At 44.5% G+C, this 1153433-nt stretch overlaps 1 protein-coding gene across 2 annotated transcripts; it reads right to left on the bottom strand.

Annotated features, from left to right (window-relative positions):
• Positions 1-154702: 154702 nt before the first annotated feature.
• Positions 154703-945215, bottom strand: LOC147709244 (metastasis-associated protein MTA3-like). 2 transcript variants are annotated; one of them, XM_086927806.1, is made up of 19 exons: positions 945039-945215; positions 877985-878052; positions 798770-798863; positions 778469-778595; positions 752956-753019; positions 749435-749552; positions 727374-727473; positions 718901-719000; positions 662664-662852; positions 652271-652345; positions 606525-606583; positions 562284-562408; positions 561433-561584; positions 498931-499153; positions 381654-381740; positions 367531-367677; positions 337486-337517; positions 273005-273159; positions 154703-156796 (listed from the first exon to the last, which is right to left on the bottom strand). In XM_086927806.1, the coding sequence occupies exons 1-19, from the start codon at positions 945064-945066 to the stop codon at positions 156661-156663; spliced, it is 2079 nt and encodes a 692-aa protein (XP_086783932.1). In that variant the 5' UTR covers positions 945067-945215; the 3' UTR covers positions 154703-156660. The 2 variants fall into 2 exon arrangements, with proteins under 2 accessions (XP_086783932.1, XP_086783933.1); XM_086927807.1 differs by lacking the exon at positions 273005-273159.
• Positions 945216-1153433: the final 208218 nt, after the last annotated feature.

Genomic DNA, 1153433 nt, shown 5'->3' on the forward strand with positions numbered 1-1153433 from the left:
CATTATATAGTCTGATCTCGTTCACATATGCCTAATCAGTGTCACGTGCGCGGGCCTTGACCCCTTGACCTCCCCTTTCACGGCCATAGATCTTAAAGTGATATCCTGTGTTTAATAAAAAATCATGCTGCATCAATCAATATACTTTACCCACTGTATACACCATCCCGTCCCCCGTGCTATCTTTAAAAAAAAAACTTTAAAGAAAATAAGGTAAGCCCTGTGAGTAGGCGCCAAACATGCACGAAAATAACCTGTAGCATATGGTTATTAAAACTTCCGACTTAAATCAAAAAAAGTCAAAAAATGGAAACTTGATAAATCAGAAATACATGTGAAATACATGCAAAATGAAATACATGGTCAATGATGTCACTGGCATAGTCCATAAAGTTCCATTTCCGATCCGCTCTCCCCAGTGTTGTTCTGCTGTCTCTGAAGTGGTGTTCCATTATCACTGTTTTTCATCATTGTTTAAACTGGTCTTCGGTGGGGTGCAAACTATCATTGTGGGACAGATAAATATTGCAAAGCAAGTGAAAAAATGAAAGAATGCACTCCTCCCCTTCTTATTCTTCGAAGTAATCTTGATGGCAAAAGTAAATTATCTGCGTGCGGTCGGAGCTGTGAGCTGTCCCACCACGCAGTGATTACAAAATGTGAAGAAAAAAAACGGTGCGCCTCGTGACGCACCCATCCTCCGCACTGCCGAATGAAGGGATTGTCCCTTTCAGTAAGTCAGACTCTCACATCTTGAAATATATCTTAGAATTTTCATATCATGCACCAATCTTTAAATCCATATTCATCCAAATCTTAAACCATTTTTATAAAGCCACTGCAGAGACGGCATAGTTCCACTTGAATGTTTTATTCGACATTTTCAAATACCACCTGGCGTCATCCTGACTTTTACAAGCAGCACGTGTTCACAAAGCATCTGTGTAGAGCAGGTTCTTAACAACCCACCCAATACATTTCGAACCTTAACAGGCTCTTCGTCAGGGGTTACTTAGAAGCCACATACGACGCTCAATCCATTTCGTTTGTATTGCACTCTGTATAAAACGGGTCGCTGAATCACTTGCCTACAAGGTTAGCACACTGGACTGTGTAGAGTGGATGGTAGGATGTTGTCATTGTTTTGATTCTATGTGGGAAGTGTTTCCATGTCATACATGAAGACTACGGACTTGCGGTTATCGTGTAATGAAATGTAGCAGTGTGGTGGATAATAAAGTGTGAGAGACAGCTTCGCAGTATTGTGGTTCTTGGTATGCTGGTATCTTTAAATAGCTATGCAGTTCCCTTTATGGTATTTCTTATGATATAGTCTGCTTAGTTGGTGACTGCACTGGGTTGTCCGATCTCAGAATATGCATTTATTTGCGCTCCTGAACTGACATGGTTGGAGGGAGAGATCTGTTGGGATGGGATTTTTTCATGATAATCCCACATCTGAGTGCCTTCGCGAGATGTAAAGAAGTGGTCACTTTGTATAGATATTTGGGACCTGCATTGGTGGACTGTATTGAAGTCATCTGAATTGTCCAGAAATGTGTGACGGATCTCTTCGGTCATTCCTTTCCATTTCATGATGTTTTTTTAATGCTCATGACGAGGGTCCAGACAGCCAAAATGGGTGGAAAATCCTTTAGAGTCCAAACGGCCAAGAAGTGGAATCTACTGCCAGTGGAACTGCGTATTGAACCATCAGAAGCTAAATTCAGATAAGCCCTGAAAACAATACTCTTCCCCAAAAACTAAAATCGTAGGAAGCATCAGCAACGAACAACTCTATTAGCATTTACAGCGCGGGGACACACTTGCTAGTGTAACCAGGCGCTTTACAAAATACTAATAAATAAATAAATAAATAAGGTGGTATGATAAGAAGTGGTGCAATCCTGGAGTGCAGTGATATTTTTGTGTTGTATTGCTTGAATTTAACTTGTAGGTATAGTGGTCCTTTTCCTTGGGAGGCTGTGTGGACAATGCAGACTGCATTAAAAAATGTCCTTCTAGCTATAGGTAGCCAGTGGATCAATTGCAGAACTGGAGTCATGCGAAGATGCAACCTTATTTTTTCATTGTGTAGAAGACACTCATTGTGATGTTGTTGAGATGTTGTTGACATGCTCACTCAAGGATAGGTCTGAGTCCATGGTTACTCCTAGGTTTCTAACCTCGCTTGATGTTGCTGAAGGGGCTTAAACTTCCTTAGCAGCCAATCAGTTGTCAAACCCTAAGCCCTATGACCGGTGAAAACCTAGCCCTAGGGGTGAATCAGAGACCAGATACAGAGGCCAATAGAAACCCCTGATCTACAGTCCATGTGACCCCAACCTTAAGGAGCTGTGCAAGGTCGAAGGGAGACCTGCTCATGTGTTTCTGCGCTGAGACCCAACAACCAGGCCTGAATCTGCTGAGCAGAGGGGCAGGGCCCGATACACACTTTGCTGTTCCTCTTCAGAATCTTCAGGTAAGTCCCACTAGAAACAACTAAACAATACTTGCATACACTCCCAAAATCTGTGCTTATACCACAAAACGAATAGCTGAATGCACTGCAATACACAATTTTACCCACAGAAAGCAGATTAAAACACTCTATACGTTCAATATATGATTTACATTCAGTTAATTTGCCATTTTTGCTTACTTTGGAGATGGTCAAATTTGCCCTTTGGAAAACTTAATAGAGTGTGTGGAAAATGAAAGAAATATAAACATTCCCACGCTAACAACACAGCTGATTTAAAGTGAGTTTGTACAGCAGAAGCTGTCTGCTCTTACCACATTTCAACCTGGACTTTCTCTCGGTGCTGCGCAGGACTTGCAGTAACTGGCGAGCTCCATATCTTTGCCATTAACATAAAATGGTTGGTTCTAGTGCAAGAAATAATCTGTTCTGATTGACCTTTCCCTCACTGTAAGAAATGTGGGTATTAGTTAAGGGGGGTGAATACCCACCCCAAGTAATAACCACAATAAATTTACCGGAGTTCAAATTCGCCTAGAAGACAGGCATACATTTTAATAAATAAAATGAAAACAAAACTACAAAAATCCAATTAAACTGAATTATGATTTTTTAAAGTTTAAATGTAAAAACAGTGGCAGTTATGCGACAATTCCAGTCATGTAGGTGCCCATGACGAGTATGTAGATGCAAATTAAGGCCAGCCACGATGAAGTGCAGGTCAGATACAGAAACCAGGTTCAACCCCTTCAGAAGTTTTACCTTCAGACTCTGCAGCAAGTAAAGGAGAAGAGCAGAAGTGCTCCATATTTATAAAGTTGTGGAGCATTTATGCTCTCTCATTTTGCTGGCATACTGCGCAAGGGTGCCTGCATTACAGGCAGGATTGTTTTTGTGAAGGAATGGAAACCTTCCTGCGTAAAAATATTCCTGAGAGGCTTTATCCTCTTTCTATGTGTTCCTGCCTAGGCCTCATCCCTGGTCGTCTAGTGGAAGAGCATCCTGCTCTTCTGCTCTGTGTCCTCTGTTCTTTTCCGCCTCTTTCCTCTGCATCTTTTTCCTTTGCCCTCTCTCCTGCCTCCTTTTGTGCCTTCTTTTTTCTGTTTGCCTTATTGCCTCTTTTCTCTGTTTGCCTTTATTACCTATATCGCCTCTTTCTCTCTTGATGTGCCTCTTTTCCTACTTTTGCTGCTTTTCCTCTACTTGCCCCCTTCCTATGCTCCCTGCCGTTGCTGCTGATCACCCTCCTCCAAACCTCTACTTAATGGCTGCCTCTGCACGACCACACCGAAGGCACGCCAAAGGCAAGCCTGTCTGTGCAACCAGACCGCGACCAGTGCCAGGGAACCTGGTCCCCCGACCTCCTGCCACTATGAACCAAGCACTCTCCATGCACTCAACCCAACAACTGTCAGCTCTCGATGCCGAGCAACACCAATCTCCTGCTGACATTGCTGCCGCACCATTACCCACCTTCGGACCCAGGCAGCTATACCCAACCCGCTGGAAGCCACTGCACAAAAAACACTGAGCTGCAACCTCCTCAATGAATGCTCCCTGCACAGACATGGGGTAGAAATCTGGGACCTCCTCAACAATTTATTTTATTTATTTATTTATTTTATGCAATTTTTAGAGCGCGCAAATACCCAGATGGGTGTCTCGGCGCTACATCGCATTTGTCACAGAGACCTGGACCCACACCAGTTCCGCAAGATCCTGAAAAAGATCGCCCCAACAGCCAAAGAGGAGGTCTCCCCATCGTCCACAAAGGCTCCCTTTGACTGACAACCACCAAATCGGATGATGCCTCGCCCCCCATGGAACACATCCTCTTCCAGATCCAGCCCAACCCCAGAATGGCGCTCCGTGGTAAACTCACCTACACCACACATGAGCACAGGTGCCGCCTCTCACGCAGTAACTGGAACAAAGTCTCAGAAGAACACCTCACCTCCACCTTCACCAGCACTCCTCCCCAAACTACGACTGATGCCAACACAGTGTCAAGCAACCTCCACCAATGGATCACCAACTGTGCCAACAATCTCACGCCCTCCAGAACACTATGAGATGACAAAACAAGAAAGCCAACTGGTTCACCACGAATCTCCGAGAGTCCAAATGCTTCTGCAGATGACTAGAGAAGATGTGGAGAAACAGCAAAACCCTGTAAGCACACTCCGCCTACAAAACAGCCAACACAGCACACCACCAACTCATAGAAAAACTTCACCCAAGACAGAATCCTCTCCATCACCCACAACTCCAAAGAACCATCATACAGCAATTTGCCAAATCCAACAGCAAAACAACCGACGCCCATCCCTCCCAAGACCTCTGTGACAAACTCAGCTCATTCTACCACCTCATGATCAAGACACTCTATGACAACTTCAATGATCAAGACCATGGCACCACCTCAACTCCCACCCCCAACAATGCCACCCAGCAGACCCTTCTCACCTGGACCCCTCTCACCACAGAAGACACCTTAAATACAATGAAGAACATCCACTCCGGAGAACCATCCCTCTGCACATCTTCCACAGGGCCACAACTGCCATCACACCTGAGCTACATCAAACTATCAACTGCTCCCTCAAGACTACCACATTCCCCAACAACTGGAAGCAGCCAAAGTCAAACCCCTCCTAAAGAAGCCCTTTGCAGACCTGACGGACCTCAAGAGCTTCAGGCCCATCTCACTGCTTCCTTTTGTCACCAAAGTCACTGAAAAGGACGTCAACACCCAGCTAACACACTTCATTGAAACGAACACCATCCTTGACACCTCTCAAATCAGATTCTGCTGCAACCACTGCACAGAGACCACCCTCCTTGACATCACGACGACATCCGAGCCCTCAACACCATCTCCCACCATACACTTGACCCCAGACTCCACGATGCCAACATCCAAGAAAAAGTCTTAGACTTGATACAATCTTTCCTCTCAGGCAGAACAAAGAGAATAAGACTCCCGACCTTCCTCTCATAACTAACAGAGATCAGATGCGGAGTGACACAAGGATCCTCCCTCAGCCTGTACTCTTCAATGTCTACATGGCCCCCCTCCCTACCATTTGCAGAAAACACGGGCTCAACATAGTCTCCTACGCCGATGACACCACACTCATCTTCTCCCTCACCAAGGACCCCAGCATCACCAGGCGCAACTTCCAAGAAGGGATAAAAGCTATCACGACCTGGGTTAGCAACAGCTGCCTGAAGCTCAACTCGGTGAAAGCATAAGTCCTCATCCTAGGCTCCACCCAATCCACATTGGACAACACCTGGTGGCCGCCCTCCCTCGTAAACCCACCCACCCCAACGGACTATGCATACAGCCTCAGCATCATACTCGACTCCTCACTCACCGTGAATCGCCAGATCAACGCCGTATACTCTGCATGCTTCAACACCCTGCGCATACTTCGCATGACATTCAAGTGGATCCCCCAACTACAGAAAAACTGTCACCCACGCACTCATCAGCAGCAGACTGGATGACGGCAAAGCTCTCTATGCTGGAACCAACAAGAAACTCCACCACAAACTTCAGACCATTCAGAACACCACAGCCAGACTCCCTCGACATTCCACAACACAACCACATCACCCAAAACCTCCAGGACCTCCACTGGCTCCCAGTTGAAAGAAGAATATCCTTCAAGCTGCTCACACATGCCTTCAAAGCTCTCCACAACACTGGACCCCAATACTTCAACAACCGAATCTCCTTCCACGCACCCAAGAGAAACCTCAGCTTAGCCGGCCTCGTCCCAGCCACCGTCCCTTGTTTCTGCAGGACCAGAGCAGGTCGAAGATCCTTCTCTCACCTCACAGCCATGACCTGGAACAGACTGCCCCTCCACCTCTGATGAAGTCCAACACTGCACCAATTCAGAAAGAACCTCAAGACCAGGCTCTTCGAATGACACCCACACAGCTGCTCACACCCTCCTCAGCACCTTGAGACCCTAATTGGTGAGTAGTGCACGCCACAAAATCCTGATTGCTTACTGATTGATATGTGTGCCAGAGAATGCAGTATTGTTAGAAATGGGGGTCTCTAGTGTGCAGTGGTAGGTACCTTTGTCTAAATATGGACCCTTGCTTCTTATCAGGGTAAGGGTGATACACACTTTAGATAACCCCTGCTCACTCCCTGGGCAGCTTGGCACGAGCAGACAGGCATATCCCAAAGGCAATGTTTAAAGTATTTGTACTCAAAACACATAGTAATATAGTGATAACACCACACCAGTTTAGAAAAATAAAGTATCTTTATCTAAATTCAACATGACCAAAATGAGAAAAACTCCAACATACAAGTATTAAGAATATGACTTTAACCCCTTTGCTGCTTTGCCTCCCTTCCCCGTGCTAAGCCTTTTTTTGGGGTAGTTCTCTCTTAGGACCCTGTAACTTTTTGACCACATAAGGTATCCAAGCCAAATTTGCGTCCTTTTCTTCCAACATCATGGGAATTCTAAAGGTATCCACGTTTTGTGGATTCCCCTGGAGGGGATCCAGAAATTAGCCAAATACAGCTACATTTTGTTTTTTGGGGGAAAAAGGGCTGCAAATGAAAGCGTCTGAGTTTTTTTTCCACACATGGAATTAAAAAAGGATTTGTTGGTCTGAAATTTCCACTTTTGTCAGAAAACCAACATTTTTTACACAGTTTTGGCATTTTTCTGGGACATAACCTATTTTTACTATTTTTTGTGCTTTCAATCTCCTTACAGTTAAGAGTAGAAATGGGTATGAAAGCAATAATGGATCCTGGAAAGCTATACAGTTTAGTAAAGTAGACTACATTCTGAATTCAGCAAGGGGTCATTTGTGTAGATCCTTCAAGGTTTCTTTATAGAAACTAACAGTTAAATATAGGAAAAATTAAAATTAGTTGGAAAAAACAGCCTTTTGTGTTATCGTTTTCACTTGTAACTTCTTCTAATTATGACAGCTCATTGAAAGCAATATACCATTACATCCACGGGACCTCACTGGTTGTGGGGATATATAGGACTTGTAGGTTTACCAAGAACCTGACGAACCCAGAGCCAATAACTGAGCAGTGACTTGCAATGGTTTTTTATTATGTACCGGGTATATAGCAATTATTCTGGGAAAATGTATAAATGGAAAAATCGGTATGAAAGATACCTATGTATTTCTGAAAAGGGAACAAAATATAGAGTTTAGAAACAGTAGACATTTGCACATTTCCAAAATTGGGAATTCTCATTATAGCATGAGAATTATTGGGCTTTTTTCAAATTGACTTCTTTTTTACATATTGTCTTTCATTTGAAAGGCAGAAGTGCATGGAAAGTCAATAGGTAATAACAGTTGCTTTAGAAATCTGAATTACCCCAAGTCTCCCGATAAAAATGGTACCCTACTTGTGTGGGTAGGCATAGTGCTCACAACAGGAAATGGCTCAAAACGCAACGTGAACACACCACGTTTTCACAATGAAAAATGACCCTTTTTTTTGCAAATTGCCTAGCTCTGCCGGCACCTAGGTAAACCTAGCAAACCAATACATTTTTAAAAACACCCAGGGTAATCCAGGATGGGGTGACTTGTCTGGCTCTCACCAGGTACTGTTGCCCAGAATCCCTTGCAAACCTAAACAATTGTCCAAAAAAACAAATTTTCCTCCCATTTCTGTGGTGGAAAGTGGTGGAATCTACGTGGATCCGAAAATTTTCAACCAACCCACGTTCCCTGAAGTCTTCCAAGAAAAATGGTACCTTACTTGTGTGGGTAGTCCTAGTGCCCGCAACAGGAAACGGTGCAAAACACAATGTGGACACACCACAATTTCACAGTGAAAAATGACCCTTTTTTGGCAAAGTGCCTAGCTGCAGTTTTTTAACCCTAGCTCTGCTGGCACCTAGGGAAACCTAGCAAACCTATCCATATTAAAAAACTAGACACCCAGAGGAATTCAATATGGGGTGACCAAGTTCTGTTATCCAGAATTCCTTGCAAACCTAAAACATTTTTTTTAAAAAACAACATTTTCCTCACATTTCTGTGGTAGAAAGTTCTGGAATATGCATGGATCTACAAATTTTCCACCCACCCCGCATTTTCGAAAGTCTTCAGAGAAAAAAGGTTCCTCACTTTTGTGGGTAGGCCTAGTACCCACAGCATGAAACGGCGTAAAACGCAACATGGACACACCACAATTTTACAGTGAAAAATTACCCTTTTTTAGCAAAGTGCCTAGCTGTAGTTGTTGAAACCTAGCTCTGCTGGCATCTAGGGAAACCTAGCAAACCTATACATTTTTTTAAACTAGACATCCAGGGAAATCCAGGGTGGGGTAATTTGACTGGCTACCACCAGGCTCTGTTACCCAGAATCCCTTGCAAACCAAAAAAATTGTCAAACAAAACACATTTCCTGCACATTTCTGTGGTGGAAAGTTCTAGAATATGCGTGGATCCACACATTTCCATCCACCCCGCGTTCCCAAAGGTCTTCCGAGAAAAATGGTACTTCACTTGCATGGGTAGGCCTAGTGCCCGCGACATAAAACGGAGCAATACGCAACGTGGACACACCACAATTCCAGTGAAAAGTGATCCTTTTTTGGCAAAGTGCCTAGCTGTATTTTTTTAACCCCAGCTCTGCCGGCACCTAGGGACAGGCAAGGGCCCAAAAGATTTTGTGATAGGCAATTTTGATGTCACCTCAGTACGTTTTGGGCATTTGCCTGTCGTGGGTACTTGGGCCTCCCACGCCAGTGAGGCACCATTTCTGTCGGGAGACCCGGGGGAACGGTGAGGGGCAGGACATTTGTGTCAGCCCGGTGAATCCACAACTTTCCCACACAAAAATGTGTGAAAAAAGCGATTTTTCCAGCTAAATTTGAGTTTTGCAGGGGATTGTGGGTAAGGAGCAGGGGATCCACGAAAGCCATACCTCGCTGGAATCCCCCGGGTGTCTAGTTTTCAGATATGTGTGGGTTTGGTAGGTTTCCCTAGATGGCCGCCGAGTACGGGGCCAAAATCAAAGGTACTTGGGCCTCCCAAATGAGTGAGGCACTATTTTTGTCGGGAGACCCAGGGGAACACTGGGTGGTAGGAAATTTGTGTCAGCCCGGTGATGTCACAACTTTCCCACACAAAAATGTGAGAAAAAAGTGACTTTTTCTGCAAAATTTGTGGTTTGCAGGGGATTCTGGGCAAGGAAACATTGGGGGATCCACACAAGCCATACCTCGCTGAAATGTCCCAAGTGTCTAGTTTTCAGAAATGTATGGGTTTGGTAGGTTTCCTTATATGGCCACTGAGCACGGGGCCAAAAACAAAGGTGACCCCCCCCTTGCAAAACCAGGTCGTTTTGAGATAGGCAATTTTGAGGTCGCCTCAATACATTTTGGTCCTTTGTTTGCTGCGTGTACTTGGGCCTCCCACACAAGTGAGGCACCATTTTTATCAGGAGACCCGGGGGAACACTGGGTGGTAGGGAATTTGTGTCAGCCTGGTGATGCTACATCTTTTCCACACAAAAATGTGCGAAAAACGTGATTTTTCAGCTAAATTTGAGGTTTGCAGGGGATTCTGGGTAAGGAAACGTTGGGGGATCCATGCACGCCACACCTCCTTGAAATCCTCAGGTGTCTAGTTTTCAGAAATGTGTGGGTTTAATAGGTTTCCCTAGATGGTCACCGAGCATGGGCCCAAAAACCCAGGTGAATCCCCTTGCAAACCAGGTTGGTTTGTGAAAGGCAATTTTGATGCCCCTTCACTACGTTTTGGGCCCTTGTCTGTCGCAGGTACTTAGGCCTCCCACACAAGTGAGGTACCATTTCTATTGGGGTACTTGGAGAAAGGTGGGGGGTAGGAAATTTGATATTTCTTTCTGCAGCGTGAACATTTTGGCACAATAATGCAAGGAAAATGTGACAGACATTTTGAAGTTTGAAGGACATTGTGAGTAAGATAACGTGTTGCTATCCACAAGAGAGACATCACCATCTACTCCCATGGGTGTTTAGTTTACGACAATATCTACAGTTGGTAGGTTATTCTTAGATGGAATGTACACCTTGGCACAGAGACTAAAAAGACAAATATTACTTCACAGCCATCTATTCCTCAAGCGCAAACACATACTGGTTGGATTTGGCACGAGGGCGAGTGATGGTTCAGTGTATAAAATGTTATTAACAATAGATTTCACAAAAAATAAATGCACTGTCAATAATTAAAAGGACAAAAATCTGAACCAGTGACTCGCAGCTCGTGAGCTTTAAAGCCACAGAGAGGCACCAGCCGCTTTATAGGCAATTCACACACCTTTCATGCATGATACACACAAGACCATTCACACCACCAGGCACGAAACCAACATATTACAACATTCAAAAAAACGGACAAGGTACACCCTGCTTGAGAAACAGAGAAAAGACAAATATTTCTGCACAACCACCGATTCTTCAAGCACACAGACATACTGGTTGGATTTGGCACAAGGGTGAGTGATGGTTCAGTATATACAGTTGTATTAACCAGAGATTTCACAAAAATAAAATGCACTGTTAATAATTGAAAGGACGAGAAACTGAACCATTGACTCACAGGTCGTGAGCTGTAAAGCCACGACAAGACACCAACCGCTTTACAGGCCATTCATACACCTTTCTTACGTGTGACACATAAAAAACCATTCACACCGCCAGCCGCGGGCCCAGCACATTACAACACTCACACCAGCGGGCAGCGCCATTCAAGGTCCCATCACTTTTACATGCCCACTGTTGCGGGGATTCTGCTCATACACAGAACTGTGCACAGAGACCCAGCACCTCAGTGAACTGTGGTGTACCAAAAAACTCACCTCAGTACCTAGAACCCCTAACCGACTAGCATCAGTGTCTCATTAGCCCTCCATCCTACAGCGAAGCCACCAATGATTAGACAACCCAGAACATGCAACTTCGGGTACTCTCAGGAATGGTGGGAATCAAGAAGACTCTTTCATTTAATTCTTATACCAGTCCACAACATGAGTAAGTAGAGACACGTAAAAGTTTAAAATGTTTATTTTAACGACGTGTTCTAAGATGCAGTTTTTTTGCTAACATATGCAGGCATATGATTATAAAATAATACCTTGAAGGCTCCTGCACCCAGTGTACAGACTAAGGTCGCTATGTAAGTCTAGGGATGTTAAAAACAAGCCCTTCTCATGGGCAGAAAACCAAGCAGTTTAACTTATAACAACAGTTACATGTAGTGTCGTGTGCAAAAGCTACGAAGTGGCAAAATGGCGTTTAACTCCTAATAAGCTTATGCTAACATAGCAATGTGTGCAATCAAGGCCCTGTCTTTTTACTAAACCACATTCCTGACACAGCAACCACACCAGCTAACATATTGCATGGAGTGGTGTTTGGCTAGCAGTGTGTGTAGTGACCAGCAGCATCACTACTCACACACCACCAGCCAAGCACCCATCCATGCACACCGCCAGCCAATAACCAGTCCAAGCACACCACCAGCCAAGCACCAGACCACGCTCACCACCAGCCAAGTGCACGCATACCGCCAGCCAAGCGCCAGCCCACTCACCGCCAGCCAAGCACCATTCCATGCACACTGCCAGCCAAGCGCCAGTCCACGCAAGCCGCCAGCCAAGCGCCAGTGGATGCACACCGCCAGCCAAGTGCCAGTCCACTCATTGCCAGCCAAGCACCAGTCCACGCACACTGCCAGCCAAGCACTAGCACACGCATACCGCCAGCCAAGCACCAGCCAACGCACACTGCCAGCCCGCGCACACCACCAGCCAAGTGCCCGTCCACGCACACAGTCAGCCAAGCTCCAGTCCACGCACACCGCCACCAATTTTTTGACAAGAATAAAAACACAAACAAATTGCAACGAGATACAAAACTATAACTACAAAAACAACAGCAACTAAAGACATCATTCTAATGCCAACAGTGAAACTGAAAAACTACTATATAAAACCATACAGACCAGGCATTACACTATTAGACTCACGGTTGCTGCCGAAAACTCTTTCGGGTGTGATACAATCTGAAACATGTGGGCACACACAGCCTTGGATTAGAAGGACAATCGGCACAGTGCATACGGCTCTCCTTCTGCATATCTCTTTGTAAACAGACTCTATATCTCTTACAGGGATTGGCTTTTTTGGGCATGGGAGGAATTAAGTCGGAAAAGTGGTGCTCTTTCAATCTAGCCACATCCTCCACCGCTCCAACTCTAGGAACACTTGGCTGTTCCACAACAAGGCTGCCTTTCTCAAACTCCTGAACCTGAACAAAAGTAATCTTTGACACAGGAGGACACTCCTTAAACATAACAAAAGCATTAAAAGTTGCTAAATTGAAGAGATGGATGGCCAACTTCTTATACCAAATGTAAGCCTTACGAATAGCAGTGTAAGGTTACAACCTCTGATCTACTCTATCGACACCACCCATGTGCTTATTGTAGTCGACAATGCACACAGGTTTGCGCACTTCAGCAACCTGACCCCAAACAGTCACAGGTGAAGTACTCTCATCATGGATGGTAGTCAGTGTCTACACATCCCTCCTGTCCACAAATTTCACAGCTAGCAGTTCCTCACTACGCAAGGCACTGCACTGTCCCCTGTGCAGCTTTTTGCAAACAACTCTTTTGGGTAACCTTTATGGTTAGAGCGGATTGTGCCACAAGCAAAAGTGTCCACTTTTAACAATTCCTTAAACAATGGCACATCAGTGTAGAAGTTATCAAGGTACAAATGGTGACCTCTTTTAAACAGTGTTCTAACAAGTTCCCACACAATCTTCTCTGAAACTTCTCAAGTGGATGGACAACCAGGGGGGCCAATAGTGGAATCCTTACCAGTGAACACCCGGAACTTAAAGACATATCCTGTCCTACTCTCAGACAACATATACAGCTTACTTCCATAATGTGCCCTCTTGCTAGGAATGTACGGCCTAAAAATCAAACGGCCCTTGAACAGAACCAAAGACTCATCAATAGATATTTCTTTGCCTGGAGTATAGATCTCTGCAAATTGATATACAAACTGATCAAGAACAGGCCAAATCTTAAAAAGACGATCACAGTCAGGGTGATCTCAACAAAATGCAGCCTCCGAAGCAAAAGTAAATACCGATCACAACTCATAATTGCAGGAAATATGGCTGTTGCCATCAAGGGACTGGTAGACCAATATGAAGCCAGGGGCAGCTCCTTATCAAGCCCATCAAAAAAGTCAAACCCAAAAGAGTCCACCGGGTACCTCTAGAGCGGGGCCTAAGTCTGGCAATGTTGTCCCTCAAATACTGTTCAGCATTCAAATTAGTCTGCTTAACTATTTCAGCCAAAAAAACATCATCCATAAACAACTGAAAAGGCATTGCTCTCAATGGGGAGTGACCCTTGCCCAAGGGGCCACTCCCCACAGTTAGTCCCTGGTGTTCTAGTGGGCTTTTAAATTTAAAATTATTGTCGAGATCTGCTCCCCCGAGGAGGGCAGACCATCAAAACATATGGGCCCCAAAAGAGGAGCGACCCTTGCCTAAGGGGCCTCTCCCCGCACGCTGTTTAGGCATTTATATTTAAAAAAACATTGCCCCCAATGGGGAGTGACCCTTGCCCAGGGGCCACTTCCGACAGTTAGTCCCTGGTGGTCTAGTGGGCTTTAAAATTTTAAATTATTGGTAAGATCTGCCCCCCCCAGGGGGGTAGACCGCCAATAAATATGGGCCCCAAAAGGGGAGCGACCCTTGCCTAAGAGGCCACTCCCCGCATGCTGTATTGGCATTTAAATTTAGAAAAAATCCCTGGTACTAGTGGGCATTCATGCTGCATTCCTGCTGCATGATTGCACGACCGTGCAGCAGGAATGCACAAAGGGGCATTGGGGGAAAGGAAAACCCTTTCCTTTCCCCAATGCCTCTTTTGTTTAAATCCCCACCTCCTCAGAGCCAAAACTTACCTTTGTTCCCCGACGTGATGGAAGCAAATGGCTTCCAGCATGTCGGGAAACACAAGGGAAACCTCCAATGATGTCAGCCTTGCACCCTAACGTCATTGATGAAGCGGAGGGAGGCGGAGGGAGGCAGGGGAAGGGCTTCCCCTGCCTTCCCCGGTAGAGGCACGTAGGAGGACGGCCCACGGGGGGAGCACCAGCCCTTCCCCCGTGGGTGGGTGCTTTGATGGTTGAGAGCCGTCTGATGAGCTCTCTCTATGACGTCGGACAGCTTAAGAAGGTTTCAAGTAACTGGGTCCATAGAAAACTATGGATGCGTGATTTCTCTCAAAGTACCTGTAGTTGCAACAGAATTCACAAGGCCAAACAGCCACAGAGATGGGAAGTGTTGATAATAGAAAGAGATGCGTGAATTCCTGAGACCATGGGAAGGCAATGCATCAGTTCTGCTGCATGCAGGAGAAGTGATGTGTGATGTCCGGTACGTAGGGGGAAGTGATGCTTAGACTTTGGTCTGCGGGTGGTGCATCAGGAAAATTTGCCGCACAGGTACGTTGTGTGGAAATCCGGGATGCGTGAGTGATTGCTGCGGCGGCGTCAAGCGGCGATGAGTCAGTTTCTTCAGCCGCGATGCCTCGATGCATTGGTTCTTGCAGTGGCGACAAACGCTGCCTCGGTTTCGGCAGCGGCACGGCGATTCAGTGGTGCTGCATCGGGAATACAGCTGCAACAAGAGCGATGCGTTGCTTTTCTTATAGTTGCTTCGCTTTTCCAGCTCCCAACAGCAGGAACAACCTCCAGAAGCCCTAAACAGTCACTGGCACTTCTTGGCAGATCAGAACACCCAGCGAGGAAGTTCAGGGGAGCTGAGGGTGAAGTATTTGTGTCGCTGAGACTTCAGAACAGGAGGCAATTTCTACTCAAGCTCTTGGGGATCTTTCTCAAGTAGAGGGGACACAGCACACAGCAAAGTCCTGGTCCTTTCCTTGGCAGAAACAGCTACTGCAGACCAACCCCAGACAGCACAGCACAAAGCAAAGGGGCAGTACTCCTCCTCTAGTTTCTCCAGCTCTTCTCCTTGGCTCAGGTTTCTCTTGATTCCAGAAGTAGTTTAAAGATCAGGGGTGTTAGGTCTAATACTTATACCCCAAAATGTCTTTGTTCTCTTTGTGCAAGGGTCTCTGAGCTCAGTCCAAGCCAGTTCTGTCCTCACTTTTACAGCATGACCACAGTGGGTAGAGACAGCATTGTGCAAGGTAGATAGGCCCTATTGAGGTGCAAGAAAATCTCCTCCCACTACCCTAAATACAGCCAGGGTCTATTCAGCCTAGCCCTATCTTACGGGGCAAGATAGCCTTTGAATAGTGAAAAACTAGATTGGCAGTACTTCACTATCAGGACATGCCACATTTACCAGTACATGTCCTACCTTGCACATACACTGCACCTTGCCCACGGGGCTATCTTGGGCCTACCGTAGGGGTGCCTTATATGTAAGAAAAGGAAAGGTTAGGGCCTGGTAAGTGGGTGCACTTGCCAAGTCGACATGGCAGTTAACAACTGCGCACAGACACTGCAGTGGCAGTTCTTAGTCATCTTTTAAGAGCTACTCATGTGGGTGGCACAATCAGGGCTGCAGACCCACTAGTAGCATTTGATTTACAGGCCCTGGCACACTTTGGTGCACTTTACTGGGGACATACCAGTCAATCAAATATGCCATTCAGGGAGAACCAATTGTTTCAACAATTTACACAGGGAGCACTTGCTCTTTGACACTGATCAGCAGTGGCAAAGTGCCCAAAGCATCTAAGCCAGCAAGAACGAAATCCAGCATAGCATCAAAAATACAGGCGGTAGAGGCAAAAAGTCAGGGGAAAACACGCCAAAGATGCCAAGTCTAACAAGTACTCATGGAAAAAGGAAGTAACAAGGAGATATTTCTCCTCGATATGCCTCACTGGAAAAGATAGAGCATCCCCCTGTTGCTTGTTGTGCCCCTGTAACTTGAACTGGAGGTTAGCCTTATGATCCTTGGAATCCAATTCTTTGTCTTGGGTCCAAGAGGGAGAGAAGGACCAGTCTACTAGGATCTTTTCAGGTAACAGACAGCAGGTCAAGTCCTCTTCTGTTGTTAGACAGGTCTAAACAGTGGTCGGACAAGGCTACTATGGGTGTTACATTTAGCCTGGCATTATCATGTATTTGGGATGATTCCTGGCACCTCTCTGACCCATAGGGTAGAAGTTCAGCTCTACCCACTTTTGCAGGACTTCCTGTGCACTCTACTGCAAGCAAACCCACAGTGCCCTTCTCTGCCTAAATCCAAGATGGTGAAGCCCTTCTCCCCTTGTGCAGATGCTATGTGCCTACCCCAGAGATGCTATCAGGCAAATAAGAAACCCTTCCTCTATAGTTATTCTAAATGAGTTCAGGGGCCGCTTCTATCCCACTTTGATTAATGCTTGCCTAATTCTGAAACAAAGAAGGGCACTTCCCAGGTGTCAGCTAGCATTTGTTTAATAAAGGGTAGGTGTGAGAAACTGAGTTGTTGGTTTAGGGGGTGTGAGGTATTGTCAAGCAACTGCAACAATCCTTGTAGGGGTGAACCATGAAAAGTCAATAAATTTACATGTGATCAACACTCTGGTAACTTGGCATAAATGCAGTCATGCTTAACCTAGATGCAATGTGTAAAGTGTTTATACAAAACACAAAAAAAAATTACGTGAAAACACAACACAAGAAAAATCTCACACCAATTTAGAAAAATACAATAACATGTAACAAATGTAATGAGACCAAAATGTCAAACATCCAATCGGTAGAACCAGAGATATGCAATTTTCAAGATTTTAGGTAAGTGTAGCTCCTAAAAGCAAGGAACATATCTGGTCGAGCAAGACCAGTTGAAAATCACAAGTTCAATCCGACTGCGATGGAGCACAGGCCAGATACAGGGATCAGGTTAGTCAAACTGAAAAATTCACTTGCTCAAAGTCCAGCACGAAGATTCCAGTTCACAGAGGGTGAGGCCATGAGGAGCAAGGAGTGGATGATTGTCGCTGTAGTGCAAAGATCAGGTTGGGTGTCACAGACTGTCATCGCTGTAGCACGAAGATCCTGTTTGGTATCATAGGCAGTTGTTGCTGGAGCTTTGCGCTAGCGGTCACCGCTCGGTATCAATGCTGTAGTGTGATGTGCAGATCTGGCGTTGACAGTTGTCATAGACAGTCACTGTACCACAAAGAGTTGCGATGACTGACGCTTCACGCTTCCGGTTGGCGCATATCACAAGGTCTTGGCGCAAAGGGTCCCTGTAGCTCTGAACAGGAGGTCAGTCAGTTGACCCATAGAGTCACTTAAGGTAGCCTGAGATGAGGGGAGCCGGTCAGTCTTCCTTCTCAGACAGCACGTCAGGCCTCAATCAGCAGGGCAGTCTTCTGGCAGCAGGACAGTCCTTCTTCTGTGGTGTCCACAGGTCCAGGAGTGTCCTGAAGTGTGGGTCTCAGGGTTTAATATTTATAGCTGCTGCAAGCATTGAAATGGTAGAAAGTTCTAGACTTCCCCATCGTCTGGTTCTGGAATTTCCTTCCTTCCTCTGCCCACGCCCCAAGATGTCTGGGGTGCCAAAAGGCTAGAGTGAAGGTCTTTGCAGGAGGCAGCCCCTATTGAACTGCAAGTGTGGTAGGTGACAGCTTCACCCCCACCCATCCTATGAGGATGGATCATCATGTAATACCAACTCCCCTTTTGTGACACTGTCTGGGAGTAATACACAAAGGCCCACTGCCAACTACATCTGGTCATGTGACCCAGGATGCAGGCTGCAGGCACCAATGGGTTATGGCAAGAAAATGGCTACTTTCTAAAAGTGGCATTTTCAGGACGTAAAGTTTGACTTTGCCATTAAAGAAGATTTTAAATTACAATTCACCAGAGACCAAACATGATATCTCTACCTGTTCCCAAGCAGAAGTTGTCACTTATTAATGCAATAAGGTAACGCAATGTTATCCTATGGGAGAGACAGGCCATGCAGTAGTGAAAAACAAATGTAATAGTTTTTCACTACCAGGACATGTGAAACTTAAAAGTGCATGTGCAACTTTTTAAATACAATGCACCATGCCCTATGGGCTGGTTAGGGCCTACCCTAAAAAAGGAAGGCTTAGGCTTGGCGAAAGATTTATTTTGCCATGCAGAATTGCCAGTTCAAAACTGTCCATGGGCTGCAATGGCAGGCCAGAGACATGTTGTAAGGGGCTACTTAAGTGGGTGGACCAATAAGTGCTGCAGGGCCACTAGTAGCATTTAATTTACAGGCCCTAGGTATATGTTATACCACTACTTTACTAGGGACTTATAAGTAGATCAAATATGCCAATCAGATGTAAGCCAATTTTACTACGTTTTAGGGCAGTGATCCTCAAAGTACGGCTTACGAGCCACTTGCGCTCTTCTTTGATCTTTACACGCGGCACCCTCGTTTTTGCAAAACAGAGCACTAACATTCAGAAAGATGTTAAATAAATGGACACGTGTTTATTTGAAGGTTAACTGATGTAATAGAAAAGAAGCAAAGAATGTGTCCTCAGCATTTTACTTTACTAACACTCTTATATTTAAAGACGTCTTGCAACAAATGTGTAAAAATCTGACAGTCTCTTCACAATTAAAAAAGAGTGTATATTTATTTAACATGCAAAAGCATTTTACCTTAGTACATTAGATTATATCAGTGCATTGAGAAGTAATTTTTTTCAGAATTGATAGTTTTCAAACATAAACTAGAAACAGTCATGCATCCCTCCATCCTGACAAGGATGCCAAAAGAGAGATAAGAGGCAAGTCAATTGCCAAGTGGAGCACTCTGGGTAGCCTAACGTGTTATCATACACCAACAACATTCTAATTTATAAATCAAACACAAGAGACCATTTTGTACAGTGCACATACTAAACCCATGTATTTTCAGGTGCTCCTATATGGGATAATGAACAAAACGGAGGCAAAATGAAATGGAACAATTGCTTATTATCGCATAATGTGATTCCACTTTGTTTCATTCCAATTAGATAAAGTTACTTCCTTTGTACACTTGACTCAGTCAGGTTAGCAATCTGAGAACACTTACCCCGAGCTGCAGTAGACGGATAGTGACTCAGATACAACCTATTCCAATCAATGCGGCCCTCACACCACAGAGGATACTTTTTAGCCCCAGGGAAAATCTTTGCCAGTAGCCATGGTTTAGGGAGTGTGCACAAGCACTTTAACACTGGTTATCTATGGCTTGGTCCAAACTGTATCAGCAGCAAGTGCACAGAGTTCTACAGTCATGAAAAATCGGGATGCAGTAAAAAGGAAATAAATCCAGGGTGACCCTGCAGAAAGGACACATTTCCCACGCTCATGCTGGTGAGAAATATGTACAACTAAACTCTTGGAAATGCGTTTCTATGTGAAAACCTGTGGTTCCTTATAGCCAATGGAAAATGCCCTTCCATAACTTCTTAATGCTGTAGGGAATATCCCCAAACACCTGACCTCATTAAAGACCCGAGGTAGCGCACTCAGCCGTCTGCTGGAGTTAAGAATATTTTGTCAATTACAATGTATTCAAAAAACCCATATGCTCCCAATGTTATGAATAGATTAGAGCAATTCATTTTTTGAGATTGCATTCTGTACACCACGTGTAATATCTATTATTTCTTTACAATTAAATATCTTTGTTGGGCATAAGCTTCAGTGAAATTAAACCACCATACTTAAAATTCAAAGTCACAAAACCCTTTTACAGCGGCAATAAATCTAAATAATTAATCGAAGATGTATTCAGTTATAGGTCATCCTCACTAACATCACTTTACTTTTTTTTATATAAAGGAGACATTGTGCTTAATTACAAAAACAATTCGGAGTGATGAACACATCTTCAAATGCATAACTGTCATTTAACAAAAATTAAACTTGGTGGCAGTGGTGGTCTTATCCCACCGCAATGGTTTTGATGCAAAAGCTTAAATAAAGGCTGGTCATACATTTGATCTGATAGTGGCTTACACCCACATGCATCATTGTTACATTTTGCGATTTCTTAATTGCGAAAATTAAGGAATGGCAATTAAGAAATCGCAAAATGCTATGCATTAAAAAATCGCAATATTTTTTGCGATTCCTTAATTTTCCTTAATTGCGATTCACAATTTGCGAATCGCAATTAAGGAATCCCTTCCCATTGATTCCTATGGGCCTGGAGGCCCATAGGAATGAATGGGAAGCCATTCTCATTTTGCGATTCGCAATTAAGGAATCGCAAAATGATAAATGCTATTTCAAGGGTGCAGGGGGGTCCCAAGGACCCCCCCTGCACCCCTGAAATTTAACTTTAAGAACATTTTTCACACACACATGCCCCAAGGGCATGTGTGTGTAAAATGAAACTTTCAAAAATGCACTTTTGTGCATTTTTGAAAGTTTTAGAAAATTACCATGAAGTTCAACTTCATGGTAATTTACCTCTTCCTATTTGCGAATTCGCCCCAAAAAATATTCATGCATTGCATTTAAGAAATCACAAATTGCGATTTCTTAAATGCAATTGCAATTTAAGAAATCGCAACATACTTGCGATTCCTTAAATTGCAAAAAAATTAAAAAACATGATGCATCCAAAAAAAGGAAATTGCATACGCAAACGGACGAATTCTGTGATTCGCACCGTTTGCGACTGCAATTTACCTTGATGCATGTGGGCACAAGAACCTTACAGTTTCCAACATTACCATGGAACCAATTTTCATGAGCAGATTACTCAGTGATCCAAGAAATAATGTAGTTTCTTAACTACCAGCCTACATAACACCATCCTGCTAATATGCCTCAAAAAAATTAATCCTTTAAATACCCCCTCTGACTTTCATCTAACCTATGCTACAATTACATTTCTAATCATACACCCGATGAACTGCTCATTCAGCTGCATGATAACACAACTAAAACCGTATACATGCTTATCGGATAGGTCATAAACTTAAACAGACATGAAGGAAATTAAAATTAAATGCAGACAATATCAAATGAAATATCCACTTGAGATGTTTTCACAAAACTACCAACAGAACCAAGAAGAGTTTCTGTGCCCAAAGTATACTAGAATCTACCACTTTTTTCTGCGCGCTCATAAAAATCTTTAGAGAACTCTCTTCTCGAAACACACTGTCAAATAAGCCCTCATCTTGAGGCATGGCCACGCAAGCGTCCAAGATGGCTGCTTGCGCTTGAAGCTCCGTCATCCGGACTCGCTATGCTCTCTTTTGCACCATGAAGAGCCGAAATTAATTAATCAGGACAGGGCCGGCGCTAGGCATGGGCAGCGTGGGCAGCTGACCAGGGCCTCGCACCAGCATGGGGCCACGCACTGGTGATGTGTCCTGTCGGTTCCCTGGCGATCTATTTCAAAGAAAGGTGTCACCTTTCTTTGAAATGGAGGGGCCCAACTCCCTTGGCCTCTCAGGGATGGTATCTGGATACATAAGGGAGGGAGACGCTCCCTTCAAATGAAAGGAGACCCATTCACAGACACTGTGGGAGGCCCATTGTCCATCATTTTGGCGCCCCCATAGTTTTAACTTTTAGCCCACAAGCAATTCTCACACCTATTGGACTGAAGGTGTGAGGAAGGTGTGAGAAATTCTTGTGGGCTCAAAGTTAAAACTGTGGGGGGCGAAAAAATGCTGGACAATAGGCCTCCCACAGTGTCTGTGAATGGTCTCTTCGCAAGGGGCCACTTATCTACATTAGAGGGGCCTTGCACATTTTCTTTTAGCCCAGGGCCACGCAAATCCTAGAACCGTCCCTGAATCAGGAAGCTCACCACTAAGCTCATGAGACGAGGAGGAATCCAGCGATATCTGCCCGAGGCCGCGGCGATGCTCTGATCTGGAGTTTCCAGCTGCTGCGTGAGGGGGCGCTGAGCTCCGGAGCCGCGGCCTGTGCCTTGCTGACGCTGTCGTGGAGAGGTGCAGTGTTAGACCTGACATCATTGGCTTGAGTCTCTCCTCCATTTTTTCTGTTTGCCTCCACTGTTTTACGATGTTTTGCTGGTATATGCTTTGGGCGCGGTGTCACTGCTGATCAGTGCCACAGCGCAAGTGCTCCCTATGTTAAATTGATGTATCTATGGTATCCATGTTTGGCTTATTTTGTTTACTGTCAGTCCCTAGTCTAGTGCACCAGGAGTGCCGGGGCTTGTAAATACAAATGCCGCTCGTGGGCTTGCAGCACGTGTTGTGCCACCCACAGGAGCGGCCTCGTAAAAGAATGTCTACGGGTCGGTCATTGCGAGACCCACGTACAGTCTGGTACTGTCACGCCGGCTGCGCAAGTAAACCTACTTGCCAGCCCCCCAACCTTCCCTTGACTTCATGTTAGTCACCCCTATGGTAGGCCCTCGGGCAGGGTGCATTGTAAGTGTAAGGTAGGACACGCCTGACCAAGTTGGCATGTCCTGATAGTGAAGTACCGCCATTTTCGTTCTTCACTATTGCGAGGTAGCCTGCTCTCCATTAGTTAGAATGGGCCGCCGGGATTATTAATGCTATGATCCTAGCTGGCTCGGGGAGCATGGTGCAATGTCGAGTTTGGTATCCCTGAACTCGGGGTTTAATTACGCATCCGTTGGTGTGGATGGTTTTTGGACTCTGGGTTCGAAAATAGCACTTTTAGAAAGTGTCTATTTTCTTGTCTAACCATATCTGGTTTCTGCTGGTCTTGCATGTGTGTGACAGGAGCTGGGTGGCTCCACAGGTCTGGATGAGTCAGTGTGGGATGAGTGGGACATTTGCGTTTAGAGTAGGGGGAGAGTAGTTGCTGATAGCCTGCCCTGCCTGATACAATGCTGGCTCCACCTCCTGCCAAGCGGCTGATGGCTCTGTGCCTGCCATGGACGATCCTAGCCCCACCTCCTGCCAGGAGGCCGATAGCTCTGCTCCTGCCAGTGTCAATGCTGGCTCCACCTCCTGCTGGGCGTCTGAGGACCCAGCCCTGCTCAGTGAATAGGCCAGGTGCTTCTGCCTGGCTCCGCCCACAACAGACCCAGGATGTTGGGAAATTCCCCTGCATGGACAAAGGGATCAAAGCCGAAAAGGGGTATAAGAGAAGGACCCCTGAACCAAGAATTTAGATCACTTCTGACAAGGAACCCTGTAACCAAGGACAAGAGGCCTACTGATCTGAGGACTTGCCTACCCCTTCTGCCAGTGTGCTGTTTGCTGGGGGGAATCCTGCAGTGCTTCTTTATTTTTGCCAAGGAACCAGGAGAGAGGAACTGTGTGTGTTCTCTCACGCTTGCTAAGAAAATCTCCAAGGACTGGAAGAGTGCCAGTCTCCTGCTGAAGTCACAGGGCTAAAGGACTTCATCTGCTACAAGTGCTATTTGCTGGAATCGTGAATCCAGCACCTCTGAAAGAACCAGCAATCTCGACGCCGACGGACGTCGCCGAATACAGCTCGACGCAGTGGGTAACGGCCCCAGTGTCCCGCTTCCTCGACGACCGGCCGCCGGGCCCGACCGACGCCAGCAGCAACGCCAGTGAGTGGGAGTACGGCTCTAGCTCCAAGGGACCTCGTGTCTGCACCGCTGCTGATCGCATCAACTGTGTGCCCTCTCGACACCGTGAGCGCTTCTCACTCTGTGCAACCGCACCATCGACGACGCCTGCTGAGGCCTGATCGACACCGAAGACGCGACGCCGGATTGCTCGACACCGCTGATCATCGTGTGCTTCATTTTCCTAAAGGTACTGTGTTGTTGGGGGTCCGTGTGACTCCGGGCTCGACGTAGCGCTCCTCGCGGTCGACGCCGAACCTTTGGAATAACTTTGCCTCGACGTCGTGTAGCCCCCGTGTGGGTTACCCTGTTGCTAAGAACTGTAGTGCCAAGAAGAAGATTTGCTTTGATACTAAAGACTTTTGTGCTAAAGAAGAAACTACCTTTGAACTATCCCTTTTTCCTTCCCAGAGTATTTATTAAGATTGTGTACATTTTTGTCGTTATTTGGTCTTGTGCTAAGCCTTATATAAAAATACTTATTTTTATAATACTACTGTGTCGTGTCCATTTGTAGTGTATTCACTTTATTACTGTATGTGGTCATAAATGCTTAACACACAGCCTCTGAGATAAGCCTGTCTGCTCTGCCAAGCTACCAAGGGGGTGAGCAGGGGTTATCGAAGGGTGTGATCCCCTTGCCCTGACTAGAAAAGGTGTGTCCCTATTTGTCAGAAGTGTATACCTCTGCCAACTAGAGACAGCGGGTTCTAACATTGGATGCAGCGGTGAGGATTTGGACCTTGCATTTATGACCCATGTGCAGTGATTAGTGTACGCTACATAGTGAAAGCAGACCATAACACAGTCACAATCTAATTTGGAAGGATCCTATTTTTGGTTCTCCGCTTTTCTGAAACCTGATTTTTTTGAACACTGCCAGTTTTGACCATGAGTGACAACGGAGTCACTACCCCTGTTGTTGTTGAGGAGGAATTCGACAGAGCGAAGATAAACGACTACGGCTTGAAGGAGCTGAAGTCCTTTTGCAAGCAGTTAAAAGTGCCTACCAAAGGCCTCTCAAGAAAAGAGCAATATCTCAAAGCTTTGGAGGCCTGGTTAGAATCAAGAGATCCCACTGATCCGGTGGTGGTACCGCCAGTGGAAGGGGATGAGGAGGCGCCAGCGAATGGGCCTGAGTCCTCTCCCGGAAGCAGTGTTTCCTCCAAAGGTCTTTCCCCTGAAGAACGAGAAGAAAGGGCGAAGGAGCGTGCCTACAACATGGAAATGGCAAGGCTAAAGATAAATGGGCAGTTGGAGTTAGAAAATGCAAGAGGTAGAAGAGAAGCTGATTTGGAGACCAAAAGGTTAGATTTTGAAAGAGAGAAGTTAGCTTTGGAGCGTGATACCAAGTTGAGGGAGTTGGACATCCAAGCTAAAAAGTTAGAATTGAATCCCTCTGGTGGCAGCAACCCATCCGAGCCTGTAGAAAGTAAGTTTTACTTTCCCAAAGATGTGATAAAGGATTATCATAGAAACGGAGATATTGGTCAGTGGTTTAAAGCATATGAGCTAGCATTGTTGGCCCACCAGGTCCCTGAGAAGAATTGGGGAGCGGGGTTGTGGGGTAGCTTTGTGAATGAGGGGAGAGATACCATGTTAGACATGCCTGTTGCGGATAGGATGTCGTATGCTCATATGAAAGATGCTTTAATGTTGCGGTATGGCCTAACCCCCGAGAAGTACAGACAAGCTTTTAGAGAATGTAAGAAGTTGCCTGGTACGACGTGGGTTGAATATGTGTCTTATTTTTGCAGAGCCATGGATGGTTGGGTAAAGGGCAGCAAAGTGGAAAGTTATGAAGCTCTTTATGATTTGTTTGCTTGGGAGCATTTGTCTAATAACTGTTTTCCAGAGCTGCGCCAGCACCTGATTGATAGCAAGATATCTAACCCTAGAAAACTTGTTGAGGAGGCGGACCGCTGGGTCAGTACCAGGGTCCACAAGGGTCCAGTGGGAGACTCAGCCAAAGGTGGGCAGGGTCCCCAGCAGAAGAGTGGGGGGGACAAGGGTAAACAGAAGGAGTCTCAGAAAGGGCCCCAAAGTAATCCCCAAGGGAACCAAGGGAAAGGTTCCCAGCCTCCCCCTGAGAAGAAGCCAGGGGCCCCAACGGGTAAACCTGTTCATAGGGGCCCCCTAACCTGCTACGGTTGTGGGCAGGTGGGACACCGGTTTTACGACCCCCAGTGTCCCAAAAAGGATTCGAATGCACTGCCGTGTGCACCCCCGTCAGTTGGCGAGTGTAGCCTTGGGAGGGGAGGAGATGGTTGTCCATGGTGGGAGGGGTCCCGCAGAGATGTCCCTGGTCTCGCTAGGAGACATGCAAATGGTCCCTCCACCCCTTCTGCCTAGTAACACTAGTAAATATAGGCAGTGGGTGACCATTAATGGCCATAGAGTGGAAGCTCTCAGAGACACCGGAGCGAGTGTGACAGCTGTCAAGTGTCACTTGGTGTCCAGAGAGCAGGCGCTTCCCCACGCATTCTACCCCGTGATAGCTGCCGACAACTCCCAGAAAGAGTGTGAGGTAGCTCAGGTTTCCTTTGAATGGGGGGGAGTTTCAGGTACTCTTCAGGTTGCTGTGAGGCCCGCCATGCCTGTCGATTGTCTCCTGGGCAATGATTTAGAAGACTCCCCTTGGGCTAAGGTGGAGAGAGAGGCGCACTTGAAAATGTTGGGTGTGCCAGAGTGGGTGTGTGCAACCACTCGTTCGATGACAGCGAGTAAGGGTGTTGATGGGGTCCCGGAGCCTGAAAGTACGGCCCAGGACCCAGCTGTGAAGAGAAGAGGCAGGAGGCACGGGAAACCGGCCCCCGTAGTTCCCGTGGTCCAGGAGGAGGTAGACCCTGAGGGGGATGCCCTGGAGCCCACAGGGGAACAAATTGCCGAACTGGGAGACCTGCCCGAGCTGACCCACTGGCAGCAGGATGGTGGTCCCTCCAGGGAGGAATTCTTTGCGGAACAGAAAGTGTGCCCTTCTCTTGTGGGCATGAGGCAGCAGGCCTCAGCCCAATCCTCAGGTGATCAGTCAGGGTCACATTTTGTGTACTGGGAGAACGACCTCCTGTATAGCGAGCCTAAGGCTGCTGAGCCTGGGTCAGCCCGTGTGCTGGTGGTACCCCAGCGCTTCAGAGCCTTCCTACTGGGTTTGGCTCATGACGTTCCGTTAGCTGGACATCTGGGGCAGGACAAGACCTATGACAGGCTTGTCACCCATTTTTATTGGCCTCAGATGCGAAGGGATGTAGACATCCATTGCAAGACTTGTCACACTTGCCAGGCAAGTGGGAAAAGCGGAAGGAAGCAGAAGGCTCCCCTCCAACCTTTTCCAGTGGTCAGTACCCCCTTTGACCGGGTGGGTATTGACATTGTTGGGCCCCTGGACCCCAAGACAGCCCTGGGCAACAGGTTCATCCTGGTCTTGGTGGACCATGCCACACGGTACCCGGAAACCATCCCTCTCCGAACAGTGACGGCCCCCGTGGTGGGACGGGCACTGATGGGTGTTTTCTCCCGGATGGGGTTCGCCAGAGAGGTGGTGTCAGACCGAGGCACCAACTTCATTTCGAACTACATGAAGTCTCTGTGGAAGGAGTGTGGGGTAACCTACAAGTTCACCACCCTCAAGGAAATGGGCTGGTTGAGAGATTCAACCGGACCCTGAAAGGCATGATCATGGGTCTCGAAGAACCAATGAGGCGGAAATGGGACGTCCTCTTGTCATGCCTGTTGTTTGCTTACCGAGAGGTGCCGCAGAAGTCTCTAGGGTTCAGCCCCTTTGAGCTCTTATACGGTCACCCGGTAAGAGGGCCTTTGAGTCTGGTCAAGGAAGGTTGGGAGCAATCTCCCAGGAAACCTCCCCAGGATGTATACAGTTACATGCTGGCCTTTCGGAACCAGACTCGGCGCTTCAGAGAACTTGCTCAGGCAAATCTGGAGGCCAGCCAGGAGGAGATGAAGCTTTGGTACGACCGGAATGCCACTCTGGTAGAGCTTCAGCCTGGTCAAGAAGTATGGGTCATGTCCCCTGTGGAACCTTGTGCGCTCAAGGACAGGTGGACTGGACCGTTTAAGGTTGTGGAGAAGAAGAGCGATGTCACCTACTTGGTGGACTTGAAATCTCCCAGGAACCCCTTGCGGGTCCTGCATGTCAACCGTTTGAAGCCCCACTTAGAAAGGTCCGAAGTGGGCATGCTCCTAGCTACAGATGCTGGAATGGAGGAGGAGAGTGAGCCTCTTCCTGACCTCCTGTGTGCTAAAGAGCAAGACGGGTCAGTGGATGGTGTGGTCCTCTCTGACACACTGACCCTTGAGCAGAAACAGGATTGTCGCCACCTGTTGGGACAATTCCCGGATCTGTTTTCCTTGGTTCCGGGTGTCACTCATTGGTGTGTCCATGACGTTGACACCGGAGACAGCCCTCCTGTGAAGCACAAGGCTTACAGGGTGACTGACAAGGTTAGAGCATACATTAAGGAGGAAGTCTCCAAAATGTTTGCGTTAGGGGTGATTGAGTCCTCTAGCAGTCCTTGGGCCAGCCCAGTGGTCTTGGTCCCGAAGGCTGCAGCGCCTGGTGCTTCACCAGAACTCCGGTTCTGCGTGGATTACCGAGGACTCAATTCGGTCACGAAGACTGACGCGCACCCCATCCCCAGAGCTGATGAGCTCATCGATCGGTTAAGGGCTGCCCGGTACCTTAGTACGTTTGACCTAACGTCTGGGTACTGGCAGATCGCCTTGACTGATGGGGCAAAGGAGAGGTCCGCATTCTCCACACCAGATGGGCTATACCAGTTCCGGGTGATGCCCTTTGGGATGAAGAATGCCCCTGCCACCTTCCAAAGGTTGGTCAACCAGGTCTTGGCTGGACTGGAGGATTTCAGTGCCGCCTACCTGGACGACATCGCAGTGTTCAGCGCCAGCTGGGAGGAACACTTGCGCCACCTCCAGGAAGTGTTGTTGGCCCTGCGCGGAGCAGGCCTCACAATCAAAGCCAGTAAGTGCCAGATTGGGCAGGGTTCGGTGGTGTACTTGGGGCACCAAGTAGGGAGCGGCAAGGTTGCCCCCCTGCAACCCAAGATTGATACCATCCTGGCTTGGGCGCCGCCCAAAACCCAAACTCAGGTGAGAGCCTTCTTAGGACTCACGGGTTATTACAGGAGGTTTGTCAAGGATTACGGTAACATTGTGCACCCCTTGACTTCGCTGACTTCCAGGAAGCAGCCACGAAACGTGATCTGGACTGATGCCTGTCAAACGGCCTTTGACACCCTGAAAACTGCAATGTGCACAGCACCTATACTCCAGGCACCCGACTTTTCGAAAGAATTTATTGTCCAGACGGACGCTTCAGAGCATGGCGTGGTGGCTGTTCTAGCTCAGGTGAATGAAGAGGGCCGAGACTTGCCTGTAGCCTTCATCAGTCGGAGGTTACTTCCCAGGGAAACGAGGTGGAGTGCGATAGAGAGAGAAGCATTTGCTGTGGTCTGGGCGCTGAAGAAGCTAAGACCCTACCTGTTTGGGACTCACTTCCGGGTTCAGACAGACCACAGGCCCCTCAGATGGTTGATGCAGATGAGGGGTGAGAATCCGAAACTGTTGAGGTGGTCCATTTCCCTACAGGGGATGGACTTTACGGTGGAACACCGCCCTGGTACCGATCACGCCAATGCTGATGGTCTGTCCAGATTTTTCCGCCTTAGTGATGAGGACTCCCTAGGTCAAGGGTAGTTCTCCCCACATTTCAGCTGGAGGGGACACGTGTTAGACCTGACATCATTGGCTTGAGTCTCTCCTCCATTTTTTCTGTTTGCCTCCACTGTTTTACGATGTTTTGCTGGTATATGCTTTGGGCGCGGTGTCACTGCTAATCAGTGCCACAGCACAAGTGCTCCCTATGTTAAATTGATGTATCTATGGTATCCATGTTTGGCTTATTTGGTTTACTGTCAGTCCCTAGTCTAGTGCACCAGGAGTGCCGGGGCTTGTAAATACAAATGCCGCTCGTGGGCTTGCAGCACGTGTTGTGCCACCCACAGGAGCGGCCTCGTAAAAGAATGTCTACGGGTCGGTCATTGCGAGACCCACGTACTGTCACGCCGGCTGCGCAAGTATACCTACTTGCCAGCCCCCCAACCTTCCCTTGACTTCATGTTAGTCACCCCTATGGTAGGCCCTCGGGCAGGGTGCATTGTAAGTGTAAGGTAGGACACGCCTGACCAAGTTGGCATGTCCTGATAGTGAAGTACCGCCATTTTCGTTCTTCACTATTGCGAGGTAGCCTGCTCTCCATTAGTTAGAATGGGCCGCCGGGATTATTAATGCTATGATCCTAGCTGGCTCGGGGAGCATGGTGCAATGTCGAGTTTGGTATCCCTGAACTCAGGGTTTAATTACGCATCCGTTGGTGTGGATGGTTTTTGGACTCTGGGTTCGAAAATAGCACTTTTAGAAAGTGTCTATTTTCTTGTCTAACCATATCTGGTTTCTGCTGGTCTTGCGTGTGTGTGACAGGAGCTGGGTGGCTCCACAGGTCTGGATGAGTCAGTGTGGGATGAGTGGGACATTTGCGTTGAGAGTAGGGGGAGAGTAGTTGCTGAGAGCCTGCCCTGCCTGATACAATGCTGGCTCCACCTCCTGCCAAGCGGCTGATGGCTCTGTGCCTGCCATGGACGATCCTAGCCCCACCTCCTGCCAGGAGGCCGATAGCTCTGCTCCTGCCAGTGTCAATGCTGGCTCCACCTCCTGCTGGGCGTCTGAGGACCCAGCCCTGCTCAGTGAATAGGCCAGGTGCTTCTGCCTGGCTCCGCCCACAACAGACCCAGGATGTTGGGAAATTCCCCTGCATGGACAAAGGGATCAAAGCCGAAAAGGGGTATAAGAGAAGGACCCCTGAACCAAGAATTTAGATCACTTCTGACAAGGAACCCTGTAACCAAGGACAAGTGGCCTGCTGATCTGAGGACTTGCCTACCCCTTCTGCCAGTGTGCTGTTTGCTGGGGGGAATCCTGCAGTGCTTCTTTATTTTTGCCAAGGAACCAGGAGAGAGGAACTGTGTGTGTACTCTCACGCTTGCTAAGAAAATCTCCAAGGACTGGAAGAGTGCCAGTCTCCTGCTGAAGTCACAGGGCTAAAGGACTTCATCTGCTACAAGTGCTATTTGCTGGAATCATGAATCCAGCACCTCTGAAAGAACCAGCAACCTCGACGCCGACGGACGTCGCCGAATCCAGCTCGACGCAGTGGGTAATGGCCCCAGTGTCCCGCTTCCTCGACGACCGGCCGCCGGGCCCGACCGACGCCAGCAGCAACGCCAGTGAGTGGGAGTACGGCTCTAGCTCCAAGGGACCTCGTGTCTGCACCGCTGCTGATCGCATCAACTGTGTGCCCTCTCGACGCCGTGAGCGTTGCTCACTCTGTGCAACCGCACCATCGACGACGCCTGCTGAGGCCTGATCGACACCGAAGACGCGACGCCGGATTGCTCGACGCCGCTGATCATCGTGTGCTTCATTTTCCTAAAGGTACTGTGTTGTTGGGGGTCCGTGTGACTCCGGGCTCGACGTAGCGCTCCTCGCGGTCGACGCCGAACCTTTGGAATAACTTTGCCTTGACGTCGTGTAGCCCCCGTGTGGGTTACCCTGTTGCTAAGAACTGTAGTGCCAAGAAGAAGATTTGCTTTGATACTAAAGACTTTTGTGCTAAAGAAGAAACTACCTTTGAACTATCCCTTTTTCCTTCCCAGAGTATTTAATAAGATTGTGTACATTTTTGTCGTTATTTGGTCTTATTAAGCCTTATATAAAAAAACTTATTTTTATAATACTACTGTGTCGTGTCCATTTGTAGTGTATTCACTGTATTACTGTATGTGGTCATAAATGCTTAACACACAGCCTCTGAGATAAGCCTGTCTGCTCTGCCAAGCTACCAAGGGGGTGAGCAGGGGTTATCGAAGGGTGTGATCCCCTTGCCCTGACTAGAAAAGGTGTGTCCCTATTTGTCAGAAGTGTATACCTCTGCCAACTAGAGACAGCCGGTTCTAACATGCAGTGACCAGGTTTTGAGGTGAGCGTGGGCCGTCGGTCAGTGTACAATACTGGTATCATTTTTTCCTATAGCTGCTAGGCTGCCCTCACCCGAGGCACGCTCCGAGTCGGGCAGCGGGCGTAGCATGTGTAGAGCGCGGCCCGATCCAGCAGTTACCACTCTGCTGGGAGACCACGTCTGGGACAGAGCCTCCCGGTCCTGCGGCCACCGTGGGGGTGCAGGGGCAGCCTACTCAGTTCCGCGTGCGGGATTGAGGCGGCTTTTGGCCGGGCTGTGTGGCGCCTGCTCCCTCCTTGCTCCTCAGGCCTTTTAGGCCCATCACAGCCAGGACACCGGTGGGGTGGAGGAAATGGCTTCGGGAACCTTGGAATGCTGAAGTTGGCGCTGAAGAGCTGAAATCGCTATACTACCTTCTGCCTATCTGCTTGGGGACCAGCATGAAATTAGCTGCATCGCCCTTTCACTACCGGCAATACACGTACCTTGATACCTTTTTTTCTGCAAGTTCCCCTGGGACAGCTCACTAACCAATTGCTACGCTTCCTCCGCCATTGGTGCCATACACATCAGATACCTCCATTCCCCGGAGGGCACGGGGGCGCATCCGGGCCGCAGATCCAGAGAGTACAGGTGGCACCATAAATTAAATACATGCCTATTCAAGATCCGCTGGGCTGAGAGACGCTGTTCCCGCATAGGCCATCCCCTACATCGCCTCGCTAGTGGCCCTGGCTGATTTGAGGGCCACCCACTCTGTGGCACGAGGGGCCAGATAACTCTCTGATCACACGTTGGGGGTCCATACTGCAGCTTGCCAATTGCAGAGTCCACGCTGCTTCTGCTTCTTGGCTGGGCTTGGTGAGCTGGGCGACGGGAACGCTGCCTCTGCTTCAATCTGCGCCTGTCCAGCCGAGGTGAAGCATTTGGCACATCCTGGGTCCCTGCCTGCACGCCTGCCCTGCCGAGCCCTCCCTAGTGGAACCGCTGCAGCATGGGCCGCAAAGATCCCAAGCAAAGGACTTTGCCCTTTGATAAAGTTGCAGACAGCACTATTGACGACCCTACTGACATGGCGAATGGAGCCCACGGAGCCAAGGATACAGAAGACCTTCTGTCACTATCAGCAGCAATGCTCCAGGAAATGAGAGCAGGATTCAGGGCCCTGGACAGCAGGTTTGACACACTGGATAAAAGCCTGGCGGACATGGGTGCTAAGGTTTAGGCGCACGACGGTCGGTTGGATGTGGTGGAGGCTCGGATATCAGATGTGGAGGACAGAGCGGCGCACTACCAGAAACGACTGGACAGAGTGGAATGAATTCTGAAGGAAGTCGCGATCAATAACAAGGACCTGGAAGCGCGCAGTCGGCGCAATAATGTGCGCATTACAAGCCTACCGGAAACGGCTACTACTGGTCGTATGGATGTCTCGTTGAACAATTGCTATCTGATCTGTTTGACAGGGAGACCTTTACTCAGGGGTTTTTAGTAGAACGTGCACACAGGTCATTGGGCCCATTGCCTAATCCTGGACTTCCACCGAGACCCATCATTGCAAGAATTATGAATTTTAGGGATCGAGACTCCATTTTGCGTGTCTACCGTGAACGGGGCGGAGTCCATTGGCAGGGGCCTAAACTATCTTTCTTTCCAGACCTCACTATTATGGTCCAGGACGCTCGCTGCAAGTTTAACTTCGTGAAAGCTACCCTAAGGAAGCTGGGGCTACGGTACTGTATGTTGTATTCAGCCAGGCCTAAGGTAGGCGTGGGAGGCAGATCCCGCATCTTTGACACCCCAAATGAAGTGCAGGAGTTCTGTCACACCTACAAGGATAACAACGGAGCGGTGGTAGTGGGGCGGGTGTCATCTCTTCCTCGGAGCAGCTCCGAAGCCAGCACGGAACTTTTCTCTAATACAGGGACAGGATAATCTGACATTAATGTATTGGATTTCTGAGAATGATTCTTTATTTCTAAGGTTTCTAAGGTTCAACACCTGGATCAGAATCGATTATTGGTTGGTTTCCCCGGGAATAGCGGGCTGGTTCTGGGCTCTCTATACACTACTACGGGCTTACTCTGATCATTGCCCCATGGTGTTGAGGCTTGCTATCCCTCGCCCTGGGGGATTTGAAAGACAGTGGCGATTTCCAAGTAGGGCACTTCAGGACCAGGTGTTCCTGGTCCTGAAGTTGTAACTTGATTGTTCAGCGCCATGAAGCCTCTTGGTGACCCATCGCTTTACAAGCTTTTGTTAACATAACATAACATAACGTGGAGTTGCCACGCCTCAAGGTGTACACCTCGTTTTGGTTTTTGTCTCAGCAGAAATTGCGGTGTTGGTTTGCTGTTTTCACATTTAGACGTGCATTTTACTGGCACCGCCAGATATTTTGATGGGCATGGTTTTGCCTCACTAGGGAAAGGGTGAGGCTGAGTCGTGGGTGATTGTGGGGATTCTCGCACTGTGTTCAATATTTTCAGGGAGTTGATGCACAGGTCATTGTCACAAGGCATCGGAGAAGCTTATTTGCACACATGTTTAATGTCTCGGTCTAATTATGGCACAGTTAGGTAACTTGTTTTATTCTAGTAGACACACTAGGGGGTCGCCATACTTATCCACAAAAAGATCCCTTTTTTACCCCGGTAAAGTAATAGAAGACAATGAGGGCTGTTTCTTGATTGTCACAGGTACGCTAATGGGTCACTTTGTTGCTGTACTGTGCACCTATGGTCCGAACGTAGATTCCCCAGAGTTTTTTCATTCCTTACAATTGCACTTATTGGCATTAAATCCCTGTTTGATTATTATAGGAGGTGACTTCAATTTGTTATTAGATCTCACAAGGGACAGCACTTCCACCTCTCCTGACACTAAAACCCGCTCTCGCCTTGCATTACAAGACATCTGTCGGCATCTCCTCGCCTTGCATTACAAGACATCTGTCGGCATCTCTCCATGGTAGACACCGAGCGCACACACAATTCTGCTGCCACTTCCTATACTCACTATTCCGGTTAGCACAACACCTGGATCAGAATCGATTATTGGTTGGTTTCCCCGGGAATAGCGGGCTGGTTCTGGGCTCTCGATACACTACTACGGGCTTACTCTGATCATTCCCCCATGGTGTTGAGGCTTGCTATCCCTCGCCCTGGGGGATTTGAAAGACAGTGGCGATTTCCAAGTAGGGCACTTCAGGACCAGGTGTTCCTTGAGGAGGTGAAGGTTGTCATAGAAGACTATTTTGACATCAACATCGGATCAGTGGATACATGGGCGTCCTATGGGAGGGTTTTAAAGCATATTTCCTGGGGCTTTGTATTGCCAAAAATGCGGGAGTCCTAAAAGACTTGCGTACTACACTGGCTCGCATCGAGAAGGGCATGTCGGCATTGGATGCAGAGCTGCTTGAGAACGCCTCTGAGGAGGTGGAAACTCGGCGTTTGGCTCTGTTGGTGGAATTCCGGGATGCCGCGGACAGAGAACTATTAAACTTTGGTACACATCACACGGCCAGGCAATATGGAGAGGGCGAACGTCCTGGTAGAATTCTGGCACACATGCTCTGACCCCCTTACAGCAGAGCGTACATAACCGAAATAAGAAACTCATTTGATCAGTCGGTATATTCCACCCCAGAGATTAGTGACACATTCTTGACCCATTTTGAAACCCTATACAGGTCCAGAATAGACGGCGATCTCAGCGCCCAGGAAGATTACTTATCCGAAATAGAGCTAGTTTATCTTGAGAAATATGTGTAGGACTTCCTGGCTATTCCAATATCACAAGAAAATATTGTGGAGGCCATAGATGCGCTCCGGGGTTCTTCTGCTCCGGGACTAGATGGGTTCTCTGCAGATTTTTACAGGGCATACAAAGACATTCTGGTTCCACGGTTGATAGAGGTTTACGCAGAATACATTCTTCCCCCCACTTTTCGAGAAGCTGTCATTATTCTTCTGCCTAAACCTGGCAAGGACCCTTCTCTGTGTGGATCATACAGGCCCCTCTCTTTATTGAATCTGGATTATAAAATATTAGCTAAGGTGATTACGATCAGGCTCTCTTTGTTAATCGTGTATATTATTTCCCCTGCTCAGACCGGGTTTGTTCCCCATAGCTCCACTTCGCTTAATCTCCGGAATCTATTTGCAGTTATTCATAGGATAGATCCCATGGTCCCGGCAGTGGCGGTGCTATTAGATGCCGAAAAGGCTTTTGATCCTTTGAATGGCCTTTTTTCATTTCAGTTATGTGCCGCATGGGGATGCCGGAGGGTTACGTCTCCACCACAGCTCTCTTATACACTAGCCCCACAGCCAGGCTGCGCATCAATGGCAAGCTATCTCAACCCTTTCCCTTGACTCGTGGAACGAGGCAGGGATTCCCTTTGTCCCCATTATTGTTTACTCTAGCTATGGATCCCTTGATAAGACACTTTCAGGAACGTCACCTTCTCCATGTTCTGCAGTTTAACACAGGACTGTTATTGGTATCACTTTATTCAGATGATAATATTCTATATGTGCAACATCCAAAGATGAATCTTGAACCAATTATTTGGGAAATCTTGAGATTTGGCCGTTTTTTGGAAAGGGGCGACCATTCGGTCCCCCCGAACGTATGGTGGAGTACCACGATCCCCCCGGGAAGCCATCTTGGGCGGGAGGCGAGTCTCGGCTGGTATGCCCGAAGCGGCGTAGCCGGGGCGCGCCTTTTCCCGCCCTGGAGTGGGTTGTCCTAGACACTGACGCGACCGGCCACGCCCTCGGAGGCAGGCGGGGGCGGGTTTACGCCCGCCCTGAAGACGGATAAAAGGAGCAACGAGCCAAGAAAGCATCCTCTTGTTCCTGTGCTCTGAAGCTGCACCTCCCCGCTGCACGTGAGCTCGAGACGGAACGAAGAGCAATTTTGAGCATTGTAATCTTTCTTTTGTCTTACAGAGATTCCGTCTGAGAATGCCCAAGAAAGTCGGAAAGCGGGTCAGCACTGATCAGATGCTCCGCATGCTCATGAAGGAAGTAGCCGATTTGAAGAAGCAGATGGCGGCTAAGGACGGGGAGGGAGGACCGAAACGGCCTTTGCCGGGAGCAGTCCCGGGTGGGAGAGGCAAGAGGTCCAGAAGAGGGGCACTCGGGGGGGAGACCCCGGTCCCCGAGAGCCCACTTGAGGAGCCAACCCCGGTGCCGAGAGAGGGGAATCCGATCCCCGTGGTGGTCACCCCCGTGAGCGGGGAAGATATGCCGCCCGAGTTAGCGGCACAATTGGCAGCGTGGTTGGGAAAAGATAACGAGGGCACCACGGCTGACGACGCCAGGGCAGTGATGAGGAAAATGCGGGAAGCTAGGGAGGCTGCGAAGGCATCGTCTCCTGTTACCCCGCCAGTTCCGTCGGGGGAAAATGCGTCTTGTTCAGGTAAGCGGCCACTGCCGATCGCGGGGGAAGGGTCTGTACCTTCGCGGAGGGAAAAGGTGGCTCAGCATGTCCCAATGGAAATTAAGGAAAAGATTTGGGCGAATAAGTATGTGAACATTTTTTCCTTGCTTACCGATCATTATGAGATGGAGCATGTTAAGAGCCAAAAGGAGCTCATGCATCCGAGTGTTTGGCGCGCAAAAATGGCCGCCTTTAAGATTGACGAAAACATTGGTACTTGGGGCAGAGCGTGGGGCATTTTTACCTCCATTATGGGCGAGCGCAGGCCTGAGTTGCTGACCGAGTTGCCTATTTATCAATCACGTATCATGGAGTATTCCGGGGCATATGGGGGCAATCAGTGGTTTTGCTATGACAACCTGTTCAGGAAAGCTAAAGAACACGACCCAATGTTGACTTGGGATTGTTATGACTCCGTGTCTTGGCAAAAGATGGAGAGTACAGGAATGTTGAAAGTACCATTGTTAGGGAGTAACGGGGGTGAATCTTCCCGCCAATACTCGGGGACGCCCTTTCGGACGGGTACAGGTAACGAGTACCACTCGAAGCCGAGTGGCAACACAGGTAAAAGGGGGATTTGTTGGAATTTCAACAGAGGGAAATGTACGAGGCCCCAGGGGTCATGCAAATTCAGACATGAGTGTGGGGGGTGTGGGCAGCCATCCCATCCTGAGTCCATGTGCAGAGCCAAAACGGGGGATAACGGTGGTAAGGGAGGTGCCAAACAGGTCTGATATAGTCCGAGGGGCGCCTTTACCTACCCCGATTGATACCATGGCAATGATTCCTTGGCTCAACGAATACCCGGATCATGCTTCCGCTGGGGTGTTGCGGAACGGGTTTTCATATGGTTTCCGCATCCCAGTGGGGGATTTTCAGGGTGTAGCAAACTGTAAGAATCAACTGTCGGTCTTGCAGCATACGGCGGTGGTACAGGTGAAGATTGGGAAAGAGGTGACTCGAGGTCGTGTCGCCGGCCCATTTGATTTGCCACCGGTTGCTAACTTTGTTTGTTCCCCTTTAGGGGTGGTCCCCAAGAAGGACCCGGGCGAGTTTCGGCTGATACATAACTTGTCAGCCCCACGTGGTCTTTCCGTGAATGATGCGATAGACCCGGAAGTGTGTTCGGTGTGGTACGCATCTTTCGATGAGGCCGTCGCCATGTTGAATCGCCTGGGGCCCGGGGCGCTGATGGCAAAATCAGACATCGAGTCAGCGTTCCGGTTGCTCCCGGTACACCCAGATGATCAGCGTCTCCTTGGTTTCATGTTTCAGGGTCGCTATTACATGGATAGATGTATGCCAATGGGATGCTCTATATCTTGTGCCTATTTTGAAAAGTTCAGTTGTTTTTTGCAATGGGTCTTCACAAGGAAGACGGGTTTTCAACATGTTATGCATTATCTCGATGACTTTCTGTTCCTGGGGGCAGCCGGGGATCCAGGATGTGGACAGGCCTTAAATTAATTTTGTGTCTTAATGAACCATTTTGGTGTGCCATTGGCGCCAGGTAAGACTGTGGGTCCCTCGACTTGCCTCGAGTTTCTGGGGATCGAGCTCGACTCGGAGGAAGGTTGTTTTCGATTACCGAGAGAAAAAGTGTTAAAATTCAGGGCATCCCTCGAAACGTGTATTATTGAGACTAAGGTAAAACTGCATCAATTGCAACAAATGGTGGGCCAGTTGAATTTTGCCCTGAGAGTAATGCCGATGGCCCGCCCCTTTTCCCGCTCAATTGCTCAAGCCATGGTCGGCCTGAAGGAGGGTCATCACCGCACGAGGCTCTCGGCTGAGGTTCGCCAGGATATGCGCATTTGGTTGGCATTTCTGGCGGATTTCAATGGTCGAATTGTCTGGAACAAACCAGCGGTGTCCTCCGATGAGCTGGGGCTGTGGACCGATTCGGCAGGGAGTATTGGTTTTGGGGCCATATTTGGCACACAATGGTCGGCCCAAAGATGGCCGTCATGGTGGCACGAGGACGGGCTGACGAGTAACATTGCTTTTCTCGAACTTTTCCCTATTCTGGTGGCCCTGAAAACTTGGCCTGAAGGGTTTCGGGACCACTCTGTGGTGTTCTGGTCTGATAACATGACCGTGGTTGAGTGTATCAATAGTCAGGCAGCACGATGCAAATGGATTCTGAGACTGCTCAAAGAAATTGTGTTATTGTGTATGCAATTGAATGTGCTATTTAAGGCAAGACATGTGCCGGGGGTAATGAACCAAGCGGCTGATGCGCTTTCTCGTTTCCGTATGCAGGCCTTCTGGGGTTTTCTGCCCACAGCGGACCCGGTGGCAGCACCCTTTCCCGAAGCTCTCTGGTCTCTCGGTGCCCCGAACTACAAAACCTCGTGGGAGAGAGTTTAGCACCCAGGACGAGGAAGGCATATGAAGGGGCGTTCCGTTCCTATTGGGCCTTTTTGGGGGCTGCTAGGGGGGAGCTTTGGGGCCAGGAAGAGTTTGTAGTAAAATTTCTGCTGTCGTTACATCAGGCAGGCAAATCAGTAGCTACGGCCCAGAGGCATCGGGCCGCCATTTCCTTTATGGCAAGGGCTCATGGGATCCAGGACCCAACAGCGTCTTTCGTGGTGCAAAAAGCGCTACGTGGGTGGCAACGCCTTGAGGGTCGCAGAACAGATGTGAGGCACCCGATAGGTCTGGATAGGTTGGCCCTGTTATTATCCGTACTCCCTGCAACATGTTCATCCCAGTATGAAACAGTGTTATTCCGAGCCGCTTTTGCGCTGGCATTCCATGGGGCTATGCGGGTAAGCGAACTAGTGGCGAAGAACAAGCAGGATACGATGGGGGGACTGTGCCGAGAGCACATTCAGGTCAAAGGGGAGACGATATCTGTCTCGTTTGTCAGGTCCAAAACCGATCAGGGTGCGATTGGGGACTGCATAATCATACGGAGGATTCCCGGGTCTTCCATGTGCCCGGTTCTTTGCGTGGAGGAATATTTAGCACTGAGGGTGGCATCATGGGGGGGGACCTTGTTGAGACACGCTGATACCACCCCACTGACGAGGTTTCAGTTCCAGCGGGTGCTTGCGATGTCGATTTCGGCCGCGGGCTTGAACCCCGGCGAGTTTGGGACCCATTCCTTTCGGATAGGGGCTGCCACAGAGGCTACAGCCAGGGGTCTGAGTGTAGAAGAGGTAAAACGTGTGGGGCGTTGGTCCTCGAACTGTTATAAAAGGTATGTGCGGTTGCACATGTTGTGAAGCTGTAATGATGTACTCACGCTTCTTGTTTTTGTTTGGTTTTCAGTTGCGCAAGCCTACGAGGCGGGGCGGACTGTGCAGTCGACCCGACACCTGGGGACCAGCGGTCAGACATCACCGGCTGTGACAAAGGAGGTGTGGGTCGTGGGCCACTCATACGTGAGGCGTGCCGCGGACGTATTCAAAGCAGGTGACATGATTCACGTGGCTGGGGAATACGGGTACAGTGTGTCCTTCTACGGAAAGGGCGGGCTCTGTATTGACCAGTTTCAATCCTTCTTCGAGGGTTTGTTAGGGCGGACAAGGTCACCGCCGTCTATAATCATAGTCCATCTTGGGGGCAACGATTTGGTGGCCACTGGTAGACGACTTCTTCTTGAGGCAATGCTTTCCACAGTAAGTTGGTTGGCAAGAAGAGTTCCAGGGTGCACAATTGCATGGTCCCATATGATCCCACGAAAAGTGTGGCGGGGGGCTATTTCGGTTTCTGCTCTGAATCATTCAGTAAGGAAAATAAATAACAAAGTGAGTAGATTGTTTCGTTCAAGTACACTGCATTCTGTTTCGCAAGGTTGTATCAAAGGGGACAGTATGTATTTGGGGGATGGTGTTCATTTGTCCCGGGTGGGGAACGAGTTACTCATAGGAGACCTCATAGCTTGGTTAAAGAGTTTGAAACATGACCTTTAGGCAGGAGTTGTTGTGGGGGGTCCGGATAGCCGGTCAACTATCCGGCCTGTGGCGGTAAGGTCATGATCGGTGAGCAGTAATTGGAAGATCCCTATGGGGGGGGCGTCACCCATTACGGATGGGAGCGCTCGGGGGAGGTGGCCATTGGCCCCTCAACGGGGAGGCGGTCCCGTCTAAGGATAGGCCGCCGGAAGGAAAGGAAAGGTGGTCAAGGCCCCTTCCTGGATAGGAGGGGCTACGGGCACTCCTGGGGAATTTCCTGGGGCCAGGACATCTGCGACGGCAGATGGGTAAGTTGTGTGGGGTTCGGGAGGGGGTTTACGCTACCTTTTAGACACCTCACACGAGTCCTCGGACGACCGTTAAATGGCGTCGAGTTCATTGGGGCCCCCGTCAAGTCAAAGGGAAATTGGTAGATGCACTTGAGGTACGCCTCTGTGCGGTTGGTCCCCTCACAAGTGAGGGTGGTATTTCTGGTTTAGGGATCTGACACCGGTTACGACCTTGCCGTTGGCCCTTAACGTTAGGATGTACAATTTCAAGTCAAATGTTTTTCTAGGATGTTAGTTCGGCTAGGAGAACCTTTGTATTAGAGATCTGTTAAGGTTAGCCAAACATCGTAATGTGGAAATGAAATTGTACATAATATGAAACTGTTATTTTAATGTTTTGATTTTGTTTCATATTTTAATAAATACGGCCGGGAGGGTCACTCCCTCCCGCCTTCCAAAAGTTCAGAACCGTTTCCGGTTTCCCATCCTTGGGGATTGTGTTGAGAGGGGGTGGCGGGTATCTCAGCCATATGGAAAGGGGCGACCATTCGGTCCCCCCGAACGTATGGTGGAGTACCACGATCCCCCCGGGAAGCCATCTTGGGCGGGAGGCGAGTCTCGGCTGGTATGCCCGAAGCGGCGTAGCCGGGGCGCGCCTTTTCCCGCCCTGGAGTGGGTTGTCCTAGACACTGACGCGACCGGCCACGCCCTCGGAGGCAGGCGGGGGCGGGTTTACGCCCGCCCTGAAGACGGATAAAAGGAGCAACGAGCCAAGAAAGCATCCTCTTGTTCCTGTGCTCTGAAGCTGCACCTCCCCGCTGCACGTGAGCTCGAGACGGAACGAAGAGCAATTTTGACCCACCCACCAGCCCCTGAGGACAGCTAGTTGTTTTGAATAAAGTTTTGATGTGGTAACTCTATTTCTTGCAGGTTGTGCTGATTGTCGTAATATTTTTGAATATGCAATAAAGATGGTCACTTTCAGTATATTTTGCAAATAAAGTGTTTTGCACTAATGTTGATCAGTAATCATGCTTGTAATAAGTCATAATTATTTTGGTAATTTAGTAATGTAGGAGATTTGTCGTATTTATTGTCGGGCGGTAAGGTCATGATCGGTGAGCAGTAATTGGAAGATCCCTATGGGGGGGGCGTCACCCATTACGGATGGGAGCGCTCGGGGGAGGTGGCCATTGGCCCCTCAACGGGGAGGCGGTCCCGTCTAAGGATAGGCCGCCGGAAGGAAAGGAAAGGTGGTCAAGGCCCCTTCCTGGATAGGAGGGGCTACGGGCCCTCCTGGGGAATTTCCTGGGGCCAGGACATCTGCGACGGCAGATGGGTAAGTTGTGTGGGGTTCGGGAGGGGGTTTACGCTACCTTTTAGACACCTCACACGAGTCCTCGGACGACCGTTAAATGGCGTCGAGTTCATTGGGGCCCCCGTCAAGTCAAAGGGAAATTGGTAGATGCACTTGAGGTACGCCTCTGTGCGGTTGGTCCCCTCACAAGTGAGGGTGGTATTTCTGGTTTAGGGATCTGACACCGGTTACGACCTTGCCGTTGGCCCTTAACGTTAGGATGTACAATTTCAAGTCAAATGTTTTTCTAGGATGTTAGTTCGGCTAGGAGAACCTTTGTATTAGAGATCTGTTAAGGTTAGCCAAACATCGTAATGTGGAAATGAAATTGTACATAATATGAAACTGTTATTTTAATGTTTTGATTTTGTTTCATATTTTAATAAATACGTCCGGGAGGGTCACTCCCTCCCGCCTTCCAAAAGTTCAGAACCGTTTCCGGTTTCCCATCCTTGGGGATTGTGTTGAGAGGGGGTGGCGGGTATCTCAGCCATATGGGACTTGGCATTAATTGGCACAAGTCTGTAATCTTTCCGCTGACGCGCAGCACTACTCCATGGGACTGTGGGTATCCACTTGAGTGGTGCCTTGACGCAGTCAAATATCTCGGCATCCACATACATCTGGACATGTCTACTATACTTAAGCTAAATTATGGACACACTGTAAGCTCCTTGGAGGCACAGGTAGAAAGATGGCTTCAGTGGAGTGGAGAAGTGTGGCTCAGGGGTTAGAGGCGGCAGACCCGGAAGCTGAGATCGGTCCTGGACCAGGGTTCAATTCCCCACCTCAGCGGGTCTTGGGCTCAAAAATTCCACGGACTCGATAATTCTCGTTCCGGTGCCTACTCGACTCACGGGTTCACACTCTGCGACTCTGGGCAACAGCTTGCTTAAACTCCACTACGGCCCCTCGCGGCGGGATGCCTGGCTTTCACCTTGTGGATACCCTGCTGGGGTTATCTCACAGGGGAATACCAGGACGGGTTCCCAAGGCAAGCGCCTTGATACCTTCGGGTGATACATGCGCTATATAAATCGCAATACATTTACATTTACATTTACATCTTCCACTATCCAAGGCTGGTAGGGTCGTCATTATAAAAATGGTAGTCCTGCCTACATTTTTATATCTCTTTAACAATATTCCCATTCCCCTCACTCAGTCCTTTTTTCTGCAGCTACGGCAACACCTTCTAAGATTGGTTTGGGGGGGTGGGCGACCTTGGGTTAGCTGGTAGATTTTGACTCTCCCGTATGAAAGGGGAGGTTTTGGTGTTCCAGATATGTATTTATATTATATTATTTAACTGCGCAGTGCAGGTATGCTTATGCTTGGTATCACCCAGACACTTGGGTTCCTTTCTTGGGACCAGAGGAAGACTTAGTGCTCCCGCAGAAACTGTCCACAGTGCTTCCCAAGGGGGTTCCCAGGGACCCACTTGATATCCAGACAGTGTCCACCCCTAGCTTGGCATGGGAGAAGCTACAGAGACTTTTGGGGCTGGATCTACTATACTCTCCGGCGTTGACGCTTCCAAATCCTTAATGGCTCCCCTTTATAGGAGAAACACTAGTACAACGCACGTTGACTAAGTTTGATGTTCAAAAGATAGGCAATCTATTCCCGAATGATCATGTCTTCTCGATGTCGGAGGATGCCCGGTTTCCAGACAGCTCTTTCATGGATGGCTTCATAATGAGACGCATGCATTCCATACTACGCGCCGCTCCGCCTACATATCCAGTGGCGCCGGACCCTGCAGCCCCATTAACGCTGATAATTGAGAGTGAGACGGGTACTCATCTAATTTCTAAAATATACAGAGCGTTCCTCACTGTACGTCCAATCGCTGACGTTAAAGTTTGCACTGCTTGGGAACATGATCTAGGCCAGCCCATATTGGATGATCAATGGGAACAATGCTGCATGGTTATGAAAGAAATATCCCTCAACAGCAGGCCCAAACTCATTCATTTTAAATTCCTCCGCAGACTGTACCACACTCCAGCCTGGTCGCACAAGATAGATCCTTCTAGACCACACCATTGTTTGAAATGTTATGCCCCTCAAATGGACTTCGCCCATCTTACATGGACTTGTCCAAAACTACAGCCGTATTGGGAACAGGTGCATGCCACATTAGGTGAAATGGCTTCCCTGTCACTGACCCCCACACCAGAAATCGCACTCATGGGATACACATATGTCTACTCCTAGAGAATCACAACCCAGACGCCATCTTTCTGACCGAGACATGGCTCACGTCCCATTCAGAGCCAGACATAGTCACCGCCCTACCCCCCGGGCTCCAAATCCATAGAATGGACCGGACCAAGGGAAGAGGGGGAGGCCTGGCTATTATTTTAAAAGAGAAATACTGCTGCCGCATTACTACCGAAGCTATTCCTGAATGCAAAAGCCTAGCATTCAGAATAGACTTCTCTGCGAACAGCTCCCTCTCTGGTACCCTGATATACCGCCCCCCAGATTCAGGAAAGCTGTTCCATAGGTCTCTACCAGATATCATCGCGAATCGGCTCCTAACCCCGGCTAACTATACAGTTCTAGGAGACTTTAACTTCCATTTTGACTCCCCCACAGACCTTGTTGCTAGGGAACTAACAGAGGTCCTAGCAGCTCTACAACTGATTCAGTTGGTTAGGTCCCCTACCCATGAAAAGGGAAACTTGCTCGACCCAATCTTTAGTAACTGCACCGGACTAACGGTCGGACAACCTACTCGCCTCTCATGGACAGACCATTTCCTCATCCCATTCACTTGGTCTACCATCAAACCTCCCTCACTGCCCCCCCGTCCCATAACCAGGAGGAACTGGAAAAAACTTCCCATAGAGCCCTGGACAATTATCCTTGAAGGCTCTCGCCCACCTCCCTGCACAAACCCCAACCAAGCAAATAACAACTATGAGGGTTGGATCAGGAAATCACTGGACACGATCCTCCCTTTACGGAAATCTGCTCCCAAGAGACTACACAAATCTGCTCCCTGGTTCTCAGATTCCCTGAGAGACATGAAACGCCTCTGCAGGAAAAAAGAGAGAGCCTGGAGAATAGATTTCCTCCCGGAAAATAAAAAACAATACAAAGAGGCTATTAAGGCCTACAGAAATGGGGTGAGAACAGCTCAGACCTCCTACTTTGCAGACCAAATAATGGCAGCAAAATCAAAACCCAAGGAAATCTTCCATCTGGTCAAAAAATGCATTACCGTCAATACTGCCCCCCCAGTCCCGAAAACGTTAGAGCAATGTAATGAACTTGCAGACTTTTTCCACAATAAAGTCACTCAGATCTATTCTGCTTTCCCGGTAACAGCTAACAACTCAACTAATCAAAGCCCCCTGACTAATTCCCCCCTGCAAGGAAGCCTATGCTGGATCACTTTCCCCCACTAAACCTGGAGACACTGCAACAACTGGCAGGCCAAGTTAAATCGGGGTCCCCCCTCGACCCTGCCCCACCAGACATACTGCTCCAGGCAGGCCAAACCATCTTTCCAGTGGTGCTAGAGCTCCTTAACTCATCCATATCCTCCTGCACAGTACCAACCGGATGGAAGAGAGCCATGGTACGGGCTCTGCTAAAGAAACCCACCCTCAATCCAGAAGATCACTCTAGCTACCGTCCAATTTCATTACTTCCCTGGGTAAGTAAGGTGCTAGAGAAACACATAAACACCCAGTTGATACAATTTCTGGAAAGCCATGCACTCCTGGACCCATCCCAGACAGGTTTCAGGCCAAAACATGGTACTGAAACTGCTTTGCTGGCAGTTGTCGAAGAGTCTCGAAGGATACTGGATCAGGGGGGATCAGTGGCAGTGATCCTCCTTGATCTAAGTGCAGCCTTCGACACTGTCAGCCATGCCACTCTGCTGAACCGTCTGCATAACATCGGTGTCGGAGGCGACGCACTAAAATGGCTGGAATCATTCCTGCATAATAGATCCTTCCAGATCTTCGATGGGGACATAACATCAGTCAGGAAACCCCTAGACTGTGGAGTACCACAGGGCTCCTCTCTGAGCCCTGCTCTTCAATGTCTATATGAAACCATTGGCTGGGCTCGTCGAACCGTCAGGCATAAAAATTGTATCATATGCCGACGATACCCAGCTAGTGGTTTCATTGACTCAGGAAAGCACCGGTCACACCTCAGGAAACCTGATGAACTGCCTAGAGGATATAAAAAAGTGGATGACAGGCTCTTCATTAAAGCTGAATGGAGACAAAACGGAGCTCATGCTCCTAGGCTCTGCTTCACCCACTTTATTACCCTCCATGTGGCCTGGATGTTTGGGCACTCCTCCCACCCCCAAAGAGAGTGTAAAAAGCCTGGGAGTATGGCTGGATAAAAATCTCTCCTTTTCCACCCAGGCCACTAAATTATCCGCCATCTGTTTTGGCTTACTTAGAACACTAAGGAAGGTCCTCCCCCTCCTCCCAATGGAAGCCAAACAAGTGGCAGTTCAGGGCCTGATCCAGTCCCGGCTGGACTCAAATAACGCTCTGTATGTGGGGGCCCCAGAGCTGTCCATGCGAAAACTTCAGGTGGTCCAGAACTGCGCAGCCCGCGCGTTGTTACAGATTCCGAGGACGCAGTCTGCAAAACCCGCCCTGGTCGCCCTACACTGGCTCCCAGTAAAGCAGAGAGTGGCATTTAAGGCACTATGCATCGCCCATCGAGCTTTCTGGGGGTCAGGTCCAACGATCCTTAACAAACTGGTCACTCAATACCATCCTAACAGAACCCTCCGATCTACGGAAGCCTTTCTGGCCGTAGTCCCAAGAGTGCGGAGAGCCAGGACCGGAGGAAGGATGTTCTCCTTAAACGCCGCGAAGATGTGGAACACACTCCCGCTACAAATCAGGTCCAATCCCAACCTACTCTCATTCCGCAAGCAGCTGAAAACTTACTTGTTTGCTAGGTCCATCTAAAGCTCGTTTTCCATCATTCCTCAGTTCTGTTTTTTATGCCTTAGCGCTTGGACGCCCATTGGGCAGCAATCGCGCTCTACAAATCACAATACAATACACAGTCAACTTTCCCAAGAAGATAAGGAGGTTTGCGGCACTTGGGTTTCTGCTGGCTAAGCGGGAGATAGCGCTAGTATGGGGCAAGAGAACCACTCCCACATTACAGGCCTGGCTGCGTAGCCTAGCTTATTGTAATGTAAATTGTGAAATTTACGCTTCACTAATGGCGAGCTCTTCATGCCCTAAAGACATATGGGGCCCAAATAGGGCGTATATATCGCTGAGAGGTGCAGGGACACTGCCACACAGATAGAGTGCGTCATTGTGCCAGAAGGGGTGGGTTGAGATGATACAATATAGGCATGTGATTCTTGTTATTTAGTGTGCTCTAAACTCACGTTTCTGTTATATGCTTATCTCATTGGGTGAAACAGACTACAGATTGTGCAACTGCTACATTCTATAAAGACTTGACATGTTAGTGCATTTCTGATCAGATGAGCTAGGGGCGTGAAGAATGCTAAATTCCTTTGCTCTGTGGACTAGTCTTCCTCTGATGTTGCCAAATATTATGATTTGCATATCATTGTGTATTATTGCTATGTGATGGACCGCTCCAATATTGTTTCCTGATTATTGTGTTTTAAAACTGGAAAATAAAGATTAAAACAATAAATAAATAAGCCCTCATCTTCAAACTAGCTGCATAACAAAGTTGTCATTTTTTCAGTGAAAAAATTACCAACATTCACGACAAAACAAGTGGTAGTTCTATCAGGTCCAGCCTCTCCACTTCTCAGAACATCATTCTGCAACTTCAAACCTACTGACCTGGCCCAAGTAGGTAGATCAGCTGCAAAAATAAATAGCTTCAAACACCCCCACTTACCTATGTCGTGTAAGTGGATCTCAATAGTTCTTTCAGCCATCAGCACATCCAGTGATGGAAACCATCACCACCACTATTCAAAGAGGCAGGCAAAGTGCTATGTTAAAACACAAAATCATCATCTCCTGCCTAAAACGCTGTCAGCGGACTTCTCTATCCTTTCCAATTGCAAACCAACCTTTAGTTTGCCATTCATCATCATTTTGGAAAAGGAAATCACCAAACAACTTCAACATTACGTCGAAACTAACAGCCTAACACATGCTTAGCAATCAGGTTTTAGGCCCCGCAGAGACACATAAACAGCATTGACAAATATACATGAAAACATCATTTCAGACCTTGACTTAAATCAGCTAGCACTACTAATCCTCATGGACCTGTCTTTTGCCTATGACATAGTGAACCACTACATTTTGATCAACAGACTTAAAGTGAGATAGACTTGTCAGGCACTGCCCTAGATTGGATCAAATTGTTCTATCTGTCAGGAAACATTAAGTCAGAATGGGCTCTGCGTAATCCATGTAGAAACTAGTACATAGCAAGCAGAGTACCCCAAGGATCATCATACACTCCATTATTATTTAATACATAACCACACCCGTTGTTACAAACGTCCGATTGCTATCAGAACCAGATTCAGCTATACATATAGATGACTTACAACCAAACCAAATGAAAATGCACCTGACCAAAATAAATTCTAAGGAACGCGATTGATTGGATGAGAGGCACTTCCCTATGCCCCAGAGGGGAGAGGGAATCCTTCTTCCTTCTACAAGAGGACTTTACTACCTGGCAGATAACATCTTTGTCCAAAAGTTAAGAGTGTATTTTTCTGTGGTAAGCCCATGCAGTTTTATTTTGAGGTGTTGCCACTATTTGGATGTTATTCTGTGATAGAGCAACATTGCTCTTCCATGATATTAACACATCAACCCATAGCGGCAAAAAAAGTATTTCTATTTTAAGTACATTTATAGCGATTCAACTATCCCTGACCAACAATACCATGGGTCCCATTCCATTAGATGCTCCTGCATAAAAAAAAAATATTTCTCACTTGGAAAAAGTAAGCCATGAAGAAAGATGGATTCCATTACAGAATTCATCTCCATGTGCATGTATTGTAAAACAGGTTATTTAGAACTGTTTTACTACTGTGATATTAGTGTACTACCAGCAGTTCACTGGAGCATCAGCAGGATTAGTACCTCTGACGTGAATAGTGTGTCCTCGGTCATGGTGGGGCATGGATTTAATACTCTTTTCTCATCTGTGGATTACTTATTCTTTACATCCTACCCTAAAACTTAAATTAAGATATTCAAAAGGCAAGTCTACATTTCAGCTGGAGACTACCACTTACTCCAATACAGAGCTTAAGCTAAAATGGGAGAGTAGGATTGCATTAAAACGAAACATGCTGCATGAAAACTGTTTTGAAACTGCTCTAAATGCAAATAAATGCTCTGTCTTTTCAAATGTTTTTTCAAAAATGAATCATAGCCCCCTGCTGGGAGTATGCTATGTTTTGGGCACTTAGTGTCAGTGTATGAACTTAGGAGCAAATAGGGTACCCAGTGGTTAATTTGTGAAAGAATAAGTGACGGGCTCGAAGCTTTGCGCTGAAAAGCTTTCAGCACCCGAGAAATGTTTTTTTTTTCATGCCGTGCTGACATCATTTCAGAGAAAATTAAAGCAAAGTAAGGCAATAGGCTCATTTCATTTTCACTGCATCAGTGTTAGGGGGCATAATTCAGCTGCACGAGCACCGATTCAGACGGAGCGGTATCGTTGATCCACGCAAAAGCATAAAAATCTGGTCTCCCCTGGGTGTCTAGTTTTCAGAAATATTTGGGTTTGGCAGGTTTCCCTGGGTGGCCGTTGATCCTCCGCCAAAAAAATGCTGTTATCCGAATTGCCAAATCAGACCATTTTTGTGACAGGAAATGTTAATGTCTCCACATTGTATTTTGGGGCCTCTCCTGATGCGGGCACTAAGCCTACCCACACAAGTGAGGTGCAATTTTAACAGGAGACTTGGGGGAATAGTAGGTGGTAAGAAATGTGTGGCTTCCTGCAGATTCTTGAAGTTTCCATCACAGAAATGTGAGGAAATGTGTTTTTTAAGTCGACGTTTGAGGTTTGCAAGGGCTTCGGAGTAATAGCACCTGGTGAGAGCTATGCAAGTCTCCCTATCCTGGATTACCCAATGTGTCTAGTTTTCGAAAATGTGTACGTTGGCTAGTTTCCCAAGTTGCTGGCTGAGCTGGGGACCAAAATCCACAGCTAGTCGTAATGCAAAAAAGGATCAGTTTTCAGTGGAAAAATGTGATGTGTTAATGCTGAATTTTGGTGTGGGCACTAGGTCTAGCCACACAAGTGAGGTACAGTTTCTGTCCGGAGATATGAGGGAATGATAGGTGGTAGGAAATTCATAGCTTTTCCACATTTCAGAACTTTTCATCACAGAAATGTGAGGAAAATGTGTTTTAGTCCAAGTTTGAGGTTTTCAAGGGTGCTAGGCAAAACACACCTAGTGCAAGCCATGCAAGCCACACCCGCCTGGATTCCCCCATGTGTATAGGTTTCCCTTAGTGCCAGTTGAGCTTAAGCCCAATTTCCACCGCTGACCACATTGAAAAAAAGGGGTACGTTTTTAGTGGAAAAATATGATATGTCCATGTAGTGTTTTGGGACTTTTCCTGTCGTGGGTACTAGCCATACCCACACAAGTGTAGTATAATTTTTATCCAGAGACATGGGGGAATTCTGGGTGGTAGGAAATGTGTACCTCCCCATAAATTCCAGAGGTTTTCCTCACAGAAATGTATGAAAAATGTGTGTTTTTCTCAAAGTTTAGGGTTTGAAAGGGCTGGTGAAAGCCAGGCAAGTCAACCCCACCATGAATTCCCCTATGTGTCTAGTTTTGAAATATGTACAGGTTTGCTAGGTTTCCCTAGGTGCCTGCTGAGGTAGGAGCCAAAATCCACAGATACCCACATTGAAAATAGGATCAGTTTTCAGTGGAAAAAATTTGTCCATGTTGTGTTTAGGGCCCTTTTTCTGTCGCAGGCACTAAGCCTACCCGCACAATGAGGTACCATAATTATTGGGAGACATGTAGGAATACAGAATAGTAGAACATGTGTTATTACCAACTGTGTTTCCCTGCATTTGTGCCTTCCAAATGTAAGGCAGTGTTTATGAGAGAAGACCATTTCATAAATGCCCTCTAAATCACATGGTTGTATGTGTACCCAAAAATTCAGAGATGTACAAATAACCACCACTCATAAACTCTGCATCTGGTGCCTATTTCAGAAAAACATAGGGGGATATTTACTAAGATTTTATGCTGTGTTTGCATCACAAAAGTGACGCAAATGGTGCATAATATTTTTTTCCAATTTAATTTCCAACGCGGAACTTGTTTAGCACTGGAAATAGCACGAAAGTAACGAGAAGCAGTGCATAGTGCTGCTTCACATTACTTAGAGTCAAGGGGGCGTACCATGGGTGGAGCATGGGCTTTCCCTTGCAACCACCCAAGGTTTCGGATGCTACCCCCAATTTACCAAACAAAGTAGACTGGGTTAAGCATCAGAAAACTGTGCCCTTTTAAAGTAGGTGCAAGGAAGGAGAAATGCTTTAATTTCTCCTTCTTTTTCCGACTTTGTATGTGTGCTGCAATGTACAGCACACATACATAGTGGGAAAAGATTTGAAGTGACTTTCAGTATAGTATTTTATTCTGGAAGGAGACACCCTTTCGCCCTGGCACAAAGGTGTCTCTATTGCGTATGGCTGCTGATTTCGACGCTAGAGCAAGAGATAGAGGAGGAGAGTGCCTTTTTTTAGTAAATTTTTCACTCTCCTTTTCACACAGCGCAGCTCAGCATTTACAGCTGCTGCACTGCGCTGTGTGAAAAAAGTAGTACATACAATCTGATATGCAACCCCCGCTACACGAAAGCCGTCTAGGCAGGAGATTGTTCACAGTTAGAACAACCTCACTGTGGAATGCTCTACCAGGGTCTTTGGGACAAGCTAGGTCAGAAACCGGTTTAAGAAAGGCCCTAAAGACTTGGCTCTTTGGGGGTGAATAACTGGGCTGTTACACTGTTATTTCTCTTCTTGGGCGCCGCTCTCTTTTTCTTTTCCACCTGTTGCCTTAGCGCCGGGACACCCCCGTTGGGGGTAGCTGTCGCGCTTTATGAGCAGCTGTATTATTATTATTATTATTATTATTATTATTATTATTATTATTATTATTATTATCTCCCCCTAAGTATTTTTACCAATTCACTCTTTCTATTTTACCATATGAATTGCTCTATACCCTGTACACAATGAAAAAAATTGTAAGGTGTAGTCCAGTTGTTGGCTCTGGGTACCCCGGATTCTTGTAGAACCTACAAACGTTATATATCCCCACAACCAGAAGGGTATAGTGGATATAACTGTATATTGCTTTTGTGAATCGACCACTGTGACAAGAAGTTACAAATGAAAAGTTTTTTCCTTCCACAATTTTTACTTTAGCAGTTAGTGCCTGATTTAGATCTTGGCAGATGGGTTACTTAATCACAACTGTGACTGACATCCCATCTGACGAAATATAAGTCCCATTATATCCTATGGAATTTATATTTTAGCGGATGGGATGTCGGTCACCTTTGTAACGGAATAACACATCTGCCAAGATCTGAATCAGGCCATTAGTTTTTTTTAAAAAAACTTACTGGATCTACACAATGACCCCTTTCTGAATTTAGAATGTTATCTACTTTTCTGAAATCTATCACTTTTCCAGGTCACCCAGGGGTTTCATCCTGGCTTCTAATACAAACGCACAAAAATGAGGGAAAACAGGGTATCTCTTTGAAAAATGACTAAACTGTGGTAAAAAATAATTTTTTGTTTCAGCTGTTCATGTTCTTTAAAGCTGGGAAAATGCTGACTTTAGCGCAGCAAACCTTTTGTTGATGCCATTTTCAGGAAAAACAGAAGTTTTTGTAGAGCACTTTTTCCTAGTTTTCCCCTCCAAAGAAACAAACTTTGCTATATTAAGCTACCCTGGATACCTTTGGAATCCCCAGGTTGTTGGGAAAAAAGGACGCCAATGTGCCATGGATGCCTTAAGTGGAAAAAACGTTAGGGAGGTCTAAGCGTGAATGACCCCAATTAGCCAAAAAGGGGCTTCAATTTCATGGAGAAAAAGGTCTAGCTGCTAAAGGGTTACAACACATATCTGTAACTCTTTCTTCTTACATAGATTTTACTATTACATTTTGTGGGTGAAAAAATGTGAAAATAAACTTTCAGACCCATATTTGTTTTGTTTTTAATGTCTCTGAGTCATATTTTTTTTTAATTTTCAAGCCAACAAATGCAATCATAAAAACAACCACAAGGGATCCTTCTATCTTTTTTCTACATCTTTAGGCCACATTTAATACAGCCAAAGCACCAGCCCCTAGAGAATGCTGCACTCCCAAATGTACAGCAAAGGCTCCAGCCTGGAAAGAGGTTTAAAAAAATAGACGAATTTCTCCACTGGTCAAGTTTTCAATGACCCAGCAGTCTTACTGGGTTTTTTCTAATTCTGCTGGGGGATTACAGAACTCCCTGCAACTCCCACAGAATTAAAAGAAAATGCTGGTGGTGCTCCTTGCCCTGTAGAGACATCACTTGAAGCAACAAATATGTAATCAGCCCTTGCAGGGCATTATTGGGTGTTCCTTTAAGGAGCTGTAAATAATAAAAGGGCAGCTGTGGCCGCTTATTTATTAACCACTTTTTGTGTGTTTTATTTAATTTTTATTGATTCCACCTGGTACACCCACAGCATTTTATTTTTTGTTAGAGAATGATAGAGGCAGCTACAGGGCTCCTGCAGTACAACTGGGCCCCTCCAAGAGGCCCCATTTCTCAAGGCCACACAGGAACAGCATTTTCTTTTATTTTGTTGCCCACTGGGGCACGCCAATTACATGTGATGGGGTCACAAGGGAACCCCTGGGCCACGCAGCCTTGCCAGCTCCCTGCAGGAGCTGTCATCATGGTTTTTCAGATTTTTCTTTTTTAAGTGGGGGGGAAGCTCAGGGCCCCACAACCATCTCCCCCGCTTGTATCCATCTTGGGTGCAGTGGAATCTGGCTTTACATCCGCCCAGCAGTACCAGCTTTCTATTGCTCCTGCCTGTGTATGTTCCCTGTCCAAGAAAAAGTTTTATTTTCCCACCTTGCAGAAACTGCCATCCAAAGGCTCTGCGAGGGTGAAGTATGGCCCTTCCTCCCCTTTATTAAAATGATGACCCAGGGGATGATGTTCCTGGTGCCCTTTAAGCCCAGGAAAGGGGCCATGTACCCTTCCTCTTAATATTTTCTACACCCCAGTGGGATAAGGTCCCCAGGGCCTTTTTAGGGTCAGGGAGGAGGACTGCGGGCCCCCTTTAATATGATATTGGCCCAGGGTATGGGATTCCCAGGGCCTCTAAGAGGCTTGAGGGGGCTGCACCCACCCCCCAAAATAGAATAGATGTTTTGACTCCCCTGGCTGTGGCCCACCCTGGAGATATTTTTTTAAACATGTAGCAGCTCTCCCTTTAAAAAAAACTCTGCCCCTTCTATCTTTTTTTAAAAGTCTTAGGACTCACAACTGAGTCCAGAGTTCTAAGATACCTACCACCACATCCTTACTAATGTGGTGGCAGCCAATCAGATCGCATCATGGGATCCTCAGCGGTGTGATATATACAATTTCTTTTAGCATTATTTGCTCGAAAACTTCTTAAAATATTTACACCAAATCACAATAAGTACTCTTTCTGGACCAAGGTCCAGCTTTCTGTCAAATTTGGTATATCCATTATGCAGTTTAGACTGTAGCTGTATCCCTCCCTCATTTCTTCTTTGGGACCTCTGCAATACATGAGTATCGCAGGCCTTTGGGTTTACTTTGATGATGGAGTTCAAAGTGTCGGGCCACTGGGTAAGACCTATCCTGATTGACTATTGCTCTTCTGTGCTGTAGAATCCGTTGGTGTACAGGTAAAATCGTACTACCGATATAAGTCTTTGGGCATGGGCACTGCAATAGATAGACAACGTATTCACTTTTGCACGTGATGGTGCTTCCCACTTTCACCGTAGGCATGCCTTTATTGTTTTGTTAATAACTTTGATGCAGTTGAATGAATATCCATGAATCTTTCCAAAAAAGTGCTACTTTTTGACAGGATTCCTCATGGAAAGTTTCGGGGTGATTCATCAAGTGGAGGCCGAGAAAAAGGGCTGTCTCAAAATGCATTTTCTCCATAAATGTTTCATTGGAACATGGATATTCATTCAACTGCATCAAAGTTATTAACAAAACAATAAAGGCATGCCTACGGCAACAAGATCTTAGCCATAACTACCAAGTAACTTATATATATATATATATATATATATATATATACAGAATGAACCGCACGGATTTTAAAACAATTTTTAATAAAACCGTGAAAGTGAGAAGCACCATCACGTGCAAAAGTGAATACGTTGTCTATCTATTGCATTGCCCATGCCCAAAGACTTATATCGGTAGTACGATTTTACCTGTACACCAACGGATTCTACAGCACAGAAGGGCAATAGTCAATCAGGATAGGTCTTACCCAGTGGCCCGACACTTTGAACTCCATCATCAAAGTAACCCCGAAGGCCTGCGATACTCATGTATTGCAGAGGTCCCAAAGAAGAAAAGAGGGGGGATAGAAAGAGTGAGCTGAGAAGACTAGAGACTTATTTTATATTAGAATTTAATTGTAAGGAGCCACAGGGTTTGAATGTCGATGAAGACCTTTATACTTGTTTAAACTGATTGACTGCAAATATAGGAAACTATAATTAATTGTTTTTCTAACCCTCGAGTATACCCAAACTGCATCCGAAAATCTTTTCGTTAATGATTTTAATTGATGAAGAATTTTCGATTTTAAAAGTCTTATTCTGAGTTCCTCTCCTTTTAAAATTGCATGAATTGTGGTGGATTGTTTTGTAATGAAATTGGCTCAGGGGCAGCTATATTTCAATGAGTAATGCTGTTTTCTTGTGATATGCACAGACACTTTAGAAAAATAGTTGCTGAGGTGCAATATGAGTGGAATGTTTACATCTATGAAGTACTGTGGTTGATATTTAAGCATTAGCACTTTATTGAAACTAAAGTCACTTTAGAATTTTTTTTTGCTGAAGTGCAATATGAGTGGAATGTTTACATTTATGAAGTACTGTGGTTGATATAGAAGCACTAGCACTTTATTGAAATTGGAACGCACTGTTTAGCACTGGCACTTAATATTTCTACTGTGCAATATCTGGATAAAATGTTTACAGTATAGAAATACTGGTTTACGAAAGCACTTGCACTTTATGATTGAGAAATAAGGTTGTTCTGATTAACCAGTATTACCATTTGTAATAGTCCCATTAGGATCTGTGAGTTAACATGATCGTGAGAGTCAGATGTGAATCCACATAAGACATAACTGTGCTAAGTTCAATACACTGTGGCAAAATACTAAATATATTAAGATGTAAATAATGAATGATTCCCGTTTACAAATAAGGTCTCCTTTGCTGAAATAGGCACTTTCCCTAAAAAATGTGAAATATTGCGTTAACGCTTTCAACATGAAAAATGCACTTGCACTTTAAATATCGAAATTGCTCTTTTGAGTGACACTATTATGTTTTGCTCAATCTTGCTTTGAGATCTTGACGTTTATTCACATGTAGATCTATTTAAAAGCAGGGAAACAAATGTTTGTATTTATTTTACATCTTTCCCAAAGGCATTTTGAATGTGTTAAAATGGCCACTGTATTCACATATAACTATATGTCTTACTGTGAGTCCTTTTACTGTTTCCACTGTGTTTACATGCACTAAAGGGAGGGCTCTGGACAACGCAAAAAACATCGTGATCAAGGGAGCTTGACTCCCGAAACGTGTTGATTACATTGCCTAAATAAAGAAGCCTATGGAATAATACCCGTGAGTGCCTGGATGATTTCAGCCAGAGATTTATTGGAACTGAAACCCTATTTCTAATATATATACATATATATATTTGTATATATTACCTACTAGCGGTCGCCAGTAGGTATATATAGTTAGGACCTGGTTTCCATAGGAAATCCGCAACATTCTATTGGGAATAACTTTGGCGCCGGTTGAGGAATTTGCGTGTAATTTTCCAAAATTTAGGCCCGCTTCGCTCCTTCCCTGGAAGTTTCGGCTTGATTCATCATGCGGGGGCCGAGAAAAGAGGGGAGTCCCAAAACTTGTTTTCCCCATGTTAATTTCCATAGGACGTTCAGACACGGCTACAGACCGAACCGCTGAATGGAATTCCACCAAACATTGCAAAATTGTAGTGCCTTTCCTATATTTGGTGAAAATTGCTCCAGTGGTTTTTACGAAAATTAACTTAAAAAAAATGTATATATCTATATGCGTGCTTCGAGCGCTCAGGATACGCGTACCGGTAAGCGCACCCGGCCCGCCATGGAAGTGCGCGAGCGGAAAGCTGATTGGCTCTCGGGTGTCTGTCAACATTCCAAACAGTCCGGAGAGTCCGCCATCTTGTGTCTCGGTAGAATCGAGACACAAGAGGTGAAAAAAAGGGGAAATTATTAAAAGGGGGCAGGGTAGACACCCTCTGACCCCCTAGGTTTTCTGAGGGGGGCCTAGAAGGACCCTGAAGGGCAAAAAAACGAATTTAATTTTTTTTAAATTTTCACGGGGTAAGCGCTGGGTGCGTTCCTATGTACGCTTCCAGGTTCGCGTACCCTGAGCGTACCACAGGGAAAAACAGTGAAAGAAAAAAGTATAAAATAAGAATTTGGAGTGCTTAGAGGTAGGGTAGCTCTAAAAAGAGTTGTTGTGTTATGTGGGTATTTTAAGTACCTACAAGTAGGTACCGATGCAGAGTCTAAAATTTAAGAGGAAGACTCTGTTCCCCTCATCTGAGAAATGTACACCATCTCTCCTATAGATGCCTTGCATGTTGTAACGCAAGTTATTGTGGTATATGGAATTAATAGCTATAAAAATTAGCTATTAAAAAAACCTAATAATTCACTTTAAAAAAACGTAGGTTTCAAACTTGTTACAGTTAGGAATCAGCATTTAAAAAACCTTGCAAATTCACTGAAAAAACCATAAGTTTCGGGCCTTATATAGTTAGGAATTAGCATTTAAAAAACCTTGCAAATTCACTGGAAAAAACATAGGTTTCAGGCCTTATATAGTTAGGAATTAGCGTTTAAAAAACCTTGCAAATTCACTGAAAAAACCATAGGTTTCAGGCCTTATATAGTTAGGAATTAGCATTTAAAAAACCTTTGAAATTCACTAAAAAAACTATAAGTTTAAGGGGTGTTATAGTTAGCTGGACATTTCACTCATACAAAACCATTGAAATTGCTCCTATATAGTTAGTTGTACTAACTATATTTCGCGCACCCGCAATCCACTGCTGATGATGTCACATATCACATGGTCAGTGACATCACTGATGACATCTCAAATGACATCAATGATGACATCACTGATGACATCATCCAGTGAATGTGGTTTGCTTCGTTATTTAAATCAGTAGAAAGGAGGTCTTCTATCTGGACCTTCGAGTCTATGTTGAGGACAATGCCATTCAAACTGCAGTATATCGGAAGCCCACATCGGGCAATACCATTCTACACTCAGGAAGCTATCACCCACGTAGCATGATCAACAATATCCCCCTAGGAGAGTTTTTGCGTATGAAGCAAAACTGCTCTACAGACAAGGAGTTTGAGAAAGCGCGAGGAAAGTCCAGAAAAAGATTCAGTCAGAGGGGATACTGCAAAGGAATCCTAGACCAGGCAGAAATGAAAAGCAATGCAGTGGGGAGGAATGACCTACTGATTGATAAACCTAGAGTAGGTGAATCTAAGATCAGAATGATCACAGGTTATTCAGAAAAATCAGCAGAAGTCTTCAACATTATGAAGAGAAATTGGAAAATCCTGAAGACAGACAGCGTGATAGGGAAGACATTGTCAGAATATCCCTGATTTCGTACAGAAAAGGAAATTCATTTAAGGACCATCTTGTCAACAGCCACTACGAGTGTAAGAGTAGGAGGAAACCATCAGCAGTGGGTTTTTACCCTTGCATGAAATGTAAGGCGTGTAGAAACTCACACAAAGTAAAAGACTATCTAATACCTGGGAAAACAAAACAAAACACCAATATCCAAGTTGCTCAATTGCAACTCAGACTACACCATATATTGCTTAATGTGCCCCTGTGGGAGAAAATACATAGGGAGCACAATTAAGCAGACCAAACTCAGAGTTCTCGAGCACATGAGAGCTATCTCAACGAAAGACCAGAGCTATCCAGTAGCTCGGTATTTCGAGGAGATGCATAAAAGCAACAGCAACCTACTCACCTTCTTCATACTTGATCAACTGGTCAAGAATGAACGAGGTGGAGACTGGGTAAAAAAGCTGCGAAATTTGGAATCCAGGTTTATTATCCTACTCCAGACTAATATCTCAGAAGGCATGAATAATGAGGAAGAAATGTGGACCCACATCTAATAAATTGTCAAACAACTGGGGGGGAGATCACATCTGAGAAAAGAAAGAAAGAAAGAAAGAAAGAAAGAAAGAAAGAAAGAAAGAAAGAAAGAAAGAAAGAAAGAAAGAAAGAAAGAAATTTGTCTCCCAAATCTCAAGATTTGACCAAAAACTGATTAGAACATGATAATGCCCATTCAGGGCTTTATTACCAGGGCCACGTTGAGTACCATAACCAAGGCAACTTGGTCCGTGAACCACCCTTTACAGTTCCCAACTCCGAAAGCAAAAATAGTTGTTCAATAAAATGAGTGATAATGAGAACTGTACAGGACAACGGCCTTTAGAAATGATAGGCGACCAGGAATATGTGATGTAACATTATACCTAAATATAAATTGGGATTACTAATGAATTGATTAGTATAATCACACAATGATTTGTGAATACGTTAAAAAGCACTGATGATTGTACATAAATTGTATGTATATGAATTTGTTCTAGCGCGATATTGACCACTACAAGATGGCCGCCATTTCCAATGATGGAATTGTATGAAATGTGCCGTTTTTTATTTTTACTTTTAGCACACGTGACAGGAAGTCACAATGAATTTTTATTTAAATCACTTTAAAAAAATGCGATGGTTTACACTGACGAAGGCGGCAACGCCGAAACGCGTTTGTAATCCTTGTTATGCTGCAGAGCTATGAATAAAATGGCTAGCCACGCTAAAGCGACTTTGAGTGCTCTTCTTTGAGACAAGTCCCGGGTACGGAGGGGCTGAAGTGTTTGAAAATATATGTATATATTTATATACATATGTATATGTATATATGTATGTATATATATATATATATATATATATATATATATATATATATATATATATACTGATAGATAGATAGATAGATATATATAGATATATAGATAGATAGATATATAGATATATATATATATATATATATATATATATATATATATATATATATATTTATATATCCGTTGCATTGCCTGAAAAACAGTTCGTCAGGAGATTGGAACCCTCTGGATAGATTTTGTATATATGTATTTGTGTATATATATATTACCTACTGGCAGTCGCCCACCTTAATATCCAAAAATGTTATTGATGTATATATAACCTACTGGTGACCTAGTCTCCATAGGAAAAGTGTTTTTTGACTTTGTGAATTTTGGGGAGATTCTTCAAACAGGGCCAGGAAAAAGGGGGGTCCCAAAACGCACTTTCTCCATGTTCATTGCCATAGGAAACTTTAGACACGGTTACAGCCTGAACTGCTTAACGGAATTACACTAAATTTGGCAAAAAAATTTGCTCTTGGTTCGGAAAGCACTCTTTTTGTTAAATGGTGTAAATCCATTCAGTAGTTCCTGAGGAATGTAAACAAAATTCTGATATACAAATGAGGATGCAGAGGATCCTCGAACCCTCCCGATCTCGTGTTTGAGATCTGATTGGCTGAAAACACTTCAAACCAGAAAGTGTTGGCAGCCATCTTGTGACTTGGTTGAACAGAGTCTCCAGATAAAAGGGAACAAAATATGAAAAACAAGAAAAGGGGTCAGGTTAGAAAGATCCTGACCCTCTAGTTCTGCTCGAAGGGCCCAGGGCCAAATAAAGCATTTTATTTACATTTTCAGTGGGATTTGCAGTGGATCTGCAGATCAAGCTGAATTAAAAAAAAAAAAAAAAAAAGCGTGGGCTACCGTGTTTTGTTTCTATTAAGCCCCGGGTAGGCCAGAACCCGGGGCAATGAAAAAATGAGATGTGGGGGACCACCACCTACCCAGGGCTTCATTTATAAGGAAAATGCATTGGGGACCTTGACCCTCCATGCAGCCTCGGGGCATGCCACTACCTTCAGGGCTAAAGATCTTAAATGCGGGGGGCACCCGGCCTTCTGGCAGCCCTGGGGACTGCCATCTCCGCGGGTCTGTGTTTGTGAAATGCAGGGGCCACACGCCCCCCTGCAGCCCCAAAAACCACTACGTCCCCAGGGCTACGTTGAAAATAATGTGTGGGGGACTTAAGCCCCCCACAAAGCCCTAGGGACCACCACCACCCAGGGGCTACTTTGCAAATTGGAGGGGGGCCGTGCTGCCCCCCTCCTGGAGCCCTAAATGGCCCTGAGACTGTCACCCCACAGGGCCAGCTCCAGCAATGTCCAAGGGGTGCCCACCCCATGGACATTACAGTCTGCTATGGCTTGGAGGAAGCACTGCTCCCACCAAGCCATAGCAAACTCTGGTCTGCTTAATAGAAGCGAGAGCAGCAAAAATGCTCTTGCTTGCATGAATCAGAGCAATACCGGCTCCTGCAGGAGGCGGGGAGCCAGCAGGGACCAGGGGTGCATTGAGATCCCCCTCCCTTTTTTTTAGATTAAAAATAGTTAATTGCCAGGCCCCGGAGGATGGAGTCCCTGGGGCCAAAAAAGGTGAAAGGAAAGGGGGCTACACAGCCCCCCTTCCTAAAATACAAAAAAAAGGAAGCCAGCAACTCGCCGGAGGCACCGGCCCCCTTTCTCCACTACTATGCACACGTGCCCCCTGGCACACTCTTGATTGGAGGATGGAGTCCCCTTCGATGCTGAGAGTCCTTGGGGGTCCTCATCGCCCCATCAGCAGTGCACCAAGAGACACGTTTGCAGAGTAGTGTAAAAAGAGGCATATCCTCCGACCACCTCTCAGCAATCCCACTGTGTGGTGCTTACTGGAGGTAACAGGTAGGCTAGTTGGCCCCTAAGGACCGCCAGCAGTGAAGGGGACTTCACCCTCCAGCCAAAAGCATGCCAGGAGGTGCGTTTGCAGACTGGTGGAGAATGGGGCATGGCTTACTATAAGCACTCAGCAATCTTACTGCTTGGGACTTATTTGAGGTAACAGGAAGGGTAGTTGGCCCACAAGGACATCCTTGGGGCCAACTACCCCTCTTGTTACCTCCAATAAGTCCCACACTGTGGGATTGCTAAGAGGTCTTCAGAGGCTACCCCCCCTTTCTCCATCACTCTGCAAACATGCCTCCTGGCGCACTACTGGTTGGGGGATGAATCCACTTTTCCCCAGAGGGACCTTAAGGGCCAAACAGCCCTCCTGTAAGCTCCTGTAAGTCCTATGCAGCGGAATTCCTGAGAGCTGGTTGGAGGTCCAGCCCCTTTTCTCCACCACTCTGCAAACGTGATTGCTAGTTAAAAAGCCTTGGAAATTGACTGAGCACACCACAGGTTTCAGGGACGTTATAGTTAGGCTAAAAATGTCACTTGTACAAAACCTGTGAAATTCAGCCGTTATAGTTAGCTGAGCTAACTATAGCTCACACCCCCACAATGCACTGCTGATGACATCACATATTACATCACTCATGACATGGTCGATTACATCTCAAATGACATCACTGATTACATAATCTCTGATGCACCCACTCACCCCCCAATATATTTCATACAGCCCCTCCAAATTTCAGACTATCATTCTCGAACCATAGACCCACCAATACCAGTATGTACATACTCACTCAATAATTCATAGGTCTACACACAGATCCACTCACTCATCCATACAGCCACTCATACACCCAGTCACTCACCAATACAGCCACTGATATATCCACTCATACACCCATACAGACACTCACACACCGCCACTCACCCAATCAAACAATCAATCAATCAATCATAGCGTTTTCTCAAGGCGCTGGTGGGGTAACTCTGTTACTGTTCGAAGAGCCAGGTGTTGAGGAGTCTCAAGAGAGAGTTATTCACACACCTAGTCAGTCATCAAGCGTCAATGACGCTGCCATTTTGTCACCTATACAGTTATACACACCACCTCACTTATTCATACAGATACTAACGCATACTTATTGTCTTATACAATTACTGACACATGCACACACTGATCCATACAGTCACTCTGCCAATCACTCACTCTGTTATGTTATGTCATGTTAGATAGCTTGTAGAGTGAGCAGCTTCCCCAGCAAAGGGGCGTCCCGGCGCTAATCACAGTCAAATGGAGACACCACTAGGATGGGCAAGGGGACCTATGGTGACGGGAAAAGATAAGTCTTCATTGCCTTACGGAATGCCAGGTAGTTTTTCAAACTCCGAATAGGCAAAGGGAGAGAATTCTATAATGTGGCTGCCCGAGTGCAGAAAGCGCGCCGGCCGGCATGTACTCTCCTCACCCTCGGAACCACCGCCAAATGTAGGTCCGTAGAATGAAGCTGATGGGAGGGAATGTAAGGTGAGAGCAAGGAAGCTAAAATGCAAGGCGAAGATGAATTCAAGATTTTAAAAGCGAGTCACAGGGACTTAAACTCCACACGTCTGGCCACTGGCAACCAATGTAGTCGGCGGATGGCAGCAGAGGTGGGGCAGGTTCTCGGGAGGACAAGGAGGGTTCAGGCTGCCACATTCTGGACCCTCTGTAGCCTTGAAATCTCTGACTTGTTGGTCCCCAAGTAGAGAGACCTGGCGTAATCCAATCTCGACAAAATAGTGGCCTGAATGATAATCTGTTGAGTGAATGGGTCAAAGTATCCTAACAATGGTTTAAGCCCCCGCAAAATGCCAATACAGGTCCCTGCCACTTTCTTGGTTTGGGCATGAAAGATGAGAGCTGAATTCACCCAGACACCCAGATTCTTTATCAGCTGCTCTGGGGTGGGTGCAACACCCAGGGTTGTGGGCCACCAGTGCTCATTCCATAGTTTTTCATCCCGTCCGACCAACACAAAATCAGTTTTTTATTGCGTTAAGCTGCAGTCAGTTGGCGGACATCCATTCTGCAATAGATGAGAGATCGCTCTGAAACGTAGAGGCATCCTGCACTGAATTACCTGAGAGTGCCACCACCAACAACGCATCATCTGCGTACAATACTATTGTCAGGCATCTGCTCCTAGCCACCGCTGCATGAGGATAGAACGTGCAGGTTAAACAGAGTAGGACTCAGTGCTGACCCTGTGGAACCCCTTGATGAATAGGATGCGTATGTGAGTGGAAAGGGGGGGGGGTAACCTGGAAGGACTTCTCAGAAAGGAAGGAGGCAAACCAGTCAAGGGCACATTCCTCGACCCCCACGTAGCAACAGGATTTGGTGGGAGACCGTATCAAACATTGCACTGAGGTCTAATAAAATCAGTGCCAACGTAAGTCCCTCATCAAGTGCAGTCCTCAGATGTTCGGTCACTGCTAGGAGGGCGGACTGAGTACTGTGGCCCGGACAGAAGTAATTCTGAGACTGGTCTAAGATGTTATTAAATTCCAGAAAGCCTGTCAGAATGGAATTGACATGGGTCTCAGCAATCTTAGCTACCCAAGGCAAGAGAGATATGTGACAGAAGTTCTCCAGTTTGGCTGCGTCCAAGGAAGGCTTTTTTTAAGAAGGGGATCACCCTTGCTTGCTTTCATGTCCTAGGGACAACTGCCTTGGATAGGAACATATTAATCACCTGGCTCAATGGAGACAGAAGCACTGGTAAAGAGTTCATGAATAGCTCCAGTTGAAAGGGGTCAGCAGGAGAGCCTGATTTCACCATGCTGCACAGCACACTGCGCACGTCCTGGGATATTAACGGGAATTATGCAAGAGTGTGGGTGGGACACGTATAGTCACTTATATACTCCAACACTCTTATATACTGCTTTTCACATATGCAGTTACTCACCCATGTACCACTGAGACATCCAAATCAAATCAGCTTTATTCGGAGCATGATATACAGCCATAAAAGTATTCTAGTCACAAGAACATTCATGGTAATCATTAAGATTTACACTAAAACAAGATGATTTACTTTCGTACAGACAATCCATATGTAATTGATATGCTAAAAACATTCATCAATTAGAATATAAGATACACATTTAAAGCCATGTGTAGGTCCATACAGATGTTAAAAACAATATAATTCATAATCATTTAACTCATTTGGGTAAGGTGCATTTTCATGGAGTGCATAAAGTGCAGATTAATCGCTTAGGTCAAGATAAAAACCTTTCTAGTTCAATACAAATATTAAAAGCAATATATTTCATAATCATTTAACTAATTTGAGTAAAGTGCATTTTCATAAGTATATAAAGTGCAAAGTGGTAGCTTGGGTCAAAAGATGGAATGGTAGAACAGACGTCAATTGTGCAAGGGATATTTTTCTAACGTACATAAAGTGCAAAGTAGCAACTTAACTTTGAAATAACAATTAATGCTGCTTCTAGATTAAGGCATCAGGTTTTTCATGCATTAGAACCTGTAAACCAGAGTTATTCTTTCTTCTACTTATTGCCATTTGTGTAAAGACGATAACTGCATTCATAGTTTTTATATTTTCCAGGCCACAAATATAATTGAAAGCATGTTTATGATAATAAAGCTTGTTGGCTAAAAGGAGTGGTTTTAACACAAGTTTCCGAATATCCTGCTAAAAATTACAAAAAAGGATAAAATAAAGCGTGGACTGAGGGTATTTACCATCACAAGGACAATTTGTAAGATTATGACTTCACTTTCCCATTCTAGGGAATGCTATTATATGATGTAGGGTGTCAAACCTTAGCCTCAATAAATAATATCTATGTTGAGTGTTTCTTACCGAGATGAGATATGGTTGAGTGCCCATCAATAATGGGCGCTCTCGGTAGGCAGCAACACTCTTTTTTAAGCTAGCTTCATCGTCTCTTGCCTGTTCCCAGTCAGTAGTAAGCTTTGTCTTTAGCTCCCTTTTGCTATAGTCCTGAATAGATGATTGCTCCTTTTGGTCACAGGCTACCGTACAGCATTTTAAAATATTAAAAATGTACTCTAACCAGGGTATTTCCCTACTATAGGCAAGGGCGAGGCAATCCATGATTATGTCTTTAGTGAACTTGGTCTCATCTTTCGTCCAAATCCCATACCAGAAGGTAAGTCTTATTGTGCTTATGAAGTCGCTGATATATGGTACGGACAACTCTTTCTGTACTATGTAATTGGCAGTAGAACTTGGAACTGCCAGCACTCTTTTTAAGAACTTATTTTCTTGAGTTTGTAGGGAAGTTATGTTGGCCCTTCCCTATATAGCTGCCCCAAAACAAGCACCCGTAATACATTTACTCCTATACAGGGAAATAATTTCCCATATTGGTTTATTACCAATTTTTGTAGAAAATCTAAAGATACCCTTCATTTGCTAGGGCTCAGGGTCAAAGTGGGAGGCATTGATCTGTGTTCAGGGCCGGACCGCATGCAAGGGGTGTGCACTTTTTGACACTCCCTAGTCCCCGTAAAGAGACGCCTCACACGTAAGCCGACGCTTAGCTCACTGACCTCATTCGTGACCACGCCTTTCCCTACTTCCGCGTTGTTTCGTGTGTGGCGTTTTCAGCATCTCCTCTCCAGTGCCTCTCGCTCGGTCCTGATTCGACTTACTCTGAGGCTGGAGTCTTCCTCGTCTTGGTGACCGGTATTTGTTTTGGCAGCGCTTCCCCCCCCGCTGCAATATTTTCCCTGAATCTGCTTCTTTTCTTGTTTTCATAGTGGATTTCTCCACTGCATGGTAGAGCCCTTTTGGTATCCCCGCCTACACGTACCGAGTGTTTGTTTGTTCCGCTCTATTATTCCCCTCTGGAGCCGGACAACTCTCCTCGAACCCTTTGTGAGTGTGTCGCGGTTTCACTCCGTATTTCCCCTACGGAGCTGGACGGCACACCTCTTGAGTGTGTGTCTGCTCCGCTCTATCAAGTTGGAAGAGCCGGTTGGAACACCTCAAATCCTTCTCCTAGTCTAGTGGTTGTCATTATACCTTATCACTAAAAAATGACACAGTCCTTTTAAGAGATCCACTGTTACTTTCACTTTTGGCGATACCTATTTTTATTTAGCCCTATTCCACCACAGTTCTCCTGGTATGAATGGTGTGAGTGTCCGAGTCTAGCACATTAGTACATGATATTTCTGGTGGGTTGCGGATATCACGTTGTCCACTGAAAACTACAGCTCTGGACCTGCTGCTGTGGGTTCCTATATATTGTTGCTTCAGAAAGACTTGGGGTAAGTGTGAAAAGGCACTGAACACATATCAATGTATAACAGGATATAGATACAAGAATAGTGTGTTATTATTGTTATTTTCCTTCCAGCACCTGTTTCTCCTGGCTGACCTAATCTATCATCACATTCAACCACGTATGGGGAGAGTGGTGAACACTCCTTGGTTTTAATTCCCCCATAATTTTGCAGAGCAGTTCCTGAGAGTGTGTGTTTTATACTGCATTCTGGGTGCTGCTTTTTGGAAGTTAGGGGTACTTATCGTCGCTCCTGTGGAAGTTGGCTAATCCCTTACCTGACACCATTGATCGCAAAAGTTACAGGTTACATAATTCTATGTGTGTGCCCCAAGTACCATTCCAGTTAAAAAAAAGTAATCCCAGATACTTAAAATGTGTGACTCTGTTTATTACGGCACCTCTCATGGAATGTTGTCTATTCCTTGCTCTGGTTTTTCCGCATGTCATCATAAAGGTTTTAGTAAGGTTTAACTTTAAATCTTTTTAGGTCACATATTGCGTAAAGTTTTCTATTAGATATTGCAGACCGTTCGCAGTCCTCAATAACAAAACCCGGTCGTCTGCATGTAGAAGTACTGGGGTGGGACGTGTACCAACACTTAGGGCATCTACATTTAAATTTTGTAAAAAGGGATCGACATTATTAATATATAAAGAGAATAAAAGGGGCGCTAAAACACATCCTTGTCGTATCCCACTTGTCACTCTGAAATCTGAGGTGCATTCACCCTTTGTGCCAAACTGTACTCAAGCTGTTATAAAAGTGTAGATCTGGAATAAATAAATATTATTATCATTTGGAGCACCTAACCCTTTCAATGTTTGCCATAATTTAGCATGGTTGACTAAGTCTAAAGCACTAGTTAGGTTGACAAAGCAAAGGTGTAAAAGGCCTTCCTTAGCTAGGGTATATTTCCCTATTATTAACTCCAGGTTTACACATTGTTCCACCATCCCAATACCCCTTCTAAATACATACTGAACCTCAGTTAGGATGTTATTCTCGGTGACCCAATATTCCAGTCTCCCCAACAACACTGAGACATCCATTCCCTCACCGACACAGCCATACATATACTCACTCACCGATACAGCCCCTCGGAAATGCACTCATGAACCCATACACCCAGTGATTCACACACTCACACATCCATGCAGGGGGTCACACACACCCCAACCCACCCACTCAGACACTCAGGAACCCATACAGGTACACGTGAATGATCACGTAATGTCTTGAATTGCATTATGGGTACAGAAGTCTTTCAGTAAGCACCACAGTTCATCATAAAACTCAATGCTACCAAATCCAATTGAAAATCACAAAATATAGCCATTAGTGGGCTCCCCATGTACGGCATTCTGCGTTGTAACAATGTTCATTGCCGAACTGATGGACCGGAATCGGCCCCCAAGTAAGGAGCACTCATCGGCCCGCTGTCGTCCGCGGTAGTGCAATCCCCACGGCTGGCATGCCGCGTAATTATTGAGTTCCACCTTTTCCAAAGCTTAGGATGCACATTTCCATCAGTCAATCTACATCGATAAAGGCAACATCGCAGTCTGCAAATACACAATAAAAGTATCTTAGCCTTACGCGTTTCAGACGATAGTACATCCTTGATCACAGACATGAATGGCAGCACAATAACTGGAAAAAGACTTCTGGTATATTTTACAAGTACCATTTATTGCCCTCAGGTGCGGCAACACGTGAATGATCACGTAATGTCTTGAATTGCATTATGGGTACAGAAGTCTTTCAGTAAGCATCACAGTTCATCATAAAACTCAATGCTGCCAAATCCAATTGAAAATCACAAAATATAGCCATTAGTGGGCTCCCCATGTACGGCATTCTGCGTTGTAACAATGTTCATTGCCGAACTGATGGACCGGAATCGGCCCCCAAGTAAGGAGCACTCATCGGCCCGCTGTCGTCCGCGGTAGTGCAATCCCCACGGCTGGCATGCCGCGTAATTATTGAGTTCCACCTTTGCCAAAGCTCAGGATGCACATTTCCATCAGTCAATCTCCATCGATAAAGGCAACGTCGCAGTCTGCAAATACACAAGAAAAGTATCTTAGCCTTACGCGTTTCAGACGATAGTACGTCCTTGATCACAGGCATGAATGGCAGCACAATAACTGGAAAAAGACTTCTGGTATATTTTACAAGTACCATGTATTGCCCTCAGGTGCGGCAACACGTGAATGATCACGTAATGTCTTGAATTGCATTATGGGTACAGAAGTCTTTCAGTAAGCACCACAGTTCATCATAAAACTCAATGCTGCCAAATCCAATTGAAAATCACAAAATATAGCCATCAGTGGGCTCCCCATGTACGGCATTCTGCGTTGTAACAATGTTCATTGCCGAACTGATGGACCGGAATCGGCCCCCAAGTAAGGAGCACTCATCGGCCCGCTGTTGTCCGCAGTAGTGCAATCCCCACGGCTGGCATGCCGCGTAAATATTGAGTTCCACCTTTGCCAAAGCTTAGGATGCACATTTCCATCAGTCAATCTCCATCGATAAAGGCAACATCGCAGTCTGCAAATACACAAGAAAAGTATCTTAGCCTTACGCGTTTCAGACGATAGTACGTCCTTGATCACAGGCCTGAATGGCAGCACAATAACTGGAAAAAGACTTCTGGTATATTTTACAAGTACCATTTATTGCCCTCGGGTGCGGCAACACGTGAATGATCACGTAATGTCTTGAATTGCATTATGGGTACAGAAGTCTTTCAGTAAGCACCACAGTTCATCATAAAACTCAATGCTGCCAAATCCAATTGAAAATCACAAAATATAGCCATTAGTGGGCTCCCCATGTACGGCATTCTGCGTTGTAACAATGTTCATTGCCGAACTGATGGACCAGAATCGGCCCCCAAGTAAGGAGCACTCATCGGCCCGCTGTCGTCCGCGGTAGTGCAATCCCCACGGCTGGCATGCCGCGTAATTATTGAGTTCCATCTTTGCCAAAGCTTAGGATGCACATTTCCATCAGTCAATCTCCATCGATAAAGGCAACATCGCAGTCTGCAAATACACAAGAAAAGTATCTTAGCCTTACGCGTTTCAGACAATAGTACGTCCTTGATCACAGGCATGAATGGCAGCACAATAACTGGAAAAAGACTTCTGGTATATTTTACAAGTACCATTTATTGCCCTCAGGTGCGGCAACACGTGAATGATCACGTAATGTCTTGAATTGCATTATGGGTACAGAAGTCTTTCAGTAAGCACCACAGTTCATCATAAAACTCAATGCTGCCAAATCCAATTGAAAATCACAAAATATAGCCATTAGTGGGCTCCCCATGTACGGCATTCTGCGTTGTAACAATGTTCATTGCCGAACTGATGGACCGGAATCGGCCCCCAAGTAAGGAGCACTCATCGGCCCGCTGTCGTCCGTGGTAGTGCAATCCCCGCGACTGGCATGCCGCGTAATTATTGAGTTCCACCTTTGCCAAAGCTTAGGATGCACATTTCCATCAGTCAATCTCCATCGATAAAGGCAACATCGCAGTCTGCAAATACACAAGAAAAGTATCTTAGCCTTACGCGTTTCAGACAATAGTACGTCCTTGATCACAGGCATGAATGGCAGCACAATAACTGGAAAAAGACTTCTGCTATATTTTACAAGTACCATTTATTGCCCTCAGGTGCGGCAACACGTGAATGATCACGTAATGTCTTGAATTGCATTATGGGTACAGAAGTCTTTCAGTAAGCACCACAGTTCATCATAAAACTCAATGCTGCCAAATCCAATTGAAAATCACAAAATATAGCCATTAGTGGGCTCCCCATGTACGGCATTCTGCGTTGTAACAATGTTCATTGCCGAACTGATGGACCGGAATCGGCCCCCAAGTAAGGAGCACTCATCGGCCCGCTGTCGTCCGCGGTATTGCAATCCCCACGGCTGGCATGCCGTGTAATTATTGAGTTCCACCTTTGCCAAAGCTTAGGATGCACATTTCCATCAGTCAATCTCCATCGATAAAGGCAACATCGCAGTCTGCAAATACACAAGAAAAGTATCTTAGCCTTACGCGTTTCAGACGATAGTACGTCCTTGATCACAGGCATGAATGGCAGCACAATAACTGGAAAAAGACTTCTGGTATATTTTACAAGTACCATTTATTGCCCTCAGGTGCGGCAACACGTGAATGATCACGTAATGTCTTGAATTGCATTATGGGTACAGAAGTCGTTCAGTAAGCACCACAGTTCATCATAAAACTCAATGCTGCCAAATCCAATTGAAAATCACAAAATATAGCCATCAGTGGGCTCCCCATGTACGGCATTCTGCGTTGTAACAATGTTCATTGCCGAACTGATGGACCGGAATCGGCCCCCAAGTAAGGAGCACTCATCGGCCCGCTGTTGTCCGCAGTAGTGCAATCCCCACCGCTGGCATGCCGCGTAATTATTGAGTTCCACTTTGCCAAAGCTTAGGATGCACATTTCCATCAGTCAATCTCCATCGATAAAGGCAACATCGCAGTCTGCAAATACACAAGAAAAGTATCTTAGCCTTACGCGTTTCAGACAATAGTACGTCCTTGATCACAGGCCTGAATGGCAGCACAATAACTGGAAAAAGACTTCTGGTATATTTTACAAGTACCATTTATTGCCCTCAGGTGCGGCAACACGTGAATGATCACGTAATGTCTTGAATTGCATTATGGGTACAGAAGTCTTTCAGTAAGCACCACAGTTCATCATAAAACTCAATGCTGCCAAATCCAATTGAAAATCACAAAATATAGCCATTAGTGGGCTCCCCATGTACGGCATTCTGCGTTGTAACAATGTTCATTGCCGAACTGATGGACCAGAATCGGCCCCCAAGTAAGGAGCACTCATCGGCCCGCTGTCGTCCGCGGTAGTGCAATCCCCACGGCTGGCATGCCGCGTAATTATTGAGTTCCATCTTTGCCAAAGCTTAGGATGCACATTTCCATCAGTCAATCTCCATCGATAAAGGCAACATCGCAGTCTGCAAATACACAAGAAAAGTATCTTAGCCTTACGCGTTTCAGACAATAGTACGTCCTTGATCACAGGCATGAATGGCAGCACAATAACTGGAAAAAGACTTCTGGTATATTTTACAAGTACCATTTATTGCCCTCAGGTGCGGCAACACGTGAATGATCACGTAATGTCTTGAATTGCATTATGGGTACAGAAGTCTTTCAGTAAGCACCACAGTTCATCATAAAACTCAATGCTGCCAAATCCAATTGAAAATCACAAAATATAGCCATTAGTGGGCTCCCCATGTACGGCATTCTGCGTTGTAACAATGTTCATTGCCGAACTGATGGACCGGAATCGGCCCCCAAGTAAGGAGCACTCATCGGCCCGCTGTCGTCCGTGGTAGTGCAATCCCCACGACTGGCATGCCGCGTAATTATTGAGTTCCACCTTTGCCAAAGCTTAGGATGCACATTTCCATCAGTCAATCTCCATCGATAAAGGCAACATCGCAGTCTGCAAATACACAAGAAAAGTATCTTAGCCTTACGCGTTTCAGACAATAGTACGTCCTTGATCACAGGCATGAATGGCAGCACAATAACTGGAAAAAGACTTCTGGTATATTTTACAAGTACCATTTATTGCCCTCGGTGCGGCAACACGTGAATGATCACGTAATGTCTTGAATTGCATTATGGGTACAGAAGTCTTTCAGTAAGCACCACAGTTCATCATAAAACTCAATGCTGCCAAATCCAATTGAAAATCACAAAATATAGCCATTAGTGGGCTCCCCATGTACGGCATTCTGCGTTGTAACAATGTTCATTGCCGAACTGATGGACCGGAATCGGCCTCCAAGTAAGGAGCACTCATCGGCCCGCTGTCGTCCGCGGTATTGCAATCCCCACGGCTGGCATGCCGTGTAATTATTGAGTTCCACCTTTGCCAAAGCTTAGGATGCACATTTCCATCAGTCAATCTCCATCGATAAAGGCAACATCGCAGTCTGCAAATACACAAGAAAAGTATCTTAGCCTTACGCGTTTCAGACGATAGTACGTCCTTGATCACAGGCATGAATGGCAGCACAATAACTGGAAAAAGACTTCTGGTATATTTTACAAGTACCATTTATTGCCCTCAGGTGCGGCAACACGTGAATGATCACGTAATGTCTTGAATTGCATTATGGGTACAGAAGTCGTTCAGTAAGCACCACAGTTCATCATAAAACTCAATGCTACCAAATCCAATTGAAAATCACAAAATATAGCCATTAGTGGGCTCCCCATGTACGGCATTCTGCGTTGTAACAATGTTCATTGCCGAACTGATGGACCGGAATCGGCCCCCAAGTAAGGAGCACTCATCGGCCCGCTGTCGTCCGCGGTAGTGCAATCCCCAAGGCTGGCATGCCGCGTAAATATTGAGTTCCACCTTTTCCAAAGCTTAGGATGCACATTTCCATCAGTCAATCTACATCGATAAAGGCAACATCGCAGTCTGCAAATACACAAGAAAAGTATCTTAGCCTTACGCGTTTCAGACGATAGTACGTCCTTGATCACAGGCATGAATGGCAGCACAATAACTGGAAAAAGACTTCTGGTATATTTTACAAGTCCCATTTATTGCCCTCAGGTGCGGCAACACGTGAATGATCACGTAATGTCTTGAATTGCATTATGGGTACAGAAGTCTTTCAGTAAGCACCACAGTTCATCATAAAACTCAATGCTGCCAAATCCAATTGAAAATCACAAAATATAGACATTAGTGGGCTCCCCATGTACGGCATTCTGCGTTGTAACAATGTTCATTGCCGAACTGATGGACCGGAATCGGCCCCCAAGTAAGGAGCACTCATCAGCCCGCTGTCGTCCGCGGTAGTGCAATCCCCACGGCTGGCATGCCGCGTAATTATTGAGTTCCACCTTTGCCAAAGCTCAGGATGCACATTTCCATCAGTCAATCTCCATCGATAAAGGCAACATCGCAGTCTGCAAATACACAAGAAAAGTATCTTAGCCTTACGCGTTTCAGACGATAGTACGTCCTTGATCACAGGCATGAATGGCAGCACAATAACTGGAAAAAGACTTCTGGTATATTTTACAAGTACCATTTATTGCCCGCAGGTGCGGCAACACGTGAATGATCACGTAATGTCTTGAATTGCAATATGGGTACAGAAGTCTTTCAGTAAGCACCACAGTTCATCATAAAACTCAATGCTGCCAAATCCAATTGAAAATCACAAAATATAGCCATTAGTGGGCTCCCCATGTACGGCATTCTGCGTTGTAACAATGTTCATTGCCGAACTGATGGACCAGAATCGGCCCCCAAGTAAGGAGCACTCATCGGCCCGCTGTCGTCCGCGGTAGTGCAATCCCCACGGCTGGCATGCCGCGTAATTATTGAGTTCCATCTTTGCCAAAGCTTAGGATGCACATTTCCATCAGTCAATCTCCATCGATAAAGGCAACATCGCAGTCTGCAAATACACAAGAAAAGTATCTTAGCCTTACGCGTTTCAGACAATAGTACGTCCTTGATCACAGGCATGAATGGCAGCACAATAACTGGAAAAAGACTTCTGGTATATTTTACAAGTACCATTTATTGCCCTCAGGTGCGGCAACACGTGAATGATCACGTAATGTCTTGAATTGCATTATGGGTACAGAAGTCTTTCAGTAAGCACCACAGTTCATCATAAAACTCAATGCTGCCAAATCCAATTGAAAATCACAAAATATAGCCATTAGTGGGCTCCCCATGTACGGCATTCTGCGTTGTAACAATGTTCATTGCCGAACTGATGGACCGGAATCGGCCCCCAAGTAAGGAGCACTCATCGGCCCGCTGTCGTCCGCGGTATTGCAATCCCCACGGCTGGCATGCCGTGTAATTATTGAGTTCCACCTTTGCCAAAGCTTAGGATGCACATTTCCATCAGTCAATCTCCATCGATAAAGGCAACATCGCAGTCTGCAAATACACAAGAAAAGTATCTTAGCCTTACGCGTTTCAGACGATAGTACGTCCTTGATCACAGGCATGAATGGCAGCACAATAACTGGAAAAAGACTTCTGGTATATTTTACAAGTACCATTTATTGCCCTCAGGTGCGGCAACACGTGAATGATCACGTAATGTCTTGAATTGCATTATGGGTACAGAAGTCTTTCAGTAAGCACCACAGTTCATCATAAAACTCAATGCTACCAAATCCAATTGAAAATCACAAAATATAGCCATTAGTGGGCTCCCCATGTACGGCATTCTGCGTTGTAACAATGTTCATTGCCGAACTGATGGACCGGAATCGGCCCCCAAGTAAGGAGCGCTCATCGGCCCGCTGTCGTCCGCGGTAGTGCTATCCCCACGGCTGGCATGCCGCGTAATTATTGAGTTCCACCTTTTCCAAAGCTTAGGATGCACATTTCCATCAGTCAATCTACATCGATAAAGGCAACATCGCAGTCTGCAAATACACAAGAAAAGTATCTTAGCCTTACGCGTTTCAGACGATAGTACGTCCTTGATCACAGGCATGAATGGCAGCACAATAACTGGAAAAAGACTTCTGGTATATTTTACAAGTACCATTTATTGCCCTCAGGTGCGGCAACACATGAATGATCACGTAATGTCTTGAATTGCAATATGGGTACAGAAGTCTTTCAGTAAGCACCACAGTTCATCATAAAACTCAATGCTGCCAAATCCAATTGAAAATTACAAAATATAGCCATTAGTGGGATCATTCACGTGTTGCCGCACCTGAGGGCAATAAATGGTACTTGTAAAATATACCAGAAGTCTTTTTCCAGTTATTGTGCTGCCATTCATGCCTGTGATCAAGGACGTACTATCGTCTGAAACGCGTAAGGCTAAGATACTTTTCTTGTGTATTTGCTGACTGCGATGTTGCCTTTATCGATGGAGATTGACTGATGGAATTGTGCATCCTGAGCTTTGGCAAAGGTGGAACTCAATAATTACGCGGCATGCCAGCCGTGGGGATTGCACTACCGCGGACGACAGCGGGCCGATGAGTGCTCCTTACTTGGGGGCCGATTCCGGTCCATCAGTTCGGCAATGAACATTGTTACAACGCAGAATGCCGTACATGGGGAGCCCACTAATGGCTATATTTTGTGATTTTCAATTGGATTTGGCAGCATTGAGTTTTATGATGAACTGTGGTGCTTACTGAAAGACTTCTGTACCCATAATGCAATTCAAGACATTACGTGATCATTCACGTGTTGCCGCACCTGAGAGCAATAAATGGTACTTGTAAAATATACCAGAAGTCTTTTTCCAGTTATTGTGCTACCATTCATGGCAATAAATGGTACTTGTAAAATATACCAGAAGTCTTTTTCCAGTTATTGTGCTGCCATTCATGCCTGTGATCAAGGACGTACTATCGTCTGAAACGCGTAAGGCTAAGATACTTTTCTTGTGTATTTGCAGACTGCGATGTTGCCTTAATCGATGGAGATTGACTGATGGAAATGTGCATCCTAAGCTTTGGCAAAGGTGGAACTATATATATATATATATATATATATATATATATATATATATCCAGCCTCCACAGAGTCATCCCAAGAATCATCCACGGAAGAAGGCACAGACTTATTCTCTTGGGTCACCCTCAATCCCAGAGGAAAGAGAGATGTGTTTCGGCTTGCTGGAAGCCTTTATCAAGCAAAATATATAGCTCTTCCCAATTACGTCATAGGTAAACATAAAAGACATAGTATTAAAAAAAATCAGTCTCGCACCCACTGAATCATCATACAGACACTCATACACCCATTCATTCCTCAATAGACCTTGGTGTGTGTGTGTGTGTGTGTATAAATATATATATATATATATATATATATATATATATATATATATATATATATATATATATATTCAATGAAAAAACCATTGGTTTTAGGCCATATATAGTTAGGAATTAGCATTTACAAAACCTTATTTTACTCGCATAAAACCATTGAAATTCCATATATAGTTAGAAGCGCTAACTATATATCGCGCACCCGCAATCCACTGCTGATGATGTCACATATTACATCATTCATGACATGGTCAGTGACATCACTGATGACATCACTGATGACATCTCAAATGGCATCACTGATGACATCACTGATCACAACATCCAGTGATTGTATGTGTCTGTAAAGTTTAAATATGTTTTACATATTGAAGAATGAGTGGATGTATAAGTGTCTGGATGAAGAATTTAGTAGGTGCATGACTGACTGTATGAAAGAGTGATTAAATGTGTCTCACTGAGTGCATGGGTTAGTGACTAAACTGTCTTAATTTGTGCATCAGTATGTTTGTTGTTGTGTAAGCTGCTGCATGTGTTGATCAGTAGCTATAAGAGTGGCCATATGGGTTATTGATTGGTTGCCCAAGTATTTGAATGGGAGGCTGAGTGTGTGTGTGGGTGGCTGGGAGGTGCGTGACTCTGTGCATAGATGTGTAAGCAGTTGATTCACTAGGAGTATGAGTTCAAGAGTGCATGTGGAAACAGCTATATGGGCGGTTGACTGTGCATGGGTGTGTTGGTGAGTGAATGGATTTCTCATTGCTACATGTGCAAGTAAGTACGTATGTAAAACACAATACATGTGAGAGTTGAGATATATAAATAACTGAACATAAGAGCCAGTGAATGTGTGAGTGGCTGTATCGATCACTGTGAGCTTGTATCAGGGATTATATAAGAGAGTAAATATGTGTTATTATATGTTTGAATAAGTAAGATGTGTATAACTGTATAGTTGAGGAAATGGAGGTGTGATTGATTCTTTGCATGACTGACTAGGTGTGTGAGTAACTCCATGGATGAGTGACAGTCTGTGAGTGTCTGTTTATACTGAGTGTATGTAAGGTTATATTAGAGTCTGAAGAGGTTCATTGTATTATCACATGAGTGATGTGATCAGTGATGACAAATGAGATGTCATCAGTGATGTCATTTGAGTTGTCATCAGTGATGTCATCAGTGATGTCATTTGAGATGTCATCAGTGATGTCATTTGAGTTGTCATCAGTGATGTCATCAGTGATGTCATTTGAGATGTCATCAGTGATGTCATCAGTGATGTCACTGACCATGTCATGAATGATGTAATATGTGACATCATCAGCAGTGGATTGCGGGTGCGCGATATATAGTTAGCGCTTCTAACTATATATGGAATTTCAATGGTTTTATGCGAGTAAAATAAGGTTTTGTAAATGCTAATTCCTAACTATATATGGCCTAAAACCAATGGTTTTTTCATTGAATTTTCAAGGTTTTGTAAATGCAAATTCCTAACTATATATCCACTATAACCTATGGTTTTTTCTGTGAATTTCATTGGTTTTTTAATAGCAAATATGAAAAGCTTTAAAATGTCAAGTACGTGATAGATAAAAACATTTTCGTATTTATGCACGCTGATGTGCTTTGAACGCTGCACCCCCCCCCCTCCCCTCTTTTGTCTTAGTAGTACTCTCTCTTTGCAGATACTGAAGGGTAGTTAACGCAGGCCTTTACCCCCGTTGTAATCCGTCGTGCCTCCTTGTCTCTCCATTTGATTGATTGTTGTCCAAGCATTTACTGTTTTAGAATTGGTTCTCTTTGGATCATTCTCTATTTACAAACAAGCACAAAGTCGCAATACTCTGTTTAGTCTTTGCAGATAGTGAAAAATCGTGTAAAAAAATAAAAGTAATCGAGCAAAATCAGTAGGCCACTAATTGGATCTCTTTTTGACCTAGCTAAAATAGAAATATTAGGAACAACCCTTCATGAGAAATACGAAAATAGTGAGATGAACTGAGCTCCACACCATGAGGGCTGCAAGACAGCTCGGCTCCATCACCCATCCCGCACAAAATAACGACAAACCCTATGCAAATATTAAAAATATAGACAACACACCAGCAAAGAAACAGGGTAAAACATTTTATTAAAAAACTATTTACATAACGTTGGTTTATAAGATGATGTCAGTAGAGGACCGATGTGTGAATAGATCGAAAGCAGCACAAGGCTCCAAGATCCGGATGGCAAGCTCCTGGATGTTGGGTGCCATAGTTTAGAGTTCTGAATTTCAGCCTTTTTCAATGCCTGTGCTTTGTTGAATCAAAATGGCGGCTTGACACAAAGCTGACTCAAGCGTTGCTACTGATGCTATGCAGACCAAAACTGGTTTTCAGTTTGTACATTTTTCTAGATTTTTCAATCCAAGTTTGGTTGACTTTGTAGAACGATGGCTTCAGATTTTCAACATACGGTGTGGTGGCGCTGACTGGGAGGGGGCGCTTCGCTCCTGCCCCCTCCCCAAGTAAGATTTTCATACGTGAAAGTACGTTAATGGTTTTGGTCCCTGAGATGCTTCGATGTCACTGCCATTCTCAAATAGCATAAGTTCTGGATGTTGGGTGCCATAGTTAAGAGTTCTGAGCAGTGCTTGTAACACTGTCTAAAGCTTATTTCCACCTACTGCAGCTTCACTATTCTCAAAGTAAGTGAGTGTCGTTTGTGGACCTGACTGCATTAGAAAACAATGTGATATGTTACCTTCCTAAACAGCTTGACGGAGGCCCCTGAGGGGCGGTGTGATGGCCATGGACTCGGAGAAGACGCTTGGCTCCGACACCCTCCCCAAGTCTTATAGCACTGGTGTAGCCTGAGATCGCCCCCGACATAGGCGGCCGGCTCCCGGGGTCCGGCGGAACTTTTTGCCTTTTGATGACTCTTCAATTCTGGACCTTGTCCCACAATCCGTTTGACCTGAAGACAAGCTGTAGTGGGGCTCCCCTTTATCGTTTTAGTTGCCATTCCGCCCGCTTTTGCTACACTGTGCCTCTTCCGCCATTCAGCTGTTTACCGCCCGCTCTTGCGACTACAGCGTCTCGCTCACCATGTAGTTGAGTTGCGCCCGCTCTTGCGGTGCAGCGATAGGCGGCTGCCACAGGACTCTCAAAATGGCGGCCGGCTCTTCGGTTTTGGGCCTGGTCCACTAAAATGGCCCTGGGACACCTTGGAACTCGGACGCTTCCCTGATAGGGCTTGGGTCCCATTCTCGAAAAGCGTCCCCTCAGCCGTGAAGATTCTACAAAAGTCTTGGGGGCCTCCGACTCCCGCAGGCTTCTGGTGGGGAGCGGCTGCCATGATTGCTCGTGGAATGGCCACGACGGAGCTACGAGATGGTAGTGGTCTCATGCTGACGCCTGCTTTAGTCTGAAACATCCAGAAACACTATAGACTACCAATTCGATCAGTTCCGGTAGCGCCCCAACATGACCCGGAAGAGAAGAACTTGCCCTCCCCTCTTTGACTGATCGTTCTTGTTGCCTGTCCCCTCTGTTGTCATTTAACAGAACTTTTTGGACTGCTGAAAGGGGTTGTGTTCTGAACGCTGGTTGGTGGAGACATTTAGACTATATTCTTGACCTACGTTGTCGCGTAATGCGTTTTATGACACGCCGCGTTAGCGCACCCGGAAGTGATCCGAGGCGCGGCGCGCAGCGCGTAACGTAAGCATAACAGGTCATGTGACTTGTTAATAAAACTTTTCATTGGTTCATTTTACTTTTGTTAATTTAATGATGAAAAGCTTGGTCATATGACCTAAAAATTACGCTTTTTATTATTTTCGAACAATATTTTTTTTTCAAACATATGTTATAATATTCCAGGCTAATGTACTTTCCCGGAAAATTTACAACTGTCTTGCAAGTAAAATATATTCCTTTTTCGAGAAAAAGGGCGTTTCTTCCTTCCATGACGGAGCCGTTGAGTAAAAGAGATTCGGCCTGCTGTCTTAGTCGCCGATACGCCTGATTATCAGATTCTTATCGATCACTTTATGTTGCAGACATGAAAAACACAACTGCCCTTGACCATTTATCTTTACTGCGTTCCTACATATTATACCTTTTATCCGTCATGTAATTGGACTGCTTTATTTCACTTGCCTTTTACTGATTCGAAAACAGTGACTAAAAGTAAAAACTTTACCAATGTAAATACTACTACCGTGTTTTGTTTTAAAAACCTTTATTGTGAAAATGTCAGTATACAAATACGGGCCTATAACCACGTGGGCCGGCCACGGAGCAAACTGAAATCGTATATGATGAGGAGACATTTACACTGTAGAGGAACGTAACGAGCGGGCCATTAGGTTGCAAGAACTAAGGTGTCTAACAGTTGCGGAATCGGTGGACATACATTTTGTAATTAAAATAGAACAGGGCCACTTACAATAACATTTTCTAGATATACATTTGCGGTCAAGGAGTTACGAGTCCCATTTATACCGGCGCCATTTTGGGCGAGGCCGGGCAGGTCCAAGATATAGTCAAAATGTCTCCACCAACCATCGGCCAGACCAGAACCCCTTTCGGCCCTTTATGCTACAAGATGGTGTCTTCCATTCAGAAAATATTGTTGGCAGCATTTTGAAAGGAAACAGAAACAGCCGTTCTCCTAGTGAGTTTCACATTGTTACATTTAGGAAGAATGTTGAAGAGTAGTATGTGGAAAATCTGAAGCCATTTTTCTACAAACTCTCAATCAGACTTGGATGGAAAAAAAAAACCTGAAGAATGTACAAACTGAAAACCAATTTTTGTCTGTATAGCACCAACAGTAACGCTTGAGTCAGCTTTGTGTCAAGCCGCCATTTTCATTCAATCAATAGCGTCCCCCTGCACACATTCAGGGACCTGATCGTGTCTTCAGATGAAACGGATTGTAGGAAAAGAAGCAGAAAGGAAAAGGAAAAAAGTTCCGCCGGACCTAGTGAAGCTGCAGCAGGTGCAAATAAGCTTCAGACAGTCTTACAAGCACTGCTCAGAACTCTCAACTGAGGCACTCAACATCCAGGACTTGCCATTCGGATCTTGGCGCCTTGTGCTGGTTCCGACCTATTCACACATCGGTCCACTACTGACATCACCTCATAAGCCAACGGGGCACCCCACGCCGACTTTCGGCGCAGCATTGTAGGATGGCCACACCAGTGCGGCAACTTGCTGGACACAACATCGGGGCCATCCAGATCTCGGCGCGTTCGACTCACTGTACCGCAACAGTGACCGCAACTCAGCTGGACACGCCGTCTTTCGGCGCAGCATTGTAGGATGGCCACACCAGTGCGGCAATTTGCTGGACACCACCTCGGTGCCATCCGGATCTCGGCGCGTTCGAGTCACTGTACCGCAACAGTGACCGCAATTCAGCTGGACACGCCGTCTTTCGGCGCAGCATTGTAGGATGGCCACACCAGTGCGGCAATTTGCTGGACACCACCTCGGTGCCATCCGGATCTCGGCGCGTTCGAGTCACTGTACCGCAACAGTGACCGCAACTCAGCTGGACACGCCGTCTTTCGGCGCAGCATTGTAGGATGGCCACACCAGTGCGGCAATTTGCTGGACACCACCTCGGTGCCATCCGGATCTCGGCGCGTTCGAGTCACTGTACCGCAACAGTGACCGCAACTCAGCTGGACACGCCGTCTTTCGGCGCAGCATTGTAGGATGGCCACACCAGTGCGGCAATTTGCTGGACACCACCTCGGTACCATCCGGATCTCGGCCCGTTGTGCTGCCTTCGGCCTATTCGCACATCGGTCCGCTACTGACGCCGCCTCACGTGCCAACGGATTTTCTACGCTTTTTGTAGCCCTATGCCGCACAACAGGTCATGTGACTTGTTTATAAAACTTTTCATTGGTTCATTTTACTTTTGGTTTCCTAAAGATGGAAGGCTTGGTCATATGACCTAAAAATAACACTTTTCATTGGTTTAGAACATTTTTTTTTCCCAAACGATGAAAGCCCCACCTTGTTTCTGGATCATTCAGACTGAAGCTGGCGTCAGCATGAGAGCACCACCATCTCGTGGCTCCGTCGTGGTCATTCCGCGAGCAATCATGGCAGCCGCTCCCCACCGGAAGCCTGCGGGAGTCGGGGGCCCCCAAGACTTTTGTACAATCTTCACGGCTGAGGGGACGCTTTTCGAGAATGGAGCCCAAGCCCTAGCAGGCAAGCGTCTGAGTTCCAAAGTGTCCCAGGGCCATTTCAGTTGACCAGGCCCAAAACCGAGGAGCCGTCCGCCATTTTAAGAGCCATGTGGCAGCCGCCTATCGCTGCACTGCAAGAGTGGGAGCAACTCAACAACATGGTGAGCGAGACGCTGTAACCGCAAGAGCGGGCGCAACTCAGCTAGATGGCCGCCACCTGGGGAGGCCCGTTCACGCCGCCTCCCCCACGCCCCCCCCCCCCGGGCCGCCGCACGCCAATTTTCGGAGCAGCATTGTAGGATACCAAAACCAGTGCGGCAGTTTACTGGACATCACCTGGGTGCCTGTCGTACATGTTGTGTCAGCCATGTGACACTGGACACAGACCGCTACTGACGAGGCCTCCCCCCGCACCACCCGGGACGCCCCACGCTGTTTTTCTGTGCTGCATTGTAGGATCCCTAAACCAGTGCGGCACCCAGGCGACATCACCTGGGTGCCGTCCAGAACTCTGCACGTTGTGCTGCCTTGGGACTATTCGCACAACAGACCGCTACTGACTAGGCCTCCCCCCGCCCCACCCGGGACGCCCCACGCCAATTTTCGGAGCAGCATTGTAGGATCCCTAAACCAGTGCGGCACCCAGGCGACATCACCTGGGTGCCGTCCAGAACTCTGCACGTTGTGCTGCCTTGGGACTATTCGCACAAAAGACAGCTTCTAACCATTGTTGCTTTTTGTGTTGAGAAATGTTTAAATGTTTTTAGTTTTTGTTCCGTTCGTTAAAGTTAATAGTTAATAAAGTTTTATAACCTTACTTTGTTGGAGTGTTATCTATTTTTTTAAAAACGGGTGAATGGGGCCTTGAATCGGGTTATTGTCATGTGTGGGCTTTGGAAGTGTGCTGCTGCAGGATCGGACATTTCAAACTCAAATGCACGTTCTTTTTCTTACCTTTCCGAAGCATGGAGCGCAATAGCAAGCAGAGAAAGGGTGATGCACGTGTTGAACACTACCTGACCTGGCAAGTTGCTGGCAGTGCCCCCCCGCCCGCTCCTGAAAGAGGAAACACACACACCGCCGCTCCGAGTACTTCACAAATCTTTAAAAGACCATGCGCTTGTTCATGAGGCTTAAATGGTTTATCACCTCTTCTAGAACCCCTGCATCGACCCTCTGACGTTTCCTGGAAAAATTACCATGTAACACAATACCAAGCCCTGTCAGCTGAAACCCCCAAGGAATCGTGGGGCATATTATCAAGGGGGTTTATCTCCGCTTTTTTGGCTTTAAAAGCCTTGAAAGCGGAGATAAAATTATCTCCCTATTACCAAGCTGTCGCTAACACCAGTTAGTGACAGCTAAAAGGAGATAGCGACCATCTTGGGCCCCGCTTTGCATGTCAGTGATACTTATCACTAATGACATGCAAAGTGGCGTGCCAAGATGTTAGCGACTGGAAACAGTCCCTAACATCGCTACCTTCTATTACCAACTTTTGGAGATATTCGCGCTAAGCGCGAATATCTCCAAAATCTAACACCTGCCCTGAGCAGTTCTTAGCCATGTTATCCAATGGGAGGTGGATAACATGGCTAAGAGCATTTGCTCGATAATACATGAATATCGCTGACTTTTCTGCGATAATAGCAAGGTTTATCTGTGATAAAAATCGCCGATGTACGGCGATAATTTTTGTCTCTAAACAAGTTAGAGACAAAAATTATCGCTAGTTGTTCGTAATATGCCCCCGGGTTTTTGCTTGCAGAAATCGGGAGGCGGGAGCCTAGCACTGAAATCAGTAGTCACACGCCTGAATCGGGAGGATTGGCATGTCTGAATTCTCTACAGCTGGGGCCATAAACTACATCCGCAGGGTTAGGTGATAGCCTGGGACCAGCCTGGCATCTAAAATGGCTGCCGTGCACGACAAAATTGTGGCATTGGAAAAAAGGCAAGATGGCGCAGCCGCTGGAAGAGATGTATCAACATATATCAGCCTCCTCAGCCACCCTCAGGAAACATAGGGGATTAGGATACGTCTCCCGCACCCCCTTATACCTAGTACTTTAATTAACGAAGCACAAAATGGCGAATTCCCGTTTCGCTACCAGTTCGCGGCCCGTGAAGCGCTTCTACCGTGAAAAATCATTTTTTTTTATTTTCCCCACGGGACCCTTTAATAACCCCAACAACATTCCTAGGGGGTCAAGAGGGGGATACCTTGCCCCCTTTCATTAAATTCCCCCTTAGTTTTTCACCTTTTCTTCTCTCTCGATCCTACCGAGAGACAAGATGGCGGCCGCTCCGGACTGTCACGCAGAAAAAAAAAAAAAAAGCTCACGCACAGCCGCTGGAAGAGATGTATCAACATATATCAGCCTCCTCAGCCACCCTCAGGAAACATAGGGGATTAGGATACGTCTCCCGCACCCACTTATACCTAGTAATTTAATTAACGAAGCACAAAATGGCGAATTCCCGTTTCGCTACCAGTTTGCGGCCCAGTTCGCGGCCCGTGAAGCGCTTCTACCGTGAAAAATCATTTTTTTTTTTTTTTTCCCCACGGGACCCTTTAATAACCCCAACAACATTCCTAGGGGGTCAAGAGGGGGATACCTTGCCCCCTTTCATTAAATTCCCCTTTCGTTTTTCACCTCTTCTTCTCTCTCGATCCTACCGAGAGACAAGATGGCGGCCGCTCCGGACTGTTTAGAATGTTGACAGACACCGGAGAGCCAATCAGCTTTCTGCGCGCAAAGTTCCGTTTCGCGAAAAGTAAGCGGACCGGATCGCTGCCCAGAGCGCTGTTACAGATATATATCTTGATTTGAACGTTAATTTCTCAAAATCCACTGAAGCACATATATTGAGACCTAGCAAAGGCACATCGGGCTAACAGTCCCTACAATTTTGCCAAGTTTCGTGCAAATCCATTCAGCCGTTCGAGCTAAAAGTGAGTCCAACCGCCCTATGGAAATTAACATGGGAAAAACGCGTTTTGGGACCCCCCTTTTTTCTCGGCCCCCCCTTGACGAAACCCCCCCAAATTTTTAGGGGCTGCTCAGAAACAAAATGTGCCATTTTCCTGAAAATTTCAGCCGATTCCGTCCACAAACGCCAAAGTTATTAGACATAGAATTTTCAGAAATGCCATAGGGAATTAATCCTAACTATATATACCTACTGGCGATAGCCAGTAGGTAATATACATATATATATATACATACATATCCTGAAAGGCATCTCACCCACAGGAATACAATCTCCAAAGAGACAACGCGGACCCAAAGTCGTGCTGCAATATTTTTCTTATATTTCACCCAGCACCTCCGCCATGACGCGTTTCGGTCCTCCTCGGACCTTGAATACATGACAACTCACATGGGGAAGCTTCATTCAATTTAAAGTGCCAGTGCAAATTAAAGTGCAATAGAAATGGACAACAGACTGAGCATCAACCACTGCATTATTATATCTGTAAAATACAAAAAAACTGCATGGGCAAATGTCTACAAATGTGCAAAGTGCATGACATAAATATTTATAATAAATATTTCAAATCATTATAGATGCAAATATAAAAGCCATACAATAGGAAAACTAAGTAATTAAACACGATTAATTAAAATCTGTGCTTGGAATTCCTAGTCGACCAAAAAATCACAGTATATTAATAAAGCACGAAAATCTGCGCACATTTAAAATAGCAGTATCAAATACATGTGTGGCAATGACACAAAATCAATAAAGCCCAAGTGGGCAATACAAGGATTTGTCCAAGTAAAGTGCAAGTGTAAATAATGTGTATACCAAAACCAAAAATAAAATATAATAGTGAATAAAACTATATTAAATATGTATTTTTACAGCAAACGGCAAATTTTGAATTCATTGATGAAAAACCCTCAAAGATATTTACATTTAAAAACAGAATCATTTCATAAAAATGTAAAAAAATCTTCGGTGGAGTTCAATCCATTCGGACTTTTAGTGTCCATCTCCAGTATATACTTTGTCTCCAATTTTCTCAGTTTAGCATTTCTATCCCCTCCTCGTCTTAATGGGGGAATGCAATCCACTACATAGTATCTCAATTCATCAGGGTTCTAGGAATGCATAGCCTCAAAATGCCTGGCTACAGGGTAAGTCCCATCACCATTTTTGATTGCTCGTAAGTGTTAGAGTATCCTTTTGTGGCATTGGGTTTTGTGCTCCCCACGTATTTTAAACCACAAGGACACTCGAGCACGTATACCGCATATTCAGTGCGGCATGTCAGATTTTTATCTATTTTAGTTGGTTTGTTTTTAAAGGGGCTATGATATTCGGTTTTGATGATCCCTTGTTTGCATGCCTTGCATATTGCGCACTTTATAAACCCTTTGCTTCCCAAGATCCACAGATCACTTGTTTTTATTTCTGGACTACTAGTGACTAGTGTGTTGCTCATGGCACTGGCTCTTCTAAATGCCAAATTGGGAGAACGTGTGAGTTTCTCTCCTAAAATGGGATCATTTCTAATCAGAGGCCAATTCTTTGTGATGATTTTTCTGATTGCTTGATGTTGATTGCTATACGTTAGTATAAGCCTTAACGGTTGATCCTCCCTTGGGCTAGTTCTGGCTCCACATCTAGTCACTAAAGCCTGAGATCTATCTTGTGTATTTGCTCTTTTTGTTGCTTTGTCGATCATGAGGGGACTATATCCTCTCTCAAAAAATCTTGACCGACACTCCCTCTGTGCTTTTAAGCAATCTGTGTCCAGGCTGCAGATTCTCCTAATCCGCAGCATCTCCCCATAGGAGATGCTGCGGATTAGGTGTGCAGGATGATTACTCTCCGCATGAAGTCGGGAGTTGCCTGCCGTGCTTTCCCTGTGCAACCTGGTGTTGAGGAGGTTATCTGAGACAAATATTTCCACATCAAGAAAGAACACAGAGGACTTGCTAATGTGGCTGGTAAAGTGCAAATTCATGTTGTTGATGTTATGTATATATATATATATATAAAACATTCTTGAACTTTTTAGACACACTCAGTCACTGGATGATCTCATCATTGATGTCATCAGTGATGTCACTGACCATGTCATGAGTGATGTATTATGTGACATCATCAGCAGTGCATTGCGGATGCGCACGTTTTATTTAGCTCAGCTAACTACAACGGCTCAATTGCACAGGCTTTGTACAAGTGAAATGTCAGCCTATCTATAATGTTCCTGTAACCTGTGATTTTCCCATGAAAAAAAAAAAAATATATATATATATATATATATATATATATATATATATATATATATATATATATACATATATGTGTGTGTGTGTGTGTGTGTCTGTGATATATACTGGGTGCTCCCTTGTGTCTAGAAAATGCTAAACCTCTCTGAAGAGCTATAATGATAGTGAAACACATGCTAATCCTATGCTTAAATACTTTGCTGTATAAATGGCAAAAGACTTTATCCCTTTCTATCTCGGCATGGATGGCACTGTGCTAATCCTATGCTTAAACACTTTGATAGAAAAACAAAAATTAGAGATGAGCAAATTCAGAGTGTCACTTGTGTTGTAGAGTGCTCTATACAGGAGCTGCTTTCCATCTAAGCTTGGGGACTACCGAGAGCTTTTATTTGTACTGGGTGCTCCCTTAAGTCTGGACAAAGCTAAACTTTTCTGAAGAGCTAGAATTATATTGAAACACATGTCTGGGGTTGCTTTTATTAATTTCAGGTTGGCTTGGATGTTATTTTACCAATCCTAAGTTGTAATACTGTGTTTTGAGTGGTAAAAAGCTTTTGTCATTTTATAGTTCTGCATGGATAGCACTGTGCTAATGCTATGCTTAAAGGCTTTGCTGTAGAAATGGCAAAAGACTTTGTCCCTTTCTATCTTGGTGTGGATAGCACTGTGCTAATCCTGTTCTTAAAACTTCGATAGAAAAACAGACATTTGAGGTGAGTGTTGCTGTTGTTGTATAGTGCTCTGTACAGGAGCTGATCCTTCGCCAAAACTTGGGAAATGCCCAGAGTTCTCTTTTTTCCATAATGTATACAGCACTCTATGCCTGAAGGGTATTGTTTTGATATATATATATATATATATATATATATATATATATTCACTGAAAAAACCATAGGTTATAGACCATATATAGTTAGGGATTAGCATTTACAAAACCTTATTTTACTCGCATAAAACCATTGAAATTTCATATATAGTTAGTTGCGCTAACTATATATCGCGCACCCGCAATCCACTGCTGATGATGTCACATATTACATCATTCATGACATGGTCAGTGACATCACTGATGACATCACTGATGACATCTCAAATGACATCACTGATGACATCACTGATGACATCTCAAATTACATCACTGATGACATCAATGATGACATCTTAAATGGCATTACTGATGACATCCCTGATGACATCTCATTTGACATTACTGATCACATCACTGATGACATCATTCATGTGATTATACGATGAACCTCTTCATACTCTGATATAACCTTAGATACACTCAGTGTAAACAGACACTCACAGACTGTCACTCATCCATGGAGTTACTCACACACCTAGTCAGTCATGCAAAGAATCAATCACACCTCCATTTCCTCAACTATACAGTTATACACATCTTACTTATTCAAACATATACTACCACATATTTACTCCCTTATACAATCCCTGATACAAGTTCACAATCATCCATACAGCCACTCACACATTCACTGGCTCTTATGCACAGTTATTTATATATGTCAACTCTCACATGTACTGTGTTTTACATATGTACTTACTTTGACATGTAGCACTGAGATATCCATTCACTCACCAATACACTCATGCACACAGTCAACCGCCCATACAGCTGTTTCCACATGCACTTTTGAACCCATACATCTAGTGAATCAACTGCTCACACATCTATGCACAGAGGCATACACCTCCCAGCCACCCCCACACACACTCAGTCTCCCATACAAATACTTGGGCAACCAATCAATAACCCATATAGTTACTCATATAGCTACTGATCAACACATGCAGCAGTTTACAGAACAACAGACATAATGATGCACAAATTAAGACAGTTTAGTCACTAACCCATGCACTCAGTGAGACACATTTAATCACTCACTTATACAGTCAGTCATGCACCTACTAAATCCTTCATCCAGACACTTATACATCCACTCATTCTTCAATATGTAATACATATTTTAACTTTACAGAAACATACAGTCACTGGATAATGTCATCAGTGATGTCATCAGTGATGTCACTGACCATGTCATGAATGATGTAATATGTGACATCATCAGCAGTGGATTGCGGGTGCGCGATATATAGTTAGCGCAACTAACTATATATGAAATTTCAATGGTTTTATGCGAGTAAAATAAGGTTTTGTAAATGCTAATCCCTAACTATATATGGTCTATAACCTATGGTTTTTTCAGTGAATTTTCAAGGTTTTGTAAATGCAAATTCCTAACTATATATGGTCTATAACCTATGGTTTTTTCTGTGAATTCCATTGTTTTTTTAAAAGCTAACATCTGTAGCTGTAAAATGTATTCTTCTTTAAATCCCAAAATATATTTTAGATGTTTATTGATAATTTTTTTTTAAATATTTTTTTTCTTCGCTTTCGGTAAGCGAACCGGGAAGCTTTCCGTTAGCTCATCTTGATGCCGCGACCTAGTCCGCGAACCGGTAAACGTTTCGTTAGCGCAACTGTGACGCGTCGGGGAAGCGCGACGTATCATTGTCGCGTAATGCGTCTTATGACGCACTGCGTTAGCGCTCCCGGAAGTGTTCCGGACCGCGAACCGGAAACGATCCGGGACGCGGCGCGCACCGCGTAACGTAAGCGGAACAGGTCATGTGACTTGTTTATCAAACTTTTCATTGGTTCATTTCACTTTTGGTTTCCAAATGATGTATGACTAGGTCATGTGACCTAAAAATAACACTTTTCATTGGTTCAGAACTTTTGCTTTTCCCAAATCATGAAAACCCCTCCTTTTTCCTCACTCTGACTTTCATCTTGGTGAGAGAAAGACCATTTTCCTGTAGTTCAACAATGGTTTCTATCCTTGCTTCAGCTGGTGGACCCCCACCACCACCTCCACCTCCTCATGAGAAGAGAGGACCACATTCTCAATTTATCTCAAACAGAGAGGAGGAAGAGGAGGACCTAGAAGAAGAGGAGACAGATGAACCACAGTTTATACAGGAGTACCGCAAGTGGGAGCATATTTACAAGAAACTTGCACCATGAAGAACGCTTTCCATTTAAAAAGGGTAAAATAACATAATAGACACTCATATGCCTTATAAATATGACCCAAAACAACCTATGAAGCTCTAGCATTACATATCCAGAAATGTAATTGATTTCAAAAAATCGTTTTTAAACACAGCATATAAATCTATTGTATACCTGCATTCAAGAGGAAATGACTGAAAATGTCCTTGAGACACATGAAAGCGTTTTCTGGAATGCCCTAGCACCATTTTTTGGACATTATTAACATGGCTATGTAACTCCCATAATCAAAATCTAAATTTGCCAAGCACAGGTGGGAGCGTATTTACAAGACACTTGCCCCATGAGGAATGCTTTCCATTTAAAAAGGAAAAAATAACATCAAAGACACTCAAATGCCTTATAAATATGACCCAAAACAACCTATGAAGCTCTAGCAGTACATATCCAGAAATGTAATTGATTTCAAAAATCGTTTTTAAAAACAACATATCTGTTTCAGCTTACATAAGAGACCATGGAATGGGCTCCATGTACAACAATAACTTGTGTTACTGCATGCCAGAATGCTACACCGAATATGCAATTACAATTTCTCAAAGAAACAAAATCTATTTGTATATCACTAGAGACAAAGCCACATTTTAAAAACACAGCTTTCTTCATCATTTTCTCCTTAAATCATACTATTCTCTATCTAAATTAAATAAATCTTTTCTCACCTTAGCAAATACTTTTTGAGTTTTGAAAACAGTCTCAGAACTACACCAAATTGTCTTCAGCAGAAGAAAAAGGATGCACTCCAGAGGCTGCAGCTATTGAAAGCACAGAAATACAGATATTCATTTCACATATCTCTCATATTAGCCAATCATAACTCTTCCCTCACTTTTTTCAAATCAAAACCCTTCCCCCCTCTACCCTCTCTGCCTTTTTTCCATAGCAACCACCTCCTGGAAGACCTCTCATGTTTGCAAATTCACACAACAATGTTTCAATTGAACTCTGAACTCTCAGTGCACCTGCGTATCCAGTGCAATCTTTCATTAAATGTTTCTTCCTTGACCATTCAAATTACATCTTTCAAAGAACACATCCATGCACCCTAACTTTCTGTTTTCAGAAATGGAAATGCACCAATTACGGCTAATGAATCATTAGCATTGGAAATCCACAGTTTTTTTTCTTTACAAACTCCTACTGTTTCAACTGCCCTTTCATTACCACACTTCATCTGACTGCAGCACAACCTTCTCCCACCATGTTTAATGTCTGGATTGTTAGACATAGTTACATCCACTGGGCTCAAAGGTATGCTGAGAACAGAAATTTACCTAACCTCAATTTACAAGATGTGGAAATTAAGTGGTTGGGCCAAAGAGGATTAAAATGTCACCAATTGATACCATTGGTGAAAACCTTTATGCATTTGCCAAAACCTGACCTGTTAATTGTGCACTGTGGAGGTAATGATTTGGGCACTTTGACTGGGGTAGGTCTGGAAATGCTTTTAAAGGACACCTTTGAGCAATTAATGGCACTTTTTCCGCAAACTGCCTTGGTATATTCCAATATATGCCAAAGACAGAAATGGAGGTGGTCCAACCAATTTTGTCCACAAATTGAGAAAGCGAGGAAGCATGTAAACAAATCTGTTTCAGCTTTCATGAGAGACCATGGAATGGGCTCCTTGTACAACAATAACTTGCGTTACTACATGCAAGATATCTACAGAGGAGATGGAGTTCACTTCTCAGATGAGGGCAACAGAATTTTCATTCTGAATTTAAGACTGTGCATTGGTACCTACTTATAAGTACCTAAATGTACCATAAACCCAAAAGCTCTTCTCAGAGCTACCCTTCATCTGATCACTCACAATTATTATTTTTTTCTAACTTTTTTCACTAATTTTCCACAAAATACGCTCCCCGGGGCGCTACCCGGTTCGCTAACCGAAAGCTAACCTCGCGGAATTTTTTTTAAAAATGTTTTTTTTTCGCACATATAAGCCTCCTCAGCCACCCTCAGAAAACCTAGGGGGTCAAGATAAGTCTACCATGACCCCTTCTACCCATTCTAAACATTATTTGCCCTCCATCTTGTATCTTAATGCGACCGAAACACAAAATGGTGGACTCCCGTGACGCTTAAGGTTCGCTAACCGAGACGCTTTCCGGGAAGCGGTCCTAAAAAAAGGTGGGAAAGTAATTTACAGAAAAACGACTAGAGACACTCTCACCAAATATAGATTAGCTCATACTACATAACAATCCCTTTCATTTTCACAAATTTGATTGAAATTTCATTTAGCCATTTAGCCTGTAGACCTCTCTAAGTACCGTGAGGTAAATTACTTCACAAAACACTTCTGAAGTGTTGGAATTGACAACCAATGAAAATGTTACTTTCATTTTCAACTTTTATTACCTGACATTTGATTGATTATATACCTGAATATATATAAAGGAAGAGAAGGAAACACAGCCATTTTGACTGCTACTTCGTGAAGTACACAACAAAAAATCAACTGATAACTTCAACTTATATTTAAAAGGTAAGATATTATTTATAAAACTTAAGTATGTTCTGTACTGAAACCTAATTAGAAAAACATTTTCTGAGAATTATATTCTATCACTCTGTAATACTTATAGAAAAAATAGACTACTCTGTTTTAGTTATGGCAGAGCCATTCCAAGAATTTGCAAGACCATAGGCTAAAAAGGAACGTGCGCGAAGCCCCCTCCAATTTACATAAGTGGCCCCTTGCAAGGAGACCATTCACAGGCACTGAGGGGGCCCCATTGTCCAGCATTTTGACGCCCCCGCAGTTTTAACTTTAAATCCACACGCATATCTCACACCTTCATAGGTGTGAGAATTGATTGTGGTCTAAAAGTTAAAACTGTGGGGGCGCAAAAATGCTGGACAATGGGCCCCCTCAGTGCCTGTGAATGGTCTCCTTGCAATTGAGGGAGCGTCTCCTTCTCCCTCCCCTATACCTCCTGACACCATCCATGGGAGGCCCAAGGAGGGGGCCCCCTGCAATAGACCTTAATTGCAGGCGACACCTTTCTTTGTGAAAAAAACACTATATAAATAACCAAACTGCCAATCTGTACTGAAACCCAACAATGCCCTTTCTGTACTGATATATTTTTTAAAAATTCATTTTTCAGAATTGAAAATGGAAGAACAACAAAACAACATGAAAACTGAAACAGAAGAAAAAATTGAGACACAAGATTACATGGATTTCTACGACGACACAATAAATAATGAACTTGTGCAATGCGTAGATGCAGTAGATTTTCTACTAAAAAATGAAGAAAAAAATGATCACGATTTTTTAGATTTTCTTTTAAATTTTGAAAAACAAAATGAAAAATAAATTTTAATTTCTTAATTCAAAAATTGTTTGACACATTATTTATTTTTATATGTTTATTGAATGTTAAAAGTTTAATGAATTATGACACACAATCAAAATTTAAAAAAAAATACTTTTAAAATAAAGAAAACAAAAAAAACCAACAAAAACAACAAACAATTAACATACAGTATTAGAAAAGTCTATCATTCTTTTATCCTTATAGTACGCTGCCCAGAACGCTTTCCGGTTCGCGTACTAGGCGCTCACCACGCAAAAAAAAAAATATATATTTTTTTTTTGACCCTCCTGGGCCCTTTTAAAACCTCCACATAAAACCTAGGGGGTCAACGAGGATCTACTATGCCCCCTTATGGTAATTTCCCCCTTTGTTTTGGCCTCCTCTTGTCTCTCGATCCTACCGAGAGACAAGATGGCGGCCGCTCCGGACTGTTTAGAATGTTGACAGACACCGGAAAGCCAATCAGCTTCGCTTCGCAAAGTTCCGATACGCGAAAAGTAAGCGAACCGGAGCGCAGCCCGGAGCGCTGTCACAGATATATATCTTGTTTTAAACGTTAATTTCTCAAAATCCACTGAAGCACATATATTGAGACCTAGCAAAGGCACATCGGGCTAACAGTCCCTACAATTTTCCCAAGTTTCGTGGAAATCCATTCAGCCGTTCGGGCTAAAAGTGAGGCCAAAGGCCCTATGGAAATTAACATGGGAAAAACGCGTTTTGGGACCCCCCTTTTTTCTCGGCCCCCCCTTGACGAAACCCCCCCAAATTTTCAGGGGCTGCTCAGAATCAAAATGTGCCATTTTCCTTAAAGTTTCAGCGATTCCGTCCACAAACGCCAAAGTTATTAGACATAGAATTTTCAAAAGTCCCATAGAGAAAAAATCCTAACTATATATACCTACTGGCGACCGCCAGTAGGTAATATATATATACATATATATATATTTTCCACACATATATATATACATAAACTTACTTGTGATGTAATGCTGCCAAAAAAGAAAAATATAGTACTAAACCAAATGTTACAAAACATCACTCACCTAATGTTGCCACTTTAACGCCAAGCACACCAAGCAGGTAAAGCATGTCAAGAAGGTTTCGCTCCAGTTCGAGGATGCCAGTCCAGTGGTACATCACTTGCTGGGTGTAGGAGACCTCAGAGTGACGGCGCTATCCCCCACTGCAACCGTTGCTCTGCCAGATCATAGACCTAGCTGGGCCTGCCATCTGCCTCCAGCCTGATAGGAGGTGGAGCTGCACAAAGAAATCACTTACACCACCTACGCCACATTAAATATTATGCTGGCACCACCCCCTTGTGCCACTGTCATCCACAGGGAGTAAAGGACTCCTCAGCGGTGCTGCCTGAGCTGTGGAGTAGAGGCTGGGTGGGAGAGGCACAAAAAAGACAATATCAGTGAAAAAATATCAAATAAACACACAGAAGGAGTAGGAAACTAATAAAAAGTTAAAATATAATAAAAAGGGTTTGATGGGTGGAGCAGAATGGTGTTGATTTAGTTGGATGGGGCTGAAGCAGGCTGAAGTAAACAAAATGGCTGCATGCTCCCACAATAATATGTACCATTTGTGCTGTTTTTGAGAGCAAAATGCCTCACTGATGTCATTTGTCTTAGGCAATGTGTGCTGAAAGCATTTTGTATAAGTTTGCAGTAATTGCACAACACTGCTTTACACATTACGCACAACATTACTCCTTCCTCTTTGAATCCTAGATTAAACCTCTTCTGAATACGCAAACACACATTGCCTCGGACCACATTCTCATGTCTTTAATCCAATGAGGAAGGTTGAGGACAATCCCACATCTAGATGAGAGATTTGCTGAAGCCCATCATCACTATCTGCTATAGGCTTGACAGTTCATCAACTCTATGCCTCCATCACAACTGCAGCTGGGCTGTCACATGAGGGCAAGAGATAGCCAACACTGATATCCCACACAATCTGGGTCGTTTGATGCTGATAGTAACCTGGCTAGACAAAGCCTCACAAACCATTATGGTTTTCCTCTTACCACTCAAGTACTCCATCGTGTCCCAACCACAAAGGAAGACATGTTAGATGGGTGGCAGGGATTTACAGGAATGCTGTGTAATGCAAGTACAAACACATTTTACTCCACTTGAAAACGCCTAGTGGTTAAAGTAAAATCAGACCCCTCTCAAACTCAACATTTAATGTCATCTACTTTCACATGGGTGACAACTACACATCAATTAAGCAACATTTTTAGCACAATACTTTACTGTAACCTGGACCTTTATTTTGGTGACTTCAATGGCACTGCTGTATCTTACTACACACCTTTCTACTAGCCTGGTTAATCACTGTAGCACATTCCCCTATAATGAGTGCTCAATCCAAGACAAACCCCCATGTGAACAGGCTGTAGTGACCATATCAATGGACTTCTATGTCTTCTTCACAGAGACCCAAGCTAGTTGAAAGCCTAAATGATCACAGAAATGGTTGAGGGGCCCCAGCATATAGCATATTATAATTGTAATTGAAAATGTAAATTATATAGTGATTACTATCTTTAATGATGTCTTAAAGAATTATTTTGCGGTGAGTACCACACTAGTCCACAACACAAGTTTAGAAAAAGCCAGCAGATTGGTATAAAGTGTATTTCTGGTGAATTCTGGTGCCGTTATGGCTGCCTGTTAGTTGCTGGTATTGGTGTGATGATCTATAGCGCCGGGACGCTCTTCGGAGCAGCTGAGCGCTCTACAAAACCCACAGTAACATTAACATTACCATTAACATTAAAAAATTTTAGGTCTCGGCTAGAAGCGAGCGAAGCTCGCTCTCGCCAGAGACCTTATTGTTAGCGGCTCAGCTTCCCAGGACGACAGCACTGGCCGCGCGCAAGGCGATTTGCGCCGGCCACGCGCACGCGAACGCGCTGTCCTCCTCGGAAGCTGAGACGCTAGCAATACCTCCCGCTGCTTGCGCATGCGCCGTGCCCATTACTGCAGGACCGGCCGCGGCAGACCCGGGGCTGAGGCCGTCAACGCCGGCTGAACGCGCGGAAGGAACAGGGACTGTAATGCTTGGGGTTGTATGTGCGCCGCGTCTCCAATCAGCTGCCCGGCTCACCCCACAACATTACTAGCAGGGTAGACACACCGCAGCAAGGTAGGGCATTGCCTACAAGGAAGTCCCCAGGGCAGCCGCTTTCCCACAGTTCTGTACAACCAAACAGGGCACCAACCTGGCCACCACTGCTCGCCACACAGCCAATTTAGTGCGCACCAACTGTGCAACCTGCCCACCTCGCTACACACAGGCACCATGGGGCTTTATATATGCCTCAAGGAGGGGCGGCACGGGCACCCCCAACACACTGCTCACCGGAGCCTCTGTGCATGATTCCTTTCTCCCTAGAGTAGCGCTGAAGCACCGCCTGCACTGGCTCGCCGCCCCGGAGCAGGGTGCTTCATGTCCACGATGGGTAGCCCCCTCCGTGCACCTCACAGGGCAAATCAGGAGGAGTTCACGGCGCCACGGCCTCACAATGGCCGCATCGCCACCACCTCACTCCCGCTAGGTCTGCCATCGCGCTGGAGGCGCATTTGGGGTAGTTCACGTGGCCGGACCGCTGACTTCGGTTTGCGCCCCAATGTTTTTACACTTAGTGACGGGCTCCTCGTCCACTCAAGCCCCCTGCTTTAGATGCTAGTAGGCCGCAGACCACAACCCGGTAAACCTTCGGTCTCGAGTACCGTAGGTGGCCCGGGTAAACAGCGGGAGTCGTCGCTTTGCCAGATCTTTACGGGAGCGGGTTTATAGCACAGGATTAATGCCAGTATGTGGAGGCTGGTAACGGAGGTCGGCGGAGCAGAGCTCTCACGCGGCCATCCTGGTCACACGCGTGGCTCCTCCTTCCATGAACAGAGGAATTAACTTTAAGACCCGACAAGACGGACGTAGAATGGGGACTTTTTGATTGATACTCCGGTGTAATTTTGAAAAGAGCCAAATCCTTACTACACTTGTCAAAGGAGAATGATCTACAAAAGTAAAGACTTAAGTAAAGACTTATTTGTACAGATCAGCATTTTACCGATTCCCGGGGGACCGACCTAAGAATGTTATTTATTGTTGGCTTTCCAAGAAATTTGTATATCCTCAAAATGGTGGTGAGTGCAGAGTGGTGAGTGCAGAGTGGTGAGTGCAGAGTGGTGAGTGCAGAGTGGAGAGTGCAGAGTGGAGAGTGCAGAGTGGAGAGTGCAGAGTGGAGAGTGCAGAGTGGAGAGTGCAGAGTGGAGAGTGGAGAGTGCAGAGTGGAGAGTGCAGAGTGGAGAGTGCAGAGTGGAGAGTGGAGAGTGCAGAGTGGAGAGTGCAGAGTGCAGAGTGGTGAGTGCAGAGTGGTGAGTGCAGAGTGGTGAGTGCAGAGTGGTGAGTGCAGAGTGGTGAGTGCAGAGTGGTGAGTGCAGAGTGGTGAGTGTGCAGAGTGGTGAGGGCAGAGTAGTGAGTGTGCAGAGTAGTGAGTGTGCAGAGCAAGTGTTCAGAGCATTGTGTGCTGTTGAGTGCAGAGTGCTGTGTATTGGCAATGTTAATGACAATGCCCATTTATTTGTGATTTAAAGAAAAAAAATGTCATGAGCAATGCCAATAGCTCTACCTTTAATGATGCCGAGACCATTGCATTGCAAATGCTTGTGTTTTCATGTTGATGCTTTGTGGTAAGTGTGTTAAAGTAGCGTTCGTGAGATCTCCCGCATTTAGTATATTCTTTTAAAAGGGATAGATTAATTGAAGTGGAATAGTAAAGTGAACATGTAAGTTGTTATTGGAAGTAGTGGATATGTGCACTTGTTAGTTGAACGAATTGGATAAAGTAGGGAAGAGCTTGGAAAGGGTGTGTGGGAGACCATAATAGTCTGAGAGGTTTGAGATGCATCAGAGTGTGGAGGTACAGGCAGAAGTTAAAGGGGAAAAATATATTCCTCCACCCTCAGCAAGCAAAACTTAATGCATATATGTATGGAAATATGCCCATATATATACATGTTTAGCAATATCACACCAACACTTCCTCACTCGAGAAAGATTACCACGGACACCTCACATGATTTGCAGAAAGTTTAATCATATAGGCTGCACAGCAACGCGTTTCGACTTTACGTCTTGATCACGCTAAAGAAGCTACACAGTGACCATACTTAAGTATACTGTTTGTGAATAAACATCAACAAAGGACTTACACCATAGTGAAAAAAGTGATACATAGTGGTTCCGCCATTTTAGCCTAGTCACAGATATATACAAATAGCAAATGAAAACAGTTTATGTCGTGCAGCGCCTTCGAGAGTCTGCTTGGAATACATATATATTTGCAAAAAATTAAATGTTATCCAATAGATATAACTGCATGATGCCCAAGTGGGCAAAGGTTATAAAGGTAGAGTCCAAGCATCATCAAACGGCACGGAAGGTTTTGCCCCAGTGGGCAAATTATTGCACGTCTCAGTCCTCAAAATTGTCCTATATAGGCAAAGTCCAAACCACTTTCAACAAAGAGTATGTGCCACCACCTGAAAAATGAGCAAACAAATGAAACAATGCTATAATCAACTGATATTATATGTACAATTTAAAAACGTCAAAACAGCAGCAGATAAAACAACAAAGTCTCAGTAAATCACGTCCTATTGCAAATTAGTAGTTTCAGCACACACAGGGGATAATTAGTGTAGGTGGATAGCTAATTCTTCACTATAATCTAGCCCCTGTGGCATCATGGTCTCAAGGTCTATGATATATTTAGATTCCAATTTGCGCAGTGCCAGCTTGCGGTTACCCCCCCGGATGTTATTCGGGACATCATCGATCACAACCATCCTCAACAACTTCTCGTTTTGGAAGTGTTGTTCAAAGAAATGTCTAGCAACTGGATATTGCTTGTTGTTGTGTCTAATTGCCCTGATATGTTCGAGGACACGTTTCTTGGCACAGTGCTGAGAACATCACGGCGGAAAGCACTAACAAGAATATCTCGGATGTAATCAAGATCCAAGAACTGTTCGTGAAACTAGAGAAACTCCACCGTAAGGAACTTGCCAAATGGTGGGAAGCGAAATCTTTGCAACGTTACATTGAGCCATCACGAGTACCGTGGGGGTTGAGAATTTTTACTATCCCGACTTACGAGGACCCCGATCCTGAAATGTTGGACGATTGGTCCAAAAATTCCAATGCATGCTCCATGACAATGATGAAGATATTAGTGAAATACGCCCTGAAAGACCGTAAAAAACTTCTCTCGACAATTGATGAAGTGATGAGCGAATTAGAAAAGATCACAACTAAGGAAGCGATTGAAAGCTTCATGACAACACTTTCTAAAAGATTAGAGATTCTGGAGGCGGAAATAACTGTCAAAAAACAAAGAAAGTTCATGAGAGATTACAAAGACTACGAGTCGGGGCGTACACTAACATTTCACAAAAAGTACGACCACCTGTTTGATAAAGACGGGGGGGCTTGAAAAAACCAATCTGCAAGGACAACAGCATCACCATTTCAGAAAGTGATATATCGGATGGGAATATGTCGGATGGATCTATCAAATCGACACCTGTAATTCCAAAACAAAAGAAGATGCCTAATTTTTTAGACCAGTTTCAAATGATCTATCAGGGAAGGACAGAACAATACTCCCAGCAACAGGGCCAGAGCTCCCAGAGAGGGGGCGGACGCGGAGGCAGAGGCAGAAACAGAGGAACAAGCAGGCCAAAAAACGATGCAAGAAAAGACGCAACCCGAGTGGGAATGGCGACAAGGGGCAAGAAAGCCCAAACATGACTGTCATGAATCTCTCTAAACGTATACTGTCGGAGGAAGAAGTTGGACTACTGGGACTAGTTTTGTCGTTTTGCCCTACCTCTAATTTTAATTTTGCCCAAACACGTATTGACCTGTTTTATTTTTCCCGTAAATTGAAACTAAAAAAGTGGTTTGATACCAAACATCAATCGAGTGTGGCCAAAGACACTAGGACACACAGTAATTTGAATTTGAATGATGTAGAACTACTTAATATTTTGACATCACAAGAGCACTCTAATAATGATGTTGATTTGTCACAGTATGATCTGAGTGGTAATAGTAATCCGCAGAGTGGTTTTAAACCAAAATCAGTATTTTTGCCATTAGTGGAATGTGATGCTATCTATGTCTTTGAAAGAGGTGTATTGAAGGATCTAAATAAGATGAGGTACTGTCAGATACCGAAAGGCAATAGAAATCTCACACAAGAACAATGGGAAGCATTAGAGAACTTAAAATCGGACACATCCATTGTCATACGTCCCTCCGATAAGGGAGGGAACGTAGTAGTTCTTGATAAAGAGGCATACCTTAAAGAAGGGATAAGGCAGTTGTCGGACGAGAACTGTTATGCTAAATCGGACAAATCATGTTTTCTATCATCACAAAAAAAGTATGGTGGAATGCTGAGTGAGTGGCAAGCGCAGGGTCTCTTGGAGTGGGAAGAGTATAACTATTTGAAGTGCCCATACCCTCGTATTCCTGTTCTGTACCTGCTACCAAAAGTACACAAGTCTCCCACTAATCCACCAGGGAGACCCATTGTGTCATCCATTGGGTCCTTGCTAGAAACAACATCTAGATTCATTGACCATTACTTGAGACCATTTGTCATGAGTTTACCTGCTTATCTCAAGGATACTACTCACTTTCTTACCATCATAGACGGTATCCATTGGGAACCCAGTTATATCATGATCACGCTAGACGTGTGCAGCTTATATACGTCTATAAAACATGATCTGGGACTCAGAGCAGTGGAACACTTCCTTAAGAGACGCTCTATTGCCTTTTTGTCCCATTCCAATATGATTTTGAATATGATAAAATTTTGTTTGGAAAACAATTTTTTTCTGTTTGATGATGTTGTCTACCACCAGCTACAGGGCACAGCGATGGGCACCTGCTTTGCCCCCAGCTATGCCAATTTGGTAATGGGCTGGTGGGAGGAGCAGGTGGCCGCCCAGTTAGAACATCATGATCGCTGTGTCCTGTGGCTGAGGTACATAGGCGACATCTTTTTGATTTGGGATGGGGACCTTAATTCTGCCAAAGATTTTGTTAAACTTCTCAATGACAATGAGTATAACCTAGGCTTCACTCAACATATGAGCCACACCAAGATCGAGTTTCTGGACTTTTTGGTGGAAATTGTTGATAGCACCATGCAAACGAAACTGTTTCGCAAAAGTACTGCGGGTAACAGTATTCTGAATGCTGCTAGTTCTCATCTGAGACAGCTGATATACAGCATCCCATATGGCGAGCTCCTTCGCACCAGGCGCAACTGTAGCTCTAATGAGAATTACCAACTGGAAAAACAAACCATGATTGAACGCTTCAGGGAGAGGGGGTACAATAGCAAAACCATCAGTGAAGCCTGTGCCAAAGTAGATGCGGTGGATAGGAACAAACTTCTCTACCCTGACATCGAGGCTCCAGAAGATAAAAACACCCTTCGATTCATTACGAAATTTTCTGGACAGGCCACACAAGTCCGTAAGGTACTCCAAAAACACTGGCATGTTCTGCTTACTGATGCGAATCTTGAAAAACATCTGAATCAGACACCCCAGATAACATTCCAGAAATGTAACTCTCTTAGGGATGAACTCAGCCCCAGCTTCATCACGTCTAAGGGGAAAACAAACACATCAGCTAAAGGTGGTTATACTAGGTGCAGGAAATGCAAAGCTTGCAGTAACAGAACAGACTGTAACATCTTACGCATGGCAGGCACTAAAAAAGAACTGACCACCAAAAAGAAATTGAATTGCAACACCATGTACTGTGTATACGCCTTGTTATGTCCATGCGACAATAGGGAGCACTATACACTGTGCCAAGAAACGTGTCCTCGAACATATCAGGGCAATTAGACACAACAACAAGCAATATCCAGTTGCTAGACATTTCTTTGAACAACACTTCCAAAACGAGAAGTTGTTGAGGATGGTTGTGATCGATGATGTCCCCAATAACATCCGGGGGGGGGGGTAACCGCAAGCTGGCACTGCGCAAATTGGAATCTAAATATATCATAGACCTTGAGACCATGATGCCACAGGGGCTAAATTCCAGTGAAGAATTAGCTATCCACCTACACTAATTATCCCCTGTGTGTGCTGAAACTACTAATTTGCAATAGGACGTGATTTACTGAGACTTTGTTGTTTTATCTGCTGCCGTTTTGAAGTTTTTAAATTGTACATATATCAGTTGATTATAGCATTGTTTTATTTGTTTGTTCATTTTTCAGGTGGTGGCACATACTCTTTGTTGAAAGTGGTTTGGACTTTGCCTATATAAGACAATTTTGAGGACTGAGACGTGCAATAATTTGCCCACTGGGGCAAAACCTTCCGTGCCGTTCGATGATGCTTGGACTCTACCTTTATTACCTTTGCCCACTTGGGCATCATGCAGTTATATCTATTGGATAAAATTTAATTTTTTGCAAATATATATGTATTCCAAGCAGACTCTCGAAGGCGCTGCACGACATAAACTGTTTTCATTTGCTATTTGTATATATCTGTGACTAGGCTAAAATGGCGGAACCACTATGTATCACTTTTTTCAGTTTTTTTCACTATGATGTAAGTCCTTTGTTGATGTTTATTCACAAACAGTATACTTAAGTATGGTCACTGTCTAGCTTCTTTAGCGTGATCAAGACATAAAGTCGAAACGCGTTGCTGTGCAGCCTATATGATTAAACATTCTGCAAATCATGTGAGGTGTCCGTGGTAATCTTTCTCGAGTGAGGAAGTGTTGGTGTGATAGTTTACAGGGCTTCCTGTGCCCTGACCACGGACCACCCTACAGATGGCTTCTTCTATACCGGAGCTGGGTTGCTTATGTTTAGCAATATGTATACATACATACAGACATAAACAAATGATACTTGTAAAACTTTATGTTCAAGGAATAAACCCCACTTTAGAAGCATCCATTTGTACATGCATGTACATTCATGTGTGTTGTGCATAAATATAAATTTATTTTGTAATTTTTACTATTTAAATAAATTGTTAAACTCTTACATATACCATCCCTTTAATCGTAATTACATGCTGTGATATATATATATATATATATATATATACATACATATGAATTAATTTAGAAAAAAGCATGAACCTGTATGCACACAGGAGATTGCCTTCTATTACTGCACTGCTACTTACTGCGTGGAAGTTATTTAAAATTTATAGATCCTGGTATTTTTAAAATGTGATTAATATGTGTTGGCTGTATTTTAATCAAATTTTATTTGTTAGTCGCATACAGGGGAGCTGCTTCTTTTGCGAACTCCCAGTCATGCTAGGAGGATCAAGGCGTAGGGATATTTTTGCACTGCTCTTTCTGCACTTAATATGAGGCTGCATTATTGACTCACCTTGCAGTTTTCACACTGTTGTGGACTACCTGCCAGCCTGATTCCATTTTCTCACTTTTCAAATAGGCTATTTTACTAGACGCCATCTAGGTCAGCTTTCTAGTCTTCAAGAGTAGCCAAGACTTTGCCTATTTAAGGCAGACTACTAAGCAGCCACACAGCAGACTGTGGGCTGAAATGGAATCAAAAGTGTTAGCTGACTGTCTTGTGTATACAAAACACTGAACTTGAAATTTCTCTATTGACGATTTGTTTGCAGTATAGAATCTGTGGGTAGAGAAAGCTCTTGACGTGGCCCTTCTCAAAAGACCATTGCGACCACATGTGCACGTCTCAATGCCTTCGAACAATGAGATGTTAGGACGTGCTAAGCAAGGCTTTAAAAGTATCGACTCAGGCTGGTGATTACACTTTTAATCGTAAGTTAAATTAGAGGATAAGGCGGTTCTTAATACCTACAATTATCTTGGTTGATTCAAGCTTTTTTCATGGGGGAGATACTTCCTGCACCCAACTCTGTGAAAATGTGTTTTTCTAATGCACACACTCTGATGGACCCCAGCTGTGCTTCGCAATCTCTTGTCCCTTCTCTATCACTATGCAATAACGTTGCTCTATTGTTTGAGGATAATATTTTAAAGATATTAAGAAGCTTAGCCCAGTCAAGATTTGAATGACTTTTTTAGCAGTGCTCCCACCTCTACCTTGGTGGGTATGACTATTCTGTGTTTTTTTAGGTTACTGAGACTCAATCTCTGCACTAGGATTAGTTCAACTCTTCGGATCATGACATGATCCTCTACCATCCTACATCTGGCATCAAATCTGATCCATTTCACTCCATCTGCATCCTCTCACTTTCATTTGCTATGGTTTTATTAGAGTACAAAAAGGCAATGGTTGTTCCTTTATTAAAAAGAAACCTACTGCCGCCCCTTCCAATCTGAGCAATTTCCATCCAATATCACGTTTGCCTTTCCAAATAAAAATCCTAAAAAAAGATATCAGTAAAATTTTATCTGATCACCTGTAACCATGTGCTTGATCCAGCTTAATTAGCTTTTCACCTCTTAAATTGCATCACATCAGCTCTTTTATCAATCTGGGATGACCTTTGAATCGAGGTTGATTATATCAATTTTGTGGCCCTGATATTCATCTTAGACGGCTCCACTCAGAGATGCCATACTTTGGGAAACACTGCACTATGGCTGAATCATTCTCAGGGTGAGACAGATATTCTGGAATACTCTAGACCCTGAACTTCAGGCCCCCTCATTTTATGGTGCTTTAAAGACAAAAATAGGCTGATTTAGAGTACGGTGGAAAGGATACTCTGTCCGAAAGGAGTTGGAGTATACCTTCCACTGTTCAGAAGGTCCACCTGCCTCATTTAGAGTTGTGTGGACCTTCAGGATGTCACCTTCATTTCCGCAACTGACACCCTCCTCCAAAAGCACGACGGAGTGAGGGCAGTTGGAGGATTTGTCATTTGTTCATCTCCCCAATTTAGAGAAGGCAAACAAATGGTAAGTTTCTACTTTCACTTATTGCCAGTAAGTGAAAATATTTCAACGACACCCACGCCATGGGAGTTTTCGCCCATGGCAAAGGGACATTGGCATTTTTCTTTTCAAAAAGAAAATCCCACTTTGGGATTTTTCTTGAAAGAAAATTTAATAAAAATAAATTGAAAGTGGTGCATATGGCTCCGTCATGTTGACGGAGCCGTAACACACAGTCTCAATGCATTGACAGGCACTGCCGTGACGGTAGTTCATGTCAATGTAAGAGATGTTCTCTGGGGCAGCAGACATCTCTAAATTTGATGGAGTAACCACACTATACATCAGACCTTAATCACATCCTGTTGGAGAGGAATCCCCTACCAGAGCACCATTAACCCCTTTCCCATACTTAGAATGACATGGTGAGCATCCTGCTCCCCAATACAAGTATTTTTCTCCTTTTGATATTTGCTGTAATCTACAATGCTACTATGTAAGTAATAGAAATGGCATATGTGCTAAATTTGCAGTACTTTTTTATCTTTGTAATGCACTGATGATATACATTGCCTCGTTTGCATTAAACAAAACCAGAGATGCATAAAAAGTAATTAATGCCAGAGAGCATGATAGGTCTTGTAATTTATAGTTAGAAAAACTGTGCCATTTCTTTGACATTGTATATGCATAGTTCTGTTCAGAATTATGGCTTTCATGAAAATTACAAGTCGCAGTTGTGTGAAAAATGTGCAGGAACTATGCACTACTCTACAAAAGGCAAACAAGATACCAGCTCAATGTGTAGTCTGTACAGTGTATAAAAAAATGCAAATGCAGCCGTAGCGCCACATCCGCGAAAAACAGTTTTCAAAGTTCCATACACATTTTCTGCTTGAATCAAAAATAACACGATCTGTGTAATCTTGAGCAAAAACAGAAATTATGCATGAAATAGATAGCCTAATGATTGGGGTTTATACAAGATTCCGATCAAGGACTCACAGGCTTAATTATAACCTAGAAACAGCTAATCCATTTCTGGGACATCGATTTGCCCCTGGTTTATTGCGAGACTTTACTAATGTTTCACACAACTCAGGCCAGCAAGCAATGTTGCTGCACTGTTAAAGGGAGAGAATAGAAATGTACCATATCTACTAAAATATGGCAGATTGCTGCTCTCTCCTAGCACTGGAGCATTGTGTGCTGCTTAGCGCCAATGCAGCCACCTTTGCACCATGATGTAAAGGTGCCTGCATTACAGGCAGGATTATTTTTGTGCAGTAAGGTACACATTTATGCACAAGAACAATCCTTAAAAGCATGTTCCTCCACCCACAGAAAGAGAAAGTAATGAGGAGAAATACATATATTTCTCCTCATTATGCCTGGTACAGGGAGGCATAGCATTTTGGTGCAATCCTGGGTTTACTCACTTTAGTAAATCTGGTATTGTGTCAAAATAAATGGGTGGATGCATGAGAACTCCCACACTCCACCCATTAACCACCTCCCTGACACAAAGTAATGTAACTGTGTGCTGCATTGTGTTACTTTGTATTTACTAAATCACACAAAGAGGCTTTGAGTGGCTTAGTAAATCTCTAAAATAATTTTCTGTCCGGACTGTGGCACAAAAGGGACACAAGTTACAACCCAGAGGCTAAATCTTAGTAAATCTACCCCAAGTCTATAAGGGTAAATCACGCATGCTCTAATGTACTGTTTCAGAAAAGCAAGCATATAGACAGCTAGAGTAAAGCAAGATGGTTGAAGTCATAGAAAGAAAGATCAATGGATATTTGGGTATATGTTTGAGCATTAATGGTCTTAACTGTGACCTACCAAAGCCTACACCCACAACTGTCAATCCACCAAAACCTAGACTATTTTTAAGTCTGGCGTTAAGCAATACCTTTTCATTTTACTAATATTATGTGTATAATACAATTACCCAACAGGGCTTTCAGCCAGCTCCCTTCATCCATTGGTCTATTGTTGTGTCATTAAAATTTTGCTTCCACATCATTGAGATTGTCAGCAACACAATATTTTTTCCCCGGAAAAAGTGTATTAAGAAATGCATGCATATTTTGCACTCCAGAAACCTTAACTCTAAACGCTACCACACATTTCCAGTTTCATATTTGGTATCACAGTTCTAATTAAAGAGGTTTGGAATTGTATGTTAGTTTAAAGAAATTGCATAGCGAACTCCAAAAACACTCGGAATGTGGAAGTCAATGGTCATGGGACGTCCAAAACATCTGATTATATTTATCAGTTGCACTTTAAAACCGTTATACAGAGCTCACTGGGTAGCTCTAAAATGTCTTATTGCTTGTTCGCATAAGGAAATAAAAAGAAGACATTTTAAAGTCACATTCTTGAATTTCAAACATGTGGCGATTGACAAACACCTTAAAGTCTTATCCAGCGTAGCATTACTGTAAATCCACATGGATTTTGAAAATGTTATGGAAATATTCAAGTACAGCAAAGCTGCCTGGTAATGTATTCATGAATTCGTGTTTCCCTGAGCACTTTAGTAATATAAAAAAATCAGGCGAATTCACAGGTGGTTTTGATCCAGAGAGCTAGATAACGGGAACCCTGGTATTGTAAAGCAGTACGGTTAAAACACGCCAAAGGTGTTAGGTCTTACATGTTTTTACGCAGAGCTCAGGGAGCATTGGGGCATATGTATCATCCGTTTTTAAGTCACAAACGCGATTCGCAAAAAAGCAGCGTTTGCGACTAGAAAAACGGAAAATGCAATGTATGATTGAAATCGCATCGCAAAATTAAGGAATCGCAAAATTTGGGATTCCTTAATTTTGCGTCAGCATTTAAGGAATCGCAAATTGCGAATCCTTAAATGCTATGTATTAAGCACCCAAGTTGTGTGATTCCTAATTAAGAAATCGGAAATTACCACCAACTTGAAGTTGCTGGTAATTTCCGATTTCTTTCACAAATGCACTTTTTGCCATTTGTGAAGGTGCCATGTGGCACACATACATGCCATTAGGGCAGGTATGTGTGCCATATGTGCACACATGTAAATTTCAGGGGTGCATCATGGTGTCCTTATCACACACTTGCACCCTTGAAATTATTCTCAATTTGCGATTCTCAAATTGCGAATCGCAAATTGAGAATAAGTTCCCCTTCATTCCTATGGGCCTCCTGGCCCATAGAAATGAATGGGAAAGTATTCCTTAATTGCGATTTTGCAATTTGCGAATCGCAATTAAGGAAAACTAAGAAATCGCAAAAAAATATCGATTTTTTACATACATCCCATTTTGCAATTCTCAAATAGCGATTCTCAAAAAATCGCTATTTGAGAATCGCAAACACGGATGTTGATACATTTGCCCCTTTGTCTTGTGAAGAAAAGCACAAAGAGGCTTAAACCAGGAGCTGTGAAAAATCCTACTGCGGGACAGATGTATTCCTAGAGGGGGGCTCGTTTGTTTATCCACTCACCGCACCGTGTTAAGAACGAACAAGTTCTCTCTGCCAAATCCACACAGCTGTGGAAAAAGTCACATGTGTCTGGATATATCTGCAGCAAAACCTGCGGCTGAACATGTGATTACTGCGTATTCTCTCGAATTGAATTTAAAGCCATTCTGAAAAAGTAGTTGCTGCAAAAAAAGAAGAAAAAACACATTGGCCTACCAGTACTGGGAGTAGTGTCAACTTTTTTCTGTGTGAATGATGACATTGTGCTTGGGCAGAATGCCGTCTCCCACAGAAAGGAGCCAGTGACAGAAGTAGGCTAACTCCCTGGCCCATACTGTCTGTTTTGGCGGGTGGGTTAAACAAGCATTTGCAATGCAATCAGTCTCGCATTTGCAAGAGTATAAGCTATTGGCATTGTAATTGACAATGCCGTTTATTTATGTTTTAAAAACCAACACGTAAATAAAAGGCATTGTCATTTACAATAGGAGCAAAACAAATAAGAACACTTTACATGATGATGTGCAAATGACACATATTTGTAGAAACTCGATTTCCAAACATTATTGTTTGTAAACTATATAGTGTTATTAGTAGAACAGGAAGTCAATGTGAAATGTTGTCTCAATTTCAAAGTAAAATCTGCTGATAGCAAATGACAGTGTGCTACCACTTCCTGCTTTAGTTATGTATGTATTAAACATGGCTTGAGAAAAACCCCTCCCCCAGATGGCAATGCTGTTAATGAACTAATGGGCTCATTAGGATTACGGCCATCCTGTCGGAATTCGGGACTACCCCGCCATTGGGGCGGGGGTCCCGTGGGGGTATTAGGATGTACCCGCCACAGTGGCGGGCACAACCTGCATTTATAGCATTGTGGCGGGCGGTGCTCTCTGCACCGCCCGCCACAAAGCTATAAATGCATTAATGCATTTGCATAAACAAACCGGCAGGCACTGCGTGGTGCCTGCCGCTTTGTTTATGCAAATGAAGGGGGTACCACAGATACCCCTCGTGTGCAACCCCTACCCCTCCCCCCTCCTTCACTCTGGGGGACCGTAGGGGGCCCCCAGAGGGAAGACGGCATGCCTTTCCGTGGCAGCATTGCCGCCACGAAAGGCATGTCTGAAAGCCCATCCTAATATGGCTGGCGGTGTCTAATAGACACCGCCACCATATTAAACATTTTCCACCCCGGCCGCAAGGCCGCCAGGCCGGCGGAGACTACCGCCAGCCTGGCGGGGGCAATCCGCCCGACATCCTAATGGGCCCCTTAGTGACAAGTTAGGAGTCATGTCTATCATATATGTGGCTAGATCTGTATTACATATGGAGTACAAGTAGAGTCTAATAAATCAAACAAATGAGTTTTTGTACTGCAGACATGCTAAATTCACATATTTGAAGATACTCAATGCACAAGATGAGTGACGTGAGACAGGATTACAAGGTGTAGTCACATGTCCATAGCTCACTGTGCTATATTAGAGGGATTACAATTTATGAACCGCAGGTAACAAAAGGATCTCTGTGTTAACAGCAGTAACCCACCTACCAACATAAAATAAATATCTGTCATCTGCCTGTTACACAATGTGCTTAGCAGAAGACACATTAACATCTACACTACTTTGATTAAAATATGTGACTTCACAAAACACAGATCTCTCCCACAAATAGGTTAACCTCCAGAGTTACCTCACCATTACTACTATTCCCTGAGATTTACAGGTCACCTGTGTAGCAGATGCCTTAACCCAATGAAATATTTTAAAATGCAGACTTTGCAAACAATTAAGCAGAACAAATCTACTGCCATGCTTCTCCTTGTTGCCAACATCTTTGTGGCAGGGTTTAAAAAAAAAATGTATGTGTTGAGGCCCAGATTTTGCCTCAGCATTGGGCCACATTTTTGCCACAACCCCAACGCAAAATCTAATTTGTTAAATCTCATAATGCGCTTAAATGTACTCATAATATACCTGATTAACATATGTGTGAAGGTCTTGCTATCTGCTGTCACTTCTTGTTATGTCACTTCCTGTGATGTCACCTGCAATGTCACGCGCCGTGACATCATGCGCTGTGATGGCACATGTCATGCTTTCCCTGGCATACTACCTAACAAGGTTAGTCACCCTACTTCTTTTTTTAGGACCTGTGGCCTGCCATCACACATTGTGTGCAAAGAAGGGCAATGGTAGATTGTAGGACACAACGTGTCTGTAAAAATGTAAAATGTTAAGTTTACACAGTGAATTACCTTACAGTGCACATTTCAGACAGAAGTCATTTGTGACATGATTTGTTAATAGTCTGTCTTAATTCAATTTGGAATTATTTTTCAAATGTATTTGTATACTTTTGTATAATTTTATGTGGCACTTTTTATGATGTAACCAGTGTTAAGGGTCGAGTCCCAATATACAGTGTAATATGTGATGGTAATCCAAAAATTCTGCAAAATTTTGAACTCTGCAAGTTACAGCAGTCCCAATCATCTGACCTTAAAATCTCTGGGCCTCCAGTCGGCCACTGTACTGCCCTGACTGCCAACACTGCTCCCAAGACATTTCGCTACTTCACCTGACACGACTTATCTTCAGGGCTGGACACCTAGGGTTGCCCATCTGAGCAGCGCAGATGTGGTCTTTCTCCAACTAGTCCAGTGGTCAAAGTGGGTGGAATCGACAAGGCACGGCGTGCCCCTGCTTCTTTAATTGCATAAAGTCAGAAATAGCCAATGCCGATAGTTAAGGCTCAGCTTTTGGGGACCAGCAAACTGGCATAGAAGGAAAAGGACTCTGTCTTTTCCTTCGTGCCCAGAGAAGACAAGGACAGTGTCCAGTTCTCCTGCTGCTGGCAGCTGCCCCCCCTCTCTTTGTTCCGCCCTTCCCTCTCTTTCTGTTTCGCTCCCCCTATTTAGTGAAAACCAAGACTTCAAGAAGCGGGTTTTACCTTCTCTTTTCTACTTTTGTTTATTTGCTCCCCTGTGAAATGGATCCAAAAAAGCAATACACTTTTGCTGGAAGTCTTTTTCTGACATTTTTCAATTTTTAAGTGCAGTCCCGGGGTGGAGAGAAATAAAACATTCAAAATATGAAAAATAACTAACTAAAGCAAGACAGAGTGGTTGCAAGGTGGCCAGATTGATTTATTCACACCTAAACACAGTAGCACCGCTTTACAGTATTTGCCAGTGAAGTGCCACTTTTGTTTTCTCATCTCACTTGGAACAATATTGTTTTCCCTGGGTGGGAAAGTGCGCTATTCCTGGAGGTACCGAAATACTTGCTTGATGGCTGAATTGGGAAAAAAATGTGTACAGCGGCTGTGTGTTCACAAATGTGATCTTTTTATACCACGCTGCTTACGTTTTGTAAGAATATAAGCAATGGACATTGAAATGGGTCCCTTCTGGGCCCTGTAGTCATGGCCTTAACTTTTCAGGCAAAAGCACTCACTAATTTCTGAATAATGAGTGTGAAAAGAAAAAGGTAACCATGTTGTTCCTGCTTACATTTCACATGCTTCACTTAATCTTGCATTCCCTATGAGTGTTTGCTTTCTCTAGGACGTTAATTTTTTAGGAAGCATAATGGCGCAGTATGGTGTTCAGTGAGGGGGAGGATGTGGCACTATGGTCAGAGCTGCTGAATTTGGAACTTGGGAACCAGGTTCAGCCTTCATGACCAGTCCAACAGACCACCCCCCCTGAGGGAGCACATTCCCTTGCTAGACCTTAGAAGGCCACGCAAGATCTTAAAAGCCCTGGACCCTCGGCAGTTGCAAGTGTGGGTTAACCTTGAAGGTCTGTCTGCCACAATTCATTCTGAAGTTCACCTCCAGCCTTGCAGGCAAGCCTATGAAGCAATACATCATACAGTGACTCTGTCCCTGAGGTCACAGGACCCTTCAGTAGGGTGAATTTAGGGCAGTGTGACTGCGCCAGGCGCTGACCAGCTGCGGTCCATGCAGGTAACAGCAGTGGGGCCGGGTAAGGGGGATTGCAAGGGACGATGCAGAGGGAAATGTAAATAAATAATTTATTTTCTCTCAGCATCGTCCCTCGAAATCCCCCGTTACCCGGCATCACCACAGTTACCTGCACAGACCAGGGCTGGTGCTGACTTTAGGTGGGGGTGTTGTGTTTGCAAGTATAATATGGTTTTAAAAGCACTTGCTGCCTCCTTCATGGCCTCCAACAATTTTCTGTAACAATAAAAATGTCATAATAACTCCAGTGATTAAAGTTCTTAGTAGAGAGAAATGGTGTTTTGTCTAGTGGACATTTTGACTAATGGAAAGGAAGCACATATGGTTAATGTGCTTGCTGCTAAGAACATGTACCATGCAGATCACAAAGTGCACAATATGTAAATAGGTCAGTGGGTTACTACTTTTGTCGGAGAGACCCTATTGTTACTTGCAGTTAATAAGTTAAAATCCTAACATAGAAAGGGATGTCAGGCTCACTCACTTTGCTCTCTGGCGACAGTTCAGATAAAATTTTACACCCGACTACTTTCAAAGATCACCTCCTGCAACTGCAAAAACAGCAGGTAAACTGTGTCTGGATGAACGCTCATTACTTTCTGCAATTCCCACTGGGGAATCGGCAGTACACTTTAGCTTTTGTAAAATAAATTTAGCAGCGCAGTGCAATGCACACTTGCCTGATTAAATAAAAAAAATAACTAGAAAACAAAACACCTGTTTCCTAAATTCCTCTATTGCAAATGCATGAAAAATGACGCGATTCGAATAAAAATGTCATGTCTATACTTTGCACGAGTACAGTGCCAAAATTATCACAAATCAAAATGTATAAACAATAAGAAATAATTTAAGTTAAAAGCATAGTTTATATTCAAGATATGGTCTACAACAATCAATACAGGTGAACATAATTACAATTGTCTTTTAAATCTCTTTTTAGGTCTTGCCTGGCGTTGCAGCACAAAAGCGCTGTTACCAGCGAGACCTATTGTTGTTGTTTAGCCTCCCAAGTGGTACACACCGGTGCACGAGCCGATTAGGGTCCGTGGACACGCCCACACACACAGCGTTACTTAGGCCGGCCGAAGGCACGCACACAGACGCACACACACATGCGTACACACACACAGACACACATACACACACACCACCGCCGCCCCCCACACACACACAGACACAGACATACATCGCCGCCGCCCCCCACACCCCCTCCCTCCCCCAAACCCCATCCCTCCCACAACTGAGCCCCACTTACCGCATCAGCGGCCTCAGCCGCCACTCCTGACTTCTGCTGCCACCGCGGGGCTATCCCTCAGGCATGGGAGACCAGCGCCACCACTGCTCCTCTGGACCATCCACTCCATGGGTGCAGGCTTCTCGCAGAAGACAGAAGTCCCGCCCCATGACAGGCGTGACGCTCCCGAACGTCCGGTTTTTACGGGGCGTGCACGCTCACGGCTTGTGTTGAAAAGCTGACTGGGATGTGTATGTAAAATAGTAAGTTGTATTTAAAAATAATTGCTCAGAAAGTCTTCAGAAAGTCAGTTCTTAGAAAGATTCTGAAATACGTTGTTAAAATTTTACTCTAATGGTACTCTCGAATAACAGGGTAACAGCCAGGAAACGTATCTTATTTACCGTAGAGAAAGTCTGTCATCCCGATGACCAGGAATTCGGGGGAGCATTTATTGGTTAGAAGAGTTCTTTCGAATGTCCATTGGATGTTGCTCTACAGAAAAAAAACAGGGGCTAGTGATTCGCTTAGGACATGCCTGCTTGTTTCACGCTGCAGTGGTGGCGCGAATGCTCTCAGGGATGTGTGCACGCCAATCACAAAGCACTTCGAGCTCGGGGGCACTGAGGTGCACGCGTGCACAGGCGCGCATGATCAAGGGAACACTGGTTATATCTCCCTGCCTGTTTCTACATATTTCTATGTCTGATGGGTCCTACCCCCTTGCTGTGTCACACTATCCTCGTATCTGTTTCCCTTTACAATGTTTGCTCATCCCTGCCTCTGTATTACTTGTTGTAAAGTATGTACATCCAGGTTTCCACATTTGTGTCTCTGTGTATGTCTGCGCAGTCGTTTGCAGGTCTATGCTTTCCTATCACCAAATACTTGCTGCCCTATTCCAATTGTCCCATGTTGTCCCTTCTTGTCCTCCTTTCCTCATCGCCCCTCTGTGTTGATGTATTCTCGGAGTACTGAGATGCCTGCCCATATCCAGGCGCTCTTCCTCTCCCTGTTCCAGTGTCTACTTCTGTCTTAGATCCCTGGTGTCTCCATGTCCCCATGCTCCCGGGACCTTGCCCACAAGAACACAGTCAACCACCAAACTGCTGACATTATTTGGACATCTGAACTTCTGGAAAACATACTCAGTGTTCGGACTCTGTTGAGGTATCTCTTCCTCAGTATGTAGGTTGTGTATTAAACAAGAGATTTAAGTGCCTCCTAGTCTCAGTTTCATCCAGACTGATGTTTTGGATTGGGTAAGAAATGGCTTCAGTGGGCATTTTTGGCTGGAGGTTTGCAGTGTACTGGGCATTGGCAGCGGTCACTCGTCCTCGATGGGTAGTGGATTTATTAGCTGGATTGTGTGCAGTCATTGGATTTCTAGTTGTGCCTGACCAATGTGCTTGAATGTGAATTACTTATGTTCGGGTCATGCAGATGGCAACTTGCATCTCTGATAAACGGTGCCCAAAGGATGGAGGGTGTTTTTTGTTACGCCAAATAGTTACTAGGAAGTCAGGGTGTGGATTGAAGTATCACCCATCAGTTGTAAATCACCTGATTTGATGTCGGTTTGGGGTGGGTAGTACAAGCCTTAATGCATTGAATAAGAAGTTGTAGGAGTAAGTCTTGTTCTTGTGAACTTGGCTGAAAAGGTTTCAGTCCACTTGGTCAGTGGGGTGAGGAGAGAATGAAAACACTTTGGTGCGGTTAGGTATGATGGCTCATAGGGTAGTGCTAGAGTGCCTCTTTGAGGAAAGTTTTTCCTCTGCTGGGTGAGTGTTAACTTTTCAGCACCTGGAGTCCATTATTACACCTAGTTTTTTTCTTGGTGTTATTTTGGCTTGGAGTGGGTGCCCAATCTGACTGTCCAGGTTACTGAGATACAGATTTCAGGCAGATTGCAACATATGAGTATTTCAATCTTAGAAGTAGGATTTTTATTTTGTATAGAAGTAGATCTGGGGCGTCAGTGGCAGTCTGTTTCAAGTGAAAATTATTTGATGAGTAATCTGTACAGTTAAAGAAGGTAAGGCCCCAGGAGGGGAATCATTGAAATTACTGGTAATTTGTGTATTGAAACGAGGGGACTATGCCGGGCTTTACGAGACTCCACATGTGATCTGTAGTGTCTGAGTATTAAGAAGCCAGGTACATGGTTTGTAAGCTATCAAACAGGAAATATATCACCCAGGCAAGCGTGTTGTCCTCAGTTCCCAGGTTCTCGATCCTGCTAGTAAAGTGCATAGATTTTTAGACAGTCATAGGAAGAGGACTGGATTGCTGTAACATTCATATTTTTTGCCAAGATGCCAGTCATCACACATTCATTTTAAGAGATTATGTATCCCATATTTGTTAGTTTGAAGACTATTTGAGAGTTTCATTTTTTGTGGGTTTAGGGTGAGAAAGTTCTCAGACATACCGGATTGAATACCGAGAAGGACATATTTTTGGGGGCCATCAGCAAAGGTACTTTCAGTAGGACTAGGTAAATGTGGCCTTCTTAGCACAATTTGCCCCTTGCAGAGGTAGGTGGTATGTCAGTTGTTCTGAACGGGCAGTTGGTAAGTCAAATGTATTTACTTACCTGTAAATATAAATCAGTCTTCTTTGAATATATAGCACGGATTGAACATTGAGTTTGAGATGGCTGTAGATGTTAGGAGGAATTTGTCTAGAGGGAGCAGGTTTGGGATAGGTCTGTAGTATAAATATTTACGTTCTTGAAAAGTGATTTAAGCAGCGTGCTTTTAAACTGTTCACACATCAACTGGACAAGAGCTCTCTGTTGAGCTTCAGTACTGAAACACACAAATTAAGGAAGGGGACTGTAGCTTCTCTGGGGCATTAGTCTAGGGGAGATCCCACTATAGTAATCAAGTGATTTAGATCACATTGAGATGATCGATGGGATGCGTTTGGGATGATTTTTTTAATCAGTATGCACGCATGTGGGAGTCTAGAGCAGTGGTCTTAAGGATGTTCTGTAGAGGAATGAGGGTTAGTAGCAGCTGCATTCAGTGCATTATTGGTCTCAAGTGAACATATAGCAATAAAAAGGCTACCGCCAAAGAATGTTGCTTTTAGTTACTTCCAGTAACAAGCATTTGCAATGCAATAGGTCTCGCATATACGCAAGTTTAAACTATTGGCATTGTAAATGACAATGCCTTTTATTTATGTTTTGGTATGTACAACATAAATTAAAGGCATTGTCATTTACAATACCATCTACAATACCAATAGCTCCAAAACTCGCAGTTGCGAAACCCATTGCATTGCAAATGCTTGTTTTTCTTCTGCCTATGAGTTATCAATACATTTGTCTTATACTATTCACTGGGGATCTATGAAATTATGACCCTTTGTGGTATAACTAATTTCAGATGACACTATGGAACACATAATTTTTCAGCACAAATAGAAGCGAGTAGTGTTCTTTTGGCTTATCAATGCCAGCACCCTAATTACTGTAGGTGAAACCTAAAATATATATTTTGTCTGCATTGTCTTGTTATACCACAGTACACAGGAGTTCGAACTGGTACAAATAATCCTGGACATCGATTTGAATTTATTCAAGAATAAGGTGAGATTTTTTACACCTGTGATTTGTTGCGTTGATGTTTGGTGATTGTTCAGCAGCAGTAACAGTGCAAAAAAATGTATCAGTGTTGGGCCTAACATCCTTGGCGTGGCTTACCCCCAACTTTTATGGGTTCCATCGTCCTGTATTTTCTTCCTTTGTTTTTGCTGATTTCAGGACTTTGCTTTCTTTATCACTGCTAACCATTGCTAAGGTGCTTGCGCTCTCACCTTTTTAAACACAGTAACATTGGCCTGAACCCAATTTAAATTATCTAATTTACTTGAAAGTCTCTAGTTTCTTGGTACTACCTGTACCCAGGGACTGTATATTAAATGCTACTAATGGGCTTCAAGCACTCATTGTGACACCGACTTCAGTAGCTCTTTAAACATGTCTTCCATTGCAGCCTGTGTGTGCAGTTTAATCTGCCATTTCGACCTGACCCAATAAACCTTTTGCCAGGTCTAAACCATCCTTTTATTATTTATGCACATAGGTCACCCCTACGGTAGGCCCTAAACAACCCAGCGTGCAGGGTGCATTGAACTTAAAAAAATGCACAAAAATTCTTTTGTCACTACAGCGAAGCCTACCTCTCACATAGGAGAACATCGGGTTAACTTATTATATTTTAATGTCTAAAAAATTGTAATTTGAAACCATCTTTAATGGTAAATTTGGTTTTTAAGTCATAATTCTATGCCACATTTAGAAAGTTGCCATTTTATTGTCCCAACCTTTTGGTTCCTAAAGCCTGTTTACTGGGTAACAGGACTAGGGTAGCTGGGTGTAGGTCTTTGTGTATTGCTTCCAGACAATTAAACAAAGGGCCATTGGTGTTGACAGGATGGTCCATTTCTGACTTGATGAGTGGGAGGAGCTGTTGCCTACCACACTTGCACATCACAAAGGCACTGCCTAAGCACAGTCACAAAGGGTTTGACACTAGCCTATTTTTGACCCCAGACAATCTGGGGCAAGGTAGGGAGGCAGGAAATTCCAAACACTTGTGGGAGTGGAAACCTCCCGAACCTTCTCCTACTTCAAAGTGGGCACAGCTATACATTTTGAATCCACAGATCCAACGCTTCAGTACACCTCTGAACGTGTGGAAGACTAAGAAGGACTGCTGTGCTGCTCTGCAAAAAAGACTGCTACTCTGTTACCCTGCTGTCTGAGTGAAGGACTGAACCTGCATCTTGAACCCAGGACCTCCAGAGTGAGTCCAAGTGCCAGTTGGCTGGCCTCGCGATCAGGGCCTAAGGGATAGAACAGGCCCTGAAAATCTAATCTTGAACTCTGTACGTAGACTTTGCCTTCTGTGAGTCCTGTCCCCCGAAGCAGTGCCACCCCAGTCCTGGGCCCTTGAAAATGGGCCTTAGAGTGGTCTTCCAGTCTGTCTGTGGTCCCAGCAGAACCGATGCAGACTCTGCATCTGAACCACTGTGCAATGCATCCCCGAAGCAAAATCTCACATCACAGCCCACAACCTCCTCAGAACCTTCGTTGCATGATGCATCCTTGATGGCGGCCTGTGCATTACATGCCCCCCATTGATGGCATCTTTGATAATGACGCAAGACTCCACCTTGCGAGCCAAGCAACTTCTTCAAAACCGCCGGTGTGTGATGCATCTTCAATGCAGGACTTCAGATCTCAAGCCCCTTGTCGATGGCATCCTCGAAGATTACGCTAGACCTCACATTGTATCCTCACAACTGCTCTGAACTGCTGATGCACACTGCATCCTTAACGCGGGCTCTCGCAAAGCTCCACATCTAGGATTTAAGGTACTTTTGTTCAGAGGGCCTAAGTTTTTCCCCGTATCCGGCCTGTGCTCCATCGTGGTCAGCCTGAATTTGTGACTTTGTACCAGTCGAGAACACCCAGGTAACCACAGTTGGTGCTTTGTACTTCTAGGGCCAATTTTTACATCAAACTTTAAAACTGCATATCCCCAGTTCCAGAGTTTTTTTGTTGTTTTGGTCTTGGTGTGGGATTTTTAATGGTGTTGTATTTTCACTTTATTACTGTTTGAAGTGCCCATAATACTTCGTAAATAAAGACATAAATACTTGCCTCGAAGTTCAATCCGACTGCTTTTGTGCACAGGTTAATTTGGGATTTGCTTGTGTCTCACCTGGATTGAGATCAAGGATGACAATTGAGTAGGGTTTTACACCCCTCAACTGGTAACCCGATTTCCAACAATCTGGTTCATTGGCACCGGGTATAGGAATATCTCCGGATAGTGGTTGCCCCATAAATATATAATGTCACAAGCAGTGAGCACAGGGAGTTCAGGAATGTAAGTTAACATTACCTTGGACTGCCCAACAAGCAATCAGTTGTCTGACCGCCCCATTATGATACAACCACTGGGCTGGACGTCGCAAAGTGCTAAGAAAAAGGGCCCCCGCACAAGCTACCTTGTAAAGGAGGACTTTTTGCACATCCATGCACCATGTGTCATGCAGTATGGGGTCTTTCTGATATGAAAAGGCTGTCAGAAAGGGATATATCGTAATCCCGACGGCAGTGCCTGGCTTGGCACCACCTCCATTTGAGATTACGAATCTGACCGTCACCCTTTCGGGATAACTGATCCTGACGGAGCCGGCGGTCCTTCCTCCAAGAGACTAGGGTCAGACTGCCAGCATTACACTGTGGGGGTCGAACCAAAGGGCTGGCAGTGGTTAGACCGCCACCAACAGGTTGTTGGTGGCAGTCCGACTGCCATCGGAATGAGGCCCAAAGCGTTTATAATAATTAATGAAAACATATTACAACATATCCAGACACCTATGGTGAGATATGTACAATTTTACATATTGCAAATTATATTGCTAAAGACTTAAATGTTTTTGCTATTTATTTGTAGCCTGTGACCTATCCACATTTTGGCACATAGGGTGGAGCCAAAGAGGAGCTGGTGGCCGTTGGCAAGGGTGGAGACAACATAGAAACTTTGAAAATTAAAATGACATGATATGAATGATCACTTTAGAAGCCTATCAATTAACAATATAGGTTTATGTTGAGCACCATTTATATAAACATATGTAATGAAGATGTATTCATATTGAGGGATGAAAAACTAAGACATGCAAATGCTAGAATGTGGCAATATAATGAACAGAAGTACAGAATACCTGGTTGTGCAGTTGGAAAATGTTAGCTGCATGCCATGCTCTACAAAGTGGTACTCCTGCTGTTGATCGCAAGTCACTTGAAGTAGAGACTGTGTTACAAAAGCACAGGAGAAGGCTAATCTATAAACTTTTGAAAAGGGAAAGGTTAAAGCTGTGTGTGAGAAGTGTGCTATGTGTGTGGGGAAGATTGTAACATGAATGAGGAGTAGAAATTTATAAACTATAGGGATTATAGGCCAGATGTAGTAATAATGTGTTTGTTAAACTTAAATGTGTTTGTTAAACTTAATTGCTATATTCATACTGACTTTTTGATCACTATTTTGCAATCTGACCCATGTCTGAATAGGCCAGTTCACAAAATAAGAAATCAGAGTGGGTCTCAATTCAATCTAATTCACCTTTAGGTCTGATGTTAGCCACTGACATTTGGATTTTTCTAAAATTATCTGTATATAATACTTACTTAAAGAAGCTTTAAGCCACCTTTCTTCAATCATTGGCCTGTTGTGCCATTCACATTTTACTTCCACCCACTAAAGTATACAGCATGGGGCTACGGGCCAGCAAACTACAGCCGCTGCTTAAGTGAACCTTGAGTGACTGCATTTAGCTATTTCACAAGGAGCATATGGGTATGTTTTTTCTTTTTACTGTATAATTACTTTAGTGTTGCCTTTGTGTTTAGAGACTGGTGTGATAGCAGGACACTTTTTGTGTGAAAGCATGGCACATTCGGTGTGGTGATAGGACACTTTTGAGGTCAGAACAAGGTGCATTCCAGCTTTATAAGTTTCTACCTCCTGCCAATGCTGTTTATAAATTCCTTTTGGAGTGGCCTTTGTTTACCTGATTGATGCTATTTCGCAGCATACCAGATTGTGTCAGTTTGCAATTGTTCGGTAATAAGTTACTTTCTTTTGACTATGCACTCAATGAAGTGTAATTAAATGGATGTATTCCAATATGATACAAAAACTGAACGCGTCAATGAACTTTGAACAGTAAGAAAACTTACCTTAAATATGTTAAATTTACAGCACACTTGCAACACTTTTATTTACACATAGGTGGGACATCATCTTGGTTCTAGTATCCAATATTGTATTCTGTGACTCGGGAGACGTACGATTTCTTCAGTATCAAATGGAACAACAGTTACCTTCATGCAATGGTAGGATAGTTTATTTACTATACAATCACACATACTTTTGAAGCCGGTGAAATAGTTAATCAAGAGTGTGATTATGTATACATGTATGAACCATGTAGATAGTTTATTAAAGTGGAATTAATGATGCCTGTGCTTTCTACTGAGATAGCTGAGGGGGTTGTAACTTAAGTAAGGTTTCCCGATCTTTAATACAACCTTTGTCCTTCAAGTGCTATTTATTATATGAATGGTCAACATTCTTAGTCTCATAATATGTCTGTGAAATAGTCTGTATGAAAATCTGCACACTGCAATAAGAATAGTTCGCCAACTCTGGAACTAGTCTGAAAAAGTTCTGGACAACACAGTCTTTTTAAGGACAACTGTATTACAGATAGCAGCTCCCTTGAACTCTGAATATAAGCTCATGGGTGTGCTCTATCTAACGCTATGTCTGCATTTCTGCTGTTCTTTCTTTCCTTCTGTCTTTACTTTGTTTTTATGGCGTCCATTTTTGCCTGCCTTCCTTCTCCCCTTTTTTCTTGTGTTTTTCCTTCTTTTATCTTTTCCTTTTTTCCTTTTTACTTTCTTTCTTCCAATATATATCTTTCTTTTAGCCTTTCTGTTTATTTCATTCTTTTTCTTTTGCTCCACTAATGATTTTTTTTTTGATCCTTCTTTTTTCCTTTGATCCTTCTTTCTTGCCATCTTGTTCTGTTTGATCCTTCTTTCTTTTCTTCAATCCTTCTTTCTTGCTTTCTTTGAGCTTTTTTCTTCAATCCTTCTCTCTTTCTTTTTCCATCCTTCTTTCTTGCCTTTTTTTCTTTGATCCTTTTCTTTCTTTGTTTCTTTCATGCTTTATTCTTTATTTTCTCCGATCTTGCTATCTTTCTTCCTGTCACTCTTTCTTTCCATCGTGCTATCTTTTTTTTCTCTGAAAGGCAAGAGGTTGGCGACTAATGCCACATCTATTGGTTTTTTAGGTCTGTGTTAGCCAAGACGTTTGGATGGTACAAACATTATGTACATTATGGTTACTTTCTGGACATTTTCAGTCAGACTTCATCCATTAATCTGTAACCGTGTGAGTTATATACTTCTTTCACCCACTCTAGCAATGCATCATGGGGCAATGTGCCAGCCCACTTCAGACATTGGCTGACTACAGTATGCGTTAAGGCACAAAGGCCTTTCAAAAGGAGCAACTCCACACAAAGTAATTCCCTTCAGTGCCAGGAAGCACTATAGTAATATGTTCTTTTTTGCAACCAGAAAAAAATGTTTGCTTCTAGCCGCAGCTTCCTGAGCAATACATTTTTGTAAAAACCATGACAATGTAAAGCAATAATTGCCAAAATGATGGCTGATGATATAAAGCCCTTTTGCCTTTGCCAATTGTTATTATTAGTGAGGTAGATCTTAAATACAGATTCACTCTGTTTGGTGGCAGCCCTCACAGGATACTGACCTACTAGGGTCAGTAGGACACTGTGTCTGTGGCTGCCTTTCAGTAAAGTAAACTTGTTTATAAAAAAATGCAGTCAGTTTTCCTTAAAGAAATTGGTGCTGCATTTATAAAGAATAACAACATTTTCGTAAATGTTTGTTTCAGAGTTAGAAGTGGTGCCCTGAGCCACTGTCCACTCCCAAACTTGTTTTGATCATTCATCAAGAAGAAGTGGTCCGAAGAATTGAGCAACTTCTTAAATGTAATTAGTACAGGGCAAATTGTTTTTTTAAGTTGCAAACAGCAAATCGGACTTTTATGACCATAAAAACATTTTTCACATTTAGCCCGTAGTTCCTTACCTGCCTCAATGTTGGGATTCCATGGAACAGACAGGCATACAGCGGGCCAGAATGCACTGTGGAGAGGATACATTCATCAAGGGAGCTGAGATGGAGACAGGATCCACGTCTGCCTCAAGGAAGAGTCTTTGCCACATGAATCCTGGAGAACCTCTCCTTCACCGTCCTCCTTTTGTCCTGACACTTCTTTTCAGACCCTTATAGTGTGTACAACCACTACAAATGTCTGCAAACTCCTGAAAAATGGCCCCCTTCTCCGCCCCACTGAGGGTGTATGGCACCATAATGTTCCCTGTATTGATCTATACTAAGGGTAACTACAAAGTCGGTCTCTCCCTCAGTGATGTACTTCTTCTTCTTAAGTGGGGATGACTGCATTCTGGAGGCTGGAGCTGTAGGACGGTCTCCTGAAAGTCAGACAGTCAAAGAGGGGTGATCCTAAAGTGTGGGTTTGATTTAGGTGTTTGATGGAATAATGTGAGTCAGGTGTTTGTGACAGAGGTCAGGTGAATGTAGGTATAAACTCCTAGGCACATTTAGAGCTCTGGAGTATACTGTCATAACAAAATTCCTTCATGGATGTTGTTAGACCTATCAATCTTAGGATGGTCTTCCCCCAAACATTTTGGCTTCAATCAATCAATCAGAACATTTCTAAAGCACACTACTCACCGGTGGGGGTCTCAAGGCGCTGGGGGCGGTGGATGCTGCTACTGCTCGAATAGCCAGGTCTTGAGTAGTCTACTGAAGGTAAGCAGGTCATGGGTGTGTCTAGGAGGATGGGGAGGGTGTTGCAGGTCTTGGCAGCAAGGTGGGAGAACAATCTGCCGCCGGAGGTCGCTCTTTGGATCCAGGGGATGGTGGCGAGGGAGAGGTCAGGGGAGCAGAGCTGGCGGTTGGGGGTGTAGAAGATGAGTCGTCTGTTGAGGTATGCTGGTCCGGTGTCGTGGAGTGCCGTGTGTGCGTGGGTGAGGAGCTTGAAGGTGATCCTCTTGTTGATGTGGAGCCTTCCTCTTCAATTTTTGGTGATATTGTTTTTGCTGGCCTTAGGACTCTGAGCACTTAACCACTGCTAACCAGTGCTAAAGTGCATGTGCTCCCTCCTTAAAGTACGCAACATTGGCTCATCCCGAATTGGCATATTTAATTTACATGTAAATTCCCAGTAAAGTGTCTCTACATGTGCACATGGCCAGTGAATTAAATGCCACTATTGGGCCTGCAGCCATGATTGTGCCACTCAAGTAGTCCTTTAAACATTTCTCAGGCTTGCCATTGCAGCATGTGTGCGAAACTTTGTACTGCCATTTTGATCTGGCAGAGTAAACCCTCTTACCAGGTCTAAAACTTCCTTTTTAAAACATATGTCACCCCTAGGGTAGGCCCGGACAGTGCAGAGTGCAGGGTGCAACGTATTTAAAAAGTAGGAAATGTACCTTCAAGTTTTACATGTCCTGCTAGTGACAAAACCTTAAAATTCGGTTTTCACTACTGCAAGGCCTACCTCTCCCAAAGGATAACTTTGGAGTTCCTTTATTGCATTTTATATGGGTAATTTTCAAATGGGAATAAGTGATCAGTTCATGTTTGGTGTCTCTGGAATCCTAACTTAGAATCCTAAATTATGGAGAAGTCGGATTTTAAATTATAATTTTAGAAATGTCCCTCGAATGAAAATCCCACTTTGGTCAAATAACTTTTTCCAAGAGGGTTACGATTTTGAGAACAACTGTGATAGGCACCTCGGGTTGTGAATCATTGGACTGGTTTAGATTTTATAATTCAAGTTATTGATAATATTGTTTTATGTATATGGAATCACCACTTAGGTTGATGTTTATTGTTTTGATGTACAAATTCACAGTTACTCGTATTTTTCATGTTGTGTTATGAATGGTATCATGATTGTACTGTCTTGTTCTGTGGAGTACATTTGATCTATGAAAAAATTGAGAAGTGTTCTTTTTCATGACACAATGAGAGTTTTATAATATGCTTATTGAAAATAATTTTGAGTAAATCATGAAATAAATACACGGGCCAGGAAAATAGAATTACTTGACCTTGTTTTTCTAAAGAGGAAGCTCAAATAATCACTGTAATTTTTCTGCTATGTGAAACTTTTAGAAGGTTGGTGTAGGAGAGTAGGGTCTGCAATCCTATGATCACCCGGACTTTTTGCTTTTGTTTAACTGGTTTACGACTTTCTCGGGCTGTGGGCCTGCCAATCAGACCCACAGCCTAGCTGTTCTCTCGCTAAATTGATATGTGTACCTTAGGTGCATTACCCAATTGGAACTGGGCCAACCTGTCAGACCCTGTAACTCAGGGCATCGGTGTACCCAGGGCCTACCAGGGGCTGAAGCATGTATTATGCCACCCCTGGATGGCCACCTAAATCTGACACAACTGGCTGCACGACAGCTGGGGCCACGTGGCATACTCGCCCATTGCTGTAGGTGTAGTATCCCTATACCTAACCTTAAAATGGACACCCGAGTTCTTCTCAGTCACTCCTATGGCAGGCCTTGACAATCCTGAAGGCAGAGTGCATGGAACCGTGTGAATTGGGCTCTGGCCCGAGCCGAGCCCGGTTGCAGCTTGCGGAACCAAAACCCAATGGCTGTTCCATGATAACGCGTATCATATCGGTAACTTCGGTATCGTGTTATCAAGACATGTCGAGTAAGGTGTCATACGAATCGGGGTGCTGCCCTCTCACCATTCCTGGCGACGAGGTTAGCATTCCGCCCTTCTAGAGGGACACGACATGTACGGAACTGTGAACCCCGGTTAAAGTTAACTGAAGCCTCAGCTCCACAAAATGGACGCTGCCACCACAGACACAAGTCTGACCTCCTGCTGCTGGGAGTCCTTCCAGCGAGGAGAGCTTGGACAAAGGGTTTCCTGTCAAGGGCGGTGTTCGCACCGTCCCAGACAGAGTTTGTGTATTCTGGGTAGGTAGGGCTTTGCTAGAAGGTGACTGCGGAGTGGCACCCCGGTGCTCACTACGCATCTGCCGGCTAGAACCAGTTCCAGGGGCGCGCAGCCCCTGACCTGGGGAAAGTCCAGCAGGGGGAGAGGGGTGTAACTACCCCCCTTCCTGGTCCCACCCTTAGGGCAGGACCTAGTCATGTACCCGCCCCTTTCTTTAGGATAAAGGCCGGAGCGGGGACCCTTCCAAATTAGATCATCTTTGAATCAAGAATACTTTCTACGAAAGGACTTCGAGACTCTTCTCAAGATTTCTCCCTTGTGGCTAATAGATGGCAGACAAAGTGCATTCTCCCCCCGCCACACTGCATGCTTTACAAGGACCCAACCCCACATCAAACTCGGGAGTCGTACTTGATTTTCTGCAGTGTGCTGCTTGTTTATTAAAATTTAAGTTCTCTGGTCAATTACCTCATTGACCCACCAATTCTCTTTATTTATTCGTACATATTCAAATACAGTATTTAGGAATAAACTTGCACTTATAATACAATATATACATTCACCGCCCATTCCACTGGGCCTTTTATTTGATTCAGGGTTGCGCCAGCAGGCCACAATCCAGATCACCTGCCCCATACGTTAACCCCTTTCTGGTCAACAGAGCCGCAGGTGAGGAAAGCGCCCACTTGGGCAACCAGCGGCCTCTGGGGTAGGGCTGAAAAGCCAAGGCCACCAGCAGGTCGGCCCCAACTCTCCCGCCAGCCCAGAGTCCATACTGATTTAGCAAACCTGTTCAGAGTTAACTGTCTCTAGACAAGAAGTTCCCGTGGTATTCTTGTCCGGAACCCCGCTACTGCCCTAATCGAATCCTTATTAATAGGGATGGGTGGGTGGGTGTCTTCTCTTGGAGACGTCCGACTCCTGGATGATCAGCGGACAAAGAGGGGGCCTCTAGGCTGGTCGCGGGCTTTTAAGCCTCGCGCCCTACTAACACTTCCGGGGCGTACCTCGTCCTTTGTTCCCATTGGTCCTGACGCGACGCTCACTTCCGGGTCACGCAACCCGGAAGTGACCCGGCTCCGGGTCGGCCCTTTGGCTGCCACTAACGACGCCATTCCCCGATGGGGGTTGGCGCCTTCCATAGATGGCAGACAAAGTGCATTCTCCCCCCGCCACACTGCATGCTTTACAAGGACCCAACCCCACATCAAACTCGGGAGTCGTACTTGATTTTCTGCAGTGTGCTGCTTGTTTATTAAAATTTAAGTTCTCTGGTCAATTACCTCATTGACCCACCAATTCTCTTTATTTATTCGTACATATTCAAATACAGTATTTAGGAATAAACTTGCACTTATAATACAATATATACATTCACCGCCCATTCCACTGGGCCTTTTATTTGATTCAGGGTTGCGCCAGCAGGCCACAATCCAGATCACCTGCCCCATACGTTAACCCCCTTCTGGTCAACAGAGCCGCAGGTGAGGAAAGCGCCCACTTGGGCAACCAGCGGCCTCTGGGGTAGGGCTGAAAAGCCAAGGCCACCAGCAGGTCGGCCCCAACTCTCCCGCCAGCCCAGAGTCCATACTGATTTAGCAAACCTGTTCAGAGTTAACTGTCTCTAGACAAGAAGTTCCCGTGGTATTCTTGTCCGGAACCCCGCCACAGGACGAGGAGCTTACTGGCGGACTCGACCTCCCCCCCCTGTGCTCAAGAGCTTCGGAGACGGCTCCTAGGACTGTTTCTATAAATATCTCCATACCCGCCTCCGACAAGTGGACTCCGTCCTTTGCATATAACTCCGGCCTCTCTGCCTGAATTAATTTATGGCGAATCGCTTTAATACTCGATTGTTTCAGGATTTCCGCCACCGATTGGTTCAGTCTTTTGACAGATCTGTTTATTGCCTTCATGGGTGCGCCCCGAGCCCACGCGAGTCTCGGGATGACTTCCGACCACAGTACTATAGCTTCTGGGAAAATGTTTTTGATTGCTGCTAGGGTAGAAAACAGGGATTCCTTTACTTCTCTCCTCCCGCCTGGAATCATGTCGTTGCCTCCGCAGTGCAACACGAATACGTCTGGCGAAGGCATGCCTTTTGCCAGAGCCGCTTTTACATCCCTCGGGACGTCCGCTAGGCGCTGCCCGCCTATTCCCACCCAATGATGGTCACAACCTCGCATCATGGTCACCCTGTCCCTGAGTGTCTTTTCGAAGTGCGCCCCGGCCCTGCGAATGAAGGAGTGGCCGCACCAACAGATTTGGGTTCTCTTAAGGGAGGTACCTAAAGTAAATATGAAGAGTAAATGTGAAGAGATACAGGCAGTCGATTCTTACAAAAGGCACGCAAGCGAAAGATACGTCAGACTAATTGCGGGCGGATATAACGTTCATAACAAGATGATTTCCAGCGACCCAACCTTTTGATTACCTGTTCGGGTAGGCCTAGGCCTAGGCCAGCAGCCGTTGTCGCTGCTCCAATTCTAAACGAATGTGATGTAAATTCGGCCGGATCCACTCCGATCCGTGCCAAGGCCATTTTTACTACCCGAGTGTTGTATGCCACCTGTGTGCTTCCCAGCACACAGGCTTCTTAGAATTTAGAATGCTTTACCTAGCTTCCCTGTTGGAAGTTCTATGTTAATCAGTTGGTGCTGGACTGTGCTTGTTGCCAGTCCTTGTGGATGTCAAGCTGTTCTTCATTGATGATTAAACTACATCCTGAACCTGCAACTTTGTGTACCTCGTCTCTTCTCAACATATTGGCGACTGTGGGAGCATTGTTCCATGGAACTGGATCTTTGAGGATACAGCGTTCACTTCGTATCCTTCATAAAGTAAGGAATTTCCATTTACTTTATTTGTGCCTTGATAGCACCAGCGGCCGTTTTTCATTATCACTGTGCCTTGATTGCACCGGCGCCTGCTTTTCAATTCCTTCATTTCCCTCGTTTATTGACTTTAATTAGCATATTATTACCACGGCGTTTGTTAATTCTAAACTGTGCATTTGATAGCACCTGCGGCTGATCGCTAAGCTATTGACAGCGCTGCGGCAGTTCCTTTTATTTGAAGCTTTTCCACTGGAATTTATGTAAAACATTCATCGTTATACAAGATCGTTTCTACCCCATTAACTGCATCAACGGTCATTTTTTTTTCTTACTGTGTGCCCTCGAGAATCTGCTCGTGTCTTTCTTCTCATCTCGAACGCGGCATCGCAGCAGTGTTCTCTTCATTCTCGCGCTGCATTCTGGATACGCAGTGCATTCTGGGTGCGACATCATCGCGTCCCCTTACGTGTCGGCCATTTTGGATTGGGAAATTATTACGAACTTTCAGTTTGTGTTTTTTTTTCAACTATTTGGCTTGTTTCAAGTACTATTTTCAACAGAATTTTCAAAGAATCTTCACAGCGGTGCACACGCTTAGGGTGCATATTCAATAACATTTTTTTTTTCTCATAAAATATTTTTTTTTCTTTCCGTTTTTTTTTTTATTAATTCATTATTTTCCTTTATTATTCACAATGTCTAACATTATGGTACCACCTCACTTCCTTCCTATTGCTGGTGATCCAAAAATGGATTGGGATTTGTGGTATCCCATGTTTTTAGCTTATGTGAGTGTCCTTGAAGAGGATGGCTGCTCCTCCAAAAGAAAGTTAGATCTTTTACGTTTATCTCTTGGTGGTCAAGGCATCAAGGAGTTATCGGATTTACCTCCATTAGAAGATTCCGATCCCGAATCTGATATTTTTGAGACAGCTGTTAAACAGCTCACCATTAGATTTGGGAAGAAGATTAATACTGTTATGGAACGTTTTAAATTTTATTCAAGAGCTCAAAAAGATAACGAATCCATTGAAAACTATATTTCTGCTTTACGCGCTCTAGCTGGATCTTGTGCTTTTGACACTATTAACTATGAACAGGTTCTTCGTGATCAAATAATGATGAAGACCAAAAGCAAGAAAATACAAGAAAGATTATGGTTAGGTACTGAGACTTCACTTAAGGCTGTTGTAAATATAGCTAAAGGCATTGAGCAATCTGAAAAGTTTGTTACTGAAATAAGAGGTCAAAGTCTTTCTGTTAAAATTCAGGAATCTATACCCGAAGTTTCACTTGTCAAAACTCAACCATTTAAAAAAAAAATGTTTCCTTCTACCTTCAAAAAAGATGGTTCTACAAAAGAGAATACATTTAATAGTAGACGTACATTTATAATATGCTATCGATGTGGTAGTTTTGAGCATGTAGGGAATTTTAAGAATTGTCCTGCTCTTAACAAGATTTGTGTCAAATGTAAAAAATCAGGACACTTTGGGAAAATGTGTCGTTCCTCTCAAAAAGTAAACTGTATTTCTTTTGATGATGAAGAATTTGTTGAAGAATTCAGTGAGTTCAATTGCATTTCATGTATTTCTTCTGATGGCTATAAAAGTTTTCCTTCTAGCATTTTTAACCTTGATGGCAATGAGATTTCCATGTTAGTAGACTCTTGTGCATGGTATTCTATCATTAGCTTGGATTTGTTTGAAGATTTATGGCCTAATAGAGAGTTTTTTAACCCTGATATCAGACCTGGCCGTTATACTGGACACAAAATAGAATTAGTGGGTTTCTTTTGGGCCAAGGTATCTTTCAAAGACAGGTCCACTAATGCTAAAATCTACATTGCTCGCAAAGGTGAATCCCTCTTGGGTTGGCCCCACCAAAAGGAGATGGGAATCAAATTGGATCCCAATGCTACTCCTCCTGTTTATATTGACCCTGATTTTTCACCGCCTGTCTTAGCTATAATTTCCAGTAATGATAAGTTTGTTGACAATATTAAGAATGTTTTCCCTAATGTGTTTGAAGAAAAATTGGGTCAGTACAGCCATTTCAAACACAAAATTATCCTGAAAGACAATGCAGTACCCGTTAGGCATAGGGTTAGAAATGTTCCCTTAGCCTATCGCGATAAATTGAAAGATATCCTCAGCAATTTAGTTACAGCCAACATCATTGAACCTATTGAGTCCTCTCCTTGGGTTTCCCCCATTGTTCTTTCCCTTAAATCCAATGGCGAACTCCGCTTATGTGTGGACCTTCGCAGCTTAAATAAGGAAATATGGACTGACATGCACCCCTTACCCAAAATCAATGAACTCATTTCCACTCTTTCTGGCGCATGTGTATTTTCCACTTTAGACCTTGCTAGCGCATATCATCAGGTTGTATTACATGAGTAATCCAAGAACTTGACTGCCTTTATTACACCTGAGGGTATGTTTCGCTATTTACGCATGCCTTTCGGTCTTGCGAGTGCTGCATCTGTCTTTCAACGCCTGATGAAAGAAATGTTGGAAGGTTGTAAGGGTGCTATCGCATTTCAAGACGATATCCTTGTATTCGGCAATGATGAATTACAGCATGATGAGAACCTGAAAGCTGTCTTAGGAAATATACAATCAAAGGGTTTGACACTCAAATTCTCAAAGTGCAAGTTTAGGCAACCAAAAGTCCAATACTTAGGTCATGAAATCTCCAAAGAAGGCATCAAACCTAAGTTTGATCATATTGCCAGTATTTCCAAAGCCCCTTCTCCTGTAAATAAGGATCAGTTGTTTTCCTTTCTTGGTTTAACTGAATATTTTAGCAAATTTGTCAAAAACTATGCTTCTAAAGTGTCTTCTCTCCGTGCTTTGTTAAAAAAGAATGCAAAATTTTCTTGGGGTAATGAGCAACAATTGCAATTTGATGACTTGAAGAAGGAAATTTGTTCTGCTCCTTTTCTTAAACCATTCATTGTGGGTAAGGAATGTATTGTTGCTGTTGACGCAAGCAACACTGGTTTAGGAGCTGTTCTTCTCCAGAGAGGTGTTGGTGAAGAGTGTATTGTTTCCTACGCTTTTAGAACATTGAAGGGTGCTGAGTATAATTACTCAACTATCAAAAAAGAATTGTTAGCATGTACTTGGGCTGCTCAACATTTCAGGCAGTTTTTATGGGGTATCAAATTTGTTCTCAGGACTGACCACAAACCTCTTGTTAACATGCTAGCTGCAGGTGGTGGTAGAACTTTAACGGCTCGCTTGGCCAGATTAGCTGCCAAGCTGCAAGAGTATCAGTGTACAGTCGAATATATTCCTGGCAGACTTAATGTGCATGCCGACTGCATGTCTAGGTTGGCTTTGCCTCATCTGGATGATGAACTTCCGGAAGAATGTGATGTAGCCTACACCATGAAAGATATCAATATGAATGATTCAAGTGTCATTTCAGAGGATGTTTGGGTAAAAGCCATGTCGGAAGATGACACTCTCTGTCTTGTTGATACTTATCTTAAGTGTGGATGGCCTGAGGAAAGGAAACTTTCGGGTGATTTGAGTTCTTTCTTTAAGGTCTCCGACGAACTTATGTGTTTTCACAATATTGTCACCAGAGGAGACAAGATTATTCCTCCTTTTTCGGTCAGGGAAAATTTGATTAGAATTGCTCACGAAGGCCACATGGGCATGTCCACCACCAAGAGGCGTTTGCGAGAGTACTATTGGTGGCCTTCAATGGATGCTGTTGTTGATAGATGGGTTAGGAACTGTCCCTGTTGCTCTAATAGCGATAAAACTGTTAAACCTCTTTCCACTTCTGTCACTCCTATTGAGTATTCTGAGGGTCCTTGGAGTAAATTAGGGATTGACATCATTGGTCCTTTGAATTTGCATGGCTGTAGGGAAGTTTATGGTTTGGTCTTAATTGACTATTTTTCGAAATGGCCAGAGGTAAAAATTGTTGAAAAGATTACTTCTAGTCAAGTTATTGATTTTCTGAACAACATCTTCAGTCGTGAGGGTCTTCCTTCTGAGATTGTCTCTGACAATGGCACACAGTTTACTAGCAGGGAAATTGAAGTGTTTTTTAAAGAACATGGAATTACTCATAAGAGAGTTTCGAATTATAATCCCCAAGCCAATGGTCAAACTGAGCGCTTTAACAGAGTAGTCAAGGAGTCAATTCAGTTAGCGGTCAAGAACAATTTGGATTGGAGGAAAGCTCTTCATGCTACCTTACTTACCTATCGGATTTCCCCTAACTCTGTAACCGGTTGTTCTCCTTTTGAGTTATTGAGGGGTCGCAAAGCCGGTTCTAAATTGTTGCCCTGTTGGTTGAAACCCAATAAGACTGACCTTTCTGGTCCTGATCTTTCTAAAGTGAGAGAACGTGTGAAGTCTTATCAGGAAAAAATGGGCAGTTGTTCGAACAAGAAGGTCTCTAGCTACAAGATCAGTATTGGTGATTTAGTTCGCGTGAAACTTGGAAATTCTTTTTCTAAAGGCTGGGCTAAGTGGTCGGATCCTGTCAAAGTAACTGAAGTTTTCAGTAAAGCTGTACGTGTTGAAGGGGGGAAGATCTGGAATTTTAGACGAGTTTCTATTGTTAGATCTGACAAATTATCTCTTAATTCTGGGAAAACCCCTTCTCTTTTGTGTGATGTTAATGATGATCAGAACTTTTTGGATAATTTTTCTTCTTTGCAAGTTTCTGAAAATCTTTTGTCTAATGATTCTCCTTATCCTAATGAACCTTTGACCACCACTTCTGATCCACCTAATCTTGACTACTGTGGTGGTGTTTCAGAAGTCTTAGGTCATTGTGGTGATGTTGGTATTAACCCTGTTATTCATGATGACTCTGTACAGGATTCTTCTGATTGTGTAATTAGGAGAACTTCTCGTGTTTCTCGTCCTCCTGTAAAAATGAAAGATTATGTTTGTTCTTAGTTTTTTTTTTTTTTTTTTTTTTTTATTCAATGGGGGGAGGTGTGTTGTATGCCACCTGTGTGCTTCCCAGCACACAGGCTTCTTAGAATTTAGAATGCTTTACCTAGCTTCCCTGTTGGAAGTTCTATGTTAATCAGTTGGTGCTGGACTGTGCTTGTTGCCAGTCCTTGTGGATGTCAAGCTGTTCTTCATTGATGATTAAACTACATCCTGAACCTGCAACTTTGTGTACCTCGTCTCTTCTCAACACCGAGTGAACTGGAACCTGGTAAGGGGTAACCCATTCTCATGAATCAAGAGTCTATCATCAGTTCCCTGGTGCCTGACTTGGAGAAATACCCTCAGCAAATTGACCGGACAAAAGGGCTCACCCTCTACTCTACCCAGTTGTAACCAGGTACCTCTACCCAGCGGATCCGTTTTCGATCTCCGCACCCTTAGCCGTAGGACACCTTTGGACTCGATTATATCAGAGCACCTCAGACCCCCTTCCCTATCTGATTTAGACGCCGGGAGTAATTCTGAAATTCTCAGAGCCCCACAAAAGGCCAAGGTATAGGCCACCCGGAACAACTGTGTCTCATACTGGGAGAAACATACGAAAGGGAGAGCTCCTAAGATTTTTATCAGTTTTTCAACGTTTATCGGCCTCCTACAATCTTTCTCCCCGGGCGCTAGGCGCTCCCAACCTCTCATTGCTCTTCTAACTCTCTGGTCTTTAGTCGGATCAGACACCCCCCGGTAGACCCGCATAAAATGCTAAAGCCGACAGCTGCCTTTTCATGAATGCTACCGACTTCGCTTGCTCTTTCTGCTGCACGATGAAGCCAAATACACTCTGGGGGGCAAAGATGTCCGCTACACCCACACCCCTCAGGTATGCCATATACGACTCCCATGACCTCTGATACATACTCATAGTCCTTGGAGCCAAGGATGCAGATATCAACTCGGGGGCTGTGGGGCACCAAACTTCCATAGCTCCGCTGGGAAGGCTGACATTGACGTCTCCGCCTGGGGCCAATGCTCCCGGAACTCTGTCAACTTAAAACAAGACAATGCATCAGCCGCTTTGTTTTCGACACCTGGAACATGTTTAGCAGTGAATTGGACATTATGGCTCAGGCATTGCAAAACCAATTCCTTCAACAACCTGAGTACCCAAGTACAGGTGGCCCTCTGGCTATTAATCACCATGACTACGGACATATTGTCTGACCAGAATACTATACTTTTGTTTGCCAGCAGATCTCCCCACAAGTGCAAAGCCACCACTATGGGGAAAAGTTCAAGAAAGGAAATGTTAGTAGTCAGGCCTCGCTTGATCCAGTCATCTGGCCAGCACTGCATACACCATTTTTGACCGAATATAGCTCCGAAACCAATACTACCTGCAGCGTCGGTGAACAGCTCAAGATCCGTATTAGAAGAACAGGCTGCTCGCCACAATACCGTGCCATTGAAGTCCCTCAAAAAACTTTTCCAAATCATAAGATCCTCTCTAACTGTGGCTGAGAGCCTCACTCTGTGGTGTTTGGCCCGCAGTCCAGACATCGCCCTCGCTATACTCCTGGAGAAGGCCCTGCCCATAGGAATGACCCGCAGAGCAAAGTTTAGTTGACCCAGAAGAACTTGTAGCTGATGTAAGGTTACCTTCCTTGCCCCCAGGCAGCCATCAATAGCGGCCCTAAAGGCATCGACCTTGGCTTTTGGCAGCCTGCACACTCCTGCTGTCGTATCGATTTCTATGCCCAGGAAGGTCAAACACGTGGTCGGGCCTTCGGTTTTTTCCGCCGCCAAAGGTACTCCGAGCGCCTCAGCCAAGCGCTGGAAGCCCAGCAGGGCCTTCCTGCACGACTGGGAACCCTCGGGACCCATGAACAGAAAATCGTCCAGGTAGTGGACTACAGCATGTGAGTTGTCCGAGGTCAGAAACTGCTCAACCGCCCATTCTAGGAACCTTGCGAAAGTCTCGAAAACTGCACAGGCAATAGAACACCCCATAGGCATGCACAAATCCAGAAAATAGTTACCGTCGAATGTGAAGCCCAAGAACCTGGTGTCGTCCGGGTGCACGGGCAGTAATCGAAAGGCTGATTCAATATCGGCTTTAGCCATTAGAGCTCCCTCCCCTAATGCCTGCAATTTCTCAATAGCCGTGTCAAATTTGGTATACTTCACTGAGCACAGATCCGGATCTAACTTATCGTTGACTGAAAGCCCTGGGGGACTCGACAGATTATGGATCAGACGGAATTTACCCTCCTCCTTTTTCGGAACTAGACCCAAAGGGGAGCAAACCAGATTATGGGTAGGTGGTTCTGTGAAAGGACCCCCAACCCGCCCCAACGCTACCTCCTTCATGATCTTTGCTCGAGCTGCCTCCATATTTCGCAACACTGAGCTCTGATTGCGAGGTGGGACATTGGAAGGTGGGGCTGAAGACGGGATGCGAAAGCCAATTGTAAAACCCTGCAGTAGGAATTGAGCCTCCCCAAGATTATCGTATTTACTGAGGAGGTGTGTCAGGACATGCCGTTTAATTGGAGTTGGTAGTTTTGTCGGGGGTCTTAGCTGGCTTTCCTTTTGGGGCACTGTGGCTGGCTTGTTCTTTGGGGTTACTGGTTTTCTTAAAACACCTAATCTCGGGATGAGAGGTACCCCCGCAGTAGGAACAGCAGTGTTTGAATTTACACGAGACCCCCCTGGTACACTCATTTCTATTAAACTGCCAGCAGGCCTGTTTTTTCTCACTGATCCCTTTGTCAGTCCGAAAGGACTGGCCCTGAGTTGAGGACACTGGGGTAGGCGTTGAAGGGGTGGAATAAAAGACTGTATGCCACAAATTAATCTCCCGTTGGTCCCATGCTATACCCGGGTGAACTGCCTTCATCTGCCTGAACATTTTATCGTATTTCAGCCACCCCTGGCCTGGAAACTCCATTGCCGCTCCATGTATCAATGAAATATAACTCATCATTTGTGGGCCTAAAACAGGATATTTTTCAAGCATAACAGCGGCATATATTGCAAATCCCGTGATCCAATTCTTCATGGACCATTCTACCCATGATTTCTTCTGATTGTAATCTCCCTCCTTTCCGGCTTTGGGCTTTCCGGCCGCCACCCCCGCGTTGATAAGGTCGAACACTTCTATGTATTCGCCTCTGAGTATCCGGTCCTTCATATCTGCTGGCACATGCCAAGTTATCCCCGCGGATGGCGATAAGGTCATCGAGGAAGAACCAAACATTAGAGGGCTGAAAGCTAATAATGGGGAACCAGCTGGTTGACCCTCAAACCCTCCCTGCATCTGGCCATTAGAGGGACCCGGAACCTCACCCACTGCATTCGCCCTTGAGCCCTGACTTGGACACCCTAGATTAGAGAAAGCGGTCATCGCTAAGGGGGACCCGTGAGCTGAGTAAGCAGGAAACATTGAGCTCACCGGGCTGCTACCTATCGCCTGACCATGTGACCCATATAATTGCATCCCTGGTAACTGAGCGACCCCCCCGGGCTGAACCCAAACTTGCGACACTCCGCTACCCGGCTGTGCCACTACTGGCGGTAACATACCGTGCGGACCGGACCCCCCCACAGAAGTGACGGGGAACCCTCCTATCAGCGTAGGCCTAGTTGCCTCATACTGCCCATCGGCGTCATCTGTGTCGTTTTCCGCGCCTGAGTTCGAATCAATTGCCTCTGGCGCCTCCTCCTCACCTGGTGATACTGGTCGTGAATCCGTTGGCCTAGACCGCTTGCCTCTTGCCGAGCTTCTAAGCTTTTCTGGGGTCTGCTTCGTTCTTTTGCCTCTCCCCCTCTCCTCCTGAGAGTTCGCATCTGCTTTAGCCCCGTCTCTCATATTCTTAAGTACCCAATCCATACCCTTCTCTCTTGTGAACTCCAGCAGCTCCGTAAAGGCAAGGAATTCCTCCTTCTTGGCTGCGGGTTGTTTACCCTTCGGTACCTTCTTCGACGGCATCCTGCACTTAAAGAAAACAACGTTAAAACTTATCGAGAGACGCAACGGCTTTTTAGGCCCACCGCGCCACGGATGTGCCCGGGCCCCGGGAAATCGAATGATCGAGCGCCAGCGCTCGCCCTCCCCCCCGGACACGAGGATTTACCGCTGCAAACCCCCCCCCCTGCCAACAACATTTAAATCCAGAAACTAAGCACAAAAGGCTGTAAAAGGCTGCAAGGAAATCTAGCACACACTGCAAGGCCCGCTAACCTAAACCACGAGTCGGGGTAACTCTCGCTGTATACTCCAACGCGATGCTCCCACGATGTCTTCTCTTGGAGACGTCCGACTCCTGGATGATCAGCGGACAAAGAGGGGGCCTCTAGGCTGGTCGCGGGCTTTTAAGCCTCGCGCCCTACTAACACTTCCGGGGCGTACCTCGTCCTTTGTTCCCATTGGTCCTGACGCGACGCTCACTTCCGGGTCACGCAACCCGGAAGTGACCCGGCTCCGGGTCGGCCCTTTGGCTGCCACTAACGACGCCATTCCCCGATGGGGGTTGGCGCCTTCCAGGAGTAGTCACCCTGCATCCGCAGGCACCATCTAAGAACTCTGCGGTTTGCTGCAAGTCCTTCCTCAAGGATCCGACGGCACAGCTCGACGAGAACCGGCTTCCCTGGCACCTCTGACCTCTACCCACGTCGTCAGCTCAGCTGAGATCTGTGGGTGCGACGAGACCTCGAGGGACCGGCCTTCATCAAAACCTGCACGCTTTCTTAACCAGCACGACCATCGAAGCAATTCTCTGGTGAGTGCTCTGGGGTCCGAGAAGCCCCGACCCTGAGTAGCTCCAGCACCGAAGTGCAGTCTCCCAGCATCTCCACGATCTGCGTGGGGCCCTTCTGCTCGCTGCTCAACACGTTGTCTGGTCACTAGCCGCTGGCTTGTGCCCTTCTTTGACGACATCCGACAACCAACGCTGCTGGTCTGGTTGCTCCAGATCGGCCCTTGCTCCCTTTTGCGAAAGGAGCACCCCGGACCCTCCTGGTCCACTCAAGACGCCATCTTAGGCCCACCACGTGGCCCTGAGATCTGCCAAGGCTTGTTGCCCCAATCCTGGGCCCAGCGACGCCGACAGCATCAACGTTCGTGGGACAGCTCGCACCTCCATCCTGGTCGCCGACAACGCCTCCTGGTCCGTGAGACTGCAGAGCCTAGCGTCGCCCACTCACCTAGTCGAGGTGACGGCCATCCGGTGCCTTCCTGGTACCCTCTGACTACTGGCTAGTAGTACGAACTTGGTCCCCTCTGCTTTCAGGTATCAACGATCACCGATCCAGGCTTGGATCTCTACGAACTATTCATCACTGGTCGCCGGCCAGCAACTCCTTTTCTTCCGGCTCCTGGCTCGTCAGCGAAGACCCCCGACGCCTGTAAGACTTGTGCAGCCGCAGCCCTCGTGGCTAGGTAACTTCGGCATTTCGGTGCCTGCATAGCCTCCTTACTCTAGGGTCCCGAGTCCCTCTCTTCCGACTTGCCTTATCGGGTCCGCCCGAGACCACTAAACTTTCCGTGCCCTCGGGCACTTGTTTTAAATTGTGCACTTGAAGTATTTTCTAAGAGCTTTGGTTCTGTGCTTAGTACCCTGTCCTCATAAAGAGTACAGGGCTGTTGTGATTCTAATAAATATACTGTTTATTTTCATAACACTTGTGTGGTGTCCTTTCACTTGGTGTTCAAGGGGTATGTGATGGTATTACAGCTGGCTTAACACGCCCTCTAGAGTTTAGCCCGAAGACTGCTCGTATCCACGCTACTAGGATAGCTGGTCTAAGGTTGACTTACAACCAATCACCATAAGGGTCGTTTGGAACGATACATAGTGGTCGCTAGAATAGCGAACGCTGCATATCGGGCCAACTTCTCACATTGGTGAGCAGCGGTTGGGATTTGAGCTTGCAGTTGTTTTACCACGCGTATCCTAAGAATATCTTGTGAAAGATCACATAAGTACTCCAGGTACATATAACTTAGCTTAGAATACTCTGAGTTCTACTGAACCAGCTGTTGTAGCTCCTCAAGGCTTAGCACACCTTGGCTACAACTCTTAGCAAGGGATCAGTAGGCAAACCCATAGTGTAGGTAGGTGCATCACTTACACCACACTAGAAGCAGCATGTCGGACAAAGGAGGAAACTCTGAGTCTCCCCTTGTGTCAGTCGACCCTCCACAGGTCACCTCCAGATATGCTGCACTTAGCTTCCACGAGATGCGACAGATCTGTACATCTCGGAAGTTAAAACAGGGTGCAAACCCTACCATTCCGTTTCTGATTGGTCTCTTGGAGACTTATGATGCTAGGAGGGCGGGTAACACCGACCCTTCTCATCCAGAAATGGAGATGCCTCCCCTCGAGGGAACCCGAGGTGACCCTGACCTTATCCATCTCTCCGCCGAGGACGAAGAGGAGGACGAGGAACCAGAGACATCTGGGGACGAGGCAGACAAAGGTCCAGTCATAGTTAGTCAGCTAACTCAGGACAACTTAAGCCGGCACGAGATTGGTACTAGGGGACCCCTGGGCCCTCTCTCGGGCCAGCTTAACATTGGGAACGGACGAGTTAGGTCTCTGTCGAGAGGCTCTAACAGATCCGCTCGAACCAATGGCTCTCGAGGTTCTGCTCGAAGAGGGATGACATCACCTCAGAGGAGAATGTACGAAGCAAAGGAGAGGGAAGTCAATCTGCGGATCGAGAGGGAAGAACTTGCCCTAGCCAAAGAGAGACTCGCCTTTGCTCGAGAGCAAGAGTCGAGTGGGACAATTCCCACTGGTGGCAGCATTCCCCCACGGGAACCCAGGAGTTTAGACACTAAGCACCTGAATAAGATAGTGCCCCCCTTTAAGCAAGGGGACGACATCCACAAATGGATTACTGCTTTGGAGCGGGCCTGCACTGTACAGTGCATCCCCCAGAGTCAGTGGGCAGCTATCTTGTGGCTCTCCTTTGACGGTAAAGGTAGAGATAAGCTCCTCACTACTAGAGTCGAGGACGCTAACAATTACCAGATCCTGAAGAACACACTGATTGATGGGTTCGGCCTAACCACTGAGCAGTACAGGTTGCTGTTCAGGGATACCCAGAAAACTCAGTCTCAGGACTGGTCTGATTTCGTTGATTGTGCCACTAAGGCTTTGGAGGGCTGGTTGCTGGGCAGTAAGGTTACTGATTACACAGGATTGTATAATTTGATCATGCGAGAACAGATTTTAAACAATTGTCAGAACCAGTTGTTGCATCAGCACCTTGTCGACTCGGATCTGACCTCTCCCCAAGAATTGGGAAAGAAGGCAGACAGATGGGTCAGAACAAGGGTTAAGCAAAACCAGGGCCATAACCAGGGTGGTCAGAAGAAAGCAGACCAGAAGGGTAAAGATTCGAAAGGGGAACAAACTGACCAGAAGTCTTCGACAGGTCCCCAAGAACCCAAAGAGGGGGGGGGGGGTCAGGCTTCCCAGAAAAAGAAGAATCAAGAAGGCCAATCGAAAAGGTGGTGCCAATACTGTAAAAGTAAAACTCACTGGTTTAGTGAGTGCACCAAGAAAGGAGGGCAGACTCCTGCTACTGCAGCCCCTAAGGCACCTGTGCCCCCTAGTACAGCCAGCAGTAGTAGTGCGCCTCCCAAGGGACTAGTTGGGTTAACCTTGGGTTCTGAGGGGTGTGACAGCTTAGCTGGTACACTCACTCAGGCTGTCCTTGTCTGTACAGGGGATGTGGATATATCCCCTGATGTCAGTCCCAATACTTTGGGCAAATACCGACAGACGCCTTTAATAAATGGAAGAATGGCTCAGGCCTATAGGGATCACCATGGTGACGCCTAACTTTGTGGACCCTGGACAGATCATGCCAGGTACAGATTTCCTGGTGACCAATGCCAGCAACGTCACTACCAGTCATAGTATGGCGATTGTTGCTTTCTCCTGGGGAGGGGTAAATGGCCAGAAAAAGGTTGTTGTTAGTTCAGACCTCCCAGTGGATTGTTTGTTGGGCAATGATTTGGAGTCATCACAATGGTCAGAAGTGGAGCAACGGACTCACATGGAGATGTTAGGCTTGCCAGCACACGTGTTTGCTGTGACCAGGTCACAGGTCAGACGATGCCCCACTGAACAGGTGCTGGATCCTGGAACAACGGACCAGACACCACCCAAGAAGAAGAGCAGTCGGGTTAAGGCTTCGCCTTCCCCCTTGCCCCAGGTCGAGGATCAGGTCTCAGAGGAGGCTGACCTCCAGGAATTGCGGGAAACTGAACCTAAAGAACTCGAACTTGATCAAGTTGAGTTTCTGGGCTCAGGGGGACCCACACGAGAGGACCTGGGGAAGGACCAGTTAGACTGCCCTTCCCTTGAACCCCTCAGACAGCAGGCTGCTGCTGAGGCTGCTGGGAACGCCACAGGTACCCACAAGGTATACTGGGAAGATGGACTCCTGTACACTGAGGCAAGAGACCCCAAGCCTGGCATGACCAGGAGGCTGGTCGTCCCCTTGTCTCAGCGTGGTTTCCTCCTTACCTTGGCCCACGAGATTCCCTTAGCAGGACACTTAGGCCAGACGAAGACGTGGGACAGGCTTGTCTCACACTTTCACTGGCCTCACATGAACGAAGATACCAAGGAGTTTTGCCGCTCCTGTGTCACTTGCCAAGCCAGTGGTAAGTCAGGTGGCACAACAAAGGCCCCCCTTATACCAATGCCTGTGGTGGGGGTGCCCTTTGAACGGGTGAGGATCGACATCGTCGGTCCCATGGAACCACCAACAGCATCAGGGCACAAGTTTATACTGGTGGTAGTGGATCATGCCACCAGGTATCCTGAAGCTATTCCCCTTAGGACCACTACAGCGCCTGTTGTGGCAAGAGCCCTAGTTGGAGTATTCTCCAGAGTGGGCTTCCCTAAGGAGGTCGTCTCCGACAGAGGTGCAAACTTTATGTCGAGCTACTTAACTGCTATGTGGAAGGAATGTGGTGTCAACTACAAGTTCACTACACCCTATCATCCACAATGCAATGGGCTTGTTGAGAGATTCAACAGGACCCTGAAAGGGATGATTCATGGACTACCTGAAAAGCTTCGGCGCAGATGGGACGTCCTGATCCCCTGCCTTTTATTCGCTTACAGAGAAGTCCCACAGAAGGGGGTTGGCTACAGCCCTTTTGAACTTTTGTACGGGCATCCTGTGAGAGGACCCCTGTGTTTGGTGAAGGAAGGATGGGAGAGACCTCTCAAAAAGCCTGCAACCAACATAGTGGACTATGTGCTTGGTCTCCGCTCGCGGATGGCTGAATACATGGAGAAGGCATCCGAAAACCTTAAGGCCAGCCAAGAACTCCAAAAAGCTTGGCATGACCAAAAGGCTGTCTTGACTGTTTACCAGCCCGGACAGAAGGTGTGGGTGTTGGAGCCAGTGGCCCCAGCAGCACTCAAGGACAAATGGTCAGGGCCCTACACCATCCTGGAGAAAAAGGGAGAGGTCACATACCTGGTAGACCTGGGAACTCCCCGGAGCCCCCACAGGGTGCTCCATGTCAACAGGCTCAAGGCATATGTCGACAGGAAGACCTGAGTTTGCTCATGGCCATAGATGAGGGACAGGAGGAGGAGAGTGACCCTCTCCCCGACCTGCTCACTCAGAATCCTGACGATGGATCGGTAGATGGTGTTGTCTTTTGTGGCAGCCTCTCCGAACATCAACAGGAGGATTGTAAACAGGTTCTTCAATCCTTCCGGCATATGTTCTCTCTAACACCCAGTCAGACCAATTGGTGCACCCATGAGGTTGACACTGGTGACAGCTTGCCCGTCAAGAGTAAAATCTACCGGCAGCCTGATCATGTTAGAGACTGCATCAAGAGTGAAGTGCAGAAAATGTTGGAGCTGGGAGTCATTGAACCCTCGGATAGCCCTTGGGCTAGTCCCGTAGTTCTAGTGCCGAAACCTCACACCCCGGGCGGTAAGAAAGAGATGAGGTTCTGCGTAGACTACAGGGGTCTCAATGCAGTCACTAAGACTGACGCCCACCCAATACCAAGGGCAGACGAGCTTATCGATAGATTGGCTTCGGCCAACTACTTAAGTACGTTTGACCTGACAGCTGGGTATTGGCAAATCAGGTTAGCTGAGGACGCCAAGCCTAAGACCGCATTTTCTACCCCTGGTGGGCATTATCAGTTCGTGGTGATGCCCTTTGGTTTGAAAAATGCACCTGCCACCTTCCAACGGTTGGTGAATCACGTTCTCACCGGGCTGGGTGACTTCTGCGCGGCGTATCTTGACGATATTGCTGTCTTTAGCTCCACCTGGGAGGATCACCTGGTCCACCTGCGGAAAGTGTTAGAGGCTCTGCAAGCAGCAGGTCTCACTATCAAGGCTACTAAGTGCCAGATAGGGCAGACACAGGTTGTATACTTGGGCCACCTCGTCGGTGGAGGCCAAGTTCAACCACTGGAGAGCAAGATACAGTCAATCAGGGACTGGGCTCCTCCAACCACCCAGACTCAGGTTCGAGCTTTCTTGGGCCTGACTGGTTACTACCGGAAGTTCGTCAGGAATTACGGATCGATTGTGACTCCGCTCAATGAACTGATGAGTAAGAAAATGCCAAAAAAGGTTCAGTGGACAGCGAGCTGTCAAAAAGCATTCGATGACCTAAAACAGGCCATGTGCACGGCACCTATCCTCAAGAGTCCAGACTACTCCAAACCATTCATTGTCCAAACAGATGCTTCTGAGTTGGGTGTGGGAGCTGTTCTATCTCAAATGAATTTTGATGGTAATGACCAGCCCATTGCTTTTATAAGCAGACGGCTGACCCCGAGAGAAAAATTGGTCAGCTATAGAGAGGGAGGCCTTCGCTGTGGTGTGGGCCCTGAAGAAACTCAGGCCATACTTGTTTGGCACTCATTTCAAGATTCAGACCGACCATAAGCCCCTCCTATGGCTAAATCAGATGAAGGGTGAAAACCCCAAACTGCTTAGGTGGTCCATTTCCCTACAGGGGATGGACTTCACAGTGGAGCATAGACCTGGCACTGATCATGGCAATGCAGATGGGCTCTCCAGGTATTTCCACTTAGAACAAGAAGACTCACCTGGTCAAGGTTAGCTTATTGTCCCAACGTTTGGGGGGGGGGGGTCATGTAGGAGAGTAGGGTCTGCAATCCTATGATCACCCGGACTTTTTGCTTTTGTTTCACTGGTTTACGACTTTCTCGGGCTGTGGGCCTGCCAATCAGACCCACAGCCTAGCTGTTCTCTCGCTAAATTGATATGTGTACCTTAGGTGCATTACCCAATTGGAACTGGGCCACCCTGTCAGACCCTGTAACTCAGGGCATCGGTGTACCCAGGGCCTACCAGGGGCTGAAGCATGTATTATGCCACCCCTGGATGGCCATCTAAATCTGACACAACTGGCTGCACGACAGCTGGGGCCACGTGGCGTACTCGCCCGTTGCTGTAGGTGTAGTATCCCTATACCTAACCTTAAAATGGACACCCGAGTTCTTCTCAGTCACTCCTATGGCAGGCCTTGACAATCCTGAAGGCAGAGTGCATGGAACCGTGTGAATTGGGCTCTGGCCCGAGCCGAGCCCGGTTGCAGCTTGCGGAACCAAAACCCAATGGCTGTTCCATGATAACGCGTATCATATCGGTAACTTTGGTATCGCGTTATCAAGACATGTCGAGTAAGGTGTCATACGAATCGGGGTGCTGCCCTCTCACCATTCCTGGCGACGAGGTTAGCATTCCGCCCTTCTAGAGGGACACGACATGTACGTAACTGTGAACCCCGGTTAAAGTTAACTGAAGCCTCAGCTCCACAAAATGGACGCTGCCACCACAGACACAAGTCTGACCTCCTGCTGCTGGGAGTCCTTCCAGTGAGGAGAGCTAGGAACAAAGGGTTTCCTGTCAAGGGCGGTGTTCGCACCGTCCCAGACAGAGTTTGTGTATTCTGGGTAGGTAGGGCTTTGCTAGAAGGTGACTGCGGAGTGGCACCCCGGTGCTCACTACGCATCTGCCGGCTAGAACCAGTTCCAGGGGCGCGCAGCCCCTGACCTGGGGAAAGTCCAGCAGGGGGAGAGGGGTGTAACTACCCCCCTTCCTGGTCCCACCCTTAGGGCAGGACCTAGTCATGTACCCGCCCCTTTCTTTAGGATAAAGGCCGGAGCGGGGACCCTTCCAAATTAGATCATCTTTGAATCAAGAATACTTTCTACGAAAGGACTTCGAGACTCTTCTCAAGATTTCTCCCTTGTGGCTAAGGAGTAGTCACCCTGCATCCGCAGGCACCATCTAAGAACTCTGCGGTTTGCTGCAAGTCCTTCCTCAAGGATCCGACGGCACAGCTCGACGAGAACCGGCTTCCCTGGCACCTCTGACCTCTACCCACGTCGTCAGCTCAGCTGAGATCTGTGGGTGCGACGAGACCTCGAGGGACCGGCCATCATCAAAACCTGCACGCTTTCTTAACCAGCACGACCATCGAAGCAATTCTCTGGTGAGTGCTCTGGGGTCCGAGAAGCCCCGACCCTGAGTAGCTCCAGCACCGAAGTGCAGTCCTTCAGCATCTCCACGATCTGCGTGGGGCCCTTCTGCTCGCTGCTCAACACGTTGTCTGGTCACTAGCCGCTGGCTTGTGCCCTTCTTTGACGACATCCGACAACCAACGCTGCTGGTCTGGTTGCTCCAGATCGGCCCTTGCTCCCTTTTGTGAGAGGACCCTCCTGGTCCACTCAAGACGCCATCTTAGGCCCACCACGTGGCCCTGAGATCTGCCAAGGCTTGTTGCCCCAATCCTGGGCCCAGCGACGCCGACAGCATCAACCTTCGTGGGACAGCTCGCACCTCCATCCTGGTCGCCGACAACGCCTCCTGGTCCGTGAGACTGCAGAGCCTAGCGCGCCCACTCACCTAGTCGAGGTGACGGCCATCCAGTGCCTTCCTGGTACCCTCTGACTACTGGCTAGTAGTACGAACTTGGTCCCCTCTGCTTTCAGGTATCAACGATCACCGATCCAGGCTTGGATCTCTATGAACTATTCATCACTGGTCGCCGGCCAGCAACTCCTTTTCTTCCGGCTCCTGGCTCGTCAGCGAAGACCCCCGACGCCTGTAAGACTTGTGCAGCCGCAGCCCTCGTGGCTAGGTAACTTCGGCATTACGGTGCCTGCATAGCCTCCTTACTCTAGGGTCCCGAGTCCCTCGCTTCCGACTTGCCTTATCGGGTCCGCCCGAGACCACTAAACTTTCCGTGCCCTCGGGCACTTGTTTTAAATTGTGCACTTGAAGTATTTTCTAAGGGCTTTGGTTCTGTGCTTAGTACCCTGTCCTCTTAAAGAGTACAGGGCTGTTGTGATTCTAATAAATATACTGTTTATTTTCATAACACTTGTGTGGTGTCCTTTCACTTGGTGTTCAAGGGGCATGTGATGGTATTACAGCTGGCTTAACACGCCCTCTAGAGTTTAGCCCGAAGACTGCTCGTATCCACGCTACTAGGATAGCTGGTCTAAGGTTGACTTACAACCAATCACCATAAGGGTCGTTTGGAACGATACATAGTGGTCGCTAGAATAGCGAACGCTGCATATCGGGCCAACTTCTCACAGTTGGCATTTTTGTTCCTTAGCCAATTAGTGCCTCTAGCCTACCTCTGGTCACATGACTGGGTGTAGCTGAAAGTTGGGCTTTGTGTGTTCCTTCTAGACAGCCATGCACAATAGGGAGCTTAGATGTCCCTAAATGGGCCATCATTGACAGGTTGGGAGGGAAGGGCTCGGCACAACCCCGCTTACACCTGAATGGGCTGTGTCATGTCTTCACACAAAGGGCTACATACCCCTGTATTTAGTCTGGAGTCAGGACAGAGAAGGCAGGATGCCTGGGGATTTCAAAGGGAAACCTCTATAAGATTCTCCCCCACTGTAAAGGCACAACTGGATATATTTACTAGAGCTCAGACACTAACTCTTGAGTCCAGTACACTTCTAGACCTGTGGATACTGTACCAGGAAGAAGGACTGCTGTGCTGCTACAAGGGCAAAAACAACAATTGATGGACGGAATGTTGCACAGTGGCAAAACATTCATCCCCAGTCACAGATCTGGGTTTAATCCATCGTTATTTTGCTCACGAAGCCACCCCAGTTCAGACATGGCCATATGCAAATCAGTCTTGACCCTGTGTCTCATGGGAACAGTCCAGCTCGAACTGCCAAGCCATGTCTTCCCTGGAGCGGAATCAAGGATCCTAGGACCGGTTTCTGGCTATCAGCCTTCATCAGCCAGGATAGCTTTATTCCAGTGGCATGGAGAGCACAGGACTCACGTTGGAGCATACCCGTCCCACTCGGGGTAACAAATGTAAAAGCAACAATTGATGGACGGAATGTTGCACAATGGCAAAACATTCAGCCCCAGTCACAGATCTGGGTTTAATCCATCATTATTTGGCTCAACACACCACATCCATCAAATGTTTTGCCATTGTGCAACGTTCCGACCATCAATTGTTGATTTTGCATTTGTCACCCCGAGTGGGACGGGTATGCTCAGACGTGAGTCCCGTGCTCTCCATGCCTCTGGAATCAAGCTATCCTGCTGATGACGGCTGATAGCCAGAAACCGGTCCTAGGATGCTTGATTCCGGCCCAGGGAAGACATGGTTTGGCAGTTCGGACTGGACTGTTCCCATGAGGCACAGGGTCAAGACTGATTTGCATATGGCCATGTCTGAACTGGGGTGGTGCGGTGAGCAAAATAACAATGGATTAAACCCAGATCTGTGACTGGGGGTGAATGTTTTGCCATTGTGCGACATTCCGTCCATCAATTGTTGATTTTGCGTTGATGCTGCTACAAGGACTCTACACACACAGGGAAGTGGGGCAATAAAAGGTAAGTCGTTCTTTAGAAAAGGTGAGTAGACAAGATACACGTTGTTAAAAATGTATTCAGCCAGAAAAATTTACAGCATGCTTTATCATAGGGCTGCTACAACACCTCTGCACAAGCCAATAACGGAGGTGGAGCAATAGGGTGGGTTAGACAAAACAAACATAAAGGAAAAAATGTGAGATCAAAGGAAAGGTGCAGAGAAAACAATGTTAAAACTAATGCAGGGATCTCCTAACTTCCCTGTATTGGTGGACTCACTGGTTAGATTAAAAAGGTTTTAATCAACCAGTGGATGGTGGTATGCAGGTCTATAATGAACTCACTACCCCTCCACTCTGCAAGCTGTCAAGGTGTTTCAGCCGGATACTGCGTCTTCCCCGGCTTTCATCAGGACTAAAGAGTAGATCCATGCGAAACCTTTTTAATCCAACGAGGGAGTCCACCAATAAAGGGAAGTTCGGAGATCCCTGCGTTAGTTTTAACATTGTTTTCTCTGCACCTTTCCTTTGATCCTGCATTTTTTTCCTGTATGTTTGTGTTGTTTACCCCACCCTACTCCACTTCTGTTGTTGGCTTGCGCGAAGGTGTTGTAGCAGACCTATGATGAAGCATGCCACAAATTTTTGTGGGTGAGGGCAGTTTTAACAACGTGTGTCTTGTCTGCTCACCTCTTCTAAATATTTCCCCACTTCTCTGTATGTGTAGAGTCTTGTTACAGGAGGTCGGAGTGGAGTGATCCTCCTACCCTCATTTACTGTGTGTGAACTGCTACAAGGACTGCCACTCTGTTAGACTGCTGCTCTGAAGTAACTGCTGTCATACTGTGCTGACCTGCTACCTGTTTTCCTCTTGCCTGGGGAAGGAGAGCTGGGCCTGCAACTTCATCTTGAAGCCAAGGACTGGTCTGCTGGCATCCTGATCTGAGCCTCAGGGACATAAAAGGCTCCTCAATATCCTGTACTAAACCCTGGACCCAGCTTCAGCAAGTTCCTGTCCCACAACTGGTGCCCCTCAGGTCCTGGATCCTTGGTGTAGCTCAGTGAGCTGAAAATCAAGCTTTTGAGCTATACAGAACCATGAACAGGCTCATTTGCGCTGGGACCTCGCCGTTCGCATCGTGATTTTACGCAAAGTGCCGCCAGCCTGACTTCGTACTCCAGGATCAACCACTTGCTGGGGACCACCAATGTGCAGCTGCAGCCAGCCCCTTCATGATGCTTGGCCCCCTCTTTGTACTTCGTCACCAGCCTCACGCAACACTCTCCTTGCAGCTCTCTCCAACGCAAATGGGACTCTTGGTGCTATCTTGAGAAGGTAAAACTTCAGCGGAACTAATCTGGGGACTGTAGCTGACATGCCCTCCATCGCAGTTGGCCTGAACTTCTGATTTTGACCCAGTCCAGCGCAACCATATTTCCTGAATTGGCACTTTGTGCTTTTTGGCGCTATATTCACTATAGTCTTTAAAAATTCATAGCTCTGTTTCTACTGATGAATTTTTGTCGTTTAGGTCGATTTCATTTATTAAATTCTGCTCTGTGGTTCTAAACTGGTGAGGCATCCTTTTGTGGTGTATTTCATTGTCTTCTTGTTTGAAGACTTGCCTGAGTGCTCTGTGCCAAGCTACCATGGGGTTGAACACAGGTTAATTTGTGGGTTTGATGTGCCTTACCCTGACTAGGGTTGTGGTTATTGCTTGGCCAGGGCTCGCACCCCAGTGAACCAGTGACCCAATTGCTTACAGATGCATAGACAGTGATAGAGTTTAAGAATGTAATCAATGCTCCTATCTCTATAAACCTACCTCTGTAAACAAACATAGCCAGTGTCATGCTGTAAGTGCCAGCAATTCGGGTTTTATCTTTTTTATTAGTTGTTACAACGTTAGTTTTAAGAGTAATGATGTACATTTAAAAGAGGTTATAGCTAAGCCAGCTCATTTAAAATGACAAATGAAAAGAGATCAATATAATTACTGTAGAATATTAGTCTTTCAACATTTTAGGGTAATATTAATAAGGATGTGGTAGTGCTAATAACAACTTCTTTAAAATTCAAACGCCCCATTCATTTTGCCTCATTTCTTCCAAAAGACATTCATTTTTGTCTTCAATAAATCGAACTGAATAATCACAGACATCTGAAGCAGGGAAACACCATACTTTTATTTTGAAAGAAAATTAAAATAGCATGGTTCTGAATTTCAGCATTAAACATTCATTAGAAGCAGTTCATGTTGAAATTATTTATTCACGTGAATCTTCGGCCCTTAAAAGATAAAGGGATGCTTCCTACACAAATAGACACAGCTAGAAGGGAACATGAAATCAGAGCAACTATCACAACATAAAATATGATGCATATTGAGACATTTTAATAAAGGGACACTTACTCCATTTTACAGATAGGCGTACTTGGCAATATTTCCAATTGAAACAATTTTTAAATATAATAGGCCAGGTGTAATGTCAATGTACTCACGCAATTAATGACGTCTTTGTAGATAAATTAAAAAATAGTAGTAAAAGCAATGGTAGTGCTATTGATCATTTCACTGCTGTAGTTTACCTACTAATGTAATCCAGAGTCCACCAAGTTTTTAACAAATACTCTTAAACAAAATACTTTTTATCAAATGCTTTTGGTTTTAAGGTGCGAAGAAAAAGACATTATAACTGCTGTACCCTGTTCATGCAGGGTCTTTGAAGCGACAATTTAATGCCAGCACCTGCTAAACCAAATCACTTGAATACATCAATGGAATGCCAGGTTGTACAAGCTTACAAACAAATACACTTACAAAGTTTCATTGCTGTTTTGTTACCCATAGAAAGGCAGAATAAATGCATACCTAGACACAGACAAAGGCCATCTAGACTTGCCTAACAGTAAAAAAAAGTGTAACAAAAGTATATTTTAGAAAAAAACAATCATAACATAAGAATTAATACCAGATCTCGTTTTTGCTCAAAAAACGCCTATCTAGGTCAATACCTTTATCATACATTTGAAAAGGCACTGTTATAAAGGACGCTAATTTAGCAACTTTTCAGCGATGCTAGGACAAGTATACCATAGCATTGGGTGAACTTGCCACAAATTATATGTACATTAATTAAAAAGGATCTTATCTGAGATATGTATTAGAGCCACACCGTTATTAGGAATACACTTGAACACACACAACTTGTGAAGTTAACGTATGTATTCTGCTTGGAAAAACGTGGAGAAATGTTTTTGCTATTGCCTGTTAGTTATCAAAATCAAAGGTTAAGCTATTGCAGTTTTGTCACATTTCCACCTCATTGGATTCAATGTTGTACATTAGTAGTCGTGAATGAATTTTCGACCCACAATGTCAACATTGCTACTTCATGTAATTTTCAATGAAAAGGGGGAGGGGGGTGCTTGAATGGACACCGTCCCCCCTTTACTCATGACTCACAAGGATATCAAGCACTCTGTAGTTCTTTGCAAACCAGTCAATGACACATCTATGCCATACTCTTTCTGTCTTTACTGTGCAAGAAAGGGAGAATTTGCTCAATGTCTTTCCTAATCTATAGTCAAGTGAAAAATTGCAATTGCGTCTTGCCACGTAAAAAAGAGAGAATTCCTGTATAGATTCCTATAACAAAATACCAAACCTTTTGGAAGAGCTATTATATTCCTTGCTAGTACATCTGACACATGGAGACATATTCAAGATTTAGAAAAAACACTAATACCAAAGTAATGAACACTGTTTTGTTATAAACACTGCTTTGTACAACCTTTGCCAAGTCTGCTGTCAAATGTGTAAGAAGACGTTTGAAATTGGTCTACTTTGCATACTGTATGTACTCCTGCTAATGTATTTAATGTTGTGTATTAGTGATGCTGTTTTTTTCAGTCATGCTTTTTTGGCTATTTTCTCTGAGCCAGTTTGAAGTCCTGTAGGGTACATTGGCATTATAAAATATATACGAGAAATGCTATTAGAGTTTGCCATGTGTACTTGAAGCAGAATTAATTTCTTCTGTCTCTCAGAAAGCATAAATACTTATTGTTTGAGCAAGGCTTTTGAAGTTCCTTTCAAAGTCCACTTTTTAGAAGCCATACATTTCACTGCATTTGAACCACTGGCACCTGGACTGCCTCTTTTTGGTTTACAAAGACTGGCTTCTTAAGGAAAAACGGAGTACATGGTTTTCTAGAAATTCTTTTTAAATGTATCCTGGAATATTTCTTACGAATTCTTCTGCAAAGAAAAATAAACATTGAGTCAGGATATATGCTTTGCACGTATGGTGTAATCATGAATGCAGGAATTCACAAAACAAACACACACTGTTATCAGTCAATTTTATTGTAAAAAAACAAAAAAAAACAGCCGAGACCTCCCTTTAATTCGTGGCCATATCAACAATATCTCCAAATATGAGGAATGTATTAATAGATTCGTCAGTGAGATTAAGCTTCCAGACACTGTACAGAGATGAGTCAACCACCTTCAATGGAACAAAGATGGATATAGTTCAACAGTAAGTGTCTAGGATGACATGGTGTATAATTTTGCATTTAGGGGGTAAAAAGCTATTTGTATGTGTGGACCTGAGCTACACTTGACAAAGCAAACACTAACACCTAATAACAAATTGAACATGCTGAATAAATGGGCATGATTTAGAGTTTTGCGGGTGGATTATCCTGTCACAAACGTGACGGATATCCGGTCCACCTTACAACAAGTGCTATAGGATATGCAGACAAGATATCTGTCACTGATGCAATAAAGCAACCCTCCGCCAAACTCAAGATCAGGCAAAAATTGCTTTAATTAGTAACAATTTCAAATGGGAAAAAGCTGGAACACCGCGGTCTTAACCAGAGTGTTCTGAGTCCGCAAGCTAAACCACACTTGCCTTAACCACGCATATGCCTTAACCATGAATATTCAAAGTTAAGGCAATGCGTGCATTAGCTGCTGGCTTCTGGGGACAAAAGCAGGAAGACCTCAGAGGAAGAGATCTGTGGTGAATTAAGTGGTGCTGGGCTGTAGTTTTCTGGGATGGGGTAGTTTTTTTTGGCTGGGGGGTTGGGTCGTTTTATAGGCTGGGGGTGGGTCGTGGTAGTTTTCTGGGCTAGGGTTGGTTGGGGTATTTTTCTGGGCTGAGGGATCGGGTAGTTTTACAGGCTGGGGGTGGGTCGCGGTCATTTTCTGGCAAGGGCTGGGGTAGTTTTGTGGGCTGGGGGTGGGTTGGGTTAGTTTTCTGGGCTGGGGGTGAGTTGGGGTCGATTTCTGCGCTGGGGGTTCAGGGATAGTTTTCAGGGCTGGGGGAGTTTGGGGCGAGTTTTCAGGGCTGGGGGAATCAGGGTAGTAATCAGGGTAGTTTTCAGGGCTGGGTGGCCAGGGGTAGTTTTCAGGATTGGTGTTGTTGTCAGTAGTGCTCTGGGCTGGGGGAGAGTCGGGGTAGATTTGTTAAATTAGGGGATGAGGTATTAGACCTCAGGGCAGTGGGAGGGGAATGGGTAGTAGGGGTAGCTTTTAGGGCAATGGGGAGGGCGGAGTGGCTTTTAGGGCTGGTCTGGGACAGGTAAGGGTAAGGGACAGGGTTAAGGGACAAGGATTAAGTCCTCAGGGGGAGGGGAATGGGCAGTTGGGGTAGTTTTTAGTGCTTAGGGGAGGGCGGGTCGTTTTTAGGGCTGGGGTAGGGGTCGTTTTTTAAATAGAGGTTTGTCTAAGGGCATGGAAGGGGTTGGGGCAGTTGTAGGGACAGCACAATGAGGTGGGATGGGGCAAAGTATTGTTTAAGGGTTAGGGCCTGCATGGGGGTTTGGACGGGGTAGGGGTATTAGGACCTCAGGGCGGGGAAGGGCAACAGGGGGTGAGTCTGGAGCTTAGGTCGGGGGAAGGGTGATTGTGACCTTAGCTACGCATACCCCTTTACCATTCATGCACAAAATTACATGGTAAAGAAATGCTAGTAAAGACGCATTCGTGGTTTAGGCTGCGTGGTAGAGGCAAGCGTGGTTTATTCAGTTGTTCCTTTATCATCCTGTCTGGTTCAGCTGTCATCGAGAAGAGAGGATACTGTGGTGGCCTGTGCATGCCTGAGCTCTGACTGAGGATCAGAACCCAGGTGATCGCCTTTTGCAACTGTGAGGAGGAACTTAAGTCTCACCAGAGGAAGCGCTGTGGACGCACAGCTACTGCCGCTGCAAAGCCCTGAGTGTTACTTACCATCAGCAGCCACTACAGCCCTCTACCACGTCTGAGAGAGAGAAACTCTCCTGGGGACTGGGGTAGCACAGCACCTGCACAAGCGTATAAGGCGGATGCAGGAATGGAGGGCCTGGGGGGACATGTTCTGCCACATAGCTCTTGGGGCACTGCAACTCATCTGACTTTCGGAAGAGTCAAAGCTGGATTCCTGAGACTAAGAATACTAGCGGGGGTAACCTGAATGTCACCTATAGTGAATGGGAATAACCACTTCCATTATCGAGAGGGAAGTGGGTCTCAGGGACCTGCCTATAGCCCCAACCTCAGGGGGCTGTGTGTATTGTTTGTGTATGCCGTGTTTTACTTTTTGTTCATATATAAATTCTCTTATTTTCATAAAGAGCAAGTATTTGACTGGAAAACTATTAATTGATGCTACTGAACGTATTTTGAGTTTTGAATTGAGCCTCCTGTATCTACCTCCCCCACGAAGACTATTACTGCTTGATCCACCCTGCTACTGTGAGTCAAGTGCCGAAGGGGTACTTGGCCCAATTGCTGAGGAATGATAGTAGGTTGGCCCCCGCGACATCATGAGTAAAATGCCTCAACCCAAACGGTGGGGGCCAGTAGCCCCTTCTTGCCCCATCAAAGAGGTTCTAGCAAACCCTGTTTCCGCGTCCCTTGATTCACTGTCTAAATCTTCTACCTCCAGCTTTACCGCCTGATTAAAAAAAGACCTTATCGTCATCTTGTTCAAAGGTCAGGCCAGGCATAGCCAAAATGTATCCCAGAGGTATCAATTCATCTGTTTCACTCACACATGCCACGCTTGTACAATGCATGCTACACAAATAAACAAGCACAACATACACTTGGGATGCTAGCATGAGAAGCAGAACTTTACATGAGTGGGCCAGTAGGCTCCATTTCATTGACACATAAAAAAGGTTTGGTCACAAGTATGGAGTCACAAAGCACACGCCTCTACATACAAAATCCACACCAGGAACAGTAGTTTGCTGTCTGTCAAAGAGGGCACTCTTAGTTATGTATGTTATATTGTATTTGTAAAGCACAGCTTTCACTCCGAGGAGCATCATGGTGCTATGCGGGCCCTAATGTGCACACACAGCTATAGCTCAGGACTCAAATGAGTGATAGACAAAAAGCTTCAGGCGCATAAAAAATTCAGGTTTTCAGGGCTTTTCTAAAGATGGTCTCTGTTTGAATTAAATGAAGTTAACTAGGAAGTAGGTTCCAGGCTTTAGTCCCGAGGTCCGCAATTGACTTCCTGCCTTTGGTGATGCACCTAAACCTGGACCGGAGGTAGTAGGGACCTGAGGATCTGAAAGCTCTGTAGGCGATTACCAGGATCTTGAAGATAGCTCTTTTGCGGATAGGCAGCCAGTGTAATAATTGTAGGGCAGCTGAGGCAGAAGAGCCTCTGGGCCATTTTAAGACTAACCATGCAGCTGCATGCTGGACCACATGGAGTTTGTTTAGGATGGACGTATTGGCTGTATATCGGCTATTGCAGTAATCCAATCTAGAGGTGATTAGGGCTACTGGCACTGCCTTTCTGGCTGAGCAGGGGTGTAAATCAAATACTTTTTAAAGGGCCTTTATAAGGTTGAAGCAAGCACAAGCCACTACTAAGCATTGCTGATGAAAAGATAGTGATGAGTCAAATGTTACCCCTAAATTCTTTACTACATTTACTATGTTGGGAGGGGAGGAATGTCTTTGGGCCACCATAGGTTGGGGAATAAAATTTGGGATTTTCCTAATGGCATAATCTCGTTTTTTTCGGAGGTACACTGCAGATGATTCACTTGCATTCGTTGAAACCCCGCTGTAAGGCAGTGTTGTAGATTTTCTTCAGCCTGGGTGGAGGGTTTGTCTAATACCAAAATTAGCTGTGTATCGTCAGCATACAAAATAGTCTCAATGTTAAATGATGATATCAGGCTGATGAGGGGCCCCATGTAGGAATTAAAAAGCAATGGACTTAGAATGGAGCCCTGTGGAACCCCAGAGAGCAGGGATTTTTCTGCTGACTGATTATGACCAAGAGTGGCAACTTGTCTTCGGTTGAACAGAAAAGATTTTAGCCAAGCCAAGGATAGATCAGAAATGCAATATGTTTTGAGATGGTCCATCAAAATGTCATGGGAGAACTTATCAAATGCGGCCGATAAGTCTAATAGAATCAGCACAGCGTTTTTCCTTGGTCTAAAGCAGATTTAAGGGTTTCTGCAGTGTATAGTAATGCTGATTCTGTTGAGTGCTGGGGCCTGAAACCTGTTTGACTAAGATGTAAAATATTTGCCTCTTCTAAGTAGGTCATAAGTTGAGTGTTGACTAATTTCTCCATGATTTTACTGTTTCACAGAAGCAGTGTGATAGGACGAAGATTGGAGAGAATGGTAGGGTCTACAAGTTGTTTTTTCTGAAGGGGATCTGACTGCTGTGATTTCCCATCCTTAGGTACTTCTGCTTGTGAGAGGGAGGAATGTAATATCTTATTTATGACTGGATTAATAGTGTCAATAATAGCATGCAGAATCTGTGGGGGGCATGGGTCAAACGGAGACCCTGCTTTACAGGAGACAATGGCCTGTTGAAATGACTGTTCTAAGCTAATAGTTAGCAGGGTCAATCTATCACCTGCATAATTAGGAAATACCTCTATCGGCAAGGAGAGGGGCATTTTGAAATCTTTTTGTAGAGTTTGAACTTTGTGTTAAAAAAATCAGCAATACAATTGCATAGAATCTGTGATGGGAGGATTCCCTTGTTGAAGTGTTTTAGGGTGAGTGAAGGAGTTCACTATCTTAAAAAAAAAATTTGGTCCGAGTTGGCAAGTATAAGTAGGTTGATTAAGTAGAATTTCTTTTCAACTTTAATCCGTTGATGGTAATGGACAAATTCAGGAACTTGCTGTTGTCAAGGGACAAGCATAGGTCTCTGTACACATACTCGATTAGCGTGATGCTACAGCCTAAAATCAAGTCAGCATACCAATCTGGATACCAAATACATGTTTTGCGGCACTCAAGGCAGAGGAACACAACTGTACACCATTACCAGAAAGGGGTCATTCCCAGCCCACAAGTCAACCTCAAATAAATGGCTGAGGAAAAAGACGTTACCATTGGGTATGAAGGATTCTTATGTTTTACCAGATGACAAGGTAAAAAAAGTGTCCCATACCTTTAGATGAGGAAGAGTATGAGAATATCCACTGCTGGATAGTATGAAGACTAACAAACTTCATCTGAGTGTGACACTACTATCTGGAGTGGTGTAGTAATCCTTTTATGGTAATGCATGTGGTATGCTGTGTAAACATTGAGTGTCAGCTTGTCTAAATCCTTGCCTCAAAAGTGCAATAAAACGTGTTATGGCAATCCAGAAGCCAGTATGACTGCTTTCTGTACCACGACAACTGTTTTCACTGCACACTCACTCCTATGAAACTTGGGGTACCATATTTATGTCCCATAGATTTTAGGTTTTTATTTTGGCATTCTGCCAAGAGGGCTTTCTCTTACAAAAGAAGTAAAGACACACAGCTCACTTTCACACTGAATGATGGAACCATCACAACAAGGAGAAAAGTTTGTGAAGGTGGCCAAAAGAGGGGGGATGTAGGAGAGGTAGGTAAAGAATGGAACTAGCTTGTTCACAGTCAAGAAGCCTACTCTGGTGATTCTTTGCTTTACACAATTGACCATGGACCTTGTAGGTCTCATTTCCTGGAATAAGCAAATAATGGAGTACCGCTTGCATATTTTTTCCATGGTTTTTATTGGGTTTATTTTATTGTTCCACACTCAGAACTCGCTATCCTGGGAGAATTCTCATGAAATCTCAAACTACTTGGACCAAGCAGAGACTGGGGAGGTTCATCATAGGCATCAATAGTGAGAGCAAATATGAAATGGAGTCCATGCAGTAATAAACGGGATAAACAAGTGTCTCAACTCTCCTGACACTGGTTGTTAGAAATCCCCTGCATGTAGAAGCTATTCCAAAAATCCGATAATTCTGGCAGATAAGTCACTTTGGTTGTGTTCCTACACCACACTGACACAATCAGAGGGTAGAGTGCACTTTAGACCAGGGTCACATAGATCGTGATGAAAGCATAGTGATGTATATACATGCTAAGGGCAGGAACAAGTGTACCGAGAAGTAAGGAGATAGCCTAATAACCACCAGTGACCCCACTCCATCCATTTCATTTTAATCTTGTATAAGACAGGATGCAACCTAAACAAAATCCTACATCCATCCTACTCTTAATACAATTTTACATCACACTCATGACCCTTCGTATTTCTAATAAAAGACTTGGTAATAAATAAGAGCTTTGGATGAGCCCACTCAACAGCAGCTGGCACTGGAGAATGAGCACCTCAATGATAAAGTACGCCATTTAGTGTGGGTGAGGGTAACGTTATTGTTTTAAGCCTATAACTGAAAATGAATTGTTATAATAGAGTCAAATCACAGATTACTTTGAAAGAGGCAAACAATGGACAACAGTAGATAAATAAATAGTATTTGTATACAAAAGAAGAGCCTATCAATCTTTATTGTCTACAACAGAAAGAGTATAATGAATGCCCTCCCTTTCAAGAGGAACATAATCGCAATCGGTGAGGTCTGGGTCAAATTCTCTCCACTGAGCTCATCGCGAAGCGGTGCTAGAGGCAAGGTGACCGTAGCAAAACTGATGATGGAATCCAAATGCACCCACTTCAGTAGCCACCCCACAACGGAAGGCTATGAATAATTCATCTATTACCAACATTTGTCATTTTTTTTAGCAAAGCTTTTAAACATAGGATCAATTGAGCTATAAGAAAAGGGCTATTTATTAGTAATGTGATTGAAAAGGGCACACATTTAAATCGTTAATGTAATTCCTAGCAAACCATTATATTGGCTTGGTAAGTATCTGTTTTTAAAACTTAAATTCAGTTGATTTCACCAGTAAGTACAACCTCCTCCAGAAGATCATTTCAGCAGTGTTCCAAAGTGGCTGCCATTTTCGAAAGACCTTGGTAGGCATTTACTCAAAAGTTGAGCATTTAGAAAACAGTCCTACCACAAAGATGACAGGGGACCACAGAGGACCAAATGGCTACATTGCTGGGTAGTGTACTGTGCCATTCCTGGAGGCCGGGGGGGGAGCAAGGAATCAGATGGCACAGTGCGTGGCAACTTCCAGCGCAGCAGCTACTGGAATGATTGGTGAAAAAGGTTGTCAGACTTGTCCTGCAAGATTGTGGTTGTTGGTATTGACCTTGCAAGACTTTGGGAGAAGCCAACTTGGGGAGATGCTGTCCACTTCTGTAACGGGTCACCCCCATGTGATGACTACCTTAAAGATAGGCCTGCACACGAGTCCTGACTGAAACATTTTTTTAAAGTCTGTTGCAGTGAAAGAAATGCCACAAATGGTTTTCTACATTCAGTTCCTATATGATATAAATAATTCAATGTGATGAATTCCACTGAAATCCCTATCTAGGAAACTGAAGAATACACCCACGAGTTAACAGAATATGGGGAGAGAGAAGTAAACCTTTGGTCAAAGGTAAAGCCATGGATCTGTATATTTTAAAACATTGATAACAATAGGTTGTGCAGACATCTATGCAGTCAAATCAGGCCTAAAGACGACCTCATCAGCTCCAGGCTTTACTCAACAATGACTGATCAGTCAATAGGCATCCTCCATTTGAGTTTGCATAAGCACAGATATGCAACAGATATGCAACTTCTTGTCTTAGTTTGCTTCCGATGGGTAAGATGAGCATGGTTGATACAATCTTCAAACAACAACTAATTGCTTGAGAGGAATGGATAACAGCTTGGTGGCCGCTGGAATAAAAAAATGTCTCTTCTCATCCTCCTCGACCATTCAGCTGAATTCATTACTGTTGACTACAGCCTTCTGCTTTCCACTCTATGTATGGGGCCTCTTGTATCCAATCTGATAGTTCAGGTGCTTATTGTCAGGAGAATCCAAAATATCAAATTAGGCTGATTTCATATGGTGTAGAATAAGGTGGAATGCAGAGACCCAAAGGGTCTCTTCTTTCTTCCACTCTTACTTTTTGACTTTTTTAGGACACCAGTTTTAAAACCTTTACCGCATCATTTCAATACCACTCTTGCACAAATGACAGACAAATATACGTCTGTCAAAGAGACACAAAAATATTTTAGGGCTCTATAACCACTACTAGAACAAGATGCTTCATGAATGAATCTTGGTGGCCTAAAGCCCCTGCTGGGTTGTAAATTCAAAACAAGGGACCGTAATATCCTTGCATTGCCACCTGCCGTGTTTGAACCTCCCACTTCCTTTGCCAAGTATAATAAAATGTAGGGCCACTTGAAACTTCCAAGCATGACTATGCAAATACTCTGATGTGGGACTCCCTATACCCCATTTGTTAAATTAATACACCTAGAGAATGCACCTTCTCCCTGATCAGGTAGAGTGCTTCAGCGGACATTAGGTCACTATAATGGCTACAGTTCAAAAACTGAGAAACGTTTGCACAATCAGACGCCACGACAAATTCAGAAGATCATCAAATACTGCCTTGCAAGAGGGTTAAGCTAATCCAATCTCAAGATCTTAAAAGTAAAAAAAAAACACCTTCGCTGGAAGAGCTACGGGTGAACCACTGTAATAGGCCCAAAAAATAATCGGTCTCCAATTGGCAGAAAAAAAACACATCTACCCATGCGAACTTTAGGAGGTCTAAAAACATTTCTTTTACAGTGTAGTGTAATACTAGGCACCCTTCCGGCACACCGTATAAGTGGTCCACCCACATAAGAAGCAGAATAAGGATTTATTTTTACAATTAAGGGCATCATTTAGTTACTAATATCGTCATAGTTCACATTTTCACCACATATGCTTTGTGATGTAAATGTGCTTACTGAACTTCACATTCATGCCAACTTATTCACATCACTCATACATACTCACAAGCTCAAGTGTGGCTTGAATTTTGCCTCAACCACCAACTACAACAAAAAATTAAATTAATGCATTTATAAAATTATGTTGGACTCTTTGTGCTTCTGAAAAAGGCCCTTCCACAACTTGTGCTGGGGGAAATCAAGTGTCAGATGAGCAAACACTTAAACAACTCTTGGGGTGCGAATTTGCAATCAACAATTACAGTTCTAGGTCTAAAGGAAGTCAGGGACCTTCCCATGAAAAAAGCATCCTTCACTTGACTAAGCAACACCTTGGCCAAAGTTTTGTCACAGTTGCAAGACAAGAATACACTGGCTGCCAAATGCCAAGCATGGACGGTTATATCCTCATATGAACATTTAAAGCACCAACCCTACTTAAAACTAATTTCTCGCCCATGCTAAAGCAACAGCGGTTTCATTTTGGGCAGCTAGAAACGAAAAACCTAATCCCTTCCTGGACGAATCAGCCGTCAACTTTAAGCTGTGTCCATGGGGGTATAAACAGGAGTCACTAACTCACATTTTATGCGATGTCCAGCACTTTTAGTACACAGGAGGAAACTACTTCGATCTGCTTTTCTACAATGGCAAGTTTGCACCTGCAAGCAAGCTGTAATTTATTGACTGAGCAGAGACTCCATCACCTTGGCGTGCCAGGGGAATAAATATCTGTGCCAGGTGCAAACATTGCTTGATGATCCCCTGCAAGTAGTGCCACAATAAAATATTCCACAAATCCAATCTGTTAGAGATCATGTGCGTACTCTTACACCGTAACTAACATCATCAGGAATTCTCTAATGCAAGATGTAATGCTCAATAGATCTGAGACAAATGCCGAAGCAATTTTAGAACAAATATTGCTCTCATATACTGATATGTACAAAGTACCTACACTTCGGCTTTCGCATAATTTAATAACTGTTGGCTTTTAATCTTAGAAACGTCAAATCAAATCGTACAACTGTCTTTTAAATCATGTATTTCTGCTGTTATTTTTAAATTGAAATGATTTTAATCAATCAATCAATAAAGTATTTAGTTTCTTACTCATTCATATATACATCCTAAACTACAGCCAGAAGAGAAAATATATTTCAGTAAATACTGATGTCAACTATCAAACCCACAATTAAGTCTTTGCGCATAATCTCCTAATCCACTCACCTAAATGTACCGCGCCACTGAGGAATTTACCATGTTTCAACCATATGGTGAGTATCGTCTTGATGGGATGTAGGGCAACAAGTACCACCGTCAAGGTGTGCGACTCACAAATTGCGATTTTTAGCGACTCACAATTTGCAAGTTGCAAACCCAGATGTACAATAGTGGCTGAGATTCCCAAACATCTTAAAATGTATGAGCCAGGTTGCAATTTGCGACCCATTGGGAATGGCTGGCACTCACAGTGATGCTGGCTTGCTGTGGTCAGCTGACCACCATGTCTGTGACTGCTTTTTAAATAAAACTGTTTTTTAAAAAAATGCAGCCCATTTTCCTGTAAGGAAAATCCAGTGCATTCCAGAAATGAAAATGAAAAGTTTTCTTTTAATTGTTTTAGAGTGGGCAGTGGTCCTTGAGACCATTGCCTGCTATGAAAAAACGTTGGCACCCCAACTCACAATCACGTTTGTGAATGGCTTACCACCAACTTGTAATTGGTGGCAATCTGCGAATGTTTTGCGTGTTGCAAAACATTTGTGCATAGCAGTGCGTCTCGCTATTAGGAAAGGAGGCCCTTTACACACCCCTTTCTAATAGTGACTCACAAACCCTATTTTGCGAGTCGGTAATAGGTTACTTACTCGCAAAATAGGATTGGTATATAGGAAAATGCATTTTACCAGTTGTAAATGGCCCGGTGGGCCATTTGGGAATGGTGAAATGCGTCGTACATCTGGTCCGTAGTTCTAAAAAATATTTTGGCCCAGAAGTCAGTTATAAAATTTAAAATGTGAAGGCAAATCTGATAAGCAGTAGTTAAAAAATTAATTGGTGACTCAAAAGTTCAATATCTTTGAAATTGTTAGGCAAATATTTCCCAGGGCATGTTAGACGTTGTAAAAGGTGGAAATTAGAGAGAATAAAGAAAAATGATGTTATTAGTTTTAGACTGCAATTTGAGGTTTACTGTAATTCAGCCTACCCACTTCCCTTACACGTAATCAGTGCTAGCCAGGTACCTGTAAAGTATTTATATTAAATGTGCACTATTTTTCTGCTCTCACTGTTTCGGACTGAAATCTAGTGGTCAAGACTGACCGCCACAGTCTTATGCTGCGGTTATCAGGGAGTAGGTAACATACTTTCCTAGGGCATGTCTAGAGCCCTCTTCACAGGCTCATGCATGTGATATTTTCCTTGGTAGTTTGAAGAAACATTCACGCAGGGCCTCTTGCCCACTCCAGAGACCACTTCACCATAATGTTTGAGATCTTTTCCAAGATAGCGGGGGGAAGGTTGTAGGACTTAACTTCTCTAAAGACCATCTCACCTGGTAATAGGTGAGATATTTTTCTAGATGGTGTTAGATAGCAAACAGGGCCTCCCAGCCACTCTAAAGATCACCTGACCTGACAGTGGGTAACTTATTTCCCTATTCAGTGTAAGTGAGACCCGCAGTTCTCTCAGCTGATGTCTATTTAATATGGTATAAATTAGACAAAAGCTATAGCAACACAGTGCCTTTTCTGTATTAAACTGTAGAATGAGATTATAAATGCTATTTGCTGACTGTTTGCATCAGCGTCCAACACATCATGGACTCTTCCTCGTGCTTGTAGGCTGCATATCTAATTTTTAGCCTCATGGCTGCCTCTGACAGCCAACGGCCGCCGCGTGCAATACCTTTGTAGTGCTGCGCACATCTGTTGGCCGTCGCGGCCCTGCCCGCTCAATAGAACGTTCCGCACTGGCGCGGAACGTTCAGAGCAGTTAAAGGGTTAACTGGGAACACACTTCCAAGAACCACACGAAAATAATCAAACATTTTGATGTATACAGAAACACATTTCACCCAAGAGAATGTGTTTTTAAGACACATCTGCCAGAGTATATCACCCCTGCAGTAATGTGCTTCCAACGTGAAATCCCTACCCCAACACATCGTTCTAAACAACACATTTCAATTATTGTTTGCCATTTTAGCGCTAAAGACCATGCCTTTATTTAAACACTAGCGCACCCTGTGAAATTACACTTACCGACACAAGGGATCTAACTGCTTTAGCACTGGAAATGGAACAAGTATTGAGGCATGTACCAGCAAACCTACATGCAGGCAGAGTAATGGCCCATAAAGGGAATGTTGTGACATTATTAATTTTTTTCTTTGCAGTTTAGCAAAACATGTATCATTCAGCCGCTGTTCGTGTAGGTAACAGCGGTCTGGCGGCGTGGGGAGGGATTTCAAGGTACGATGCTGAGGGAATTGGAAATCTAGATTTTAGCCCTCATCAGCCAGGATAGCTTGACTCCAGTGGCATGGAGAGCACGGGGCCCACATCTGCGCATACCGGTCCCACTCGTGGTGACAAATGCAAAAAGAACAATTGATGGACAGAAGGCAGAACAATGTCATACATTCACTCCAGTATAGAGTTCTGGGCTTAAATCTATCTTTTTTTGCTCACCATGCCATTACAGTTTGGATCCAGTCAAATGCAAATCAGTCTTGACCATGGACCCAATGGGAACAGTCCAGCCCAAACTGGCAGGCCAGGTCTGCCCTGGCCTGGCAAAAAGAACAATTGATGCATTTGTCAACCCGAGTGGGACGGGTATGGCCTGACGTGGATCGCGTGCTCTCCATGCCACTGGAGTCAAGCTATCCAGGCTAATGAGGGCTGAAAGCCGGAAACCGGTCCTAGGATGCTTGTTTCCAGTCCAGGGAGGACCTGGCCTGGCATTTCGGGCTGGACTGTTCCCGTTGGGCGCAGGGTCAAGACTGATTTGCTTTTGGCTGGGTCCAAAGTGGAATGGCATGGTGAGCAAAATAATATGGATTTAGGCCCAGATCTCTGTACTGGGGTGAATGTATGACATTGTTCTGCATACTGTCCATCAATTGTTATTTTTGCAGAGTCAGTGTAGAGGCGATTGTCCAGACCCACAAAGCCTTAGCCAGACATTTTTGTCTTTCCAATATGTTTGCCCGCTATTTGTGTTTCAGTGTTTTTACATGAGATGGTTATTTAACTGTGTTTCTTCAACTTTTAAAAGTATTTTTCAGTGGAACTGTTTGCCAAGTGCTGCTTGTGTTTGGGACATGTTAAAGTTTATTTCCTGAATGTATACATTTTGCTGTGCTGTTGAATGTATTGTTGCTGCTTTACTTGTGGATACTATGCCTAGGGATCAATTCAGTCACATTTCAGGTGTTTATTTGTGCAATCCTTTCCAAGCATTTTTTGTTGCAGGATGTGAGGAAGGGTCGACATGCGGTGATGGTGATTTTGTGGTGTGTGTCATAGGAAGTCATTTTATATGAGAGAGAGAGAGAGGAGAGTGAGAAAGAAGAGAGAGACTCACTAATAGGCAGACATTTTGTCTTTGTTCTCCATGTCTTCTTCCTTTTGGTCAATGCTGTGAGGTGAGCAACCACCTTTTAGTGCAGCCACTGGGAGTTTTCAATTACTAATCAATGTATTCCACTTTTAAAAGTCAGTTTCAAGGAGCAATGATATTAGAAGAAGTCTGTTTCAAAGTTAGCCTAATTTGGATAGGCATTCCCAATGTTTAGTCTTTTTTAGACTCACCTGCTGAGTGATTCTGAACTCCACCACTGGGAAACTGCTATTCTATGTGCTCTGAACCATAAAATAAGGTCAAAATTGCCTTACCCCGTTTGGAACACTTAATTTTACTATAAGGGCAGTGAATAAGGTGTAAAAACTACAACCATGGCATCTAAAATTAAATGGCACACATGGAGTGAAGCACTATATTGTTTCTTCAACTTCGTGACCTTGACACCATAACACAGGCCTCCACCAAGGACTAGTCCCTTCATGCCTGCAAACTCTCATGTTTAGAGAAAAGCTTATAAAAACGAACTACCAAATAAGTTACCCCTAAAATGGCTTTACAACCTGTTGGAAATGCCCCTTAAGCAGGGTTATCATCAAACTTTTTGCTTCTTCCTCCTTAATTTTTCCTGACCTGTGGTTGTTGGCAAAAGGGCTCTGGGCACTTTACCACTGATGATTAGTGCTAAAGTGCATATGCTTTCTGTGTAAATTATAAGTGTAAATGGTTATCCATGATTGGCATATTTGTATTACCAAGAAGTCCCTAGTAAAGTGCACTGAGTGTGCCAGGGCTAGTGATTTAAATGCTACTAGTGGGCCTTTAGCACTGATTGTGCCACCCACATGAGTAGCCCTAAAATGGTGTCTCAGGCCTGCCACCGCAGTGCCTGTGTGCAGTCTGTGAACTGCCATGTCAAGCTTGGCCAGTGTCCCCACTGACCAGGCCTAACCCTTCCCTTTCTGTACACATTGGACACCCCTATGGAAGGCCCAAGGTACCCCCCTGGGCAGGGTGCAGTGTATGTGAAAGGTAGAGCATGTACTAGTGCAGGTGACATGCTCTGGTAGTGAATTACAGCCATTTTCGTTTTTCACTATTGTAAGGCTATCTTGCCCATAGGCTATCATGGGGAATGCTGTGTCCAGTGGTTACCTGCATATCTTCCCATAGGAGCAAGATAGGACATAAAAGTATGGTATCCCTGAACTCAGAATTTAATAACGCATCTTTTACGAAAGCTGTTTTTTAAATCCTGTGTTTGAGAACAGCACGTTTTAGAAAGTGTCTGTTCTCTTGTCTGACCTTTATGTGTGCCTTGGCCTGTTTGTGAATTGACTCTCTGGTTTGTGAGTGACAGGGGCTGGGTGGTTCCCAGAGGCTGAGTGGGCCATCACTGGGCTGAATAGCTCCATCTGCATATGGAGTGGTGGGAGGGGGTAGCACCTGGGCCTGAATAGGGATGTGCCTGCCTTCCACAATGCTGCTCCACCTCCTGCTGGGCGGCTGACGACCCTGCCCCTCTCTCTGAAAGGAAAGGAAAAGCCAGGAAAACGAAGTTCTCAAGGAACACCCAGAACTGGTTCAGACCGGGCTCAGAGCCCTCCTGCACAAAGGGAACAAAGACTTTTAGGAGTATAAGTATAGAACCCCAGACTACAGAAAATTAGATCATCCTGGAATCAAGAAGGAACCTCTGCCAAGGAGAACGCTGGAAGACTGAAGAGGAAGGATTGTCCTGCAGTGTGTTTGTGGGCTAACCTGCAGTCGCTTTGCTGCCGAGGGGAAGGACTTTGCTCTGTGCTGTGTCCCCTTGCTTGAAGAGATCTCCAAGGGCCTGAGCTTAGCTGGCTCCCTGTTAAGAAGTCCCAGGAACAAAAGGACTTCACCACCAGCTTCCTCCCTGAACTCTATTGAGAGAGTTAAGTCCTTCCTAGAGTGCAAGGGCCAGTTGTGGTGCATCTGGAAGTTGTACCTGTTGGCTGGGAAGCTAGACAAGAAGAAACTAAGTCTTTCTGCAAGTTTCACGCATCGCTCGCTTGCTGTGAAGATCGAGATCATTGTAGCGCCTATTGTCGCTTTAAGAACCGACGCATCCTTCGCTTGCGGAACGCATCGTTCCGGTGCGGGAAGTACCATCGCTGCGAGTATCGTCGCAGAGCCTGTCGTCACTGGGTGAGATCGTCGCACCACTTGCTTACAGACCGCATCACGTCGCTGCGAGAATCGTCGCAGAGCCATCGCATCGAGCGGCCGCGAGAGGAGAAGATCAACGCTGCACGTCGCCGCAGCAGCTGAGATCGTCGCCGTTCCGAAGATCGTCGCATCGTACCTTTGCGAGACGCAACACAACATGCCCGCTGCATCCAGCGGGGTTGTCGCATTGCCTCCCCAGGGTCTCAGGAGTGACGCCTCACTTGTTTTCCAACGCTGCACCTCTTACTTGGGACTTTTTTCATCTCTAAAGGTACTTTTGGCTAAAACGTGACGCAACTGTGGATTATTTTAACGCAACCTTAAGAACCCTTTTGAAACCATATTTTTGAACTGTGTATGTTGGATTTTTGTCATTTTGGTCTTGTTTAGTTTAGATTAAAGACTTCTTTTTTCTAAACTGGTGTGGGGTCCATTTGTGGTGTTTTCACTGTGTTACTGTGAGTGTTGGTACAAATATTTTACACATTGCCTTTGATAAGCCTGTCTGCTCATGCAGAGCTACCAAGGGGGTGAGCAGGGGTTATCTAAAGAGTGTTTCCCCTTACCCTGACTAGAGGCCAGGGTCCCTATTTGTCACAAGTACCTACCTGTGCCAACTAGAGACCCTGAATTCTAACACTACCCATAAGGTAGGGTTCACAGTACCTATAATTGGTACATGTCTAAATTAATGTTAGCATGTTGATAAAGTAAATACATCACAAAATACTATTGTGGTTTATCTGTTCCCAGAGGAAAGACGGGTAGAGCAGAACATATTAAACCACTAGTTCTGCATTATATAGTAGGAAACAGCTAGAGGAAATGTTCAATAACTTTTCCTGTTTTTGGAAATGTAATTCATTGGTAAAATCAGAGTTTTCCTAACCATTAGGAAAAATAACTGTCAGAAAAAGTATTGTGACATGCATAAGCCACTGTTGGGTCATTAGTCTTAATCCGCAGCTGCAGGCTGGCCCTGCCATTCCTGTAATGAGGTGTGGTATCCCTTCCTGGAGCCACACAGTAGAGCCCCTTGACTGACTGATTGACCTGAATAGGCAGGGACGCCCTTCTTGAGGTCAGGAGAACACTCAGCGTGTGAACTGCTGCACCTCCTGTTGGCATGACTGTTTCAAACCCAGCATGAAAGGCTTGCCTGCGGCACATGTAAAATGTTTGGTGCCTTTGAAAGGGATCAAGCAGGAACAGATCACAATTCTTGTGTATCCCTCGTCAGGTTGCTGAAGGGCCCTGATTTATGTTACAAGACTTCTAGACCCATGTTCAGCTTGGGTCCAGAGCCTGCTTCAAACTGGATTTTAGTGTTAGATGTGGGAGGACACAAGACATTTTCATAATACAATCTCCTACACACCCAGCTCCTACAGCCCAACTTCAGTGTTGCTGAAGACTTTGGCCAATTTGGATTTGCTGTGTCACATTGCATTTTAGGCCTGTTTGCAGTACTACATGAAATACTCCAGAATTAGATAGGCCAGGGACTAGGGACATTTACTCCACAGGTCAGAGATGGGCTAGGAGTTTCCTAGGGTGTCCACACAGGCTCTGGAACACTACAAAACTTGCCCAATCACATCCCAGCCCTTCTCAGAGCACTGCTGGATTGTGAAAGTGTTCCAGAACGACTGAACCTGGTACACTTGGCATCTTTGACCTATGAGACAAACCTGAATGGTTATGTTAAGTTAAAAGATCTTGTATAGAGCATAGCTTCTCTAGCAATGGAGCTTCCATTGGAAGGTTGGACACCTCCTTCCAGTTGTAATCCAAGGACATGAAGCGCTCCAAGAAATATAAGACTGACCCCCCCCCCCCCAGGTGGCTCCACCAGCACTACAAAAAAATGAAGATGACATTCCTGTGAAGAATACCAATGAACCAGTGGCAACTTGACTCTGACTAGACCTTGCTGTTGGACTCTATCTGACACCCTTCACCTGAGGTCCTGGAAGCTTAAGATGTCGACTCCTGTAATTATTTGGGGGCCAGAAGAATATTTGAAAACTTTGGAAAACCTTTCCTCCAAACTTCCAGAACATCAGTGGAACCTGCTGTAAAAATATATCCGTCCAACAGTTCCACCTCATCAGATTGGATAGAATCATATAGGATCCCAGCTTCATCCCACACAGAGATCTCTGCACCTCCAAAAAACAACTCAATCCCACTCTGCATTGGGACTTAGTACATTTTAATTGAGAAATCTCCAAAACTCCAGAGTGCCAATGGGCTCAACTTGCTGCAGGTATCCATCCTTTGTTTCCATGGCTGCGGGTATTGCTTCAGCACCATCCCACTTGTAAAGGGTTTTTGTCTCAAAAAGTGACAAACTCTCATTCTGTATTTGGAATTAGAAGAAATGTCAGTATTTTCTGTCAAAAGGTGGCAACGTCCCTTTTTAAAATGGGAATTAGTAACTTTTTGGAACTTTTTGACATCCATACTTTCACTGGGACTTGGTGTATCCAACCTGGGCTCCATCGCAGTCAGCCTGAAATTACATCTTTATCCCAGTTTACTGCAACTATTAACTTACATTGGGAGCTATATTTTTCTTGCCTCTTTTTCATTTTAATTCTTTAAAAAATTATATATCTGATTCCTCTTACTGGATTTTGATATATTCATCTTATTGTACTCATAAAATGTTTCTTTTAAAATGTTATGGGGGATTTTATAGAGTTTTGTGCAACTTTTTCTACTGTTTAATGCCCTGCTTAAATACTTTACACATTGCCTTTGATTTAAGCCGGACTGCTTTGTGAAACGTTACCAAGGACTGATCGCAGATTTATTTAATTTATTTTGCATGACATCTAGCAGGTGGCGGCCTAATCTTTTGAGGTAGACACTTGTCAATTCCAAGCAATACTCTTGTTTCCTACAAAGCCCATGTCATTTTTGTTCACTTTTTCCAAATATACCTTTCTAGATATTTTTGCTTTTGGCGGATTGTAGCAATCTGTAGTACACAGTGGAAGTTTTAATGAATGTATTAAATGTTTGCCTACCTCCCATGTGCACTACTGGGATACCAGGTATTATTATTAATTGGTTTATTTGACTTCGATTTTGTGGGCCACAAACAGGGGGGGGCATTGGATATTTTATATTAATGTATTATAATATTTTCCTGCCTCAAAGCCACACAGTTGCTCCGAGGCCCTGGGGGACATCATGTTTCTCTTATAACAATGTATTTCTTTGCCTGCACCAACTACCTCCCATAAGGGCCCATGGACACTGAAGGGGCACCAAATATTGATTTATTAATTTATTCAATGTGTGCCTGCCACATTTCCTATAGGGTCCATACGCTCTTGAAAGACACCAGGTATTTTTATATTAATTTATCCAATTATTGTCTGTCCCTCTCTGCCTCTATGGGGGCCACCTGGGCCCTCGAGGGACACCAGGTTTATGGGTCCTGGAAGGATACCAGTTATTTTTAAATTAGTTATTACATTTTTTGCCTGCATCCCGCCTCCCATAGCAGCTACATGGGTCTTTAGAGGGACACAAACTACTTATTGCTTACTTCTGCCTGCCTCCTATAGGGACCCCGTGGACTCTGCAGTACACCAGGTATTCTTCTATACTTATTTTAGCTATTTTTATAATGTTGTTGAGATTATAATGGCTGCACTAACAAGCAATGGCAAGTCTCAGTCTCTTACTTCCTGTTTTATTGCCCGACCATCCCTATCTGACAAATCAACATACAATTGGGTGCGAAAAGCATCTTAGAAAGATAACTGCCAGTGAAAGAATAGAAGTTGAATGGCTAGAAGGAAGTGGTGGTGAGGAAGATGCCACTTGAAGCAGCCCTGTGACTATCACTCATTGTGTGCAGTCTTCATCCAAAGCAATCTTGGCATGGCATAAAGAAAAGATGGACAAAGTCACCCCAAAGTGTCCTGCTACCCTTACATCGCTTGTGGATGTATGTGCGAGGGAATGCAGTCACAACCCACTATCAAGTTTTGCCCAGCAAGGGGTCGCCGTACCACCGAAACCATGAAATATTTACCCAACTGGAAAGTGGCAAAAGTATTACCTTTTGACATCCTGCTTTTTTCTTTGGTGGAAGGAGAGGTGTTTCTGGATTTTGTGGAGGCCCACTGCCCACAATGGAAGGTTTCAAGCTAGACCGTTTCTTCCTCCATTGTTGTGCCTGTGCTACGCTGTTAAGTGGTATAATTGGTTAGTGAAGCAATGAAGGAGAATACTGTTCATGACATCTACCTCACAACAGACATATGGACCAGCTGTCAAGCAAGACTACATGAGCATTACTGCACGTTTGGTCTCCAACAATGGGGTTAAGCAAATGATAGCCACTTGTGTCACCATTGAGGATGCCTTCTAAGGTATACAGCAGCATTCCATGGTTGCAGTGTTCTCCGTGGAAAAACTGATATACAGCTGCTAACTTCTTTGAATAATTTAATACCAAAGTTTATGAATGGGTTCAACCCAGATGTGTCTGCACTGATTTGTTGCCATTGACAATGGCAGTAATATTGTTAAAGCCATAGTTGACAGAGGATTCGACAGAGGATTCATCAACGTCCTATGTTTATCACAGTGCATCATCCTAATTGTGTAGGACTGCCTGTGAAACTGTGGCAATGGGTGTGAATAAAAGTAGCAGGTGTACATTTAGAAAAATGCAATTGAACTTCAAAATATTTTGGGAGAAATATTTTTTCCCCATAGAGATACTCAAGCTCCTACAACCGCCACTAATTTTCGGGGTGCTCTCACTCCTTTTAAAACATGAATTTAGAGTCACCCTCCACCCCAAACAGGAGCAAATTCACTGACTGTATTAAGGGTGGGTATGTGCCTTACAAAGTTTGGTGAATATCTACAAACTCTCATGTTTGTGGCTTTTCACCTACTTTTTTAGGCAACCTTGCCTTACATCGCCCACTACCTGCGTGAGATTTATTCACTTGCAAATGTATCCCTAAAGTTCTATTTATGAGCAGTACAGAGCAGAATTCCCATCAGGACCGTGCTCAGTGTTCTGGTGTTCCCGTACCCACTGGAACCAATTTTACTGGATAAAAAATCTGGCCACTACAATCTCTGGGAAAAGGCTGCATTGCAGAGAATTTTGAATTTAGCCCTTAATTCATAAAGATGCTCAAAGACCCTCATTACAAGTTAGGTAGAATCGATAAGGTATGTATCAAACATGGTAAATCCCATTACCACAGAGTGAGGTATTTGCCACGTGTAGTAAACTCTTCCTATCCCGACTTTTTAACTTTCAAATGAAGCATAATATGCGGAATCGTTTTTTAACTCATCGAATGCATATCTTTCGCCATTTCATAGGCCTTTTATTCTAATATATGTTTACAGGCAGAATGTGTTGGGGGAAAACTAGGAGGGTTTGATAATTATTACACAACTCATAATTACGAGTTTGTGAAAACGTGTATTTGAACAGGGGTCAGATCAGAATTTAGCCCTGCACTTGTAATCAGGGTTTTAGAGTTTCAATTGTCCATGTAAAAATGACAGTGTACTTATTTTTAATTACTTACATTTATTTGCAAGTGTTGATTCCTGTTTTGAGAACACCAAACGTGTCTTCGCGCTCCTATATCAAGCCATTTGAACACCTTAATCCAATTTATATGTGAAAATGGTTTGGTGAGCCGGGCCCTACCATCGGCTACACGGGGGACGCGACACCGCAGACATTTTGAGGCGAAATATTAACGTTCCCCGAGGTACACCCCACAATCTAGAAACGCTGCACTCGTTGGCACCAGGCCATAAAATGTCCCGGAAGAGGCAGCACATAGATAAATAATGAGTGCACAGAGATGACAGCAGAGAAGATTAGAGCAGAGCATGGATTGCCTCAAATATAATCTCTTGGGCATTATCTGTTTAAATAAAACATGAATTCGTCTAGACATGTTGTCACCTTAAATAACTCCCGCAACTGTGTCTAACACGACTAGCCTGTTCGCACCAGCCCCGTCTACTGTAAACCTCTAAAGCGCACCTTACCTGACCTGCTTATGAGATGTAGAGCCGATAATTGAAAAGGTCTGCTTATCAAACACTTTATGCGATTTCCCCATTACAAACCTCGGCGATTTCAACTTCCCACAAATCAGCACGCGATGCTGCTGCATCCTGTCTTCGAAATATATGCAATTTGAAATAAATCCCTCGATGTGTATTGACATTAATTTATTTTCCCAATAGTATGTTAACGTGGCAATCCATTGCTGCATCTCCCAAAGTTTATTTGAAAAACTGACAGTTTTTCCTTGAATTCACTCTTTAGACTTCCTGATCTACAGAGAAATCGCAAAACATTTTATTTATACTACTGACACGTGGATCGAAGTCGCGTTCAATATTGTCAGCGAGTCATAACATGTTAGTCAACAGGTTATTGTGCTCTGGGGCTAATGGTTATGCTTTTAACACAACCTTGCATTTTGGGACTACAATATCATAACATGCAGACTGATGTTAAATAAAAAGCTGGGAGTGACTGAAGGGTCACAGGCGACATGGCACCAGCCACTTGGCAGATTTATTTGGATCAGCTAAGGCAGAAAGGAGGGCTTGTTTATTTATGTTTATATGTTAGCAACAGTTCCCACCCCTAAAAGCAGGTTTAGAACGTCAAGTGCACACATTCAAAATCGATGAGGTAATTACGCCCTACCACTTCAAAATGTTGCCAGCCGCCACTGCCACTAATTAGATGAAGAGAAGCATCAATAGAAAACTGAAAACTACCTTGACTGGCTTTGGTCTAAATGAAGGCTTGATCCAGCGTGCTCATTAATTCTGTCTTTATTCAGAATGTTTAGGAGGGAGATTATGCAGAGATTGCTTTTTGAATTTACTGGGTCTTCCTGTCTGCCTCTGAACATTCTGGCATTGAGATGAGCGCCTGTAAGTATGCCATGGGGAACAGCATGAGCTGTCTCAATAGCTGTCATGAGCTCTCAGAGATCATGTAAGGATAGTGGTCTGGACAATAAGCAACAGAGAACATGATGTGGCATGCAAGATAGAATGATGTGCAGGTAATGGAGGGGAAACATCATTTACCACGAAGGCATTACCACTAATAACGTTTACCACGTGACACTTACCACGCAAACGTCTTTACAACGAGGGTGCCTTCCACGACCGTCTTTACCACGGGCTGGGGGGGAGACGTGGTATTCCTTCAAGTCGTTCTGCGTGGGCTTTGCTCAGAGGGGGGGGCTCGGAGGGGGCCTGGGGGGGTCTCCTCCCCACCCCCCAAAAAAAGGAGCGGATTACTTAAATTAAAAAAAACGCACTTAAGTACCACCAAAATAAAAGGAAAGTGCCTCCCTCAAAGACGTGCCGTGTACGTCAAAATAGCAGTCCTTTTTTAGTTTTGGTAGACGTGTTTTGACGCTTGTTTCGATGGTGGATGGAAGTACGGGCTGCTGGTGAAAGACAGGAAGGTGTCAGGTAAGAAAATAATCTTTATCATTTGTGCTTAAAGGACGTTAAAATGCGTGGTATAATCCTTCGTTGCAAATTCCAGCGTGGTAAAGCCTCTTGCGAACTAAAATTCGCGTGGTAATGCCATGCGTGGAACTCGTAATCGTGGTAAAATCATATATTCGTAATGGAGAAACTGAGAGTATGTTTGCAGCATATTTGAAGACAAGCTTGCCTGCCTATGGCACTTATTCTGTGGGTGTGAAGGGAATCAACTTTACCCAGTACATGAATAGCGTGCTCTCATGCATTGCACATAGGCACCACTTGCTTATGCATGAGAGTGTCCTGACTGCTATGAGGTGAGGGGCAAATAATGTGGGGAAAGGAGGCAGAGGGCTAGGACCAAGAAGGGCTAAGTGGTGGTGGGGACCATGTAGAAATCCAAGGGGCGAAGCAGTTGGGCCTAGAGGTTGGATTTTATGGATGGAAGTGCTACGGCCTGTGTGCTCAACCTCCAAGCCCCTGGAGCCCAGCCATGATGTAACAAGCTGGCAGCAAGGAGAAGCTCTATCAAGAGCGAGGGCGTGCATGAGGAAATCCTTGAGAACAGAGGCCAAGATGAAATTTAATAGATAATTACATCAACAAAAATAATAATAATAAGTAGAAGAAATAAAACAAAAACTGTAACAATAATGGTAATCATATTAAAATTGACTACTTCAGATAGGTGGAATTCTGCCCTTGCCAGAATTCAAATTTGATTCATGATGAAAACGCAGACTGGATGAAGGACAACGGTCTCAAACTCACACTGGAAAAATAGAAGGCCTCATCTTTGACAACAACAGCTCGCTATAGACCGACGCATGGTGACCCGCAGAGCTCCGCACACCCCTTCCCCAACATACCACGCTCGCAACCGCAGCATCATCCTGGATAACAAGCTATCCATGGAGAAACAAGTCAAGGCAGTCTCATCCCCTGCTTCCACATCCTTCGGATGCTCCACAAGTACTTCAGGTGGCTCCTGGCAGACACCAGAAGGACCATCCTGCAGGCCCTCATCACCAGAATGCTGGACTGCAGAAACAAACTCTACATAGGAACCACTGCACGCCCCCTGAAGAGACTCCAGACAACTCAGAACTCAGCAGCAAGACTCATACTCAAGCTCCCCAGAAGGACCCACATCACACCACATCTCAAGAACTACAGTAGCACCTGATTTAGAAAACATGTCAGTTCAAGATGCTAACCCACGCCTACAAGGCCCTGTACAATGAAGGACCAGCATAAATCAACAAACGCCTAAACCACCACCAACCAAATAGACACCTTTGATCCGCTTCTCTCTTCCTGCAAGACACCCTACAGATTTGTCTTATCAATAGAGGAGGATGCTCCTTCTCGCACTTGGCAGCCAAAGGCTTGGAACAACCTCCCCCTGCACCTCAGGACCAAACCGTTGCTCCAGCAATTCAGAAGAGAACTAAAGACCTGGATTTTTGAATGATCAAACCTCTACACAGCAGCAAACACTTCCAGCACCTCAGGACCCTTACGGGTGATTTGCCATGCTCTATAAATGATTGATTGGATTTGCGACCAGCAAGTCGCTGCATATGTCAGTGGCAAGAACTGAATTCACAAAGTCATCCTGCAGCCTTAAAAATGTGACTATCTCCGAAATAATTTTTAATAGTGTTCACATGTCCAGTGAGAAAAGATATTCCCGTCCATGCACCAGAGAGCAAGAGATAAAAAAGCACAGTTGCATCAGTGTTTTCGCTGACGGCGGGATTATTTGATTATTAGCTATCGGTGCGTAAAAAATCACTATGCAGCTTAAAAATGAACATTTTAAACTTTTCCCCACATAAACGTTTTTATAATCTTTTGGAAATGTTCCACTTCCTGGATTAAAGTTGAGCAATACGAAGTTACATTTTTTAGTTTATGTGAGATATTTTCATTGAATATAATTATCCATTGCTTTGTTCCATGACATTGGCCTTTTGTTTCTTCCTACCACAGAATAAGCAAACAGCAATGGGCTGTATGTATAGTGCCACACAAAACACAATTCCCTAAAAATAAGTTTCACGAGCATTTGAATTTACCTGTGACTGCTAGCCCGTATGAACATTAGGATGCCATAATAAGTGTTTCCTAGTAATCAAGGCACTTATTCAAAGTTACAATATTGCCTCATGATCATAAATCATTTTTGTCATATTTACTAATCCTACAGAAAACAAGCACAATTCATTAAAGTAGCAAAAGTACATATGTCTTTTTTATGATGATCTTAATACCAATATTCTTTTTCACATGCACTGTATTTTTATGTACAGTTGAACTTTAATATGGCATTGCCAAATTAACCAGACGGATGTCCATTCAATGCATCATTTGTGAAGGTGATTGCAGGTTGTGGACGCCACACTCATTTTTGATAATCGGGAATCCTTTCTTCATCAACAGTTTTAACCCAGAACTAGATCAAGATAGTAAAAGGAGAAAGGGAGAGGAAGCTAAAGATAGGAAAACAGCATCAAATGGAGAAAGCACGGATGAAAAGGATTGTCCAGAGTGAGATAAAGTGTAAGTTGGTGGGAGGAAGACACATGAGCTAGAATCTAGCCTATGTGGGCTCGGAATTCGGAAATCTAGACATTCTACAGCGTTGACGACGAGCTTCCAAGACAAACTTTGAGCCATATATTAATTTTTTTAGGTCGTGCCTTAAGACAGCTTTTGCTGTGTTTCCAGCCACATGTTTTCCCAAAAAATAAAAACCGTAATAACACTAAATGCATGTAGAAGAGTCTAGCCAACCTTCTGTATCTACAGGGCTACTCAGGCGTCACTCAAATTAAGCTCCCTCCCACCACACATCCATAGAGCACTGGGTCAACACACTTCAGACATTCAAAAACCATACTTTAATTGACTACATTTTGCTTGTGCACATACATACATCCACCTAATACAAATAGCCATGTTATACATTTGAAGGCACTTGCATTAATCAACTTCTGATACCTATGTATAAAAAAAGGCGTCACCACTTAATTTGATAACAATCAAGAAATCTATTAACACTGCAACATTGAATCGTTATCATATACCACTTTGCCACATTTCTTGATCATATCAAAATAAGCACAGATTAATTAAATAGCAAATGTATATGTTGAAGCCACTCCCCCTCAGGTTTCTGAATGTCATTTGAAGCACTAGAATCAGACTTGAGAGTGATACCTACTAACGACATGAGGTACTGTGGCTTCATGAAATAATTTCCTGGCTTTGGCATCTGATGCAAGAGGAATCTAGGGTTTTGTAAAGTGTGCTACTCACCCGTTAGGGTCTTAAGGCCCTGGAGGGAGGGGTGCAGCTCCGTTGGGGTCATTCAAAGTGCCAGGTCTTGAGGTCCTTCCTGAATTGGTCCACTGTCAGGCTTTGCCGGAGGAAGAGGGGGAGCTCGTTCCATGTCATGGCTGCAAGGTGAAAGAAGGATGTTCCACCTGCTCTGTTCCTTTAAAAGTGTGGGATAGTGGCCAGGAAAAGTTTGGCTGATCGTAGGTTTCTCTTGGGTGTGTGGAAGGAGAGGCGGTTGCTGAGGTATTGGGGTCCGATGTTTTGGAGGGCCTTGTATGCGTGCGTCAGTAGCTTGAAAATTATCCTTTGCTCGACGGGGAACCAGTGGAGGACGCAGAGGTGTTGGGTGATTTGTTTTGCCTTGGGATGTCGAGGATTAGTCTGGCTGCGGCGTTCTGGATGGTCTGGAGTTTGCAGAGAATTTTTTTGTTGATTCCGGAAAAGAGGGGCATTGCCGTAGTCTAATCTGCTGGTGATGAGGTCCTGAGTGACTGTTTTCTTGGAGTTGGCGGGTATCCATTTGAATGTTTTACATAGTATGCAGAGGGTGTTAAAGCACGCGGAGGAGGTGGTGTTGATCTGGCGATTCATTGTGAGTGATGAGCCCAGTATGATGCAGAGGTTGCCCGCATGGTCTGTCGGGATGGGTTTGTTTCCGAGGGTGGGGGCCACCTTGTGTAGTCCTATGCTGAGGGGGTGGTGCAGAGGATGAGGACTTCTATTTTCTCTGTGTTGAGTTTCAGGCAGCTGTTCTTCATCCAGATTGTGACGGCATTAATCCCTTCTTGGAAGTTGTTTTTGGTGATGTTGGGCTCCTTGGTGAGGGAGAGGATCAGTTGGGTATCATCGGCGTAGGAGACAATGTTATGCCCATGGCTTCTGGCGGTGGTTGAGAAGCAGGCCATGTAAATGTTGAACAGGGTTTAGCTGAGGGAGGATCCTTTGGGTACACTGCATCTGGTCTCTGTTGGTTCCAATAGGATGGGAAGGGAGTCTTATTCTCTGTGTTCTGCCAGTGAGAAATGAGTGTATCCAGTCTAGGCCCTTTCCTTGGATGCCGGCGTCGTGGAGTCTGGTGGATAGTGTGTGGTGGGAGATGGTGTTGAAGGCTACGGAAAGGTCCAGGAGGTTGAGGGCTGCTGTTTGGCCTTAGTTGAGGACAGCGCGGATGTCATCTGTGGCGGTAAGGAGGGCAGAGTCGGTGCTGTGGTTGTTGTGGAATCTGTATTGGGAGGTGTCTAGCATGTAGTTGGATTCTATGAAGTGAGCTAACTGGGTATTGCCGGCCTTCTCGATGACCTTGGTTGCGAAACGGAGCAGCAGGATGGGCCTGAAATTCTTGAGGTCCGTCGGATCTGTTGAGGGTTTCTTCAGGAGGGGGTTGAATTCTGCATTCTTCCAGTCACCAGGGAAAGTGGCGGTCTCGAGGGAGCAGTTGATTGTCCGACGTAGCTCGGTGCAATGTTTGTGGTGGCCCTGTGGAAGAAGGGAGTCGGACAGGGGTCTGAAGGTCCCCCGGAGTGCATGCTCTTCATGGTGTCTTCTGTCGTAAGTGGATTCTACATAAGTAGGGTCTGTTGGGAAGTTATCATAGAGCGTCTTTATCTTGAAGTGAAAGAAGGAGCTGAGTCTGTTGCAGCGGTCTTGGGAGGGGTGGACGTCCGTGGTTTCGATGTTGGGTTTGGCAACTTCCTGAGGTATTGTAGCTTTACGAATGTCTTGTCAGCAACAAGAAAAGCCTATGGTAATGTTATGTGTGTGTATATATATATATATATATATATATATATATATATATATATATATACACACACATATATATATAAGCATATTTATTTATTTGCTCCAGTGACATCAACTTTTAGTTTCTTTCTCCCGTATTGTATATCTTAGGGCTGTGGGTTTTAATATAAGTAAATATGACTATTGGCACACATGTACATTGCTATACAAAAATGAGTTTCCTAAGGATAAGAAGTTTATGCCAGTATGCATGTATACTAGAATGTCATCACAACCATTTTATGGTACTCATGATATTTTTAAAGCTGCAATATTGATCTATCGTCATAAATCATCTTTATCATATTTATTTATGCTATAGAAAACCAGCACAAACGGTTAGAGTAAAAAAAGTATATATGTCAAGTATTATGTTGAAGCCAAACACCCTCAACTTTGTGAAGGACATTTGAAGCAGTTACATATGACTCGAGAGGGACATCCAATAATGGTCAAAGGTACTGAAGCTTTGCGAGGACTTCAAACAGTTGGCTCTAGTGAAGTCTTGAGGCACGACAGTCTAGTTAATGACTTCAAACTGTTGTTTTTTTTTTTTAAAGTAGTTTTTTTATAGGGTTTTATATATCGCAAACTAGACTCGAGGCATCAGGTATCAGAGCGCTTTACATGAGCACCAGTTTAGTTACAGATGAACACATTAATTTTTGTTAGGCACAGGGAGATTAAGTGATTTGCCCAGAATCACAGGATGTTGAGCGTCGTTGCCGAGACTCAAACCCGGTTCCCCAGGTCCGAGGTTGACCGCTCTAGCCATAAGGCTACATCCTCTTCCCATTGACTTGAGATGGGCATCTAATAAATATTTGAGGTACCACAGCAATGGAAAAAGCCAGGCCCATTGCATTTGCCTTTTTCTTTGTAAAAATCAAGCACTGTGACCACTGAGTCTACTATTTCTTCCCCACATAGTACTGAGAAAGACTAAACAACCTCTGTTTTGCAGTCTCTCCAATGTCTTTTTCCATTGGGTTAACTTTTTCTTGCTCTATGCATGTCAGTAGGAAATTTGCCTGCATCCTTCATCCACTAAGCAAATGCAGGGGAACTCCTGACCATATAACATGAGAGCAGCCCAGGCCTCAAATGATGTGAGGGTTTATCAATGTGGAAAGATACACAAACATGTGGTGTGTGCCTTCCTGCACCCACCCACTGCACAAATATTTATGATAACACTCCCAGTACACATATATGATGCGCTGCCTACAGAGCATACATAGCCATCGCTCTGCGTTGCATAATACCACGTAGGCCACCATGCTTACCTACACATGATTTTGTGTGCCAGCAAATGAATCCACTTAGGGTCCTTAATTCTACTGTTAATTCGGGCCCCCAGAGTTACAATTATCAGCTAGTATACTAATTGCCTGCAGAGGCTAGAAATAAACGCACTATTATGAGTTGGATCAAGACGATCCAGTAACTAATTGTAACTAGGCATGGATTTTCTGCATCTCATTCCCATAGTAATTGCTCATTCTTGTACTGACGGAGCCACCCAGCCCATCCACACACGCACGCACGCACACACGTACACAAGCACGCACGCATTCATACACCCTGAGGGCGGGCTCGCCCGAAGGGTATAAATAAATGGGTGCGAGACCGCTCGTGGTCTTCAACCCGTAGTTACAGTTAGCGTCTGTGTGGAATCTTTCACTGAGTGGAGATTAGGCCCCACTCTGTGGCTTAGGCGTTCCCTTCCCGGTGCCACAGGAGTACATTTGGTGGCGTAGGGCGGGATCTTCACACGCTTCGTAACCGCGATCGCCCGCAGCCGCAGGTCCTGCCGTTGCGGAGCTCAAACCACGGCGTTCGAGCCTGAGGCGTTTGAGGCGCACTCTCGAAGATGCCTGTCACAGAGACCTGCTGGCCGGCCGTTGCACCCGGGGCCCGGCGCGGACCTGCCGCCGCGCACTGTCCTCGCGCCCGGTGGGGCGCCAAGGTGAGCCCTCCCCTTGAAGCCGGCTGCTGCGCGTGGCCCTGCTGAGCAATAGTGCACGGTGCTCCCGGCGGCACTGCCCGCCCTGAGCCTTCCGGAGGGACCGGGAGCCAATCTGATGCTTTAAGGGACATGCATCCCGTTTCCCACCGCCCTGCCCCCCCAAAACCTTGCATTGGTGGCGCCTTGTTAAGACACCTCAGGAGGGGAAGAAACAGGTGGCGCACAGCAAGATTGAAGCTCTCCACGTGGCCACGGAGGCCCTGCCTGTCATTTGGCTCCTCACGCCCCAGCCTCTTTGCGCAGCCTGCCAGCCCCTAGCACCTGACACTGCGCAACATCGGATATAACTCATAGGACACCAGTCCCACCATCCAGCACCAGTAGGGGGTGAATCGTCATGAGTGGAGCAGCAGTTGGCCTGCAGACGCACACCGGCCAAGGCAATGAGTCAAACCGCCACCGCTGACAGCACCGCGGGCCCCGCCGCTCAGGCCCCACTAGTCACTACACCCCAGAATGCTGCAGTACCGCCGGTTGGCACTGGTGCTCAAGGGTCCGCTGTAGCTACCCCACCAGCGCATAGCCCGCCGACGCATCTCGGCCATGGAGTGGCCGCTCCTCTGCCGCCTTTCAGCGAACTTTCCGATACCTCAACTGGGACAGCCCGATGGCGGCTGTGGATTGGTTGCCTTGACCACTACTTTGTCGGCGTCAGAGAAACCGACGGAAGAGTTAAGCGATCCTTGCTAATGTTCTACGACGGTGATGAGCTGTACGAGCTGTTTGAGACCCTACCGGACAGGGGTGAGGCTAACGATTACACTGCGGCAGTCACTGCTCTGAACTGATACTTTGACTCACGTGTCAACCCGGACTATGAATGGTTCAAGCTGCGCCAAGCGGGCCAAGGCAAAACTGAGTCCATCGACACCTACTATGCGCGCCTCCGCAAGCTCGCGACAGCTTGCGAATTACGAGACCAGAGGGGGGAGCTTCAGGCTCAACTTATACAAGGGTGCAGGTCGGTCCAGCTTCGGTGCCTCATCCTGAGACAACCACGCATCACGCTTGATGAGATCCTTGTGCTGGCCCGGTCGCACAAACTGTCCAATGCCCGCGCTGATGAGATGGAAGCGGCGCTCCACCGATCGGGACCCACAAATCGCACACCACCCATCAAGGAGGAACACCTCGACGTAATCCACCGGCGGCAGCAATCAGTGAGAGGACCCGCGAGGGCGAGCCTTCAGTCATCCTGTGGGAACTGCGGGATGGACCACCCTGCCAGTCGGAGATGCTTCCCGAAGGGCAAGACGTGCTCCAACTGCGGAAAACAGAACCATTTCGCGAAGGTGTGCCGGAGTGGCCACTTTCGTCGTCCGTCCAACAAAGGCGCAAGAGGACCTACACGAGGGGTGCATTAGTTGTCACTTGAAGACCCCGGTCCTTGCAGCGACACTTCCCGCGCAGCGTTCAGCCTGGATGATGATGACGACGAGGTGTACTTTGTATCCTTTGTTGGCAGGGATGGTGCCCGAAGACGGCCGCCACCAATGTGCGACGTGCGGATCGCAGGATCCCCAGTACACACTCTGATTGATACTGGGGCCTCAGTAAACGTTATGGACAGCGTCCATTATGACCGACTCACCCCTTGCCCGTCTCTCTCTCCTTCCAATGCAAAAATCTACACCTACAACAGTGACGATCCGCTACCCCTTCGAGGAGTAATTGATGTGGTGGTGTCCAGTAACGGACATGAAGTGAATACAAAGTTCCATGTCACCGGTGGAAAATGTGGCACGCTGCTGCCATACATCCGAAGACCTTCAACTGGTGTTCTTCGCTAACCAGGTGCATGAGCTGCACGCCGACAAGATGCTCAGGGATTTTCCCAACCTCTTTCGGGGTCTGGGTTGCCTCAAGGGCAAAACATTCAAATTGCACATTGATCGTACAGTACGACCGACGGCGCAGAGGCACAGAAGGGTACCGTTCCACCTACGGCCGCAGGTGGAGGAGGAACTACGGAAACTTGAGGAACTCAGCGTCATCGAGAAGGTCTCTGGCCCGACACCCTGGGTGTCACCCCTCGTGGTCGCCCCAAAGCCAAAACAGCCCGGTGCCATTCGTCTATGTGTGGACATGCGCCTCCCGAACAAGGCCGTCAAGAGAGAGAGACACCTCACTCTCACGATGGACAACATCGTTGCGACTTAAACGGGGCCCGGTGGTTCTCCAAGTTAGACCTCAATGCGGGGTACCACCAACTGGAGCTCCACCCGGACAGCCGTAATATAACCACCTTCTCAACGCACGTCGGCCTACGGCGTTACAGACGGCTGAGTTTTGGTGCCTCCTCGGCCGCGAGGTGTTACAGAACGCGATCAAAGAGACTCTTTCTGGGCTTGCCGGCGTCATCAACTTTAGCGATGACATCCTCGTCTTTTCTAACACACTCGAGGAACACCATGCGCACCTCAGGCTACCCTCCAGCGCCTAACAGACCACGGCCTTACCCTGCACCGGGCCAAGTGCTCCTTCTACCAGGAGTCGGTGGAATTTTTTGGATATGTGTTTTCCCGAGATGGACTGCGCGTTGACCCGAAGAAAGTGGAGGCCATTCGAACAGCGCCTCGGCCCACGTCGGCCACCGAAGTCAGGAGCTTCTTTGGGATGGCAACGTATTGCGGTCGTTTTATCCCCAAGCTAGCCTCCCTTGCTGAACCCCTGCGTGCTCTGACCAAAGCCGGCCAACCTTGGACATGGTCGGCGAAAGAAGATGGAGCGTTCTCAGCAATCAAGGATGCCCTGATCAATGATAAAGTCATGGCCTACTTTCGCCATCATCGCCGCACGGAAGTTGTAGTGGACGCCAGTCCAGTCAGGCTTGGTGCAGTGCTCATGCAAGAGACAGAGGCCCACAAATGGGTTCCCACCGCCTATGCCAGTCGTACCCTCACGGTAACCAAAATGCTCTACGCACAGATTGAGTGTGAAGCCTTAGCGATCAAATGGGCCTGCCACCATTTTCACCTGTACCTGTATGGCCATGAGTTCAAGGTCGTCACGGACCACAAGCCATTAGTGCCCCTATTGGCAGGAACAAACAGGGTCGCCCCCCCCCCGAGGATAGAACGGTGGGCCGTCCAATTACAAACGTATCGCTTTGACGTCATCTTCCGACCGGGAGCAGACAACCCCGCGGACTTTCTGTCTCGGCACCCAAAGGTCACGTCCCCCGCGACGGATCACGAGGACACAGGAGAGGTGGAAGAATTTGTGAAAATGCGGACGCAGGATGCTTGCCCGGAGGCCCTCACGCTCTAAGACATAGGGAAAGCCACCGAGGAGGACCAGTGCCTTCGCCGAGCCAAGGCAACGCTGGCAGACCGCAGCTGGAAGCACTTCCTGGATGGAGCAAGCGCCCTCATGGCTGAGGAGAAGTCCTTTCGTCAGCAGATCTGGCAGGTTCAAAGCGAATCCAGCGAAGGGCCCCATGGGATAGTCCTGCGTGGCACCGCCATTGTGATTCCCACAAGCCTGCGGAAAGAAGTGGCGCGGCTCACGCATAAGGGTCACCAGGGGGTGTCGAAAACCAAAGCGCGACTGCGCAGCAAGGTATGGTTCCCAGGAATGGATGCTGCAGTCGAGGAAGAGGTGCGTAACTGCCACTCGTGCAACATCACAGGCCAAGACCCTGCCCCACACCCGGTCATCACGGAGGAGCCATGTACAGAACCATGGATGAAGTTAAGCATTGACTTTGGGTCCTTCCCGGACGGAAGACACACTTTGGTGATAATAGACTCGCACTCACGTTTCCCTGTGGTCGAAGTAGTGCCATCTACCGCGTTTGCCAATGTCAAGGCAGCGCTGACCGAACATTTGCCCATGATGGGCCTGCCCACCGAAATAAGGTCAGACAACGGACCACCTTTTCAAGGGAAGGAATTCCAGGAGTATCTAGCAGCATGGGGCATCAGTCACAGGAAGATCACGCCGCAATGGCCTCAGGCAAACGGAGAGGTCAAGAGGTTCATGCGCACGCTGAACATGGCCCTTCAGATTGGGGTTGGGAGAGGGGAAGTAGCGGAGGAGTGTTTGTTGCAGTTTCTGAGTGCGTAACGCCAGACGCCCCATTGCACCACCAAATGTGCACCAGCGCACCTACTGTTTAGAAAGGTTCCAAGAGACTGCGAACCGACGGGGCCCTTCTGGCACCCACCAACAATGGACAAAAATGCTACCCAGCTAAGAAGGCAACAGACCAATGAAAGAGTAAGCCGGTCAAGGAGGGCGAGACCCAGGTCCCTGGTAGTTGGGGACAAGGTGATCTTGAAGAATCGATACCGCAACTGGAAATATCTCACAGCATATGAACCCGAGTTGTGGGAGGTCGTAAACGTTCAAGGCACCATGGTATCCGCTGCCAGAGGCAACAGAGCTGTGACGCGGAACGTATCCTGGTTTAAGCGTGTCACAAGAAGTCAAGAAACTGATGGGCCCGCGTCTGCGGACGTGGATTACGAGATGGAAGATCAGGCCCGAGCGAACACTACTAAGCCAACCAAATGAAGACACCTCCCCAGCAAGATCGGGACTGGAGACGACCACGAGCAGCGAAGGTGCAACAGGCGCAGCTGGAAGTTCGGAGGAGTGTGCTGGAGAGGGGGGAGGTGCCGAGATCCAGCGGAATCAGAGGTACAACCTCCGAACCAATCCAACTCCCAGCCAACGACTGAAGGACTATGCCTGGACACTGGGTCCTGGGCAAACGCCCCTGTGAGATGGACTATAGATCTATGAGTTTGGAGGGTGTACTGACGGAGCCACCCAACGGGGCACGCACGCACACACATACACACTCATGCACGCATTCATACACCCTGAGGGCGGGCTCGCCCGATGGGTATACATAAATGGGCGCGAGACCACTCGTGGTCTTCGGCCCGTAGTTACAGTTAGCGTCTGTGTGGAATCTTTCACTGAGTGGAGATTAGGCCCCACTTTGTGGCTTAGGCGTTCCCGTCCCCGTACCACAGCAGTACAATTCTATCCCACATTTTGTCTTCAAATTTCACCAGCTTTGAAGCCCCGGGGCATAGTGTCAGGGACGGCTAAATTAGAAGCATTACTCAAAATATAGATGGGCCCAATAATTACCATTACTAGACACATCGGAGACTACAAGAAACTCATAATGAGGGCGTTAGTGAGGCAGGTAAACCCAGAACGCACATTCTTATCCATAAGCAGAGATCACACATTTCAAGAAACGATGTGCTACAGTAACATCAATGTTTCAATAGTATTCGTTTTTGCTTCCGTCATTTCAACAAGTAAGGGTATTTCCAATAGCTGTTAAAGGTATTAACACAATCCAATCACAATGACTACATTTTTGCTCCAGTATTTAGATTGAGCAGTCGAGTACCTCGCGAGCGCCCTTCTTCTACCTTCTGAATCCATACTGTGGCCATTTAAATAACACCTGGTTTAACATCAGCAAATCAACCCACCCATTTCCCACGTGGGAAGTGCACCTGGAACTTTGTTTCATATTGATAGTCATGGGGTAGCATCTGGGAACACAATGTTTCCCTTTCTGCTGAAATGACATGAATTTGATAAGGGTGCAAAAGGCTGACGATCGGGAGATATTCTTCAGAAAGTCAGACATTGTGGTCAAATCAATGTTTCCACACATTTATCACCACACAGCTATGGGAGAGCATAAGGTCTTCTATGAAAGCCCTCCCGTATGCAAACGAGTCAAAATGACTGCAGAAGAGTACACCAATGCACAATAGAGGATGGTAGTCAGAGCCTACTGCACCACGGGAAAAGGCAGCCAAATAATCACTTGGGCAACTGACACGTTCTGCTTGGCTTCCAGCACTTAAGCTGCAGCAATTGTCCTGCTGCCTCGGGCCTCTGTGACGCGGGGAGGCCAGGGGAATGAATACAAGAGCACTGGATGGGTGAGCGGTGGGTCTATTCGCGATGCATCATGGAGGAATAGTGTGTGGGTGGATTTGTGAGGCAAATTACCTACCTGTGGATAGAAGCACTTTCCCCCGCTTCTGCATCTAGAATACCAAGTGGGTTACCTGGAGGTATAGGGTACAGGAGTTTATGCAGCTGGCAGCTGTAATGTTGCGACTGCACAGTTGCAGTCTAGTTGATCAGCGTACGTAGACGTACGCATACGCGGTGGCGCACGGCGCCGCGTACGTTACTTAAAATAAAGGTGGGCGTGTTCCCGGGTCAGTCGGGACCACGCGACGAACCAAGCAAGGTGTCCGCGTGAGTCATTTATGGCGCGCCCTCAGCCTGCGCGCTCCCAGGGTTTACATACCTGACAATGGCGACGAGGAGTGTCTGACCCCACGCTGTGCCCCCCGCACAGCCCGACCTACATCGACGACGATCCGGCCCTAGGTCCATGTACTGCCCCGCCTGGCCCGGCGAGGCCTTGGCCGTGACCCGCGTGAGGACATGTGACTGGAGCCACCTCAGGATCGCCCTGCCTCGCAACCTCGTGGCGCCTCCTGGTCACCGCGCATGCTGTTGATGACTCGCGAGAGCGGCGCTCATCCTCGCTGATCCGCAACACGTGCCCAGCAGCGGCTGCCCTGCCAGTGGTGCCCATCCCCACGTGGTGGAGCCTCGCCTCACGACCCGGAGCACAGCGCCCCTAGTGGAGCAACCGGTGCCACGATGACGACCATTCCCCCCATCGAGCCCTTCGTGATCGACGGCGCACCAGCCTCCTTGGCGCCGAGATGGAAGGACTGGACGGAGCGCCTCAACTTCTACTTTGAAGGTGCGGGGACAGCAAGGGACCGCCGCCGAGCACTCCTCCTGCACCTTGGAGGTAAGGACATTCACCGCATCTACAAGACGCTGACAGAAGCCACGCCACACACCTACGTCACGCTCCTGCAAGCGCTTAACGCCTACTTCGAACCCATGGTCAGCAAGGATTACAATCGCTTCCTTTTTCGCCAAGCCCGGCAGGAGGCAGATGAATCTCTTGATGCCTTCCACGGGAGACTGATGGAGCTCGCTAGCACCTGTGGATTCAGGGAGGAGCAAGAAGAGATACGTGGTCAGATAATCCAGAACTTATATTCCTCCGATCTCAGGGTCAAAATTCTCCAAGAGGATGGAAAACCCCTTGCAGAGATCCTGAAACTAGGCCGCTCCAAGGAACTATCGAAAGCGAGAGCATCGCATATGGAGGCAGCGCTGCACAGACCGGCTAAAAGTGAACAAGCCAACATCGCAGAACGAGTGCATGCTGTCCGCCCCAAACAACGGTCTCTCGGAGGGAAGAAGCCACCGGAAAGGCGGAAAGAATGTGGATACTGTGGGGGCACACCTCACAGAGCAAAGGACTGCCCGGCGAACGGCAAGAAATGCAGCGCGTGTGGGCGGTGGAACCACTTCGCCTCGGTATGCAGGTCCTCGAAACAGAAGACGGAGGCAGCGCACGCCATCAGAGACAGCCCCGATAGCGAAGATATGGACGACGATGTCCATGACTACCCCGTACACTACGTGTTTGCCATCGATCAGCCGGCCAGGAAGAAGAAGCGCCTCCCGAAGTGCCGCATAAGAGTGAACCAACAGGAGGTGAGGGCCACTATAGATACAGGGGCTTCCATCGAGTTAATGGCAGCAGATGTGTACAACCAACTGCGTGACAAGCCAACCCTGAGCAAAGCGAAGATCCGAGTGTTCGCCTATGGACAGAAGACCCCGATACCACTCATCGGGTGCTTCAAGACAGACATCTGTCACCTAGACAGGACAGTCCCCTCCACCATATATGTGACAAAGGAAGGGAGTGGCATGCTACTCAGCGGAAAAGCCGCCGAAGAACTTCAACTCATCTTCTACGCCATGGCTGTCCTAGAAGATGAACTCGACACCATCATCGAAGAATTTGACGACATGTTCAGGGGCATTGGGTGCCTAAAAGGGAAAGAGGTTTCGCTGCACATTGACCCGTCCATACAACCAGTGGCACTCCGGCACCGGAGGATTGCCTTCCACCTCCGGAAGAAGGTTGAAGAAGAGCTCGAGAACCTAGAGAGACAAGGGATAATTGAGAAAGTGGATGGGCCCACGCCTTGGGTGTCACCGATCGTAGTAGCGAGGAAACCCAAACAGCCAGGGCAGGTGCGCATATGCGTGGACATGCGCCTGCCCAACGCCGCAGTCAAGCGAGAGCGTCACCTGACACCCACGATTGACGACATATTGAGCGAACTCAATGGAGCCAAATGGTTTTCCAAAGTCGACCTCCGCTCAGGCTACCACCAGCTTCCACTCCACCCAGACTCCAGGTACATCACCACCTTTTCAACCCATGTGGGCCTACGCCGATATCGCCGGCTCAACTTCGGCATATCGAGTGCCGCAGAAGTTTTTCAAAATACTATCCGCGAAGTGCTCAGCGGACTTCCCGGCGTACTCAACGTCAGCGACGACCTGCTGATATATGCCCAGTCCGTGGAAGAACACAACCAGCGGCTGAGGGGAGTTCTGCAAAGACTCAAGGATTCGGGCCTCACCCTGCACCGCGAAAAATGCCAATTCCTCCGCAACACCATCAGTTTCTTCGGGTATACCTTCTCAGACAAAGGCGTTGCCCCTGATCCAGAGAAGGTCAAAGATGTACAGATGGCTCCCGCCCCGACAAACATCTCCGAGGTGCGGAGTTTTCTAGGAATGGTTAATTTCTGTGGTCGCTTTATCCCGGACCTCTCCAACATCACCCGACCTCTCCGCGAGCTCACGAAGACATCAACCCCCTGGCAGTGGGGCGAAGAGCAGGAGGACGCATTCCAAAACACGAAAGCAGCCCTATCGGCAGAGAAGACGCTTTCTTACTTCGACCCCTCCAAGCAGACCAACATCGCCGTCGACGCCAGTCCATTCGGTCTGGGTGCCGTCCTCACACAACGCCAAGGAGAAGACAACTGGGCACCGGTTGCATACGCCAGCAGATCGCTGACCGAGACGGAACAAAGGTACTCTCAGATAGAACGTGAGGCCATAGCTATCCACTGGGCGTGCAGACATTTCCACATGTACGTGTATGGACACCCGTTCACCGTCTCTACAGACCACAAGCCCCTAATCCCACTGTTCAGGGGAACAGTATCAAAACCACCGCCCAGGATCGAAAAGTGGATCCTGCAGCTGCAGGAATACGACTACCTACTAGAGTTCAGACCGGGAGCCACCAACCCTGCGGATTTTCTATCACGCCATCCGAGGGCAGCCACCCCGGGAGAGAGGGAAGATGCGGAAGACACTGAGTCGTTTGTGAATGCAGTGGTTGAAAGATCCCGGCCGCTCCCCATGAGCATGGACATGATCATCGAAGCCACCCAAAATGACGAGGTCTTCCAGTTGGTCTCGAATGCCATACGCACGAACGAGTGGAAGACACTCCAAGCGTCACTGGGCCAGAGAACACCGCAAGCAAAAACAGCCCTGGAAGCATTCCTGAGGGTCAAGGAGGAGCTATCAGTCGATAGCCAGGGTTGCGTGCTAAGAGGGCCCAGAATCGTGATGCCGACTACCCTCACACAGCAAGCCATCGCCCTCGCTCACCGGGGACACCAGGGAGTGGTGAAGACAAAAAGCAGACTTCGTGCCAAACTATGGTTTCCAGACATGGACTCGCAGGTGGAACGGGCCGTCAAAGAGTGCCAGTGGTGCCAAGCAGCAGGACTCCCAGAAAACCCACCGCCGGTCATCACAGAAGTTGGCCCGGAAAGACCATGGGAACACGTCAGTGCCGATTTCGGTCACCTGCCTGATGGAAGACACATGCTAGTCATCATGGATGACTACACGAAATATCCAGAAGTGGAAATTATCACATCCCTCACTGCAAAAGAGGTGATTGCCAAATTCGAGAAAACCATCGCAACCCATGGCATCTTCGTGAGAGTCAAGACCGACAACGGTCCCCCCTTTCAGAGCCAAGAGTTTGCGGAGTATCTAGCGGAGTGGGGGATCCTACACCGGAAGATAACACCCAGATGGCCGCAATCAAATGGAGAAGTGGAAAGGTTTATGCGCACGTTGAACAAAACCATCCGGATTGCCCATGCTGAGGGGACATCGGTGGAAAGGGGAATCTACTCCTTCCTCCGAGAGTACAGGCTCACCCCACACCGCACCACTGAAGCAGCCCCAGGTCCGTCCACGATGGGACGTATAGTCCGAGACACCCTCCCAAATCACCCCACCTGGAACCCCGCCAGTGCAGAATCATGGAGGACTGTGCACAACAGGAAAAAGTCCAATGACTATGCAAGCTTCCGGCGGAAGTCCAAAGAGTCACCCATTGCTGAAAAGGACCGAGTGTACGTCCGAGACAGGTATCCCGGAAGCAAGTTCAGGCTCCCGTTTGAGCCGCAACCATGGACTGTCACTGCCCGGAACGGGACCATGGTCACCGCGCAGCGAGAGGGAGAAACAGTCACCCGGAATGTCTCATTCTTCAAAAAGGCTGCCGAACCCCAGAACGATCCAGCCAGCTCCGAGAGGAATGGGGGATCCACAGCATCACCAACCCGGCCAGGAAGCAACCAAAGCACCCCCGAAGCCGCCATCCAGGAGTGGGGCATGGACTCTGCAGAGGAACCACGGGCCCTCGGCACCCCCAGTGCCACTCTCCCTGAGAGCCCCCAGAGCCCTCTGGGCACAAGCACTCCCTTCAGTGAACCACCCCGGAGAGTGCTGTTCCGTGGCCAAGCGGCAGGCTATGGGCTGAGAAGAAACCCGGTGCCCTCCTCCAGGATGGCTGACTATGCAGTAGGCTGAGAGATCAAGGAGAGACTGGTAACAGGCCGGATGGCCATATTCTGCTATTTGTTGGGACACTCAACGTAATACCTTGTTAACAAGGGGGGGGGGTTTTGTTCATACCAAAGGTGAAAAGGAATGTAATGTTGCGACTGCACAGTTGCAGTCTAGTTGATCAGCGTACGTAGACGTACGCATACGCGGTGGCGCACGGCGCCGCGTACGTTACTTAAAATAAAGGTGGGCGTGTTCCCGGGTCAGTCGGGACCACGCGACGAACCAAGCAAGGTGTCCGCGTGAGTCATTTATGGCGCGCCCTCAGCCTGCGCGCTCCCAGGGTTTACATACCTGACAGCAGCCACGTCTACTTGACCCTTGTGTGGTGACAGGGCCATACAATCACCTTCCACCACAACACACAGATGGAAATCAGTCAGGAGCAATTCAAATCAAAGCTGGGAGAAATGCCAAGTGGAAAAGCCAACTCTCTTTCTCTGCCGATAATACACTCAAAATATCGGTGAAGGGGCAACGTGGCAACATGCAGGGAGTGTGACTCGTCCCTTGGCATGCTCAAACCTGTACCTGAACGCAGCCAAAAGGAAGATACGAGGAGGCCTCCCAGCTGCAGTGGGTGTGAGGCTGCTTTGATAGACTAAATTGCTTAAATGTTTCGCCTGAAAATTCACATAATTGGAATCGCGTTTTAATCCACTTTGCTTTTAAGTTTCAAAATGTACAAGTTCAAACATTAAAAAAAGAGAGAAAAGATATCAACGTTACATTCCTTTGACACTGCATCATTGCAATTTCCAAAGCAACGTCAATAGTGATTAAATAAATTATAATTTAAGAAAAGGAAGACGACGCACCTGGCTCGCTCAAATACAACACGACTCTGTAAATAGATTACACAGGTGCTGGATTCCCAGATGATTGTGAACATGCTAAAATTACAGCCGTCCTGAATCTTGAGGGACTTAACTAAGGAATTTTATCAAATCCTTAGTGTTATTGCTTTATTTGTTTTTCAAGTTACAATTCTCTTATATTACGTACACTGCATCACAACTTCATGAAAATTACAATTTTCAATGCATATACATTAACTGCTGCACATTGTACGAACACCCTCATTACTCTCATCCCATATAAATATGCGGTTGGAGGTAAAACTATTTTAGGACCCATAGATATTGACTTGAGGTAATACACCATGTGCTAAGCAAAGAAGGAAATAAAGGGGATTGATTGGCACTGATAACATGTCTTTGGGAGCAGATGTAGTTTTATGCTGAACCCGTTGCGCTAAAAGGGCTTGCCAAGAAATTTGGGACATAAGAGGGAAGCAGCTAGAAATTGCATCAAAGATTCAGAGAGGTCAGACCAGCAGGAAGAGGTCAAAGTAAGAATGAGACAAACAGGGAGTGAATTAAATGAAGTTTTCGTAAACATTTAGAGACTCCCACGACTGCACTGGGGTCAGCGTAGTTAGAACAATCATTGGTAAAGGCATCATGTCTCTCCTTTCTGGCTTATTGGTTTTACCAATTTTTTTCTGATGCAGAGCAGCATCAACAAAAGGCAAAATTGGCAAAACAAAAGAAAAAAATGCAATGGTATGCAGTGGGGATGAGTGCATATGAGATATGCTGTTGCATCTTTCAGTAGGCGCACACATGCTTGATGGGGCAAGCATGCACACGCCAACTGAATGGTGCATTGTTTTTTTTTCTTTCTTTAACTGTCCAAGATGGGGGTTGCTACTTGGAACAGAAAAGAAAAAATACATTTTCATATGCGCAAAAGTGCATTTTTAATGCTGAATGGCCTGTAAGCAAATTGGAGCTGCACAGGCCATTCCACTTCAAGTGAAATGAGCAATGAAGACGTAAGAGTGGGAAGCAATGAAGAGGGGGGAGCAAGGACGAGGAGGGGGGGGGGGCAAGGAAGGGGGGGAGGAAGGAAGAGGGGGGGAGCAAGTAAGAGGGGGGAAGCAAGGAAGAGGGGGGCAAAGAAGGGGGGGAGCAAGTAAGAGGGGGGAAGCAAGGAAGAGGGGGAGCAGGGAAGAGGGGGGAGCAAGGAAGAGGGGGGAAGCAAGGAAGTGGAGGGGAAGCAAGGAAGAGGGGGGAAAGCAAGGAAGAGGGGGGAAAGCAAGGAAGAGGGGGGAAAGCAAGGAAGAGGGGTAAAGCAAGGAAGAGGGGAAAAGCAAGGAAGAGGGGGAAAGCAAGGAAGAGGGGGAAAGCAAGGAAGAGGGGGAAAGCAAGGAAGAGGGGGGAAGCAAGGAAGTGGGGGGAAGCAACGAAGAGTCTTAGGCCTGGTAGAGATAATAATAAATAATAGTAGAGCTGGGATGGAAAGAAGGAAGCAATAAGGAGAACATGGGTGGGGCGGACCTCAAACAGAAAAGCAGCATACGAGAGCGACAGTAAGTCGAAGGAGGAGGAAGCAACACAAAGCGTAGGACAGTGAATTTGGAGTGGGAGATGCAGCACATGAGGGAGAGAGCTAGACAACCTGCACACTCTCATGGAGTGCTGAAAGGCAAAGGAAAATGAGTTCCCTAAATGTGAGCAGTGGACGAATATTCCAGTCAATGAAAAGGATGCTGAAGAGACTATCCTCGTGGCGGGGGGGGGGGGGAGGCGGGGGGGAAGAGTTGGGTGTCAGGGGGCGCACATACAAGAAGAGGAAGACAAATCACCAAATAAGAAGCAGGCAAATGAGAGTCAACCAGTCATAGCAATGAGCAGGCTCTAAGCTTACTGTAAGTTTTTGGTATGGTCCACAAACACCTTTCACGATCAGACAGCTAAAAGCTGAGACCTAAAAACAGCATCTAGCTATGCTACCTCGAAGTCCCAAGGTTCTGAAAAAAACACTGTGAAACCAACTTCCCATTGCGAAAAACACCCAGCTGTCAAGGGTAACTGTACATTTTAAAGTCATCAAATTAATCTGTCCCAATTGAACAGTTGTGAATCGACCAATGAAGACCAAAACACACCCAACTTTAATTCTGATGAGGACATAGAAATAATTATGATGCTTGTTCATGAAGGTAGGACGCACACCTCTTCTTGCAAAGTTTTTAAGTTTTCATTTTTAATCCATTTTAATCCTTAGGTGCGTGCAATTTTCCGTGGTGCTATGCCCTAAGCACAAAGGTACTAACTCCATCAGAGGTGGGACTGTCTCCAGCCCCCGGAAAAGCACAGCAAAACGCCACTTTGGGCTGTACCTATTTACGAACATTTTTAACTTATTCCACATTTATCCCTAGTAATCCAAAACAATTGTCATCAGTATTCCGAATCTTCCACTGACGAGAAAACGCACTTCGTGTACACGTTAATTTCCAAGTTTCTACTATTCTCATGGTGTCACTCGGACTTTGACCAAGAATATGACGAAAAACGTGAATTCATTTCAGGCAATATTTATTGTCACATAACCCAATGCATTTCGGGCATCCAGCCCTTCTTCGGGGGTCACTGGTGTCCCAACATTAACAGCTACATTGCCAGACATCTATAATCACAGAAGTTTTACATAAAATCGACAATGCTTGTTGAAATCATACTACTTATACATTCTCCAACAGTCCAATATTTAAATCCAGTACTCTTGCTGCCGTCCCCATGAACCACGATGATGGTCTTGGTGCGCGATCTCGTGTAATCACAGAACATTATGATCGTTTCCTTATGGGTGCAGTCTTGATTTTGGGCTATAGTTATGATGCTTGTTCATGAAGGTAGGACGCACACCTCTTCTTGCAAAGTTTTTAAGTTTTCATTTTTAATCCATTTTAATCCTTAGGTGCGTGCAATTTTCCGTGGTGCTATGCCCTAAGCACAAAGGTACTAACTCCATCAGAGGTGGGACTGTCTCCAGCCCCCGGAAAAGCACAGCAAAACGCCACTTTGGGCTGTACCTATTTACGAACATTTTTAACTTATTCCACATTTATCCCTAGTAATCCAAAACAATTGTCATCAGTATTCCGAATCTTCCACTGACGAGAAAACGCACTTCGTGTACACGTTAATTTCCAAGTTTCTACTATTCTCATGGTGTCACTCGGACTTCTCGTCAGTGGAAGATTCGGAATACTGATGACAATTGTTTTGGATTACTAGGGATAAATGTGGAATAAGTTAAAAATGTTCGTAAATAGGTACAGCCCAAAGTGGCGTTTTGCTGTGCTTTTCCGGGGGCTGGAGACAGTCCCACCTCTGATGGAGTTAGTACCTTTGTGCTTAGGGCATAGCACCACGGAAAATTGCACGCACCTAAGGATTAAAATGGATTAAAAATGAAAACTTAAAAACTTTGCAAGAAGAGGTGTGCGTCCTACCTTCATGAACAAGCATCATAACTATAGCCCAAAATCAAGACTGCACCCATAAGGAAACGATCATAATGTTCTGTGATTACACGAGATCGCGCACCAAGACCATCATCGTGGTTCATGGGGACGGCAGCAAGAGTACTGGATTTAAATATTGGACTGTTGGAGAATGTATAAGTAGTATGATTTCAACAAGCATTGTCGATTTTATGTAAAACTTCTGTGATTATAGATGTCTGGCAATGTAGCTGTTAATGTTGGGACACCAGTGACCCCCGAAGAAGGGCTGGATGCCCGAAATGCATTGGGTTATGTGACAATAAATATTGCCTGAAATGAATTCACGTTTTTCGTCATATTCTTGGTCAAAGTCCGAGTGACACCATGAGAATAGTAGAAACTTGGAAATTAACGTGTACACGAAGTGCGTTTTCTCGTCAGTGGAAGATTCGGAATACTGATGACAATTGTTTTGGATTACTAGGGATAAATGTGGAATAAGTTAAAAATGTTCGTAAATAGGTACAGCCCAAAGTGGCGTTTTGCTGTGCTTTTCCGGGGGCTGGAGACAGTCCCACCTCTGATGGACATAGAAATAATGCCAAGAGGGTATTGCCCTCTCTATTTCACTTCTAAGAGATTTTTGTTTGCCATTTTGGATTGAGCTTCAGGCTTTTCACGACAGAAAAGCAAGCAACTAAACTGAAGACCACATGTTGAAGCAGATTTGTTAACCATTTTCATGAGACGTTTGGATGAGGAGCTAAATTCACGAATGGATAACAAACTTATTTTTATTATGCTTTTCTGCCACCAAGTATAACTACCTGTACTCCTCCACTGGTAGAGGACACTAAGCACAGTGTCTTGTGTTTCCCAGACAGACAGACAGATAGATAGATTGTACTGAATATTAAGGTTGATGGGTTATTATGATTCCTGAGTGTTTATGTATGTGCTATCCTTATGGGAAGAATGCATATGACTAAATGGACCAGCTCTATAAAGTTGAAGTCCGGTGTGATGTTTAATTTCAATTATTGATTGTATATGATGCAAACATTTCCTAGGAGTAAAGATATAATAAAATGTTGATTTATGTTTTTAAAAAGGGTTGCACTTTTTTTAAAGTCATATTTTCTTTCTAGAAGTTACTGTTATTTTTACATGTTAGTTGATTTTGGTGTGTGGTTTACCACTTTGTAGGCCATCTATACACTTTGTTTTTGGGATGGAATGTATTAAGGGGAGAGTGGTGTGACTTCAGGACATATTAGGCAAAGAATGGATTGGGATTTTTTTTTTTAATTGGTCTGGGATTGTAGATGTCACCATGAGAAGAAGACATTATGTTTGGCAACCGCTTTGTCCAGGTAAGGAAAGTGACTGGCTTCCCCATTAGCTGGATGTTGGCCACAACAGAAAGCTTGGATCTCAAATGGCTTTGAAGCCCCATGGGTGTGGATAAAAGAGGTCCATCATCCATGAAGTGACAACACATCTTCTGTAAAGGGCTACTGAATTGCTAACAATCTTTAAATCCTTCACAGATCCTCCTCCATATGACTCTGCTGGAAGCCATATAGCTGAACCCTTCCCCATAGAATGTAGACTTTTTCCTGTTAGTCCCGGAAAACTGTTGGGCTATGAGACTGCCGGTTTTCAGTGTTTGAATCAAAATATGATTTTTTGCTGTTTCCACATGAATAATCTTTGCTACATTGTTCTAATTCACTATCCTGACTATGAGGATGTCAAGTACTCAGGGCACAAGTCCTAAAAAAAGAAGTGGGGGACTCACCTAGTTAGGCAGTGTGCAAGTGACATCACGGCGTGGGACATCATGGTGCGCAACATCACGGTACCCGACATCACAGCGTGTGACATCACATCTCGCAACATTACAGCTCGCCACATCACGGCGCGCAACATCATGACGCGCAACATCATGGCGCGCAACATGACAATGCGGAACATCATGGCGCATGACATCACACAGGGCATCACAGGAATTGACATCATAGAAAGTGGCATCACAAGCCACGAGTTTACAGGAAGTGGCACCACAAGAAGTGACATCAAATCTAAAGCCCTCACTTGTATGTTTAGCAGGTCTATCATGTGTATGTTTGAGCGCATTGCGAGGATAATAGCACTGTGAGCTATGGAAGATAATGTGTGACTTATACACCTTGCTACCCCCCCCTGTTTTATGTTACACATCTTGTTCATTCATTTACAAACTTATATAATTGATTGTACATGTAATAGGCACATGTTGATGTACAGCACACCGACAATCCGCAGTAGGGCTGTACAAGAAAATATAGTAGTACTTAAATTATTTCAATGCCTCCTCGGGGGAATTTAGCTCTATATAAATGACATTTGTTTTGTGTAAATACTGGTAAAGACCAACACATCTGACATTCTTACAGCGCATGCATATCTCCTAAACAGGGACTGAACCAAGTGAAATGCTGCCTCTCTTAAATATGTGTGAAGTGCTAACAAGATGTGGGCCTTTGTTTCCATTTGCTTCATTTGCATCAGGTTTGAGGCTCCTGACTGCTACCAGCAAAGAGGCTCAATCAAAAGGAGGCTTAAGGACCCCACAAATTTTGCCTTTGTTATGGGCCCATCAGGAGTGTGAAATAAGAAGGCCCCTTCCCCTATGTTGTTGCTTGTTGCAGATGGAAAGCAGATAACGTGCAGGCACTGCTGAAAATGTTGAGGTGTTTGGAAATTACACCGGGTTGAGTTCAAGCACATTATTCAATGGGGCCCAAATTCTTGGTTTACCCTGTGAAAATAGTGGGTGGATGCCATCCACCAATGTGTACCCCCGACTCAAGCCCTGTCATTACTAATGCCTTTTTGAAGTTTTTATCCTGTTTTGTTCCATTGATTTTTTTGGGGTGTCAGATGTCTATGGGGTGGAAGTGTGGGGTGGGGGTTGTTGGTGGGTGAAAGAAGTTGGTTTTGCAGTTGTTTTCTTGTGATAGATGTATATATTTAGTTGACATGTCAAACATTCATCTTCACATATACAAGTCATGACCATTGCTACGCAGCCCCTCTTACTACTGGGGGTCTCACCTCTGTAAAGCCTAGTGCAACAGTCATCCATATTTAATACACCTGGAATCAACATGACTGAATTTACTGAGAAACCCTGGAATGTTAATGGGTTACTTGATCGATTTGCCAAACGGACTACACCTCTGGGTCTTATGCTGCAAGAAACTCAATGGGCTCGAAATGTCCCTTCCTCTGCTGATACAGGTACAGTTGAGTTTTTCACGCTGGGTTCAGTAGGGGATCACCTGGGGTGGCAATCCTGCTACAAAAATCCTTACCCCTGGTTGTGACTTCCATTATTTCTGACCCTCAAGGCAGATAGAAGGGCTGCTCAAAGCTGTCTAGCAATAACATTCTATGTGTCTATGTCCCTCCCCAGGCATCTAAGTTGGCTCTAGAGGTATGAAACACCGTGGTGTTGAGCTTCTTTCAAGGAATTACAATTATTGGAGGGGAATTTAATGCACCCTCTGACCCAGGTGAGAACTCAGCTGGATGAAGGATAACTTCCTTAAGCTTAATACTGACAAGACCAAAGTTGTCGTCTTTGGAGCACAGCACTCTATCTGTTCAAAGATATGGTGGCCAGAATTCCGTGGGGGCCTCTCTACCCCCTGTGGAGTCAATAGAGAACCTTGGAGTCCCTCAACTTCAATCAGCAGGTAAATAGAACTGCGAGCAGCACCTTTTTCATTATTTAAGCCCTCAGGAAGATATCCCCATTTACCCATGAGGAACTTTGCAAATCTGTGGCTATTGCGCAGATCACCTCGTGATTAGACTACTGTAATGCCTTGATTCTCAACATCAACAGCAACTCGCTAGAACGAACCCTAGAGGGTACAAAATGCAGCCATGCATCTCATTCTCACCTAACCAAAATGCATTTCAGTGAGAGAAGGCTTTTGAAATCTTCATTGGCTTCCAGGCAAGAAGTGGTTGTTTAAGACGCTTAGCACAGTCCACCTACATCTATATGGCAAGGGCTCACTGGACAACAGGACAGCCTTTCATCTCTAAAGGCCAACCAGGCATTTAAGATCAGCTTTCAGCAGGAAAGTTACTGTTCCTAAATTTGGAAGGGTGAGATGGGGCTCACATTACTTTTCTGTGGCAGCTGCCAAATTATGGAACACTCTGCAAAGCTACATCACTTATAAATCACTGAGGGCTCAATCACCTCCTTTAGCACATCGTGGCAGCTGATAAAGCCCCTAGTCTGCGGTTTGTCAAGGCATACCTTAGCGATCAGGAGACGGTGGAACAAAAGCAGAACATTTAACTGGAGACTTACATTCTTGAACTGCAGTAACAAGAGCAAAAAGAAAGCTGTGTGTTGGGTGTTCTATGGGTCTATTTAGTCAGTATTCTAACATTTTGTGTTCTTTAAAGGAGCTGTTGGAGTGGTGGCAATAAAGGATATTGCATAATGTTAGCCTGAGGGGTTTGACATACAATCCGACACAAAGAGATAAGAGGCTGTGTTGTAACTCATCTCTATGGTCCGCTCCTTCTATACCCTCCCCTGACTCTTCCCTACTTGGTACACCCTGTGCCCTACGGTGGAGGCTGTGATAGAACGTTGGGAGATTCGCTCAGAGCTAGACACACGACAAGCTGGGGACACCTTTACTCTTCTATTACTACAATAAAAGAAGTTAAGAACCTTATCGACTGGAGTTCATTTATAACATTTCATGGCGACGAGTGACGGAAGCTGTGCCAGGGCCAGCAAGGTTTTCCCCCCCTGGAAAGTATTGAGAAGCTTGGTCGGTTGTGAATTTGAGGTTGGACTCACCGATATTTCCTGTTGTTGAGGGATTAGCGCCATTTTCATTTTGGCTTGGTGCAGTGGTGTGAAGAGGCTGCGGTGTTGGTGAGGCGCGTCTCTCAGCACATCATTGACTTCCGGAGGGCCGACAAAGGGATCTGGGGCTCCGTGTTCAGTCTCATCTTGGCTGGCCATACCTGGAGTTGTGTTCCTGCGCAGGCGATTTCATGGCGGAGAGCGGAAGCAGGTGAGCGGACTGAGGAGGACAGCGCTCCAAGCTCATCAGCGATCTTAGCGGCTTCGCCCCTGGCTTTCTTGGCGATCCTGTCACGCCGGTCGGGAGTGTGGTGGTTCGGTGCTCATGGGGGAAGGCCGCCGGAGCTGCGTGTGGGACGGCTGATCGAGGAGGAGGGCGGAGGACAGAACTTTCTGTGGAGAACTTCTTGCCGCAGTGACTGAAACCTCCCCTGACAGGAAGTTCCCGCCTTCATACGCGGGGTGTAATCCATTGGATAAGGGTGAAAAAAACCAACGGCAAAGAAAGAGGACTTATATTCTTTCGTTTGGCGATTGCTTAGCAGCATTTAGGAATATGTTCAATGCTGTTTCATTTACATCGTTACATTTCTTCCTGCAACAGCCAGTGGTTTAGTTTAAAATTGTCTGGTATCTATACAACATTTTTGTCTATTTTTCCATTCCTCTCCCCCAAATGATATTTTAGAGTTCCTACTTCTTAATTAGTGCACTGTACTTTTGGTAAGGAGGGGGAAAAATCAGGATTTCCTTAGGGGTACAGCATTTCATGGCCATGGCAGGAGCAGGAATGAGCCAGCCGCCACCATTTATAAATGAGCTTGGTGAGCCAGACATCCCTTGGAAGAGGTGGGAAGGAATTTTTAAATCCTACCTCATAGCAATAGGGGGTGGTAATTACAACAATGCGAGGAAACAACACATTTTACTGCACAACTTAGGGATACATGGCAGAAAGGTTTTTGAAGACATAACAGGCAGACTGGTGGATGATGAACAAGAGGAAGTTGAGGAGACTAATGTGTATGAGTATACCCTGAGGAACATTTTAAAGTCAAACTTAATGTAGTGCTGGAAAGGCACAAATTTTATAAGAAGGTGCAAAAGAAGGATGAGAAAGTCACTAATTATGTTGTAGTCCTGAGGGGTTTATCTGCCACTAGCGAATTTGGGGCATTGAGGGATTCAATGATTAGAGATCAAATTGTGAGGTGCACTAATGATCCAAGGATCCAAGAAGAACTGCTCACCAGGAATCCAGATCTAGATGAAGCACTAAGCATAGCAAAGGGGTTGGAGCATACAGTGTTGTGCATGAAAGAAATGAAAATTAATGAGGGAGTTAATAGAGAAAAGAGTGAGAGCAGGGTGGTAGCAGAAGGGGAGACAGTGTGTAAGGTGGGAGAAAAAGCGAAGGGCAGTCAACGTAGTAAAGCTGAAGGTTAATTTTGCTTCAAATGTGGTAGTCCAAATCACTTGGCGAACAACTGGAAGTGCCCGGCGAGGGATGTGTTGTGTAGAAAATGCAATAGAAGGGGGCATTTTTCAAAAGTGTGTAAAAACATCAGTCAAAGAGTACATGCCATAGAAAATGATGAGAGAGTAGATGGAGGAGAGAAAACGTATATTTTTCAAGTTGACGAGGAAATGGCCAAGGATGATAATAACTACCCTGAGTGTGAAATTACTCGTGATGGTGAGAATTTTGAAGTATTCGCCGATTCGTGTTCCCCTTTTACTTTGATTGACAAAAGTGTATTTGAGGAGAAGTTTGCAAAACACAAGCTTGTTCTGGAGGAAGCGGACATAAGTCCTGAGGGGTACTATAGGGAACGCATTCCACTAGAAGGTATGGCCAGGATGAGGATCTCATTTAAGGACAGGCATACGGTAGGAAAAGTCTACGTAACTACGAGGGGTTCTAGCCTCCTGGGGTGGAAACATCAATAGGAGTTAGGGATTAAGCTAGACCCCAACAACAAAGAGCAGGTACTTCTAGTGGAACCTGGAAATATTGCAGAAAAACTAATCTCAGAATTTAAGGAGGTGTTTAGTGAAAACCTGGGAGTTCTAAAGAACTACATGCATAAAATCAAGCTGAAAGAGGGGGCAGTACCAGTAGTGCATAAAACCCGATGTATTCCACTTCGCATGAGGAAACCCTTGGAAAGGGAGTTGGAAAAGCTAGTCGGTCAAGGGGTCATCATGGAGATTGAAAGCTCAGCATGGTTGGCTCCGGTCATCATCACGACCAAGGATGGTGGAAAGAACATAAGGCTCTGTGTGGACTTGCGAGACTTAAATGCCAACATACTGGTGGACAGATATCCCCTCCCGAGGATCGGCGAGATGTTGGCACCATACAGGGAGCAAAATATTTTAGTGTCTTAGACCTGTCCTCGGCCTATTATCAGATAAAGCTGCACCCGGAGTCTCAGTCATTGACCGCCTTCACAACCCCGTTAGGAAATTTTAAGCTTCTGCGGATGCCTTTTGGCTTGGCATCCGCAGCCGCAGTCTTTCAACGGGTAATGCAGCACATTCTTAAAGACTGCAGTAAAACAATGTGCTTCCAGGATGATATCCTGACTAATGGAGAGGACAAAATGGAGCACAATGAAAACATCAAAGGAGTGTTGGAGAGAAATGTAAGTTAGGTGTGAGTTCAGTGGACTATCTGGGTCACACCATCTCAGAAGCGGGCATCAAACCAAAGTGTGATCTGGTAAAGGCGGTGAGAGATGCCCCCAACCCCACCAACAAAGAGGATGTTGTGTCATTTCTAGGGTTGGCGGAATACATGGCGAAATTCATCAAAGACTTTGCCACAATGTCACTTCCTTTGAGAGAGTTGGTAAAAAGAAATAGCAGTTTCAGATGGGAAAACGATCAAGAGATGGCTTTCAAAAGAATAAAAGAAGCGATCATTCAGGCACCTTTCATAGGGAAATTTAATCCGGAGAGAGACATTATAATTTCAACGGATGCCAGCAACAAAGGTATTGGAGCCACCTTAGCACAGAGGGTGGAGAAAGAGTTAAAGGTGGTAGCATTTGCAACTAGAACGCTCACCGGTCCTGAAGCAAACTATTCTACCATGGAGAAAGAGGCCTTAGCTGTTTACTGGGCAATAAGGCATTTCAAGTACTATGTGTGGGGCATTCAATTCGAGGTGCATACAGATCACAAGCCATTGGTGCCATTGTTCACTAAGAAAAACATGGAGGACATGACCCCACGCATAGCTAAATGGGTGTTAGGTCTACAAGGCTACAATTTCAGAGCGGTGTACATACCAGGACAACAAAACAAGGTGGAGGATTTCCTATTGAGGGCTCCCCTCGACGGAGAATCTGAGGAGGAGATGATCGAAGATACAATCTTGGAAGTAAGCCTGGCAGCCGTGGCAAAGGATGATTGGGAAACACATATGGAACAAGATGAAATTTTGAAGAGTGTGAGAAAATATATTGTGTCCGGATGGCCGAACAAATGTAAGGATCTGGAAACGGAAATTCAACCATATTGGAATGTTAGGGAGGACCTTTCGGTGGAGGGGAAGTTTATCCTAAAGTCGGGAAAAATGGTTCCCCTGGAGGGGATGAGGATTCAAGGGATTGAGCTCGCCCATGAGTGTCACCTGGGCCGCAGTCTGAGCAAAGCAAGATTACGTGCAGATTATTGGTTCCCATCTATGGATCGTGATATGGAGGACAAAGTGCGTGATTGTTATGCTTGCTGCTTAAGCGACAAATCGAAGGTGTCAAAACACGCACCCCTGATCCCGGTGGAAGTCCCGAAGGTACCCTGGGACAAACTGGGGTTCGATATTGTGGGTCCCATTCATGGGAAAGGTCCCTAGGATTGGTATTTGTTGGTGCTACTCCAATTGGATAACTCACAAGGTGGTACGCAATGTCAACACAAAGTATTTGATCAACTTCTTAAAAGAAGTGTTTTCGAGAGAAGGCATTCCTACAACAATGATAATGGACAATGGCGTACAACTAGTCTCGGAAGAGATGAAAGGGTTCCTAAAGGACTGTGAGATTACCCATGTCCGAATGCCGTTATATTGCCCAAAGGCAAATGGAAAAGTGGAAAGAGCGAACCGCATGTTGAAAGAATGCATACATCTGGCCAGCAAGTCAGGGAAAAATTTGGATGACGCCATCATGGACGTGTTATGGGCGTATCATACCACTCCAAATGCCACGACTTGGCACTCACCTTTTGAGCTATTGAGAAGAAGAAAGGCGGGCTCAAAGTTATCTTCCAACTGGATTGGCAGGAAAATTAAAGTGGAAATCGATCAGGAGGAAACAAGAAAGAAGATCGAAAACAAACAAAATAAATACAAAGAATGGTACGACAAGAAATGGGGGGCAAAGCAGAAAGATCTCAGGGAAGGACAGAGAGAGCACATCAAGAAACCCGATACACTAGGGAAAAGCGGAGACAGATACTATGCCCCGGGTAGAATAAGGGAGGTGAAGAGGAACATAGTAGCCATGGAAGATGGGAAAATGTGGAGTCAGGAACAGGTTGTACCGGTCACAGTTAGAGACAACACACCAGGTGCAGGCAGGTCTGGGGAAGGGAACAGTAGGCAGGAGATGGGGCAGAGGAGGGAGAGCTGTAGGAAAAGAACCTCTCCGCACTGGCACAGACAGTACAGCATGAGTTGAGAGTACTCCTATGGGGTTAGACATCAAGTGTCAGTATGTAAAGCAATGGCAACATCGTGGTAATTAAAAAATGTAATATTTACCAGTTGTAAGGGTCTTCTGGGTAAGACCTCTCTGTTCCATTTTTATTCCTCCAGGAAATGTTATGTTACTAGCCAAGTTGTTCCCCACTTCCCTTTCTCTCTCTCGTTTCTACTTCTCCTTGCCTTTTTTTCCATCCCTCACACCTATCCTTCCCCTTTCCTTTCAGGTCTCCCTAGGGGGGATGGTCTCTCTATGGTCCGCTCCTTCTATACCCTCCCCTGACTCTTCCCCACTTGGAACACCCCGTGCCCTACGGTGGAGGCTGTGATAGAACGTTGGGAGGTTCACTCAGAACGAGACACACGACAAGCTGGGGACACCTTTAATCTTCTATTACTACAATAAAAGAAGTTAAGAACCTTATCGACTGGAGTTCATTTATAACAGGCTGGATCCTACATCTTGAGATGAAACCCCATTTAGCAGCTGCATTATAGACATACCTTAAGGGATCATTCACTGAATGATGTCACAACTGACCTCAAACCCCATGCTGAATTGTTGAAGAAAGCAACATTCTATAATGCCTATAAGAACACTGGAATGTTGAGAGCTTCATTGAAGACAGTGAAGCAGCAGCGGCCTAATTAAAGTGGTATCGGCCTGCTTTTCTCAACATTTCAGTGTTCTAATAAACAGTCTCTTCCTTTCTCTTTCCCCTGCCTCTCCGAAATATATGGGTTGGACAGGGGGAAACCTAAGGCAAAACCTGTGCTATGGGGCACTCAGAAGCCTTCCCCTCCTTCTGTATCTCACAGAGTCACTTGTGCTTTCGAAAGAGGGATGAAGGATGCTGCTCGGCTCCTGGGTCTCCCTGGCTTGGCTGAATGGGAAAAGCAGTGTAGCCAAACTCAGGGAGAACCAGGGGCTGATTTCATCCTCTTTTCACCGCAATTTCTATGATTGTTGAACAGCAAATAGCCGTGGCCCTGCACATGGCTGTTAACTGTTGAACAATCACAGCAACAGCTTTGAACGAAAGCCTTCGGAGCCTCGGGGATTTCAATCCCCTCGGTTTCCAATGCCTTTTTTTTCTAATTAGAACATTCTACCCTCAAGGGACAGAATGTTCTAATAGCCTTACAGCCCTGCGTAGCAGGCTATCTCGGACATTAAAAGCCTGCTCCCATGTAAGCACTGCAGGAAGCCTGCTATAAGGCTATATTGTTGATGTTTAAAGGAGGTGCAGAACTAGGGTAATACAACGGTTTCTCTCTACATTGAATGGTGTCTTTAAACTGCTAAAACTAGGAGCCATGCATAAAGTGCTCCCCCATAGACAAGTCGCATATAATATTTAATGGAAGCGCACACAGTGCTGAAAACTTGATCGTGGGCAAATAATCCTAGGCAGGATAAACAAAGTGTTTACTTCATAATATGTTTTAACTCGCTGCACTCACTTACCCATTGCATTTATATTGGTCATTTCCAATGGTGTCACAACAAGAAAAAATAAATACTAGAAACTTTGCTGGTATTTAAAATAGGTAGGTACTGCTTGAAAAATGTTATACAAGGAAAACAAGCAAATGTAGTCTTAAAATGTAATCTATAAAATATATTTATCTACAAATTATCTACCTCCCAAAACTGTTGCTGTTCTCAAATAAGGTATTGCCTTTTCTTTGGCTTAAAATACCAGTGACCTTTGAGGAGCTCAAACATGTGTTTGTGATGCCTAAATTTGGCTCTCAACATGCATTTGCTAATTAATGTTGGCAGCTTCATTAATTGGACCATCTGTGGCACACAACGTCATGGATTCGCGATCTCAGGAAAGTTGATTTTCCATCACAGCGTGTTAATACCAGCTGTGCTACTTTCATTTCCAGCACAAAATTCTCCCTTTGCTCCCTGCAACTGCATTGGCAGTCTGGTGTTCAGATGTGCATACAAAATACTGATGTTAATTGGGCATTTCTTCCTCAGATCATGGACTTTTCCTGAGGTAGCACCACAAAGGTACAGGTAACATTGCTTAAAGGATAATTTATTCACATGCTGGTATTACTGTGGCATCGGTATGTTGCCAATTATAGAGTGTCAAAGTCGCAAACGTGTTCTCTTTGCTAAGAGGGAATGCAGGTCCTGATGTGAGGCCTGCTCCCGTCCAGGCAAATGGCTATTATTGTGTTCCAGCAGCCAGAATCTATGTCTGCTTGGATGTCTGACATGTGTTTGTTCAAATCAATAACACTTCTGAGCACATACTTTTTAGGTCTCGCCCTGGAATTCGCATCCGAAGGATGCGTTCAGGGTCGGAGACTTATAGCTATCGGACACGGGGGAATGGAGGACAAGAAACTGTCACGAGCTTTTGAAGGCAGATTTGGGTGCGCGAACGTGCACGTTTCGTCCTGCGCCGCGCCGTGCACTTCCCTCCCATACTCCCAGCAAGTCAGCCTAACGCGCATGCATGCACACGCATTTACACTTACACGGACACGCAGACACCCAGACAGGCAACCTCCCCCCCCCCACAGTCACACACACACACACACACACGCTCACACACATACACAGCCCGCCGCCGCGCGCGTGCGCACACACATGTTCCCCGCCCTCGCAGCCAAGCAACAGGGCGAAGCCCCACTCACCGGCTTCCTTGGTGCAGCGGCTCTCACCGGCAGCAGGACTCTTCCTCCCTTCTTTGGCACCGGGGCGCAGGGTAGGCTCCTGCCTGGCACGTTTGCGCGCATCAGGCTGCAGCACTAAGCGAGCATATTCTCTTCACGCCCCCTAGCCGCTACTATCCTTCAACTGTTCCTTGTGCAGGTACACTCGCACGCTTCACTCAGCAGAGCCATTACTAAGCAGTAATCACAGCAGTACTCGCTCTCCCGTAGGCATGCCTTTCTTTCGGTTTCTTTTTTTACTTTGCTTATCATGGGGCACCCACGCTTTAGCTTTAAACACGTAAAGCCAACGCGTTGGTGCCGTGATTGCTTCAAACATAAAGAAATAGAAAACAATTGACAATTTTTTTTATATTGCTTTATTTTTGGTGCAATCGCGGCACAGCGTTAGCTTTACATGTTTATGGCTAAAGCGAGAGTGCCACCATTGTAATAAGGTTTCACAATGTCCGCCGCATGCCAAACTTATTTACATGGGAACCGCTTTCTTTCACAGGGTTGTCGCAGCCGCCATCTTTCCGTGCTTCCAATAGGTTGTCAGTTCCCTTTCTGCCTCCATATGCCCTCCCAGCCTAATCAGGGCCGGGCCGGATGTGAGTGGCTCGGGATGGGGTTCTGCTTTACATTGCGACTAACTTTTATTTACATGGACGCAGTTTTCCCGCTACAGCACGGCGCCCGCTTTCATGTATTCACAGGGTTGCGCCAGCTGCCATCTAAAGTACAACCGGCAAGTGCAAAATGTTAAAATTGCTGACCTCCAAAGAACGTGGAGATTTGAAAATGTTACCATAGCATGAAGCCTGTGCCGGAGAGTCTTTTAAGCTTGCAGTAAATGTCTGTAAGTGACTTCCGGATTTCTCTTGTGGCTGACTTTGGCTGTGTAAAATTGTTGCTTTGTGAGAATAACTGGACCTCTGCTGACACTACACACATGTGGATTGAACTGGGAGTCAACTGTAGCGTTTCCAACACTGCCGACATAACTACAGTGAATTACATCTGCTAAGCATTGGCTTAAAGATATTATAACGATATGCGGCCGGTAACATTTCAGGTATATGAACAGCCAGCCTGGCGTCGGTACAGGCAGGCATTTTTATATTTATTGGGCAGGTGGATAAGATACGAACCTCCACTGAGTACGGAGGTCACCCCTGGTCAGATTTGATGCCCCAGGCAGTATGAGGCATAGGTTGGCTGCAGTTGTCATCATAATTTTTATTCGATGTTGTGTGCTGGTGTTTGTATGCATTCCTTGCTCACATGGTTATACGCAAACCCCTTCATTTCGGATTTTGTCACATTAATTTCTGGTCACGCATACCGGCTTGTTTTGCCTACCCTTCCCAAACAAAACAATTCACTTATTCTGCAGACTTCCTCGTTGCACTATTGATTTCTGCGAGCTTTACACCGGCTGACTGTGCTTGCTAACTGTTGGTGCTGGTAAAATAAAGCCCTCACTAACCCATCAGCTCTAGCTCAGTCGCCTGCCCCCGAAAAATACCACCATAAAACCAAAGTGCATATACTGGGTGTTTACTGTTAAATTTGATGTTACTCCACTTAAGTGTATGTTTGTGCGTGACATTGTCTTCATTTATGCCTTTAGTGAATACATATGTGCTGTAAAAACACGGGTTGACCCAATAAGTCGCCAGCCGCCCGGTCACAGCGGGCCGCCTCTCCTCTCAGCTGGATTCGCTGCCGGGGGCGGGGTGGAGGCGGTTCATAGGTTCTATCTGCCTTCCCCGTTGAAAAAGAGGGCTCTTCCCATTCTTTTCATGTCCGGACTTGTTTTTTAAAGGGTTCCATACATGCCCTCCTGTGTGGACTCTCCCCCCCCCCATCGCGGATGTCCAGCGCCTCAATGACCTCTCTTACGAGTATGTGCGATTTCCCTCACCCCCTCCCCTCACTCTTGCTCTCACATTGGAGGAGAGGTGTTGGGTGGGGGCTTTTATTCATGTCTGGGTTGCGGCCCCCTGTTGCTCGCACCGAGGGCTGCCTGGCGGTGCTGCGGGGGCGGGAGGGGAGCTGGCAATGAAGCAAGGCTGGTCTTTTATTTTGGATTCATTTCACAGAGGAGCAACAGCACCTTGAAGTTATACAGAGCTGTAGGAATACATGAAAACAACCATTGTTCTAAGATTTGCTGTTAGGTTAGACGTAAACTGTCGAGGTATGGGACACAGCACAGCGCCTACACGTTCAATCTGTGGTCATTGGTGCTTTATTTCACTGAGCTCAAATTCGCCACACAAAGGAAAGCAGTTTTGTGGAGCAAGTTACACATTTTGTTGCGGCACCGAGGCCACAGGCGGTGTGTTCATCACCCTCTGTAGTTAACAATGCCTCAAAGTAGATCTCATGAGGCCCGCAAACCACAACAGACTCATGTTAGCTTGGTGGTTCAATAGGTTAACTTCACGCACGCACTGTAGAAACCTCTCACCGCAAGGTCGAAGGGTCTGATCACTGCCGGTCTAGTCAACTCCTTACACTTTAAACATTGTTAAATTCCCCCAAATGGCTTAAGTAAAGATAACACTAAATGGCAGTGCAGCTTTTACGTGTTTCACGGAGAATACCACTTTTTAGGTGTCTTTCAGTCTGCCTCTATGGTTGTGTTTTTTTTTCTTCAGAAGAGCGCTGTGCATGTTGATTAGACTAGTCATTTACATTGTCCGTTGTAAATTTGGACCTACAAGTCCCAGCATGCCCTTTGCTATTTGCTGATAATCCACGACGGGCTGAAACCAGTCTCGTGATACGGAGCCAGTTGACAGCTTTGATAACAGACAATTGTCCACTTGGTGGCCGCTGCTTTTGACACGAGGCCACCATTAAAACAAGAGTCCATGTTATCAGCAGTTAGTTATCAAATGCAGTGGTATCTCATCTTGCCAGCGAACCGCCCTCATGGCATGGGCCTGGTGACTCCTCTGCTAATATTACTAGTCAATAATCCGTTCCGTGGCCTCTGCCTCGTGCCTAGGTGTCAGTTTCCAGCAAAGTATTATTAGCAGTCAATCTACGCCATGGCCGCTGCCTAGGGTCAGTTCAACACATATTAAATTACAAATGCTATCGGTGTCACATTTGCGAAAGTTAAAACTATTGGCATTGTAAATGACAAAGCTATTAATTTTGCAATTTTCAAAACCAACACATAAATAAAATATTTGTCATTTACAATACCAATAGCTCAAACTTTCCTAATGCGAGACCTATTGCATTGCAAATGCTTGTTGACCTGTGTCTCCAGGAGGTCTTGGAGAACAGAGGGAGCAATAATCACATTCATGCATTACCTTGCAGAGACACATGCACACTCTTCCACTCCATTGGTTTATTATGTGATCAGGTAGTTGGAGAGTATTTCTCTCTCCCTATGTTGGTGGAAGTCTTTAATATGCTCTGGACTCACCATATATCTAGCTATACTCAATCTCGGCTGCTCCCGCAAGGCACTAGTAGGGCGGGCAGGGTGGAGGAGTGGGGAAGGGGGGATAATTTTAAAAAATCACTTACCTGCCGCGGCCTCTCTTCTGTCCTCTTGGTCCTCTTCCTGGCTTCTATATTCAACAGGAAGCCAGATAGGCTCCCCAAACCCAATCACAACGCTGCAATGCGTTGTTGTGATTGGTCTCTGCACCTTAACTCGGCGCTCAGATGGGGAATGGGAGACTGGGCATGTTCTCCACCCAGGCTGTAATGCAGCCTGGGTGGAGAACATTCATGCACACTTAGGAGGGTGTCAGCACTCCCCCCCTCCACACAGCCTAGCCCCACCCCACAAAACTGCGTCAGCACAGAAAAATGAAATGATAATATCTCGTTATTATCATTTTATTTTTCCTTTTTTGCCGTGCTGGAAGGCAGTGGGGCGACGCCCCTCCGCCTTAGCGGGGGAGCCGCCCCTGGCAATACTGCTCTGCTGCCCCATTTAAGAACAGAAACAAACTTTAGAATGAAATCCATCATGCTAAGTATAGGAAGGTATATTTCTATTGTTAAAGCGGGTTAAGGGTTGCAGGTTCACTGCGTAAAGGCAACAATATTTGTTGACCTTAACCAATGTAGATCTGTATTGCAATCACATTGACTCAGAGTTATCCTACAGGGATTCGAACATGTGACTTTCAATAGGTACATAACCAGCTAGACATATTTTACTTTGAACGGGAAAGGAAACATCCAGATTAATCCCTTCTCTGCGGGGCGTTTTCATCTGCTGTGCGGGGGGAGGGGGCGCCGCTGTGCTTGTGACGAGCTCGGCTCGTCATGAGACACAGTGGAGCTGCACTCATGACGAGCGGAGCTCGTCACGACCACACCCGTTTTGGAACGTTCAGCACAGCGGGGAAATTATCCCAGCGGTCATGACGAGCTCCGCTCGTCATGATTGCAGCTCAACTATGCCTCATGACGAGCTGAGCTTGTCATGAGCACGCAACGGGGTTAAAAACATATCTCTCTCATTTGGTTAGTGAATTAACCCTCTAAACTATTTTAGTGAAGCTGTGAAGGTGAGGAAACGGGCCATTAGTTGTATGGCCTGTACAAATAACGGGACCACATTCACCCATTGTACAGACCATCTAGAATTTTGCAATTTGCAAAAAAATCACACAATCTGCAGATTTGTCAAAAATTTTTTTTTTTTTTTTTAAAGTAGCGCTTTTTACAAAAATGCTGCTAAATTTGTCACTGACATGCTAACGTACCTCTCCATACCCTCTCACTATTGAAATCCCACAGCGACGCATCTGGGGACATTCGCTGCCACAGCTGACTTTCTGAGAATTAGCACACATGATCTAGCACAATACCACCTGTCTGGCTTATTGCCCTTTAGGGGAAAGGAAAGGAGGACGCCAAACCCATTGGCTGGTACCTGGACATTGACTGGTGCCTCAGAAAGGTTGGCAGGGAAAGTCCATCCTTTCATGTTAAACAGCCTCTTCTCACCCTGGAATGTGACTGGACTGACCCTGTCCCAGCTCCACTGGCACCACAGAGACACCACAGAAGAGTAAAGGGCACCAGCATCAGACCGGTAAAGGAGTAAGTCTGACTCACTGGCTGCCATGGAGTGAGTAATAAGTGCAAAGTATGACTGGCAGCTACAGGGTTTCTCCCACCCTGCCACAGGCTCAGACAATTAAGAAAGGGTGATTCTCAGGCTGGCATGGAATGAGTGTTAAAAGTTCACAGCATGACTGCCTTTCAAATGTCACACTGTCCAGCAAACAGGGTTTATCGCTGTCGTCAGCAGCCTGAGACAGATAATGACTAAGTGTCTCTCACTGGCTGACAGATGGAGGGGCAGAGGTGCACCGAATGAGTCAGTTTATGAGGGTCAGACTGTCCATCATCCACGGGTTTCCCCATCGCCTCAGCCTCAGACAAAGGAGTGAGTGTGACTCACTGGCAGACCTGGAGTCAGAGTTAGAAATGCACCATGTGAGTGACTTGTGAACATCGCAATGTCCAGAAATCAGCTTCAGACAGTAAAAGGAGTAAGTGTGATGCACAGGCTGATGAGTGAGAGTTAAATTGCACAGTATGTCTGACTTACGAATGTCACACTGCCCATAATCCTGGGTTTCAGTCTATTGGCCCTCGCATTAGGTCACCAGTGTGATAGAGCCACTGGCCACTGGATTTCTGAACAAGAAGCAGTCTGCACGCGAGTGTCCTACAGCATGAGGTGTGCATGAGAGGCCCTAAACAGAAGGGTCACCTCTAGACAGGTCACTACTTCACGACACGTAAAACATCCTACATTAACGACACAGACACAGCAGCAATGACAGGAAATGGAAGAGAGGGCATTCAAACAAAAGTAAGGAATCTTGTGAACCAGACTAATAGCATAACATGATGCTCACATATTGTGCACTAGTAAATCATCCTTCTACAACATGGTCCCTTGTGTGTATGTTCTGAAGCTCTTAGCACTCTATAATCGGTAAGAATGGAAGCGACTTCGCTGGCGAGTTGCAGAACCCCGCGTCCATTCTCCAGCATCTGCCTGTGATAAAAAAGTAGCCATCAACATTGCAGAATATTGAATATTCTTATGAATTGCATCTGTGACATTCTCCTCATTAAAACAGGAAATGCTCCTGCACAACACCATTCACATAATTGTTTTTAAAGATATATTGCTCCTATATTTTATTCCGCAATCTATCTGAGTTTTTAATTTTCCCCCTTCCCAGTTGCAGGCCCTTGGCCCACCCACCAAAGTGAGCTATCATTTTACTCTGGAGAGCGAGGGGAACATTGGGTGATAGGAAAGTCGAGCCTGCGCGGTCATGCCACACAGAAATGTGACAAGATTTTAATTTTATTTAGTTAAATGTTAGGTTTGTAGGGGATTCTGGGTAAAATACTGTTGGGAGATCCAATCATGCTGTACCTCCCTGGACTGCCCCGGGTATCTAGTTTTCAGAACGGTCTGGTTTTGGTAGGTTTCCCTAGATGGCCGCCGAGCCTGGGACCAAAAACGTAGGTGACACCTTCTCAAAACCAGATAGTTTTGTGATCCATAATTTTGAAGTCTCCACAGTACGTTTTGGGACATTTCCTGTTGCGGGCACAAGGCCTACCCACACATGTGAGGTACCATTTTTATCAGGAGACCCGAGGGAAAGCTGGGTGTTAGGAAATTTGTGGCGGCCCAGTGATCCCACAACTTTCCCACACAGAAAAGTGAGGAAACATTATTTTTTTTACAGCTAAATTTGAGGTTTGCAGTGGATTCTGGGTAGGAAAATATTGGGAGATCCATGCAACCCATACCTCCCTAGACTACCCCATGTGTCTAGTTTTCAGAAATGTCTGGGTTTTGTAGGTTTCCAGAGATGGCTGCCGAGCCCAGGACCAATAACTCAGGTTACTCCCTTGCAAACCCAGGTTGTTTTGTGATCGATAATCTTGAAGTTTCAACAGTAGATTTTGGGCCATTTCCTGTCGCAGACACTTGGCCTACCCGCACAAGTGAGGTACCATGTTCATGTGGAAACCTGAGGTAATGCAGGGTGGTAGGTCATTTGAGTCAGCCTGGTTATCCCACAACTTTCCCACACAGAAAAGTGAGTTAAACGGGATTTGATTTAGCTTAATTTGCAGGGGATGCAGGGTATGAAAGCTTTGGAGGATCCATGCAAGCCAGACCTCCCTGGGCTTCCCCCGGGTATCTAGATTTCAGAACTGTCTGGGTTTAGTAGGTTTCCCTAGATGGCTGCAGAGCCGGGACCAAAAACGCAGGTGACACCCTTGCAAAACCATGTCCTTTGGTGCTAGTTAATGGGGCACCTGCGGTTTTGGTCATGGGATTGGCAGCCATATAGAGAAACCTACCCAACCCACACAATTTAGCTGAAAAGTCACCTTTTCCTCACATTTTTGTGTGATAAAATTGTGGGATCATGTCGACGGCACACATTTCCTACCACTCAGCATTTCCCTTGGTCTCACAATAAAAATTATACCTCACTTGTATGGGTATGCCAAGTGTCTACAACAGCGAAGGGACAAACACCCATAGGGGTCCAAAAGAGATTGTTTATACATTTTTAGGCTGACCTTGCTTTGGGTACTCACGCAAGTGAGGTATAATTTTTATTGAGGGACCAAGAGGAACGCTGGGTATTAGGAAATTGTGTGCCGGTGGGCTAATACTACATCTGTACCACACAGGTATGAATTTTGGCAAAATTTGAGGTTTGAAGGGAATCTGGGTATACAAAACACTGGGGTATCTATGCATGCCACACCGCCACCCCACACACACAGCCAGCCAAGTGCCAGTACATGTGCACCGTCAGCCAGGTGCCATCAATGCACACCACCAGCCGAGCACCATCCACACACACCACCTGCTAAAAGCACCATCCATGCACACCTTCAGTGAAGCACCATCAAAGCACACTGCCAGCCAAGCAACAGTCCACTCACACCGTCATGCAAGTGCCATCCATGCCCACCGTCAGGCAAGAGTCATCCATGTACACCGTCAGCCAAGTGCCATCCACACACACCCCCAGCTAAGCCCTCATCCAAGCACACTGCCAGCCGAACAACAGTCCACAATAAAAATTATACCTCACTTGTATGGGTAGGCCAAGTGTCTACAACAGCGAAGGGACAAACAACCATAGGGGTCCAAAAGAGATTGTTTATACATTTTTAGGCTGACCTTGCTTTGGGTACTCACGCAAGTGAGGTATAATTTTTATTGAGGGACCAAGAGGAACGCTGGGTATTAGGAAATTGTGTGCCGGTGGGGTAATACTACATCTGTACCACACAGATATGAATTTTGGCAAAATTTGAGGTTTGAAGGGAATCTGGGTATACAAAACACTGGGGTATCTATGCATGCCACACCGCCACCCCACACACACAGCCAGCCAAGTGCCAGTACATGTGCACCGTCAGCCAGGTGCCATCAATGCACACCACCAGCCGAGCACCATCCACACACACCACCTGCTAAAAGCACCATCCATGCACACCTTCAGTGAAGCACCATCAAAGCACACTGCCAGCCAAGCAACAGTCCACTCACACCGTCATGCAAGTGCCATCCATGCACACCGTCAGGCAAGAGTCATCCATGTACACCGTCAGCCAAGTGCCATCCACACACACCCCCAGCTAAGCCCTCATCCAAGCACACTGCCAGCCAAGCAACAGTCCACAATAAAAATTATACCTCACTTGTATGGGTAGGCCAAGTGTCTACAACAGCGAAGGGACAAACAACCATAGGGGTCCAAAAGAGATTGTTTATACATTTTTAGGCTGACCTTGCTTTGGGTACTCACGCAAGTGAGGTATAATTTTTATTGAGGGACCAAGAGGAACGCTGGGTATTAGGAAATTGTGTGCCGGTGGGGTAATACTACATCTGTACCACACAGATATGAATTTTGGCAAAATTTGAGGTTTGAAGGGAATCTGGGTATACAAAACACTGGGGTATCTATGCATGCCACACCGCCACCCCACACACACTGCCAGCCAAGTGCCAGTACATGTGCACCGTCAGCCAGGTGCCATCAATGCACACCACCAGCCGAGCACCATCCACACACACCACCTGCTAAAAGCACCATCCATGCACACCTTCAGTGAAGCACCATCAAAGCACACTGCCAGCCAAGCAACAGTCCACTCACACCGTCATGCAAGTGCCATCCATGCACACCGTCAGACAAGAGTCATCCATGTACACCGTCAGCCAAGTGCCATCTACACACACCCAAAGCTAAGCCCTCATCCAAGCACACTGCCAGCCAAGCAACAGTCCACACACACCAACAGCCAAGTGTCATACACACACTGCCAGAGAAGTGCCATCCGCGAACACCACCAGCCAAGCAACAGTCCACACACACCAAGAGTCAAGTGCCAGTACACCCACCCTGCCAGCCAAGTGGCGTCCACGCACACAGCCAGCCAAGCACCAACCATGCATATTGTCAGCCAAGTGCCATCCATGCATACCATCCACCAAGCACCAGTTCAAGCAAACTGCCAGCCCAGTGCCATCCACGCATGCTGCCAGCAAAGTGTCATCCACGCACACTGCCAGTGAAGCAAATGTTCATGCACACCACCAGCCAAGTGCCAGTACACACACAACGCCAGCCAAGTGCCATTCACGCAGACCACCAGTCAGGCGCCATCCATGCACAACATCAGCCAAGCACGAGCTCACACACACCAAAAGCAAAGCACCAGTTCAAGCACACTGCCAGGCAAGTGCCAGTCCATGCCCACCAACAGCCATGAACCAGTCTTAACACACTACCAAGTGCTAATCCACACACACCTCCAGCCAAGTGCTAGTCTGCACACACTGCCAGCCAAGCGCAATTCCACACACAACACCAGCAAAAATGCCAGTACACACTCAGCATGCCAAATGCCAGTACACTCACACCTTCAGCTGAACTCCAGTGCACACACACACAGAAACCTTCCCTTGTATCTAGTAGTTTTCTGCCTCCCTTGGGGGTCAGATGAGCCTAAAAATATTCAACAGCCAAAATGTGTCCCTGAAAAAAAGGGAAGTGATCCTTCCCTATGGTGCCGCACCCTGATATGCCCATAAACATATCCCTGGTGTCTAGTGGATTTTCTGCCCCTCCCTGTGGCGTAGATTGGGGGTAATAACCTCTATAGGGCCCCCAAAGGGGGCTGAAACACTATGCAATTTGTGTTTGAGTGTTGGGGGCACTGGCATGCCCATTTTGGGCAGCTGCCACACCTAGGTATAAATAAAATCCCTAGTGTCTAGTGGGCTTTCTGCCTACCCAAGGGGCAGATTAGAGGCTATTGCCCCCATTCCCTTCCGAGGAGGCAGAAAGACTGTGACTAATATTTTTTAAGGGGTGGGGGCATTGGCATACCCATTCCGTGGAGCCCCCACCCCTGAACTACAAAAGAAAATAGTTGCTGGCTTCCTATGGGCTTTCTACCCCCTCCCCCCGGAGGCAGAAAAACTGTCCCTTTTTTTGGAGGGCGAGGCATTAGCATGCCCATTTTGGGTAGCCCCCATACAAATCAAAATAATCCCTGATGCTTAGTGTACAATCTGCCCCCCGGGGGGGGGGGGGGCAGATCAGGGCCTATTGGCCGCATCTGAGGCAATTCTCAATCAGGGATCTACTAGGGACGGGTATCATTGGAAAGGGGAGATTCTGCCCTTTTCAACAATACACCTCCCATCTGCCTACCTGCTCAGGGGCTGAGATAGCCCCATGAGCACCTAGGCAGTGAAATTGAAATGAGCCTATCAGCTCAATTTCGGGGGTCGGGGAAATGACATCAGCGCACCATGCACGCTGATCGTAATTTCACTGAAACAATCAGAACAGCCTCAGGAGCTGGGGAAACTCTTCCCCAGCTCCTGAGGCTTTTTTGATACAAAGGAAATCCCTCTGGGGCCCTTACCAGAGGGATTTTCAGTGGCATGTGATCAGACGCTCGGAAGCCGCCTGACGCACAAGAGTACTGTAGTGTCAGACAGATCCCGCTCGTCTGACGCCTCGAAAAGTTTGAGGCTGAAAAGAAATGATTAAGAGTAAAATAAAGTGCTGCAATAATGCTGCAAAATTCCCATATTTGTGCTGCAAAACTATGCCTCAGTATCCTGGGAGGGGGGGTCTGATTGCACTTGACTCTCTAGGTTGTGAAGCAGTGCAGTCCAAGCCCTACTCAAGGCAAGTGGTGTGGGCTAATAATCACCATTCGCTGGTACGCAGTGATACCACTCAATAAATAATTGTCTAGTGTGTGCTTTTTATTTAGAAAAGCAAAAGCACAGATATTACACACACACACAATATTAAACAGTCATTTACAGATGTATATAGAGCTGATGAGACTACCTTTGGCAACATTACATCTGACCTCTAAAGCATCATGCGCCCCAAATTCACACTACACCTCCATTTATGTGCAATATTACGGAAAACTTTATATGGGGGGTGTCTGTTTGAATTAGGGAAATGTCACGTTTCAAGGCTAGAATCAAATGTTATGGAAGTACTTAATGTTATCACTGACTTCAGTAACAATAATCCCACTACACTTATTATGAACATTATCAGTAATAAAGTGTGACATCCCACCATATCAGTAGTAAAGCATGACACCCTTGCCTGCACTCGTTATGAGTAATGAGGCATTGCAATAAGGTGCTCACATCATCAGTAATAAAAGATTGCAGCATGTCAGGAACATTAATTACTGTCAGCATTAACAACCCTTTGAAGCTTTGTCACTGACATCTTTGAAAAAAGTATTGCTTAAACTCATGGTGAATAATATTTTTAAGGAAAACATTGCCAAACTGTCATGAAGAATGTAAGAAAGTGGGTTACTCGTTGAAGGGGGTGAAACTCTGCTCAAGGAGCAACCACAATCCTTGTCAGGGTGAAGTCGAAATCAAACCATAAATTAAGCTGTGCTTAACCCTCTGGTAGTATGGCATAAAACCAGTCAGGCTTAACTTGGAGGCAATGCATAAAGTATTGATGCAGCCTTTCAAACAGTAATAAAGTGATACAACACAAGAAAAATCACATACCAATTTAGAAAAATACAGTAAAATTCAACAAATGATTTAGGACCAGAACAACAACAATCCAATAAATAGAACCAGAGAGATGCAATTTTAAATATTTAATTGAAAATAGCTCCAAAAAGCACAAAGTACAACTGTGATTATCTGGTCCACCTGAACCAGGACAAAGTCACAAGTTCAGACGAGCCGTGACGGAGCACCGGCTGGCTAGTGGGATCCAGTTAGGCACGCTGAACTAGAGTACCTTAAATTCTGGTTGCAGAGGGTTGCAAGGTTCTGAGCTGAACATGTGTCATGCAGCAGAAGCAATGTGAGGTCCTACTGTGGAGATGAGATGAGCAGCGTAGGTTGGGAGGTTGAATGTGAGATCATCGTCTGCATCATCGTCAACAAGGCCATCAAACAGAATGCTTGTGATGCAAAGTCGTGCATCGAAGTTCTGTCATGCACAAGCTGACTCCGAAGAAGCTGCGGGACGTGCGGGTGTGGAGTCCTACATTGGTCCTACATTGCCATTGAGGATGCCACCAACGAGGGGATTACAATGCAAAGACCTGTGTCAGGGTGCGTTATGCAGCAGCAGTTCCGATGAGGCTGAGGGCTGCGATGGAAAGTCTTGAGTTGGGGGTTGCATCACACATCAGTTTCAATGTGGAGTTTGTAAGAGGCAATGCATCGCACAGTGGCTCCAAAGCGGAGGTGCTGTGTTCATGGCAGTTGAAGTTTTTTGTCCCTGAGACTCTAGTCAGGAGGCCAGCCTGATGGAGCTGGGATTCGCATGTAAGCGCCCTACTCTCATACAAAACCCTCGCCTAAACCGTATAATCATATTAACACCATTGTTCGTCATTTATTAAGTGTTTTCCCAAACACGCGGGTGTCCCCAGGATGCTTGCTTGTACGTCTTTTCCTCATAACTAACGAAGCTTGCACTAAACACGGCTGCTTCGCTGAAATTCAGTCTGCGCATGCGTCGGTCATACCCATGTGATGTGACGCACTCGTATTCTGGAGGGAATTTGTGCTCATGCGCACTGTTGCAAACATGGCCGCTTGTCTCTCACCACGCTTTCTGCTTGCTACTGCTGCTTTAGCCTATCTGTCTTTTCGCACTAAACAATAATGCTATAGTCATTATGAAGTAAGGGTTGGTTAGAATTTCATCATGGTATACAGTGTGATCAATTTTTTTGTGATTTTAATTTGTTCTCGCTTACTTTTCATGTACCGCGTCTCTGGGGCTGGGAAATCGGGAGCGGAGCCATACTTGAAGCTCTGCTGGGCACCGTCACATGACCGGAGAGGAAACTCCATTGCGCAGAAGCTGAAACAAGCCAGCTGGCTCCTGAAGCACAATGCGCCTGAGAACTTCTCTGGGAAAGCAAATTCTTACCTTGGACGATGCAACTCTGTTGCTACCTATTGTGAACTTTATTATGCTGTTGTATTCTATGCATGGGAACGTGAACCCAAGGGGCGGGTAGGAAAATTTTAATATTTGGGATGAGAAAGTTGAATTCTAGGAGGTGGTAATGACCGCACCACCTCTCCTGACCAATCATAATGTGGGAAACTGTCACTTGCAACATTAGAGGGTGGTCTAAGGGCCCCCAAAACAGTATAATTGCCCTAGTTTAGCTTAGGAAAATTGTCCGACTTGTCCGAGTAGCAGACCTGTCACTGACCCTACAAACTCTATAGGTGCTCAATCCGAAGTGCTGCGGAGCACTCTGTCCATACTTTCCACAAACTCCTAAGGGGTGGAAATAATCCTAAGTGCTGGCGAAGCACTTTGCTGGGAAATTCGGAAAACCCAATCGGGGTTACTGGCGGATTACTTGCGGAGAGGGGTAACGCTGGCGTTGCTTCTGAAACTGTGGGTGTTGGTCGTACCTTGGTGAGCCCAGTCCTGATCCCAAATCCTGAGGGGTATCCTGTCCTTACTGTCCGTGAGCTGTACCTGCTCGCATTCTGGCATTCCTTCCTGAGGGTCCTTGTCCCCGTCCTTCCAACTGACCCGTGGCCAGGGTTAGTCTTCTTTCAGAACTAGGTAAATATCAACCTGTGGGTTTGCGTCTCTCTCTCTCTCCTTCTCGTCTTCTCTCTCTATTTCTTAATAAAGCACTCTTGCCTGTGATATTGCTCTATCACCTTGAAAGCAAGTTATATGCAATTGTTTTTAGAATTGTTCCACTTCTCTCCCCTCCCTTAGAAAATTGCCAAACTGTTATATTTTATTAGTATGTTCCAATTTTTCCCTTTCCTTTAGTATGGTTGCGGTGAACTTAGTAAAATAGTTTAAAGCACTTAGGTTAAGTACATGTTCTAGGTCCCATCCATATCCTATGTCCTAGTATAAAGTTGCAGTGACTAGCTCTGTTCTAAAAGTCCTACCTTTTAGTCTTCCCATATACTCAATGGTCCTAGTGTTAATCTATAGCTATTTTATGGTGTTAATTTTGATGTTGGATGCATTGCTCTGCCTATCACTTATTGCCTTGACGTACTCTCTTTGAACTTTATATAAAGCTTTGAACATCCTCAGGTGTCTGTGGTCATTTTACAGAAATTGTGGATAAGTATTGTACGGATGATAAAGAGAATTATGATCTCAGGCCTGTCTGCTGTTTCCCTGATAGCTCCAGATCTGTCATAAGAATTGTGCCTGTGGTAAGTCAGGTGCATGGTAAGCAGAGGTGAAACCAAACCTTAATTACTCATAGCAGCGTGCAGGAGGAGAAACCAAGTAATACTCACCCGGTTCACCAAATTATTAGTGTGGTATTGAAAATTTGCACGCCGGGGCCCAGTGCGTGTAAAGAATTGGTAACCACGGTGACCCGGGAGGACTGCGCGCTCTATCAGTAATTTTCTGGTAACCAGAGGATGGTTTGGACTAGTTAGATTAGGTAGACAGGATAGGTCATAAACAAACCGTGAAAATAAAATGTGCTGCTGATTTTCTACTGTATTGGTTCAAATATTTTTAAATGTTTTAAGGAATTATATGTAAATGTATATGATTTTTGCATTGCTGCTATAAATGTTATATTAACCATTGTTTGTGAATGTTCAGTGTAGTCCGAATCCCCGGGGAAGTATTTAGCTAACGGTGAGCAGAATCCGGTTAGCTGTTGAAGTCACTAGGTTTGAGGTATTAGTGCAGGGTTGAGGATAACTGGAAGCACTAATTAGGACCTTTGTTTTCTGGAGTGAATGATAGCTACGAGTCCGTTATAAAACTTTCATTGCGATATCACCTAGTAAGGGTCGCATACGGAAGGAGTAGTAGGGTCTCCGAGGCTTGTCTGGTAAGTAAGATAGTTCGCTGGTGAAATCCTGGCTCAGTACATATCCCCGACTAAGGTGGATGAGTCAGAAGAATAACGGGTTCTATGTTACTAGTGTGAAGGGACAGGCAAAGAAGTCTATCCAGAGTGAATGAAAAGTAGACAGAAGTGGTTTACTAGTAGTGAAAGAAAATTCTTTTATCTCTTTAGAACACTCAGACATAGTGGCAAACGTTGTGTGTTGTTGACTAAAACTTGCATTTGCACTTTAGAGAGAGTAAAAAGTTTCCGTTACCTTGTGAAGGAGGGAGTCAGTCGGAGAGCTGCTCTGACGTCACTCCGTGCCGCGCTGGTATTGGTCAAGACAGCGGGTGTGTAGTGGAGCTGAATTTGTAAAGGAGGGGTGAGTGCCGAAGCGTGAGACTCTGTCTTACGAAAAGGCCGCGCACCCATTGGCTAAGGGTGTTTGTATTCTCTGACCTGATTGGGTAGTGCGAAATATAAGTCGCGCTAGCATTGGAAGCACAAAGGTAAACAAAATTAATCAAGCCGAGTTAGAAGCGAGTCTGGAGAGTTGTATGTGGTATCCAGATTTTATACCGAATCCAAAGTACCTAGGATTTCATAAGGATCAGCTTATACGAGGTAGACCGCACATGATGTATGGAGTAAAGAGGAAACTGTCATTCTCTGATAAAATAAAGAATTTTTTCAAAACTGACAAGCCCATTAGAACGAGGGAAGGCGTGCTCATTCCCCCGCCAAATACCCCTGCCTCCTTCATGCTGTTTGATAAAGGGTACCACACTTGTGTCTGGTTAGAAAATTGGGCAAAGTATACTGTAGATGACGGAGTCCTAGCATTTCCTGTTGAAGGTACATTTAATGGTCGGATTCTGTTTAACTTAAGGACCCGCATGAATGAATTACACCCTAGACCTAGGTTGACACAGTACGAAGCCCTGGAGGAATGGGAGATTGAGGCTGCAGAGCGAGATAAACCCCGGATGGATAAGGGAGTGAGTAAATGGTATCCGAGGGTTCAAGCGCAGACCAAAGAGCAGAAAATGAAACAATGGAGGCAATCTATGTTGACTGAAGGACTATTTCCTATGATGGGGGTATTAGAAGAGAAGAGAGGAAAATGTAAAGAAAAAACCCATCACCTAATGCCCGTAGGGGACTCAGAAGATGAGCACCTGGAAGATTTGTTGATGAAAAATCCACCTCCCCATGTTGCAGAGTCAGAGCCTGTGCATTCTCCAAATCCCTTTGCCAAATATCCCAGATGTGGAAGGGATAGTGATACAGATGGAACAGGTACAGACAGTAAAGCCAGTGAGGGGGATGGGTTTTGCAGACCTAGATCCACGGTCCCAAATTATCAGCCGTTCGGAGAAGGTCCACCCCGATTGGTCACTCCGACTGCTCCAAGTATTTATCCTCCCTTGGTACCTCAGGTATTGCATGACAATTCTGCAGAAAGAGTGTTGCGGGAAAAAGAAAAAGAATCCCTGGCTAGACAGCGAGAGGATTTAGTTCGAACCATTGCCCAGATACATCTCCATCCTGATTCCCTGACTATTCCAGTAACTATTGGTCCAGCTATTCCACTGTATAGAAATGACCTGGCTAGTCCCCATCCTCCTGTTATCACCCCAATACTGCCTACTCCTAGCATCCCGTCCCCGAGGAAGGAAGTATTCATAGATGAGGATCAAGAGAGTGAGTGTGAATCTGTGGTTCTGATGGATTTGCCCATTAGAGAGCCTAGGACTAGTACATCGGGGGCAAGGAGTCAGACAAGACCAAAGGAGGTGTTGATTGAAGGTGCATCTGGGGTTAGGAGTGCCACCGTAGTTTCCCCAGAAGAATTGGACAGATGGACAAAAGAGCTGGAGAAGGAGACCACTCCTCAACCTAAAGCATTGGCATACCCATTCCGTGGAGCCCCCACCCCTGAACTACAAAAGAAAATAGTTGCTGGCTTCCTATGGGCTTTCTACCCCCTCCCCCCGGAGGCAGAAAAACTGTCCCTTTTTTTGGAGGGCGAGGCATTAGCATGCCCATTTTGGGTAGCCCCCACCCCTATATATACAAATCAAAATAATCCCTGATGCTTAGTGTACAATCTGCCCCCCGGGGGGGGGGGCAGATCAGGGCCTATTGGCCGCATCTGAGGCAATTCTCAATCAGGGATCTACTAGGGACGGGTATCATTGGAAAGGGGAGATTCTGCCCTTTTCAACAATACACCTCCCATCTGCCTACCTGCTCAGGGGCTGAGATAGCCCCATGAGCACCTAGGCAGTGAAATTGAAATGAGCCTATCAGCTCAATTTCGGGGGTCGGGGAAATGACATCAGCGCACCATGCACGCTGATCGTAATTTCACTGAAACAATCAGAACAGCCTCAGGAGCTGGGGAAACTCTTCCCCAGCTCCTGAGGCTTTTTTGATACAAAGGAAATCCCTCTGGGGCCCTTACCAGAGGGATTTTCAGTGGCATGTGATCAGACGCTCGGAAGCCGCCTGACGCACAAGAGTACTGTAGTGTCAGACAGATCCCGCTCGTCTGACGCCTCGAAAAGTTTGAGGCTGAAAAGAAATGATTAAGAGTAAAATAAAGTGCTGCAATAATGCTGCAAAATTCCCATATTTGTGCTGCAAAACTATGCCTCAGTATCCTGGGAGGGGGGGTCTGATTGCACTTGACTCTCTAGGTTGTGAAGCAGTGCAGTCCAAGCCCTACTCAAGGCAAGTGGTGTGGGCTAATAATCACCATTCGCTGGTACGCAGTGATACCACTCAATAAATAATTTTCTAGTGTGTGCTTTTTATTTAGAAAAGCAAAAGCACAGATATTACACACACACACAATATTAAACAGTCATTTACAGATGTATATAGAGCTGATGAGACTACCTTTGGCAACATTACATCTGACCTCTAAAGCATCATGCGCCCCAAATTCACACTACACCTCCATTTATGTGCAATATTACGGAAAACTTTATATGGGGGGTGTCTGTTTGAATTAGGGAAATGTCACGTTTCAAGGCTAGAATCAAATGTTATGGAAGTACTTAATGTTATCACTGACTTCAGTAACAATAATCCCACTACACTTATTATGAACATTATCAGTAATAAAGTGTGACATCCCACCATATCAGTAGTAAAGCATGACACCCTTGCCTGCACTCGTTATGAGTAATGAGGCATTGCAATAAGGTGCTCACATCATCAGTAATAAAAGATTGCAGCATGTCAGGAACATTAATTACTGTCAGCATTAACAACCCTTTGAAGCTTTGTCACTGACATCTTTGAAAAAAGTATTGCTTAAACTCATGGTGAATAATATTTTTAAGGAAAACATTGTCAAACTGTCATGAAGAATGTAAGAAAGTGGGTTACTCATTGAAGGGGGTGAAACTCTGCTCAAGGAGCAACCACAATCCTTGTCAGGGTGAAGTCGAAATCAAACCATAAATTAAGCTGTGCTTAACCCTCTGGTAGTATGGCATAAAACCAGTCAGGCTTAACTTGGAGGCAATGCATAAAGTATTGATGCAGCCTTTCAAACAGTAATAAAGTGATACAACACAAGAAAAATCACATACCAATTTAGAAAAATACAGTAAAATTCAACAAATGATTTAGGACCAGAACAACAACAATCCAATAAATAGAACCAGAGAGATGCAATTTTAAATATTTAATTGAAAATAGCTCCAAAAAGCACAAAGTACAACTGTGATTATCTGGTCCACCTGAACCAGGACAAAGTCACAAGTTCAGACGAGCCGTGACGGAGCACCGGCTGGCTAGTGGGATCCAGTTAGGCACGCTGAACTAGAGTACCTTAAATTCTGGTTGCAGAGGGTTGCAAGGTTCTGAGCTGAACATGTGTCATGCAGCAGAAGCAATGTGAGGTCCTGCTGTGAAGATGAGATGAGCAGCGTAGGTTGGGAGGTTGAATGTGAGATCATCGTCTGCATCATCGTCAACAAGGCCATCAAACAGAATGCTTGTGATGCAAAGTCGTGCATCGAAGTTCTGTCATGCACAAGCTGACTCCGAAGAAGCTGCGGGACGTGCGGGTGTGGAGTCCTACATTGGTCCTACATTGCCATTGAGGATGCCACCAACGAGGGGATTACAATGCAAAGACCTGTGTCAGGGTGCGTTATGCAGCAGCAGTTCCGATGAGGCTGAGGGCTGCGATGGAAAGTCTTGAGTTGGGGGTTGCATCACACATCAGTTTCAATGTGGAGTTTGTAAGAGGCAATGCATCGCACAGTGGCTCCAAAGCGGAGGTTCTGGGAGGTGCTGTGTTCATGGCAGTTGAAGTTTTTTGTCCCTGAGACTCTAGTCAGGAGGCCAGCCTGATGGAGCTGGGATTCGCATGTAAGCGCCCTACTCTCATACAAAACCCTCGCCTAAACCGTATAATCATATTAACACCATTGTTCGTCATTTATTAAGTGTTTTCCCAAACACGCGGGTGTCCCCAGGATGCTTGCTTGTACGTCTTTTCCTCATAACTAACGAAGCTTGCACTAAACACGGCTGCTTCGCTGAAATTCAGTCTGCGCATGCGTCGGTCATACCCATGTGATGTGACGCACTCGTATTCTGGAGGGAATTTGTGCTCATGCGCACTGTTGCAAACATGGCCGCTTGTCTCTCACCACGCTTTCTGCTTGCTACTGCTGCTTTAGCCTATCTGTCTTTTCGCACTAAACAATAATGCTATAGTCATTATGAAGTAAGGGTTGGTTAGAATTTCATCATGGTATACAGTGTGATCAATTTTTTTGTGATTTTAATTTGTTCTCGCTTACTTTTCATGTACCGCGTCTCTGGGGCTGGGAAATCGGGAGCGGAGCCATACTTGAAGCTCTGCTGGGCACCGTCACATGACCGGAGAGGAAACTCCATTGCGCAGAAGCTGAAACAAGCCAGCTGGCTCCTGAAGCACAATGCGCCTGAGAACTTCTCTGGGAAAGCAAATTCTTACCTTGGACGATGCAACTCTGTTGCTACCTATTGTGAACTTTATTATGCTGTTGTATTCTATGCATGGGAACGTGAACCCAAGGGGCGGGTAGGAAAATTTTAATATTTGGGATGAGAAAGTTGAATTCTAGGAGGTGGTAATGACCGCACCACCTCTCCTGACCAATCATAATGTGGGAAACTGTCACTTGCAACATTAGAGGGTGGTCTAAGGGCCCCCAAAACAGTATAATTGCCCTAGTTTAGCTTAGGAAAATTGTCCGACTTGTCCGAGTAGCAGACCTGTCACTGACCCTACGAACTCTATAGGTGCTCAATCCGAAGTGCTGCGGAGCACTCTGTCCATACTTTCCACAAACTCCTAAGGGGTGGAAATAATCCTAAGTGCTGGCGAAGCACTTTGCTGGGAAATTCGGAAAACCCAATCGGGGTTACTGGCGGATTACTTGCGGAGAGGGGTAACGCTGGCGTTGCTTCTGAAACTGTGGGTGTTGGTCGTACCTTGGTGAGCCCAGTCCTGATCCCAAATCCTGAGGGGTATCCTGTCCTTACTGTCCGTGAGCTGTACCTGCTCGCATTCTGGCATTCCTTCCTGAGGGTCCTTGTCCCCGTCCTTCCAACTGACCCGTGGCCAGGGTTAGTCTTCTTTCAGAACTAGGTAAATATCAACCTGTGGGTTTGCGTCTCTCTCTCTCTCCTTCTCGTCTTCTCTCTCTATTTCTTAATAAAGCACTCTTGCCTGTGATATTGCTCTATCACCTTGAAAGCAAGTTATATGCAATTGTTTTTAGAATTGTTCCACTTCTCTCCCCTCCCTTAGAAAATTGCCAAACTGTTATATTTTATTAGTATGTTCCAATTTTTCCCTTTCCTTTAGTATGGTTGCGGTGAACTTAGTAAAATAGTTTAAAGCACTTAGGTTAAGTACATGTTCTAGGTCCCATCCATATCCTATGTCCTAGTATAAAGTTGCAGTGACTAGCTCTGTTCTAAAAGTCCTACCTTTTAGTCTTCCCATATACTCAATGGTCCTAGTGTTAATCTATAGCTATTTTATGGTGTTAATTTTGATGTTGGATGCATTGCTCTGCCTATCACTTATTGCCTTGACGTACTCTCTTTGAACTTTATATAAAGCTTTGAACATCCTCAGGTGTCTGTGGTCATTTTACAGAAATTGTGGATAAGTATTGTACGGATGATAAAGAGAATTATGATCTCAGGCCTGTCTGCTGTTTCCCTGATAGCTCCAGATCTGTCATAAGAATTGTGCCTGTGGTAAGTCAGGTGCATGGTAAGCAGAGGTGAAACCAAACCTTAATTACTCATAGCAGCGTGCAGGAGGAGAAACCAAGTAATACTCACCCGGTTCACCAAATTATTAGTGTGGTATTGAAAATTTGCACGCCGGGGCCCAGTGCGTGTAAAGAATTGGTAACCACGGTGACCCGGGAGGACTGCGCGCTCTATCAGTAATTTTCTGGTAACCAGAGGATGGTTTGGACTAGTTAGATTAGGTAGACAGGATAGGTCATAAACAAACCGTGAAAATAAAATGTGCTGCTGATTTTCTACTGTATTGGTTCAAATATTTTTAAATGTTTTAAGGAATTATATGTAAATGTATATGATTTTTGCATTGCTGCTATAAATGTTATATTAACCATTGTTTGTGAATGTTCAGTGTAGTCCGAATCCCCGGGGAAGTATTTAGCTAACGGTGAGCAGAATCCGGTTAGCTGTTGAAGTCACTAGGTTTGAGGTATTAGTGCAGGGTTGAGGATAACTGGAAGCACTAATTAGGACCTTTGTTTTCTGGAGTGAATGATAGCTACGAGTCCGTTATAAAACTTTCATTGCGATATCACCTAGTAAGGGTCGCATACGGAAGGAGTAGTAGGGTCTCCGAGGCTTGTCTGGTAAGTAAGATAGTTCGCTGGTGAAATCCTGGCTCAGTACATATCCCCGACTAAGGTGGATGAGTCAGAAGAATAACGGGTTCTATGTTACTAGTGTGAAGGGACAGGCAAAGAAGTCTATCCAGAGTGAATGAAAAGTAGACAGAAGTGGTTTACTAGTAGTGAAAGAAAATTCTTTTATCTCTTTAGAACACTCAGACATAGTGGCAAACGTTGTGTGTTGTTGACTAAAACTTGCATTTGCACTTTAGAGAGAGTAAAAAGTTTCCGTTACCTTGTGAAGGAGGGAGTCAGTCGGAGAGCTGCTCTGACGTCACTCCGTGCCGCGCTGGTATTGGTCAAGACAGCGGGTGTGTAGTGGAGCTGAATTTGTAAAGGAGGGGTGAGTGCCGAAGCGTGAGACTCTGTCTTACGAAAAGGCCGCGCACCCATTGGCTAAGGGTGTTTGTATTCTCTGACCTGATTGGGTAGTGCGAAATATAAGTCGCGCTAGCATTGGAAGCACAAAGGTAAACAAAATTAATCAAGCCGAGTTAGAAGCGAGTCTGGAGAGTTGTATGTGGTATCCAGATTTCATACCGAATCCAAAGTACCTAGGATTTCATAAGGATCAGCTTATACGAGGTAGACCGCACATGATGTATGGAGTAAAGAGGAAACTGTCATTCTCTGATAAAATAAAGAATTTTTTCAAAACTGACAAGCCCATTAGAACGAGGGAAGGCGTGCTCATTCCCCCGCCAAATACCCCTGCCTCCTTCATGCTGTTTGATAAAGGGTACCACACTTGTGTCTGGTTAGAAAATTGGGCAAAGTATACTGTAGATGACGGAGTCCTAGCATTTCCTGTTGAAGGTACATTTAATGGTCGGATTCTGTTTAACTTAAGGACCCGCATGAATGAATTACACCCTAGACCTAGGTTGACACAGTACGAAGCCCTGGAGGAATGGGAGATTGAGGCTGCAGAGCGAGATAAACCCCGGATGGATAAGGGAGTGAGTAAATGGTATCCGAGGGTTCAAGCGCAGACCAAAGAGCAGAAAATGAAACAATGGAGGCAATCTATGTTGACTGAAGGACTATTTCCTATGATGGGGGTATTAGAAGAGAAGAGAGGAAAATGTAAAGAAAAAACCCATCACCTAATGCCCGTAGGGGACTCAGAAGATGAGCACCTGGAAGATTTGTTGATGAAAAATCCACCTCCCCATGTTGCAGAGTCAGAGCCTGTGCATTCTCCAAATCCCTTTGCCAAATATCCCAGATGTGGAAGGGATAGTGATACAGATGGAACAGGTACAGACAGTAAAGCCAGTGAGGGGGATGGGTTTTGCAGACCTAGATCCACGGTCCCAAATTATCAGCCGTTCGGAGAAGGTCCACCCCGATTGGTCACTCCGACTGCTCCATGTATTTATCCTCCCTTGGTACCTCAGGTATTGCATGACAATTCTGCAGAAAGAGTGTTGCGGGAAAAAGAAAAAGAATCCCTGGCTAGACAGCGAGAGGATTTAGTTCGAACCATTGCCCAGATACATCCCCATCCTGATTCCCTGACTATTCCAGTAACTATTGGTCCAGCTATTCCACTGTATAGAAATGACCTGGCTAGTCCCCATCCTCCTGTTATCACCCCAATACTGCCTACTCCTAGCATCCCGTCCCCGAGGAAGGAAGTATTCATAGATGAGGATCAAGAGAGTGAGTGTGAATCTGTGGTTCTGATGGATTTGCCCATTAGAGAGCCTAGGACTAGTACATCGGGGGCAAGGAGTCAGACAAGACCAAAGGAGGTGTTGATTGAAGGTGCATCTGGGGTTAGGAGTGCCACCGTAGTTTCCCCAGAAGAATTGGACAGATGGACAAAAGAGCTGGAGAAGGAGACCACTCCTCAACCTAAAGCATTGGCATACCCATTCCGTGGAGCCCCCACCCCTGAACTACAAAAGAAAATAGTTGCTGGCTTCCTATGGGCTTTCTACCCCCTCCCCCCGGAGGCAGAAAAACTGTCCCTTTTTTTGGAGGGCGAGGCATTAGCATGCCCATTTTGGGTAGCCCCCACCCCTATATATACAAATCAAAATAATCCCTGATGCTTAGTGTACAATCTGCCCCCCGGGGGGGGGGGCAGATCAGGGCCTATTGGCCGCATCTGAGGCAATTCTCAATCAGGGATCTACTAGGGACGGGTATCATTGGAAAGGGGAGATTCTGCCCTTTTCAACAATACACCTCCCATCTGCCTACCTGCTCAGGGGCTGAGATAGCCCCATGAGCACCTAGGCAGTGAAATTGAAATGAGCCTATCAGCTCAATTTCGGGGGTCGGGGAAATGACATCAGCGCACCATGCACGCTGATCGTAATTTCACTGAAACAATCAGAACAGCCTCAGGAGCTGGGGAAACTCTTCCCCAGCTCCTGAGGCTTTTTTGATACAAAGGAAATCCCTCTGGGGCCCTTACCAGAGGGATTTTCAGTGGCATGTGATCAGACGCTCGGAAGCCGCCTGACGCACAAGAGTACTGTAGTGTCAGACAGATCCCGCTCGTCTGACGCCTCGAAAAGTTTGAGGCTGAAAAGAAATGATTAAGAGTAAAATAAAGTGCTGCAATAATGCTGCAAAATTCCCATATTTGTGCTGCAAAACTATGCCTCAGTATCCTGGGAGGGGGGGTCTGATTGCACTTGACTCTCTAGGTTGTGAAGCAGTGCAGTCCAAGCCCTACTCAAGGCAAGTGGTGTGGGCTAATAATCACCATTCGCTGGTACGCAGTGATACCACTCAATAAATAATTGTCTAGTGTGTGCTTTTTATTTAGAAAAGCAAAAGCACAGATATTACACACACACACAATATTAAACAGTCATTTACAGATGTATATAGAGCTGATGAGACTACCTTTGGCAACATTACATCTGACCTCTAAAGCATCATGCGCCCCAAATTCACACTACACCTCCATTTATGTGCAATATTACGGAAAACTTTATATGGGGGGTGTCTGTTTGAATTAGGGAAATGTCACGTTTCAAGGCTAGAATCAAATGTTATGGAAGTACTTAATGTTATCACTGACTTCAGTAACAATAATCCCACTACACTTATTATGAACATTATCAGTAATAAAGTGTGACATCCCACCATATCAGTAGTAAAGCATGACACCCTTGCCTGCACTCGTTATGAGTAATGAGGCATTGCAATAAGGTGCTCACATCATCAGTAATAAAAGATTGCAGCATGTCAGGAACATTAATTACTGTCAGCATTAACAACCCTTTGAAGCTTTGTCACTGACATCTTTGAAAAAAGTATTGCTTAAACTCATGGTGAATAATATTTTTAAGGAAAACATTGTCAAACTGTCATGAAGAATGTAAGAAAGTGGGTTACTCATTGAAGGGGGTGAAACTCTGCTCAAGGAGCAACCACAATCCTTGTCAGGGTGAAGTCGAAATCAAACCATAAATTAAGCTGTGCTTAACCCTCTGGTAGTATGGCATAAAACCAGTCAGGCTTAACTTGGAGGCAATGCATAAAGTATTGATGCAGCCTTTCAAACAGTAATAAAGTGATACAACACAAGAAAAATCACATACCAATTTAGAAAAATACAGTAAAATTCAACAAATGATTTAGGACCAGAACAACAACAATCCAATAAATAGAACCAGAGAGATGCAATTTTAAATATTTAATTGAAAATAGCTCCAAAAAGCACAAAGTACAACTGTGATTATCTGGTCCACCTGAACCAGGACAAAGTCACAAGTTCAGACGAGCCGTGACGGAGCACCGGCTGGCTAGTGGGATCCAGTTAGGCACGCTGAACTAGAGTACCTTAAATTCTGGTTGCAGAGGGTTGCAAGGTTCTGAGCTGAACATGTGTCATGCAGCAGAAGCAATGTGAGGTCCTGCTGTGGAGATGAGATGAGCAGCGTAGGTTGGGAGGTTGAATGTGAGATCATCGTCTGCATCATCGTCAACAAGGCCATCAAACAGAATGCTTGTGATGCAAAGTCGTGCATCGAAGTTCTGTCATGCACAAGCTGACTCCGAAGAAGCTGCGGGACGTGCGGGTGTGGAGTCCTACATTGGTCCTACATTGCCATTGAGGATGCCACCAACGAGGGGATTACAATGCAAAGACCTGTGTCAGGGTGCGTTATGCAGCAGCAGTTCCGATGAGGCTGAGGGCTGTGATGGAAAGTCTTGAGTTGGGGGTTGCATCACACATCAGTTTCAATGTGGAGTTTGTAAGAGGCAATGCATCGCACAGTGGCTCCAAAGCGGAGGTTCTGGGAGGTGCTGTGTTCATGGCAGTTGAAGTTTTTTGTCCCTGAGACTCTAGTCAGGAGGCCAGCCTGATGGAGCTGGGATTCGCATGTAAGCGCCCTACTCTCATACAAAACCCTCGCCTAAACCGTATAATCATATTAACACCATTGTTCGTCATTTATTAAGTGTTTTCCCAAACACGCGGGTGTCCCCAGGATGCTTGCTTGTACGTCTTTTCCTCATAACTAACGAAGCTTGCACTAAACACGGCTGCTTCGCTGAAATTCAGTCTGCGCATGCGTCGGTCATACCCATGTGATGTGACGCACTCGTATTCTGGAGGGAATTTGTGCTCATGCGCACTGTTGCAAACATGGCCGCTTGTCTCTCACCACGCTTTCTGCTTGCTACTGCTGCTTTAGCCTATCTGTCTTTTCGCACTAAACAATAATGCTATAGTCATTATGAAGTAAGGGTTGGTTAGAATTTCATCATGGTATACAGTGTGATCAATTTTTTTGTGATTTTAATTTGTTCTCGCTTACTTTTCATGTACCGCGTCTCTGGGGCTGGGAAATCGGGAGCGGAGCCATACTTGAAGCTCTGCTGGGCACCGTCACATGACCGGAGAGGAAACTCCATTGCGCAGAAGCTGAAACAAGCCAGCTGGCTCCTGAAGCACAATGCGCCTGAGAACTTCTCTGGGAAAGCAAATTCTTACCTTGGACGATGCAACTCTGTTGCTACCTATTGTGAACTTTATTATGCTGTTGTATTCTATGCATGGGAACGTGAACCCAAGGGGCGGGTAGGAAAATTTTAATATTTGGGATGAGAAAGTTGAATTCTAGGAGGTGGTAATGACCGCACCACCTCTCCTGACCAATCATAATGTGGGAAACTGTCACTTGCAACATTAGAGGGTGGTCTAAGGGCCCCCAAAACAGTATAATTGCCCTAGTTTAGCTTAGGAAAATTGTCCGACTTGTCCGAGTAGCAGACCTGTCACTGACCCTACGAACTCTATAGGTGTTCAATCCGAAGTGCTGCGGAGCACTCTGTCCATACTTTCCACAAACTCCTAAGGGGTGGAAATAATCCTAAGTGCTGGCGAAGCACTTTGCTGGGAAATTCGGAAAACCCAATCGGGGTTACTGGCGGATTACTTGCGGAGAGGGGTAACGCTGGCGTTGCTTCTGAAACTGTGGGTGTTGGTCGTACCTTGGTGAGCCCAGTCCTGATCCCAAATCCTGAGGGGTATCCTGTCCTTACTGTCCGTGAGCTGTACCTGCTCGCATTCTGGCATTCCTTCCTGAGGGTCCTTGTCCCCGTCCTTCCAACTGACCCGTGGCCAGGGTTAGTCTTCTTTCAGAACTAGGTAAATATCAACCTGTGGGTTTGCGTCTCTCTCTCTCTCCTTCTCGTCTTCTCTCTCTATTTCTTAATAAAGCACTCTTGCCTGTGATATTGCTCTATCACCTTGAAAGCAAGTTATATGCAATTGTTTTTAGAATTGTTCCACTTCTCTCCCCTCCCTTAGAAAATTGCCAAACTGTTATATTTTATTAGTATGTTCCAATTTTTCCCTTTCCTTTAGTATGGTTGCGGTGAACTTAGTAAAATAGTTTAAAGCACTTAGGTTAAGTACATGTTCTAGGTCCCATCCATATCCTATGTCCTAGTATAAAGTTGCAGTGACTAGCTCTGTTCTAAAAGTCCTACCTTTTAGTCTTCCCATATACTCAATGGTCCTAGTGTTAATCTATAGCTATTTTATGGTGTTAATTTTGATGTTGGATGCATTGCTCTGCCTATCACTTATTGCCTTGACGTACTCTCTTTGAACTTTATATAAAGCTTTGAACATCCTCAGGTGTCTGTGGTCATTTTACAGAAATTGTGGATAAGTATTGTACGGATGATAAAGAGAATTATGATCTCAGGCCTGTCTGCTGTTTCCCTGATAGCTCCAGATCTGTCATAAGAATTGTGCCTGTGGTAAGTCAGGTGCATGGTAAGCAGAGGTGAAACCAAACCTTAATTACTCATAGCAGCGTGCAGGAGGAGAAACCAAGTAATACTCACCCGGTTCACCAAATTATTAGTGTGGTATTGAAAATTTGCACGCCGGGGCCCAGTGCGTGTAAAGAATTGGTAACCACGGTGACCCGGGAGGACTGCGCGCTCTATCAGTAATTTTCTGGTAACCAGAGGATGGTTTGGACTAGTTAGATTAGGTAGACAGGATAGGTCATAAACAAACCGTGAAAATAAAATGTGCTGCTGATTTTCTACTGTATTGGTTCAAATATTTTTAAATGTTTTAAGGAATTATATGTAAATGTATATGATTTTTGCATTGCTGCTATAAATGTTATATTAACCATTGTTTGTGAATGTTCAGTGTAGTCCGAATCCCCGGGGAAGTATTTAGCTAACGGTGAGCAGAATCCGGTTAGCTGTTGAAGTCACTAGGTTTGAGGTATTAGTGCAGGGTTGAGGATAACTGGAAGCACTAATTAGGACCTTTGTTTTCTGGAGTGAATGATAGCTACGAGTCCGTTATAAAACTTTCATTGCGATATCACCTAGTAAGGGTCGCATACGGAAGGAGTAGTAGGGTCTCCGAGGCTTGTCTGGTAAGTAAGATAGTTCGCTGGTGAAATCCTGGCTCAGTACATATCCCCGACTAAGGTGGATGAGTCAGAAGAATAACGGGTTCTATGTTACTAGTGTGAAGGGACAGGCAAAGAAGTCTATCCAGAGTGAATGAAAAGTAGACAGAAGTGGTTTACTAGTAGTGAAAGAAAATTCTTTTATCTCTTTAGAACACTCAGACATAGTGGCAAACGTTGTGTGTTGTTGACTAAAACTTGCATTTGCACTTTAGAGAGAGTAAAAAGTTTCCGTTACCTTGTGAAGGAGGGAGTCAGTCGGAGAGCTGCTCTGACGTCACTCCGTGCCGCGCTGGTATTGGTCAAGACAGCGGGTGTGTAGTGGAGCTGAATTTGTAAAGGAGGGGTGAGTGCCGAAGCGTGAGACTCTGTCTTACGAAAAGGCCGCGCACCCATTGGCTAAGGGTGTTTGTATTCTCTGACCTGATTGGGTAGTGCGAAATATAAGTCGCGCTAGCATTGGAAGCACAAAGGTAAACAAAATTAATCAAGCCGAGTTAGAAGCGAGTCTGGAGAGTTGTATGTGGTATCCAGATTTCATACCGAATCCAAAGTACCTAGGATTTCATAAGGATCAGCTTATACGAGGTAGACCGCACATGATGTATGGAGTAAAGAGGAAACTGTCATTCTCTGATAAAATAAAGAATTTTTTCAAAACTGACAAGCCCATTAGAACGAGGGAAGGCGTGCTCATTCCCCCGCCAAATACCCCTGCCTCCTTCATGCTGTTTGATAAAGGGTACCACACTTGTGTCTGGTTAGAAAATTGGGCAAAGTATACTGTAGATGACGGAGTCCTAGCATTTCCTGTTGAAGGTACATTTAATGGTCGGATTCTGTTTAACTTAAGGACCCGCATGAATGAATTACACCCTAGACCTAGGTTGACACAGTACGAAGCCCTGGAGGAATGGGAGATTGAGGCTGCAGAGCGAGATAAACCCCGGATGGATAAGGGAGTGAGTAAATGGTATCCGAGGGTTCAAGCGCAGACCAAAGAGCAGAAAATGAAACAATGGAGGCAATCTATGTTGACTGAAGGACTATTTCCTATGATGGGGGTATTAGAAGAGAAGAGAGGAAAATGTAAAGAAAAAACCCATCACCTAATGCCCGTAGGGGACTCAGAAGATGAGCACCTGGAAGATTTGTTGATGAAAAATCCACCTCCCTATGTTGCAGAGTCAGAGCCTGTGCATTCTCCAAATCCCTTTGCCAAATATCCCAGATGTGGAAGGGATAGTGATACAGATGGAACAGGTACAGACAGTAAAGCCAGTGAGGGGGATGGGTTTTGCAGACCTAGATCCACGGTCCCAAATTATCAGCCGTTCGGAGAAGGTCCACCCCGATTGGTCACTCCGACTGCTCCAAGTATTTATCCTCCCTTGGTACCTCAGGTATTGCATGACAAAAGACAGCCCTGGCTAGACAGCGAGAGGATTTAGTTCGAACCATTGCCCAGATACATCCCCATCCTGATTCCCTGACTATTCCAGTAACTATTGGTCCAGCTATTCCACTGTATAGAAATGACCTGGCTAGTCCCCATCCTCCTGTTATCACCCCAATACTGCCTACTCCTAGCATCCCGTCCCTGAGGAAGGAAGTATTCATAGATGAGGATCAAGAGAGTGAGTGTAAATCTGTGGTTCTGATGGATTTGCCCATTAGAGAGCCTAGGACTAGTACATCGGGGGCAAGGAGTCAGACAAGACCAAAGGAGGTGTTGATTGAAGGTGCATCTGGGGTTAGGAGTGCCACCGTAGTTTCCCCAGAAGAATTGGACAGATGGACAAAAGAGCTGGAGAAGGAGACCACTCCTCAACCTAAAGCATTGGAAATATATAAATTAAGAATAGAAATAGAAGAAATGATGGCTGGAAATGTAGGAGTTGAGCGCCTAAGCTCGTATAATGAAGAAGAGTTACTGTTTATCAGCAAAAATCTTACCCGGAGTGCTAGGTTGCTCCATGAAAGGATAATGGATACAGCCACAGAAATGGGAATTGATGTTAGTCGCTCCAAAATTCTTCAGAAACCCTACAGAGTAGATTTTTCAGACAAGGATTTAGAAAGCTTGAATGTGATGGGAAAACAGATCCAAGTAAAGGAATTATTGAAGCTTTTGCAGAAATGGGGCGAGGTGGGAAAATGGAGAACCCGGTGGGCAAAGAAAAAGGAAGACAGCAGGGCTAAGTCACAGGCTTCAGAATTCGTGTTAAAAGAAGTAACACCAACAGAAAAATTGTGCCCCATGAGAGAGGTCCCGGGAGGGAAGTATGTCCATGTCCCTTGGTCTCGACAGGATATTGTGTCATTCACAAATGACTTCCCGAAATTGCGGGAGAAGCCTGTTGATTGGTACAGGCAGGTAGAGTGCTTCATAAAAGTTCAGAAGTGTCTGCTGAAGGACCTGGATGGGTTTTTCGACATTGTGGTCCCTGTAGATTTGTGGACCGACTGTAAAATTGAAATTGATTGGCCCAGTGAGGAATTCCCCAGAGATGAGAAAACAGGAGCTCCCGCACCTGAAGTAATGAGGAAGTATGAGCAAGTCATACAATACCTCAAGAAAAAGGTGCCCGCAAAGGAAACAGATTGGACCCGAATAGATAGAACCACCCAGGAACGTGATGAAACGGTGCATTGATTTTATGAAAGGTTACTGCAGGTATTTAAAACTTACAGTGGTATTGATAACGTAGACATGAAAGACATGACCCATTTCAGTTACAGATTTGTGCTAGGGTTAAGGCCTGAAATCTCACAATGGATTCGAGATAATAAAATCAGTTGGCAGGGAAAGCCCATAGATGATGTCCTGAAATATGCAAAATACTGCGAAGATGAAATCGAAAATAAAAAGAAAGCCCTCAAGGAGAAAGTAATGTGGGCACAGGTGAAATTAGCTGAACAGCAAGAAAAACAGTTAAGTAAATTGACTTCTAATAATAATGCTCAGAATGCCACTGCTGGGGGGGGAGGCAAGCCCCGAGCTAAAATGAGTCGGGAAGAAGCCATGAAAAAGTTTCCGTGCCATGGGTGCGGCCAGATAGGACATTGGTGAGACGAGTGTCCACACCTGCAGGCCGGTAATGCCCCTGTAAATGGTTTAAATCCACAGGTGCCGAAAGAGGGGACAAGAAAGAACCAGCAACAGGTAAAATTACCTCCCGTACCTCGCGCTCCTAGACAGAATTTTAAGAGTCAGGGTCAGCAGAATGAGAGGGCGGAAGTATGGGAAGTCGAGAGTGAAAGAAACGCAATCATTCCACAGTATTTGTTAAATGATACCTTCCTCTGTGAAGATCAAGATTGACGGGGCCTGAGAGGGGAAGATGAGGAGTGTGTGCTTGGCGCCTCCTTACCGGTAGACCAGACTGGACCATACATTGAAGGAAAGGTTGAGGGAAAAGACGTCACCTTTCTGTTGGACACTGGTGCTACCAGATCTACTGTAAGAACAGTGGATGTTCCCAACCTACCCCTCTCGGGAGAAGCGATCCAAGTAGTGGGCGTCTCAAATCAAATAATAAGTACTCCAGTAACTGAACCAATGGAAGTTTCTATAGGAAATTTTAAAGAAATGCACAGATTTGTGGTCTGTGATTCCAGTCCTGTGAACCTGCTAGGACGTGATTTGTTGTGCAAGATGAATTGTACCATCTATTGCACACCGAAAGGCGTCGAAATTCAGACACCCGATGAAGATGGTTTGTACAAACTGATGTTAGTCAGACAAGATTCTGATATCAAACCCTTAACAGTTGAAGATCTACCTGAAGAACTCCAGTTAAGAGTAGTTCCAGAAGTGTGGGATTTCACAGGAAAGGATGTGGGTTTAATGGCAAATGTGGACCCAGTTAAAATAGCAATAAAAACAAATGCTGTATACCCCAAAACCAGACAGTACAAAATGAGTGCAGAAGTAAAAGCTGGAGTAGCGACTGAGATTACCCGGCTGCTCGAAGCAGAAATAATAGAGGAAGTGATGAGCAGTCCCTGTAATTCGCCAATCATTGGGATCAAAAAGCCTAGTGGAAAGTACCGGGTGGTGCAAGATTTACGCAAGGTAAACCAAATTGTTGTGCCTTGCTGTCCTGTTGTGCCCAACCTTGCCGTGATACTATATCAGATTCCCTGGAATGCAGAATGGTTCACTGTCATCGACCTGTGCCATGCATTCTTTTCCATCCCATTGCATCCAGAAAGCAAGTTCCTTTTCAGTTTTGAATTTGACAGTCATATCTATGTCTGGAATCGTGTCCCCCAGGGGTACACCGAAAGTCCATCGATTTTCAACCAGATACTGAAAAAGTGCCTTGAAACCCTAGTATTGCCAAGAGAGTCTGTTTTGGTGCAGTACATAGATGACCTGTTGGTGGCATCCAAAACCCAGACTGACTGTGTCACTGACACAATTGCCTTGCTGAATCACCTAGGAAAGGGAGGACATAAAGTGTCACCTGACAAGTTACAATTTTGTAAAAACTCAGTGAAGTATCTGGGGCACCAGATAGAAAAAGGAATCAGGAAAGTTACTACCGAAAGAATCAAAATAATTAAAGCAATGGAACTGCCCAGAACTCAGAAAGAGGTGAGAATGTTCTTGGGAGTTGTGGGTTACTGCAGACAATGGATTGTAGGATTTGCAGCTCTAGCCAGACCCCTAATAAAAATGACAAAGAAAGGAGTAGAAGACCCCGTTAGTTGGGACAGTGAAAGCATGAACGCTTGGGTAACTTTGAGAAACTGTCTATGTACCGCTCCTGCATTGGGTATGCCTGACTACACCAAGCCCTTTGAGCTATTCTGTGACACAAGAGAGAATTGTGCTCTTTCAGTCCTGACCCAGGAGCACGGACTAATTAGAAGACCAGTGGCCTATTTTTCGGCCACCCTAGATCCGGTGGCTGCTGGATTACCTGGATGCTTGAAAGCAGTTGCTGCTACTTGCGTCAGTCTGGAACAGAGTGAGAACATTGTCATGGGACATCACGTCACTGTATATGTTCCTCATTCTGTTGTAATCCTACTGACTAGAACTAAGACCCAGTACCTCACACCTAGTCGGCTGACTAAGTATGAGAGAATTTTGATTGGTGCTGAAAATGTGACCATTTCCCGGTGCAATGTCCTAAACCCTGCGACACTGTTACCTGTTCCTCTGGATGTAGACATTGAAGAGGAAGGGGAACATAATTGCATCGATTTAACTGAGTTCAGTACAAAGCCCCGTCCTGACATCCGTGAAATAGCGTTACTTGATGGGGATAAGACAATGTTCGTGGATGGCTCGTGTTTGAGACATGAGAGTGGGAGTCTGAGTGCTGCCTATGCTGTGGTTACGTTGACAGAAACCATAGAAGCATCTTACCTGAGCGAGGTGAAATCTGCACAAGTGGCAGAGCTCATCGCGTTAACCAGAGCATGTAAGAGGGGTAAGAACAAGAGAATAACTGTTTACACAGACAGCCAGTATTGTTTCGGGGTTGTTCATGACTTCGGCCAATTGTGGCTGCAAAGAGAATTCATGACGTCCTCAGGCACCCCTATCAGAAACGGAAAGGTGGTGCATAACTTACTGGAAGCTATCCAATTGCCCAAAGAATTGGCTGTGGTCAAGTGTGCGGCTCACAAATCTGGAAATGATGATGTGACTGCCGGTAATAGGTACGCTGACCAAATTGCACAGTTTTGTGCCCGATACCATATGTCACTCCAAATTGCGTTGTGGGATGGAACCAGCTGCCAACTTATGTTGTTCGAGAATGTGTCAACGTGGGAGGAATTAAAGGATTTGCAACAGGCAACAGACCGGCAGGAGAAAGGAAGGTGGGCAGCAGAGGGATGCAAATTGAGAGATGATGGTGTGGTGGTAAACTCGACTGAAGTGCCTGTATTGCCTGACAGCCTGATAGACCCCATGATCAGAATGATACACGAACCAACACATATGGGAAGAGACGCAATGTGTCGGGTGTTTGACAATGTGTTCTGTAATTCAAAGTTCAGGAACCAGGCGGAAAAGCTTTGCCAGAGGTGCCTAGTGTGTCAGCAATTCAATGCAGGAAAAAGGACTGTGGTAGAACAGAGTAATATCGGAAAGGCAATAGGTCCCTTTGTCAGAATGCAGGCAGACTTTATAACAATGCCTAGGTGTAAAGGGTATAGATATATCTTAGTCATAGTTTGCCTATTCTCCAGGTGGGTGGAAGCATATCCCGCAAAGAAAAATGATGCCCTCACCACAGCCAAATTATTGCTCAGGGAGTTGATACCTAGGTACGGAATTCCCGAGACAATCTAAACGGACCAAGGTGGGCATTTTGCCAACGATGTCCTAGAAGAACTCTGTAAAGCATTCAAAATGAAGCAAAGACTGCACTGTGCCTACCATCCAGAGGCTTCTGGGGTAGTAGAGCAAATAAATGGCACCCTGAAATCCAGACTGGCCAAAATGTGTGATTCCACAAAGATGAACTGGATAGAGGCGTTACCCCTTGTGCTGATGAGTTTGAGAAGTATCCCGAACAGAAAAACTGGCCTAAGTCCCCATGAAGTGTTGATGGGAAGAGTGATGCGACAGGCATGGGTACCCGGAAACAAACTGCTAAGCATTTCTGATGATATGGTATTAGAATACTGCAAGCAGCTGGGTGACCAAGTGCGTTCTCTCTCTCAGCAGATTGGAGAGACTGAAGACGAGTGGCCAAAGACTCCGGCACATAAACTGCAACCAGGAGATTGGGTGGCGTTAAAGAAACACACCCGGAGCAGTTGCCTGAAACCAAGGTGGGGAAAGCCACGACAAGTGATCCTCGTCACTACAACTGCTGTAAAGTGTGCTGGTGTACCGAAGTGGATCCACGCCAGCCACACAAAGCGGGTAACTGGAGAAAACGCGACTGGAGCTGAAGGCAGCTCAGCTGAAGAAGCTTCCGAGGAGGAAAGTCCGGAGCTAGCTGACATCGAACTGCCGAGCACAAGTCGAGACGTTGAATGGTTCCCCGCCGACGACCAGGTTCATGATCCAATACGAACCAGGAAATACTCCTACTTAGACAGTGAGTGGGATAGTCCAGGTGAGTTAGAAATAGAGGAAGAAGGTCAGGTCAACGAAAATCACAGCACACCTGATCAGGAAGTAGGCCAAGTAGGGTCAGATCAAGACATCGAAACTTCTCCTGAAACTCCAGAAAGTGGAGAGGGACAGTTAGAAATTAGAGCTGACGTTCATGCAGAAGAAAACGAAGAGATCGAAGAGCATGAACAGGAACAGATAGAATTAGATCAAAGTGCTCAGACAACGGAAATAACAGTAACCAGAAATAAAAAGCAAGTACGATTTGAATCTGAGCAGGGACAGATTAGGGACCAGGCAGAAGAAATAGATGAAAGACCTGGAACTAGTCAGACAGGCAGGGAAACAGAGGTGCCACATCAAAAAGTAAAAAGAGTGCACGAAGAAGGCCAAGTTTCCTCAACGACTGGGAGGCACGGAGGCAGAAGTGCACCCCGATACGTCAAGAGACTAAGGCTCAGACTAAAGACAGTCGAAGAAAAACTGAAAGACAGAAAAAGGGCTGAAAGTGAAAGAAAGGCAGCCCAAGGAAAATCGCTAAGAAAAAGCGACAGATTAAAGAAACAGAACCGACTGTATCGGAGCCCTGAGTGGACTTACTTTGTGTTGGAGGAAATAGACGAGCCACACCACAGTGGCAACAGTGACGAAGAGTCCATTGCTGATCGGAGTTCTGACGAAGACCCTCCTTGAAAGAGCCCCGAAGTGAGCCTTTGGTGCAAAGAAACGAAGAGGGGTAGCAAAAGCCACCTGTAAGCTAAAAATGTCTGATCCGAATGTCTCTGGGAGATCCCGGTGTGGGTGTCTTAAAACCTGTTGTAAAATATGCTTGTGTAGTATAGCAATGCTAATAGTGATGTGGATAGGACTAACAGTTTTTCTACCTTTTATGATAAGTAAAGACCCCAACTTGTCCCCTACTGAACCCGAAGCAGTAGACGTAGGGGTTGTACAGACTGCAGAAACACCACGAAGCCTAGAAAGACGCGACAAACGAGTAGGACTGACACACACACGACCTAATTTAGAAGCATCAGATGAGGATGGACTACACTTTCACAAAATGAGAAACAAGACGCATCTAAATGTTTTTGCTAACTTGTTAGTGCATTATGTAGAAGCTATGGAAATAGAGGACTGTTATGTCTGCATGAAGCTGCCAACCTCAGTGGCTGAAGGTGTGACATACCACCATTTACCTTTAACCTATGGAATCTCCTGTAGTATATTAGCTAGCTTGTTTTATAGAAGTACTTTACAGTATTATTATTCAAATGCTGACGTAGTATTTTCTGAACTTCCTATTAGAGGACACTTGAACCTTGTACATACTAAAAGTGACGTGACCCGTTATATGGGAGAATATTTTCTGACTATAGGTAACATAGATTTAGATGAAGCAAGACAAGCTAATCTGACCTGTTCTCTGCAAGAGCAGGAAAAGATGTTCATAAAGATGGCAGACAGAAGAAGAGAAAAGTTTCAGAAGAAGGCAAATGACGAAAAAGATAGGGTCCCTAGGTGGGCTGAGCACATGGATAACACCTCGCCAGGCGAAGCTAGTCCTGCCTTGTTGCTGGATTTTGAACGAAAGGGGAAACTTTGTATCCATAGGGAAAAGACAGAGTACTATAACAATGTATTCATCGGTTCCAGCGAGTGTGAACATAATTACAAGGTAATTGGAGGTTGGGGTTTCAAAAATGGGTCAGAACCTGTGTTTCCCGGAATATATTATATATGTGGGAACAAGGCTTATTTCAAATTGCCGGATCACTGGTATGGAAGCTGCTACTTTGGCATTGTTTTCCCGAAAATATACCATGTGAATAATGCAGCTGGAAGCGATGAAGAAACTAATGGCTTAGTGCATAGTAGACGTGAAAGTGTAGGTGAAATTATAGGTGATATTTTTAGTGCACTGATACCTGGAATGGGGGTAGTTCTGAACACTCATAGAATCTGCAAATTGTCTACAGTAGTGGACCGGTTATCAACGGACACTGCTGCTGGATTCCTGATGGTCAATACCGAAATGGTTGCGATCAGATCAATGGTTTTGCAAAACCGTCTTGCCCTTGACACCCTATTAGCGAAAGAGGGCGGAGTCTGTAGAATGCTGAAAGCGCAACATTGTTGCACTTACATTCCTGATAAAAGTATCGAACTAAAACAATATGTGAAAAACATAACTAATCTGGAAAAAGAACTCAAACCATTGGAGGTTGACAGTGCCTGGACGAGACTGACTGGAGGTCTCTCCTCTATAGGTAGTTGGTTTACTAACCTAGGTAGAAATCTTTTGTGGAAAATACTGATGCCAATAGTTGTAATAGGCGTAGTTGTATTGATCATTTTTATCTGCTGCAAATGCCAGAAGTGCAAAAAGAAATATACTGTGAATAAGAGGGGGGTGAAAAGAAATATTGATGATCTAGAATTAGAGGAGTTAAAGAGTGAAATTTACAAAAAGGTGAAAAAGCACCACTCTCATAGAGAAGCTGAAAGAAAACTCAACAATAAATTTGTTGAAATTCAAATGAGTGATGTGGATGAATGAGAAAAGTTGGCATCTGTTTCCTTCTATGTGGTGATGATAGTAAATATCATCAAAGAGGGGATTGATGGAGCTGGGATTCGCATGTAAGCGCCCTACTCTCATACAAAACCCTCGCCTAAACCGTATAATCATATTAACACCATTGTTCGTCATTTATTAAGTGTTTTCCCAAACACGCGGGTGTCCCCAGGATGCTTGCTTGTACGTCTTTTCCTCATAACTAACGAAGCTTGCACTAAACACGGCTGCTTCGCTGAAATTCAGTCTGCGCATGCGTCGGTCATACCCATGTGATGTGACGCACTCGTATTCTGGAGGGAATTTGTGCTCATGCGCACTGTTGCCAACATGGCCGCTTGTCTCTCACCACGCTTTCTGCTTGCTACTGCTGCTTTAGCCTATCTGTCTTTTCGCACTAAACAATAATGCTATAGTCATTATGAAGTAAGGGTTGGTTAGAATTTCATCATGGTATACAGTGTGATCAATTTTTTTGTGATTTTAATTTGTTCTCGCTTACTTTTCATGTACCGCGTCTCTGGGGCTGGGAAATCGGGAGCGGAGCCATACTTGAAGCTCTGCTGGGCACCGTCACATGACCGGAGAGGAAACTCCATTGCGCAGAAGCTGAAACAAGCCAGCTGGCTCCTGAAGCACAATGCGCCTGAGAACTTCTCTGGGAAAGCAAATTCTTACCTTGGACGATGCAACTCTGTTGCTACCTATTGTGAACTTTATTATGCTGTTGTATTCTATGCATGGGAACGTGAACCCAAGGGGCGGGTAGGAAAATTTTAATATTTGGGATGAGAAAGTTGAATTCTAGGAGGTGGTAATGACCGCACCACCTCTCCTGACCAATCATAATGTGGGAAACTGTCACTTGCAACATTAGAGGGTGGTCTAAGGGCCCCCAAAACAGTATAATTGCCCTAGTTTAGCTTAGGAAAATTGTCCGACTTGTCCGAGTAGCAGACCTGTCACTGACCCTACGAACTCTATAGGTGCTCAATCCGAAGTGCTGCGGAGCACTCTGTCCATACTTTCCACAAACTCCTAAGGGGTGGAAATAATCCTAAGTGCTGGCGAAGCACTTTGCTGGGAAATTCGGAAAACCCAATCGGGGTTACTGGCGGATTACTTGCGGAGAGGGGTAACGCTGGCGTTGCTTCTGAAACTGTGGGTGTTGGTCGTACCTTGGGGAGCCCAGTCCTGATCCCAAATCCTGAGGGGTATCCTGTCCTTACTGTCCGTGAGCTGTACCTGCTCGCATTCTGGCATTCCTTCCTGAGGGTCCTTGTCCCCGTCCTTCCAACTGACCCGTGGCCAGGGTTAGTCTTCTTTCAGAACTAGGTAAATATCAACCTGTGGGTTTGCGTCTCTCTCTCTCTCCTTCTCGTCTTCTCTCTCTATTTCTTAATAAAGCACTCTTGCCTGTGATATTGCTCTATCACCTTGAAAGCAAGTTATATGCAATTGTTTTTAGAATTGTTCCACTTCTCTCCCCTCCCTTAGAAAATTGCCAAACTGTTATATTTTATTAGTATGTTCCAATTTTTCCCTTTCCTTTAGTATGGTTGCGGTGAACTTAGTAAAATAGTTTAAAGCACTTAGGTTAAGTACATGTTCTAGGTCCCATCCATATCCTATGTCCTAGTATAAAGTTGCAGTGACTAGCTCTGTTCTAAAAGTCCTACCTTTTAGTCTTCCCATATACTCAATGGTCCTAGTGTTAATCTATAGCTATTTTATGGTGTTAATTTTGATGTTGGATGCATTGCTCTGCCTATCACTTATTGCCTTGTCGTACTCTCTTTGAACTTTATATAAAGCTTTGAACATCCTCAGGTGTCTGTGGTCATTTTACAGAAATTGTGGATAAGTATTGTACGGATGATAAAGAGAATTATGATCTCAGGCCTGTCTGCTGTTTCCCTGATAGCTCCAGATCTGTCATAAGAATTGTGCCTGTGGTAAGTCAGGTGCATGGTAAGCAGAGGTGAAACCAAACCTTAATTACTCATAGCAGCGTGCAGGAGGAGAAACCAAGTAATACTCACCCGGTTCACCAAATTATTAGTGTGGTATTGAAAATTTGCACGCCGGGGCCCAGTGCGTCTAAAGAATTGGTAACCACGGTGACCCGGGAGGACTGCGCGCTCTATCAAGCCAACTAGCTTTGGAGTCACTCTGGTGGTCCTGGTTTAAAGAAGAAGGTCAGATCCTTTACTCAGGCAGCAGGACAGCAGAGTAGCAGTCCTTCTAGCTGAGCAGCACAGCAGGTCTTCTCCACTAGCACAGATGTGTACTGAAGAGTTGGGTCTAAGAGTCCAATATTTATACCTGGGGCCCACTTTGAAGTGGGAGAATGTTCTGGAGGTCTTCACCTCATTGAGGCATCAGGCATCCTCTACCTCCCAGGCCTGGGCCCAGTTTGTCTGGGGTCACAAAAGACTAGTGTCAAACCCTTTGGAGGTGTGCTCAGGCAGAGGCTTTCTGATATGCAATTATGGAAAATGGCAGCTGCCTCCGTTCTCCAACTCAGAGTGGCCCATCCTTCCAACACCTATCTTCCCTTCATTTCACTGTCTGGGAGCAATACACAAAGACCAACTGCTAGTTAATCCTACTGATGTGACTTTAAATCAAACTGTTTCTTTAAAGAGCGCTTTTAACTACTACTCTTTAGACACCAAACTCAACATTACTACCTGCTTCCAAATAAAAGGATCAGGCCTTGTAGGAAGCCTTCCAACACCTATCTTCCCTTCGTTTCACTGTCTGGGAGCAGTACACAAAGACCAACTGCCAGTTAATCCTACTGATGTGACTTTAAATCAAACTGTTTCTTTAAAGAGGGCTTTTAATTACTACTCTTTAGACACCAAACTCAACATTACTACCTGCTTCCAAATAAAAGTATCAGGCCTTGCAGGAAGCCTATTTTGCTAGGTCGAAATAACAGTTTTGACCCCAAACACAGGCTGCAATGGCATGAGACATGATCAAACATCAACTCAACTAGGTGGCACAATCAGAGCTGCAGCCCCACTAGTGTGATCAAGGCTTGGGTCCGTAACTTTTAATTAGAGTTGTGATAAACCTTAGACCTTTAATTCCAAAGTTTTTAAGCTTTATTTCGCTTATTTTTGATATTTCACCAAAGAAATTCATAAATCAATAGAGCATGTCTTTTCAAAGAAACGCAACATTAGTATATCGCACAATTCAAAAACATTTGAAATAGAGCTATATACAACATTTACATTGTGTAAAAAAAATTGTGAGAAAAAATAATAATAAATGGAACGTTTTTGCAAACAAATAATAACAACAAATCAATAATCACAAGACAAACATCAATAACTCGTGTGCCAGCCTGAAATTAAATCAGACCTACATTCATAGTAACACCAGACGGACAGTTACTCATTTTCGAAGCACATGTTTCCTGTCCTGCCTGTGAGAGGATGGAGATACCTAACCTACTGGTGGGTGTTATCAGAAGCTGCAGAGGGAAATGCGGGATTCTCTTCAGGACTTGGACTTGGTATTTTGGCTCTTAGTTGCGGTGTGGAGTTGTTCTACAGGAACTGGTGTCCAGAAACATTGCTTCAAATCTTATATTGTGATCGAAGCTTTAAATGTATGTGACTTGTGGGACGACTCAGTGGTGTCGGTCCATTATCTTAAAATTGAAAAAAGCCTTAATTGATGTGGACGCTTTTAAATAACAGCTGCTCCCAAATCGTATCTGTTTCCTGTAGATCTTTCTCTATACTGTGAGAAATATCAATCCAACATGCTACTCTGCTTCCAAACCGGTCTATCACAACTCTAATTGAAGCAGCCCCAATAGTAGCATTTAATGTACAGGCCCTTGGCACATATAGTACACTTAACTAGAATCTTACAACTACATTAAATATGTCAATTTAGTGTATATAAAGGTTTTGTTTGAAGGAGAGGACACAACCATTAAGCACTGGCTAGCAGTGGTAAAGTGCGCAGAGCCCTAAAGCCACTAACATTTTTGTCAGCAAAAACAGGAGGATGGAAGGTTAACCACACAAAAGATGTCAGATCTCACAAAGAATAACTTTCAACAGCGCATTGATCAAATCCAAATGACAACCATCTTTAAATAAAGCATTTTCCAATATCCACTATGTCTAAGCGTCTTCCCAAACAACCTTCAGGTCACGTAGCTAGCAGCCATAAAATAAACCCCTAGAGGGTGCTGCACTGCACTTCCAGCTGTTGAGCTAAAGCCCCAGCCTGGGTAGTGCTTGAAAACCTCACACATCAGCTTAAGGGGGTCATCTTCTTTTTGACCCTCTTAACTTAGGGGTACCTTTAAGGAAAAGTTCTTGGTGTCTCTTTAGGGGAGCAGCAGCGCTTCTGCATCTCCCCTGCACTATTTATTCCTTGTTGGAGCTGGGCCCTGATGTTCTGGGGCCATTAGAAGCAGCAGCAATCTCTATGTCGACATCAAGCCCCACAGGGCATTATAGGGTGCGACCCCTGGAGTGTGAAATGCTTAATTAGTTGCTCTGGCCACTTTCTTTTGCTGTGCCGTTTTGCCTCGTACCTCATGGCTTGCCTTACTCTTTTTGTCTCAGGGATTTTGGTTCCACCAAGGCACCCTGTGTGCTCCTAAAGTTGGGCACAGTCCAAGTAGCCCATTCCTAGTTGTCCCACCAGCTTCCATTTGGCAGCCTCTCTCCCACTGCCACGGGAGCCGGCAGCTCTGTTCTCCCCTGCCAGCTCCTGCAGACAGCTCGCTCAGGATAGTAGGCCCATCACATATGGAGAGAGTGCAGCAGCACTTTCCCATCCTTCTTGAGGCTATCAAATGACTGGAATTGGGTATCCTGGGCCTCGCCTCTCTCTTTTTTGGGGGCAGCACACCAGCGCTCCCCTGTCCTTCTCTTCTCTGTCCAGGCCCGGAGTCATAGATCACGGACCCTGCTCATATTCTTCGGGGGAGTGACTGTGCTCCCCACATTCCTCCTGGTGCAATGGAGCACCACACACTCCATGACAGCACAGGGGGTGTCAACATTCAAATCCTTTACCCTCCTGTACCTTGGGCCCTGTGGCCCATAGGCATCATCCGTAGCTCATTTTGCTTATGGCAGAAAGCCCTAGCCACCTGGAACACTTTCCTTAGATAGCTGGTTTCACTCGCTCCCAGTCCAGTTTTTCCCCCAAATAGTCCTTAGGAATTGCAAATGGTCCAGCTTTCCTGGTCCTGGGGAGAGCACCACTGGTCTTGGGGTCAACGGCAGTCAGAGTCCAGATGGATATCAGGGGTTCCTCCTTCCAGCTGTCCATGACTGCTGCCTCCAGTCTCAGTGTCCAGCAAAAAGCACAACCAAGAGACAGTTCTTCACCTTGTGCAAGGCTTTTTAAGTGGGAGCAAAAAGTTCTGGAAGCCAGGGCACTCCTGGTGAATTCTAGGGTGCCACACCGCCTCTCCATTCCTGTCCCAAAACTCCTACACAGCATGCTGGGACAATTCAAAATGGCATCACTCAGGAGTCAAAGTTCACATCTCCTCTGGGAGCCTCAGCTCTGCCCGTCACTGACATCACTAATGCACTTTCCCAATAAAACTTAAACTGGAGCCACCTGCTATGTTGGCTCGAGAGGTATGGGCTACCTCCTTTGTTCAGTGGGTTTGGGCAGGCCCATCCCTGGTGCAGAATAAAAGCTAATTGGTGGATCCATGTTCTTCATCCCCACCCCTTTCCTCCTCAAGAGATGAGAGAAGCACTGTCACTTGCTCTCTTTATGTGGGGCGGACTTTGTTCCTGCTGCTGGAGAGAAATGTAATTAACACAGCAGGGTGACAAAAGGCCTGGGATATTACCCTGAGCTGAGCCAGAGAAATATGTCTATCTTGCATGACCCATACACTGTACAAATATCTTCGTGGAACTCTCAAATTTCGGTTTGGCATACACGTTCCACTCCATTTTGATAGACCACTTGACCTGATAGGCCAAAGGGAAGTGAAACGGCGCTCTAAGGCAGTCTTCACCCTATGTGTATAATGGAGTGCCACTTCAGACAAGACAGTAAACCAAACCCTATGAGTGTACACTAACATTATGACACTACCCTAAGTCAATATCCAACCCTGCAGAGTCCCCTCTGCTTCAGGCTACCCGTGCGCTGTTATCGGACCACTTACAACAGGAGTCTTTCACATGCAACCCTTACATGTGTGCATACATGTGTGCACATGTTTTTACCTGTAACCAGTCAAATACCCCTTACCCTTGCTGCGTCACAGTGGCCTTATCTTAAAAAGTTGATACTGGTAGCAACCACTCTCAGTCCATTTACTATGAGTGTACTATGGTGAGCCACCAGTTGTGAGGCTCACCTACAGTATAAATATAAAAAACAGGTAAACAAAAAACAAAACACCTGGGCGTGAGTAGAATCTGCTGAGGCACAGCACAGAAAGGTATGTTTGAAAAAAAACGGGCCACCGATCATTAATTTGTGTACATTCGCCCTCGCGGGCATTTTTCCCTTTCTCCCCACCACCATCCTTTTACCGCCATGTTTCATTTGATACATCCATACGGCGATCTTACCCTCTTCCTCGTTGTTACTTTGGAAACACTAAAATCCCACTCATCAACAGGGTTTGACTACAGGGCTACCCCATTTAAAAGAGGTCCTACGTGGAGCTGATCCTCTCCTAAACTGGGGTAAGCTCAAACATATTAATGAGAATCACTGAGAGAGTATTTGTATTGCTAAAATCACAGGAGTGAGAGTCCGGGCGCATTTCAGGTGTGTCTTTGTTCTTGTGTGTGAGTTTTTTTGCAACCATGACTTAAAATCTTGCACCAAAGAGTACATGAGAGTAGGATGTGGGACATGACCGCCACTTTTAAATGTACACGCTACAGAGTATGTGGTGCGTGTCTGTGGAAATATGCTATAGTCATGTGCATATTCCCTTTGGTTTCACCTACAATAGAATTGTTGGAACACGGTGGTACGAGCACAAATGCATACTAGATTTATGCAATTGTATATCCAGATACAACAAAGGGTGTATTTTTGTTTTGTTTCCCTTTGTCTTGGTTTCCCCTTACAGATGGAGTGAATACTGGCGACAAAGGTCTCGTTTATATAAGGAGCAGCTTTCTGCCCTTATCGCGGGATAGTATACGTACATTCTCTTACTAACCCATTTTCCAGGGGGTCACGCCCTGATGAAAGTCCAAGCACACGGCTCTGGCCGTGTGAAGCTGGCCAGAGCCGGGGGAAAGTCTTTCCGTCTTTTGGCGGCTAGGCTGTGGAATTCCCTCCCTGCCTATGTTCGCCATTTGGATGGTCTGCTCCCCTTCCGTAAGGCCATCAAAACCCTCCTGTTTCCTGCCTAGACTGTGCCGCTGCCTTTGCCCTGCTTTTTGCCTCTAGCGCCGGGACGCCCCTTTGTTGGGGCAGCTGCGCGCTTTATAAAATTACGTTATTATTATTATTATTTATGGGTCAGCAAGGGACAGAAACATGTTGGCAATAGGGTCTTAGGACCATAATTTCCCTACAGATCCTTAACTCTTTGTTTTTACTATCATTGCCAGATTCAAGAATAAAGGGAAACTGGAATCTGACATTGATTTTTAATCTTTATCCCCCTGGCCAAAAACTATTTCAGTAAGCGCTCCCTGAAATACGGTCGAGCCCACCCTGACTTCTAGGCGTCAGGGTGTCCCAATGATGAAGCATGACACCACTAGGGTGTGTGAGGGAATAAAATAACAAAAGGAATTGCTTCCTTCCCCACACACGAGTGGTGCTAAAAACGTCACGTACCACCCACCTATGATTTGTAGACTATTCTAGTTAGCCTAAAAACCTACCAGTGGCAGACTAGGTCACCTTGGGAGTACTTTTTGTGATACTGTGTTTAGCTTCAATATAGACATAAAGTCTCAGTATGTTCAGGCTTTTATCTGAACGCACACCCCACACCACCTTATTGCTAACCATATGTAGAAATTCCTGGACTCAAGTATGTCATTTTACTCTCCAAGCATCAATTCTGATTAAAACATGATTTTCCGGTTAAACCTATTAAAACAATATGTAGGGAAAGGTCACTTTTGTATTTTTAGATTGATGCTTCTGTTGTATGGATTTTCTGAATACTGGGGCACTGCCATCAAAAGCCCAGTGTGTGTACGCTGATCCCTAAAAACATTTAAAAACATTTAGAATTGACTAATCCCTCATTGGCATATTTATCATCCCTTTATGCCCCATGTTTATGTGACTATGTGTAGCCACGAGCCTGTAATTAAATGTTATTAGTGGACTGCAGCACCTATTGTTCCACCACTTAAGTAGCAATGCAAAATGTGTATAGTGTGCAGTGTTAAAACTGCAGATTGGACCTGGACATTTGCCAAGCCCTGGCCTTCCTCATTAATACTTATATGGTACCTTAAGGCAGGCCTTTAAGACAGATAGGGCAGGGTGCACGGTATTTAACAACTAGGATATGTGTACTTAGGTTTTACTTGTCCTGGAAGTGAAAAAGCTCCAAAGTAGTTTTTTACTGTGGCAAGGCTGGCTGTCACATAGAAAATCACCGGGTTACACTATACGACCTTAGCATATCCAAGTTCAGTTTGGGAACAGATAGAACCATTATTCAAAGAATTAAATTAGTAGGAATTTAAAATCCAAACTAATGGTAAAGTCAGACTTTAGATTACTAGTCTAAAAATGCCTCTTTTAGAAAGTTGGCATTTTTCTGTCTAAAGCCTATAGTAGCCCTCTCCGGGATAATTCCTAACAGTCACCTGGAAGCCTATTGGGAGGCGTAAATTGCTCTCAGGAAAGAGAACAAACACCCCAACAGTTATAGACATTAGCCTAAAATATAGTTCCTAAGTTGCTTACTGTACTCTGGTCTATACTTAGAACAAATGATGGGATGAAGCATTGAATTCAAATACAGAACTATACACAACCTTTCACTCAATTAGGAACTAGCTCCACTCTATCCATATCGCATTGATTTTATACCATATGCTACTGCAATTTGCCATTTGATCTTTAAATGGCCTTATTCTGTGCATGTGAGATGTCAGAGTTGACATCTCGCATTATACATAGAAGTGTTTTCGCTAATATGGATTGCTAACTTCTTCCTAGTTATGTTAATGAGAGGACAACAACAAGTGTTTGAAAAAGAATACACGTTTTTAAAGAAAAAAAACTCAAATTGTATTAAATGACAATGTTTATGTTTTAATCAGAATGGATGGCATAAGTAATTTGTGTATTATATATATTCTAGAATTTGTTTCCTGTCAATTATTCAAGAAAAATATGACTGTAAACAAGCAACTTGGACATTTCCTGTTCATTTACTTAGTGAAATTTTAGCCAAAACCAACACGAAGAAAGGAACATTCCAGTGTCTGAACTCTAACAACTGTAATAGTGAATAGCAGGCAATGAGATTACAAATCTCCACAGAGGAAAATAGATATATTTACAGGAGAGAGTCACCTGCGATACCGTAAACTATAAATATTCTAGGTAGTCTCTCTGTGGACTGAGATGCGGAGAAAACAGAGAGAAAGATTAAGTACAAAAGTAACATAGAAACATATGGACTCAAAACACTAAATCACCTGTGGCGTTTCAATTTTAGAAACTTGACAAAATGTTACACAACTAAGGTTCCTGGTATTGACAATTACTTGGAAAATACAGGGGAGTGGCAATAGAAAATTTCTTTTAAAGGTATAAATTGATGGATTAAAAGTTTTGATTGTTTGCAGCCAAGAGACCACATACACAGGTTTAATATATTATGATTTCTCTGAATATATCCCTATTTATGAACTTCGATCAAGGTTGTTCTCACCTTACATACTACAACAGAAACCAAAGACAGACAATGTTCTGCTTCAACTGCATATATCTGCTGTCACTACACATTATGAAAAGGAACAGCAATGAGAATAAGAAACCACATTTCAAAGTGCATTCTAATGACATAAAAGCTAGTTTTGCATGGATGAAAATATCCACCAGAATAGGACACCTCAAACAAGCAGGGTACAGCAACACTGAGACTTGAACACAGGTCTTACAAGGGAAGACTTGATAATGGTTTGAAAAACCCTTTTCTGGGTGCCGCACGGCGAAGAATATACCATAAGAGCTCAGAGTCAGATGTACTATGGGTAAAATGTACCAAACAGCCTTCTTAAATTGAAATACATCCAAGAAAAGGGGTGAATATATAGAATCTACAACATTTTAAATATTTCTGTCAGCACTCCAGGTGTGGTGAACACATTGCATACACTTCCAACAGGTTCATGTTTCATGATACAGTTATTCCTTAGGTGAAGGGAAGGTCTGCCCGAAACTGTACAACAAGAGAAATTATAGTAGTCAGAGTCTCACTATAAGGAACAGGTGAAGCAAAACAAAGATTTGTTTTTTCTGCATTCTAAGGGTTATATCTAAAGAATACTTGAACACAAAGGGTAATAACCACAGCGTAAGTCTCTGTCTCCTGCTCGCCACATCTCCGCCAGCAATACTAGCTAAACCAGGTTGGGCTGTTCAAAACTAAATGAATGCTTGACTGGCGAACAATTGTACATTGGCGTGCTCAATTTTCAATTGAAGTTGCATTTTACTGTTGTCTATTAAAATGCCTTTTTTGTCATTTTCAAAAGCGAGCAAAGAGATAGTGAGGGGAATGAGCAAATGTAAGATACTCTTTGAAAATGTTACCCTTTTAACAAAGGAAAGCAGAGGAGGAGAGAGAGAATGTGAGTGAGAGAAGTAAGGCCACAGGGATGGTAAGAATATGTATACCCTGGCGACAGTCCACCAACAGACCCCGACCCTTGAGCTACTAGGCTGCAAACAGAAGGGAATGTGGAATAGTACAGCTAACGTTCCAATATCATTCTGTGAGATATCTCATGAGTGCTGAGTGGTGTACAGGCCCATCAAACTATATTTGACATAACTGGACAAAAGACGTAGGGGTTAAAGCTCTATATGAAAAGAAGTTTCTGATAAAGGTAGTGGCAAATATTACCACTAACATATTCTCTTACATAGTTTCATGCGTGTAATTTGTGCTCGTCAACAAAATATCACTGTAATACCAGTGCACTACTAATGTTGTCAAGGTATTTATAAAGTATTGCAGAAAGCTATTACTGTGAGGTAACATTATGAGTGCACCAGTGCAGGGTTTATTAATAGTGCACCCCCAGAGTTAACACTACTGAGGGGCTCCATTATCACCAGAAATGCTGAATTAAAAGGGATTACAAGTGTCACCCTGAGAATCCCTTTAGAAATGAGAAACTGCAAGATACATCCATAATTCTTGGTCTTATTCCCAAGGTAATTCCTCAGTCTGCCTTGCAGTGATTCCAAATGAGTTTTGCACTTCCAGCAGCCACATTCTCCATGGGAAACAAGAGAGGTCCACAGAGTTTCTGCACACCCTGCAATTCACACAAAAGGCATTATGGGGCATTTGTAGTCAAAGGTTTGTGGGCACTTTTATGTTTATGACTGCCATGTGGCTGCCTTATATGTAATAACTTCAGCCAGTCCTATCTTGTAGTCAGTATCACTTTGCATTCATGGGTTTGTAATATTCTTTTTACCACCTGGCACTTGTTACTTTATATTTTTGGGGGCAAATGCTGAACACACACAGCTTATTTCACTGTAATCATTCTGTGAGGCCACAGCTCATCTCACAAGCACCTATTTCCATTTGTGAGGTGCAGTTGGAATGGAAGTCCCTCCCCTTCTCAACAGTACCTCTCCTAGGTGGATTCCTGCTTGGGGATCAGTGCAAGAGGACAACTTCTGTGCAGGATTTCACCTCACTAGACCACCTTGGACTTTTTCATCCGGGGAATGTCCCCACAACAAGGGCATATGTTTCCCCTCCAACATAGCCCTATATATTTCTTACCGGGGGGGGGGGGTTGCCCCCAAGTAACCAGACAGGCTATTTGCAATACCTTGGTGGAAGATAGTAGATTTTCCCCAATCTGCCTACCAAAGGGAGACAGAAAGCACCACTAGGCAACAGGGAGTACCTTTTCTGAAATCTGTCTGGTGTAGGGTTGGCTCTTTTGGCATCAGGCCACAGTCCACCAGCCTGTGGACCCAGACAGTCTTTCAGTCCCTTGTGAGGCAGACAGGGAGGTTTACTTTCAATCTTCCCACAAAGGGAACATGAAGCAGTCAACAGAGACAATCGGAGAGAAGTTTTTACCATAATTTAAAAGTATTTATTTTCAAATCTTTCGTTTTTTATAAACAAAATTAAATATAAGGATTATGCCCACAGAATTCTATATTTCTAATTTCATTTGTTTTTATCAGACAGGCTAGGCAAAGGGAGCCTTCAATTCGAAATGGCATGGCAGATTAAAAGTAGCTGACACATGACTGAGTATCATCGAAGCGTACATTTTGGGTTTTTAAGGGTTAAAAGACTACCTGAAATAAGTCTCTTTTTACATAACAATGACATCTAAAAGGTGAAATTTTGGAACCCACAAACCCATTTAGTTAGGTGAGCGAGTGACCCACATAGATTGAACAATAGTATTGACTACTGATACATGTAGCAGTTTAACATTATCCGTTTTGACTCAAAGGGTGTCTCCACTCTTTGTGCCGAGAAAGGCCCTGCCTGATGTTCAAATATCACATTTGATTATTGGAGTTGAAATGTCCACAAATATATGTGTCTGTCTTACTTCTTTGGGCTGCCATTTGAATAAGAAACGTAAGAACGATCCAGCCTTAATTGATACATACTGGATAGTAGACAGATTGAAGAAATATGGTTTAACACCTTGTATATATTACTCACCCTCCCTAGTTTTGTTGTGGAAAATATCTAGTCTGAGATTATATACTTATTCCTACAAATTGAACTGCTTTTTGTTGTTTCTGTGTATATGTACTCTCCAGATCTTGTTTGGCTGATGGAATGATCTTCTGTGTAAGGACTTCTTAATAGCCCAATAATTAAAATTGAGACCACAGAAATGCACTTTCAGTTGCTTGCCAACACATACCCAGGTACTGAGTAACATAAGGTAGCCCTATCCTTTGTTGTGCTACTGCAAACACTAGCGTATCAATAGCTCAGGCATACTGTTAGTCACACAAGGTATCTCATCCAGTATAGTCTAGACAATAGAATCCTGCAAATGTTGTCAATAAATCTAAAATGTTAGAACTTTGTTAGTTACTCATCCACGATGAAATGACTGGACATCCACATAGGCTGACTCTACACCTTGGGTCAGCATAGAGCCTTGTAGCTAACCCCCCAGGAGGTTGGTAGCATCTGTAAATATCTGAAGCTGGATGGTGGTGTCTTTGTGTAAGATTGGGGGGGGTGGGGTCTTTCAAGACCAAATAATAAGGCACTGGTGGCCTGTCTCCATATATTTTAACGCATGAATGAACAGCAAAAGTTCAACTTTTGAATATCTTAACTAAGTTGATGTTTTTTTCCAAACTTAAGGCACAAGACCAAGAACGCAGTTGTAACATGCATCCTGATTGATAAACTTGTGTTGCATACTAGCTATACGAGATTGACTTTACAAAGAATCCAACCCGGTCCACATTTCAATTGCAGCTATTTTAGTCTCTAGGATATCAACAACTATCTGTTTCCTTCAGTAACCGTACAAACGGTTCCTTAAAGTAATGCAATACCGATAACATCCTGATAAAATTATATGCCCTTCCTTTCATAGGTTGTTTTCATTATAATATACAAATATGTTTTCCAGAGTTATGTCTGTTGCCATAATTGAGTCCCTCTGTGAAGAATATCTGTAGCTCTAATGTAAAAAGAGCCCACGACCTCTAAGATTATGATATTATACTCATAAGAACTCCAACCTCAGCCTCTTTTCACCTCTTGTGACTTTCCAAATAGTCCAGAGTAAAGTAATGTTACTAACATGCAGTAAGGACTGTGATGAGCAAGACGAACATACTAGATACAATGCAGCTCACATTTCCAACTGAAGATGTTTATACAAATAACAATTTTAAATTTAAGAAGAGACAAGGACTTTGCATCTGAAACATTTAATTTGTTCTCATTACCACTTGCTGCTGAGCAATTTTAACCTCCCAATGTGTAGGAACACTCCTGTCTATTTTATTGTTTGCTTTCAAGATATTTACATTTATTTCACATACCTGGGAGTCCTGTTTAACAGTACTGGCACTTAGGGGCAGGCTGTTAAGAGCAGGAGTCTTCTTTTCATGAAATCAATTGCAGCTCGTAAAAACTTTTCAAAAAAATGTGCAGAAGACCCCCCGGAAATTCTCTTAAAAATTTACTAAGCAAAGTGTGTTAGTGTGGCCATTATTGGGTGGGAATTTGAGGTTTTCATGATCCCTCCCCATCCAAGTGATTGAAAAGTTTTTTCAACAAATTATATTGGCTGTTCCTGCTAGAGCCCCATTTTTAATGGTCATTGTGAGTTAGGGATACCATATATCTCAGCTACCATCCGGGTACAACCTGTGCTTCTTTGGCACAGAGTTTGGACTTCCAGCAGTACAGGCCTAAATCAAGAAATAATAATGGACTCTATGAAGTTGGATCATACTTGAAGGATCAGCTTGTTAAAGTACATACAAACTTTATGCATGATCTAGGGAATCTAGAGTATTATACATCCCCAGAGTCACTGAACGGTGTTAAACGGAAGGAGTTTAAGGCAATCTGCATGGCCCACCTGGAAGCAAATAGGTTGGTAATGGAGATTAACAAGCCTGCGGTCATCCAACATCAACTGACCATAATCACCTACAACATCCAACTGTACCTCCTACGCTGTCCGGGGGGTATAACAGGTATGTTTGAACGTGCTTCAGGTTTGGGAACTTTCACTGACTAATTAGTTACCATGAAATAAATATATGGTCCAGTGAACTATGTCATTGTCCCTGTGACGGTATCTCCCCACAGACAACAATTCACGTGATCCTATTCTGCAAATTATATGTTAAGAAAAGAACCAGATGGATCTTGCACCTATTAAAAGCAGGTGGATGGAGACAATGTCGACCGGCCTTTTTATATTCACAACAATTAGAAAATGACTACTGCATTGGAGTTATGGTTGGTTTCTTGAAAAACATACTGATAGCAAAGAAAAGGATTAATGTTGGATTACTGTACGATAGTAGAAATTTAATAACTTATATTATGTAGGACTGTCTTATTTACCATGTTACAGCGATAACATTCTTTGAATAAGCCTAGTTGTATATAATGAATTATTAGAATTGTGTACATATGTATTTTATACAACTCTATGAAATGACGATTTTAAATATGTAATGGTGAGCATATGCTATTTTAAGATGTTTTTATAAAATGGTATTTTATATGTTTTTATCTGCTTGCTTTTGTGATTTTATAAGACTAAAATCGAATAAAGCTCTTTTTGATTGCTTTGATACATTTATTGTGATTCTTTAGTGTATTTGCTGATAAAAATATAAACCTAAAATTTCCATTCCAACATAGCAAGTGGGTCATTTTAAGGTTTGACATACTGACATTTATTGACACAATCAAACATGTGTGGAGAATCGAAACTTAATTATGAAATAATGAAGTTCCCAGAATAAAAAATTGATGCAAATAAGAATTTTCCATTGAAAAGTAAGTACCGTGCCATTTTTACAGATTGAAAATGCTAAAAGACTGAAAACATAAACAACAAGTATAAAAACTGTGGAAAATCATAATAATGGATGTTGTTATTTTCAGTGAGTGAAATGGAAGGCAAGAAATTGAGCACTCAGTCTGGCTGAATAACTTCTGAGCTTAAGTGCTTTTGTAGTCAGTTCAAACAAATCACCAGCACCTTTCCTTCTTACACCTACGCTATTAATATTTTACAATAATGGCAGCAATTAGAAAACGTCATGCTGGAAAAAGTAAACTTTCTTGCTGAGAATGCACCTAAAATTGTCCTTTGAAAATATGAATAATTTAATCAGGAGAAAACATTCATATTAATTTAATATGTCAGTTTGTTAAATCATGCCTAGATTGTTAATGTGGGAGGACATGCTACGAACAGCACAACGAGCTTCCAACATTTGTAGATTGGAAAAACACTCAGGCTGCGTTCAGCAACTACGGCAATTTTCTGTGGGACGCTACAACATGAGATGTTTTTTTTCTAAATTGAAGATTAATAATCTTTTTGAATACTGTGACAGATAAGGACGAATATCTGTGATGTCTGGATCCATTTATTAAATTTCCAACAAAATAATTTCACAGAGTCAAATTAACTAGCTAAAACTTGCAGCTGGCTTCAATACATTTTCAAGGTAGTTTTGTGTTCCCAGATCAGCCCAAAAATCCAGGCATCATGTAAGGGTGGGCGTAGTTGGCGGAGTACCACTACACAAAATTCTGCAGAACTGAACACAAACTCTGTGCGCTCCACAACTCCGTTTGGTCTGATCCAATTAATAAAATAGAAACCTCACATACCCTTGATAAAACAAGAATTAACTCTATCTTTACATGCAAAAATGCATATAATCATCTCACAAAAGTGAAAATGGAAATACAGCAAGCAGTGAGAGACATGATGATTTTGGTATCCTCCCTAACCTAGGGAGAGAACCAAGCAAATGCCTTGAACGATTTGGTGATGGTACCATCCTCCTAGGACCACCCCAAGCACAGGTATGGGCAAAAATACAATCCCAACCAAAGGCCCTGCAAAGCATTGTGGGACAAGATTCTAGAGTGCAGTGACTATTATAGTATCCGATATCAAAACATTCCTCGAGGGGCAGGCTCTCCGGCTCAGCTGAGAGCTAATACTTGCCCTCCTCTTAGGTTAGGGGTGACCCCAAAATCCTCACTGCTCTTATTGCCTGGTATTTTTCAGAGTTCATTTTTGTGAATTGGTTATATGCTTTTTAGCATGTAAAGGTAAAGTTGTTTTATCAAAGGGTTGTGGGTGAAGTAGCTTACTCTGCTACATGGTGGAGTCGGAAATATTGCATGAATTCCGTGTTTTTAATGTAATGTGTAGATTTCGCAGCCTCCGCTAGCGGAGCTCATTTTCCGTGCTTAGCATTATGTCAGTAATTGGAGATAGTACAACATTTTCAAATGCGCATTAGCAAAGCCAATAGGTCTGGCCTTTTAAAATTGGTTTTGCCGATGCTTGCTTTCTTTGGCATTCTAGATGGCAAAACAATATTGCAAAAGCCTATCTTGCACTATATTATTGTCACAAGAGGTATTCCACTTTGATAAGAATTTGATGATCAATGCAATGGTTTTATAAGAGTAGTCTGTGGACTCACGATTGCATAAAGTTGTTCTTGTTAGACAAATAAGTTATTCCAATATTGTAGAAAGTGAATATATGATTATCAAGAGTATAGGTGAAGTATATGATACTAATGCATACCTTTCATAATAAAATCCCTTATATTGAATGTAAGTAGAACCACAGAAATGTATTGCATAGCAGTGTCTATCTTCCTTTAACAATCAATATACAGTAACCCATAGTTCTGTTCACTGTTACTATATCAATTTTAGTGTGCTACAGCTCAAAAGAAATATGATGTTTTATCTCAAAACAGAGATGGGAAACACAGTGTGTTAGCAGGTGTATCATATACAGGATCATAAGTTATTTTCCACTATAAATCTACTGAAAATCGTCCCTTGCTATTAAATACCCGCACTCCTGCATTACAGATTAAGCTCAGCTGTGCAACCAGGCAGTGTGACAATATGCAGTGCCTTTGTTTCCTCTTTTGTCCCATCCCTGTTTCTGTAAGACCGGTTGTGGGTAGAGCTGTTGATAGAGCCGTGTGCAATTCATGTAATAAGGGAAATTTCAGCACAGGTTTGTGAAATTCTTCATAATTATGCAAAACACACATTTGTCATTTCACAGTGTATTTTAGAGCAAAATGCAACCTTGCATCCATTTTTGATGTGATAACGCAACGCAAAAGCACTGAAAATAACAGATACGTGTGTTCTGTAATTCGGTGCATTCCTGGTAAACTATTACCATGAATGGCACATTTGTGGTAAATGTTTACAATGAATGAGGCGTAATTATGTGAAGTGGTGTAATAACATTAAACAACCATAATATAAAATTCCCAAAAGAACACAAAGTATGCCAGTGTACTCTAAATTTCACCCAGACCTAGGTGCGGGTTCTACGAAGTGTGGTAACTTCTATTGTTTCAATTGGATATGAATTGAAAGGTGAGAGATAATCTTGACTTTTCCATGTGTAAGAAATGCCAATCCGTGGAAAAGCTATGTGAATCGAGAGCATGTCCTAATCTATGAAATTCATCACAATTAAATTTAGAGTAAGACATAAAAGGTCTAAAAAATGTTCTGTAAATCAGTAATGGATATTTAGGAGTAATTCACACCTATGACAGGACTAAGATACAATTGATCACCTAAAATGATTTTGTGAGATGGGACCCGATATGTTTAAATGTGGAAGCCACTACTATACAGATCAGTGCTGTGATTGTGCCTTAATAAAAAGTTGTGATTTAAGTACAGGGTAAATACACTAAAGGGGCACAGGGATACATAAACCTTGTATACTTTCCAGCAATTATTGTTACTCTGAGTCCTGTTCTTCCTTGGTGTGGTTATTACTTTATGAGGGCAAGTCCATATCTGAGAACCAGAAAACTGTGCTGACTTCTTTTTTCTCAATCTAAATGTATGTTTGTGTGTTTCCCTGAAAACTATGCATAAGCTAGATGTTTCTCTTGTATCTTGAATATGGACTTAACCCTCTCAAAGTAAGGATTGCATTAAGGAAGAGGGACATGCTGGAAATCATCTAGCACTCCTACAAAATAAAAGAGGTCTACACTCATACTCATAACGACTAGAACCTTAACATGAGGCTATTGGTTTGCATGTAGGACATACTATTGTCTCTTACTACGTTGTGATGAGCAATCTAACTCCCCTAATGTGGGAGGTTTCGTTTTATTTTATTTTCTGACCTACTGGAAATGAAAACACGTTTAATTTATGGAAATCATTTAATTTAAATTTTGGAATGAAAAGCATTTAGTTTAGTAAAATTAATTTGGACTAATAAAGCCAACATAAAAATGTGCTAATTAATGAAAAAAAACTTGCTTGGCCGGACTGAATGCATAGCATAGCCCGAACTCCACTCTCACATAAATGATGTTCCCCTGTTGCATTAATCACTAAAGATTCCTCTTTTTCTCATATAAATGGGGAGCGTCTTTAGCGAATAAGGCCCTGCATGATGTCATCATACCTCGTCTCTTCTGTGGCAATGAAGAAACCATCATCAGGAGCATCAAGCCAGTTTGGTCTCAGTCTCTTGACCCCTGAAATGGTGCTTTGCTTAAAATTGCTTATGCCAGCTTGCACGGTCTTTCCATTCGTCAAATGTGAATGGTGAACAGCATGCTGCAAAGAGAATAAGAGCAAAATAATAATGATTTACATCATATTGTGCTTCTTATGAAGTCTTTGATTATTGGATCCTAAAGTCACCTATGAAATCTACCCAGGGGACAACAAACCTTGTAATGAAACCCAGATTCCGTCCCTTAACTCATCTGCCTCCCTAAACTTCATTCCTTAGTATAACTCCTCCCAGTCTACAACAGCCACACTGATCCTACTTGTAGGCTGAATAAACTCAGCAGCATTCAAGGGTAATAAAAAGCACTCTCAAGAACTTGAAAACTTTGTGCAGATTCCATCAAGGATTAAAAAGACAATGCATTTGTAAATTAACTTAACCAAGAGAATCTAGCCCAAACAGAACTCAATGGACCAACCACAATGGTCAAATTTGTCAATCACCCCTTCAGGTACAAGTAAGATAGTCCAAATAGGTTACTGCCTTTAACAGTCATCTTAGAAACCCCAATATCAATTAAAGTGGAACCAGTCTTCATTCCAAAAGCCAAAAGAAAATGTCGATTTTTCAAAGCCTGGTGGGCAGAAAACTGGATTTTATTAAAGACACGGAGGCTAAGGCTATGCAAATCTCCTTTAATTGTCCGCTCACAGCAGCAATATTTGAAAGCATTTAGAACTTTTAAAAATATTCTAGTCAAGTATAAGTACAGTAACATACAGCCATCTTCCTTCTTCCATCGCTGTGAACAAGATAAATCCAAACGTTGAACTAAACTCCAAAAATGAATACTCCCCAAATATTACACTAGATAATTGTATCCACACTCCTACTAATCTGAAAGAATATATACACAGTATGTCATTAGTTTACCTGTGTGGGTATGAATTCGGGGTGAGATAATCTTAGCCTCTGTGTCTTTAATAAAATCCTGATTTTATGTTAGGACACGGAGGCTAACTTTAATCAAGTTTAACAAATTATCGATTGCATTTGCAAGAGGTCTAAAATAGCAACTTTTAAACATATTCTCATTTGATCAATCTGCCGGCCTTTGGATGTCTTGCAAGCCACCCCCAAAAGAAAAGCTTTTGACCCTGATGCACCTCTAAGGGAATGCGCTCCGAATTTAGAGACATTGTCTGTCATCACGTCTTTCACCTATCTTGCTAAGGTGCAGGAAGAAATTGCCCTATGAGGCCATCTGCGTGAAATCTACAATTCCTCAAACTTTCCGTTCTTTACTCGTACTCTTTCAGGCATTTAACTACACAAAGCCTTTCACTCCCCTCAAGGTAAGGGTAGAAAATAAAAGTAGATAGAGCCTTCATTCTACTTTTAATGTAAAATAGACACCCACAGGTTGATATGCTTTGCTACGGACATCCGAAGTTCCTACATCCAAAGTCCGTCTAAATAACACCAGACCAATTAGGATGGTCAGTTTGTAAGGAATGTGTTTCAACAATAAAATAGAGTTATCACCCCAAACAGCTAAAACCTTTAAAATGTCCCTATTATCCCATAAAGAAGTGTATTTCTCTGTAGGTGGATTTAGAACTCGTATGCTGTGCAAGATTTTTCTTGACAATAAGCTCTGACCTACAGATATGCCATCTAACAAACAGTGACCTGCAGCTATAGTTGATCTATAGACCTTTACTGTTCTGTAGGATAAACCTGATGTAAACAACTCTGTTAAGTACTTGGACTAAATCAGTTAAAAACAGGATCGAAATCCCGTCAAACACACCAACAAACCCATTTGTTCCAAGCCAGTCGATATGCTTTCCATGTTCCATATGCCCATGACTCTGATATGAGACAGAAAACATTTGTGGAAAGCCTTGGGATTTCCCATTGTCTCCTGAAATCCTTCAAGCCATCGGCAAAAGTAGGCCCTCTTCTACTAGAGGATGGATTTTTTTCTCTTGTCCTAGGAGTACATCCCTGAAGGTTGGTACCAGCATAGGAAAGTCTATTGTCATTTTCAACATTATCTGAAACCAAGTCTGTGATCTCCAAAGTGGGGTTATCAATACAACAGTTTACCTGCAGTGTTTGCAGAAGATCTCTTCGCACGGTGGCAAATGATAGGAAAGCATTGGGTGTTAAACCCTTCCAATCCTGCAGAAAAGCATCTAATCCGCAAGCATGTGAGTCTGATTTCCAGCTGAAGAATTCCATTACCTGGGTGTTCAACCTGTCTGCAAAAGAGTTCCATTCCAAAGGACCTCGCCTCTCTTGAATATTGAGAAAGACATGTCTATTCAATCTCCAATTGCTTGAGTCCCTGAAGTTCCATGAAAACCGATCCGTTACACCATTGCTTAATCCAGGAATATATTTTGCTGCAAATGATTTTCATCTGCTTAGACAGTAGCCTCAAAAATCCTTGCTAAGTCTGCAAGACCATTGAAATGAGGACCACCCATCTTGCTGACATACCTTACATCTGACACGTTGTCCATCACATCACAGATCAGCTCATTATACCCTAGCTAACAATTCTAAGCAGTTGCTTTGTAACTCCCTTTCAAGTTGTCCACCAATCCCCTGTGGAAGAGTTCTGACATCTCGTTCACCACCCTTCTAAAGTTGCATCCAATTCTATGACCATCCCTGGTTCCTCCCCACAAACCTAGCTTCTCTCCAACAGTTGAATCGTCAAATTGGTGTGTTTCAACACTAGTTCCCTGCACTGTCCCAGGTAAATGATCGCTCTGAGCCAGCTCACTACCGGGTGCATGACTTTGGTAAAGCACCAAGGTACTGAAGAAAGACCAATGGGGAGCCTGTAAAACTCCCTAAGCTTACCCTTCCAAGTGAAGCGGGGGTATCTCTGATGTGGGGGCCAGCTTCGGATAGTCAAATATGCGTCTTTGAGATCTAGTCGTGTTTGCCAGTCCCCATTCCTTAGAATATCCCATAACAAGTAAATCCCCTCCATTTTCATGGTAAACCACCCATTCATTAGTTTTTTTCAAATTCATCATTGGTCTCAATTCTTCCTCTTTCTTTAGGACCAGAAAAATATTGCTGATGAAACCTGCCCAGGTGTTGGAGGCCTCCCTGATAGCCCCTTTTGCTAGTAAGCCTTCTACCTCTTGTGTCACCAAGTTAGAATTTTTCACGGAAGATGTTATTTCCCGGGGAGTTTTCTTCTGAACAGGATTATCTATAAATTCTAGCTTGCATCCCCTGACAGTATCAGAACCCATGGATCCTGCGTTACTATTGTCCAATTCCCACAAAACTGGGCTAGCCTGCCCCCTACCGTTGCAGGGGTATCTGAAAGGTCTCTTGAAATATTTACCTGCTGAAAATCCTCTTTGCCTCCGATCTTCTCTGGAGGTCATGCTGCGGAATCTCTGCCTCTGCGGATAGAACCCTTGGTAGGATCCAAAGCTATGTTGTACAAACCTGTTGCCATGTCCCAGAATGGGACTGGATATAGGGTTGACCCCTCGTTCTCCCAGCCCTGCCAAACACCTTGTCTTGAAATACTCTTTCAATATCCTTTTGGGATTTTTGTATCAAACTAAAACCCCCTACATATTTAGCCATTTCTTTAATAAATTCATTCCGAAGGGATGGCCGGGTGAGGAAGGGCCCCTTCTTTACTTGTTAACTCAATTTGCTAGGGGTCTGTTTTGATGAGGATACTCTTTCTCCTTTCATTGGAGAGGGCTGTATTGGCATTTCATAGGGGGCAGACAGTTCTTTGAGCCCATCGGTGCAATTCTTCAGGCTCAAATTGAAACTTGTTAAGATAGGTGACCTCCGCCATTTCAAAGATCTTAGTGAGAGGTCCAATGATGACTAGTAGGCAATCTTGGCATGATTTCAAGCCCCTATCAAGCACTTTTCCTGGATCTCTGCTCACTTTATTGATAACAACTACCACTTTGGGATTCAAATCGGAAGTGAAAGCTTTTTTGTCGGGGAGGGAGGGGTGGGACACTCGGATATAAAGCAAGATCTCACCTCTTTGAGGATTTCCCTTCGTAACCAGTAAGTAACATGCTGTGAAGGTGCCCACTCAGGTGACAAGGGGTGTTTAATCAGAAGGGGATCAAACATATCATCCCGAGGCCATGGATGCCTCCTCAGATGTCCCCTTTCTCCTGACCTCAACAATTTCATGGTTGGAATCTAAATCAGATGCACAAGAAAGGTCAGTTTCAAGTTCACAATCCTCTTCCTCACCATTAAGAGATACAGGGACAATAGGGCCTTTTGCTTGCCTGTCAGCAGTGGCAGTAGCACTGAATCCATTGCAGGTTACCTCCGGTATCAAATCCTCCTTTGTTACCATTTTTAGATTGATTATCACCTGGTGCTCTATTCCTTTGGGATTTCCCCACTCATACAGAACACAGTGGCTCATCAAAGGTATTAAAACTCTTTTCTTTTCAGGCAAACGTCTCCAGTTTCCTATTGAGGGTTTCCTCCAACGACCCCATTAATTTCCCTATTTCTGTATTTCCCATATCCTCCATCTTTTATTCAATTCACTTTTCTAGCTGTTTTTCTGACATTCTGCTAAACTATCTCTACCAATAGGGTTATAGAGCAGTAGTGGAATTCTAATTTTAAGGTTGCCTTATCAATAAAAGTAAAGAGGTCAATTAAGGGGCAGCTCAGCAAGAGAAACAATCCAGGTGAATGTGGTGACTATAATTGCCAACTGTTTCTGTGATTGCTAATAAATATGCCAAAAGAATAAAATGGCTGCCCTCATTGAAATCAATATGTTATTGACCAAACAGTTAAGGTGGCACCCAATGTGAATGCACGCTGTGTCGTTAGCCCCCAGGGTGTATTTCGTTAAAGTTTATTAGGTGTGGCGCATCTTACCTTGAGCGCCACACAGAAACTGGAATGTGCCAAAATAGTATAAGTGGTGCAGGCACCTAATTAGGGGTGTGCGGCACCATGGAGAGTAGGACTATGTCTTCTGTGTCGGCAGGGAGAGACACAGTTGCATTGGGATCCACTGATGCTTCCTGAGCAGCTCAGAGACACGAGGCCCTCAATGTGGAGGCTGGTGTGTTTCCCGCAGCTTGAGCAGCCAGGAGCGAGCTGCGAGCACAGCCCGCTCCATGTGCATTCATTGAAAAACACTCCGTTGAACCGCTCTCCCCATGCCATGTGAAGAGTCACTAGAGGTAAGGGCCAACATAAAGTGAAGCCTGAAAAGAAAAGGCAGAACAAGAAAAAAATGAATGTAGTGAACGAGCTGAGAAGGGAGCCCGAGGGTGAAATATTTCACTCGCAAGCTTAAAGTAAAAAAATTAACAGCATCCAAGTCACAATCAGTGTCCAAACATTCCCTGACAAGTAAGTTTACACATACAGACAGAACAACAAAAAAATCAAGTTCTTCTACAATGAGATAGAGAGACAAAGTAGAGAGCGCTTATCTTGTGTGCAGCAGCGATAGAAGAAGGAAGATGGCTGCATGCTACTGTGCTAAATACTTGGCTAGAATGTTTTAAAAAGTTCTACATTCTATCTATTTTCGCTGCTGTGAGTGGGCAATAAAAGGAGATTTGCATAATGTTAGCCTCCATGTCCTGACATAAAATAGAAAACATCACCTCAATGTCGATAAATCAGGAGGCTCATTTCAAGTGAATAGCTTCTTGTCCTCATCAGAGAGGCATATTGCCATTAAAAAACTGAACATAAAACATAATTTAGGCACCAGCATATTAAGCAACAACTGACACTCTATCAAAAATAACCTAGCAACATTTACATTTCGAGGAGGCAAAACCAAATAATGCAGATAAGCTAAGAAAACACAAATAAACTACAGCAAGCAAATGTTCAAACAGAAACAAAACTAGCTCAGGCATGAACAATCATAAGATCTTTTTTAAGTTTCATCACATTGTTAAACTTGTTTTAATTATGGGATTACCCGTTAGCAAGAGCCTTGTGAAACCATAGCACAAAGTCTCCTATCCCAAAATAAAGACTAATCGAATCAGGCATAATTGTACCACAAATCTGCTAATCAACCACCAACACCCATTACTCACATTCCATCCACCACAATGTCAACACCTGTATAAGCCAAATTCTGAGGAAGCTGGTGATTTCTCAAGCATTCAAACGATTCATTGTCTCCCCAATTTAACTCCACCGATGCATTCAATTGCACCACTACAACAGCTCCTCCCTACATCATTGAAAGTTTTAAAGTCTTGGTAGAGAAAATGGCAATTCATGCAGGGCTCAAATCGAAATCATCATCCCCTACTTGCATAATGTCACCAAGGTATACCTTGGTGGGAAAACATTATCCAATCACAAATTCTTCCTAGCAAAACAATTGGGACAAGACAGGTCTACAGAGACTCATGCAATTGGTATTTTTAAGAGGGCATTATTATAGTTCCAATATGTCTCTTTTAATTTTTCTGATGAATGGTATATCATCATTGTTCGGTACCTGGTCATTTCTCCAGCATAACAAACCATCCCATATCAGTGAAATCATAAATGTGAGGGTATAAATGACCAAAAAATAAAATGTTTCTTCTCATTCTTACTCATCAAGAACAGAAATCTAAATTGGCCAATACCTTTAAAACTCTATTCTTTAAATCAGATCCTGTTCAACAATACATCACCCCTTTGCATATCATTTGGAAACACTGGATACTCCAACATGATGCCTGGATACACTATTGAATCAAAAAAGGGCCACGTTCCAAATACAGTACAAGTGGCTAGAAAATATTCAGAAAATAGGTTTTTAAATTCAATTGCTGATGTTGGAGCACAAATCAATCAGCAAGAAACCTAAGAAACCCTTCATCAGAAAAGACTAAAAATTGTTAGTAATGTAAACAGTCACCTAGATTATTGTAACTCCTAAAACATTAAATTCCCCTTTAAGTACATGACTCACCTATAAAGGCATTCATTATGCAGGGACAACACTTCAGATGCAGTAATACTGCTCCTGAAAACTCTCAAACCAGTTGGTGAGATAATTTCTAGGATCAGTATTACTGCACCATTACAAGATGTCCCCAATTGAATTGGGAACTACGACAGAAATCTGCGTTTTCACACACATTTCCTTTAGTTAATTCTATTTGGCTTTGCCTGAATAAATTTGGCCAGAGGAAATCCAAATGTGGGAAATTCTTGCAAACATTAGAATCACGATTCAAGCAATAACTCCTGTTATCAGCGAAATCGGGTTTCCAGAAATTATTGGAATGAGATCAAGTGAGTGCTACGAGAGATAAAACCCCAGGACCACACCTAATTGACTTAGAAAGAAAGTCCATATCAAATCATCACCGAGTGTTGCATGCACTGGTAGCTACTTCCCGGAGCCCTAGTTTTCCTCATCAAAAAGGAACATTCTGTATTCTGAACCATAAACTATGGATTTCTGGCCCAGCACCAAGAGGATTACAAAAGTCCATCTGGCTTCTGAAAGACAGCTTGCATTTCTCTGTTACAGGCTCAAGCCTTAGTGCAATAACAAATTGCATTTCATAAAATGATTTCAATCTAATTGTTTGACTAAACCTACACATAAAGAATTAAACGACCTCTTAAATGCCTTTTAGAATTATAACATACTCTATCATTCTTTTTCCAAATACCTATAGCCAATACAATATGTATTACTTCATACAAAACTAAAAAGTGATACAAGATAAATAAAATGTGTTTACTGAAAGTGCCTTCATGCCTTGCTGTTTGCTTTCATATCACAAAGAGGAGATTCCGTTTTGTAAGCGGATCTAGGAATAGGCTAAAATAGGAATAGGCTAAAACTTTGTCCAATTCCAATGTGTCAGCATACCATGGCAAGGAATGCAACTCTGAAGAACTTCAGGTATGATGGAAAAGGCTATGTTTAAGCTCCTTTTTTGAATCCCTCACAAATTTAAACAACCTAACACATAGCTAAAATGTTGATGTCAAAACCATAATGTTGACATCAAAAACATGATATTCTTCCAAGTTCCATTTGACTTGATTTGGTTTCCGCAGCAAGGGATTGCAGGATGCAAGATGTAAATAGGATGCCTTTATGCTCACAATTCAATGCATTCAAAATGTGCGGAACATTCTGAATATAGCTGCACCTCAATACAAAGAAATAATTATATTCTAATCTGGGAAATACAGTAGATGAATAATATTTGTTATTGGGAGATAGTTGTATGTCAATTTATCGTTTAATAAACAATGGGCCCTATTCACAATAGGTCCATTGTTTTTATAAAGTTTGACATTTCATGGCAATGTCTATAGTAGAACAAAGGTAAATATTTGTCGAAAACTTAAGTTACAATGGCATTTACCTATTTTACACCTTCCAGGAATCCATAAAGAGATTCCTGGTGTGCATAAATCCATTTTTACTGCATGAATAATTTCTCCACTGGGTTTTGGGCATTCCCAGATTCCTCTCTGACCTCTTTCCACCCTGGAAAGGTTAAGACATTTACTCCATCCCACAGCTAGAGTAGCTCCCTTTCTAAGATGGGAAGGCAAATGGATCATCCTCAGATTTGCATGGAGTCCAGAAAAAGGGATTTTTTCCAGGGTAAAAAGTTGTTGTTTTTGCAGAGAAAAGAGTGTATTTTCATTTGAAGCTATATTCTCCCTGTGCAGAGTTCTCCGCTAGAGAGAGCTTGCAGTGCGGGAATTGCAACTTTTAGAAAAAGCTGCATAACATTCCCAGGAATACAGTTCAAAACATATGCCTGAAGCAGCTTCCCAGAAATACATCTGGGTATGTTCATGCCATGAAGCAGTAAATCTACATCGATATGTAGATGTACTTCATTTTATTTTCTTTTAATCTTTCTTATTCAGTTTTGACATTTTTTCCAGAGATCAGCACCAATTCATAAACAAATTCATACAATGAGGTTTAGAGTAAAACTTCTTAATGATCAAGAAGAATTTTAAATAGAATGAGCAACCCGTCCTACCAAACCAATAACTAGCAAATCCTGACTAAAACATTCATAGTCAATGCCTAATCAATCCCAATTATGGACTAAAGAAAAAAATTTAAACAGTAAAAAGCCATATATCGAGCAGAGAGCACTAATCTAGATTCAAAAAACATTTGAACTAATACCACCCTGAAAAATCAATTTATAAACCTAGGTTATTACATTTCCTAAGAATCCTTCCATCTTAATAGGGGGACCCAGATACACCGTCCCAACAGTTTAGATTTTCCCCCCTTCCTCTCATAGATAGCTCTTTCCATTGTATATATTGAGAGTAAGTGTGAGAGCCACTGTTGAAAGGTAGGGAATAAAGGGTCGAGCCAGGCAGAAGTGATACTCATCCATAACACAGCCATGGCCATAAAAAGAAATTGATAGGCTGTATCTTGCCGTTTGCTGCCTGCTGACTCCCAATAAACCCACAGCAGGGGTTAGTGTAACTTTCAGCCCAAGTGACAAATATAAACATTTCGTAATGGATTCTAGCAAATTTTGAAGACGTGGGCAAAATGCAAACATGTGTACGAGATCAGCAGCCAAAGCACCACACCGCAGAAAGGTAGTCCCTGCTAACCCACCCCACTGTGCTATTCTCGCCGGGGTATAATATAATGCAAAGACAAAATATGCTTTTTTTGACGCTCAATTTGCCATCTCAGGCCGCAAAAATCCTGAGGGGCCTGTTAAGAAGAACCTGCATTTAGTTAACATCAAGAAATACTATCACATCCCATGCGCATTCATGAGCTTCATAAGCTTTAGTGCAGAAATGTTTTAACTGTGCCAGTGGGAGCTTCATTTTAGATAACACCTTGATAGTCATCACTAATCCAGAGCATTTGAGTCAAAATGGATTGTCTTTTTGACTCATAATATAATGAACAAGGGGCAGTAGATTGGCTATTGTGAATGTTTGTCTCAAAGCAGATTATGAGAATTAAAAATTCTGAATTATTCACAAACAAAATAGCTGGAAATTATCAATACCAAATAACTACGGGGCAAATTGTCATTTTGGGTGCAAAGTGTAGTTTGTAAACCCTAGTGTCATATGCCAACACGTTTTCAAACAAGTAAAACTTGTAAAGAATCCTTTTGCCATATATTAGGTCATTCCTATTTGAGCATTGAATTACACACAATGGAACACAGTGCAATTGATGCAAATCGGAATTTTTTAAAGTTTGGCAACAATATACTTTACAGCTTTAAATGCCATAAAAGTGTGGCAAATAGGTTAAGGCCTAATTGGTGCATAATAAATAGCATTTGTGTAATTACCACATGCTGACATGGAGTTTGCATTGGAAACTGAATGAACGTGTTAGCTGTAATCAATGCCTGAGACACGATCTTAGGCAGCTCAAGTCTGGATCAATTCATGTAGCAAAAGACACAAGATGACTGTCTCTAAATATATGTGTTTTGGCCAGGGGGAAATGCAGATTGTTTTTGCCAAGGCTTTTTTTACTTAATTAACATCCCATTATTGTTCACGAACAGAGTTTATTAAATATTTCTAACATATTGCATACATTTTGATGGTACTGCATGAATTGTATTTCATACATTTTTGTGTATTCCTGGCATGGCACTGTGAGTTGGTACATCGAAATTGCAACGTCCAACATCACAAGGTGGGGCTTTCAACTTTAACTTAACAATATTACCCATATCTAATAATTTGTCAAACCAGGCACTGACTACATGATGTACATTTAGAATCCCTAATGTGCTTTGAAACTGAACAAGCATGAATCCTCCTTCCCCTCTCAAGTCAGCTATTGACTTCAAGTGCTCATCCATAAATGGGGTATATCTATCCTATTAATAGTCTGATTATTGAAAAGTCAGATTATACTTATGGATCTAATTAGGATACATTAATCTCTCATTCCTATTTCTTTAGGTGTTTCTTTCTTTTTCTCAAATATTAATGTGTGTGTTTTATTCCTTAGAAAAATGCTAATCTATGTTCTCTCCATGAGGGCCTCAAACCAAGGCTAGAGTAATTTTCCTTTCCCTAACGTAGGCCACAGAAGAATGTACTTTGTCCTTCATTATTTCTAAAATGCTGATTTATTTGTTTAGTTGTACACAAGGCATATCACTGGGATTTCCTCTTCCTATGGCTGGAGTATTTCTTTCTATGGATAATTGTGTTGACTATGTTGCAAGCTGATGAGGAAGCGAGCACGAGGACATAAAAAATCACATTGTTTTTCCTGCTTCGAAAGAGCTATGATGACATTCATTTAAACAAAGAACTTTAACAGAGAAATTTGAATGAACTGGCTTAGATGATGGTCACCTCATAAGCCTGACCAATGGACTCGCATGTAATTATGAATTTGGAACTTTATGGGGATTGAACTTTTTAGCTTTTGGGTATAATTATTACTGTGAGAAAAAAAATTGACAGCAGCTGTTTCTATGAGAAGAGAGCCTATGCTTCTGTACTCTCTATGATACTCTGGCTGGCTATTATCCTTGCAAATCCTGAGCAAGTCTATCCTGATTATCTTGCACTCCATCCGCTGGTGATATTGCTTAAGCTATACCTTTTTCACTGAAGGGTTAACTATTTCTGACTATTGCATGCTGTGCATTAGTATTCTCTTATCTAGGTTCGTATGAAATTAACAATGACTTGTTCTTTGTTTCTATAACTCTCCTCTCATGATGTTATTGATTATTAGATGTATTTGTCAATGAATTATAATTGTTTTATTGTGAACTTACCTGTAATGTTAAAATAACACAGACATTATGATTTCTTATGTACTTGTGTATTGACCATTCATATTTTGAAGTATTAAAAAAAATTATTTAATAAGTATCCAGAGTATGTCTTTATTTTATGAAATATCAGACATAATGTTTATTGTGATTGTAGGACAGGCTTTTCCTTCATTATAGGTCCTCATGAGGGCTATATTACCTGTCACTAATTATCGAGTCCCTATTAGCTCTACCAAAGATATATTGGAGGACCTGATATATGTAAGTGGTTATCAAGTATTTATGGGCCCAAACCTCTTGGTTATAGAAACATTCCTGATTACAATAAATTAGAGATTACATGAATGATTAGAAATGTATACCGTGTCCACTGGATCAACCTCATATATTACATCACTCATGACATGGTTAGTGATATGTTTTTGTATTTTAAGTTGGGTTTGTATAGAAAAATAAATAAAGTTAACTATAATTATCCTTGAACTTTGTTTTTTTCCATTTATGGTAAATGTTTTAAGAACAATGTGTTTCAAATCGTAGTGTGGAGTGTCATCCAATGGAGTGTTGTAAAGTGCAGTGGTGTACAGAAGAGTGTAGTAGAGTCTAGTGTCAAATAGTGAAGTATTATAGAGTTGACTAGAGACACATTGAGTGGAGTGACAACATACAGTGAACTCTACTCCACTCTACACCACTCCAGTATACTCTACAAAACTAAACTGTATGCTACTCTACTAGACCATACTCCACTCTATCCCTGTATGCTCAATTGTCATCCAAATTTGTACTACACTCTATTGTACAGCACTGTACTCCACTCTATGACAGTTTCCAACACTGTGAGACACAGCACTCCACTCCACTGTATGAGACGCCACTTCAATCTATAATGGTTTACTTGACTCTATGCTATAGTACTTCAAAGTATGGCACTTCACTCTACACTAATCCACTTTATGCCGCTCCGCTCTTCTATGCTCCACTGTACGCTATTCCATTGTACCGTAATCCACTTTACAGCACTACAGTGTATACCACTCTACTCTACGCTGCTCTGCTGTAGGACACTCTCCTCCACTCTATATAACTCCACTCCATAAGAGCCTACTACATTTTATGGCATTCTACTCCACTCTATAACTGTACACTCCACTGTCCAACTCTATACTTCACTCTATGCCTGTACATTTCATTGTACAACACTCTATTCCATTATTCCAAGAGGTTTGGCGCCGCGGCCAGGGTACCTGACTCGGGACCTCAGGGTTCACGGTTCAATCCTGGGCACCGGCGGCAGGTCAGTCCAGCACCATGTGACTCTGGGCAATAGCTTGCTTAATCTTCCAGAGGGCATCCACTTCGAAGATAGCTGTGCGCTTTACAAATACTTGTATTTCATTTCATTTCAATATACAACACTTTTCTACACTCTATGACACAACATTCCACTCTACCATAGGAGACCCCACTGCAATTTATAAAAGTTTACTGCCTATGCTATGCCACTACATTCCATCCCATGCCATTCTACTCTATGACATGCCAATACAATCTATTATACTTTACTCCATACTTCCTTGCACCACTCAATTTGACTTTACCGCACTCTATACTACTGTACAACAAACCACTCTACGTAGCTTAACTGTTTAACATACTACAGTACTCTATGCAGCTCCACTATACAATACTCTATTGTATTGTTTACTATTCTGTGAAACTTTCCTCTATTATATACCCCTACACTCCAATGTAATACACTTTATGCTACTATAAAACACTCTAATCCCTTCTATGCTGCTCTATGATACTCCAGGCCACCATACAACACTGTACGCAACTATCTGCATGCCACTGCAAGACACTTTATTCTATAACACAGTACTCCACCCTCCTCCACTACTCCCCAATATGCCACTCTATTCTGCTCTATAACACTGAATACCAGTCCACTCTCCCACACTATAATGCACACAACACAACTCTACAAAACTCTAACAGAATGCATGTCACTCTATTCTACTGTAGTCTACAACACTTTCAAATTCTGTATAGCACAACACTACTGTACAACACAGTACTCCATTTTATTATACTTTATTCGATTGTATAGTCTGGCAGTCTACTGCACTCCACGCAACTATAATGATTGAATGAAACTAGATCTTATAAAGCGCGGACTTAGCCCAAGGGCATCAAGGCGCTAAAGCAGACTATGCACAGTGAAGGCAGGGAATGTTAAGCTGCAGACTGAGTGAAGAGCCATGTCTTCAGAGCTCTACGAAACAATAAATGAGAGGGAAGACCGGATAGATCACAAGGAAGGGAGTTCCAAAGTTTGGCAGCAGCTGTAGAAAAGGTACGGCCTCCCCACCTAACCTTACTGAACCGTGGCACTGTAAGCAAGTTCTTATCAGCTGACCTAAGCTTCCTAGAGGGATTGTAACGATGTAAAATTGTCTTGATACCCTTTGGACCAGTACCAGAAAGAGCCTTATGAACTAAGCATAAGGTTTTAAAGAGAATCCTGCGGTCAATGGGAAGCCAATGTAATGCCCTGAGAGAGGAAGAGATGGAGTGGAATTTAGGCAGATTCACCACGAGTCTGGCCCCTGTGTTCTGTACTAGCTGCAGCTGTTGAATCAGAAGTCTGTTAATGCCCAAATAAAGGGCATTACAGTAATCCAGTCTGGATGTGACAAGTGCGGCCACTGCCTGTTTACGGGAGTCCAAAGAAAGATAGGGTGAAATTTTCTTTAAAGTTCTGCTAAACCCGAAACAGGAGGAAACTGTCCTGCTCACCTGCCTACTCATGTTGAGAGAATGGTCCACCAGGATGCCAAGATTTTTTCCAAGTGGGACAGGGCAGGGATAGGAGCCCAAAAAATTCGGCCACCAATCGTTGGACCAGATATCCGGCCTACTGCCAAAAATCAACACCTCAGTCTTCTCCCCGTTTAATTTAAGAAAGTTTGAACTCATCCAAGAAGCAACTGCTTCCATGCAGAGCCTGAAATTAGAAGCCGCATCTCTGATATTATGGGTAATAGACACCATCATTTGAGTATCGTCTGCATAGGATAAGACTTCCAAACCAAACGATCTTACAACTTTGGCGAGCGGGGCCACATAAATGTTAAAAAGCGTTGGACTCCGGGAAGAGACCTCAGGGACGCCACACACCATAGTCTTGGGGGCAGAGAAAAAAGGCCCAAGGTTAACCATCTGAGTCCGATCATTCAGCAAGGAAGCCAGAAGCCCCAAAGCTGAACCCCCGATCCCTATCTCCCTGAGGCGCTCTACTAGCCTCACAGGGGACAGGGTATCGAAAGTTGCTGTGAGGTCGAGAAGAATCAGCAGTGTAGTATGACCTGAATCCACCTGTATACGGATGTTATTGAAAACCACTGTAAGGACCGTTTCCGTGCTATGCAGGCTTCTAAAGCCGTGTTGTGAGTCGTCCAGCAATTGATGGTCACTGAGACAAGAAGAAAGGTGAGAATTGAGATGCCTTTCAAGAATCTTAGCCAGGACCGGGAGCAACGAAATAGGAACTATACTTTGCAATATGTCACTCCACTCTATAACACTTTACTCCACTCTACGCTACCCTACTCCAGGTTGTTCCCATTTATTATACTTCACTCTGCAACATATTCCCCACTCTACACCAATGTACAATACTACACTCTACGCTGCCCCACTGTCCAACACTCTACTCACCGTATGCAACTCCACTCTATGCCACTCTATGACACTCCCCTCCACTCTATGCCACTGTACTACAGTGCATGACACTCAACGACATGCCACTCCAAACCTCTCCACATTACAACACTTCACATATGACATGGCACTCTACTCTGCAACATTCGCCTCCACTGTACTCTACGACACTCTACGTCACCCTACTCCCCTCTAAAACACTCTAATCCACTCTGTGACAGTTTACAACATCCTACTCTATTATCCAACACATCAGTCAATTCACCTCTACGACACTTCACTCAACGATACTCCACAAGCACCTACTCCATTGTAGGACAGTCTTGGACACCCTACTCTTCTGTACGACACACCAGTTCGCTGTAGAACTTGTTGCTCCACTCAACAATACTTCTCTATATGAGACACTACACTATATAACACTTTACTACACTGTATGATACGTCACTCCACTCTACACTATTTCATTCTACAATACTCCAGTCTACGACAATAGGCTTTACAAAATTCTCCTGAACTGTACTGTAGGGTACGTCATATAACACTCCATTTGACAAAACTGAATACTACGATTTGAAACATTTTTTCATAAAAAAATTAGAAAACCACAGACATAAAAAAACAAAGTCAAAAGTTTAAAGTTAGGAAAACCAAACAAACTCCACAAACTTTAGAAATTCTAAAAGTATAGTTATAACTTTCATTTACAATTAATCTACATGCATGCATGGGTTAGTGAATAAATTGTCTGAATGTGTGCATCAGTATGTCTGTTGTTGTGTAAGCTGCTGCATGTGTTGATCAGTAGTTATATGAGTGGCTATATGGGTTATTATTTGGTTGCCCAAGTATTTGAATGGGAGACTGAGTGTGTGGGTGGCTGGGAGGTGTGTGACTCTGTGCATAGATGTGTGAGCAGTTGATTCACTAGGTGTATGAGTTCAAGAGTGCATGTGGAAACAGCTATATGGGCGGTTGACTGTGTGCATGGGTGTGTTGGTTAATGAATGGATATCTCAGTGCTACATGTCCAAGTAAGTACATATGTAAAACACAGTGCATGTGAGAGTTGGCATATTTAAATGACTAAACATGAGAGCCAGTGATTGTGCGAGTGGCTGTATGGATCATTGTGTACTTGTATCAGTGATTGTATAAGAGAGTAAGTATGTGTTAGTATATGTTTGAATAAGTAAGGTGTTGTGTGTATAACTGTATAGTTGAGGAAATGGAAGTGTGATTGATTCTTTGCATGACTGACTAGGTGTGTGAGTAACTCCATGGATGAGTGGCAGTGTGTGAGTGTCTGTATAGGTGTATGAGTGCATATGATAGTGTTGTATTGATGAGTGACTGTTTGTATGAGTGATTCTATGGGTGAATGAGTGAATGTGTGTGTAGACCTAGAAATCAGTGAGTGCGTATGTAGTAACTGGTATTGGTGTGTCAATGGTTTCAAGAATGGTAGTCTGTATTTAACACTGGGTGTATCAAAGGTTATATTAGAGTGTGAGGAGGTGCATCGTATTATCACATGAATGATATCATCAGTGATGTGATCAGTGATGTCAAATGAGATGTCATCAGTTATGTCATCAGTGATGTCATTTGAGATGTCATCAGTGATGTCATCAGTGATGTCATCAGTGATGTCATTTGAGATGTCACTGACCATGTCATGAATGATGTAATATGTGACATCATCAGCAGTGGATTGCAGTGTCCTTTCCTCAGTGTCTAAAAGAACGTGCTGCGCTGCACCATTTTTAAATGAACCTGTGTTGCGTGATAAACATAGGTGAGGGACTATGCTGCATGTATTAACATGAGTGCCATCTTTAAATCGGTCTTTGCGCACAATGCCAGCATATTGTTTTCAAAACAACATTGTCTTACACTTAATTTACATGTGTACATCATAAACCAGAAGAGGCGGCTGGAAGGGGAAGAGCAAAACCAAATGCAACCACAAGAACAACGAGGAGCAAAAGAGGAGCCAGGTGGTAGGACAACGAGACTCTTTGACAATCATAAATTTGTCTCACAGAACCCTAACATCCTATGAAGAGTCCGTTCTAAAACTGGGACTGACTTTCTGCCCAAATGTCTGTACGGAATATACAGACACGAATAGACCTTTTCAAATTTATCAGAAAAATCAAAGTACACAAATACTATAAGGTCAAACCAACACCTAAAGAAATAAAACTTCTCAGAATGAGCCAAAGGGAGACTGATTTACTCAGTGTCAATGATTTGACAGCATGTGAACTCTTGGAGAATCTCCGACAAGAGAATCTCTTGGATAACAGTGAGACAATTGTTACACTAACTCAGAGACTAGACAATGTTGGGATAGAGCAAGATGCACCGAGTAGTGGTTTAAAATTGACTTCTGAATTTTTACCACCAAGCCCAGCTGATGCAATTGATACTTTCTCGGACGCTTCCATCAGGGACCTGATGGCGATGTGGGTGGAACAAACCCCCAAAAAACAGTTCTACAATGTCACTAAATCCCAACGACAAGCTGTGAAAGCCCTGGCTGAGGACACATCCATTGTGTGTAAGCCCTCGGACAAAGGAGGCAACATTGTGATACAGTCTCTGGAAAACTATATAGACGAAGCAATGCGCCAACTTGGGGATTAGAACTGGCATGAACTAACAACTAAGAAAGCGTATCAAGAGTGTATTGATAAATTACATAATCTGCTGAAAAAATGGCATGTTAAACAAATGCTGGACTTGGAGGAATATTTGTTTTTGAAAACTACTAATCCAATACTGCCAAAGTTCTATCACTTACCCAAAGTGCACAAGGACATGGAACATCCACCGGAGAGACCAATTATCTCTTCTATTGGGGGACTCACTGAAAATCTTTCTAAATTTTTGGACCACTTTTTGTTCGAGTTTGTTCTCTCATTAAAATCGTATATTAGGGACTCCACGGACTTCATTGAAAAAATTGAGAACATACACTGGCTACCAACATACAGCCTTATAACACTTGATATTACCAGCCTCTATACATGCATTGCATTGCACAAGGTTTGCATGCTGTTGAATATTTCCTGAATAAGAGGCCATTAAAAATGGCAATGCATAACAGAATGTTGCTGGAGTTTATTGACTTCTGTTTAGGGAAGAACATCTTTCTCTTTCAGCATAACATCTTCAGAAAGGTGTTTGGTACGGCAATGGGTTCCTGCTTCGCCCCCAGCTACGCAAATCTTTTCGTTGGCTGGTGGGAGGAGCAGGTAGCCTGGGCCCCAGGGAACGTACTATGGACAAATAAGGTTGTAGCCTAGTTTAGGTACATAGACTACCTGTTTCTGGTTTGAGATGGTGCCATAAAAGAGGCTGAAAGCTATATCAAGTTGCTTGATACTAACAACTGTAATTTACAGTTCACTGGCCAGGCGAGCAAAGAAACAGTCAACTACCTAGATCTGAAAGTTGAGGTTAGTGGAGGAAAACTAAAAACTTCAGTTTACCGGAAAGCAACCGCAGGCAACAGTGTCTTGCATGCGTCCAGTAGTCACCCACGTAGGTTGATCAATAGCATTCCCTACGGGGAATTTTTAAGACTGAGACGTAACTGTTCGCTTGACAGTGATTTTGAAAAGGCAGCCAATGAGAGTGTGGGGAGATTCCTAGAAAGAGGATATAAAGATAATCTTCTGCAAGAATGATTGAATCGAGTGAGAAAACAATCTAGACTGTCGCTTTTTGCCAAGAAAAATCGATCCAGTAGGGGGGAGGGGGGCAAATTCAGATTGATCACCCCTTACTCCACAAACTCGAACAGACTGAGAGCCATTTTGAAGAAACACTGGCATGTCTTGAAGACAGATAACATCATTGGTCCAGACATGCCAGTTGCTCCACTGATAACCTTTAAAAAGGCAAGATCGTTACGAGACCAATTAGTCAACAGCCATCTTGACCCACTGGTCAAGAAGACTAGGACTTTAAAAGATGCAAAAGGTTTCTTCCCATGCGGGCGGTGCAAAGCTTGCGCCTCCAGCAAATGCACCTTGACATATGAGGTTAAAGGTTGCAGAGGAGGTAGGAGGATTAACAAGTTTATGTCCTGCCACACTAGTCATTCCGCATATTGCCTACGCTGTCTGTGCAATTTGAAATATATTGGAAGCACTATCAACCCAGTTAAGCTTAGAATCCTTGAACACATGAGAGCTATTGTGAACAAGGACTTCTCCTACCCTGTCGCCCGACACTTCGCTATTAAGCATACTAGCGATAGGAACCTCCTACAATATTTTTGCTTGGATTATGTGCCAGACAATATAAGGGGAGGTAACAAATTACAAAAACTAAGGAGACTAGAGTCACGCTACATAGTGGACCTAGAAACGAAGGCGCCATGGGGTCTGAATATCAGAGAAGAAATGTCAGCTCATTTGGGCTGAAGATATATTGAAACTGAATAGAAACTTATTATGTACAGACCGTAGACGTATATGAATTATTGATATCTGAGGTGTGGCTTGCAACTTGCAAGTACTGTTGATTATTTCCTGAATCAGGTGTCTTACCGCCATGTATGTGATTTTCTAGTTATTGATGAAAAGTTAGTAATCTTGAATATTGTAATGCCAAGTAGAGAGATTGGGAGAGAGGTGGTGTTTTGATTTAATTCATCTTCATAACAGAACCGGAAGTTGATTGTTGGGATCACTGTTTGCCCTTTTTAAACCCAATGAAATGTGTTCACTAAAACTGAATGAGGGTGTGAGCAGCCATATTTAGGCTGCAATTGCCGATCCACGGCTTAGATTGAGAAAAGTAGCATATGATATGCTTTAGGAAATGAATTTAGATTATAATTCTATACACGGGACCAATAGCAGGAAACGTTTAGCCCTCATTAATGTGGACACGTGGGCATGGGTAGACGAATCCAACAGCACATCATTCTGCGTGGTGATATTTTGTAAATAAGAGGGGGTGCAATCATCGTTGGGGATTGCAAGTGCCGATACACGGCAAGATTATGATGTACACATGTAAATTAAGTGTAAGACAATGTTGTTTTGAAAATAATATGCTGGCATTGTGCGCAAAGACAGATTTAAAGATGGCGCTCATGTTAATACGTGCAGCATAGTCCCTCACCTCACCTCACCTCACGCAACACAAATTCCTTTAAAAATGGTGCCGCGCGGCACGTTCTTTTAGACAGAGAGGAAGGGACGCTTCCCGAAACGCGTCTGTCTTGATATTAAAATCTGTTTAAGCTGAAGATCCCGTGAGTGCTGTATTTCTTCTCATTGAAAGAACCTTGGGGGAGAATTTTGGAGCATTGATATTTACGCGGTACACCACCGCGTCACAGCACCCGGCACGAGAGTAACTCGCAGGATGGTGTTTTTGGAGCAGTGATATATATATATATATCCGGTAAACCTTTTCCTTAATGATTCAATGTTTCACAAATCGGAAAAACAGAATGGACTCTTCGTTTGTGCCATGACGCGTTTCGGCCCATGCGGGCATTGATCACGTGACGTGCTGAAAACACTTCCTCATTTTTGAAGTGCCGGTGCATACAATAGATATTAACAACAGGCTGTCATGTTTCAAGATTACTCAGATACATTTGGCAGTAGGATAATGCTGAATGCTACATTTGTTATAGGTTTTAAGTTCCAATGTGCAAAATGCGTAAATAAACTGTATAAATACAATAATTAACATGCAAATGCACGACACATTGTTAAAACCTTAGTTCATCCATTTACTAATACATATAAATGCCTATTTTGATTACCAATTTAAATACCCAATGTCCAAATTGCATATCAAACTTATTTGTATAAATACAATAAATAAAATAGATATACAATATACATGGTTAAACAGCGGGTTATTTATTGTTTCAATACATATTGTCTTACCAATGTTAGACATATTGGGCTTTTGTTGTAGCAATATTGTAAAAACATCTCCCCTAATAGGCTTCAAGCTCTACTGCTACATGACAGTTACAGTGAGAAACATATTTGTGCAACATGACTCAAGTGTACACCCTGTGCAAAAAGCTATACCTAATACTCAAAGAGTTTGGTTATGCTTCTTAAAGTGACAGTGCTACTATAAAAATGCTTGGTGCTAAAACTCATATTTAATGAAACAGCTACTTATTTAAGAAAAGGAAAGTGATAAGGCAGGAATTATGGAAGCAGTGTGATTTTTTACTTTCCATGCCTAAATGCATGTGGTTTCAGGGATATTATAGTTAGAAATTAGGAATCACAAAGTTCACCTGATTTATTCATGAAAAAAGGAAGGGAAACTTCCACAACAAAAACCCCAATTCAAGAAGAAAATGGTTGCAGGACTTTTAGCAAAATTTGCCACACAAATTGAGAACTCTCCTCTTGAACAAGAAGTGGCCAGTGACTCCGCTAGACAGCACAGCAGAGGTCATATTAGTTCACCAGGATCTTCAAGAGTTTCTGGATGTAAAAGTCATTGAGTATTTTATGGAAGTAAAAACCTCAGACCAAAGTGTCACCACTCCAGACTGACTTTTTAAACTAAACATACAAATTGAGAGTGACATAATGCAGAACATTAGGGTAATTTTCGGGGAGACTATGACGTTAAGTTATAACATTCTCCTAGCGGAGGTCTATTGGCCCTGGGAGTAAACAAGAACATCCCCATGAGGAGGGGAGGCAATATTACTGTCTTTCTCTGTACTTGCCCCCGAGGAGGATAAACAAGCCTATGCCGCAGAATGGGCTCTTGCACAAGCCCCAGCATTATACCGCAACCATTTAGGCTGGGATAAGGGCTCACCTCATCACATAATACCCATAAGGTCCAGCCCGCAAGTACAAACACAACCCTATTAAACATGAAGCGAAAGCTTCAGTGAAAGAGATCCTCTCACAATTAGAGTACCAGGGAATAGTAGAACCCTGTGTGACTACTATGAAGGATCCCTTGTTTCTGGTTGCTAAACTGTATGACTCCTCTTGTACAATCATACACACGCATCTGCTACTCCAAACTCATGCAGAATAGCTCTAATGGAGAATATAGTCCACAAAAAATACAATACAATCTTGGATTTTCTCAATGGTTTGTTTTGCAAAAACATAGCACCTGATAGCAGAGATTTGACTGCATTCTCAGCCCTATGCTCTCAACTTCGATTTTGCCAGGTCTCTCAAAGCTATAAGAACAGTCTTGTTTGTTTGCTGCTCTTGTAATATCAATTCTACATGATCTTGAAGCATTTTCCTACGGTGATGACATATATCTAATGGATGATGTCTTAAACATCTAGCCAGGGTAGATTGCAGTGCTTTGTGATTTGCTAAACATGTCTACAAATTTATAATTAAAAACTGCTTTTCTCTGTGTCCAATTTTTGGAATACGAGTTATCAAATGAGGGCAATAGTTACAAAATTGCAATTCTTGTTAAGATCCTTAAACATTGGCAGAACTTACATACCAAATAATGTACAACGCATAAAACCTTTGTACGATTTATTTCGTCCTGATTTTTTCAACACAAATTAGACATCAGAACATGTGCAAATACTCAAATCGCTACAGACTTACATGCTTACATCACAACACTTACACACACGTGTCATCAAAACTCATTTGGTAATCCATATATTAGCGGGTGCCATTGGCTTTACATACGTCACATTCAATGTAGGTGACGCAGTGCCAATAACATAAACTGCATTTATATTCTAATGCAGAAATGTGTCTTGAAGCCACTGAAAAAATGCTGACTGCAGTTTAGATGGCTGTCATAAAGGAAATACCACTGGTTCAAGGGAAATGCATAATTGTAATTACTACCATACCAGCCTTAGAGGCTGTCACCAAAGCCAGTGTTCCTAACGAGAGAGCCTTACATCCACATCGGACACAATAGGCCATTTCCTTTATGGCTACTGATGTTGAATATGTCTTTAAGCCAACATTACAAACTCAAGAATTGCTCCAATATGAACACATATACCCCAGGTCCAGTAACATATCGTCTCTTGAGAAGCATAAACACATACTATATACTGATAGTTCAGCTCAACCTACCATAGGCACAAAACATCAATACTCAGCATCTTGAGCTGCAGTACACAATGTCATGATTGATGGAAAATGTCATCCTCATTAAACTTACACTACTGGTGCTTAAATGGATTCATAGACCTGAAAGGAAATACTGTAAAGCGTAAACTGTTTTAGGGATTGGTGGCAGACCTTAAAGACAGTTTTCCAGGGGCTCTTGTATGTAAATGTAAATGTATTTGAGCTTATATAGCGCACAGCTACCCGCAGTGGGTTTCCCGGCGCTTGCTTAGGGAACCCGTCCTGGTATTCCCCTGTGAGATAACCCCGGCAGGGTATCCACAAGGTGAAAGCCAGGCATCCCGCCGCAAGGGGCCGTTGTGGAGATTAAGCAAGCTATTGCCCAGAGTCGCAGAGTGTGAACCCGTGAGTCGAGAAGGCACCGGAGCGAGAATTATCGAGTCTGTGGAATTTTTTTAGCCCAAGACCCGCCGAGGCGGGGAATTGAACCCTGGTCCAGGGCCGATCTCAGTTTCCGGGTCTGCCGCCTCTAACCCCTGAGCCATACTTCTCCACTAGCCACACTTCTCCACTTCTCCACTACTCTTGGAATACGTAAGAGTCACTAGCGAGTTAGAATACACGTTGTTGGGAATTCGCTGGCAGATGAAGCTACCAAATCTGCAGTTAAGGGTGCAACAGTAGATTCAATTACTCATTGTCATATGAAGATACATAAAGAAATGACGGCTGCCATCAATGCTTCTTGCAACAGCACCCCTTTACCTAAAGAATATCCGGCAACATGTAGCTATCAGATAAGTGCCAAAAACATTCCTTTTGCAACTATCCCTGGGGCAGGAGTTTGTGTAAGTCCCAACTAAGATCGCAGGGTAGTATTAATTATAGCTGCATATGAGGGTGCAGCGTCTGCCCATGCTGGTGGGGGAGCAACAACTGAATTACTACAGAAACGCTACTGGTGCCATGGTCTGCACAAGCCGGAAAAGCAATATGTCCTTAGTTGTGACATTAGCCAACAATTAAAAGGCTCCATCATTGCTCACCAACAGCAGACATTGCTCTTAGTTCTTTTTTAAATGCTCTAATGCGTATAGCTAAATAGTTGCAGGTCTCTAATCTAATGTGTGTAGCTAAATAGTTGCAGTCCTCTAAATTCAGATGGTTTGTTTAAATGTATCCTACTTGTAGTAGATACTTGCTCTACATTCCTGTGTGTGTGGCCACAACAATCAGCTGCTGCTTGCACTGTTATTAAAGATTTGCAAGTCTTCATTGGGACATATGCATAGCTGCATTCTACTCTGACTATGACTCTGATTTTGCCTACAAGGCTTACAGGGATACTGTGGTAACCCTGGGTGTAATTGTGTATTATTCCTTGCCCTATTACCCTGAGGGAAATTTGATGTTGGAGAGGAAAAAACGAGACTCAAAGCAATCCTTAACTGCTAGAGTATTAGGCTCAGGACATAGCTGGGTCCATCATTTGTACAGGCACAGAGAGCAATAAATAATCTGCCTAGATGATCTCCGGGTGGCAAGACCTCCTATGAGGTCCTATTTGGCATCCAGATGTACATTCCAGATCTTGACGGTCCTGACACAATGACAGCAGATAAACCTTTTGGTATCAATGAATATTTCACTGTCTTACAAGAATTAACATAAGTAGGTAGCTTCACTCACCACACAGCTCCACTTGGTAGCTGTTGCCCCATAATCCTCTCAGGTCCTGAGTTCAAGGCCCTCCTCCACCTGCAGGCACCCGTCTGCAACTCTTCCCTGGTAGTCCAATGGGTAGCACCTCTGCTCTGCTGCTGCTCTGCCCTCAGTCTCTCTGCTTTCTTCTTTCTTTCTTCTGCACTTTTCCCCATTTGCGCCTTTTCCTTGCCGTGTCCCCGCACTGCTCGCCCCTGGCGGCCCAGTCCCCCAGCAACACTTTCCTGCTTCCCATTTCTCCCGCCTTCCAGCTGCCCAGCCCTCCCCCTCAAACTACTTAATGGCTGCCACTGGTGCGAAAGACAAGTCTGTCTATGCCCAGCTGTGTCTGGACCACGCCCAGGGGCATGGACCCTGGTTCTCGGGCCATCCACTGCTATAACGCCAACACCCTCCACACCGGACACCACTCCACCTGCCACCTCACATCACCGAAGAACACCCAAAGCCTGTTCACTTGCCACACCTGCAACTGCACCTTCACACACCAGACCTACCACCTGCAAGGCCATCAAGACCCGACCACTTCAGATGTATTATTATTATTATTATTATATTTAATTTTATAGAGCGCACAGCTACCCTGAGGTTTCCCGGCGCTAAACCAATAAGGAGAGTGTACAGTAGCAGAAATTAAAGATCAAAGAGCCACGTTTTGACATCCCTTCTGAATTTTAGATAGTTGGATTCCGTCCGAAGGGAAAGAGGAAGAGAATTCCACAGGGATGGGGCCAGAAAAGCAAAAGATCGACCTCCCATTCTAGCTCTGTATCCTACTCAACACACACTCCTTAAAAAAAAACACGACATGGAGATCTGGGATCTGCTCGACTCCACCTCCTCTGAGGTCGTCTTCTTCACAGAAATCTGGATGAACACGAGCTCAGCCCCAGACATCACAACCGCCATCCCTGACGGATATAAAATCATCTACAAGGACTGCGTCAATGGACCAGGACATCCTTCACCTCACAACCAGCTCTGATGACCACTTACCGAACATGGAGCACCTCCACTTATAGACCAACCCGAATGCCACCTTCTGTTGCACCCTCGTCTACAGACCTCCCTGACCCCGCCCTCTTCAGTCACGCCATAGCCAATTTCATCACTCGCCACTGTCTCACCTCAACGGACTACGTCCTCCTCAGTGACCTCAATTTCCACCTGGACAACATTAAAGACCACAACACCTCATCCCTACTGGAGAACCTCACCACCATCAGACTCAAACAACTGGTCATGATACTAACCCACTCAGCAGGGTACACTTTCAAGCCCATCTTCTCTGCAAGCAAAACATCTTCATCAGCCACACCACAGAGCCACAGTGGACTGACCACCACTGCGTCCAATTCTCCTTCACCAAACCCACGGTATGCCACCACTCCTACCATGACCTTTGCAGATGCTGGAACATGGTCACTGAAGGCCAGCTCACCACATCCCTCAGCAAGACCCCACCACAGACATCCACGGACCCAAACACCGCAGCACACCACCTCCACTGCTGGATCTCTGACTGAGCCAACACACTGGCCCTCCTCAAGAAACTATCAGACAACTAGCCCTCCAAAAAGGCCAGCTGGCTCTCCTCTGCCCGTGAAGAGTCCAGGCGCACCTGCAGATGGCTCGAGAACAGATGGAGGAGTAGCAAGATCACAGCCGACCACCTAGCGTTCAAATCTGCAGTCAACGCACAACACCGCCTCATCAGAATAACAATACAGGTAGCTGTTGAGGAATGCATCAACACCAAAGCACACAACAACAAAGAACTCTTCACCATAGTCAAAGAATTCGCCAAACACAGCACAGAGAAAGCAAACATCCCCATCCCAAGCCCTCTTTAAAAACATCGCCCCCACAAGATCAAGGGCATCTACGACTGCTTTGCAGCCCAAGACCCACCCGCAACCACTGCACCCAATGGATCCAGCCCCCAGCTGGCCTTGACAAACTGGACTACCCCACCTCTGACGAAACCCTCAGGATCATGAAGAACATCCATTCTGGAGCTCCCTCAGATCCCTGCCCTCACCACATCTTCAACAGAACCAGCACTTTCATTGTTCCTGAACTCTGGTGTACCATCAACTGCTCTATCAAGTCCACAAATTTCCCGGAAGACTAGAAGCAGGCAGATATCAACCCCCTGCTGATCCAACAGACCTCAAGAACAACAGACCCATCTCTCTGCTCCCCTTCTCAGTGAAAGTCATCAAGTAAGCCATTGATGCCCAACTCTCCATGTTCGCCAAAACGAACAATATCCCGGACCTCTCCCAATTGGGCTTCAGAAGCAACCACAGCACTGAGACCGCTTTCCTCACCGCTACAGACGACATCTTCAAACTCATCAACTGAGGTGAGACTGCCGCCCTCATCCTCCTGGACCTCAAAACTACCTTTGACACCATCTCCCACCACACCCTCTGTGCAAGGCTCCACAACGCCGGCATCTGAGACAAAGCCCTCAAATGGATCCACTTCTTCCTCACAGGCTAAATGCAGAGAGTTAGACTTCCACTGTACAAATCAGAACCCACAGAGATCAGTTTCGGAATGCCTCAGGGATCCATCCTGATCCCCAAACTCTTCAATATCTATATAGCCCCACTTGCAGCCATCGCCAGAAGCTACAGCCTCCTATGCTGATGACACCCAGCTGATTCTCTCTCTCACAGACAAACCCACAGCCGCCAATAGCAACTTCCACAATGGGATGAAGGCAGTCACCATCTGGATGAAAGACTGCTGCCCCAAGCTTAAGTCAGACAAGACCAAAGTACTCATCCTGGGCTCCTCCCCTTCTGCCTTAGATGTCTCTTGGTGGTCCTCAGCGCTCAGAATCCCCCCACAGATCATTCACAGATCATTCACAAAACCTCTGCATCATCCTGAACTCCTTGCTCTCATGGAACGGCCGAATCAATGCAGTCACATCCACCTGCTCTAGCTATTTCATAAGTTCTTCAAGTAGATCCCCACCGAGTGCAGGAATGTGGTCACCCATGGGCTTGTCAGCAGCAGACTCGACAAAGGCAACACAGTCAAAGCCGGCACCACCCAGAAACTCCAAAAGATACTGGAGACCATCCAGAAGCCTCCGCCAGACTCATCCTGAACATCCCACATCGCAACCACATCAACGGCCACCCTAAGAGATATTCAGTGGCTACCTGTCAACAAGGGAATCACCTTCAACATTCTCACGCATGCCTACAAAGCCCTCCACAACACCAGACCTGAATACATCAACAACGCCTCTCCTTCTATACCCCCACCAGACAACCACACTCTGCCCAATTGCCTTCTGCCACCATCCCACGGATACGAAAGACCACAGCTGGTGGAAGATCCTTCTCCTACCTCACTGCAAAGTCGTGGAACTCCCTGCCTCTGCGCCTCAGGCAATCACCATCACTGCCGCAATTCAGAAAGAACCTCAAGACCTTGCTCTTAGACTGAACCACAGACCCAGCCCCTTTAGACCCTCACAGTTGAGTAGACATGCTTTATAAGTACTTGATTTAATAATTGATTGTGTGATGAATGTGATGAGAGATTACATGAATTGTTGTACAATTCTTCCACTGATGGAGTGAAGGAGCTACCAGCACCTTCTGAATGGATTCCAAACGTAGGGAATCTAGTACGGGAACAAATGGCATTAAAAAGGAATTTGGACCACCATACTGTGCATTGGTGCCAGACTTCAACATTCAAGTCACAAAACCTATGATTTTGGTTGCAAAGGCAAATGACTTGTCTACACTGATCAAGTAAAATTGCATCATGAGGCCAGTGCTACATAGTAAGCCATGAGGACTCTTGGGTAGTTCCCTAACTCCTCTTGCTACCCTACAGGAATATCCCCTACAACCTTTAAGCAACACCATGCTGTTGCTCCCCAACTGAGGAGAGCAGAGAATTAATTATTGTTGGCTCCTACTACAGCTACACATACAAGCCACACATTTTTTGAGTAAAGCACTTGCTTCTGCCAGTTCTGCCAACAGGCTCGTTTATGATGAACCACCTTTGAAGGTGCCTACCAGTTCTCTTCAGTCAACTACGGCTCTTGTTTTTCAACAGACTGCTTCTGGCAATATTTGGATGTTGATGACTTTCCTTTTGAATCCTCTAACACTTCACTGCATCATGTATGTATGTGAACATTTTCATGGGCTGAAATGCACCTATTTAGTGCCTCCTTGGATTTAATTTTGGGTTTCATTTTCTTCGTTTTTCTGCTTCTTTGGTTTGGATTTGTGACTGTTTTCTTCTTGCTGATAAATGGACATTATCTCCCCGCACACTCCACTACAGAACTGGTAGTCGAGGTGCTCAAACCTCATTCGTCTTCACACAAAGTGCAATTAGACCTGTCCCTTGTGAACATTTCAGCTTTTCCAGAACTTGATGGAATTGTTTTAGATAAGGTCAAATGTGGCATTTTGGGTCCTACAGAGACTCTGAGGATTCCTCATGTTTTTAAAGTGAGAATGGGTGATATAATTAAACCTAGGTTTGTATATGATGATTGGAATGGCTTAGCGCTATTTGAACACAACACAATTATTAGTGTCTTTTATTTTGATATGTAGGCAACAATTGATGGCTAAGAAGGATGCCACTTATACAATGTTAAACATCGAGAAGTTAGAACAGCTGCCTTTCACAGTGGCAGAAATGCCATCAGCAATATAGTTAATACATTGGGTTATCTCACTGCCAATTTGAACGTATCAATTCACATCCTCCATGAAACATTTTCCAGTAGGCAAATATTGGGGTTTAGGGGAGAGTTTCATCCACAAATTGTGGTCATTACCCTTTGATTGCAGATGTGTTAGTGGCGAACCAGATGTATTTCTTAGTGGAAACTAATGAGAATATTTACTTGGCCATTCTAAAATAAAAGTGCACAGAGTGTGTAATGATTTGATGCCAAATTAAGCTTGTTATTTAGTTTTTGTTTCTTTTGTTTTTTTTTTTAAGAAGGGAGATGTGTAGTGATGGCATATATCTTTAAATAGAACATTGTTTATGTAATGTGGATTTTTTTTATATGAATGTTGTATGCTGATGATATAGCGGTTACTGGAGATAGTGGGCATTCTTGTATGGACCTCACCTCCAGCTGCATGTACTCATTCTTGCTTGTAATTAAATACTTCTATTTGCAAATCTACTTTAAGTGTCATCTCTACACTATCTACCGTGATAGATACTACAGTTATCTCACTGCCAATTTGTACGTATCAATTCACAACCTCCATGAAACATTTTTCAGTAGGCAAATATTGGGGTTTAGGGGAGAGTTTCATCCACAAATTGAGGTCACAACCCTTTGATTGCAGATATGTTAGTGGCGAACCAGATGTATTTCTTAGTGGAAACTAATGAGAATATTTACTTGGTCATTAAAAAATAAAAGTGCACTGAGTGTGTAATGCTTTGATGCCAAATTAAGCTTGTTATTTAGAGGGGATACCAGCTTCTTCAATTGGTCTAGTCAATAAGTTATTTTCGAATGGAAGATATTTGATGTTGAACGATCAAGACGGCTATTTGGATGACAGCAGATGTCTCATGTGGTTTCAGTCTCTCAGATAGTGGCATGTTGTAACTGTGCTCTTTCCTCCAATGCACACAGTTTCAGTGGTTAGCTTGTGACCTTCCATTCCAACTTTCAGGGTCAATTTTGATGGACTGAAAGCCTTATTGTTTGGATGCGTCACATACATCTGCCCGTTAAACCTTTGAACTACAAGTTGCATGGTCAGCTCCGAAATTCAATCTCTACTATGTACAAATATATCTCAACATTTTGGTGAAATTGTAAATTTTATTTGTAATACTTCCAACAATGCTGGGGGGTACACCTTTTTAAAGTGATTGAGTCTGCCTTTTTGGTTACATTCAAAATCATTTTTGAGTTCTACTGTCCTTCATTCATTCATTCTATGGTTCAAGTGTTTTTAGAGGCATACCTCTTCTGCTATTCTCAATATGTGGTATTTTGGTCCTCTTTTAACTTCTCTGCAATGGATGCTCCATTTCGAGGCTTAATGGTGATGTGTCTACCACCCGTCTAGCTGTGTGGAGAACGAATGATACCGTTTTTTTTAAGTACACCTTGCAACAGGATATACATGTTGACTAGTCCCTAAGTTTTCGAGCTGTGTGGTTTACCTGTGTGCAGCCTGTGTTCCCCAGTCTGTGTCATGCTCTCTCAAATGTGCACTCAACATCTACCTTGCAATGCAATCAGTGCCATCTATGACATAAATCTGCTAGTGAGTCCGTTGAGGACCCATTACCGGAGTTGTCCCATTGTTATATAACCGTATGTACTCCAATCTAGGCCTAAATAGCTACATGACCTTTTACCTACATTTGTCCTTCCTTGCTCTGCATAATGGTTTTGGCACTGACGTTTTGCACAGTTAAGTGCTGAATAAATGTTGATTGGTTTCCTTGAAACTAGCCTTAATGATTATGCATGAGTATTCATTGAAAGGTCCCTGCACATGACCTACATAACAGGATTAACATATTCTGTATAATAGTCAAAGTTGACTTTTCTCTGTGTTCCGTGTGCTCACAACTGTGGGTGAACATTGAAAACTTTAGTGCAATGCTTACATTTGTTTTGTATTGTACATAGACTCACTCCATACCACCTGCCTTCAGCTAGACCTGCACTAGTTGTCCATGTTTATCCACTGAGTCAACAAATCTTGGTAAGACAACTAAATTTACAGATGAGTAATAACAGGGTGAATAATGGGCAGGCTGCACTCTACATTTACATCCTGTATGTAATATAGGGGCTAGGATTTCAGTCTTTAGAAAAAACCTGAACGAAGGACGTGTACGTTATTGCACCACATGCCAACACACATTAATAAAGAAAATAGGTTTGGCTTTACCGTGCTAATGTGTCTGAACACTCTAACTTATCCTCAACCTACATTCATTTAGTTTCTAGTGCACCCGGCCCACCTTGTGCAATAGAAAAAATTGCCTGCTCTACAGTTTCTGGTGATTCGGAGATTAAACAGGTTTTCCAAAATCTTAACAATAATTCCATGCATTGGTCTTTAAAGAATGAAAAGGTAAGTCTGGAACTTGTAGATGCAAGTTTGAAGTAGCTTGTATTTATATTGTAGCTTTAAAACATATTATTATTATCGACCAAAGCACAATAGGTGCTAAATCGTTTTAAAAAATCTTAAATTATTAATGTAACCATATAGAAGTTCCGTGTGCGAAAATAATTGCCTTTACTCTCTTGCATTTTTATTGAACTATGCATTTATAACTCCATTCTAATACAAAATTCATGTGATCCGATTCCATGTGTTTATTTCTGGCGCTCGTGGCACTCAGCAGAAGATGGATGACGTAAGTAGAACAGGAACAAATACGCTTCTGCACAATGTAGTTCAGGAAATATTACACTTAGATGCACCTGTAATTTCAACGTAAATTGAAAGCAGTTTTGGTACTAACAATACAGTTAGTCTATTTATAAAGCGCGTCGTGCCAGAGAATTGCAGCTCCAAAAGGTAGGACAAATAACAGATGTTGCTAATAGTTCATTCTAATTAAACTCATTTTATCAGCCAGTTTTGAGAGCATGGAAGACTAAAATGTTGAATTGATTGTCTAGGATTTTAAATGATTCACAGCAATCTCTGCAGCAGGTGCTTAAACGTATTTGATATCAAAATGGTATCTTACTCTGTATATCCAGAGTAGGCCCCAGGTATTACAGTTGGGTATTCTACTTTCAATTCAGTAAACATAAATAGAAAAATAAACGGCATGAAAAGTAATGTTTCCATATAATTTCATGCTACAGATCCCACTACCTCAAATGAACACACCTTCTTACCTTAAAACCAACCAATGCCGTTGGTAAAATCCCATTCTTTCCCTTACGAAATCTGCATACAAAAAAAGCTATATTTACTTATAAATAGTTATTTGTGGATTTATATAGTGTGAACAAGGTCCAGAGGTTGTCAAGTGCTTTATAGAAGTTACAAGGCACATAATCTCAAAAATAGAGAGTCGGTCATCCAATAGAGGCACAAAAATACATGTGAACTGCAAGAAATAATTTACAAAGTGTTGTACAGCACTTATAGGCCCTTTTGTGGTAGACAAACAGTAAGAAAGCGGATAACCTACAAGGGGCACAGTTATAATATGCATTGAATAGAGATTTATAATGAGTACATATTTAAACTAAATAAATAGAAATTGCCCTACACTTTTACTTATTGGAATATAAGGGTGTGTTCAGGCAAGAGTCCTTCTGCAAACAAGAGACTGGTATCCGTGCACATAAAACCGGCTGTTACAAGTTAATCCTCTGAAATGGGATTCCAGTTTTTCCAGATCAAATTTAGAATTACATTTTCAGTTCCATGTGGATTACCAGTCCATTTCATACCTGCTCTGAGGAGACGTAAAGGGGTTGCAATGAGTGGGTAAGAAGAGAGTGGGTAAGAAGACAGTGGGTAGAGCAGGATGTGGCCAGCAGGGGGATCATTACATGCTACCGTGTGCTGTGGAAGGGTGTCGATCCAGGGCCTTGGATTTGGACCATGGCAGCCCAACCTAAAGTGATTTTACTAGATGGATCTTCCAGGAGTAAAATCGGGTCAGGTGTTTATGCACCTGAGAAATATAGTCGAGGGAGCACCAGGCCAGTTATTAGCTTTCCGCAGTGTTTATCTGATTCCAAGAGGATTGTCCATCAGACGAGGAAGCATCACTGAAATAGTACCCTTTTCTTTTAACTTCGCCCCAACTTGGGGGCATACCCGAGGGATTTCGTAAGGCATCTTTTTTTGTACTGCAAATGGGGTATTCAAACAGACATGTGTATGAGCTTTGTTGTTATTGTTGTCCACCTGAGATTATCAGTTTCAATATTAGGTCATTTAGAATTTCAAATTACAGAGCTTTGTGTACAATGGTCTACATTTAAGAGCAATTCTACCCATGATCTGGAACAAATTAAGAAAGATTAGGATTGAATTGGGGTTATGTGGTTATAATTCCTGGATCTAGAGACGAATCTGGCAGCCTTTATGCAGTACTGGTTTACGTGGAGCAAATTGTAACTTTGGTATTCCTGTAAGTAAATAATTTCGATCATTTAAATTGAAAAGATCATAGATTAGATCATTTCTTGAATTCTTCATCTGGGAAAATAGGTTTAATTCCATGCAAAGGTCCAATTTGGAATTGTGTTCCTTCTGCTAAAGAGGTTATCTGTGTTTGAAGGTTCAGATTTGTATCAAACATGGAGCCCAAGTATTTGGCCCAAGGACAGAAAAGTGGCATACTAGGATGTTGCAGTAGTGTTTCGTTATTGGGCAGAGAAATCATTTGAAATTCTGTTTTCAAAGGATCTAATTTGAGGTGATGATGGCAATTTAGCAATGAGGGAGCTGTCAACTAAAGTTCACCAGCATAAAAGTGGTAATATATGACGGCTTTTTTTTTTTAGAAGAAAACATCAGGGTTCGATTAAGAATGGCTGTGAGATCCATGAGCTTTGAGATACTCCCTCGTGGAGTTGGGAGAGCGAGATTGAGAATTCAAGATTATTATGCATCTAAAACTGTTATAAAGGTATGAAATGATCAGCCTTAGGGCTCACACTCTGAATGATGTTCTTACATCCAGACTCACTAAAAGGGTCTGTTAATTGATTGATGTTCAATACGTCAGAAAGCTCTAGGAAGGTAAGATGACCGAAGTCTCATATTTCTCAAGGATAATAATTGCATCATTTACAGTCTGCATCATTGTAGTGTCTGTATCTCAGTCCAGTCTGCAACTGGTTTGGAAGATATCAACCAATTATTTTCACTTGAGAATCAATCAATTGAGCTGGAGCTTGACACAGATTTTGTGCGTTTTGGCCAGGAAACAAAGATTTAGCATCAGTCTGTTGTGAATGAATCTGTCCTCTTGTTTCTTTTCTCTCCGTTTAATTCGGAAAATTTCTCGCTTTTTTTCTACCGATGCACTTAAATCCATAGTCATGGCCCTTGTCATCTCCCGCCTTGACTATGGGAACAGCCTGTACGTGGGCATCCCTGCTTACGCATCCCGCCGTCTACAGGCCATCCAAAATCAAGCTGCTCGTCTTATCCTTTCTTTCCCTAAATCCTCACACATCACCCCGGTTCTCAAATCACTTCACTGGCTCCCTGTTCGCTTTAGATCCTTTTTCAAACTGGCTTGTCTAGCTTTTCGGGCTCATTCCCGCTCTGCGCCCCTGTTCATCACCTGTCTTGTTTCTTCTCATGTCCCGGCCCGCACTCTTCGCTCCTCTTCTCTTTCTCTTCTTCATATCCCTCGCTTCCGTAAATCCAGAACAGGGGGCACTCGATTCTCTGTCCTGGCCCCCCAGTTCTGGAACAGCCTTCCCCTTTCCATCCGCTCCATTCCCATCTACACTCACTTCCGCAAAGCTCTTAAAACCTTTCTCTTCTCTCAGGCATTCCCCTCTTAAGTCTCCTTGGGTCCCCTCTGTTGAGTTCTGATCAGGTCCCCAGCGCCAGGAAGCCGCTCGGCCATCGTGCGCTTTATTAAATATTTTATTCATTCATTCATTCATTCATTCATTCATTCATTCATAGGACCCTAGTGTAATTTTCCCGATTCATGCCCTTCTTTAGGTATACTTTATCATATCCTTTTATAGGCAGAGAAATCACTACCATATTTGGCCTAAGCCATACAGCCCAAATACGGCATGGCTACTTCCACTAAGTTACGAGAATCAACAACGATTTCTTGGAAAAACCTGCCTTCAGCAGCTAGGGACTTCCCCCTGCGTGAATATTAAGTTCTCCAAGAACTCCTGGCATTTTCCAAGAATTTAGCCTTTGAGTGACGTTATTAAGTCCAAATATGCGTCAAACTCGACACCTTCAAAGTATAAATATGCCTAGGTTTGCCCAGACAAACACACAGTGGTTTGGAGCAGATCGACTATCTACTTGCCCGACGCCCTGCAGCAGCAAGTGCAGAAGGAAGCCGACCATCCAACTGAGGCACTGAGAGAGACGCTGACTTTTCTCTTGCCGAGAAATCCAGCTCCAGTGTTTCCGGCTTACCCTTGTGGGTATCTGGGAAATCGAGTCCTGAGAGAGAGAGATACAAGACCTCCTTCATTCTAAAACCAAGGTACGGAGCTGATTAGACCTCTTAGAGAATTCTTGGAATAGATTCCTGGCAGAGAACTACTAAACTTAGGCTACTCCTCACTTACTTCTTCCCTCGTACTAGACTTAGGTTAGGTACACCGGGGTAGGCGTATTTTAGAAGCACCAGCTGAGTACTTTTAGTCATTATTTATTACTGTATGTATTTTATACAATTTATGCACTTTATGACTTAGAAAGCATATCATGCTTTTACAGTACTACTTTATAATACTGTTTGTATTATATGCCTAGTACAAGGTTTAGAAGCCTTGTTCAGAGCCTGCATTATACCAGAACAAATAATGTTTTTAAATTACACTGTTCAGCAGACTTCTTGTCTTGGCCTGGCATGGCTAAGATAAAAGATTTGAATAAACAGTCTTTACCTAAACCCACTTCTGTGAGTAATGACACTACAGAAAAGGAGGTAGACGTACCATATATTTTAACACAAAACAGAACTAATCCTGTTCGGAAAAAATGGTTAATCTGTCCCACAGACACCAATAACTGTCATGATAGATTCCTGAACAAAACACAGGGGGTTAAAACTGAAAAGGCCAGATCCAAGATACTCCCAGAGCCACCATCCAGGGATAGTAACAACATACAGTGTAGGAAAACTATGCCTTGAGTGGATAAAGACATCCACACTTTCGGAAATCAAACAACACTTATTTTTACTTAAAGAAAGCAATGATTTGCGAGATTTCTTAATGGGACCTCGCAAACCACTGCAAAAACGTTTCATATACGCCGGTATATACGCTGCGTACAACGAAGCTTGGAAAATAACGCAAATGGAAACTGCAGAAAGAATACGAGAAATTGATCGTATTAATTTAGAGAAAGCTCTCTCTGTAGTGGACAATGGGTTAACGACTCTGTCCTCCAGAATATATTCATTGGACAGCATTGTATCCTCTGCAATTGATATAATGGAACAGGACTTGCTAATGTTACAACATGGCCAGTCTCAATTACTTTCTATAATGCAGTTAGGCTGGACGTTGCAAAATCTTCGTTCAGGCTACATGCCATGGCTACTAATCAACACAACGTCATTGTTTGCTGCATTTAACCTTACAGATAAACAAATCTCTTTGGCACAAAGAGGAGCAGACTATACGGTGCTGAGCATTGAAAAACTGGAAAGATTGCCATTGACAGTTTCTGAGAAACCTGTCATTGAAAGGATAATTCATGGCACCATCATGATACCAGTGACGATTTTCCAATTTCAGTATTGTCTACAGCATATGCTAGCGGGCCTGTATGGAAGGTTGGGTAAAGAATACATTAAGTCAACATGGACTTTACCTTACACACACAAATGTTGGAACAAGGGAAAAGAGGTATTCCTTAGTGAAAAAAATTGTAGGAACTCACTAAGTGGTACACTTTTGTGCAAAGGTATTAATTTACACGGAGCCTGCAACGGTTCTGCAAATAACCTCTCTTGCCACCTGCACGGTACTCCCTCCACTGTGATAGAACCCATTTTCAGGCAGCTATCCAATGGCACTGACCTCGTCTAGGGAAACGTATGATCTGCAAGTTGCGAGGACATCTGCAGAGATACATGCATTATTATCAACAAACTGCCCAGTACATTTCGCAGAAATGTTAAGTCAAATCTTAAACATGTCTGATACCAGTGGCATCGCACATGAATTTAAGATGATTTTTTCGGGACTGTTAACACCATTTGAAGCAGTCCTCGGCCTTTTTCCAAATTTCGAGCACTCTGTGTTCGGCGGTCTGCCTCTCATCTTGGGACTCGTAGCAGGAATTCTATTTTTATTCCATCTGCTCCGATATGGCAAGTCCGGCAACCAACGATACCCAGACCAACATGGAAGGGGCCCTCCTTGCCATGAGGTATCGTGAGAGGATTACACAGATTCTTGGCTTGGCTCGTTTAAGAAATCTGAACACAACCTGGTTTCTATTGTACAGACCAATCTGGCAAGATTGCATGTTACCTGTTCTACGATGCCTGCTTTGCGGAGAAGAATGCGTGTTGGACATTTGTCTTACACTTCCATCAGTCCTGCCATCGGATGTCGACGCCTTGCTAGGTACGGTAACAACTCATGCATTGTGTTGTCCCAAACGGCTACCAATCCTGATGACGGCATTCATTGAGGTCTCACCAGAAAGTCTAACTGAGGGTGAGATACGAGGATCAACAGGCACACAGGTACTATCTGATATGAACACTGCTAATGCGGCACCTGGCGCGGACGGCAATGCTTCTCATCTGTGCACATTTGATCTGCTTAATCAAGTAGTTCCACTTTCACCTACTGTGGTAGACAACTTCTTTGCCAGCCTAGACGATCTGATGTTTTCTCCTGACACCGAGAATAACTTTTGATTTATGCATAGAGCGTTCTCTGAACTCTGAAATTCGGCCTTCAAATTTTGAAAACAAAGACTTCTAACTTTGGAACTCTATTTTTTCACAACAAATTGAATTTTTATCTCCAAACCATTTGAACTTTTGGCACAGACTAATCTGCTTAAAGTAAACTATTCTTAGAGAACAAGAAATTATTTTCCTTTTTGAACACTGCCTAGAGAAAATATTTGGCCTTGTCCTCACATAACAATTGCCATATGTTATGTTATGAAATGGTCTCGACCTTTCTTTCTGTAAATTCTGTAAACTGTTATATCTGATCTGGAATACACTTCCCCTGGAGATCAAATCACTGCCTTCACTTGATCTTTTCAGGAAAGCGTTGAAAACTTGGTTTTTCACTAAAGCATATCAGTAAGCTCCTGTTTCTGACTGCCGTCAGCTAGTTGTTTGCGTTAGGCGCCTTGACGCCCATTGGGCATAGTTGCGCGTTACAAATGCCATTTCATTCATTCATTCATATTCTACTTATGGCATATTTCTATGCATGTCTTTATCCACTTCATGCTTTCTAGTGGAATGCCTCTGGAATGCCTCTGCACTGTGATTCATCATGGAATGTTGGGTGGAGGTTGAAAGAAAGACACAGTTATGATGGGGCTGAGCTGCCTGCTGGCTGCTCCTGGTGAGTCTTGTTCTGGTCTTATTCCTGATTACTTAACATCTCAATAAATACTTCTTGGAATACCTCAACTTGGCTGGAGTTACTTACTACATAAATTCATGATCCATTCGGTTTGCATATTTAGATTCCATACTATATGCTTAGAATGTCATCACTTCCTTAAAAATGCGTACTGTGGAAATGCTGAATTATTTTTTTTTTCCATCATGTACAACCATTTCAAGTGCATTTTTATGTATTTTGGGGTGGGATTGTAAACACTAGCTTTAGATATGTTCAGTGCCTATTAGGTTAGCTTTATTGAACTTAGGATCGTGGAGTGGGTGTTGTAAATGAATCTAGGATCCTAGTGTAATTTTCCCGATTCATTCCCTTATATATGAGGGGCATATCAAGAAGCTGGCAGGAGGCTGTTTTGGGACTCTTAAGGCGTTGCAGAAGTTTTTCCCCTATCTGCCTGCCTCAGCAAGAGAGTCAGTTGCGAGAGCTTTAATTCTCTCGCGACTTGACTATGCCAATGGCCTGCTGAGTGGATCCCCGGCTTATCTGGTGAGACGTCTCCAGGTGATCCAAAACGCAACCGTCAGACTGTTGGGTAATATCCCCAGTCAGGTTAGCGCTAGGAATCACCTGCAGAGTTTGCACTGGCTGCCAGTTTCCCAGAGGATTACTTTTAAAATTTTGACCCTGGCCCACAAAGCTATCTATGGACAAGGCCCCGCCTACCTGATGAAACGATTTAGGCGCTACTCTCCTAAGCGACTTTTGCGCTCTGCCGCTCAACATCTGCTTCAGGTCCCGCTCTTCCGGCTTTCTCGGCTGGGAGGGCAATCAGTGGCGGTGAAGGCCGCTTTGGCTTGGAATGAGCTCCCTCTATCCTTGCGAGCTACTGTGAACTTTATTTCTTTTAAAAAAGGGTTGAAAACCCATCTGTTTCGACAAGCCTTTTAGTTTTTTGTTCTGTGTAGGGTAGGCTGTTTATTCTGTTTTTTCTTCTTCGCGCCAGGATACTCCGGCAGTAATGGAGCGCGTTATAAAACAGCATAATAATAATAATATAGGTATACTTTATCATATCCTTACATAGGCATAGAAATCACTACCATATTTGGCCTAAGCCATACAGCTCAAATACGGCATGGCTACTTCCACTAAGTTCCGAGAATCAACAACAATTTCTTGGAAAAACCTGCCTTTAGCAGCTAGGGACCTTGCTTGAATATTACGTTTTTCAAGAACTCCTGGCAATTTCCAAGAATTTAGCCTTTGAGTGACGTTATTAAGTCCAAATATGCGTCAAACTCGGCACCTTTAAAGTATAAATATGCCTAGGTTTGCCCAGACAAACACACAGTGGTTTGGAGCAGATCGACTATCTACTTGCCCGACGCCCTGCAGCAGCAAGTGCCGAAGCAAGCCGACCCTCCAACTGATGCACTGAGAGAGACGCTGTCTTTTCTCTTGCCGAGAAATCCAGCTCCAGTGTTTCCGGCTTACCCTTGCGGGTAATCTGAGAAATCAAGTCCTGAGAGAGAGAGATACAAGACCTCCTTCATTCTAAAACCAAGGAACGGAGCTGATTAGACCTCTTAGAGAATTCTTGGAATAGATTCCTGGCTGAGAACTACTAAACTTAGGCTACTCCTCACTTACTTCTTCCCTCGTACTAGGCTTAGGTTAGGTACACCGGGGTAGGCGTATTTTAGAAGCACCAGTTGAGTACTTTTAGTGATTATTTATTACTGTATGTATTTTATACATTTTATGCACTTTATGGCTTAGAAACCATATCATGCTTTTACAGTACTACTTTATAATACTGTTTGTATTATATGCCTTGTACTTTATAACCAGTATTACGATTGTAGCAGTTCATTTCCAATGCTTGAGAAAGAAGACTGTTCAATAAATACTTTTATTGAAAACGCCTGTCTCTCTATTTCTCTGCATCTCTGGTGAAACGAAGCATGCACGATTGACTGAGTAAAATAGTTATCTATTGTGCGACTCTAGAGATTTGATTTCTTCTTCTTGGGAAACAAAGTTGTCATGTTTATGCGTTGTCAGAAACTAATCCCTTCGTGTTTATTCGAGAAAGTTTCTAGTGACCTCTGAGCTAGCTGGCACTCACTACTAAGTTTAATACATTTGGTAGAGACTTAGTCGACCTTAGACCTACATCTAAACTACAGTATATATTATTCCAATGCGCAGAGCCTATTGGGAATATAGGAACTACACTACAAGTCAGTAGTTATTCTTATCATCAAGATTAGCTCTCAAGTTTTACAGAAGAAGAGCGACTTAGCGATTTTAGGGCACTCTGAGACCGTGCCAAGAAATAGTGATGTATTATTCATGTTGACCCAGAAGCACTGACTTTTCTGAATGATAAAAGCAGGCGTGTGATAAGTGAAGTCGGTTAGGGATCTAAGATTTTTGTGAGATTTCTCTGAATTCGGATCAGGTAGACTTAATTGTCTGAATTGGTCCCAGGTTTATATGGGCCACGGGAGCCTTGGTAATCAAGATTTCAATTTGTTTCCGTTTTTTCGTTAAAGAAAAGGGTAAATAATCAGCAGGGTTGTTTTTAGGCATTTCTTTGAGTGGAGGGTTCGTTTGCAGACTGAATGATTATGTCAAATAATTTTTAGGATGATTAGGAGGATTTGAAGTAATAAAACAACAGGAATGCACCTGTTATAGTTAGCAAAGCTACTATGCCTTGCACCACTTCCATGTACGTCTTATGACCTCACATACTACAGCACTAATGCATATTCTAGAACATCATTTATGATGTCCTTTATGACGTCTCAAATGACATCACTGATGACATTGTTCAAGCCTCTTTGGTACGCATTACTCTATAAACAAGTATGGCATTAGAAGTCTGAAAGTACAAAATAACTCAGAATAATATGATGCCTCATTAATGCTATCACAGATTAAACTCCCTAAGGTGTAGCAAGTTTGTGTTATGTTCAAGCCTGACTCTGTACTATGCAATTCACGGGTAGCCTAGTTCACATTAAGAATCAACCACAGATATATGAGAAAACCTTACTGCACACAGTGTTCAATCTGTATATAACTGTTCAAGGAAAACCAAATTCCTCAAGATATTTAACGTCTGTTCCAAAACTAATGCCCTACTATGCACAGCCTTTATCTGTATTAAATCCCCCCCAGTCACGGAACCTACACTGAAAAATGAAATTAATAAGAATAGGAAAGTGGGTACTGTAAACAGTGTTTACTCTTTGGAGAGAACTTACTTTGTACCACACTGTTTGCAGACAGTGAAACGCTCATGAACAATAAACTACATGGCATTAATAAGTATCTACTAAGAACAGTGCACACTCTATGCAAAATGTATCCACTAATTGTTCCCAAGGGTTAAGATTTTATCCTGCACAGACAATTCATGAGCTATATATAAGAAAGGTAGGTACCTTTCGTCCAGTATTTTCTTCCTAGGCCACGTTGACTCAATGTAATCTAACACCCTTTGGATTTCTTGATAATTTACAGAAGCAGTTTTCAATTGACTCTTTTCAATACATACCTTGGATACTTCACAAATGAATATCACCTTTTCTATATCATTTTCCTCAACAACATCTCCACAATCATCCACTGGAAGCCTTGACATACAGGCTGCAAGAATGTTTGTTATTCCTGGGATGTACTTCATTGAAAAATTAAATTCTTGCAATTTACATTGCCATATAGTAATCCTGGGAGTTGCCTTCCACAACCTTTTGTAGTTTATAAGACCACTAATAGTCGATGATCCGATCACACTGAGTTTTTTCCAAGAAACATATTTCTAGAAATATTCAATTCCCCACCAACATACTAAGATTTCCTTTTCTAATGTTGAATTTTCGAGCTCAGCACCCCATAATGGTCTAGATGAAAATACAATTGGGACTAGACTACCTTTGTGGTTTTGCATCAATACCGCCCCTAAACCGACTTTACTAGCATCGGACACATCAATAGAATCCCATCTAATGTCAAATGTTGACAAAGTAGGAGCTGTAGCTATCTCAGATTTTAATCTTTTGAATTCTGTAACACACTTCTCGACCCACACAAACTGTTGAGTTTTCGTCATCAAATTTCTTATATTCATTGTTTTGGCTGAAAACACAAATACCAATTCAGCATAATATTTGGACAACCCTAGAAATGATCTGAGTTGATCCTTATTTTTCTGTTTAGGAGTCTCTTCTATTGCCTTGACTAAACTGTGTTTTCGTGAAATACCATGTTTGCTAATGCTGTGACCTAAATAATCTACTGATTCCATTTCAAATTTGTATTTCTCTCTGTTAAAAGTGAGACCATTTTCTTGTAAGCTATGTAATATTTTGTACATAATTTCTGCATTTTCTTTTTTTTTTATTCCTATTCTAAAATGTTGTCCTGAAAATATAGCACGCTCTCCACACCTTTAAACAGCTTGTGCAATACACTTTGGAAAAACAGAAGATGCAGAATTCAGTACAATCTGCATACTCTTGTACCTGCACACACCTTCAGATGTTATAAACGAAATGTACTGTTTGCTCTCATTATCCAGTACTATCTGATGGCACACACTGGATAAGTCCAATGTCCAAAATACAGATGATCCTTTCAGCATGGAGAACATGTCCCCTATATTTGGTAAAGGGTGTCAATCAACCCTTACACTCTAGTTTATGTGTCATAAAACAACATAAAACAACACACAATCAGACCTTTCCATTAGGCTTGTGCACAGCCACCACAGGGGATAACCATTTGGCGATTCTATTTCATCTAAGATATCTTGCGGTCTTCATTTCTCCAATTCTTTCATCAGTGCACCCCTCGTAACTTACACTATTTTTCTCACCTTGTGAACTTTGGGTATCGCGTTTTGTTTTAGTATAATTTTGTGCACAACATTTTTTTAAAGTCCCAATTGCGGAGAAAATATTTTAGGAAACAACCTTTACTAAGTAGTTGCTTTACCCTCATCCATTTGCAAAATCAGGGCATTATACCCTGACACTTTATCAGGATGATTAGGAACCAGAATGATCATAGGAACTCTTTGTTGTGGCCACCCTATTAAACAAGACCCTGTCCTGGCCACATACACTTTTGCTTCAATGGTTTTACCTTTAAAACTAAGCATATAAGGAAAGTATCCTAATACATCAATTGCCATTAACCTTCTTTTATTACCTCCTATGTTAACAACACAAAAAGGGGAATCTTTTTTCCTTCTCATTAACTTCATATATACTTAATACATATTCTTCTGTTCCCTCATCTGGTTTCTGACTGATCTCCTTAATATAATTACTTTTTTGTTTGTTACTCTCACTCTCACAAGGCTAATGTTTCTTTTTACCCATCCTAGCATAATGTCCTTTAGCTCTAAAATACATTCAATATTGCTGGGCACGATTTATCATTGGCCAGGTGACCAGCAAACCAACACTGAAAACATATCCATTACAACCTATCAGTACTTTGCATTAAAGAGAGACCTTTAACCTTCCCTTTTCCCAATATAGTGTCTTCCAAAGTAGATTTGTTAATCAATTTAACTTCAGCAGAATTTTCATGCTTAACTTCATCTCTTCAAAATGATCCACCAATTCTATAGCTTTCCCTAATGTCAAATCACTCGCTGAGAATAGTTTTTCTTGCAACTTTGTATCATCTATCTTACGCAATAATTGATTGATTAACATTTGATCATGAAATGAAATAGTGAAATAGTGGAGAAGTGTGGCTCAGGGGTTAGAGGCGGCAGACCCGGAATCTGAGATCGGCCCTGGACCAGGGTTCAATTCCCCGCCTCGGCGGGTCTTGGGCTCAAAAATTCCACGGACTCGATAATTCTCGCTCCGGTGCCTTCTCGACTCACGGGTTCACCCTCTGCGACTCTGGGCAATAGCTTGCTTAATCTCCACAACGGCCCCTCGCGGCGGGATGCCTGGCTTTCACCTTGTGGATACCCTGCCGGGGTTATCTCACAGGGGAATACCAGGACGGGTTCCCTAAGCAAGCGCCGGGAAACCCACTGCGGGTAGCTGTGCGCTATATAAGCTCAACTACATTTACATTTACATTTACATGAAATGAAGTATAATTACATTTGGCTGCTAAAATTCTTAAGTCATTAATAATAGATTTGGTAGTCATTTGACTCCTACTTAAAAATGTGTGTTGTGCCATAGCCTCGTTGACCTCCTTTGTAAAATAAGTATCCAATTGTTTTACGGCAGATTCATACACAACTATCTCTTTTTCATCCACCTCCTCCTCCAGTACCATTTTAGGTGGTAAGTGATACAAAATACGTCTTACTTCAGCACCTAAACAGTGTTTCAAAGAGCTAATTTCATGCATCAATCCCAATTGCTTCTATATTAGCTTAAATCCATCTTTCCTTTGTCTCCATTGCAATATGGGATCACCTGGTGTAGGTAAAAAATGGTACTGGTGCATTAATGTCATCCATTTGTATTAATTGTCACAAGCAATATGACTTATTAACTATAGCTAAATATAACCTTTGGTGTGCAAATCACTGATCTTCAAAGCTAACATACAATGTGAACAATGATTTGCAACTCACCAAGATGTAGCGCCCCCAATGATGTAACATTGCCCAATGATGTGCAAATGATCACAACACATCCATCTTTTTTTCGTACTGGAATTTCTTTTGCTATGTACATCATGGCGTGCGAATCACCAAAATTGTTCCATTACCAGATGTCCGCACAGGTGTACGAATACCCGTTTAAGGCTATATTTTCTTTTCAAGTATGACTGTGGTTTAGGCTGACTGGTGTACAAATCATTGAGTTCAAAATTATTAGGGATGTCCACATAGGTGTACGAATCACTGATATTTTAAAAATAAATATTAATTGATATATTCCTTTGCAACTTATACAATGGTGTGTGAATCATCAAACTTTCCCAGCAAAATAGGTGTCCTAGTTGGTGTGAGAAACACCAATTAAGGTTATATTGCCTTTTCAAATATGGCCTCTGTTTAAACTGACAGATGTGCGACTCCCCAATTTTTAAAATAAATAACCATGTCCCCGCTTCCTGGATCCCACAGTGGATACTCTCTGCACTGTTACGGTTGCCAGGATACATTGCCTTGCTTCCAGGATTACACAGCCCAATCATAACACGGCTGCGTAGACACATGAGAAACAGCGTGTGCCATGTCACCTTTCCCATGCAGCCAGCAGCACAGAAGAGTCAGATGGACGTGCACCTTAGTGAGATCACTTTCTTGTGGGACACACGTGCATTCTGCTTGCGTAGGTGACTCCCTGCACTGCAGAGGTTTGATCGTTACCTCTGATGACCAGAATCACGTGGCCCCGGGTGCAATCAAACAATAACAATGCCTGTCCTTATGCACCTGCAACTCAAGCGGATCCTTAGGACAGACTGGTGAGCTCATGCCCTGCTGGCGCAATGCTCGCTTTATTTACAGTTTCCCAACTTCTGGAAAGGTTCTCACCCCGTATCGGTTTGAGGAATGGTCACCCTGTGGCTGGCTATCCAAGATGCACTTTCTGATGTTCCTGACAGTCCCCAGCCGTGGTTGTGATCACTGCTCGGCGATGACCGTCTAATAGCTCTATGACCTACAACACCTCAAAGTCGCAGGGCTCCAGGCTTCTCAATGTTCCACTTGTAACCAGTATAAGGTCTTATCTTAATAATCCACTTCACCAAAGGTTCATCTTAATTGCCATATTCATTAGCACAGGTTAGATATATGTACCTTCAATAGAGAAGCCTGAGCCAAATGTTGTATAGAATGTGGGTGCCTTAGTCATTTCACTTCCCAGATTCCATCCAAACTGATTGGCCAGGATATAAAAACTACCCTCTCTGATAAGACCTCTTCCAAAGGTGATAGCCATGTGTAGTAACTGTGATAAAGGACTAGCTTCTCCACTGACACTCTTCCCTACGGTGACATATGTGCATGGTAGGGCATTTATATAGATCGCCTACACCTTTCTCAATTTCATGATCCAGAGACCTCCAGGATCACAAAATTAAAAAAGAGTATAATCTTTCTTTCATCACAGTACCTATCCCTCACAGTCCTCATCTTAATATCTAGGGGGCCAGGATACATTTATCCTGCCCCCTCGTCCTTGGCAGCCATTTAATTTAAAACCACGAACAGCCAGCCATTCAGAGCGCTCACTCCACTGGGCTTCGGGGGAGCCTCTAGGTGCTGCGGAAGTGAGACGGCTGACGGGGTAAAAGGGTCTTCTCAACCAATCAGGTGGCTCCATTTTTTAATTTTCACTCTTGCTGAGACTCTTGAGGACCCAAAAATCTAGAGATACAAATATTTTTTAACCTTATTTTCTCAACTACTTTACTGATTTACCCCATATCACAATCGTGGAACCAAAATCAAGCTTCCTGACAAATATTTTGAATTCCCTACAGCAGTTTTTGCAGTAGTCCTGGCTAAAGACGTCTAGGAAAATGCATGGGGACTTCTGCTTTCCGGACCCCTCCAAACCATACAGATTACCCTGAAACTTTCCAGGAAGGAGCAGAGGTGATTTGCTTTTTTTAGAAAGTTTTGAGAAGATTTGTCACACTGTGCTAAACTTATTAGCAAAACAAAAAATGGCTTCTTTATGGAGAAGCTGAACTTATTATACCTACCCAGTGGTGACTCCCACTACTGGGAGTTACATACATATCCTACTGGTGTTTGCCAGTAGGTAGTTACAGTTAAAACATAGTTTCCATTGGAAAAGCAGTTCTTAAATCGTCTATAACTTTGACACCGTTTGACAAATCTTCACAAAAGTTCCCCAAAAAACGAGCCCCACTTTGTCTAGTTGTGCAAGGAAAGTTTCGGGATTATCTTCAAGAGGAGACGGCAAAAAAAGGGTCGGGGTCAAAAAATTTGCATTTCCAATGCTAATTCCCCTAAAAATTTAGACACAACTAACGTGGTCCAGAAAGAGCTCTTTTTGTGATTTGGTGTGAATCCGTTCAGTAGTTTAGGAGTCATTAAAGAAAAAAGAAATATAGATAGCTAGGGACATGAATCCTCCGCAGATCTGACAGATCTCATGCTAAGATCTAATTGGCTGCCAACACTTCAACCAGGAAGTGTTGGCAGCCATCTTGGGCCTCGGACTCAGCTAAATACCCCCAAAAAGTGGTTAAAAAAGCAGAAGGGGGTATGGTAAGTGCCCCGGTAGGGGCCAAATTGTTTTTTTTAAATTATTGACGCAAATTCATGGAGGAGCTGAGTATTTGCTGCAATAATAAAAAAAAAAACAAGTACGGTCTTCTGACTTGTATTTTAATTTGCCCCTGGGTCGGCAGGTCCTGGAGGATGAATTTTATATTATATTATAACAGGGGAAGGGGAGCACGTGGCCCACCTCCTTAGGGTGATTTCAGCCCTAGGGACCGCAACTGCCCCAGGGCCAGGCCGATTTGTACAAGGGGGAGGGGGCTGCACGGCTCCTCTTCCGGGCCGTATTCAGCAGTAGGGACCACAACCTCATGCTGGGGCCAGGCAAATCTCACAAATGGGGAGGGGAAATGGGTGGCCCCCTCCCCCAGGTCGCATTTGGCCCTGGGGACCACCACCTCCCTGGGGCCAGGCCGGTTGTACAAGGGGGAGGGAGGGCATACGGACCCCCTCCCTGGCTGTATTTGGCCCCAGGGACCACCACCTCTCGAGGGCCAGACCAATTTGGCCTCATGACCCCCCTCCTCGGGCTATTAATGGCAATGGGCACCGCCACCCTCTGTTGCATGGATTCTGCTTGGGAAGAAAACTATGCCTGGGACCATAGATCAAAGGCATGTAGGGACTGAGTCACCATACCACCTCAGTATCTATGAGCCTGTGTCAGACTAGCTATAGTGCCTCACTTGTCCTCCTAATCTTACCAGAGACATAAGTGACTTGGCACCCCAGACCACAACACACTCGACCCTCTCAGGGATCACGGTGACAGGGCAAACCCTTTCGCTCTCTCACTCATATTTGTCCGCAATAAGATAACCAAAAGTTACAAAGGAAGTTTAGAATATTTATTTAAACTTTCATGCTCTAAAATGCAGTACTTGCATCACAATTAGAAAAGAATTGCAAATCAAAAATATTGCTAGCATGGTTAACAAATCATATACCATAAAAAGCCATATCATGTTATAAGACCGATTAGCCTAACCCCCCCTTACTAACAAAGGTAGATTATTATATATCAAAGATCTCTGGTATTAGTGGCACATCCCATACCTTAAGCATACATACATGGATGTTCTACATCTCAGCTGATTCAGCAATCTTGTCTCTGGACTTTCACTCTCAGTGTGTGTTGTTTAAAACTCCTGTATTTAGTTATATGACAAGACGTTTGTTCATAAACAGCAGCTGCAAACTCATGTTATGTCTAGGTGCTAGTGCCTGACCAGAGAGAATAACGAGGGGCATTGTTGTATGACCTTGTCTATGGTGCTTAGGTAAAATCCAGAGAAAAGAACAGAACACGAAAACATAGGCAGGTTCTGTGTGAAAATGCATTGTGGCACAAAAGCAAATGTAGGTATATAGTAACATGTGCAAAGGAAATGCGGCTAAAATGTGCACAACTGGGCTAACACAGGGAAATTACAATGGGTGTGGAAAATACACAACACCTCCAGGGTCGGCTCCTTTTATGCTCGGAGTTTCCCAGCCCCGGGATATAGCGGTTTCCCTGTCTGCACTAGTGTGAGCTGGTAAACTGCTGTTTGCTTTTGCTTGGCGGGAGCTATTAGAAAGCTCCCCAAATGAGAGCAAACAGAAAGTCCACTCCCAGCAGGCAGGAGCATGAGAAATGCTCCTGCCCATTGGGAGCAGACGTTATATCTATTTCCTTGCGCACTGTGAACTGGGGAGGGAAACAAATGAAAAAGTTGCTCTTGCCCACAGGGAGCAGCATTTTAATCTGCTCTTGACTGATCACCCCAAAACTTACCATGGACAAACTAGTCAAATAGTAGCACCTTTTTGAAAGGTTTCTTGGAGATTTGTAATAAAGGACCAAGGGCCAGATGTAGGTAGCCCGATACCGATACCGATTTTTGGCCGTTTCCGAACGGTATTGGGCTATGGAGATGTAGGGGCTTAAAAAACATACAGAATCGGTAAATTTACCGATTCTGTAAATTTTACTGATTCTGTATTTTCAGATGTAGGTAGCACTTTGAACAGTGCTACAGGCCTATCAGGATTCGGTATTTACTATGTAATACAATTGCATGGTAAATAACGAATCCCTGTGTACATGCACTTCTGTGCATGTACACCTGTGCCATGTGGCAGTTACAGGGGTGCAACAGGGTGTCAAAGTGACACCCTGTCCCCCTTTGCAATTCGGTATTTTTACCGATTTGGTATTTACCGAATCGGTAAATACCGAATCTTACCAATTCGGTAAAAAATACAGAATTTTTACCTACATCTCATTTACCGATTCATAAATACCGAATCGGTAAAATTCGGTATTTATGAATCGGTAAATGAGATTTAGGTACAACTGACCTAACTATAACTACCTAACGATGACCAACACTAGGATGGATATATATCCGTCAAGTGGGGCAAAAAAAAAAGAGGGGGTTCCAAAATGCAAAATTCTAACTCATTTTCTGTGGACTTCTTTCAAATGAAATCAGACAGAATTTGTAAAGAGCAACACTGTCACACCTAAGGGTATCTGGGAGCTGAGTCTCCATCAAAGAACCAGGTCTTGACTCTCTGTCGGAAGTCTGCCAGCAGGGAGCTGTACAGATTTGGAGGGAATGCCATTTCAGGTCTTGCAAGCAATTTAGGAGAAGGAGTGGCCACCTCTGTGGCTTTGACAGATGTGGGAGCTGTGTGTGAGGGTGAGTGAAGAGAACCACAGCAGCATAGAGGGTTTGTGGAAGTTACGTCAATGGTTGATGCAAGCAGGTCCTAGGTCACAGAGGGCTTTGTAGGTGTGCATGAGGATCTTGAACTGGCATTTCTTCTGGATGGGCAGCCAGGGAAGGTCTTTCAGGTGGGGGGTGATTTGGGTTCGTTTGGGAAGGTCCATGATGAGTCTGTCTTTGGTGTTAATATGGTCTGGAGTCTTCTGAGGAGCTTGATTCAATTTGATTTCACATCTTTAGATATTACATCAAATTTGGCAGGAAGCCAGATCTTAGTCTTTGATTGTTTTGTCTGGGATTTGGTGTAAATCGGTTCAGTAACTTTTGAGGAATTAAGGTTGAGATATAATTGTATATCTGGAGGGTTGAGGCCGCAAGAATCTAGAGCACCAATTTAAAAATAGGGTGTTTCAATTGGCCCAGGGAGCTTTATTTCCAATCGGCCATCTCACTCCTTCACGAATCAGACTCCCGCAGGAGCAAGCTCTCTCATTGGCTGCCAGCAACATGAGAAACATGTTGCAGGAAGCCATTACAGGACTTAGGAACTTAGTCCCCTGGTCTGAACACGTTTAAAAAAAAAGACATATAAGGAGTCAGGATAGGTATAATCTGACCCCTTAGGCTCCATGGGGGTGCCAGAGGAACCCACCTAGACCAAAAAGGAAAAGTAATAGGCAAGAATGCCATGAGGTACACTAAACAAAAACCTGTGTTTATGCCCTGGAGAGCACACCCCTAGGGCTGAAATTTGTTTATATGGGGAGGGGGCTGTGTGCCCCCTGCCTGTGCCTCCAGAGGCTCCAGGGAGCCTACCCTCTGGGCCTAAATGAATTTATGTGCAGAGGGGGGACTCACAGCGACAAGGGCCAAAATGTAAAAAAAATGGGCAGGGGGTCACACACATGCCACCATGAGCCATTAAAGGCCCTGCCGAACCCACCCCTCTGCTGATTACTTTATAAGTGGGGGGCCACATGGCCCCTGTCCCTGAGCCATTAATGGCCCTGGGGACCCCATCCTGTGGGCCGCACACAAGCTACGTCCCAGTGAGCCTACTCCTGAGATAAAGCCCCAGCACAGGCATGTAAACTTGTGTCTGCTCTTGCTTGGCAGGATCATTTTTTTAATCTCCCAGCAAGCGGGAGCAAACACCAAGTTTGCTTCCAGCTTGTGGAACTTTAAAAATGCTCCAGTCCAATGGGAGCGGATTTCTGTCTGCACTGAAACGGGCAGGGAAATTAATCAAAATATTGCTGCTCCCTACAAATGGGAGCAATGCCAGCTGGGGCCACAGGCCCCTTGGGACTCACCACCATGGTCCCCAACAAGTATATGGTGGGTACCCTGGCAGGGCACTAGGGTACCAATCTTTAAACAATGTAGCTCTGGGGGATGAGGTCCAAGGGCAGATAGCGTCTTGGAGAGATGGCCTACGCAACCCCCGTCCCCTTAAAACAATACACCTAGTAGGCCCTGCATCCTGGGCCTACTAGGCTCAGGGAACAGGGCTGCATGCCCCCTCCCCTTTAATACAAAAATGGCCGTGGGTGAATGGGGTTCCAAGAGCCTTATAAGTCTCGGGGAGGAGGGCCACGTAAGCCTTCTTCCCCGTTTATAAAAAAAAAAGGCCCTGGGGATTGGGGTTTCCAGGGAGTAATAAAGGCTTGGGGAGGGGGCCATGCAGCCTCCTTCCCTTTTATTAAAAATGAATGGCCCGGGGATGGAGTCCCCATGGCCTAATAAGACTCAAGGAGGAGAGCCATGCAACTCTCTACCCAGTTTTTTGTTTTTAAAAAAGGCCATGGGGAATGGAGTCCCTAGGGCCTAATATGGCACAGAGGGAAGCCACCTGCCCCCTCTCCAAGCCTTATTTCGCTCTGGGGACCCCCATCCCCAGAGCCTTTTTTGTATTAAATGAGAGGGGCTGTGCGGCCCACAGACATACACCAGTTATAGCTTGCAGAGCTAACTATAACTTGTGCGCCCACCCTACACTGCTTATGACCTCACATATTACATCAATTATGACATGTCCTATAATATCATTATGACACTGATGACATCTCAAATTACATCATTGGTGGCATCACTGATGACATCAACCAAGATTCTTTTGTACATGGGTATAGCTTTAGAGCTCTAAATGTAGGTACCAAATAGCTGAGAAGAACATGAGGCATAATTAATGCCATCACAGAAACAAGTCCTGTATGTGTGGAAAGCATGGGCTATGTGTCCCAATGACCCTATACCACACACTTCATGGCTAGCATAGTTGACATTAGCAATCAACCACAAATATAATGGAAACCCTCATTGCAAAGGGGTTCAATCTGTAGACTGTTCAGAAAAAGGCAAGCTCTTAAAAATACTGAACATCTGTTCCAAAAGGAATGCCCTACTATAGACCGCTTTTATCTGTGACAAACCCTTGGCAGTCACTGAACCTACATTGAGAATTGAAGTTGGTATAAGTAAAAAAGTGGGCACTGTAAACAGTATTGACTGTGTGGAGAGAGGTTACCCTGTACCAGACTGTTTCCAGACAGTGAAACTCTCATGAGAAATACACTACAGAGTATCTACTAAGAACAGTGTACACCCGATTCAACTCTTGGTAAAAAAATATACTATTTGCTTAAAATAAGCAGTACCGGAAGTTGCTAAAGAGTATACTACCTCAGCCTTCCTGATAGGGTGAACACTTTACAGAGAGCCCATCTTCTGAAGCAAAACACGCACATGTACATAGATTAATACCTGGTGGACACAATCTTCTATGTTAAGTAGAAGTTGTCAATCTGAGACGGTTCTGTCTCAAGGCTGCTTACAATACTTAGTATGCAGAATATTTGCCCTGCTGGAAACGTTTCCACAGTACCAAAAAAATGTGTGTGGAAGATAATGAAAACAAATTATCAACTGTCAACAATGCACTGAGATAGTCTTTAATACAAAGATTTGTAACATGTTCAATACATCTATGCTTTTGAAGCACATTCGGTGAGCAGTTACATCCTTTAGCTGGACATAGGCTGTACAAAATTAGGTAGAAAAGTAATATAGTAGTTACCCTCCACTATGTAAACAAGAACACTTATTAGATGGTATCATCAGTGATGTCATAAAACATAACATGAGTGTTGTAATTTTTTAGGTCATAAGCAATGCATGTGGGGTGCAAGTTATAGTTAGCTCTGCTAACTTTAAATGGCGAATTCTGTGGGGTTTTCTTAGGTAAAAAAGTTAATGTTGTCACTGACAGATTCATCTAACTATAACATTACTTTAACCTTTGCTTTTTTGAGTGAATGAAAATATATATATATATATATATATATATATATATATATATATATATATATATATATATATATATATATATATATATATATATATATATATATATATAAAAAAGCAGTCCTTGTTCCGTCTATGATCGGCGGAACCCAATAGGTCTGGCCCTCCAAAAGCCCCTCACAGTGCAGCGAATATCCAACCAAGAAAAAGTCACTCCTCAAGTGAGTTGTAGGAAGACGATTTATTCAATTAAAGATGACGCGTTTCACTCCACTAGGGAGCTTGTTCACATCTATATATATATATATATCTCTGTGGACTAGCCCTATATATATGTGTATATATAGGGCTAGTCCACAGATCTGTACTTTGTGCTGTGAAGGAGGAGGGGTGGGATATATTTGAGAAAAGACCAATCATGAAAGGGTGTTGATTGAGGACCTTCATATACATATATATGTTGTGTTTATGATTTGTTTTTGGAAAACATGAGATTGACATTACGAAACGTTACGCTGTTGTAATTGACTCTTCCACAACATGATGCATGAATCAAATCATTAGTACTGTTGGTAAGTGAAGGATCTTATGAAAGGTTTGTTACAAATGCGGCTGGAAAGCTCCATAAACAATCATCTGAGAATAGAATTGTAGAGAACAGCTGTTTAAACCCAATTTGGTAATAAAGGTTGAAAGACTAACCAATTCTTTAGTTAAACTAGGAGAAACTGCTAGGTCCCATATGTAAAAATAGCCGGCAAAATAGGGGCCATTTAGAGTTTGGCAGACTGAATACTGTGTGATATCCTATGGCACTTGTCTATCCATCCAAGCCAGACTTCTTTAATATTGTCCTGGATTGGCAGAAAACTGGATCCCAATGGGCCAGGAGAAGGATCAGAGAGGAATGATGTGACTAAAAAGAGCTTGGAGGACCACACAAAATACAGCAATTTGGATGGTATCGCCAATCAAAATACAAAGGCATATTCTCATGTCAGGTTCTCCAATGACCGTAGACAACACAATCTTCATTATTATTGTCTGTGTCAAACCTTGAGATTCTATTCTAAGTTTCCTGGTATTATGCCTGGTAAATCCGCACTCGCATGGATATCCCAATACCAGGGTACTGGGAACTCTACTGTGATTACATGTGGAACCTGGATGGTCCCTTGTAAATGCAGAGCTGGAAGTGCCATTTACCGTTAAGACAAGTTTGAGGAATCAGAATCTTGAGATCATCCAAGCTAAGTGCCCTTCAGAGAATGGAAGACTAGTGATCAGTACAGAGTGTGGCACTTACTGGAATCAAGGCACACGTGCATTAAGAACATTCCTATTTGTGTTGAATTATTTTCATTTGATTACTCACATTCCTCTATTCACAAATTCTCAAATAAATAAACTTTACACCACTTTAGAGACCAATAACAGTAAAATCTAGGCTGAGTAGTGTAATGGACAGCAATTCTGTTATAATTGATGCATGTGCGGAGTTAAGCATTTGCTTAATTTAATTTTAAAGCTTTTACAGCCCTTGAGACATAGAAGGGTCACCTCCTTCTGCCACACCCATTGGCTTGCCCCAAATCTGACATATGTGGGGTGTTTTCAGGACTGCAGTGTCTAATGAGTGTAGTTCTCCATCTATTTCAAAGTATAAAGAGGCCATCGGAATGCTTTTGCAAGAATCTGCGAATACTTTAATCCTCTTTGCAAAGCGAGTCAATATTTTACACCTTTGGAACTTCTTTTTTTGTTCAAATATTTTATTATATTTGAGAAAAAACGGTATACAACCGAATGATAATGAGATACAACCATGAATGATGTGGTACATGGAGCACATGACGAGGTAAAGATTAACATATAACAGTAGTCGCATACAGATGACAGATAAAAGATCAGGCGTAAAAGAGCAAAAGAAGTGGATCGAGCCTGCCTTATCACTACTACAGAATACAACATAAAGGCCCCAAGGGTATCGACATATGAAGCCTGAAGTCAACAAATAGGCATAATACCACAAATTGCAGGCGAAAAATGTGTCACCTGTTAGCTAAGATATACCAAGCAGGAAAAGGGGAAGGGAGAAGGGAGGAGGGCGAGGGTAGGAGTTAAGGTAGGGTAGCGGTGTAATGGGATATCTGCTTCATGTACAAAGTACCAAGCCCTAAGTAATGGACCCAAAATGATGTTGAGCCGCAAGGCTTTGAGAGCTTAGTTCCATGTATCTATCCAAGGAGTACCAGACAGTACTAGAGCTTGGGGGTGCAAGATGTCTTCACAAGTAAATCCTATGTGCTCATCAAAGGTATGCCACCCAAGCCCATCAGGTGTGGTATGAAAGATGCTGAAATGAATTCCATTCTTTAAGTATGACTTTGGCTGCAATGGTTAGGTGTAAATCCAGCAGTGCCAAATCAGAAGTATCAAAGGGCAAAGGAGATGGAGAGGCCCAAGGGCCCAGCATAACCATAGAAAATGAAAGGGTAATGGGAGTATTAAAAAATACTGACAGATGTTTCTGTCTAGAAACCCAGTAAGAGTCTAACAATTTGCACTTAAAGAACATGTGTTGGTATGTTTCAGGCTCTATATTACAGTTGCAACAATTGTCATTACCCCATAGATTTAGTTTGTGTAGAGGATCAGGGGGTATAGTGTAAGAGATTAATTGTGAATAATTTTGATTGAGTGAGAGTCAGAGACATTTTATTACACAAAGAAAAATTCCAAATCAAATGCCAGGCATCGGGTGTAATGTGCTGAAAAAAACCCTTTCGAAATGTTTTGACCATCTGGTGCAGGTAATTCAAACCTGTGGGGAATGAGGGTCAGACAATAATTTAGGGATTGTGGATGCTATATGCCCCGAACGTTTCCAAAGGGCAAGGCGCGTTATTAGGACAGAGCGTGTAGAGAGGATGAGTTAAGATAATCTAACTTTGATTGTTAAGAATGTATAGAACCCCATGTTATCAAGATTGTATTTCCTAGATACTATTAAAAAAGGGAACAGATCATGGTTCGTATCATAACGGTCTTTAATTAGTCTGATACCTTTGGAAGCCCACTCTGACGAGATGCTCAGTTCGAGATCAGTGTTAAGTTTAGGATAGAGACTGAGTAAAGGGTCGTTGGATAGAAGAAAGAGTAAGGGTGAAAGAGGGCATCCTTTTCTCATTCCTTGGTGGAGGTAGAAGAAAGGAGATGTAGTGTCAATAATCCAAATCTTAGCTTTGAGGTTCGCAAACAGTGCCATGACCATGTTGATGAACAAGTCACCGCAGTTGTGGATTTCAAAACCGTGTGTAGAAAAGTCCAAGACATGTTGCCAAATGCCTTTTCCACGTCAAGGACAATCGCCACAGTCAGCAATGAAGAGAGTTGATCTTTCTCTAGAATGTGGTGAAAAGTACGAATGTTATCACTTGCAAGCTGACCCTTGACAAAACCCGTTTGGGAGTTATGGATAAGTTTGGGATTGTGACTTTCCAGTCTATTGGCTAGGAGTTAAAAAAATATTTTTGGTTCCATATTCAGTAAAGAAATTGGGCGGAGGTTTTTTGGTTCCCAATGATCCTTATCCGTCTTGGGTCTGTGCACTATGTTAGCCTCAGCGGTCATTCCTGAAACCTTGCCCAACAGAGCGCAATGATCATAAATGTTTTTAAGGTACTTGATGATTGAGGGAGTAAAAGCCTTATAAAAGGTGATGGGATAGCCATTCGAGCTGGGTGCTTTCCCTGAACGAATAGCCTTAAACGCTTTAACAATCTCCTCGGTTTAATTTGATTTATCCAGCTGCAATATGTCTTTTTAGGGCACTGTGGACATAGGGAGAGAATTGAGGAACTCTTGAGATATTGATTTAACACAAGACTTTTGTGGGGTGTACAATTTTTCATAGAGTTCTCTGAAAACGAGAATTTCCTGGTTATGGAATTTTTTTGAGTCCTCCTTGTCCGTGATATGAGTAATATGTGTGTTGTTGGTACTGACTTTGAACGTGGAGGCTAAAGGTTTATCAGATCTGTTACGTAATAGCAAGTGATGTGATTTTTGGGTGTGGACACCAAGGTAGACTCTTTTACTGACCTTGGAGTTGAAGGACTACTTCAACGGTTTTATATTTTTGCAGAAGGAACTTGTTATTGAAATGTCTGTATAAATCTTTATTCCTTTTAATTTCATCCCCAAGAGATTGGAGGGCTCTCTTAATTTTGTAGTTTTTCTGACACATTTTTTTTAATTTGACCTCTCATAGCACATTTAAACGCATCCAATAGAATTATCGGTAAGTTAACTGAGTGTTCATTTTCCCTGATGAAACGGTCAATCTCGTTGTTGAGATCCTTAATCTCAGCTTTGTTCTCTAAGATCTCAGTATTTAGGCACCAAGTTTGACTCCTGCTTCCTGCTTTATCGGCAAGGCTAAGAATGGGCAACCAACGATATTGCAGAATGATCAGAGATAACTGTTCAATGAATCATAGATTCGACGTGCTTTTTAGAAGAGAGAAGTCGACAAGAAGATGATCAATGCGAGAAAAGTTTGAATGAGGGGAGAAAAAGAATGTGAAGTCACAACCATTTGGGTTATGTAATCTCCAGGTATCAAGTAGATGATGTGAAGAAAAAAAAGGCTCATCAATTGTTTTTGCACCCTGGAAGATCTGAATTTGAACGCCGAGTGGCTATCCAGAATAGGATCTGAAGAAGGTTGAAATCCCCCCCTTTAATTGTTTGGGATCTTCGCTCGATATATGATATTTTTTTTGTTAATTGTAACCCAAAAGTTAGGATCATCGGTATTGAGGAGTATATACTCATAACATATAGCTCATCAACCCTGTTAGTCTAGTGAGTAGCCATCTCCCATTTGTGTCATGCTCAGCTGTAATTATGGATAAACCTGAATTCTCAGAGAAAAGCCCCCAATACCAGTTATAGCTTTTGGAAGTACCTTGGTCGGAGTACCTTGGTCCACCTATTACCAGATTACAAACACCTGATCGTGATGTGGAGTTGGTTTATAGCTACATATTATGATGACATTCTTCAAAGTGGAATTTAGGGAACTGGGACTTTGCTACTTGTTGTAACACTCCACTTTCTCACAAGAAAAACAAGCATCTGCATATACAGTAGGTCTGGCTTCTTGACAGGGGAAGTGTTTGGTAGTATTTGGACAATTTTGTGTGTATAGCCCAGGCTTTCTGAGCAAGAAAATTCATAGGGCAGCAAAATACTGAGATTGAACAATATTGAGTAAAGCCTTGTAGCTGACAGACTGCATTAGAAAAGTAAGCAGAGGAGTCGAAAGATGAAGTTTGTGTTGTAAGTGGTGAATTTAAAAGACATAAAAGCTAAATATTTTAGTAGATACTCATAACAGAAGAGCAGTATTTTCATTGTATCTTTAAAAGCGCCTATGTCTGGTCTTTGTGTTTTGGGGATGTGTATATTTTATGTTTCTAGTTAGGCAGGTTGTGTATTTGTGGATAACTCCCCCATTCCATATGCCACTTTAATTTTTGTAAAGTGCTGGGTGTGTTTTTTATGGTTGAAACACAGTTTTTCACACAGAGCCATTCTCACTGCAGAGATTTGGTCTCGGGTACTAGCAGATTTATAATAAAAACAGAAACATCACAGTGGAAGCTCATTGTTTCCTGCTCTTTGCCAAACAGAGTGAGAGCCCCAACAAACACCATACTTCCAAATGGTAAATAAATCAGCATTACCTGAGTGAATTGTATAGGCTTAAGGTTCTACAGAAATGTAAAACCATATACTGGAGGTACTCTATGGAGGGGCTCAGTAGCTGTCAGCAATAACAGGCTTGATATTAGTACAGGGGCCACATGAGAAATAATGGACATAAGAAGAACTATGAGCACTGCTGTATAAAAAACAACACTGTTTTACATGTCAAAGAATGCAAAGCAACTTCCTGGATCGAATGGGCTAATGCCACATGGAGATAGGAAATTTGAGGACTCTGATTCAGTGGAAAAATATGAGTCACTAAAAACACATAGAAGGCTCTGGGGTCCTCGGAAAACCAATTGCCATGATTCAACCTCATTAGCTTCTGACAGCAATCCCTCGGTGTAGGTTTATGGCTACATATAGTCTGCCAGTTTAATCTTTGACAGCAGTGGCTCCACAACCACCCCACCCCTGCTATTCATGATTAATTCTGCTTAGCCATAGCATGGCAGGGGCCACCGGTTGCTGTATCTCAGTCGGTCATGGTCAAGCTGTAGCTTGGATCCCAACATGGCAAACAGAATAACAAGAGGTTGTGAGGATTGGGCAGCAGGTACGCAGTGTGTGGATGATACTTACTCCAGTGCTCTACTCCAGGGCCATATCATGCACATTCAGTTACTGATTGCTGTATTAAAGTATTAGACTTTTTCTAGAAAGGTGGGAGGTTTGCCAGACAGTACTAAAGTGTAAATAGAAAAATATTCAAATATTGCTACCAAATTTGATGCATTATGTTGCATAATTTGCCTTTTCTTGTCACATAAAATTACCTTTGCTGCACAAGTGGGTCCCCTTTCACTAACAGATACACAGAGAAGCATGTCAAGTTGTACCTCTAGAAAAAGCCCCTACATAGTAGTGAAGCAAAATCACCTACAATTGCACAAGGAGATTCTCTCAGCCTTATGCTATTATTTAACATACAGTTAGTCTTCATTTTAGCGCTTTATTTTAATTTAACATCATTTCACCCTGTAGTCTGCACATTTGGTTCCAGGGTTGACCAACTTGGAACACAATACCTCTTATTTTTGTTTGTTGGAGACGACTACCTTTCCCCAGACAAAGTAAGACACTGCACTGCACATTTGGCACAGTATGCTAGCCTTGCTGCTTCCTTATTAAAATAGCGTCCATGCAAAAGTGGGTGAGAGGTGCACTTCTTGCCAGTCATCATGAAACACTGCTGTAACTGAGGTGTTATCCTGAGAAGGAAGATAGCCTTTTGAGAAGAAGTGTGGAATGGAATGGAAAGATAATTTATAAAGTGCGATGGCTACCCAGGGGAGTCCCAGCGCTACAGAGGTTGGGCTAGGCGGAGTACGCTAGACTTAAACTGAGTTTTTAAGATGATTTATTAATAGGATGATTTATTAAAAAGCCAGGTTTTAAGGAGCTTTCGGAAGGTAAGTAGTGTGCAGGCTTATACGCCCGAAACAGGGTTCTTCAACCAATGCACTAAGGCAGGCTTCCTAACATATACAACCAAGATATAGGGTTAGGTCATTTCAATATATATGGCAGATGGGTACTCCTAACATGCTCTTTATAGCATAGGTGTGCTTATAGCGATGATGTGTCTGATTTTTATGATATTCGCAGTTCATGGATATTTACAAAGATCAGAGCTTTTCAATAAACATCTGAAAATGCAATTTTGAATCTTTTCTTTGTGTCACTCTGGGCATGCAGGAGTGATAAACGAAAGGTAGATCTGTTTCCACGATATCCTTTTGGAATCAGAGAGTCATGTTCTAGGTTACTGACATCTAGAACTCTGTGGGTACAGGAGTTTAGATGCAGTACTGTGATCTAGACAAATAAACCAACATTTACTGATTATATAAGACTTAGTCTCTGTATTATGAAGTTTTGTTGTCCTAAATACACAGTCCTACTAGATACGTAGGAACCGTATGACAATGTCAAATTAATCATTTGGTAACTTTAGGGCACAATAAAACAATTGTAACTTGCATGGCTTTGTGGTCTCAACTTTTAAAGTTCAGTCTAACCCAAAGCTTTCTAGGCATATGTGCCCCAGCCCTTTCGTTATATAAACCAATCACTCTGCCCCTTCCACATATCCCCTCACCTGTCTGTGTGTGTACGAGAATATCCCCTCCCCCTCCATTAAGAGACTGCAATGTTTCTTCTCCATCTCTTTGATGTTGATGATTTGTAAGTGACGTGCCTAAAGCTGTAAACGTAGTGTTCAACTGATTGTATGTCGAGTGACCTCCATATTTCACTGGATCCCCACGTTCCAACACTCCCAAAGTAAACGGAAGATGCTTGACTTCTTTTGTTACACTCGCTAATAGTTTCATTTTTTTCAAAATGCACTTTACCTCAAGGCAAGTTATTCGGAAAGTACAATTGTCCGGTCAATTAATCACATTTCTTCCAGTAAACACACATTTTCAGACAGGGCTGCTCTTCTCCTTGAGCACAGGGAAGTAAAACACCATATACAACATAATGCCAACATTTGATAAAGAGGGACATTTAAAAAAAAGTGGAATTTATTTGACTTGCATTGATTTGGAGGCAATTTTAGGGAGGAGACAGCAAATATAAAGCTGTAGGTGGTTTAAAAAATCATGGGTCACCCTGCTGAGACAGGTGTGTTGGCACGTATGACATGGGTAGAAATGGAAGTGAATGCAAATATTCTTCAAGCACAAAAACACTTTGGCAATGAGGCCTACATGCATAGGGGTGCTATCTAGAACTGTGAGTGGGTTAAAAAAGTTGAGTGGGATAAAAACTTTTAAAAGAGAGTACTCTAAAAAGACATGGGCAAAGAAGTGTAACTAGGAATATTTTAATAGAGGCGCTCCTTAGTAATATGAAACACCCTGCGCATATGATTACAATACCTTCATCAGCTTAATTCCAATTATTTTCAGGGAGAAAACTACAAGTACTCCTGAGGCTGGGCTTACATCCTCCCCCACCCTCCAAAAAAAAAGTAACAGTGGGGACCCACAGGCAATGGTCAATGGGTCAAGGGAGGCCCGGGTCGAAAACGTATGGGAACCACTGGTGCACGCAGAAGAGGTACTACTTCTCAAATGTTCAATTTCATCAAATGCCATGGCCAGATATGAATTGCTGATGGACAGTCCAATCCCAGACCCATCCAGACCACAGTAGCCAATGGCTGCAAAGGTTGTCCAAAAAAACCTTTTCCTTAGCTGTAGGTCTGTCAATGTGTATGTTGTGTGTTTTATGCTGTATGGTCCCGTGTGTAGTGTATATTGATAACAATAGTTGACACCTGAAAGTTATGGTGGTTCATAGCCAAGCCCTAAAAAAGCTTTATCAAACAACTAACCCAATCATAACTTTGAGCTACACTAAAATGATTTCATATCATAGGTCTTTTTCTTTAAATGTATTAGTGAGACCCTGAACAGACACACTGGGGACAACCACTAGAAGCGAGTTGCAATTTACATCAAGCTGGAGTATTTATAATGTAGCTATGGCATTATTGTAGGACACTCCATCTAGACGTGTGCTAGCAAAGGTACACCTGACATTTAACAACAACAACTTTTGTTTATTCTTAGATCGAAGATGTCAGAAAGGGGATGTTTCATTAATAAATGCTGCAAATGCCAGATATCCCTCTTGAAAGTTCAAATTAATATCATGGATACTTTTTGAGCCTAAAATGTTATTAAATGAGCGAAAACTTACCATTATTGTTCCTTGTTGGTAACTTGAGCGTTCTGAAAAAAACGAGATTCATTTTTGGTTTATTATTTAGGGAGGCCCTGGATTTACAGCGACTATGATGCATCTAGCAAATGCTAACAGACTTTCAATTCATAAGCAATACTGTAATCATTTAACTTTAGCCGCTTTATTTGTATTTGGAGAATTAGGATGAAGTAAAGTATTACCAATACCAATTAGTATTTTTGCCACAATAGTAATAGGAATATGTTGATACAAAAATATATTATACATTTATTAATTTTCATTTTGGACATGAGCAAAAAAGCATATTCAAGATTGACAAGTTTCACTCACAATATCTAATATCCTTGATAAAACATTGCAATAGGTCTCGCATTTACATGAGTTTGAGCTAATGGCATTGTAAATGACAATGCCTTTTATTTATGTTTTGGTTTTTGAAACATAAATAAAAGGCATTGTCATGTACAATGCTAATATCTTAAACTATCGCAAATGCAAGACCTATTGCATTCCAAATGCTTGTTGTAAAAGCGCCTTATGCCCAGCTTTCACTTTAATGGCAGCCACGCTTCTTTCTTTAGAAGCAGCTCATGTAAAGATATGTGGGCATTCGCCATTAAAGTGAACGCGCAGTATGGGGCGCTTTTACATAAAATAAAAATGTTGTCAAGTTGTTTTTGTAAAAGCAACCCATGCTGCGCTTTCGCTTTAATGTCGGCCCGCACCTTTCTTTAAGACGTGGCTCATATAAAGAAAGGTGCAGCTGACTTTAAAGTAAAAGTGTAGTATGGGGCGCTTTTAAAAATAAAATGCATTTGTTAAGCAGCATAGTGAGTGTAGAAGTGCTTCGCTGTGCAGGGAGCATTTTTAAAAGATAAAGCGCAGCATCCAGGACCGGGCGCCATGCTGTCATGAAAACATGTTGTGTTAGGGAGAGCCTGTCAAGCCTACAAAAGCAGCTTGATTAACCCGTTGCCTGCTGCCATCAGCAGCACTACCTCGCTGGTGCTGCCGTCGGCCAATGGCCGACGCGACCGCGCCCGATTTTTTAAAACGCCCGCACTGCCGCAAAAAAGCGGAAGCAGGCAAGGGGTTAAAGACATTAAAGGAAATAGTGCTCACAGACTATAGCTAAAACAGAAAGTGTAACAACACAAGTATGAAAGTCCTTGTAGGAGGTTACAAATGCAGACAAGCCTATTAACGAATCAAAAGCAACCATTTAGAAAAGACAGTAGCTGGAGCCAAATGAAAAGATGGACGGACAGTGGGCGGAGCTTCAGGTCCATACCTGAATACAGCATGCCTCCCAGAGCAGTGCATGCGCTGCCCAGGCTCGACCTGAAAACGTGGGTCCGAAAGTACAATCTATCATGACTTTAAACTCACTGTAAAAAGAAGACCCCAAGTGCTTTTGTATGAGCCAGCCCTCCTTTCTCGCTAGACTCAATTGCTCCAAAGTGACATTAACACTTTTTAAAGGAAAAAAAAGACAAAGACTGAGAAAAGATTCATAGGTTCAAATATTTTTTTTTATCTTCAGCACCAATATGTGGAGGCCTGATATATTAATACAACCCTGACACATTCAAGAGACAAGCCCTGGTCTAAACGGGCATTCCCTCAATTTAGAGACATGGACAGAGATTAAGAAACCTTCAGTTAGCTCCCATATAATACTAAAAAGGTCACTAACAAAATTCACAATGGGTACTATGCACTTTATCTTTTTCAAAAGGTTGGGCAATAATTGACTTGTCTATCCCCTGTCCTTGTGATAAATTGTTCAAATTTCGGTGCACTTTTTTGTAAGTTTTTATAAAACTCCCTTGAGAGAAATGTCTTACCCTCTTGTTGACATCCCAAAGTTTCACTACTTATATGCCTGCATTTTGATGTGCAACTGCCACGTAAATAAATTTGTTACCTAATAATTAAACACTTATGCACATGGCTATTAACTTTACAAAATTCATGAACTTATCAATTTGTGGATTTATTACTGTTATATTGTTCTATTTATTATTTAAAAAATTATATAAAGTATATTTTAAGGTGTACTTTAATCGAAATAAGCTTGTTATGATGGTCAGAAGTATGGACACAACATATACTCCAGTATTAATAAAAACAGCGCCTAGATAGCTGAAGGAATAGTCCAGAAGAGGAGGAAAGGCATGGGGCCAGAATTAGATATAAAGTATCATGGGGAAAGTTTTTTTTTAATTAACTCCACATATGTTTGATACTTGCCTATTCTAGAGGGCAGCGTGAGCGAACTCTATTGCAGAATGATTTATCTGGTACACCATAAACAGTTCACAATAACTAGAGGCTGACCACTGCCACAGAAATATATGTGAAAATATGCAAAATGTTTTAGTTTTTTTAACATTCTGTATGAAAAAAATGAATATGTGGGACCAATGTTTGAAAATCATATGAATGTTTATTAGAAAAATGACAAAATGAATTATAAATGTACATAAAATTGCAGCTACAGTTTGGCAGCCCTGATGTCAAGTAACGCATCTCCTCATTTGGCACGCTGTGTGACCATCCACAAGATGTTTTTCCCTTAAATGTAACGGCCCTTACAGTCGTCTTAAATGATAGCTATGTGAACAGAATTAAAGGTGCTAATTTGCAGCTGGCCCAATACTCCAGCTTTAATCTGTTCTAGAAGAAAAATCCAGATCATCTGTAGTCTCGGAAGTTGGAGGGGTAGGTTTAAAATATTTGCACACTCTGCTCTGTTCTTTAGCCCTCCTTACTACATTCAGTTGGAATCCATTTTAGTGGTTAACTTGTCTGTGAGGAAGCTAAAGCAGCTTAACTATTTTCCCAACTTTCCCTTTTACCTTCTAGCAAGCTTCTGGGCAAATCACGTCATCTCACATTACCTTAGTTCTTGCCCCTTCCAAAACTGAGAGCGCCCTGTTCAGCTATTAAGTACTGTATAGACGCTCTCACACTTATTATTTATTCAGAAACAACCTAGCAGGCATAGGTAACAGTGACCAGATAGACTCCCTCTCTAGTCCCACTAAACACCTTGTCTCTCCTGGGTTTGTGGCCCATTCTAAAGGAAATACCGGCCACACACATCAATGGGCTGCAGGCAAAGAGCGGCCTCTAGGGACAGGAGGGCTCTTCAGAGGCGCCAAGCCAACCCCCAGGGTCTTCCAGGAATGTTTAAAGTGCTTTTATTTTATTAGAGTTGATGCACTACCCTTTCTAGTCTATCTACATCTGCTTGTAACTAGTCTTCATACTAATGGTTTTAGAGCCCGAACGTGAAGTGTAACAAGCCCGAACTATGTTGTCATTAAACATAAATGGTTTGGGCATGACGCAATAATGGCCACACAATTATGCATGACTAATGAAAATGTCAGGGGGCTCGATACATTCTGGAAGGGATGGGGGGCATTAGCCATCATTGTGTTCCCCGTTAGCGTACTTAATACTATTACATTGCAATTGCGTCTATATAGCGCATATTACTCCAGATAGGATCATGAAGCACTTTGGGGGGCTGTTATTGGCCTCTGAAAGATGAAAGATTTTAGCCCATGGTAATCCATTGATATGCCTTTCTAACCGGCTTTTGTGGGTTGTCAAATAGTGTGACCCACCACTTTACCCAACATGTTGTACCATTGTTGTGAGGACAGGATAATGTGCCAAGTGAGTTCCATGTAAAGTCTCCCATTTACAATGCAGTCTCATAGAAAACATTACAATGCAAATTAATAAAGCAAACTTAAGAACACAGTGATTCACGAATAAACTGCGGCCCATGTAAAACATGTGTGTGCACTGTGCAGCGTCATTCTATCTATTATTTGAAGAAACAAATTTTAGTAGGTACCGCTTTGGGGCACATTAAAGCAATGTTCACAATAATGAGCCTCTCAGCCAACAGCAGACACAGTCACCCGATGGCACCCCTAGATCGAAAGCGTGTCGCATGAAAAAAGAATATTTGCAATGCAATAGGTCTTGCATTTAAATGTGAGACCTGTGGATTTGTAAATAAGCGTCCGCATTGTCCCGGCTCAATAAAGAAAAAGCACATGCTCCGTTTAACAACCAAGTAAAGGGGCCAGTAGCCATAGGAGGATACAAATGACGACATGGCCGTACTAAGGAGGGACTAGAAATCCCATAAAGGAATCAAACGCCAGCATTTATGAAGGACAGACACACAAGCCAATGAAAACTATGTGCAGGGCTTCTCCTCCATACTCAAGAGCAGTGCTTGTGCGATGGCTTAGGCTCGACCTAAAAAGGTGACACCACCGAACAAAATAATCAACAAGAAATCTGTATCTTTGAATTTGGTTGTAGTAACCAAGCCAGTGGGTTGTAAAGATAAGTTCTTTATTAGCAGCCCCAAACACGTCATACCGCCACCATACATCTTCCTTCTTCTAACTCCCAACAGACCTTCCTGGAACCCCCATATCCCTGTGTTGCAACATTACATCATAATACCTAGCAATGTTTACAAGCCATACACAATTATGCTACAACACATCTTCCACCTTACAATTTGAAAAAAACCTAAATACTAATGTGATTTACATTTCCCCATTACAGTATCCAGACAAAATACTAATTGCAGTAACTAATGGAACAGATATTGATGCATTGCTATTAAGCCAAGAACAATATAAAAACAAAGAAAATATAGACACTTAGGGCCATAAGTATCAAGCTGTTTTACGATCGCAAACACTGCAAATCACAAAAAAACTATGTTTGCAATCGCAAAACAGATTGTTCCAATATATGAAAGAGACCCGCCGCGCAAAAACGTCAATCGCAACATTTGAGAATAGCCATTTTGCAAGTCTGTGAATCTGTGAAAAATCTGCAGCTTCGCTATCTGCGGCATGTTATTAACGATATTTGCAAATAACCTGATCGCAAATAGCGAAATCGAAAAAGAGATGTATGTAAAAATCGCAAATTGCGATTATGCTAATTTCGAAATTTTGCACATTGCAATTACCACCAACTCTGAGAAAGTGGTAACCAGGTGCAACCTATTTAAACAGGACCACAATGCTACCTGGGGATTCACAATGGCTGCACTGTATGTGATAGCCAGGAGGCTGCGAATCGTAGCTACTGCACAGAGAAGGAGACGCCAGGAAAGGATCTTCTGAGCGTGCATCACCCTGTTCCAGCAGACCGAGGAGGAGATCCATGTGAAGTATAGGATGGACGCAGCCAGCATCATAGATTTAATAGAGGAGCCCAAACCCACATTAGAACACCACACACACAGGGCATGCACCATTCCCACCCATGTACAGGTCCTGTGCTCACTGCACCTACTGGCATCAGGGAGTTTTCAGGGGGTAATAGCTGCAGCAGGAGGGGTCTCCCAGAGTAGCCTGTAGCGCTTCTTTCAAGCATTCCTGAATTCAATGGTACAGAGGCTGCATCACCACATCCTATTCCCCAGCACACAACAGGCACTAGATCAGACTAAGCAGGATTTCTTCTCGATAGCCCAATTCCCCCACATAATTGGCTGCATAGATGGGACCAATGTTGCACACTCACCCCCATCAAAGAATGAGTATGTGTTCAGGAACCGCAAATCCTATAATTCCCTGTACATACAGGTAGTGTGCAATGCCAAACATGTAATCACTGATATTGTTGCTAAGTACCCGGGCAGCACACACGATTCATTTATTTTACGCCACAGTGGATTACACCGAAGACTCACAGATGGCGAGTTTGGTGAGGGCTCCCTGCTAGGTAAATGCATGGCTTCCATTCACACAATCAGTAAAGGTCTGAAGTGGCAGGACAGTGTTTAACCTAATTCTTTTCACCCTGCAGGTGACAGTGCATATGTTGTACATGACTTCATCCTGACTCCGTACCTGAATCCAGCCACTGCAGGGGAGCGGAGGTATAACAGTCCCCACAGAGCTACACGTTGTGCCATTGAGAGAACATTTGGACTCCTGAAGAGCCATTTCCCCTGCCTCCATAAGAGTGGAGGAGCGCTGCAGTACAGGCCTCGAGACATGCTGCAAAATCGTGGCCACATGTCCTATGCTTCACAACATCGCCACCAAGAAAGGCACCCCAGTGGAGCTCACAGATTCCAAGTCATCAGATGAGGAAGGCCCAGCTCCATCGTGCAGACCGGCAGGTGGTGTTGGGGCAGCTGCCAGGTGCCAGAGATTCGATGAGATCATGCAGAGCTATTTCTAGGTGAGTTATGATGACACAATGCTACACATTGGTGCACAACTATGTTTTTTATTTCCTTGGGTGTAGGAACATATCTGTCACACAGCCTGATGTACACCTAATGTGTGTCACAATTACTTGCACATGTTAGAGCCACAGTGCAAGGATGTCCCACAAACATAAGTCTACATGCAATGTGTTGCCTCACTCATTGCCATGTTCCACTGATACCACTTCATATCCTGTGATACCAAAGGGGATGATGGACGGAGTGTTTGAGCAAATCAAACACTCACCCCCAGTCAATTGATCTGGGTTTAATCCCTCACCATTCTTTAGCTCACTCCTCCACCCCAGTTCAGAAATGGCCATATGCAAATCAGTCTGACCCTGTGCCTCATGGGAACAGTCCAGCCTGAACTGCCATCTCCTGTGGTCACAGCCTGTTGCCCCTCGCACAGGGTGCTCAGTGCCCTCCCCTGAGTCATTGGGTGTTCTCTCCTGCCACACACTCCGCATTGTGCAACTTTCTAACTGCAAGAGTGAATACTGCAGTTCATACTGTCAATTAGTATTTAAGATTTGATCCACTGTTTCATCTGGGGCTTGGGGTGGTTATCCCTTGCACTTGAAATTGAAGAGATCATTATAATACTAGTTGTTTTCTTTCTAATTTTTTCTTTTGATTTAATCGCTTTTAAAGGGAGCTGATTGGTTTGAGGCATTACTGACAGGTTCCAGATGAATTGGCATTACTAGAAAGGTGGCGTCCAAGATGCCAGCCCTTAAAATTGGCTGCTGCACACACAATCCTTTAATATCCACAAAAATCCTGCTCCCCTGTAGGGATATATGTAGCTGCCTAACCTTCCTGGCTGACGAGAAACAGGGTCATTGAACTTCTGCCTCTATTTGTAAACAGAGCGGTGACAATGACCTCACTATGTAGCCTTGCCCTGCTATCAGGGAGCATTGTCCTGTAGAGGCCTGATAGCAACAAGTGCTGTTGGTGAGCCCATAAGTCATCTTGTTTGAGGATAACACTATACAGGAGCACTATGACGAGAACGGCCTGTTAGCATGCCGCTATATAAAATGGAAATATAACTTGTTTGTTCTCTTAATAAAATTTAAAAAAAAAAAAATCCAGATGCATTTAAAAAACGTATGCCATAACTTTGGAGAACTTTCATAAATATATCAGAGCCTTGGTGATAAACAGATCTGGAATTGAGGACATCACTGGTGACGAACTAGACAGGGATATGGTACCTCTTGAACTAGCACCTGTAATAGGATCAGAAGTTAAGAAAGTATAGGGAAAGTGAGGGATGTGGTTATACAGAAAGGACTTGCCTATGTCCTTAATAATTCTTTAAGAGAAGTTTTAGGATCTATTATTTGCCTGGATAGTTAACCTCAAAGATGAAGAAAAGCTTTTAAATTGTAGTGCTGTGCATTGAATTGTTATGTATCTGGGCAGTGCCAGCGTGCTGAATGTACCTGATGTTATGTTGACTTGGGATGGGTGCAAATGTTGCATGTAGGCTTTGAAAAGGGATGAGATAGGGAAGTTACCTGAGGCACACTACATGTCCCATTTGCGGGAGCTGTGTTTCACCTACTGGCTGCTATTTGAAATGTTTGACCACAACAATTGGAATGGAGCCTAGTACCTTCAAGTCTACATGTGGCACCCATCCAGGAGAGTAAGACTAAAGCGGAGTCATACTCCTGGTCTCTCGTGCATGCAATTCCCTCTATTGTTCATTATGGTAGATTTGTTCTCTCTGTAAATCTGGCTCAAAATCACTGAGCAAACAGATTGCAAGTAGCTGATATTTCAATAACATCTGCTTTGTCAGGTAAGTCAAAGATAGGTCTATTGCTAGTCACAGCCTCTGGATCGCCAGTCTTCTTTTATTAATTGGTTATGACAGCATGCGTAGGTATATCAACAGAGAGAAGAGAACTGTTGAACATCCTTATGATGACTCGGGTGATGGTCAGGTGGCAGATTTTAAGGGCTCAGTTTGTTTTAAATGTGTTAACAGATTTGCTTTCTTCTTCATGACTTAGGCATATTTTGTCTAGTGTGGCGTTCGTAAAATGGTAGCGATGATCCACAAAATTAATGATCCATCTGATACAACTACAGTTATTTTTATTAAGGCTGATCCAGCACACAATCTATTATTTTATGAACATATACAATAGTAATCACGGTTGATGTATCATAATGAAAAAACTTTTGGTAGCAGAATCTTGGATCTTTTTGGAAGTTCAATCTTTATTATGGTTCTTCACAATTGTAGCCAACGCGTTTCGTCCTCCACGGACTTCTTCAGGGCTACAAATAATATATATATATACACACAATTATAACTATATATTGTTTTGTTATATTTTTCATAACTGATATTGTAGATTAGACAAAGGGAAAATGAAATGAAAATGATTAGAAAAAATGTGGAGCTGATCATTGTCAATAGTCTGCAATACATTAAAAAGCATCCCCCCTAATTTTACAAGATTTGTCCTATAAAGGTCCAAAAATTGTTTGCAGAGATTAATAAAGACTGTCACTTAGAATTGAATTCCTCATGCAGTTAGATCACAGTAGCAGATCAAACCGGGGATAAGCATATAGTGATAGTATTCTTTTGCGTCCTCTTGTTTCCACTCAGATTTCTATCATATCGGGCCTGAATGACCTTGGTTGTGAGAAAAAAAGAAGTGTCCATTACTCATAAAGAGAAGGTATGCTATTGACTTAAATGTTACATTGAAAACGTAACTCCCTTCAAAAGATTCTGAAAAATATGGAGGGTATAATTTTTCATTTTTAGAATTTTCAACTGTAACAGTCCTTTGTCTGGATGGAAGAAGCGATTTAGATTCAATCACAAAAAAAATCTCACTCTATTTGGTAAGCTCACTCTCTAGATGTACTCACTCTTAAGGATTCATGATTCCCAGTCATAGAACTGTCTAATCATCCACTCACTCTTAAACCCACCTGGAATTATAAATATCCAAGTTCATTATGAGATGTCCAAAAGACTAGGTTGTATAGGCCCACAACTAGTCTGTCTGTCCTATTGAAATTATGATTCCATTTTTAAAAAAAGTTGTCCAACAAAACAAACAAGTAGCAGAATTTAGTAAAACAAAATAGTAAGGGATGGACCTTGATGTAGGCGCCCTTTTTTGTGTATATGTAAATTTTGAAACAATTGTTGTATAATAATGGCTTGTAATTAGATGTGAATAGAAAATTTTCTTAGAGTCCACCATTTGGAGTGTCTGTTTTTTAATAGATTGTAATGTTATCAAATGTGTTTTAAAAATTGTAAAATAGTGTATATATTGTACATATAATAATTGTGTGTATATATATATATATATATATATATTATTTGTAGCCCTGAAGAAGTCCGTGGAGGACGAAACGCATTGGCTACAATTGTGAAGGACCATAATAAAGATTGAACTTCCAAAAAGATCCAAGATTCTGCTACTGAATGTTTTTTCATTATGATACATCAACAGTGATTACTATTGTATATGTTCATAAAATAATAGATTGTGTGCTGGATCAGCTTTACTAAAAATTGTATGTTGGAATGATCTGTTGTTCCTGGAGATTTAGGGGAATATAATCTCTGATCCGGAGCACCTCAAAAACGGAACAAATTAGGCAAAATACAAGATAGGTGCAATTTCACTTACAACCCCTTTCCCCAGTTCTCTTGTTTTCAAATTTTTTATTAAGGCATGTAGGTGGTCGCTAAGGTAAATTTTGTTGAGCTGCTTAATAAAGGAGATTGTAGTATTTTGCGGGTTCTGTATATGGATGACTTTGTGTTAAACTACCAACATAATGATAATATGTCTATAAATTATAGTGTAGAAAGCTCATGGCCTGTAACTGCAATAACAAAACGTGCAGGCCATGGCCTTTCTCATGGGTCTCAATGTAAGCCAATTGTGCAAATCCCTTCCCCACAGCAGCCTCTTGTGCAAAGTTGTTTTTTGGGGTCATCTGTACAGATGATGAGAGCATTTAATATCCGGGGTTACTTGATAAGGCATCATGGATAGTGACAGTTTCACAGCAGCAGTGGGGGAGGAATGATTATGTTTTTGCCGGCTGATACACAATTACACATGTGAAAGTGGATGCAGGGTTTGTCACAATTTTGACAAGCTTGCATTAAACTTATTTGTAACATAGTCATTTAATTTCTGTTCAGAGGATAGGGAAATGGTAAATCAGTACCTAACATCTAGGAATAATAATTAAACAGGATTTTCAAGCCTTCTGGAAGAGCAATGGAGAAACTTTAGTCAATTAGGATTTCGTGATAGTAAGAAAGTGAGAGGTGTGGTCCACAGTGTTACCACAGATAGCAATAGCATGTTCGATGGCATTAAGACAGGATTCTCTGTGGGAGGATAGTCCAGCAGGTGTGTGTGTTCAGTAGTGATTCCAAAGTATGTTCAAAACATAGGGCAACTAGATATAGGGATGCAGAGGGATTAGGTCCAAATAATCAAGTGTGCTGTCTGTGGAGGTATCCCCTTGTGAGCCCCCCTGAAGTCGGAGAATTAGAAACAAAAGCAATTTCTGACCGCATTTATCTGAAGATGGAGTGTATGGAAAGATAAAGAAGGGGATGAAAGTAAAAGGATACAAGAGACCTTGATGATGATCTGTAAGGAATTTATCTCCAAAGTTAAAACACGGTAGGTAACACCAGCCCACCGAACCACAACCACTCTATTCCATCTCCAACCGTACACCCCCAAACTTCGCAAACCGAATTCTCTCACTCACCACATTCCAATCCCCAGCATTCCTTAAGATGAGATTCCAACAAATACCCATCCTACACACTGACAAAGACAAAAATAAAACACACCAGGAACCAGGGGCAGAGTCAGCACAGGGACTGAAAGCTGGTCCTCGTGGCAAAGACCACTCCTAGCGACTCTTCACTCCTGTAGAAGCCTCTAAGAACGCCTATTAAGGTGACTGTATAAGAAATTCCATAATAGCTATAGGAACCTACACAAGTTGTGTAAGCACCTTCTGTGTATGTATTTTTGTCTTTTTGTCCTGACGAAAGCTCTACAGACCCGGCTGGGCTCATAGAACTGAAACATGTTGACGCATCCATATATATATAGATATATGGTAATCTAGTTGCCCGATTACATATATATATCGAATTTTTAACAACAGTGCCAACCTTTTCATTAAAAATTCTTTTTTGGTGACACACTGTTTTTATATTTTTCCCTTTCCTATTATTTCTGGACACTTCTACCTGGACCAGAGGTAGCCTCGGGTGAGGCAGGCATACCACACGTTATTTGACTACCCTATGAATATGCCATGACGCCTGACGGGGCGGATAAAAGATACACCGCATCGACTAAATCAGGCTGTCTATGAGGGTTTTCAAAGACTAACCGAAGGTTTAGTAGACACCAGTGTCCATTCCCTTTTGATTAATTCAGTCACATACACACATCATAAAACAACAATATGTCAAAACAAAATAAAATATAAATGTAAGTACCAGTTAGCAAAAAATACACCAAAATGTGAAAATAAAATGCATATGAACTACAATGTCGTTCACAATAATGACACCCGATAATGTAATTTTTGCTCACTATCACACAGACCACTCACCAAACTGTGTGCACTAAGTCAACTTTTACCCTAGGAAATACAGCAATTCTGTCTTTATTGCAAGCCTTTCCATCCAAGGTATTCACCATACTAGAGGCTACTTTAACAACCTGAACAGGAGCAGAAAAGCTGGGCCCACCTTTAACAACATGACCAGCTTTCTTAATTCTGACCCAACTAACCACAGTTAAGTCCCATAGATTTCTTATTTTGAATCCACCCTCATATTTCTGTTATACTTTTTTCCCTGACATTAACCAAACTAGAAAAATGCATAGCATCAATATGGCGTCCTTCCATCTACTCGCTATTACGTTTAGAACCAGGAACACGAAAACTCAATAAACAAAAGATGACACCCCACTAGTGGCATTAGGAGTAGTCTTGTATGCCTACAACTTATCCTCCTCCTCCACTACAATCTTCCAATTAAGATTGTAAAGCATTGCCAAATCGAACTGATCTTTCAATGTAGGATTTAAACTTCCACTAACCCATTACTTCTAGGATTGTATGAATTTGAATTTGAATTTAAAATACTTATAAAGCGCTACGTTTACCGTGCGGTTTCTTGGCGCTATGGAGACAAATTTAGCAGAGAGGGGCCGTGAATAGCTGGCGCAGTGAGATAAGTAGAACAACTTTACAAAGAGAAGGCCTGTTTAAACAAAAAAGTTTTAAGGTCTTTACGGAAGGAGGAGTAATGTGAAGCAGATCGTAGGTGGTCGGGGAGGGAATTCCAGAAAGTAGGAGCCAAAGTTGAAAAATTGGCTCCTCCCCACTTTTTACGTTTGTACCGCGGGATTTGCAAAAGAGATTTGGACGATGAGCGAAGCTCTCTGGCAGGGACGTATTCCCTAATTAAGGAAGAAATGAAAGCGGGGGCGGAACCCTGACGGGCCTGAAAAACCATACAACCAGTTTTAAAAAGGGAACGTTCCCTGACAGGAAGCCAGTGGAGCGCCTTTAGTAGGGGTGTTGAATGGTGAGAACGAGAAAGACCAAACACCAATTGAGCCGCTTGGTTCTGAACCATCTGGAGCTTCCGAAGGCTGTACGCCGGGATGCCGTTGTACAGGGCATTGGCGTAATCCAGCCGGGAAATCACCAGAGCGGACATGATCAGTTTGAGTGCCAGGGGAGAAAAAAACGGGAAACAGTAATACGAAGAGTGAGAAAGCAAGAGGAAACAACAGAGCTAATTTGTGAATGTAGGGTGAGGTGATTGTTCATTTTGATACCAGGGTCTTGACTGTGGAGGAAGGAGTGGGGGGGGACCAAGGGAAGAGGGCCAAAATAGAGAGTTCCAGGGACTGTAAGAACCACCTGTAAGAACCAACTCGGTTTTGTCCGGGTTCAACTTCAGATGGTTGTGGTTCATCCAGTCCCTGATGAAAATCATAATAGTCTGAAAATTAGAAACAGAGTGAGAAGAAGAGGAAAGATTGAAAATGAGCTGGAGGTCATCCGCATAGTTAAATACGGTGACCTCCAGCTGCTGGAGTGCAAAAATTAAAGGAAAGATATATAGATTAAACAGTAAAGGAGAGAGAGAGGAGCCCTGGGGAACACCACAGGTGACCTGAAGTGGGGTGGTCGTGAAATCCCCCAACCGAACCGCCTGGGTGCGGTCCCTCAGGAAGGACGATAGCCAGACCAGGGCTGAGCCCTCGATTCCCGCCGCTCTGACACGTGAAAGCAAGATGGTATGGTCCGCCGTGTCAAAAGCGGCGGAGAGATCGAGGAGCACAAGAGCCTGGTGTTTATTTTCGTCCATGCCCTCCCTGAGGTTGTCCAGGACCGACACCACGACAGATTCGGTGGAGTGCCTGGGGCGGAAGCCGGCCTGAAGAGACGCCAGGCCACCATTTGCTTCTACATGGGCGCTGAGTACCGATGTAACATGGCGCTCAAGCACCTTGCCCAAGTAGGGCAGTAGAGAAATGGGGCGATAGTTGGCTGGGGCGGAAGGATCGGACCCGGGCTTCTTCAAAATAGGCACTATTGTGGTTGATTTGAGTGCGGGGATCACAACTCCCTGGGCAAGGGAACTGTTAAGGAAAGTGATCAGGGGCTGGGTGCAAACAGAATAAATCTGTTGGAGAATTCGTGCCGGGCAGATGTCTGCCGGAGAGCCTGATTTAACCTTTGGGAGTATCTCTAAGAATACTTCTTCGGTAAGGGGAGGGATCGAGGAGAGACAACACTGGACAGTAGGGGGAGAGGGATCAACAAAAGTAGAAGAGGGGGAGGGATATTGGCCTTAATAATTGCAATTTTTTCCCAAAAATATAAATTTAGCGAGTCACACAGGGGCTGGGTGGGAGGGGGTTGAGGTGAAGCCCTGTCAGAGTAAGCTAGATCGTTGACTATTGTAAAAATCTCCCTAGATTTGTTCTCTGCCGCCAGAATTTTTGTTGAAAAGTAGGCAGTTTTGGCGACTAGTATAGCTTTTTTATAATCACTTAATAGTGTGGAATAGTGATTTTTTGATGAAGGACAATAGTCCCTTCTCCACTGCCTCTCGGCCTGTCGCACGGCCAGCTTTTGTTCCTTCAGGTCTTCGCTGAACCACCTATTTGATTCCTTAGGTCGTCGAGTTGAAATCCGACGTAGAGGGGCTACCGAGTCGCAGCCTCCCACGAGCCAGGTATTGATAGCGGTGGCTTGTGAGGAAGAAGATAAGCCTATCAGGTTAGGAGAGGAGTTCAGGAGCAGGGAAGACAGTGAAGGAAGATCAACACGATTCCAGTTCCGCGACCAGGTGTTTTTGGCGCGCGGGACCTTAGTGACAGAGTTGAGAAGAAGGGAGAAGGAGATAAGGGCATGGTCTGACCAGGGACAAGGAGATGCAGACATGGGGGAAACAGAGATGTTGAGAGACCAGACCTGGTCTAGTATATGACCATGTGTGTGTGTCGGAACATATATGTGAGGGACAAAATTCAAGGATTGGAGTGATTCAGTGAACTGTTTAGAAGAAGTGCACTCAAGGGGGTCCGAGGGCCAGTAATTGAAATCGCCTAGCACTAAAACAGAGGCGTAGTTGACCGCCAGGGTGGCCAGTAGGTCCTGAAATGCTGGCAGGAACAGAGGCGAGGGCTGGGGCGGACGATACATTAAGAGACAAGTGATCGGAGGAGAAAAAGTAAGAGAGCGAACTACAAGATGTTCAGTGGGGGTGATGAGGGGGGAGGGGAGAAGTTGGAAATTATATTCAGACCGGGCAATTAGAGCCACGCCACCTCCTGTCCTGCCCGCTGGGCGGTCGGCACATAGAGCCACATAGGGAGGGGGAAGAGCAGCCAAGAGTGAGGGTAGGGAGGAATCACAAAACCAGCTTTCGGTCAGGAACAGTATGTCGGGCTTGTGAGAATCAAGCAAAACAAACAGCTCGTGGTAGTGTTTAACCGCTGACCTGGTATTGAGCAGAATAATAGATAAAGGAAGAGTGGGGGGAGAGGAGCCAGACAAAGAGGACGACAGCGGCAATGAGACCGACGGGGGAGCAGATAGCAGCGGGGGTGAGGAAGCAAGGCCAAGCGAGGAAATGTGGCTAATGACTGAATCGTATAACGGCCAATGGCCCTGTAAGGTGAAGACGTCCTCAGCTGAGTATGACAAAGATTTGGCATGAGGACGCGCCCCACGCCCCGGCCGGCCGCGGACGGGCTTGACTTAGGCTCGACTTCGGCGCGCCTTCGTCTCGCCTTCGTCGCGCCCGCTGCGCTCGTCCGCTGCGCTTCCTCATTGGGGAACGTCTAAATAGGGGCGGAGCGCGGGGGTGTGGTGCCGAGCTAGGTTGCCCGATCTAAAATGGCGCCCACACCGAGTCCTGGAAAGATAAAGTAGGTAAATAACCTGTTGATTTTCAGGGTTGTTAAAAACAAAGTATTACAGCTAAAAGTGCAGTTCCCCTGCTCTCAATCAGCAGGGCGCTGCTAACGCACTCAGGAATTCAGTGAAGCTCCTGCTCCTTGTACAAAGAGGTCTTAATATGTCTGAAGCCATGGCATTCAAGAATGACTCCATCTCTTCTGACTCGAATTGGGGACCATTGTCAGTCACAATTTCAACAGGATATCCTTCTCTTACAAACACTTTGTGTAAGAATTGAATGATCAAAGAAATTCTAATATCACTGACAAAACCAACATCTGGACATTTGGATATGTAATCAGGACAACGGCTAATTTAGAACCTTCACCCAGCACTAACATGGGACCAGCAATGTCCAAAGCAAATTTTGCCCAAGGAGTCAAAGATGATTTCAGACGATTAATCAAGGATAGTGGAGTTACCCGAGTCTTGGCACTGATCATACAGAGACCACAATCTCTCACAAAGCATTCAACAGCTTTTTCAATACCTAGCCACCAAAAATCTTTCTGTACCCTATGCTTTACTGCTCTTTTCCCAACATGGCCTTCATGTACTAATTCTAACACCTTTGTTCTCAAACTGACAAATGAAGCAAGTTGCTCTAGCCTACGTGAAAGTCCATTTTCACACTTCAACTTAGTGGCAACATGAACATACGGTCTTAGATCTGTCTCTAATTTTTGGGGAATTAGGCCACCGCATGCACAATGCACAACATCTATTTTCTCAGTACTGTCTTTTTTTTAACTCCTCTCTCCACTCACTTTCTTCCAGGATCCCATTTAACACATTGTTGAGAAGATTTGCCATACAAACATTGTCATTGTACTCAACAGTCTCCTCATCAGTAGTATCCAGAGCAATTCTTGACAAACAATCTACTATCACATTCCTTTTGCCCGGAACATACACAACTGTGTAGTTAAAGTCTTGTAGACGATACTGCCACTTTGTAATCCTAGGCATAGCCTTGGCACTGCCCTTGGTACTAAACAAGTCAACCAAAGATTTATGATCCGTCTTCAAAACCCCCACACATACATGCAGAAATGCTGAGTACCCCACCATAACCAGAGCCCCCTTCCCAACCGTTGAATAGGTAAGCACTGCCCCATAGAGAGCTCAGGATGCAAAAGCAGCCACCTCCTCACTCCCATTGCTTCTTTTTTGCATAAGGACACCGCAGAATCCCAAATTGCTAGCATCAGTCACAAAAACACTCTTGTCTTTAGTCTCAGACAACTTTAGAGGGCCAGCAGAAATAATGTCAGAAGGCACCTTATCGAAAGCAACCTGGCATTCCTCACTACACCCAAACACACCCTTTCTCAGCATGTTCCTAAGGGGACCAGTTCTGTCAGCAAAATGGTCACTAACTTAGAATAACATTCTGCTAGCCCCACAAAATATATTAACTGTTCCTTGTTTGTAGGAATAGGAGCATCCTCAATAGCCCTTTTCAATTTTACTTTAGGAGTGATCTCACTTCTCGATATGCGAAGACCCAAACAGTCCAGGTCCAACTCTTCAAACTTACACTTATCACTTCAATGGTTAACCCCTTGTCTGGCGAGATGTGTAAAACTCTCTCTAGACGTGTATTGTGTTGTTGCGAAGCTTGGCCCATCGCACCGTGACAATTCAGTTCCGTCTCCAAACGCCTACCCTCAAACCTCGTTCACAGAATTCTCTCACTCTCCACATTCCACTTTCCAATACCCCAGCATTCCTTTAGATGAGATCCCATTAGAAAGCTCACCTGGAGACCAGTGGTGCTTAGTGGTGAGAGGCACCTGAAGCTAGAGACAAGTGAATGTGCAGTCAGGACTTGACTGCGAGCATTTAGCAGGCAAGTCTGCTTCTGTGAATATTCCATTTTGTTCTCCTTGGAAGAAGGCTTTGCAAAAGGTGGTTTCTCAGGTGGATAAGAATGAAATACAGAGTATGAGATCAATTTAATGAAGATAGATTTAGGACAGAGTATTATGCAAGTTATGGTGCATAATATAAGATGATAGGTGATCATGCATAAGATATAGCTCATTATAGAAAGGTTTAGGAGGGGCATGCAACACAATAACTGGAAAAGGAACAGAAATAAAACAAGACAGGAGCACCCTCAGGCTATGGGATTGTGTCACAGAGTAGGACAAAGTCTCAAGTAAATACAATAGACTAATGACGTATTTATATGAACATGTCTGTAATGCATGAATTAAAATTTCATAGTGTATTTGGGAGTCTAATTAACTGGTGTTTAATGCAAAGATGAATATTTCAGATACATTATCACATACTGAACAGCCCATTCTCACATCAACTGGTATGTATTGAATATAATTGGCTTATTTAAAAATATATCTTCACTATTTCACTGTGCCCTACACCATACAGAGTGCTGAGATTAAGAAGAGTTCTACAAATGTGATTGGAGGGGAGCTTGGGGAATTGTGAGCTAACTACTTTCACTTCTATGTACAGAGGCATCTAGCCTTTGCATGCGTTTTTGGTACCTGAAATGTCTTTCACACCGGCCTCCCAGTACTGTTTAATGTATAGACCTTCCTATGTAGAGTACTAAAGGTGCAGATAGATGCCTGAGGAGTAGCCAGCTTTGGCTTGTGTATGAGGTATTTAATCTGCCATTAAGGCTGGTTGCCATTGGTAGGAATATCTCCCACCTACACTAGAGAAGGATTAGAGACTTTGGAATGTGGCTGTTGTAATGTAAATCATTAATTGATATACTTCTTTTTTAATTATGATCCTTTCATCTCTTCCCTTTTGGTTTTCTAGGTTTTTACTGTCTTTCTTTTTGCTGTTATCTTATAATCATCCCATAAAAGGGTTGTACTATCTCTTTAATTATGTAAAGTGCTTAGAAAGTGCTACAAACATTAAATAAATAAAGAGTAAGCTCAAATAGTCAGTAAATGATTAAAAGTACATCCAAAGTTCTGGAACAGATTTTGGATATAATATATCGAAGAAAATAATAAATGTGAGCCATTTACAGATTAAGGGAACTTGTGTTACTTAGCAGGCTACTAAGGCAATTATGGTGGCGCTGATGCTTCATTATACATCTGAACACATCACGAATTTCATTATCTGCTCAGCTTGATCTCAAGCAATCAATCCTGAGCTAACCTGTTAACATTGAAGGAAAGGAAAAGAATCTTACTGAACAAAATGCTTAGGTGTTTAGCCTGCATTAAATTAAACAGTAGCCGGATAACCATAACCTTGGAAGTATAATCAGCTATCATTAGTCCTACGGAGTATCAATTGCAATATAGCATCGATTATGAGCTGGCCACCTAATATCTAACAGATGAAAAGATAATAAAGATTCTTTCTCTATGATAACACATACATAAGAGTATTATTTATTTTAAAAATGTGTAGGAAGAAGATGGCATAGTGTGTTCCCCAATTTTATTCTCAGTTTGGACCTCTGGATATTTTACCTCTGCTGTGGTCTGATCGTGGGTGAAGAAGCTAGTGTATCAGACCCCTTTCGAGGGCACAGGGCAGGCAGGAGCTGCTAGGCCACAACCATGGTTGTTGTGGTCATTTGTCTCTTTTGGCCTGGGGTCCGCCTACTATCGCTCTGCAAACTGTACCAACAACACCCTCCCTGCACTAGATTCTCGGGGTAGTGAAAATGAGTATAACAATGGGTCAACAAGAAATTTGTGCAGCTATCTAAATGACTGTGTGTGTATTGAAAGAACACAATCCCTGAATCCAAAGTATTCTTGGTGAAAAATATGTTCCCATCAGATACCCGTCCTGTACCGCCCTACATCACTTGGGATCCTTCACCCGAAGGAAGTGGAAAGAACCACTTAGGATTAGGTAGATTGTGGCCTAATCAAAATGTGAAGGAATACAGGGTGTATGAGTATAGACTATGTGGTGGTATGAGGGGGCACAAGAAAATATATAGGTAAGCAGTGCATTAAGTGCTCGCTGTAGCGTGTGATAGTGAAAAAATTAATATTGGGTTGTGGGAGTGGAAAAAGAGTTTATTGGGGTCCTACCCACACCCAAGGTTAAAAAACAGTGCAAGTAGTAATAACAAATAACTACTGAGGTCTTATATAGGTCGACATGTTTCTGCAGTATTCATTGGCTCAAAGGATACCAGTCTGCTTCATCAGGACCTTGTTGTTAATAGAGTGCTACTGCTAATATTAAAGTGTATAGTGTGTATAAAAAATCATATCACCTGAGAACACCGGTTGAAATGATCCAGTCAGTTAGCAAAAGACAAACACACATGTAAATACAAAATACACACAGTTAGTGACGAAAGCTGCAAATGCACAGAGATAATCTCGTGATGTTCAATTATATGTCAAACATTTATGGTCAGTGGTTGTAACAGCAATCAACTCATTGAACCAGGTGCACATATCCTGGGTTTAACCAAAATGGTTAACACTCACCCATGATCTGGGGAATGGACTCTCCACCTCACCCGGCAACAGCTCAGGTACAAATGGAGCACCGCTCTAATGAATGTGAACATAAAAAGAAATGAAAGAGGAAAAGTTCGCTAAAACTCAGTCTGAAAACACATATTCCCTCAACCACTAAGGGTTATAGTCAGAAGTCGAGGGAAGTATATAATGTTGTTGGTTCCCTGTATTACTCAGCCGTGGGCTTAAAGGAGGTCTAACTAATCTCTTTATTCAGTTTGTACAACCGGGCGTGTTGTGCCTCTAGAAGAGTCAAGCCGCTTTGCGCATAGAATGGGCGATCTCGATCTCAATTATAGTGGAACAAGCACAATCCCAATTTGCTATCGTGCCTGCCCTGCGTGTTGTATTTCTTGAGGAGTCAATCTGCTAAGAGCATGTACGGGGCGATTTCTATCTTATCTAAAGTGAAACCGGTGCATTCTTAACTTGCCTTCGTGCCTGTCCTGCATCTTCTGCCTCTTGCAGAGTCAAGCCGTTTTAAGCATTTGAAGGCCGATCGTGATTTTATCTAAAATGCAGCCAGCACACTCACACATTGCCTCCGTGCCTGCCCTGCCCCGCTTACCTGTCCGTCGGTACTCCGCGCCTTCCACTAGGCTGACTGTGGGAGGTACCGACTGGACAGGAGGCGGGATATTTAACCAGAGTGCAATTGGTCTAAGGAGCGACACGTGTGCAGCGTGACTACGCGCGTCACGGAGTGCGCGGCAAGAACAGAGGTGCAAGGGAAATGTAGTCCGTGATCTTACACGGAGTCATTGCGTAGCTTCTCTATTCGTCAGTAAGCACACACGTGGGCCACTCGGTAGCGCGCGATTTGGAAACGAGCATTGGAACTACAAAATTCATTGGAGATGTAGTTTACAATTCTTCGCCGTGTAAGATCACGGACTACATTTCCCTTGCACCTCTGTTCTTGCCGCGCACTCCGTGACGCGCGTAGTCACGCTGCACACGTGTCGCTCCTTAGACCAATTGCACTCTGGTTAAATATCCCGCCTCCTGTCCAGTCGGTACCTCCCACAGTCAGCCTAGTGGAAGGCGCGGAGTACCGACGGACAGGTAAGCGGGGCAGGGCAGGCACGGAGGCAATGTGTGAGTGTGCTGGCTGCATTTTAGATAAAATCACGATCGGCCTTCAAATGCTTAAAACGGCTTGACTCTGCAAGAGGCAGAAGATGCAGGACAGGCACGAAGGCAAGTTAAGAATGCACCGGTTTCACTTTAGATAAGATAGAAATCGCCCCGTACATGCTCTTAGCAGATTGACTCCTCAAGAAATACAACACGCAGGGCAGGCACGATAGCAAATTGGGATTGTGCTTGTTCCACTATAATTGAGATCGAGATCGCCCATTCTATGCGCAAAGCGGCTTGACTCTTCTAGAGGCACAACACGCCCGGTTGTACAAACTGAATAAAGAGATTAGTTAGACCTCCTTTAAGCCCACGGCTGAGTAATACAGGGAACCAACAACATTATATACTTCCCTCGACTTCTGACTATAACCCTTAGTGGTTGAGGGAATATGTGTTTTCAGACTGAGTTTTAGCGAACTTTTCCTCTTTCATTTCTTTTTCTGTTCACATTCATTAGAGCGGTGCTCCATTTGTACCTGAGCTGTTGCCGGGTGAGGTGGAAAGTCCATTCCCCAGATCATGGGTGAGTGTTTACAATTTTGGTTAAACCCAGGATATGTGCACCTGGTTCAATGAGTTGATTGCTGTTACAACCACTGACCATAAATGTTTGGCATATAATTGAACATCACGAGATTATCTCTGTGCATTTGCAGCTTTCGTCACTAACTGTGTGTATTTTGTATTTACATGTGTGTTTGTCTTTTGCTAACTGACTGGATCATTTCAACCGGTGTTCTCAGGTGATATGATTTTTTATACACACTATACACTTTAATATTAGCAGTAGCACTCTATTAACAACAAGGTCCTGATGAAGCAGACTGGTATCCTTTGAGCCAATGAATACTGCAGAAACATGTCGACCTATATAAGACCTCAGTAGTTATTTGTTATTACTACTTGCACTGTTTTTTAACCTTGGGTGTGGGTAGGACCCCAATAAACTCTTTTTCCACTCCCACAACCCAATATTAATTTTTTCACTATCACACGCTACAGCGAGCACTTAATGCACTGCTTACCTATATATTTTCTTGTGCCCCCTCATACCACCACATAGTCTATACTCATACACCCTGTATTCCTTCACATTTTGATTAGGCCACAATCTACCTAATCCTAAGTGGTTCTTTCCACTTCCTTCGGGTGAAGGATCCCAAGTGATGTAGGGCGGTACAGGACGGGTATCTGATGGGAACATATTTTTCACCAAGAATACTTTGGATTCAGGGATTGTGTTCTTTCAATACACACACAGTCATTTAGATAGCTGCACAAATTTCTTGTTGACCCATTGTTACACTTTGTTTTTTCAGTATTTGTAGGGATTGTAACAACGCTAGGTCATTAAATACTCCCACACATGCCCCCTTTTGTATTATTAGTGAAAATGAGTAGCCAGAGGCATCTCAGGGAGGCAGCGTGGGGAACTCAGAACTCAACAATCAAACAACAGGCACAATAAACAGATTTTCCAGCCCAGTGCTTGTCTTAGAAAAAGTGAGCTTTAATAGAACAACAAAGCAAAATACTACATTCATCACCAGGAGTTCAGCTACAGGGATTTACAACACTACAGATTCAAACCAACTCCTATTGTTTCCACACCCAACACAATGTCCTAGCATGATTGTAACAGTTCCCAGCCAACTATTAGAGTTTTAGCACTGTAGCTGCAGGTACCAAATTACTACAGTGACCCAGCAGCAACAAAAAAGTCATGGGTAAGGATCAGCACATGCGCAAGTTTACTACTTGTCTTAGGTGAATCACTAAATGCAGGGACCAATAGTTCAGTTCTATTCCTTTCATAAAAAAAGGAGTTTGTATTGGCAATCTTTACTCTTTTAATTATGCAGCTTTATCTCTCTGTCTCCCTTCATAGACTACTATTTACATGGAGGTCAGTACTTGGCTCAGAATTGAGGTTGTTGCAGTGCGCCATTTGCAATCACATGGGTGGTGTCGCCATTAGCAGCTGCGGGGTCACAGCAAACTTGCAGCCTCTTGGAACTTGCTGTTGAAGTAAGCCGAACATCCGACCTTTGCCAGCATTCAACTGTCTTCAGCAATTGTGACCTCCAGGCTGTTGAGGATCCTCAGCTATGGGAGTTGTAGTAGAACAGGTACCTCAGGTTGCTGCAGAGATGGCAGATGACATGCTCGTACACATGAACCATGCATGGAGACCAGTTGATACCCCTCAGTTCAGTTCAACACCAGTCACACTCATGAACAGAAGTAGGCTGCTTCTGTGCATTCCACACACTAGGACCTCATCTGGGCCAGGTACTCTCCTTTCCTCTCTGAGCCGCCAGGCACATTTGTAGGTTCTAGGCATGCACATAGCTTCTCCACAACTTATATAGAGTTGAGGTGATGTTCTCTTATCTCTAGGAGACTTGCTGTCTTGCAGGCCCCTGCCCTGGGCCAAACCAGCCCATCAAGTACTCTGCAGAGCACTCCCTTCCTTGGTAAAGTAGGGCATTGAACTGGAACAAAGTGGGATGGTCTGGGTCCCACCTTTAAACTAATTTTCCAGATAGGGGATGTTGATCCACTGTCTAATATATTGAAACCATATTGTGGTGTTCCCTTTCAAATGTAATTTTATGACTGCAGTGCAGACACAGCCTTTGCATGAGGTGATGATGCTTATAATAGGTAGTGAAGATACTGCTCCAAGCAGGAGTATCTCAAAACATGGGTGCAATGAAGTGTGAAATCTATGCACCAGGCTGTCATCAGCTTTCCTGAAGTAGGAATCATGAAAGAGCAGACTCTCCATAGATACGTCTACACCCTTTAAAACAGACTCTGGTGACTGATTGTCTCTCCCGTATGATCCACCAAATGGTAGAGCCTAGGAAGGAATGATCAGTAATCCCCCAATAAAAGGTTAGCAATGAATTTCCATGGATATCCCTGTCTCCATCCTTCCTTCTGCCCCAGGAATGTAGGCAATACATTTCCACTGCCTGGAGAAGCTCAATCCCGCTCTCCATGTTGTGCCATGTCGAACCGTAGGCTATTCAAAATTAATCCCATGGGTCGCAGCAAAGTGACTCTCACTAAATCACATAGTCTTGCGACCATCCACACTTTACATGCATGCATTTGATACACACAGGCTAGGAGCACAAGTGTCTGGATGTCACATGTAGCCAGACCTTTTCATGAGTGGAGCAGAAGGCAACACTCCTAAACATAAATATTCTGCTGTGTATTAACAACCCACTGAAATAGAAGTATGCTTCCGCTACTGCTTTAGGCCAACAACCTAGGGCTTGGACAGTAATTCCATGTAACTAAAGAGAGAATGATTGGCGTGAGCTTCCATGTCACACAATAGGTTCTGGACCTTGAATCAACATCGACCAGACAAGGTCTTCAGCACTCATTCTAGATTAGCATGTCAGCTGCTCCATCAAAAATTCAGAATACCAGTTTCACATGATTTCAGGTCACTTAGGAGAGGGGTAGACACTTGTTCACTCCACAAGGTGACAGTCCTGTCACAACAATGTGTGCTTTCTTTCTTTCAGTGCAACATTTGCTATTACAGACCTGTTCTGAGACTACCCCAATGTAAGGTAACTGCACATGTAGAGGTCGGCTGTCTAATCGCATATGAACGTATTTCAAAGCATTCATTGATCGAAATATATTTATTCAAGCAGCCAATGTCACTCAGCTGATGTCTCCATACTGGTGAACGGCATCCCAAGGATTAAATATAAATCAGATCTGATTTTGAATCTGTACATTTTCAATGGGGACAATTGCCAAATTTGAATCCTATGTGTAACATGGCCTCAAAAAGTTTGAACCCAGGAAGTGCGGACTCTACAGAGCTACGCCCTGCCAATTACAGGGCACTGGTTTGGTGATTCTCACACCTCAGCTGGGCTGTTATCTTTGGACTCAGGGTTTCTTTGGTTATTATGCACGACTGCTCATCTCATGATAATAAATCAAACATGAGGCATTCACAGGTTGTAGCCCTCCGCTGGAGGTTTTCTTTAAGCCTTTTGGGCATTTTCTTCCTGTCTGGTGATTTCTTTTGGAGGACAAGTTTCAGCCTTGTGTGTTATCTCTGCCACTGACTGACAAACTAGCTACCGAAGGAAGTTGCCCATTCCTCAGCATAAAGAAACTACCACTGAGAGAAAGGTCATAACTGTGTTGTGGTCATAATCAATAGCAGGAGACACCATGGGGTTCACTGTAGTTTATTTCAACACAACACAACACCAGCGCGCCCGTTCTCTTCCGCCAGCGAAGCGTCACTCGCCGAGAACCGGCGGTGCTCACCTTAGAACTTTGAGCGTCGGGACATTCCACTGTGGCGCGGGGGTGCGACCACAGTCAAGTCACAACATACCCCCCTTTCCTCTACACGCAGGTAGGGAATTGAGTGGTAAACAATGAAAGTACAGAATTAATAGGAGGCGGGAGCAGGGAAATAAACAACAATTCAGCCAACAAGGAAATCATTTAAATGTGGAGGAAGTCTCCTGATCTGTAAGGGTCTCTGATGGGCTTGGGCCCCATGAAGGTTCTGAGACACATCACTTGAGTTGGTTGCCCTTTGATCTGTGCCCAAGTTATCCCCCCCAGGGCCTGGTGCCCTCACCTCTGTACCCGTGCTGGCACTGTCAAGCAATTGGCGATCCTGAGCTAGCATGTACCCTGAGCATGTATCTTTGGTGATTGCATTTCTATTAAAGGTTTCAGAGGAATGTTCTCCAGAGCTGTACTTTGCCACTCTACGCAAGTTCCATTTATCTCCATTCTCCAATACCACATAGAAGGGATGCACTTCCTTCACCTTGAATGGTCCAAGAAACTTACGCATACCTGACCCAACGTCCAGACCGGACTTTGACGCAATCACCAACCAGAATGTTAGACCAGTTTTTTCCCTTTTCTTGAACCATCCTGGAATCATGCACGGGAATGCTCACATCACACTCACCGCCATTCTTTCCTTCAATCAAATCTCGGATCCACGGAGGCACCAGTTTTGAGGTTGGTTTCCTGCCCCGCATGGCTACAAAGGGAACCACACCAGTAGTGGAATTTTCTGTCGTGCGATAAGCCCACGCTAACTCATTAAGAGTTCTTTCAATGTCAAGATTATTTGCGAGTGCCAGACTTATGGCGCCCTTGATCATGCGATTGGCTCTCTCTACAATCCCATTGGATTGTGGGTTATACAAAGTGGTGAACACATGTTTTATACCACACTTACTCTGGAATCCCCTCATCTCGTTGGAAGATAATTGGGTCCCGTTGTCCGTGATAAGGACCGAGGGATAACCTTCCTCCTTAAAAATCGTTCGCAAAACTTTGATAGTAATGCGTGTAGTTATCTCAGGAAGAAGATAAACAATGAGCCATCGAGTATGAACATCCATAACTACTAGACCAAATCTCTTGCTGGGGTGGACTCCAGGCATAGGTCCAATAAAATCAAGGCATATACTATGCCACACCACACCTGGATCCTGGATGGAACTAGGGGTGGATTGGAGTCCCACATTAAGCCGCTTTTCAGATTCACAGTATTCACTGCACCTCTCCACCCACCTAACCACATCACCATCCATTCCAGGCCACCAGAAATCGTTTCTCAGCCTTTTCTTTGTTATAGTTTGGCCCAGATGCCCTTCATGAGCCAAGTCAAAGAGTTTTTTCCGAACATCAACAGGGGGAATTAACTTATCCTCACGCATGATGATCTGATCACCAACAATGGATAACTCATCAATGACTGCATTATAGGATCGGACACTGATTGGCAAGATACTTTCCCTACGTCTGCCTTTAGAGATGAGATTCTTGACATTCCTCAAAACCTCATCATGCGACATGGCCTCTGCCCACTCTTTCTTGCTGACCGCGCCACAACTCCACAGAACTACGTCATCCACACACGAGATAGCTCCTTCGCACTCCTTCTTAGACACTCCTGTTTTGTCCACATCCTCCCATTTCAAAGACAAACGTGACATACAATCAGCCTGAACGTTGCGCCAGCCCGATATGAACTCCAGATCAAAGTTGTACTCCTGTAATCTTGAGGCTAACCTTGCTAGCCTGGCTGACCCCTTTCCTGTTCCTCCTGGCGAAGCGTCACTCGCCGAGAACCGGCGGCGCTCACTTTAGAACGTTGAGCCTCGGGACATTCCACTGTGGCGCAGGGGTGCGACCACAGTCAAGTCACAACAAACTGCATTGAAATTGTTTAATTATTCTATTTAGTATAGTTTTATGGTAAAGGATATTGCTTGGCTAAAGCTAGGTAAAGTGGCTTATGATCTTACTACACCTTTTGATAAGCTGAGTAGACCACTCCTCACTTTTTATGAAACCTACTCACATGTTGAGAAAGTTTCACGTCAAACTCATGATACCTCAAGCTTAGGAGAAGGAGTTGAGTTGAAAGAGAACTGAAAATATGCCATTTTGAATGTTTATTGTTCTGCTGGTGGCCCAACCACAACACAGGCAACTGCCTGCAGTGAAAATATGAAACAAAAACGATTGTTTTCTATACAAAATACATTTATGAGATAAATAGTTTAAACTATCATGATCAGTGTATGTTTGACATGTAAAGTACTTCCTCGTGTAATATAATGGAAACACCCCAGAAAAGGGAGAATGTTATACCAGTCAGTAGTATGAGGTGAGAAAGAAATATTCCACCATGATGAGCCAATGCCGCTCTAGGTATATTTTAAAGACAATGTAACAGCAGATTATGCAGAACACTATACTTTCGAGAAAGACCTAAAAAATAGAGATGCTTCTCAGAAAAAGACATACAAATCAAAATTGCAAGGTATGCTCACTGGAAAAAGGGTACTTGAAGTGGCTGTGATGCCATGAGTTATACATGGACGCACGTACTTCATGTACATACTATACGTTTATTTCTGAAATCTCTGTATAAAAAGCCTGTCTCTAATTTACTTATGAAAGTTGAGCTGCGATATCTCCAGTTACCTGTAGTAAAGAAAGGACCTAGCTGCTCAACTGCAATAAGGTATTACAGTTGGGCACTGATGTCACAATGCCTGCTGCCAAAGTGAACAGCCAGGGTGAAAGGCAGATCACTGAGCATACATGCAGCAGCAGCGTAACCAAGGAAAACCGCAACTGGCGTTTCCTTGTTCTTTTTACAAAAACTTACTAATCACTTTTTGGTGTGTTTAATTTGGCAGTACAGTCTGCTTTTATTCTTCATCTCTCAATGAACATGAAAGAACAAGAAACGAAGTATTTAAGTATTTTGTAGAAAGGGTGATGATATGACCAGGTATTACACGGAATAAAATACCATCTGCCATACAATAAAAGGGTATTGCAAGTCACCACAGAATTTTATGACCTAATAAAGGAACTCGGATTTCGGCGTTGCACCTCTGTACTGTGACGGAGCTCCTCAGTGACTTGCAATATCCTTATATGCACAGCAGGAGGTACTGTATCCTATTATATCTAATAACCAGCACCCTGACGCTCAATACAGCAGTAAGCTTTCCAACAAGCTGATGGCTGGCACACACATGTATTAAATAGTGTTATGCATGACTACAATGCAGGTTTGTAATTTGTAGAGTCAGTAATAAAGAGTGCAAATGTAACATCTAACAACACAAATGTATCTACCTGGCCAAGGCATAATTTTCTGTTAACTACAAAGCCTTTGTTTGACTGCAGGACTGGGAGCAATCACTTTGCTGCCTCATGTCACACAAATAACTAGGATTAGAACAGACGCAGCTGGACTTATTGAAAACAATGGTCTCCAGGGGACTGAAAAACATTACTGATTTGACATTTACCATGTAAGAAGCAGAGGAGCGCGCGCACTTCACAGTCATTATTTCAGTGTACATTCACAGGAAAGCTGTGAAAAGAAAGGTGTCAGTGGCCCGTAATCAACAGACACGCTGACGACCTGGAGAGGTAGTGTTTAACGAGTGCAGAGAACACAAACAGATCAGGCTGCACCTGCCCACACTTTCGAGAAGAATGGAGAAATATGTAATATTAGTTTATGGGGAAATCTAGCATGGACATCAACTCACCGAAATGCCAGGGGTAGAGGGCGAGATATCACAAGCCCTTGACCACCACTTTCACTCACGCACATACACACATATACACTCTCAGACATAACCATACTCTCACCAAGAAAGCACGCACACAACATACATTTAAAAGATTGTTTTACTTACCTCCGCTGCCATGGAAGGGCGCATTCAAGCTCACTGCACTCCATTGTTATTACGCTATTAATGAATATATTTTATTTATTTCCCTTTTAGTGTAATACAAACTGACAGACAATGAAGAGTGGAGCTCCACCTGCACCTGTGTTCCTGGCACTGAATTTGCCACCTCGGAGGGCAGGGGTCGCAAAGACAGTGCTAGGGGTAGCAGAGGGCAAGCCATGGGTCGCAGCTGCCACCCTTGGCGACCCCTAAATGAAGTCCATGAAATGTAGAGCATGCCCAGGAAACACGTTTTATACTTTGAAACAATGAATGCAGTTAATCTACATGTTTCATCTTTACTTACCATCAAGTCCATTATGGTGGCTATAGTTTCGCTTTCCCAAAATAGTTACGGATGTGTGGTTAGGACCTGAAAGCAGCCGCTTTGAAGAGGGGCTCTGCAGGCTCAACGTTGGCCTTATCACGTTAGACCTCATTCCAGGGTGAATTTCTGGTGAACATATGCAAAACAAGGCAAAAGATGTTAAAATACTTCACAATTTTTCATTTTCTCAATGCAGAGTATATTTTTAGCTGGCATTTTTCAAACCAGGCTTCTTCCATCATAAATAATGTTGCTCACTAGGAACAGACCATTCAATTTATCAAACTGCTCCAGGTAGCAGAAGTGAAAAATACACCCTTTGGCTTCGATGACATCAAGAGACAAATATCACATGGTCTTTGGCAACAAACTAAGTGATGACATTTAACCTTTGTTAGAGATACTATTGGTGGAATTGTCATCATTAAATGGCCCTTTGAACCAGATGACATCACAGGAAGTAACCTCACATGGTCTTTAACATCCCATTTATTGGCGTCGCTGAATCTTTGGCATAGCTACTACCACAGAAAATGCCATCACTTAAGTTAAAAAGCCCGCTAAGGTGAAATTTTAAAAAAAATACAGGTACTAAATCGGATACGTTGTATTTTAGTTATAACCTACAAATTTACTCGGGTGCTGTTATGATATGCCAGAGGTCAAAGTCGCACAGACAGCCGTAAATAAGTAGACACATTTAGCAATTGCCAACTCTAATGTCATATGCTTAGCACAGACACAAATGACCAGTAAAAAGCCTGAAATGCAAAGATAAAAAAGCTCATGTGCCAAGTCTCGTCTCCAAATACACAATAAACATTTCAAAGACCCTGGTACACCTTGAAAGTTTCAGGTAAAGTCTTCATGGTCTATGCACAAGCATCTTAAGCTCCCATACAAAGAACTTATGCTTGGGCACTTTCATGAGTGTTTATGCAAAGTGTCAATAAACCAGTTAGCCATGTTTAAGAAATTGCATTCGTCACTGGTGTGCCCCTCCATTTGTTATGGTCTGGGATGACAGTGCAGCAGTCGCCAGACAATTATGTGAGTATCATGAGGAGGGAGGCTTTGGACCTGCCAACATTTTGGGAGCCAGGAGCTGGCGGGCAACTAGAAGCGAATTTCAAGAGGGGGGGAGGGGGGGGGGGCTGAAAAATATTTCGGGGGGGCTAATTCTTCTAATCATAGACAGAGTGGCTGTAAGAAGGGGTGATCACACAACAAAAGCTTCATTTTCAAGTAAATGGTCTTTTAAAGACCCGTTAAGTACTCGGGTGCGGGTGCAATTAGATGCTCGCCAGCCCGCAAAGCTGTGTCAGCCCGGGCTGACACAAACGACGGAGGGGGCTGAAGCCCTGTGAGCCCAATGGGTGTTGCGCGCCTGGCCAGGAGTGCATGTTTTGAGGGGACAAACGTTGGGTGCTTCCACACAAAAAGTGCTTGCTCTTCACACAGCTGTGATCATTTTATTTATCCAGCTGCTTGAGCTTGAAATCACAGGGGTAGACACACATGCAATTGCAATGCTATTAAAGTGTCTGACATAATTGGCTAATTCATGGCGTTTTCCTACGGCAGGAGCAGATGGGAGGGCAGCAATTAAAGAACATGGATTTTTAGATCTGGATTGACAGTGCATTCATCAGCCAAACCTATAGGCATTGCAAGTGCTTGTTTTGTACATTGGGCTTTCGCCATTTCCCTTCACTCTCAGTGCAGGTTCCGTTACACTAGGACTGGTTTGCCCAATGTCATGTCATTAGTCTGAGAGTGAAGGGAGTTAAATAGTAACAAATGACTCCCTAACTCTTGTAGTTGTGAATGACACACCACTAATTGCATACTTGCAGCGTATGTGTGTGTGCAGCAGGATCATTTCCCTGACAGATGGAAGCATCTCACGCGGCATGGTGTACCATGCTGAAAGGTGACATCAATGCTGCAGCTTCTTTGACATATGAAAACAATATTTTGACTATGAATTATAGTCTTGGGTTGGGTTATAACAATTAGTTCATGTTAGCTGCACATGTATTTTTCCTGAAGCAGGCACCCTTAATGACATAATAATGATATGTTTTAGGTTATGTTAGGAGGTGGAATATTATATTATTTTTCCTGACATGTCAAATAATGTGGTTCCATACATCAGCTGTTTCATTCTTTTATGTGACTTTTGAAGTCATATTTCCCTGTTGCCAGTGATGGAATGTTTTATTCCATTTCCTATCAGGTTATATATTGAGGTGAAACAGATCTTCATTTGCAGTGGAAGTTCCTTAAGATTCAATAATGCATCCCTCGGGCCATCTGTGCTTCAGCAAACGTTTCAAGGCGCCCTTGACAAAGTCATGATAATTGAAAGGAGATTTGCTAAATGGGGTTCATCCTGAAGAGGTGTAAATATCAAAATCAGAAAATTCCAATCAGTTCCGCTCCGCTGTCACACTTTTTGCCATACAATCTGTGCAGTTTTTTTAGACTCCTGTAGAATAATGCCCCACACGACAGTCAGTATCACAGGAGTGCATTTCCATCATTGGATTTTCTCAGGAAGTACTCTTTTCTTTGATGCTTCAGAGGGCAGCAGGTCTCACAATATAATATGTAATGTATTCCTGGCCCAGAGAGCCGGCAGGCACAGGCACCCATCCCCTCTCTAAAGGGCAGCAGACCTGAGGGCTTGGCTCCTAACTGCTTTGGTGCCACACTACGGGGCCTCTTTCAGAGTCTAGAAAAGAAAGATTACACTGTTCCGAAATATGGTATTAAGTATAGGTATATGGTGCCACTAGGTAGAATCACACAGCCAGTTTTAGAAATGTATCTTTTTCTTCAGGTGATGCTGTAGGGTATGGAGAACCACCAAACTCCACTGGACAAAGCCTCAGCTTTCTTAGACAATCAAATTATCTCCCCAGCACACGTCAATATACAACAAAAGGTCTCCCAGTTTTCACAACAGCAAACAAATAATAATATGTCACACGGTGAAACAGATGTAAATGTCTTGTGTTCTCTTTCAATGTTTATTCATGTAGGCTTCAGAATCAGCTCTCAACAGCCAAAACGTGTTTCGTCGCGTTTGGGGTGTTATCCCTTAACTTCATCAAGGCTGTATAGATATAAACATAAAAAAATACCTATGTGTCCATTGCATAATTAAATATTATCACAAAACGTCATATAGGTCAATCACAAAATGAAAGATTACACAAAGTGGTCTGCCATTTAGAATTCACCATCCGCGAAAATGCATAATTATTGAGTCAAGAATGACAAGATTTCCTCAAATGACTAGAGGTGGGTTATAACCCAAAATATGACGGAGAGAGAAAAGATAAACAATGTAAATAACTAAAATGTTAAAAGTGAGGGTATCTCAATGTATTGAAAAGAAAGATGTTAAAAGCACAGCAATACATTTTTTTTTTAAATATGGCCAACTGTAAGAAAGTGGGTTATTAGTTTAGGGGCCCCACTCAAGTAATAAACACAATCCTTGTCAGGATTAACCACAAAAGTAATTAAATACATCTTTGTTGAAACCTCTGGTAGCTTGGCACACAAGCGTCAAGTTAAACTTAGCAGCAATGTGTAAAGTATTTACACAGCACTCAAACAGTAAAGAAGTGAAAACGCAAAACAGCTTTAATTCCATACCAATTTAGAAAAAAAGAGAATATTAAGAAGAAAAAAAATTACAACAAAATGACAATAATCAAATCAGTGGCACCGAAGTTATGAGTCTTTAAACCTTTAGGTGAAAAGAGCACCAAGAAGGCATGAAGCATCGATTTCATGTATCTGGTCATGCAGGACTGGGACAAAGTCAAAAGTTCAGGCCAAATGCAATGAAGGTCTGGGCAGATATGGCACCTGTTGCAGCCTGCTAGGAGTTGTACACCTTTTGTCCTTGGTGTGTGGCTGTGCAGTGCTGTGATGTGAGGCTCTATGGCGCACTGCACCGGGCCAGTCGAGCTGCCTATCAGGTGCTGCGCGGGGCTTCGATGCATGGCTCTGCATCGCAATGTATCAGATCCAGTTAAGCCATTGATGAGGAACTGTGAGGTGCTGCAATGCAAGGCCTGGCGTTTGATGGAACTTTCTGTTAGGCAGGGAAAAGTACAACCTGACTCCAGCCAAGAGTCGAGGACCTTGACTGGAGTATCCTCTCCTCTTCCAAAGCAGGCCACCTGGCCTTTCTAAGGTTCAACACAACGACTAACCTGGGGGGGGGGGGAGCCTTCTCTGTCTTGGTCCCACAGTTGTGGAACAAGCTACCAGAAAGCCTACATAAGAAAACAGCCCTTTTTCCATTCAGGAAAAAACTGAAGACTCTCTTATTTACAGTTCAAAGTGACTTTAGTGACCCTGTAATCCTGCATTGCTCCACTTGTTGGTTTTTGTATCAAAACTGAAGGCTTCAGTAGGAGCTAAGTCATGATGTATCTGACTTCAGAGGATATTTCCTGGCTTCACCTTCTTGCCTTCAGCCCACAGTAGAACCTGGAGCTCCAGAAAATAAATTAAGTCAGAATGTAAAGACTTTGACTGATGTGATCTGCTTGGCCTACCCTTCGTGGTTGACTTAAACTCCTGCCTAGGTTTTGGTAAGCCAAGGACTGTGATGAGCACTTTGGGGCTTCTTAAGAGTACGGCGGGCCAAAGAACCACCGTACTCGTGGTGGCGGTCTGACAACGCCACACTTCGGGCCTGCCTGCAGTATTAACAGTGTGGCTGTCAGACCGCCACGGGACAGATGTGACCGTCAGGGATCCAGGATCCCACGGTGGTCGCACAGTGGTCAAGAAACACAATATGCTGGTGTGCCACTGTGGCACCGCAAGGCATATTCTGAGTTGGATTTCCACTGCCCCTTTTACATTTGTTAGCTCACCAAAAAAAGGGTGGTGGAGAGGCACTCTGCCATTTCCTGGGCCTGGGGTGTGCATGCAGGGGCGCACATGTTGTGCCCTCCTGGTATTGCACCCCCAGTTTGTGCTGGTGTGGCATTCATGCCACACCGTACACCATGCAGGAATGTGCAGACCGCGCTCTCACTACGGAGATCTTTATGTTAAGCTCTCCTACGAGCCTGTCAGACCACCCTACACTGCATGCCCAACCAAGATTACGCTCATAATCCGGCAGGTGGGTACACCACAGCTTTGGCAGCCCTCCGGCACATGGCATGGTGCCGCCAGCATTGTAGGACCACCAAGCTCATAATAAGGCCATTTGTGGGTTCAAAATGTATATCTTCAGTGCCTCATATCGAACATGCTCTGTTTTTGGTATCTTTTTGTACATTCTTTTTTTTCTTGACTTTACTTGACTGTAAAATTGCACTGTCCTGCTTGAACTTAAAAATCATTTCTCTGGAGCACTGCCTGCTGCTTTTGCCACCGATTCCAGGTTTTGGGCAATACCTCTTGTATAAGTGTGTTGTGACCTAACTAGACTGGGTTTAATAGATTGGTTGGGCCACTCTTGTCAAGTTAATAACCCATTTTCCAACACCTTGCAAACATGTACAAGACTTTGTGTTGTGAATGTTGATAAGAATGCTAGAATCTTGGAACATACAATTTGGGCTGTAGGGTGCTCACTGAGTTATCTCAGATGTTAACCTAAAAGTCTTCAATCTAGTCTTCAAAAAGGTAAGTACATTTTGCAACATTGAGTCCAAGATAGAGTAATATTCCTCATTGCCACTAGCTCTCACAAAATTGTGAATAGCAGAAATGTTCAGATTCCTTTGCACAGGAGTGATGTGTGCAGCAAGGCTATGTCCTCACTCCCATTGTGTTCCTTCTTTATATTAATAGGTTAAATGCATATTTGCAAACCTCTGTTAAGGATATGCCTAAGATCAAGTCCGTCACAGCCCCAGCTTTACTCTATGTAGGTGATTCTGTTTTGCTTTCACACGATCCGAATGGCCATAGAAGCACTCTTTGTGTAATTTATGGACAGCTTATACCTCGAGACAAACATTTCAAAAACAAAGTTAATTTTCTGTGGAACTTATTTGACAAGAACTGTCTCAATTCAAATGTTAGATTCCAGGAGTATTTGACTGGGCTGTACCATTAATAGATGTCAATGATTTAGCCACTCAGTATGTCCTCCATTGTACTTTGCCAGTAAAAGGTGCATTAAAGATATCACACCACTTATGGAAGTCTATAAGCATGAATGTTTACCTGTTGTGACCTATGGAGTAGGAGTTTGGAGTTACCAGGAAGTGTCAAATCTGAAAGTAGAGGAGAATCGATTTTGCCAGCCATTACTTGCCCTTCCACCTTAGGCTTCTCATTTCTTGCATGTGGAGCTGGGGAAAATGTGTTGCCGGGGAAAATGTGTTGCCTCGCCCCGGTCCAAGCAATTACCTTCAGAATTTCTTGGCTATTTAAATCAGGATGGCAAGGCTAAAAGATAAAATTGGATAGGGTCTTACAAGGCCAGATACAGTTACAACGAAGTGCTCTGCCCGCTACAACATGTCGAAATAGGCTATACCCTAAATCGAATATTTAACTTTTCTATAAGGCTATTTTATATGATGTCTCAAAATAATCCCATGTCCGGGAAAGTTAAATGTCACATACAGACAACAGCTTTACTCTGCCACCCACTAGCGTGACAAGACAAACATACCTCCAGGCCTACCACTATTACCTGGCAGTTGCAGTTTTAAAGCTGCAACCCGACCAGTCAAAACAAACCCTTTTGATAGGAGAAATATTCGCTTTTAAATATTAATCAGTCATCCCTATGTACGGCTTGCAGCCCACAAGACAGGGCACATAGTATTTAAAAGTAGGACATGTAGAAATTTAAATCCTTACAGTGACTAGCCCCAAAAAACGATTTCCACTGTAGGGACCATCTAGAACTGTTCTTAATAGTTATTAAAAGCCCAACTCAATGGTGAAATTGTATTTTTAATAAATATTAAAAAAAGGGATTTTTAGAATGTTACCTTTTCTATGACTAAAGTGATTGGAGGCTAATGTGAGTTAACCTCCAACTGTCACCTAACTGGTGGAGAATGACTCTGATGAGGTGTGAAAACTACTCCCATAGCAGACACAAAGCCTGGGTGGGGGTAGGTGTATTTTCTCTGGCAGGAAGACGAGTTGACAAGTGCCCACAAACTTAATTTACCATAACGGGGCCTACTGTGTCACATGCAGATATCAGATTACAACTCCACAGGTTCTTTATTTTGTCCGGTGAGTTATACAAGCACTGAACCCAGTGTGGGGAAAGCTGCCCCCAGAAATTGTTTGGAGTGATCTATGCAGAAGGGACTGCTTATGATCCTGGCCAAACCTCTGGGTTGTAACTCAGGCTCTGCACACGGGGAGAAGAATTCTCCATCATGAATTTAGTGATTAAGGGACACTGTGGGATTGCGGGCACAACTGAACCAATGACCCCCGGGAAGTTTGACCCTATTGGTTCTGGAGAGGACAACCCCATTCACAGGTTAGAGCCAAGCCTTATTATTCCACCCCAAGGCACCTTAATCAGAACACTGCTGGACAGATGGAAGAACAGAAGAAGGACCACACCAGCTGTTTGCAACCTGGGAGGTCCTGAAGTGCTGAACCAGCTCCTACACGGGACAAAGAAGTGAACTCCAAGGGATTGTTGACTGACCCGCTGTGTAAGCTACAGGGCCACAACAAGCTGCAAGAGGCCTGTTCCCAATGAGCCCAGCTGACCAGTATCAAGTGGTCCTGATCTGGATTCTGCTGGTGGCCTCTGTTGGGGTGATTCTTGGCCCCAAGCGGTCCTGGGACACTTGACTGTGTCTAACTGGACTTCTCCTAACAAATCTCATTCCTGAAAACCTGGGACGTAAAAATATTTTGGATTTTAAGAAATCCAGAGCATTGAGACAAACCTGCCAAGGCGATTCACCCAAGGCTTATTACCGCTGGGCTGAAGAAACAGTCCCCCCCCCACACTCAGATCTTCTCCTCAGCAGCAGATCTGATTCAACTGGACCTAGAGGGGATCCGGCCTGGTTGAGCTCTCCTCGGATACAACTCGCCGACTTGCTTCACTGGAGGAATGCAAGCTCCAAAAAAGACACTAAGTTCTGAATGTAAATTCTTGAACAGCCGAATGCGTCCAAGGTTCCCAACTACTGAAAGGACTTTCTTAGAAGCTACATTTAAATGTTCCTGCTCAGAGCTTTTCCTGCCAAAACCAACAGTTTCACCAGCACCTCATCCTACACCTATTAATTATCATGGAGACCTCTTCGGATAAAGGCTTCTGATTTGCCCCAATGAAGGATTCTGACTTCCAGAAAAAATACTAAGTCCCAAGTAAAACCTCGGACTGGGTCCAAGCTGGTTGGTATATTTAATCTGCGCTCTGCCTGAAATTGAGTGTAGATCCAAGGCTACCATGACAAGTTGACCGGTATTGGAGCTTAGTGTCATTTAAAACTTTTTAAAAATCTCATACCTAGTTCACCTTGTGAGATGCTTGTTGTTGAGGAGTCATTTTGTTTACCAAATTATTCTCTATTTTTATATATTGGAGTGGCATTTTTATTGTATTGTGTTTTGACTTTTTAACTGTTTTGGTACATGTACACATTTTCTTAAGATAAGCCGGTCTGCTTTGTGCGATAGCTACCAGGGGTTGAGCTCATGTTTAAAATACTGAGGCCTTTAACTGTACCTAAAAAGCTAGTGACCATATTACTTATGATGGGCTACCATCCATTCAAATTAATTATTCACTTTCTCATAACATCTTTTCTCAGTGTAGTGCCAAACCACCCGGAATCCCTTAATAACGATGACCTTTGCCTTCTTCTAGCTGCAGGAGACTTGTCCCTTAGCCACTGCCCTGTGGAGATGAGCTGTCCTCCCCTCCACCAGTACTAGAACTGATTTTCCCTCTTACTGGGAGTGCAGACTAAGTCTGCAATGGTATTTGAGCTCAATGGTTGTAGCTCCTGACAGCCCCTTTAGGGGTCTCCATACCAAAGGAAAAGTTGTGAAAGCAGCCATTGTATTGCCAATTGTTCCTGCCTCATGCCACTTTATTCACACACAGTAATAAATCGCTCAGCCAAAGTCATAATAAGGCCCTTAGCCATTATATGGATTGCAGTATTTTTAAATTGAGGCCCATCCAAAGCACAGTGGTGCTGTCATATGGGTGGGTAGTGTAAATAAACACTGAAGCCCCATATGCAATTTAACGTCCACACAACAGCGTAGCTTCTTCACTATCTACCATGGCCTAACTAGAAACTTAAATAAGCAAGTTAAGGAAAACAAATGCACAGCACATTTCAGTGGGAAAGGGCATATTTAATGGCACTGTTTTAGTAATGCCATATCACATAAAGTCCTCCTAAAGCCATCAAAACTAGACGGGAAAAGAGGGGACCATGACAAAAATAATGTCCTAACTAACACACAAGGCATGGGAAAAAATCAAAGGCAGAAGCTTTCTTACTGAGCCATACCAAGTGACTACCAAGAAAGAGTGCATTAAAATACTAGTGCCAGATATTACCAACACTATTAATGTGCTCTCCCAACAAGTCCAAGTTCATAACAAACTAAGAATCTCGCTTCTCAACAACGATTATAAGATCTTCTCTTCAGTCTTGGCTGCACGTTTGGGAAGCGAGATTGGCACAATTATCCATCAGGACCAAAAGGGGTTTATTAGAGGCCGACAACTGGCTGACTTAACCTACGATCTGATTGGCGCGATAGACATCGCGTCAACCTTTGCCTTGCCTCTCGCTATAATGACACTTGATGCTACAAAAGCATTTGATAGGGTCAACTGGTCCTACCTAACTGCTGTCATGGAGAAGTTTCAACTTGGTCCTAAATTCTGCAGAGCGGTAGGGTTATTATATAAAAACCCGAGAGCCAGCCTATTAATTAATGGCATGCGTACGTACAAATCCATTTGAAATAAGCAGAGGGACAAGACAGGGGTGCCCTCTTTCGCCTCTTTTATTCAACATTTATGTTGAACCATTTGCCCAGACTATTAGGGAGGACACCAATATTTTGCCTTTTGTTTTTTCCAGATGGGAGAAGAAAGTTGGACTATATGCCGACGACATTCTCATATACACGACAGACCCGGTTCAGGCATTCCCCATAGTAATTAAATAGCAGAGGAATTCGGAAAATTTTCTGGGTACGAAATTAACGCCGGAAAAACAGATATAATGGCTTGGAACATAGGGAAGCTTCAACTTCCGGTCAGGCCTTCAATCCGCTATCTGGGCATCAAAATCACAAATGACCTAAATTTTTTGACCCAGTCTAACCTGGACAGGATATCCCGTGAAGCTAAAGCTCTCATGAAGTCTTGGTCTTTTATCCCCCTCACCATCTACGGGAGAACAAGACTGGTGAAAATGTCCATCCTCCCCAAATACACATTTATTTTTAATTGCATCCCATTAACATTCGATGCTAAGTCACTCTTCAAATGTCAACAAAATATCAATTCATTTATCTGGTGCTTTAAGTCAACTAGGCTGGCCTGGAAGAAGCTGAGAAGGAGGAGAGAAAAAGGAGGGCTTGCCTTGCCAGACCTTGAATACTATGCATGGGCGTTCCATCTGACTCATTCTAGAATGTTATTAAAGACCCCGCTAGACAATTCAAATGGCCGCATGTTCAAGGCAATGATCCTGGGCTCCATTCTCCCATTGGACGGAATTCTATTTAAGTTTGGTCATCAGAGATTTTTCAAGAAAGTCAGGCTAAAGATTCTATATAGCTCTCTTAAAGAATGGACTCAAATCAAATCTAAGCTAGGGATAGCATACTTCTCCAACTACGCACCGATCTGGGACCTTTCAGGACTCTCCATTCAATACATTGACACTGTCAAAACCGCTTTGCGGGAAGCAGGAATAACACATTGGGGAGATTTAGTTGTAGAAGGGTCCTTATTGAATTGGGAACTATTTTCAGACAAGGTAACTTCACCTTTATCTTGGTATATATATCTACAATTGTCCAGCTGGATGCGAATTCAAAGAAAGGCAAAGGCTAAATTTGGTGGAGTTAGTATATTGGAAAAGAATCTAGTTGAGAAACCTTATGGAGGGAAAGAAGTAGCTTTCTATTACTGGAACATTATTGAAGAGGTAGAGGGCGAATTTCATCTTCTGGTAAAACTTTGGGGTGGAGAGGGAGAACCCCAGGCAGAAGAGAAATGGGTAGAATCTTTTAGTCTTCTCTATAAAATCATTAAACCTGCCTGGTTGAGGCGCAATCAATTATTTACACTGCACCGAGCGTACTATTCCCCCAAAAAGCTCTCCAAGTTTCAACCAGGGAAGTGCTGTAGTAAATGCTCCCTCCCAGCTGCCTCAGACCTACATATGTTTTGGGAGTGTCCGAATATTAAGACATTCTGGCAAGAGGTTGAGGCATCACTAGAATCAATTCTTCGAATCCCTTTTTCTATCTCATGGTCCTTAGTCATCTTTGGGATAAATAACAACATCAAGGGACTCGAAAGAGATTTTCTATATTACGCTATCCTAATTGCAAGAAGAGAACTATGCAAAAATTGGGTTAATGTCAACCCACCGACCCATACAGAGTGGTTGTCTTCAATTTATGAAGTATCGAAGGTAGACCTGGCCAGAGCCTGTAGTGCTCGATCTCTGAGATTTTGGAACTTTTTGGTTGACTGGAGACGGGATAACTAAAGAGCCCGGGGTTTTTTTTTTTTTTTTTTTTTTTTCTCTTTTTCCCCGGGTCCGATGATTAAGCCTAAGTCTCCATGTCCAATGGGAGGCACCCCACGCCACAACGTTATTGGACTATCGGCCGACATCGGGCTTGAATGGAGATGGTTCGTGCGGGGCTCTTCCTCACTAAGACATTAGGCCCACTTCGTGGGAGGTACTGAAGCCAATCTCTGGCTTCGTGATGGCACAGAAACGAATGTCTTCCTGTAGCTAGAGTTTTATTCCCTGTAACGACAAAGTGGCCTATGAGGAAAAAAAAAAAATTAAAAAATAAAAATAAAAAATAACAACTAAGAGTTGGGTTTCAGAGATCTATAGTCCGGCGCCTTCCGCTCCAAACCAGTAGTTTAGGAATAGTTTAATTTCATCATAAGAGGTACACTTTCAAGTCTGATCTTAGTTAATTCCTTAACTTATTGTATCTCCTTTTTTGTTATGTGTTTACAACAATCCATAGTTTTATCTTTTTTATCAATCGCTTTATATAAATTAAATCCAGGAGCACATCCAACACATATTTCAAGAGAAACACCTTCTTCCTCAGGGCATATATGATGAGATGTACATTAGAAGCCCATCATGTGGTCATGCTAGTAAGGATTCCACTAAACTTTGGGCAACTTAAAAGAATATGGTTAATTCGTCAATGATGAAAATATTTGAAGCTTTACAATATGGTGTCATTCTCATCTTGGACTGGATATAAATAGAAAGACAGAGAGATAGAGAGAGAAAGGGAGATATCTGTATCACTTCCTTTAAGGTAAGCTGGGAAGAAGAAAACATGGATGCCAGAACCTGAATAGGTAAAACCTAATGCCCAAAGAGTTGCAGAAACACTGAAATACGCCATGCTAGAATTGTGTGCGGCCTTTAACACATGAAACAAATCTGCGGAAAATGCTTCTACTGCTGGTAAATACTGCTGGAACCACGGGTCAGGCACGACAGGAAAACAGAAGCAATATTTACCTTTTAAAAAAGTAATCAGTCAAAAAGTGTAATCCGCAGGTGAAGCATGACAGAGAACTTATAGTTAAGTATGATCTGTCTTGTGATGAAAGCACACACAATGAGACCTGATCCTGTCACTCAGCGCCCTACCATAAAGGATTTAACGATGAAAACATCACTGAGCACTGGGTAAAAAGTGCGGTAAAAGGCAGGAAATAATCAGAGTAGGGTTTAAGGCTATATCGTTTTACATGTAGGAGCCTACCTAGAATGACAAGTTCAGAAATGCCCCCATCACCCCTTCTACAATCCCGCGAACCCCAAGAAGCTTCCCAACTACACCCCCAGGGCAAATATATTTTAAAAAGACATACAGATCCATCACAATCTCCAGTTAAGAACCCATCGCACACGACCAAAGTACTGACAATGACCGCAGGAAACACTCAGAGCTGAGCTCCTTCGGTATGCCTTCAGGGCATAGTTGTTACTTTCAATGTGCCTTGGTGCAGCTTTACAGACAAAGCAACACTCAGAATTAGCGGAAAGCAATTCCAGTGTTAATGATGTCTACGACCAGAGGGCCCTGGGAGGCCATTTGCATCGTTTAATTGGGAAGTAAAGAAGTGCATCAAGGGAGCAGTTAACACGTCTTCAAAGAAAATAAGCAAGTCTTCGGTGAGACTCGGGGAGCTTTTCAGAAGGGCAAGAAGAGAGGCGTGAAAGACTAGCCCTATGGAAACTCACTTAAATTCTGTAGGTCTTAAGAAAGTCAGAGCTATATTTACAGAGGTAATAAAAGACACCCTCTGGGACGTTGGTGCTACTTATATAATATTTGGGACATGTTCAATTCCTTTAGATGCTGTAGAATTAAATAAAGCTTACATAGAGCGGATCCAATTATTCGGAGGGGGCTTTGTAAGAATCATGCCAGGGACTCACTTGAAATGCATGCCCTTGAGGCTCACTTTGCATCACTGCTCTGGAACCAGAGGGATTTTATAATATATCAAAAAGAATTATGTTGAATACCATACAATTTGTACTTGCTGGATGACTTCCCTCCTGCTCTATTTACACTGCATGTCTTTGGTTCCTGACATAATGATACCTTTTTCTATAATGACTGCAGAATGTATTTTAATAACTATCATTTGAATGAAAGCTTTTCTGCATCCCCCTCCCCCAACCCACACCCGAGAGCCGAATGACATGAATCGTCAATCTCGAATGCAGACTGAATAGGGGAATCTTTATACTTGAGTCATTAGGCACGTGTATATATAGCACTTCGGAAGCCACTCGGGCAAGAGGCGCTGATGAGGTAGTGTGCATTCCAGGGATTAACTCTGCACCTACCTAGATGCTGGATGATACTGGATAAAGGTTTTCTAGCACTCTGGATCTTCAGACCACTTCCAATGGCTTCTGAATGTCTTTCTGCGTCTAAAAAAAGATGAAGGAGAAAAAGCATCAAGAAGGGTGAATTATTATATCTTCCTGTTGTGAATCAGAACTGTGTGTGAACTCTACTACGGCTCAATTATGCTGAACATTTCTACAAAGTGGGACAGAAATTTACATTAAAAAAAATATATATTTATGCCATGTAAATAGCAAACCCTCGTTTACTAAATGCGTTACTCGTAATTGTCACTAGCCATGCATTAAGATTCCATGTAAATTATTTAAACTCTATTCCTCTTCTAACAAGAAAATTAATCCCTACATTTGACTTCAGCAGGGCAACGATTAGTGCACTTACAGAGGGGATTCATCACTGAGCCATAGGGACAGCAAGGCGACCAGGGGCAGAAAAGAGTCAGCCTACCAGATCAGTCTCCCCAAGACATTAGGAATAGGGGACACCCCCAACCTTTATTAGGGCAATACTTTCTCGTGCCTGATGGTTCTTCTCGAATATCTTATACTCTGTAGTGATCCGACTGTATTGATGTATTTAAATAAGGACAACCCAGGAATGTCCACATTGAAAGAGATAAAAGTCTTTGGTTGCGATTTGTCCAAGATTTTTTATTGGCTGCCAACTTCTGCAAATAAAAACACTGCCTCCAACTCCAAGATTCAACAGAAGATATGGAAGTCTTTGTAAGGAGTGAGTTGTGATGGGCAAGATATTAGCATTAAAAAAGAACATTCACTTAAATTACAGTAGCAGGTTTGTGCATAATAAGGTAGGCGAAGGGAATGGCGTGCAGCCAGCAAAATAAAGCATCTTGCTTGGAAGCTAGTGCAGTGGCATACCAAGTGCCTGTCTAAAGGTGAGGGGGCAGGGTATGTTATAGAACCGTGTTGGCACTGGGAGCCTCTATTTGGATACGGGGCAAAGGTGTTCTCTAAAAGAGCGTTGCCTTTTGGCACGTCTCGTAGGAGAGACCGCAGATGTGTTGCACAGAGATTCTATTTATTTAAATAAGGAACCCGGAGGCTGAGAAATAGGTGAAGATGCAAGGGCTGTCGAGATCCCCAAAGTAACAATTCCATTCTGCAAGCACTGTCTGCCTCCTTCGTTCTAGTTGCAGAGGCGTGCAGCCTTCTTTTTCCTGCCCATAGGGAAATATCACCCCTTTCCATTCACCCACAGAGGTTATCACTCCATTCCAAGCCCCAAGACCCTTCATTATGGTGGGCTCTCATTAATGGTAACAGAAGAGGTCAATGTGGGTGATATGGCTGATAAGGGCAGCGTAGCAAAGGCAGCAGTGGGGTGTACAGACTGCTCCTGGCGACATCAATGCAGAATCTCCTGCCTGCTCAAACACAGTAAATTGGCAACTCCTTCTGTTGCCACACAGCAAAGCAGCAACTGCCTACTGAAACACAGTCAAGCATCAACCATTCCTATGCAACAGCATACATTACAACCCCTTCCTGCCATTAAATAACAAAAAAACAGTATCCAGAGTCTGCTTCAACACAACCTCGGACAGATGCTACAGCTGGATACCATTCCCTCACTGCTGCCACAAAACATTTGGTACTTGCTTACAAGGAGCAAACCAACATCAAAGTCCTTCTTCCTCAAAGAAAAACTGCCTCCTTGACTGAAGAACCATAACAAAGCATTACCAGTCGAAGTAAATTAGCATTTACCTCATGGTGCGACACAGAAAAGCTAGATCCCATTCCTGCTACTACAGGAGTCATCCATAAAAGTAGAGAACAAACAAAGGGTCATCCTCTTGCTAACACACATGAAGCACCATTGAACATCATCATTTGTCACACCATGTTGAGATCCTGTAACAACTGGATGCATGGAGAGTCAATACCGTCTCAGGCCCAAGCCTGTAAATACTATGCAATCTAACACATTGGGATATGGGATCACTTCACTGTGTTAATTCCAGCTGCCCCCCCCCAACCCCCAACGGACTCTGCCACAACAGAGACAACTGGGACTCACCGGAGCAAGGCCAAGGAGATAAGCCGGAACCAGGTCGTGTGTTCACTGCTGGAACGGCAGGGAACGGCGATCTGCGCCTCGCTGCCTCCAGGGCTGGAACTGTGGCCTTGAGGTGAGCAATCTCAAAATCGGCCAAGTCATGCCAATACTAAAAAAAATGGGCTCTGACCCAAATGATCTAAATAACTTTAGGCCTGTATCCAATCTCCCATTCTTAGCCAAAATCCTAGAAAGATGTGTTCTCCTTCAACTTACCCAAACGGGTTTCAGAAAAGGTTGCAGCATGGAGACAGTGATCCTGAATGTCATAGATGGTGTCTACAAATCACTCGATACGGACCGATGCTGTTGGCTCATACTCCTGGACCTATAGGCATCCTTCGACGTGGTTGACCACAAATTGCTCATTACTGTACTCCGAGAAAGGGTTTTAGCAGAAGAGGTGGTCTTACAGTGGTTTACCTCCTTTCATCAGAACCGCTCCCAAAGGATTAAAATTAAAAACTTCACGTCTGACCTACTCCCTATAAGCAGGGGCGTACCCCAAGGATCAGTCCTCTCCCCATCACTGTTTAATATCTACAGGTCCCCCTCACCACCATACTAAAAAAATCCAACATCCCCTGCCACTTCTATGCAGACGATACACAAATCTACCAGGAAACCTACTCCATCTGTGATATTCAGAGACTAAATAACACTCTAAAGGAAGTCCAACACTGGCTATGCCTCAACCACCTGAAACTCAACCAAGACCAGACAGAAATCTTACTCATATCCAACAAAAAGCAGACCCCCAAATCACAGAGTGGCTAAAAACCATTGATGCACTCAACTGCAATCTCATCCCTGCCAACACCGTAAAATCACTGGGAATCACTCTCGACCCTAACTTAGACATGGTCAAATATATCAAGAACACTACAACGAGCGCTTTCCTCAACCTGAAACTAGTCAGCAAAAAAAAAAAAACCTTCATCCCTCCCAATGACCTCCATCAGGCCACACAATCCCTGGTTCTGTCCAGACTGGATTACGGGAATGCAACCCTCACAGGCATGGCAAAATCTCACCTAGATCCCCTCCAATCAACTCTAAATGCAGCAGCCGGGATGGTCACAGGAGCAAAGAAATACGAACACATCTCTCTCGCTCTCAGGGAGCTAAAATGGCTCCCAATTGAAATGCGTGCAAGCTTCAGAACTGCTTGTCTGACACACAAAGCTCTGCACATGGGCAAACCTGCCTACCTGGTTTGATAAGGAATCTCAGGAGTACTTACACTCTACTTCTCATCCCTCCGAAAACTCGAAAACAAAAAACTTTACCATGCTCCTTCTCCGGTAATGCCCCCAAAATCTGAAACGCCATCCTAGTCTATATCAGGACAAGCCCCTCCTTCATAAAATTCAAAAGCCAGCTCAAAGAATCTACCTCAATCGATCTTTTCCGAAGGGATATCTGCCGCCCAACGCATAATCTTGCCCATTGGAGTATATAGTCACATCGATAAGACTTTTACATCACCTACCTCTTGCTTCGCGCCTTTGTCCCCCCACCCTGAACATGATTCGTCACAAATCAATTTGTTTATTATTGTTTTGTTCTGTATTCAATGGCTACCTTTACCCCCTCCCTGAACAGGACTTGTCATGAATCAATGTGCTTACTATTGTTTTTATATTGTTTTACTTTGTGCTCAATTACTACATAACAAAAGGTTGTAAAGCGGTCCAATACCTTTGGGTCTGGCCAGCGCTATATAAAACCCTTAAAATAAAATAAATTAATAAAACATTGCTCCCCTTACTAAGGCTGGAGTCAGTAAGAGATGTATTTCCAGAGGAATAACCCTTTTCTGAGTCCTGATCATTTAAAAGCTGTGTAGTGAAAGGGTTAATTCTGCTGTCTAATGTTAGAGACAAGACAATCAGTGTCGGCAGACAGATAGAACGGCAGTGTTGGAAGTAACAGGGAGCTTTGTAAACTGAAGCACTGCTGTTCTGTCTGAGCCCCGAGTTAGTTGGGTCCCTGTAACTGGAGGGCTAACTACTCTTCCTTAAAGTGTGAGCATTTGAAATGTGTGTAATGTGAGGACCAGTTCTGCAAGAACCTTTAGCTTGTCGGGCAGTGAGAGATAGCTTTGCTGTCTATACGTTGGCATAAGCCTGTAAACCCCAAGGAACAGACCTGTCTTTTTGTAGGGATGGAGTCTGCCATATGTGCATCAGGAGTTAGAGCCCCATTGTCTGAGACATAAACTTTTAACATCCGAGTAGCCTGAGTCATGTGTTTTGGTTTAGATGTTTGCCACCTGGGGAAGTGGAGATTTTTTTAGGAGGCTTAGGGAGGGGTCAAAGAGACAAATTGCTGTCAAAGCGGTGTGTGAGATCTGATATACTGGTCAGGGTTTATACCCTGTAAACATCGCTCTACAACTTGATCAGCCACAGTATTCTTTAATAAATTGGGTTCATCCCTACTACTGGTGCTTACGTAGAACTTGCAGGTGGTGCTTCTGTCACTATATAAAGCAAAGTGGTCAAATGTGAAATCCACAGCAGGCATGACAGTCATCAACCAGACCATTCCAATAACTTCCATTTTCATATTTGTGCACTCAGCGCAATTTTAGGTAAGGTATATTCCAAAAAGAATCATCAAGGTTGTAAAATTCAGGTTCATAGCTGTGCATTCTATTATGACATAGCTTGCAATAGAGCATGATTCACTAATTCACTCATCCAAACTACAAGTTTACCAATTCAAGATCTTGCTTTCCTGTTAATAAGAGCATATCAAATTACATGCTTCTTAAATCCAGTATTCTATCTTTTAACCTTCTGTTGTTGTAAGACAAATTCATAGCGCATTGCATTATCCCACTGGATAGATGTTGGCTGTAGAGTCCACGGACAGGAGGACTGTGGGCCTCCCCCCTTCAGCCCCTGTCTTTAAGAGTTGGGGATGCCCTGGTGGGACCAGGGCAGCCACTCAAAAATACAAATTAATAAATAAAAAAAATAAAAGTAAAAATGAGCCCGCTCCCATCTTTACAATAGGTGTTACATTCATGAGCTGGTGGGTCCCACACACAAAAGCAAGGACACCCACAAGATAAGAAAAAAGTAACCAAATAAGACAGAAATTAATAATACATTAGCAACCAGCAACACTCTTCTGTAATTCACGGCTCCTGGTAAGAAGCGTCTCATAATGCCTTTAATGGGCAAATAACATACATTATGTGTATAATCGTGCCCCAGTTGGGCAGGGGCATCATCAGCATGTTATTTAAGTGTTATGGGGAGCTGCAGGGAATGCAGCAGCCCACCAGATATACTTAAACCTGTGTTTTCTGGGGTCTATGTAACATGACCCCAGGAAAAGTTGATACATTTTTCAACATTTCCCAGAAGTGGAGCTTTGCCCTACACGTTGAATGCAGGAGCTCTTGTGGTTGGATGTATGACTATTATTTGGCTTAGGTGTGCAAAAGAAAGATTCTGACATGTTTAATATTGTTGACATAGCAAATAGTCTTAGTCACAAGAGAGGGTTTTCAGTAAGGTGTCAATAACGTTATAAGTAGATATTATGCTAGCCAGGTAGGGGAGACCCCTGTAACCCCTATGTGTGTGTGGGAAAATCCCACAACAATATCGTACTACCAAGTCCTGGGCACTCACATACAAGAGTAATTAAAACAATTCACTAAATGTAAGTCCATGGGAAAAATCAATTAAATAAAAATCGCAGAGGAGTTGTTTCCTGTTTCTTTGCGTTGTCAATCAATCAGCATAGAACAACCAGCCGACACGTGTTTCGTCAGGTAAAAGTGGTCCCTCTTCAGGGCTGTTCTGGTGTAAGCAAGGCGGCGTAATCGAGATGCCGGTGATAATTCCAACCCGGCAGGTCTGTACCGCTGGGTGTGTGGGTACCTGCCCAATCTGTAGGGTGATCTGAAAACAGGGTTGCTGGATTTATATGGAGCCACGGTAGTACGCACGGGTGTGTGTTCCAAAGTGTTACATTTGAGTAGAATGGTGAGCTGTATTCCCAGGCTTCACGTCAAATCTCACTAACCTCACTAGGACCCTTAGGTTTCCTCTGTCAAACCCTAAGCTCAACCCTGGATAGCTGTGGCATAGAGCAGGAAGATTTATACAGAGGAACGAGTGTTAAGCATTTAAATAGACCCAAGACAATTGATGAAGAAATCAACTCAACACTCAATAAATCGACAACCAATTTATAAAAATAGATTGTATTTTTATAAGAATTCAGGTACTATAACAAAAAAGATTCACAGGAGGGTTCAGGAGATCTAGATTTTCCAATCAATAATAAATCAATGCAACTTTACTCAACAGTGAGCAAGCCTTGGTAAAGTCAACAAATTAGACACTAAAACATTTTCAAGGAAACCTGGGTAAGTGTCAATGCGGTCGGCTACAAGTACTTGGGGCAACCCACTCCGGCAGGAACCTAGCAAGTTCCTCAAAAACAGCTACCTTCATAGAAGAAGCAGCCAGGTACTCTGTTTTGTAATGGATTCTACAGAGGGTTCCTGATGCAAGGTATGAGGATGTTGAAGGTGCTCTAAAGATATTGTGAATGCAATGTGGTCAATGGGGGTCTTCATGCAGGGATTCCTCAGTCCACAAAGATAGTGAGGGGGTCCTGGTTGCAGGATTGACGTACCATGAAGTCCTCTCTGGTCTGGTAAAAGTCCAGTCACCACTAAACTACAAGAAGCCTCTTGTAACATTTTCACAGGCCAATTCACTCACCTTCTGAGAGTCCCAACAGCACTTAGCTCAGGGAACTTGGGTGCAACTCTATGCATTGGGTCTTGGTTCTCAGTGCTGCACAGACTTTGGGGTACCAACTTGCCCCAGCAGGCTTCTTTAGCTGTTGTGTCCCCGTGCTGCAAACAGGAGGACAGTCGGCTGCCCCTTGGAGTTCTCTTGGCTTGATTGGGCTCTGGAGATCGCTTTGTCATAGTTCCTCTATTCGCTAGCCACCATGTATAGGGCTTGTCTGTGCGGCCTCTATTTGCTGGTCTCTTGGTGCTAAAGGGCAGTCCTTCTTTGGCCCTTTTTCCAAGTCGGTAGATTTCTGAGGTCTGGATGCCAGGGAGCCCCCTTCATGCTTAGAAAGAGCCCTCAAGGCAAGATACAGTTGGTAGCCAATGGGCTAAAAGGTTCATCCTACCTGATAACTACTTCCTGTGCTGTTTTGCTTCAGACTATCCTAGGATGCACCATTCTGCCCACTCTCAAGATGGCAAGACCCCTATCTCGGTGTTCAGAACACCCTAGCCCACCCCCGGAATGCCGCTGTGTCAAGGCTACAAGCCATTGGGAAAACAGTTTGGCAAATGGTTTCCCCTCTCTACCTCCTGTGTCAGCCAGTCTAATTTAACAATAGGGCAGCCCTCCCCACTTGGTTTTACACATCTGCCCTTCAAAGGTGGCTTCACCTTTCAAGCCATCTTTTTGGGGCTAACACCCAAGTGGCTACCTGCAGGAGGGAGGTGACACATCCCTGGCCTGCAATCTCTCATTGTTCCTTCAAATAGAGTGTAGTGCAGGATAAAAAGGAGTGTATTCCAGGCTATGTGTTACACTCACTAAGGTGAGTCCTCGTACACCGGAGTACAAGGACGGTGCAATAGGTACAAGGCAGGCTCTGACCAGAAAAGCTGGTCAACCCCTTACCGCTTCACTCCTGGAAGCATTGGCTGCGAAATCTAAGCGCATATATGAGAAGGGAATCCCCTCTCACACTTAGAGAAACACCTTAGTGAGTGTAACACATAGCCTGGATTACACTCCTGCACTACACTCTATTTTAAAAAGGTCCTGAGGAAAGCCAGATTTAGTTTAAGGCACTGGCTGAAACATGTCGACCAACTGATGGATGTAGGAGGTAGTAACTCGCCTCCCTTAAATATCCCTAAGCCTTATTTTAACCGCTGACGGGGGCCCAGTTATTAAAATTTAATTTACCCTCGGGTACTGGGACTCTCGCCAAGCCGTTTTAACTCACACTTCACTTTACATCTCACACTGCACTCTCAGTAAAATACCAGCTCCGCTGTAAATCAGGCGTCGCAGCACACCCGGGACACATTAGGTGTCACTGGGTGGGCCCAATGATGAAGCATGTCACCAACCAGGTTGGTGGGTGAGGGCTTCATGAACTCACCAACGAGGTGCCCATGACAAATCTAATCAGAGTCCTAACAATATTAGTCATATTTAAGCTAGTCTTTTTTGATAACACATATAAACTACGGGGACTCGGACTAGCTTTCTAGTCCTCTCTCTCTTGATACGTGCAATGTTATTTCTTTCTCCTGAAAAATAAAGTCTCAATTCTTTTAGCAAACAATTTACATCTTCAAATACTAAACAAATGTTCGGATTCAGAAGGTCTTTACCTCAGAGTTAAAGTTAAAAATTGATAACACAATTTTGCACCTGATTAACGTGTACAGTCCAACAAACTATGACCCTCATTTTAATCGGAAGTATTAAAATTAGGTAATGTTCAGCTTAATATTGGAGGCAGTTCTTCCTCGTATGTAACCCCTTATTGGATAGAACATCGCAAGCCAAATATCATCCTCCTAAGACTTATTTCACTCTAAAATCCTTTTTTGAAATGACCAAATTAATAAATATTTGGCGCTTACATCAACAGATAAACAATTTACTTTTTTTTAAATCCTCATAATTCCTACTCTCGTATACATTAATATCCAGTCAATTATTCCATTCAATGCTTGATCCTACGATCCAGAATATTGATATTTCCGATTACGCACTTATTGAATGTGATTTACCACCTAGCTCCACTCAAAAATATCAAGGTTGATGGCACATGAATACCAATGTTGTCCTTAATGAAAAAAATAAAACAAAGCTTTTGTCCGTACTATGTGTTTATTTTTCTTTTAAGCTTGAATGTTCTAATTCAACTGTTAATAGAGGGAATGCATTTAAGTCATATATCAGAGGATAGACAATTTCCATTTTATCGTATATCAACAGATCATTTAACTCCTGAGTTAAATAAATAGATAAACAAATAGCAATGTATGAACGTCTCTATATCACATCTAATGACATCAAATATAAATTGCAACTACAAAAACTTTATTATGAATAAAACTCAACATTATGCAATAGGACTGGCATACAAATGTCTAATAGCAAAGCTAAATGTTGTTTCATAACTAATTAATCTAGAAGACTTTTGGTACATTATCTCTGTATTAAGAAAGATAAAAATCAAATTATTGCAATCCATAATTCTAATGGTGAAATTGCTTTATGTCCCAAAGAAATAGTTAATGAAATTATGAATTATTATTCAACTTTACATAAGTCTCCATCCAGTGATATGTTGCATATTGGTCACTTTTTAGAGATGTGCGGTTTACTTAAATTTACTCAGTCAGCTAGAAATAAAATTGGTTTAACCAGTTACATTAGAAGAAGTGCAATTAGCTACTTAATCCCTTAAATTACTTGAATCTCCCCTTCCAGATGGTATCCCAGCTGAAATATTATTTTTAATTTTCTCCTCACCTTTCGCCTCCATTTACTCACTTTATTAGTACAGGATCAACTTCTGGGTCCTTTCCTGAAGCTTTAATTATAGTTCTCTAGAAACCTAACAACGACACCTCTATTGATTCAAATTATCGACCTATAAGAGTGTAAACTTTATGCAAAGATTCTTGTAACCAGGTTGGAACCTGTGCTTGGTGCTATTGTTCATATTGATCAATCTGGTTTCATGAAAAATGGACATAAATATTGTAAGATTACTATTTCAGGCCATTGAAGTTGGACCTTCATTACAGCTACTATTTGGTGTTCTGTCATTAGATGCAGAAAAGGATTTTGATAAAGTCCATTGGCAATATCTTTTCCATACCTTATCTGCTTTTAACTTTAGGAGTTTGTTTATTTGTATGATCTCAGCTCTTTATCATGGTCCGTCTGCCAAACCTTTCAATAATGGTCACATTTCTAATCTAGTCTGATGATATAATCTTATATTTGGTAATCCTAAATTTTCCATTCCTACTCTGTTAAATCTAATTCACAAATACTCTCAGATTTCATGATGTATTCTAAACAATAATAAAGCAGAATTCTTTCCTTTGAGTGTTTATTGTACCCCTAATATGCTACCAAACAAAGAAATAATATGGCAAAAAAATATATTATCTTCTCCCACAATTAAAAAACATCAATTACTTAAAATTGGGATTATATTGTCAGTCATATCAAAGACTAATTTCATAAATGGTCTACCATATATTTATCACAGTGGGGAAAAGTTGAATCTATTAAAATGGTTATTGCTCAAATATTTTCTACCTCCTTTCTATTATACCTATTGAACTTCCTCTTCAGTTTTATAAAAATATAGACAAATGTATTTTTAAATTTATATGGAAAAACAAATCTCCTCATATAAGTTAAAAAAACAAAATAAAAAATGGCCAAGAACAATGGGGGCTTTGCTTTACCAGATTTCTTTAATTACAGTTGAGCGTTTACTTTAAAACAAACTTCCTTATGGTTCCATAACACAGAGCTGTCTTATCCGCCTTCATGGCTTCTTAATAAACAAAGTTTGATTTCTTCATTTCCATCAGCTTCTTTAATCACTATGGCTAACTCTGCTGTCCTGCTAAAAAGATCTGTAATACTAAACTCTACAAAATTAATATTACAAGATTTAGACTTGATTTTCCAATCCCTGATTACACTTACCTAAAATTTATCATTTTGGTATAATCCTTCTTTTTGACGATCCTGTATCAAAGCTGGTGTTTTTAAAAAAAAAGTTAATCATAATAACCCTTTTTTCATTTTTGATGAATTATAACAAATATTTAGATTGCAGTCATCAGATAATTATACATATGTTAACTTTTGTTTATTTAAATCATGAATTTATTTCCAAATAATGTTCCTCTAAATGCTACTTCAGATATAAAAAGGTGCATTCAAACAATTGCTTCATCATCATATTATGTACCACTATCCCATCCTCCGACCCCCCAGAGTACCTACCCTTGCTCCCCCTTCACTCCTAGCTGAACCTTCTACTCCCTGTTCCCTCTTCACTGTCCCCTCTTCCACCCCCTATAGCCTCCCCCCCTCCAGACACACTGAAGTTGTAGTTCCAATGCAAGTTTCTCTTCCCCCACCCACGGCCTAATTCACTTGTCCAGTTAGATCACCCTACCGCATCTGGACTGTTCCAGTCCTCCAACCATACTAGGCTGGCCACTACCTTAGCCCCCATGCTCGTCATCGACGAACGCTAGCCTACTCTACTCTCATCTACAGACCCAGCGGTCTTTCACCTGTTCCACATTCCATTATAGCCCGTCTAGAACTAAAACTCAACATTATTCTAGATGAACACTCCTCACTAAGTAAGGACGCTAGGATTTACAACAACTCTCCTCGTACATCCATAGAAAACTCTGATCTAGGCACAAACATGTACTCTGACCCCTTTCCTTCCTCTATCCCACGCCAAACTATCCCCGATACCCACTATCACCTCAAACCTAGGAGCACCGCAACTGGAACGTTGCAGCGAGAAGCTGAAACACTGAGCAACACAAATGACAATGCCTCAAGCCATTCGTGCTTCCACAAAGATCCCAGTCATCCTTGGCACCAGTAGGACCTTGACCATCACTCACTCTCCCAGGCCGCCTACCCAACTAACCTCCATCTATCATCCAAGATCATTACCTACGCCAAGCAGCATGCTATTAAACTGTCAGAAAGCAGTTAAGCATGCCACTGATATAGCCAAAATCATCTTACGACACAAAATCAACAGTGGCCTCAACTGAAATCTGGTACAATGACCACTCATCCCCTTTTATCGATCTCCTCACTCCATTGGGCTTCTCAATCATTTGTTGTGGCCACATGGAACGCACTGGTGGGAGACCAACTCGCCTCCAAAGGCCCCCGCGCCAATCAACTTTCATGCCATCTATCACCAACAGAGTTTAAAAAACACAATTCTTCGAAGATTTATCAGACCTAATAACGCAAAAGTCCCTCAAAGGCAGCATGGACGTCATACTAGGAGACCTAAACCTGCATCAGAATAATGCCAAAGATCCAATAGTACAAGCTCTATTCTCCATCTTTGAAGCAAATAATCTCACCCAAAACTGCAATAAGCAAACTCCCATTAAAGGATCTACCTTCTATGCAATCATTTCTAAACATAACTCCATATCCCTCCACTCCATCCTACCCATGGACTGGTCTAACCACCACCTAATTTATTTCGGTCTCAAAGTTAATCAACTTAATGTCCACTCCCAAACCATCTGCTCCAAACACTGGGCAAGAAACACACACCAAACCCCCCAAGCAGAACTAGGAACATTAGTCCGTTCCCAAATTCTTCTGCCGCTCTACCTTGCCTCCACAGACGATCTTGCTTCCAACTACAACACAAAATGGCAGAACTCCTTGACAAGATCGCTCTGTGGAAACTGAAGCATCCCCTCCAGATCCTGGTTTAACAAAGACTTTAACAAAGAGAGGTGACAGCTTAGACTGACCGAAAGATCCTGGACAAAGCAACCCTCACACCTTCGAGCTAAATCCATGTAATACAAAAAATACATCTTCAGAGAAAAATCCTCTTTCATATGAGTCCAACTTGACTAATCTAGGAACAGACCCAAAGACCTCTTCAACTGCATCAGACAAATAACCCCATCCATCCCACCTCACTCAAACACTAGCCCCACTAAGCGCGGTGAAGAGTTTGCCGCTCCTTGTCTGAAAAAATAGCAAACATCAAACTCTCACTGGATCCGACCCCGCCCATCCCCATACCACAGACACCTCCTCTAGCAAAGAGGGCCCATCCAATGCCACACTGCCATCTACTGATGACCCCCCAAGCTCTGACCCTCAACCATCCAGGACACCAACCTCAACCACCTGTAATAGAAAAATGAAGCAACATGGACAGAATTTCACACTATCCCAGAAGAAGTTGTCTTCAAAATACGTCCTGCCATGAAGCCAACCTCTCACCTCGCCGGCCTTCCTCCTTCCAAGCTTGTGAAAAATCTCAAACACATAATCACTCCTTCATGGACTGAAATCAATAACCTCTCCTTATCTAGTGGCTCCATCCCATTCTCCTTCCAATTCTGCCAAGTCACCCCCTCATCTAGACACCTGATGCTGACCAGAATGACCTCAATAATTGCAGACCCATAGCCAACCTCCCTCATCTTGCTAAAACTATAGAAAATATGTGTTTGCACAACTCAACAATCAAGTCAAGTCAAGTTTAAATTTGTATAGCGCACTACTCACCCAGAGGGTCTCAAGGCGCTTGAGGGAGGGGGGGAGCTTTACTTATCAAATATCCAAGTTTTTAGTTGTTTCCTGAAGGAGAGGTGGTTCTGTGTAAGGCGGAGATGGGTGGGGAGAGAATTCCAGGTCTTGGCCACTAAGTAGAAGGATTTTCCCCCCATGGTGGATCTTTGTATGTGTGGGATTGCGGCAAGGGCTTGGTTGGACGATCGAAGTTGTCGGGTGGGGGTGTAAAAGGACAGGCGTGTGTTGAGGTATTCGGGTCCTAGGTCGTAGAGGGCTTTGTGTGCGTGGGTGAGAAGGCGGAACGTTATTTTCTTGTTGACGGGGAGCCAGTGGAGGTCTTTCAGGTGACCTGAAATGTGAGCTCAGCGGGGAATGTCAAGGATGAGTCTGGCTGAGGCATTTTGAATGCGTTGGAGTTTTTTCTGTAGTTTGGCTGTGGTTCCGGCGTAAAGGGTGTTTCCGTAGTCCAGTCGACTTGTGACCAGACTTGTCTGGTCATCGTGAGGGAGGAGTCCAGAATGAAGCCCAGGTTACGAGCGTGGTCCGTTGGTATGGGTGCGGTTCCCAGGGCCGGTGGCCACCATGAGTCGTCCCAGGCGGAGGGGGATGATCCTAAGATGATTACTTCCGTTTTGTCCGAGTTCAGTATTAGACGGCTGTTCTTCATCCACTCGGCTACTTCTTTCATCCCTTCGTGTAGGTTGGTTTTGGCGGTGTTTGGGTCTTTGGTGAGGGAGAGGATCAGCTGGGTGTCGTCTGCATAGGAGATAATGTTGAGGTTGTGTTGGGGTCTGCTGTAGGTTTCTTCAAGAGGGGCATGTTTCCAGCTTTCCGGGAAGGTAGCGGAGTTGAGGGAGCAGTTGATGACGTCTTGGAGATGGGGTGCGATAATGGAGTTTGCTTTGTTGAAAATGTGGTGGACATGGGTCGGTTGGTGATCCTGAGTGAATGGTGTTCATCAGGCGGATGGTGTCTTCAGTGGTGATTGGGTTCCAGGCGCAAAGGTTGTTGGAGGGGGGTTCAAGTTCGGAGGTGGGTGGGGTGGACTGGTTTCCAAAGCGGTTATGTATGTCAGCGCTTTTGTTGTGGAAAACAAGGCTAGAGAGTCGCAGAGGTCTTGGGAGGGAGTGATGTCGTTGGTGCCGGCGGTGGGGTTGGTAAACTCTTTGACGATGTTGGATAGTTCTTTGCTGTTGTGGGCGTTGTTGCCGAGTCGATCCTTGAATGATGATTTCTAGGTGGATCGGGTCAGTTGGTGGTGTTAGCGGGTGGCGTTCTTGAAGGTGGCCAGGTTGTCAGTGGTTGGGTTTTTTCGCCAGGCTTTCTCGAGGGTGCGGCAGATCTTCTTGGATTTCTTAAGGTCATCATTAAACCAGGTGGCTTTTTTGCTGCCTTGCTTGATTTGATGGTTTTTCAAGGGTGCTAATTCGTCAGCGCTGTGGGTGATCCATTGTGTGAGGTTGGTGGCTGCTTGGTTTGGGTCCGATGATTTTGCAGGGGGGTTTTGGTGAAGCGATGTGAAGAGCTGGTCGGTGGTAATTTTGATCAAATGGTTTGATCATATCTCCCCTGCCCTTAAAGCCCTAAAGTGGCTGCCCGTTGAAGGAAGAGCTTCCTACAAGACAGCTTGCATTACACACAAAGCCCTGCATCAATGCACCCCACAATACCTCACAGATAAACTTTACTTAGCCAGATGCTCTCGACCACTCAGAAGCTCCAACACCCTCACTCTTGTCCCTCCTCTATTAAATAAGAATACCACCCTTTTCTGGGAACGCACCTTACTTCTGGAACTCCCTCCCCAAAGATCTTCGTTGCAACCCCTCTTACGCCAGCTTCAAAAAAGACCTTAAACTTCTCCTACTTACCAAATACCGGGGTACTTAAATCCTCTCCTGAGCTCTCCTTCCTCCCCTACCTCCTATTGCTCCCCTCACCATCTCTCATCTTCCTTCGCCCACTTACTCCTCGCTCCAGTCTTTCCTATATGACCAGCCTCGTCACACCTGGTATTATCGAAACCTCCCCCTCTCAGCCTCCCTCCTTTCCCTTACACTTCCCCCCTTTTCTCCATCCTCCCCCCGCCAATGCTAGGCTAATCTCTTAGGACTTTCTGTAAACCTTTGCAACTCATGTAATGTGATGGTATAAAACTAGAGTTGTTTTTACCTTCTTGTGGGGTTTTGAATACCACCGCATTGTAAACCTATTATATGCAAATAATTGTATCTATTTATAGCTGTTTGTAATCGCCTCCACTATCCCCCTCTTTACCTCTCCCCTTCCTTACCCTTCCTCTCTATTTTACATCCCTTCCCTCTCTCTCAAGCCTAATTCCTCATGATTTGCTGTAACCCTTGGCAACTTGTTTCGTTTAATTCAATTGTAATATTTAAATTGTTTTCTATCGTCTGTATAAATTACTGAATACTACCTCATTGTAAATGTTGCCATATTACAATGTATACTCATGTAAAGCGCTCTGATACCCCCGGGTCCAGCTAGCGCTATATAAAACATGTTAAATAAAATAAATATGTTGTCATATGGCCTGCCATGATACAACTGAAGCATGGCCATTTGAAGCACTGATTATTGGTTCGAAATATCTCCTTTTTCTTCTCTTTCACTACATATATGTCCCCCTTATTTTCATGTGAATTGCTTTTATTGCCAACTTTCAGTTCTTTCACTTAGGACAGCAGGTGTTCCACTGGCTTTGAAATTATTAACACGTCTTTAAGGGGAGGGGATCATCATTGAGCCATAATTCTTCCCGTATTCGATCTATGTTACAGTTTAATAAGAATTGGTCATGGATGCGTTCATCTAATGAAGCACCAAACGTACACGTTGCTGCTAGCTTTCTTAGCTCAGACACACATTCTTCTATATTCTTACTCTTTCTCTGGCTCCTCTTACCAAAGTGATATCTTTCTAGAATGGTGCTTATTCTAGGTAAAAAGTGTTTATTCAATTTCATCACACATATTTCATAAGCATTAGAATCTTCTACCTCATTCTCTGATCGATCTGGTAGGTGTTCCAGAACCTCCTGCCCTTCTGCACCTAGGCAATGTGCTAGCAACATTCATATTCGGACGACACACTAAGAGGTAATTGTTAAAAATCTTTTTCCATGTACTCCATAACACAATAACATTGGGGGCTCGCCCGGCTTGTTAATGAAGAATGGAGGTGGTGTGATATGATGCACTGTGAAAGATACATAAAAAAGGGGTTACAAACAGTTAGCTCCACAGAGTAATTTGTACAGTGAGTTGTTACAGGATAGATAAATACAAATCTATGTGCTATATCATGTTGATAAGCTGTACACTCAGTCCCTAAAGCAATAGTATGAGGATCATGAACTGTAAACCGCGGGGTCTCTGGCGCAATAGAGTTATGAATTACTGTTCCTTGTCGTTTGATCCACTGTACTTAGAAGCTAATTTGTCCGCTGTGAATCCTTGAAGAAATGTATTTCCATTTTAATGCATTGATTACTCATGGAGCAATAGGGTGTGAATCACTGTTCCTTTCAATGTGATTAACTGTCTTTAGAAAATCCAAAACCTGGATTACTGACACAAACCAATAGATAGATTATTGACATATTTGCATTGGTTTCCCGAAAAATGACCAAAAATGCACTAGGTCCCTACAGGTGGCGCAATAACATACCCATACTTTCCCTTGGTATTTTATTTCTTTCAACCCTTCTTGCAGTGGCAGAGGAAATTGGGAAGCAAAGCAGCTAGGAGGCAGGAGCACAGTCAGTAAAAGTATGTGAAGGCAGCAGCAATAACTGCTAAGCAGGCCTCAAAGTGGTACTGGTACCAGCGTCAAGTACGCCAGCTCGAGTCCAGCGTGCAAAGTTAGGCAGAGCTGTCTGGAATCCTCAGCGCATCGCATTCGGCCTGCAGAGTCTGTCAGTGCTGACAGGAATTCTCAGTGCACATGAACGTTCTAAATGGCCTGCACTGCCTTGGGGCTTATAGTGAGGGGAGCACTGACTGCGGGGAGGGGCTCAGAGAGTGGCTTGGAAGAAGCAACGATCTCGGATATGAGTAGCCATTAAAGCAACTGTCTACCAAAGATAGTCAATCACCCAGGAGGTGGCCCACACAGCAATTTCTACTGCAATTCCAGGTGCAGATAATAGTTATAGTCACCCTCAAGCATTGTTGTGACACTAAGGCTGGGAAGTGCTGAGATTTATACAGAGCGATGGGGTGATGGGTTCTTGACATGCTTTATATAGACATAAGTCAAAGTTTGTCTCCTGAAAACAGCACACTGCTCACAAGCACACAACTCACAAGCAAAGGCACTACAAGCACACTTTAGATTAATTCACATTTGTTTAGACATGTACAGCCTCACCGGGAAAGTTGCCACAATTGATCTCTCGCTTTCTCCCCGATCATCTTCCGGGTTCAGTCAAACCCATGCCTGTACTGGCGTGTTCTTCAGCACAACCCCATCCTCTGTCACCAGTGTAGAAATGTAGAACGAATGACCAGGAGGACAATGTGCTTGGAGGGGTTTGTAATTAACACCCCAGCCACAGCACGGATTCAGCTCGTCACTGAGGGGAACACTCTCTCCACCTTTGGAATGTCATGTTGGAACATTCTAGTGACCCACGGAATAGAGGGAGGAACCAGCGTGGGTAACACCAAAGCTACGTATTCAAAAGCATAAACGAAATGTGGTTGTGTAGCAAATCGAGACATCTGTCATGGTTCAATCACATTTTAAGCACCCTCTTGGCACTAGAGTGCAAGGACCTTTGGAATAAATCCAGAGTCAAAGACTCCCTCAAACCTGCAATTGTTAAAGGACAATCTCTGACACGGTTCCTGGTCATTAAACCTAATATGCTCTTTAAACATGGATAGTCTCTTCCCAGCACTGAAAAGGTTGCTGTACATCAAATTTAGAATGGGTTTTTTTCCCATTAAAACTGTTAGCCAAATCTCCATCTCACAACATCGAGGAATCTGCTCTTTGCAACTGCAAACAACGTGGGATGATCCTTATTCCACTACATGTTTCTCTGCACAAATTCCCTCTCAGCCAGGAAAGAGTGTGCAAGACCTTGATTCAACAGTCACAACATAAGGCATTGCAATGCAGCCGTGTACATCTGTCAATGCAGCAGACTTTGAGATATCTTTTGGGCCAGTAGTCGTATATATCTACACCGCACTGAAAGCAACGTGCTGCCCCACCCTATTTTAGCTGGACATAGTTGTTTGTCATATCTGTGAATCTGCATCCATATTATATATTTAAGAACTTCATACATACTGCATTTCTGTCAGTGTACATAGTCTGAAATGTCTTTGGTGCAGCAGCATCATATACTTGCGCTGCATGGAAGGCAACAAGATGTATCACCCAGGATGCATTCTTCCCTACTTGAGAAGTGGGTTTAGTTAATTCTTATAACTGTAATTTTGCACATAAATTATTGGATCATAAATTTCACATGTGTGGGGAAGGGTTGCACACTTTAAAATGTGTATGTTGAGCCTATGTTCGTTTTCATTATATGTCGTGGTATTTTTAGTCTTTGTTAACAGGGCAAGTTGCAATCCCCCGTTAGTTCTTTATTTTGCCAGTCCAACAAGAAATGATTTACAATTAGTCTGTTGTACGTTATTTTATGTATTAGCCGTGGGTTGATTCAACATAGATCTCCGAGTCTAAATTGTAAACTTTTTTTGCATTAAGTTATGTTTTATTGTACGGCCTACATATGAAAAACGGAAACAACGATGCATTAACGATAGCCTCCTTCAAGTTAAGCACCCAAGGTTTTTTTCATTTTTAATTTCAGTTATTTCTATTGAGATCTAACAAAGAGGGACACGATTTTCTGCTGAATTTCCAGATAAATCTTGAACATGTTCCGGATCTTTGATAATAGTAAAATCGCTAAAACTCAGGGCTTTTAAATGACCTGCATTTTTCCGTAGTACACTGCCTGAGTGCATTCAGATTTGTGTATACATAGTGATAACGGATGTATGCTTAGGATTTGTGGTTTATAAACCGTCCAGCAATGATTTTCCCTTCTTTGGAAACTGGTCTTGTTGACAGATGCATCAATTGAATTTGAACTAGTTCTAGATTTCACTTTTCATGTGTGCAATGTTTTTCAAGATTATGTAATGAATCTAGCTTCTATCTGAATCATAACTGGTGCTTTATCTATTCAAGCTCTTTTCCTTTTACGTACCTTTGTTATGCACACATTTACTAAAAAAGGTTAATGTTATTTTTTTTAGATTTTCTTTAGGGTATTTCCTTTAGGTGATTTACGCTTTCGAGCATGACCATTTTTGGAATTTGTGAAGCTAAGAGCATAATTTTGCTCTGGGAACTCTTCAGACAATGCCTCAAAGTGAGAACTCTTCAGACCTGGTTTAAAAAAAAGAATGAACAACCTGCAAGATGCTAATCCTCCGTGTCAGTGGATGCAAATAACATCCAGCTTGACAGGGGACTGGACCCCGTCCAAAAATTATCTACATCTCACTGACCATTTGAAAATAGGTCTATTATAATTCTAATAGCTTCCTGTAAATGATTACATATAATTTAACATGCTGAAAAGAGTTTACAGATCTCTCTGCTACAAACCCGATATTCTAGGATGAATACATTACCATGGACCAAAATTTAAGTACTCTCAGTACATTGAAATTAACAATTTCCTAGAAATAATAGCAGGACGTTGAGGTATAACATCTAAGGCAACTGAGGTTTTTTTTATCCAAACACATTAGCATAAATACCTCCCTAAACACAATTCAGAGATTGAGTTAAAAGCCTTCAAGTTAGAAATCTGTTCCATGACGTTTTTTTAGAAAAATCTTTTTTCTAAATAAAAAGATAGAATCAATTGTACTCGCCAAGTGAGTACAATTGAGCAAAGTAGGCAAATTGGTTACCTTAGTTAAACACAATCACATCCTCTGTATGTCTGAAGAAAATATATATGTGCGAGGTCATCACTACAATCATGAATGCATTACCTTCTTATAGTTCACGATGCCACAACTTTATATCAGATGATTCTTTTTTAAATTAGCAAGAACTTGTTTTTCTAGGTGAGTACCAACGTGCATGATTATTTAGGTTTCAGGGCTCCACTGATCAGCTTATCTGGGACCAAAAATAATCTAAACCTGTAACCCATATTTGAACACAATTCTTACATCTTTTAAATAATGAGGCAGGCAATTCAGAAGAAAGTAGTAAATGTGAACCCATAAAAGCACTTAAAAGAGTGCAGATTTACTACTTCTTGGAATCAACAAGCATTTCCAGTAGTGAACTTGGAAAACTGCATCATGCGCTGTTTTCCAAGCGTACATATAAGGGGAAGGGCTCCATTTTCCAAATTAATAATTCTACATTCTGAAGACTTAAGCACTGGGGAAATGGTGCTCTTTACTGGAATAAGTGATATCATTTTTGGCCATAAATGCCTTTGGGTGTGGCAGCACTAGATACTACTAGTATTGCATTTGCCGAAATATCCATCAGGGATTCCCCCTTTCTGCCTGCAACTAGAATAATTTTCTATGGCCGGTACGGCATATAGGTTTTGAAGATATTAGAGATCCAATTGTGATCAGCACCCACATATACTGATAAATATTGGGGCAGAATATCTTTGAAAACATAACTTGGAATTTCGATAGCTAAATATTGATTCACAATGAATAGAAAGGAAATAATTTGCATTACCTAAAGCGTACTTGCGCTAAATCCAAGTCAAGGATCATACTAAATGGGAATGTATCAAATATCCTTAAGGACTTCAAGAGTGCCAAAGCACTCTTAATCACCCTCCTTTATAGTACAGCTTTAGAACCATTAGCTATAACAATAGGAAAACATATATATCACCGGTGAGTCTAGAGGCACTGGAATACTAATTCTTTCTATATAGGGGGGGATTTTGTTCGTAAGAAAGCCAGATACCACAAATCATGCCCTTCTTAATCTTTTTAGGTGCCTCCTTCCAAAAGACATAGCACTTTTTTTAATTGCAAGACTCTGCTAGCAATGGCAAAACAAAGAGAGAAGTGTTGAGCCCCAAGGCTCATTTATGCACTCATGATGTATTTCTTTAGAGACTATGTACACATGATAGAAACCCTGTGTCCTAGAAATGCCTTGACTAGGTACAGCTAATTACAGCTTGCGGATACCCATACAATAGTGTAATGTTCACAAATGAAATAATATTTATCATTTAGACTTGTATCAATGTGATGAGGGTTGTTGTTAGATCTGTCAGCGTTCGGGTTGTCTTTCCCGAAACGTTTTGCATCACCTCCTCCAGTTTTGCTGGAGTTCTTTCCGTCGGCCTTAGGACCCTGTGTACTTTATCACTGCTGTCTAGTGGTAAAGTGCCTGTGCTCAATCCCCTTAAACATGGTTAAATTGGCTCCCACCCAATTGGCATGTTTAATTTACTTGTAAGTCCATTGTAGAGTGGTATACAATATACCCAGGACATGTAAAATAAAATGCTACCAGTGTGCCTGCAGCATTTATTGTGGCACTCACTGAAGTAGCACTTAAAACATGTCCCGGGACTGCCACTGCCGCCAGAATGCAGTCTTAAATTGCCATGTCGACTTGCCATTACAATCCCCTTTACAAGCCTTAAACTCCCATTTTAATACATATAAGTCACCCCTAAGGTAGACCCATAGGGCAGGGGGGGGGTGGAATGAAAAGGTTGGACATGTAATTTTAAGAAGGACTGCCACTCTGCAGGACTGCTGTCATGAAGGAACTGCTGCCCTGCTGTGCTGCACCCTTGCCTAGGGAAAAAGAACTGGACCTGCAACTTCATCTTGAACCCAGGATCCCAGAGTGACTCCAAGGGCTAGTCTGCTGTCCTCCTGATATGAGTCTAACAGGCAAAAAAGGCTCTCCAACATCCTGCATCAACACCTGGACCCAACTGTAGCAGGTTCCTGACCCCTCAGTCGTGCCTCTCAGGTCTCTGACCCTTGGTGAGGCTCAAGTGCACTGAAATCAAGCTTTTGGGCCGGTTCACACTGAGACCTTGCCACTCACACCGTAAATCATTGTGAAACTTTATCAGCCAAACTCTTTGCACTTCAGTGGGGAAATCCAAAGCTAAGCCCCAGCAACGTACACCAGCAACACTGGTTTGCTGTTCACACTTCACGCTCTCCCTGCTCCTAGCTGCAGTCTCCAACACTGACTTGGCTCTTGGCACGAACCTGAAAAAGTCAACTATAGCAGGCCCAACCTGGTGACTGAATCTGACGTGAGCTCCATCGTGGAGGGCCTGAACTTGTGACTTTGACCCAAACCAGCATGACCAGATGTCCCTAGTTGGCACTTTGTGATTTTTGGCGCAAATTTTACTAAATTCTTTTAAAATGTATACCCACGGTTCTACTGACTTGACTCTTGTCGTTTTGGTCTCTATTTATCTAATTTGGTGTGAGATACATTTTGTATGGGGTTTTCATTTTATTATTTTACACATTGTCTGGAAGTTAAGCCTGACTGCTCTGTGCCAAGCTACCCGAAAGTTGAGCACAAGTTAATTTTGGGTTTCATTGTGCCTCACCCTGACAATGATTGTCGTTGCTGCGTGACCTGGGCCCACAACCCATTCAACCAGAAACACAATTTCTCACAGATGTTTACTAATTGGGGTGTTTTTATGATTTTGTCTAAAATGTTAATCTGCATTTTTCAGAATATAACAACCTTCATATTCCCTGTGTTCTGTGGCTGCATGAATATTCTGGAGTCCTGAGTCCGTATGTGTTCTAAATATGTCAGTTGATCTTCACAGTTGGCCCAGATCCCAAGAGCAGGTGCTGCTAATAATTGTAGCTCTATTGTTAGACTTATTCACTTAACATTTTCCCTCACCAATATGTTTTCCCTGGATCTCCATAAGTGTCAACAAGCTCTATGCTACATCTGCTGTTGTGCAGTTTTGGACTGACCTATGGGGCACTGTCGTGCTGCGTGGTGGTATGGATTCTAATGGCCAGCGTGTGCCAGATTGCACAACAGGCCAGTCCAATGCAGTTGAAATTTGCAAAGTAAGCAGCATCTACGATCTACCCGCGAAAAACTGTAAGCATTAGAAAATCAGCAATGTGGTGAGAAGATTGGGGAAAATAAGCTTGTCAAAAGCTCTTATACAGCTCAGGCATTCTTGACAGGAATGTTTATCTGAAAAGATTCTCAGATAGTGTCACAGCTAGGTTGGTGGGAGACATTATGGTCCAAAGGGGAACACTGGCAGAGAGCTAGTAGACCTCTGCATAATAGATCAGGACAGAGGTTTGGGCTGGTGATCAGGGCATGAGTGTGGGCCCAAGATAGACTAAACCGACCAAGAAATGCTGCTCTGGATAGGTATGTCAGTGGAGGGCTTCAAAAAGAGTGATAGAATAGTTACCTCGAAACTGAAAACTTAATGAAAAACAGTTACCCAAGATCGTCCTATTGGGGAAACACACAGGGCTGAACGGCCTTACAGCAGAGTTTTCAAAAGAAATACAATGTATGGTCCTACACTGAACATGTTGAGAGAGGGAGGGGAATATGTCATTCTACCTTTAATCCTACTAAAGCTGCAATTATGTCTATCTCCAAGAATGATAACTACTGAGATACGTGTGGAGCCTATGCATTCTATAACACTGTTTTTATATAAAAAGTTTTATTCATTTTAAAGGCCAAGACAGTATATTTCACACAAAAAACAAGTAAAAAAAACATACAGCAGCCATCGTAGGGCATAAAGAACCCGGTCTCCTCCCTCCAACCCCACCTTCTGATACACAGATTATTCAAACAACAATATAACCCACCCCCATAGTCATGACTGTACTACCCCCATACCTGCATTAAACTGGAAGGCGCTACCCTATTCCCACTGTGCCCAACTCTTCCTGCATTCTGTCTTTTCCCTTAGACTCTGTGTCTCGCTTGAACATTGAAATCCGACCACTCAAAGTCTTCTCTGAGAGTCTCTGACTCCCATCACCAATCTCATCTGTGTGGACCAAAACAAATAGAGCTTTCAGATTGAGTCTGAGAGGGCTGCATGGCACAAGAGACAAAGTAGGGCATGTAAGAGTGTCAATGGCAGTGGATTCTAAAAATGCCTGATTCCTTGGAGTGATTTCTCAAAGAGAAAACGAGAGAAAGTGAATATTGGTCCATATTTTTAAACTGGATAAAGTTGTTATACCCGGCATTGTCTGCAGAGTCGGGGTCTACAGGCAGTAAGTAACCTAGGGAGTTTGAAGTAGGCCCATGGACATTGGAAAAGTGACGCCACTCTACCTGCTGCTGAAGAGGATTCTGTTTGGTTGCAGAAGCAGAGAATTTGATCTTCCTACATGCTGATGATACTCTTGTATATACAGGCGACCCATAATTAGTGAGTTTGACGGACGCTCAGACTTCATTATCAAAACCTATTCCAGCACAGGGAAGTTCAGTGCCAGTGTCAATCAGGTGTCCTCTAAGCATGGAAAAGGAAGAGAAGCAGGTAACTTGGAATCAAAGTAACCAGGAGAGCTGAGAGGTTTTTTTTAACAGAACCTTTTGCAGCATCTAGCTCAGCTGGCAGTGTCACCCCACTGCTTTTTAGAAGTGCAATAAAGGGAAAATAAAATGATAACTCCACAATATAATTTTATTTGTTCCTGCTCTGGTAGCTTTGAGGGCGGGGCTGCTCCTATGACAGAGGAGTAGGAGGAGGAGTGGTTTGCCCACTCCAAGCGTGCATGAATGTTTGGCCGGCCATCTCGGGCCTGCCAAACATTCATGCGCACTTTGCATGTTCTCCACCCAGGCTGCATTACAGAAGATGCCTAGGTTCCCATTTCCTGGCTGAGTGCCGATCCACAATGCTCAGACCAATCACAACGCTGCATTGCAGTGTTGTGAATGTTAAGGGGGGCCTGGTTGCTTCCTGTTCCATTCCAGACGCGAGGAGAGACGGAGGAGACATGCAACGATAAGGTAAGTGTTTTCCTTTATTTTTAGATCCCCCTGCATCCGGCCCCGCCACACTCCTGATCCATGTCAGCTGCAACTATCAACGGGTAAAGATTCCACTGTCATTTCCTGGCAGAATGTTATTATTAAAGCAAATTTTGCTTCCATCCTCATCCATTTGTTTATTTTCAATTATACAAATTCCATCAAACACAAATAATACAATACATCACGCAATAAAATGCACGTTTAATATTAATGAAATGCACACACCATGTCATCTGATTAAATCAATAAGTTAATATTAAAGCATATAATTTTCAAAACTATTGCTTCAGCCCCCATTATTAGGCATTTCTTAAGCTGTATATACAATATTACTGAATATACAAATCTTTGTACCAGAAGTACTTTTTGGTAATGCTCTGCATTGATTTAGTGCAGATGTTGTCGATGACCAGGCTTCATTCAGGTCTAGGCATAATAAAGCTTTCTTATTATGTGATAATCAGGACAAGATGAGTGTCTGATACTTACTCATTAAGTCTAGAAGCATGTTTGAAAACGTTACAATTGCCCACAGCCCAGCCACCGTCGGTACGGGTCTTATGCTAGCTTCTGTACTCACATTTGCCACCACTAGCTCACACTTAAGTATATGTAAGGGATTTGACTGTGGTAATCAATTGAATTTCCACAGAAAGATACTCTGTGCCACTTGTGACACGTTAGTCTTTAGGAGGACTGATAATTCTGCTCCATAGAATGCTAAAGCAGATGTCACAGACTTGAAAAGCTTGGTCCCCAGTCCAATCAAAGTTTCAGGCTGTCATCATGTTACCATAAGTGTTAATACAGCAGTACCCTTTTTTACTTGGGTACTAGAAACCTTTCATGTGCAGAACCATACCCCCAAAATAGTCTAATAGCCTAACTATTTTGACACTCATCATTCAGATAAAATGGTTTATGGATATTCCCCACTGCCTTACATTTGGCCGGGATCATTTACTTTAACTGTACTCCTCGAATGCCTCAAGTATCGTAAAGGACATTCTCCACGAATGCCTATAGATATAATAGGGGTAGAGCTGCTATTCCATTATAACTAGAAAAATCCACATCAAACATCATTAGAAGCTCATCTACATAATTAACACAAATATTGAACTTAATGGGTGACAATAGGCACCCCTGTATTACTACCTTTAGTGCAGAAAAATGATCCGGTTTCTCTCAGTGGCAATCATATACTATTGAAGCATTGCATTAACTAATACCGGAGGCCCTGCAACAATGACTGCTTTGACAAATCACTGTCTATGTTATCAAATGGTAGAGGACCTGCACAGCCGTTCCAAAGGATGCGTAAACCAGCCTTGCAATCATTCACTATATTATTGGTGTTTAATTGTATATGCAACCTTCCTGAACATTTTGTCCACCCCCTCAAGAATGGAAATGGGTGTATATTTTTGTTTTTACCTTATCGGCCACCATTTTTGAAAATGGACATTCTGACAGCTTATTGGCCAGACAAAACCGATGGAACCTGATTAAAATATATACTACAGTAAGATGCTCATGGGTATTATCCAAATGTCATAAGCCAAGAACTGCAAAGGGGTCTGCTCCAGGCTAGGTGCTTTTCCCTTATTTTGTATCCCAAAAAACAGCCTTCTTTACTTTCTGCACCATAATTAAACAGATGTCCTCAGGTGGATTACAATGGTAATGGCCAGACAGCCTGACACTGCCCAGAGAGACCACTGCCTGGCAATTGATTACAAAAACGTGACAAACTTGTGATATTCAGGAGTTAAATCATGGCCACCAAGGTCTCGCCCCACTAGTGCCCAAATTATTCATGTAGCCCAGCCAATACTTGAACCTTGACTATTCTGTTTTCTCTTTGGGTAACTTTCTCTTGTTAGCCATGAACTCATTGGCAGAATGGTCCTTGACTGCTTATAATTAGTCAACATTCCTGATCAAACCAGCTTCTATAAGATTGTTTCTTGTGAAGATACGTCTAGAGTTTGGTTCTGATATTGCTCCATATATTTCAGAACACATCTGTCAGTATTACAGATCCAGTATTCTAGGAAAATGAAGAGGAGGCTTCCAGCGGTCTATAGGGTGGATCAGACCGGTGGACACCACTATTGACCATCTTCAGCATGATCTATAATAGGGACAAAGATTCGTTAGTATTAGGAATAACTACTGGGCAGCGCATATTGTGGTAGTTAATGCTGGATTACCATTGTTAACCCCCTTAGAGAGAGCAAAATCTCACGGAGGTAGTGGAGACTAAAATAGTATCTGGATGGGATACTAAATTGACACACATTATCCAGACAGGATGAACACTGAAAAGAGAATATTTTGGTTGGGGCGGCAGAGGTGGAGAAGGAGCTCTTTCTGTGAAAGTATGAAGCCAGCTAGATTATAAACAGTCTCAATCTTTTCTGCATAAAACAGTCATCTGATATATTCCCTCAGGCCCTGGGCTCCCAACACTGTACAGGTTTTAGAGCTTTCAGACTTTCATTGCCGACACAGGAACAGAAGAGCAAGTTAAATGTCCTGCTGTATCTTGGCTTTTCTCTGAGTTGAACTACAAGACACCCTTCAACAAGGCCTAGTCAGCAATGGATCCCTTCAGTCCACCGGTTTCTCCAGCACTGATGCAATACATCATAGATAATTGGAGTTTACATGCGGCTAGCCTGTCCTGTGTGTTAGAATGGGTTCTAATTTAGGATTCTCACCTCCGTTCTGAAATTTTACAATTTTAGTTGTGAGACAGTCTGTTAGTCTCAAAGCACCTCCCTCACTCTGCCTGAGGAAGCGTTGAAATGGGTGAGAAAGGAAAATGATTTCCCCTTCTTCCAGGTTGGCCATCATTCCAGATACATCTAGTACTAGGTAAATGGTTTCTTTGATTAATGGCCCCTGCTTGCCTGGGATAGTCACCCCAGTTATAGCCGCGCACTGGAGTGCTGCTCATTGGGCAAAGGGAACGTATCTCAGTTGCTCATACAAATGGCAGCGTAGAAGGAGAATCGGGGTCTTCTTTGTGGGCGAGTTGTCAACTCCCTGTTGTGATGTTTAGCACCGGCATCTAACCCACAGCCTTCCGTTTGACTGTGAATCACTATTAACTACTTGTTTTAGAGCTCTCATGTGCATGAAGGGATAAAGAAAGATGAACTTCTCCACATAGTCCCCTGTCAGGCTATCTGTAGTATCACATGCTGGTAAAATTATCCTCCTTGAACAACATGAAATTAAGGAAGGGGATATTGCACCCCAGAGAGCTCATGATTAGAACAAAGCTGCTCCTCATAAATCAAATCAAAAATTACAACACCAACTGTAGACTTTTAATACGAACTCGATAAAAGCATCTATTTTCCATAAATGGTGAGGAAACTTGGGGACATGATGTGTTCTAAATGTGGAACTCAGAATCTGCATGGCGAAAATATGTTAAGGACCAGTGTAGTAATGCTCAGCCCTAGGTTACTCTTCCTTGGGATATCAGGGAAGAGGAACCAGCAAAGTATAACAATGTTCATAGGTGCGTGTAAAAACTGATATATTTGTGAGGTGGGGTTCAAGTAAAGTATTGACAGTGGCCAGCCAAACAACGTACACGGGCTATTGGATCCTAATGAGAAATGGTATTACTTATAAGAGCAGGTGCAAGCCAGAAACATCCTAAAACAGGGTTTTGGGGTGCACATTCAAGCGATGTCCAGAGCCATATGACCTTTAACCATTATTTCCTTTAAAAAAATCATAACCATTTTGAGCTAAATACCTGCATAGACAAGGTTCCTTCTAGGAGGGTAACAGTTTCATCAAGTAACAATAATACTTATTTGAAGTCAACTGTATTGCCTCCCCAATGTACCTTTATATGTATTAATAAAATCAATAAGGCTATGTTAAAGAATAATCATATAAACTTCAAAAACTCTTTGAAACAGATGTGAATCTCTAGTTCAGGATGGAACATGTTTGAATTCACACAGTCACTGTTTGCATTCAAACACGCTCCTACCTTAGCTAGCAACCAGCTGCTGACAAAATACAATTTTGAATTGCTTATGATTTACTAAAAAAAATCATGCTCATTTGCAAACTGAGAGAACCAGTGTTCTCATGGGTGTCCCTTTAGGGGAGTGTTTGGGGTCTTACACCATCCGCTAATAAATTTATTATTTAATAAATAGTGGGGTGCAAGTGCTTTCAGTTGGGTATGGCAAGTTGTCTGTTCGATTTCTCATGGGATTTTTAAATACTCACTCATCTCTGTTTTGAGGTTCTCAAAAGATGGTTATTTGACAAAATACTGATTTGAGTACCCTCACAATTCACACTCCTTTCCCTTTCCACTGGCCCTTATGCCCACCCTCATGAGCTGCTTCCCATATAATGATTAGCATGATATGCTACTGTGTTTGTCGATAAATCTGAAACTCGCAATCCCCCAGTCTTACTGACGAAGCAACGCCCCAGAGAGTTTGAAGGGCTCAGTGGTCTATGCATGTGCACACAGGGGGACTGCCTAATGGGTCCTTACTATGCTCATTTTCTCCAGTGCAATGTTTTACATTGGAAGGGACTTACAGGATCCAAGTCCCCATACGTCTTGTATTGTAAAGGCGGCATGGCAGTATTTTTCACTTTCTTCGTCACTTGAGACAAAGACCCTGCATGGTTTCTAGCTAATGCCATAGAGAGCTCAATTGCTGCTGTGTCTGACTCTATTCGCAGCCAACTTCAATTTTGAGAGAGAAACCACAGGGAAAAATTAAATAAATAATCTTCCCTCGTAGTCGTCTCTCGAAATCCCCTCAGCTAGCCACACCGCCCTACCGCTCTTACCTGCAGCAGCCACTGTTGCAACACTTGCGTTACCCCTGTAGACTATGAAGCAATGGTTGTAAGTGCTAGTACGCCGCATGTATAGGGGGCAATAAATATCAGGAGAAATGGCTTTGGATGAACTCGTAGTAGTATCCGAGCAGAAGCTCTAGGTGAGTATTTACTGCCCATGCCAGCTGCAACTTAGTATACCCCATCTAGTTCAGTGAGGCAGAGTCCATGTTCTCATTGTTGCACCGTACGGGCCCTCCTGTCCTTGAGTAAGTGCCTTCTGTGTGCCTGGGTGGCAGGTCAACCTCCTCTTCCTGTTACTACTCTGCGGCTCGTGCCGCGTTAGATTCAGCACATACTCAGGGGAAGGAGTTTTTTTTCTGTTAATGAGGCAAAGATCTGCACCCAGCCCAATCACAGCCATGCACCCCTGGCGCTGCTTAACTAAAAATGCAAGATTCTAGTAAACAGAAAATGCATTCATTTAAGGCTATGGACTCCTCTTTGTGAAACAGTAAATAAACAATGTGCAGACATCACCTAACTAATATCTTAACGTAGTTATGTTTAAGTAAAAACAACACAATTGGGATTTGAGCGTACAGTAAATCTTTCTGGTTGAGAGGTTGCCTTTTAGTTGAACTCTGCACTCTTGCAACCCAATTATTCCATTGATTCATTATTTCCATAAACTAAATGAGTGCTAGGTACTGTAGGCAGATAAGGACCATGTTAAATTATATTTTATTTGTGAGTGAGTCAGACATCCACATGTCTCTAACAATGCCCCAGTCAAAGAGACACATTAACTCCAGCTCATTTCCACAGCAGTCATTAGAATCCAGAGGGAAACTAATGACTTCAATCCACAAGTCAATGCATACCTTGTGGAATAGAATGAGCCACAGAGCACTGAGTGCAACAGCTCTTCCATTCATACTTTGCAATCTGCAAGACGATGGTACAGCTCAGCACAATCAAAAGTGGAGTCAAACGGCCTTGATGTGATGTTGTTTTCTGTTAAGTGGATTTGTACAGCGTTGCTTATCACCCTGATAGGTAATCAGGCGCTGAAGATTCAGAGCCTGCTTATTAGGTTGAAATTAGTAAGTGGAACATGGAGAGACTTTATAAAAATAACACGAAATATATTCTATTCCACTTAGAAATGTAACACTTAAAATGCAAGTCTTGAAGCAATTGGCAAGTGACTTTAAGGATCGATGACATACATCAACTCTCCAGTAATGGAATGACAGCCAAAGCACCAAACCAGTCTCTACCAAAAAAGCAAAATTAAAGTTGAGCTCACTCCAGCTCGCAGATATCGCGTCAGGTCAGAGCGAGTAAGTCAGAGCCTCCAGATAACAAGGCATACATTCACATACATTGTAGTGTATTGGAGTGAGATGATCAGTGAAGCACGCAAAAAGAAGATACAATTATTTCTAATGGCATTTTTCGAGTGAAGAGATTTCTTGCAGTGAGGAGATTAAAAGTTGTGGATCTTCTTTAGTCAACCTATCAGTCAAGAAGTCTATCTGGGATGCGAGCATTATAATGAATCAGGAGAGAGAAATGAGGGAACCTTTCATGGGGAGAAATAAAAAGACACATAGGAGCCTATTCACAAAGCAATTTGGGAGAATGTAAAGTAGTTCTCTTCTAGTGCACTTTTACAAACCTTTACATGCCTCTGTGAATTACACCCAAAAGTATTGTGTTGGAAAATGGCCCTCTTTGATTAGTCATCCCAAATCTTTTGCCTTTCTTCTCCTTATCTGACCTTCTTTTTGGTGGCTTTAGGACTATGTGCACTATACCAATGCTTCAAAGGTTAGCTAAGGGGGTGATTGTTAAGGTCTAGTGAAAGTGGCACTTCCCTTTGTTCACGGTCTATTCGTTCTCCAGATCTAGTATGTTATGGTGCTTAGGGAGGGGTCATCATCCACAACCCCATTAGTCGGATCTCAACATGAAATCATGAAATCCTATACAATTTTTGCAATATCCTAGCACACACAGGTGACCCGCGACATTGTTGGGGATGTGTCACTGGCGTGTGAAGCATCTAGCCTTCCAGACGGTTGTACTTCCGTCCCGGCCAGTGTAGCGGCCTGGGTGGAGAGAATTCTGCAGTCCTATTCTGTTACAATCCAGTTACCTTGTAGTTGAAAATGATGAGGTATCCAATGTTTAAAATTTGATTCATATGTCCAGCACAATACAGAGTTATCTCCTATATGGAGATCCCGCAGCGGTAGCTGCATCAACTTTCGGAGTGTCCGTGCCGATATTGCACCTCCGGTTCAGTATTCGAACCTCGCGGCGGTCAGTAAAGCCCACTGTGACCTACCCACTAAGCGACAAAACACGTGTTGGCGGGAGAAACTGGAAAAAAGAGCGAAAGGATTGAGAAGAACAATTGCTGCTGTTTTTCATATATAATGTTATGAACATGATGAAATTCAATTATGTGTGCTAGGATATTGCAATAACTATACCAATGCTGACCTGTGCTTCAGTGCATGTGCTGTCTCCTCTAAATATGGACACATCAGTGGAAACCTGATTGGCATATTTGATGTACTAGTAAGTCCCTTGTAAAGTGGTATAACTTATACCCAGGGTCTCTGGGTAAGATGATAATAGCGGCCCTGCAACACTGACTGTACCACCCAATGAAGTAGCTTTTCATATATGTCTCAGGCCTGCCACTGCAGGGCTTGTGTGTGCAGTTAACTGTAACTTCGACTTGGCATTTTAAACTACTTGCCAAGTTTAAAACTCCCCTTTAATTACACATACATCACCCCTAAAGCTGGCCCTAAGTATCCCCGAAGGACAGGGTGTCATGTAAGTAAAAGGCATGACATGTGTGTTTAGGCTTTACATGTCCTGGTAGTGATAAACACCCAAATTTGTTTTTTACAACAGCGATGCCTACCCCTCTCATAGGCTAGCATTGGGAATTCTTTAAAAACATTTTAAGTTGTAATTCCTGGTCAGAAAGAAGTAGCTTTTTCATGTTTCATATCTTTGGAATGGTAATGATAAATCCTCCTTACGGGTGAAGTTGGATTTAAAATTATTGTTTTAGAAATGCCACTTTTAAAAGGTTGATATTTCTCTTACTGCTCTATGTGGCTGAGAGCCTATCTTTAATGCACGTCTGGGATAGGTGAAAGCTACGCTTTGTGCAACCCCTCTAGAAAGCTTCAATACAGGAAGGATAGGTGTGTCTGAGTACCCATCTACATACATCTGCACTGTGATGGCCTTGAATGGGCTTGATGGAAGCGAGGAGATAACACTTCACTTAAATGGCAGCGTACTGTCCCCACACAATGGACTGATTCCACCCCACAGGCGGCCTGGAAGACATGACTGGGTTGAAAGGGATACTTGTGCCCTTCAAAGAGCAGCTTTGAAATCATCCCCACATAAAAGGCACTTTTGGGTATAAGTATTGGGTCTCTGAACCCCTAAATTCAAACACTACTGGACATGTAACAAGTTCTGCTAGGAGAACTGCTGGGATGCTTAAAGGACTCAACTGGACTGCTGATCTGAAAGGCCTGCTTTTCTGTTTGTTGTCCTGCTGCTCACTGAATCTGGGGAAGGACGGCTGGACTCTGCCTTCACTCCACGTGACTTCCAAGGGCTTGTTGCATGCCTCCTGTTGCTTGAGACACAAGGATATCAAAGTCTCTACCTGGCTCATGGGAAGTGGCCCAGATATTTGCAACACAGATTTCGACTGCAAGTAGCAGAATCAGCGCATCGACCCGGTTGCAAGAGTAAAATCGGCACATCGCTTTGAAACCCTTTGCTTTGCCTCCACACATCGATGCATCCGACAGCTTATCGCCACAGCTGCAGCTTTGTGAGATTGAGCCATCCCCTTGACTGCATGGCAGAATCGAGCGCATCACTAGAGGCCTCTAGAGTCTGGCACCCGTCTTCATTAGTAATTCATCAACTTCACTGTGTGAAGGTCAAGGTATCTTGCAGGCCTCAACATCGACACATCTCTCTGTTTACAACCAGGAAAGGTATGTTATTCACTGGAGCTGGGGTGGTTCCTGTAGCCAGCCAGCGCTTCTTCGTGGTCAGCCCGAACTTTGACTTTGCCCCGGTTCCGCGCGACCTACAGTGATCTTTTTAGCACTACTTGCTTCTAAGCACTTTAATGCATTTATTCCTTTAAAATTCAATATCTCAACTTCTATACATTGGATTGTTGTTGTTTTGGTCTTGTTTTGAATATAATGATGTACTCATTTTGTGGTGTATTCATTGTGTTATTGTGTGTGTGAGTTGTGAGTCTTCTTGTGGTGTATCAATTGTGGTATTGAGTTTGTTGCACAAATACTTTACACATTGCCTCTTTAGATAAGCCTGACGGCTCTGTGCCAAATGAACAGAGGGTGAACACAGGCTATCTTTTAGTGTGTATCTAGCTACCCTGACTAGTGTGGTGGCTCCTTCCTGGTGTGGGTGTATATGTCAGTCAACCAGGAATCCAATTTCTAACATATCTTGAATGGAATAAAAAGTGAATCCTCAGGCAATATTCAAATATAACTATTAAAAAGACAAAGGACTGTGCTCTCTTCAGACTTTACGCATTGGGAGTTGAACATTTTGAGCAAATACCAAAGGCAGGTAAAGTACATTAAACAGAACTTCTGTGGTACTACTTCTCATGATCATAAATGCTTTTGTGAATCAGCACTACTTTCAAATCCCTTCTCTTTGAAACAGAAATGTGTTAAATCACCAACTGCTGAACCAGGGACCACAGCGATAGACCGCAGTGATTCCACTAGAGTGAGAGAGTTTTGAACAACACTGAAAAGTCCAGCAGCACAGAACTTTGGAGTAGTCATCATCTGCCCTAACAAAGTTATGCTTCCAATTCTGTACTAGACATTTATCTGTACCACATGCTTGTCCTAATCAAATCAAGCCCACGGTAACTTATTGGGTCACAGCCCTTTCCAGAGTTACTAGACCACATTTAGATTGGTTCCTTCCCAATAATTGACGGTGATTTCAGGATGCAATGCTGTCCATTGTATGCAACAAAATCATGTTGTTACTCAAGTGGAGCCCTTTACCTGTGTTTAAAGGAGCTATCCAGTGAAGAGAAAGAAACTATTCTCTGTCTTCAATCATGTACCTCTAACAATCAGAAACAATAGGTATTCTAGCATATCCGAAAGGTGAAAGAAGAAGTAGTGAACATCGAATTAATATAAATCAGTTTTACTAAGAGATTAGATCTTCTTTACTGATTGGGAATGAAAGAAAAAGGAAATAAGAGGTAAAGGCAAATGTCATGACCAGGCTTCTCCTCAAGAAGATACTTCAAACATGAAAAAGGATTGGCACCAGTAACAAAGCCTAACATTCCTGTTATTAGCCTTTCGAATCAAGATCTAACCAATCATGATGTCAAAGTTCTAAATTAGAGGCATCCTTTATACCATCTTTCATACCAAATACTCTTAGAGTTATATATATATATATATAGAGTTCTGTTCTCTGTTACATAAGATTAGACCAAAAAATACTTTGGGATTAGATAATTCAGAGAAAAAGCATACACCTCTGGCCCAAGGCCTCCTTCAACCTTTCTCACCTCCCTCTTGAAAGTCACACAAGAAGTAGGGGTGTTTGAAAAGGTTGTGTAGAACTAAGTAGATACATTGACTAAAAACTCTCCTTGGGTAGATTTCAACCTTTCTACAGAAGAAAGAAAAGTCCTCACTAATTAAAATAATTGTGATGAACCCACAATACCATCTGCTCTCAAAGGAGGACGCATCATAGTGCTCCCTTATACAGATTATAAACTTGGAATAAACAACCTACCACAAAATGAGGAAAACTTTAAAAAGACAAACAAAGGCAGGTTAACAGCTTTAAAGAACAGAGTATAGCAATCAATACAAGAAGCTTTGGGCACTGGTTGAGTATGCCCATAATTGATTATCTAAATACAACCCATCCTACTAGCGCGATCTATGGTTTTTACAAAGCTCCGTCTTCAAGACCAACTGTGGCCAGTATAAATTTTGCTAAGCAACCACTTTCTAAATATATGGACCAACTCTTAAATCTATGGAATTATTTTAAAAGAAAGGCGCACGTGTAGATGAAAAACTGCCATTTATATTATAGTACATCCCTTTGAGAAAAGATACATAGGGGTAATTGGTAGAAAAATATAACTACAAATACTCTAGCATACATCAGCTACAGTAAAGGTGAGGTCATCACTGTTGGTGAAGCATTTCAGAGAAATGATTTAGAGTGAATTAGACTTCAAATAGATAATTATTGAAAAGATAACAAATAGCTACATAAAAGAGGGATCTATCAAGAAAAGAAATTGGTTTAACAATACCGTTTTTTTTAATTGAAAACAGAAATGAATGGCCTATATGATAGTGAGACTGGAAAGCTTCTGTTAATAAGATGGGAACAACAGCATCATTTTCTGACTACCTTCTAGAAATTCCTCCATGTTGAGGAATGTCTACATGTACCTTTAATGTCAGTAACATTTTATAAGGAATACTTTGTACTCTAGGAGCCAGATCTAGAACTCAAAATAATGTATGATTTTTAATAGTTTCTTTTTCTCATAACAGGAGAGGGATGTAATATTTATTTGACCCAGAATAATGGTAATCATCAGTAAATATTACATGGTGACCAATATAGGAAAAAGACTATCATTTTACACACCTTCCATTAAATAAGTACAGTTGCTGGGTTGAAATCACCCTAGAATCATTCCAACTGGCCTAACCTGTTTTTAAAGAGAAAGTTTTTTTAGATTCCAAACGTTTTAGGAAACTTTAGTGATTTGTTTCATTACATTTGAAATTTAGGATAACCGAGTTTACTAAGGTATATACACTAAAGATATTAAATAACACACTTTATCCCAAAATGGCATTTATTTTTTGAGCTCAAAACTGTTTAGTTTTTGATTGTGCCCAGTAGGTGTTCAATATAATTCATTTTTAATATAAAGTAATTACAACATCGTAGAGTTGACAATTGTAATTTTGTGACAAAGAGATAAGGATACATCTCTCATGTTCCAAGTGCCAAGATGGCACTCACAAATATGACTAGTAGTTGGTAGACTACAGAACAGAAGTAGTTGCGAATTGGTTCCAATTTAGAGCATTATATGCTATATTTCCGAAAGTTAGAAAAAGATGGATGTGTAGCGGGCTTGCCGCTCTCTATTTCTAGGATAGGTATTTTTGCTGGGAGAAGTGAAGTTAGTCTCTTTTATTGGGATAGCATGCCATATATATAGATTGCTACAGTTTGAGAGAATGTAACACCCTAATCTATATGTCGAATTAGACTTTGTTCTCAATTCTGTAGCTGTGCCATATACTATTAAGGATGCATTAAAGTACTGGTCCGCAGGAAACTGTAAAAAGAAAAAAACTGATAGTGACGCACACATTTTTTTCTAGTCCTCTTTTTCTCAACTGTGAATTGCAGGAAGCTCGACATTTAAGGGGACATGTATGCCTTTTTTAGTTCCTCAAAAAATGATACAAATGAGAAAGTAGTTGATCACCAGCAAATAAAATATGTAACAACATATGTTCTAGAGTGTCTTTTACTCTCAACTTATTAAGTGTGGCAGGAAATCATACATGTTCTTGGGTCATACGAATGGAAGATGGGAGTAAATTCAATTAGAAGAATCCTGAATTTCTGTGACAAGTAAACCATGAGTAGGATGCAAACAATTTGTTACAAATGCAAACATGACCCTTTATAAAGCTGAGGTGTAAGAATAGATATCTGTAGTAACTGCAAATAGGTTATCTGAAGTAAAATAATAGAAAGGGAAACAATTGTGCTTTACTATAGACTCAATTTATAATGTATATTTTCTAATAAAGCAGCCTGATAAGTGTAGGTGTTGATTACTGAGAGCTCCCATACATAATTAGGAGGAAACAAGAAATGACTTATTTTGGATTAATTATTTAGTAAGTCATAACAATTTGATAATATATCATTGTTTAGAGGCCTTTCTAAAATAGTCATATGCGTATAAGGATTTGTGTCTAATATATTCATCAAGTGTAGAGGCTTGCTAGAAAAGAGGGTAGTATGGTCTTCAATTAATAAGGTCTACCTTATGTATTATTGAATTGGTACACTGCAACATGAAACAGTATAAATGTATCATTAGGGTATCTTTCTCATATTCTAGCAAAACTAGTTGGTTGAACTCTTTATTTTAACTCAGCTCTGCAATTGGGGAATGGTTGTTTTTTTGATCAAATTATCTTCCTGAAGAGGGTGGTAAAAAGAAAAATTCCCACTAAAACGCCTCTTTGATGCCGATTCTAATTGTTTCACTCCATCATAAATATATTGAATATATAAGATTCTACTGTGAGAACATGAATAGGATATGAGGGAAAGCCATAACCATAATGGATGAAATGCGTTGAACAAAAGTATGTGTGAAATTGGATATTAGTATTTAGAAGGAAGACATTGTCACTAATGAAAAAAATATTGTTTTTAAGAGACTTGGAAAATCTTTTAGAAGAATGGTTTGTTCGGCCTAATGGATAGTCTACCTTTAGGTGTAGTCAAAAATAAGCTTACAGATCATGTTAGCAGAGTTTATTGTAGATCTTTAGGTATTGTTTAGCTAATTCATACACATATTCCCTTAGAAAGCATTATTGGCATAGGTAATTAACATTATTTTGCTGTGTTTGATGATGCCATCTGGGGTTCGGAGATCAGCTTTGACATCATTCACTGGATAGCCCCTTAAAGTATCAGGCACTTAAATATATAGTAGACAGGTAAAGTGGTATATAACTTTCAAGTATTTTCTTTCGTTAGCTGCTGTAGCAACTTCATAGTGTACATCTACATACATATGTGTCATTTTTATACTGCAAACCCAGACAGAACAAGGATAGGATTACACCTTTCAACCCTATAATTAGCCTAGTGTCCATGGTCAGGACAGTCTAAGGCTCTCTGCATCAGGCAAAATAATTTGAGAGCAATCTATTTTCACTACAATGCAATGGTGTGCATCAATTATACGACTATATCATTAATGTGCATACTCATTCAATTGCTTCCAATATCTCAAATGACCGAATGCATTTCAGATAAACAAAACCCTTCATCAGGGGTGACTAAAAACTAAACAATAAACTATCAATTTCATTATGCAGAAAAGTGGGACCCAGTACACCGCACCACGTGAAACAATATACGTGATTGTCTTGAATGCCTAGAAAAAGAAAGTAGAACTGCATGCGGAAATGTCCAAGTAGATTCTCCAAAAACAATGGTGCTCAATTCGTAACCTGTTCCAGCACCCCATGTTTTCATTTAACCACATATTAAATTACCACTAGCATGGTAGCAAACAAATTATAATATGTGCAGTCACAAAATGCTCAACCATGTTATACATACTGGGAGGATTTATTGGGTGAAAAACAAATGAAAGGCCAAAACCAAAGTCATGAAAATGAATTTAAGTGCTGTGTAGCAAATTAACCCACAGCTCGCCTGCGGTGTTAATAATAAAATTACCTAGAATCCTAATGTACAAAGTGAAAAGCCATGAAACATCTGGCATGTACACACCGTAAATCTTGTAAATAGGCATTTGACAGGTGATATTAAAACTTACGTGAACCCTGAAGTGATCGACACTGATATTGAAAAAACGTGATGAATAAAACGCCAAAATAATACCGAATATGCATGCTGTGTAACAATGTAACACATCAGGCGCCAGTGCAGTGAACTGTTAAAAAAAAAGTTGTTTACCTGAAAACATTATACCAGAGTTTAAAGCGGGTGAGCACTGTGCATCTTGATTAGTACGCATGTCACCGGTTGCAAAGAAATTAGCGTAAATCTGTAAGGGCCAACCGGGTTTAGTAGGAATAATACTGCCTATTGCAGATGCTAAAGTCCCAATTACACAGTCCCCTGACACCCTATAATAGAACCTTAACAATCACATAATGAAAAAGAACCTCATCATCAAAAAAGGGTGACAGTAAAACTGCTGTTAAAGCTACTTTGGGTGCCATTTTGGAGAAGGTAAACTAAAAGGACACAATATATGAAGTGGCAAATCATGTGTAAGTAATGCATCATAAATGCTGACACCAATACCTTTTTAGTAATAGTGAAAATTGTAATTTGCACAGAACTTCGGGCCTGATTACGAGTCTGGAGGTCTTCCGACCGCCAGACGTGCAGTGGCGCAGCAGTAGCAGTCCACCGTCCGCTGCATTACGACTTCTAAAGTTGATGCGGTAGTGGACCGTCAGCTGGGCAAAGGAACAATCATTCCCTGGCAGTGGCGCAGGAGCGCCACAACGCAATATGCAAAGCAGGGACTGGCACAGTCCTGCTCAGCATAATACAAGTTCCGGGACCGCCAGCCTTTTCATAGCGGAGCCCCATCATGAAAAGGCTGGCGGCGCAGGAACAAATGAGGTCCTACAGGGCCCCCATGACCTCCCACCATCGGGATACATTCAGGGGGGCACAACATGTTCCCCCTTGTCTGTACCTCCACAATGTTCCAGCACGGCATGGACGTCCACGTCACTGCTACACTGGAACTTTTTTGCTGTTCTCCTTGCGCTGCCTGTGTTCTAGGCACCACCATGGCAATAGCAAACAACCGCCGGCTGTTTTATGAGTTGTGCATTTCCAATTCATGATATGGTTGGTGGTCCTTGGGTGGTTTTGCACGGGTTTGGCGCAGTGGAGGCGGCTTTGCACCCGCTGCGCAGCACCAAACTCGTAATCGGGCCTTTGGTTTGGAGCCAGTTTATTTAACGCTAAATCAATTGAGTTCACGGACCTAGTTGAGACAGTGCATCTTGGGACAGGTCAGCAGATCTGCTGCCAGCAACCTCATATTCATATTGGTGCACATTCGGACAGAGAACACACTAAGAAAGCATGTCGTACACACAGCTGCATTTTTTTTTTATTAAAAATTTCAAAGCACGTTAGATTGAGTACACCTATCGGTCATCTTTATCCTAGAACTTAGGCATATAGCTATAGTTCTGTCTTAAAAGCAACTCTCAGCAGCACTTTAAGATCCTAAGTATCCTGGACAGACCGATAACTAATAAGTGGCCAAAGAATGCTTCCTGGCACTAGTCCAATAACACAAACCTTTTTAGTGAAAAATGTATAGAAATCAGGGGACCAACTACAACATGTATGATCACTCGTATCCATTTTAGAATCTGTGCTGCTTTATTTCAAACAAAAAGTGCTTTTATAAGTTAAAGATTTACAAAAAGGGGGTGGTGATGAACAGAGTGTCTGAGTTAAACAGACCACTCTTACCCAGTCCAAAGATCAGGGCTTGATCCATCACCGTTATTTATCTCACTGCCCCATCACAGCTCAGAACCTGGCTATATGCAAATCAGTCTGTCCCTGGCCCAGTGCATCATGGGAACAGGGCAGACTAAACTACCAAGCCAATTCTTCACCAGAAAGGAGACAAGCTACCGGGGACCGGTTTCTGGCATTTCAGCCTTCTTCGGCCCGGCTTGCTTGAATCCTGATGGAGCAGTGAGAAAGGGACTCATGTCTGAGTATACCCTGCCACACCTATAGTGGCCAAAAACGATTTACAAAAAGGGGGTGGTGATGAACAGAGTGTCTGAGTTAAACAGACCACTCTTACCCAGTCCAAAGATCAGGGCTTGATCCATCACCGTTATTTATCTCACTGCCCCATCCCAGCTCAGAACCTGGCTATATGCAAATCAGTCTGTCCCTGGCCCAGTGCATCATGGGAACAGGGCAGACTAAACTACCAAGCCAATTCTTCACCAGAAAGGAGACAAGCTACCGGGGACCGGTTTCTGGCATTTCAGCCTTCTTCGGCCCGGCTTGCTTGAATCCTGATGGAGCAGTGAGAAAGGGACTCATGTCTGAGTATACCCTGCCACACCTATAGTGGCCAAAAACGATTTACAAAAAGGGGGGTGGTGATGAACAGAGTGTCTGAGTTAAACAGACCACTCTTACCCAGTCCAAAGATCAGGGCTTGATCCATCACCGTTATTTATCTCACTGCCCCATCCCAGCTCAGAACCTGGCTATATGCAAATCAGTCTGTCCCTGGCCCAGTGCATCATGGGAACAGGGCAGACTAAACTACCAAGCCAATTCTTCACCAGAAAGGAGACAAGCTACCGGGGACCGGTTTCTGGCATTTCAGCCTTCTTCGGCCCGGCTTGCTTAAATCCTGATGGAGCAGTGAGAAAGGGACTCATGTCTGAGTATACCCTGCCACACCTATAGTGGCCAAAAACGATTTACAAAAAGGGGGTGGTGATGAACAGAGTGTCTGAGTTAAACAGACCACTCTTACCCAGTCCAAAGATCAGGGCTTGATCCATCACCGTTATTTATCTCACTGCCCCATCCCAGCTCAGAACCTGGCTATATGCAAATCAGTCTGTCCCTGGCCCAGTGCATCATGGGAACAGGGCAGACTAAACTACCAAGCCAATTCTTCACCAGAAATGAGACAAGCTACCGGGGACCGGTTTCTGGCATTTCAGCCTTCTTCGGCCCGGCTTGCTTGAATCCTAATGGAGCAGTGAGAAAGGACTCATGTCTGAGTATACCCTGCCACACCTATAGTGGCCAAAAACGATTTACAAAAAGGGGGTGGTGATGAACAGAGTGTCTGAGTTAAACAGACCACTCTTACCCAGTCCAAAGATCAGAGCTTGATCCATCACCGTTATTTATCTCACTGCCCCATCCCAGCTCAGAACCTGGCTATATGCAAATCAGTCTGTCCCTGGCCCAGTGCATCATGGGAACAGGGCAGACTAAACTACCAAGCCAATTCTTCACCAGAAAGGAGACAAGCTACCGGGGACCGGTTTCTGGCATTTCAGCCTTCTTCGGCCCGGTTTGCTTGAATCCTGATGGAGCAGTGAGAAAGGGACTCATGTATGAGTATACCCTGCCACACCTATAGTGGCCTGTGAGACCCTTGCTCATTGCACCATCAGGATTCAAGCAAACCGGGCCGAAGACGGCTGTAATGCCAGAAACCGGTCCCCAGGAGCTTGTTTCCTTCCCAGTGTAAGAATTGGCTTTTGTAGTTTGGTTTGCCCTGTTCCCATCATGCACTGGGACAGGAACAGACTAATTTGCATACAGCCAGGTTCTGAAACTGGGATGGTGCAGTGAGCTAAAAAACGGTGTTGGATCTAGCCCTGATCTCTTGACTGGGTGAGAGCTTTCTGCTTAATTCAGAGACTCTGTCCCTCACCACCCCTTGTTGTAAATATTTTTGTCCACCCTAAGCGTGGAAGGGTATTCTCAGATGTGAGACCCTTGCTCATTGCACCATCAGGATTCAAGCAAACCGGGCCGAAAACGGCTGTAATGCCAGAAACCGGTCCCCGGGAGCTTGTTTCCTTCCCTGTGTAAGAATTGGCTTTTGTAGTTTGGTTTGCCCTGTTCCCATCATGCACTGGGACAGGAACAGACTAATTTGCATACAGCCAGGTTCTGAAACTGGGATGGTGCAGTGAGCTAAAAAACGGTGTTGGATCTAGCCCTGATCTCTTGACTGGGTGAGAGCTTTCTGCTTAATTCAGAGACTCTGTCCCTCACCACCCCTTGTTGTAAATATTTTTGTCCACCCTAAGCGTGGAAGGGTATTCTCAGATGTGAGACCCTTGCTCATTGCACCATCAGGATTCAAGCAAACCGGGCCGAAGACGGCTGTAATGCCAGAAACCGGTCCCCGGGAGCTTGTTTCCTTCCCAGTGTAAGAATTGGCTTTTGTAGATTGGTTTGCCCTGTTCCCATCATGCACTGGGACAGGAACAGACTAATTTGCATACAGCCAGGTTCTGAAACTGGGATGGTGCAGTGAGCTAAAAAACGGTTTTGGATCTAGCCCTGATCTCTTGACTGGGTGAGAGCTTTCTGCTTAATTCAGAGACTCTGTCCCTCACCACCCCTTGTTGTAAATATTTTTGTCCACCCTAAGCGTGGAAGGGTATTCTCAGATGTGAGACCCTTGCTCATTGCACCATCTGGATTCAAGCAAACCGGGCCGAAGACGGCTGTAATGCCAGAAACCGGTCCCCGGGAGCTTGTTTCCTTCCCAGTGTAAGAATTGGCTTTTGTAGTTTGGTTTGCCCTGTTCCCATCATGCACTGGGACAGGAACAGACTAATTTGCATACAGCCAGGTTCTGAAACTGGGATGGTGCAGTGAGCTAAAAAACGGTGTTGGATCTAGCCCTGATCTCTTGACTGGGTGAGAGCTTTCTGTTTAATTCAGAGACTCTGTCCCTCACCACCCCTTGTTGTAAATATTTATAAGTTAAAGAAGCATATCCAAGCTTCACCGTCTCCTCAAATGCGAGGCTGAATCTTACAATATCAAACGAATTCTGCTAGCTACAGACTTTGCTAATGCCTACTTCAAAACCAGTTAGGATCACAATTTACTTAAGCAGTTGTGGATTACCCCCTTATAAAGAAACAAAACTTAGATTGTCAGAACTGTAATAACTATCATTTTATTTTGAATATTACCTTAACTATGAAACCATTAAAACAAAGCAAAAGCACACAGCTAAATGCAAACTTAGCATCCATGGAAACGGTAGGGAACTTACGGGCCTTAGCCACAACAAGGATATAGATGACGTCCTTTAAGACATACATGACAACTGATCGTTAGTGCTCCTTATGCTGTTTGATCTAGCGAAGGCGTATATCACACTTGAACATTCACTCTTCTATCCGGGTTGGTGAAGTTGGTGGAGGTGTTGGATGTGGCTATGGAATACCGCCATTCCATCTTGAACAACACGTTTCCAGAGTGAAACAGAGACAGTTACATCTAAATATATTCTTGTAACAAGAGGTTGCCTCACTTTTCAGCCATTCAACAATTATTTGCAAAATCTCTACCACCTAATATCAGCCTGGGCATGATATTCCATAAATATGTTGATGACATTAGATATGGTGTTCATATTATCATCTGTGTCTATTATTCTGAGGGTTAAGATCCACAGCTATGTGACCAAAAAGCGATTGAGCATCAATGGTGAAAACACTAATCATCTGTAGAATATAAAAAAAGGATTGTTTATAAAACTATCTCCTTACCAGGAACCCAAAACCAACATGACCCAAAGCAAAACTGTTAGGAGAAATATTATAAGTTACCCAGCACAATTCCCAGGAAAATGCCAATTTACCCTAACAATGACAAATACAACAGCAATATCCTCACGAACAGCAAACTGCACAGTGGCGTGGGAGTAGAAAGATGCAACTAGATTGGGATTTATCCTACCCTTTCTTTCTGTCCTCCTATTATAGATAAAGCATTGTAGGTTTTGGGGATTCTCCACTTCACTTCCTTCAATTGTGCTTTTTTGCAATTGCCTAAGCTTTGTGGACCTTGTTAGTGATCTTCTTCCTCGTATTGCAAACCAAACTCCTCTTCTTGCTCCTCCTCCCATGCATCTATAATTGCAACAACAGCTGGTAAAGTTTGAGGGTGGTGGGGCTGGGCTGGGCACGGGAGAGGTGGATGTTCACTTTGGGGTACACAGAATTTTTGCGGAGGTCGGTTTCCATTCCCAAAGATCCCAAAGCAGGGTGGTCGAAAAATGCTAGCATCTTTGCGTTCAAGCATCTCCATGGCATGTGCCGTACTGTAGCAAGGCTACACAGCATGTTAACCAAACAGCAGCTATACTAACCAATATAAGGCTGGAGCACTAAAGATGGCACACCCAGATGGCAAGTGATGCCACCTGAAGGTTACAGAACAACTCTACTTTGAATGTGGGGGGCTGGGTGAGGGAACTGAAAGACTTACCGGGGAAGTTCCTTATCAAGGAGGAAAGTTATGAATGGACCTTTAGGTCGCTTCCTGCGAGAAAGGCGAAGTGTCCTAGTCACCTGAAAGTTATGAAATGCTTACAAGACTGTGTCACTCCTTTACCATACCGAATTGAACAACACTTACAGCAAAACGAAAACCCATAACATAGTATTAGTAAGGGGACTACTGATAGAATATAGGTCATGTAGGACTTACGTCCTACATCAAAGTCATTTAGTGGGAGAGGCTTGGCAGGGGCTGCAGACAGGCACATGAGAAGGCTACTGGACCAGGGCCTGACAGACTTCATAATGAATAGTGAGAAGTATGTGGTGGAGCCAACATATATCAGTGCCCTGCTTGCAGGCTACCTGGCCATTTCCCAACAACTGCCCTGTGAGTGAGTTTACAGCCAATGTTATCTCGGCGAGGGTTTTCCCTCTGCCAGCCTACCCCCCTCTACAATCTCATTTTTTTCTGGCAGGGCAGAGGAGTTTGCACTTACAAGCCATGAGCACATTTCTTTTACAGCTGAGCTGATCAAAACAAACACTAGTCGTTTTATCAGCCTCTTAGGAGAGGAAGATGGAAAGCCCAAGTTCAGAGCTCAAAGGCTGACGGGTTTTGAATCCCGACGGAAAGGTGCATATGCCTGTCGGTAGGCGCCGCTGTATACAGTCATGGAGGAAGACCCTGAGGGATCTGCTATCAATAGTTGACTGCATAGCCCATACATTGAAAAAGCATCACCCCAGGGTACAGATCCACGACTACCTCCAGGGTCTTACATTTTAGTTCCCGGCAAACCCGGTCATCTGCCATGAGTGATAGGGCTCAATTCCGGGCTAATAGCATGGCAGGACAGTAAACAGCAGGCAGGTGAGCACTGTGGCAGACTCCCTCTCACACCCACGCAGTACATCTCACCGAAAACTTAGTGTAGCAATTTTCTTTAGGACTCCAGATTTTTAAAAAGTCAGAGTTCCATTGATGTTTGAAGTGTATTGCTTGCTTTACAAAAGTGAATACAGCTTGCCAGTGCCTGGATACTTGCCAAGATTTTTTTTGCTCTTCAAGCCGCTTAGTGCTGTTGTCCACTCACACGGTTTGTTGCTGACTAGAGAACCATCAGGACTGTCCATGGCCTTCAGTGCAGGTCCAGTAACCTGCACTGGCATGTGATGCTCAAAAAATGAAGTTCACATGGTCCTGCAGTTAAAAGCAGAGGGGAAAATGGACCACTTGAGTCCGTACAGTTTGTCTTTAAAAGTCCTGATAAACTGCATAGACTCAATTTTCGTGCTTCCCACCTGCCTGCAGCCTTTACCCCCACCATTTCCCAACCCGTCACAGGGGAGACCATCCTCTCCACTCCCTGACTGACGTGAAGCCCCAGTGCTACAGGCTTAAGTCTAAAATGCCAGGGGTCAATTTAATCCCCACGTCGTTAGGGAGAGGAGACTGTTCTTCTGGGCTGCCTTTTCGAGCAGATGACCTCACAAGCCTCAGTGCTGCGAGCTCATCAGCCCAACAAATACACTAGGCTCTGGGCCCACCCACAGGCAGCAGGTTTAGGAGATGTCATGTATCAGAGCTGCTAGCTGGCAGGAGGCAGTGTGCCATGAGAGTCTCTGAGACTATTAATCACAAAAAACAGGCCTGACCCCAAGAAAGATGTGGGTCAGTGTATGCACTATCTTTTTTACACAGATTAGAGGTTTTTTTTTTTACTCTGACAATGGCCGACCTGGGGGGAGGGTGAAAGTTAAGGGGGTGGAGCCCCTGTGCCCTCGTACAGAAACCAATACGGTCTAATTGGTGAGTCAAAGTCAAAGTCAGAGAGTCTTGTATAGTGCACAAATCACGTTCGGTCTCAAGGCGCTTGCAGACAATTCCACTTCCTTGGTTCTATCTCATTTAATTTAGAGAACAGCCATTTTTTTAGTTCTCTATGAAATCGTAGGTGGTCTGGGATAGACGTGAGGTGGGACGGAAGCTTATTCCAAAGGTGGGGTGCAAGATAAGAAAAGGAGCGGCCTACATTTATCACAGGGCGAACCCGCAAAGGAGTTAAGAGAGGTTTGGAGCTAGATCTCAGGGTTCTGGCGGGCTGGTATTTTTTGAGTTTATTTTCAAGATTACCAGGGCCAGTGCCATAGAAAATTTTATGTGTTAGGCACAGGATTTTATACTGCCCTCTCTTCCTGATTGGAAGCCAATGAAGGAGTTTCAGGTTAGGACAGGATGGCGCTCTAGGAGGTAGGTCCAAGAATAATCTGGCTGCGGTGTTCTGCAGAATCTGTAGTTTGGAGAAAAGATCTTCATTTATAGAGGCCAGTAAGGCATTTCCGTAGTCCATGCGAATTACAATTAATCCCTGCACTAGTGGCTTATGAGTTTCAATTGGTAGCCACTTGAAGATTTTTCGTAATTTCCATAAGATGCTGTAGCAGGTGCCCAGTACTCGGTTGACATGGGCTTTCATGGAAAGCTTATTGTCGATGGTAATTCCCAGATTGCAGACGGTTTGTTTTGGAGATGGACAGGGGCAGAGTGTCTGGGGCCACCAGCTGCTTGACCAGTGATCTTCGGCCCTGCCAAACAGAATGATCTCGGTTTTGCTGTTATTTAACTGTAATTTATTTTGGCCCATCCAGCTGTCAATGTGGGTCATACAGTTTTTAAACCGGATCATTGTGTCAGAGGGGTCAGGGCCAAATGTGATCAGCAGCTGAGTATCGTCTGCATACGAGACAGCCTCAAACCCGTAGGACCTGATTATCTTGGCCAAAGGAGTGACATACTGGTTAAAGAGCATAGGGCTCAAGATAGATCCCTGGGGGACTCCAATACATACTGATCTGCTACACGCAGCCAGTGAGCCTAGATGCACAGTGGTGGAGCGGTCCTTTAGATAATTGTTAAACCAGTCCAGGGCCTTCCCTCGAACACCCATCTCCCAGAGCCGCTGTAGCAAGATGTCATGGGAGATGGGGTCAAAAGCGGCCGACAGGTCTAAAAGAACCAGCATAGCTGATTCTGGTTTATCCAAGGCCCGTCTGATGTTGTCTATCATTTCAACTACCGCCATTTCTGTACTGTGCGCCGCTCGAAACCCTGATTGAGAAGAGTCAAGGAGCCTATGGCTTTCAAGATGACTTGTAAGATGTTTATTTACCATGGCTTCGAGAGCTTTCCCGAAATAAGGCAGCAGCGAAATGGGGTGATAGTTGCCTGGTTCGCTGGCATCTAGAGTGGGCTTCTTTAGAATGGGTCTGATTTGTGCTATCTCCCAACTTCCTGGTACAACAGCTTGATCCAGAGACATGTTAAAAATCTCTGTTAGCCTCAGTATTAGCCGTGGGGCTACTTTCCTAAAGATCCAAGGGGGGAGAGGATCAGCAGGAGAGCCAGATATGATCTTGACAATAACTTCTGATACCTGTTCACAAGTTACTGGTTTAAAATTAGTCAGCAGAGGTACCAGTGAATGGTTTTTCATAGCTCAATGCATAGGAGTGTTGATTTCTTGGGGAAAGGATCTGTAGATAGCTTTTATTTTGTCATAAAAAAAGAAAGATATTTTGTCGACCCAGTCCTGAGTAGGAACAAGGGCAGGTTGGGTGGCTTCAGGGGTAGTGAACTCTCAACATTTTATATAGCTCTTTGCTGGAGTTGGCAGCATTCTCAATCCTCCCTGTTAATTACAGCTTTTTAGCCTGTTTGATATTGTTTAAATATGAGCGATGGCTTTCTTTATACTTAGTTCGATCACTGGCTGTTCATGTTTTTCTCCAGAGACTTTCTGCCGCCCTATTGGACAATTTCTCGATTTTTAGTGTTGCAGTAAACCAAGGGGATGGTTTACTCTTGATCTTAACTCTTGACATAGACACTACTAAATTAAGAGTGAATGTTATGGCCTTATCAAAAGCCTTAGTTGCTTCATCTATGTTGTCCATTTCCGAAAGGACTTCAGTATTAAAATGAGTAGAGAAAGAAGCAAAAGTAACTTTTCGCCAAGGTCTAATGAGTCAGGTTTGCAGAGTTCTTGTTTAGGGTTGCCAGATTGGTCTAGTTCACTCAATTGGGGAATTGTTCATCCAATTGTGTTAGGGGAAAAGCAAGTTGGATGGGTAACCAAAATTTGGGCTAGAATCCGCCCAGTGTGCAGCGGATTCACAGTATTGCGCATCGCAGCCTTGTTCAAGCCCAGGGTTGCGTTGCCAAGTCCCTCTTCCTGTTTTAGGTGTGTGCATGCCCACAGTAACATCTGTAGAGCCATAAACACTTTGATGCATGGGAAATTCCTACCTATGATGGCTTTGCTGCTTTTTATGGGCATCCAACCTGCCCTTAAAATCCTGCTGACCTCCCCTTTTCTTCCTTTGACCCAATTGTGGTCAGGTCAATGCATCACTGCATGGGCGAGTCAGCACTTCTCCTGCCGTGCCCCCATACCTTTTTGCCCTTTATATTTTGGGGTTTACCCCCTACCTCCTCCTCTTTAACTCTATGCTGCATGCATCTGCTGCGACCACCACCAAACCACTCTGATTGAAGAAAAACACCTCCCTCCTCCCTCCACCCTACTGCCTGACGTCACAGGTGCTTTTGGTCCTCAGATCTCCCGCCCAGCAATCAGCTGTTTGTTGCTTACTGAGCCCTTTTCCATTAAGCAACATTTGTGTGCCTCGGGGTTCCAGCTCTCACGTGAGCTCTGCGCCAGCCCCCCAGCCGGTTCAAAGGTAAGTGAAAGGGAGAGTGTCTTTCTTGTCTTTAACTTTCGGCACCATGACGGAGCATTCAAGAGGAGCTTTTCTTTTGTGAGCTCAGCAAGTGTTGCATGTTGAGTGAACTGGGGACAGAAGTAGCACCCATACTAGTTATTTAAAGCAACACTTTCTCCTTGCGTAAATATAACTATGTCATTGCTACTAATGTAAAGCACTCCGATCCTCTTGGGTCGAATTCCCGATATATATATATATATGTCAAAGTAGGCAAAATTAGTATATTTGGTTGTGCTACACGCACCCGTTTCTGGAACCGAGGAGGACTAGTGAGGAGCATAGGAATGTTAACACCCCCCCCTTTCTTCACCCTTATGAAAACATAACATTAGAGGCATGCATATTTTGCAGTGCTCTTTTCACCCTGAAAAGTAGAGCTGTGGATTCAGGGATTATTAGTAGTCCTGATTCAGCCCACTCTTCCACATCACAACAGATATTTTGTGTAAACTTCAGCTAATGATCAGAAAGAGCAAATAAAATGCTTCACCTGAGGGCAGAAAGCAATTGAGTTCAGCATTACCCTACAAATGGCAAGGCACACATGAAATCCCCATCTGCTTTTCATGTCACACTTTTCTTCTCAGTTTTCTGCCCTTACTCACTTCTTCCTCTAGCCTTTATCTGACTTTCCAACTCACACTGCCACTTTACTCCCTCTGATTCTTGTTGCACTCCCTGGATGCAGCAAGGCTTCTTTGCTTTCAGAAGACTGGGTACACTTTTTGTCACATCATCCACATTGTTCCTTATTGGGTGAGATGTCTAAGACAGGAGGTCCGTTAAAACTAGATCCTTGTGCAAGCCCTTGTTTGAGCAGGGATCACAATGCTAAGTTGTGCCAAAGCAGAGGACAGTGGATCTGTATCGATACAACTCCACCGATAAGGTATTTGAATAGGCCAACGTCAGTGATGCCCTTAATGCAGTTACCGGCAGCCGAGCACCAGGGATTGACTGTATCCCTGCTGACATCTCCCAGCAGGACAGACCCACATGGACTCAATATATACTCTTATTAGCAAATGTCATCGCCCATGGTGCTCCCATCCTGGCACCTGGGGGGCAGGGATAATTCCAATATACAAAAAAAGAGATACATTTATGCCTGGCAATTATAGGCCAATAAGCCTCATAGATTCCATACAAAAGCTGATGGCCCGGCTAGTCCTGGCCAACACGCATGTATGGATGGATGGACGAGAATTCCATCATTAGCCACCTTCAGGCAGGCTTCCGGGCCCATATAAGGACAATTGACCAGGTCTTCCGCTTTGTTACAATACATTGGCGGACAGTAGTTGATTTGAAATTAGCCTTTAACCTGGTCTCACGGTACAAACTATGGGAGGTACTGAAAGCAATGGGGATGCCAGTGGATTTACTCTCCCTTATTGTCCGCCTCCACAAGGGAAACTTTGCATAGATCCGCTGGGGGGCGCAGGGAAACACAACAGCTCCCTTTCCAGTAAGTAAGGACGTCCGCCAAGGATGCGTGTTAGCCCCTACACTATTTTCCCTCATTAACGGAATGGCAAATTTTCTTGCCGTCACCCATACTGATGCTCCTGTCCTAGCTGGCAAAAAGATCCGGATTTTAATGTTTACAGATGACACCATGATCATCTCTAAAACCCCAAGTGGTTTACAAGACACTGAAACGCTATGAGGAATTTTGTCATCTACGAGGCCTAAAAATTATTGTTGACAAGTTCATGGCTTTCAATCAACACAGATCCTTCCCGGGCTGATTAATAATGGAGGGCTGCCCCTTGAGCAGGTTGATACATTTGTCTATCTGGGCATCAAACTGCAGAAGGAGATGAGATGGAGGCTGCACACTGACACCCTGGCATTAAAACATAGACAATTAGCTGGTGGCCTAAGAAAGGAATTTCAAACCTCCCTGACCAAACCACTCAGCCCAGTACTCAAAATTTATAATACCAAAGTGGTGAGCTTGGCTCTTTATGGTGCCGAGCTATGGGGTTTAGAAAATTTGTCACAGCTAACTATTGCGGAGAACACGTTCTTGAGAGCGATAACCAGTCTACCACAAAGTGCACCCACTGTTCCCCTAAGGAGCGATCTGGGCAGGAATTCTATAGTGGCCCTTGCTAGACTAAGACCTATTCTCTATTGGCGCAGGATATGGTGCACGCCGGAACTGGCTGTATATGCGGAGGGCCAAAAGGACATCATTGATAAGGACCAATTTTACAAAATTAGCTGGCTGCAAATTTTGAGGGGCCTTTTCAACAGAATGGGCCTTGCATATCTGTGGGCTAGTCCCTCTAGCTCTTCATTCCCAACAAAAGACACACTCAAGGACATATATTGGGATAAGACTGTACCCGACGATTGAAGGCGCCATGATTCCTCATCACTCTCTGGGCTTTATCTACAGATCAAACCTTGCCCGAACCTAGAGCTCTATTGGGACGCTATCGCAAAGCCCTTTGATCGGAAACTGTATTTTCAATTTTAGAACAGGAACTTTACCCTTAAAGTGCTTCACATTAAATGGTCCACCATAAAGAATAACAAATGCACATCATGTACTGACCAAGTAGAATCTCTATCACATGTACTGTTTGTTTGCCCTGCCTATTCTGGTCCGCGCAAAGTTTGGTTGGCACAAACATATAGGAATATGGGCACCAGATCATGTAGCACAGCCCTCCGAATTCTCTGTAAAGATCCATCACTTAGGTATGGTATCCTGATGGCAAAATTCTTCAGGTGGATGTGATTTATTCGTTCACAGCAAATTACGGCTGAAAGACGAAATAGGCACCTCCTTCTACTCATGTATGTCCACCTGGGCTAAAGTGATGTGTGGATTCTAATAATCTTTTATATGCCAATTGAGATCATCTATGCGAGTTTTGTACTGCAAAAGTTTTGCAACATGTATTAAGATGTCTGTAGTCCAAAACTAGACGATATGAATTGTCTGGCTTGGAGACAGGAAACAAAGGATTGTTCATTTGAGAGGTGCATGTTTCAATCACCCCCTGGTACTCAAGTTGATCTAAGATCTCCCTGACTTGTTTTTTAGCTTCTTGCTTTATCGGATACTGCCGTTGGGCAGTTGGTTCACTTTTTAATTGGATTTTGTGAGGAGGAGAGTCCTCATCCCATCCTACATGATTTTTATATAATGCAGGTGCCTGGGCCACTGCCCATTTCCTTGCATATGTATATTTTTTGTGAATCGGAATGTGATTCGAGAAGGCAGGCATAATCACTTCTTCGCCACGAGGGCACTCCCTGACAAACTCTGGGGGCCAATCTTCTTCAGCTAACAGAATATTATAGCCTTTTGAGAGCTTATCCCAAAATAGACCCTTAATTTTCCTAGTCTTATCACCCTCTATACGCAATGTTATTTTGTATATTTTATGGGGCTCGCTAAGTCTGGCGTCGGCAGTTTCAACTTGAATGAATTCATTCGTGTCCACTGTCTCCAGATGACTCATCAAGATCTTGCGCGCTATACTGATTTCTGCTGCACTGTCCAACATTGTCAATGCCCACTCCCCGTTTTTCAACTGTGTCCTCAGTATTCTCGGCATGGTTGATTACTCTAATACTGGCTACCTTCTTTTTCTGAAATTTAGATTTCTTATTTTGAGCAGGTTCCTTGTCTTTGGACTTGGTGTGCTCTCCTGGGTCTGACCGTCCTCTTCTTTCCGAATTCTGTGGAAAAGATCGAGAGGGACGTGTATCAATACTTTGATATCTATCAGGTTTTTTCAGATTATCCCTATTTCTAAGGTTATATCTTTTCTCAGAGGGCTCCCTCTGGGGAGACTGGCGTTCTCGAGTCGGAGTTCTTTCCCTCCGTCGAGGAGACCTTCCTCTGGACTGGAAAACTTTTTCCTTGGGAGTGGATTGTTTATTTCCATCCCAGCTCTTTTTAGGAGTGTTTAAATTATTTTTAATAAATAATTTTACTAACTCTCTATAAGCTTTTGTTAATTCTCCTATGTTAACTAAGAGATCTTCCTTTGACATTTTTGCAATGTCCGGATGTGGTGTGTAGCTGGCTAGAACCGGCCACGTGGCTCCTGGTCTACCTAGTGGACCAAGCCTGGTAATGTGATCAGTATGTTTTAGGGCGCCATTAAACCAGAGCAGGTGCTCTTGAAATTTAAGTGGAATTTCAATCTCCTCGAAAGGAGCGTACTCTTCCGGGGGTTTCTCTATTTTGTAATAGTGAAACTCTTTTGTTCTAGCGTTTACCGCTGGAAAGTTTATCCATGAATAGAATACCTCTGTCTGCCGATACTCGTGAGCCTCTATCACGAAAATTACTGTACCACCTTGAGGTGTCAGTCCGTTTTCTATAAGTTTTAAAGTTATAGATCTTCTTAAGTGGACCGGGATGATAATAGCATCCAGGTCTGTGTGTTCGGGACCCTGCTGAGTCGCATCTGCTGCGGCCCCAGTGGTTCCGTTATTTTCTCCTGGCATTGTTAAAATGCAAGGTTTGCAGAGTAGGTCTCCAAGGAGACAAAGATTAGGTGCACAATATTGTGGAACACTGTATCCTTCAACGTTGAATAAACCAGAGCTTTACATAGGAATCTCTTCCTACTGAGTTCGGGCGGATTTTAACCTTTCACCCACTCCAGACGTCTATTGGAGTATTTACGGGAGAAAGGGGTCTGTGTGAAATATGCACGACTGAGTTATTCTAACTGTCTTGCGTTAGTTTATCGCCTTACCAAACGTTGGGCGCCATGTATTGTAGTTCCTAGTTTCCCACTAGGCCCTGCGCATTGGAATAACATAAACAGTAGTATCGACGTGGAACTGCGGATATTCCAGGCCTCCACTGACTATGCTAAACTTAATTGGGTGTGTTACCAACTAGCTCAGAGGTCACTGGAAACTTTTTTCTCTGCATAGGAAGTGATCAGCTTCCTTGGCACAGACAAGAAGGGATTCAGCTTTCCAACAACCGTGCAACATGACAACTTTGCTCCTCAGATCAAGAGTCAATCTCTAGGGTCGTGTGAAACAATAGACATGTATTTCACTCAGTCAGTTTAGTGCAGTTTACTTTCACGCGATGTAGAGAATAGAGAGACGGGCGTTTGTCAATAAAGGGTTAACATTCATTGAACAGTCTTTCTTCTCGTACAAGAGAAATGTATTGCCACAATTGCAAGACTTGTTATTATAAAAAGTACGTACAGTAAGATAAGGATTGCGAAATAGAACTGTAAAAGCATTGATATGGTTTCTTAGCCATACAATGGTTTAAAAGTAATAAAACATATATACAGTCATATATACATTAGGCTAACATACTCAACTGGTGCTTCTAACTAAGCCTACCCCAGTGTGCCTGACCTAAGCCTAACACGTGGAAGGGGAGTAAGTAAGTAGCTTTAAGTTAAGTTGGTTTTGCCAAGGTTTGTTTCAAGAATTCTCGTCTAAGGGTTTAGTCAACACCATACCTCTGAATAGAATGATGGAGGATTGGTATCTCCTTCAGGGGTCACTCTCGATATCCCAGTCACCCGCGAGGGTAGACCGGAAACGCCGGGGCTGGATTTCTCTGCAGGAGAAAGGCAGCGGGTCTCTTCAGCGCGTCGAGGAAGGAGGGGGGACAGCGTCCGCGGGCAGCTGGAATCTGCTGGATGTCTTCGCAGAGGGACGGCTGTTCAGCTCCTAAGCGTACTGCACCATCGTTCGCGCTTTAGCAGCGATAATGGTATCAGTAGCTTCACCACCACAGGGACAGCAGGCTGCAGCGACAGAGTGCTAGATTCACCAACACGGGGTCTTGCAGGCAGCTAGCATCAGCAACAGTAGCTCATTGCTTAAGGCAACGTTGGTAATATTTATACCTGACAGGTGCCGGGTTTGACGCAAGTTTGCTGGACATAAGACGTCAATTAAAGATGTCACTAGGAAGTGATAGTTATCAGTTGCTCATTAGAGTTCCATTACTAATCAAAACACAGCAAGCGGGGATTTCCAGGTTTGCTGAGTTTTTATCTTGTTGAAGAACTCGGAGTGTTAATCTAGGAATATCAGACAGTGACTTCTGCTCTGTCATTGCACTAATTGGTCGCAAAGGAAGTGGCAGGAATGTGGCTCTGTTCGTGTGAGGCCAGAGATGACTTTTCTGAAAATCGCACTTGAACAGTTATGCCAATATAGGGAATAAATGGATTTATAGCCGAATAGGGGCATAAGGTCACAGTATCGATCAGGAACCTAGATAAACACGCAACAATATGCTTTTATGTCTGTTCATCACCACCCCCTTTTTTTACCGCTTTTGGCCGCCATGAGTGTGGCAGGATATGCTCAGACGTGAGTCCCTTGCTCACTTTGCCACTGGATTCAAGCAAGCCGGGCTGAAGACGGCTGGAATGCCAGAAACCGGTCCTCGGAAGCTTGTTTCCGGTCCAGGGAAGACATGGCTTGGCAGTTCGGGCTGGACTGTTCCCATGAGGCACAGGGTCAGACTGATTTGCATATAGCCATGTCTGAACTGGGGTGGCAGAGTGGGCTAAGGAACGGTGATGGATTAAACCCAGATCTTTTGACTGGGTGTGAGTGTTTTATTGATTCAGATGCTCCGTCCATCACCACCCCCTTTTTGTACTGCTTTTGGCCGCCATGAGTGTGGCAGGGTATGCTCAGACGTGAGTCCCTTGCTCACTTTGCCACTGGATTCAAGCAAGCTGGGCTGATGACGGCTGGAATGCCAGAAACCGGTCCTCGGAAGCTTGTTTCCGGTCCAGGGAAGACATGGCTTGGCAGTTCGGGCTGGACTGTTCCCATGAGGCACAGGGTCAGACTGATTTGCATATAGCCATGTCTGAACTGGGGTGGCAGAGTGGGCTAAAGACCGGTGATGGATTAAACCCAGATCTTTTGCCTGGGTGTGAGTGTTTGATTGATTCAGATGCTCCGTCCATCACCACCCCCTTTTTGTACCGTTTATGTCTGTTTTGCCATGAACCACTAATCGGGAAAACTGATGCCTACTTTGCCATTTTGCACAAAAGCTTTTGGCTAAGTTTTAACTTTTAGTATTGTCTTTAACTTATTATCTGTAACGCTTTTATGACCTGTACTGTCGAATAAAGCATTATTTGATTGATTGATTGATTGATTGATTGCTAAATGGTGCCGAAAAGTTTCTGCACTTTGTTAAATTTCAGCAGCTCAAACTAGGTGGAATTTAACAACCGCAGAAGGTACGAAATTATTAGGACATGCAGCTTTCAGCATGGTAAGCAGCAAAATCTGACTGCTATTTCCCAAAAAGACAGAATTGAGGATAATTGCATCTAATAAATCCGAACACTTAAGTATCAGATTTTATTGGGTGCAATTACTGTTGCATCCAATGGCAACCATTTGGAATCAGGCAGTTTGTGTAATGGTGCGGCTTCCAATAAGGTAAAGTTATAAAAAAAATATAGCACCCATCTAGCACATTCATTTTAATACTTTAAGAGAAAGTTTGCTTGTTTTTGTGCACTTGGAGAACATTTGTTCCACATTCTTGGCAGAAGTTTTAATGACTAAGTTGGAGTGCTTGTCCTAGACTTTTAGACTAACTTTAGTTCTAGAGAACAGCAAAGGCTGATATCATCCCAATCACAACCGCCCAAAAGGAGCAGTCTGTCTTGAACTTGAATGAATGCTATTAATACATTTTTCAGGGAGAAGCAGGAATGCAGACAACTCGTAGAAAAAATGTAGTTTAAAAAAAGCTGACAAACAGTGATGTTGCCAGATGTACTCGTGAATCTTTGTTGACAGTGATGTGAGTTCTGGAGCAGATGTTGCTCAAGTAACAAACTGTGACATTCATTTTACATAATACACAATTTATGTTTTGGAAAGCAGATCTGTGCTGACAACAAATGCCCTATTTATGAGATTACTGTTTGGACAGCACTATCTGCAGTATCTACCAGGGCAATGCTATTCCTTGGTACTGGGCTTGAAAGCACCATGATTTGCTTGGAGGCGTTTCTATTTCTATGTGCATTTACTTGCAGGTTACCGTAACACTGTCATTCATAACTTACAAGAAAAACAATTGTTTTTAGAGCTCGATTAAAATATAGATATTACCCAATTCAGTAGAATGCTTTATTGTTAACTTATGTTGATGAAAGACAAAGTTGATTCTGATGGATACACAGGTCTCTCACCTGTTCCCTCGCCCATATACATGTGCAGCAGAGCACCCTCCTGTGATGACATCAGTTTTTCATTGAGAACGACCCCATTGCTTTCAGGCAGAAAGGTAATGAAATTGTGTGACGAAGGACATTGCTCCTCAAGTGCACAGTTGCCCAATGTTCATCTTTAGGTGGTTGCTTTGAGGCATTTTGTTCCCTCTATGATTCTTTACTGCTGCTTTGTGCGTATGCGGCTATAGATCTATGGGAATATCCATACTGTTGAGGTGGGAATGGCTTAGCCAACTGTGCCATGATGTGCACCAGTTGTTTCCCTTTAGTGGTTTATGAACTTCCTAAAGGTTAATATCCTCAACATTTCAAATGACGTTATAGGGTTTTTCTTTTATTCACTCGGGTGCTTACAAGACTGATGTGAATAGCAGTGAGTCCGTCATCGTTCAAAACCTTAGACGGTAGACATCACACAAGAATGTCCTGTTTGTTTGCTCTTGTGATCCAGCCTACTTACGGAATGCCGCTTTGCATAATGATGATATCAGAGAGGCTCTTTGTACGATGATTCACTATCTAGTAGAACTTGTGACTGTATATACCTACTACTAAAAGTATAGCGACTTTCGGCGCAACTACTCAGAAGCGAGCTTCTTATTTTAGCTCTATGTAATTTCAGATCACTAGCAATTGTAATCCCATTCGACTGAGAAGCTGCAAGGTCCTACATAGAATTATCTATAAGAAGTTTACACTTAGCTGCCATCAAGACTTATAAAGACAGGTGAGAGCAAAAGGAAATTGTAACCATCGTCAAGGAGGTTAACCCATGTAACATCAAACTAAAATAGAGTTTATGTTTATCTCTACCCTGTAAATCTATAGATAACTGCTCTTCAGAGACCATACAAGCTACTACGGTGTATTACCATCGGTCTCTTCACCTCAAATGCAGGTACCTTGCTATAAATATTATCGTGATGAAATATGTCCCCACTATGATGTATAAATATGATGCAAAAATAGGCCCCCCTGTTCTGGATTCGCTATCTAAATAGGCCATTAAATTAAACTCAACCAATGTAACACCCATAATGAGTAACCAAACAACATTCCCTCCTTTTTTTCTTTCCTAATCTAATGCTTATCACCTGAAGCATATTTCTCTTATCTTGCTTTATATGCTTTGCATCTGGGTAAATGCCATATGGAATATCTAGTGTTTATTTCACTAATGCAAATGCAAGCATGTTTACTACTTTGCTCTATGTGTCTCAGTAGCAACAAATGTTATATGAAATGTCAACTGTTCTGTTCTTCAATTAATGCATATACAAGCATGTCTACTTGATACTCATTGTTATTTTGAACCATTGTTATGCGGTATATCATGAAATTTGAACACATTACTGGCCTCCAGAATTCGGCAAACTGTATTTAGCGTTGTTTACTGTTTAGCATAAAGACAAAATGTAAAAGATTATTTATTTATTTACAGAATCATGATGGTAAAGTCCTGAGGAAGACACCTTCAACGTGTTGAAACGCGTAGACAGGAAACCATCCCATATTTGTATTATAATCAATGCATATGTGATAATGAACTTATCTTTTTATCAAATTTTATCATTATGTCAATGTTTTCATTCATGACGTTTTTTATGAAATTTATTAAAATGTATTGTATATGCTAATACAGTTGTGTATCATTAATTTTGTTTTGTTTGCCATCTAACTTGTGCCAGTAGTCATATTGTTTGCCTGGGTGCGTTTCTTTACATACATATACCTACTAGAAACATGCCACAAAACTGCAGTGTTTACAGTGGTTCTGTTTCCCCAAGGGGGTGATCCATATTTTCTACCCTTGAAAGCCTGAATGTCTCACCACACTAAGTCCTCACCAGAAATAGTGCAACATTTCCACTTGAATTGAGTTCAGTAAGAAAAATACACCCTATATCTGTATCAAAGAGGACCTCATTACATGTATGAAGGCTGTACTTACATTGCCTTTGTATCGCACCACTTGTACAGTGCTCCATTGCTTTACTACGAACTGTGCACTTAATAAGTACAGGGGAATATATAGTGCAGTGCTGGAGAATGTGTATCTGCCTGCACTAAGCACAATATTTAAGAGGTCCGTATGAGTGTGCCTGTAGTACACCATACAATTAGAACACTTAAAAGTATCTTTGCGGGAGAACTGAAAAAATACTAATAATTTATTTTCTATCTTTGATGGTCTGCAGTAAGCATATGATTCGAACTGCTAAGCCACCATCTCGGTTTTGAAAGCAGGTCCCGCTCTTGGGCCCTCTCATCTAGGGGCCTATTAGTCTGTCGTTCCAATGTGGGCATTATTTGCACCTCATTAGTACCAGTTTAACTCCCAAAGATGGAAATAAGCAGCAGAAATGTGACCAGTCAATATTTGCAAAGGATCAGTGTTAGACCTGACATCATTGGCTTGAGTCTCTCCTCCATTTTTTCTGTTTGCCTCCACTGTTTTACGATGTTTTGCTGGTATATGCTTTGGGCGCTGTGCCACTGCTGATCAGTGTCACAGCGCAAGTGCTCCCTATGTTAAATTGATGTATCGATTGTATTCCATGTTTGGCTTATTTGGTTTACTGTCAGTCCCTAGTCTAGTGCACCAGGAGTGCCGGGGCTTGTAAATCCAAATGCCGCTCGTGGGCTTGCAGCACGTGTTTTGCCACCCACAAGAGCGGCCTCGTAAAAGAATGTCTACGGGTCGGTCATTGCGAGACCTACGTGCAGTCTGGTACTGTCACGCGGGCTGCGCAAGTATACCTACTTGCCAGTCCCTCAAACCTTCCCTTAACTTCACGTTAGTCACCCCTGTGGTAGGCCCGCGGGCAGGGTGCATTGTAAGTATAAGGTAGGACACGACTGACCAAGTTGGCATGTCCTAATAGTGAATTACAGCCATCTTCGTTTTTCACTATTGCGAGGTAACCTGCTCTCCATTAGTTAGAATGGGCCGCCGGGATTATTAATGCTATGATCCTAGCTGGCTCGGGGAGCATGGTGCAATGTCGAGTTTGGTATCCCTGAACTCGGGGTTTAATTACGCATCCGGTGGTGTGGATGGTTTTTGGACTCTGGGTTTGAAAATAGCACTTTGAGAAAGTGTCTATTTTCTTGTCTAACCATTTCTGGTTTCTGCTGGTCTTGTGTGTGCGTGACAGGAGCTGGGTGGCTCCAGAGGTCTGAATGAGTCAGTGTGGGATGAGTGGGACATTTGCGTTGAGAGTAGGGGGAGAGTAGTTGCTTATAGCCTGCCCTGCCTGTTACAATGCTGGCTCCACCTCCTGCCAAGCGGCTGATGGCTCTGTGCCTGCCCTGGACGATCCTAGCCCCACCTCCTACCAGGAGGCCGATAGCTCTGCTCCTGCAAGTGACAATGCTGGCTCCACCTCCTGCTTGGCGTCTGAGGACCCAGCGCTGCTCAGTGAATAGGCCAGGTGCCTCTGCCTGGCTCCACCCACAACAGACCCAGGATGTTGGGAAATTCCCCTGCATGGACAAAGGGATCAAAGCCGAAAAGGGGTATAAGAGAAGGACCCCTGAACTAAGAATTTAGATCACTTCTGACAAGGAACCCTGAAACCAAGGACAAGAAGCCTGCTGCTCCAAGGACTTGCCTACCCCTTCTGCCAGTGTGCTGTTTGCTGGGGGGAATCCTGAAGTGCTTCTTTATTTTTGCCAAGGAAACCAGGAGAGAGGAACTGGGTGTGTACTCTCACGCTTGATAAGAAAATCTCCAAGGACTGGAAGAGTGCCAGTCTCCTGTTGAAGTCACAGGGCTAAAGGACTTCATCTGCTACAAGTGCTATTTGCTGGAACCTGTGAATCCAGCACCTCTGAAACCAGCAATCTCGATGCCGACGGATGTCGCCGAATCCAGCTCGACATCGTGAGTGACGGCTCAAGTGTCCCGCTTCCTCGACGCCGGCCACCGGGCCTGATCGATGCCAGCAGCAACGCCAGTGAGTAGTGAGTTCGGCTCCAGCTCCAAGGGACCTCGTGTATGCACCGCTGCTGATCGCATTGACTGCGTGCCCTCTCGACGCCGTGAGCGCTGCTCACTCTTGCAACAGCATCATCGACATCGACGACTACTGAGGCCTGATCGACACCGAAGACGCGACGCCAGATTGCTCGACGCCGCTGATCATCGTGTGCTTCATTCTCCAAGGTACTGTGTTGTTGGGGGTCCGTGTGACTCCGGGCTCGACGTAGCGCTCCTCGCGGTCGACGCCGAACCTTTGGATTAACTTTGCCTCGACGTCGTGTAACCCCCGTGTGGGTTACATTGTTGCTAAGAACTGTGTTCTAAAGAAGAAGAGTTGCTTTTGATACTAAAGACTTTTGTGCTAAGAAGAAACCATATTTGAACTACTATTTTTCCTTCCAAGAATATTTATTAAGATTGTGTATATTTTTGTCGTTATTTGGTCTTGTGCTAAGCCTTATGTAAAAATCTTTATTTTTATAATACTACGGTGTCGTGTCCATTTGTAGTGTATCCACTTTATTACTGTATGTGGTCATAAATGCTTAACGCACAGCCTCTGAGATAAGCCTGTCTGCTCTGCCAAGCTACCAAGGGGGTGAGCAGGGGTTATCAAAGGGTGTGATCCCCATGCCCTGACTAGAAAAGGTGTGTCCCTATTTGTCAGAAGTGCATACCTCTGCCAACTAGAGACAGCCGGTTCTAACAATCAGCCACTGTGTTTGCAACACCTCTATCTGCATTTTTAGTAACATTTGAACAATTTGAGCTGGAAACTATTTTGTTAAAATCTACAGATTATGAAGCAGATGGATTACGTGGCAAATCTATAATTATGCGAAAAATGCCGCAGCACAATCTCACAATTCCAGTGATCCTGTCTATGACCACATATTTACTAAGGCAAACGCAGCTGGAGATATGTTGAAGATTACTTAGAAATATCTTATAGGATAAACTATAAACTGGGTCAGAAAGCAAGGGAGAAACCTAGTATGTGAGCCACGGGTGATGTGAGCAATGCGTTTAAGATTCAATTATGATTTTACTTTGGCCATTCGTGTATTTTGGTGATCAATGGATGAGACCAAAAACAAGGATAAGCTCCTCATTGCTAAACAGACCCTTGAACTAAGTGATATTATGGTATTAGGTATTTGGCTTATTAATTTTATTAGATCAAGGATGATTATAGATATTCTGTCTCTTCCAATTGAAGATACTGTCTAGACCACACACCAGAGATTTTACAATCACCTATCATGTCTCAAGAAGCTACTACCCAAGGATTTTTGAAAATGGGCAAGTGGGCACAGTACAAGAAAGTGTACAGGAAAGATTGGGAGTCTGCCCTCGACTAAAAAAGTGGATTGCCCCTATAAAAGCAGATGAAGCAAAGGTAATCTCTAAATACTGTCATAAACAGCTAGCCCACTACCAAGATTTAAAGTTGCATGCATTCACAGCAAAACATTGTGCGTGCTTGATTACACAAAGCCTAACCATGGCATCTTTTGCCGCACCAGTGCCTCAATTATGAAATGACCAGAAAAGGGGCGAGCTTAGAATTGGAGTGCAAACTGCATGTAGCACATCCATTAACAACATTGACAGGCTGCGAGAAATATTAAGCAAATTAGTTCCTCCTTTCCGTATGCATCGGACAAAGTGCACAGCTTTGAGAAATGGACTTTAAGTCCCGTATTTCCAAGGGGAGCTCCTTCAAAATATAAGAAATTCACCCTAATCTTTCATCATTGACAAATCCACAGAAATTTCCATGAAGAAACAGCTGTGAATATGTGTAAAATACTTCAGTGAGAAAAATAGCCGAATTGTGAGCTGTTACCCTTGGATGATAGAAATGCAAGCGGTATCTGCACAAGATATAGCAGATGCACTTCTGGAATTCCTCACAGGCAGCAGGCTTCCAAATGAACATTTAGTAGGTGTAGGTACAAATCCACAGGTTTTTTTTTTCACAAGTCGAACTCGATACAGGCTGCTAGGATATGTATCAAGGTATTAGGTTTGAGGTTATTTACCTGCATTACCGCACTAAAGGATGACACTGTGAGAGTACGTCTGGATGTATTATGACTATTTACAAGAGGGACGGCCCTTTATATAATTCTACATTCATCAAATTGACATGAGGTTACAACTCTAAAAAGAGATGCAACTCTTTGAAACAAATCTTCATGTGCCTTGATGAAGTTCAAAAGAGATGTTTTGAATGAAACGGGTTGGCTGGATTTTATATGTACATATGGATTTAAATTAAAGGAGGAATTAAACGGAATATTTGTGAAAGTGTGAATTCTTTGGCAACCTAGGAGGGTCTAGAGGACCACTTCCTGATTCCCAAACAATTACTTTATTTTTTTATTTTTTAAAGTAGTCTGCCGGTTTCTTTAACGAACATCGGCGGCTTTAAAAAATTTCACTTGGAAATACAAACACAGAGATTTCGGCATATCGTTCTAAGCAGCCCCTACCTCTGTATGTGTGGATCATCATAGAGGTTGCAAATACCTAGCTGCCTAATTTAGATTCATGAGGCAGGTCTTTCTGGCTGGAGATCTATGATGTTACCTATCGGTACAAAGGCCACATTGGTAGGTTAAAGACTGGTGGCAAAAAGCAGCTGCACGATTTGCGAGCACTTTGTGACCAGTACATCAGGCCTATGATTTCAAAACCGAAGCATGAGCTACATATGATTTTCTCACACACAACAGGACATTTAAAAATAATCTTTAGACTGAATTGGAAGGCGGAATTCATGGCAAATTTGCATCCCAGGCTTAAGCAGTAAAGTCTAGGGCGAGCAAGATAGGCTACTGCATTGAATACATTCCATCAATACCCGTAGAAAATGTATAGAAGATTTGCAGCCAGGCGAAAGTAATTTATACAAGGAATGTCAATCTTTGAAAGATCTAATGCTAAAGAACGGCACATTTTGCTTAATTACAAAAGAAAGTTAATTACCGACATTAAATCAACCCAGGCCACAAGCCCAATATTCAATTTACAATTTAATGAAAGGTTACTCTGCTTTGTTAAGAACACATCCATAAACGTTCAGAGATTCATACTTCCTCTTTTTGAATGACTGCATTAGAGTCGATAAACTATAGCTACCACTGTTCATTTCAGTGGGAACGATGGTAAGTGGTTGCACAGCATGAAGAAAAAGAATGTGAGCAAGGTTGCAAAGATGCCAATGTTTGCTCTTTTGAAGAACTGATCCAGTAATACTATCTGGCACCTGTGAAATTTAAAAGGGATGTTTATGTCTGGGAAAGCGTGGCAATAGCTCAATAATGCTTATACCTTATTTTACAACCTTAGGCAACAATGCCACATCTGCTAGTGCCTAAACAAAATTAACACTATGAGCATGCTTGCACACAGCTGAGTTAACATTTTAAATAGATAAAGATAGTAAAACATATCTCTATTTCTCTTACTGGCTAAACAAAGTAAAAAAATACGAGTGAAATTAGAACAGCTTTATATAGTCTTCGCATGAAGAAAAATACCAGCAAAGGTAGGACTCTACTGTACCATTTAAGTCACAATAATCTTGACATTTTATTTTGTTTTTTTTCTCTAGACATATCATGACTAACCTCACTAAAAAACAAACTTCCACCAGCACCCAAACTCTTCACTTCACCTCTCTTCTTCACATCATATCCCTCCAACACCAGTGTTATCATATGCTCTGATCATATGTAAGTGACAATAAATTGATCTTCCCCTTTTTGTAATTTAAACTCAAATATACCTGCACCAGATTTCAAGCTATAAACCTTTTATTCACTCCTCTGGTTTTCACCTCGCCAGTATTTGTACTTCTCCTGTCCCATTCTAAACTTGGCAGCAAACACAATTCTATAAAACTCTTGTGTTTTGCATTCACCAGCACATGCACGGCACACCTTGAAACATTATCAAAATCAACAAACAAAAAGGAGATTCACCAGTAGTTCGGTGGGTGTTGTTCTGTAATCCCATAGCATCTTTCCCACTTTCTCCTGCAATTCAAACGAATTTTGCACCATTACCTGTAAACAATAAACCTAATTTAAATAACTCAACTTGCCTGTTCTCAATGGAATGACGCAATGCTGTCCGATGGTTTCTAATCCATTGGTTACTTAGAAAACATTCTATATCTTCTGAAACCAGCTGAGGTTCACAGTCTGAAATTGCCATCACAGGAAAACCTTCCTCATATTATATCCTATACCTTAACCTAATTTACAAACGGTTACATCTGACAGCCTTTTGTGTGGTCTACCATCCCAATCCTTTTGCCTGCTGTCCCTACTGCTTTCCAAATTTCTTTTTGGTTGGTATTAGGACTGTGTGTACTTTACCACTGCTAACCAGTGATACAGTGCTTGAGCTCTCTCTTTTAAACACGGTAAAGTTAGCTCACACCCAATTGTCACATTTAATTTACTTATAAGTCCCTAGTAAAGTGGCACTACATGTACCCAGGGCCTGTAAATTAAATGCTTATAGGCCTGCAGCACGTATTGTGCCACCCAGGTAAGTAGCCATTTAAAACATGTCTCAGGCCTGTCATTGCAACCTGTGTACAGCTTTAAATTGCCAATTCGACTGGGCAAAATGAAACTTTTTCCAGGTTTAAATCTCCTTTAAAGGTTTAAATCTCCTTTTTCAATACATTTAAGTCACCCATATGGTAGGCCTTAATAGGCCGATATGCCAGGGTGCATTGTATTTAAAAGGTAGGATGTGTTTTTAAGCTTTACATGCCCTGGTACTGAAAAACTGCCTAATCCGTTTTTTACTACTGTTATCCATTGGATAAGATTTGGTTACCTTTTTACATTTAATAAGTGCTAATTTTTGATTGAGGACAGGTACAAATGTCATCTTTGGTCTCAAAATAACTAATTTAGAATCCTCTTCAATGGTAAAGTCATATTTTAAGTCACAATGCTGAGAAAGCTACCTTTAGGACGTTGGTGTTTTCTTGCCCTAACCATTTGGTGCCAGCAAAATGTGGTACATGACTGTGAATAGTTTGCAGTTGGTCATTGTGTATTCCTCCCAGACAGTGAGACAAATCGGGGCTAGGTGTTGGCAGGATGTGCCATTTTGCCCGGATGGGTGGGCGGAACTGTTCCTTGCCCCACTTACATGTCAATGGGAGCACTCACAAAAGAATTTCACTCCAGCCTTTTGTCAACCTAGACCACTTGGAGCAAGGGAAGGAAGTACATTTCCAGAAACAGATGGGAGATAGACTCGAAGTTTCTCACACTCTGAAGGATGGCACCATTTATAAATATTAGACCTTCATACCAATTCTCCAGTACACTCCTGAACCTGGGGAAGACCCTCAGAAGGACAGTTGTGTACTTCAGAGACTGCCCTGCTACTAGACGTCTGCTTTGTACCTCGGATGGCGCAGATGCTTTGCTACTCCCAGAGGACTGCCCTGCTGCTTGAGGTCTGTCTTGCTGCTTGAAACCAAGGGCAGCCAGAGTAACTCTAAGGGCTAGCTTGCTTGTCTTTTGCATGAGATACAAGGACATAACAGGCCCCAGAGACCTTGAACTCCGCACCTGGCCTCTGCCTGAAGTGAGGCCCAACCCAACAAGTAGTGCCCAATCAGTCCTGGCCCCTTGGAAGTGGTGCTAAAGGTGCTCCTCTAGACAAAACCGGAAACTTGGGACTTAGAATTTTTTTGACCAAACATAGCTAAAAAAACAAACAGGAGACCAAGACCTACTTGCTCGTCGATCCCCTCAAGGCACATCAATGGACTGCCTGACTTTCCTGCAGCTACTGCTGTGTTCTGTTCAGTGTGAGGTCTCGAAAAGGGTATCCGCCCTTGTCTGCTAGAGCCTGCAGCTCCGTCCCGCTGGGGATTTTCAACTTCCAAAAAAGTGATAAAGTCTGAATGTAGAAATCTTTACTGCAACTTCGTCCAGAGGACCCCTGGTGATGCTCCTTCAGACACTGCCTGCTACCATGAACCAGGGAACTTTACCTTCCCCAGAAACTTTCTTCAAAATGTCTTCTATGTCCGTAGATAGGCAGAGGCCGGGCCCAATCCACCTCATGTAGCCCAACCATGCTCCATCACGGTTGGCTTTAACTTTTGACTTTGCCCCAGACTCGATGATCAGATACTTGCAGTTGGCGATTTAGCTGCTATTTTTTGCTTAAAACTTTAAAAAGTCATAACTCAGGTTACCAAAAGCCTATAATTTGTCCACAAAACATATTACCCACCAACATGTCATTGCCTCCTTCTCAATAATGAAATACTTGTCGTCTGTGCCTTTAAGCAGTCTTTAATATGAAGGAAATCACTATTTCTTTATCATTCCTTTGTTGCCTCGTTTCCACTCAAAGCTTTAACAACTGGCACCAATCATTATTGTTGTACTCTCCTTAGGATCTTTTGATACCACTGCTTTTGCAATGTACTTCTTGATTTAATTTCCTGAAACCCCTTAGGACAAGCTTTTGATTAACCATAAGGTTTCTCTTTTATTAACAACTCTATTGTCGCCTGCATTATATCTCAGTGAAATGAGCAAATCTAACATCATATTTTACCAAACCAATTCTTTGTTTTCACTGTTCCTTGTTAACTGGCCAAAGCATCTTTAAAATCCTCTCAAGTAACTTCATTTTCACTTTGAAACCTTAAGCAGAAATGGTGTTCTCCAAATATTCAAAGTCACTCACTGAAATCTTACTCTCTTCTATCCAAGCTTTGAAACCTGCATCCATCAGATTATTCAACACTTGCCGCAATAAACTATTATATTCTCTATTGGCAAAACTCACTAAAATCACATCGTAAATGTAGCCAACTCGAGTGTACCATTATACAACGTGTGCTGGAAAAAAATACTTTACAGATGCCAGTTTGAATGGCATGCTAAAAAGCCTCAGGGGTCACAAAAGCTGCAAAATGACTTGATTGAGATGTAAAGTTATCTGACGGCATACAGTATAGATATATACATCATTTCAGGGTGCAAACATCCTAGCCCTTTCCAAAGTGTCCAATAATCTGCTTATATTGGAGAGAAGGTGTTGGTTAACCAATATTACATGGACAAAGCAGACATGTTGGACTCATACTTGAAACAGAGACAAAGCACCAGCACTAACCCTTTTACAAAACAACAATTCAAGAATACTCTAACCCAGCCTCTCCGTTTCTTCTAACACATCTCACACAATATATTTGTGGACATGGCCAAAGCAAACCGGCCTGCATGCAGCCCTTCTGACCAGTGTACACAGTAAAATTTCAAGACAATTCTTTTAACAACCTCTGCTGCAACTCCAGTAAGAATAATCATCATTGATGCCTTAACTACCTGAATATTTCCAGAAGAACTAAAAAAGTCAAACATATATCCTTTTTCTAAAACTTGGACTGCTAAGCCCGGACAACCATAGACCCATTACAAATGGACCTTTCCTGGGCAAACTGATAGAAAGAGCAGCGTTCACCCAGATGTCACAATTCATTGAAGAGAATGCCATACTTTCATACTTCCAAACAGGATTCAGTCCTGGAAGAGGCACAGAATCTGCCCTCCTTCCATCTAGGATGACCTGAAGAACACAGTTGACCGCAACGGGGTTGCTGTGCTACCCCTCTTGGACCTCTCTGCTGCCTTTGACAGGGTTGACCATGACACTCTGAAACAAAGACTCTATGAAATCGGCATAGAGGGGACTGCTCTAGACTGGATTGTATCCTACATTCTAAACAGAACTAATGCCATCCATACCCCACCTTTCACGTCCAAACCATACTCCACAAAAGCACGGGTCCCTCAAGGGTCTATTATCTCGCCCATGCTTTTCAACATCTACATAAAGTCATTACCAGTACTGCTCAATCAATTTCACCTCACGTGCTATAACTATGCAGATAAGACAAATATTTCTACAACTGGAATGCCCCAAAGACATTGGAAACTCTCCAATTTTCAGTTGTCTCACAGCCGTGGATCAGTGGATGGCTTGAAGCCATCTCAAATTGAATGTTTCCAAAATGGAAATACTCATGTGTGGCGATTGGAAAAATTATGAACCACTTGCCGAATAGCCTGATGAACTGGGATCACCACATAAAGTATCGAAGGAAGTAAGACACTTCTGAATGCCCATGAATTCCAAGCTATCGATGAATACCTGAGTGGACAAACTAACAAGATCCAAGCTTTGTCACTATATGGTGTGAGAATAGCAGCCCAATAGACATGCATGCCGTGGTCACAGACGGCAACACCAGGCTGGAAAAAAATAATTCTTCCCCAAGAAGTCTAGCCTCTTGGATTTTATGTCCGGGGGAATGCGTCCTGGGATTTGGAAGCTTAAACCACCAAGCTCTCCATAGTAGGGTGTTGGGTGAAGAAGTTTCGGTTCCCAGGAGCGGCGAGGTGGGGGTGACAGGCAATTGCCCTATTAACAGGAGCCCCCGTGCTGGGTTTGGACCAGGTTCCAGGAAGGATGTCAGTAAGGGCCTCATTGAATGGGAGAAGGGGTTCTGAGAAGGTAACACCCAGTTGCAACACCTCCATCAAGAGATTAGTCTTGACAGCCACAGGGGTCAGATGGATGTCAAGGATCTCAGCTACTCTCTGCTCCACCATAGCATAAAAAGCCCCCTCCTCCATACCCATGGTAGAGGGAAAAGGCATGTTCGGATCTGGAGAGGTATCCTATTAGCTGGAATCACCCAGTTCCTCACACCCATTTGGGGCTCATATGCCTGGTATTCTAGAGGGTACAGTGACCCCCTCTCACTCCACCCTGAGGCCTAGCCCGTAGTAATAGGGCTCAGGACCTGATCTAGCACCCAAAGGCCCGGCCCGCACCAGAGTCGTAATCAAGCGTCGCCTCCTCTGGCTAGGTTTCAGTTTCGGGAATGATAATGGGGCTAGCGCTGCAGGTGGGCCAGGAGTGTCGCCATTGAGATCAGGGAAGGTTGAAGTAGTAGGACCGGTGTCAATCCAAATCCATGAAGGTCCACTGGAGCAGTGGGCTGAAGCCTCTAGTGCAGAGCCACAAGGCCCCCCGATCCCACGGGGCCCAAAGGGTCCTCAACTGGATTGAGGACCCTTTGGGCCCCGTGATTTGAGAGGCAGGGCCTCATACAACTGCAAGTTAGGCAAGGGGTGCTGCTGTCCGGGATGTTTTTTAGAGGCCCAGGCACAGGCTCCGACGAATCAGGCCTCGAATGCCGATGTTCCTTTGTTGTGTTAGCTGAAGGATGAGGACAAGCCCAAGAGCACTTCGACTTCTTACTGTTCTTCATGTGCCTCTTATCTGAATGTACTGACAATCTCAAATGGGACGAACAGGACTTTGGAATCTATAAACTATATGGGACCTTCCTCTCGACCGAGACCTCGACTTTTGTGGAGTCGCGGGCTGGCCTGATACCAGCTTCAGGGACTGCTCCCTCAAAGTGTTCAGCACCATGGCTCGGCAACTGGCGCACGACTTGCTGGAATAGTCTCACTCCAGGCATCAGAGACAGACAAGGTGCGGATCCATAACCGAAATTGCCTTGTGACAAGCTCTGCAGGGCTTAAAACCTGTCCTACATGATGAAATCCTTGACACACCAGGAGGAAACCTAAAAAAACGGTCAACAAGGAGTTGCAAAACTTCTGTCAAAAAACGACACTGCCTGGCACCGAGAGAAATGTACTGATGTCAGCGTGCCTGGGTGGAGCTCAAGTAGGTACCACAACGTCACTCTGGCCATTAGGATGTTCAAATATGATGAGAACCATTTAATTTGTTTTGGCGTTAGTAAGTTCCTGTTGGGAATGTGGAGACTAACAAAAGATTTGTTCTGATTTGGTAAAACGAGGCATGTAAATCTTTTAGTGTATTGTTTTATATTTTTATTATTGTACATATGTACCAGTGATGTGTGATATAGGGGGAATGTTACCATTATTATATTCAGTAATGTAGCCATGTCAAATTATATACTCTAGAGATGGGCAGTAATAGTCGAATTTGCACTAGTCTCTAAGTGGTGATGCATATTAATAATTGTTTTATTCATTTAAAGTAAAGTGGTACTATATAGGAGAAAGACCGTTTTTATATATCAGGATTCAGTGAAAGTAGAAATTAGACTAATGGACAGTCCTTTTTTGTATGCATTGTTGAAGATGTTTTATTGTCCTATTTTATAAAAAATTGTATTTTGCTTTTATGGCTTTGTGCCAAAATAAAAGTATTTTGATTTAAAAATTTCTATCAGAGGCATCTTGGCTGTCTATGTATTGTACAGGTAATATACTAAACAAAATTACCTTTGTAGGTACCATTTATTGTCCGGCTGTCTTCCTCTCTTTGCAAATGAAGTTGAAATTACCACAATTCAGTGAATTTGAAACAGTTTTGTCTGGGCATCAAGACGAACTAGGTTGACATCAAGGAGGTTCCTGTAGAAAAGGTCTTCTTAAGTTACCAAATCTTCTACTGTAATGTTGGGCTACTCAGCTTACCCCTTAACTGCTGGGGTGTTTGCGCAATTCTGTGCCAGAACTTTTCAAAATAAATTGTCCTTAGGTGTTCCAAGTACATGAACACCCCTTTGGTCTGTTTGTGCACCCACAAAAACAATCTGTTTTTATCAGCACATTCAGGGTTATGTTCAGTGCTTAATTTGTATTAAAGAAAAGTGCCAGGGCTCCCGACAGGCAGCTACTGCAGTTTGCACCACACATTGCCCCTGCCATACTGCCAATGATAGTAACACATCTACTAACCATCACACTCCTACAAGCGTGACAATTCGTACAATTCCAGGCCCCCAAAACTATAAGAATGTCTTGGGAGGCATGTATTAGCCACTTATTTTGAAAGTATATTAAATTAATTAATTAGCTGCTGTTGTGGTCATCTCTAACCTAGCCAGACACCGCCACCTCGTGGGAGACTGTCACAAGCGCAGATGTTGACAATTAAGTACAAATGCCGAGCACTGGAAACCATCGGCTCAAATTGAGCACTGGTATTGGTGCAAACCCAACATCATTATCGCATTAAACTTCAAAAATACAATGAAAAATATGGCAATATTTTCACTTATTTTTAACAAATGCGCTAAATCCTCTATTGCATTTCTCAAATGGACCACATAAAACCAAGAGCACTAAACAAAGGGAATGTTGCCCTGAATGAACGGAGTCTGGCAATATCTAATAGCTATGGGTTTTGCAGGGGAATGTAGTCTGCACAATCAATTCTACAATATCACTGTTAATGGTGCATGATTCATTAGATCGCAAATCTGGGACCATATGGATTGTATTAAAAACATAGATTTTTTATTTTTGAATAACCAAAGGAATCTATTTGTGCAAACCAGACCTCCTTTGGTTAGTACATGCTAAACTTGACATTTTTCATATTTCCAACAATTTTTGTTTAAAAAAAATGGTTAATTCTCTTCACTATGCCGTGTCCAAAACATATCACTGTCAAGGCTTGAACCCCGTGTGTGTTCTTCTGGGTCTCATGGCTGTAGAGGATTAGACTGGGATGGGTATGCTAGGAGTTCAGAGTGCCCACAGGTGAAAAACTAGATGGAGTGCATTTGAAAAATTTGGAAAGCAACAGAAAGTAAAATGCTGATTTACAATACCCATTGCATGCATCACCACTGGGCTGATACGGAGACATACTACACTCATATATTTCGCTATCTGCACATCACAAGGTTTATATTGCTGAATGCCACACCACCCTGTCGTAATTACCTGGCCAGTAGAACAAGATGTTTGTCAGATTCCTAGCATTATTTTCCAAAATGTAGTTTCCTCCTCTCTCTCATGAGCGTGAACATATCTTTGCTAAGGCATGACCCTAGGCTGTGTTTCTCTGTCTCCTGAGTGTGAGGGTGCCAGACATGTATGAGGTTTAAATGTGTTCACAGGACCACAAGATAATCTGGATGCAGTGCAGTTGAGAAAATCAGAAACCAATTTAAAGCAAAATGCACATTGTGGGTACCTGTTATGTTATGTTATAATGGATTTATACCGCGCACAAATACTCACGAGTGTCCCGGCGCGCAAGATAACAGTGACCAGATGGATGAAAGCTTTAGCACGACTGCTTGAAAAGGAAGGTTTTCAGTTGCTTTTTAAAAAGTCTGAGGTCCTGAATATCCCGTAGTTCCAGGGGCAGGGAGTTCCATGCAATAGCTGCTTTGACTGACAGAGACTGGCCTTCCAGCCGCGTTCTGCGGAAACGCAGTATCGCCATCCGTCGAAAGGTGGCTGAGCGCAGCAATCTGTTGGGGACATAAAAAGCAAAACGCTTCCTAATGTACAATGGTCCAAGCTCGTGCTGAGCTCTGTGTGCCAGAGTAAGAACCTTAAATTGCACTCTCAGAGCCACAGGCAGCCAATGCAGCTCGCGTAGATGCTGTTTTACACTAGATCTTCCCGAGATGTTAAACAGAAGTCTAGCCGCGGCATTCTAAATGGTCTGGTCTGTCTTTTCGTTGCAGGTACTGGCCTGGCCTGTAGGGAAACGTGCCATAAGCAAATACTTGTAACATCTACATATCCTAAGGTGTATAGCTCTGGATGCCATACTGTTATATTTCATATTGGTACCTTGATATAGGTCTTGGGAACATCGTACACTTTCCCTACCTACATCACCTCCCCGTCATTTCATATGAACAAGTCTTATAAGGACATAACTCCAAAAAAGGCCAGACTGCCTTGTATGGACATAACGCCTTATAAGGACTGTAGCCTTTTATGGACTAAACCTTTCCCCTAGTTCCATGCCGAGGGTGGGTTTTCCCAATCGATATTGCTAAGACGTCATTCTTAGCACATATGAATAATTTAGGACTACACTCTACAGGAGTTCCACTTCACCTCTCCCATCGATGCACAAGGTTTAATCCCCAAAGTCATCCTCATACTGAACAATGGGGAACATATGCACAGAGACTGTATAAATACAGCACCTCTTGCTATCAGCAGTCAGGAGGGAACCGAGACTTCAAGGCCAACACACTGACCAGAGACACTGCGGCTCCGGCATGCCATCGCTCCAGCGGTCTGGCGATCCTTTGCGGGGTGTCCAACTCAAGTCCAGGATGGGGTCCCACACTCTCACTATTCAGGTATGGAGGTTCGACTAAATCCTAGTGGGATTCTTGGCACTTAGACTTAGCTACTTAGACTTAGGGCTCTTTCGCACCTACTCACATGCTAGGTACCCTTAGGTAAATCTAGAAAGGCATCTTAGGAGTACGCACTTTATTTTATAAATGCATTTCATATTCATGTATGTGTTCATGACTATTTCAAAATGGTAGAACAATACTATTTCTTCTTATTCACTTGTACTGCTGGTTCTATATCTCTGGTACTGTGTTACAGTTGTAGCAGCGCACTTATTTTACATGAGATGAACTAGGGTATAATACATTCTTAGTGTAAACACGCTCAACTGTTTCTTCTGTGTATCTCTCTGAGAGCAAAACAAGCAAGCACAAGTGACTGGGTGAAAAGTAGTATATTGTTTCCAGGAGTCTGAGGTTATTATGTTCTGAAGTTGCAAAAACGAATCTCTCTGATAACAGGAGATTCTAGTAGTACTGCGAGCTAGCTAATGCGAAAACATAGGCTGACATGTTCGGTGGGGGTGTACAGACTCAGTTTGCCACCAAGCCCACAGTACATGTTATCCGTAAACAGCCTAGGTCCTGCATAAAAGGGTACCATCGGAACAACACTACAATACATCCCTCATCCTGCTGGTCCGGGAGACTGCGTTGAACGCAACATTTGTGAGATTTTTAGCATTTTTTTTCCCAAAACATAAATCCTCCAGCCACAATTGCAAGGGGACATATCCCTGCCAAGGCTTAACCCTCTTCTGTATTCCCTGTGGTATCTAGAGTGTCCCAAGTGTGAAGGTAACAGTGACGGTGAGTTTTCAAAGGAATTGCGCAGGAATCCACATACTAGACACCAGGGAATGTTTTTTATGTGGCAGCTTCCATCTGGCCTATTTCCAGTATTTGCATCCAGGGTTAGCCGGCACCCAGGGAAACCTCCCTGCCCAATATATTTATAGAACTAAGAGACATAGGGGAATCCAGACGGATATGGCTTTTATGGATCCCAGCATGTCTGATTACACAGAATGCCTTGCAAACATCAAAGCATGTATAAACAAAAATACAATTTCTTCACTTTTATAGGCCATACAACTTCAGAAATTCTGGCAAAAGACCCACATTCCAATGTTCCAACCCACACCCTGATTAAAAAAATGCAGTACACCAAATGTCGATAGGTGTACAGCACAGGACAGGAAAAGGCCAAAACTTTAACAATGTCAAGATCACATTGATATACCACTATTTCACAAGGTCCTAGTTTTGGGCTGCTCCAGCCAGTTATGTGTGGCTCACCCACACATAAGGTGCTATATTTATTCACAAATCACTAAAAATTGTGACGGGGAGCCTGAAGAGGTCCAGTACCCTAGCTCCCAAGAACAATTATCTAGTACACAGGAGGGTAGCTGTACCAAAAAAAGTAACGAAATACGGGTAGGAAATTACAAAAAGGTATTTGCGGGGGAAAAAAGGGGAGTGTTCTGCCCCTTGGAATAGGGAATACAGTGCAGAATATTACATGATAATTCCATATAAACACTGCTATCCCCCCCCCTCCTCCATTCGGAGGGTTCTAATTTGTAATGCCAGAATTCCATGTGGAGATACCAGCGGGTAATGTAAATTCGAGCTGCTGGAAATTTCCATAGGGAATTACGCCTAAGTGGTATAGGGCCTTTGAGTGTCAATCAAATGCGCAACCAAGATTGAACTGGGAAATCCAGGTGCTCATACACTGGCCATTTCTAAAGGGCGGAAGAGTATCCTACCCTGATCCTACTTCACTTGACACATATTCGACCCCTTAGACTTGGTTTTATTATTTGTATTCTGGTGCCTACAGTTTTTCTTTTCTTTGTTCGGGTATTAAAATCTTGAAATATATTGTTAACCTTGTTAAAAAAGTATTTTGCCATTTTTGTTTAACAAAGATCTTGACTGGCTGGAATTTTATTTTTATTTTCAAAAGTAGTAAGAGCAGCAACTGTTTTAAGTAACTCCTCAGAGGAGTTACTGGCCACTTTTATTTTGTGAGTATAAAATTTAGTTTTAGTTTCTTTAATCAAATTTTTCTATTCCTTCAGTAGAATTTTGCAATTTATTTTTTCTTGTGTGCTGTACATTGCTCTCCAAATCTGTTCCTGGTGCATAGACTTTTTCTTTATCTTTCCAAGTTTAGGTGCAGAAGATGTTTTGCAGCGGTTCGTTCTGTTTTCGGTCGCCACAACCTGTTTAGGAATTGTGTTTGACTATGTTTGACTGGTATAGTGTCACGATTCAGTGTAATCTACGATAATAATGATCTGCTATGCGGGTCCAGCATACATCTACAATAAACAAATTAAACCCCTGTTTTGAGACTCATGCACATGCCCCAGATATATGCCGCCCCCATCTCCTTTAAATATTATGTATGTCTATACCCGTTAAATGGGTTTCCTGAAGAATAGCGACATGTTCCCCCTTCACATTTTAGATACGCATGAGTAGTGTGCCTTTTAAAAGGCCTGTCATAGCCCCAACAATTCTTGCACGTATTCTTTAAGTTTTGTCTTTAGCCATTGTGAGTTACCATATAATAACATTTGTAGGGAAGAGCCATCCAATGGAATGCAACTTACAATACCATGCCCCAAGTAAAAGCCAAGACTGAAGGAAAGTGGAGTTAACCCCTGCACTCCTGACTGAGCGTAACCATACTCTGCCAATCAACACCCCAACCTAATATTTCAAGCATAACTATCAAGATCAGAAACCAAAACCCTGATCTATAACAGTGAGAACGTTCCTACAGGGGAGAGAACAAGATGCGTCTTTGGGTAACCTCCAGGCAACTCCTACTAGAGTACGTATTTTATCAGTAACTACCTAATGCCGGTTTTACCAAAGCAAGCATAGTGTTTGGACACATCTCTCCAACATGCCCAAATGTAGGTGCATCTGAACGAAACTAGGTCATATGACAGTATCTGAGGTAATAGGCATAACTGCAGGACCCAGTCAAAGAAGGGTGTTGGGATATCTGTGTCAGCCTCTGCTGTTGACTGGCCATTGCCAGTCATTTGCTTATTGAGTTTCTCAATTTATTCAATATGTAATTGCTGCCACAGTTGCAGCTCTGGCTTCCTATCTTTACTCAATTGTAAAGGCTGGCGTCAAGTCTTTTCCCCTTTGTGAATTTTCCCACACTCTAGTAACCCCTACTGAGCCAGATGAAAGTTCAGGGACCAGACAGTTGGGCCTATTCCGATGTATCCCCGATAAACCTCAGAGTTTTGATTAAATTCCAAAATAATCCCAAACTGCTGTCTGTTCAGTTAAGAAATGTGAATTGTCTTCTTCCAACACACAGCTTTTCTTTACATTTCTGTTGCTGAACAGCTGCAGTAGAAACAGGATAAATCAGCACTTCTGAGCCCTTCATTGTGAAGGGGCCACTCAGGCTGGCGTGCTGTACGATACTAGCCCTATCACAATGGTCGAGTAGTTTGGAAATGATAGGTCAAGGAGTTGTCCCCGTCAGTGGCAGATCAAACGGGGACATATGCACTGCTCTTTCCTCTCAAAACCTTCTGGTACCAATTCCTTTGCTCAGCCACTTTCCAAGAAGAGTTCCATTCTGTGCCCTAAAGTTGGCTTGAGAACTCCAACAACACATATGTTGCCTCTCCATGCCCTACCTTGAGGCATCTTTGGCATGATACTCTAGAAGGCAGATTTTCACCTGGACATCTTTCAAATGCTTTCTAAGTTCTCCTTTCTCCAATTACATGGTTCCTAGTTGGTTCCATCTCAGTTTCACGTTGAATCACCTTCCCCCTCGATTATCTGGTCTATCAAAAGTAATCACAAAATTATCACTGTTGATTTCTAGTGTAGTGTGCATTTCTTGTATGGCCAGAAGTGCTTGGTCTAGTCTTTCGGAGGAGGCAGCTGATATAGTGTCCTTTCTCTCTGTTTTAACCAACAGTCTGTTAACCTGGATGTGTTCCTTTTACATGTGAGGCAGTGTTCTCCATTTCAGACCAGACAAGAGGTATACATTTACAGTGCACAGTGGGCCAGCCAATCGGTAATGCACTGGGCCTCACCACAACATTTACGTTGTCATTGCGGTACCAACATCTAACAGAGCAGTGTCTGGTTTGCCATTACACAAATTCAGTGCTCGTCTAAAGGTTGGATGCGGCCTCCAATTGTGGGTGGCTTAGGTCTGTTTCTGTTGGTCTGTTTCTGTTGGCCTTCCTCAGGCCGGAAGCATGAGAAATACAGTTTAAACTCATGTCCGCTGCATGCAAACGCTTTCAAATCGGGCTACTGATTCTCATCTGTGTGCTTCTGCACTGACTCAGTTCCACTCAAACCTCGCATAGGTCAGGCAGGGCCCCTCCATTGCCATCAGATGTCAAACTAAGAAGAAGAACCTCTTCTATCAGGTTTAGGGATGGGTGGGGTAGACGAGTTGAAAGTGGGGCGGCCCATCAACACGCTTAGACCAAGAGACCAACCAGCGCAGCCTTTTCAAGATTCGCTGCCTGTGCCACAGTCTCCTCTGTAAGGTGACGTTGTGCATCGCCATATCCCTGGCCCTGGACTAGCCATAGTGAATCCAACAGCAGCTGTAATACTGCCCACATCCACCAAGGGAGTATCAGGGTCCATATGCGTGTGTTGATCCATCATATTTGAGCAGCCCCTCTGGGGTGAGATGTTCGGCTGCCACGGCTCAGCAGATATTTTTCATAGCAATTTGGGGCCTATAGGGATTAGCAATGAAGAGGATACATGTCAGATTATGGAGGTTGGCTGGCTGAGGATGATGAGATCACATCTAGTTGGCGACACCCTGCACTATACCAGGCACGGTTCCAAGATAGCAATTTATGTAACTCCTTTCCTGCTTGGAAGACAATGGAGGCCGCTTTTTTCATTCATGAGAACAGAACAGAATTTTGAGGAAGTATTTGAATTGGAGAGAAATTTGAATATACATAAACATTCTCCTGAAACTTTTCTCTAGTTCAGAAAAAGAAGGCAAGGAGACCACTGATCATCTTGGCAGAAATCCTTGCACACGTCATGTACAGACATTTCAAGATGGAGGGGATTAACTTTCTCAGGGTCATCGAAGAACCAAGAAATTGGATGGCCTAGTAAGACACGAAGATTCGTTTATAGTGGTCCCTAGTATTCCCTGCATCAACATATTCTTCAGTTATTATAATAGTTTATCTCTATCTCAATTGGCCTTTTAATGAGGTAAATATTGATTCGCACAGCTGAGGAAACAGGTGGTGGCAGTGCTGGGAGTGCATGAGATTCACTTGATCGTTTACATGGATTGCTAAGGTTTGTGTGAGAGGGCCAGGAGCTGCTAACAGATTCAAGCAACAGTGTGATCCTCCTTCAGAGTTTAGGATTTGTGGTGAACTGTGGAAAGTCAGGGGTCACTAACTCAGAGGATTGTTTTTTTGAGAGACCGAGAAGACTAAGTCACTGCAAATAGTCTTAAGAAGGTCATGATAACTCCTAACAAAAGGGAGTTCAGAATAACCCTGACAAAGTAGAGACCCTCCCACTCTTTTTTTTATTTTTCTTGTTAAAATAATTTTTTCCATAGAAATATTTCATTTAATATACACTCAACATTGTTAATTTAGACAAAATTCAATTACAGATTAAGAACATATATTTAAATATAACTGATGACAGATATTAACAGACTTAGGATGATCTAAAGGTTATAGTGCCTCAATTTCCTTTGTATGTCCGCCTCAAACAGGAGGTGTGGTGGAAAGATACAAGACTATCAACTAGATTTTGCTTAAAACCATCAGCCCAGATGGCAAAAGTGGACACAAAGTACTACCCCATTGTATTATTCAGATGCACACCTCTACCATCTATGTGTTTTAACCCTTTCGGTTTGGAAGTGGACTCAGATCAAAAAGTCCTGCAGGTCTGAGGAGGCGAAGCATCACTCCCGACAAACCTGGCCTTCAAGACTACTGCTTTGTGAATGTGTGCATGGATAGCAACACCACAGCCTGGCAGATGTGAAAACAAGCTCTCTCCAAAGCCTATACTGTGGTAGTAGCCTTTGTGCTGGTTGAATGAACTCTGGTGAAATGAACTCTCAGACGTTCTAGGGGCTGCTCCTTGATCAGTGTGTGGCAGATCTTGATGAGGACTAACCACCTCAACATGGGTCTCTTCTGCACAGCCTTCACTTTATTTGCCCCAGAGAACCCTACAAAACACCCGATGAGCCACCTAGTGTTCCTTGGAACAATGCATTAGCTGAAAATCCTTTTGGGGTACAGCTGATGGAGCCACTCCTCCTTTTTCGAGGGATGAGTGGAGCCAAGTATGCAGACAGAGCAATGTAAAAAGAAGTCACAACTTTTAGCAAGCATGTCGCCTGAATCTTCAGCAGAAACATATTTGGCGGCTGCACTAAAAGTGCTTTGAGGAGCAGCTATGGATCCGCTCGAAGAGTGCACATATGGCTATGTTAATGTCCCACTGTGGCATTACAAATAGCTTAGGAGTGAACTTGTGTCTCAAACCTTTATAACAGGTGGTTTAAAGAAAGATTGTTGGTATGGTAAATGCAGAAAGCCCAAGAAGGCTGACAAATAGTCTTTAATAACGCCCATCGCTGGGCTAAAGATAAAACAAACAAAAGGAAGTCTTACAGCTTTGCTTGTTCAGAGACCAGCCTTACTAGTCAATTTAGGCCACAAATTTGTCCCAGTTTCCGGTAGAAGTAGACTTTGTGCAAGGATGTCTGGCAGCAAAGATGAAATCCACCACCTAAAGCGGCCGGGCAAAATGCAGTCAGTTCGCTGTTCGCTCGATTAACATGCATGTAGATTGCACAGATTTGGCTGGAGAACCCTGCCCTGTCACTGCCACGGACGATCATCCTGAACTGGTAGCCTGATCAAAAAACAGATGCTCAGGCCCTGGGTACCACACTGGCCTAGCCCAATACTGAAACACTAGGATGACTTGGGACCTAATGTTCTTGATCTTCTTCAGAACTTGGGCAGGAGAGGAAGAGACGGTACGGCATAAGAGTCCTGTTCTGCCTTCCAGCTGGAATACAACCTCTAAGAAGTGTGCCTGCAGAAACGTCAACGTGAAAAAGTTTGACACTGCAAATTCTCAATGGTGGCAAAAAGATCTACCCAGTCCTCTTCCCTCCTGTTGGAAAATTTCCTGCGCTACTTTGAAATGTAGATGCCACTTGTGATCTGACAGATGCCACCTGATCAACTCTTCCCTTTTGATGATAGTCAACTCCAGGTGTGCTGAGCCTCCTGGCATGGGAACACAATCCGCCCTGTTTGCAGCAATACCACATGGTGGTGGTGTCTGTGAAAACTTATACCAGTCTTCCCTTGAAAGATGGCAGGAAGGCCTTCAGAGCTAGACAAATAGCCTGCAACTCCAGCAGACTGATGTGGGGCAGAGTTTCTGTTGGAGACTAAAGCCCTCCAGTTTCCACCTCCCCCAGGCAGCCTCCCCACGCCAGCCGGGAAGCGTCTGTCACCACTGCCCACTCTGGGTGGTAAAGAGAGAAACTGGACCTATTTTGATCAAGCAGGCACCACTGCAGATAGTAAGCCATCTCCTCTGAAACCTGTTTGACATTCGTCAGATTTCCTTGATGCTTGGCCCATTGCAAATTCATATGCAATGGCAGAACCCACTTATGACACATAGTTTAGCTAATGAGAAGGATGCAGGTGGCTGAAAAGTCGAAAAACCTCAGACCTGCTCTCACTGTAATCTAGGAAGGAGGCTGAAATATCAGTATAATAGCCCAAATATCCTGGATTCATTGTGGCAGAGGTAAGGCCCTGAACTGTGTCCAAGACGGCTCCAATGAATAGAACCTTTTGTGAAGGACCCAGGTGATACTTTAGATTGATGATAGTGTACTCCAACAATGTAAGGAGGTTCAGCATTATCTAGAGGTGTTCTAAAACTGACTGTGGCGAGCCTGCCTTCAGCAGCCAGTCACTAGGTAGAGGAAGACTAGAATCCTTACCTTTGCACAACCACCGCCATCACTTTTGTGAACACACTGGCAGCGCAGGTGAGGCTCAAGGAAGCACAGCAAACTGAAAATACTTCTCCTTATCTTGAGCCACTGGCAAAGTCTGTGGGACTGCAGGACAGGTAAATGAAAATACACGTCCTGCAAGCCCAAAAACTACAAACTGTTACTAGGGCCCAAGGCAGACTGGATCTAGGCTTGCATGAGCGTTTTGAATGTGTGCTTCCGCAGGAAGGCATTCAGAGAATTAAGGTTTTAAACAGGTTATAGACCCCTATCCTTTTTCAGCACAATCAAGTGAGAATAACTGCTCTCTCCTCTTTCTGAGTCAGTATCCTCTCAACAGCAGCCTTAAAGTAATAGTAATGCTCGGTGCTCCTGCAGAAGAGTGACAGACGTTCTTCTGAAATTCCTTGAAATGTGGTGAAATGAGCGGCAGAGCAAAAAGAAAATGCAGGACATGGCCATATTTAACAATCTGTAAGATCCATCTTTCAGAAGTGATGGTTCGCCACAATGGGAGGAAGAGCTGGATTGTGTCCCCCAATAGATGGGCATGTGCCATTCAGAAAATAATAACATGGTTTGGTTGATGTTTGGGAAAGGAAGGGGGATTGAGAGGACTGATGCCCCTGCTGACTTTAACATTGCCTACCACACCCTCATCCACAGCCTTGAAAGGGCAGGGGTGCCTGCTACACTGCTTACGAAGACTTTAGCCCATATGCCATCCCTATGAACTTTTAAAATGAATGTGCAAACTGCTTGGCAGGGATTGGCCGATTGAGAGAGTGCACCGTGGCTATACTTTTCCTAAAGTGCTCCAACACAGAATCAGCCTTTTCACTGAAAGGCGTGAGCCAATCAAAAAGCATATCCAATAGAGGCTTATACACTGCTGGAAAATCCTGTGGAGTACATTCAAACATGTTGGAGAAGACCAGCATTGGTGCCAGCTGCTCTTCACAGGAAATTAGTAGAAACTAGACCAGCGGGGATAACATATGTGGTATCATCTTGTCCATCATAAAATGTCTGAGCCAGGGCAGACCAACGGTCTTCAGGGACTGTTGGCAGGATCTTGCTGGTCATGTCCCACAGAGCATGCATGTGGTGATCCAATACAAAGACAGTGTTAACCAACCTTAATGCTAGACTGTATGAGGAAAACATACACTTGTGAAAAGCCTCAATCCTCTTTGACTCTCTATCGTGGGGGATGAATTGAGATTCACTGTATTATCTGCAGCCTGAACCATAAGGCCCTCAGTAGTACGACGAGTAGTAAGATAATCCGAATCACTAGAAGCCAGTCTGACTTCTGCTCATCTACCTATTCGCTGGTGAGCAGCAGCATTGCTTTGACCAAGTGGCCACCAAGGTACCTGTGAGAGACTCTTAGGGAGCAAAGGCTCAATAGTGACTGGACCAGCCTGCAAAATGTATGTAAGGACATTCATTTTAATTTCGTCTGATCGCAGCTGTGAATCTACAACCTCAAATGACCATCAGACAGCCTCTGCAAAAGAGGCCATGCAGTTAGCTAAACCCTACCTCAGAGGAGGTGCCAAGCCCACTACCATTTTTTAAATTCATGTGGAAGTTATCATCTCTGTAATGACAGGGCAGAGAACCATCTCCACTGCCACCATTACCATCCCCATTCCCATCCAGGTGTGTCACTTATGTTGAGTCCAAGCCAAAAAGATAATGGCACCTCTGCTGGCACCTCCACTCAGAAGAGGCACTGGGTCAGAGTCAAGATGTATGATGAGGGGTTGCAGTTTTGTAATCTTGTAGTACAACATCAGCAAAGATTGATCTGAAGTCGGTTCGGTGTTTGACGCTGGACTGAGCACTGATCTTTTTCTGGTGTGAAAGGCATCAGCACTGATGTTTAAGTGGAAGGGCCTAGGTGCAGGTCTTCGAGCTGGAGTGGAAGCTCCAGAGACTTTGGCTCACATCATGTAACCCGCACATCTTCTCTTCAGGTGTGAGCATTTGTATCACACAACCTTGAGTCGTGGCCCAACCCAAAGAAGCATCTTGTGCGGGTCAGTTACTGACATTTGTTTTCTGAAGTTGCAGCATGGTTTGATACCTGTAGTTTTAGGTGAGGACGCCGCTGCCCTACCACACACAAATTCAGCTTGGAAGACCTATACATTTGGGAATGAAGGTCCAGATCCACTTCAGAAGGTGTTGAAAGAAAGGAAAGTCAGCGTTCAAGGGTGGGTTTGTGAAGATCCGCCTTGTCACTTACAGGGCCATATGAGCCAACATGGAGTTGCGGTGCAGCATTCATCGGCATGGAGGAGCACTGCTGAGATAAAGTTTCCCGATCCAGTCTATCACCTGAGAAGGAGATGCAGTTAGAAGTAGTCATCAGAAATAATATCATAGTTTACCCAGACAAAGGTCCACTCTCTGGGTTCACAAAGTAGTAAGGCACAAACTAGCAAGCGCTGGTTCTTGCATTACAACGCTTCAATTTTTTTGGCACATACTTGACAGGTTCCCAGTTAAGAAACACTGACTTTTTGCTCATTGCACAGGTCTATCCATGAGTGCAGTTCAGGGCGTTCTGGTGAATATGTGTATCAGGGTGAGGTAAGAGTCTAGGAGCTTGATTCAAAATACTAAACAGAAACAATGTCACAAGGATACACCGATAAGGGGAGTGCAAATGCGGCAAGCAACAGGTACACTAATGTGTGCTCCCTTGGTCAGTAAGGAAACTAGTTAGGAATAAAAAGGGAGCAGCTGAGCAAATCAGAGAAGTGAAGATGGCACTAGAGGGACATTTATGGGTCTAGAAGCCCACAGGTGGATGATTGGCGTCCACCGCCATCACAGTAGCACCCTGTAAAGAAAAGTCAGGCTTGAACTATAAACGGGAACGGTTTCAAAACTGATTCAACTGATGGGAACCATTTGGAGGTTCACACAAGGAATGGGAGGAATGAACTTGTTTCCAAAAGGCCTGTGGGAATTCAGGATAGCCTTAAGAATGGTGGAATTAAATGTCAAGTGCTATATAGAGCTCCCAGTCAGGTCACAAGATAGAGAGGCTGTTTAGTGGGAGGAATGACACTGGATAGTCTTTTTTGTTTCACAGGCCCCTTTTTCAGGACTGTAACTATTTCCACAGAGAAGAAAGAAACTGAGTCAACTGATTGGAAATGAGGCCTCCAGGAACAGATTGTGTAATGCCACATTAAGAAGGAGGTTCAAGAACCTCAAATACACCCAAGAGAGAGACTTAGGGAAAATCTAAAAGATAAAGTGATATCTCGAGAGTAGGATGCATAAACAAGTTGAGAATCAAGATAAAGTACTGTATAAGAACCATGGAATAGAAGCCAGTGTCTTATTGACCAACAGCAATCTTAAAACTTTAGAAACGGATTGGTACTTTACTTTGTATAACTCGGTTTTAAATTTACTGTTCGATTAGCTAGGATAGTTCAATGTTTCAAAGACAGAGGTTATGCTTTTCGGGGAGGCTAAGGTCTGCTGGGCTCCTGACTGGTGGCCTTTAGATCTAGGCCCAGTCCCCGAGCCTAAGCAAATAGTCAAGAACCTAGGGGTCCGTCTGGAACAAGAACTCAGCTTGAAGCAGCATGTTACCAACATTGTTGGATCTTGTTTTCGGACCATTGGATTGCTGCGCAGAGTTTTTCCATTGCTTCCAGATACCATCAGAAAGACCCTGGTCCAGGCGTTAGTTATCAGTCGTCTCGACTATTGTAATGGTCTCTTGCTGTCAGCTAATGAGGAGGATCTGGATAGGTTACAGGTTGTGCAGAACACCGCAGCCAGGCTGGTTTTAAATGCCCCTCCCAGAACATCTTCAAAACCTCTTCTTGCCAGGCTTCATTGGCTGTCCATCTGCCAGAGAGTTACTTTTAAGATCTGTTGTACGGTCCACAAAGGACTTCATGGTCTGGGTCCCTCCTATCTGGCAGACAAGTTTGTGCCGTATGTTCCTTCTCGTGCTTTACGGTCCAGTGACCAAATGCTTCTCACTATTCCTAGGATCAAGCGGGTAAGGCAAGGGGGTAAGGCTCTGTCTGTGAGGGGACCGAGGATATGGAATGGTCTCCCTCTCCAGCTTAGGCAGCTAGAAAATCATCTGGCCTTCAGGAAAAAGCTGAAGACGTTCTTGTTCCAGATCTAACCAGAGTGGAGCCATGGAATTCGTTCTCCTGCAGGTTTAGCAGTCAGATAGCGCGGAGATACTCCCTTGGGATTTTATTCTAGCGCTCTATAAACCCGCAAAATAAATAAAAATAAATAAAGTAGAACACGAATTCAATCTGAAGTCTCACAGATAGAATTAACACATCTTGAGGGATTCAAACCTTCGGTACCAGAAGGGTTGCATATTTCCAACTAATAAGAAGTTCCTTAATTTTAAATTCATAAATATTCTTCTAAATTTGGAATCCAGATTCCTTTTAAGTAAACCTTGGAAATACAAACCCTACAAAACCGCAATAAACGTGCAGGTGTTTATAAACGGTAGGAAAGATCATTATAAACTTTACACATGGATATTTTTTAACCAAAGTTTTATATGAGCTATGGAAGGCTACCTCAAGATCCAGTTGTTGTTATTCCCAAGCCCCATATAGACTAAAAAGTAACCTAGGACATAATATTTCAATTAAACTTTGCTTACATGTTCAGGTCAGAGAATGCATTTTACCACAAGATGGAGCCATAGAGAGGGGAAAACAGAGTAAATATAGTTCAAATGGTGAACTAATTTTCCTTTTTGATCACAATGGGCAAAGCTTGAAATTAGTTACTGGTCTGTAACTCCAATATTGTATTCTTCATATATTTACATGCTTGAATTATTCCCCACCGTAAGGCTGAGAATTCCCAGTAAACATTAATAGGAGAAACAGTGTTAAAATGGCTATAGACCTCACAACGGTGTATGTTTAGTAACGCATCTACCTCATCTGAACCGACCCAAACTTCAGTCAACGTAGTGGCAGCGCTGGGCGCTCATACTCAAACTAAAATCCACCATAGCTCAGAGTTCAAACCACAAATGTCAGAAGAGTATATAATAGGAACGAGGCCTCTGACCTGGGAGGAGGGAGGGTCACATGTGGATATATGAAAGATACCAAAGCTAGAGGCAGGTCGGAACTAATTTATTTTTCAGTATTGGACCCTTTACACATTCACATGCTTCGATCAGAATAGCAAGCACGTCACATTATAGTAAAATGGGAAGCAGCCTCACCTTTACTGAAAGAGGTTACGAAGGATTGTCAGTCCCACTGCCGAGTTGAGCTCATTATTTACATCTAGACAGTAGTGCTTTGTGAATGTGTACTTGCTCTTTCACATGTCTGCATGCATAGAGCGCAGTAGTTGTCACCATGCGCCGGGTGGACAGCACCCACACTTTGCTCTGGAGGGGGCACTTCGCCTTCTTGTGGCTGAAGGTAAAGCAGGCTGACAGCCAACATGCTATGCTCTGTTTAAACAGGGGCCAGCTTTTTCCTGGCAGGATGAAGGAAAATTTGTGAATGTCTTAAGTTTTGTTCTTATAAAATTTGATGCACAAGCAAACAGCAATCGTAAGGATTTTTCTGCTGACACTGTAGGATTCGGAAAAAATGAGCGCAAAATAAAAGGCTCATTCAGGTGAAAGTGTATAGGCATCTGATCCATGAATTTAGGGTTAAGTTGAAAGATGACCTAGCCTTACCAAATCTGAGAAAGAGCTCTGATTATTAAAGCTTGCAGTCTTCATCTCTCCTTTGATGGGAGGGCAAACAAGTAGCGTCTTCTAGATAAGGAACTCTAAATGAGCTTTGTGGATCAGCGTCAAGTTAATAAACTGTCTTCAGTTCTTCTGAGTCTGGAGATCGGTACTAGATGGCCTCTTATTGATGAGTGCCTAAACCACTTCCGGTCAAGTGCATTAGGTATGGAGGGATTTGGTCGGGCTGCACGGAGAATGGTTTGAGTTCCAATCTATACACAACATGCTGAAGGGCTTCGAATGTGCTTTACAAGTCTTTGTGGTTGAAGGTGCATGTTCCAGAATGTTTCTGTAATTGGGCAGAAAGCTCAAACGGCCAAACATTATGTGATCAGGAACCAAGCTGTCAGGCTGAGGGACTGGAAACTGTGGTGCAGTATCTCTGTTTTACCAAGAGAGGAACCTAGGATTAGGTTTGAGCTGTACTGCGGGGCATGCGGACAGTTTCAGCAAGTGCATATACCAGTACTGATGAGACAACACCGGGGCAATGAGGATCAGGGAACAATGATCCACTTTGGCCTTAGGAATAATGGAGGAAAAGCAAAGATGTACAACCACCGGTTTGAAAAAGCCTTGCCCTTGGTCCCTGCTTGTCAATATCTGCTGGTATGACAGCATTTCTTATCCTGAGATGTTATGTGGAGAACAGGTACAACATAGGGTGGCATCACTAGTGGAAGACACAGTCCATTAGTTCTTGATGGGGCTCACATTAGAGGTAGTCTGACAGCACATGCCTGAGTGCATTTGTTTGGTTGTTCCAACTTCCTTGTAGATGTTCTACTGCATCTACATGGTTGGGAATGGCCCAGCTCCACAGCGTCTGTTATTCTACGGAGAGAGATCAGGACCTTGTTCCCTCTTGTTTTGTGATGAAAATGCATCAGGGTTGATTTGGCCTGCCAACCTTGGCAAAATACACTGCCAGCCCAGACTCACTTGTCGCAACTGCTGATGTCTATCTCAGGAAGGAAGTCATGAATAGTAGTACCCTTCGTAAAGATACAAGGTGCAGACTTCAGTCGTAAGTGGGGCACTTTGAACTGATAGTGGTGCCCTGGCACTTTAAAGCAGAGGTACTACCTATGATTTTGGGACATAAAGTATGCATTCTGTAGATCCACAGAGGCAAGATATTCTTCTTCCTGGAGTATTAGAAAGATTCCTGGAGGGTTACGTTCACAAGTACTGCTTTCTGGGGAAATCTGTTCAGGTCACTGAGGTTCAGTATTGACCTGACTGTCCTGTCTTGATCAGGAAGAAACTAGAATAAAATCCCTGATCTCTTTTGCACAGCTTCTATTGAACATTTCAATAAGAAAAGACTTCCCTGTTGTAGCTCATGCAGGCGTAAACTATGTTTTTTCCTAGGTTGATGAGAGGTGGTTTCTGCACAAATTCTAGTATGCGCTCAGTTGGCACCAAATGATTGACCCAATGGTCTGTAGTTATTAATTCTATGCAGGAACAAAAATGGAAATTCTCTCCCCCATCCTTCCACCACAACTCGGTAAAGGTTGGATTGTGGAGGCCAGAGGGGAGTAGCCTGGAAAGGTCCACGTCCCTTTTGGTTGTCCTGCTAATGTTTTTGAGATGTTCCATTCCTCCTTCTCCCAGATGTCTTTCTGCAGTTTTGTCGGTGACCTTTGAAAGATAAATATCCTTGTTCATATGTTATGTTATGTTAGGTGAGACTTCTTAAGCGCACTAACACCAGAGGTTTCTTGGCGCTAACTGACAGAACAAAAAACAGAATCCCAAGGCAGGACTAACCGGTGCTGGAAAACAGAAACGTTTTTTAAAGCTTCCTGAATTGAAGTAAGGAACCATTAGATTTAATGACCATTGGAAGAGAATTCCAGAATTTAGGTGCGAGGTGGGCAAAGCGGCGGCCCCCAACCTTGCTGGTTTTGACTTTGGGAGTGACAAGTAGGTGATGATGAGCTGACCGAAGGTTACGTGCAGGTAGGTACGGAGTGATCAGTGAGTTAAGAAAGGCAGGACTGGTGCAGTGGAGGGATTTAAACGTAAGACAGCCCAACTTAAAGGCCGCCCTCCGTTCTACTGGCAGCCAATGGAGCTTATGAAGCAAGGGCTTCGCAGACTGCCATTTTGGGACTTTGGAAATAAGACGGGCTGCCTGGTTCTGCACAACCTGGAGGCGGCCCACAAGAGAACATGGGAGTCCGTGATAAAGGGAATTAGAAAAGTCCAGGCGGGAAAGAACCAGGGACATGACAACCTGGGCCAATGCCGCATGTGGTAGTAGGTGCCTGATCTTCCGGATCTTTCGGAGCTGGAACATACATGAAGAGATCGTGGCACCTACTTGGGCTTTAAGCGAGAGCTCGGCATCGATTATCACTCCGAGACTCTTCACCGTCTTGGCCGGAGCAGGATGGGGGCCAAGCTCAATTGGCCAGAACTGCGGACCCCAGTAAGCAGCACTGGAACCAGGGAGAAGGAGCTCAGTCTTCCCAGGATTAAGTTTTAGTTGGTTGTGATTCATCCACTGCTGAATGTGGGTCATAATAGAGTGAAAATTATTGACAGCATGTGGAGAGTGAAGCGGGAGGACGATCTGCAGATCGTCCGCATAGTTGAAAACTGTAGCGTCCCAGCTTTGAAGTGAGTGAATGAGGGGGCGGAGGTACAGATTAAATAATAAAGGGGAAAGAGAGGAACCTTGGGGGACACCACAGGTGATGGGGGTTTTGGATGCAATGAATGATCCCAAACGAACAGCTTGGGTTCTGCCGGTAAGAAATGACTCCACCCACCCAAGAGCGAGGCCCTGGATGCCAGCCTGTTCGACACGGTGGAGAAGGATGTTGTGATCCACCGTGTCATAGCTCCTTATCTACAGGGATAATGAGATATTACTTGACCTTGATATTGGGTGAAACTCCCTCTAAACCTTTAGGACTGAATGGAACCATGATAAGAAGTTGAAGCAGGACATCTATATTACAAGGCATACTGGGAACGAGTTTTGCAAGGCATTGTCTCCATGCTCGACACATAGGGTCTGCCCATATCTAAGATTTATGCATTAACCTTTTAGCAAAATGATGTAGTGTGGGACGATCCCTGTTGCTGGAACACCAAAGCTCCTGCCAGCTGCTGAAATCCTATGTTAGAGACACCGATAGTTGCACCAGTGAAATTCGCCCTCTTTCATTATAACTTTGGCTTCCCCTAATTTGGCTTATTGTATTAAAACAGTGAGATATAATGCTCAAGGATAGCCAACGTATTGGGGACCCTTTCTTTTTAGTCCGCTTGAACACAAGAAGTGCTGGACATTTCAGCGTTGTACACATGGAAGTGCGTAGGGGAGCACTTTGCAAGTAATCATCGACAGAGGCAACAACATTCCCTTCGGAATGGGTATTTTTTTGTTTTCTTCAAATAAAGTGAAAATCTCCTCATCTTGTCAGAGGGTTTGAGAGAAATTTCAAATAAATGTCACATCTCGATGCCTTGTGCACAAGATAAAGATATCATATACACTGGTCCTGAGGATCATCAGTGTAAATCTTCTTTAGGCCACAGACAGAGCTGGGCTTGAAGACAGACATCTTCTCCCTTCTCATCATAGTGACAGCTGGTGAAAGTTAACTGTCCCTCCGGGCCAGTGATGAGAAAGAAATGACATTATTTTCCCAATAATAACTTACAATTTGATGAAAAGCTTAAGACAGAGCTGGCTGAAGTCTACAGGGAATGAACCAAGGGTTGAGAAATAACTACTTTAGGGTCAAACACAGGTTAGTGAAGAGCTACTCTCACACATGACGCGAAGTAGAAAAACTTAAGTAATAGTAGCCTTTAAGGGGAGGGGAGTTCAGTGCCTCCACCTCACTATCTGAATTTGGGTACTTTCAAATGAGATGGAAGTGTGCGAAACAAACACTATAATTGAGGCCTATGGCACTTTTAACTATGGTTACTGCTATCGAAGTTTTAAGTGCATTCCAGCCTGATGATTTTGAAAATATTTAAGCATATGAATATATGAAAGAGTCAATGCTGGAGAACTGTTTATTCACTCAGGCTGGTCATACCTATCCATGCACTAGTGCAACAGGCTCCTGGTAATACATACTTAGTATTGGTTATCTGCGCCTAATGTTGTCAAAATAAATGTGCTTCATATGTGAGCTTGGTTTGAAAGCTGTTCCATTCATGGCCTGCAAATTCTCATCTAGTTTATTTCATCTGAAGCATGTATCCGACTTTTAAGAAGAGCAAAGTTTGCACTACTCCCAGCTAATACAAAGGCTTACGTGCTGGAGAAGGAACTGCTGTTATCCTGATCCATTCTGACACAGAGTGGAGATGTTGAAGTTGACACCTTAGCCATGAAGTTGTAGCTCCTGGAGTTAGCAAAAAAAGTAACTCCAAAAAAGTTTTATGATCAACTGAGACGTCCTCCATCAGCTCCTTGGTTCACCACGGAGTTGTCAGATGCTAGGAAATGGTGTGAAAATTTGGAAAGGCGATGGAGACAACACTATTCTTTGGCAGAGAGGGAGATTTATAGGAAAGCACCGACGCAGTTTAATTGTCGATTAGGCAGACTCAAGCCACCTATTTTTCAAAGCAAATATTTTCAGCAGGAAGTAATTCTTGTGCTATCTATTAATACTGTTAAGCACTTTCTCCAACCTGCGTCCCTCGTACAGCCTAGCACTGGATCGGCAATCTAGTGCAAGAATCTCTTGAATTTTTTCAAGGACAAGATCTTTAAAATTGTGTCTAATTTGGAATGAAACCCAGTGTCTATCAATGGAGATTATAGCAACAGGCTCCAGGCTGGTTGTCTCAAATAAGTAATGTGAATTTGCAGAGATTTCATTGTCGGAGTCAGAATAAGCTATGTTGCTGTGTAAATCAGGTTCACCCGACTCTGAAGATGTGGTCGTCGGTAGTTAAGTTGATCAATCCCATGATTAATTATTTATCTAATCTATGGATTCAATCTGCGAGGGTCCCATCCTGCTGGAAAGAGGCCAGGATAATTCCTCAGATATAAAAAAAATATTGGCAGACAAAACTCAAATGTCCAATTTTAGGCCTATGTCTTGGTTACCGGCGGAGGCAAAAATGCTTGAAAAGCTAATAAACTCTCAGCTTGTGGGCTATTCAGATCAAGGCAATCTAATGTATTCGTCACAATCTGGTTGCAGAACATGACATAGTATGGAGGCTGCCCTGGCAGAAGTGGTGAATTCAATCAAATTTGCACTGGATCAGGGCAAACAGGTTGTCCTGGTCCTTCTGGATTTATCGGTTTCTTCTAATACAATGCCTCATATTATTCTGCTAAAGCGCCTAGAGGACATAGGTGTTGCCAGTTCAGCCCTGGCGTGGCTTTGTACTTTTTCTGAGATTTGTAATTAAGCAGTCTGGTTAGTGTCTCATTCCGCTGATTCTAAAGTACTTAAGTTCGGTGTGCCACAGGGCGCAGCGCGCCACAGGGCTCGGTGCTGAGCCCGACGTTTTTTTAATATCTATATGGCTACCTTGGACCCTCTGGTGAAATCGTTTGGGGTCAGAATTAGGTCATAAGCAGACGATACCCAGCTTCCCTGCTCTGTGGATTAGAATACTCCTGAGGCAATTTTTGCCTTTAGGAACTGTTTGGCAGCCGTTTTAAAATGGATGTGGGCCAGTAATTCCTAATGTAACAGCAGAAAAACTGAAATTGTGTTTGGGTCTACATCACAAAGTTTGGGTCCGAATTGTTTGCCAGAAGGGACGGTATACCTGCCGGTTCTCATTGCCGTGGAGCTGAACTTAGGGGCTAAATTGATTTGAACCTATTGATGCACGTGGCGATCTCTGCAGATCTGCACGCTGCAGATTTCGTTATTCTAAGATTGGTAAAACATTTTTTGCGCCTGCTCCCTTTTTAGGTACAGAGGAATGCAATTTGTGAAGTGATCACATCACGTTTAGATTATGCTAACATGTTGTACCTCGGTATGACTGACTATCTGCTTGAGAGACTGCAGGTGGTTCCAAATGGTGCAGTTAGGTAACTTTTATGTTTAAAGTATTTTATTAAGTACAGTGGTACAACAGTGAAGGCATAAGAGTAAAGCAGTAAGAAGCAATCATTGCCTAAATAAATCAACGCCTCCTCCAGGGCTAGCCACTACCTGTAAAGTCCAACAGTCCCAGCATTTGCAAAGCCGGCCTGGGCGTCCCGCTCATGTAATGTGTCCAAGCGATGGACCGCCGGCGAGTAGCAGCCCCGCTGTACTTCACTTTCAACTAAAGAAACAATCCCAACAACCCCTCGCCCACCCGTCCCCCCTTTCCCTCCCTCCCTCTGTCCGGTGCTATACTCAGTAGAACGCCAACACTCGCTACTCTCATCCACCTGCTCTCCCATGTCCGGTGTGCAGTTCTGAATTCTTCCCCCAATCTCTCATTGTATGGGAGGAGTGAGTCTCAGTAGCCTCAGGTATCTTGGGCAGGTAAGCTCCTTGAATTCGGCTGCTAGTAGTGTATGGAAGGGCAGCCACAGCTCTTGGAAGTGATCTACATCTCCTGCCAGTGTAAGTGATATTTTTTCCATGCCAAGAACATGCCACAGCCTATGAAGCCAACCCGTGATCGAGGGGACAGTGGGTGTACGCCAGTGTATCAAAATATTCTGTATCGCCGAGCCTAGCGCAATGGCAATGTGTCTCCCCCGTCGAGATTTCAGTGGATACATTAGGTCATTGGGGAGACCCAGCAGAATGTAAGCCGGAAAGCGGGGCAACTCTATCCCGAAACATGCATCTATCTCATCAATCACCTCCCTCCAATAATCCTGTAGCAGGGGGCAGTCCCATAAAGTGTGTGTCAGTGTGCCAACGTGCCCGCAATTACGCCAACATGCAGTGTCTAGGAGTCGGTTCATTTCGTGGAGGCGTTCCGGAGTGTGGTACCAATACGTAGAGACCTTGGTGAAGGTTTCCGTGAGCCCTACATGATATGCGGAATGCCGTGCCCTGTACGAGACTTGCTCCCACTCCTTGTGGCTAAGTGTTCTCCCCAGCTCCCTGTTCCACCTCTCTCTACCGGGGTTATACAAATGAGAAGGCGGTGGCTGCAGCATTTTATATAGATCAGATATCAGTTTGGCGTATGCCTTGCGCGTCGCTAGCCACCTTTCATAAGGCAACAGGTTCCTGTCTGCTGATTCCCGTACTTGCGGCTGCAGAGCCCAGTGTCGAACTTGCCAGTACCTCATCCTGTCTGTCTCCGTCAGCTGGTAAGTTTCCTTGAGAGCCTCGAAGGGGAGGACCCTGTCCTCACCATATATATGAAAGAGTGCTCTACAACCCTTCCCCCGCCAGTGTGTATAGGCTCCCGGTTCCGTCCCCGGCGTAAAGTCCGGGTTGTCTACTATGGGTGTAAATGGAGAAGGGAACGTGGTGAGGCCAAAAGGTATGTTAGTGGGGTCCCAAATCCGCAGCGGTTCCCTCGTGATGTAGGATGCATAAAGGTTCGGTGGACGGTGCGTCCTGCGTAGGAACAGTATTTCTTGCAGGGGTCGGCCCGCCACCGCCTGATCCTGGAAGAGCCAGTGCTTGTCAGACTCCCACCTGCTCCATTCCACCAGGTACCTTAGCTGTGACGCCTGATAATATTTTAGAAGATCAGGGACCCCTAGTCCACCCGCCTCTGGCGCTAGAGTTGTCAAAGCACTCCTCATTCGGGGCTTGCGGCCTTGCCAAATAAATTGGGACAGGTCGGTCTGCATCTGTCGGATCCAGCCCCGAGGGGGCTGCAGCGGAAGCGCCCGAAACAAGTACAGGATCTGGGGCAGGACCGTCATCTTAATCGCCGCTATTCGACCCAGCCAGGAAATCGTCCCCTTGCCCCATCTCCCCAGTTCCTCCTTGACTTTCTTGCCTAGTCCTTCGTAGTTAGCCACCACCATCGCCTGCAACGTGGGAGCTAGCAGGATACCCAGGTACGGCACGTGGCGCCGCGACCATTGGAGCGGGAAACGCCCCTGCAGGTCCTGTCTCGTCCCGGTCGTCAGGGAGATGTCCAATGCTACAGATTTCCCTACATTCATTCGAAACCCAGCTACTCTCGCAAAGGCATCGAGCTCCCCCATACATGCGGGTAGGGCTCGCCTCGGGTCCTCTAGAGTAAATACGACATCGTCCGCATATAGACTGACTGTGTGAGTGTACCCTCCCATCCGTACCCCGATCGCATCTGGGTTCTGCCGTACTCGCTGGGCAAAGGGCTCCATATAGAGAGCAAAAAGAAGGGGAGACAATGGGCACCCCTGCCTCGTGCCACGTCCAATATCAAAGTGCCGCGAGCCGCAGCCATTGACACGTACCGCAGCCGATGGGTACTTGTAACAGTTAAACACCATGGTCCTGAATTTCTCCCCTATGCCCATCCGCGCCATCACTTGCTCTAGATACGGCCAGTGCACCCGGTCGAACGCCTTTTCGGCGTCAACCGAAAGCAGCATCCTCTCCCCCCGGGATCCGTGAGGCTTTCTCCAGTATGTGCACCAATCTTTTAGTATTATCCACTGTTTGCCTACCAGGCACAAAGCCGGATTGGTCCGACTCAATCAGCCCAGGTAGATACTGTGCTAATCTCGCTGCCAGGATCCCCGTATATATTTTAAGATCGACATTTAGCAGGGAGATTGGTCTATACGAGCTACATTGAGTCCTATCCTTCCCCGGTTTAGGTATAACTGATACAGTCGCCTGCAGGAGATCCGGCGGGATGGCTCCAGGGCAAGCAAAGGAATTAAACAGCTTGGTCAGTACCGGCGCCAGGATTGTGCAAAACGTCTTGTAGAAAAGAGAGGTGTAGCCGTCCGGGCCAGGGGCTTTCCCGAGCTTCAGCCTAGAGATTGCCGTGACAACCTCCTCCACTCGTAACTCCCGTTCCAGGTATTCGGTCTGCACCGGGGCCAGGGACTGAAGAGCCACCGAGTCTAGATACTCATCGGGCTCATCTATACCCGGTTCATCCCCCGCGTAAAGCTCAGAGTAGAATTCGCGAAAGCACTCAGCTATGTCGATGTCTTCGGTGACTGAACGCCCTCCTGCCCCTGCTATTTCTTTTACCCTATGGGCTTTGTGTGCTACTCTGAGCTTAGCTGCCAACAACCGGCCGCAGCGATCCCCCCCTGTATAGTAGGCGTGTTTCAACCGCAGCGCTGCATACTCCGCCCTATCTAAATCCAGAGCAGAAAGGAGTTTCCTCGCCGCCTTTAGTTGCTTCAATATTCTGGGAGCCCCAGTGCGACGGTGTACCTGCTCCAGCTCCCTAACCTTCTGCGTGAGCTCTTCCCGCTTGACCTTTCTCTCTTTGTTTTCAGCCGACGAAATTGCTATGAAATTACCTCTCAAGACTGCTTTAAGAGCTCCCCATTGGGTCGCCAAAGCGGTATCAGTGTTGGAATTATGCAGTTGAAATTCTCGCACGGACTCCGTTATGTGCTGCACCACAGCCTTCTTGTGCAGGAGGGTATCCCGAAGTCGCCAGACCCCACATCGCGCCGAGCTCGGCTGGGGGAGGAAAGTCCCCGAGACCGGGGCGTGATCCGACAGAGAGATGACCCCCACCTCAGAGGCAGTGGCCATGTCCCGAACCGGGCCAGAGACCAGCAGATAATCCAACCGAGCGTATGTTTTGTCTGCGTGTGAGTAGTAAGAGTAGTCCCTATCTAAAGGATGAAGTCCCCGCCAGAGGTCATGGAAATCCGAGTCAGCCAGTTGCTTTTTCGCTGCGTTCAACAATTCCCCCGTCTGTGGGTACCGCTGCGCAGACCTATCCATAGAGGAGTCAAACACCAAGTTCAGGTCCCCCCCTAAAATGATGTGCCTGTCAGGTGACGCCGTGACATCAATTAAAGCAGTGTGGAGGAATCGGTCCTGTTGTTCGTTGGGGCTATAAATTGAGCCTATGGTAAACTGCAGGGTGCCCAATTTAAACCTATAAGCCAGCAGCCTCCCCTTCTGCTCAACGAGTTTGTGTAGGACCTCCCCTCAAAAGGACTTAGACACTAGGATAGCCACCCCAGCCGTTTTCGTGGTGTTGGAGGAGAAGAACTGCGTGGGGAAGGAGCGGGATCGCAACCTATGGCAGTCACCGGCTAGCAGGTGTGTTTCCTGAAGCAAACAAATGTCAGCCTGGGATCCTTCTAACAAGGAGAGAATCGCTCTACGTTTCGTGGGGTTGTTCAATCCCTTCACATTCAGGGTCACCACTTTCAGTCCCGCCATGTCAAATCAGAGTCCCCTCGCCTCAGCAGCCGGAAGTATCAAACCAGCAATCGAATGTACCTGCGCGCTCTGGCATAGCGAAGTGTCCCCAATTAAAGCACCGGACAGATCCATCCCCAACTTCCCCCCCCGGTCCCCCAGACCCTCAACTCCCAACTCCCCAACTTCTCCCCCCCCATCTCCCAACACAAACCCCAAACTTTCCCCACACTCCCACCTCCCACCACCCTCCCACGACCTCCAGTCGTGATAGTCCCAGTCCTGCCCTTACCGGACAAGCCTGTAATGAAGTACTTACGTGGGCGACCTGCCACAAGCATTCCTCCTCCGCCCCCCCCCCGAGCCTGCTCCAACAGTAATGCGTAGTCAATCTCCCCCCGGAGCCAGGTTATGCAGTCAGTGTAACTTCTCCTTCAATCGCCGAGGTCCTGGAGACAGTTTGGATGGCATCCGCCATGTCGGCTCTAATGGTGGGCGAGCTAGGTCTCCGAGGAGCGGCCGAGGACCTGCGCCGCGAGACCCTTCGCCAGCCATCGGTGGCCGGGTCTCCCCTCCTAGGAGTGGAGGAGTCTTCTTCCTCCGCTGTGATCCCCAGTACCACCAAGAAGATGAGGCGAAAAGGGTGTCCCCATGAGTAGGGCGTATCATGTTGTCTCAGGAAATCCGTCGCAATCTTAAATGCTCTCCGCTTCTGGAGCGTGGTCGCGGACAGGTCCTGGTACAACGCCACAGGATGGCCTCGGAATACAATCGACTGCTTCCTCCTCGCCTCGGCCATGATCCGCTCCTTCAGTGGATAGTTCGGCAGGAAAGCAAGAATGTCCGGGGGGGCCCTGTCGCTCGCCTCCGCGGCCCCACCTGATGGGCTCTGTCTATTCTGATGGGGAAGTCCTCAGATTCGCCCAGGACGTCACGGAATAACTCCTGCAGGTAGGCCATTATGCCAGTGTTCTCCTCTGTGGACGGCACTCCCCGAACCCTTACGTTGTTCCGCCGGGACCTGTTCTCTAAATCTTCATTATGCAGCTGTAGGTCAATGTGCTGATCTCTGAGGCGGAGCACTTCCTGCTGCAAGTGCGTGATCTCTTCATCCTGTCTCTGTGTTGAGCTTTCGACTGTGGCCACCCTCTCACCGAGGCCATCCACCTCTCTGCGTATCTCGCGCACCTCGCCAGCCACCTCCTGTTTTAGCGCCTGAAAGTCCTCTCTCAATGTCCCGAAAAGGGACTCCAGGAATGATCTGGTGACTGGGGGTTCTCCGCTGCCCCCCCTTGAGAGCTACTGGCACCTCCCGGTGGTGTTGAGGTCCTGTCTCCTTTTCCCTGGGATTTGCCAAGCATCTCCGGGAGTGTACGGCTACTCCCTTTGCCACCCTTCTGTCCGTCCATCAGTCCTGCGTTCTCGCAACACGCACGATGTGGATCGTAACACCGGTCAAGCCAATGCCAGGCCTGTAGTGTCAGAGTCTTTCCCCACAAGCCTCCTCTGTTCCTGATCGCCTCCAATGCTTGCAATAGCCAGGCCCGGGTCCGCAAGCCACCTGGATGGACAGCCAGGCAAGTGCACCACTGTACTAGCAGCCGTCGCCGCCACAGCCCGCTCCACTAGCACCTCTACTCCTCAAACAGGTGGTCTACCACAGCAGCCAACGCCGTGGGTTCGCAGCTGCCCAGGACCAGCTCGCTAGAGTCACAATGCCCACTGCGCCATTCGGAGAGACCCACCTCGCCTCCAGTGTCCGTCCCAGCAAGGGGAGCCCAACTCTGCCCAGCTGCTGCTCCCAGGGGCCACTTTGCCTCCCCAGCCGTGCCCCAAGGGCCAGGTGCCGCTGCGTCCGTAAGTCCACCCCGGTGCGGTACGCCGCCGAACCTTGCTCCTCACGGGGTCAATCCACAACACTCCTGGGCGCTCCGCACCATCACACGCTCTCCCAGCCCGCTCCTCACCTCCTCTGCTGAAATCGGGGGGGAACCCGCGTCCAGGGCAAAGCTCCGTCCCCGTCCGACCTCCACACTCTGGAATGCACTGCACCAGTCTTGAAGCGCTATCCGCAGGGCGCCAGGGCTCTTCCTTTCCGGAACTCGCTGCATTTCTTGTGCTGCCTTTCCGACGTTCGCGGCCTCAGGACACCGCCAGCTAGGCCGCAGCCGCGGCCTCAGGTAGTCTTTGGGGCGGGACCGGGACCGGGGCACCCCTCGTCACCGGAGTGCTGGTCAACGCTCCTCGGGTCCAAGCCCACCGATTCACTGGGTTGCCGGCGTGCCACCGCTCCCCCAGGGCCTCTCGCCGGGGCCTGACCCTCCGCTATCCCTGCTTCTTCAGTGTCCTGGGCCTCTGCTCTCCCTCGGCTTGGCCGCAGCCGCGGCCCCGCGTGGTCTCGGGGGCGGGTCCGGGCCGCACCGCGCCGCCAAGGGACAGGCCAGTCCACCTCGAGCTCGGGCAGTCGATTCCGCCAGGTCACCGATGTGCAGCCGCCCCCGCAGGACACGCTTCTCCGCTCTCTGGGTCAGCGCCACCCCAGTCGGACCCTCAATGCGGCTGCTCCGCCACTGCTGCCCGGGGCTCTAGCGGCCGGGGTTCCCGTTCTCGATGCCGTGGCCGGAGGGGGAACCGGAGCTCAACACAGCCTTGCCTGAAGGCTCCCTTGCCCGCGCCCGATCACCTGGGCCGGCAAGGGGGGAGAAAAGCGATATTTTAGGGCTCAGGGCCTAGGCGGGTGCGGGAGCTCGGGAGGAACACGTCCGTTCACTCCGCCATCTTGGCCACGCCCCGTTAGGTAACTATTAAAGGTTCCTCAATGTGCGTTGATCCCCCCTGCCCCCTCATGTGAAGGCTCTCCAATGGCTACCGGTCATTGAGATAATTCAGTTTATTGATTAACTTGACTATAGCACATCGAGCTTTTTTCAACACAGGCCAGAACTATCTGAGCGACCACAGCACTATATTGCAGGTCCTCTGGTTTAGACTCCGGAAGTGGGTGGGGTGTCATCTGGCAAACCGCCCTTGGAATCCGCTCCCTCTGCACATTCTGAAGATTATGTTTAAGAACCTATTCAGAAAATGACTCAAAACCTGGCTATGTAATCTGGCTTTTTGAGTCTGCTTCTCTGTGGTTGGGCAATGTGGCAGTTTTATTAGCGCTAGGATACTCTTCTGAGTAGCTGTAGTGCTTTATACATTGTTTGATTCATTGATCTTTCATGAAAAGCTCTGATTGCAAAATTAACACAGCACTTCTTTATGTGGTCTCTTGGAAAGTTTCAGATGAGAGAACCCTGGACTTGGAGGGTGAAGTTTTCTTGAGTGAGGAAGTCTTGTTTAATATCGCTAGAAGAACTACAACTCGGTCCGTTTTTTCCTTCTTTTCTAGAGCATTCAAAGCTTTACGTGGTGTATTGTCTAAAGCAGGGAGTTCCAACCCTTTGTGGGCAATGTGTAACATTCGTGTACCAATTCAAATGTTGTGCAACATCAGATCTACAACAGAACATAGCTGCATAATGTGCTCATTAAGTATAAATAATGCACAAATGTTAGCAGTAGGGAACAGTATTTTGAAGGACATTTATTGGCTTATTGTGTCTTCAAAACAGAATATTGTCCAGTGACAGTGACCATAATTTGATTGACTTGTAAAGACTATACAATACCACCGTTTTTTGGTGTTCTGTGCATGAAATATTAGAAATATAATGGCAAAATCCAAGTTCAAATTTGTAGGACGTAAGAAAAATTTACACCAAGGGCTTAGCACATTTGCAAACTTCCACAATGCCCATGTCCAGTAGCAGCCTCCACTGGTTTTAAAATTCGAAATAGAACGTAATCTACACTTATGAGACTAATGTCAAACGTAGTTTTGTCAGCTACATGTCATTAAATTTGAATTATGGGGGGGAAATACTCTGGTGTACTTTTCCACCACTTATCTAGATGCAACGTGCAAGGTGGACTGTGCTTCTACTGATGCCTTAAATATTATCTAGCATGAATATCATAGGCCCTTGGACAAACGGGTCTTTGTGCTTCTGCCATAAAATAATCAAGCAAACGAGAGTATGGGGAGTGGCTGGACGGAGCAGAACCGAACAGGACCGTCTATTCAGTGTTCCCTTCAAAAGAAGAGAAAAGCTTGCTCCTTAGCACTGATACAGACATGGTTGTCAGCATCATCTAGTGAGGAATGTTTTAAAGTGCTGAGGGCAACATGTTATACCTACATCCAGGTTTGGAGCACATGCCACAAAAGTTGCTATTGGTCAAGGGATTGCACGTTTATCAGAGCCTAGAGCATGAGAGTTAATATAGGACAGGGAATAAGTCTAAAAAGCGTAATCCTCATCTCCAGTCTTGAACGCAAATGTTCATGGTTATTGTGGCAGGAAGTTACAACTCTACTAAGTAGAGAGCGTACGCGCAAGGGTATTAGGCACTTCAAAAATGAAACCTGCTGATTTCCCATTGGGAAATCTGCTACAGCAGAGATTTGTAGGAACACTGCGATCCAATGGAGCATCATCTACCAATGGAACCTCATGATGATTTGGGGCTAAGGCTGTTTGTGGACGTTCATACCACAAAAGGCCAGAAAACTGGGTTTGGCAGACCTTGGACCTTTTACAATGTCCCACTATTCTTTGGGACATCTCGTTATATTGTAGATTCTAGTCGCCTGCGTCCTTGGTTTCAATTGTATGCATCTTGTGTCTTGCTTGATCACATCAAATCAGAATAATTATACTCCTGCCCTTTGCAGTAACAGACTAGTTATTTTGATGTTAAACTATCGTGGTTCATTTTTTATTTTAATTGTACTTATTACTAATCTCTCCACTTTTGACTTTACACAGTTACAGTTCTATCTAGTTCACACCAATGTGAACCTGATTTTGGGGCCCGAATAAAGACGACCTTTATGAAATTGTAATGATCAAATCCTAGATGTGAAAGAAAAACTTTAACAAGCAACTCACATTCCACATGTTGTACTAATCACCTCCTACATGTGGCATAGTTCTATCACTATATGTACACAGAAGATATCTCAAAATGGAAGATGCATGCAACTTTCACGCTCTCACAATTGGCAAATGTCCATATGTTAAGAGGATATTAAAAAATCTTAAAACAGATAAAATAATAAATAGGTCATACATCCAAAGTCTTATTCCGCACATATGCATTTACCCCTCCGAAGTTGAAACAATAAAAACTGTTTTGCTTGGGTGAATAGTGATGATAGAGCCCTGTGTAATACATTAGATGAAATACAAAACACTGATAAATTTAATAGAAACCAAAAGCCACAGAACAAGAGAAGATGTTTGCAATTAACGTCTTTAAATTTGAAAGAATGCAAAAGTGCGAAGGACATTTAAATCTATCTTTTTCCGGTAATATTAAAGAAACAGTGAATACAAATAACCACACAAAGGACTTTTCCATGGCACTTAATGATTTTGTCGAATTCCACGACATAGAGCTAAAGCGTTAAAAGATACATTTATTATTCTATCAATATCACTGTTTCGAGTACTTGGCATAGGGTGGGACGAGATAAAAGTTAAACCTATGCATGGGGTATTGGATGCTGGAAACAGTAATGTGTCATTCTAGGCAAAATAGGTTCAGGTCTCTATTGAGTTCTGTGTTAAGAACATATTATTGCTGCCGGGCTGCCCCAGCTTTAATGCTCAATTACACAAGATGTGCTCTTGAGGGTCATGGTGGGCGAGAAACCTTCAGGATTGGATATGCTAAACTGTTCTAGTTGACTTTCGGGATGGGACGGCTTGTGGTGCAATATCAGCTCATGTGAAAAGTTTTGCTGGGTCGACCGGTATCATTGGGTTAATTGAACGTTTTCCCTGCTAGCATGCAAACGCTACCAAGGCTTTCAATGAGCTTCTCTAAGCTACAAAGTCTCAAAGATGCTCTTGATGGAAAGGTGGATGGCAGGTTTCTTTGGTCTACATCCATGACAAAGCAAAGGGCATGGGTGAGTGGGATTTCCTGGTCCAGGTTTTAAACGGCAAGGTAAAGTGAATGATGTAATTGACAATGGGGCAGGGTACCAGTGGTTCACCTGTTGTGAAGCGCTTTGATACCCCCGGGTCCAGCTAGCGCTATACAAAACTTCTCAATAAATAATAATAATGAATAAATATTAACTGGACCAAATTCTCTCACACAATCAGACTGAGAAAGTACAATTGCTGATAAATAAGTTAATTATTATCTACAATCACCAGTGATCTTTAAAAGACACAAGAAAAGCCCTGTTCAACCTCGCAGCTCCGTAAAAGCTTTCAAGATTTAATTTAAAAAAAAGAACATAAGAGAAAATAATATTAAATAAATATTGTAGATTCTAGTCATCCATTCGATTTCAGTCTCTTCATGGACACCCTCAAGACCATGCAGACGTAAGTATTGAAGAATAAATACTTACCCATAACAGGGAAGCTCTGCTCCTATTCAATCATCAAAAACAATTTCTCACACTGGCTCAAAGAACTTGTAAACACATCCTTTACAGAGGAGAGGATGTATAGAAATTCGAAAGAGCGTAAAACCACTTCTGAAGAAACGAAAGGAACAACGTGATATCTTAGCGGTCTACAGATGGAGTATACCCACTTAGCACAATTTAGAGAAAGGAAGTCACAATACAGTTGCAGTGATACAAGGAAAAATCATCTATTCCTTGGCCATCAAACAGGATGCAGATCTATGAGAAAAAGGCTGTAACCAACACTATATTATTCAAGACACTCGAGCAGCACTCATCATGCAAGAACAAGTCCCTGGAAAAGATGAAATGGATCATAACATTCATTTAAACAGACAAATAAATGGCTGCAATCTAACGGTCAAAACCTTGCGGGGATCATTCTTTCCTTCACAACTGAATCAACTAATAATAATGATAATATTTCACATTATCAGGTGAATCCTCAGATAGAAAGCCACATGCAAACCTCCAATAGAATTAGCGTCACAGGTCTTCTAGACCACATCCAATACTTAATGGGGGTAGATCACAAACGAAATACTATTACTGACAGACTAGAAAGGTAAGCAATTGCTAGTCTGAACGGTAAGAGACCTAGGAGTAATTGGGTGTCTGAACCAACATTTATTTCCCCCAATTTAAAACTATGGTGAAAAGTGCCAATTTTCAACTGTAGGCCCTCTGCAGTAATGCCTGCCACTCTTCCAAAAAATACCAAGGGCCCGATGTATAAAGCAAATGTTTGGTTGCAAACGGCTAGATTCACAGTAATCGATAGCCGATTCGCAAATAGGGTTTGCGAGTCGGTATTAGGAAGGGCCGTGTTTTAGCCATCCCTTTCTAATACCGACTCGCAGTGATATGTGTGTATGACCGAAATGCTTCCGCAAAACATTCGCTATGTACTGCCAACTCCAAGTTGGTGGTAACCATTTTGCAAATGGGAAGGGGTTCTCAAGGGACCCCTTCCCCTTTGTGAATGTTGATAAAAACATTTTTTAAGAGCAGGCAGTGGTCCCATGGAGTAAAACCTACTGTGGAAAAATGAAAAGGAAATTATTTGCATTTTTGAAACCTATCCCGTTTTCCTTCAAGAAAAACGGGCTGCAATAAATAAAAATGCTTTATTATCACCTTCGACGCTCATGACGAGCTGAGCTCGTCATGAACAATGGGAAACTCAATAAACCAGCACAGGGGGGGAAAAGCCTTAGCAGCCATGGTGTTAAAAAGTAAATCACAGACATGGTGGTCTGCTGACCCCAGCAGACCACCATCCCTGTCAATTTAGCGACTGCCAATGGGTCGCAAACCGAGACCTACCTCATGAATATTAAGGAGGTAGGTCTATTTGCGACATACTGGGAATCGCAAAATGTGTCAAAGACACATTGGTACATGGGTGTCTGCGTTTGCCAAATAGTGAATAGCACAGATTTGCTATTTGGAAAATGCAAAGCCAAAACAATGTACATCTGGACCCAAGTGAAAAAGGTCATATCACTGGTCCTGGATGCCTGCAACGCAGTCCACATGGGCTTCCACTGAAGAAGCTCACTTAAAGGATTTCAGTGGAACAGGACTAAGAAGCAAGATTAGGCCTCAACTGGAAGAGACACAAACACAATAAACCAGCCCTAAAATCCATCAGTAGAAGCCCATGTAACTTGTTTTATAGCACCTGCAGCTCAGTCTTCTTTTTGTGTTTTAAAATCAGAAAATAGTTTAGATTCCCCCTTCTGCTTCTGGTTGTTTAGACTGCTCATGACCCCCTCTTTCAAGCTTCTTTCCTTCCGACTCCGGAAAAGAACGGGGAGAACTCATATCAGTGTACCGATGTGGTTCTCTAGCTTGTCCCCATCTCTGAGACAATCACCCTTGCTGGACTCCTGCCGTGGAAGAGGTCCAGCCTTTATTTTATTTCTCCACCAGCCTCTTCGCGGTCCTTGAAACTCTTTCTGTTTTTCAGACTGTGGCTGCGTTAGGTCTTTAAATGTGCCCTCTTTTTCGCTCATGCTCTTAATCTGTGGTTTCGATGCTTTTAAACCTTGGCTATCCCAGCCCACTGAAGTCTAATGTTCCAGCAATGATATTAGGTAAACTGCGTTCCCTGTCTTGGACTGGGGCTGTGCTATAAGCCTCGGGCATATGGCCAGCTGTGCCGCTTCACTGAAAATATGACCCAGAATAATGGAGGAAACTTGCAAAATTCACAATCGGTGTCATCCCTTAATCTAGGGCAAGTGCTGCTCCATATTCTGGCTAAACCTGCTGTTTAACAACTGGTAATACTCCTAGGGATGGCATCCCATGTGTGGGAGTATACAAGCATGTGAAAATATTTCACCATGTTGCACATTCCGCAATGGGTGGCAGTAGACCTAATGTCTAATTATCTTCAGGTGTGGTCTGCGGATACACTGCTTCTTACCGATTCGTTTTTTGCGCAATCCAGAAAATTAATTTTACATGAAAAAACGGCTTCTTACCCACGATTGCATTAACTGTGAGGAGTGATGACTCCCCTGCAGCCTGTCCTGCTGCAAGTGCAACATCTATTGGTTGAATTCCACTTAATGTTCTGTAGATATATTGTCTCAGTTTCCTGTAAATGTCAATTGCTTCATTTATTACTGCTACTACCTCTTGAACTGTGAGATTAGCTGGCGTTGGCTATGGTGTTAAACCTGTCAGTATCGGCCATGTAGGTTCGTCATTGATTAAGGGATCTAGCCTGACATGTCTGTGCTTGTGTGGAAGGCGTTTTCATGTTCCTTGTATGTTAATGATAATCTATAAGCCACTGGTGCTGCTGCTGAACTACACTCATGAAAATGAGTAGAGACTGCATCAACTGCTAGGAAAGTTACCCATAAACAAAATACTTCATTTGGTAGTCCTGCATTTGAACATACTATGAATGTCACATCACCCTCCTTGTTGGCTAAACCAAACGCGTGTACATGCTATTCAACAGCTTCCCTGTAATTCAGTCCAATCACCACTGCTGGTGTAACTGCCATTCCCAGGCACTCCACACCACTGGAGTCAAGCTAGCCGGGCTGATGAGGTGTTACCTCGAAACCGGTCCGGTCCTCGGATGCTTGATTTCGTTCTGGGAAGGACATGGCTTTTGTAGTTCGGACTGGACTGTTCCCATGGGGCACAGGGTCAGAGCTGATTTGCATATCGCCATTGTCTAACCCAGGGTGGTGTGGAGTTCAAAAAAACGATGGATTTGGGCCCAGATCTTTGGACTGGGGTGAATGTGTGACATTGATCCACATTCGGTCCATCACCTGTTTTGTTTGCAAATTCGCCATAAGTGCGCTGGGGATGCTCAGACGTGGGCCCCAGGCACTCCACACCACTGGAGTCAAGCTAGCCGGGCTGATGAGAGGTGTTACCTCGAAACCGGTCCGGTCCTCGGATGCTGGATTCCGTTCTGGGAAGGACATGGCTTTTGTAGTTCGGACTGGACTGTTCCCATGGGGCACAGGGTCAGAGCTGATTTGCATATCGCCATTGTCTAACCCAGGGTGGTGTGGAGTGCAAAAAAACGATGGATTTGGGCCCAGATCTTTGGACTGGGGTGAATGTGTGACATTGATCCACATTCGGTCCATCACCTGTTTTGTTTGCAAATGCGCCATAAGTGCGCTGGGGATGCTCAGACGTGGGTCCCAGGCACTCCACACCACTGGAGTCAAGCTAGCCGGGCTGATGAGAGGTGTTACCTCGAAACCGGTCCGGTCCTCGGATGCTTGATTCCGTTCTGGGAAGGACATGGCTTTTGTAGTTCGGACTGGACTGTTCCCATGGGGCACAGGGTCAGAGCTGATTTGCATATTGCCATTGTCTAACCCAGGGTGGTGTGGAGTGCAAAAAAACGATTGATTTGGGCCCAGATCTTTGGACTGGGGTGAATGTGTGACATTGATCCACATTCGGTCCATCACCTGTTTTGTTTACTGAGTCCCAAAGGGCATGAGTGTAACAGGCCAACAAACAGGAGGCATTGATCGATTGCTGGGCCAAACTGGCTGATGAGATTAGATGGTTTCTAAAGGTGTGCACTTTCGGTCTGCCGCATTCTAATTTGCGAACAGGACGCAGCAGATCGGGATGGTGCTGCCAAAGAATGTACTCTTGCTTATTTGATCATAGTCCTTAAACAGACATGTGAACCTTTGGCTGAGAAGGAACATACACAGCTCTTCAAATTACTAAATAGTTATTGAAAACAAATAAGTGGATCGTGGACAGCTGTTGGAAGGCATATGGAAGTACGCAACAAAACGTGAAGGACGTGACTAGCTGCTTAGCTTGCTCTGTACAAGGAATTGGATTTTTGATACACGAGTTGCGATGCCCTCAAGAAGCCCGTGTGTGTAGGGCATTGTTTATGAATAATCAAGTGTGATAAGAAGGGAAAAAAAAGGAATAATAAAATTACAAATTTGATTTATCAAAACTGAGAACCATGGATTAAATTGTATATTATTTGGATAATGGGCTGATACTTTAACCAAGTTGATTTGGCAGTGTGTTGCCTTTCATCCTGTTGAAATAATTGGTAGTGCTCCTAACACTTTTAAGGGCACCACCAGGATCGAAAAATATCAAAAGCCCTCACAGAGCATTACGGGGCACTCCCTGCTTAGGAGCAGAGAATAATAAATGAGCGACTCTGGCCGCTCATTTATTATTCCTTTCCCTTTTTAAAGTAAAATGTTTGGGTTGTCCCAGGTCCTACTAAGGCACCCAGAGGTTGCTGAATTTCTCGGGGCTGCAGAGGAAGCCCCAATACTCCCTCTGACCGACCAGCTCCTCAGCCTGCACTCATTGTGGAGTACGACTGGAGCCTGCAACATTTATTTTTATATGTGTACCAAGGTCCTACCAGTGGCCCCCAAAATTTTCAGAGCCACGGGGGGCAGATGGCTCCTTTGGTTCTGCTGGCTTCTCTGCCAGCACACAACTCAGGTACCAGCAAGAGCAGGCTTTGCTCCTCCTGGCTGGGAGCAGCTTTTCTGTCTGCTCCCTCCGCGCGTGGGGAAACCTATGTTCACTGCCTGCAAGAGCGTGGGCAGAGAGTTGAAGTTCTTCTTACCCGTGCTCTTCTAGGCAGGGACCAGCAGAGTCTGATTAAATGAGGTTTCCGGGACACCGTTGGTAGTTGGGAATTGAAGGATAGGGTCCCTGGGCTGTAGGATAGCTCGGATTGGGGAGTGCCACACCCTTCTGCCCCCCAAAATGCTTTGACTCTAGGGTATGGAGTGCCTGGGTCCCCAAGGTTCCTTATGGAGAGGGGCCCCCATGCCCACATTTCCAGAAAAGAAAAACAGCCCCCAGGAAATGCGGTCTCTAGGGCCCTTCCATGCCTACCACGCTCCTCCCCCCAAAAACGCTTAGGCCTTGAGGAAGGAAGTCTACGGGCCATTTTGTGGATTGGGAAGGGGGAGTGCACTTATCCCTCCCCGTAAACATGCCTCAGCCCTGGGGGATGCGGTGCCCAGGACCAAAAAATAGTTCTGGAGAGGGACCAGATGCTCCCCGCCCATTTAATATAAAATGGGCTGACCCGCCGGCCATGGCCCACCTCTGAGGGCTCAAAATAGAAAATGGTAGGAGACAGTTTTTTTCCATTTAGCTCTGGATCTGTGGTATTCCGCAGATCCACTGACACTGCAAAAAAAACAACCCAAGTAATTACCCCAAAAACCTGTGCTTTTTTTCTCTCCAGGACAGGGGACTGAGTGCCTGAGTATTAAAATGGCTTGTTAATGCTGTGGCAGGAATCAAATCTTAACTCGTGATCTGTCTGGTCTCCTGAGCCTCCGTGCCGTGAAATATACATAAGATTTGAACGATAATGTCTCAAAAACTACTGAACGGATTTACACCAATCACAAAATGCACACTGTCTTGCTCAAGATCTAGCTTTCTGCCAAATATGGTGTAATTTCATTCAGCTGGTTTGGCTGTAGCGATGGATCACCTGAAATTTCCATGTTTAAACTGAGGTGGATTTTTGGGGAAGTTTCAAAAAGATTTGTCAAACGCGCCAAATAAAAAAAACATTTCTTGTGGAAACGTGGGCCTGACTATACCCAACCAGCGGTGACCACCACTAGGTAATATATTAAGGTAACACCAGGTTTTACGGTGTTACTATTTGACTTTGATTGACCGCAGCTTAAAGGAAGTAAATTAATTGGCGCTCTTAGTATCACAGTACCACCTGCTTGTGAATATCACAATGCGTCTGCCATTTTTATGTGGTTTTTCTTTGAGGATATTTGTTATGCAATCTGTGCTAAGGATTTCACAGACGTGCTTGTGCTATTCTCAAGTTGTTGAGAGCGCACAGTGTAGCTCAGACATAGTGGAAACTGATCTAACAAGTGTGAAGTTGGTATTGATTTGCATCAAGTTTTCAATATGAACACCTTTTCATAGCGTTCTTTGTACATGCCTGTGGCTAAATGTATGTCGGGGGTTAGGAATTGAAGAACATCTTGAAGGTAAGGTGTGTGGACCTATATGAAGTGGAGGGGCAGCCTACATATAGCTATATAAGAGCCTTATGAAGAAACGGATAGTAATTGGAAAATACAAAAAATATCCAGATTGGGTGAAAGTCCAGGGAGTACAAGGTAAGCTGTCTGCTTAAAGACCGAGATCAAGGTGGCTGTAGGTTTTAACTTTTTTTGAATATTAAATAAAATGATGAGGATCAAATGGTTATTACTCTGATGAATTAAGAGTAGTCTGGTTCCAACTTTAATATGTGTATCCAGAAGATTTCAGCTTCCCAGGAGGATGGCTGTTTCCACATTTTGGGGTTGGGTAGGAAGGAGCTTTAGTGTATTGCTTTTATTGGACTATGCTTACCTTGGGCTTGCGCCTGTTCACCAAGTATGGATTGAACAGAGATTTTTGCCTTGGGCTTACATCACCCGATCAGTCACGGTAAGGTTTGTCAAAGGGTTGGTCAGCAGTACTGAAACAAAATTCAGCTGTTACTTTTTGACTCCCTCGGAATTCAGCTAGTTGCAGGTGGTGTGGCCACTGGATTACTTCTAACAATCTGCAAATGCGGGATCAGTAGGGATGGGGTAGAGGGCTCCCCCTCCGACCCATACCCTCATCATATCTTCAACAAAGCCGACATCATCATCGCCCCCCACCTCCGGAACGTCATTAACAGCTCCTTCACGCCAGCCACCTTCCCTGAAAGCGGGAAACACGCAGAAATCAACGCCCTTCTGAAGAAACCAACAACGGACCTCAAGAACTTCCGCCCCATCTCTCTCCTCCCCTTCCCAGCTAAAGTCATTGAGAAGACCGTCAATAAACAGCTGACTGCATTTCTCGAAGAAAACAACTCGCTCGACCCATCCCAGTCCAGTTTTCGACCCAACCACAGCACCGAGCCCGCCCTCATCGAGCCACCGATGACATCAGGACCCTGATGGACAACGGAGCGACAGACGCTTTCATCCTCCTGGACCTCTCAGCAGCCTTTGATACAATCTGCCACCGCACCCTAATAACCCGCCTCCACAACACTGGGATCCAAGGAAAGGGCCTGGACTGGATCACATTGTTCCTCTCCGACAGAACCCAGAGAGTCCGCCTCCCTCTCTTCCGCTCCGAGGCCACAAAGATAATCTGCGGCGTACCCCAGGGGTCCTCAGCCCAACCCTCTTCAATATCTACATGAGCCCCCTCGCCGCCATTGCAACCAAACACAACAGCAACATCATCTCCTACGCCGACGACACCCAACTGATACTCTCCCTCACCAAAGACCCTCTCACCGCCAAAGCCAACTTCCAGGACAGAATGAAAGATGTCGCAGAATGGATGAAGCACAGCCGTCTGAAGCTCAACTCGGACAAGACGGAGGTCCTCATCCTAGGACAATCCCCATCCGCCTGGGACGACTCCTGGTGGCCCACGACACTGGGCACCGCTCCGACACCCACGGACCACGCACGCAACCTGGGATTCATCCTGGACTCCTCTCTCACGATGACCAAGCAAGTCAACGCAGTCTCGTCCTCATGTTTTAACACCCTGCGCATGCTCCGAAAGATCTTCCGGTGGATCCCCACCGAAACCAGAAAGACAGTCACCCAGGCCCTCGTCACCAGCCGACCGGACTATGGGAACGCCCTATACGCAGGTACTACAGCCAAACTTCAGAAACGCCTCCAGCGCATACAGAACGCCTCCGCACGACTCATCCTCGACATCCTTCGCCACAGCCACATATCCGCCCACCTGAGAAACCTGCACTGGCTCCCCTTCAGCAAGAGGATTACGTTCAGGCTGATCACCCACGCACACAAAGCGCTCCACAACATGGGCCCCGAATACCTCAACAACCGCCTTTCGTTCTACACCCCCACCTGCCAGCTCCCCTCCACCAGCCTCGCCCTCGCCCCACGGATTCGCAGAACCACCACCGGAGGGAGATCGTTCTCCTACCTGGCAGCGAAGACATGGAACACTCTCCCTGCACACCTACGACTGACCCAGGACCATCTCACCTTCAGGAAACACCTCAAGACCTGGCTGTTCGAGCAGTAGCGGCCACCCCCTCCCCCTCCTCCTCCTCCTCCCTTCAGCGCCTTGAGACCCTCACGGGTGAGTAGCGTGCTATACAAATGTATTGATTGATTGATTGTAGTTAGTAGGGTAACTCTAGAATAATAAGATATCATTGGGGAAGCGCAAACAAAATGTCCAGAAGGTTTTCATTTGGAAGATGGTGTTCATTAGGAATGCAGGTGAGATGTCAAATGTAAGTTCTAATTTGGAGGATTCGTATTATAAAAGTGCATTTAAACTTGCAGTGTGTTATCTAAACGTAACCAAATTTTGACTGAGGCTTGTACATGGAATTTAAGGTTTTAACTAGGAACGTGGGTTATATTATGGAATGCAGGCTGTAAATTGAAATGCCGTAGGTCTCTTTTGTTTTGAAAGCGGATTGTACTTTAGAATAGGATTTATTGGGCTCCCCTAGGCAATTCAGCTGTCCTTCAAGACTGCTTTTAATAGACCATAAATTAGAATGCATACGTTTCATGGTCTTCATTAAGTTTCCATGGATATTAAATTACAAACAAACAGAGCTTTTGGGCTAAATAATGAGATGCTACAAGAGGTCTAATGAATTATGCTACCACATTAATTCTAAAAAAAGCCAAAGTGCTGTTTTACATGATAAAATCAGGAAGTTATAGAATAGAAAACCTTTTGATCACATACGTATATGCATTTAGAACTGTTGTCCTTCCCAGATAGTCCCGGTAGGTATGCAAGGTAGCAATGCTTTGTTTAGCAGGTAGCTTATATAAGCATTGTACCCTCTACCTTAGAATGGCAAATGAGTTTGTATTAACTTAAGGATATAGATGAGACAAAAAAAATCGAAATATAAAAGGCATGCATGATAATGCTTAAAATATAAAACGTTGTGAAAAATTGTATAACACAAATGATGGTAATAACACGTGCACACGCCAACCTTCTGGTAATTAAACATTAACTAATCACATTTATAAATAATTTTGAGTAGAATTAAATATATAAATATATAGGTCTTTTAAAATTGCTAATTTACATGCATACTTGTATTTCATCATAAATACCAGAAATACAGATGCTATACTCACACAGTTTTGAAATTGTACATATTGTGCTGCCAATGATACATGTTCGTATTGCAATAAACGAGGTAACTGTGATGATGAGAAGGAGACACATTTTGTAGTCTTCATGTTAACTACTGTCATTCTTCCTACTGGCTTAAAGTTTCTACACAAGCATCAACGTTTAAAGGTGTAGATACCGGAACGAACATGATAAAATGTGAATTTGAAGAAAATATTTAAAACAAAAAGGTTGTAGACAAGGAATGTTTATTGCAAACAAAAAAAGACAGACAATGATTGGAGGCACAGCCACATAAAGCTAGAAAGGTAAAACCAGCTTACATTCTGCCCTAATGGCAGCACAGTTTATGGGGACAGAAGGTCGTCGTGCTGCTTGCCGTAACCGCAGTGTATTTTTGCAGACCTGTCGTGCAAGTTTTGTTAAGTTTGTCGTATGAAGAAAGAAAGCCTGGCGGGCCTTTACTGCCGACTTTGGACTGCCAGTGTTCCGGATTGGCATCCCTTGGGTTGCCTGCCGTGACATATGGCCTCGAACGCGGGATTCCTGTAATAAAAACACAGTTGGTCATTTCAATAAAAGCAAATCAAATTTATACTACAACTTTCACTTTTTTCTAAACCAATTTTTGTGAGTATTTTTTAAAGATATGTATTTTATTATTGTCTTCTTAATAAATACAGTTGCATAGAATATTTGAAGGAAGAATATATAGGAAAGCATACTCGGGTCACCCCGGACTAGATTTCTTGCATTGTACCTGTAGCACTGGATGCTGTGTTCAAGAATATCAAAGGATACTGTAATTAACGGTGAAGCAAGGGAAAGGACAAAGCTGGAGGGTGGCTGTCCATGATGGGCGCCTCCCACATCCTGGTTGATGGGCGCCTATCAGGGAACGGGTTGGAGGACACTGAATGACAAGCATTTGCAATGCATCGGTCTCACCTTTGGGACCTTATATGTATTTAGCAGTGCAGCATATTAGCCTGGGTGCTGAAACATCTACTTTTGTTTAATATGGAGGGAAAGTAAGTCCCAAACTGCATGACACACCAGGTTTGGGAACACATGTAGAAAAATATTGCCTTTCAGCGGGGTGATATGGTCCAAAGCTCTGTTTTTAATATAAAAGCAGGGCCTTCGGTGGTCAGATCACTGAAAATTCCAGATTTGATTTTTTTTTAATCTATCGTGCTTTGGGGATAAGCCTGTCCGCTCGTGCCAAGCTACCAGGTGTTATCGAAAGTGTGTATCCCCTTACCCTAACTAGAAGCAGGGTCCTTACTTGGACAAAGGTACCTACCTCGGCCAACTAGAGATCCCCAGTTCTAACAGTGAGTGCTTAAACATGAACTGAGAAACACTCCTGCCCCGATGGAAATGCTATCAGTAAACTAACATGCAAGTCAGTGATCATGTGCACCCTATACGTGGGCTCAATTCTTATTACACATGCAGCAAACATTTAGTCTATTTCAACAAACAAAAAAGGTGTTGTACAGCAGAAATGCTGTACTCACATATTTGAAGATGCACTTATGTGAGAATGAAGAACAAAGTGACTGTAAAATAAAATATTTGCCAATGACCACACAATGAGAGATCGGTTCAAAGGTCAAGTAAATGACAGGTCGAGTATGCTAGATGTCCCCTCGTAATTAGGCGCAGGAAACGGGGTTCTTAACGTGGGCCTGGAACTTAATGAGGGGGCAGGACTAGGGCATTTGAAGAGGCAAGGGAGACAGGGAGGGCAATGTTTTCATCGCAAGTGTGTGAGGCATTATAGACATTTTCCTTCCTAAATAATAATCCAAAACGAATCTGACAGAGTGGGGTGGTCTGTAAAGACAGAGTGCATTTGTAAGTAATATTCCCTTTGTACGGTTCCAGTCCACACACGGTTGACTTCTGGCTGGAGTTTTCACACTCATCTATGGGCAGCGCCTTGAAACCTTGCTGGGTGAAGTCTGCCCTCAGTAAAAAAACAAAAAACTAAACATGCCCTCTTGCTGCACTCTTTTCCAGCTCCTCGAGGGCTGGCGCTGCCCGGCAGAGACACCATACCTGAATGCAATCGTGAGTGCCCGTGGCAGTAGGAGGTGACAAAACAAGGGCACTGCTGCTCGTGCCCCTGTACACCCGGTGGTTACCTAAACTTTGACTGTCCTCTGCGTCTCGTTGAGAAACACCCTAGTACCTGTTAAAACCCTGTGACCTCCAGTGCCCATACAGCATACACACTGCCCCATTGTGCCCACCATAGAGGCTGAATCACACTGCCAACCACCAGCTCGCTAACCAGATTTGTCCCATTCACACCTGTGTTTGTGCCAGGCCCGGCTCCAGGAATTTTTATTTGGGTGGGCCAAGGGTGCATTTGGGTGGGCCACTGCGGGCTCGATTTGTTACATATATTTCTGGGCAGGCCTCCTTCAGGGCCCTCCTTTGTCTCTTCTTAGTCTTGCAAGGCCCAGTAAAATGCACTCTTTTCCAAATCTTTTTCTAAATATTATCACTCTCAAAAAGTGTTTTTTCCATGTAATGTTCCTTTGATGGGAAGAGGAGGTTTCTGAGGTGGGAGTATCAGGCAAGTGACACTTCTCGAGCTCCCTCTGTGAGAGCCTTCCTGGAGAATCCCTCTTCGTTACTACCTACACCTGACCCCAGACTCTGCAACACACTCCCTTACAGGCTTGAATATCCACTACTCCTCTCCAGTGCACATTATGTCACAGCTGACCTTGGGCCCCAGCCCCATATTGGGCACCATTGGGCTCCACTTTCATTTTGCCCGGTAAAAATATTATAAAATCACCTTCAAACTTAAAACATTGAATATAGCAGTAAATGCAATTAGCACACTCTTTAAAGTATGCTCCACAGTAGCCCTTATGACCTGACTGCTAATTAAATAAACAAAAACAGAAAGGCCATGACAGGCCCGCCTTTATCGCTGATGCGAAAGTCTTATTTGGCGCCACACCAATAACCTCTTTCTCCTTAAATACCTTTACTACCACCTTCCCAAAGTGCCCCTCATCCCTCCATGACCCCCCTATTGACCTCCTCCAATTTCTTCACTGCCTCACACCACAAGTGCCCCTCATAGCCCCATAGCCCCTCCCCCTCATGACCGCCTCCTTGGAGACCAGTACCCCTTATCTCTCTGTAGCCCCTCTGTAGCCCCTCCCACTCATGACCTCATCAGCTGACTCACTCACTACCACCCTCCACCAGTGCCCCTCATCTCTCCCCCTCCACCCCATGACCTCTTCCTCGGATTCCCTCACTGCCACCCTCCACAAGTGCCCCTCATCTCTCCGTAGCAACTCCCCCTCATGACCTCCTCCTCGGACTCCCTCACTGCCACCCTCCAACAGTGCCCCTTATCGCTCCATAGCCCCTCCCACTACCCTCCAACAGTGCCCCTCATCGCTCCATAGCCCCTCCCACTACCTCCTCCTCAGATTCCCTCACTGCCCCCCTCCAACTGTGCCACTCATCTTTACGTAGCCCCTCTCTCATATGCATTTCATTTGTTGTATAGTGCTACTCATATCAGTGTTGTGTGTGTCAGTACTTTACACCAGACACACATTATACAGAGACAATGAATCATACAAGTATGTAAATCAGTCTATAGGGAATGGCACATAAACCAATGAGGATTACAAGGTGTAGGAATCACATGTCATCCATACTGGTGGGTGGGATATTTTAAGAGGGTTTGGTCTGGGGAAACAAAACCTTAGGATTTAAAGAGTATTCCATGGGCGTCAACTTTACTGATAAAAATTTATATCTGTCCAAACATACTCATTTTAGCAATATTAGAATAACAAAAGACTGGGGAAGTTCTAACTATATCACAAAACAAAAAACTGCGAAGTACTAACTATACCATTCATGTTTGTAGGCAGCTCTTAGATGACAGTTCATAGGTCACTGTCCTATGATACGATTGTAACTTCTGAACTGCAAGTAACACATGGGTCTCTGTGACAAACGCAGTAACCCACTGAGCTATCCAGATACAATACAGTTCATCTGCATTTAAAAACTACTAACAGACAATTGATTGCTCTCCAGAATGTTCATTAATCACCAGCAGAAGAAGTGGGGATGTATTACCATTTTTATGCGTACACTACCATTTCCATTAATCACCATTATTAACACAATGCCTATCGGGCTGCCGTATTAGCCACAGTGCTCCTGCCAATACAAATCGAGCCATCGCGCTCCACTCCTGGCGATTCCATACAATCCTGATGGAAGCCCCGGAATTGTTTTTAAAGAATGCCAATAGCCCAGCGGTGTCTCATCAATAACCCAGAACGAGGCAACCAGCGAGTAAACCGACATTAATGCGATAATAGGCATTGTGTTAATAATTGTTGAACAAAACAATAATGCTGATAATTCTTGTCCTGATGATGATGTCATAATTTAAAAAGGTATTGAAACGTCGTCGACAAAAAACCCCATATGCAATATGATGAATGCTATATTGTTTGATGCAATGGTATGGTTATGTTTAAGAGATTGAGTCTGTAGCACTGAACAATAGTATACAGACAGATTTTCGCTTTGCCTTTTTGGCCATTTCTTTGTTGTGGGTCACTGCTGTGCCCACTTGTTATCTTTGTCTTAAAACTCCCTCTATGAACTTGATCATTTAAAATAAAATTTGTGTCTGGCTGGACGAAGAAACATACTACTTATTAGGCGTGTGATTATTATTTTTTGCTATCCTGTCCACATATAGGGACCATTGTCTTTTGTAAATTGATACTGCCCAAGGTCCCTATGATATACCTTTTGGGTTCCCTTGTTCTTGTGAAAATATATTAAGATTAGCATGCCATTCATCCTTCTCTGTTACTTGTTCTATATCTTTATTGTTTTTTCTATAATTTTAGATAACTCCTCTATGATAAGCAGTATCAAGTCCAGAAAACATTTATTCAATGCATTCCATTTTTCTACAAAGCATTGATTATTCCTACACAGGGTAGGTTATCGCGATATGCGTAATCCCTTATGAATGCGTCTGGCCTTGGGAGCACAGGGGAGCACGGTATTGCACAGCTATTTGTTAATGATAGAAACTAAGGAAGGAAGTGGTTACACACCTGGAAGTTAGTCATACGGTGGAAACGAAATGAATGAATGATTCATGAAAACTGGAACATTTTGGTTATTAAGACAGATGCAATTAAAGTACAATAACATTTATTAATATTTAGTAAGAGTGGGGACTCCTTACAGTACCTGAAGTAGTGCTTAAGGGCACACATGTCGTTTTCTATTTGTGCATATGGTGTTTAACTTTGCATCACCCATAAGCAGAGGGTGATACCCACGAGCACACTAACCAGTGGAAATTTGATTAACCCTTTATAGCCTGGAATACATTGAAGAGTAAGCAGGTTCTCTTCTATTGTTTTCGTGTGGTTTCACATGCAAGCATCACACTACCTAGAATCATTAGCACATAAAACCTGACGTACTAGCTTTGTCAATGCCTATTCACTAGATCATTATTCAATGAGTGAATAATTTCCTTAATTAATACAAACCATTGCAGACACTGTACATATAATATAAACATAATAAAGAAGAGTTAAGCTGTCGGGAATCATTTTACAATCACAAATAGCCTATACATTTTTGCTGTGAATGCCCAATCCGGATTCCACTTTTATGCATTATTACACATATTAAATTGCAAAGTTAATCAGACACGTAGTCTCTTGATTAAAACACACTAACTAAAACCAAAGTGTGTTAAGGAGGTATACAGGAAACACAATACATGAAATTAAGGAATTTGTTGAATACCAATAATCAAATAGAAAGTTGACGTTTGTCCCGAATATAGCATATTGTTAGTCAGGCACACAACTATTAAAGAAAACAGAATCCATACACATTAGCAGTAAAAGTGATAGTTTTATCCACTACCACTTTCAAAAAAATTACTAGACCACTTGCATGCCTGTGCTATTTAAAACTGCGGCTTACAGCCTCAACGATTTTCTACCCAACTGTCAAGCACAGAAATATGGTTTTTAATAAAAGGTTGACTTTTTCCCCTAAAGCTACGTCAGCCACATAACATATGTGCCCCCTTTCAAATCCTGCAGTCTTCCCTATTTAGCCTAGTGAATCATTAGACCTGGCCAGTGACCTCCAACCACAGATCTTGACTGCATCACAGCAGTCAAGATCTGTGGGCATTTTACGTTACATGGCTTCCATGCTGTGATCACTCTAAGTTACATGGCTTCCATGCTGGCTTTGTACCCCGGTTAGGAGCACTGATAACTGGGGTATAGTTAAATGTACACTTATAGTATGAGACAGTCTTCTTATGTACTCCGTGCTCCTTTCTTTTTCCCGAACTGTTGGGCATGAACAAAGAAAAGAATAAAAGGAAGGGTAGAAAGAAAGAGAAGTGAGTGGGGTAAGGTTTGATGAGAGGGAGTTATGAAATGTACAATATCAAAAGAGAAAGGTGAAAGACAAAGGATATGAAACAGCAAAAATGAAAACAGAGCCGTAAGAGCTCCCTTCCTCCAAATCCTCAGTGGTGACATGTCAAACCAAACCATGTTGGCATGTTAGGACAATAATTCATCTTTAATAAGAAATCTGTAATTGCGCCCTAAAGATCCAATGATAGATTGCATATTGATCCGAAGCAAAACATGAAAGGTATTACAACTTGTATGTTTTAGTAGTAACAGAAACATCACAGTGCTGTTATCACATAGGCCTGTGGCAGCTGCATACTGACACAACCAGCCCTCTTTTTAGGTAGAGCCTCAGCGCGCATATGCTGTCTGCAAGACCTTCTGTCTTCAATACAAACTACTTTTTTCCCGCCTCCTGCTTGCCATAGGTTCAGCTCAGTAAATCTCTTCTAGGCTGTCTTCTAACTCGTTCACTCGGCCAGTACCTCACATTTGTTTAAGGCAGAGGAGTACCGGCCAAGTATAAGTTACTTGCGCATGCATGCTTATCTGACCACTGGGAGAACAAGCATCCTGGGACCGGTTTCTGGCTAATCAGCCAGGCTAGCTTGAATCCAGTGGCAAAGTGAGCAAGGGACCCACGTCTGGGCATACCCTGCAAGAAACCGGTCCCATGTACCGGTACCGGTTACCTCTGGCGCTGAGGAGTAGGCAAGATCTAACTTCCTTTAAGAGGGATCTCAAGACCCACCTCTTACCAAGAGCAATGTAGTGTATTACATCTGATGGAATGATATGGTCTCAGCGCCAGGATACCCTTTGGGTGGCAGTTGCGCTTAACAAGTATTTATACATACATACATACAGGATGCTTGTTTCCGGTCCAGGGAAGACATGGCTTGGCAGTTCGGGCTGGACTGTTCCCATGAGGCACAGGGTCAGACTGATTTGCATATGGCCAAGTCTGAACTGGGGTGGTGGAGTGAGCTAAAGAACGATGATGGATTAAACCCAGATCAGTTGACTGGGGGTGAGTGCTTGCAATGTTCAACACTCCGTCCATCACCCCCTCTGGTTTTGCTTTATGTTTCAGCATGGCACCCGATTTTCTGTTGTATGAGGTCTGCTTGTTCTTTTCGCCATCTCCTCGTAGCTTGCCAGTTTACTAATTTGTTTTTAATCCCAGGCGTGGCCTAGTGGTTGCGCGGTTGCCATGCCATCTCGTCACAGCTTGCTAGTTTATTTATTTGCTTTTAATCCCGGGCCTTGCCTAGTGCGTGCGCGGCTGTCATGCTCCCTACTGCTAGTTCTAGTCAGTCTCTTCCCCCCCACACCATGTCTGCCCAGGGATGGGGTGCCCGTGTACTCACATTTGCTGTATGTGGCAGGGGTGTTGTCGTGGCTGGTATCACAAGAGCGCACCATTTGTGCTGTGCCCAGCCAGCTGTCTGCGAAACTACACCGTCTGTTTCATGTGCTCCCACTGCCCTGCAACATTTTCAGTTGCTCAAAAATGCATGGATAAATAAAATGCGAAGTGATCCCAATAATAGTAAGCATTGTGGGGGTGGGCTTTTATTGCATAAGCGGGTATATCAAGCGCTGGGACACACCGTTGGTATCTCATGCATCATGAAAGCTGCGCTGCTGTCTCATAAGTCGGAGTGATGATAGAACATGTGGGAGTGGTGAGAGGAAGAGATAGTCTATAACAATTTCTACATCTTTGTTAAAAACATAAGAAATTTGTATTGAGAAACCATAATATTAAAGTTGTTGTGGTTTACTTCATTGGCCGCGTTATGGGGTTAAGGTACTTGCTGCTGATGTCTGTGTGTTCAGCAAGTGTCAGGGGAGGAGGGTGGGGGGGAAACTCTGGTTGTTAATGTGCTTGCAAGAGAAATTAGTGCACAAGCTGGTCACACGTTTGACAGAACATAAAATAGTGTCAGTGCGCCATCTGTAAAGCATGGAATGTAACATGCACATTACAGAACTGCATTTTCCTTGACATAGCTCAGTCGGTTAATGCTTTTATTTCAGACATTCATGTATTAAACAAGTTTCAATCCCGATCATATAGCTTAGTGAATAATACAGCATGTAACCTTCAAGGCATACATTTGAAATGTTGAAGAATCTTCCTCATTCTTTCATATTCTAAGGTAGTTAAATGTAATCCTCTGGGTAGTTATAACTACTTATAAGTACTATAAATATTGATTATTCTATTTTATATAAGGTGATCCTGTCTGAGTGTACAGGAGTAGGGCCGAGCCGAGTGACCGTCTGTGGCGCAGATGCTTCTGAGCATGCCATCCATCACCTTCATTTTTTTCTTACTGAGGCACCCTACGTTCAGGTATGCCCAGATGTAGGTGCTTACCATGCTGTGGTAATTATTCACTATGGTGAAGCGGCCATAACCATTCGGATTTCAGTGGACGACACTCAATGTAAAAGTCAGTTGGATAATGCAAAATACGGATCTGCTATTTTAGATCTCTGATGCACAAGATTAACTAGGAGTACACTGGACAGATTCCAGGAGACTCTTGCCAGACAGTCCAACTACACACCCGTGACAAGTCTACACATAGCGATGTTCATATGGTAGATCCTGCTAAATGGAAACCAGAAAGCCTGCGCTAACTGGAGATAATTGGGCTGTGGCAAGACCATTTGCTGTTAAACACCTCGAAATCAGCCCAGCTGTGATATGGTCTTCGTTTCTAGGAGATTAAAGACTGCATCTTGCACTGCACATCAGCTAAGTCACTTCAAAGTACTGGAAAAGAAAGAAAACAAGCATTTGCAATGCAATAGGTCTCACATTTGCGTGAGTGTAAGCTATTGACATTGTAAATGACAATGCCTTTAATTCATGTGTGGGTTTTAAAACAGATAAATAAAATACATTGTCATTTACAATACCAATAGCTTACTCTCTCGCAAATGCGAGACCTATTGCATGCCAATGTAATTTTGTCTTAGGCTAGGGACCAGCTAGTAATGACATTGTTATGAATTTACAGATGAATGGAAATACAACAATGTGCCATGAAATATTTCAGAAAAAAATGATCAATTTTGTCTTTCATGGACGGAAATTAAAACTAGCATGTGGGGGAACAAGTCTCATTCAATATCTTGTACCCTAGGGGCCGATTATGATTGCGGTTAATCCGCATCCTCCGGGCCGGCGGAAGCCACCGCCGGCCCGGAGGATGCGGATCAACCGCTGCGGACTGAAAAAAGACCCCCTGCCAGATAGGATGGGGGATCTTTTTTCCGTCCGCCGCTTTTCCGCCGCGGTCCGCGGAAAAGTTCTAACATGGCTGGCGGTGTGTATCAGACACCGCCAGACATATTAGGATGTCAGCGGTCCTATGCCTTTCCACGGCGGCATTTCCGCTGTGGAAAGGCATACAGACTTTTCTTTAGGGGCCCATTGCGGGCCCCCAGGGGTGAAGGGAGGGGGAGGTGCACATGGGGGGTACCTATGGTACCCCCCCTGCCTTTGCGTGCACGAATCGGCAGGCACCACGCGGTGCCTGCAGCTTCGTGCACGCAAAGGTAAACATGTTTTTTTTAACATTGCGGCGTGTGCTATTTCAAGCAGCACCCGTCGCAATGTTAAAAATACAGGATGTTAACGCCAGGGTGGCGGTCACATCCTAATTAGCACCGAGGGACCGCCGCAGCCCCTGCGGACGGTCCCTCCTCCTCTGGGGTGGCGGACGGACGCAGGTCCGTCCGCCATCCTAATAGGCCTCTAAGTTTCTTTCTAGTCCAGAGTACCGAGTGCAGGAGTAAAATATTCCCATAATTAGCATGTTGGAGACAGTAGGTCTTTTGGTTCACCGGTCTCTGCTGAGAGCACACTATCAGCACAACTTAATTACAGGAGCTGCATTCTCAGAACACAAATGCGTGCTGGGCAGTTGTGAGATGTAGAGGGAATGTTCTGACAGCCGCAGCACCCAAACGCAAGCATGACCTTTTGTTATTCACACTGCCAAGACAAAGGAAGCACAAAGGAGGGAAGGACCTTTCGACTAGGCCTTCCCCAAGACATGCTGGTAGCTCACTCCAAGGGTGTAAGGGGTGACAACAATTTTCTGACCTATGTGAGGATGATTCTCTTTCATGTGGAGAAAGTTGTACATTATCAGTATATGGTGACCCATAGGTTGGCTTGGGGGAGCCCAAGTATGTGAGTTCCTATTCCACTATGTTGGATAACCCAGGAATTGTGCTTCCTGTGAATGTTTATGTTGCAAAAGGCAGGGAGTGCTTCAAAATAAAGGTGGGACAGAATGGGTATTTTACAGTGATGAGGTGTCTGGGTCATTACCACCACTCCCGAGTTAACCCTATTAGCTAAGGGTCCAGCTTTTGTAATCTTCACTTTTTCTGCTTTTAAATTCACAATTTCATTTTATGCATTTGTTTTATTCGACTGCATATTTTACAATTATAATTGTATGATGCATTTAACTTGGTTTGATGAATATATTGTTTTATGTTTGCTATAATATGATATAATAGTTCAGTTGCTTTGCTCAGCTTAAGTGTTCATATCAAACACAATGTCTCAGCTTGACAATATAAAACAGGTCAGTTTAAAGCAATGGTGTCAATCACAAATGGGGAGGGGGAAAAAAGCCCGGTTCTGCTGAATAGAGGCTTCACTCCTCCTTGCTTTGGACCGGTTGACATACGGACTTTGCATCATTGCCCCTGGGACCTCCGGCCCACATTCAGTAAGTGCCTATTTAGTTCCCTACCACTTTGATCGCCCCCGTGTGCAGTCAGAGTTTTGCACATGCCTACCCTTCATCATTATCCCACCTCGTGGTTCTTGGCCTCGCGTTGCTCTTACCCTCCCCTTTGTTGCTTCCCTTTCAGAAACGGCCCATTGCCCAGCCCTTGGACTGACCCTGCCCGGACTAGCTCAACCTACTCCTGTCCCCCACCCACGGTTTAACTCCTGGATCGTTTTTGGTAATTATACAATGCACAATTCACACACACCGGTACTTTGAGGGAGAGAGGGAGAGGGAGAGGGGGAGAGGGAGAGGAGAGAGGAGAGGGAGAGGAGAGAGGGAGAGAGGAAGAGGGAGAGAGGGAGAGAGGGAGAGGGAGAGGGAGAGAGGGAGAGGGAGAGAGGGAGAGAGAGAGGGACAGAGAGCCGGAGAGAGAGAGAGAGGGACAGAGAGCCAGAGAGAGAGAGAGCCAGAGAGAGGAGAGAGAGCCAGAGAGAGAGAGGAGAGAGAGCCAGAGAGCCACAGAGAGCGCAGTGCGCGTGCGAGAGAGAGAGACACTTCCAGGTATTGGCACAGACTTTGCAAGCGTATTCGAAGACCAGTAAGAAAAGCTTTATCGGTTTTGCTAGAAAAACCCAAATAAACAAAATTTTTGCTGATCCAAACAGGTATATGGGTACGACACCATTTCATAATTCAGGCAGGAAGGGAGTGGTTAGTGAACAAATACAGTGATTTGCTAAATTACTTGGAGAACGTAGACTTGTGTCCAGCGAAATTGCTGTTCCCCGTGGCCTCGGTTATAAACTCAGTGGTCAATAAGGTTCTGAATTTCTCTCTCTCAACTGCCACGTGCCTTTCATTCTTCCGCTCCTGGATAAACCGTCAGCTGACCCGAATGTAGTTCTAATTACAGGCCCATATCCCTTTTACCGTCTTTCTTTAAGGCTGTGAAACATGTGAATAGAGTAATCTCTGACTATGTAGAGAATAATAATCTTCTGCACAGTCAATCTGGTTTCGGGGCTACTTTTAGCACTGAAACTGCTCTTTGGGAGGTGACTGAACACATCAAAGAAAAGCTTGACGAAGGAGTCAGAGCTATCCTTATTTTATTGGACCTGTCATCGGCCTTCGGAACGGTCCCACATGACAGGCTCCTGGTTAGGCTGGGACACCTTTGTATAGACGGATGTGCGCTGGAATGGATGTCTTTCTTTCTTGAGGACAGAAGTCAGGAAAAATGTACTCCTCCTTTTGCTTCTGTTATATTTCATATTGGTACCCTGATATACGTCCAGGGAACATCGTACACTTTCCCTACATCATATCCCCGTCATTTAATATAAACGAGCCTCATAACGACATAACTCCAAGTAAGGACAGACTGCCTAGTATGGATACAACGCCTTGTAAAGACTGTAGCCTTTTATGGACTAAACCTTTCACCTAGTTCCATGCCGAGGGTGGGTTTTTCCCAAATCGATATTACTAAGACGTCATCCTTCGCACATATGAATAATTTATGAGTACACTCTACAGGAGGTCCACTTCACCTCTCCCATCGACGCACAAGGTTTAATCACCAGTGTCATCCTGATACTGAACAATTGGGAACATACGCAAATAGACTGTATAAATACAGCACCTCTTGCTATCAGTAAGCAGGAGGGAACAGACTTCAAGGCCGACACACTGACAAGAGACGCTTCGGCTCCGGCATGCCATCGCTCCAGCGGACAGTGGTCCGACGATCCCTTGCGGGGTGTCCAGCTCAAGTTCAGGACGAAGTCTCACACTCTCACTATTCAGGTATGCGGGTTTGACTAAAGCCTAGTGGAATTCTTGGCTCTTATACTTAGGCTCCGTCGCACCTACTCACATGCTAGGCACACTTAGGTACATCTAGACAAGCATCTTAGGAGTACACACTTTATTCTATAAATGCATTTCATGTGTTCATGACTATTGCAAAATGGTAGAACAATACTATTTCTTTTTATTCACTGTACTGCCGGTTCTTTATCTCTGCTACTGTGTTACAGTTATAGCAGCACACTTATTTTACATGAGAAGAACAACGGTACAATAAATTCTTAATGTAAACACACTTGACTGTTTCTTCTGTGTATCTCTCTGAGAGCACAACAAGCAAGCACGAGTGACTGGGTGAAAAGTAGTATATTGTTTCCATGAGTCAGAGGTTATTATGTTTTGAAGTTGCAAAAACGAATCTCTCTGATAACAGGAGATTCTAGTAGCACTGCGAGTTCGCTAATGCGAAAACATAGGCTGACATATTCGGTGGGGGTGTACAGAGCCAGTTTGCTACCAAGCAAACAGTATATGTTATCCGTAAACAGCGTAGGTCCTGCATGAAAGGGTACTTCGTAACTACACTACACTTCCTCCATTCCTAGCTTGAAAGTGGGAGTCCCTCAGGGATAGGTATTGGGCCCCACTCTTTTCAATCTATATATGTCGCCCCTCGCATCACTTGTGGAAGCTAGTGGGGCAAAAATAATATCATATGCTGATGATATTTAGCTGATTTTCATCTGAGATAAGGGAGCTGATTTTAATAGTGATAAGATATGATCGTGCCTCACTATGGTGTTCAATTGGCTAAGGAGGAACCAACTGAAACGTAATTCAGAGAAATCGGAAATCATCTTTTTTTGGCAACCCATCTGGGGAAGAGAGGAGAGGCTGATGGCCTGAGGAGATGTCACCGCCTCTCTCAGAGCAAACCACTGTAAAAAATCTGAGACTCTATATTGACAGTGCTCTCTCGATGAGATCTCAAGCCCAGTCAGCGGTGGGCATCTGCTTTGGACTTCTACGTATGTTGAGTAAATGTCTACCACTTCTCTCATTGGACACCAGTAAAACCGTGGTCCAGGCACTTGTTACTTCCAGACTGAACTATGCCAATATTTTGTACTTCGATCTTCCGGAATATCTACTCCAGTACCTGCAAGGAGTTCAAAATGTTGTAGCCAGACTGGTTCTTATGCTCAAGCCCAGAACTCACATGTTTCGGCACCTGAAGGTATTGCACTGGCTCCCTATGAGTAAAAGGATTACATGTAAGGTCCTGGGACTGTTCTTAAAAGACCTTAATGGAAGGGGCGCTGGATAGCTCAGGGAAAGAGTTTGCCACTACATGCCAACCAGAACTCTGAGGTCATCCTCCATGGGGTTTGTCCGCATCCCCAGAATATGCCTAGCCTGGTCAGGAGGAAGTTCTTCAAGGCTACTGGGAGCTCAAGCTTGGAACCGACTCCCGGCTACTCTCAGATCTATGACTGACCTGGTGATTGTTAAGAAACTTCTTAAAACGTGGTTCTTCCAGAATTAGGGGTAGCCGTTTGGTCTGTTAAAAATAGACTATTAGCGCCGGGACACTCTTTTTGAGTAGCCGTGCGCTCTACAAATGTGCATCATTCATTCATAAAGTTGCATTTTTTTTTTTAGATGGATTGCCACGGTAATTGCAATTAACTGGTCTGTTTCTATATTTAGTGACAGATACATTTTTTTTGACTAGGATAAGATTTTGATCTTGTTATTTTAAATACAAATTATAAAGATATAACTTTACTGTGCACTCTTGGTGTCTATATTTATTATTAGAGAGATGTTCAAGCTACCAACAAGTACTCCTGTGCGTTTAAGTCAATGTACCAATCGTGAGACAAAGTCCTGGATATAAAAGGGTCCATAGGGTACCCACTCAGGCCGTATCCCTGCTAACTCCAAAAAGCATATCACACCCACCAGTGTAACAGAATGCTTCCTCGAACAGAGAAGGAAAGAAGATATCTATGCATAATGAATCTGGATTACTCTCAGAGAGGACTATGAAATGAATGACCTCTGTTCTCCCTTGAATCTCTTGTTTCTAATAGCTATTCTCAGAGCCAGAAGAACTGATTTGAAGCACCTCATAAGGTGAAAGTTTGTCCGAGGAGTTATATAGGATGCCTTCCTTTTAAGGGCTACTGTTGCCAGTGCTGTGAAGGGAGAGTCCCCAGGAACATGCTGCACAGACCTGGACAAAAACAGCAGGACCAGGAAGAACTACACTTTGGCTCTGGTCTTCAAAACAATGGCTAAATAAGCACGTCTCCCATCTAAACATGTGGCCTAGTTTTTAGGTCGAGCAGACCTAAAAAGCATGCGAAGCATGCTTTGTCTGTTCGACATCTTTTGCTGGCGTGTCTGATGGAATGTGAGACAGCGATCGGCCACGCGCCTCGCTGTCTCAGATTCCTCCTCGAGGGCGCACACGACGCCGTGCACATCCCCTGCCTGCCATTCACTCTCAATCACACACAGCCACACTCACGCATGCGCGCGCACACACACATACACCCACAATGCATACACACACACACGAGCGCCCATGCACGCACGCACATACATGCATGCAGAGACACCCCCGCACACATACACACACGAGAGCACTGAGGCCCCCCCAGCCCTTTGGAACTTACCGGGCCAATCTCGGGGACTCCACTCGCAGCACGCTCCTTTCCCGGGGCTCCCACTTGGTCAAGGGAGCCCCGCAACACTTCCGCAACCTCCTGCTGGCGGCCCCGGGGCTCTCCACCGCTCACAGGAGCCCCGGGCCGCCAGACGGATTTACGCCTCCTGCCTCCTCTTCCGGTCCGAACGCGGCCACGCCCCCGTCACAAGGCGACCTTGCCTGACTTCCGTTGCGGCTGCGGCGGGATTCACTGCTGGTTTTTAAAGCACTGAAGAAGTAACTAATGTCCGCAGCGCAGTATTGTACAATGAAAACCAGCACATATCTTCAGTGACGCCTTGTTGTCAACTTGTTAATGCTAGTTTCTATTGTGTCTGTGTGGACAGCGCCCGAGGAGTTAAAACGGGAGAGCTAGCTCAACTCTGTATTCAGGCATGGGTGCTGTCTCTACCTGGCACAGCGCCACCTATAGGCGAGATGCAGCAGGCGGCCTTATGACGTCATGGAAGGTTCTGAACTAGGGCTCTGGGAACGCGCGTGGGTCACGTGATGCGCCCGCCCCCTCCCCCGCGGGACCTAAGCTGAGACCGGCCGCTGCAGCAAGGACCGGACCTCAGCTGTCAGATCCGCGGCAGCCAGCGGAGAGCATTCATATCCCAGGATGGACCGGGCCCAGGAGACGCAGGTCCCGGCCCAGCAGAGACAGGACCCGGGCAGACAAGGGACACCTTTTCCCAGTCACCAAAGTCGGACATCCCAGTTACTGTGGTACACTGGCGGAGGGCAGCTGGACGCGGCCATGAAGATGCACTCCCCCTGGGCTCGCTTCTACTCCAACAGCTGCTGCCTGTGCTGCCATGTCCGCACCGGCACCATCATCCTCGGAGTCTGGTACCTGGTGAGGATTGCGAGGAGCTTTGCATTAGTGCTGCAGAGTGCTCCACCACCAAACACCTGCCATAATGTTGCCTTGTATTACACTAACGAGGCACCTACTGCAATAATGCAAAAAACTGTTACACTGATGCCTCAGCCCTTTCTTTACACTACTGCCCCAGCCTTTATTGCCATGTGTTGAACCTGTTGCGTAAATACGCAGTACAGTGAACTAATGCAGCAACCTATTGTGTTGCAGTATGTATATAGTGCTTACTTACTACCCTAATGTGAGGCGCTGCAGTGCTGATCCACACTGCTAGCACCCTCCACCGTGTAGGGTTTGTGGTGGTGGAATGTGTGTTGTCTTCTGTTTGAGCTTATATCAGATGTTTTTTCGGTTCGTGTGTGAGTGATCAGAAGTGCATATATTGTTATAGAGCGGTGTGAAGAGTGACAGGTGTGTGAGCGCGAGACTCGCCGTGGTGACGTGTTGGCATCTGTGATTGACTCAGCACGTTCCGTTATTATAAGTTCTCAGCAGCTGTACCTAGTAATGAATTGTCTGACGGCATAGCTAGTCGGACCCAGCAGGAGTGGACAGTCTTAGAGTCCATGGGTGAAGCATCAGCATGTTGCTGCTGGCAAACCGTCTGCTGAGCACCACTTGTAATGATTTTCAGCATTTAAGGCATTTCAATAATCTTGTGTTTAGGATTAGAAATAGATATTTATTTGAGTTGTATGAAAGCTAAGCTTTTACATTAATTACTATGTGTTCAAATGGTAACTCTCTCCTTTTAAACACCACATTTGTGTTGTTCAGTTCAGTGTGAACCCAATGCATTTCATTTCGAGCAGTACCTGCTCTTTCTCAGAGGGCTCTTGATATAGTAAATGCTTACTCTACCAGTGCGTGCGTAAACCAGGCTTTTGCTCTCGTTGTAGCGTTCTTTTGTTCTTCGGGGTTTTTTTTGATGGAGTTCCTTGTGAGAATCCTTCGTTGGCCAGCAATGTGTGGCTGATCATGTTTTGACATTATGTGACTGTCCAGTTGGCATATAGTGGTTAGTTTATAGTGGTCTGGTTAGTTGCATCCCACTCACACGAGCAATCTCATGATTGCATAGCTGCCAGATATGGATTGTTATAGCTACTTGACATTTGGCGGAAGGACAATGTCCCTCTAGTCCTGGTGTGGTACCTGTTTCTGCAATCACATCGTAGCAGGTGACCGAGGAAGATTATAGCTGTGTTCCACGCGGTACTGGTGGTAAATTGCAGGTCCAGGCTCTAGCTTGGACCAGTAGCCCAGGATTTATTTAGGAAAAAAGCAGGGTTTCACCTGTCGTCTGAATTTCTTCTGCTTCTGTATACTTTGTATTTTGCTTAGCGAGATGTTGCAGAGAATTGCTGCTTGGATCAATAGTGGTGAACCTATTATGGATTACAAATGCTATAGGTGTCACATTTGCAAAAGTTATAACTATTGGCATTGTAAATGACAAAGCCATTAATTTAACTATTTTCAAAACCAACACATAAATAAAAAAAATTGTCATTTACAAGACCAATAGCTCAAACTTTCCTAATGCGAGACCTATTGCATTGCAAATGCTTGTTAAGGGAAGGTTTCTGAAATGTGGAGGACATTAGGGGCATCCGCATAAGAGTCACAGACCTGGTGATTGTTAAATTTGCCTTTAAAAAAGAGATATCTGAGGCATGCAAATTTTTTTTTTTTTTTTTACAGAAACCATTTTTCACTTGTTTCTAAAATAATTTGTTGCAGATTTGCTTGGTTTATTCCCCAAAACGAATGAACTGCTACACTCTAGTGTCCGTTTATGAACAGAAGATTTAAGACTGAACAGGAAATAGAGCAATGTTATATCTTGATTAGGAATGTGTCTTGAATGATGTGAGACTGAAATAGGCACGCACTTTTTAGTAATATGTCTTATATGGGTACATGCCAGGAAAAAAATATTTCTTGTGTGTGATGAGATTTATAAATTAGGATCTATAACAGAGTCGTTTGCGGCATGTTACTCAACTGCCACCTCCATTTGTTCCTGCTTCAACTGTGCGGCAAAAACAACTGACACGCAAAGTTATAGTGAGGCAAAACTGTCTAGTCTGTACCTTTTCCATCTATTGTATTGGAGTTTTAAATATATTTGTGATCAAAAATATCTTTGATTGGTGACACGTTAGTTTATTATTTTACATTTAAATCAACAACATTACATTGATATGTTTACTAATTCTTTATAAGGCAATTTATTCCATAAAAGCACATAAAAGGTAAAACACCAGTAGAATAAAAGCTTTTAAAATTATCTAAGAGAATCATTTTAATACGAATCAATACAATGACAACATGACTATCAAAGTGCAACTATTATCCATGGTTTTACCTAGCATCTTAAACACATAAAATACATTAGGACCCAATGGACTCAAGGTGAGATCCAGGGTATTGTTGTCGCTATCCTGCAGAGGGATCACCTTCATATCTACTACTTGTGCCCATAACTTAATATCTATAAGTATATAGTCAGTACGACTGGTACCTCTCTGACGATTAAAAGTATCCCTCCCCACCTTATCTGAAGGTGCTCTCCGATTACAGGCTCTTAGGTCATTGTTAGGGCAAAGGTGTTTAATTACAAATTGACAACAGACCATTTTCAAATAGGTTGGAGTGAGAGCCCTGGAACTGCCCGAGCTTTGTCCTCTGCCCCACTGAGGATACCAGCAGAAATGCCAAGGGGTTAAAAATTACAATATAAATTGCCTGCCACTACTTTGGTTTTGCTTTGTTCGCCCTAAGTTGGCAGGGTATGCCCAGACGTGGGTCCCTTGCTCACTTTGCAACTGGATTCAAACTAGCCTGGCTGATGAAGGCTGTTTAGCCAGAAACCGGTCCCAGGATGCTTGTTTCCGGTCCAGGGAAGACATGGCTTGGCAGTTTGGGCTGGACTGTTCTCATGAGGCACAGGGTCAGACTGATTTGCATATGGCCATGTCTGAACTGGGGTGGCGAAGTGAGCTAAACAATGATGATGGATTAAACCCATATCAGTTGACTGGGGGTGAGTGCTTGCATTGTTCAACACTCCGTCCATCACCCCCTTTGGTTTTACTACTCTATAAAAGCCAGCATGGAAGTATGACAAGTGGGCATTTATTAGATCAATAATGGCTAGGTTTAACTTGTAGCCATCGTGTCTGCAATGCACATTATACATATATAATGAAACACCGGAGGAAAATTGCAAAACGACATACAATTCATCCGGAGAACAAAGATCAATTACTTTAGATGAACAAGCCAGGGTGGTTTGTTATATTATGTTAATTATATTTATTATAGCGCTCAAATCACCCATTGGGCATCTCAGCGCTGTCTACAGTTGCAAGCAAGCATCCCCAAGGACAGGTCATTTTAAAATAGGTAGACCTTCAACAGTTTCCTAAATTGGCAATAGTTCATGCAGGTACTCATATGCACTGGGAGCGTATTCCAATTGGAAGAGGCCAAGTAGGAAAAGGCTCTCCCACCGCATCTGGTCAAGCAGACGCGGGGTACGCACAGCAGGACTTTATCCATGGATCTTACACTTTTGGTGGGTACATATGGTTTGATTATTTGATGGAGATACTTGGGGCCTTTGCTCCTTAAGTTGTGATATGTAAGACAGCAGATCTTAAGAATGCTCTTTTTCTTACTATCTGCCAATGCAGAGCCCTTAGCGAAGGGGTCGACAGGGTACCAGATGGAAGATTGAGAACAAGACCAGCTGCCGTATTTTGAGCTACCTGTAATTTAGCCACAGTCGTCTTGTTCACTGCCACCAGTAGAGCATTGCAATATTCTAGTTGGCTTACTACCAGGGCTTGACTAAGGCTCTTCTGGCAGAGATCGGGAGGTAGGGAAATATTCTGCGAAGAAGATGCATATTATGATAGCACAAACCACTGATAGCCAAAATATGATTTCTTATAGAGAGAGCTGGGTCAATTTTTAATGCTACGTTTCTTCACAGCTTGTTTGGGCGATGGAAATGAACCCAGTTTTAATCCAGATTTTCAAGGCCCCCCTGATGGATAACCTTTTGCAGTTGAGAGAGCTGGTTGATCAAAACTAGCGAACCCAGATCGAAATTGAGAGGTAACTGCCCGGGTCTCCTGGAACATACAAATATCAAATATGTCCATAAAATTACACAAATCAGGGCAAGCAAGTTTATTCATAACGCCCATGAGATTCCAGGAGAGAAGTTTGGGATGAATTATGCATTATTCAACAGGTTCCTACTATCATATATACTAGGGACAGTAATCGCAGAAAATTGAGGCCCATCAACTGGGATGGACTGTAACTCAATGCCAATGTCAGAAGAATAATGAACATCAAGGGCTGGATGAAAGGGGCCATCAACTTCAAGAGGTAGTGGTACATCAGTACAAGTGCCTACTACTATAGCTCCTACCGGGTCAGTTGAGGTATGCTGATCCAAAAGGAGAGAGAGTAAATTGTTGGCATCCAAGTATGATAGTGGTTAATACCTATAATGGGTAAAAATAAAGTTTCTTGGAACATCCTATCTGTATCATGAAATCCTTCCCCCACTTGACTGAGTGTAGAATACTATGCCCCACCCCCATATCAAGGGACAGATGCCTATTGGCAAGATCAATTTCTTTGGCAACTACACTCACTGACAGGGCCATGAATTAGTCCAATGTTGTGCCTATTTGGGATTTGGTAGTGGTGCTGTCATTTCCTCCAACCAGTTTACGCTTGCCCATGGCTCTTAACCAAGTAGTAGCAAGAGGGACAGTCCTGCAACCAAAATATGACAGTCAGAATAAACTTAAAAGAATTGTTGAGGATCAGCATCCAAAAAAGCCAAGGGGGGTGGCCCAGCCAAGCATCTTCAAGGCGTTGACAGGGTCAGTCTTGGCCCGGGTGCAGACCCAGGTGTATCCCATGCACGTCTCACGCTGTGGGCTGCAGGACGCACTTTTATGCATGATCAGGCTGGAACCGCCACTCCAAGGGGGCTTACAGCTGGGGGACGAAGTCCCACCCCAGCAACTTACATCAGCAACAATGTCCCAAGTGGGGGCAGGGAATTGTTTTTGAAAATACCCGCAATGCAGGTTGCCTTTTTTTTGGCACGTTCAGACCAGTCTCACCCCACCAAGGTGTGTTACAGCTGGGGAACATAGTCCCACCCCAGCAACTTGTAGCAGCTACAATGTCTCAGGTGTGGGCAGGGAATCGCTCTAAAGAAGACCCGGGCTGCTGGTCGTGCTTTTATGTGCGTTCAGGCCAGCACTGACCCTCCAAGGCGCCTTAAAGCTAGGAACCTCGCCCCACCCATCAGCTTGTAGCATCAACAATGTCCAAGTGCGGGCAGGGAACCGCTTTCAAGAAGACCCCAAATCAGTTCACTTCTAGTGCCATTATAGCAATTCAATTTATTCTATTTAACTACATTGGTTTGGGAATTGGATCTTGCTGATTTCATACCTTTTAATATGTTTTTGTTTTGCTAGTCCTAAATGCGCTTCATTTTATGGAAACATACTGCTTGTACCATACTTCCAACAGTAGGTCAAAGATTGACTTAATTTCTGGAGCTATTATTTAACTTTGTGGGATCTCAGCCACAGCTCACATCAAGACTTAGGCTTTTTTTTTACACCAATTATCTTAGCGCACATTTCCAACTTTCCCAATGAGCAATGTAACTCTACATTACAATAATGGACGTTCACTGTAATCAGCATAGTAACGCAGTGGGCACCGCTCCGAGACTATTTTATAAGGGTTGGGTATTGATCTGTTGTCGTGAGTCATCACAGCCAGCAATATAAAAAGTGAATACCATATTACATTTGTGCTGACTCCCTCCTGGGCTGGGTGTAGCATTCTCACTTTACTGTTCTTGTGGAATTGTTATTGCACATTCTTGCTTCTACATTCTGTATGTGATCTCAAACGGCTGTATTGATTTGGTATCCATTCAAGGTGGTTGTTTAAGCTGTCTCTCTCTCTAATAAACTACCTACAATCAACTCTTCTGTCTACTGAGATACATCATAATTTGGCGACGATCGGGATACTTATGAAGGTAGAAGAAAGAACCCAACAATATATATTTTTTTCAGCTGAAATTTCGTTTTTGAAAGAAAGACTTTGCGAGACAGCGTTCACCAGAAGAAGAAAAAATAAGGTATTTATTTTGTTCTGTGTAGTATGATTGCACCAGCGGCTGTATTTGTACTTTAAGTGCCCTGATTGCACCAGCGGGAGCATATTTCCTTTATTTTCTTCGTGTTTATAACATTTTCTAATCGTATTCAAACGATTTAAATACTTAAAGAAATCTCCGACGCTTTTAGACTTTAAATTGTGTTCGGAGGTACTTGTCAACATTTTTTTTTCTCCATTCACTGCATTTCATTTCAATTTCATACCCTTGTTTCACAATGCATTTTTTAAAACTTACTTAATCTGTTGAGCGGTTCGGCGCTTTGGATTCTATTCTTCGTAATCTAGCAGCGTCGCCTAGCAATCTTCATTACGCGCTCACCAAGTATGCGTCATTGCGCATCTTCAACGCATGCGCATCAGAAACTGCGTGTACTACGCATTACGTCCTCACGCTTGTGACGTTTCCAGCGGCCATTTTGTCTCCTAAGACAACTGTTTCGTGTTTCCACAGCAACAAATGTTTTCTTCCTATCGGCTATTTGAAGAAGTTTCTTTATTTGTAAACTACTACGTGGATATCCCTGAAACTATTGTTGCTTTTTTCCACAATTAACAACCTTTGATACCATCTACCCCACAGACTACGGTGACAACTTTTATTGTTTTAGATTATTGTTTTAAAACGTATTTTACTGTCTCATGTATTGTGAACTTTCCTTTTAGGTATTAAGTACTTTAAAATGTCGAATAATATTATTTCTCCTGCACATTTTTTGCCAATAGCTGGTGATCCCAAAGTGGAGTGGGATCTACGGTATCCTACATTTTTAGCTTATGTGGATGTTGAAGAAGAAGATGGATGTTCGCCAAAAAGGAAACTAGCATTATTAAAGAACTGTTTAGGAGGTGCAAGGTTAAAAGATTGGAAAATGTACCCCCTATTGAAAATATAGGTGCTGGAGACTAAAATGTTTTTGAAATTGTTGTAAAACAACTTAGTATCAGATTTGGCAGGAAAATCAATACCGTCATGGAAAGATTTAAATTTTATTCCCGGGTACAAAAAGAATTTGAGTCTACCGAGAATTACGTAGCTGCGTTATGTACTTTAGCTGGATCCTGTTCGTTTGAAACAATAAATTTTGAACAGGTTTTGAGGGATCAGATTATAATGCGTACAAAAAGTAAAAAGATTCAAGAACGTTCATGGATGGGTACAGAATCTTCTCTTAGTGCGGTGTTAAACATCGCTAAAGGCATTGAACAATCTGAGTTATTTGTGAGCGAAATCAGAGGTCAGGAAGTCAAAAGTAAAGTAGTTATTCCTGAAGTTTCATTAGTAAAGAATTTCTCTAATTTTAAGAAACCTTCATTTTCTTCTGCAAAAAAAAGAGATTTTTACCAAAGAAAATAAAACTTTTGTGAGAAAATCCCAGATTATATGTTACAGATGTGGAGCTAATGATCATGTAGGAAACTACAGAGGTTGTCCAGCTTGGAACAAAATATGTATAAAGTGTAAGAAACCAGGTCATTTTAACAACATGTGTAAATCATCACAAAAGGTTAATTTATTGTCTTATGAGGAATGTGAAAATTTTGAGCAGCCTTCTGAAATCAACACTTTATTGTGTGTTGGAGATACCAAGTGCAAGGGTTTTCCTACTGATATTATTTTTATCAATGGAGAAGAAATACCTATGCCTATTGATTCTTGTGCCTGGTATACTATTATAGGAAAGAATGTTTTTAACAAGTATTGGGGCACAATGAACTTGTTACCACTTGATGTACATCCTGGTGGATATTCAGGAAAAAAAAATAATTTGGAGGGGTACATGTGGGCTGATATCAAATTTAAGAACAGGTCAACTAGAGGTAAAGTATATGTTGCTACTAAAGGGGCATCTATCCTTTGTTGGCCTCACCAACACGATTTAGGTATTAAACTTGACCCTAATGCCTCACCTCCAGTGTATGTAGTACCCGCTGAAAACGATTTTGTAGTTCAAATGAAGAACAAATTTCCATCTATTTTTACTGATGATTTTGGGGTTTTCGTTCATTTTAAACATCGCATTATTCTCAAAGAGTCAGCTATTCCCATTCGACATAAGGTCAGGAACGTGCCTTTGGCCTATCGTGACAAATTAAAGATAATTCTGTCTGATCTGGTTGCAAAAAAAATTATTGAACCCACCGAATCATCGCCATGGGTTTCGCCAGTGGTTTTATTCCTTTAAGAGCAATGGCGAGCTTCGTTTATGTGTAGATCTTCGTAGTTTAAACAAGGAGATCTGGGTTGACAGGCATCCCTTACCCCATATTCATGAGCTTATTTCCACACTTTCAGGTGCTTGTGTATTTTCAACACTAGACCTAGCTAGTGCCTATCATCAGGTGGTTTTACATGAAGAATCAAAGTTTTTAACCACGTTCATCACGCCTGAGGGTATGTTCCAGTTCTGCCGAATGCCTTTTGGCTTAGCCAGTGCAGCATCTGTATTTCAAAGACTCATGAAAGCAGTTTTGGAGGGTTGTGAAGGAGCTATTGCCTTTCAAGACGACATTCTAATTCATGTTAAAAGTTTTGAGGCACATGACAGAAACCTAGAAAGAGTTTTAGAATGTGTACAAAAAAAGGTTTGACATTAAAATTGTCCAAGTGCAAGTTTAGACAGAGCGAGGTTGAATATCTTGGCCATGACATTTCTTCTCTAGGTATTAAACCCAAGTTTAATCACATTCAGAGTATATCAAAGGCACCAGCACCATCGAGTAAAGAACAGTTAGTCTCATTTTTAGGTCTCACTGAGTTTTATAGCAAATTTGTTCAAGACTATGCTTCAAAAGTACATCCTTTAAGAATGTTGTTAAAAAAAGATGTTACATTTGCATGGAATAATGAGCAACAATCTGCATTTGTTTTATTGAAACAAGAAGTCATCAATGCTCCTTTCTTAAGACCATTTGAATTGGGTAAAGAATGTATAGTATGTGTGGATGCAAGCAATGTTAGTCTTGGCTCTGTGTTAATGCAGAAGGACAAGGGTGAAGAATATGTAGTATCTTATGCATCTAGGACCTTGCGTGGTGCTGAATACAATTATTCTACCATTGAGAAAGAACTATTGGCGTGCACTTGGGCTGCTGAACATTTCAGACAATTTATTTGGGGAACACAGTTTCGGCTAAGGACTGACCATAAGCCTTTGATAAAACATGCTGGCAGCCGGCGGTGGTAGGACTCTAACTGCACGTTTGGCACGTCTTGCTGCAAAATTGCAAGAATTTCAATGCATAGTTGAGTATGTTCCTGGTCGTTTAAATGTACATGACGACTGTATGTCCAGGTTGCCTTTGATCAATTCTATTAGTATTGATGATTGCGTTGATGATTCAGATGTTATTTTCAACATTGATGATGTTAACGGTTTTGGTGTTGGAGATTTGCCTGACGGTATTTCGGAGGTTGACTGGAGAGAAGCAATGAGTAAGGATACTAATTTATCTTTTGTAGTAAATTATTTACAACATGGTTGGCCTCAAGAGAGAAATTTGTCGGGTGACATCTCATCCTTTTATAAAGTGAAAGATGAACTTATGTTCGATCAAGGTTTCATAATCAGAGGTGACAAAATAGTTCCTCCTACTATGTTGAGAGAAAGGATTATTTCCATGGCCCATGAATGCCACATGGGAATGTCTAGCACAAAGAGACGTATTCGTGAGTTCTATTGGTGGCCTAGCATTGACAAAATGGTTGATAAATGGGTCAGTTCATGTTCTCCTTGTGCTAAAAGTGACAAAACTGTTAAACCTTTGGCCGTAGGTATTTCTCCTATAGAATATGACACGTGTCCCTGGAAAAAGTTAGGGATCGACATTGTTGGTCCTCTGGATTTGTCCACTCACAGGGAAGTATTTGCACTAGTATTGATTGATTATTATTCGAAATGGCCAGAGTTAAAGATTGTTGACAAAATTGGTTCTACTCAAGTAATTCAATATTTGGATGAGGTCTTCTGTAGGGAGGGCATTCCGGCAGAAATTGTGTCGGACAATGGTCCGCAATTTATTAGCAAAGAATTTGTGTCTTTTCTTGAAAGGTGTGGTATAGTGCACAAAAGGGTATCTAATTACAACCCCCAGGCCAATGGTCAAACGGAACGCTTCAATAGGGTTGTCAAAGAATCCATCCAATTGGCCAATAAAAGTAATTTGGATTGGAGAAGAACTTTACGTGCCACATTGTTATCTTATCGAATTTCCCCTAATTCTGTTACAGGTTTGTCTCCATTTGAGATGCTTAGAGGTAGGAAGCCTGGTTCAAAGCTTCTCCCTTGGTGGTTGAAGGTCAAGTTTCCTTGTGAATCTTCATTTGACTCTTCCGAGGTTAAAGAAAGTTTTGAAATACCAAGAAAAGATGAAAAGCAATTATTTGTCATTGGACAACCGCAGTAATAAGATCAAGGTTGGAGATTTTGTGCGTGTTAAGTTTGGTAGGGTTTTCGGCAATAAATGGAACAAATGGTCTGATCCATGCAAGGCCACTGAAATATTTTCCAAAGCAGTAAGAGTTGAAGGGGGTAAAGTATGGAATTTCAGAAGGATTTCTTTATGTAAAGGTTCAAATTTGAACGTAGATCTCCATTTAAATTCAACTACTATCAAAAATGATTCTATTGTGGATCATTCTGTAGACAAGTTTAAAAAAACTGCCAAGAAAGATGATGTATCTTATTCGGCCATGGTTGATACATTTGGGTGTGAAAATCAAAATGTGGATTGTTCTTTTCCTATGATTGATAATCATACTCAAGTTGATGTTACAAGGGTTGTTGACAATGAAAATGCTGATAATATTGCTGTACAGAATACTAATGTTCCAGATGTCGTCTTGAGGAAGAGTGCCCGTGTCAAATGTATTCCTGTAAAGTTGCGGGATTATTTTAATTGAGTTTTTTTTTTTTTTTTTTAAAGGGGGAAGGTGTGTAGCATTCTCACTTTACTGTTCTTGTGGAATTGTTATTGCACATTCTTGCTTCTACATTCTGTATGTGATCTCAAACGGCTGTATTGATTTGGTATCCATTCAAGGTGGTTGTTTAAGCTGTCTCTCTCTCTCTAATAAACTACCTACAATCAACTCTTCTGTCTACTGAGATGCATCACTGGGCATTGCTCATTGATTCTCTACTTTATGAACAAACTGCCATGGAAGTTTCTTAGCAGAGTAACTACACCCATCTCAAATGTTTTTCCGGTAGACCTTTGCTCCAAAATGTTACCAAAAAGGTTCCTTGGTGAATGAAGTTAAAAGCAGTTTTGAAATGGATACATCTCCATGATCCCACATATTACATTATCAATGACATTACTTGAGATATCACATAGCACATTACCATTTAAATCATCAATGACATAGCTACTTGAAATGCAGTAGTAAAGGTTAGTGTTAAAAAGAAGCTATAACACCAGAATAGCTCTTAATTAAGATTTATTGGGAAACATCACTAACAGCCGTATTCAAACTCTGCCAACTCCTTCAGGCTCCAAGACTCATCTGAGACATGGAATCATGAGGAGTAAGAATGTACAAGGAATTAGAATGGCAGTATGTCACAGTACGAACCAAAGGAAACATGTAATGCACATTACAACACATCCCTTATACTAAAGGAAATAAGGAAAAGAACAATAAAAATATCAAAAAAACATAAGCTTATAAGTACAACAAACAGTAAGGTAAGTACATGAGAAAAGAACTTAGACAGTCTCTGTAGCGCACAGGAGCTTGATGAGTTCTCTGTGGAAACCTCCTAGAAGAAACAACACCTCGTCCAGTTGAGGAGGAGGCGGAGGCAGGACAGTCAAAACTGGAAGAAGATGGAGGAACCACATGAGAAAACTTAACGAGCCTGGACATGCTCCATTTACAACCATTCTGCATGGTAACAACATTCTTGAAAATATTAGTGATCATGAATGGACCGATAAACTGAGAAGCACCTTTCTTAGAAAACCTGGGTTTAACAAGAACCCATTCACCCACACTCCACAATTTAGGTTTGGTAGAATTCTTCACATCATAACGTTCTTTATATTTTTGTTGATAACAGTGAATTCTATCCTCCACATTCCCCCTATCCAAAGGGAGAAGATATTGAGGAGGAAGCCAAGAAGGATTTAGTTTGGAACAAGCCAGTCTCCCACGTAACAAAAAAAATGGGGAAGATTTTGAAACATAATTAATAGTGGTGCGATGGGCCCACCAGGTATCACGCAGTTCATCTTTAAGAGAACTTTTCATGTCAATAGCTCTCTGAACACACCCTTTAACAACCAGATTCATTCGCTCCGCAAGACCATTGGCCTGAGGTGCATAAAGTGCAGTTTTAAGATGCGCTATACCATGGTCTTTCAAAAAGGTCTCCATATCAGTGGAGACAAACTGCACACCATTGTCTGTTATGATGCACTTTGGAATCCCTTCAGACACAAATTCATCCCGCAAAAAAATCAATGACCACCTTGGAAGTAACAGAGGCTACACACTTGGTAGACACCCACTTGGATGTATAATCGACAAGAAGAATTACAAATCTCTCAGATGGTAACAACAAATCAAATGGACCCATAATATCCAAACCTAATTTGGACCAAGGTTGATCAGGAATACACACCGGTGACAAAGGGGACTTACTAACAACCTTAGACTTTTCATTAACAGCACATTGACAACAGTCTCTAACCACATGCTCAACTTCACTATCCATATTGGGCCACCAATATCTCTCTCTTAAGCGTGTTTTGGTAAGACTCCTGCCCATGTGTCCATCATGGGCAAGATTGATCAACTTTGATCTCATTAGAGAAGGTGGAATTAATCTCTCACCTCTCATCACAATGTCATCAACAATAGTAAGTTCATCACGAACAGGCCAAAAAGGCAAAAGATCCTTACTAATACCTCTCCTGTCATTAGGCCAACCATTAATCACCAAATTTTTTACCAAAGGAAAAATCTGATCACCAGATTGAGCACCAACCCAATCCTCCAAAGAAATAGCACATTCACTCACCAAAGACACATTGACACAACCTAAATCTAGATGTTCAGTCTGATCTTGTAAGGGTAAACGCGAAAGACAATCCGCAGTCTTATTTAAAGATCCAGGAAAATATTGCACAATGAAATTAAATTCCTCCAAACCCTCACTCCAGCGTTTAAGTCTTGGTGTTAATCTTTCACTCTCCATGCACGAAAACACTTGTATCAACGATTTATGATCAGATTTGACTACAAAAGGGATACCCCACAAATAAAACTTGAAATGCTTGATAGCCCAAACAATGGCAAGAGCCTCCCTTTCGATACATGAATATTGTCCTTCAGCTTTTTTCAAAGCTCTAGAAGCAAATGCCACAACTTTTTCTTCACCATTGTCCACTTGAGAGAGAACCGCTCCCAATCCAGACAAACTAGCATCAGTGGTTAGGAAAGTCTTTTTCTTAGTATCAAAGTGACCTAAACTAGGCAATTGACTGATTGTATTTTTAACAATCAAAAACGCATCATTGCAACCAGCACTCCATTCAAAATGAACTCCCTTTTTAAGAAGATTCCAAATAGGCTCAACAACCGATGCAACATTTTTTTTTATAAATTTCGCATGAAATTCAGCTAGACCAAGAAAAGATCTAACCTGATCCTTGTCACAGGGAGTGGGAGCTTCCACAATGCTCTTTTTAACTCCAACTTAGGCTGTATTCCTTCCCCAGAAATCACATGGCCAAGGTAGGTTACTGAGGTTACACCAATCTTACATTTAGCCTTGTTTACAGTCAAACCCTTATCAGCCAATCTAGTCAAAACAGACCTCAAAACACAGTCATGTTCCATATTATCTTTGCCAAAAACAAGAATATCATCTTGAAAAAAGATGACATTAGAAATGTCACCCACCACCAATTTCATAATCCTTTGAAAGCATGCCGCTGCGGATGCTAACCCAAATGGCATCCTCACAAAACGAAACGCTCCAAGAGGTGCAACAAAGGAGGTAAGATGTTTTGAATCATGATGAAGTGGAACCTGGTGGTAGGCTGAGGACAAATCAAGTACAGAAAATATTTTAGCCCCAGACAGCATAGTGATGGATTCAGGAATATTAGGTAGGGGTTGTCGATCCACCCATATGCATTTGTTTAACCCCCTAAGGTCCACACACATGCAAATGTTCTTTCCACCATCCTTGGGGGCCAAAACTACTGGGGCCAACCACTCTGATGACTCAATCTCTTCAATGTTTAAAGGAAGTCCGCTGCACTTCAATGGTGAATCAGGAAGCTTAATTGGTAGACGATGAAAGTATAGTCTTTTAGGGTGCTCAGGGTGAACCCCTACTGTCCGTGAGGGGAAAAGGTATGAAAGCGCGAAAAACCTTACAGGCGTAAGGTGGGAGAACCTGAGCACTCCTGTGTGCTACAAAAGCAAGTGGATACAAAGGTGTTTTGATGTTCAAAGTTTTATTCACTTTGCAACATAATTCATGTCGTTTTTTTAAACATTTTAGTCCTTTTGTTAAAGAAATATTCACGTGGCTGAACAAAATTTGGATACGATGTTACAACATGATTCCAAAGGTAGAAGAAATATTTTTCATTGCATCATAATTGTGGTAAAGGGATGGCGTGTATCAATATCCCCAATGCATTTCATCAGGGGGTTAATGTAATTCTGTGGAAAAGTAGGAAAAAACGGAAGTTAGCGGGTCAGGAGCCGAGTGTAGGTACGGGAAACATGTTAGTTAAAATGTGAAGTGAAGACAATTAACAGACGTGCAGTGATAATTAAAGGGAACTAGGGTTGTGAGGGAAAATGGTAGGGTGGCCCCGTGTGAATACCGAAAAGTAGAGAAAGTGCCAAGAAACATGTGGTAGAAGACAAAAAGAAAAAGGGGAAACCCGGCGTGCATTTTAAAAAATGAACAACATGTGAACAAAAGTGCTAACGAAAAAGATAAGTGATCGAATAGTGCGATGGTGAAAAGATCCGCGAACCAGTGGAACGATTTGAAGAAACGATGAGAGTAAGGTTCATGAAAGGGGCTGGACATAGCGATTGTGCTTACCGAGAAAAGTCTGAAGCCGTTAAGCAGTGAAAGGCCCACAGCGCAGTGTGCGAAAGAACGCCATCCGAGGATGCGGAAGTAAACAGACTGTGGTGCGCATGCGTGTTTCCCGCTTTTAGCACACTCAGTCGTACACTTTCGTACTTTTCATCTTTATTTTCTTTTTTGTGTACTTCGACATTACTTATCTCTTTGGCCACACTTCCTTACCACTTTTCCTGACTCTTTCCCAAAAAATTTTTCCACCATTGTTTCATTTATAATTTCCTCAACTTTAATCACATTTCTTCACATTTTCTCTTCACCCTCAGTCTTACTCACATTTTCTGAACTGCACAGGCACCTACTTTTTACCCACTATATGTTTCCGTGTTTACGAACATTGTCCTCTTTTTATTTCACATGCGCAAGATAAAACACGCATGCGCGCCACAGTCGGTTTACTTCCGCATCCTCGGATGGCGTTCTTTCGCACACCGCACTGTGGACCTTTCACCGCTTAACGGCTTCAGACTTTTCTCGGTAAGCACAATCGCTATGTCCAGCCCCTTTCATGAACCTTACTCTCATCATTTCTTCAAGTCGTTCCACTGGTTCGCGGATCTTTTCACCATCGCACTATTCGATCACTTATCTTTTTCGTTAGCACTTTTGTTCACATGTTATTAATTTTTTAAAACGCACGCCGGGTTTCCCCTTTTTCTTTTTGTCTTCTACCACATGTTTCTTGGCACTTTCTCTACTTTTCGGTATTCACACGGGGCCACCCTACCATTTTCCCTCACAACCCTAGTTCCCTTTAATTATCACTGCACGTCTGTTAATTGTCTTCACTTCACATTTCAACTAATATGTTTCTCGTACCTACACTCTGCTCCTGACCCGCTAACTTCCGTTTTTTCCTACGTTTCCACAGAATTACATTAACCCCCTGATGAAGAGCCATGCAGCTCGAAATGCATTGGGGATATTGATACACGCCATCCCTTTACCACAATTATGATGCAATGAAAAAGATTTCTTCTACCTTTGGAATCATGTTGTAACATCGTATCCAAATTTTGTTCAGCCACGTGAATATTTTTTTAACAAAAGGACTAAAATGTTTAAAAAAACGACATGAATTATGTTGCAAAGTGAATAAAACTCTGAACAGCAAATCACCTTCGTATCCACTTGCTTTTGTAGCACACAGGAGTGCTCAAGTTCTCCTACCTTACGCCTGTAAGGTTTTTGACGCTTTCAATCTCTTGAATGACATTCAATTCAATAAGTCTGGAAAGTTCCTGTTTAAGAAGGGCCAGCATCATGTTAGGAACTTTTCTAACCTTATATACACAGGGAATAGCTTTTTTTAAAAAAATATTTCAGTAAACCCAATTTGTCAGAAAAACCATGAGGGAATTCATCAAAAAACATATTGGAGGAGGAGATTTGATCAATAAGCATAACTTGATCAGAGGGTTTGAGAGCATTTGGATTTAGAATAATCCCCAAATCCCTCTGATGCCTCCACCCTAAAAGATTATCACCTCTGTAAGCAACATAAATCTTACCAACAGTTTCACGACCTTTGAAATGAATTCTCATGACAGTATAACCTGATACTTCAATACGGGAACCAGTATAGCTAACAGCATTAATATCAGGTTTAAATAACTTTAGGAAAAGTTTTGTTCCAGTTTTCATTACCAATTAAAGTGAAAGGCGAACCAGAGTCAGCTAAAACTATAAAATCTTCGCCTCCAATTATCACATTGCATTCAGGCATAGAGATTGGATCAGCATCAATACTACCATCATTAGTGACACTAGAAATTTCTAATCTGGGACTATCTTGAGAAGATACAGAACATTCAATGGAGTGTATTTTACCAGTGGATTTGCAAACCCTGGCATAGTGTCCTTTTATACCATATTTAAGACAGGTAGAAGACTTGGCATAACAGTTAGGAAAGGAAGAGGAATGATTAGAAATACCACATCTATAACATTTGATCTTACTGCGATCAAAAGGAATTTTTGCCTTTGGGTTTTGCATAACCTTACAAATACTATCATCTGAAGCAATAGGTTGAATACCTCCTTGAAGACTAGAGGTCATAGATTGAGTAACTTCATGAATACTGCTGGAACTGGAAGAACAATCTGACGAAACTTTATGTTCTTTCATCTCTTTAGCCCAACCAGAAGTGTTCTCTATACCTTCAACAATGGCCAAAGCCTCCCTCAGGGAAGGATTTTTCTAAAGAAGCTTCTCTTGTACTCTTGAACTATTAGTACATCTGACCAATTGGTAACAAATTAAAGAATCTGTAAGGTCCCCAAACTCACAGGTACGTGCAAGAGTTTTTAAGGAAGCTACGTAATTGACAACCTTCTCCTTAGGTTCCTGTACTCTCATAAAAAAATTATGTCGTTCTAGCACATTAATTCTGGGACCAAAATAATCTTCTAGCATTTTTAAAGACATTTGAAAAACATCAGAAGGTGAATCACCAGAACCATTATTTAAAGGTATTTCATCAATACTATCATAAATATTTCGGCCTTCAACACCTAAATTATGAAGCAAAATAGCTTGCTTCCTTAAGGCAGAAAATTTCTCTCCCCCTATAGCCACTAAATAGGAGTCAAATACATTTTTCCATCTTTTCCATGGGAGAAGAGGTTCGCCCTTCTCACAAAGAAAAGCAGGGGGTTGAGTCATAGAAGTAGAACTCCTTGTTAAGCAAAAATGAGCATAAACTAAAGAAAAGAAAATAATAACTGCTAAACAACTGTCAAAAATAAATGAAAACAAAGTGTGTGTATCACTGAAGAAAACAAGATGGCAAAAATGATACACAGTCAAAATCCGTTGAATAACAGAAGAAAGCAGTGTCAATACATCGATGTTTGGATAAAAAGAAGTCTGAATTCCAATAAGAAGCAGTAATCCATCGTCGAAAAACAAACCTTGAAAGTTTGAGTGAAAGCGATAATGTTCCGGTGAATATTCACGGTAACCAGGTAACTAAGTGAAGCTAAAATGGCGGCACGCGTGCGTGTGACGTCAACACGTCATACGTCACACGCATAGCCAGCAGGGAAGGAGAAGCGCGACTGAACAGCGCAATACCAAAACGCGCGAATGAGCAGCGCGATACCAGCACGTTCAGCAATGGAGCTGTGAGAGGAGAGCAGAGCGAGGCGGAAGAGCGAGGCGGTGGCCACAGCGCGCTAGGAACGGTAAGGAGAATCGTTGAAAGTCAAAGGTAAACAAGTGAGCTTCAAGTCAAATGTCGTTCAAAACAGGCGAATATTAAGACAAATCCACGACATGAAAGTTACCTGGAATGAGAAAAAATTTCAGTGAAGTAGCAAAAATCAATGGGCAGTCCAAAACGAAGGAAATAAACACTGTATAATTCAGTCTGGAGAATAATTGTAAATCCAAGTCCATATGAACGGTGTAAGATCCAGGAAACGCTTAGAGAAGCAAAATCCAAAAGTCAAAGGTTATTCTTATTCTTTTAAGGAAAAGAATATTTGCAATAAAAACCAAAGTTCAAATTCAAAATCCAGAAAACGAAAAAATCCAAGGTTAACGGTGGGTTCAGGGTTGAGTGGTGATGTAGCTTGTCCCTTCCAAGATGCCAATCGTCGCTAGTGTTAAAAAGAAGCTATAACACCAGAATAGCTCTTAATGAAGATTTTTTGGGAAAAATCACCAACAGCCGTCTTCAAACTCTGCCAACTCCTTCAAGCTCCAAGACTCATCTGAGACATGGAATCATGAGGAGTAAGAATGTACAAGGAATTAGAATGGCAGTATGTCACAGTACGAACCAAAGGAAACATGTAATGCACATTACAACAGTTAGGTTTTCTTATTAGTAGCCAGATGTCCTTCTAAAGAATATACAGAAAAGAAGGAGGCCAGGAAAACCTCATAGCACTAGGCTGTGATTGTAGGGCACACAAGTGAGGTTGTATTTCCTGGTCAGCATGCAGATATTAAAAGCAGCAATCACATGAATGTTTTGAAATGCCCTTCATTGCGATGCAATATATATAATGGCTCCAAGGATGTAATAACTGATGTCATCGGTGCATATAAAAAGGAAAGTTTTACTTACCTGTAAGCATCTGTTTGTGGCATTTATTTACTGTGCATACTCCAGCCATGTAGTGTTGAGCTCGGAAATGTGCAAGTTGTTTATTTCAGAGAGGTGTTTCGAGTCACGAGGTATAGTGACTTAACCTACAGCTAATAATGCACAAGGGCATCAGATTCATTGTTAGATTATTTTTTTTTCCGCACGAAGGCTGAAGATGTAGATGGAGCACAGAAAATTAGATGACCATGCAAAGAAAGATTAAAGATTAAAGAAGAGCATCAGCAACATTAAAAGGCTTCCGGGGAGGAGGGTGAGCGAATGTGAATCTACAACACTACAAGCCACCAACAGATGCTTACAGGGTAGGTAACATTTTCCGTTCTATGCTTTGATTGAGGTGGGAACTAGACACCACTGCACAGAGGAATTTGGGGTTTATCCTCAGGACTACCCTATCGTTGTGTGGTTGTATGGCATTACCATGCATATGTTTACAGTGCATGCCTTTATTACTCATCAATTACAATGCAATGCCTTTACCACATATTGCCTTTACCAGGAATATAGGGATACCAAAGGGGATGATGGACGGAGCGTTTGAGCAAATAAAACACTCACCCCCAGTCAACTGATCTGGGTCTAATCCATCACCATTCTTTAGCTCACTCCACCATCCCAGTTCAGACATGGCCATATGCAAATCAGTCTGACCCTGTGCCTCATGGGAACAGCCCAGCCCGAACTGCCAAGCCATGTCTTCCCTGGACCGGAAACAAGCATCCTGGGACCGGTTTCAGGTTCACAACCCTCATCAGCGAGGCTATCTTGAATCCTGTGGCAAAGTTAGCAAGGGACCCACGTCTGGGCATACCCTGCCAACTTAGGGCAAACAAAGCGATACCAAAGGGGATGATGGACGGAGCGTTTGAGCAAATCAAACACTCATATTTACCAGGAATATACTCACTATGCATTCCCTTAAATATATTGTTAGTATGTAGGTACACGCACACACACACACATTTTGCATTTTTACCATCCTATTCCCTTACCAAAATCCTGTAACCACCCAATAATCCTTAAAAACAACCTTACCCCCAAATTCCTTCAGCCATCCTTAAGCCCCCAAACCACCCTTACCACTCAATTCCTTTAACCACCCCTCAACCCTAAAAACACCCTCACCATCCTCACCCATCCCTAAACACTAAAAACACTCGTACCACCCAATTCATTACCAACCCCATAACCGTACAAATACCCTTGCAACCGTAGGCTTACACCCCTAAACCCTAAAACCACCCTTACACTCTATCCTTACCCAATCCTAAACACACCCGTACCAACCTATAACCTCACCCACCCCTAACCCTTATAAACACCCTAACCCAATATATATATGGATAATGGCATATGCCTGGTAAAGGTATTTTGTTGTAATGTCTGCATGGTGCAGTTTGTTTCCTGTGTTGTGCACTTGGAAAGAAGGTTCTTCTAGGGTAAGACGCTGAAGTTCACCAACACATCTGAGGGAAGTGACGGCTACCAGAAAAGCTACCTTTCAGGGAAGAAAAAGTGGAGGAGCTAGAAAGGACGGCGCATAAGCCTATTTAGAACAATGAAGAGATTCCACTAATGGGCAAGTGGCACCTGTGGTGGAATAATCTTTCTGAGCCCCTCCATGAAAACTTGATAACAGGAACCCAGAAAAGTGAAGTGTGTTCTCTGTGAGGAAGGTAAGCGGCAACAGCAGCCAAGTGAAGCCAGAAAGAAGAATCAGCAAGGACTCACTTTTGCTTTTCTTGTTGATGGCAGACAATGTCTTGGACTGCTGCTTTGAGCGGGTCAATTTGTCTACGAAGACAGTAGTGCACAAATGTTTTCCACGTGGCAGCATATCAGGCTCTGGTTGTAGGCCTGCGGGCCTATTTAAGAGTGATTACACACTCCGAAGGCAGTTTGATCTACTCAAACTCTAGGACTTCTGGAGCCAGATTGCAACATTGAGCTGTTTGGGATTGCGATACCCGTGGAGCCCTGATTTTGTGAGAGAAGATCTAGACCGCTGGGCATCTTCTTGTGGGGCAATAGGGATTGTTCGAGGAGAGGGGTGAACAAGGGCTGCCTGGCCCAGGTGGGTGCTACTTAAAATACAGTGAAGGATGTTTGCTGAATCCCCCAAATCACGAATGAAAAGTGAAAGAGCCGGAGAAGCACATGTAAATATCCCTTACCAGTTAATCCATAGTACATTGCTCATGGACTGTGGGTGTGGAAACCTGGAGGCAAAGTTTGGGCATTTTCTATTTCCAGCAGTGGCGAAGAGATCTATGTGAGAGAACTTCCAACAGTGGAAATAGGAGAGTAGGATTTGTGGGTGGAGTTTCCCCTTGTGTACTTGTTGCTGCATCCTGCTGAGGTTGTCCACTCCCAGTATGTACTCTATCCGCAGATGAGCTCTGTAATGGACCACCCACCATCAAATGCCAAGTGCTAGAGCAGACAACTGTAGAGTGAGTGTCGCCCTATTTTTGTGGGTAGAACATGGCAGTTGTGTTGTCTGTGCGAACAAGTACTACCTTGCGTTGGATGAGAGGAAGGAACTCCTCGAGGGCCAGCTGCATGGCTAGCAACTCCAGGTGGTTGGTGGGGAGATGCTATTGATGGGGGTTAGCATCCCTTAAACGGTCAACTCCTACAAGTACAGCCCCCAACCAGTGAGAGAGCCATCCGTTGTGATGCTCATCTGCCATATTGGAACCAAAAAGGGCCAACTATGCAACAGGTTGTTAGCATCCCACAACTGCAGAGAGCGTTGAGTACAGCCTCAGATCAACACTAGATCGTCCCAATGACCCTTTGCTTGTGACCAATGAGCTGCTGGGCACTTTTGCAACAGAAGCATGTGTAATTGGCATGTGGGGCTATTGCAATGCGAGGAGGCACATGACCTCATGACTGTTACCTTATGAGCTGACTGAAAAAGAGGGAGCAGCGTTTGGAAAGCTTGGACCCTTGCAGGTCTATGTCATGCTTTCCCCCATCACAGAGTTCAGAATGGCTCCTAAGAAGAACTGGACCTGAACAGGCTAAAGATTAAATTTTGTGGTACTGACGGTAAAGCCTAGACTGTGTAAGAGATGTAGGGTGATTTGTGTGTGTGTGCTAGGCATTGCTGTTTCTTTGCACTTGTTATCAGCCAGTCGTCTAAGAAACAGAAAACATGGATGCTGTTCCATCTGAGGTGAGCAGCTACCACGACAACACACTTTGTGAACACTCTGGGTGCTGTGGTTACCCTGAAGTGCAGCACTTTGAACTGATATTACTGACCACTTAGCACAAACCAAAGAAGCCAGCGATGTGCAGGGTGAATGGGGATGTGAAAGTAGCCATTTTTCAGGTTTAGAGTCGTCATGAAGTCACCTTGATTTAGTAGAGGAATGACATCCTGGAGTGTAACAATGTGTTCTGCCAGGATGTATTTGTTGAGGGGTCTGAGGACGAGAATAGGCCTTATTGACCCGTCCTTCTTGGGAAAGAGGAAGTATACCCCTTTGCTGAGGTGTATGGTGGCACATGTTCTATGGCCCTCATACAGAGTAGTGTGCGCATCTCCTCTTGAAGCGGACACGAATTCGGGGGAGCTTGTGTCTGCGGGTGGAGATATTTGGCGGTGTTTTTGTGAGTCCTAGGCAGTACCTCTCTGCTATGATGTCAAGAACCCAATGATCCAAGCAGGTGTGGTCCCTTTGGGGGCTGCACCTCTGCCCTTGCCTCTACCACTGTTATTTTTGTACCCTTCCTTGTCATAGCCCTGAGAGACTGTTGGTTACTCTTGTTGTCTGGGGAGGGGGTGGTGGATTTAGCCCCTCCACGGTATTGTAAGTGGCTTAAGGAGCCACGGGTGGATGTTGTCTGTAGTGCCCCATGGCCTCTGCAGTAGGTGTCCTCCTTTATCTTTTCCAGCATCTGGTCAATTTGTGGCCAAACAGGTGCTCCCAATCAAAGGGCAAATTGACTGGATGCTGCTGCACCTCTGCTTAAAGGCAGAAACACGCAGCCATGGGCAGCAGCATCTTCCGCAATAAGGAAACAGAATACTGGTATCAGATTTAATTTTAACCTCTGCCACAAGCTCTTGCCCCTTTATTCTGCACTGGTCAAGGAGGTATGAAGCAACTCATTCACTTCATCCCAGTGTGCTCAATCATAGTGGGAAAGTAAACCTATGGATTTGGCGATATTCTAAGTAGTAGCCTGGGGAGCAACAGGTTTTCCTGCCCGACTATCTTTTTACTCTCCCTGTTGGTGCAGTGCATCACTTATGCCCTAGGAGTTGGCACGCTTTTGGGCATTGTCTACCGCTAGGAAGTCAGGTGGAAGTTGACCATTGATGTAAGGAGGGTCAGGAAGGAATGGCTTGAATTTTATGTTAGCCCTGGGACTGATCACTCATGCATTTTCTGGCTTTTTAAAGATGTTGGAGGCAGGCTTAAGCATTCCCTCTAACATTGCTAAAGACCGCAGTGGAGGAGATGGTTACCATCAGGAATTCTTCACCCTCCTGCTGCTAATGCATTTCCACCTTGTGGGAAGTGGTGGCACTCCAAGTCCTCATAATATGAGGTAGAGTCGTCCGGTGGGGATGGCTTGGCCAGGTAGATGCCAGGGACTTCAACAACAGGGGGACTGACATCAGTCATACCACAGGCCTTCATGATGGTATGGGTCGAAGGGCATACCGTATGGGTCATATGGTGTCCTAGACGTGTCTTCCTCAAAACCAGAACGAAGGGATTCCTAAAGAGAATCAGGTGATGGGTGGTGGTGGTGGTGAGTGAGGCGAGGAGGAGATGGACAGGAAGGCAAATGAGAAAGGTGAGTAGGAGGGAGAGGCTTCCGAGGAGTGCCATGACAAGGCACCAGGGCTTCTTGGGCAGTGTCTATGGGAGTGGATTCACTTTTTCTCAAAAATAAATGTCCACATAGAAGGGTTCTTAGCCTTGAGAGGAGGCGGAGCTTGGGTCCATCCAGTCTCATGATAAGGAGGATGCGCTGCTGCTTGGCGGTGAACTCCTCTTGGTGGAATAGGAGGATGGGCTACTCTTGTTCCTTTGAAGTGGTGGAAGAACCTGCCCTCAGTGGCAGTCGTTTCGGTGCCGAAGATGGCCTTTTACTCACAGGCACCGGGCGGGTTTTCGGCTACGAATGTCAACTCCGAGGATGGTTTCAATATCGGAACAGAAGGGGTGGTCTAAGTCGATGGGCATGGTTTCATTGTGAGCTTTGGCACTGAGAGCTAGTTAAACGCTGGGTCCAAAGAAGAAGTTTGGTCCCAACCATGGCCTCATGGCATTGGCAGACCGGAAGCCTCATGATGGACTTGTGAGCATGAAGCTCAACGTCCTTGAAGGGTATGCTCAGCTTTTGGGTGGTGTCAAGAGGTGGGTTACTTACTGCAGCCAACGTCAATGCAGCAACGATGGGCAGGGATGACTGATCCACTTCGGAGATGGAGTCGGAACTATCTTCCAGTAGGAAAATCTGGGCCTTGGCACCATAAGTTAGCGACTTCAGGCCGCCCTCAACGTCTCGGTCCCTGAAGAGGTATGGAGTATCATCCCCCTGCTGTGTCATTGAGGCCAAGGCAATGTGCCAAAAACAACCGTATCAGAGAGTTTTTTATTCCTGAAGGCAAGACACACCGACCAGAAGGCCTCCTGATGGTCTGGGGACAGACAGAGGTTACACACCTGATGAAGGTCTGTCCTTGGGTAGTTGGCAGACACTTCTGGCGGTATCAGAATGGAGTCCTTTCCATCACAAAAGGGACATTGTCGCACACTGAGGAGTTGGAGTCCCGGAGGGCTGAAGCCCTGTAAGGGGTGTAGGATAGGAAGTTTTCAGGCATGGAGTTCAATAAAGGGTGCACAATGCTTTGAACCATGCTAACAGTCACTTGAACCAAGCAATACCTGGCTGATGAGCACATAACTAGGGCAAAACTGGTCCTGGGTTTCTTGTGTTCCGGTTTGGGACGGGCCTAGCTTGGCAGTTCGGGCTGGACTGTTCCCATGAGAAGCAGAGTCAACACTGATTTGCATATGGCTGGGTCCAAACGGAGGTGGCATGGTTAGAAAAGAATAATGGGTTGGAGAAATATCTCGAGCTACTGCCAGTGGTCAGACTTATTGCAAGCAGCCTCCCATCACCTTTTGTGTGTTTCATGTACGCCGTAAGTTACATGGGTATGTCCAGACGTGAGTCCTATGCTCACTGTCACTGAAACCAAGCCGTAACCAGGTGATGAGCCCAAAACTGGAGCAGGACCTGTCCTGGGTTACTTGTGTGCCAATGTAGGGAGGACGTAGCCTGGCAGTTCAGCCTGTACTCTTCCGATGAGGAGCAGGGTCAAGGCCGATTTGCATATGGCTGGGACCAAACCTAGGTGGCATAGTGAGCAAAGGAGTGATGGCTTGGAGTGCTATCCCGAGCTATTGCCAGTGGTTAAACATATTGCAAGCAGCCTCCTACCACCTTTTCTGTGTTTCATGAACCAAAGAGTAGACATGATGACTGTAAGCACAGAGTATGGAGAATCTGAACTGGCCCAGCGACAACACCACACGGCGTCAACCAAGAGCTCTGTAGGACACGTCTGAACCAGACAGCAGAGAAAAAACAATCTAACAACTGAGCTGATGCCAATGCGCATTACCAGCAATAGGTGAGTCAATAGATCTTGCGACTCAAAAGACTTCTTCAAAGAAAAACAACATGCACACATCTGAACCCAACACTAGATGGCAGGAGTATGCACAGCATGTGTATCTACATTTACACATGCAATCAACAAAAGATTACTGAATTTTAACTCATTAGCAATAAATGGCCTCACACACCACAACATCAGAATGAAGTCTGCAACATGCCTTTCACAAACCAGATTTTAATACAACATCTATTGTCTGTGAAGTATTCGATGAGCACAGTCCTGTCTACCTCCAGTATATAGGGAGGCTATGTCCATGGTGACCAATAGTTGTTGTGTGGGATTAAATACAAGTTTGTCAACCAACCTAATGGCTTCCATGGTGTCTTTTAGGTAAGTCTTAGTGGATACTGCACAATGTTTGAGAAAGAAGTTCACATATTTGCATAAGGGTTCCAAAATGGAGCCACACCCAGATACCATTGGGCATCCAGGTGGGTGGAACATATCTTTGTGTATCTTTGGGAGGGTATATATAGTGGGTAAACAGGGTTGTTTGTTGTTTAGGAAATCGTGTTCGGATTCCTTAAGGAAACTCCCACAAAGGCAGACATCCGTCACCATGGACATTGCCTCCATATACACTAGCATTTCACAAAGACTAGTCCTGGAGGTTGTCAAGATTGTGCTCAATAGTAGACTTCAACCAGTTCAAGTTCCCACCGACTTCATCTTGATTTTACTACAAATGGCAATGATGAAGAACCTCTCTCTTTCAGGAAGAATTCTTTTTACAGACTAAGGGCATGGCGATGGGGGCCAGCTTTGCCCCTAATCAAGCCATACTGTACATGGACAATTATGAGACAACCTAAATTTTCAATGGAGGCAATCCATATCAGAACATAGCTCATTGGAAGCGCTACATAGACTATGTCCTCCAGATTTGAACAGGAACCGAAACTGATCTCCAAGCTTTCCATGGCTGGCTTAATGGTAGAGCTCGGGGCATTCAATTCACAGTTCAACACAGTTCCATCAGCACTGACTTTTTAGACATCTCCATCAAAGCTGAAAATGGGCACTTCTACATCACAATATTCAGGAAAGATAGTGAACGCAATACCCTCTTACGCTACTCCAGTCATCATTCTAGAAACCTAGAGACAATTTGTCAAAGGGCAATTTTTGAGAAAATGTAGAAACTGCTCACATAAGGTAGATTACCTCAGAGAATCGGAAGATTTCCGCAACAGGTTGGCAGAAAGAGGATATCCCAGAAGCCTACTCAAAAAGGCACGGAAGGGAGCTTGATTCAACCCCCCGCGCAACATTACTAGAGCCTAAACTACGCTCTGGTAAGATCAATAACAGGATGATCTGTGTCACAAACTCCTGCACACGCAGTAATGAAATAAGACACATCAATCGACATTGGAATTTGATCTCAGATGAATCAGACAAACACGATCCTCCTATGCATTCCTTCAGGAAGGGCAAGAATATCAGGGACCATATAGTTTGTTCTCTTCTAGCAGCACCATCCCCACCAACTATACAATCTATGTGGAAGTTACCTGAAATCACTGGTCACCACAAATGTGGACACTGCAAGGCGTGTGACCTCACTGTGGAAACTACTACCTCTAGCCATTGAAATCATACATTTGAACTTAAGAAACACACTAACTGTAACAGCATAGATGTTATATATATACACCATTCAATGCCCCTGTGACTTACTATACATTGGTCAAACTCAACAAAAAGTTAAGACATGCATACTACAGCACTGTTGCCGCATAAGATGCAAGGTCCAAGGTGCACCAATAGTTGAACAATTCACCACACTTCTTCACCCAGGGAACAGCCTCAGACGGCTTGTCCTGGTAAGGTCATTCTGGATCCTAGAGGGGGTGATCAGATGGATATTCTAAACTTACGAGAGTGTAAATGGATACACCTTTTGGATACTGTTAACAGGGGTGTGAATGGGGAAATTACTAGACAACTGTGTCTCCTCAACACTGGATGAATTCTGTCTTTATCTGTGATTTTTTCCACTATCTTCTATTTATGCTTACTAATGTAGAATTCGTACTGAGTCTAAGGACGCTGCTACGTCCCTCAATATGGCATACTCATCAACAATGTAATCCTTAGAGACACATAGATATGATGTGCAGTTGATTTTTTGTATTCTTTATTGATGAAGTGTCATGAGTTAGCCAGCTATTGCCATCTTTTTCATCCTGTAATTTATTTTCTGTTTAACATTGATGTTGATATCCGTATCCCCAACTGTTTCCATATGTACTACGTCTCTACTATTGTTTTACAAATGTTACTTCGTTATTGTTGCATATCTCAACCCATTGTTTGTAAGATACTTCTATTTTGCTCGGGGTCATATTAAATGTAAGTTTGCCATCCCTGACGGAAACCCAGATTGATTCAATGACTGTCATTCTTACGGCAATTTTCACGGTCCGCATACGCACTCACACGGGCGGACGTTGAGGCAGACAGTAGACCTTGCCGGCACCTCTTGTGTGACTGCATGCGCGCTTCACACAGGTCTAGTGAAAACACAGATGCCAGCCCGCTTGCACAGATTTGACGCGCACCAGTCACAACCATCTAATTTAGGTAATTTCCCATGCCCTTTGGCCAGTCTTTCCTACCCTCTATCAATTGGGGACATGCTCCTTAGCTGGGATGTTTTTATCTTTTAGAATACGGATTTGAAGTACCAAGTCAATAGGTACCTCAGTTCGAGAGCCATAGATATTGTGTGGGTAAGTTATACACACTATTACCCTGGTTGGATTGTCTTTATTAATGCCTCAGCTGTTTTTGAGTTTATTTTTCTCATACGAGATGCACAATTCATTTCTAGCACATTTGTAACCTGGACCCTGATTATGTTCCTCTCTTCTATTGAAGCTACCAAGCCCATTCCTACAATTGCCCCACATGTAACTCAACAGTGGGTTTAAGGTGAGCCACCCCGCCACACTTTACTGTACCCGTTATCAATGTCTTCCACAAGGGTTTTAGTATCTTATAGGTGTCCCTGCCTTCTTTCAGATTGCTCCCTTCCTGTCCTGAAGAAGAGTCCACTGCAAGGTTCTATTGGCTCTTGACCTCTTCGGGGTCGAAACGTCGACATTTTAACCCTTTTAACCATGACTGAAAAGTTCTCCACATTTAGAAAAACGAGGTATTCAGATAGTGTATCTGATGACTGGTGGAATATCGAATTAGAAAAAACATTGTCAGCCAGTCTCAATCTGAAACTATTGTTTGCACTGTACATAATGTCACTTGCAATTCTTATTCTTCTCTGATCTATGCACGAGCACCCCTATCCACACTAACTTTCCAGTCACTGTGGAGCTTTTGTGTCACATGAATTAATGTGTCTCAAAGTGATTTATGAATATTTTATATAAACAAACTTGATATTTATGTCTGAGTGTTTTTATAATTTGTGATATCGGGCACTAAATTGTACTTAACTTGAATAATTCCCATTGGGACCAACTGTTTTGCTGTACCAATCATTGCCCATGTCCTACAGCTTACTGGGTTGCCCCACTGTTTTGTAATGCTGCCACGTACTAAAAGTGGCATTTTCAAACACACAATTTAAAAACCAACTTCACCAAAAGATTTATTTTTCGTGAGTTCAGAGACCCCAATTCCAAATCTCCAGCTCTTTCCAATTGGAAGTTACACTTGTAAGAGGTTACAAAGCAGCTCCAATGACAACCCATGGGAGAGATGCAATAGTGAAAAATAAAATTGGCAGTAATTCACTATCAGGACATATAAAACACCCCATTACATGTCCTACCTTTCACAAACACTGCACCCTGCCCATAGGATTACATTGGGCCTACCTTAGGGGTGCCATACATGTAGTAAAAGTGAAGGTTTGGGCCTGGCAAGTAGGTACACGTGCCAGGTCAACATGGCAGTTTAAAACTGCCTTCACAGACACTCCAGTGGCAGGCCTGAGGCATGGTTGCAGGGCTACTCATGTGGATGGAAAAATCAGGGCTGTAGGCCCACTAGTAGCAATTCATTTACAGGCCCTGGGCTCATGCAGTGCACTTTACTATGGACTTAATAGTAAATCAAATTGCCAATCATGCCAATCCTGGATAACCAATCATAATCACAATTTACACAGGGAGCACTTGCACTTTAACAGTGATCAAACTGGTAAAGTGCTGGGAGTTCTAAAATCAGCAAAAACAAATTGCAGCGCATAGTCAAAAACATGAGGTCAGAAGCAAAAAGAAGGGGAAATCACGCCAAAGATCCCAGGTCTAACAGAGTTGAACCACTTTCAATGCGGTTTAGGAGTAAAATTAAAGAACATAATGGAAGTATAAGAAATCACCTGTGTGCCAAATTTTGATTTCATGAAGTGTGTCAAATGAGCCCCATTTACTGCAGCCATGGTTATATCCTCCTAAGTCTTTAATGATCTCAAGAAGATCATGCCAATAAATTCCTCAAGCTCCTTGCCAGATGATGGTCACATTATGACCCTAACGCTAATATACATTTTCAGTTTCTGCCATTGGTTTTTAATCAGTTCAGAGAGTAATGTCCAATAGGTCACAACAAAGATTATTGTAATCCATCCTCGAGGCAGGTGAAGATAAATCAGTGCAGTGCACAGCACTTTATAAGATATCATTGATTACCCAAAGAGTTCCTGATTACTTAGTCCAAAAACATGTTACTGGTTAGCTTAAAAACAAACACTAGAAAGTGCAGCGTGCGCCCGACACTCTTTCTGCAAATTACAGAAGAGTTAATAACAGCCGTTTTTATAGGAGAATTCAATGAAAGCTATTCCTTAAACTCCTCATTTCAAACAAGTGTCAGGATGGAACCGTAAGTGAACACAACGTGTTAGCCGTTTTACAGGGCAAGTTTTATCTGTCATTTCACAACACCTTGCACACCACGAGCAGCAACTTATTGACTCTGAACCTTTAATTTTAAACAGTAAGACCGAATTCAATCGCTGCCTTAAAGTAGAAAAGACTAGCACATTTGAACCTTGTTTCCGAATTGCAGAATGTTCAATTGACAAATGTGTTTCACTTCTATAGAACACATTAGAAGAAAATATTGTTTCTATATAAAAGGTAAAGTGCGCGCTTAACAAATTAGGAACTAGTTAAAATCGGTTTTAACGAGAAAATACGTTGTTTTTTTATAAAAGAAATTAAATAGTTACTATATTAACACTACGAAGAAATGCGTTACTTACCTGTAACAGCAGTTATCCAGTATTGGTGTCTTTCATAGATTCACATGCCTGAATCATTCCCCGTCGCCTAGACGGGAGCCTCCGGTACATAAAAAAGTAAAGTCCTATAGACATACATAGAGAAAAGAGGCCTAAGGGCTTCCCCTTAGTAGCCTTTCCTCGTCCTTATGTAAAACGGACCAAACTCTCACAGTTAGCCAATCAGCTCCGACCTCCCTCTAGAACCTTCCTGGGAGGAGCCTCAGTCCCTCAGATTTTCGTACGCACCCAGCTAGGTTGGCGTAATATTGTTAGAGAGGGATGTGAGCCCTTCCAGGGGAGGTGGGAGGGTTGCATGTGAATCTATGAAAGACACCAATACTGGATAACTGCTGTTACAGGTAAGTAACGCATTTCTTATCCAGTATTTGGGTGTCTTTCATAGATTCACATGCCTGAATCAGAGTAGCCAGCAATTATGTATGCACAATTGTAAAGCAAGTAGTTCTGCAGACATGTCAGACAATACACAGATCATCAACAACATGGCAAAAACAGCGTAAGCAGAAACATACAATCACAATGAATGTGCATACCTGGCTGGTAGGATGTAGGAAGGCTCACCTCACTGAAAGAGATGGCGTAGCACCGCCTGGCCCACTGTCGCATCCTTCTGAAGCTCTATATCCAGGCAGTAGTGCCTGGAGAAAGTGTGCGGAGACTTCCAGGTCGCCGCCCGGCATATGTCCAAGATTGGCACTCCAGCGAATAGCGCCGCTGACGTGGACGTGGACATCGCCCTTGTGGAATGAGCAGTAACACGATCAGTCAAAGGCCGTCCGGCCTGGTCGTGGCAGAATGCAATCGCCGAGGAGATCCATCAGATCCGCTCTTGGGCTGCTGTATGCCACGAATAGTTGTGTAGACTTTCTGAGATCCTTGGTTTTATCCAAGTAGAACTTTAGGCATCGCTTGAGATCCAAAGAATGCAGCGCCCTTTCCGCTGCCGTGGAAGGGTTCGCAAAGAAGGACTTAAGGACAATCGGTTCATTGAGATGAAAGTCCGAAGGCACCTTGGGTATAAATTTAGGGTTCGGTCTCAGCACCACCCTGTCCTGTCTGAATTGCATATATGGTTCCTGAATGGACAATGCTTGTAGCTCGCTAACTCTCCTGGCCGATGTTAGAGCGAGCAAGAGCGCCGTTTTCCAAGAGAGGTGTTTGATAGATGCCCGATGAATGGGTTCAAACGGATGTCTCATGAGCTGGTTGAGTACCAGATTCAGTTGCCAGGTCGGAGGGACCTTTCGAGGCCTCGGAAAGGATCTGTAGAGCCCCTTCAGGAATTGTTTGACCAGCCTACTTGACCACAGAGAAGGCCCTGAGAAAGTTCTGGTGAACCTAGAGATGGCTGCCAGGTGAACTTTAATGGAAGCATGTGCTAGTCCTGACTGTGCCAATTGTAGGAGGTATGGCAATATCTGTTCAGGGGTGACATCAAGCGGCCGCAGGCCCTGGTCCGAACACCAAATGCAGAACCTCTTCCACTTGAGCGAGTAGGTTTTGTTCGTACTACCGGCCCTCGCTTTCGCCAGAACCTCCCTGCAGTCCTGTGGGATATTCAGGTCGCAGAACTCTCTGTGCTCAGGAGCCAGGCCGATAACTTGAGCGAGCGGAGGCTCGGGTGCTGTACCTGTCCGTTCGACATCGTTAAGAGGTTCGTGTGTTGCCTCAGGTGAATCGGAGGTCTGATGGAGAGGCGAAGCAGATCCGAGAACCAGTGTTGTCTCGGCCAGAACGGAGCAATCAGGATCAGGGTGCAAGGCTCCGCTTTCATCTTCCGGAGGAGCCTTGGGATCATCGGAAATGGAGGAAAAGCGTACGCAAACACGCTGAACCAGCCGATGGAAAAAGCATTTCCCAGTGACCCCTGTTGGGGATGCCAGCTTGCGTAGCTTGGGCATTTGGCGTTCCCCTTGGTTGCGAAGAGGTCGATTTTCGGGACACCCCACTGAGAGAAGATGTGAGCCAGAGTGTCGTCGTTCAGTTCCCACTCGTGGGAGAGGGATCTCTGCCTGCTGAGGGCGTCCGCGATGGTATTGTCCTTTCTGGGAACATAGTCCGCCTTGAGCGAGATTCCGTGCAACACCAGCCAGTTCCAGATTTTCTGCGATTCGCGTGATAGAGAGAGCGACCGCGTTCCCCCCTGCTTGTTCAGATAGTGCATCGTCGTGGTGTTGTCTGTTTTGACGAGCACCGGGGAATTCTGGATGCGTGGCAGGAAGGCTTGTAGAGCAAGATATACCGCCCTCAGCTCCAAAAGGTTTATATGGAGCAGTTTTTCCTGATCCTCCCATTTGCCGCTGATCCGAAGGTCCTGGAGAACAGCGCCCCAGCCCTCCAGGGAGGCGTCCGTCGTGATGACCAGAGGCGCCGGAGGAAGGAGAAACGGCAAGCCAGTCGTAAGATTCTTCCGATGTCTCCACCATTGAAGACCTTTGGAAATGCTCGGCGTTATCCTTACTGTGTCCTCGAACGAGCCAGTACTTTGAGTCCATTGTCTCGTGAGAGCTTCCTGCAAGGGGCGCATCCTGAGCCTGCAGTGAGGGATGAGGAGTATGCAGGAAGACATCATTCCGAGTAAGGAGGTGTAAGTCCGGACTTTGAGGCGTGTCTTTGCTGCCACAGCCGTGGCCAGGGACAGTATCTTGTCCGTCCTTTCCTTCGAGGGGAAGGCCTTTGCGCATTCCGTGTCCAAGGTAGCCCCAAGGAAGGTAATTTTTGTCGTAGGAGTAGTGCAGGATTTTTTGAGATTGAGGGTCAATCCCAGCTTCTGAAAAAGAGTGGTGCAGGCGTTGGGAGGATTCGGCTGCGCCTTCGGATGAGGGTGCCTTTACCAGCCAGTCGTCGAGGTAGGGGAAGACTTGGTGACCCAGCTGACGTAGAAAAGCCGCCACCGGCGCAAGGCACTTTGTGAAAATCCGCGGCGCGGATTTGAGGCCGAACGGTAGGACCTTGAACTGATAATGCCTGCCTGCCACCTCGAACCTCAGGAACTTTCTGTGACGCTTGAGGATGGGGATGTGGTAGTAGGCGTCCTGGAGGTCCAGGGAAGTCATGAAATCTCCCTTTTCCAGTGCGCCCAGGATTTCCTGGATTGTCACCATCCTGAATGATTGGCTCCGTAGGAAGGTGTTGAGCGCCCGGAGGTCCAAGATGGGTCTCCACTTGTCTTCCTTCTGTCGCACAAGGAAGAAATGGGAATAAAATCCCGTCCCCTTCAAGGATGCCGGAACCCTTTCGATCGCTACTTTGTGTAACATGACGGACAGTTCCTGGAGAAGGAGGTGTAGGTGCTTGTGCGCCCGTCTCTGGGGAGGCGTATTGGGAGGGATGTTGGTGAATTCGAAAGAATGTCCGAATCGTATCATTTGCAGGACCCACCGGTCCGTGGTAATTTGGTGCCAATTGGTGAGGAAATGGGTCAGTTTTCCTCCAATTTGAAAGGATGGAGACGGTTGTAGGACTGGCTGGAGTAATCGGTCACTGGCGGCCGACAGCGCCCTTCTTGGTATTTTTGCCTCTGAAGGTAGATCTGCCATAGGAAGATTGTCTACCTTGTTGCTGCCTGTGCTGGAACTGATTTCTGTTATTGTACGAGTAAGAGGACCTGTTCTGGTAGGAACCCCTATAGGAGGACTGACCTCTGGAGCAGCCGCCTCGAAAGGACTGGTTTTGTGACTGCAGGGTGCCTAGTGCCCTGGCGGCATCGGTATCCTTCTTTATGGCCTGCAGTGCCTCATCGATTTTTTTCACCAAAAAGATGCTGGCCGTCGAAGGGCATGTCCAGCACCTTCGATTGAACCTCCTGGCGGAAAAATGTAGCTTTTAGCCAGCCTTGACGGCGGAGAACCGCAGCTCCAGCGAGCTGACGGAACCCAGTCATGGCTGCGTCGATAGCACAGTCGATTATCTCCGCAGCGGAATTCTGACCTTCCACAAGGAGAGCCTTGACTTCGCCCTGGATCGCGTCGGGCAGTTCTTGTACGTAAGGGGCAATGTCCTCCCAGAGTTGGCGATTGTAGCGCCCCAGCAGGGCGATGGAGTTGGCCACTTTGATTGTCATGGCTGACGTAGTCGTGAACCTCTTTCCTATCGTGTCCAGTTTCCTGCCTTCCTTGTCAGGAGGCGCGGACAGCGGGGAGGATGGGTTGCGGGAGTGTTTCTGGGCCGCCTGAGTCACTACCGAATCCGGTTTAGGATGGCCGTTGAGGCAAGCCGCCGCCGTAAGCGGGGCTTTATATTTCTTGTCCAGGCGTGGCACCACCGCGGGCACAGAAGCGGGCGTTAGCATCAATTTCTTGCCCTGGTCCCATAGAAACTCAATAATCGGAATAGACTTAGCCGACTTTTGGCTGTGCTCTTTGAAGTCATGCAAAAAGCATTCCGTTTCAGTCGATTCCACGACCATATGAAATCTCTTAGCCGCCCTGTCCACCAGTTTGTGGAAGCCGCCAATGTCCGCCAGCACCGAGTCCGCTGGGCGTGGGTGCGGTGAAGCTGGAGCCGACGAAGCTGGGGAGGACGCTCCATATTCATCTTCGTCATGCTGGTCCGAGTGGACGTCTTGGACCTCACCTTCCTCTAATTCTTCCTCCTCCTCCTCATCTTCTGAGGATTAATAATAATAATAATAAAGGGGATCTTGTCATGCGCGGACTTAGCCCAATGGGCATCAAGGCGCCTAATTCCAAAAACAGCACATAACAGAGGAACTCTGCAGCTCAACCTGTATAGGCTCTAGAGAAACACCATGTTTTTAGGGCCTGTTTGAACAGCGCCAGAGAGGATAGCGTCTTAATCTCTGTCGGCAGGATGTTCCAAAGCTGTGGAGCAGCGACGGAAAAGGCCCTAGCTCCCCATCTGGAGAGCTTAAAACGGGGGACGGCAAGTTGGAGTTGTCCAGAAGAGCGTAAACACCTTGGAGGGTGATAGCGGGTAAGCAGGGAGCTGATAGCGCCTTTAGGTCCATCCTCGAGAGCTCTGTAGGTCAGACACAGAATTTTAAAATAAATTCTGTGCTGGATGGGCAGCCAGTGAAGGTCTCTCCTCGCAGCAGTAGCAGAGGAAGACCTGGGAAGATCAAGGACAAAACGTGCGGCAGCGTTCTGCACTACTTGCAGTCGATGTATAAGGCCCTTGTTGGCTTCCATGTAGAGAGAGTTACAGTAATCCAACCTGGAACCAACAAGGGCAACTGCAATCTGCTTACGTGCTTGAGGAGACAAGTAGCTGCGAATTCTGTTGAGTGTCCTGATCACGCCCCAGCAGGTCGAGACAGTCCGATTCACCTGTAGAGACATCGAGAGTGATGTATCAAACACCACACCCAGATTTTTGGCGGATTGAACGGGAGTGGGGCAAGTACCAAGAGAGGGAGGCCACCACTCACTCGACCAGATGTCTTGGTCCTTCCCGAAGACCAAAACCTCAGTCTTGTCGCCATTTAGCTTCAGGGAGTTGGTGACCATCCAATCTGCCTGAGGGTGGACCTTGTCACGGGGTCTCACCACCTGAGGCCGAACCTGTTTACGGTTGCCGTGGGCGAGAGGGTGATTTGGGGCGGACGCCGGGGCACGTGTGACAGGTGTCTGAATCCCACTGTCCGCATCTGGGAAGCGTTGTTTGTAATCTTGTACTAGGTACCGCAGGTCATTGACAAGGGTCGCCGGCAGGCATATCATTGGGGTGACCTCCGTGCGGACACTAGTGTGTACGGATTGTTCCTGATAAGTGAACTCCTCATGCTCCTCATCAGTACTTTGGCATTTGACGTTAAGGTCCGAGATAGAGGTAGCGGGACCTGGCTGGTCCTCCTCCTCAGACTCCTCACTTTGGAAGATGTCCTGAGGTAGCTGCCTTTCCACTCTGCTTGGAGATGTAGATTCCGGGGTAATCTGTGCCCTGGTAGTTTTTTCAGACGTGGACTGCAATCCTGCTGCCGTCGAGGGAGCCGTTGACGGTGGTAACGAGATGGCCGACACCTCGATTAGTTTGGATTTCTTCCATGGCTCCGTGAGCGCCATCCCTGTCAACGGTTCGCTCGTTGACGGAGTTTCCGTCGTCGAGGATGACCTGAGCGAGGACGGGGCAGTCGCCGGCACCTTTGTCGTGGGCGACGATTTCGACGTCGAAGATGTCGTCGCCGATGCACCCATCGACGGCGAGCCCGTAATCAGTGCCTTCGTCGACACCGCCGTTGTAGCCTGCGTCTTCGGGCCTTTCGTCGACGGCTTCGTGTTCGAGCCTCCCGTCGACGTCTTCTTTGTCGACGGTGTGTTCTTCGACGACGATGGGCTCGTCAACGCTGACGTCGTCGGCGGGGACTCAGTCGCCAACAGGGTCTTCGTCTTCGACGATTTCAGCAGAATGATAGAGGAAACAGGTCTACCTGAGGACGAGGATGTAGTCGTGGTTGCCGCCTAGTGAAGCAGTCTATTGAAGATTTGAGATCGAAGAAGTACTTTCAAAGAAAGTTCGATGATTTCGAAGAAAACCTGAGGAGAGCTCAGGCTGGAGACTCCCTAGCACGACGTGCGGTAGAAAATCTGAGGGACTGAGGCTCCTCCCAGGAAGGTTCTAGAGGGAGGTCGGAGCTGATTGGCTAACTGTGAGAGTTTGGTCCTTTTTACATAAGGACGAGGAAAGGCTACTAAGGGGAAGCCCTTAGGCCTCTTTTCTCTATGTATGTCTATAGGACATTACTTTTTTATGTACCGGAGGCTCCCGTCTTGGCGACGGGGAATGATTCAGGCATGTGAATCTATGAAAGACACCCAAATACTGGATAACAGTACTTCTAGAAGTTATTAAATAGATGTAGTGCAGTACAAATAAAGAAACATATTTCTAGAAAAATAAAGTTTCAATTTAGCCATGCACCCTTTGCTTGAAATATGAAAGACAAAATCATGTAATGTCTCAAATTAAACAGTCTTTGTTACGAGGTCAGCAGAAAACTGATCACTGTAAAGCTTAGTTGTTCATCATTGAGCTCCATATTTGACATGGACAGATTATGACTGTGTGGGAAAAACGGACTGTTAGGACGGAAAACTCCCTCGCATGGTGATGGATGTGCACCCCTGCAATGAGTGCCGCAACTGTACTGATGTCATGCGTCTTTGCCATGAATTAGGCCTGACTCACATATTGCGGTCTTTTTTGACCAGGAGGGGCACCCAAAGCGTTACCCTCATAGGGTTGAATGGCTATTGTCTTTACCAGAATTTAAGCAGCACGACTGCAGTGGTGGCAAGCGGCCTTCTAAGAATCAATAGGAGTGAACAGGTCATTTTTATTTGTAACACAGGAGGGGGGCCTGCAGGCCCAATCATTATTCACCTTAGCCTACATCGGGTGGTGTGTAGTGCTGCACAGTGCATGTGTGATCTAAATGAGCTGGGCGCATGCATGCCTGTGAATGGTGCAATACAGTGATAATGCAGTCCTGTGAAGAACGTGTATGCTATATGCATGTGCTGGGTGTATGTGTGCCTGTGAACGGGACAATACATGGAAGACTCTGGGTTCCATTTAAGGAGACACAGGGCTGCTGGGTGGAACATGGGGAGAGGAGATAGAGGTATCCACTCGACAGCTTTGTTTATTGCTGCACCCTTGTAAGTTGTGTGGGACACACTGTGAGAAAGGAGAGCATGACTCTTCAATACACTTCAAAGAGTGCTCTTTGATTCAGAAAGAGGTCACAAAGAGGGGGCCTGGGCAAATCCCAGGAAAGAGACTGGCTGATTAGCGAATTATAAAGAGTAGGACTGGGTGGGACCCTTGGCTAACCTTTTGATTCACATTGCTAAGGCTGACACCCGGGTGTGAAACTCTAGTCACCGTCATGGTTCCTGTGTTGTGGGGCTATCAGATTTGGAGTCGCTCCTGCTGTGACAGACTGCTTTCAGGATGAAGAGAGAACATAGCAGTGGGCACCTCAAAAGGAAGCAGAGCCCAACATAAAATTTAAAGACTCAGACTCTAAATCAAATTTGGTATCTGGAAGTGGCGTATAAGGAGCCAGCCGGGCTCTGCAAAGAGAAGCTCAGCAAGACTTCTGCCTGTGACACAACTGAGGGCCAAGGACTGCTTGTCTCCCAGCTGGGTGAGGGGGCATCATTTAAGTAATCCAAGACCACCAGCCCTGGAGATGGGAGCGTGCTTTCCAAGACAAGTGTGTCCTGTGAGGAAGAAGAGAGTGCTGGATGGAACAAAGTCCAGTGGGAAATCCTGACAAGTGGATCTCTGTAGCGAGGTGTGAGCATATCTGCTGATGCACCGATTAGGTCATTGCCTGTGTGCAGGAAAAGTCAGCGACCCTCATATGCCACAGAAGGGGTGCAATGAAGTGAGCCATGATCGATGTACCTAATGGGTCATCACCTTCATGCATTTCAAGTAGGCCACCAGGTATATCAGGTGGGGCTGCCATGAAGAGTACTGCCATGCAGAGTGAGCCATTGCCGTGTGTGGTGCTAAGTTGTTAGCCTTGTATGCCAGATAGGGTCCGAGTGAAGAGAGCTGCTGTGGCTTTCGGGTCAGACCTTGTGTGCAGTGGAGAGACAGTGAGCCCATATGCCAGAGGGGGCCACCCGGACCAAGTGAGAAGGGTCAGGTCCAGACTGGGAACCAAAACCGGCCCTGGCAAAGTGCTCAGCCACCGACCCCCGTGGTGGGTTGGGGGGTGCTGCTGAGTTCTTTGCCAGGTCCGGTTTTCTGCAGATATTGTTACAGGGACGATTTTTCAGCCCTGTAACAAAAATGGCCCCCAAGGGCCCAAATCCGGCCCCACCCATGCAGTGCACCGGGGGATTGCCCGCTACAGCCAGTCCGGCCCTGAGAAGGGTAACCTGGTTGAGAACATCATCAGACAAGAGAGGCTGGTGTGGTGACCATAGCAGGCCTAAGCTGTAACGGAGGACCAGCAACAGGATCTTGGCCCCCTGCCTCCGCCCACTAGATGGGGAAAGAACTTAGCCATCTTGGAGGAGCATTGAGAAACCCCTGGCCACTGCAGGACAATGTGTGAAGAACTTAAGGACAGCTAATCACAGCCTAGCTGGGTCTTGTGTAGAAGACTTACCGGAGACAGCCGCTGAAACTCTAGCGCCCACGGAGGGGATGTGCTCAGACTCCAGTTGCTCCAATCCTGCTGGTGCAGATAAGACCGCTTTCAGGTCAGTAGGCTCCAGGGGGGATTTTCTTGCCAGAGTATGTCTCTCCGCTGGTACACTTTTGATTTAATACAGAGTCGAAATTGGACTCCTGAGATGCTTATTACTAGTGGGGCTAAACCAGAATGTTGCCTACTGTGAATGGAGAGTAACCACTATCGCTAGCTTGAGCAAATGGGACTCAGTGACCCACTTATGAAACACTAGAAACCTGTACTCAGGAGACTGTGTGCATGGTTTGTGGATGTCATATTACTTTGTAGTTGTAGGCAAATATTTCTTTAATTACCAAAGCAAGTATTTGACAGGACAATCATTTGTTGCTGCTGCTCATATTTTGAGTTGTGAGCCTGTGTTCGCCCCCTTTGTCTACCGCCTGCCTCCTCCCTCCCCAAAGAAGCCTTGGACTGCTCGACCCACTCTACCGCTTAGAGTCAAGTGACGAAGAGGTACTTGGCCCATTTGCTCAGGATCCATAGTAGGTCAGGCCCCAGAACATCAGGAGTAAAAGGCCTCAACCCCCAAGGTTTGGCCCATTAACCTCTGTTTGCCCACTGTCCTTCTGAACGGGTTCTTCAGTTATATAGTCATCCCTTGTACAAAGTGACTATTGAGCTGGCTGAATCAACGTATGGAGGATCCCATTGGAGGCATTTGGAGTGGTTCTTGTGAGTGCATCAACAGCTACACAATACTGTTTTTTCAATTTGCTGGCTCCAGTGAAATGTGAATGCCAAAAGGTTGATAGGTAACCAAAAATAAGGGTTTCACTGGTGGATTATGTGCCAACTGTTATATGACTGCATAGTTTTGCTGAATCAATTTATTGTTTTAAAAGCGCCAATGAGTGCATAAATCGGATCGGCCCTAGAAAGGAGAGTGTTAGATTTGGGTGTCTCTAGTTGGCACAGGTAGGTACTTGTGACAAATAGGGTCCCTTGCCTGTAGTCAGGGTAAGGGGGTACACTCCTAAAATAACCCCTGCTCACCCCCTTGGTCGCTTGGCATGAGCAGATAGGCTTATCTCAGAGGCAGTGTTTAAAGCATTTGTGAACACATATATTAACCCAGTGACAACACTACAGATGGGCACCACACAGTTGTTTATTAAAAAGAAGTATTCTTTCTATACATTTAACACAAGACCATTAACGAGAAAAATCCACAATACTGTACTTAAACTAGTAGAATTAAGTTAGTTCTCTTAAGATCTTAAAATGCAACTCTGAGTCAATGTACCTTTAGATGCGACACGCAGGGCAATGAAAAGGGTTGCAAAGATGGTGATGCGTTGAAATTTTGGTGCAAAGAAATAAAGACGTCGTCTTCTTGTCGTTGAGGCACGCTTTACCGATGATGCCAGATGTCTCGACCCGATGCGCCATCTGCAGCGGCGACACCCTTGTTCAGAGATGCGACGACAGCAGCACGCTTCTCCGTGGATGCGAGGCGCTTCTCCGGTGCAATGCTTCAGCTACAGCGGTGACACCCTTGTTCAGAGATGTAACGGCGACACGCTTCTTCGTGAGTCGCGCTTCCAGGTCCTTGCGACACGCAGTCCCTCAAAAGGCCCAAAACAGCAGAATGCACTTCCAAAGAACTCTTAGGGAGCTGGTGGTTGAAGTCTGTTGTCTCAGACTTCAGCAGGAGGCAAGCTCTTCTATCAAGCCCTTGGAGATCCTTTAGAAGTTGAATAAAGCACACAAAGTTATTTCTCCTTTCTTTGGCAACCAGGCAACCACTGCAGGCCAATCTCCCAAGCAGCACTTCAGTTTCGGGATAGTCTCTCCTCCGTTTCTTGTGGTTCCTCTCCTCAGCAAAGGTTTCTTCTTGTTGTCCAAAAGTGATCTAAATTCTTGGGATCAGGGTCCCACTATTTATACCCCAAAATCCTTTGTCCTCTGAGGGCAGAGGGTGCTTTACCTAATCCAAACCAGTTCTGGTCAGTCCTGGAGCACTCTGTTTACTTGACTCCTTTCCTTTTATAGTTCAGCGCAGAAACATCAGACGCCCCACAGGAGGTGGAGCCAGCATTGTGGAGGGAAGGCACAGCCGTGGAGCACCTTGTTGACATGACTCCTCTCCTTTCACAGTGCAGGGCAGATACATCAGATGCACCACATGAGCCAGCATTGAGGAGGAAAGGCACAGCCCCATTCAGGCCCCAGGTCAGGTGCAACTCCTCCCTCCCATCTAGATGCAGATCTCTCTATTCACCACTGGGCGGACTCACCCTGTCTCCTGGAATCCCCCTGCCACTCAAACTCCAGACAAGGAATACACAACCTAGCAGAGGTAGGCTTCAATAGTTAGACAAGAAAATACCTACTTCCTAAAAGTGAAAAAACACAATGTTAAAGTCAACTTCACAAAAATATGTATTTTATCATTCTGAGTTCAGGCATACTAAACTTGAATTTCTACCATGTGAGTCAGTTAGGATTATAAAATGTAATAATCTAACTGCCCATTCTGGCCTATGGAGACCAGGTAGCCTTGCAATACTGAAAAAACGAAATTGGCTGTAATTCACTATTAGGACATGCCACACACACCAGGGCATGTCCTACCTTATACTAACAATGCACCCTGCTCTTGGGCCTACCATAGGGGTGTCTGATATGAAGAAAAGGGAAGGTTTAGGGACTGGCAAATGGTTGCACTTGCCCAGTCAGCATGGCAGTACCAGACTGCACACAGGCTCTGCAATGGCAGAACTTAAGACACACTTTTACATGCTGCTTCTGTGGGTGGCACAACCAGTGCTGCAAGCCCACCAGCAACATTTGGTTTACAAGCCCTGGGCACTCCTGGTGCACTGTACTAGGGTCTGATAGGTAAACCAAACTAGAAAATCATGGAATCACAAATTCATACATTAATTTATAATAGGGACAGCATAAGCACTTTTGCACTGATTAGCAGTGGTAAAGTGCCCAGAGTCAGAAAATAGCCAACAACGGGGCAGAAAAAATATGAGGAAGGCAAAAAGTTCAGGGACGACCCTGCAAACAGGGCCAAGTCCAACAGAAAGCTCATGTTGTACTAAGTTGTGCAGCAAAAGGAGGATTATACTCGCATAAGACCTACTTGTTGTCTTTGCTCAGATGTGGTGATGCCAGAGACACCTACCCTTTTGCCTAACTTAGGTGGAGTTTTAAAATTAGTGTTAGTTCCCACTGTTTAGATCAGCTAAGATGAAAATATGTAGAACTGCCCTTGGGTTCAGTAAAGTAATGTTATGTAGAGCCTGGGTGTAAGCAGTTAGTATGTTTTCCCTCTCTTGAGAGTTCATAACAGTCCAATGAAACACTATAATCCAGGCAGAGTGGTCAAGTACTGGGTCCAGCTATCCCTCAAATCATGATTTAGTATGATATTGTTGAAAAATAGTGCATTGTGTGGTTCACAAATCGCTTTTTTAAGACTGTAAGCAATTTTAATTAGAAGCTAATAGGAATGAAGAACAAGTTACCGTCTGAAACGCTCTTTCTGATGAATACTCTAACTGCACATTCTGCTCCTTGTGAATATTCCCCAGGAGTCGAACTGGATCTGGGAACTCAAAAGCAGTACACCTGCATGCCGGTCGGTCGCATTAAGTGGCTCTGCACCAACGTTGTTCTGCTCCAAAAGTGAAGAGCAGGGCTGCATGCAAGCTCCACCCAGGCATGCTGATGCCGTTTGCTTTTGCTGGCTTGTCTGCACCCTCAGACAAAGAGCACCCTGCAAATTGGCCTGACTAATGTGCAAATCTCTAGACAGGGACATTTATAGGTAGGAAAAAGTATACACCAGAAATTACTTTACCAAAGGTAAGTAACTTGTTCTTCTGAGGATACTTTTACCTGCAGATTTCTCACTTTGTGAACAGATACCAATCCAGTATCTCACCAGGAAGTGGGTACATGGAATGACTAAGGCCAAAATTCCTGAAGGATCGACAGGCAAAATGCCCTTCCTGTCGAACTTGACTGTCCAGGCAGTAGTACTTGGTAAACGTGTGCACTGATGCCCACATCACTCCCGGACAGATATTTAGGCCATAAGGATGTTCTTAATAATGATTTAGTTACAAAAAATATAGATTTTTCTAATTGCAACAATGGCTGTATACAAGCCTCATGTTTGCATTTAAAATCAAGAAAAAACAGAGCCACTTATAAAGAGCCATCACCCAGCACAATCATTATTACTTTTATAGCAAATTTCAAGCAAGTACACTGCGTCCCATGTGAAAGAATGAACCAACATGTTTAGATAATCTACAGTACAAACACACATATAAAACAAAGAAAAAACAGACACACATGTTTCATTAACCACAAACAACCAAATACATTAGTCCATTTTAAGGATTTTAATAAATCCACGCCTTTTATTGAATGAGGCTTAGAAAATTTGTTTGAGTATTTTAAATGTCGACTATGTTTCGACCCTGTATTGAATACAGAATCTCATCAGGACCAACAATTTTAGGGACACCTTATACTACGAACGCACAGTAAAATCTCGACTAGATTTTCATAGCACAGAAAACATAATGGACCGAAATAGATAAGAAGTCATTGGTGGAGAATATGATGTGGGACACGCTGAGAAAGCACACTGCGGACATAGAAGAGTTGATCTTTTTGTGCACGTCACACTCACGTACTATATCATGCCGACTTCCCAAAGCAATACTAAGACATAATGGTTAAGTATTGTTTCCAGCTGCTTGCCGAATTAACGCCCTGATGGGACGACTTCAGAAGAGGCAAAAATAGAACAAACAAGCAAGCAGGTTGGATAAAGACTGCTGATCAGAGGATGAGGCGATTAAGTTCAATCTAAGCTACAGGGCGCTGGTATTTTACTTGGTTGTTTGCACTTAATAGGAGTCACATCTCATCTCAGGGTGACTACATTTTACTTTTAGATTAAATAAACCATTTAGAAGCCTTCATTTAAGTTCCCGAAATAGGTCTAAAACCCAACAAACAATTACATTTTTTTAAATGAGCCATGTCACTCTTACAGTATTTTACCTGCTCAGATTTAAACAGATGGCACTAACCTATGCAAGTGGGTAAGCAATTGCTTGGCCTGCTACATAGCTTAATCTCTTTCTCGGTACTACAGCACAGATGTTCAAGCCTATTGAACCTTGTGCCTTCCTGTACTTCACATTCTTGTTTATTTCATGACAACTGTATTTCTCCTTCAAATCACTTTTATGAACATTTTAAAATAAGCTAAGTTTACACATCATACCAATCTCCCACTTTCACAAATCTATAAATTTTTTTGTAGCTCTAATTAATTTTTGTGCTACTGTTCATTTTGCCAGACAAGGCCCTCATACAATGAAACACTGAATCCCATTTGAGACTTTTACCCATACACAACTGTGTTGTGTGCATTCCAGTCACACACTCCAGTGACCAAAACAATACATCTTCTTAAGCCAGAGCAGCACTGTTAGGATAACAGACAATTTTTCTGCCCACATGTTCTTACCTCAGGTGGTTGGGTTGGAGAGTGTTTCTCTTCCTCGGTCTCTGTTGGCATTTTGAGACCACCATATTTCTTCCAATAAAGCCAACAAGACGCACATAGTCTACACTGCATGTTAGGTGGGCCCCAGGAATACCACTGTTGAGACTGGTTTGCTAAAGATAAGAAAAATAGCTAGAATGTTACAGCAAACATTAAATCAAATGTATACAATGCTTTGGTTACTTATTTCCCAGGATTCTGCACCAATTCCAACCAGGTACCGGCTATCCTCACTCACTTTTCAACAGAAAAACATGTTTTGGCATTTGAGGAAAATGCACATACAAAGAAAACATCTTTGCTAAGAAGCCTGATAGGATTTACATTTTACAAGGCTGGAAGCATGATATTCAGTGAGTCAAATGGAATGTCCTTATGAATAATTGCTAGCAATGTGCATGTACCTAATCTGGTAGAAAAATGTATCCACAACAAACAAAAAACTGTTATTTTCCTATAGAATCAGTATCATTCAGCATCACCTTTTAGGCCCCAACCCTTCAGAACACTAAACAGAGTTTTGGCAATGGACCCTGCTTTCTCCAACCTATACCATCCCCTCATTCAGGTCTTCTCTTCCTCATAAATCCTTCAACGATGTTCTCAAATTGTATTCTGCCAAATACGGTCATCAACTAAGTATTTTTGTCTCATTAATCAAACACTGAAACCATAACTGCCTGTATAATTTTCTGAACTTAGAAATGCCCGTAAAGACACGAGTAGAAAAGTGGGAATCAAAAGCAATGAGATTATGATTTCTTAATTTACCACTTGATTTTTGAAGCAACAAAATCAAAATCAGTACTCACTGTAGCAGCTTTCGCACGCCCGACCTACAGATGGGTTTTGTGCTTGGAAGGACGGACCAATCACTCCATTCAATGCACTTGGTTTTCCATTATTGCTGGAAAGTTGATTAGGATTCGGTTTGTTGCTGTGATAAAGGCAAAATGTAGTTGGTCAACCAAATAATGGTTAAATAAACTGTTACGCTTTGGAATCAGAGAGTGTAGTGGCAAGTCAAGCATCATAAACTGTTCAACGTAACAAGGGATAAAACCTCAGTTGTTGATGTGTAATGCTCAATTGCTTTATTTTCTCTAACTACCAGCATTTTAAGTAACCTTACTTTATGGTGGTGGTCCAAAAAACAAAATATTCCAGCAGGTTTAGTTTACTAAATCACATGACACGCAGGCAAGCACTACACCAGCTCCTTTCAACAATGCACGAATCCTATATGCATTACTTAAACTAGAGCAAGGTTCAATGATTGAAACCTTTCAAATCACAACTGACATTTCTTCCTGCAAAGAGATTATTTATTCGAAATTTCCTGTGATATATCAAGCTATTATTGCACATTTATACTCAGAAAAAAACATAGTATCATAAAGAACAACACAAAAAAGGAAGAAAGTCAAGGATGAATATGAGAACCAGGAAAGGGAAGAATGAAAGAACAATGTCAAGTACATAGGAGAAAAAATGCAAGGTCGAAAAAGCAGAAGTAAGAGAAAAGAAAGTAAGCTGGAGTTCCATTTTGTCCTCCTTGCTTTTTAACATGTAATTAACTCCTGTGGCAACGTCGTTGTTGGATATAGGTTTTAGTTTCATAGGTACACAGATGACTTCAACATGCTTTTCAATCTCAAATCTGACTCATGCACTTCTGATTTTTTTGCAAATATTCTTTTTTATGTAAAACCGTGAATGGCTTATAATTTTCTTAAATGAAATCCGAATAAAACGAAGAAATTGGTCTCTAAAAACTACCTGGTAAACTGGCAACCCCTTATGTGTCCTAGCTCTATTAGTTTGGCCCCCGTCTCAGCAACAGTGGTAAAAAGAATCCAGGGGGTTTAATGGACTTGATTGTACTTTAATGAACAGATCAATAAGGTGTCCAGCTCTTGAAATTGGTAAATAAAAATACTAGGAAAATTCGGTCTTTCATTTCAGTGAACTTACACAAACAAGTCATTACTATTTTTCATCCAATCACCCTTATTCAATGCAAATTCCTGTTATGTGGTCTTACCTACAACGTTTATTAGGAGATTACAGCTAGTGTAAAATGACAATCTCCTAATTACCTACTGGTGATTTCACTGGGGTACATATTTCTACAACCCGAATACAACTTTATTGGCTGCCAATAAAGCAGAGGATTCTTTTAAAATCCATGGTCATGGTCAATAGGATTGCTCATAAAGGCTCTCTCGCTTTGATTTTCACTAAATGCAATAAGTACAAGGCCTCTGTTGTAATGAGTTTACATTCAATTAGCTATTGTAATTTCCGTATTGTTTATGTTTAACTGAGGAACTGTCTCCACTGTTTACTATTAGAATTTAGAATGTTTAGATTCTTATCTCTTTTGATCACCTGACTGAAAGTAGATGTTGTGCTGCACTAATAAAGAGCTGTCAATGTTATCCTGTATTTTATTACTTTGCAAAAATTGGCATTGTAGAGGTGCATCTGTCATCACAGCGGCACTAGAATGATACCATCTCTATTTATGGAGTCATCTTCGACTGCAAAGTGTGACCATGGTTGCCAGTGTATACTCTCAAGCAACCTTTTGGTGATAACAGTAGATCTACAGCTACTACTGGAGACTGACTTAAATGGTGTCTTGCAATATGTAAGGAGTTGTAAAAAGTGTGGATCATTTTGGCCTTTGTGTGTGTGTGTAAAGGTGAGAAAAAATGTTACGCTGCAGAGAGGGAAGGTTTCATGTATTACGAGCAATTACGATTACAAGTGGGAGGGTGATTGTGGCAAGAAAATGGAGCATCACGGTATTGTGTCTTTATGAAGAAGTTTTAAAATGTTTTGGATCTTAACTACAAAGTTCTGATATAATTGCTAAAAGTTTTAATGGTACCACTATTGATATCATTGGTTTTGAATGGGTCAAGATTGATTTTAAAAGTAGGAGTACTACCATTAAATTATATGTGGTTGATAAAGGAGTCAATGTATTAGGGTGAATAGACCAATGGTCGTTGGGTATAATTTTGAACCCCAGAAGTAAAGAACCAATGGCAGTTATTACGGAAGCGAGTTAATAATCTTAACATAATTGAGACATTTCCAAAGTATTAAAAGACACTATAGAGAAACAGCTGACTTTTCTCATAGAAATAAAATAAAGAACCAAGAAAAGACAGGCTTGAGGCTAGCACAGACGACTGGGGGCCTAGTAAACTATATAGGACCTTAACCTCAACCTCTAGGCTCATTGATAGAGATCTATAGAGTTCAATTCAGGAGCACCATAATGTATGGGGCTGAACTTTGGGGACACCTCCTTGTAGGTGCACTGGTTAGCTCTGAGAACAACTTCACGAGACAGCTCTTTGGCCTACCACCTAGTACCCCCCTCTTGTCCCCCTACGAATGGATCTTGGGCTTAGACCCATAAATGAGGAGATTGGGCTATGACCCTTGACCTTTTGGAACAGATTATGGGCGACCCCAGAACTAGCAGCTTATCAGTAAAAAGTAAAGGCGATTCTTGGGCTCCCTGGGGTGGAAAAACTACCCTCGTTTGCACATATAAAAGACCTGTGCTCTAGACTAGGATGGACAAATTTATGGACCCATCCCAAGGAAGCATCCTTGACAATCTTACACCTTGACCTAGTTAATTCCTACAGATCTTTTAGACTGGCTGAACTACAAGAGGGCACAACATCTGGCAGTATACCATCTGACTTTTTTAACTTTAAAGACCAGTTTCTATTTGAGGCTTTTCTTGATGAGGTCTCCCCGCGCATGGCAAGGAAACTTTATGTCCAGTTTAGCTGGGGTTGTTTGTCAGTACATACATTTACAAACAAATGGACCAAAGCCACCCCAATGGTCTGTCCTGTTTGTGAGAGTCAGGAAGAAACCCTTATGCATGTCTTTTTTTTCTGCCCAGGCTTCAATGCACCCAGGAGGTACTGGCTTTCACCACTATGCAGGAACATGGGGTTTAGACAGATACTGGTCATCCCCCGATTGTTTCCGCTGTGTTGCGCTTCCTAAACTCTATGTGGCTTAGGCGTCGCAAGTTTTTAAACTCACCAAGAACATGCTACATATTAAGTCTGTTTTCCATTGCTTTGATCTTTTTAATAATCAATTCCATGTTTTAAATGTTTTTAAACCTTACCATTTAAAAAAAAAAAATGTGTTATGAATTTGTATAACCTATGGTTAATGGTAATATTTTGTAATGTCTATAATGTTGTGATGTTTGTATTTTATCTCTGCTTTTATGGTCTTTTATGATCGAAATAAAGCTTGGAAATGGAAAATAGAAAATAAAGAAACTTGAGGTGCCTGTTAAACAAAAGATAAGGGGGTACCAATGATAGTAAGACAAAAACTCAAGAATATGTTGAATGAAATGGCGAATTAATGCATAATAGAGGAGATTGAGTCATTTGAATCGGTTTCCTCCATACTTTTGAAACATAAGGCAGATTACAAACTAAGATTGCATGTGGATTTGAGAGCACCAAATGCTAATATTGTAGTATATATTGGCACCTCTTACCGGATATCTATGAAGTGATTTGTATGCTTGAAGGTGCACGAATATTTTCCACATTAGATTTAAGATCTGCCTACCACCAGATTAAAGTAACAGAAGACTGAAACATTGCATTCCTTTACACCACAGGGACCATACCAATTCAAAAGGAAGTTGTTTGGATTAGATTCTGCATCACCAGTGTTCCAAAGGGCTATATTCCATATTTTCAAAGATGTTAACAACTTTGTGAGGTGTTACCAAGATGATATTTTGAAAGAATGAACAGGAATATTTCGAACATATTAATGAAGTATTTAAAAATCTGGAAAACATAGTCTGACTCTCAAGAGCTTCAAATGCAATTTGCTCTGCAATTCTGTGGATTATTTAGGCCATTCTTTGTCTGGTAATGGAGTTGTGCCCAAGAAATGTACTGTGTATGCTATCCTCAGTGCTCCTGCACCAGAAAATAGAGAACCACTCCTCTTATTCACAGGGTTCTGCAAGTATTATAGCAAAGGTATTAGGAATTTTGCCACCAAAATGGCTTTGAGGGAATTGACAAGGAAAATATAGAATTTCTTAGATCAGAAAAAAGGAAAGTGTCAATTCAGAGTGTTAAGCGAGATATTGTGGAGGCACCTACGTTGAAGCCTTTCTGTCTCAACAAAGAATGTATCATTGCTGTGGGTGCTAGCATGTATGGAGTTGGTTGTGTTTTGTCACAGAGGTGTAGTAAAGAAGATTGTAATGTAGCGTTTGCATCCAGGGCCTTAAATGATACTGAGAGGAGTTAGACCGTGATTGGAAAAGAGCTATTGACGTGCATATGGGCTATTGAGCCTTTCCAGAAATTACATGTGGGGAGGGCGATTCACATGAAGGAAGGATCACAAACCACTGGCGAACATTATCACCTGGTGGGGGAGAGGAGGAGTGGAATGTCACTGCATGCACTGCCAGATTGACTTCAAGGCTATGAGAGTATTGTTTTAAAGCTCAATTTATTACTTGAAAGTGCAATGTGACGGCCGATTGGTTATCAAGGCTGCCTTGCCGGTTAGAGGATGAGTGTAAGTGTGAGTGAAGTGGACATGATTGCTATTATAGAAGATGTAGTTGCTGGGACTTTTGAGGTCATTAAGGAGGAGAAGTGGGCAGAGAGTGAAACAATAGATACTTTATGGCAACAGGTAAGGAATTGTGTGATGGAAGGGTGGCCTAGAAAGGAGTGAATTTCTCCAGATTTATTACCATTTTGGAAGGTGTACAGAGAATTGGACACAGAAGGTGGATTTTTATTCAAAGAAGGTAAATGCATTCCTCTGGCAAAAAGTGATTTCGCGTCTGGCTCATGAAGAGCATATTGGCCAAAAGGCATATCAGAACCTCTTTTTGGTGGCCAGGTATGGACAGGATGGCACACAGGGTAGTAAGATTGTGAAATCAAAATGTTAATGGCAATAAAACCTAAATGGCTACCCCAACACCTTTGAAATGTGTTGCATGGCAAAAATTCCACGAGAAGAATAGTCTAACATTTCTTGTCTTTTTCACCTCAAGAAGCTAGGTTTTCTTTAGTGATGATAGATTTTTTGAACCTTCTTTTCCATATGTTCTGGTTTCAGGCCATCGTGAATCTAGGTGCCTGCAATATAATGGCACTTTTATGCTGAGCCTTATCCTTGGCTCTACTTTCTCCGTACGGGTTTGATATTATCTTTATTTTAACAGTGTTTGTGCATCTAATACAGGTATTTACTTGAGGCGTGGCTCAATGGTTAGAGCGGCAGACCCTGATGCAGAGGTCTGACCCGGGACCAGGTTTCAATTCCCGCCTCGGCGGCACTTGGACTCTATTTCCCCGGACCTGATAATTCCCGCCTCAATGCCTAGTCTAATCATGGGTCCCACTCTGTGACTCTGGGCAATAGCTTGCTTAATCTCCACAACGGCCCCAGCAGCGCTGTGGATGCCTGGCTTCACCTTGGGGTGCCCAGGAGTGGACATTTCACAGGAAAGCCAGGATGGGTTCCACAGCGGTATGAATACAGCACTACGAGGCCTCCGGGTAGAAGTGCGTTATATAAATACTCTACATTTACTCTATTCATGTAACTGCACATGCGTTATAATTTCTTCGCTTCGCTGTTACCTATACAAGCTTTACATAATTTCTTTAGAGCTGTGTACTTGCCATTACGACGTATCAAACCTGACAGGAATTTCCCAGGACAATATTCACCAACATACCAATTTCTGGGTAATTATAATCGTTCGTGTCACATCGGTCCAGAGACTGTAGATCGTTCTTGTTCAATGCATCAAGATACTTTCAAGCTGTGACATGCTTTACTGATCTTTTTCCATGTGTCCTTTTTACTATTTTCTCAAATTTGCATGTATTGAGTACCAGGATTGGACTCTGAAAGGACTACTTAAGAGGCATACATATCCGTATTCCCCTTATATGGTAAATATCAAGATTTAAAATGTGTTAGGATAAGCTATCATCCCCATAGTACCTTTCATTATGAGTAATCATGTTGATTTTTCTTTGTAGACCAGGATATATTGCCTACACGACCTAGTAGCTCTTTACCAATCAACTTTTTCATAACATCTTGCCGCTTGAATATTACACCGTAATCATACTTACCTTCCATAGCCATCTACCTGTGGCTCACTGATATTCAATGAATATTATTCATCCATGCCATTCCTTGGATCACGTGATCATCTGCCTTTATCTTGGCCCCATTTCACTTAGACATTTCTTCTCTATAGTTGCTAAACTTTTGGTGATGGTTTGAGCTTCACATTTATTGCTATTGGCACTGGTGTCTTTTTAACATGTAGTCATTATGGCACATGTTGTTTTAACTTAAGGGTAAGGTGAAGGTTTGTAGCTGATTATTGTAATTCATTTATCTTGTAACTCAGTGTATTTTATGTTGGTTTTACTTTGAAAGAAGTTTTCCTGATAAAGGAGCAGTGTGCGCCAAAATGCGCATAGAAGATCCATCTTACAGTCACTGTCTGTCTATTATGTTGTTGTTTATGTTGCATTGTGAATCGTAACATTTTGTGAATGTTCTGTTGTCCGTTATTCACAAAAATATTTCTTGTATTGTATTATATTGTACTTTGAGTGCTGTCATCTTGTGAATAAATGTATTATTTGTTTGACTTGTGTTATAAAATATTTTTAATCAAATTATATTATAGATATGAACTTTTCACAGATAATTTTAGTCTACAGGGAGTTCACTTCAGGGCAAAAAAAATGAAGGTCAGAGCATAGAAATCCAGCACCAGACGTTATAACTGGTCATTGTCTAAATACCGTACAGTCAGCTTGGTGCACTGGGTCTGAGATGTGACCTACATGCATCCCATAGAGGTGGTATTCATACCACAGTACACAATTAAACACAAATGACCCTGCACTCAAAATACACAAATAAACTGTTTGTAAAGGAAATTATTGTCCATAATGTGAAAGCACAAACGGATATGAAAAAATAGTTTCCCAAATGAAAGAGCAAAGAGGTTGTGTTATTGAGTGTAGAAAACTGTGCCTTTATTCTTTTAGTCCATAAACATTTTCTGTAAAATACAGACGCACACTGGACAAGACTGCCAAATAGTTTTGTCCCTCAGGGGACTTCTTCAGGGCTCAAAAGTCCATATTTTCTATGTTTTATTATTCATATATTGTGTTTGGATCAGCAAAGAAGTGAAGTGAATGATTTATTGTTTGTTCTTTTATTCAAAGTAAAATCTCTGTAAGCAGAAAAGAGCCACGCATTCTCAAGGCGCCCTGTTCTTGGCTCTCTCAATTTTATGGTATGGGATAAGTATCTCTCACCGCGTATGTGCGGTTATCCGGTTCAATAAATTCCATTGAACCGGACGACCGAACATATGCAACACAAGAGGTGTATAAAAGACTCATGTTTGTAGGAGCACCTACGGTTGATTAGGGTACGGAAGACCATGACACTCTGTGGTCTTTAATTGGAAACAGGAATCTCATACACACTACTGACTGTCTTACCAAGTTACTTGATATTTGCCTGTAAATTATATTGAGTGCGTAGAATGTATACAATTTCAAAATCAATGATGAAAATTTGTTCTTAGCAAATTCCACTATATCTTCTGCCCAACTTAGTAGTATTACTTGAGTTTTCAGTGTGAATTTGAGGGACAGTCTCATTGGATCATCATTTGATGTGTGGGCGATTTCCAGAGTTTTATTAGCTTTGTTTTGATAGGTCAACCATGGGTTTGCAGGTGAGTTTTCCCCTTATCCAAGAATAAACTGATGAAGGCATTAAGAATAACCGGTTTTGCACTCTGCACCAGATGGCAGTATTTGAGAAAGTCAGCTTTTAAGGCAAAATCTTGCTTCACTAGACCCAACTCTAGGCGCAGCTGAGCCCCAGAGGTGCTACTGGCGAGCCAGAATAGTTCCTAGAAGCCTTACATTAGATCTGGTCAAGTCAAAGCAATCCTACCTGGAAACCCTTGACGGCCATATATCAAGGCTGGCAATAGTTTTGCTCTGGTCACTGTCGTAGATGAGACTTCCCCCATACATTAACTTTCCAAGATGAAGTTTGGGAGATACTTTCTCAGCTAAGCATATACCAAGGTAATTGAACCCTGCAGCATAGCTCAAGGTGGAACAGCCTATGTGCCATTTTTTGATGTTTCAAAAAACTATTACATTGTATTTAGATTTGTTAAGGGTCAGCTTGTTCTTCAGATTAAATTCAAGCAATTTATCAAGTGCTCGTTGAAGTCCCATATAGGTTTGGCCTAGTACAATTATGCCATCAGCATACTGTGAAAATTGAATATAGTTATAGTATATTTTGGGTGAAAATGATTGAGCAGTTTCTAGTGTTATGCCAATATCAGCCATATAAAGACTAAAAAGGGTGAGTGCCAAAACACATCTCTGTTTCAGACCTCTGTTGGTGTATATATTTATGCTGCCACCCTGTGACCTTGCCCAATTTTTATTTGCACCCATGTGAATATAAGGGTATTAAAACCTGTAGTAAATGTAACTGGATTCTTCCAGTCCTTGCAATAAAATGATTTCATATGCCGTCTAATCCATGTCTAGCAGGGTGATGAGTCCGTAGCAAGTACAAGATCCAAGACTGCATTTTAAAAATATAGTAGGCAGAGAACAGACGCTCGGCAGGAGTCCATAACAGCGAACAATATAAACTATTCTTTATATAATGGAGCTAAATAGCATGCCTAAAAGTCTACGTCTGCTTTTAGCACAGTGTTAGGACCAGCAGCTCCATTTGTTTTTCCTTGCTTAAAGGCAAGTTTTGCACTTCGAGTGGTAATACAATTACTCTTATTATAAGAATCATGCCCATATATAATTCTTGGGGCAGAAGCTCTTCAATCCTCTTCCACATATAATTGCACTATGTGACGTTCCCAGGCCGTACCAATAACTCCATTTTCATCTGCCAGATTGAGACCTTAATCTATTTTATTATTAAATTTCCGAAATTTGCTCTGATCTTTAGTCATTTAAACCTTGCAGAAAACTAGTCACAGAGATTGAGTATTTTCTTTTTCTACCCACATTTTCAACTTGTACTCTGTTTGAAGAATGCAGATTTGTGCTTGAAGAAGAGAGCCCATGTTCTAGTGATGCAGGAGACAGTTACGTTTATTATTTTCCCATTTTAAATGTTATAATTCTGGGTTGAACCATTTTTTGTGCATTACATTATTCTATTTGGAGGGCATTGAGCTGCTATTACCCAAACTCATGTTGTTCAGCAGGGGTTGTATTACTGATGGCCACACAATTAGAAGGTTGGAGCCCTTTGTATTAGCGAAGACACCAGAAAGTTTAGGCACGCTGGGGGGCTTTGCTATTGTTTTAGTCTCTTCATGTCCAGAACCTTCCGCATTACCTATTTCAGTGTCAACGGATGGAAACAGGCCCCCATCATGGATAGATTCTCAGTGTGAAAGGTTGCAATGGAGGGGTCATAAGGAGCTGGGTAGTGATTTATGTTGCATAACTGTGAATGAGTAATCCATGCATTCTGTTAAAAGTAGATAGGAGATCTAGGTATAATATAGGATGGCGTATCTGCTGGGAGAACGATGGGTGATATTGGACGCAATTAAAAGGGTTAGCTGGATGTTGGGTAAAAAGGAGTTAATTTTTTCAATGGGTCTTATTATAGCTTTTGTAAATGTGTCATCGATGACTACAAGATCAGATGAGTGGAGAGACCCTCACCTCCAAACAAGATCAAGTTGAAAGATTAATTATCCAGCGCCATAAACTAACATCTTTCAATCCTTGTTTTGAAAGTTTAAATACAAGTTTATAAGCAGTAGATCGATTTTTGTTTTCTCAAGGCACATACCTTGCATGGTTATTGCCTGAAGGAAGTTAGAATTAGTATAAAGATATGCTGCCCTGGACATGATGACTATAGAAACGTGGATAGCTAAGCCACAAGACATCCTTCCATTAGTACTATTGGAAATCACTGCTGTGGCAAATTCTTGAAAAAAATTAAAAGGGTGCTGTCCAGGTTTCTTGGACACATGTAATGTCCCACTGATTTAAAAATGAAGCACTGCCAGGATTTTTTTAGCAACGTTCCGGGGGATAAATGCAAGCAAATTAGACGCAGATCCTAAGTGAGTGGCACGCTGCTCATTGGGCTGGTTAGGAGTGCCAGTTGGGTCTAGAGCCGAAGACTGCTGGTAGTCAGCTCCAGTCGGCTAAGTGCTCTTGCTCAGCGAGGGAGGAAAGCTTACATTCTCGAACACTGCCTACCTGTAGAGTGACTAGCACAACCCAAGAAATATCTAATTGTGAACTAGAGGGATCTAAGCATCTTTTCAAAGTTGTTTGATGAGGTTGCCTTTACAAACCTTGTATGGAAAGGTTTGATCTGATCAGGATTATCTGGTTATTTTCCTTTTTGATTTCTTTTATGCTGAAAAATTGCCCCATTTTTCAAAAGTTGTCTATGCCTTGTACACTAGCCCCGCTATTGTTGCTGACTTCCATATTACCTCTGTTTCCTCCATCCCAGTGAGATTTTAACATAGGATCGAATGCATACTAATAATATTTTCCGGGGTAATTCCACTTAAGCTGGAAAATGAGCTAACAACGACAGGAGGTTGTCTGTTTACGACATTGTGTGCTCCATTCAAATGAAAGATTAGGGTGGAACTGTTAGACCCAAAATGTTCTTATCTTCAGCATACCCATTCCTCCATTATAAACTGCAGACGTAGAGGAAGTTTTTAACCAGCCCTAGGGAGTGGGTCCGACCTTTGTCTGAGTTGGAAAGGCAATCATGCCTAGAGCTGTTAAATGGGATGAGGAAGCATTTAGGCACCCCGATTGGTTGAGGGCAACTGTAAGACATCTGTTGAGTTTAAGAACTTTCTCATTGCACTAGTCAAGCTGACAAGGACTTACCCTGGTAGTTCAGCATCCATGGCTATCCGACCATGCTAAGTCTGTGGCTTCAGAAAGCAGCTCCAGCTTTTGCAACACTATTTCACCCGCATTGTGCATTGAGTTGAGAATAGATGTGTTAATGGTGTTTCATATTAGAATTGGTGAAATATTGTGTAGTATCCTCAGGTTTTACATGGGTTCCTTTACTCCTCTGCATGTAGCTGCTCAGCCAGTGTGAGTGTTCCGGTTAGAATGTTAGTGTGAGTGGAATGCGTGGGTGCCTGGTGTATGAGTGTTGTGAGTTTAGGATGGGCTGAGCAGCTAGGAGGCTGCTCCTGGTAAGGTCTTAATCTGGTCTTGAACTAATCTACCTGTGATCTTGTACCATCTTGTAATAAACCTCTAAGAATCACCTGGGTGCGCCAGACAATGTTAGCTGTATATTTTTTACAAGGACATTTCTACAAAAAGAACTGTGCGTATGCTGTCCTATGCTCGTGTAGCCACATTTCCTGAACTGTGCATTTATGCAATGTAAGTATCAACAGCTTTTCAACTGTGTGCAGCTGATTTGATGCCACACTGTGCTGCATCTGTATTTCCATACTACACACTTCCTTGGGTGTTAGTCCCACGCAACGTATTCTGTACATTTGGGGGTCAGTCCCAAACATTGTCTATTATTTCACTTGGGTTTTAGTCCCATAGTGGCGTATTGGGTTTTCGCCACAGACTTCTCATGGGAGAAGTACTTCCTTGGGTGTCGTTCGACCCATTGTATTCTAGTCTGGGTTAATGTTTTCCCCTCACTTCTGTCATGCTTGTCTTGTTCACTTGTAGTAATGAGCTCTTCATTCACTACTTACTTATTTTTTTTTTGTTCATTATTAAAGGAGGAGGATAGTGTTAGTGTTTTTCTATCTCTATCGCTTTCTTCCTTCTTTATTTTCTTGGTTGTCTGTTTTCCCTCTCGCGATGTGATGTCACCCTCATCCCTCGGTTTACAGTTTTCTTGCTACGATTGTATATTTTTACTGTGTATAGATTTTCTCATCATTGTTATTTTCTCTTTTGTTTTCCATTTCGACAGGAAGAGGATAATGTAGTATCCTCAGGTTGTACATGTGTTCCTTTACTCTTTTGCATGTAGCTGCTCAGCCAGTGTGAGTGTTTCAGTTAGAATGTTAGTGTGAGTGGAATACTTGGGTGCCTGGTGTATGAGTGTTGTGAGTTGAGGATGGGCTGAGCAGCTAGGAGGCTGCTCCTGGTGGGGTCTTAATCTGGTCTTGAACTAATCTACCTGTGATCTTGTACCATCTTGTAATAAACCTCTTTGAATCACCTGAACTGTGTGGACTTGATCACTACATATTGACTGATTTCCGATAGGTGGTAATTGTAGATATGTTTTTCCTATTTGTGCTAATGGCCGTTATGTGGCAATAAAATCTGTGACAGATTGGCTGGTACGATTGTTCTGCAACTGGTAAGGAGAGCAGGAGCTGCGAAAGATCGTGGACACATTCTAATCTTTGCAACACAGACCTGCCTGAGATCAGGTGCCATGCCTCTAGGTTCGATATATATATATTACCTACTGGCTATCGCCAGTAGGTATATATAGTTAGAATTTTTTCTCTATGGGACTTTTGAAAATTCTATGTCTAATAACTTTGGCGTTTGTGGACGGAATCGGCTGAAATTTTCAGGAAAATGGCACATTTTGTTTCTGAGCAGCCCCTGAAAATTTGGTGGGGTTTCGTCAAGGGGGGGCTGAGAAAAAAGGGGGGTCCCAAAACGCGTTTTTTGCATTGAGTTTTCCATAGGGCGGTTGGACTCACTTTTAGCTCGAACGGCTGAATGGATTTGCACGAAACTTGGCAAAATTGTAGGGACTGTTAGCCCGATGTGCCTTTGCTAGGTCTCAATATATGTGCTCCAGTAGTTTTTGACAGCGATCCGGTCCGCTTACTTTTCGCTTATCGGAACTTTGCGCGCAGAAAGCTGATTGGCTCTCCGGTGTCTGTCAACATTTTAAACAGTCCGGAGCGGCCGCCATCTTGTCTCTCGGTAGGATCGAGAGAGAAGAAGAGGTGGAAAACGAAAGGGGAATTTAATGAAAGGGGGCAAGGTATCCCCCTCTTGACCCCCTAGGAATGTTGTTGGGGTTATTAAAGGGTCCCGTGGGGAAAATAAAAAAAAAATGATTTTTCACGGTAGAAGCGCGGCCGCGAACTGGTAGCGAAACGGGAATTCGCCATTTTGTGCTTCGTTAATTAAATTACTAGTTATAAGTGGGTGCGGGAGACGTATCCTAATCCCCTATGTTTCCTGAGGGTGGCTGAGGAGGCTGATATATGTTGATACATCTCTTCCAGCGGCTGTGCGTGAGCTTTTTTTTTTTTTTTGCTGCGTGACAGTCCGGAGCGGCCGCCATCTTGTCTCTCGGTAGGATCGAGAGAGAAGAAAAGGTGAAAAACTAAGGGGGAATTTAATGAAAGGGGGCAAGGTATCCCCCTCTTGACCCCCTAGGAATGTTGTTGGGGTTATTAAAGGGTCCCGTGGGGAAAATAAAAAAAAAATGATTTTTCACGGTAGAAGCGCTTCACGGGCCGCGAACTGGGCCGCAAACTGGTAGCGAAACGGGAATTCGCCATTTTGTGCTTCGTTAATTAAAGTACTAGGTATAAGGGGGTGCGGGAGACGTATCCTAATCCCCTATGTTTCCTGAGGGTGGCTGAGGAGGCTGATATATGTTGATACATCTCTTCCAGCGGCTGCGCCATCTTGCCTTTTTTCGAATGCCACAATTTTGTCGTGCACGGCAGCCATTTTAGATGCCAGGCTGGTCCCAGGCTATCACCTAACCCTGCGGATGTAGTTTATGGCCCCAGCTGTAGAGAATTCAGACATGCCAATCCTCCTGATTCAGGCGTGTGAGTACTGATTTCAGTGCTAGTCTCCCGCCTCCCGATTTCTGCAAGCAAAAACCCGGGGGCATATTACGAACAACTAGCGATAATTTTTGTCTCTAACTTGTTTAGAGACAAAAATTATCGCCGCACATCGGCGATTTTTATCGCAGATAAACCTTGCTATTATCGCTGAAAAGTCAGCGATATTCATGTATTATCGACCTAATGCTCTTAGCCATGTTATCCACCTCCCATTGGATAACATGGCTAAGAACTGCTCAGGGCAGGTGTTAGATTTTGGAGATATTCGCGCTTAGCGCGAATATCTCCAAAAGTTGGTAATAGAAGGTAGCGATGTTAGGGACTGTTTCCAGTCGCTAACATCTTGGCACGCCACTTTGCATGTCATTAGTGATAAGTATCACTGACATGCAAAGCGGGGCCCAAGATGGTCGCTATCTCCTTTTAGCTGTCACTAACTAATTTTATCTCCGCTTTCATGGCTTTTAAAGCCAAAAAAGCGGAGATAAACCCCCTTGATAATATGCCCCACGATTCCTTGGGGTTTCAGCTGACAGGGCTTGGTATTGTGTTACATGGTAATTTTTCCATGAAACGTCAGAGGGTCGATGCAGGGGTTCTAGAAGAGGTGATAAACCATTTAAGCCTCATGAACAAGCGCATGGTCTTTTAAAGATTTGTGAAGTACTCGGGGCGGCGGTGTGTGTGTGCCCTCTTTCAGGAGCGGGCGGGGGGGCACTGCCAGCAACTTGCCAGGTCAGGTAGTGTTCAACACGTGCATCACCCTTTCTCTGCCTGCTATTGCGCTCCATGCTTCGGAAAGGTAAGAAAAAGAACGTGCATTTGAGTTTGAAATGTCCGATCCTGCAGCAGCACACTTCCAAAGCCCACACATGACAATAACCCGATTCAAGGCCCCATTCACCCGTTTTAAAAAAAATAGATAACACTCCAACAAAGTAAGGTTATAAAACTTTATTAACTACTAACTTTAACGAACGGAACAAAAACTAAAAACATTTAAACATTTCTCAACACAAAAAGCAACAATGGTTAGAAGCTGTCTTTTGTGCGAATAGTCCCAAGGCAGCACAACGTGCAGAGTTCTGGACGGCACCCAGGTGATGTCGCCTGGGTGCCGCACTGGTTTAGGGATCCTACAATGCTGCTCCGAAAATTGGCGTGGGGCGTCCCGGGTGGGGCGGGGGGAGGCCTCGTCAGTAGCGGTCTGTTGTGCGAATAGTCCCAAGGCAGCACAACGTGCAGAGTTCTGGACGGCACCCAGGTGATGTCGCCTGGGTGCCGCACTGGTTTAGGGATCCTACAATGCAGCACAGAAAAACAGCGTTGGGCGTCCCGGGTGGTGCGGGGGGAGGCCTCGTCAGTAGCGGTCTGTGTCCAGTGTCACATGGCTGACACAACATGTACGACAGGCACCCAGGTGATGTCCAGTAAACTGCCGCACTGGTTTTGGTATCCTACAATGCTGCTCCGAAAATTGGCGTGCGGCGGCCCGGGGGGGGGGCGTGGGGGAGCCGGCGTGAACGGGCCTCCCCAGGTGGCGGCCATCTAGCTGAGTTGCGCTCGCTCTTGCGGCCACAGCGTCTCGCTCACCATGTTGTTGAGTTGCTCCCACTCTTGCAGTGCAGCGATAGGCGGCTGCCACATGGCTCTTAAAATGGCGGACAGCTCCTCGGTTTTAGGCCTGGTCCACTGAAATGGCCCTGGGACACTTTGGAACTCGGACGCTTGCCTGCTAGGGCTTGGGCTCCATTCTCGAAAAGCGTCCCCTCAGCCGTGAAGATTGTATAAAAGTCTTGGGGGCCCCCGACTCCCGCAGGCTTCCGGTGGGGAGCGGCTGCCATGATTGCTCGCGGAATGACCACGACGGAGCCACGAGATGGTGGTGCTCTCATGCTGACGCCAGCTTCAGTCTGAATGATCCAGAAACAAGGTGGGGCTTTCATCGTTTGGGAAAAAAAAATGTTCTAAACCAATGAAAAGTGTTATTTTTAGGTCATATGACCAAGCCTTCCATCTTTAGGAAACCAAAAGTAAAATGAACCAATGAAAAGTTTTATAAACAAGTCACATGACCTGTTATGCGGCATAGGGCTACAAAAAGCGTAGAAAATCCGTTGGCACGTGAGGCGGCGTCAGTAGCGGACCGATGTGCGAATAGGCCGAAGGCAGCACAACGGGCCGAGATCCGGATGGTACCGAGGTGGTGTCCAGCAAATTGCCGCACTGGTGTGGCCATCCTACAATGCTGCGCCGAAAGACGGCGTGTCCAGCTGAATTGCGGTCACTGTTGCGGTACAGTGACTCGAACGCGCCGAGATCCGGATGGCACCGAGGTGGTGTCCAGCAAATTGCCGCACTGGTGTGGCCATCCTACAATGCTGCGCCGAAAGACGGCGTGTCCAGCTGAATTGCGGTCACTGTTGCGGTACAGTGACTCGAACGCGCCGAGATCCGGATGGCGCCGAGGTGGTGTCCAGCAAATTGCCGTACTGGTGTGGCCATCCTACAATGCTGCGCCGAAAGACGGCGTGTTCAGCTGAGTTCCGGTCACTCTTCCGGCACAGTGACTCGAACGCGCCGAGATCCGGATGGCACCGAGGAGGTGTCCAGCAAGTGGCTGCACTGGTGTGGCCATCCTACAATGCTGCGCCGAAAGTCGGCGTGGGGTGCCCCGTTGGCTTATGAGGTGATGTCAGTAGTGGACTGATGTGTGAATAGGTCGGAACCAGCACAAGGCGCCAAGATCCGAATGGCAAGTCCTGGATGTTGAGTGCCTCAGTTGAGATTTCTGAGCAGTGCTTGTAGGACTGTCTGAAGCTTATTTGCACCTGCTGCAGCTTCACTATTGCCCTGGTGTGGCCAAAGGTGGCACATGACATAGGCGGCCGGCTCCCGAGGTCCGGCGGAACTTTTTTCCTTTTCCTTTCTGCTTCTTTTCCTACAATGCGTTTCATCTGAAGACACGACCAGGTCCCTGAATGTGTGCAGGGGGACGCTATTGATTGAATGAAAATGGCGGCTTGACACAAAGCTGACTCAAGCGTTACTGTTGGTGCTATATAGACAAAAATTGGTTTTCAGTTTGTACATTCTTTAGGTTTTTTTTTTCCATCCAAGTCTGATTGAGAGTTTGTAGAAAAATGGCTTCAGATTTTCCACATACTACTCTTCAACATTCTTCCTAAATGTAACAATGTGAAACTCACTAGGAGAATGGCTGTTTCTGTTTCTTTTCAAAATGCTGCCACCAATATTTTCTGAATGGAAGACACCATCTTGTAGCATAAAGGGCCGAAAGGGGTTCTGGTCTGGCCGATGGTTGGTGGAGACATTTTGACTATATCTTGGACCTGCCCGACCTCGCCCAAAATGGCGCCGGTATAAATGGGACTCGTAACTCCTTGCCCGCAAATGTATATCTAGAAAATGTTATTGTAAGTGGCCCTGTCGTATTTTAATTACAAAATGTACGTCCACCGATTCCGCAACTGTTAGACACCTTTGTTCTTGCAACCTAATGGCCCGCTCGTTACGTTCTTCTACAGTGTAAATGTCTCCTCATCATATACGATTTCAGTTTGCTCCGTGGCCGGCCCACGTGGTTATAGGCCCGTATTTGTATACTGACATTTTCACAATAAAGGTTTTTAAAACAAAACACGGTAGTAGTATTTACATTTGTAAAGTTTTTACTTTTAGTGACTGTTTTCGAATCAGTAAAAGGCAAGTGAAATAAAGCAGTCCAATTACATGACGGATAAAAGGTATAATATGTAGGAACGCAGTAAAGATAAATGGTCAAGGGCAGTTGTGTTTTTCATGTCTGCAACATAAAGTGATCGATAAGAATCTGATAATCAGGCGTATCGGCGACTAAGACAGCAGGCCGAATCTCTTTTACTCAACGGCTCCGTCATGGAAGGAAGAAACGCCCTTTTTCTCGAAAAAGGAATATATTTTACTTGCAAGACAGTTGTAAATTTTCCGGGAAAGTACATTAGCCTGGAATATTAAAACAAATGTATGAAAAAAAATATTGTTCGAAAATAATAAAAAGCGTAATTTTTAGGTCATATGACCAAGCTTTTCATCATTAAATTAAGAAAAGTAAAATGAACCAATGAAAAGTTTTATTAACAAGTCACATGACCTGTTATGCTTACGTTACGCGCTGCGCGCCGCGCCTCGGATCACTTCCGGGTGCGCTAACGCGGCGTGTCATAAAACGCATTACGCGACAACGTAGGTCAAGAATATAGTCTAAATGTCTCCACCAACCAGCGTTCAGAACACAACCCCTTTCAGCAGTCCAAAAAGTTCTGTTAAATGACAACAGAGGGGACAGGCAACAAGAACCATCAGTCAAAGAGGGGAGGGCAAGTTCTTCTCTTCCGGTTCATGTTGGGGCGCTACCGGAACTGATCGAATTGGTAGTCTATAGTGTTTCTGGATGTTTCAGACTAAAGCTGGCGTCAGCATGAGACCACTACCATCTCGTAGCTCCGTCGTGGCCATTCCACGAGCAATCATGGCAGCCGCTCCCCACCAGAAGCCTGCGGGAGTCGGAGGCCCCCAAGACTTTTGTAGAATCTTCACGGCTGAGGGGACGCTTTTCGAGAATGGGACCCAAGCCCTAGCAGACAAGCGTCCGAGTTCCAAGGTGTCCCAGGGCCATTTTAGTGGACCAGGCCCAAAACCGAAGAGCCGGCCGCCATTTTGAGAGTCCTGTGGCAGCCGCCTATCGCTGCACCGCAAGAGCGGGCGCATCTCAACTACATGGTGAGCGAGACGCTGTAGTCGCAAGAGCGGGCGGTAAACAGCTGAATGGCGGAAGAGGCACAGTGTAGCAAAAGCGGGCGGAATGGCAACTAAAACGATAAAGGGGCGCCCCACTACAGCTTGTCTTCAGGTCAAACGGATTGTGGGACAAGGTCCAGAATTGAAGAGTCATCAAAAGGCAAAAAGTTCCGCCGGACCCCGGGAGCCGGCCGCCTATGTCGGGGGCGATCTCAGGCTACACCAGTGCTATAAGACTTGGGGAGGGTGTCCGAGCCAAGCGTCTTCTCCGAGTCCATGGCCATCACACCGCCCCTCAGGGGCCTCCGTCAAGCTGTTTAGGAAGGTAACATATCACATTGTTTTCTAATGCAGTCAGGTCCACAAACGACACTCACTTACTTTGAGAATAGTGAAGCTGCAGTAGGTGGAAATAAGCTTCAGACAGTGTTACAAGCACTGCTCAGAACTCTTAACTATGGCACCCAACATCCAGAACTTATGCTATTTGAGAATGGTAGTGACATCGAAGCATCTCAGGGACCAAAACCATTAACGTACTTTCACGTATGAAAATCTTACTTGGGGAGGGGGCAGGAGCGAAGCGCCCCCTCCCAGTCAGCACCACCACACCGTATGTTGAAAATCTGAAGCCATCGTTCTACAAAGTCAACCAAACTTGGATTGAAAAATCTAGAAAAATGTACAAACTGAAAACCAGTTTTGGTCTGCATAGCATCAGTAGCAACGCTTGAGTCAGCTTTGTGTCAAGCCGCCATTTTGATTCAACAAAGCACAGGCATTGAAAAAGGCTGAAATTCAGAACTCTAAACTATGGCACCCAACATCCAGGAGCTTGCCATCCGGATCTTGGAGCCTTGTGCTGTTTTCGTTCTATTCACACATCGGTCCACTACTGACATCATCTTATAAACCAACGTTATGTAAATAGTTTTTTAATAAAATGTTTTACCCTGTTTCTTTGCTGGTGTGTTGTCTACATTTTTAATATTTGCATAGGGTTTGTTGTTATTTTGGGCGGGGTGGGTGATGGAGCCGAGCTGTCTTGCAGCCCTCATGGTGTGGAGCTCAGTTCATCTCACTATTTTCGTATTTCTCATGAAGGGTTGTTCCTAATATTTCTATTTTAGCGAGGTCAAAAAGAGATCCAATTAGTGGCCTACTGATTTTGCTCGATTACTTTTATTTTTTTACACGATTTTTCACTATCTGCAAAGACTAAACAGAGTATTGCGCCTTTGTGCTTGTTTGTAAATAGAGAATGATCCAAAGAGAATCAATTCTAAAACAGTAAATGCTTGGACAACAATCAATCAAATGGAGAGACAAGGAGGCACGACGGATTACAACGGGGGTAAAGGCCTGCGTTAACTACCCTTCAGTATCTGCAAAGAGAGAGTACTACTAAGGCAAAAGAGGGATGGGGGGGGGGGTGCAGCGTTTAAAAGCACATCAGCGTGCATAAATACGAAAATGTTTTTATCTATCACGTACTTGACATTTTAAAGCTTTTCATATTTGCTATTAAAAAACCAATGAAATTCACAGAAAAAACCATAGGTTATAGTGGATATATAGTTAGGAATTTGCATTTACAAAACCTTGAAAATTCAATGAAAAAACCATAGGTTATAGGCCATATATAGTTAGGAATTCGCATTTACAAAACCTTATTTTACTCGCATAAAACCATTGAAATTCCATATATAGTTAGAAGCGCTAACTATATATCGCGCACCCGCAATCCACGGCTGATGATGTCACATATTACATCATTCATGACATGGTCAGTGACATCACTGATGACATCACTGATGACATCTCAAATGACATCACTGATGACAACTCAAATGACATCACTGATGACATCTCAAATGACATCACTGATGACATCACTGATGACAACTCAAATGACATCACTGATGACATCTCATTTGTCATCACTGATCACATCACTCATGTGATAATACAATGAACCTCTTCAGACTCTAATATAACCTTACATACACTCAGTATAAACAGACACTCACAGACTGTCACTCATCCATGGAGTTACTCACACACCTAGTCAGTCATGCAAAGAATCAATCACACCTCCATTTCCTCAACTATAAAGTTATACACATCTTACTTATTCAAACATATAATAACACATATTTATTCTCTTATATAATCCCTGATACAAGCTCACAGTGATCGATACAGCCACTCACACATTCACTGGCTCTTATGTTCAGTTATTTATATATCTCAACTCTCACATGTATTGTGTTTTACATACGTACTTACTTGCACATGTAGCAATGAGAAATCCATTCACTCACCAACACACCCATGCACAGTCAACCGCCCATATAGCTGTTTCCACATGCACTCTTGAACTCATACTCCTAGTGAATCAACTGCTTACACATCTATGCAAAGAGTCACGCACCTCCCAGCCACCCACACACACACTCAGCCTCCCATTCAAATACTTGGGCAACCAATCAATAACCCATATGGCCACTCTTATAGCTACTGATCAACACATGCAGCAGCTTACACAACAACAAACATACTGATGCACAAATTAAGACAGTTTAGTCACTAACCCATGCACTCAGTGAGACACATTTAATCACTCACTCATACAGTCAGTCATGCACCTACTAAATTCTTCATCCAGACACTTATACATCCACTCATTCTTCAATATGTGAAACATATTTAAACTTTACAGACACATACAATCACTGGATGTTGTGATCAGTGATGTCATCAGTGATGTCATTTGAGATGTCATCAGTGATGTCATCAGTGATGTCACTGACCATGTCATGAATGATGTAATATGTGACATCATCAGCAGTGGATTGCGGGTGCGCGATATATAGTTAGCGCTTCTAACTATATATGGAATTTCAATGGTTTTATGCGAGTAAAATAAGGTTTTGTAAATGCGAATTCCTAACTATATATGGCCTATAACCTATGGTTTTTTCATTGAATATATATATATATATATCTATATATATAATTGATGCTTTATCGTTTGCCGGATCTAAATGTGCATTTTGAAGGATCATCTAATAAAGTGTAGCAAATCATGGGCTGATGCCACTACTATAGTGCATAATTGTGCCCCTTTATTTGTATTCTTGCAAATCAGATGTCTAAGTGGGGGGCCCTACACATGTGGTCTTCATCAATGTCTGTATATAAACAGCAGCGGATGGAGGGTCATATTTAAGTAGCTGCTAACTAAAATCATCTTGGTGGTCTGGGGTAACATTTTGCCCGCCCATGCGTTTCGAATGACAATATACCTTTCCATTATTATTTCAGTGAGCAACATTTAGGGAGTATTCAGCAAGGAACAGATTTCTTTTGAGCAACCAAAAGCTGAGTAGATGCTAAACAGCTCTAGCGCCATAAGGTTTTCCTAATCCTTAAATGTTGCATAATATAATTTATAGGAGTGCAGGCTATGTCTGTGGTATTTGGGATACTGACTCCTATCCATAGTATAATGCATTCTTTTGATCTTCCTTTGGCTTTAATTGAGGAGTGGCTTATGATACGTTATAAAACCATCAAGATCGATGTGATTCATTGCCCATGTCTCAAGGAAACAGCAGATGTCTGTTTTTATATACGCCAGTCAAACAAGTTCTTCCTGTTTTTCCACAAACTTGCTACATTCCAAATTGCAAATTTTAGAAATTCAGGGGGAGGCTTTGGAAATATCAAAATATTCAACAGGTGTCTGATAGGGAATTCTGCAAATGCTTGGTGCCAGGTCTGATGCCTATGTCTTCATCCTTAGTTGGAGATTTGGGGCAATTGGTATGGCATTGGAGGCTAACTGCAGTGTTGCCTTCAAGAGGAACATAGAATCTTAATTTTGAGAGGTCGTTTTTAAGTCTCGCCAAACGACGCAGCGCCTGCGCTGCTCGCCTTGGCGAGATCTATTTTCGTCGACTCGGCTGCCGATTGGGGACAGGAGATGTGCAGGCTCACGGCGTATCTTTCAGACAGCCGATGTGCACGCTCAAGCCGTTTCTTCCAGCTAGTGCCCGGACAGCCAATGTACATGCTCACTTCGTCTCTTTCAGCGTGCACCTGGATAGCCGAGATGCACACTCATGGCGTCTCTTTCAGCATGCGCCTGAACAGCCGAGGTGCACGCTCAAAGCATCTTTTTCAACTTCAGGAATCATTGCTCTATCCCCCTGCACCGCTGCAGTGCCAGGCCGCCTCCCCTACTCCATGGCAGGCTGGAAAATTGGCTTGTTGCAGAAGAAGTACCGGCTGGTGGTGGAAGGAGGCGGTGGTGGTGTAGGCAAGTCTGCGCTCACCATTAATTTTATCCAGGTGGGTGCAGAATGTCTGGCATGCACAGATAGTCTCTGTTGCGCCCGCCTTACTCACGCCGGCTGCAGACTGTCCTTCATTCACCCAGATGCTCAGTCCCTGCTGCCCGGCCTCTGCTCGGCCCCTCTTACCCGGGCTTGTCCATCCTCAGGCAATATACCCTGCACTCTAGACACAGCCCCTTACTTTGCGTCCCTCCAGGACCCTGATTAATTCCATCTCATCCATGCACTGCTCCCGTCCTGGGCCCCAGTCACTAGGGCAGGAATTATTACACCTAAATGTGAGCTCTGTCTAACCCTTTGCCATGCACTGTCGCACTTCAACCTGACCTTTTATACCTCCATACAACACTAACCCCTTGGCGCCTGTGCCTCACCACACTTTGCCATCCCTCCTGCACACACTGCCAACAACCCAGCCACTGGGAGTCTCACCTTCTGCCCCTCCGTACTGTGTCACTTTGTCCACACAGATGTTAAGCCCTGCACACTCTCCCTCTTTCGCCATACAGTTTCTGCCTTCCGCATCCTCTTAAGGCACATGACCCTCCTCCTACCCAAGACCAGCTCTACCCTCTTGTCCCACCCCCTACCCAGGTACTTGTCCCGCTCCTGCCTTCTCTCCAGCCACAACTGCTTATAGTATCAAGGTGTATTGTATTCATGATTTCACTGGCCCTTACATAGATTTTTTTTTCCTTTGCTGCTGCCAGTTTTTTTAAATTAAACACTCCTTTTTGTACTTGTCCTTTCCTTTGTAATTTGCAGAGTCTAACAGCCCCTCCCTGCCCCCAAAATCCCCTGCTAGTGTTTGATTATTCTTAGTCATTCAATGCAGTGTTTTTTTCTTATGTATTTTAAGTACATTGCCCCAAATGCAGGGGCATACACACACCTTCTGCCATTGCTGTCTTTCTTTCGAACCATCACCTGTCGCCTGGGTATTGCAGTTTCACGTTTTCCGTTAGCTCGTGGCACTGGGTACCCTACCCTGTAAAGTATGCTTGCCTTGGTATGACTCGCCTTCTGGCCTGCACCTGCTGAAGGTTGCATACATGACATGCCACTATTTGTTTTTCATCCCGTCAGCACGGTGTCCTTTGCTGACTCCATGTTTCCAGTTTTAGCTAACCAGTCAAGGAGCCCCCATTCCTTTCAAAGCCTATAAATATTTGAGATATGGGATGCTGTGGGGAACTCACTTATTAGGCAGGGAAGACCCATGGTTTTGTGTTATGCCACTGCTTATTATTGTGAAAACGAGAGCAATGTTCTCTCTTATACATATTTGTTTGTGTAAACACACATTCACATCTGCTTATATATTAAATGTATTCTGATTTTTTCTGCAGTCTGTTCTGCCTTTGGCGTATTAACATTCGGATTCTCTTTAATAATTAAGGACACTCCGACCCCCTGTTATGTTGTATTTTTTTTTTTTTAAATGTGTTGTCTCTATGGCCTAGTTCGTAATTACATATCTTTTGTTAACCAACTACGTACTCCCATTGTTCTGTCATCTGTGTGTGCATTTTGTGCCATAGTGGCATAGATGGGTATTGCATTACTGAAAATTAGAGCTATTGGTGTTTCATTTGCAACGCCAAAAGTTCTAACTCTAACTGATGCGAGACCTGTTGCATTGCAAATGCTTGTTTATGTTTCTTGTAGAATTGCTCTGTAGTGTTCTTCAGAAAGATGGTAGAGTTCAACACTGACCTTAGCCACTAACATTGTCCAGGACGTCAACTTCGGCGTGACACAAATTAAGTAAAAATTATTATTATGATTATTATTATTATTATTATAATAATAGTAATAGTAATAGTAATAATAATAATTATTATTATTATTATTAATAATTAATGAAAGAATGAAAGGATAATTATTACATTAATTAAGTGAAAGCAGGAAAGACGGGATAGGAGAAGGACAAATGTTAACAACTGGAAAGTGTCAGCAGGAATAAGAAGGGGTAAAGCAATAAGAGGGAAGGTAGGGATGAGGAAAGGAACATAGAAGGAAGAAAAGAGGGCATGTATGGGAACAAAAATATATATTAAAGTGTGTTTACAGAGCTCCATTGATAATGGCAACCGCTGCACTTAAAATACGAACTAATGCAGTCAGGTGGGGTTCCCCTGGTAGGCAGATAGAGGTACACACAATATCACTATAACTTACTGTTAGATCTGGGGGTCTCCAAATAGGGCCCTTACTTCTAAGTCAGGATAAGGGGATTACACTCTTTAATAACCCCTGCTCACTCCATAAGTAGCTTGGCACGAGCAGACAGGCTTATCTCAGAGGCAGTGTGTTAAGCATTTGTGAATATACACAGTAATACAGTGAAAACACAACAGATGGACACAACACAGGTTTTATAAAAATAAGTATTCTTTATATAGACTTAAACACAAGACCACAAATGACAAAAATCCACAATACTACACTTAAGATTACTTAACAGATGATTCAATATGCTTAGTTCAAGTTGTTGGTAAATGCGACAAAGTTCACAACAAAGTACCTGGATGCATAACGCAAAGTAAACAAAAGGCTCGCGAAAGGGGAGATGCGTAGGTTCCGTGATCCAGGGAAACGGTTGCGTCCTGCCTCAATGCTTGCGCAGAGTAGGGGACCCGTCGTGAGCCTTACCGGTGCAGAGGTGATGCGTAGATTCTCGGCCTGCGAGCCCGTTGCGGTGCACAAGATGGCGCCTTGATGCGATGCGATGATCCGGTTGCGATGGAAGAAGAGGGCACCTTTGATGCGACGACGATGCTATGACGCCCTGGCAGCCTTGCGACGACTCTGTACTTCAGAGCCACGATAGGCCCTGCGAAATGCTTCTACGGCGATGCGATGGTGATGCAATGGCGACTTCTAGATGGCGTCACGCTTCTCTGGTGATGAGACAGCAGGCAGCTTCGATGAACACACGCTCCAGGGAGATGCAGCGAAGGCTCGCTTCTCTGGCGTTGCAATGATTTTAGCTGCGGCGGCGACATGCTTCTTCTCGATGCGACGCGCTTCCAGCTCCCAGCGGCACGCAAGTGGCTGGAGTCCGAATTCCCAGCAAGGAAACTCAGGAGGGAGCTGGAGGTGAAGTCTTCTGTCCCTGAGACTTCAGCAGGAGGCAAGCACAGTTCAAGCTCTTGGAGAATATTTTGTAGATGAAAGTCTTTATAAAGTTCCTTTTCCTTGGCAATGAAGCAACCACTGCAGGCCAACCCAGCAAACAGCACACTGGCAGAGGGGCAGTACAACTCCTGCAGCTTCCTTGGTTCTTCTCCTTGGCAGAAAGGTTTCTTGTCCAGAAGTAATCTAATTTCTTGGGATCAGGGTCCCAATACTTATACCCTAAAATCAATTGTTCTCGGAAGGCAGAGAGGCCTCTGCCTAGTCCAAACCAGTTCCTGAGCACTTTGTTTACATGACTCTTCTTCCTTTCATTTAATTCCCACCAAAGTCCACATCACTCAAGCTTGGCTAACTCATCTCACTGCATTCAACGTGCAGCCTACCATTGTGGACTCAGCAAAATCTTTAGGCATAACCTTCGACTGCAATCTCAATATGCAGCATCATATCAGTAATGCAACGAAGGGAGCTAACTTCCAAATCAACACATTGAGGAAACTGAAACCCTTCCTCCCAGCCAATGACTTTAGGACTGCAGTCCAAGCCCTAGTTCTCCCTCAAAAAGATTATGGCAGTATCACCCTCTGTGGGCTCCCTACAGCGACAACAGCACCCCCAATAGCCTCCATTAATGCTGCAGCGAGACTCATCACCGGATCAAAAAAAAGCTCTCACATCACCCCGACCTAAAATCGCTGAACTGGCTGCCATAGGAAGCGAGAATACACCTGAAAATCGCATGCATGACACACAAGGCCATACACCACAACTCACCTATTTACCTCACCCGAAAACTGACAATGTCGGGTGGCTCAAGAAGCACAAGAAGCGCAGAAAACCTCCTTCTGAAACCGCAAAGATTCCACAAGAAAAAAACATATAAATGCTCCTACTCTGGGATGGCGCCCAGAATTTGGAATGCCCTCTCTCCAGAAATCAGACTTATCTCATCCACGGCAACCTTCAAAAAGAAGTAAAATCACTCCTCATAGCTAAACTCACCTGAATTGAGCCTAAAGAAGAAGTAAGTTCACTCCCCTTAGCTAAACTCATCCGAATATAGACTAAAGAAATCTCTTGACTCAATTGTTTTCCTCACATGACTATGTCCAGCCTGATGACCTATGCACCGTTTCTACCTCACCTCAACTCTTTTGTTTAAACCTGTGCTCACGTTTGAACTAATTGATTTGTTTAATGCCTATTTCTCAGTTTCTTGTATCCCATCTGTGTGTAAAGCGCTCGGATATCCGTAAGGATCTTGTTCACGCTCTATAAAACTCTGCAAATAAATAAATAAATAAATAAATCAGACGCCCCACAGGAGGTGGAGCCAGCACAGGGGAGGGAAGATACAGCTCTGGAGCACTCTGTTGACATGATTCCTCCTCTCCTTTCACAGTGCAGGGCAGAGACACCAGACAAGCCACAGGAGGTGGAGACAGCATTGTAGAGGGAAGGCCCAGCCCTATTCAGGTCCCAGGTGCAACTCCTCCCTCCCATCTAGATGCAGATCTCTCTATTCACCACCGGGCTGGCCCAGCCTGTCTCCAGGAATCCCCCAGCCCTGTCACTCACAAACCCAGACAAGGAATACACAACCCAGCAGCGGCAGGCTCAAATGGTTAGGCAAGCAAATACCTACTTTCTAAAAGTGGTATTTGCAAACACAGAATATTAAAATAACCTTCACTAAAATATTTATTTTATCATTCTGGGTTCAGGCATACTAAATTCAAATTTCTACCGTGTTCCCTGAGTCAGTTAGGATTATAAGAATGTAATAATATAACTTCCCATTCTGGCCAAAGAGAACAGGTAGCCTTCCATAATGCAAAAACGAAAATGGCTGTAATTCACTATTAGAACATGCTACACACATCAGAACATGTCCTACCGTATACTTACAATGCACCCTTCCCTTGGGCCTACCATAGGGGTGTCTAATATAAAGCAAAGGGAAGGTTTAGGGACTGGCAAGTGGGTGCAATTGGGCAAGTCGACATGGCAGTGATAGACTGCACACAGGCCTTGCAATGGCAGGCCTGAGACACACTTTACAAGCTGCTTCTGTGGGTGGCACAACCAGTGCTGCAAGCCCTCCTGCAGCATTTAATGTACAAGCCCTGGACACACAAGGTGCACTGTACTAGGGGCTGACAGGTAAATCAAATAAACTAATCATGGAATAACCAATTAGTACATTAGTTTAACATAGGGAGCACTTGCACTGTGGCACTGATTAGCAGTGGCACAGTGCCCAAAGCATAAAACCAGCAAAACCATATCAAAACAGAGGAGGCAATTCGTCAGAAATGGAAGGGAGACTCACGCCAATGATGCCAGGTCTAACACTTACACGCTACCAGAATTACATTCTGCACAGCAATAACACTCCCCCTCCCCCCCTGTTAAGGAAGTAAACCATTTGGGGCACTTTCACCTTCACTCCATCCATCCAAAACCATCTTATTTGAAATCTAATAAAGCTTTCAGTTTTGGCATATCGTCACCCAAATTCACAGAGGCTTCTACTAATGTTCACATTACATATAAACTATGCATACACTTCCCTTCGGGAAATAGATTAATTATAAATCTTTCAGGATTACCAGCATTAGTCGGCCACTTCATACCAGAAATTATTTTTTGTAAATGTGCTTTATTTATATCACTTATGTATACTTCTCAATAACACGCAAATGACCAATAATCACAAATATTTGTTTTATTTTTTTGTGTTTTAGTGGTTTGTAACACTAATTAAAATCAAGAGCACATTAATTTTCTTTTAGGAGTCCAATTTTATTCTTAACCCAGGTACCGTTATGCCTACCACTTGACAAATACACTTGTATTGCATTGTAAATGAACTATACCAGGACTATACTTAGCAGAGAGTTAATGTATATTCTTTTATATTTTCCTTTTTGTAATGATACCTTGTTACATAGCTTGAATGGTGACTTTTGCTCCAAGACAGTCACTTTTTAGGTTTTGCCTGGCGAAAAGATGCGCTCTGCGCATCTTTTTCGCGCAGGCGAAAACCTAATGAGAACTGTAGTGTGAGTTTGGGTCGGCCCTCGTCATTTATTGGCTGGCTCCATAAATGGAGCCTAGCCATTGGACGAGGGGCCTGTCCGTCAATGCCGGACCAGATTCGGGGGCGTTCCCGAGATTCTTTGGCTTTTGCCGACGTCACGCGACGTCAGCCGAAAGCCGGGAACGCCCCCGAATCTGGCCCGGCATTGCCGGCACCTCCCTTGCTGCTCGGGACGGGTCTCCTTATTATGCCCAGGTCTGGAGGTGAGTGACCTTCCCCCTCCCTCCCTTTCTCCCCCTCCCTTTCTCCCCATCCCTCCCTCCCTTCCTCCCTTACTGCTCGATCCCCGCCCGGGGGTTTCTTCAGCCGGCCGGCCAATCCTAGCGCGGCCGGCCGGAAGTGCCCGCCCCCCCGCCGCCCGGGGGAAGAAGGAAGACGGCGGCCCAGAAGAAGTATGGCGGCCCACGCGGGGCTCCCGTGGCCTGCCTGGAGGGAGCCCCGGAAGAAGCGGAGGACGTTGCGGGTCTCCCATGCTGAAGAGGGAGACCGGAGAAGTCAACAGATTGCCGCTGTCGCAAGGAGCCCCCGGCGGCGGGGGGGGGGGGCGGACCGGAGAGCGCGGTGAGCACAGAGCAAGCAGAGCGGGGCAGTGTTGCTGAAGGTTGCAGCAGGATGGTCTGTAGACATTAACGGTCCCGGACATCCCAACCGTGCGCCATAAATTATCGGACAAGAATGCACATAAGTCTTGAATAATGTAAATACATTAATGCATTTAATAATTTAAACATTAAAATGCGGCTGGAATTTGTGGAAAATGCTGTGCTGAGTTGTGGAATGCACTGGGAAACTTTCTAGGGGCTGGGGTCTGGGAGGGAGAGCTGTTGTGTTCTGCATTTATTGTGGGTTGCTGACTGCTCCCACTGACGCCCCTAAATTCGTACCCCCGGAAATACAGGCGGGTTTCCAGGGGGGTGTTCATTGGGTCCTGGATCGTACGGGCTGGGATAGCCCTGGTGCTCGTGGTTCTCATCAGTTTCCACCTATTCATTTATTTACCTTTATAGCGCTGGCATGATCCAAGATGGTGTTAAAGCGCTTTACACAAAGTATAGACGTGATACATGTATAAATGTGCAGCCCTTCAGAAGTGAGGACCCGAAAGCGCACGTATGAGATTTCTACAGCCAGTTGTACAGTGAGTTACAGGACAATGGTATGGTGCAGTCACTGTTGTGCAGGTGCACTGCTTGTGTGTGTGTTTCCGATGAGTTGAGAGCTGTATATAGCCAGGCCGCGTGGTGTCAAGAGAAGGCAGTGTGCAGGCTGTGACCATCCGTTTCATGGGTAGGTGATATTTCATGTGTAATTCGGTCGTGGCGCCCATGTCTCTTAGCAGTGTATTGATGCGATTTCCTCTCTTGGACTTCGGAGAAGTCACATTTTAGGAAGGCAGTCCCACTGTCGACACTGTGTCGAGAGGTGTGGTGCAGCGGCTACGGTAGCACAGGGTCCCGGTTCGATCCGGGACCCTCCGGCGGCAGCTCAGCAACATGTGACTGGGCAATACCTCACTTAATTTCCACGACGTTCCGCAGTGCCTTGAGACCCGTTACGGGGAGTAGTTCGCGCTTTACAAAGACGGATTTACATTTACATTTTAACCCCGAAACTTCACTACTCACCTTCGGGGAAGCGACCACTCTGTGCCCCATGAGTCACACTGTCAAACTCTTGGTAGCTGCCCTCTGCTGGGGCAGTGCCAGTCTTGGTCTTGTTGCTTGTAGTGTTTATTTTATCTGCTGGCCTCGTGGGCGGCAGTGCCTGCCCGGGCTCTGTCTGTTGTTGGCTGGTTGAGAATATGAGCGTTGCCTTGTGTTATGGCCGAGCCTGGCAGCTGGTGGGGGTAGCTTGCACCTTGAATGCCTGTTATTGGTGGACCTGTTTAATGTGCTTGGAATGCCTGTGCTGGGCGCAGATAAGCCCTCCTTACGTCTCAGCTGCAATCCACGTTTGCTCCTGGAGTAAGCAAATGAATATGCTACTTACCAGTATGCATCTGTTCTTGGCATGTAGGGCTGCTAACATTCATATCTTAGCATTAGATCGCCGCCTAGTGTTGGGTCCGGATGATCGCACATTGTTGTCCTGGAAGAGTCTTCGAAGTATCCTGAGATAGGTGGCTCCTCCCCTGGACTACAGTGCGCATGGGCATCGGCTCCATCCCCAGATTGTTTTTCGCCATTGTGGCAGAGGATGGAGTGAAAAGTGTAAAGGGTGTCCATGCTAATGATTGAATACAATAGTATATCTGCAGCTGCGACAGGCACCGGGGAGGAGGGTGGGCGATATGAATGTTAGCAGCCCTACATGCCAAGAACAGATGCATACTGGTAAGTAGCATATTCAGTTCGAGGCATGTGGGCTGCTAAATTCATATCTTAGCATAGAATACATAGCAGTCCCTCCATCAGCGGCGGTTGCCCGTGCCAGCTGCAGAAACCTGAAAAAGTGTCTTGAGAACAGCCTGTCCTACAGCCGCTTGCTGTTTGGAATGTACATCAACACAGTAGTGTTTTGTAAAGGTATGTGGTGTAATCCACGTGGCTGCTCTGCAAATGTCCTCTAGAGGAATGTTTCCTAGGAAAGCCATGGATGCCCCCAATTTGCGTGTGGAGTGCGCCTTTGGGGGTATTGTTAAAGTGCGCTTGGCTTTTTGATAACAGATTTGAATGCACTTAACAATCCATCTGGCTATTCCTGCTTTGGAAATCGGGTTGCCTTTGTGTTGTGGTGAGAAGGCAACAAAAAGTTGTTTCGTTTTCCTAAAGTGTCGTGTCCTGTCTATGTAGTACATCAATGCCCTCCGTACGTCTAACGTATGGAGCATTCTTTCCGCCACTGTTTGTGGGTTCTGGAAGAATGCCGGCAAATCGATAGTTTGGTTGAGATGAAAATGTGACACCACCTTTGGAAGGAATTTGGGGTTAGTACGTAGCACTACCCTATTTGGATGAATCTGAATGAATGGCTCTTGGATTGTGAGCGCTTGTAGCTCACTAACACGCCTTAGTGACGTAATAGCAATTAGGAAAGCAACTTTCCACGTTAGGAATTGCAGTTCACACGAGTGCAGTGGCTCAAATGGTGGTCCCATCAGTCTGGTGAGGACCACATTGAGGTTCCACACCGGAGCTGGCGGTGTTCTTGGGGGAATGACTCGTTTCAGACCTTCAAGAAACGCTTTAATGGCAGGCACCCTGAAGACCGAGAGATGCTGCCTGTTTTGAAGGTAAGCTGCGATGGCGGATAGATGTATCCGAATAGAAGTGAACGCTAGTTTGCACTTATAAAGGTGTAACAGATAGCAAATGATGTTAGGGATAGATGCATCTAGCGGGTTTATGTCATTGTCTGCACAGTAAATGACAAAACGCTTCCATTTTGCGGCATAGCATGCTCTGGTTGACGGCTTCCTCGCCTCCTTGATGATGTTCATGCATTCAGGAGGTAGGTTGAGGTATCCAAACTCTAAGACTTCAGGAGCCAGATCGCTAGGTTGAGCTGTTGCGGATCTGGATGCTGAATTTCTCCATGGTTCTGCGTCAGAAGTCTGGGCGTGAGGCGCAGTCTTTGATGCGGTACCACTGAGAGTTCGAGGAACGTGGTGTACCAGGCCTGGCGCGCCCACATTGGAGCAACTAGGATGAGTGTCATCGAGTGTTGCCTTAGTTTTCTCGCCACCAGTGGTATCAGAGGTGTCGGGGGAAAAGCGTACGCAAATTTGCCTGACCAGTTCATCCATATCGCATTGCCCTGCGATTGCGGGTGTGGGAACCTGGCGGCGAAGCTTTGGCATTTTGCGTTCTCCCTTGTGGCGAACAGGTCTATGTCTGGACGACCCCACCTTTGGAAGTACGGCTGGAGTACTGATGGATGTATCTCCCACTCGTGCATTTGATGGCTGTATCTGCTGAGCAGATCCGCCATCTGATTGTCCTTCCCTGGGAGGTGTTCTGCCATGAGGAAGATGTTCCTCTGAATGGCCCACTTCCACATGCTCTGAGCCAGGTGAGACAGCTGCGGTGAGTGGGTGCCCCCCTGCTTTTGGATGTAGTACATCGCGGTCATGTTGTCCGTCCGGACTAACACCACTTTGTTGCACAGATGTACAATGAAGGACTTGAGCGCCATGAAGATCGCCATCAGTTCTAGATAGTTGATGTGCATCTTCTGTTGCTGCGTCGTCCATAGTCCCTGCACCGTGTAAGTGAGCAGATGAGCTCCCCATCCCTGGAGAGATGCGTCCGTTGTCAGGATAACCTGTGGCACTGGCTCCTGGAACAGTCGGCCCTTGCAAAGGTTGTGTGGAGTCCACCAATGCAGAGAGTTGTATGCCCGACTGGTAACCAACACTAGGTCTGTTAATTGTCCCTGAGCCTGTGTCCACTGATTTGCTAAGCACTCCTGGAGCGGGCGCATATGCAACCGTGCGTGAGGGACTATGAAGATGCAGGAGGCCATCATGCCTATCAACTGCATGAACACTCTTGCTGGAAGTGAGTGTCTCGGTCTGAACTTCTGGATTAGAGACTGCATGCTGTCTATCCTGACCTGGTTTGGTTGCGCCTTGGCCGTCAGGGTATTGATTGTCGCACCCAGAAACTGCCGGACATGTGCCGGCTGAAGGTGTGACTTTGGGTAATTCAACGAGAAACCCAGGTCGTGAAGGAGGTGAATGGTAGTCGACATGTCCGCGGCGCACTGTTGTTCCGACCTGGCTTGAACGAGCCAGTCGTCGAGGTAGGGGTAGACATGGATGTTCTGCCTCCTGAGGTGCGCTGCTACTGTCGCCAGGCACTTGGTAAACACCCTTGGGGCTGTTGTGACTCCGAAGGGTAGGACTTTGAACTGATAATGCGTGCCTTGGATAGTGAACCTGAGGTACTTTCTGTGGGACGGGTGTAGTGGAATGTGGAAATAAGCATCCTTGAGGTCTAAGGTTGCTAAGAAGTCTCCTTTGTTTAACATAGGAAGAATCTGTTGCAGTGTAAGCATATGGAAATGCTCTGACAGTATATACAGATTGAGGGGACGGAGATCCAGAATTGGTCTGAGAGATCCGTCCTTCTTTGGAATGAGGAAGTACAGGGAATATACCCCTGTGCCTTCCTCCCCCACTGGCACGAGCTCGATTGCTCCTTTTTGCAGCATCACCACCACTTCCTGCTGCAATAAGTGCAAGTGCTCTGCGGGCATAGGTCTTTGCCTTGGTGGAATGTTGGGTGGAGTGGATTTTAACTCTAGACAATAACCGTACTGGATAAGTTGTCGCACCCACCTGTCTGTGGTGATGTTGATCCAGACGGGCAGGAACTGCTGTAGTCTCCCCCCGACAGGTGTTAAGTGGTCAGGGGGCAGTGACAGAGAGTCACTGGTTGCTTGGGGCAGAGGAGCGTGAATTGTTGGTCCCTCTGCCGCGTCCTTTGTTGCTGTTTCCCCTGTAGCCCCTCTTGTTCTGTTTGGGGTACGAGGATTGTGCTCCACCTCTAGGGAACTGTGACTGCTGACCCATCTGTCCTCTGGTGACTCCACTGGCACCTGAGCGACGAAAACTATTGCCACGAAACTGCTGTGATTGTAGGGCCCCCATAGATTTAGCAGTTTCGGTGTCTTTTTTAATTTTTTCCAGGGTGGTGTCAACATCTGGACCAAACAGTCTATCAGGATTGACTGGTTGATTAAGTATGGTTGTTTGAATGTCAGGTTTAAACCCCGAAATGCGGAGCCACGCCTGTCGTCTCAGCATGACACTGGTGTTAATGGCCCTAGCGGCTGTGTCCGCGGCATCAAGTGCACACTTTATGGCCGCGTTGGAGATCAGTTGTCCTTCCTGTATAATCATTTTGGTGCCCTCTTGAAACTGCGGAGGCAGGTGTTGCACAATTTGCTCTAGTGTGTCGTAATGTGACCTATCATAACGAGCCAGTAGTGCCTGTGTATTTGCAATACGCCAGAAATTGGCAGCTTGCGCAGCCACTCTTTTGCCTCCTGCCTCTAGCACTTTGGACTCCTTATCCGGGGGAGGAGCTTCACCCGTTGTTTGGGAGTTGGCCCTTTTACGGGCATTTGCGACCACAAGGGAGTCAAGCGGCAACTGTCCCCGAATGTATGCAGGGTCTGCAGGCGCTGGTCTGTACTTTTTTTCAATACGTGGGTTGACCACCCTCGCCCTGGTAGGCTCTTTAAAGATGTCCGCAGCATGCTTGAGGACCCCTTTGAGCATAGGCAGTGTCTTTACAGTTCTTTCCGAGACTGAAAAAGTGTCGAATAGAAAGTCTTCTTCAACTGGGTCAGCATGCATGTCCACATCATGATTAGCAGCTGCCCTCTCAATGAGTGCATGGAAACCTGCAGAATCCTCTGTTGGGGATGCACGTGTACTGAAAGCCTGTGGGTCTTGTCCCACATTTTGGGTGCCTTGGTCCCCAATGTCATCATATGAATCCGGCTGTGCATCTGGTTCATTGACCGGGAAAGTGTATTGGTCATCTTCATCATAGCCCTCACTTTCAGAGTGGTCTGGAGACGGTGTTGGGCTCCTTCTTGGAGGGGGCTGGATAGGTTCCATGAGGCCTGAGGCGTCCTGTGGAAACTTTTTCTTCTTCAGTGGGATGACATAGGATTCCACCGGCTGTGAAGTGATCTTCCTTTTGTAAAGGGTTAATTTGCCCGTGTCTGCGTCTATGAAGCACTCCGAATCCTCTTCTGAGTCGAGTACTCGACCTGAAAATGCCCCTGCCGTAGAAGATTCCGACTTCTTTGGCGTCGATTTTGATGAAAAGGCCTTCGGCGCCACTTTTGGCGGCAGAAGGAAGAGGAGTTTACTTGCGGGCTTGACCGGGACGTCTGTCGCCTTCTGCGGCGATGGCGCCGGCGCCGACGAAGCAGAGGCCTTCTCCCTAATTCTTTGTAGTGAAGAAGCAATGAGAGATACGTCGGTGACAGTGGCCTTTGGCACCGACGAGGTGGCCTTGCCTTCGGATCCGACGTTCTGTTGGTCTTTTGGAGGGTTGGACGATGATGCCACGTCCGCCGACCCCGAGTCCTTGGACCGATGCGCAGATGTCCCAGTCGGAGCCGGAGCTGTGTCGCTGGCTTTGGCGGGCTTCGCCGGCGCCGGCGCGCTTGTCTTGTGCGTGCCACCCTTTTTAGAGGATCTCTCCTCCGGCGCCGATTTCGACCCTGTGGAATCGCCAGATTTCTTCGACTTCTGCGGACCGGAGGTCGACGGAGTCGATGAGGCTGCAGGCTTATTCGTTTTTGTTGTTACGATCGCCATCTTAGGGACGCCTGAGTCCTTAAGTTTCGGTTTCGGTTTCGGGTCGGCCATTATAGGTGTAGTCGATACCGTTGCTTTCAGTTTCGGTTTCGATACCCTCTGCGCAGCAAGTATGTCCGTGGCCGGGCCCGCAGGCGGGGCCGTGGCTTGCGCTACGGGGTCTTGGGTAAGGCCGACAGGCGATCCCGTGACCCGCTCCTTATGTCCGTAAACTTCGGGGCATAGCTCGTCCTCTGAGCTATCTTCCACGGCCCCATAAACCTCTTCGTCGTCCCCTACCTCGTCGACGTATTCAAGGCCTTGACCCACGACTCCGTCGTCGTCTTCCGGATCTGCCTCGACCTCCGTCTCGGGCGGGGAGATTTGAAGATGATGGCTCCTGTCCTCCTCTTCTTGGTCGTCGAAGATGTTTTCTGGATCCGGGGCCGCTTGTTTGGCCACAAGGCGCACCGCGCGCCGAATCCTCGCACAGGCCCTGCAGCTTCCTTCGTCATGATCTGGCGAAAGGCATTTGTTACAGACCGGGTGCACGTCTATATGTGGGTATTTGGACCCACAGAGCGGACAGAGCTTAAACGGACTCCGCTCCATGTTGGAAAATCGGTGTCGAGTCGCGATGAGAAGGCCTCGATGTCCGAAGAGTGGAAAAACTCCGCTGATTCCGGCTCCGAGAGACGGAAGAACTCGAGACCGCACGCAAACAATACCGACGTAAAGAACACACAGCCTTTTGGCCGTTTAAAGTTATGTTTTCTCGGTTCCGACGGAGAGACGTCGAGACCGCATCCGAACCCAATGGCGGAAAAAAACAATCTGGGGATGGAGCCGATGCCCATGCGCACTGTAGTCCAGGGGAGGAGCCACCTATCTCAGGATACTTCGAAGACTCTTCCAGGACAACAATGTGCGATCATCCGGACCCAACACTAGGCGGCGATCTAATGCTAAGATATGAATTTAGCAGCCCACATGCCTCGAACACCCCCTTTCCCCTGGTATAGACGGGACTTTTATGTGCCCGAAGTGCGTCCCTTGGCGCCAGTGTAAACCATGTCTGCCTGTGTGGTTCAAGCACCTGCGAGAGGTGTGGCCTGTGTTTGCCTGCAGAGCGTCTGCCACCTAGGTGTGCCGCTCGAACATTGTGGGACTCCGGTTTGCCCTTGGGTGCCGGTAGGTCTATGCCAACCCATGGGGCGTGTGAAAAAATGATCAGATCAGATCCAAGAGCAGAGGTGAAGGGGTGAAACCCCGTTTGACCGTAATGGTGGATGGGACGTTTGGCCCCTGGCTCGGTATTGGGTTTGTTTCGTGTCCTTGCGGGGCATAGCCCGTTGTTTCCCTACGGGGAAGGGGAAGGTGGTCTATCCGTTCTTGTGGGAAATACTATCCACGTCGCCCCCTGGGGAGATTGATGGTAGAGTCCAGAGTTAGAGATAGTGTTACATATGGCGGAAGTCATTGTAGCTTGTTATCACCTGGCGGCGTCTGTCTCACTCTCCAGTATTCGCGCTATTCTACCTCCTTTGCTGCTATCCCAACCAGGCCGCCATTGCCCTCCGTTGCAGGCGCATGAGCCCGGCGGTGCGTTCACGGCTGCGGTTTGAACGGGTCCGCACAGCTTTGATGACTGCGGCAAAGAATGTGGCACAACCGGATTCTCCGCGTCTCAATCACCTAGCAAGATTCCGTCTGAAATGTGTATTTATTCGGCTGTTTCCTTTGAGAAGCTGAGGCACTCCAGTTTTGAAAGTCTTCAAAAATGTTTTTTTTATTTTCAAAATATTGTGTTCTCTTTCCTAGTACTCCTACCAAATCGCATTCCTCTCCCTTACCCCTTGGACGCCTCTCACTTTTTGTCATATAATTTATTTAAAAGTTTTATAACGGCAAGAGTGTCAGAAAATTTGAATCCCCCACTCAATGGAACGGGGAGGGGGACATGCGTGCGGGCTTGGACTCTTCCCGCAGGCAGCGGAAGGATGGAGGGATGGACACGTGAGCTGATGAATGGATGGATGAACGGCGCATGATTTGATAGATGAGTGGCGGGAAGGATGGGTGAGTGGGTGGGAGGATGAGCGGATGAATAAGCGGGTGGGAGGATAAGCGGATGAATAAGTGGGTGGAAGGATGAACGGATGGATGAGTGGGTGAAAGGATGAGTGGGTGGAAGGATGAGTGGGTGGAAGGATGAGTGGGTGGAAGGATGAGTGGGTGAAAGGATGAGTGGGTGAAAGGATGAGTGGGTGAAAGGATGAGTGGGTGAAAGGATGAGTGGGTGAAAGGATGAGTGGGTGAAAGGATGAGTGGGTGAAAGGATGAGTGGGTGAAAGGATGAGTGGGTGAAAGGATGAGTGGGTGAAAGGATGAGTGGGTGAAAGGATGAGTGGGTGAAAGGATGAGTGGGTGAAAGGATGAGTGGGTGAAAGGATGAGTGGGTGAAAGGATGAGTGGGTGAAAGGATGAGTGGGTGAAAGGATGAGTGGGCGAAAGGATGAGTGGGCGAAAGGATGGGTGGGCGGATGGATGAGTGGGCGGATGGATGAGTGGGCGGATGGATGAGTGGGCGGATGGATGAGTGGGCGGATGGATGAGTGGGCGGATGGATGAGTGGGCGGATGGATGAGTGGGCGGATGGATGAGTGGGCGGATGGATGAGTGGGCGGATGGATGAGTGGGCGGATGGATGAGTGGGCGGATGGATGAGTGGGCGGATGGATGAGTGGGCGGATGGATGAGTGGGCGGATGGATGAGTGGGCGGATGGATGAGTGGGCGGATGGATGAGTGGGCGGATGGATGAGTGGGCGGATGGATGAGTGGGCGGATGGATGAGTGGGCGGATGGATGAGTGGGCGGATGGATGAGTGGGCGGATGGATGAGTGGGCGGATGGATGGATGAGTAGGTGGAAGGATGAGTGGGTGTATGAGTAGGTGGAAGGATGAGCAGGCGGATGAGTGAGAGGATGGATGAGCGGGTGGAAGGATGAGCAGATTGATGAGTGGGCGGATGGATGTGTGAGCGGATGGATGAATAGGTGGAAGGATGAGTGGATGGATGAGTAGGTGGGCAGCTGGAGGGAGGGACGAGGGAGCGGATGTATGATGAGGTCGGGGGCGCCTGCTTTGATAGATGAGTGGGTACCAGAATGGACAAGTGGGCAGCTGGGTGGGTGAATGAAGAGATTGGCAAGTGCATGCGTAGATAGATGAGCGGGTGGATCAGTGGCTGGGTGTTTAGATGAGTGGTTGAATTTGCTATTGTAAATGACAATGCCATTTGTTTATGTTAAAAAAAAACAAATAAAAATAATGTCAAGAGCAATGCCAATAGCTCTAACTTTAACAAAGGCAAAACCATTGCATTGTAAATGCTTGTTTTTAACTGTTTTTATTTGGGTTTTCGTTTAAGAGCAAGGACAGTTGTACAGCATCAATATAAAAGAAAGAAGTCGGTGCTAATTAGCACATGCTTGTAGAGAATCTGGAGTAGTGGGAGAGGCGAGGGTCTGTCGAAGCATTACCGATACAGGTGACAGTTGTGTGTGGGGGGCATTGTAGTGCCTTCTGCCTGGTATCCTGCCCACACAGTGTCGATTTCACCCAATTAGGACCTGTAACGTTGGGGAGAAGGGGTTGCGACTAAGTTCAAGGGGTGTTTTGGATGGGGAACTACGTGTGTGTGGGGGGGGGGGGTGGAGCCAAGGTTGGGCAATAGATGTCGTGGTTTTTGGGCTCTGGTTAGTGTACCCGGCAGGGAGAGGAGGGCCTTTCATGTGGGCCTAATTTGCTTTAGTTACAGTAGCAGGTGCCTGCGACCGGTCTTAGATCTCATCTCCTGGCTGAGAAAGGGGGGTGGGGGGGGGGGTCTGGTGAGTGGGGCGGGAGGAGGAACAAAGGAATGGGAAGGAAGAGGCATATGTTAAGCGGGCGATTTCGGGCGTCCCCGTGATATTGTCACCCTAAGGACTAAAATGCATTGGGGCCAATGAAACTCCTCTGTCTCGAGAAGAGACTACAAAAATGCACTTAACACATATGTGCACGGTGACTCCAAATCGAAATTAAATAATCAGCATAAGCGCAACACCTCAAAGTGTCAATTATTAAATATATATTAACTATTCGTCAATGTAAGAAATTCATTCTCTCCAGTCTTGCCCAGCTATTTAGTCCACATGAGCAAGATGCATAACTTTTCTACAGTCTCAACAAACGCAGACAAGAAGTGCATAGCAGGACATACAGAACACTCCAAAGTGCTTCCATTTTATAACTAGCAAGTACCACTCCCCGCAAGTACCACCAGTTTCGGGGAATGCATTTTCACGAAGATGTAGGACATCTGAAAACGTTATATGAAAGGGGTGCCCTGTTAACACATGTTCAGTATAAATAAGCTTTTAACTAGCCTGAGAATTAATGTTTCTGATTCGGGCACCTGAGTCATTAAACCAGCGCATGAAGCTGACAGTAGCGCAATCTAAGTTGCTCTCAGGCATTGGAGGTGATTGAGTTAGAACCTCACATAAGGCGGCCACATTGGTATGCTTCCAAGTCCTGTATTTAAATGTTATAATTGCACTGGTTCCATCTGTTTTGTTACAAGGGGTTGTGACTAGGAAGAGAATGGCCTTGTGATCCGACCATAGGAGTGGCAGGATCTTGTCTATGACCAATTCTGCATTGCTGGTGAAGACTCCATCCAACGTATGACTATCCATGTGAGTGGGAACATCTATTAGTTGGTGTAGGTTGAAGCTATTGAGCGTGTCAACCAAGTGCCCCGAGTCCTTGTTGGAGGACAGTTGAAGATGAAAGATGAAGTCTCCTACCAGCATAAAGCTGGCATGCGTCACGCAGGATTCCATAAAGGACTGGACTTTATCAATGAAGCCCGTGCCTGGGCCTGGGGGGCGATACACTAGCATTCCATGAAACGTATAGGATTTTTTTCGTTAAATTCCAAAACTTAAGTGCTTCACAGTCTAGATGAAACATTGGGGTGCAACTCGCCTCAAACAAGTTGCAATATACAATTGCCAGCCCCCACCCTCTCTTCCCCATTCTGTTCAGCCTTTCGATATTGAAGCCCTCCGTTATAGCAGTCTTGATCAGACCTAGCAGTCTTGATGTCTGGATCAGACCAGCTGTTAGCCCAAGTCTCCATAAGAAAGGAAATGTCAGGATTATGCCGGCTCATAAAATCTGCAAATTCATATCTATTCTTAATGAACGACCTGGTATTAAGGAGCACACAGTGGTGCGGTTTCACTAATTTGGGCTCTCAGGACACCAGGCACTGGCCCCAACTCCATATAGGGGGAGAAATTAAACGCCAGACAACTATAATCCTTTGACCCACCACACGTGTCATGGGGAAGACAGTGGCTATTAAGTCCAGTATGGTGTAGGGCAAGGAGTTCCTCTCTCGTGTAGAAGATCGACGAGACAGGCGTCATGGGCCCTGGCACCGTCCAGGCGCAGATGGGCTTGTTTGGCGCACCTTTAGACTAGAGCGCCAACCCCAAAGATGGCGGGCTGGAAGTCGTAGCCACCTCCCCCCGGCTCCCTCCACACAATCCCGAAAACCCGGTGTTGGACCAGAGAACCAGGAGAGCACCGCCGACAAATCAGCACAGGGACACAGTTAATAGCGATATGCGTAATTTAAAACGTTTAATCAATTAAAAGACACCACTCGCCTCCAAGCGGACTGAATCCGCTGCACGGCCGGTCCCTCTCCCGTATTTATGGCAGGAAGTGGAAAGGGACTAGAGCGCCAACCACAAAGATGGTGGTCGACCCTGTCGGGCCGGACGTAGGGCCAATAACGGAAGACTTATACACCTCCCCCCAGCTCCCTCCACACAATTCAGAAAACCAGGTGGTGGACCAGAGAACCAGGGGAGCACCCGCCGACAAATCAGCACAGGGAGAAAGGCGAGTCAAGTTTCAAAATGCTACCGTAGTGTCCTCCTAAAACAATATCCCCCACAAGTTGGCAGTGCCAGGTTTTGCCCAACTAAAATAAGATGCACAGTTAAAGCGATATGGTTCATTTAAAACGTTTTAACATGATTCAAAGGCACCACTCGCCTCAAAGCAGACCGAATCCGCTTATAGAACATTTTGAGTATGTATTCCTGACACCGTTTAAAAATTAAACAATTCCAAACATCTTTTAAATAGTTCTCTGTTTTTGTCTTCCATGGTCACCCTTTAAACGTTGTGAGGTTTAAAGTTTATGCATTTGTAATATTTTGAACGAATTGTTAGACCTACACTACATAGCACTGTAAACCGGCACTGTTTGCAGTGTTAAACGTATCTCATTGGAAAGTTGGTAAAACATGAGCCAAACGACACCTTCAAGAGTCTCTGAATCACATTTGATTGTAATAGCAAGAATGATAGTGTTTGGGAGGTGGGCTACACACACACATACTACCCCAGACCACCTCTTCCTAAAAGCAGTGCTGAGGTAGGAAAAGAGATTAACAGGATGGAACTCTGATTGCCTATCACCTGAAAACACCAGCCCAGAAGTATTACATGTTCCTGTATGTTTTGGAGTAGCAGGGCCACAAATGTGTTCTAACCTAAAATGCGTCGCTTTCCAAGCCTATCATGGAGACTACTACTGTGATATATATACGTGGATGGTTTCGGCCTTGCTCCCTATTTCCGTGGTATATAATGGTATACACCAATGTGGTTCTACACTAATATGCTCAATATCTACACTATTATGTGTAAGAATTAATGAATCGCAAATTTTACCATTCCCTATTTTGCGATGGGCTTTTGGGATAATACATCCCAAAAGTCTTTTTCCAGTTTGCAAACGGGTTGATTCTGAGAATCGTTCCGTTTGCAAACGGGAAAAGGGCTGGATACCATATGCCCCATGATTTCCAATCTTAAAAGAGTTGTTATTGTAAATAAATACTTTTTTGAAGGCTATCAGATCCATTCTTAGAAACCTACATTTGCAGACACAGCTAGTGTTAACAATTCAGGTCTATTATTAGTTTTTTTATTCTGTATTTCTTTCGTTTCGTTCATTATGCCTTCCACTCAGTCAGTTGTCTCAATCAAAATTTCTGAATAGAAAAAAACTGCTCAAAAGCACTGCAACCGTATATACATAAATTCACTAATGACATTGACCCAAGGGCACCTTTGAACCGAATCAACAAAAGTTGAAATCAGCAGATGTGATCCGCAGAATAAAACGTATACAGCGAAAATGTGCTTGCTATGTGCAAACACTTTTGGTTTTACTAAGCACATTTTTACATTCATATTGTACCGGTCTTAAAATAAACACTGGATCTACCAATGGCATGCACACAGTAAATTCATCTTTAACACATATTTACTTACTAAGTGGGGATGTACACCTGTTTCAGTTTACTCTCTGCTTCTGCTGCTTTCAGCCTTTTCTACAAGTAAATAAAACAGTAATATTAATGTGCGTACTCTTCACTACAATAAAGGGTATTCATAAGTTAAATTAAATATACAAGTGAGCTTAAAACAAACGGTAAAAAGGACAACCTCTGAGCGAAACGGGGTAATCGGCACCCACAAGGGAGAAGTAGATTATGCAACTGACAGCTGGTCTTCTAAAAATAAAGTACATAGGCTTATCAATGAGCAATCAAGAACTTGCTACTTTTTTGGCAATTAGTTTCAAAAGGCACATGTATTTTTGGGTCACATTTACTTTGAATTTGTTATTACAAGTTCTTAAAAACGGTAATGATAACTCAAGATAAATAGTGTCTGCTAAGTAGCTGGCTTCCTAGAGGACACATGTGACCTGTTAGGGGATTTAATTTAAAACAACCACTGACAAAGCCAATAGCTCGAGCTATATTTGACCTGTGATAGTGCTTCTTCAGTCATTGGAGTGTTTCTGCGTGCGGCTGTATAAATGGATGAGTGGATGAATTTCAGAATAGGACCATCGGTGAGTGAATTGTTACACTCCAATATTACACTCCAAGAACAATACCGATCCCCGTTTCCTCGGAAAACCGTGTCCCTGAAGGTGCTGTTTACTAGGTTAGTGCCCGCACCACCCTCTCACATTTAGGTGCTTTGACAAGAACAGTTTTTGGAGAATTACACTAGTGGAAACTAAGCAGTTCTTGGAATCAGGACTCTTGGGTTTGAATCTTGGCTAATATATTTAACCAAACGATGTGATCTAAGCACAGCACATTAAAACTTTGTTCTTCTGTTCTCTTATCTGCCAAATTTCGAAAACCTGTAGAAACTCTTCAGTTAGTAACTTAGTTATTCAAGAAAATGATTTTTCTGCTTTGACACACTAAGAAACATCCTGTTGTAATAAAAGTAATGTCCATTCCAGGTAGTATCTTCAAGTTGATTTATTAAGTAGATGTTACAAGGGAGAACCCCACCAGCATCAGCCTCAATGCTGCTCAGCCCATCACCAATTGTGACAGTCACACTCAAGAACATTCCACTCAACAACATTCTCACACACAGTCACTCAGGCTGAGCAGCAGCATAACATATCCCCGTTCTTTATAATGGAGAAGAAGGAACTTTCAAAAGACATCAGAAAAGTTGCAAGAAATACATAAGATGATAACCTTCTGAAGCAAAGCATGAATAATAAAAGATGGAACATTCATGCCGAGAAAAAAGATGTAGGAAAGGAGAAATAGTAACACAAGTACAAAGACTCATGCACACCATCCTCCTTTCTAGCAAAAAAACAACCCACACCCTCCCACACCACAGACTACAGACTAACCCAAGTACAGAATCGTGCAAGCTGGCCAGGCAAACACGAGAAGCAATGGGAGCCAACAACAAAAGTGTGAAAGAAAACTAACCAATAAATAAAAAATAAAAAATCAGTAAGCAGGCAAGGAAAATATCCATCAAAAACAACTTGACCTGGTTCTTTGAGGCAATTAAATTAGAGCTTTAACGTGTACTATGTATTACAATATTTTTTGTATAAACAAATTTCTCCCCTATCCTTTGTATGATTGGGGTAGAGAGTCACACATTTTTCTTGCCTATTTAGTAAAAAGTCTTCATCCCAAAGAAAAGAAAGAGAAAGACAGTCTGTCTGAAAACTCAACCAAGCAAGAACTGACACACTTTGAATGCATTCAGTTCACAGCACTCCAAATGTCACAAGTGAAAAAATGTGTGGGCGAAATGACCCCTCACGGGCGAACCACCATCGAGATGCCTGGCAGGTACTCACCAGGAAAGCCCATTGTTATCATCGGCTGTCATTTCGCCCAAATTAAATGTGTCCAAACAAAACGCGTGCAGTGAAAAAGTGTGAAATCTCAAAAGGTGAATTAAAATTGATAGGTGTACACGTCACCACACGGAAAACCAAGAACAACCATAATACTTCCCCAACAACACTAGTTGGGGTGTGATGTGTGGAAAGGACACCACACAGGACACCAAGAACAACTTTAATACTTCCCCCAACAACACTGGTTGGGGTGTGATGCGTGGAAGGAATTCCACACGGAACAAAGGTGAAAGCACATACTGTAGGTAAGTGCACAACTGGAAAGGGGCGACCACTCGGTCCCCCCGAACGTATGGTTGGGTGCCCCGATCCCCCTGGGAAACCATTTTGGGCGGGAGAAGTGGCTCGGCTGGTATGCCCGAAGTGGCGTAGCCGGGGCACGCCCTTTCTCGCCCAGGAGGGGTTGTCCTAGACACCCGCGCGGAAGACCACGCCCTGGAGGCGTACCGGAGGAGGGTCCCCGCCCTCCCGCAGATGGATAAATAGAGCGGGAATCCGAAGCAGCATCCTCTTGTTCCTGTGCTCTGAAGGCTGCACCAACTCGTTGCTCGTGAGCCCTCGACGGAACAAGCGGCAATTTTGAGAACTTGTAATCTTGTTTTTTCTCTTTCAGTTATTTGGAGTACGGAGGATCCAGGACCTCGTTGATCAACTAGAGCAGAGTACTCAAAGCCATGGCCGGCAAGAAAGCAGGAAAGAGCTCCGAGATGGAGAAGGTATTGCGCCACTTGTCGAACCGAATGGCGAGCATGGACCGAAAGCTCGGAAAAGGTGACTCGATCGGCCGGGGTTTGGCCGAAGTTAAGAAACAGTTAGCGGCCCAGAACAGCTCAGGCCGCACTAAGAAGGTAATAGGCCCGGCCCTGCCGGGAGTCGTCCCTGAGGGTAGGGGGAAGCGGGTTAAGAGGAGGGCGGTTTCTGGGGAAGATCCGGTTCCTGTGGTACCTCCTGTCGCCCCCATTTCACCGGCGGTCAGCCCGGTACCAAACCCAGATATAGGTTTACCAATCCCGGTTGTAATTACCCCAGTTAATGACAGAGATGCCCCCGGAACTGGCCATCCAGTTAGCGGCAGTGCTGCCCTGGCTCAAGAAGAAAGCAGGGGGGGCAGTGGCCGCGGGAGACCCGGCTGAGGAAGCTAGACTAATAATCGAGCAGTTACGGCAGTCGAGAGAGGCCGCGACGGCGAATGTTCCTTTTGTTCCTCCACAGGTGGCGCCGGGAGGACCTGCGGTTAGCCGGGAAAAGGCAGCAGACACGACGGTTGAACCTGGTAAGCACACATTGCCAATGGCAGGGGAGGGGTCATTACCTTCAAGGCGCGAAAGGGTGGCACAGCACATCCCTGCGGCCACAAAGGAACTGATATAGGGGGAGAAATATGTGAATATGTTTTCATTATTGACTGACCATCGCGAGATGGAATATGCAAAATCCCAGAAGGATTTATGGCACCCCAGTGTATGGCGGGCCAAGATGGCGGAATTCAGGGTCGATGAGACTGTAGCAAATTGGGTAAAGGCCTTTTCGATATTTACGGCAGTCATGGGGGAACGAAAACCAGAAGTCATGACCGAGTTGACCTGTTATCAGAATAGGATTATGGATTTTTATACCATGTATGAGGGGGACGAGTGGAAAGGATACGATATGAAATTTCGAAAAGCGAAAGAGTTTGATGCAACTTTGACCTGGGATTGCCTCGACTCGGTGTCATGGCACAATCAGCTCTTGCCTGGGGCAGCAGGTACGTCCTCGCCGGGCGGGAGCAGGTCAGGGTCAGTCCGCCAAAAGCCCGCGGTGCCCTTTCGAGCAGGCGCCGGTGGGGACTATCAGCCCAAGACCGGCGGGAACGGCGGCAAGCGGGGGGTTTGTTGGGGCTTCAATAGAGGCAACTGTAGCAGGCCCCAGGGAACATGTAGGTTCCGGCATGCGTGTGCGGGCTGTGGGAACTCCTCACACCCGGAGAGTAACTGTAGATCAAAAAACAGCGGAACGGGAGGAAAAGGGGGGTCTAAGCAAGAGTAAGGCGGTACTTTGTAACCGGCTGCCTACACCTGTCGATATCATGGCACTGACTCCTTGGTTGAACAAATACCCTGATCATGTATCCGCCGGGGTGTTGAGGAATGGATTCCTATATGGCTTCAACATCCCGGCGGGGGACTTTCGGGGGGACACTTATTGTAAAAATCAGTTATCCGTCCAACATAACCCAAGTGTAGCTGCAAGAAAAATTTCCAAAGAAGTCAGCTTGGGGCGGGTGGCGGGGCCTTTTCATCGGCCACCGATGGCGGATTTCGTGTGTTCCCCGCTAGGGGTGGTACCAAAGAAAGACCCGGGGGAGTTTAGACTCATTCACAACTTGTCTGCCCCAAAAGGTTCTTCGGTGACCGAAGCAATTGACCCGGATATTTGTTCTGTGCGGTACGCATCGTTTGATGATGCCGTGACCATGTTAAATCACCTGGGCCCCGGAGCACTGATGGCGAAATCAGACATCGAATCGGCATTCCGGTTGCTCCCGGTACACCCGCGAGATCAGCGATTGCTAGGTTTTGCTTTTCAGGGGAGTTATTACATGGATAAATGCATGCCTATCGGTTGCTCCATTTCCTGTGCCTATTTTGAAATGTTCAGCTGTTTTTTTAGAGTGGGCATTCACCGAGGCCACAGGGCATAGGCATGTTATGCACTATCTGGATGACTTCCTGTTCTTGGGAGCAGCCGGCGATACGAAATGTGCGCAGGCGCTGCAGGACTTCTGAATCCTCATGTGGGATTTCAGAGTCCCATTGGCACCAGGTAAGACGGTTGGACCATCTACTTCACTGGAGTTTCTGGGAATTGAGCTCGATTCTGTGGAGGGATGTTTCCGTTTACCGATGGAAAAGGTGGCCAAGTTTAGGGCTTCCTTGACACAATGCCTGGGCAAGGAGAAAGTGACCCTGCACCAGTTACAGCAAACAGTGGGTCAGCTTAACTTTGCCTTGAGGGTGATGCCAATGGCCCGCCCCTTCTCACTCTCTATTGCACAAGCTATGGTTGGTCTCAAGGAGGGACACCACCGTACGAGACTGTCGGCAGAGGTTCGCCAGGTATGCGCATTTGGTTGGCATTTCTGGCGGACTTCAACGGTCGAGTTGTGTGGACCAAGCCTCCAGCGTCTTCAGATGAACTAGGTCTGTGGACTGACTCAGCTGGGAGCGTGGGATTTGGCGCCATCTTTGGTAACCGATGGTCGGCACAAGTACGGCCGACGTGGTGGCACTCCAGCGGTCTGACAGGTAACATTGGTTTCTTGGAGCTATTCCCCATTTGGGTTGCTCTGATGGCATGGCCAGACGAGTTCAGGGACCGCTCAGTGGTGTTTTGGTCTGATAATATGCGTGTGGTTGAGTGCATTAACCAGCAGGCAGCCCGCTGCAAGTGGATCTTGAGATTGTTGAAAGAAATTGTATTACTTTGCATGAGATTGAATGTACAGTTCAGGGCAAAACATGTGCCAGGAGTACTGAATCATACAGCTGATGCACTCTCTCGTTCACATATGCAGGCTTTCAGGGGCCATCTACCCACAGCGGACCGGGTGGCGGCACCGTTCCCCGAAGCACTATGGCTAATCGGTGCCCCGGATTACAAGACCTCGTGGCAGCCAGCTTAGCCCCCAGGACAAGGAAGGCATACGAAGGAGCGTTTCGTTCCTACTGCACATTTTTGGGTCCAACAGGGAGACAGAGCTGGGGTCAGGAGAAATCCTTCCTGGGGTTCCTGGTAGCGCTGCACAGAGAAGGCCGAACAACGGCCAATAGACATAGGGCGGCCATTTCATTCATGGCACAGGTGCATGGCATAAGAGACCCGACGGGTTCTTTTTTGGTTAAGAAGGCCCTCCGTGGCTGGCAACGCCTCGAGGGTCGCAAGCAAGATACGAGGCGCCCGATTGGCTTAGACAGATTGTCTCTGCTTTTAGCAAAGCTGGATGAGACGTGCTCCTCCCCTTTCGAAGCAGTTCTTTTCCGGGCAGCTTTCGCCTTGGCATTCCATGGGGCTATGCGGGTGAGCGAACTCGTCGCAAGGAACAAGAAAGATATAGAGGGAGGCTTGGGCAGGGATCACGTCCAAATAAGGGGTGATTCGATGGTGATCTCGATAGCCAGGTCCAAGACTGACCAGGGAGCTATGGGAAATAGTGTTATCGTGCAGCGAGCGCGAGGGTCCCCCACGTGTCCGATAAAGTGTTTAGAGGAATATTTGGCACTAAGGACGGCTACATGGGGGGGGTTTGCTTAGGCAGAAGGATGGCACCCCACTGACAAGATTTCAGTTTCAGAGGGTGCTAGCTCTGTCAATCGCTGCCGCGGGCATGGACCCGTGCGATTTTGGGACCCACTCCTTTAGGATAGGGGCTGCTACGGAGGCTACAGCCAGGGGTCAGAGTGCGGAGGAAGTAAAACAGCTGGGCCGTTGGTCCTCGAATTGCTTCAAAAGGTATGTGCGATTGCACATGTTGTAAAGATCAATTGACATGCACTCACGCTTCTTGTCTTTTGTTTGAATTACAGTTTCGCGAGTCTGTCACGCGGGGCGGAATTTGAAGTCGACCCAGCATCAGGAGACCAGCGGTCAAGGATCAGCGACTGGAGAGAGAGAGTGGTATGGGTCGTGGGTCACTCATATGTGAGGCGCGCCGGGGACGTATTCAAGGCAGGTGACGCGACTCTCGCATCTGGGGAATACGGGTACAGAGTGACCTTCCATGGGAAGGGCCGGCTCTGATTTGACCAATTCCAATCGTTTTTTGAGGGTCTTTTAGGGTGGCAAAGGTCACCGCCATCTGTAGTCATAGTACACCTTGGGGGCAATGACTTGGTGACACTGGGTAGACGAGTGTTATTAGAACACATCCTGTCGGCTGTGAGCTGGTTGGCTAAAAAAGTCCCGGGGTGCACGATTGCTTGGTCCCACATGATCCCCAGGAAGGTCTGCCGGGGGGGCCTTTCAGTGTCAGCGCTGAACCACTCAGTGAAAAGGGTCAACAATAAAATTGGTAAATTGTTTCGCTCCGCGCAGTTGCATAGCATTCCTCACGGGTGTATTCGGGGTGATCACATGTATCTAAATGATGGGGTTCACCTGTCCAGGGAGGGGAATGATTTACTCATAGGAGACTTCATAGAATGGCTAAGGGGTTTGAGGAAGCATGACCTTTAGGAGGAGTAGGGGGGGCCGGATAGTCGGTCAACTATCCGGCCTATGGCGGTAAGGTCATGATCGGTGAGCAGTAATTTCAAGGTCCCTAGAGGGAGGCGCCACCCAGAATGGATGGGAGCGCCCGGGGGGAGGCGGCCATTGGCCCCTTCCACGGGGAGGTGGCACCCACTAAGGATGGGTTGCCTAGGGGAAGACGGCCATAGGCCCCTCCCAGGGGGGGAGGCGGCTAGATGCTCCTCCTATGAATTTCCCAGGGGCCGGATATCCGCGACGGCGGATAGAGAGTGTGGGGATGGGGGGGGGGGGGGGGGGGGGGGGGGGGGGGGAGTCCACGCTGTCCTTCCTACAGATACCTCACACGGGAACTCGGACGACCTTTAAGATGGCGTCGAGTGAAAAGGGGGCCCCCACGACAAGGGAAGTTACAGTTGGCAATGAGGGTAAAGTCCTCTGCGCATGCGCCATTCACACCGTGAGTGCGGGATTTTGGTAGTAGGGATCTGACACCGGTTAAGACCTTGCCGTTGGCCCTTAATGCTAGGATGTACAATTTTATTTTAGATTGTTATGCATTTTCAGGATGTTATACTCGGCTAGGAAACCTTTGTATTAGAGATCTGTTAAGGTTAGCCAAAGAACATGTCTTCATCGAAATATAATAAATATAAAATTGTACATAATTAATGAAACTTTTATTTAATGTTTTAAATTTTGTTTCATATTTTAATAAATACGTCCGGGGGGGTAACTCCCCCCTGCCTTCCAAAAGTTCAAACCTGTGTCTGTCTTCTCCCATGGGGAATTGGTGTTGGGAGGGGGTGGCGGGCATCCCAGCCATATGGAAAGGGGCGACCACTCGGTCCCCCCGAACGTATGGTTGGGTGCCCTGATCCCCCCGGGAAACCATTTTGGGCGGGAGGCGTGGCTCGGCTGGTATGAACGAAGTGGCGTAGCCGGGGCGCGCCCTTTCCCGCCCAGGAGGGGTTGTCCTAGACACCCGCGCGGAAGACCACGCCCTGGAGGCGTACCGGAGGAGGGTCCCCGCCCTCCCGCAGATGGATAAATAGAGCGGGAATCCGAAGAAGCCTCCTCTTGTTCCTGTGCTCTGAAGGCTGCACCAACTCGTTGCTCGTGAGCCCTCGACGGAACAAGCGGCAATTTTGACCCACCCACCAGCCCCTTATTGCAATATTGGTTTAAATAAAGTTTGATTAGGAAAATGTATAGGCCTTTTTTTTTCCTTTATAGAGAAGTAGGGGAATGTTTCATATAATGATGTGGCTTCTGTTTTAGGAAGAATGTTTCCCTTTGTAGAAAAGTGAAGTGATGACTCATCAAGACTGTCAGAATTTTTCTTCCCTTTAGTAGGTAAAACAACTGTCGTATTTATTTTTTGGTCGGGCGGTAAGGTCATGATCGGTGAGCAGTAATTTCAAGGTCCCTAAAGGGGGCCGCCACCCAGAATGGATGGGAGCGCCCGGGGGGAGGCGGCCATTGGCCCCTTCCACGGGGAGGCGGCACCCACTAAGGATGGGTCGCCTAGGGGGAGACGGCAATAGGCCCCTCCCAGGCGGGGAGGCGGCTAGATGCCCCTCCTACGAATTTCCCGGGGGCCGGATATCCGCGACAGCGGATAGAGAGTGTGGGGATGGGGGGATTCCACGCTGTCCTTCCTACAGATACCTCACACGGGAACTCGGACGACCTTTAAGATGGCGTTGAGTGAAAAGGGGCCCCCACGACAAGGGAAGTTACAGTTGGCAATGAGGGTAAAGTCCTCTGCGCATGCGCCATTCACACCGTGAGTGCGGGATTTTGGTAGTAGGGATCTGACACCGGTTAAGACCTTGCCGTTGGCCCTTAATGCTAGGATGTACAATTTTAACTTAGAATGTATGCATTTTCAGGATGCTAGACTCGGCTAGGAAACCTTTGTATTAGAGATCTGTTAAGGTTAGCCAAAGAACAGGTCTTCATCGAAATGTAATAAATATAAAATTGTACATAATTAATGAAACTTTTATTTAATGTTTTAAATTTTGTTTCATATTTTAATAAATACGGCCGGGGGGGTAACTCCCCCCGCCTTCCAAAAGTTCAAACCTGTGTCTGTCTTCTCCCATGGGGAATTGGTGTTGGGAGGAGGTGGCGGGCATCCCGGCCATATGAATAACCAGCAACACAGGAGAAACAATAAATTTGAATGGGGATAAAGGAGTTGCCCCAAAAGGTACACTGTAAAGGTGCGAGGAAAGGAGGAACAAGCATCATAAACACAGCACAAAACTGTCTGCGTAGCACACTAAAATATAACCCTTTGTGAGAAGAAAAACCACAGTACACCACCATTGCAACAATAAAATAAAATAATATGAGATTGTCCAAAATCTGAAGTGATACAAATGACGTAATAAAAAAAAAATATGTAAAAGCAACAGCAAGATACACTGTCCAGAACATCAGTCCTTACAGAGGTAAGAACTGAGTAAAAAGAACACTAGGGAGAATGGACAAGCAGGACAATCCAATTAATGAAATTGCAGGTTGAGGCTGAGTTGACTTCTGAAGCACATGCAGCACAACAGACAAAGTTAGTGTAAACGATGGCAAAGTCTGATGCTAGACGACTCACCCGAAGTCATGACAAGCACTCCACACCTGCGATGGCAGAACAAAGTTACTGGGGAGAACAAGATTCCTTGAAGACTCTGCTACCCACGACACTAAGAAGGAGGCAGTCCAATCAAAAAGCACCACGCACAGGAACAAGAAGATGCAGGCCAAGGAGGATCACCAGTAAGTTCTTGCTGCCCCAAAGAGACGACGTTCCAAATAACTTTGTCACACCCCCCAAAAAAACGTGGTTGGCAGTGAACAGGCAGAAACAACGGAGAAAACTTTGCAGCAGTGCTTGAATGATGTGGCCAAACCCAAGATGGTGGCATGGTGTCAACGTGGTTGCAGGGTGGCTCTCAGTGCGCTTGTGCACCAAAACGTCCCAGAGCAGGCCGAGGGAGGAACGGGCGTCACAGAAGGTCCCACGGAGCAGCGCACGTCTTTATGCTGGTAGGATTGCATGGACTAAAGACATGGGCCTATTTTAAATTAAAAAGCTACTTTACAACTGCCAATTATAATGGGGCTGCCAGGGACAAAGATTCACCATAATGTCTTGACCCCACAAAAGTGCACACGAACACCAGGAACACATCTCCCCTGCATTTAACATCCTGATAACACAGACCTCATCCGAATCACAAGGCTCTGTGTCGCGGTGATAACTGCCTTTATCTTGTCACAATTCCCTAGGCTGGCACACCTCTCCACATACGCCATACCAGTCCAAAGTAGATGACAGCAGAGTTGCAGTAGGTCTCTGTGCAACTTGGCAGCAACAAACAGAAGAATGCTTGAATCAGTTACTCCACTGGAAAATTCCACTTATGAGAGGCACACTCCCAATGTAGCAGAACAGTGAGACAGACAGGTTGTGGGCCATAGCAAGTAGAGTGAAGATGCAGCAGGAATTGGCACACTTGAGTGGAGCTGGTAACAAGTCCTTCAATGTAGCAGGCAGCAGGGAAGGGAAAGCAAATCCAAAGGGAACTGGAACTCAGGGGTTGGGGCGACAGATGGAGTGGTCACTGGTGTGGTTCAGGAATGCTAGTAAGCTTGAAATACACAGCTTTCATTCGAAAATACATTATTTTACCTTGTAGTTTCTTTAATGTTCATAGTAGCAAACCATTGAAGTTGCAGATCCTTTCCTTAAAATCGTTGCCAAAATATGTTGTAATAAAAGTAATGTCCATTCCAGGTAGTATCGTCAAGTTGATTTATTAAGTAGATGTTATAAAGCAGAACCCCATCAGGAGCAGCCTCACTGCTGCTCAGCCCATCACCAATTGACAGTCACACTCACAAACATTCCACTCACCAACATTCTCACACAGTCCCCAGGGTGAGCAAGCAGCAGTGTAACACATCCTTTTTAAAACAAGCTGTTAGTCGGGGCATATGGCCCGGTAGTAAAACAAATATATATTTAGCAACCCTATTACAAAGGGTTAATATCTGAATTTGGGCCAGATGTGCCTAGTCTGCAAGCTTCATATCTACTATCTGGTGTGCCTGACGTATTATTTCAACAATCTAATCTTTTTTTATTTATAAATCTTTATTAGCATTTTTACACATATAAAGAAATCAGAATGATCAGACAGCAGAGAAAATTATGTAATTTTATCCACATACCTCCCATCCTCCCCATTCCCACCCCCCCTCCCATGACTGACCCATACTAAGTAAAAAACAGATTTCATTGTCAAATATTTAAAAAAATAGATGGAAAAAGTAAAGCAGGATATAAAAACATTTATTATTCACAATTCAGATAAGCACAAATCATTTGAGGTGCCCAAATAGCCAACCCTTTAGCTTTTGCTTTGCGGCCTTTTATAAAATATACGGCTCTTTCAAATCTGTATATTGCAAGAAGTCTATCTAGCTATTGTTGGCCAGATGGGGAACAGGATCGAGCCAAAGCGCAGCTAAACATAATCTAAAAACTGTCAACACAATAAATAGAAAGGACTGGCTTTTGCTTAAGGAAAGAGGACACCCCACCCCTAATACAATCAATTGAAGTGATAAGTCAATTTATCTGCCCAACATAGTTGCCAAAATACTGCTAACACTGTATTTCAAAGTGTCTTGAACTGGACATGTGTTAAACATATGTATACTGTCTGCTGCAGGATACTGGCACCGGGGACTAGTAGAACCTGGTCCTCAACCCCATTTAGCAATTTTGGCAGGTGTAATATACAAATGAAACTATGTTTTAAAGCATTGTAATTGAAGATTAACCGCAATGAAAGATGGCTGGGCCAAATATAGTGAGTCTTCTATCTCTCCTGGTTCAATCTCTAACAGATTTTGCCATCGATCTATATGTTTGGCCAGGTCATCAGGTATTAGCTCATTCAACATTTTATACAGTCCCCCTAAAGTACTTGAACCTTTAAATATTTCATCGACCAACCTCACCCTAGAAAAGCCACAAGGGTCTCCCATCTTTTTACTTCCAAAATCTCTTATATAGAGATATTTAAAAAACCTTTGATACTCTAATTCAAACTTATCCCTTATGACGCGACACAGTAACAACTCAGGCTCAATTTTCAGATCTCCAATTCTCTTGACTCCTTTATCATACCAGCATTTCATATGGCCATCATTAAAGATATTTGGAAAACAATTATTCTTATATATTGGTGTGTAAGCATTAATCCCCCCAAGACCAGGTTTTTTACGGACAGAGGTCCAGACCTTAAAAGCACAAATTAAAAGTTTTAATTTAACCCTTTCGTAGTAATTAAATTCTATGTGCCGTAAAAGGCACCCTTTAGAATCGGTTCCTAAAATCAACTCAAAAGGAGAAACAGAGGAGCCTAACCTCAAAGTATCATCTTTTTCATTGAGCAATATCCCCATTTTCTTGAGCATTGCCGCCCAATGGTAGAATTGAAGATTGGGAACTGCCCACCCCCCTTGTCTCTAGGCAAAGTTAGTAATGTAAGTGCTCCCCGAGGTCGACAATTAGCCTAGATAAGCTTTAAAAAGAGTTGATTCATTGTAGTAAAGCAGGCATTACATACGGTCAGGGGGATAGCCCTACAGAAATATAAATTTTTTGGCAGAAAAATCATTTTGATGGCATTACACCAACTAACCATCGTAAGCATAAGGTTCTCAAGACGACTACATTCAGTTTTGAATTTGAAAATCAGGGGTTTCAAATAGTTTTCAGTGATTTTGGAAATATCTGCCATGATTTCTAGACCCAAACCAAGAATCTAATCTCAATCGGAGGAATAGTTACACAATTTTAATAACACTACAAAGCTGCAGGACTGTGGCCTCAAGCACGATATAATTAAATGAAGAAGTCCCTAGAGGGCAATGTAAATAACATCACATGTCAATCGAGGTGCCACAAGGCAAGCTTTGCCTCGCTTCACATAGATGGCTGACAAACTAACTATCTGACTATCCTCATACAGCACCTGCCCCCAAAGGTAAACAGTAAGTGGAGAAGAAGATGCAATGACACGCTACCAGCCACAAAAGGGAGGATAGCATTAAAAAATGCGCATCCAGATGTTGTCCCTGCGTAGACAATCCAGCTGGGAAACCAACAGGTGGCATTCACCGAATATACACGTGCTCAGCACAGGTAGCTTAACACCTGAAGGGGTCTAACATCTTACACTGATAATAACAAACCGACTTAAAAATCAGAACCAGATAACATAACCAGTGAACCAGGATCACACCTTCAACAAAGGCAATCCAGATGACAGAACAATCCAAAAAAAGGCAACATAAGCAATGCCACATGAAAAGCTTCTTAAAGCTTCTTGGTGCAACAATAACACACACTCATTTCAGCTACCACCATGAATCCCTGTGTAAACAGGACCAATACTGCACAGGTGAAATCTAAGGACCACCTAAGCCAAACAAACAAGTTATCTACATTTGGTAACCTTCTTGGTGGACACTAACCACAGTTTCCTCACCTTCAGAATATCCTCAGGCGCCAGACTGGATACAGAGATTTTTTATAGCAGTGCTCCAACATGAGTAAGTGACATTATGCGACTCAGCAGTAACCCAGTATTGCTTCGGACATAACAGAGATACTCGATTGATGACATCCAAAAGAGAACACCAAAGAGAGAATAAGACTTAACTGAGATCCCACAGAAAAGTACTCTAAATGCCAACAAGATGAAGATAAAAAAATCCCAGCATATATGCCACTATTGATGGACAAAGCTATCAATCAGGCTCTCTCTACATCAAGGAGCAGCACGAGGAATAATAACCTAAATAAAACAATGTAGACAACCATGAACTGAAGGATTTGTTCTTGCTTCTTAATGCAAGGCACATAATATTTAAGCCAAGAAGGATGAATCAGCTTGTTCATATAACTGTCATGCCTGATGAGCAAGGTGGTCCTGCAAAAGCGCACTTGAGATCCTGCCTATTAAATAGGTGAGAACCTTCTAAGACTGCATCTAGCACATCTGCTGGAACATCTTAACGAATGCCAAAGGAGTTCAACCAGACAGGTCTATGAAGGACCACCAAGAAGCTCCTAGATCTGACCATTGTTTCAAGACCAGACTTATTAATGAATTACTTCATTGAAGTGGACTCTACGGTGCTCTGATAAAAGAACCACCATCTGTGCCATCTCCCGGAGTGCAAGGGAGCAATGGGCCACCAGGCACATGGCATCACAGGAACAAACTGCTTGGCTATCAGAGGAACACATTTGTTTCCCAGCCATAAAGCTTCCCTGTTAAGAGAAGGAAGGAAATTATCCGTGTATAAGCATATTTTTTTCAGGCTGACATGATGGAATCAAACAAGCTTCATTAAATGGCAAAAGGAGTTCTCAAAGAGCACTCAGACTACAGAATTTCTGCTAAAATCTTGGATTTGATTTCAGCTACGGGTAGAGGCAATTCCAGGACCTCAGCCCCCTTGCTCAACACTTCCTTGAAAGATTCGGAGTCTTCTGAAGTGATTGTTGGAAGGTTCTTATGAGTAGCTGTAGCTGAAGTGCCAGGGTTCCAAACCAGGGAGCCTCCTCAGAGTACAGAATTAATCCATATCAGCTTCTGTCAGATCATGGAAATAAAATTATCCACCGAATCTTGAGCAAGAACCACTGGAGTCTACTCAGAAGAGTGGCCCATATGTCCTTAGAAGAAAAAGCACCATAGATGGCACTGGGATTGGTGCCAAAGCACATGACAAGGCCTGTGAAGGCAAAAAACACAGGTGCAGGGAAGAGGCCACCAGCAGATGTACAGTTAAAGTAGCCACATGATCCTTGAATCCCAAAGGCAAAACAGAGGGAGGCAGAGGTGGTTGCCTACAGTTAGCAGAGCTCATCTCAGTGGGATGAGCACCAGGAACTGGGAGTGGATCCAGCAGCATCGATAACGGACCTGGACGAGAGGCAGGCACTTGTATCAGGCTCTCAAGTCCTCCATAATAGGCCACTGCCTTCAACACTGCATTGAGGCTGAGGTTGGAGAATTCATCCATCAAACCCAATACCTATTCTCTGAACAGGAGTAACATCCAGATGAATAGGAGTGCTCTGTATGGCAAGGCCAAAAGTGCCTCATCTCCACATCTACCTTGAGATTAGGACCTGCAGAGGCACCAAATCTCGTTGCAGTCTCCAGATGCTTTACACGATCTCGCCAGGCCTTCCACAGATGATGAAGGCACAGTCAGGAAAGGGCTAGGAGGCACGTGCAGAGCACTGAATCCAAAGACAGACACTGCATCAACCGAAAGAAGAGTTCTAGGAATGGTAACTATGGCACCTAAGCACTGCAAACCAGAGAATTATGAAGGATAATTTGGGAATATAAAGGAACCCTGGATCCATGGCGAATGACATGGGAAGAAAAAACCCAATAACAGATATGACATCATAGCATCAGGGTGCCATCCTATATGGCTCCATAGCATTATTGTTGGTGATTGTCAAGGATGTATGTTTGGTGATGGTTAGTGATGTAAGGTTAGTTAATATTGTATGCTTGTTATGTTCCATGGAGAGCCTCTTTAAAGTTCTCTCAAACAGCAAACAACGTCTGAAATTAGGAGGGTGATTAATGTTGGAGAGACTGAGCATATACATGCTAAAACATATTAGACTCTCGTCCACCTCTCTTTTTAGGTCGAGCATCAGCGCACAGGCCTGTTCACCGGACGTCTGTGCCAGAGTAAATTTAAGGCTGCAGGTAAGCTGCCTGACGAGCCGCCATTCGTGCTTCTTGCAAGGTTGTAGACCCACAATCATTGACACAATTTTTCTTCCCCCTTCCCATCCGCTACAGATAAATGATATCCTGCCACTTCCAAAAAGTCGGTCTCTCATAATAAATAACCACCTGCCTCTGGAGGTATATCAGTGGGCTTAATGCAGCCACTGCGGGGATCTGTGTTAAACCTGAAAATCACATGTTCAAACCTATCGGATAACACCTCCCTTTCATTCTTCAGCAGTAGATGTAATTAGTACGTTGGGTTGGCAAACGCAAAACATTGGTTATCTGTGAATAGCGTCAAGAGGCTCCTCGGGGGTGAATGCGCGCTCCAAAAATAGAGGTTTGTGTTATGTCTCTTCGTCCCAAGCAGTACTGACTCGTAAGGCTGTAGACACAAGATAATAGTCTTCCCTTGCCCACATCGATTCCTGCGTTTCGGCCTTTCTCACTCCTATCCTACGTGAATGTTTAGCACCACACGAGTTCCCCAAACCTCAAATTCCTTGCTAATCGCCACTCATATTAGGAGTCGCTGGGTTGAGCCAGGTAACTCGTCCCTTAATGAATACTTCTATGTTCTGAACGATGCACCGTCTCAGCCGGGGTCAAAATAAAGCAGCAGGGAGGCTACCGGCTGCATGACGAGCTGCGTTCACGCCTTCTGCAGTCTTGAAAACCCTGGCTTGTAGGAGGAGGCCTCCACTTCTTTAAGATAATGATCACTTTGGGCGAGTAACCGATTCTAAATTGTGGTAAAAAATTTTAAATGTCCAAGATTTTCAAAGGCGGTCTTTCTGCTCCGAAACCTTGCAGCATTAATCAAAGTAAAAAGTCATTTCGAAAGCAGCCGTGCTTGGCGCTATAAAGTTTGCTTGGGGACTGCTTGAATGTGCTTCGTTACATAGCGTCGATACCGGCTGCTTCCTGCAGTACGCTCAAGATCAGGGTCTACTTTTGTCATGGCTTTAGTTAGGGATTTAGAAGTCAAGTCACTTCCACGTTTAACAAAGGAGAGCTTGGTTTCCTGCTAAGGGGAGGGGGGGGAGGGTTGGGGTGTGTGGGGTGTGTGTGTGAGGGCTATTCATTCACTGGTACACTTTTAATGCAATAAATCTGCATTTTTGTTCTCCAACTCGCTGAGTTTATGGAGTGCCAGCTGCTTGCCAAACGTAGTAACTGTAAGGAGCCCTGGATGTAATAGTTTTGAGGCAAATGCATTGGATTACACACCACGAGTTTAAGTAACAAGGAAACACTTCTGTTATTAATATGGTCATTGTTTTATTGTTGTAACCTATTTTGGCAAGGCGCTTTCAGTCACACCACTCCCAAAAACCAGGCCAACTACATATCCTGTAATTTTCTCATGAGTTTGTATAATAGTCTAGTCGGGGTCGTTAGTCCGGCAGTACTTTTGTAAGTAAGTACCAGAGCAAGTACTAATTTTGGAGTCAACCCAGTCAATAGAATGGCACTATGACTGCGTAAGTAATATGTGACCCTGCGCATAGTGTAATCCAGATGACTCGGTATATAACATGTTCTGTTAAATCTTAGTGTAATAACTTGCAACTGGTTGGAAGTGTGGGTGTAGTGTTTTGTTTTTGTATGGTCCATTCCAGCCGGTCCTGCTGAGAAGAGAGCATTGCTGCTATAGATATGGCTCCTAACATGATGAGGGTTACAACATGAACCTTTGATATGAATAGTGCATACACTGAGTGTAGCAGGATGCGGCATAGCGGTTCTCATTTGTCAGTTGCTAGGAGGCCTTATTTCTGTGGAAACCGGTTATTTTTCGCTGTACCTGCAGGATTGGTTGCTCGAGATAGGTAAAATTTAATGTAGTTGTCTGTAGGTTTCTACAATGAACCTACAGAAACATGGTGGAAGAGGTGTGGTGCAGCGGTCAGGGCGACTGACGCTGGAATCTGGGGCTCATGGTTCAATCTCCAGCACTGGTGGCAGGTTAACCTAGAACCATGTGACTCTGGGCAATAGCTCGCTTAATCTTCCCAAGGGCCCCCAGTACCGGGACACCACTTCGGAGGTAGCTGTGCGCTTTACAAATTCTGGTACTTCATTTCATTTCAACTGAGGTTTCAGGGCCAAGTGTGTCCTGGTTGGTGCCGGATTCCAACTTAAGTAACCAAAGGGATGTGCCCTTTTCAGGCACTTTGGCAACCTAGGTGTGGTGTTGCAGTCAAAAGATCTTTGTGAAAACGTAAAATCATTTAATTAAGTGTATCATGGAGCCCTACAAGTATTTTCCCCGGTCCGAATGTTCGGACCGTGGAGAATACTTGTAGGTACGCTGCCTGGAACAAGACGAGCAGGGGAATGCCCAAACGTCTGTTCCCTCTCCCTATGGGCTCCATGATACACTTAATTAAGTGATTTTACATTTTAACAAAGATCTTTTAACATCTACACAAGATCACCAGGGTATAACCGTGAGTTGTACCACTTTGTACTGTTTCACAGGTTAGGGTGCGCCTTAGAGTGTGCATACCGCCGTGAAACTTAGATATAGGTCCTGACGAATGCTTCGCTAATAGCACTGAAAAGCAGAAACATGTTGACCGCTACTTAGAAACACCCAAAATCGGATGTAACCAATTACTTTATAAAACTGGCATTCATCCGTCTCACGTTTTTCATGGTATCTGGCCAACCTTGAATAAAATAGTGGATGGGTTAGTGCCAAACACCTTTTAATCATCACTTCTTTTCACTTCACCACTGATGCACATACGCATTTGAACATCATGCTCCGCTGTAATTCAGGCGTGGAAGCATACCAGAGAAGCATTAGGCTTCTCTGGTAGAACCCTATGATGCAGCATGTCACCGACCAGGTCGGTGAGTGAGGGTTCTTTTAACACATTATGTTGTGCACTCTTTTGTTGTTATGTATTAAAATAATAATGCACACAACAAACACCAACATTCAGGAAAAGTTATGGGTGGGTGGCGAGGCACCCCTCCATGAGATCATAGCCATTGTCAAAAAAGCTGAACTATCCAAACGGTGTGCGTTGGCAGCCAAGAAAGAATCAGAGACAAAATCGCTGGCTGTAAAGTGAGTGACGCTACCATGTCAAGGGACAAGCCTGCCACTCCCACAGGAAATCGACAGAACAGGCGGCCCACTCGGACTCCAGCGGCACATGCTCCACCCACCCCGGACAAGAAGGGTTCCTGCTTCAGATGTGGCAGCTCCACACACATGGCCAACAGCAAACGCTACCCTGCATATTGCTTTAAGTGCTCCTTCTGCGGCATAGTGGGACATTTTGATAAAGCCTGCCAATGGAGACCCGGCAACGCGTCTGTGAAGTGTGTCATGTATGACTCTGAACCCGATGCAGGGGAGGGGGACAGGGATGAAGACTGCATCCTATATGTTGACAAGCAGGTTTGGGGCATAGATTGCAACACTAAAAAGAAACCGTCGTGCATAGTGACCATTGGGGGCGTCCAGGTTTCAATGGTGGCGGACTCGGGTTCCCCATTCACCATTATACAGAGGGCAGTTTGGGACAACGATATGCAAACACCTTAGGGCACCAGCTACACCCCACGGACATCCATCCAGTAACTTACATTATTATTTTAATCCCGAGGAAGGTTTTTGGCTTTGAACAATTATATGCCATAACCGAAACGCGTCGATGCAATGTAGGGTGGAGATACACTAAGCTATTGAGGAAAGAAACTCCTTTAATTGTGAAATTAAATATACAACTTGGAGTAGTACTCAACAATCAATTTGAACTAGTGATTTCTCTCCCTTTTTAATTGGAAGCATTTTCTTGTGTGTTGTCCCATTTTCTCTGTAATTAATTTATGGTGTATTACAATGTATTGTTTTTAATACTGTTTTTAATTTACCAAAATAAAATGTACATTTTTTGAATGACTGTTTCATGTTTATCATTAGCTGCTCCTAGTCTGTGAAAGAGAATTAACTTTATATAAGTATGCTTAGTGTAAAACTGTGGTTAACCTATAATTTCACACAAAGGGGAAACTTTACTGACAGTTCGAAATTCTAAAATCATCCAGCATTCATTATCATATGTATGTGGATAATACTAACTATACTTGAAGATCACCTCCCCCGAAGACATTCAGTCCCTTAACTCAGTCCTGTTGAAAATACAAAGCTGGTGACAAGTAATCACCTGAAGTTAAATGCTCTTAAAACAGAATTCTTATTGATCTCACCCCACAACCAATCTCCTGTCATGGAGCAATGGCTGAACCAACTGACTGCTCTTAACTGTAGACCACACCTTGTGAACTTGGCATCTTCTCTGGGTATCATTCTGGACAAACACCTGAACCAGCAGAAGCACATCAGTTCCATCACCAAAGGAGCGAACTTCAAACCAGCCTACTCCGGAAACTCAAACCCTTTCTCCCTGCTCATTACTTGAAGGTGGCAGTACAAGCATTAGTGATCTCAAAGCTGGACTATGGTAGCGCAACACTTTGCGGCCTGCCCATAGTAAAGACAGCTTCCCTTAGGGCTTCCCTCCGTTCCGCTGCCAGACTCTTAACTGGCACAAAAAAATACCACCACATCCCTCCGGACTTGTGGGACCTGAATTGGCTTCCATATGAAGGTCGGATACAGTTAAAAATTGCATGCAAGGCTCACAAGGCCATCCACTTCAAGACCCCGCTGTACCTCACTCAGAAACAGGAGCTCTCCTGCGGTTCTAGAGCCTCCAGAAGTACCAGCACCCTTTTGCTAAAACCACAAAAATTCAAGTAAAAAAAAGACCCACAACCTAACCTTCTCAGGGATGGCGCTGAGGGTATGAACTCCTTTCCACCCGTAGTGAGGTGAACCCCTCCACTGTGTTCTTCAAAAAAGAAGTTAAAGGACTCCTGATGAAGAAATTTCTTCTTTAGCATGGCTCCTTTATTTGCTTTTGGGTCCATTCCCGCGGACTCTGGCCCAGACACTTGGTTCACGAGTTTCTTGGACATTTCTAGATTTGGACCTTGACGAGTTTACGATTCTGTTGTGTTTGTTTTTCCGTTAGGATAATGTTTGTCTATTAGACTCTGATTTTGTTGCCCTGCTGATTTTGTTTGTTGGCTTATAACCATTGTGATGCACAATCTGTAAATCGCTCTGATACCCTCGGTGGTTATATTGACGCTATATAAAACTTTCAAAATAAATAAGGCAGGAGTGATGCAAATGACCAATAAGCAAAGGGTTTTGATGATGTCCAGATTAAATCAGCGCAAGAGACACAGACCCAGCTATCCAGAGGTGGTTTCTTCTTCACCAGGTTGGCAAAGAGGTTCAAAAAATGTTCCTCAAGATACCAATCACAAACCTTGACAATAACCGGGGCGCTGACAGGCCTCATCAATTCAGTTCCAAAGTGAACTACAAGAACCATTCACCCTCAGACAAGTGAAACAAGGTCCCACGGAAACAGTCAAAACCATCTCCGCGCCAAGTCAGCAAATGTAAATTTGCCATAACTGATGAAGAAATCACAGCCCAAATCATATAAGGCTTCTCCTCCTCTCGGCTCATTAAAGAAATTGTACGCTAAGCACAGATGATATTACCAGGCATGCTAATATTAGGATGCTAACACAAACTGGCAGAAGCTAGAGCACATATGGAAGTGTCACTGACCGCATGCCCCATCAAGACCGAATAAGTGTCATATGTAAATGGGGCTTGAAGGAAACTGTCCATAAAAAGACAGAGCAAGACATTTAGGTTTAGTGGCAACTCATTACACCAAGGTTCAATGTGACCAGCTCGAGAAAACACCTGCTCTGTGTGCAGTAAACCAAACCACCTTTTAAAAGTGTTCACATCAGTGGGGAGAGTAGAACAACAATCACAGAAGCAAGATACAGGGCTCAGAAGCTCCTTTAAGGTGCTGCATGCTCAGACAGAGCCACCTTTTCAAGAAAAGTCAGAAGGAGACAGAGCATCAGTCCATCAATATGTGCACCTAGTCTATACTCTCCTAATCCGGCTTTTGAAGTTATCAGAGCACAGAGACCACCCTCCTCATATCCACAAATGACGTTCGCATCATCCTTGACCAAGGCAAAACTGCAGCCCTCATCCTCCTTGACCTCTCCGCCCCCTTCAATATCATCTCCCACCGCACCATGTGGGCAAGACTCCATGACACTGGCGTCTGCGACAACGCCCTGGAATGGATCCGCTCCTTCCTCACCGCCCCGAACATGGAGTCAGACTACTACCATTCCATTCTGAACTCACAGAAATCAACTGCCGAGTGCCTCCTGGTGGCCCACAGCACTTGGAACCACCACCACACCCACAGACCACGCATGAAGCGTCAGCATCATCTTGGACTCCTCGTTCACCATGAACCATCAGATCATTGCCATCTCATCATCCTGCTTTCACATGATGTGCCTGCTCTGAAATATCTTCAAGCTGATGCTAACCAAGTACAAAAAGATAGTCACCCACGCACTAATCCTCAGGAGACTCTACTACAGGAATGCACTCTATGCTGGCATCACCAAGAAACTGCAGAACATTCAGAACGCCTCCGCCAGACTCATCCTCAACATCCCCAGCCGCAGCCACATAATGGCCACCTGAGACCTCCACTGGCTCCCAGTCAACAAAAGAATCGCCTTCAAGCTCCTCACACACGCCTACAAAGCCCTACATGATGCAGGACCTGTGTGCCTCAAACACTGCCTCACATCTCATGCACCCACCAGAGACTTCAGCTCCGCCCACCTGGTCCTGGCCACCATCCCAAGTATCTGCAAGACCATGGCCGGAGCAAGATCCTTCTCTTAACTCACAGGAAAGACCTGGAACCCCACGCCTTTCCACCTGAGGCAATCACTGTCACTGCCTCAATTCAGGAAGGACCTCAAGACCTGGCTCTTCGATCGAAACATAGTGCCTTCAACAGATGAGCAGACCCCCGCTCCGTAAGGGTGAGTAGTTGCGCTCTACAAGAACACCTGATTGATTGAAAATCCATGCTTATAAAAGCACCTTCTCATTTGGAATCAATGGCAAGTATGTAACAAAAGTGAACCACCAAGACCAGCCTATCACTATCAGGTTTTTTGTAACAGGAGAAGAGGCCACCATTCCAACTACAGAGCAGTTGAGTTGCTCAAGCTTACTGCCTGCACCTTTAGGACCCAAAAACAGAATGTTGACAACAAGCTTAATGAATACACAAACATCTTCAATGGAATCGATGCCTCAAGGGCAAGAGCATCGAACTACACATCGATACACCCATAAGTGTTGCAAAACGGGCTGATGATTTTACATGTTAGAGAATAAGTAATTAGAACTGGAAAGTCTAAAAATGGCTTGAATCAGCAAAAAGGTTGAGGGGCTCACTTTCTGGTGGTCGCATATATTGGTAGATGCAATCAGAAGAAGTCTGAATCGCCGTAGATATAACATTAGCCAACAAAGTGATAAAATGAGAATCCCCTATAACCCGTACATCTGATGACATTATAGAGCAAGTAAATAGCTCCAAGAGGTTTTTGAAACTTAATCTAAACTGAGACTGCCATAAAATCTGATTGAATAAGACCTCTTGCAACATCACAACTTCTAAAGGTCAAAAACACCCCAAGTTTTACTACTCCAGCACAACAGAAGTGTTTCAAAACGGAATGAAGGACATGCTGTTTATGTTATAAGATGTACTGAATACCAGTGAAAACATTGGAGTACAATGCCCACACCGCAGAACCCAACAAGAAGCTGACATTGCTACTTATGAGAACCAAACAAAGTTGGCTCACCAAACAAAGTTGGCTCATTTTCCAGAAATGGAATTTCTGACTACATATACATTTTGGGCTACCGGTCCCCTCAAGAAGTTCACAGTTTTCAAGACTGAGCCACCTGTAAAAAGACACACAGTTGTCTGTAGATTCTTAAATATATAAACATACTGTGGCTGCTTCATACTAAATCCCAAATTCTTAACATCTCTGTCCCCGATGCAGACATACAGGATCTGCGGCAAGACTTTGCCTTTCAGTGGGTGCAGTCCGACATTCCATACCTGGGTATCCGACTGACCCCATCTATTGCTAAAACGGTATCCGTTAATTATAGCTCGCTTGTTGAACAAGTCGCCAAAGCACTCTCGGGCTGGTCCCATCTCAATTTGGCCTGGTATGGACGTCTGGCTGCGGTCAAAATGACTATACTCCAACGTATACTATATTTCTTCCAAATACTACCATTGAGTTTCCCATCGGGCACTTTGCGGAAGCTACAGGGGCTCCTCAATAGGTTTTTATGGAATAATAAGCGGCCGCGGCTGGCGTTGTCTATAGCTACTGCCCCGAAGGCGGCGGGTGGGCTGGGCTTGCCCTTGTTGACGGCGTACTTTCAGGCGTCCTGCCTTCGTTACATCGTAGAATGGAACAGGTCCCTGTCTAGTAAACATTGGAACTTTATGGACCAAACGGTGGCGGGTTGTAACATATGGCGGGAGTTGTGGTTACCGCGCAAGCGTATGGCATGGGGGCTTTATTCTTTCCCTTTGACTTCCCCGACCCTAAAGGCGTGGGACCAATTGGCACAGCGTAGGGGGTGGACTACTTTCCCCTCTCTAATGACCCCTATCGTTGATAACCCGGACTTTCCGCCTGGTTGCGCGTCTCCAGTCTTCCATCGCTGGTGAGAGGAAGGCTGTAAGAGGGTGGGCTCTCTCTTTGACCTAGATGGCCTGATTCCGTTTGCCCGGCTATGTACGGAATACTTTCAGCTCCCGGGGGCTGACGCTTTCCACTATTCACAGGTGGCGCATTGGGTGACCCAACCAGCCAATGTTGCCTCTATGTCTCGGCCCATGACGGCGTTTGAAAAATGGTTAGTCTCCAAGAAGGACGATCGCAGGATTTTCTCGGAGCTATATGCGATGATGATTCTGCGCCATCCTAAGAAGCAGCGTACGAAAGCGCAAGTCCGCTGGGAAACGGAGCTGGGGCGTCCCTGGACGAGAAAGGAGTGGGAGCACGTTTTATATTGCGCACATCACATGGCTTCTAACACTGCGGGTACTGAGTCGGCCTACAAAGTGGTGGCCTATTGGTACTATACCCCAGCGTGTGACAGGGCATGGGATGTTACGAAGTCAGGCCTCTGCTGGCAGGAGTGTGGCCTTTCAGGGACACTGGTGCACTTGCTGTGGCATTGCCAGAAGTTGGGGCGGTATTGGAAAATGGTATTGGATGAGGTGGATGAAGCATTTCAGATTAAATTCCCCCGGATGCCAGAGCATGTGCTGTTGGGGCTTCCCCACCCTAAGTTGTTTCCCTTGCGCTCGCTGAGGGGTAGACAGATTGCTTTGGCTTTCCTGGCTGCGAGGTAGGTTCTATTGGCGCAATGGGGTTCCCCGGCCTTACCTGACTCCCGAGATTGGATTCTAGCACATTCTAGCCATGGAACGGCTTTCGTTTTGCAGGGGTGGGAAGGACTCTGAATATGCGAAGCTCTGGGGTCCGTTCTTACAACTTCTTTCTACAGACCTTCGAGAAGTGACCTGTCCGAAGTATTTGCAAATCCTGCAACTCATCCCTTTAGAGCCCAAGGGGGTTACGTCTGCTGTTTGAGTGCTGCTTGGTAGATCTGGTGGATGAAGGTTGTAGGTAGAAGCTGATGCGGAACGGTGTGGGAGGAGAAGGGGTTGGTCAGGGGGGAGGGGGGGTTTGGGGGTCTTTGTTTCTCTTGTTTGTTCCCTTACAAAAAGCGGTGGTTATAGCTCAGACGGGGCTGCTCTTCGAGCTTATTCATCTACGTAGGGTCGCCCTCCGGGGTGTAGGCCAGACGCTGCGTCATTGCTGTGAGAGTACGCCCTGCCGGCAAGTTGATGTAGGCAGCTGGGCTGTGTACCAAGATGCTTTCCTGCATAATAAAATGATTAACTCTAACATGTTAAGCAGTCGGACCATTTGAAAATTAACAAACAGAGAAGAGTGAAACAACAAGACTTAAAAGTGCGAAACTGTGTTCTGCTCAAGAGACGTCGGTCAGGCAGCAAGTTCAAACCACTATTTGAACCATATCCAGGAGAAGCGACCGAAAGCACTATAATAACTGCCAAGCGGGGAAGTATTTACAACACTTGAAATGTGTCCCAATTCTATAAAATCAATCAACAGGCCATAAAGTATGAAACCGTGGCACCATCATGAAGCCAAGAACAACCTGAAGAGGCTGCTGAACCCGTAAACAGCACTTAATAGACCATGGCAGACTTCTGCCACACTGTTGACCATCAGGTGCATGGGTCTGATGCATCGCAACAGAGCCACCAGTTAAAAACCCTGCGAACGCTTATTCCAGAAACCACCCCGTTTTGTCTGCAATTGAATAAACTCCCATCGCAGACACACAATGTTAGAAATGGGGGTCTATAGTTCGCAGAGGTAGGTACCTTTGTCCCAATAGGGACCCTTGCTTCTAGTCAGGGTAAAGGGGATTCACTCCTAAAATAAGCCCTGCTAACACACTTGGCAGCTTAGCAAAAGCAGACAGGCTCATCTCATAGGCAGTGCGTAAGGCATTTGTGAACACATACAGTAATACAGTGAAAACACTACAAATGGACACCACACCAGTTTAGAAAAATAGTACATCTTTATCTAAACAAACAAGACCAAATACGATAAAAATCCAACATACAATACTCTTAAAAATGATAGTATTTGTGCAAAAAAAACTTTAAATTGCAGGAAAATCAATAAAACAGTCTTCCAACTCGGTAACTCCAACTGGGGCTACTGCAATACTGAATACGACAGTCTAACAATTCCAGCTGACCACATCGATACAGGTCAGCTAAAGCATCGACAGACTTGGGCACAGTACCTTTCTTGTTGTGATCAACACGTCAGTGCGAGTCGGTTGGGGCAAAACGTTGTGGTTGCGCTGTGAAGCGGAGCGTGGCGGAGCGTGGCAGCGGGCGTTGTCCTCCCGATGTGGTGCAGGCAGCGCTAGTTGACGAGTCGGTGAGACCAGGGCTTGCGTTAAAAAGTCAGCTGGTGCTCGCTGCGGTGCTGGCAGGTCACTGAACAGTGATAGAGCCGGTCGATATTCCGGTTGGGCAGGAACGGAGTCGATGACGTCCTTGCAGCGTGTAGCCAAGTGTTGTGGAGTGCGGTGCCCACAGGACGTCGTGCAAGCAGCGGCTCGTTGACGGAGTCGGTGAGATCAGGGTTGCATTGCGAAGCGAGTCCTTGCTCTCAGCGGTGCTTTCAGAACACGGAATCCTGCGACGGACTCTATGACTGAGTCGCTTACCTTTTTCTTCTGTGGCGATGATGAGAGGGTGCCCACAGTCACAGTTAGGTCTTTGCTGTTCCCGAGACCTCTAGAACAGGGAGCATGCTAAGTTCATGCCCTTGAAGATCTTCTTCAAGCAGGGGACAAAGCAAGCAGCAAAGTCCTTCGCCCTTTTCTTGGCAGCAAGTAGCCACTGCAAGACCACCCCATCAAACAGTACAGGGACTGCGCAGTATTCCTTCTGCGCTTTGCAGGCTCTTCTCCTTGGCAAAGGTTCCTCTTGATTTCCCAGAAGTGATCTATAAGACAGGGGTCTGGGCCCCTATTTTTATACACAAAAATCCTTTGTTCACTGAAGACAGAGTGTCTGTACCCAGCCAAAATCAGTTCTGTCCTCACTTGTGCAGCTTCCTGGCAGGAGGTGGAGACAGCACTGTTGAAGGCAGATCAGGCACATTCATGTGAAAAGGAAATCTTCTCCCCCCTACTCTAAATGCAGCCCAGGTCTATTCTGCCCAGCCCTGACTCATCAGACTTCTGGATCCACTGGCCCTCTCCAGCCCCTGTCATCCAAAAGCCAGACATGCAATACACAAACCTAGCAGAGGCACACTGGATGGTTAGGCAAGAAAATAAACACTTTCTAAAAGGGGTATTTTTAACACAGAATGTAAAAATTACCCTCACTAAAAGATACATTTTAACATTCTGAGTTCAGGCATACTACATTTTACTTTTCCATCGTGTTCCCAGGGTCATTAATGTTGATAAGATGATAAACAAACTCCCTATTCTGTCCTATGGGAAGAGGTACCCTTGGAATAATTAAAAGCGAAACTGGCAGTATTTCACTATCAGGACATGCCAAACACATCAGGGCATGTCCTACCTTTCACATACATTGCACCCTGCCCTCAGGGGTACCCTGGGCCTACCTTAGGGGTGACTAGTACGTAGAAAAGGGAAGATGTAGGGACAGGCAAGTGTGTGCACTTGCCAAGTCGACATGGCAGTCCTAGACTGCACACAGGCTCTGCAATGGCAGGCCAGAGTTATATTTTACAGGCTGTTACTGTGGGTGGCACTATCAGTGCTGCAGTCCACTAGCAACATTTGATTTACAGGCCCTGGGCACACACAGTGCACTATACTAGGGCTGGAAAAGAAAATCAAATATGCCAATCATGGAATCACTAATACATAATAATTTACAAAAGGAGCAATTGCACTTTGGCACTGAACAACAGTGGCAAAGTGCCCAAAGCATCTAGGCCAGCAAAACAAAGTCTAAGACACAGCAAAAACACAGGCGGCAACAACAACAAAATGGAAGGGAGACTCACGCCAATGGTGCCAGGTCTAACACACAAACACTACAAAAATAAGCTTTCAAGTCAATAGTAAGCCAGTCACAGTTATGTTTTTGGTTAGGTTTACTTTCCATGTTTTGGCAGGAATGAACAAGTTACTTACCTTCGGTAACGATATATCTGTAAGAAACAGTAGTTAGTATTAGATTCCTTACCTTAGAATATCCCCAGGCGTCAGTCTGGATCCGGAAACTTTTGCGTAGCAGTACCCCTGCGCGTCAGTAGGCATCGTCTGCAGGCGTCCCCTGCGGCTCCGCGTCCGTCGTCGGCGTCGTGTGCCGTGACGACGTCGCTGGAGTATATAGACGCCGCCTCCGCGCGCTGACGTCAGTTCTTTGTACACAGCTTTTCCGCACCAGAACACACAGAGCCAAGTGAGAACCAACACTGGTGCCATTTGAAACTAGGGCCCTGAAAGGGATGTCCTTAACCCTACGTATCAGTTCGCAGAACGGGGAGGATGGGTGGGGCGGTAAGGAATCTAATACTAACTACTGTTTCTTACAGATATATTGTTACCGAAGGTAAGTAACTTGTTCATCTGAATGAAACAGATTAGTATTAGATTCCTTACCTTAGAATAGATACCCCAGCAATACCAACCCCGGTGGTGGGTCTGCGAACCAATACAATCCTACACCAGAAAGTCCTGGAGGACCGAACGGCCAAAGAAGCCATCCCTCCGGACTTGACTGTCCAGGCAGTAGTGCCTCGCAAAAGTGTGCAGCGAGGCCCACATAGCCGCCTGGCAAATGTCCTGCAAAGGGACTCCCCGGCCCAGGGCAGTAGTAGCCGCCGTGGCCCGAGTGGAATGGGCCCTTAGCCCAACAGGAGGCTCCTTCCGAGCCAAAGAGTAGCCCGCTTTGATGCACAGAACGACCCACCGAGAGATGGTCCGTTTATGTACCGCCCGTCCCTTCTTCGCACCCACGTAGCCAACAAACAGTTGGTCATCCACCCGGAACTGGCGTGTGCGATCCATATAAAATGAAAGCGCACGTTTTGGGTCCAGACAATGGAGCCGCTCTTCATCCTTTGAAGGATGCGGAGGCGGGAAGAAGGAAGGGAGGGTGATGGACTGCCCGATGTGAAAAGCAGAGACAACCTTGGGCAGGAAAGAAGGTCTAGTTCTCAAAACCACCTTGTCAGGATGAATGGACAGGAAAGGAGGTTTGACAGAAAGAGCCTGGAGTTCACTCACTCTCCTGGCAGAGGTGATGGCAACCAGGAAAGCCGTCTTTAAAGTCAGGAGACGGAGAAGACAGGAATGAAGGGGCTCAAAGGGGGCACACATCAAGAAGGTTAGAACCAGGTTCAAGTTCCACTGAGGCATCACAAACGGAACAGGTGGATACATGTGTGTGATGCCCTTCAAGAATCTTGTTACAATGGGGGACTTGAACAAAGAAGGTTGATCAGGTAGCCTCAAAGGCTGAAAGGGCAGAAAGGTAGCCCTTGATAGTGCCCAGAGCAGAGCCCTGCTGGGCAAGAGAAAGAAGGAAGAGAAGAACCTCAGAAAGAGGGGCAGAAAGAGGATCCACAGCCTTTGCTGTGCACCATGCCACAAATTTGTTCCACCGACAGGCGTATACCGATTTCGTGGAGGAACGCCTGGCTGCCAGAATCACATCACAGACTTCAGGAGGCAAGTCAAATGGCCTCAACTGTCGCCGCTCAATCTCCACGCATGGAGGTGGAGGCTCGACAGGTTCGGGTGGAGGACCGTCCCCTGCTGCTGCGACAGAAGGTCCTCCTGAAGTGGCAGGCGGATAGTGAAGTAGTGTGGCTCACTGGTTAGAGGCGGCAGACCCGAGAGCAGAGGACGGCCTGGGACCAGGGTTGGATTCCCGGCGCGGCAGGTTTCTGGACCAGGGTCAGCGGACTCGATAATTCTCTCGCCTCGGTGCCCACTCTGATCAGCGATCACACTCGGCAACTCTGGGCATTAGCTTGCCTCATCTTCACTAACGGCCCCACCAGACCGCCGGGGATGCCTGGTCTCACCCTGGAGATACCCATTAAGGGACCATCTCTCAGGGAAGCCAGGAAGGGTTTCGCAGCGGTCGAAGCGCCTTGGGACCCTACGGGTAAGTAGTGCGCTATATAAATGCCTATACATTTACATCAGGGGACCGACTGACATGCTGAGTAGCTCGGGATACCAGTACCTTCGAGCCCAGTCCGGAGCCACAAGGATGACTTGGGCCCGGTCGCGCCTGATCTTCTTCAGCACTCTGGGCAGAAGTGGTATAGGCGGAAAGGCGTATAACAGACCGCAACTCCACTCGCGCCGAAAGGCATCGCCGTGCGAGTGCCGTCTTGGAAACTCCAACGCGCAGAACTGATGACATTGCGCGTTCTCTTCTGTGGCGAATAGATCTAACCAAGGCTCTCCCCATTGCCGAAAGAGGCCTTGCGCCACGTCCGAGTTCAGACGCCATTCGTGATCCATCGAGATCCGACGGCTGAGTTCGTCCGCCCTGGCGTTCAGAGAACCTGCCAGGTGTTGAACCGTCAGAGTCACGCCCTGACGTTTCAGCCATTGCCAGAGGCGCAGAGCCTCCTGGCAAAGGGTCCACGACCCCACCCCGCCCTGCTTGTTGCAGTACCACATGGCGGTGGTGTTGTCCGTGAACACCTGCACTACACTCCCGTTGACAAAGGGGAGGAATGCTTTCAGTGCCAAACGAATCGCCCGGAGCTCCAACAGGTTGATATGGAGCCGGGACTCCGCCGGAGACCAGATGCCTCTGATCTCTGCCTCTCCCAGGTGGCCTCCCCAGCCCTGGAGGGACGCGTCCGTCACAACAACGTGCTCCAGTTGGGGAAGGGAGAGGGATCTGCCTCTGACCCAATCGCGGTCCGTAAGCCACCACTGCAGTTGTCTTGCAGTGCCCTCTGAGATCAAGACATGGTCGGACAGGTTGCCCTGATGCTGGGCCCACTGAAACTTCAGGTCCCACTGCAGAGCCCGCATCCGCCACCGGGCGTGATGCACCAGAAGGATGCAGGAGGCCATCAGTCCCAGCAGCCGCAGCGTCAACCTGACCGAAACCCGGGATAACGGCTGAAAGATGGGAATCAAAGCCTGTATATCCTGGACCCGCCGTTCAGGAGGATAAACCCGAAACTGCGCCGAGTCGAGAACCGCTCCGATGAAAAGGAGCTTTTGAGAAGGACACAGGTGTGATTTCGGCACATTGATGGAAAACCACAGCTCGTGCAGGAGGTCTGCCGTCATCTGAAGGTGGTGGACGACTGTCTGGGGCAAGCCCGCCTTCAACAACCAGTCGTTTAGATAGGAGAAGACTGAAACCCCTAACCTGCGCAGATGGGCTGCGACCACCGCCATCACCTTTGTGAACACCCGTGGGGCGCTGGTAAGGCCGAAGGGGAGCACGATAAACTGAAAGTGCTCGTGGCCTACCGTGAACCGCAGGTAACGCCGGTGGGCCGTCAGGACGGGGATGTGAAAATACGCATCCTGCAAGTCCAACGCTACCATCTAGTCTTGCGGGTCGAGAGCAGCCAAGACCTGAGCCAAAGTCAACATCTTGAACTTCTCCTTCCGGAGGAAGCCGTTGACGCTCCTTAGATCCAAGATAGGACGTAGGCCCCCTTTGTCCTTCTTGGGCACCAGAAAGTAGTGGGAATAGCAACCACGTCCTACTTCTGGCCCAGGAATGCGCTCGATGGCCCCCTTGGCCAAGAGGGCCGTAACTTCTTACTGCAGAAGTGTCAAGTGGTCCCCAGACACACGGTGGTTCTGCGGTGGCATGGCTGGAGGAGTGGTCTCGAAGGGGAGGGAGTAGCCCCTTCGGACGAGCTGCAGCACCCACCTGTCCGATGTTATTGTGCGCCAGTGGGAGAGGTGATGGCGAACCCTGCCACCCACCGGCGTCACATGGGCCTGAAAGCACGGACTAGGAGGATTTAGTGGCGGATGCTGCGGGGGGAGGTGTGGTCTGACCTCGCCGCTGTCCCTGACCGCCACCCCGGCGGTTTCCACGGCCGCCACCGCGTTGATAAGTCTGTTGCGGCACGTGGCTGGCAGCACGTGTGGGACCGCCCCTTCCTTGGCCACAAAAGGAGCGAAACGAACCAATTTGCTGGCGCTGGGTCGAGAGACCCAAGGACTTGGCCGTGACTCTGGAGTCCTTGAAGCGCTCCAGCACGTGGTCCGCTTTGTCGCCAAACAGGTGACTGCCATCAAACGGCATGTCCATCAATGCATTCTGGATATCTGCTGAGAAGTTGGCGGATCTCAGCCAGGCGTGGCGACGAATCGCCACAGTCGTGGACATCGCTCTGCCCAGTGAGTCGGTCGTATCAAGACCACACCTGATGGAGTATCTTGCTGCGTCTCGGCCTTCAATCATAGCCTTGCCGCGCTTAGCCCGTACCTCCGGCAGGCATTCAGGCAGCAGGTCCGCGACCGTATCCCACAGAGAGTGGGTGTAGCGGCCCAAGAGGCACGCGGTGTTGCAAGACCGCAGTCCCAGACTCAAGGACGAAAAGACCTTTTTGCCATATTGGTCGTACCTCTTAGATTCCCTGTCGGGCAGGGCCGACGGGAATGCGGTTTGGGAAGTGGAGGTCTGGATCACCAGACTCTCAGGGGTGGGATGGGTGGACAGAAACTTGGGGTCGTCCGAACACGGACGGTGTAGTCTGGCCACGTTCCTGTCAACAGGCGAACCTGAAGCGGGCCTGGACCACGTGCCCAAAAGAACATCAGTTAAGGCCTCGTTGAACGGCAGCAGTGGCTCCTGTGGGCATGACTGCGGTTTGAGGACCTCAGTGAGGAGGTTAGTCCTCACGGCCGCAACGGGGAGCACAAGGTTTAGGGCCTTGGAAGCCCTCATCAACACCACTGAATAAGCTGCCCCCTCCTCCGAAGCCACGGTAGGAGGCGAGACAAAGCCAGGGTTGGGGGGAGTCGTCCAGACCACTGGCGTCACCCAAGTCACCCGTCCAGTCCACGTCGTGGCTCCTCGGGGTTCACAGGCCCCATCGGCGTCGAGCCCGGCGTCGAACGACGCCGGTCCGACTCCGCGTCCGGCGTCGGAGAGGGAATGGGGGACGCGCCGGCCGGAGCCGGCGCGGGGGGCGCGCCAGGGGTTGCCCCGATGGAATCGGCGCCGGAGAGGCCGGTTGACCAGCCGGCGTCGACCCTGAGGGCCCCTGCGGCGCCGGGGTCGGAGCCGTCGGCGGCGCCGGGGCCGGAGCACCCGACGGCATCGAGGCAGGAGCACCCGAACCGCTAGGGCCCCCGGACGGGACCACAGGGCCCGAAGGCGCCGCGGAACCCGCCGGAGGAGACAGAGCCCTCATGGCCATGAGGAACGCCTCTATCTCCTCGGGCGACGCGCCTTGCCCAGGGACCGCAGGGTATGGAGCAGGCCACGTCGGCGACTCACGAATCGCCACCGTCGTTGACATCGCTCTGCCCAGTGAGTCGGTCGTATCAAGACCACACCTGATGGAGTATCTTGCTGCGTCTCGGCCTTCAATCATAGCCTTGCCGCGCTTAGCCCGTACATCGCTCTGCCCAGTGAGTCGGCGGGGGGGGGGTAGGGGGGGGGGGCCACCGAACCCCCGGCCGCATCGCGCGAACGTCGGGGGGGAGTCGGGGGTACGATGACGACGCCCCGACTTCTTGTGCTTCCTACCTGAGGAACCAGATGAATGGTGACGACTCCCGGAGCGCTCGTGACGGCTCCGCGACCGCTCCCTCGATCGCTCCCTTGACGTCTGGCCGGACCGGGACCGCTCTCGACGCGGGGCCGACACCCGGAGCTCGAGCAGCTTGCGGGACCGCTCCCGTCTAGCTTTATTAGTCAAGGCCCGGCAATCGATGCAGGCGTCCACGTCGTGGTCGGGGCCCAGGCACCGGAAGCAGAGTCGGTGATGGTCTGTGACCGACATCGTACGGTCACAGTCGTCACAGTTCTTAAAACCGGGCATCCTACCGGCACCGTAAGAAGAGGTCAAAAAGGATTAAAGATCAAAACTTGCTCAAAAGACCGGAGTACTGCACTTCTCGGATCTGCGCTAACTGGCGCGGAAAAAAGAAGAACTGACGTCCGCGCGCGGAGGCGGCGTCTATATACTCCAGCGATGTCATCACTGCGCACGACGCCGACGACGGACGCGGAGCCGCAGGGGACGCCTGCAGACGACGCCTACCGACGCGCAGGGGTACTGCTACGCAAAAGTTTCCGGATCCAGACTGACGCCTGGGGATATTCTAAGGTAAGGAATCTAATACTAACCTGTTTCTTTCAGATATTAGATCTATAATCTGCAACTGCAAGGGTGCACCAACGTCAAGGAGGGAGCTCACCCACACATATCAGCTTTTACTTGGTCTGTTTTAAGTGACCTCATTATCCCTATGAAATATATGGGACATGCCTGCCAAGGCAGTGAGCCGCCATATGAATAACCTGCTGGAGCAATTTTTAGGTCAAGCCTAGACAGAGTATGGGCTGTCTGCAAGACCTGAAGTAATGACAATATGGAGTGTAATCCTGCCTGCTGCTTGGCATTGGTACACTTTTCCATCACTCCTATACCATGGCTCCCATTGTTTGGTGCAGGCAAAACGTCATTTATGTTTTTAGCCCAGCAGCAACGACCAACTACAGGTTCATTACATTGTAGGTGCGGATGTGTTTTATTTGGGGACTACTTATTTTTAACATGGCGCCCGCTTAAGGGGCCACCATGCACATACGTATTATGTACACTAACGCCGAGCTTTGTTTCAGCACGACACCCGCTTTAATATTAAAAAACAAAACATCACGTACGTTGTAAGCAAAGGCTCTGCCTAATGAAGACAAATTTGTGTCTGCCTGCTCACATTTAACTTAATACAACTAGACTCCTCGAAGCATATAATTATAAACGCTATTTTTCTTTTTCTACTAAGGCTCTGGCCGATATGCATGTTTCGCATAAATCACCTCATCTCCCTGTTGTTTCCCCCACGATTGTATGTGGCCCTTTGCATTGGGAATCGCATCCTTAAAATACAATGTGAAAGGTTGTTGGAAATATTTGCACTTCCTGTTTTAACAATAAGCAATATCAGAACATAAGTGCCTTAGTTTTGCAGTCTGTATTTTAAAATTGTAGACTGGTCCAATTGAAAGGAGAGTGGCCTAGCGGTCTAAGCAGTAGAGTTACGGTTCCAGTCTCTCCGAAGGCATTAGTTCAGTTATTTTTATTGTACTGCAATGACCTGTCGAATTTTGATGATGTTTAGGACATTTTAATTTAAAAAAAATTAGAATATGGTCTCTTTATCTGGAAACTACATTACAAAAACATTGCTACTATTGTTAACAGAAGCAAATGCTTGTTTCAGGACTCGCTGCTTTCACTTTGCCCTTGATTGAAAAACTGGATCGCTGGCTTGTGGGCTGCAGGATTCAGGTAATGCTATTTCTGCAATAATCGCAGGCTGTGCCAAAGTCCGATTATTCGCAGAGGGTTTCGGGCTCCAATCTAACAAAACAGGGAGGGCATGCTGCGATGGCTGCCGACCCCGGGTTCAGACCTGGGCAGGAACTGTGCTCAGAGCTCCACACACACACCTCGTGATCTGGGTCACATTCGTGCAAGCTCCTGATCGCACTTCAGTCTGAGAAAACCGTAAAATATAAGTTTTGGCAAAACATCTCCTTGTCTGCAGCACCGTAGTCAGACAAGAAACCAACTCTCCATTTCCAAGACCGTTCGCAGGCTTTCCAGGGGCCCTCTGCATGACCTCTGTGTACCCAGCGCCCCATCAACCTGACTTTACCCGTGCGATAGGGTGGCTGTTCGACAAACACCAACAACACTGCTATGTGAGGAGTAATGTTAAGTAATTTGGCCACAATTTCATTATTCATACAAACCTACTATCTCAAATTACCGCTCGCAAGTGGGAATATAGTCATTTGACAAAATGTCACATTGTGATTTTGCAATTAACTTTTCATAATTTGTAGACCTTATTTTCTGTTACTGATAGATGGAGACTTTGCACCCTGCAAATTCCTGACTTCAACTCGCTTCCACCGCTCATTTTACTCCATGATTTCTAGGTGCAAGTGCAGAGTCTGTGTAACTGGATATCCCTTTCTCCTAACCCTGCTAGGCTTGCCGTCACGCATCACAAGGCCTACCGAGTATTATTCGGTCTCATTTGGGACACTTGAGCCTGGGTTTTTACATTTTCTGTGGTCCTCTGCGACACAGTTAGGTTCCTGTGAATTCGTACTTTTCATCCAATTGCAATAACCTTTGAGGTTAATGAGACTTGCAGAAGAAGTGTGGCTCAGGGGTTAGAGGCGGCAGACTCGGAAGCTGAGATCGGCCCTGGACCAGGGTTCAATTCCCCGCCTCGGCGGGTCTTGGGCTCAAAAATTCCATGGACTCGATAATTCTCGCTCCGGTGCCTTCTCGACTCACGGGTTCACACTCTGCGACTCTGGGCAATAGCTTGCTTAATCTCCACAACGGCCCCTCGCGGCGGGATGCCTGGCTTTCACCTTGTGGATACCCTGCCGGGGTTATCTCACAGGGGAATACCAGGACGGGTTCCCTAAGCAAGCGCCGGGAAACCCTTTGTGGGTAGCTGTGCGCTATATAAGCTCAAATACATTTACATTTACATTTACAGCATGTCCTTTATTCTACCCCCTACTTAAAAGAATGTGCCTAAGAACTAGTGCTTAAAAAAACAATTTATAGTGGTGCTTTCAAATTATGTTATGAGCAACTCGCATTATAGATAAATTGATTTAATTTACGGTAGTTTGTTGTCTCTCGTGCAAAAGGCGTATTTAATATGCGCACATTTCCTTGCATTAAACACCCCCCTTTACACAATACGAATACCACAACGGGTTGTAGCTGTAGAGTGCACTTAACTGCTCTATAAAAGCCAGATTTTTGACTATTTCAAGGACTGTTTCTTGCAAAGTAAATACACCACTTGGTTCTATGACTGCTCTAGGAAGGACACAGCCCTATAAGGATAAGGAGTCTCTGTTTGTTGACCTGCTTAGCCATATGTTTTTTCTTGCGGTTTTATATAGCGCAAACTCCACCCTATAGTGTCAGAGCGCTTTTACATGAGCACTAGTTGCATGGTTGAAAAAAGTACACTAGGTACACATTGTGTGTACACCTAGAATATAAATGCGTATGGCAACATGCAGGTATATACGCTGGTGTTCTAACGTCAAGAAATGTTACAATATTAAACCTCTGAATCTTTGAAGCTATCCAAATGGTAGGTATATTCTGTAGCTGTACACACACTTTCCTTAACTCTCAGTCCCCATGTTTTTTACATACAACACCACCACTACAGTTGTGCAGTGGCATTTATTTTCACTTAACACACAAACGTACACTTGTTCAAGGCAGAAATTTCCCTCATTAAACTGCACTGTAGGTCTAAAGTATGTCTCAGTGACTTTTTGTTTTATGCACACACACACACACACACACTCATCACACACACACTCATCTCACAAAACACACTTCATTAGCTCTCTTCATTCAAAAGCTCACACACACTTAACTCTGGTTTTAACTCTCTCATACACACACACATTATTTGCAAATCTTCATTCCGCATAAAGCACTTTCCCAGTTTCCTTCTCTCTTCCTCTCACATACACACATTTATCTCACCATCTCTCTCTCTCTAAAACACAAAGTATCTCTCTCTCATACACCTATTCTTTCTCTCCAACGCTAAGAACACCTCTTTAAGACACATTATATTCTCTTACAACAAACAAATCTCTCTTGCTTCCAAAAGTACAAACAAGCTCCATCTTTTACCTCTCTCAAATACAGCAGCTAAATACGTGCTGCCTAGTCCAGCTAGTTTTTTAATTGCAAAGTCCACCTGAATCCAGTGTAAAAGGTGAAATATACAGACCTATTTAGTGTGAGCATGGTGCAACAGATTGCGCTTTATAGATGGAATGTGCAGGAGTAAACAAAATTTTTTCAGATGCTCGCTCCAGTTCTCAATCTCGATGATGTACTGATCATCAACCCTGATGCCCTCGCGGTACTGTGCCTGTGCACGTAAACAGCAGTCATTCTACTGCCCTTCGTCCTCCCGTGGTGCTGTGGCTGAGCACCCCCCCCCCCCCCACCTGACCCTACTTAATGGAACTCTGCTCTCCAGGTTTTTTGGGGCTCGACTTGGTGCATCTTGCCTTTTTGTGATGGTTTGCTTTGATGCCCACGACCCGGATCCGCCATTTTGTTGATTCTTGTCCTGTCCTTCAGTCCGTGGGACTCCATCCTGCCGAACTTCAGACATTTCTCTTCTGCTGGACTGCCTTATCTCTTTCTCCCCCTCAGGGCCCCCTCTCGCCAATCTCAGCCTCCAACTATTCTCCCCCCCACCTCTCTACCCCTTTTGATGTTTTATTTCTCCATTCATTCTGTAAATATGTAATATTTATTTGTCCAAGCCTAATCGCTGGTAAAATGTAATCATGAGTAAATGTACTCTTTGTATATATATATTTAAGTATAACTCTTACCACTAATAGATGTAGTAAATCTTTGTACTCACTACCATTCCTATGAGTTTAGAGTTTATCCGTTTGTATCTCTTCCTTGAGTGACTTTACAACTTGTACATTTGCAATTTTTTTTCTGTGTGTATCTCTTCGTTGTGTGACTTTGTATCTCTTATGTAACACGAGTAATCCAAAGTCCTTAAGTAAGGCAACTGGTTCTTTTGTAAAGCACTCTGACACCTGTGGGTAATGTTCGCGCTATATAAAATCGCATTAAATAAATAAACAAAAAGTGTTTTTTTAATTTTGGGACCCTTTAAATGCAGATGCCTAGGTCTGGTTAGTGACCATTATTGCGGGCACTTACTGCCGACATATACACACTTACATATATCACATCACTCCCTCTATTTCTCTCTTAAACTTACTCTCTCTATATATTTATAACCTGCTTATCCCTCCAAAAATCTAACTCACATTTATAAAACCGTCATTATTAAACTATCTATATACCATCAACCTCTGTTTCTCTCCACCTTTCTCTAACACTATGTTTATCTCAAATTATCTATATTATTCTCTCTCTCTCATTTAACTATTTCTCTTCACACTACCTCTCACTTAGTTCTGAAAACAGCTCTACCTATTTCTGTGTTACACATTTTATCACGGTTTCTCTCGCACTCTCCGACTCACTCGCTCTCTAGGCAGCAGATCTATTGGCTTTGCGAATAATTTTTGTTAGATTTGTTTGTTCAAAAATATCCCAGCAGTAACATAAGAAATAAAAGAAAATACACAAAGCAAGGAAAGGGTGCCATAACACAGGCTGTTACTAGGTATCCCTGTGAGAGACCTCTCTATTAGCCATAAAAGGTACTGCATCATTAATGCAATTATTTAAAATCAAAAAATCAACAAAAAAATGGCAGTGCAGCATGCATATCCATTTGTTTTTCTTTTATTACTTATGCTACTGCTGGGATATTCCACAACACATTAGTGCATCCTTAAGAAACGAAAGCTGGCATTTCCTCCCTTTGCCTTGGATACAAACATTTTTTTACAGCATAACAGCACGTTTGCTGGTTAGGAAATACCAGTGTAATTAATAGCCAGAAAGCGTTCTTTTGATAAATAAAATGTTTAATTATGAGGAGACTTTAATGCCTTCCTCGGTTCTGCTCCTGGTCCCAAACCTAAATAAAACCTCTACTAGAAATGACTTTTTATATACATAATTCTAGCAAGTAAATATATATTCTATTTCAAGCTACTTTCTTTTTGCCAGCCGCAATATTGCAATTTTGAGAAAACGGTCATGAATTAATCATCATATTTTTCACATGCTCGAGTAGGATACGTAAACACAAGCTACCTTTAAAGTTTGCAATGGAACACGTATTTTGAAGGTGCTTGGAACTACTACCGAAATAAAACTATTAGGAATAAACATTGTTTAAGGGGCATTGTCTCTCAAACCAAGGGCCAACTGAAGCCCAGTAGGACAACTGTTCCTAAAATTATTTCCGAGTTGAAATTGGAGTGCTATTTGAGCAAGTTACTTCACTTTGGTAATGCTCTTTCTGGTGGAGACGGTTTTTAACAGGAAATTCCTCTCCTTCAGAATATTCGCGAGCACAAGATCGGATCTGGAATTTTTTTCAGCAATGCTCCCTGAGTGCTGCTAGGTAGCATCATCTCCGGTTTCACACACTTCGTAGTGACAGAGTGGAGCCGAGAAACCCTTGCATGGAGATGTTAGTTTCTTAATCTTTCTCCTTCCGTGGCCTCAGACACAATGCACTTCGAAAAAAATTACAGGTGAAATGACAAAATCTAACCTTATTATGATGTACTGGATTTCACTAAACAGAACGGAGAGTAGGGAGAGCAGTAAGAAATCTGTGGTTATGTTATGTGCAAAGCGTGCAACTTACCCTGATGGGCATCCGGGTGCTGAAGCGCGATCCAGGGTCAGGGCTAGGTGAAGAGCCAGGTCTTTAGTTTCTTGCAGAATTCAAGATCTAAGGAGAAGTCTCTGATGTGGGGGCGAGCAAGTAGGAGTCCAGCTGAGCAGAGGTATCTCAAAGATTTGTAGACGTTTATGTCGTTGCTGAGGTGCATGAGGCCAATATTTTGTAAAGCTTTATATGTGTGCATGAAAAGTTTGAAGAGGGCTCGTTCATGGACTGGAAGCCAGTGGAGCTTTTTTGAGGTGCAGAGTGATGTCAGGGCAGGGTTGGGGAGGATGACCGTGGCTGCTGTGTTTTGAATAGTCTAGGGTCTTCTGATAGTTGAGTGTTGATTGCAGCATAGAATATGTTGCTGTAGTCCAGCTTGCTGGTGATGAGGGCTTGGGTGCCAGTTCTGAGAGTGTGGGTGGGGAGTAATTTGAAGACCTTGTTGAGCACCTTGAGCGTGTTGAAGCAGGAAACGGACACTGCGTTCACTTGGCTGATGTTGGTACTATTCCAAGGTTCTTTGTTTGTTGAGCCAGGGTGGGGTCGGGGTCCAGGGACAGCAGGCTACTAGGTAGAATCCTAGAGTGAGGTGAATTTGCCAAAGATTACTACTTCCGTCTCATCTGTTCTGGCGAGAAGTCATGCAGGCATAGAAATTGGTCCAGATGGTTGGTTCCTCGTTGGAGACGGAGAGTATAAGCTGGGTATCATTAGCATAGGATATGATGTTGAGTCTTTGGCTGGAGATGATGCTGGCGAGTGGGGTCATGTAGACGTTTAACAGAGTAGGTCAAGTGAGAACCCTTGTAGAACCCTGCAGATGAAGTTGCTGGTGTCCAAGGTAAAGGGAGTCACGCTGACTGACTGGGTGCGACCTGTCAGTAAGAGGAAGATCCAGTGAAGTGCGGGACCGTTGACTGCTGACTTTGTGCTGTTGTTGGATAGAGATCGGAGAAGAGACTGTATCAAAAGGCTGTGGAAATATCCAGTAGGATGATGGCCACGGTGTCACCACAGTCCATGATTATCTGGATGCCATTAGTGGCAGCGATGAGGGTGGTCACTGTACTGTGAATGGGCCTGAATCCGGATTGAGTAGTGTCGAGGAGGTGGTTGTCGAGGAGGTGGGTGGCTAGGCGTTTATCATCTATTCAATCACTTTTGCTTGGTAGGGTAGCAGGAATATAGGCCAGTAGTTGGCTAGTGTCTTTGGGTCTGCTTAGGATTTCTTACGGTGAAAAGGAGTATTGTGGCAGGTTTTAAGGCATCTGGGTAGGTGGCTGTGATGACTAAACTGTTAAAGATCAGGGGTGACTGCTGAGCTGATGGGGTGCAGTACTTTTTATAAAGATGTGGTGAGGGCAGGGGGTAAGAGGGTGCTACAGAGTGCATGGTTGTTGCGGTTTCTTGACTGGTGATTTGAGCCAGGTGGTCAAGGTGGTTCTCCGGATGCTGGTAGAGATGGGCAGGGGCACTGTGAGGGTGGAGGGGGCTAGTTAGGCCTCAAAGTTATCACTTGGGATTTTATTGCTGTAGAATAGGGACAAATGGCAGAGATATACTTTGCTGGTGCTGCTTTCGATACGGTCAGGGAGTGCGGAGCGCCTGTTGGCTCCGGTTTGCTGATGGTATCGCCTGAGAGCAGATTTGTAGCTGCTCTGTAAGTGTGGTGACAGTGTTCAAGTTGCTTCCAGTGGCGTTTGGTAAGCCTGAGTACTTCCTTGTACCAGCATGCGTGTGGTCTGGTTCTGTTTTTTTTTATAGGAGCCAGAGTTTCTGCCCTGGCGTTGAAGTTGGAAATCAACTCGGGAAGGTTGCTGTTGTGTTGATGACAGTGGTGTAGGAGTTCAGAAGACCAGGATGGTCACGAGGTCTCATTCCAGTCCAGTCGTCAAGATTTGGTAATGGTGTTTCTGTGTTGGAGTTAGATGGGTACGGTGGAGTTAGATGGGTATGCTCAAGTTGATGAGGGTGTGGTCAAACTTGGTGAACAGTGTGGGCTGGTCTACTGTGATGTTGGTGAAGATGTGGTTCCAGTGGGAGTCTGGCAGCGTGTGTGTGGGGTCTTCCACTTGCTTGGTGACTCTGGTGGACAGGTACTCAGAGAGGTTGGTCGTGTTTGGATCGGGGATGTCCTCCAGGGGGTAGTTTAGGTTGGCGAGGGTGTTGAAGGCGGAGTCAAGGAAGTTTCCACGAGGTCCGGGAGGGTAGTAGAGTAAAGGGCCACTCAGGGATGAGGAGTTCTAAGGTCAAGTGTTCCATGCTGTGAGTGGTGCTTTCATAGGTCCACTACTGGGTCTGTTTGTCCTGTGCTGTGATGCAATCTTACATCAGGGGTTTGCTGCTGAGAGGATGGGGCTGATGAGGGAGTCAACCATGTTTCAGTCAGGAAGAGGGTGAGCAGGTGTGTAGCAGATCACAAATGGAAGTGGTTAGTTTAGTGAGGGAGCGAGTGTCAAGTAGTATGCAGGACAGGTAGCGTTGTGGGTTGGTGTTTGTGTTGGGTGCATGAGGTGCATGGTGGAATGATGTGGGTAGTTGCACCTGAAATGACAGGTGGAACAGATGAACTCACCCCTCAGTGTTGGGCGGCGAAGGTTGGAAGCAGTGCTTGGAGTTGCGACCAGGGCTCAGGGCACTGAGGGTTGATGTGGGGGCAGGAGAGCTTATTGTCACAGACTGGTTAGCCTTTGGTGCATCCGCATTACTGCTCCCTTTAAGTGAAGACAGTTTTGGAAGGAAACTGAAGTCACTTCCTGTGCAGAAGGATGATGGGAAACGAGCCCCCTTCCTGGGCTTCTTCTTTTAAAGAGTATTTTGGTGGGGAAACCGTGATGCCTCTTCCTATACAGATGGATGATGTGAAATCCGGGAAACGGCCACTACAACGTGGCCGTTTCCACGAAAACCTTAACCACAAATGCATTACAATGCATGCGTGGTTACAACGAAAGCCTTTACCACGCATACGTTTACTACGAGGTACGTAGTAAAGGCATGTGTGGTAAAGGGTACAATTAAAAAAAGGGGGTTTGGGGGGAACTCCCCCCTCTCGCCCCCCCCCCCCCAAAAAACCTCACCTGAAGTCAAGATGTGCAGGCAATCGGCGTCGTATAAGAGGAAACTGAAAGAAACTTCCGCTACCTCTTTACGACATACGACGTCACCACAGAAGAATTCGTGGAGAATGATAAGCGTTGAAATACCATTCTGTTGTAACGCATGCGTGGTAAATGCATGCGTTACATCGGAGCGCGTTGTAAGAACATACAACCATGAAATCCAGTGATGTAACTACTTGCAGATGGATGATGGGAAACAGAATACTTACCAGAAAGCGTTATCAAAGGTAAGTAACTAATTCTTTTAATGAATATTTCCAACCGTAGATGGGTCACATTTAGTAAAGAGTGCACAGCAGCACCTACGTAAGGTGGAGGCTCTGAGTAGTCGTCTTGCAGAACCAAGAGAGAAAAAAGGACATTCCTTTGGGCCTGACAGTCAAGACATTAGTGTTTTGTGAATACAAGAACCAACATCCACATCGCAGCATGGAAGAAATCCACAATCGGTATCCCCCACCCCCTTGAAAAATGCCATCAGAGCCACCTTCACCTTGGAGGAGTTAACCTGCAGGCCTTCTGAGCATTCCAACATAGCCTACGAGTGTCAGATTTTCATGCAGATGAATATCCACCTGGTAAGAGTAATCTTTTGCATGCCTTCATTTTCTTGGTCCCTGTGAACTCTGATAATTTACACAATGGTCTTTCGTACGGTCTAAGAAACTGAAAGCTCTCTGAGGTGTAAGCTGGTGGCGAAAAATGTCAGCAAAGTGACTGATTGGAGAACTAAGGACAGTGTGCAGGGATGGTTATTACAATATCTCTGCTCTGTGTCTTCCTGAGCATTGTGAAGTCACCGCAGAGCCATATTGCACCCACTAATGGCCCATGGGAACAAAGGTGTAGAAGTCTGCTGATCCAATCTAGCATCTGCAAATGTCCTGAAGGTGAGAAACCCGTAGTTAGAAATATCCATAAGAATAAAACATTCTGAAGAAAGAGTTCGATCCTGCTGCATTTGGAACCTGAAACCTAAATATTAGCGATCTCAGCAACACATGCTTAAGTCACGAAACCTGCTTACTAGTCCTTTTCATTGCCTCCTTTATTTGCACATTGCTAAACAACTGATGGAAAACATTGCCTATGAGTTGGTCTATGATTGTAAATCATGTATGGAAATTCACCTTTAACAAAAAAGTATTTTTAAAATTAATACTGTGTCCCAATGAAGTGAACAAGATTAAAACCGTATATTTTAAAATGCACAATGCAGAGACAATTAAGTAAACATTCATATGTATATGAAATCTTGTTGAAGCAAATAAAACAAATTACATTGCTTATATTATTTTGTTTTAACTTGTACACATGCAAAGATTCATTAGACTGCGCCACGTATTCATTACTTGAAAATAGTATTGACAACACAATTTACCACAACCTTGCAAAACTTTGCATACAGAGCTTACCTGCTGAACATATCGGTCAGTAGTTTTCCACATATAATAATATTCAATGATGCTGGTTAGGGACTTCCAGGGAAGCTGAAAAAAGATATTTGATTTATTTAACTGATAGCCTGCAAAATATTTATGCAAGCTTGCTCGCCTGTTAAAAATGGGGGTCTCTAGTTGACAATCGTTTGCACTTTTGTCCAAGTAGGGATCCTTCTTCCTACTACTACTTCTCCTTTTAAAATAACCCCTGCTCACCCCCTTGGAAGCTTGGCATGAGTTGACAGGCTTATCTTAGAGGTAGTGTGTAATGCATGTGTGGACACATACAGTAATACAGTGAAAACTCTACAAATGGACACCACACCAGTTTAGAAGAAGAAGTAATCTTTATCTTAACCAAAACAAGACCAAACGACAAAAATCTACAATACAGTGCTCAAAATATGACTTTTTAAAGGTAAAACCAGTTCTGTTCTTAGAAAATGGATGCTACACTTTCAGGACAAAGTACCTTAGATGTGTCAAAACTACAAGATAAAAGGGTCACAGGGAAGGTGATACATCAGTTCCTTACACTCAGAGATGGTGATAGGTTGGTTATTTGCTCTGGGGGAGGGGATGCGTTGGTTCCTTACTGCTGCGCAGGGGAGGTGATGCGTCGGTTCCTTACCAGAGAGGTGGCGATGTGGGTTTCTTACTGCGTCTCCCAACGATGTGACAGACTTTGCGCCCCGATGCGATGCATGACAATCCAGGGCGATACAATGTGTGAAGATCTGGGATGCACTGATAGTAGAGGCGGCAGCAAACCGGCGCTGCAACCCTTTCAGCTGCGTCCCCTCAATGTGTCGGTTTGCTGGCTGCGGCGATGATTCAGAAATTCTTCTCGCACTGCTGCGATACCTGTTGGAATCCAGGTGATGCAGCGATTGTCACAGTTCCTTCGGCGTTTGCAGTTCCCAGCCCTCGAAACAACCTCCAGAGGCCAGAACACTGACAGGCACCTCTTGTCAGATCAGAACTTCCAGCAGTGGAGTTTCGAGGGGACTGGGGGTGACATTTTTGTGTGTCCTGAGACTTCAGAACAGGAGGCAAGCTCTACTTCAAGCCCTTGTGGATCTCCTTCAAGCGGGGGACACGGCACACTGCAAAGTCCTAGTCCTTTCCTTGGCAGAAAGCCACTGCAGGCCAACCCCAGACCGCACACAGAAAAGGTGCAGGTTTCTTCTTCAGTTTCTCTAGCTCTATTCCTTGGCAAAGGTTCCTCTTGAATTCCAGAAATCATCTAAAGTTCTGGGGTCTGGGCCCAATACTTATACAGCAATTATCTTTGTTCGCTGGTGGCAGAGAAGGCCTGTGCTCAGTCTCAACCAGTTCTGTCCTCTCTGGTCCAGCTTCCCAGCAGGAAGTGGAGACAGCATTGTGTAAGGAAGGCCAGGCCCAATCAGGTGAAAGGAAATTTCCTCCACCTACTCTAAATGCAGCACAAGTCATTCAGCCCAGTCCTGACTCACTCAGCAAAGGCAGGGCAAAGCTCAACCCCCCAGTGTCTCTACAGTGAATGCACATCCCTAGCCCCTGAAACTCCAAACAAGACTGTCAATACACAACCCAGCAGAGGCATACAGGATGGCTAAGCAAGCAAATAGCAAAGACAAGGAGATGACGGACGGAGCACTGAAACTTTTAAGACGCTAACCCCCGGTCACAGATCTGGGTTGAATCCATCATCGTTCTTTAGCTCACTTCGTCACTCCAGGTCAGACCCAGCCACATGCAATCAGTCTTGACCCTTTGCATCAAGGGAACATTCCTGACCTAACTGCCAAGCCAGGTCTTCCCTGGACCGGAAACAAGCATCCTGGGACTGGTTTCGGGGTAACAATCCTCAACAGCCAGGCTAGCTTGATTATAGTGGTAAAGTGAGCAAGAAACCCACGTCTGGGCATACCGTGTTCCATTGTGGCACAGTGTCAGGGACTGATTTGCATATAGCTGGGTCTGAACTGAGGTGGCAAAGTGAGCTAAAGAATGATGATGGATTCAACCCAGATCTGTGACTGGGGGTGAGTGTCTGAAAAGGTTCAGCACTCCATTCATCATCTCCTTGTGTTTGCTTTGTTCGCCCTAAGTTGGCAGGGTATCCCCAGACGTGGGTCCCTTTCTCACTTTGCCACTGGATTCAAGTTAGCCTGGGCATTGTGCCGTTGTGCGGCTGGCGGGAAAGGTGCTGGGCGTTGGTGTGGAAGTGCTCCGTTCCGGAGCCTCCGCCTTGCATAATGGAATTGTGCACAGTTAGTGGGTTGCGGCCGTGTAAATGATTCAGCCATTTTGGAAGGGTAATTATTCAATACCCCCAGCCGCACAACAGGACTACTTAAACGGGGCCGAGAGTACACAGTGTTCTCCGGCACTCCACAAGCAGTTGGGGCAGGTAATAGTCTGTGAAGGGAAGCCCTAACTGTGAATTTTCCTCTGCTTCTTGACCGACAGACTCTAGAGCATTCACAATGCTTTTTTCCCCCCAACTTATGGCCGAACTATTGTGTCTTTCAAGGGCGGCTTCTGCACAGCGGACTTTGTCGTAGAGGCACTCCATAACTTTCTAAGGGGTACGCATTACTTTCCCAGTATTCGAGTGAAAGCGCTTTACTGGGGAGTCACATGCACCTATAGTTAGTGACCACACCATCCGGAACCGTCATCACTCGTATTTATGTCTTCACTTGTATTTGTCTACGTGTGCACAGGGCAATGGGCTGCTACGCCACAACAGCAATGACTGGATTTTTTTTCGTTCATTGAGCCTATTATGGTGTCTACTGGGAACTATATTTATGCTCTGGTTCCGTCACCACACGCACTATGTCAGCTCATAACACAGATACGCTGTGACCCGAGTACTCAGCATTGGTTACAATGCTACAGCATGTTCTTTGATTGGGATAACAGGGGCACTACCTCTAGCCCCCTGCATATTCCACCCTCGAACTAAACACGATACAGAAATGTAGTTGGACCTGTAGGGGCAACATATACATTTTTTTGTTCGCTGGAAAGGTCTCTTGTATTTCCTTTGATTTATTTTTTCTTTCAGGTTGTTCTTAGGAACATACAGCTGATGTTCCACTGCGCCAATCTGGCGTAACTCCACCTTAATATAGGTACCATAGGGTGTCGCCATCCCTGAACCCTATCTTTATTATTTTTTTTATATCTCACCTTCACAAGGTCCAGAAGAAGCGCACTAGGATCCATTAGGGACCAACACTGCGCGAAACATGTCGACCTCACTTATCATACTTTCAACACCACACATAGGCATGGAATACTGGCCCCTCCATTTTTATTTGTTTCTTGGACGTGCTTCTTTTCCAGCAGTATATTTGAACCTTTACCTCCTGGACCCCTGAATAAAAATATGTTCGTTAGGTACCAGTAGGGTAAAAGCCCTCTTAAGATCACAGACACAACTTTTTATATGCCCACACACCCACGTGCACAACTGCGGCATCTCCTAAAAGATATCCGATAAAGAGCCCTCTCGCGGTGGCCCGTGGAGGACTGCAGTGCCACCACCCACGAGGAGCAACGCCCAATGATGAAGCATGACACTCCCATGCGTGTGTGAGGGCACCAATATCTAAAGGAGAAATTCCCCAGCTTCATCAAATCCAAACCTGATCACTTAGAGACATCTCCACTTCCTTTCACCCCTTTTTTTCTTTTTCCTCCTCTCTCATATATAGTTGCCCACTGGAGCACCTACTCGCAACCGTAGTTTGGCTGCGTACTTGATTACTTTGGGAACTGTCACCATTGATGATACATAGTTGTATTTGGGAGCATTGGTATTGGACCCGCCTTTTCTTAAACTCTCCCCGGCCCCCCTCCTGTGTTTGAAGTATTCAGTTTTAGCAATCATGATTATAAAATCTCTAGTTAGCTGCATGACTAAAAACAATAACAATATTTTTCAAATGCAATATTTCATTTCAGTCAACTGAACTAAATACAAACCATTATAAGAATAGCTAAAGACCATATTAAAATTAATTCTCACATTTCGTTTATACACTGTATGCTTTGTGCAGGCCGTTAACCACTACAGTTTTAGTGATCTTTATTGTAAACACAAACATAACATCATGCATGGTTTCTTAAGGTATAGGGCAGGTGAAGACTGGTATAATACCAATAGTCCAGACGATACTGCTGCACTAGGAATGTCTAAATCATGACTTATTTCAACAAAGACCGAACCAAGTATACAATTTGTCTGAGTGAGCATTTAAACATTTGTAGTGAAGTAAAAGCGAATAGTATGTACAAGAAATGTGAAGTATTTCTAAAATGACAGTGTTGCCTACAGTGAAATAAGCCTAAACAAAACCCATCTTTTCACCAGCTTCACCAAATAAAACATTTCAAACTTTGAACTCTTGACAACTGTTTTTGACCCCAGGGCAGTTGGATCCTGCAGTGTCTTTCTCTAGGCATTCATTTTAAAGGTTTTTTATGAGCTTGATAAGAACATCTAGGGACATCATTTAGTAGCATAATGAACAAAATTAAACAAAATGAAAACCAAAGAACAAAATTGTTTTTTGTTATCTATTGCTATAATGAGACATTTCTGCGTTAAAGTTGACCAGTTTGTGCTGGCAGCATGATATCCCTTCCTCTAATTGAGAATTCTGCAGCTCATAAGTAATAGCTGCTTTTCACAACTACTATTCTAATTGAAGGCAAGGCCAACTGTTCCATTTCAAACCATTCCCATGGAAATGCATTTCCTATCAGCTGACATCCCTACTAGAATGACATATATGTGTAAATATATTCGAAGACAAGTCCCCTTTAAGAGGGTGGGCTCTGACAGAGCAAAGGCTGTCCCCGACAACGGGTGAGAGCAGATGTGCCTACAAAGGATTCGATTCTGTGGGAAATGGCGTGAGCTGGCTTTATGAAGCTCTAAGGAGTGTGAGAGGTTTAGACCAAGTTCTGCTCTGCCATTTTCAAAAACTGAAATAGAGGCATTGTGGACTTGTTGCAGCAAAGGATCTTTTGGTGTCAGAAGCCAGTCGCAGTGCAGTACAAGGTAGAAAAAGTGCAGGAACCATTGTTGTATTCACTGATGGAACCTCATCAACCATAACAGAGGTCATACCTTAAGAACTGCTGTAACCACTATCAAGAGCGAGAACTGAAAAGAGCTGAGTAAAAGTGAAGATTACTTTCTTGGAAAAGTTCCCATGTACCTGGTGAAGGACAGTAAAGAAGTTTCACCCACTTTGCTCTGAAACTCTGGACCCAAAAGCTGCTTTGAGAGCTACAGGTGTTAGACTCATACTGACCCCACAATGACAACCACATAGACCTGCCTACTGTAAAACAGCTTTCCAAAGACTGAAAAAATGAAAGCTAGTACTGAAAAATATAGTTATATGTGCTAAGTGAAAAAGCAGTGGAAGCTAGACCTTTGGCTGTGGACCTTACTAGAAGCGAGGAAAGGGCGTGTTCCCACTTAAACCCAGTAGTTTATGTCAAAGAAGCCTTTCCTTAAAGAATTGGTCACTGGAACTCTAAGAATAAGGCCATCACATTTTTTAGAAAAGTTTTTTTTTAACTTTCCAAATATATAGCACCAACACAAGCTGCCAATCCTACTTAAAAAAGAAACATTGGAAGCTACAGTTTCCTAGTTTATTGCACGTAGAGCTTATTTATGCTGTTTGAGGCTCTAGCAGGATTGTGAAAATAAGTATACAACCCTCAGAGATCCCTGCTCCGCAAGGACTTCCGGCCTTGCAACCATGAAAGTTTCTGACCTACACAAAAATGGAAAAAAAATTAGGTCCGAAGGTAAAAGCCAAGAGCAGATAGAATGTGGCCAATGAAGACCCTAGTGTTTTCAGTTTGATGTGCCAGCAGGAAGGTGAAAACAATGTATCTGATCTAGTGGAGCCGTCTTTGACCACAGCTCTTGGCCTTGCATCATTACGTACTTTTTACTTACCAAAAAATGACAAATTCAGAAGGTAATTTAAAGGCTGACCCGGGTTAATCACAAATCCTTTCCCAACCTCACTTAATCACTGTGTAGCCGCAAAGAGTGCCCAGATCTCCTTTCTCCATAAACTATTACCTGGGCATACCAAAGCTTGTGTGTGACTGTGCTCCATTGTTGTTGGACATCTGAGTGTGACTTGGTTCCAGTTAATCACTCTTAAGTTGCTTGAATTACATTTTTGGTTCCCATTGTTTTCTTTGGATCTGTTTTTCATAACTATTAACACCGGATTCCTACATCTGATTTTCTTTCTTTTGGTGTCATCTTAATTTCAATTGATCTATTCTCAACTATAATACAATTCTGATGTTGCTGTTCATGTACTTTGTTTATTTCCGAATAAGTTCTTGCTGCTTTTGCAAAGCTATAGATTTCAGAAAGATGATTTTTACGTATTAAATTGAAATAAGATTTGTTTCACTTTGTCAGGGTCAGCCACATCTGCTATTAAGGCAGAGGTGTCTACACCTACTAAGATCAACATTTAGTTTTGCACATTCAGTGTTGTGGTAAGACTGGTTTGGTACAAAAGCTTCCATGTAATCTCAACATTGAGGATTTAGAAGTCCTTTAATAGATTTAAGGTTGAAGAACAATACGTCAGTGACCTACAGTAATGCTTTTTAATGTGATTCTACCCATGCACCAGAAATCTTGGAATATTAAGAAGAAGTTGAGCTCAAAAAGACCGTCAGAGTCTGGGAGAAAGAAAGGTGGAGACCAAACACTCCAACAGCCTAGCAAGTAGGGGAATATGAGGACTTGGACGATAAGTCCTGCCCTTAACTAGGCCGGGCGGTAAATTCCGTTCTGCTTGCAGAATTTGGGTAATTCCGCGTTCTGTGGAGAACGCGGAATTGCCAAAAATTCCGCAATCCGCGGCGTCGCAGAAGTTTTTGCTTGTTCGCGCCTTAAAAATGCGTGTTCACAAGATATTTTTCCCCGAGCATGCAAACAGCATTGGCGAACAGGAAAAAAAGCATTGCGAACGGGCGTAACGAACAATTCTTCATGTTCGCTGAACTTTTGCGTTCTCGTGGAGATTTGTTACCGTTTCGCTGAGCTTTGCATAGCGCGACTACGCAAATTCCGCCCACCCCTACCCTTAACCACTTTTCCCTTCTGCGGTTTAGGGAAACAAACATAGTATTTGTTTTAAAAGCAAACAAAAGCAGCATTGGTCTTAAAGGAAAGGAAAGCTATTCCAGCTCATAAACAGAGCACATGGAAGATGGAGCTTGGCTTCTGGAAGACCCCAACACTTAGTAGCTGATGATGGCAGAAAGAGATTGTAACATGGAAAACCAGGTGTGGGGTAACCTAAAACCCCACTGCACAAAAAAACTGCAGTACACAGGTAGGCAACTCTCAAAGGGAGTGAAAAATGGATACTAGCTTTTGAATTATAATGATCCATCCACCAAGTAGAAAATTGCAGGGGAAATTAGGTTTGTTTCTCAGAAAAAGATCCTTGCAAAAATTAAAGCGATTTTGATCAATAAAGAAAAACACTCACAAATCTAACATCCAATGAGAGTCCATCATTTAGTACACTTAAAATAAACAGTCTGGTGATCAAATTTACTGAATAAGACAGGGAAGTTAATGTTGTAATTGACAAGAATGATTAAGTGCAATCCATGAGCACTTTAGTAACCACAGATAAACATTATACATATTTAGGTCCAATACCCTACAAATGAGCTACAGCACATATAAGAGACTTAACATAGAGGGATAGAAAGTGGCTGGCTTTCTGCAATGAATTTTTGTTCTTGAATAACCCTAGACAACATCAGCATATCTGCAGGACCCAAGATTTAGAATAAATCTGGCTGAAGGTTCTATATATGACGAAGAACATGAATTCCTAGTGACTCTCTATGTTGAATTGCTATTTATGAATATTTCTCAGTAGGAACATTAAGAGTCATCTGCATCATAAACTTTAATTCACATTAAAAATGCATAAAACTATGTGCATTTCATCACTTATAATTATTACAGTAATTCAATAACAATAAAATTTTGAAAAATTGGAAAATTGTCCTAAATCTTAAATGACACAGACTACATTCAGTGCAGTTAAAATGAATAACCGTTATATGCCTTAACAGTGTTTAGAAGTTAAGCTATCTACAAGATATAGCTACAAGGGCATTAGCAGCAATCTAAATTCCTTACAGTAAAGGCCTGTTAGGATCAGAATTACCTACACCAGTGTCCCTAAACAATTATATGTCTATATCTCGAGAAATTAGCTAGACAGTAGTAGCCCTTCTAGATTTTAGAACAGCATTTAGAAAAGACGCAATCGTAAAACATATAAATGGTGATTCAAGTTGCTAGAGTGCTGAGAGAGCTAATCTGTGAGAACATAAGGTCATTTTTTGCAGTATTGGGACAATTAACCTTTTCCTCTCAGTTGTATAGAGAGAACAGAAAAACAGAATGAGAGACAGATTCTTTTGAATAGTCATCACATGGATAACAGGAAAGCTGATTTGGTGAATGCGCTTTGGATGGATAGTCCAACATCAAGGGGATATAATTTAAGTGGAACCATTTAAATGGATAGGGTCCACCTCCTAAGTTTCTTGCATGCATATCATTTCATGGTGTTACGGTTTCTTGTGCCAATCATCGCTATTCTTTTTGTTCGTATAGCTCACTATATTCCATGAAATAAGTGTATAGTATCGACTACTATCCATGTAATTTGAAAGAGACAATGTCTTGTTAGTGGAGGAAAGTCAATCGCAGCTATCCATGTTCTCCAACTGAAAGAACCTATTCAAAGTGGGTATGCCTAAATATTCACTCATGAGCACACAGATTTCTATTTTCCCTGTGTGAAAACCCTTGGTCATTACGCGCAAAAAGGAGGTTTGTAGAAAAAACCCAATGGGACAGCGTATATTTGGGAAGTTAGCATGGGAGCTGGAGGTAATTGTGATAGCAAGTCCCCAGCCAATCTTGGGTTATCAAAATTGAAAATGATACAGTCATCATCGAACGTCTTAGGGCCTGGACCCACCCAGGGGATTCTTCCAGCCATGATCAAATGGTTTTGTACAAGGCCGCCTGCTCTGTCATATATCGTTAGCCAGGGCCGAAATGTATCCATCAATTGGCGTGTACATTATTGCTGGTTAGTTCTCAATACTGGGACATTTACCAGAAATGGAACAAAAATGCATGATGCTGGCGGTAGATTCAGGTTGCTTGGCTTTTTTTTCCTTCTCAGTAATAGATGTCTAGGGGCGATATACGTGGCATTGGGTGAAGGGCTTAATAAAGCCACTAGCTGGGGGATTATTTTCTGTAGCCCCTCCTCCTGCATTCTAAAATTCACACTGTTGTATGGTGGCCATTTGTAACAAACTCCAAAGTATCAAACACCTTCTAAATTTTCCTAGCAGAATTATTAGAAGTGAAGCTGAAATTGCACTCTGCCCCAAGCTGAGAGACATTATATGGGTTTTGACCAAAAGTTAGTCATCCATGAAGAAGCACCACATTTTCACTTTGTATAAATATAGCTCTGCTACATTAAATATGTTTTTTTCACCTGGAAGGGGGGGACAAAAGAGGAGTTGCTAAAGTTCATTGACTGGGTGAATGATTGTTATACCAACTAGAGATGTACACAGTTTTTTTTATAAGAAACAGACTGCTTTTATAATGTTAAAATAAAAGTTGCTGATGGGAAAGTGTAAACTAAACACCAAATGGTATGTGAATTTAACGGATTGAGACTCTTTGCGACAGTATAGCAGTGACCCTCCAGAGGTCTTAAAAGATACTGTTCGATCAATTCTTACAGTTAAGGCAGAAATGACCGTTCTTGAAAGATTATGAAATACATGCTAAGGAATTTCAGAGGAAAAGTATTGACAGGGGATATCCAATGTAGGTAGTGAGATATGCAAACAAACAAAACCAAGCAAGATATTATGACATCAAATTCTTGTTACAGAACATCGGAGATAATAAAGGTGATGAAGACAGAATTGTGTTTGTAGTAACCCTATAAGTGTCAGGGTGGCAAATATTCGAGATAGGCCAACAACATTGTATTCATCAGGTGACAAATGGCCCTGCTCCGGATTGTCCCTAGATAGTATACGGTTTAGCCAGCATTGCCAATATACGTGCTGGTGGTTTATTAAAGTCATATTAGCTGGGGGGGGGGGGGTTGCACCACTGACAAGACAATAACTACAGACTTTCAACCTCTGTAACACGAGTATAATAATAAATTCTCATAATACTTTGAAAATTACAGCTATTACATTTAATTTGCAAAGCATACTATCATATGATACTTACAAAGTCTTGACGAATGTCATTGAAGTCTTTCCCATACTTTTCAAGTGCATCCTCAAACAAACTGGCTTCTGATGCAGACCATTCTTCCATTTCATCTCTGCACAGCACTGGACCTCCTTGGGGCACTAGAATGCTTATGGCACTGCTCAAATCGTACTCTAGTCTATGTAAAGTGTCCATGGCGTGAAACTACAAAATGTGAGGAGAAAGGGGGAATAAATGAGAGGCGATAAGTTTATGCATCCAGATTTACACATGTAAATTGCATTTGGGAAAAAAATTTAAAAAGGTGGTGGTACTTATCAAGCATTAGTCTTATATAGTAAACAAAATATAACTAGCTATAGAGAGCTACTCGTTAATTGCACATTTTATAGTCTTTCAAAATGCTAAATATTAAAACTGAATGAATATTTTTTTAGGCTTTGTGTTGTGCCCATTAATGACACCCTGTTAGCCTTAATTGCTCTCCCAACTTTTTTCAAGTAATTTCATAGGTTTTCATATTGCTGCTGCGGCTCTTACGTTTTAAACTGGAGAGGCGAAACGGGGTTCTTCAATTAATATTGTCTAGAGGTCCTGTGCTTTTCCCAGTGGTTTCTGAGGGTTATGTATTCCAGTCTCTCCCCATCTTGCTAATCAACAGGGAAATATAGAGCGCCGCCAGTCTAATAGCGAATGTTAATTGTTCCTCCCACCCCTGGTCAGAGTGTACTGGTGTGTATTTTACAACCCTTACTCCCCATCTTGACTCGGGGAGAATGTACCCTCCAACACATTGCACAAGGGCTGTGATTGTATTTAATACGTCTCTGCCTTCCCCACGTTTTCATAGAAGCCTGCGTTGCCATAGGCAAAGGGGTGTGTATGAGATGTCTTCCCTTTAACATGCCCAAGACCCAGTGGTTGCGGGTTTCCACTCTACCTTGAGCAGGGTGGTAATTTTTCAGCCACTTCGACATGACGGAAGGGGATCTGTGCTGCTGTGAATTAAAAAATCATGGTGAGCACCTTAGACAGCAGACAACTTCCCCACTGCATTATTTGCTCTTTGCAGACCGGGCAAAATAATCCGTTTTTTAAGGTGAGGGAGAATTACTGCTAAGCCAAGGTTTACAATTATAGGTGAGGCAGAGTCTAGAGGAGAGCCCGACTTGATTTGCAGGAAGAGAGTATGAAGCTCTTCAAGAAAGAGGATGTCATGACTGACAATCCCTCCGAGGATGTCAGTGACTGATGGGAAATCTGCCTGCTGGGCCTCAATAGGAAAAGTGTCCATATCGTGGCCACTTTCGAGGAAAAAAAGGAAGCTAGGAGGTAGCAGTTTTCCATAGTAGGAGTGGCAATGGTAGACACGCGTTCGAGAGAGGATATAGATTTAAGTATGGAAAAGAGTTCCTTAGTTGGTTCAGCCGGCAAGTCAACTTTCTGGGCATAGAACTGCTTGCGAAAGCTTCTAATGAGCTTGTGATACTGTTTAAGTGCCAGTTTGTGACGAGAATGACCGATCAGACGATAACCTTTCCTCCATTCGCATTCGAGGCCTTTGCAGTATTTCTTGGCCACCGCTAAATGTTCATTATACCATGGTGCAGAATGGGAAGTTCTAGGATTCTGTTTGGGAGCCACGGGGATTTTCAATCTAGAAATAAGCTTAACCCAGAGTCTAAATTGTTAGCCACTCGATCTATGTCGTCATTAATTTTGAGATTGGAAGCAGCTAGGGCAGTTAAGAAGCTGGGTAAGTTGACCTTGGCCCATTTCCTGCAAAGGGTGGCCAGTTCCTTACGCGAGCAAGTTTAGTCAGAGGAAATAAAAGGGAGATCAAGTAATGATCTGACTAGGGCATGATGATGGGTGTCGAAAATGGCATCCTACGTACGCCCTTTGGCATGAAAAGTTTTGAAGTTGGATCAGATGGAGGGTTTCGAGCTCGATGGTTTAGATGTCGCTCCTGGACAAGCACTAGCCTCAGAATAAAGGTTGAGATTGCCTAAAACAAGCAGCTTATTGTGGCGTAGAGCTAATTGGGGGATGGGATCAGCCATGCTCAAGGTGAATATAGTGGCCGATCCAGAAGGTTGATGTACGAGAAGTCCGGTTAGGCTACTGCTGCATGTGAGAGTGAGGAGAACTGAGCTGCTTCACAATCGGGTAGGTCCCCCTCATTTAAGGTGCACTTGAAAGTAAATTTGAAAATAATTGCTAAGCCTGCTCCTTGCTGGAAGGGGCGATCGCCGGCTTATCCCATAGCTGGTCGGCAGTGCATCTAGGATATCAGGCGCCGGGGCATCCCAAAGCCAGGTTTCCATGAGGAATTAGGGGTCTGGGTGCATGTCACTGAGAATATCTAAAATCTCTTGTTTGGGTAGAGAGCGACAATTGATAAAAGTCTGTCAGGAGTCAAATTAAATCTCACAAGGCCCTTAATGTTTAGCTCTAAAGTGAAATCACAGTCAGTGGTTTCATTTCGAATGAGTCGCCTACCTGCATGGACTGTGCACATTCACTTCGAGGTGCTGGGATTAAATTCTTAAGTTTGATGGTGGAGTAATGCACTCGTTGGAGGTTTAGACCGGCAGTGGTTCTGGACCATGGCCCAGGACAGTCGCGGAATGGCGCAAACGGGCTTGCCTTTCACTCACCGACTAGGCTTCCGTACGTCGGCCATAGTAAGGTAGACCGCCTCAGGAGAGGCGTGGGAGTTATCTAGCCAATCCGAAGAGGAAGGGGCGGGCAAGGCAAACTGTAACTGGGGGCGTAGCAACTTCACGTGTGTCAGGAGAGAGCTTCCTCCCCTGCACATCACCACTGGTAAAGGAAAACAAGCTACAAAGACAACTAAAACATGATGACAGTAAAATCAAGTGCTAATTAAATATGGGGGGGGCGGGGAGGGGGGGCAGGCAATTTCCTACACTTCAGCAGTGCTACAAGGAAAGAGAATATGTTATCAAAAAACACCAGGAGCATGGCATCTCCCGCACCCTAGGGTGCTGCAAGGAAAGAAAACACAATAGAAGCGTTGAGTAAAATAACAAAGACAACTCAAACGTGATGAAGGCAAATGCTAATTAAAAACAGGGGGGGAGGGACAGGCAACTCCCTGCAGTTCCATTCACACTGAGATTGTATAAGGATGTATGTAGTCTTATGTTTCACCCCAATTTTATCAAAGTATTTCTTGGATGCATTAGACAAAAATTGCACACCATTGTCGTTAAAATGGCAGCCGGAATTCCACTTGAAAAAAAAAATTGTTCCAAAAACAACCACAAAACAGACTCCGTGTCAAACTTCAACAACCGTCACATTGAGAACAGATCGATCAGGCCAATATACTTCTGCAACGTGCCTACAAGCTCCCGAATGTCTACCGTAATACATTTCCAAGAATGTTTGGGACTAAATCCTTCACTCATTGGTGGCCTCAATGTGTGGAGAAACCTATAAGCCCAGGCACAACCTTTGAAATCTCCCACATATCTTTCAACAGTTAAATCCACAACTAGCCACCAAAACGACTGATTTAATTCCAATACGAACCTTCATGATACAAACCCAATATCATTTCTGGTAACCAGTTACTAGGATTAATTCTATTCCATCTCCTAACAGCACCCTTCTCCAATGACAATTTGGACCCAACTTCCCAGCTAGGTCTAATGTTCCCTTCCATCTACTCTTTCTTTGCCCATTTGTTACAAATAAACTTAGATACACTTTGCAAAACAACATACAACTTATATTCCACTTCCCATTCTTCTTTCCTAACTACTGGTGAACCACAATCATGCACCAAAGCAATCTGACAATCATCCCACAAATCATCCGTGCATTCTTCCAATTGTTCTGGCATCCTGGACAAGAAATTGGCAGCCATGTATCATTCCCTGGTACATAAATCATCTCGCATACATAATCCTGCATCCTCATCAATTCTTACTAATAATAATGCCATACGTAGAGCCACAGTCATGTACTTTGCAATTGAAGGAATAATGCAATGCGAATCACCACCAGCATGCCCTGAACCAGGAAGAAACAAAGCAATGATTCATGCTGCAATCCCGTACCGTGCAATGAAGGAATAAGACACTGCGCTACATTATACCCAGATACTATGCACTGAAGAAATAATGTAAGGCGCCATATTACAATCAGATAATATTCAAGGGCAAAATAATCCAGTGTGTAGCGCACCAAGCATGTAGTTTGTCAGGCACAAATTAGGTCAGGGGTCATACGACTGTTCGATAGTTTGTTAGCAGCAATAATGCAAGGTGTAATACGACAATTTTACGTGCTCCATTAACAGTGCCCCCATTATGGATCAAATAATGACACAAAGTACTGCTTCCCACTCCAGCACCAGTACTGCCCCTCTTTGGGTCAGCATGGGCAGGAATCCGAGCCGAAGCAATTGCTCGAGCAGCTGACAGAAGCGAGAAGCCGAGAGTTAGTCCCTCCGAGCCGGCACCCCACGTGGTGATCCACGTTACCTGGGAGTGCTACCCTGCTCTCTTCTCCGACGCCAGGGATTTGGGCCTTGAAACAGAACTCTGTCATGGGGTGCGGTTGAGTCGGGCTGGCGGCTCAGCTCTTCTGGGGCTGCCAGTCCTGGCCGCTTCGGTCTTCCTTCAAGGGCCCAATCCTTGGCCCTCCTTCCGGCGGTCTCAGTGAACACCGAGACCCGCCCTCAGCACTGTGTAGACTTTACTTCAACTTCGGTGTACACCCCACCCAGGCACTCCTCACCATCGCCTTAGGTTGCACCTCAACACGCACACTGAGCGTCCGAGACTCGCTCCTTCTCCGGTGCTAACGATGACCTGGCATTCTTCACCAGCACCTCTGCTTGCACCTCGACACGCACTCTGCGCGTTCAAGTCTCTCCTCTTCTCCCGGTGCACATGACGTCCAGGCGCTCCTAACCAACGCCCTGGCTGCACCACGACATGCACACTGCATGTCGGAAACTCACTTTTTCTTTTGGTGCCCACGAGGCCCAGGCGCTCTTCACCAACACCCGGCTGCACCACACCACGCACCTAGCACGTCCGAGACTCGCTTCTTTCTTTGGTGCACACGAGGCCCAGGTGTTCTTCACCAACACCCGGGTTGCACCACGACACGCACCCAGCGCGTCCTAGCCTCACCTCATCTCTCCGTGCACACCACCACCAGGCGCTCCTCACCAATGCCTTGGCCTGCACTTTGACACGCACCCAGTGCCCCCAATCAAACGCCACAACTTCTGAGGGTCTCAAGAGGCAAAAGCAGACGTACACCGTGTTGCTTGGGACTACTCCGGAAACTTTTATGATCCTGTATTTCCAAACAGGGAGCCAGCTCACCTCGGGCCCTTCGGGGTTCAAGACACAGAGCAGTCTTCTTCAAGCAGGGGGACCCAGCGCCTCTAAGCACAGTCTCAACAGCCTCTCCCTTAGTTAGAACAGCAAACTGCAGACCAGCCCCAGATCACAAAGAAAGGATTGGTCTATCCACAGCAGTCTCTTCAGTTGCTCCTTCTTTAGCAGAGGTTCCTCTTGACCACAGAATGGATCCATGCCTTTACTGCCTCAATCCATATCAGTTTCATTCCCCCTCTCAGGGGTTTCAACTTTCCTACTTGTACCCCTTAATGTCTTTGAAGTTAGTTTGTGCTCTGGGGTCCCTGACCCCTCCCTAAATCAGTTCTGGGTGTCACCCTCCCAGTGTCACCTCTCTCCCTTTGATACTGGGGGTCTGGATCCTTACTCACTCAGCAGGAGATGGGTCAATTGGTTTATAGCACCAGCACAGGCCTTTTCACCTCCCGGGCTTCTCCTTCCCCTACTCTCCAGATGCAGGGCAGCCTGGTGCCATCTCAACCCCTCCCTGGGTCACGACCTCTCCCAGCTGCTCTCACCTTTCAGTTCCAGACAGACAATCCACATTTCAGAGACACACAAATGCTCAGAGCACAAAACTCAGCCACTTTCTTAAAGAGTGGTTTATGAACACACAGTGACAAAACCACCTTCACAGAAAGATTTATTATAATACTGAGTTCATACATACTAAACGTCACCTCTTCATTATAAACTAACAGGAAACTAGGCTAACACAACACCCAGCCTCTCTATTCTGTCCTATGGGCAGGATGGCCTTTCAGGAGTGACAAACGAAATGGAGAGTTTTTCACTGTTAGAACATAGCACACACCTCAGTATATGTGCTACCTTTTACCTACACTGCACCCTGCCCAGGGGTTACCTGGGATCTACCACAGGGGTGCCAAATGTGTATGTAAAAGTGAAAGTCAGGCCTAACAAGTGGTTGCGCTTGTCAGGACAACATGCTAACTTCGCATTCTACACTGAAGGCCTGAGTTCCCTTCTCTGCGGGACCTTGCATTACTAGTCCTTGCACACACAGTGCACATTACTAGGGACCTTTACTAGTAAGGCAACCATACCAATCATGGTCAACCAATCACCATTACATTTTAAACAGAGAACTCTTGTACTTTGACACTGATCAGCAGTGGAAAAGTACTCAAAGCATCTAAATTGGATATTCGAAGTCAGGAAAACGGTCTAGGGGTAAAGCAGAGGTTTAGGGAACTTTAGCCAAAAAGGCCAAGTCCTACAACTAGCTCTGTTTTTCCCATGTTTATCTTCAATTTATTAGCCTTGCAATAATGATTAAACTTTGTTAATTTCCTCAGCAGGCCTACTGGGGTCATGTCCAGAATTGCCAAATCAACTGCATAGAGTAAGCACGACACGTGTTCCTCCTATTTTCGGGGAAAACGAATGAGTCGCTACCAGCACTCCCGGGAGGTCAGACAAAAATAGGGAGAACAATATGGGAGCCAGGACACAGCCCTGCGTTAACCTATTTCCCAAGGGAATTCTCCAGGAGAGGGCCCAGACTAAGTCAAATTCTACTTGGGCCTAATTTCCGGTATGCAATTCCTGCAGAATTGCTATTAAGCAATTAGGAATACTCTGACATATTAATTTCACCCAAAGTATACTACGATTTACTAAATCGAACGCTGAGCTGCAATCAACAAAGCAACAGAATAAGTTCCCTGTTTCTTTTGCGTTCTTCCCCAAAGCCCATAAACTTAAACAATGGTCTATTGTAGAGTGCCCAGCTTTAAAGCTTCCCTGCTCCATTGGATTAATTCTGTTTCCTTCTATCCAATTCTTCAAAGCCCTTAATATTACTTTGGAGTACAGCTTTGCTCCTACATCCAACAGACTTATCAACCGGTAATACCCTGGCTCGTCCTTAGCACCTTTTTTATGCACATGTTTAATTATTCCACCTTTCCAACTCGGAGGGATTATCCCGTTATTAGTTATGGGAATAGAAACTTTGGAGAAAAATCCTGCACACCACAAGTGATTTGATTTCATTACAATTGCTGGAAGGTCATCTGGTCCCATTACCATAGTTAAATTTAAGGAAGTTATCAACTTGTCTATGGATTGAATAGAGAATGACTCCAAAGCCTCTACACCCACAATTGGCTAGCCCTTCTTTACCACTTATAAATATTAGTTAAGACGGGTACCCAATCTGCTTCGGACACCATGCATCTTACTGGAGGGACAACCATACCACAATCCCTTCTGGACCTATTTCCAGAGTTCTAAATTCCTTTTCCTGAAGCGTCCTAATCACCTACCAATTCAACTCAGATAGATCCATCTTTCTCATTGCCAGTGCTTCATATTCCCTTTTCTTACGGCAGTAGATATCAGCTAGCTTTGCTTGACCATCCGATCGCCTTGTCCTTCCTATTTTCCTTAACTCCTTCCTACCAACTGCACATTTCTTATTGGACCATAGTTGGTTTGGAGTTTGACATAGCTGGTCCCTTTTTATTTTCTTATTGCATACCCTTACTTCTGGTATCAATCGCTTACCTAGCTCTGCAATGATAGTTCCATACCATGCACAATTAGGCTCTCCTATGGCCCTATCCTGGATCATATCATTGATTAATTGATATTGCATTAACTGCTCGATCTATCGCCCATCAATTCCAGTTGATAAGCTTTTGGGGAAATCTAGTACCATTGGAATAGCTTGTTTCCTCACTAATGGAGACGTCTCTATATTTAATTTTAGCCCCCTGTGATCACTTCTGTTTAGTTTTACACCATCAATTCCATACAGAGATTAAAATACCATGCCTGTATGAACATGTAGTCAATGCCCTGGTTAAGCTGGTTGCTACCCACCCCGCGCAGCTCCACCGGTCTGAGCACGTCTCCTGCTTCTGCTGCTTCCCAGTGCGCCGAGTGTTTGAGGCCCCCCTGGGCTGCTGTTTCTTTGCTGTTAGCTGCTGACTGTGGTATAGGATCTGTCCTGTATTGTTTTTTATGAACTTTTGGGTACTTGGGTACTTCTCTGCCCCCTGCTCCGCTGTCGACCTCCCTTTCCCCGCCGCTGCCAACTCTGCGGCCCGCCCCCTCGAATCCATTCCTTCGCCGGCTCCCGCCGCTGCTGTCCCCTGCGGCCCTGTCCCCCGCTCCCATTCACTGGTCTCCCACCCTCCTCCCAGCTGCTCCTCCCTACTTATGGCGGCTGCTGGCACGCCGGAGGTGTGCCAGAGGCAAGACCATCGGTGCCTGGACCGCGGCCAGTGGCAGAACTCCCGGACCCAGCAAACGCCACGCCACCAGACTTCGATACGACGCCAGCACCCTCCACGCACTAAACGACGGCCGAGACCACACCTGCTTTCAGGCCGCCCCGAAATCGACCCACGGACGTTTCTCCTGCCGCACCTGCAGCTTCACCTGCAACAGAGCCACCAAACCTCCCAGGAACGGACCCAACCACCTCCGATGCATACTCCTCAACACCAGCTCCGCACGCAAACACGCCGTCGAGCTTTGCAACCTGCTCGACACCTCCGCCCCAGACGTTGCCTTCCTGACTGAAACCTGGTGGAACGACTCCTCGGCGCCCAACATTGCCATAGCCATCCGGGACGGCTACAAGATCACCCGCAGGGATTGCGCCAACGGAATCGGGGGAGGAATAGCCAACGTCCACAAGCCCACCCTCCAAGGTCTCCTCCCACGCAGACGACACCCTCAACACCGCCGAACACCTGCACTTCCAGATTCACACGACTCTAACACCACCCTCAGAGGAACACTCGTCTACAGAGCCCCTGGGCACAGTTCAGCGACTCCATCGCCGACCGCGCCAGCACCCACGCACTCGCCACCACGGACTACATCCTCCTCGAGGACCTGCACGTCCATCTCGAGAACAACAATGACGCCAACTCCACCACCCTAATCGACAACCTTGCCAACCTCGGCCTCAGACAACTAGTCACTGCACCCACTCACGCAGCCGGCCACACACTTGACCCCATCTTCTCCAAAAGCACCCATGCCGCCTTCAACCACACCACCGAACTCAACTGGACCGACCACCACTGCATCCATTTCACCATCAAGAAACCAAGCACGCACCACCTCACCGAACAGCTGCCCTGCTGCTACTGTAGATAAGTCACCAAAGACCAGCTGTCCACCACACTCGCCCAGAACCCACCCTCCGACACCACCGACCCAGACGCCGCAACCTCAGACAGTGGATAGCCGACTGCGCCAACACCCTCGCCTCGCTCAAGAAACCCCCCCCCCCCCCCCAACAGCTACTCCAGCAAGAAAGCCACCTGGTTAACCAACGTGCTCCAGACCTCCAAACGCGTATGCCGAAAACTGGAGAAGAAATGGCATCACGAACACACGCCGGACAACTACGCAGCCCACAAGGACGCCACCCACAGAAATCACCACCTCATCAGATTAGCCAAGAGATCGTCCTTCAAAGACCGCCTGGATAACAACGCGCACAACAGTAAAGAGCTCTTCAGCGTCGTGAAGGAACTCTCAAACCCCATCTTCTTCCACCACAAGATCACCGACATCCACGACCGCTTCAGCACCACGACCGCCCCGACCACAGCAGACTCCACCACCCCGACGAACTCCACCTGCGCCAACCGCTTGACCTTCTGGTCCAACGTCAACAACAACGAAACTCGCAAGGTCATGAACTCCATCCACTCAGGATCACCATCAGACCCCTGCCCACACCACATATTCAACAAAGCAGACGCAACCATCGGACTCCAACTGCGGAAGGTCATCAACATCTCCTTCGAGACAGCTACATTCCCGGAAAGCTGGAAGTACGCCGAGATCAACACCCTTCTCAAGAAGCCCAAGGCGGATGCCAAGAACGTCAAGAATTTCCGGCCCATCTCTCTGCTCCTGTTCCCGGCGAAGGTCAGCGAGAAAATCGTCAACATGCAGCTGACCCGCCACCTCGTAGACAAAAACATCTTAGACCACAGCACCGAGACAGCCCTCATCGCCGCCACAGATGACATCAGGCGACAACTAGACAATGGCGACATCTCAGCACTCATTCTCCTGGACCTGTCAGCCGCCTTCGACACGGTCTGACACCATACCCTAAAGACACGCCTCCAAGAAGCCGGAATATAAGAGAAGGCCCTCGCCTGGACCACGTCCTTCCTCTACGGCAGAACCCAGAGCGTCCGCCTCCCACCCTTACGATCCGAAGCCACCGACATCATCTGCGGCGTCCCCCAGGGCTCATCCCTCAGCCGGACACTGTTCAATGTCTTCATGGCCCCCCTCCCACAAGTGGCCCACCAGCACGACCTCAACATCATCTCCTACGCCGACGACACTCAGCTCATCCTCTCCCTAACCAAGGACCCGCACACTGCCAAATCCAACCTCCACGAGGGAATGAAGGCCGTTGCTGGCTGGATGAGGAGCAGCCGCCTGAAGCTGAACTCAGACAAGATGGAGGTCCTCATCCTCGGACCCACCCGTCTCAGCCTGGGATGACTCCTGGTGGACGACCACGCTGGGAGCAGCACTGACACCCACCGACCACGCACGCAACCTTGGATTCATCCTCGACTCCTCCCTCTCCTTGTCGAAGCAGGTCAGCGCCGTCTCCTCCTCCTCCTGCTACAACACCCTCCTCATGATCCGCAGGATCTACAAATGGATCCGGACCAAAACGAGAAGAATGGTGACACAGGCCCTTGTCAGCAGCAGACTGAACTATGGCAACGCACTCTGCGCAGGAATCCCAGCCAAACACTTGCGTCAACTGCAACGCATCCAAAACGCCTCCGCCCAACTGATTCTCAGCATCCCCTGCCGCAGCCACATCACTCCCCACCTGAGAGACCTACACTGGCTCCCTGTAAACAAGAGGATCACTTTCAAGCTCCTCACCCACGCACACAAAGCACTACACAACACCGGACCAGCCTACCTGAACAGTAGACTCAACTTCTACACTCCCACCCGCCAACTCTGTTCCACAAATCTCGCCCTGGACACTGTTTGACGCATCCAACGAACAACCTCCGGTGGCAGATCCTTCTTCTATCTCGCCGCCAAGACCTGGAACACCCTCCCTACCCACCTACGGCAGACCCAATACCTACTCGCCTTCAGAAGACTCTTCAAGACCTGGCTCTTCGAGCAGTAGCAGCACCCCCTCCCCCTAGCGCCTTGAGACCCTCACGGGTGAGTAGAGAGCTTTACAAATATCGGATTGATTGATTGAATGGGGTACTGTTGTTTCCCATATAAAAACCTTTGGTCTGCTGTGTCATCTTCTTTGAAATGGCAATTTAGGCATACAAACCCTAATTACGTAAATAAAACTCAACATAATCCTATCAAACTTCGACTGAACACATTTTGGAAAATTTGCAATGGGAATACTGTAACACTCCAACATATCTGCGATTACAGCATTAGCCTTCCTTGGATCTAAATGAAGATTAAAGTCCACTAGTAACAAAATAGGATATTCCCCGGGAGCTCTATTAGTTTTACCAGGTCTCTCTGGAACATTTACCATGCCTCTTCCTTAGAACAAGTCATTACAATTTAGATGTTGAGTAGTAATTCAGAGAATAACTGGTTGTTACAATGAATCATCAACTGGGGTATCTCAGAGGCCTCAATGCTGACCCACAGGAGAGCGCTCCTTGAGATGAGTTAACAGGACACAGTACATGGACTAGAATTCCAGTGATTTCCCAATTACATATACACATTATTCTAAATACCATACAGCTGTGCTGTACTAATCCTGTGTTTCATTAAGAGTATTCCCTCATGTCATAGATTTTAAAATACGAGAGAGATGAAGTTTTTTTGAATTTTATTTTAAATGTTTTATATAGCGCTGGCTAGACCCTAGATCAGAGCGCTTTACATAAGGCTCAACAGATATTATAAAATTACTTCAGTTACACGTTACATCAGTTACTAGAAAAACATTTCAAGAGTGCAGAATACAAAATAAATGGAGTTTAGAGGGGTAAGGGGGTGGGCGTAAAAGGGGGTAGGAGTTAGAAAGAGTGGAGAGACAAAGGAAGGTCTGCCCGAAGTCCGGCTAGGTAGGTGACGACTGAGGGGGAAGTCCACAGTCCATCTCCTCTTTAGCTATCAGGTAGCTCCACCGGGCATCAGCCAAACAGCTAGGTCTCAACAGGAAAACAAAGAGCAGAAGCAGCAGCAGGGAAGAAACGAGACAGATGTCGGAAGTCCGGCTGGGTAGGTGATGGCCATGGCGGTGTGCAGGAGCCCATCTCCCCTATAGCTGTCGGTGCAGCTCCACCGGGAATCGGCCATGTATGCGTTTCGGGTCCCACCTGAATAAAGAACGGAACAGGAGGTGATCCAAAGTCAAGACTCGAGAGGGGTCGGGGTTAGGGAGGAGGGAGAGGAGGGAAGTAATGTCTGGAGAGACATCAGTCCTGGTGGTACTGGGGAGAGCCTTCTGCAACGTTCTCCAGCTGGCCACTGGGACAAAGATGGTGAGAGGAGAGGAGCGGGAGGGACAGACTCCAAGTTCAGAGCTCCTCGTGGTGAGAAGTCTCCCCTGGCAGCCATCTTAAGGTCAGGCAAGGAGTGAAAAGGTGTTCACTGCAAGACAGACTGGCAATGCTTGAGAAGTCACGCGCTCCCCCTGAAGCTGTCCCTCGAGAGCGCGGAGCACTTGAAGGCTATTTCGATTTCTTTAATGAGCTCACTATCAAGACCCAGGCTGATGGCATGCTCCACATTGTTAAGTAAAAAAAAACAATATGTCCTGGTTTTCACCAGTGCTTAGAAAAGCAACTGGGAAGGGTCATGCGTAAAGTCAGGGCAGCCACAGATAATCAATTGTATAAAGAAATGTTGAGATAGTGGTGTGCCATTCATTATTGGCGAGCAATATGGGAAGCAAGGATAATGAGTGTGGAGAAACAATAGCTACATATCAGCAGAATCTCTAAAATGAAAGATTAAAGAAAAGTTCATGTAAATAGGTTGGGCGGTATGATACTCAGCTGGGTTGTGAACTCAGTAGCAACATCAACTTGTGAAAGATCTATTTGCATCTTCCACAGTCCCAGTATGCTCATTCTAACATAGATGCAGGCTAAAATGAAGACAATCCAGAAGGAATACCTGATCCACTCAGAGCATGCTGCAGCTAGTGGTACGATTTCAGAAATAAGAAATTCTGTGCATTACGGGGTGGACATACTGCACTTTACAATATTAATCAGGTCTAATAGAAAATAGTTGTTCGAAGTATTGAGTGTTTCCAATTTTTGAACAGGCTAGTCTTCTGTCCTATTTAGTGATCTTAAATCCTAGCACACCACTACCAACACATAGATTAGTTAGCATTTAGAGAAATCTCTAACGCTCCAACTATTAAAAAAGTTAGTTTTTTTTTAAATGATAGTGACAGCTGAAGCAGAATTTCTGCCAGCTCTAAAATATGGACTAGAAGAGCTTCCCAGGGAATTTAATATCTGACTGAATTAAACTCTGTGTAAATTTTACAGGAGTCGGTTTCATTTCTTGTCCCAACCGAGTTCGCAGCCTTTATATGTTTTTAATTGGTGGCTATGTGAGCTAATCCCAGCTCACTGAAAAGTAAGTTGTGACTGGAAATAAACACAGAATACCCCTTAAGTGTTTGTTCCGTGCTCACATCGTGAGAAATTATGCTAGGTAGCCAAGATTTAGCTAAGATTGGAAGCTTTCCGTGCGAAACCTACAATATTACTTTTTCATGTTACTTGAGAACTAGTATTCCTGGCAATTAAGAGATTTTGTTTATTCACTTAATACCAGTGTAATTGCATTTCACTATTTACAACCAGCTGTATAAATTGAAGCTCTTCATGTGTTCATGCTGAACATGGTCTTGCATCCACTATTGGCAAGCATGATCTTGCTTAAAATCAGGGGCGTCACTATGGGAGTGCCAGGGGTGCGGACCGCACAGGGTGACACCATCACATGGGGTGACACCGTGCATGCCTGCCAAGTTTAACCATAGGGCGTGACACTAACGCATATCTGGCACATCTGACACTTGTGCGTGCGCAGGGCCAGCAGACTTCCATTGCCAGTGCTGGCTCAGTAAAGGTTAAACTCTCCGTGCTGTGCTACAATCTTACAATATGTCCTCTGCTGCCTGGAGACTCGGGGGCCTGCCCTCAGCAGAGTTGTTGCGTTGCAGGCTCTGTGGCGCCGTGGTGGGGGGATGTGACCTCATGTCAGTCAGAAGCGGCAGCGGGAAGCTGCTGCTGTGTGAATTCCGCTCCGACCGTGTCTGCTCCAGCCTGCCTGGAAACGGGACTCACTCCTCGCTGCTGTGCAGTGATGCACTCTGGCTCCGAGCGCCCGCACTAGGAAGTGCTGGGGGAGGTCCCATGAATACCCGCACCAGGACGGTCGGGCCTCGAAGCCCAGCTGAACCCCAGCCAGGGCCTTGTACTGCAAGGTCACCAGTGCAAAGTGTATCTGAGGAAAACACGTATTTCATAATGTGCGCAGATGTTGGGACTCAGTGGGTTAGAGATTTCAGAAATACCAGAGTTTGTTTTATTGCCGGTAGTTTCAGGCAGGGAAAGGTCTATAGATGCGTCTGAAAGGAGGGACTAATAACGAATGCAACATTACAGGGGTATTTGTATAGCGCGCGGGTGACAACGATGAGAGTGCTTACACCTTTTCTGTAGCTGTTCAGACCACAGCTTCCATGAGTGGATAGGAAAATATTTTGGATGGCGGGTCTCTAATGTCTGTGTGTGGGGGGGTGGTTGTAGTCCCATTTTGATACATGGTGGTGAGGGTTCTCATTAGGGGAGAGCGTCCAATGTCCGTTATGTTCTTGGCACCGCTGGTATCAGAGCAGTGGGAGCGCGCAAAGGCCTATGGGAGGCCTGGAGTGCTAGAATGGAGGGTGCCCTCTTACAAAAAAGACTGCGATGGGTGGGAGGGAGCCGGGATGTAAGAGTTAATCCATGCAACCAGTGCAGCAAAGAAGCTGGTCCCGCGGGGCTCGCGCTCGCAGGGGTATCCAGAGAGGTGCGTGCATGAGGTGTGGGGAGCGGAAGCACGAGGCGCCTGCTGGCTATACAGGGCAGTCTGGCACTACGACAGTCACTGAGGCAGGCAGCGATACCTCCCTCCTGAACCACAGAGCAGATTAACGCCCAGCCTTGCCTTCCAGGAATCCCCTGAATGTGGCAGCAGCACTTGGGCTCTGAAGGGCACATAGAAAATGGTGCCGAGGTGATGTGAGGGTGGGCGTGTGAGAGGGAGGAGAAAGGGAGAAAGAGAGAGTGCAGTGTGAGTGTGTACGAGTAAAAAGAGACCTAAAGGGAGAGGGCAAATGCAGGCATCAGAAAATCAAGGATGCTGACCAAAGGAGCGCTGAGAAGGTGGAGAAAGACAGCATATTAGATCACACTATAAAGGGTGTGAAGGAAAGACGTCTCTGAACATGTTAAATTCCCACCTTAGACACATTCGAAAACTATGGAAGTAAAATATTTGCCATTTTTTGGCATTTACTTGACAAGTTGTAATGTGCATTTTCACTTTTTTCGCTTCCCCCACATACAAATGTTTCCGTTTTTACGCCACAGAAAAGTAAGGGTTAGTTGCCCTCAAGTCACAAGGTTCCTGAAAACACAGTTGCTGACACTGCATTCCGGTGTATCTTGGCGAAGCACGTCATTCTACACGAGCCCCCTGTGAGAAGTTTAAAGTTATCCACATGTGTGTATTTTCAGTCTCTGACTGGAGAAGAGTGAAGTAAACTCACGATCCAAATACTAGCAAAAAATCTAAACAATTACAAGGTCTGCCCCAGGCGCCCCTAAAGGTCCAGAACAGTTGTGGGGCGCACACGCACCCAGAGTCATTATCTACAGGTCCAGGTCTACCCAGGGGCCAGGCATCGTCCGGACAGCTTGCTTTACAAATCTTGACTCCCTTGAGGCCTAGTTCTGGACTCAACACAGGGGCAGCCAGAAATGCCTGCCTGGATAGGAGGCCTTTCCAAAGCACTGACATTTCATGGTGTCCCAGCGAAGTATTTCACGGCTTCACAATCACGCGAGACTGACTCAGACCCAGCCCTCTTGTCTTTCAGTAGAGACATCTCACGATTGGTTTCAGAACCTTGTTTCCTGCAGTGTGGGTGGGTGATTCTCACATGGATTATCGCAGGAGGCAAGGCCGCAGCTCCAAATTCAGGCAGCGCATCTCTCACTTTCGCCTAATCTATATACAAAGTAAGACAGATCGGCACTGGTAGGCTTAGTAGTCGCAGCATCCCTGATGCAAGGGAGAGGGGTGCTGCCCGACAACGCTCTTGGTGTTCTGCGGCATACTTCCGGGGCAAGCGCGGGACAGCTTAGGGTTTGAAGGCATATTCTAATAGAAGGTGTAAACTCTTTATTGCAAAGTACGATCCAGAGAAGCTCAACGCTGACCGAGGCGAGCAAGTGCCAAGAAGAAGCTCTGTGTGCCCGCACTAGGAGGTGAGGCAGTGACAACTGTAACTTGCTATGGCTGTTCAATTGATTAATTCCTAGCCGCCTTCCATGCCCCTATATGTTTCCCCCGTCTTCAATGCTTGATTTTTGCTTGGGTCACTCAGTCGTTAAAACGTCACATAATTTCACTGAAATTAGGAAAATATCACACTGAAACCTAAGTTTATTAATGTAAATACAAATGTATATAATAGTTCTTAAATCACATCGAAGGCCATCTTGGTGCTGCAAGTATTTACCAAACACAGCCCAGGACCCCCCAGTCCAGATGAGCCATGCCGGGTCTTAGCAGCTCTCTGCCAATGCGGCCCAGAGGTAGGTGTGAGAAGTTGGCCTGGTATATAATGCTCACTAGTTCTAAAGATCACTTTGTACCATGCCAAGCAAACCTTATGATGATCGGTTGTAAGTCAACCTTATAGACCAGTTATCCTAGTGGTAACGTGGACAAAGCAGTCTTAGGCTAAACTCTGAAAGGCATGTGAAGCCAGCTGTATTACCATACACAACCCCCTTGAATACCAGATGAAAGGACACCACACAGATATATATTGAAAATATATATATATTTATTAACTACAAATATCCCCTGAACTCTTTATGAGCACAGAAGCACAAGCGTTAAACAAAACACAGTTTAAAATACATAAAAGTTGCACAATATGGATGAGCCCTAGGGGCCACCTAAACCATATACTAAGAAAGTGGTATAAGAGATACCAATCTAAAAGGAAACAGGCCTAGGGCTTTGGGAATCACTGGAGCTGTTCGGGACTAGCAGTGACTAAGTCGGGAAAGGCCCGCGGGACTCGGATGCAATGTTTAAAGTGCACGCACTCACCAATACAAAATCTATGGTGCGTAAAAGTGAGAAAGTTAGTTAGTTCGGAACCTTCCGAGTGACCTAGAAAGCTGAAACTTGAGACACAGGCCCTAGAGGTGTGTACCAGTGTAAGAACACCGGTGTTGCTGATTTACCTCACCCAAAGGAAGCGGGTGCATTGGGTCGAAGTAGTGTCGGGTTTCGTCACGCTGGTCGATGGTGCTTGGAGCTGAAGATGCTGCAGGCGGCTCGATGTGAAGAGTTCCGGTGGATCCAAGGGTGGATCTGAAGTTGTGAAGACCTGAAAGCAGAGGGGACAATGTTCAAAGTCACTAGCCAGTGACTACCGTGGAACCAGATTGGAACCAGGCGATGTCGGGTGCAAACAGGCGTTGTGGTGTAGCTTCTCTCTGCAGCCACGTGGACACCGGGGTTCGAGGACGTCCAGGAGTCGGTCACGAGCTGTCCCACGCAGGCTTCTCGCTGTTGGCGGTGTCGGCAACTTGATTGAAGCAAACAGGCCTTGGCTAATGCAAGCCACGCAGGAGTCGAAAAAGGCTTGTTACTCGGACCAGCAAGGTCAGAGCGGGTGCTCCTTTTTACAGGAGCTAGGGCAAGTCTGGAGCAACTAGATCCACAGTGTAGTTCTTCGGTTTCGTCGCCAAGATGGCCGCTGACCACGTGGCTAGTGGCCGGGATGGCGCGTCGAGTGGCACAATGCAAAAGGGCCCCACGCAGATCGTGGAGATGCTGGGGGACTGATCTTCGGTGCAATGGCTGCTCGGTGGTGGGGGTTCTCAGTCCCCAAAGCCCAACGTCGAGGGTGCCTCTGATGCTGCGCAGTCAGCTCTTCGGGTGTATTCCAAGATGTCCAGTCCCACGTCTCTCGGTGCCTCCACGGGTCACTTCTTTGCAGGGACTGTGAATCGGGCTGTGAGAAGTCTGGGTCTTGTCAGGCTCTGGGCTCGGGCTCCAGCGGGAAGCGGCGGCAAAGCAGACGTCGATTCGCTGGTTGGTACCTGTGTTCACAGGGTGGCCACTCCTAGGCCACAAGGGAGATGCTCTTCAGTCTTCTGTGCAGCAGAATATCGAAGTCCAGTCGTCTTCTTAGTTTCAAGTTGATTCAGGATGATCTGAGGTGCTCTGGCACTGCTCCCACTCTTATTTCCAATCTGAGGGGTGGATCACCTGCTAGGTCCCTCCTCTGGGTGGGACCAGGAAGGGGGCGGTTACACCCCCTTTCCTTTGTCCAGCTCCTCACCAGCCCTGGGTCTGGAAAGTCCCAGGACCAGTTTGGACTGGCTTACGCACGGGGACACCTTGTGTGCCCCGGGCATGTCTCAATCTATTCAGCCCTGTCCTACCCAATACACAAAATCCTGTCTGGGGTGGTGCTCGCACCTCCCAAGGCAGGAAACCCGTTGTCCAAGCCTTCCTCGCTGGAAGGACTCCCAGCAGCAGGAGGTCAGACTTGTGTCTGTGGTGGCAGAATCCATTTTGTGATGCTGAGGCTCTGGTTAACTTTAACCGGGGTTAAGGCTACGCACATGTCGTGTCCCTCTAGAAGGGTGGAATGCTATCCCCGTCGACATAACTGTTGAGGGGATAGTATTCCAAATCGTATGACACCTTAATCGACATGTTTTGATAAAGCCAAACCAAAGTTAGCATATAACCGCGAGGATTATAATGCACTTAAGAGTATATGGTATGGCAATATCCCGGAACAGCTAAGGGAGTTGCTCCCGACAGCTGCAGACAGGCTCAGCTCAAGCTAGAGTACCATCTCACATATTTCCAAGCACTCTGCCTCCAGGATTGATGAGGCCTTCCATAGGAGTGGCTGATAGGAACATATGTGTCCAGTTAAGGTTAGATATAGGGATACTATATCTAAGTAAGAGGTGATTACACCAACTTACCCCAGCTGAGTGATCAGCCAGTTGTGCCAAATATGGAGGCCAGGCCAGGGGTGGCACAATGCATGCTGCAGCCCCTGGTAGGCCTTGGCTACACCTATGCCCTGGGTACCTATGGTACACTGTTATGGGGGCCTATAAGGTGAACCAGTTCCAATTATGTTATGCACCTAGGGTACATGGAGTCCATTTTAAGGAGAGAGCAATCAGCCTGGGGCCCTGAATAGCAGGATCCCAGGCCAACTATGTCAAAAACCAGCTAAACACCAGGCAAAAAGTTTGGGGGTAACCATAGTCAGATATCCACCTTCCTACAGTAGGCACGGGCACACATGAAAGCTCCAGCTGACTGCCCACATCAGTACACAATAGTTTCAAAATGAGAACGTGGCAGACTGGACCAAAGCCGTCAAAGTGCCATTACAAGAGAGAGCTGCTTAGCGCGGTGCCAGTGCGTGTCACTGCACCAACCAGGCAGGCCAACCATCTCAACAGCACAGACAGCCACCTTCAGTCAGTCTACAGCTTGAGTGACTCTTTGCAGGAACCTGGTGAAAGACGCTCTGGCTCACTCTGGCACTACAGGGGGACACGTCATTGTGGCACAGGTGAGAGGGCACTGAAGTAGTGCAATCATGAGTGTTAGTTTGGGGTAAATTATGATAAGTCGTGAGGGGGTGACACCATGAGTTACCGCACTGGGTGACGCCAACCCTAGTGACGCCACTGCTTAAAATCACCATTGTTGTAATACAAAAGCCTGAGTAATACATTACTCAAGCACCCATTACATGCTTGATCTCGAGTCCACAGGAAGTTTACGGATTTTCTGTTAGTTAAAATGAACAAATTAAAGACACCACTAGATTTTCCTGGAGCACATGAAAACGGTGCTTTTACTTTAACAAAAGAATACGAGTGAGGAGTTCTTTTGATCTCATCGGAAGAAAGTCCTTATTAAAAGATGTAAAAGTCACAGCCATTACCCGCGGTTTACTGGAACTTTATTTTAATCACCTCCTGCTGAGAGAACCAATTAAGAAAATGGCAAGCATTTGTCCCGTTCAAATCCTGCTATTCGGCCTCCTAGTAATTACATCGCATGGCATGCAGATCACTAGTGTCGAAACCCCACTGCAGGTGGAGAGGAAATGTCTTCCTCATTTATATACAAAATTATAACAAACCATTGTTAATTAAATCCCTACCTTTAGATGTTGGGTCGTGGACTTTTGCTAATTAACCAGAACCAAATTCTAAAAGTTTTCTCTCTCTCTAAGATACTAAAAAGAGTCTACTGTGAAGGGAGAGCATGTCCGTGAATGCTAAGAGATCACGCAACTGAAAAGGAACCTAGAAGATAATTATGTCTCATTTTCTGACTCATCATTATCAGGTTTTGAAACTTTTTAGGAGAGACAAGGACAAAGGACACAGATCATCTGAATCTAGCAAATATTTATAGTGTCCTCAAAATCGGGCGGTATCATTTTCTATACTTAACAAAAGGAACTTATTGCGATCAAAATTGCAGCAATCCATGTTACCACAAAATATAATTCGAAATTATAATTCCCACAACCATCACAGAACAATGCCACTTATAGCACAAGTTACTACATGTGTAACAATATATCTGTAAGAGACATTAGTTAGTTATAGATTCCTTACCTTAGAATACCCCCAGGCGTCAGACTGGATCCAGAAAGTTTTACGTCAGCAGTACCCCTGCGCGTTGGTAGGTGGCGTTGTGTGGCTCTGCGTCCGTTGCTGGCGTCGTAAGCGCCGAGATAACATCACAGAGACTACTTAGGCGCCACCCATGCACGCTGACGCCAGTTCTGTACAAGACTTTCCGCGCCAGGAACCCAGAGCAATGCAAGAATCTGGCCACTGGTGCCATGAAACTAGGGCCCTGAAAGGGATGACCATAACCCTAGAAATCAGTTTGCAGAACAAAGAGGATGGTTGGGGCGGTAAGGAATCTATCACTAACTAATGTCTCTTACAGATATATTGTTACACAAGTAGTAACCTGTGCATTTGAAAAACACACATTAGTGATAGATTCCTTACCTTAGAATAAATACCCCAGCAATACCAACCGCAGTGGTGGGTCTGCTAACAAGATTACACCAGAAAAACACGGAGAACAGAATGGCCAAAGAAGCTGTCTCTTCGGACTTAACTGTCAAGACAGTAATGCTTGGTAAACGGGTGCAGCGAGGCCCACGTAGCTGCACGACAAATATCCTGCAAGGGAACGCCACCTCCCAAGGCAGTATTGGCTGTCGTTTCCCTGGTAGAATGGGCAAGCAACCCAACAGGAGGCTCCTTCTTAGCCAATGAGTAACATGCTTTGATGCACAGATGGTTCGCTTGAGCACGGCCCGACCTTTTTCGGGACCCACGTAGCCAACAAAAAGTTGGTCATCCACCCTGAACTGTTGTGTGCACTTCAGATAGAACCAGAGTGCACGTTTTGGGTCCAGACGGTGGAGCCTCTCTTCCTCTTTTGAAGGATGTGGAGGGGGAAAGAAGGTGAGCAAAGTGATGATCTGCCCGATGTGGAATGTCGTGACAACCTTTGGCAGGAAAGAAGGACAGGTCCTTAAAACCACCTTGTCCGGATGAACAGAAAGGAAAGGAGGAACAGTCCCGGGCACACATAGTGGGGATATCACAATGTTGTGGAAGTCTTGTACAAATTACAATTGCAGTGGTCGACACTAGTGTGAAGTTGAAAAGTTATTTAATGAAGCAATGACCGTATTGCTACAAACAACCAGCCGACACGTGTTTCGTCACTAGGAATGGTGCTGTGACTCTTCAGGGCTGGGAAGGATACAAAACATTGGAAGAGGGATAAAAAAGGGAAAAAACTGTAACCTGGTCGTTGACATATCAGGGAGCAAGGGGAGAGGGATCACCCTAGGTGAATTTTGACGAATACAAAACACACAGTGCATGGTGAGAAGTGACTGGTGCGAGTGTGCCACTCTCATGGTATGAACATCATGAAAAATGTGCGGGAAAAACTCAGTTAATAAAGTGATGTGACATGGTATCAGAGTATGAGCAGATGTTTATGCAAGTGACATGTATGGTGTCTAGTGGTAAATCAGAAGGTGAGTGAATGCCCCAGAGAGCCAGATGCACAATATATACAAGCACAAATCAGCAGCGTGTGACAATGCGTCTTGTAGAAGGAAAAGATCCTACTGTGCACTTTAACTGTGCACAGAAAGGCGAGAGACTGAGGAACAAGGAGTGGGTGTGGGATGGGGAGGAGAGGAGAGGAAGTAAAAAGGGGGGAGAGGGGAAAGGGTAGAAGCGAGGCGGTCTATAGATGCGGAGTCTGGAAAACAACCTGGGTGGAGGCGAGCTGGTTACCTGTATCATGCTTGAAGGAGTGACGAGAGCAGACCCCTGCGTAAAGAAAAGAAACCGTCGGGAACTAGACTAAGCCCATGGTTAGGGACACGGCGTGGGGCGCCCAACGGCAGGTAGATGCATGTGATCTGCAAAGGAGACAATGAGAATTAAGTGGGGGTTATAGAAGGGGCTGGAAGTGCCAGACTGAAACTATGGAGAACTTACCCCAGGAGCTGAGTAAGGTGGTGAGACAGTGTCACCCTCAAGCAGTACCTAAGACTCAGAGTCCGAAGGGGATTACGCTCACAAATATTCCCCACATTCGACGATCTAGACAACGACTTACTAGGCAAATGGGAAGAGACCCTGAATTCAAACTCAAAACACACTTTTTAACATCCTTATAGAAAACGCAGAACGTAAGGTTTCCAGACTACATATTGAGATTGCCAACCTCGAAAAAGAAATAGCTGATCTAGACTTGCAGGAAGCGGCAAGCAAGAATTACGTCATCTTGAATGACATCTTGGCCAAACACCAAAATTAAATTAAAGACAGGAAGATGAAACAACTTAAGAGAGACAAAGGTGATTACAGGAAGTGACGTGTCTTTACCTTCGCTAGAAAGTAAGATAAGCTGGTCAACATTACCAACCAGGAAAATAAACAGACCGGCACAGACACAGCCTCTCTTTCATCCAACTCCACCTCACTTAAAACCATTCCTACTAGTGACAGCGAAAGCGAGAACCAAGGAAGTAACTCACACAGATCAGGTCTGACAATATCGTCTTTTTTAAGGGAGGTGCAAGCCATAAGGAGGGAGAACAGAACACAACAAAGGCAAGTACCCCCAGTCAGAAAACCCGTGGAGGGAAAAGTGGCGGACTCAGAAGATTACAAAAAGAAACGAAGGTCAGGGAACGGGAAGAACAAATAGATCAAGGAGACCTAGGCATCCAGGTAGTCAATCTCTCTTCCCTTCATCTTGACAGCGGTATGATCTCTTTACTCAGCAGAGGCTAGAGTTTCAACCCCCACGAACAGGGAGATACCTGCAGACAAGATAGACCTGTTCAAGTTTATAAGGGGCATTACGATCAAAAAGCACTTTAGCGGCACTGCTCCCACTACTAAAAACATCAGCAAGATCTGCTTTGACAACCCATCTGGGGTTCAGAGCATCAGGGACATCCAGGACACCCACTTACCCCTCTCACTGACTGACTCCGACGAAACAGCTATCAATATGGAGGATCTCCTCCAGGACTTAAGACAGAGGAAGACCTCAGTCTCAACAGTGGCCTTAAGATCAAGTCCAAGTGGACACCCATGCTCCCAGGGGGCAACGGAGGGAGCTAAAGGAGGCTAGCACAACTAGATATTCCAAACAATTTTGGGATTTAGTAAAATGGGGGTCAGGAGGCTGCCCAGAAAAGCCCCAAAACTGGGTAGCCCAAGGAGACTGGGTGCCCTATTTTAAGCCCCATTATGCTAAAGGGCAGGACTTGCCCACAGAGCAAAGAGAGAGAATGGAATATACCCCCTGGGTGGAAGACGAGTTCACTATCAGGGACATTGAATGCACGCTAGACTCCGTTACACCAGGTAGAGCGCCAGGAATAGACAGTGTCCCAGCTGATATCTTCCACCATGACAGAGAACCATGGGGAAAGTACATTTTACTATTGGCAAACCAGATAGCCAAAGGATCACCAATACCTGAATCATGGAACTGGCAGAAATAATTCCTGTATTTAAAAAAGGCGACAAGTCGCTCCCAGGCAATTACCGCCCCATTAGTTTAATCAACACCATCCAAAAGATTTATGGCAGATTGGTATTAAACAAAGTTCTTGAGTGGGAGTGTGAGATGCCAATTCTGTCTCCTCTTCAAGCAGGGTTCAGGGCCTGCATAAGCACAGTAGACCAAGTCCTACACTTTGCCATGCTCTATTGGAAGGTTGTCCAATTGGAGGGGGGGGGGGGGGTAGCTTGTATGCTGCCTTCATTGATCTGAGGGCCGCCTTTGATCTCGTTCTGCGCACAAACCTTTGGCTTGTATTGAAATATATGGGTATGCCTCCCACCCTTCTTTCCCTGATTGTGAAATTACAGGAGCATAACTATGCCCAAATAAGATGGGGACCCCCTGGAAGTGTCACCAACCAGTTCCCAGTAGAGAGAGGAGCGCGCCAAGGTTGTGTGCTAGCCCCAACGCTCTTCTCTCTCTATATCAACAATGTGGCAAAGGTCCTGATTGAGGCAAACGTTGATGCTCCAATTTTAGCAGGCGCCAAAGTACCTATTTTAATGTTCGCCGACGATTGCCAAGACCCCGAGTGGCTTGCAAAAAGCGCTTGGGATCTTTGAAGCCTTTTGTATTAATCAGGGGCTTGAAATCAATGTTTTAAAATCCAAATTCATGTCTTTTAACCAGCACAAGTCATTTAGAGGGAAATACTAAAGAATAAACAACCCCTGGAACAAGTAAAATCATTTTTATATCTGGGTGTAACCATCCAGCATGACCTGCGATGGAACGAACAGATAGATCTTGCAGCCCTAAAACATAGGCAACTTGCTGGGGTACTGAACCGAGAACATGCCAAGTCCTTGACTAAACCAGTGGCCCCTGCAATCATGGTCTATAAAGCAAAGGATATAAATGCAGCCCTTTATGGTGTAGAAATATGGGGGCACGGAAACCTAAGTAAGTTAACATGTTCTGAAAATAGCTTTCTACGTAAGCTTACCATGTTACCACAGAGTACCCTTATGGGGCCTGTCTTTCCTAATGATCCCTAGAGTGATGGGGAACACACAGTGTTGTTTAAATGCCCCTCACACCCCTTGTTGGTGTGTGAGGGGCATTTAAACAACACTGTGTGTTCCCCATCACTCTAGGGATCACTATCACTTTGAGTGGATTCCACTTTGTTTATTCGTATGACTAGGGAGACTGAATCCACTGACTCTCTCTCTCCCCCCTCCTGTTAAAATTTGCCTGTCTTTCCTAGGCATGAAACCAATTATGATTTCAAACCTTCGCCCAGTATTACACTGGAGGCGAATATGGGTCACGCCGGAACTGGAAATATTCGCAAGGGGCCTCCTTGATATTATCAAAAGTGATGCCTTCCATCAGATAAAATGGCTCTCTGGAATTGGAGCGATTCTCAGAGAGCTGGGCCTGGTGGAGGAATGGGAGGATCCAACAAATGCTACATTTCCGTCAAAAAAGTCTTAAAGGGCATGTACTGGGGAATGATATTCTCCAAATTGTTCAGGTCCACTCCCCCACTTTCATTAACCGGGGTTTTTATGGAGTTCAAGGATGAGACGCTATTTGAGCCATTCTGGGACGACATAACCAAACCACTAGACAGAAAGCTTTATTTCCAATTGAGACTCAGCAGTATTCCTGTCAGAGCATTTACATCCAGGTGGTCCAGTGGTGGAAATCCCTTATGCCCATTCTGCCCGAATTCTAAGGAAACAATTAGCCACCTGCTCTTCGAATGTCAAGCATATTCCTCCCCGCGTAGAGCATGGTTGCGTCCAATGGGTAAACTGTTGGGCACTCGGAGTGGACTATTGGCCCTTAGAATTATCTGCACAAATCCCAGCCCCCTAATATACATAGCAGTTTTTGGGATGGGCATGGGTCATTAGAAGCAAACGTTTAAATGGATAAGTAATTCTATGATTGATTTTATGATTCCTGATGTACTTAGTTTTGATGAAATTCTCTTATCTTGATGGATTTTAGCTTTTGTAGTATTTCTGTGTGAATTTTATCTCTTTTTCTATTCCATGAATTGTTTTAATGTACTGCTTTTATGACAATCGTCGAATAAAGCTTGTTTGACTGAGTTGACACGTTCTACAACCTAGTTCTCACTGATATGGACAGACACGAAAACAAAGCACTCAACACCAAACATAGAACAAGAGATAAACTTCCCAGAGACGAAAGAGTAGCTTTAAGAAACCTCACATCCAACACAGAAATCATAATAAAGGAGGCTGATGAGGGCGGGAACGTAATGATCATGAAAAGATCTGACTACCACGCAGAAATCGTGTCTCAATTGCAAGACACATCTTGTTATGAATAGCTTGCCTACAACCCCAAGGCTGCCTTGTGACCAAAATCAACAAATGCTTATCAGAGTGGCATACGCTGGGTCTCATTGACTATCAAAAAGTTCTTTATTTGAAAGTTCACAGACCTGCATTCCACTGGCTTCACACTCTGCCTAAAATACATAGGTCAGCACCTTTTCCACCAGGGAGACCTATAGTATCGAGTATTGGCGGACCAACCGAAAGACTAGCGCAATATGTAGACCTCTTCAGAGGCAGAAGAAGAGGGAACTAATTGTGTACCTTACGGAACAGATGTGTTTTCAGGAGAGACCTGAAGCGGGGGTAGGAGGTGGTGAGCCTGAGCTCTAAAGGTAGTGCTTTCTAAAAAGAAGGGGCAAGAAACGAGAATTGTAGCCCTCCATGTTTCTTGCGTTTGAACATGGGAGTTTTAAGTAGGGCAAGATGGGAAGACCAAAGGTTCCGAGAGGGAACATAGTGATGGAGAAGAGAGGACATGAAGGCTGGACCAAGGCCAGCCAATGCTTTAAAGATGGTGCAATGCCATCCTGCATGGTGATAGCTCGCACCCGGCTCATCAAAACCAAGCAATACTGTACGGAGAATTTGTCAGAGCCAGGAGAAATGAAAGCGAGGAGTCAGAATTTCAGAAATTTTTGGCCAACAGGAAACACAGGTTCAAAGCCTGGGGCTACAGTGCCCATACCATTTTCACTGCAGTAAAGCGAATCAAAGACAAAAAGAGGCAGGAAACATTACACAGTCAAAAGAAAGCCACCGATCATGACCAACCGGTCAGACTGATCACCGACTACAGTGAAATGGGTCTAGCAATGAGGAAGAGCCTCAACAAACACTGAGGCGTGTTACTAGCGGACAAAACACTTAGAGAGGTTGTCCCTCCCAAACCCCAAATCACGTACTGACGAGGCAGGACACTTAGAACAAGACTCAGCCCCAGTGTACCAGGTCCCGGTACCAGCCCCTCGTGCCTCAGCACCCACAATTTAGGTTTCTTCAAATGCGGTTGCCGCGGGGTCTGCAGGCTTGCCCAAAACCGAGTTAGAAACTTCACAGTGGTGAACAAACAGCAATACCAAATCAAGCATAACATCAACTGCAACACTAAATCAGCGGTTTACATTCTGGAATGTGCCTGCAAACGCTGGTACATCGGCAGTACAATAAGACCACTAAAAACACATTGGAGAGTACATAAGAGCCTTACAACACCAGGACACCAGATATGCCATGGCCGTCCATGCAGCCACCTGCCCCAACCAAGGTGCAAAGAAACAATTCTCCTTCTTCGGATTTGACACAGCAGCCATCAGCGCCAGGGGCGGCAACAGAGAACTAAGGCTCAGGCGCTTGGAAGCCACGTGGATCATGCGTCTACGGACGGTACAACACAGACTTAATACGGACCATGAGCTACATTACTTATTGGGTGAATGACTATCCCTCACAAGAACTGCGCACTGAGCTCTCAAAGACATTCGCCTAATGTTGTGGCATGTGCTTCTTCCACCATGTACTATGTCACTTTGTATAATTGTTTAACCATGCTATACTCTCCATTGCTATTATGATCACTGCCTTCCAAGAACTGCGCACTGAGCGTTTATAGACCTTCGCCTCACAACGTGGCATGCGTTACTTTCACCATCTATGTCACCTTTGATAACGGTTTACCATGCTATACACTACATTGCTATCAGGATCACTGATATCTTTATCACAGCTATTCGGACTTCTCAGTGTCCTGGTCCGGCCATCACACCCTGGCCCATCACACACCCATACCACCATACCTCCCTGGTGCCCTTTTGGCACGCTCTCCAACATACAGACATCACCTGGTACCCTTCCTTCGCCTCCCCACCGTCCGTTCATCCTACCCACCGTCCGTTCACACCACACGTGTTCCTCTGTGGTGCTCCTCTCCCCCTCTGGCCACACTTTCCGTTTTCTATCCACCTGACATAACATGTCCGCTTGCTCTTTTCTTCCTACCTGGACACACACACATTCATGTGCCTTTGACAGCCCCGTCACCCTGGCAACGGTCATGCCGGCCCTGACCTCACTCATGCCTGCGCTGACCTCACGGCCATCCACACATGCGTAGTACCCTCCTCCTTCTCAGCCTTCCAACATGGTGGCCCGTGTCCCTCAACGGGGCGAATTGCCTCCACGCGGTCTATTTTTCTATAGGCCCGTTGGCACAAATACACGCATCACTTCCTACTCAGTCCTAGCCGCGGCTTCCAGACTGCTCTAGCGTCTCCTGCACGCCTTCCTACTTCACGACAGGTAAGCTGCTCCAGTCGCGGCCCCATATTGCCTTGCCTCATACTTGTTGCATTGTAGATACTCCCTTCACCTTACCTTGTCCCCTTACAGGCGCACCCGCCTTCCTGTACGTCTTTGCTCCGTTGAGTGCCACAGCTTTTCCCCTCTCAGGGTAATATTCTGTCCTGTGTTCCTCTCCAGCACTCTGTCAACTTTGCTCCCTCCCTTACACTCCCGTCCCTTCTTTGTAGCTCCCCGCCGCTATCTTGTGCTCGAACCTCCCTCTCCAGCAGACATTGGACGCACGCTTACTCAGCTCCTGGGGTAAGTTCTCCATAGTTTCAGTCTGGCACTTCCAGCACCTTGTATACCCCCCACTTAATTCTCATTGTCTCCTTTGCAGAGCACACGCATCTACCCGCCGTCAGGCGCACCACCTCAGCACTTCTCATCGATCTTCCGGTCTCCGGTCCACCACACGCCTGGTAAGGAGCTGTCTCCTCCTTGCCTTACGCAAGCCCACTGTGGTTGCTATCACCCCTAACCATCTCCGCTCTCTCCCCCAGCGGTCTGTACTACCCACCTGCATCTCCACTCGACGCGGCACTTACACCGTGCCTACTACTGACACAGAGCACCGTCTCATCTTCTGTTCTACTCCATATATTCCACCGCACACCTCAGACCGGGTTGGAATTATCACCGGTCAGAAGGTGAGCATCATGGCAGTCCACCCACTAGCCCTCATCTAAATTCCCCCACGCTGTGTCCCTACCCATGGGTTTAGTCAAGTTCCCGACTGTTTCTTTTCTTTACGCAGGGGTCTACTCTCGTCACTCCTTCAAACACGATACAGGTAACCAGCATCACCTCCAACCAGGTTGTTTTCCAGACTCGGTATCTATAGACCGCCTCGTTTCTACCCTTTCCCCCCTCACCCCTTTTTACTTCCTCTCCTCCCCATCCCACACCTTGTACCTAAGTCTCTCGCCTTTCCGTAAACAGTTCAAGTCCACAGAAGGATCTTTTCATTCTACAAGACGCATTGTCACACGCAGCTGATTTGTGCTTGTATATATTGAGCATATGGCTATCTGAGGTATTCACTCACCTGATTTACCACAAGACACCATCCATGTCACTTGCATAAACGTCTGCTCATACTCCGATACCATGTCACATCACTTTATTAACTGAGTTTTTCCCGCGTATTTTCCATGATGTTCATACCATGAGAGCTGCACACTCACAACAGTCTCTTCTCACCGTGCGCTGTGTGGTTTTTATTTATCAAAATGCACCTAGGGTGATCCCCTCTCCCCTTGCTCCCTGAAATGTCAATGACCAGGTTACCATTGTTTCCCCTTTTTATCCCTCACCTAATGTTTTGTATCCTTCCCAGCCCTGAAGAGTCACAGGACCATTCCTAGTGACGAAACACGTGTCGGCTGGTTGTTTGTTTCAATATGGTTGTTGCCTTTATAAATAACTTTTCAACTTCACACTGGTGTCGACCACTGCAATTGAAATTTGTACAAGACTTCCACAACATTGTGATATCCCCACTATGTGTGCCCGGGACTGTTCCTAATTTTCAGTGTGGATCTTTTGATTCATACAATTCTCGGGTTTATTATTAAATAATTCCCGCGACCCGGCAGCACCATACCCACACAGGGCCATAGAAAACACCACGCGCATTAGTCTGAGTGCCAATTTTCCTGACTTCACAAAAAACCCAACCCCTAACCTTCACAGAAAGGAAAGGAGGTTTAGAAGAAAGACCCCAGAGCGCGCTCATTCTTCTGGCAGAGGTGATAGCTACCAGGAAAACCGTCTTAAGAGTGAGAACACGTAAAGGACAGTTATAAAGGGGCTTTTATTTATTTATTTATTTATGGTATTTATAGAGCGCTCTGTAACCCTGCGGGCATCCTTGCGGGCTCAAAGGGAGCGCACATCAGATAGGTCAAGACAAGATTTAAGTCCCATTGAGGCATTATGAAAGGCACAGGAGGAAACGTGTGTGTAATGTCTTTGAGAAAGTGATTAACAACCGGGGACCTAAAAGAGAAGGCTGATCTGGAAGACGTAGGAAGGCGGTGATGGCCGAAAGATAACCTTTGACTGTGCCCAGAGCAGAGCCCTGCTGGGCAAAAGAGAGAAGGAACAGAAGGACCTCGGAAAGAGGGGCGGAAAGGGGATCCACAGCCTTTGCTGTGCACCATGCCACAAATTTGTTCCACCAGCAGGTGCATACCGTTTTAGTGGAAGGACCCCTGGCTGCCAGAATGACATCACAGACTTCGGGAGGAAGGTCGAAAGCTGTCAACTGTCACTGCTCAAAATCCACGCATGGAAGTGGAGGCTGGACAGGTTCAGCTGGAGGACCATCCCCTGCTGCTCCGACAGAAGATCCTCCCGAAGAGGCAGTCGGATCGGGGGATTGATCGCCATGCCGAGTAGCACAGGATACCAGTATCTCCGTGCCCAATCCGGAGCCACAAGGATGACTTGGGCCCAGTTGCGCCGAATCTTCTACAGCACTCTGGGCAGAAGTGGTATAGGCGAAAAGGCGTACAATAGACTGCAGCTCCACTCGTGACGAAAAGCGTCCCCGAGCGAGTGCCACCTTGGAAATTCCAATGCGCAGAACTGATGCACATTCTCTTTGGTGGCGAATAGATCTAACCAAGGCTCTCCCCACTGTAGGAAGAGACCTTGCTCCACGTCCGAGTTCAGACGCCATTCGTGATCCATCATGCACCGTCGGCTGAGTTTGTCCGCCCTGGCTTTCAGAGTACCTGCCAGGTGTTAACCACAAATTTAATGCCTTGAGGTTCCAGCCATGTCCAGAGGCGCAGGGCCTCCTGACATAAGGTCCACAACCCCACCCCTCCCGGTTTGTTGCAGTACCACATGGCGGAGGTGTTGTCTGTGAACACTTGCGCCACACTTCCACGGACAGAGGGAAGGAATGCTTTCAGTGCAAGTCGGACCGCCCGAAGCTCCAAAAGGTTGATATGGAGCCGGGACTCCACCGGAGACCAGAGGCCCCTGATCTCAACCTCTTCCAAGTGGCCATCCCATCCAAGGAGGGACACATCCATCACCACTGTGTGCTCCGGTTCGGGAAGGGAGAGGGATCTGCCATTGACCCGATCGTGATTCGTGAGCCACCACTGCAATTCTTGTGCAGTGCCCTTCGAGATCTGGATGTGATCGGACAGGTTGCCCTGATGCTGTGCCCACTGGAACTTCAGGTCCCACTGCAGAGCCCGCATATGCCATCTGACATTTTGCACTAGCAGGATGCAGGAGGCCATCAGGCCAAGGAGTCAGAAGGTCATCCTGACTGAAATCCAGCTAGAGGGTGAAAGATCGGAATCATAGCCTGAATATCCCGTACTCGCTGCACGGGAGGATAAACTCGAAACCGCGTCGAATTCAGAACCGCTCCCATGAAGGAGAGCTTCTGAGAGGGACTCAGGTGAGACTTCGGCACCTTGATGGAGAACCCCAGCAAATGCAGGAGGTCGGCCGTAGTCTGGAGGTGGGAAACAACTGCCTGGGACGAGTCTGCCTTCAACAGCCAGTCGTCAAGATAGTGGAAGACTGAGACCCCTGATCTGCGCATGTGAGCTGCGACCACCGCCATCACTTTAGTGAACACTCGAGGGGCACTGGTAAGGCCGAAGGGGAGCACAGCAAACTGAAAATGCTCCTGGCCTACCGTGAACCGCAGGTAACGCCAGTGGGCCGGCAGGACGGGGATATGAAAATATGCGTCCTGCAAGTCCACCTGTACCATCCAGTCTCCAGGGTCGAGGGCAGCCAAGACCTGAGCCAGAGTCAACATCTTGAACTTCTCCTTCCGGAGGAAGCGGCGATTGACATTCCTGAAGTCCAAGATGGGGCGCAGGCCCCTTTTCTCCTTTTTGGGGACCAGAAAGTAGTGGGAATAACAACCATGTCCTACTTCTGGCCCAGGAACGCGATTGATGGCCCCCTTGGCCAAGAGGGCCGTGACTTCCTTTTGGAGAAGAGCAAAGTGATCCTCCGACATGCGGTGGAACTGAGGTGGCACGGCTGGGGGGGGCAGACTCGAAGGGGAGGGAGTAGCCCCTTTGGACGATTTGCCGAAGTGACATAACGCCAGTGATGGTGGTGATGTTGAATCCTGCCACCCACTGGCATGGGTGCACCCCAAAGCTCGGAATATGAAGGCTTTGAGGCGACTGCTGCAGGAGCGGAGGTGGACTGACCCGCACGCTGGCCCCCTGTGCCGCCACGGAGGTTGGTTCTGCGCAGGCTTCTGGCTGAACAAACATGTAGGGGTGCCCCTTCCTTGGCCATGAAAGGAACAAATGGTAGACGTGGCTGGGTGCGTGGTGGAGAGACCCAAGGACTTGGCCGTAGCCCGAGAGTCCTTAAAACGCTTCTGTGCACTGTCAGCCTTATCGCCAAACAGCAAAGTACCATCAAAGGAAATGCCCATGAGGGAGCTCTGAACATCCCCTGAAAACCCCATGGACCGTAGCCAGGCATGGCGACAAAGGGCCACTGTCGTGGAGATTGCCCTACCTAGAGAGTCTGCGGTGCCCAGCCCACACCGGATGGTGAAACTTTGCGGCATCTTTCCCCTCCGTAACAGCTTGGGAAAGTACAGCCCGAACCTCCTCCAGACAATGGGGCAGCATCTGCACCACTGTATCCCACACAGCGTGAGAGTTGCGGTCCAATAGGCATGCGATATTGACTGACCGCAGCCTCAAGCTGGTAGAGGAAAACTATTTTTGCCAAACTGCTCCAGCTTCTTTGATTCCTTATCCGGTAGGGAATGAGCTTTGGGAAGTGGAGGCCTGGATGACCAGGCTCTCTGGAGTTGGATGGTTCATTAAAAAGGCAGGGTCACTCGGAGCCAGACGATGAGGCCCGGCCACGTTCTTATCCACAGGACATCCTTTGGCTGGTCTAGACCAGGTGCCCATCAAAACATCCGTTAACACGTCATTGGACGGAAGCAGAGGCTCCATAGAACTTGCCGCCGGCTGAAAAACTTCAGTGAGGATGTTGGTTTTGAGAATGACAGTAGGCAGATCAAGGGCCTCAGCCTCTCTATGGAGCACCGCAGTCTATGTGGCGCCCTCCTCCATGACATCAGGAGGAGACCGAAAACCAGGCTCAGAGCAGAGGTCAAGGCCACCTGCCTCCTCCGACTCCTTCGCCCGCTCCTGTTCAGACTCGCACTGCCATGCAAGAGGGTGCTCAGACCCCTCCCAGTCGTCCCCCTCTTCCACCGCCCGAGGCACAGGCTGCTGCGGCGGGGGAGGGACAGGGGAATGGAAATGGTCCAACAGCTCCGGAAAAAGTGTTGGTCGGCGCCGATCTGGCTCCATGTCCCAATTGGAGTCCCAAACCGGAGCAAAACTGTCCGAACTTGCGGCACCAGAGGTGGCGGCAAGCAAGGGCCCTCAGACCTTGACCGCGGGGTCCGAAGGTGCGCCAGCGAGAGCCCAAGACCTGGAAAAGCAGCAAGGAATTCTTGTACCTGGGCCGGAGTCCCCGACTGACCCGGATCAGGTGGGTAGGCCCCCTCGTCCGCATCCGGAGAACGACAGGGGGACATCGGAGAGCGCAAACGATTCTTCTACTTTTTCTTATGATGTCTCTTACCCGACTCAGAGTGTGAAGACTACGACCCCGAGGAGCGATGGTGATGGTGATGGCTCCGCGGTCGGTCCCTCGATCAACCCTGGACCTCAAAAGATGCGGAGATGACTGCCTGGCCTCCAGCTGCTTTCAGGACCACTCCAGCAAAGCCTCCTGAGCCATAACCAGACAGTTGGAACATGACCGGGGGTCATGGTCGTGCTCCAGACAGTAGAGACAGATGCCATGGGGGTCGGCCACCGACATCGTACAGTGACCGGCCCCACAGGATTTAAATCCAGGCATCCCTACGCAGCACCAGGAGTCAAAGACTCAAAAGAAGTAGAGACAAAAGTCTCAAAAAAGTTAGCCAAAAAGTGACTAGGGTCCGTGCTCTAACCAGATCTGCGCTGGCTGGTGCGGAAAAAGAAAGAACTGACGTCAGCGCGCATGGGTGATGCACAAGTAGTCTCCGTGACGTCATCTCGGCGCTTACGACGCCAGCGACGGACGTGGAGCCGCACAATGTCACCTACCAACGCGCAGGGGTACTGCTGACGAAAAACTTTCCAAATCCAGTCTGACGCCTGCGGATATTCTAAGGTAAGGAATCTATCACTGTGTCTCTTTCAGATTGTACTGGCATGTACATAATACTTAATCTGTGAAAGGAAAATGCAGCCTGTGCCTAATTATTTTCTTGTGTGAATTAAATGAGTAGAAAATAGAGTAGAGAAGAAAATACAACTGTCCTGAAACAGATGCATCTCCTATTTATAAATAAGTATAAATAAATAAACCCAATCAAACTTCTTTTTATAGAAGTCTTAGAAAAAACATGTATGCATTTACATGAATTTAAAATCCTACTTCGCAAACGTGTATAACTTTTAAGGGAGACTAGAGAAGGAACATTCTGCATATCAATTACCACTTTACTGAAGAGGATTAAACCTAGGAAGGAAAAGAATGCCTGCCTAATTTCCTACCTTCCGTTTTTTCACAACACATGTTCTAATTGGTGGCAGCCGTCCCTGAACACGGGTAGCATGTCTCACTAGAGGGGCAGGAGCCAAGATCCCACTAATAAACGCTGCTGTCAGGCATAAATCTTGCTAAACACAAATTGGAACTTCACAAGTATGAGTAGCTTAATAAGAAAATCTTTATATGAATTATGGACGCTTAGCAGTTAATAGGCAATGCGAACAAACAGAAGGTCATTATACCAAGCATACATTACACCACACCATTCATACAGTGCAAGGGAAGGAGTGTGTATTGCTTGTTCTGTTCAAAGAATCTGCATGCAGTCAAGAGGACTGAACGGAGTGGATACCGGAGAACTTTTTTTTCACATGGTATATATAAACAAGCATTTACAATGCAATGGTCTCGGCATTATTAAAGGTAGAGCTATCAGCATTGCTCATGACATTTTTTTTAAATCATAAATAAATGGCATTGTCATTTACAATGCCAATAGCTTAATCGCTTGCAAATATATGACCTATTGCATTTACACCCACAGAGCCACACACACAAAGCCACCCACACACACATACAGAGCCACCCACACAGTCATTCACATAGAGTCACCCACACACACAGAGCCACCTACACAAAAAGCTATCCACACAGAGCCACACACACAGAGCTACACACAAACACACACATACAGAGCCACTCGCACAGAGCCCCCACCCAAACACACACAGAGCCACCCACACACACACACATAGAGCCACCCACACATAGAGTCTCACCTATAACTAAGTCTGCTTCTTGGAAAGCGGGGAAGAGGTGACCTTTTGATACAGACTCCAGCAGTTGGTGTCCGTAAGGGGCAGATCCCACATTCCTTTCCATGCACTCACACTTCTAACTGCTCCTAAATGTCTGTGGAGGGCATGCCTGGTGGGAGAGAGAGGCGGGTTCAAGCCCCATACTCCAAATCATTAATTCTCCCACCGGAGACTGCGCAAGCGCAGCCTTCGGTCCTCGTCCTGAAAAAGGCAACATATGCTAAAGCCTGTACATTGAGCATATTGTCTATTTTGTAACCTCTCTGCATTTTATTGACAGTATGTGTGCTGAATGGTCGTCTGATATTTAGATAAAAGGTGATATTAGATGTTAATATTACTCAGCTCAACAGCACTCATTTCAGCGGGGACAGCAGGGTCTGGCTGCATAGTGGACTAATGTGTCCAACGGGAGGTACCTGTGTTCGACCTTATGGTCTCAGGTTCAAATCCCAGAGGGTCCACAGCCTTCTGAGGTCGATAAAATCACTACCAGTGAGTTGGGTAATAATAAACATCTGTTATTCAGGGCAAAGATACCTCTGAGTGTGCGCTTCATACATACACGTTATGTCATCAAAGGCTGCCGAAATAGTGATCGGAAGATTATAGACAGCGTTACCTACCACAATAAGCTATTTTACCAGGGAATTTGTGGACATTCGGGAACGGCATTCGAGAAGGGAGAAAATGCATGGGATGGTGTGAGACAATGTTTAAAACGTTGATCACTTTCCACCGAGCAAACAGCATGCCATGTGCAGAAAAAATGAGAAAAATAGAAAAGCAATGACAGCGACTCCCCCAAAGCTCCGAGATCCCGGTTTCATGTCCTGTGTGGGCGACGGTGGGGTGTGGAAAATGAAGGCGATTTCCTGCTGCACAGCTAGCCGTCCTCACACGCATCCCGTGCCAGCTCGGCTGTGCTTGTGCAGAGACGGGGACAGGGCGTGCAGGCTCCCGATCTGGTGGGGGAGCAAGGAAGGAGATCGGACAACCTGGCTGCTGCACCCGGGGACCCCTCTCCCCCAACCCCCGTCCTCCAGCTGGCTCAGACAGGAGCAGCCTGTTTCCTGGTGAACATGGCTGCTGCAGGGGAGGGGTGAGAGAGAGTGACCGCACTTTGGGATGGGGCTGCCGCTACCACCTTGCGGCCGCCTCCCGCTGCGGTGACCCCGCCGACTGCCTATCGCAGGCTGGAGAGAGCGCCCGGTCCCGCCCTCCCCTCCCGCAGCCCCTCATTGCAACCCCAAGAGGGCATTGGCAGCCCAGATGGGGCGTTGAAGAAATGACTGTAAAAAAAGACAGCTCGGTGGGAGGGAGGTGTAGCGAGACAGCCTTGGAGGCACGCCCGTCTGCACGGGCAGAGAGACATCCGCCCTCCCCTGCCGGACCGAGAAGCCACTCCCACGGCCTGAGAACCGAGCTGTGAGGAGTGAGGGCCCCGCATGTGTGCCAGGGGTGAGGTGCGCGCACCGGGTGCGAGGGTACAGTGAGACCCCGCCTCCCTCTGCCCGTGCTTCTCATACCAGGCTAGGAGGGGGTGGGGGTAGAGTTCACGAGAGGCCTCCCATGTCCTCAGGCTAGCATCGAGGGGGTGTGTAGTTCGGCGAGAGGCCGCCTCCCTGCCCCTAGGGTCCTGCGTCCAGGAGGTGGGACTTTAGGTGACAGCCTAATACCCGGCCTTTTACAGCAGAGAACAGACAGCGGGAGGGGGCGAGAACAAAGACACGAACAGCGTGAGAGGGGGCGGGGACGAGGACAGCAAACTACCGAACATTTCGGATTCGGGGGCGTATTTTTGGCGTTCTGAGAGACGGATGACGTCACAGTCGAAAGAACGCAAAAAAAACACGCCCCCAAATCCGAAAGAGACGGGGCTTGAACTGAGTGATTCCCCTCTCATTCAATGGCTGGCCTCCGTTCAGGGAGCCAGCCAATGGAAGAGAGAGGCGGGTTCAAGCCCCATACTCCAAATCATTAAATCTCCTACCGGAGACTGCGCAAGCGCAGCCTTCGGTCCTCGACCTAAAAATCTATACACGCCAATTGTCTAAGAAAAAATATTTTATGAAAATCTATGAAAGGCTATATTGGTCAATCAAATCTCAACAAAAAAAACTAACTTTAAATAGAAACAAACTCACTAGACTAAAGTAGGCACTAGAAAACATTTTTATAAACATTTTGAGGCCTGCTTTACTAAGACTTTTTGATTTTACTAAAATGATATTACTTCTTCATAGAGAAATTCAGCCAGCCCTCTAAATACATCGGCCGGTAATGCCATTTCATTTCAGCTTTATTTCGATTTAAAATAATAAACAAAAACATTACTTTAGAATTTCATCATACAAAAGCTCAGGAAATATCGACAGATAAAAACCGCAACAACATTCATGACGGGAGCAAACACATTAGCGCCCAAATAATGCAACAAAACACACAAAAATTAGGCAGCCAAAAATGCATAAGTAGTTTTTTTTAACACATTACCACAAATAGGATAAAAGCAGGACAAAAAAAAAAAAAAAACACACGGTGCAAGAAATGAGTCAGGTAAAACAAATATCTCCTAAGCTTTCGGGCTTATTTGAGAAAGGCAGCCACTGTGAGGCAGACTTTTCGGGTTCGGAAGGGACAGTAGATACAGAAGAGCCGGGATTTGTCAAGAAACTGAAGTACCTCTCAACAAGGGGAACAAGAACCTCCTAGCATAGCTGTTGTAAAATCTGCTGGAAAAAGGTCAAATGGGCAAGAGTTTTCAATGAGTATTTGTCGCAGGGACAGATCAGAATTTCCTTACGGTTAAACTGAGGCAGAGGAAAAAAGACTTGACACCGGATCAGTCCGAGCCTGAACCTAGTAAGGAGAGCCCTTATCCCTTCCACTCAGTATCCTGGTCAAATAGGGTCCATGTCAAAGGTAGTTTGTACCAGCACATACTCTCCATTTGCAGGTTAGTGCAATTCTCGGGCCGCACTTTCCTAGGGAAGGTGTTCCCTAAAATCATCTTTAAGTAACTGTTTTTTCCTGATTGTTTTGGTAGTTAGCACTTGGGGTCCTTACACAATATCTCCTCACCACTCTCTTGACGTTGTATTGCGTGGCTCAGTATCTGCTAATCATGAAATAATAAACTTTGATTCAGCTAAATCTAATTTATCCAAAATAATGGCTGGTTTCTTCTTTTGGATTAAACCATAACAGAATTGACTTTCTGCAGGAACATTATTGTTGTGTTACAAGATTATGTCTTTCCAGGATTTCCTGTAATAGGTCTTTGGTAAGAAAATGAATTCCATGTGAACACTTGTCCCAAGTTATACACTTGATACCCATGTTCAAATAGACAACTGGGTTGTGTTCTTGTTAACTGTAATATCCCTCGAAAGTACAAGCAGCAAAAGACCATGTTAAAATGCTTTAATTTTTTATATTTTAATCTGAAGCAGAATTTTCTTTCTATTTTGTCAGCGATAGACTGTAAGCCTTACTTTTGAAACACATTAATTTACTTGCCCAGCATTTGCGATTTGTTTTAGTTTTTGTCTTTTGTTCGCCTTCTGTGAGAATAAGCTTGCTTGTTCAGGCACGCAGTATATGTGATCTAATTTTAGAATTCAGTAACGCATTGTCTGGTGCCACACCCCAGAAATCCTAAATTCACATTTTAAACTAAATACACGATGAATGCCCATGTAAAGCAGCAGCAGGGATGGCTCTCGGCACCATAGCAGCCTCGAAGTCGCACTGTAGTGACACCCGCCACTAAGCCGACTACTTGTTTCAGGGACCTAGTACATGTTATCTAATTTTGGACCTCAGTAACCCGCCACCCAGGCTGAACTTGTTTCAGTCCATCCGCTGAAGGTCCTGGACTTAGGGTGAGTGCAGACTCCTTACTGCCTTTGTTGCCGATGTTCATCTTGGGCGAGTAGTTCACTACGGAACAGCTACAGTGTCAGGAAACAGCAGACGTGCGTAGTACTGGCTGGGTCACCAGAAAATGGCTGTCTGGCAGTATTTTCTGTTTGATTCTCTGGCAACAAGGCTAAATAAACATTCAATTTCATTTATTATATGCTTAGTTACTAAAAACAATTGTATAAAGTACACTGATAGAATTTACCATTTAAATTACAGTAAAACATCGCAATAAAAATCTTCTTTCGATGTGCTCATTATCGCTGGCAGAAGGTCAAAACAAATATTTAAACGAAAAAATATTAAAACCATACATATTTATAGCCGACCCGCTCTTCATTATGTTTAAAACTGTTAATACCGTTTGCAACTTTGATGCACATTACATAAAATTACTTGAAATTTCAATGTTCTCACTTACAATTTTCTAGCACTGTGCGGTGGCAGACTGTAGAAGCGGCTGACAGGTCCAGGAGGATGAGGGCCGCGGTTTCTCCATTGTCGAGCAAGATCCCGATGTCGTCGGTGGTGGCAATGAGGGCAGTTTCGTTGCTGTGGTTGTTGCAGAACCCGGACTGAGACAGGTCCAGGGTGTTGTTCTCTTCTAGGAAGCTGGTTTGTTGACGGCCTTTTCGATGATCTTCGCCGGGAACGGGAGCAGGGAGATGGGTCGGAGGTTCTTGAGGGCCTTGGGGTCCGCCTTGGATTTCTTTGGTAAGGCGTTGATCTCTGCATGCTTCCAGCCCTCCGGGAAGGTCGCTGTCTTGAAGGAAATGTTGATGGTTTTCCGAAGGTGGGGTGCGTTGGTGCTGCTGGCTTTGTTGAAGATTTGGTGTGGGCAGGGGTCTTCCGGGGATCCGGAGTGGACGGGGTTCATGGTCTTGATGGTGTTGTCGTTGTTGATGTTGGTCCCGGTGAGTAGGAAGTTGGTGCAGGTGGTGGTCATGGGAGCGGGGGTGTCTGAGGTTGTCGGGGTGGTGATGAAGTCGAAGTTGTCGCGGATGTCTGTGATCTTGCGATGGAAGAAGGTGTCAAGAGAGTCGTACAGGTCTTGTGACAGTGGGATGTCGGTGTTGGAGCTGGGGTTGGAGAGTTCCTTCACGATGCTGAAGAGCTCTTTGCTGTTGTGTGAGTTGTTGTCTTTGCGGTCTCTGAAGGCAGTCCTTTTGGCGGATCTGATGAGTTGGTGGTGTCGGCAGGTGGCGTTCCTGTGGGCTGTGTAGCTTTCCGGTGTTCTTTCGCGGGTCCAGTTTTTTTCTAGTTTTCGGCAGGTTCGCTTGGAGGCCTGGAGGTCTTCGGTGAACCAGCTGGTTCTCTTGCTGGTGTGGGTATTGGGGGGGCTTCTTGAGCAGGGCAAGGGTGTTGGCGCTGTCGTTGATCCATTGTCTGAGGCTGTGGGCTGCAGCGTCGGGGTTGGTTGGGTCCTCGGGTGGGCTTTGGGCGAGGGCGTCGGTTAGCTGGTCCTCTGTGATCTTGCCCCAGCTGCGGCAAGGCACCTGCTGGGTGAGGTGGTGTGTGGTGGGTTTCCGGAAGGTGAAGTGGATGCAGCCGTGGTCGGCCCAGTGGAGTTCGGTGGTGCGTTTGAAGAAGACATGGGTGCTTGCTGAGAAGATGGGGTCAAGCGTGTGACCAGTGGAGTGAGTGGGTGTTGTGACGAGTGATCTGAGTCAGAGGTTGCCGAGGTTGTCAATCAGGGTGGAGGAGATGGCGGCGTCGTTGTTCTCGAGGTGGAAGTTTAGGTCCCCAAAGAGGATGTAGTCCGTGGAGGCGAGGGCGTGTGTGCTGATGAAGTCGCTGATGGAGTCGCTGAACTGCAGTCGGTGTCCGGGGGATTTGTAGATGAGGGTGCCTCTGAGGGCGGTGTTGGGGTCGGGTGGATCGGGAAGTGCAGGTGTCCGGTGGTGCTGATGGTGTCGTCGGCGTGTGTCAAGATTTTGAGAGTGTTTCTGTGGACGATGGCAATTCCTGCTCCTATTCTATTAAGGCGGTCCTTGCGGGTGATCTTGTAGCCTTCCGGGATGGCTATGGCGATGTCAGGTGCCGAGGAGGGGGTCAGCCAGGTCTCTGTCAGGAAGACGACGTCTGGGGCGTTGGTGTTGAGTAGGTCCCAGAGTTCTACAGCTTTTGCCGGCGGAGCGGGTGTTGAGCAGGATGCATCTGAGGAAGTTGGGTTCCTTGTTGGTCGGGTTGGCGGGCCGGATGCTGGTGAAGCTGCAGTTCCGGCAGGAGAAGGGTCCTTGGGTGCACTTCGGGCGACCAGGCAACTGGTGCATGATCGTCCGGCGTTGAGTGCGTGGTCCGGTATTGAGTGTGTACTTCAACAGATGTACAGAAATACTGGTATCCCCGACCACCGAAGATGGTAGCGACCACCACAATCAATTTTGTGAATACCTGAGGAGAGCTGGTGAGGCCGAAGGGGAGCACAGTAAACCGAAAATGCTCCTAGCCTACCTTCAACCACAGATTAGGTCTGTGGAACTGCATATGAAAATATTCATCCTGCAATGCAATGACACTATCAAGTCCCTTTGGACCAAAACAGACACAATCTGAGCCAGCATGAGCATGCTGAATTTGTCCTTCTACAGGAGACTGAGGTTCAGGATAGGCCAGAGGGAATAAGGAGAGCAACAACACCCTCCTTTTTCAAATCAGGCATCTTCCCTTTGGCGCAGAGAGAGCAACAGCTGCTCCTCCTTTAGCGAAATTGACATGTAGTAGTTTTAAAATTTGTTGTGTGGGAGGATAAGCGGGCAGGGCAGAGAGGAAAGGCAAGACAGATTAATAGTACAGATTGTTGCAAATGGCTGTCGCTGTCGTACGTGAAAGACTAACCAACCTGGGAGGAAATCCTGCCCCCCCCCTGCCACTGTTATAGCAGGGGAAAAGCAAGTGCAGTCAGAAAGTGTATTCTTGAGGGAGGCCTGCAAAGCCAGAGAATGCTGTAGATCGCATCTACGTGTGATAATGAAGCTGCAACTTCTTTTGTTTGGCGACATACAAGCTCCTTGAACAGAGAGAAGGAACCATAGAGAATGTAAAGGCTTCTAGTAAGAATCACAACCCCCTTAGCTGAGCAAACTGAATAGTATAGTATTACGTTTGGCTGTGGTATTCAAGTACTTTCATTTTACTGAAATAAGAACAGGGCTGGGTAATGCATTATTGTGCATGCTGTATGACTGTTTAATTCTGAACTCTTGTAAATTGATACTTGTATAGCGCACTACTCACCCGCAAGGGTCTCAAGGCGCTTGTACGAATACCGCTGTGGAACCCATCCTGGCTTTCCCTGGGAGGCGTCCACTCCTGGGCACCCCCAAGGTGGAGGCCAGGCATCCTTAGCGTTGTGGGGGCCGTTGTGGAGATTAAGCAAGCTATTGCCCAGAGTTGCAGAGTGGGACTCCATGATTGGAATAGGCACCGAGTCGAGAATTATCAGGTCCGTGGAATTTTTTTTTAGCCCAAGACCCGCCGAGGCGTGGAATTGAACCCTGGTCCCGGGCTAGACCTCTGCATCAGGGTCTGCCGCTCTAATCATTGAGCCACACTTCTCCAACTCTTGCCTCGTCTTCCCCACACTATGTGAGAAGCATTTGATTGCTCGCCCTCGCTATCCGGAGTGTCAAGTGCAGAAAGAGTGTGCTTGCCCCAGGTTAAAGAGCCATAGTATATGTAAGTATGTCCTGTATGAAATTGTGTGATTAATTATTATCTGGCTTTTATAAAATATATTTTTCCATAGCAAAACGGTGTGTTAATTGCTTTAATCTGCATTATTGTTTTATCCATTTCATTTGATCCATTTCCTTGCTTTTGCCATCATATCCTCTTTCTTACAACAGGTTCAATCACACATTACACACTTTCATGAAGGACATTGTTATATATGTAAATCACTTAACATTGGCATCTTTTAAGAAACCACCATATATTAATGGATGATATACTATCTATAGCACAAATGTGTTGGAACTTTTTTGTCAATCATAATTTTCAGGTCAATTACACAATAATTATCTCTCCATGTGATGTTGCATGTGTTGGAAGTACAATTCACGCAATTCAAATAAGATTTTCGGAATAGCTAGGCTGTAGGCTCTAAAAGTTGGTAAACCTCTATCAGAAGACTATATCATGCAGCATGAATACAAGCGATCTTCACTATTTATGCCATATCGCCAAACTAAGAAGAGGCAAAAACCATAAATTACTTCTAAGACAAAGAGAGCAACTGGGTCCTTTTCCTTGACACTGTACAACATGACTGAACAAAGAAGCAGAAATTATTACTCTAACTATGCTCCAATAAAACTACATTCATACTCTAAGCATTACATTCTTTTAGGAGTACACTGATGGTACATTTCCAACAACAGCAAGTAAACTTACATGACATACACTTCCAACAGGCAGGCAAATTGGTAATTCAGTGGAAATCTGTACACATCAGATTTAACTATGACGTAAACGTATCATCAGCATAAAATGGATATACAACATCCTCTAAAGAGGAACAACTTAGTAGTACCTCATCACCTCTGCATCCATGCAAGTGGATTTATAGCCATCTATAATTTTTGATTCTATACAAAGCGGTCTGTAAATTCTTCACTTACAATATTAAGGCATATACTATATATTTCATTACGCAATTGGGTCTGTAGCACCACATAATGTAACTCAATGTAGCCATTATACTACATTTAGCTTAAATTTACAAATATATATGTTTCACGTCCACACAATAACAGCTCTTATCTTGCTAATATCCTTCATAACTAAAATACTGCAATCCTAATATTAATGCCTGATGAGTTATTTTTGCTCGCACATGTATATAATCGTTAATAAAGTTTGTAGTATAACCCTTTAACTGTTACTTTGGACAACTAGACTCCCCAGTGTAAAATTATCCTCTTCTAAAGTTTACTTTGCTTGATATTAGCCAAATGCGTAGGAACCGTTTGTTTTATACCATTACCTTCTTCAAATCAAAAATTGTGCATGCTCTGATACTCTATGAATATTGTTTACACAAGATAAGAATTATGCTTACATTCTTTATTCTGCAGAGCATGTCAAAACGTAATTTGCACAACATCTATTGAAACAATTTCAATGATCTATGCTATCACAATACTCTTGAAAGAAACTACTTCTCAATCTGTAAATTAAATAAACTATGAATACAACATTTTTAACCTGAAGGACTACTATTCCTAAATTGGTCCCTGTTTTTACGTCACATGCATGACACAAAAATGATGTTACTCTTCATCAAAATGTGGTCTTGGAAAAGTTGGAACAAAACTAAACATCATACTGTTACAAATACAAGCATCAGATGGTGATTTGAGACCTCATGTAGAAGCTTGACACCAGACCAGTCAGCTTGTCATTGCTTTACCTTTCCACAACTTAAGCCATTTCGATTCATTACTGTAAGACTTATTTCAGAAAATATGCTACCAGCAAGAAGATGATGGTAACCTTGGATACAACCAGGCTCTGTCAACAGGTTATCGAACGCTTAACCTATAGTCCCACTCTCAACAGTCTTCTGGTTCCTTTTTCTACTACTATACCATAAAGCAGTTTTCACAGTCCTTGTTTTACTGTGACACCAGGAAAAATAATGCATGTTACATGAGAATTTTATTTCAATATGAGTGTGCGCCTCACATGAACACCATAGGGTCATCCTCAAAACCTTCGACTGTTCCAGTTTGCTGTGCATAATAAAAATGTATGACTATATCATTAATAAGTTGCCTTTTAGATGTAATCATCTACTTTGTGATCTCTTTACAAACTTCCAGCCTTGAAAAGGCCCTAGACTTAACAACCAGGATAGGGTGAAACATGTGTTTGGATAAACTGCTGCGTAACAGTATGGTAAGCTATATCAAATATGTTACACCAAAAATTTGAAAAAAAATAAGTAGGATAAAAAAAAGATCTATACAAGTATTGTGCTCTGTTCTAGAGTATGTTTTCTAGCATACAGTATGATTATGAATGAAATAGTATTTCACAGTCAGACAAAACAGAATGAACGCATTGGTGGGGAGCAGGTCCAATCTGTTCCATAATTTTCTAATACCACCCTATTTTCACGTATAAATCAATTGGCTAATACTTTTTTTAAAAGCCGTTGCATATAGGATGCTGCAACATTTGCTAATCCAAGCTGCTAAATCTATCGGCTAATACTTAATTAAGCCTTCAATATATGATGCTGCAAAATTTGCTGACCCATGCTGCAATGAATGTTGTATGAGGAGTGATAGTCTGACAACCACGATAGATGCAGTTACCGGTCCTGCCACTAGCTAGCAGGATCAGTATGTAAAAAATGTTGACATTCTTTTTCACCTCCCTACAATTATTTATCAAAATCTATTTGTCCTGTAGCTGCCCTAAAACCGTCACCAGGAAACAAAATTCATTTATTCCCATTGACTTTACTCATTCTTCACTATGCAAATATCAGAAAATAGAAATGTTAATTAAATGGCTCCCTTAAATCTCTGGCATCCCTCCTCTTTCTTGATTTTTCTCTGTTAACTCTCGGTTTACTGTTATGTCTTCACCTCCACTACCGCCTTTCTCCCAGATCTCATCTATTTCATTTCCTCTTCTTGCTCTGTGTCTCTTCTTTCAGTTTTAAGGGGTCTCATTTCTATATGGGGGCTTGTTTGTGCTGATAGTCATACAGGGGTCAAAGCTGGAAAACCTGTGCAAACAGCACCAACAGGGCACATAAGGAGATTTGTCCCAAAAAGGGGGTGGGGTCGCACACTACTCACACACCGGCGGAAGTTGCCCCTAAGGACTCTGGTCATTGTAGTAGAGTGTTCGCGATGCATCATCTTTCGATCTTGCTATCTTTGCTGTCTTCGCCATCCCTGGACACGTGTTTCAGGTTTTCAACCCTCGTCAGCAGGGATAGGCAGTGTTCTGTGGTCGCATAAGGAGATTTGTCCGCTTGGTCTCGCTTGACACCCTTCAACCTATCCTCTAACTCGTAACTAAGGGACGAGGCCACAAAATGAGATCAGGAAGGGTTCGAGGAGGCCCAACGAGCAAAGGAGGAGCAAAAAAGCGCAAACAAATAACTAAGTCACCTGAGGAAACCAAAGAGTCTCCGCCAGCAAAACTTAAGCCCACGACACAGAGCTCCTTAATTGACATAACATCGGACAAGCCTGCTTCTAACAGCTCAAAAAGCGACCACATGGGCAATACAGAAAGGAGCAAAAAAATAAATCAATCCTCGTCTCAGCCCAAAATTTACACAAAATTCTGTTTTCTAAAAAACGCAGGGGATACCTATTTTCAAAGATCAATGCAGTATCAGGATTAGAATCGCCCCTTGAACCATCTCAGCTACCTCTGCCCTATCAGTTTAGTAAAAACGATTTACAAAAGGGGGTAGTGATGAACAGAGTGTCTGAATTGAGCAGACCACTCTTACCCAGTCCAAAGATCAGGGCTTGATCCATCACCGTTATTTATCTCACTGCACCATCCCAGCTCAGAACCTGGCTATATGCAAATCAGTCTGTCCCTGGCCCAGTGCATCATGGGAACAGGGCAGACTAAACTACCAAGCCAATTCTTTACCAGAAAGGAGACAAGCTACCGGGGACCGGTTTCTGGCATTTCAGCCTCTTCGGCCCGGCTTGCTTGAATCCTGATGGAGCAGTGAGAAAGGGACTCATGTCTGAGTATACCCTGCCACACCTATAGTGGCCAAAATCGATTTACAAAAGGGGGTGGTGATGAACAGAGTGTCTGAATTGAGCAGACCACTCTTACCCAGTCCAAAGATCAGGGCTTGATCCATCACCGTTATTTATCTCACTGCCCCAACCCAGCTCAGAACCTGGCTATATGCAAATCAGTCTGTCCCTGGCCCAGTGCATCATGGGAACAGGGCAGACTAAACTACCAAGCCAATTCTTTACCAGAAAGGAGACAAGCTACCGGGGACCGGTTTCTGGCATTTCAGCCTCTTCGGCCCGGCTTGCTTGAATCCTGATGGAGCAGTGAGAAAGGGACTCATGTCTGAGTATACCCTGCCACACCAAGGAAAAGGACAAGAGCAAAGGAAAGAACAGTATAACGCCTATAACCTCACCTCAAACAACATCAACACCCCAGCCTAATAACTGTCAGGCAGGGCGAAAGACAGCATCTGCGGGAGCCATAACAGGGAGGAAACTGACCATAGACACCAACCTAATCCAAGTACACTGGTCACACAATGCAAAGGATAGGTCACCAAGAACACCAGACGATAGCAGACTCAGCATCAGCGACAACGCCGAGGGCAACAGTATGAGGAAGAGGAAAAGCCAAGAGGCCGCAAGCCGCATCGAGGAACTCATAAACAAGGAGGAAATTGGAATTGATCATGAGGAAGAGAAGGATTTATCCCCGATAGTCCTGGACACTTCTTACAAAAAGCAAGAGGCAGGAGATAAGAAGACGGAAAGGACTTCTAGCAAAGAAGAAAGGCAAGTGAGCCCAGCGTCAGAGGTGATAGAAATATCCTCTTATTTGGGGAAGGAGGAGTGGGAAGAACTTATAGCTGCATATCATCAAGACCATAACAGTAGCAGGACGACTTCAGACATACGGTCCATGAGAACTGAAGGCATGCAGGAAAATCAAGCGGAATCAGGCACGTCGGAAAGAGTAGTAAACTGTAATGGGCCACCAGGAAGCCAAGAAAAAATTCTAAAACATTCTGGGCAGGAAAGCGCTTGGCCTAGCCTCCTAAACACAGTACAACTCTTGGTGGATGCACTACACTACCAATCTGAGAAAATGGACGCCCAACTAACGTTATTAGACACTTTAGCCGTGTTTGTGGTTGCCATAGACGGGAAGCTGGGTACGTTAAACAAGCTTCTCCAGAGCAAATTGGATCACCTACAAGACACAAACAGGAGCACCAGCAGTGGGTGCAGATGCGGCCCAATCATTGATAAGCTATCCATCCTCCCAACACTATTGACCGACCTGTGCACACAGCTCAAAAGACCTACCCAGCAAAACACCACGCTGGGCAGTGTGATACAGGATCACCCAAAAACAAAAGACACCAAAATTGCTCTCTCTACACAAACAGAAGTGAGTGAAAAGTGGAGCAGTGGAGAGGTGGAGAAGTGTGGCTCAATGGTTAGAGCGGCAGACCCAGATGCAGAGGTCTAGTCCGGAACCAGGGTTCAATTCCCGCCTCGGCGGGTCTTGGGCTCAAAATTCCACAGACCTGATAATTCTCGCCTCGGTACCTATTCCAATCATGGAGTCCTACTCTGCAGCTCTGGGAAATAGCTTGCTTAATCTCCACAACGGCCCCCACAACGCTAAGGATGCCTGGCCTCCACCTTGGGGTTGCCCAGGAGTGGACGCCTCACAGGGAAAGCCAGGATGGGTTCCACAGCGGTATTCGTACAAGCGCCTTGAGACCCTTACGGGTGAGTAGTGCGCTATACAAGTATCAATTTACATTTTACAATTTACATTGAAAAAGGAAAAACTGGTGAAGATTCAGAAGCCGTAAGAAAGATTGAACTGATGAGCACAGGCGCACAAGTACAAGCTAAAAAGAATGATCTAACCAAAATCATAGCAGGCAACGACATGGGACTAATGAGCCCTCTACCAACGAACACCATAGATGAAGATGACATCGATCTAAAATTTAACGCGAAACAGAGGCGAGCTAAAAAGCGTAAAGGCAGGAAACATAAGCTCTGCTCAAAACGCGAAGGCCGATCTACCATTACAGAGCAAAGCAAATTACAACCTGGGGAAGAAAAAACTTTAAGTTATAACTCCAATGAAATGATCTACACAACTGATAACCTGGAGAAACCAGCTAACACTGGATCAGACGAACAAAAAGCCAACTCTCAACACGGCCAATTAGCATCTGCCCAATTATCTAGGAATAGCACAACGCCTACTGATTCTGGCCTGCCAAACGGGCTAAAACATAACAAAGACAAGCCCCAATCCCACGCAAAACATAAAACAAGGACTTACTCTGGATAGAATAGACAAAAAAGTAGAAAGTCAAGGCATAGGATTGACGGATAGTCAACTATACGCTATCAACCAAGCAACTGTGACATCACATATACGGGAAGACCGCACAACAACAGAACCGACACCTGTAAATCTGACAGGCAACGTGCACTGGCTGTGCAGCGGGGGAAGACATAAAGAACCCGAAACTCTTGCACCTTACCAATGCGCCAATGACCAAGCCTCAGGCGGAGCGACCAAAATCGACACCTATCTGGTAAAAGCAAGACCAACAGAATGTGCGGATCTGAAAACATCAACAAACATCTACAATGGAGAGCGGTGTATAAACGTACAAGGGAATACCCTAGACGCTACATGGTTTAACCCAGATTACATCTATAAAGGAAGACATGACACCCTCAACAGAAGCAACATATTACGGCTACTATCCCATATCCCTTCACTGGCAAACGTATCAAGCACAGATTTGTTGTCCATTGAATTTATAGACTTAGAAGGCACAGGAAGGGAAGCGACAAAGGCGACTTGGGCCTCGGGAGCAATATCGCAGAAAATTCTATCTGAAGCCGAGGTATTCAAAAACTGGGGCATTACGATAAAACCACATATAAAGCCAAGATACCCGGACATACTATACCCAGGAGTAAAGCTGGAGTCCAGGGATAATGCAGGCAGCTTCAGAACCTCGGTTCTTAGAGGGGCGGCAGGGCCATGTGAAACAGGCAGCAATGAGCACATTGAAATTACCTGCTGGAAAGGAGCAAACAGGGTAGCTCCAACCGAGCTGAAAGATCAAAGATGGATTGTGAGAACCATAAAAAATAACAACTGACAAATCGGCCAAAACCCACGGGAGCATATGCAAAACCAACTGTGCACATGCTCCTGGAATATCAATGGTTTAGCCACCAAAATGCTGGATCCAGAATTTGTAGCTTATATAAGATCTTTCGACATAGTGGCCTTACAGGAAACATGGCTCGCCGAACCTCCACACCTCCAGGGGTATTTACTTTTTTTCACAGGCGCCAAAAGGACAGCTAAGTACGGGCACCTTAAAGGCGGCCTAGCAACATACGTAGCAACCACTAGTTTTGTCAAGATAGAAGAAATGGGACCTTCTTCGGTAGCTACTCTTGCAATTAAGCTGGCCCTAGCACCCCAAGGTTCAGGCAAAGCCAATACTGACTGCATTCTGATCAATGCTTATATAAACCCTAAAGGGGAAAAAAAAGCAGCAAAGGAACTATACATCTTCTTGGAGGAATGCATTACGGGAAGATAAGATCAATAACTAACATTGTGCTTACAGGGCATTTCAACCTTAACCTCATGGGTACGCCACAAGAAGAGGTAATTTTAGCTCAAAATATATCTTGGGACCTTCCACTGCAAGAGAAACTACAAACAGCCAAACAAACAAAATTGGGAGTGCAGACACTCGAAGAACTGGAACACTTCAATATCAGAGCCCTAAACGGCAGAATTGTGGGAGATAGCCCGCCAGCCCCAACTTATTCTACAAGGGCAAACCGTATACTAGATTACACCTTTATCTCACTACCTCTCTTTCACTATACAACCTCGTTCCGGATAAGAAAAAAAAACTGACAGTGACCGAAAAAACTGACAGTGACCAATACCCTCAGGATATTGCCTTGGATATTGCGAGACCTATATTCGAGCGATCAAATGCCCCAAAAGATACTATCCATACTGTTAATTTCCAAAAAATTAAGTACTCAGTAGCGATGGGCGAAACTTTAATAGGAAGGGCACAACAACATTTTATGGAGCGCACTGGATCAAATGAAATCATAAAATGGGAACAATTTACAACCATCATGTCGAACTATGCAACGAAGCCCAAAGTATTTGCAAAGCTCAGCAATATGGACAACCTATCTCGAGAGTACAGAGAAAAAATTAAGGAAACAAAAAACATGATTTACCGTTTAATGAGGGAAATGCAGTTGGATCCCAATGAAAAAGTAAAGCAAAACCATCTTCGGACACTGAAATTCAAACTAAAAAAGCTGAAATGGGAGGCAACCAAAACAATGGAGGACAACTTGTGGGCAAAACTCCACTTAGATATTAAACAGAATGATGGGGCAAGGTTTTTGAAAACCATTAACCCGCTAACATGTCCAGCAAACTTGGGGGTTTCATCTAATATCACAGAGGAAACATGGGCACTCTATCTACGTAAGCACTTCAATCAAGACCCACCCAACAACCGGGACTTATCTAACTCCAATATCAGAATAGACCATAAAGTTGATAATGCACAACAAACACAATTGTGCACAAACAATAAAGACAGATATGAATTAATTAATCCCTCAAAACTGCAACACAAAATCAAATGCCAAATCAAAAAAGGTAGAAGGGAAGGAGCTTCGGGACAAAACGGGATCTCGCCAATCCTCTTCAAGCAAGATGTGGGTTACTGGGCAGCAGCTCTTGAACCCCTTTTTTTGGAAATCAGGAGCTCGAACATCTTGCCAGGCTCCTGGAAGGGCTCTATCATTACCCCAATATATAAAGCAGGGGATAGGGCTCTCCCTCAAAACTATCGACTAGTGGCCCTAATCGACAATGAGGCGAACTACTTCGCAGGTCTACTGCTGGAGGAATTACAGGCATGGGCTACAAAGAAATCCCTGAAACCGGTTTATCAGACAGGCTTTGTTAAATCAGTGGGCACGACGACCAATATACTAACTATAGGCCTACTAATAACCAAGGCAGAGACAAAAAAACTGCCCCTACATCTCTGCTACATAGACTATAAAGCGGCTTTTGACAACATTAACCGGAATCTTCTATGGTCAAAATTAAACGGCTGGGGGATCTCAAAACCACTGTTGGACCTGTTAATAAACTTGCACACGGAGACCTGGATACAGATAAAGGTGGGGGACGGCTCACTGCTGTTGAGGCGCATACCGACCAACAATGGCCTCAAGCAGAGCTTTGTCTTGGCCCCAACACCGTTTAATCTGTTTTTGGGCGACCTGGCTCCAATTTTGAACAACTGCAACTCACATGCTCCTAAACTAGGAGGGCTTAATCTACCATGCCTCTTATATGCAGACAACATTGTTTTACTAAACCACACTAAAGTAGGGCTTCAAAACCTCCTGAACACTACACAGAGCTATTCCAAGGCAAATGACCTAATAGTAAACCTCGAGAAAACCCAAACTATGACTATTAGCAAAAGAAAAAGAAAAATCTTCTCGTGGTTTTGGAACAACTCTCGCATCAAAGACACGCCAATATATAAGTATCTAGGCGTGAAGATTGATAACGGCGGTCGATTCAGTGTGCAAAGGTCTAGCATTAGAGGCAAAGGACTTGCTCTGGCAATTGCTTTAAAAACACTGAATAACAAGTTATCTGGTCCATCCTTAACACCTTTGGTACAAGTTATCAGAGTCAAATTACTGCCTACAATAACTTATGGAAGTGAGATCCTACGAGGCAGAGATGCAACACTACTCGACAGCACAATCATAGCCGCATATAGAAATATTTTTAGCCTTCCTAAGCGGACCTCCCCACCACAGATTAGGCTGGAGTTTGGCATCCAACAACAGCTCCTGGCACGTCAGGGGGCCTATATCTGTGTATGGGACAAAGTGAGGAAATCTGCACAAGGAACACTGAACGAATATCTGTGGAGGGAGATAGAGCAGTCTCCGACCTCGCCAGTAGCTAAATATTTAGTAAAAAGTCTTGTAAACACCGGGCTGGAACAGCTCTGGGCTTCCTCCTCAGATCACAAAATGTTTAATAAATTGGTAAAGAAGTCGATTAAACAACAGTCGTGGGTACAAGATAAAGCAGATTTCTCAAAAAGAACGCACGCTTGGAGGATTTTGAACTCATATTCGGCAAAAGCTCCCCAGAACTATTTTGGTCTGGGCTATGCCAAAAAGACCAAAATGTGCTTTTTAAGACACAGGCTAGGTCTGTTGCCCTGCATTCAGCATCTTCCACACTGGCTAAAAAAGAAAGCAGGCACGCTATGCCGGCTATGTGGTAACATGCAAGAAGATATGCTTCATCTGCTATGCTCTTGTGAGAAAATGCAAGAGGAGAGGAAACTTCTTTTGAGACACCATTTTATTCGACACAGGACACGTACACAAAGGAGTGCAGTCCTTACCTGCTTCTCATCTCAGGACCCTCAACTGAGCTGCAGCCTTGTAAAAATGTTAAAGGCTGTGGAGGAAAAAAATGCCAGGACTTGATTCTTGAACCAATTTGATCTTAATCTGTTTTATAATATAAACTACGTCTACTGTCTAAATACTGTGTGATAAATGAAAGGCCAATACGATTTTTATAATTAGGATGAACAGAATAACAATGTTCACACCATGATGGTTTTAAAACATATGTGATTTTATATTGTGTTTTACTTCAATTCATATTTTGTATTGCATTGCATTGGTTTTAATTAACTGTGCAAATTTACTATTACGTTTCTTGTTTTTCCAAAACAGAAATCCAGAGATTAGAAATAACATTTGATGGAGACCATTGAAAAAAATGGACTTTACCTAATTAATGTTTCCGCCATGAATTTAATAAATCCTAAATGTTTTGTTGTGCCTAGTAGCCAGGTCGTTTTATGTATTACGTCTGCATTAACATTTGTCACAAAAATAAGAATGGAGGTTGGTAATAAGGGAAAAAGAATCATTTGTGTACAGGTATACATCAGTTGAAGAATACACATAGTTTTACTAGGAATTAGCAACAAAACAGTTAAGAAGCATTGCTCCGTGCAAAGAACACAGTAGCTCAGCTTACAAATGCTAAACATCAACCTAGTCGGACATAACACCATGCCCCAGGAAAACAGGCCAACCAAGAACTTCTCGTTCACATCAATTGCCATTTTTCCTGGGATAATAAGTAGGATTCTAGCGCAACATAATTCATGCCCCATTTCTTTGCCGCGTACTCGGTCCATAGACATTGGAGTCTTTACATTAACACCAGTTACATTACACGAGGTCACATTCATATTTTTAGGACAATGGGGAGATTAAGTGAATTACCCAGAATCACAGGATGTTGAGCCGACGCCGGGACTCGAACTTGACATCCCAGTTCCAAAACAGACGTGTCTGGCTTTAAACCCACTATTCAGAAGAGCTAAACGCTAAAACGTGGATTGAGTTTTTTACAAAACCTGATGCCTTATTTTAATGTGAAGTTGGCAACATTTTGACCAACTACAAAGAAAATATCTGGAAGAGAAAAGAGATCTTAATTATTTTGAAATTATATCTTACCAAAGTGATATCTCGTGAAGCAGCAGCTGCGCTCATGTGTAAACTTGGTTGTCTGACAGAACTACTGCAGTCCAACGCTCGAGCAAATGTTCCAACGGCACTAAAGGGAAGGAAACGATCGAATAAGCATGTGCACTTCTGTTAAATAAAGGCGAAGTAAAACATAATAGTCAACACGCAGGTTTGCAGAGAGGATACCTTTTATTAGACTCGCCATTATATGTTACACCTTAGGTACAAGTTTCCTGATGAATACCCCACTACCCTGCAGACTGGGAATCTTAAGGTTTATCACAGACAACGCTTCGAAGCACATCTCTCATCCCACCTGGCTAGCGCCAGAGCGACACCAGCAGCAGCGCCACAGACATTATCAATAAAAGTGGCATCAAGATACCATAAACGAAATCAATTTTACCTAATCCTTATCTTCCCTGTACCTGGACCATAATTAAAGGACGGAGCGAACAGACACAAATCAGACAATTATTACCAAAGACTGTCACCCTAAAAAGAGAGCAGGTGTGAGGATGACGAGTCATCTGTTTGGAAAATAGTGTTCATTAAAGGTGAAGTAAATTGCTCTTCCATTAAAGTAGTGGCCAACATAGTTCTAGAGGCTTGACCATTACCAGCTTGTAAAGATAATACCTATATGACTAAGTCCCATTGAGGTTATTGAATATTTGAGCTGGAAATCCAGAACATCTAGAATGTATCATGCACACCTGGATCTGTGCCCCCCTCCTCCTCAGACCTTCTTTAGGAAACAAATTAATCAAAGTTCAGGCAACAATGCTTTGTTAAAATATGGATTTAAGACAAAGGTTTAGCCTTTACAATATTAAAAGAAGATCCCCGCCCCCCAAGTAAGTTTAAACAAAATCCTAAATAAAACTCGGGTATGCAGATTGCTTCCTGGCTGCTCTTCTTTCCTGACGCACCAGAAGCCACAACACAATGACTGTCCACGCTACAGTTATCAGACACTTTGAAATACAAATAAGGGGTTCCTTTAGTTCGTCTGTGCAGATGTTATTGAAAACTTTTGGAGGAGTGAAAATGGCAGGTAACAATCATATGAAATATGGCTTTCAGAATTCAACTTGGACAAGAAATATAAGATAAGACTCAAAACCATCAATGAACTGACAGCACATGCAATTCAGCTTTTGTTCTTGCAAAAGTAATAATCACAAAAAACATTGCTTTTAAAATCCACAACAAAGACAGGCAAGAACGCAGAGGATTCAAATAGGTGCTTACCAGAAGCTAAGTACCTAGATGAAGGTTTCATATGAATGGAATAAGGGTGGAGGATTGCTAATCTGTAGACCCTATTGAACAAATGACAGTTCAAAGCTTAAAAAACTAACTGCGAAGGTAACACTCTTTCTGGTAGACTAGCTAGCCGCAGATTCCCAACCGTCTGAATTCTCCCTAGGCGTCAGATTGGACCTAGAAACTTTTCAGCAGGTACCTTTCGCACAGAAAGGTAGCACCTCAGTGACACTCTTCCGCTCCAGAAAATGTGTGCGGGCCTATATAGGTGCCACTTTCGCACGCTGACAAGTTGTTTTGGAAACCGTCTGCGCTCTCGGAATCAGAGCCCCAAAAGCAAATTGGTAGATATATTTGCAGATTCCTAGAATTGGGATCTTATTAAAGGATAGAGCCCAAACATTTAACAGGAAGGAACGGAGGGCTGGTAAAGATTCTGTGGCAAGATTATACCAGAAAGAACATTACATTAGGTAAGTAACTTGCTCTTCTGATAGACACTTCTATCCGCAGATTCCTCACCTTTTAAATAGATAGCAAAGCAATACCTACTCAGAGGTGGGTCTATGAATGGACTCAAACCAGAAAATCCTGCAGGATCTAATGGGCAAACCAGCCTATTCAGGCAATAATGCTTCAAGAACGTGTGTACGTGCCCATGTTGCTAACTGGCAAATGTCTGGGCAGTGACTCCACATGCCAACGCAGTGGTGGCAGCATTGGCCCTATTAGAATGAGCCCACACAACTTCTGGAGGCTGCTTTTTAGCCAAGGCGTAGCAGAAATGAATGCAGAAAATGATCCAGTGGGAGGTGGTTCTCTTCTGCACTGCGTGGTCTTTTTTAGCTAAAAAAAAACTCCACAAAGAGCAGATCATCCACCCAGTGTTCTTTGGCACTATCAATAAAGCAACTCCGGGATCTCTTGGGGTCTAAGCGAGGGATTCCTTAGAGGAGTAAGGCAGATCATAGAACGCATGAAGGGTGATGATGATTCTGCTGACATGAAACAATGCCATGACTTTCGGCAGGAAGGATGCCTGCGTCTGCAGAACCAGTTTGTCTCCAAAGAAGGTGGGGTAAGACTAAGTGACACAAACAGCCTCAAGCTCCCTCACCCGTTGTGCAGAGGTGATGGTAATAATGAACACCGTTTTGAAGGTAAAGAACTGACAGTTGTAAAGCGGTTGCAACAAAGTGCATATCATATGTCAGGACTAGACTAAGGTCCCTTTATTGCATGGCAGAAGGGGAAACATATGTTGCAGCCCTTTTAAAAAACGCACCACAACTGAATTTAAACAATGAGGTCCGGTCTGGCAACCATAAGAAGGCATAGAGGGCCGAAAGATAACTGTGCCCAAAGCAAGGCCTTGCCAGAGAAGAGACAGAAAAAAATAACAAAATGTCAAGACAGTTTGGCCTGGAGAAGGGATGGGGGGGGTCAATCTGGTGAGTGCCGCACCAAACTACAAATCTGTCCAAATGACTGGCATATATAATTTTGTTCAAGGACACCTCTAAGGAAGGTCACTCCTCAATCTCCAAGCATGACACTGCAAAGGCTGGGGTGGAGAACTCTGCCCTGTTGCTGCGACAGCAGGAATCCCGAAGGAGCAGCCTGATCGAGGACACATGATCATGCCCAGGAATTTTGGATACTATAGTCTCTGTGTGGCCAATCCGGAGCAACAAGGATGACTTGGGTCCATTCTGTTATGATCTCCTGGGGAAGTCAGAGCATGAGAGGTATGACAGAAAGGCATGCAGCCTTCCCGAGTTCACTGGAGGAAAAATACATCTCCAAGTGAGATGCACTTTGGAAATTCCAAAGCGCATAAATGCTGCCATTGCAGGTTCTCATCTGTAGCAAACAGATTGAGCCAACGTTCTCCCCACTCCCGGAAGAGACCTTGTGCCACCTTCTGGTTGCAGCTGCCGGTTGTTATCAGCTAGGCGTCGACCACTCAGCTCGTCCACCCTGGCATTCAAATATCATGCCTGGTGGTTTATCTACAGGAAAATTCCTTGGCAGTCCCATCATTAATAGAGGCACAAAGCCTCCTGAAAATAGGGTTTGTGACCTCCACCCAGCCCTGCATGTTTTAGTACAACATGGCAGTGGTGTTGTCAGTGAGTACCTGCACCAGCCTCCCCTTGATGGACGGAAGGAAGGCTTACAACTCTAAGAGAACGGCCCTCACCACCAGAAGGTTGATATGGAGCCAGGGCACCAGGGAGTTATGCCAATACAGGCCAGGCATGTCATTTGCAGAGCACATCGGCATTAGTGTGGAGCTGCAAGGCACCCCCTTCTGGCCCACAGAAGTACTTCTGAAAAGTTTTCAGATCCAGTCAGTCGTTTTCCCAATACTCAAAAGGTGAGGAATCTATTGCTATAAGTCTCTACTATAAATGCAGTGATGTTCGCCAAATGCCCTCGAATAATACATTAGGCCTTTCCCTAAATGGGGTCAAGGAGAACTGCAAATCGACAGGCACCTTTGCTGTCAACAGATTCTAATCCAAGGCAACACACCATTCAAAATATACACAGCCTTGAATGAAGGTCTTTGTAAAGAGAAAACTGGCCATTAAGATTATTTTTTAGCACATAATCAGAAAAATCTTGCAACCACTGCCCCTTCCCTCATTTTTCTCTACGGTAGATCGTTAAAGCATGGAAAATAGCTCTTTATGGTTTAATCCCGGAAAATTAGAATGGCATTTGTGTGGTGTCTTTGGTGACTGCTCAACACCCATATTTTTGCTTTTCCTCTAGAAGCTCCCTGCGTTTTCCCTTTTCTGCACAGTTTGTGGGCAACCCAATGCTAAGAGATTACTCTAACTGCACATCTTGCTTATGATTGGGGAGAGCATGAACTGCAACCTCAGGATAGGTCCCCTTTACCACACTGCCCACTTCCTGGCTGGTAGTAGCATATATACATTTTTGAGGTAATGCAGCTGAAATAAAGGGTGCTGTCCATTTGTCACATCATTGACATTACATCCTGTTCGGACCATTAGTATTTTGGATGACCGTAAACAGCATGCACATTGATTTTGCAACAAACATCACGAACATTGGAGATGTATGAATGGAAGATTAATGACAACCCTCTTTGGTGCACCTGTGGCTAGGGCTACCTCGGATGATCACAATGATCTTTTAGTGTGAAATGGTGAATGCAAGATGAAGGATGGCTTCTGCTCAAACAGTAACAGGACAACCACATCCCCCCACATTTTATTGTACACGTTCTTAAATTGTACCTTGTTAATTCGAAAGTTGTTCTGAGAAGTAATACCAGTTTCAAGTTAACAGTTCTAAATGCATCACTTCTAAAAGTTAAGTTGGTTTCATTGAAATTAATGATCTGTAGTGTTACTGCAGAAAGCAATAGTTATTTTTTTCTCGTATAATTAGAATAATAATAAACTCATCAACACATCCCAAAAGAAACTCATTTCCAACAATTGCACTAAACAATGTATACATGGTTAACATTACTCTTAACTCTTAATCCCTTAAACCCTAACTACTTATCACTTATTAAGTATATCCCAAACCTGCCACTCTATAACGCAAACCTTTAACTCGTAGCTATATATATATCAAATTCTTAATCTTATACTCAGCACAATTCCCTTAACCCTGATCTGTTAATCCTAATCATAATACCCTTAATGCCTAATCAATAACCCCTATAACAGAATACTTAAAACCCATAACCATTTATCATATTCACCAAAACCATAGCCATGCACCTTAACCCTGCACATTTAAACCTCCTTCCTTTACCTTTAATCCCTAACCCATTACACATATATACTCCTCATCTAACTCTTTCAGATTGTTTTTTCCTCATTATATTTTGTGAATATAGAATTTGGGATCCCATTCCTCAATCCCAGCTCCCCGCTCTATCAGGTAACATTGAAAGGGATGCAGACCTTTTCCATAATTGGATCGCACTAGAAATTAAAAACCGGACTCCCACCAATCGCCCCGGCAGAACTCACAAGAAAACTATTAATGCTCCTTGGTTCACCACTGACTTAGCTACCACTCACCTTCTCTGCAGGAAAGCTGAGCGTAAATGGCGCCGCACCTATGACATTGACGACCGTCTCGCCTACATCCAACAGAGGAAAAAATACCTCTCTAATATTAAATCGGCCAAGAAAATCTTTTACGTAAATGCCATCAAAGACGCTAGCCAGAAACAAAAAACCTTGTTCTCCATAGTAAAAACTTTTACTCAACCCAAAGCCCTCCAGCCCGAAATCCCCCCATCCCAAGATCTTTGTGATAAGATCTCAGATTACTTTGATGAAAAAATCACCTCCATCCAAAGGAACTTCCCCCCTCCTCCGACCCCTCAAGGGCCTTCTAGCCCTGACCAACTTGAATCTCCAGTTGGTAGCCTCAAAAATTTCACCCCGGTCACTCTAGCCCAGACCAGAGAAGCTATTCTATCCTGCAAATCTGGATCCCCTTCCGACCCCTGTCCCCCCAAGATCCTCCACCAAATCATAGACGTAGTCAACCCTACCATCAATGACATAATCAACTCGTCACTTTGTTCCGGATCTGTCCCTCGCATATGGAAAAAGGGTGTCGTCAAACCACTTATGAAGAAAGCCAATAAATCCCCTGTTGACCTAACCAATCTCCGCCCAATCACTCTCCTTCCGGCTCTTGGAAAAATAACGGAACAGTTAGTTTATAAAGAGCTTAAAACCTACCTTGAAGCCCACAATATACTCCACCCTCAACAATCTGGTTTCCGTCCCAAACATTCAACTGAATCAGCTCTGATCGAATTGGCTGATACAATCAAAACGCTGCAAGACCAGAGGAAGAAAGCCATTCTTATACTGCTCGACCTCACAGCAGCGTTCAACACAATATCCCACTCTATCCTGATCAACAGATTGATGGACATAGGGATTTCAGACTCAGCCCTCTCATGGATAAGATCATTCCTCAGCGACAGGTCCCAGACTGTCGCCCTTGGCCCTTTTCAATCTAGGGAGAAAAAGGTCTCCTCTGGAGTTCCTCAGGGGTCCATCCTCAGTCCCCTTCTTTTTAATGTTTACCTCATCCCTCTCCTTGCCCTAATTGAATCATTCGGCATACCTGTCACCTCGTATGCCGATGATACTCAGTTGATCGTACCTCTAGAGGACAACTCAAACCAAGCTGAGCTCAATCTGAAAAACTGCCTAACCGCTGTCTTCCAATGGATGGACACCAACCACCTCCGTTGCAACTCTGGCAAAACAGAGATCCTCCCCATAGGAAAGAACACCTCTTTCTGCCCAGCCCTTTGGTGGCCGGATAACTCTGTTGCCCCTCCCCAGACCGTCACTACAGCTAGAAACTTAGGTGTATTATTTGATTCGGATCTATCATTCAATCAACACGCTAGAAATGTTGCCGGCAGATGTTTTGGGATTATTAAATCTCTTAGAAAGTTTTTCGACTTTCTCCCTCTTGAGGCCAGGAAAACGGTGGCAGTGGCCCTCATAATCTCCCGCGTTGACTACTGCAACGGTCTCCTGGCCGGGACTAAAAAATCCACTCTGACCAAACTCCAAAGCGTCCTTCACTCGGCTGCCCGCCTGGTTCTAAAACTACCCCGCAGATCCTCAATCTCTGCAGCCCTAAAAACCCTGCATTGGCTACCCCTCCATAAAAGAATACTCTTCAAAATGCTTACTGTCACCTTCCGGGCGTTCCACAGTACTGGTCCTAAATACCTAACCAGACGCTTCTCACACTACCACCCGAGTCGCTCCCTTCGCTCTGCCCAAGACAATCTCATGTCTTCCGCCAGGTACAACTTGAAGTTAAAAGGTGGAAAAACTTTAAGCTCCCTGGCCATCAAAGCTTGGAATAGCATGCCCAAACACTTGAGACAACAGACCCTAGAGAAGCCCTTTAGGAAACTTCTTAAAACTTGGATTTTTGACCTCCCCGATGACTTGACCAGAGCCGCCATTTAGTCTTTCTTCGCACCTCCAAATACTGGGCTTCAAGGATTCTCAGCGCCATGATGCTCCCTCCGGAGCGAACGCTGCGCTATATAAATACCCCCTCAAATATCAAATATCAAATATCAAAATTAGTTACTTATTTCAATTATATATATTTAGAACTAATAACTGACAAGTGTTGCTTTAGATATTTTGTAGAAATATTACTACTTTGATTAGGGACCTCTTGGAGGTGGATACATAACCTTCCGGCTCAGAGCACACTCCTGAATACAAGCACCAGCTCGCACAGGGCATTCTGGGGAAAGACAAGGGCAGCCCTTCCGAGAAGTCTTTTTCGGGAGGGAAACTGCCTCAACCTACTTTCGTGGAAATCTAAACTTTGTTAATGTATCGGCTGGCAGTGATTGCTTTTTGCTAGGACTGGGAAAAAAAGTGGAGCTCTAGTCCGATTTAAGGAAGATCTAAACCAACTAAGATCTGCATGGACTTTGATAGGCTCTTCTGGATCACAATGCCTAGTTCATTAACACACGCGTTAAGCCTCTACCCTTTCCAAAACTCAGCATACCAGCTGGTTAGAACCTTCTCTAATTGCAACTAAAAAGGTATCAACGAGTATAGACAAGTTTCTGCTAAAACGGAGACTGAACATGGATTTGCCAAACACTTTCCGTAGCCGGCTTGGACGAGCCCATGGTCAAATGGTGTATGTCAAGAGCTAGTGTGCGTACGCAAAATCGAAAACTGCAATAACGAAAATAGGATTTTGAGTTTTTTGGATGATAAAATTTGCTAAACTGAAAGCGGAAACCAATAGCTTGCTGCTACCCTGTGTGGTAGCTATGTTTAAATCTTCACACAGACAAGAGCTCTTGATAAGGTTATTCTTGTCCATGTGCTAGAATAAGATTTCTGCATTACTACAGCAGTGTAACTTATGCAGACTGTTCTTTCCCCATTCACACTGAGAGCTTTAGGATCCTACGAGAATGTTGTGTAGTATATATGAAATGTGTAAAGTGATATTTAGTTGTGAAGTTGAGTAACCTAAAGTTCATGTTGTCTTTAACTCTTATGATTGGATTAAAGACTGCAAGTGACAGGATAAACACATGCTCCCTAAAAGTACTGTGTGTTCATAGTCCCAAAAAAACATATCTGCTACACAATCTGTTTTCACTTACCGTGCAACAACTAAAAATTGGTCGATTTGACGATCACTAAGGGGGCTAAAGGGGTCCCATACAATTTCCTCAAGCTTCGATTGATCACGGTCATCTGGTCCTGTAAACCAAGCAAAGTGGAATCAGCTTCAAATAGGAAAGGCCACTATAATTGTAAACATTTAAACACAGGAATATGATAAATACAATTCTGAAATAAAAAAAAGGCATATATGCTTGATATCCATTATTTATAGCCTTAAGTAACTCAATATGAAATTAGGAGTCCGTTTCGCCAGAACTGTATCAGCCTTTATCCCTAATGTTTATAATGAGTAATTGTTTAAAAGAGCTACCTCAATATTGTCAGAAGTAAAATGATTAAAAAAAGTTCCTATCAAAAGTACAGGATAATATTTTCTTCATAAAATAAGCTGATTATTCTCTTTTTAGGTGTAGTTAATCCAATGATTTGGGGAGTTTTTAGCTACCGTGTTTCACCTCCAAGTGAGTAGACTTTTTCATTGTTCTTAGAAGGCCAAAGTGGAAAAACAGGCATGTAACATGTGGTGAAGGTCAGTATTAGGATGCACTTTCAAGGTCCTGGTAAGCTGTCTGCCAGATACCTCAAAGAACTTAGAACAGGTTATGATAAAACAGTTATAATCTTTCATCAAGAATGAGATGTTATACTTCTCCAAGGCATGCTTTACACTAGTTCATAGTTCTGATGCAGTAATTAGTTCCATCCTGAGTAATTTGAGCCAGGAGGCAGACCATGGCAGTGCTGGGTCCTGATATTTCCAGACATAATAATGGCCTTTACCACCATTGACCATATCATCTCCATCTACAGATTATAAAGGCTGGAAAAAGGCTCTCCTGGACCAAGTCCTTCTTGCATTGAAGAGTGCAATCAGCCTCAACTGTTGTCAGTTAGAACCCGAAGTATAAAATGCAGACTCACCCAGGAGTCATCATTATCACCATAGTTATTAAGACAGGTTTAAGTTTTTCCAGGTTTCAGTGAGGACTCTGTTAATCCTTAAATTGTGACCAGTTAATCATGAGACACTAACACTTTAACAAACTGTCTGAAGATAACAAACTAAAGGTGACTAAAATGTATCTCCAAATTAAATATATGTCAAAAACAGATATCAGTTGGAATCGCCTATGCATGCTGGCTGGAAAAGTGACTCCCATCATTGATGGAAACCTTGAGAGTCCTTTCATTTTTTTTTCCATTCTTTTTGCAAGAAAAAACAGCAGAAACAAATCATATAGTACCATAGCACAAAAGTAAATCTATCAATACAAGGAATCTTGAGGATGAAAAGAATACATATTTAATCATAATAATGTTATTCCCTATATCCATTCCGTAATAGGGGCCCATATCTTTGCTCCCATAACCCTCCACTTTAACCATTTAGTTATATAGACAGCAAGTTCGAAATTACGCATCGCCAATAATTTTTCACGCCAGCTGAAAAAGGAGGGTAGCTCAGGGTTGATCCAATCTCTTGTAATACAGGCCCGTATTACAGCCATACATATAAAAAGAAAACATATTGTAGCTTTCGGTCTTGGCTGCGCCACAATTCCCGAACCACAACCTGTTAGAACCATCTTGCTGGTTATATTAATAGTGTATCCCTGAATTTCAGCCAAGAATTGTTCAATACAAGAAAAAAGTTCATGAAGTTTAGGGCATAAAAAAACACCTGAACCGTATCGGCAGCATATTGACCACATCTATTACATTTGGTTCCGGTGGTTGAATTCCATTTAGAAACTTTCTTGGGGGTGTAATATAAGTCTTGAATAGCCATGTAATGCTGCGATTTCATCATCCCCGTAATAAGAACTCTGTTTGCCAGCATTAAAGATTCGCGAATATTGACACCATACATCCCAAGCTTAGTTTCCCATTTTGTTTGACACAATACCAAATCATCAGGAAATTCAAACACGAATGTCTTTTTCATCAAGTTTTCAATTAGGGGTTTTTTAATCATTCGATATTGTGCTGCTGGGTCCTAGCGTATGTAAAAAACGACGGATTTGTTGATATTTAAAAAAATAGTTTTTTGATATACCATAAGCAGTTTGTAAATCTGTGAAGGACATTAGGTTTCCTTCTTTATACAAATCCCCTAAACAATTTATTCCTTTAGAACTCCATCTAATAGCGATTGGATCCCAAAATATATAAGGGAGTAAATCAGAAGCGGTAAATGGTGTATATGCATTATATTTTAATATTCCCAGATGTCTCCTAACCATTTTCCACACCATATAAGCCGCTGTAAGGATCTTAAATTTTGTTTTCTTATAATAACTGGGTTCCACCACCCTAAGTAAACAGCCCTTTATCTCCTCGCCCAATACCAATTCATATATCGATGGAGCTTACAAAAAGGGATTGGAGCTTTATCCCCAACCACAAGTGGACTTACAAATTGTAGAGAGGCGGCTATATAATGAAAAAGAAAATAGGGAATACTCCAACCCCCACACTCTTTAGGGAGAATAATTTTTTATAGTCTCTGCGTTGCCGTTTATAGCCCCACACAAATCTAGTGGTTACCCGCTCTAATTTTTTTAAACATACAGAAGGAAATTCAATGGGTATTGTGCGAAACCTATATATGAATTTGGGCAAGATCAACATTTTAAGCACATTGGCTCTACCATATACAGATAAGTGAAGATCGTTAAGTCTTTCTAATGTCGAGTTAACTTTGGCCAGTGCAGGATTCATATTCAGTTCAGGAATTTTAGAGACTGGAAGGGAAATCTTGATCCCCAGATATGTAACCTCAGAAATTGTAACTATAGTAGAGGGAGGATCGTCTCCCACGTACAGGATCTGAGTTTTGGACAGATTCAACTTATAACCTGAAAAGGATCCAAACTGTGTTGCTAAGTTGTCTATGGCAGGTAGCATGGTTTCTATATCAGTTGTAACCACCACAATATCATCTGCATAGGCTAAGGCACAGTTATCTGTATGAGCTAGATGAATTGGTTTAATATTTATATCACAGTTTAAAGGGTTTAAAAAAAGATCTATGTAAAAAGCAAAAAGAAGAGGTGAACACGGGCACCCTTGCAGTGTGCCACGAGTGATTGAAAACGGGGAAGATGTTTGACCGTCCAGGCGTATTGAAGCATAGGGAGATTGATGCATGGCTTTTAATGCAATTAAGATACCTGGACAGAATCCCTTTCAGGTTAAGGAATCCCAGATATATGCCCAAGTGACCTTGTCGAATGCTTTCTCAGCATCCAACAGGGTCACTCCAATGGTGGAGTTGGTGGCCTGAGCCCAATCAATGATTGTAATTAAACGGCGTATATGATCTGCGGTATCACGTGACGGAATGAACCCATGCTGAAATTTCGAAACAATCGGTGAGATGATACAAGAGAGACATGAGGCTAAGATTTTAGAATATACTTTGCTATCAGCGTTGATCAACGAAATGAGTCGATATGATGAGGGTGCCAAGGGGGGCTTATCTTTTTTAAGAAAAACAATGATTACTGATTCCTTCCAAGAAGGCAGTATTTTCCCTCTTTGAGCCTCCAGAAAAAGTGAAGTCATTTCTTTTCTAAGAAAGTGTCAGAAGGTCCTATAAAATTCCAAAGGAATGGCATCGGGTCCAACAGCTTTACCTAAAGCTAAGGACAGTGCAGATGATTCAATTTCTTCCCAGCTAATTGGGGTATCCAATTGCTCGAATTCCTCTAATGATAGAGTAGTATTGGGTAAGGACTGACTAAAATCTGTTACCCTTCCTTCGATGTCCCCGGTAATGTCCTCTGAATACAGTTTATGATAAAATTCACGAAAGATCCCCAATATTTCGGAATATTTTTCAAAGTTTGGGCCGTAATACCCCTTTTTCTTTTGTCATTCAGACCACAAATGTTCCAAGAGCATATCTTAATTCTACCCATTTTCCAAACAGAATGTACCGTAAGAAGTCAACCACATAGTAGTCACATTAATTAATACAACGAACAAATGATATATAATACCAAAACCTAGAGATTCTAGAATTGAATTAGCAAAAAATGTTCCTTTGCTGTTTTTCCTTTCCCCACACACCCTATCACCCCTCCCACCCTTCCACCCCGAGAAAACCATCCCACCCACCCAGTGACCCACCCACACGAGGCAAAGGGACTGGCAAGTCCCCATAGGTGATGGAGAGAGAGGCAGACTGCCTGACCCCACCAACCACCCCTACCTCCTGAAGAAAAAAAGAAAAGTCTGAGAAAAGAGAAGAACAGAGAGAGCATAAACGTAACATAGCCATGTGTATATGGATGTGAGTATAAACAAAGGTAGCATATGAGTCGCATAATTAAGGTTCATTACACATTACTCAGATAAGCCATATCACAAACTTTAGGCTACTTCACTTAAGAAATCTCTAGCAACAATTTCTGACCTAAAAAAAACTTCTTAAAGTACCTTTAACTTGGAAGGGTTTAAAAGAAATGCTAGAGCTCCCTTAGCTTTGAAATTGAGGTATTAGCTGTCTGAAATGCCATCTCCGTTGTACTGTAGCCTGACAGTAGTCAGGGCGAACAAAGAACTTTATGCCCTTCCCCCTCCTTTTACGGTCCGGCCTTGCTAAGTCATATAGTGTTTCTCGCAATAGAAAGTTATTTAAACAGATCAAAATTGCTCTTGGTTTCACATCGGGAGAGCTGTTGCTGGGACGTTTATGAAAAGGAAATCGACGAGCTCTTTGCAGTTCATGGTCCCACCTCCATTAGGTTAATTCGGGAAAGGCTTCTATAAATAGCTCTTGAACAAATTGCCGAATATTACTCCCTTCCAAGCCTTCAGGTACTCCAAGGACACAAAGATTATTTCTTCTTGACCTATTATCAAGTCAATTAGCTTTAAAATGACAATCTCTGAGAGCAGCTAATGCAGTAACCTCAGCCTTCTGTTGCACCAACTCGTCCTCGACTGTAGATATTCTTGCTTTGGTCTCGGCAACACGTATAGTAAGTTAGTTTGTTGACTTGATAACTCGCCGTACAGTGTTCTGAAGTTTACGGACTGTCCCTTGTGTTCGCAAAGCTTTCACCCTGGTCTCCTCCCGGTGCAGTGTGATGGCTTGAAGGATTGTAGCCAGCGTGATTTCAGATTCTGTTTTGGACGCACCTTTATTCCTCCGGCATGAGTCATTGTTCAAAGTAATATGGGTCATATCATTGGGGGCCCTCCCAGGATCGCAAGACAGAGATGTTAAGTCATTTGAGCGTGGTAACAGACTCCGTATGAGCAAGCAAGGGAGAAGCATCATTCTCAAGATGCTCAGAAGGAGATACTTGTTCCTCCAGCGAAACAGTTATGGGAGATGCCCTGCGAACTGCGTTACCTTCCGTAAAGCTACCCTCATCCTCATCCAGGCTCCTATCATCAGCCCAATCAATTTCGTTGCTCTCCGATAATGAATAAAATTTGCCACCAGAATCAGCGTCCAATACAACTGAGTCCTTTCCGATAAATATTAATTTCCCCGATTCTCAAAGTGACGAAACTTCTACAAAAAGGTTTTAGTTTTTAAAATCATAACCATTAAAATTATATTTCCCTCTCCACCAGAGGTACCACAGTATTTGGGTCAGATGTTTTATTCTAACATTTTTTAAGCGACTATTTTGAAGTGGTGACTGAGAGAAAGCAGTATTCTGGGGAAGTTCAGCAACAACATGCACCTAAAAGTACAAATTAGAGAAACATCAGAGGCATTTATTATGGTTCTAACCATAAAACAACACTTGGTGCCGTTGTGCAGCATGTAAAACCAAAACAAAAATCTAATATGAAATACAATATCACCTTTTATTCCCTCATTCTCCAAATCAATACATGCGAAAAAGTGAGAGAGCTTCAAATGAGGAGGGGAAGAATAGGAACTCCTCCCTTACTTGATGACCATTTCTCACTCTTAGGTATATGGCATGCTTACTTCTTTATACCATTTTCATTTGGAGGAGTTAGTTAACATTCTTTAGTCGGCATGTAAAAATACCATAAAAGTAACAATTTATCAAGGGAGGTTACAGTACAAACTTTAAAAAAACAATTCATCAATCTGAAACCTGCATAATACAATTTCAAAATATGAATAAAAACCTACACATCACATATAACCTGTCCCACATCAATCCAACTCATCTACAGGATTGGTTCACGCTACCCCTTGCGGTCCTTAGTGTAAATGCAGCCCTTAGTAAGTTAGTAATACAAAAAAATTCTAAAACCATCTGGGGCCAATTTGAAAAATAAAGGTGCCACCCGTACTAGTTTGAATCTGGCCTTTTTTTTAAAAACCCTTCAAAAAAAGTCTACTGGGATGTAAATAGAGTAAAACCAAGGATTATAGACAAACACAGCTCAGAGAAATTATCAGTGGCTGATGTCAATTCAAGCATTTCACTCATCAATTGCCTGTGCCACAGGACTCAAGCAGTGCCTCACTTATTAGACCCAACAGGGACAGAGCGGGCTGGGCCTGCTTATCCTCCTATTAAAATGGACGTGGCTGATCCTAAGGACTGGATTGTTCCTATTGGAGGAAGATGAAGTCTGATTGGCTTATGGATGGTCTTCGTGTACAGCAGAATGGTGGGGGAAAAGAATAAGGAGAGGAATTCGGGGCTGAGTATTTATTTGTGGCTGAGATTAAACTTTAAAAGGGGCCTCTGTCCCCTTTGTAAAACTATCTGTTTTCTCATTTATTTAGGGCCTGAGTTATGGTTCCTGGCTCCAACCACAAAATCCTTGGGGGACAGAAGTATTTGTCCTAACAATGTTACTTAAGGAAGGACTATGCTACTTACCCTGTAAGAATCTGCTGGTTGCATCCTCTGTATACTCATGCCATGTAGCATTAGGCTCAGACATTTCAAGTTGCCTTTCTTCGAAAAAGTCTTTTGAGTCACAAGGACTTGGTGATTCGTACTCTGGTCAAAGATGTACATAGTCCCAGACTCCATTGTTCTATTGTTTTTAGCCCAGCAGGCGAAAAGTATAGAGTGTACAGAAGAAACAGTAATCATGCAAATACATAGCTGCTAAGTTTCCCATGTCCATGAGTGACTAGTTAGGCCAGTCTGTGTTTTTTATTAGAATTTTGGGACGTTTAGTCATACTTCACCTAGCATAAAAATAGGAATTCATGTCTCATAATTCTAAGAACAAAATAGGACTAACTAGTCACATATGAACTGGGAAACTTGGTAGCCATGCAAGTACAGAAGAATCATTTTAAAGTGAAATATATCTGCAACAACCACTGGCTTTTGGGGGGGATGGTGGGCAAATGTAAATCTACAGCATTACATGCAACAAACAGATTTGTGCATGGTAAGTAATATTCTTTTTGTAGTATGTGTGGCTGTAGATTCACATGGTATTCATAGACTGTAAAGTGATACTTCCCTAAGCTGTCAGTGGCTAGTAAGAGGATGGTGCCGAATTCTGAAACTGAAAAAGTTTTCGGAGGACAGTTTGACCAACTCTGGCCTGCTCCACTGCCAGGACTTCCACACAGTATTGTTGCTAAATGTGTATGGAGTGGACAGCTTGGGTGCTCTACAAATGTCCGCTATGGGTGTATTTCCCAGGAAAGCTATGGTAGAGCCCTGTTTGCAGTGGAGTGTGGCCTTGGGCTTGAAGGTAGGGCTCTTTTAGCATGTCTGGAAGCATTTGACAATCCACCTAGTAATCCCCTCGACTTTGAAATTAAGTGGTGTTTAACAGGCTGAGAGAAAATTACAAACCACTGCTGTGTTATGTGAAAGGATTTGGTCATGTATGCTAGCACTGGGGTTTCTGGTTGTCAGAGTACGCTAGATACACACTAAAAGATAACCTGTGCTCATCCCCTGGTAGCATGGCACAGAGCAGTGAGGCTTATCTAATGAGGCAATGTGTAATGTATGTGTTCAACACACACACACAGCAATACATTAAAAATAGCACAAAAAATTCTCAACATAGTGTTAGAAAAATAGATTATATTTTTAGGAGAAAAATGATATCAAAACAACAAAAATTCATTAGACCGGGGTAGATCCAAAGTTTAGGCCCATCGTGATGGAGGGCAGGCCGGCTACACGTCTCATGCAGTCCCACTGAAAAAAGTACCTTGGATGGACAAAGTGACACAGACTTGATGCGAGGAGTAGAAGAGGTGATGCATCGTCTTCGATCCCGCGGATACTAGCGATGCATTGGTTCCTATCCACTCAATCAATGATGGTTTTGTTGATGAACCCATTTATGATGCCCCCCCCCCCTTTTCTGAATCATTTTGTCCACCATAAGCGTGGAAGGGTATACTCAGATGTGAGTCCCTTGCTCATTGCACCATCAGGATTCAAGCAAGCCGGGCCGACGACGGCTGAAATGCCAGAAACCGGTCCCCGGTAGCTTGTTTCCTTCCCAGTATAAGAATTGGCTTGGTAGTTTGGTTTGCCTTGTTCCCATCATGCACTGGGACAGGAACAGACTAATTTGCATATAGCCAGGTTCTGAGCTGGGATGGTGCAGTGAGCTAAAAAACGGTGATGGATCAAGCCCTGATCTTTGGACTGGGTAAGAGTGGTCTGCTTAATTCAGACACTCTGTTCATCACCACCCCCTTTTCTGAATCATTTTGTCCACCATAAGCGTGGAAGGGTATACTCCGATGTGAGTCCCTTGCTCATTGCACCATCAGGATTCAAGCAAGCCGGGCCGACGACGGCTGAAATGCCAGAAACCGGTCCCCGGTAGCTTGTTTCCTTCCCAGTATAAGAATTGGCTTGGTAGTTTGGTTTGCCCTGTTCCCATCATGCACTGGGACAGGAACAGACTAATATGCATATAGCCAGGTTCTGAGCTGGGATGGTGCAGTGAGCTAAAAAACGGTGATGGATCAAGCCCTGATCTTTGGACTGGGTAAGAGTGGTCTGCTTAATTCAGACACTCTGTTCATCACCACCCCCTTTTCTGAACCACCCCCTTTTCTGAATCAGGCAGTGTGGCGGCAGCAAGCAGCACAGTTTGTTGAAGCAACGTCCTTTAGCAGCAGCCACATTGGCGTAGAAGGGTGATGCGTCAGTTCGGATCAGTGCCAAGTCTTCGATACTGCAGTTTTGATGGATCAGCACAGCAGAAATCACATTTCAAGGGCCCACTTGGCAGGGCAGGACTCACAAATGTCAGAGTCCAGGTGCTGCTGTAGAGTTGAAGGAAATCTTTGTTGGCCCCGAGACTTCAGAAAAAGGGGCAAGCCAGCAAGCCCATGAAGTCACTCTGGGTTCAAGTGAGATAACATACATAACAGCATAATATCTGTATTTGTAAAGCACACGTTCACCCAAGGGTATATTGGCACTGAGTTATAGATGTTTATTGCTAATCAACTCATTAGTACTCATGGGCCTAGTCTTTGATCTCAGCAGGGCAGCACAGCAAAGCAGCTCTTCCAGAGCAGCAGTCAAGCAGAGGGGCAATCCTTGTAGCACTGCAGTCTTTACTTCTGGCAGAGTTCTTCACAGGTCCGGTGGTGTACTGTCTTGGTAGGGTCAGAAGCCCAGTACTTATACTCAGTTGTGCCTTTGAAATAGGGTCACTTAAAACAGGCCCTTGAAACGCACAAGTCGCCCTTTCTTCCCAGCCCTGCTCCAGCCTATTAATAGAGGGTAATCAGCCCTTTGTGTGGCAAACAGACAATGCCTATTCAAGTGTGTCAGCTACCCGGACACTTCCTGACCAGGAAAAGGTATCAGGATGCAGATGAGTTCCCCTTCACATCCCCCCTTCCTGTGTTTATGGCTGTCTAGAGGGAATGTACAAAATGCAGCTGTCATCCACCCCTTCTGTCTGTCTGTAAAGTTGGGATTGGGTTATAGGGCTTGCTGGTCACAGCATGGTATGCAGAAATAGTGTTGGAGCTGAATTTCCCAGTTGGCAGTTATTCAGAGTTTTTGAAGTATTGGGAGGGAGACAGGAGTTTTTTTGGTATAAATCGGTCCATTATTGCCAGACATAATAAGTACACTAAGTTTTCACCTGACACTGGGCGAAACTCAAGCCCTCCCCGATACATGTTCTCTACTAGTACTCACTTACATGGCTGACCAAATGAACACCTAGCCCTAGGGCCATGCATTCATTCGGACATGCAACGTTAATGGCCTGCTGGACAGGGTCAAGTGAGGGGTTGTACTACAAGCACCCAGACAAATGTCAGCAGACTTCCTTATCCTCCAGGAGAACCACCTGTTGGGGAACAAGTGCCCTTGCTTGGCCCGAATATGTGTCTCCCAGATACTCAACGCAGGTTTCTCTTGGGGATCCAGAGAAGTGGTGATTTTAGTTCATAACCACGTACCCCTAAAGGTCACACAGGTGTGGTATGACAGAGGGAGTAGATATATAGCTCTAACAGATCTCCTATAATATAGGCCTATATCCCTGCTCAGTGTGTAAGCGCCCCCCAACCCCCATTGCTCACAATGGACTTTCTTACCAGTATAGAAGCACTGGTTGCCCAGTTACCAGAGGGACTGTGGGACTTAGGAGTTTATCCAAATGGGGTGGTCGAGTGAGGAATGGACTGGTCCAGTGGGAGTGTGACATGCAGCCTCACTCCCTTAGCGAGCTTCATCAAGGTATTGGGCTTGATGGACATCTGGAAGGCCCTACATCCCCAGGAATGGTGCTAAACGTTTTACTCAGGTACTCACAAAAGGGAAGAAGTCCTACCAAAAACCAAAAAAGTTGGGGGACTAACCAAGTTAGGCAGTATGCTGGTGACATCACAGCACAACAGCATGCCCTGTGGCATCATAGCATGTGACAAAGCATTTGGCATCACATGAAGTGACATCAGCTCTTAAGACCTCATACATATGTTTAGTGGGTTTATCATGAGCATATTTGAGAGCATCACGAGTATACACCTAAACACTCCCGATTTAGGCAGAAGACTTTTGTAAGCTGCACATAAAACAATGTTGCTTTTTGTCAGAGTAAAGCTTCCTTCACCCCAGGATTGAAAAAAGTAACCCTGCCGCCAGCCTACCCCAGCAAGCACAATATTTCATATGCAGCACATTACCATGTAGATTGTGATTGCTTTAGCTGCCTGCGCTCTCAAGAAGCGACACCGCTCTCCTATCCAAAGTATGCTTACTCTGCCCTACCCCGCTTAATGTGTCTGTGGTGCGAACCTGCACTCATTTTAGGAGAGTGGGGCTCAGTTTTCACCAACAGACCATGACCCAAAGAAAGGCAGAAATCAAAAAGAGAAGAAAGGAGAAAGAGATAGGAAAACAATGCTGAAGACAGGAAATATGTTGAAAAAAGAAACCGCAACAATAAGCAACCTTGCCAATCATCATAGGACCCTAAGAAAACGTTTAGGGCTCTGCATTTATGTTTTTACAAACTCCACACTGCTACCCCTCCTGCAAATGTCACCTCCACACTAAGCAGTAGCCATCTCTAATTTTCCTATGGTTGGCATAACTATATCTAAACCACCCTCCCATCACCAGCACAACCTGGAATCAGTCAACCAGAATTCACTCACAAAGACTGGACTATAAATTTTACAGTAATAGGTATGTATCAGCTCCACATCAAAGCAAGCATGAGCCCCTCAGTATCCAAAGATGAGAAGGACAAGTTGACAAAGGTAACAAAAGAAAAAGGCACATGTAATTCCAGTCCCAACTAGCACTTTAAAGAACACAGTGGCCTTCACAAGGAAATATTGCATGTTAGAATAGAAAAACTTCCTAAGTGGAGAAATGTAGGAACAGCGAGAGACACCACAAGCTATGGCCATTAATTAGAATTTACAATTGACTTTGTTCACTAATATGAACTTGACATATCCTAGACATGTTAAACTACCAAAAAGGTTCACTGGAGACTGCCTACTTGACCTATTGTTTACAGTTACCCTGACCTGTCGGCTCAGCTATTTACTTAACTTTACTTACTTAACTTAAGGCAAAACATCAACCATTGATGTGAAACAGGAGAAATAAAGAGATGTCCATTTAGTAGCTGAATTGCACAAAGTTGCAGAAAACCTGTGTGCAGCCCATGACATCCGTGTTCCAGGTGGTGGCCACGGAAATGATTGATGGCTGTCGCCCTGCGCAATGCTGAGCCCTGAGGGTTCTGTTTACCTGTGTGCACTGTTAAGAGCCCCATACGCTAGGAGGGTACCGTGTTGAAGTGAGAGGGCTATCGCCCTAGAGCAGCATGCAGCTGTGAAGGAGAACCAAGCCATTACCCATGGAAGAAGAACAAAGATTCAACTACCAAAAATCCAGGAGGACCAAAGGCCTGCCACTGGATTCAGGGAGGCTTATTGTGTAGGTGGAGGTTCCTCTACCATAGCATCGAGACTTCTGTTTATCGATGGGCCTTAGACATGAGCCAGGGCACTCCAAAACTCCACTTTAGCAAGAGAGGGTAAGACTGAATAATGGGCTGCCAAGCGTTAGAGGCAACTTGCTTTAACTGATATGCTCTATGGAGGAGGCACTTTGATTTTCTAAGACATATTTTTTCCAAGACTTGAACTCACCAGCTGGGCCTAAGTGGGATACCACCTTGCAAAAATGGGGAATAACCATGATCCTTTGACAGGGAAGTGGGACTCGAGAGCTGACCCAGGGAAAGCAAGTGTCCCTGCCTTAACCCCTTGCATGCTGATGACGGCCCCCATCCGTCATCCAGCACTGTGGGCGTGTGCTGATGACGGCTGGGGGCCGTCATGAACCCGCCCACTCTTAAGAAGTGCCGCACAGGCGCAGAATCACGGCCGCACGCAAGGGGTTAAGAAACCTGTGTATGTTATCTGTAAACAAAATATATGGGTGGATGTACGGGAATGTCCTAGCACTAGCCATCTAATCCCTACCCGACACACAGTAACTAACATTAGGCAGCACAATGTTTTTTTTTTTATTTGGTTTTACAAAGCCACTTAAATATATATCCTATGAGGCTATTATCTCTTTGCATGTGTGCAACAGCATACATGCAAAGAGGAAATACAGAGGAGAAATATAGATATTTCGGCTTGTTAAGCCACCCTCAGGTAGACTCATCAGTTTTTGTAAATACAGGTTCAAATCAAAATACACGGGTGGATGCTCGTTAACAACCAAGCCCCACTTGCAATGCCTACATCACACAGGGTAACAAAAGGCAGGGCCATATGCTGCATTGTATTATTATTATTTTTTTATACAAAGCCACACAAATGGGATTTTGACCCCAAAATAGGTTTTGCGTCAGTGTTGCCCCAGAAAAGCAAAGCAACTCCAAAGCAAAATTTGGGCCTCAACTTACACATTTATTTTTTTAACTCTGCCACAAAGAAATGGGCAACACAGAGACACAGGACAGTAAATCTGTTACACTTAATTGGTTGCAAAGTCTGAATTTTAAAATATCTTATAGGGTTATGGCGCCTACAGCAGAGATCTTTGTGTTCCCATTAAATCTGAGGATATAGTAATAATGGTAAGATAACTCTGGTGGTAAAGACATTTGGTGCAAAGATCTGGGTTTTGTGTAGTCATAGTTTTGACTCAAACTAGCGCACATGGTTAATGTGTCTACTGCAAAGAACATCATGTAGAATGCAGGTAACAGATTTTTATTTTGTGTAGATAGGTAAGAAGGTTACTGCTTTTAATACAGAGATCCTTTTGCTAATTGCAGTTGCGTAGAATCCTTCTAATACAGAACAGTGGGCTATGAATGGATGATATGTGACTCCTACACCTTGTAACTTCACTTTCTAATGGAACATATCCTGTACATAGATTTACAAAATTGTATGATTTATTGTTAATATACTGTATACATGCTATTTAAAGCGCTCCGACGTCCTGCATTGAGATGAATAGAGCTATAACTTTTTTTTATATATTGGTATTAAACTTGTTATTTTGTACTGGGACAGAGCAACACATCTGACATTCATACAGTGCATGCACATCTATTGTACAGGGAGTCTGAACAAAGTCAAAATCGTGCCTCTTGGAAGTACCTGTGAGGTGCTAACAATCTGTGTGATTTTCTTTCCCTTCCGCTGCCTTTACATCTAGGTGTGAAGCTACAGGCAGCTCCTCATGCTGGATACTCTAACAAAAGGAGGCCAAATCACCACATGAGTTTGGCCTTGGATATGGCCCAGTTGGAGTCTGAAATAACAAAGCTTCCTCACAGCCTGCATACTGCTCAGAATGAAAGCAGACAACTAGCAGGCACTGCTGAAGATGTCCCGGTGTCGGAAAATTACACCGTGACGAGATCATTACATTATACAGCGGGACTAAGTTATTGGCAGAGTGGACACAGTCCACTCTGTGAAAATATTGTGTGGATGCTGTCCAAATGTGTTTACCCCCGACTTGTGCCCCGTCGCACAGGAAGATCTCTCGGCTTTATTACCTACTCTTGCTTAAAACCAAGAAACCCGGGCTAGTGGGGACACACATGCACACTGGAGGACTGTCACAGCTCTCACAGGCTGAGCTGCAACTGGGGTTGGGCCCGGAAAGGGAGGGGGGTGAAGGGGCAGGTATGGAACCTGGGCGTGTGGTGTCTGCAAGACATGGGAGACGAGGGCACTCAAAACCAAGGCCCTTAAACATTGCCTGACAGAGAACACAGGATTAGTCAAATCAGCAACTATGGTCTGGGAAGCACTGAAAGCCTTGCTTCAGGTGACATTATCAGCCCGGAGGATAGACAAGAGCAGAAGTGCTGCAATTAGAGGCACGCAACTAGAATGGGAGGTGGCGGAATCACACTCAATGACAGGTCTCAAGGACTCACTACAAACAAAACGAGTCCTCCACCAGACCCTCCTGAAGGATGCGAGAACTGCATGGCTGGCCATGCAGAGCCATATCTACCGATGGGGAGACAAATGCAGCAGAACCTTCCACCAGCTCTGCTTGGCCGCCACTCGTGGAGAGACAATCACCTATGTCTTAGACCCGGAGTGGAACAAATAGAAGAACAGACTCAAGCATAGTAAACTGCATCTCATCCTATCACACAAACCTGTACTCCTCCACAGAAGCTCCAGATATGGCCGCATTGCAGGGCTTTGTGACAGACCTCTCCAAGTGGCCCCTCACATTGGAGGACAGGCAACTCATCGAAAAGGAGCTGATAGTAGAGATACAACCAGAGGCCCTGGGACAGATGCAGACAGGAAAGACACTGGGCTCCAACAGGTTCCTTGGGGAGTTTTTCAAAATGTATAAGACCCAACTTTCAGAACCGCTGTCTGCAGTCTTTGAAGAAGCACAAGAGATGGGGCAGCTCTCCCTGACCTCAAGCTAGCGAAGATTGTGGTACTCCTCAAACCTGGCTGCCCCCCGGATAGCTGCTCCTCAAACGGAGCCATCTTACTTCTAAATAAAGAAGTGAAACTATGGGCCAAGGTACTGGCCACCCGACTGCTAAAAGTCATACGTTCCCTGGTACACCCAGATCAAGTGGACTTTATGCAATAACATGCTGCCAGGCACAATCTATATGTGCCATTATAGATAATGGGGTACCCCAAAAAGTCAAGACGGACCTGGGTGCAATACGGGAATTAAACAATGGTCCGTGACCAATTTAACATGATTTGAATTAGATTGTAAACAGTCTGTGTTGTGTAGAGCACTACAACACTGATACTCAATATCCCAATGAACTTCCTCATGCATGCACTCAGTTGCTATTCATGAATACATGTATAGAGGCCACACAGAAATTAGCGCCAACAAGATCAATTTACTTTTAAACATACACATTTATTTAGTAGACTCAGCAAAGAGTTTCTTTTCATTGAAGTTTAGGTTGCACGCAAGGAAGGAAGAAAAGGGGGAGTGATGGTGGTGGGTGGTGACCGGTATAAGCATAGACACAATTTAGATATTTTTGGAGTTACTGGCAATCAAACCAGACAATAAAGACCTGTCCAATGTAAAACGTTCATTTACATGTAATCTGTACATTTTAAAATATGCAATTCATGCAACTTCCAAAAGAGTGTCGGATAGGCAGCAGGTACAGGTCTTATCAGGTGGAGAGCGTCGACGTTTCGACTCGGCTGATGCAAGGAGGGAAATTGAGACCTCAGCTGCGAGTCTTCTTTAGGACTGGATATGGCAACCTATTCCTGGTGCCAGGCCTGGCTACTCTGGTATTATGTCCAAAATTGCCCCAATGGCCCAATTCGCCAAGGGTGCAGGAATCAAGGGTGTGCAGAAACTACATACACCAATTTCTGAGAGCATCCGTTAATGGAGTGGTTTTAACTTCCTTATTTGCGGGAAAACTCTGGCAATCCATGTTGCTCCTGACAGGGAAAGACAGGGAAAGGCAAGAAATGCGGAACAGGCTGCGCCAGTAAAAAAGCCCGTACGCACGTCTTCTCGGGGGCTTTTTTACCGGCGCGGCCGGTTCTGCATTCCTTGTTTCCTTGTTGCTCCTGGCTTGTGTCTGAAGTGTCGAGAAGTTAAAGTCATACTTGTGGGGTAGATCTTTTGCTCTCAAGACCGACCATCGTCTTAGTTAATATCTTGTCTGGGAAAAACATAAAATGCACTACTGCTCGCTTAGCCATGTTGTCTACTAAACTCTTAGAATACACATTCAGTGTAGAATACATTCCAGGGGGAAGGAATAGCAGAACGGACAGTTTATCTAGGCTCCTCATTTCTGACACAGAGGAGCAAACCTGGGAGACTGAGGTAGAGGAATGTTTTGCAGCATCCATCAGCCAAGACTGCTTGTCCTTCGCAGAGGAAGACTGGGTGACGGAAGTAGATAAGGATGCTGTGCTTAAAGAAGTTGAATTACTGATCAAGAAAGGCTGGCCAAAAGAGAAGTGCCTTTCCCCTGATCTACAGATGTTCTGTAACGTCAGCAATGAGATTTCGGTTGAGGGTGGAAAAGTGGTCAGAGGCGACAAACTTGTACCCCCTATGTGTTAGAGAGTAAATTGTCTTGGCTGCTCATTCAGGCCACCTTGGTGCAACCATCACCAAAAGGAAGGTCAGAACTGACTTCTGGTGGCTCAAGATGGACACCCAGATTGACAAATTAGTAAAACAATGTGCACGATGTAATGCTAGTGGCAAGGTTTTGGTCCTTGAAGGTGTTGTTGAATCTACAGTGTCTCCTCCCGGAGGAGCCTGGCAAAGGCTGGGGATGGACTTTCTTGGGCCTTTCCATGTTCTCCCCTCTAACTCGAGATACTTCCTAGTCCTCGTGGATCATTTATCCAGGTGGTTTGAGGTTGAGCCCATCAGAATCCCAAATTCTAAGAGTGTCATCAACTGCCTGAAAAAGATTTTCCTCAGGGAAGGCTAGGGGGCCTAAGGAGATTCTTACAGACAATGGTGTCCGATTCGTCTCACAGGAGATTAATTAGTTTCTGCGCTCCTGTGGCATCAAGCACACCAAAACCCCCCTTTACCACAGTCAAAGCAATGGCAAGGCGGAGAGATTCAATAGAGTTGTGATAGTGTGTCCAGGCAGATTTCAGATCCAGGTCTTGTTTTTTCCAAGCTGTGAAAGATCTAGTTTGGTCATACCGCACCTCGCCTCATGTCGCCACCAATTTCAGTCCTTTTGAACTTATGAGGGGGAGAAAAGCATCCTCACAAGTTTAACCTTTTTGGATGGTGAAGTCCTCCCACCAAGGTTGTGACATGAAGTGTATGTGGGTGTCTGCCAATAAAAAAAAAAATCAACTGAGGCATGTTTTAAGAATCATGAACCTACCGTCAGGAAGGAAACCCACAGACTCTGTGTCGGAGACTGGGTTACAGTAAGAAAACGTTGTCTCAGTCAGAAAAAGGTCTCTCTAGGTTTTTGGATTCTCAGCAGATTGTAGGGGTCTGCAAGAATGCTGCAAAGGTATCTAATGGAAACTGGTGGAGCACCTCTCGTGTTGCCAGGAAGAGCACCAGGGTCCATGCTAGACCAAGCAAATTACGAAATTATGTGTAGACTCCTATGCTTGTTCATCACATTGCTTCTTTGTTTCTATACCCTTCCCTTTTCCATTCTGTACCCCTTTCCGTTGTTTTAGAACTATCTTGTCAAAAGGGGGGAGGTGTGGCGAAGTAATGCTGGCAGAGCTCAGCCAGAACCTAGTGATGTCACCTGGAGTGTTGGCAAGCACCCTGCTCGGAGTGTTCTCTCAGTGGCAGTTACTGCTTAGGCCTTGGCTGTGCCCGCTGGGACGGCTCTCTGTACCCCTACAATAAATACTTCTTCTGGAAACCTACTACTGTGTCCACTCTACTTCTTCTCAATATACCACACAACTTGCACAAGGTCTTAATTTTGACAACTGGGAATACGCATTATTTTGCTGGCCAAGTAGAATTTTGGCCACAAGTTCCTCAAGGGCGTCCAACTACTATACAAAGACCTACAGGCACACGTGTGACCATCTTAAAGTCATTTCCAGGGTGTAGAGGAAGGGGAAAGGGCTGTCCTCTGTGATCCCTACTCTTTACCATTGCAATCGAACTGCTGGCAACGTCAATAAGAGTAGACACTCTAGTCAGGAGACTGGAGTGAAATCCAGGGAAAGCAGATAGGATATCGTATTACGCAGATGATATTCTCATTTTGTTAGATTAACCACAAGAGACCAGACCTAGAGCCCTCCAAATTCTTGGCAACTTTTTCTGACCTCGTGATTAACAAGACCAATTCCTCAGTTTACCCCATATACTGCCTTAATGCAGCTCTAAAGTGGGCGGGAAGTTGGCAAACACTCACCTTAGGCTTTCAATATTTGAGTGTCTATGTGATGGATGACCAGCAGAGACCATAGAACAGAAACACACAACCCCAACTAGATCACCTCAAGCGCAACCTGGAGTTCTGGGAGACCCTCCCACTGTCACTCCTGGGTAGATCAGCAATTTACAAAAGGGTACTTCTGCCCCTACTTCTACATCAACTCCAAAACTACTGATTTACCCAACACATATTTCTTCAGGAAACTAGACGTGATGCTGTGCGCATTCTTATGGCACCACCAACCACTGCGGGTAGCCATATCTAACCGCAACAAATCTCCTTATGAATGTGGGATAGCACACCAGACCTTGGATACTATTACAGAGCCTCATTTATTGATCATTAACAAATGGTGGTCTGGCTCCCTGGGGTAACCAGCTTTCACATTCAAAAAGTGGGCCATGGAGTGTGCCACTACAGCTTCTGTACACGGGGCTCCCAACTGTAGTCTCTCTCCCTTCAGCTTCTAAGATTGTGCTCCAGGTCTGGAAGGACGCAAAAGGTGCTTTAGAATTGCAGGGGCAACTGACTGGGAAGACATTTCTGTAGTCTGGGACCATACTGAGAAAAGTAGCTGCGCTGCAGGATTTTTGGCCCTGGGACATCATAGGCATTTCCAAACTGGGCAATGTCCTGTCTGGAACTGCAATGAGGCCCTTATCGGACACCTAGTTCCTCCCTCCGAAAGGCGACCATCGCAGTTCTGACTCATTCAGCTAAAATACCCACACAGAGTGTATTAGGGACAGGCTATGGAAAATGGGAGCGATTGGCACACTGAACTGCCTGAGATTTGGTACACAGAGAGGTGACTGGTTACATAGTGTTTGGTCCTTTGGGCGATTGGTGCCCTTTTGGGAGGGAGTGCTTGCATGCACGGTGTGGGTTTTGGGCTTGGTCCAAAGCGCTCAAGATTAGCCCTACCGCATGTGAATGTTGAACTGGACTATAACAGACACCAAGCAACACTACTCTGGATGGGTTTAGTAGTCGCAAAGAGATATAGCCAAATAGCCTAACACATTTAAAAATGCTGACCCCCCTTTAGAGGGCTGGAAGAGAGGTCTGTACTGCAGCATGAGTTTGGAGATTCCAATTTATGCAGCATGAAGTTGCCCATAGAAGCATGGTAAAATATGATCAGACGAGCCTATTTAGGGGCATCTTCTTAGACCATGGGGGTAGGCAACCCAAAACCTTGGGCAACGAAGTCAGAACTTAGAGTGGAAAGACTCATGAATAAAGTGAGTAGAGGAGACATAGGAAGGGAATATCAAACGTGTTGATGGCAACAATGGCCAATTCCTGTGGATAGTCTCATGTAGTGACGTCATAATATTGGACTTCATGTACACCACTGTCTTGAGCATTGATAAGTCTGGTACAAAAATAAAAAAATGTGTTAAAAACATTTTGAATATTTCAGGGCAATAGAACAGGTAACAAACACTTTGCAAGCTATCTAAAAAATAAAAGAAAAATGTGCCATTCTTCAGACAGCACAACGGCTGACTTGTCAGAACCAACAATAGATTGCCTATTGGTTTATGCAGTGCTTTGAAACAAAGACAGCTAGACTCCTTCATGGTCAACATTGATATCTTCCTATGAAAACCTACTTCACACTTATTCTTTTGTAAAGATGTATACCCACTTTGGCAAGCCATGTATGACCAAGAAAATATTTTGATTTGCGTTGTACTGCAAATCAAAATTCCCCCTCAATTATGCCAATAGAATGCTAATCATGAGGCAAAGGTTTTGTTAACTGCTCTTTCATGCCATCGATCCAGAAATGCTGGGACAACAATAAGGGTTATGTGTCTTGTGCCTCAACCATGTACTTCCTCAGTTAACTTGGCTAAAAGTAGAGACGTCTCAGGAGAGCAGTCATGCATTCTAGGGTGAGGTTGTGAACATCCAGAGGGAAGTTCAAGTTGCTTTAAACAAGGAGAAAGGTAGGGCCAACCCTTGGCAATCTTTTGAGGGCCCCTCCTCTCACCAGGTTTCCTCTGTCCTTCACAGAATCCTGAACAATTAGGGATGTTAGCAGGCAGCTGGCTCTCACTTGCTTCAGCTCTAGGTTCAACTGTGAGCATGGGACTGTATCTATCAGAGAGAGGAAGCAAGAGGGGGATATAGTAGAGGTGGGTAAGATGCTGGCTCCCGCATTCTAAAGGATATCTCTGAATGCCACCTATGTATAGTCGTTACTATCCTACTCCGCCTGATTAATTTTCTCACACATTTCCTTCATCCAAGCAAGGTCTGGTGAGATAACTGTTTCAGAAAATACCACTCCATCCAAAAGTCGTGTTATTTTTCTTTTATCTTTGCCCGCGCATGGCTGCTCATTGCTGTCGCTCTAAATGCCCTCAATATATCTCTTTCATTCCCTTCAAGAAGGCATGTAAACTGTTACATAAAGTGTACTAAAATGAAAATAATTAATCTGCAACAGCAGTGTTTCTTCGGGAAATACAGTAAACCAGTCCAAATCTGGGTTAGACAGGGCGCAATTTTATTAAGACGGAAAATGTCTGGTTAGGTTATCCGGAATAGTGGATCAATGAAATGTTAAATCTTGAATTCATGTGCAAGTTTGCAGTAAGGTCTGTCCAATGCACAAGTGCTGGGCGCTGACCATAAGAGTGGTTTCAGGGTTTTCTTATTTTTTCTGGTATTCTTTGATCACACTTGAATAAGCTGATGGGGAAAAAATCATCTTCGAGTGAAATACAAATAAGGTTAACAAACGGTATTTACTCAAGATCAAAAAAATGATCCCTTCTAATTGAATAGATGTTTTGTGTATGGAATCAATTGTGGATGTAATTACCTTCGTGAAATACCAATAAAAAAAACTAAGAATTAGTGCACTGTTTGTATGAATGTACTTACCCCTATTAAAGAACAGTAGTTGAGTTATCAAGACTTGGAAAATTGTGTATTGTTGTTTGCAGTAAGTAGTTGAAAGCTTGAGTCTCTTGAAAGTTTCCAGGTAAAATTAACAAGGCAAACAGGGCAGAGCTCTCCAACACCATAAGAATAGACTGTAAGAACATCTACTCTTAACTGGCAGAGGCTGTGCTCCTCCTAATTGCTATAGGACTTAACAGAAACACACATTAATGAAATACTAGCTAATACTAATTACTTAGTTTAACTCCAGAATAGTGAAAATTGTTACCTTCTAGTATCGTGTCTGGTACATCTGCTTGATATCGAGGTCCCACTCTAATTTCCCCCTTGTCAGCTAAAAGAGTTTTCAGTGAGGGATCGTACACCAACGAATAAAAAAATGTATCCTGAATCACAAAGAAAATATTGATGCATAAATACAAACAGTATACTTTTATCAGTGTTTACATAATATACGTATATTGGTGTTTATTGCAACGTTCTTTTTAAAACGCTCTACAATCACAAATTAAATCACAAATTAATAAAAATAAGTAGTGAAAAACAGAAATAGGCGACTGGGTTATCATCTGTGACACTACAGGAGGTGGAGACCGCTTTGTGTGAGGACAGACAGCCCTATTGATTCTAAAGCAACCTAGATGGCAGGCTGCGACTCCTCTTCTCATCAAGCTGCATTGGCTTCCAGTCATACAACGCTGCTATTTTAAAGCAGGCTGTATGGTCTTCAAGTCATTACATGGCAAAAGCCCTAAATTTATCAATCAACTGATCACCAGACACGTCCCCTCCCGTAACCTCCGCTCACTCCATCTAGCCCTGCTCCAGACCCCCCCCTTTAAACTCAAACGCTCTGGTGGACGTAGATTTGCAACCCTTGCCCACTGTCTATGGAACACCTTTCCCCTGGAGATCCGATCTTGCCAAGACCTTCTACCTTTTCGGAAAGCTCTGAAGACCTGGCTCTTTAGACACGCTTTTTAATCCACCTCCTCCTCCACCTTGGGTTGTGTTACTGTCAATTTTGGCGCCAAGAAACTAATCAGTGTTAGCGCGCTCTATAAGTGACTTAATAACATAACATAACATAACATATTGATGTATCAGTGATAACTCCTCGCACCACTCTAGCTCAGGTAGGCCCATCAGCCTAGTGATGGCCCATCAGGATATGCAAGGCACACTTTAGCACTCTCTGTGTGACTGTCTAGAGTGAATGCATGAGAGCCCAAGTATCTGCCAACCCAGACATGGATTGTACATACAGGCAGAGACACAGAATAGTTAAGCAAGCAATTGACAACTTTCTAAAAGTGGCATATTCTTGCCAAAATCAGCAGTATTCCACCATTAGGACATGTAAAACACACCAGAACATGTCCTACCTTTTAAATACACTGCACACTGTCCATGGGGCTGCAGTGGGCCTACGTTTGGGGCAACGTACGTGTAGTAAAAGGGAAGGATTGGGCTTGGCAAGCGGGTGCACTTGCCAGGTCAAAATGGCAGTTTAAAACTGCAAACACTGACACTGCAGTGGTAGGTCTGAGACATGTTTGCGGGACTACTTATGGCATAATCAGTGCTGCAGGCCCAACAGTAGCATTTAGTTTACAGGGCACCTGTGGGTCACTTACTGTAGACTTTTTAGTAAATCAAACATGCCAATTATGGATAAATCAATCAACAATACAATTTAGACCGAGAGCATATGCACTTTAGTACTGGTTTGCAGTGGTAAAGTGCCTGGAGTCCTAAAATCACCAAAAACAGGTCAGAAAAAAATGGAGGAAGAGGGCAGAACGTTTGGGAATAACCCTGCAAAAGGGGCTAGGTCAAAGAATCTCCAAGGACTTGCTGCCTTGCCTCCTGTTTTCTGAATTCTCAGTGACACAAAGGACTTCCTGCATTTCTACTATGGCTGCTGGGCTCTGCATTCTGTGAGTTCTACCCTTGCCTGAGGTGCCCCCTCCAACATTTGGGTTTATGAAGTGGGTTCTGCGGCTGTGTTGCTACACAATCGATGCAGTGACGACTTTGTGCAGATTAAAACAGACGCATTGCCCTTTGATGCAGACGCAGGAGACGATCGACAACATCTACACAACGGACTGCCCAGCTTGATATCGCCGCAGTGCCTGCATCGCAAAGGGGTTTCACTCAAAAGCTTCCATCAATGGCACGGATCAGCGGTCACTTCCAGGCACGGATCAGCGGTCACTTTCAACCATGGATCGATGTGGCGCCTCCTTGACGGTGACATTTTGCTTAATCCAAAGTACTTTGTTAGCAGGACCTATCTGATTCCTGTGACTAGCCTGCCCTCTATCGCTGTTAGCCTAGACTTTGAATTGTTGCCGGTCTAGCGCGGCCTTAAGTAACCTATTTGCGCTATTGACTTCTAAGCACCATTTTTGCCATTACTCTTTCAAAATTCATATCTCGACTGATTGGAATTTCCTCGCTTTGATCTTGTTTTACTTAGATCAATATTTTCGGTTTTTCTAAATCTGCGTGGAGTCTTCTCGAGGTGTATTCATTGTGCTACTGTGTGTGTGTGTGTGTGTGTGTGCTTTGCACAAATGCTTGACACATTGCCCGTTCATATAACCCTGCTCTGTGCCAAGCTACCAGAGGGTGATCACAGGTTCTCTTTTAGTATATATCTAGCTTACCCTAACTAGAGTGGTTGCTCTAGACAGGCCTGTGTGCAATTCCCATTTCTAACAATAATCATCTATAAACATGTTGGAATAGTGTTTCTCGATAATTTAAAATTTACAGTGCAAAAGACAAGTTGGTGCAATTCAGGCAAGTCATACATCCCTGGTCTCTATTTTTGGTAAGCCTAGGGTCAACAGGTTGCCCATTGTGCTGGGCTGAGCAACCCAGTGACAGATACTGCAGACATCCTCATGCCTAATATTTGTAAAAAAAATAATGCCTAAAGAGCAGTTAACATATCCATGTTTTTAGATATTAATTGGCTGTGTGGTATGCTCACCCCACATATGTAGGATAACACTTATCAAGGGGACTGTGGCATTGAAGATTGGTAAGACTCATCACCGTCATTAGTGTAACAATATGGGGCAACTGTATTTTTATTAACAATATGTGATATTTGTGAGCAATGTAGTTACGGATTCAAGTAAGTCACACCTTCTGGTATTGGTATAGAAATATCTGGGGTTTGTTGATTTTCCCAGATCCAGAAGGCTGGTTTGGTGGTAGCCCAGTAGTGGAAATACTGCTGCCCTTCTCTAAGGAAACCAGGGACTGGAAACCTGGAGACCTGCCTTCATAAAAGAGGCCTGCCAGGCAAGGTTCAGTGGAGTGGGCCCAAAAGCTCCCTCAATGAGAGAAAATTCTGGGTCACCTAGACATAGGGTTGAGTTTGCGCTATTTAAAATTACAATAAAACGCATTGCATATCCAGATGGGAAGAGAGGCCATCACACTCTGTACTGTGTGATGGCCAACTAAAATGTTCTCAGAGTGAAATCGCCGGAAAGAGAACTAAACGAACAAGAGAAAGAATGTCAGAAACGGACCAATAAGAAGCCAGCAATGCTGAATGCTGCAGCACAGCCAATGGCAATGGAGGAGTTGCCAAAGCCCCACAGAGAGCTACAACAGGTCATTACTATTGCTCGACTTAAGAAGGAAAAAACATTGCTTTCTAGAAATACACAACTTGAGTTCCTTTTGAAATTGCAGTTTACGAGCACTGTATATTTCAAGATTGGTTACTTATTTTTATTAAGCATAACAATGGTAATATCTTACCTCTCTATCGAGGTATGATAAGACTGATTCCGTCTCATTCAGAAGAGCAACACTGCATTTCCCCCTATAAACATGAAAATAAGTTACATTAAGAAAGTGTTTGTAAGACTTTGATTATGAAGACAAAAAAGAACTGAAAAAACCTGGAAAAAAAAAGAACACATTTCAGCTAAGAGGCACCACATAACTCCTTCCTTCTGGAAATAATATGAGCTGAGACTAACATGGCAATTAATTATTGACACTTCATAGCCACAACAAAAAGGCCATTATTGTTTGACAAAATCCAGGGAAGCCACTACGGACAAGGTCTATTGATCCAGTGAAAAGTAAAAGACTGCCTCAAATCTGATCACTCCCAGTTCAATCGTTCTCATTCTAGTCCTTGGAGAACATGAGGTGTGAGCGGTTTAAAAGGCAGGCTCTCCATTCCACAACTACTCACAAAGGAAATTAGGCTCTTCTTTGGCAGGCCTCTACCGGGAGACTCCATAAAACTAAACTTCTATGTGGACTACCAAAGCGCACTTGTTCAAATTTAAAGCAAGACATTAAGAAACACGGGGTCTACCATAAGGATTGTCAGGAAGACCATTTAATTGTTAAATAATCACAGCAATACTTCCTCATCATCATCTTCACATATAAATCCTAAAGAATGAGTTACTTAACTTTGGTTATACCTTTTCTGGTAGGTAACTATCCACAGATTCCTCACCTCATGACTTTGCCCAGGCGTCAGACTAGATCCGTAAACTTATGTAGCAATTCCCTTGCACGTCGTAAGGTGGTACTATACAGCACAAAGTCAGATCTCTCCTGCCCCATATGTGACTTTGGGCCCACATGCATGCGCCACCTCCACACGCTCATGTAAGTTTTTCAGATCTCTGTCCATGCTGTTAGACACAGTGCTGTGGAAATTAGATTGGACAGTGTGCTGATCGCTATATTAGGCATCTATTTATGGGACTGTTTGACACATTTCCACAGAACAGGGATGTGGGAGGGTCGGTGAAGAATCTGGGGTTAGACAGTCTCTACCAAAAAAGGCATTATCGAAGGTAAGTAACTTGTAATTCTGATAGAGACCTTTACTGCAGATTCTGCATCTTCTGAATAGATCCCAAAGCAGTACACCTTCTCCGGTGATAGGTCTGTGAAATGGCTCAGACCAAGAAATCCAGCAGGAAACATTTGGCGAAGTGCCCATTCTGGATGTTCAGGGCAGTAATGCTCAGTGAACATGTCGCAGCGTGGCAAATGTCCAAGACTGGCACACCAACGCAGTGGCAGCAATCTTCGCTCAGGTGGATTGAGAGTGCATGCATTTTGTGGGTTGTTTCTTGGCCAGCCTATAGCAGATCTTGATGCATAACACAATCCATTTAGAAATTGTTCTCTTCTTTACCACTCTGCTTTTCTTAGCATTCGAGAAACCGAAAAACTGTTGGTCATTCTGTCCGTAGTTTCTGGTTCAGTCTATACAGAAGCAAATTTTTTAATTTCAGATTAGGGTCTGCATGACTACTTGGGGCCTGTGCCAGGAAAACCCTTTGGGGTATCAGTGCGCTTTATAATACGCAAATAAAATAACTGCCCTCTTAGGGTCAAGGCGGTGGAGACGCTCTTTCTCCTTTGAGAGACTGGACGATGCATATAAGCTAGCAAGGTGATGGATTGATCTATGTGGAAGGGTGTGAATACCCAGGGCAGGAATGCAGATTTTGTCCTTAGCACTAATTTGTCTGGGAAAAAAAAGAGGTATATGGTGTAATTACTGACAAAGCCTGGAGTTCACTCACTTGCCTAGCTGATTTAATGGCAATGAAAAAAGCAGTCTTAGTAGTTAGGAGACGAAGTGCACAACTGTGAATAATAGGGTCGCTGGAGTGCAACTCAAACAGCTGAGTATCAAATGAACACCAACTGCGGCATCACAAACAGTGGTGGCACCATGTGAATCAGCCCTTGAATGAAAAGCATCACAACAGGTAACTTGAGAAAAGATGGCTGATCAGGTAAATATAAGAAGGTCAAACTGACAGAAAGGTAATATTTAACTGTTGCCACAGCAGGGGGGGGGGGGGGGGGGGGGGGGGTTGGGGGGGCACAAAAGGGGGTGGTGATGGACGGAGCATCTGAATCGATCAAACACTCACACCCAGTCAAAAGATCTGGGTTTAATCCATCACCGTTCTTTAGCCCACACTGCCACCCCAGTTCAGATGTGGCTATATGCAAATCAGTCTGACCCTGTGCCTCATGGGAACAGTCCAGCCCGAACTGCCAATCCAGGTCTTCCCTGGACCGGAAACAAGCTTCCGAGGACCGGTTTCTGGCATTCCAGCCGTCTTCAGCCCGGTTTGCTTGAATCCGGTGGCAAAGTGAGCAAGGGACTCATGTCTGAGCATACCCTGTCACACTTATGGCGGCCAAAAGCGGTACAAAAGGGGGTGGTGATGGACGGAGCATCTGAATCAATCAAACACTCACACTCAGTCAAAAGATCTGGGTTTAATCCATCACCGTTCTTTAGCCCACTCTTCCACCCCAGTTCAGACGTGGCTATATGCAACAATGTCACAACCGTTCAATGGAGTAAGGAGCCTGCCTCTGATCGAAAAGAGGTCAAAAAGCTACCACTACAGGTCTTTTGTAGTTTCCTTCGACAAGTGTATGGACTCTGACAAGTCCCCTTGGTGTTGAGCCCACATGTGTCACCTGTCACGGTCAACAGGAAGCATGCAGGAGGCCAAGAATTTAAGACCACTCACAGCTGATTTCACAGAGACCCAGGGAAACAGTTGAAACGTATGGACCATAGCCTTAATGTCCTTGACTCATTGAGGAGGAGGGATGGCCCAGAAAAGCACAGTATCCAGAATGGCTCTAATGAAAGGAAGCCGTTTTGAAGGAGTCAGCTGAGACTTATGGAAAAGCCCAATAGCCGCAACAGTGTGGTTGTCATCAGGAGGTGGTTTACGGCTGCCTGGGTAGAGTCCACCTCCAGTAGTGAATATGGGAAGATGGTATTCTCAAACTCCGCTGGTGGGATGCACCAGCTACCATTATCTTTGTGAACATCTGAGGTACCCTGCTGAGATGGTGTGTGCCAAAGGACAAATGAAAGCGTTTTTGAGGCAGCAGAAGGAGGGGTGCTGGGGTTTGTCTAGTACTTGCCTATGGGGACCTGTATGCTGCTGGTCTGCTCCCTGGCCTCTACCCTGAAATGACTGGGAGGCATCTTAGTTCTGAGGCACAAATTGATCCTGCCTCTCCGGATATTCCCTATCAAAGCTTCATAAGGGATGTTGCTAGGGGAACTGCTGAGCAAGCAGAGCTAGGCCCACAGAGAGGTAGGTGGTTTTGCTCTCTTCAATGTCTCTAAGCTAAGTCAGTCCTTACCCCAGACAATTTTGAGCCATCAAAGGGCATGCCCATGAGGGACTTCTAAAGAACTGATGAAAAGGGGGGCGTGGCTTGGCGGGCGAAGATGGCGGTCGCAGCCTTGTAGAGCTCCCGCCGGCCCGGACTTAATCCGTTCATTTATCCTGGCCCCCGAGCCCGCTGTTGATACCCAGTGGCTGGCACTGATCTGGTGAAGTCTCCTGTCTGCTCCGGTGTCTCGATTCTGCATTTCTCCCCTTCCTGTGCTCGGTGGGAGGCGACGGCAACGTGCGGCCTGGTGACCAGCCGGAGACCGGGGTCCTCGAGTTTCGAGACGCCTGGTGGCAGTCGCGGACTGGCGGGTGGAGGTGGCATCCTCTGCGCCGCTCTGGACTCAGCTCTACTGCTACGGTCGCCTGTGGACCACGACAACGCCACTCGTTCCTGCGCCTTGGGCGAACAATTTTCCCCTTCGTGACCGGACAGAGGCGACGGCACCGTGAGGCCTTGTAACCGGCTGGAGACCGGGGTCCCCGAGTTTCGGGTCGCCCGGTGGCGGTCTCGCGGGTGGTGGTGGCATCCGCTGCTCCACTCTTGGCTCGGCTCTACAGCTACAGCTGCCTGCAGACCACAGCGACGCAACTCCTTCCTGCGCCTTGGACAGACGCTCGTGGCGACGAGCGTGGAGGAGGCCTGTCCCGCCTTGGTGAAGCCGGGACCTCGATTTTCGCGACCTCGGGCCTGTGCCGGTCTGCCCCCTTCCTCCTTTGAGACTCCGATACCGACGTCCCATCCAGCATTTGTGGCAGTACCCAAGGGTTCCTGAGCCTTGTCGGGAGTGGTCCCCGCCCTGCCCAGTGTGCGCCATGACCAGGGATAGAGGAGGTGGCCCGCCTAAACATGGCCCTATCGATAAGTTCACAGGGCCTAGTGGTGGCTCTGGGGCGGCCGGTGGCGGCGGTGGCCCCGGACCGGATAATGCAGCGATACTGGCGGCCATCACCCAATCCCGGGACACGCTTGATGCCAAAATTGGGGCGGTAGGAGCGGATGTTACGCTGCTACACCAAGACCTCCGCAACGCGGTGGAGAGGATCGCCGGGGCTGAATCCCGCATCACAGTGACCGAAGCGGACATTGGTGCCCTGAAGAAGAGGTTGGCGGAGGTGGAGGGTGTCCAGAAGACACTGGCGGCCCGGGTGGAGGACGCCGAAGGGCGCGCGCGGAGGAACAACCTCCGCTTCATAGGCTTTCCGGAGCAGTGCGAGAAGGACGACATGGAGCGGTTCTTGACCCAGTGGCTGGAGAGGCGGCTCCCCGAAGGGACACTGTCCGCGTGCTTTGTTATTGAGAGAGCTCACAGGGCCCTGACCCAGCGGCCACCGGAGGGTGAGCGCCCTAGGCCAGTCATCGCCCGGCTGCTGAACTATCATGACCGCGATGTTATCCTGCGGGAGGCGAGAAACAAAGGCTCGCTCACCTTCGAGAATCATACCATCATGATCTTTTCTGACTACACGAAGATGGTGCAGCAGCAGAGACAATCCTTTGTGGCCGCTAAGGCCAAGCTGAGGGGCCTGAAGCTCCAATACTCTCTCCTGTATCCGGCCCGCCTGCGAGTGGTGTACCAGTCCCGGACGCATTTCTTTGATTCACCCGAGGAGGTATTCCGCTGGACCGACGAAGCAGTGCGACTCAGACCGCATGCCCAGCCGGGGCTGGACCCAGGCAGGTCCCAGGGATCGTCGCCGGATCGGACAGATCGCCCGAACAGGAAGGGCCGCCATCGGAGGTCTCGCTCTAAGAAGAGGTCGGCCTCCGCCAGTGCATCGCAGACGGGTGGTGCCAGGGACTCGGAGCACTCCGATACCGGCAGCTGAACATTGCTGGGACTGGATCTTATTTGCTGAGTACTGATTTGCCCCGCATGGACTGGTGAGACTGTTCTGTTATGACTTCCGTATGCCAGTCAGTTCTCATATGAGGACTCCTGTTACTTTTCATGGGGACGCAGTGGGACTCGGGGGGCACCTTTTGTGGGCCTCAGACCCTCACGGTTGTGAGTTGTGTTGGGGGGGTGGTGAGTGTGTCTTGGTTGGGATGTTGGGATCCATTGGTATGGCGGGCCCTGGGTTCTCTGTTCTGGACCCGGGTCTCTCCATGCCGTGACAGATACTTCAATGTTCTTTGAGGTATTGGGGTGCGGGGTGAGGGGGGTAGTTCTTTTGTTGCTGAGGTTTGGGGGGGTCTGGATCAGGGAGGGGTTGCTGTGTGTTCGGGCTGGGAGGGTGGGACCGCACGTGTATGTGGCTTTTGATTTTGTTGCTTTGTGGGGTGCGCCAGGGTGGGACGGAGGGCCGGGTACTGGATCCTGTGTTGATAATGGCTGATACTGTGACTATGTCTCCTCAAAAGACCCTGCGTGTTGTGACGTGGAATGTGAGGGGTATCCTGGATAAAATCAAGCGTGGGGCTGTGCTGCGTTGGGGGAAGAGAGAGATGGTGGATGTGCTCCTGCTTCAAGAGACCCACATGCTGGGCTCCAAGGCCCTTAGCCTCCAGAGGTTTGGCTTTCAACAAGTATATCACGCGGGCTTCACGAGGGGCTCGCGGGGGGTGGCAATATTGGTACACCGCAGGGTGGCTTATGTACATGAGAAACAATGGATTGATCCCCAGGGCCAGTATATTTTCATCAAGGGCCTGTTAGGTACCGAACATGTAGTTTTTGGTAGTGTGTACGCCCCCCCCCCCCCTGCAGTGGGCCTTGTCTGAGCAGCTCTTTGCGCTGTGGGATGAGATTCCGGAGGCACTGACCATGGTGGGGAGCGATTGGAACGAGGTTATGGATGTGGGCCTGGATCGCCTGAGGCGGGTGCCTGTTGTGTTGGATCCCCCCCCCTGCTGCTGCTCCCACCAAACTGTGTGCGACTGAGTGGCCTAGGCTGGGTTGATGTGTGGCGACACTTTCATCCTGCTGTGCGTGAATTCACTTATGTGTCGGCGGTACATGGGTCCTTCTCGAGACTAGATTATCTGTTTGTACCGGGTGCCTGTCTGAGTCGAGTCAGAGATGCCGCGATACTCCTCAGAGGCCTCTCCGATCATTCCCCTGTCCTAGCTACCATGACCCTCCCCTCCAAGCGACAGCCATTTCGTTGGCGGATGTCGTCTTGGCAGCTGCAGCGGCCTGAGTACGTGCGTCACCTGCGCGAGGCGATTGATCATTTCTGGCGCGAAAACTTGGTGGGGGATGTGGACGCAATGGTGGTGTGGGAGGCGCTGAAGCCCACGCTCCGGGGCATTGATATAGCTTGGTGTGTGGCAGCTCGGCGAAAACATCGGGAGGCCATTGTGACCGCCGCGGCCCGCGTGGAGGAGCTGGAGCAGCGTGGTCGGCTCGGGGGCGACGAAGGTGTTGTGAGGCAGCTCCTGCAGGCCCAGCAGACATACGCCTCCGTCCTCTACGAGGAAGCCCGGCAGGCGTGGCTCGCCACGCGCAGCAGGGTGTATCAGTGGGGCGACAAGTCTTGTACTATGCTCCATAGGCTTTGTCAGGCGACCTTCCAGCCCCTGGTGTTACCGGGTCTTGCGGCGGACGACGGCTCGGTCATGACCGATCCGGATTTGCTAGCGGCTAGTTTTGCTCGTTATTACGAGGCGCAATACGCTCCTCGTGATCACTTGGAGACGGACGAGATATCTGCATACCTGGACGACCTGCTACCGCAGGCCGTCCCTGATGAAACCAGAACCGCCCTGGAAGCCCCGCTTACGGCTGAGGAACTCGGGGAAGCCCTTGGTCAGTTAAACACTGGTAAGGCGCCCGGCCCGAGTGGCTACCCAAGCGAATTCTATAAAAAGTTTCACGTCCAGCTGGGACCTCACTATCGCCGCGCCCTGGAGGCGGCGCGGGCTCAGGGAGAGCTACCGCCTGACTGGCGTCATGCCGAAATCGTGGTCTTCTTGAAGCCGGGCAGGGCGCCGGATAGGCACGACTCTTACAGACCGATTTCCCTTCTCAATATCGAGGCCAAGATTCTGGCCAAGGCCTTAGCGAACCGCCTCTTGCCTCACATTGCTGACCTGGTCCACCCCGACCAGGCTGGATTCATGCCTCACAGGGCCACCCGGCACAATATTCGACGGGCGCAGGCAGCGGTGGATGCCATGGGTGCTAGGGATGAGCAGGCGGCACTCCTTCCGGCGGACATGGACCGAGCCTTTGATTCGGTGAGCTGGGCGTATCTGTTCACCCTGTTGGCCCGCCTCAACCTAGGGCCGGTTTTCTTGTCATACATACGTCTCCTCTACACTAACGTTATGGCCTCGGTCCGTGTGGCCGGTGCTACCTCTGGGCGCTTCCATATAGGTCGCGGTACTCGGCAAGGTTGCCCGTTGTCCCCGTACCTATTTGCCCTTGCTATAGAACCCCTGGCGTCGCGGATACGGATGGATGCCCAGCTGCGTGGCTTCACCTGGAATGAGGGCTTGGTGGATAGGATTGCATTGTATGCAGATGACGTCCTCCTGTTCCTCACGGATTTACGGCAATCGGGTCCCCGAGTTCTGGAGATCATGCGGGCGTTTGGCGAGGTCTCGGGTCTTCATCTTAACCTGAACAAATCGACCCTGTGGGTGCTGGGTGGCGGAGTGGTTGACGACCCCCTGGGCCGCAGAGTTGCGAGTGGCGACTGATGGCCTGAAATATCTAGGCGTTTTCCTTTCGGAATCGCGGGCCGTGGCATGGGCGCGTGGAGTCCTGCCGGTGTGGGAACGGGTCCAGGCCGATGTTAAGACTTGGTCCAGAATGCCACTCACTATCTTCGGGAGATCGGCCATCTTCAAGATGGTGGCGCTTCCGAGGCTCCTATACCAACTCCAGAATTTCCCGCACCCCATTGGCCTGGAGTGGTTCCGTCAGGTTAATTCTGTGCTGGGCCGCTTCCTGTGGGATGGCGGTGCGGCCAGGGTGGCCTTGAGGACGTGCTTTCTGTCCACGTACTGTGGTGGCTTGGCCACCTCGGACCTCCTCTCCTACTACCAGGCTTCCCAACTGCTTGTCCTCAATGACTGGTGGTATAGCGACAGGGGTGATCCGGCTTATGCCCTGGAACGATTGCTCATGGGGGATCACACGCTCCACACCATCCTTTATTCGGCTCGCCTACGTCGTGGGTGGCCATCGGTCACTAGAGTGGTTTTTGCGGTGTGGCGGCAGTCCCTACGCCGCATGGGATGGTGGGGCAAATTGACAGCTGAGACGCCGCTCTGGCATAACGGCCTGCTAGCGGAACTGGCGGCCCTGACCGGGTTTGAGGGCTGGGAGGCCATTGGGGTTACACAACTGGGCCAGGTCATGTCCGGCACCACCCTCAAATCCTTCGAGGAGCTCCGCACAGAGTTCCAGATGCCTCAGTCCCAGTTCTTCCGCTACCTCCAGCTGCGGCATGCCCTCACCCAGAGCATCGCCGGCCTCGACTCCCTGCCGGAGTTTAGCCCAGTTGAGGCCAAAGTGTTTATGGGGGACCTGGGGGACAGGAAGGTCTCTAAGATCTATCAGACACTTGTTATTCATTGCTCCTCCACCCTACACTCCCTTCGGGAGGCGTGGGAGGTGGACGTGGGCCCCCTCGATGAGGACGATTGGAGGGAGGCGCTGGAATCCCCACGCGGAACCGCCATTGCTGTCCGGCTCCGGCTGATTCAATTTAAATACTTGCACCGCGCTTATTATACGCGTGAACGTTTGTGGAAGGCTGGTTTAATTGCATCCCCGGAGTGCCTGCGTTGTGGGGTGGTGCCTGGCTCCCTGATGCACACGGTGTGGTCGTGTGGCCGACTGACTGGGTTCTGGAGGGGTGTGTGGAGTTGCCTGGCCGAGGTCCTGGGTTGGGATCTTCCTTGTACCCACCGGCTGGGCCTACTGCATATTATGGAAGGGGTTGGGGGCAACATATATAAGCGTCACCTGTTGCTCTTAGGGCTGGTGGTGGCTAAGCGGGACCTGGCCCGGGCATGGAAGTCAGTGAGGGCCCCCCCCCCCCCTGTCTGCATGGAAGGCTGGGATGGATTATTTTATGGGTCTGGAGAGGCCGATATTTGAGGCGAGGGGTTGCCCGCGCAAACACTACAAGATCTGGAAGCGTTGGGCCGACTACCGTGGCCTGTCCTTGGACCCCCCCGGCGGAGCAGGAAGAGGACATTTGATCATAGTGACACTTTTGGCCTGAAACGGCAAAGCCCTGGTGGCATTACACCCGCTTATTCCTTTTACATTTCCGTTTCTGTTGCTTTCTATACACGTGTGGTAGGGGGTGTTGGGGTATGGGTGTGTCTGGAGCGGGGAGGGCGGAGTTGTGGGTTAGGGCAGGTTGCTGGGGAGTTTTTATACTGAGCTTATGTCGAGTCTACTCCATCCTTTATTGCCTATGTAATTGCTACATTGATATTGTTGTGGTGATCTTGGTGTGTGGAGATACCACATTCTTGATGCTCATTTGCTCAATAAAATTGGTTGTGAAAAAAAAAAAGAACTGATGAAAACCCAGTGGAGTGAATCCAGGCACGCCACCAAAGTACCATGCTAGCCCTGACTGCCCTTTTCAGGCGGTCGGTTGTGTCCAGACCTAAGCAAATGTTAGACTTTACAGCATCTTGACCATCTAAGATAATGCACAGTAGTGTCAGCCTAAGCTCTTCTGGGACAGCTGGCAATAGGGCTGCCACCCTATCCCACAGTGGGTGAGGTCCCTTACCGGGACGCATGAGATGTTGACTGCGCTGAAGGCGAGACTAGTGCTGGAAAATAGTATGGATTAAGTTACTTACCCTGTAAGCATCAGTTCTTAGCATGTAGTACTGTAGATTCACATGCTTTGCATACTCCTGCCATTTAGTGTTGTGACTGGATGTGTGCAAGTTGTTTTTCTTCAAAGATGTCTTTTGAGTCACGAGGTAGAGTGACTCCTCTTCTTGGCGATAATGTGCATGGGCATCGACTCTATTGTTAAAAGGTTTTCCGGCAGGCGGGTGAGAATGTTGAGTAAAGTAAATGTAAGTAAATAGAGGTCTATGCATATGAAAAGGTAAAGGAACGGTAATGGACACAGGTGTCCGGAAATGAGGGTAGGCACATGTGAATCTACAACACAACATGCCAAGAACAGATGCTTTCAGGTATGTAACATAATCCGTTCGAAGGCATGCCTGGCTGTAGAAACATTCTTTGCATAAACTGGATAGCAGAGCCCTCCAACAGCTGTGGCTAACCTGTGGGTGTTGTAGTTGTTTGAAAGAGTGTATGTAGCACTGCATGACCTACATTAGCTTGTTGGCATGCTAGAACATCCTCACAAAAATGTTTAATGAAAGTGTGTGGTGTAGACCCAGCTAGTTAGATTGCCCAGGAAAGCCATGAAAACCCTTTTCATGCGAGTAGAGTGCACTCTAGGGGGTGTAGGTTTAATGTAATGTGTGAATGCATTTAATTAACCACCTGACAATGCCTAATTTGGATATGGGCTTTCCTTTATGACGTGGCGAAAAAGCAACAAGGAGCGGTTTGGTTTTGAGAAAGTCTTAGTTCAATCAATGTAGTAAAAAAGGGTTCTCTTAACATCTAATGTATGGAGAGCCATTTCAGCAACGGAGTCTTGTTGAGGAAAGAACACAGAAAAGTCAACTGATTGATTAAATTGGTATTGTGATAACTTTTGGAAGGGATTTTGGGGTGGTGCGAAGGACCACCCTCTTTGTGGAGCTGGGAGAATTGCCCTTCTAAGGTTAGTGCCTGGAGCTTACTAATACATCTGAGTTAAGTGATAGCAATTAAAAGAGCGCTCTTCCAAGATAGAAATTGAAGGGAGAAGTTATGTAGAGGTTCAAATGGCGGGCCAATAAGTCTTGTGAGAACAATGTTAAGATTCACAGTAGATTTAGGTGGAACTGGGTTTGGAATAACTCGAGACCTTCTATAAAGGCTTTGATGACTGGTTCTTTGAACAAAGACAGATGTTATCTATTTTGCAGATAGGCAGCCAACACAGCCAGATGTAACCTTATGAATGTAAATGCACTGCTAGAGAGCTGTAAATGCAGAAGATAGCAGACAATGTTTTATATTGTAGAATTAAATGGATTGATACTGTTATTATGACAGTAATAGACTAATATCTTCCATGTCGCTGCATCGCATGCTCTAGTAGTAGGCCTGTGAGCTTCTTTGAGAATGCTCATACATTCAGGTGTGAGCTTGAGATAACCAAATTCTATGACCAAAGGAGCCAAATTTCTAGGTGACTTCCTAGGGATTTGTGTGCCTGGTTTCACCATGGTTCGTATCGAGAAGGTCCGCCTTGAGGGGAACTTTCTAGTGAGGAACTACTGTTAGTTATACCAGTGTTGTGAACAAGGGCTTTCAGGCTCATGTGGGAGACACTAGTATGAGTTGGATAGATGTTTGCCTGTGCTTCCAAACCAGAAATTGAAGAAGAGGGAGAGGCAAGAAAGCATAGGCAAATATCCCGGACCAATTTATCCATGGAGCATTACATTTGGATAGTGGGTGTGGGAACCTGGAGGCGAAGATTGGGCATTTTGCATTGTGCGTGGCTGCGAACAGATTTATTTGTGGAAATCCCCAGTTATGGAAGTAAGGGAGGAGGACTCAGTGGTGGAGTTCCCACTTGTGGACTTGTTGCCGCAATCTGCGGGGATGTCGGCAAAATCTTTGCCTCTTCCAGGGAGCGGTTCCACTAACAGATGAATGTTATGATGTTGAGTCCAATGCCAAATGGTCTAAGATAGGCGTAATAACTGTAAAGAACGTGCCCCCCAGCTTTTGCATATAGTACAATGGTTGTCATATTGTCCATCAAGACTTTCATTGCTAGGTGAACAGCTTGAAGCGCTAGGTGGTTGATGTGAAGAACCTGGTGTTAGGTGTCCCAGAGACCCTGGGCTGTTAGATTCTGTTAGTGAGCACCCCAGCCTGTCAGTTAGGCGTCTGTTATCAGGATGATGTAGGGAACAGAATTGAGGAAAGGCCACCCTTTTAACAAGTGGTTTGTGTTCAACCACTGCAGACCGCAATGAGTATGGCGGTCTTTCAACACCAGATCCTCTAATAGACCTTGTGACAGACCACTGTAGTACTAGACATTCCCCTACAGTGGACGAATGTGTTGCAATGTTTGTGGCACTATGGCGATGCAGGACGCCAATATACTTAGTCGGGGCAAGACAGTTCTGACTTAACTGCGGACTTGGTTGGAAACGTGGTATTTCTGTTTGGAAATGTTTGATTCTTCCTAAAAGGGATAGGCTAATCCCACCTGTGTGTTTAAGATAGCTCCCAGATACAGTTGAATCTGTAAAGGCTAAAGATGAGATTTTTGGAAATTGATGGTGAAGTCTATTTGATGGAGCAGACCCATGGTATTTTGAGTGTGTTGTTGGCACAGAGGAAAAGTGCTAGATTTGATAAGTCAGTAGTCGAGATACAGGAAGACATGGATGTTTTGTCTGTGTAAGTGTGCTACTACCACTGCTAGGCATTTGGTGATTATTCGAGGTGCAGTAGTCACTCCGAACGGGAGGACGTTGCATTGGTAATATTGCCTGCTATCACAAATCTAAGGTATTTGTGAGGTGCTGGATGTATTCATTTTATTTATTTTTAGAGTTTTATATAGCGCGAACTTGAACCGATTAGGTTATCAGAGCGCTTTACATAGCACTAGTTCCGTTGCATGTTATCAAATCACTTTACATAGAATCAGTGTAAAACCCTTCCTGGCTTCCCTGAGAGATGGTCCCTTAATGGGTATCTCCAGGGTGAGACCAGGCATCCGCGGCGGTCTGGTGGGGCCGTTAGTGAAGATGAGGCAAGCTAATGCCCAGAGTTGCCGAGTGTGATCGCTGATCAGAGTGGGCACCGAGGAATTATCGAGTCCGCTGACCCTGGTCCAGAAACCTGCCGCGCCGGGAATCGAACCCTGGTCCCGGGCCGTCCTCTGCTCTCGGGTCTGCCGCCTCTAACCAGTGAGCCACACTACTTCACTTCGCTTTACATAGCACCAGTTCCATTACATGTTATCAAAACATTTTACATAGAATCAGTTACGTTACATAAGAAACACATTTCTTTTTGTTCTAGTGAATAGGGTTCTCTTCACACGGGGGAAGGGATACACCTGGCTATACTCCAACAGTCACACAGGCGACTAGTCGTTAAAGCTATATCTCTAAACACAGGGAGGGGATACACATGGATACAATCTAAAAATCACATAGGATACTAGTCAATAGAGTTATCTTCTAACTACACAGGAGGGATATGACTGGAAATACTCTAAGGGTCAAATAGGAGTGGTGGAGAGTACAAAGGTCCACTGCAAACGTTAGTGATAAGAATCAACTACATACACATAGGAAGGGAAATGACTGGTTAAACTCTAAGAGACGCATAGGGGTGGTATATGGTGTAAGGACTTCAGCGAATACCAAAGCTTAGCATTATTGCAATAGGTCAAAGATGCAGTCACAGCATAGAGGAGGGGTGGGTGGGATGCAAGGTGTGAAGGGAAAGGCTAGAGTCCAGCGAAAACTGTCCGAAAACAGCAGCAAAGTGTCATTCAGGATAGCACGCAAGTCGAGAAGTCCAGGAGAGAAGGTGGGAGCCCAGGAGGCGCATCGCCATCTTGGACTGTGCACTGGGTTCGTCCGTCGCGGGGGGCTTTCGTGTGACAGTTCCCGTGGTGTGCCCCTTGCGAGGTGTGAGGGGTAAAGTGTTCGGTGCGTTGGAGTATTGTACCGCCGAATACAGGGAGGGCATCGGGAACCCTTCTGCGCTGGTGAGGCTGCTCCGCAGGGCCGTCGGCGAACAGGGCACCTCGGAGTCCATGCAGGGGTGCCCGTATATCGCTCTGTCAGTTAAGTGTGGAGGCCGATGCCTCCACACCGAGGCCGAAGGTGAAAGTAGGGATCCTTTAAGTTTAGGGCTAACAGAAGGTCGCTTTCAAGAGAAGTCAGATCACGTCTTGGAAAGTGACCATATGAAAAGGCTATGGCAGGCTGTAATGATTTAAGGGCCAGAGATATAATATTGGCTGTAAAGATTAATCCTTTTTGGGGATTAGGAAGTACAGGGAGTATACTCCTGACCTCTGGTAGAGAGCAAGAGAGCTTGAATCTAGTGTTAAGGTGTTCCAGAGAGCCTGTGAGTGCAAGGTGGAATGTTTGGTGGTGTGGTAATGAGCTCCAGACAATAACAAGTACAAAAATATGATACTAGTATTGATTTCCCCTAGCAGAGGTATCTGCTGAATCTAATGCACACCGGATAGAGGTATACAAATATTCTCTGTATGACGTAGCATAACCTAAAGCATAGGAAGGTACTGGGTTGCCCCATGCATGGTAGAGAGTGCCTCAAAAAGGAAATCATCTTCAAGAAGTTCCTGTGTAACTGGACCTCATGATATGTAGCGGCCCTACCAATGAGTTCCTGGTATGAGGTGGAATCATCAGAAGGAGATGGCCAAGGAGGGTATAAGTTAGGATAAGTGTCCCCTAAAGGGTCAATATCATAGGTGGTCCCGGGGTCAGTAGGCAGTGGCCTTGTATCAAACATGTCATTTCCTGTCCCATGCCCACCTGTGAAAGAATGTGGGGACCCTTGAGGTTTGATGTTGAATGATCCCTGGGGCATGTTGGTGACCCAGTTGTAAGATCCTGGTTGTTGATTAAGATGCAGCTGACACAGGATTGAGTTGAAAGAAGCTCAGGTTTATTGGAGATAAAGGAGACACATCCAGATCTCATCCAAGCTCAAAGTAAACCCCTCACAGCTTGTAAAGATACATTCTAGTAACTGTGGAAACCAAATAGAATTCATAACATCATACAGTGTGAATCAGAGAGTGAGGATGCTACACATCTTCCCCCCATAAAAAAACAGAACAAAAACTAGCAAAAGAAGAAACAAACAAAAATTGTAAACAATAGGTAAACAACAAGGCATTCATCAAGAAACATAGTCTTTTAAATGAGAAGGTCTCTTGAAGAACCTGGAAGAATGTTGACACACCTTAGGAACCTCATGATTGGTGTCAAGCCGGGAATCATCAGTATCCGTCTTAAGCTCAAGAGCAGGATGTTGGTGATTACCAGATAAAACACAAATTCTATTTAAGTTCCATATTCTGTGGTCTAAAGTCCTCACAGCATTCTTAAAAACTTGTATTACTTTTATTGGTTCAGAGAATTTGATTTTTTTACCAGGAAGTTTAACAACTACCATGTCACCAACCTTCACAGGCGTTGCTTTGACAGCATGCCTGGAATCAAAATAGAGCTTTCTGTTGGAAGAGTTCAAAATCTCTTTCTCACGCCATTTAAGTTCATTATTTGAATCACCATCTTTGGAACAACTAGCAATTTCATCGCTCACATCTCTTACCCATGTTGGTTCTAACAAAGTACAAGGGGACCTACCCCTAAAAAGGACAAAGGGCGATTTACCAGTGGAGGAGTGAGGAGTGAACCTATAATTCTCAACCTTTTTAAGAACTTGTTCTTTCCAATTGAGGCCTGCCCCTTTAGCCCAAGAGATGGTTTCTTTGAGTACTTTGTTAAATCTCTCCACCAGTCCATTGGTTTCTGGGTGGTAAAGAGCACATTTTTTATGACTTATACCACACCTGAGTAAGAAAGACTCCATTTCCCTGGAAACTAATTGAACCCCATTATCGGTGAGTATCGATTGTGGGAACCCTTCCCTTGCAAACAGGGTCTCTAGGAATCTTATAACACAGCTAGTCTCAATGTTTGATGTGAAGTGTATCTCAGGCCATCTGGAAAATAAATCCATTAATACGAAAATGAATATCTGCTGTCCATCAGTGTAAATGGGGCCAAGGATATCAAATGAGACCTCTTTCCACGGCCCACCAGGGAGATCTCTAATGATCATGGGTTGTACTCTTACAACTTTGGATTTATCACTCAGGTTACAAACCACACAATCTCTAATAATACGCTCAATGTGCAAGTCCATGCCTGGCCACCAGTAGGATGAGCGAACTCTTTCCTTAGTTTTTGTCATGCCAGAGTGTGACTCATGAGCCAGATCAATGATGTTTTTGCGTAGTTCAGAGGGAGGAACCAATCTAGTGCCACGAACCAACAGATCATTACAAACAGCCAATTCGTCTTTCACCCCCCAGAATTTCGCACACTCAGCACATCCCTGTTTCTTAGAATGCCAACCCTTCTCTAGGAGAGACATCACCTCAGAGAGAACAGGATCAGATGATAATTTAGAACGCCACTCAGATTCATCAAGGACTTCAACAGATACCGGGCAAACCTGATATTTATCTTCCTCACAGTCATCATCTAAAGGTATGTCCTGTGAAATGTCAACAAGCCTTGACAAGGTGTCAGCCACACAATTCTGAACACCTGGTATATATTTTATAGTGAAATCAAATTCTTGAAGTGCAATAACCCATCTGGTTATTCTACTGGATACTAAATCAATACCTTTTTTTGAGAAACTCTCGCACAGAGGCTTGTGATCAGTTTTGATTATGAACCTACTTCCCCACAAAAATTTCTTGAATTTTTTGACAGACCAAAACACAGCCAGAGCCTCCCATTCAATAACGGAATAACGAGTTTCAGGGTCCTTGAGACCACGTGAGGCAAACATAATGGTATCTAAGACTCCGTCATTCTCTTGTTGGAGAACAGAACCAAGTCCTTTGAGACTGGCATCGGTAGTAAGAATGGAAATCTTTTGAGGGTCAAAGCTTCTAAGATTAGGAGCTTTCTCAAGTCCCTTTTTTAATGTCTGAAACTCAGACTCACAAGTATCATTCCAAATGAATTCAGACCCCTTTTTCAACAGACTTCTTAGACCTACACACTGACTGGCAAAATCTTTAACAAACTTATTGTAATATTCAATCATGCCAAAGAATTTCATCAATTCTTCTCTGGAGGAAGGAGGGTGCAATGCCATCTTTTGAAATTGTGTGACCTAAATAATGAATTGATGAGACACCAAAATGACACTTGTCAATCTTGATGGTGAGGTTGGCTCTTTCGAGTCTACTAAGTACATCAAACAGGATAGATTCCTGCTCAACATCATTCTTACCAAATACAAGAACGTCATCTAGGTGCACACACACTTTCTCGCAACCTTTAAGCACCTTCTCCATAATGCGATGAAATACAGATGCCGCTGAAACAAGGCCAAAGGGCATTCTGATGAATCTAAATGTCCCAAAGGGAGTGATAAAAGATGTAAGATTTCTTGAAGACTCTTCTAGCTCAATCTGGTGGTAAGCAGAAGCTAAATCTAACGTGCTAAATAGTTTTGCATTGCCCACTTTAGTCAAAAGATCTGAGATGTTAGGAAGAGGATATCTGTCACTGATAACACACTTATTTAACTGCCTCAAATCAATGCATAGACGCAAAGAGCCATTGGGTTTGAGAGCGGCAACTACGGGCGCAATCCAATCAGTCCCTGTAACTTCTTCAATGATCCCACCCAACTTTAATTTTTCCAGTTCACTTATCATCTCATCCCTGAGGGAAATGGGAACAGGTCTAGGCTTGCAAGCATAGGGTTGCGAACCAGGTCTTAGTGGAATTTCAAGTTTGAAATCTTTGAGACACCCTAATTCATCTCTAAATACTTTAGGAAATTGCATTTTGATGCGTGACAATAATTCAACATTAGAATCAACTTGGACAGAGTTAACAAGCTCTTGGAGTATTATGGGATTAGAAGAACTGGGATCCAGCATTATGTGGAGATCACCCTGGTGGAACCAACTGATGATACTGTCACCCTTCTGTGAAACATAGATCTTGCCAACAGTATAACGACTTTTGTACTCAATTCGTCCTGTAAAGCATCCCATAAGAGGAATGAGTTTACCTCCATATGCGAACGGGTGAATGTCAGCTATAGATAATTGAGTCTTGTTGGACAACTTACCCAAATAAAAACTTCTAGAAATAATTGTTATTTTGGCACCAGAGTCAAACAGAACATCCGTTGACTCACCCTCAATTTCAATAGTGTCAATAGGACAGTTTCTAAGATCAGCTGTGGATGTGACTTGAACAATAACCTGTCCACACACAAAATCTTCCTCTAAACATTCATCTTCAACAAATTTTACAGAAGTGGAAGGGGTTTTACTTTTGCACAAAATGGAAAAATGACCCTTCTTCTTGCATTTTGAACAAACAGCATTAAATGCTGGACATTTCGTGTCATTCACATAATGACCAATTTTGTCACACACTTAGGTACCAAGGGTTTCTTTTTAGTATTTGAAGGATTAGTAAACCCAGAAGGTTTTTGTGAGTCAGCTGCCGTTTTCTTAACAACATGAACAGCGGGTTGTTTGTCTTTATTCAAGGTATCTACGCACTTTAGGGAATGTTCAACTCTTTTAGCCAGTTGTAAGACCTCATCTAAAGATGGTTCATCTTTTAACCATAGCTCATCTCGAACCTTTTCGATGTTACAACCAACCATGAACTGATCTCTAATTCTTTCGTCAATTGAAGTAGCAAATTTACAAGAGGAAGCTAATTTTCTTAACTGTGTGACATAACCCTCAATAGTTTCCCCTTCATTTTGTACTCTTTTAGCAAATTGATATCTTTCTAAAATTGTACTAACCTTGGGCAAATAATGATTATCTAACTTTTTCATACAAATTTCACTCATTCAGATTTCTTTCTTCTTCAGCAGTAAGTTCAGCTAAATGGTCAAACACATCTTGGCCTTCTGACCCAAGACAATGGAGTAGGAGGGATGTCTTGCGTTCAGCACTCAAACTAACCCCACAAACTTTAGCATAACGTTCAAATACTTTTTTCCATTTTTGCCACTTAATAGGAGGGTCCCCAGGAGATGATAGAAAGAATGGAGCTGCAGTGACATTTTGCATGGTTGCACGTTGAGATTAAGAGAATGTTACTTGTCACTTGTCAGAATCAAAGTTGCGCAGAGACACGCAGTTGTGCAAGACCTTCAGAAGACGGAGACGCTGATCGTTCCAAGCGATGACAGGAAGCAAATAATGGCAAGGGTGAGTGATGGCTCCCACGCGCGAACACTCAAGAGCCTTGTTTATCTTTGAATATTCACTGCAAGGATTAGGTTACAACGTTGATAAAGGCAGAGTTTGTTTACTTTTACCGTTTGACTTGGTAGAACGACGCTCACTTTGACAGTCACGAGCTTTGTTCATCTTTAAATAGACACTGCAGGCATTAGGTTTATATGTTGATAAAGGCAAAGATTTGTTAGCTTCAAAGGATTGGAGATTTGTTAGCTTTCAAGCACCTAGCTCTGCCGTTTCATTTGGCATCTTTCAAAAACAGAGCTTTTCACTCGGTATTAACAGGCTCATAAAAAATGAATTATTTTTGTCTCACAGTTCGATAGAAAAGCCAAGTCAGTTTGAAAGCTTAATGAAAGTAACATTGCAGGAAAATTCCAACGTAGTGAGAGTATAATTTTAAACAGTTGTAGAAACGATCAGAAAGTCTTCCATTTAAGAATGAAGTCACAACATAAATGGTTGACAAACCAATTAAAGCAGGAGTTGGTGCAATTATAACACTGTAAAGAGTACAGTTTAAAAGAATTCTCTGCTGATGAATTGATAAGTGCCAAAAGACACAAAGCTCAATTACAAGGTTATAAAGTTAAAACTGAAAACAGCCGCTGGTGCAATCAAAGCACTATTAATATTATCAGCCGCTGGTGCAATCATAAGCACATAAAAAAAAGAAAATAGTACCTTGAAACTGAAGAAAAGCATTTTGTTGAGATAGTTGAGTCTCCCTTCTCTTCAGCTGCCGACTACGCCAATGTAAGATCCTGGTTGTTGATAAAGATGCAGCTGACACAGGATTGAGTTGAAAGAAGCTCAGGTTTATTGGAGATAAAGGAGACACATCCAGATCTCATCCAAGCTCAAAGTAAACCCCTCACAGCTTGTAAAGATACATTCTAGTAACTGTGGAAACCAAATAGAATTCATGACATCATACAGTGTGAATCAGAGAGTGAGGATGCTACACCAGTGCAATTTGGTGGGTACCAAATATTTCGGGCATGGCCACTTGCAGCGGACACATTTTGTCCACTGGGGAAGAGGTCAAGCAGCGCACTTCAGTGGTTTGTTTTGTGGAACCCCTTCAAATCCTGGAGGTACCTGGGACATCATGCAACTCTGAATAGCGCAAGTGCAAGACATTTGGGATACATGTTTTGACTTTTTGGGGGACCTTCTGGACTTACCTAAACTACGCAACTTCGATTTGGAGTGCTTGCATGTGCAGCCTCAGGAACAAAAGTGTGTTTGTGTCTGCGCCCTCTATTGCGACCAGCACAGATTCTGCATGCAGAGCTTGGTGATGGCCAATGTGGCCTCCTAGTCTTGTATAGTCTTGCGGCGCATCCTTGCTGGGCAAGGACGTGTTTGAGTTGTGTGAAATGCAGAGGCAGATGTTGTGGGTGTCTGTCACCAACGACTGCCTGAGACAGTTACAACCTGGTTTAAACTCTGTTCTTATGGGGCCAATTTATACTCACTATTGGAGTAGAAATATCGAAATTTGAGAGAGAAAGGTCTGCCAAATAGCTCCAGATCTGTAGTGGAAGGCGCAGAAAAAAAGGAATTGAAGCCAGAGATGGTGCAAAAACAAAAGGATTGGACGCCAGAGATGGCACATTTATTAGGGTCCTGATGTCACATAAGGGAACATGATGGATTCGACACTGAGAGGCATAATGCCACCCTACAACGTGTGAGGGAACTTCTAAAAAACAAAAACGCTTCCAGATCCAGTTTAGCTTCAGGTGAAATTCACAAGGTGAGTAATCTGCCATTAGAAGTCTTTATCAAAAAGAAAGGAACTGATGACAGCACACAGAAGTGGTGCATTTATGGGGGCCCTGAAATCCCATCTGGGGTATGCTGGATCTGATGAGGAGCTGCACAACGCCACGCAATGGCATGTGCAGGAATTGGTACAAAGGTGTCTGGATCCAATCTACAACCTGGGTAAATTCACGAAGGGAAAGGATCTCTAAGTACTCATTATCAGAAATAATAGGGCTAGAGAAAAGCTACACTCACAGCAGCATTCCCAAAACTTCAAAAAACCCATACAAAGCTTTTATTTTAAGAAAACAGTACACTACAAGTACTAGGGTGGTCAGAAGGCAGACCCAACTGTGAAACAAGACCCAAGTTTAACATCATCATCCACAACCAGTGATAAGCAACACGTGTCACGGTCAAGATTAAGTTCCAATCCTACAGATATCTTGCACTGATGCACTATGATTGTCTTTGATTTTGTTAGGCCTGACTGGTGGATCTGAACAAAATTAATTTAGGGTTAGCAAAGTTTACTAGTTATAGGCCCGGGAGATGAGATGATCATGACCAGCTACTCAAAGAATATGGCTAAATATGATAAAGCACTGGTTCAAAATTCGTAAAACAAACAATCACATTATTTAACAATGGTTAAAAGTTAAACCAGTCACTTGTCCCAGTGCCCAGAGTCAACCCTTTTTAGGTTAGTATCCAACCAAAAGAATCAAATGAAGAGGAGCAATTTTTATCAACAATCACAAACAATCATATGTTCGACAGCTTCCAGGGGAGAAACAGTAAGTTTTACCAAAGAAGGAGGTAAGTATAAATAATTCTTATTTTATTGTACAAATATATATCGAGACAAGAATTTGACAATTATATACTTTTTTTAAAATAAAAAACTGATCAGATAAGAGTTAAGATTTCTAAAGAACATACCATTCTGGCACAATACTTCAGGTCTTAACTGATTCTTAATGATCTAATTTTCTTTAAATCCCTTGGTTCACCATCATACACAATTTAAATTTCTGTACTTTAAATCTTCTCTGATTCCTAAATTTCCTATCATATTCAAACCATCACGTTAAGCATCACAAACAGAATTGGTTTCACCACATTAAATTGCAGCAGACTATACAATACTCTAATTCAAGTTAATCTGTAGCCATCTTAAATAAAGTTCTTAGGAAAGTTGGTACTTAAAACACAGTTAACCAATACAATTACATACTCTGCTCTACCAACAAGTACCCATATATAATATTCTGATCCAAGTTCGATTTCAATCAGTAAAGTTTTTTCAGCGCTCTTCTTTCTTCTTCCTTTACTTGCTTTCGTATGTTAGAGAGTCTGTATTCGGTGAAAGACCCATGAGGAGGCTGCAGCTCACCCCAGAACACATGTTGGCTTGGCTCAATTAAAAAAATGAAAAATTTTTGGATATCACATTAAGAGGCTAAATACAATTATAACAAATGTGATCTTTATGAATGTCACCATAGGAAAACACTGCAGATGATGGCGACACTTCAATGGCTTAATTAAGATAACCCGTTGTGACTACAAACAAATCTAGAGGCTAGACAATTGCAACAAAACATGATCTTTATCAACATCATTATAAAAAAATGTTGTAGATGACGGGCCTCTTTTTTATACATAAATAAATGTATATCATTGTTAAATTTGAAAAATAAATCTTGATATGTTTTTGTGCAGAAAAATAAAAATGGTTTATTCTTACCACCTTCTTTGGTAAAACATGCTCTTTCCTCCACTAGAAGCTGTTGAACATTATCACAATGTCTAATGGTGCTAATGAGACAAATGATGGGGAAGGGGTGGTTAAGCCATGCAAACATGTAGGTTCTTGAAATAATTTCTCCTGAGAACAATCTGGCTCTTGACATAAGGTTGGCACGAAGATCACCGGATACCTCCAAGTAAGCCACCTTAGAGGTTAACACAAGTCAATCTGGTAAATTACAAATAAGGAGGACTAGATTACCAATGGAACCTAGCCCCTAGCAAATTTGACTGCCTTTAAAAATAAAGCATTAATACATGGAAAACCCAAGGGTACTGACTCAATGGTTTCAACAAGTAGACCCTTGGAATTTGGTTAGCAGCAACAGTAAGTTACTGGAGCAGAGGGCATCAATTTAGGCCAGACTAAAACATTTCTACAAATGGTGCAAAAACCTTTGCCTCCTTCAAACCACCGCAAGGTTTATCTGAAAACTCAAAAAGGATCAGCTAAACATTTCATGGAGAAGGGAACCGATATATTGAAACCTTCCTGAAGAAACAGCAACATTTGCAAATGATAATTGCATGGATGCAGATTATTTTCTCCACAACAAGCCATCAAGGTGGGCCAGTGGGCATTAAGTGCCTAGAATATTTAGGGGTCTGAAAGGATAAACAGCTAAAGCTAGGCCTGTGAGTAGTCCATGCTGGTGTAGCCTCAGCCTTTCCCTTTTTAAGGCAAAAGTTGAAATCTCTGAACAATGTTGAAGGCAACACTAGATATGCCAGGGGACAAAGCAAAGCTGTGAATGCCCACCGAGTCAGAGCCAATTGTATCAACAGGGGAACATCATCTCATCAACCTTCAGAAGGATACTCTGCAGAACTTTAATAAGCGCTCTCTACTAATCTTGGTCAGGACCAGCAGGATCCTGGGAAAAAAGTGGAAAGTCAATAAACAGCACACTCAGCCAAGGGCACTGAAGAACATCCAACTTCTCCCCTCCTGAAATCTTGTACAAATTGGAGAGCACGTCCTGTCCTGCAAAGAGATTGTTTACTGACATTTGGAAATTTCCACCTAAAGCTGTCCTAGGTGAGACCATAACCTTGAGGGGAAAAATCTGCTCACCTCTGTAAGTAGGTTGACAACTGCCCTGATCTGTATGCTTTTTAGGGACAGCAAGTTTCTATTTGCCCAGATAATTTCCGCTACCACAGACAACAATGTGCCAGAACAGGTTAAGTCCCGTCTTAATGTAAGCCCTGGAGCTTCTATTGTCCACCCTTAAAACCATTGCTGGGCTTAGGACTAATGCAAATATCCTGCCGGCCAGCAAGAGCAGAGGCATATTCTTCTGCATTGAGGAGTAGCCTGCCTCCACTAGGAACAAGAGACCCTAAGTTGGCAAGAATTCAGAGTAGCCCAACCAGACTCTTCCGAGGAGTCCATAGTGCGAATCAGAAGATATAGATGGATCTATGGGATCAACCACCAATTCAACCTTCCTTGAATCTGCCACAGGAGTGTAGTAATGGTATTGAAGTCTGCAATCTGGGTTCAAATGCCCAAGAACGTGTCTTGTACAGGGACTCAGAAAGAGCCATGATCAAGGGACCTTAGAGACTGGAGTTACTTAAAAGAACATTAATACCAAATAGTGAGTGCAGTCTTTCAGGTAATCTAGAAAGAGATTAATATACCTTTGCTCACTATACCACCACATCTACTGTTTCTCCCCATACAGTGAGCCATACTCGGCCTGGATCCTTTTTTCATTTGCAACTGCTCAATTTACAACTGGAACGTTACAGTGCTAGCCTTAAAAATGTATGGTACCCTCAGATCAGTTTGAAATCCTGCAATAATAATTCAGAAGTCTAGACAAAAGGCAACATGTGACTTCTGGGTCTCTCGGTACCATGCAGATTTCCAAAATACATCACTGTGTACGAGTACATCTAGTCCTCTATGCAGTCCACTTTTGAAAAGGAGACAATTGGGATCACAACTAATTTGTGCATGAAAAGTGTGCAAAGGCAACAACAGGTCAAGGAGCATACTGAAGAAATCACAACAAGGTTGGAAAGCGATTATACAGCCACCATTTAAATGCCCATAAATCCAGGGTTACAGTGGTCAGGGCCACAAATGCCCCTTAACAGCAACCAATATTAAGAAGGCCTATGCCTGCTAGTTGTGCTTGGAACCATGAGCAGTACAATACTTCAAGGTGGCGCTTGTCTTCTGTAACAGCCAGCCCGGAAGACTGCCCAGATATTCTCATAAATCCTTGAACACATATACATTACTGCTTGAAAAATAAGTGGAACTACAGTTTTATCAACTTTTTAGACAAAAATACGGCAAATGCCAAACGTTCATTGGCCATGCTTAAACTTGCACCATCACTTGATATCTTTAAGATCATCACCTTATGTGTGTGGCAGGGAGCGATTCATATTGTCTAGAGAGAAACAGTTCTCTGTGTTTTAACTGATGCTTCTGTTTTTCTGTTAAATCTTCTTCTATTGGATTTTCGCATTCTTCTTCAACTTCCTCTGTGATTGTGGGAAGAGAAGACATAATTGAAATAGCTCAGTACGGTACAGAAATATGAAATAGTTATCAATCGTTAATTTTGAATTCTTGTTTCATTTTGTTTTCCAATACATAGTGTCACAAATACAGTCAATCTTTGTGTTGCATATAAATGTAAGAATGATGTGCAGGTGAGTTAATAAATGACAAAATCGACCTGTAATCAGTTTTTGTTGACATTGTACATATAGGCATAACAGCATTTGTGTCAAACTAAATGAGATAAAAAGCAGTAAAATTGAGCTATTTTAAAAACAGCACTGGCAAAACCAATAGGTTTGGCCTTGGAGGGCTATGGCAACAGTATTTTTTTTATTGCAAATATACGTCAGGAAGATACATTGAAAAAGTAGACTTGCCATATGCCTGCAAAAAAAAAAAAAAAACACTGATGGGGCCATTGTACTAATGATATTTTTTTAATGACACGTTTGCGTTGTGCCATTCTTTTAAGAAATTAACACTATTATTATTAGTGAAATTGAGAAGAATAGATCACCATCTGCCCAAGCACTCAATACTGTGAGCTACTAAACTGCAAACTGAGGTGGGCGGAAACAAAATGTGAATGTGTATTCCCAAAACATGCTCTGTATGCATATTATGCATGAACTCTGTATGTACATTATGAACGTTCTTGAAAAATACAAGGCTGCCAAGATAACTAATGCCGTCTCAAAAGCAAGACCTAAAAAAATACATTTAGCCAAAAAGGCATACTTACCCCAATGTCTGTTTGCACGTATGTATAAGTATATACCATTTTTAAAATGTATCACTGATTGGAGGGTGAGACCGAGGGATTGAAAGGATACGTGATAAAAGAAGGCCATTAGTTTTTATTCTGAAGGATTTAGCTCAGCCCAGCTGGATAACGTCAATGATATTTGTCAACTTTAGCACCCAGAAACTGTAATTAAAAAAAGGTTGCATTTTGAAGATGGATCCAGGTAAGGACCAGCTTGGTACTTAAATGTGCTCAAAGTATCCTATGAAATCGGTTTTGATATTCAGCACTACAGACCAAAATTTCTATAAGATGATAGAGCTCCGTAAGGAATGTTTTTGGAAATATCTGAGAGCTATAGTAAGTAATAATACTCTTGCATAAACACACACTATAGTGCGCCAAATAGCATCTGGGAAAAAAAAAATCAAAAGTCCAGAAAACAGGTTTCAGATTTGTGTATCAATTTTTATTTTGAACATGGTTTCAAAAAGTTCTTATATATAAGACATTCAAACAGCCAAAATGTTTCATCCAAGACTGGACTTCAGGGCAAAGTGTGACGTAAGCAATGTCACAGCTAGTGCTATCGGTCTATGTATCAGTCCACAGTTCACAATAGATTGTGGATCGCAAGCTTCATTCCAAATGTGTCCTATTGACAATTTGCTCACAGGAAATACAGCGTATATAGTTCATAGTACTCGTATATCACCCAATGACGGAATGCAGACAATTCTAAATATAATAAACAAGGGGGTACAAATCAGACCCATATTGCGGCACCAGAATCAGTACCTGAAGCTGCAATGTAGCGGACAAGAATCGGCCAGAAATCACCATCGATTACACTCTTGTTATGAAGCTACACTTAATCTGAAATGTAAATACATTTTAAAAGCACTGAAAATATGAACTTTTGCCAAAACTGGATACACTACGATATTGACCATATCTTGTTCCTCAATGGTTCACAAACTGCACTATCAACTGCGAAACTGACCTAACATGCCTGATGTTATCCCATAACCTTGAAAAGTGCATTTATAAAATGTTATAATAGTGAGCCCGGAAATAATTTGCATATGCAGATAAGGGGTTGATCAAGAGAGATCGTACAACTACATACACAAGTTGCTATCCAATTCTAAATATGAAGGAGTTCTCGCAGACAAACAAGAATAACATTTTGTTAGATAGCATTAGTTGTAGAGTGTAAAGCAAGGGTAAATTGTAATTGAAACTAAATTAATCCATAAGGATCACTGACATTATCAACACTACTAATATCGACAAACAAGATTTTCGACACTGATATCGACCACAAAAATATTGACATCCTATATTTAATAAAAAGAATACACAAATACTTCAATAAAAATATTGAGCGTAAAAACGCCAATAAATCTAATTTCGAAAACAGAAATATCGTACCAATTATCATAACCATTAAATCAAACAAAACAACAAAAATATCAAAACAAAAAATATAGACCACATTATCGTAAACACACAAATATCTACACCTAAAACATAATAAAATGAACACAAAACATAACATTAATAATATAAACAAACGTATGACGCACAATATAAGCAAATAACTAAAAATAATATCAAAATTCAATAAAACACCACTACAAAATACTTTACAAAACTTACAATAAATGAATAATTTTTACAAACAAATGTACTAAAAAACAATATTTTATACATTCACTACAATATAAATTAACAAAAAAATAAATACTAACATGTAACTAATTATAGGCATAAAACTAAAAATATATAAAATAATTAGTGTTTACCGAAAAAAAGTAAATAACTGCCAAAACAATTTAAACCCATCCTTCAAAATCCAATCAAAAACAACTACAAAACAAGTCAACTAATAAAAATGAACGGACAATTAAGTAAACCCTATACAAACCAATGAAAAATCAACATAAATCTGTATTACAGTAGCAAAATACCAGAAAAAGAAAAATCTCTGCCGAATTTCTTCTACGTCATCACACTGCCACGTCCAAGGCTTCTAATTCAACTTTACAAAGTAAAAACTATTTAATAATGTAACAAAAGAAAACTAAACCAAACCAAAACAAACTTAACAAATAACCTAATTTTATCATTAATAATGGCTTGCATCCAGCGTACCGGTGTGCGTTTTTTCTTGGCGGTCGGCTCCCGTTGTGAGTCCTCGCATACCAGGAGCAGAAACATCTTTAACACAGCCTACGGACAACACTATGACCAGATCCTCCTTCATAGAGTTTCCTGCTCCTGGGACACCATTCTCATTTTTCTTTTAGATAGATAAGAAATATTCGTCTTAACAATTAGATACCACTATTACTCCCTTCCGGATACTTTATCTACCTTGTGGAGATAAAACACTCATCCTCTGTCCTATCTTTTTCATCACCTTGCCATCTGTTTGCAGGATATCATTCGTATGGAGGTTCAACAGAAGTCAATATGAGCATCGATCTCAATTAGAGCTACTCTCACTATATTTCCTTTTCTGGAGTCATAATATCATATGACAATTTATTGGACTATATCCTTTTACATTTTAAGATTTTGAGAAGCTGTTTTTACCGACTGACCTATCTTATCCACGCCACACCAATTTTGAGTCCCTGACTCTTTGAAATTCTATAGACGGTCACCTGAAGCAGGCTTAAGAGCCGAAACGCGCGTAGTGGTGCCTACCGCTTTGCCTTCATCACTGTATATACGTTTCATGCCTATTGATTTTGTATTTTCTCTTATGTATTTTTAATTCAATATTATATAACCAAAACACATAATCACTTTAAAAAAAACTATATAAAAAACAGCAGAAAACAAATAAAATAAATAACAATAAACAATAAAGCTATATCAGAAACAATCTACGCTTATTGGCTTCTGTATACAGTTGGACTTAATATATAATTTATTTCAGTTTTTCATTTTCAGAAAACTATAAATTAAACTATTTAACCATTGTTTGTCACTTGGCTATAGACCTTTTTCAACTCTATCATTAATTATTTCTCCTCTACAGAATACCCAAACTATACCAAATTAACTGCAAACATACAAGAAAGTCATCCAAACAATGTATAAATGAAAAAAATACTAATACAAGAACAAAAATTCCAAACTCAAAACCCGTGGCGCTTCGGAGCGCAAGACGGCTCCACACCGTCCGGCCTCACGGGCGACGTGTGCTCATGACGGCGGGGTGCCGTCACAACCCCGCCCACTCATTATTCTCCCGCACAGGCGGGGAATTAGTGCCGCCCTGTTGTTTCGCCTGGGAGGAGCGGCAGCGGCATGATGGCTCCACGCCATCATGAGTACACGCCTACCGTGACTCATGACGGCGGGGACCTAATAGATGAGCCTGTATATGCTCTACCCTTTGAGTGCAATTAATAGGCTTCTGTCTGTAAGAAAATAATCAAACCTGGACGAGTGCCCCAGTCTGGTTTTGTAGCGTAAATGTATGGGATGTGTCCCCTTTTTCTCTCCATATATCCATTATTCCTAGGTCTGTGAGGCACAGGCCCACCCACTCCCTCATTTGTGGTAAATTAGGGCATTTTTTAGCCGGAAATCTATCCTCTTTAGGGTCTAGTGTTATGTTAAAGTTGCCCCCATTATTATAGGTGATTGTGAAGGCAGGAGTTGGGAGTATACTTTTTGAAGAGGCTCTGGGTCGTCCATACTGGAGCCATAGTACCCCACTATTGTGTAGGGATTGTTGTATATCTTAACTTTTACTATTGCCCATCTTCCTTTCCTGTCTACAGCAGCAGATTCAATCCTTGCTTTCAGTGATTTTTTAAACAGGATTGCCACACCTTTTACACAGCACTCCTGATTTGTGCAGACATATGCTTCCACCCATTTCTGATTTTTTAGAATTCTTGCCCATTCTTCTTTCAAAAGATGTGTCTCTTGTAGTATCATTATTTCACATTCTAATATTTTCAGATATTCCAGGATTTTTGCCCTTCGTTTTCTTATCCTGAGGCCATTCACTTTCCATGACAGGATGTTAACTGCCATTCAGTTGTTTTCTTTGAATCCTTTGATTGGAGTTTAGTGTATCCTTTATGTCTCCTATGGGACTTTCCTGGCCCCTTCCTCCCTTAGATTACTTGTTCTAGACTTTTTCTTTTCCCCCCCTTATGGTCCCCACCTAGTGCAATTTTTTTGTCTTTTGAACTTTTTCTAAGTGAACTTCTTTCCTTCCCCTCTCTCCCTTGAGGTGCCTACTCTTTCAGTCTTTTGGGTACTTCTCTGCCCTTTTTGAGCTCCTTACCCTCTTGATGTTCTATACTCTTGCAATTAATTTAATTTAATAGTGTTCCTTTTGTTGTGCTTTGTTACGTTCTATGAACCTCTCAACCTCCTTGGGATCCCTTATATTAAGCATCCTATTCTCCCACATTATTATTAATGAGGCAGGCAAAGGCATCTGTACTGTTGCCCCTAGCGTTTTTAGTGGTTGCTTAAACTGGCCCAGTTCCCATTGCCTATCTTGCGTTGTTCTGAAAATGTCGGATCTAATTCTGCAAGACCAGCCATTTTTTTTAGATTAATCCCACTTTGAGACCCTCACTTAGAATGCTCTCTTTGAGCGTGTACGTTTTAAAGTTCATGAGGATTTTCCTTGGGTTTTTCCTTATTTTCTCTTTCCCAAATGGGTCTCAATGAACTCCTTGGATGTCATCTGAGATCTACCGTCTTTGTCCAGGGGATTATCTCTTCAAGTAATTTGATTGGGAAATGTTTAATCTTCTTCCCTTCAAGGCCTTCTGGTACGTTAAGAATTCGAAGATTATTCCTCCTGGCTTGATTTTCCAAAGATTCCATTTTGTCTCTGATCTCGTTCTCTTTAGTCTTCAGTAAATTCATCTTTTTGTTTATCTCTACTTTCAGTTCTACCGATGCAACTCTGTCTAGGAGCATTTTTATCTTTTGATCCAGTGCCTCGCATGCTTCCTGTATTTTTGCCTGGTTATTCTAAGAGATTGCGAAGTTCAACCTCATCTCCATCATTGTTTCCATCTTTATCTCCGTACTGGTCGGTTGTAAATGACTCTGCTGATTATCAGATTGATCTTGGGGCTGCGCTCTGGCCTCAGTATCCACCAGCGTTTTGTTGGCCAGTTCTGTGACTGGTTCTTGATGGTTCACCATCATTAGTAACCTATACCTGCTGCCATCCATTGTCATTATATTAGCTTCCTCTTCTCCAATATTCTCTGCCTGGCCCTTTCTCTGATCTGCACTGTCAATCTTTTGTTTTTATTGAACTTTAAAAAAGGACCTAAGTGAAGGCGTTATCTTTTGTTTGTTGCTTAAGCCAGGTGTTTTTAATTTGGCTTGACTTGCTCTGGACAGTGGAGGTTGCAATTTCCCTGCTGCAGTACGCTTTTTTTTTCCTTGTACTTTTAGGGGTTATAGTGTTTATGCACAGTCTCTCCTTGACCAGCAGATGTTTACTCCTCAGACCAGGGGTCTCCAAACCGGTCCTGGAGGGCCGGATCCATGCCAGATTTTTTGGATATCCCCATTGAGATACATGTAGTAATTTTAAAAATCTGGCATGGATCCGACCCTCCAGGACCGGTTTGGAGACCCCTGCCTTAGACAGTAGCCTCCATCCTCCTGACTTATCTGTCCTACACCTAATGTTGTTGGTGGGGAGGAGAGGGGACCGGCTGTGGTTGTAGAGCTCCCGCCCTCTACAACACTTGTTGCCTCAGTCAGCACTGTAGCATGTACTGGGAGTTTTCGACCCTCAGAATCCTGAACGTCTTGAACACCCTGGCCTCACACCTCACCGTATTGCAAGATCCTCTATCCCTCTGACTTACCCCTCCTGCGGATTTCAGGGCTCTTGTTTTTTTCCGCTTGCTTCAGCCACACCTACCACAGGCATGCCTTCTTCAACGTCAGGATGGCAACAGGGATCCTTTCTTCCTCCTGGCAAGACCAATGTTTTCGCCCTGCACGGCACCCTCACGGCGGCCCTCCTGTTGTTGCAGCATGCCGTGAATGCTTTCGCCCACACTCCGACAGACGAGATCACGCTGCAGCGCATCACCTCCTCAGGCTACATTTTCACCCTTCCGAGTCTCCTGGGTTGCTGCGGCTTTTGCCCTAAGCCTCTGTTCTCCGACGCAAATGTGCTTCGCAAAGGGATTCTACGTCTTTACGCTTGGCCCAGAGGTAGTATCTTTCTTTTTTTCCCCCTCCTTGTTCTACCTCAGCATCTCCTTTGCCAAAGTGCTCCGTCCAGTTTCACACTTGAGATCCTCAGTTTATACTCATCTATCTGTGCATTTTCCTGCTTTTTCCCCCGAAGGCCACAAGCTCGCGACTGGGCTCTTTAGCTGGCCGCCATCTTCTCCCTGCTCTCACCTTTAGAAACTCTTAAAGAAACTAGCACTAACTCTTAGAAACCCACAAAAGAAATACTAAAGGTTATCCTACCCCAAGTTCCTGAACATGTAAATGGACAATTACCCTCCAATGCAACTCCAAAAAGATGAATTTCTAGAACTAAAAAAATCTACTAATCACACCCCACCTGCCCCCAAAACATTCAGTGAAGTTCAAATACCACCTGAAATTACTGTAACTCATAATGAAGAACAGTTCTTTCTTCGTGATAACAAATCAAATGAAAAAATAATTCTAAAAATGTGCAACTCCCACAAACCTACAAAAACCTTAAATGGTGGATTTTACATTTAAAAATATGTCCCAAACCAATTTACCAATTATACACAATCTGTGGACAGTACCTCAAAAGCAACATCCCCTTCATTTATGCACTATTACCTAACAAACAAACAACTACCTATGTATAACTGCTAACACAAATAAAGAAGAATACTAATAACTACTACCCACAAACAATTATCATAGACTTTGAACAGTGAATAATAATAAGCCATCCTGAAAAATTACCCTAACAAAGCAATACAAGGTTGCAATTACCATTTTATCCTACTTTCCAGGGGAGCAAATAAAAGAACGGAGAGGAAGTGAGGGTAAAAGCGGTTTCGTAAAGTCATGGTTTTCAGCAAGTGAGGAGGAGCGAGACGGAGACAGAAAGAGAAGGGCAAAGAGAAAGAACGAGAGAGACAGGGGGCAGCGGCAGAGCAGGAGAAGTGAAAACTAACTATCCTGGTCTTATCTGGGCAAAAAGGGAAAGACAGCCCTTTTCCTTCTCTGCCCTTCCCCCGTTCCTGAATGGCCAAGCCTTATCTCTAGGACTTCATTTTTTCCGCCATCCTGGGACGCATTTCTTAAATTAAAAAGCAGGGGAGCGGACTGCATTAAATTAAATAGGTAAGGGCATGCTGAGGGGGGGGAGATTTGCAGTGGGAGGCCTCTCTGCCATGAGACACCTGCTGCTGTGTGTGCGCGCTTGGAGGGTGGGGGGAGGGGGGAGGGCTCCAAGCTTGAGTAGGGATGGGGGAGCCACAAACAAACAGGCAGTGACAGAAGTGAAAGTAAAGGCTACCCCAATATTGATATATCCAAAACATGTGTAGCCATGCTGATAAAATAATGCCACAGTCACAGGGGCAGTCGCTTGGGAGGGTTCAAAATGCCAAAAGGCAGGACTCATTTACCCTGCTCTATCCATCAAACAAAAACAGGCATTTAATAAGGGCACTAACATAAATCAATAGAAAAGAGGGGAGTTTTTTCCAATACACATACCAGATATAGCATGCCTCGCAGAGCTGCACATACTTGCTGCACTAGGCTCTATCTAAAAAGGAAGGTTTAGGCCTGGTAAAAGTTTTATTTTGACAGGCCGAAAATGCGGATTAAACTGCACACACAGGCTGCAATGGCAGGCCTGGGACATGTTTTGAAAGGCTACTTAAGTGGGCAGTGCAATCAATACAGGCCCTGGGTACCAGTTGTACCACTTTATTGGGGACTTACAAAAAAATTAAAGGTGCCAATTGGGTGTTAACCAACTTCACCATGTTTAGACGAGAGAGCACAAGCACTTTACCACTGCTTAACAGTGCAAAACTGCACTGAGTTCCCAAGGTAAAATAAAAAAACTAATTCTACAAAACAGGAAGAGTGAAGACAAAAAGGTTCGGGGCAAGACCACCCTAAGGCTGACTGGTCTAACAAGATATTTTAATTCAAAAAGTATTTGTAAGAAACAGGGTTAGTAACTGAGTGAGTAGGAGCCCCACTCAAGAAATAAAACCAATCCTTTTTAGGGTAAACCACAAAAGTCACTGAATACACCTGTGCGTAATCCTTTCGCAGATTGACACAAAAGCACTCAGGCTTAACTTAGAGGGAATGTGTATTCATGCAGCACCTAAACAATAATAAAGTGAAAACACAACACAATAAAAATACCAAACCACTTTAGAAAAAAGAGTAAAATGTATTTTTAAAAAAACGAACAAAAATCCAATAATTTAGAACAGGCTTTTAGAATTTCAAGTAAAAATAGCACCAAAAAGGACAAAATGTCATTCACTGGTATGGGGTATTGCTGGACCAGGTCAAAGTCATAAGTTCAGGCCGACGGCGATGGAGCATGGGCTAGACACAGGGACTAGGTTTGTTTCAGTGAAGAGTTTTCCTTCTCACAGCCAAGTTAACATGGGAAGCCTCAGGTGGAGCTTTGCTTTGGTGGGGCTCGCAAGGAGTACGTTGTCGCACAAGGAGTAGGCTGCCACTGGAACTTTGCATTACGTGTTGACACAGGTGGTAACGGTTTGCGCAAAGAGAAGGTCATCACTGGAGCTTCGCATTGGTGGGCAGCACATGGGATGAGCCTAACCTCCTACGCGGATGATACGCAATTGGTTCTGGCCATCAAAGGCGACGGATGTGAGGTGGCAAAACGCTTCTAAAATGGAATGCTAGAAATCGGAGAGTGGATGGCGTCTAACTGCCTTAAGCTTAAATCCGAAAAGACGAAGGTGGTCATTTCTGGACCCCTCTCACCAGGTTGGTCAGCATCCTGGTGGCCACCAGCTTTTGGAGCCCCTCCCAGCCCGGCCCCTAAGGTCAGGAATCTGGGAGTAACTTTTGATGAGGGTCTCAATTTTGTGGCACATGCGAACAAAATAGCGGCCACAGCCCACCATAAACTAAGAATGATCAGGAAAATTATCCTGTTTTTGCCAGATGTAGCTGCTAAAACACTGGTCAATTCTTTAGTTTTATCGTCCCTTGACTACTGCAATGGCCTATTCCTAAATGCTCAGGTCAGGGTAACTAATAAGCTACAGACGATACAGAATGCAGCAGCACGCCTGCTTTCTAGAACCCCTAAGTTCTCGCCCATATCGGACACAATCAAGAAATATCACTGGCTGACGATCCGGATCAAGTTCGAATCACTTTGTACAAGGCACTCAATGATCAAGGACCGCATTTTCTTAAGGATCAGCTGATACCTTACAAACCGGCCAGACAGCTTCGATCCACCACTCTTAACCAACTAGTGGTTCCACATTCTAAAACAGTTTCCTGGGGTGACCGCCGCTTTCTAGTCGCGGCACCTAAATTATGGAACACCTTGCCTCAACACATAAGGTTAAGCTCCTCACTCTTGCAGTTTCGCAAGAGACTGAAAACCTGGCTTTTTAATCAGTAATACTGACCAATAACCTTTCTGGAGCCATTAACATCTAGGGGAAGTTATGTGAATAGTCTAGCGCCGAGACGCCTGCGGGTATTCGTTCGCGCTTAAAAAATTGCAAAATTAATTAATGGTAATTTCTTGGCGCAAAGGGTCAGCTTGCGGTCACCCGAAACCTCTGGATTTTCACTTGGAGTTTTGATTGGAGGCAAGAGGAGTAGACTCTGATGCCAGCCAAAGGTACAGGACCTGGGGGGCACATCTTGGAGACCAGAACTCACTCCAGCAGAGGCCAGTAACCGGGCTCAAGCTGGTCCTGTTGGTACTGGTCTGCTGCATGCAGTAGTAGGTGAGATCTATGGAAGCTTGTTGTGCCCCAATAGCTAAACAAAAGGTCAGCCAAATTGGAGTCACTAGGAATCGTGAGCTCAAGGTACGCAGGTCCAATGTTCCTTCTTCAGACATCATGGCAGTGCTCCTTCTGAATCTTCCACAAGTCTAAGAGTGTTCTGATGGGAGGATATAAGGGTGTCATTCTTATACCCAGTGCCAGATTGTGTGTGGGGGGGAATCCCTGGTCTACCAAACTAGTTCTGGACAGTTCTTCCCTTCCCCTGGGTTTCGCTCCAATCTGTCTAGGGGAATAAAGGCAAGGGAAGGCCTGGTTTCAGGTTCCTTTGTGTGCTGCAGGTAGGGTTCTTTGAACTGTAATATGGGCAGGGCACAGCTCTTGCCCAGCCACCCCATCAGGTCCCTTTCGTCTCAATCTCTGGATGGAATACACAACACACTACAGGAGAGCCATTCACAGTCATGTGTCCCAGGACACTGGCAGGAGGGCACATTTGGTTTAGGCAGAAAATAAGTTAGTTTCCTTTGATAATGTCTTTCCTGATCGAGACAAGATCTAGCCGCAGATACCTTCTCTTAGAATCCTCCCCAGGCACCAGACTGGATCCGGAAAATGTTTCAACTGTACCTCTGGACGTTGGTAGAAGGCATTAAGCGACTCCGTAGTAACGTTGTCCCCCGAATGTGACATCAACAGAGTTCATATAAGCCCTCCCCTGATGCATGGACATCAGTTTATTTTGTGACTATTTTCACACCAACAACACAGAGCCACTTATGGAAACAGATTCTGGAAACAGTAAGCCAAAATGGAAAGATCTTGTATCAACAAGTAAAAATTGAAAGAACTGCAGTAGTATGTAAGGAGGGGATCTTGGGGACAAAATGGCCATAAGATCACAGAGTGGGAAGGTTGGGGGAGTCAATAAGAAATTGCAGCTAGATCCTTCCTCTACCAGATAAGGGATGACCAAAGGTAGGTACCTTAATCATCTGATGAAGTAATCTAGCTGTAGATTCCTTATCTTAGAATCAGATACCCAAGCAGTACCATCCTTGGAGGAGGGGCTGCAAAGAGACCTCACCAAAGAGGAGGAGAAGCCTGTCCAAAAGACAGAAAGGGATCAAACTATCCAAAAAATGGTAGGTGAAGCAAAGATGCTAACCAGAAGGACTGATCTCCAAGAAAGACTATGGGAAGACCGTTGGGAGTAGAAAGCTATTAGGACTGTGTGAAACACTGTATAGAACCAGAAAAGTGGGAGCTCCAAAATGGGATGCAGCCTAAGATCCGGGATTGAAAAGGGACCAAGGACAATAGTCAAAAGATTCCATGCTCAAAACCAAATGGAAGGAGCATACACAGCATGCTCAGCCGCAGCAAACACAACTAATAAAGTGCACCTACCGATCACTAAGGAAATTATATTGGGAAACAGATTTCGAAAAAACTTCCATGATAGAATGATGGAGAAAAGAGAGAGAGAACAATGAAAGCTGAAGAGTATCAATAGGGAAACAAAACCAGTAAACAGAAATTGCTCTTATATTGAGAACCTTGATAAATATATAAGGCATCCCCTGGAATAATGTAACAGACGCCCATCGAAGAAAAGTAAGGAGACAGATAAGTACAACCAAGAAGGTTGAACCAGATCACCAAGGAGAGTGTAGGTAAAATGCAGCGATGTACACTGTATATATATATATTACCTACTGGCGGTCGCCAGTAGGTAGTTATAGTTAGGATTTTTTTCAATATTAAATCTCAAAATTCTATTTAGAATACCTTTGGCGCCGGTTGACGAATCTGCCTGAAAATTTCCTCAAAATGGCCTCGCGGCGCCCTGGTCCTTCCCTGAAAGTTTGGGGGGGGGATTTGTGAAGCGGGGGCTGAGATAAAAGGGGGGTCCCAAAACGTGTGTTCCCCATGTTAATTTCCATAGGGCGGTCGACCTCACTTTTAGCCCGAACGGCTGAATGGATTTCCACCAAACTTGGCAAAATTGTAGGGACTGGTAGCCCGATGTGCCTTTGCTATGTCTCAAGATATGTGCTTCAGTGGATTTTGAGTAATTTAGATTAAAAAAAATATATATACCTATGACAGCGCCCCGGTACGCGCTCCGGGTAGCGCTCCGGGCGCGCCACGCGACTTGCGCGCAGAAAGCTGATTGGTTCTTGGGTGTCTGTAAACATTCGAAACAGTCCGGAGCGGCCGCCATCTTGTGTCTCGGTAGGATAGAGACACAAGAGGTGGCCAAAACAAAGGGGGAAATGACCATAAGGGGGCAGGGTAGACCCCCCCCTGATTACCTAGGTTTGATGTGGAGGCTATAAAAAGGCCTCGCGGGGCAAAAAAATATATATTTTTCTTTTTTGATTTGCGCGGGGGGAGCGCACCGGGGAGCGCACAACAGAGAAAAAACAATGGCAGAGTTTAAAAAATGTTGGCAATATTTTATAAATGGGAGGTAGTTCTGAAAAGAACTTTTTTTTAAATTCTTTTTGTTTTATATTTTTTTATTATTTTTCTGAACATTTTTTTATTTTTTTGTGTTTTTGAACAATTTCATATTTTTTGAAGGTTTTTTAAGGGAACAAACAAAAAACAGGGAATTGGAAATGGCTCAACAGGAGAAAAAAAAAAAAGAAAAGAATTACCGTTTTCTTTCCTTCCTGCATTTGTGGTTGTCTATAGCATTATTTATTAAGGTGACGCTAAGTTCACCATAGCACAATGTTTTGCCACAGAAAATGCAAAGAAATTTGACCTTGCCAAATTTTGGTTGAATATTTGGCACCATTTGGCGTTTTTCAGGACCAGAAAGTGAGGGTACTGAAGAGGAAGTGCTGGCCACAGGGGGTGGGTTGTTCCGAAGTTCCTGGACTTCAGCCTGGGCTAAATTATTGGGATGCCACCTCTCCATGTGGCGGATCATGGTATAATTACCAAAAGAATATTTCTTTGAGGGATTGCCCCTGGAGAGAACTTTGTCACAAATAAGACAGGTGACTTTGGGGGCGTTCACCTTTTTTTGGTCATCTGGAAAAGAAAAAAATTGCCAAATGAAGTGCACTTTAACGTGCCTTTGTCTGGGTTCTTCTGGGAGGAAGCGCCTTCGTTGTTGATCCTCCTCCTCTTCTTCCTCATCTTCTTCTTGTCCTCCAAGAAACTGTGGTGGTGGACCTTCTTTTCTTGGTGGTGGGGGTGGTGGTGGGGGTGCACCAGCTGCAGCAACAAGTGAAGCCATTGTTTCCTCCAAAATAGCTCTTGCTCTCTCAATGAAGAAAGTAAGAATGAGGAAAAAAGGAGGGGGCTTTCATTATTTGGAGAAAAAAAATGATGAGAACCAATGAAAAGTGTTCTTTCAAGTCACATGACTCGATGCCCTTACGTTACGCGCTCCGGCGCGCTTACGTTACGCGCTCCGCGCCGCGCCGCGGAGCGCTTCTGGGTGTGTTTACGCAGCGCGTCATAAGACGCATCACGGGGCTACGCGATACGTCACGCTTACGCGACGCGTCACGATGTTGTTTTCGATCGAGACATTGGCGCTAACGGGACGCTTCCCGGTTCGCGCACCGGGGCGCTTCAAAATACTACGCTTTCCGGGCGCTCACCGGGGCGCGCACCGGGAGCGCTCCAAGACAAAAAAAAAAAAATTTAAATTGGAAAAATTGTAAGGACTGGTAGCCCGATGTGTGTTTGCTATGTCTCAAGATATATGTTCCAGTTGTTTTAATTAACTTTAAAAAAATATATATTGGCCTACTTTGGGCTTTATATATGTTAGAGCCCAAATGTAGCCCAATGTAGCCCAAAGATGGCCACGAGAGACAAAAAAATACAAATGTAGCCCAAATATCAGCCAGATGTAGCGCAACTATAGACCAATGATAGTATGTACCAGAGTGTTCTAAAGAACAACTAGAGCGCTAACAGTCTTACTTATAAAGTGTGACTTTTAGTTAGGAATTAGCATTAAAAAAAACTTTGAAATTCACTGAAAAAACCATAGGTTTCACACCAGTTATAGTTTACTGGAAATTTTACTGACATAAAACCATTGAAATTCCCATGTTATAGTTAGTTGCACTCACTATAACTTGCGAGTGTAATGCACTGCTGATGATGTCACATATTACATCACTCATGACATCACTCATGACACCATCCTTGTGACAGAGAGACTGACCTCCTTTCACTGTAAAGTAACCCTTGAAACACATATTAATAAATAGAAATTAACATTTTCAAAAAAGTGGAGATACCTATACCAGTTACAACAACCAATTCAGTAATTCCACCATTTATATACACATGCACTCATTCACCAACAGTTCTATATAGTCAGTCATACATATACTCACTCATCATATGTAGTGAGACACCTATACATCCGTTAACACACCAACAGTCTTCCATAAGTTGCTCACACACATATTCACACATGCAAATAAAATATTGAACATCCATTTTTTGGCATATACAGCTATACACACACTACCACCTTACTTCTAAGGAAACTTACACATACTTACTCTCTTAAACAATCACTTATAGAAACACATACTTATTTAAACAAGAACTCTTTCAATCTCTGACTCTCACATATACTCACTTATATACACCAATACTCACATATACTAGATTAAAACATATGAAGTTACTGATAAAGACACTAGTAAGACAGTCATTCACTTACTAACATATACATATACACACTCATTCACCCATACAGTCCGGCACATATGCTGTCTTCAAAACTCATACAAACAGTGAGTCAGTCATTGATGCATCTGTGTGCTAAGTAACACCCCCACCAAATCATACAGACATTTATACTAATACTAAAAAAAACATCTAATAACCCATAGAAACACACATGTAGCTACTCACCAACCCATGCACCCACTTATACACAAAGTGAAACACTGATACAAACACTTAAATATTGAAACAATACTCGCTAATATATGTATTCACTATGATACACTTAATAAGCAAGTTAACCAATCATTTTTAAAAAAAAAAACATCCATTAAGACACTTCTTTAAACATTTATTCTTACATGGACCTTTACATATACATTTCGGAAAATACCGATTCGGAAAATACCGATTCAGAAAATACCGATTCGGAAAATACCGATTACAATTTCCGAATGTTACCGATTCTGTATTTTTTTCCTACAGCTCGTTTTCCGATTCTGAAATACTGATTCTGTATGATTCGGTATTTAAGAATCGGAAAACTGTGATTACCTACATCTGGCCCTAAGTGTTATTAAGTATTGGCATGTGTACTTGAACCATAGATTATTCCAGTTCACATTTCTTTCAGTACATACACATTTCCAGAAAGGTCTGCTCTCTCCTTGAGCACAGGGAAGTAAAACACCATATGCGGCACAATGTCAACATCTGGAAGCAAGAAAGATGGAACGTTAAAAAAAAATCTGGGGAATTTATTTTATATGCACTGATTTAGAGGCAATTTTAGGGAGGAGACAGCAAAAATAAAGATGTATGTCAATTAAAAAAAACGTTAGTCACTCTGCTGAGACAGATGTGTTGGCATGTATGACATGGGTAGAAAGGAAGTGCATGCAAATATTCTTCAAGCGCAGAAACAATGGGGCCTACATGCACAAGGGTGCTATCTAGAACTGTAAGTGGGATGAAAAAAAGTTTGAGTGTTCTCTAAAAAAGGCAAGGGCAAAGAAGTGTACCTAGGAATATTTTATTAGAGGTGCCGCCTTAGTAATACGAAACACCCCGTGTCAATTATTATAGTATCTTCATCAGCTTCATCCCAATTATTTTCAGGGAGAAAAATGCTAGTACTCCCGAGGCCGGGCTTACATCAGTAGGGAGGCACGGGCAATGGCCAATGGGTCAAGGAAGCCACGGGTCGAAAAAGTTTGGGAACCACTGGACAATGAGGTAGCAAAATGATCCCAATGGGCCCTTCTGTATTCTAGAACTAACTTATCCTCCACACAAAACGATAACTGTGCCAAAAAATGATATTGATCTCTGAAAGCCAACTGATACAGGAAGAATTGGTATAAAAATTAAATAACTAGCTAGGTCTAGTTCAGCATCCAAGATCTTGATTGATAGGAGTTCAGGGTAATCAAAAGATGAAACTTGTCCTGCAATGAGCGTGTGTATTTGTACCCACATGCTTTGAAAAGGAGAAGCCCCCCAATCAAGAGATGCAATCCTTGATTGTTCAATAATACTGATTTAAGTATTAATATAATTGAGTTATATATAGTCTTGAGAAAGTCCAACCGACGAAGTATTGGCATTATACTGTATCTGGAAAAATGTAATTACCTATGGAATTTAACAAATACGCACTCCCTTACTGAACCTCTTATGGTCTTCATAACTGCATACATGCTCGCCAATATTTTTCTTTATAGATGTTTGGTCAATAAACCCCCGATGGATGTCACAGCCACACCCGTTGGGAGCTGGGTTTAAGATATTGTTGAAGCAGTATTTCTTGACTGAGATACATGTAACACAAATTGTCAAATTAATCAATCTAAGCATATTGTATATAATTGGGATGTACAGCAATTTCATCCACTGCTACCCATTTATTAAGGCTCAATTCTTGACAAGCAGCATTAGTCTTTGAGAGATGTTGCAACAATCAAACAGGGTGATCGCCTAAGCACTTATTAGATCAGTTGTAATAGAGATAGATGATTTTGCTAACTGTGACCTAATGCACATGACTGTCACAAAGGGGCCACACGGCCTCAACCATGGTGGTTGAGGTTGTGTGCCACTGATGTCCTTTAGGCCGTCCTGCTTAGTCTTTCCAAAATGGGTCAAGTATACCCCTTCTGCACTTGAATCTCAAGGTGGCGAGGGCGTGCAGTCGCAGGCTTCACAGGGCACTAGTGTTGGGGTGCTTTTGCTCAGAGCTCAACAATCAATCAACAGACTAAATAAAGTGAACGTCCTGCTTGCTTTTCTAAGTACTTTAATTACACTGTTGTACGCCATACTCAATCACCCAATGTTAACAAAATGTGCTCAGTCTGTTTGTCTTAAACCCATCACAGGTAAAAGAGTCTATTGAGTCCTTTCGGCTGCCATCTTGCACTCCTTGGGGTTCTCCAGCATGGTATTAAAAAGCTGCAGAGAACCGGACGCAGGCCAGGTGCAGGCCCTCTTTTGCAGCACGTCCATCAAGCCATTTTCGAATCATTGCTGTTCCAGGTCCCATGAAGTTGATAAAGGCATGGTAAACTAGATGGTCACAGTCCCGGCCACAATAGGTTTAGTCCGTAGCTTGGTGAATGTTTCCATGAAGCAATCCAGTTCCAAAAGGGATATAGGTTGATGCAGTCAGCAGTTGTAGCCCACATCTAGGCCTGGCTGTTCCACAGATGCAGCTCTAGTGGGCCTTTAGTAGCTTGGCAGTTGCAGCCCCCACTCAGTCCAGCAATTAAGGTAGCTGCAGCCTGACTGAGCCTTCAATAGTCACACAATCACAGCTCTGAACCAGAATTATGAGACTTGTGGGCCCCGCTGCACCAGGATCCTCAGATTAATTTCAAGCAGTAAAGTTCTTCCTAGGCATCCCACAGCCACCAGGGACATACTGGACACTGCTCTTCCCAGAACAGCCTCTCTTTCGACAGGGAAAGGCAAGCTCCTTCACTCTCTCAGCAAGCACACAGGCCTCTAGGCATTTGAAGGCAGGCACACAGCTTACCTAAAACAAAATCCAGATATCAGGTGATGTCCTTCACCTCTAGAAGAATGGCTGTCTGCTGCACACCAGCCCCAACTACTTAGCAGTCCCCCAGAGTACTCCGAGGAGCACTCCCTTCCTTGGTCATATAAAATATGGAACTGAAATAAAGAGGGCTGATTGGTGTCTCACTTTTACATACAGAGTCCACACAGGCGATGCAGATCCTGTCTCAAACTGTAAAACCATTATCAGGTGGTGGATCTTTCAATGTCTTTCCCAGGCAGTTCTTCACACTCCGCCTTTGTGAGTCAGATTTTACAAAGCAGGTAGCACTGAAGTTGTCCCCATCCTTGAGCAACAACAGAGGCACAGAGGTATGAGGAGTCTGCACTTGGCTGTGCCCAGCCCAGCTGAAGGGGTAGTAATCAGGGAATTTAAAAAAGGGCAGACATCTAGACTTCCTAGCCTTTCACAACAGAGTCTGCAGTGCTCACCCCCATCATCTACAAGATGACAATGCTTAGAGAGAGGAATCGGTGGCTCGCTTGCTAACCAAAAGGCCTGAATGAATATCTAAAGGGAACCCAGTCTCCGCTCACTTCACTACTGTGTCTAGGTATACTCCCTCCAGCTGCAGGAATGTAAGCAACACACTTCTGTATGGCTGGAAGAAAAGTTATAAATCTCAGTCTTGCACTAGCCCTGGCCAGGGTATCCAATGGCTCCCACCGGCCTCCATAGCCTTGCTTATTCACACACATACTACCCACAGCCATGCTTAACATGCACTCAAAATGTCAGCACAAATGTCTGGGCAAGCACATAGAAGCAGAACTTTACATAAGTAGGGCATTAAGCCTCAACCGGAGTGAACCACATTAAGAGGTCGGGTCACATTTTACATTTCTTTAACCACAGTAAGCTGCCATGACTGTTCCTTGTTCTAAACCTATGACAGGAACAGTAGTCCACTGTCAATAACGAGGGCACGAATTGTGCGCCCCTTAAGGTCACATGACAGGTCCAGAACCTCTAATAGTCAGGGATATACCTAGGCCTCTATGCAAACATACAGATTAATCTGACACCAGGACTTAAATACAATGTTAGGATAACCAGTATACACTCAGTCCGGCATTAAGGGTAGGGGAACATTCCTGCTCCAGCAACTTTTATTTGCAAACATAAAAGATGACCCAATGTCAAGTAAAATAATCTTTTTTTGCTTGCTCTGAAATGGCTGCAGGTGAATCGTGACTTAAGGACTGGTCAAAGGGAAGGTTATCGTGAAGTGCCACTCCCAGTACACGAATCTCTGTCCTAAATGTATGCAGACATTTTCTTTCATCCGGTGTTATGCGAGGTATGAACATTTGCTGATCTTTACCAGGCACAAGGTTTTGTGGCCAAGTTGGATGTGATGTGGGACTGGTCATGGCACATTTTGATGTGCGGCAGATAAAACCCACCTATATGAAACACTGAGATCATAAATATAATGAGAAAACTAGGGTGGGAGAACAAACCACACCCTCACATTAAACGGGCGGAGGAAAAATGGTGAGGGGGTGAACTGACTAGTGCTGAGCAAGTTCGGAGTATCTTATAAACCTCAGATCAAAACTAGCGTAAAAACATCTACACCTCGTAATAAACAGTTTGAGAGAGAACCAAACTTACTAGCATGTTTGTCAGCCAGCATAATAAGCGTGTTGGAAATATCCCGTCTTCTGTAGTAACACACAACTTTAGCTTCCACGTTGCCGTTAGCAGTCTAAGAAATGAATAAAAGTCAAACGTCAGAACAGCAGCATTCACTTTGGCAACTCGATATTATAAATCAAAATATTAATCAAAGGCTGAATTCAAAAGCATGAGATTTCAGAGAAGCTAGAAAAACCTACTGTCAAAATTACAACACTTCTAGATGCATCTGATTTTTTTAAACTACTTTTATTATAGCCTCTTCTAATACGTTTCCAATTTTAAATCTGATTAGCAATGTAACATTTGTTCAGTAAAGCATATTCGTCACCACGAGAATGCAACAGCACTCAATAAGGAAGATCCAAAGTCTAAAACATATTTCCAGCAAAAACAGGGCAGTCGAATCTTAAAAGAAAATGGCAGGTGGGCACTGGCTGGCTACAGGCATTGCAGCCACTACAAGCCTCCGGGATAGTATGTTCGAGGAGTGCGTTTAGTGATCACTAAACACAGATTATCAATTCATGCACACACCTCCAACATACATGAAAAGTGTCAGTTGTAGTGGTCACTGTGGGGACTGGGACAGTGAAAATCATGCCTACGAATACCATCTTGACACATTCACTAATGGAGGCTATTTAGTCTGATTGCATTACAACTACATCCTTCCAGTCCCTCAAAATGTGCTGCCATCACCTACTGAGCCACTCCAGAGGTAGTCAGGATGAGGGCTGCCGTTTCTGTCCAGAATAATTCGGATGTCAAGGGGGAAGTGGGCAGTTTCCAGGCTTTGGTTGTCTCTGAAACTGGACTATGAGGTGTTGAGGAGTTGGTGGCAGTTGAGGTACTGGGTAACGCATTTGTTGAGGTTTTTTTTTAAGACCTTGGCTAGAAATGGTAGCAAGTAAATTGATCGATAGTTGACAAGTGTTGAAGGGTCCCTAGACAGTTACTTTAGCAATGGGAGGACAGAAGCATGTTTCCAAGCTTCTGGGAAGGTCACAGAAGAGGTGAAGGCATGCGGAATGGCTCAAAGCTTGTGCTGATGGGTTGAAGTCCTCTGGAGTAGGCGGCTTGATGATGGTGGCGGTTTCTTCAAGGGTGATGGCAGGTCATGTGGTTAATGTGGTTAGCATTGGTTCTCTGGATAACATTGGGAGGTGTTTAGTGAGGTCTGTTGGATGCGGTTGCAGGTTGAAGTTTCTCTAAATGGTGAAGATTTGAGATAGATTGTTGAAGAGGTCCTATGAGGGAGTGATTGAGTGACAGGCGGCTGCTAGTGAACTGGAATCTTTCACAATGGCAAACATTCTTTACTTCTGTTGGTGCTGGTATTGATGCAGTCTCCCAACATCTATTTTCGTTTTTTCAAAGTTGGGGCCTGCAGTGGTAGCCATAAAACCCGCATTAGGTGGCGGTTTGCTATCCAGCTTTTTTTTGTTTGTTTTTTATAGCAGACAGTGCCCCGGTGCCCACCCGGGGATCCCATATGTAGGGACATGCTGGGCCTGCCAGGGGAGCCCCAAGGCCCCTGCTTTCTTCACAGTAAGAACCCACTGTGGGAGCCAGCACTCTTCTCCTTTGCTCCTGCACAGATTTTCTGCCCAGACGAGTACGGGCAAGGTATCCCAGGCATAAAAGAGCAGTGTCCCAGGTATGGGGTTCCTGGGACATTGCTTAGATCTCACCCCCGTGGATTGGTGTCCCAGGGTTCAATCAACAGGCAGCTTGCCCATCTCCCATTGTTTGAAATAAGTCATCTGGGGACCCAGAACCTCTTGCAGGCTTGGGAAAAGGGGACAAGCCCCTCTTCTTAATTTGAAATACAGCCCCAGGGGATGGGGTCCCCGGCCTCAAGGAGGCTCAGGGGAGGGCGGGGGGGAGGGGGGGAAGGTGAAGAGTACACCCACTACCCTAGGACATAAAAGTTGACAGCCCCCAGGCCCTGTTCAATCCTGGATCCTCTGCTAATTCGCATTAAAGTTAAAACACAAATATATCTTTGTGGCTCCATTGGGGTGAGGGAGGGGGTGTTGCACTAGGACCATCCCACCAGACATAGGGGCTGATATACTTAAGGAAATGTAACTCGTGCTCTCGCCATGTTAAATACTACATCACTCATGACATCTTTTAAGACATCATTGAAAATATGACAATATCACTGCAATACCCGGAATGAAATTATTGATTACAAAACTGTGCATTTATTTATTTAGAGAGTTTTATATAGCGCGAATGTGACCCTTGGGTATCAGAGCGCTTCACAGTTACTTATACATGAGGTAGGTTTGAGATACAACTTGCATAACATTACCATATAGTGAATGAGGTAGGTAAGTATATAGTAAATGTATCACACTGATATGAGGTAGGTTAGGTATACGTCTAAAAGGGATATATCCTAGAATATGTACAATGGTTTGGTAAAATTAGGCTAGTATTAACATCGGGATTACACATTTCTATATAATTTCAGTCTGCGTCTATCTCCCAGGTTATCATATATGTTATTCTACTAGCCTACTATATTGTATGTTGTATTCCTGTACAAATAGTTCCAAATTGTCTTTATCTGTGCAATCTTCCTCCAGATTTTGGGTAGGTATAGCGCCGCTAGGTTGTTCCCCGTTTAACTAGAGACTTTCTCTTTCTTCCATTCGATGTTCCGTTTTGGCACAGACGCGGTGGCGGTGAAGTCCGTTCTTGTCTATGTAAGGAACTTACTCATTAGGAAGACTTTAGCTTCCTTCTTGAATGTTGCAGTGTTTGTAATTTTCCTGATATTCGGAGGGAGTGAGTTCCATATTCTGGGGGCTGCCCCAGAGAAAGCTCTGTCATATGTTTTCTTCTTCCGGAGATGGGTGGCCTCAGCAGCAGCTCCTTGGCACTCCTGGCTGGTCTGCCTCCTCCAGACAGATCAATCTTCTGGGCCAGGTATCTTGGAGTTTTGTAGTGGAGCGCTTTGTGGGTGATGCATGCCATTTTAAATTGTATTCTGGCTTCATATGGTAGCCAGTTTAACGCTTTTAGGTGTGGTGAGATATGGTCGAATTTCCTCGATCCGGTAATGAGCCTTGCTGCTGCATTGAGGCATGCTTTTAGTGGTGCCGTGGAAATTTTTGGTAGACCTGCTAAGGTTGTACATCCGTATTCAATCCTTGTGATAACTAAGGATTGTATTGCCCGTTTGCGATCTGCCGACGAGGTGAATGGTTTCACTTGCCTTATGTAGTTCAAGTGAAAGCGGGCATTTTTTGCCATTGATTTGATGTGGGCTTTCATGTCTAGATTCTTATCCAATGTGATTCCTAATGATTTGGCTGAGTCCACTAGCGTAGGGGTGCAGTTTAGTGCTGTGATCAATTTGGTCCATTCCTTCGCCTCTCTGTGGTTCTGTGGTGGTGAGATTAATAGGAATTCAGTTTTTTGTGCATTTAGCTTCAGGCGATTACTGGTTAACCAGCTTATTGTCTCTTTTAAAGCCTCATTGATTAAATTGATATCCTCCAGAGATGTGACCTTGATGTAAATCTGCGTGTCGCCCGCGTACACGTGATAGGATATGTTTGTGTCTACGAGGATTTCTGTCAGAGGTTCGATGTATAAGTTAAAAAGTGAAGGAGATAGTGTAGATCCTTGAGAGACTCCGATCGAATTTGGACATGATTGGGATAGTGTCTGGTTGACCAAGAATCTTTGTGATCTGTTCTGAAGGAAGGATTCAAACCATTTCAGCACATTTCCCGACATTCCCACCCTGTTGTGTAGTCTGTCTAGTAATTTTTCATGATTTACAGTGTTGAATGCAGATGACAGGTCAAGAAGGACTAGTAGACATGTTCTATTGAGATCTAGGGCCTGTCTTCGACGATATTTAGGATCTCCGTTTCCGTGCTGTGGCCTGTTCTGAATCCCGATTGGCAGTCGTCCAATAGCATGAAATTAGCGATGTGTTGGCTCAGTTGGTTTTGTACACATTTCTCGATTTGTTTGGCCAGTAACGGAATATTGGTAACTGGGCGAAAGTTCTTAGGATCTGCTGGGTCCGCTGTTGGCTTCTTGATGATCGGGACAACTTGGCCTGTTTTTAAGCATTCTGGAAGGATCCCTTGTGATAGCGAGGCATTTATTATTTTTGTCCATATTGGGATGATGATGTGGTTGATATTTTGTAGACATTTGGTGGGGAGTGGATCATTATAGTGGTTATTCTGTTTGATATCCGCTAGTGTTTTGGCGATGGTATTCTGATCATAAAGCTTTGTTTTTTGCTTCCTCGGGGTCGATTGTCAGAGTGGTATTGTTCAGTCTGTGTGGTTGGTTGGGCAGGTTGTCCGCTGCGATCTTGAGCTCTGTTTCCAAAGTGTTGGTGTTGCAAATTCATACTTAGCTTTATATGGCTTCTTGGTTTCTTTAGTCCTTTCTTTGTGTTTCTATCTTCTTACCTAGCTGTGTTCTATCTGGTGTATTTGATTCTAGCCCTGCAGTTGGTCTGGTCAGCTGTGAGGCTTTGTGCTCTGCTGTCTTATCTTATTCTTTGTAACTTAATAAATCCACTTAACTACTGGAAGACGTGTCCTGCTGCCTACCTAATTTATGTACAACAGTTGGCCTTGTCAGTGAAGCATGACAAGGGCGCATGTTTTAGTTACCTTAGGACACGAGTTGCAGTTACTGGAGATCACTACAACTAGTGAATTTCAGTGGTTTAGTACATTTAAACGCCATATTTTAACTGAAGTTTCCACTGAACTAGAACATCACTTTAACCTTTGTTTCAGTGAAATATATTTAGTTCCATAGGAAAAGTGTCTTTTGTTTTGCCTAAGAAAGTTTAACAAAACGTTCCCTTTTTGGTTCAGCTCCTGTGTTAAAAGTTGCATTCTGATCCATCAAGTGGGAGCCAAGAAAAAAAGGGGGGTCCCAAACACGTTTTCCCACTGTTAAGTCTATGGGGATTTTTCATTTTGTGAACACAACTACAGCCGAACTGCTTAACAGCATTTTACCAAATTTGGAAGGAAGCTAGATGTTGGTCCAGAAAGTGTGCTTTTTGTGATATTCTGTAAATCTGTTCAGTAGTTGAGTTATCTATCTAGTGGACTCGCGAAGTGTCAACACTTCAACCAGGCAGTGTTGGCAGTCATGTCGGTACCCGGCTTGAAGCTGAGTTGCAAAACAAATGTTAAAAAGAAAGAAAAGGAGGCAGGGTAGGAAGGAAGGAAGGAACTTGAAGAATTAAATGCGTGTGTGTGAAGTCAGTGCACGTGTAATGTGCTGAATCAATCATGCACCTAGGTTAAATATACACAGCCAGATCGCGGACTCAACTCTGCACATCATTAGGACTATAAATTCGAACTTGTTAAACATCTGTCTGTAGCCTATAAACACTGTCAAATGCACTGAAACGTGTTTGTCGTCATCCCATAGGGCTTGACCAATGTTTAAAATGCACAATGTATCGCTCTGTCTTGTATTGGCTCTAAGGATAGTTCTGCCCCATTCCTTGAAGTGTTAGCCTGCCTCCATTGGCTGGTGTGTGAACCCCAGCCCCCACCCCTGAAGTTCGGATCTAGTTGCGCCCTGAATCCAGGTGCAATGTTTGTGAGCCTGCCCTGGTCATACAAAAGTGATGCATTATTATGCCCCGCCCTAGTCCTACCCCACTGCCTGGTGGCAGATCCTTTATGCAGAGCTGTACCTCACGGGTGACATATGGATATCCTTACTCAATCGTACGGGCGTTCTGCTGCATATTCATGTAAACACTCAGAGCTGGCAGGTAAATTAGCTTATGAAAATTATATTGTTTCGCGAGCAACAGGCATGAAATCTGAGAGTAAATCCCGGTGGCTCTCTTGATGTCTTCCTCTGAATTAATAGGCCTTTGCAGACAGAATTTGCTCATTTGGTAAACCTATTTATGTGCCATATTGAAAGGCACATTCAAAAACAACGCAATGGATATTGACTGATAGGCTGAAAGCCCGAACTGGCTTTTTTATTCCCCAAACAAGACCCCCTTAGAGACTCCCAAATTGCCAGCAATGGGCAAAAAATGCACTTTTCATGTTGCACTTCATTTAGAGGGAAATTAAGAATATTTCTCCTTTTCGCTCACAGAACTCCCCTATAAAAACATGTCTTCGGGTGTGGATTATAGCTGCGGGGTGAGCCTACGCACACAGTTACCTTGTGTCTCCGTGCCAATGCGGTGACAATTAAGCGATGCCATGCTCCGAATCAAAGTAAACAATCAGGAAACGGAGCATGCTGGCAGGGGCAATGCGCGAGCGAGAAGTGGGGGGCGAGAGTCATCGCCAGGCACGTATTCTGCTGTGAAGTCGCTCTGCTATTCTTACCATGGCAAGACATCTTGAGACTTTTCCTTTGCCAGGCAGAAGCTTTCAACGAAATGAGTTACGCAGGCTCTCTGCTGATCTTGGACAGGCGGCTGCAACTGCTGCTGTATGCGCCTAGTAACATAGTGCACACAGCTGGTAAGTCATTAGTAACAGGATACTGGAGGCCTGTAGACCCTGAGGGAATGTACAGCGTTTACCTTGCTGGAATGAGTGCAATAATTGCAAACAGATGGCGCCACTGCTCGCTCCCGCAAGGTAAACGCCATACATGCACAAATACTAATAGGAAACAGTGCAAAACATGCACAAAAGCCCGGAATGATTCTAAGAGGGCCCTCCAACACAGCACTTGCGCGCTGTGTAGGCGAGACCTAAAAAGGAAGATTTGGGCCTGGCATGTACGTTAACTTGGAAAAACCAAAGGTGATGATGGACAGAGCGTTGACAATACAAACACTCACCCCCAGTCAACTGATCTGGGTTTAATCCATCCCCGTTCTTTAGCTCACTCCGCCACCCCAGTCCAGACATGGCCATATGCAAATCAGTCTGACCCTGTGCCTCATGGGAACAGTCCAACCCAAACTGCCAAGCCATGTCTTCCCTGGACCGGAATCAAGCTTCCCAGGACCGGTTTCTGGTATTACAGCCGTCTTCAGCCGGGCTTGCTTGACTCCAGTGGCAAAGTGAGCAAGGGTGACTCACGTCTGAGCATACCCTTGCTCACTTTGCCACTGGATTCACGCAAGCCGGGCTGAAGATGGCTGAAATGCCAGAAACCGGTCCTCGGTAGCTTGTTTCCGGTCCAGGGAAGGCATGGCTTGGCAGTTCGGGCTGGACTGTTCCCATGAGGCACAGGGTCAGACTGATTTGCATATGGCCATGTCTGAACTGGGGTGGCATAGTGAGCTAAAGAACATTGATGGATTAAACCCAGATCAGTTGAGTGGGGGTGAGTGCTTGTATTGTCAACGCTCCGTCCATCATTTCCTTTGGTGTTTCTATGTATGTTAACTTGCCAGGTTGAAACAGCAATTTAAAACTGTGTGCACAGACCTGAGCCATGTTTAAAGGGCTACTGAGTGGATGGCACAATCACTGCTGCAGGCCCATTAGTAGCATTTACTTAACAGGCCCTGGGCACATATAGTGCACTTTACTAGGGACTTAAAAGTAAATTAAATATGCCACTTGTGGATAAGCCAATGTTACCATGTTTAGAGTACAGAGCATACGCACTTTAGCACTGTCAGCAGTGGTAAAGTAATCAGAATCCTAAAGCCAGAAATAATGTAGTCAACAAAACAGGAGGTAAGAAGGCAAACATTCAGGGGAAACCACGCCAAGGTTCCTAGGTCTTACAATATACATTAGTTATAGTTAGGACCAACTTTTCACATTGACCAAGTTGTTTTTTGGCTTGCTAATATCTTTGGCACAGTTTGATGGATTTTCTTGAAATTTGTCAAAAAAGTGGCCTCTTTGTCCAGTTCTGTATAAAATGTTTCAGGGTGATTTGTCAAGCAGGGGCCAAGAATTAGGTGGGGTCCGAAAACTATTTTTCCACATGCAAGGTCTATGGGGATTTTCCAATGTTTAGACTAGGCTATAGAATACAATCAAGAGGGGGAGAGAGAGAGAGAGAGAGAGAGAGAGCAAGTGGATTCAGTCTCCCTTAGCAATATGATTAAACAGAATGGAATCCACTTAGAAGGTGGTGGTGGTCCCTAAAGTGATGGGGAGCACACAGTGTTGTTTAAATGCCTCTCACACACCAACAGGCCCCTTGGTGTCATGCTTCATCATCGGGGCCGTCGCACCCCTCTACGGAATGCGGCGTGCTACGACTAACGACTGCATAGGAGCATTTGGTAGTGAACAATGTGAGGGTGTGTGTTTAGGGAGAGAATGTGAGTTAGTTAGGTGAGGTGAAAAAGTGAGTTTAAAAAATACCTGGCTCTTAGGAAAAAAATATTTATTATGTCCTCGGCTGGTATTATTAAAAAGGTGCAGAGTGGGGTTGATTATATACGTATTAGGGTATATCAACCATTCAGAGTGTCAACATGTTTCAGAGTACAAAGACTCCTTCTTCAGGACAAGGATATGCACGTTATCCTCACCTTACTCACATGTAATGTTAAAGTGTATTCTACAAAAATAAACAAGGTGAAATGTACCTATCAATGTGGTTTATATTAGTAAGCTCAGTAGCGCCCAATTGGCGTTGAAGAGAACTTATAGTTCAAAGTATGATGACCTCATGAGCCTAAGCGTGGTATTGGGGGATTCCTTCCTCACTGCTCAGTAAAGCAACGGTTACTGCATGGTCAAATCGACTGCCTTCCCCTCAACGCTGCTCCGGTTAAACAACCCTGTGTGCTCCCCATCACTTTAGGGACCACCACCACTTTCTAAGTGGATTCCATTCTGTTTAGATTAGGCTATAGGCTGAACCGCTGAAAGAATTTACACCAAATTTGCCATCCAATTCTATATTACTTTAGGTTTTTAAAAAAACAGCATACACATTCAATGAAAAAGGTTACATGGACATTAAAGTTAGGTTCACGTTTTATCAACACAAAACCATAGAAATTCAGCAGTTATACAATTATAGTTATACTTATCTGAAGAAACTATAACATGTGCCATTAAGTAACTTTAAGCCTCGAGTTTACGTTTCTTAATATAATTATAACTATAACTGCAGAATTTCTATTGTTTTGTGTGGGTAAAAAGTGAACCTAACAAGAATGTCCCTGTAACGTTTTTTTAGTTAGTGAATACATATATCCTGGCAGAAGGCAAACAAAATTTAGGAAAAAGAAATCTGCATTGGATTCTGCTCTGTTGTGGCTTGAGAAATCAGTGCAGCAAACGTAGGAGCAATAAATGGATAGACAGACAGACAGACAGACAGACAGATAGACAGATACACACACACACACACACACACACATACATAACCTACTAGCAGCCCGTCTCGACGTTTTCTGGGGCTGAAATAGAATGTGTGCAAAGGGTTGTAATAGTCAAGCAAAATTTATTGTATGATCTCACGGTACATTACATTTTTAGTTTCAGATGAATCCGGACGGGGAATAAAATGGTTTTCGACATCCCTGCTTGAGGGCCGTAGCAATTTGGGCAGTGGTAAATGCGAAGGCTGCCTGTTGTAAATCTGTGTACGCTGAGACTGCAGTGCGTGACCGCGTGCTTGCGAGGCCTGCGCGTGCAATAAGCGAAGCTTGTGCTCCCCTGCTTTTAGTGTGAGTGGCTTGAGCCCCAGTGGGAGCACCGGAGCAGTATGCAAAGCTTTGTGATCCCCGCTGTTAGGCTGAGTGTCTTGAGCCCCCGCGTGCGCACTGTAGCAATGCCGCGGCCCGTGAAGCCTTGCCCATTGGTGTTTGGGCACACCCCACTGACAACGTCCACGAGGCGCGCCCCGTGAATGCGGCGCCCATTCAGGTTTTGCCACGCCCCTATGACAACGGCTAGGCCCACAACGGAGTAATGTGAAGGTTTTTGTTTATAATGCCGTTTTCGCTTTTACCAGTAATGACTGGGAACATCACGCCCCGTGAATGCCGCGCCTATTGGTGTTTGCTGTTTGTCCACGCCCCTCTCACAACGCCCAAGCCCACAAGGGAGTCCTGTGAAGGTTTGTTTGCCGCGCCCACCGCTGACAGCACAACGCCCACGCCCACAAGGGTCTACTTCACCCCTAAGGTTCTTTTACCTTTGTAATATATATGGTGGCCACCTGTATAGCCTATGTCCATCTGCGGCAACTGTCCTTTCCAATGCTGTATTGGGTGTTGTGATTGGTGCTGTACTTCTTGAGCTTACCCACCTCGAAGGTCTGGGCGCTCTTTATAATAGTAAGTATGGGCTGGCAGATGTCAGTAGGTTGTTATTGTTAGAACCATGTTTCCATAGAAAAAGCCTATATCTTAGGCAATTTTCCAAAAAGAGTGTCATATTAAATCTTGTTGTCCATGGAAAGTTTGTGTGATCCACCAAGCAGGGGCCGAGAAAAAAGGGGGGTGGTCCAAAAAGTGTTTATCCAATGCTAATTTCCATAGGGAATATTGAACACAACTACAGCCCGAACTGCTGGACAGAATAACACCAAACCTGGCAGAAAGGTAGCTCTTGGTCCAGAAAGAGTGCTTTTGGTTATATGGTGCACATCCATGTGGTGGTTTAGGAGAAATAAAAAATAAAAAAACGTCTTGGGATTCTACTTCCGCTAAGTCCCCAATTACAATTTTTTTTAAAGTGAAGGTAGCAGGGTAGGAATACCCTGACCCCCTAGGCCTCCTGGGGCAAAAAACATTTTTTCTTTTTAGTTTTCTGTGGTAGTTGAACAGTAACTGATGCTCCTGCCAGAAAAAAGCACTCCTATAATCTTTAGCCCCCAGGTGGGCCTAGTCCTGGGAGCATGTGCAAATATATAAAAGAGGGGGCGCACAGGGCCTCCCTCCTAGGGCTTATGAAAGCCCCCGGGACCACCAACTCCCCGGGGCTCTTTAAAACGGGTATACTTGAAGATAGTTTTCAGTTCCTCCCCATACGAGTAACCAGTTTTCCATGTAGCTCAAAAGCATAAATATTTTTTCCAGATATTTGTCATTTCTTGCACCTCACCTTATCTCTTTTTCTCCACAATCTCAAGAAGAGGTTTTTCTAACTGGAAGCAAAATAACTGCCCATCAATTCCACATTTCGGGTTATTATACGTGCTTATTACTCAGGAAAAAAGTGGTTAATCAAGCAAAAAGAAATTATCTTTAGTAGTAAACGTGACTGTTGTAATTTTTTTACAGCTGTCTTTCCTCCAGATAGTTTTCCACCAGGTACTGGACACCACTCCTGCTATATGACTGGGCATGTCGAAATGGGTTCAGCAAGGACAACCGATAATACATTGTGTAAACTTTTTCAAAAAACTTTATTGCACATAGTTTGTGTTTGCCCAGATCTGCTTGATGCAAATAGGATTCTTTTACAATCCTCTTTTCTTAATATCAAAACCACTTGTCTGGCTCTTATTTTTTGTTTATCTGGTATTTCCATCTCATTATTTTGCTAGTTCATGTTTTTGGGCATTGCAGAAAAAATGCTTGCATTAGCAGTTTAAATACCATAACGTGTATTTCTTTTTTTTTAGTTTTTTTTTTTAAACATAGTTTTTTAAGATTTTGTGCATGTTTCAAACAGCATGTGATTAGATTGTACATTAGAAATTTCTATTGTATAACTTTATATCCTGTCAATGAGCTACCTTGAACAGAAGTTTAATTAAGCATCACAATATTATAACGCCTCACTTGGTGTTCTTGCTGCATACATATATCTCTATTACACTCATATTGCCTCTACATATATATATATGACTCAACAAATTCTTGTATTATAGCATACAATCCTGTCCCTGTCTTAGTCTAATAAACCAAAGTAACATATAATGTAATTCCCCCCCACCTCGGCCTCGCTTATATGCCTCTTAAGAGCAGGTGGCACCATTATATGTCCAGTGCCCTGTGAGGTGCAACCTTAGCATAATACTTGTGTTTCAGTATCAACATCCTTCCGCCCTGACTGCACACACTAATTATATGTTAATTTATAATTAAATATTTGTCCTATGTAAATGCATTAATTTCTGTCGTTTTAAACTCCTCCATTAGTACATTCCATTCAAGTGAAATAGGTTTCTTACGTAATCCCCCACGTACCTCACGTTGTGTATCTATACCTTCAGCTCTACCCATCTAAGCGCTTCGTTATACCAATCTGAAACCGTTGGCGCTTTCCTCGTTTTCCAGCGCATTTTTATTGTTCTTTTAGCATGGAACTTTCAAACAGCACAAACAACATTTAAATATTTAGGAATACATATCTACAGAGAGACGGCAAATATGATAGATGGCAACATAACTAGAGTGATTAATACACTTCGATCACAAATTAGGTTTTGGACATCTTTACCTTTGTCAGAGGCAGGGAGGATAACAATCACCAAAATGGGGATGCTCCCTAGATTACTTTATTATTATACGAACCTGCCTATAATAGTTCCTACACACATATTTAAAACACTTGACACCTTACTGGTGGAATTAATTTGGGGCACCGGAAGGCGCAGGATAGGATTATCCAAGCTACAGTCAGACAATAGAAGCGGAGGGATGGGAGTGCCGGACTTTAAAATATACTGCTACTCCAGCCAGTTACACTGGATGGCCTACTGGCTGGTGGGCCCGAATTTACAAGAACTCGGTATGTCCCAAAGAGAATGAATGGGGGTAAGTTACATACACTTCTTCTGCCAAATGCAAGGGTGCCACCAAACACACCTCCGTTACTAAAAGTGGCTTTGCAATACTGAAGAAAGGCACTGCGTTATACTAAATAACAAATACCGTATGCTCCAAACCTACCACTGATCGGCATACCCTTGCCACTAGAGATAGTGTCTAAACGATGAGTTTCGGTCTTGTCGGAATCAGGGGTGAATACAGTAGGAATGCTGTTTGTAGACGGTACGCTGTCAGACGGCGCTACCTTTGTAAGAGAACAGGGAGTGCCAAGCGTACTTTTCCTGATGCATGTACATGTACTGAGATTTATTCGTATTACCTGCGCGCCGGATGGCCAAGCACCTACGACACACGAGCTGGAGCACATGCTATACTTGGAGAATGGGAGTCATTTAACAAAATGTTTAGCTCATGGGATTAAATCGCACACAGCAATATCACTACAGACTCTTAGGGAAAGGTGGAATGCGGATGTAGGCAGGGTATTTACAGACAAGGAATGGTCAACCATTACGGAATATCCTAGAAAAGTGTCGCGTAACCCGAAGTTTAAATGTATTCAAATAATGATACTACACAGCGCATATTTATCCCCCCATAGATTGAGCGTGATGTTTGCGGATGTGGATGATCTATGCCCTCGCGGTCAGGAACCAAATGCTGATATGGTCCACATGATATGGCATTGCCCCAAAATATCGCATTACTGGTCTACAATACATACCATAGTCGCTACGTTAGCACCGGGGAAACAAATAAATACACTAGACTCCATAACGTGTATTTCTAAGGCACACGTTCATGCAGAAGGATATCTTGCCACTGAATAACAGATGTTTATTCTTACACAACTCAGAAGGATGAAAGGCTGAGTGGACCTGCCGGGATTTGAACCTGTGACCATGAGGTCAAACACAAGGCCCTACAGTGGCTGTATTAATCCACTAAGCCACCAGACATGGCTGTTATTTCGCTTGCTTTTTCTTTATTCTTTATAACATTGACTGATTATCTTACTATGTGAAGTAAATGTATTTTCCACAAACAGGTTTATGCACTTGGCACTTTCTTGGCTGCAGACCGAACAAATTATTGGATCGTATAATTATAGTTTGATATTGTACCGAGGCATACGGCGCTTTTTCATTATGACAAATGTATTCGTATGTACAAAAGTTGCACTTTTAAGTTGATCTCATATACCCCTTTGACAGGCACTGTAAATGCCAATTTGTGGTGTTGTCAACACAAGATTAAGCAGACCCTCACCCCTTTTAATCAGGGAATCAGCCACGTCAATAAAAGTCATTGTGGACTGATTACCCTTTTTAACATTCACTCACTTTTGCACCGACTACACTTTCCTCCATCCTCACTCACACCCACCATCGGCAAGGAACAAAAGAACCCTGCCAAAAGAGTGCCCTTTGGGACTCCGTCAGACATTGCAGTGCCGGTCTGACGAGGGGCAGTGAGTCGATGATGATACTGGACACCCTTCAGTCAGGGTGTGTTTCACACCTAATGCTCTGGGTGTGTGAGGCTCTCTAAGTTCCGATAAGGGAACCCTTCTGGTCCCTTGACGTGTGACATCAACTTTCTTCTCCACTCTGTAGCACTCTCCCCGGGGAACTTTGTACTCTGATGCAAGCTCTAGTTTAGGACATGTACACTGGACCCCATTAAATATCGTCCTTCCTCTGTTCCCCTCGTAAAAAAAAAAAAATCACTAATGGTGACATAAATAAATCTACAAATTTCGCAGTTTTTTTTTGTTGTTTTTTTAACAGTGATCCTATTTGTTATACCTGGAGGATTTGTTGAATGCCAATGAATCTGAGGTAGAAAATATAGGGAAGGATTCAAAAAAGGCATTTATGAGTACGGGAAGTAGTGCACCCTAGGGATGCCATAACCAACAGGGAAAGGTTTCCGGGTTACCCTACTCACTTTGATCATTTTTAAGATGGGCGAAGTCTTCAGCCACACTAAACCTGGGCTCCGAGTGTTGGAGATGCGTATGGGGAGTGTCCTCCCACATCTAACACTAACATCCAGTTTTAGGCAGTCCATGTACCCCTAAAAACTCAGAGATAGAGGTTTGGTACGAATAAGAAAAGTGGAGTTCAGACAACAGACGGCAGATACATACAAACTGTTTTGGCATCTTGTTTTCTTCCTTTGACGTGCACCCTAAATGGACCGGTCAAGCAGGTCTTCACACTCCAGTAGGACTTGAAGCTCTGATGTCAACAAGAGGCCCACTGTGAAGGGCGGTTGGTCTGACCAGGGGGCACATACAAAAGGACAATGCAGGCCTGGGTGTTAGCTACATTTGCTTGTGAAACGGTAGGCCTCTTTGAATGAAATCAAGTCCTTGAACTCAGCCCACAGGCCATCATGTCAAGGGCACAGCTGGGACCCCACCCTCCTAAAGCTTTTTGCCTTGTCAAGGGAGCAAATTCACACCTACTGAAATGCTAATCATTGTTGGCAGAGGTGAAAGTATACAATGCAGATTCACTTTCCAGGGACTTCAGGCAGGGCAAAGGTATCTTTTTAAAAGTCATCTTACCAAAATATTTATCACAAATCAGGCTTCACTTTTGAAATTGTTCTTGTAATACACATTTAAATATTTCAAAGAGGGCAAACATTGAATGTGTAGCTGTTCCATAGACAGAGAGAACATTTATTAAATGAAATATTGTATCCCAATGTTTGCCTGGTACATATAAACTACCTTTATATAATGGCACACATTAGATTGGTTCGGCTTAACATTATTACCGCATTGAGGGTTTTCTGGTACCCAGGTTATACTGTGCTGACATTTATAGATGTACTAACAGTAGTTGTCACATTATACATGCCAGTGTGTCAGTAAACTAACAATAATACCTCGAAGAAAAAAACCTGAGTGTAATTTGTTTGGAAGACTATGTACCCAGTAGAGGTTTCTACTGTCACACTACCATAGCTTCCGAATTCCACCTTCAAATGTAGTTTCAGTCCCTCTTATTCCATTCTAAGGTCCCTCTGCAGTAAACTGTGTCCCATCACTGGTAATCCCACAGCCTTGCTCTACTGTAGCTATCCCTTCTTTAACCCCTTCCATGCTCATGACAAGCTCAACTCGTCATGGGTTTTACCTGCCCTGTGCTTATGACGAGTTGACCTTGTCATGAATAAAAAGATTCATAAAATGTCAGCACCCAGCGGGAAAAACCCCTAGCAGCCAAGGTGTTAACAGGGGGCATCTGTTTTGGCTTCTAACATTTCCAGGTAGGAGTACCACTCAGCTTAGCATGTACTCCTGCCCCCCAACCCCCGCTTTGAGGGCCTAAAAGTAGATCAGTCTTGATTTGGGTACATTTCCGATTATCTTTCACCCATTCTTCGCGCACTGTTGCTATTACATCTTTCGATGACATTGCAATACGCCGTTTGACGAGCACCAGGTCTATAAATCGGGGCACATGTCTGTTTTTTAATTGTACCTTAGGTCTCCGCATACTTCTCAGTATATCCCTTGGCACATGTTGGCCAGCAAGCTTAGATATACACTTGAATATTGTCTCCCAGTAGCACACTATGACGTGCAATGCCATACCATGTGTGGGAAGACAGCGGACTCCTCCCCATATCTGGGGCATGCGGGTGGGACCTTTGGGTACATCTGGCTTATCCTAAGTAAGTGTGGTATAGGTAGTTAAACTATACATAACGCAGTATGTCATTACTTGAAATCCCCTAGACAACCACTAAGCATTTCTCCCACTGTTACCCTGTTAGTTCTGCTAGTGCCATCCGTTCCCACCACTCTTTTGGTACCCTGCCTGTCGTTCTGCAGAAGGGCTGAATATAAGGCTGTGACTGCATGCCGAGCAAGACCATAGGTCAATAACCCCTGGAGAGGCCTTAAGGTTACTGGTTCCATGTCACCCACCCCCCACAATTCACGAACTCGGCTGCACACTGCGTGTGGTGTGTAGGAGAAAGGTGCCAGGCCCCAATGCACATACCTCCCGCAGGCTGTGGAATGGCTGGAGTGTCCCTTACAAAAATAAAATGCCCCAAACTCAGATATCCGTCTCCATCAAGGGGAGTGTGTTATGTAGGTCTACTAATGATGCTCTTTCTAGCATGGACCAGAGAGGTAATTCCAGTGCATATGCTGGTTTGCTGTTGATGACCTTCATGTACCTCTTCCAGCACCAATGGCTGTCCGACACAGGTTGGTGGTGGTCCGTTTCTCATTCACTCCGCAGAGGCCCAACAACAGAGGTAATCCATTAAGGTGATCCTGCACAGCCTGATTCTCCATATCAGCTGATAACAACCATCGCATGGGCCATGGCAGCTGGACAGCAGTATAATACAGCTCTCTGGAGCTGCAAGACCCCTTCACCCAGGGGGAGGTAGAGATTGGCCATTCACACCGTGTGTCTCCCTGCAGCTCATATTACTTCTGACAGCAATGATCACAAATCTGTGAAGGGATGCCTCAATATTATAGTAATACAACAACCTAGGGAGTATCAATAGTTTATATATAGCTATACCTCCGATAGTAGATAGCGGAATGCATTCCAAAAAGAGAGGGAGTTACGAATCTGGGAGATAGCCTTGCCAATGCTACCATCGATCAGGTCTTTTTCTGTGTGTTAAATGTACACTCCAAGGTATTTAAATGTATCGGTCTCCACATTTAACGTCAAGTCTTAGCGAGGCAAATGCCTCTCAATGTCCCTAGCAGTCAATGGGAATATTCAAGATTGGTCCCAATTTGTTGTTAACCAGAAGATCTTACTATAATACTCAAATATTGCCATTAATGGAGCGAGGTTGCTTTCACCGAGTACCTTCTTGCGTAAATATATCAGGGCATGATCTGCATATAGCGACACAATATGCCATTCACCCCTCACATCTGGATCCGCCAGTTAATTTCTCACGCAGTCAAGGTGTATTACAGGGGTTCTAGGGCTTCATTTCAGAAGTGAAAGTGAACATCCTTCCCTAGTACTCCAGCAAATATGAATGGGAGAGCATACCAGCCCCCTGTACAAATCCTTGCCTCCAAATCTCTGTATATAACTCACCCACCTGATGAATCCAGTCCCCATGCCTAACCAGTGGAGAACTCCCTGCAGATAAGGCCAACTTAATCTACTGGAAGACTCTTCGATGCCCAATGAGGCCCACGCAGTGATTGGCATGCTGGCATTTAGCCCATCTACGACCACGAATATTCGCTCAAGTTTAAAGCCAGGGAAGAAGCCAATTTGTTCACTGTGTATCAATGTCTGGAGTAGGGGTTGTTACGGTTTTCCAACACTTTCTGTAGAATTTTGTAATTTAGGTTTAATAGCGATATCGGTCTGTAGGAGACCACTGACATGGGATCTCTACCTTATTTTGTTAATAGCACAATTAAAGCATTTTGCATGGACCTGGGAAAATAACCAGCTGCCTTTGCCAATTCGCACATCTTAAATAGACGTGTTGCTTATCTTGACCCAAATGTAGCATAAAATTCTAGTGGGAAGCCATCTGAGCACGGTGTCGACCCCCTGTCCATTTGGGCTCCCACAACACCATTTATGACAATTGGACCGCATAGGTCCTTTGAGTCACATTAATGAGAGGAAAAGGAATTGCATCTACATATTGCCCTGACCGGCCGATCTGTTACCATGGGTGTAGAGTATGGCATCGTAGTATCGGAATACTTCAATAATGTCAGATTATACATTGACCAACAGTCAGTCATTGGCAAGGATTGAGGCGATTGAGATTCTAAGGCTGTAAGATTTTAGAAGCCGAATGCACCCCACCTTGTCGCCCTCTCGGTGCTGTGAGCCTTACTCTCCCAAGCTTTGAGGTGCTCGAGACAGTGCCATATAGTCTAATGTTTTGCTCAGGTCATGGAAATAGCTTGTCAGGCTAGTTCGATGTCAACCACCTTGTGTTCTAGCCCATCCATTCAGTTCTCAAGCATGTGGAGTTCTCTGAGAAGGGTACATTTCAGTCTGAAGTATTTTAATACATAGTCCCCTCAAGAGCATCTTAAATGCACCTCATTTTATCAGTCTGTCGGACGCCGTCCCTTCAATTTTCATAAAATGATGTTCTATGTGTTCCCTAATCTCCACTGCGGTCAGGGAACATAGGAAATAGTGTTAAGAACTTTTCACTGTAAGGACATGTGTCACACTAAGGACCTGATTCGGATGCGGTTTGGAAAGCTTTCCGACCGAATGGATTTGGGAATGGTTTCCGGCCGAATCGGATACAGAGTCCAACCGACGAGTACGATGCATCTGGATGCTTTCAGATACGCTTTGGTTGGACTCCCATTGACTTTAATGAGAGCCTTTGTTCTGACCGAATGCATAGGATCCCATTGAAGTAAGGGCTTACTGGGGAAAATAGGGCACGCTGTGGCAGGCACCCCCTGGTGCCTGCCACACTGTGCATGGCTGGTAAGGGGGACCCATGGGTACTCTCATGGGCCCGATTGGGAATGCTCCGGGTGCAGGGGGGCCCACTACGGGCCCCCAAAGTCTGATTCCGAACGCTGATTCGAGTCGGCAGCATAATTCAGAAAGGGTGTCCAAATCCAGCATTGTACTCGTTCGTTCAGAAACCCAGACCGCAGAGACGTACAATACAGCTCCGTACAGCTCAGTCATTTCAAATACTATTGGGTTTGGATTGGGAAATTCTTAACGCCCAACTCGCATCGTACTTGGTCGGCCGGAAACCTTTCTGAGTTGGTCGGAAAGACATGATCCCGATCCAATTTGGACAGAGCAAATGCTGTTAGGAGGCCTTCCTGACCGCATCAGAATCAGGCCCTAAAGGTTTACATGCTCTACATTAAAATAGCATGCACCCTGCCTTGTTTGCAAAGGGAAACTTTGGGGGGGGGGGGGGGGCGTATAAATAAGTAATAGAAAGGTTTAAGCTTATCAGAAGGTGTAATTTTGACAGACTGAATTTGCAGTTAAAACCTGATGAACTGGGCTACTGTTAATAGCCCAGCAGTTCAGTTTACATTGTCACTGTAGAGAACTGCACAAGATGCTGCTGTCCATTTCTAGCAATTAACTTACAGGTCCTGGCTACCTCTTGGTACCATATACTAGGGACTTTAGGAAAGTTAAGCATGCCTATCAGGGGTATGCAAATTTCATGATGTTTTATGGGGTACCACAGAACTTTTCCTCTAGTTAGCAGGCAGGGGTAAGTGCACAAAGTACTGTGGCCTACAGAAACAGTCAAAGCAAAAACTTGGGAAATTATCACTCAAGAGATGGCAATTTCCAACGTAATTTATTTAATTCCATGTATAAGCAAAGGGGTTGTTAATAATAGACAGAAAAGGCTGTATTGAAATTTTATCATGTAAAGTGCCTTTAGATTTTCACTATGACACTTTTTTTCTTTTGAATAGTTTGATGTGTTGATGTAAAGCCAAATTATCAGTAAAAACCCTTCCTAGAAAAGTGCATTATTTCACTCACGCCAGAGGTGTTTGATATTAAAATTACTGTAAGGAATTTCCTGATTGTGTCAAAAATAGAAGTGAGGTCTGTTAGAAATGGGGGTCTCTAGTTGGCAATGGTTTGCACCTTGTCCAAGAAGGACCCTTCCTTATAGTCAGGATAAGGGAGTTACACTCCTAAAATAACCCCTGCTCGCCCCCTTGGTAGCTTGGTACGAGCAGTCAGGCTTATCTACGAGGCAGTGTCTAAAGCATTTGCACATAACCAACAGTAATACAGTGTAAGCACTACAAAAGGACAACACCAGTTTAAAAAAATATCCAATATTTTTATATACTTAAGACAACAAAACAATACAAATCCACAATACAGTATTTAGAAATCTTCAGTTTTCAAAATATCCTTCAAATAAAGTTCCTTGAAATCAATAGCTCTATCGGGACCATCATGGTGTTGTGAACAAACAAATCCAAACAGTTATGGCTGACTGTGGCGTCGGAGGCCAGCTACAGTGTCGGGAAGACCCGCAAAACAGTACCTTTAGAAATGCAGGGTGTCGGCGACCTCTCGTTGAGTTTCTGAAAGCATGGCGTCTGTTCCAGAGGTCGGTGCAGGAGTCACCGGGGCATTGAAGTCGAACGAGTTGCAGATCGAACTCCTCGCAGTTGAAGTCCGTGAAAACAAGTATGCGTTGTGGTGGTGCACTCTGGAGTGTCTGCAGGACACGGAGTCGGCGTCGTAGATGGCGTCAGGTTGCTTTTTCTTCTGTTGCAGCAAAAACACACAGTCCCCAGTGCTGAGGGCAGAAGACCGTGAAGTCTTTGCTGTTCCTGAGACTTCTTGAACAGGGGCAAGCTCTACCTCAAGCCCTTGGAGATACTCAAAGCAAGAAGTTGCAGAAAGTTCAGTCCTGTCCAGTATTTTCACTGCCAAAGACAGAAGCAGCCACTGCAGGCCAACACAGCAAAACACTCAGCAAAGTGGTAGTTCCTCCTTACAGTTTCTCCAGCTCTTCTTCTTGGCAGTCTTCTTGGTCCAAAAGTGTTCTAAAGTTCAGGGGTTTGGGTCCTACTTTTTATAGCTCAAAATCCTTGATCCTCTCAGGCAGAGTGTCTATGCCCAGCCAGAACGAGTTCTGCCCGCTCTGGTGTGGCTTCCAGGCAAGAGGTGGGGACGGCATTGTCAGAGGCAGACCAGGCCCATTAAGGTGAAAGGAAATCTTCGCCCCTACTCTAAATGCAGCCCGTGCCTATTAAGCCCTGTTCTGACCCACCTAGACTATCTGGAGCCACTGCTACTCCCCAGCCCCGTTTATCCAAACCAAGACGGTCAATCCACAACCCTAGCAGAGGCCTACTGGATGGCTGAGCAAGAAAATACTTACTTTCTAAAAGTGATATTTTCAAACGCAGAAGGTAAAAATCACCTTCACTAAAAGATACCAGTCAGTCAGTCAGTCAAGTCATACTTTATTCGATTAATTAAAATCATAAAAGCAAATCCATCACTTTTTAAAATTACAATATAAAAAGACAATTCATGTGTTAAAAGCAATTTAAAAAACAATTCATGTGTTAAAAGCAATTTAAAAACAATTCATTGTCATATTTGTACATAAAATAGAGATAAAACAATTACCCATATAAGTGACTTACATTAAAAAAAATCACACCTCAGAGACATTTAGCAGCAGTTTTTTCATCTTTGTACGCATAGCAGCGAGACCAAGAAGCTTGTGACCCCAAAGATTACCCTGGTATTACTCAACAGTTGTAAGTAGAGGAGTGCAGGCCGGACTTGTGTGAAGCCCGCTTCTCTCAGGATGGGAACTAAGAACTGTTTTCTACTATCCTCAAAATGGCCACAAAACATGATAAAATGCATTAGTGACTGTTCCGAAAAGTAATCACAACTGCAGGGGATGGTCGGGTCTGATTTTCCCCATACAGGATAGTGCCCCAAGGAGTACTGAATGATGTTAAATCTGATGGCGATGGAATGGTCTGGTAACAATTTTCAGGTAGGGTTCTATTGAGGGGGTAGTCAGAAGCATGTAGTTGGCTCTTACACCCGGTTTTAGAACCTCCACTGCCTCCCGTTCCTGCTCAGCTAGACCCAGAAAGTTATCCTTAATCCATTTTACAAATCGCCCTTCTGTAACAAGTTGGGGGAAAAATATTAGTCAGGCCTGCCCAGGTATCTTTGATATATGATAACCACGGAATTTGGTTTACTTTATCTAGTGCCATACAGTCTTTGAGAATAGTGTGGTTCAAAGTAATTTCAGTGTTGAGCCAGGTTTTGACCCAGCAGATCAGGGGCGCCAGTTATAGCTGGTCAGTAATGTATCCAAGGCCCAGCTCAGAATGCACTGAAAGTACTGGGGTCGATTGGGGGACCGCTAGCAGGGATCTGAGGAATTTGTTCTCGACTATCTGAAGTTTACCTTGAGGTAAGAATACCCACAGGGTAGTGCCGTACATTGCTAGTGAGAGGCATTTAGACTTGTATACTGTCAGCATAGCCTCTATAGGGCGCAAACCCAAGCGTTTTGCAAAGCTCAATAGTGCTGAGGTTGATCTAGTGACAGCAATGCTTTTCGCATTTAATTGTGGACTCCATGTCCCCCTTTCGTCGAAAATGACACCCAAGTAAGTAAAGACCGGGACCCTGGATACCCCTTCCCCATTGCAGGAAAAAAAAAATTATTTTGGCAGCTTTTGGCAGTTTCTCTGCCACCATCACATGCGATTTTTTATTGTTTACCTGTAGGTCTAGGAAAAGCATAAATTTCCCAAAAGCGTCTAGGAGTCTCTGCAGCCCTACCCCTGTGCGGGCCAATAGCACCGCGTCGTCCGCGTAAAGGAGTACTGGTACTGCAGAGTCCCCTACACGTGGGATATCTGGTGTAGTCCCCTCCAGAGATTTATGAAGTGAATTTATATATAAGGTGAATAGGAGGGGCGCCAAGATGCAGCCCTGCCTAACACCTCGTTTAGATCTGAAAAACCTAGTACTTCCACCCTCCTTGTTTGTTCTGATAAAGGCTAGTAGGTCCTGATGCAAAACCGCAAAATAATTCACCAAGGAGGGGTCTATCCGTATATTAGACAGATGGCCCACAGCTTTGCATCGTTGACCTGATCGAAGGCCGATGACAGGTCCAAAAAGGCCATATATAGTAGGCCCTCCTTGGCCTGGGTATATTTTCTGATCATCATATGGAGATTAAGGCGTTGATCTAAAGTCCCTCTATTCGCCCTAAACCCGTATTGAAGTTCTGAGAGGACCCCCCCTCTCCTTCAGATGTTCCCCTAGTCTCTGCAAAATGACTCTGCCCAAGATCTTAACGGCGGAGTCAATCAGCAAGATCGGCCAGTAGCAGGCGGGGTCACTTCTCGAACCTTTTTTAAATACGGGAATTATTGTAGAGGTAGACCATGACAAAGGAAACCCAGATGTAGCTGTAGAATTAAAAACATTTGTAAGAATTTTTGACCAGAAGTCTAAAGGAGTCCTATATAGATCTGCAGGTACACCATCTGGGCCTAGTGCCTTATTTTTCGTCATCTCCTCTATGGCCCTAAGAATTTCTGCCTCGTTGAATACCAAAGGGGGAGCTGAATGCATATGTACAGGACCCATCTCTGATGTGTTCTCCTCCTCACTGTAGTAAATATTACTAAAATGGGCGACCCATTTCTCGTCAGGGATCACACAATCCGTGACCGAGTTGTCTGTACCTGAGAAATTGGGATGGTTGATCACTGCGCAAAATTTTGAGCTGTCTCTAAGAACATCTGTTGTCATGAGATTTTCCCAGTCCTCACTTTTAATGGACTTTTTACGGTTAGCCATGGCAAGTTTATAATTTTTCCTTAGTAAAGCCACGAGCTCCCGGTTTCTGGGTATTTGTTTTAGTGCATACATTAGTTCTTTGTGGGCTTTTAAACAGATCTCATCAAACCACCTTGGTTGATTTGCACCTTCCCACTTCTTGTTGCATTTCAGATCATGGCTAACTTGTGTGCAGATCTTGACAAAGGAATCTATAATCTCTTTGCCGTCCGCCATGCTATCTAAACAGACCACCATGTCCACTTGTACCTTAATCGCAAGATCCTGCATGAAAGAACCTGGGACCACCTTGGCCCATTTTAGTCTCCTACCCTGATCTTTGGGAATACGCTCATCAGTGCAGCCTACCAATCGCTCCTTCGGTCTGACTGTTTCCCCCCCAAGAGTGAGAGACAATACCAGGGGATTATGGTCGCTAAATGCGGAGGCTACGACTTCATAGGAGGAAACCACATTGACTATACCGGCTGAAACAAAAATAAAATCAATCACTGTGTCAGCCTCTCTACCTGTGAATGTCGGGGCCCTATCCTCCCCCCAGGCCCCATCTAACTCAAACAAATTCATGTTAGCAAGTAGGTCTTCCAACACTTAATCGTGTTCAAAGTGAGTGGAAATAGAGCCAGGGGGACCGGTTTGGTGTGTAGCAAAACAATTCCATCCACATGGGTGTATATTGAAATCTCCCATTAAAATAACTTCGAATAATGCTTTATGTGTAGACTTGTATTTATCCAAGAAGGATACCAAGGAGCTTAGATGTAAGTTCTGCGTGTCCTTCTCAGGGGCATTGTAAAAATTCACTATTAAAATTGTTAAGTACTTGGGACGAACCCACTCTATACACAAAATGTTAGCTGAGGTTGTCTCCAGCTTTCTGAAGGATCCGGTCAGATTGAGTGAAATAAGTATATACAAGCCTCCTTTAGGTCTCCCTCCGAGGCCAGGAATCGCCTTTACAGAATGGCTACAATACCCATCTAGAAAATAATCATCGCTTGTGTCCCAAGTCTCCTGGAGGGCAAGAATATCGTGTTGTGACACAAAATGTAACCATCTGTCATCTACGGCTTTCTTTCTCAACCCCGCCATGTTCCAGCTAACTATTTTGTGGGTGTGACGGCATATAGCCTGCCTATTCTGCTCAGCGTCAGCCATATGAGTAGGTGATGGTCAGTCATTAATATCCAGACTGGAAAGAGGAGAGAACCTGTTAGTTAAGGTGAGTCCTGAGTGGTATCCTAGGCTATGTTGTCCTACAGCGCTCTGGGAGGCTGTGGCCAATTCACTTGCCCTCATGAAAGCCTGGTATGTTTGAAATTAGTTTTGCTTTAGGTCATAAGCTTTCACAGGGCGATGTTGGGACAGCGGTGCTTTCAATAAGCCCGATTTGGGCTGTAGGTGGGAGGGTGGCGGGTAAAAATAGCCCAGAGGAAGTGGTCTAATGGCGCGACCATCAAGCTCGGAGCCATCCCACAAAAGAGTATCAGCAATATTTGGCCTTTTGAAGATAACGACTACACAATCTCCTGAAATACATTTCTTTTTCTTTCCCACCCACTCAACCCTTCTGGCCGTGATGATATTAGAAGCAACATCAACACTCCCACTACTAAACTGTAAACACCACCTTCTTGTCCTATTCAGAAGGTCGCCCTCAGTTTCCACGGCACCATTTGTTAGACATGGGACCCCCGTTAGTACTACCACTAGGGGTGCAGCTTGTGGGGGAAGGTTTAGTATAGGTAGATTTGAGGTACAGGGCCCTCTAGTAGAGTGCTCCTGGCCCGAGGACTTTACTAGCCTTTCCTCAGGACATTTGGCCTGCTGTTCCCCCCCCCAAGTTCATCGCTACCTTTTTCCCTTGGGATGTAAGTCTCACATCCTGGGTCTGCGAGATATCACTCTGGAGAGAATCTATGACTACCTCCTGACTGCTCGTCAGGTTTTGACTCTCGTGTTGGACCCTGTTATAATTGCAGACACTATGATTTACCCTGAGTTCCCTCAAGAAATTGTCAATATTTTCGCATTTCTTTATAATACTTGCAACACAGGTATTCAAGGAGTCCACTATGTCCTTAGCAATGTTCACAAGTACAGGCTCCAAACGGGATTCGATTAGGCCTTCCATTAAGACCATCAGGTTATCAGGGAAACTAAGGGTAGCTGTTGAGTCCACTCTCCCTGTGGACTGCTTAGGCGTTTTTTTCCCATTTTTACATCTGCTTTTCGTGTTAACAGGATCACACACACCTCCGGTTACCCCGTGCTGCCTCTTTGTGGGGTATCTAGAGGAACCTGCTCAGTAGGGAGAGCCTGCGGGGGGTTCACTACTACAATGTCTGGTTCAAGTGGTATGGAGGAAGCAGAATGCTGTAACAATGCAACTTCAGAGTCAACTAGTGTATCCGGGGGCAGATCGAGTCCCAATTCTTTCTCCACACTAGCAATTTGGTCATTCAGGGCCCCCACAGCAGATGTTAGATAGGATATAATAGTCTCCGATTTACGGGGCGCCTTGGCCTTCTTACCTTCGCCATCCTTGGAGATCATTTTGCGCTTCCCCATTTGAAAGTCCAAGGGGGGTGACCCGACCCGACCTCTTCTGGCCACAGATGGCCACAGATGGCCACAGATGGCCACAGATGGCCACAGATGGCCACAGATGGCCACAGATGGCCCCCGCCCTTGTCCCGGGCTTCTCCCGGCACTCTCCCGCGCGCGACTCGCGGGGCAAGAGGCATTCCTCTCTTTTCAGGCGCCTCCTGGTGCAGTGCTGGCGTCAGTGACGCGACTTCGCCGCCGGGGCACCTGGGTGTTGCAGTTTTGTGCCCCCCGCGGTAGCTGCAGACTGCGTTGCGGTGACCGGTACAGCCGTTCCCCTCACGGCGTCCTCGGGAGCCCACTGCCCAAGGACAGGTAAGCCATTGCCCTCACGGCAGTAAAGATGAAAAACGAGCGTCCCCCTAAAAGATACATTTTTAGATTCAGGCATACTAAACTTTATTGGTCTACCGAGTTCCTAGGGCCAGTTTTGTTTATAAGATGTTATAAACAAACTTTCTATTCTGTCCTAAGGGAACAGATAGCCTTGCAATAGTGAAAAACGAAATTGGCAGTAATTCACTATAAGGACATGCCACACACACAGGGCATGTCCTACCTTTCACATACACTGCATCCTGCCCCCAGGGCTATCCTGGGCCTACCTTAGGGGTAACTGGAATGAAAGAAAAAGGAAGGTTAGGGCCTGGCAAGTGGGTATACTTGCCAAGTCGACATGGCAGTCCCAGTCTGCACACAAGCTCTGCAGGCCTGAGTTACATTTACAGGCTGTTTGTGTGGGTGGCACAATCCAGTGCTGCAGCCCACTAACAGCATTTGATCTACAGGCTCTGGCGCACTCAGTGCACTTCACTATGGACTGACACATAGATCAAATACACCAATCAAGGGAACACCTATCCATATCACAATTTACAACTTGCACTTTAACACTGATCAGCAGTGAGAAAGTGCACAGAGAACCTACACTAACAAAAACAGAGTCAAAACCAGGAGGCCAGAAAGCAAAAAATCAGGGGAGGCACGCCAAAAGATGCCAAGTCTGACAAGGTCATAGATGTACAGTGATAAGTGTGTGGAGGAGCCAATATACATCCTGGCTTAGAGCTGTTCTCTATGCAATTTCTTGTTAATCCCCAAACTGTTCCCATTAAAACTCCACACTACACTGCTGAATGCAGTGCAAATAATAAAAGAAGCCAGTTTTCACCACATAATTGGCCTATCTACCCAATCAAAAGCTGTTCTATATGTAAAAGTAATAAAAAGACCACCCTTTTGCTTTAAGTATCTAGCTGATTTAAACCTTTATTTTGATAGATTGTCCAAGGATAATGATTCAAGTTAGAATTCTGCCTATTTCAGGTAAAATATATGTGTTTGACACATTCCTAAAAATCTCTTGATCAGTGTGATTTAAATTGTTCCAGCAGAATCCAACAAGGGGGCATGTCTATTTTATGGACGCCTTTGCTTACCCATTTTTTATGTAGAGATAATGTAGTGTAGTTCCTATATTCCCAATAGGCTCTGCGCATTGGAATATCAAACGATACCTTAGACGTAGGACTGAGATCGACTAGGTCTCTATTGAATATGTTAGACTTAATTGTGTGTGCCAGCTAGTTCAGAGGTCACTAGAAACTTTCTCGAGTAAACAAGAAGGCGTTTAGCTTTCCTGAATGGACAAGAAGGGATTAGCTTCTGACAACCATATCACATGACAACTTTGTTTCCCCTGCAATAAGGAATATATATCTAGAGTCGCGGAAACAATAGATAGCTATTTTACTCAGTCAATCGTGCATGCTTCGTTTCACCAGAAATGCAGAGAAATACAGAGACAGGCGTTTTCAATAAAAGGGTTATTTACTGAGCAGTCTTCTTTCTCATGCAGGAGAAATGAATTGCCACAATTGCAATACTTGTCATAAAGTAAAGTGCGTACATTAAAAGGAGTATTATGAAATGCTGTAAAAGCATTTATATGGTTTCTAAGTCATAAGATACTTAAAAGGATAAAATACATACAATGATAAAATAATGACTAAACGTACACAACTGGTGTTTCTAAGATACGCCTACCCCAGTGTACCTAACATAAGTCTACTACATGGAAGGAGTAGATGAGTTACAGTTTTTACCAAGAATCTGAATCAAGAATTCTCCATGGGTCTAATCAGTTCCGTACCTTGGGTATAGAATGAAGGAGGTCTTGTATCTCTTTCTCAGGACTCGATCTCCCAGAAACCCGCGAGGGTGTCAAGGAAACACTGGAGCTGGATTTTCTCGGCAGGAGAAAAGACAGTCTCTCTCAGTGCGTCAGCAGGGAGGGTCGGCTTCCTTCAGCACTCGCATCAGCTAGGCGTCGGGCAAGTAGATAGCCGATCTGCTCCAAACCACTGTGTGTTTGCTTAAGGCAGATGCTGGTATATTTATACCTGGAAGGGGCAGAGTTTGACGCAAGGTTGGACATAAGAAGTCACTAAAAACTGGCAGTTCTTTCAGGGCTCTCAGGAGTTCTAGGACAAATCAAAACAGAAGCAGGGGAAATTCCCGGGCTTCTGGAGGCTTGGTTTGTTTTAGAACGCGTAGTTCTTTCCAGGAGTCTATGGGAGTAGCCTTGCCGTATTTGGAGTGTATTGGCTATGACTTAATATGGATATGATTCTTATGCCTTTATAAGGATATGATTTATTATAACCACACAAGGCCATAAATCCGGAATATGTAATTAGGGTCCTAGATACATTCACAACAATAAGCGAAAATGTCACCTCAATGTGTTTGGAAGGAACTGGTCAGTAAATATCACTTGAACAAATAGACTAAGAGGGCACTCAATTCTTTACTGTTGTTTTAAAACACCCACTCCACGTATAATGTCCATCATTACGAAATACTAAGCAATACTAAACATATAACGATGCATGTGTTTTTCAGCCCACCCCAAAATACATCGTTTGCATTTGAAATGGTGTAAACACGAAAAATGAGTATAATACTGTACGTTTTCAAGCAGTGGTATCATTCAGAAAATGCATATTTTGTTCATTTAGAATGTTGACTGAAGGTCGAGACCATTTCATCACATATTTATACAAGACTGTACATGTGCTAGAGGCGAAGTCAAAATATTGTCTCTAGGTATTTTAAAAATAGAAATCTTGTTCTCTAAGAATAGTTCTACTTTAAGCAGAGTATCATGTGCCAAAAAAAGGTAAATATTTTGGGAACTGGAGAAAAATAATTTCGCTTTCGGGAAGAAAAATAGTCCCAATGTTTTTTTAGAAGTTCTGTTTATCAAAACTGAAGGCCGAATTCAAAGTTCACGGGGACGCTGTGCGCTCGCTGTTTCAAATATTATTCCCGTTGTTAGGAGAGAACATTACCTCAGATAGGCCGGCAAAAAATTTGTCTACAACAGTAGCTGAAAGTTGGGCCACTCAGAAAAAGTGGAAATAGTGCATACATGTGATGCATTGCTATCATTGGTGTTTAGATCAGCAATGGTCACGGAAGGTTGTACCTTTGTGCCGCTTTCATCTCGTACCTCACCGCCACCTAATCGTAATGGTGAGGTCTCAACAAATGCAGTCATCAGAATGGGTAACCCCTGGGGACAACACGTTGCATGAGCAGTTACCGAACCAAGCAAAGTATCGACATCCATAGGTACTGTTGATGGAAGTGTGAGACCGATGTCTAACAAGCATTCTTCTTCGCAAAGCAAGCATCTTGGTACAGGTAGGATGCAATTTTGCCAGATTGGTCTGAATGAAAGAAACCAGGTAGTATTCAGATCTCTTAGCCGAGCCAAGCCGAGGACTTTAGTGATGCGCTCTCGGTATTGTACTGCTAGGATCTTGCCTTCCATTGTAGCCAGAGTTTTGTCTGTGACTGGACTTGCCATATCGGAGCAGAAGGAACAAAAATAAGATTCCTGCAACGAGTCCCAAGATGAGAGGCAGGCCGTTGAACACAAAATGCACAAAATTCGGGAATATGCCAAGAACTGCTTCGAAGGGTGTTAGCACTCCTGAAAAAATGGTCTTAAATACATGTGCGATGCCGCTGGTATCAGACATGTTTAAGATTTGACTTAATATTCCTACGAAATGTACGGGGCAAGTTGATAATAATGCATGCATCTCTGCTGCTGTCCTTGCAACTAGCAGATCATATGTTTCTCTAGACGAGGTTAAAGGCACATTTGTTTGTAAAAGAATAGACTTCATTCTGCTTAAAGTATCAATTCGAATAGAAGAGATATTCAAAGAAGGCCATATTGCCACCTCCATGTCTGGTTTGCTGTTTGGATACAATAGTTGCATACAACAAGTGACCATGGAAGGAACGCTCACGAAATAGGCTTTCCCTGGCACCATGCCACAACAGCTGTGGTCACTTATTATAACGTAGCTGCCGTTGGAAAGCTGTCTGAAAAAAGGCTCTGTCTGTGTAGCAGGGGTGCCTTGCTGGTCACATGAAAGGTTATTTGAAGAACCTTCGCAGGCTCCATGCAAGTTAATTCCTTAACAAAGAAGTGTACAGCTTAGTGACATTTTACAGTTGTTACCACTAAGAAATACCTCTTTCTTGCCCCCACTCCAACATCTACGTGTATAAGGTAAATTCCAGGTTGTCTTGATGTATCCCTTACCCAACCTTTCATACAGGCCTGCTGGTAAATACTTTTGGCAGTATTGAAACTGAAACGTTGTTATCGGGATTGTAATGGTGTTGTGTATTATCCATTCAATGACCGGTCGTTCCGACATTGTCAATGGTAATTTTTCAATGCTCAGCACCGTATAGTCTGCCCCGCTCTTTGCCAAAGAGATTTGTCCATCAGTAAGGTTATAGATAGAAAATAATGGCGTTGTGTTGATTAGACACCATGGCATATTGCCTGAACGCAAATGTTGTAACATCCAGCCTAACTGTGCAATAGAACATAATTGGGACTAGCCATGTTGTAACATTAGCATATCCTGTTCTATTATAACAATAGCAGAAGATAAAATGCTGTCCAGTGAATAAATTCTGGAGGACAGAGTCGTTACCCATTGTCCACTACAGAAAGTGATTTTTCCAAATTAATACGATCAATTTCTCGTATTTTTTCTGCAGTTTCAATTTGTGTTATTTTCTAAGCTTCATTGTAAGCTGCGTATATATCGGTGTATATGAAAAGTTTTTGACGCTGTTTGCGAGGTCCCAGTAAGAAATCTTGCAAGTCAGCACCTTCTTTAAGTAAAGTTAAGAGTTGCTGAATTTCGGGTAGTGTGGATTTCTGTAGCCATTCGAGGTATAGTTTTCCTACACTGTATGTTGTAATTATCCCTGGATGTTGTCTCTGGGAATATCTTGGGTCTGGCCTTTTCTGTTTGAACCCCTGTATTTTGTTCAGGAATCTATCTTGACAGTTATTAGTGTCTGTGGGCCAAATCAACCATTTGTTCCAATTAGGATTTGTTCTGTTTTGTTTTAAAATATGGGACACGTCTAACCCCTCATCTGTAGTGTTGTTTCTATCAGGCATAGGCTTTGGTATAGACGGGTTATTTATATCTTTTATCTTGGCTAGACCAAGACAGGTTGTTTGTTAAATGGTGTCATTCAGGAACATTATTTGTTCTGGGATCATGCAGGCTCTGAATAATGATTCTAAACCTTGTACCTGCCATTCTTTTGTACCCCAGATGGTTTTTGTCTCAATATTGTTTTTCCAAAATTCAAATGTACACATTTTTTTAATAACATTTTTCAGATTAAATCACTTTAGTGTTTTCAACATGTTTTTCATTCCCGTCTTATTCATACTAATAAAATAAAACGTTTCTGTATAAGTGACATTAAACCCGGAGAAGTATGGGAATTTTTCATAAAATGTTTTCGAACTACCTTTTGGTGGAGTTGGACAATGTTCCCACTGATTATAACTTAATACATTTCTAGGATTAGCAGATTTATGCAAATAATGATGCCCAAAATGATTGAAGCAATACATTTCTTCATAATTCAATGAACCCTGTAAATAATCATGTTCTGTAAATTTTGCTGACATTTCTAAATCTGACATCATATTATTAATATTTTCAAAGTCCCAATCATCAGAGAAAGTACTAGGTGATACAAAGTCACTTAAAGAAATCTTGAACTGATGCGGATATTTCAAGAGTTCAACTGGGCCATAGATTTCGTAATCAGTATTGTCCCATGCTACCCCACCAGGTATAGGAATGGCTGTGATGTTCACTGATGATAGTTCTCTTTTTTCAACGTGAGAGGATCTGTGAGGTTTTAGAACCAAGTTGATGTTCTGACTTGCTGTGTCCATTGTACTGTATTTTCCATCAATCATTCTTCCCAAGCTTAAAACTAAGATGAGCCAGAGCAGGAGGAAAAGTACACCCAACACAATCCAAAGTTCAATCCAGGGTGAAATCGGATAGGTTTCTCCAAGTTGATGAAAGAGTTCTGTAATTTTGTCTTTGAAAGTTTTGTTTGCTGGCTTGTCTCCATGTTCACTTGGATCATCTGAAAAGTCATCGAAATTGATAAAGTAGTCAGATGCAGTTCTGTCAATTGTTTAGATGGCATCAGGATTGTTATTAATCTTTGCAGTTGCTTCTTCCTTTTTCATATTAGAATAGTCTGAGGCTACATCATTGTAGACAGGTGTTTCTTGACTAACTGTTGCAATCTGGGTTTCAAGAGGCACAAGTTCCATGGCTTTGTTGCATAGTCCTTTTTTATTCACTGCAGGTTTATCAAATGTGATTAGTTTCTCAGTTTGAACCTCTTGGATTGTAGCAAGGATTGGTCTTCTGCTACTTCTTGGGAGTCCACTGGGCCTACTACTTATTACTGGCCACATGGTTGTGGTTTTACCAGGTCGATGAATACAACTCGGTTCTCCTTTTTACCAGCAAGGGGTGGTAGTACTACTGATCTTGTTCTGCTGATAGCTAAGACAGGTACTGCTTTTCTGTAAGAAGGCCCAAATTCCTTCTTCACCGCGATTTTTTCTTTGGAATCTAGACAGGTCTTGCTGGGACAGGTGGTTTCTCTTCAGTGGTTGTTGGCTTTAGTTTTTTGTTACTTAGACTTCTTGTTTCATTCAAGTACTGTAAAACAGCCGAACTATCTTTGATAGCAAAGGATTTTTGTTCTACCACTGCAGTCTGACTATCGAGGTCTTCGATAATCATTCTTGTACCAAACAAAAGTTCATACGGAGTGATTCCACCCAGAGAATTTCTTGGCAGATTGTTAAGACTACGATGGGCACTTATTAGATGTTTGACCCACCCATCACGGAACCTAATACCTCTTGGTTTTCTCCCTCCACTACCGTTCTACCCTCAGGCTGGAAGTGGATTAGAGTACCGCAACGCAATGCCCATGCTGGCCATGGCCTCCTCGTAAGCTCGAGAGCTAAACGCAGGACCCTGGTCAGAATGTAGCAAGCCAATTGCGTATATGCCATAATAGTCTCGCAGATCATTTAATAACAGTTCTTGCGTCAGCCGAATGCTGGGGTGACATCTAATTGAACCTTGTCCTAGTAGTTGTGGGACCGCATACATCCGTTGGGATGCATGCGTGTAGACAGTCTAATGCTGTCTCACAGAGGTGTCTGGGCTGGACTGACTGTGCTATTGTCAGTCTCCTAGTTCGGTTCATGACTGCGATCTCTATTGCAGTCCTGACACTCCATTGCAAAATTATAAACTTGCACGCTCATTTCCGGCCACCAGTATCATGATTGCAATTCTATTAGAGATTTCAGGATCTCTTGGTGCCTCAGACCCAATCCCATGTGTGCTTCTTGAATCAAGAAGACTGTCCGGTTCGTGTTGTTGGGAATTACTCTATCCCCCACTCCAAGGATTTGAGCAAACAGAACTGAGTTTGCATCAATTATGTATGTATTTCTGAGTGGATAGTTTAGAGGCAACGCCGCATAATTGCCTTCCATGGAGGCTTTTACTGCAAGCAGTGTTTCACAATCTATTTGTTTTTTAGAACGCTTTTTTGTAGCTACGGAAGCCGAGTGACCAGCTGCAGCTGTGGCTTTATTAGCCAATGAATTCCCTGCAACATGAACACCATCACGTTGAAGACTCTGCGTATGTATCACGTGAGTTTTTTGTAGTGCTTTCTGTAAAAGAACTACTTGTTCCCATAGTTTTTTATATTTTAATTTGCCACCTCTTTCATCTTTGTAACTATTTTTTTAGGTCTCGCCTGCTAATGCGCTTGAACATTGCTGGCGAGAGATATAGGGGCTTAACCAGACCTTAACCAAACGGGCGATTTCATGCAGTGCCCGTGAAAAGCGCGTGCACGTATCAAAGCCACCAGCCTCCCTCCCACAGGCACCCCCAAGCATGCGCTCTGCCTCAGGCATTTCTCCTCCCCTAATTTTTCACGGTCGGCCGTACTTTCACTTTCACTTTCACGGCCGCCAGGCCGTGTCTTGCGTTTACTTGAAAGCACGTTTGCAAGTTTCCCTTCTGAAAGCCTCGCCTGGTGTTACACTTGTTTTAAACTTTTTTTTTTCACGCTCCTTTGGTTGTTTACAAAGTGAGTCTTTCTTCTTTGCTGTGCGCCCCCGCGCTAATTCAAGACTTTTCTCGTAACGGTCTTTTTTTTGTTTTGTTTTAATAGTAGGACCTCTACGTGTGTCTGTCTTTTGTTTCGATACTGCAGGGGTTGCTTGCTTACCTCCCGTGTCCTTTCTTTGTTTTTATGCTGGATTTAGCAGTAACCGAGGAGCAGTGAGATTTCCATTCTATCCTTCTCCTATTTTCGATCTCACTGCCTATCTCCGTCCCTCCCTACCCTTCTCTCTCCCCCGTTTCCCTTGTTTCCACTCGCGTTACAACTCTCTCCCTTTCTGTTTTACTTCCCACTGCCGCCAGTCCGTCTCTCGTGTTTCTCCTCCCCCTCCCAGTGTACTTTTATTTTTTTAAACTTGTTTATTTTAACAAGCAATTTCCATCAACATGCAAGTGTACCTAGACAGTTATACTTCCTTGGTTTTGGTGGCTTACCTTCAGCCGCTTTCAGACTGCTGCTTTTCACGTTTTTTGGGGTGTACGTGAAATACAAGTGTTTGCAGATTTGAAACAGTATGTGTTTTTTTTACTTTTTATTGTATGTGTTAGCAGTTCCATATAAGAAACGCAATGCCAGTGTTTTATATAGCCAGCAGGCCTCCACTTATTAGCATATTGTACAACTTACGATAAAATTCAAACTGCCCCTTTTTTTACATGACCTTATATAGACCACCAGAAAATGGTGTTGCTTGTTTCATCTGATAATTACCCTCCAAGGCAGCACCGTGGTCTCTGGCTTAGTTGGCCTCTGTCAGGCACTGCACTTCTTTCACGGCCGCCAGGCTGTGTCTCGCATTTTTTCACTATTCTCTTCCCACCATTTGATGGGTCACCGTTTGCGGGCAGCAGCTAAACTCTTGTCTCCAGGGCTCACACGGTCAGTATTTCTTCCATGCCCTCGGCGCCCCGTAACCTGTTTCTGACCACACCGGGTGTCAGAACTACCTTTCCCAGCACGCTTTGGGATTAGACCTTATTTCCCAGCACTCTTGGTGTCCTTTTGGTCAGCAACAATTTAACACAGACTGCAGGACGCTTTACTGCATGTACCGGTCCAGACACCTGCCTATGGAGACAACTTCATACCTATGTGAATACTTGGTGCACTGGTGGTTTTCACACCCGCCACCTTATATGGTTTATATTGTTTTTTCCCTTGGTATGCATTGCTTATCAGAGACCCCGCTCTGGCTAGTTGCTCGCGGCTTTTCTCTTCTTTTTAAATGCCCTATCTCCAGTCCTGGCCGTCAGCTCGGCCGTACCTCATACCTAAAACTTGTCTTTTCCAGCATCTTTTTCCTCCACAGGCCCCTGCAGCCCTCATGCTGTATTTTTTTCATCTGATAATTACCCTCCCACACAGCACCACTCAGCACCACCACAGCATCACTCAGTACCACCACAGCGCAACAACAGCACCACTCAGCGCAACCACAGCACCACTCAGCGCAACCACAGCACCACTCAGCGCAACCACAGCACCACTTAGCGTAACCACAGCATCACTCAGCGCAACCACAGCATCACTCAGCGCAACCACAGCATCACTCAGCGCAACCACAGCATCACTCAGCGCAACCCCAGCAGCACCACCACAGCATCACTCAGCACCACCACAGCATCACTCAGCACCACCACAGCATCACTCAGCACCACCACAGCATCACTTGTTCAAATATGTTCTCTCAATATTTCAAGGTTTATTACAAATGACACAATAAAATGTTAAATAATGCTATAGGTGTCACATTTGCAAATTCTATCAATATTGGCATTTACAATAACAAAAACAATACATTTGCTATTATAAAAACAAACATAACTTAAAAAATTATTAGATTTACAAGACCAATAGCTACAACTTTTCTAATGCGAGACCTATTGCATTTCCAATGCTTGTTAATCCAGGTCTGCATGTAATTATTGTAAGATTCGACGCAGTAATGCGAGTCGCACACTATTAGTGTGGGGAATATGCGATCTGCATTTTCAAGCGCCATCTTTAAAGTTCGTAGTTCAGCTCGCTGAGCTGTACAGTTTCCAATTGATTCAGTTTTAGTGATCATTGGTCTGAATTTACCCAAGCACCAGCGACCTTTAACAATCGCACACGCTGAATTGTAAACCTTTTTATCCACAACGTAATGTTGTGCAAATCTATCTGTGTATATTACACAGGTGTACTGTTCCAGAGGTAGAATTTCGATCGACAGAGGACATTCTTTTTCGTATTCTGGATGTTCTAGCTTTTTCATTCTGGGATCAAATTCGTATACTACATCTGGTGCAGCAAGAGAATTAACCCATTGTATCCATCTCGGATGTAATGCTTTAGCATTTGGAATGCTTGCTCTTGTTACTGCTTCTAAAGCAGGTACAGGTGTAACGATTATTATACGTTTACCTTGTGCGAGGGCTCTTTCTTTTGCTATAGCAGTTTGTACCGCAGTTAGAATTTTTTCAGTAGAACTGAATTTCATTTCAGCTTGTGTGTACAAATGTGATATGTAAGCTATTGGTACAGTTTCTCCCTCATTGGAGGTCAGGTATGTAAATCTGCATCTTCCTGGGAAGACTCGAATTACAAAGTTGCGTTAGTTTGCGCGTTTGCAGTTTTGTTTTAGTTAACATGTCTGTTTGTAATGATCTTAAAATTTCTGTGTGTTTCTGAGTCCAAATAGTTGGTTTAAAATCAGGTTTTATTAATTGGCAGAGTGGTTTAACCCTCTCTGCATAATTTAGAATGTAAGTTCTACCGAAGTTCAGGAAACCTAGAATTGATTGCAAGTTCTTCAGCGTTTTTGGAGCTTGGAGTACTGCACACTTCTCTAGGAAGTTGTCTGCTAGGCTTTTGCCTTCACGTGATAATTCATATACTAAAAATAGGACTGTCTGGTGGGCAATTCGTGATTTTTTAAAGTTAAACTTGTACCCTTCAGATGCGAACCCAAGTACGATGGTGTTCACTCTTTTCAAGTGTGTCTCCAGGTCATTGTCTGTAAGATAGATGTCATCGACATAGGATAATGCATCATCATCATATATTTGTAATAAGTCTGTAACCCTAGCTGAAAATAATACTGGGCTGTTCTTGAATCCTTGTGGGAGACAACAAAATTGCTTTGGGCGCCATGCTAGAGAAAGCGGTCAAATACCTGCTTTCTGGTGCAATGTTTTGACAGAAAAAACCAATTGAAATATCTAATGTTTTATATTTTTTGCGCACAATATTATTCATTAGTGCTGCACTGTGTGAGTTTTGCACTGCAAACGTTTTACAACAAGAGTTTAGGTGTCTGTAGGCCAAAACTAGATGATATGAATCGTCTGGCTTGGAGACAGGAAACAAAGGTTTGTTCATTTGTGAGGTGCATGTTTGAATCACCCCCTGATATTCAAGTTTATCTAAAATCTCCCCAACTTGTTTTTTAGCTTCTTGCTTAACAGGATACTGCATCTGTGCAGTTGGTTTATTTTTTAACTGGATTTTATGGTGAGGAGAATCCTTATACCATCCTACATGATTTTTATATAATGCAGGAGCTTGGGCCACTGCCCATTTTCTTGCATAGGTGTATTTTTTATGTATTGGAATGTGATTTGAGAAGGCAGGCATAATCATTTCTTGCCATGTGGGCAATCCCTGACAAACTCTGGTGGCCAGTCTTTTTCTGCTAGAAGGATATCCTAGCCTTTAGATAGGTTTTCCCAGAAGAGACCTTTTATTTTCCTAGTTTTATCTCCCTCTATACGTAACGTTATTTCATATAGTTTATGGGGCACGCCAACTCGGGTGTCTGCAGTTTCCACTTAAATGTATTCATTCGTGTCCACTGTCTCCAGAAGATTCATCCGGATCTTGCGAGCTATTGTCACTTCTGCGGCGCGGTCTAGCATAGTTTGGCCCCACTCTCCGTTCTTGAGTTGTGTCCTCAGGATCCTCAGCATGTTTTATTTTAATACTGGCTACCTTCTTTTTGGGAAATTTTTATTTCTTTGTCTTGGGCTTGACGCGCTCTTCTTTATGTTCTGATCGTCCTCTTCTTTCATATTTTTGTGAGGAAGTCTGAAAAGATCGAGAGGGACGTGTATCAATATCTTGATATCGGTCAAGTTTTCTCAAATTTTCCCTATTTTTAAGGTTATATCTTTTTGCAGAGGGCTCCCGTTGTGGAGACTTGTCCCCCCCCCCCTTCTGGAGATCTCTCTCTTCGTTGGGGAGACCTTCCTCTTGTCTGAAAATGTTTTTCTCTGGGATTTGTTGGTTATTACCCTCCCACTTCTTCTTTTGAGAATTAAGATTATTTTCAATGAAAGACTTTTCAGGATTACTTTTCAGGATTTTCAGTTAGTTGTGGTTTAAGTGGTTTCCCACCCAAACTGTCTCTACCTAATTCTTCATAGGATTTTTCAATTATTCTGGCAAGTTCCAAAGGTTGGTCTGCTATATCTGTTTCTTTTAGTTTTTGGCGGTAGGTTGTACCGTCAATTGTCAATTGAACCAGTTTCCTATAAGCATCTGTTAATTCTTTTATTCGAACTAAAAGTTCTTCGCTAGACATTTTTTCAATGTCAGGATGTGGTGTACAGCTGGCTAGAACCGGCCATGTGGCTCCTGGTCTACCTAGTGGACCGAGCCTGGTAATGTGATTTTGATGTTTTAGGGCGCCATTGAACCAGAGCTCATGCTCTTGGTAAGTTATTGGAGTTTCAATTTCCTCGAAAGGAGTGTATTCCGCTGGAGGTTTCCCTACTTTGTAGTAGTGGAACTCGTGTGTTACAGCATTTGCTGCTGGAAAATGTATCCATGAATAGAATACCTCTGTCTGCCGATATTCATGTGCCTTGACAACAAATATTACTGTACCACCTCTTGATACTCTGTTTTCTATAAGTTTTATAGTTAAGGTTTTCCTTACATTTACCGGAATGAGTATTGCATCCGGTTCATCTTGTTGGAGACTTGTGTCTTCCGTCAAAAGTTGAGCTGCTAGTCTAGCTCTCTCCCTTTCGTCGTCACTCTCTGACATTTTGCTGACAGAAAGTTTGCAGAACAAGTTTCAAGGAAACAAAGATTAGGTGCACAATATTTTGCAACACTGCATCCTTCAACATTGACTAAACCAAAAACGAATACATAGGAATCTCTTCCTACTAAGTTTTGGCGGATATTAGCCTTTTACCCACTCCAGACGTCTATTGGAGTTTTTACGGGAAAAGGGGTCTGTGTGAAAAGCACGACTGAGTTACTCTAGTATCTAGCGTTAAATTATCGCCTTACCAAACGTTGGGCGTCATGTGGTGTAGTTCCTATATTCCCAATAGGCTCTGCGCATTGGAATATCAAACGATACCTTAGACGTAGGACTGAGATCGACTAGGTCTCTATTGAATATGTTGGACTTAATTGTGTGTGCCAGCTAGCTCAGAGGTCACTAGAAACTTTCTCGAGTAAACAAGAAGGCGTTTAGCTTTCCTGAATAGCTTCTGACAGCCATATCACATGACAACTTTGTTCCCCCTGCAATAAGAAATATATCTCTAGAGTCGCAGAAACAATAGATAGCTATTATACTCAGTCAATCGTGCATGCTTTCACCAGAAATGCAGAGAAATAGAGAGACAGGCGTTTTCAATAAAAGGGTTATTTATTGAGCAGTCTTCTTTCTCATGCAAGAGAAATTAATTGCCACAATTGCAATACTAGTCATAAAGTAAAGTGTGTACAGTAAAAGGAGTATTATGACATAATACAGTAAAAGCATTTATATGGTTTTTAAGCCATAAAATACTCAAAATGGATAAAATACATACAGTGATAAAATAATGACTAAACGTACTCAACTGGTGTTTCTAAGATATGCCTACCCCAGTGCACCGAACCTAAGCCTAGTACAGGGAAGGAGTAGATGAGTTACAGTTTTTGCCAAGAATCAGAATCAAGAATTCTCTATGGGTCTAATCAGTTCCGTACCTTGGGTATAGAATGAAGGAGGTCTCGTATCTCTCTCTCAGGACTCGATCTCCCAGAAACCCGCGAGGGTGTCAGGGAAACATTGGAGCTAGATTTTCTCGGCAGGAGAAAAGACAGTGTCTCTCTCAGTGCGTCAGCAGGAAGGGTCGGCTTCCTTTGGCACTCGCATCAGCTGGGCGTCGGGCAAGTAGATAGCCGATCTGCTCCAAACCACCGTGTTTGCGCTTAAGGCAGATGCTGGTATATTTATACCTGTAAGGTTCAGAGTTTGATGTAAGGTTGGGCATAAGACGTCACTAAGAACTGGCAGTTCTTTCAGGACTCTCAGGAGTTCTAGGACAAATCAAAACAGAAGCAGGGGAAATACCCGGGCTGCTGGAGGCTTGGTTTGTTTAAGAACTCGTTGTACTTTCTAGGAGTCTATGGGAGTAGCCTTGCGGTATTTGGACTGTATTGGCTATGACTTAATATGGATATGATTCTTATGCCTTTATAAGGATATGATATGATTTATTATAACCACACAAGGGCATAAATCGGCAATATCTAATTAGGGTCCTAGATACATTCACAACAATAAGCGAAAATGTCACCTCAATGTGTTTGGAAGGAACTGGTCAGTAAATATCACTTGAACAAATAGACTAAGAGGGCTCTCAATTCTTTACTGTTGTTTTAGAATGTGAATGGGCATATCATCAGGACCTTGGGTATTTGATTTTCAGGTGCAACTTAAATAGTTGTTGTTTTCCAGAGCAAAGTATGTCTTTAACTTAGATCATACAAAACAAGATGCATATACATGTTTTATGTACAGAAACAAGATTTTCTGTTGTATAGCTATATGTGTACTTCAGGAATTCACATTGAATGTATTCACTATCAAAGGTCAATACCTCTAGGAGCCTTTTTGTTTAGAATGTTTGTGCAAGTCACACCAAAATGTATTTGTCAGATTCCGAAATGTTTTTATGGTTTATCCTTAACTACTTCCTCAATAACTTCATATTATTTTTTAGATTTGTTGTTGGAATTACATTATTTAATTGAACCTTTTTGGGCCATTGAATGATCCCTTTTGTTGGCTGAGAACACTGGATTAATTTGCTGTAGGCAGGCCAGAGGATTGAAAAGATTTCAATTTTTCTATGAGGTGTTCATAGCACTGTAAAGGAGTGTCCTTTGTTTTGTTTAAGAGTTGTTCTAATGCATTAACTAGAAACACCCCCAGGTGATCTACACAGCATCAGGACCAATTAGCTTGAGTGTTCTTTTGACCAACAGTGATTTCACTTTTTCTTAAATTCCAGCTTCAATAGATCTTTTCATAGGCGTAAAGATTGGTGTGGTCACTCGGGTTTCTAGGAATATCAAACGTCTTTATCTAATTCGTGAAACAGAGCAAACAAGCTAATTCGGTAATTCAGTGTAGAGCAGAAAGGAGATACTATATGTGTACCATTTCCAGGAATATCCCCCTTTACTCTACCCAACTATCAATGTTATTATTGAGAATCTGTGCTCCTGGAATATTCCTCTTGCTTCTCACATTGCTCCCATTATTGTATTACTGTTAATTTTTGCGTTAAGATCTCCAATATTAGAAGATCTGATCTTACCGCACTTAACCAAATTGCTTGAATCTGCTGCATACAAGAGATTACATTTATGTTGTAGTCTCAAATCAGTGGTATATACAAATTAAACAATATGAACGTTTTAACAGTTCTGTTAATAACTACAGGGTTCTAGCACACCACATTGTCATTCAAAATGTATATATTGCAAGCCTACCTTTTGGGGGCCCTTGTAGGCTTTCTGTGGTAGCCAATCAATTATGTAATGTGTCTCAATACAAAAATGTCATTGCCAGGCCTCTTGCAGGCAGAGAATCGTAAGTTCTTTGGATTGAATATAGTGTATTTTTATGTGTGTATCTGATACACCACTGCACAGCTCCCTCCAGTTGGAGGAAGACTCTCCGGTGCTCTACCCAAATGACGGAAAAGTCTAAAGGTTCAAACAAGTTCATACAAAAAGTTCAATCCACAAATTGAAGCGAGTACTCCAATGTTTTAATCCATACTCATTAGGTTCATAAGTGGTAAACAATGAATTCAGCAGATATGATTCATGACAAGTATCATGCAACGTTAACAATCCCCAATCCTAATGCATTTCGGGCTGCTGAATAGCCCTTCCTCAGGGGAATGCTCTACAAACATAAAAAAGAACAACATGCCATCACTGATGGGTACATACATCTCATAAAATAACTCAACAAGTACATGCTAATCAACCATAAACCATGCGGTGCACTAATGCAAGCTCACGTGTCATGATATATCCTAAGCTTCACCCCATGTGAAACAAACTGACGATAATATCATGTGCTCTCAAAGTATAGTCAATCAAAGAAGTGCCAAAATGTGCCTAAACAACAAATGCAGTGACATAATAGAACAACCCATTACCATGCATGCGTAAAAAGACGATGTGTTGAACGTGCGATAGCACGAAGAAAAGTGAACAAACAAATGTGCCCAAATGAAAATAACATGAAACATGGTGACCAACGACGCTCATAATGATAAACCCTCCGAGGTGCTGGAAAGATGACCCCGCGGTAAACCCGAGTTCGAGTGATAAACACGCTCGATCAAAGTGTGAGCTTAAAGCGCGTGGGCAGCGGTCCTCAGAAGAGGTACTTACTCAACAACGGTGCATGGTGATTTTCTTTACGTGACCTGCTCGGAGTCGGTAAACTCGGCGGTTAGAACAAGGCGAGTGAACGCGCTGCGGGTGACGTGAATAAACATAAAAATAAACAACGGACTATACAACGTAAAAAACAGGAGCGCCATGTTGAAGCGGACAAAGAATAACACATATGTGTACTCAACAATACAACAAATAAAAATGAAAATGAAGGGTGCTCAAGTGTATATCCCTGAGATCATGAAAGGGATAGAAAACTAGGGAATGTAATACAGCTAAATGAAACGACACAAATATAAACAGTAAGAAAGTCGAGTATAGAACATGTACAACAGAATAGAGATGTGAAAAGAAATGATCAGAGATTGTCCAAAAAAACAGAAGGATGTACATAAATAACATAGGAATTCCATCCTATCATTTAAACCGTGTGGCTGCATCGTCGCCACGAAGCGGATCCAAAAGTTCTCTCTCTTCAGTAGAGTGTTCTTGTTGTTGAATGTTGGTGTCACTTGCTCCAATATAAGATATTTTAATTGGGCTACTGTGTGTTTTTGTTCCAGGAAGTGTGCCGCAACAGTAGATTTAGTGTTTCCAATTCTTATGTTGCTTTTGTGTTCCAACAGTCTCACTCTTATCTTTCTTTCAGTGTGACCAATGCAACATTTCCCGCAGGGACATTTCAACATGTAAATTACATTGGCCGAATTACATGTGGCATTAACTCTCAATTTGATAGGTTGACCCTTCATGGGATGATTTGTGACATTACCTGGAATACAATTACTGCAATTGCTGCAATTATAACAGGGTCGGAGACCTTTAAATGTCTCTGCTGGTTGTTGATCCTTTGGTTTAGACAAAATTTCTTTCAAATTGCGTCCCCTTGTGTATGCAAACAGCGGTGGTTCTGCAAAGGCTCCCTGAAAGTCAGGTTCCAGACTCAGTAGAGACCAATGTTTCGAGATGATAGTCCTGAAAAGATTGCTCATCACAGAATATTTGGACACCACGACCATCCTAGAGTTTTCAGTTTTAGGTCTGACTTGTAACAGCTCATCACGTTTCATACTGCCACATCGGTTGACTGCTTTTTCCAAGGTCTGTTGAGGGTATCCACGTGATCTGAATCTTGCCACCATTTGAGACATTTCTTCTTGGCATGCACTATCTGATGAAACAATGCGTTTCACACACATCAACTGTGAAAGAGGCAAATTTTGTTTTAACCCAGGACGGTGAAAACTTTGATAATGTAAAATGGAATTGCGATCGGTCGGTTTCCGAAAAATGGTGGTATTCATTTTTCCATTTTGTCGTAGGATTTTGACATCCAAAAAATGTATGCACTCCCTATCTAGGGTCCAGGTAAACTGCACTCGGTCATTGACTTCATTCCATGATCTCAAGAAACCTAGAAGAGCATTCTCTGTGCCAGCCCATAACAAAAAAATTTCATCAATGAATCTGAGATTTCCCATGTCTTTGCCACGCAGGTTGAATCAAGATGTGAGACTCTTCGAAAGATTTCTTGAACAAATTAGCGTACGACGGTGCGGCACAATTTCCCATGGCGGTACCGCACAACTGATGAAACCATTTGTCAAATACAGTAAAGTAACTATGGTAAAGGGTGAATACCATTAATTCCATCAATAGCACCTGCAAGTCTAAATCCAAATCTGATACACCAGCAACATTCCAGCTTCCTAGCGCCATATTTTTGATGAATAGGATGCTATGTTGCTCATGTTCATGAGTTAATTTCTTCTGGCCACTAATTTTCCGCTGTTCACTGATGCTTCTGGGACACATTTTTCACCAATCTTTCTTGTTTTCCTAAGCAAACTGTAATGCGACAAGCTGTGTCAACTGTTTTAGACCGGGTGGTTATTTGCATCATTGAAGTCGATCTTGCAGTGTATTGGTTATATATCTGTTGCTGAATGTGCTGAGTAGTAATGTAGTCATCATTACTCTGCACAATGCAACAGATCTATTCCCATCTTTTTTAGGTGGTCGACATTTTCCATTAGTAATTTGATTGCAGTCTTGCAAACAATGGTCTAACAAATACTAAAACCCTACTACAGATGGTATTTATTAGATAAATTAGTTGTAATACGTCGATAAAGCATTATTGATGTAACACTTTTTTGTTATAATAGTTATCATTAAACAAATAGATGAAGTCTACAAGCAATGTCTTTATCAACTGGGTGGAATCATCCCTAATAGCCCACCTGAAAGACTAACAGGATTAACCACCTTTACTTCAGGTCTGTAGTGAAGAGGCAACCACTATCGAGGTCTACCTTCTGAATGAAGTTTAGAGGTGGTCGATTTAATATATCCATTTGAAATAATTGTTTCGTCATCCTTGGTGTTTTCCTCTTCGTACTGATGTTTTTTGTTCGGATATCTGTACAAGAGGGATTTTACTGGCATTTGAAACAGAGGATACTTCATCTAGTTTGGGAATTGTCAATGCCTTGAACTAGCTTTCTGGGGCGTTTTGTGACATATCTGTTCTTCGCCAGATTCTGGACTCTTGGGTTATTCTGTGGGTAGATGTCAGTTTTCTTGCTCTGTTGTGCAATGTAGCACATAAGATAATTTGCATTTTCAGCAGACAATACCGGCAGACGTGGGTGAAAAATCATTACCATGCAGAATTTATGAGATTTAAAAAAAAAATTGTACTTAAGCACCAGTTTGACATTTTAGAGAGAATAGATTCATCATTTTGATTCTCTTCCCTAGTTTTACTTATCTGTTCTGGATCCTCCTCTTTATGTATACATTCACTACTTCAGTGTACTGCACCATTATGTGTGCTCTTCTTCACAGTTAGGACTGACGAGATAGGAATTGCAGTCTGTATTAAAACCGTTTTGATTGGCAGCCTGCGTCTTGGCTACCCCATTAGTATCAAAAGCTAGTAAGGTTTCAAGAGTTTGAGTGAATATTGACGACATGTGAACTCACCCAAAAACGGATTTTTTCATCAATGTCAATATACAGTATAAGACATGGTATAAAGCATGAATTCCATCTTGCAGTACCTTTGAGGTAATAGGTTCAGGATGGAAGGGAGGAGAGAAGGAACTACAAAAGTAGGAGGGAATTTCAATACATACTAAGGAAGCACTATTTTGAGGTTTTGGACTTACATTCTCTGCATTATAATCAGCAACATTATTGTGCGGTACAAATATATATGGAGTCAGACAGCGTGAAATCTTGTATGACCTCTTTCTGGATTATTTCACCAGAAAGTATGTTATCAGAAAGTGTCTTCTCTGGTTGACTTGCATTTGTAGATTTAGAAGATGTAGCAAAATGACGAAACTTTGATTCAATAGGCTTAATTTAGGAAGGTGCGGTTCTTCATATTTGATTAACTTGGATAGTTCCTTTATAGCTTTAAATGAATAATTAGAAGTGAATAGGCCAATGGATGTGTGACGGAGAATAACCAGGAGTACGTTGAGATTAATAAAAGGTATACTAGAGTAGCAGGTTAACCCGTGCTTAGAATTACTATTGGGGAGACAGAATTGAACCTTTAGGTCAGAGGTAACGTAGAAAAGCCTGAATTGCCAATGTAATCCTAGAGTGAGAATGTAGACAATACTGCCTATCAAAATTATGGACTGGACTCATAGTGGCCGAATTACGTCTGTCGGGAAGATATTCACTGAAAAAAACAAAGGTAACAGGGACGTTATAGTTAATCTCGGGGGTCGAGGGAGACCCAAGAAAATAAAAAAGCCTTATCCTAACAGCCTCATGTATGCACCTCCTTCCTTGTGTGTGTGTGTGTGTGTATATATATATATATATATATTTATTTATTCACTGAAAAAACCATAGGTTATAGACCACATGTAGTTAGGGATTAGCATTTACAAAACCTTATTTTACTCGCACAAAACCATTGAAATTCGCATATATAGTTAGTTCCACTAACTATATATCGCGCACCCGCAATCCACTGCTAATGATGTCACATATTACATCATTCATGACATGGTCAGTGACATCACTGATGACATCTCAAATGACATCACTGATGACAACATCCAGTGACTGTATGTTTCTGTAAAGTTAAAATATGTCTTACATATTGAAGAATGAGTGGATGTATAAGTCTCTGGATGAAGGATTTAGTAGGTGCATGACTGACTGTATGAGAGTGATTAAATGGGTCTCACTGAGTGCATGGGTTAGTGACTAAACTGTCTTAATTTGTGCATCATTATGTCTGTTGTTCTGTAAACTGCTGCATGTGTTAATCAGTAGCTATATGAGTAACTATATGGGTTATTGATTGGTTGTCCAAGTATTTGTATGGGAGACTGAGTATGTGTGTGGGTGGCTGGGAGGGGTATGACTGTGCATAGATGTGGGAGCAGTTGATTCACTAGATGTATGAGTTCAAAAGTGCATGTGGAAACAGCTATATGGGCAGTTGACTGTGTGCATGAGTGTATTGGTGAGTGAATGGATATCTCAGTGCTACATGTCAAAGTAAGTACATATGTAAAACACAGTACATGTGAGAGTTGACATATATAAATAACTGTGCATAAGAGCCAGTGAATGTGTGAGTGGCTGTATGGATCATTGTGAACTTCAATCAAGGATTGTATAAAAGAGTAAATATGTGTTAGTATATGTTTGAATAAGTAAGGTGTGTATAACTGTATAGTTGAGGAAATGGAGGTGTGATTGATTCTTTGCATGACTGACTAGGTGTGTGAGTAACTCCATGGATGAGTGACAGTCTGTGAGTGTCTGTTTACACTGAGTGTATGTAAGGTTATATTAGAGTCTGAAGAGGTTCAACGTATTATCACATGAATTATTTCATCAGTGATGTAATCAGTAATGTCAAATGAGATGTTATCAGTGATGTCATCAGTGATGTCATTTGAGATGTCATCAGTGATGTCACTGACCATGTCATGAATGATGTAATACGTGACATCATTAGCAGTGGATTGCGGGTGCGCGATATATAGTTAGTGGAACTAACTATATATGCGAATTTCAATGGTTTTGTGCGAGTAAAATAAGGTTTTGTACATGCTAATCCCTAACTATATATGGTCTATAACCTATGGTTTTTTCAGTGAATTTTTTTAAGGTTTTGAAAATGCTAATTCCTAACTATATATGATCTATAACCTATGGTTTTTTCCGTGAATTTCAATAGTTTTTTAATAGTAAATATCAAAAGCTGTAAAATGTATTCTTATTTTAATGCAAAAATATATTGCATATGTTTTTAATAAAAAAAATTATGCATCTGCCAAACCCTGACCTCTTAATAGTGCACTGTGGTGGAAATGATTTGGGCACTATGACTGGGGTTGGTCTGGAAATGCTTTTAAAGAACACCTTTCTTCAATTGATGACACTTTTTCCCCAAACTGCCTTGGTATATTCCAACATATGTCAAAGACAGAAATGTAAGTGGTCCAACCAATTTTTACCACAATTTGAGATGCACGGAAACATGTGAATAAATCTGTTTCTGCTTACATGAGAGACTATGGAATGGGTTTAATATACAACAATAACTTGCGTTACAACATTCAAGACATCTACAGAAGAGATGGTGTGCACTTCTCCGATGAAGGGAATAGAATATTCGTCCTTTATTTAAAAGTGTGCATTGGAACCTACTTGTAGGTACCTAAATTAGCCTAAGAACCCAATAGCTCTTTTCAGAGCTACCATACCTCTGATCATTCAAAACGTTTATCTTTTTCTAACTTTTTTTTTTTTCACCAAAGTACGCTCCCCGGTTCGCTTACCGATGCACGTACCGGGCGCTCCCCAGCGAAATTTTCAAAATTTTTATTTTTTTATTTTTGCATATATCAGCGTTCTAATCCCCCCTCAGAAAACCTAGACGGTCACAAAGTGTCTACCGTGCCCCCTTCTACCCATTCTGAACATTGTTTGTCCTCCATCTTATGTCTTAATTCTACCGATACACAAAATGGAGGACTCCCGTAACGCTGCCGGTTCGCGTACCGGGGAGCGCACCGGTAAGCGCTCGATAAAAAAAAGGTGGGAAAGTAATTTACAGAAAAACCACTACAGACACTTTCATCAAATATAGAATAGGCCCTACTACATAGCAGTCCCTACCATTTACCCAAATTTGATGGAATTCCATTGAGAAAATTATGCTGTAAGCCTGACTAAATATCCTGAGGTAAATTACCTAACAAAAACACTTATTAAGTGTTAGAATTGACAACCAATCAAAATACTACTTTCAATATCTTCTATTATTTCATGACATTTGATTAGTTATGTACCTGAATATATATAAAGAAAGAGAGAGAAACACAGCCATTTTGACTACTACTTCCTGAAGTACATATCAAGTGCATTTCAACTGAGAACTTAAACTTCTTTTGGAAAGGTAAGATGTTATTTTAAAAACTGAAGTATGTTCTGCACTTTAAGTTAATTAGGAAAACATTTTCTGATAGTTATATACTATCCCTCTGTAATACTTATAGAATAAGATAGACTACTCTGTTTTAGTTATGGATGGAGTTAGGCTTGTCTTGTATAATTAAGAATTGACTTAGGCTTTATCACATACATGTTTTTATATTTCTACTTCCAGTCTGATACCATACACTGCCCAAAGATAAAATCACTGTTTAAAAAACCAAACTACCTGTCTGTACTTAAACCCAACAGTGCCCTATCTGCACTGATATATTTTTTTTAAATTCATTTTACAGCACAAAAATGGAAGGAGAGAAAAAAAATAACTTCGAAATTGTTGCAGAAAGCAACAAAGATACAGAAATTGACTCTGAATTCTTTGATGAAACACAGGACTTTGAACTTCTGCAATGTGTAGAATCAGTAGATTACCTAATTGAAAATGAGAAAATTTCTGACAATGAATTATTAGAAGTTCTTTTTAATTTTGAAAACGAATCAGAAAAATAAATTTATATTTAATAATTCAAAAAAAATTGAACATTATTCATTTTTATATGTATTTTTTAAACTAGTAGCAAATTGATTATAATGTAAAATTAGACTTTAAATATACTGTGCAACTTTTTTGTGTTACATAGTAAGTTTGCTCATAGTTACTTCCTTTCTTCCACTATATTATCTCCAATGTGTATTTAACATCTCTTTATCATCTCCTGCCTCCATGGTGTTTCTGCTTTCCTGACAGACTACGCTATGAATTCCATATACCACAATAACTTCTGAAACAACATGCAAGATATCTACAAAGAAAACGGTGTATTTTTATTTTTAGACTCTGCATTGGTACCTACATGTTGGTACTTAATAAAAAAAAAAAAAAAACAATCAATAAACATACAATATTTGAACATTCTTTCATCCTATTTTCCCAATATTACGCTTCCCGGTCCGCTTCCCGGTGCGCGTACCGAGCGCTCCCCCCGCAAAAAAAACGATAATAAAAATTATTATTTGTTTCCAAGCGGGGCCCTTTTAAAGCCCCCTCATCAAACCTAGGGGGTCAGGGAGGATGTACTCTGCCCCCTTATGCTCATTTCCCCCTTTGTTTTTGCCACATCTTGTGTCTCGATCCTACCGAGACACAAGATGGCGGCCGCTCCGGACTGTTTAGAATGTTCACAGTCACCGGGGAGCCAATCCGCTTCTCCTAGCGAAGTTCCGTTACGCGTCAGGTACGCGAACCGGAGCACTGTTACAGATATATCTGTTTTTTGAAACGTTAATTTCTCAAAATCCACTGGAGCACATATATTGAGACATAGCAAAGGCACGTCGGGCAAACCATATCTACAATTTTGCCAAGTTTTGTGTAAATCCATTCAGCCGTTCGAGCTAAAACTGATTCCAACCGCCCTATGGAAAAATGAATGGGAAAAACGTGTTTTGGGACCCCCCTTTTTTCTCTGCCCCCCCCCCCCCCCCCCCCCCGAATTTTCAGGGGCTGCTCAGAAACAAAATGTGCCATTTTCCTGACAATTTCAGCCAATTCCGTCCACAAACGCCAAAGTTATTCGACATAGAATTTTCAGAAATCCCATAGGAAAAAAATCCTAAATATATATATATCAGGGGTTGCTTTTTCTCATTTCAGGTTGGCTTGAGTTGGTGTTTCACTAATTCAAAGCTGTAATATTGTGCCTGGAGTGATAAATGGCTTTTGTAATTCTACAGCTCGGCAAGGACAGCACTGTACTAGTCCTATGCTTAAAGACTTTGCTGTATAAATTGCAAAAGACTGTCATTTTCTATCTCGGCGAGGATAGCACTGTGCTAATCCTATGCTTAAAAACTTTGATAGAAAAACAGACATTTGAGGTGAGCAGATCTAGAGTGTCGCTGGTGTTGAGAGTGCTCTAACAGGGGCTGCTTTCCACGTAAACTTGAGAACTACCCAGAGTTCTCTCCTTTTTTGCATAATTTATGCGTCACTCTATGCCGGACAGGGTTTTGTTTTGAGATTATATATATATATATATATATATATATATAAATATACACATGTCATGTGATCAAGGTACGTCAGTACCGAAACGCGTAATGGCCGACTGAGTAACAGCTCAATAAACCGACAAACTTTTTCACCTACCTGGGTCTGTGCTCCATGTTTCTTTTCGTGAGGAGAGAGCGCCTGCATCCTGCTTGTGGAGTGGAGTGGCAGAGACATATATATATATATATACACACACACACACACACACACACACTGTATTTACTGGCGCTTGCCGTCATGTCACATGGTCTGCCACTGAAGAGGGCGTTGGCCCGAAACACGTCTGGCAGGAAAAGGACTTTGCTCGCGGCTCGCGCCCTTGTGTTGGCATTAATTCCTAAATGTAAGTGCATCCCACCCAGGGGCAACTCTTTCTTCCATTTGTTAGCGGCCGGCCCGGTGGCGGGTTTGCACTACCGCGGAAAAACTGCGGGTCCACAGCTACCTCATTTGGGCAGCTTACTGTGGTACGGGAGGTACCTTTTACTTGCGGGGTGCCTGCGGGGACATTGGCAATCCTTTTAATACTTTTTTGCATGTGAATGGCGGCGGCGACCCACTTGGGTTTTACTACCACCAGTCCCAGAAAGCATTGCTTCAGGTGTTACACCTGCGTATAATTACTGTGGATATTTACTGGTGCTTGCCGCCATGTCACATGGTCTGCCACTGAAGAGGGCCACTGAAGAGGGCGTTGGCCCGAAACGCGTCTGGCAGGAAAAGGACTTTGTTCGCGGTATATATATATATATATATATATATATATATATATTGGCAAAACTCAGAAACCCCAAAGCTCCCAGGTTTCAAGGAATGAGAGCACTCAAAGCAAATGTGGCGTAGGTCAGCCAAGTCTTTATTCATTACACTCCCTCGACTATCGAGGGAGTGTAATGAATAAAGACTTGGCTGACCTACGCCACATTTGCTTTGAGTGCTCTCATTCCTTGAAACCTGGGAGCTTTGGGGTTTCTGAGTTTTGCCAATACATATCGCATTTCACCGTGCGAGAGAGGCACCCGTGTTCGAGCGGAGCGGAGGCTGGTGAAAAACGAGTGCCGAAAAAAAAAAAAAAAAAAAAACATATATATATATATATATATATATATATATATCCACCAAAGACAAGGCTTCTGCCTTAGTAGTAAATGACGAAAAGCAGACCCGAATTCTGTGCTTCACTCAGAGTGCTTTATTTCTCAGCCAGCTGCCATAACGCGTTTCTCTTCCAACAAGATATATATATATATTTATTTATTACACAGTGGCAGTGTCCACTTCATAGTTAAAGGTAGGTCAGAAATTCTATGGAAAGGGGATTTTTTGTTTTGCTAATACCTTTGGGTCTATTTTACAAAGTTGCACAAAGTTTGACCAAACTTAAAGGTCATCCACCCTGGCTCCTTTATGAAAAGGTTTGTGTTAATCAGTCAAGCCTGGTTAAAGAAAAAAAAGGGGGTTGGAGGGTCCCAAAAGTGCACTTTCCTGTATTAATACCCATAGGAAAATTGTCTCCCTAAAAGAGGAAAAATGGATGAATGCAATTATACCACATTTGGTAAAAAGTTATACTTTTAAATAGAAAGCATGTTGTGATCTAAAGTGAATTTCGTCAGCCATTTTCAAGAAATTGACCTTTAAAGAAGGGGTCGGATTGGGCATAAGGGAGGGTAAAAACGTTGGGTGCATCTGGATCGCTGTATGTCTAGTGAAAGGCTTGCCACAACTTGAACAATGTGTAATGGAAGCCATTATAGGTTTATCAGTCTTGGGGATATGTCCCTGTATTCCTAAAAAGTAATAAAAAATATAAAAAACATAACATGGCAGATTGAGCACATCCTGACCCCCAGTGCAATACGATGGAGAGCATATTTTCAATGAGCTCTCAAATATCTTTCTTATCCACTACAGTAAACCAGTAGGATATGCAGTGCGAAACATATACTTCTAACTCCAGCAGCACTATGTTAATTAAATTGATAATAATCATCTGCTACATCACCACAGAATTCCAATTACCAACTAGAGCACTAACAATGTATTCAACAGTGAGGCACTCCTGATGCCATTATGTTGGAATAGGAGATGCTGAAATTAATGCATTTCCTGAGAAGCGGGCTAAGCAAATGAGCATTGAGATGTTAAAGTAGGTATGAAACTAGCAGGTTAAACAAGAGAGGGCAGGCTTTTAATAACATGAGGCATAATGTATTTTTAAAGGGGCTAAAATGTTTAAAGAGCCATTTATCCAAGTATAGCATCCTCTTTCCACATCTATTTATTCAGCCTACCTATCCATCTTCTCGGTCGCGTAACCACTCCCAAATGTTAATAAACTAACATTTTGAAAAGCATCAGTCATGAGCAGAAGCACACAATCACTCCATAACTGATTGTGCAAAGGGATTTAGTCCAGCAAAACCCCAATGCTTATCAGCCGTGTTCGCAGATTACTTCCATAGTGTACAAGTGCAATTTAAAACCTCAAACAATAGAAACAAACAATGGCCAAGATAACGTCATTAAGTCCATAAAGTCAGGGACATATTGATATGTTTGTACAAGTTAGGAGTTAATATATTACTTGAAAACATTCATTATACATATGCTGTGCATCACTATATGTTGCAGAACAATATACTACAATTCAAGATTTAAAACACATTATAGGAGAAATAAATTAAACATATAATCATCAGCGAGTTTGTCACGATCACTTCATGCCTAATAATCACAAACCAATGAACATTTCTGAAAATTCATTAATATGTGCGGACTGAGAATAGACAAAATATTACCTTAACATTTTCTTGTGATTACTATTAACAAATAGCCTTTTAACTACTACTCTCAGCTAAGTTGGACACATTAATATTGGGAGTGGTTTTCTTCCAAACTGCCCCCCAGCAGAGAGGGTAGGCAGCTCACTAGGGAGTGGATTTTGAGGAGGCGGTGCACCCCCCTCGCAATGGGCTTGTGCTCCCCAGGCCTAAACGTCTTTCTGCCCCTCCTCCACAACCAGGGCAGACTAGAAGTTGTTACAATCTGTTGCTGGGGTCAGAAAGCCCACTAAACACAAGGGATTTTTATAGGTGGATATTTGGGTGGGGGTGGCCTCACTACTCAAATGTCCTGCAATCCTGTAAGTTTTCATCACAGAAATGCAAGGAAAATTTGTAATTTTAGGTAGAAATGGAGGTTTGCAGGGCACTCACTGTGTGTGAGAAAACCTTGTGGGATCTATGCGTGGCAAACCACCCATAATTCCCGCTGGGTGCTTAGTTTTTAGAAAGGTCTAAATTTGGTAGGTTTCCATGCATGGCGGTTGATACTCAGTTATAAAAAAAAAAAACAACATTGCCTGTTGCGGGCACTAACCTTAACAACACAAGTGAGGTACCATTTTTATCAGCAAACTGAAGGAAATGATCGGTGGTAGGAAACCTGTTGCTCTCTGCAGATTCCCGAACTCTCCCTCAAAGATATGTAGTGAAAATGTTTTTTTGGTCATAGTTTGATTTTTGCAATGTCTTTTGGGTAAGAAAACATGAGGGCAACGTAAGTCACCCCACCTTGGCTGTCTAGTTTTCAGAAATGTATAGGTTTGCTAGGTTTCTACAAAGCCCTGAGCTAGGGCCCAAAATCCACAGTTAGCCACATTACAACATAAGGTCAGTCCATGTTGCCTTTTGGGAACTTTCCTGTCACGGGCATTAACCCTCCCACACAAGTGAGATACCACATTTTTACAAGTACATGCTTGAGACTTGGAGGAATGGTGAGGGAGAAGAAATTTGAGCTTCCTGTTGATTTCCAGAATTTTTCCTTACAAAAATGTGAGGAAAATATGTTTTTACTCAAAGTTTGAGGTTTGCAAGGTATTCTGTGTAACAAAACCTGGTGGGAGTCAAGCATGTCCTGCCACCCTGAATTTCCCTCGGTGTCTAGTTTCAAAAAAATGCACATGTTGCTAGGTTTCCCCAGGTATCCGCTGAGCTAGGGCACAACATACACAGCTACCCAGATTGGAAACAAGCATTTACAATTCAATGGTTTTGCCTTTGTGAAAGTTAGAGCTATTGGCATTGCTCTTGACATTATTTTTATTAATGTTTTTTTTAACATAAATAAATAGCATTGTCATTTACAATGCCACTAGCTTTATCTCCCGCAAATGACACACACAGAGCCCCCCCACACACACACACACACACAGAGCCCGCCACACACACAGCCACACAGAGCCCCCAACACACACAGCCACACAGAGCCCCCCACACACACAGCCACACAAAGCCCCCCACACACACAGCCACACAAAGCCCCCCACACACACAGCCACACAAAGCTTCCCACACACACAGCCACACAAAGCTTCCCACACACACAGCCACACAAAGCTTCCCACACACACAGCCACACAGAGCCCTCCACACACACCCACACAGCACAAGCAGGCAACAGGGGCACACGGAGGCACAAGCAGGCAACACTGCCCCTAGACTGCTCCTATCTAAAGCCACCAGCACACATCTCTGCTTGGAGGGCGATATACTGGTTACCAGTTGAATGAGATCCTCCTTCAAGCTGCTTTGTATCACACAAAACGCAATACATGGAAAAGGACCACTTTCATCTGGAAGAAAATCAACAAATACATACAAAGGAACCTAAGCTCAATAATTTGCTCCCCACCTCACAATTCCTAAATACAAGGAAAAAACCATGGGTGGAACATCTTTCTCTGTTCTAGCAGCCAAATCTCAAACATAAGATCCATAGACCACCATCTCCATTTCAGAAGATTAGTCAATAGCTGGCTCTTCCCCGCATGTCAACTATAGTCACAACTCAAGAATATACCAAAAGAATATAATCAGACAAGTTATACTTTTCACAGTATGGAAAAGTGCTGTCATTATACAAGTACACATCATAGTATTTTGAAATATGCCTCCAGTTGCATGTAGATACATGTATATAAGAGAAAATCTATATTACATTTTACATGTATATATCAGACCAAGTCAAAACTGCTGCTTCTACATACATATAGGTGCATATATAGAGGGTTGTGCCTGCTACTAATAACTACAATAAGAGGCATGTGTATGTAGGTTTATTATAGCTATTTAAAATCATTTTTTTATGTACAACAAGATTAATGTGGACAGCAAACCATGTCAAAATGACTGTTTCAATGTGCATATGGCTGTTTATATAGAGGGGTTTAATCAAGCAAACCTAATTGTACTAAGCGCGTATAACACATATACATATATATATATATACATATACATATACATATACATATACATATACATATATATATATATATAGAGAGAGAGAGAGAGAATCGTCCTCCAGTCGCACTTCTGTTCTGAATGAAGGTGGATGGTGCAAATGTTTATTGTTTCAGCACACACACGTATACATACACACACACACGTATATATTGGGGAGAGGATGTGGCCTAATGGCTAGGGCGGTCGACCTCAAAGCTGGGGGAACAAGGTTAGAGTCCTGGCAACTACGCTTAACCTGTGATTCTGGGCAAATCCCCCCCGTGCCTAACAAAAATGAATGTGTCCTTATGCAACGCAACTGGTGCTCATGTAAAGCGCTCTTGATACGGGATCTGGGTCAAGTTTGAGCTATAGAGAACTCAGAAAAAAAAGGGGGGGGGGAATACACCCACTTTTACTATTTAAAAAAAACACATTAACAAATCCTTCCGATTTTCCTTCCTCCATCATCTCAAACATCCTTTCACCCCTCCATTTTACCCATTCCAGGCAGCCAACAAGCACACAGGACCACTATTTACAAAAACACTTATTACTTCCCGTTTTCAATTTCATTCCTATCATTCTATCCCTTCTGCAAACCCCCCTTTTCGAATCCATTGCAGTCATTCTATCCCTACTCCGAACTCTAATTAACAAACACGCATGAAATCAAAAGCACAAACCTAACACAATTAATGCACACGGAAAAAAAATAGTTTCCTTCTAATCTCTGGTTCTGGAGTAGCGTGCTCTCACCCCAAATATTTTTTTTTACTGAAATGCCTTGTCAGTGTTTGTAAGCACTATAAAAGTACATTAACAATTACATCTGAAGAGAAAGGTGCTGTTTAGGCTTTTGTGCAAGAGGTGCTGTTTAGGCTTTTGTGCAAGAGGTAAAGTCAACCCAAAGTGTATAGGAGGGTTCTGGTAGATGAACCATTGCTTCAATACACCTCATGATGAAAGTGTGACTGCAGGTGTCCCTTCTCCCGCGCACGGTCTCATGATGCCACTTGAAGGCAACCAATATTTTTTCAACAGACTATCCTGATACAAACACCATTTGGTGCTATATGTATTAATCTAATTATTTGTCTGTCCTCAAAGATTTTTCCAGACTAAGGGAAGATATTGGAGTGGTATCAGGGAGAGTTTACTCTTGGTGCTGAAGAATAGCTAGGGCTAGAAACGTGTTAACCAGTGGAACTGAGGTAAATTTTCCCCTCTAGTTCCCTGATATTTTCCCCATGGTTTAATCATATCAGATAGTCGGGAAATGTGGTGTGTGCTGCGGAACTGTGTTTGCTGGGAATGGTTAAGAAACTGAAGCCATGCAAAAACTGAAAGTGGCTAACTGCATGGAGACCGCAGGCTACATTTGTTATCTGTATAGCTCTTAGGTGGCTTAACAAGGGAGCAGTCATGGTTGATACTTGCTTAGTACATGGTCACAATAATCCTTGACAATACAAGCAATATTTTTACTTATATGGATTGGTTTTTTTTACTCCTTAATAAGTTGCAGTAGTTCTTGCATAACGAGAAAGTGTGGTCACAAAAGCCATTGTCAAGGACACTCAATTACCTGATATTTCCCAGCTAATATACTGCCAATGCTCTACCAGTTGTGGTTACTTTGCTTTCTTAGTGAGATTGTTTATTTTTAGTGGGACAATTCAATATCCAGCTCAGTGACAGTGGAAAAAGTATTGTTTAATATACGTGCAATATTGAGTACATTCCAATATATGTGTAATATTTTTGTTTTTTATGGTATAGCTAAATTACTCCTTGCTAAGTAAGCCACAGTTGCAATATAAATTACTGAATACGCTACTGTCACTACATCTCTTGTTTAGTATTATGGATGCAATATTTCCTATTCAGTATGGTATGCTAAAGCTACATTTCTTAACATGAACCAGTCCTATTTTGTAGTATCACCGCTGTACCAATCTCTTGCATAAATTGCGACAATTCTTGCTCGACTTTCCTATTTTATTTTGCTAAACTCATATTTCTTGCTTACTTTCACGGGTGAAGTGAATTATATCAAGGCCACAGCATTCCTTCATGCATGTACACGCCTTGAGAAGTCTTACAAATGCTACAAACTAGAATGCCCTAACTTGAACGATAAGCTGGACCAATTGTTGGACAAATGTTCTCCCAACGTGAAATATATGAGGCTGTAGGTTAAAGTTCGTTCAAAGCACTACGAATTGTGATCTTGATTAACTAAAAGGCCTGTGCATCAAACGCAAGGTAATGAGGACCCTAGATCTGAGCTGCATGGGTACTTGTTATGCGTCCTAAAAGATTAATCATCCAAAATGTCAATAGAAGTTGTTTTCATTTTGAAATAACACAGATTTGCTTTGAAGGCCATTAAAAAAAGTCAAATTATCTCAATTCAGTGTCTGTATATTACATTTGGTAGCTCAATGCTTAAGCCTCCAACCTGCACTATTTGTTTTCTATTTTGTAATCTTTGAGACACCTTATGAGTAGACGGAGTAAACCGATCTCAGATATGCCACCAAATTTGGACTGGCCAGCTCTGAACACAAAGCAGTATGGGAAAGCGTGATTGATATTTGCTAAGAATAGCATGATATTTGCTAAGAATAGCATGCATATGTTAACGGTTTCAAATACGATTCACTTGCGACCTCATAAGATATTTGGTAAGTATGTCTTCTCTGTGAGCATGCTAAATTATTCTCGATTAAACAACTAACGAAGGCATACAATTCCATAAAGCAATTTAATGTTTCATTTACAGCCATGACTTTGAATTTCAACTATGTAGATCAGCAGACACTACAAAAAATAGTTTTTTTTTGTTTACACACCCTATCTGGCGTCTTAAAAGTAGAGAGACTTTATACAGGTCATGAGTTAAAAAAACGAATCTGGACAAAGGTGAGACCGCAGAACGGAAAATCATAACTCTCGACTCTGGGAGTACCGATCAAAATGTCTGTGCGGACAAGAAGCCTAATGTTAGCAGAAAAAAATTACAAGAGAAAGCCTGGGTCGCGTCAGAAAAATGGAATACAAACCATGATAGGCAAAGTGGTCATGACAAGCTCATCGGTGGTGGCTCTACCTGCTCGGCGACAGGGATTAGTTAAATGGTGTTAAAACCAATAAATTAAGTTTGCCAAAGTACGATCATGACCCAAAAGAACGCACACAAAACAAGGGCATATGGATGATATAAAGGTCTTACTTACTATACGAGGGGCCACCAAACTGTTGAGAACCAAGGACAGCTAAATTAGTTTAAAGTCTGCTCATTCTTATTTTAAATATTTCCAAAGTTCAGGTCGTGTGGAAGGGACATTATGGTATGTTTTTCTGACAACTTTGCTATGGTATTTATTAGCACAATCTGATAAGCATTTTTACTTATTTTTTCCACACAATAGTGTAACCGTCAAACATGTATGAAGTGTACATGTACGACTCGTGCACAGTACTCAGCCATGGCAGTGTAATGTATGCGGTGCGGTACACATAAATAACGTCCCAGTTCGATTTCAGATGTGCACAGAGTAATGTGCTCAAATACGTCTGCGCAGACCAAGAGAAGGCAGAACTATCAGCGTTCGAAAGATAATAGTGGCCATCTTGGGAAGGTAAACGCGGGCATAACAGGCGATCACACCACATAGATCAAGAGAAGGCCGAGCTTTTCAGTGTTCATAAAGGTAAAGGAGCTAATGAGCAACACTTTCGCCCGAACTACCCGATATAGCGGTGGGAGGCAGAGATGTTGCCAAGTCACAACAGAACACACCAGAGACCAACAGATAAAACGAAAACAAAACTCCAACACAGGGGGCGGCCGTCGTAAGTGCACACAAGCGAAGGAAAGGCACGAGACCTACACAAACGCCTCAAACCCAGCAGGAAAGGCAGTGTAAGAGGCTTAGCTGTAGTGAGACCAGTCATACCTAAGTCACGTTCTTTCCCCGGGGCTCCTCCTGTGCTCGGGACGGTCGGTGCAGGCGGCTTCCTCCTTCCGGCTCTCTCCTCCTCCTCCTGCGATGACGCGGAAGGGGGCTCGGCTGGCTGGGCCAATCCCAGCGCGGCCCGGGCTTGAAGGCGGGCGCTGCTTCCTCCTCTCACTCGGGGCCGCGGCGGTGAATACACGGAGCAATGCCGGGTGGGCACCGGCCTTAAATCTAAATATTAAGCGAGGTGGGCACTCGCTCGGGGTACCACAACAGCGGCAAGGTCCCTGGCAGGGTGGGCACCTGCCAGCGGACAAAATACTCGAAAATCGGCCAAATAAGTAGGCAGGTGCCGGCAATGATTCAGGGGCGTTCCCGGCTTTTGGCTGACGTAGCGTTACGTAGCCAAAAGCCAAAAATTCTCGGGAACGCCCCCGAATCTGGTCCAGCATTGACGGACAGGCCAGTCTTCCAATGGCTAGCCTCCATTTATGGAGCTAGCCAATAGAAGACGGGGCGGATTCCAAGCCCCATATACTATTCTCATTAGGTTTTTTCTAGCGAATGCTTACTTTGTAAGCATTGGCTAGTCAAAACCTAAAAAGGGGCTGTTTTTAGTGAAAAAAATGTGATGTGCACAGTTTGTGTTTTGGGCACTTTCCTTTTGCTGCCACTAGGCATACCCACACAAGTGAGGTACTATTTTTATCGGATACATGTGAGAATACAGAATAGTAAAACATTTATTATCTCTTCATTTGAGCCTTCCAAATATAAGTCCGTTGGTAAGAAAAGAAGACATGCTAGTATGGGGAATACTCTAATTCAGAGATGTACAAATAACCACTGCTCCGAAACACCATCTCTGATGTCTATTTCAGAAATCCATAGGTTTCCTTGTTAACCATTATTCATGGTTTATGTTTTACCATTATCTTGCTCTATACACAGTGCACAATGAAAAACCATTGTAAGATGCAGCTCAGTTGTTGGCTCCAGGTACCTCAAGTTCTTTCTTAATAACCATACAAACCCTATATATCTTGGCAACCAGAAGGGTATAATTGTATATTGCTTTTGTAATTAGGCCATTTTGACAAAAAGCTACAAATCAAAAAGTTGTCACAAATTACCATTTGTTTAAAACTCATTTTCAATCATTTCAAGAGTTAGTTTATTTGGGAAAACCTTGAGGGATCTACACAAATAACCCCTTGCTGAACTCAGAAGGTTGTCTACTTTTCAGAAAGCTACGGATTTACAGGTTGACCCATAGTTCAACCCTTTTCCACCACAAACTGGAAGTAGGTTGAAAGCACAAAAATGTGAAAAAAATGGGCTGCTTGAAAATGCTAAAACTATGGAACAAAAAAACAAACAAAATAAACCAGTTTCAGCCCCATCTAAGCATGTTCCAGAAACCTGGGACGATGATGACTTTTGCACAGCAAAACTTTCATGATTAAACATTTTTAGGGAAAAAGCCAGACACTTTTTTGCAGATGATGTTTTTCCAACATTCAAGAGGTATCTACGTGCTTTGGGACGTAGGACTTAAGCGAGTACTTCACTTAAAATGACATGTATTCTCTGCCAATAGGATCATATCTGTTCACATTCCCAGATGATATGCATAAACGTGCCCTCTTCACCACATCCCCGTCCACATTCCCCTCCACCAGGTCTACCCATTTGCACCAAACGAGACCCAGTGACATACACCCTATGGAGAATTTTAAGTTGCACTAGCCCTTAGACTTATCTCGCTGAGAGTGCCACGATCCTCAGGGAAGACACTGCTTCCTGCCACTTCATCATCTAGTTCTATGCCATCTCCTACCCTCTTTTCTAGCAGGGGCTGGAGGGGCTCTGCCATATTATCAATCAGTTTCTGGCATGTTAGCGATTTGGTTTTCTCATGTAGGTGGCCATCTAACAACCTATCTTTCAATGGGGAGGAGTCTGGGGGTACTGTACCTTTAGTTAGGTGGGTTTGTAATGCGTGACGGACCTGCGTGTACCTGAAGTGCTCGGACTCTGCTAATTCGTACTGTCGCTGTAGAGAGGCAAATGCTTTCACCACTCCCTTTTCCCCAGAGATCTTTAATTCGGTAAATCCCTATGAGGTCCCACCTATCGAATCCCTTAGACTTCCAGAGATTACACAGTTGCTCTGAGTCCCATAGGGGGGGTCGCTAATATGAGTTTCTGTCCCCAACCTAAGGATTTAGTGACCGTATGCCAGATACGAACCGAGTAGCCAGTAGGGCCCGACAGATGGATTTGGTAGGTTTGGAATAAAATGCTCTGTTGTAGTTCCAACCCGGGAGAAGCCATCTATCCATGTTATAACCTGGGTCATCAGGAAAGCCGTAAGTACCATGATTGATAGCTGCTAGATGAGCTAGCCAGTAGTATTTCTTGATATCTGGGAGGCCAATACCCCCATCATACCAATGTAGCGTGAGCTTGTTTAAGACAATGCAAGGCTTTCCGTCCCACAACAGGTCTCTCTGGAGGGCCTCAATTTCTTTGATACGCCATTGGAACCGGATCTAGTGAGTTTTGCAACGGATGTAAGAACCAGGGTAAGGACATCTTCTTAAACAGGGCTGCTTTGCCCAATAACGTAAGCGATTTTCAGCTTGATATATCGAGTTTAACTCTCTGAAGGGGGGGGGGGGGGGGGGGGGGGGAGTAGATTGTGATTAAACCGGAGTATTTGGTCCAAGGAGATAAACATTCCTAAATACCTGAAGCCAACATCGCTAATTTGGATTGGCCATGCTCGCGGAAGAATGGGGGAAGGATCTCCCCGTAGGACATTAAGGAGGGACTTATGCCAGTTGACGGAGAACCCGGAGTATCTGCCGAAAATATTGCCACGATGTCTAGGACTGCCTCCAGGGATGCCTTGGGAGAAGCCAGGTAAAGGAGGATATCGTCGGCATATAGAGAAATATGGTCCTCCCATTCAGGGGACCAACGCAGACCCCGTATCACAAGGTCCCTCTGGATCCATGCCACCAATGGTTTGAGGGCTAGGGCAAACAGGAAGGGGAAAGTTGCCGACTTTTTGTTGTTAACTACAACTTGCGTCATAGGATCTGAGTATAAGAGGTGTACCCACTGAATAAAGCCTGGGCCAAACCCCATCTTCACAAGTACTGTGAACAGATATGCCCATTTGATGGTGTCCAATGCCATAGTTGCATCTAGTAATACTATTACAGCTGGTACCTGAATGGTGGCCACTCTCCCCACCACTCCATGGACTCTACGTAAACTGAGTGCCGTGTTATGGTGCAGCATAAAGCCGGATTGGTCAGGGTGCACAAGACTTCTAATCATTTTAACTAAACGAGTAGCAAAGTTTGGCTAGTATTTTGGGTTCTGCGTTCAGTAGAGAAATCGGTCTTTAGGAGGCACACTTAGTTCTGTGCTTACCCTCCTTGTGAATGGTGACTATTATGGCTATCCTTTGATCTTCTGGTAGCCTCCCCCTCTCTTTGCGGTCCTCAAACATGGCTTTCAAGGATGGAGCTAGTTTGTAAGACTTGAGTTTGTACAGTTCAATAGGAATACCGTTGGGGCCAAGGGCCTTTCCCGAGCACAGAGATCTGAAAGCCTGTGTGATTTTGTCTGCCATTAAAGCACTGTAGTGTATACCGCATTGAAATGATTGGTATACTGGTTTACAATTTCTTATGGGTCCGAAATGTGGTCATCGCCCAGTGTCCTGAGTTCTGGGACCAGTCTGCTTGCCCACTCCTTTTTATCGAGCCAGGCGATTAACTTCCCGGCTTTGTCCCCAGATTATAGATTCTGCCCAGTTTTTCCCTCCCCAAACATTTGGCCTGGTCAGTCGCCAGTGCTCTGTAGTTGTGTTTGAGGCGGAATAGGTGCAATTTCTCTGGTGTGACCTCAGTTTCCAATTCTTTTTCTAGCCAAAGGCAAGCCCGTCTGCGCCCGTCCGCGGCCGTACGGGGACCGGGGCCAAAACCCCTGCAGCAAGTAAGCCCATTGGACTGAGCTATGGGAGAGAGGAACTACTGCAGCTTTGCCCCCTCCCCCACACAGAAGTCCTGCAGTCACACCATGACAGTGGCACAATTTAACAGCTGCCAACACTGTCCCTTTAAGGCAAATCGGGGACAGCCCGGTAAGATGGGCAGGAAGCTGCTTGTTGGTGGTTTACTGAACTGCAGGTCCCTAGGCAAACACAGCGTTGAGATCGCGGAGCTACTCATAGATGAGAAGCTCGACGTGCTGTTCCTTACAGAGACCTGGCTGGGGGTGGACTCTGACCCAGATATAATTGAGGCTCTCCCCTTGGGGTATAATATAGTCAAAATTGATAGAGGCAAGAGAAGGGGGGGTGGGATTGCAGTCATTACAAAAGACCCCTATGAATGCACCTTGAACCCGCTAGCGGTGAGTAATAACGAGGCTGGGAGCTTTTTATTAAAACTGGGTCCCAAGTACTCAATAGCTGGGATCCTTATCTACAGACCACCAGGTGCCTTGGGCAATGCTTCTTGCAGGCTAGCCCTGAAATTACCAAAGTAGCAATAAGGCGAAAGAAATTCATGGTGCTGGGAGACCTCAATGTGCACTTTGAGGACCCCTTGCACAGGGAGGCAACTGAGCTGCATCAGGACCTGCAGTCGATGCGACTGGAGTTAAGGTCCAGCTCACCAACGCATGAATTAGGGCATTTGTTAGACCCTGTGTTTTCTACTTGGGGAAGCGTGGAAGTGGAGACTCCTATTCCAGTTCCTTGGTCGGATCCTTTCTTGGTGCCTGTTAACATCGATATCACTGAAGAGGAGACACAAAAGGGGGTGACAAATAGTTATCCCTGTAGGAAGTGGAAAGGCTGAACGCTGGGCAAGTTTTGTAAAGAGCTGAGTGAAGGGGGCCCCCCAGGGGGGTCAAATTGCGAGAGCGCTAGTGAAAATCTGGACAGGCGCATTCTTAAAGCTCTTGATAAAGTGGTGCCGCTGACTATGAACAAGGCTGGCACCAGAGGACAGAAATCTGCCCCTTGGTTCACCCCGGCGTTGCAGCAAGCCAAGGCAGGCTGCAAACGCTTGGAAAGGTGCTGGAGAAGGGACTTTGGATTACATAACAGGCGGTTGTACAGGGAGGGACAGAGGAAATATCAGGTCCTTCTGAGAGGAGCTAAGGCCGCACACTATAAAGTTAGAATTGGAGAGGCAGAGAACTCTTCTAAAGAGCTGTTTAAGATATATAAGGAGATTTCCGCTGTGGCCAATTCAAACACTCCCAGTGATGACTCAGAAGGGGAATGTAACAGGGTGGCAGAATTCTTCGCCCAGAAGGTGAGGACTATCTATTCTACTTTCACGGATTGCCCAGGGCCTGGTGGAGATTTTGAGGAAGTGGTGGGAGACAGGGGGTCGGGGAGGAGGCTGACAAGCTTTTCGACACCCCACCCCTCCCCCGAGACCTCAAGCAGCATCTGCCTCACTATCAAATCGGGATCCCCTAGAGACCCTGCCCCCCCTAAGATCATGGGAGAGAGCCTGGAGATTCTGGAGCCGTACATCAGGCCCCTATTGGATACTTCCTTTGAATCACAGACGCTACCGGCAAGCTGGAAGAGAGAAGTGGTACTGCCCATTAGAAAAAAACTTACCATTAGTCATGATGTTTTAGAGAACTTAAGACCCATCTCACTTCTGCCATACATGGCTAAGGTATCGGAGAAAGTGGTCAACAAGCAGCTAATGGCATTTTTGGACGAGGCCAGCCTCCTACACCCCTCTCAATTTGGTTTTCGGCGGGATATTCTACAGAAACCGCCCTATTAAGGGCCACGGAGACCATTAGACAGGGGGTGGACGCGGGACACACCATGGCGCTGATTATTTTAGACCTCAGCGCAGCGTTCGACACTGTAGCACATTACACCTTGCTACAGTGTCTGAGCAGGGGTGGGGTCTCGAGTTCTGCTCTTGGCTGGCTGAAATCATTCTTGACGGGGCACAGTTTCCAGGTTCGAAGAGGCACATTCCAGTCCAGGGACTTCGCACTGGAACAGGGGGTGCCCCAGGGCTCTGCCCTGAGCCCCACCTAGTTCAACTGGTATATGACTCCATTGGCTGAGGTGGTACAGGCGTTTGGCGTGGAGCTAGTCTCCTATGCAGACGATACCCAGATGCTGATCTCCCTATCCCAGGCATCCACGGTCGAGGCATCCAACTTTAAGGCATGCATGCAAGCATTGGCCTGCTGGATGAACAAGAACTTCCTAAAGTTGAATGGTGGCAAGACCGAGGTGCTGGTGGTAGGTGGAGACAGATCTACCTGGACCTCAGACTGGTGGCCAAAATGTTTAGGTCCCACCCCGACCCCTTGTAGGGAAGCTAAGAATCTAGGGGTATGGGTGGACCCCGCCCTCTCTTCTGATGGCCAGATCCGCAGTGTTGTGGGTAAATGTTTTGGCGTATTAAAAACCTTGCGCAAGACCTTAGACCTGCTCCCGCTGGAAGCTAGACAAACGCTGACACATGCCCTTATTACGTCGCGTATTGATTACGCAAACGTACTCTATCTGGGTGCGTCTGTAAAGAATTTAGGACTCTTGCAGGTCCTACAGAACGCCGCAGCACGGCTGATCTTGAGGCTCCCACGAAGGGCGGCGTCTAAACCGGCCCTTGACGCTCTTCATTGGCTACCAGTAAAAAAAAGTTTTGTTCAAAGCCCTACTTGTCTGCCATCATATTCTCTGGGATAAGGCACCTGCATATCTGAGGAATCTAGTTACCAGATATCAACCAGGAAAGGTCCTGGGATCCGGGGGAACTGGGCAGCTGTCAGTACCCAAGATTAGGAAAGCTAGAAAGGGCGGCCGTTCATTCCGCTTCTTAGTCGCTCAAAACTGGAATAAACTTCCTGTCGGCCTCAGGCTGGAGAGGTCGGAACCTAAGTTCAGACGACTGCTTAAAACTCATCTATTTAACAACTAGTTTTGATGGCGTCCTCTGGCGGTGGCTCATATCAGACAGACCTTTCTCCACAGCGCAGGGACACGCCGAGAAGGCATAACCATGCGCTCTACAAATGTCTTTATTATTATTATTTATTATTATTATCATCTACATCCAAAATTTCCCTGGGTCTGTTTTTTTTTAACCCCACCTATTAATAACTGGGCCTGTCCCCTTATCACTGTCTTGAAGGCCTCCCAGAGGGTCTGCGGGGAATCCACAGTTTCCTCATTCTTTTTAAAAGGAATTCTCTATGGCTTTGAGGGGGTCTTTACAGATTGTGGGGTCTTGGAGAAAACAAGGGTTGATGGGGGAGACCCTTCCCACCCTAGACTGGCTGAGGATTATATGTACCCACAACAGGGAATGATCGGAGATGCCCCTGTCTAGATGTTTGATGTTGTGGATGTGAACAAGTTGCGAAGCGGGGACCTGGATGTAATCTACACGGGAGAGGCTATGATGTACCCCAGAGTTGAAAGTGTGTTGGAGTTTTCCGGGGTTGTAAGCTCGCCACCCATCCGTTTACCCCAAAGCCTCAAGGAAGTCTGGCAGCCATTGAGCGGATGTACCTAATGCACGTGGGGGAGGCGATCTAACTCACCCGAGACCACGGAATTAAAGTCACCCCCAACCACCAGGAGACCCTCCGAGAGTGAAACCAAGACCGTGCTCAGATACTTAAACGTGGGGCATTGTAGGCCAGGTGGCACCCCCCCCCCCCCCACCCCTGCTCCATATGCACTCTGGGTGTAGAACTGCACATTTAGAACTAGCAGAGTGCCTGTCGCCCAGCACTTGAACTAAAAGATAAAAAATATGGGGTGCAACACCCCGCCCTCCTGCCCTTCCTCCCTACAATTTCTGTTATGTAGTACCCAAGAAAGTCATATCCTACTGGTACGAAGGTCAAAACTTTAGAAACGTGGTATTATAAGGAATATGCTACTTACCAGTATGCATCTGTTCTTGGCATGTAGGGCTGCTGACATTCATATCTGTGCATAGATCGCCGCCGCCTAGTGTTGGGTCAGGATGATTGCACCTTGTTGTCCTGGAAGAGTCTTCGAAGTATCACGAGATAGGTGAGTCCTCCCCTGGACTACAGTGGGCCTGGGCATCCTCTCCATCCTCAGATTGTTTTTCGCCATTGTGGCAGAGATGGAGATAGTAAAGTAAGAGATGGCCATGCAAAAGATAATGCTGCAGCTGCTACAGGCACCGGGTAGGAGGGCGGCCGATATGAATGTCAGCAGCCCTACATGCCAAGAACAGATGCATACTGGTAAGTAGCATATTCTGTTTGAGGCAAGTGGGCTGCTGAATTCATATCTGTGGATACACTGAATAGCAGTATCTCCTCTAGCGGTGGTTACCTGTGCCAGCTGCAGCAGTTTGAAAAAGAGTTTGGAGGACAGCCTGGCCTACAGCAGCTTGCTGCTTTGCTTGCACGTCTACACAGTAGTGTTTTGTGAAGGTGTGTGCGGCAGTCCATGTGGCTGCTCTACATATGTCTTCAAGAGGAATATTCCCTAGGAAAGCCATGGATGCCCCCATTTTTCGCGTAGAGTGTGCTCTCGGGGGGACAGTTAAAGTGCGTTTAGCCTTTTTATAACGTATTTGAATGCATTTAACGATCCATCTGGCTATTCCTGACTTTGATTTTGGATTTCTTTTATGTTGTGGTGAAAAAGCAACAAATAATTGCTTTGTGTTCCTAAATGATTTTGTTCTGTCCACATAATAAAGCAGAGCTCTCTTTACATCCAGTGTGTGTAGGGCTCTCTCAGCTACTGACTGTGGATTTTGGAAGAACACTGGCAGTTCTATTGATTGATTAATATGGAAGTTGGATATGACCTTTGGCATAAACTTAGGGTTTGTCCTAAGAACCACCCGGTTAGCGTGTACTTGCATGAAGGGTTCCTGAATGGTTAGTGCTTGTAACTCACTAACTCGCCTGAGGGAGGTAATGGCAATTAAGAATGCCACCTTCCACGTTAGGAATTGCAGTTCGCATGAGTGTAGAGGTTCGAAAGAAGGTCCCATAAGTCTGGTAAGTACTACATTTAGATCAGACTGGGGAAGTTGGGTGTCTTGGAGGGATCACTCTTTTAAGACCCTCCATAAAAGCTTTTATTGCTGGTACTCTAAACAGTGAAAGGTGTTGCCTTTTTTGAAGGTATGCTGCTACAGCCGTTAGGTGTAGTCTTATGGAAGAGTACACTAAGTTGCATCTTTAAAGATGCAGCAGGTAACATATAATGTTCTGTATGGAAGCGTCGAAAGGGTTGATTTGGTTATTGTTGCAGTAAATAACAAATCTCTTCCATTTAGCTGCACAGCATGCTCTCATAGTTGGTCGCCTTACCTCTTTAATGATGTTCATACAGTCTGGAGGCAAGTTAAGGTATTCAAATTCTAAGACTTCAGGAGCCAGGTCGCTGGCTTCATCTGATTCGGATCTGGGTGTCTGATTTCTCCATGGTTCTGAGTTAGAAGATGGGGTGCGAGGCGCAGCCTTTGATGAGGAACTACTGAAAGTTCCAGGAACGTTGTGTACCATGGCTGTCTCGCCCATGTGGGAGCAACTAGGATCAGTGTGAGTGACTGTTGTCGCAGTTTGCGTGCCACCAGCGGAATCAGTGGTGCTGGGGGAAAAGCGTACGCAAATCTGCCTGACCAGTTCATCCATATCGCATTGCCTTGTGACAACGGATGAGGGAACCTGGCAGTAAAGTACTGGCCTTCTGAGTTTTCGTTTGTGGCAAACAGGTCTATCTATGGGTGCCCCCACTGCCAGAAGAATGGTTGGAGAACTTGGAGGTGAATCTCCCATTCGTGTAGTTACTGGCTGTGCCTGCTGAGCAGGTCTGCAATCTGATTGTCTTTCCCTGGGAAGTGTTCTGCCAGGAGAAAGATATCCTTTGGAATTGCCCACTTCCATATGCTCTGTGCTAAGTGGGACAGTTGTGGAGAGTGTGTTCCTCCCTGTTTTTGGATATAGTACATTGCTGTCATGTTGTCCGTCCAGATCAACACAGTCTTGCTGTACAAGTATTTTTGGAATGCTTTCAGGGCTAGTAATATCGCTAGCAACTCTAGTTGGTTGATATGCAGTTTCTTTTGTTTGTTTGTCCAGAGCCCTTGTACTGTGTAGTGAAGGAGGTGGACTCCTCAGCCTGTCAGTGATGCGTCCGCTGTAAGTACTAGTTGTAGAACCGGCTCTTGGAACAGTCGCCCCTGTGAAAGGTTTTGTGGGTTCCACCACTGCAGAGAGTTGTGAGCGTGACTGTCTACCAATACTAGGTCTTTTAGTTGTCCTTGAGTCTGGTTCCACTGCTGTGCTAGGCATTCTTGCAATGGACGCATTTGAAGTATGGCATGGGGGACAATGAATATGCAGGAGGTCATCATGCCTATAAGCTGCATGAAGACTCTAGCTGGAAGAGAGTGTTGTGGCAGAAATTTGCGAATGAGCATCTGCATGCTGGCTATACTCGCTGAGTTTTGGTATGCCTTTGCCAGATATTGTTGTATGTGGGATGGTTGTAGACGCGATTTTGGGTAGTTTATGGAAAACCCTAGTCTGTGTAGCAGCTGGAGTGTTTGAGATGTGTCTTTTGCACACTGTTGGTATGATTTTGCTTGTATGAGCCAATCGTCTAGGTACGGGAACACATGGATGTGTTGCCTCCTGAGATGTGCAGCTACTGTGGCTAACCATTTTGTAAACACTCTTGGAGTAGTGGTCACCCCGAAGGGGAGAACCTTGAATTGGTAGTGTTGATCTTCTATTGTGAACCTGAGATATTTCCTGTCAGCTGGATTGATGGGTATGTGAAAATACGCGTCCTTGAGGTCCAATGTTGCCAGGAAGTCTCCTTGCTGTAGCAACGGGAGCAATTGCTGTAGTGTGATCATATGGGAGTGCTCCGACAGTATGTATTGATTTAGGGGTCTGAGGTCCAATATTGGTCTGAGGGAACCGTCCTTTTTGGGAATAAGGAAGTATAGGGAGTATACCCCTGTCCCTTGATGTTGGAAAAGGACTGGCTCTATGGCCCCCTTTTCCAGGATGCATTTCACCTCTTGTTGTAGCAGGGTGATGAGTTCTTTGGACATAGGACGGTGTCTGGGTGGTATGTTCGTGGTAATTGTGTTCCAGACAGGTAGGAATTGTTGGAGTCTGCCTCCGACCGGTGTTAGGTGGTCTGGAGGTAGCGTGATGAAGTCACTGTTTTGTGGCAGTGGAGGCTCTGGTGTTATTGCCTCCACGTCCTCTTCCCTTATTATTGTTGCCCCTATAACCTCCTCTGTTGGATTTTTTGTTAAAGGAACCTTGGGTGTTGCCCTTGTATGAAGTTGAGGTCAGTGAAGTATTGCCTCGTGTAGCTGCTCTGTATGAGGAGCGTCGAAAGGAACCTCTGTGTTGCTGAAACTGCAATCCACCCATTGATTTTGCAGTTTGTGTCTTTCTTAATTTTATCTAAAATGGTGTCGACTGCAGGGCCAAAAAGGAAGTCTTGATTGACTGGCTGGTTAAGAATGGTGGACTGCACCTCGTCCTTAAAGCCAGAAATACGCAGCCATGCATGTCGTCGTAGTAAAACGCTAGTGTTAATAAACCTGGCTGCGGTGTCGGCTGCGTCGAGCGCACATTTGATGGAGGCGTTTGTAATTAATTTTCCCTCCTGTATGAGGTAATTGGCTTGGGCTTTAAAAGGTTCAGGCAAATGTTGCATTAAGCTTTCAAGCTGGTCATGGTGCGTCCTGTCGTAACTAGCTTGCAGAGCTTGTGTATTGGCAATCCTCCATGAATTGGAGGCCTGTGATGCTACACTTTTACCTGAGGCCTCTAGTATTTTTGACTCCTTATCAGGAGGAGGAACCTCCCCTGTTGTCTGTGAGTTGGCCCTTTTGCGTGCATTAGCCACTACCAGTGAGTCTAATGGTAACTGACCTCTGATGTACATAGGATCTGTATGGGCTGCTCTAGACTTCTTCCCAATCCTAGGATTGATTACATGTGCCCTGGCTGTATCTTTAAATATATCAGGCACGTGTTTCAACACTCCCTTTAGCATAGGAAGTGTTCTGACGCTTTTTTCTGAAGTAGGGAAGATGTCAAATAAGAAGTCTTCTTCTACAGGGTCATTGTGCAGGTCTACGTTGCTGCCCTGTCTATGAGTTGGTTAAGGACAATGGTGGTTTCAGTAGGTGACGGCTTAGTTGGGTATGAAGAGACGTCCGGGATGGGATGGGTGTTATATGGGTCAGTTGGCTCCCCATGGTTCATCTTGAGGGTTGGGATCCTCTGGATAATCATAATCCTGCTGTGGATCCTCCCCTTTGTTTCCCTCATTGTCCCCATAGTGAGAAGGAGAGTAAGGAGCAAAAGGTGTAGTAGGCATAGTAGGATAGAAAGGGCTGAAGGGTTTAGAGGGAGAAGTCCCAAAGTCTTTCTTCTTTAGTGGAATGGGGGAATGAGAGTCAGTGTCCAGTGGCCTCTTTTTCCTGTGCAGGATTGTGACTTTACCAGTCTCAGGATTAATATATATTTTTGCCTAGTCGTCTGATGGATCAGGATGGAAGAGTTCTTCCTACACTGTCCTTGGTTTTGTCTTTGACTTTTTTGGCTTTGGGTCGATAACACCTTCTGTTTCGATGACTTTTGGTGCCTTATTGCTCTTCTTCGGCTCGGGCCATTTCTTCGGGTCGACCGGATCTTTCGGTTCGACACGTTTCTTGTGCTCGACAGATTTCTTCGGTTGACTATTCTTTAGCCGAGTCAATGGCTTTTTTGGGATCGACTGGTGTTTTTGGAGCGCTTGTTTGTGGTTCGATAGCCTTCTCCGGCCGGATTACAGGCTTCGAAACTGCACCCTTTTCATCGGCGACCTTCTTCGGTTCGGCGACTTTCGGCACAGCCGACTTTTTTGGGTCGACGACTTTCTTTGTGTCGGCGCCCTTCGGCTTGGCGTCCTTCTTTGGGTCGACGGACTCTTTGGGGTCGGCGCCCTTCGGCTCAACGGCCTTCTTCGGGTCGACGGTTTTGTTTGGGTCGACGCCTTTAGGCTGCACGGCCTTCTTCGGGTCGACGCTCTTCGGGTCGACGACCTTTTTGGGCTCTGGAACCTTCTTTGGGGTCTCTGAAGGCTTAGGTTTCGGTTTCGGAGCCGAGCCGGACGGCGGGGCTGGCGAATGTTTTTTTGGATCTTGGCTAAGGCTTTATGGCGATGCCTCGACCAGAGCCTTCGGTAACGGGGTAATTGGTATCGGGGGCAGTATACTCACAATTTGCCGCGGTGGGATCTCATCATCGGAGTCCGAGTAGTCCTCGACGGGGACGATCTCTAGGTCTGAATCTGGAGCTTCTAGAAGTTCCTGGTCATCATCGAAGATGTTGTCCGGTTCCGGTGCCTGTCGCTGCATCTCTTGCCTAGTGGCCCGTCGAATCCATATGGTTTTCTTCGACCAGAATTGGGCACAGGCTGGGCAGGTTTCTTTCTTATGGTCTGGAGAAAGGCACTTGTTGCATACTGAGTGCTTGTCAGTATGCGGGAACTTTGAGTGGCATTGTGGGCACCTTTTAATCGGGCTGATTTCCATCGACAGCAGGCCCACGTGGTGTCGAAAAGGCCCAACGGCCCGCGTCGACGACCGGTTCGAGATGGAAAGCTTGATCGAGTCAAGAAGTACCGAAGCAGAACAATACCGTCGAAGTCGAAGGCCTTTTGGCCTTTATAAAAGTTTTGTTTCGATTCCGAAGTTGGAGTGTAGGAATAACATCCGAAACCAATGGCAGAAAAAAAACAATCTGAGGATGGAGAGGATGTCCATGTGCACTGTAGTCCAGGGGAGGAGTCACCTATCTTGTGATACTTCGAAGACTCTTCCAGGACAACAAGGTGGAATCATCCGGACCCAACATTAGGCGGCTGCGATTTATGCACAGATATGAATTCAGCAGCCCATATGCCTCGAACATATGATTATGGCGCCTCTTAGTAGAATCATACTCAGTGTTTTGGATTTGTAACAATAGTACAAAACGGTGCTAAAGGGTGTAGAGAACCACAAAAATTCAACACCTTTCGAGCCTCAACTCTGTACATAGTATACTTAAGTCCCCAGCACACGTCAAATTATTAACTGGTTTCCCTATTGTGAAAAAAAGCACCAAATTATATGTGCTTTTTTTCGCAATAGGGAAACCAGTTTATAAGTTGACGTGTGCTGGGGACTTGAGTATACATGGTACGAAGGTCAATTGCAGGGAGAAGAATCCCATCAGATCCAAGCTATCATTGGTCCCATGAGTGTCCCCCACACAGGATTAGCACAGTAAAAGGTAGTTACATTGTTTGTCTATGGCCCCCTCATTCTTCTTGCTGGGCGTCTGGCCGGTCACCCCAGATGTGGTGATCAGGGCCTTGGTTTGTCCGGTTACCAAGCCATTCTGTTTCTGGTTGTTCAAAGAACCAGGTCCGTCCCCCCGCTTTCACTCGCAGTCTTGCTGGGAAGAGGCATCGCATGTTTAAATCCTCGGTTTCTGAGTTTCTACTTGACCATCGGAAATGACCTCCTCTGCCTCTGTATCATCTGTGTAAAGTCCGGAAAGAAGGTTGTTCCAGCGTTTTCATAGCGGGGGGCAGTCATTCTAGCGTTTTGGAGGATCACATCTCTGTCTCTTAAGTTCAGCACTCTTGCTAGCATCGGACGTGGGAGAGCCCCCGGTTTCGGACGACCTCCTGGGACTCTGTGCGCCCTCTCCACTACAAAGAATTTGCTACGGCCTTTCAGCTGTAGGTGTTTCAGGATAAGTTCTTCTACGAAGAGGTCTGGCGCCTGCTCCTCTGCCCTTTCCAGGACCCTCAGTATACGTATGTTGCTTCTCTGGAGGCGCCCTTCATAATTGCCCAGTTTGTGCTCAGCAAACTTACGGAAGGTTTGTAGGTCTTGGATGTTCCCTTTGAGTCTAGTGGAGGACATCACGCAACTCCAAGTGGTGATCTCCACTTTTTTGGCCTTTTTATTGACTTTAGTGAGGTCAGCCCGAATGAGATTCCCTTCAATCGACATGGTATTCATCCTGTGTTCCAACAAGGTCCTGATCCCGGCGATCGCCTCCATTACACCCTTCAATGTAAGCTCTTGGTTCTCCCCTCCTGGATCACCCATGGATTAGTTCCTAGGGTATGAGTCTTGTGGTGTTTCTTTAGGGATTGCATGGGTTCTAGTTTATTGGTTTGGTCAGTCTTGGGGCCTTTCGCGCCTGCTGTCTTCGATTTCTCCAGGTTTGCCGTTCAATGGGCCCAGGCCGCAGCAATTCAGTCCCCTCCCCCTGACTTGTGATGTGATTGCGGTCGCCCTCACTCGCTCAGACTCCGGCCTCAAGTGGCACGCCAGGTCCCGGCTCAGGAGGCAGTACAGGCCTCAACTCGCCGGGACTCGGAACTCTGGCTGCGGGACACAGGAGTGCCCGGCGGGATTCTGTACCTTCTCCAGGTCTGCGTTTCCAGTCCTGGGTTTCGGATAGTCGTGGGGAAGACAGCAAGGACGGAGCCTGTGGTTTATGCGGCCATCTCGCTCTGCAGCTTGGCCACGCCCCCACTGCCAACATTTCTAAGAAGTATAAGAGTCTTAAGGAGGCACACTGCCATCTACTTTTCTAGTTAATATGAATGTCTCTTTCCACAAACACTAGGTAAACAGAGTGCTACTTCCTTCTTATTCTTAATGCAATGAGCTGTACATTGTGAAGGGCCCTTTTATTCAGTAGAGCTTCCCAGCCAATTTCGCCTGCTTCTCCCTCATTCCAGCGCAGATATTTGGATACAGCAATGCCCTTGTTTATTCATTATTACAGTGGATTTACATCTACGATGCTTAAAAAGTATTCTGTAGACTGGAATGCATGATAGGAGCCGATAGGAGCTATATCCCCAATTTTCTATTAAAATCTGATCCCAATTCAGTAGGTTTAAAATGTTTCTCTTTCTTTATGATGAACCGAGCAACGATCGAACTTAGTCTTCCATCTGAGTCTTCATCTGTTCAATGTGCAAGTTTGGAACTAGCAAGACACGCTTCTCGCCATATGCAGCTAGTTACAGCAAGATTATGGCCAATTAGTGGGTCTCAATTCCAGGCATCAGCTCCATACTGTATTTTGTCACCTTCTCTACTGTTTTAGGAATGTGACCGTACAATAGCTAGCACACAGTCTGGGTTGTAACTTGGTCAATAAGACTGAGGGGGTGTGAGATTCAGATTTCCCAACATTCACACTGGGATATCTTGATAAAACATTACACAAGAATAAAGAAACGAGGGGGAGTTAAGTGGAAAGGGAGAGGAGGGTGGATTGCTAGAGTCACTTAGAACACAACATTTTTCAGACAAACAACGTTTTCTTAAGCCTTCAAAACAGAGACAAGTGAGAGGGTGTGTCTCATAAAAATACACAGGTGAAATCCGACTGAAAGCCCTTGTACACAACTATTTATTACAGAATAAATCGTTTCTAAGGATGTAAACAACCTCCCCCTCCCGACCCCCGCGACCAAACACAGACTATGAAAGTAAAAGAGGCCAACAGCATGATAATTAAACGAAAAAGCCTGTAGCTAAATGACAAACCTAAAATATAGCACATCTCAAAAGAAAATTAAAGGCTGAGCTAACAAAATCTAGGTTGACATCCATCGCTGTAAATGAAATATAAAACAATTATATCACAGCTTTAAGAATGTGCTACTTTATTATATATTAAGATAAAAAGATACAAATGTTAAGTGTTGTCCTTGATACGAGGCTAATATGAAAACATTCATCCAATGACTCTCAAAAAATGTAGTTAGTCCCACATAGATAGGCAAATGTGCTCCTTAAAATACATTTTGAAACGGTCAATTAAAATGGTTGTAATGTGTTGTTAATCACTTGCTAGAAATCAACTGCACACCACTTTCTACAAAAAGAAAGCTTGGGCAGTACTCAAAAACCTATTTTACGGAGAACCCCATCCACTTAATGGTTTAAGTACACATATTTTAGATATCACGAATATTGGTTGACACATTACAAGGTATTGGTATAAAACTCAAAAGCATAGGAAAGCACCTGGCAACTTGTCCAGGGTCAGAGACTGGTAAAGAACATTTGACTGGGCACCAAAATAAAAGTGGCTCCTATTAGTAGACTAGAGAGCCCAAAAAAATGATCCATGTTTGCAAATGTCAGTTTTAACTTGTAAAGACATGCTGTACAAGTGCTTTGTGAAGTATGGAAGACTGGAAGTTGACCGCACCCAGACCATAAAACATGACCACAAACAGCCACAAAAATAGCTTACACACGGACCTGACTGCCCTATAAACCATTCAGACATTGGACTAGTTGTCATTACATACCTTATTAAGTTCTTCTATTCGTCTAATAAGGTAAGGGTTGCTGGAAGAGTTTTCAAAGAAGACATAATCTGTGCAAAAGAACAAAAAAGTGTTTTAAAGATCACATTTTCCAAACTCTTATTTCTATAATGCTATTAAAATAGCAAATCAAATACAAAGATGAAGGTTTGTAACCACACCACTTTAAATTGAATACCTAGTTAATTTACCATGAGTCACATTATTGGTTTAAAGTATTTATCATTCTGGCATACTGCAGTAACAAAAGGACACGGAACAGTGTAGGCAGGTTTATTGACTACCTCAGTCACATATACAGTGTATCGTAACCATCTTTTTCCGAACTGCTGAATACCCCATGAACATTCCACGGCGAGTGAAAATGTCCACGTGCTCAACAACATGGTGGAAATACACAAGAGACCACAAAACAATGCATATAACATTCATATTACAGTCAATGTTTGCATATATCAGACACTAGATCATCACAAAATCCTTGAATGTGTTAGGCATTCCTACATTAAGTCTAGGTCTGCAATTTAATCCATCTTGGGTACCCACCATTTGTCTATACCTATTTACATTAGAACCTTGGGTAACTTGTGATGGTGCAGTTCCATTAACGTGCCCTTGGGAACATATATGTGCATAAGAAACTTGACTAGGCATCCTGATCACCACAGGTTCCTTCCCTACTCATAGATCCCTGTGTATTTTCCACAACATTGGGAGTCACGCGAGTGGCACGTGACATGTTCCACCACCCTCCATTCTCTAACCAAGTGGCTGACCCTGATGTTCTGATAACTATGTTGCTCTCCAAATTTAGTTACACATGCACTAGTTCTAGGACATCCGACTCTTACATAATCACCAACAATTACCTTTGTCTGGGTCACAGCCTCTCGTATCGTAATATCTCTTCATTTTGAGTTGTTTACCAAGTATTGCTTCTTGTACCCTATTGTTCTTACTCTGAACACTTTCAATGCTAGTACTTTTAGATTGGACCACATTATGTGTATTCAACTTTGTTGCAGACACTTTTTCCCTAAACAACTCAAATGGAGTGACATTCGTAACACTGTGGGAAGTGGTATGGTAAATCCATAAACAATCTTGCAAAGCCTCCCTCAAAGGTATCTTATTTCTCAAAGCGAGCTGAACAGTTTCCTTAATGAGACGGTTAGCTTGCTTTAGCTGCCATTTAATTGGGGATGATATAAGAATTACTTACAATGATCAATTCCAGAAGCTTGTAAAAATGGATTCATTTCTACAGACAAAACTGAGGACCAAAGTCACTCACAATACAGTGAGTTATACACTATGGCAAAAAATGTTTTAAGAAACTTAATCACAGTGCTTGTGGCAGGATTGTGAATGAATTCTAAAATAATCCTTTTCCTACAATAGTATGTATTGGCATTTTTATATAGCGCACTACTTACCCGTAGGGTACATACAATAGCAAATGTAATTTAATTTGGCAATTTATATATTAGGCAAATAACATATACTCCAATTTTGTGCTATGAAACATCAGGTAAAGGTACAGGGGTTCAGGGACATGACCTTGTGCATGTAGTTATATCAACATCTTGACAAACATAATTCAGCACCAGTCTTTCAACTCCACAGTCCAAACATCTGCACCATTACTCAGATCTTAATATTTTTTGTTACACCCATAACCTTATAACCCTAATAAGCCAAACTGAGAAATGTGTTCATCATCATTAACTTTCCAATAGGTTCAAGGAATCCTCCAATATCTTTTCTTTGAGCAATCCTGTACAAATATACTTAGACACAAGATGATATTCAACATCATCAGTGATAGCTTCAAGCTACTGTTCTTTATTGACTGCACAAAGCTTTCAATTCATCTGACAAGTAAGCAACAACCAGGTCATCACTCAGCTCATTCATGTCATCTTTGTTACGGTCTCTACAAGGCAAACATTACAAGTAATCAGCTGTAATGGTGGACATTCCTGGCAGATACTCAACATCTAATACATATTCATGCAAATTACATGCCAACTTGGTAATTTGTGAGCTCAATGTTAGCCCATCAAACCTAACAAATGCATTTCAAAGGTTCCTATGTACTGTCCCCACCATTCTATGGGCACTTCAGGTTACATCTACAAAATGTGCAGGTATACAAATGGCATACATCATTCCAGCCATTGAGATGTGTCTACCACAACTTATTTACTACTGATAGAGATATGCGTAAAAGAAGCCAATAACTAGGAACAGTGCCACAAAATAGATTGATGAGAGGACAACATCCTTACTTCTTTGATATTATTATTTAGTGGTTTTACTTTCTTGGTTTGAATAATCGCAAAAGAATCAGTACATTCAAATAACTCTCCGTGGTGAACGACGGAATAGTGAAGGAATCAGCAAATTCAAATAGCATCTCTCCATAGTGAACAAAGGATATCAGAGGAGTCTCAAAAGCTGGTAGGAGTAACTAGCATCTGGCTGCAGGGGGAGGGGGTTGGGGTTTACATGCTGCTGATAGGAAAACAAGGCATCTCCCACTGCGAGACAGCAGTATTTCGGCAGGACAGCCCCAAGTGTAGTAAGAAGGCAGAGGTGGGGAAATTGAAGCAAAGGTGGCCTATTGCATGCGTGGGACGTCAGTTACATAGGCTCCTCATTAGGTCTTCAGAATGTGACTAGCAGGAAGGATCCGCAGTGTTCCATTCTAAAGCACTGCCACATGGTAAGAATGCATGCACAACCTGATTAGTTTACACTAATAATTGTCGATACTGCAAGATATCGCCATCCTCCTCACCAAATTTCCTGTGTAGGAATGACAGGACACAGGAATAGTGGAGGCGGGTTTATTCACTTCCTCAGTCACACATACAGTGAATCGTAACAGTATTTTTTCCCCAACTGACGAATCCCTGATGTGTATTCCATAGTGAGCGTGAGGTTCCACGCGCTCACCAACGTGGAAATAAAAAAAGAGACCACCAAACAATGCATAGAACATATTTATACTAGAGTTAATGTTTACATATTTAAGATACTACAATAACCCACTTGAATACAAACCAGAAATGGTAGCAGCGATTACACTGTCATATGTCTAGGATAGATCATTTTCAAATTCTAATAAGGTCTTTCAAATCGGACGGTAACCATCCCCCACTGGAAAATTATTCCATTTGTATCTATGGTGGTCTTGTTAACGCTAGATCGTTGGGAAAGCACAAATACGAAGTAGCTACACAATAGAAAATCTGGGTTTGGATATTCTTTTTATAACAGAAACTTAGGCAGACGCCGCCTCAGACCCTTATTTTGTTACTGCGACTCCTGTGGGTTTTAGAGCGATTAGAGTAGACACGCCTTTGAAAAGAGGTGACGGAGTGGCTATTATTTTTAGTGAATACTTCTCGGTCACCTACCACCCTGTCTCCACTCCATTTTATGAGGTTCTTCAATTTACATTTGAACTCCTATCTAAATTGACCTTCAAAAGGTATTTTACTATATCACCCACCAGGTATGAGAAATACTTTTTTAAAGAAATCTCGATACCCTGCTTGAATAGATTTTTTAAAATAAGGATTTTACCATTCTTGGAGATTTTAACTTCCATTTGGAAAACACAGATAATAGAGAGACAGCTATGCTTTTGGATACCCTAGGAGCGGTAGGACTTGCCCAATTAGTCGTAGCACCCACACATGAGGCCGGTCACACGTTGGATGGGGTCTTCTCATCAGCCCATGGGCTCATAGTGAAAGACATTCTCCCTCAGTCACGGTCTGACCATTCACTTATTAGGTTTAGCCTTAAATGTAACACGGTCGGACAGGCTAGCATTAGGAAGCCGCTTGTCTCTTCCTGCAAAGCATGGAGTAAAGTGGATAAAACAATCCTTCGTACCCATTTGGAAGCCTCATGCCCTCAATATCAGGACCATGTGGACTTAGCTGTTACTAATTACAATAATTGGGCCTCTGAGGCAGTGAGTGCCGCTGTCCCTACAAAAAAGCAGTCCGGTAATAGGACTATCCAGTTGGCCCCTTGGTTTTCGGACTCAATTCGGAAGGAATAGCAGAATTGTCGCCGTATGGAACGTCGTTGCCGAACAAATTACTATGATTTAGATAAGCAAGCGTACAAGACTGCCTTAATGAATTACAAAAAACTACTTATAGTGGAAAAGAGAAATGATTTTACTCAACAGATTAAGTCAGCTAACAATTCCTCTAAGGAACTGTTTTCGGTCATCAATAAACACACTCTGCTTAATAATACTGGAAAGAAGTGAAATCAAAACTTTTGTACCGATATTGCGGCAACTTTTAAATTAAAAGTTCTGGATATTTTTTAAGCTTTCAAGGATGGATCAGGGGCTTGTGTTTCGCCCCAAGGCTATGATCCAGACCCTGACAAAAGTACTTTGTTGAATTGTTCCCTCCAGTGTCTTCGGAAGTAGTGGGAAAGCATATTATTGAATCCAGGTCAGGATCCCCTCTGGACCCATGTCCACCAGCTCTCCTTAAAGAATTGGTGGATCTGGTGTGTCCCGGGCTTGCGGAAAATTTTAACCTGATGTTTGATTCGGGCATCTTTTCCATCAGCTGGAAGGAGACTTCTATCCTTTCTTTATTAAAAAAGCTGACATTAGATGCCACAAATCCATTAAACTATCGACCCATTGCCCGACTACCCATACCAGCTTAAATAGTAGACAAAATTATGAACACTCAGTTGTCACAATTCATCAGTGAGAACAGTTTGCTGGATCATTCCCAGTTTGGTTTCCGTAAGGAACATAGTACGGAAACGGTGGTTATTAAAGCGGCCAAAGAGATCAGAGCGGTGATGGATGGAGGAGGCACAGCTGCTCTTGTGCTCCTCGATCTATCAGCCGCTTTCGATACGTTTGATCATGCTCTTTTACAACATCGGCTGAAAAAGCTGGGAGTGGATGGAATGGCTCTGCTGCCTCCTTCCTAACGGATCGGAGATCAACGGTGTCACTGGATGGTTTCAATTCAGCCCCCTACGTCCTACCATGTGGAGTTCTTCAGGGCAGTTCGTTGAGCCCTTCTTTGTTTAACATTTACGTCTCCGAACTGGACTCACTGATACAGGAATTTGCTTTTAGTTTGACATTATATGCAGATGACACCCAGATTGTGGAAGCTGCTTATAAACATCAAATCTCTCCTTTTCAGCAGTTCCAAAACTGCATGAGGGCAATAAACAAATGGATGAGCACGCATTGCCTCAAACTTAATTCCGACAAAACTGAAGTTTTGATTTTTGGCAACATGCAGCCTACCTGGAGCAATCTGTGGTGGCTGGCAGAGATGGGGGCTTCTCCTAAACCTGTGGCTAAAGTGAAGAACCTGGTGCTACTGGTCGACAAAAGACTAACATTCTGTCAACTGACGAATGCCATTGTATCAGCCTCATATTTTCTTATAAAGAAAATAAGGAAGATACTTCCTTGTAAGACCGGCAGATACTAGGAAAACAGTAGTCACAAATCTTATTCAATCCAAATTAGACTACTGCAATGGGCTGTATTTGAATGTCCAGAAGCAGTGTTTAAAGAAGCTTCAGATGATGCAAAACTCTACGGCACGTCTATTGCTCAATCTTCCCAGGCAAAAAACTGTATCCAATGAAATCCGTAATCTGCATTGGCTGCCGGTACTTCAGCGCATTAAATTCAAGGCGCTGTGTCTTGCCTACAAGGCGTTGAACCAGTCAGGTCCGGCTCTTATTTAGAATCTTTTTGTGTGGTACCAACTAGACTTCTTCGGTCGACGGGCGCAAGACTTTTGTCAGTGCCTCGAATTCGGACTTCACATTGGGGTGGCTGCGGTTTTCACTACGGAACATCTAAACTTTGGAATTCTCTTTCAATTGAGCTTAGGAACGCCAGTTCCCTAACTGGCTTTAGGAGAAACTTGAAAACCTGGTTGTTCCAGGGCTAGGTGTACAGCAGGTTTATTGTTGTACTCAGCGCTAAGACACCATTAGGTATTCTTGCGCTTTTATAAATCTCATTAACAATTTGAAAAGCCTTCTGTGTTCTTGGAATTAGTAACTGGAACGGGAATAAAGTAAACATTTATTATTTCAAAACAATTAAATCATAAATTAACATGGACTAGAAAGGAGCAGAACAAGAGCGAGCTAAATGAAAATAGTTATAGAGCTGTTATGAAGGCTTTTAAAGCACAACGCTGTGTGTCTTCATGTCATCATTCAATAAATCAAGTTCTCTCTGGGTTAAATTACAAGTTACATGTGTTTTATCATATTTTGTAGGAGTGCCAAGAATAAAATGCCAGTAATTGGCACCCTTTCTTATTTTTTTATTTCTTTTTTTAAAGAGTTTCATGCCACATCTTTTAGAGATCTAAATTGTAATTCTCGCACTCGAAAATGCAGGTTTGCTGCGTGACCAGGAATTTAGATGCTATGTGATGCTGGTGTAGCATTTGCTGTTTCCAAACATTCAAACACTTTCTTCACAGAGAAAATTCTGGAGCGAGGCATGGACAGTAATAGTCCCGTTGGATTACTACACTACTGGACCGAAAGAAGTCATCAGGTGTGGTTATGAGTCTTTATGTTGTTCTTGGTCCACTGCACAACAGATACATGATATGCTACTTTATACCATTATCCCTTAAAGGGCAACCATGATTATTGGGCACACTGAATGTGGTGTACTGTTACCTACAGACAATTGAAAGATGGCAAAGATTAAATGGTCACGGTAGAAGTAATCTTTACCCAAAATATATTTTCCAAGGACAGCCCAAGGATCGAATGGGCATGGACACTTTTTAGGTCTCGCCTTTTCCATTGGAAAATGGGGAGAATTCATGTCGGCAAAATCGTCTTCAAACCAAGGGCTTTCAGCCCCGCGGTTTTCTTGCAGTTCGCGGGAATCACGTGAGCAAACATGCACGCGCATTCACGGCCAGGGCTTCTCCTCCCCTAGCAGCACTCCTCCCACACCAGCACCTCCCCTCTCTCTCCCCGCAAACACAGCCTTGCCCTAGCAACACTCCTCCCACACCAGCACCTCCCCCCTCCCACACCAGCACCTCCCCTCTCTCTCCCCGCAAACACAGCCTTGCCCTAGCAGCACTCCTCCCACACCAGCACCTCCCCCGTCCCACACCAGCACATCCCCTCTCTCTCCCCGCAAACTATTGCATCTCCGTGTTCTCTTTTCATGGACTCTCGATTTTATTTCTTGCTCCTGTACATTCCTTTACTCTACTTTTCGTCTGCTGAGTGAACTCTTGCATTTCCTTCCCCTCTGAGGTTGGCGTACTTTGGGTAAAGGCTGCTCCAAGCCCTCTCTCCGCGGGCTGAGAGGTAATTGTTGGCATTCAGTTTTCACTGAGCTCGGCGCTCTGGTTCACAAGCTTTCTGGGTCAGATAACCATGTTAACGGAAGCTGGGGTGATTTGTTTCCAGCGTGAGAGCAAAATGTGCAACGATTTTACATTTCGTTGCTTGAAACATCGCGCCTCGCATCCAATTACAAGATAACACGGATGTTTTAATCGGATACAGTAAATGCCTTGCCTGTCAGGCAGATCATAAAGCGGTTTTTTTTTGTTGCAAAGTAATCGTGACAATTTAAACAGCTATGCTGTGAAAAGGCTGACTAGCTAGTAAGCGGATGTAGGTCTTAACACACAAACTAAAATGCCTACCACTAATAATACTATTATTGCTGCTTGACTACAGTGATGCACCGAAATGTTTATAAAAATAAAACGCACCCACATTTAATGAACCAGTGCATAACGCTTACCCGGTCTGCCTTGGGCTGAAGCCTAACCCTATCCCTGAGACAAATGTGCATTAACCTTAAGACCATCAGTAACCTTAAGGCCTAAGCCTAATATCAGCAATGGCTGTAAAAATAAATCTAGTTGTGCTTTACTCCTTCCAATCAAGGTGCGGACAAAATGTCGCCAGCGAGTCTTAACAAAGGATTTGTGCAAACTAAAAACGGCAATGGATTAATTGAATGTTGTGCACGATCTTCAGTGGATGAAGGCGAAAGGAGAGCCGCACGTCTACTGTGTGTATGCTAGGTGAAGGAACATGGAACGCACGTGCACCCCAACTTCATGATCAATGAGTGATTGCAGCAGAACACATGAACAGCTCTCTCCGAAAGACTAAATGAAGTCTTGAATCAAAATAATGCTATTCGTACACCTTGACCTGAACTAGCACTGTCGATATACAGTCATGAGGTCAGATTGGCCCTCAAAGGGTGCTGGAAAGCGAGCAGTTGGGAGGCAGACGCCATCTAATCGTGCAAGATATGAATCCAATCTATCCATACTTTTGTTGGTAAAGTAATATATTTGACCACGCATTTGGGGTAGTTCAATCTCTCCTTTCACCTAGCACCTTCTCCTCACACCCAAAGACCCTTGAAAAGCAGTTTTGTTTTTCACCAGCCAAACTGATATTTTTGCCCCAGAAAGTAAAAAAATGCATAAAAAAATCTTTGCCTTTACTTTATACCCTGCTATTGTAATATTTAAATCCTATATAATATGTTTACGACTCTTGTAAAAAATATTTCACAGAAAGCTTAAAGATGACACCTTTTGTAGCTGCGGTTACAACTCCAGAGTCTGTGTTTGTGATTGACGCTTCAATTTGCATGAGGCGTGCCGATATCTTAGAGATGTTGTCGGATGGTAACATTTCTCGACCTTCTCTGTTTGGCAGTTATTTATTTCCTCCATCCCATAAACCGGCAAATAAATGGGAGAAAATATAGTGTTACTCAAGCGGATTTTTGAGCAGTTTTTGGGAAGTGCACGAGGCGTGCACGAGCTTGCCTGAGCTTCTGCTCTTCAAAGGCTCCCATTTGCTCCTGCCTCCCCACCCACTGCTTCACACTTCACTCGCTTCCCTCACGTCTTTCACGCCCCTCCTCCCTTATCACTCTTAATTACATCTGTATCCACACATGCTCTGGTTACTCCACCCCTAATTATTCACTTCACTTGCGAGTCAGGCCGTGACTCGCATTCTGGCCGTCTGCCTGTTGCCTCCTCCTCCCTCCCACTCCCTTTTCCTCTCCCAGCAGCTTGTTTTTTAGGGCTCACCCCATTCTTTCAGCCCCCTCCCGCCTCCCCACACAATATGCCCACCTTGTGTATTTATTTATTCATTTCGTTTTTTCTTATAATGAATACGTTGCATATTCCACCCAAATAGGTTGCAGGGCGCAGAAATGTGTGATTAAGTACAATGGGTAAAACTCAACCACGCAACGCCACTCACCCCACGCAACGCCACTCACCCACGCAACGCCACTCACCCACGCAACGCCACTCACCCACGCAACGCCACTCACACACTCACCGCCACTCACACACTCACTGTGCAGTGCACAATAGGTCTCGCAGTAGGAAAGTTGAAGCTATTGGTTTTGTAAATGACAAAGCCCTTTATGTTTTTAAAATGAAAACAAAAATAAAAGGCATTGCTATTTGCAATTGTAATAGCTCCAACTTTCCTACTGCGAGACCTATTGGCAACGCCAGTGCTTGTTACACTCTATGTTTGACTCAATTCACAAAGTGAAGAAATAGGTAAAGGAATAGAAGCTTGAATGAAGATCGAAGCATGATGGCGGGCGCGTAGTGCTGCCCGTTTACAGCAGAGCAGTGAGGACGAGATTTAAAGCCCCGATTTTCTATTGAAAATGCGCAAAGGATTAGCGAAACCCAGATAATTGCAGTCATTACCTGTTGGGTGTTCTGGCGAGGACCGGCGAGTCAGCTGAAGCAAGTAGTGGCGTTGGCCCGGACTGTCCTCTCTCCCTGCTGCTGCTTCTCTTCACGAGTGCTGGTGGGCGGAGCGGTCGGAGAAGGCTGGGAGAGGAGCGGAGCAGAACGGAGCAGAGCAAGCGGTGAGAAACGGTGCAGGCCGAGTGTAAAGCGGCGAGAGGGATTAGAGGGGGCTATGGCTCCAAAATGTAATTTGGGCACAAAGTCAGCAATGGCAAAAAGGAAGGCTGGACATGATGTGGCGGAAGCGCTGGAAGAAGGTGAAATATCGTGGAAAATACAGACTCCCCCGGTGGAACGGACGGGAAAAAAACCAGAAGGCATCAGTCAGGACTCGCTAGGCTTCTGCTTCAATCGCAGAGATGTTCACCAGAAGCGGTAAGGAGAAGGATGCTAAGGAGGCCACGAACTTAGGGGATGATGTGGCTGTCCGGGAGGTGGAGGGTTCCGTTAAAGGGCTCAAAGACAGTGCTGTTCACAGACAAGCCCCCCGCAAGCTGTCACTGGCCCTCTCCTCCTTCCCCCGGTAATATCAATTACTAATATAACCCCTGAAGTGACAGTCAACCTAAGTCTACTAGCGTCAGATAACGGGGAGATATCAACAAGCAGAGAAGCCCTTAGTAATGGAGTCAGTACTCAAGTGCAGAATGACTCGGCTGCGACAGTTGATCTGACCGAAGGAGGAGCACCGTGCAAGGTAGGCCCCCAGGCTGCAGAAAGTAGTAGTAAAGACACCCTGGTCTTAGAAAAAGACAAGTAGAAGGTTCCCACTGAGTGCTTCCATTTAGTGTCTGAGGAGGCGGAATGGTCAGAAGAGGAAGACTAACGAAGCTCCAACATGGGGGATAGCAACCAAGAATCAGAGCGTGATCCCGAGCAAGATCTCCCGGCGACGACGATCTCCCGGCGACGACAATAAAATCTATCACCACATTAAAAGCACGTGAACAGCCCCAACGAGATTTAAGCTGGGACCACTCATCCACGATGCCACTACAGGGCAGCCCTAGTGTGGAAGCAACCCAACCCTCGTTGTTGGAGGTTACCCATCAAGAGATTGTAGCGCAGAGAGGAAACACGACAGGGTAGCCACAAATCACAAGCAGCAGTGCGGAAGATGCAGGGCGCGGTAAGAAAACTATCCAAGTCCTGTGCCAATGTGGGGGACAGATTGTCGAACCTCGAAGAAAGGATGGTCTCTACGGAAGCGGAGGTCGCCACGGCCACTAGTAAGGTTGAGTCTCACTGCGCTCAAGTTACTGATATCCAATGGAAGCTCGAGGACATGGAGAACAAGCTCAGGAGGAACAACCTTGGGGTCCTGTGAATTCCAGAGGGGGCAGAAGGATCGGATATCAGAGCTTATGTCATCAAGCTCTTTGAGCTGGCATTTCCTGAGCTCTCCAGTTGGAACTGGTCTGGAGAAATCCAGAGGGCGAACCGCACTCACTTTAAGATACGCCAAAACACTAGGGAAGGAGACAAACCCAGGGCGATCTTAATCTTCCTGGGTAACTTTGTGTTGAGGCAGGCCATTGCAGAAAAAGCAAGACCCGACGCAAGGAGGTCCAGCGGAGGTGTATCATTCTTTGTCCGCCCTGACTATTGTCATACGACTTTTGAGAGACGCTGGAGGCTGAGGCAAATGATCGAGCCTTTTCAGGAGACGAAAACGCATGCCTACTTAATAAACCCAGCGCAATTGAAGATAATTAATGAAGGGAGGACTCAATATTTTACACCAGAAGTTAAAGCGCAGGAATATCTGGATTCTTTGGGTAGCTAGACAATCATTGTGTCCACCACACTAGTACATTTTAAGCATAGCAAGGTGGCTGACAAAAAATACGGCTGGTAGCTGGAAATGGAATGTTATAAGGGGCAATATGGTTTTCTTTTTTTTTCTGTAGTATTATTTAAGGTAGTCCTCATTGCTGCGACTGTAAAACATCACATGCACAGACTTAGTCTGAGCGCTTCACGAGGGAGGGTGCAGGGTCCAGGGGGGGTTCAGGGGGCAGAGGGGTGGGGGGGTGGGAGTAGGAGGGGGTGGGGGGGGGGGAGGTGTTTGGATGGAGGGGGGGAAAAAAAAAAAATCAAAAAAGAATTGTTGACACAAATGTAAATGAAAATGTAATTTGGTATATGAAACATGATCTAGTTTTCAAACAGGCTCGAAGCTCAATAATTTAGGTGGGTCAAAGAGGCGGCAGAATGTAGACAGAAGTATGTCCAAACTTAGGATTTGGTCTCTGAATATCGCGGGCTTAAACGACTGGAAAAAAGAGGAAGATTTGCCGAATTTGTAAACTCTGAGCAGATGGACATCTTGTGTTTGCAAGAAACACATCTACCGTGGGGGAAAAAACATTGGCTAAATTTAACTGGTTATGAGATCCTATCATGTTCCTCTCAGACCTCAATCATAAGAGGGGTGGCAATTATAGGGAAGGTGGGTTTAGGGTGGCAAAGCGGCTCAAGGCAGACACCATGGGCAGATGGGCAGTAGGAGCGTTAAATATAGGCATCACTATCTGTGGGATATATAGATCCAATCAGGACGACCCTGAACCACAGACACAAATTAAAACGTTTGCAGGACTTGGCTCCCTCCACATTGTTACCACTCTAAAATGTTGTCAATCTCACTGCTCCCTGAAAATCCCATAAACATGGGGTCAATCCATTTTGCACGCAGAGGAAAAAAACAACAACCAGATCACGGAGAACAGAAAAAGAAATCCTGGGTGTACATGAAGAGAGAAAGCAAAGTGTGTGCCCTTGGCTGGGACGAAGTGGAGAGGAGCATGCCCAGTTGTAGATTATAAGCATTTTTCTCTCCAACACATCAGGACACTAACGATCCTTACATGTAATGCCAGGGAACTCAACACAGCAGTTAAATTATAGCCATTCACTTACATGCTCAAACAAATTGCAATTTAAATGTTTTATAGGAGAGACAACTCCTTAAGAAGGTCTGGTTTCACCTGTGCTTAATATGAATTCCGTCCAATACTTTGCCTTGAGGAATTGTAAGAAGCGCGGTGTAGCAACCTTATTAGCTTTGAAAGCACATTGTGAGGTCCTCAATGTTGCATCCAATGACATAAGGAGACACCCAACAATAACCCTACAATGGGGCTTGACCAAATACACAGTTGCTAATGTTTATATGCCAAAAACGATTCTGGGGAAAACCCTAAAATCCACGACAGCCAACATTTTTGATGCAGAGGTCGGAGGTGAAGAATGATAAATGGAAGAGATCACAATCTGATCTTGGGCACAATGAGAGGCACCTTTTATGAGAACTGATCAGTTAAGCACAATCTCAGAGTGAAGCAATTTATGGTAGATCGGCTTAGTGAATCTCTGCACAGCACTCCTTCTCACTGCTACTGACTATTCTATTCACTCACACACTAATCAGATGCCAGAGTAAAGAAATTCCTAAAATGCATTACCCTTCTGTCTTGTTGGAATAAGACATGTTGCCCTGTGGGTCTTGCCCCATAATATCAGAATTAAAATCTACACAGACATTCACATCGGGCAGGCAATACAGACTGATCAACAGCTTCCTGAAACATAAGATGAAGGAGGAGTTGGGAACAGCTCTAAAGAACTACATCAGGGAGAATGACACAGGAGAGGAAGAGAGTAAACCACTGGGCGATGCTCTAAAGCAGCTAAGCAATGACTGATCGAAACAAAAAACATCAGACTTAATAAAAAGAGAGCAGACACTTGGCAGACTTTAGAATGACTTCTGAAGATACTAGAGCCTGTACATAAGAGGAAATACTAGAGGGAAATCAGAATTAAGAGCACAAGTTTAACACATGCTACTCAGGCGCAAACAGAAATATTATAGCGTTAATAATAAAACAGACAGGTTACTAGAATGTAAGCAGAGAGCCGAAGCTATGAGAGGTGAACATGAAGACTGAAAGATGGACAGGGCAACTACACAGAGAGGGTAGGCATATAGGCTGTGTATGTGGAAAGTTCTAGGAGGACCTATGTAAAGCAGAAAGCATCTTCCCAGAACAGATGTGGCCTATCTGGAAAGTGTTCCACTATCAAAGAGAATTCTTGACCAACATGGCTATTTAGACTGCCCAATCACCATAGAGATGATCTGTGCCATACAAACCTAAAACCCAGGAAAGCTTAGGATACATGCTGTTTTACTGTTCTTCGTGTAAGTCCTTTAGTACAACTTTGGCATTTGTCCCAATGAAACTATTTAACTTCTTTGATACAACTCATGTAAGAAGACATGATCATACCAAAACAGTTAAAGACCACTCACTGTGTGAGTCGTATAAATCAATCTTTATTTTGTACATAAATGCTAAAATATACACAAGTACACCAACAAACCAACTGAGGCCCATGCTAGCTGGTCTGTGACCCAAATCAGTCTGGCTTCATACCAGGTAGGTGCTGAGGAGAAAAAACTAAAGAACCTGACACCTACTAGACAATGCCCATAGAACATGTAAACAGTCAATTAAATACCTCCTCATCATGGAGTGTCAAATATGGCTGAGACTCCAGAAATGTGGTAGTGGCTCTAGGTTCCAGAGGGTTGGGTTGGATCGGGACACGCTTTAACAACCCGATGGGTTTTGTGATGACCAATGGCTGCCCCTCATTTTCTTTCACAATAATGATTAGTACAAGAAGCCCCCCCCCCCACCCCCTGCTTTCTACTGTTTGTGTTCCTTATGAAATACATCGAAGAATGCATTAGTTGCAATGCAGACATTTTGGGCATATTAATACGAAGAGAGGAATGTAAACTAACAATGTATTCTTGCAATCTACTAGTGGCAGTTGTGGCCCTAGCTTGTTGTGTACTCGCACTCAATGGAACACAGAATTACAAAGAGGTGGGGGCTTCAAAGTCAACTTACACAGGTCACAAACTATGAATGCTTTGATCTCCAGATCAAGCACACCTGCACTGAAGGAACAATGACCATTTCGATTGGCAAACAACTCTTTGATGTATCTGTGGATCCAGGTCACCCCCACTGCACACCAAACCATTCAGGCTACCTCCATTCAGGCTACCTATGATGGCATATTTTGGTGGGAGGCATGCTTTGGGGTAGGGGTGTTCCACGCAGTGGAATTTGGCCACAACAAAGAGGACGCTACTCCAAGGTGCTATATTTAACCAGATAATCACAATGCTGTTTCTCACACCATTGCTCAGGGAACTTCAAAGAAAAATTGATGACTTTATTTGAGTGGGATAAAACACCACATCTAACAACCATGGAACCTACTGTGGAACCAAGAAAGGAGAGAGGGGGAGAATACTGGTATTGTCTCCTCATGCTTTCTAAAATACTACCAAGCTACTCAACTTCATTATATGCTGAAATGGCGCAACTTTCAATCTTAGAAGCAATAGTGATTCACTGATGAAATCATAGTGGGAACACAAATATAAAAAGTACCTTGGGTGAATCTGACGAATAAAAGCTGGGGCCTCAATTCTTTGCCAGTTATTAGAAAGGCATTAACAGTACGGGTTATACTAGGTTTGAGATTGGGACTACCATCCCATCCATCTCCCTTGATGCCCATTGACTACTGGCAACACGGAACGTTGCACCAGAGAAGAAGAATTCTGACAGATGGCATAAACCATGTGACACACTTGCAACAGACTTATCTCCCAGAATGAAAAAAGAAATTGCTATATCAGGCTTAGCAATGTTCTCCTCCGTGAAACCACTTGTTTTTAGACCGATTACCCTGTTCACAAAATGGATACTGGCCAAAGACGGAGATGGAGACAAAAAAAGTCAGGGTAGCGGCTTTAGGAGAGTGAATTAGGAGAAAATTATCCAAGAAGGAGTGGGAGAAAGTTGTGGAGAAGGTTCCTCCTTACCTAGAAATTTGGCTTTAGGAGAATCTATGCTGAAATTAGTGCTGTATTGGTACCATATATCAGTGAAGTTTCACAGTGGGATAAACAAAGGTCAGAAGATTACTGGAGGGGCTGTCGTGGAGGACTGACCTTAGTGTATATTATGTGGGACTGTCTACATTTGCAGGTGCTTTTGTCAGCATCATTAGATGTGAATGAAGACTTGCTTTCTAACACCTAGAGGTTTCCTTTACTCTCACCTCAGGGGCAAACACAGGTCACTGGCGCTCTGTGCTGCAAGATAGACAAGAATAGCAAAATGGATTAAAACAGGCAAATCCAATATAAAATACTGCCATCATCAGCTTTTGGACATCTAGGTGAACAATTGACACTGTTAGAATAGACAACTGTGTCAATTGAACAAGGCCATGAGAAAAGCTGGTGCCATTCTCTCAATTCACTTCAGAAAATTCACTTGCCCAAAAGTTTGAAAGGTTTTTGGGGGGACTTTTGCAATACATTTCCTCCAGCATATGAACAGCACAAGCGGCGCAAGACAATCGTAATGGTATCCCTGTGGATGACGGATAATGGCTGGGATGAGTTTGGCTTTGCAGATTACACAGATTTAAGTTCCTAAAATGCTTTCTGCTGGTCTGTGAATAAAGACAGGACAAACTGCATATCTGAATCAAACTGCATGCAACAATGGAGAATGGAGGCATGAAATTGTCCAAAATATGGTGCTACTGGCAAACATCATAAATTGTGCCCCTCAGGTATATCATACATGATACACCTTACATGTCCAGATGGGTGTAGTTAGAGACGGCCCTCTTGTGGCACAATAACAGTGTGAAAATGCTCCATACAGCTGATAACCTGAATAACTCACACCCCATCCTGGCGACCCCTGGCATACAGCCCATAAACTGCTGTAGTTGAGCCCAACTATATACGCACAAGCTCCCCTGTGGTGCAACGCTTCACTGTTAATAGGGGCAAGGAGCCAAACTAGAGAGGGTTTGAGCCCAATAGCATCTGTCAACTCACAAGCCTGATCAAGGACGTGGAGTATAAACCATTTGCAGATGCTTATGACAACTATGCCAATTTTAGAACTACAAATGCCTATTCAGCAGCCTGACAACTGCTTTGGTTCCTCCTCCATGACTTTACCCAATGCCCAGCCATCACCAACCAACAATCCAGATGGCCAACCATAGCCCTGGTGATGACCAAGATCTGCGTCTTGAAACCCTGGTGATCGACCACTTGCCTAATTCCAGACACATAGCTTCAGGAAATGTCTAAGGTGGCTTACGTATGAAAAAATAATAAACATGCTGAATTTAAACAACTTTAGGGATGCAAGAAGAGAATTCCTCCAGGACTCATGAATACCTGCTCTCTTCATTGCCCAGCCCCTTGAACTCACACACCTAGGCTTTGGACCCTGTCTGGACGGCTTGCAAGCCGGAGTCTGGCCTGCAACACTTCATCTGTCCCAACTTTTGCACAACCCTTATCTTGAGACAGGCATATTCATCCCTGGGGATCAATGATGGGCACACCCCAGGAGGAAGCCGCTCAACACCATAGAGAGACAAGATGGACAAAGGAACCAAGAGTCCAGGACTCTCCCCCACCTTGTGAAAGTACCCTATTAACAGATTCCCACACCTCCCTCCTTCTACCTCAGAACTGTCTCAACTGTTACGGCACTCATCCAGTAAGGTAGCCTACAAGAGCTGACCGTGCCAGGACCACAACAGCAGCAGCGTAGGCAGCAGAAACAACACTGGTTACCACTGTGGCTGGCCATCGCTCTGGTCTTACGACCCTCCCAATTATGCACTGGTTGTAATTGTAAAATTTCTAATATGCCTAATTTCTTGTGGTTAATTTCTACATGTATAATGCATATTTACCATGATAAAGAAATGTTAATAAAATAAAAAAGGTTGAATCTGATGGAGCGAGTTTCAGAAATAATTTTATTCTGACTCGTGAAGTTAATACCTTGTAACGTGAACTAATATATTAATGAGTTATTGCATGTTTGTTGCATTTAATCAATTTAGATTTGCTGGTGCGTTTAATAATACATTACTAATGTTGTTTTGTTAGACCTATTGTCTTTGTCAACATTAATGTGGCTGATTTATTGATGGCATGTGCTTAAATTATATGTGCTATTGTCTACGTTGTCATGTTATCTATGTTGTGTTTGTATTTCTTTTTATCATTTCAGATTATGCTGGATTTTATGAAGAAAGGTAAATTATAAATGTGCTGCTTTTAATGTGCTTCTGCTAGGTGACTTGTACTAATGGGATGATATTAGTATTAGAGGTAGGATAACAGAACGACTTTCTTTTCTTGTATTAATTACTCTTTTGTGTTTGTTTGCATACTAGCCCGAGAGAAAGGCTTGAGGCCTAGTTCTGGAAAATGATAGTTAGCCTGTATGTGAGCAGAGCCAAGCACAGCCATGTTGAAGCTTTTCCACAAAAACTATTCTTTGGAAATAAACTGAAGCCTAAACAAAGAGACTTGTGCTTAATGTGCTCCGGACGTTATTTCTCCAAGGCCAAGGAAGTGACAAGGGATGGTTTGGCCGAGCTATGGAGGAAGCAGTAAAAGACTTTGGTTACTGTATCATTCTTTAGGAAGCCGGTGTCGCTTCAGGTCAATGGACAATTGCAGTGACGTCTTGAAACTTGGAAGCTGTGGCCTTTTGGTGGTCTGACAGACAGCAACCAATCAGGGTGCTGAAAACTAATAAAAATATCATTTAGCTAGATTAGTGAGTTAGAAAAAGTATAAAAACTTAGCCCATTGAGGGGAGCGGGGCTGACTGTTCCTGAGGGTGAAGTGCTGTCAGATTTTGTCTTGGACACGTAAGGATTCTGAATACATATTAAATGTTTTTCTTTTCCAGGTCAAAAAGCTTAACATAGGGAATTAGGGTTGATGTTGATTTTAATGCATTACTTTTGTGCAATTTGAAGTGCCAGACCTTTAATGCCAATAAATTAATCGATAAAACTGATTTAATAAAAAAAAATTAAATTAATAAATGAGCTGATAAAGATTTTTAAACCGCAATTTTGAAACTTTAAAAATAAAAGACTTAAAACGTCAAGCTGGTCTTGATTATTTAGTCGTTACCATTAGCTGATTCATTGACCATAGTGGTCTAATTAAATGATTCTTTGATTATCTATGAATAAAATGTTATACTGCAGTTGTATATAATGTACATATTTAGTTTTGATAGTGTGATTAATTAGGCCACATGATTCAGTTGTTCACTTTTCTGTCTCTGTTTAATGGGCCTTAGTTTTGATTAGTATGGTGAGTATCAGGTAGAGATTGGTGTTTATAGAGAGACAGAATTTCTATAGTGACGCTGGATCAAATCCCAAAGATGAGCACTTAGATATTTGATGCTTGAAAGCAAAACCCACACAAAGCCTCTGAAGATATTATTCAAACACGTATAAAACATGTAAGAAAGAAAATCACTAAATATCAACAAGTGGCTGACATGTTACGAAATTCAATTGATGAACATAGGAGACTGAGAGCAAGACCATTTCATATGGGTTGTAATGAAGGGCAGCTCTTTGTATTTACTCAGGGAAGGAATGGAATAATGCCATCAAAAACCCTGCTGGAAAATTACTTCAAGCAACACAGGTTCAACGATAAACAACGATGAAACGGGCATCCATTGAGGACAGACAAAATATTTTTTGATTAAATAAACACGTCATCTCAGGCAATAGAAAGAAGAAAAAAAAACAGAACAGGAGGACCAAAGGAGTAGGAAGGATGAACTGTTCTGAGAACTGCCATCCCTGCTCAATGAAGTCAGAAAGGACCGAAAATACCCAAATCTATCCTCTCAGGTTTTCACAAAAGAGGAACAGAATTACATAAGGGTTTATTAGTCAGTCTAATAATAGGTGTATTTCTTTAGGAATTTCAAATTTAACTTACAAATGCTCAAACAGTACTTTGCAATTGATCTGCTCAAGAAAAACTCTAACTTCTTAAGGTATTGACATCTAAATTATACTATTCAAAACATACAATATAATATTGTTGATAGCAATCTTATAAGACCGAACCGTCCCTTCACTGGAGTAAGCTGAAGAAGTTCATATTTTCCATTAGTCAAAAGAAATTCAGTTCCCATCACATTGAGAGGGAGAGAGACAGGAAATAAAATGGCCACCATCTACTTGCTAGACAAAAGCATTCCATAAACTTGAAGATCAACAAAAAAAGGGATATACAACAGTTTAATGAAGCAAAGATTGCATAACTCACGCACCTAACCATGAGGCAATCAAAGTAGTACAAAAAAAAAAGCAGGTAAAAGGAGAGGAAGCTGTCATTACGGACAAACATGAGCAGCCTAAAAAACATAACATTTGTTAGATCACATTACATCAAAATCACATTTTATGCTAGAATGGTTTTTGAAAATCTGGTAACAAAATACCTCTTAGCTGGGAATAGGGTTTTTAAATAACTACTGTAAAAATACACAAAACACTTCACACTTGTTGACATTCTCAGCCATTCTGTCCAGATTTCTGCTTGCAAACATCGAGAAACCCTGAGATCATCTTCACCGACTAAGAAGCAGGTCACCTGAATCAGTACTGATGTACAAAACCTGTGCACCTGTATAAATACCCAGCTTGACTTAGAAAGCTGTCCAATTACTTCTTTTAACTCAATATGTTATCTGTGCAGTACATTAATCTTGCTAGGTATTCATGTCCACACACAGCACATTGAAGTTTGGGCATGAAGTAACCCTTGATTACAAATGAGAGAAAACACGGGATTCACTCTCTCTTATGTCAACTTCTTCAAGTGATGGTATGATAGGGAAAGAACCTGGTCAGAACATGCAGGCAAATATAGTACATGTAGGCCTTTGGATCAAAGTTTAAGGAGAGATAGGAAGGCGCAAATGTTGTATTAAAATTATACTACGAGAAAACAGGGGAACAACAAAGATGATGCTCAACACTTGACAGTAATGTTGAGGTTGGTACAGTTAGCGATTGTCAATAGCTAATTAATGTGCAAGTCTTGATTGTTACTAGTTGCTTGTTTTGATTGAAACCGCTTCGGAGACTGTGTAGCCATGAGTGTTGATATGTTAGTACAAGGCACAGATACTCTGTAAACGATGCAAAGTTACATACTTGTTTAAACAAAAAAAATACAATACAAATTTAACTGCCAACCGACAATCATGAGAAGCTTGCAACAGAACTTAGCAGAGAGAAAAATGTGTCAGATTTTCTACGCATTTTAATGGTTGTAAACACTCCAAGTTAGCAACTTGCAACTGCTAAAAAAGTATTTTCTTATGTACTAATCCTTTTTTAGGAGAGACCAAAGTTTTTCTGACTCCGAAAATGGGATTGTCCAGGGATACCACTATAGGATCTGGAAATTGCATGTGTGCTTCCTTCCAAATGAGATTCTGGATCTAATGTTATCATGGTTTTGCGACTGAAATCCAGTCAGAAACCATTGATATTTTATTTACAGACACCTCAAAGGAGGTGGTTACATATTTACAAGAGAAATTGAGACCCCTTCTGAACGTAAAACAGAAAAAAAGGCTTGCTGAACTGCCAACCCTTAAACAAACAAAAATAAACGTTTCTTTTCAAACCCCATTCCATTCACTTTATGGAAGCAGGGTTCCATCGTGAAAAAAAGATTCCCTTTTTCAAAGATCAATCACATATGTGATCCCAGCAGGCCACCATCCTTGTAAAATCTTCCAATCTTAATGAGTCACACTTTGCGACTAACTTAATTATTCATCAGGTACGTCTAATTCTGAACCCACTACGATTTGGAATTTTAAGAACCAATTTATTACTACATAAGTTCTTAAAATTCTTTACTGGTCACAAAAATACTATTCTCAAATTTGGACCAGTAGTTTGCCATCAATAAATCATGGTTCAATACATCTGGCCCAAACATGTTAAACATTTACACCTCAGAAGAACAGTTACACGCAAAAAATACCATGGAACGAAAACTTTTGTCAATGCTATACAATGTGTTAAAACCTTCATCAGTGAGATCAGGAAGTAAGCACTAAAAAAAAAAAATCTGTGAATTTAAGTATTCAGTGTAGAAAGACTGATTATTAACAATCCAAATTATAGTGCACTATAATTATTAAACGAGGATACAATGCAGTTACGCATCAGCTCAACAATATACCTGCTATTTAACTCATAAATCGATGTAAATCGACAATCCACAAAGATGAAGTCTTTCGATTCATAATCGCATACTCCGCTCAAACCATTCTCAATCAACATTTGTGTCCTTAAAATGTAAACAAGATTATGAAAACGTTTCAAAAAGACCAAGGGTCAGATGTACTAAATTCAGGAATTGCGATTTCCAATTGGCATTTCTTACAGAATCGCAATTAGGAAATCACAATTCTGAATGTAAGAAACCTTAAAGCTTTTAATTAGTGATTCCTAGTGTGTTGCAAATCGACATACCTCATGGATATTAATGAGGTAGGTCGCAGTTTGTGACCCATTAGGAATGATTGCCACTACAGGGATGTTGGCTAGCTGATGTCAACAAGACCAGTATGTCTCCGATTGCTTTTAAATAAAGCTAATTTTCTTTTTTTTTTACGGGGGGGAGGGGGTTTCGTGCGACCAATGTACTTATAAGAAAAACTGCATGCTTTTTTAAAACAAAAATGAAACCTTTAAATTTTATTTCGTTAGAGGCAGGTGGTAGTCCTGCACTGGTCCAAGGTATCACTGCCCGTTTTTAAAATATATTAGTCCAGATTTTGAAAAGCTGATAAACAACCAGAGGAATAAAACTTTGAAACCGAATAAAGTTAAGAAGTTTTTTACTGTTTAATATTGAAATGTGCTAATTTATTAGACCTTGCAAACTCAGGCTTCAGAGATGAATTGCTGTACATGTTTAATTGTATAGTTATGTTGAAAGAATGTTGATTGTATGTTTTTAATAACCAAAATATTCACCAGCTTCACTAAGTGGAATTTAGATCATCACAGGTTTTTTTTTTATATTTGATTTGGCCATAATTCCACGACTGCGCGACTTCCTTCAGCCAAAACATAATTGGAGGGTTAGTGACAGAATCTATTTAGATTCACAAAGCGTTTTCTGTTGGTTACCCCTCTAATATGTAGATGAATGCATTAGAAGAGCACTAACTGCTATTTAAGTGTCCCTAACATGCAGCATTTTAAAAGGTTCTACTCTTTAGTAAAATGTATCTTACCATTATTATTGCAATTGTATATATGATTCTGTGTTTGCTTTCGTGCCTACTACATAACATGGCTTAAGGGGGTCAACAAAAAAGAAGCTTTGTGATGTTACAATAAAAGTAATTGATTATACTATTTTGCATTACATGGGTTCCTTTGAAATATGTGTCAGATTTTTTCCCACAAGCTAATACTCTACTGGTGGTTCGATCATTTAACTTTTAGTCACCATATTTAAAATCTTGATTGCAGTCTCTTTGCATTTGAAATAAAACTCCTTCTCTTAGACCTGACATCATTGGCCTGAGTCTCTCCTCCATTTTTTCTGTTTGCCTCCTCTGTTTACGATGTTTTTGCTGGTGTATCGCTTTGGGCACTGTGCCACTGCTGATCAGTGCCGCAGTGCAAGTGCTCCCTATGTTAAATTGCTATATTGATTGAATTCCATGTTTGGCTTATTTGGTTTACTGTCAGTCCCTAGTCTAGTGCACGAGGAGTGCCAGGGCTTATAAATACAAATGCTGCTAGTGGGCTTGCAAATTGCAAAAAACACAGGTGATGGACAGAATGTAGAACACTGTCATACATTCACCCCAGTACAAGGATCTGGGCCTAAATCCATCGTTTTTTTGCACTCCACACCACCCTAGGTTAGACACTGGCTATATGCAAATCAGCTCTGACCCTGTGCCTCATGGGAACAGTCCAGTCCGAACTACCAAGCCATGTCTTTCCCAGACCGGAATCAAGCATCCAAGGACCGGTTTCTGGCTATCAGCCTTCATCAGCCTGGATAGCTTGACTCCAGTGGTGTCGAGAGCCTGGGACTCACGTCTGAGTATACCAGGGCTCGAGAAATTCACTCGACCGCTCGCATTTGCGAGTGAGATTGATTAAGGACGAGCTATTTTTAGGTCCTACTCGCCCTTTCTGGCGAGTAGGAATACAAACTTGACACTTGACCTCTGCCTCTGAAAGCAGAGGAAATGTGACAAGAAAGCAAGATTTAAAGGCATCTTTATTGCTCACGAAGTAAATGAGCAATAAAAATGCTTTTAAATCTTGCTAACTTGTCACATTTGCTCAGTTTTCAGAGTTTGAGGTCAAGTTCATTTAAGTTAGGTCGAGGAGATTTTGTAGTTTACTAGACCTGCAGGTCTAGAGCATTTTATATGATTTGTCGAGCCCTGTATACCCAGCACACTCGGGGTGAAAATTGCAAAAAACACAGTTGATGGACAGAATGTAGAACAATGTCATACATTCACCCCAGTACAAGGATCTGGGCCTAAATCCATTGTTTTTTTTGCACTCCTGGGACTCACGTCTGGGTATACTCAGATGTGAGTCCCAGGCTCTCCACACCACTGGAGTCAAGCTATCCAGGCTGATGAAGGCTGATAGCCAGAAACAGGTCCTTGGATGCTTGATTCCAGTCTGGGAAAGACCTGGCTTGGTAGTTCGGACTGGACTGTTCCCATGAGGCACAGGGTCAGAGCTGATTTGCATATAGCCAGTGTCTAACCCAGGGTGGTGTGGAGTGCAAAAAAACAATGGATTTAGGCCCAGATCCTTGTACTGGGGTGAATGTATGACATTGTTCTACATTGTGTCCATCAACTGTGTTTTTTGTGCTTGGAGCTGTAGATGCCACTTGTGGGACACCCCCGCGCCGCACGGCCACCAGCTGCTGCGTGTGCCCCATTGCCTGCCGCTACTGACTCGCTGCCTGCCTTGCTGCCGCTGACCACGCCCCCTCCTCTGAGCGGCGTGGTCCGTGCTTGCCGGTTTTCCTTTACTGCTCCTAGTTTTTGCTCTTGTTTTCATCCCTATTTGTGCCTGTTTTCTTGGTTTTTGTGCCCGTGTTTATCGTTTTCCTTCCTGTTTGCCCGCCTACCTCGCCGCTCTCCCTCCCCGCTTCCCGCCACCGCCGCTTACCCCGCCCCTTTTTCTCTTCTGTACCCTCCCCGCTCCCGCCTCCCAGCTGCTCCGCCCACCCGCGCACTTTGCCTTATATGGCGACCGTGCGAACGCGCAGCAGTCACGCGCAGCGGGCGCGCCGATTGTGCGCCGAAGGCGCGCCAAAGGTAAGCCCGTCTACGCCTGTCCGCGCCTGGACCGCGCCAAGTGCCAGGACACCTGGCCCCCGAAGACCCCGACCGACCCGCCTGACGTACACCGCCGCCACCCTCATCGCACTCAACACCGGCCGAGTCCCAGGATGCTGCAGAGCCACCCCACGACGCGTCCACGGACCCTTCAGCTGCAACACCTGCAAGTTCACCTGCATCCGGACCTGCCCGACACCAGCACCTACCATGCCGAACACCAGCAGCAACCACCTCAAGTGCATCCTGCTCAACACCCGATCCGTCCACAGACACGCCATCGAACTCTGGAACCTCCTCGACACCACAGCCCCTGACGTTGCCTTCATCACGGAGACCTGGATGAACGCCTCCTCAGCGCCCGACACCGCCATCGCCAACACAGAAGGATACAAGATCACCCGGAAGGACCGCAACGCCAACCAGGTGGGAGGAGGCATCGCCATCATCCACAGGAACACCATCCGCATCACGACCAGCACCGACAACACCCCACCCTCCGCCGAACACCTGCACTTCCAGATCCACACCGACCCGAAGACCACCCTCAGAGGCACCCTGATCTACCGACCTCCGGGACCACGCACACAATTCAGCGAGGACATCGCCGACTTCGTCAGCCCGCACGCCCTCCCCTCCGCTGACTACATCCTCCTGGGGGACTTCAACTTCCACCTGGAGAACAACAACGACTGCAACACCAGCACCCTGCTCGCCAACCTCGGACTCAAGCAGCTGGTGTCCACCCCCACCCACCTCGCCGGACACACTCGACGCCCTCTTCTCATCCAGCAAAGACATCGCCTTCAGCCACGCCACAGAACTCCACTGGACAGATCACAGATGCATCCACTTCACCTTCAGAAGAATGACGACCCACCACCACCAGCAACAGGTTGCCCGAAGAAGCTGGAACAAGATCACAGCCGACCAGCTCGCCGCCTCCCTGAGCCAGCACCCTCCGGCCAGCTCAGCGAACCCCAGCCAGGCCGCCGACAACCTCACGAAGTGGATCATCAACTGCGCGGACGAACTCTCCCCATTGAGGACCCCGCCCAGCAGACCCGGCAGCAAGAAGGCCCCATGGTTCACCGACGAACTCAAGAGCTCCAAGAAGAACTGCCGAGCCCTCGAGAAAGCCTGGAGAAGGGAACCCACGCCGGACAACAGGACCACCCTCAAGCTCGCCACCCGGAAACACCACCAACTGATCCGCATCGCCAAGAAAACGGCTTTCAAAAACCGACTGGACAACAACGCACACAACTGCAAGGAACTCTTCAACATCGTGAAAGAGCTCTCCAACCCCAACGCCGGAAACAACGACATCACCCCTTCGCAAGACCTCTGCAACTCCATCGCCTCCTACTTCCACAACAAGATCGCGGACATACACTACAGCTTCAGCACTCAACCGACGCACGCCACGACCGCAGCAACGCCACCCACCACCACCCTCCGCGCCTGGACCCCGGTCAACACCGAAGACACCGTCCACACGATGAACTCCGTCCACTCTGGATCTCCGACCGACCCCTGCCCTCACCACGTCTTCAACAAAGCCGACGCTATCATCGCACCCCACCTGCGGGACATCATCAACACCTCATTCGACACCGCCACCTTCCCTGAGAGCTGGAAGCACGCCGAGCTCAGCGCTCTACTGAAGAAACCTACAACAGACCCCACCGAACTCAAGAATTACCGCCCCATCTCTCTACTCCCGTTTCCAGCCAAAGTCATCGAGAAGACCGTCAACAAACAGCTGGCCACCTTCCTCGAGACGAATGGATCCCTCGACCCATCGCAGTCCGGATTCCGGGCCAACCACAGCACCGAGACCGCCCTCATTGCCGCCACTGACAACATCCGAGCCCTGATGGACAACGGGGAAACAGCAGCCCTCATCCTCCTAGACCTCTCCGCGGCTTTCGACACGGTCTGCCACCGCACCCTGGTGCAGCGCCTCAGCAACGTCGGAATCCAGGAGAAGGCGCTGGAATGGATCGTCTCCTTTCGACGGAAGAACACAAAGAGTCCGCCTACCACCGTACAAGTCAGAGGCCACCAAAGTCATCTGCGGCGTCCCTCAAGGATCCTCACTGAGCCCGACTCTCTTCAACGTCTACATGAGCCCCCTCGCGGCCATCGCACGCCAACACAACCTCAACATAATCTCCTACGCCGACGACACCCAGCTGATCCTCTCCCTGACCAACGACCCCGCCGCCGCCAGAGCCAACCTGCACGAAGGGATGAGAGAGGTAGCCGAGTGGCTGACGGCGAGCCGCCTGAAGCTGAACACAGACAAGACGGAGGTCCTCATCCTAGGCTCCTCACCCTCCGCCTGGGACGACTCCTGGTGGCCCCCCGCCCTGGGCACCGCACCCAAACCAATGGGCCACGCACGCAACCTGGGTTTCATCCTGGACTCCTCCCTCTCCATGACCAGGCAAGTCAACGCCGTCTCCTCGTCGTGCTTCAATATCCTGTGCATGCTTCGGAAGATCTTCTGGTGGATCCCCACAGAGACCAGGAAGACCGTCACCCAGGCCCTCGTCACCAGCCGACTGGACTACGGCAACGCACTCTACGCCGGAACCACCGCCAAGATCCAGAAGAGACTCCAGCGCATCCAGAACGCCTCAGCCAGACTCATCCTCGACATCCCACGACACAGCCACATCTCCGGACACCTAAGAGACCTGCACTGGCTCCCGGTCAACAAGAGAATCACCTTCCGCCTCCTTACCCACGCACACAAAGCTCTCTACGACCAAGGCCCGAGCTACCTCAACAACCGAATCAACTTCTACGCTCCCAAACGCCACCTCCGATCCACCAGCCACGCCCTCGCCGCCGTCCCAGGCATCCGCAGAGCCACCACAGGAGGAAGATCCTTCTCCTACCTGGCCCCCCAGACCTGGAACTCCCTCCCGGCCGACCTGCGCCTGACCCAAGACCACCTCTCCTTCAGGAAGAAGCTCAAGACCTGGCTGTTCGAGCAGTAGCAGCACCCCCCCCCCCCCCAAGCGCCACGAGACCCTACGGGTAGGAAGTGCGCTCTATAAATGTCCTTGATTGATTGATTGATGCTGCAGGCTTCGAGACGAGAAGAGTTCTGGTGGATCCAAGGGTGGATCTGAAGTGGAGAAGACCTGAAAGCAGAGGGGACAATGTTCAAAGTCACTAGCCAGTGACTACCGTGGAACCAGGCGATGTCGGGTGCAAACAGGCGATGAGGTGAAGATTGCCTCTGCAGCCACGTGGACACGAAGAGGTCAAGGACGTCAGGCGTTGGTCACGAGCTGTCCCACGAAGGCTCTAGCTGTTGGCGGTGTCGGCTTCTTGATCGGAGCAAACAGGCCTTGACTAATGCAAGCCACGCAGGAAACAATGCAAGCTTCTCACTCAGACCAGCAAGGTCAGTCAGAGCGGGTGCTCCTTTTTACAGGAGCGAGGGCAAGTCTGGAGCAACCAGACCCGCAGTGTAAATTGTAGGTTTTGTCGCCAAGATGGCCGCTGACCACGTGGCAAGAGGCCGGGATGGCGCGTCGAGTGGCACAATGCAAAAGGGCCCCACGCAGATCGTGGAGATGGTGGGGGCTGATCTTCGGTGCAAGGGCTGCTCGGTTGTCGGACTTCTCAAACCCCAAAGCACAGCGTCGAGGGTGCCTCGGGTGCTGCGCAGTCAGCTTCTCGGGGGTCTTTCGAGATGTCCGGTTACACGTCTCTCGGTGCCTCCACGGGTCCCTTCTTTGCAGGGACTGTGGATCGGGCTGTGAGAAGTCTGGGAGTCTAAGTCTCGTCGGGCTCTGGGCTCGGGCTCCGGCAGGAGGCGGCGGCAAAGCAGACGTTGAGTTGCTGGATGGTGCCTGTTTTCACAGGGTGGCCACTCCTAGGCCACAAGGGAGATGCTCTTCAGTCTTCTGTGCAGCAGAATGTCGAAGTCCAGTCGTCTTCTTAGTTTCAAGTTGATTCAGGATGATCTGAGGTACGATGGCACTGCTCCCACTCTTATTCCCAATCTGAGGGGTGGATCACCTGCTAGATCCCTCCTCTGGGTGGGACCAGGAAGGGGGGCGGTAACACCCCCTTTCCTTTGTCCAGCTCCGCGCCAGGACTGGGGCTGGAAAACCCCCACCACCGGTTTGGACTGGCTTATGCACGGGGACACCTTGTGTGCTCCAGGCATGTCTCAATCTATTCAGCCCTGTCCTACCCAATACATACATCCTGTCTGGGGTGGTGCTCGCACCTCCCAAGGCAGGAAACTCTTTGTCCAAGCCTCCCTCGCTGGAAGGACTCCCAGCAGCAGGAGGTCAGACTTGTATCTGTGGTGGCAGCATCCATTTTGTGATGCTGAGGCTCGAGTTTAACTTTAACCGGGGTTCAGGTTATGTACATGTCGTGTCCCTCTAGAAGGGTGGAATGCTATCCCCGTCAACAGAACTGTCGAGGGGATAGTATTCCAAATCGTATGACACCTTACTCGACATGTTTTGATAAAGCCAAACCAAAGTTAGCATATAACCGCAAGGATTATAATGCACTTAAGAGTATATGGTAGGGCAATATCCCGGAACAGCTAAGGGAGTTGTTCCCGACAGCTGCAGACAGGCTCAGCTCATGCTAGAGCACCACCTCACATAAAACCACGCACTCTGCCCCCAGGATTGCAGAGGCCTTCCATAGGAGTGGCTTATAGGTTAACATGTGTCCAGTTAAGGTTAGATATAGGGATACTATATCTAAGTAAGAGGTGATTACACCAACTTACCCCAGCTAAGTGATCAGCCAGTTGTGTCAAATATGGAGGCCAGGCCAGGGGTGGCACAATACATGCTGCGGCCCCTGGTAGGCCTTGGATACACCTATGTACTGGGTCCCTGGAGTACACTGATACAGGGGCCTATAAGGTGAACCAGTTCCAATTGTGTATGTACCTAAGGTACATGGAGTCCATTTTAAGCAGAGAGCAATTAGCCCGAGGCCCTGAAAAGCAGGATCCCAGGCCAACTATGTCAAAAACCAGCTAAACACCAGGCAAAAAGGGGTAACCATAGTCAGATATCCACCTTCCTACAGTGATCATCAGAGAAGAGGAAACAAAATCTGGATGGGAGTAGCATTAGCTCTGTACATCTCAAATAATTGTTGGCCACATCTCTCAGACAGATTTTGTTTCCATTCCAGCTCGTTTTATCATCATTATTAGTGTGCATGAACATTACTCCTTTGGAAAGAATTATAAACAATTCTTCAGTAGAGCAATTTTCATATGAACTTAGGTTACGAGCATACAAACATTGCCATATACTGTTAGATCACCTTGGGTCAATAAATATTTCTAGGGTCTCGGTGAAAGATTTAAGTGTAGAATGAGCATGACAGGAATAATTGTTATGAATTTATATTCTACATCAGTTAACAAATCTTCATTTCACAGTGTGGGTAATAGAGTTCAATGCACAATGCTGATGGGCAAGTAGCCAATTTCTTTTAGCAGCATGTAATATTTGGTGGTTGATAAAGCTCCTGTAAATACTAATAAATGTACCTTCTATAAAATAGTTTAAGTGAGAGTTGAGCATTTGTTTGCAATTTATTCAAGTTGTAGTAGGCAGCCCTGCATTTAAAAGCTAAGCAGCAAGACACTATAGTTCAAGGCTTAAACAACCTTACATGATCTTAAATCTACTCCCATGATGGATACATGTAAAATAGCCTTAAATCTTCTCCAGAATCTCATTCTGGATAAATAACCACCTTCTTTCACTCCAGACACTTTAGCAAAATCACTGTTGTCTTATGAATGCCAAGTGCTAACAATGATCCTCTTTGTGACAATCAAATGGGTTATAGATTCCAGTAAATTGACTTTTGAAAGTCCTCTCATTCGATTATTCAGGAAAATATATATAATTGGGAGTTTGCTAACTGATTTAAATACATCACTTTCAGTGTCTGCGTATCACTGCACACAAAAACCATATAAACACTATACTTCAATTTCTATTGTTTTAAAATATTAAGACAAATTAATTGCCATTTGTTTTTCTGTTAATATCAAAAGGCATATAACTTTGCCATTAATGACTAAATTAAATTATGCAGCAAAGTGCTGGACCTAGGCTTGGTTTTTAAGTATTGGTTGCCCGGTACCTTCGTGAATTGAAATACATTTGTTAATTTCCTTTCTGAGAGTCACAAATGAAATGGAGTTGGTGTGTAAATCAGACCTTGGCTATTAGAAAATGGAGTCTCGATGTGTTTCCCAATTTCCCGGTGATACTTTAGTATAGGCATTACTCCTCATATACAATTGAAAAAAGTTAATGGGGAGGATCTCCAGCCTTCTCAGAATGAAACACAGTTTAACTCAAATGTTTGTGGGAATAGAGATGAAAAGCAAATACTGTGGAACTATTTTGGGGACATTCAACGTGGTTAGACCAATAATGGCTCAAACTGTACAAACTCTAAACATCAAAGGCCTCCTAAGGCTCTATGTCCCAGTTGGAACTCAACCCCCCTCTCGAACCAGTCACAGAGACCCAAAAGAACAGGAGCAGCAATGTCTGCGAGTGAAGCGTTGGATCTCGGCTCCTCCTAGGACACTCCCACTACTGCCATCCCAAAATTTAGGATCCAGGTTATCACTGGATTCAGAAGAGACCGTTCCCCTACGAGACCCTTAAAACCCCTGCCTTCCTCATTAACATTCCCAGGGCCCCCTAATGAAGAAACACAAAAACAGGGCTATCTCCACCAAATGCATGCTCATAAACTGCAGATCAGCACCAAACATGCAACAGAGCTGGTGGAAACCATCCTCACAGAGGTGGTGGAAACCATCCTTACACGACAGACATCACGTTCATCACCGAAACCTGGTGAAATGAGTTTTCTTTCCTAATCATGGACATGCTTGTGCCCCCTGGCTTTGCAATCATCAACAAAGATAGAAAAGACCTAGGAGGAGGGGGCATAGCAATCAAACAAAAGATTAACATCTCCGTGACGGAAACCGACACCTTCAATTACAACACTTTTCAATGCCTAACCGCCAACATTAAGACGAGTGTCAACAAATCACTACTCTGCCATCTCCTCTACAATCCGCCAAGCAACACGACAGCTTTCGGTGAACACCTGTCCGATTTGATTACTCACTGCTCACTCCGAGACTCAAACAATTTTATTCTAGGTGACCTACACTGGAATGAGGAAAACAACTTGCTACTCCAAACCCTGCACAATCTCCTACACAACAACAACCTTACCCAACATTGATCAAAGGAAACACATGACAGAGGATCTATCCTGGATGTCATTATTGCCCCAACGCGACACAGTCATTATCGAACACATCCTGCCAGTTGACTGGTTTGACAATCACATCATCCTACTTCACATCAAACAACCAATCCTATGCAAAACCCCCACGCAGGACCTCCCACGTCCCCAATGGGTGAGAAATCTAACTCAGATCCCACTGGCAGACCTGGAGGACAGGGTAAGGTCTCTCCTCCCCATCTCCTCAGATGATCTCTCCACAACAGAACTCCCCTCTCACTACAACATAACTAGGACTTCCATTCCGGACCAACTAGCCCCCTTGAAACTAAACAAAAAGGAAAAAAAAAAAAAAAAAAAAAAAAGGAACATTCCATCTATATCCTGGTTCAACACAGACAAACTCCAAAAGAAGACAACTAAGAGCCACAGAAAGACTCTGGCGGAACAACCCATCCACAATCCTCCGCGATCAACTCGAATCAGCACGCAAGAAGTACAAAAAACTCCTACAAGAACGAAAAAACTCTTTTTCGCAATGCTCTAAACAACGCAAAAAAAAGGCCCAAAGAATTCTTCAACCTCATTAGGCAACAAACTTCAAGCCCCCTTCATCCTCACTTTTAGCCTCACAAGACCTGTGCGACAACTTCACCAGGATTGAGCTCTCCCTGGATGACAATCTCAGTCCCCCCAAAGGAACCGGTCCCTAAGGACAGGAGATATCGCACCCAAGCACCCACCAAAACTCTGGAAATCCTTCAACCCCATCCCGAAGCAGAGATAGTAAAACGGATTTCCACCCTCAAACCCTCATCACACGTGCTTGATCCTATACCTGCCCAACAGGCCAATAAACTCAAACTATCCCTAGTACCGCTCTGGAGCAAGATAATAAATAGCTCCCTGAGAACCGTAACCTTACTGGATTGCCTCAAAGTCAGCCAAATCACGCAACTTCTGAGAAAATCAGGCTTGGACAGTAAAGATCTAAATACCTTCAGACCCGTCTCCAATCTTCCTCTCCTATCTAAAATCCTGGAAAGGTGTGTCATCCTACAACTGACTCAACACATGGACAGAACCAACCTCCTAGACACCCACCAATTGAGTTTCTGAAAAGGCTAAGGTACAGAGACAGCGAGGATATCCACAAGTCACTCGATACGGACCAATGCTGCTTACTCATACTTCTGGACTTATTGGCAGCCTTCGACACGGTTGACCACAAGCTACTCATCAAAGTACTTCAAGAAAGGCTAGGTGAGGAAGAGGTGGTCTTACATTAGTTCTCCTCCTTTTGGCAGGCTGAAACAGGTTTTAACAAGCAAACCGGAAAGCTTGATTTCATGCAAATAATGGGGTTTCTGTAGGCGGAATTCACCCGAGGATGTTAATTAAAAGAGTGTGAAGACTACGAGTCCCAGAATGCTGTCACATTTAAACACACTAGAGGGTGTAACCTATTAAAGGATTAAAAGGAGTAACTCGCTTCACATTCATTTCCAGCCTACAGACATCGCATGGAACCCATGAGCAAGGAGACGGAGCTCCGAAAAGCGTAGGGCTGTTGAAATTAATTTCACACAGTGATGCCCTGTGTTTAAGAAAATAAAGGAAACTGCTATAAAGCGCAGGGTCCGCCTGTTTTTTCAACTGTAGCCTCGCTGGGGGATACCTTTGTGTAAATATGTAATCAGTATGAAATATTCCAACACATGTAATATTAGCTTGTTTATTTGGGAAAGCTGTGGCTTTTAAAACAGTTTTAAACAAAAATGGTTTACATTTTCGATTGGATGCAAGTACGTTTTTATTTGCAAAGCAGTTTTTAGATGTGATCTGTGCAGTCTGAATACATTTATTAGAGGTTAAGAATTTTAAAAGTGACTAGATCTATTTAGGGTAGTGGGGTGTAACAGTATATACATTGATGTTATTTGTATATTTGTTTTTTGAATTGTGTTAACTGGATCATGGTCTTAATAAATATATTTGATACACACTGAACTATGATCTGAGTACCGTCTTAAAGTCCGACAGGATCAAATCAGATTAACAAAAAGTCAACACATGAAGATGCCAGCAAAACTGTGATTTAACTAAAGTACATGCGCATCACTCTTTCCAGACCATGTAAGTAGGCAACCATAGTGATGGCTCACTAGTGCGGGCACATAGATGGAGCATGAAAAACAGTGTCTACACAAGAGACACACTGGTCCTTACAGCCTTTAAAAAAAATTTTTTTTAAAAACACATGAGCTACAAGCTTGATTAAACAACATTGGCTGCATAGGAACAAGCACAACCAATCTGTCAAATACACCTTACATAGGCAGACACAGGCAAAAAGAGATTGTCACCAAAATGAAAAGCAGGACAAACCATTACCCGAAACGCAGTCAACTCAAAACATAAGGAAGGAACAGTTTATTACCAAACGATTCATGGAAGACGTCTTCCAAGGGCATGAAGACAACTTTGTGTCCTTGTGTGAAGACCTACAAAAAGAACTATAGGATGTCGTAAAAGATCTAAACGGCCTCAGCTAGACAGTTATTAATATGGAGGAAGCATGAAATAACAGACGACGATATAGAGTTACTTTGAGAAGAAACGATCAACCTGCATTGAAAAAAATATCACACAAGGAAAGTTTGAAGACCTTGAACACAGATCACAAAAAGGTAGAACGTGCATAGGAGGAATACTAATCGTGTAGAGGGGAAGGATCTGGAAAGCACCTGCTAAGATCAGTACTTAATATAATAAACAGTTGGTTCTGTAAGGTAATACAATTGTTATGTTCCAAGTAATTATTACAATGCAACAAATCAATTCAAATAGCATTTAACAAATGAATTTTTTAGATAACACTTGTATGATACGAACACACCAAAGAACAAAAAACATAAGTATGAGAAAACAAAGTTTACTCTTATCTTGCTCAGGGTTTATATATGGCTGTCGCAAGCACAATTTCATATCGGCGAAAATAGAAAAAAAGTGCCTCTTGTGAGTTTAGGTGCAATAAGGTGATAAAGTGAAGTCAATAGTGAAGTATAAACATGATATATATAGGTAACATAAGCAGATGAATCTAATGTAATGATTAGATCATATATGAAATTTTACTGCATGAATTCATATGGCCCAAAGTGATTTTAAGGATAGGGTCAAGGAAATTGCTAGGACATGAACAAGGATAGCGTCGGCGTTTAGACCCAAATGTGAGCTCAGATTGGCATGCGTCATGGTGGGTCTTCTTCAGGACAGTAGAGGCCATTATGGACAGCCTATAAAAATTAATTTAAATAAAGTCAGGTGTGTTCTAATGGTTAGAAGTAAATCTTTACCATTTGGAAAGTCCCTTTACCAATTTTTTTTAAAGGACAATTAAAAAAATTGATGTGCAGGGATGCATTAATCAAGGAATCCTCAGTGCGTGCAGACATCCAGGTAGTATATCCAGCAACTGTAGAAAATCTGGGATTTGGAAAGTGCCAGGCATTAATTAGGCTAAGAAGAACAAGAGAATGATCAAAGCAGTATCACGGAAGGTAAAGGAACTTACCCAGGAATCGTGTGAGGGTAGAACAATGAGACATTGATTGCCATCAAGGCAGCAGACAGAGGTGGAGCAGTCGTGATCCAGAATACCAATGACTATGTTGCAGAAATCCAACAGTTGAGTTGCCAGGACAGCTACCAATGGACTAACAAAAGGCAGGACCCAAGACGTATCAAAACTCATTCGGGATCTAACCAACAAAAGGACTTGAAGAGGGCTTCCTTACTGAACCGGAGTAGAATTTCCTTTACCAAAGCAACACAAGGATACCCACAATATATTCACTCCCGAAGATGCATAAACACTTGGAGCACCCGCCTGAGAGGCACATAATCTCAGGTTGTGCCTCAATTCTGGAGTCTTTGAACCAATGTATTGACCACTTCCTACAACCATGGGTCATCGAAACACGCTCATTTATTCAGGACATGATGCATACCATCCAAATGATAGAGAAGCAACCATTTGATCCTACTACACAGTTCCTAGTAACATTGGATTTTGCCTTACTCTACACCAGTACCCCTCAAGAACAGGCAATGGAAATGATATGTAGATTCTTGGAAAAACAACCTATCCCCTGCTGGGTTCCCAATGACTTCTTGGTAGAACTCCTGAAGATAGCAATGATTAAGAACCATCTTGTTTTCAAGAGGAATATTACTACCAATGCAAGGGAGTTGCCATGGGAACCGGATTTGCTCCTAGCTTGGCAAATGTTTTCATGGATCACGACGAGTACATCAATATATAGGACCTTAACAATCCGTTCATTGACATCACCACCATTTGGAAGAGGTATATTGATGTTCTGATCTGGACTGGAACGGTAGAAAACCTGATAGATTTCAAAGCTTGGCTTAACGAAAGGGCACCAGACATCAAATTCACCGTGAAATACAGAAATCAAACCATTTGCTTTCTAGACCTCTAGCTACAAGTGGAAGATGCTAAGATCTTCACAACCCTTTTTAGGAAACCCACTGAACAGAACACCCTCTTAAAATACAACTCACATCATCTAGAAATTTGAGGGACAATTTACCATTTGGTCAAATTTTTAGACTAGGAGATAAATGCTCACGGAGAAGAGATTTTTTTAAGGAAACAGACATAGTCCTATTAATACTTAAAGAGGCTACCCAAAGGCTTAATGAACAGGGCTAGAAAGAGAGCTTGGTATGGTCCTCGCGAGTCCCTCTTGGAGGTGAAACCAAAGACGACAAAATGAACAAACTAGTTTGTGTTACCATTTTCAAAACTAGGAACAATGAAATTAAGAAAGTGATCAAAAAATATTGGAACCTAGTAGGCACATAAATCAATATGAAAAGGAACCGATGTTTGCTTTCAAGAGAACCAGAAATGTGAGGGTTCACGTGGTTAGCTCATACCTGAAGACAAACCGCGCACCTGATATCAGACAACAACTGAACCTACCTCCATTGGTTGGCCACTTTAAATGCAGCAATTGCAAAGCATGTAAACACACAGTAGTTGGGACAGCTTTCACACACCAGGGGCAGACGTAGTAGTCTCTGCCACACCACACAAACCCCAATAGCACCAACGTCCTCTATGCTATAAGAGGTCCCTGTGACAAATTGTATGTTGGCCAGACAACTCAAAAAGTGAAGACCAGAATATTGGAACATTGCAGCAGAATCCCCAGTAAGGTACAGGGGGGGCACAGAGGTGCAAAGAGTGGACCACTATTCCAACACAGGCCATTCTGCAGAAAAACTAGAATGGAGGGTACTAGAAAAGCTCTACCAACACCGAAGAGGCGGCAACATTGCCTCTGCCCTAAATTTCAAAGAATGCAGGTGGACACATACTCTGGAGATAGTCAATCAGGAGACCTACGGACAAATGGTCCGGCTAGATGTAACCTGAACCACACTATTGTGAGAAGTTGGACTGATATGTGATGTCCACTATTCTAGTGGGCACCCTGTATCAGTCCTACAAATCCTTATGGTGATGGTTGTAAAGTCAACCTTATAGACCAGCTATCCTAGTGGTAGCATGGACAAAGCAGTCTTAGGCTAAACTCAAGAAGGCATGTGAAGCCAGCTGTTTTACCGTATGTAACCCCTTTAATACCAAATGAAAGGACACCACACAGGTTTTATATATATATATATATGTATTTATTTCTTACACAACCCCTCTGAGCTCTTTATGAGGTCAGAGGCACAAGCACAGAAGATACTTAATGATCATACAATAAGTTGCACAATATACAGTAGAGCCCTAGGGGCAATTCAAACCATATACCAAAATAGTGTTATAAGAACCACGTCACGAACAACGGATAGGCCGAGGGCATCGCTGGGGCTACACTGTACTGCCAAAGGATAGGATGTAGGAGGCCCACAGGAGGCGTGTGCAGTGTCTTTACACACACACACGAGTTACCATAGAGTTAGCATGGGAACGAAAGAAATGGAAACTAGTTCTTTTAGGTCACTTCCGGGTGGACTATGAGAAAGCTACTGAAAACTAGGACACTAGGATAGTTAATACCCACAGGAGCACCGGAGTACTCTTGTTACCTCACCCACAGGAAGCGGGTGCATAGGTGTCAAAGTGTGTCAGGTTTCGTCGCTGAATCCTATGGAGCCTTGAGGAAAGATCCTGCAGGCAACCAGGAGAGAAGTGTCCGGTTGGATCCAAGGGTGGATCGAGGATGAAGAGTACCTGAAAGCAGAGGGGACAGAGTCTGGGTCACTAGGCAGTGACCAGGACGGAACCAGGCGATGTCGCGAAACAATCAGGTGATGTCATGAAGCTTGTCGCTGCAGCCACGTGGACCAGGAGGTGTCGACGACGACCAGGAGCTGGGCACGGACTGTACCACGAAGGATCTCGCTGTCGGCGGTGTCGGCTTCTGGATTGGAGTCAACAAGCCTTGGCTAAGGCAACCCACGCAGGAATCAAAGATGGCTTCTGGATCAGACCAGCAAGGTCTGATGGGCTTCTCCTTTTCAGGGAAGCAAGGGCCAGCCTGGAGCAACCAGGCCAGCGGTGGAAATTTAAAGGTTAGTCGTCACAGAGGCCACTAGCCAATGGTCAAGTGACCGGACATACGCGTCGAGCAGGAAAATGCAGAAGGGCCCCACGCGGCACTCGCGGAGTGTGGAGGGCTGATCTTCGGTGCAGATGATGCTCGGGGCTTCTCAGTCCCCAATGCACAACTTTGAGGGTGCCTCAGAAGTTGCACGGAAAGCAATTGGCAGGCTTTCAAAGATGGCCGGTCCCACGTCTCTCGTCGCATCCACGGGTCTCAGCTTTGCTGTGGCTCGGGCTGAAGGAAGTCTGGAAGTCTGGGTCTTGTCAGGCTCCGGCGGGAGCGACGACAGAGCAAACCGTTGATCGCTTGATGGTGCCTGCTTGCACAGGGTGGTCACTCCTTGACCACAAGGGAGATTCTTCAGTCTTCTATCTTCAAGTAGAACGTTGAAGGTCCAGAGTTTTGTTTCAAGTTTCAGTCAGGATAAATCTAAAGTCTCTAGACTCAGCTCCTACCTTTATACTAATCTGAGGGGCTGGATTACCTGCTAGGTCCCTCCTATGGGTGGGACCAGGGAAGGGGGTGGTTACACCCCTTTCCCTTTGTCCAGTTTTGCTCCAGAGCTGGGGCTTGATTGCCCCAGCAACTGCTTTGAACCGGGCTATGCATGGGACACGTTGTGTGCCCCAGGCAGTGTCTCATTTCATTCAGCCCTCCCTGCCCCAATACACTATGACCTTTCTGGGGTGGTGCTAGCACCTCCCTAAGCAGGAAACCTATTGTCCAAGCCTCCCTCGCTGGAAGGGCTCCCAGCAGCAGGAGGTCAGACTTGTGTCTGTGGCAGCAGCATCCATTTTGTGATGCAGAGGCTCTGGTTAACTTTAACCGGGTTTAGTAGGAACAACATGTCTTCTCCCTCTAGAAGGGTGAAATGCTCCCCCTGTCACCAGAACTGGCGAGGGGGTAGTATTCCAAAGCGTATGACACCTTACACGACATGTTTTGATAAAGCCAAACCAAAGTTAGCATTCAACCGCGAGGATCATAATGCACTTAAGAGTATATGGAATGGCTACATCATAGAACAGCTATAAGGACATGGTTCCGAAAGCTGCAAACAGGCTCAGCTCATGCTAGAGCCTCATCTCAGATAAAGCCAAGCACTCTGCCTCCAGGATTGTTAAGGCCTGCCATAGGAGTGACTTATAGGTAATATATGTGTCTATATGTAAAGGTTGGTATAGGGATACTACACCTAAGCAAGGGGTGATTACACGACCTTGCCCCAGCTGAGTGATCAGCCAGTTGGGTCAATGTGAGTGGCCAGCCAGGGGTGGCATAATACATGCTTAAGCCTCTGGTAGGCCTTGGATGCACCTATGCCCTGGGTACCTAAAGTACACTGTACAGGGGCTCATAAGGTGACCCAATATCCAATTGGAGATGTACCTAAAGTACATGGAGTCCATTTTACAGTGAGAGCAGATAGCCTGGGACCCTGATTAGCAGGATTCTAGGCCAACTAAGCCGAAAACCAGCTAAACACTAGGCGCAAAAAAATCTGGGGTAACCATAGTCAGGTATCCACCTTCCTACAACTATATCATACGGTCTCACTGTTGCAAAGTCATCCTGTGCCCTGGGCAGTCCCTAACTTTTTACTGAATGGTACTGGTGGTAACTGACTGAATGACCCTGGGCTCTGCCTAACCAGGCCCAGGGCCAGTGCTATGCTGAAAGAGACATTTAGAATACAGTGAAAACACCTACATACACAAGGGTACACTAAGGGTTGGGGTACCCCTGTGGTTGGCATGACCTAAGCTATCAGACCCTAATTAAAATATTAGGGAAGGGGGATTAAAACTACCTAAAAGTCTGTAGCCCACAATAGGGCATGAGTCCCTTGCTCACTTGGCCACTGGATTCAAGATAGCCTGGCTGATGAGGATTATGAATCCGAAACCGGTCCCAGGATGCTTGTTTCCGGTCCAGGGAAGACATGGCTTGGCAGTTCGGGCTGGACTGTACCCACGAGGCACAGAGTCAGACTGATTTGCATATGGCCATGTCTGAACTGGGGTAGCTGAGTGAGCTAAAGAATGGTGATGGATTAAACCCAGATCAGTTGACTGGGGGTGAGTGTTCGATTTGCTCATCCCCTTTTGTATCGCCATGGCAGTGTGGAGGCCAGCAGCTTTTCTGCAACTGAATGTGTGCACTTCTGAAGCCTGAGGTCAGTTTTAAAAGTAGCCCTGGGTGGCAGGACTGCTATTTAAAAGTAAATTGTGCTCAAACTCGACTTTGGGGATTGGGGCACTTAAAAATGGTTTGGCATATTAGAAATCCCCAGGGTCTCCCCTAGGTGTCCCAGGGGTGGGGGGTCCGGTATTTATAAGGTAGACCCCTATAGAATGAGTTTTATATGCACTGGGTTAAGTGAAATTTCACTCCCCACATTGTGATAAAGTACTGCCCAATTTCGACTTTGATGCTAGGAGCCCTGTGTATGGAGTATCTGCAATATTGCTACAGAATCAGAACCCCTAAAGTCTCCCCTGGTTGTCCCATGTGGTATGGGTCCTGTAGATAAAAGCAAAGTACTTATAAAATATGTTGTTGTAAGTCCTGGTACAGAGTACAGAGATCTGGGCCTAAATACATCGCTTTCTTTTGTTCACCATGACATTCCAGTTTGAACCCAGCCATATGCAAATCAGTCTTGACGCCCCATGGGAACAGTCCTGCCCGAACTGCCAAGCCAGGTCCTTCCGGGACTGGAAACAATCATCCTAGGACCGGTTTCCGGCTGTCAGCCCTCATCAGCCAGGAAGGACTGGTAAGTTTTTGAACCGTTGTACTTCAGGGTGTTTAACAGCTAACTCATAATGCACACATCAGCCGGTCAGCTCTTTCTTCCCCGTCTGGCTGTAATCCCATCTAGGTGCTGCACACTGCCGTGTATGCCAGGGCCCGCTGACTCAGCTGACGAAATCCTGCCACATCAGCTTGCCATCACATACAGCAGCATTCTTGACCGCGCTCGTTAGTGTCAGAAATCCGCATTCATTGGTTCTTTCAAGGTAAGAGGGCGTCTTGCCCTGCTGCACTCGTCTCTTTTTCTGATTCATTTGGGGAGACACCGTTACATGACGGTTTTCATTTATTACCTTTTAGGTTCCAATTCTTTGGTGACTCGTTAATTGAACGATTGGGAACAACTTTTATTGAAGGTATAAAACACGCGTTTTTACACGTGTTTACCTAGTTTCAGATCAATCTGTTTCCAAATACCCTTTCCCTCTTAGTTTTAGACTCCAACCGGATGGTAGATCTTCTTAATTTTGCCTACAAATAATGCTGCACAATTAAGGTAGGCTCCAGGCCCTGAATCTTTGAGGCATGAGTTTCTTTCAGCCCTTTAGCCCTATTAATGCTTGCCATCTTTATTCCTAGATTTTTCCCGAATTTGGGATACAGACTTAGGATCCTAATCATTTAATGACGCCTCATTGTTCTACCCTCACATGATCTTGGTAAGTTCCTTTACCTTCAGTGATACCGCTTGATTCACTCTCTTGTTCTTCTTAGCCTAATTAATGCCTGGCACTTTCAAAATCCCAGATTTACTACGGTTGCTGGCTATCCTACCTGGAGCTCTGAGGATTCCTTAATTAATGCATTCCTGCACTTCAATTTTTGAATTGCCCTCTACCATTTGGCAAGTCCCTTTACCCATTGTGTTTTTTTCAAGATTTACTTCTGACCATTATAACACACCTGGATTTATTTTAATTAATTTTTATAGGATGTCCATATCTGCCTCTACAGTCCTGAAGACCCCCCTTGATGCATGCCAATCTGTACTTACCTTTGGGTCGAAACTTCAACGCTATCCTTGTTTATGTCCTAGGAGTTTCCTTAACCCTATCCTTAAAATCACTTTGGGCCATGTGAATTCATGAAATGAAATTTGATATAGGATCATCTATTTATGTCACCTCTATATGTCATGTATATAGTTCACTATTGACTTCACTTTGTCACCTTACTGCACTTAATCTCACGAGAGTCACCTTTTCTATTTCCCCCAATATGAAATAGTGCTTGTGACAGCCATATTTAAACCCTGAGCAAGATAAGAGTAAACTTTGTTTTCTCATACTTAAGTTTTTTGTTTGGTGTGTTCGTATCATACAAGTGTTATCTAAAATTCATTTATTAAATGCTATTTGAATTGATTTGTTGCATTGTATTAATTACTTGGAACATAGCAATTGTATTACACAACAGAACCAACTGTTCATTATATCATTAATACCCAGGTTGAGGAACACCGGGCCACCCCATTATCTTTAAAGATCAGTATTCAACACAAACGAGAATGCACACACAGGTTTGCACCATACACAAAGGGCAGAGCTCCGGTGCTAATACTCCTGATATCCTCACAATGGATCCCCACCTTCAACTGAAAACTTTGTATGGAGTCAGAGACCACAACAAGTGCCATCAGTGCTCTATATTCCAGGATCTGGCCACAGTCATATCTGCAAACAAAAGTCATCCAACCAGTTACAGACTTTCTACAACAACAATTACCCCGCTACAAGTGGGGCCACACTTTAAAATAAAATGTAGATGCCAAAAAAAAGTAACTGCAATACCAAACAAAATAATTAAGCGAACTGAAAAAGATTCTGGGCAAAACGGTTAGTAAAATACAGCAACCTCTGATCACGAGATGGGACGCGTCACCAAATCTAAGGCAGAGACCATGAGGGAAGATGAATGGCTGTTTCCTCCAAAGGCCAAAAACAAACGAGAAGTCAATGTTGCACGCTATCACAAAAACAATCCGAAATGTGAATGCAAGAAAGTTGCTGGTTCAGAAACAGTAAACTTGGGGGGGGGGGGGGGGGGGGGGGGGGGAGTGGGAAGGGTCAGGGTATTGGTTCAGAGAGGGAAACAAATAAGGATAGAACTTCTTCTTATGCTTCATCGAAGCGTGACAGATAAGGACGTACATAAGACTTATTATAGCGGCCATAGACACTAGGAAACATCAGGCAAGATGTGGAGAAGGGAAGGGGTTTACGCAGGAAGAGGGGAAGTAGGACGCTGCAAGGTGAGGAAAGAACATCGGAAGATGAGAAAGAGGGGTGGGGAGAACAGAAGGAGATTAGGACGGATAAGCATAGGGAGAGAAAATAAAGAAAATGAGGCGAGAGTGGAGAAGATAACGAGATACAGAAGAGACGATGGGGGAGGGAAAGAAAAGAATGAGATAAGGATGAGACGGAGGCTGGAGAAGTGAAGGGTATGGAGGGCGGGAGAGAGCATAGGAAGGAGGAGGGAAAAAGATTCTGAGGGAATAGTGAAGGGTAGAAGAGAAAGGAGAAGCAGAGGGAAGAGAGACAAGAATGAAATGTGGATGCGTAAGAAGGGTAGGAAAGAAAGAGTGACGGGTGAGGACTCTAGGGTGGAATATTGTAAGAAATGGGAGTCAAAGAGAAGTGATGTGAAGAAAGTGGATGAGAGAACATTATAAAAGAGAGTGCTGCTCTAGAGGGTACACAAGGAGAGGGAGGACAGGGCATGAAAAGAGTGCACCTGAAAGATGCTTACTGGTGGTGAGAGGGAGCAAAGGGAGGGCTGTGGAAGAAGTGAGGTGTAGCCAGAGATTGGGGGCGGGGGTTAGAGAAGTAGGTGCAATGGAATGGTATAGTGAGGGGAAGGACACCTTCGGGTAATGCTTGCGCTATATGAAAGCGCATTACATAAATAAGTAAATGAAGTCCGCTTTAGAAATTGTAAAATTCCTGGAGTCCAGTTTGTTTTGCTCTCTGCCGTCAAGTATTTTCAATAGAGCAAGGAATACGATTACAAACATGAACATTACGAACCTCCTGGAAATTAAAGATACTTGCTACGGCTGCAATAAATGTGCTGGTTTGTAGAGAGGATTCCTGTAAACAACAAGCTCTTGGCATTGCTGTGATTAGAGAGGGATGGGGGGGGGGAGAAATGCGGCTCGGGAGCAAATGGTAACAAGCGCATGAATGGGAAGAGCGGCTGTGGGAGGTGGGAGCCTTTGAAAAGTGTGTGGCTTTCATGTGGTGATGCGAGGCGTTCACGAGACCACATGCACTTCTGGAAATCCGCTTTTTTCAGAGCTTAGTTTAGCTCTTATTTTATCCCCTATAGTCTTGTCCTATTCATTCCTTGCGGAATGGAATAGGACGAGACCTGAAGAAAAGACAATATTTTATATAGGGGTGCGGAATTTAATATCTACTTGTCCATGGGGCAGGTTGCTTCATAAATCTACTTGTCCTGTAACAAAATCCTCCTGTCCCTTTGGTGCCAGGTAGTGCGGTGACAAATTATGGCAGCAATCTCATTATATAAGAGCTCTGAAAGTGTTTCTGATTATGCCGGGGGCTCATATCATAGTAGTCTTTGAATACTTGCAATCCTCTTATGTTGCCACGTTTCCGCAGATCTACATACTGAAACTGAAGGTTGTAATGAGCAATAGTACCAGGGTTAGAATGCCCTTTTGAGTCTGTGCAAACCTACTAACTTGCATGTTTCAAGTGTTTTTAACAACACTTCTCTAATCTTTTCCCATACTGAGAAATGCAGGAAGTTTACTCCCGACAATGGCAGATGTACATCTTCTTCCAGAGTTGGGAAAAAAGTGGTCGGAGGGAAAGTGGACTTGTAAACACTCAGATTTTCGCATGAGCAAATCTACACATGCAGATTTGCTCATGCTAAAATGCAGTTCACAAGTATTTTCCAGGAGTACTATTTCTTGTCCTACTTCTTTAAATTATTGGGAATTCATGAAAGCCATATAGCTGCAGGTAATGCAAGGCCATATACCATGGTCCACTTTTAAAACTTTCTTTAATAATTGGGCCCCTAACTTGGTCGGACGTAAACCATGACCTTTTACATTTATTGAAACTCTGTTTCTCTCTCTCTCTGTATCGGCTGGCTTAACTGTGAGTGACAGCATTCTGCTCTTTCACAAGGAGCATATCGGCAAACAAAGCAGTTTCTTTCAGTGCCAGTAACTACTGTGGCAGTGTGTGCTTTTTTAAACCAAAAACAATTTTTGCTTTTGCAATGTTAGTTATAGTGGTGAGGACCTGGTAGCTCCCACACCAATAGGGTTTTACAAAAATGGCATGCCAAAACAAGTGACACGTTGATAAAACTAAAAAGCTAACCACCAATTTCAGACATTCTGGCTTAATGCTCGTTTATTTTTCCTTCCCATAATCCTATTGAACCTAAACTGGTTACACTGATTTTCCATTATGAATATTTCTGGGCAACACTAGCATTCATAAACACATGTTACTAAATGATGCTGCAAAGAAATTGTTACCTGAAATTTCACAGAAGTTCAGTGAAATGTTTATTTCCTGCTTTCATTTTTTAATGAATATGTTATTTTGTAAGCAAAGAATCATCAAACATAGCCTTATATTGCTAAACTTTGAAAACTTGTTTGCCCATTTCTATACTTAAATCACTATCAGTAGTGCAGTCAGGGCTTACAACATTTACTTGGAGAGCTCACCCCAATGATAAAGGCTTCGAAAGAGGAATGGTAGGAAGCATCCCGCAGAGAACTCCGTGACGCGGACCGAGATCACGGAGGAGAGGGAGGGCAGAGGCAGGGCTCAGATTCCGCAACATCCGCTTGGGTCATCCGTTTTGGAACTACTGCAAGCCTCCACAGGAGGAGCTCTGTCCCCTCCAGCCCAGAACAGCAGGAGGAAACCCAGGAACAGATACAGGACTACACAGAGGCTCAGAAAAAGGAGAATTAATTGAAAAAAGCAACACATGTGCAGTTAATTATGCAACAGAGAAGACTGAATCGCCTGTGAGCAAAGAGGTAACCTTACCCCCATCAAATCCTATGGAAGCAGTGGCTGGAGGAAGCTATATAAATCTGGTTGGCATGCCTGCAGTCCAGCCTCCAAGGCAGGTGGGGATTGGGGGTGGGGGGGGTGTCAGCAAGGCTAGTACCCTACAGCCCCTGCAGGTTACTGCGCAGCTAAAGACACAAGCTACTGGTTCAACGGTTAGTGAACAAGTCTTTGAGGGCAATGACAGTTTCTATTCTACGTCGGATGAGGTATGGTCAGGGGATGGGTCTCGGACAGACTCACTGAGTGAGTCTAGTAAGGATGGGAACATATCAGATACGTGCAAAACTGACCAAATGGCTATAGTATGTAAAATGCCTAAAATGTCAGGTTGATCTAATTCGCACAAAAAGATCTAAAATGAGATTATTCAGGTGCAGAGTTTTTGAGTAGTACTGTAATATCGCCTCCTCAAGACTCTACTCCCCCAATACCGCCAACTCAGGATACTATCTTACAATACATACTTTCCCACAGTGAGGAAACCAGTCAGGACAATCGGTGGTCACAAGACAGCCATGCTAAAACTTCAAGGATCTGTAAGGAAAGGGGCAAAAACTTGAAGTGCAATTGGGGAGTGCTTGTCTAATTGCGAAACTAGAGCGGAGGCTCTTGAGAGCGATCTGGTTGACACCCGAGCACAGATAAAAGTGCATGAGGCACAGCTTCTCGACATACAGTGGAAGTTGGAGGACCAAGATAACCGACAGTGCTGCATCAATCTTCGGATTCTTGGAGTTCCGGAGGGCTCCGATGCCCGGTCCTATGATGTGTTGGCATAAGAATTCCCTGACTTGGAAGGCTGGAACAGGTCATTGGAAGCATAGAGGGCACACTGGGTGCCATTTAACTTAAGGCAACCAGTCAGACCAGATACGAAGCCCCGCGCTGTTCTCGTTTAATTTGGCAACTTTCTCCTGCTGCAGCCCATTTATGAGAGGGCAAGGCCAGAAGCGAAGCAGAGTGGGTGAGATTTTTTCTTTTTTCTCAGGTCGGATTTCTGCCATTTTACAGTTGAGACGTTGGCATTTACGACAGATGATCAAACTCTTTCAAGACATGAGCGGGCAAGTTTTTTTGCTAAATTCAGCCTGTCTTAAAGTGATCCGGGGAAGATCATATCCGGTTTTTACCTTAGAGATTAAGGCCAATGAATACTTAGAGGGACAGGGGGGGTCAAACCCCTATATGGATGAGCAGTCTAGGGGTTGTTATGGGATATGGAAGTGACTTGCAAAGGATATGATATTCAAAACCGCTGTCCTTTTGGGTGTTTCACTCTTTTTTCTTTTTGTTGTTTTTTTAGGTTTTTTTTTTAGATATCATTCTCCCATGAACAATAATGGCTGGAATGCCGGTCAGGGAACAGCACTCATCACCACAGACTGAGATCAGTTTGGCTGCCTATCAGCTTGGGGTAGGTAGGGAGGGGTGGAGGGTTCACTATGCAGGGGGAGGGTGAGAGTAGGGAGGGGTGGGCAGGGTTGGGGGCGTGGCGAGGCACTCACAGGGTGTTGGGCACGGAAAAAGGGTGGGCGAGGAATTCGAGAGAGCGCAAAACAAGGCATATGATTAGACTACATTCGAAAATACAACAGAGTATAAGGAATGGCAACCTCCTGTATTACGTGAATGGGTAGGAAAAGTATATGCTCAATTAATGTGGGGGCTTCAATGATAAGATGAAACGCATAAGGGTAGCTGAGGTTTTAAGAACAAAAGGGGGTCGACAATCTGTCAACAAGAAACACACAACTTGTGGGGGAAGCCGGACACACTGGCAGCGTGCTCAACACAAACCACAGCCATAAAGGGGGGGTTGCTATTCACAAAAGAGCCTTGAAGGATAAGTGGGGAAGATGGGCTATTGTGTCGCTACCCGTAGGGCTGACAGCTTGTACTATAGAAGGGTCAAACCAGGATGACCTAAAGATATTTAATGGCTTAAAAGTGGAGCTGGCACCCTGGCCAGACCCGTTGGTAATCTGTGGGGATTTGAATATTAATCAGGAGGTGAGCAGGGACCAAACACATAACTATTAAGGAAGGAAGCGCAAGTGTACTAGGCATTGTCTGCTTTAAAAACTAACCACGATCTAGTTGATGTTTGAGCTGCCAAGTTCCTCACCGATCCAGGGTATACATATTTCCCATGCCCTCATAAAAAGTATGTCAGGTTGGACTATTTTCTTCCTCTATGCTTTCTGCAGCAGGAATTAAGAAACTACCTAAATTACTGTCCGACCACAATCGGTTAATCATCAATTTGGTAAGCTGGAGTTCAAGTTCAGCCCAAGGGACATGCAACAGAAAATGACCAATAATCTGTATATGTTATGTTAATTGGTTTTTGTATAGCGCTGGTTCACCATCAGGTCTCTTCGCGCTTCTAGAGGGGAATATTACAACAGACAGCTAGTGTGGACGAAATTATTTCGTGGTCAGTGCCTCCACAAACAAGATAGTCTTGGTGACCAGGCGGCAGGCTACAGAGGAACGGACCAGGGATGTAACTCATCAGGCGATCCTTGATGTATGATGGGGCCGGACCGTAGATGGCCTTGTGGGCAATGCAAAGGCCCTTGAAAGATGCTCGCTGCCTAATAGGGAGCCAATGTAATTTCGAGAGCAGTGGAGAGGCATGAGTCCGTCTTGGTAGATCAAAATGAGGCAAGCCGCATCGTTCTGCACAACCTGTAATCTTCTTGTTAGTTTCCAAGGGAGGCCGATGTAAAGGGCATTCCCATAGTCCAATCTGGACAATATTGTGGCAGAAACAATAACCTGTCGGGAACTTGTGGTGCGGAGGGGGACAAGTTTTCGCAAACGCCTCAAAAGCCCTGTGCAGGTACCAACCACTGCCGACACTTGGTTGTTCATTGAGAGTTCGGCGTCGATTTTGATGCCCAAGCTTCTAACCACTGGGACTGGGGTAGGGTTAACTCAACTCTCGCGGCCAAAACAGGTTACACCAGGGGCTGTTGATGTGTGGGGCAGCCAGAATTTACGTCTTGTCTGGATTTATTTTAAGTCAGTTGTCAGTCATCCAGCTCGCTGTGAAGAGCAGCACCTCTTGAACCTGTTCCTGAGTAACACTGGAGTTGTTGATCCGTATCAGTAGCTGGATGTCATCTGCATAATTCAAGACCTGGCAGTCCAGCTGGACCAGGGTCTCCACCAGTGGTTGTAGGTATAGATTAAAGAGCAAGGGGGACAACGCTGAGCCCTGCGGGACACCACATACCAAGGGGCCGGTGAACGATACCTGATCACCTAACTGCACCCTCTGCCTCCGATTGGGCAGGAAGGATTCAAGCCATTGGTAGGTAGGTCCCTCTATACCTACATTGGCAAGACGGAACAGGAGGGTTTTATGGCTGACCTTATTGAATGCCGCTGACAGATCTAATAAAATCAGGGCACTCGGTACTTTCTTGTCAGCCATAACCCTCATCTCATCCAGAACAGATAGCATCACCAGTTCCGTACTATGATGAGCTCTAAAACCAGCCTGTCTGGGATGTAGCAGTCTATGTTCCTCAAGAAAGGTGGAGAAGGAGAGGAGCTACGTCAGCAAGCAAGATGGCTGCTTAGGCTCCCGGCTCCGCCGACATCCGTAACCCGCCACAATATCCTGTATATTATCCTGACTTTACACCTAGTCTCTGTGTGCATGAACTGTTCCGCACTCCGATGGTGAAATCCGGAAACTTTTATCGGCCTGTTTGACGAAGTTCCATTGAGTTGAAGTTTGCGGCCTATTCCAGCGGTGAAGCCGGTGCCTGGAGTACTTTCACAGCTGGGCTGCAGTGCAACAACATCGGCCAGGAGAATCGGGCTGGGTCCAGTCGACCGGCGTGGAGGCTCTAATTCAGCCCGAATTTGGCAGCGATCGTTTTCATTGCTCAGCATCGACCGAGGGGTGAGTCTGCTTGCTGCCGGCTGCGGGTGGGGGCCCCTGTCCCGCGGACCCGGTTTGTGCCCGCCGGGGTTCGGTGGTTCTGGGTCTCTGGCCTGCGGCCTTAACTGGGTTGACCGTGGCGGCGGACAAAGACTGGTCACCCTTCGCATTTGCACGTTCGTGGTCCTGTCTGTCCCCTCCCGAGGATGCCAGATTCACCCGGAGAGGTGATTGTGACTGATATCGGGCATGAGAATATGGATCGAACGGTGCATGAGCCATCGCTGAGGTCAATACTGGCAGAACTTTGGGCATTTCGCTCACATGTGGATACTTTGTTGAGCAAATTGGACACGCGCCTGTCTGAGATGCTCCTGGTGGAACCGGGCCCAGCCTTATCGTTGGAACAGGAATCTGCAGCCATTCATACCGCAGCCATTTTAACTCCGTGCGAGAACCCCGTGAGGAAACAAGTATTGGAACCATCGGATGGTGCCCTGGGAGACGGTGTTCCCGAGGATGTCATGGTATTGCTAAACCTTCCACCACTACCGGCTTTGGAGATCTCGTCAGGCGTTCCCCTCCAGGAGACTTTGGTTTGTGACTTTCCATTTATTTTGTGGTCATCTCCTCCTTTCCTGGTGACGCTACGACTCCTGTGCAAGACACATTGGGACTGTTCAACTAGGAGGGAGAGTTTGTCCGAGTCTACAGTTCCTGTGGACTCACTGCTTGCCGGTAGCCATGGGTTGATTTCTGATGACTTCTTCTTTATTGCTTCTTTGTGTGCCTTTGTGTCTCGCTGGGAGGGTTTCGTGTTCTTGTTCGGAAGGGCCAAGGTTAAGATCGACTGGGTCGGGAAGGGTTAGCGTGGCTTTCACAAGTGTTGGACCTGCAACTGTTTGCTCTAAGAGGCTGGGCGGTGTCTCACGGTACCCTCTAATCTCTTCCATATTGTTGTCATACACTTGTCTTTTAGTGATAGGGGGTAGCGGTTTCAGGCAGGGGGTCTAAAGGGGCTGGGAGCACACATGGATATGCCCTCCTCCTTTCTTTCTCCTATCTTTGGGGGTTTTAGTTATTAGGGGCGACGCTAGTGGGGTCAGGCTGTAGCCATTTGCAGGGGTGCAGGGTGGGAGGCTGGAGGTTTTTTTTTTATTTTGCCTTTTTTTTATTTTCTATGGCCTTTCTTTCTTTCTCTCTCTCTCTCTCTTTTCTTAAAGGATCAGTATAGACACGAATCATTCGGATTCTTATCATGTGCTGGTATTTCGTGCCTATGCTCTTACGATATCCTGATTCCTGGGTGGGCAGGCTCCGAGTACTGGCGCAACATGAAATGTATATTGTGTGTTCTTTTGTACCGATCTATATGCTCTGGCGCCAATTCTCCATTATAGTGGTTATTACATGCATATCCTGTTTCTTACCCTGTCCCCCGTAGTCTGTTTGATTGTATGGCACCTGATCCTCTCTTATAAAATATAAAATGAAACCTCTGTCTCATTCTGGAACCCAGTTGTGCATTCTAATACAAGTTTTATCCTGAATCGCTGCCGGACCTTTGGGTTGTCGGCTGATGAGCTGTGTCATACTGGTGATATCAGAGATTTTAATTTGTCTAGCGGCCGGCCCCCGCGGTTGTAGGCCCATACTTGTATTTTTACCGAATGCTACAATAAAGGTTTTAAAAAAAAAAAAAAAAAAGGTGGAGAGTATTTTGAGGACATGTTGTTCAAGTACATTAGACAAGTACGGGAGCTGGGAGACTGGCCTGTAGTTTTTAAGGATAGAGGCATCCGCTCCTGACTTTTTAAGTGAGGGGATAATTCTAGCCTCTTTCAGCGCGGGAAGGAGAGAGCATGTTTCCAAGGAGGCAGTTAGTAGCTTGAGAATAGGGCCTTCTAGACTGGGAGTGGCCAATTGGAAGATTCTCAGTGGGCACGGGTCTGCAGGTGAGCCGGATTTCACCCGGTTCACAAGGGGGAGAAGAGATTGAGCATCCAAAAGGGGAAATTTCGCAAGGTGGGCTTCAGGAGGAGGGGAGGCTATAAATAAACTAACAGCTTTGTAGGAAAGACTAGGAAACAACAAAGAAATTAAATTAACAATCCGATTGAAAGGTCAGGGGCATTAGACAAGGAGCACACCTTAGCAATCGGACAGAATCAAGAAGCGACTGAATTAGCATTACTAAAAAAAGCAGTGGTCACTAAAGCTGAAATTAGCACCTATTATTGTAGGAGGAGTGCTGCAGGATTTAAGACGCATAAGAATGAGAGCTATGAACACGGAGAGTCGGTGGGCAAGCTGCTAGCGTTCCGTACAAGGCAGAAGCTCGCTAGGAATAATATCCCTGGGCAAAAAGAGCTGGACGGATGTTATGTCACAAATTTAAAAGATATTATTGAAAGCTTTTACCAGGATCGATACAGGTGTGATAATCTTAACCTTTTACCTCCTGATTAGATTGAAAGACTCATGGGGGACCGACGAAGAGTCGACGAGGAGACAAGACAGGAGTTGGAAGGGGATATAACAATTGAGGAGGTTTTACATGCCTTACACTCTATGGCCTCAGGGAAAGCGGCAGGCCCTGATACAATTCCTTTGGAGCGTTATAAGGTAATACAGGCAGAGATTGCCCCCCTACTTCTGGGCCTGTTCTTAGGGGTACAATATAGTGGGGTCCCTCCAGAATCCTATCAGGGAGCAGACATAGCTATGTTCTTAAAAAAGGAAAAGCCCTCAGATAACACTGCGTCCTATCGGCCTCTATCCCTCATGAATGTAGGTGCCAAGTTATATTCTAAAATTTTAGCAACTCTGTTAGGTAGGATCATAGCCCATCTTTTCTTACGATGGCAACATGGTTTTATACCTGGAAGAGGCGCCACCAACCACATCTGGCTTGATATAGCAGTGGTAATAGAAGAGAGGAAGAAAAGGCCTTCAATCGAGTCTCCTGGCAGTATCTATGGAATATCTTGGCTCAAAGGGGGTTCAGTCCAGGTTTTATAACAGCTATACGTGCAATGTATATTTACCCTTATGTCAGGCTACAAAGTATGGGCCAAGAATCAGGCTGCATTCAGGTAGCCAGGGGGACAAGACAGTGCTGTCCTTGCTTTTCAATTTTATTCGCCTCACATATCGATCCGTTTATCCAGCAAATCATCCAAGATCCGGTAATAAAACCAATATGTAGCAATGGTTTTGAAACTAAGGTAATGGCATATGCCAACGATATCACCCTAGTGACCACAGACGCAGAAGTGGCGATAGGACAAATACAAAACTTGGCCGGGGAGTATGCCGTAAATCAGGCTACTTATTGAATGCGGGAAAAACACAGATCGTCTGTAATTCTAATAACTCGAGAGGATTCTCGAAGGCAGGATGCAGCTGTTTATCTTGGGATCAGGGTTAGAAGTAGGGTTAGCTCCATTTGGTCAATTAATTGGAGTCCCATGCTAAATAAGATTGGTACAGACTCAAAGTACATGGACATGCTTCAACTTTCAATAATTGGAAGATATAACATACTCAAAATGGTAGTCTTTCTGAAGACACAATACCAGTTTAGATCTATTACCCTTTAGATTGAAGGCCATTTTTTAAAGAAATTTGATTTGGTCTTTATTAATTTCGTCTGGAGATGCATGAAAATTCGGTGATCTCTTAAAATTGTTAACTATGCCGTAAAAAACAAAATAAAAACGAGGGTGCGGGCCCCTAATTTAGAATTTTATCACTATGAAGCTTTTTTTTAACAGATGGTGGAGCTGTTTATATCAGGAAATGCTAGTATCAAGGGTCAGGAGCTTGGTATGGATACCCCCTCTATATATGAGTTGGCTATAGGCAGATCGGCACGTGGTATACTTCTCCGGCAAGTAGAGGCCGGCTACTACAAGAAGACACGGTTCAAGGTGGTGATAGCGACCTAGAAAATTTGGAGAAAAGTGGCTAAACTCATGCTGATACACAAGTATATGTATGTTTCCGGTAACAATGTACAATATCATGGGCAGGCAATGAAATCAAAAGGGCATAACCAGGGTAGGGGATTTATATTCGACTAAACAGATTAGCTCATTTATAGATCTGCAACAGCGATACGGAGTAACTGTAGGGACTCATTTTAAGTACATGAATATTACTAGCTCTAACTCAATTAGGGACTGATAAGCTCTCTTTAAATACAACCCAACATTTGGAAGCCATAGACAACATACATATACTTGTGTCCCCAGTCTGTGGTTAAACATATATACAAAATCTTAGTGTTCTCAGTTCCCCGATGACCTAGAAAAGGTAGAAACTAACTGGGACAGGAAACTGGGGGACCCTGAAAAGAATTTATATCAGTCGATCGCATTAGGTAGGGGAATATTCCTCTCAGCCAATTTAAAAGCCCAGCATTATCAAACCATTTTCAAACTTTATTTTCCTCCAGCTAAGCTTTTTTGCTAGGGTAAACGAGAGTATGATAAACGCCCTAGGTGTGTTCAAGGTCCGGCCGATTGTTTTTTACCTGTAGAAAACTGTCACATTTAAAAGAAGGGATCGAGGAATTCTTGTATGATACACTGGGGGAAGGGTTCGCATAAGTCCATCATTGATGCTTTTAGGCTATGATAGTAAGGAACAACTCGATGTATTGCAGACTGATTCCATCTTGATTGTGGTGACCATAGCTCGGCTGCTTATCGCTTCGAGGTGGGAGGATGTTGTTATCCCCACTTATCAGGCTTGGCTTAGCCACATACTGCCATATACAATCTCAAAAGAACTCTTTATAATTGTACGGGCCGGCGCCATAGTAGGAGAGGATGCAAAATCTGGGCTTCAATGAGTAAGTGGCTCACAAGGCAGAGGGGTGGGAGGGACTGGCTGGTTTTGGGCGGATGAGAGAAGGAGGGTTGGGTTTGGAGGAAGGACTGCCAGGAATCATGCTGTAGGAGATGCTGACCATTAATGATTATTTCTACCTGTCTTTTCTACTTTACACTTCAGCCTACTGTATCTTACTCAACTTTTTTACCCATGTGTTTTATACAAAATTTAACAGATGTATGAAATCTTCATAATATTAATTGCCACATTGCAGGGGTGTGGAAGTTAATAAAATATCTACTTGTCCATAGGGCAGGTTGCTTCATAAATCTACTTGTCCTGTAACAAAACCCACTTGTCCCATATGTGCCATGTAATGTGGCGACAAATTATGGCAGCAATCTCATTATAGAAGAGCTCTGAAAAAGCCTCTGGTTATGCCAGGGCTCCTGCCATAGTAGGGTTTGAATACTAGCAATTCCCTTATGTTGCCACGTTTCCACAGATCTACATCCTGGTGCTGAAAGTAATTGTAAGCAATAGTTCCAGAGTTGGAATGCCCTTTTGAGTCTGTGCAAACCTACTAACTTGCGTGTTTTAAGGATTTTCACCAACTGTTCTCTAATTGTTTCCCATACTGAGAAAGGTTGGAAATTTACTCTTGGCAATGGATATAAAACTTCTTCAGGGCTTGGGAAAAAAGGTTGTAGCAAGGGAAGTGAACTTGCAAATACTCAAGATTTTCACATGAGCAAATCTACACTTGCAGATTGCTCATGCTAAAATACAATTCACAAATATTTTCTAGAAGTACTATTTCTTGGCCTACTTCTATAAAGTCTTGTGAATACAAAAATGCCTTATATCTGTTCTTAATGCAAGGACATGGGTGCACTTTTGAGACTTTATTAATAAGTAGGCCCCTAATTAGGTCTGATGTTACAAAGGCCTTTTCTGTTTATAAAATTCTGTCTCTCTCTCTCTCTCTCTCTATCGGCTAGCTTTACTGTGAGTGGCGACATTCTGTTCTTTCACAAGCAGCATATCAACACACTGTCATTTTGTTCAGTGTCAGGAACTGCTGTGGTAATGTATGCTTTTTGAGACCAAAAACTATTTTTGCTTTTGCCAATGTTTGTTGAGAGCCCGGCAGCACCCACACCAAAAAGGTTTTACAAAAACCATGTCAAAACAAGTCACACATTGAAAAAACCTAAAGGCTGACCAACAATTTCAGACTTACTGGCTTTACCAATGCTGGTTTCTTTTTGTTTACCATAATCTTATTAAAACTGGTTACACTGATTTTCCATTATGAATACTTTTGGCAAATAATAGCATGCATCAACACATGTTACTAAGTGATGATGCAAAGAAATGGTACCTGAAATTTTACAGTAGTTTAGCAAAATGTTTTTGCATTTTTTTGTGAACATTCTATTTTGAAAGCAAAGAATCATCAATCTTGCTTTTAAGCTTCTGCAAATATTTGCATCTTAATCAGAGAGCATTCTGAGAGCATTATATATAGCCTCATATTGCTAAACTTTGAAAACGTGTGCACATTTTTACACTGGAACCACTGTCAGTAGTGCAGTCAGAGCTTACAACATTTACTTGGAACGCTCACCCTAATAATAAAGGCTTTCAATTAATGAACCATAAATACAAGTTTTAACAGCAATAACTCTTGGACACAAATATTGCCTTACTCAGATTCATAATGTGGTACTGTAAACTGGCAGCCAAAGGGTTTGTACTGCAGAGGTTTGGCCTACTTGTCCTAGGGACAAAATGCACATGGAAACGTGCTACCCTTGACCCCAAACTATAATGTCCCGGGCTTCGGGCTATAGGGATTCCACACTCCTGGGTGTTGTTAGGGTGGTGAGTGTTGATGTTGAGTAGGGGTGCTTATAGGTATATGAAAGTTGGCTTGGTTTCTCATCAGTGAAGATGGGCATGACTTGTGGAATGGTAGTATATTAAGCGGTGTTATAGGCTGGATGGTGTAAATGATATTCCCTTTCCTTGCCTGAGTGATTAGAGAGTAGAGAGGGAGTCTGGGCTTAATCAAGTGATATTGCAGTTCTTTATTTAGTTGGTCTTTATTTTTCATGTGCTCGTTTTAACAACTTTTCACTTTGTAGTTCATATTTCAAATTAACAAGCACCCATTATAATACATTGATGGCACTATGGCCATAAAAACCAATGATCCTATCAAGCAGTTAAGTCAACAATAACTAAAGTAATCCCCCCAACACAGAGCAGCAATATCCGAAAGATAGTCCATCTATTTAATATCATTAAAGAAAAAATGAACATACTAAATATACAGGGTGGTACCCAATTTAGTAGTGCGACTCAGGGGGGTGTGTGCATTCCATGAATGAAGCCATTCAGAACACCCTCCGCCACATCCTACTACCTTAGTAACAGGTGTCAAGAAATACTTCCAGTTATGATCTGTCTTATTTTTATCTTTTACCTCAACGGCAGAAAATGATCTGACTTCTCAATAGCCAGTCAGAAATCCTACCAACTGCCCACTGATTCAACTGCTGCTCCTCGTCCTTTTATATCACACAAGTTGTGTAATTCTTCGTCCACTTCTAGTCATCTTTTTGCCAAAGCTTACACTCAAGCGGGGCGAGTGACCTTCACTCCTTGCTAGGTTACTCTTGACCTGCACGAATGTGAGATCTATATATCTGCACACATCCTTTAGCGAGTTTCAAAAGTCATAGAAACACATAGAAGGATCTTGTAGCTTCATCTCTCTGCAATTTCCCCAGTAAGTTCCACAACCAATGAACAATATATCTGGATCTATAAGAATCCCCACACCATATCATAAAGATCAGCCTGTTTTGAAGACATCTTCGGTAGAAGTTAAGTGACCCAGCTAAATTTTAGCAATTGAGACCTTCTGACATGACAAATGTTTGATGTAAGTAATTTATCTAGGTGTGGCATGATATCACAGGTAAGCAGTCAAATAGGAATCATCTTCGAAAACACTAGTAGGTAGAGTGGTAGCCAAGCACTAGTAAGCAGTTATTTTGGATCAGAGCAAGAACCCATGGAAAAATGGTGGCATCATGGAGTGATATCACAGAGTAACAATGAAAAACAGAGTCTGTTTCAGGACATCAGCATATATTAGGGTGCAGTCACTAAATATTAGCATGTATTATTGTTCTGACCCACACAATGCCAAATAAAAGAATATTGACAGGGATGCACAGAAAATTTTAAGTCAAACATATTAACAGGCATATAATAAAAAAAAGCAATAGTCGTTAAAAGAGCAATGATCGAATGAGGTGTAGCAGTGCCATCAAAAACAACAATTTCATCAGTTACAAAGTCAGAACAGCAGCCTTGGTAATTTGTCACCAAAGTATTAGACTAGAAGAGCCCATCCTTGTATCACAGTCAGAAACTGGATACAAATACTTGAAATACAGCAAAACTCCTGTGTCAGGTTTCATACTATCCATCACCTGCCTGGTGACCACTCCGCCTTCACAGCGGAATTCACTGACTTTGCGAGCGATTGATTCTCGCAAAGCGACAAACAGCTTTTCATTGGAGACTTCTATCTTCACTGGGGCAATCTGGGAGATTCAGCAGCCAACAGGCTTGCCACTTTTCTCTTAAGAAGTGATCTTGTTCAACATAACACAAATCCAACGCACTCTAAGGGCTCCATTCTTGACCTTGTTATCTCCAAAGTAGATATAACATAACGTGTATTTGTAAAGCGCACATTCACCCGTAGGTATCTTGGCACTGAATAACAGAGGTTTCTTGTTACCCAACTCAATGGTACTCATTTTATCGACCTCAGGTGGATGAAAGGCTGAGTGGACCCGCCGGGATTTGAACCTGTGACCATGAGATCGAACACAGGCCCCTGCAGTGGACGCATTAGTCCATTGAGCCACAAGACCCAGCATGCTTACTGATGTTGATCCTATATCAGTAGATTAGTCTGACCACTTCCTCATCCCCTTCTCTCTGCACCTATCTCATTCTGTTACTCTCGACCAACCTAAAAGAACTACTACCTTTTTACGCAATACCCAAAAACATCGACATGGAATTTTGTGCATCACAGCTTTGAGCTCTCTTCCAATCTTAAACCCCTACTCGGATGTCAACGGACAGACCACCCAATATTCCTGCTGTCCTTAAAACAGGACAGGTTACCCCACTTCTTAATAAACCCTCTGCGGATTCAAAAGATCTCAACAGTTTTAGCCATATCACCAACCTCCCTTTTCTTGATAAAATTACAGAAAGTTGTGAGGCAAAGGCAACTTTCCCAACATATCAAGGTCAACTCCCTCCTTGACGAATTCCAAATCTGGTTTTACCAAAGGCTGCAGTACCGAAACAGCCCTACTTAAAGTGATCCATGATGCCCTGCGAGTACTTGACTCTGGTGAATCTCGTCTCCTGACCCTTCTTGACCTATCCACATCCTTTGACACTGTTAATCACAGCATTCTTTTTAACACTTTAAAGCTAAGAATGGGATTCGAAGGCACAGTGCTCAAATGGTTTGAATCATTCCTCTCGGGCAGATCCCAGATGATCTAAATAGCTAATGGTCTTTCCACTTCAATGGCTGTTGGACAAAGGGTTCCTCTAGGCTCGATCCTTGCGCCCACACTGTTCAACCCTTACATTGAACCGCTAAGTAATTTGCTAAACAAATCTGGTATCCATTATCACCTATATGAAGATGATACCCAAATCTACCTAAAGGTGTCTTCCATTCATGACATTTCAATCCTCAACACCACTCACAACTACATCCACCAATTGCTGTCAAATCATCAATACTGAATCCTTCCAAACAGAATCTCTTCTCCTCTCAACCTCGCTATTTCCCCCTCCTATTCAATCATAAATGAACAATCTGAACATTCTCAACAACAAGCCTATCATTTTTGACAGTGCCAAATCAATAGATGTCATCCTAGACAAATGGCTCAACTTACAGTCCCATATCAATACCATCGCCAAAAACGCATGCTAGCAACTGCGCCTTTTTGGGGGGCTTTGGCACTTCTTTCCTGAACAAGACCTAAAAACCTTGGTCCAATCAATGGTTCTTTCCAGATTGGACTACTGCAACTATCTCCTTGCTGGCCTCCTCCAATCCCAACCATACTGTTATCTCTTCACTGGCTTCCTATCGAAGCAAGGTCAATTGACAAGACTGTCTGTATCACCCAAAAAGCCTTGCACACCTCCACCCCATACTGTCTGGCTAATAAACTCAAAATATCAGGAGGCGCTAGACCTTCATCTCTTTTCGTTGAACCCAGCTGGAGCCAGCACTACTGAGACGGAACGCCACGTACATCATTAATCGCTTCATCTAAGGAAAATACCATTGATCAAAGTCAAAACGGTTCATTTCAATTTCAACATGTGATACTCGGCGGCAATTATCAAGCTACTTAAATACATCTAAGATTCAGATAACGGCCATTGATCGCTTGAAGTCTACTCGCTACAATAACCTTTTAAGCTGGCTCCACGATCGATCTGGGACCGCCTTGCTTCATTTAGGAGGAGTATCCGTTGCCGTTTATAAAGAAACCACAATATACGGTTGGTTAACCCCACCTGGAGTCCGAGGACATAATTCATGAAACTGAACTTCCCGAACAATACCTTCATGTTTTTAAATTTGAATTTGCCTTATTTATTGTGATACCTCGACTGAGCAGAAACCACAGTATATAGCCAACCATTATTTTGTTTTTGAGTAGTGGACGGCTACCTGATGAAGGCATGTTTGCCGAAACGGGCGTTGTAGACATCTACCGCACTGCCCGAGTCAACGTTTCTCGTCTATCACAGAAGATTTGTATACATTTATGTCTGTATTTGAATTTATTCATATGTAATGATTATTTGGATTCCCAAAACACAATCAAATCTGCATAGCATGTCTGGCTGTCTTGGAATAGTATTGTGCTTAGTCTATTGTTTCTATTCTGATCCAAGGTGGCTGACCTCTTGCTTCTGAACATGAATGGAAAATAATGATGCAGCAAGGAAAATATGATTCCAATATGGCAGTCTGATTTCGAAGCAGTGGGCTTATGGGATGCGATGCACTGTAGATTAAATTAATGGCAAGTGAGTCGGTCATTGGTTTTAACACAGTGCAATAATAATCCATCCTCAAAGGTATGTTGGCTTTGCCAATAAATAATTCAGGCCTACTGCTGTTTTCATACCGTTTCATAATCAACAGACCTGACCTATGGCATTGAACATATTTTTTCCCAAAGAACCCAACAGTCCTATATCCTGTATGCCTGTATTGACCATCACATTTCCCATAAGGCAACCATCAGGCTTTACACACACATTTACAAAATTAACAAAACAAACCTACATACAACCCATCCTAACATCTTCCGAACAAAGATTATCACAATGTATAATCCCTCCTATGAGGGTCTAACAGGGAATATTGCAGTACAAATCATCCACTCCAAGGGTTTGAAAGATGGGGTAGCTAACACCAAACCCTTTGTTTCTTACAGTAGTCTGAGAGTCCAAGTAATAAAATGCCTTAGTATGGTGTAATAATAAAGCATGGTTAAAGGCCTATTGCTTCAATGTATGCTTTTCACAATAGATAAGTGAAGTCGACTGCATTTGTCTTCACTTTTCGATATTAAGAGATCACACCTACAGCATGTGACATATGGCCTACTGTACTGTGCATAATCTTTCCAACAGGGCATAAAGTGTGATAACAGTGCTCTTTCAGTGAAAGGACACAACTTCTGCACAATCAATTGCTCAGGTTAAAAGATTCCAAATGTAGGTGGAGCCAAAGCCCCTCTCCCGTAGTGTTTCTTAAATCTCTGTTTCTGTTGATCACGTAAGCAAGGGAAAGCTGTGCTGTAAAGCGGGCCTGAAAACGTGTTTCCAAAGCTGCAGTAAGGACACAGTCTATGCTGCAGCTTCTCTCCCAAAATACCATGCTAACAAAAGCACTCCCTCACAGGTGCCTCTATGCAGCTCATGCTCACAGAAGTACATCCGTCTGGGCGAAGCATCTCAATGCAGGGTGCGCAGTTTGGCAATGCAGAGCGGTATGTGCACATGTATGTAGTGGTACAGGTGTTGCTCAAAGGTGCAACGAAACTTAAGGGGGGGGGCAGTGCAAAGTACATACAGTGGGGCCCCATACGCTCCAGACCCAGTTTAAAGCATTCAGACAGGGGCCTGCCAATGTCAGACGGGGGCCCCAGAGGTCGAGAGACACCCGCACCGTGGGGGTTGTGGTTTTTTTACGCCACCGGTGTACCTGGACCCAAAGAGCAAGGGAAGAGGTGTGCAAACTGAGTGTAATTTGCTTATATGTAATTACGCGAAAAGATTATCAGTCACTTAGTGCAAAATAATACAGTGCTTAAGAAAAGCACCAAAAAGAAGGTACTTCTGCGAATGACAGACAGTCGTGTTATGGTTGTTTGTGTTGTTTCCGTGCTACTGGCTAACATTTTGCTAAGAATGCAATGTAGCGTAATTGTGTAAATACGTCAAGTTCAAAAAACAAGCGTAATACAAAATTCACAAAATTATGCGAATTACACCGGCATATTTGAATTTGCACACGAGCCTACTGCTAAGGAAATAATATGGACCCAGGGATACGATTCATGACCATTCATTGAAAGATCGATTAAAGATGGGGCTTACTGTGCGGAGGAGGAGGCCTTACTGAAGAGATGCATCGTCAAATCCTTTCTGACGTCGCATCGCACCTGGGTGGATGTTCCTTTATTAAGCAGGGCGAACACATGTACTAAAATAAAATTAACGCTGGTCAGAGTTATCACAAGGCTCGCTTCTTGCAATTAATCCGGAGACGGAAAGGACACGTGTGTCATGCTGCAGCCCCCACCTGCCTTAACTGTCAAGGAAAATAGAAGGAAGCGAGAGAAGAGAGGGGTGTTTTAGACGGAATAAAGACAGAGGGCAGGCAAAAGAGGAGAGAAGATTGCAGAGAGGAGCGACAACAGGGCGATAAGAGGGGACGTGTGAGAAGAGAAGGTTACAGATATAAAGAGAAACAGAAAGCGAGACCAGATACAGGGACAACAATAAAGAAGTAAGGGAAATGAAACGGCGGGGGGGCAGGGAGCGGATCCCTTTGAAGTAGCTCATGGCCTCGCGGCCGTGAAAGTGAAAGCAATTAGGGGGGAGGTGGGAGGGAGGGAGGCTGATGGCATTGATGTGTGAAGCAGGCAGGCGGCTCGGGAAGCGAATGGAAAGCGCGTGCATGGACACACATGCACTCAGCAATATCTGCCTGGTTTTAGCTTTCTGGTTTGACTGCAATAGGTCTCTCTGCGAGACCTAAAAAGGAGAGATTAGTGACCATATTATCCAATGAAAAGCAGCCAATTACAAAGGACAGCTAAAGAAGCCAATTAGAAAGGTTGCTAAATGCCCATGTGCGGAATACAGCATGTCTCAAAGAGAAAGCGCAAGTGCTGCCTAAGAGAGACCAAAACATGGCACTGAAAAATGAAATTTATAAAGCAATGTGTAAAGGTGAAATAATTTGAAATTGGAAGCAGTAGAAAATCTGCCTTTCCTGCATGGTCACCCGATACTTGTTATAACCTTTTACTGGACCCTATATTTTTGTTGGCTTTAGAACTTAATTTTGGCCCCTGCTAACCAGCCTGTGCCCCCCTTAAACCATGGTTAAACAGGTGAGCTTTGGAACTACTCCCATTTTTTGCATTTAGACTTCAAAGACAATGTGAGAAGGTAAGATCTTTGACCAGGACAAACCTAGTTAGTTTATTCAACTGGCTCTCTATTGCGGTCAGCCTCATTGTGCCTAGGTCCCGGTCTACCACAATCATAAATCTATCATAGGGGCTTTGTGCTTTTGGCACTATTACAATTTAAAACTTTAAACATTCATACATCCAGCTCTCTCTATTGGATTTTTGTCATTTCATTTAACTGTGTTTTTCTAATTTGGTTTGACATTTTTATTGTTTGCGTTTTGACATAAGTATTGTTCTGGTACTGAATAAGTACTTTACACCTGGCTCCAAGTTAAGCCTGTCTGCTTTGTGCCATAGCTATTAGGGGGGATCGATCGCAAGTTAATTTAGTGACTTTGAGAGCTCAAGCTGCGAAGGGTTGTGATTATTCTTTGAGGTGGGTAGTCACCCACCCCAAAAAATAATACAATTTCTTACAGAAGATAAAACTTAAGTTGGTATCCTTATCTTGATTTGCGGGAGCACCGCAAGTAGAGCAAATGGAATCTAGAATGGGTGACTGGGGTTCCGAATCGAAGAGGCACTGCTATGTGCTAAAGAAAAGAAAAAGCATGCATTAGGCGTAAAAACTACAAAGCGGTATCCTATAGTCTGGCATATTGCTTCATCTTTTAAAAATGAAACTACCCTTTTAAAAGTTCCAAACTTCCCATTATATAATCTCAATTGTTGCAATGTTTTGCTAGTGAATTAAATCAAATATTTCATAATTTGTGTATTAGTTAGATGTATACTTGTTTCTGTATTCATGTATTGTTTTGAGCTTCAAATAATAGAAAATGTTTACGCGAGGGTCCAGGGCTTCCCGTAGGTATTCAGTGGGGGTCCACATAAGCGAAACCGTTAAGAACCTCTGCCCTAGGAGAAACCGATTGACTCACAAACACTCCTTGCCAACATGCCATTACTTGGGACCCACATATTTGCCCTTAGCAGGCTAGGGAGATTTTTGTTTAAAAGCGGAAAGATGATGCCTCTCAATTGGCAATTTCTTTTAATAAAGGGAGATTAAAAACAGTTGAACAACAATAGACTATGGTTTGGGGGAAACAGAAATGGATAGATATGCACCGATAAAACACTAGGTCATGCAAACAGACAAAAGAAACAGCAAAATACCCACTAACTGAAATTGAAAAATAATTGAGGAAAGGAAAAGATGACAACTAGTATCCAGAATATACAAATAAGTGTTAGAGGTAGATGTGCAGCCTAAGACCTAAGGACAAGACATATCATATAGCAGTGCCCTAAATTAAGAACATATTTGGTCGAAGTGTTATATGCAATTAATGAAATCGTGGATCAGTGGGGGGGGGTAGTCAAGGAAAACTGCTTAACTTACCCCTACTGATAGTTAAACGATTGTGGCTAAACGGGCATAGACACTTCTGCCCACCATGTACTAATGGTACACAAACTGTGGCGCATACTAGGAATGGATAATAATTCAAATGCTTTGAAAACAAAAGAAAAAATATTTGGAAAGGTATTGAACCCAGTAAAACTACAGGACCCTAACATGTCCCGGAACCTTAAAAGCCCAGAAAATTGTCCTTATTGAGATACAAAAAAGCTGCATAGAAAAGGAGACAACTTCCACCGATACTAAATGTTTCTGACTACACTTTACCAGGTACGGACACTGCTCTCGTTCTGGTAAGTCACTATGGTTTTGGTTTGCTTGCAGTGTTATCTGCCAAGGCCGCTTCTGCTCCACTCAGGTTACCGGTCTGCTACTTTAAGCAAAAATGTTATTCTGTCAGTTTTTCCCCTCCATTGCCTCTGTTGGTGCTGCCCTATATTTTTATTTTTTAGTGCCGCCGCTACCTTCTCTATACCAGCCTCCTTGATTTATTTTTTTTGCAATTCCCTATAAGTTTTGGCATGCATTACTTGCTCGGGCCACGTGTACATATTTGTTACCCAAAGTAGGTGGCACTGCTGTACAATTTATGTTCATTACAACTTCAGATAGTGACTTAATAGAGGAGTGTCTACTTTGGGTGGGCGGTAGAACGTCACAACCCCCATATTTTGAGTGAGGGCACCTAATTGCCGGGGTCAACAAACAGAACAAGAACATCTCCATGGCCCACACACGTGTGTGAACAGGGGGAGGTGTTGTCGGGGCCCTCCGGTTGAAGTTACAGGTCCCGCCTCGGGGTATGCGGGGTCAGTGTGTTCTATTCTAATGCTGCATGGTGTGCACTGGAGTGGTACGGGCCTGCAGCAACGCTGGGCGATACTGCAATGCTGTACAACGTGCGGAGCGTTATGATGCTATTATTGCTGCCAGGGATGCTCTCACTGGCCATGCCATCCCCTCCGCCGTCGCCCCCGCCCCGCCGCACTCCTGCTCCTATCACTGCTGCTGTCAGTGCGGCGCAGCGGCCGCTTCCTGCTCCCATTCATCATCCCCCACATACCTCCGACGCGGTACATGTTGGCCGCCATGTCTGCCGGGCTCCAGGAGTAGGAGGGGTCGCGGGAGGGACTGTGTGTGTGGGGAGGGGGTGGAGGGTGCCGCGTCCCGGTTGCCTCGGGTACAGACAGGGCCACCGCCTCTTTCTCTTTTCCTTTATCTTTGTACCTTTTTTTTTTTTTTACCGAACCCTTTAGGGTTGTCGCCGAACATGACGTCATCGCTGCTTCGGCTATCTCCGGAAAAGTGCATCGAGAGAAAGAAGGTACGTAGGCCTATTGCCGGCTGTCATCCAATGAGCATCAGCTTTCCGCGGGCTGTAGCAGTAGCACCGAGCTAGCGACCGGGTCAACCAAAACAAAGGCACGCGGGGCTTTTGCTGTGTAGGAAGTAGGCAGGTGTAGTTAGGTAGGCGCTGCTCAGCGAAGCCTTTATTATTTTTATTTTTTTATTTGAAAGGTTTTATATAGCGCTGGCTACACCCGGAGGTATCAGAGCGCTTTACATGAGTATCAGACATTAGCTCTCTCACCCTGCTGCTTCACACTAATGAAGTTATTCGCCGAATTGATAGAAGTGTACGAGCCGAGCTTTAGTCCATATTTGGCATGTAAATAATGGTACAAACATCAACATTGAAAAACAAAACATATTTAACACACGAGAGCGTTTCTCCTCAGTACAACACAGTGTATCTTTGTATCTAGTGTTATTTACTAAAAGTGATACTTTTTAAACGGAAACACGGTGTCCTTGCCGTGTTGACAATGCTGTTAGTGAACGGAGGATCAAGTAAATCAGTTGTCTAACCTCTGTGTGGCTCCGAGCGTTGTTTTGGCTTTTAAAACGCTTGATAACGAACTTGGCGCTAACTTAATCGAGAAATGTATTGTCTTCCATCTTGAAATAACACCACTCTACACCATGTGATCGTTGAGATTTTGCTGCTTAATAAAGAATTGCTAGCTTCTCACTAGAAGAAGGCGGGCGACCCCAGAAGCTTCTCACCAGGCTATACCCGACCAAGGACAACCCAACTGCCTCAGACTATCGTTTATACTTTGTGTCAATATTACAGACATGCCAACCCTCCCGATTCAGGCGTGAGACTACCGATTTCAAGGCTAGTCTCCCGCCTCCCGATTCCTGCAAGCAAAAACCCGATTCCTCAGGGGTTTCAGCTGACAGGGCTTGGTATTTATTGTGTAATGTGTTAATTCTTCCAACAATCGTCAGAGTGGCGATGCAGGGGCTCTAGAATAGGTGAGAAACAAACAAAGCGTCATTAACAAGGGAATGGTCTTTTAAAGACCTGTTAAGTTGTTGGGGGTGGGGGGTAGGGGCGGCTGTGTGTGTGCCCGGGAAGCTGTTTCAGCCCGGGCTGCCACACAGGGCAGGGGGGTGGGGAGGAAGGGGGAGAGGAGGTGGGGGGGGCAAGCACTGCCAGCAACCTGCCAGGCCAGTGCACTATACTTGCATCACCCTCTCTCTGCCTGCCATTGCGCTCCATGCTTCTGAAAGGTAAGAAAAAAGTGCATTTGCATTTCAAATGTCCGATCCTGCAGTGGCACACTTCCAAAGCCTATACATGCCAGTAACCCGATTCAAGACCACATTCTCCCGATTTTTTTTTTTTAATCTCCCACTTTGCTCTTCTCAAATATTGGCATGTATGCAATAATGCATGGTCGTAGGAAGTGTGGGGGGACGCGGGGGATATACACCCCCACCAGGTTTTGTAGTGAGTGGGGGGGAGTGGGGGGGGGGGGGGGGATAAGGGGACATAAGAATGTATTTCCCCTTTCTCCTGTCAGTTGCTGGGCCATAAGCACGTCAAAGAACTAGTGTTTTGACCTAATGGCCCTGCACTTAACCTGTGATTTCCCCTTTTGTTGTGCTGCATACCTCCAGCAATTTTTTTCTCACTCCCCCACTGCCTGCAGGCTGCACTTCCAGGACAAAGGAAAAGTCTTGAGGTAGTTTGTTGATTGCTATTTGCATCCTGCCCCTCCTCAGCCCTGCCCCTACCTCATTTGACTGTTTCACACTGCTCAATTCAGCCACTCAAAGCTAATGTTTTGTTGAAATGTTTATTTTGAGCAGTTGAACCTCAAATTAGCATCAGACCTAGTCTAAGCATACATCTTGGGTTAGGGTGTGTCAGATGTGTTGTTCTGTCCTAATATTTACACAAATAATTTAAATACCAACAGTTTGTCTTATTTCTTTTATAGCGCTCTCAATCCAATCCAGGGTGTCGGAGCACTTTACATCACACATACACATTATACATTGACAATAAACCATATGTGTGTTAAACAAGTGCTATAGAAGATAGTGAGGGTGTACAAGGTGTAGGGGTTGCATGTCCTTTCCTTTAAAACTCGCTGTGCTTTATGAGAAGGATTACAATTTATGAACTGCTAGTAAACTAAAGGATCTCTATGTTAAAAGCAATAACACATTTACCCATCAAAATAGAATGAAAATCTGTCATCCGTGTGTCACTTGAGGTGCTTTGGGGGAGGCATGAACGCTCTGTGCTTCTTTAATTCAAAACTGGGACTAGACAAAACACCTATATCTCCAGCAAGTGCATTAACCTCCTGAGTTATCATACTATTATTATTATTTCCTGAGATGTACTGGCTACATAAAGGTCTATGCAGCAGGTGCCTTAACCCCATAATATATTTAAAAATGCAGACTTTGCAACCAATTAGGCAGAACAGGTATACTGCAAAGTTTCTCCGTGTTGCTAATTTCACTCTGGCAGCTTTTTAATAACTAAGTGTATAAGCAGAGACCTAGGTCTTGCTCCGAGGTTGCATCACTTTTTTGGCACAACTGAGAGGCAAAATCTAATTTGTTAAATATTGTAATGAACTCAAATGTACTCATGATAGACCTGCTTAACATATGTGAGGTCTTTAAAAAAATATATTTTTTTATATAGCGCGAACTCGACCAAAGGTATTAGAGCTCCTTACATGAGCCCCAGTTACGCTATAGACAGACACATTAATTTTTGGTAGACATGGGGGAGATTAAGTGATTTGACCAGAATCACAGGATGTTAAGCATCCCTGTCGAGATTCAAACCCGGTTCCCCAGCTTCGAGGTCGACTGCTCTAGCCGTTAGGCCACATCCTCTACCCTTAGAATCTGATGTAACTGTTCATGATATCGCTTCCTGTGAGATCATAGGTTGTGATATCACGCCCTGTGATGTCACTTACCTACTGCCTAACTTGGTTAATGTCCTACTTAATTTAGGACTTGTGCCTTGTTGGGAGAAGTATAATAGAGAACTGGTGTTGATGGTTGTAGGAGGCTGGCTTGGTATACGGTACAAACTGTCAGGATTGATACACCTTGCACTAATCCAGACAACCCTTATATTGATTTTAGTGATCTTTGATAACCATAGAAAGCTGAATCAAAAAAGCAAATCCTGATAGGAGTTGTCCCCCTGCGCACAGCGGGTATAATAAAGTTAATAAGAACAGTGAGTTTGATCCATCATTAATTTTATTTCATTAATGGTTTTCAAGTGTCGAAAATGTATTTATTCATTCCAAATTCGATGCAAAAGGTATATCCAAAATGCTTAGTTATGTATCCCTATGCATTTCGGGCTTTCCATAAGCCCTTATTCAGGGGAAGTCTCTAAAAAGAAAAACAAATAAACGGGCTGATAATGGGGAGCGTATCTCCACCAACTACATATCAATGGTGCTCATTAGTTCACAGTGTACAGAACGCTATAGATGAGTTGTGGAATTACCCTAGAAATTTAGAGTGATATGAACCTTTAACGTGTATTAATAAATAAGTCTCATGTTACAGAAAATCATAGGTGACATGCGCGTTATTGGTTCGGAGAATTGAAACATGATCACGGCGTGCATTTAGGAAGGTATATAGCAGAGATATACGTTGCTCGTATATCCGAAGTGCAAGATTATAACATGTGGCGTGCAGCATTGAAAAAAACGGATGGTGCACTAAGATTATCAGTGAAAGTGCCGATAAACTCTACTAAGTGACCTGGTATAATCTTAAAAAGTGAGGGCGGGTTAGCGGGATTAGTACTTACTTGAAGCATTTCAAGAGGCAGTCACAAGCTGCCGTTCGCGTGCCGGGAAACGTGCATCTGTGCAAGTGATAGATTCAAATAAAGTGGGTAAAAAAACGCGTTACGTTGCCGGACAACAGAAGTAGAAAGAGGGCTGGAAGTGAGAAAGGATGGTGGCCATGTTACAGTGGTGAAGGCAAACGGAAGAATCGTGTAAGGAGTGGTTAAGTGTATACAGAAACAACGCGGTAGAGCTGTGAGGATAAAGATAAAAGTTAAAAAGGCAAATCATGATAGCATGATGCATGTGTGCATTAAAGCAAATAATGATAGCATAATACATATGTAAAGGAATAAAATAAACAGGTGTGTAATGATGACGAGAACAAATCAGGAGCAAAGATGATATAGGATGTAAAGATCACAGGTAGCAAAGAAATTCCATTCTGTCATTTAACCCTGTGGGTTGCCTCGTGCATAAGTATCTGATCCAAAAGTTCTCTCTTTGGAGCAGTTTGTCATTCCTGTTCATGGTTTCTGTAGGTCGTACATTTTCAAGCACAGTGAATTTCAACTGTGCAACGTTGTGTCTGTTTTCTGCGGAATGTGCTGCAATTGTGGATTTCATGTTGCTGGTCCGAATGTTGCTCTTGTGTTTAAGAATTCTTGTCCTGATTTTGCGCTCTGTGTGGCCGACATAACCAAGGCCACAAGGACACTTGAGCAAATAGATAACATTGTTAGTGTTACACGTGGCTTTAACCCTCAATTTGATTGGATTACCCTTCATGGAATGGTGCAAGATATTTCCTTTGATGGTGTTGTTACAATTACTGCAGTTGTAACAGGGTTGTAATCCTTTGTATGTATCTGAAGATTTGGGGCCTTTGGGATGGGTTAGTAGTTCTTTGAGGTTGGGTCCACGGGTGTAAGAGAAGATGGGTGGTTGTTCAAAGAGGTCTTGGAAGTCTGATTCTCTACTGAGTAGTTGCCAATGTTTCATGATGATTTTGCGGTATTTGGTACTAAGTGTGAAATATTTAAAGACCACGATCATGCGTTTACTCTCAGTTTTGATTTTAGGTGAGAGGAGCTCTTCTCTGTTCAAACTGTTGAATTTAGTTTTGGCAATCGTGAGGGCTTCGTCTGCAAAACCTCGATCTTGAAATCTTTGACACATGGTTTCAATGTGAGTGGTACAGTCTGTGGGGTCGGATATGATTCTTTTAACCCTCATGAGTTGAGACAGCGGTAAATTATTTTTCAAACTGGGTTGTTGAAAACTGGAATAGTGAAGGGTGCTGTTGCGATCGGTGTCCTTCCGATAAAGGGTAGTTTTAAATTTGTTGTCCATGAGTTGAACTTGGACATCCAAGAAATTGATGTTTTTTTGGTCATATGTCCATGTAAATTGGATGCAGTCATTGATGGTATTTAACAGTTGCAAAAATTCAAGTAGTTTCATCCGGGGTCCAGACCACAAAATGAAAATGTCATCGATATATCTTAGGAACATTTTTCCATATTGTATCAACTGGGGTTGATTGAGAATGTTCCGTTGTTCAAAGTGATGCACAAAAACCCATCCCAAAGGCCCCAAATCTTCAGATACATACAAAGGATTACAACCCTGTTACAACTGCAGTAATTGTAACAACACCATCAAAGGAAATATCTTGCACCATCCCATGAAGGGTAATCCAATCAAATTGAGGGTTAATGCCACGTGTAACACTAACAATGTTATCTATTTGCTCAAGTGTCCTTGTGGCCTATGTTATGTCGGCCACACAGAGCGCAAAATCAGGACAAGAATTCTTGAACACAAGAGCAACATTCGGACCAGCAACATGAAATCCACAATTGCAGCACATTTAGCAGAAAACAGACACAACGTTGCACAGTTGAAATTCACTGTGCTTGAAAATGTACGACCTACAGAAACCATTAACATGAAAGACAAACTGCTCCAAAGAGAGAACTTTTGGATCAGATACTTATGCACGATGCAACCCACAGGCACAGGGTTAAATGACAGAATGGAATTTCTTTGCTACCTGTGATCTTTACATCCTATATCATCTTTGCTCATGATTTGTTCTCATCATCATTACACACCTGTTTATTTTATTCCTTTACATATGTATTATGCTATCATTATTTGCTTTAATGCACACATGCATCATGCTATCATGATTTGCCTTTTTAACTATAATCTTTATTCTCACAGCACTACCGCGTTGTTTCTGTATACACTTAACCACTCCTTACACGGTTCTTCCATTTACTTTCACCACTGTAACATGGCCACCATCCTTTCTCACTTCCAGCCCTCTTTCTACCTCTGTTCCCCGGCAACGTAACGTGTTTTTTTACCCACTTTATTCAAATCTATCACTTGCACAGATGCACTTTACCCGGCACGCGAACGGCAGCTTGTGACTTCCTCTTGAAATGCTTCAAGTAAGTACTAATCCCACTAACCCGCCCTCACTTTTTAAGACTATACCAGGCCACATAGTAGAGTTTATCGGCACTTTCACTGATAATCTCAGTGCACCGTCCGTTTTTTTCAATTCTGTACGCCACACGTTATAATCTTGCACTTCGGATATACGAGCAACGTATATCTCTGCTATATACCTTCCTAAATGCACGCCGTGATCATGTTTCAATTCTCCGAACCAATAACGCACATGTCACCTATGATTTTCTGTAACATGAGACTCGTTTATTAATACACGTTAAAGGTTCATATCACTCTAAATTTCTAGGGTCATTCCACAACTCATCTATAGCGTTCTGTACACTGTGAACTAATGAGCACCATTGATATTATGTAGTTGATGGAGATACGCTCCCCATTATCAGCCCGTTTATTTGTTTTTCTTTTTAGAGACTTCCCCTGAAGAAGGGCTTATGGAAAGCCCGAAATACATAGGGATACATAACTAAGCATTTTGGATATACCTTTTGCATCGAATTTGGAATGAATAAATAGATTTTCGACACTTGAAAACCATTAATGAAATAAAATTAATGATGGATCAAACTCACTGTTCTTATTAACTTTATTATACCCGTTTAGGGTATTCACCACGCTGTGCGCAGGGGACAACTCCTATCAGGATTTGCTTTTTTGATTCTACTTCCTAACGCCCTGGGGTCCAGAGAGCGAAGCCCCAGCAGCACGCGACAACCTCACAAACTCTTCAACTCCTGTTTTGTGCGTGTCTAATCCTTGTTAACCATAGAAAGCTCTCAAAGCAGTAGCTGTGGAGAGCAGCCTTCAGGCTTATCTTAAAGGAATGTAAAGCAGCTTGTTTTACCACATTTAATCCACAGTGTAGATTAAGTAAAAAAGAACCACACAGTGTTAATAAATATGTATATTTATTATCCAACACAATCACTAACACATTGCATATCTCCTACCTAGAGATATCAACAATGCCCACAAAAATACTTCAGAATAATCAGGTAAGTAGCAAAAAATATACACTGGTCTCTAGGGGGCGGCTAAACCATATACTGAGAAAGTGGAATGTGAACTGCAGAGGAGAACAGGACTTGGACCCGAAGACTCAGAGGAGCTAGGATCACAAGATACCACCCAAGGTAAGTACCCTGGAACCCCATGGAAGATGTGTGCAGAGTGGAAACAAAGCTGCGTGCCCAATGGAACTCACTGGAGAAGCAACCCCTACTGTGGATGCCCTAGGTACCAGATTACCTGCACCAGGGAAGCCAGGTGCATGGGGGTGAAGTGACTTTAGAATCTGCCATAGACGACAATAAAAAAAAGACTTCGACAAAGCTGTCTCTGGAGAAGCCTGTGAAGGTGTTCGGTGGAATCCAGCACTGTATTCTTGAAGAGGAGGACCTGCAAACAGAGGGGACAGAGTCTATGCCACTCTGAAGTGACCAGGAGGCACGGAAGCACAATGCTCACCGATGTCGGGAGGTGCAAGAGTAAAGTTGGTGACCTTGGTGCTGCAGCTGTGAGGACCAGGGGATGCTGAGGAAGACCAGGAGCCATGGATGAGCTTTCCCACATCAGGTGTCAGTGTCCAGGTGGTCGGTGTCCGGCGGGAGCACTATCAAGCCATGGAAAGCAAAAAGTTGTAACCGTTGGGACCAGAAAGGTCCAAAGGACTCACCAAGTGCAGGAGAGTCAGTGCAGACCCGAGCAAGCAGGGGAGCCCACTGAATTTGCTTCAGTGGGCCCACAGGCCGAAGGCACAGGAGTTGCAAGAGGAAATCAGGCAGCACACCAAAAATGGAGGTGCAGAGGATGCAGTGAGGTTGCTGAGCTTCAAGGGATGAGGTGCAGAAGACTGGAACGTCTTGTAGCCTGAAGATCTCTGGAGTGCAGAGACAACAAGCCTTGGCTATGATAAGTTGACACTGTGCACAGGGGTTTTGTCCCAGCAGCACCATTGAGGGATACTGTTCTCAAAATTGCAGAGAAGACAGGTCAGGACTCTAGGGAGCTGCAGAACCACCACTTGTGTAGCTAGGCCTCAGGAAGCCCTTACGATGACAGGAGCTGCACAATGGTCAGCTTTGTTGCGGTGCCTGCAGATGAAGGGGATTGATGCCCCCAGGTCTTCTGCAGAACCTGGATGACGCACAGACACAGATGACCAGAAGACTTGCAGAACAGCAAGACCAGGAGCAGCAGGAGGTTTCCTTGATGCAGTCTCAGTTCCAGTCAAAGTCCAACTAAGCCTAAGTGTCCAGACGGTCGAAGAGTGTCTTGATTCAGAAGTAAGTCTTGTTCCACGATGAATCAGAGGACCCACCCATAGGGCTGCTCTTATGTACCCTAGGGAAAGGGTTGGAACGACTCAGGGGTCCCTCCAAGAAGAGGGCCAGACCAGAGAGGCATATACTCCATGTCCTTTGTCAAGTTTTGGCCAAACAGGTATTGCCTCAACTTCTTCAAGGTTCAGACCACAGGAAAGGCCTCCCTCTCAATAGCTTACCAACGCTTCTCCCTGGGGGTCAACCTTCTGCTTATTAAAGCTACTGGCGGATCCTGGCCCTCTACATTAAGGTGTGATAACTCTGCACCTTTCCATATCTCAGAAGCATCTTTCTGGACAATGAATGGGTTGGTGTAGTCATGACTTTGCAGAATTGGAGCAGAGCACTTGGCTTGCTTCAGGTCATCAATTGCCTTCTGACAGCTAACTATCCACTGAAATTTCTTAGGCCTCCTGTTGGAGGTGAGATCATTAAGGGGTGTCACTATGGATCCATAGCCCATAACAAACCTCCTGTAGTACTCAGTCAGGCCCAAGAAAGCTTTGTCCTCAGTCTGGGTAGTGGAAGCAATCCAGTCCATGAAAGACTGAATTTTGCTCTCCAATGGTTGAACGTGGCCTCCACCTACAAGGTAGAGCAAGTACACAACCTTACTCCACTTTATCTGGCACTTTGTGGCCTTGATAGTGAGGCCTGCCTTCTGCAGGGCCTGAAGTACATTACAGAGGTGGACCAGGTGATCCTCCCAAAGACAGCTATATCATCTAGATATGCTGCACTATAGTCTTCCAGACCTATTAAGACTTTATTTACCAGCCTCTGAAATGTGGCAGGTATATTTTATAAACAAAAAGTCGTCACAATAAATTGATAATGCCCTCTGGGGTTGAAAATGCTGTTTTTTTGCTTTGGCATTTTCATAGAATCTGATTTGCCAATAATCAGCAGTCAGGTCAAATGTAATGAGACATTTGGCAGAGGCCAACGTATCATTCGGTTAATCTGCCTTTGGAATTTATTGGGCATCATTCCTAGTGACTACATTGAGGCCTCTATAGTCAACACAAAACCTCATCTCTCTCTTACCATCCTGGGTGTGAAGTCTTTGTTTTGTACAAGGACTAAAGGACTAACCCAAAGACTATCTGAAGTGAATGACCCCCAACTCCAGCATCTTTTGGACCTCTGTCCTGATGCAATCTCTGACATGGTCAAGCTATCTGTACATTTTGCTCTTCGCAGGCAGGCTGTCACCTGTCCAATTCATGGGTATACCAGGTGGTTTGGCTGGGTGTCAGAGAAAAGAGACCAGGAAACTGATTGTAAACCTGTCTTCAATCAACTTGCTGTTGATCTGTAAGGCTGTCTGCCAAGACAGCCGATCTATCAACAGGGTCCTGAAAGAGGAAATCAGGGAGAGGGTCACTCTCTTCCTCCTGTTTCATGTCAACCCTGTCAACAAAAGGTTTCAGGTGATTCACATGGAGTACACTGTGGGGACTTCTTAGAATATCTAGGTAATTGGTGATAATCGAAGGTCATGGGGTTGAATGTAGTGAAAGAGGCACTCTTGTCTTTTGGCACCCTAAGATGACCTTCAATACCACCATTTTAACTGACTTTAGTGTGTTATTTTGCCCTAGCATTAATGTAGGACAGTCCTGCATATGTCTGCTTCTCTTTCAGTCTTGTAATCTTGCTGTCTTTCAGTAGAAGCTGTCACGGAGTGGACAGCCTTGCCAAGAGTAGAGCATGTGGGATGTGCATTTGAAGGCGTGGGAAGGAGAGAGAGGTGTGGAATGTCGAAGTACATGTTGTGAGCGGTGATGCACACATGTGCTCGGTGTTGTAAAGTTATGAGAATTATGAGTGCTTACTATTGGCTTTCACATGGCCACATGCTATCTTGTTTTCTGACTGCCTTGCTGCAGTTTTCCTGCATGCACAGTAGTGCTTGCAAGTTGTTTGGGTTATGAGAAATATGCTTACTATTGGCTTTGACATGGCCTCATGTCATCTTGTTTTCTGACTTTGACTATTGGGTTTGACATGGCCTCATGTCATCTTATTTTCTGACTTTGCCTTGCGATTCATATTCAATGTCTTACTGCTCCTCACTTGTTTTTTGCACCTCACCGACCAGAGTGAACTGGATATTATCTGTTGAATGTGCAACTCTGCCTCAAAGTCAAAATACGGGAGCTTGGACAACCTCCGTCTTGGCCTTGACGCAGACTGGTACAGCCAGCTCAGTTGTTTCCAATGAGAAGGGGGCAAGGTTTTCTTAAAGCTTCACCTCACGTTGAGTAATGGAATTAAAGCTGGGAGCCTTCGGGGGCCAGGTGGAAGCTCACCATAGAATAGACGTAATACTGTGGAGGTGACGGAACTTGAGTCCTGATTTAACTCCTTCCTGGGCTGTTGACGGGCTTTCCCAGCTTGACTTGGCAAGGATGATGCACATTCAATCTGTGAGGTGTTCCTAACCATTCACTTTTTGTATATATTTTCTACTCTTTGCTACCTGTACATACTGCATCTTATTCTAATTGTTCATTGTAGTTATTTGATACTTGGGAATCTGCATTTACTGATGTATTTGGCCGACCATTCTAAATATTGCATTAATAAACTTGTGTGTGTTATTTTAAATACACCTGTATTCGTTTTTCTTGCCTTGCCTAAAGGCAATGCTGTGTCCTTTCCTTGTCTTTAGGAAGTGCTGTTCAAAGTGTATTTAAAGGTGCAGTGGTATATTTGCCTCTCAAGTGGGAGTGCAGTGTTTGGGGGTGACTTATTGGTGAGCAGTCAAGTCAAGTCAAGTCAAGTCAAATAACTTTATTTGGTTATTTATAATAACAACCATAAAAGTGCATTTCAGTAAACATACATTAGCACATAAAATCCAAACATTATTAAAAGCAGCATCTGGTACAAAGTCACAAGCAGAATATACCTTAAAAGAATGAAAAAATATATAAGTTATATTAATTAAAAATATATCTATCAGCAACACAATTACCCCTCCATACTTTTCCTGAATTTAAGAGCTAATTTTAAAAAGCTGCATACAAATAAAGTACAATCACAGCTTAAAAGCTGAAGGTAGTAAAGTGCTGGTTTGATTTGTGCAAAATTTAGCTGTTTGAGGCATGGTTTTAGATATAGCCTCCGTGGTACGGTATAAAAGGGGCAGATGAAAAGAAAGTGTGCCAGATCTTGCGGAGACTTTTCGTCGCAGCCGCAAGCTGGCAACACTTGGCCACTATGGGCCCCCCTAGGTACGGCTAATAAAAGATGGAATATATCTAGGCGAAACCTCGTCAGCAAAAAACGATCGTAACCTGACAAGGGCCATGACAGGTACGGTTCCATGCACAAAGATGTTTTTAATAGCACGTGTTTCCGAACACTGTCTTTCATTAATTCGCCCTCTTCCCGAGCTAAATACCTAGATGTAATGAAGGTCTTCTTCACAAAGATAACATCAGATTTAGTGATAGACGTTGGAGTTACAAAAAGATCGGGGCGCCCTAGTTCAGAGTAGCAGTTACTGATATATTTAATCCAAGGGACTTTGAGCCTGTTATCCAATGTTAAAGCTTCTTGCAGGATTTGTTGTGTAAGGGGTATATCAGTATTTAGCCAACAGTTTAGCCAACAAAGTAAAGGATTTACGGCTATCCTGTCGCATGGTTATGGAATGCCCAGCTCTTCATGCACTGGAAAATTTGCTGTTCCCCTTGGGACCCTCAGAATCCGCTTTAAGAAACTATTTTCTGCAACCTCCAAGCCTCCAGGGGGGGCATAACCCCATAGCTCGCTTCCATAACATGCAATAGCAGTGCTCTTAGCTTGATAGAGTTGAAGCAGTGCGGCCACTGGACTGTTACCCATTTTGCTTGCAAAGTCAAGTATTGCTGCATTTGATCTGGTTACCTCGCCCGTTTTCCTCTCTACTGCGGGTCCCCAATTTAATTGATAGTCAAAGAGGACACCAAGGTAGGAAAATGTTTTAGCTACAGGTATTTTTTCGCCGTTGACGTTAAAGGAATTTGGCTTTTTTTCCCTTGGCCTACCTTCATGACATATGATTTTGAGTTATTAATACTCAGGTCCCGGGACTTCATAAAGGCGTGGAAAGAGTTTAACAGAGTTTGCAGGCCGATTTCAGCCCTAGATATCAGGACTGCGTCATCCGCATAAAGCAGAACCGGTAGGCCTTTCCGTCCGACATAGGGGTAATCTGCTCCTGTACTTAAAAGATGCTCTTCCAGGTCATTGATGTATAAGTTGAAGAGAAATGGAGCTAAAATACACCCTTGTCGGACGCCCCGATGAATTCCGAAATCCCTCGTTACTTTTAGATCTTGTCTGTAACAGACGTTTGCTCTTGTGTCGGAATGCATATCGGCCAATAAATTAAGAACACTCTACTCCAGTCCCATTTTTGCCATGGCATCCCATAGCCTACCGCGGTCTACATTCATTACACATACACAAGTAGCCCTTTAAACATGTCTCAGGCCTGCCACTGTAGAGCATGTGTGCACTTTTACTGCTATGTCAGCTTGGCATTAAAAACCCCTTGCCAAGCCTTAAACCTTCATTTTAATAAAAGTCACCTCAAGGTAGGCCCTAGGGAGCCTGTAGAGGAAGGTGCTATTTTATAAAATTATAGGGCGTGTACTTTTAAGTTTTGCATGTCCTTGTAGTGCAAAACACCTACATTTGTTTTTCACTACTGTGAGGCCTACTCCTCTCATAGATTAACATTGATAATTCTTTAACACACTCTGTTCCTGGTTTGAATGAGTAGCTTTGTCATGTTTTATATCTTTGGAAAAATCCTTAACCTTCCTTAGATACCTCTACTTGATAACTATCTTATTCAATCACTTGATCAATAAAGTTTACACCAAGGAAAAATGTAATTGAAACAAACGTTCCTTGATTATAGCGTCAAAATAAACCACACCGGCTCTATTTATTTTGAGACTATGCCCATGTAACAAAACATTAGTAAAACAATTTTCAAATAATAAATCGTGCTCATCTTCTTTTTTGATCATAAAAGAAGTGGAATATTGAAAGAAAACTGTGTTAACATATATAACTGTTCTTTGTTTTTTGACAATATTTGTTCACAAAGTTTTGAATGTATGAGCACAATTTATTATTTGAAAATTGTTTTACAAATGTTTTGTTACATGTTTTGTGATGCAGCCATGAAATGATGATTTTTTTTCCATGTATAAATGTATGAAATGTATAAACTAATAAGGTAACAATTAAAATATCAGGATAAACAGAAGAAATGTTAAGCAAGAATTAATTGAGTATTTTTCAACAAGTTGAGGTGTAGGCTACTCTCTTAGTGATTATAGTTCAACTGCCCTGCCTAACCCTTGTCGTCCCTTCGGGCCTAACTCCCCTTTTTTTTCAAACTTTTAGCAAGTGGACATTTTTTACAGCTCTGTGTGCCTGCATCCTGTTTCCAATACACTCCAATATTAGTGCAATTGCATTTTGAGGTTTAGAAATGTTGTGAAGACATTCAGGTTGTCCTTCCTTTTTTTCATCCCACCATTGTTTACTTCATGCTCGAAGAAGTAAGATTCAAAAACATGTTTTTTCACATTTGGTCTAATTGCTTTGTGAGTGTAAATAACAATTAAAGCACACTTGCAAACTGTGACTACATGCCTTCCTTTATCGATGTTTCACTACAAAACTATGCGATTGTATTCGGTTAACGGAGCGTATGGCTCTCATACAATGGGCGATTTGTATGGGGTCACTGGAAAGTTCAAAAGGTTATCCTTGTGCCCACCAGAAATTTAGTGGCTTCTACACCCCTCACTTCTAGTGCCTGAATAAACTGTAAGAAGTGACTTAAATGCAATAGTATTATGAGAGAAAACTCACGTGTATTCTGTAATAAAACATTTCTTCTTGCTTGCTCCTCATTGGTGCATACCCTGAGAACCATCTACCTGCTTAGTAATGTATTGTTGCAAGGTGGAATAATTGAACGATCCTTCACTGAAAACGCACCCAAAATCTGGAACTCCACCACAGCACACATTAGGACTATGCAGTCCTAATGTGTAGGGAAAAGAATTCTATTCAAACTTCTTTTAATCACTTTTAGGGCATTCCACCAACGTGGCCCAACCTATCTGCGAAATGGGTTTAAAAGATACTATCCAGCGCTTTGTCTGAGATCCGCAAGCCAGAACTTACTTACTCCACCTCACTTCAAACTGGCCACAAAGGGTGGCAAATCCATCTTTGTACTGGGAACTAAAGCCTGGAACAAACTCCCCCCCTCCTTGCGGTCCTTCTCCCGAGAAGCTCCCTTTAGGAAAGCATTGAAAACTTGGATCTTCTCTTTGCCTGATGCCTTGTGCAGGACCCTAGTGTAATGTGTGTGCAGAAATCAGGACATCTTTTTCCCTTTCCAACTCCTCCATCTGAGTTGTGTGAGCGCCAAGATACTCCTTGGAGTGGAAGTAGCGCGGTAGAAATGTTGTTTACATTACATTACAGTCCTTTGTAAAATTGAAAAAACTCCTAAAAGTCCTCTTCCTCACAGTGCCTTCCCGAACAGTTGGGCACTTGCTGACTTTCTGCAGCACCATGCCACTTTGTATCTGTCATCTGCCTCCTCCAAGTGCCATAAACCACCTCAAACTCAACCAAGTCAAAAACAAAATACTCCTCATCTCCAACAAAGAAGAAAATCCCCAAACCATGGAATGGATCAAAGCAATCGATACTCTCAACGGTAATCTCACCCCGGCCAACTCCATAAAATCATTAGGAATCACCCTAGACCCTAAACTGGACATGGGCAGACACATTAAGAACTCTGCAAAGAGTGCCTTCCTCAATCTGAAGCTTCTCAACAAAATAAACCCTTCATCCCACCCAAAGACCTCAAACAAGCCACCGAATCCCTGGTGATCTCCAGACTTGACTATGGAAATGCTATCCTCACTGGGACAGCAAAATCCCACCTAGCCCCCCTCAAAACTACTCTAAACACAGCAGCCAGAATGGTCACCAGAGTTAGGAAATTTGAGCACATTGCACCTGCACTCAAAGAACTAAAATGGCTCCCAGCAGAGATGCGTGCCAGCTTCAGAACTGCCTGTCTCACACACAAAGCCCTCCACACAGGGAGACCAGAATACCTGGCTTCCAAACTCAAAAAGGCCGGCCAGACAAGGAACCCCAGGAGCTCCAACTCCCTACTGCTCATCCCTGTGAAAACACGCAAACAAAAACCCGCCGCACGATCCTTCAATGAAAACGCACCCAAAATCTGGAACTCCACCCCAGCACACATTAGGACTATGCCGTCCTTTGTAAAATTGAAAAAACTCCTAAAAGACCTCTTCCTCAACCGTGCCTTCCCGAACAGTTAACCCTCGCTATTGGGCTCTTGCTGACTTTCTGCAGCACCATGCCACTTTGTCACCATCATCTGCCTCCTCCAAGTGCACCTGCGCCCCTCTCTGATACCCCCTCCCTGTAAATGGTTCCGCTCAAGACATGGTGCGAGGCTCCCAGGACTGCCTTACCTCATTTGCCGCACCACACGCCGGGACTTTATGACCCTTGAGTCTAGCAAGCGCTATACAAAACTCCTTAAATAAATAAATAAGAGGTGGTATGGCTGGTAGGCTTTAACATACAATATTATCACAATACACTGATATTATCCTTGGATGCAACAACAGTCCTTAGCTCAATCCTTGTAGTGTGGCAAAGACCAGTCAGGCATTATTCGAGGACCATGTGTTAAGCATTTTACAGTACCATTATGGTGCATACGTGAATGAGACAACTCAAAAGAAATCTAACACCAATTTATAAAAACAGAGCTTATTTTTATATAAATATTGACACCAAAACAAACTTTTTATCATACATACAACCGGAGTTGCGGATTTCTGAAGTGTTAAAAAATAAATGCAGTAAACCTTTCAAACTGGTCCCATTGAAATGAATGGGGGAAACACACCTGACACTTGTCCCCTTGCAGGGTGAGTTCAAATAAACCCTTTTGTGGATAAGGTCATGTGGGTCCCTAGACCAAGTTCCAACAGTAGTTACTTCCAGGTGCAGAGTGACTTGCCTGTCCTTAGGACTGAATGGAATCCACAGGAGCTGTCAAACTTGCAGCACTTGACAAAACTAAACTTGGAGATGGAGTTCCCCCCTACCCACAGAGAGTAGAGGCCTTTGGGGGCCTAGGACCTGGGTTCAACAGCTGGATTTTTTTACCTTGCTCGGCTGCTTCAGTTGCAGAGGTAATTGGCAGCTGTCATTCACTAGGGCAGGTCGTGCCAAATATACTTTACCACACACTCGACTACTCAAACCTCAGGATGCAGGAACACAGCAGCAGGGACGTTCCCGACGTCGGTCACTGTGAGCTGCTCTCAGGTTGTATATGTCACTCAAGGGGTTGATCACTCGACAGGTGGTCACCAAGTCATGGCTGATGCAAATGTAGTCCATGGTTACTTCACCAGCTGGTGGTCGACAGGAGTTGAGTAGCGGCTTGAAACTTGGTCAAAGCTTAGCTAGCACTGCAGGCATGCAAGACACCACTTCTCTTCAGGCTCAATCTAGACAGGCCCAGTGGGTCTCAATTCTTCTCACGCAGCTTCTTGCAGGGGACTGGTCTCACCAATCCAAGGGAGTCTGCTTCTGTTTCTGGCGTCCACTAGAGTCTCTCTTGCTGGAAGCAACACGGTTTTGCTACAAACACACATCAAACACACAGTTCCATTATATGGTCTCTTCTGGGCACTTAAATGTCCTCTCTTTGCCCTGCAGCAGAGTCCTAATTTCGTTGACAGCATCTTCCTTGTGCCTCTTCTCAGATTGAATGTCAGAATTGGGGTTCTAGTGACAAGGGAGCCCCTCAAATCCTAGTTTAGGGGGTGTTAAGGGCGTGAGGGACAGTGGTCAATGGGCTACTGGTCCTGGCAGCTAACCCGCCCCTGAGGTGACAACATCCTGCAGATGTAAGTAACCTATCTACTCCGAGTCCTCTAATTAAGGGTTTTCCAACATATCAGAACCCTTCCTTGGCTGTACAGACCTCCTAGCCCACTCTAAAGGTGTGGCTAGCTTTTTGGAGCTGTACGCCTCCTGTGTAACTAATTTTCCTGCCTTTGTTCTTGAGTGGGGGACAAGAAATTACGCATCCGCATTGATGACTGTAAACACTAGCCATACTGGGAGGGAGGAGGTGTGACCTCCTTCTCCCCCAGGCCTTGGTCTCCATTCTGGTGAAGTGATAGCACATCCCATCAGAAGGGCAGACTCTTGTCTTGTCGGCAAACAGATCGGGGAAGCCCAACAAGGCACTGAGTAGGAGGTACCCACTTAGGGCCGCACCCATTTGCATGCCAGCTCACCCTTGACCGAGAATTGTGTTGGGGTGAAAAAACCATGTTGTCTGTCACCAAACTGTGGTACCCTCCGAATGAGGGGAGGAGAGTCACGCTAGTTTGCATCTTTCTCTTCTCCCCATGACAGAATGGTTTGTCCCTGCACCCTTGCTGATGCTGTTAGAATGTTCCTGTGGCCAGGATTCTATGTGAGGCTCCTAAGGACTTTGTTAAGAATATCGACGTTGACAGCTGTGACCGAGGTGTTCGCAATGATGTACACTTATTAAAGCCTTTTTCATTATCCACCTCTGTCTCCTGTGATTTACCAGACTGCTTTCGGATGTTACACTGGTGACGGAGGACGGCAAAATTGATGACTCAACACACATCTCAGAAAGTTAAGAAGCCGGTTCTTAGGCCTTATCTAGTTGTAGGGAGGCAGCTGTGAGTACTAAATGACCCGTGGACTAGTTGGTTTGGGTCAGTTCACACCGAGCTGGGTGTTACTTGCACATCGGTTCTGCTGCGGTTGCTTGCCTAGCTTCTCAGAGTGTCTCCCTCACATTGGGTAGTAAACTCTGTTGTGACTAGCATATTCAACTCTATGTCGAGGGATGCTTTGCTGTGCTGATCACCCCTTGTGGATTCTCGAGGGAACCCGTCAGGTTGTTTGATGGAAGCCTGGTCGGCGGCACTGCCCTGTTTCACTTAGCTTATCTGGTCGCATTAGAGCGTTGGAGTATTTTGAGTTATGCTGAGAGCTAATTGCCAGTTTAGCTCGTGAGTAGTGCAGTGCCCAGATTGTGTCTATCAGGATTGTCAACACCAGACAGGAGCGTTTCAGCCCAAGTTTTTCCACTTGGCCTGTCACGCTGACAGGCACAGTTTTTGAGTTTCAGTGGTGAAGATATTGTATTGTTACAGAGAGAAACCGTTTATTACAAATGAGGAAGCGGGGAAGTGAACCTCGCACCGGTCATGTTCACTGGCATAGCAACTTCAATTCTCGACCGCCTGCGGCACCTTATCTTTGGGTTTGAAGAGTTCATTATTCGCTAATTACCTTTGGCGTTGAGTGTCCATACCGCTCCCGCTCTTCTTTGACTGCCTAAAGAGTGTCTGCTGGACATATGCTGAAGGAACTCTGCTGGAAAATGCTCCAACGTTGCATTGTGAAGTTCTGTTTCAGGAAGAGACAGGGAGATCACGGCCTGACTGAGGAAGAGGGAAAACCCTACTCTTCTATTCAATTTGATAACATTTGTCACATTTATTTCTACCCATGTGAAAAGGCTAAGAAACTTTTTTTTGCATTCTTCTTTTTTTTTCTTCTCATCTCTGTTTCTCAGTTTTTTCTTTTGCAGGTCTCTAGCAGGAAAACAATGAAGGTTTAATGCTATAGCTATTTTAGCCTTATACTTGTTAAGGGTACTTGATGAAGATTTATAGTGAATTTTCTTGACAGTGATTACAATCCTTTGTCAAATAACTCAGCCATGCAGCATGTGACATCCCCACCATTTTCCCTGGCCACTTCAGGAGGGCCAATTTTGAAGTGGAACAAATGGAAGAAAGTATTCCATAACTATGTAGTTGTGTGTGGTCCGATGTTAGGGTTAGAAAGATAAGTAGCCCTACTACAAGACCTGGGGGGTAAAGGTCAAGAGATTTTGGAGCATTTGCCTGATTTGGATGCTAATGATTCAAGAGGACTAAATGAGTACAAAATAAGTATTAAGAAGCTGGACAACCATTTCTTGCCAAACAATAGCACCATAATGGAGCACTACCATTTTGGGAAGAGATGCCAGAAAGAAAGGGAAACAGTAGCAGGATTTGTGTCTGATTTTAGAAAACTGTGTGCAAGCTGCAAATTTGGGGATCGTGTGAGAAGCGCATAAGGGAACAATTTTTACTAACTTGTAAAATTGACAGAACACAAGAGGAGTTGTGCCTGAAGGATGATCCGTCACTTGTTGAACTATTAATTGTAACCAAACAGGTGGAGCACATGATCCAGTGTGTGGGTGAGCTTAAACAAGACTGCGAGGGAAAGACAAAAGTGAATGCGATTGTGGGTGATCTGAGCAATGTTCTGGTTGTTACAGGAGCCAAAAAAGAGCCAACGTAGCGTAGGAATAGTTGGAGTTTCAGAGGAAACTGTTATGGGTGTGGGAAGGTGGGGCACTTGACTAACAGCAAAGAGTGCCCAGCAATAAAAGTGACTTGCAACAAGTGTGGGAGGAAAGGTCATTTTAGGGTCTGTTGCAAGAGTAAAACAAATTACCGAAGAAATACTAGAGGAGAAACAACACAAGTGTTTGATGAGATTGTTTTGCAAATAGAGGGAGAAAGTGTGGGTAACCCCAAGGTCTTCATAAGTATTCAAGAACAAAAGGTTGGAGCAATGTTTGACTCATGCTCCAAGTTAAGAATAATCTCAGCAGAGGCGTTTGAAAAAATGTTCAAGGGTAAAAAAAACTGCAAAAAATGGATGGTAACCCGGGAGGATATGTGGTACAACCCATTTAGATGAGAGGCTTTTTGGGGAAACTGTCGTATACAAAGACAGATATGCTGTTACCAAGATATGTGTCTCAGGGGGGGGTCAATATTCTAGGGAGTGTGGGCTAAGTCCATGCAAGGATAGAAGAAGAATTCCCAGAAGTTTTTTTCAGAACAGTTGGGGTGTCTTAAATACTATGTTCATAGAATAAAACTTGAAGAAATCTCAAAGCCGGTCTCAGCCAAGGTGAGGAGCTTTCCCATGCCCATGCAGGAGGCGGTAAGAGAAGAGTTGGAGAAACTGTGCAGTTTGAAAGTGATCGAGCCTATGGAGGCCACAGAATGGTTGGCAGTGATAGTAGTGGCCAAGAGTATTATTTATGTATCTTGTTTGATTCAGACCTTTGTATTACATTGTATTGCATTTTATTGTGCATTCTTGTTGTACTGATGGCCCGTTATTCATCATCATTTATAACTACTTACCCGGTGGCCATAACCTCTGTCAGGTGCGCCCCTCTCTTCACTAAATAGTTGATGTGTCACGCTCACACCGGCCACGTTTGGTTAGCTTTGTTAGCATCTAGCAGCTGATTAGGTTACCTGTTCGCCAGTAACCTTGCGGTCTGTGGTTAACAGACGTTATCACCGCCCGCTCGCCAGATATCCGGTTCACCTTGACAGAGCGCAGAGGGATGTGTCGCTCGGCGATCCTTTCGGTGTCTTTTTATTGCTTTGTCTATACCTGGAGGTATTGGGGGATGCCAATCACTGTGAAAAACAAAAGTGTGGTGAAGGGTCCTACGGATATTTATAGACCTAGCACGGATTACTTCCCCATTAAATAGTATATGAAACAACACGAAATCCGGTGGGCTCAAAACATATATAACAGAAAGTACTACAAAATGCCAGTATAAAGAATGAGAAGACCCTTGCGAGAGATCGGATTCCCATCACTCACCAAAGTGATCATTATCATCATCTGGGTATCCTTCCAACTATCCGCTGTACCTCTTGATCATAGAGGGAAAGCTAGTGGATTGTATCTCAACTAGGTCTTATAGGAAGAACAAAAGAGGAAGAGAAGTTCATTCTTTGTTTGAAGACACTGGGAACTATAACTAAGGCAGTATTTCCCACTCCCAAGGCCACACTGTTGCTGATACACTCTCCTTGTTTGTTTTCAGCACGCACAGAGTCATACGTTCAATCTAGCTGCTCGTCTCCACGACATAGAAACTAGGTATGGGCGTAAAATCCGTTCCGCTCGCGGATTTTGCGGATTTTCGGTAAATCCGCAATCCGCGAGATTCGCGGATTTCCCGCAAAATCCGCAAATCCGCGTGCTGCGGATTTTTTGCTTGTGTTCGCACTGCTCGCGGCCCGCGGCGCGGGCAGCAACAATCTCGCACTCGGGAAATTACAAAAAAAAATAAAAATGGCGGAGGAGTGAAGGAAGGAAGTGGCCCAGTCTCCAACTTCCTGTTCCTGTCCAGCAAGTTCCTCCCATTGGGGAGGGGTGAAGGAAGTGCCCCAGTCTCCAACTTCCTGTTCCTGTTTCCTTTCCTGGCCATTTTGGATTCGATCTTGACTGGGAAGGATTACTTTTTGTGGCTGCTGCTGGATATTTGGATTTGAGGCCTTTTGGATTCAAAATTTGATTTCACAAGTAAGTTGATAAGTTGATGTTGTTTGTGGTGATTTTTGTGTGTGTTTTCCGACTTTTGCGGTTGTTTTGGTGATTTAGCGGGTGTTTTGCCGCGTTCGCGTCGTGAAGCAACAATCTCGCACTCGCTAAATTGCAAAAAGTGCAATTCTGCACCAGAAAACCACCGGCAGGCAGCATAAACCTTCTGAAACTTGATGGATGGCATTGGAATGTGGTGATTTGTGTTGTCTTTTTTGACTTTTTGGAGTAGGGGTTGGGGGCTGGCTATGTTGGGTGGGGCCATTTTGAGGCATGGTCCTCCTGGCCATGTGGATGGGGGTCAAGCGGCCATTTTGAAGGCAGGCAGTGAGCTTTGTGCCATAGGCCTGCACCCATTTTTCCTTGCTTTCACCCCTTGTGCCCAGGTTGAGTCAGTGGTACATGAAACTACAACCCTCTCTGTGGGCTCTCTTGGATCAATGTTGAATTCCTGTTTCCCAAAAAAGTAGCAATTCTTATTTTTGATATTTCCATATTGTGGTGTGCACGTGTGTATTCGAAATTTGATTTCACAAGTAAGTTGATTTTCTTTGTGGTGATTTTTGTGTGTGTTTTCCGACTTTTGCGATTGTTTTGGTGATTTAGCGGGTGTTTTGCCGCGTTCGCGTCGTGAAGCAACAATCTCGCACTCGCTAAATTGCGGTGCCCGGCTTGGGCAGCTTGACAGCTGTCTTCACCATGTTCTGGGCAGGTAAGGAGATAAAATGAAAAAGAATAGGAGTAGAGAAGAAGGAAATAAAAGTTTAAAAAGTACTTGAAAAGTAAACAAAAGTAGCCTAAAACACAAAAATATAGACCTAAAAAACAAGAGGGATAGAAAAAAAGTTTAATAGATCAAAAACAAAATAAAATAAGCAAAGGATGGCAGAGATATACAGAGGATAGAAACACCATGCCCAGACACATAGGAATGAATGAAAAACAAGATGGCGGCCGATCACGTGAGCGTAAGTAAGTTCGCACGCGATTTCTCTCGCGAACTCGTGCGAACTTGTATTCGCAAGGCGCTCATCGCGCGAGACTACACATAGCGGGCGGAAACGGAAATACGTCACGCAAACAAAATGGCGGCGGCCGTAAACCTTGGGGTAACTCGCACGAGTTCGCGGCTTACACGATCGATTTCGCACGACGCCGCGCCTCGCGAATAGTGCGAAATTACCGAAAAACGAGTTTTGCAAAAGGAAAAGCTATGAGCAAGTGCAAAAGTTCAACCAATAATGTACACTGGTGAACCAGAGGGTGCTGTGATGACACAGAGGGTGACATGGGTGAGCCCGAGGGTGGCATGGGTGAACAAAGAGAGTGCCAGTGGTGACAGAGGGTGGCAGTGATGAAGAAAGGCTTGCAAACAGGCTGGGCACGTAGAAACAACAAGTTCGCAAAACTGGCGACCTGACAAGTAAGTTCGCAATTTGCGAAATTGCACAAAACCCTCGCGAACTTGCAGAAACCCGTGCGAACACCCCCCAAAAAAAATCCGCAAAATCCGCGAGGATTCGCGGATTTTGCGGATTTTCGAAATCCGCAAATCCGCAAATCCGCAAATTCGCGGATTGCGAATCCGCAAAATCCGCCCATGCCTAATAGAAACCTTCTGTTCCGTTTTTCTTGAGTATTTCCACCAGAATCTTCATTTCTTATCTTTGAATAATGAATCACGATTATGCTGTCCATCACCTGCAGTAACCAGGCCTACCCTTCTTTTAAAAATAAAAATAAAATTTAAACTGTCTTTTTATTGAAACAAAAAACAAGCTTCATCACCATTCATCACGGTTACTTGAGCTAGGTACAGTATCCAGAGAGGTAGGCAGTGCAAAAGTTACATAGCGCAGCGTATATTTCCACAAGGACGATTCATATCACAATTACCCTCCCAGGAAACCCTACATAACAATCCTATCCCACCCCCAGAGTACAACCCCTCCAGCCTCTAGCTGAGTCCCCTATATCTCACCCATGCATCCCAAATCTTCGCTCTTTTCCCTGGGCAGGCCTACCCTTCTTTTAAACCATCCCTAGGTGTCTCCCTTTATCCTGATGAAGACCCCCACGTAAGGACTCAAATATCCTGCCCACATCCCTGGGGGTCGAAACTTCAACAGTTTTATTTCATGACCACGTACAGACAACAGTGGTTGATGTATATATTGCACACTGCTCTTCCTTTTTCCGCCAACCCTCACCAACGCACACCTTGTAGTGTAGTTCCTATATTCCCAATAGGCTCTGCGCATATATATAATAATATAGACAGCAGTGTAGACGTAGGACTGAGGTCGACTAGGTCTCTACTGACTATATTAGACTTAATTAGTTTCGCCAGCTACCTCCGAGGTCACTAGAAACTTTCTCGAATGTTCAGGAAAGAGTTAACTCTCCGGATTAGACAAGAAGGGATTAGCTTCTGACAACCATACAAACATGACAACTTTGCTCCCTCAGAATAGAGTGTATCTCTAGAGTCGTGTGAAAACAATAGGCAGCTATTTTACTCAGTCAATCGTGCATACTTAGTTTCACCAGAGTGCAGAGAAATTGAGAGACAGGCGTTTTTCAATAAAAGGTGTTATTTTATTGAGCAGTCTTCTTTCTCATGCAAGAGAAATGAATTGCCACAATTGCAATACTTATTATGAATTAAAGTGCGTACAGTAAAAGTAGTATTATGAAATAATACTGTAAAAGCATAGATATGGTTTCTTAGCCAAATGATACTTTAAAATAGATAAAATATATATACATACATAAAACCATTGACTAACGTACTCAACTGGTGCTTCTAACTCCGCCTACCCCGATGTACCTGACCTAAGCCTAATACTTGGGAAGGAGTAAGTAAGTAGCAGTTTAAGTTAAGTTGGTTAAGATTGTTTTTGCCAAGGATCTGAATCAAGAATTCTCTTTAAGGGTTTAGTCAGCTCCGTACCTTAGTAATAAAATGTGGGAGGTCTGGTATCTCTTTCTTCAGGACTCGATCTCCCAGCAACCCGCACGGGTGACTCGGGAACACCGGAGCTGGATTTTCTCGGCGTGAGAAAAAGTAGCTTCTCCAGCGCGTCAAAGGGGAGGGGCGGCTTCCGTGGGCTCTCGCATCAGCTGGGCTCTCGGGCAAGTAGATAGCCGCTCTGCTCCAAACCACCGTGTGTTTGCTTAAGGCAACTGTTGGTATTTTATACCTAAAAGGTGCCGGGTTTGACGTAAGGTTGGACATAAGACATCACTAATAACTAACAGTTCTTTCTGGACTCCAGGAGTTCTTGTTCAAATCAAAACAAAAGCAGGGGGGGATTTCCCGGGCAGCTGGAGGCTTGGTTTGTTTAAAGAACGCGTTGTGCTTTCTAGGAGTCGATGGGAGTAGCCGTGCTGTGCTTTGGACTGCATGGGCTATTACTGAATATGGATATCATTCTTATGCCTTTATAAGGATATTATTGATTATAACCGCACAAGGGCATGAATCGGGAATATCGCATTAGGGTCCTAGATAGAAATACAACAACCTTTGATCACTCCTTCTCTTCCCATTTGGAGCACCCCTTCACAACTATGTAGATATTTGTGCAGTTATTGAATATGATTACTACCATGTTCTAAATATGAATACATTGTAAATTTGATTTATCAAAGGTGATGTTGTATCAAATATTTAGTTTATTACCACTGTGGCCATTTCATTTTGTACTGTACTTAACCCGGGTCCGGTGGATGTCTGGGTTCCCTCTTTGTTTTGTAACTCAAGAAAGGTGAAGGGGCAGTACGATTGTGCATAGACCTCAAAGCAGTTAACAGAGAGGTTATAGTGGATAAATATCTCCTGCCGAACATCACGCAAATGATGAATAGGGTAGGTGGAGCCAAGGTATTGTCAACTATTGACTTGACTTCTGCATCCCTGCACCCTGAGTCACAAGAACTGAAGGCGTTTATGATGCCCATAGGGGCTTACAAGTTCAAACGCATGCTGTTTGGACTTGTGTCAGTGGTAAGCATGAGCGAATTTTGCGGATCTCGCGTTCGCGAATTTGCGGATTTTTGAACTCGCAATCCGCAAAATCCGCGAATTCTTGCGAATTTGCGGATTTTTTTTTTTTTTTGTGTTCGCAAGGATTTCTGCCAGTTCGCGAGGGTTTCGTACCAGTTCGCAATTGCGAACTTACATTTCGTCGCGCAACGGTCGCGAATTATGTTGTTTCTACGTCTGGTTCATCATCACAGGTTCCCAGCACCCTCTGTTTCACCACTGCAACCCTCTGTTACATCAATGCCACCCTCTGGTTCATCATTACTGTAGATTATGGGGGGGAAAAGCAAGCACACCATCCCTGCTTCAACTCAGATGAATTAATTTGGGGTTAGTTTATTAATGTGTCACTGTTTTAAAATTCCAGTCTGGCACCTGCTTCCTTATCTGTAATTTTGCTTTCTGTTGCAGTGCATTTTTTTTCCCCAGGACCTTCTTTGTGGCCTACTTGTAGCTATTGTATGAGCCTGCTGTGAGGGTCAGAGCAGGGTCATACAATTGTTGCAACTAGCAACTGAATTCTGGAGGGGCCCCAGTCAGGAAGCACTACCGGGAATTGTTACTAATGATGAGTTTGAACTCTTGCCCCTGCCGAGTGCTTTCACTTTTGAAAAACTCGTTTTTCTGCAATTTCGCGGGGTTCGCGGGGTGCGAACACGCGCAAGATCGGATTCGGAAGCCGCAAATTCGTGCGAATATGCAATTTGTTTTTTTTGCGGCGTGTTAGTTGGCAAGGTTTTGTGCGTTTTTGCGAGCCGCTCGTAGCGCAAGACGCGAAGTTACCCTCGCGGTCGTTCAAGGGCGCAGCCATCTTGTTTGCCTGACGTATTTCCGTTTCCGGGCGCGAAGTGTAATCTCGCAAAGTCCGCGGTTTGCCAGTACAGTCTCGCGCGTGTTCGCAAGGAAAATCTCGCGCGAACTTACCCGCGCGGTCGTGAACGGGCGCGGCCATCTTGTTTCTCATTCATTGCTATGGTTCTGGGCATGGTCTTTGTATCCTCTGTCAATCTCTGCCATCCTTTGCTTGTTTGAAGTTTTTTTTTATCTATTTTACTTATTATCTATCCCTCTATTTTTCTAGCCCTATATTTTTGTGTTTACTGCTACTTTTGGTTAATTTTAAACTACTTTTGTAAACTCTTTTCTTTTCTTCTCTTCCCTATTCTATTTTCTTTATTCCTTTCCGCCCAGACCATGGTGAAGGGAGCCGGGAAGCATCCCGAGAAGGGGAAGGGTCCCGCACCCCGTGTCCGGCTCCCGTGCGGGCGTTTGAGGGGGGAGCTAGTGATGCCACGGGAGATCTTTACCCCGGAGGAGGTGGCCCAACTCATTTTTTATGTTCAGCGCCGCCTCCCCAGGACCATCATGGGAGGCGGCAAGATCAGTGCCGGGTACGGGGCCCGGGAGCGCCGGAAGCGGTGGGAGAAGGTGTGCCAGGCCATTTACCACCACTCTCGGGTCTGGCGCACCTACAACCAGGCCACCCACCGCTGGACGGATGTCCTGACCCGTGAGCGAGATCTGCTCGACCTCCTTGGCCTTGAGATCCCCGGGCTTGGTGAGTAGTAGTAGCTATGTCTTTACTACTATGTTTTCTCCTGCTGTGTTATTATATTGCAAATTTTTGTTTTTTACCAAGAGCAATAATGCTGCTCATTACATTGTAGGTACATTTTATTTCAAAATCTTCTGTGCATTTCAGGTACACTGCTCTCCTTCTCAGTAGTGTTGCTACTATGCTTATTTGTTTTAGATTTTGTGTTCATTTCATTGGCCTGTGAAATTATGTATGAGTGTAGTTGAAAGAACTGCGCAATGCTACACACTAAGGTTCAGATTTTTAATTACCGGCGCATCCCTGCAAAGTTGCAGGGATGCGCCAGTAATTGTGCGTCACGCCACCATCACCCATGGTGCGCCGTATTACAATGCGGCGCGCCATGGGCCCAAAACGTCACCAAAGCGTTACGCATCTGTGCCGTAAAGGTGGCGCATTGCTGGAGTTGCGTCGCAACGATGGTGCAGCTCCATCAATTCTCTGGGGTGCCCTATCTCCCCAATGCTGCGTCAAGCCGTACGTCTGCTTCAAGCAGGCGCAGGGTTTGAGTCACGCATCATTGTCCTCAAAGTGACTGATTGAAATCTTGTAGATTTCCCTCAGCCACTTTTAGGATGCGTTCCTGCGCAGGAACGCCCTCCCTTGCGCCGGAACACCCCTATTGGCGCAGGGCTTTACAACGTGATGCATCTCCCAGATGCGTCACGTTGTTAATATACGCCGCACCATTGCGCCTCTTTTGTGCTGTCGCTGCGTCACAAAAGTCACGCAACAATGGAGCAAAAGAGCCGCAAGGGCCTTATAAATCAGCCCCTACAGACTCAAGTCCAGTCCTTCCTTTGTACACATGGCGATAAGAAGAAATAGTGGTGGTGGATTAATAGTTTGAGTATTTTAATGACTGGTGAATGTAGTAGGAAACTTTAGTGTTGTCGCTGATCTTCAATCACGATGGACTTTGGCTGTCACTTTGCGTGCTGCGGACTGCTGCCTGCCAATCCTAGGCAAACCTTTTTAGTACTTTGTTTAGTGAGTTACATAGGGTAGTTTCCAATTCGACGGTCCGCAAATCAAGCAATACTAAAGTAATGACGTAGTCGACCACATGAGATTGGTCAATAATATATCCCGTGGAGTCGTTCCCTATTTGCTATTTCGCAAAAATATTTTGTTACTTTGTTAGTTCTTTTTTAAATGTTTGATTTGGTTGAGAAATAAATATCATCCATGTTTTCTGTTTTTCTTTCTTTCATGTTGTACATCAGCTTCCCCCAGGGGCAAGAGGAGGACACAGGAGGAGGAGGAGGAGGGTGCTGTTGTCGATGCAGGCCAGGACCGGGCAGTCGAGGGCTCCTTTGCTGGCCCCAGTAAGTTTTAATTTTAATATAGAGTACTTATTTTTTCCTAGCGTTCCTCATTCGATTTTTTCTAAATCGTCTTTGATCTTCTTGTAGACAGGATCTAAATTCTTATCCCTATGACTCCGTGTGGTATTACTAGATTATTCTTATTAGTCTGTCTGTGTAGCTAACTAAGATTGCACATTTGGCATTTCCATTGGACTCCCATTCTAGTCAGCAATAGCTCTATGCACTGAGTGTAGTCCTCTGGGATTGTCCATATTGTCTTTTCAAGTATTCTAAATGTTTATGCTTTGACCATTGCCAACAATAAAAAGGTGAATGACCACCACCAAGAAATAATAAGATACTACTTTACTTTTGGTTTGGATAGGACAATCCATTCTACTACTGTTGCAGGGACAAATCTGCACAAACAGAACTATGGACACTAAATAATGCATCGCTTAGCTTATCAATTATAATAGGTGCTGTAACTGTTAGACTTTCCACATACCTCAGTGATAACAGACTTTGTAGTTGAACCCCCAATCTCCTTACTGACTAGATAGTGTGGCAGAGTCATTTAGCTCCCAAAGTCACCGATGGCAGAGGCACGGACTCATGCTTGCAAAAATTCGAAAACCTTTAGCTCATCCACTCTAGTCTGGAGGACCAAAAACCACAGAGTCTATTTAAGTTTAAAAGCTTTATTAAAAGTAAACACATTTATTAAATTCAAGTTTGTCATAAAAGTGAACGTGTAACTGAAAATGGAAAAGTGCTTAGTGCTGACGATTAATTGGACACATTTCTTGTGGTCGAGCCGAGCTCTCACCTGGTTTGAACTTGATCCTGCTCGTGTTCTTAGAAGTCAAGGTTCTGTCTGTTAGGAGAAAAAGTGGTGCGTGTTAAAAAGTAAAAAGCAAACATTCATCAGTTGTGCCAAAAAGTGCAGCAAGACAACAGCCTTCCCTGGAAAAAGGGACATTTTTACTCTAGAGTACACAGTCAAAAATTATTAAATTGTACACTTTTTTTCACATTTCTTTCTTCCTCCTAGACCAAATATTATATAGTAGTGAGTGGTGTATTCTAACATTATTAAATGTACTTTGTAGGTGGAACATCTGGAGACGGGGCCAGCGCGGAGGTGGTGGCATTGGACGAGGAGGACAACTCTGGGGAGGAGGCGGTGCAAGTGCCGGAAAAGGACATGCCTGTGAGGGTTCACACGGTGGTGGCGGGCAGAGGTAAGCTATACATTCCTTAGTCATTGAGATTGAAGACTGCAGAGTGTGCTTTCTGCACGGGTGTATTATAAAAAAAGCAGGTAGTAGCCTCCTCTAAATGTACTTCGACTTAGCTGTGAAGTTTTTGGCGAGAAGAATCCCAATCAGATCTGAGGTGAACTTGATGGATGGGATGAACGAAAAGCGAAAGAAGGGTGTAAGTAAGTGTGGAAGCACGAGAAATGTAATGATGACTGGCAAAGAAGAATGATATGTGTTTGCTTGGTCCCCGAGGTGGCTGGGAAGGTAAGAAAATGGTATGGTGCATGGCTGGGTGAATGATGAAGCAAGGATGGGTGGAAGGAGAACAGCCTGGGTGGGTGAGACAGAAACTGTATGTGTGCAATATACTTTGAATGGATGGATGCCTGGATCATTCATGGTACTATCTGACTCTTAGATAGCATATGTGAATCTAGAGAGAGTAGACGGTCACTGGATGAACTAAGTGTTACTTTGAAGAGCATGTAACACCGCACCCGCACGTCCGTTCCAGTGTAGGAAAGGCAAGGAAAAGAAGTTGTAACGTTGTCCAAAGACTACCATGAATAGTAGCAGTAGTTTGTATTGCAACTGCAAGCACAGCATATATCCAGTTATTACGGTGGGCACTCCCTACCTCCCTTAATAACTTTAGTTTAGTAGTAGTACGTCATTCATGTGTGGGGGTATCACTGTTCACTCAATAATAAGCAAAGCACCTAAAGTCATCCCATATGTCATCAAATACATCCCATGTGAAGTGATAGATAATCAGATAATTTAGCTTCTTCATTTTCCTTTTCTAATACTCATTTGCACTGTAGGGTGAAAGCTAAATTAATTAAGCAGTAGCCCTTTTAACAGAGTATTCTCAGTGCCACCCGTAATAGAAAAGTAAGAGCTTCACCACCTGCATGTACTGGACCGGTACAGTAACGCAAGTCTGTCTCACTCACCATGGTGTGCGTCTGTTTTTCTCGGGTGCAAGTTCACTGCGCTGGCATTATGCCGGCTTGCATAAGATAACGTACCAATTTTCCTAAACAAGAGAGAAGAAGAAGAATAAGAGTGGTGTACTGTCATAGTCGACTGTAATAGAAGTCCATAGTGCTCGTAGAATTTGTTCCTTAAACTCCCACTAATGTTAGAGCAAGGATGAAGAAGTCGGAGGTTACATAGATACTGTCCTCAATAGTTATGCACTGTGCTTTCAATTTGCTACTTGTACTGTGACAACTTTCTGCTCAATCATTTTGTGTTAATCTTAAGGAGCATTGGTTACAGACTATGTCTTTCTTTTTTCATGTAGTTGCTCCTTCCAAATCCAAGACACCATCAAGGAGGAAGGAGCAGGCTCGAATGGCCCGGCAACGGAGGCTGGATGCCACTGTTGCTGAATATCGGCGGCTGGTGGCCCTGGAGGAGGAGGAGACGCAGTCTGGAACAACAACAACGTCCACTGGGACAGCTGCCTCCTCCTCCGTGCGGGCTGCCAGCCAGCGCAGTGCTCCAGCGGTACGGAGCCGGGCTACCAAAGCCAAACGCCACCGCCCAGCAGCAAAGAAAGCAGCTGCCCCTCACAGGATTTGCAAGGCACACCGGCGCCGCTTATCCCTCAGACTGTCCTACCTGGAGCAGGAGGTCCATAATTATAAGAACGTGGTGGAGGGCCTCCGCTTCGAACTTGCCACCCTCCGCAAGGAGCATGATGCCCTGGCTGCTAATTCCAACAGCACCCTGCCATAGTGTCCCTTGCCCCTTTTTTAGAGACTTTTGGGGGGTGGGAATTGGGAGTTGTGATTTTTGGGGACTTTTGAAGGACAATCGTTGGGGTTAGGGAGGGTCTTGCGGGAGATTCTTTTGTTAGGGCTATAAAAATATACTTTTTGAAACTTTATCTGACCATACCTGTTTTTTACTGCTTTTGAGTCTGGTGGGTGGGGGTTTAACATAACAGTAAGTTTGTTTTCCTGAATAGTCCTAGGACTTTAGTAGTACTACCGTCAATCAAATCTCTCGTCTCTCCTAATACTCCATTATACTACCTCCAACCAAACGCCTATCTTACCTGTAATTTCTGTTTGCAAGTAGGGCTAGGCCCAGGGCTGGCTCCACGGGAAACAGCAAATAAGGTTGGCAATCCTGGGCGGATAAAATTTCCTCATAGCGGTGGTACTAGTGGTGTGACACAGTGGCAGTTGCTTGCCTATGAAAAAAAGAAAATGAAATCTGGTTTGTCCTCCTGAGCAATACAAAGGTACAATACAGAATATAGCAGGTGACAGAAGTACACTAGAACAGTGCCACGTTGTAGCCTAACAAATGTTAAAGTATAACTAATTCGGTTGAAGTTCTTTGACATTAGCCATGGGTCTTTGTCAAGCAGAGTAAGAATATATCCTCGGATTTCTTCACCAGCCTGTTGCTATCACCTTATCCTCCCCAGCAAGTGTGTGGATTTATTGCTGTAATTTAGTCACACATCAATCAAAACCACACAGCCCGGGGGAAGAGGGTTAGGGTTTGAAAAATGGATGGGTACGGGGGTTTTTGGGAAAGGTTTTGGGAGACAAGAAAAAGTAGCACAGCATGGACGAACAATTGTGAACATAAACAAATCTTTGGGTACAAACCTATCCCTCAATCTTTGAAAGTGCATACACTACTGTAACTGCATGCATGTCAGTTAAAAGTAATTAGTACTTTCGACAACTGTGGAAGAAAGAATGCGACAGTACAGGGCGTGGGTGGAAATATTGATAACTATATTCAACATAAGGTCTCTGTAGCCAGATACCTGAGAGCCTTGCTGGTCACTATAAATCCATTCACAACAACACTCAATGGGGTTGGTCTGGAAGGTGTCAGGTTTACTCCCCGTGATCCAGTCGATGCAAATATGGTTCCACCTCCAAATGTCACCAACACCCAGAAGTGTAAACACAGGGTGTTCGAGGCATTAGGCGGAGGAGAAAAATAACAAACTAAAATAAAAAATGTGGGATGGGTAAAGGTAGGGTCAGCAGGGAAAGGATACCTGTAACAGAAGACAAGACAGGCATCAGTGAAGTGCTGTCCTAACATACATGGGTACTCTCATATAGTCTCACTAAATAGTCTGCAAGTCTCCCGCCTACTCATGGGAAATGTAGTTTCATAGTACGGTAGGCGCTTAGGGGCTGCGTAACCTGACAGAAGGTATAGTAGATAGAAAAGGAGAAATTGCTTTTTTTCTAGGTGTCCCCTCACTCACCAGGGTTGCCCCTTGGTGACATGCTTCATCATTGGGGCCATCCCAGTCCTCTACGGCCTGGGGCGTGCTGCGACTTGCGAATTACGTAGGAGCACTTACAAATGACTATGTGTGGTGCAGATGTGATAGTGGAGTGGACTAAGTGATGTGTTAAGGGATCAATGTAGAAGCAGAGAGAGAGCCAAGAAATGCAGTCACAGTCAGAGAAAAAGGCAAGGGATACTGTATCTATGTGGTTGTAGTGGTCCTGTTGGAAGTGGTAAGTAAGTTGCCCGCAGAAAAAAAATCCTCCTATTAGCGGCACTCCTCCATTGCAGCCGACGCTTCGTCCATCGATGTTGGTCACCAGAAGACACCCTGTCCACTGCCTGCCTGATGCTGAATTGTGGCTCGCTACTGTGAAGCCTGACTCCATCCTTTTTTCCCCATTGCAGAGACTGAAACCCGGCCTGTAATTATTCAACGAAAAACAGGAAGTGATATAATATTACAACACCACTGATAAATAAATATAAGGCATGTAGGCTGTGGAGTGCAAAAAGTCACAATTTGTTTTTCCTAGTAGACAGTACAATGTTTTTGAAAGTGCGTACTCTGAGTCACCTTTTGAAGGATGTATGGGCAAATTAATGTATCGGATCTTGCCCCTCAAGCTAGGTGTACTGTAAACTGTGTTTTAGAACAAAATTAGATCTTCCTAGCAGTGCTCCCACCCAGACCCTTACTAAAGCCAGTCGCAAAAATGTAGAAGACCCCCAATCAAATCTCAAAAAACGAGGCCTAGCAGAAAACTGGTGACAAAACTTACTTTGAAAGTAAAAGTAGGCCGAAGTACCCTAATTACCCATTACCCACCGTGGATTGCATTCAAACCACTTGCAAGCAACCAAGCAAAAGTAGCCATAGCCAGCATCGCTCCAAGACTCGAAATCCCCCCCACTCAAACACATGCAATAGAAATACTGCTAACCCTAACGAACCCTAAGTTAAGAATAGTGGCAAAGGCTTTCTTTAACTATGCCAAATCCCCCCTTTCCCACCATGGATTTTCTTCAAATGACTTGCAACCAAAATTACACATTCTCACGAGTGCTCTAAGACCCCAGAACTCAGTTTGAAAAATCTAGAACACCCCGAAACACATGCAATCCTGCTGCTAGGGCTAACCCTAACGAACCCTAAGTTACAAAAAGTGCCAAACTAAAGGCTTTTCCGCGCGGATTTTGTCCCAACCACTTCTACCCGGTATTAGACCTTCCCAGGAATGCCCCAAGACCCGGCAACCCACCCGCCAAGAAGCGTAACACCCCCAAACAGGCCAAAAGCAAAATCTCATACTTGCAATATTTCTGGGCCTTCGGTCCAAACGCGCTGCGTAGCTAGGCCATAAGTCGGGGTTGGCACGACGGATTTCCTGAAAAGCAAATGCAATCAAGATTAGAGTGTCCCAGCAGTGCTCCCAGACCACGAAACTCACCCACAAACACCAGGAAGCCCCCCAAACAGGCCCCCGAAAACGCTACATAGAGCAAAATGTCAGAAATAGCCCAAAAAAAAATCGGCCTGGATTTTGTCCCAACCACTTCTACCCGGTATTAGACCTTCCCAGGAATGCCCCAAGACCCGGCAACCCACCCGCCAAGAAGCATAACACCCCCAAACAGGCCAAAAGCAAAATCTCATACTTGCAATATTTCTGGGCCTTCGGTCCAAACGCGCTGCGTAGCTAGGCCATAAGTCGGGGTTGGCACGACGGATTTCCTGAAAAGCAAATGCAATCAAGATTAGAGTGTCCCAGCAGTGCTCCCAGACCACGAAACTCACCCGCAAACAGACGGAACCCCCCCTAAGAGCACCTCAAAGGCAAGCAAGTCATCAAAAACACAAAAAAAATTCCGCCTGGGATTTGGTCCAAAACACTTTTATCCGGTATTAGAGCTTCCCAGCAATGGCCCCAGAGCCGTCAACCCAGGAGAAAACGAGTAGAAGACCCCCAAACAGCCAAAGAGCAAAAGTACAAAAATGGGGACTTAGTCACTTTTTCACAAATTTCCCAAATCACTCCGCGCGCACTCTGCAGCTAGGCCCTAAGTCCCCTCAGCCACCATGGATTTGCTTCAAACCTCTTGCAAAGTAAAGTATATATAGCCAGCAGTGCTCCCACACCACGAAACTCACCCACAAACACCAGGAAGCCCCCCAAACAGGCCCCCGAAAACGCTACATAGAGCAAAATGTCAGAAATAGCCCAAAAAAAAATCGGCCTGGATTTTGTCCCAACCACTTCTACCCGGTATTAGACCTTCCCAGGAATGCCCCAAGACCCGGCAACCCACCCGCCAAGAAGCATAACACCCCCAAACAGGCCAAAAGCAAAATCTCATACTTGCAATATTTCTGGGCCTTCGGTCCAAACGCGCTGCGTAGCTAGGCCATAAGTCGGGGTTGGCACGACGGATTTCCTGAAAAGCAAATGCAATCAAGATTAAAGTGTCCCAGCAGTGCTCCCAGACCACGAAACTCACCCGCAAACACCAGGAAGCCCCCCAAACAGGCCCCCGAAAACGCTACATAGAGCAAAATGTCAGAAATAGCCCAAAAAAAAATCGGCCTGGATTTTGTCCCAACCACTTCTACCCGGTATTAGACCTTCCCAGGAATGCCCCAAGACCCGGCAACCCACCCGCCAAGAAGCATAACACCCCCAAACAGGCCAAAAGCAAAATCTCATACTTGCAATATTTCTGGGCCTTCGGTCCAAACGCGCTGCGTAGCTAGGCCATAAGTCGGGGTTGGCACGACGGATTTCCTGAAAAGCAAATGCAATCAAGATTAGAGTGTCCCAGCAGTGCTCCCAGACCACGAAACTCACCCACAAACACCAGGAAGCCCCCCAAACAGGCCCCCGAAAACGCTACATAGAGCAAAATGTCAGAAATAGCCCAAAAAAAAATCGGCCTGGATTTTGTCCCAACCACTTCTACCCGGTATTAGACCTTCCCAGGAATGCCCCAAGACCCGGCAACCCACCCGCCAAGAAGCATAACACCCCCAAACAGGCCAAAAGCAAAATCTCATACTTGCAATATTTCTGGGCCTTCGGTCCAAACGCGCTGCGTAGCTAGGCCATAAGTCGGGGTTGGCACGACGGATTTCCTGAAAAGCAAATGCAATCAAGATTAGAGTGTCCCAGCAGTGCTCCCAGACCACGAAACTCACCCACAAACACCAGGAAGCCCCCCAAACAGGCCCCCGAAAACGCTACATAGAGCAAAATGTCAGAAATAGCCCAAAAAAAAATCGGCCTGGATTTTGTCCCAACCACTTCTACCCGGTATTAGACCTTCCCAGGAATGCCCCAAGACCCGGCAACCCACCCGCCAAGAAGCATAACACCCCCAAACAGGCCAAAAGCAAAATCTCATACTTGCAATATTTCTGGGCCTTCGGTCCAAACGCGCTGCGTAGCTAGGCCATAAGTCGGGGTTGGCACGACGGATTTCCTGAAAAGCAAATGCAATCAAGATTAGAGTGTCCCAGAAGTGCTCCCAGACCACGAAACTCACCCGCAAACAGACGGAACCCCCCCCTAAGAGCACCTCAAAGGCAAGCAAGTCATCAAAAACACAAAAAAATTCCGCCTGGGATTTGGTCCAAAACACTTTTATCCGGTATTAGAGCTTCCCAGCAATGGCCCCAGAGCCGTCAACCCAGGAGAAAACGAGTAGAAGACCCCCAAACAGCCAAAGAGCAAAAGTACAAAAATGGGGACTTAGTCACTTTTTCACAAATTTCCCAAATCACTCCGCGCGCACTCTGCAGCTAGGCCCTAAGTCCCCTCAGCCACCATGGATTTGCTTCAAACCTCTTGCAAAGTAAAGTATATATAGCCAGCAGTGCTCCCACACCACGAAACTCACCCACAAACACCAGGAAGCCCCCCAAACAGGCCCCCGAAAACGCTACATAGAGCAAAATGTCAGAAATAGCCCAAAAAAAAATCGGCCTGGATTTTGTCCCAACCACTTCTACCCGGTATTAGACCTTCCCAGGAATGCCCCAAGACCCGGCAACCCACCCGCCAAGAAGCATAACACCCCCAAACAGGCCAAAAGCAAAATCTCATACTTGCAATATTTCTGGGCCTTCGGTCCAAACGCGCTGCGTAGCTAGGCCATAAGTCGGGGTTGGCACGACGGATTTCCTGAAAAGCAAATGCAATCAAGATTAGAGTGTCCCAGCAATGCTCTCAGACCACGAAACTCACCCACAAACAGACGGAACCCCCCCTAAGAGCACCTCAAAGGCAAGCAAGTCATCAAAAACACAAAAAAAATTCCGCCTCGGATTTGGCACAAACCACTTTTAGTGCTTCCCAGCAATGGCCCCAGACCCGTCAACTCACCTGCAAAGAGGTAGAACAACACCCCCACAAGTGCTGAGTCTTTCTTCATTGGGCGTAAACCAGCCCTCTGCTTTGATGGAAATAGGAGTCTGGAGGAGGAGGATAGAGGAGCATGTTCTTCTGAACTTGTGAACCTGAGGAATGCAGACTGCGGTACCTTCAAATAAATTAGCAAACAAGTGAAGACAGTTCTGCTGATGGGCTTGTTTTTGTGATTATCTGATTAAAGTTTGAATTATATTAACTGTGCACAACAAAGAAAGACAGACACACAGGAATAAAAGTGAATAAGGATGAAAAAGAAAGTTATTGATTCGTTGTCTCATTTTCAGGGCTCGAAGTCGGTATCACGGTCCAGGAATAAGAATAAGGCTTCGTCATCATACTCTGCGAATTCAGCCAGGGTGAGGTCAGTGCCACCTGACAGAGTAGAAATTCCCTCATCTATGGTGCTGGCCACCTCCTCTTCATCCGGCACGCTCTCTCGTACTCTTATATCTGGTGGTATGAGGTGCTGATTCATCTTGATCATTGTTAACCTCTCCACATTTTTGGGCGAGAGGCGGCTCCGTTTGGGAGTTACAATCCCACCAGCCGCACTGAAAACCCGTTCAGAAGACACACTTGCGAGTGGGCAAGACAAGTAGTTTAAAGCCAGGTTGGTGAGCTGTGGCCACAATTCTTTTTTCCCATGCCAATACGCCAATGGGTCAGAATTAACATAGACCTCTGTGGAGTCATTCAGATAGTCCTTCACCATCGACTCAAGGTCCTCCTCCAAGGTTCCTCCACTTTGCGTAGCTCTTGCTGTGCCTCTGACCTTTTGAGAACCAAACCCACGCAGAGCTAGCCAATCCTCTTCAGCCTCCAATGTTTCTGTTGTCTTTCGTGCAGATGATCCGGTTGCCGGTGTCTTTAACGGCTGAGAGGTCACTTGTGCCACAGCCACAGGTGCAGAAGTGGATTGTTTTGACTGGGGATGGCCTGCTGATGTACTGCCATTTCCTTCAATTTCCAGCCGTTCTGTTTCAAACTTCTTGGCTGACAAGGCTAGCCAACGTTTGTACTTTGTAACATCTTCATCAGCAAAAGGAAAGAATGTTCTGCCTGCCAGCGCCTTTTTGTAGCGTGGATCCAGAATAGTAGCACAAATGTAATGCTGTTCTGAGTGGATCTTTTGAAGACGTTCATCACCTTGTAGGAGCTCTAATAATCGCTCAGCCAGAAGCAAAGAAGAGTCTTTCTTTTTGTCATCTTTTCAAAACACAGAACACACCTCCTTCAGTTGGTCCTCCAGCATGTACAACAATGGGATAGCTTTTCCCAAATTAGAGTCCTCCTTGCTGACTGCACGCGTGAAGACCTCAAAAGGACGAAGCATGCGTGTTAGGCTTTCAACTATGTTCCATTGCGGCCCACCCATCCTCAGCTCCTCTATACCCTCTTTCAAGAAATATTGATCGAGTTGCGTATACTGCTCATACAGACGCTCAAGCATGTAGAAGGTTGAGTTCCAACGTGTTACCACCTCCTGGATGAGTGCTTTCACTGGCATTTGACATTGATATAGCATGCTCCTCAGCTGCTTGCGGGCCTTAAAAGAATGCCTGAAATGCTTGCAAATTTTTCGGCAGTTCTCCAATACACTGTACGCTGCACTGCGTTTATTACCCAAGAATTTTTGGACAACCAGGTTTATACAGTGCGCCAAACACGGCACTCTGAAATAGTAACCGTCCCTCATGGCCTTAACTATATTGGAGCCATTGTCCGTGGAAACATAACCAACCTTGCGTTTTAGTGGGGACAGACAGTTAAGGACCTTTGTGTTAAAGACATCCAAAATGTTTTCTGCTGTGTGACGTTTCTCCAAACCAAACATGGCTAGTGTTGCATGTTTCCGAGCACCTTTAAAAACAATGTTCGTGTCAACACCTGAGTTTAGCTTTGCTTTAGCCCCTGAAAAAGAGACCCAGTGTGCAGTGATGCACATGTAATCAGCGCCTGCGCCACTGGTCCACATGTCTGTTGTCAGATGTATAGTGTGAACAGCACTCTTCTGCAAAGCTGCCCCAATCACCTTCAGAACATCTTCATGTAGTGCTGGAACCGCAACTCGGGCAAAATAGAACCGGCTAGGAACCTTCCATTTAGGGCAGAGCACTGTCACTAATTCTAGAAAACCAACCCCTTCTACAAAAGAAAAAGGGAGAAGGTCCAGAGCTAGCATTTTAGCCAGCTTAGTGTTATACAGACGGGTCATTGGGTGGTTGCGTTCATATTGCGCTTCTGTAAACAACATCTTTTTAATGTTGCCCTGGACCAATGATTTACGGGATGATGATGATCTCTTCGACCCAGTTACGCTCGCTGATGAACTTTTCCGCATTGATGTCTCACTCTCTCCCACACTCTTAGTGTGGCTCCCATGGGGTGTGCTGCTGACATGAGAACTGGGTGTAAGTGAAGTGTTTGAATCGTCTTCTTCTACCTCCTCGTCATCAGCAGATGACAAATCAACGTTTTCATTACGTGCAATTCCGGCTTTCTTGACCGCCTCTAGGTGCGGAAACCATTCGACAGGGTGCCTTCTCTCAAGATGACCTCTCTGGCCTCCGGTACCATAGTTAGAACCAAGCTTACCACGACTAAATCGAAGCTTACAAAGGCTACAAATGGCTACGTTTTCCTTTTTTGGGCAAACACTAAAGAAGTCCCAAACTGGAGACTTGAAATGTCTTCGGGGGCCGGAGGAGGCGGCGATACTGGTGGTGGTGGTCCTGCTGCTAATGACAGATGAAGTGGAGGATGTGGATTGCCGAACTGCAGTACGTTTTGCACTTTCACCACCACAAATTGAGGTCGAGGACGAGGTGGGTACCTTCTTGCGAAGAAATATGGAAGCGGTAGGTTTTGGTGTACTACTTAACTCCAAATCTAATGATTCCATTTCCATTGCCTCCTCGCCGACATCATCATCACGCTCAGCAGCTTCTCGGGATAGGGTCAAAATGTCTCTTTGCTGCATGCCCGGTGGGGCTGCAGTGACCTTTGTGATGACTGGCTCGTCGTCATCGTGAGAGGCTTCATCACCAGCAGTATCTGTCACTTCTTGTTGAGCCTCATCACACTCCATAGGTTTGAGTTTTTGGACGACCTTCCTTTTACGCTTAGGTACCGGTGCCAGATCATGGTGTGCCTCTGCCTCACTGTCAGACCGCAGTTGTGGTTCCCAAGACAGATCACTTGCACCAGAACGAGGTGGGCTTGAAGAAGATGTAGACACCCCCCTTGATCTTTTCCTTGCTAGGGATGTGGAAGACAATGAATGATCATCAGGAGGAGTGGCTTCCAATGATACCTCAGCTTCATTGTCGATTTCCAAATGTGCCCCTACTTCGGGAGGAACAACTATTGTGGGCACTTGTGAACGTCCATGCACCTTTGCTTGCGCATCTCCTTTTGCTGCCTCTCCTTCCACATGTACTTGGGCGTGTACTTGCACATGGTGTTGTTGTTGCGGCTGTGGTTGTTCAACACTTGTCAGATGAGTTACAACAACCTGTGTTGATTCAGGGACATTGCTGCTACTTTCTTGCGATGAGCCAACATCACTGGTCGATGGTGATTGGAGAAGTACACTGACTGCCTCTGAAGCACTCAAGGGCTTTGACTTAAGTTGGCGTGGTGGTGGAGGCACTGAACCCAATGGAGCAGGGGTGCTGCTCTCAGGTTGGTCCCCAGCAGATCCTGCTGCTGCAGGCGTACTTTTTTTTTTGCTCCCAAAAAAAGTGGCGGGTGGCACACCAGCCTCCTTGGTAACTTGCTTCTTCTGCTCCTTACTAGCAACTTTCTTGCTAGAGGAGCTACGGAGAACTTTCTTTGGGGGCGGGGCCATCTTCTTCAGAGCAGGTCAGACAGCAGGCCGCAGTTGCACGAATTGTAGAGTTGTCTGAGGCCAGACGTGACGTCGCGTGACGTTATGCTGCACACACACACCGCTGCAGGACTTCTTCCTGGCACTGGTGGTTCTCTTGAGTCTTGTGCACCTAAAAAAAATGGAAGACAGAGGAACATCAGTTCAGTTATAGAGCACAAAAAAATCGAAAAACACTGCAAAATCAGCACAATCCCAATCCATCCATGCCCTCCATAATGTTTAAATTCAAGACAATTATTCTCACAAAGTAAACATATGATGAAATTCTAATGAATCAAAAGATCTATACCTTGATAATACCAACATAAATTTTATTTTTCACGGTGATTATTCAGTAATAATACTGTGTTTTCAACTCATCTTGCTGATCATGCGATAAAGTCTTTACATGAATCTATGTGGTTCATAACAAGAACCAAAAACAAATATATGTGTGACTTTATAAGCCACTATGCTTCAAGTTTATCCATTTGAAGAAATAACATTAAATGTAGTTTCTTGTTGTCGCCCGATGCATTTCGGGAAGCCCTGTTCCCTTCTTCAGGGGCGAATACCTAGAGCAAATATAATACAAAGAAATGTATGTATCAAAACAATTCAACTGCAAATGAATAAACAATATACACAGGAAGGAAAAAAGAAGGAATGGCTTTCAAGATTTGTCATTAAGTGAACATTCAAACGTCAGAGCATATCAACTGTGTTTTACAAAAGAATCATTGTACATATCCCCTGGTATGGATCAATAAGCCACTCATCCTATGTTGTTGTGCTGCCCATCTAATGGAAGTACAGACTAATAATCAACCAACGAAAATATACTTGATCAAAAAACACCGCTCGTTTTTCTAGAGCAATAACACATAAAAACATCTAAGCATATATGCGTGGTCTGTGAGTGAACATGAAAAACCAGAGCAAATGCCATGTGAGTTAGGTCAGTCTGTTGCATAACCTACAGTCAAGGTCACAAAGAATGAATAACCATCAGTGCGTATATCATAGCTATAATATGCACGATCGGGTGTAAGGGGAAATAATGAACCTACCAGCTGGAGGGTGGTGAATAATACGATATCTGTGTCTTCCTTGGTATCTATCACGTTAAAAAACTGTGAAGAAATGATGTAAATGGACACTGAGTAAGCTTACGATGTTAAAAAAGACGGGGTGACTTTAAAGAATATCTAAACTTATTTTATGGAAATTGCTCAGATCTAGCCAGCATGAGCCAAAAACGTACGGATATAGAAGCATTTACAAATGTGCAAACTAGGCTGTTAGAAATGTCCTATTAGTCACTGGACGAACACGTCCCCTAAGGTTTAATTAAAAGTACAACTGACAATCTCCAAGTTAGTAAATGAGAAAAATACCTGGGGTCTTAGGTGACTATAAGCAGATACAGTAACTCATGCTTTAAACAGGACCGTTCTGTAATATGCGTAGAAAGCTCTTCGCAATTTTTAAGGAGGAATCTACAGGGAAATACAAAACAGAGCTTAGAGGCTTTGCCTAGTGCACTGAGACTGTAGTGGACATGAGCGCTGGAACGAGTCTTACCGGTTCTGTCATGAACTCGGATTTATCCTCGTGGGTATAATGGTGGACTCCTATGAAGAGAATACATAGAGAAACCATGCTAAGGAGGAAAACCCGGTAAAGGGTAAATACAGATTACGAGCGCTGCACTGGGTCTTACCGGTGAGATGGTGAACGCGACGACACACGCGACGGTAGAATCCTGATGCGGAAATTAGCGGAGGGATACCATACAGGTTCTAATATAGTTCCAAGGTGGAGCACGTGTGTGAGTCTAACGGGGATACTGGGAATTGAAGTGCTAACACTCACGTTGTGTCGAGGAGGGGCTCATGTGACAGGTGCTCATGCAAAAGAATAAAGCTAAAGATAAATCGACCCACATTCTATCAGATAGATAACCATAAGATGGAGATACAATAAAACTTTCAAGCACGATAAAATACACATACATGTAATATCGGTTTTCAAAACTGGACAAATGCTGTACAAAATAACTAATAGCCTAAGCTCAATAACAACTCAACATGCATTCACAAAAAGCGACCACAGTCTCGAAATGCCGATGTGTGTTATGTCCTGACTACAGTGATATGAGATATCCCTCTACGTGCGTAGTTACATTCTATTTATGTGGCGAGTGCTAACTGGTTTCTATCGATAGTGGAACAAGATGCAAAAATCAATAATTAACAATATACCATGGTAAATGCATAGTAATGTGGTTACATCGCCATATCGAGATTCCAAAACACCAAAAGGACTGCAAATGAATATCTCAACAATTAATGTGTACATCAAGAAACCTGAATGGAACCAAATATATGGTGGTCATGACAAAAGAATGCGAAATATGCGTGAGCATAACTGGAGACGGTATATGCTGTGGGATGAATGTGGGGATATAATGTAACAATGAGAGTGCAACAAGAGATTGAAATGCTAAACGGATACTAAGACTTATAAGAAACAACTGTAATCAACCCTATCATTGAGACCTGTGGGTATCAAGGTGGCGAGATATTCAATCCAGTACACCTCCCTCTGCAGTAGTTTGGCGTTGTTGTCTTGGCCTTCTAGTTTAGGTACAACTTCAATGATTTGCGCTCTCAGTTGAGCAATATTATGTTTGAACTCTATCCAATGGGTTGCTACTGAAGTAGTTCTGTTTTTACACCTGAAGTTGCTTTTATGCTCAGTGAGCCTTGTCTTGAATTTACGTGCAGTTTTGCCTATATATAATTTGCCACATGGGCATTTTAGGCAGTAAACGATGTTCATGGTGTTACAGTCCCCAGAGTGACGTAACTCAATCTTTTTACCTGTGGTGGGGTGAGTCATGCTGTTACCTATAATGATGTTATTGCAATGTACGCAATTTTGACAGCGCATAGTGCCTGTATGGGGTTGTGTGGTTGCTTTGATGTTAAAAGTTCTCAACTTGTCCATTAAATTCCTGCCTCGGGTGTAAGCAAAAATGGGTTTATCAGCAAAAATGCTCCTAAAGTCACTTTCGTTTTGTAGCAGTTCCCATCTGTTAAGGATTATTCTCTTAATTTTATTAGACACAGTGGAAAATTTTGACACAAATGTAATTCCTGACTTCTGTACTTTAGGTGGGGGATTAAGTAGTATTTGTCTGTCTACAGTTGACAGTCTTTCAATTGTGTGATCAAGCACTTCCGTGGGATAGCCTCTACTCTCGAACCTGTTGCGATGCTTAGGGATTTGTGCGTTTAGTGCATCATCATTTGTGCAAATTCTTTTAAGTCTCAGAAAATGCGAATAAGGTAAATTGGTGATGAGACTCTTTGGATGGAAACTGGAAAATAGTAGTGTACTGTTAAGGTCTGTGGGCTTTGAGAAAATGTCAGTATGCAACCTACGTGACTGGTCATCTTTCTTGATAAGTACGTCTAAGTAATTGACCTCAATCTCACTCATGGAGTGAGTGAATTGTATTCTCAAGTTCCTGGTGTTGAGTTCAGTAATGAGTCTATGGAGTTCAGTGGTGTCTTTGCTCCAAATTAGAAAAATGTCGTCGATATATCGACAGTATTGGACGAGACCCATTTGCCATTCTTCATTGGTCAAAATATATTCGTCTTCAAACTTGGACATGAATATATTTGCATAGGCTGGAGCCCCAGAAAATCCCATGCTCGTCCCTGTCAATTGGCCATAGAAATTGTCTTTCCATCTGAAATAACTGTTGTTTAAACAAAAATGCAATAATTTCAAGATAAATATGCTTTTGTCCTTCGGGAGATCTAGTTTGAGCAATGCCCATTCGGTTGCATCCATGCCTTCCTGATGATTTATAGAAGTGTATAGTGCGGTAACATCTATGGTACATAGTGTCCACTTGCGACTATACATACTTTGGATGGTCTCAATTTTGTTGAGAAAATGTGTGGTATCTCTGGTGTAAGTACACCATGTTTGCACAAATTTTTGGAGATAGAAGTCCAAATATTTACCTACAGGATCAAATATGGATCCACAACCCGCCACAATGGGGCGGAAAGGAGGATCCGTGGGGTGTTTGTGAATCTTGGGCGTCATATAGAGGCGCGGTCTTTTAGGATTAGGTGTGGTAAGGAAAGACTTTTCTACATCGGTGATAATACCATCTTGTATGGCTTTCTGCAAGTAAGTTTGCAGAATACTTTGTAGAGTGTTGGTGGGGTCATTAGCCAAGATAGTGTATGTGTAGGGGTCGTGGACATGATCATCAACTTTACGTTCGTAGTAGTCAGTGTCCATGACAACCAGGGCACCTCCCTTGTCTGCTGGTTTAAGGGTAAGAGTTACATCTTGTGAGATTCCCTGAATCGTTCTATGTTCATATTGATTAAAATTGGATTTACCAGTGGATTTGTAACGGATCTTGTTAAGATCTCGTTTAACAGTTTCCTCAAAAAAATCAATAATCTTATGCGACACAGGGGCTTGAAAGGTACTTTTAGGACGAAAAATTCTTTCATCAGTGTCCATATTAACATCTTCACATACTTGTAGAACATTGGAGAAGTAGTGGTGAAGTCTTAATTTGCGTGTCAATTTGTAAAGCGCAACCTTGGTGTCTAACAAGGTGGTATCATTAGTGGGTACAAAGCTCATTCCTTTGTTGAGGGTCATGAGTTGTTGTTTAGTGAGATTTTTCGAAGAAATGTTAATGATCAGACTACACTCTTCCCACTTCTTAGTACTTTTCCCCTGTCCTCGCCTGGTGGGTCGTTTATAGGTTCTGCTATTGGTTGTTCCTGTGGGTTGACCGGGGGTGGTGGTGGTTGTCCTAATAGTGGAACCTGGGATAAAAAAGACATCGTGGTGGTTGAAGGACCAGGTGCTGTTGTGACTCGGGCGACAACAAGAAACTACATTTAATGTTATTTCTTCAAATGGATAAACTTGAAGCATAGTGGCTTATAAAGTCACACATATATTTGTTTTTGGTTCTTGTTATGAACCACATAGATTCATGTAAAGACTTTATCGCATGATCAGCAAGATGAGTTGAAAACACAGTATTATTACTGAATAATCACCGTGAAAAATAAAATTTATGTTGGTATTATCAAGGTATAGATCTTTTGATTCATTAGAATTTCATCATATGTTTACTTTGTGAGAATAATTTTCTCCCAGGAACAGTGCATCCTGCGTGTAGGCTCTGCTTGCATTTCCAGTCACTGTTTTGGTACTATGTAGCCAACATAGTCTAGCAGTTTGCACCCTTAGTTTATTTTGCTAAATTGTTATAAATTTGAGTGCTCCTCTTTACTTTGTAATTGTAAATTCAAGACAACCCACAGAAAGACTAGGCCCATGCTAGACTGAAATACCCCTGGTGAAAAGGCCACAAGTACAGGCCCAAAAATCGAAAAACACTGCAAAATCAGCACAATCCCATTCAATCCATGGCCTCCATGATGTTTAAATTCAAGACAACCCACAGAAATACTAGGCCCATGCAAGACTCACTACCCCTGGGCATAAATAAAGGTTGAAAAGTAGGCAAAATGGTTGGAGGCCTAACAACAAAGCCTGCATTCAAAATGGCCACTTGCCTGCCAGCACATGGCCAGTGCCTGTAGCTGCACTCAAAATGGCCACCAGCCACATGGCATGTCCCTCCCCATGAACACCCCCAAAAATCGAAAAACACTGCAAAATCAGCACAATCCCATTCCATCCATGGCCTCCATGATGTTTAAATTCAAGACAGCCCACAGAAAGACTAGGCCCATGCTAGACTCAAATACCCCTGGTGAAAAGGCCACAAGTACAGGCCCAAAAATCGAAAAACACTGCAAAATGAGCACAATCCTATTCCATCCATGGCCTCCATGATGTTTAAATTCAAGACAGCCCACAGAAAGACTAGGCCCATGCTAGACTCAAATACCCCTGGTGAAAAGGCCACAAGTACAGGCCCAAAAATCGAAAAACACTGCAAAATGAGCACAATCCTATTCCATCCATGGCCTCCATGATGTTTAAATTCAAGACAGCCCACAGAAAGACTAGGCCCATGCTAGACTCAAATACCCCTGGTGAAAAGGCCACAAGTACAGGCCCAAAAATCGAAAAACACTGCAAAATGAGCACAATCCTATTCCATCCATGGCCTCCATGATGTTTAAATTCAAGACAGCCCACAGAAAGACTAGGCCCATGCTAGACTCAAATACCCCTGGTGAAAAGGCCACAAGTACAGGCCCAAAAATCGAAAAACACTGCAAAATGAGCACAATCCTATTCCATCCATGGCCTCCATGATGTTTAAATTCAAGACAGCCCACAGAAAGACTAGGCCCATGCTAGACTCAAATACCCCTGGTGAAAAGGCCACAAGTACAGGCCCAAAAATCGAAAAACACTGCAAAATCAGCACAATCCCATTCAATCCATGGCCTCCATGATGTTTAAATTCAAGACAACCCACAGAAATACTAGGCCCATGCAAGACTCACTACCCCTGGGCATAAATAAAGGTTGAAAAGTAGGCAAAATGGTTGGAGGCCTAACAACAAAGCCTGCATTCAAAATGGCCACTTGCCTGCCAGCACATGGCCAGTGCCTGTAGCTGCACTCAAAATGGCCACCAGCCACATGGCATGTCCCTCCCCATGAACACCCCCAAAAATCGAAAAACACTGCAAAATCAGCACAATCCCATTCCATCCATGGCCTCCATGATGTTTAAATTCAAGACAGCCCACAGAAAGACTAGGCCCATGCTAGACTCAAATACCCCTGGTGAAAAGGCCACAAGTACAGGCCCAAAAATCGAAAAACACTGCAAAAATGAGCACAATCCTATTCCATCCATGGCCTCCATGATGTTTAAATTCAAGACAGCCCACAGAAAGACTAGGCCCATGCTAGACTCAAATACCCCTGGTGAAAAGGCCACAAGTACAGGCCCAAAAATCGAAAAACACTGCAAAATGAGCACAATCCTATTCCATCCATGGCCTCCATGATGTTTAAATTCAAGACAGCCCACAGAAAGACTAGGCCCATGCTAGACTCAAATACCCCTGGTGAAAAGGCCACAAGTACAGGCCCAAAAATCGAAAAACACTGCAAAATGAGCACAATCCTATTCCATCCATGGCCTCCATGATGTTTAAATTCAAGACAGCCCACAGAAAGACTAGGCCCATGCTAGACTCAAATACCCCTGGTGAAAAGGCCACAAGTACAGGCCCAAAAATCGAAAAACACTGCAAAATCAGCACAATCCTATTCCATCCATGGCCTCCATGATGTTTAAATTCAAGACAGCCCACAGAAAGACTAGGCCCATGCTAGACTGAAATACCCCTGGTGAAAAGGCCACAAGTACAGGCCCAAAAATCGAAAAACACTGCAAAATCAGCACAATCCCATTCAATCCATGGCCTCCATGATGTTTAAATTCAAGACAACCCACAGAAATACTAGGCCCATGCAAGACTCACTACCCCTGGGCATAAATAAAGGTTGAAAAGTAGGCAAAATGGTTGGAGGCCTAACAACAAAGCCTGCATTCAAAATGGCCACTTGCCTGCCAGCACATGGCCAGTGCCTGAAGCTGCACTCAAAATGGCCACCAGCCACATGGCATGTCCCTCCCCAGGAACACCCCCAAAAATCGAAAAACACTGCAAAATCAGCACAATCCCATTCCATCCATGGCCTCCATGATGTTTAAATTCAAGACAGCCCACAGAAAGACTAGGCCCATGCTAGACTCAAATACCCCTGGTGAAAAGGCCACAAGTACAGGCCCAAAAATCGAAAAACACTGCAAAATCAGCACAATCCCATTCCATCCATGGCCTCCATGATGTTTAAATTCAAGACAGCCCACAGAAAGACTAGGCCCATGCACCACTCACTACCCCTGGTCAAGGCCCCAACAACAGGTCAAAAATCGAAAAACACAAAATTTTACACAAAAAAAAAATCGAAAAACACAGAAAAATCAGCACAATCCCAATTCATCTATGGCCTCCATGATGTTTAAGTTCAAGACAACCCACAGAAAGAATCAGTCCACCCACCACTGAGTACCCCTGGGGAAAAGGCCCCAAAACAGCCCAAAAATCGAAAATCCCAAAATTTTAGTTGCAGCAACTGTAATGCCCCAAACAAACTTACTTGTAAAATTTCTAATCCAACAGTGATCCAAAGAAAGTCAAAAAGGCCTCAAATCCAAAGATCCAGCAGCATCCACAAAAAGTAATCCTTCCAGGTCCACATCCGAATGAAAAGTGACCAGGAGATGGACAAAGCACTGGGAGGAGCCTGCTGAACAGGAACAGGAAGTTGAAGACTATGGGGCACTTCCTTCCTCCCACCCCCCTGCCCCCCTCCCCAAAATGGACTCCTCGCTAAAAAAGTGCAGGCAAATGTCAAACTAAGGAGTTATTCACATAAAAATCATCATTTCTAGAAGGTTTATGCTGCTTGCTGGTGGATTTCTTGTGCAGAATTGCAAATTTATATTTTCGCTCGCCGCATCTCAAATCTCGCAATTGCGAAGTACCGCGAGACGTGATCTCGCCGTACTCGCGTTGACAAACTATCGCTGGCAAGCCGCGATGACGTAATCGCGCTCGCAAATTCCCGCGGGATCACACAGCAAGATCCAAAATGGCGCAGCACTCGCAAACTATCGAAAAAAACAACTCGGCAAACGATGATAAACGCCGCGCGCCGCAAAAATTGTATCACCAACGCCGCGCGCCGCCAAAAAAATCCGCTGCGTGCGAATTTGCGGATTTTGCGGGAAATCCGCAAATCTCGCGGATTGCGGATTTCCCGAAAATCCGCAAAATCCGCGAGCGGAACGGATTTTCCGCCCACGCTTAGTCAGTGGCTGCAGTTTTCCAGAGTATTATGACCAACCTACTCCAAGGGATCCCTGGGGTGCTATGCTACCAGGATGGTCTATTTATATTTGGAGAAAATGGAGTACAACATGACCAAAGGCTCAAACAAGTGCTTTTGAAGTTCTAGAAGCTGGGTTGTAAGACTCAGGACCCAAGAGGTGTACCGGAGAGTCTCTCCCTCAATGACACACAATGACACACTAGCCTGAAGTTCGAGCTAGTAGTATTCATTGAAAAGGTAGGATAGTCCCAATGCTTCTTGGGATGGCTAGGGGTGAGGTCAGAGTAAAGCAACGCAAAAACAGTACTGTTGATTTGACTTTAGTCTCGTTCTGGTCTTACCGACAGGCAGGGGGATAGGTTCTGATCCTTTCTATACTTCTGAGGTCCAGGTCGTCAGGGTCATCTCATCCCAAGGGAACCAGAAAGATAAAGTATAAATGGGGTAAGGGTGAGGCCAAACTAACTACAGAGGGGGGGTTGTAGTGAATATCCTTCACCAGTGCCCTAACGTGGTTCGTGCTTCAGGTTAGGAGGAGAACAGCGACACTTTACAGTGATGTGGCCCTCAACCCTGCCCACTAACCCTTTAATGAAATCAATGACATGCGCTTCACTTACCTGAACCCACGACCCTCCGGGGCCATGGGGAGGGGAGTTACGGCCTCCGCTTCACCTGTAGGAGTGCTGGACTCCACCCCAGTGCTCCCTGAGCGGTATCTTCCAGTGTCATTCTGGGCCTTCTCGCATTTGCCCCCTCCCCCCCGTCGTTTAGCGGCTCGCTTCTCTCTTCCTGCTCCGTTTCTACTCTTGTCTCGTGGTCTCTGCTCCTTGTCCGTACTTCTTCGCTCTTCTCTCTTGTTTGTCGTGTTTGGGTGTGTTTTATCCTACCTGGCACTCTCCGGCAGTCCAATTTCCAGGTTTTCCCTTCGCAGCGTTGTCGAAGGACTTGGAGTGCTGACCTCGTTTCCAGGCTGGGTCAGCGCGGGCGCCATATTGGAATTTTCAGGACCATTCCGTGTCCCGAACCGTTCACACTGCATTCCCTCTATGAATGGACGTGAGGGCTATTCGGAAACAGGGTAACAGGATAAGATATCAACATTTAACTGCAGCTTACCCAGGACGTGCAGGATCGAAAAGGTGAAGGCCTGTGAAGCAAGGAACGAGCGTAAAATTTTAGGATTGGTGTCTTTATGTAAGGAAAGCCAATTTAAAGGGGCATGATCTGTGAGTAGTAAAAAGGGACGCCCTAATGGGTAATACTGAAGAGCTTCCATTGCCCATTTCACTGCTAGGCATTCTTTCTCTATAGTTGCATACCGAGTCTCTCTGAGGAAGAGCTTCCTACTATGGAAAAGAACAGGACGTAGATCCCCTTTATAGTCAGGTTGGGATAGAACTCACCGAGACCCCTATCAGAGGCATCGGTTTGTTGGACAAAGGTTTTCTTGTTTTCAGGGCACTTTAAGATAGTATCGCTACATAGGGACTGTTTTAATTTGGAAAAACTGTTTTCTAGAGCATTGGATTGGAGGATGGGTTTTCCTATCTTTGGTTTTGTTCGGAGGTCTGTGAGGGGACTGGCTATATCCGAGAAGTGTGGAATGAACCTCCTATAATAACCTACCAGACCCAAAAAGGAACAGACATCTTTCCTCGTGGTGGGATGACGGATTTTGGTGAGGGCATCTAGTTTGTTTATTTGTGGCCTAAAAATCATCCCTGAATATCATAACCTAAATATTCCATGTGGTCTGTGCCAAATGCAGTCTTCCTAGGGTTTATAGTGAGGCCTGCCTGTTGGAGTGTTTGCTGAATGTCCCCTAAATGAAGAAGATGTGTTTCCCAGTCCCTATGTCGTCTAGATAGGCAACCGCTTACTCCTGGTGGGAGCGTAAAAGAACACATTTGGAAGGTGGTGGGGCACCATGAAGTCCAAAGGGGAGTACTTTGAATTGGGATAGGTCCGAGGGGGTGGAAAAAGCCGTCTTTTCTTTGGCTTCAGGCGATAAGGGAATTTGCCAGTACCCTATAGTCATGTCAGTTGTGGACATCACACTGGGGTTTCCCAACCTCTCTATTAACATCATCAACCTTGGGCATTGGGTATGTGTCGAATTTGGATATGTCATTTAGTTGATGGAAGTCAATACAGAATCTTATACTTCCGTCAGGTTTTTGTACGAGGACAATTGGGACTATGGGAGGGTTTTATGATATCTGCTTCCAACATGGATTTTATTTGCTGGTCCATGGCCTCTCTCCTTGCGACTGGAATATGATAGGGTCTTAACCATACTGGTCCAGCTCCTCCTGTGACTATCTTGTGCTCGACTAACGTCGTCCGTCCTGGATTTCCAGAGACTACTGTGGAGAAGGAGTCACAGAGATTCTGGAGCTGGTGTTTCTGTTCCTCCGTAATTTGTTGTCTGAAATGAACTGACTTGTTTCTGATGGGATATTCTGGGGCTAGGGAAATCTCTAGGGGCCTCTTCATGGTCACCTGCTGTATGCGTGTTGTGGTGCACAGAGACACAGGCCGTGTCCTTCCTAGGCTTTCAAGAGATTTACATGGTATGCTTGGCCTGTTTGAGGGTTATGGGGTGCTGACACACGATAGGTAACAGGAGTGATCCGCTCAAGGATTCGATAGGGACCGTGCTACGTGGCCAATAGCTCTTTCTCTGTACTGGGCAGAAGAATGAGTACCTGGTCTCCCGCCTGGGATTCCCTTAGCTTAGTTTTCTGGTCATAGTAACGCTTTTGTTGGACTTGTTCCTTCTCCATATTAGCATGTACCTCCTCCCAGAGTGTAGCAAGGGTGTCTTTTATGGCTGTGCTGTACTGTAATAGGGGTTTACTCTCATCTTCCTCCTTGCCCCACTGCTCAACTGCCATGTCTAGGAGAGTACGGGGTTTTCTACTGAATAGCAGTTTGAATGGTGAGAACCCTGTGGATTTCTGCTTGGGTGTACGAATGGCAAACATTACTAAGGGTAGTTAGTGGTCTCAGTCGCGTCCTGATTTGTCTATGAATTTTCGAAGCATTGTTTTAATGGCCTTGTTATATCTTTTGACTCAATTGTCTGTCAGTCTGAGGGTGGTAAACTGCTGTTCATATATGTTTGATCCCTAAAATGTTGCATACTTGTTTCATCAGGTTAGACACAAACAGAGTGCCCTGATCAGTTAGTATCTCATGAGGGAAACCAACACTAGAAAAGAAAGACACCATGGCTTGAGCTACTGCTGAGTTGGTGGTACTGGATAGAGGTATTACGTCTGGATAGCGTGTAGCATAATCAGCCAATACCAGAATATGTTGGTGTCCTCGGCCCGAGGGAAGCAACAGGCCCACTAGGTCAATACCTATCCTTTTGAAGGGGGCATCAATAATGGGGAGGTGTTGTAATGGAGCACAAGAAAGGACCTGTGTATTGACTAACTGGCACCTCACACAAGAAGCACACAGTCGGGAGACTTCCTGGTATACTCCTGGCCAGTAGAAATGGTCTAACAGATACTTTAAGATATGTTCTTTACCATAATGACCATCCCCTGTCTGACTGTGTGCTAGGTCCAGTACTTGTTCTCAGAAGGCTTTTGGTACCAACAACTGCTCCTTGGTGTTTTTATTCTCTTCGGTAATCCTATGTAACAGGCCTTTTTTTCACAATAGAAGGGCCCTACCTTTTTGGGGTGGTCCTCTTGTGGTTTTTCCCAGGCGTGATGTAGGGTATCATCGTCTCTCTGGGCTGTTCGAAAGCTTTGACTATGTGTTTGTGGCAAGTCTGAAGAAAGAAGGACAGGTGCAGGCAAGACATGACAAGGTGTACAATGTAAGGCTCTTTCTTCCCTTTTCTCTCTCAGAGACTCCGGGACTTTGGGTGAGGACCCACTTATTTCTTCCCTAGCAAATGGGGTGTTTTCTAACCATCCTACCATCGGGGAAGGGGAGGTCAGTGACGACAGGACAGGTAATCATGGAATCTAGGGAGATCAGGACAGATTCAGATAAATAAGGTATCACTCCAAGCTTTCTCAATTTTGGTTCTCTGGCATTCTCAAGTAACACTTCCCGCGAGTGGTTAAATTTTCTCCTCTCAGTATATACATGTGACCCGTACACTTTCATTCCCTAAGAGTAGGGCATCCAGTATTAATTTTTTACTAATGATCGTGTATTGACACCCCATATCTAGAAAGGCCACTACAGGCTTCCCGTTAATATATATTTTCTTTTTGTACTTCTCTGGAGACTCCCCTGCCTCTAACACCCGCCCAGAGTATACCCTACTTCCATGGATTCTTGGGGAGGGGTACGTCTAGGACAATGACGACCAATGTGTCCCAATTCAGCACAATGGAAGCACTGGGGTCCCTGTAGGGCACCTGTGTCTAATGTGGATCTGGGAGGAAGTTTTAATATGGCCGGCCTTTATGATCGGTGAGGGGAGTAGGGGCTCTACTTCCTGACCTGGGGAGGCTGATGGGAAGGTGCGGGGGTTGGGCTTTAAACTCAGGGGACCGGTGATAGGCACAGACGAGGTCGTCTGCTATCCAGACTGTGAGGTTGGAATGTTGTTTGATCCATGCCCTGGTATTGGAGGAGAGTGCTTCTAAATATTGTTCCAGATAGACCTTCTAATTGAGCTCGTCTATGAAGGGAGATGCGAGTTGTAACCAACGGTTTTCTTAGGTATTGTATGCGATAATATAGGGCTTGTGGATTGTTACCTGCAGACCATTTATCTTTCCAGAAATGGCTGCGATAGCATTCCTGGTTGCATCCTAAGCGCTACAGAATAACCCTTTTTATGTCTGGATCGGCAGTTGTCCCTGCCAGATTAGCTGCCTAGTATATGTCTTGAAGCTCCCCTGACAACAAGGGGGCTAGTTATTGACCCCATCTCGCTGGTGGCCAGGCAGCAGTGGCGAGAACTCGTTCAAAATTCACAAAGAGGAAGTCAGGATCATCCCCAGCTTGGAACTTTTGTAGTACGCTCCCCTGTATGTTGGAGTGTATTCTTGCATTTGAGATGGCGTCTGTTAACCGTAGAATAGCTGTGTCCTGTACCTGCTGGTTAGATGTCAAAAGGGACTCTTGATCTTTCAGAGCTGAATGGAGTGCATTGCATTCCTTCTGGGCCATTTTTGTCTGTTGGTCAGAGATTAGCTGCAAGTGTCGCTGGCCCTCTGCCCATTGGGTTATTCGGGTTATGGTTATTATGGTGAAAGGTTGTATCATGTCAGCTAATCACTCCAATCCCACGTCTGACACCACATGTAAGACTAAGGACCCAAGGGGAATACCGGAGGGGTCTCTCCCTCAATGACAAGCTAGCCTGAAGTTAGAGTTAGTAGTATTTATTGATATGGTAGGATAGTCCCAATGCTTCTTGGGATTGCCAAGGTGAGGTCAGAGTAAAGCAAAGCAAGAAAAGTACTGTACATTTGACTTTAGTCTCGATCCGGTCTTCCGGATAGGCAGGGGATAGGTCCTGATCCTTTCAATACTTCTGAGGTCCAGGTCGTCAGGGTCGTTTCTTCCCGAGGAAACTGTAAAGATAAAGTAAAAATGGAGTAAGGGTGTGGCCCAACTAATAATCTACTTCACATAGAGTGGGGGGGTTGTAGTGAATAGCCTTCACCAGTGCCCTAACGTGCTTCGGGCCTCCAGGGAGGAGGAAAACGGTGACACTTTACATTAGTGTGGTCCGCAACCCTGCCCACCAACCCTTTAATGAAATCAATGGCATTCGCTTCACTTGCCTGAACCCACAACCCTCTGGGGATGTGGGGAGGGGAGTCACAGCCTCCGCTTCCCCTGTAGGAGTGCTGTACTCAACCGCAGTGCTTCCTGAGCAGTATCTTCCAGTGTTGTTCTGTGCCTTCTCGCACTCTGCGCCTCCGTCCTTAATCGGTCTGCTTCTCTTCTCCTGCTCCGTTTCTCTGCTGTCTTGTGGTCTCTGCTCCTCGTTCGTACTTCTTCGCTCCTCTATCTCATTTGTGAATGTTGGGTGTGTTTTATCCTCCCTGTCTCTCTCCGGCAGTCTAATTTCCAGGTTTTCCCATCCCGGCGTTGTCGAAGGACTTGGAGCGCTGACCTAGTTTCCAGGCTTGGTCAGCGCGGGCGCCATATTGGAATTCTCTGGATGATTTTGTGTCCCGAACCGTTCACAAGGGTCTTACGGTAAAAAGGGAAAAGTGCAGAATAGGTTGCAAGGAAATAGAGTTTCTGGTACATATAGTGACAGCAGAGGGCATACTACCTAAAGCAGAGCTGCGAGACACCATACTAAACCTTACACCACACCACCCAAAACTAAAGAGGAAGTCAAATCTTTTATGGGAATGGTTGAGTTTTGTAGTAAATTAGTTCAGAATTTTGCTAGGCGAACATACAAGATTTGCAGTCTGTTGTAGAAAGGTGTAGTGTTCGATTGGAGTGAGGAGAGTCAAAAAGAGTTTGAGGACACCAAAGCAGCTTTAGTGGAAGCTCCCAACCTGAAGGTGTTCTTACCAGTCAGGAGAACGGTTATAACAACAGATGCCAGCTCCAAAGGCCTAGGAGCTGCCATGACTCAATAGGGTGAGAATGGAGAGGAGACAATAGCGTTTTCTTCTCGATCTCTGCGTCAGGCAGAGATGAACTACTCTGTGATTGAGGAGGAGGCAGGCTTTAGCTGCACATTAGGCCATTAATAAATGTAGAAATCTTGCATGGGGAACCAATTTCGACGTGAAGACCAACCATAAGCCTCTCGTTGAAGTTTTTACATGAAAAGGACTAGACTCTATCTGGAGTTGGGTGGTAAATCTATAGGAGTATATGTTTGGGTTGGTGTATGTACCAGTGGTGGGAAACTATGCTGCTGATTATCTCTCACGCCTCGTAGGGTACCCACAGAAGGAGAACAACTATGCTAACAAACAGAAGGGTGAGGTTTTGGGCTTACAAAATGAGAAAGCGTGCATCATAACTCAAGGGGCTGTGGAAGGAAGGATTGAAGGCTGACCTGCTCTTTCAGGTATGTGAAACGATACAGTGTGGATGGTCAGATCAGGACAAAGTAGAAGACTCGCTCAGACCATTCTGAATCTTTAGAGTGGAACTGTCCATAGTGGATGAGTATCTCTTCCATGGCACGAAGCTTGCTCCACCCGGAGCCTTAAGGGACATGCTGATCAACTTGGTCCACGAGGTACATCTTGGTATTACCAAGACTAAACAGAGACTACGCTTGGACTTTTGGTGACCAAACATGGATTTGGACACAGAGAGGAAGTTACAGGAGTGTGTACCGTTCTTCTCTAGTGATAAGATACTCAGGTTGCATACGCCGCCCATGCACTGTAAACCACCACCAGAGGGCAACTAGGTGGACGTAACCCTAGATATAATGGGCCCATTAACAGGAGAGAACCAAACACTGTATGTATTAATGCTGGTAGACTTGTAACCCCGGTGGCCCGAGTTGATGTTTGTTTCAGAGATCACCACAAAGTCGGTCATTGAGTTTCTGCTGGAAGTGTTCCTCAGGGAGGGTTTGCCCAGCACTATACAGACGGACAACCGAGTTCAATTCTGCTCCCAAAAAATGAAGGAGTTCTTAGTGTGCAATGGAATAAAACACAAATTATGTGCTCTGTATCACCCAGAGGCTAATGGGATGGTGGAAAGACTGAACAAAACCATCAAGGAAAGCATCCATTTAGCAAGAGTCAGTGGGTTGTGCTGGGGAGAAGAGGCATTGAAGTGTTTGGAGGCATATAGGTTAACCCCACATCAAACTACCAACCTGACAACCTTTGAAGTATTGAAAGCTAGGAAGGCTGACCCTAGATTGGTACCAGGGTGGTCATACCTCTCTAATAATACGTCTTTGAATGACAGGGAACAGAGTCATGGCTGATATAAAAGCATGGTATGACAGAACCCATGCAGTCAAGGACATAGATTTCAAGGTGGGTGATTTTGTCAAAGTCAAAGCTCCCATGGGTTGAGCAATGTGGTCTGAATTTGCAGGGCCTATGAGAATTATAAAGTTATTCAGAAATGCAGTCAAGACTTAGGTTGGGAGAATTTGGAACCTAGGGAGGGTGGTGAAGTACATTGTCCCCTTCACAAATCATGCCACACCGTGAGGGGATGAGAGTGAGATCCCTGGTGTAGCAAGCGCGCCCAGTGCAGATGATGCTGAGGAAACCAACATTCACACCAGGTCAAGTGGAAGAAAGATATGTTATCCAAGTTTCCTCAAGGATTACGTTGCAAAGTAATTTGTTGTATCATCTGCTCACTATAGTTTCACATGTTTTAATGTTCTATTAGTTTCTCTTTACCATACCTTGTTCCCCCTCTCCTCTTTGTCCTCGTTCTCATTCTAGAATCCCTGGGTCTTTACTTTTCATGTAAATATATTGTTTGTATAGAAGGGGGATGTGTAGTATCCTCTGAATAAGGGGAGGAGAGTCACACTAGTTTGCATCTTTCTCTTCTCCCAACAACAGAATGGTTTGTCCCTGCACCCTTGCTGATGCTGTTAGAATGTTGCTTTGGCCAGGGTTCATGCAAGGCTCCTGTGGAGTCTGTAAAGAACATTGACATTGACAGCTGTGGCTGAGGTGTTCGCTATGATGTTCACTTAATAAAGCCTCTTACTTCATCCACCTTCATCTCCTGTGATTTACCAGCTTGCTTTTGGATGTTACACTAACATGACACAATTCTGTCGTTCCATAATGGAGCTGGTTATCTTGAGTTTCCTCAGTAGCCAGCTCATGATACTCTTGTTGTGTAGCATTTTAGGATCCAAGCGTAATTTACCGATTCATGCCCTTATATAGGTATAATTCACATTGCCCTTATATAGACATAGAAATCATACCCATATTTAGACATAACCCATCCAGTCCAAATTCAGGCATGGTTACTTCCACTTGTTCCAAAAAGCCACAATGATTTCTTGGAAAACTCGGCTTCAACCGTCAGGGACATCCCCTTGCTTGAATATTAATTTGTCCTAGAAATCATGGAGTTTTCAAAGTACTACCATTCCCTTGGGGTTCTTTGATGACATTATTATGTCCGACTTTACGTCAAACTAGGCACCTTCAAGGTATAAATATGCCTAAACTTGCCCTAGCAAACACATAGTGGTTTGGAGCCGCTCGACTATCTACTTGCCCGACGCATCTCGCTACAGCAAGTGCCGAAGGTAGCCGACCCTCCAGCTGATGCACTGATCGAGAAGCGGTCCTTTCTCTCGCTGAGAATCCAGCTCCAGTGTTTCCAAGCTCCCCTCGCGGGGTGTTGGGAAATAGAGTCCCGAGACAGAGATACCAGACCTCCTTCATTCTAAAACCAAGGCACAGAGCTGATTAGACCCTAAGAGAAATCTTGGTCAGATTCTTGGCAAAGAAAACTAAACCTATGCTACACCACAATTACATCTTCCCTCGTACTGAGAATTAGGTTAGGTGCATTGGGGTAGGCATGTTTTAAAAGCACCAGTTGAGTACTTTGTAGCCTTTGTTATTTATGTATGTATTTATCTATGGTTTAGAAACCATACAATGCTTTTACAGTATTATTTTATAATACTCTTCTTACTGAACGCATTATACTTTACAACCAGTATTACTATTGTAGCAGTTCACTTTACTTGCTTTAGAAAGAAGACTGTTCAATAAACCCTTTTATTGAAAACTCCTGTGTCTCTATTTTTCTGCACCTCTGATGAAACGAAGCATGCACAATTGACTGAGTAAAATATCTATCTATTGTTTCCACGACTCTGAAGATCAGTTTTATTCTTGGTGAAACAAAGTTGTCATGTTTATGCGGTTGTCAGAAACTAATCCCTTCTAGTGTATTCGAGAAAGTTTCTAGTGACCTCTGAGCTAGCTGGCACTCACAATTAAGTCTAATATATTCAATAGAGACCTAGTTGACCCAAGTCCTACGTCAAATCTATAGGATATATTATTCCAATGCTATAGGATATATTATTCCAATGCGCAGAGCCTATTGGGAATATAGGAACTACACTCCATGGCACCCAACGTTTGGTAAGGCACTAATTTAACGTTAGATACTAGAGTAACTCAGTTGTGCTTTTCACAGAGACCCCTTTTTCCGGTAAAATACTCAAATAGACGTCTGGAGTGGGTAAAAACCTAAAAGCCTAAAAACCTCGATATAATTTCTAAGCCCTAAGTTTCTACATTCTATATCCGCCATAACTGAGTAGGCCGAAAATCCTATGTAGTAGTTTTTGGTTTGTTTAACCTTGAAGGATACAGTGTTCCAAATATTGTGCACCTTATCTTTGTTTCCTTGAAAACTTGCTCTGCAACTTTCATTAAACAGTGTCGCTTGAAGGCAATAACGGGACCAGTGTAGCTGCAGCAGCTGCAGCCCAACCGGGTTTAAACATCACAGGTTTCCAAGAAACCGACCCGGATGATATAATCATCCCGGAAAACCTAAGGAAAACCATCGCTATGAAGCTTATAACAAATGGCCTATCACCTAGAGGTGGTAGGGTAATTTTTGTCATAGAGGCACACGAATATCGACAGACAGAGGCATTCTATTCATGGATAGTCATCCCTGAAGCAAATGCAGTATTGCATGTGTTTCAAAAGTCAAGAATACTTTATTTCACCTTTACAGCCATGAGGCACAATACATTTTACATCCAATAAATAAAAAAAATGTTACAATAAGGAGAATAGTTAAATATAAAAGTTCAAAACAACCATTTCTTAATTGACGGGGATATAATAGATTTTTAACTAAACTTTAACAGTTATAGAATGAGTGCCTGACCCCCAAGGTAATGGCTTGCAGGTTATATATAACAAAAAAAGTCACTTAATTGAAAGTTATAAAACTATTTAAAAACAAGATCAATACATTTTCATCATTAATTACACTTCTTGTTAAAAAAAATAACTTAAAAAGAAAACATTAAAAGTTACATTCCTACGTAACCAAATTAAACACAATTATTATCATCAAATTCTCTGGGCGATACCTTAAAGCAACAAAGGGCATTAGGCATAAAATGTAAGGGGCAGCATCATCTGTTGTCCAACTCTTTCCCCTTTAAGATTCCTCTGCACGTGCACCACGTTGCGAAGAGGAATTTCGAGGTAGCGACTACAAATAATGGTAACTTTCAGAGTTGAGTAGCCTAAAAACCTCGATATAATTTCTAAGCCCTAAGTTTCTACATAGTTGGAGGACCCACTTTGATCTAGACCTATGATATGCAGGACAGAAAAGCATTACATGGTGTTCAGTTTCTTCCAAAGCGGAGCAGCCAGGACAATCTAGTTTTACTGCACCCTTCCATTTATTTGTAAATGCACGCAACGGAAGTGTGCCATGGCTGAACTGTAAGAACAGTTTTTTTTGCTATGAATGGTTGAATACGGTCCAAGGTCGTTTCTAGTTTATATTGCTTCTTCACATCCAGAAACCTTGATGTCATGGAGCATGAGATCGAACTTCAAGTTAATTGGGCTAGCTTAAAATCCATAAAGGCTGAAACGAAGGTTTTTTTTGAGATGCTAGAGCAAATCTCCTCCGGAGTTAACCACATATTACCATATCCCAGTGCAAAGCATAGACTCCTAACATAAGACAGCCCTTGGAGGTTAGTAGCCCCCAATTTACACATAACATCCTTAATTCCTCCCTATAATTAACTCTGCCGTGCTCCATATACGACGCCAGAATAGGAGAGGAGGAGAGGCGATTAAGTCTGAGATGGGGGCCAATCCCTAAGTCCATCCTAGGCGGGGTCAAGGGCATACTTTTTGGGAGACCCAACAGTCGCCTGATAAATGTGTTCTCAGTCACCAGTAAGGAATGGGGTGATAAATGACCCTAAAGTTCGGCACCATAAAGGGATGCTCCCCTTGCTTGGATTTTAAAAATTTCAGCCGGGGGACCAATCACTTTTTGAGAACAATCTTTATGGGCTTTGAGAATGCCTCCCGTTGATTGAGTTAATTTCAAATTAGCCTTCATTATTTGGGTCCTCCAGTCCATTTTATCATTCCGTGTAATGCCCAAGTAGTCAAAAATGGGGACCCTCTCTAAGGGCCTGCCATCCATTTGGGGGTGTAGGCAGTAAATAGTTTTGGCGTGAAAGACCATATACTTGGCTCTTTTAACGTTTATCACCAAATTCCTTTTCCTACAGAATGCGCTGAACTCATCCAAAACATGCTGCATCCCCATAGATGATTTAGACAGGAGCAGCGTGTCGTCAGCAAACAATAGGGCTGGTATTTTCCTATTTGCTAACTTTGGTGAGTCTATATCCTTCATGGCTAAAAGAATGTCAATTAAGCCATTCGGGAAAAGAGAGTAAAGGGTAGGCACTAACACACATCCCTGCCTCACCCCTTTTTCCACAGAAAAAGGAACAGTCAGTTCTCCATTCTTGCCAAATCTTATCCTTGTGTAAGTGCCTTCGTGAAGGTGTTTTAAAAGCTGGCAGAGGTAGGCCAGCACCCCCAGGTCATGTAGGAGTCACCATAGCTGCTCCCGATGGACCATGTCAAAAGCGGCTTACGGTCCACAAAAGTCAAATAAAGGTTACTCCCTCCCAAGGTTATTGTATTCCAGTAAATTAACTGCAATCTAAAGATTAGGTCTATAGTCGTAGTTTTGGACCTAAATCCTGCTTGTAGAGGGGTTAGAACATTTGAGTCATCCATCCATGATTGGAGACGCCCCAGGAGAACCCAAGCAAATATCTTTTGGGTGACATCAATCAGGCTAATAGGCCGATAATTTGCAGGATCTAATGGGGAACCTTTTTTAAAAATAGGAATAATCTCCGCACCAGCCCACGTTGCGGGTAACTCCATGCCTTGAATAATAACATTAAATAAGGACTGCAAATAAGGTGCCCAGACAGCCTGTTCTGTTCTGAACAGGTCGCCAGGTATTCTGTCCAAGCCCATGACTTATTTTGGAGTATCTTGCCCAATGCCCGAGAAACTTCCAACAGTGTAGAGGGTGGTGGGTCCATGTTTAGGGGGATATGGAGAACATCCACCGGCCCTTGTGCCATGGTACCATTCAGGGACTTAGAATATAAGAATTTAAAATGCGATCTCCAGGCTTCTTCCGCTAGATTTGGAACAATAGCTGAGTTGCATTCGGAATACCCAGTCTTCACTAGATTCCAAAAGCATCTCATATCTCTAGAGTAGTATGGCTTTCTGATCGCTTCCCATTTTTCATTCTCCCAGGCTATTTTAGCTTCTGCCAAGGTGTTTTTATAATGAGACCTGGCTACTCTAGTGCCTAGGATATCTTTATTTTTAATTCTAAATGTCAATGTGCTTTTAGCTTCCCTGCACGCTAAACCATTGTTGTTTCGATTTAGGGTCAGGCTTATTACCATTTATCATGTTTATAAAACAAAAACGCCAACTTTAAAAACAACTCCTGATGATTAGCTTTCATAAACAACATAGATTCTTGACCTTGGTAGTTTTCAAACACATTGAAAGCAACCTCTAAAAAGGGGATAATCTCAGAATATAAATAGGCCATTTTTTCATCTGATGCAGCTAATGTACCCCAGCGAACTCTTGTACCACTTACTTACTGTTAAATTTTGAGGGGATTGGATTGGTTGACCTTAGGCTTTCCTGAGTTGGGGAATACTCAACTCGAGTATTAAAGGGTGGTGATCACTTTCATGTCGAGTTTGTACAGTAAAATCACTAATTTTGGACTAGTACTCAACATCAACCAAAATATAATCAATTATAGAGGCCTGTCCTATTTTATTAAAAGTAGGGTTTCCCAGGCTATCTGAAGGAAAACGACCATTGCAGGCCCTAAGCGAATAGGTAATTGTAAGTGAGGTCAACTGGAGAACAAGGGGGGACCACCCCCTAGTTGGATAGGCGTTACAATCTGAAATAGACCAAACAGAATCTTCTTTGCTCATAACATTGGAGCTGATACTGTTGAGAGGTTCAAAATGGCAATTAAAATCCCTCCTACAAATAAGTCAGCAGACTCAGATAAAGTCGACAAAAAAGAAGACAAAGAGTCTAGAGTCTGTGTGCCCCGACTTCACTGGGCGGGAATATACATTTATAATAGCCAACTTGGAATGATCATCAAACAAGAGGAGAATACAGAGTATGTCCACAGATCCAGTATCAAGAACTTTGATTGAACACCCCAAATGAGTAGCAACCCAAATACATAAGCCCCGTGAAGGTCTCCCACTGGGGCCCTGAAGGTCTGGGATCGAGTAAGTTACGTATCCTTGCCTATATAAAAGATTAACAGACCATGTCATTTGAAAGAGATATAGCTCATGCTTGTCAACGTAAGCTCCCCAGTGAGAATGGTCCATTTTAGAAGCAAAACCTGCTATATTCCACGAAAGAAACTTTGTATTATATATATCTGTTATATCTTCGGTCAGGAGGTCAGAAATGTCCACCTCCTGCTGAAGTGTTTGACAAAGTATCCCCTCATGGACTTGGGTAATTCCCGATAGATCCCCCAGAGTTTATCGGGGCACCCCGTCCACCCGGGGCTAATATAACTTCTTGTATTTCCACAGGAGAGCACGCGCCAGTCTCATATCTTTCGCAATTTTGTAGGAATGGTGGCTGGATGGACGTACATTCTACCATCAATCCACTAGGTCTAAGCCGCTAAATCTATTACTAACTGGAATGTTGAAAAGCGGGGCTGTTCCATGGCCCTGTCCCCTTTTTAGCAAATGGTCAGTCGGGGGAGTAGAAGGATAAAAATAACCAAGAGGGAGCATCCTTATGCCATTAGCCTCCCTTCCATGGTCCCAGTTTATGATATGATGAACCACCCTGGTGTCCCTAAGATTAATCAATACGCAATCCCCCTGAATATCTTTCTTCCTCTGACCCAGCCAGCTAAGCCACCAGCTAAAGAGGATTTCACTCTGGAGAAAGGTGGGCAATGGTCTATATTTATCCAGAAGATATCTTTATTTTTTTAAGTCAGGGTATGTCTCCCCTCTATCTGACTCCAGCTCAGGGACTCCAGTTAAAATAACAGTATAGGGAGTTAATGCCGGAGGTAAGTCTATACATTGTTGAGTGGGTTTTGGTATGGCTCTATTGTAATGGCCATTATTCTCGTAATCTCTACTTTTACGGGAACTATTAGGTTCCACTTGCGGACACAAGATTGTTCCCTGTGTTGGAGGGCCATGGCCGTCCACCCCCTTCTTTGGGTCTCCAGATTGTGAGCCGCCCAGATCTGTAGGGTGATTAGCTGGAGGGAAAAGCCCCAATACAGCATTTATTTCTCTAGGGGCGGTGTGGGGGATTGTGGTCACACAATTATTCTGGAGTATAGGCACCTGTTCTAAAACCTTGGAACTAACCAAGGTATTGGAGAGAATTTCAGTTTTGGTCCCCCATGAGCCAATCATCAAAGTAAGCTTCTCTAGATGTTTTTAAGGGCTTCTATCTCACTGTCGATATAAGTTTCCAAATGGGTTTTGATTTCTCTTGACATATTTATCGCCCATGGCGGGGGCTCCAATGCCAAAGGGCTACTTACACCAGGTGTGTTACTCTCTATCTGAGCCTTAGGTGCTAATCTCGAGGAAGGGTTCGCTTTCTTCCGCCCCTTGTGGGTTTTCTGTTTCTTCTGTGCACCTTTTCTGTTTTGCCCCCCCGTGTCAGATTTATCAACAGTTGCAGAGGTTGCCCTTTCCATACCTGGCATTAAATCAGGAGTATTTGACAGATTTACTGTCTGAGACTGGTCAGATACTCCTGATTCCAAGACCATGGAGGGGCTTGGAATTATTGGTGTCAGAGAGAGCCGGCGCTCTGCGTTCTATCTCGTGTGAGACAGCTCCTATCTCCTGTCACAGCATTTTATCAATAGCTGTTGGTTTGGTAATAGGTGTACGTGCAGAGGCTTTATATCGAGTATTTGGTCTTGTGAGCGGGGGCGGGCTCTCCCCCATGCTCGTAAAATAACTAAAATTACTCGAAAGGAACGAAAAATGTTAGGGGTTCAGGCAAAATATACATACTCCCTCCAATTCATCAATGGCAGCTGTCTTTACACGTACTAAACCCCTCAGCAGACTGTATTGAACATCATCGGATAGACTGGTCTCAAATAGTCACAAGGGAACTCACTATACCCGAGTTATCAGAGGGGTGGCCCAGTCCAGTCTCTTACAGTCTCAGACAGGCCCACCCTTGGCCAGGGCTTGGCCCGGCACACCCGCCCGCACGCGTCTGCCTGGTTACTAATCTGGCCTTGTTCAGGTATCTGCTGAATTTGACGTTGATTTGATTCACCGTCTTCTTCCTGAACACATTTTTCTACCCCTATCCGGTCCTGCTCAAGCTCCTCGAACTCTTGATTTTCTTCTGCTTGAGCTTCCGCCCTTTTACCTATCTGTCCCTCCTCAGTCTATGGAACTGTACAGGTATTTAGAAAGTCTGAGTATATCGATTTTCCCTTATCTGATCCTCCTATTACTATTGGCTTGAATTTCTGTAATCTGAGTCCTTTCTTCTAGACCTATCTCATCCTCACTATCACTCTGACTGTCTAGATTGGTTTGACTTCTGGTTCTCACGTATTCTGCAGGTATCTCAACTACTGGAATCCAATCATCTTGACAGGTACATGGTTGTTCCTCTTCAGCTACTTCAGGATCGATATCTTGAGACCCCTCAGCTGTACAACCTTCAGCTTCAGTTTCATCAGGCTCAGTCACTCTTTTTGTATGACTGACATGGATCCAGTGTGGAAATATTTCGCACTTTACAGCTATGGTGGTAACCAAAATCACTTGACGTGGTTTTCCCCACCTCGGTGCAAGGCAAGATTTTCGAGTATGTTTCTTTAGCACTACCCAATCACCTGGGTTCAGATCATATGCTGGTGTTGCTTGTCTGGCGACAGCGTCTTCCCCAACCTGGTGAGAGATAGAACGCACTTGGTCAGCCAGTTCTTTGCAGTACTCCAGTACTAAATCATCAGATATATTTATTAGTTTGTGCCTTGGCACCCATGCTTGCCTCATTGCTTTTCCCATCAGCATCTCATGAGGACTCAAGCCTGTGTTCCGGTCTGGAATACTTCTGAGTCCCATCAGAACAATAGGTAAAGCATATGGCCACTCTAGTCGGGTAGACTCATACATCTTTCCCAGTCTTGACTTGATTGTGCCATTCAGTTGTTCTACCATTCCAGAAGCCTCTGGGCGGTATGCACAGTGCAGTTTTTGTTTAACATTGAATGCTTCACAGATTAAACTAATTATTTCACTATTAAAGTGTTTTCCGCGGTCTGATTCAATTGTTACTGGAAAACCGAACCTCGGGATGAGTTCTCTGAGTAGGAGTTTAGCTACAGTGATGCTATCATTCCTACGTGTGGGGTAAGCTTCCACCCATTTTGAAAATAGGCAGACGATGATAAGAATGTATTTTAGTCCTCGACAAGGGGGTAACTGAATGAAATGAATCTGTAATCGTATGAAAGGACCCTCTGCCTTCCCAATGCTTCCTGGTAACACTACAGTTTTCATTCCAGGATTCATCTGTTGACAAATTAAACATCTTTGGCAAAGTGCGTCTGCTATGTTCCTGAATTTCGCATTGAACCAAGTCTGTCTGAACAACCTAATCATGGCATCTCTTCCCAAGTGGGTATCTCCATGGAATATCCTAGCCATAGGAGCAAGCAAACAGTCTTGTAACACAGGCCTACCATCAAGGTAAACAATGACACCATCTTCAACCCTTCTCTAACAACCTGTCTTTCTCAATTCTTCTTTTTCTTTTGGTTCTGCTTCATTTTGTAAATCTCTCACTTCTTCCCACGTTCTCACACCTTCAAGCAACATAAATTGGCAGCTGTTTTCGCCTACTTCAACTTTCTTGTTTACAGCCATTCTGAATTTGGCACAGTGTTGGGCTAACTGGTCAGCATATCGATTACCAGCTGTCACTTTTTCATTTCCAGATTTGTGAGCAGCACACTTGAACTCCGCCACTTCTTTTGGTAATTTAATTGCTTCAAGTAAATCCTTTACATAATGACCATTTTTGATTGGAGTACCTGAAGAAGTCAGAAACTCCCTTTGCATCCATAATTGGCCATAGTCATGCACAACCCCGTAACCATACTGGCTATCAGTGTATATGGTTACTTTCACATTTTTCCCAAATTTGCAGGCTTTTGTTAGGGCAACCAATTCAGCTACTTGTGCAGACTTGACTCCAGTTAAATAGAATGCTTCAATTGGATCCCCCAACGTACACAACCCGTAGGCAGCACTTAAACCTCCTTCCTCATGTCTCATACATGAGCCATCTACAAATAGCTCACATTCAGAATCAATTAATGGCTTTTTTCTTATGTAAGGACGCGGTTTTGTACTGTATTCAGTCAAGTCGATACAATCATGTTCAACTTCTCTCTTCACTTCTGCAAAGTGTGAATTAGGTAGCAGTGTTGCTGGGTTCAAAATATTACACCTTGCAATGGTTACATTCCCTGCACCTACAAGGATTCTCTCATATTTAGTCAGCCGACTCAGAGTGAGATACTGGGTCTTGGTCCTTGTTAACAAAATCACAACTGCATGTGGAACATACACTGTTACAGGATGTCCCATAATAATGGACTCGCTTTGCTCTAGGCTCATGCAGGTTGCAGCTACTGCTTTCAGACATCCGGGCAATGCAGATGCTACTTGGTCTAGTGTGGAAGAAAAATATGCCACAGGACGTCTCATCAGACCGTGAGTTTGAGTCAAAACTGAAAGTGCACAATTATCTTGTGTGTCACAAAATAATGCAAAATCCGTTGAATAGTCAGGCATCCCTAATGCTGTACACAGACATTCTCGTAATTTCAGGAAAGCAGTCATGCTTTCATCATTCCATTCTTCTGGGTCTTTTGCTCTTTTCTTTGTCATTTGTATCAATGGCTTTGCTAAAACTGTAATCCCACAAGCCATTGCCTGCAGTAACCTACAACTCCAAGAAACATTCTGATCTCTTTCTGAGTTTGAGGTAAATTCATGTTTTTAATTCTGATTCTTTCTGTAGTAACCCTTCTGACACCTCTTTCTATCTGGTGCCCCAGCTATTTCGCAGATGTGGAGCAAAACTGCAAATTCTCAGGTGACTCTTTATGCCCTCCTTCACCCAAATGATTCAGCTAGGCAATTGTATCTTCAACACAGTCATTTCGAGTTTTAGACGCCACCCATAGGTCGTCTATATATTGAACCTGTACTGACTGTCCGGGCAGTACCAAAGACTCAAGGCACTTTTTCAGAATCTGATTAAAAATTGATGGAACGCCGTTCCAGACGTACACATGACTGTCGAATTCAAAATAAAAAAAAAATTTGCTATCTGGGTGCAATGGAATTGAGAAAAATGAATGACACAAATCTATTACGGTAAACCATCCAGCCTCCCATGGTATCTGATACAGAATTACTGCAGGATTTGGCACAACTGGACAGCATGGGACAACAATCTTATTAATTTTGCGAAAGTCTTGTACGACCCTATACTTGCCACTCGGTTTCTTTATTCCAATTATGGGTGAATTACATGAACTGCTCATTATTTCTTGTAAAATACCTGCTTCAACCAATCGCTTTATTTCTACTGCAAAACCTGCTTTTATTTCTGGGCTCAATTTTGTACTGTCGAGTATTTGGGTAAACTGCTCCTTCCTTCACTGTCACTTTTATAGGATCGACATTTGCCATTAATCCTACATCTTTTACGATAAAATCCCATACATTAGGACTTACAGTTTGTCTTAATTCTTCTGATAAGTCTTCTATAGTTAACTTTTTATTTTCAGTTTCCTGTTTTGCTAACATTAATTTATAAACTCCGTCTTCATCTGGGGTTTGTATCTCAACACCACTTGGTGTGCAAAAGATTGTGCAATTAATTTTGCACAATAAGTCTCTACCTCACAGGTTCACTGGACTTGAATCACACACAACAAATCTGTGCATTTCTTTAAAATTGCCTATTCTAACTTCCATTGGTTATGTAACTGGGGTACAATTTGTTTATTAGAAACGCCCACTACTTGGATCGCTTCTCCCGAGAGGGGTAGGTTTGGAACGTTTGCTGTTCTCACAGTAGAAATGGTAGCACCAGTGTCCAATAGAAAGGTGATATCATTTCCTTCAACCTTTCCTTCAATGTATGAACCTGACTGATCTTCTGGCAAGGAGGCGCCAAGTACGCACTCCTTCTCCTCCCCTCTGAGGCACCATCAGTAGGTGTCTTCACTGAAAAACGTATGACTCAAAAGATATTGTGATGTTGCTATGTCGCTCCTTTCACTTCCTTCCCAATTTGTGGTATCCACACTGGTGTGCTTTGCTCCTAAAATTTGGCATAGGTGCAAGGGGTAACTGGTTTTTTATTACCTGCTGCTGTGGCTTCTGTGGCACCTCATTCTGCGTCTGTGGATTCAAATCATTAGTTTGGACAGTGTTATTTTGCACAGCCTTACACTCGTTCTTCCAGTGCCCCAACTTGCCACACCTGTGACAGGGAAACTTCTTTTTGGCTTCCTCTCTATTGAATTTTCCCCTTTGCTTAACCCCATTGCCATCACCTTGATTCTGATTATTGTTTATTTGACTCAATTGGAGCTCTTGTTGCTCTCCTAATTTCACTTGTGCCTACATTACTTTCTCTTTTAATTCTTTTCGTTTATTGTCAAGCTTATCTTCACAGTATTTTGCATATTTAAGTATTTCATCAATCAGCTTGACCTGCCAGAAAATCTTATGGTCCTTAATCTAGTGCGAAATTTCTGGCCTTAATCCTGACACAAACCTATAGATGAAATGCGTCATGTCCTTCATATCAATGTTATCCAGACCACTGTACTGTTTGAACACCTGTAACAGTCGTTTATAATATGCATGCACAGACTCATCTTTATTCTGGGTAGTTCTATCTATTCTAGTCCAATCTGTCTCTTTTGCAGGCACCTTCACTTTGAGGTTGAGTATTACCTGGTTGTATTTTTTCATCACCTCATCAGAAGGTGCCCCCGTCTTTGGGTCTCTAGGGTATTTATCACTAGGCCAATCAATAGCAATTTTACATTCTGTCCACAAATCCACAGGAACAACAATGTCAACCAATCCATCTAAATCTTTCAAAAGACATTTTGAAACCTTCACAAATCTCTCGACCTGTCTGTACCATTCTACAGGTTTTTCCTGAAGTTTTGGGAAATCATTTGTAAATGACAAAATATCCTGTCGGGACCATGGGACAGGTACATAACCTCCACCTGGTACCTCTCTCATGGGGCATAATCTTTCTACCTTTTTTGTCTCTTTTAATACATATTCAGAAACGGTTTGTCTTGATCGAGCCTCTTCCTTTTTCTTTGCCCATCTAGTTTTCCATTTTTCTAAGTCACCCCATTTCTGCAATAATGACATCAACTCCCTGATCTGGACTTTTTTCCCTGATGCATTCATGTTTTCCAAATCTTTGTCAGAAAATTCAACTCAATATGGTTTTTGTAACACTTTTGATTTTCCAATGTCAATTCTAAGCATGGGCGAATTTTGCGAATCTGGCGTTCGCAAATTTGCGTATTTGCGAATTCGCAATCTGCGAACTCTCGCGAATTTGCGGATTTTTTTTGTGTTCGCAAGGGTTTCTGCCAGTTCCCGAGGGTTTTGTACCAGTTCGCAATTGCGAACTTACTTGTCGGCTCGCAACGGTCGCGACTTTGTTGTTTCTACATCTGGTTCATCATCACAGGTTCACAGCACCCTCTGTTTCACCACTGCCACCCTCTGGTTGACCCATGCCACCCTCTGGTACATCACTGCCACCCTCTGATTCATCACTGTAGATTATGGGGGGGGGGAAAGCAGGCACACCTGCCCTGCTTCAACTGACATGAATTAATTTCTGGTTCATCACTGTAGATTATGGGGGGGGAAAGCAAGCACACCTGGTTACTAATGATGAGTTTGAACTGTTGCACCTGCTGAGTGCTTTCAGTTTTGCAAAACTTGTTTTTCTGTGGGGCACTTCCTTCCTCCCCCTCCCCCCCCCCAAATGGACTCCTTGCAAAAAAAAAGTGCAGGCAAATGTCAACCTGAGGAGTTATTCTGATAAAAATCATAATTTCCAGACGGTTTATGCTGCTTGCTGGTGGATTTCTTGTGCAGAATTGCAAATTTTGTAATTTCGCGAGTGCAAGATTGTTGCTGCCCGCCGCATCTACATGTTCGCAATTGCGGGATCCCGCAGCAAGATCCAAAATGGCGCAGCACTCGCAAAATATCGAGAAAAACAACTCGGCAAACGCTGAATGGTGGTAAGTGAACGCCGCACGCCGCAATATCGTATCACCAAGCAAAAAAAATCCACTGCGTGCGGATTTTCGGTAAATTCGCAAGTGTTCGCGGATTGCGAATTTACCGAAAATCCGCAAAATCCGCGAGCGGAATGGATTTTCCGCCCATGCTTAGCCAATTCCCATATTAGCTGCCGTATCCATTAATTTTTCATGAACCACCTTTGTATTTCTAGTAATGCTTTTACATATAAACAGTAATTCATCTTCACTGAATGTATTTAATCTGTCCAATCCCACATTTCCAGCCATCATTTCCTCTAATTCGACTCTTTAATTTAAATATATCCAATACCTTTGACTGTGACTTTGATTTCTCTATTTCTCGTGTCCATCTCTCTATTTCTTCTGGGGTTACTACTGTTGCACTTCTTGTACCTGAAGATGTCTCCATCTGTACTTCTCTAGAATTCATAGGAGTGGTTTTTGTGACCGAGTCACCCACTGGTTCTCTTATGGGCAAATCCATCAGGGAAATCACTGACTCACATTTACTTGCCTGATCATCAACTATTAAGGGTTCTTTTCTTGGCTGTACTATAGGTGTAGTCAGAACGGGAGTTTTTGGACTAGCTTGCTTGTCTCCGTACAAAGGAACAACTGGGCTAATAGTTACCGGAATTGTCACGGCTTCAGGACTTGTATTTAATTGGGAAATTTTCTGAATCAACTCGCTTCTTTGTTTATTTAATGCTTCTCTTTCCCTATCTTGCAGTACTTTTTCTAAAGAAGTCTGATGTACCACTTGCGGAATCAAAGGTGGTTTCAGAAACGGAGCATTTGGATTAACTGTACTTGGTTCTTCATTATAAGATGGTGGATTTTTCAATAACAAATCCTCTAAATAATCATCATCTGACTCAGCACTAGTCATTAAATGTTTCATTTTCTCATTCTTTTTCCTTCCAGTAGGCTCTTCTAAAGTTAATACAGGATATAATCCTTCCACTAACATAGATTGTCTCCATTGTTTCATTTGTTTGTCTCTTGTCTCTTTTGGAAATCTGGGATAAAACTTACTCCAATTCCTGTTACTTCTGGGTCTATCTCGCTCAAAAGCCTCAGTTTCCCATTCCTCTAATGCCTCATACTGCATTAATCTAGGTCTGGGATAAAATTTATTCATGCAAGTTCTCAAATTGTACAAAATTTTGCCATTAAACGTACCATTTTCTGGAAATGCTAAAACACCATCATCTTTTGTATACATCCAATTTTCCATCCACACACAAGTGTGATAGCCCCTTTCGACCATCATGTATGATGCGGGCTTATTTGGTGGTGGAATAATAATCCCTTCTCTTGTTTTAATTGCTTTATCGTTTTTGAAATACTTCTTAATTCTTTTAATGAATGACATTTTTCTTTTCTCTCTGTACATGATATAAGGTCTTCCTCTTATAAACTGTTCTTGCGCAAACCCTAGATATTTCCTATTGGGTCTACCTCCTACAATTGGACGTATATGCCACATATAATTTAAACTCAAATCTTTAGGATAACTCTCAATTTTGTTTCCAAAATTACTTCCAATACCAGCTCGTCTTTTATTTTTCAGTGACCAAACAGATTTTAGAATTCAAATAATTCTAACCAATAGTTGCACGGCTTCTCTCGTGAGGCCAGTTCTCACGCTCCTGTACTCACCCCTCCTTTAAAATTATGACCTCAGCTGCACACCCACTGTCTCAACCAATACCAGCGCGGCTCCAAGTGACGTCCGCGCAGCTCCGTGACTGACTCCCTCCTTTGCAAGGTAATACGAAAACTTCATTTCTTTTACTTCTAATGCAGATTTTTATTATTTAATAACGTAAAAACATTCGCCACTATACCTGAGTGACTAATTCAAAGGAAAGTTAAATTTCATTCACTACGAGTAAATCTCTTCCGCTTACTATTTATATACTACGAGTAGATCCCTTCCGTCTACCCTTCATGCAAGCATTAGAGAACCTGCTACTCCTTCAGACTTATCCACTCCGGGATATACTAAGGCCAAAGTTTCACCAGCGAACCCCTTTGCTATCAATCAAGCTCAGACGAACCTGCTACTCCTTTTGTGTGACCCTTTCTAGGTGATATCACACAAAAGTTTTGCTAGCGAACTCTTTGCTATCATTTATTCACACATTCATACCTAACCATGAACTTATTTCCCCAAGCTAAGTGACCTCACTGCAGTGTGGCTACCATTTACCACCTAGTATTCTGCCCCCGGGGATTCCAAACAAAAGATATAACAGGTACGAACAATTTTGGTTAATACATAAATTCAATACAGCATCAATATAATCAATGTAAAATCAGATTTGATCGATCAATAATCAATACATAACTGTTACTACCTATCTTAACTAAACCCTAACCTTACCTCTGTTACCAAAAGAATATACTGCTAGAGATCCCAGGTCACCCGCCTATAAATTTACCATACTCACCTGGGCCCATAATCAATAACTCATAATTTAATCAGGTAACCGTCGCTCTACTACCAGTTATTTCACTTTCTTTTTAAAAATTTTTTATTTAACAAGGTTTTATTGCATCGTCTGGAACTTACACAGCCTTCTCTTGCCACAACCCGGGGGCCGGCGGCATATGTAATTAATTGCATTCGACACAGCTGTATTTGCCAACAACCCAGCGGCCAGGCAGCGTTTATCATTTTAATTTACTCTTCCTGTCAGCATACTTTCCTTGCCAGATTGTCAATATCACTTACACATATTTACAATTTAAACACCCAACGTCCCCCTTTCCCCAACTACCATCCAAGCAATTCACATAAATTTGACAGCAGTCTCCATTGTACCTTTAGCAGTCTGTATCTTTATGCTACGATTAACCAGCTATTTGCTGTGTCATATCCATCATAAACCCTGAAAGCCCCAAACTAATTTTTCCAACATTATCCAACACTATGACATGTACTCCATGCCTTGTCCTATGCGCATTGCCCCCATTACAAATCATCCCCTCCCGACCACAGCCAGTCCGTGAATGGCTCCCAGATGTCAGATGGACGGGATCTGCTAGGCATTAATTCCCAGAAATTGGAGAACTGATCTCTGCATTAAGTGACTGCTTTCAGCCATCCCGCTGCAGCATGGCCGTGAGCTTGTGATGCGTATTCGGGATATCTTTGACATATCCTAGCAGCACCATCTTCGGTGTCGCTGGTAGCACACTATTTATTATATGTCCTACGTGTGTGAATATGTTGGCCCAGTATGTGGCTGTAGGGCCACAAGCCCAAGCAAAGCTTACAAAGGTTGCATCTCGTGCTCCACACATCCAGCATCTCGCATCTGGATGGAGCCCCATGCGTGTAGCTGCAGCGGCGTGCAATAGAGTCTATGTAAGAAATTAAAGTGTATTAGACGTAGTCTGTAGTTTGGCGATAACTGTTCCATCTGTGAGCAACATAATTGCCATTGTTCTTCCGTTGTGGTCAGATCCGCCTCCCTCTCCCAATCTTCTCTGGATGTTGTGCTAGTAACTGGGTAGTCTCTCTGCGTTACGCTATATATTTGTGTGATTAGCTTACGCAGTGATGGATTGCTTAAAACATTCTCCAGAGCCGATAGAGTGCGCGGTTCAGCAGGGAACCCGGCAAATCTGGCCCTACATTTATTTATTTATTAGTATTTTGTAAAGCGCCTGGTTACACTAGCAAGTGTGTCCCCGCGCTGTAAATGCTAATAGAAGTTGTTTGTTGCTGACGCTTCTTTCGATTTTAGTTGCTGGGGAAGAGTATTGTTTTCAGGTCTTTCCTGAATTTAGTTTCTGAAGGTTCGGTGCGCAGTTCCACTGGCAGTTTGTTCCATTTCTTGGCCGTTAGGACTCTGAACGATATTCTGCCCATTTTGGCTGTCTGGACCCTCAGGACATGCACCTGTCCCGTCCCACATGATCTCAGTTGTCTGGTGGGTTCATACCATTTCAGTAGACCACGGAGATATCTTGGACCTTTGTCATGTAGAATGCGATGACCTGTACATAAGGCCTTAAAAGTCACCCGTTCCCTGATCGGGAGCCAGTGGAGGGTTTTCCGAGCTATTTTAGATGAGGCTCTCCTGGGTAGTTGTAGTATCAGACGGGCTGCTGCGTTCTGTATTCGTTGGAGTCTAGAAAGACTTTTTTCGTTGGCTCCAAGATACAGAACGTTCCCATAGTCCAGTCTAGATGTTATTAGGCTATGGACTATGGTCTGGCGCACTGATACAGGCATAAGGTTGAGCGTTTTCCTGAGGGCTCGTAGTATCCCAAAACAGGTTCCTGCTACCTGTTTGGTCTGGTGGTCGAGCGTGAGGTTTTTGTCTAGCCAGACCCCTAGGTTCTTTACTAAATGGCTAGGTGTGGGCAGATCACCCAGCTCTTCCGGCCACCACGCTGAAGTCCATACTGATGGAGCTTTGCCTATGATCAATACCTCCGTTTTGTTGCCATTCAAACGTAGGCAATTGTCTGCCATCCAGAGTGCCACCTTCTGCATACAGGCTGCAAAGTTGGAGGCGCTTTGCTTCTCAGATTGTGTTAGGGTTACAGTCAATTGCGTGTCGTCCGCATACGACACTGTCTCAACCCCAAACGTCTCTATAATTTCTCCTACGGGGGCTACATAAAGATTGAAAAGAGTGGGGCTGAGACTGGAGCCCTGTGGCACTCCCTGATTGAGTTCTATTTCCTTAGACTTGAACTATCCCTGGGCGACCTGGAAGGTTCGGTTGGTTAGGAAGGATTTCATCCAGTCCCAAGCTTTTCCTCTCACTCCTCCCTTTTTCAGGCACTGTAGCAGTGTGTGATGGGCTACAGTGTCGAAGGCGGCACTAAGGTCAAGGAGAATTAATGCCGCCGTCTAGCCCTTGTCAGCATATCCTCGTAGGGCTTCTGTTGAGGACAACAGGGCTGACTCGGTCGAGTGATGGGCTCGAAAACCCGACTGAGAGGGATGGAGGAGTCCACTAGCTTCAGCAAATGCTGAAAGCTGTGTATTCACAGCTTTCTCAGCGATTTTAGCGAAGTAGGGAAGGAGGGAGATGGGTCTGAGGTTGTCCAATTTGTCAATGCTGATATTGTTTTTTTTTCTCAGAGGCACGACAGTCGCTTTTTTCCATGTGGTGGGGACTTGTCCTGTACTGAAAGAGAGGGCCAGGAGGTGACTAATACGGGGTTCCAGGATGGTGATGCTGTCATAGAGTCTTTTGGGTGTTGCTGGATCACTCGGTGATCCAGATTTGATGCTGTTAGCTATACTGCATAGGGTTTCTTTGGGCGGAACTATAAATGCTGAGAGGCATTTATCCTCCTGTATATGTAAGTGGTTGTCTACCTTTTCCCTGCCTGCTCTGGCCTTGTCTGGGAAGCTAGTGTAAATTTTGTCCACTTTGCTAGCGAAGAACTCAGCTATTAGGTTGCAAGTTTTAACTGATCCCGTCATGGGGGTGGCTAGTGAAGTGAGATCGGAGAGTTCCCTGTAAACTAAAACATTTCCTTCATGGAGTTGTCAGCGTCTTTGATTCTGGTACAGAGGTAGGATTTCTTAGTTTTTCGAATGAGTGTGTGGTATATTTTGAGCCTATTCTTGTACTCAATTCTGTCTGCCTCATGGTTGTGTAACCGCCATTTCCTCTCGTGATATTTGCATTCTGCTTTTTGGTCTCGGTGTTCACCATTGAACCAAGGGGCGGATTTGGTCCGTCTTACCGGAGCCTTATAAGTTCATGGTGCTGTATGGTCCAGAGCCTTTACGATCAGTTTATTAAGATTTAATGCTGCTCTAAGCTTGTAATACAGTAGCATATCTGAGGCAGTGGGCGCCTGTGCGCCACACATCCGTGCCATAGTTAAAAATTCACCATTAGGGAAAAGATCGCCCCCGTCTCTAAGCCGAGCGCCTCAGCTCTTAATTTAATGGCCTTGTCCAGTAAGGGCCCTATCAGCGGATTATCTCCTATGGACATGGACGGGGCATACATTACTTGTGGTGCCCTCTCTTTGCTATGCTCCTCCATGCCTATCTCATTGTCTCTACCGTATCTATGTCTTCATGGGGTCGTTTATATGGTGCATAGACAGCCGTTTTCAGTGGTAAAGGTGCCACCTTATCTATTTCTATTGCCACATGGGGCTGAAATGGCGTGGGATGATGCCAATAGTGTAGGTATTGTGCCTGTGCACTGTAGGCGTATAACGCGAAAATGGTAGCATCAGAACCTTCCATGAGATCCTAGGTTGCCTCCTCGCCCAGAGTAATTCCAGCACACTAAAGCGTAGTCGTTTAAAAAAATGTGCGTTTAGTGGCATGGGAATGTTAACAAATAAATAAAGTAGTTTAGGTAGTATAATCATTTTGGTGATGACTATTCGCCCCATTAGGGACAGCAGTGGCCCCTTCCATCTGTGCACTTTACTTTCACGCCAGTCTATCAGTCAGCCGTAATTTTATAACCATATTTCCTGCAGTGACCTGCTCATCCAAATGCCTAAATATCTCGTCGCCTCACCCGCCCATTGAATCAGGAATTCCGAGTCAAAAGGTATCGTATCATCAGTGAGCGGCATCAACACCGACTTGGACCAGTTTATCTGAATCCCAGTTAGGCCCCCGTATTTTATCAATTCCCTCATCACTATATCGAAATTATCCGTGGGGTTGGTCCGGTATATCATCATGTCATCCGCGTACATGGATATTAAGAGGCCCCTGGTTGTGAAGCCTATGCTCCTCCGTGTGTGATGTTGCGGGAGCTTAGCAGCCAACGGCTCCGTGGCTATAGCGAACAACAACGGGGACAGTGGGTAGCCCTGTCTTGTCCCTCTCATAATATTAAAAAGTTCAGATATCTGTCCATTTACTCTGACTCGTGCAGCCGGGTTTGTATATAATATTTGAATTTGCCTAATAAATATAGAGCTGAGGCCCATACGGGTCAGTATAGTGAAAAGGAATTTCCATTCTAATAAGTCAAACGCCTTTGTGGCGTCCAGCAATGCTGCCACAGCTTGTACATGGGGGGCTAAGTAATGTAATGTACCAAATAGCGTCCTCAGATTATGCGCGGTGGAGCGTCCTGGTATAAAGCCCGACTTATCTGGCAGAGCAATCTGGGGCAGCATGGGTTGTAGTCTATTTGCTATGAGTTTGGCATATATTTTGACATTTAGATTGATCAGGGATAGTGGACGATACGAATCTGGGTTAGTAGGGTCCTTGTCAGGCTTCAATATGGTAATAATTGTAGCCTCACGGAGTGTCGGGGGAAGTTTGCCAGTGTCTAACGCTTCATGAAAGACCTGTAACAGTCTGGGAGCCACTATCTCAGCATATTCTTTGTAAAAGGCCGCCGTCAAGCCATCCGCGCCGGGGCCTTGTCTGCTGGCATGCTATTTATTACTTGCCTGATATCTTCTACTGTTATTGGCAGCTCCATGTATTTCCTGGCCCCATCATTGAACCATGCCAAAGCCACATCCTCTAAATAACAGTCTATGTCAGCCGAGATCGGGTCTGCGTGTGAGGTGTACAGTTGCTCATAATAATGCACCATTTCCCGTAGAATGTCCGGTGGTGATCTCACCATATCTCCTCCTGCCGACCGTAATTCAGTTATGTACTCTGACCCTCTGGGTTTGCGCAACAGTCCCACCAACGTTTTACCCGGTCTGTCACTCTCACCGTAATGTCTAGCTTGTGTGTACTTACAGAGATATTTTGCTTCCCTTTCTGCCTCTTCTTGAAACTCCATCAGCTTGTTCCGTATCTGTGCTACTGTGGCTGGGTCTGGATCCGTTCTCTGTGAATCCTTCAAGTCACCTATCTCCCGTTGTAACCTCTGTAAGCTGGTCCGTATGTCCTTTAACACTCCAGATTTAAGCGACATGCAATGTCCCCTAATTACTACTTTGAATGCCTCCCATAAGGTCCCTGGTGAATCTACCGAGCCTTCATTAAACTCAAAGTATTCAACAGCCTTCTCCCTCAGCTCTTCACGAAAGATCAAGTCTAACAATGCAGTTGATGGAAATCGCCACATGAAAGGTTGAGCATACTCAGGAGGGATAGACAATCGCATCTGTGCTGGTGCGTGGTCTGAGAAGGTACGGGGTAAATGTGTGGCATCCAGCAGCCAGGCATACAGATCCCTTGAGACCAGCCAGAAATCTAATCGCAACCATGCGTTGCGGTGGTGTGTTACGCAATTACCCTCCCTCGCTGTGGATTGCAGTGATCTCCAAGATCGACCAGCTGATGGTCATCTATTATGGTGTGTAACATTGCTGCCGCCTGCGGGTGATGTACTCGAGACGTTCCCTGCCTGTCAGCGGATGGCGAGAGCACAGCATTAAAACCCCCCCCCACACATGATCAACATAGGGCCTACGGTCTGTAAATGCTGTCCAATGTTATGAAAGAACTCTGGGCTGTCGGTGTTCGGCCCATATGTGTTCACCAAGGCCACGGGAGTGTGAGACAACGTCCCTTGCAGGATAATATATCTCCCGTCCCTGTCTTTTATCGTATGGTGTGTCTGCCAATGTAGCCCCCTGCGAATCAGTTTTGCCACTCCCCGTGAATATTGTGAATAACCAGCTGCTAATATCTCTCCCCACCTTCTGTGCCGGAGCACCCCTGCTAGCGTTTCAGTTAGGTGTGTCTCCTGTAGGAAACAGATATCTACCTCATGTCTAATAAGGTAGGAGTGTATCAGCCTCATCTTCTTGCGGTCATTTAGGCCCCTAACATTCCACGTAAGGCATCTCAGTTCAGTCGGGCCAGTCAAACGAGTCATTGGCAATCATTAATCCGCTGGGTCCATGATGGCTCGCCATCATACAACCCACCGCCATACTGTGCTGGTTCTGAAAGGCATCTAGCAGAGACATGTGGTCGCAGTGTTAGGTACCCCCAAACATGTAATAGCTTGGCATCGCCCCTGCCCCTCAATGTTGCGTACGGTGTTTCCGCCTGGATGCTTAAACTAGTAACTTTCCCCCTTCCTCCTACACCAACCCCCGAATCAGGTTGTGCAACCCCTCGCCCTTTACCCACAACAAAAAACATCCAACATAACTTGTCAGATAAAAGGGAATCATCCCATGGGGTGCGCAGGTCCGCTGGCTTACAACCCTGCGAAACAGGCAGGGTGGCCGAGCATATATCCGTCTGCCTAAAGAACAGGAATCACACACTCGGAAAGTCAAACATGTATTCAAACATATATTATGTTACCCATTATTTCTACTGCAGTATTCTTACCACTATGCTCACATCCTGCAAGTAGCAATGCACCCCACGATCCACTCCATCATGTTTTAGAAACCATTCATCGTACGCTCAATCATTATCACTGAGTCTGGGGTCCTCTTGCTCTTCACCTGAAATCTTCCGCTTCCTCTGGTCCTTCGCTAATTTTTTGGCATACGTCAGTGTCGCTTTTGCGTCCGTAAAAAAGGTAGGCTTTCCAGGTCCTTGGAGTCTCAATTTAGCCGGGTATATCAATGCATACTTCATTCCAATTTGTTGAAATATCTTCTTTGCTGGGATAAATTCCCTGCGAGCAGCTTGCACCTGTAGCGTGAAGTCCGGGTACAGTGCAATGTTATTGCCTTGATACTGGAAGGCGCCGCCTTTTTCTCTGGCCAGGCAGAATATCGTGTTGAGATCCCTATAATTGAGCACCCTTGCTATGACTGGTCTTGCCGGAGCCCCTGGCCTCGGTCTCGGTCCCAGAGATCTGTGTGCTCTTTCTATTAGGAACATTGCAGAGAGTTCTGACCCAAAAATGTCCTTCATCATTGTTTCTATGTATTTTTCCATATTTTGCATATTGGTCGATTCCGCAATTCCCGTAATGCGCACGTTATTTCTTCGTAATCTGGCTTCTAAGTCTTCATTCTTCTGTCGTATCACCTCTAGTACTCTGTCCATGCCCTTCATCTTCTTTTCCAACTCCGTCTGCCCTTCTTCCGTTTCCGTAACTCTAGTTTCTAGCACCCCCATTCGCCCCTCTTGTTTTTCTACACTGTGCTTAATTCTGTCCATGCGCTCCGCCAGGGTGTCTATCTTGGAATCTATTCCCTGGAGACTGATCTTCAGCTCCTTGAACATAGTGCGGATATCTTCATCTGGTAGCTGCACCGGACCTGCTTCCTCCGCAGATTCCTGACGCCCCTCATCAGATTCCACCTGTTTGGCAGTTTTCTTATCAAAATGAATACGGGGTTGCCTGGTATCCGGTTTGCCCATGGTCGTGCGTGGTGATCCGCGGCCACAGGTTATGAGCAGTTAGTGGGTATCCTCACAGTTTGTGGCGTAGGGATGAGATGGCCCTCAGGCAGCGATGCATCTCTGGGTCACACACAACTAAGTCAGTTTTCCACTAGCCAGCTGCTTCACCGCTTACTCAGCCAAAGTGTCTGCGTCTGCGGGCTCTATCGTCTCTCAGTGCACAGGCCTCCACCTTCCTAATCCGCAGTCCAAAGAAGCACTCAGAGCACGGCCGCTTCGCACACTGCTCTCCCCTCTGCACATCCCTCCTTCACCCAGCCTCCGTGCACGATCGCTTCTGTTTTTATCTGCAATCTAGGTGGCCCGTCTATTCTTCGTGCCCAACATCCTTACAGCTATCATAGATCACCAGCCTATTAGTTCCTCCTCCACCGTGCCATCTGGAACTGACTCCGCAGCGTGGGGTCGATGTTTAGGGCTGCACCACCACCACAGCCCCCTCAGGCAGCAAGCAGCCTCCTGCAGTAGAAGCCTTCAGTGTGAACCAACTGCGGTATGTAACAGAACCACACCACAGGGCTCTGCTGCCACCTCTTACCCACACCGCGTATCATGCCTCCTTAGCAAGGGGAGGGGGGGAGTTTAGATCAATGGCACAGCGCCACGTCCACTGTGGCTCACCGCTGTCCCATGAGGCGCAGTTCACGGGACAACGGCAGGCCGCAGGAGTGCCCTCCGATGCAGAGATGACAACTGTCTCCACCTCCCGCGGCGTCTTCGCACCTGCAGGGCCCTAGTGGATCTTAGTGGTCCTGGCTGTCCGTGGCTTCTGCCTCCACTCACTCCCACCCGCTCCGGGCACCACCACAGCCGCTCTGTACTCACGCAGCGCGGCACCCCGGTCTACAGATAATGGCCTCCGGTGCAACGCGCAGCTCCTCACTGCAACAGTAGCCGCCTCCCGCTCAGCAGGAATCCCACCAGTGCAGTGGTCGCGGTGGTCACCGAACCTCCTCCACAGGTGCGTTTTGGCAGGTCCTCGCCTCTTTCTGCTCCGGGGCGCCCACACCTTTTCCGCCGAGTCTCCCGCAGTAGGCCCCGGCCAACTGCCATCACCAGAGCCCTTGGCTTCAGTAGGGCTACAGGCCTCAGCTCAGCCTCATATCCGATGCGCTCTCTATGTCGGTCCATCCGGTGCATATGCCACCGATTCTTCTCCTTAGGGCACACCATTTATTCCCACGTTTCTGCTGCTCAGGACTCCCGACTTCAGGCACAGATAACAGATAATTGTAGGATTGTCGGTGCTCGGCCGATGGAGCCGCTTTAGTTTGCGGCCATTTCGCGAAGCCACGCCCCAGTTATTTCACTTTCTAGGTTCTATACCATTGACTTACCAATACTTGTCGCTGGTACCTGTAAACCTAATGGATCAGGTTGTTAGATTGAAGATAGATAGAGAAAAATAACGTTTGCAATCATATAATAACCACAGACTCGGGAGGTTTTTAAATCTTTATCTAAGTTCTTAAATGGTCATGATCCAAAGATTAAACACCAACAGACTTTCAATTATGAAGATCAGAATTAATGTGTAACTATGCAAAATATATATTATACTGAACATTTAGCAATAAGGGAAGGTAAGAAAAGGAACATGCTATGTAATCATACGATTTGGCATTTAACAACAGGGAAGGGTAAGGAAAAAGGAAAATACGTAATCAAGACTATCTCAAGATTTCAACAATAGGGAGGGTAAGAAAAGGGAACATAATAAGCAATCGAAACTTTTACGCTAGGAAGGGTAAAGAGAAAGGGAACCAAACAATGACGAACTCACACGAATTTATGTTTACCTAGAATGGTGTGGAGACCAACCCTGGCCACAGGTCAGTTTAAGGACAGAACCCCGAAAGTTGCAGTTGCCAGTAGGCTAGCAAGTGCAGATTCAGAACCAGGACAGGTAAAGCCAAATTGGATCAGGACAGGACCACCAAAGGTTAAGACTGGCACCCGCAGTTCAGTTGCAACACCTGCGCTATTCCGTCTCTGCAGCTAACAGCCAGAACCCCGATTGGGTTATCGATTTCCCAGACAAAGTGCTTCGCCAGCACTTCAGCTTCCTGGAACCCCGATTGGGTCAGCGAATCTTCTGACAGAGTGCTCCGCAGCCCTCTGTTCTTGGCCACCTATTGAGTGCGTTGGGTCAGTGACAGGTCAGCTATTCGGACAAGTCGGACAAATTAACTAACTAAGCCTACCCTAGTTATACTATTTTCCAGGTCAGTGTACCACCCTCCAATGTTGCAAGTGTAAGGATCCCCAATTTTGATTGGGCAAGGAATGAGGAGAGTACATCACACCATACCAAAAATGAAACTTTCTGCATATCATATTTAAATTAACGTTCCCGCCCATCATTTTATTTTCTCATGATATCTTTATTCCACCCAACAATGAATGTTCTATTAGTAAATAGATTGTATTAACATTGTATATTAGAGCTTTCTCTGACCGAGGTAAAGGGTCAGCTTCCCAGGCGCATCTTTGGATGAGGCTATTCCTGGCAATCATTCAATGTCATTTCTGAAGCGTCCCTTGGTTTCTTTTGCGCATGTTCAAAATGGATGCAGTGGGATCTCGTCAGGCCCAAATGAGTTATATGTAAGAATAGAAAAGAAACAATTTGAGAACACAAAATAAATGAATGCACTGTATACCACTTATCTCTACTGTATTTCCATTACTTTATATTTAACTATTGCTTTAAGGTTAAGCAGAACGAACAGCTTAGCAAAAACAGCAGTGCAAGCTTCATGCATGCGGTTACACAGAGCAGCCATTTTAATTCTAGTGCGCAGAAGCGAAAGTTTCCCTCCAAGCGAAAGATACGTCATGTCACATGAGTGTGACAGACGCATGCGCAGTAGAAAATCCCACGTAGCAGCAGCCATTTTATTTGTAAGCGGATTAACATTAGTAAAACACATAAGCAAGCTTCACTCAGACACCCGTTTGTGTTGTGTAATGCGGTATTAATAAAACAAACATGTTGATTAATGTATTAACGTTATGTCGAGAGGACTGAGTACAAGCAAGTCGCTTTACGTGTGATTCCTTGCTCCATCAGTAGCATCTGACTATACTAATATGACAAAGGATCGGTAGCCCCAGTGATTTTGAAAAATCCTGATGCAATTCCAACAATTGACAGAACTGCCTCTGGCTATTTCATTAACTTTGATATGTTTTCTGAGGATCCCAGTGAGCCTGAAACGCCAGCAAATAAAACGTTTAAAGATCAAGTAACAGAACTCTTACAGCAACTTGAAAAAACTTATCTGGTTTCACCATGGGTTGAATTTTGGATTGTACTAGGCGTACCTTTTCTCCTACTTTGGCTAATCCTGGTATTAACTTTGGGGATGCTGATAAATGGAAAATATAGTAAAATGGACACACCAAGTAAGAACATCAACTTGCTCCTAAAGCCACACAAATCATCTCATCGTGAACAAAGAGACTTGACATCAGTGAAAATCACAGCCATTCCTATACCTGGGGGGTAGCATGGAACAGAACTGATTATGACATCATTGGCCCTGCAGAGCTGTTGAAGATTCCACATAAATTCAAGGTTTCCTTGAGTGACTTTGTTTCACCCAGCACATTTTCTGATGATTGGGACTTTGAGGCTGTTAATAATATGATGTCAGACTTAGAGATGTCTGCAAAATTTACAAAACATAAATACTTAGAAGGTTCCTCAGACATAAATGTACTGTTATAATCACTATGGTCATCATTTCTTGCACAAACCTGCAAACCCTAGGAATATTTACACTTTCAATCAATGGGAACATTGTCCAATGCCACCAAAAGGTAGCTCAAAAACATTCTATGAAAAATGTCCATAGTTCTCAGGTTTCAATATCACAAATCCGAAAAGTATGTTGACTAATACTAAGCAAATTTATTCCGCAGCCTTTTATGCCCAGCTGTCCTCATTAGGTTTCGACTTTTGGAGTGACAATATAGAAACACAAACTGTCTGGGGCTCAAAAGACTGGCAGGTGCACGGAATAGAAGCTTTACTTAGAGCCTGCATTATCCCTGAACAAATTATGTTTTTGAACGACACTGTGCAACAGATATCCTGCCTTGGCCTGGCCTAGATAAAAGATTTGAACAAACCATCTATACCTACATCTGATAGCAAAAACAAATCAGAAGGAGGAGTCGACGTAAAAATTATTTTACTTAAAAACAGAACTGATCCTGATTGGAAAAAATGGTTAATCTGGCCCACAGACATGAATAACTGTAAAGATAGATTCCTGAACAAGACAAAAGGGTTTACAATAACTAGGCCAGATCCAAGATATGTCCAGAGACAACATCGGGGGATAGTAACAACATACAGTGTAGGAAAACTGTGCCTTGAGTGGCTACAAAAATCCACACTTACAGAGGTGTAACAACACTTATCTTTACTTAAAGATAGCGTTGATTTAAGGGACTTCTTACAAGGTCCTACAAAACGATGTCATAAACGTTTCATATAAGCAGGTATATGAGACGCAATTCGGTTTTCGCCCAGCTCATGGGACGGAATCCGCGTTGGTGACCGTATTGGACAATCTGCGGGCGCGAGTCGACAGTGGTCGGTCAGCATTTTTGGTGTTGCTCGATATGTCGGCCGCGTTCGACATGGTCAGTCATCCTACCTTGATTTCGAGGCTGGAAGAATGCGGGGTTAAAGACAAGGCCAGGGATTGGTTAATCTCCTACCTGGACAGTCGTCAGCAACGGGTTTCGTTACCTCCCTTCAGCTCAGAGGAGCGGAGAGTGGGACAAGGAGTACCCCAGGGCTCGGCCATCAGCCCCATACTCTTTAATATCTACCTCCGCCCTCTGGTCCAGCTCATCAAATCTTTTGGTATCTCCGCATTTAATTATGCGGATGATACCCAGCTGGTCTTTTCTCTGGAGGGACAGGATGCAGTCCCATTGGAGACTTCATCGGTGCATGCAGGCTACAGCGGAATGGCTCCGTTTGAACTCGTTACAGTTCAACGGAACCAAGACAGAGGTCCTGCATTGTTCCACTGACCGAGTTCCCCGAGATCTCCCAGATGACTTCTGGCCTCCGTCTTTCTCAGAGACGGTGTCAGCCACACATTCGGCACGCAATTTGGGCGTCATTTTTGGGCCTAACCTGCAGCTGGATCTGCACGTGAATAAGACCACCTCAACGTGCATGATGCTGATCCGTATGCTACGCAAGGTTCTACCCCTTCTCCCTGAGCAAGCCAGACCAGAAGTAGTGCGAAGTACCATCCTAAGTCGACTTGACTATTGTAACGCACTGCTTCTGGAGGCCCCGTTAACACTTCTGGGCAAGCTTCAAAGGGTGCAGAACATGGCTGCCAAACTTGCCCTGTCACGCCCCTACCACAGCTCCTCTACGGCAGCGTTGCAGGAACTTCATTGGCTGCCGGTCCATCTACGCGTGCGCTACAAAGCAGCGTGTATTGTGTTCAGGGCCATCCATGGCCTGGGCCCAATCCCTCTACGGCGTATGTTTGCCTGGTACCTTCCATCTCGAGCTTTACGTTCCTCGTCGTCCAGGCTACTTGTAGTCCCGCGATTCCAGAGAGTGAGGATGGGTGGTCGCTCGTTCAGAGTAGCGGCGGCCAAACTTTGGAACTCCTTGCCTTTATCCCTGCGAAGTTTTGAGGATCTCTTAGCCTTCAGAAACTGCTTTGCTTGGACTATGGGTCTATGGGTCAAAAGCGCCAGGATGCCCTTGGTGGTGACAGGCTGCGCTATACAAGTATACCACAACAATATATACGCCATATATAATGAAGCTTGGAAAGCGACACAGGCAGAGACTGCGCAAAGAATATGAGAAATTGATCGTAATAATTTTGAGAAAGCACTCTCTGTAGTTGACAATGGTTTAACGACCTTGTCATCTAGAATTTATTCTTTGGACAGCATAGTATCCTCTGCCATAGACATAATGGAACAGGATTTGCTCATGCTACAGCATGGACAGTCGCAATTACGTTCTACATTGCTTTTAGGCTGGACGTTACAAAACCTTCGTTTTGGATGTGTGACATGGCGTCTAATCAACACCACGTCATTGTTTTCTGTATTTAACCTTAAGGATAAACAAATCACTCTGGCACAAAGAGGAGCAGACTACACGGTGCTGAGCATTGAAAAACTGGAAAGATTACCATTAACTGTTTCAGAAAAACCTGAAACAGAATGGCTAATACACATGGAGCCTGTGATGGTTCTTCGACCAATTTATCCTGCCACCTGCAAGGTTCTCCAGCAGCAGTGATAGATCCAATTTTTAGGCAGCTTTCTAACGGGAGCTATATAATGTTGAATAATCACAGCTGTTGTGGCATGTTGCCAGGAATAGCCTATCTCATAACTGTGTCAGCCAGGTTCACTTGTTGTATGCAAGTTTTGTTTCCTAAAGCTCAGACAGACAGGGAGTCGCAGTTATGGCCTTTACTGAACATCTCTTCTATTCGAATTGATACTTTAAGCAGAATGAAAACCATTCTTTTACAAAAACTGTGCCACTGACCTCGTCTAAAGAGATGTATGAACTACAAGTTACAAGGTCCTCTGCAGGGATACATGCCCCATACATTTCGTAGAGATGTTAGGTTGTATCTTAAACATGTCTGATGCCAGTGGTATTGTACATGTATTTAAGACAGTTTTTCAGGACTGTTAGCACCTTTTGAAGCAGCCCTCAGCATTTTTCCAAACTTCGTGCACTCTGTGTTCGGCGGCCCGTCTCTCATTTTGGGACTCGTAGCAGGAATACTATTCTTGTTCCTTCTGCTCAGATATGGCAAGTCCGGTCAGCAGCGACACCCAGATTACCATAGAGAACACTCTCCTGGCAATGAAGTGTCGTGAGCGCATGATACAGCTTCTGGGTCTGGCTCATTCAAGATACCCGAATACCACGTGATTCCTATCATTCCGACCAATCTGGCAAGATTGCATCTTACCTGTTCCACGATGCCTGCTATGTGGAGAAGAATGCGTGTTGGACATCTGTCTAACACTTCCATCAGCACTGCCAACGGATGGTGATACCTCGCTGGGTTCAGTAACGGCCCATGCATCGTGTTGCCCCCAGCAGCTACCAATCCTGATGACGGCATTCATTGAGATCTCACAGACGCAATCTGCTGATAGTGAGATGCGCGGATCGACAGGCACACAGGTACCATCACCATCTCCTTCGAACATTGCTAATGCGGCTAACTCTGACGACAATGATTCACATTTGTGTGCTATCGGTTTACTTAATGAAGTGGTACAACTTTCACCTACTGTGGTAGACGATTTCTTTGCCAGCTTAGAATATTTGATGTTTTCTCCAAACAACGAGAATGACTTTTGAAGTTAGTACACAGCTTCGATGGGACTCTGTATTCGACCTTCACTTTTCAAAACAAAAACTTCTAACTTAAAAGTTCTATTTTTCTGCGATTTGACTTTTTCCAAAATTGAACTTTTTTTGGGGCACAAAGTATTATGCTTGAAGTAGAATTATTCTTAGAGAACAAGAATTCTTTGAAACACTTCCAAGTGACAATATTTGACCTTGTCCACAACCTAAACAGTTTATGTATTCTGTCATGGAATGGTCTCGACCTTTGTTCTGTATTTAAGAGCCATTTCATAAATGTTATTTAATGCTTCATTTTGATAAGCATTTTCAAATGACACACTACATGCTTTGAATGAAAATTTTGCTTTTTAAATGCATACAACGCAAATGCTTATCTTTGGTGTACAGCCATTTCAAGTGCATTCTATGTATTTTGGAAGGGATTTTTACACATTATGCTTTAGATATGTTTAAAATGCCTAGAATTTAGTGATATCAAACATAATAAAGTGGAGTGGGTGTTGTGTAGCATTTTAGGATCCAAGCGTAATTTACCGATTCATGCCCTTATATAGGTATAATTCACATTGCCCTTATACAGATATAGAAATCATACCCATATTTAGACATAACCCATCCAATCCAAATACAGGCATGGCTACGTCCACTTGTTCCAAAAAGCCACAGCGATTTCTTAGAAAACTCGGCTTCAGCAGTCAGGGACATCCCCTTGCTTGAATATTGATTTGTCCTAGAAGTCATGGAGTTTTCAAAGAACTACCATTCCCTTGGGGTTCTTTGATGACGTTATTATGTCCGACTTTACGTCAGACTAGGCACCTTCAAGGTATAAATATGCCTACACTTGCCCTAGCAAACACACGGTAGTTCGGAGCAGCTCGCTACAGCAAGTGCCAAAGGTAGCTGACCCACCAGCTGACGCACTGATCGAGAAGCTGTCCTTTCTCTCGCTGAGAATCCAGCTCCAGTGTTTCCAAGCTCCCCTCGTGGAGTGTTGGGAAATCAAGTCCCGAGACAGAGATACCAGACCTCCTTCGTTCTAAAACCAAGGTACGGAGCTGATTAGACCCTAAGATAAATCTTGATCAGATTCTTGGCAAAGAAAACGAAACCTATGCTACACCACACTTACTTCTTCCCTCGTACTAAGACTTAGGTTAGGTACATTGGGGTAGGCGTATTTTAGAAGCACCAGTTGAGTACTTTTTAGCCTTTGTTATTTATGTATGTATTTATATATGGTTTAGAAACCATACAATGCTTTTACAGTATTATTTTATAATACTCTTCTTGCTGTACGCATTATACTTTACAACCAGTATTACGATTGTAGCAGTTCACTTTACTTGCATGAGAAAGAAGACTGTTCAATAAACCCTTTTATTGAAAACACCCGTCTCTCTATTTTTCTGCACCTCTGATGAAACGAAGCTTGCACAATTGACTGAGTAAAATATCTATCTATTGTTTCCACGACTCTGAAGATCAGTTTTATTCTTGGGGAAACAAAGTTGTCATGTTTATGCGGTTGTCAGAAACTAATCCCTTCTTGTGTATTAGAGAAAGTTTCTAGTGACCTCTGAGCTAGCTGACACTTACAATTAAGTCTACTATATTCGATAGAGACCTATTTGACCCAAGTCTTACGTCAAATCTATAGGATATATTATTCCAATGTGCAGAGCCTTTTGGTAATATAGGAACTATACTACACTCTATGGACTGCCAGTCATTTACAATACAACCTTGCTTTACAGGGTTACTGTAGGGATATATATGTATAAACATATGGATTCACAACTTTAATGTAGTGCACTGTACCTCCTGGGTTTAGCAGGACAACCTTAACTCTGCAGCACATGGTGTGTGCAGAGACCTTCAGACACACTTTTACTTCAGTCACACAGGGCGGCACAAACACTGCTGCAGCCCGGGTCCTTTACCATCCTTGCCCTGGGTACCACTGCTACCATATACTAGGGACTTGTAAGGCGTCAAAGTACTTTGCCAGTTAGGTCTACCAATTCACATCACTTTTTAGGGGAAGAGCACAGGCTCTGGTGCCTGGTCTAGCAGATCCCAGTGCACTATCAGAGTCAAAAAACAGCATCTATCAGTCTAAAATGGGGCAAAAAGTTGGGTCACATCTGCAAAGAAGCCTAGTTTCCAGCATGACCCCCTCCGAGCCAACACGCCCAGAGGACTCACCCACCCCAGGGAGAGTTTACCTGGCTTGTTAGTTAAGTAAGCAGGAAGGTAACTGCCTATTTTATTGCAGGGCCCTCTGTATGGTCACTCCCACTGGGAGGCTGACCCATCTCAACCGTGATAGGACCCATTTTAAAACTAACCTTTGCTATAGCTGTTTTATTTCCCTTCTCCCCTTTTACCTTCAATAGAGAGGTGCCCACCCCACTTATCCCTCTTTTAGCTAAGGCGACACCTAGCTTACCCACCGAGCTTGACCAGCACTTGAGCAACCCCACCGTGACCAACAGGGTCAAGGGGCCTAACATGCTTCTGGCTATGCTGTCAGCCTCCCATACCAAAGATAGTGAAGCAATTAAAGCCAGCACCCACCAGAGGCTACTCACAGCTGTCAGTATCCAAAACTGTACTCTAAGCTCTCTGGTGGCCTCAGGGGCAACTGTAGGTTCTTGGAATCTCACTTGCTGTTCTGAGTGGGGGGCTACCACATCTTTTGGCAGGCGCCTTTCTTCCACTCTCCCTTCTGTCAGAGCAGGGGCAACACTCTATTTTCCGCACAGCTGCCTGACTGTTCAGGACTTCTTCAGGAACAGGCAGAGCCTCAGCTGTGCCAACTTTGGGCTCTACCCCTACTGTGTCAAAAGGCCCTTGGCTCACTGATTACTTCTTTACAAGTGGCTTCATCTTCTTTCTCCATTTCCTATCTTTTGTGATACCTATCTCTCAACTGCAGGAACTGTCTTCCCAGGAACTTTGGGTTGAGGGGATGTTAGACTTGGTACCATTGGCGTGAGTCTCCCTTCCATTTTACTTCCATTTTTACTGATTGCCTCCTCTGTTTTTTTATATGTTTTGCTGGTTTAGATGCTTTGGACACTGTGCCACTGCTATCCAGTGCCACAGTCCAAGTGCTCCCTATGTTAAATTGGTGTATTGATTAGTGACTCAATGATTGGCTTTTTTGATTTACTTGTCAGACCTTAGTACAGTGCACCATGTGTGCCCACGGCCTGTAAATCAAATTCTGCTGGTGGGCTTGCAGCACTGATTGTGCCACCCACAGAAGCAGCTTGTAAAGTGTGTCTCAGGCCTGCCATTACAGACCCTGTGTGCAGTCTGTGACTGCCGTGTCGACTTGGCAAGTACACCCACTTGCCAGTCCCTAAACCTTCCCTTTTCTACCTATCAGACACCTCTAAGGTAGGCCCTCGGACAGGGTGCATTGTTTGTAAAAGGTAGGACATGCCCTGATGTGTGTGGCATGTCCTAATAGTGAATTACAGCCATTTTCGTTGTTCACTATTGCAAGGCTACCTGTTCTCATAGGCCACAATGGGCAGTTTGATTATAACATCTTATTTTTTTTATTGTTTTTTAACTTTAATCCTAACTGACCCAGGGAACATGGTAGAAATTTGAATTTAGTATGCCTGAACTCAGAGTGATAAAATACATCTTTTAGTAAAGTTGGTTTTAACATTTTAGAAAGTAGGTATTTTCTTGCCTAATCATCCAGCCTGCCTCTGCTAGGTTGTGTATTGTATATCTGGTTTTGTGAGTGACAGGGGCTGGTGCGGCTCAGCTCCAGGAGACAGGGTGAGTAAGCACAGGGCTGAATAGACCTATCTGCATGTAGAGTGGTGGGAGGAGTAGCACCAGGGCCTTAATGCTGGCTCCAACTCCTGTGGTGCGCCTGAAGACCCTGGCCCACCCTGCCAAAGGAAAGAAGGAGTCATGTAAACAAAGTGCTCCAGGACTGCACAGAACTGGTCTGGGCTACGTACAGGACCCTCTGCCTTCAGAGGACAAAGGATTTTGCAGTATTGTGCTGTTTGCTGGGTTGGTCTGCAGTGGTCTCTTCATTACCAAGGAAAGGAGAAGGAACTTTTAAAGCACTTTCATCATCTTACAGAATATTACTCCAAGGGCTTGATTTGAGCTTGCCTTCTGACTGAAGTCTCAGGGATACCAGACTTCACCCCTTCTATTTGCATGCATCTGGGCTTGCTGTTCTAGCTGCTACAGAAGGAATTCTGCAATACCGACGCTGGCAAGCGACGCCGTCATCTGCATCAAAGCCTTTTTGCAACATAGACCTGACGACGGCCGCCATGCCACATCGATGCCAGTGAACGACATCGTAAGCATGCCATAGCCGTGAGCGCTGCTCCGACTTGCGATGTAGGCCCCACACCTGCTGCTGTGCCGCATCAACTCTGAAGCAGACATCATCGCTGAGCTGATCGTCAACGTGGGTGGGCAAGAATCCATCGACATTGTGACATCGTACTGAACCGAGGTTTTGACGCCATCTTGACGTCCCCTCCTCTAAGTTCAGGAACCTATGCCTCCCCTGCCTCCACCATCATCCAGGACACCAACGCATCATTTCCCCCGATGCAAGGACCAGACGCCGCAACTCGCCAACGACTCCAAACCTCCCCGACGTCGTGAGCTGTCTTTGTTTTCGCTTTTCCAAGGTAATGTTTTGTGTGGGTCTGTTTTGACTCCGGGCCCGACGCTTCACGCCTCACGGTCAGCGCCGTACTTTGGGATTTCTTTGACCTTGACGTCGTGATAACTCCAGTTGGGGTTATCTGTTGCTAAAGACTGCTTTAAGTGAATAACCTATTTTTGAACTATTTCAACCCTCTTGAAGAATTATTATTGATTACAGTATTGTGGATTTTTGTTGTTTATGGTCTTGTGATAAGTCTATATAAAGAATACTTATTTTTATAAAACCTGTGTGGTGTCCATCTGTAGTGTTTTCACTCTATTACTGTATGTGTTCACGAATGCTTAACACACTGCCTCTGAGATAAGCCAGTCTGCTGGTGCCAAGCTACCAAGGGGGTGAGTGGAGGTTATCCAGGAGTGTAATCCCCTTTCCCTGACTAGAAGCAAGGGCCCCTATTTGGTCAAAGGTGCAAACTATGGCCAACTAGAGACCCCCAGTTCTAACAGGAGTGCTCTGGGCGACAACCCCACTTGCGTTCCGACCAACCTCTGGTAGGTCATTACCCAGGTGGCAATCCAAGGGGAGGACAGAACTGACCACCACAATGTACCAACTAAGGGTACCTACCTGCTCTTGGGGCACTATGGCTACAGGCCTAACTGAGACCTTTCCAGATGCTAGCCTTATCTTCTTGGTTTTTCCCTTCGCATACTGATCTGGGGTCACCAACCACTGTAGTGTGACTGGTACATGGGTCTCTCAGACCAATAGCAGGTATCCCATTCATCTGAATGGAGTGGGAGTGTCTACTCCCACTCAAAGGGTTCACCAGCTTACCATTTGGTCCTGTTTCCCAGCTTAATGCTAAGGGCCCTCTTCATCCGAAGAGTCCTAACTTATGGCTACTTAGGACATCCCAGTGCAAACCACATTCTCCCTGGAACAGGTTGGGTCACCTCTGTAGTGACCTGACTCCTAGCAGTCAAAACACAACCAGGTATCCAGAAACCTTTTAAGTCCTGAGTCCTCCTGCCTCTGCTTGTCAGAGTTGGGGTGGAATTTACTTTCATCTTTTTTGGGTTTTGGGGTCCTAAGGGAGTCTCTATGGTGGGCTTACCACCTCCCTTCTTTGACTTTAGTGTGCCTAACCCCATCCCCCTACCCCCCGCCATGGGACTTCTTTCGTACTCTTGAACTTACCTACTTATCTGCTTTCTTCCCCAACAAGATAGGAGATGTAAAATCAGAATCTATCAGATGCTGTTTCAATAACTCTTCGGTACATTTACTCAAAATGTGCTCCTACATAATCAAACTATGTTGCTCATCTGAAGTGTCCACTTCATTACTTATTATCCAGTGCTTTGACTGAGAAGTCAACAAAGTCCATCCAAGTTTGGTCCTGCCTTTTTTGGGTCTCTCTGAACTTTACTCTGTACTCTTTTGTGGTAAGTCCAAGCCCCTCAATCAGTGTCTCCTTCATGTGTGAATAGGACTCTCTTCAAGGCTCAGAAGTCTACCTCTACCCTTCAGTGCGAATAACTCCCAAAGTAGAGAGCCCCAGTGTTGGCGACCTACCTTCATCATGCTGCAAGCTCTCTCAGAAGCTGCAAACCTTTTGGTTATGTCATCTCCATCACTAAACTTTGAGACAATCCCTTTGGGGATCTTAGGGTCAAAAGACCCCTTTTTAGCGTTGTTGCTGCCACCATTCTTGGGGATTAGCTCCATCTAACTCTCTAGGTATGGTCTCCTCTCTTCCAGTTCCATTCTTTTCTCCTCCAAAGAGAATTCAACAAGCTGGTCTTGAAGGTTTCATACCACCCTACCAGTGGAGGGGATTTTAGAGTGACGTCTGTTACTTTCCACTGGTGAAGGGGGTCTGGGGAAGTTCTGTGATTCTGGATCATCAGAGGCTTCTCCTTCATCAACGTGGGCTGTGACCAACTCCTCACCTTCTTCTGCTGTGTGACCAACAGAGGAGCTGTCATCCCTTTCTAGGTTTTCTATCTCATAGTTTCTGAGGGCGTGCCACAGGTCCCCTCTCTTAGAGGTTGCTCTAAAGCTAATGCATCTAAGAGTGCATAATTCCCTCAGATCATTGATCTTCAGGATAGAGAGAATGGGCTGATCAAGGCTTAGGAAATGCTACATTATGCACTACTTATGTAGAAGTTATGGAAACTTATTAAAAACCAACACCGCTTTTTAAACCTTTATCCTGACTTACTAAACTGTTAATGTAATTGGAACATGGATGTAACAAATTACCAATAAATCTTATCTTTAGAAAAAAAATCTTACAAAATACTTCTGATGCTAAAGTCAATAGAGGGTTTCTCTTGCATAATTAAGCTATGACCAGTGATACTACAATACACAAAGATGGTCCTTCGATTCAACAACAATAATCCTTAGCTCAGTCCTATTAGCGTGGCAAAGAGCAGTCAGGCTTTACTGTATTATTATTATTATTATTCCGAGTTTTGTATAGCGCCTGGTTACCAATAGGCATCCCAGCGCTTATCAGAACATAACACTGCTACAAGAATACAAGGATTAAACAGAGAACAAAAAAGTTTTTAAAAGTTTACGAAACCTGAGGAGACTGGGTTCGGAGCGCAGTTGTAGGGGCAGTGAGTTCCACAAGGAGGCCACATTTATTGAGAACCTTCTGCCACCAGTTCTTGCCTTTTTCACCCTGCCAACCTGAAGGAGATGTTGTTGGTCAGAGCGGAGGGAACGAGAGGCCTTATAGGGCTGGACCATCTCCTCAAGAATAGGTGGACCCACCCCGTGCAGGACTTTGTGGGCGATGCAGAGTGACTTGAATTTCACCCGGTCCCTCACAGGGAGCCAGTGCAGTGCCCTCAACGCCGGGCGGGCAGATTGCCGCCTAGGGAGACCCGTCAAAAGCCTGGCAGCCGCGTTATGCACTTGCTGCAGTCTGTTCAGGGTAGATTCGGGTGCGCCCAGGAATAGCGCATTGCTGAAATCCAGCCGCGAGATGATAAGTCCCTGGATGAGAAGCCTTCGAGTGGCCACTGGGAGCAAGGGCAGAATCTTCTGGGCTGAACGGAGCAGGCCAAAGCACACGCCAGCAGTCTTTTTGGCATGGGTTTTAAATGATAGGTCCTGCTCCAGCCATACCCCCAAGCCCTTGATCTCCTGCTTGGGGGGGGGGGCATCGGTCCCAAACAGTCTGGCCAGCTGCTGGGGGGCAAATATGGAGAGGAGTTCCCCAGCAGCATCAGTTCCGTTTTGGAGCCATTTAACTTTAGGGCTGAGCTGCACATCCACGTGTAGATCTTTTCAAGACACGTGTGCAGCCGGTCGGGATGGTACGCCGACTGGGAGAGGCCTACCACCAGCTGAGTATCATCAGCGTAACTGATGATTTTGATACCCAGCGGCCGTACCACATTCTCCAGGGGGGCCATGTAAACGTTGAATAGGGTAGGGCTCAATGAAGAGCCCTGTGACACACCGCACTGGAGAGGGGTAGAAGATGATTTTTCCTGGCCTTCCCACACCTCAAATGTACGACCTTCCAGAAAGGAGGCGAACCATTTGAGGGCCAAACCCGTGACCCCCACCCCCGACAGCCGTTGGAGAAGCACCTGATGGTTCACGGTGTCAAAAGCAGCGCTGAGGTCCAGGAGGATCACTGCCACTGATCCCCCCGAATCCAGCATGCTCCTCGCATTCTCCACGACCGCCAGCAGGGCGGTGTCGGTCCCCTGACCGGGGCGAAAACCCGTTTGGGAGTCGCCCAGGAGGGAATTGGCTTCCAAGAAGTTGGAAAGGCGGCTATTCACCAGCTTCTCAGCCACCTTACTGATACCCGGCAGCAAAGAGATAGGCCGAAAGTTGGCGAGATCGGCGGGATCGAGGTTAGGCTTTTTCAAAAGAGCCTTAACCAACGCCCCTTTCCAACTGGGGGGGACCACCCCATGGGCGAGAGACAGGTTTATCAAGTCCATAGCAGGGCCAACGATGGTAGATGACACCTGTTTAAGATATTTAATAGGTGCTGGGTCTTTCGGGGAGCCGCTCTTCATAGATCTCAGCACCAACAAGACTTCCTCCTTAGTAACTGGACCGAGGGAAGCCAACTCCGCCAATGGTGACTCAGGTTGGGAGCTGGGATTGTCCTCCAGAGAGGAGATCTCACCTAGCCGGGGAAGGGAAGCCAGTATGTTGTCGATTTTACTTTTAAAATACGAGGCCAGTTCTGCGCATTTTTTGCGAGGGTCCTCGTGGAAAACCTGAGGATCGGGGGCATTGAGTAGCTCCTTAATGACCCTAAATGACTCTTTGGAAGAGTTGGCTGTAGGAACATATGTTAAGCATTTTACAGTACCATTAAGATGCATAAGTAATTAATACAATTCAAAGGAGATACAACACCAATTTATAAAAATAGAGCTTATTTTTATATAAATATAGACAACAAAACGAACATTGCATCATACATACAACAGGAGTTGTTGATTTTTGGAGTGTTCAAAAGTAAATGCAGTACATTTTTCAAACTGGTCCCATTGAAATGAATGGGAGAAAATACATGTGACACTCACTCACTTGCAGGGTTAGTTCAAACAAAACCTCATGTGGTTAAGGTCAAACGGGTCTTTAGACCAAGTTCCATCAGTTGTTACTTCATTACCTTGCTCAGGGATTCCGTTTGCAAAGGTGACTTGGCTGTCATTGGTACTGAACAGGATTCCGGGAGCTGTCAAACTTGCAGCACTTGAAAAAAACACACTTGGAGATGGAGTTCCATTCTACCCAAGGAGAGTAGAAGCCTTTGGGTTCCTAGGACCTGTATTCAACAGCTGGATTTCTTCTGTCTTGCTCGGCAGTTCCTGGTGCAGATGTAGTTGGCAGCTGTCAATTACCTGGGCAGGCGTGCCAAAGATACTTTACTACACAGCAGCAGGGTCGTTGCCAATGTCAGTCGTGGTGAGTTTCTCTCAGGGTAGGGGTGTCACTCAAGGGGTCGATCACTCAACTGGCCATCACCAAGTCTTGGCTGCGGCAAATGTAGTTCATGGTTACTTCGACGGCTGGAGGTTGACAGAAGTGGAGCAGCAACTTGAGACCTGGTGAAAGCTTAGCTACCACTCTGGGCATGTAGGACACCACTTCTCTTTGGGCTCACTCTAGAGAGGCCCAGCGGGGTTGCAATTCTTCTCATGCAGCACATCTATTGTCCTGCAGCTTGTAACGATTTACTGATTCCTGCAATAAAAATATATTTAAAAAAAAAAAAATCTATTGTCCTGCAGCTTCCAGGGGACTGCTCCCACCAATCCAATGGAGTCTGTTTAATTTTCTGGTGTCCACTGTAGTCCTCCTTGCTAGGAGCAATGAGCTTTTGCCACAGACTCACGTCGAACACACAGTTTCAGTATATGGTCTCTGCACGGCACTTAAGTGTCCTCTTTTTGCCCTGCAGCAGAGTCCTGTTGTCGGTGATGACGTCTTCTTTGTGTCTCTTCTCGGATTCAAAGTCAGGACTGAAGTTCAGGTACCAAGAGAGCCCCTTAAATCCTAGTCTGGGGGGGGGGGGCGTTGAGGGCGTGAGGGACAGTGGACAGTGAGCTACTCGTCCTTGCGGCTAACTTGCCCCATAGGTGACAACATCCTATGGGTGTACGTAACTTTTCTACCCAGAGTCCTCTCATTTAGGGTCTTCCAACATGGCAGTACCATTCCTTGGCTGTACCGCCCTCCTACCTCACCCAAAAGGCATGGTTAGCCTTCTTTGAGGTGAACGCCTCCTGAATAACTAATATAGGGGGGTAAGGGCTTCGTCCTCAAGTGGGGGACAAGAAATAACACATCAGGGGCAGTGAAAACCTTGTAAGGGTCACCGCCTTGATGACTGTAAAGACTAGCCATCCTGGAAGGGAGGAGGTGTGACCTCCTTCCTGCCCAGGTCTTTGTCTCTGTCCTGGGGAAGTGCTAGTTCTCCCCGGGCAAAGGCAAACACTTTTTTTTGTGGCAAACAGCTTGGGGAAGCCGCCAAGACCCTGGGTCACTGAACCCTAAGATGGTACCCACTCAGGGTTGCACAGTGTATGACACCAAACACAACACAATTTGGTTGTTCCATAATGGAGCTGGCTAACTCGAGTTTTCTCAGTATCCATGTTACTCTATGGACCACCGGTCACTTACAATAAAACCTTGCTTTACAGGTTTACTGTAGGGATATATATATATATATATATATATATATATATATATATATATATATATATATATATATATAATATAGTTGCTGTTGGTTCTTTCATTAAAATCTTTGTGGAACCTCCCCTGTGTGTGCTACTTTCCTAAAGGATTGATCTTCCTAGGATATTTGGAGCATATATATATATATATATATATATATATATATATATATATATATATATATATATATATATATATATATATATATCCACACCTTTAACGTAATGCACTCTACCTCCTGGGCTCACAAGGACAATTTTAAGAGGGTTCTGCAGCACATGTGTACAGAGTCACTCTCGAGCAGACCGGCTGCTCATGCAGGGCTGCATTGGCAGACCTGCAGAGACACTTTTCCATGGGTCACACCGGGTGGCACAACAAGAACTGCAGCCCTGGTGACCCTTTGCCACCCATGCTCTGGGTACCATTGGTATCATATACTAGGGACTTATAAGGGGGCAAAGTATCTTACCAATTGGGTGTACCAATTCATATCACTGTTTAGGGAAGGGAGCACAGACACTGGGGCCTGGTTAGCAAGTCCCAGTACACTATCAGAGTAAAATGGTGTAAAAAGTGTGGGGGGGGGGGTATCTGCAAAAAAGCCCAGTTTCCAACGTATATGAAATGCTTTGCCTGAAGTCCGCTACCCGTATGTACTTTTCATCTGCAATTAGGAACCCCATTACCACTTTTATAAGGCAAATCTATGCTGGATTTTGCATTGAACTTTATTGGGCTCTTTGTACTCATGATTTGCATGGTTTATTGCTTACCATGTGTATGATGTATTTTGCTTTACAATACTTTATATAAACACCTTAAATCTTGACCAATGTCTGTCATTCCTACTGAGAATCTGCAATTCCCATTAATGTTTTAAACCTACGTGCATGTGATGGAGGACTAAGAAGTGAGCTGCGAGGCAGTGTGGGTTGTGAATTCTTGCAGCTGTATTGCAGTGGAATGCAGCTAGCAGATTTGGAGAACAATTATTATGTGGTTTTTGGTCTTGGATTTGTGGTGGGGATGATAGTCCTTATATTCTTGATGAATCCGACACATTTGGAAGTTGTTATAGGTACACTCTAAAGTACAGAGAGGTACCTGAAGATAAATTACTGAAATAATGAACTTGTGTGCTAAGGTGAGGTATGCTGTGAGGCACTATCAATCACACAAAGATAGGGTCTTAACATTTCTATTGAGCAAGTGCATTAATCTAGCTTAGTTGCAGTTCACTCCTCGGTGTACAGCGGGTGAGCGCACCGAGTACGGTGACTACCATAGGTTGAGAGTCTACAGTTGTTTGAGAGTAGGTAGTCCTTTTGTTGTTATAGAGATTTCTGTTTAGACAAAGCATAAAACTGTGGTGGCTCTGGAAGTCCTAGGAGCCTTTGGACGTTGCAACATTTTGGTACTGAGCAGGGATTTGCTGGTGAACACTGGCAGCTCTGTGATAGGGTCGCCTTTGACAGAGACACGCTGGTATTAGTGGGAAGATCGTGAACACAGCAGTACACGGAACATATGAGGTTGGAACTGAGAGTGTTTGAGAATTGGTGAGCATGGGGAAATCCGTTTTCGACAAAAGAGAAAGACTTGAATAAGTAAGAGAAATTTCCATCCGAAGGCACATTAGCTAGGTAAATGGAGTGCATGTGGCTTAGCCAGTGGCTAAATAAACATCCATGGATTGAGAATTGCGATTTCCACTGAGCAAGACTTTCCATATTCCCAAAATAGAACATTTTAGATGGAGAATAGATTATCAGAAACCTCAGTCCAGACCCACACAGTTTGATGCCTTAAATCTTTGGGACCAGGCGGCAAATGGAAAGAAAATAAGTATGCATTAAAAGTCTGCAATAGGGCTTATTCATGGATAAACGCACTGGAAGATGAGAGGCAGAAAAAATTAAGTGAAGAAGTAATTGAGATCATTGGAGCTTATCCACTGATACAGAATGAGGACACAGTAAAGGAGAAATCTGGGGAGATGAGTGTAGGAAGGTACATCCCGACTATGGTTGCCCCCAACTTTTTGCCCTGTGTTTTAGCTGGTTTTTGACATAGTCGACCTGGGATCCTGCCAATCGGGACCCCAGGCCTACTGCTCTCTCGTTAAAATGGATTCCATGTACCTTAGGTGCATTTCCAATTGGTACTGGGCCACCTTATCAGACCCCGTAACGCAGGGCATAGGTGTACCCAGGGCCGCCAGGGGCTGAAGCAGGTATTATGCCACCCCTGGCTGGCCTCCTAAATTTGACACAACTGGCTGCACGACAGCTGGGGCGAAGACGTGTAACCACCCTTCGCTTTAGGTATAGTAGCTCTATATCTAACCATACAATGGACACCCGAGTTCCTATCAGTCACTCCTATGGCAGGCCTTAACGATCCTGAAGGCAGAGTGCGTGGGCTCGTGTGAGCTAGGTTCAGGCCCGAGCCGAGCCCGGTTGCAGCTTGCGGAATCAAGACCCAATAGCTGTTCCATGATAACGCGTACCATATCGGTAACTCCGGTGTCGCGTTATCAAGGCATGTCGAGTAAGGTGTCATACGAATCGGGGTGCTGCCCTCTCACCAATTCTGGCGAAGAGGTTAGCATCCCACCCTTCTAGAGGGACACGACATGTACGTAACTGTGAACCCCGGTTAAAGTTAACTGAAGCCTCAGCTCCACAAAATGGATGCTGCCACCACAGACACGAGTCTGACCTCCTGCTGCTGGGAGTCCTTCCAGCGAGGAGCACTTGGACAAAGGGTTTCCTGTCGAGGGCGGTGTTCGCACCGTCCCAGACAGGGTTTGTGTATTCTGGGTAGGTAGGGCTTTAGCGAGAAGGTGACTGCGGAGTGGCACCCCGGTGCTCACTACGCATCTGCCGGTTAGAACCAGTTCCAGGGGCGACAGCCCTGGCCTGGGGAAAGTCCGGCAGGGGAGAGGGGTGTAACTACCCCCCTTCCTGGTCCCACCCTTAGGGCAGGACCTAGTCATGTACCCACCCCTTTCTTTAGAATAAAGACCGGAGCGGGGACCCTTCCAAATTAGATCATCTTTGATTCAAGAACTACTTTCTACGAAAGGACATTCAAGACTCTTCTCAAGATTTCTCCCTTGTGACTAAGGAGTAGTCACCCTGCATCAGCGGGCACCAACTAAGAACTCTGCGGTTTGCTGTAAGTCCTTCCTCAAGGAATCCGACGGCCCAGCTCGACGAGAACCGGCTTCCCTGGCACCTCTGACCTCTACCCACGTCATCAGCTCAGCTGTGATCTGTGGGTGCGACGAGACCTCGAGGGACCGGCCATCATCAGAACCTGCACGCTCTTAAAGCCAGCACGACCATCGAGGTAACTCTCTGGTGAGTGCTCTGGGGTCCGAGAAGCCCCGACCCTGAGCCGCTCCAGCACCGAAGTGCAGTCTCCCAGCATCTCCACGATCTGCGTGGGGCCCTTCTGCTCGCTGCTCAGCACGTTGTCTGGTCACTAGCCGCTGGCTTGTGCCCTTCTGTGACGAGATCCGAGAATCATCACTGCTGGTCTGGTTGCTCCAGACTGGCCCTTGCTTCCATCTTTGCGAGAAGCACCCCGGACCCTCCTGGTCCACTCAAGACGCCATCTTTGGCCCACCCCGTGGCCCTGAGATCTGCCAAGGCTTGTTGCCCCATCCTGGGCCCAGCGACGCCGACAGCATCATCCTTCGTGGGACAGCTCACACCTCCACCGTGGTCGCCGACAACGCCTCCTGGTCCGTGAGACTGCAGAGCCTAGCGTCGCCCACTCACCTGGTCGAGGTGACGGCCAACCGGTGCCTTCCTGGTACCCTCTGACTACTGGCTAGTAGTACGAACTTGGTCCCCTCTGCTTTCAGGTTTCATCAATCTCCGATCCAGGCTTGGATCTCTACGAACTATTCAGCACTGGTCGCCGGCCAGCAACTCCTTTTCTTCCGGCTCCTGGCTCGTCAGCGAAGACCCCGACGCCTGTAAGACTTGTGCAGCCACAGCCCTCGTGGCTAGGTAACTCGGCATTTCGGTGCCTGCATAGCCTCCTTACTCTAGGGTCCTGAGTCCCTCGCTTCCGACTTGCCTTATCGGGTCCGCCCGAGACCTTAATCTTTCCGTGTCCTCGGACACTTGTTTTAATTGTGCACTTGAAGTATTTGCTAAAGAGATTTGGTTTGTGCTTAGTACCCTGTCCTCATAAAGAGTACAGGGCTGTTGTGATTCTTAATAAATATACTGTTTATTTTCATAACACTTGTGTGGTGTCCTTTCACTGGGTGTTCAAAGGGTACATGTGTGGTAAACAGCTGGCTTAACGCGCCCTCTCGAGTCTTTAGCCTTAGACTGCTCGTATCCACGCTACTAGGATAGCTGGTCTATAGGTTGACTTACAACCAAACACCATAAGGGTCGTTGGAACGATACATAGCGGTCGCTAGAATAGCGAATGTTGCATATCGGGCCAACTTCTCACAATGAGGAAATCTAAAAACATGTCAGTAGAAACTAAGGAGGAGGATGCCTTCGTAGTTGAACTCCTGACCTCAAGACCACCCCATAAAACAGTGCAGCCACATTGAGTGCTAAAGCTCCAACTGAGACTAGGTCAGACGCTGAAACCCCTACAGAAACGTGCACACCCCGATTTATTCAGAAACCCCTATTTTGTCCCCTGCTCAGTCCTCTACTGTTAGCGAGCAAAAGGATACAAACAAATTGTCCACGGGAACGAAGAGGAATCCCCAACACCTCCAGGAAACAGAAACAAGAATGTGATAGTGAACACACTCCTGACGACTGTCCCCTAAAAGTATGGGGGAAAAACCCAAGGAGTGTCCACCACTCTCCCCATACGAGGGGTTAGGTAACAGGGCAGGTGTAGTCCAGGCTGTGAATATAAAAAACAGGGCAAGCACTGATATACTAAACACAATGTACTAGCTGTGAACAAAACATTGACATGCGTTGTTATGCCCCACAGGTCACTTACCCCAGTGAAGTCCACAGGATAACTTGTGATGAGTTCTTGCTTCAGGATATGGCGTGAGGGGGAATGGTACCAGGCCAGAAAGACTTGAACTCATGAAAGGACACACACGCATCACACACACCATACAATAACGATAACCAAGGGGGGAAAGGACTTGAGGTGCACTGGCCGGCTCATAAGGGGGTTCAGGAGCGGAGCAGCTACACTCTCAAGAGGAGAGACACCCGGCCCGGGAAACGAATTTGGGCGGAGCGCTCTCTCTCAGCTAGGAAATAAACTGAATTGAGCCCCAAATGAAAGGAAAAATAGAGTAGGGGCTCCGCTAAGGAAACTCTCCTTAAAAGAGTGGTTTAAAGGTTCGCGGTATGGGTTTACCAGGACCCAGTCTCTGGCCGAGGTAAACGCCATCCAGATGTAATGGAGTATGCAGGGCGGGAAACCAGAGACCAAACTGGAAAGAGAGTAACCCACCGGACGGGAGGATAGTACAATGAGGAGAGGTAATACTTGCGGTGCAGACGGGGTGGGGGCAGAGTACTACCAAAAAGGATTCATGGGAGCAGCAGCAGAGAGACGCCAGGGACGAAGCAGCAAGTGCCGAGAAAGCGCGTCTCTCAGAACCAGGAAATAGTAGGGGGGCGTGGTACCGGGACAGTAAGCCAAGCAATGGCTACGTTCTGACGCACCGTTTTACGAGTCCCAGGGAGCGTCTTCAAATTCCTATCTGCTGTGGAAATCCTGCTGTAGGGATCGTGGGTAAGGACAGAAGGGGAACCTAAGGGGTAAGAACACATATCAATGTCTTGCAGTGTGTCTGAGCCTAGAATTCCTAACATCTACAAACACACAGCTTTCTTTGAGTGCTTCAAAATCCTCCACTACCGAGACAGATGCTAGTATTCCCCTGAATAAAATCCTTCTAGGTATACCCCAGGACCCCGCAGTAGTTCCTGGGATAATAGCATCAGACCCTCCGCCAGGTTTCGACAATCTCCATAGCAAAAAATTGAACAATTATAGCAAGCCTACCAGTCAACCCTTCAAATATAACACATACACCACAAAGACTCTGATGTGCTCAGCTGTAAGCTGAGTTTGAAGACATTTTTAAGAGGAACGTAGGGATGAATTTCTTGGGACATTGCAATGAGAGCAAATTGCTGTAAATGAGCAATCAAGCTGCAAGAGTAGCACAATTGACGCATGCGAGAAAGGAGAAGGTGGTTGATAAATATGGCTTTGATTTGACACAAAAAAAAAAACTGCAGAAGAATGTAAGGATGATGATGGGCGAGAAGGAGTTAAAGTTACTGAAGTTGATAGGGTTGAAAACCTATGTGAGGGAGTTGATTGAGCACATCAGGTATTGGAGTGAGACGCAGAAGTGTAGAGAACTGTGGTCCAAGAAGGAAAGGGTTAATTTGCTTATTTATTTAAGAGTTTTATATAGCGCTGGCCAGACCTGGAGATATCAGAGCGCTTTACAACATTTAAAATGAAGAAATCGAACACATAGTATGGCAGTCGTACACACAGTTAAACATTAGTATACAATGAGTCGCAACAAGTCCAGTTCAAGGAACGGGGACAGAGGGTCATGTTGAGAGGTAGGTGGTGTGGAAGCCTTCATTATCCACGTTGCCAAAAGCTGCAGTGTGCGTGATTCTCCGTTAAGGGGCAGTTAACTATTCGGGAGAGTACGATTGAGGAAGAGGTATTTGAGCTGACTTTTGAATTTTAAGAAGGAAAGGATGGTCTTGATATGGACTGGAATGGAGTTCCAGATTTTGGGAGCATTTCCAGAGAAGGAGCGTGTTTTTTGCTTGCGAGTTTTCGGGGGAATGAGAAGTAGAATGTTAGTACTCCTGGAGGTTCTTGTCTGGCCAGCCTTATTGAGTTTGGCAGCCAGGTAGGTAGGTTTTCCAGTATGCAGAGCTTTGTGTGTGAGACAGGCAGTTCTGAAGTTGGCACACATTTTGATTGGGCGCCATTTTAGCTTTCTGAGAGCAGGGGAGATGTGTTCATATTTCTTTACTCCGGTGACCATCCTGGCTGCTGCATTAAGAGTTGATATGTGGGGAGCAAGGTGGGCTTTTGCTGTGCCTGTGAGGATTGCGTTCCCGTAGTCCAACCTGGACAATACCAGGGATTGAGTTGCCTGTTTGAGGTCGTTGGGAGGGATTAAGGGTTTTATTTGGTAGCAAAGTTTTAGGTTGAGGGAGGTGCTCTTTGCAGTGTTCTTGATGTGTTTGATCATGTCTAGGTTTGGGTCCAGAGTGATTTCCAGTGATTTAACTAAGTCGGCTAGGGTGAGCTGGCAGTTGAGAGAGTCAATAGATTCAAGCCATTCTGTGATTTGGGGAGTCTGCTCTTTCTTCCATATGAGAAGGATTTCCGTCTTATCTTGTTTGAGTTTCAAGGGGTTGAGGGATAGCCAGTTTTGAACTTCTTTTAGGGTGTTGTTTAGTGTCTGAATGTCACAGATGGAGGAAGTTTCTGGATAGATCTGGGTATCACCCGCATAGAGGTGGAAGGCAATATTGGCTTTTTTGAGTATGTTGGTGAGAGGTTCCATGTAGATGTTGTATAGTTGTGGGGGGAGGACTAATGCTTGAGGGACGCCCCTGTTAATGGGGAGTAGGTCAGACATGGAGTTTTGGATTTTTATTCGTTGGGTGCGGTTTTGCAGGAAGGAGGTGAACCATTGCAAGACTACCTCTACAGCTCCTACCCTTTCTTGAAGTAACTTGATGAGTAGTTTGTGGGCAACCGTGTTGAAGGCTTCCGATAGATCTAGGATTTTGAGTAAACTGCATCGGTCTGTATCTAGAGATTTGTAGACATCATCAATGACAGGCAGGATCGCTGTCTCTGTGTTGGAACCTTTTCTGAAGCCCGATTGATGAGGGTCTAGCAGGCTGTTGCTGTCTATGTGTTGGGTGAGTTGAAGGAGAACACATCTTTCCAGTATTTTCGCAACGAACTGGAGATTGGAGACAGGTCAGAAGTTATTGAGATCGATTGGGTCAGAGCCTGTTTTTTTCAGGAGTGGTGTGACTTGGCTGATTTTGAGGCAGTCTCGCATGACTCCGGTTCTGAGGAAGCTATTTATAATCCTGGTTCAGAGCAGGGCAAGGGAGAGTTTGAGCTTTTTAGGCAGTTGGGCGGTATAGGGTCAGCAATGTGAGACGAGGGTTTGGAACTGGTAATCATTTTGATGATCATATCTTCGGAGATGGGGTCAAAAGATTTTCAGTTTTTTGGGGGAGGCTGGGTGGGTTGTTCTTTTCTTCTCCTAGGAGCGGGCTATCGGCGGGAGGTTGGTGGTAGTCGTCCATTGAGAACTCAATCTGGGTGATTTTCTCATTAAAGAAGTTGCCAAAGTTATCACATAACTCTTTGGACGCCTGCATTGTGGATGAAGGGGTCTTGGATGTTTGTTGTCTAATGATTTTGAAGAGTTCTTTGGGCCGGTTTTTGGCATTGTCTAGTGCATAATAAAGTTGTGAAGATTCCCTTTGAACTAGGATAGTACGTTTAACCTAGGACACCAACTGTCATCACACTCAATCAACACTATCACACTAGGAACAGCTCCAATCAGGTTACACAGGTTCTTATGTTAAAAAAAGGATTTATTCATTTATAGATCAGTAATAAGAAGCACAAAACGTAATCATCACATTAAAATATAAGATTCAAAAACATTTCAAAGGGTGACTCTGTACCCACAAAAGATTAAAAAACATAGAAAACACAATTTCTACAATCGACATTTCATAATTAAATCAACAAACACACGGAAGGAACTGATATGAGGCAGTCAAAAATGTGCCTTTACATAGTTAATGTGAAAAAGATAAAGCAAGGCAAAGCACTGTTCGTTCTGGTCTCAATGCTTCTTGTGCCCAATTAAATTTAACAACTTTCTGCGTTGATGCGTTTCGATGGGACAGAGTAGATATGACCTCCTTCTTCAGGACTAACAAGGATATTCCTTCCTGATCTGAATCTTTTGTGGGTACCGAATCACCCTTTGAAATGTTTTTTAATCTTGTATTTTAATGTGATAATTATGTTTCGTGCTTCTTATTACTGATCTATCAATTAATAAATCCTTTTTTTAACATAAGGACCTGTGTACCCTGATTGGAGCTGATCCTAGTGTGATTGTGTTGATTGAGTGTGATGACAGTTGGTGTCCTAGGTTAAACGTACTATCCTAGTTCAAAGGGAGTCTTCACAGCTTTATTGCTGACTTTGGTGCTCTGTCCCTTTGGACTCTTTGAGCCCCTCTCCTTGTTTTCAAAGATTGTCTAGTGCATCACAAAAGAAGGATGTTTTTTCGTTCTTGTTGTGTTTTTTGTACTTCTTGCGTTAAGACTTGAGTTGACCGAGGTGGATTGTGGATGGGCTGTTCTGCCAGATTCTTTCTGCAGCTCTTAGTTGTCTTTTTTCTTTAAAGTTAAATGAAAGAAAGAAGTTGTCAAGGAAGGTGAGGGGGAAGCTTCAGAAGAATACGTATGGGAATACCCTCTGAGGGAAGTACAGGGAGGACTATATGTACATGTCCCATGGTCACAGGCAGATCCCTTCCATTTTACAAATTTTCTCCTTAAGTTAAGGGAGAGTTCCGATAAGTGGAACACTGATGGATTTAGTCGTGACCATTTCATATAGCTGTCCGAAAGGATTTGTGGGAAGAATACAAGTTAGCAGTCGTGTGTCTGGCCCAGGGACCCCCTAACGTAGCAGGAAGGAATTCACTTTATCCCTTGGTAAAGACTAAATACGAAGAAATAATAAAATACTTAACAACCAAGATTCCCCACATTGTGCTCTGAAATCCAGCACCTTTCAAATGGATGAGCCATTCACTGCAGAAGGAGAAACATTGACAAAAATGCTATTTTTATGAGCTGATAGAGCTGCAACATACTGCCCCAGAAATAGAGAAAACCAAATAGGAAAGAATGGGATGTGTAAGAGATGCCAGTGATATTTGGGTGCCCAGTGATGGGAGGCCGCACTCACAGATTCGATATTACTTGCCATGATATGTCACATGCATGGTCCAGCACATGTAGGCAGAGGTGGGACGGTACTGGTACAATCCCATTTACAATTGATGTCAGAAAGTTTGTGTCAGCTTCAGAACATGGGCAAAAAGGTTGTAGTGACCATGAGCCACATAAGATTGTCTGATGGTCCCTTTATGGTCCAGATTGATTTCGTGGAGATGCCCCAAAGGCACCCTCAAGTCTTGTGGCAAGAGCCCTGGGGGTACCACAAATTCCTGTATGTCGATTTTGCCGGCGTGAGACCCGTTTTCCCTTCCTGGTCTGGAGACATGTGAGTGGGAGTCGGAAGAAGGAGGAGGAGTCAGAAGGGGTTTCTGGAGGCAGGAAGAAGAGGATGGCGATAACAATACCGGAGATGGAGGAGGAGCCATTCCGACGCAGCAAAGCCCGGGTCCAGGCGTGGAGAAAAGGCAGAGTGGCACAGAGAGTTTGGATACCCAGAGGGAAGGCGAGATGGACGAGGGAGCCGTGGCTCCATTATCAAGCCATGGCCTCAGGCAAGTAACTCGAGCAAGGATGTTAAGGGGGCACTGTAAAGACATCCTGGGAACAGGATCTATGTGAGGCATTTGTCTTGTGTTGTTTTGTAGTTTGGAATGGGGCGCTAAGGATAAAGAAAGACCTGATTCTATTACTTTCTTTTTCCTCACAACTTCGATTACCTTAGGGGGCCACACCCTTAATATTCTTCCCTCACACAGTAAAATTGATGATTTGGTAAAGGACCTGATAATTAACCCTTTACATACGGAAACCAATGGTATGTTCCCCTTTTTGTTTTCCCCGAGGGTACTCCGCTTCAGAGACCAGAGAAGACAAAGAGAAACTCAAGATAATCCAGACAGTGGAGAAACTGGAAGGACGAAGGATTAAAGGGGAACTTCTGAGGAGTTTGTAAAAGAAACAAAGAAGTGCTGTGGACTGGTCGCCCACTAGAAACCGCAAATAAAACCCTATATTGGGCAAATCATATCTAGCCTACTGTCTCGCCCATTAATAGGGACCAAATAAGGTACCCCCTTGTGATCGAGGCATACCCCACGCGGAGTTGTGAAAGTATAACGGTTCTCACACACAAGAGGGTAGAGGGTCTATATCTAATTCAACCACCCCAAACCCCCTAAATGACTCTGGTACACACAAAAGAGGGGTGGAGAATAACAAAGCATGAACAATAAAGATAGTTACAAACAAAGATCACGAGTGTGCAAACACTGGCACATTCATGAGTGTTGAAAAACTGCCCTCACTCACACACAATGTGTGTGACATGCTTCATCATCGGGTCTGCTACAACGCCCAGGTGTATCCACACTCCGGACGGATCATAAGGAGGGGGAACAAATTTTCTTTTTTTTTAAATACACACAGACAACATGTAACAGACAACTGAAAGTGACAACAGTTATCACAAACAAAAACCAGCAGATCAAGACTGAGTACAGTAAAAAACAAGAAAATGCAGTAGAGAGTGATTAAAACTGGCTCCTGGATACCCGATATACATTTTATTGGTAGGTTCCAAGGTCAGGGTTAAAAAGGACTGGATGGTGGTACTAGCTAAGGATGTTAGGACGTAAGGATGTTAGGACCCCCTAGTACCCCTCCTTTACTGCTGTAGTCAACATGTTTCAACCCTTTATCGCCCTTAATTACTGGGTCACCTGGGTCTTCTTCAGGACGTCTTCCTGTCCCAGTCTAATGTAGTAACCCCCTTAGGTTGTTAACAGGGGTGAAGGTCACTCTTGCCCATCAGTAAGAGGCTATGTGGAGGGAGTTCCGCCAACACGGTGACACAACGAGTTTATTGATACAGATCACTTGACCTGGCGCATGAGGGGTGGAGTCCCAAAGAACACAACTGTTCCGATGGTGTTCTCCAGCAGTAATCGTGCCCCTCCTTGATGCACCGCGCCGTGTACCAAAGTATAACGGTTGTCAAATTATTGATACCGCAATTTGAAATGCCAGTTCATCGTCAATCAGATAAGAGGAAGCCACTTTAAGAATGAGCTAATGCAGTTACTATGCACAGCACTAGAGATAGACCAAAGGTTCAGGTGTCGTAGAAAGACTGAATGGGGCAATCAAAACTAAATTGACCAAGACTTGTGCTGCCACATCTCTTAAATTGTCTGATACTCTTCCTCTGGTATTGATGAGCATACGAAGGACCAGCTGTAGACAAACTGAGTTTTCTCCTCACGAGTTGTTGATGGGAAGAGCTATGTGAATTCCTTCTGTACCAGCTGCTGCCATTTTGAATATCAAAGATGATCCAGTTCTTGAGTATGGGATTGGGTGACGTGGTGCGTTCTCTCTCCCATCAATTTGATGCTGCTACTCATGCTGTCCGAGAGTCTACAGGATATGATTTGAACCCCAGCGATTGGGTTCACATAAAGAAGCACATCCACAAGCCTTCCCTGGAGGAGCATTGGAGAGGCCCATACCAGGTGGTCCTGGTCACCAACACTTCTGTAAAGTGTGCAGGGCTGCCGAACTGGAATCATGGCTCACATACCAAAAGGGTGAGACAAGAAGGGTGAGAAGTGAAGCCAACATCCACCAGTTCCTTGAGTCACCCTAGGTTCGAAATTTCAGAGGCCACTGAAGAAGATGACAACTGGTCTGAGGGCCCACAGTTGCCCACAGCAAGACACTAACAGGAACAGGGCCTAGTGATGGTATCATCATTCCAGTTGCAGCTGAAGCCCTGAACATGGTGCTAAGAATATGCATTCAGTGAGACAGTGAAAACTTGTGGAGAGCTGAATCAAATCTGCCCATTGATAAGGAGTGGAGATCAGAGAGAGGGACAGCCAAAGAGGATTCTACCTCTGAGAGTGCACAAGCCCTATCAGAAGCAAAGATCACAAGCACCTCTCAGGATTGTGGCTCAACTGAAGAAGGCCGGCCACAGACTATGACAAGCTGAAAGAGACTGTGATGGTTAGAAAAATACCAGAAACAATAAGGCAAGTTAGCAAATTAGAAGAACTAGAACATGCTACAGTCAGACCTTGTGGATGAGAACATAGAATGGATAACTTCTAAACAACCCAGAAGAGTCAGAAAGGTCAATACTCATGTCCAGGTTGGGCCTATCTCGCTAAAATCCATGTTGATATTGATGACTGATTGACAGACATTGACTAGTCTCCTTGAGGTCAGGACAAAAGGACGACTAGAGAGCTGGGGTAACTGTTAGAGGATGTTAGAGCATAAGGCCTCCAGCTGATGATGAATAAAATCCACTGTAGTTTTGGAGATAAGATTGAGACAAGAGGGTAGAGATTAGAGGACTAACACTGATTCATATTAATACCTCAATATATTTCCTTTATTTTATTTAATCTAACATGGTGCAACAACACTGCAAATTCTTACTTATAGCTCTGGTAGTTGCTCTTTCTTTTTTTATGATTGGGTGGTTAGTAGCCATCTATTTGCTGGGTGGAGAGATCCTGCGTACTCTAATAAATACCACAATTAGGTTAATTGTCAGTAAACCAGAACAGAAAGATACAAATTCATTCATCCTGCATCATGAGAGTGTTTATAGTTATACTATGTATTTCCAATGCTAGATGAGTATGGGAAAGCTATGCAGGTAGAAAAGTGCTTCATCTGTTCCTATCTTCCAGTTTCTGCGGCTGAAGGGGCAGCATATTTTAATTTGCTGCTGTCATATTTCTTTTCCTGCTGCTTCTTTCTGAGCCTGTATTATCAATTGAATTCCATTGAGTTATTCTATTCTGATAATGATAAGCCTTTAGAAAATGTGCCAATCATGACAGGATGCAAATATGTATCTGTGGGCTACTAAACATGTTTATTGTTCTTATAAGGATTTTAGATCCAGGGATCAGCCTGAGTATATGATGAAATTCTTCACTCCTGTGACTAATTTGAGCACTACTGATCAAAACATGCATAATGTAACCTTCAATATTACTAAGGATCAAAGAGTTTTTATAGACGAGTTGAATGAGAGGATAAGATCTGACGAAGAAAAGATTGTGAAGAATGTTTGTTCTGAATACTTTATTGGGAAGGGAAAGGAGATTGTAAGTGAACCACCCCCAAGGTTGAGCATTGATATTGCTAAAAAGGAACCGTAAGTATGATAAGAAAGCAGGAGGGGAACAAAACTGTTGAGGTATTGGGTTGGAGTGAATGTGAGCATAGTTATTACATTAAGGGCCCGATGTTTTCTGAATTAGAGATGATTATCAAAGGTCTCTATTATGTGTCTGGTTAGTCATCTTATTTCCCACAACTGAGCAGGCAGTTGTCCCCAGAATCTATCATACTAATGAGTTAGACTCACCCCTGGATCGCTACATTAAATGAAGTAAGGAGAGTTTTATGGACATTTCTGAGGCACTTACATCTTCTATAGGGGTTGTATTGAACAATGCTAAGATTAGAAAGTTATCAACCCTAATACACCGGCTTGCTACTAATATAGCAGGAGCTCTAACTAATAAAAAAAGAGTTGCTTGCTATGAGAGCTATGCTTATGCAGAACCGCCTTGGATTAGATTTACTGCTTGGTTGGAAGGGGAAATCTGCATGACCATCCCTATGAGCGGATGTTTCTCGATACATTCCGAAAATAGATAATCAATATAATAGTGATGTCGCTAACATTACAAATATCATGCATGAATGAAAAGAATTAGAAGATACAGGTGCCTAGTGTCAGGAGCTCAGACTCACACACAAAATCCCACTGCGTAGCTTGTGTGATCTGTCAACACCCACGGCGGTCACGCATCAATCACGTTGCAATAATCCCACAGTAGTCTGTTAATTTATTGTCCTTAGACTTGCTAGGATTTTCTTTTAGTCCAGTCCACCAGTAGTCATTCTTAATTGGTCCGAGAATGTTAGTAAAAATGTCCAAAGACATTAGAGACTCTGTCCAAAGAGTAGAGACTTTCTTTTAAAAAAAAGAATTATTTGAACATTTTATACTGTTTTTCTTGACCATGCCTATTTTGTTGTAGCAGCCAATGTTTGTTTAGACTAGGCCTATGCGCTTAGTATTGAGTGCCCCGGTGTTGTTGTATGCGTTTCCATGGAAGTGCTTGTTGCTAACTGATAACATGTGGGTCATGTGCCGTCATCACGTTCCCTTTGAGAAAAACAACGGTCCAAAGCAGTTTCAGAGATACACAATAATAGCGAAACAAACCATAATAGGCTGCTCTGTATTTGTCCAAGTCCAGCCGGACGAGGAATTTATTATAATAACAATAGTGGAATTTAGTGCATCAGCAACATTTCAGAAATAAAGAGCAAAATCCTGTGTTTTGACTCGGGACAGAGAAACACAGTAAAGGAATAAGGAATAGTTTTTTGAAAAGGAAAAGAAGAAGATTTCCAGGCAGAGGAGAGGTGAGCAAGCTGGACACTTTTTAGATCAGTGTTAGCAAGTGTTTACCAGAGTAGTCAATGCAGCACTTAATACAAATTGGTTACACTGTATGGCTACTTAAAGGTCGACGTTTCGATCCTGCGCTCAAGAATACAATGGGATCATCATCAAGACTGTACAAATAAGCTATGCCTGGTAAGAACAATGATGCGCCTCGATTATGCGGGTGACAAATCCGATATAACACAGTATGATTTCGGCGAGATTTGTTGGTTGGTTGCCAACGTATAAAATTGGAGACGGCTTGTTCTTAATGGAGCGAGTATCGCCACCCAGTTAGAGACGATGCTCATGGGGCTCAGCTCGTCAGCTCAGCAGTAGCTGCCAGCCCGTTAGCAACGCTCCGGACATCGTTCCAGCATGCCGCAGAGTCTACTAATTTCAGGGACCGCTTGCTTCTTACAAGGATAACCCTTACTGGGCATACCTACCATAGTCGCGTTGCTATACCAAACCCATCGAGGAATCTGGCATATGCACCCACGAGCTGAGCCCCAACAGCATCGTCTCTAACTGGGTGGCGATACTCGCTCCATTAAGAACAAGCCGTCTCCAATTTTAGACGTTGGCAACCAACCAACAAATCTCGCCGAAATGATACTGTGTTATATCGGATTTGTCACCCGCATAATCGAGGCGCATCATTGTTCTTACCAGGCATAGCTTATTTGTACAGTCTTGATGATGATCCCATTGTATTCTTGAGCGCGGGATCGAAACGTCGACCTTTTAAGTAGCCATACAGTGTAACCAATTTGTATTAAGTGCTGTATTGACTACTCTGGTAAACACTTGCTAACACTGATCTAAAAAGTGTCCAGCTTGCTCACCTCTCCTCTGCCTGGAAATCTTCTTCCTTTCCTTTTCAAAAAACTATTCCTTATTCCTTTACTGTGTTTCTTTGTCCCGAGTCAAAACACAGGATTGTGCTCTTTATTTCTGAAATGTTGCTGATGCACTAAATTCCACTATTGTTATGATAATAAATTCCTCGTCCGGCTGGACTTGGACAAATACAGAGCAGCCTATTATGGTTTGTTTCGCTATTATTGTGTATCTCTGAAACTGCTTTGGACCGTTGTTTTTCTCAAACTGACTTAAACCCTTGGTCCATGGCCACCGTTAGGGTCCCCCTTGTTTTTCCTTAAAGTCATCACGTTCCCAGCACGTTGGGGACCCAGGGTGATCGCGGCGCGAGCCGGTGTCTCCCTGGGGTTTGTTGCGCAGTGGAACGAGCCACACAGCGTTTGAGGGCATCAGGCGAGCAGTGGGCGGGGCTTATGACAAATGTTTTCAGCGTGACGGTTGGTGGGGAACAGTTAGGCTGAGGTGATTAGGGAGGCGGTCGTTTTTTATTGACTGCTGCCTTCTTGGTTTCTCTTAGTTAGGCTGAGGTGATTAGGAACGCAGTCGTTTCTATTGACTGCTGCTTTTCTTGGCTTTTTCTCGCCTCACAAAAGTTTCTTAAGCTGTAGTGTGGGAGGATGGCAGAGGCAGCGGCTGTAAAGCAGGCTGCCCGTGTCATTTATGAGGCGGGCCGGGACGATCTGTTAGTTCCCACTGTATCAGCTGTTCTGGCGGTGCATTGGAGATGCCCGAAGCGCTATGCAGCGCAAGGTGTTTCAGATCCTGTAGCAGCCTGTTTACCTTCACCGAGTCGTTTTCAAGTGGCAGAGGTTGCGCTGAGGCAGGGCCCATGCAGCTCCAGAGCAGAGGACGTGCTGCGCGTAGGAATGGAGGTGGCAGGCTTCAGGCTTCACGCTGTTTGTCACTGCCTGTCAAGAAATCAGGTCAGTTGGGGGCGGTAGCAGCAACTTGTGTGGGTCCTGTAAGGGGGGGAGTGCACGAGAGGGGTGGTACTGCCTCCAGGAGCCTTACTGCCTCAAAGTCTCGGGCGACCGGTGGGAGAGGGAGGGGTCATGTTAATGGGCTTGAAGAAGCTTTTATTTTACCGTCTTCTCCTTTGGCAGCTAAGAGAGCACTTCTCAGTGACAAGGTGCTCAAACAGAATGCACATAATAATGAAGGAGTGCCTTCCATTGATATAGTGCCTCCTGTTTCTTTTACGGGACGCTCTGCGGTTTTGGTGGACTATTCCAGTGACAGTGGTGAAGAAAGTGACGGGGTACAAATTCTGTCATCTGGTATTAACAGTATATCGAACAATAACAGTGCTCAGGTGCTGGGTCCTGTAGTAGAGGGAGCTGTTTCTGAGGTATTTTGTCTCCTAGAGGCCCGCCTGGGAATGAAGACAGATTATATTTTCAAGACATTTTGACCACTTCCCCTTTGGATTTAACAGAGAAAGCAGTGGGTGACGATATGCAAGAGTTTCTGGATGATGTTGATTTAATGTCTCACAGCATATATCCTTCTGCACGCTTGGACCCTTCTGGTCATAATGCAGGCGTTGAAGCTATTTTTCCGGAATCTCGTCCGCCTCCTTGTTTCCCACAGATTTCTTTTGACTCTGCATTAGGGTCGCATCGTGGGCAATGGGTTTGGGTGGATCATGCCACTCCTTCTACACAGGTGCGGGAATTTGGTAAGTCGGGAACGTCTTCTGGCACGAGTGGCTGGAAGTCCTCATTATCCATGGTCCCTCAGATGGCGGCTGGTGTTTCTAAGTCTGCGAACATGAAGCAGTTTGCCGCTTTTGGTACGGGTGTTAATACACAGAGCGGATCAAATGCGGATTTTGCTGTGGCGGCTGGGCGCTCTGAGCGGCGGCCTGTGACCAATTGGGATTTTTATGATGGCGGGGTGGGAGACGGGATAATGCAGAGTGGTAGCAAAACAGATTTGATTTTACCTGAGGAACATGTTGGTCACGGGATGGTGGCTGAAAATTCAAATGAAGGATTTCGAGTTCATAATTTGCATATGGTTTCAAGACCTAGGGGTCAAGAACAAGCTTTGTCAAAGAAGGGGTTGGGGTCAAACTTTGTTTGTAGTATTTTACAGAAGTCAGGAGCGGACAATACAGCGGAGCAAGAACGGCTTCACAGTCATCAATGTCGAGATGATCCAAAGGAGTTCCAGAAGCGTGCTGTTCAATTTACATCAGGTAGACCTAAGTGGTGGTCTTTGTGGTCACAACCTGTGATGGGCAAGCACAGTGTGCGTTCAGTGGGTGTGTTGGTGATGCATCGGTGAATGAAGTTTCGGGTTTGGGGGCGGGGGAGGTGGTGGTGAAAACAATGGAAAAGGTGCTGTTAGGTACAGGTGCATTGGAATCAAATAAGGTCACAAGTACTGATAAGAAGGTTTAGGATGGGACAAAATCCTCTTCGGGGCAGGATTTGGGTGTCGCTAATCCCATACATAAAAAACTCCCTTACATGGGTTTGGCTATGCCTTTGGAGATACATCTGGCTGAGAAAACAAAGAAGAGAATTTGGGACCATGAGTTTGTTGACGTTTTCAAACTCCTGCATAGGGATATTCAAGCTAAAGAGGGGTCCAAAGAGGAGGAGTGGGAACTGTCTAGATGTCCCAGAGTGCCTAAAAATATCAAAAATTGGACGGCTGCATTTTTAATCTATGAAAGCGTCTACTGTGAAAGGCATCAAGACAGGGCTGTGGCCATGTTTAAATACATTGATATTATTCGCAAAGCTCAATTACAATTCGGTGGGTTCGCATGGCTCAGCTAGGATGAAGAGTTCAGGGCTAGAGTCAGTATTTTTCACGATAAACCTTGGGGGTAGGTTGATCAGAAACTGTGGCTACAGTGGATGTTCTCGACTCAACTGCCCGCAACGACTCATACTGCAAGCGGGCTTCCAATTACTTATCGGCCCTTTATGCCTTGCCCCTCCCAATTTGGAGCGGGTGGGTTGGGTAGAGGACAACTGCCAGTTACGGGATCCTGCTGGAACTTTAATCGAGGTTCATACATCAGGCAATTTTGCAGGTTCAAACACAAATGTTCTCAGTGTGGTGGGAAATATGCCATCATCCAGTGCTTTGCCAATCAGAGGTTTGGGGATCAAGGGAAATTGCCAAGAGGTAGGGGAGCATTTCCACAGTTTATTCCAAAGGGCTCATACGCCAATTAAGCTATCAGGCATGACACCAGGGTTGGAATGGTGCCCTGATCCAGAATCTGATTCAAAACTTTATTGGGGTTTTAGGGAAGGTTTCAAGTTAGGGTACCAGGGTCCACCTTAAAATAGATGGACCGACAATTTAAAATCGGCTAAGGAATTGCCTCAAGTGGTGCAGAAAAAGCTGGATGTTGATATACAAGTGGGTAGGATAGCAGGTCCGTTTAAACACTGTCCTTTGAAGACGCTGATGATATCCCCATTGGGCTTAGTTCCCAAAAAATTGGCAGGTGAATTTAGATTAATTCATCATTTATCGTGGCCGGAAGGCCAATCTATTAATGACTTCATTTCCTCTTCAGATTCTAATGTATCATATACGTCTGTGGATTATGCATTAAGGATGATAGGCATGGTTGGGTATGGTGCTGAACTTGCAAAATGCGATATCCAGTCAGCTTTTCGCTTACTGCCTATTCATCTGTCGGATTTCGAGCTGTTAGGCATGTTTTTCAATGACTCTTTTTACATTGACAGATCCTTCCAATGGGTTGTTCGGTGTCATGTGCACTGTTCGAAATGTTCAGTACTTTTCTTCAGTGGTGTTTTTCCCAAAAAAGTGTTTATTGGTAAGGCACAGTCAGATCAGTGCCACAGATCAGATTTCTAAATATCTTCCAGGACTTGGCTGAGGAGTTTGGCGTTCCGTAGCCCCAGAGAAAACTGAGGGTCCATGTACCAAACTTAAATTTTTAGGCATAGAAAATGACACGGAACTCATGATGGCTCGGTTGCCAGCGGCTAAGGTGAGCGAAATCAGATCTTTTTTGTTGGAGATTATCGACGGGGAAAAAGTTCAACTCAGACAGGTTCAGTGTTTGTTGGGCTACTTAAGGTTTACTTGCCGGTTGGTACGTGCTTGCAGGACTTTTTGTAGACGTTTGGGGATGGCGAGGTCAGGGGCATTCCTTCCTCATTACAGGATTAGACTCACTAAAGCTATTAAGGAGGATTTATTAATTTGGCTGCAATTTTTGAAGGATTTCAATAGAGTCTCTCTATTTTTTGTGGAGGATGACACCATTTGGCAGTTTCAGATATTTTCAGATGCTTCTGGGGCACACGGTTTTGACATTTTTTGGGAGGGCGTTGGTGTGCAGAGAAATGGCCTCCTCATTGGCTCAAGAAAGGTCGAAGCATAGATTTCCTTGAATTTTTTCCTCTCATTGTGGCTTTGGTAGTATGGGGAGATGAGTTTAAGGACAGGAGTGTTCTTTTTCATACTGATAATACAGCTGTTGTTGAGCTAATTAACAAGCAAAATGCAAAGGATGGAAGAGTACCATTTGCGGTTTTTTATGCTGCAGAGCCTTAAATTAAATATTGTATTTAGAGCGAGCACATTCACGGCACTAATAATTCAATTGCGTATGCGTTGTCTCTACTCAATTGGCAGAAATTCCGCAATCTGTCGCCGGGGGCGGACAGCTTCAAAACTACGATCCCGCAAGACGTCTGGGCACTGGGGGAATGAGAATCATTGATCTCGTTGAAAAATCTATAGCCCCTTCCACCAGATGCAGTTATCGTCAGGCCTGGACGGAATTTTTAAGTTATGTTAAGTTACACAGTTTGGATCGTTATACAGCGGGTAACAAATATGTTATTTTACAGTTTGTTTTGCATTTGATTAATTTGGGCCTGTCTCAGACAACAATTTCAGGAAAATTGACAGGCATTTCTTTTTATAGCCAGTTGTGGTGGGGACAGGAGTTGGTGGTGGATGTTTTGTTACGACAAATGTTGAAGGGTCTGGGGAGGGAGCCTTCTGTTTCTTCGCCTTTACGAAAGCTTATTTACTTTTCCCATTTTTCAACAACTTTTAATACAGTTACCAGCTTGCTGCTATGACTTGTGGGAAGTTTCCCATTTTAGACTTTGCGTGATTTGGTTGTTTTTCGGCGCTTTTAGAGTTTCTGAGCTGTTGGGTTTGTGGGATCAGAGGGGTATTCAGGCAGATGATGTTCAGGTCCAAGGAGGGAAGTTTAAGATCCTTTTGAGGAAGTCTAAAACCGATCAGCTGGGTAAAGGCACATGGGTCCATTTAAATGGTAGTGAAATTTAAGACTGTTGTCCTTTGCGGGATTGGGAGGCTTTTGTCATTTCTGCGGGTTTTCAACATGGAGTCATATTCACGCATAGTGATAGGAATACATTTCTAGTGCACATTTATTGGCAGTTTTACGTAAAGCTTTGTTATTGCAGGGCAAAAAAACTCACTTTTTGGGACACACTCTTTTCATTTAGGGGCAGCTACTGAAGCTTTCAGATTGGGATGGGCCTGGGATGACATTAAAAGGATTGGTAGATGGAAATCTGATTGCTGCACACATTATGTGAGGAAAAAATGCAACTGTTTTACTTAAATACAGACTAGTTTTATTTTTCCCGTCAGGTGGTGTTAAAGGTTCAGTATCATCAAAGAGGCGGACATGGATAGTGGGCCATTCCATTGTTAAATGATCAGCTAAATTCTCCCAACAGCAAATTTACGGCAGATCACTTGGTTTGCCTAGCAAGGGACATGAGGTTTTGTGGGAAGGGAAAGGTGGTATGAGGTGGGAGGGGTTATTTCCCATGCTTTCTGAGCGGTCTTCTGCAAGAGGTGTCCGAGATTTATTAATTATTCGTTTGGGGGAAAATGATCTTGTACCATTGTCTGGTTTATCCCTTTTGAAGAAAATGAAATTGGACTTGGCGGTGATCAAAAACAATTGGGTAGGCACAACTTTGGTTTGGACTGAGTTTAGTTACAGGCACCATTGGAGGGGAGCTCGCAACCACACGGCGTTGGAGAGGGTTCGCAGGAAACTCAACCCGGAAATGAAATTTTGTTTGTGCTGCAATGGGGATAACATTTTTGCCTCATGATAATATCACAGGTGCAGAATATCAAGTATTTGGGGAAGATGGGGTACACTTATTGCAAATGGGCCAGGCATACTATTTAATGGAGTTGAGGGATTTGTTGGCGGATTTTGGGTGTGAAAATCCATGGTGTTTGGTTAATACACGTTAACTTTGTTTTACTGATAAAAAAATTTCATGGGGAGGGTGGACCAGGAAAACTCTTTGGTTTTCCTGGATGCTGTTTTTTCTTGGGAGTTGGGATAGTCTGGAGCGGGCTTATCCTTCCCTTTGGGGTGGGGGAGGGGGTTGGAAAGGTTGATTGGGATTGTGCAGTTCATGGGGTATTTTTGATGAAAAGTCTTGTGGGAAATATTTGGTTGTCTATGAAAAGTTTCGAAGCGTAATTGTACTGTGGTATTTATTTCAACAATGTTTATTCTAGGGAAATTCCACTTTCTGTTGCTTGGCTTAATAAAGTGACCTTTTCTGCTAAGTGAAATAATAGTGTGTGGTTTGTTCTTATTGCGCAATGGGGACCCAGGGAGATCATGGCGCGAGCTGTTGTCTCCCTGGGGTTTGTTGCATGGGGGAACAGCCCACACAGCGCGTGAGGGTGTCAGGCGAGCAGTGGGCGGGGCTTATGATGAAAGTTTTCAGCGGGACAGTTGGTGGGGAACAGTTAGGCTGAGGTGATTAGGGAGACGTCCTTTCTATTGACCCACCCACTCTCCCAAAAGTTTTTGCTGGTTTATTGCAAATACTTTGTGATGTAAAAAAAAAAAAAAAAAAAATGTGTCACGTCACGTTAGGTCAGGTAACAGTTTTTTCTTTCATTTGATCGTTTTTCTTCTAGTAGGCGTTTTTTCTTGGGGTTGGGATAGTCTGGAGCGGACTTATCCTCCCCTCTGGGATGGGGGGGGGGGGGTTGGAAAGGTTGATTGGGATTGTGCAGTTCATGGGGTATTCTTGATGAAAAGTCTTGTGGGGAATATTTGGTTGTCTATCAAAAGTTTCAAAGTGTAATGACAATGTGGTATTTATTTCAACAATGTTTATTCTAGGGAAATTCTACTTTCTGTTGCCTGACTTAGTAAGGGTGACCTTTTTTGCTAAGTGAAATAATAGTGTGGTTTGTTCTAATTGCGCGATGCCAGCATGCCCATGTCAAGGCGTCCAGTAATGACTTTCCATTGGCTATAAAAAGCCAGACATCCCGCATTCTAAACATGGCTTTTCGTTTGCGGACATCCTACTTTTTTGCCGTCACCAGCGATTGGCTTATCATCTATTTAGCCGGCTCCAATGCTTCTTCACTTCACGGTGACGTGTCTCTCGATCTGCTCCCGAATCCTAGAACAGAACGTCATCGTCTTGCTAAGTGACTTTTGGCATGGCAGAAAGCGCTATACGCTTGCTGTTGTTGGTCTTGAGTATGTTTATACTTGGTGAACTCTGATACTGTGTGACATGTAAAAGAAGTACTGTTGCCATATATTTGATTTCCATGGCGTGAAATTATCCAAGATCTCTGGATTTGCACAGCTATTGAAAAAAGCAAAAAAGTGAGAAACCCACTAACCTTTAGAGAGTATTTGTGCACATTATTATTTTCGTTGTTAATTTACGTGTGCATTATTGACTCAGTTGAGGAAGTCAAAGCTCATAGCTGTATATTCTGTTCTCTTGTCATTCCACACATAGAACAGTCATTTGGACACTAGTGTTATACGCTCAGAAATTTGGTGGGGAAACCATCATCCCGTAACTGGCAAATTTAGGTCTTTGTGTACTGTGTGTAGTGTACTGAACCTTCGATTCAAAAGGTGATTATATGTTTGTAGTGACCTTGTTGAATAGGATAGTAACTGGTAGTGCTGGCCCTGTCCAACATGTACTTAATTAATACTCAGTCTGCTATTAGGAGACAAACGGCTGTCCTGCAATTCCAGAAAGGGAAGCCCGGCTGTCCAGGTGGCAGAACGCTGTTGTGTCTTTCTTTTTGTCTCTCTCATTCAATTCCCCTTCCTTTTTGAAAAACCTGCCAAGGGCTCCTGCTACCCTTAGTAGCATTGAGAGGTTTTCTTGGATGTGAGGGAACTATTCATCACCCCTGCAGACGGCCTGGATTTCAGGTGAGTGGTCACAAGCTAACACCTGGGAAGGAATAGGTTCGGTATTTGGAACTATCAGAAGAGGATTTGCTAAGATGGCAAATGGTTAGGGAGTATAGGTGGATGAATACTGAAATTGCTTTGAACTCCTCTCTTTATTATACTATTTGGCATTACATGTGTGCTTTTTTCTCAAAAACTCTGCAAAGAAATTTCATCAGGCAGTGAGTCTGGTGGTGGCTATAACAAGCTGTCAGCAACGAAAGGTAGAAAAAAAAGAGAATTTACATAAAGGTAGAAGAGATGCAAAGTGAACTCCATGACACTATGAACGATTTGGGAAATTTGAAGAAGAACCCCAAGCTGATGAAATCTGTGTTGTAATAAAGATGTTGATGTGATTATTTAGAAATCGGGGATGGGGCGTTGTAAACGTTGTTTTGTCTTTTATGGTTTTAAAGAGCTTGAAATCAAACGTGCTCTAACATAGCTGAGAAATGTACTGTCTTCCATCTTGAAATGGCACTGCACTACACCGTGTGATCATTATTTTATATAAAGAATTGATAGCTTCTTACTAGAAGATGGTGAGGCTTCTCAGCAAGCTGTACCCAGCCGAGGACATCCTTACTGTATCAGACTATCATTTATACAATGTGTTTGTTAGAAATTGAGGTTTCCGGTTGACAGAGTTTAGATCCTGTCCTAGCATAAGCCACAATCCTAGTCAGGCTAAATCAGAAACACAACCTAAATTAACCTGTGCTCACCCTATGATAGCTTGGGCATGACTTAAAAGGCAATGTCTAAAGGATTTGTGCACACTTTAATTACAGTAAAACACTGAAAACACTACAAAAAGAATCCGCACATAGTGTAAACAAATAGAGGATATCTGACTAAAACAAGACTAAAACTGCAATAAATCTAATAAGTTGAACTTGAGATATTACTTTTTAAAGAATAAATGTAAAAACAGTGCTTAGAAGTCACCAGCAATCAAAAGGTGACTTGAGATCACGAGGAATCGGTGCAAATCCAAAGTGCTGGCTGACTGCGATACAGGCCATGCTGGCTAATGAACTCAAGCAGTGCTCGCTAAGAAAGTACCTGGTATGGAGCAAAGCTTCAACCTCGACCACATGATGTGTTGGAATTTTCCCCACACTTGGGTTACTGCATCGGATGCAAACCTTGCAGGCGGTGTTAAGGATTTGGCGCTGTATTGTCTTTGAGCCTCGTAGATGATGTCGAAGGATCCACGCTGCTTCGTCGTCGAGCCTCGCAGTTGGCACCTGTGTTCTCGCTGATTTGGCATTGAATCAGGGAGCAATGTGATGATTTTCCTCACGCAGCAGGGTTGATGCACCAGTTTCTGCAGTAAACCAGCAGCAGAACCCACTTCAGAGGCCGAGGACTGGAGGGAGCATCTCAGGCAATGGTAGGACTCACAGATGGAAGAGTCCAGTAGCAGGAGTAGAGTTGCAAGAAGTCTTCTGTGTCCCTGAGACTTCAGAAAACAGGAGGCAAAACAGCAAACCTTGGAGAATCTTGGGTTCAATGATGTAGAGAGCAGGTTCATTTCCCTTCGCTCCCAGGCAAGAAGCAGCAGGCCAACACAGCAATGCCAACACAGCAATGAAGGTAGCAAAGTGGCAGTCCTTCCTACAACACATCAGCTCTTCTTCCAGCACAATGTCCTTGGTTCCCTTAAAGTTCTGATTTGGTGGTGTCAGGAGTCCAGTACTTATACCCCAGTGTGCCTTTGAAGCGGGGGAGACATCAAAGAGGCCTTTGAAGATCACAAGGTCCCTTGCCTATCCTGCCCTGGCTCCAGACACACATTCCAGGGGGGGTATGCAGCTCTTTGTGTGGAAACAGGTGCAGCCCTATTCAGGTGCAAGTGTCAGATCCCCCCTCCCAATCTACCTCAGGAAGGCCCATCAGCCTGGTGTCATCTCACCCAGACGTGTATTCAGAGACAGGCAGAATCATAGAATGGTTAAAGTAAGAAAATTCCATCTTTCTTATAAAAGTGGCACTTTCAGGCTTACAATTTAAAATGCAACTTTACCATAAGGTGTGATTTTAAATTGTGAGTCCAGAGGCACCAAACTCCAAATTTCTATCTGCTCCAAATTGGAAGTTAGACTTAAAAGATGTTTTAGGTAATCCCAATGTTAACCTACGGGAGAGACACGCATTGCAGTAGTGAAAAACAAATTTAAGAGAATTTCACTACCAGGGCATGCAAAACATAAAAGTACATGACCTACTTTTTAAATACACTGTACTCTACCCATGGGGCTACTTAGGATCTACTTTAGGGGTGACTTACATGTAATAAAAAGAAAGGTTTGAGCCTGGCAAGTAGGTTAACCTGCCTGGTCGAAATGGTGGTTTAAAACTGTACACACTGGCTCCGCATTGGCAAGCCTGAGCCATGTGGCACTATCAGTGCTGTAGGCCCACTATTAGCACTTAATTTACAGGCCTGGGCACATATAGTGCACTTTTCTAGGGACTTATAAGTAAGTTAAATATGCCAATTGGAGATAAGCCAATGGTACTATCCTTAGAGCACTTTAACACAGGTTAGCAGTGGTAAAGTGCCCAGAATCCTAGAGTCAGTAAAACAGGAGGTCAGAAGACAAAAAGTCAGGGGAAGTTGCACCTAGGATGCCAGGTCTATCAGTGTTGGTTATAGTGCCTGAATAAACTTTGAGAGCAACTGAATTCAATGCAATAGGTGGTCCTGGGTTCAAGTTTATCTTCCCCAGGAAAGAGGGTTTCAGGCTGCAGGTCAGCACAGCAGGCGGCAAATCCTTTAGAGCAGCAGTCCAGCAGAATGGCAGTCCTTGTAGCAGCAGAGCAGTCCTTCTTGCTGGGAGAATATCCACAAGTCCAGAAGTCTACTGAAGAGTTGGTGTCTGAGGCCCAGTATTTATACATATTTGTCCCTTTGAAGTGAGAAAGAGATTTAGAGGCATGCCTTTGAAGTGCACAGATGCCATGCCTTCCTGGCCCTGGCTCCAGACTAATTACAGCGGGTATGCAGTCCTTTGTGTGGAGACAGGACATGGCCTATTCAAGTGTAATTGGGGTTAAGCCCAGCTCCTTCTACCCATCCTGACAGGGACGGCCAATCTAGCTGCATCTAAGCTCCCCATTGTGTTTGGCTGTTTAGGAGGAATACACAATGCCCAACTGTCAACAATACCCAGTCATTTGACCCAGAGAGAGTCTGCAGGCACCAAATGACACATTTTTAAAAGAGACATTTTCAAAATTGTAATTTAAAATCCAACTCCACCATAAGTTTGTAATTTAAATTCCAATTCCAGAGACACCAAACATGAACTGGTCACCTGTTCCCATTTGGAAATTATACTTAAAAAATGTAATAAGGTAACTCTAAAGTTATCCTATGGGGGAAGTAAGCCTTGCAGTAGTGAAAAACGAATTTATGAGTTTTCCACTACCAAGACATGTAAAACTTAAAAGTCCATATCCTATTTTTAAAATAAATCGCATCCTTCCCTCTCGGCTGTCCAGGACCTACAACAGAGGTAACTTATATGTATTAAAAAGGAAGATTTGGGCCTGGCAAAAAGGTTTACTTTGCCAGGTCAAAATAGCTTTTAGAAAACTGCGCACACATAGGCTGCAGTGGCAGGCCTGAGACATATTTAAAGGACTATTTAAGTCGGTGGCACAACCAGTGCTGCAGACCCACTCATAGAATTTAATATACAGGCCCTGAGCACATGTAGTGCCACTTTGCTGGGGACTTGCAAGTAAATGAAATATGGCAATTGGGTATAAGCCAATGTTATCATGTTTTACGGAAGGAGCTCACATGTTTAAGTACTGGTTAGAGTCCTAAGGCCAGCAAAAATAAAGTCAACAAAAACAAGAGGTCTGTAGCCAAAAGGTTTGGGTAATACCACGCCAAGGATGCCAGGTCTAACAATCACAAAATTTGCTTAAGCAGGAAAGCTGGGATTGAAACAGATTTTCCAATGCCCGGCTGCCCCTAGATGGGTATCTCTGACACCAAAGGGAAATTCTTTGTTCTTAATTCTTGAAAAGAGAAGATTAGTGTGTGGGTGACAGGCAGAATCCCCATTTAATTTTTGGCAGTTTCACTTACTGCAAACCTTGCCCACGGAGATATGAGTGCTTCACTACAGAAATAGACGACTCTTCAGATATGGTTTTTTATGACAAAGGAAGATTTTCTAGATTTTCAAGATGCGGGGCCGAGGCCCGTATTTAAACTTATTCCCTATGTTACCTGGTCGACATGTGCGACCACTAACCCACATAGCCGCCTCTGAAAGCTCAGTTCATTTTGGGCTCGACGTTCGATAAGGACCTCGAGCAGAGCCAGAGCAAGGCTTGAGCTTTCAGTAGCTCGCTCACCGCTACAAAAATGGACGCACTGGCATGTCATTTTAAGTCTGTTAAAATATTGTATGTTGGTGGGAACCTCTATCAAAGTCCCTGCAGTAAATTCAAAACAAGACTTTTCCTTTTGTGTCAGCATTTCGAAATGATAAGCAGATACATGTCAAGAGATCTGATGCAGGCAGAAGACTCTGGTTTTTAAAGCCAAAAATTGCTTTATTTTAGCTCCTCCCACCTAAAATTGTCTCTATTTCAATGTTAGCCAAAGGAGAAAATACATTTCCCAGATTTCTTTTGTTCACAATCTACCTATTTCCTGTTTTGAAATGTTGGCATGTATGTAAGAGGTAGATGTAAAAATTAGGCTGCATGTGAAATTTCCTTTACACCAGCACAAATTTCCATTATGCTCGTTATGTGAAATTTCAGAAATTATGCAATTTCTAGGATTCTGGGAACAATGTGAACAACTTGAATGCAAACATCTGTTGCGTTTCTGTTTTATACTATTTTTCAGCGCAAAATGCTTCCTCGCATCCACGCAATTTGTGCTGAAATGTGGCACTAAAGGCAGATTTTCCATTTGGTGTAATTTGCGTATGATTTTGCATAATTACACAAAAGCATATTATGTGAATTGTGCACACCTATAAAAAAATAAAACTGGAGTTTAACTTAACTTATTTATTCATATATTTGTATTATAAAAGTGGTAAAAACATTTCTTAAAGAAGAGCTTACAAAGCAACAATCATTTACTTTAATAACTTTTATTGAAGTAGAGGAATTTTTATTCTTGACGAAGCTAACATTTAGTGGGGCTGTGCATTGTCTAACCTTAGATCTCGCTATCTGTTTTCCTTTTGCCAGCCCTTAATTAGGTCAGGAGTTCACCCTCCCTAGACAGAATACTCTCTTTTAACTGAGAAGAAACAGCTTTCTTTCACTCTGGGTAGTCTGTCTACCCTGTCTAGGGTGTCTCCCAGAGAGAGCCCTCCTACACCCTCTTTATCTCCTCCCTCTCCTAAACAGAAAACACAGTTTTATTTCATTACTTAGTCTCCCACCCTGCTTTGGAAGGATTTCTAGCACAGATACAGAAGATATATCCGTCTTTATACCTTGCTATAACGGGATTGCAAGTGGGTGGAAAGGGTCTGTTATTTTATGTTTTTATCACTTGCCTTGGTCCTCTCTGTAACAGAATCTCTATCACTGGTGAATAAGTTATTCTCCCAACTCATCTTTTTATCCGTTGTCATAGCAGAATTCAGACGGAGAGAAGTTTCTGTTTGTTGTTGCACCTGGCCGCATCTGTTCCTTGCAATAGTGGGATGTATATTTCCGATAGGCAAAACACATATTCTCACCTGCTTCAATGTTTAAAACAGGGGTCATACTTGAATGATTCTCCAGCATAAGGTTTGACACTCACTTCAGCTTTTGTCTGGAAAGTTTCGGGGTGGGCCGCTGACCAGGGGCTGAGAAAAAGGGGGTCCCAAAACGCATTTTCCCCATGTTAATTCCCATATTAGTTTTGAACACGACTATAGCCCAAATTATTGGATGGAATTACTCTAAATTTGGCAGAAAGGTCGATTTTGTTCCACGGGTCACACTTTCTGTGATTTGGTGTAAATCCATTCATTAGTTATAAAGATATTGACCGGAAAACAAATTGTATATATAGGGAAGTGGAACCACCGTGGATCCACCCCCGGGGTATCTGCGGAGCCACGTGTCACAGAAAGGCCTTGATTGACTGGCTGTACCTTCATAGAAAAGTTGCGGCCGCCATTTTATTTGTCGGGAAACGTCACCAGGGCTATACATTTCTGTGCAAAGGGAATAAAGGAGTCAAGGTAGATGCACCCTGACCCCATGGATTTGTTGGAGGGGTCACAGAGGGACTCGTAATGCCAATTGAACAGCGTGACTCATCTCCTGTGGAACCGCGAATCCTGCCACAGCTCATCAGGGCCCCACCCGCTTTCTCAACCACTCTGCAAATGCACCTCCAGGTGCACTACTGGTTGGGGGTTAAAGTTCCCTTGGCTGCTGAGGGTCATTGGTGGCCAAAACTCTTATTGTTGCCACAAGTAAATCTCCTACAGTGGGATTGCTCAGACTTCATAGAAGGCCCGCCCCTTTCTCAGCCACTCTGAAAATGCATCTCCTGGTTCACTACTGCTTGGGGGATGAAGTCCCCTTGGCTGCTGAGGGTCATTGGGTGCAAAAAAACCCTGTTGTTGCCACAAGTAAGTTTCCCACAGTGGGTTTGCTAAGACTTCATGAGACGCCAACCCCCTTTCTCAACCATTCTGCAAATTCACCTCCTAGTGCACTACTGGTTGAGGGATAAAGTCCCCTTGGCTGCTGATAGTCATTGCGGCCAAGAACTTCTATTATTGTCACTAGTAACTAAGTAAGCCCTGCACAGTGGTATAGCTCTGACCTCGTCGAAGGCCCTGCCCCCTTTCTCAACTGCTCAGCAAATGTGCCTCCTGGTGCACTACTGGTTAAGGGACGAAATCTGCTTGGATGCTGAGGGTTGTTGAAGGCTAAGTACCTGTATAGTTGCCACAAGGAAGTCCCCCATGGTGGGACTGCTCCGACCTCGTCGGAGGACCCGTCTCCTTTCTCAACCACTCTGCATTTGCGCCTCCTGACACACTACTGGTTGGAGAATGAAGTCCCCTTGGCTGCTGAGGATCGTTGAGGGCCAAGAACCCCTATTTTTGCCACAAGTAAGTCCCCCACAGCGGGATTGCTCAGACCTTGTCGGAGGCCACACCTCTTTCTCAACCACTCAGAAAACGCACCTTCTGGCACACTACTCTTGAGGAATGAAGTCTGAGGGTGAGCACGCCGGTAAGCTCTGCTTCATCAGCAGTTGTTTATGCTGAACTCCGCTTCCAAGTGAAGTGTTGAGGGGCAATACTTGGCAAACTCTGCTGGCAGAGCGGAGAATACCACCACACTCACACACCCACTCAGAGACCTACTCAGACACTCATAATCCCACTTACAGCCCCACTCATACTCTCTCACACCCATTTACAATCCTACTCAGACACACACACACACTGAGACACTCAAGCACTCATTCACACCCTCAGTGTCAAAGGTTAGTGGTTACAGTTAGGAATTAAAATCTAAAAAAAATTGAAATTCACTTAAAAAAACAAAGTTTACAAGGACGTTATAGTTTGGAAATAGAACTTTGAAAAAACCTTAGAATTTCCCTGAAGAAACCAAAGTTTACAGGGATGATGTAGTTAGGCTCCACTTTCACTCATACAAAACCAGTGCAATTCAGCAGTTATAGTTACCTGAGATACCTACAACCTATGCCTACAGAACTAACATACCTATTCACAGACCCATACAAATACTTACACAAACACTCACTTATCCACAAAGCTACTCACACAGCTACTCACTCATAGAGCCTGATCATACAACCAGTCGCTCACCCATACAGCCTCTCACACAGCCACACACTCACCCATACAGCTACTGACACACCTAGTTATTAACCCATGCAACAAATCACACACCCACTCACTCGCCCATACAGCCTCTCAACACAGCCACTCATTTCCCACACACCCACTCACTCACACATCCACACAACCACTTAGTTACCCACTCACACAGCCACTCACTCACCCATACAGCCAATCCCACGGACACTCACTCTTCCATACAATTACTCACACACCAACTCACTTAACCAAACACGCACTCAAACAGCCACTCACCCACCCATACAGTCACTAACACACTGAGTCACTCACTCATACAACCATCCAGACACCCATGCACTCACCCATACAGTCACGAGGTCACCGCTGCCGGCACACCTGCAGCACTGCCAGGAACACGGATCCAGCACAACCCGCCCACAAGAACACAACCGAACCGAAGACCCTGCAATGCATCCTCCTCAACGTCCGATCCCTCCACAAACACGCAATAGAAATCTGGGACCTCCTCGACAGCACCACCCCAGACGTAGCATTCTTCACCGAAACCTGGACCAACACCACCTCGGGACCGGACATCGCCATCGCCATCCCCCAAGGATACAAGATCTCCAGGAAGGACCGCCCCATCCACCCAGGAGGAGGAATCGCCATCGTCCACAAATCCAGCCTCCGCCTGAGCACACTCCCTGACGAGTCCACAGAACTGATGGAACACCTTCACTTCAAGATACTGGCCAGCCCCACCGCCGCCCTCCGAGGAACCCTCATCTACCGACCCCCTGGACCCCGCGGACCCTTCGCCAACTCCATCACGGACATTATCTACCCGCAGGCCATCGCATCCACCAACTACACCCTGCTCGGAGACCTCAACTTCCACCTCGACAATCAACTGGACCCCAACACCACATCCCTCCTGGACAACCTCCACAACATTGGACTCCGCCAGATCGTGACCGAGCCCACGCACTCAGCAGGACACACCCTCGACCCCCTCTTCACTACAGGAAACTCCATCACCTTCAGCCACACCACCAAACTCCAATGGACCGACCATCGCTGCATCCACTTCACCTTCAGAACACCCACCATCCACAGACACCAGCACCTGCTTCCAAAAAGAAACTGGACCAAAATCACTGATGACCAGCTCACCTCCTCACTCAACAACTCCACACCAACCATTGCGGAAAACGACGACCCCAACACCGCAGCCCGAACCCTGCATAAATGGATCTCGGACAGCACCAACACCATAGCCCCCCTCAAGAAAAACAATACCCGTGCCAAGAAAGCCAGATGGTTTACCACCAAACTTCGAGAGTCCAGGCACACATGCCGCCGCCTTGAAAAGGCCTGGAGAAACACCAAATCCATAGAAGCCCACAACAACTTCAGAGCCGCCACCAACGCCCACCATCAACTCATCAGAGAAACGAGGAAAAAAGCGTTTGAAGACAGAATCTCCACCCACGCACACAACAGCAAGGAACTCTTCAGCTTCATCAAGGAGTTCGCCCAACCCACCAGCAAGTCTACCGACATCCCTCCCTCACAAGACCTCTGCGACAAACTCAGCATCTTTTTCCACCACAAAATCAAGAGCATCTACGACAACTTCGACGAAGACAACCAACACACTGAACCCTCACCAACCACCCCCGACACCCGGAAACCAGCGATTGATGACTGGACAGCCCTCACCACTGAAGACACACTGAAGACAATGAAGTCAATCCACTCATGAGCCCCCACGGACCCCTGCCCCCACCACATCTTCAACAGAGCCGCCAACACCATCGCACCCATGCTCTGCCAAACCATCAACCGCTCCCTGGCGACCGCCTCGTTCCCCGACGACTGGAAACACGCCGAGGTCAACCCCCTCCTAAAGAAACCCTCAGCGGACCCCACCGACCTCAAAAACTACAGACCCATCTCCCTGCTCCCGTTCCCAGCGAAAGTCATCGAGAAAGCCATCAACAGCCAACTCGCCACATTCATTGAAGAACACAACATCCTCGACTCCTCCCAATCCGGCTTCAGAAAAAACCACAGTACGGAAACCGCCCTCCTCGCCACAACAGACGATATCCGCACCTTACTGGACAAAGGAGAAACAGTAGCCCTCATCCTCCTCGACCTATCAGCGGCGTTCAACACAGTCTCCCACCGCACCCTAATATGCAGACTCTACGATGCAGGAATCCAGGACAAGGCCCTCGACTGGATCTGCTCCTTCCTCTCCGGCAGGACGCAGCGGGTCAGACTTCCCCCTTTCCTCTCGGACTCTACAGCGATCACCTGCGGAGTCCCTCAGGGCTCCTCCCTCAGCCCGACGCTCTTCAACGTCTACATGGCTCCACTTGCCCCCATCGTCAGAACCTACGGACTCAACATCGTGTCATATGCAGACGACACCCAGCTCATCCTCTCCCTATCCAACGAGCCCAACACCGCCAGACGCAACTTTCGAGAAGGCATGGAAGCCGTCGCCAAATGGATGAAAAACAGCTGCCTTCAACTAAACACCAACAAAACAGAAGTACTCATCATGGGCCCAAACCCGACGCCTGGAGCGACACCTGGTGGCCCACCGCCCTCGGAAACCCGCCAACCCCTACAGACCACGCACGCAACCTGGGAATCATCCTGGACTCCGAGCTCAAAATGGACCGCCAGATCAACTCTGTCTCATCTTCCTGCTTCCACACCCCCCGCCTCCTTCGTAAGACCTTCAAATGGATCCCCCTCGAACACCGAAAGACAGTCACTCACGCCCTGGTCACCAGCAGACTCGACTACGGCAACGCACTCTACGCCGGAATAAACAAAAACCTCATCCGCAAGCTACAGAACATCCAGAACGCCGCCGCAAGACTGGTCCTCAACCTGCCAAAACACTGCCACATCTCCCAGCACCTGCGCACACTCCACTGGCTCCCCGTCGAGGCGAGAATCACCTTTAAGATGCTCACCCACGCACACAAGGCCCTCCACGGCACCGGACCAGCATACCTGAACAGCCGACTCAAATTCCACGCACCCCAAAGGACCCTACGATCAGCCCAGCTTTCCTACACCGTGGTCCCCCGCACCAGAAAGACCAGATCGGGAGGCTGCTCCTTCTCCTTCCTCGCGGCCAAAGCATGGAACGCCCTTCCGCTCCACCTCAGACAGACAACATCGCTCCCCATCTTCGCAAGAAACCTCAAAACCTGGCTCTTCGACAGACCCCCTCCTTGATGGAATGGAACCTGCACCCCCCCCACACCCCCACCCCTAGCGCCTTGAGACCCTTACGGGTGAGTAGTCGCGCTTTAACAAACTCCTGATTGATTGATTGACCCATTCACCCACCCATACAGCGATTTAGACCCTACTCACTCACCCAAGCATACAGCCACTGACAACACTCACCGATACAGCTACTCGTACTGTCAGACTCCACACTGCAGGATCCGGCTGATGCACATAAAACTCCACCTCCCGATCTCACCAACACACTGGCTATAAAAACACAGTGGGTTCGAGCGATAGGGCGAGGGAAAAAACAGGAGACCAAGGAAGGGAAAGGAAGGGGGCTGCTGGGAAGGGATAGCTGAAAGACAAGAAAACAAAACAATGCACAGGTTAGAACGATTATTTCATACCCCTGTCTCTCTGCTTCGTGTAATACTATCTGTAAAGGGTTCACCTTTCTAGAATTAATGCACTCCTCCACCTCCCTGTATATCCTGGTTGTGAATAGCCTCCTCTCTGTACAAGGATGAATTTATCTGCACAGGTTTCCTATGGATGGTAAAAAACAATTAGATCTGAGTCACACCTCCTACTGTAGAAGGTATATTCTGATGTCATAGACACAGCACCTACCCCTCCTGGTGTGGAAAGAGTCTTTAAATAAACGAATATCCTCCACCTATGTGTTGCCAAAAACCAAAACAAAGTTATGCTCTTCCAAATGAATTTTTTGTGTCACTCTTAAACGCAAGGTTCTCTTTTAGGAACACGGCAAGACGTAGCTTCCTACTACTGTCCTCCGCTTCCTTTTCAAATATAACCAATTGTCTCCAAAAGCCTTTTTCCCCCCAACACGGCAAGATGTAGGCCTTCCCACTATCTTCCGCTTGGTTAAATAACAGCCTAAGACACTAGTGCCGTTCTTCGTAGCGGCAGCGCGCGGAGAGTTCCCCACTGCACTCCGCTCTCCGGCGAGAACACTCACAGGTTATAAATCACCCAGATCAGTTCTTTTTACATACAGTTTTCCTTTAGGTTGCATCACCTTTTAATCTCGCTGCAGCGCGTTTAACTTCACGCGCTGCCAAAGTACTCACTGTACCAACAAGACGCTTCTCCTTCCTTGTCGCGTTTCCTCAGCGAGAAGCTCCCAGTCCGCTTAACGAGCGGCTAGAGCAGACAGCGTGTGCTCAGCCAAATGTACGGGAAACTCCTTCCCCGCCAACTCCGGAATGAAAACGGAACCCTCGGCAACCAGCGCGTTCCAAACGCACACGCGCTGCAGATCGTTAACACTCCAACAAAAGGCTTCTATAACATAGTCCCAAGAGAAGCCAAGAAACCACAGCCAGGATAGTCACACAATCACTAAGGATTACAAAATTACTAACAGGAAGTACTGGGTCCACCTGACATTTATAGGACCCCGCCCCCTGTATATGCATTGTGGGACTTGTAGTTCTTAAACATTAGGTAGGCGCCTTGTTGAATCCTGACAGTATGTCCCCCCCCCTAGCGCCTCCTAGGGCCAGGTTTAGCGGGAAATCTCCGATGGAATGAGCGCACCGCCGCCGGAGCATGTACGTCCGAACATGGCTCCCAAGAATCATCCTCCGCGGTGTACCCTTTCCATGAAACCAGGTATTTAAGAACACCCCTGCTCCACTTAGAGTCCTTAATGCTTTTCACCTCGTATTCCATTCCCCCATCACACAACACTGGAGGAGGGGCCGCTCTGCGTGAAGAAAGAGCAGGTTTCAACAGCTGTACATGGAACACCGGGTGAATGCGTAAGGAACCAGGCAATTTCAGCTTATAAGTGACAGGGTTCACTTGCTTCACAATGACATAAGGGCCAATAAACCTGGGGTGGAATACGCTACGTAACTTGAACCTGATGTTCCTGGTAGACAGCCAGACCTTATCACCCACCACGTACTGACGGCTCTCTATCCTGTGACGATCCTCCCATTTCTTGTACACTTCCTTAGCCCTGTTCAAATGTATCTGAACTCCCTTATGTACCTTCCTCAGCATTAGTACCCATTCCCTGACTGAGGGTTGGTCTTTGAGATCGAGTGGTATATCAATTGGCAATGTTTTTGCGTCAAATCCGAACGTAGCTTTGAAAGGCGACATTCCTGTTGAACTGTGCCAGGAGTTATTATACGCCAGCTCCGCCATCCACAACAGATCAACCCAGGATTCATGTGCTTCTTTAGAGAAACATCTCAAATACTTCTTTAAGGTTTGATTAAGTCGCTCTGTTTGCCCGTCTGTTTGTGGGTGGAAACTGGTAGACAGATTAGACTCAATATTCAGGGCCCGACACCACATACGCCAGAACCTGGCAATGAATTGCGGTCCCCTGTCTGACACTATCACTCTGGGAATACCATGCAAACGGACAACGTGACTAGCTAGAAGTTGCGCCGTCTGACTGGCATTCGGTAGATTTTTACATGGGATGAAGTGTCCCATTTTTGTGAGACTGTCCACTACCACTAACACAGCTGAAAATCCCTTGTCCAACGGAAGGCCAGACACGAAATCCAAACTAATGTGTTGCCAGGGTTGATTGGGAGTAGGCATGGTTACAAGCTTCCCCGCTGTTTTCGTGTTTAATCCCTTAGCCCTGGCACATGTGTCACACCGGGCTACCCATGTTTTGATGTTCTTACCCAAACTGGGCCACCAGAAGTGTCTTTTAACTATTTCAAGGGTTTTACGAACACCGGGATGTCCCACCAACTCTCCCTCATGCCCCCACACAAACGCCTTTTTCTGCAATGGTAATGAGGGCAGAAACAATTTGTTCTGATAAAAAGGCAAACCATCTCTCACTCTCCTCTCTGCTATGCCATGAGCCCATGACATCCATCCTCCAGGATACTGATAGGCTCGTACCTCGTCCAAAAACGTTTCAGCTCTTACAATACACAAAACTTTCCCCTCTGGAATGATGGCCTGTTTTTCTTCCACACTTTCAGTGGGCATGGTCTGTCTTGATAGGGCATCTGCTTTTCTATTTTCAATCCCCGGGCGAAAGGTAACTACAAAATTGTATTCGGCAAAAAAAAGCATCCATCTCATTTGCCTTTGGGTTAAATGTCTAGCAGATGACATGAATTGCAGATTCCTATGGTCGGAGTACACCGTGATGGTATGTAGTGCCCCCCATAGGTAATGCCTCCACTCCTGAAAAGCCCTTTTTATCGACAGTAGTTCCTTCTCTGCTATTGTATAGTTGAGTTCAGCCGAACTCAACTTTTTTGACAGAAAGGCCACCGGGTGCAACTGCCCTGTACTCCCATCCCTCTGTGACAATACCGCCCCTATCGCTTCATCTGAAGCGTCTGCCTCAACAATAAAGGGATGTTCTAGATTGGGATGTGACAGCACAGGTGCAGTAGTGAATGAGTTTTTTAGTGTTTCAAAAGCCTCCCCGGCTTCCACCGTCCACTCAAACGGCTTACCCTTTCTCAGAAGCTTAGTGAACGGTACCGCCGTCAACGAGAAGTGCATTATAAATCGGCGATAGTAATTCGCGAAGCCCAGAAAACTCTGGACCTCTCTCACATTTCTCGGAACCGGCCAGTCTCGTACTGCCTCTACCTTCCGTTCCGACATTTGCAAACCCGATGGACTGATCATCACACCCAAAAATTCTACACTATACACACCAAACTCACATTTGCTGAGCTTTACGAAAAGGCTATGTTCTTGCAACCTGGCCAACACTTTGCAAACATGTTCCACATGACTCTGGTCATCCATCGAGTACACCAAAATGTCGTCTATGTACACGACCACAAACAAGTCTAAGAACTCCTTTAGCACGTCATTAATCAGGAACTGAAAAGCCGCGGGGGCATTACAAAGCCCAAACGGCATAACTAGATACTCGTATAATCCATACCGCGTCTTGAAAGCCGTCTTCCACTCATCCCCCTCTCTAACCCTGACCAGGTGATAAGCCCCTCGCAAATCCAAGCGAGTATAGATCACAGCTTCTCTCACCTGGTCGATCAACACGGTGATTAGAGGGAGAGGATAACGGTTTCTGATGGTATTTTTATTCAAGACGCGGTAGTCCACACACGCCCTCAGATCCCCATTAGCTTTCGCTATAAAGAAAAGGGGAGAGGCTGCGGGGGAACGAGAAGGTCTTATAAATCCAATGCTCTCATAGTGTGTAATATACTCCCGTAAGTGAGCTGTTTCAGGTACGGATAATGCATATACCCGACATGTAGGAATCACTGCCCCATCAATTAAATCAATCCTATAGTCATAGGCTCTATGGGGCGGTAGCTTCTCTGCTCTACTTTCGCTAAAGACCTCCCGATAGCTTTCGTATTGTTTTGGAAGCACTACCTCCTTCTCTGCCGCTGTAGCCACCCTGAATTGCAAGGCTAACACTGCCCCTGGAGAAGATACATAAGGCACTAAATGTTCCTTGCACATACCAGAAGAGAATAGCACTGTGCGGGATTTCCAGTCAATGGACGGATTATGGAACGTGAACCATGGCATTCCCAGTATTACTTCGTATTGTGGAGCATCTATGATGTTCAATTCCACCCTCTCCACGTGTCTCCCTTCGGAAACCTCTATAGACAACTCCACCTCTGCTGTCTTCTCGGTTATTAAGCCCGACTTAATGGGCTGCCCATCTACAGCTAATACCTCTTCAGGATTATCTCGGGGTACCCTAGGCAATACCAGTCGGTTCACCAATCCATTGTCGATGAAATTCCCTGTTGCCCCGGAGTCCAACATCACCATCACAGAATGGGATTTTTGTTCGCACTTCAAGGACATCTCCAACACCAAGTGGGACTCCGTTTCTCCTATACCAGAGGAAGCCAAGGAGGTGAGTTTCCAATCGGGAACCTCTTCCGCCTTAGACAATGATGGAAGCACTTCTTCCTTCTCTCTTGCCGAGCTTGACACTGCCACCCTTTGATTCTTATTCCAAGTATTGGAGGTCTTGGGTTTTGAAGGGCATTCCCTTACATAGTGTCCCTTTTTTCCACAATACATACAGAGCCCTTGTACTCTTCTACTTTCTCTCTCTGTTTTCGATAAAGGGGGCCTGATCGCTCCGATTTCCATTGGCTCCCCCCCTGACTCTGCAGAGCCCGTAGTTCTAGAAGGAAACACTGTATTACGGGCATAGCCCCGGTCCCACTTCCTTCTATCCCCACTCCTCTCAGTCAAACGACCATCCAACCGCAACACCAGATTCACCATGTCAATACAATTGGTTGGCTGTGGGTCTATGTGCGCCACTGCGTCCTTCAGTTCATCCCTTAAACCCTGATAGAACAGGGACATTCTTTTACCCTCAGGCCATTCTGTTTCGGCTACTAAGCGATTGAAAGTAGTCAAATACGTTACTAAATCGCTTCTCCCCTGACGTAATGACAATAGCTCTTTATCCGCACTAAAATTGGTGGCCCTTCTGTCAAAAACCTTCTCAAATTCCTCCCTGAACATATTCCAGTTGGACAGCATGGCATCGTCGTTTTTGACTAAGGGCACCGCCCAATTCGCAGCATCCCCCACCAAATATGACAGGGCAAACGCCACCCTAGAGTGATTAGTTGGAAAAGACGCCGGTTTGCATGAGAAATGTAACATTATTTGTGTCATGAAGGCCTGTGTTTTGTGTGGATCCCCTCCATAACGTTCAGGAGTAGCTAAAGGAATGGGGGGAGGAACTGTAACTTGAATCTGTTGTGCCCCCGAAGAAAAAGGGTTTTTTGACAACTGCTCGACCCTATCCTTCAGAGCCACAGCTTCCGCCTTGGAAGCCGCTAGTTCTTGCTGAACTAAGACCAAAGCCCTCAACACATCATCCAAGGTGGCCATATGTACCCCAGCCGGACCGGGCAGTATGCAATTCGTGGGTTAGTAATTCTGTCAGACTCCACACTGCAGGATCCGGCTGATGCACATAAAACTCCACCTCCCGATCTCACCAACACACTGGCTATAAAAACACAGTGGGTTCGAGCGATAGGGCGAGGGAAAAAACAGGAGACCAAGGAAGGGAAAGGAAGGGGGCTGCTGGGAAGGGATAGCTGAAAGACAAGAAAACAAAACAATGCACAGGTTAGAACGATTATTTCATACCCCTGTCTCTCTGCTTCGTGTAATACTATCTGTAAAGGGTTCACCTTTCTAGAATTAATGCACTCCTCCACCTCCCTGTATATCCTGGTTGTGAATAGCCTCCTCTCTGTACAAGGATGAATTTATCTGCACAGGTTTCCTATGGATGGTAAAAAACAATTAGATCTGAGTCACACCTCCTACTGTAGAAGGTATATTCTGATGTCATAGACACAGCACCTACCCCTCCTGGTGTGGAAAGAGTCTTTAAATAAACGAATATCCTCCACCTATGTGTTGCCAAAAACCAAAACAAAGTTATGCTCTTCCAAATGAATTTTTTGTGTCACTCTTAAACGCAAGGTTCTCTTTTAGGAACACGGCAAGACGTAGCTTCCTACTACTGTCCTCCGCTTCCTTTTCAAATATAACCAATTGTCTCCAAAAGCCTTTTTCCCCCCAACACGGCAAGATGTAGGCCTTCCCACTATCTTCCGCTTGGTTAAATAACAGCCTAAGACACTAGTGCCGTTCTTCGTAGCGGCAGCGCGCGGAGAGTTCCCCACTGCACTCCGCTCTCCGGCGAGAACACTCACAGGTTATAAATCACCCAGATCAGTTCTTTTTACATACAGTTTTCCTTTAGGTTGCATCACCTTTTAATCTCGCTGCAGCGCGTTTAACTTCACGCGCTGCCAAAGTACTCACTGTACCAACAAGACGCTTCTCCTTCCTTGTCGCGTTTCCTCAGCGAGAAGCTCCCAGTCCGCTTAACGAGCGGCTAGAGCAGACAGCGTGTGCTCAGCCAAATGTACGGGAAACTCCTTCCCCGCCAACTCCGGAATGAAAACGGAACCCTCGGCAACCAGCGCGTTCCAAACGCACACGCGCTGCAGATCGTTAACACTCCAACAAAAGGCTTCTATAACATAGTCCCAAGAGAAGCCAAGAAACCACAGCCAGGATAGTCACACAATCACTAAGGATTACAAAATTACTAACAGGAAGTACTGGGTCCACCTGACATTTATAGGACCCCGCCCCCTGTATATGCATTGTGGGACTTGTAGTTCTTAAACATTAGGTAGGCGCCTTGTTGAATCCTGACACGTACAGCCATTAAGTTACCCACACAGCTACTCAAACATCCAGTCACATACCTGTACAGTCACTCAGACACCCACTCACGCATGGATACACACAGTCACACAGCGACTCACATAAAATAGGTTAAAAATGACTCATTAGTAGTACGCCAATTATACTAATTTAACTTTTGTGGTAACTTCAAATACACGTTTAACACAAAAACCTTTAGAAAACTTTACAATCACTGGATGATGTCATCAGTGATGTCATTTGAGATGTCATCAGTGATGTCACTTATCATGTCATAAGTGATGCAATATGTGAGGTCATAGCAGTGCATTGCAGAGGTGTAACTTATAGTTAGCTCAGGTAGTGATACATACATACATATATATATATCAAGCTCACACCTTCGCTCTCTCTCTTGAACAAAGTAGAAGCACCCCAAGGTAGGTAATCAGAATATATATATATACATAACACACACAAGTTATGAATATAAATAACTAACTTGAATATATATACAAATGGAAAGTGGCCCTCTCTGAAGAGTCACCCCAAACATTTCTCTTTCCTCCTTCTCTTTTTGTTGTATCTTTTGTGGACTCCGAGCACTTTACGACTCCTGACCAGTGCTTTAGAGCATGTGCTTCTCCCCTAAACATGGTGACATTTTTGTATACCCAATATGCATATTTAGTTTACTTGTAAGTCCCTTTTAAAATGGTATACCATATTCCTAGGTACTGTAACCTAAATGCTACTAGTAGGCCTGTAGCGCTGACTGTGACATTCATACGAGTAACCTTTCAAACCTTTCTCAGGCCTACCAATGCAAGACCTAAGTGTGCAGTTTACTGCCACTTTGACATGGCATTTAAAACCACTTGCCAAGCCTTAAACTTCCCTTTTATTACACAGGCCACTCCTAAAGTAGGCCCTTGATGGCCCTAAAGGCAGGGTGTTGTCTAAGTAAAAAGAAGGACATGTACTTTTAAGTTTCACATTTCCTGGTAGTGACAAAAACCTAAATTCATTGTTCCCTACTGTGAGACCTATTCCTTTCATAGGCTAGCTGCTTGGGTTTAGGCGGCCTTACCTTCTCCCTCTGTCCTCTTTCTGTGGGCATGCATTGACAGGTCAGCTGGTTTAGCGCAATCTATCGGCGCGCTTCTGGTAACCTAAAAGAAGCCGATAGCCCAGCTGTTTTGGGATCATTGTGCTCCGTGTCTTGGATTCGGTGTCTGCAGGCTTGCAGGCATTTGGTTACTAGCTGCTGAACACGATCACTGCTGCATCTTTCATTTGGATTCCCTTTCCCTCCAGGCTTCCTTTTTCTTGTGTGCGGGACATATCCCTCAGGTACGCGTCTGCGTATCTGTTTCCTAGGCTGAGGATTACGAATCAAAACACTTCCTGGACTTTTGCAGCCTATTATTGTCGTTATGGGACCTTTGGTGCATTTTCCGATTCCCTAGCTACCCGGTAGCATTTTTAGTATACATGGCCACGGTTTAGTACTCTTTGCTGGTACAGCGAAGTTTCTGGTTTTTTTTTTGTTCCTTTTCGAGTGTGGGGGTTTTTTAGACGGAAGACTTTTTCCCCCTATTTTTTCTTGATAATGAGAATTACCTGCGGGATTTTTGGGAACTCTTTTTGATTCATCTTGGACTCTCCTTACTGCCTTTGTACCATGAATATGGCGGCGGCACTAAAAGCTTCTAAGACTGGTTAGGAAGTGTATTGATGCGACTTATGCAGGGCCTGTTAATGCATGTCCATGAGTATTTACATTGTGTACCTGATTCCTTGTTGTTTTTGTTCCACAATACAGGTACAGGAGCTGTGACCTACCTATAGTGCTTGAAAAGACTGAGCCTAGGCGTGGTTTCCTTGTGTTCTTTTCTCATTGTTTCCCACCCTCTCTAGGTGTTCTGGTAGTGAGTACACAGTGTGGTGTCGAGTGTTCCCTGCCAGAGCAGTGGTAGGCGACTAGGCATATTCTCCCTTCTGCAGTGTTGGGCATAGCATGGTTGTAATCTGACACTAGCATTGGGAATTCCTTAATACACTTTTAAACTGTAATTCCTGATCAGAAAGGATTAGCTGTGTCATGTTTATATCCTTTGAATAGTAACAATAAATCCTTTTTAATGATAAATTTGTATTTAATATTACTCATTTAGAAATCTAATACAACTGTATCTCCAATACATGTCTGAGGTTGGAGAAAGCTACCCTTTGTGCATTCCCTTGACTGTCACAAACACAGGAATGGCAGGTGTGACAGAGAACTATTCTGCATGTATCTGCATTCTGATAGCTCTTCCTGTGCAGGAAGAGTGATGTCATCAGTGATGTCACTGACCATGCCATTAGTGATGTAATATGTAACGTCATCAGCAATGCATTGCGAGGGTGGAAGTTATAGTTATCTCAGCTAACTATAACAGCTACATTATTCTGGTTTTGCACAAGTGAAAGGACACCCAAACTATAACGTCCCTGTAACCTTAGTTTTTTCTATGAATTTCTACGTTTTTTTAAATGCTAATTCCTAACTATAACGTCCCTGACACCTGTGGTTTTTTCAGAGAATTTCTAAGGTTTTTTAAATGCTAATTTCTAATTATGCCTACATAAGTAGGACATGTGCAGAAAGAGGAAGAAAAGTGCAGAAATAAGCAAGAAAAGTTCAGAAGGAGGCATGAGAGGTGCAGAAGGAGGAAAAAAGGTGCAGATTGAAGCAAGAGAAATACAGAAAGAGGAAGAAAGGTGCATAAAGAAACAAGAGAAGTGCAGAAAGAAGCAACAGAGGTGCAGAAAAAGGCCTAAATTGACTGTACCTTTCCACAGACTCATACAAAGTAGCCTAATCATTAATCCTTCTCCCAAGATGTCTTAACCCTCACTTTTCTCTTGAAGGTTCACTATTCATCAACTGCTCAGAATGTTAGGCCTACCAAATGTATGACAACAATCCTAACCATAGCACTGTTGTAAGTCTCACCAAGTTTGTGATGGTATGCATGAGTGTGTCTGTAATTTTACCTAGTGAAATGTTACATGAATATAAACATACAAGTACTTGAATATCTGTGTTTCAAACATCATACTCTGTAAATCTGTGTACAAGAAGGTGTATGTATTTCTTTCTGCTCATAATACAGCGCACATGGGTATTCAAGAGTATATTTGATGGGCTTTATAACACCTACATAAATAAAATATGTCTGATTGTGCAACCGAATAACAGAGCAGAACTGAGAGAAATGACCACCTATAGAAGAAGCTACCTGCTTTTTAAGCTACCATGTTCAGATGCATAACACATGTGAGATTATATGTACACGTAGACATATACCTTAGTCACGACAGCATGCAGATCTTTAAACTTTTTTCCTTTTGGATTGTGTGCAGATCTTTAAACTTGACAGCTTGCACTTCCCATTTGAGTACAGAAAAAGACGCGAGAAGTACAGAAGGAGTTAAAAGAAGTGCAGTAAAAAAACAAGGGAGGCGCAGAATGAGTAAGAAATGTGCAGACAAGCAAGGGAATGACTGAAAAGGCGAGAGAAGTACCCAAAGAGGCAAGAAAAGTGTAGAAAAAAGCAAGAGAGGTGCAGAAAGAAGCAAGAGACGTGCAGAAAGAGGAAGAAGCATGGCGTAAGAGCTCACACAGCTGCCGAAGCACGAGATGTATGCATCATTTTCCTTTACTCCTTTGGTTGAGCAGTTGATTTATACATTACGACCAAGTTCTACCGGCATTTGCCTTTTCCTGTAATTGCTCTAACAAAAAGATTATGGAATTGGTGAGATGGAGTACAGAAGGAATGGTACAGGCATGGAAAACCAACTAGCAGAGGTAGCAGGTGGTGAATTTGATGGGGGGATCTGTCGTAAGAGAAAACGCAACCAGGTCCTCTCAACTACAGACAGGAAATAGAAGAGGAGTGTAACAAATGCCACTGCTCGGCCTCTGTGGATCTTTCATCTGCATTCCATACGGTCTGTCAAGCGTCCCTACCACCGCGAGTGTTTCCGGGGGCTCTAAAGAAGAGCCCCCACAAGAGCTGAATAATTTGTTGGAAGCACAGTGAGCCGACGCAGGGCACCGCTCCCAATCTGCCTGACTCTAAGATGGCGGCCATCCACAAGAAGACTCTGGGGCTAAGAATGGAGACAACCCAAGGAGCTACAGCACGTCGTGGACCCCAAGACCACTGAGGGGCATGCCCTAGGCTGATGAAGCAAAACCCTGGAGTCACATATCTGGGCAAGGACCGACTTGGAGGAGGCATTAAGGATCTCAAGAGGAGCATCTAAGGGATGATCCATTCCCACCCCGGGAATTTCATCAATGAATGATCAATGACAATGCCTCCCCAGACAGAAACCTTTGAATATTATACATACCACGGACCTGGAACAACATGGCTCATACCTGGTTGGAACTTTAACAGAACTTTTAATAGACCTTTGACCATGCCATCTGGGCAGATTCCAAACTGTCTGTACTTACCTCGGTGCACGAGCATCCTTGGCTGATGCCTGGTGGAGCTGTCATATGCAGCTAAAGAGGAGTCTGGCCCTGGCTTCACCCCCTCGGCTGTCACCTACCTGCCAGACATCTGTCATTGTTTTGCTCATTTCCCCATTGTGTTGCCTTCCCTCCCCCTCCCCCGTGATTTGTGATTTAATTGAAGTAACTATGTAACCTGTAACTTACTGATTCTCATGTAAGGCGCTCTGATACCTCTGGGTCTAGCCAGCGCTATATAAAACATTTCAAATAAATAAAATTAAAATAAAGAAATGTGTAGAAAAAAGGTATGAGCGGTGCAGAAAGAGGAAGAAGGGTGTAGAAAGAAGCAAGAGAAGCACAGAAAGAGGCAATGGAAGTGCAAAAAGAGGAAAAACAATGCAGAAACAAGCAGGAGAAAAGCAGAAAGAGGAAAAAGAAATGCAGAAAGAGTAAGAAAGATGCAGAAAGAACCTAGAGAAGTGTAAAAAGAAGCATGGGAGGTGCAGAAAGAAGCAAGAAAAGTGATAAAGGGAGACAAGAGAGTTGCAGAAAGAAACAAGAGAGGTGCAGAAAAAAGCAATAGAGGTGTAGAAAGAAGCAAGAGAGGTGCATAAAGAGGGAAGGGAGGAGCAGACAGAAGCAAGAAAGGTGCAGAAAGGAGAGGCAACAGAGGTGCAGAAAGATGCAAGAGAAGTGTAGAAAGAGGCAAGAGAGGTGCAGAAAGAGGCAACCAAAGTGCAGAAAGAGGCAACAGAAGTGCAGAAAGAGGCAAGAGAGGTACAAAAAGATGCAGGAGAGGTGAGGAAAGGCAGGTACAGTAAGAGGCAAGAAGGTACACAAAGAAGCAAGAGAGGTGCAGTAAGAAGAAAGAAGTGCAGAAAGAAGCAACAGAAGTACAGAAGGAGGCAAAAGAAGTGCAGAAAGAGGCAAGAGAGGCGCAGAAAGAGGCAAGAGTGGCATAGAAAGAGGCAAGATAGGTGTAGGAAGAGGGGTGCAGAAAGAGGCAAGAGGGGTGCAGAAAGAAGCAAGACAAGTGCAGAAAGAAGTGAAGGAACAACAAATAAAGGTACGGAAAAGGGCAAAAGGGTTGCAGAAAGAAGCAAGAGAGGTGCAGAAAGAAGCAACAGATGTGCAGAAAGAGACGAGAGGTGCAGAAAGAGGTAAGAGGGCTGTAGGAAGAGGCAAGACGGTTGTAGAAAGAAGCAAGATAGGTACGGAAAGAAGCAAGAAAATTGCAGAAAGAAGGAACAGAGGTGCAGAAAGAGGCAAGAGGGATGCTGAAAGAAGCAAAAGAGGTACAGTAATAGGCATGAGTTGTGCTGAAAGAAGCAAGAGAGGTGCAGAAAGAAGCAGGAGAATTGCAGAAAGAAGCAACAGAGGTGCAGAAAGAGGCAAGAGGCATGCAGAAAGAGGCAAGAGAAGTAAAGAAAGAAGCAACAGAGATGCAAGAGAAGAGCAAAAAGAGGCAAGAGAGGTAGATAAAGAGGTTTGGGAGGTGCAGAAAGTAGCAAGAGCAGTGCAGAAAGAGCCAGAAGAGGTGCAGAAAAAGGGAAGAGGAGTACAGAAAGAAGAAAGAGAGGTTCACAAAGAGGCAAGAAGGGTGCAAAAAGAGGCAAGAGAAGTGAAAAAAGAAACAACAAAGATGCAGAAAAAGGCAAGAGAAGTGCAGAAAGAGGAAAGAGAAGTGCAGAAAGAGAACAGAGAAGTGCAGAAAAAAGCAAGAGAGGTGTGGAAAGAGGTAAAAGAGGTGCAGAAAGAGGGAACAGAGGTGCAGAAAGAGGCAAGAGGTGTGCAGAAAGAGGCAACAGGTGCAGAAGGAGGCAAGAGGGGTGCAGAAAGTGGAAGAGGGGTACAGAAAAAGACAAGAGGGTTGCCGAAAGAAGCAGGAGAGGTGCAGAAAGTGGCAAGAGGGGTGCAGAAAGGGTCAAGAGAAGTAAAGAAAGCCACAACAGAGATGCAGAAAAAGGCAAGAGAAGTACAGAAAGAAGCAAGAGAGGTGGAGAAAGAGGCACGAGAAGTGCAGATAGTAGCAAGAGAGGTGCCGAAAGAGGATAGAGGAGTGCAGAAAGAAGCAAGAGAGGTGCAAAAAGAAGCAAGAGAAGTACAGAAAAAAGAAAGGTTCACAAAGAGGCAAGAGGGGTGCAGAAAGAGGCAAGAGAAGTGAAAGAAGCAACAAAGATACAGAAACGGCAAGAGAAGTGCAGAAAGAGGAAAGAGAAGTGCAGAAAGAGGCAAGAAATGTGCAGAAAGAGGCAAGAGAAGTGCAGAAAGAAACAAGAGCGGTGTAGAAAGAAGTCAAAGAGGTGCCGAAACATGGAACAGAGGTGCAGAAAGAGGCAATACAGGTGCAGAAAGAGGCAAGAGGGGTATAGAAAGAGGAAGAGGGGTGCAGAAAAAGGCAAGAGGAGCATAGAAAGACGCAAGACAAGTACAAACAGAACACACAGAGGTGCAGAAAGAGGAAAGAGGGTTGCAGAAAGGAGAGGTGCAGAAAGAAGCAAGAGAAGTGCTGAAAGTAGCAACATAGGTGCAGAAAGAGGCAATAAGGGTGCAGAAAGAGACACGAGAGGTGCACAAAGAGACGAGAGGTGAAGAAAGAGGGAAGAGGGCTGGAGAAAGAAGCAAGAGGGAACCAGAAAGAAGCATGAGAGGTGCAGAAAGAACCATGAGAGGTGCAAAAACAACAAGGAAAGAACAGTAAACAGGTAAGAAATGTGCACAAAGAAGCAAGAGAGGTACAGAAAGAGGGAAGAAGGATGCAGAAAGAGGCAAGTGAGCTACAGAAATCAGAAACTGAGGTGCAGAAAGAATTAAGGGCCAAAACCCTGTTGTGCATGAAAAATGGCATGGGGTATGTACAAACCCTATTTTGTGAGTTGCAATTTCTTTGACTCGCAAAAAAGGGTTTGTGACTCGCTATTAGGAAGGGGTGTTCCCTTCCTAATAGTGTGTGCAACCCTATTTACAGATGTTTTGTGTCCGCAATTGTGGGCGCAAAACACTTGCAAATTACCACCCTCTTCAAGAGGGTGGTAATGGGGTCGCAAAAGGGAAGGGGTCCCCTGGAATCATTTCCCTTTGCAAACACAGGGGAACATATTTTTTAAGGGCAGGAAGTGATCCCAGGGACCACTGCCTGCTCTTAAAAAATGAAACGAAAATGTTCCTTTTTTTATGCATCCCGTTTTCCTTTTTTTTAAACTGCTTTATTTAAAAGCAGTCCCAGACATGGTGGTCTGCTGAGCCCAGCAGGCCACCATACCTGGGCGGGCCTGCCATCCTCAATGGGGTTGTAAATTGCAAGAGGCTCATTAATATTTATGAACCTCTCTATTTGCGACTCCATTGGGAATTGATAACAGTGTGTAATGCACTATTGTACATTGGTAATAGTGCCTTGCAAATTGCGACTCGCAAAAGACTTACAATTTGCGAGGTGCTATTTCCAGGGTCATACATCTGGCCCTAACAGAGGTGCAGAAAGAGGCAAGAGAGGTACATAAAGAAGCAAGAGAAGTATAGAAAGAGACAAGAAAAGTGCAGAAAGAAGGGAACTACAGAAAGAGACAAGAAAGGGAAAGAAAGAAGCAAGAGAAGTGCTGAAAGGGATAATAGAGGTGCAGAAAGAGGCAAGAGAGGTGTAGAAAGAGGGACAAGTGGTGCAGGAAGAGGCAAGGGGGTGCAGAAAGAAGAAAGATAAGTGCAGAAAGAAGCAAGAGAAGTGCAGAAACCACAAACTGAGGTGCAGGAAGAGGCAAGAGGGTTGCAGTAAAAGGCAAGACAGGTTCATAAAGAGACGTGAGATTTGCAGAAAGAAGCAAGAGAGATACAGCAATTGGCAAAAGAGGTAAGGAAGGTACGGAAAGAGGTAAGGAAGATGCAGAAACAGGCAAGAGAGGTGCAGAAAGAAGCAAGAGAGGTGCATAAAGTGGTATAGGGGTACGGAGAGAGGCAAAAAAGATGCACAAACAGGCAACAGAGATGAACAAAGAGTAATGAAGGGTGCAAAAAACGAGGCAAGAAGAGTGCAGAAAGAAACAACAGCGGTGCAGAAAAGGTAAGAGAGATGTAAAAGAGGCAAAGAGGTGCAGTAAAAGACAAGAGAGGTGCAGAAAGGGACAAGAGATGTGAAGAAAGAAGCAAGAGTGTATAGAAAGTGGCAAAAGAGGTGCATAAAGAGGTAAGGGAGGTGTAAAAAAGGTAACAGAAGTGGATAAAGAGGAAGAAAGGTGTAAACAGAAGCAAGAGAAGTGCAGAAAGAGGCAAGAGAGGTGCAGAAAGAAGCAAGAGAAATGCACAAAGAGGCAAGAGAGGTACACAAAGAGGCAAGAGGGGTACAAAAAGAGGCAAGATGGGTGAGGAAAAAAGCAAGAGGGGTACAGAAAGAGGGAGTAGGAGTAGTATAGAATGATACCTTTCATCACCATTAATTTTTTGACAGGTGCCCGCTCCCCCGGAAGTGATGTAGGAGCCGGAAGTCCCGCCCAGAAAGTCCTTCCCCGGAAGTCCCACCCCTGAAGTTCAGCCCCTGAAGTCCGTCCCCTGAAGTTCAGCCCCTGAAGTCCCGCCCCAGAAGTGGGGCTGGTGTAGTGTGTGTGCCGTCCAAACAGGTAATAATGGATGTGTAGGTGTGTCATAGGTGTAGAGTGGGAGTCAGGGGTACCTAGGTCTAGCTGCAAGCCACCCAGTAGGGCCTACTAGGGATGTTTAGGGTTATGGGATGCTTAAGCAGAGACTTACCTCTAAGCCCCATGTTTGTTGGGCAAGCAGGGACATGTCTGGGCATGTTCAGCGGATAGTTGTAGCTGTAGGCTGGTGTTGCTTCAGCAGTGGTGAGGTGCATCTGTGGAATGGGAGACCTAGAGTGGTGCTGGGTCTTTTTTGGAGGTAGACCAGCCCCCTAGGAGGCGTGCCTAATGCATATGGAGATCCTAAGTGGTAGACCATGGTGTAGGGCGTAACCACAGCCAAACCAAGGGTGGGAATCCCAATGCCCCCCACAAGAGGTGGGAAGCTAGACGACGAGTTTGGTGTTGCAGTAATTTTGCCTCCTAATTTTAAAAAGTCTCTGATGTAATGTGGCACTAGTTATGAAAATAAAATAAATAAATAAATGCCAAGTCACGGTGGCTGACGTAGAAGGATACACCCCTTCACTGAGCCTACATTGTATATAAGGGAAGCCCTTAACGCATAGTGTTATACCAGTCAGCAAGAGAGAACCTTGGCATTATGAAGCCATACAACTATCTCACAAGGAGGGATACCCTCGATCAAGGGGTGAACACTATTTTTTTTTTTGGAAACCTTTATTGTGCAACAGCAGCATACAGGTACGGGCCTACAACCATTCTGGCCGGCCTCGAAATCAGTTTGTAGCACAAAAAGCAACCATAGAACAACTCGGCAGTCCCCAAAGATGAAAAGCAGCAAATATTCGAAATATCACATATGGTAAAAGCGACCGCCGAGTACAGGATAAATTAGGTTAATTTTTAAATCATAAAATAAGAAGGATCAGATGCCATTCAATCCGCCGAAAGCACATAGTGGGCAATGAAAACAGCAGGTTATCAACGAAGCGAAGAGTCACAATCGGAAGAGCGGCACAAAAGTACGCTTATCAGGATAAAGGAGCATATATTCACAGTACATACTGGTCATTACCCACCCCATAAACGTGGAACATCCTAACTAATGTTAGCGGTAACACTAACAACAGAAACGATAAGCAACGCTACACCTAGCCACCATACTGACCCAAAAGAAGGAAGAAAAAGAGAAAAGAACCAAGAAAAGAGAAGAGAAAAAATAAGGCCCATAGAAACTAGGAAAGGACTAAACAAAAAACCCCGCCCCCAACCCCCCACCCTGCAAGCATGCAGAGGCTACGGCCTACCCCCCCCCCCCCCCCCCCAGCAACAGTCAACAGCAGCAATCACTTAATGCAGTAAAAATGGGGGTGAATCATCACGTATTGCGCTATTAGGTATATCCTAAGAACTTGCCAACCCGCCTCCCCGCCAGCCACACAGACATCAAATATTAAAGAGAACCACTTAGCCCTGGCCCGTTCTTGTAAGTCCCCCGTGGCATGCCCGCAGAGGAGATCCCGTCTCAGCAGACATGTGAAGACAAAATGTCCACGCACGGCAGAGGCGCAACTTGCAAATACAAAATGGACGTCGCCGACCACCGACAGAGTCTCCTTCACTTAAGACCATCACTCCCAGTTCCGACCCAGGACACGCATTCCATAGCTGAAGTACAGGGGCGAGGAAAGAAGAAGCAGTCATAGGAGGCAACAGTAGCTGAACCAGTGTCCGAGTCATCAGCGGCGCTACAGTGGATGAGGCCACCATCCAATGCTGGGAAAGGCATCCTTTAGCACAATAGAGACATGCGGGCATTCGGCCACAGGCACCAACACTGTCCGGAATCATCCATTCCCCTCCGCGTCCATGTATAACCACAGTACCCTCCTCAAAGATAGTTGGGGGCAATTCCTCGCGTACCTGGGGGCCATCCGGACGCAATCGCCCCAGTGTAAGCGCAATATTATCTAGCTTTCCACCAAGCGCTCGGGAGCCATCCCTCCAAGTGGACTGTAAGTCACCCAGAGCAGCAAGAATATCACTGCGAGACAGCATAGGCTGTATTTCCCACATCACAGGACTACTCGGTGACTCGCACTCGCCCTCACGCAGCACTTCAGTAGGCAGGGTAGCGTTCTCCTTATTATTTAGGCATCCATCAGGCGTTTCTAAATGGTCGGGAGAACGAAGGTAGGGCAGGGACGAGTCCGGCTCAGGCAGACTACAGCTGGAGTCCCGGGGGCTTTCAAAGTACATGCCTGAAAAGCAATCTCCGGTAATGGCCATCCCCTCTCTGACTCAGCACTAGTCACAAATTCGGGAGCGGCCCGCGAAAACCGGGCAGGATCGAAGACAAAGCTGGCAGGCTAACCTTCCGCTCTCCGCAATTAGCAGTAGTTCCACCGAGCCTCCATGTCGAGGATGCACTCCAGCCGCATCGTGTGGCAACCAAGGCACCTTCAGAAAATTCCCTTCTGGAGTTGCTGCGTCCCGGTGGGCCGACTCGGCCCAGGTCCAGCTGGCCGCCGCCGATGAGTCAGCGCCCGGCCATGTTTCGCAGTCGAGGTCTCGGCTCAGGGTCGTTTGAGGCCACCAGTCGACTTCGCGGATATCTCCGTCTGTAAGGCCGGTAGAGACGTCGGGATCGCGCAAGCGATATCTGCGCGCATTCACCGTCGCCCCGCTGCCATGCAATACCAGGATCTTGTGCAGGATTTCCTTGCGGGGCTCGGAGGCTTACGGAGCCGGGAGCCTACACTTCCATGCAGATCGCCATCTTGGCTCCTCCCCCTGGGGTGAACACTATTAACAAATATTTTCACCGCCTGAGCCCCCTGGTAATGGATGAGCAGACGCTGCAAGAGGTCCTTAAAGAGGAGAGCACCGAAGTTACAGTGTATCATGAGGACCTGTGTCAGTGGATGGCCTCGCTCAGCCTTGAGGATCAAACACAGCTGATATCACCTATTAAGTGAACACAGCTGATATCACCTATTAAGGGGTCAACAAGCGGCAGCGAAACCTCGAGTAAAGAAGTAGGGGTTGAAAATAGTTTCACAGACATGGAAGATTCGGAAGAAACTATAATCCCACCCCACTACTAGGTGTATGAAGATTTAAGATCTCTGGAGGAAGAAGTAGGGTCAGAGGTTGCTGATGGCCAGCAAGCTGCTGAAAACAGCTGAACAACGGCCGGCAATTCTCTATCGGTATGGAGGATAGTATACAGCAGTTACTTTGCAGCCAGAGTAAAGAAGCCTGTTTTTAAAAAAGAGGACCATGTCAGGGTTTCAAAATTGAACCGATTTTTACAAAAGGTTATCAACAGACTTTCAGCGACCAGCTATTTATAGTTGAAAGTGTGGAGCTTAAAGAAGATATGTACATTTACAGGTTGAAGGACTTCTCTAGTGAACCGGTGAGGGGTGTTTTTTACAATGAGTAGTTATAAAAGATCCTAGACCACGTAAATAGGCTTTACAGGGTTAAAAAGATTGTAGAGTGGAAAGGGCGAGGGGCAAAGAAACAGGCCTTTGTTAAATGGCGGGGATGGCGTGAGAACTGTAACAGTTGGGTGCCGGCCAACTCCCTGCATGATGTGTGAGGACCAATAGCTTTAAAAAGAAGAAAGCAATATGGAGACAGCATCCTTTTATATTACACTACCTTCTAATGCATCGCTGAGTATGTTCCCTGATAATCAAATATCAAATTACACGGTTAAACTGGCTAAACCTGTGGATTTGAAAGGGGATTGTGAAGTCACCCTAACAGAAATCCAATAACCCCGCACATGGAATACATTTAAGAGGTCAGAAGCTATATTCAGTATAAAGAAGTCCCAAACTGAACCTTTATGCATCACCGGTTTTCCCTACGGATACTACCCTACTGATAATTCAGTGGCGGATGCCATTAACAAGACAATATCCAGCATTGATGGGTTTTTCAACGTTCAACTGATGCTAGATAGCATTAGAAGGAAGGTTTTTATTAAAGCGCCCAGCCAGGATGCACAGTTTATCACTCATGGGAAGTTGAGGAGGATTTTAGGAACTGTACAGCATATAAAAAACAAACAAGAGCCAGATCTGACATGTCCCGATATTGACGGGGGATTCTACACACTCTATGTTTCTACAGCAGAGAGTGGGAGATAGTTATGCTCCCCTGCTGAAATGGGTTCAAGTGAGGGGAGAAAACAACACAATAGCTAATATTCAATATATTAAGCCTGACTATGTAACAATTTCTAAAAGCCATTTTGACACTATAATGATTATGGTCTTTATTGATCAGTCTGAACCGGTGTCCTTTAAATACGGGAAAGTTATTGTTAAACTTCATTTCAGGCACCGCCGAAACTGTGACTATTAAGAGCTCATCATGGTGGCTATGAAAGCCTACGGCAACCCATCTATGTATAGAGAATATTACAAGCATCAGGTGAGATATGGTTGGCCTCCCTACTGTTTAAGAAAAGGCCATGAAATTGCAAAACCACACATAAAGACAGCTGCCCAGAATATTGCCCAAGATGTGGTGGGTTCTGTGAAGTTGACAGTCGTTGAACTTATGAAAAGACAGCCCCAAGAAGGGTCAAGACTGTTGTACAAGCCACGCCTTAGTATTAAAAGGAAGAGGAGCTATTTGCAGCACCGGGGACCATCGGTTCCCAATAAAAAAAGGAAGCGTTCTTCAAAAAGAGCTCAAAAAAGAAGATCCCAAAGGCGAAAGACAGCTATGAAGAAGAGAACACCATCTAACGTTAAAATTTTCTAAACGGCTCGTCACCCTAAAACATGGCATCGGGTAAATACGCCAAGTCAGAGTTAAATTTGTTTTCTCTAAAACCCACACTGACTACTATCGAAAACAGTTTTTTCATGGAAGTATCACCATTAGCAGCCCTGACACCATTGGCCCCTATAGAATTTTAAAAGTCTGGGTCCACAGTTATATATTTAGATCTCAACAATACTCTGCTACATCTGGTGTGTAAAATTTTAAAAGCGGATGGATCCGATATTGCTGCAACCGCTAAAGTGGCAACCATTGCTTACCCCATCGTGACGATGTTTAATCAGGTGGACATTACCCTGGGCAACAGACTCATCACGCAAAATGACAACATGTATGCCTACCAGGCTTACATAGAGAGTATCCCGAACTACAGCATCAATGCCTTGGACACACAGCTTTCAGCAGGGCTTTTCTACAATGATACTTATGCTCAGTTTCAAAACACTGCTCTAGATGGGCATAAAACGGCTTTGTAAAAAGAGCAGGATTTGATGCCCGGAGTAGAGAGTTTGACCTGCTGGGGTGAATTCATTCAGACCTCGTCTTCCAGGATAAACTAATCGTTAATGGCATCAACCGCAAGATCAAACTCAACCCTAACAAAGATGCCTTCTGCCTCATTGCTGGGGATGCTGCACAGTATGAACTGCTCATACAATCTGCTAGCCTGTATGTAAAGAGCGTGAATGTGTCACCATCGGTCAGATTGGCTCACGCTGAAGCTTTACAACTGTTGAATGCTAAATATGCCATTGAAAGAGTCTCTATGAAAGTCTACAGCATAGCAGTCGGCATCCGATTAATACAGCAGCAAAATTCGTTTCTGGGCCAGCTACTAAAACTTGTTATTATAGGGCTTGTTGACAACACCGCTTTTAGCGGGGTACACACCTCCAACCTTTTTAATTTCAAGCACTACGGTATCAAATACGCTGCCCTAGTCCACAAGGGAGCTGTCATACCTGCAAAGCAATGCACACCCAATTTTGAATCTGCAAATGTTATTTGAGAATATCTCGGTTTAGTGTTGATAACTGGGAAACACCTGCGTGATTCGGCGCTCGTCGTATCACGCAAAGGATATGGGGCAGGCTACACGCTATTTGCCTTTGCTCTGACCCCTGAAATGGAACATGGTGACCACTACGGCCTGGTCAAAAATGGAAATCTAAAAGCTAAAATCCGGTTTAGCGCCGTCCTAACTGTGAATGTGAACATGGTGGTATTTGCTGTATTTGATAGTGTAATACAAGTTCATCATGCCCAACAGATTCTGTTTGATTTTCTTTAAAAAGAATATAAAATGGACACTATTCACACACAAGACTTCTTGAACCATCATAAATATGTTAAGAAATACTTTTTAGGTGTTTTTCCAAGTTGCGTTCTGCCAGCTGAAATAAATTATGAAAGACCACGGTCTTTAACACCGATCCTCATCATGAAGCAGGAACACACTGGGCTGCTATGTTTTTGGACATTGACCGGGTAACGGTGTTTGACAGCCTTGCAGAGTTTCCGGAGCACAGCATCTATACAAAGCCGATATTCAAGTATTTTTAAAAAAGTGTTTTTTAGGGAAGAATATAACAAGCTGCAGGTACAGGATTCTCAATCTATTACGTGTGGGGCACATTGTATATATTTTATCTGTAAAATGTCAGAGGGTCTAACTTTTAGAATTTTTTAAAATTTATATTCAAGTGATCATGTAAACAATGATAGGCTTGTTTCCCGCTATATGAAAGAAGTCTTGAAACCTATTCCTAGCATTGTTACAACAGAATACGATATTTGTCAAAAGTGTAAAGTTTTGTAATGCATGGTTGTGTAATGAGCATGTTCAAAATAAAAATAAATAAATAAAAGCCTTTATTTAAACACTCCGCGGGACTCTGCGTTTTTTTATTCTGTGATAAGAAAAAATGCCAGTAGAGTGTTGAAAAGTTATGTGTTTATTAAAAGCATTTTTAAATATTCACAGAATCACACACGTAAAAGCTACTACAGAGATAATAAAGAACCACATAGTAAATACTGTAAATTAAACACAGTTCTGTACACCCTTTTTTATATACAGACTATACAATCAATTTTGCAAACATTACACGAGCAAATTAATTTTTTTATATGGTAGCCATCCCTTCACTTTAAATAGAGACTTTTAACCTCAAGAGGCACATCTCCAGGATTACTTCAGGATGCTAGCTGCAAAAAGAAAGATGAACTAGGTGATTTTTGAAGGGTTGTGAAAGGCAGATGATAGCGTCGGGGATGCACCACCATCGTTCCTAGGGTGTTGCAGAAGTTCAGGTTGGTGGCGGTGCCCGGTGCTACCCACAAGCGAAGATGGAATGTTGAGTTCGGTAGCGGCACTTAGAAAATGTTCCCAGCCTCTAGGGGCTGTCTGTCGTGAGAGTGTTTTGGGATGCGGAAAACTTTTGATTAGATCTAACATATGTGACCCAGCAACATGCTGCCCTTTGTAGATGAACTCACCGTGGTCATTCCATGATGACAAGTCTTTAGAATCAGCCATTTTAATTAACAGCATCTGCGCTGCCCCTCTATACCGCTGATTTATGTTATGTAACTAACTCTCAACAAAAGCGTCAGGGGGGGCCTGTTGCTGAGCTAGCGCTGAGGGTTCTTGTGGTGTTGCAGCGGTTATGGGAGGTTGCTCATCATCAGTAGTATGTAAAGTCCGGTTTTTTTTTCAGACTGCATCTGCTTGTAATATTGCAAGAAATTTTGAAGAGCACTGGAGTAAAGCCCCGCTTTAGCTTCAGGCTTTAAGTCTGTACGGGTCAAAATATCTTTAATTTCAGCATCCAAGCGGAGCGTTTCAGATCTCCTGATGTCCCATGTATCACTTGTAATAGGTGTGACCTGTTCAAGCTGTTGTTGTGGTACTGGATACATTTTCTGGGCATAATCCATCAGTTCCACGACAGGAGGTTTGTAATTAGAGGTATAGCCATAGCCAGCAGTGCACCTATAAACCCCCCGACTGCTTTACCAATTTCTTCTTAGAAGTAAGGGAGACCCTTATATAACTAAGCTTCTTGATGAGTTGACGCTCCTTCTTCAACACCCGGTACTGGCTCGTTGAAATAGGAACATTACCTTTTAGGGTGTTTACAGCAATTTCTGAAATGGCACCAACTAAGTCATCCGAAACAGCACATTGTATGGCTTTTCGCTGAGGGGTCCAGCTGTAACCAACATTTTTAGGAGAGCCATAATACGGCATAAACGGGCAGACATGTTTAATACCGTATGGTTTGCAGCTTTGTGTGTAAATGGGTCTCAGGCGTTTTAGCGGTACTTTTTATAACCTTTGGGTCTCAGTTTAGGGGTGTAGGCGACAGTTAGCAATGGCGGGAAAATATCAGCCCGCAGTGTGTAGTCTTCTAGAGTACGGGGCTTTAAGTCTACCAATAAGTAGCTGTGGGATTTAGTGGTTGCATCGTCAAAGGCTTCCATAAAAAACTGAGTGTTCCCTGGATATATTTGTTTAGCTATAATGGCTATTTGCTGTTTATCCCGGGTGTTTTTGAATAAAACTAGGTAGGAGGCGTTGAGAGCAATAGAGCAGCTGCTCTAACCCTTGTTAAACAAGTTCTGCACAATGTAACATATACTCAGATTATGGTGGTGCGAGTATTGAGTAAAAGCTCTCTCTATCTCAGGATGGTCCCCTTCTTCCCGTATAAGGTCATCTACAAATACCATATTTACACGGTCCTTGGGTAACAAGTTGTCATCGTTAAGACTACTAGGTATCCCTTCTATAAATCCAATGTGTGGGAACTGGAAAGTGAGGGCAGTATAAAAATCTTGCCAGCAGGAATAAAGCCAGACAATATGGTTAGGCGTTTGGGATAAAACGCCAGGAGCATTTTCAAATAGTTTTTTTTATAAATAGCTAGAGCCGCAATTTGAGGTTCCCGCTATAACGCATGAAAACGGGTGTTGCAACCTGGTATCCATGCTGGTAGAGGTTCACAGCAGTAATGTATCTTTATTAACTGTAAGGGATTGTTTTGTAGTCTGACATTAAGACCCGTTCATCTATCACCACTCGCAATGTTTTATGCAACGACTGGGTTTGGATTTCCCATCTTTTTTTGGTCCTCACTATAGAAGGCTGGTTTGCAACTATTATTTTCTCACAGGAATGATCGGTCTTTGTAGCATACTCATTCACTAGATTCTTTAGACTGTCAAAATTTATTTTTAAGGTATTCTTAACATTTAATGTTATACCTTCATACAGTCTTTTTGTTAGAAGTTTTGTAGCTGCACGTCTTGGGACCAGTTGAAGCGAACTCAACTACATATTCATCATTTTCTAATTAGTTAGTTAAATCCCCCAGATAATCTCCTAGAAGAGGGTCTTTGTCCCCTACTTTGCTTACAAAAATAACAGAGTCTGTGTCATGATACAAGCACCTCTCTTGTAGTTTATATAACAACTTGTAAAGCTCTAAACAAGTGTGTGCGGTTGTAAAACAGGATATAAAGATGTTTATATTGTTACACGTTATGTGGTACTCTTTAGCATATTTCCAACCCAACATAGCGGTATCGTCATTAATAAACTCACAGCTGGACACATCATAACATGGTGCAAAAAGGTAATTAAACAAGTCATCAGGATCTGTGGTGATGGTTGTGTTTGGCAGGTGTAGGAGAGTAGGATCTGCTTCCTATAGTTACCCCCACTTTTTGCTGTTTCACTGGTTTTTCGACTTTAGTCTGGCTGTGGCCCTGCTAATCAGGACCACAGTCTAGCTGCTCTGTCTCTAAATTGATTCCATGTACATTGGGTACACACCAGATTTGTTACTAGGTTACCCTTGTGAGTCCCTAGTGTATGGTACCTTAGGTCCCAAGGGAATAGGTAAACCAGAGGCCTACCAGGGCTGAAGCATGTAATATGCCACCCTTGGGAAGCCTTCCAAAATGGCACCACATGACTGCACTTGCAGCCTGGGTAAGGTGACCTAGGCACCCCTTACTGGGATATAGTATACCTATATCCACCATTTAAAACAGACACATATTAAACTATAAGTCACTCCTATGGCCGGCCTTGACAATCCGGAAGGTTGCTTGGTTTTGTATGAGAGGGTGCCCTAGCATGAGCTGTGCCCCTCTGCAGCTTTTGGAATCCCTTCCTTATAGCTGTTCTGTGATATGGCCATACCATATACTCTTGAGAGCATTATAATCCTTGTGGTTAATGCTAACTTTGGTTTGGCTTTATCAAAACATGTCGTGTTTGGTGTCAAACACTTTGGAATACTACCCCCGCCGGGTCTGGCAGCGGGGGTTGCATTCCACCCTTCTAGAGGGAGAGGACATGCACACACTGGAATACCTGGTAATAGTTTTAAAGAGCCTCAGCATCACAAAATGGATGCTGCTGCCACAGACACGAGTCTGACCACCTGCTGCTGGAGGAAACTCCGGCAGGGGAGGCCTGGACAATAGGTTTCCTGTCCAGGGAGGTGCCAGCACCTCCCCAGACAGCCTTTAGTGTATTGGGGCAGGGTGGGTTGCATTCAGTGAATGCTTTTCAGACAGTGCCTGGGGCACACAAGGTGCTCCATGCATTTCCCAGTTCAAACCGGTTACTGGGGCACTCAGCCCTAGCTCTTGCACAAAACTGGACAAAGGGGAAGGGGTGTAACCACCCCCTCCCCAGGTCCTCCCATGGGTGGGGCCCTAGAGTTAGTCCATCCCCTAAACTTGGTATAAGTATAGGAAACCAGTCACTGAGACTTTAGATTACCCTGGACGAAACTCTGAAGTTAAAATCCTGGACCTTCGACATTCCATATCAACTGGAAGATGGAAGAAGTCTCCCTTGAGGTCAAGGAGTGACCTCCCTGTTCAAACAGGCACCTAAGAGCATCTTGCCGGACTGCATTTTCGAGGCTCCCGCCGGATCTCGAAGAATCTGCGACACAGGACTTGGACTTCCAGACATCTTTGAGGCCGACACGAGATCCCAGCAAAGCTGAGAAGCGCAGCCAACACGAGAGACGTGGGACTGGAACTCCTGGACATCCTGCAAGTTTGCGAAGTTTCCCAAAGTTGTGCTTTGGTAAATTGGTTGCCCTTGCCCCAAGCACCTTTTGCACTGAAGCTGAGAGGCCTACACTCCACAAGTGTCCCGTGGGCCTGTTTTCTTTACCACATCTCGAGGCTCCTTTGCGATCTCTAGTACGTTGGCTAGTGGGCCCCCACAAAAGACAATCCTTTGTTTCTTGAGCTTTCCTGGTTGCTCCAGACCTGCTCCAACTCCCCTACAAAGGGTGAGTCCCTCAGACCTTGCTGGTCTGCACCGAAGTCAATCTTTGCATTTTGTGTGGGTTGCTGTTGCCAAGGCTTGTTGGGTCTAATACTGATTCCGACACTGCAGCACTCGACGTCCTTCATGGGACAGCTCGAATCTAGCTTCTGGTTGTCGTCAACACCTCCCGGTCCTTGTGGCTGAAGAGTCAAGCTTCACCTACTTCACCTTAAAGCACCCTACATAGGCTGGCATCTTCTTGTCGCCATCCTGGTCACTGGCTAGTGACCCAGACTCTGTCCTCTCTACTTTCAGGTTCTTCAGATCTCCGATCCACCCTTGGATCCACCCGTACTCTTTTCCTCTGGTCGCCTGCAGCACTTCTTCGCAGCTCCCCATTGGAATGGACGACGAACCCGACACGAAAAGACACCTGTGCACCCGGCTCCCCTGGGTGAGGTAACACAAGTACTCCTGTGGGTCTTGACTCTCAAAGTGTCCTAGTCTAAAGGGGTTTCGCTGCAGTCCACTCCTAAGTGTCCTTAAACTTCAAAATTGTAACTTAAACTTTCCTCATGGAAGTCAATGGTGGTACGCAGCTGTGTTTAGACACTGCACGCATCCCCCGTGGGTCTCCTGCATCCCTACCTTGGGTGGTTACTAGTTGCCCCAGTGGTTCTACAGGCCCTAGGCCTCACTTCTATCCCTCATATGGTTCTTATACCACTATTTTAGTGTACGGTTTGTGAGGTCCCTAGGGCATAACGTATACTGTGCTATTTACTGAGTGCTATTTAAAGTTCTTGTATTGTATTTTCGCCTCTAGCCTCATAAAGAGACTAGAGGGGTTGTGTTTAGAATAAATACATATATATTTGATATATACCTGGTGTGGTGTTCTTTCATTTGATCATTCAAGAGATTATAGACTGGTAAAACAAGCTGCTTTACATTCCTTCAAATCTTAGTCTGAAGGCTGCTCTCCACAGCTTTTATAATCAGAAGGGGGAAAGGATCACTTGTCCTGCTTAAACCTTGGGTTCACAAGTCGAGGAACTGGTATCTCCCAAACAAATATGACTCTCATACACATGTATGTTGGTAGTCTCTCTTCAGCGGTATATACTGTGTCCCCGCTTTTCTACATGTGCGTGCGTAATCATTGAGTCATTTTTTGTCTTGTGCACCCTCCACCAGGAGGTATTGCCTTAGGTTTAAGGCAGTAGTGATCGTGGAAAGTGGGGGGTCTAGTGGTGGTGTTGTTAAAAAATCCGGACAGCCAGACAGAAATAATTTAATAAGTCTGGATTCGGACTACAATTAAAAAAAATGTGGTGCACTTTGCGAATTGATAAGGGATTCAAGTGCACTATATAGGTTTTTTTAAAAAGAGGTCAACATGTTTCAGCCTTTGGTAGTCAGAGGATCTATAGGCTTTCGTCAGGACCAATAGGGGTGAGTGAATAGTGAAAAACTGTGAGAAGAATAAAGGGTTATTGACCTGAATCTTCGTGACTTAAGGTTTCATTGTACCTGCAAATATAGAAAACATACACACAAACAGCGACAAACAGGGAGATGGGGTATGGAGAAACATATAATTATGTACAGTAGTACCTTTATCTTTGTAAGGAACTAGAAAATGGCAATACTTTCCGTCATACTCATTTCAGGCGTCAACTCTTCCATTATCATACTTCAGTAGGCAGGAGCGAATCGACTAATACTGTAGTGAGGTGCCCATAGTTCTGACAATATCACTGTGCGTGATCTATAGTGAAATATGCTATTCAGTGAGGCCGTTTTGTGGTTGCGTCTAAATACGCTGCAGACATTCCAATTTGCCAATTATTCCGAGCGTGTGGTGTCTTTGTGCTAGTAGGAACATGAGCATGCTTATAGTGACAAAAAGTTATCACGAGTCGTTAGTTCGAAATGGTAATGCGTAACTGCGTTCGTACTTAATACGCTGTGCGCGTTTTTATTAATAGAGCATACCTTATTTAATTCTGGAAATTGCTCCCTCGGGGATTTAGGCTGATCGAGAGAGGCCTTACTGAGGGGATATGAGAGGGAGGGGTTACCGGGTGTGCTCGCTCACTTACGGTTTTCTGTGTGTTCGGCGCGCATGGGTCTTCCGATTACCTTTGTGCCTTCTTACTCGGTCCTGGCAGCATGTGCTGACTCTGCCTGTCATCCCCCGGAACTACAGCGTAATGCGGTTCCGGGTGGATTTGTACTCCGTGGCAGTAGCGATAAAAGAAATACTACATTATGTGGAACGAGCTATATGAGGAGTTTCCTTATCAACTCTTTGTGCTACATTCATTAATAAATTAAAAATGAAGTGCATAAATAGGTGTTTTTATTTAATTCATTGAGGGAAAAATAAATAAATGACAAAATGTTATAAATTTATTTTGTCAGTTCTTATAAGGTAGGCTAGAGTGGGCACGGGGTTGTTACGCATTAGGGAGAGCACAGTGATTTTGTTGTTCTTGTGGGTCATTTAATCTGCAGGGATGGGCCATTTGTATAATGCATTTTTGGCGATCTTTAATGATAAACAGGGTTATCAGGCCATTAGGGTACCGCACTTGTGGTGGATTGTTAGGGATGGGAGTTGAAGTTTCAGATCATCTGTTGAGGGACAGCCAGGGAACAGAATCGTTAAGGCCTAGGGTATCTGTTTTTAGCCTATGAACCCAACGTTGTTCCTTCTCAAACAGTATATTTTCTGCGTTTCTGTCGACTGTCTCTAGACTTTCCAGGATTACCCAGTGGAGGTCGTTGGCAGTGTGTTGTTTTTCTTTATGATGTGATTACATCTTTGTTGTGCTTTTCTGACAGTTAACATTACTTCTGTGTTCACAGAGTCTCTGTTTTGCCTTACGACATGTCATCCCAATATATCTCATATAGCAAGGGCATGTAATCATATATACCACGTGACTGGTATTGCAGTTAGTGTGTTTTTTTAGTTTCCATAAAAAGTTGGGAAGTAACTGCAATTCTTTTGTTGGTTTCGTGGTGGCACAGACTATGCAGGAACCACAAGGGTAGTGTCCAGTAATTGGAGGGTTATTCCATAAGCCCAGTTGTTGTTTCTGTTTTCTCGGTGGAGGTCTGGTATGGACCAGTAGGTCTTTTATGTTGCTGCTTCTTTTATTCGCAAATCTTGGTTTTGGCCAAGTCAGAGTGTTTGATGTTATAATCTTCCAATTACGGTTGATTATTTTCTTCACCTGATTTGTTATTGGGCTATAGGTTGTTACACACGTGGTCCTGTCTTCAGTCTGTTTTGGATGACTTTCAAGTAGGGATTCTCTGGGTTGGTTTCTGGCTCGTTTTGCGCAGGAGTTGATTATCCTTTTTGGGTAATCTCTGGCTGCTAGTTTGTCACAGAGGTCTGTTGCTTGGACTTTGTAGTCTTTTATGGAACTACAATTCCTCCTTAGTCGTAAAAGCTGGCTGTACGGGAGGTTTTCTCTTAAGGGGCGGGGGTGAAAACTGTTAAAGGACAGCAGACTGTTTTTTGCAGTAGGCTTGAAAAATGTTCTTGTTTGTAAGGTGTTCTCTTTTGCGAAGATGGTGATGTCTAAGAAGTCAAGACTCTGTGCATTGGATGTGAATGTAAAATTCAGGCATTCATCTTGATTATTCAGCCACCTATGAAAATCTGTTAGTGATGCATTGTTCCCTCTCCAGATTAAGAAGATATCGTCGATATATCTCTTCCAGAAGAGTATATGACGAAAGAAGGGGTTGTTTGCGTTATGTACGTAGGTCTGTTCAAAGGTGCTCACATACAGACCGGCTACGCTTGGCGCAAAGGTGCTGCCCATAGATGTACCATGTTGCTGGAGATAGAGAGTGTTTTTGTATTGGAAATTTTTTTCCATAAGGGCCAGTCTGCAACATTCTAGTACAAAATGTCTTGGGGTTCGGTGGGGCCAGTCGATATTAAACAATATGGTTTCGAGAGTTTCTAAAGTTTTCTGTTGTGGAAGGCTTGTGTAGAGGCTTTCGACGTCTAATCCTACTAGGAGCATACTACTCTCCGAGTACTCGAAATTTTGTAGCATATTGATCAAGTCTCGTGTGTCTTTAAGGTAGGTAGGCGTAGTTTGGACCAGTGGTCTCAAGTACTGGTCTGCAAATTGTGATAACGGCTCTAGAATCGAATTGATCCCCGAGACAATTGGTCTTCCAGGTGGTGGCATCTTGTCTTTATGCGTCTTGGGCAGAGAATAAAAGTATGGCGTGACTGGCGCTTTTGTTACTAGATAGTCCGCCTCTTTTTTGGATATCCAGTTGTTACAGTCTGCTTCTTCAATCATCAGGGCTATTGTTCTTTGTAGGCGCGCTGTTGGATCGATTGTGATCACTTGATAGAATTTGGTGTCTGCTAGTAGGTCCATGCATTGTTTGTCATATCCTTCTGTTGATAGTAGGACAATACCTCCACCTTTGTCCGCAGGCTTTATGACAATGTCATGATTGTCTTTTAGTTCTGTCAGAGCGAGTTTTTCTGCTTTTGATAGGTTCTGGAAAGGTCTTGGAGGATGATGATTCAGTTCTTCAACTTCCTTCATGATGGCCTGTTCAAATGTACTAATCTCAATGGGTATTTGTGAGTTAAGCGGGCAAAAGGTGGATTTGTTCCTTAGAGTTGTATCTCCTTCTTGAGGTTGTTGTTCTCCTTTGAAAAACGCTTTCAGTTTTAGCGTCTGACAAAAGTTGGCAAGTTCGCACTTTGTTTTGAAGACGTCTGTTTTGGGGGTTGGCACATATCCCAATCCTTTGTTCAGGACACTCGTTTGGTTCTCTGTTAGTTCTAGTCCTGTTAGGTTGACTATTAAATTGTCGGACCTTGTCCTGTGTTGGCTTTGGTGACGCTCCTGGTTTGGACCTGTCGTGCTTGGTCGGACCAGGTTACTCCTTTTTGCCTGGACCTTCGGTTGTTCTGGCCATTCCGCTGTAGTTCCGGGTGATGACAGGCAGAGTCAGCACATGCTGCCAGGACCGAGTAAGAAGGCACTAAGGTAATCGGAAGACCCATGCGTGCCGAACACACAGAAAACCGTAAGTGAACGTGCACACCCGGTAACCCCTCCCTCTAATATCCCCTCAGTAAGGCCTCTCTCGATCAGCCTAAATCCCCGAGGGAGCAATTTCCAGAATTAAATAAGGTATGCTCTATTAATAAAAACGCGCACAGCGTATTAAGTACGAACGCAGTTACGCATTACCATTTCGAACTAACGACTCGTGATAACTTTTTGTCACTGTAAGCATGCTCATGTTCCTACTAGCACAAAGACACCACACGCTCGGAATAATTGGCAAATTGGAATGTCTGCAGCATATTTAGACGCAACCACAAAACGGCCTCACTGAATAGCATATTTCACTATAGATCACGCACAGTGTTATTGTCAGAACTATGGGCACCTCACTACAGTATTAGTCGATTCGCTCCTGCCTACTGAAGTATGATAATGGAAGAGTTGACGCCTGAAATGAGTATGACGGAAAGTATTGCCATTTTCTAGTTCCTTACAAAGATAAAGGTACTACTGTACATAATTATATGTTTCTCCATACCCCATCTCCCTGTTTGTCGCTGTTTGTGTGTATGTTTTCTATATTTGCAGGTACAATGAAACCTTAAGTCACGAAGATTCAGGTCAATAACCCTTTATTCTTCTCACAGTTTTTCACTATTCACTCACCCCTATTGGTCCTGACAAAAGCCTATAGATCCTCTGACTACCAAAGGCTGAAACATGTTGACCTCTTTTAAAAAAAACCTATATAGTGCACTTGAATCCCTTATCAATTCGCAAAGTGCACCAAAATTTTTTTAATTGTAGTCCGAATCCAGACTTATTAAATTATTTCTGTCTGGCTGTCCGGATTTTTTAACAACACCACCACTAGACCCCCCACTTTCCACGATCACTACTGCCTTAAACCTAAGGCAATACCTCCTAGTGGAGGGTGCACAAGACAAAAAATGACTCAATGATTACGCACGCACGTGTAGAAAAGCGGGGACACAGTATATACCGCTGAAGAGAGACTACCAACATACACGTGTATGAGAGTCATATTTGTTTAGGAGATACCAGTTCCTCGACTTGTGAACCCAAGGTTTAAGCAGGACAAGTGATCCTTTCCCCCTTCTGATTATAAAAGCTAACTACGGAGACTGAAAGGATTCTCACTCTGCCTCCCCCATCCCCATGATTATACATGCTCTCCACAGCTACCACTAGGATAGCTTTCAATAAGGTTGTCTTAAACCTACCATCAATAAGGATCGTTTGGACTTGTGCAAGGTGCCCACTAGAATAGTGGACATCATATGCCAGGCCAACTTCTCACAACAGGTTTGTGCGTTGTGCAAATTTTCCCTATAAGGAGTTGAGACATAACTTTGCCAACTGCGGTTTGGCGGGGTTGACTTCGATAAAATCGGGTCTCAGGTTTATACCCTCATGAGCATAGTATTCATCGATGTACTGTTGCTTGGAGCGAGCATCTGTGCACCATTCTGGAAACCCTGATGCCTCCTGTTTGTCTCTGAGAAATACATTAATCTCTATACTACACCAGGTACCCCGTAGCATCCGCTGTGCTTAATTGTGTAGACATAAGGTGGTCTCTTTACTTTCAGCACAGGTTCGACAGAGGGGAAACATAAGCTTACTATCGACTCTGTAGGGTTAGACCGGAAAGTAAAGGCCTCGTTGTGGGTAGATTTCACATTTAACTACACCGAAGTATGTGTCTAAAGATGTAAAGTTCCGGTATATAATAGTTGGGTGTACTTCAGGGTATAACTTCAGCTTGTTGACAAACGGATACAAACTTGTGAAATCATATTGGTGTATTTTCTCCTCAGGACCCACAGCTCTGTACAGTTGTACCACCCTCAAGCACGCCATCCGCACACACCATCAGCTGATCCGCGCCACCAAGAAGAAGGCATTCAAAGAACGACTGGACAACAACACCCACGACAGCAAGGAACTCTTCGGCATCGTCAAAGAGTTCTCCAACCCCAGCGCCGGAAACAACGACATCACTCCCTTGCAAGACCTCTGCAACTCACTCGCCTCGTTCTTCCACCGCAAGATCGCCGACATACACAACAGTTTCGACGCACAGACCACGCACCCTACCACCGAACCAGAGCCCGCCACCACCACCCTCTGCAACTGGACCCCGATCAGCACCGAAGACACCACCCGCACGATGAACACCATCCACTCCGGATCACCAACCGACCCGTGCCCACACCAGGCCTTCAACAAAGCCGACGCCACCATCGCACCCCATCTCAGAGATACTATCAACTCCTCCTTCCACACCGCCACCTTCCCGGAGAGCTGGAAACACGCCGAGCTGACCGCCCTCCTGAAGAAACCAAAGGTGGACCCCACCGACCTCAAGAACTACCGTCCCATCCCGTTCCTTCCTTTTCCGGCCAAAGTCATCGAGAAGACCGTCAACAAACAGCTTGCCGCCTTCCTCGAGACGAACGGATCCCTCGACCCCTCGCAGTCCGAGTTTCGGGCCAACCACAGCACCGAGACCGCCCTCATCGCCGCCACCGACGACATCAGAACCCTGTTCGACAACGGGGAAACAGCGGCCCTCATCCTCCTGGACCTCTCTGCAGCATTCGACACCGTCTGCCACCGCACCCTAGTGAAGCGCCTCAGCAACGTCGGAATCCGAGAGAAAGCGCTGGAGTGGATCATCTCGTTCCTCACCGGAAGAACCCAGAGAGTCCGCCTCCCTCCGTTCAGATCCGAGGCCACCGAAGTCATCTGCGGCGTACCACAAGGATCTTCACTCAGCCCAACCCTCTTCAACGTCTACATGAGCCCCCTCGCTGCCATCACACGCCAGCACAACCTCAACATCATCTCCTATGCCGACGACACCCAGCTCATCCTCTCCCTCACCAACGACCCCACCACCGCCAGAGCCAACCTACACGAAGAGATGAAAGACGTCGCCGACTGGATGAGAAACAGCCGCCTTAAACTGAACTCAGACAAGACTTAAGTTCTCATCCTGGGATCATCACCCTCCACCTGGGACGACTCCTGGTGGCCCCCGGCCCTGGGCACCGCTCCCAAACCAACGGACCACGCACGAAACCTGGGCTTCATCCTGGACTCCTCCCTGTCAATGACCAGACAAGTCAACGCTGTCTCATCCTCGTGCTTCAACACCCTGCGCATACTCCACAGGATCTTCAGATGGATCCCCACGGAAACCAGGAAGACCGTCACCCAAGCACTCGTCACCAGTCGACTAGACTACGGGAACACCCTCTACGCCGGAACCACCGCCAAACTCCGAAAAAGACTCCAACGCATCCAGAACGCCTCCGCACGACTCATCCTCGACATCCCCCGACACAGCCACATCACAGGACACCTGAGAGACCTGCACTGGCTCCCCGTCAGTAAGAGAATCACGTTCAGACTCCTCACCCACGCACACAAGGCTCTCCACAACCTGGGCCCCAAGTACCTCAACGACCTCATGACCTTCTACACGCCCACCCGCCAGCTACGATCGACCAGCCACGCACTCGCCACCGTACCACGCATCTGCAAAGCCACCGCCGGAGGAAGATCCTTCTCCTACCTGGCAGCCAAGACTTGGAACTCCCTCCCCACCCACCCTCGACAAACCCAAGACCATCTCTCCTTCAGGAAGCAGCTCAAGACTGGCTGTTCGAGCAGTGACCTACCCCTCCCCCAGCGCCTTGAGACCCTCCCGGGTGAGTAGCACGCTATACAAATGCTGTGATTGATTGATTGATTATATCGCATTTGTACGGCCCTCAGATAAGGCGTGGTGAGAATCCAATGGTTCAGGTAGCTGATGACTCTTAAAGAAATGACCTAACTCAGTGTCTGATGCTAGCATGTCAATCCACTCATGTTGCCAAAGGGTTCTTATAACGAAACCCTTGTTTTCAACATATTGAGATTTCATCAGTGTGCACCTATGAAGGTGTTCAAACTTAGTGCCCAGCAGTTTATTAAACTCATGGGGCTTGTAGCAGCGGGGGCACCCGTGGTAAAAACACCAGTTGTATTCAAAGGCTGTTGGCACTCCTCTGATTACGGCGTACCAATCTAGGGAATAAGACCCCACACGATATTCACTACCCTGTAAGGCGTGTTGAATATAGATGTTTTCTTTGTTAGAGATGTACATGAGCCATTGTATCGAGGGCATGGAATAACGTTTTTGTTTGCCGGTATAGAGATCTGGTGGTATTAAAGTTATGCTTTGAGGCTGTAAGAACATGTGTTTGGAGATAGACATACACATGGAAGCCAGCGTGTTGGGGTTGGTTACTTACACTTGTTTAGTCATGTCTACAACTGCATCTTTGAAAAGATTACAAGCTTGGCGCAATATCATAATATCCGCCTGACAGTAGGCTCTTAACTCAGTTTGAAAATTAAACGTTTTGTCACGGTTTTCAGCATACCATTGTAAAATTACATTTTTCTCATCAGGCATCATATACTCCGCGAATACCAACTAAAGAATAGCAAGGGGTCAGAAAGTAATGAGTGGTATGTGTCTTATCCGGTGATGATCTATGTTATGACCAATGAATAGCGAAATCTGTGGCTGGGTCCCTTATCGGTGCTCAAAGAGATCCCATCAGACTCCCAACCTGTACCACCCTACATCATTTGGGAACCTTCATTTAACACATGGGGAACAAAGTACCCAGTGCGAGATTTGGCCAGACTCAGCGGAATCTAACACATCAATCCCAAACCGTCTGTGATGTAATATGTATTAGGTATCAGGAGGTAGCTGAATAGCAGTGCTAAATTGTGTAAACCAAAAAGTGTGTGAAGTGAAAATATCTAAAATTGAGTAAGAAAGAGGAAAATATTTTTAATGGACACCTCCTTTTTCTCAATGATAAAAACAGTGCAAATGGTAGTATTAACAAATAACTACGCAGATGAAAAAAGTGGTCGACATGTTTCTGCAGTTTTACAACGGGCCCATGGGTCACCTTACTGCTTCATCAGGACCTATTTTGCTACTGCTAGGTATGGTGATGTGAATCTAAGTGAAAAACAATGTGAAGAACAAAGTAAATAACACCTGAAATTCTCCTGTGTTCAAATTGTCGGAGTGCACCAAATGGACAGACACACACATACACATAGAAGAGAGAAATGTACATATCATTAGTGAAAATAGCATCTCAACAAGCATCTGCTGATTTAATTTATCCAGTCAGAAATGCGTACTGCAAAATATCATGTTACCCTGTATTGGTGTGCATGAGAACTAGATCTCCATAGTATCTATTAATCATATGAACTTTATAAACATATGTATTTACACTCACCCAATTTGCAGGAGAATGTTGCATTGGTTGGTCGTAAAATATTCCCTTGGACCCCCTTTCTTTGTTATAAATATCATATACTCCGCGCCATAGCTGTGCGCAGGTGGGATGGGGCCCTCATAATTCTGATTAGCCCATGTGTTAAAAAAATGTGGGAAATAACCTTTACACCCAGGAAACCTAAAAGCTTTTGGTAGCTTACTTAACTTCATGGGTAAAAAATGTAAGGTGTCTATAAAACGTGTTTGTAAGGTTACAGTCGATACAAGCATTAGCTTTGAGCCCTGGGTGATAAGTTTTACAGGCACCTTCACTAATCATCTTCTGTAAAATAAAAAACGAGTCATACCCCTTTGAGTTAAGAGCCATCATGGTAGGCTCCTTATATCTGGGTTGCATGAAGGTGGTTAGGAAATCACTCACACAAGATCGGCCTTCAAACTCCCAGTTCTCATCTGAAGTTAGATGATGAGCGTAGATATAATTGGGCTTGTGTACAGATGTTACTTGGGTGCACTCTATATGAAATATGATATAATTTTCAGTTTTAGGAGGCTGGCGTCCCTTACGCATGTTGCACATGTGTTCTGTACCCTCCTTAAGATTCGCCTTACAGCGGGGGCGCTTCATGCCCTGGCTTTTGTGATCCTCTGCGATGTAATGCCCACACCGATCGCAGACCATTTTAAAGATGCACCGGACAACCCTGTTATGTATGCTCAGACATTTTTGTGAGCAACAGAATAGATTACAGGTGCTACAGCGCACCTTCTGCTCTGCAACGACTTTGCATCCAGCCGTCTGACACATTTTACAATGCATTTCTCAGTCATGAATTATCTTATTGCTGTTAATATGATCGCAGTATGGACACACATACTTAGCTCCTAACAACCCTTTTAAGTTCAGGATACCATAAAAATATAAGAATATAAACGGTCTTGTTTTTTAGAGTCTGCCCTGTTGTGAAGTACCGCCAGGAGCCATTGTTGTACAGAATTTTCACCGTAACGTCAAAATAGTTCTCAAAAAGCCTTAGGTCTCAAAAACCAGCCGGGTGACCTGTAGGTATTTTAATCACTGTATGGGTTGCATTAGCTCTTGACAAGATGACAGCATCGCTAGTGTTACGGTCTGCCAATAGCCCTACTATACTAGCTGCCAGGCATGTATTAGATGTAGGGTTGTTAAAATCAAGCAGCCATTGTTGTTTCTTCCCTATGATTTTACTGTACAGGATCACCTTCAAAGGTCTGGAACTGCCCCCTGCACGACCTTGAACAACTAGAGCTATGATTCTAAAGGTCCCAGAAGCCATTATCTTATTCTTACTCTGCAAAAGACTAGAGAGGTTTTCTAAAAAACTCTACAGCATCAAAAACATCCATGGGTGTTCTTCTTGTGAATAAAGGACTATTGAGGCCTTGTCCTTCGAACCGCAGTTGAAAGAAATCATTAGGCCCCACATCTTCTAACAAGCGTTCTTTGTTTTTTATAGCTTGATGGATAGCTAGAATGCTTTGATCTGCTGAGTTTATAGGGTCAAGGTTGTCAAATCTAAATTCCTTGTAATGTTCTGTGGCGTTAAATTTCTCTACCGGTCGGTTATACGTTCTAACACTCTCTAGAAACACTGTTTCTAAGTCTTCAGATTGAGTTCGGTGTTAGGGGGTGATCTCAAAGGGGTAGCCTCCTGGGGTGCATGTCTTTGGTCCTGAGCAGCCATTTTTTTAAAACTGTCTTGTGGCGTGTATTCAGGCTTTCTTTAAGCTAGTTATTAAACAATGGCGAAGCCTTGCGCTATTAAGCCATTTCTGCTTGTTATCAACCTGTGTGTCATGAGGTAGCCTCCCACATCCTGATTGAATTGGAACACTTATATCTGTGTAGGTTTTCCTGACATCGCCCCTCATTACAGTACCTCGTGTGTGATGAGGTTGCCCTCTTTTCACAACTTCACGTGTATGGTGTTTACAGACTGGGGAGGTTTCAGGCTCAATAGGGTCGTCTTTACACCTTATTATCTGTACCTCCGGGGGCGTTAAGCCAACGCTGGCCTTTTCTAACTGTTTTGTGTTCTTAATGGTCCGCAGGATTCGTAAGCCTTGTTACGTATCTTATGATTTTTTTTAAAATATTTTGACACATATGTAGCTTTATTCATAATCCTGGAATAAGACAGTTTTAGGGGGGTCTGTAGGCCTAGTCATAATGGTATGAGCATTAGGTTGGTAGCTGTTGATTCACTGGCTGATACCACATAGCTTTTACACCTTTTCACCTCCTGATTTATTTCAGCCAACACGTCATTTAAAGACTAGTTATTGGTTTTTGCTTTCCCCTGTTTTAACATTATGGAATTCACCCTAGCTTTTACTTGCTTGATAGACTGCTGCATTTCTTTGATATCTGTCAGTAAAACAGTTTTATGCGCTATTTTAGAATTGCCGTTGCTGGCGGATTGGCCTATTAGTGTAGGGTTTATATTACTGCTGGGCTCATTAGGTTTGCTCCCTGATCACTATTAACAGTTCTAATATTGATGTCTGTGCTGCTAGCTGTTAAGGATGGGCCCCCTTGTGAACACACCTGTGCATTAGCCCCGATTAATGATGTCAGAGCCGTTCTAGGATTTTCAATAATATTGTTGAGAGGGTCTAAAGAAACAGGCTCCCAATGCGAACAACCGGGTGCGGATGCCGTGGGGTTAGATTCTAATTCATAATACAGCTTTTCAACCCCATTCATAGCTGTACTATAATCATGGTCTGAAGAGGGCGAAGACAATCTTATTACACTTTACACGAAGGAACCCTTGCACGAAGGAACTTACCGGGTGCTGTTGCTGCATAGAACGCCATTTTGCCATTCTGCCCCTGCTAGCCAGCTGGCCTCCCCGTATCCCAGGAGGGATTGACCGCCCCCCCGCGCGGTAACAGCTTGCAGCACCCGCTTTGCGGGTGCTGCTGCGCGGCGTGAGGCGTGGGGTTGAGGCCGGCGGACTGCGAACAGCTGCGGAAAGAGGAAGGAGGAGGAGGTAACAACAGAGCCAACTGAGGGCGCGAGCTGCAGGGACTCTCAAGACCAGGAGTCCCTGCGCTGCACAGGTGTGAAGAATTGGCTTGGTAGTTTAGTCTGCCCTGTTCCCATGATGCACTGGGCCAGGGACAGACTGATTTGCATATAGCCAGGTTCTGAGCTGGGATGGTGCAGTGAGATAAATAACGGTGATGGATCAAGCCCTGATCTTTGGACTGGGTAAGAGTGGTCTGCTTAATTCAGACACTCTGTTCATCACCACCCCCTTTTCTGAATCGTTTTTGGCCACTATAGGTGTGGCAGGATATACTCAGACATGAGTCCCTTTCTCACGGCACCATCAGGATTCAAGCAAGCCGGGCCGAAGACGGCTGAAATGCCAGAAACCGGTCCCCGGTAGCTTGTCTCCTTTCTGGTGAAGAATTGGCTTGGTAGTTTAGTCTGCCCTGTTCCCATGATGCACTGGGCCAGGGACAGACTGATTTGCATATAGCCAGGTTCTGAGCTGGGATGGTGCAGTGAGATAAATAACGGTGATGGATCAAGCCCTGATCTTTGGACTGGGTAAGAGTGGTCTGCTTAATTCAGACACTCTGTTCATCACCACCCCCTTTTCTGAATCGTTTTTGGCCACTACAGGTGTGGCCGGGTATACTCAGACATGAGTCCCTTTCTCACTGCACCATCAGGATTCAAGCAAGCCGGGCCGAAGACGGCTGAAATGCCAGAAACCGGTCCCCGGTAGCTTGTCTCCTTTCTGGTGAAGAATTGGCTTGGTAGTTTAGTCTGCCCTGTTCCCATGATGCACTGGGCCAGGGACAGACTGATTTGCATATAGCCAGGTTCTGAGCTGGGATGGTGCAGTGAGATAAATAACGGTGATGGATCAAGCCCTGATCTTTGGACTGGGTAAGAGTGGTCTGCTTAATTCAGACACTCTGTTCATCACCACCCCCTTTTCTGAATCGTTTTTGGCCACTACAGGTGTGGCAGGGTATACTCAGACAAGAGTCCCTTTCTCACTGCACCATCAGGATTCAAGCAAGCCGGGCCGAAGACGGCTGAAATGCCAGAAACCGGTCCCCGGTAGCTTGTCTCCTTTCTGGTGAAGAATTGGCTTGGTAGTTTAGTCTGCCCTGTTCCCATGATGCACTGGGCCAGGGACAGACTGATTTGCATATAGCCAGGTTCTGAGCTGGGATGGTGCAGTGAGATAAATAACGGTGATGGATCAAGCCCTGATCTTTGGACTGGGTAAGAGTGGTCTGCTTAATTCAGACACTCTGTTCATCACCACCCCCTTTTATGAATCGTTTTTGGCCACTATAGGTGTGGCAGGGTATACTCAGACATGAGTCCCTTTCTCACTGCACCATCAGGATTCAAGCAAGCCGGGCCGAAGACGGCTGAAATGCCAGAAACCGGTCCCGGTAGCTTGTCTCCTTTCTGGTGAAGAATTGGCTTGGTAGTTTAGTCTGCCCTGTTCCCATGATGCACTGGGCCAGGGACAGACTGATTTGCATATAGCCAGGTTCTGAGCTGGGATGGTGCAGTGAGATAAATAACGGTGATGGATCAAGCCCTGATCTTTGGACTGGGTAAGAGTGGTCTGCTTAATTCAGACACTCTGTTCATCACTACCCCCTTTTCTGAATCGCACAGGTGTGCACGGCCGCGCCCCCAGCAAGACACGCCCCCCCGGCCGACCAGCAAACAAAAGAAGGAAGCCTCGCAATAGTAAGCGGGAACCCTTGCACGTAGGAACTTACCGGGTGCTGTTGCTGCATAGAACGCCATTTCGCCATTCTGCCCCTGCTAGCCAGCTGGCCTCCCCGTATCCCAGGAGGGATTGACCGCCCTGCCGCGCGGTAACAGCTTGCAGCGCCCGCTTCGCGGGCGCCGCTGTGCGGCGTGAGGCGTGGGGTTGAGGCCGGCGGACTGCAAACAGCTGCGGAAAGAGGAAGGAGGAGGAGGTAACAACAGAGCCAACTGAGGGCGCGAGCTGCAGGGACTCTCAAGACCAGGAGTCCCTGCGCTGCACAGGTGTGCACGGCCGCGCTCCCAGCAAGACACGCCCCCCGGCCGACCAGCAAACAAAAGAAGGAAGCCTCGCAATAGTAAGCGGGAACCCTTGCACGAAGGAACTTACCGGGTGCTGTTGCTGCATAGAACGCCATTTCGCCCATCTGCCCCTGCTAGCCAGCTGGCCTCCCCGTATCCCAGGAGGGATTGACCGCCCCGACGCGCAGTAACAGCTTGCAGCGCCCGCTTCGCGGGCGCCGTTGCGCGGCGTGAGGCATGGGGTTAAGGCCGGCGGACTGCGAACAGCTGCGGATAGAGGAAGGAGGAGGAGGTAACAACAGAGACAACTGAGGGCGCGAGCTGCAGGGACTCTCAAGACCAGGAGTCCCTGCGCTGCACAGGTGTGCACGGCCGCGCCCCCAGCAAGACACGCCCCCCGGCCGACCAGCAAACAAAAGAAGTAAGCCTCGCAATAGTAAGCGGGAACCCTTGCACGAAGGAACTTACCGGGTGCTGTTGCTGCATAGAACGCCATTTCGCCATTCTGCCCCTGCTAGCCAGCTGGCCTCCCCGTATCCCAGGAGGGATTGACCGCCCCGCCGCGCGGTAACAGCTTGCAGCGCCCGCTTCGCGGGTTCCGCTGCGCGGCGTGAGGCGTGGGGTTGAGGCCGGCGGACTGCGAACAGCTGCGGAAAGAGGAAGGAGGAGGAGGTAACAACAGAGCCAACTGAGGGCGCGAGCTGCAGGGACTCTCAAGACCAGGAGTCCCTGCGCTGCACAGGTGTGCACGGCCGCGCCCCCAGCAAGACACGCCCCCCGGCCGTAACGCTCGGCATAAAAACAACGGGCAGGCGCTCAGCGGGACGGGAGCGGGACGCCGAGCGAAGCCCGGGCAAAGGGCGGGCCCTCTGTGGCCCTCAGAGGCCTGAGGAGCCTGGCCTGGGCCACAAACCCTGGTCGGATTCCCCTAGCTCCTTTTATCTACCACTGTTAGGAAACACTGGTTATGAACTATAGGGAAACTAGAAGTATGGCTGCCGCAGGAGCTAAAAAACTTACTGGAACTCTGGATGACTTTATCACCTGCACCCATGCCTTAATTGATGAGGGCATAATACTCATGGATAGGAGAGTTTCCCAAGACCTGGCCATGGCCAAGCGTTCCTCTCTGGGCCTCATCGCCCAGGCACAGACGCCTATCACCGAAGCTCGGTCGAATATCCAGGCCTTGGTACATAGCACCGGGGTGTCTGGAGACCCGGATGTCTTAAACACCCAACAGGACCTGGAGGCCTCTCCTAACCTTAACCTCTTATCAGACAGTGGAGCGCAACAAAGTGAGTCAAACTCCCCTAACACGACAACCGCTATAAATGAAAGGGGCCGGACAGAAGGGGCAATCCCTAAACAAAAACGAAAGGTTAATAAATCATCCATTCCTAAAGGGAAGAAGGCGCAAACTGTCCCTAACGACCAAAAGGTTACTTCCGATCCCCCTATTATGGATAAACCTTTAGTAGTTTTATCCATTCCCACAGGGGGTTCGCAATCTACCAAGAATGGCCTACCATTGAGTCTACCAGACGATACTATTATCGATCAAAGTCTGGAGGAAATTCTGGAGTTGAGTGTGGAAGCTGGTAACCCAGCAATATCATCACAGGAAGGAAATGGTTTAAGCACAGACAATACTACTATTTTTAATATGCTAAAAGCACTGCTTGAACCTATAGAGGGTAGGTTACGCTGCCTGGAAACTATTCTAAAGAACATACAAAAGGAAATAAGTGCTCCCAGTTTCACCTTGAATAACAAGACAGCCCAGGTCACCAACCCATCTAAAATGGCCAACAAGCCATCTGTGGTTGATAACAGAGCTCTGGAGATCAAAAGTGCTGCCCTTAAGAAATCAAGTAACACCCCAAAACAGGACGGCTCTAAAACCAAGACCTCTGTAACAGACCAAATTCAGAAAACTGATCAAATTCAGAAAACAACAAAAATTAACCCAACTCTACAGGCCACATCGAGCGATGGCATATCACAGCCCTTAAATCTTGATGTACCCGTCAGAGCCAAGGGCACGACTCGTAGAAATATCCATCTTCCTCCTGATGCTTTTCCCTATGTGGTTATTCTTACTGGTGTTAACGAAACATCTCCATCAGAAGTAGAATCGTATCAGGCTCTAAAAAACAAAGTATGCCACTGGCTATCCAAAAACTATCCCCTCCCGCCAAACATACCGAGCAACATCCTAATGGTAGAAAGAACTCCGTGGGTGGGAGGTAATAGAAAAAACCTACTAGGGGACTGCGTAGTGGTCACCTTCGAGAACACGGAGGCTGTAGACTTCATATGTAACAGTGGACCCCCTAGATATCAGGAAAGCACTGTGACTGCTAGACCTCTTTCCTACTTCTATCTACCAGAAAATCAAGTTGATAGTCGTTGGAGTTGGCTAAAGGGACCACATGATTCCAAACCTAGACAGAGATTCACCCCCCCATGGGAAAGACAACCCCACGGATGGGAGGAGGAGGGAGATGCGGGATGGAACCTGGTAAGGAGAGGAAGAAGAGGTAGACCGCGTCATGGCGGTCCCTTCGTTGGTCCACATCATATCCAACCTCACTATTACCAGCAGTTTGTAAATGGATTAGACAATCCTTTCCATTTTCCAATGGCCAATCGCTTCGAATGCCTATCAACCACAGATTGGGTGGACTGACAAACACAGGACCACCAAAACGGACAGAGCCACCAGAGCACTCCTACTCATCCAAGAAGGGATTCCACTATGATGGCCCTGGAAAAACTAAATTCACCTCCAGCCTTGCTGTTGGCGAGATTTGGGGAACGCATACCCCGCCTAATCATGATCTACCATATTGTAAAATTATTACCTGGAACGTGGCGGGTCTATCTGCAAAGGCCTCCGACCCCATATGGCAAGGGTTCGTAAAACAACACGATTTCCTGGCACTCCAAGAAACATGGGATACTACTAAGAGCTTTTCTCTGGATGGTTTCTGTAGTTTTTCTACCCCAGCAATTCCGGGAGTAAGAGGGAGAGCCAAGGGTGGCCTACTTACATTGTGCTCTCTGAATTTGGTGGGGGTTTTCAAAAAACTAGACTCAGCACCCACGAACACGTTAGTTGTGGAGTGGACTTTACCGGATTCACATATTTTTCTGCTTATTATTTTTTATAATTCCAAAGAGGGTTCCTGCATGAATGAGCATCTGACCTCCCTGTCAGATTTTCTGTCAGTTTATAGACAAGACTGCATTTCCGTCCCAGAGATGGTTATCCTGGGTGATTTTAATATTCACCCCTGCGAGGGGGACTGCTACAATGATAGATACGGGGGGCTACCGACAGAGGGCATTCCCCACTTTGAACACACGAAGGAGGGTGAGGGCCTGGAGACTCTCCTTGCGAATTTAAATCTATTTGAACCATACCAGGGCAAACATGAGCCTAGAGCGCCTACTTTCATCGGGAGAGATGCCAACACCGTCATAGATTATATCTTTGTATCAACCGGGGTCTTGGAAAAGGCTTGTGAGTATAGGGTGGTAACTGCTAGTCATAGTGACCATCACCCTGTCCTCCTAATGCTGGACTTAGACTGTTTTCGGAATGGTAGAATGACAGGTGTGGCAGCCTCAAGAGATCTGACGTCTAAGGACCAGGGAAGGCGTTTAAAATGGGAGAGGATTATCCCTGATCAATTCTTCCAAACATTAGCACCAGAGACGGGGGCTAACATGGCAGTCTGCTTAGATCCAACTGCCTTGGGCCCAGATGTAGTGGCCGCCTACGTGGATATATGTGCAAGGATCTCTAAGAACCTGGAGGCAAGGTCTGGCGCGCAAGACTGTAAGAAAACCCACAAATGGTTTAACAAAGAATGCTCGTCAAAACACCGTGCCCTGTTGAAAGCACTAAAACATAAACCCAGAGACAGGTTATTAGTGGCTAACCTAAGAAAAGAATATAAAACTGCGGTTATTAAACGTAAGACCCAAATTAAGGAGGAAGCTTGGGAAAGCTTACTAGCCATTGATGTACTGAGAGACAGCAAAAAGTTTTGGGCCATTGTGAATCAGCCTTTTTTCTCTGAGGATGGGAAAAATGACACGGACTGTGTGATTGAAGATGATAAATGGATTTCTCACTTCAAACAGATTTATGAATCCACGGCACCAACTTCGCCAATCAGTGCTCACGGTCCGTCCAATCTGGCTATGGAATTTAACATCATTGAGGTAGAAAGGGCGATCAAAAACACAAGTAAACACAAAGCCCCTGGACCTGATGGGGTCCCTGCAGATCTCTACATCCAGTATCCGCAATTTTGGTCAACCATATTAACTAATGTCTTTAATGCGATACCTATAGCTGGTTTCCCTTCTTCCTGGTCCACCTCCATTATTGTCCCCATTTTCAAGAAGGGGAATAGGGGGATCCTGCCTGCTATAGGCCAATCTCCTTGCTGGACTCTGCTGTTAAAATCTTGGGCAGAGTCATCTTGCAAAGACTTGGGGATTGGCTTGAGGAGAGCGGGATCCTATCTGATTTGCAGTACGGTTTTAGAGCACACAGGGGGACCATGGATCAATGCTTAAACCTTCACCTTATTATCAGCAAATACACCGTGGTGAAGGGGGGGCTACTTTATTTGGGTTTTATGGATTTATCTTCTGCTTTTGACTTGGTTAATCGTTCTAAACTATGGATTATTTTACGAGACTTGGGTTTGGACAGCACCTTGGTTAACTTTTTGCACGATCTCCACCAAAACTTGTTCGCCTGTTGTCAGGGTAACAAGGGAAGGAAGATGCACAACGAAGTTTAGGTCAGGGAGAGGGGTCAGATAAGGCTGCATTCTGGCCCCCCTCCTTTTTACACTGTACATTAACTCTCTGGGGAAATCCCTGAACTCAGCTACTTTGGACACGCCGCGTATGGGGGGGTCACCCATCCCGGTCCTTCTATACGTGGACGATGCTGTCCTTATAGCTCGTACAGGTACGGGCCTGCAAAGACTTTTGGATCACTTTGGTGGTTTTATGGAATCCCTGGACCTAAAGATTAACACAGCTAAATCCCACGTCATGGTTACAGGTTCACGGAAGAAAAACATGAAGCTCAAGTCTTTCAGTTGTAATAACTCTACAATCTCGAGGGTACCTTTCTTTTGTTATTTAGGCGTCACTTTTGACGAAAAAGGTACTTGGGGTGCCCAACTGAAACTAAAAGAGAATGGAGTTAGCAGATCTACCGCAGCTCTTATGCATTTCTCTAAAAGACTTGGTTTGAGACCAATGGAGGCCATGACCCGCATCTATAGATCCAAATGTGTGGCAATTGCATCTTACGGGGCAGACATCTAGGGCTATGTTTCAGCACCAGGTATTCAAATTGTAGAAAACAACTTTATTAGAGCCTTGTTGTCACTTCCGAAATCATCTCCTATATATTCCACCCATAATGAATTAGGTTTGGGATACGTCTCTGATCTCCTAAAAATGTCCCCACTGTTATGTTGGATTAAAACTTGGACAAACGAGGAGATCACACTAAATCATTGCATTCTCAAAGACTGTATGGCTCTGGATAAAGTAGATAGCATACCCTGGCTGGCATATGTTAGAGCGGCATGCGCCAAGCTAGGGTGCCCGGACATGTACTCTTTACCCCAGAGCCTCAAGAAAGAGGATGTAAGGTGGGTCAAGCAACATTTTCGAAATCTGCTGGAGACAGAGAGGGAAGCGGTTGAGCTCTGCAAGCCAATGGTAAGGTCATTATATCAACTTTCGTCGTCCATGGCTATGGAACCTTATCTCAAACATGTAACTAAACCATACTACCATTTTCTACTAATAAGGTTCAGGTTCAACCTGATACATCTTGTGCTTGGCTCATATACAAAGTGGGGTATTCCAGAAAACACCCCACCCTGCACCTGTGACTGCTTTTCCACACAGGATACTCTCCATCTAGTCATGCTTTGCGAACATTACCTGGCGGCCCGCAAAAAATTTCTCTTCCCAATTTTGAAAGACTTAAACTTTGCCCAAGTACGGCCGGCCCTCCTATATCTACAGATGTTGAACTCGGTGCAGGTTACATATGGTGTAGCTTGTTTTTTGGTTGCAGCCACCAGACAAAACAAAACAAAACTTTCTGCTATAAACCACCACCAAACCTGACACTTTCTGTAAAAATATGTTCGGGGGGAACGCCCAAAACTATTGGAAAGTGTATTCCCTATATCTACCTTTTTTAATCTGTTTTTATCTTTAATTTTCTTTCCCTTTTATATATATTTTAATGGATTTACTTAGGATTTGCAATCATGTCTAAACTTGTTTAATTGTATTTTATTGTATGATGTACTATGTATTGCTTTTATGGTTTTAATTAACCGAATAAAGTTATTTGACTGACTGACTGACTGACTATTACACTTTAGGAGGGGCTAGTAGGGTCATAGGGCCCATCGGGTGTGAAGGGTGACACTTGCTGAACAAAATTTAAATGTTTATCTAAAAATCCAGGGCATCAGAGGCCTGAGGTGTGATTGAACTGGGGGGCGGGACTCTATATTCCTCATAGTTTACATTAGAGAGGCTGTCGGGCGCCTCTGTTGGTGTTATTTCAGAACTCTCTGTTAACCCTGTCATCCCCTGTAGAAGCTGTATACATTTTGCATACATCGTGAGCTCAGCCGCAATACTTTCAACAAACTCCCCATTGAAGTCAGGGTCATTATTTGCTAGAGGGTTCCTACCCCTTTGAATAGATTAACATGGTCCTTGTTTGTTGCCGCCTTTTTGCATCGTTTAGCGTTCACATCTCTAACCCTCTCCTTATTACCTGGCACAAGCTGTATGGCGGGGCCTCAGGAGAAGGTGTCTAGTGGGACCTGCCCTTCAGCTAGACCTTAAGGCATCTGCGAAAAAAGGGAGATAACCTATGGGCCCATTTCGAATATCAGGGGCAGCTGCTCGATTCGTCTTTAACTTTTTCGCGTATAAAGACGTTACTTTAGGTGCTTTACAACCTCCAACAGTCTATTCAACAGGTTTACAAAAATCTGTTGCTGCGTTTGCGTGGGTAAATGTACGAACCCCTTAACACCTTCGTAAATGTTGTCTTGTTGGGCACCCCCGCTCTCAACAGCTGCTGACTTTGGATCATTTTGCCCCCATTAGTGATGTCCTTTAGATGTGCCTCTGTCTCCCCCATAGTACATAAACCATTGCGCGGCCGGCAGGGGCATCAAGACGGCACCCACCGCTCCCCACGCCTCGTGCCCCTACAGGGCTATATTTTGAAAAAAAAACAGTGCTGTGAAGGCCCCATTGTCAGCCTTCAGCGCCCCTATTAACACAAAGGAGTCTTAAGAGCTCCCTCTTTTATAGGCCCCAGCATCAGGTACAGCCTTCACAGATGTCGGATTTTCGGGAGCCCCAACATCACTACATATCCTGTAGACCGCCAACACTTAAGGTATGTGTATAAAAGGCATTGTTTTATTTTGACATTTTTACCCTCTTAAAAACTGTTAGGCCTTTATGACATAGTACGACAATAACCTCTATGTGCATGCTTATTTTTACAGTTATTCCTTGTCTAAAGTTTTTAACTAATACCTGAAATGCTTTATAAAATTAAGAAACAAAATCTATAGCTACTCACATTAAGTATAGAGTTTGTTTCATCAGCATGCCTGTTACCCCTCTGTGCCATATTAACTCCGTAGTCTTCTGCCCCAAGCCTGTTCACTCACCAAGATGCAGTTAGGTGCTCCAAAACACTTTTCAGAGTGTCAGCGCATGTTTAAGTTATGTCCCTATTTTTATGCCTGTCACAATCTGATCATAGGCCAGGGGGGTCATCCTCTAGGCGGGAAACTCATGGAAAAGAGTTTACGTGTTGCACTTAAACAAAATTTCGGCACCCTCCCAATGTGTGAAAAGTGCGCCTTAAAAATGTCACACTTTCACATCTATTACAATCTGATAAATAGACCCTGAGGGCTCCCTCTGCACAGGCAGGAAACTCATGGAGACAGAGCTTACGTGCTACACTTCAATTTTTTCGCTGCACCCTCCCAAGGTGTAAAAGCATGCCTTAAAAAATGTCATACTTTCACTGCCTCTCTCACGTACTACCCCGCCTAAGAGCACCATGTGCACATTTCGCACCACTCTTTTACATGAAGACCATGTTTATCAGTCCCTGACACCTGATCCCTATGTAGAAGCCTCTTCAAATTAGGTGCTGAAAATGTTACATCAGCAAACTTACATTTTAGTTTGCCGCCTCTTCTAGAGCCGTGTTTCATCCCGCTCTTTATGGACTGCAGCAGCACTTTTTTACCTTGTTACATAACAATGACTTGATGGTTTGCAGCCTCTTATGTGGAGCTTGCTCCATCCAGCCCTTTCTGAGCTGTGCCAGCACATTTTACCGTTACAGAACGATGCATGGGCATGTTACCATACCGCCAGCGCATGCTTTACAAGATTGCCATGTTTATCAGCCTGACACCCCACTCCCACGTAGAGAGAAGCTGCAGTTGCATTACAAGTCTTATTTATTTTATTTTATTTTTTCAGAACAAGTATAATTTTACATCAGAGCCTTTAAAATTAGTCGGTAAAAATGTTGCACCAGCAGACTTGCAGTTTAGGGTTGTGGCAACACCCATTACCCTGTTACCCGGTCCACAGCTCACGCTTTACTTGATGCCCTGTTTATCAACCCTAACACATTACTACCCCATAGAAAGAAGTCACAGCTGCATTACACAAGTCTTTCTTTATTTTTATTTTTTCATAACTAGTATCATATTATATCAGAGACTTTAAAATTAGGCGTTGCAAAATGTTGCACATCAAACTTACAGTCTAGGGTTACGGCAGCATACTCTACCCTGTTACAGAACAATGCATGGACATGTTGCCAGACCCCTGGCGCGACTTGGCATTTATTTATTTATTTTATTTTCATAACTAGTGTCACTTTACATCAGAGACTTTTTATAATTAGGCGGCTAACTTACTGCACCAGCAAACTCGTCATCTAGCTTCCCGCCTCTTGTGGGGGCATTGTGACTCGCCCTTGGTTGGTTGTGGTTACGCCATACTCCATGCTCTGCCACTTAGGAACTCCAAATGCATTAGGCACGCTTCCTAGGGGGCTGGTCTACCTCCAAAAAGACCCATCACCACTCTAGGACTCCCATTCCACAGACGCACCTCGGCACTGCTGAAGCAACACCAGCCTACCATGCAACTATCCGCGGAACATTCCTAGGCATGTCCCTGCTTGCCCAACAAACATGGCGCATAGAGGTAAGTCTCTGCTTACGCATCTCATAACCCTAAACACCCCTAGTAGGCCCTAATGGGCGGCTTGCAGATAGCCCTAAGCACCCCTGATGCCCCCTCTACAACTATGACACACCTACACATCCATTATTTCCTGTGTGGAGGGAACACACTACACCTGCCCCACTTCCGGGGCGGGACTTCAGGGGCTGAACTTCAGGTGACAAACTTCAGGGGCTGAACTTCAGAGGGGGGACTTCTGGGGCGGGACTTCCTGGGCTGGACTTCTGGGGTGTGACTTCAGGGGCGGGACTTCCAGCTCCTACGTCACTTTCGGGGGCGGGGCACAAACAATGAATGGTGGCAAAAGGTATCATTCTATACTACTAAGAGGAGTGAAGAAAGAGGCAAGAGGGCTGTAGAAAGAGGGTAGAGGGGTACAGAAAGAAGCAACAGAGGTGCAGAAAGAGGCAAGAGAACTGCATAAAGAGGCAAGAGAGGTACAGAAAGAGGCAGCAGAAGAGCAGAAAGACTCAAGTGTCATGATCCCCCGTGGCGCAGTGTGCATGCGGGTCGGAAGAGAGTGAATGGCTGCAAGACCCAGCATGCACTGGTGCTGACAGCCGTGTCTTGCCTTGGAGGTTGAGCCCCAAAATAAGGCCTTCCTCTAGGTGGATCCGGTGCTTGTTATCTGCTCCATGGATAATTTTCGAGTGGAGCCAGCAGACGGAGCCGTTACTTCGAGATCAAAGAAGACTCCACGAGGCAGACGCCACACAAGCTTTGGAGGGTCATTTCAGAGCCTGAGTGTCCTTAGGAATCACAGAAGCTGCAATTCCCCACATTGCCAAGCATGCCAGCTTGACCTTGATGTCTTTGAGGCTTTCCAAGAGTCCTGCTTTGCAAAAAAGGAAAACCTCCTGCTGAGTCCCCTGTGACTGCTTGTTTGGTTTCCTTCTAGAAAGAAGAGTTTTGTTCAACATTTGCACTCGCCTCAGGAGGTTGTTGGGGCTTTTACCAGTCCTATGCGCTGGGGCTTCCTCCTGGGCTCAGTGAAAGACATGCTCTATTCTGCCTTACAAATGGGTGCAGGGCGTGTCCCACCTGCCTATTTGTGTTACTTATTTTACAGATTTGCGCATTCTCTCAAGGAGAGAGTATTTACTGTGCAGATAATTGGCACTCACACTCCTTTGTGGGTACCACATCTACTAGAATGCCTACTCCCTGATCCTCTGCATATGTGGGTATTATGTAAGTACACAGGCACGGGGTAATTTAGTGATCTAAGTGTGTCTTGGGTGTGTGTGTGGTTACAGAATTAATGCTTGTTCTTTTTCTTACACACGGCATACCATGGTCTATAGATGGGATTTCCCTGGAGAAGGTCTATTCCTTGGAGATCTGGTCTAGGAGGTTCTGTTGGAAGAGTGCCGCTGTAATTCGTTTTGTTATCCTTTTTCCCCTTTCCCTTGTGCACTGCGGCATGGGTGGCGTGTTTCCGTCCCCCTGTGGGGTAGTGCAAAAGGGATTTGGGATCTGCACATCACCCCCGCTGGATCTGTATCTGGAGGTTAGTGCATACTATTTCGATACTTGACAGCAATAGAGGTGCAGAAAGAGGCAAGAAAGATGCAGAAACGGGGACGTGGGGTGCCGAAAGAGGCAAGAGGGGTGCAGAAAGAGGCAAGAGAAGTACAGAAAGAAGCAACAGAGTTACAGAAGGAGGCAAGAGAAGTACAGAAAGAGGCAGGAGAAGTGCAGAAAGAGGCAAGAGAGCTACAGAAAGAGGGAAGAGTGGTGCAGAAGGAGGCAAGTCAGGTGCAGCAAGAAGCAAAAGAGGTGCAAAAAGAAGCAAGTGAAGTGCAGAAAGAAGCAACAGAGGTGCGGAAAGAGGCAAGAGAAGTACAAAAGAGGCAAGAGAGGCACAGAAAGAGGCAATCGAAGTGCAGAAAGAGGCAGGAGAGGTGCAGAAAGACAAAAGAGAGCTGCAGAAAGAGGGAAGAAGGGTGCAGAATGAGACAAGATGGGTGCAGAAAGAAGCAAGAGAGGTGTATAAAGATGCAAGAGCAATGCAGAAAGTTACAACAGGGGTGCGGAAAGTGGCAAGAGAAGTGCAGAAAGACGCAAGAGAAGAGCAGATAGTGGCAAGAGAGGTGTAGAAAAAGGAAAGAAAGGTACAGCAAGAGGGAAGGGAGGTGCAGAAAAAGGGAAGAGAGGTGCGGAAAGAGCCAAGAGAAGGCCAAAAAGCGGGAACAGGGATGCAGAAGGAGGCAAGAGAAGTACAGAAAGAGGCAGGAGAAGTGCAGAAAGAGGCAACAGAGCTACAGAAAGAGGGAAGAGTGGTGCAGAAGGAGGCAAGTCAAGTGCAGCAAGAAGCAAAAGAGGTGCAAAAAGAAGCAAGTGAAGTGCAGAAAGAAGCAACAGAGGTGCGGAAAGAGGCAAGAGAAGTACAAAAGAGGCAAGAGAGGCACAGAAAGAGGCAATTGAAGTGCAGAAAGAGGCAGGAGAGGTGCAGAAAGACAAAAGAGAGCTGCAGAAAGAGGGAAGAAGGGTGCAGAATGAGACAAGATGGGTGCAGAAAGAAGCAAGAGAGGTCTATAAAGATGCAAGAGCAATGCAGAAAGTAGCAACAGGGGTGCAGAAAGAGGCAAGAGAAGTGCAGAAAGAGGCAAGAGAAGAGCAGAAAGTGGCAAGAGAGGTGTAGAAAAAGGAAAGAAAGGTACAGCAAGAGGGAAGGGAGGTGCAGAAAAAGGGAAGAGAGGTGCAGAAAGAGCCAAGAGAAGGCCAGAAAGCAGGAACAGGGATGCAGAAAGAGGCAAGAGGGATGCAGAAAGAAGCAAGAGAGGTACAGAAAGAGAGAAGAGGGGTCAGAAAGAGGCAGGAGGAGTGCAGAACAAAGCAAGAGAGGTACAGAAAGAGGCTACATAAGTGCAAAAAGAGGTAACAGAAGTGCACAGAGAGGCAAGAGAGGTAAACAAAGAGACAAGAGGGGTGCAGAAAGAGGCAAGAGGGTGAGGAAAGAAACAAGAGAGGTGCAGAAAGAGGGGAGTGAAGTGGAGAAAGAGGCAAGAGGGGTGCAGAAAGAAGCAACAGAGGTGCAAAAAGAGGCAAGAGAACTGCATAAAGATGCAAGATAGATGCAGAGAGGCAACAGAAGTGCAGAAAGACGCAAGTGTCATGACCCCCGTAGCGCACTGTGCATGTGGGTCGAAAGAGAGTAAATGACTACAAGACCCAGCATGCACTGGTGCTGACAGCTGTGTCTTGCCTCAGAGGTTGCCCCCAATATAAGGCCTTCCTCTAGGGGGGTCCGGTGCTTTTCAAATGCTCAATGGATCATTTTCCAGTGGAGTCAGCAGATGTAGCCATTACTTTTAATTCAAGGAAGACTCCTAGAGGAAGACACAGCAGAAGCTTTGGAGGTTCATATCAGAGCCTGAAAGTCCCTGGGCAGCACAGAAGCTGCATTTTCCCACGTTGCCAAGCATGCCAGCTTGGCCTTGATGTCTTCGAGGCTTTTCCAGGAGTCCCGCTTTGCAAACAAGGTAAGCCCCCAGTGACTGATTGTTAGGTGTGCTCCTACAGAGGAGTGTTATGGTTCACATTTACACTCTCATCAGGAGGTGTCAGGACTTATACCGGTCCTATGCGTTTGGGTTTCCATCTGGGCTCAGTGAGAGACATTCACAACAGCTAAGCCTGACTTCATTAGGCAATGGGGCTCAGCTGTTAACTGGGCTTCTCTTCTGCCTGACAAGCGGGTGCAAGACGTATCGCACCTGTCTATTTGTGTTACTTATTTTACAGATTTATGCATACTCTCAAGGAGAGGGTATTTTCTGCGCAAACACTTGGCACTCACAGTCCTTTGTTGGTACTGCATCCACTAGACTGCCTTCTCCCTGATGGGCTGCATATGTGCGTCATATGTAAGTACACAGACACAGGGGGTCATTTAGTGATCTATAGTGTGTCTTGGGTGTGTGTGTGGTTACAGAATCAATGCTTTTCTTTTTATTACACACAGCATACCGTGGTCTTGCGATGGGATTTCCCTAAAGAAGGTCTATTCATTGAATACCTGGTCTAGGAGAATCTGTAGGAATAGTACTGCTGTGTTTGGTTTCATTATCCTTTTTCCCCTTTCCCTTGTGCACTGCGTTACGGGTGAAGTGTTTCTGTCCCCTTGTGGGGTAGTGCAAAGGGGATTTGGCATCTGCGCATCGCCCCCACTGGATCTGCATCTGGAGGTAGGTACAGAATGGCAAGAGAGCTGCAGAAAGAGGGAAGAAGGGTGCAGAGTGAGTCAAGATGGGTGCAGAAAGAAGCAAGAGAGGTGTAGAAAGAAGCAAGAGAAGTGCAGAAAGACGCAACAGGGTGCAGAAGGAGGGAAGAGAAGTGCAGAAAGAGGCAAGAGGGGGTGCAGAAAGAGGCAAGAGGGGGTGCAGAAAAAAGCATGACAGGTGCAGAAAGAAGCAGGAGAGGCACAGAAAGAAGCAAGAGAAGTGCGGAAAGAGACAAGAGAAGTGCAGAAAGAGGCAGTAGAGGTGCACAAAGAGGCAAGAGAGCTACAGAAAGAGGGAAGAGGGTGTGCAGAATGAGGCAAGACAGGTGCAGAAAGAAGCAAGAGAGGTACAAAAAGAAGCATGAGAGGGACAGAAAGAAGCAAGAGAAGTGCAGAAAGAGGCAAGAGAGGTGCAGAAAGAGGTAACCGAGCTACAGAAAGATGTAAGAAAGGTGCAGAATGAGGTAAGTCGGGTGAAAGAAGAAAGAGAGGTGCAGAAAGAAGCAAGAGAAGTGCAGTGAGAGGCAAGAGCAGTGCAGAAAGAAGCAACAGATTACAGAAAGCGGCAAAAGAGATGCAGAAAAGGCAAGTGAGGTGTAGCAAGAGGGAACAAATTTGCAGAACGAGGGTAGAGGGATGCAGAAAGAGCCAAGAGAGGTCTAGAAAGAGGGATGAGAGGTGCAGAAAAAGGCACGAGGGGTGCAGAAAGAAGCGAGAGGTGCAGAAAGAGAGGAGGGCTGCAGAAAGAGACATGAGGAGTGCAGGAAGAAGCAAGAGAGGTACATAAAGAAGCAAGAGAAGTGCAGAAAGAAGCAACAGAGGTGCAGAACCAGGCAAAAGAAATGCAGAAAGAGGTCAAGAATTGCACAAAGAGGCAAGAGAGGTAGACAAAGAGACAAGAGGGGTGCAGAAAGAGGCAGGAGAGGTGCACAAAGAAGCAAGAGAGCTGCAGAAACAGGGAAGAGGGGATGCAGAATCAGGCAAGACGGGTATAGAAAGAAGCAAGTGAGGTGCAGAAAGAAGCAAGAGAGGCACAGAAAGAGGCAAGAGAAGTGCAGGAAGAGGCAGGAGAGGTACAGAAAGGCAAGAGAGCTGCAGAAAGAGGGAAGAAAGGTGCAGACTGAGTCAAGATGGGTGCAGAAAGAAGCAAGAGAGGTGTAGAAAGAAGCAAGAGAAGTGCAGAAAGACGCAACAGGGTACAGAAGGAGGGAAGAGAAGTGCAGAAAGAGGCAAGAGGGGGTGCAGAAAGAGGCAAGAGGGGGTGCAGAAAGAGGCAAGAGGGGGTGCAGAAAAAAGCATGACAGGTGCAGAAAGAAGCAGGAGAGGCACAGAAAGAAGCAAGAGAAGTGCGGAAAGAGACAAGAGAAGTGCAGAAAGAGACAGTAGAGGTGCACAAAGAGGCAAGAGAGCTACAGAAAGAGGGAAGAGGGTGTGCAGAATGAGGCAAGACAGGTGCAGAAAGAAGCAAGAGAGGTACAAAAAGAAGCATGAGAGGGACAGAAAGAAGCAAGAGAAGTGCAGAAAAAGGCAGGAGAGGTGCAGAAAGAGGTAACCGAGCTACAGAAAGATGTAAGAAAGGTGCAGAATGAGGTAAGTCGGGTGAAAGAAGAAAGAGAGGTGCAGAAAGAAGCAAGAGAAGTGCAGTGAGAGGCAAGAGTAGTGCAGAAAGAAGCAACAGATTACAGAAAGCGGCAAAAGAGATGCAGAAAAGGCAAGTGAGGTGTAGCAAGAGGGAACAAATTTGCAGAACGAGGGTTGAGGGATGCAGAAAGAGCCAAGAGAGGTCTATAAAGAGGGATGAGAGGTGCAGAAAAAGGCACGAGGGGTGCAGAAAGAAGCGAGAGGTGCAGAAAGAGAGGAGGGCTGCAGAAAGAGACATGAGGAGTGCAGGAAGAAGCAAGAGAGGTACATAAAGAAGCAAGAGAAGTGCAGAAAGAAGCAACAGAGGTGCAGAACCAGGCAAAAGAAATGCAGAAAGAGGTCAAGAATTGCACAAAGAGGCAAGAGAGGTAGACAAAGAGACAAGAGGGGTACAGAAAGAGGCAAGAGGGGTGAGGAAAGAAGCAAGAGAGGTGCAGAAAGAGGGAAGGGGAATGGAGAAAAAGGCAAGCGGGGTGCAGAACGAAGCAAGAGAGGTGCATAAATAAACAAGATAACTGCAGAAAGAAGAAGCAGATGTGCAGAAAGAGGCAAGAAGGGTGCAGAAAGAGGCAAGAGGTGTGCAGAAAAAAGCAACAGAGGTGCAGAAAGAGGCAAGATAACTGTATAAAGAGGCAGGAGAGGTGCAGAAAGGGGCAACAGAAGTGCAGAAAGACGTGTGTCATGATCCCCCGTGGCGCAGTCTGCATGCGGGTCAAAAGAGAGTGAATGACTACAAGACCCAGCATGCACTGGTGCTGACAGCCATGTCTTGCCTCAGAGGTTGAACCCCAACATAAGACCTTCCTCTAGGTGGATCCTGTGCTTGTCAGCTGCTCCATGGATCATTTTCAAGTGGAGCCAGCAGACGTAGCCGGTACTTCAAGATCAAGGAAGACTTCACGAGGAAGATGCAGTGGAAGGTTTGGAGGCTCATATCAGAACCTGAGAGTCCCTAGGCAGCACAGAAGCTGCATTTTCCCACATTGCGAAGCACACCAGCTTGACCTTGATGTCTTTTCCAGGCTTTCTAGGAGTCCCGCTTTGCAAGCAAGGAAAGCCTCCTGCTAAGTCCTCCGTGACTGATTGTTTGGTTTGCTCCAAGAGAGGAGTGTTTTCTTCAACATTTGCACTCGCCTCAGGAGGTTGTTGAAACGCATCTGTTGACTGGGCTTCTCTTCTGCCGTACAATCGGGTGCAAGACGTATCGCACCTGCCTATTTGTGTTGGCACTCACACTCCTTTGTGGGTATTGCATCTACTAGAATGCCTACTCCCTGATCGTCTGCATATGTGGGTCATATGCAAGTTTAATTTAGTGATCTATACTGTGTCTTATTTGTGTGTGTGTGGTTACGGAATCAATGCTTGTTCAATGCATACCATGGACTGTAGATGGGATTTCCCTAGAGAAGGTCTACTCCTTAATACCTGGTCTAGGAGATTCTGTAGGAAGAGTGCCGCTGTGTTTGGTTTCGTTATCCTTTTTCCCCTTTCCCTTGTGCACTGCAGTACAGGTGGAGTTTTTCTGTTCCCCTGTGGGGTAGTGCAAAGGGGATTTGGGATCTGCACATTGCACCTGTTGGATCTGTAGCTGGAGGTTAGTGCATACCATATCGATACTTGACAGCAATAGAGGTTCGGAAAGAGGCAGGAAAGATGCAGAAACAGGGAAGTGGGGTGCAGAAAGAGGCAAGAGGGGTACAGAAAAAAACAAGAGAAGTGCTTAAAGAAGGAACAGAGGCACAGAAAGAGGAAAGAGAAGTGCAGAAATAGGCAGGGGAAGTGCAGAAAGAGGCATGAGAGCTGCAGAAAGAGGGAAGAGGGGTACAGAATGAGGTAAGACAGGTGCAGAACGAAGCAAAGGAGGTGCAGAAAGAAGCAAGAGAAGTGTGGAAAGAAAGAGGCACAGAAAGAGGCAAGAAAACTGCAGAGAGAGGCAGGAGACATGCAGAAAGAGGCAAGAGAGCTTCAGAAAGAGAGGAGATGGGTGCAGAATGAGGCAAGATGGGTGCAGAAAAAAGCAAGAGAGGTGTAGAAAGAAGCAAAAGAAGTGCAGAAAGAGGCAACAGGGATGTAGAAATAGGCAAGAGAAGTGCAGAAAGAGGCAACAGAAGAACATAAAGCAGCAAGAGCGGTGCAGAAACAGGCAAGAGAGGCACAGCAAGAGGGAAGAGAGGTGCAGAGAGAGAGAAGAGGGGTGCAGAAAGAGCCAAGAAAGGGCCAGATATAAGGAAGAGAGATGCAGAAATAGGCAAGAGGGGTATAGAAAGAAGCAAGAGAGGTGCATAAAGAGAGAAGAGGGATGCAGAAAGAGGCAGGAGGAGTGCAGAACGAAGCAAAAGATGGTACAGAAAAAAGCAAGAAAAGTATAGAAAGAAGCAACAGAGATGCAGAAACAGGCTACGGAAGTGCAGAAAGAGGTAACAGAAGTGCACAAAGTCATAAGAGAGGTCCACAAAGAAACAAGAGGGGTTCAGAAAGAGGCAAGAGGGTGAGGAAAGAAGCAAGACAGGTGCAGAAAGATGGAAGAGGAGTGGAGAAAAGGCAAGAGGGGTACAGAAAGAAGCAAGGGAGGTGCAGAAATAAACAAGAGAACTGCAGAAAGAAGCAACAGATGTGCATAAAGAGGCAAGAGGGGTACAGAAAGAGGCAAGAGAACTACATAAAGAGGCAAGAGAGGTGCAGAAAGAGGTAACAGAAGTGCAGAAAGTTGCAAGTGTCATGATCCCCTTGGTGCAGTATGCATGCGTGTCGAAAGAGAGTGAATGACTACAAGACCCAGCATGCACTGGTGCTGACAGCTGTGTCTTGCCTCGTAGGTTGAGCCCCAAATAGAGCCTTTCTCTAGGGGGTTCCGGTGCTTGTCACCTGCTCCATTGATCATTTTTGAGTGGAGCCAGCAGATGTACCATTACTTCTAATTCAAGGAAGACTCCGAGAGGAAGACGCAGCGGAAGCTTTGGAGGTTCATATCAGAGCCTGTGAGTCTCTGGGCAGCACGGGAGCTGCATTTTCCCATGTTGCCAAGCATGCCAGATTGGCCTTGATGTCTTTGAGGCTGTTCCGCTCCAAATCCAATCCTCAGGGTTGAATCGATGCTCAATGGGTAACCATCTCTCCACCGCCCCAAGTTTGCAATATAGATATTACGCAGACTAAAGAATGGTAAAGCGATGGGAAAATTTGTTTGTGTTCAGGAAGGAAAGGAAGGGGACTGCGGGGAGGGAGACCTGTACCAAGACACAAGAACAAATAAAGAAGATTTAGTATTCTGTTTTCCTTCTCTCCGTATCTTTCTAATACAACAATGTTGTTATTCCCACTAACCTGTTAAAACAAAATAACATAGTTCAAATTCAGGAGCAGTGTATATAATGCTTGTCAACCGTCAGAACATCTGAAACATATGAGAACGTTATCAGTCTTTGTCTCACTCAAGAACACACCTGTAACAACACTGAAATATAACCTTCCTGTACCTGACTAAATGAGAAGCATCTCCTTATCCATACACTACACCTGAAACAAAACATAAAACATGTATAGTATTTAAACACGATGAAGCATACATATTTTCTGACAGTTCTATTGGCAGCGTGTCATGTCACTGGATAATCATATCCCTGAGTTTCCTCACTCAGTAACTAAAAGGAGTATTACTGTTCATATCACCTTGGTTCAGTTCTGGATAAATAAGTTAACACACTTGGATAACCAGATACCACCTTGTATAAACGCGCTACAGCGATATAGAGAACATAGTTTCCTTCAATACTCCACGCTTCTTTCGGTACAACAGGAAACCCCTTTTTCCCTCGCAAGAGCTCCAATTGATGCCTTTCTAGTGAAGCTCGCCAACGTAGGGAAAAGAGCAAACAATCGACTAACTTCCTGTAGTCCAATGAGGAACACCCGCAGGAAATGTCTTCTGTAAGTACGATTACAAGTCTACAGTTTTTTATGGAGAGTCTGTTTTGCCGCTGAACTTCAAATCTGAAATGTGCACAAACCCCAGAACGTTGATGGCAATCCTGCCGAACACCCGACACTGGCCACAATACTCGGCACGTAGAAATACACTGTTGGAACTTCCCAGCGTCAATAACTCTCCGCTCCGAACATAACAGAACGTGTCACTTGACACTCTTACCAGTACTCTGCAATATTTTGTCAAAAACGCTTCAAACCTCCTGATCCGGAATTAGCGGCAGCGTCCAGTCGACACACACCGCATTTGTGCAGTTCCGCGCACGTGACCTCAAACACCAAGGTCACGTTACATAATCCTGTCTGCTTCTGGGAACTGTAGTTCGAGAACATTGAATGTGACTGTTTGTGTCTCTACAGCGCTCAATGGCCCCTAACAGTACATCCCCCTCCCGGAGGACACAGACAGGCGCATGGTTTGTTCGGATGTAAGCCGTAGAAAGCAGCAATCAGTCTAGGAGCATGAACTCCCACAGCAGGTTCCCATGAGTTCTCTTCCGCACCATATCCCTTCCATGCAATAAGATACCACAATTTAGAACGGCTGATTTTGGAATCTAGAACTCTAGCCACCTCGTATTCCTCACCCTGATCCAGCCACACAGAAGAAGTAGGCAACCTGGCACCACCAACAGCAGGTTTCAACAATGAAACATGAAACACAGGATAGAACTTCATATGTTATGGCAGAGCCAACTTTACAGCCACTGAATTCACATGTTTGATTACAGCAAAGGGCCCAATGTAACGAGGATTAAATACACTGTACCGTCTGAATCTTATGTTTCGTGTGGACAACCATACCATATCACCTTTCTTGTAAACCGGGCCTAGTTTACGATGTTTATCGGCCTGCCTCTTGTACAGAATTTTAGCATGCACCAACTGTTTCCTAGTGTCGGTAAGCACTCTCTGAATATGCCCTATTCGGTCACGAACCTCCGGAATACGGTCACCCCTACCAGGAGTACTAAAAGGAATGAAATGAGGGTGAAACCCATATGTGCTGAAGAAAGTTGTATGTTTCGTGGAACAATGTAGGGCATTATTATATGCAATTTACGCCAACCAAAGCCAGTCGACCCACATATCAGTATTAGAATCAACATAGCTCCGCAAGTACTGTTTCAAAGTTCTGTTCAGACGCTCGGTTTGTCCATCAGTTTGCGGATGGAAGCTAGTAGATAGATCAGATGAAACACGCAAAGCAGCACACCAAGCCTTCCAAAATTTCGCGGTAAATTGAGATCCACGATCCGAGACAATCCTCTGCGGAAGTCCATGTAGTCTCACCACATTTACCATTAACAGAAGTGCTAACTGTCCAGCTGTAGGCAGCGACTTACAGGCAACGAAATGCCCCATCTTGGTCAGATAATCAATGATTACCAAGATGACTGTATGGCCCCTATCCGCAGGTAGACCCACAATGAAATCCACTGAAAAACTTTCCCATGGTACAGCTGGAGTAGGCAAAGGTTGTAACAATCCTGCCGGTTTCCCTGAGAGGGGTTTATTTTGAGCACACACAACACAAGCCTGAATCCAATCAGGTACATTCTTTCTCACCGACGGCCACCAGAAACTTCGTAGTATCTTTTCACATGTCTTCTCGACGCCTTGATGCCCAGCACTAGGATCAGAATGGCACCACTGAAACACGATGCATCGTAACTTCAAGGTAGGTAATAACAATTGGGACCCTTTCATCATCACTCCAGCTTTCTGAATCCATTCGCGATGATGTCTCAACCAATCCTTCCATCGAAAACATTGCAATCCTTTCTTTGTTTCTGCCAAAAACAATTCCGAATGTACAACACTGATGACCTGGTGTGTTTCAAAGATTGCCTTCTCGGCCGGTATGGCAGAACACGATGACGTACCTTGCCTGGACAAGGCGTCTGCCTTCTTATTCAGACTTCCTGGATGAAACGTTACAATGAAGTGATATTCCTCAAAAAACGTCATCCAACGCAGCAATCTGGGAGTTAAGAGACGGACTGTTCTTAAATACTGTAGGTTGCGATGATCCGTGTAAACAGTGATGATATGTCTAGCCCCCAACAACCAGTGTCTCCATTCACCAAAGGCTTCTTTAATGGCCAGAAGTTCCTTCTCCGTTATTGTATGGTTTTGTTCAGCCTTATTGAACTTCTTTGACATGAAGGCGACTGGGTGCATTTGACCCGTCTCAACATCCCTTTGCGACAGAACCGCTCCCATTGCTACGTTAGAGGCATCTGCTTCCACTATAAATGGAAGAGTGGGATTGGCATGTACCAAGATAGGTGCAGATGTAAATGCCTCTTTTAACACCTCAAAAGCTTCCTGAGTCTCACTCGTCCATATGAATGGGATCTTTTTCTTTGTCAAAAAGGTCAACAGTGCGGCTTTATCGGAGAACTGAGAGATAAATCTCAGATAAAAGTTGGCGAAACCCATAAAACATTGGATGTCTTTTACTGTTTTAGGGGTTGGCCATTCTAGAATAGCTTTCACCTTTCGTTCCGCCATTTCTTGACCATAAGGAGTTAAGATCACCCCAAGAAATTCCACCGTTGACACATGAAACTCGCATTTACTGATTTTACAAAACAGCTGATGTTTTCGCAATGCTTGTAAAATTAGACTCACATGATGGACGTGTTGATCTTCTTGAGTTGAATACACCAGAATATCGTCGATATACATGACTACGAATTTATCCAAAAAGTCGCGCAAGACTTCATTCAAGAAAAATTGGAAGGCGGCTGGCGCGTTGCATAGCCCAAAGGGCATCACAAGATATTCGAACAGGCCATACCGCGTCTTGAATGCTGTTTTCCATTCATCACCATGGCGCATCCTTACCAGGTGATATGCCCCCCTCAAATCCAATTTCGTGAATATCACTGCACCCTTCACCTGTTCCAATAACACCGATATTAATGGTTGAGGGTATTGATTGCGGATAGTGATGGTATTCAACGCTCGAAAATCAATACACGTTCTCAATTCCCCATTGGCCTTGGGAATAAAAAAAAGAGGTGAGGCAGCTGGTGATATCGAGGGGTGAATAAAACCCAGTTCCAAAAACGTATCCAGATATTGTCTTAAATGAATATTTTCTGGTTCGGATAAGGCATAAATCCTCCCACATGGTACAACCGCTCCGGGTTGCAAATCGATCCGACAATCATATGGTCGATGTGGTGGTAGGGTTTCTGCTCCATGTTCACAAAACACATCCCGGAACTGTTTGTAACAGGAAGGTAGTTGTATTTCCCTTTCTGCCGCTGTAGCAATGTGTAGTTCCTTCTCCTCTAGATGTTTTGTCTTTTTCCAACAGTTCAGCTTGCAATACTCAGAATTCAAGAGCAAAATTCTCTTATCCCAATCGATATCCGGATTGTGATGGGTTAACCATGATAGCCCCAAAATCAGTCCATAAGCTGGCGCTGAGATGATATTGAACAACATCGTTTCTTGATGACCCGGAAGGCATTCCATTTCACACGGTTCCGTCATTTGACGAATGGGTCCAGCCTCCAGTTGTGTACCATCCACGGCCAATACATTTTCCGGTCTAACTTTGTTCACCAATGTAATACCCAGCCGATTGGCTTCTACTAAATCCATGAAACACCCAGTAGCTCCTGAGTCAACCATGGCTTGGACAATACAAGGTTCCTGCTTTATCTTCAACAAGACCGTGATGAAAAAATGTTCTCTTTTAATTTCTGTGTCTTCTTGTAGAGAAGGGATACAATGAAAACTTGACGACTCCCCTTCCTTGGGTCGCAAGCTCTTTAGTTTCCCGCAGCCGGTTTTGTTTCTTTGTTGTTACCGAAGTATGGACGTCCATTCTTGGGTTTTATGGGACACTCTCGGAGATAGTGTCCTTTTTTCCCACAGTATAGGCACAATCCATTCCTTCTTCTGTGTTCACGTTCATCCCCAGTTAATGCTGCTCTTATTGTGCCAATCTCCATTGGTTCAGGAATGGAAGAACCGGATTCTGAAGCTTTAGGTTTATCAAAGCGATTCATATATCTATCTCTTCTGAAATGATCTCCTTTTCTTTCTCTCAATCTATGGTCTAACCTCATAGCAAGTTCAATCAGTGCTATACTGGTCCGAGGTTGTGGGTCTACTTGCGCAATTACATCTTTCAATTCTTCACGAAGACCTTGATAAAAAACTGCTGCTTGTTTCTCCTCCGGCCATCGTGTTTCCGTCACTAGTCTCCGAAAATGATTCACATAGCTCAATAAGTCTCTACTACCTTGTTTCACCACAAGTAGTTCACGATCAGCCGCAAAGGTATCTGCTCTGCGATCGAAGGTTTTCTCGAATTCTTCTTTGAACAAGTCCCAATCATGTAGCATATTATCTTCGTTCCGTATCAACGGAACTGCCCATTGAGATGCATCCCCTGCGAGATATGAGATCAAAAATGAGACTCTGGCTTGGTTGGTGGAAAAGATTTTAGGTTTGCAATTGAAATGCAACATGACTTGCGAGAGAGAAACCTGTACCTTATGTGCCTCCCCCGTGAACTTCTCAGGTGGTGCTAACGGTATCTGGGAGGGTATTTCTACAACCATAGTATTAGCGGATGTTTGTGCTGAACTACCGAAGTCAAAGGGATTACGTTGTATTCTATCCACCTTTGCTTGCAATGCAGCTGTCTCTGTGCGTGAGGCTGTCTATTCTACCTGAACTAAAGCCAATGCCGCCAGGATATCGTCCATGGTGGCCATTACCCCTCAAGCACGATTCAACCGGGAGGATTTAATTATTCATGGGCCGATAATTCTGTTCAACTCCAAATCCAATCCTCAGGGTTGAATCGACGCTCAATGGGTAACCATCTCTCCACCGCCCCAAGTCTGCAATATAGATATTACGCAGACTAAAGAATGGTAAAGCGAGGGAAAATTTGTTTGTGTTCAGGAAGGAAAGGAAGGGGACTGCGGGGAGGGAGACCTGTACCAAGACATAAGAACAAATAAAGAAGATTTAGTATTCTGTTTTCCTTCTCTCCGTATCTTTCCAATATAACAATGTTGTTATTCCCACTAACCTGTTAAAACAAAATAACATAGTTCAAATTCAGGAGCAGTGTATATAATGCTTGTCAACTGTCAGAACATCTGAAACATATGAGAACGTTATCAGTCTTTGTCTCACTCGAGAACACACCTCTAACAACACTGAAATATAACCTTCCTGTACCTGACTAAATGAGAAGCATCTCCTTATCCATACACTATACCTGAAACAAAACATAAAACATATATAGTATTTAAACACGATGAAGCATACATATTTTCTGACAGTTCATATTGGCAGCGTGTCATGTCACTGGATAATCATATCCCTGAGTTTCCTCACTCAGTAACTAAAAGGAGTATTACTGTTCATATCACCTTGGTTCAGTTCTGGATAAATAAGTTAACACACTTGGATAACCAGATACCACCTTGTATAAAAGCGCTACAGCGATATAGAGAACACAGTTTCCTTCAATACTCCACGCTTCTTTCGGTACAACAGGAAACCCCTTTTTCCCTCGCAAGAGCTCCAATTGATGCCTTTCTAGTGAAGCTCGCCAACGTAGGGAAAAGAGCAAACAATCGACTAACTTCCTGTAGTCCAATGAGGAACACCCGCAGGAAATGTCTTCTGTAAGTACGATTACAAGTCTACAGTTTTTTATGGAGAGTCTGTTTTGCCGCTGAACTTCAAATCTGAAATGTGCACAAACACCAGAACGTGGACGGCAATCCTGCCGAACACCCGACACTGGCCACAATACTCTGCACGTAGGAATACACTGTTGGAACCTTCCAGCGTCAATAACTCTCCGCTCCGAACATAACAAAATAAGGCCTTCCTCTAGGGGGATCCGGTGCTTGTCACCTGCTCCATGGATCATTTTCGAGAGGAGCCAGCAGACAGAGCCGTTACTTCGAGATCAAAGAAGACTCCGCGAGGAAGACGCCGCTGAAGCTTTGGAGGCTCACATCAGAGCCTAAGAGTCTCTGGGCAGCACGGAAGCTGCATTTTCCCACATTGCCAAGCACGCCAGCTTGGCCTTGAAGTCTTCGAGGCTTTCCAGTAGTCCCGCTTTGCAAACAAGGTAATCCTCCTGCTAAGTCTCCTGTGACGGATTGTTTGGTTTGCTCCTAGATAGAAGAGTTTTTTCAAAGTTTGCACTCGCCCCAGGAGGTTGTCGGGACGTATGCTAGTCCTATGCACTGGGGTTTCCTCTTGGGCTCAGTGCCACTCTCTGCACCCCTCTTCCCTTTTTCTACACCTCTCTTGGCTCTTTATGCACCCCTCTTCCCTCTTTCTGTACCTCTCTTCCCTCTTGCTGCACCTCTCTTGCCTTTTTCTGCAACTCTCTTGCCGCTTTCTGCTCTTCTCTTGCCTCTTTCGGCACTACTCTTTCCTCTTTCTGCAACCTTGTTGCCTCTTTCTGCACTTCTTGTGCTCCTTTCTACACCTCTCTTGCTTCTTTCTGCCAACATCTTGCCTCATTCTGTATCCTTCATCCCTCTTTCTAGAGCTCTCTTGCCTCTTTCTACACTTCTCCTGCCTCTTTCTGCATTTCTCTTTCTTCTTTCTGTGCTTCTCTTGCCTTTTTCTGCACTTCTCTTGCCTCATTCAAGCGGGTGCAAGACATATCACACCTGCCTATTTCTGTTACTTATTTTATGGATTTGTGCATACTCTCAAGGAGAGAGTATTTTCTGTGCAGACCGTTGGCACTCACACTCCTTTGTGGGAGCTGCATCTACTAGACTGCCTACTCCCTGATCACCTGCATATGTGGGTCATATGTAAGTACAGAGGCACAGCGGGGTAATTTAGTGATCTATTGTGTGTCGTGGGTGTGCGTGTGGTTACAGAATTAATGCTTGTTCTTTTTCTTACACCCAATATACCATGGTCTGTAGATGGAATTTCCCTAGAGAAGGTCTATTCCTTGGATACCTGGTCTAGGAGATTCTGTAGGAAGAGTGATGCTGTGTTTGGTTATCCTTTTTCCCCTTTTCCTTGTGCACTGCAGAACGGGTGGAGTGTTTCTGTTCCCCTGTGGGGTAGTGCAAAGGGGATATGGGATCTGCACATCGCCCACACTGGATCTGTATCTGGAGGTTAGTGCATACCATTTCGATATGTGACAGCAATAGAGGTGCAGATAGAGGCAGGAGAGCTGCAGAAACAGGGAAGTGCAGTGCAGAAAGAGGCAAGAGGGGTGTCGAACGAAGGAGGAGAAGTGCATAAAGAAGCAACAGAGGCACAGAAAGAGGCAAGAGAAGTGTGGAAAGAGGCAGGAGAGGTACAGAAAGAGGAAAGAGAGCTGCAGAAAGAGGGAAGAAGGGTGCAGTATGAGGAAAGACGGGTGCAGAAAGAAGAAAGAGAGGTGCAGAAAGAAGCAAGAGAGGTGCAGATAGAGGCAAAAGAAGTGCATAAAGAAGCAAGAGAAGTGCAGAAAGTGGCAAGAGAGGTGCAGAAAAGGGCAAGAGACCACAGCAAGAGGGAAGAGAAGTACAGAAAGAGGGAGGAGGGGGTACAGAAAGAACCAGGAGAAGTGCAGAAAGAGGGAGAAGATGTACAGAAAGAAGAAAGAGGGGTATAGAAAGAGAGAGTAGAGATACAGAAAGAGACACAAGGATTGCAGGAGTAAGCAAGAGAGGTACAGAAAGAAGTAAGAGAAGTACAGAAAGAAGCAACAGAGGTGCCGAACTAGGCAACAGAAGTGAAGAAAGAGGTAACAGAAGAGCACAAAGAGGCAAGAGAGGTACACAAAGAGATAAGAGGGGTGCACAAAGAGGCAAGAGGGGTGAGGAAAGAAGCAAGAGAGGTGCAGAAAGATGAGAGAGGAGTACAGAAAGAGGCAAGAGGTGTGCAGAAAGAAGCAAGAGGTGCAGATATAGACAAGAAAACTGCAGAAAGAAGCAGCAGATGTGCATAAAGAGGCAAGAGGGGTGCATAAAGAGGCAAGAGGGGTGCAGAAAGAAGCAAGAGAGGGACAGAAAGAGGCAAGAGAACTGCATAAAGAGGCAAGAGAGGTGCAGAAAGAGGCAACAGAAGTGCAGAAAGACGAAAGAGTCATGATTCCCCGTGGCGCAGTGTGCATGCAGGTCGAAGGAGAGTGAATGACTACAAGACCAAAGCAAGCACTGGTGCTGACAG

This window comes from Lissotriton vulgaris, chromosome 6, assembly GCF_964263255.1.
Source record: "Lissotriton vulgaris chromosome 6, aLisVul1.2, whole genome shotgun sequence".
Lineage (NCBI taxonomy): Eukaryota > Metazoa > Chordata > Amphibia > Caudata > Salamandridae > Lissotriton > Lissotriton vulgaris.

Coding starts and splice junctions, on each gene's coding strand:
- LOC147709244 (XM_086927806.1), bottom strand. CDS start 945,066: ATGGCGGCCAACATGTACCGCGTCGGAG. Junction 652,346..662,663: donor ATGACATTCGTCAAGACTTT/GTAAGTATCATA, acceptor ATCTTTTTTCAG/CTTCCCTGGAAGTCCCTAAC. Junction 606,584..652,270: donor CTGACCGATATGTTCAGCAG/GTAAGCTCTGTA, acceptor ATTTACTTGTAG/AAAAGGCTGAAAGCAGCAGA.